The sequence below is a fragment of the Rattus norvegicus genome, chromosome 1, assembly GCF_036323735.1.
Source record: "Rattus norvegicus strain BN/NHsdMcwi chromosome 1, GRCr8, whole genome shotgun sequence".
NCBI lineage: Eukaryota > Metazoa > Chordata > Mammalia > Rodentia > Muridae > Rattus > Rattus norvegicus.
This window is the reverse complement of record NC_086019.1, coordinates 91,511,812-92,647,425: the sequence shown is the minus strand read 5'-3', so window position 1 is coordinate 92,647,425 and position 1,135,614 is coordinate 91,511,812. Positions and strand designations below refer to the sequence as shown.

The window sequence follows — 1,135,614 nt, the reverse complement described above, 5'->3', positions numbered from 1 at the left end:
GACTTTGCAGTGTAGGCAGGCCCATTGTCTGTCTTGAGACTATCAGGCTTTCCCCAGGCTGCCCATGCCTCTAAGCAATGACTAATGGCATTACGAGCCTTTTCACCAGTCATCAGAGTGGCATGTATAATACCGGAACAGGTATCAACAGAAACATGAACATATTTTAAATTTCCAAATTGAGATATGTGTGTGACATCCATCTGCCAAAGTTTTAGCGGGATCAGACCACGAGGGTTAATTCCCACCTGAGGAGGGTGGTGAAATTGAACACAATTCTGGCAACGTAACACCACATCACGAGCTGCAGCTCTAGAGATTTTAAATTTTTGTTGAAGAGTGAAAGCAGGAACATGAAACTTTTGATGAAATTCTCTAGCGAGATCAACCGGAGCAGCATGAAAAATAAACTCTCTACGAGTACTAGCATCCACCAGGGCATTATTACTGGTCATGGGACCAGGCAAATTAGTATGAGCTCGAATATGTTGTATAAAAATTTATTTTTTCTGGCCCAAATCAAATTTTGTAATTCTAAAAGAATTTGACATACAGTACTAGTTGACCGAATTGGCCCTGCAATTTCAAGTGAGCGCACAGCATTAACTACATAAGCAGAGTCAGAAATTAAATTAAAAGAATCATGAATCTTTTGAAAACTTCTAATATAATTTTACATTCTGTAATTTGGGGGTGCCTGGACTGTATTGAATTAATACTGGTTCTTGAGAATCAATCATATAGGCACCTACACCTGTTTTGGAGCCATCTGTATAAATATCTAACGCTCCAGACAAAGACTCTGAGGCAGTGACCTTTGGAAAAATCACTGGATGTTCAGTAAAAAATTGTAGCAAAGGTTCCTTAGGATAATGATTGTCAAACTCTCCATCAAAACTACAGCGTAGGGTTGGGGATTTAGCTCAGTGGTAGAGCGCTTGCCTAGGAAGCACAAGGCCCTGGGTTCGGTCCCCAGCTCCGAAAAAAAGAACCAAAAAAAAAAAAAAAAAAAAACCAAACAAACAAACAAACAAAAAAAACCCTACAGCGTAATATGGCCCAATCATCTATCAAGGCACATAATGTTTCCATCTGAGCAGTTGTATATGGAATAATAATTTTCTTGGGTAAAATACCAAAATGCTGAATGCAAGATTTAATGCCTAACACAGCAAGCTGTGCAATGGCAGAAGGGTAATATTCAAGGGTCTTATTAGGAGAAATATGGGGATAAATCCAAAGAAGCTGTCCCTGTTGCCATAGCACTCCTGTAGGCTGACAAAAGGTTCTCGTATACACAAAAGGAGATCTTCCTTTTCCTTGTACCTTCTTAGCATTGCCTTTTCCAGTCTTTCTTCTACTTTCCTCAAGGATAATTGTGTTTCCTTGGTTAAAGCACAGGGTGAAGTAAGCTGAGAATCCTCTTTCAGGATCTCATAGAGTGGCTGTTAATTTGGCTATAGACTTGTTCTGGATAACCAGTCTGGTCCAGAGTGAATCTCCCTAGACCCAATAGCATGTCAGTGTCCCAATGTCTCTGAGGGTCTACTCCTGAGGCCAGATTAATGGCGGCCTGAGTATTAGCATATTCATAAAGGTAAGATTTCCAATCCAAGTATTGACCTGAGGAGAGGCAGGCTTTAGCCAGACTCCCCCAATCCCCAGGGGTGAGGCAATACCTAGCAATAGCCTCAACTTGAGCCACAACAAAAGCTGCACTGACCCCATAGGTTCTAACCAATTCTGCCAATTGCTTTATAGTCTTAAAATCAACGGGTTCATGATACCGATGCCCGTAGCATTCAGAAACACTGGAAAACTTAATCCCATCTCTTTCCACACCTCTGGGCAAAAAGAAGTACCTTTTGTAGGCTTCACCATGCTTTTATGTTGAGGGTTATATGGAGGTGCTGTTGGCATAACCGCTTTCTTGCCTAATTGTCGGCCTTGTTTCCACATGGCACTAGCATGTGGCCAGTCTGGATCATATCTCTCCCTCTCACACTGAGCAGCCTCTTCCTCGAGATCAGCCTCATCATCCCAAAATCCAGTCTCCAAAACACCGAGCGTATCCTTCATGCTACAAGGTTTGACTGCCAATTCCTACATATGAACGCATGATGGTGCGGTCTCCAATACCTCAACAAAGAGACATTGCCTTAAAATCTTTTAGAAGCCTGGTTTCTAGGATAAGATTTCCATAAAAATATCATCCCAATTTAGACATGTTTCCCTAGATTGGCTCATGCCACACGTTGTCTAGAATGACTCCATCCAAATTTACCAGTTTTATGTCAACTTTCTGTTACCAATGTTATATTTTTTTAACCATATCCAATAACTTAAAAGCAAATAGTCCATAACCAAGGCATGTAGAGCATATTTATACATTTAAAACCAATCAGAAACAAAATTGAAGTGGCTACACATACCTTTAATATTTAAATCAATCATCATTTTTACTTTTTCTAGCTGTAGTTTTAAGAGAAACACCTGTCACCTGTTGAGTCCAATAATCACAGTCAAAGATTTTTCTAAGAGAAACAGCCATGGGTTCCATTACCTTAGAAGCTGTGAAGCTCCTGGTGTCTTTAGGATCGGCTAGTATAAACATTTAGCCAGCCCCCTGGGGAGCTTGCCCAGTCACTTCGGCTTCTAGCTACAGATGCAGGCTCCAAAAGCCAATTGAAACTTTTTATTTATTTGTTCCTTTCTTGAAAGGAGTTAAAGCTACATCAATGGGTGAATCAACCAACATTTAAAATTTTGACCTTTTCTTTTAAACACGAAACACAAAACATTCAAGCAACAAGAAGCAAAACCCAGACATAAATTGACATACATGGACAGCTTGGTGCACCAAGGACAGACAATAGACACAGAGGAAAAGAACTAGATGGTGTTCCACCAAAGGGACCCAGACATCCTACCTAAAGAACCCAGAACCAGAAATAAGCACTTCTCCAATAGGAGCCAGCAAGGAGGCAAGACGTCTCCCATCTCCTTCTGTCTCCAGGAGAGCTTCAAAAAACTTAAGCTCATTTCCTTCTTTTGCCAAAGCATCTGTGGAGAGTTCGAGAGGACTGTTTTTCTCAACCCCATTCTCTCTCTTGTCTAGGGTGTAAACTGTCTCTAGTCAGGGTCCAAAGACTAAAAGCATCTATGAGAATCGACTTTGCTTCTCTAGATTTTAACATAACTCTAAAAGAACACATACACAAAAACATTTTACCATTTTTACCTTGTCCCCTTTTGACCACTACCACTACCCCAAATCTTTATCTTTGCACATGCTTTCAATTTCTGAGATCCTTCTGAATTCTGCTTACTGGGGCATTTAAAATCTGTATCCACCACCTGAGTTCCCATTCGAGGGGTCAATATGAATCTAGTGGTGGAACTGAGGTCGAGTCCTGCGCTTCCTTTTGTTGCTCTGCAGTGCGGCTCCCGACCCGATGGTTCTACCTTTAGTTTCACTTTCTCTAAGCTGTCTGTGATGCTTTCTAGATTGTCTGACATTTCTAAGGTCAAGGCTTTTAAAGAAGAATATATCTTATTTGTTTCCTGGTCCTGATTATCCCCCTTTTTTATCTCTGCCTTCTCTCTGTTCCTTTTATCTCCTCTTCTTTTCTTTTGAGACCTTTTCTCCCTCCAACATACTTTCTTGTTGCTCTGCAAGGACTCTCTGACCTGTCCTAATGGCTCTAAAGGCTTCCTCGCATCGTTTATCCTCTAAGCAGGCACGGACCATTGGCCAGAGAGGTTTTGGTCTGGGCTTAAGCTTGCCCTCTGTGGCTTCTTTATCCAGATCTTTCCCTAATTTGTACCATGCTTGCAAGGTAAGAGATCCCGATACTATAAACCACGGAGCACAACGATCGCATTCATCAAGAATGCTCGACAGGATTTTCCTTTCAACTTTGAGCTTACGCTGATTAAGGAGCTCCTGGAGAGCTGTCAGGAGTGGGCTGGAATGTGAGCTTCCCATACTCAATGAACTTATTTATGAGCGGTTTTACGAGCAGGGTGAGCTGGTGTGTTTGTTTACACCTGACTTCGTAGCCTGGCACTTGTTGGCTATTCCCAGCAAATGCACTCCCGACCGGGATGGTGGCAATTCAAAAGAAAGCAAATCCACAACACAAAGAAGAAAAGAATCAAACTTATAAGTCCTGCCCACAAAGGATCAATTTGAAACAACATTGCTGCAGACTACAGACCTTTTAGCCTCTAACCCAAGGCTTTCATCATCTCTGCTTACCTCCAGAGAACTTTATCGTCCCTTACCGGGAACTTTCCAACGTCGCCGTCCTGAAGTTGAAGAGTTCTGAAATCCACGAGGATGTCCTCGGGTCCCTGCTTATTCCGCCCACCTCGGCCGGCAAGGAAGACGCAACACGGTCGGATTCTTCTCAACAGCCTTTATTGCAGGACCACCTCTTTGCTGATATGGGGACCACGAGCGGAAAAGGCGCTCGCCTTATATACACAACAGGCTGTGGTCGTATGCTAAATATCTTCCAGGGATTGGCGGAGAGCAAATCACCCCACTATCACCCCAGCTACTTGTCCTCCAGAGATTGGCGCAGCATGAACCACCCCATTAGCATAGTACTGCCCCGGCCAGACTGATGCCAGGTGCAAACCCGCGCATGCGCAGTACTGTTGTCCACCACAGGAGGGCGCTGGATTACCTCATTATCCTACGGCCACCCTAGGAAGGGGACAAGCATGCACATGCACGATAAGTTGTTTACATTCAGAAGGGACTGGATGTCGGCGCCATCTTTGTTTTACCGCGCCGCTCCCTACACCTCCTCCTAGCTCCCTGGAAGTCAGTCTTCTGCTAGCAGCCCTCAGATGAAGATGTAGAACTCTCAGCTCCTCCTGCACCATGCCTGCCTGCATGGCGCCATGTTCTCGCCTTAATGATAATGAACTGAACCTCTGAACCATCCTCAATTAAATGTTGTCCTTCATAAGAATTGCAATGGTCATGGTGTCTGTTCACAGCAGAAAAACCCTAAGACATCCCCTTAAGCAAATAGACCATGTTAAATCAGTGACTGGCACATGCACATAAGCAAACACACATGCACGCACGCGCACACACACACACACACACACACACACACGCATGCACGCACGCAGACGCAGACGCATGCTCATACACACAAAACACAAGCAAACTCCAAATCATAATGGTACCCAGAGGCGGTTTCCACCCTTGCTGTCGCCTGCCCAGTGCGTCTGTGTTAAGTCCCTGCACGCCTCATCTCTACTTGGTGTGTAGAGACAGCAGCAGAGCCTCGTGTGCTGTGCTGGGACTTCCAGAGGTGTTCTGCTTTTGTTCTCAGTTTTTCAAGAAAGACATATTTATGAGTTTTGTGTAGACAAGTCCTGTACTTGCATTTAAATCTGTCCACCAGAAGAGTGGTGGGCATCAGATCCCATTACAGATGGCTGTGAGCCACCGTGTGGTTGCTGGGAATTGAACTCAGGACCTCTGGAAGAGCAGTCGGTGCTCTTAACCTCTGAGACTTCTCTTCAACCCCCCCTTTTTCCCCCTTTTCTATTTTGGACAGGGTTTATGTAGCCCTGGCTGTTCTGGAACTTTTTCTGTAGATCAGGCTGGCCTCAAACTCAGAGAGATCCCCTTGCCTCTGCCTTCCGAATTCTGGGCTTAAAGGTGTGTATTACCACACTCAGCCTGAGCTGGAGTTTTTGTGCTAAACCTGCAGGAAGTCTGGAGATTCATCTCTGATGTAGAGCACTGGCTTCTTTTCCCACAGGTACTAGGTATCCATATGGTACCCAAGCATACATGCAGGCCAAACACCCATCTGACAATAAAGTCTAGGGACCGGAGTGATGGCTCAGGGGTTAGGAGCACTATTCCCTCTTGCAGAGGACATAGGCTTGCTTCCCAGCAGCCATATGGTTTCTAGGAAACACCGGTAACTCCAGTTGTGTGAACACCAGGCACACACCTATGTAGAGAGAGCTCTTGTATGGAAGCCTCACCTGTCAATAAAATGACGTCAACCTATTAGCTGAGGTGGAAAATAGGAGATGGGAAGGACAGCACAGAGTGGATTTCTTGGAATAGAGCGAAACACGAAAGGATTTGACCCTCAAACACTGGAAGAAGACTGTTGCAAGAAATCGAGGTCCATGGGTTGGAGAGATGGCTCAGTGGTTAAGAGCACTGACTGCTCTTCCAGAGGTCCTGAGTTCAATTCCCAGCAACCACATGGTGGCTCACAACCATCTGTAATGGGATCTGATCCCCTTTTCTGGTGCATCTGAAGACAGCAACAGTGTACTTATATACATAAATTAAATCTTAAAAAAAAAAGCAAAAGAAACGGAGGTTCAGGTAACCACTGTGTGGCAGAACTCAGAATAATGGGATGATAAAGTTATGAGCTAGTCAGGGAGTCCAAAGCTTCGGTTTAGGCAATTATTCATGAAATATTAAGTCTCAGGGTCGTTATTTCTGGGAACAGGACAGGTGAAAAACTCAAGGTTACAGGTGACATTAACTACACACTTAGTGCACACACATACATGTGGCCAAAGGGTGGTGCTTGTCCTTAATCCTATCATATTGGATGCAGAGGCCCTCTGGTTGCTGAGTTTCAGGCCAGCCTGGTCTAAATAGTGAATTCCAAGCCAGCCTGGGCTATATAGTGAGACCCTGTCTCAAAAAGTTTACAACTTGCCAGGCTATGGAGGTGCACACATTTAATCCCAGCACTACGGAGGCAGAGGCAGGCGGATCTCTGAGTTTAAGGGCAGCCCGGTCTACAGAGCAAGTTCTAGGGCAGCCAGGGCTACACAGAGAAAACTTTAGTCTCATCATTTGGAAGGCAGAGGCAGGTGGATTTCTGTGAGTTTGAGGCCAATCTGGTCTACAGAACTAAGTTCTGGAACAGCTAGGGCTACACAGAGAGACCCTGTCAAAAAAGCCAAAACAAGAATTTAGTTTTGGGTTAGTGAGATGTCTCATGGATTAAGAGCCCTTTCAGCTCTATCCCAGCATACACATGGTGGCTCACAGTTGCTTGTAAATTTAACCACAGGGGATCCAATGGCCTCTGTGGACACCAGAACACACGGACACACGAGGAGACGCATATACACATAGGCTATAGCAGCTGCTGGAGCTTTTGTCCGAGGTGAACCATTATGGGCTGCAGTTTTCCTGTGTTAAAGATCTCTTGGGGTTCCCGTGGCTGGGTCTGTTATACTGAGTCCCAGTCTGAGCAACAGCTGACCTGGGCCCACAGCTGTTGGGGAAGCATTCTAATCTCCTGACCCCACCCTTGCTCCCTTTGGGATATCAGATGCCACTGCTAAGGCTGTGCCAAAGGGACCCTCTCACGCCCAGTTTACAAGGCTGCAGAGCTTAGTGACCAGCATCTTACTGCTGGTTGTGGCTTAGCTCCTGGGATAGATGACTGTCTGGTTCAACATTTCAAATTCCAGTAACTTATATTATCTAGGCTCCTCTGTATCCTCTCTTTTTTTTCTTTTCTTTTTTTCGGAGCTGGGGACCGAACCCAGGGCCTTGCGCTTGCTAGGCAAGCGCTCTACCACTGAGCTAAATCCCCAACCCTCCTATGTATCTCTTAAAAAACATCTATCATCTATCTATCTTTATCTATCATCTATCAATCTAGCTATCATCTATTTATCTATAGCTATCATCTATCTATATCTATCATCTATCTACTATTTATATCTACCACCTATCATCTATCTATCTACCTACCTATATCTATCATCTATCTATATCTATCATCTATCTATCTATCTATCTATCTATCTATCTATCTATCTATCATCTATCTATCTATGTATCTATCATCTATCTATTTATCTATGTATGTATCTATATCTTCATCTATTTATCTATATCTATCATCTATCCATCTACTATTTATATCTACCATCTATCTATCATCTATCTATCTATCTATCTATCTATCTATCTATCTATCTATATCACATATGAATATAGCAGGGGTCTTGTGTAGCCCAGGCTGCCCACTCTGTAGACCAGGCTGGCTTGGAATGCACAGGGATTCTCCTCTGTGTTTGTCTCTCGAGTGCTGGGATTAGTAGTGTGCACCGTCACTTCTGGTGAGTGTGCCAGGCTTTCGCCCAGTCACACAGACACTACTGGAGGGACTGTGGCACACTTCAGTGCCTGGATAACGGATTTCATTTTGAGATAGGGTACCATGTAGCCCAGACTGGCCTCAAACTAATTTTCTTGCTTCCGTCTGCAAGGTATTGGTATTACAGGCAGACACCACGATGCCAGTTTTGTGGCTTTGTGTGGGCTATTTGCCACTGTCAACACTGGCCAAATATGAGCCCAATCTTCTGGAACTGTCTGTCCCCAGGTGTGTCGGCACCGCGGGCTTTTTAGTGGCTCCTGGTTTCCACGGCTCCCGAATTCTCTGTACAAATGAACACTTTTTCCACCCTAGATGTTGGTTTCACCTTGAGCAACAGATTTTCTTGACTAACAGTCCTTCTTCTGGGTTCACCAGGGTCAGGAGCAACCTAAATCCTTAACTTGGGTTCTGATTCCAGCCAGCTTTGGGATGTGGTGATCACCAGATCACTGGGGCAAGACAATCTGCAGTGTGTAAAAGCAGCCACCAGGGGGCGACAAAGGGCAACAAGGGACCAGGTCGCATGAGCTCTGAAAGAATCAAAGGGCTGTGAAGGAGAGAGAGGGCAGATGGCTGTGGGTTGTTTGGTATCCATAAGCATTGTGGGGTGAGGAGCCATAACTGGCTGGTGTGCGGCTGTAATCCCAGCATAGGGAGGATGAGGTGGGGTCAGGAGGCTAACCTGAGCTACAAAGCCAGATGGCGTTACTTCTGGCTGGAGACATGGCTCAGTGGTTAAGGGCACTGCCTGCTCTTGCAGACGTCCCTGGCTGGATCCCCAGTACCCACCCAAGCTTACAAGCATTTGTAACTCCCATGCACATAAAATAAATAAACCTAAAACAGAACAAAACCCACACACCAAGCAAGGGCTGGGAGTGAGTGTGTGTGTGTGTGGGGGGGGCATGTATGTGGTCTCAGCACTTGTATGGCTGAGGCAGAAGAATTACCATGAGTTCCAGGCAGAAAAGCCAGGGCTACAGAGTCTCAAAACACAAAACAAAACAAAAACAAAATGAAACAAAAACAAAAACAAGCAAGTAAGCAAGCAAAATGGAAGGTTGGAGGCGTAGCTCGGTAGTATAGTGCCAGGCCCTGGGTTCTGTTCTTATCCACACTCAAAACAACAGAGAACAAGATGCCCCAGCTGGGGGCTGAGAAACGGTTCTCTTGGTGAAGTTTGTTCTGCAGGCATGAGTGTGGGGGACTGGATTCCAGGACTCTTATGAAAGCCAGGTGTAGTTTGCACCTATGGTCCCACAGCCAGGGCGGTGGAGACAGGAGAACCTTTGGTGCCTTCTGGTAAGCTAGGCTAGCATGTACACACATGTTCCCCAGCTGCCCACCATGCATGTATGTATGTATGCCCTCCCCAACTCACACACAGAGAGACAGAGGGAGGGAGGAAGAGGAAGAGGAAGGGAGAGGGAGAGGGAGAGGGAGAGGGAGAGGAAGGGAGAGGAAGAGAGACCATCTCTTGAGATTGTTAATGGCACCATATACTCCCCACACTTATGGAGGCTGAAGGCAAATGGATACCTCTGAAGATGTCCCATTCCAGCTATAGGCGTTCCTGTCCAAAGCCCTAGCCAGCCCTGCTCAGGGATTCCTAAAGGTATTTTTGAAATCAGGACAACTAATTTTCAACCTTCCACCCTTCCCAGCTGGATGGCATTGCTTCCTGGCCTGGAGCAGCCTGGGAGGTTTGCAGGGTGCTTGGCTCCGTCCTGAGCTTCCTGGGATAGATTCATACTGTGTAGTCCAATCTGGCCACCAATTCATGATCCTTCTGCTTGTGGTAGAGTCCCTGCCTAGAATCCCCCAGTGAGGGGCTGGGGGCGTGGCTCAGTGGTAGAGCCCCTGCCTAGAATCCCCCAGTGAGGGGCTGGGGGCATGGCTCAGTGATAGAGCCCCTGCCTAGAATCCCCCAGTGAGGGGCTGGGGGCGTGGCTCAGTGACAGAGCCCCTGCCTAGAATCCCCCAGTGAGGGGCTGGGGGCATGGCTCAGAGGTAGAGCCCCTGCCCAGAATCCCCCAGTGAGAGGCTTGGGTCGTGACTCAGTGAGAGCACTTGCTTTTATACAGGCTCCCAGTTCCATCCCTATCCATCCCTAGAACCATGGGGTTGGGGAGTCATGAAGAAAAGAAAAAGATGTTATTTGAAGTTGGACCTCTTGTAGTTTCCCCACAATGGAGCATGGGCTGTAGAAGGTTGCAGGGGCTTTTGGACAACAAACTATTAGCTCGTTGTTCTTGAACTAGAACTCGAACTTGATTGTTCACATCTTTTCTCTGTCCACGCTGGGATTAGAAAAGACCACTGTGCTAGCAGCACTCCATGGTGTGTGTGTGTGTGTGTGTGTGTATGTGTGCGAGAGAGAGAGGGGGGGGAGAGAGAGAGAGAGAGAGAGAGAGAGAGAGAGAGAGAGAATTCTCACAAAATACTAAAAACAAACACAATGTCAGGAGTTGGTGGGGGGCTCCTGTCTCCACTCTTTCTTGGGTGAACACCTACCTATAAATCTTTAGGTTCCAGAAAGTTCTTAGATGCCCACAGAAGAAGTCATGGTTTTCACTGTGGTTATGGCTTGGCAAGCGTCATATATAAAAACTCATCGGATTTTATGTTGTAACTATAGACTGTGAGATTCCACCGAGGCGAAATGTGCTGGTAAGGGAGACCCACACAGACACACGGGTATGTGGCTTTGGGGTTGGGAGCTGGCAGTGACTGGTTCAGTGAGTCTTAGGGTAAGAAGGGAACAGGGCAATGACAACATCTGGAATTACTGCTGACGGCTGCAAGACACTGGGGGCATGTGGGATTACCCGTGTGTGTGTGTGTGTGTGTGTGTGTGTGTGTGTGTGTGTGTGTGTGTGTGTTTAAGATGGAGTCTCATTCTATATCGCAAATTCATGGCAATCACCCTACAATGGCATCCCAAACACTAGGGTTACAGGTGGGCATAGCCCACCATGTCTGACTTACGAGAGTGCAGCTACCCTAGACGAATTATGTCTCAGTCTGTGCCACCAAGACGTTTACTTCAGATATGTGCAGTCTGTGGTACATCAGTCACGTGATAAAGCTGTGAAAATCATGGCCTGGAGCGATGGCCTCAGCTCTTTCAGTTGCAGAGCCATCGTGCGCGCGCTGACAGGGATCTCCTGGGTCTCGCTCATCTTCGTGGGTCGGCACAGTGATTTGTTTTCAAGTTCAGCTTCTAAAACTGAGTTTTGGGAGATAGGGTCTCGCTCTGTAGCCCATGCTGATCTTGAACTCAGGGCGATCCTCTGGCCTCAGCCTCTGAAAGTGCTGGGATTGCATGTGTGAGCCATTGCGTTTGGCCCCAGGTACAAAGTCTCAGAAACATTTTCTGCTCATTCCCCCTGTCCTCTACTGGCGCTCCCGGAAAGAGAATTTGTTATCTATACGGATGGATTTGTTTAGTGTGTGTGTGTGTGTGTGTGTGTGTGTGTGTGTGTGTGTTCTCTTCTCTCTCTGTTCTTTTTTTCGGAGCTGGGGACTGAACCCAAGGCCTTGCGCTTCCTAGGCAAGTGCTCTACCACTGAGCTAAATCCCCAACCCCCTCTGTTCTTTATACTACATAATCGCTACCTTGGAGTTTGAATGACACTTTCCTGTTGCTTCAGATTGACTGTTGGCTCCTCTAGAAAAGCATCCATCTTGGTACCCAGCAGCCATTTGTCTCTGACTCAGTCCCTGGAAGATAGGGTCCCAGTGACCCTGACTCAATGACCCCCTCCTGAATGTGCAGCCATGACTACTTGTTACAACATGACCTCTTTTTCCTTCTGTAACTCCTTACGCAGACACCGAAAGATTGTTCTGAGTCGCTTAACCTCCTCACTGGCAGAGCACAGCAGTGTTCGGTTGCTTGTGTAGATATTGGAGACCTTCATGTAGTTTCCCCTTTAAAAGTCCTTCTCCGTCTCCTACTTTTTACAGCTAATCAAAAAAAAAAATCTTTTAATTACAATGGACCGAGTCTATGGTCTTTTTCCAGGGCCCACAAACTCAGACTTGACTCTTGTTTTATTTTTTTAGCCCCACATTTGCACATTTGTTCTATTTTTAAAAAATTATATTTTTGAAGATTTGTTTTATTCTGTGAGTCTGTGTATGCGTGTGTACATGTGTTTATCTGAATAGAGATATCCACGGAGCCCAGAGGCATCGGATCCCCTGAGGTCAGGTTCTGAGCAGTTGTGAGCTTCTCCATGTGGGTCCTGGGAGCTTCAGCGAGAGGCTCTACAAGAGCAGTGTACACTCTCCAGCATGGCCGTCTCTCCATCCCTGAGCCATGTACACTTTTAACTGCCGGGCCATCTTCCCAGCCACTTTAAAGGTTTATTTTATAGTCAATTACGTGAAGTGGAAATTTCTAGTTTCTTTGGAAACTTAGTTGTGTCACGTGACTTTTTTTTTTTTTTCTTTTTCTGTGAGCTGTCTTTCAAGAGGGCACGAGTTATTTCTCAGGAAGCTGTTGTGGTGAGGGGATGTCTCGCTGAAGCGGACCCGTGGGAGAGCCTGTGATGTTTGGAAAGGGTAGAAGCAGAACCCCGGAGCGAGAGATGCCCTGGCACTGCAACACCGTGCAATGTTCTGCTGGTCCTCTCTGGTCTTCACTTTGTAGAGAGAAACTCGCCAAAGACCTTCTCGCGTGTTCTGCTGACTCTTGTTGGTTCCGCGGACTCCTGCTGATTTGACCAAGTCTTTCAGTTTCTGCTGGATCGAGCCACTGCTACCGATCCGTGTTTGCTGTTTGGCATTGGACTGGACTGCTGATATCCTGACAACAAAGATTGGAATCACCCTAAAGAATTACTTACGGGGTTGGGGATTTAGCTCAGTGGTAGAGCGCTTGCCTAGGAAGCGCAAGGCCCTGGGTTCAGTCCCCAGCTCCAAAAAAAAGAACCAAAAAAAAAAAAAAAAAAAGAATTACTTATAAACAGGTCCACCCCCACCCCCATTTCCTATTAACCTTTCTTCTAACCTCTGGTTGGGGGTTAGAGGGGAGGTTGAAGTGTTTAAGAAATAACACAGGTTTAGAAAAATCTGAGCCGGGGGCTGGATAGATGGCTCAGCGGTTAAGAGCACCGACTGCTCTTCTAGAGGTCCTGAGTTCAATTCCCAGCACCCACATGGTGGCTCACAACCATCTGTAATGGGGTTGGGTGTGTCTGAAGACAGCTACAGTGTGTTTATATACATTAAGTAAATAAATAAATCTTTAAAAAGAAAAAAAGAGAAAAATCTGAGCCTGCAATTGTGTGTCGTCTACGGCTTGTCTCTATGTGGAGATGTGCGTGCCAGCACAGGCATTTCGGCGTTGGATACTGGGAGCTGGAGTCACAGTGACTGTCACCCAGTATGAGCATTGGAAACAGGATGGGTTCCCTGGTAAAGCAGTCCCCACTTTGAGCTGCTAAGCAGACTCTCCAAGTCCCCAGCTGCTCTATTTTTTTTTTTTTTTTTTTTTTTTTTTTTTGGAGCTGAGGACCGAACCCAGGGCCTTGCGCTTGCTAGGCAAGCGCTCTACCACTGAGCTAAATCCCCAACCCCTAGCTGCTCTATTTTTATAATGTTTCTTTATTGTTACTTTTGACTTGATCATATTTTCTTTTTACGGCTTTATTCACTTAAAGAATCTTAAACATTGTTTAAGATGTACAACCACTCTGGAAATCAATCTGGCCATTTCTCAGAACATTGGGACTAGTTCTACCTGCAGACTCAGCTAAACCACTCCTGGGCATACACCCAGAAGATGCTCTACCACACCACAAGGATGTGTTCTTCACGATGTTCATAGCAGCTCTATTCATAATAGCCAGAAACTAGAAATAAGCCAGATGTCCCTTAGGCAAATAATGGATGCAGAAAATGTGGGTCTTTTACACGGTGGAATACATTCAGCTATTAAAAGCGAGGACATCATGCATTTTACAGGCAAATGGATGGAACTGGAAAATATCATCCTGAGTGAGGTAACTCAGACCCAAAAGGACATGCATGGTATTGAGGCCTGCTCCCCTCAGCATAGCTGCAGCCATTTTGTTCCACACCCCCCAGCTGTTTCATGCTGCTGCTGTAACATGCCTACCAGTCACTGACGCAGAAAAATAGCTTGACTCAGAGCAGGGTCATGCTGACCGCCTATCCTGTTCTGTTCTGCATCCTGAGATTTGTTAATCTTAAGACATTCCACAAAGCTTTACATAGGACCCATCAAATCAAAGGTCAATATGAACTGTTATGTCTAAAATGGCTTGAGTCAGAGCTGACCACTGGGCAGTACTTCTGCACCTGCCTATGAGATCATTGTGGGTTTTTCCCTCCCTTTATAAGCTGACAGAGAAAAGATAATCGGGGCCATTGCCTCAGCTACAACCTAGATGGATCGTTATCAGGGTGTGCATACAAACCATCCCTGTCTGAGGTCAGTGTTCATGTGGCTTGTGGGGCGACTTATGGACCCCAACACATGGTATATTCTCACTGATAAGTGAGCATTAGTCATAAGTGCGGAATACCCATGGTGCACCCCACAGACCCACAGAAGTTAAGTAAGACAGAAGGCCCAAGCAAGGATCCTCAATTCTCACTTAGACTGGGAAACAAAATAGTCATAGGAGGCAGAGGGAGGGAGCACTGGGTGGGAGGGGAGGAGAGGGGAATGAGGAGGGAGGCAGGATCTAGTAAAGGGAGACACAGGAGACAGGCCAGAGGGCCAGGAGAATGAAGAGAAATCTGCGGCCTCAGGGGTGGGTAGGGTATGGGGGTTGGGGGGTAAGGAGGGGAGAATCTTCGGGAAGTCCCAGAGACCTGGGGTAGGGAAGGCTCTCAGGAGTCAATGCAGGTGACCTCCTTTGAGATGCTTAATAGTGGGGACCTGGAACACAAGAGGCCACCTCCTGTAGCCAAGCAGGACTCCCAGTGGAGGGAGAAGGATACCAGCCCCCCACCCCCCTGCAAAACTTCTGATCCGAAATCTATCCTGTCCAAAAGAAATGCAGGGATGGAGCAGAGTCAGAGGGAGTGGCCAACCAATAACCGGCCCAACTGGAAACCCATCCAATGGACAAGCCTGCATTATCAATGATTCCGGTTATGTTTGCAGACATAACCTAGCATAACTGTCCTCTGAGAGGCTGTACCCAGCAGTGGACTAAAACAGATGCAGAGACCCTCAGGCAGACATTAGACGGAGGTCAGGGACACTTATGGAAGAGTTAGGGAAAGAATTGAAGGCCCTGAAGTAAACGGAAGCCCCTACAGGAAGACCAACAGAATCAAGAAACCTGGACCACTGGGAGCTCTCAGAGTCTAAGCCACCAACCAAAGAACAGACCGTAGCTGGAACCAGGCCCTTGGCACATACGTAAGACAAGCAGTTTAGCCTTCATGGCTGCCCTGTCTGGTCTCAATGGGAGAGAATTCACCTAACCTGTCAGAGCCTCAAAGTGCCAGGATTGGGGAGGGGGCGGGGGGCACCCTCTCAAAGGGGAAGGGGAGGGAGATGAGAGAAGGAGCAGTGTTTGGGATGTAAATGAATGAATTAATAATAAGAAAAGGATCTTTTTTAAAAGATTTATTCATTTATTATACATGAGTACACTGTAGATGACTTCAGACACCAGAAGAGGGCATCAGATCCCATTACAGATGGTTGTGAGCCACCATGTGGTTGCTGGGAATTGAACTCAGGACCTCTGGAAGAGCAGTCAGTGCTCTTAACCGCTGAGCCACCTCTCCAGTTCCTAAGAAAAGAATCTTAAACATTGTTACTGCGTGCATGTGCTGGGACTGCAGCACATCAGGCTTCATAGATGGTTCTGACTGGCAGTTCTCTTCATCTATGAGGTAGCTACATGTGTATCCCCTCTCTACTGTTTTGTTTTGTTTTTGTCTTTTTACTATAAATGTATATGTGTGTGTGTGTGCACACACACACACACACACACACATACACCCCACAATTTTGAAGGTGATTTTCTTTAAATATAAGGAATCTACAGAAGAGAGGCTTGGAAAGGTCGTAAGAATCAGGGGTGGTGGGCAGTTTTAAAGAAACAGAGCTTTCTAGACACAGCAGGTGCACATACAAACTCACAGAGATGGTGACAGCATCCATAGGACCAGCTTAGGCCAGACACAATTCCTGTGTGGCGGAGGGAAGTCCTTCCGGGAGCGAAACAGGACACACATCAGCCACGTCTAGGGTGGGCCCTGTGCTCAGCAGTAGTGGGTTAACACAAACTGGACTCCATGTTTTTTTAGTGCCTCCCCCTCCCCTGTTTCCTTTCCCCCACTTGATGGAGGGTTTCTTTGTGTAACAGTGTTTCCTGACCTGCGGCCTTGTAGGTCCTCCTGCCTCTGCCTCCTGACTGCTGGATTAAAGGTGGATGCCACCACTGCCCACGGGATGGGTCTCAATCTGGGTCAGTTATTGCTTGGCCGTTCCTTCGGTCTCTGCTCCATCCCCAGTCTCTGCATTTGGACATACATTGTATATTCTCACTTATAAGTGGATTTCAGCCATAAAATATGGCTCTTTTAAAAATTATGATTATGATTATGATTATGATTATTATCATTACTTATTCACTTTACATCCTGCTCACTGCCTCCCTTCCCACATCCCTTCCCCATCCTTCTTCCCCTTCACCCCTGGTTATCCCCCTACCCTGCACATCAAGTCTCTGTGAGGCTAGACGTATCCTCTCCCACTGAGGCCAGAGAAGGCAGCCCAGCTAGAAGAACACATCCTGCATACAGGCCACAGCTTTTGGGGCGGCCCCTGCTCTGGTTGTTTGGGACGCACATGAAGACTGAGCTGCACATCTGCTACATATGTGTGGGGCAGCCTAGGCCCAGCCCACGTATGCTCTTTGGTTGGTGGTTCTTTGAGTTTTTGAGAGCCCCAAGGTCCGGATTAGTTGACTCTGTTGGCTTCCTGCAGAGTTCCTAACCCCTTAGGGGCCACAATCCTTCCTCCTATTCTTCCCTAAGAGTCCCCAAGCTCCATCTACTGTTGGGCTGTGGGTGTCTGCATCTGTGTGAATCAGCTGGTGAATGGAGCCCCCCAGAGGACAGCCATGCTAGACTCCTGTCTGCAAGCACAGCAGAGTATCATTAATAGTGTCAGGGATGGTGCTTGCCCATGGGATGGATCTCAATTTGGGCTGGTTATTGGTTGGCCGTTCCCTCAGTCTCTGCTCCGTCCCCAATCAGCCATAAGATACAGGATACCCATGCTACACTCCACAGACCCAAGGAGGCTGGACAGGAAGCACAAAGGAGAATGCTTGAATCTCACTTGGAAGGGAAAATGAAGTGGTCGTGGGAGGCAGGTGGAGGGAGGGGACAGGGTGGGAGAGGGAGTGTGTGGGGGTTGGGGTCGGGTTGGGGAGGGGAAGGGAGGGCCTGATGGCCATGAAAATGAACGGAAATCTGCGACTGACAAGGATGGACAGGTACAGGACGTCTCCAGGAAGAGCTGGAGACCTGGGATAGGAGAGATGCCCAAAAATCAGTGGGGTGCCCTTAGCTGTGACTCATAGCATTGGGGATATGGAGCCTGGGGAGGCTGCCTCTTGTGGCCAGGCAGGAACCCCGGTGAAGGGATAGTGACACCAACCCACAGACAAAACTTTTGACCCAAATTGATCCTGTCTTTCTTTTGTTAAAGAGAGAACATGAAGTTGGGACAAAGTGGATTGGGAGGAGTTGGGAAATGAAAAAGAATATGATACAAGTACTATATAAAATTATTATTTATAAGATGATATAATTATACCGTACAATACTATAGAAATATATATTATATAAAATAAATACTATATAAACAAACATTTTAAAAGATTAAAAACTAAACGAGCAAACAGCAAAACAAAACGAGGGATGGGGGGATGTTTCAATAGTTAAGAGCACCGATTGCTCTTCCAGAGGATCTCTGTTCAGGTCCCACACCACCCCCCCCCCCCCAAAAAAAAAAACCAAAAAAAACCGGCAGCTCGAAACTTTGTTATCTTCAGTCCTAGGGCATCGGCTGCCCTCTTCTGGCCTCTGCGGGAACTGCATGTACTCATTGCACAGACATATAAGCAGGTTAAAAAAAAAGTAACACACACACACACACACACACACACATGCACACGCACACAAAACCAAAAACCATTGTTAGGCTCAACATCGAGCTCTCCTCACAGATCCACAGAAATTGCTCATGCTCTGAGTCCCAGCCACACTGACCTTCGAGTCCCAGCTAGGAACGCCGAGTTACACTTTGGAAGAGGTTTAATTGGCTCTTTATTTAAGACAGTTCGTATTAGTGGGTCCCCTGGGGATTGAGTAAGGACTTGGGTGGGACATCTGGGTTCCAGGAATGATGTGGTAACTGCAGCTCCCCAGGGGTTTGGAAGAAAGGCAGCTGCTTATATAAGAAAGCTGGAGTCCGTTCTGAAAGTCGCCAAAAAAGGAGCAGGAGCTGCGGAGAGAACCATCAATCAGGTGCCCTGAACAGGTGGAGGCTGGGGCGGCTCTCAGCCGAAAGCCCTGCTCAGAGCTCCGGTTACCAGCTGTGGGAATCTAAGGGTGACAGCTGAAGCCAAAGGGGAGGGAGAAGGGACAGAGGCCTGAGTCAGGGGAAACATCGACTGTGGAGCACCTGAGGTGAAGAGCCACCAGGCAGGGAGCTGAAGACCAGTACCCACGGCATCCCATGCCATGGTTGTTGGAGTGGGACTCCCTGGGCCAGAAGCAGCAATTTGACCAGAGGCTTCTTAGAATTCTTCTCAAGCTTCTCCTGGTGAGCGTCAGGCAGGGAAAAGAAGGGACACCGATCTTCTTCAATATTTTCCTCTTGGTCTCCCCCAATTCCCATTTGTGAGGGCTGAACACAGAGCCTCCTGACTATTGGTTAGAGCTCTACCACTGAGCCACGCCCCCAGCCCCTCACTGGGGGATTCTAGGCAGGGGCTCTACCACTAAGCCATGCCTCAGGCCCCTCACTGGGGGATTCTAGGCAGGGGCTCTACCACTGAGCCACGCCCCCAGCCCCTCACTGGGGGATTCTAGGCAGGGGCTCTACCACTGAGCCACGCCCTCAGCCCCTCACTGGGGGATTCTAGGCAGGGGCTCTACCATTTAGCCACACCCCCAACCCCTCACTGGGGGATTCTAGGCAGGTTTTCTGATGCTGAGCTGTATTTCCAGTCTTTGTTTTCTTTTGGGCTATTCTTTTTTAATTTAATTTTTTTGAGACAAGGTCTCACTGTTCAACCCTGGCTGGCATGGAAGTTGATTTGTAGCTAAGGCTGGGCTGCAACTCAAAGGAGAGTCTTAGAATTCTACATCTTCATCTAAAGGCTGCTAGGAGAAGACTGGCTTCCAGGTAGCTAGGATGAGTCTTAAAACCCATGCCCACAGTGACACACCTACTTCAACAAGGCCACACCTCCAAATAGTGCCACTCCCTGGGGCCAAGTATATTCAAATCATGACACCTAGCTAGCAACGCAAGGCTGACACCTGTATCCAACTATGTGCATACACCTTGTATTGGCTGGTTTTGTGTGTCAACTTGACACAAGCTGCAGTTATCACGGAGAAAGGAGCTTCCCTTGAGAAAAATGCCTCCATGAGATCCAGTCATAAGGCATTTTCTTAACTAGTGATCAAAGTGGGAGGACCCAGCCTTGGTGGTGTCCCTGGGCTGGTGGTCTTGGGTTCTATGAGACACCAAACTGAGCAAGCCAGGGGAGGCAAGCCAGTAAGTAACATCCCCCCATGGCCTCTGCATCAGCTCCTGCTTCTTGCCCTGTGTGAGTTGCAGTCCTGACTTCCTTTGGTGATAAACAGCAATGTGGAAAGTACATGCACAGGTGAACACATGGCTGCTTGTCTTGCCTGTAAGTAAGTATGCCATGTGTGCTCTATCTTGCTGGGTAGAGGAATGTATTTTCTTCAGTTTGAGCCTTTTGGAGCCAGGTTCTTCTATCTACAGTCAAACACATCTTGACAGATGTCCACAGGTCAGTGCAACCTTTTGGGGGAGCTTCTAAGGATCAGGCCCCGAATTAAGGCTTGAAGACTGAGCAGGAAGGGTGGGCCGTGTTACAAGTTAAGTTCCAGGCCATAGCAAAACAAGGAACAAAACAAACCACCACAAATACAGTAGTGTGTAGGCATGCGTTTCCATTTATACATGCGATGCTGCCCTGTGGTGCTGAGACCAGCTAGCGTCACTCAGTCCTCCTGGGAAAAGCAAATTTGTGGATCCTGCCCCAGTTCCACTGAGTGCTTTTGGAAGCCCAGGATTGTGAGGTCAGAGCATCCTTTGAGATGTGAGCAGTGAGGTCTTCCACTAGGTGCAGACCTCTGACCTTGGTGGACCCAGCTGAACTGTCCCACTTCTCCAACTGCAGTTGCTGGTGCTAGTTGGGGTTTGGCTTGGGTGTTTCCAGGTTCATAGGCTTTTCAAGAATGAACCAGAGGGCTGGAGTGATGACCCAGTGGACACTCTTCCAGGGGACCTGCATTCAGTTCCACACACACCAGGCAGCTCACAACCTTCTGTGTCTCCAGCTCCAGACACTCTGAGCCCTCTGGCTTCCATGGCTTCTGTGCTGGTACCTTCTCATGCATATCATGCTCCCATAAAAAGAGAAACGCAGTAAAAGCCCACACAGATTGCAAAGTAGCAAGGAAACTATTCAAAGCCAAGTGACAGTACTGCCACAATACACCACATGACAGCAGTGGGCCACAAGAGCTAAGACATCCAAGGGCTGGGCTGCTAGCAGCTGAGCTCTCGTTGAGGACCTAGGTTTGGTTCCCAACATCGACATCAGGTGCCTAACTCCAGTTCTAGGTGACCCAATGCTCTCTTTTGGCCTCCACAGTCACATCCACATATATGTGTGGGATAATGTCACAGGTGAGGCAGGTACAAGATAGGAGGAGGCCTGTCATTGGATGAGAAGGAAGGATGGGCAGGAGAGAAGTTTGAAGGAAGAGGAGACTGGAACGGAGAGAGGAAGAGAGGAGGAGGAGAGGGGGAGAAGTCGTGGCGGGACAATATGGCGGGTGATGTTAGGATTCCACGCTGTGCCTTTACAGGTTGTTACAAATGTTCTTAAGGGGTGGATGGTACTTTGGGCTTTGTATGTTTAGGTGGGCAATTATATCTTACCAATTGGGTCAAAGATTATTGTGTTGTGTGTTCTTTAATGTGTAGATTTAAGTGTAACAGAGTGTGGGGCGACTGGTCTGGGCCGCCGTGGTGCTAGGATGTGTTTCCGACAAGATATCTAGCAGATATCTTGGGGCACCGTGGTGCCGGACCTGGTGGGATAAAAGACAACCTATACGTTTTTACTTTTTATATTTTTACAACATATATGCACACAGAAAATAAATCCATAAAAATAAGGTGGACAGCTCCTGAGGAACACGAGAAGTTGTCTTCTGGTCTCACATGTATGCACACACACACAGCCCCCCCCCCCCCACAAGCACATGACTAACTGAAGGCGCATCAATGATTAAAGTAACAACACTTTTCTTCATGTTTATGAGTGTTCTGCCTGCATGTATGCTTATGTACTACACCCGTTCCTTTGGTCAGAAGAGTGGGTCAGGTCCCTTGTACTGACTGGATTTACAGAAGGTGAACAGTCATGCGGGAACTTGGGGCCAAGCCCATGTCTTCTACGAGAAGAGCAAGCGTTCTCAGTCATCATTTAACCAGCCCTAACCAACAGAAACTTTTAGGTGACTTTAAACTGGGTAGTCGTAGCTGCCTATAATCCCAGCGACCAGGAGGCAGGTTGGAGCTCCCTGGAGCAAGCTCACTAGTCAGAGTAGCCATGTCAGTGAGCTCTGGGTTCAAGCGAGGGACCCTTGATGCCAACTCTGGCTTCTACACACATGTACATAAAATGCACACACTCCACATGTGAAGCTCATACATAGATGCTGACAGTGGCCAGAGTTGGGATGGGGGAACTCACAGAACTGTGGAAACCCACAATGCTCCTGGAAGCGTCTCTGGCAGGACTACCAGGGAAGTCTCTGGATAAGGACCTCTTGTGTGAGACAGGATCTCATGTAGCCCACGGTGGCCTCAAAATTTCGATCTTCCTGCCTCAGCCTTCCAGAGAGCAGGGAGTACAGGCATATGCCACAGTTACCTAGGAAGAGACATGCTAACAGCAAATTCAGACACCTGGACTTGGTTACAGGGAAAAAGGAGAAGGATGCCCCAGAGAGAGGGCAGTCTTGGAAGCTGTGGTGACAGGGAATTCAGAGCACTGAGGACCAGAGTGACTCAGCAGGAGTACATCCAAAACACAAGTAGCCAGTGTTATTTGAATCTTATTAAAAATTTATTGCATTAAAAACTTATCATACTCTTCTATCCCTGCAAAAACAAAACCAAATCCATCTTTGTATGTGTAGTCGGCAGGCGCTACACAGCACCTATGTGGACAGAGGACAACTTGGGGGTTCTGGGGCTTGAGCTCAGCTTGGCAGGTTTGGGGCAAGCATTTTCACCTGATAAGCCATTTTGATGGCCCTAAGTTTAAATTTTCTAGTAGACACTTAATAAAAACAAATATAAGTTAATTTTAATAATATATTTTATTTAACCCAAGATATCCAAAATATTACCATATCAACATGTGAGCAATATAAAAATTTTTTGTACCACATCTTTCAAATCAGGTGGGCATTTTACACTTAAAATATATCTTAATTCACACGAGCCACATTGTCAAGTGCTCTAAGACACTGACTAGTTCTGGTTGCTACTGGCTAAACAGCACAGCAAGGCCCTTGCTGTCTCAGGCCATCATATCTTGGGCCCCTTAGAAGTGTGGTATCTTGGGCCCTTCCCAGATCCCAGAGAACTCAAATGCACATTCAAGACTGAGGAAATGGGCCAGTTCTGCTGACAACACTTCTGTGGCTGCCTATTGCTTTCATGGTAAGTGCCTAACTTTTGAGCTTGACAAGCATCCATCTATCAACCCACCCACCCACCCTCCTAACTTCACTCACTCCATACTTGGCTCCTGAGCACTGAGTGCTGGGCCCCATGGTGGGTGGTCTGGGTGGTGCTGGGGACACAGCAGGGCAGACTGGCCTGATCTATTCCCTCTCGAAGCTCCCAGGCAGGCGATGGCCATCATCCACGAGTACGGATGCCACATGCTCTGCACAAAGTCACAGTGAGTGAGGAGCACCCCAGGAGGTCTGAGCTGGCCGGAAAGGACAGGGACCCAGAAACTAAGCCAAATAAGGTTAGAGGCCACAAGTGCGGCCAGCAGCCATGGGCAGATTAAATGTCCTACTCCAGGGGCATCACTGCCAAACAGCCTGGCCCATCTTTAAGAAGGATCACTTTCAGGCCGTAGAGAGTTGAGGAGACAGGCCCTGAGTGTAAGGTTACAGGAAGATCTCCAGGGCGACACGACACCATGCACAGAAAAGTAGGAGAAAGGGAACAGAGGACTAGGAAGGTACTCAGCTGGCCAGCAGATGAGTAACTTGGGACAGAGAATCAAATCGTGGTGAGCCTTCCATTAGCTAGGCCTGGTGGTACACACCGTTAATCCCAGCCCTTGGAAGGCAGGGGCGGGTGGATCTCTGTGAGTTCAAGACTGGCCTGATCCACAGAGTGAGTTTAAGACCAGCCAGGGCTACACTGAGACACTGTCTCAAAAAGCTAAAAAAAAAAAAAAGTTTCTCTATTAGACATAATTGCGTTTGTGAGTTTGCTAGGGCAGCAAGCAAAGTGGGGGATGAAGCCAGCAGGACAAAGATGAAGGCAGAATTTTGGGACACAGAAGTATATTAGGGCTTTCTGCTTTTAGGTGTTTAAATCTTTCCCTGAAATGAAGAATTCCTTTTCTTCAGACGACCGAGGACAAAGGAAAGTCTGAGCCGCTGGTGAAGGCAGGCACCGAAGCTCTTCTGAAAGGGAGAAATGACACAACCAGAACTCCGACTGCCTCCTCTCAGAGGGGTCAAGGAAGAAAGTGGCTAAAGGCGCCCAAGGGCCTTTCTCTCTGAAAAAGCTGGAGCCTAATTGTGGGCACAGGCCTGGAGGTCCAGCGTGCTGGGAGGGGAAGCAGGAGTCAGGGGTCAAGGCCAAACCACAGTGAATTTGAGGCAAAGCTCTGGGCCGCACGAGGCCTTGGCTTGTTTTTGAGACAGGGCTCCCTGGGTAGCTCCCAGGTGCTATGTAGAACCAGGCTGAATTTGAATTCAGAACTCTGCCTGCTTCTAGCTTCCAAATGCCACGATTAAAGGCTGGTCCACCATACCTTTAAAAAAAAAAATAAGTTATTGCGGGGTTGGGGATTTAGCTCAGTGGTAGAGCGCTTGCCTAGCAAGCGCAAGGCCCTGGGTTCGGTCCCCAGCTCCAAGAAAAAAAAAAAAAAAAAAACAACTTATTTTTTGTGTATGAATGTTTTGCCTGCATGTATGTATATGTGCCTGGTGACTGTAGAGGTCAGCAGGGGGCACTGGAGTCTGGAATTGAAGTTATGGATGTTGTGAGCTGCCATGTAGGTACTAAGGGCTGAAGCTCTGTCATAAGCAAAACAAAACAGGTGGGAAGTTTAAATGCCAGATGCCTCACTGAGAACCTGTTCTAAGGTGACTGAATCTTGGCTACGGTGTGGCTGAGTCTTCAGGCCCAGCTCTATCCCCAGAACATCTTCTAGGAAACTAAGCAGTAACTACACAAGCCTACAAAGGACTCCAGACTGCCTGGCTTGAAGACACTACTGTGAAGGGTCAGCAGTTATTGGTACAGTTTGAGACCAGGCTAGCCTCAAAACGTGGTCATCTGCCTCTGCCTCTCAAGAGCTGGGACAGGTCCATGTCACCACACTGGTCATTCTAAGATGGATCGAATGGCCACACTGACAGCTCATGGACACCAACTCGCTGTCCTCACAGCCAGACTCCACAGTAGTAGTCTCTTAACGTGGCCAACACCCAGAAAATCTGTCAGCTACTCCAGATGCTATGACACACAGCACAGCACAGCCCTGACTCTAGGCAGGGATGGTGACATCTGAAGGTGCCTGGAGGGGCGGCTTGAATATGTGTAAGAGACAGGAGCTGCTGCGTAGACGTGATTCAAGAAGATCAAAGAGGCAAACCTCCTTCCCCTCCCACTTGGTGGGGCCTTTGCAGGAATGAACTGTTCCTGGAGGTTTGTTTCCTTGTGGCTACACACTGTGCAACTTCTTACTGGTTTCCCAGAGTTTAATTGGGCTGAAAACGGAGGAGGTTGGGAGTGGGAGGACGGCAGTAGGTAAGGCAGTGACGGAAGGGAGATGCAAGCCTCAGTGGACAAGCTAGGTGAGCTGGTGGCCATGCAGGAGTCACTCTGAGAGAGGTCAGGGTGAGGCAGCATATAGAGCTAAGAGCCCAAGGACTACCAGGGGTAAGGACTAGGAGACACACCAGCACAGGTAGGAAACAAGGTTGACTGTGAGACTTCGGTGAGTGAGGAGAGCGTGGAGAGCCCTCAGACAGTAAATAGGAAAACACTGGGACTTGCTAGATGCTGTCTCTTGGGCCAGCAGAATGGCAGGCAGTCTGCCTGCAGAGAGAAGTGCCTTGAACACAGGCCTGGCCAAGCTGCTGGCTTCTGCTGAGATGGCCACAAGAACAAAGAGCACAGAAAAGGGCTTTGCTTGCCACAAAGAAGGTCCAAAGGAAGTGGGAATCTGTGTGGCTCCTGGGTGCTGACCTGAGTCAGATGCCTGAACAGTGGAATGCAGAGTTTGCGTGTGTGTGGGGTTACAGATGGGTGATGCCTTCGGCATGCCCCATGCCTGGACCTGAGTCTAATACCGTTCTTCAGTAAAAGGGTTCAGAGCTGCCTGGAGAAACGCCCTTGAACCTGTGACATGGTGTAGAAAAAGAAAACTCAAGGAGAGACAGCAGGGAGGATACAGGAGCCTGCCTGGAAGGCAGCAGCAGCTTGGACAAAACAAACCCAGTCAGAGCAACACTGGGTATGCTACACCGACAGGAAACGGATGCCTCGAGTGCATGCCAACACAACTGTGACAGAAATAAGCTAACAAAACACATTCTCATCAGAATGCCATAGGTCAGAACCACTGGGGAGGAGTGCCAACAGTGGTGATCCTCAGGAGCGGGGCCACTGTCACTGTCCCACCGTGTCCTGCGTCTGCTAACTACTGTATATGATGCCCTGGAAGGTGTGAACATTGCTCAGAAGGGCATGTATTAGAAGCTTGATGTTCTTGGTAATGTTGTCACTGGAGGGCACTCTCTGTACACATGTGTACAGTTAGTTCCCATGAACATATAAACACCAAGCCTGACTTTCCTCACTGTCTGGCTGCCTGTCTTACTGCTGATCCTTCAGACACAATGGCGTCTGCCTCAAGTCATCAACACAGATGGGGCTGCTCTGCCTTGGACTTTCAGTTCCAGGACTGAGCTCTTCTCCATACATGACCCAGTCTCAGGTACTTTGCTAGATCAACAGAAAGCAGACTATTGGGCTGCAGTAGTTTTAGCACATGGATACAAACCCTTCAGACAGTTTTCTCTCCAGGGATTAGAGCTTAGTGTTCCTCACTTTGAGTGTGAGGTGAAGTTTGTGACCACTTCTTAAAGAAAGACAATAGAAGTGGAATTTACAATCCCTATATAGCTATGAGAAAAAAACTAACAAATCCAGACAGACATCACTCTGTGAATCGCTGAGCACCGTCACTCAACACTGCCCTGCAGAGAAGAGAAGGCTGGAGGAACGGTCCCGGTCTGGGACTGAAGACACACGAAGTATGGCCCCCTGGGCTAGACCTGGAACAGAAGAAGGATGTTCAAAGGCAAATGGGAGAGATGGGATTAGAAAACTGGAGCTAAGCCAACACCAGCAGGCATCGGTGTCTTAGCTTTGGTGGGTGTCCTAGAATAGAAGATACTGACACCAGGGGAGCTGGGTCCATCTGGCGACAGCCTCTGCATGATCCCTGACACTTTTCTACAAACCTAAAATTATTGAATGAAAGTTTCCTCCCTGATTGGGCTCCAGTGGTCCACAGCTACCATCTGACTCCTGTACGCCTCACCCCCATCTCCTTTCTCTGACACCTCAGACTGGGCCAGGCATAGCCCTTTGCAACCTCTTCATTGTGCCACCATGACTTACTCAAGCCTGTTTCCCCGTCTCAGCCTTGACCACTGTCTGAAGGCAGCCTGCCCTCCCACCGGCTTGTGTATGGTGAAGGCAGAGGCTGGCCCTACCATCATTATGTCTGCTTCTCAGGAACACATGTGGGAAGAAATGCTCCTGACCTAACTGTGAGCCCGCCTCAGCTCAGAGCCTGCTACACTACTTTCTACAGGGATGCCCGCTGCTAGTGTTTCCTGCCTACTTCTCAGATCCACGCACATAAACGGACCGCTTACCTCCCTCCCCCACCAAAATTCCAGGTTCAAATCCTTGAGCTATTATACCAACCATGAGTACATTTTAACTGTTAGACTTGGGGTCACAGAGCCCTTTGCAGCAGACACACATCAGCTGCTGCAGACCTGTATTCCTGGCACTTGCAACTCAACTCTAGCTAGCTGAATTGGGGCCAAGAGTGGAAGAGCGGCAGGGAGCTAGACAGGAAAGCCACAAAGAGCTGGGGTAAGAGTTTTCCCAAGAGCAGCTAGCCACCTGCACAGAAAGAGGAATCAGTGGATGCTGAGGCAGGAGCCAGACTCAGTCTGGCGCTGGAGAGCCAGGCACTGTCCCAGGAGGACTGAGTAGACTCAGTTCTACTCCCAGGAGGACTTTCTCTTGCTTTCACAGTTCAGGACCAACGATGAGGTGGGGAAGTCCTGAATTCAACATTATTCAGACCCAGTAACCTCCATGTTAGTCATCCTACATAGAGACTACTGTGGCCGTCCAGTCCTAGGCTCCATCTTCCCCTTCTGTGGTCTCACAGAGATTTCACAGTAGCAACACAATGACCACTGTCAAATGTGCCTAACCTGCCTGCTCTTTCCCATACATAGGCCAGCATCCTTCCTCCTTCCCAGACTTAGAGCTATGGGCTTCTCTCACCCTTCATCTTCCACCCCACACTGAGCACCTCTCCTGCTACTGCTATGGCCAAGCCACATGCATCAACACCAGCAGGACTGCCCACACAGCTGTCGGTGGAGGCACCTCAGAGCTCAGCGCTCTAGCTCAAAGGGGCTGATGCTTTCCATGTTACTCAGTGCGAGAGTCAAGCCCTCATGACATCATCTCGTGGACTTTGTCCTTGTTCTCTTCACTCCTGTCCAATTTCCCTTCTCTCTTGCATACCCTGGGGTCTTCGAACTGGCTTCTTTTCCTGGCAGGAATATCTTTCCTTAAGATTATATGATTCCCTCCCCTTTGGCCTAGTTCTTTAATGTTTTCCTCAAAGACACCTTCCTTACAGAGCTCTCCTGTCTCTGGCCCTCCCTCTGATTCTCAGTGTCTATGGCTCTTCACTAACATTCCCCTTGACCCTGGGATGCAGGCTTTGGAACCACTTGACTGCTGCTGTAGCACTTGCATCGCCCAAAAGTGGCAAGTGCCTGTGACTGAAAGAACCAACAAGGAGTGAACAGGAGCAACAGCTCACTGGGACATAATGGCTTCCCAGTAACCAGAGGCTCAATCTGATTTGGCTCTACCACAACCTGCTGGATTCCCTATGGAGTCGGAAGCAAACTGACTCCATGGAACTCCAACCACACCAAGCATGGGCTGCTCTTTCCATCTTGCCAAGGGACTAGCCCACAGCTACTCTCCTAAGAGTAAGGCCATTCACCTGTCCACCACCTCCTCAACACCTATCAGGACAGACACAATGTTGGTAGTAGTGACTGAGCACTCAGGACTTCCTATGGACAAGGTACCTTGCAATGCCTTGACTTTTCATCTGTATGGGGGGTATGACAACACCTGTGAGGATTCAATCAGTTATCACGTGATATTATACATCTTACCTTTGTATGACTTAAAATACTGCCTTATTTTGGTTAGCTATTGAGAAGCAAACCATCCTAAAACAGTGTCATAAAAAAATCGCAATTGTTTATTTCATGATTCTGGAATATGGACAAGGCCCAGGGGAGTGGCCTGAGGAAGACTCAGGTCTCTGCTCCAGGGTAGTGTCAGCTAAGTTAGAAAGTCCACCATGCCATGAGCATACCTGGCACAGCTGAAATAGGTAGGGCAGATGCTGACCTCTATAAAGAAATCAGGGAGCTGGTGGTGATGACACATGTCTTTAATCCCAGCACTCGGGAGGCAGAGGCAGGCAGATCTCTTGAGTTTGAGGCCAGCCTGGTCTACAGAGTGAATTCCAAGATAGCAAGGGCTACACAGAGAAACCCTGTCTTGAAAAAACCAAAAAAGAAATCAGGGAAGCAGGGATGACAGAGGAGGCTGTCAGACCTGCTAAGGCCACTTGGCTCAGTGTTCTTGTGTTGATCTCTGGCACAGCCATTACTCAAGGGGAAGGGATTCCTCATCTTGAGTAGAAACAGCACACAATAGGGACTGTCTTCAAGTGTAGCCATTGTAAGACCCATCAGGGGTACCTTTAAAAATATACAACTGGGGCTAGAGATGGCTCAGTGGTTAATACTGGCTGTTTTTCCAGAGGACTTGGGTTCAGTTCCCAGCACCCACATAGTAGTTTGCAACTATCCCTAACTCCAGTTCCAGGGATCTCATGCCCTCTTCTGACTTCTGAGGGCGCAAGGCACGAACATGGCAAAATATGCATGTATATGAATCTAAAATGAAACAAAGTGCCAACATAGCTAACCTTACACTGCGTCCCACTGATTAAAATTCTGCTGCAACTCTCCATACATGGGGTGGGATAGGGTACGGGATGACATGGGGATGAGGGAGAACACAGGGTATAGGGGACAGATGGACAAGGTATGGCCTTGTGTTCCTCCTCAGCCTCTGGGTCCCAATCATCACATGCACTTCTCTGAATAGAGCTGACGCCGACCCTATGACCTGGATAGTCTTCCAAGGAGCCAGGTCAGAAACCCCTAATCCAGACTTCAATGCTCTTGATCTCAAGTCCCTTCCCACTGCTATGCCACCCGACTGACTCCACCTTGACTGAGGTCTTTCACGGCACAGCAACTATCCTCTCCTCTCTGTTGTCTTCCCACATTGCTCACCGCTGGAGTTCGCAGCAATGTTTATTGTATAGAAGGGGATGTGGGACACCCAGGAGGCTGCATCTATGCTCTCAAGTACTCATCTGACAGTGAGCCTGAGGGGTGTCACACATTCGTCAGTGTGGGAGATAAAATAAAGCATGAGTGACCCAAATACTTGCTTCCAAGAAGTTCAAGGCCTCACCGAAGGGGAGGCAGTTGACAAGATAAATTTTAGCATGTGCCAGCAGCAATATGATTGATACAAGGAAAAAGTGAAAGGAAGAATGGTCAGGTCAGGCTGTTAGCAGTATGATTCAGAAGAGCGTCAGGCATTGAGTCCAGGCTGTCTATCGACAAAAGATCCAGGCACAGAATACCAAGAGTAAAGGCTGAGCCCAGTGTGGCTGGAGCAGAATGAAAGAGTCAACTGGTTCAGACAGGTGATGAGGGTGGATGGTGAGGATGCAGAGGTCACAGAAAGGATGTGTGTGGACTTTTACCCTGAGTGAGATGGAGTCCAGAGGGATTCTCAGCAGGGAGGGAAAAATAGGTGTCCAAAATCTCTTTGGTTACATGGGGAAATGGTGAGGGCAGAAGACCAATGAGGAGGATGCTGTAGGCTTTCACCTGCCTGAACTTATGAGAGTACCCTGGAAATACCAAAGAAGTATCAGGTCATCAGTCAGCCTGGAGCCTGGGCATTGGTTCTCAACCACAATACAAATGATATTCCATGCCCATTCCACATTCCTCACAGGGCCTACGGGATCTGGCCCCGCAGATGCCTCTAGGCTCAAATAAGCCTTGTTAAATTAATGACCAGTGCACCCACGCACAGCAACCTGAGCCCACTTCCTGGTTGTGTGACCTTAGAAGAATAACTTCCCTTTGCCTGAATTATTCCCAAGTTTAGAAAGGTCCTGTCTTCTACGACTGTTCATTCAAAATCTTTTTACTGGGAGGCTAGGCATGTAGAACACTTGCCTAGCACCTGGGGTTTCTTAGATTCCACCCCAGCACCAAGAGAACACATAATTAAAAAACAAAACCACCAACCAAGACTCTATTGACAGGGGACGGGGTGCTGTATATATTGGAGACCTCCCTTTCCTGCCTCTCTCTACCTTATCCTTCAACTTAGTTGTCTGGAGAGCTCACCTGTCATTTCTTGGCCTTCTCAACACCCCCCACCCCCTGTCACATCCTAGGCCACTCTTGCCTAGGGCACTGCCATGAGCTGTCATTTCCTGGTAATGTACTTCCACACTGTGGCAAAACTGAGCTGTGCACCTTCCTTTCTCATGGTGCCTCAGTCCTTTCAAAAAAGTCCAGCTCTCTAGATAACCAAAGATCTCCAAAAAATCTTAACTGGCATTCTCAACACGACCACTGCCGTCAGTTTCCCACAACAGGCTCTTGCTCATGTCCTCTCCATTGCTTGGCCGTGAAAGGCTGGCTGAGTGCTCTCCCTCCCTACCCACCCTATTCCTGCTCACCAGCACCATCCAATCAACCTGTACTATGTATCCTCCAACATCTGAGCCATAATGCCTTATAGCTTACTTAACACCAGCCTCAGCCATGTCTGCAGAGACGTCTGGCTTTGGAGTTCTCAAGAAAAGTGAGCAATGAGCTGGCCGTGTAGAAACTCCACCTCCCCCCCAGGAGTCACCGCACCCTCCCCTTGTGCGAGAACCAGGTGATTCTTACAAACTGGTTGGGAGACAGACAGCTGGCTCCAAATTGCCATGGAAACAAAAAAATCACTTACCTGGAGTCAGGGAGCGTCTTTTTGCCCGAGATCTCAATACTCGAAATGACTGCAGAGTGGGGCTGGCCACAGGTGAGGTAAAATCTGTACCCACTGTCTGTCTGCTCCCCCGATGGTACCTAAGAAGGCCTGCCGAATACACCCACAACCTACCAGATGCTTGCCTGACCAAAAAAAAGCCACTTGTGCGTGGACTCTGTGGAAGCCCTGACCAATGAGGGCAGACCATCACAATTGCTAGCAACAGGCCAGGAGGCCTTCACCCTGGAAAAGGCAAATATGGGCCAGGATTCTTGTATCCAGGCTTCTCAGCCCACCAAGTTCCTGCTGCCCCATGCCTGCACCAAGAACTATGATGTCCCTAGGAGGGACATACCCATACCACAAAGCACCCCTTCCCACACAACCTTCCCCACCATGCCTCTGAGGGTCAGGGGAGGGAGCCCAGGCCCTGCAAACGCTCAGGCAGGCATGTGAGAAAGCTTTTTACTGGGGGGTACAGCGAGGAGGAGCAAGGCCATCTCCCCCTACCTGCCCCCACCCCTCCTAGGGCCCTGGGTAAGGGGGAATCTCCCCTCTACCGGACCACCACTGTCTTTGGTACAATAAATAGAAAACAAGGAAGGGGGGGCAAGGGTCCAGTCTTAGTGGGGAGGGGTGCGGCCAAACTCCTCTCCCTTGACCCCCTGCCCTGGGCCCCAGTCAGTGCAGGCCTCACCCACCCCAGCTGGGTAGCAGCAAGTCCAGTCAAGGGGAGAGATGAGGATGGGAGCCCAGGGCCCCCAGATGGGGGGGTATGGCTTCAGGAGGGGCCCCAGGGAGGGGGCAGGGTCATGAGCTGGCTGCTGTGCTCTGGGGTACACCATGGAGGCCCAGACGAGGCCCCAGAGTGGCAGGGTCATCAGGGGGCGGGAGAGGTGGTCGACCTCCCGTCATCCGAGTCCGGAGGGCTGAGGCAGCCGGGTGCTGGGGAGCAGGTGCTGGATGAGGTGGAGAGCAGTCTGGAGGGCTGCCCACCAGGCTCACATCCATCAGCTCTGGGGGGGGTGGTGAGGTGGGTGATGGGGGTCGTCCAAGGCAACGGGGTTGTGGGGGTAACTGGGCCCCAGTCCCCAGCAATGTTGAGCCAGAGGTAGGGGCTTGATGTGTCTTGTGGGGCACATCACCCCCTGCCCAGGGGCGCAGAGGCTGGGAGGGTAGGACCTAAAAAAAGCAAAGGAGTGGTGGGTGGTGAGATCCTCAAGTCCCAAGCACTTGCCACCCACTTCCAAAGTCTCACAGCTCCAGTACCTGGGGGCTGTTCATCTCACAGTCAGTGATGGGGGGCCCTGGGCCCCCACAATATCGGTTGCTGTAGCGGTAGGCCCTGTTGTCACTGGAGGAGCCACTGGAGCCTCCTAGAAGCACCAGGAAGGAGAAAGGAGGACACGAGTAGTAAGATGGGGCAAGTCTTTTCACTACCCAGGCCCTAAGCTTAGACTTTGAGACCAGAGCAAGTGTGAGGCTGTAACAGTCCAATTTTGGAATCTAGGGTCTGAGTTTCGTGGGAGGCTACAGTCAGTTCTAGGGACTGAGTCTCCAGCCCCAATTCCAACCAAGAGCCTATCAGGTCACGTGGGACTGTCCCACCCCACCTTGGAGCTCAGAATCTGGTAGTTTCAGGGGCTCTGAGAGAGGCCCAGTGGTCAGGCCACCCTGGTTAGGCCCTGCGGTGCACATCTGACACGGGGCACCCACCAGAGCTGGAGATGGAGCTGGCGGTGCTAGAGGAGGGGCAGGTATCAAGGGGCGCCGGCGAGGTGGAGGCACTGCTGCCTGCCGGGCCCGTGTTGGTGGCCTCGTCGGCCGTGCGGCGGAAGAAGCCATGCTGCAGAGCGCCCAGAGGGCTGATGCGGGCGGCGGGCTCATACTCCAGCATGCGCAGCACCAGGTCCTGGAAGCGGAGGTAGTCGGCGGGGCTGTGGCCCGGCTCCCCCGCCCGCCGGCCCCCGGGCCCGCCCGTCTGCACGCCCAGCACCTCCTGCAGCCGCCGTGTCCCAGGGCCCTGGTAATCCTGGCAGGGAGGGGGTGGGAGGGGGGGCAAGAGAGTGGCCGTCAGTGGGCAGGAGGGGCAGGGAGACACACACGGGGAAACAGAGGCACAAGAGAGAGGGAGAGAGAAGCTAACAAGAGCTGTGGGGTGGGACGGTGATGGGGTTGGCAGGGGAGGAAGGAAAGGACAGACAAGGGGGAGAGGAAGACAGGGAAAGACACAGGGAGAGGGGAGCCCCAAGTGTGAGTGAGGGGACACCCAGGGAGGGAGAAGTGGCACAGGGCAGGGGCCGCACCTTCCTGAGTTCCTTTGTCCTTCGTAGGGTCCAGCCACCCCCAGGCAGCCGCTCAAAGTACTTGCGAGCTTTGGGTGCCTGTTCCAGCATAGGTGCGGGAGGGATGCCCAACACCTCCACAATCCGGCTCATCTGGTCCACCTGCAGGCAGGCGGCGGTCAGGGGCGCCAGGTGGCCAGGCTCCACCCCTCCACCTCCAGTACACCCCTTCCAGGGGCGCACCTCATTAGAGCCACTGAAGAGGGGTTCTCCGGTGTGCATCTCCACAAGGATGCAGCCCAGGGACCACATGTCGATGGCCAGGTCATAGGGTGTACCCAGGAGCACCTCTGGTGAGCGGTAGAAGCGGCTCTGGATATACTGGTAGATCTGGGGGAGGGGACAGTAGTCAGGGTACCAGCTCCCCTGCTGGTTCCACTGGAAGATTCAACTGTAGACAAGCCCCTGCCTGAAAACAGGATGGACCCTCTAGGTTGTGAGGTTCTCTGCAGCCAGTCACTGTCTTGCTCATTAACCTCTAGTCTTCAATGACCTTCCTGCTTTAACCCTGTCTGCACTCCCAGCTCTGGTCCTTCTGGTTTAAGAGGCTGGCTATTCCATACTGTACTACATTAGTATATCCCCTAGGGCTTGGTCTGCTCACATGGGGTTGAAAAACTTCATGGTCCTCAACCTGTGAGCAGTCAGCAAAGCAGCCTGAGGCTCAGGTCACAACTCCACTCCTCTGAGGAGTGCCTGGCCCTCAGCTTCACCCTTTCTCTTCCTTGCTTGGGTCATCTTTGCCCCTTCACTTCCCACCACCTCTCTCCAGGGGGCTTCCCATTGCCCAATATCATCTCTTGGTCATCAGCTTCTAGGGCCAAAATGAAACCGTCCTCCCACCGCATCCCACGGAAGACATTGGCGCTGCCCACAGTCAGAACCGCACCCGCTGGCCAAGCTGGCAGGAGCTGCCGAAGTCCACAATCTTGATGGCGCTGCGCTTAGGATTGCAGAGCAGGATGTTCTCAGGCTTGAGGTCGCAGTGGATGATGCTGAGCTCAGGCGTGGCCAGAAAGAGCAGGGCTGTGCAGAGCTGCTGTGCCAGCTTCCTCGTCAGGTTCAGTGAGACACCGCGAAAGTGTGTGTTGCGGAGGAGGTCGTACAGGTTGTAGGACAGCAGCTCAAACACCAGGCACAGGTGATTCCGGAACATGAAGTGCCGCTTCAGGTGTACTGCGGTCGATGGGGCAACAGGTTAGATGCACTGGCGGCAGGGAAGCTGGGACCAATGGTAACCACCTCAGGCAAACTGCAGTGAGCCCTAAGGTGTTTGTCTCTACACCGACTCACTGGACTTCCAAGGCATGTTAATTCTCGAGCCTCTCATACCTTCCAGTTTTTACCAAAAGGAAGGGCTCTGCCAGTAGGAAGTAGTTAGTGAGCATGACTGTCATCCCAGCGGTTGGAAAGATAAAATGGGCGAATGAGGAGCTCAAGGCCAGCTTGGCTTACACAGTGAAGTCCAGAATAAAACAAAACAAAACCCCAAAAGATGGTGTAACCTATAGGTTATGGGATGACCAAAGGGCAGTAGCATGTTTGACTAGCAAGCACAAGGACCAGGGTTCAAGCCCCGGCACTGCAAAGGGAAATTAAAGCTTTAAAACAGCTCCATGCGGGGTTGGGGATTTAGCTCAGTGGTAGAGCGCTTGCCTAGCAAGCGCAAGGCCCTGGGTTTGGTCCCCAGCTCCGAAAAAACAAAAAACAAACAAACAAACAAACAAAAAAAAAACAGCTCCATGCTTCCTCATTTCATTTTACAATGCTGAACCAGCAGGCCTGGGATACACTGATGCACAAAGACTGTTAGCTCGAGGTACATCTGGATATATTTAGTGAGACCCTAGCTCAAAATAATGAAGTAAAAAAAGGTCTGGAGATGTTCTGGGGTCGGGGATGTTTGAAGGGAGGACCTGTTTGCCTAGCATTTATGAAGCACGGGGTTTGATCCCCAGAATAGCAAAACAAAACCTCCAAAAATATCACCATCACCCAAAACCCCAAACTATCAAAAGAACCTGCTTTTGTCTTTGCTGTCTGTGTGGCAAGGGATACTGGCTGTCCTTTTATTAAAGAATCCCTTTCCAGAGGAACTGAAGACTGGGACATATCACAAGAGCCATAGCTCTAGATGTCACTGCTTCTCACATTATCAACTGTTGAGCCTGAACTGTCACCTCATGCATGTGACAGCACTGAGTGCCTCCGTTTTTCCAACACGTCCACAAAGCTGCCCTGTCCCTCACCAGGCTTGGGGGAGGTAGTTCATGGCAAGTGTTTGCCAGAGTCTGGCCCTCAGTGAGCAGAAAGGAGAAATCATGACCACAGCAGAGGTTGAGGAGCCCTCAGCCCTCAGTGGAGGCCTCTCTATGCCAGGCGCCCTGCACCCACCCAGGCCTTACCTATGTAGTACTTCATCTCTGTATCATGCTGATTCATCAGCTCCAGCAGCCTCAGCTCAATCTGTGCCTGGTTCAGGAAGGCCTTTTTGTTCTTGATGATCTTGATGGCCACCAGCTCCTGAGTCTGGTGATCATAGGCTTTCACCACCTGTCCAGACAAGGAGAGTTACCTGGGTAAGCGAGAGGCCCACCAGCCATACCTTTCTAACAACTCACAGCCCAGTGCTCACATCCCTTGTAATGGATAAAAAGTAACAACAGTTCTCTTTCAAAGAGTCTTGTGATTTATACTCATCCAGAACTAAGACAGGGAAACTAAGTGGCTTGAGTGGCGGGCCCAGGGCAGGACTTTTAGCAAGTGAACACTCTGGGAGGAGGAAGCGGGGTAACCAAGTGGTTGTCTGCATCACCCAGGCACTGGGCGAGCGGGGGAACCTCGCACCTGGCCAAAAGAGCCTTTGCCAATAAGAGAGTCAATTTCATAGCGCTCTAGCCAGCGCTCGCCGCTGCGCACAATGTAGTCGTGGTTGTCATCGTCATAGCCGTGATTCAGGACCTTCTTCTCCTTTTTGGTGCTCGAGTCCTGGGGTGGCGCCTGTTGGGCCCGCCGCTTCTTCTTCGCATAGTATACCTGCTCAGGCAGCCAGGAAACTGGACCCTTAGTGATCCAGGCAAGAAGCCAGGACCCCTTTCAACACCCAACCACAGAAGTCCATTCCCCACTCACCTCATTGATGTGCTTGTAGGTCTTGATGAGGTCCACTGAGAGCTTGCGCAGCGGGGCCGAGGTCGCATCCCGGAAGGCCAGGGGCAGTCTCCGTGGCAGTAGCCGCACATCAGGCAATACCTGTGGCAGAGGGAGGCAGACACTGAGCACAAGCCTTCACCTCCAACTTCTAGGAGAGAAGGGTAAAGCTGACACCTCATTTGACCATGCCTACATTTCCCTAGCTCTGATCGCATCCTGTATAGGAGCACAAGCACACACTGTGGGTTCCACTCATCCGTTCATTATATGAAGTGAGTGGTTTACCTCTGACCTTCCATTCAGCCCTAGGTCTTTTGCTCCGTATCTGGGTTCTGTCCCCTGAGTCTTTGCACCTGAGACCACTGTTTCTGGGAACAATGCTATTGAATTTCCTGTCCTTACTCTCAAGTAAGTATCTCTGCCCAATTAAAAAGCTCTTGGATTGGGATTAGTCTCCCTGGGTCTCCCACTGCTCTCAGCTCATTTTCCTTCTGGCCCCCTCTAGATTTCTTTCAGGCTTCTCTCTCGTGAACACTCAGACCTGTGTTTCTTTCTGTCTGCTCTGTGCCAGTGACAGTTCTGACCCCAAGACACACATTATGGAGAAGCTCAAGAATTCAGTCCTCAGCAGGAAAGAGGGTGGATTCTTCAAAGTCCAACTACCTGAAACTCTTTTAGTATTGTGAGGCCTCCAAACTCCCCAGAGATCCTCCAACAACCATGCTGTTGTCTGGAGGCCGTTCACTCTTCAGGCAGGTGAGAAGCCTGCTCAATGCCTACCTGTGTGTGTTCCTGGGGCCCCGGAAAGCCAGAGAAGGGACCATGGCCTGGTGGGACGGCCATGGTGGGCTCAGAGGGCCGCAGGGGTGTGAGGCCTGGAGCGGGAGCCCGGCCGGGGGGCGCCTTCTCGCATCCTGCACCTCGGCTGCCACCGCCGCTGAGACCTGAGAGCAGGTAGAAAGTGGGAGGACAACATGAAACAAGAAGGTGTGGAGGTCAGGGTCAGTTAGAGAAGAAGTGGGCATGAACTAGAGGGCAGGACCAGGGGGAGACAGGGAACAGGACAGAGCACAAGCACCAGGTAGCCATGTAGAAACAGAAACGGGTAGCAAGTGGGTTAAAACAGCCATGTCTCTCAACAAATGAGCCAAATGAATGAATGAGGCATCACATTGAGAAAAATGTAAAAGGGAATCATCAAACCAGACAGGGGTGGGAAAGGGCTGGTACAAGGCCAGGGCAGGAAGGAGAGAAAGAGGCCAGGAATTAGGAAAGCAAAAGAGAAGGCAGAAACCGAGTAGTCTGGGTAGTAGAATTCAGGCTTTCTTTGAAATTCTGCCGGTGGCCAGCCTGAGTCCCTCAGAAAAGGCACCGCCCTCACATGGTCTTCCCTCAACAGTGAGGGCCCAATTTCAAGCCTAGCCTACCCACTAGTTCTCTCTAAAGAACATAGCAGTCCTTGTGGACCTCCTAGCAAAACCAAGGTTATTTGAGAACTCCTTTACATGCGAGCTATAGATGTCTCAACCAACATGGCATACTTTCCCCTGGGACCAACTCCATACTCCACCAAGACCGCTCCCTGCTCCCTATATGAGGTCTCCCGCACCAGGGACTCTTCTTCTAAGTAGTCTATATTTATCCCACTAGTATTTTCTTATTACTTCAAGACCCCAACTCCTTAGGAAAACAAGGGGGAGGTGTAATTTCTCAACATCTAAGAGTCACTGTCTTTTTCTTCCTTATCCTGGGATCCTTGCTATCTCCTCCATTTCTAAGCGGGGTCATTCCACAATTGAGCCTATTCCTAGAAGGGCCCGACAAGCCAAATCCCTAAATATCACACAAGACTTCACTCCCTCTAAGTGTCCTTCGGAACAAAATCCCCTCCCTAGGAGCTTCCCCCTTGTCAGATTCCCTTCTATCCTGTCCTGTTACTCCAGGTCCCCTTTATTGGAGCTTCACAGATAAACAACCTCTCCCCAAGCCCTCCCACACTAGGACCAGCTCTTCCAGCACCCACCCCTACCCGGGTCAGGGCTGGCGCTGGGCCCACGGGGGGCTGGAGCGCGATGGGGGCCCCAGTGCGGTGGGCGAGCGGCCAGCATGGCGGCAGCGGCGGTGGCGGCGGCGGCGATGAGGAGGTGGCCGCCTGTCCCCGGCCCGGCTAGCCTAGCCAGCCCCGCGGCAGTGAGGGCAAGCGGGACAGGCGGCCCGGTGGGTGACAACAGCAGCCGCCGCCACTGCCACCGAGGGGGAGGGGCGGGAAAAGGAGGGGACGAGGGTCAGACCAGGGCACGCGGGGGAAGGGGACAGCAGGTGGACGGGGGAGGGGCGGGTTAACCCTCGCCCTACGGCCCAGCCCCGCCCCGCGTGGCCACCCGCCCCCAGGGACCCTGGCGTCCCGCCCCCCACCCGGCAGGCCCGCCCCGGCCGGTGGAGTCCCGGCGGGCGGGGCACAAGTGAACCCGGCAGGCCGCACCTCCCATGGCAACAACCGCGCTATTGGTTGTTGCTGCCAAGAGCTTAACCAATTAGCAGTCAGGGCAGCTGTTGCTAGGCGACAGCGAAGCGGCCAGCGCAGCCGAGCCCAAACAAAGGGCGGGAGTGGGGCCGGGCTGCCCCCCTCCCAGGCTCCCCCTCAAGACAGCTCCCTCGGGCTTAGCCCCTTCCAGGAATTCGGCTGTGAAGTGCCGGGCTGCGCTGCACTGGCCTGAAGCCCCCTCCTTTCCCTTGCTAAATCTCGCGGGGACCGGCAGGGCGGGTCCGGGCCTGCCCCCCACTCAAGCGTGCCATCCCGCCCGTCGCAGTACCGTTACCTGAGGGCGTGGGTAAGGGGATTCAAACTGCTCGGGAAGCCCGAGCTCAGACCTGCCCACTGGCTGAGGGTGTCTGGTGGACGCGGCGAGCCAGGGCCCCGATTACCCAGTAATGCAACCAGCAAAATGGCGACCACAACAAACCGGCCCCCCTGTCCCGGCTCCGCCCCCACACCCCTCACGTGACCTAGTGGAGCACTGTGCGCCTGCGCCTTAAGGGTGCTGAGCCGCGCACGTGCGTAGCAGCCACCAATGGAACGTGCACCATGTGACCGGATGAAACTTTCCAGGCACCCCCCACCACCACCACACAAAGTTGATCAAGGACGCATGCGTCTTGAGGCCACTGAGCAATCAGCACCAGACAGGGAAGACAGATTAGTCTTTTAATAGAAAAATCCCCTGCAAAAAGTCAAAAGCCACATGTGCAACAGTAGCAACAACACACATTTCTTCAATCCAGACAGTCGAGTTTCAGTTCTTCGCCTTGGGAGGTGGCCTGTGAGGAAATCAGAGTGGGTCGAGTTGTAACCAATTTTAGCTTCTCAGGCCCTGGAAGCTCTGGCCCAAAGTAAGGGAGAGGTCTATTCTGGTACTTACCTGTACACACCTACAACCACAGCGTGGTCTCGTTCATAAGGCTCTAGTGTCAACTGCTCCTGAGGCTTCATGTTCTCTTGCTGCATCTTTTTCACTTCAGATGCAAACACAGCTTCTGCTGAGGCTGTGGAGTCAATGCAGTTGGCCTAGAGAGGAGAAAAGACTTTAAGCTAAAAGCATGTCTTTGTTACAGATTTGGAGATGCAGACTTAGCCAATTTCCTACATTAAAGACATTTTAGGGTTGGGGATTTAGCTCAGTGGTAGAGTGCTTGCCTAGCAAGCGCAAGGCCCTGGGTTCGGTCCCCAGCTCCGGAAAAAAAAAAAAAAGACATTTTAATTTAGCTCAGACTGGAAACAGGTTGTTTCCCTTATCTAAGGCAGTGGTTAAAGTCAGGAACACTCTTCCATATTCCGGTAACAGCTGAAGGCCAGCTGGCAGCAATAGAACAAATGTAGCAATAGGCTCTGAAGATGGTGAGGATGCCTGAGAGTTTTCTATATTTTAAACAAATGTTTTGAGAACCATACCTGCTGCAGTTAGTATTATTCTACCCCATAGTCTGTTCCAAATGCCTAACACTTATAGATCTTCAACCACAGAGAAGACTAATAGACCAAGTCAAACAGGCTTCAGCTAAGTAACTTGCTCAGCCAGGACAGATCAAGCATCCACAACGTTCGCTGTTGCTACTCAACCTGACACTGCAAGATCCATACCTTAATGGAAATCACAAAGTGTCCTCCATTCCGCAGGAAGGTGTGGGCATTCAGGGCCACAATTCGGGTTTGGTCTGGCTGGGCCACATCGGCAAAGATGACATCCACCATTGCTAAGGAAAAATGGGACAGCGGTTAAAAACAGAAGTCTGCAGAAACTTTTCCAGAGCCTCCCAACAGGGCCTTGTGCTGTTTCACCACCAGGTTCCTGGGACTCCTCTGCCTCCAGTCTTACTCCCAGCCACTCCCTCCAAAGCACCCCAAAGGTGGAACCAGAACCTAAGTCACTTCACTCATCCGCTCCTCTTATAAGCCAACAGTTGCCACCTACTCTGTGGCCAGCCCTGGGCTGGGTGTGGGGGACACACAGAGAGATCCGGACCCTGCCTTCGAGATCCTCCCAGGTCTGGGGGGGTGGGATGGGAGGGGAGGGGAAGGGAGAGATGGTTCATCAGAAAGACAAGTAAATGTGAGTTGAGCAGTTAAAGACAAGATGTGGGAAGGGCTGTCAAATGACAAGGACCAGAGGACGGGCTGGGTGCACTGAGAAAATGCACAGGTTAAAAAACAAAACAAAAACAAAAAACCAAACCAAAACAAAAAAACCCAAACCAAACCCCATAAAAACCAAAGAAGCACAATGGAAAGGTAATGGTTTAAGGTAGCGTGACTCAAAACAAAAAATGTGATGGAGTAAAAACATCCTTTAAGTGTTTGGAAAAGCAGGCAACAAGTATCGGGTATCTCTAGGGGAACTCACAAGGCCCTCCACTTTTATACTAGACTTTCGAGGTGTTTTTAAAAAAGCCATTGAGTTATACTTGCTGTGACCAGGACTGGAATCTCATCAAATAATGGCTTTAAAACACAAGCCAGGGCAGTGTAAAAAAAAGGCCTCGAGTGTTAGAGCGTAGCAGAACTGACCCTGACACAATCTTCACACTGTTGCAGTGAAGAGGCTGCTCTAACTCTAACTCCACCTAATTCAGGCTCCATAGGCATCCCCTGAGAAACATGCAGTGGCTTATCCTACCCTCTGTGGACCACCCCCAGGGCCCTCACCAATAAGCATGCGGTATTTGTGTGGGTGCCGAGCATCTTCAATTACAGGAATAATGTTGGTCCTCTTCTTGGCCAAGTTGATGAGGTCACGGCCAGAGCGGTGGGAGAACTCAACTGCGTAGACCAGACCATCCTAAAATTGACCCAGCATCGATGAGCACACACTGGTACTCCAGTAGTCGTCAACACTGACTGGGCTTGAGTGCCACTTGTAGCAGGTTCTCAGACCCTCAATCAAAACCCCTGCTTTGAAATTACTGCCACTATGAGAAGTCATGAGCCATGTTATTCCCAAGCAACCAAGTTTTAAGATCCTAATAATCTGACCCGTGAGGACAGGCTCCCAACACAGGGTAAAAATCTAGGCATCCAGGATAGATAGAGATGAAGGAACAGAGCTCATAGCATTTGTAACGGAGCAGCACTTACAGGAAATATGAAGCCACACACTGCCAATGCCTATCCAAGTCTGAGTGTTGTTGCTGTTTGGTTTTAGAAGAGGCTAGGGTTACAAGGCTAGTGCTTTCACTAATTAAACACTTTATAATTCAGTCAAGCAGCGAGAAGCTGTCAAGTGAGACTCCCAAGTACTAGGTGCTCTCTGCACTGGGATCCTGTACTGCCAGAGAACATACGTCCATTAGCAGAAACCAAAGCTGGGATGTAACTCAGTGTCAGCATACCTGCCTAGCATTTCAAGAAGCCCTAGGTCCAACACCCAATAGTTGAGTGGGTCTGGGGTTGGGTCAGGGGGACATGAATGCCTTGCTTCTGTGTGTGGAAGCCAGAGGATGATGTTAGGTACCACTCCTTCAGGAACTCTAACCATCCTTTTTTTTTCCTTTTTCTTTTTTTTGAAACCCTGTTTTTCCTTTTTCTGTGTAATCCTGGCTGTTCTGGAACTCACTGTGTAGATCAGGCTGGCATTGAACTCAAGAGATCTATTGCCTCTGCCTCTCCAGTGCTGAGACTAAAGGCTAGACCCATCATGTTTTTGAGACAAGGTCTCTCACCGGTGCTGACGGCTCGGCAGGCCAGAGACCACTGGCCTGTTGCTGCATTCTCATGCTGTTCCTATGAGGGTATACTGCCACACTGGTTTTGTTTTTCAAAATGGATTCTGGGTATCAAAATCAGGTACTCATGACAGTGTGGCAAGCACTTTAATGATTGAATCTCCCCTTTTAGCCCTTGGACATAACTTTTTCAACCAAAATAGTCTGGTATCTATATTCCCAGCTCTGGGTTACTTTAATTGACTACACTCTCTGGTTCACAATTACAAGCAGGAGTGGTACTGAAAGAACTCTGCTTCAAGCTGTCCCTCTCACAGAATGAGGGATGAGCCTGGCTTAGGTTCCTCCATCCCCATAACCTGCCCACTCACCGGGCCAACAATGTCAGACACGTGGGAGACGGTGGTGCCTGAGGCTGCCCCAAGGTAGAGCACCTTGGCCCCCGGCTTGATGTGGATCTGGTCTACGCCACCCAGGATTGCTGCGGCCAGCTTGGAGCGGAAGGGGTTCCAGGCTCGGTACTCAATTTTGTCATCTCCTTCCTGAGCCAGGAGAGATGGGGACAGAATCAGTGTTGGATTCTTGTGCAGGGCATCATTCCCTGTAACCCTAGGGCCCTCAAAAGAAAGTGCATTCTAATCACTATGTAAGAACAAAATGCAGATGTACAGCAGGGACCAGGAGAGAAGCCATTCTGCCCTCCCATGGAGACTCGGGGAGGGAATAACATACAGTAAACACGGAAGTGAAAGACAGAACTAAGCACTAGGCACTATGTCCTGTCCTAGCACCAGTTTCAGGTGCTGGACAACAGTGAGTAGAACACATATTCTGCCCTAAGAGGTAAGTACTCTCTGAACTAAGTCACTGAATTAAGTACAAACCGGCACAGGTGACAGGCTATACAGACTAAGCCAGGAGAGGATTTGAAATCAGAACAGAGCAAGGAAAGTGTGAAAAGGGAAACAGACCAGGAAAGGCTGGGGACACTTTTGAGCCACCCACACCACCCCGGGAAGAACACTGCAGACACAGAGTGGGAGATGAACAAGGCAGCCTAGGGATGGCCATAGAGACAAGGACATGGGAGAGCTAGGTTGTGGCAGTGAGGACGGCTCAGACAAGGAGGGCGATGTAAGAGCCTCATCAGAAGGAGCAGGCAGTGTGTGACCAGAGGCAGAGGACAAGGAAACAGTTTAGTATGGAGCTAGAAGACAAGGCCAGGGAATTGGGAGGGGGAGCTGGGATCTGCAGCAGCTCTGAAGCTACAGCCTGCCTGGTCCTCTGTAGGACACAATAGCAAAAAGACTAGACTGTAAGCAATGTTATCAGCTGGGCCTGTACTCTGGACAGGGGTCCGGAACTCACGGAGATAGAGACTCTCTTCTCTCCATACACAGATTCTCCAGGAACCAGATTCTTTGTGACAAGGGCATCCTCCTTTCCGCGACAGATAAAGACTCCTTCATGCCGATGGGGCTCCACCATCACATTCTTCCCTGACTGGTTTCCTCTCTTGCCTCCCCGGCCACCACCTCGACCCCGGCCGCCCCCAGACTGGAAGCCTCCACCTGTAAGAGAGAGCTGCAGTAGGAGAGGGAGGCCCCCACGTCTTCCCTTCCTATGTCCTTTGAGAACCTGCTCTAGCCCCCCATGTCTACCTCGCTCACCTCGTCCACCTCCACCTCCTCGTCCCCTGAAGCCACCGCCTCCTCCACCTCGACCTCGACCTCCACCGCCAAAGCCTCCTCGTCCACCGCCAAAACCTCCTCTCCCTCCTCGGCCTCCTCCTCTACCACCTCTGTCACCAAAGCCGCCTCTGCCACCAAAGCCGCCCCCACGGGGGCTGAAACCTGTAACAGACGGAAACAGGGGTCAGGGCAACGGAGCATAAGAAGTTAAAGGACCCTTACCCGTCAGGTCCACAAACGTTAGACGTTGGCAAAGCATAGGGCTCGGGGCTCAGGGTGATGTCTACCATAGCCGGAACACAGTAATCAACAATGACAGTGATCATCAGTCCTACAGCACAGAGGGGTAAACGTGAACCTCCCAGAAGGGAAGAAACAAATCCCAGAAAACTAAACCCAATCAGAGTTTTCTTGAAATATGGTATCAGGTATCCCAGGCTGGCTGTGAAGTCCCCACACAGATCCTGATTCTTCTGTCCCCACCTCCCAAGTACTGTATTACAGGCCTGCATCCCCGCGTCCAGCACCATACCCCTCTTATGAGATGCACCAGCAAGAGGCCACTAAAGGCAGAACATGCTGCAGACTATCTAACCAGGGATGGGCAGAATGCAGATACTCTGGTTTTCTTGGTGGGACAGCTTCACACAACTCATTTTATCCCTCGTATAGGAGCCCCACATGTACATGCTTGATAGCAACAGGATCTGTGATGCCCTCACAGTATCTTCAAGACCTCTCGATAAAAGGGCACCCCCCCTCAGTCTGATGCTAGGTCCTGCTAAATCCATCCCTCCCAGCATAGGGGGGAAATTAACAAAATCCCCAAATTGCCCCTTTAAGGATGAGCAATGGTCTAGATGGGTGGGCTAGATAGAGCACACCAGCATGTCAGCTTGGGCTTAACCCCAGGGGTAGCAGCAGCCTATGCCTGTGACTCTAACACTCGGAGAGGTGGAGGCAGGAGACCACAGTGGGCCTCATGGTGAGACCTTTCTTCAAAAGGAGAACAGCTGGGCTGGGGATGAAGGGCAGCAGTGGAGTGCTCCAGGGCTTGCCCCTTTGCCCCCAGCCAGAGAGCAGCAAGCAGTGCATGGGACTGGGTGATATTTAGCTTTTCTGTGATGGAGGTGGAGCACAGAGTTTATCTGAAAACACAGCTTGAAGATTAGGGGTGGTTCAAAATGATCTCACTTGATTTAAACTGTAAAAACCTGCTCGAGTTTTTGTCTCAGCCCTGTGACTATACCCCATTGACAGCTTCAAACAATTTTTGTTGTTTTTGAAACTTTTATTATCTCTTTTAAAAAAACTTTATGAACATTAGTGTTTTGCCTGCATGTTTATCTGTATGAAGATGTCAAAGAGTTAGAGACAGTGGTGAGCTGCTATGTGGGATGCTGGGAATTGGCCAAGTCTTCTGGAAGAGCAGCCAGTGCGTTTAACCTTCAGCTTCCTTTTGTTGTTTTGAGTCAAGGTCTCACTATGTATCCCTAACTAATCTGGAGCTCTATGTATACCAGGCTGGCTTCAAACTCATGAGATACACTTGTCTCTCCTGGATGCTGAGATTCAAGGAATGTGCCACCTTAACAGTATTCCTGACTGTATTTGGGGGTGCGGGGCTTTGTTCTTTTTACTTTTTGTTTGCTTGTTCTTTGTCCTTTCTAACACACTTCACTTGAGGGGCTGGGCACTGTAGCTCTAATACCCAGGCCCTGAGTTCAACTCCCCAGAATTCAAAACAAACAAAAACCCCTGCAACTTTGTATCTACTTCTAACTTCAGTTTTTAAGTTAAAACAGTTTCCTCTTCAAAACTCAGACACCTCCAAGCCTCATTTCTACCCTCTCCACCTCACCATCCACAATAAAATCGGAATTCTTTTCTGACCATGAATCCCTGAGGGCATTTTTTTCTTTTTGAGTTCCCTGCAGGACCATAATGTATAGCCCAAATCGAGAGCCATTATGCCAAGGACCTGTCCCCACCTGCAAACAATGGGCTTTGAGATCTCACATGAGCTGCTCTCTCTCCAGCTCCTGCCAACAGGGGCATGGCGCCTTTGCCTGCTGCACTTTGTCTGAGTAAGTGGTACAGGCTCAGCCCACTCGCCCCTTGTCATATTGCGTTTAACACTGTCACTCTCACTGCCACCCACAAGTTCCAAATGCACAATGCTTTGTAATTATTCTGGGTACAGCACCCTAGCACAATCGAATGCTGACATTGACAAATCAGTCAGCAAATGTCTGATGATGACTTTGAGACAGAGCTACACTATTTGAGGGAGGATGAATCTGAATCTCTGATCTTTCTACATCTTGAGTGCAGAAAAAATGGATGTTTGCCACCATGCCTATTCCTATGTGGCAAGCACTTTACCAACTGAACCACATCCTCAGCCCTGCCAATTCAGGCCCTGGATTCTGCCTCACAGAGAAACCCCCTGTTTTCACTCAGAAGAGAATGGTGTCCTGTAGCTCATACAGGAGGATGGCCACGCCACTGTTACTCAAGACCTTTTAAAGTAGCAAAGGGGCATGGGAATGTTAGAAAAATCAAGTAACTGTATACACGAGTACCTAGGAGAGGAGCCACTAGCCAGGGCTATGAGACTCAATCAGGCCTGTTGGAACAGAACCTGGCAAACTGTTGGTATCCTCACGGGGACTGGTGGACAGCACGGTCAACTCAGTCACATAATGCTCAAGATATATCAGAATCCATTTCTAGCCCTGAGGTTTTTAGGAAAATGAACCACAAGGACTCACTACTCAGCCACTCTTTTTTTTTTTTTTTCCGGAGCTGGGGACCGAACCCAGGGCCTTGCGCTTGCTAGGCAAGCGCTCTACCACTGAGCTAAATCCCCAACCCCACTCAGCCAGACTCTTATGTCCACACACAGTCTGCTGTTTTAAAATCTGCTTCCCTCTAGAAGTCTTCTCGAAGGGTGGGGTATCACATGCCTGCATTTCTGCCGCTGGAGAAGCTGTGTCGGAGGCCAGCCTAGGCTATCACAACAAGACGCCATTTCAACACACAAACATAAAAATAAAGGACCCTGTTGAGAAATGTCCACCATACACTGTAGCACACCTCTGTTTAAAAGTCTCCCCCAAATCTGCTTCTGTCACCGAAGATTTGACTGCTGGAAATCTCTACAACCCTCATTCTATCATTTGACAAAGAAAGGTTGAGGGGGAAATCACGGATCACAGGATGCCAGTAGAACATACAGACTAGCAATCCACCCACACTACTTCACCAGACTTCCAGAACAGAGCCCCAGATACTCAACAGTTTGGGAGGGAGAGATGGGTCACCATCCCCTGCAGTGATTTACTCTCATCAGTGCACACAAGACAAAAACCTGCAGTAGTGAAAACTGATCCTAGATAAACGGTGAAAAGCTCATTTTATCACTAATGTAGCACAGACTGGAGTTAAACTCATAAACTGCCTCGGCTTCCCGACTGCTAGGATTGACAAGCAGTGCTGTTGCAGCCCAGAGTAACATATCACCAAGAAAACCACGTATCCATGAAGAATTCAAGAGAGAAACTAGAACTTTCTATTGTCAAAGCCAGAACTCTCGCCATCATCCACCACGCAGTGGACTTATCAGAAAAACGCGGGAAATTAATACATGTGTCAGGCCAGGCGTGGTGGCGCAAGCCTTTGATCCCAGTACTCTGGAGACAGGCTGGCGGGTCCCGGCCAGCAAGTCACGTGGCAAGACACTCTCAAAAAACAAACCAAAACCAACCCCTCTCACTTCCAATCACCTACCCTGCTTAAGGCCGGGTAGTAAAGTTTCTCTCACTACAGAGAAGGAACTTCCAGGTTCCCAGATCCTTTAATCCTAGAGGCCTCGGGCCCCGCCCATCCCGGAAGCGCGGTGAGCGCCAGCCGTGCCTGTGAGCGTCACACTCCACAGAGCGGGAGGTCCTCATGCACCTGGGGGAAGCTGGGCTGGGGATCAAGATATCGGTAATGCGGAGTGACAGTGGGTGACGGCGGCAACAGGAAAGGCTTGGGGTGGAGCCTTTCCATCTGCGACCCAAGTCGGATGCCCAAAACCACGGTCGGGAATCCAAGTCCAAGCTCTGGGTCAGGGTCTGGAGGGCCGTACCGGCCCGTCTGAAGCGGCAAGCCGGTAGGCCGGTCGGTGAGTCGAGCTCCCGGCCACATCCCTCCCGGGCCCGAGCAGCCGCGGTCCCCGCCCGCCCGCCGGCCCGCCTAGAGCCCTTGACTCCTGCCCGCACCCGGGCCTTTACCTGGCTTCATTACTGCGTGCTGGTGGCGCGACTCAGACAACCAGCGGCGTGCCGGACTCCACGAGTCTCAGGCTTTCACACGTGGAAAAAAGCGCCTGCGCGCGGCGACGTACGGCCCGTGACGGAAGCGCGTAGCCACGCCCCTTACAGGCGCCTCCCCTCTCCCGGAAGTCGGAGTCAACGCCTTGGGCGGGAATTCTGGAAGCTCTGTCTTGTCTGTTCGCTCCTTGCTTTTCCACAGAGTGGCAAATTTTATCACAATGCGCTGCGACTTTTCCTCTCACTTGTGCCAGCACTCTAGGAACCAGGGGTTATACTCAAACTGAGTTTTTAAAAAAGATTTATTATTTTTCAAAGACTTTAAAAATTTTTATTTTATCCTTAGAAACGCATGCTCGTCTGTGAACCAACGTATATGCAGTGGAAGTCAGGAGAGAGCGTCAGGTCCCCTGGAACTGGAGTTACAGGCGATTGTAAGCCGCCAAATGGGTGCTGGGACCCGAACCTGGGTCTTCAGCTAGAGCAGTACGTTCTCTTCAGAGCTGAGCTATCTCTCCAGCACAGCCTTATTTTTCTGTTTGCTGTTGTTGATGTTTGTATTTTGTGACAGGGTTTTTGCAGTGGTGCCCAGGCTGGCGTGGAACTGGGAATCTCTTATGGTCTCCAGGCTACACATCGTTTTTCTTTTTCTTTTTTTCTTCCCATTCCGCTCAAAAACTCCCTTGCACCAAAGAACAGGCGTCTCACTACTTCTGCTCCTTTCCCCCTGGTCTCTTACTGGAAATCTTCAATCACCCGAATGCTGCCGCAGCTGCTCCAAGGCCACTGCCTCGCTGCCAATTTCCTTGCCACTGCTGGTTTGCAGTTGCTTCTGTCGTCTGTTCCTCCTCTTCAGGTCATGGATTCAGCCCACTCTACTGGTGAAGTCAAATCAGTCAAGCAAAGACAGAATTGCAGAAGGCCCAATGTTAGTGTTGTACCACCAGGGGGCAGCACAGGAGCGACCGGGTCTCCAGAAGAAGCATCTTAATAGCCCGACAATACAGCCTTCCATGCAACCGAAGGACCATTTGCACTAACCACGGACTTTTGTTGGGCTATCAGGGAACGTGCTTTCCCTCTGGCCTAGATGAAGTGGCCGCCAAGGTTTACAGAGGCTTCTGATGGCAAAAAGTCCATGTAAACTATTGTGAGTAGTCAGGGCTAGAACAGTGCCTCCTAGGACAGGAGTTTGTCTTTTAGCATTAAGTGGTTGTCCATGCATTATATTTTCCTGGAGGTGTCCGTGGAGCATTCAAGAGCTGCCAGGCTGCCATGACAGCAGACCAGCTGGCTGCCAAGAAGGGGTTGCTTGGATGGTAGTCATTCTTTCAAGGCAGCCAAGTGCCTGGGAAGGGCTGGGTGATTGCCAGGGTGACAAATCACCCTAGTGTCCAACATTGGATTTTTTTTTTTTAAAGACAAAATAAACATTAAAGGGGATTCTTACAATACAAGCCTGTAAGACGCAGACAATGCTCTAATGCTTACATTGTGTGTGTTCACGAGTGAGCATGTACCTATACACGTGTGGGTATGCAGAGAACAGAGGATGTCTGCTGTCCTGCTCTATTACCCTCTTCCTTATTCTCTTGATATAGGGTCCTTACTGAGTGTGGAACTAGGCTGGTGGCTAGAAAGACTCCACCACCCAGGGGTTGGGGATTTAGCTCAGCGGTAGAGCGCTTGCTAGCAAACGCAAGGCCCTGGGTTCGGTCCCCAGCTCCGAAAAAAAGAAAAAGGAAAAAAAAAAAAAAGACTCCACCACCCTAGCCCTGGGGTTACCAGCACACAGGTGACCAATTCAATTAAAAAAATTATTTGTTGATTTTATGTCTATAAATACATTGTTGCTGTCTTCAGACACACCAGAAGAGGGCATCGGATCCCATTACAGATGGTTGTGAGCCACCATGTGGTTGCTGGGAATTGAACTCAGGACCTCTGGAAGAGCAGTCAGTGCTCTTAACTGCTGAGCCCTCTCTCCAGCCTTTCCCCTCCCCCCACCTGCCTTCAATTTTTTTAACATAGGTGCTAGGGTTTGAACCCAAATCCTCATGTTTGCTCAGTGAGATCTCTTACTTGCTGAGACACCTCCCAAGCTCCTGGTATGTCTAAAAATGTTGACTTAAATTCTTTATTGATAGTTTACATAGTATACATTTGCCCACTTATACAATTCAGTGACTTAGTACGGCATATTTGTAGGGGTTTTAGAACACTTTTGACAGTTCCAGCATGTATACAATGTAGTGTGCTCATGTGCAGTTCCTATATCTTACCTCCTTCCGACTCCTGACGACCCTTTATTTTCCCAACTAGTCTCTTCCCACTTTCATGTCCTATCTATCTATCTATCTATCTATCTATCTATCTATCTATCTATCTATCCACCCACCCATCTACCCATCTCTCTGTCTGTCTGTCTGTCAATGATGCAGATCTTGCGCAGGAAGCCACAGCTGCCGCCATGTGTTTGTGAGTGCAGTGGTCTAGGAGACATGTCCAGAAGACAGCATTTCACAGCATTCCTCACCATAACCCAGCTTCTACAGTCTTTCCACCCCCTCCGCCTCAGCATGCTTGGGGCCATGGGGGGAATGATATGGATGTCTTGTTTAGAACTGAACCCTCAACGGTCACTTACTGGCAACACTTGGACCAGTGCTGAGTCTATGAATTAACTTTCACTACTGCAAATGGACGCTTCTCTGTCCAAGGCCGAGAGTAGCACTACTTTATGGGTATAAACACAAATACTTAGAAGACAGTTTTAGACGTCCATTTAGCACGACCAGTAGTAAACCCCACCTTCTGGGGCCTCTCATCTCCTCAGCCATGGGCTTTTTCCTTCCTATGCAGCAAACCTTAGATCTAATTGGAAAGTAGATAGTTGCCCCCAACAGTCATGCCTGGTCAGTTGGGACTGTAACAGGTAGGACCCACGGTTGGGTAAAACAGTTGATGATCTTTCTCCCTCAGCCAGCCTCATACCACATTCTGATCCCGAGAAGCCAGCCAGCAGCGAGGAAGTTTCAGGTTCCAACTGGAAGTCTCTGTGTCCTGCAACTAAAGTGTGTGGTGCATTCAACAATGTGGTTTTTACCACCTAGTTCTGATGGACAACCAAGAGAATGGCCGTAGCCTGTGTTGTTGGGGATGGGGCACTCTGGGGCCTCACTGATAAAAGACACAGGGAGGTACTTCGTGTATGGCACTGAGACTTTTATTAGTATCTTTGGCTACTAGGCATATTCAGAGGTATCTATTCATGTAGAATACACACACACAAATGTTTTTATTTTTTGCTTTTATGTGGAGAGCTTTTGGGGCCGCTTCTAGGAATTGGGATAGAATTTGATATCAGGCTTGGGACAATGAAGCAGGCGCAAGACAAATACAGCTGAGGAATGTATTGTATTCCTTGTGTCTGGATCACCCTGAGAGACCCCTAGACATGGTGACCACGGACTTTGTTTATTGCCTTGATTTTTGCCCTGCTTGTTCCTTGCCCACTTTGTTTAAGCCTTAAGGACTGACCATGTTCTTTGTATGTACCCAGAGTGATAGAAAAGCGGACTGGAAAAAATTAAACTTGCCTCAGCCTCAGGACTGGCTGGGATCATGCTACAGTGTGGTCTGATTGTCTTTTCTTTTTAATCCTCGCTTCCTGCCCTGGAGAACCCGTCGACTAGCTGAGCTGGCTTGGTCACTTTTAATTTTTTATAGATTATGTTTTTAAGTCAGTTTCCACACTTTTAATATGTTCTTAGTTTTGGTTAACTGATCCTCATACCCCATATTTCCCCATCCTTGCTCCATTCCCACTTAATACTTTTCATACCTTATACCCTCCCTCTTTCATACCACGAAGGTCTTCCTATTCCCCCTGAGTGCCCTCCCTCGTCATGGTTTCTTTCTTGCTTCCTGGCCTCTGCTGATTCTCATTCCATTTTGAGCACAGGAACCTGAAAATTCAGATCAAAGGTCCACAGAACAGAGGAAGCATGTGGCATCTGTCTTTCTGTGCCTGGGTTACCTCACCCAGTAGGATATTTTCCAATTCCATCAATTTGTGTGTTACAAAGTGCAGTAATTTTAGTATATGTGATCACTGGTTTTATGTCAGTTTGACACAAGCTATAGTGATCTGAGAGGAGGGAACTTCCACAGAGAAATTGCCTCCATGAGTCAAGCTTGTAGGACATTTTTCTCAATTGCTAACTGATGGGAGAGTGTCCAGCCCACTGTGGGTGGTGCCACCCCTGGACTGGTGATCCTGGGGTCTCTAAGAAAGAAGGCTGAGCAAGCCACGAGGAGCAAGCCGCTCCAGTGAGCAGCACCCCTCCATGGCCTCTGCATCAGCTCCTGCCTCCAGGTTCCTGCCCTGTGTGGTCCTGCCTTCACTGCTTTAGACGTGGAGCTGGTATATCAAAGTGGAAACAAACCTTTTCCTCCCCATGTTGCTTTTGGCCATAGCATCTCATCTCAGCAATAAAAACTCCAACTAAGACAAGATACATGTAGCGTTCATGTTCTTATAGAAATTGAATACGTTTAATGTTTCTTTCTGCTATAATTCCTTAGCATATAAATATCAAGTTGGTATATCTCTGGAATGTGCCCTATTGGAATGTTTTACCTTTTTTTTGTTTTGTTTTGTTTTGATTTGATTTTGGACAGGATTGACAGGTTGACAGGTTGACAGGACAGGTTGACCAGGCTGGCCTCAAACTCACAAAAGTCTACCTACTTCTGCCTCCCCAGCATTGGCATTCATGGTATGTATCACCATGTCCGGCTACATTTTTTTAAATTAAAACGTCGAGTAAAGTCTGACCTTGGCAACAGTCTGTAAGAGTCAGCCGGGTGGTACTGGTTATGGAGGTATGAAAGCGGGTGTGGAGAGCGGCTGAGATTTGGTCATGTGTGGCAGCGTGGGAGTCCCTGTGGAGATGTCACTTGTAAAGGTGCGGCCTCAAGTGCAATGGAGGTCCCAGGTTATTGCAGATGCCAAGACTGCTGAATGTCCACCAAGGACAGCGGCAGGTGTGACAAGGAACCAGGTTAAGCCTGGGACAAGCTGTGTGCTGAGAACAGCAGAGTAGGAGAAGCCGGTCTACCCAGGCCTTTGGGTGGTGGTGGGATTGATATCAGGCACTGCACTAATACTTCGAAATTTTAAAGAAACCTTGGACTTTTAGACTGATGAGAAATTTAAAGACTTAAATGTTTGACTGTGTTTTAAATCACACAAGAATTTAAGGTAGAAGGAACTGAATGGTTATGCTTAACGTGAGGTTTTTGGGTATCAACTTGATAGGGGATGGAGTGTCCTAGAAGAGTCTACTGTGGGTGGTACCATCCCTAGGCATGTGGTTGTAGGCTGTATAAGAAAACAAAGTGAGCACGAGACTGAAAGGGAGCCGGCAAGCAGCGTTCCTCCATTGGTTCTACACTAAGACCTTGCACCAGTTCCTGACTTTCCTCAACAATGGACGGTAAGCTGCAAAATGAAATAAAGAACCCTCCAGGATGGCAGACATCATTGGCTGTATAGGCTTAGGGTACAGACATGTCTCATCAGCATGGGGGAGCATTTCAGGAATCTCTCAGGAGAAAGGAAGCTGCGCTTCGGCTACGTGAAATCCCATAGTAGAGAAGTGGTGGGGTCTTGAATTCCTCAGACAAGATGTGAGAAGTACAAGACCTGATAACGAAGGGAGACCTCCATATTGCACTGAGCTGCAGAAGGCGATCAGGGCAATGGTGAACTTCAACCTTAATTAGCAGAGCTTGCCTGCACCCTCTGCCCCATGGCTATCCCAGTAATTTTGAAAGCTACTAGGCTGTGCTCTCATTCCCCCCCACCAGCACTATCAATTCCCAAGTTGTGTCTGCTCTCTCCGTGAACTTACCCCAAAACTCCAGCCCAGTCAGAAGCTCAGTTCTGGGTGTCCCATTTCCCACCCATCACCTGTTATCTCTCCACTCTACTCCTCAAATGCAGACGTTGCCAGCATCATCAGACCCATCGACACACTGACCTGCTTACCTCTTCATCATGCCACTTGTGACCACACTGCCTCCATCGCTATCAACCACACAACGTCACTCCTAGCCTTAAACTGTGAAACTGGCCCCCAGCTCCCCCAGCTCTGCCTCAGCATCCTAGAAGCTGAGAAGACCAGCTGGTTCATAATAAGACTCTTGAAGCACATTTTTATATTTTCCCTTCCATCATTCCCCCGGAAACTCAGTAAGGACTCAGACCGTGGGTGTCGTGGGATTCTAACAAGTAATATGATATAACTGATGCTCTTTACCCCTGGCTCTCCAAACCCTCCCATGTTCTCTGTGGTGGGTTGAATGGGATTGTCCCCCATGAGCTCAAGTAGTTGAATACTTGGTTTCCAGTAGGTGGCACTGTTTGAAGTAGAGCCCTGTTCCAGGAAGCACCTCACCCGGCCGGGTTTTGAGAGACGAGATCTTTGCCCAGCTTCCTGTTTTCTCTGTTTGCCTTTGCAGCTGAGATGTGATCTCTGTTTCCCGCTTCAGCCTCCTGTAACTATGCTACTTCTGCCCTTATGGACTTCCCCCCGGAGCCATAAACCAATATAAAGTCATTTTGCTATCAGTTGCCTGTGGTCATGGTGTCTTCTCATAGCAACAGAAAGGAACCAATTCATTTCCCTAGCGTCATCTCTGTTCCCATTTTTCTTGTTGAGGGGTTCCTATGCTAATCCTCACTTTGACTCCATGAGAGCTCATCCTGTTTGAAGGTGATGAAACCAAATCAGAGAGAAACCGGGAGACTCACCAGGCTTATAAATGGCAAGGACAGAGTCTGTTTGTCCTTCCCTCTCCACCCTTCACCTCGTCTCCCATCCAGCCCTTCACCATTTCATCCAGCCACGTCTCTAGTCATCCATTCTGTGACTCTCAATCTCCCACTGTCTCTCCCACTCTGGCCATCTGACTCTGCCTCTGCTCATGCACCCACACACGCAGCCTTTCATCTTCTAATAAAGACTCGTCACCATCCATGTCACCCACAGTGGGGAGGAGGTTGGGGAGACAGCAGGAGGCAGATGCTCTGGGTCAAGATATTTACTCGATGCTTTCAGGTTTGGCTTTAGGGGCTCAGCAAGGGGGAGGGGTGGGGAAGGGACACACAGGGCATCTTCCAATCACTGTGACTTCTGGCAGGTCTTGATGTCTTCAGTGCCAGCGGTGACTGATCAGTTGGGACTGCAAAAGACAGACACTTAGCCCTTGATCCTGCAGACTAAGCACCCACCCACGCTACCTCTTTCCCTAGTTCCCCAAAGTCTGGCCTCCATTCTCCATCCTCACCATGGGGAGAAGTCCTGTGCCCTCCACGTCTCCATTGAAATCTTCTTCTGATATTTATGCACATCATTGCTCCGGTCCCCGTCAAAGTTTCCACAGGCCCCACACAGCATGGCCGCATAATGCTCACCAACCATCACATTCAGATGCCCATCCTTTCCAAGCCACACCTGGACCCCGGCCTTCTGGTGGACAAACATGGAGCCGTCTGGCATCTTCCTCACAGACACAGAGGTTAACACAGTAGCTGGGAGATCCACTCGGAGACCGTTCACCTGGTGGAGGGAGAGGGGAAATGAAGAAGTGAGACTTGAGGGACAGAAGAGCTGAGGGGTCACTGAGGTTGGAGTCCTCGTGCACAGCGATGGTTCAAGCAAAGGGGCAAGCACTGGAGAGAGGAGGGTTACACGGAGGGACGGACAGGTGGGGAGACAGCTGGGTTACACACAGCTTGCTATTCTGCTTATGCCCATTGCAATGTGACTCTCAGATTAACTGACTGATATTTCTTTGTTGTCAGAGGGCGGAAGGATGGATCCTCACGATATTCTGAAGTTAAGGGGAAAAGCGCCTCAGATCAGACAGATGAATGAGTGATGAAACGGATCTGGGGCCTCTCTTCAGGCTCTACTTTTCCAGGATGTGACAACAATCCAGAACGTTCTGTTTGACCTCTTTCCCATTTGCAAACCTCCATAACCTCTCATTGTAATATTCCTTGGCTATCAGAACAACTCTGTAATGAGTTCTTCATGGGGGGAGCTCCATGGAACCTGGAAATTGACTTGAGGAATCCCAACACTTCCTGTGATGCAGTGAGATGGTGTTCCACTCCCAAGGCTAGAAGTGGACAGGCAGTCCAAACTGGCTTAGTGAGATGCAGGCCTGGGACTTTTGTTGGACCAGTTTCTGCTGAGGTGGTCAGGGTGGGACAGGTGCTACTTCTTATGAAAAAAAAATACCTGTCTAAGAATGAAGATAAGGGCTGGAGAAATGGCTCAGCAGTTAAGAGCTCTTCCAGAGGTCCTGAGTTCAATTCCCAGCAACTACATGGTGGCTCGCAACCATCTGTAATGGGAGTCGATGCCCTCTTCTGGTGCGTCTGAAGACAGTTACAGTGTACTCATATGGATAAAGTAAATAAATCTTAAAAAAAAAAAAAGGAATAAAGACAAAGGCCTGGCGTGGGAACTCTCCCCTTTAATCCCTAGTCAGAAACCTAGAGGTGGAAACTCCAGCAGTGTAGCTGGGGTATCTGGATCCAGACGCTTCTGGGGGGCTGACTCTGGGTTTCCCAGATATGGAGCCAGTCCATTCACTTCCCCTGCAGCCCTCAGGTTTGCATTCGGCTTCCGGTCACTGCTAAGCAGTGGAGTCTTGACCAAACTCAACAGCAAAGCCAGCCTGTGACTCGAATGTAAGAACTCAGGCCAAGGAGAGGGACCCTGGCTGATGTGGAGAGACAGGTACAAATGCAGAGAAAAGTGCAGAGACCCGGATGAAGAAAACAGACTGCAAGGTCACCGGGTAGCCAGGATGTAGGATACTGAGACAGGAAGAAGGAAAGCCAGGGAAGACGGCCCTGCCCTCTGTGCCCAGGCTTACCCATGCACCCTTGCTTGGGATCACAGTCACCATGCCACCCTGGAAGAAGATGTGGACCTTGCTCACGATCTTGTCATTGTCAAGGCAAGGCTGGACATCAGCAAGCAATCGGTACCAGGGCACATTCTTCAGGAGTCCCGGACAGCGAGAAGAAAGCTCATAGACACCGGGGGAGCTGATGGTATTGAGAGCCCCATCGAAGGTAGTGAGGTTGCCACCCACAGAGAGGGAGCAGAGACCTTTGGCTGGCCAACAACCCCGGACTCCTGCTTGGATCTCACAGACACGGCCAGATGGACAGCCAGCTTCATGACACGTCAGACCATTGTTTGGGGAGCAGAAACACCGCTCGATGCAGTCTGAGGACACCAGGGAGGAGTTCACCTGTGCACAGAAAGGGATAAATGGTGTGCATTCACACAGAGGGAAACTGTAGAGTTCCCAGTAAGGAATGGCTTGTATGTCCTCTACCCAGGAGTCTCAGTGGCCCTCAGACTATGATTTGTAAATAAAACCGAGCAGAGGTCAGGCTGTGTGGAGTTCATGTCTTGACTCAAGAGCCTTGACAGCTCACCCCACCACCACTCTGTCTCTGCCTCAGACTGTGCCCAGGTTCAGTGAGCACAAGCCTGGGCCAGTCCACTGAAGGATGAGCCACCACCACATAGTACAGACGATGATCCCAGCTCAAGCCACTTGTCTTGGCTTGGATATGACTTGTTTCCCTAAACTATATAGGACTTTAGTCCTCAAGGGTTTGTATTAATGGTGTGGACTCTGGTTATGTTGGGAAAGTATGAATACTCTTAGAAGCTCTTGCAAAACTAGTATTAGCCTATGGCATGTGATCTTTATAGCGGCACAGTAATCTAGGACATAAGGATTACTTGTGAGTCACAAAACCACCTTTATCCATAAAACAGATCTCCTCAGATAGTATCTCACAGCGACAAGAGGTTAGTGGCCTACAGTAGCATCCCTCAGCTGTCCCATTAGGTAACAGATAAGCTTAGAGGACTCCCACGCCAAACCGCAGTCATGAGATTAGAAACACAAACATCATTGTTTTAATCTATTACATTTTTGTAGTGACTTATTAACATTGATTATATGAAGATACTTATTACTACAATACATAAGAAAGTTACTGGGGGAGGTAAGGTGGGTGCTAGGGACATTGCAGAGTCCCAGTGCCCACGGCCTGGAACAAATGACCCTGGCAATGTCTTTCCCTGAACTGACCGTCTTCTGTTTCCTTGTTTCCCCAGACCCGAGCCTCTCGACCCGCTTGCCCTGGGATCAGCCCTCGGACCTTGACTTTCCCATTTTCTCCCTGGAGAGCTCAGTAGAATTTATAAACAGAAAACAGTGTCTGCTTCCTCACAGGCCCTGGGTCAGAGAGGGTAATGATTAAAGATGCTTGTATTGAAATAATGGGTGAAATCGGGGTGAAGTCAGCTGACAATGGTATTGAAGAACTGTGAATTTCCTGGTTCTGACCATTTCCTCTGTCATACGATTGAATTCCTTATTGTCATGGCGCCCGGACTTATTGGCTTAGGGATAAAGGAGCCACCGTGTTTGCAAGAAAGCTTTAAACGGTTTATAGGAAATAAATAACGGGCACATACACCCAACAGAAGGCTGTAAAATGAGCGTGGCTTCAGTGGATGAGAAAGGGAACTCCTCCACACACATTTACAATTGTCCTAAAGTTAGATTACTTAAAAGAATAAAAGTTTGAAAAAAAAACCCCATAAAACTTTGAAAACTTTGGAAGAAAAAAACCCCCAAAATTCTCAAACCATTAGTGTAGTTATCCCAAAACAGTCATCCCTTGATCCAGAAGCCCCTGAGGGTATCAGGCTGGAGGATGCTAAATTCGTTCTATACGGTGGTATGGTTTTTGCACATAACCCACCACATCCTACTGTACACCTTAAACCATGCCTAATACAATGCAAATGCTACAGGAACAGTCAGACAGTGTGGCACTGACTAGGAGGTCGTGACAATAAAACAATTCTGTGCACGATCAGGACAGTTGTCCTTCTCTCCAATGTTCTGCATGTAGGGTGGAACCCGCTGGAGTGAGTGTGCTCAGTGTGTCACCTGTCCTACTAGCATCCCAAGGACTGCATGTCTGTATCACTCTGTGGACATTCCTCCAGGTGTCTGCTCAGCCAATCTGAAAGGGCTCAACAGTGCAGAAGTCAGGGATGAGGTGGGAAGTTACAGAAAGGGTCAGGGGCAGGAGGGAAGGTGTTGAAATGGGACAAGGCGCACAAGAATGGGGTCAGAGTAGGAGGTAGATGTGGAAGACCAGAGGAGGCTGCAGACCTACTAAGCGAGGGGATTCCTGATGGTTTCCAGCAGCAATCGAGACCCCAAGCAAAGTCCAGTGCAAACTGCACAAGTTAGCACCGCTGGCTAGTGAGTAGCTGTGAGTAGCTCTCTGTTGCACAACCCCTTGTATGCAGCCTGTTTCAGATTGTTGCAGTCACAAGATAGATTGTTTCAAACAGACTTGTGCACACAAAGATCTTTCAAAAAGTATCAACAAAGGATATTAACAATTAAATCCCAAATCACGATGTTGAGTGATTGGTGGCTGAGCTGCCCACTGCACTGTTATGAATTCCATTCCTTTTGCTGAATGGGATGCACAGGAGGACGAGGCAGACCCTCACTGGGTACCAACTGTCCTGAGCACCAGGTGCCTATGGAGCCAGGATGCTGACTCAGCCATTCTGCAGATGAAGTAGTTCAGAGAGGGAAGGCTAGTGGAGGAATGGGCACACAGCACAACAGCCAATTCCCACTTCCTGGGGGCAGGCAGGCTTCCTTAAACGGAAACCCGTGTTTGCAGTGTGACTAACACTATTTAGATGGAGAATTTATTCTGGTTATCTAGGGGGGGAAATCCTATGGGCATTCATAAAAGAACTCCAAGGAGATGTCACACAGAGAAATGATGGCAGAGATTGGAGTGGTGTGACCAAGTCAAGGACTGACTGAGTCCACCAGGGGGTGGGAGAGGCAAGGACTAGATTGTCCCCTTAAGACAATCCAGTGTCCCCATGCATCACTTTGGTGTCAGCACAGTGAGTCAGATCTTTGTCTCCTGGCCTCCAGAACTGTGGGGAACTAAGCTCTCATGTTTGACCTGGTGAGGACAGCCGAGCCTCCCAAGGCCTCTGCATCTTCTGCTTCACTTCCCCAGCCCATCCCGACAGCCTGCCTGTCCACTCAGTCTGATCTTCAGCCTCTTTGTGAGCTCCTCTGTGCTGTCTCAGTACAGCAGCCACAGCTGGGAGCAGGTGGTGGCCCTCCGTGTGTCCCAATCCTCGAACAGAAACCCACAGCACAGCAGCTCTGAATGTCCTCCAGTTCCTCCACCCACACTGCCTGCTTAGAGACTCCCAGCCTCCTCCACTCACCGGCACATATTGGCCATTGTGGACACAGCCGCAGTCCTGGGCAGGAATGCACACACCCTGGGAGAGCAGGAAGTGATCATCGCATTCACAGCCTTCAAAGCACTGAGAGGTGCAGCCAGTGAGGCCAGAGAGAGCAGCACAGGAGCCCTGGCAGGAGTATGTGCAGACTGAGTAGTGGCTGTGGGCAGGACACTGGAGAGCTGTAGGGAGAGGAGGCACAGTGAGTGTGGCAGGCAGCCTCCAACCCTGTCCTATAAAGCTCACATCCAGGTATACGGACAGCGACAGCCACCATACTACTCTGGGAGAGAAGAGGTAGACGGGTCTGGGGAGATGAGAAATCTGAGAGCGAATGTCAGGCCTGGGAACTGGGCATGCTAGGGTAGGATGGGAAAGCACGAAGAAGGCTGGGCTTGGCGTTGGAGGATTAGCCAGAGGAAATGGATGGGATGATGAGGAACAGAAAGATAGCACAGGGAAGCTCAGGAAGAGGCTGAGGATCGGATGGAGTGGACAGGCAGACTGTCAGGATGGGCTGGGGAAGAGAGGCAGAAGATGCAGAGGATTTGGGAGGTTCAGGCAGAAGGAACAGATGACCCAGGGCAGGCTCTGACAGGGTTGACTTGGGATAGGAGAAAGCAGAGTATCTGGGAGAGCTGGGAGGTGTGCACAAGGGGTTGGAATAGCACAAGAATGGGTTTGAGGATGGGACAAGAGAAGGACAAGGATATGTGAAAGACACGGGCAGATATCCAAGATAAGACTCTGGCTAGGTGTTGCAGGCTGGTGTGGCTACCGTAAGAGAGTCAAGGGGGCAGGACAGGAGAATCAGGTTTGGGGTGAAGCTAAATTTCTGTTGGAAATACAGCAGGTCAGAGACTTTAAGGGCCACCAGGGTATGCCCAGAGAGCACAGGGTGCATGAGCCTTGCCCACTGTTTGAGCTAGTGATGGTGTCCACACTCAAACTAGGACTCGTTCATTGTCACTGGGTAGAAGATGGGACTCTGGGTCTAGGTCTTAATAGGAAACAAGGAGAAAAGGGTCTTCACTGCAGTGCTAAGGACCATTGCTTTGTCATGGGGCACTGAGGGGACTTGTTGCTATCCCATAATTTGGAAATAGGTGTGTGGTTCCGGATTGGAGGAGTCTATTGCCTGTGGCCTTGCACGGAGGATGTGAGAAAATACAGTCTGTGGGAGGGACCAGTGAACCGGGGACTCAGGCCTCCCGTGGGCTCTCAACCCATCCACCTCCCTTTCAGGTCACTGTGGAAAGAGCTGGGAACGCCTTGGGAAAAGGTGAATGTTAGGGCTGGGGAGCGTGGACTCTTGACTGGAGTCTGAGACCCTGGAGTTAGAGAGAAAGGAGGAAAGCCACAGAGGATGCAGGGCAGGGCTGGAGGAAGTCCCGTTACAGGCAGGGACTTCTCCTGAGCAGCAGACAGGGAAGGAGGGCCAGGGGCTCACACAAGGGTTCAGAGACACTCACGGCAGAAGCTGTCTGTCCTCCAGGGCTTCACTGCTGCGCCGGCTGCCTGACAGGCTGCAGTATAGGCTGCCAGGCTCCGGCAGAGATAGGCGTTGTCTCCGTTATGGGTACAAAGGTCAAAAACACATTGGTGGAAGTACTCTGAGTGACTCAGAACCTTGTGGCAAGTTGCAAAGGGGCCTTGGGGGTCCCGGATCTTCCCACAGGCATCATTTTTCTCAAACGCTTCTCTCTTTTCTGCCAGGCACATAGGGCAGCCCTGGGGTCCACAGCCTTCACCACAGCCCAAGGAGGAGCCGGGAACCCGCCATGCAGCTCCAAAGGCATCCACGTTGGGGGCTACTGCTCCATTGGGCAGCACGAAGTCATCACTCTGGTTCCCATTGAAGTTCCCACAGAGGCCGCAGATGCGTCCCCGGAAGGCACTTGGGATGGACATGAGGATATGGTCATCGCCATCAAAAAGAAGTTTCAGCCCCCTTTTTGTCTGCAGAAATATGTTTCGGCCTTCAGCAGTTATGTATGTGGATCCTGCGACTATGGGTAGCGCCACAACCTCACTGTCCACGGTCACCTGGAGGCAAAGGTCCATTAAGTTGGGGGTCAGAGAACATCACTTTAAGGAAGGCTCAATAGTTCTGACAAAGAACAAGGGACACTGTCTCTCTTAGACTCGTGACAGATCTAAGTGCTTTGTAGTTGGACTGGAGTGAGGTCATTTTAATCTCCCAGGGTAGCAACAGGGCCACGTCTCCAATAGGTTTCAGGGTAGACACTTTGCCTTCTAAATCGCCAGGTCCTGGGGTACTCTCAGGACTCTCGAGTTGGTCATTGTCCCCTAAGACCTTCCAAAGTAGGGGCATCACTTCAGGTGACCCCCTATGTGGGACTGTGTCCCTGTAGAACCATGGGCAGGGTTGTGTCCACTCACCTGTGGCCCTTTTGCCAGGACCACAACCTGGTCTGCCACAGTAACCACCACCCGCTGGGGCTCTCCAGCCAAGTCCTTCTCAAGCACAATGGAAAACTCCTCCTCTCCAGGTTTCAGGAAACAAAGTTGCGCCAAGATGTAGGAGCAGGAGCCATAGAGGTCGTAAACCAAGCCGTCGGGTGTGGTGTAGTGAATACCATGAAGGACCAGCATTAATTTAGAGCTCTTGGGGTGGCAGGACCGGATGCCATCCTCTATCCGGCACTCCTCATGGATCCCGCAGATCTCTATCCGGCAGGTGACCTGGCCACCAGGCCCGCACTCACACAGCCGCTCACACTCAGGGCCTGGGTAGAAGGTGTCACCCAGCACATAGTAGCGTCCATTGTGGAGGCAGCCACACTGGCTCACAGGAACACAGGTGTCACCACTGAGCACGAAGCCAGAATCACAGACACAGCCCTCACGGCAGATGGTCTCGCAGCCCTTAGGGGCTGAGAGGCTCGGGCAACTCACAGGGCAGGAGTCGCCACAGAGCTGGTAGTGGCTGTGGGCAGGACACTGAAGGGCTGCGGGGGAGAGAACAAGGAAGAGTCAGGCAGAGGCGATGGTGGGATCAGGAGGACTTGGGTGTGAGAGCCTGACTGAGGCCTGCTCCGTCTGGTTTGGCACATGACTGGACCTAGAACATATGACAGGGACACTGATATGGAATCTCAGGTGTGGGGCATGACCTGGTCTCACTGAGAAGGGTGTACCACCCTGACAAGTACTTCTAAAGCAAGTGACTATCTGGGGATATGACCACACACATATGAACAGAACGGTCTAGAACAAACTATGCCTTACTGGTGTGAGTGTGACTAGAGACTCATGTGTGTGGGAGGCCAGGCAGCCTGACTGAGGACAGTGCCAGCATGACTGGAGCATGGGTTTCTCTGATGTGCTGTTTCAGGGTACCACTGTGGCAGTGTGTATGTGACTGGGTGACAGATTGGATCTGCCTGAAGGATCTGTCCCACACCTTCTGACTCAGTCTGCTTGGATTTGCTGGGGACAGGTCCTGATTCCAGCTGAGCATATCATCTGATGTCTGACCTGCATGTGGCAGGCAATGTAGGGTCTCTGGAGACACCACTGGGCTATCTGACCACTTCTGTGTGGCTAGGTCTGTTCCAGTGTGGGAGATGGTCCAGAGGCTTGAAACTTGATCTCTGACAGGGGTTCCTTGCTGAGTCCATTAGAAAAACGAACCTCAGGCTGGAGAGATGGCTCAGTGGTTAAGAGCACTGACTGCTCTTCTGGAGGTCCTGAGTTCAAATCCCAGCAACCACATGGTGGCTCACAACCATCTGTAATGAGATCTGATGTCCTCTTCTGGTGTGTCTGAAGAAAGCTACAGTGTACTTATATATAATAAATAAATAAATCTTTAAAAAAAAAAGAAAGAAAAACGAACCTCCAGAGTGGTCTGTACCCAGGGTTTCTGACTTTGATGTGCCCTGGGTACTTCCCAATCCCACTGGTGTTTTTCTATATTAGTGTCAGGGTGTGTCTTTGTCACGAGGGGGCGAGGGGGTAACCCTGTCTGTGTGGAGCTACATGGTTCAGTACTCACGACAGAAGTCTGGCTTCCTCCATTCTCCAAGTTGGGCCTTGGCATCCTGACATGCTATCACATAGGTGGCTATGGCAGGACAGAGGCCTCCTGGATGTCCCTGAACCTGACAGGCATCCAGCAAGCACGCCTCGAAGAACAGCGTGGGTGGCACAAGGCTGTGGCAGGGTGCTAGCGGGCCTTTTGGGGCCGTGATTATGCCGCAGGCGTTGGGGCCATCAAAATGTTTCTGTTGCTCAGGTGTGCAGGGTTTTGGACAAGGCCTAAGCTGGCATTGGTCGCAGTCTGGAGCTCCGCCCACTTTCCAGCCCTCAGGTTTCCCGTCCACTGCGGTCAGGTCATCGCTGGAATTCTTGTTGTAGTTCCCGCAAAGGCCACAGAGGGTGCCTGCGTAAGCGGCAGGTACCCGCAGGCGCACGAAATTGTCTCCGTCAAAAACCAGGGAGAGCCCCCAGGTGGTGTGTACTATCAGGCCCGTGCCACTTAGGTGAACAAGTAGTAGTGACTGCAGCTGGAAAGGCAGCGTTACCATCTCTCCATCCACCTGTGGATGCGGGAAAGGGGAACCAGCTGAGTCTGGTGTATTTGTGTTTCAATCTTATCTACACCATTCAGAATCAGTTGTATTAGACACGTGATTGCTGCTTATAATAATAGGAAAGAGACCAGTCCATTGGTTCTTTATACTACCATGAAGTAGATACTTTCCATCATCCACCCTGCAGAGGAATACTGGAAGGCTGAGCCTGGAGAAGCCGCTGCTTCCAGCCTTCCCGGTCCCACCGGCTCTAATGTGAGCCAGCCTCATGCTCCCGCCAACCTGGGAAAGATGCTCAACCCACTCACCTGTAGCTGCCTGGGCCACTGGGTACTGAGGGTCAAGCTGAGGCCATAGATATGCAGAGTGACACTTCGGGTGTAGCTGACAGCCTGGCTGCCCCTGTGCTCATTAGCCACGGTGACATTGAAGTATTCAATGCCTGGGGGTGGCGCATGGCAGGGTGCGCTCAGCAGGTACTCGCAGGTGCCTTGGAAGTCAAACCGGTGCCCATCTAGGGTGATATATCTGGGATCACCCAGTATTTGGCATTCAGCTATGCTTGTAGGTTGGCAGCCGATCTCCCCAGAGGGCAACAAGGCACACTCCTCACCCAGCCCACAGCTGGCTGACTTGCAGATCAAGGAGTCACCTCCAGGTCCACAGTGACACCTCTTAGAGCAGGTAGTATCAGTCCAAAACTCGGTGCCTGCTTCGTGGTATGTGCCATTGACCCAGCAGCCACAGCCACCATCCAGGGGAACACATTGATCAGCACTCAGGACGAAGCCCAGGTCACACTGGCATCCCTCCACACAGGGCCCGTCACATGCAGTTGGGGGGTTGTGTCGTGTAGGGGGTGGGCAGCTGACTGGGCAGCGTGGGCCACAGAGCTCATAGTGGCTGTTGTCAGGGCAGGAGATCTCTGTGGGTAGAAGGAGGGAGAGAAACCAAGAACAATGTTGGACTGGCCTCTGGGGACAGAGTACGTAGACACATCAACAGAGACAGAAGGGGACAGAGAGACTTGCAGATCCACAGTCAGAGAGGGACACAATGACAAAGTAGAGCTGATGGAGTGAGGGGCAGACAGAGAGATGATGAGCTGGAGACACAGACAGACACAGCCAGGAGACAGCGATGAACAGAAGCCAGCGGAAAGACCCCAATGGGTGGGAGCGAAGCCAGCCCAACCCAGCAGCGTCAGGGTCATGCACCCAGGTCTGGTTCTGCTCCCCACCACTCACCACAACCAGCCTGAGTCCTCCAGTCCTGGATTTTGATGCCATGAGCCTGGCAGGCTTCTGCATAGGCAGCCAGTGCCTGGCATAGTATGTCTTTGACTTGACCACCCAGGCAGAGGTCCAGCACACAGCCCTTGAAAAAGCTTTCAGGAGGCACATGGGAATGGCAGCTGGCAAAGGGACCCACTGTGTCGGGGGACAGAGGTCCACAGAAGCCAGGACCCTCATACTCCTCCACTCGGTCCTCTGGGCACGTAGGACAGGACCCCTGACATTCATTCCAGCAGAGAGGATCCCACCCTGGAACTTGCCAGCTGCCACCCCAGGCAGGTATGGAGAGTGCCACTGTGCCATTAGGGAAGACTTGGTCATTTTTGGGGTTTTTGTCCATGTTTCCACAGAGCCCGCACACGGCACCATAGTAGCTGCTGGGCAGTGTGACTTGCACCCTCCAGGTCCAGTCGTAGGTGACCTGAAGACCGAAGTCAGTCTCCAGCACAGCCTTTGTGCCTCCATGAACCACGGAAATCCTCCCTTCAGCCAAGTAGACAGGCAAGGCCATCAGAACTCCATTCACCTGAGGAGAGAGGGAGTCCAACAGAGGTCACGGGAGCAGTGTGTTACCCTGGTCCCCTCCCTTTTCTTGCCAAGGGCTTCCTCCTGGCTGACATTCTAACCAACTCTCTCAGGCTCTTGGGAACACTGGAGTCTATTTTAGCTCTCTTGATTGATCAAGATCTCTCCCAACTCTGGCCTTCTTTGTGTTCTTGGATGACCGTCCTACTGATCGTACCTGAACTCTGCCAATCTTTTTCTTGTGAATAGTGATACTGGTGTTATAGGTAGTCACGGTGACCTTCTTCACGTTGGACACAGTAGGGTTGCTCTGGCTCTCATGCTTGGTGACGACATTGAAGGGGGTCAAGCCCTCAGCACTGATGCCAGGGCAGCCAGTTCCTGCCAGCTGGTAACTGCAGGTCCCGTGGAAGTTAGTGTTCAGGCCATCAAAGGAATGGTAGTGAGGGTCTCCCCACACCCAGCACTTGGACTCGTAATTGGCTGTGCACACACCCTTGCCGTCTCTCTCTGTGCATGTTTCCTGGGACCGACAGGTAACACCTTTGCATGGGTCTGTGGAAAGAGAAGACATGTTCTTGAGTGGCTGCCCACCACGAGCACGACTGTTCCCAGAATCTACCCCACACTCTACCAGGCATATTGGCTGTGAATGTTGCTAAGAGGGAGAGCAGATCCCAGGCAACGAACGGTGTTGACGCCTAAGTCCTATGTCCTAGGGTTGCTGTGGGAAAAGTCAGAGAGATGGCTTGGCTGGTAAGAGCATGTGTTGCTCTTGTAGAGGGGAGTCGGTCATAGCATCCACGTGGAGGCTGGCAGCCATCTGTAACTCCAATTACAGAGCGGGATCACACACCTTCTCCTGGACTCTACATCCCTCTGCTCAAGACCTCAGTCCTGGGATATCCTGGTGAGATTTCTGTGTCTGGGGCCCCAACATCTGACACTTTGATTCAGCCCCCAGTCTACATCTTATGGCCAGAGGTGGTAGCTTCTTCTGCAGGTAGCATTGTGTTCTGCCTTGGGAGTCTCATTATTGATGATTATACTGGAGAGCTTTCATGTCCAAGGCTCCATGTCAGTGCCACCATACCCCCCCGCATCCTCATGTTTCTAGTTATGGGGCGCACATACACACTCTGTGTCTAGTTATCCAACCTTCAACCTTGCTCCTCTGTCTTGTTTCCTGTTTGAAGTCAGCCTGGAAGCTTTGTCAGCAGAGGGCACTGGGGAGTCTGCAGGAGGTAGGGGCCCATGTCTGTCCTCACATCCTCACAACCTGTTCTGCTCTTCTGGCAGCAGCAGCACAGAGGCCTCTGTGAGGCCTGAGGCAGTTGGGACACTGGCTCTCTAGCCAGTCACTTAGATACCCCAGGTGGCTGCTTCCAGCTGCGTTCCCTCAGCACCAGAGTGGGGGTTTCACTCCTGCAACCTCCAACCTGCTGGATCCTCTGACACCCAGAGGTGGTTGCAAGGGTGCCTTTTCCAGTGAGGTCTGAGACAGCCTTAGGGTATGTCACTTCCCTATCCCTGCCTTCTAATGTGGGGAAGGAAGCCCAGAAGGGGCCACTCAATGGATCTTCTGTTGCTTGTGCTTTCCCTTCCCCTGTTGCGGTCAGTGCTGGTAGCGCCCTTCCCCAGCTCCAGTACAATCGATGGATTCCCGTGTGCTTCGAGTGCTAAGGACCAAGCCACACCCTCAGATTAAACTCTCTTTCTCCTGCTGTGACACCGATCAGTGTAGACTTTCCTCAGTGACTCTGAAATCCTGCTCTTCATTTCTGAGAACCCCAGCCCAGATCTCGGTTCTGGGGTTCTCAATTTTTATTCACTGCAGGAGAGGGGTGCCTTCCTCAGAAACCAGGTTGAGGTTAAGACTGGGTCCTCGATGTTGAATGAGGGGTGCCTCTTCTGAGACCTATATCTCTAAAATGACGGTCCTCTGCTTGAAGGTACCAGAGTCAAGGTTCTTCTTTGATTTTTGTCTCTGCTTCTATCCTGGCAACGGCCACCTTAGAAACTCAGAGCTCTGATTTCCCAGTGACCCCTGGAACCTGAAGCTGGTTTCTGAAGCCCCATGTCCAATCCGATGAGCCCATGGGCAAGAAGTCAGAGAACCTTCCGGTGCTTGCAGTTGTGAATAAATAGGTGTTTCAGTGAGAAGTTGTGCTCCAGGCCATGTGGCCGGCAAACTTAGGTAATTGTCACTGCATTTGAGAGAAAAAGAAGGCCCAATCCAAGGGCCTTTGGCATCCACCATCGAAATCTTGGCTAGGGATTCCTGCAGCTCAGTATCCCATAAAGCTCCTTGACACCCAGTCTGGACGACCTCTGTCCTTGGCTCCTGGAATCCCCGTCGAAGGTCTGGCATCTCAAGCCACAGCCCTCTGATCTCTCACCACAAAGCACGTCACTCCCAGCCCATGTCCCCCCCCAATCACCCATCAGCCCAGCCACACTGCCCAGCACCTTTGTTGATGCAGGTCAGGACGCCTCTTGAGGGCTTGCACACCTCTCCTGGCTTGCAGCTGTGATCCTGGCACACCATGCCTGTGCCTGGATGGCACACACAGTGCTGCTGGCAGTTTTCAATGAGAACTGACTCCTCTGGCTGTGGGGACAGAGACCGTGGATCAGTAACGGGAGGCGGGTGCCAATACCCAGTGTTTCAGGCACAGAGAGGTTGGGGGCAGCTCTCAGCAGTGTGGTCCTTTGCCAGTGAAACTGAGGTACAGCATGGCTTTGAGGCTCAACTCATCCATCCATCCATCCATCCATCCATCCATCCATCCATTCACTTTATTCATTCATTCACCCATTCATTCTAAAATCTGCACAGTTTAGGAGAAGCAGAGTTAAATAGTCAATACAAACAAAGCCTGCCAGGGCCATTGGCATATTATCCTGTCACTAGGGAGACTGAGGCAAGAGGATCCCTGAGAGTTTGAGGCCAGTCTGGACTCCATAGTGAGTCACTTAGGGGCCACATACCAAGACCATCAAAAAAGAAACAAAGACAGAAAGAAAGGAAGGAAGGAAGGAAGGAAGGAAGGAAAGAAGAAGATCAGGGCAAAGGCTCTGGTGCAGGCTCTTTTCAAACTCTAAACAACACAATTTGTTTTCTTCATGTGTCATTTTTCTCATTGGCCAACAGAAGATACTTAATAATAGGACAGGACTAATAAAATACAATGAGCCAGGCAGTGGTGGTGGCGCACTCTGTTAATCCCAGCCCTTGTGAGGCAGAGACAGGTAGAGCTCTGAGTTCAAGGCCAGCTTGGTCTACAGAGTTCCAGGACAGCCAGGGCTACACAGAGAAACCCTGTCTTGGGGGAAAAACTGGAAAGTACAACGGTCTTGATACAATGTGCAAAGCACAGGGGACAGCAAAGAGAGGCGGCTTTTCAATAACCCAGGCTGCTGGGTAAAGGGGTAAAGGTGAAGCAAGGAAAGATAACTGTTGTGAAAGCTAAGTGACGTGCAGGTCTGTGTGAGACACTTCACCAGTCTCTTGACAGCATATATATGACTTCATAACAAGTCTTTCTGTGCACCTCAGACAGGTTCGTGGGCATTGCCACCCACACGTTTGCTTTCATTGCTAGTGGTTATGGGAGGAGAACCACAGGGAGGAGGCTGCCCTCTGAGTCTTCTATAAACAAGACAGTTACACACATGTGTACACACACACACACATGCACGAGTGCGCACGCATGCACACAGGCACACATGCATACACACACGCACACGTTAAGGCAGACCTCCATGTCAGGGAGCAAGAGGAGGAAGCAGAGGAAATGAATAGCTGCTATAATAGACAAGGCTCCTCTCTGTGGTCATGGGACAGCGGATGGGGCACATGTCTCCTTGGGGCACTGGCCAGTGGCTATAAAATAGGGCTGGGGAGATGGCTCAGTCATTAAGAGCCATGGCTGCTCTCCCGGAGGACCTGAGCTTGATTCTCGGCACTCCCATGGCAGCTCACAAGCATCTGGAGCTCTAGTCTTAAAGGATCTGATGCTCCCACCTCCACCCCAGCTTCTTTGATGACACCCACCAAGAACATACACCAGGGCTTACAGTATGAGAACGAAGATACACACAAAATAAATTTTGCTCACACACAAAATAAAAATAAATCTTAAAAAAACTATTATAGTCATATTGTTAAGATAAATTCTTCGTTCTCGTACTGTAAGCCCTGGTGTTCATTTTCCTGTAAGATATTGGAGGGTAGGACAATTTGACTCCCTACTTGGTAGCTCCTGGACTCTTCTTTGCTGTGACTCCCTTGAGCCAAAGGACTGTCACTCAAGCGAACCAGCCAGATTAAGCTCACGGTAGCACCTGTGGTTTTGCATTTGTGGAGAAGACTTTTGTTTTTCACTAGACTTTTCCTTATCACAGATCTAGGCGAACTCTAGATGATCCTATAAGCCATTTCTAGGCTGGAGGTGAAGTGCTCCCCCTGGTGGCCAGGCAGTGAATGTTGTTGACTGGCGCTGAAGAGGCAAAGTTGTGATCAGTCTAAATACCTCTGCACTGTGTGTGCTCTAAATACCCCTGCACTGTGTGTGGTCTAAATATCCCTGCACTGTGTGTGGTCTAAATACCCCTGCACTCTAAGCACGCTGTTCTGCCCACCTACTGAGTCAGCTGGGAAACAGAGCCCTGTGCCACCTTCCGTGGTGTTAGGAATAGGCCCAATGAAAGGCTGCTTCTGGGCGGTCTTTTCCTGCTTGCTTTTCAGTATTGAGGACAGAGCAGGCAACACAAAGAGAGTGACAGAGACCACTGGGTGGCCATGAGAGCTGAACAGTTAGCAAGCCAAGGTGGAAAAGTCACAAAGTGTGACAGCTGAAGAAGAGGCCAGCTGAGCTAGTGGCAGGCTGGACCGCAAAAGTGGCGGGAGTGGCTGGCTGAGGGGTGGGAAAGAGCAACTGGGATGAGGGTAGAGGGGATGGTGGAAGGATGAAGAACTGAAGTCACGGGAGGGCAGGAGGCTGTAAAGAGCCGGAAGAGAAACTTGGTATTCTGTTTAAGCTCCACCCCTACAGCTGCCGGGTATGCTCCGCCTCACAATTGCCTAGCAACAGCCAGCTGTGCCTGACTATAAAAGGGGGGCTGCTTGCCCCCTCCTCCCTCTCTTGCTCTTTGTTCTTCCCTACTCTTCCCCTCATCCCTGTCGCTCTCCATTCCCCCACTTCCCTCCACGTGCCCATGGCCAGCCTTTCCTCTCCTCTACTCCTCTTCTCTCATTAAATCTCTCCACGTGGAGCCATGTTGGCTTGGTGCGTTCTGTCCGGGCACGGGTCGATATTTAAACCCTAACAGAAGCAGCAGGCTCTGTTTTGCTGGGAAACTTCCAGAGAGCTTTACATGCAAGGGACTTTCATACGCCAGGCTCGTGGTATAACACTGACTGCCGACAAGGGCTGAGGAATCCTTGACCTCTTAGGCCTTTGTAAGAACTGTGACCCTTCCTGAGCCAGAGCGCTGCCATGAGCAGCTCTTGCCTGGTCCCCTCTATTAAACATCTGTGGATACCAAGTGCCCAGGATCAGCACTTGAAATGTTTTTCCTTTCCTACATAGGATCTTTATCGTAGTACAATAGGACTCCCTCCAGCCATGACTCACAGTGGGAAAGCCATCTTTATCCCGGCATGGTACACAAAGGGAAATCTTGGCTTAGGAAGCCAGGGGAAGAAGAGTTGAAAACATCAATACCCATGGTGACATTTTCTACTCCTGTGAGGTGGGCCGACCAGAGGGAGGAAAATTAAGGACTAGACAAGGACAAGGTGTACCAAGTCAGGAGGAGGACAGATGTGGGTAGAGGTATTCAGAAGGTAAAATGGCGGGAAGGCTAGAGTGCTGCACAAGCAGAGAGGCCTGGGTTCAGGAAGAAGTCCTGGGTTCTGTCAAGAAGGCTGGGTTCCTACCTCATAGTAGACTCCGTTATGATGGCAGCCGCATTTCTCCATGGGCACACAGGCTGTGATGCTCTGCAGGAAGTCAGTGTCACACTCGCAGCCCTCTGAACACGTCTTCAGGCACTTTATGGGAGTGGTAATTGTTGAGCAGTCCAGGGAGCAGGTGTCTGCGCAGACCTCATAGTGGCTGTGAGGCGAGCACTCCATCGCTGTGACAGGGGAGTGGGTGTCAGGCTTCTACTCCAGTTTCCCAAGCTTCCCCTCTCCCTCCCCTCAGCGCCCCATCACTCACGACAGAAAGTTTGGTTTCTCCATGGCTTGACAGTGCCTCCAGCCTCCTGGCAGGCGCTCACATAGGCGTGGATGCTGTTACAGAGAATACTCAGGTTCCCGCCACCCAGGCAGAGATCAAAGACGCAGTTTTGCAAGGGACCCTGGGGGTCCAGCAGCTTGTGGCAGGCAGCCAGTGGCCCTGTGGGGTTGGTGAGCAGTCCGCAGAACTCGTTCCCACTGTACTTCCTTTCCAGGGTTGGGTAGCACTTCGGGGTGCAATCCTGCCCCGGTTTGCAGGCTGGCCGGGGTGTGCAGGAGGAACCCGGCACAGTTTTTTCCCAGGATTTCCCCAGCTCACCGGGACTGACTGCCTGCGAGCCATCGGACTTCTGGAAGTCGTTCTTGGGGTTGTTGTTGTAGTCCCCACACAGGCCACACATGTGTTTATAGTAGTTGCGGGGGACGGTGACACGCACGCTGTATTTGAGGTCGTAGGACACGAGCAGGCCAAATTTGGTCTTGATTACCACATCTGTGCCATGCAGGAAGGCCTGCACTCTCTCCCCATCCAGCGACACAGGCATCTTCATGTACACAGCGTTCACCTGGGAGTCAGGGACCGCCAAGCTCCAGACAGCACACTTTGATGCAGTCTATCACTAAGTCTGTTCTAGATGTTCCTGTCTGACATTGAAATCCTGACTAACCCCATCTTCCTGCTCCCCCCATTTCCATATTTGTAAAATGTACAATAACAGTACCTTATATGAGAGCCAGGACCTCGAAATGCGAACATATTTGGAAAAAGGGTCTTTGTTGGTGTGATTAAAAATTATAACCTTGCCATAAAAACACCATGAATCTAAGAGGGCCCTAAATCAAATGGCGAGTTCCTGTGAGGCACTGGGGTAGGACCATAGAAAGAGCATCATGGGAAGACCTTTCTGTGCCCTTAGGTGGGAGACTCACCTGTGTTTCTGCTTCCTGTCTATGGGCTGGGCATGTAGATGTACCAGTGGCTTGGGGCTGTGTTTGTAAGTCAATCTGGACAGCCTGGGGCACTCAGAATTGTTGCTGTAAGGGTGGCTGGATGAAAGTGGAAGTGTGGGTAAACCTGCGGATCACCCGAGGGCTCTGCCTGGTGCACCCCTGAGCTCACCACATCTGTGCCCTTCCTCATCACACACACCCCGCCCACCGGCTTTTCACAGGTGCAAAGAGATTGGGAGGAGGCAGGGAGAGGCACGCTCTAGGCATGTCTGGAGTGTCCAAAAGACATCAACAGCCATTCCTCCCCAGGCTGGTAGTGAAGGGCACGTCACCTAACCCTCTGGGCTCAGTTTCTGCCTCTGCAGTGAGGGACAGCCACAGGGAAGCTGGGGGGTTGGTGACAGGAACAGAGCGCTCCCTCTGACTGGAGCTGCTCATGTGTCAGCTGCTAACCTCAGAGCTTGGGGCTCCTTAGGGAAGATGCTGCCCCTGCAACCTGTGTCCGGTGTGGGACAGCTCTTGCTTCTACTGCTCCCAGCACAACTACTGGGTGCTGCACGTCAGTGGGGAAATTCCCAGTGCATCTCAAATGCCAGTCTCCTGTGAGACTCAGTCTTCCTGCTCAGAAAAGCATTAGGGTGTGGTGTGGGATCCAGGGTGCTGTTTCTTAGCAGCAAATGCCTTGCCTTTGCTAAAGAATTTCAACACAGTGATGGGACTTAGTCTTCCAAAAAAAAAAAAAAAAGAGTCCAATCAATCATGGTGCCTTCTCCAGCTACCATTGCAAGGTTAAACTGATGGTGAGAGTGCCAGTTGCTTAGCAGCCAATGGGCCTGGGGGCAGCGTGCAAAACAAGTTGCTGTTGTTGCTATAATTGTTAAGGGATGATGGTGGTTACAGAGTGTCCTCTGTCCTTGGACCTTTCCTACCTCTGAACTTTTCTACATTGTGACTATATCAAGTGCTCCTTGTGGGTAGGAAACCAAGGAGTTGGCTTGGGCAGTGTTGGGTAGCAAATTCCCTTAAATATAGTTCATCCTTGAAGGGGGCTCATTAAGACTCAGAAGTTCTAAAAGGGAGCTCTATAAGACTCACACGTCTCAGGAAGTTCCTAAAACTTAGCAGATACTTAAGGTCCCTCCCTCCTCAAGGTTATATAAGCAACGGGGACTGCTTGGAGACTCTCCTACTTGCAGAACTAGCTGATGGTGGTTCAGAAAGCTCCAGAGTTTCAGCTTTGCTCAGTCCTCATCTGTGCTGGGGTGGATTTTTTGTTTTCCCGGTTTGCTTTGAGTTGTTTACAATGAGTTTATTCCTTTAAGAAACCCAATAAACTCACTGGTTCACCAAGTTAAACATGGATGGTATTGTTAGTCTGGCCCGTAATTGATTCCCATCTAGGGGTGAGCAGATGTTTGTTCCTGACTTCTCAGAAATCATGTCCCACAACATGCTGGGACCAGGCATAGTGGGAGGAAGATGGAGCGCATAGGAAGATGAGGAGAGGGTTAGTTAAAGGTAGAACAGGAGAAACAAAGCAACATTGGAAAGGCTTCAAGTCCCCGAGGCCTCCCTCCTCGTTCTAGGCTTTCTACCCATATTTCCTCTTGTTGTGGTCACACTTTCTCACACATTCTCTTGGGTCCTAGACTGAGCACTGTTCATGCCCCACTCACATATCAACCCCCGGGGTCCATGTCTCCTCCAGGGCCCCACCTCTGCCTCACCTTAACCTTCCACTGATTCTGCTCCAGCTGCAGGGTGTAGTTGGCCACCTCGATGGTGATCATCTTGGTCACACTGATTTGCTTGTCGCCCCGGACTACATTCTCCTGCAGTATTGTGAACGGTTGCAGGCCAGGCTGGGTCCAGCAGGTTTGAGCCAGCACGTACACACAGGTGCCCATGAAGTCGAAGCGGCGGCCATCAAAGGTAGTGTAGTGTGAAGCCCCTGACACATGGCAGGTGGCAGAGCCCACCCCCACACATCTCAGGATGCCATCTATCACTTTACAGACTTCATGTGGGCCGCAATATGAGGGCTGACAAGACACCAGGCCGCCCTTATTACAGTGGCAGAGGGAGTTACACTCAGGGCCAGGATAGAAGTCATCTCCTGGCGCATGGTAGATGCCCTGGTACACGCAACCACAGGATGACAGGGGTATACAGATCTCACCGCTCAGGACAAAGCCCTCATCACAGACACAGCTCTCATAACAATCTGAGCCACAGCCTCCAGGCACCGGCTGGTCTCCACAGGTCAATGGACAGCCTCGCTGACACAACTCATAGTGGCTGTGAGGTGGGCAGTTCATTGCTGCAGAGAGAGGGGCCAAAGAGATCAAAGACTTTTATTTATTCTTGGGTGGGCAGAGTTGATTCCTCAGTATACACGAGTGCATGCAGAGACACATACAGAGACACACACAGAAAAACAGACACACACAGAGACACATACACACACACAGACAGACACACATAGACAGGCAGACAGACACACAGACACACACAGATAGACACACATAGACAGACAGACACACATACACACACAGAGACAGACAGACACACAGACACACACAGATAGACACACATAGACAGACACACAGACACACACAGAGACAGACAGACACACAGACACACACAGATAGACACACATAGACAGACAGACAGACACACAGACACACACAGATAGACACACATAGACAGACAGACACACATACACATATGGACAGACACACAGACAGACACACAGACAGACACACACAGACAGACACACACAGACAGACACACAGACACACACAGATAGACACACATAGACAGACAGACACACATACACACATGGACAGACACACAGACAGACACACACAGACAGACACACACAGACAGACACACAGACAGACACACAGACACACACAGATAGACACACATAGACAGACAGACACACATACACACATGGACAGACACACAGACAGACACACAGACAGACACACAGACAGACACACAGACAGACACACACAGACACACAGACACACATAGACACACACACAGACACAGACAGACAGACACACACACCCCATTTCAAGAGACTACCGTGTTTAGTAGGGTCAGAGGAATACCCTTTTATTATAGTTTCTGAGCCTCAGAAATAGAATTCAGTTCTGATGTAACTGTAGTTTGGGTTCATCTGTAATATCTTTAGTGACACTGCTCATGCTGGATATAAATGATAAGACATGTTACATATTTTAAATAAGTCTATGCATGCCTGTATGTACAAACTGGGCAGTATATCAGAGAATATAGCATCAGCTTCTTCATTTTGTAGGATCAGTAAAATATAAGTTTGGTGGTTTGATTTCAGGCATTAAGAAATATTTAGTAATTAAAAATAATTACTTATACTACATTTTAGTGAAAGTGTTTAGTGTCACAATAAATAAACCAATAATCAAACACAGGCCTGGAGAGATGGCTCAGCTGTTATGAGCACTTATTACCCTTCTCGGGGGACCCAGGTTCGGTTCCCAGCACCCATATAGTAGTTCACAAGCATCTGTATGTTCAGTCCCAGGGGATCTGATATTTTTTCTAGCCTCCTTGGGCATGTCTTGCCCATTGGTGCATAGACATAGATGCAAAACATTCACATGTATGAAACAAAAATAAACCTTAAAACAAACGAACAAACCCAAGCAAAGTCAACCGTTTCTTGTTCCCCCTTACAAAACGCGAATCAACCTTATCCGGCGGACAGCTCTGTAAAGGCAAAGGGAAGCAGCTGATCAAGCAGGCTGGGTGGGAGCTCCCCAACACATCATGCCATGCTTGCATCATGCCGTGCTCCTACCACAGCACCCCATAAAATCTAAACTTAAAGGATGCCCCAACACCGAACTACTAAGACCAAGGCAAAGGAACTCCGCACGCTGTGGGCTGTTGTGGGCTCTAGGCATGCTGGTCATTTCAAGGAAAGTAAAATGAAACCAGAAGAGGTGGAAGACCCTGTGTCTTGGTCATAGCAGCCTCCTTCCTGTATGTACACAGCGGTTTCCTATGGTCTCAGCTCCACGGCATAAGCACAGGCCCTTCTTCACCAGGCAGCGGAAGGATCAAACAGTGTGACTCGTACGCTAATGAACAAGCATTAGACCCAATCCCAGGTTGACTCCCTTGGTACTCACGGCAAAGATCCTCAGTCCTCCATGGAAGCACGGCGACCCCAGAAGACTGGCATATAGAGGTGTATGTGGCCAGTGAGTCGCAGAGTGGCTTAGTTTGGCCTGGCATGCGGCAGCAATCGTACATACACTCTATGAGGGCACTGTTGAAGGCGGGCACTCTCCAGCAGTGCCTGAACTCCCCGGATATGTTACCAAGAATATGACATTTCTTCGTAATAGACTTTACTATTTCCTTTTTGAAGCTAGGACACAGAAGTTGCTCGTCTGTCCTGCAGCCAGGATGTGATGACACCAGCCACTTTTTCCCAAAGTCTCGAGGGTCAAGGGCTTCTCCTCTAATCTGCACACCCAAGTCATCACGTGGGTCCCCGTTGAAGTTCCCACAGAGCCCACACACACCCTTAAAATAGTTGCTGGGCACCTTGGCGGTCACGTGGGTGTCCCAGTTATAGCTGATGGTCAGGCTGAAGTTCGTGCGTAGGATAGCGTACTTGCCTTGGCGGAATACCACGAGTTTTCCACCTAGGGCTTGAAAGGGCAGGTAGTGCAGGATGCCATTCATCTGGATAGAGATGTGGGAGGACCAACAGTCAGGATACCTGCCTCCGAGCTCCCCAATACGGGTAACCCCTCTAAACCTCTTCATTTAGTCTGGTCTAAAGACCTTTGCACTTACTTGTTTTAAATACATGTTGTTAATTAATATTCAAGCCTTAGGTAAAGTGAGAGGTGGGAGAACATTAGTTCCTCTCAATAACTGTGCCCTCTCTTTATCTAGAGCCTTTCCATACCAAACTCTGAGGGAGTCAGAGCCTGGCACACAGAAAATTCTGTTTCCCACTCTGAACTTGTCCACCTTCCCTCTCTCCACAACACAAGCCATTACCCAAATTTCTCTATTATAATCATGAGCCACTGCTTGAGTATCTAACAATTCATTTCTACACACACACACACACACACACACACACACACACACACACACACACACACTTTTAACTTTAATTTTTATTAGTTTTTAGACAATGTCTCTCTGTAGCATTGGTTATCTTGGAACTCATTATGTAGACCAGGCTGGCCTCACAGAAATCCTCCTGTCTCTGCCTCCCAAAATGCTGGGATTAAAGGCATATAGTACTATAAAAACAAATAAGTACTATCTATCTGTCTGTCTGTCTTCCATCTATCTATGTATCTATGTATCTATCTATCTTTGAGGCAGGGTCTCATTGTGTATCTCTGATAGGCCTGGAACTCAATGTATAGTAGATGTGGGAACCACAACAATGACCCCAAGAACAATATCTGGAAGTCCGATGGCTCACAGGCTACCTTGGAATTTAGAGATCTGTCTGTCTCTGCCTTCTGAGTGCTGGGATTGGTTTGTGCACCAGCCTAGCTTTCACCTTTTCTGGGGGGATGGTCAAGGGGTGTCTGTAGACGTCAGCTGTAGAAAGACAGAATGTCAGAGACGCTATCTTTGATCACAGGATGGGACTTATGGTAGATTTGCAAAATCTATTTGGGAAGACTTGAATCAGAACAATTGTCCTTTAGTATGAGTAAGTGTGTGTGTGTGTGTGTGTGTGTGTGTGTGTGTGTGTGTGAAGGGTTGTCCTTTGACCCTTGCCTAGCTGGCTGGTCCAGCTCTGGGTTTTCAGCACTAGAGAGCAAGAAGAGTTTGATCCTCAGGGTAGCTGAGCCATGTTCTGGACAGCACAGCAGACAGCCTGGTGTGCAAGTCTGAAAAGAAGTAATGGCGTGGGGCCCACCCTGGGGAGAAAGGGCACAGAGAAGAGGCAGACCAGCAGCCTGGCAGCCTGGCTTTCCTTTTGTTTTCTTGGAGTTTTTGAGACCAGAACTCACCGTGTGCAGTCTTGATGTTGTATCTGGGTGGACAGACATTTGCTCAGACTGAGAGGCTGAATAAGCATCTCTACTCCCCCCACCCCCCACCCATAACACAAATGCTCACGTTGTACCGTACATTTCACATCACCTGTCACCTTGCTCTCCGGACCAGTCTTTAGACACAAGTCCATCATTCTAAGCTTTTCCAAGAACAAAACTAGGAACCGCTAATCGCTACTGAGCACCAAGACCTCTTTTTCAGATCCTGAAGATAGGGATTCGTGACCTCCGCAGAACTACCCAGAGACTGGTGGCTCCCAGTGGAGACCTATTCGATTATGACCTCTGACCTAGATAAGACAGTCTGGGAGTCTGTCACAGAACCAAGAAAAAGTAACAGGGCCTGGACCTTCACCACAAGATCATTGAGTGAATCCCCCTCCACTCCCGCCACAGCCATCAATCTTTCAGTGGATTTGTGCCTTCTCCTGCCGGCTTCACGCCCTGCAGCACCCACTCACCAGCACTTTGCCTTGGTATTCCCGGCGCACCTCCAAACTGATTCCAAAGGCCTCTAACTTCACAGAACGCACAAAGCTTACGCTTTGACTTCCTCGGCGTTCATTTTCTATAAACACTTTGAAGTCGGGAAGGGACGGGTGCTGGCCGCAGGAGGCAGTGAACAAATATGTGCAGGTGCCCATGAAGTTGAAGATGCGCTCATCCAGACTCATGTAGTGGGGGTCTCCGGATGCCCGACAGATGCGGAAGTACTCCGGGGAGCAACCGAAGGAGCCATTCCGTACCCCACAGTGCTCATGGAGCAGACATCCTGATGTGTTCCTGCAGATCACCTCTTGAAAGTCCGCATCGCAGGTACAGCGGAGGTGGCATTTTTCATCAGCGTACACTTCTTGACCCGGGGCCAGCAGGCGGTCCTGGAAGGTGCACCCACAGGATGAGACAGGCATGCAAAGGCCACGACTGGCCACGAAGCCCGGAAAGCACACGCAGCCCTCCACGCACGGGCGCGAAGAACAGTTGGTCGGTAAAGCTTCTGAGTTGCAGGAGGCCGGGCAGGCGGGGCTGCAGAGCTCATAGCGACTGTTGGCGGGACAGGTCAGGGCTGGAGGGTTGGGGAGAAAGGGTGGGTCACGTCAGGTTTGGGATTCCCTGAAACAATGCTGCTTCCTTAGAGGTCACGGCCCTCAGTTAATGGAACTCCTACTTCGTTGATACTCAGGCCCCAACGCCCCCTCCGTCCCATCCTTGGGCAACCAATCAGGCAGTGGGCAAATCACCTTCCAAACCCACGCACAATCTGTCTCCACGGCCCAGGAACCATAGCAGCCTTCTGACTGGTTCCTCCTCCCCGGTACCGTATGTGCTCCTCACAGAGCGAGAGGGACTGTGAATGCAGGCACAGACCAGGTACCTCGACCTCCTGTGGCTCCATCTCACTCAGGAGAATGCAGAGTCCTCCTGAGGTCCTAGGGTTCCCCTATGCTCCCCACCATCTCTCTGTCCCCATCTCCCCCACTCTCCTACTGGCACACTCTGCCTCAGCCTCAGTGGATCCACAGGTACCCGGTCCCAGGATTCCCCACTCAGACCCTTGCACTAGCCATTTCCTCTAACAGACTTTGTGGGTAAAGACGAAGGCTGCCCAGATGGCCTAGATTCGAAACACCAGCTCCTTCCTTGCCAAGGCTTTATGAGCCAATGGCTCTGTATCTCAGTCTTGCCCGGAGTAAACGGGAGGAGGCAATACTGGTTTCACCGGATATACGGATTGAATGATAGAACCACAGGCGCTCCATGGTCAACACTGGGGCGACTTAGCTGACTCCATGGCCCGGACGGGCTCTAGGATCCACTGTCATTGGTTTCCTACGTCTTCCCTGAGCTTCCAGATACTATCACAGTATCCTGCTCTTTGAAGGTATTTTCTAGTTGCTCTGCTAACTCCCTGGCTGTCCCTCCCCACCCAAGATATAGGTTCTGTTGGAGTGAGGACACAGCCTGGGTCTGTCACACTGAATCTTCAGCAGGGAGCACAGAGCCTACAAAATGGACAGGAAGGGCAATGAACTCACTGGCTTCTCCTTTGGAGTTTGGGTCACAGGACAATGGGGCACAATGGTGATACAGGCAGGTCCAAACAGTGTCTTTGTCTCCCTCTGGATTCATTGTTCCTCTGAAATCCTAGTCTTTTTTTTTTTTTTTTTTTTTTGTTCTTTTTTTTCGGAGCTGGGGATCGAACCCAGGGCCTTGTGCTTCCTAGGCAAGCGCTCTGCCACTGAGCCAAATCCCCAACCCCTGAAATCCTAGTCTTAACACTGGAACTCAGGTTGGTTTTTTCCCTCACTGTCCTGCATGCCTCTTCAGGATAGTGTTATGTTTCTCTGAGCTGTCTACAGCGCAGACAAGTTGCCATTGGCTTTGTCCTCCACATGGCCAGCAGGTATAGGCTCATAGCAGGTTTATTGACTGAATGAGGGACTGTCTTAGTGGATGGGCGCCTGGCTAGTCATCTTTGGTTTCGTGCAGAGGGCACTGGGGGTCATTGGAGTGTTACAGCCAAAGAATAATCACTGAATTTGATCTTGCAACTTGGCAGACTACCTTTCGTGACAAACCTCTGTGGTCCCCTGGGTCAGGAGCCCACACCTATTCCCCCTTTTCTGGCTATTCCAGTCCTTCCCATGGATTTTAGATTGGAAATTGTTATTCTAAGAATATCCTCTTAGTCCCCCTCTAGCATCCTTTATCCCTCTCGAATTCCCCAAATCTTATCCTGCATTCCTCTCCAACTAATCTACAGATGTGCTTGAGCGCCCTCTCGTGGCAACCTCAATCACTGCAGCCTATCGCGTTCACTACTCTGTGTGTCCCTGTGGCCCAGAGTGTCTTGGCCATCACAGTGTTCCTGTCATTGCCTGTCACTGGGCTGAAGCACGATCAGTGCTCTGGTACCAGTGGGTTCCCCAACCCTCACCAGAACTCCCTACCCCTGGCTTGAACTCACGGCAGTTGGTTCGTGATCTCCATTCCCGGACAGAGATGCCCATGTCCACACAGGCTAGAGCATAGGCATTGAGGCCATGGCACAGGGTGAGACGTTCCCCTCCTGTCACACACATGTCGTATACACATTCTTCCAGGAAAGGCTTGGGGTCCAGAAATTTATGACAGTCAGCAAATGGGCCCGAGGGCAGAATTAGCATGCCACAGAAAGGGTCTTTCTTAAAGATCTCGGCCTGGCTTGGGATGCAGGAGGGACAGTTGCCATAGCAGCCGTCATCACATAAGAGGTCTTTATCTTGCACTTTCCAGCTCTTGGTGAAGTTTAGGACATCAGAAGCTTGCTTCCCATCAGGAGTGAGGAAGTCATCAGCAGGGTCTCCGTTATAGTTGCCGCACAGCCCGGATACCTGGTCTTGGAAGCGCTTGGGCAGGCTCAGACTTAGCAGGCAATCCCAGTCATAGGTGACCACCAGCCCAAAGTCCAGCTCTATAATACCCCGTGTTCCACTCTGGTACACACGCAGGCGACCCTTACTCAGGGAGACAGGCAAGACTGAGTACTGGTAGTTGATCTGCAGAGAGGCGACAATAGTTAGACTCCTGTGTGAGCTCTCCTTCAGCCCTACATCTCCTCCACTCAAGTGCCCAGCTCTAGCCACACAAGATGCCTTCCTTCCTTCCTTCATCACCAGCTGAGCCTAGGAATGCTTACTCTTGCATCTCCAGTAGCCTGAAATGTTCTTCCCCAAGATGTGCATGGAGACCTCCCCCCAACAGTGTCTGCTGAGGTGTCACTGGCTCGGTGAGGCTGTCCCTGATCACCCTTTCAGTAGCCGTTCCTGCTGCCTCTCTTCCTCTGATCCCCAGTCCCCACAGCTTCTAACCTTCTCTCACAATGTGCGAGTTTCCCACATGGTCTCCCTGTCTGAATCACTGGGAGGCCACCTCGTGGTTTTATCTCCAGTGCCTCCAACAGTGGCTGGCAGAACGGCAGGCCCATTACAAGCATGAAGCTACTGTGAGGAAGGAACCTGGCAGGTCTGGGGGCAGCAAGGGGCAGCTGCAGGGAGTCAGTGAAATGGCGGGATGCATGCTCATGACGTGAACAAGTGAGAGACAGGAGGCTGTGGGCAGAACCAGTCAAGACCTGTAAGCACTGAAATGGGGACAAATCTGGCAAAGGGTTGCCAGTCTCTTTAAACCACCATCACTGTGGAACGGTGGGGATAGTTTCCTTTCTGTTGCTGTGACACAGTGCACTTGCCAGAAGCTACTTTGGGGGAAGAAATCACAATTCATCCATGAGGGAAGCCAGGCTTGAGGCAGAAACCATGAGGAATACTGCTTGCTAGTTGGCTCACTGGGTCAGTCTTAAGCTCTCATACAGACCAGGTCCCTGTGCCTAGGGATGGTGCTACCCACAGTGGACCAGGCCCCTCATACATCATTCAACAGCCAGCACAATCCTTCACAGACAGGGCCACAGGTCAACCTGGCCTAGACAGTTCTCAGATGACTTTAAGCTGTGTCAAGTCAACAATTAGGGCTAGCCAGGGCAATCAGCATGAGCAATACTGGGCACAATGAACAGGTTAGTCCTCAAATGGTAACACCAGCTTGCCAGTAACCTCAATTCATTCTCCCTATCCCAACTCCTACATGTGGATCCCCTGGTATACCAGGAGTAACTTTTGAAGATTCTAGCCTCTGATGAACAAAACTAAATGCTTGTTGCTAACCTTAAAATCCCTCATCATGTGGGGGTGTCTTGCCCTGCAGTGGCTTTGAGGTCTTGATTTATCTGCATTTGAGATCTGATTGGCTTATGTGTAGAGGAGCCCTGATTCTTTTTTTTTAAATTTATTTAATACTTAAAGGAGCCCTGATTCTTACCTAAAGTTCTGATTGGCCCAGAAGTTCCTTTGGACCGAGGGATCTGGTTTTTCCACTACTCTGTTCCTTCCTGGTGGTGAGGACAACTATATCAACTCTGGGTGCCTTTTCCCCTCTCTGTGTCAATTGTGATTGGGCAGTCCTGACTGATATTCTGTTGGCTGTCTTTTTTTTTTTTTAGGAGTATTTTTTATTTATTTATTTATTTTTTTGATTCTTTTTTTCGGAGCTGGGGATCGAACCCAGGGCCTTGCGCTTCCTAGGCAAGCGCTCTACCACTGAGCTAAATCCCCAACCCCCTGTTGGCTGTCTTAATGTACAGAACTGCTGAGCCCCAGTTGGGAAGGAATCAAGTCCATGACTGGACCTGCATAGAATGGGCTTACAGTCTCTTAACTAGTTGCAACAGACATTTAAAATTCCATGCTATTAAAATTCAAAACATCAAATTTCCATTAGGGGCACAGTACTGCAATATAATATGGCTTAAGTATACATTATATAAAAAAGACACTTGACTCTTGGATGGGCCATTGAACTTTTTTTTTCTTTTCTTTTTTTTCAGAGTTGGGGGCCGAACCCAGTGCCTTGCACTCTACCACTGAGCTAAATCCCCAACACCGCCATTGAACTTTTATAGTTTCTTGCAGTTGGAATTGTTTTGTCAAAAGTCAGGAATGTGGAATTAGATATCTTCCATAAGTATACACACACACACACACACATATGTATGTATGTATGTGTATATATTGTATATATTACATATGTATAAGTAATTATGTATTAGAGAGAGACAGAGACAGAGAGACAGAAAGAGACACAGAGGAGGTGTCCACAATGCTTAGAGACATTGAATCCCCTGGAACTGGCGTTACAGACGGTTGTGAGTCACCTTATGTGGGAGCTGAATCTGGATCCTCTGGAAAAGCAGTATGTGCTCTTAACCACTTTTATATAATTCAGATTTTTTTCTAAAGGTGGGAATAAATCTAGGGTATAAAGACCATACATTAAAGATAACCGTCTCAGGTTGGAGAGATGGCTCAGCGGTTAAGAGCACCTGACTACTCTTCCAGAGGTCCTGAGTTCGATTCCCAGCAACCACATGGTGGCTCACAACCATCTGTAAAGAGATCCGATGCCCTCTTCTGGTGTGTCGGAAGATAGCAACAGTATTATATACTTATATATAATAAATGGATAAATCTTTTTTAAAAAAAGATAACTGTCTCCTAATTCACAACAAAGACCTTGAAGGCAAAGGACCAGTGTTACTTTAAGCCCTGGAGTTCCCCAGTTCTCAAAGAGCATCCCTCCACCTTTTGATGGATCTGAGCTGGCTCCTCTCCCCTTCCACGAAGCTGTTGGAACATCAGGAGAGAACACTTATTTAATGTATTGGTCACTCTGAAGTGGTCTGTGCAGAGTCCCTCAAGGCACCCAGATTTCTTAGGCTTTTCAATTGAGTGGGGCAGAGGGCAGCTCACTGAGACGCACCTGGCAGGTTAGTCCAACGCCCAAGGATGACCCAGGCATTGTTGGATTCACGTCCCATTTTGTTGGGATAATCTTTTTGTACACTGTGTATCCCTGTCCTTCCTTGCCTGTCTAAGGCATCCTCTGATTGGTTTAATAAAGATCTGATGGGTAATAGCTAGGCAGGAGAGGATAGGCGGGCAGAGGTAGGAATTCTGGGAAAGAATCAGGTCCAAACCAGACATGGAGAAAGTCAGACATAGAGAGCCACATGACAAATGTGGGCCAGTATAAAAGGGGTTAATTAAGTTCTATGAGCTAGTTAGAATCAAACAAACACAAGCTATAAGCCCTAAGCATTCATAAATAATAAAAGGTCTCTGTGCCATTACTGGGAGCTGATGGGTGGAGACAGAAGAAGATACTATTTCTACTTGCAACCCGTTAAATTGGTCAAAGGCTAGTGAAGCTCTCTGCCAGCGTTTTCGCTACACACCACCCATGGGAAGCTGCTGTCTTAAACAAAGCTAGAGAGAGAGAACTGTCAGGCCACCTCCCAGCTCTACACATTCAACAGAACAGGAGGGGCTCCTATCCCAATATGGCAGGTGCTGGCTGGATATTATCACAAAAGTATCCCGTTAGGCACGGAAGCAAAGACGCTTGAATAAGATACAAAGTTGCGTCTGGTAGACGCTCCAGCTGTTTATTGTGCTAGTTCTATCAGGTTGCTGTGGCCTCTTCCCCTTGGGGACAGAGATCTAGCCCCACATTTTCAGCTCTCTTTCTTTCTTTCTTTCTTTCTTTTTTTTTCTTTTCCGTAGCTGGGGACCGAACCCAGGGCCTTGAGGTTGCTAGGTAAGCGCTCTACCACTGAGCTAAATCCCCAACCCCCATTTTCAGCTCTCGATGCTCTGGATGAAGGGGGTGGCTTGTTTGTTCTTTCTATTAGTAACAGAATAACTGAAGACTCTTTTGGCCTTGTCATAAAGTCTGTACCAAATTACAGTTGAATGAAGTTACATCCAGAAGCCTCCAAAAGTGTATGGGGAGTCAGTAAATTATAGACGATTAAGGGGACAGAGGCCTGGACCTTTCTTAGTTGGTGGACTCAGCCTCAAAAGTCTATAACGACTAAGACTATAATGACTAGTGAGGAGGCCACTGCACCCTCTTAGAACTAGCACAGTAGACAGCTTCGGAGAACAGGAGTCTGTGGTGACTTAGCTAAGGACAGAGGAGGCTTGGGGATTCCCACAACCCACTATTCACCGTCCCTTCCCTGTAACAGTGGGGGATGGAGGGACAGGATGAGGATGGAGCAGTGCGTAGCAAGACAGGATGGGGGAGGAGAGGATGATGACACCCGGTTGTGAGGTGCACACTCAGAAGCCTTGCGACTGACACAGAGTTCTAACTACTCTTTAACGAAAAGAACTAATCCTGCCGTGTCTCATTATGAGAGTACTCGGGAAGTCCTCGAGGTGTTCCTATGGCCATTACAGTGCACTCTGGCTGACCACCTAACTCGGTTTCCTATATGTCCCAGCACGACCAGTTCCACAGACTTCACAGTGACTTACTTTGTGAATTCAATGCTCAAGTGAGTTTGCCCCGAGAGGCAGAAAATGCAAGTAAAAGTAACACGGAGATAGAGTGTACCTAGGAAGAGGATGGATCCTCCCCCCCCCCCCAACCCCTGAAAGCCACCATATTGCTGACACTGCAGAAAGGGATGATGGGACTCCAGATGGAGCCTACTGGGGGTTCTTCGAAAGAAAGAGCACCATCTCCCCCACTTAAAACAGCAGTGTTTTGTGTGGCAGGAGGCACTCAAGGAAATCCAAACCACAGTTTCAAAAGCTTGATCGCCTGACTGGTCACTTTATAGTTCTCCCACGGTGACAGGAGAGTGTCCCCAAGTTCAAGACAGGAGCTGCTAATGGATGGATGTGAGCACACATACCGTGCCCACAGAGGTCCGAAGAGGGCATCAGATCCCCCAGAACTGGACCTACAGGTATCTGTGACCCACCTGACAATGAGTGCTGGGCATTGAACCCCAGTTATTTTCAAGGGCAGCAAGTGCTGTTAACTGCTGAGCCATCTCTCTAAGCCCTCTCCTTTGAGCCTCTAATTTTCCTTTCGTTCCTCGGGACATTCTCTCTGCTTCTATAGACCAACAAACATCTATATAACAGGAGGGCAGAGGGGGCCGAACTACTCATAAGCAACAGCAAGGCTCACAGGACAGGTTACCACGTTGAGATCAGCCCCAGGTGTGAACTGCTGTGGTCACGTCACGCATGTGGGCCAAAGTAATCGCTTTGTGGGATAAACATTGTTCCTCTCAAGAAATGACAGTGATACCATCTTCTCCAGAGCCCCTCTGGAACCAGAGCTGAAATGGCGTTTATTCAAACCATACCCTAAGCATGGGTAACAGCTCTCTCTGGCTGTGCACAGCTACTTTGTTTCCTGCTCCTAAAAGCTCACAAAGGTCTTGTCATTACCTGAGATTCAAGTTTACTTTTTCTACCCAAGGCAGCTACGTTGAGTCAATCTTCCGATGCTTAACCCCCTCCCCCCATCCCTTTGGTTGGCTTATTTAGATGATGGTGAAGCCCAGTCCGCCACACTGAAAAAGGGACGGTTCAGGGCCTAACACCAAGGGTTCAGCTCCTTTTGGATTGGTAGTTCAAAACCTTCAACTCGAAGCCTCGGGGGACTCACCTTGGCGAAGCCTATCTCTCCATACATCAGGGACACGGTGTAGTCGTAGGCATGCACGGTGACCAAGCGCACGTAGGAGACTTTGTTGGAGCTCCGGTGCTTGTTCTTGGCTTCTACTTTAAAGGCCAGCAAGGAGTCCTTGGTGCTGCGAAGCTCAGTCAAGACGTAGGTACAGGTGCCCATCATGTCATAGCGACGGCCATCGAAGGTGGTGTAGTGGGGATCACCCTGGGCGCGGCAGACAGCTCTGGGCTCTGGCACACACCTGGCCTTCCCACTCTCCATCTGGCAGCGCTGCCCAGGTGGACACTGAACGCCTTGGCAGGAAGCCTCTGTTGGGGCGAGCCGAGCTGGGGAGGGAAGAGAGTTGGAGTTAGAAATGCTCCTGAGGTCAGACACCTGGGGCCTCCTCCAATGTGGACTGTGCTTGGTTGGCTCACGACTACGCCCCCTTCTACAGGCTTGGAAACTGAGGTTTGCAGGCTCATGGAGAGAGCTCCTCTCCCAGGGTTTCTGATCCACAGTTTAGCACAGCTTGACCCTGAGGAATGGCAAGTCATGAAGAAGGACCAGGAGCGACTGCTGAAACATTAAACCATTTATAGTTCGATGTCCCCCCTTCCTTATCTTCCCACCAGGCTAGAAGTTGCCAGAGGATAGGAGAGGAAGATGGAGTCTTTAGTAAAATGGAGACCACTGTCATAGAGGGAACCTTAGTAGAAGTCCTAGCGCAAGTGCCCAACCCTGGGCCATTGGACAGATTATTTTCAGTGCTCTGGCTTCGGTGTCCTGTGATACGGGTCTGACAGTAACAGTTTCTCTGTAGGAATTCGAGGGCGACATTGGTGTTTTAACAACTTAAAGCATAGGCATGGGAACTATAGCTTGAGCTCTCATGGGGAGAGTGTCCCTGAGCTCGCTGATCCCCAGGGGCTTGGATTCAACAGTTTAACAAGCTTGGCCCAGAGAATTGGCAGGTAGTGAAGAGGAAGGAGGACCAGCTGCTCATCCTTCTCTATCCCTCGTCCCACCTGACTGAAATAGCCCAAGGGTAGGAAATGGAAGAACAGGACAGGGGCAGTGGGGGTAGAGTCCTTGCTGTGTAAGCAGGAAGACCAGCTTCCAGCCTTGTAAGAGCTGGCCATGGTCGCAAGTGTGTTCTGTTAGCTCAGTGTGTCTGGACTGAGCGATGGCAGGCAGATCCCAGGGGCTTGGCTGCTCAGCAAAGTTTCGCTGACTGAAAGCTAGACATCAGGATCTCAAAGACAGACAAGGCAGAAAGGGGTCAGAGGAGGATCCCTGACGTTGACCTCTGGCCTCCACACATGCATGCTGGGCTGTGCATACTTGCGTACACACATGAGTGTTTGGGTGTTCATACCTTCGCACGCCTGCCTGGGTCTGCATACCTGCATAGATACAGATACACACATGCAGAACACATATACATGCGCAAATTTTTTTTTTGAAGGAAGGCCCAGAGACACAGAAAAATGGAAAAATCATGGTGTAGAGCACCTCAGCCTCTAGCCAAGACACCAAGATGGGACACTGTGTAAATTATAAATGCTCTTGCCTAAATGTTCTAATTCACCAGGGAGGAAGCTTCGTCATAGAGATTGGAGAAGGGTGTTGTCAGGTTTCAATAAGCTAAAATGGAAGGAGGTTTGTAACTGAACCCCAGGGTCCAGTATTACTTGATATAATTAATTGTCCACCCATTCCCATTCCCCTAGTCATTTCTAAAGCATTCCTTGAAGTGGGCTGCCCCTTTTTGCCAGGATAAGGAACCCCTGTGTCTTGGGTCCCAGTTTGAAGAAGACCATCTGGGAAGAGACAGCCCTTCCTGGTTGCCCTCCAGTCCTCAAGAACTCTCTGACAGGCCCCTCTCCCACCACAGCTCACCCTGCACCGCCCTGATCTCTTGCCACAAGCTAATCCCCAGGCCTTATCTCTACACGAGAGTCTCTGAAACTGAAGCCCAGAGAGGTGGAGTGACAGGCTGAAGGCCACCCAGGCACAACTGGAGTTAACCCCAGGCCCTGTGGCTCTGGCTCTGTATCCTCACAACATGTGGGGAGCTTCTGAATGGGCTGAGCCTGAGGTTGCACACAGAGCCCAGGTTCTGTTCCTTAACTATGTCAAAGCAGGTGAAGCTCCCAGGGAGGCCGGACTGCAGAGACGCCCCATCCCCGGGTCCTCACTGTTACTGTCTCTGTCTCTGGATCTCCTGGCTTTGCGCATCAGCGGGCCTACGTGAGGAGTGGAGAGTAGCCGTCAGCAGCGAGTATAACTATTAGTTCTTTAAGCATCAAAACCTCAACTGGCCCCTTCCATCCCGGCTCCTTGGGTCTCTCCAAGACCCTTTCTACAACCTCACCACAAACAAACACACAATGGCTGATGCTTGAACAGTGGACAATCCTTGGGACTGTGCTCTGCTCCGTAAGCCCTGGGGCACTGTGGTTGGTGAAAGTTTTTGAATCTTGTTCCTGGTTGGAAACAGGAGAGAATTAAAGAAGTCTGCCAGGGATGCTAGAATTGAGAAGTGCACAGGGCAGCTGATCCTGGGAGCTGGAGAAGAATGAACAGGAAAGGCAGGGAGAAGGAAGTCAAGGAAGGTATGGGAGGTGGGCACAAAGCCCTGTGTCCAGGGCCTCAACAGGGCACAGCAGTATCAGTTCTTCCAAGCTGGGCTTAGCACTTAATGTCTACTCTGAGATGGTGTGGTCAGAATGGCCTACCATTGTATGCCAAAGCAGCCATCTTATCCTTGACACTGATGGGGCTGAATCCCCACCTCAGCAGGACCTTCTGTAAGGTATTGTCTGCCTGGCTGAGGAGAGAGACAGAGGCGGTGCTGTCTGACAGACTGGAGATGAAGGGGCAGAGACAGGCCTTGCTGTTCCCAGACTGGGAATTCTGCAGGAAGGCCGTGAGGAATTCTTCCCCATCAGTGTTCCTGGGGTCCACTGTGGCCTCCCAGGTCAACCCTGAAGAAAACGCAGTTGTTCATCTAGTCCTCCCCATTACAAACCCAACCCTTGGCCTTCCTGAGAACCTTCTGGAATAATTCTCCCTAGGCTCCTATTCCCTTCCTAATGTATGCAGCACCCACCTACAAGCCCTTCTGGTCTTGGCTGCCCCAAAGCCTGAGCACCATGCACACGGTTTTTGAACTCAAATACTGCCGGGCCCGATGAAGGATAGAATGTTGCGAGATAGTCCAGGAGGTGACTGTGGGCGCTTGGAGCACTGTCCTCACCTCGAGTAAGTGGCCACCATTCGCTTTTGATGTCTGCACTTATGGTTTAGTAACTCAGTAGCTCTGGTTGCCCTGGAACTCACTCTGTAGAACAGACTGGCCTTGAACTCACGGAGATCCACCTCCCTCTGCCTCCCGAGTGCTGGGATAAAAAGGCGTGCCCTACCGTGCCTGGCTGTGGTAATTTATTTTTGATGTTACATCTACTTTTCTGATGAAACTGGTTGGTCTTATATGAAGTTTTTTATGAAACCTCAGACCCTAACCCCCCTTTTAAAGTCCCGTGGGAGCACGCATGCACGCTGACGGGACTCAGTTGCTAGTACGATGATTCCTGTTTTAATAGATCTTGGCGGTTTCTACAAGAGGATGGAGGGAAGTTGAGGATTATAGAAGTATAGACAAAAATCCCCTAAAAATCGAAGCAGGTAGACTTTCAACACCTCAAACATGGAGTGGGGGGCTCCCACCTCATTGTTCTGTGAGTTCTCGCTTCCATTGCAGCTAGCCTGAGAGGTACTGGGACATGATTTATGGAAGGTTTACAAATGAAAGATGCTGACCCAGGCAGGCCAGTTTCCTTGGTCCCACGTTCCAGCACGTGGATGAGGTTGAATCTGACTTACCCCACAGGAGACTTGCTCCAGCCCATAGTGCCCACCAGCTCCATGGAGGTCCCATATCTGCAGCAGGGAGAGATGGAGGTTCATATAAGGCTGTCCTACTGTCCTGCTGGAGACTGTCATGGAGATCACAGAAGAGGACAGTTCGGGCACAATGGCTACTTGGACTCAAGGAAGACTAGGGCGGGGATGGGGTTGGGTCAATAGGACCAGGTCGTGGGGAGCTGTCTGCCTAGTATATCGGGGAGTGAGTTGGAGGTTCAGAATCCAGGGACATGGGTGGGAGGACTGGATATTCAGCTGCCCTGAGGGTAAACAGAGGAGGTCTAGAAAGAAAGGTAAGAGAGGAGATTATCTATCCCACTCCCGTAGAGAACCCCATCTCTTCTCACCTGCAGGTCCCGGAGCTACAGGCTCAGACTGTGGACTGCGTTATATAGTGCAGCTTCTTGTTCCCTCAGGCCATGTCGTTGGCCACCTGCCAGGCAGATGATGCCAGCTTCCTGGAGGAGGCTGCTGAGATCAGGCCAGAGGGAATGGTGAGTCCCAAAGTCTTGAGAAGGGTAGAGGATAAGTCTACAGTCTGTGTTCTGAGATGGGTGTGAGATCAGCTGGTGGCTGCACCCCAGGAGCCACAGAAAACTTTGGTCTTGAAAGAGGGCTGGGGTCTTTAGAGGGACAGCTGGGGAGCAGTGTGGCATTGGGCCGGTAGTGGGGATTGAAGGGTGATGTCTCATTGGTTATGTTTGTTGGCTTCCTGGCCACATTCCGATCTTTAGTCCTTACTTATAACAATATTTAAAGGTCCATATCCGGGTTCTGGCTCCTCGGAGTCCTCCTGGGCTGATCCCTGGTCCGAAGCCACGCACGTCTTGCTTCTAAATACCAGTGAGTATAGTTGTTAAGGGATGTGTAGTCTGAGGCCCTGGCCTGCGTTCTTGTGTAGGGCGTGATGTTTCCATCTCAAAGGATTATTTGGTTTGGTATTTGAGATAGCCCCCTAACCCGTCTCTCTCCATGAAGAAGGGACTGGCTAATTTTGGGGTGAATCTATGCCTTCCGCTCACCTAACCGAGAATTTTCTTGAGATACGATATGGGATATCAGGGTGCAGACGAAGTAGCAGTGGGAGTTTGTGCTTTCTGGGATGTAGTCAGCGTCTCCCAAAAGGGCCGGCACAAACCATGGTATTGTTGGTTGAATCTGAAACATCTCCCCAGGCTATTGTATTTTAACACGTGGCTGCAGTGAGCAGCACAGTTCTGTGAAGTTGTAGAATATGAGGTTTGGGGCATGAGGCCTCCTAAACAGAAGCAAGCTACTAGGGCCAAGCCTCCAAGGTTACACAAGCCTCTGTTTCTGTCCTGCTCTGATTCTTTGCTTGCTTGAGGTGACCTTACCAATGCTCCTGCTTTGGATGGGGTCGCTCCAGCCATGATGCCCTGTGCACACCCATGGTAGACTGTACTCTCTCAAACCGTGAGCCAAAAGAATTTCTTCTTCTCTCATTACTTCTGTCAGGTATCACAATGATGGATGTTATAGATACAGAAAATCAGTCCAGAGAAGAGGACGTTTTAGTACAACTAAACCTGCCCATGTGGTTCTTGTGCTTGTGGAAGGGTTTGGGTGTGGTATCTGAGCTTATAGGGCTAATGTAATGGAGACATTTGAAGGCCAAAATGCCTTAGAAATGTGGACAACAGAGACTGTATTCATGAGGCTATTGGGAATTGGGCTGAAGACGATTTATGCTACATTCTGGCAAAGACCCTTTCTACATTGCTGCCCATGAAAAAATTGAGTTGAGGCTGAATCTCAAAGTAATGGAATGATTTGTTTGGTAAAGGAATCGTCGCCAGCTGCTTCTAGTCAGGTATAGAGCGAGAGCAGACAGAGAAAGTGGGGCAGGGAAGTGGGAATAATGTGTAGTTTGGGAACCCAAGAGCATTTAAAACTGCAGACAAGGGGAGTAGAACAGATACAATTATTTAAACAGATACTCTTCCCACCGAAGTTTCCAGGGTATGACATGCGTGGAAAGGATCTCCTTTAAAAAGAGAAATGTGAGGGGCTAGGGATTTAGCTCAGTGGTAGAGCGCTTACCTAGGAAGCGCAAGGCCCTGGGTTCGGTCCCCAGCTCCGAAAAAAAGAACCAAAAAAAAAAAAAAAAAAAAAAAGAGAAATGTGCAGCCGAAGGGGTGTCTTGTTGGAAAAGTGACCCCACAGGGAAGCGTTTCTCTGTGCAGAGGCACAGGAACTAATAGGCCACAGTAACCCTGGTCCAAATGACTTTAGCGCACCGTGCGTTGGCAGCGGGACCTTGGCATCATGCACATGGTGCTGGCTCAGCGGGCATGCATGAAGACTGCACCAGTGATGCGGTCACTGAGGCTTGCACCAAGGTCTCAGAAGAAAGGTTCTAGCAGGCTCTGTGTAGCAGAGACAGAGTCCATGTGGGGTGGTTCTCATAAGTCGATGCCTGAGGCAGTGAAATTGAACCCCAAGTTGCAATGGACACCTTAGGATGGTGATGGTGATGCTAGGAGCATTGCATACTTGTCAAGGAGCGCTTCCAGCACTGACTGGAGCCAGATGGAGTCAAGGTCATGTGTGCTGCAAATGGCACGGCCACCGGGGTAAGTATGACCAAGCCCATAAGAACCTGGGTGCTGCCAGTGCTCTAAACCCTGGGCTGTAGCTACCGTGTTTAATATTTGTCCTGTCGGTTTTGGGTATGTCTTCCCTCCAGTCCTTCCTCATTACCGTTTTTCATAGGTTGAGAATATTTACTTGATACCATTGGGGGATGGAAGAATGTAACATTTTGTTACTTAAGGGTTCATAGTTAGCAGTGCCTTGAATTCCAGAGGAGATTGTTGGACTTTTGACTAATACTGCAACCGTTGAACCTTTGGGGACTCTTGGATTATGTATTTTTGGCGTTTTGCATTATCAGATGTCCATGCCTCTATTGGGACCAGTGGTGGAAGGTTATAGTATGAAGCTGAAGCACTCCCCAGCTGACGTGTTTAAACACCTCTGTGTAAGGAACTTTTCACTGCCGTGGCCAAAGTATCTGAATTAAACAACCTAAGGAGGAGAAGTGAAGTGAAGATTTATTTTCACTCACAGTAGTGGTGATTTTAGTCTACGATCACCTGGGTCCATGCTTTTCATCCAGTGGCAAGTCAATAACATCATGGCGATGGGACATTGTATCAGAAAAGATAGATAGGCAGGTAGGCAGGTAGGTAGATAAGTAGGTAGGTAGGTGAGTAGGTAGGTAGGTGTTAGGTAGGTAGATAAATAGCTACTGGATAGATGATAAATGATAGATAGCTACCAGATAGATGATAGATTGATAGATCAATAAATGGATGGATGGATAGATAGATAGATCGATAGATAGACAGACTGACCATGGGGTATACCCCACTTTCTTCAATCAGGCCCTACCTCTTACTCTCTACAACCTACCAAAAATTCCATAAAATTATAAGTGCACTGATGGATTAATCCACCGATGATGTTAATACCCACACAATTCAACTGGGGAAACTGAAGCTGGAAAGACAGATGTGAAGTATCTTGTAGCTTTGCCCCCAACAGGCTACCATGCTCTTTGAGTCCTGTATGGGAAACTACAGTTAAGGTCTTTCTGTTGCGTTGGAGCTAAGGAGGCAGGGACCTTCCTCAGCTGCTGCCCGTGCACCGGAAGGAAGGCTCTGCATCCTCAAAGGAGTCTGGCTTAATTGTAACATCTTCTGTTTTGTGGTTTAGACCCTCTCTTTAGGGCCTTTGAAGAGGCTCGTGGGAGGAAAAGCCCTAAAATGGAGATCCAATCTGCTATGATTTGTGATGGGTCAGGACCACTTTATCCCCATAATTATTCTACCCACCTCATAAATATGCACAACACCACTTATATAAATATCGAATTTCTTGTGGTTACCTCCCTGTAACCATCTAACTCAGACAGCAATGTGAGTATTTCAGGGCCAAACTTTCTGTGACAGTCTCAGGCTGAGTGTGTACTCTCTGCTCTGGCTTGTTCTGCAATTCTGTTTTCTTTCAAGGACCTTGCTTTGTGAGTTGCAGTCTTTGAGTAGGGTCTTCTCAGGCACGAGCGGGGGCAGGGTTGACTTACATTCCTCTTTTTTGTTACAGAGAATCACCTAGCATTTAATGGATGCCTCTAGTGCTGAGTACAGGGAGCTCTGGGGAGATTTCCAGTCCCCATTTCTGAGTTAGACAGAGTGATAATGACATGCTTGAGAGGACACGGCCCTCAGAGGCTCATCTTCCCTGCAACGCCCTGAGTTACTCTGTTGTGTTTGACAAAAACCAGGCCAGCCACACGAGACCCTGCTAGAGGAGACAGCTCTGAAGTGACCCCATAGAAATCAGCACAGCGCTGACTCCTAAGCACATGAAGGTGACCAGTCTGGCCCTTCAGAACCTGTCTGGCAACTGTCTGTCTCTCATTCTGACACCAGGCTGAGCCATTGCTCAGTGTCCACTACCACCGGCCTCACTATTTCACTTCTTCTGACAGGTGTAAAACCCCTCAAATGGACAGATGTTCAGCCATTTACCAAAGCTTCTTACTATAGATTGTGTGTGTGTGTGTGTGAGTGTGTGAGTGTGTGTGTTTGTGTGTGTGTGAGTGTGTGTGAGTGAGTGTGTGTGTTTGTGTGTGAGTGTGTGTGTGTGTTTGTGTGTGAGTGAGTGTGTGTTTGTGTGAGTGTGTGTGTTTGTGTGTGTGAGTGTGTGTGTTTGTGTGAGTGTGTGTGTTTGTGTGACTGTGTTTGTGTGTGTGAGTGTGTGTTTGTGTGTGTGTTTGTGTGTGTGTGTGAGTGAGTGTGTGTGTGTTTGTGTGAGTGTGTGTGTTTGTGTGTGTGAGTGTGTGTGAGAGTGTGTTTGTGTGTGTGAGTGTGTGTGCTTGTGTGTATGAGTGTGTTGTGAGTGTGTGTGTGTGTGTGTGTGTGCACGCGCAGATCGTGAGTAGTTTGGCTGTAAGCCCTATGTGAAGCAGGCCCAGGATTCCAAATGCAACCCTTCCCCACTTGTGTAGTCAGGTGCCTACCACTCTGGTGTGGTGTAGTTATGGTCAGCCCCATGGAGGAGTCGGTACACCTCACCTCAGCTTGGACAGGCTCTGACTTGATTTTTTTGGGGGGGTCTTTCAGTCTTGCTACTTACTCTGACCCCAGGTGAGCACTGCATGTCTCGCCATAACATGGGGGACTGGAATAATAAAAAGGGACAAAACTTTCTGGATGCCCAGGCTGAGGGATTATATCCAACCCTGGTCCCTTGGTTACAGTATGCATATGTGGAAGCACAAGGAAGTGGGTGACTAAACTCAAGCCTCCTTGACTGGAGAGCCTGCTCTCACCTCTCATTCCCCTTAGAAGGCATGACTAAGGGTTACCTTCCTCCTCACATCGTCCTGCTTTTCTCTCCTGGATGTGGAACGAGACCTCCACTCCTGCCCCCCCAGGACTGGCCCTTTGGCTATGTCATTAAAAAGTAGAACCAAATATGAACCCCAATTGCTTAAGGGGAAAAACGCTCACAGCTTCTCTGTAACACAGCTTAGATGCAACAAACTGGATGATGTGTGGGTCTGGCCTAAGACCAGGAGCCCAGGCTTTGACACTATCTTCTAGTTGTATCTCCTTTCTCTGAACTTGAGCAAATGGACACAAGTTCCTCGTGTTCAGATCTTTATGGCCTTAAAGCACAGCCCTGACCTCTGTAAATGCTGTAAGTTGGAGCCAGACTCAAATGCTTTCTTCCTGTTCAAAAGCCTGCCCTCTTTTACTTAATGTACTTGTCACCAGATAAAAGTTTGGTGGGGAGTGAGATTAAGCATGACCTCATTTTATAAAGGTACCATCTGAAAAGCATCACACAGTCCCCCTAACACCAACCACCAGCTCCTGGCAGCTTTTCACCATGCCTAGCTGGAAAGGGTGAACATGCAAATGGGAGAACGGGAGGACAGACACTTAGACCCATGCTAAGTCCTGAGAGCTATACCCCAGGACCTTAAATCCAAAAAGAGCTGGCTTTGGAGACTGCAGATGCTGGGGCAGGGGGCCAATGCCAAGCCACTGGGATGCACAGTTTCATGGATGACCACCAGCTAATTCTCTGTTAAGTGGAAAATACTGTAAAAGCTGCAAAAAGGACAAATGTTCTGGGCTCATCTTTCTATTACAGACTCAACAGTGAGGCTCCTGTCCACTGTAACCACTGTGTTCTCTCTCCATTGGGTCTTCTATGAAAAAAAAAATAACCATTTGCTACGTCCTTCAGTCCCACAGGGGAACCTGAAGTTCCCTAAGCTACAGTTACAGGGGCACCACACAAACCTTTGTTTTTCTTCCTGTATCTTCCCTTAGACTCTGAAGTGGAAGAAGATTCCACCCAAGACCCTCAGTAGGCAAGAACCTTATACTCTAACGTCATGAGGACAGGTAATTGTAGTTTCCTTTATACTGCCATAAATGTGATTTGAGTTCAGCGTCCCCTTTTCCACATTCAGGTCATAAAAATATGGGACGCCTCAAGTTTGAGAGGCATCCTCACGCTGGGGGCACGCTAATCTCTGTGTCGTTCACGTTTAATGTCTGTGCTGCTGAAGCCAGCACCGGGCTTCCTTTGAATACGCTGGTACACAGTGTGGCGTTGCTCTGTCTCATGAAGGAAGGGAACAATTGTACAAAGGAGCCAAAAAGTAGGAGATAGATGTAGAAAAGGACATAGGATGTGGTTTCGGTAGAAAGGATAAAGATAAAAGGATGTTTTTTGAAAAAGAAAGGATTTTGTGTGGTAAAGTAAGATTTGTGTTTTAAAGCGAGATGACTGAGATGTTTTCAAGGTGGAAAAGGCAAGAGGAAGGCACACCAGAAACCTTAGGCATGTGCAGAAGGTCCAGGTAGGAGGACAATTCTCTCTCTCACGTATGTGCAGAGAGACCCTATATCAAAAAACAAAAACATTTTTTTTAAAAAAAAGGGTATAAATTTCTTACAGTCAAAACTCAGCATATCTGTTATAAAAACTGAAGCCTGGTTCTCTATTTAGAACAAGGAGGTTTTCTTAAGATATCTATCTGTTCTTGGTAACATTTATAAGAACTGGCTTAAAGAACAAATATACAAATATTTCATGTTTATCAAGATAATTACTTGTGTTTTCTGTCGTTTATTGGGCTTTTTAACTGTGTAGGAACCTGAGTCTTTAATAAAATCAGGACTTACTTAAATCCACGTTTATTTTGAGTGTTACAGGAGAGTTGGATGAAGGCCCACCATGTTCTCTTCAGGAGAGCTACAAGTTTCCTTTGGGGGTTCATCCAAAGCTTGCAGGTCAAGGCCAGAGGATACAGAGACTGAGAGGAGAGCCACAAGATGGCCCTTGCTCCGTAAGGTCATTCAGGACCTAGGAGATGACACATGAATTCTCTAAAGTGGCCCTAGAACTCTGATAAGTCAGAGAGGCCATGGAGTCACCATAGCAACTGCCTATATCCTGTAGAGAGGGCCATTGAAGGAGGAAATGTCCCCTATGAGCCCAAGAGAAAGCAAGTGGTCAGGAGACCCTGAGACATCAGTACAACTGCTGGAGGAAAAGCCAATGGAGCCAAGGGGCACCTCCCAAAGCTCGAAGAGTGGCCCTACTGAGTCTCGGTTATCTGTTTTGTTTTCTCTTCTCTGAGACAGGGTTTCTCTGTGTGGCCTTGGCTGTCCTGGAACTTGATTTGGAGATCAGGTTGGCCCCACAGAGACCCCCCCTCCCGGTGCAATTAAAAGCAAGCTTCTCCCACTCCTGCCAGCTGAGTCCTGATTATCTTAACAGCAAAACCAAGAAAAGATTAGTTCTTGGTCTCTTGCATGGCCTCAAACACCCAACAGGAAAGTATAACTCAAGAGTAAAGTTAGGGGGGCTGGGGATTTAGCTCAGTGGTAGAGCGCTTGCCTAGGAAGCACAAGGCCCTGGGTTCGGTCCCCAGCTCCGAAAAAAAGACCAAAAAAAAAAAAAAAAAAAAAAAAGAACATTTTAAGGGTTGGGGATTTAGCTCAGTGGTAGAGTGCTTGCCTAGGAAGCGCAAGGCCCTGGGTTCGGTCCCCAGCTCTGAAAAAAAGAACCAAAAAAAAAAAAAAAAAGAGTAAAGTTAGGGCCAGCGAGACAGCTTAGCAGGGATTAACACTCTCCCACCACCCCAACTACCTGAGTTCAATCCATGGGACCCCCGGGGTAAATGGAGAAAACCAACTCTCACAAGGTGTCTTCTGACCTCCACACAATGCTTGAGCAAGCTCTCCCCGACATATGTAATAGAAAATAAATTGATAAAATTAAAGATTCTACAAGTACTCAACCAGGAAGCTGACCTTGGCCTGGTTTCAGCTCACCCTAGGCCTAAGGGGCTCTAGGAGGCCTGAGCATGGAAAACACAGGCCCAGTCATGGCAAACATGGCACCTAAAGGCTTTGTTCTTTCCTCTTCCTTCTAACTTGTTAAACCATTAGATTACATTCCTAAAGCCAGCCGCCAAGGTCCATTCCCAATTTGGCCACTCGTTATGCATGACTCATTCCTGAGACTGATTACCAAGATCCAGCTCTCAAAACATCAAGGCCCAGCCATCAAAAGCCGTATCTTCTTGGAAAGGAACCCAAAGGACCAAAGTTAATACGTATGGACGAATGATCATATCTTCTGATTTTGGAAGTTTTCCTCATGGGATATGTTTGGATAATATTTATGCCAACCTGTGCCTGTGCCTTGCTGAGCAAATACTTTTTTTTTTGACTGTTATGAAAAGTCTTTTAAGTTACTGTATTTTTTTCTGTTAAAAATGAATTTATCTGGCCCCGAGTGACTGGGAATCCACCCTCTGTTCGGGATCTCTTCTGTTTCCACGTGGGAGACTTTTCCACAGCTAGGTCTGCCATACTCATCCTCGGGCTCAATCTGCAGCCTCTACTTTATTCTGATCTTCAAAAATATATCCACTGTCAGGCCCAGGGACCCTCGGGGTATACCTAAGTAGCGAGCATGTACTCAACGGTCATACTAAATCCACCTCACATTCTGGTTCCCTTTGCTTTGTGGGGACTTCCAGAAAACATACAAAAACATCTGACTCTTGCTTATGCAACAACAGCTTTTGATTATTCCTGTTCTCTTCCCTCCTGGGCGTTCCTGTCCCCAGGTCTCTTTTTTCTCAAGGCTAGAATCTCTCAACCATTCCTTAGATGGATGTGGCCATGGGTGGCTTCTCTAGTCCTCTAGTAACATGCATTTCCCTCTTCAGTTTTGGTCCCTGCTTCCTTTAATGGCTCTCTTGGTTTGGTTCTTCTGGAATTCAACAGGTTCATCTTCAGGGGGTCATACAGTGAAGACATTGATCCATCTCCCCTGGACCAGATCTTGAGACATCACACTCTATAGTAGATCAAATGACACAGGATCTTTGTGTCATAGACAGCAAGGACAGTGGGTCCATAGGTAGGGTCTACGTCTGTCCTAAGTCTTAAGTTACTGAAGGAAGAGACCTACTTTGCCCTCCTATAAAAATATCGGGGTCCATATTGATTGGAGGGAGGGAGTGAGACCAGGTAGGCAGGGGCTTAGACCTGCGGCCGTTATCTTGGAGGCTGTGGCTTCTGACTGCCAAAACAAACCCTGGCAATTGAGCATCTTTTGAAGCTAAAGTTAAGTTCCTCTCGCTATATTAGAAACAAAGACTTCAGGGAATTTCCCAAGTGTTGTGCATGGTGCATGTTAGTGGGGGGTCAGCATCATTGAAATATCATCATCATCATCATCATCATCATCATCATCATCATCATCATCATCATCATCATCATATAACTTGCATTGCAACTCTGTCCTTCTGCCTCATAGGAAGAAATACTTTAAACAGACGGACTGTTGTACGGTGATATGGGAGAGGAAAAGGTCATCTTAGTCTCACAAACATCCACTTATCTCACATTCATGAACACAACTTACAAAATTAGTAAGTCCATGACTTCTTGCTGCTACCCCATTTCAGGCCAGCCCTTGCTAAGCACTTTGGTGTGTGTCGTCACTTTGCTTTGCCAAACATACTTCAGCTTAAAGTGTTAATACTTCTCCGCTAAGTTCTTTCCTTTGAGACAGAAAGAAACAAGGGTCTCTCTGCGTGGTAACAGAATCAGCGGCCCTGGACACTGCATTTGAGGCTGACAGTGTGGAAGACATTTCCTATCCAGACGGTAACACCTTCTGAAGCTTCTTTTCGTTTTCCTGCTCTACCCACTGCTTGTTCTCCTCCGAAGGCCTGGCTTTCCACCTTGCCCTGCGAGACAGTGACGATTTGCTTCTGGTCCGCCCTCTTGCTCACTGCACAGGTAGAAGGGACAAGACTCCCAACCCATGCTCTTCAACGCCGCATTGGCATCCTCCTCTCGCCTTCACCCCTTAATCTCTAATACTGAAGCCACAGTTACTGAAAGATGTCCTCCGTCCTTACATCATCATCGGCACCACTCTGTGTTAGATCACTAACTTCCGAGCCTTCCCAACATGCTCCTCCAATTACGATTCGCCTCCAAACTCAAGTACATCCTGTAAACACCGCGGCGACTCAGTACCATGGTTTCCTCCTCTCCGGTGATTGTGTCCTTAAACCAAGCTGTCCGTCCCACAGTCACCCTTGTGCTGTATGCTGGGACTTGGGTGGAGCTGTGATAGCCCCAGAGATCCCAGCCTGTTGGGAGGAATTACTCATCTCTAGACAGCATCAGCTACTGAACTACAGCCCCCTCCGGAGAGAGCCTCAGTTCCAGACATGCCACTTTCTGCCCACCAGCTTCTAGCTGGGTACCTTACTCTCTTTAGTACTGAACACCCTCTGGTCCCAGCTGCCATGAAACTGTTTATAAATGTGTGACCCTGCATCTCCTTATGCCCATGCTGCCCTCAGCACCCAGCCCACCCCCACCCCTCATCACCACACACCTTTACTCACATTCCAGACTGTAAACTGACTCCATCTGCCCAACTACTCTGTTCCTGTGCCCTAGAAGCTGAACGTGGAAGGCTAAAACACGGGACCTCTCTAGCTGGTTTGTAATGAAATTCTCTGGAAGAAACGTTTGTACTTGCTGGCTTTATTCCATCTCTATTTCTCGGACTAATTTCAATAAGGGTTTTCCTTCCATCAGTTGACCAAAAGCTGCAAAAGACCTCCCTGGTACTAAAGCCAGTGGGGCATCCATTTCCTGCCACCTTCATAACCAGTGTTTGACAGTCTGCCAGCTTCCTGTGTTTCCATTCAGCTTTCAATGGTCTCCATCAACTTCTCTGTTCATTTTTGCCTTCTTGATTGGATTCAGGCATTAAATCCTCTCTCTAACTCTATGAGAAAACACTAGTCCTCCTGTTTGAAGGTGATGAAACCAAGTCAGAGAGAAACCGGGCAACTCACCAGGCTTATAAATGGCCAGGACAGAGTCTGTTTGTCCTTCCCTCTCCACCCTTCACCTCAGCTCCCGTCCAGCCCTTTACCACTTCACCCAGCCACGCCTCTAGTCATCCATTCTGTGACTCTCAATCTCCCACTGTCTCTCCCACTCTGGTCATCTGACTCTGCCTCTGCTCACGCACCCACACACGCAGCCTTTCATCTTCTAATAAAGACTCGTCACCAACCACGTCCCCCACAGTGGGGAGAATGTTGGGGAGACAGCAGGAGGCAGACGCTCTGGGTCAAGATATTTACTCGATGCTTTCAGGTTTGAATTCAGGGGCTCAGCAAGGGGGAGGGGCAGGGAAGGGACACACAGGGCATCTTCCAATCACTGTGACTTCTGGCAGGTCTCGATGTCTTCATTGCCAGTGGTGACTGATCAGTTGGGACTGCAAAAGACAGACACTTAGCACTTGATCCTGCAGACTGAGCACCCACCCACGCTACCTCTTTCCCTAGTTCCCCAAAGTCTGGCCTCCATTCTCCATCCTCACCATGGGGAGAAGTCCTGTGCTCTCCACTTCTCTATCGTCGTCTTCCCCTGAGAACCATGCGCATCATTGGTTTGGTCCCCATCAAAGTTTCCACAGACCCCACACAGCACGGCTGCATGGTCATCACCAACCATCACATCCAGATGCCCATCCTTTCCAAGCCACACCTGGACCCCGGCCTTCTGGTGGACAAACATGGAGCCGTCCGGCATCTTCTTCACAGACACAGAGGTTAACACAGTAGCTGGGAGATCCACTCGGAGACCATTCACCTGGTGGAGGGGGAGGAGAAATGAAGAAGTGAGACTTGAGGGACAGAAGAGCTGAGGGGTCACCGAGGCTGGAGTCCTCCGTGCACAGCGATGGTTCAAGCAAAGGGGCAAGCGCTGGAGAGAGGAGGGTTACACGGAGGGACGGACAGGTGGGGAGACAGCTGGGGGCGTCTACACACAGCTCACTGTGCATGCTTCTACTGCTCTAAAATAAGATTAAGTAATTAATTTATGTGTATGCACCTGCTCTGATACAAGTAGGGAGGACATTTGGCAGCTTGTGGGAGTTGGTTCTCTCCTTCCCACCCTGTGGGTTCCAGGGACCAAATTCGGGTCCCATCAGGCTTGTGGTTTGTTTCCCCACCAAGCCATTTCACTGGCCCGATAGCAACTTATTAATTATTGGGGAATGTCTTTCGGTATACATTGCTAAGGATGGGAAGGAGGAGGAGGAGAAGTAGGAGGAAGAAGGAGGAAAAGGAGAGGGAAGAAGAGGAGGGGGAGGAAGAGAAGGAGGAGGAGGAAGAAGGAGGAGTAGAAGAAGAATGCAGACAGGGACCAAACTGTCTCTACAACTTTCTACGGCTGGTACAACACTTTTTTTTTTTAAAACCAGACAGATGAACAGAGCAGAAATTCCAGGCTTAAACTATTAAGTTATAATTTTCACATCGACTTTTCAGACTGTCTGTAAGTAACTGGATCGCTAACAAAAGCCACTTTATCAGCTCTTTTTTTTTTGGCTTATGTCTGAATGATCCTAGCAATGAAATAATCATGCAGGCAAATTTCAGTTTCTTATCAACGGCTGCAGACTTCGCAGCCTTGTGATCGCTTTCCAACGTCTGTCTGTTCTCCTTATAGATCAAGCTTTCTGATGTTAGATTCCCCCCACTGAAATTTCTTGGAAGGACATGTTCCCACTCTTTTCTCAAATGTGTTCACACTCGAGCCTCTCCATCACACAATTGGGAACCTAGATACACAGATGGGAAAGGCATATAGAGATCTGAGAAAAGGGATGGGTGGATGGGAGGGAGGGAGGAAGAGAGGGCCAGAGAATGAGTGGATATAGGCACCGGAAGCAAGGAGGGGAGGAGAAAGGATGGGTACAGGAAAGGGTGCATGGAGACTCAGTGGGCAGAGCGTCTGACTGGTTGTGTGCTTTGCAGTGAGAGTCCTATCAGTGGGCCAGCACAGGGCCTTGCACACACAGAGAAGGACTGAGTTTAGGCACAAAGCCAAGATTTCATGGTACCTCCAGGCTACCAAGCTGTGCCCCTGGTACTGGCAGGAGTGGTCTGGACTGGTAAAGGATCCCTACTGACCTGTGCCTACCCTCTCAGGCTGACAACAGTGCTGAACACTTGCAGGTTTCTCTTGAAATCTTTGTCCATGCTAGACAGACAGTGCTGACGTAGCCAGCTACAATGGAAACTTGAACTGAGGCTTCTATGAACCGCCTGAAGATATTTCCCAAACTTTGCCATGATTATTGCCAGACGATTTGACCACTCTGTATGATTCCAGCAGTGTCTGCTTCCCCAGGATTGCAGGCGCCTCCCTGAGAATGGCTCATGGGGAACCCATGTGACTCCAGCCTGGCCAATCAGAGCATTCTCTGCTTAAGACCACAGTGATTAATTCCGGGAGTGGGCGTCTGTTCCAAACCTGCCTAGTGAGACGCACTGTGGGCACCTTTGCTGGGTCACTTTGTGCTGAGGTAGCAAAGCTGACAGACTACAAGCCCAGGGCAGACGCTGCCTATGCTTTGCTCCTATAAGAGAAACTCTGAGAACGGAGTACAGAGTGGTAAACAAATCAGAAACCTAGAGGTGGGGGTTGGGGATTTAGCTCAGCGGTAGAGCGCTAGCGAGCGCAAGGCCCTGGGTTCGGTCCCCAGCTCCGAAAAAAAGAAAGAAAAAGAAAGAAAGAAAAAAAAAAGAAAGAAAGAAAAAAGAAAAAAGAAAGAAAGAAAGAAAGAAAGAAAGAAAGAAAGAAAGAAAGAAAGAAACCTAGAGGTGGAAACTCCAGCAGTGTAGCTGGGGTATCTGGATCCAGACGCTTCTGGGGGGCTGACTCTGGGTTTCCCAGATATGGAGCCAGTCCATTCACTTCCCCTGCAGCCCTCAGGTTTGCATTCGGTTTCCGGTCACTGCTAAGCAGTGGAGTCTTGACCAAACTCAACAGCAAAGCCAGCCTGTGACTCGAATGTAAGAACTCAGGCCAAGAAGAGGGACCCAGGTTGACGTGGAGAGACAGGTACAAATGCAGAGAAAAGTGCAGAGACCCGGATGAAGAAAACAGACTGCAAGGTCACCGGGTAGCCAGGATGTAGGCTACTGAGACAGGAAGAAGGAAAGCCAGGGAAGACGGCCCTGCCCTCTGTGCCCAGGCTTACCCATGCACCCTTGCTTGGGATCACAGTCACCATGCCATCCTGGAAGAAGATGTGGACCTTGCTCACGATCTTGTCATTGTTAAGGCAAGGCTGGACATCAGCAAGCAATCGGTACCAGGGCACATTCTTCTGGAATCCCGGACAGCGAGAAGAAAGCTCATAGACACCGGGTGAGCTGATGGTATTGAGAGCCCCATCGAAGGTAGTGAGGTTGGCACCCACAGAGAGGGAGCAGAGACCATGAGCAGCCCGGCACTGCCGGACTCCAGCTTGGATCTCACAGACCTGGCCAGATGGGCAGCCAGCTGCACGGCATGTCAGACCGGTGGTTTCAGAGCAGTAACAGAGTTCACTGCAGTCTGAGGACATCAGGGAGGAGTTCACCTGTGCACAGAAAGGGATAAATGGTGTGCATTCACACAGAGGGAAACTGTAGAGTTCCCAGTAAGGAATGGCTTGTATGTCCTCTACCCAGGAGTCCCAGTGGCCCTCAGACTGTGATTTGTAAATAAAACCGAGCAGAGGCCATGCTGTGTGGAGTTCATGTCTTGACTCAAGAGCCTTGACAACTCACCCCACCACCACTTGCTCTGTCTGCCTCAGACTGTGCCCAGGTTCAGTGAGCCCAAGCCTGAGTTAGCCACTGGAGAATGAAAGACCACATGGAGACAACATTACTGACTCAGGCTATCTGCCGTGGTTTGAATAGGGCTCAACCGCCTGAACCCGTGTAAGAGTTTATTCCTAAGGCATTATGTACGAAGAGGTTGGAAGTTTCATGTTTAGAAGTGAGGACTTTGGGAGGTGATTAGATTAGTAAAGTCACCAAGAAAGAACCCTTGTGACTGATCCATGGTGGCTTTTCCCTTGGGTCTGGCAGCTCCTTAAGGACAGGGAGAGCAAGACATTGGCAGAGACATGCTCCTCCCGCGGTCACGCAGCCAAGGGGGCTCCTGAGAGCCTTCGTTATGAATGCTGTTTAGATTTCTAGCCTCCAAAATCGCGAGCTTTGTAAACCTATTTTCTCCTCAAAGTGGCTTGCAACAGTGTTTTCTTACACCAACGAAGCAAATACAATCTTCATTCGACCTCTCAGGTGAGTGTGACACACAGAGTGAGGAGATGGCCGAATCCTTGGCCCGTTCTGGGGATAAGGGTTATAGGACAAGTAGAATCAGCCTAGAGCAACACATTAGCAGTGATTTGTAACACTGCAAGAGCTAACTTCATGCACAATTTTGGGTATCCCACCCAGTGTGTCCCCACAGTGTACTGGTGGCCACAGCACAGACGACGACGGTGTCCTGGGAATGCATTTCCTAGTGTAGGGGGCCCCTAGACTAGAATACAACTCATGCCGTGTTAGAGACTGCATTCTGACCTTCAGAGCCAGCACAAAGGCCCCAATACTTGCCAAGATGGAAACAAAGAGGAAACAAAGACTCAATCCATCAAAGACCTGACACACAGTTCCAGAAAAGTCCCTAAATGCGCTGACCTCGCCTCTTGTCTTTAGCGGCTCTGTTTCTTGCTAACTGAAGTATGACCACCAGGATGTGATTTCAGAAGATGAAGACAAAGGGCTGTAAGACTCGGGGCTACAAGACTTGGCCAAGTTCCCCCGTGCAGATGCTGGCTGACAGTAGCAGCTTTGAGAGTGGCTGTGAGGTGGTCTCTGGTGGGCTCCCCTACAACCCATGAACCTTCCCAGTGTCTCTTCCCCGGCCAGCTGCTCCTTCTCAATGGCCAGTGAGGTTCCTGTGCTCCCGCAGACTCTGTCTGTGCTCATGGGCTCCACCAATGACTGTTTTCTAGCTCTTTTCACTCCTTGGTGAGTTCCTCTGATTTTATGGAAGCCAGGAGAGCCTGGCCCTCAGCTGGCCCCTAGCCCAGAGAAAAGTAACTGCTGTAGATGACGTTACTGGAACAACTGGTGAGATATGGTTACAGTCTACAGATTAGATAATGGTGTTGAGTCAACATTGCTTTCCTGGTTTCGATAATTGTCATCTGGGTCACATAAATAAAATTTCCTTATTTTTAAATGCGAGATGAGGGGGTGCAGGTAGATGGCCAGGGACAGGCTGGGAGGTAAGAGCCAGCCTGGGATGAGAAGCACAGCTGTCTGTGAGTCCCTGGGGGCTGCCCACCTAACCTATGGGATCCTGGATGGCTCCCAGCAGACAGTGAGACTCAAGGGAAGGAAGAAAAGTCTGGCTGTCTTTGCAATTGGTATGCATTCTCTGTGGCACAATTTCTCTGCAAAATGGGAAGAGCAGCAAAGGTATCTATCTTGTTGGACTGCTATGGATATAAAGTGAACTAACGTTTCAAATGAACTATGCACGCAAAGATCTTTCAAAAAGCATCAACAAAGGATAGTAAGTATAAAATCCCAAATCACACTGGTGAGTGATTGGTGGCTTAGCCACCCACTGCACTGTTATGAATTCCATTCCTTTTGCTGAATGGGATGCACAGGAGGACGAGGCAGACCCTCACTGGGCACCAACAGTCCTGAGCACTAGGTGCCTATGGAACCAGGATGCTGACTCAGCCATTCTGCAGATGAAGGGGTTCAGAGAGGGAAGGCTAGTGGAGGAATGGCCACACAGCACAACAGCAATTCCCACTTCCTGGGGGCAGGCAGGCTTCCTTAAACGGAAACCCGTGTTTGCAGTGTGACTAACACTATTTAGATGGAGAATTTATTCTGGTTATCTAGGGGGGGAAATCCTATGGGCATTCATAAAAGAACTCCAAGGAGATGTCACAGAGAGAAATAATGGCAGAGATTGGAGTGGTGTGACCAAGTCAAGGACTGACTGAGTCCACCAGGGGATGGGAGAGGCAAGGACTAGATTGTCCCCTTAAGACAATCCAGTGTCCCCATGCATCACTTTGGTGTCAGCACAGTGAGTCAGATCTTTGTCTCCTGGCCTCCAGAACTGTGGGGAACTAAGCTCTCATGGTTGACCTGCTGAGTCAGACTGGGGTGACTCGGTTCAGCAGCCACAGCTGGGAGCAGGTGGTGGCCCTCTGTGTGTCCCAATCCTCGAACAGAAACCCACAGCACAGCAGCTCTGAATGTCCTCCAGTTCCTCCACCCACACTGCCTGCTTAGAGACTCCCAGCCTCCTCCACTCACCGGCACATATTGGCCATTGTGGACACAGCCGCAGTCCTGGGCAGGAATGCACACACCCTGGGAGAGCAGGAAGTGATCATCGCACTCACAGCCTTCGAAGCAGCGGGTGGTGCAGCCAGTGAGGCCAGAGAGAGCAGCACAGGAGCCCTGGCAGGAGCGAGTGCAGACTGAATAGTGGCTGTGGGCAGGACACTGGAGAGCTGTAGGGAGAGGAGGCCCAGTGGGTCACATGTGCTGTAACATGTTGACTACCAGAATTTATGGGATCTCAGGTCTGGGATGAGTGACTGCTGTAATCTGGATATAGTGCACCCCTGCTCCCGACTCCCATGCCCCAGAAAAAAACCAGTTCCTCTGACCTACTCAGGGGGTATAGGCTAAAGACTCTGGACTTGGACATTTAAGCAATCTGGGAACTATAAAGGCTTTGCGGGCTCTGGGAGACGGACTGGAGGCAGTTCTTATTATCATGCAGATATGAGTCTGTTGGGATCAAGGGTGGAATGTTAGGGATTGGAGATGAACATTTTCCCCAAACTCATATGTTGAAGCCTTAGTCTCCTTGGTAGTTGAGTCATTGACTGGTACTTGAGTCATGGATGATCTGACTCTATTAATGACTAATCCATGGATAGATACATAGTTTTATGACATTACTCCCAAAATAATGGATATTTTTGGAGGTTGGGCTTGGTGAACAAAACAGGTCAGCTAGAATGGGCCTTTCAAGAATATCTATCTTCTGCCCCTCACTTCTATCTCCGTGCCTGACTCTGTGATCACCATCTTTTTTTCTCCGCTTCCTAGTTGCAGTAAAAGGACACATTGTTACCACAGTCCTGTCTGACCTCAGGCCCAAAGGTGCATTCAGCTACCTTGAACAGAAATGTCTGAAATGTCAAGGCAACATAAATCCTCAAAAACTATTTCTTTCAAGCATTTGCCACAGTACAAAACCCGACACAATGTGGCAGAGGACACAAGCTCTGAAGAAAGCACTTGTGTCATAAACAGCTACAGCTGAAGTGATCACGGTTCATTGAGAAAGTCAGATGAGGCTTCAACGGTATGAGGAGCCATAGGCAGAGGGCTGAGGCAAGGACAGTAAAAAACCAGGCAAAACTCTAGGCTCTAGCTAAGTAATTCCAGAATGGTATGCATGTCATCAAATAGGCCCTGGGATAGAGAAGATGAATCAGGTTTGGGATGGAATGTTGTATTCAGAGGGATCACAGGGTAAATGACCCAGGAGGATAGAGGCCTAGTACTCAGGAGGAAGCTCAGAGCTGGAGACCATGTCTACTGTTGTCACTGGGATGAAGGCCCTGTGTGAAGGTTCTGCCCTCAGGAGACAGGAAGAGAAGTGACTGTGCAATAGACCAGCATCAGTGGCTACAGCCTTGTCATGTAGAGTCTGAGGTGACCTATTCCTGCTCTGGAATTTGGAAAGAGGTATGTGGTCCTAGATTAGAGGGGTCTATTGCCTGTGGTGTGGCCTTGCACGGAGGATGTGAGAAAATACAGAGTCTGTGGGAGGGGCCAGTGAACCGGGGACTCAGGCCTCCCATGGGCTCTCAACCCATCCACCTCCCTTTCAGGTCACTGTGGAAAGAGCTGGGAACGCCTTGGGAAAAGGTGAATGTTAGGGCTGGGGAGCATGGACTCTTGACTGGAGTCTGAGACCCCGGAGTTAGAGAGAAAGGAGGAAAGCCACAGAGGATGCAGGGCAGGACTGGAGGAAGTCCCGTTACATGCAGGGACTTCTCCTGAGCAGCAGACAGGGAAGGAGGGCCAGGGGCTCACACCAGGGCTCAGAGACACTCACGGCAGAAGCTGTCTGTCCTCCAGGGCTTCACTGCTGCGCCAGATGCCTGACAGGCTGCAGTATAGGCTGCCAGGCTCCGGCAGAGATAGGCTTTGTCACCCTTATGGGCACACATGTCATACACACATTGACGGAAGTATTCCAAGGGACTCAGAACCTTGTGGCAAGTTGCAAAAGGGCCTTTGGGATCCCGGATCTTCCCACAGGCATCATTTTTCTCATATGCTTCTGTCTCCTCTGCCAGGCACACAGGGCAGCCTTGGGGTCCACAGCCTTCACTACAGCCCAAGGAGGAGCTGGGAGCCCGCCATGCAGCTCCAAAGGCATCCACGTTGGGGGCTACTGCTCCACCCGGCAGCACGAAGTCATCACTCCAGTTCCCATTGAAGTTTCCACAGAGGCCGCAGATGCGTCCCCGGAAGGAACTTGGGATGGACATGAGGATATGGGCATCGCCATCAAACAGAACCTTCATCCCCTTGTTTGTCTGTAGAACCACGTTTCGGCCTTCGGCTGTCACGCTCACATGGGCTGTAGCCACAGGCAGGGCCACGGCTTCACCATCCACAGTCACCTGGGTGGAAGGGTCAGTTAGGATAAGGGTGCCAGCACCCTAGTTTAGGGCAGGTTCTCTCAGCCCCTTCGTAGAGTGATGTGTATCTCAGACCTCCTTGGAAGGGCTAAGTCCCTTTTTGACTAGAATCAGATCCGGTAAACTCCCAGGATGAGGATGAGGATGGCCATAGTAGACTTTGAGGTGGCACCTTTACCCACAAACCCAGAGCTATCATGGTAGGGCTGTTCTATTCTCACACTTGGGAATTCTCCAAGGTTTACTGAGACCCCAGAGGGTAAAGCCTAGCTGGGGTCATGTCCCCGTAGAACTATGGGTAGGGTTGTGTCCACTCACCTGTGGCCCTCGAGCGAGAACCACAACCTGGTCTGCCACAGTAACCACCACCCGCTGGGGCTCTCCAGCCGAGTCCTTCTCAAGCACAATGGAAAACTCCTCCTCTCCAGGTTTTGGGCGACAGACACCGGCCAAGACATAGGAGCAGGAGCCATGAAGATCATACACTCGTCCATCAAGGGTGACATAATGGACGCCTCCATTGGCCAGGCAGTGGCCACAGCCTGTGGGATGGCAGGCTTGAACGCCATTCTCCACCCGGCATTCCTCATAGGGCTCACAGTCTGCACCTTCCTGGCAGGTGACCTGGCCACCAGGCCCGCACTCACACAGCCGCTCACACTCAGGGCCTGGGTAGAAGGTGGCACCCAGCACATAGTAGCGTCCATTGTAGAGGCAGCCACATTGGCCCACAGGCACACAGGTGTCACCACTGAGCACGAAGCCAGAATCACAGACACAGCCCTCACGGCAGGTGGTTTCACAGCCCTCCGGGGCTGAGAGGCTCGGGCAACTCACAGGGCAGGAGTCGCCACAGAGCTGGTAGTGGCTGTTGGCAGGACACTGAAGGGCTGCGGGGGAGAGAACAAGGAAGAGTCAGGCAGAGGCGATGGTGGAATCAGGAGGGCTTGGTTGTGAGAGCCTGACTGAGGCCTGCTCCCTCTGGTTTGGCACGTGACTGGACCTAGAACATATGACAGGGACACTGATATGGAATCTCAGGTGTGGAGCATGACCTGGTCTCACTGAGAAGGGTGTACCACCCTGACAAGTACTTCTAAAGCAAGTGACTGTCTGGGGATATGACCACACACATATGAACAGAATGGTCTAGAACAGACTATGCCTTACTGGTGTGAGTGTGACTAGAGACCCATATGTGTGGGAGGCCAGCCAGCTGACTGAGGACAGTGCCGGCATGACTGGAGCACCCATGCCCCTCTCTGATGTGCTGTTTCAGGGTACCACTGTGGCAGTGTGTGTGACACTGACAGATTGGATCTGCCTGAAGGATCTGTCCCACACCTTCTGACTCAGTCTACTTGGATTTGCTGGGGACAGGTCCTGACTCCAGCTGAGCATATCATCTGATGTCTGACCTGCATGTGGCAGGCAATGTAGGGTCTCTGGAGACACCACTGGGCTATCTGATCACTTCTGTGTGGCTAGGTCTGTTCCAGTGTGGGAGATGGTCCAGAGGCTTGAAACTTGATCTCTGACAGGGGTTCCTTGCTGAGTACATTAGAAAAACGAACCTCCAGAGTGGTCTGTACCCAGGGTTTCTGACTTTGATGTGCCCTGGGTACTTCCCAACTCCACTGGTGGTTTCCGTATTAGTGTCAGGGTGTGTCTTTGTCACGAGGCGGGGAAGGGGTGACCCTGTCTGTGTGGAGCTACATGGTTCAGTACTCACGACAGAAGTCTGGCTTCCTCCATTCTCCAAGTTGGGCCCCGGCAGCTTGACATGCTGCCACATAGGTGGCTATGGCAGGACAGAGGCCTCCTGGATGTCCCTGAACCTGACAGGCATCCAGCAAGCACGCCTCGAAGTACTTCGTTGGTGGCACAAGGCTATGGCAGGGTGCTAGCGGGCCTTCGGGGGCCGTGATTATGCCGCAGGCGTCGGGGCCACGGAAGGGTTCCTGTTGCTCAGGTGTGCAGGGCTGTGGGCAAGGCTCAGGCTGGCATTGGTCGCAGCCTGGAGCTCCGCCCACTTTCCAGCCCTCAGGTTTCCCGTCCACTGCGGTCAGGTCATCGTTGGGATTCTTGTTGTAGTTCCCGCAAAGGCCACAGAGGGAGCCTGCGTAAGCGGCAGGTACACGCAGGCGCACGAAACTGTTTCCGTCAAAAGCCAGGGAGAGCCCTGAGGCAGTGTTCACTACTACATCTGCTCCACTTATGTAAACACTGAGTTTCTGGTCCAGATGGAAGGGCAGAGCAACGAACTCTCCATTCACCTGTGGGGCGGGGAGAACGCGAGAGGAGAGGCACTTGGCAGTTTTGCATATGTACTAGGACTTAAAAGCTACAGTATCCAAAGCAGGTTACTTTGTAAAAGTGAAGAAACATGGGGCTACAGACTCCTTTTTGTGTTTGTTTATATTTTGTTTGTTGTCCCTGTAGCAAGGAACAAAGATTGTAGCCTAGGCTGCTCCAAAATTTTGCAACTGTCCTACCTCAATCTCTGACAGCTGAGTTAGGACACCCCCACCAGACCACATCATTGGCTCTTTGCACTTCCCTTAAGTAGGTACTTTCCATCATCCACCCTGCAGAGGAATACTGGAAGGCTGAGCCTGGAGAAGCCGCTGCTTCCAGCCTTCCCGGTCCCACCGGCTCTAAGCTGAGCCAGCCTCTTGCTCCCGCCAACCTGGGAAAGATGCTCAACCCACTCACCTGTAGCTGCCTGGGCCACTGGGCACTGAGGGTCAAGCTGAGGCCATAGATATGCAGAGTGACACTTCGGGTGTAGCTGACAGCCTGGCTGCCCCTGTGCTCATTAGCCACGGTGACATTGAAGTATTCAATGCCTGGGGGTGGCGCATGGCAGGGTGCGCTCAGCAGGTACTCGCAGGTGCCTTGGAAGTCAAACCGGTGCCCATCTAGGGTGGTGTAATGGGGATCACCCCAGGCTTCACATTCAGCTATGCTTGTAGGTTGGCAGCCGATCTCCCCAGAGGGCAACAAGGCACACTCCTCACCCAGCCCACAGCTGGCTGACTTGCAGATCAAGGAGTCACCTCCAGGTCCACAGTGACACCTCTTAGAGCAGGTAGTATCAGTCCAAAACTCGGTGCCTGCTTCATGGTATGTGCCATTGACCCAGCAGCCACAGCCACCATCCAGGGGAACACATTGATCAGCACTCAGGACGAAGCCCTGGTCACACTGGCATCCCTCCACACAGGGCCCGTCACATGCAGTTGGGGGTGTGTGTTGTGCAGGGGGTGGGCAGCTGGCTGGGCAGCGTGGGCCACAGAGCTCATAGTGGCTGTTGTCAGGGCAGGGGATCTCTGTGGGTAGAAGGAGGGAGAGAAACCAAGAACAATGTTGGACTGGCCTCTGGGGACAGAGTACGTAGACACATCAACAGAGACAGAAGGGGACAGAGAGACGTGCAGATCCAGTGACACAGTCAGAGAGGGACACAATGACAAAGTAGAGCTGATGGAGTGAGGGGCAGACAGAGAGATGATGAGCTGGAGACACAGACAGACACAGCCAGGAGACAGCGATGAACCAAAGCCAGCGGAAAGAACCCAAAGTGTGGGAGCGAAGCCAGCCCAACCCAGCAGCATCAGGGTCATGCACCCAGGTCTGGTTCTGCTCCCCACCACTCACCACAACCAGCCTGAGTCCTCCAGTCCTCAATTTTAATGCCAGCAGCTTGACAGGCGGCAGCATAGGCAGCCAGTGCCTGGCATAGTATGTCTTTGTTGCCACCACCAAGGCACACATCCAGCACACAGCCCTTGAAGAAGCTTTCAGGAGGCACATGGGAATGGCAGCTGGCGAACGGACCCCCTGTGCCAGGAGCCAGAGGTCCACAGAAGCCAGGACCCTCATACTCCTCCACTCGGTCCTCTGGGCACGTGGGACAGGACCCCTGACATTCATTCCAGCAGAGAGGATCCCACCCTGGAACTTGCCAGCTGCCACCCCAGGCAGGTATGGAGGGTGCCACTGTGCCATTAGGGAAGACTTTGTCATTTTCGGGTTTTTTGTCCATGTTTCCACAGAGCCCGCACACGGCACTATGGTAGCTGCTGGGTAGTGTGACCTCTACTCTCCAGTTCCAGTCGTAGGTGACCTGAAGACCAAAGTCAGTCTCCAGCACAGCCTTTGAGCCTCCATTAATCACTGAAATCCGCCCACCAGCCAAGTAGACAGGCAAGGTCACCAGAGCTCCATTGACCTGGGGAGAGATGGAGTCCAACAGAGGTCATGAGAGCAGTGCAGGGGGAGGTGTGTCCTCTGATATCTGGGTTACCTCCCTCCTCCTAGAGGGTTTCCTCCTGACTGTTGGGGATAGTACCTTTACAAACACCATGGACATCTAATCTCGCCCCTGAGAAATGAATTCCCCACTCCCCTGCCTTTTTGGGTTTTCCTCTACAGTCACTCTCTTCCTTCTCCTCCTTCTCCCCCACCCTCTTTCTCCTCCAACCCGTTATTCCACCTAGCCTCTCTCTTCCCTCAGGTCCATGTCTTTAGAATTCCCATTCTGGTCTCTGTCTCTTTCCATTTTCTACCCACATTTCTGTTTCTCCTCTTGTCTTTCTGTTCCTCTCCTCTCTGCATCTCTGTTCTGTATGTCTGGCTCTGACTCTTTGTCCTGGCCCTGCCCTCTCTCTAAGTCCCTGTTTACCTACACCCTCATTCCATCTTCAGAGTTTTTGGCTTACATCCCTGACCCCAACCCACCCCTGCCCCCGACCCCATTCCCTTGATGTTCTCTGACCCTGGGCCTTTCATTTGTTCCTGTTCACTAACAGATGCTTAGGGAGCTGGGCTCTGAACTGAGCTCTAACTAGTACCAAAGTGCTGTGTTTTCGGGCAGATTCAAGGTCTGCTGTGTTCAGTCACTTTCTTTCTTTTTTTTTTTTTTTCCGGAGCTGGGGATCGAACCCAGGGCCTTGCGGTTACTAGGCAAGTGCTCTACCACTGAGCCAAATCCCCAACCCCTGTTCAGTCACTTTCATGGTGTCACAGAATTCATCAGGATAGAGCCTGGGCTCAAATTTTTTTATTCCAGTGGTTCTCAACCTGTAGGTTTGGCGGTCAAACGACTTTCACAGGAGTCAGATGACTTTCACAAGTGTTGCCTACGACCACCAGTAAACACATTATGATTCATAACAGCCAAACTACAGCTATGAATTAGCCACAAAAATAACTATGGCTTGGGGTCATTATAACACGAAGAACTGTATTAAAGGGTCACATCATTATGAAGGTTGAGAACCGCTGGCCTATATGAAGGGAAACATCATGGATGTACTTTTAGCAGAGGGCTGTGCTTAATTCCCAGGAAAAAGGTGACCCTTTCTTGTAATTTTCTTTATGTGATTTCATGTCTATGTGAAAGTAGAGAGTTTCTAGCTCCTAATTACTGCTCTTTTTTTTTTTTTTTTTTTTTTTTCGGAGCTGGGGACCGAACCTAGGGCCTTGCCGTTGCTAGGCAAGCGCTCTACCACTGAGCTAAATCCCCAACCCCAATTACTGCTCTTAATACCAAGGTCACGTGTCCCCAAGCCCTAGAGTGTTCTGGGACCATCATGCTGAACATACCCGGACTTTGCCAATCTCATTCTTGTGGATGGAAATGTTGGTGTTGAGGGTGGTCACAGTGACCAGTCTCACATAGGACACGGCAGGGTTGCCTCGGTTCTCGTTCTTGGTTGTGACAGTGAAGGGAGTCAGGCCCTCGGCATTGATCCCAGGACAGATTGTTCCTGCCAGCAGGTAGTTGCAGGTGCCCTGGAAGTCATAGCTCCAGCCATCGAAGGAGTTGTAATGAGGGTCACCCCAGAGCCAACACGTGGCGTGATAGTTGGGCACACACACACCCTCACCACCTTCAACTTTGCAGGTCTCTTGTGGCCGGCAGGTGATACCATGGCATGGGTCTGTGAGGAGAGGAGAGAGTACGTTGAGGGGCTGCCCCACCGCAAGCATGTCTGCTCCCGGCATCTGCCTGTCTGTGCAGGAATGTCTGTCTGACAGGTTGCTGCAGGTCTGACCAAACCTCAGTGCCCTGACACCTAAGCCCTCATCCCTGAAGTTTCTGTGTGTTAGATCTGAGAACCCAGCACTAGGGGTCCAGAAATCTCATATCTCGGGTTCAGGGTCCCCACGTCTAAGTCTCACGGCTTGGATAGCCCATAGCGGGAAATTCCATTCCTGGGTGTTAATCCAGGCTCAGGAGTCTCTGAAAGACTGGTCCCCTAGGCTTTTGCGTTCAAGATTCCTCTAGTGTCACACTCCCCGTGGCTCCAGCTTCAAAGGCTGTGTCTAGGTGTTCAGCCTTCAAACTTGGTCCTCTGTCTAGTTTCCTGTTTGAAATCAACCTGGAAGCTTTGCCAGCAGAGGGCGCTGGGGAGGCAGGGGTTCCCTGTTCTCACAATCTGCTCTGCTCTTCTGGCTGCTGCTGCTGCTGCTGCTGCTGCTGCTGCTGCTGCTGCTGCTGCTACTCGGTGGGGCCCCAGACAGGTGAGGCATTGGCTCTCCAGTTAGTCAGCTTAGCACCCCAGGTGGCCATTTCCGGCTGAGTCTTACCAACTTCAAGGGGGGGTTTCACTCCAGCAAGTCCAGCCTGCAGGATCCTGCACTCTTCAGTGAATCCTATGGTGAGGCCTTCTAAGTCCCCGCCTTCTCTCAGCATTTGGGTTTAGCTCTAGGGTGGGGCTCCTACGAGCTTTGTATTTCTGTTTCCCTTACCTGAAAGCAGCCAGTCCCTTTAGAAGTGGGCAGAGAAGGAAGGAGGTGGATTACACACACACACCAAATGCTATTATTTCTGAGGAATGAGTCAGAGAAAACAGAAAAGCAGCTAGCCCCTGTGGTGGGTGATGCCAGAAACATATGCAAGCCTTTGTAATGAACAGACAGCAAACTCTTGTCTGCCTGCCTGCCTGCCTGTCTATCTGTCTGTCTCTGTCTCTGTCTCTCCACAACCACCATATGGGAGCTAGATGCTGAACCTGGGCCCCCTGAAAGAGCAGCCAATGTCCTTAACCACAGAGCCATCTCTCCAGCCCTAACCCTTGATTTTTAATCCCTTTTTTTCTTTCTCACTACTTTTTTTTTAAATTCCCTGTTTTTGGTCAAATCAGTTCTCTTTCATTTTTTCCTTTGTAGAAGACAGAAACCTGCGCTCTCGCTCTCTCTCTCTCTCTCTCTCTCTCTCTCTCTCTCTGCCTGTCTGTCTCTCTCTCTTACACACACACACACACACACACACACACACACACACACACACACCACCCTGTACAAAAATCAACTCTTAAAATGGACCACAGACTTTAATACCATTCTCTAGGTCTTAAAACTGCTAGAGGAAACAGTGAAAAAACCAGGAACAGTTGCCAACAGCTTTATGAACTGCTCAGGAGATGGTGGCAAGAACTGGTAAATAAAATTCCACTAAATCGAAAAGCAAAGGAATCAACTCACAGAGTGAAGAGACAGCTCACAGAATGGGAGAGACATCTTTGTTAGTCGTTAATCTGACAGGAAACTAATATCCAGACTATATAAAGAACTCGAAAAGTTAAAAATGAGACAGCACGTGACTTAGCGAGCAGATGGGCAGAAAAATGATCTTTTCAAAGGAGGAACACAAACAACCAGTGAGCAAGGGGGCAAAATCCCTGTTTTAACCTAAAATGAGAGTTCATGTCGGTCCAGTCAGAATGACGGTCATCATGGAAACAGGCAACTGCTGGTGAGGCCTCTGGGCAAGGAGAGACATAGCCACTGCTGGGAGGAAGGCAACTGATGTAGCCTCTGTGGAACTCAGAATGAAGTTCCGGATGAAACCAAAACTAGGAGCACCCTGTTCCTTCCTGCACATCCATGCTTGCTGCTCACTGTTCCCAGTAGCCATTGATGGGACCTTCCTAGGTGCCCATCGACTGAAAGGATAAGAGGAGCCCTACCTGGTCATAAAGAATGTGATGACATCACCCCCAGGGAAAATGGATCTAATGGGGATCGATGGTGTCATCATTATAAAGTTTTCTCTCACACGTGGAAGTTAGGGAAGGAAAAGGGTGTGAAGCTTCAAAGTCGGGTTGGGGGACGGGGAAGAGGAAGGAGACGGCGAGGAGGAGTAACACAGAGTGGTGAAAGGATGCTTGGAGTGAAATCACAAATGCTCTTCTTGTCTGTAACTGACGGTATGCTATTAAAACATAGTTCTTTTTTTTTTTTCTTTCTTTTTTTCCAGAGCTGGGGACGGAACCCAGGGCCTTGGGCATGCTAGGCAAGCGCTCTACCACTGAGCTAAATCCCCAACCCCTAAAACGTAGTTCTTAAGAAAGAAAAGCAGTGTTGCTGGGTGGTGGTGGCGTGTGACTTTGATCTTAGTACTTGGGAGGTAGAGGCAGGCAGATCTCTGTGAGTTCAAGGCCAGCCTGGCTTACAGATCGAGTTCTCGGACAGCCAGTCCTTTTGTTTGCTGGTAGGCAAAGATTCTACATCTGGACTGGATCACACGCAAACACAAATCATTCATTGTGTAGACTTGGCTTTCCCCATTCACATGGAGTGGTCTCTCTCTCTCCTGACAGGACCCCTCCTCCCCCATCTATCATTTCTGCAGTCTCAGCCTTCCAGATCTTAGTTCCTACACTTTTCTGGGATTCTCTGGCCCCTCACCTTAGGAAGTCAATTCAAGGGAGGCCCTATGTCACAGCTTTAAACTAGGAATCCTTTAAACAGAACCCTTAGAAATTCTGACCCCCATTTGAAAGGTTCTGTCTTGGCCCAGTCCTGTGCTCTGGGATCTCCTTATGCTCTGCTTTCCCAGGTAAACACACAGCCAAGTTCAGTGTCCCTAGTCATCGGGGAAGTGGGAATTAAAACAAAATTTTCCTTTAAGGACAAACTGGTGTCCAAAGCCCCAACATAATCCAATGAGCCAGTGGACAAGAAGCCATGGGGCCAGCTGGTACTTGCTGCAAATAAAGTTGTCTTGCTGCTCTGCCCCTTTATACACATAGTCTCCGGTTGTTTTACATCATAAGGGCTGAGAAGTTGTGCTGAAAGGGCCCTTGAGAGAAAAGAGCACCCAGTTCTGCAGCACTCCAAGGACCTTTTACATCCACCATCAAAATCTTGCCCCAGGGTTCCTGCAGCCCCGCATTCCTTAAGGCCCCTTGACACCCAGATTGGATGACCTCTGCTTTTGGCTCCTGGAATTCCAGCCTGAGGTCTGGCATCTCAATTCACAGTCCTCTGATCTCTCCCCATGAAACATGTCACCCCCAGCCCCCAGCCTGTGTCCCGTGTCCCCCACCTCCCACCCCAGCCACACTGCCCATCACCTTTGGTGATGCAGGTCAGGACGCCTCCTGAGGGCTCGCACACCTCTCCTGGCTTGCAGCTGTGATCCTGGCACACCATGCCTGTGCCTGGATGGCACACACAGTGCTGCTGGCAGTTTTCAATGAGAACTGACTCCTCTGGCTGTGGGGACAGAGAGCGTGGATCAGTAACGGGAGGCGGGTGCCAATCCCCAGTGTTTCAGGCACAGAGAGTTTGGGGGCAGCTCTCAGCAGTGTGGTCCTTTGCCAGTGAAACTGAGGTACAGCATGGCTTTGACGCCCAACTCATTCATTCATTCATTCATTCATTTTCATTCATCCATCCATCCGTTCATTCATTTTCATTCATTCATTTTTCATTCATTCATTATCATTCATTTGTTCTCATTCATCCATTCGTTCATTCATTCTCATTCATCCATTCATTCATTTTCATTCATTCATTTTTCATTCATTCATTCGCATTCATTCATTCTCATTCATTCTCATTCATTCATTCATTCATTTTCATTCATTCTCATTCATTCATTTTCTTTCATTCATTCATTTTCATTCATTCATTCATTCATTTTCTTTCATTTATTCACCCATTTATTCCAGAATACGCAGAGAATCACTGTTGCACAGGAGGAGCAGAGTTAAGTAGTCATTCAGAGCAAAAGTGCTGGAGCCCATTGCCCAGCTGAGCCTGGCTCCACTGTTCCCAAACTGTATGACTAAACACGGTGGGTCGCTTAACCTCTCTATGCCTCAGTTTCCTCATGTGTAAATGACAGCTCGAAGTGGGGCCAATCTGAGAAAGTAGAACGGAGTTGATGATATGTGTGACGTAGAGACGAGCCGAAGAGTGACCTCTTCGGTCATTCCCACCGGTTTGCAGAGGTGAGAGGAGATGGAGCTGGGAGCTCGGGCTGCGGGAGTGACGGGCAGGAAGGCAGCGATCCATTTCAGTACTCTCAACACGTGCATGTTTGAGGACTTTCTATGCGTGTGCGTGTGTGTGTGTGTGTGTGTGTGTGTGTGTGTGTGTGACAATGAGAGGTTCATGGTAGGCAGCATGCACTCATGTTCAAGAGGCTGAATGGTGGAAAAGCTAGGGTGCTAATGAGCAGTAGAAGGGGGTGTCCAGGAAGAGGCCCTGGGTTCTTACCTCATAGTAGACCCCATTGTGGTAGCAGCCACATTCCTGGATGGGCACACAGGCTTTGCCGTTGTACAGGAAGCCAGAGTCACATTCACAGCCCTCAGCACACACTTCTGGGCACTTCTGGGGTGTACTGAGAGCCCAGCAGCCCAGGGAGCAAGTGTCTGCACAGACCTCGTAGTGGCTGTGAGGCGGGCACTTCATTGCTGTAAGAAGAGAATACCAGTCAGAGAGCAGGGTGGGGGCAGGGATTCTACCCCTTCTCTATGCCACCCACCCCTACCCCTTCTCAATGCCCCGTAACTCACGACAGAAGGTCTCAGTCCTCCATGGCTCCACTTGCCCCCCAGCCTCCTGGCAGGCGCTCACGTAGGCATGGATGTTGTTGCAGAGAATACTCTGGTTCCCGCCACCCAGGCAGAGATCAAAGACGCAGTCTTTCAAGGGACCCTGGGGGTCCAGCAGCTTGTGGCAGGCAGCCAGGGGCCCTGTGGGGTTGGTGAGCAGCCCACAGAACTTCTCCCCACTATATTTGTTCTCCAGCTCAGGGCTGCACGCAGGGTTACAGTCGTCTCCTGTGCAGGGAGGCACTGGTGCGCAGGGGGAGTCGGGCACGGCTTCCTCCCAGGAGTTACCAAAGTCACTGGGGTTGGTTGCCTGGGAGCCATCGGGCTTCTGGAAATCATCCTTGGGGTCCCCGTTGTAGTCCCCACACAGGCCACACATCTGCTGGTAGTAGTTGCCTGGGATGGTGACCCGCACAGAGTACACGAGATCGTAGGCCACACGCAGGCCAAAATCGGTTTCGATCACAGCATCAGACCCGTGCTGGGAGACGCGGATCTTCCCTCCATCCAACACCACTGGCAGCTTCATGTCCACGCCGTTCACCTGGGAGGAGGGGGATGCTAAGCTTCAGAGGGCATGCTTTGAGTCAGCCTGTCCCTAATGTCCTTCCTGATTCTGAAATCCTGGGTGACCTCATTTCTGTGGGCCTTAGCTCCTGAATTTGTAAAATATGCATAACAGCAGTGTCTTATGTTTAATGGCTGCTTCCAAATGGTAAATCTCCCAGCCAGAAGCTGGAGAGGGGAGTCAGCCGTTAAGAATCTCACTGCTGCCCTGGGTTCGGTCCCCAGCTCCGAAAAAAAGAACCAAAAAAAAAAAAAAAGAATCTCACTGCTGTATCAGAGGACCAGAGTTCAGACCCAGCACCCACACCCAGCTGCTCACAAACTCCTGTAACTCCAACTCCAAGGGACCTGATGCCCCTCTCTGTCCTCTGTGGTCACTCACATGGACATGTGCACACACAGAGACATGCATAAAATAAGAAACAAAAAATAATAAAAAGATAAGTCTACCCAGAACTTCAGAAAGTATTTTTGAGGAAAGGTCAGAACAGGTATAATTACAGCTATTATCTTGAAATGAGATAAATGAGATAATCCTATATCAGCCTGGACTCCAAATCAAAGGACAAGAGCCTTGAGGTGAGAAGAGAGGAGAGGAGAGGAGAGGAGAGGAGAGGAGAGGAGAGGAGAGGAGAGGAGAGGGAGAGGGAGAGGGAGAGGGAGAAGGTGAGGGAGAGGGTGAGGGAGAGGGAGAGGGAGAGGGAGAGGGAGAGGGAGGAGAATGAGAGGAGGGAAGATCAAGGACCCCGAGTGCTGGCACTAGAAGCCAAGGGACCATTGGAGACACCAAAAGCTGAGAGGGCAAGAAGGTTTCTCCTCTTCAGTCTTTGGACAGGGTGTGGCCTTGTTGCAACCTTGATTTTGGACTTGTGGCAATCAAAGCCGTGAGAATTAAAACTGTTGTTTTAGGACAGCAAGCTTGTAACATTTTGTCACAGCAGCCACCAGGAAACCTTTCTATGTCTCAGCTGAGTAATCACCTCAGCAGTCTGAATGAGGGGCTCCTTAGTTGACAAGGTGACATGCAGGGACTGAGCTTGGAGCCCGTGGCTGGGCTTTATAGTACAGACCTCTGGTTAGCCCTCTGCGCCCTTGGACAGGAGACTCACCTGCAGCTTCCGCTTCCTGACTATCTAGGAGGGATGGGGGACTTGTCTCCAGAGTGTTATTTAAGGAATCTGATACCCGACACCTTCAAAGGCTGGGGATGTAGACATGCCCGTGGCTTGGGGCTGTGTTTGTAAGTCCATCTGGACAGTCTGGGGCACTCAGAGTTGCTGCTGTTAAGTGTGGCTGGATGAAAAGCCAGGCTCCATTCCTCCTCTGCAGATTCCGAGGGCTCTGCCTGGTGCACCCCTGAGCTCACCACATCTGTGCCCTTCCTCATCACACATACCCCACTCACCGGCTTTTCATAGGTGCAAAGAGACTGGGAGGAGGCAGGGAGAGGCATGCTCTAGGCATGTCTGGAGTGTCCAAAAGACACCAACAGCCATTCCTCCCCAGGCTGGTAGTGAAGGGCATGTCACCTAACCCTCTGGGCTCAGTTTCTGCCTCTGCAGTGAGGGACAGCCACAGGGAAGCTGGGGATTGGTGACAGGAACAGAGCGCTCCCTCTGACTGGAGCTGCTCATGTGTCAGCTGCTAACCTCAGAGCTTGGGGCTCCTTAGGGAAGATGCTGCCCCTGCAACCTGTGTCTGGCGTGGGACAGCTCTTGTTCCTACTGCTCCCAGCACAATGGCTGGGTGCTGCATGTAAGTGGGGAAATTCCCAGTGCATCTCAAATGCCAGTCTCCTGTGAGACTCAGTCTTCCTGCTCAGAAAAGCATGCACCAGGTGGAATGGTCTGGGCTTAAATCCCGCTGCTGCATGAATGATCCCACAAAGGGTCCTATTTTCACTGCTTGGTTCCCAGCTAGAGGCACTATTTTGGAAGGTTCTGGAAACTCTAGGAGGCGAGACGAAGCTGGAGGATGCAGGCCATTGGAGGTAGGACCACGGGTATCTTGCACCTGGACCTTTCATTTCTCCCTTCTCTGTAAGCAACTCTCCTCTATCACATGTCCCCACAGCCATTATGTTCTTCCCAAGAACACATAGACTAAGACCCTCAACAAAAGTATTTCCTCCCTGAAGCAGTTCTCCCAGGTCACTTCAACAACAACAACAACAACAACAACACAATACCGAATTTTCCCAGGGACCTCAGGACAGTGATGAGAACACTTCCTGTTTAAAAAAGAAAGAAAGAAAGAAAGAAAGCAGCCCAACTCCACAAGGTTAAAGGGACTATGGGTCTGTGCCAGCAGCCTAGGCGCAGTATTTAAAACCTGTAGCTGCCTTATTGTCGTTGCTATAGTTAAGGGGATAAAGGGATCACAGATTGCCCTCTTTGAACCTTTTCCCCCTCTGACCTTTCCTCTGTGTGATTATACCACATCCTGTCTATGGTGAGGCCAGGGAGGTGCCTGGGCAGACCTTATGTGGGGCAAAGGAAGATGGACTACAAGAAGAGAGGCGGACAGAGAATTTCAGTGGGGATAATCAGTGTGTGGGACAGAGGAGTCAGCCACGTTAGGAAGTTCCTGGCCTCCTCCCTCTGGGCTTTCTCCCAATATGTCCTCTAATTGGACCCCCATTTCACATGTCCCCCAGGGGATCTGCATGCTCTCCGGGCATCGTACACGTGGCCCTCTCCGTAGGGAGCCTCTGCTCTCACCTTGACCTTCCACTGATTCTGCTCCAGTCGCAGGGTGTAGTTGGCTACCAGGACCGTGATCACCTTGGTCACACTGACTTTCCCATTACCCCAGGGCTCATTCTCCTGCAGGACAGTGAACTGGTGTAGTCCAGGCCGGGTCCCACAGGTTTGCGCTAGCACGTACACACAGGTGCCCATGAAGTCAAAGCGGCGGCCGTCAAAGGTGATGTAATGAGGATCTCCTGATGCCTGGCAGGTGGTAGTGCCCACGGCCACACACCCCAGGACTCCATTGGACGGTTGGCAGGCCTCATGTGGGCCGCAGGATGAGGGCTCGCAGGAAACCAGGCCACCTTCCTCGCAGTGGCAAAGAGACTCGCATCCAGGCCCAGGATAGAAGGTTTCTCCCGGCGAGTGGTAGGCGCCCTGGTATACACAGCCGCAGGAGGCCAGAGGCACACAAGACTCACCACTGAGGGCAAAGCCCTCGTCACAGACGCAGCTCTCCCGGCACTCTGAGCCACAGCCTCCAGGCACTGGCAGGTCTCCACAGGACAGCGGGCATCCATAGGAGCATAGCTCATAGTGGCTGTTAGGTGGGCAGGTGAGTGCTGCGGAGAGAGGGGCCACCAAGATCATTAGCTCCGTTGAAGGGTCACAGCGGACCCCCCATACACTTCATTCATGCGTATACAGGCCGAGGCAGTGGAAAGACGTCTGTGTGCTCAGTGCCATCAGACCATCTCCCATCACACTGAGTTGGTCGGTCAATGACTACTTGATTCTAACATCACTGAAATTTGCGATTATCTCTGTGAATTCAGGTTGGGCATAAACTGCATGCAATGCTTGCTTTTTTTTTTTTTTTTTTTTTTTTTTTCGGAGCTGGGGACTGAACCCAGGGCCTTGCGCTTCCTAGGTAAGCGCTCTACCACTGAGCTAAATCCCCAGCCCCGCAATGCTTGCTTTAAACATGCACACCCATGTACATGTGAATAATCTATGCAGTGTGTCTGCAGATGTGGTCTTTCCTCACCACCCCCTACCCTCCTGGGTGCCCTTCTCTTGCTTCTGGATTTTTTTTTTTTACTCAGAACCTCTAATATTCAAGAAAAGCATTCTACCATTCCCCAGCAGCAGCCTTCCTACACACACACACACACACACACACACACACACACACACTCTTTCTCTCTCTCTCACACACACACACATACCTACACACACACACCTGCACACACACACACACACACTCTCACACACATACCTACACACACACACACACTCTCACACACAAACCTACACACATACCTACACACACACACACTCTCACACACAAACCTACACACACACCTGCACACACACACACATACCTACACACACACCTGCACATGCACACACACACATACACCTGCTCACACACACACATACACACACCTGCATACACACACACATACCTACACACACACCTGCACACACACACACACTCTCACACACATACCTACACACACACCTGCACACACACACATACACCTGCTCACACACACACACATACACACACCTGCACACACATACACACACACACACACACACACACACACACACACTCTGAAATAGCAGTTTTAAATAATTCCATGGTAATCTTTGTGGCAGCTGGACGGTGGACATGAAAGGTCCAATGTCCTGTGCTTTTCCCACAAGCAAAGGTTCTTAGAAGTCCGAGATTGCCACTTCCTGGGGGTTCCAGTGTTTGCAATGATCTATACGTGAGATGGAGCAGCAAGAGGTGCTCGTTCCACTCCTAGAGTTCCAACCCTCAAGAGCAAAACCGCAGCTCCCACCGAGGGCGGGGTGGGGGTGGGGCTAGCACTGTCATTTACATTTGTCCTCAGGCTGGAAAAGCTAGTGAAGCCCTTTGTTCCTGTACCCAGCTAAAGTATGCACACAGGGCACACTCGCATGGGGTTTAAAACTCGGGAGATGAGCACACGGCTTTCCGAATCTCTGTGAAGAGCAAACCCTTCCTGCACCCACATCCTCAGCATGTGAGATGCATGTGGGCAAAGCAGCCAGAAGGGACCAAGGACGACCGCAGAGGGGTCCAGGCTCCCTCTGAATGCAGCACCACTGCGTGCCTCTCAGTTGGCAATGTCGCCATGCACTGCTGCCTCTGACTTCCTGGCTGTCATGAGCGCGGGTGGGCATGACGTTCTCGGTACTTACGGCAAAGTTTCTCGCTCCTCCAGGGATGCACGGTGCCCCCCGCAGCCTGGCATTCAGCAGCATAGGCTGCCAGTGCCTCACACAGTGGCCCAGACTGGCCAGGCAGCAGGCAGAGGTCATAGACACAGTCACGTATGGCACCCTGAGGGTTCAGCAACTTGTGACACTCCCGGAACGGGCCCTCAGGATCCGCAAGGATCCCGCATTCCTTTTTGCTTTGAGTTTGCTGGGTCACAAGGGAGTCCAGTTGGGGACAGTCACCAGGGGTAGTTGCTCCACACCCAGGTATTATCTCTTCCTGCCAGCTGTTCCCAAAATCCAATACATTGTTAGCTTGGCCGCCACCCTTCAGAGCCAGGTCATCGTCTGGGTTCCCATTGAAGTTCCCGCAGAGCCCACACACAGCTTTAGCATAGCTGTTGGGCACCTTGGCGGTCACGTGAGCATCCCAATTGTAGGTAACAGTCAAACCAAAGTCTGTGCTCACCACAGCATCGTTGCCCTGGCGATACACCCTAACCTTCCCACCTGCAGCCTGGAAGGGCAGGTACTGAAGGACGCCGTCCACCTGGGGAGAGACGCAGGAAGAACAACGGGTCAGGGCTTTCCAGTGTTCACTCGGCGGGTCCCACCCACCACACCCTCCTTGGTTCCACCGCAGGACTTCACGATGGCCGTTCCCTCTGCCTACCACGTCACCCATCATCCCATAGTCTTGAAACTCAAACCCAAATCTCTGACTGCTGCTTTTCAAAGCCTACCTCGCCTGTCCCCTGGAACCTATTTGAGTGTTTTCCCCTCAGGCTCCTTTGTTTGATCGTCAACCGTGGCTGGTAGCACCGCCTTAGGAGGCTTTGGAACCTTTGCGATGTGGGCCAAGCTTGGAGAAGTACAAATCCTGGAGTAAGGTTTTTCAGGTTTATAGCCTGGCTGTACTTCCCACGGACTGGTCCACTGAGGTGTGAGCAAACCTCTCCTCACGTTCCAGTTGAAATGGCGCTAGGAGCCATATCTTCCTCTCTTACTTACTGAGAGATACGTGCAGTACACAGTGTACCGTCTCCCCGCCTTTTGCTGCTTCTTGTCAGGCATTGGCATGGGAAGAAGAATGACTAAACCATCTTGTAAGCTTTCCTGTTTAGTCGAGCCTCAGCATCGTGGGCTTTGCATTCTGCCGGAAACACTACTCCCCAACCCCCTGCTTCTGCTTTATCCTTCTCGGCTTGGCTGCAGTTCACATCTCTCACATAGAATGTCCTGCTAGACCTTGGTTCCTGCCCGTGCTTCCGCCATCATTACTCAGCCCCTACTGTCTCTGGCTTTCCAGCCCTGGCCTCTGGTGAACCCTTTCTGGAACAGCACTCCTCAGTCTCCATCCTGCTCTCCACACGTCCATGTTTCAATGCCAGGTTTGAGCCAAGCTCTCAGCTCCACCTCAGGTGACAGCCTAAATGACCTGAGTCTCACTGGTCCCTACTCAATCTCCCAGCTCAGTCCTAACCCTGCATCTCCGCCATGCAGGTGCTTGAGCACGGGCTCAGACTCGGGGCTCTTTTCCTTGCTGTACCCCTGCTTACAAAACTTTCACTCACACTCACACCCAGTTCTGCATCCACAGCTGATAATGTCTCCGTCACACCCTGCTTAAAAGCAAGCTTCTCTGCCCACTTGGCCCTACTCATGCCCAGCTCTCTGACCCACAGTTCTACTGCTTCTGCATGCCACCTGCTCTATCTTCTTCAAGACTACCCAGCCTCAGGCTCCATGTTTGCTGTTCCCTCTGCCCGGAAGAGGTCATGGTTTACCTGGTGGTCTCTTTATGGCTGTCCAGGCCTCATCTGAATTCAAAGGCTTGATTATACTTAGCCCCTGCCTCAGCTCTTCAGTCACTGTCTCTGGCCCTTCGCTCACTGAGTCTCACCCCTCACGCTAATTCTTTACGCATGCTGTCCCTTTCTCCCGGAACTCCTTTCTGTCTGTTCTGTTTCTGACTTTGGGACAGGTGACAGAATATAAACAATTCAAGCAAGCTGGAGACATAGCTCAGTAGTTAGCGGCATGAACTGCTTTTGTAGAGGACTTAAGGACTGAGTTAAGTTCTCAGGATCCATGGTGGGCAGAACATTGCCTGTAACCCCAGACCAGAGGGATGCCATACCTCTGGGTCCCTCTGGGACTTAAGTTCACAACCTATGCCCCCCCCAAGTTAAAATAATAATAAAATATTATTTATTCATTTATTCTTTTGGCTTTTTTTTCGAGATAGGGTTTCTCTTAGTAGTCTTGGCTGTCTTGGAACACACTTTTTAGACCCGGCTGGGCCTCAAACTCACAAAGATCCGCCTGCCTCTGCCTCCCAAGTGCTGGGATTAAAGGCGTGCACCGCCACGACCCGTTGTTAATTTTTTTTTTTCTTTTTGAAGTATGAACTCCAGAGCAAAATGGCTGGGTTCCAAATTCTAGCTCTCGAGCATCCCAGGCTCACTGAGGTCCTCCCAGTAACACACGGCTGTGACCCTCAGTAGCTGGCTCAGCCTCTCCATGGCAGCATTTTCCAGCCAGAGGTGAACGAGCTATTAGTACTCAAGCCTTGGGCAAAGTCTTTTAGATAAGTGAGAAAACAAATGCCTATCAAGAATCATTCCCTCTCCTTATCTGGAGGCCCCGTACTAAACACTTGCTTATGGGCAAGATTTTGTCCACTTTGGGGACTGTGTACGTGAGGTGCACGGGACCAGAAGCACAGACGATCCTCCTGGTCTCCCATTTCCAATGTCTCCATTCAGGGGATAGGCTGAACTCCGTCTACTGCACAAACTTCTTTGTGATAAGAATGAGATATTGTGTGAATATCCATCTGCCCGACTCTCCAGTTTAACCTTTGGTGTCTACAGAGAACACGAATGCTTCTCTACTCTCAGTGGGGGCTGGGCCCTTCTGAAGACCACCTGGGCACCTGTAAGCCTTGCTCCATCTTGCTCCCAGGGGCCGGATGAGAATCTGCGTTATCCCCAGCATGCACACCCAGCTTCACACTGACACTTCATTTGTCACATTGTTTTAAGAACCATCACCTTCCAGAAAATGCATAAGCCCACAACTCCCAAGTTTTGGAAGAAAGACAGCAGCCACCACCATCTACCGTGTACTTTGTGAGCATCACAGCGGCTTTTAAAGACGGGGCAGCATGAGTTCATCCAAGTCTCACAACCACTCAACCATGAGCTGCTGCGGCTGCGCCTCTGTCCTTCCTCAGAGGAAAAGGCAAAGGCTAGAGACAAGGCAGGACTGAGAAGAGACGGCGCGGCCTGGCTCCTCTGCCTCTCCTTTGACCACAAGTTTTGTTTTGTTTTGCTTTTTAAATAAGCCCATTGCACCCTAACTACAGTCACCAATCTTTCAGGGGGTTCACACCCTTCCCCAGTTCCCTGCCCTGTGCAACTCACCAGCACTCTCCCAGGATTCTCCCTTCGCACAGCCACCTCTACACCATGGGCCACCACCCGCACGGCTCTTGTGTAGCTCACGGTCTGACTGCCTCGGTGTTCGTTTTCCACCAGCACCTTAAAGGCAGGCAGCGCGGCGTTCTGGCCGCACGAGCCCACCAGCAGGTACGTGCAGGTGCCCATAAAGTCAAAGCGCTTTCCATCGAAGCTCACGTAGTGCGGGTCTCCAGATGCCTGGCAGCTGGCGAAGTTGTCTGGGTAGCAACCCAGGAGGCCATTCTGCACGTTGCAGTGCTCGCCACTAGGGCATCCTGATGTGTCCCTGCAGGTCACCTTCTGAGTGGCGCCATCACAGGTGCAGCGGCGCTGGCATTGGTCGTCAGCGAACACTTCCTGACCCGGGGCCAATGGGCGTCCCTGGTAGGTGCACCCACAGGATGAGACAGGCACACAATCACCACCACTGGCCACGAAGCCTGGAAGGCACACGCAGCCCTCCACGCAAGGGCGTGAAGAGCAGTTGGACGGCAGGGCTTCTGAGTTGCAGGAGGCCGGGCAGGCGGGGCTGCAAGGATCATAGCAGCTGTTGGCAGGACAGGACATGGCTGTGGAAGGATAGAAGTTGTGTCAACCCAGGGTGGGAGGTCCACATCCCTCGGTTAATGGCACTTGTACCTTCTCGATGCTCAAGCCCCAATGCCCCCCCTCCACCCTGGACAACCCTGGACAGTCAAGCAGTCAGTGGGCAAATCCTGGGACTTCCACCTTCCAGCCCCATGCAGAATCTGTCTCCATAGCCCAGGAACCACAGCAGCCTCCTGATTGGTTCCTTGCTCCTCTATACCAAATGTGCTCCTCACAGTACCTGACAGACTGCAAATGCAAGCTCTGGCCAAGTACCTCACCCCCCCCCCCCAGCTCCCTCCTGTGGCTCTGTCTCACTCAGGGGAAAGCAGAGATCTCCCAAGTCTCAGGGGTTCCCTCTCATCATCTCCCTGTCCCCGCCTCTCACTCACACCCCTACCTGTCTGTGCACGGTTTCTCTATCTTAACCTCCAGCGACTCCGTACTCTCCCTTTCCAGGGCCACGTCTGTCTCAATCTTGGGCTACCTTTAGAAAAGCTTGGATGCCAACCTGGGTCTCCGTCATTGCCTAACATCAGGCTGGATCCCAGTCATCATTCAGACAATGGGCCCCTCATCGTGGGCTTCCGTCCTTGCTGCTATACTTACGGCAGTTGGATGGCTGTCTCCAGTTCTCAAGAGTGACACCCAGTTCTACACAGGCCTGGGCGTAGGCGCTAAGGCTCCGGCACAGGCTGAGCCGCTCCCCTCCAGTTACACACAGGTCAAACACACAATCTTCCAGGAAAGGCTTGGGGTCCAGGAGTTCATGACAGGCAGAGAAGGGGCCTGTGGACAGAGCTAGCATGCCACAGAGACGGTCCCCCTTGTAGTGCTGCATCTGGCCCGGGGTGCAGGAGGGACAAGAGTTGTGGCAACCATCATCACACAGGTAGTCCCCATCATCCAGCTTCCAGCTATTTGCAAACTCCAAGGCATTGGGGGCCTGCTCCAAGTCCGGCGTGAGGAAGTCATCAGCAGGGTCTCCGTTATAGTTGCCACACAGCCCGCACACCTGGTCTTGGAAGCGCTTGGGCAGGCTCAGGGTCAGCTGGGAGTCCCAGTCATAGCTGATCACCAGCCCAAAGTCCAGCTCTATAATACCCCGTGTTCCACTCTGGTACACACGCAGGCGACCCTCACTCAGAGAGGCAGGGAGGCGGGAGCGCTGATTGTCAATCTGCAGAGAGGTGACAGTGGTCAAACCCCTGTGCGATCTCTCCTCCAGCCCTTCATCTCCCCTATTCAAGTGCCCAGCTCTAGCCACACACGATGCCTTCCCTCCTTCTTTCCTTCCTTCATTACTGGTGGAGTCTAGGGGTATTTGCTCTTGCACCTCCAGTGGCCTGAAGTGTTCTTCCCCTAGATGTGCATGGAGACCTTCCCCCAACAGTGTCTGCTGAGGTGTCACTGGCTCAGTGAGGCTGTCCCTGATCACCCTTTCAGTAGCCGTTCCTGCTGCCTCTCTTCCTCTGATCTCCAGTCCCCACAGCTTCTAACCTTCTCTCACAATGTGCGAGTTTCCCACATGGTCTCCCTGTCTGAATCACTGGGAGGCCACCTCGTGGTTTTATCTCCAGTGCCTCCAACAGTGGCTGGCAGAACGGCAGGCCCATCACAAGCATGAAGCTACTGTGAGGAAGGAACCTGGCAGGTCTGGGGGCAGCAAGGGGCAGCTGCAGGGAGCCAGTGAGATGGCAGGATACGTGTTCATGTAAGCAAGTGAGAGACAGGAGGCTGTGGGCAGAACCAGTCAGGACCTGCAAGTGCCAAGATGTCACATCTCCCAGAGGGCTGCCAGCTCTGATGGTTATCAGTGTGGTATATCAATCAGCATAGCAAAGTCCCTGCCCAGGGGGCAGCTTTGCACAAGCACCAGCACATTCTGAGCTGGGTACAAAGTGGCACAGGTTCTTGAATGCCTCCTCCTGCCACTTTTTTTCCTGGAACACACCCTCAATTTCCTTCACTTTCCAAGTGTCTTATTTCGGCCTCACATCTCGCTTGTGACACCTGCTATGGAACAAGCTTGCTTTGTTCTGGCCCTGTGCTGGGAGAGCGCTGGGGACAAAGCATTGTGACAACATCCGCAAGCCAAGACGTCCTCTGGGACAGAGGGGACACTGGCAGAGGCCTTGAGGCTGGATAGGAAGCTTTGAGAACAGGCCTTATGAATTCCACCAGTTAAGGAAGGCTCCCTAGAGAAGGGACTGTGGGGTCAAGCCTGGAAGGACCTGTAAGAGTCCAGGATACTCTGCAGGAGGCTTGAAAATGTGAGGCCTCCCCAGGCAACTCAGTGAACCCTGTCTCAAAGTAAAAGGAAGAGAGCTGGAATGTAGCTTAGCAATACAGTGGTCAGCCACATCACTAAGGAATAGAGATTAGTAGTAACATTAACAAATCAATATAAAGGGCTGGAGAGGTGGCTCAGTGGTAAAGAGCACTGACCACTCTCCCAGAGGTCCTGAGTTTAATTCCCAGCAACCACATGGTGGCTCACAACCATCTGTAATGAGATCCAATGCCCTCTTCTGGTGTGTCTGAAGACAGCGACAGTGTACTCACATATATAAAATAAATAATCCTTTAAAAAAATCAATATTAAAAAAAAGTACCAGGGGTTGGGGATTTGGCTCAGTGGTAGAGCGCTTACCTAGGAAGCGCAAGGTCCTGGGTTCGGTCCCCAGCCCCGGGGGTGGGGGGAGTACCCACAGAAGTGGTTTCTTGTGTGAATGAGAAAAAGAGTCCATGGTGTCATATGCAGAAATGGTACGTTTTATCATATGGCCTTTTGTGGAGTTTTTTGTGCATCTCCATGCTCACTGTGTAGACGAGGCTGGCCTCCTCAGCCTCAGTCTCCCAAATGCTGGGTGGAGCAACTAATCTAAGTGGGAAGATGAGCACGGCCAGGAGAGACTGGCTGCTTGAAGCTGTCTGGAAAGTTGCTGTAGGGAATTGTCCTAGGTCATGAAAAAAAAAATCCATCTTAATGGGGTGGCCGTGGTAGTGCCCACTGGCGGTGTGTGAATTGGATTTTGAGAGGGGATGTGTGTGCTACTGTGGGTTGAAACTAGGGCTTCCCGGGTGTGGTGGCACACACTTTCCATCCCAGCACTCGGGGAGCAAGGGTTACGTAGAAAGACTCTGACTGAGATAAAAATTAAAACAGAAACTAGGGCCTTGTCCATGTCAGGCGGGCGCTCTGCCACTGATTACACGTGCGTGCCCTCGTCGGCAGTCTAAGTGGACGCTGCGCCACTGAGCTACCTCCTCATCTTCTCTTTGCTTTGCCTTTCCCTAAGTTGCCCAGGCTGGCTGTGCTTACCACATAGCCTCCTCGGAAGCTTGGATTTAGGCCTATCTCATGTGGCACAGCTACAGAGTTTTAATACATGTAAATTTATCTGGAAATTAAGCAAAAATCACCTGAACACTGCATTCTAGTTAACAATATATATGTTGAAGTCATTTTGGTGACAGGTTCTGATGACTGGAATTGATTTTCAAGTACATTGGGGGGGGAAGAGGGAGAGAGGGAGAGAGGAAGAGAGGGAGTGGGGGAGGGGAAGAGAGGGAGAGGGAGAGAGAGAGGGAGGGGAAGGGAGGGGGTAGGGGTAGGAGAGAGAGAGGGAGGAAAGCTGACAATTTGACAGGAGTGAACGGATGGGAACGTCTGGTAAATGAGGAGTTATTTACAATGTTTAGAATCTATGCAGGGGGTTGGCATCCTGGCGGCCATTGTCTGGATGACATACCCTTGACTCCAACATCTGGAATCTGGAATAATAAATGGATCAGACATTTTGTGAGCATTAGGAAAATGCTGCACATGGGTTCATCCCGCGGTAAAGACGAATAAGATTCAAGAAATGTGCGCAATGAACATATATAAAATTATCTGTGGGCTTTGTTTAGGAATGTATGAGAACTGAGTAAATTTTACGTTCAGACCTGGATGCCTTCACAGTACGGATATGCAAATGTTCCAAAAGTTTTAGAAGTTCAAAATCTGAAGCATTTCTGGCCTCAGCGTCTCAGATGAGGCACTCTCAAGCTGGACTGTGACTTCAGCTTGTTTGGAGCTTTGCCTTAACTCCACAGTGACGTGGCAGGGACGGGAGAGAGCTGCTGCTTGCCTTGACTAAAGCAATATTGGCACCAGACTCGGCACAGAGGCCATGCGGCCGGAAGCCTCTTCCAAGTGTAACCTAGGAAGAGCTGGCTCTCAGGCCTTGGGAATTGACGCATGTCCTTCCGCCTATTTCCTTACCTGTGCCGGTTCACAATACAGCATCTCTCGAAGAGCTCCTGTAGGTGCTGAGCACGGCACGTACTGGGGAATGGATCTGGCGCAGCCCATGATCGCTAACTGATTTTGTCACATCACAGATCCCCTATTGTTGGACGATTATAGCATTTCTTTTCTGACTTTCTTTTTTTAAATTCCCTTTTGCTTTTCCAAATAGCATCATTACCTCTCTCTCTCTCTCTCTCTCTCTCTTTCTCCATGTCACTAAATGTCCTTAACATTTCTAGAGGTGACATTTGTGAGGGAAGAGTTGTTTTTTTTTTTTTTTTTTTGGTTCTTTTTTTCGGAGCTGGGGACCGAACCCAGGGCCTTGCGCTTCCTAGGTAAGCGCTCTACCACTGAGCTAAATCCCCAGCCCCAGAGGGAAGAGTTTTAAAGATCTGCTACTGGTTTTCAAATCTCACCAGTTTCCTACCACTTCATGTACAGAAGAGGCCTTGAGTTTGGGGGTCTAACACCAAGGCTTTGACTCCCATTGACTGCTCAAGGGTGTTAAACTCTGAATACTTACCCGAATGAAGCCAGTTTCCCCACGAACCATCGACACAGAATGGCTGTAGGCATACACTGTGACCAGGCCCACATAGGAGACTTGGCGGCTGCCCCGATGTTCATTTTTGGCTTCCACACTGAAGGCTGGCAGGGTCTCATCTGATCCACACAGCTCAGCCATGGTGTAGGAACAGCTGCCCATCATGTCATAGCGACGGCCATCGAAGGTGGTGTAGTGGGGATCACCCTGGGCGCGGCAGACAGCTGTGGACTCAGCCACACACCTGGCCTTCCCACTCACCATCTGGCAGCGCTGCCCAGATGCACACTGAACACCTTGGCAGGAAGCCTCTGTTGGGGTGAGCCGAGCTGGGGAGGGAAGAGAGTTGGAGTTAGAAATGCTCCTGAGGTCAGACACCTGGGGCCTCCTACAGTGTGGACTGTGCTTGGTTGGCTCACAACTATACCCCTTCTACAGGCTTGGAAAATGAGCTTTGCAGGCTCATGGAGAGAGAGTTCCTCTCCCAGGGTTTCTGATCCACAGTTTAACACAGCTTGGCCCTGAGGAACGGCAAGTCATGAAGAAGGACCAGGAGCGACTGCTGAAACATTAAACCATTTATAGTTTGATGTCCCCCCTTCCTTATCTTCCCACCAGGCTAGAAGTTGCCAGAGGATAGGAGAGGAAGATGGAGTCTTTAGTAAAATGGAGACCACTGTCGCAGAGGGGACCTTAGTAGAAGTCCTAGCTCAGGTGCCCAATATTGGGTCATTGAACAGATTATTTTCAGTGCTCTGGCTTCAGTGTCTTGTGATATGGGTCTGACAGTAACAGTTTCTCCATAGGAATTTGACTGGCATATTTTAACAAGTTAAAGCATAGGTTGTTTGTAACTGAGCCTATAATAATTAATATAATTATAATATAAGCCCATCCCCCACTCCAATATCCAGATACAAGCATCCCTTGAAGTGGGCTGCCCTTATTTTGGAGGGGGCAGGATAAAGACCCCTTGGGTCTTGGTTCTCAGTTTGAAGAAGACCATCTGGGAAGAGACAGCCCTTCCTGGTTGCCCTCCAGTCCTCAAGAACTCTCTGACCGGCCCCTCTCCCACCACAGCTCACCCTGCACCGCCCTGATCTCTTGCCACAAGCTAATCTAAGGACTCTCCCCAGGCCTTATCTCTACACGAGAGTCTCTGAAACTGAAGCCCAGAGAGGTGGAGTGACAGGCTGAAGGCCACCCAGGCACAACTGGAGTTAACCCCAGGCCCTGTGTCTCTGGCTCTGTATCCTCACATGTGGGGAGCTTCTGAATGGGCTGAGCCTGAGGTTGCACACAGAGCCCAGGTTCTGTTCCTTAACTATGTCAGGAACTATGTCAGCAGGTGAAGCTCCCAGGGAGGCCGGACTGCAGAGACGCCCCATCCCCGGGTCCTCACTGTTACTGTCTCTGGATCTCCTGGCTTTGAGCATCAGCGGGCCTACATGAGGAGTGGAGAGTAGCCGTCAGCAGCGTGTATAACCGTATTAGTTGTTAAGATGTCAAAACCTTGACCAGTCCCTGCCCAAAGACCCTTCCATCCTGGCTCCCTGGGTCTCCCCAAGACCCTTTCTACAACCTCACCACAAACTGATAGAGTGCACTGTAGGGGCTTCCTGGTGTAGTGCTCTAGTTAGAGTCAGTTTCTGTGGGAGGTGGGGGGGCGGAAAAGGGCTGAGAGGAATTTAGGGCAGGTGCTGTGGAGGACAGAAGTGACACAGAAAGGTCGCAGGCCGCTCCTGTCCTATAGCCCACTGCCTGGGCCAGTCCCAAAGTGAGCAGCCCAAAGCTGGAAGGGGCCTTGGCTGTGTGCATCTTGTCAGCTGTGCCGAGGTCCACTTCTGCATAGGAGAACTCACTGCCTGGCCCAGCTACCCATGCGAACTTGGCCCCCCAATGCCTGCCCGTCTATGGTTAGCTCACTGGTAGCCTTTGCCTGTGCAACCAGCAGGGCTACTCCCTCAGCACCTGGCATACACTTGATCACATAGGCTGGGCACATCTGGGATCGGAACCAGGTAAGGCATATAGGTCACTTGATCCTTTAAGGTCCCTATGCCAAACAGCACAACCATGTCTGTAGACAGGTAGAGTGGCCGACTTGGCCAGACCTCAAACTCAACCGTGTCACCCTGGAGACTCTGGGAACCAACGTTGCTCCCATGGTTGGCTTTGTGGCCTAAATAGCTACGATGTAGGCCAGATCATACATAGTGCGACTGAGAGGTCAGCGTGGGGACTACATAATGTGTTTCCCAAGCAGATGTGAGTGGCAGTTGCTTCACTGCCTGGTTACAATCTGCGTGTTTGTAGGCACAACTGTGACTAGAAAAAGAAAAACAGCCACCGGGCTGCTGGCTGTGACCCTTGACCTGGAGAGACCGGCTGTGCTCTGTAACTGGACTACTTCCTAAGGCTGAGAAGTCACAGCCACGACACTACCAGCTGGACGGAATGTCACTGCTGCCTTCAAGCTGACAGTCACTGAGGCACCCGCCCTGCCAGCTACCACACAAACTCCTTTGCATATCGGGCAGAGATGCTGGGAGTGTGAGCACTAAGTATTCTGTGCCCAGGGCTCCAACAGTCCAGCACAGAGTTAGCTCTGCTGTGCTGGGCCTGCCTAGCCTGCACAGAGATAGGGTGGTCTACTCTGATGCACGCTGCAGGCCGGAAAGCGCCACTGCCGGTCAGCTCTGCTTTGGCTGTGATGTTGACTCCCCAGGCTTCACCCTTCTGTGAGGTGTCATTGGCCTGGCTGAGGAGAGAGACAGAGGCGGTGCTCTCTGACAGACTGGAGATGAAGGGGCAGAGACAGGCCTTGCTGTTCCCAGACTGGGAATTCTGCAGGAAGGCTGTGAGGAATTCTTCCCCCACCAGTGTTCCTGAGGTCCACTGTGGCCTCCCAGGTGATCCCTGAAGAAAATGCAGTTGTGGGTCCAGTTACCTAGTCCTCCCCGTTACAAATGCAACCCCTTGGCCTTCCTGAGAACCTGCTGAAATAATTCTCCTTAGACTCCCATTCCCTTCCTAATGCATGCAGCACCCACCTACAAGCCCTTCTGGCCTTGGCTGCCCCAAAGCCTGAGCGCCATGCACAGGGCTCTAAACTCAGAGGAGGGATAGAAGAGTGTGCAGTAGCCTTGGTAGCAACCCCGGACACTGGCGCACCATACTCCACCTGAAACAGCTTTTGCTGGTTGTTAATATGAAAGAATGATGCCTTCTTTTTTAAATGCCACACATTCAAAAAATTTTTTTTCAAGAAAATCTGGCTGGCTAGCTGAAGTCCTAAATGAAAGTTCCATCCAGTCTGTGTGGGTTCTGTCTTAATATGACTTGGTGGTTTCTGTGAAGGATGTGAAGGGGAAAAGAGATCATAGGAGTGTGGACACAGTGTCTGTGAAACAAGAGCAGAGCTAGTGGGCTTTTCAACATGGGTGTGTGCATGTATGTGCAAGCGTGTATGTGTGTGTGTCTGAGAAAAAATAGAGACAGAGAGAGAGGCAGACAGACAGACAGACACAGAGAGAGAGAGAGAGAGAGAGAGAGAGAGAGAGAGAGAGAGAGAGGTGTGTAAATGAATTCTATCATTCTATCACATCCCTTTCAGTACCTAAGGATGTCTCCAATTTCAGCCAGCCTCTGTCTCTAAGTTAGTCGGGTTGCAGGTGGAGGGGAGCACTGGGAGGTGGTTTGTAGAGGGGACAAATCTTGAGGGTGCTGACCTAGAGAAGCTTCGCAGACAGGAATAGGGGGCTTGATTTGACTTACCCCACAGGAGGATTGCTCCAGCCCACAGGGCCCACCAGCTCCATGGGGATCCCATGCCTGCAGCAAAGAGAGAGGGAGATCAAAAGATGCTCTCGTGTCAGAGACCATTCCAGAGGGGACAGAAGGGGAAGAGGGGGGCCAATCTTAGGACAAGAGCCGCCTGGAGTAAGGAATGCTCAAGGGGGAAGGGAAGTTGAATAGATAAGACTGAATAGAGGGGTTTGGGGTGGGGGTGAGGCTGGGCATGAGGTGAGGAGGAGGTGAGGACCAAGGGCGATGCATGGCGTACTGGTATCCAGGGCTCTAAGAGTAGAGGTAGAAGAGGGGGATCTTGGGCCTGGATACAGAATAGGGTGTTCGTCGTCCCACTTCTGCAGGGAATCCCAGCCCTTCTCACCTGCGGGTCCCAGAGCTGCAGGACCAGATTGCAAGCTAGGTTATATAGTGGAGATTCCTGGCTCCTCTGGCCACACCTCAGGTCACCCGACAGGCCCAGGGAGCCAACTTCCTGGAGGAGGATGCTGATCTCAGACCAGGTGGAATGGGGAGCCCTGAAGGTCTGCCAAGGGTGGAGAATGAGTCTGCAGCCTGTGTGCTGGGAAGGGTGTCAGAGCAGCTGCTGGCTACACCCTGGCAGCTTATAGATCGATTCAATCATGGAAGGGCGTCGTCCTTATAGAGACAGCTGGGGAGCAGCATGTTGAGATCCTGAGTCCCTGGACATGGGCAGGGTTTGAACTTGAGATGGGAGGTGGCAACTGGTCATGTTTGCTGGCTTACTGGTCAGATTAATTTCTTTGACCCCTGCCAGAAACAACAGTAAAGGACCCATATCCGGGTCCTAGTTCCTTGCAGTCCCAAGTTGAGCCCTGGTTCCAGGCCATCGCACATCTCCTTCCCAGTCACCAATGGAGAACAGGTGTCTGGGGGTGAGCAGGCCTGTGAAATGGATCATAACAGCCTTACCCCAAGTCCATCAAAGTCTCCTGGGTTTCTCTCCTCGGAAATGAAAACATGGAGACTAGCTTTGCTGGGCTTCTTGATGTTCTGTATACTCTACTTATGGTGGGGCAGGGGAGGGTGAGAGTTCTGGGGCTCAGGGTGTGTGGTGGGGCAGGGGAAGGTGGGGGTTCTGGGGCTCATGGTGTGTGGTGGGGCAGGGGAAGGTGGGGGTTCTGGGGCTCATGGTGTGTGGTGGGGCAGGGGAAGGTGGGGGTTCTGGGGCTCATGGTGTGTGGTGGGGCAGGGGAAGGTGGGGGTTCTGGGGCTCATGGTGTGTGGTGGGGCAGGGGAAGGTGGGGGTTCTGGGGCTCAGGGTGTGTGGTGGGGCAGGGGAAGGTGGGAGTTCTGGGGCTCAGGGTGTGTGGTGGGGCAGGGGAAGGTGGGGGTTCTGGGGCTCATGGTGTGTGGTGGGGCAGGGGTGTGTGGGGGTTCTGGGCCTTGGGGTGTGTGGTGGGGCAGGGGAGGGTGGGGGTTCTGGGGCTCAGGGTGTGTGGTGGGGCAGGGGAGGGTGGGGGTTCTGGGGCTCAGGGTGTGTGGTGGGGCAGAGGTAGGTGGGGGTTCTGGGCCTTGGGGTGTGTAGTGGGGCAGGGGTGTGTGTGGGTTCTGGGGCTCAGGGTGTGTGGTGGGGCAGAGGTGGGTGGGGGTTCTGGGCCTTGGGGTGTGTACAATGAAGGCTGGAGGTCTCTATTTCCTGGTTCCACAGGATCATGAGGGTTTCACTTCCTGGGCAGTTGTTTGGTTTGGTTTATTTATTTATTTATTTTTTTGTAGTTTCGTGATCTTCTCTCCTTCCTTCCTTCCTTCTTTCCTTCCTTCCTTCCTTCCTTCCTTTCTTTTTTCCTGTATACCCTTGGATGGGACTGACTAGATAGGTTTTGAGTGACCCTGTTCCATGGGGAGCAGGTGGCATAGCAGTCTGAGCTGGAGCCATCGTGTCCCACAGGGCTGGCCCAGCTCACACCACTCTCCTAATCCCTACTTTGGGGACCATTGTTTGCTGAGGAGTCTTCTCAGAAACACCAGCTGCAAAGCCTGCTGTCCTCTGTCAACACCCCCTCCCAGTCCTGTCCTTATCACTGAGGCCTAGGCTTCTGTGCAGCCAGAGTGGGTGGGGGAATCTTCTCTCCACAGGGCTGTGACTTTCTCAGAGGGAGAGATAAAGCTTGGGTCCTGATGAGGCCTCAGGTCAATCAGGAAAGTGAGTAAACAGAAGGCTGGATAGAAGCCAGAGAGAACAAGAGACAAGTGGAGCGTGGGTGAGACTCTGTGGATAACTGAGAATCCCCGGGGGGAAAGGTGGACAGGGAAGGAAGAGATCAGGGTTTCCAAGGAAGAAAGTGAGTGCAAGCTATGACATCAACCTGTTCATTGTGGGTCTTGAGACACTCAGAGAAGTGAGGTGTATGAAGGAAAGTACTAGGCTGAGTTTTCAGAGAGAATTCTGGCCCCCTTTTCATGCACTCCTCTAAGCCTTAATGTCTCCCTTGACTGAAACCAAAGAGAAGCCTACCCCTGTGATCATGGCTCTCTGCAGATGGAGACCTCAGGAATAGAATGGAGGAACAATTTTACAAATACTGTAACTTGACAACCCCCCCGGCCTGGGACCTTGCCTGTTACTCCTTTCCGGGTTTTCCTGTGTGTGTGTGTGTGTGTGTGTGTGTGTGTGTGTGTGTGTGTGTGTTATGATACATTCGTGTGCCCTGCCCCAGATTATTTATATTCTCAGGAATTTCACTTATAACCCCGGAAATAACCTATAGGACACTTCCTTATGGTCAAAAACAAACAAAACAAAGCAAGACAAACAAAAAAACCATTCTGACAATGGCCACAATGACCGCTTTCCTTTGAGCCTAAGCTAAGAATATTTACATTTGAACCTTTGGACCTCTCCTTATATAAGGCAGGCCATTCCAGATGCTGGGGGACCCCTGACCTGTCTGGACTCTACAAACCAGGACACAGGGCAAAGGATTTATTGTGTCCATCTAAATTCAGGTTTTGCTAGAAGTTTCTTTTTCTTTTTCCTTCCCCCGCCCCCACCGGAGCTGGGGACCGAACCCAGGGCCTTGCGCTTGCTAGGCAAGCGCTCTACCACTGAGCTAAATCCCCAACCCCTTGCTAGAAGTTTCTAACATTATTCCTTCACCTCTGGACCCAGTGATCTGATCTGCACACGCAGAGAAACTGCCCCCATGGCTCCAGCTCCTTCCCCATAATATCAAACATCAGCGTTTCCTCACTGAAACTGTCTTGGTGTCCATGACATCGCTTTCTGCATTTTCTGTACTACTTTGGCTCGTTCCCTACACACGCACCATCAATGCTGGCGAGTTTTAGATTCTTTTTATGGTCTCACCATAATTGCTTCTCCAGATTGCAGCCATGTCCGCCCAGGCTGTTCCACAGAACACTCTGTGATGACGGGCGCTCTCTCTCTCTCCTTTGCCTGTGGTAGACAATGGAGCCACTGAACCCCTGTGGCTGCTGAGCACTTGAAATGTGACAAGCGCAAGGGACGAGCTGATTTTTTTTTTTTTATCTAGTGTACTTTCAAATGAGGACCCGTGCCCAGGGTTCATTCAGCTGTTACTAGCTCAGCCTCCATTCCATCTACTCACCAGGAAGCTTATGTGCTGTCCCCACCCACACACCTAATCACTTCCTCTTTTATACTCACTTTTCATCCCTTTAGGTTCCTAGAGACAACTATTCTGATGTGATCTGTGAGTCTACTTTTTCGAGTATCTGATCAAAATAAGATACCCTGTTAATAAGTAAACAAATCATAAATGTGAATAGCCCATTAAATCGTCTTAAATAAACGCACCCTTACAATCTTCAGATGAGTTTTATAAGCCCAGGTAAAGGTAAAGTCTTCAGCCAGAACATTTCAGCATCTCAGAAATTCTTCACTCTCCCTTCCAAACACTATTCGCTGCTCCCTGTCTCTCGAAAGGTGGTGACTATTTTGGCTTCTAACCCCAGAGGCTACTTTAGTTTTGAATTCTGTGTCAATAGAATCTGTCTGGTTTTCTGACTGCCTACTTTCAGTCATCGGCTTCTTTGCCCAAGTAACTAGAGTTTATTTTTCAGTGCGATATGCCACTCAGTTATGTGAAATCATACGCATCCATGACCGTTTGGGTTGTTTTCACTCCAGTTGATGGGTTTTTGTGAATGCACACCAATGCTTTGGGAAATAGTGTGACGTCCCTGGTTGTAAATTTCCCAGGTCACTGGCTAAGACTTGGATGCTGTCTATACTTTTTCAAAACCAACGTACCAATTTCATCCTGCACAGTATGTGTGACCATCATGGCTGCTTCAGAGCTGCACCGATCCTTTCTAAAAGCATAGAGGTGTGGATCTGTGGTTCTAAATGTTCATGTTTTGCATATGTGTGCCTGAGTATATGTCTGTACACCACATGAAGGCAGGACACTAAGGCATTCAGAAGAAGATGTCAGATGCCCTGAAACTGGTGTTACAGAGGGTTCTCAATCACGTGGGTTCTGGGAGCCATCTTGGCTCCTCTAGAAGAGCAGCTGGTGTTCTTAGCAGCTGAGTCATGTCTCCAGCCTGTGACCTGTGATTTTAATTCCTGTTTCTTTGTCAGGGAAGTTCAACACGTTTTCACGTGTTTATTGGCCGTTTGGACCCTTTTCTTGTGATTTTTAGTAATATACATCCTCAAGTTTCTTTCTCAACACTCTTTCATTGCATGTCAAGAATCTGAACGGATTCTTTATCTATTCTGAACACAAACTATTTGTTGATTACATGTTTTGCAAATATTTTCCACTTTTCTGTGCCTTGGCTTTTTAGTCTTTCTAAGAACGGAGAGGATCCTCAATGCACAGTCCAACTTATCAGTCTGTATTGGTTTTTTGGAACTGGACTTTTCTTGTGGCAATATTGAGCCTTCCGATCCATAAACATTATTTTTCCACTTATTTGGATATTGATCTCATCAGTCTCTGAAATCCCTCAGAATATAAATCTACTTATTCCGTTAGGTTTACCGATGAATTCTAACTTTTATCCAGTGCAAATGGTAGTTTGATTTCAACTTCAGACGCTGCGTTTCCACTGTTAGTGTAGAGAAACACGCTCAGCTGTCGTGTTGCAAACTTGTTGGACTTACTGATCCCAGCCGCTTTTCAGTCGTGGGACTGCTGAGTGCTGGTATTTTATCCCAAAGTGGAGACATTTTAGTCCTTGACATGTATTTTATTTAATGGTTTTTCTTCATCGAGCTGGGTAGGAGTTCTAACATTGTGCTGAGTAAGAGTGATGAGCGTGAACAGTCCTTGGCCTTTTCCTGTTCTGGGAAACATTCATTCTTTCACTGTAACATACACTTCGAGTAGATGTCTTACTGGGTCCCGGCAGCTCTCTCCTATTTCTATTTCTATTTCCTATTTCACAATAAAGCTCCTCCAACTTGCCGAAATGGTGAATTACACTAATTTCTTTAAAATATCAAACCAGCTTTGAATACCTGTAAGAAATCACACTTACATGTGGTATGTATTAAAATACTTTTTACATAATGTTGGATTCAATCTATTAACATTCTCAAGGGCCTTAAAACTGAAGTTCATGAAGCATACTGTACTTCCCCCTCTCTTCCCTCCACCGTCTCTTCTTTCTGTGATGGTCTTGGTTTGGGTGTTAAGGTCATGCTGGTCTCAGATTGAGTTGGGCAAATGTTCTTGGGAAACATTGCATAAAATTGTTTTCATTTCTGTAAGTATGCGAAAGGTTCATATTTCATCTGCCTGGCGATTGCTTTCTCTAAACATTGTGTGTGTGTGTGTGTGTGTGTGTGTGTGTGTGTGTGTGTGTTGACTTTCCCCCCTGTTGCTGTGTTAATACCCTGACAATAACAACTTGAAAAAGTGTTACCAGAGCATGGTGCATGCCTTAATCTCAGCAACCAGAAGGCAGAGGCAGATAGATCTCTCTGTCTCAGGCCAGTCAGGGCTACACATTGAAGCCCTGACTTAGGGAAAAAGCAAGCACAGAATGAGGGAAGGAAGGAAGGAAGGAAGGAAGGAAGGAAGGAAGGAAGGAAGGAAAGAAGGAAAGAAGGAAAGAAGGAAAGAAGGAAAGAAGGAAAGAAGGAAAGAAGGAAAGAAGGAAAGAAGGAAAAGGAAATAAGAGGAACTGAAGAAAAGAAAAAAAAGAAAAGGGGCAGATGAAGTATTATTGTAGCTCACAGTTCAAAGTACAGCCCATCATGGCGGGAAGTCCAGGCAGCAGATGCTTGAAGCAGTTGGTCAAACCACACCCACAGTCAAGAACCAGAGAAGGATGGACGCCAGCCAGTGCTCAGCTTACTCTCAGTGTGTTGTTCAATCTGGGATTGCCTGTGCAGGGAGTGGACTCTGCAGTTGACCTTCCTGTATCAATTAATGTCATCAAGATAGACCTCAGAGGCGTCTCCAGGGGCCCTTCTCCCTGGCAGGCTGGCAATTAACACTGTAATGGCATGAAAATGCATGCGTGTGCAAGTATGTGAGTTTGGAGAGAACAGACGTAGACACTGGGTGTCCCTTTTATTTTTCTTTTAAGAAAGAATCTCTTATTGAATCTGCTGCTTTCTGATTGGCTAGAATAGCTGGCCAGAAAGCTCTGGAGGTGGTCTATCTCTGCCCCAACTCCCGGCACTAGGGTGACAGATGTGCACCAACGTGTTCAAATTTTTACATGGGTACTGGGGACCCAAACTTAAATTCTTGTGCTTGTGCGGCTGGTGCTTGACCAGCTAAGCCATCTCCCCAGCCTCTAATCTTTTTAAGTTCAAAATCTTTGGGGGATGTTCAGATTGTTTTACATTGCTTACTTTTAGAGTCTAAGGAACTTATCTATTTCATCTAAGATACTAAGGGTGTGACAATATAACTTGTCCCTTATCATTTTTAGTACGCAAAGGTGCATACATAGTAACATCTCACTTTTCATCTTGACATTGGTGACATCTGTCTTCCTGGAGGTTTACTGGCCATTCCTTGATTTTTTTTCTCTTTTCTGTTTAATTTTATTAATCTCCACTCTTCCTTCCCTCTGCCTGTCTTGTGCTTACTTCGGTCTTCTTTTGTGACTTTTTTAGTCAGATTAGATTATTGGTCTGAAATTTTGTTTCCTATTGTAAGCACCAAATTGAAATGAAAATTCTGGTTTCTTTGGGAAGTCAGTTATGTCGAACGGTGTTTTGCTGGGGCACACGGGCGTGAAAGGATGTTTTGCTAAAGGAGACACATGAAAGGAATTGTGATGTTTAGAAGGAGTGTAAACGAGACCCCGCAGGCAGCAGGAAGCCAGAGCAATGTTTGAAGTGCTGCACCGCACTACTCTTCCCTGATGATGTGTGTGCATTGCTTCACCTTACGCTGCTCTGTTGAGCTTTGCTGCTGGTGATGACAGAAAGAAACTTGTCAAAGAACTTCTCATGAGGTCCCTGCAGCATCTTACTGCTTCTTCGGACGACTTGACCCGATTGGTGAGCCTTGCAGTTTCTTCTGGATTGAACTGCCCTAGCTGATTTATGAGTGGTGACTACGGAGAGGACTGGACTGCAGCTTCTGATTTGTGTTGGGTGTTTGCTAGTGAATGGACTGAGACCAACGAAGATTGAAATGGCCCCAAAGAACTATTTCTAAACAGGTTCACTTCCCCCATATCCTAGTAGCTTTTCTTTCCCACTACCTCTGGTGGGTAGTGGGCTAGAGGGAGGTTGAGTGCTTATTAAAGTAGGTTGGAAAAAAATGTATGCCTACACCAAATCCTGTAAAATTTCCCTCTAGTATGGCTGCATTCCACATACTCGAATGACTTTTTTTCATTTAATTCTGTACACTGTGCCTTGTAATTTATTCATTGATGTAAGGCTGGAGTGAGTTGTTTAATATTCCTGTGATTAGATGATCCATAACTTATTCATTAGAGCCAGGGAATATATCCTATAGAATTTTAGTTCTTTGTTTCTTATTGTGGCTTGATGTATTACCCAGTTATGTAGCCTATGATATAATACCTTGTTCTTCTTTGCCTGTGATGTTTCATCTGATGTGTCTTGCAGTTCTGCCAAGTTGTTACAGATTAACAGATTAAATTCCCTTTATGACCCATAGTGTTCCATTGTGTGTGTACGTATGGACATCTTCTTGAGCCATTCATCATTTGCTAAACACATTCTTTCTACGAACACTTCCTTCCTTCCTTCCTTCCTTCCTTTCTTTCTTTCTTCCTTTCTTTTTCTCTCCTTTTTTGGTGTCCTTTTCAATTTCACCAATGTTTAATAATATTCATTATAAAACTTCTTAAGGTTATTCCTTGGTAATACTTTTAGATTTTTTATTTAAAGCATTGTGTGTGTGTGTGTGTGTGTGTGTGTGTGTGTGCACATGCAGGTATCTGTAGAGGTCAGAGGTGGTGAATACCACTGGAGATGGAGTTCTAGGGAGGTGTGAGCAACCACTGGACCATCTGTCCAGCCCCATTGTTTAAAATAGCTATTGCTTTCTTGTCCTGTGTCTGTTGATTTACCCCTGGTGTACAGCAACGCTACTGAGTCACGTGTGTTCTTGCTGGGGGCTCAGGTTCTTGTGCATGAAAGGATAGTGCTCTAATACTGAGTTACACTCTCATCCAACGTGGCTGATTTTTGTGAGTTTTCATATTCTGTAATTTTGCTAAGTTCATTTATTAGCTCTAGCGAATTTTTTAAAGGTGTAGAATCCGAGATTTTCTCTATATAAGATCATGTCATCAGAGAAGAATAGCAATTTGACTTCCTTTTTATGCAGGTGATGTCTCTTGCTTGATGTTAAAGCTTATCTCCAATCGTAGAAAAAGGAACTTGTCCTAACCGCTGCCATTCTGATTTCAGACTCCGTATAGTCATAAGGGGAAAGTAAGTTCAAGGTCCCAGGTCTTAGGGGGAGCTGGGGACTTCCCAATGGCTTCTGTTACAAAGAGATATCTGGGATGTCTGGATCCAGCCATCTCGGGGACAACTTTTCCATATTGTTCACAGGGTTAAACTAAGTTCATGTTCCCAGGCCCAGGAACCAACTCCTATCCTGATTGGTGGGAAAATGTAACAATAACTTGGTCAGATATTTGTAGTCTGCACAAGTAAATATTCTGTGATATTTTGGCTTGTTGCAGGTCAGCTCCGAATCTGTTCTGTGACCCTAATTGGTCAACAGCAGCTTGATTACAATAAAATTTTGTCATCTGTACTGACCTGGTGTTTGAGTTACGTCAGATTTAAGTGGAGCCCGTAACAAGGGAAAGATTTCCTAATGCTAATGTTGCGGCTCCGAAGGGAAAGGGATCCTAGCCAGAAACCAGGAAGTTCTGGTTGTGTCATATGTTACGGACTAACATGGTATTTTGCTGAGGCAAGACCTATTGGGAGGACACTTGATGTTTGGAGATAGTCTGAGTGGGACTCAGTGGACAGTGGTGGGGCACTTGCATAGTTAGCCTTGCAAAGCTTCATTGACCTCCAGTCTTTGCTGACCTTTATTGAGAGAGGCATGGGAGAGAATTCCTCCTGGCTTCCCTGGCTATGACCACTGACTCATGCCTATTTAGCAGAGGCCTGGCTATTTCTGCTGGATTGTGCCACCACTGCTGATTCCCGTTGGGTATCCTGACCCTTCTGAGCTGGACTGTTGGTATCTTGACAACAGAGATTGGAATCGCCCCAAAGAACTACTTCTAAAGAGGTCTACATCCTCACTTTCCTATTTATCATCTTTTCTCCCCTACCTTTGGATGGTGGGCAAGAAGGGGGGATGGAAGTATTTAATAAACCTTATTAAAGTATTAAAGTAGGTTTTGTAAAATCTAAGTCTACACTGGCAGTTGGGAGGCAAGGAATACCACAAAGTCACAGCACACAGCAAACCTCACGTAAAAGATTTATTGGATAAGACAGAATTGGAAGAGAAGCAGCAAAGAACTGAGGGGGAGGCAGGGTTATATAGGTTTTCTTGGGAGTGGAGTTTTCCACAGTAGGGACTGGTGGGTTTTCAAATCCTGAGCTTGGGCTGAGCTCAGGGATTATTGAGTTTTTGAGTTCAGGGATTGGTGGGTTTCAAAGATGGGAAGTGAGCTTAGATATTTTACCCTACACAGGCAATGTGAGATAGAGTCAAATTCCATGCAAAATATCCCATTATCAAGATGTTGAGAAAGCTCAGCAGTTAAGAGCCCTGGCTCCTTTTCTAGTGGCCCTGAGCTCAATTCCAAAGAACTATATAGTGGCTCATGACCCTCTGTAAAGGGATCTGATGCTCTCTTCTAGCATGCAAGTGTACATGCAGACGGAGCACACATTCATTAAATAAACAAATAAATAGGTAAATAAAAATGAAAAGTTCCGCTATATAGGGTTGTGCATGTGGAACCTAAGCTGCAGGGTGGGATGTCGTAGGTGCTAGCACCACAGGATGTCTCTACATAAAAGTTGTAGACAGGGAATAAAATTGCCCCAAGAGAGGAAGGTGCATATAGTTGCTGGAACTGAGATGATGCTACCAAGAGCCCAAGGTGCCAGGCATGAATCTATAAGATTTGGCTTGCTCTGCTGGATTTCTATCTTGCTTCTGTCCAGTCTTTTCTTGCTATGTCCCATTCCCCTCTTTTGGAATGGGAATAACTTACTCTGTGCCATTATGTATTGGAAGTATAACTTCTTTAAAGCAGACACCCGGAGTTGAGGAATCACTTAGCCTCAGCAGAGGACCCTGCCTTTACCATTTTGAATAAATACCCCCAAACTGCCAAGCTTTTGGAGACTTTAATGATCTAAATTTGTTTTGCGTTGTGAGATAACTATGAGATTTTAAGAGCTAAAAACGAAATGTTACGATTTGAAAGTGGCATGTTTGCGTGTCTAGTTGACAAGGGGTGAGCTTGTGACAGTTCATCATTATCATCATTGTCTGATAGACTGGATTTGGAATCATCTAAGAGATGTGCTCCTGGATATGTCTGTGAGGGTGTTTCTAGAGAGTTTTATTTGAGCAAAGACCCACCCTAAATGGGATGGCACTATCCCATGTCCTAAGTTGTCCCAGGGAGAACGAGGATGAACAAGGGAGAAAGGGAAATGAGCACTAATATTCACATCTTTCTGCTTCCTCGCTGTGGATCCAACGTGGCCAGCCACCGCGTACCCCACCACTCCACTCTAAAGGCCTAAATCACCCTGTGACAGGATATGGCTCAGAAGCGTCAGCACTACCACTGTGTCAAGTCTTCTTGCATGCAATCCTCACAGAAGTCCTGACAGGGTTTTTGGTATGTTGTGGAAATAGGTATATCGTACACGTGTGGAGAGAGTCTGGGCTCAGAGTGTGGGAAGTTCTTAGAAGGTTTAACCCTGAAAACTCAAACTAAAAATATTTTTTATAAAGACATACTTTTTTTTGACTGTGTAGCCATAGTTGGCCTGGAACCTGCTGTGTAGACCAGGCATCTGTCAACCTCTGTTTCCTGAGTCCTGGGTTAAATAAAGGCATGTACCATCATCTCTCCTGACCCTTACTTTTTCTTTTTAAAGTCTTACTTTGTGAAAACTTCACTAAATCCTTTTTAAATTGTATTATAGGCAATAGTGGATGGCTCAAAATATTCGTGCAGAGGACCTGGGTTCAATTCTCAGCACCCACATGGTGGCTCACAACCAACTATAACTTCAGTTCCAGGTGATCAGACTCTGTCTTCTGACTTCCGTGGGCGCCGCATGTACACGGGGCATAGGCATACATACAGGGGAAACGTGCATATAGGTAAAATTAAAAAAATAAAATGAAAAACAAAAAGGTGTTCCCGTTTCCTAAACCTAGTAACTGTTTTTAGATGTTCACAGTCACTTTCCCCTAAGTTTAACATTCGTTCTTTTTACTGCTATTCTTGTTGTTTTCTGAAAGGTCAAACTCTTCAGAGGTCAAACTCCTCCATCTTCACCCTAGCACTGGAAACGGTCTCCATTCGTGGACCTTTGGGAGCAACAGTAGGGAGAAGGACCAACATCGAGACTCACGTGACAGTCGGCTGACGTGTACAGATGCTTCTTTTTTTAACTTGCACGGAGCTTGTTGAATTTAAAACCAAACACCAACATTTTAAAATTCAAGGATTTTATCGCTTCTCGGCCTTTTGGCTAAGATCAAGTGTAGTATCTGTTCTTATCAGTTTAAAATTCAAGGATTTTAATTAAGAGTCTGTGTGGGCATACATTTTTTTGCAACCTATTTTTAATTAAAGGGTTCAACCTCTCCTCTTGCCCACCGCCCAGCAGAGGTCGTGGAAGAGGAAAGTTATTAGGATGTGGGGGAAGTGGACCTGTGCAGCAATGGCTCTTCGGGGCTGAGCTCCATCTTCTTGGGCAGCAGCTCAATCCCATAGCAAACACCAAATACGACTCAGCAGCTACAGTTCAGTCCTTTCAGCAGGCAGACACCAGGCAGCTGTAGTTCAATCCTGAAGAAACCACCAGGCTCGCCAACTGGCCAGAGGCGAGGCTGCTGAAGTGGCAAGGGGAGCTGGGCGCTCGTTGCTTCCTGAGGGTGAGGACAGTCTCATCTGGTAATCTCTACTTACTTGTTTGCCTGCTCCTGTATAAGGAGCCCCTCCCAGAGCACCCAAGTCCTAACTATGGGAGTAGTCAGGATTTCTTTTAGATGGTGGGGGACGAATAGAGAGAAAGCAAGCCTTGGGCTTGGGCTTGAACCTTAATAAAGAAGTTAAGTGAGCTTCCCTGATTCTAGTTGTCCTGTGTTAATGGCCCCCATGGGCTGCTCTGGGGAGTGGGAAGAAGGATCTCACAGTGCAGGGAAAGGTCAGTCTAGCTTGAAATATTCCTGAGAGCACTGGATCTCCTAACTCTTGAGAAGGATGGGCTTACCTGTGTAAGACGTCCATCACATCAATGATAACTATCAAATGATGTTAAGACTCAGGACTCTGACTTTAGTGCCGTCTCTGTGGTTTACATGCTGGGTGCTTGTATAGTAATTTCACTTCCTGAGCACGTTTTCTCACGTAGGACCACAGAACATGGTTAAACCAGAGTTCTCACTTCAAGTAGCACTCTGGGGATTAAATCCAAAGGTATGTAGAAAGTACTTAAGAATTAGTGTAGCCAGTTTCATGCACACCTTTAATCCTAACACTTGGGAGGCAAGGCTGGTGGATCTCTAAGTTCCAGGCCAGCCTGGTCTATACATAAAAAGTTCCAAGCCGGTCAATAGCTACATAGAGAGATCTCAAAAATCAAAAACAAAACAAATCACACCACTACTGCTTACTTCTGCCATCAACCTTTTAACGTCGCTGTGGGAGATAAGGAAGTGAGGTAAAGGATGTAACACCCCCGTCCCAGATCTTAGCACAGCTGACTCCATGACCGAAGTACCATTCAAGTTGTAAAACTGAGGACATAGGCAGTACCACCTGCCAAAACTGGGATAAAGGCCCAATCCATCAAAGTCCATAGCTCTGGGAAAGTCTAAATGTACCAAGCTTGGTTTTTGGCTTCTGTAGTTCTGCTTCTGGTTGTCTTGTTATCTGGAAGTATGTCAATCCAGGATGTGGTTTTTATGCTTAAAACCTCACTCTGAGAAAGGCTTGGTTCTCCACTGGGACCTTGAGAGCTCAGTGTAGTCGCTGGTTGGATGATAAAGACTTTCTATTGGCATAAACCTGTGTCCAGGCTGTCTTCTCCGGTGGATACCCCACAACAGGATCACAGAGAACTGGACACGGGGTGACCAGAAGCGAAGAACATACAGTGGATTTTATTTTAAATCATGGCATTTAAACCATGAGTTCCAGAATGTGTTTTAGATAAAATCTGAAAGGTAGAATTTAAAAGCTGTCTAACCCTTTGGGGGAAAATGAAAGATGTTCGGCCAGGTGTGACTAATCTCTGAGTTCCCTGAGCACAGAGCTGGCACTTTGCAAACACTGGTGTCTTTGTGAACCAGTGGAAATTATTTCTTAGGGCACATCAGTCTCCTCATTTGTAAATGTTTATGAAGATCAGGAGATAATGGCTTGGAATTTGTCTGACTAAAAGTAAGTACTGGCCATGTTCCGGGTGAGAATCCCCGATACACATGCTGGGAAGGGAAACATTCTGGTCAGTTTGTCTGTTAGGATAACTGTTATGTTACTGCTATGACAACTAAGGTAAAAACATCCTGTGCCCCTGTGACCTCCAATTCTGCTCATTTTAAAAAGTTCATCGGGCTGGAGAGATGGCTCAGCGGTTAAGAGCACTGGCTGCTCCTCTAGAGGTCCTGAGTTCAAATCCCAGCAACCACATGGTGGCTCACAACCATCTGTAATGGGATCCGATGTCCCTTTCTGATGTGTCTGAAGACAGTGACAGTGTATGCACATACATGAAATAAATAAAATCTTTAAAAAAAAAGTTCATCATATGTATGTGAACATGTGATTGGTTATGTGTAGAGACTGAACGGTGACCCTGGGTGTCACCCTCAGGAATGTCATCGGCCCCCTTGAAGACGAAGTCTCCCATTGGCTTGAGTGTACTAACTAGTCCACATAGGCAGGCCAGTGAGCTGCAGGGACTCTCCCTTCTCTCTATTGTCCCAGCACAGGGATTGCGTGGGTTCTGAGGTCTTTGTGCTTTGTGTTCTACTGACTGAGCCATTCCTTCAGACACCAATTCCACTCTTGGGTATATTTCCCAAGTAAATGTATATATGTTTACTAGAAGAAATCTACTTGGATATTCCCCCAGTGGAAACCATTCAAAAATGAATGGTCTCACTGACATAATGATAAGTTTCTGAAAGGCAAACACATAGTACGTTGTACAGGTCCGGAGAAAATTCAAAACAGACCAATGTCATCTTTGTCAGAGTGAGTGAATCCTTTTATTGGGTTGGGAAACTCTGAGGTGCTTTGGGGGCTGCTAATGCTTGATCTCGGTAATAACTGTCTAGTACAGTGTCCATTGCGCTGGTGAACTGTCACGTGATCCTTGAGCTCACGGAGGACTAGCTGCACAAGTGGAGCTGACCCTCCATTTCAAACCCAGGTATGTAAGTTGTCCCCCCAAGTCCCTGTCCTAGGGGAGGCTGATCCCCTAACTCTGTAACTAGGAGGAAGGAAAACAGCAAGAAGTTAAGTGTATGTGAAAGGCGGGGAGGCTAGAAGAGGGGGCTAGAAAGATGGCTCAGTGGTTAAGAGCACTTTCTCCTCTTCCTGAGGACCCGGGTCCAATTCCTGGTGCCACTTGGTGGCTCACAGCTGCCTGTGACTCTAGTTCTAGGGTTTCTATCACCCTCTTCTGATCCCCAAGGGCTTTGGCATGCATGCACATGGTGTACACGCATACACAAGCATAAGAATGAAACTATAAACATACTGTGCATGGGTCAGTGGAGTGGCTCAATGGAGGAAGGTGCTTGCCTGAGTTTCACTCCCAGGGCTTACATAATCTTCAAGTTGAAGTCTGTGCACCCCACCCCCCATAATAAAAAAAATGTAAAGTAGCAACAGCAGCAAACCATTGTGTCGTTGTGAACAGCGGGAAGGCACGGGAATTCCACCAGAGGCTGCTGCTTCTCCCACGGGATAAAAATGCCTGCAGTGGGAAAGGGAAGCTGAAAGCTCGGCCGTGGTGAGAGAGAACCGTCCACTGGGCTGGAACTAGGTCAAGCTGTGGCAGTTTCTGCTGAGTGGCTGAAAGAGCCAGCTTTCTGTTATTTACCTGCGGCCTGCATTTGTTCTTTTCCTTGGAAGCCGCACCCTCGAGGAGACTGCTCTGCCAACATCTCTCCAGTGGGAGAGTCTAGCTGGCTGCCTCGCAGGGGCTTCCCAAGTCATGTTTGATGGATGACTGTAAGCACCCAATCTGATGGCGGTATCACCCAATCTGATGGTGAGATCTGTGTGGTTGCTTGTTTCTCTTGGAGCATTACTTAAGAGGAGGCTGCTCCACCTGGGACTCTCCGGTGGGAATTCCAGCTGCCTTGATGAGAGGTTATCTGCATGGTGCTTCTGCTTATCACACACACACACACACACACACACACACACACACACACACACACACACCCCACTCATTCAAAACTGAAAGACAAGATAAGGCCCTGGGCCCATAGGTTTTAAATGGCTTTTTGCCTTCAATAGTGAATTTCCGTTTCTTCGTAGAGTTTTGCCCCATCAGTAAATTCCCATTTCTCTGAAACATATGCCAGTCCTCCCTCATGTATCGCAGACCTCTCTAAACCTGCTACACCACAAAGAGGAGAGAGTGCTGTAGTGCACACGCTTACCTCAGCCAGTCAACAATTCAGTTATTTCCATGCCAGTGGACCAAGACATAGGCCTGCTATAGAAGGGGCACATAAACGCCATTAGAGATGGCTCGGCAGGTAAGAGCACTGGCTCTGAGTTCAAGTCCCAGCAACCACATGGTGGCTCACAACCATTTGGAAATGGAGTCTGATGCCGTCTTCTGGTGTGTCTGATGACAGCTACAATACTCACATATATAAAATAAATAATTCTTTAAAAAAAAAAACAAACACCATTAGGCCAATAGAAGAGCAGAAATCACCAAGCAGACACCTTAAAACCAAAATAGAAAAAAAAAACAAATCCAAAAAAACAAAAACAAAAAACCTACAAACTCCCTTAAGAGTCAGAGAGCTCCTGCTCTCAGACATTTGTATTGCTTGCCACTAAATCTCACCTCTACTTTGTGGTGACTGTTTTTCTGTCTTTTACTTCTTCAAATGACAGACGAAAGGAACCCACCTGCTAGCCAGTGTGACAGCTCTTGTAGATCAGTCTTCATAGTATACAGAACAGAGAGGAAGTTCAATTTGTACAGAATTACGTGCCTAGAAAAATAATGATTTGAGCCTGCTACCTATTTACACCCCAATATAAAGTTTACTTAACAAAAACTATAGCGGTTATGAAGGATGGTAGTGTACGTCCCTGGTACAAGGAACACAGATCTAGCTTCTAACCCTGCTTTACCAGTTGCTCAAGTGACTTCAGGGCTTGACACCAGCTTCCTTCTCTGTAAAAGAGAACATAAAACATATTAAGAATTTTAGCTGGGTTTGCTTAGAATATCAAAGTCCCTGAGCCGTGTCACTAGCACCAAGAGGGAAACAACAACAACAAAAACTCAACAGGAGGCTGGAGAGATAGCACACACAGTCTGTCACTCCAGTGCTGCAGACTCCTATGCCCTCTTCTAGCTTCTGCATGTACTCAATCCATGTGCACAAACTCGCACTCCAATATACACATGTACACGTAGTTAAATGTAAAATCCCTTCAAATGTTTATTTCTATTATTTTTAATTATGTGTAAGTGTGTATCTGTGTGCTTGAGTGAAGGTGTCCACAGAAACCTCAAGGAGCTAGATGCTTGTGAGCTGTCCCACTGGGGTGCAAGGAACCGAACTCAGGTCTTCTAGAAGAGCAGCAAGTGCTCTTCAGCACTGAGCCTTCTCTCCAGTTCCTAAAAATAAAATGAAGAAGACGGAGGAGAAGAAAAATATCGATAGGACTTGGCAAAGATCTGCACCTGCAGCTGGCTCGGTTTCTCCAGCTTTGGTTAGATCTGTTTGGCGCCTCACTGTTCTGTGACATCTGCTTCTCTCTGCAGGGTCGGTCTCATTTCTTATACTTCGCGAAATCTGAAAATTCCTTCTAACAGATCTCTGGATTTTTTAATCAGTCAGGACAGGACTTGAATAATTTTCAACGCAGCCGCGCCACCTACTGGAGAAACCTCCGCAACGCGCGAGCGGCCGCGAAGAAAGATGGCGCCAGAATGCGAGTTGCAGCACACGAGGAAAGTCCTCGCCGGTTCCCGCGCCCGCCGGGAGCTCACAGTGCAGGAACGCATCTTGGGGGCGGAGCCCAGGGCCAAGAGTTTCCCGCCCTTCTTGCAATCCGGCCTGTCCGGTCAACCCTCGGGGATACCTTAAACTACATTTCCCAAGATGCTCTATGTGAAGGACTTCCGTTGGCGTCAGCGGAAGCCGTGACTGGCCGGGCTGCACTGAGGCCGGCTTGGTCACTATGGAGGAGATAGGCATTTTGGTGGAGAAAATTCAGGTGCGGTGGGGATCGGGGTTTCTTAGCGGGAGCTAGACATGAGTGGGATGCTGAGCGATTCACAGGATCCCAGCTCTGGACTGGTTGGTTTCAGAGGCCTCGGTGTAGAGCTTTGAGTGGTCCCGAGGCCTGGCTGGGTAGTCGTGTTGTCAGGAGGGCGGCAGAGCTCAAAAAAGCAGAGCGGGAGGAAAGTGGTGTTAAACTTAAAGACTCTTTTAAGATCGAGCGATTTCGAGGCCTGGATAGCTGTGCTTAATAGATTTTCGATTTCGGTGTTGGACCAGGTGGAGAGTGATGTATGGGGCCCTGTGGCCTAGGTATGCCCGTGGCCAAGGGGCTAGTGGACAGACTGTGGTTGTGGCTTGAACTGGGAGGCATTAAGTATTAGTTGTGGTTTGGCTGAGTGACCTCTGGCCTTAACGTGAGTTGGGAGTCTGACATAAAAGCTTTTGGGGGAAAACTGGGTAACGAGACTTGAATGTGCTCTGACTTTAAAATCCATGCAACTTTTAGAACCTCTTGAGGGGACTGGGATCCGGTATGGAGTCGCAGCAACACTTTCATCCTAGTTAGGGGCATTATAGTAAGTAGCAGATGGGAGATGTTGACATGAAAATTTTTGTTTAAGGGGCCTGCTTTTAGAAATCTACATAGGATATCGAGCAGTTCCTGTATCTATTGATAGATAATGAATTATATCGGGTACTAGAGACGGAGTGACTTCGTGGCAAAATAGGAAGAAGGCTCTCACCAATTTTGTGAGATGATTCTCTATTTCCAATACCAAGTTTTCTTTATTGTCTATAGGATGAGATCCCAGCACTGTCCGTGTCTCGGCCGCAGACCGGCCTGTCCTTTCTGGGACCCGAACCTGAGGACCTGGAGGACCTATACAGCCGCTACAAGGTACGTTCAACCCTAATCTGGATCCTGCCTACCTACCGTCCCCCATCACATACTGTCCCCACCTCCCTCTCTGGTACCTACTGCCCACCCTTTGCTCTCACTGTGCTTACAGAAGCTACAGCAAGAGCTGGAGTTCCTGGAGGTGCAGGAGGAGTATATCAAGGATGAGCAGAAGAACCTGAAGAAGGAGTTCCTCCATGCGCAGGAGGAGGTAAAGCGAATCCAGAGCATTCCGTTGGTCATTGGTCAGTTTTTGGAAGCTGTGGATCAGAACACAGCCATTGTGGGCTCTACCACAGGTGAGTGGACGGGTAGGTTGGGAGTGAGACCGGGTGATATAATGGCCACAGTATTGACCAATCCAAAAGTGGATATGTACTTTATTTCCTGAATGTCTCTTTCTGCCTCTCAATCCATGTGTGTGCATATGTATAAAGTTTAGCCATCCAAGTGTGGTGGGGTACACCTTTAACCTCAGCACTGAGGAGGCAGGGACAAGAGGATCTTTGCGAGGTTGAGGTCAGCCTGATCTACATAGTGTGTTTCCATAGAGAGACCCTGTCTCTCTTCCACCCTAGCCCCACCCCCAAAAAAATCGATCATGAGCATTTACCCTTTGGGTGGAGTACCTCTGATGTTTGTGGTTCTAGTCTGTTTGACTTAAACAAACGTATGGTCACTCCCCTCCCCTGACTTAACTTCACAACCGCTGCTGGGTTTGGAGCTGCTGTTCGGAAGCATTGGGTGCATGCAAAGACGTTGGGCTCTGTTGAGGACCCAGCATACAGCAGATGCTAGTAACAAAAACCTGTGCCCTGCTTTTTTAACACTGGCTGTTGATTCTGGTGTCTTACCTGTCTTTTCCTGCTGCTGGCCACCATGGCTCTGGACTGAGCCACATGTTTATAAAGGTTGTAGATGAAGTCGTGTGACCGTGTGGGATTGGGCAAATGGGCTTCAAGGAAGTAAAGGGAGAGCGATATCCAAGATGGAGCCTGTGTCTCTGAAAGTGAAACATAAGACGGTGTGGCTCCCTGAGATAGCAGTGTGATCGGAGGAGTAGGTTTGGAGGCAGGCAGTGAGGGAAGTTGAGGTTGTTGCGGAAGATGTCCAGGAGGCCGCTGCACACTCAAGCCTCACTGTAGAGAGTAGACTGGAGAAGAGAGGTGGAGTTGGAGGCTGGTAACCAGGAATTTGTATGGAGTCTTGGGCTGAAGATAGCGCCAGATGAGGGTGGGGTTTAGCGGTGGGCCAGGTGAGAGCAGAGGAGGGTTGGTTGAATGGATTTGGGAGGTTGGGTGGAAAGAGAGACTGAGGAGTCCTGAAAGAATGGAGAAAGGGCCAGAATGAGGCTTAGTCCGCTGGCTGGCAACTCAAAGACAATGGGTATCCATTGTGACAGATCTGGGAGGAACAGCACCATTTAGCGGAGAGTACCAGGACTGTTGGGACACATTGAAAGATACCCAAGGCCATCCAGGCGGCCACACATAAGATGCACAGAGCTGGAACTCAAGAGAGAGTCAGGGCTGAAGACCAGCAGGGAAGTCATTAGTACAAGAATGGGGGTAGGTTAGGGGAGGCTAAGAGGGGGTGACCCAGGGCCAGATGTGAGAAACGTGGGAAGGGCCAGCTGTGATGTAGAGGGGAATGGGGAAGGACCGACGTTGAGTCTCTGGCATTCTCATGTCACCGTCTTCCTGCCTGTCTGCTTTCCAAAGGCTCTAACTACTATGTGCGCATCCTGAGTACCATTGATCGGGAGCTGCTCAAACCCAATGCCTCAGTGGCCCTGCACAAGCACAGCAACGCACTGGTGGATGTGCTGCCTCCCGAGGCCGACAGCAGCATCATGATGCTCACCTCAGGTGAGGGGGACACCCAGGGCGCTGGGAGCCCCAAGGGGGCCCTGTGGGCCAAGCTGCAAGCCCTAGCTCTACTGTCCCACCAGACCAGAAGCCCGACGTGATGTACGCCGATATTGGAGGCATGGACATCCAGAAGCAGGAGGTGCGGGAGGCTGTGGAACTACCACTGACGCACTTCGAGCTCTACAAGCAGGTGAGAGAGAGGCGGCGGGCAGGATAGGTCTCTCTGGGCCTAGGCTTGGCGATGGGATCCCTTGGCTCATCCTTTTCCCACCTCTTTCAGATTGGCATCGATCCTCCCCGAGGTGTCCTCATGTATGGCCCACCTGGCTGTGGAAAGACCATGTTAGCGAAGGCTGTGGCACATCACACGACAGGTGAGCCTCTCATGGTCTCCTCTCGCTCGCCTTGCCTCCTGCTTCTTTGGGTTCCGTAGGGATGACATAGCAGTTGTGTCTGTAAATATAGCCCAGAGGGCGGGCCTTCACGGGATGTGCAGTCCCTGGCAGGTGATTTCACCTCGCTGTGCCTCAGTTTTCTCAAAATTAGAATCTAACAAGCCAGGTGTGGCATGACAGACCTATAATCCCAGCACCTAGGAGGCAGGACCAGGTGAATTGAAGGCTAGCCTGGTCTGTATGGACAGGTCCTGGCTGGCCAATGCTAAATAGTGAGACCCTATCTCAGTAAGTAAATAAAATTTAAAAAGCCTATCCGGACATTCTGGCAAATATCCTTAATCTAACGCAGGAGACTGGGGTATTAAGATAAATATTTAAGGTTATCTTTGGTTACCAAGTGAGACCCTTCTCCAGACAACCAAAAACCAAGCCAATTAGCAAACATCCCATCCTAATTCCAGAGGGTAATAACGAGGAGTTAGTGAACTGATGCAATGTGTTTCTTATGGTGGGTTCGGACTCGGTACTTATCAACCGGATTGCTGGGCAGAAGCCAGAGGGGCAAATGGTTAGAGATAAGATCCGGGAGAGGGTGGTCCACAGGGTACCCTAGGGAATCAGGGTAGACAGAGTGTCCTGGATGTGCTGTCAGTCCTGCGTGAACCTCTCAGGAAGAGGTTTCCAGAGGAAGCAGAGGGTGAGGAGGAATTGTCAGGCAGAGATTGGGAGCAGGAATTGACGTCAGGAAATAAACACCACATGCAGAGGTCAGAGGTGGAGAGGGACCCTTGTACAGACTCAGGTAGACAGCAGGTGTCACGGGAGCAAACTCATACTTTGGGGTTTTCCTGGTGAGTTTGAGCTGTGTTTGGCAGCATGTTGGGAGTGAGGCTGAAGAGATGGTGAGGGGCCTGATTATGAACAGACTAAAATAGTTTTAGTCTAAAAGAAACCTGATAGCCAATCAGAAAACTTGGTTTGGGGACCCCTAATATTAACCTCGTGCTGTGTGCTTAGAAATGGATAACTAAGGGTGGTGTCGTTGAGATTTACTGATGACTTGGGTGTAGTTGGCGAGAGGTGGAATTCCAGAGCAGTTCTCTGTCCCTGGTTTGGGTCACCCTGGGTTTCTTGTTGACTTGTGGGATAGAGGGATGAACTGGGGAAGGGGAACAGTGGCTTCACTGTGGGACACACTGAGATTTCACGACCAGGGAGCATCAGCCAGAATCGTAAAACAGAGGAAGTCATCAGTGTGTGTCCTCTTCAGTTCGTCTTTGGGCGTGTAAGTCAGAGTTTCGAAAGGGGAAATAAAAATGGTAAGAGCGATGGTAAATAGAAGTCAGAGTGCTGGCCAGACATCTGTCATGGAAGTTGTATAGACCTTTCAGAAGTTGGCATTGGGCCACATTGGGTGTTTGCTGCGTGTCCACCCTGTGCTGTGTGCCCCAGTTCCTGAGGAACTGCAATGAGCAAGTGTTCCTTCCTGGAGCCCCGTCCTCAAGGACAGCAGGGCCGGGGAGGTGGTGGGAAAGGTAGACATGATTGGTTTAAGCTGGGGAGGATTTACTGTTAGAACTGCTTTTGGGAAGGAGCTCGTTGGCTGGAAATGTTGGTGATCCAAGCATGGAGAGAGCCCTCGAGAGGCGGGAGATGAAGGGACAGGAGGATGCAGGAGAAGGGTGATGGAAGGTACTTTCCCGGCAAGGAGCACTGGAGCTGAGCAGTCACCTGAGGGCTCAGAGGTCTCTGTGGTGGCGACTTAGGCTTAGATGATGTGGAAAAGGCAGGTGGTGGGGAAGAACAACAGTCCATGGATGATTTAAACGTCTCCTGTGGAAATGCAAGATTGTTCTGAGGGAGACTGCAGGGTGGTTCCTGGACTGTCTTAAAGAACCAGGGCAGGCTGATGAAATTTGGCACCATCTCTTCTGTCCTCTCTCCATTCTCCATCATGGCTGTCCTGTGTGTGGGCGACTGTGTGGTGATGGTACTGAATAACTACATTTATGCCGTTTAACAGGAGTAGCTTTGGGCACTGCACCAGGCATTGCCGACTGCTGCAGAGAGGAATTCCCTGTAGAAAGGAATGCCTCACGTAAGAAAGCAGGCTTCCATCTGGTCCAAGGTCACCAGCTGACCAGCTGTAGTGCTAGGAGTTAACGCAAGACCTCTGACCCCCGAACTGCTGGCCCTTGATGCTCCACTGATTCCTTGAGCTCAGGGAGACACAGGGATGTGTAGGCCATGCCCATGGTAGAGAGGGTACATTTCTCATGCTTTGGTAAGAGCATGGCTACTATTGAAGACATTAATAACAGAATCATAACGCTGTCTTTGTGTTATATCTGGGACTCGGGAATCTGCCACCTTAGAACAGTCTTTCAAGTATTTCCTGAGGGTCATTTTAGGGGAAGTGATTCTAGAAAGTTCTTATGCACCCTCACCCAGACTCCTCCATGTCACTTCATGTCCCCTAGAGTCACAGAGCAGTTAGAAAACACAGAGAGTTGACACTGTAAGTTACTCTGAACTGGAGAATAGACATTTTTGAAATTCACCAGTGGTCCATTAGCATCCTTGTTCTGCCCAAGTGTCAATCCAGACTGGTGAGCATGACCAAGAACAGACAGAAAGTGAGGGGCTCCTCTGTTCTGAGTGAATCTGGAAAAGGCTTTTTCACTGGAAGAGGGTGCAGGGGTAGAGAAATGGGAAAGTCCCTGAGTTGTCTCCCTGGAGAAGGAAAGTCCTGGTGAAACAAGACATCTACTTGACTTGATGGCGACTGAGAGTTAGTGACTAAGCAGGGGAGTGTTCTAGGGTGGGTGGGAGGAATGGCAGAGGCTGACCAGTCTAAAGGAGTGACAGGCTGGGGAGGGTGAAGGAGGACAGGGATGAGGTAAGTCATAGAAGGCCACTCCTGAGATGGGTCTCCTGTGGGCAGGAAGAAAAGTGGTGACATGTGTCTGGGACAGTCAGCAGCCTTGAGCTTAGGATGTGTGGGAACCCTAAGGTGATGCCTAAGTGAGTGGGTACCTCTTTATACCTTCAGCCAAATGTGAGTGAGGGACCAAGTGAGTGTCTTGTTCAGCTCCTACTTGGCCTGTGTGTACGAATTCTGTCTCCTTGCTCTGGTGGCAGGAGGGAGAGTCCCAGAAGTATGTTCCACATGGCATGCAGCTGCCTGCCTAGTAGGAAACAAATGCAGGTGGAGAGCCCAGAGCAAACCCGGTCAGCCTTGCCGCCAGCTGTCAGTTATGTGAGAAGATGACCTGAGAGCCTTTGATTCTCCAGGACTGGGAAGAGCTGGGCAAATGTGTTTAATCCCAGCCCTGCAGAGCTTGCAACAGGAGAATTACAAACTCAAGGCCAGCCTCACTACATACTTAATCCCAGACAAGGCTGAGCTCTGTATCAAGAGCCTTAAACAAACAAACAAACAAACAAACAAACAAACAAACAAACAAGTATGGTTCAGAGAGCAAACATGAACTTGGTGCCGTGGGCCAGACAATTTTAGTCTATGGACATTTCTGTTTTGTTAACTGATTCTGCAAGCATTCTAGAAATTTGGGCTTTTAGTTTTGTTTTGTACTTAATATTCTGATTCTTTTAAAAAGTACCTCCTCCCATGATATGTACATATAGGGTTTGTGATTGGGGCTTATCTGCCATTGTGAGGCATGAGCAGTGGCTGGATGTGGGGACCCAACCCTGTGCCTTATGAGCTACTAAGGGTAGTTATACAAGAAAAGGGCATTTTTAGGAATTCCCAGAGTCAGGTAAAGCACAAGGGACCCCAAAGGAGGACAGCCCCCATTCTAATACCCTTGTCATTCTGCCTTCAGCTGCATTTATCCGTGTGGTGGGCTCAGAGTTTGTTCAGAAGTACCTGGGTGAGGGCCCCCGAATGGTCCGGGATGTGTTCCGCCTGGCCAAGGAGAATGCACCTGCCATCATCTTCATAGATGAAATTGATGCCATTGCCACCAAGAGATTCGATGCCCAGACAGGAGGTGAGCAGTGCCCTAATGGCCTGGTTCTCGTGCAGGCTTGTCAAAGGATGCGTTCTGAACTGACCATGTTTCTCACTCTTTCTTAGCTGACAGGGAGGTTCAGAGGATCCTGCTGGAGCTACTGAATCAAATGGATGGATTTGACCAAAACGTCAATGTGAAGGTTTAGGGTTCAGGACTGGCAGGGGGTGGTATGGCATAGGGGCTGGGGAAAGACTGGGATGGCTTATAAGGGCCAGACATCCTGACAGGGAAAGAGGATGGAGGGATGGCAGAAGCCTAAGCTGGTTCTTCCCTGTGCCAGGTAATCATGGCCACAAACAGAGCAGACACCTTGGATCCAGCTCTACTTCGGCCAGGACGCCTGGACCGCAAAATTGAATTCCCACTCCCTGATCGTCGCCAGAAGAGGTTGATTTTCTCCACCATCACCAGCAAGATGAACCTTTCTGAGGAGGTCGACCTAGAAGACTGTATCCTTCTTTGAAAGTGAAAGAGCAAACCCAACAGGAAATGAAGGTTGGGTCTTCATCACTACCACTATTTGGGGAGTACAGGGAAAGGTCCAGGGAAGAGGGGTGATGACCAAAACAGCATCCATTTCAAGAATTGACCCCATCATGTGAGGAAAGGTTTCTTTAACTCAGCTACTATAGATGTGGCCCGCCCAGATAAGATTTCAGGAGCCGATATCAACTCCATCTGTCAGGAGGTAAGCGATAGTCTTTTTGAAGGTGTCTCCCCTTTTCCAGTCTTTTCCCCTTGTTGCTTCCCTGGGTTCTTGGTCCCATATTTCTCTTCCTTGGCTTTCATGGGGTTTGGAGAGTGGGGAGGGCGGTACTTGATGTACAGTTTCTATTCCCATCCTATCCTAGAGTGGAATGTTGGCTGTCCGTGAGAACCGCTACATTGTCCTGGCCAAGGACTTCGAGAAAGCATACAAGACCGTGATCAAGAAAGATGAGCAGGAACATGAGTTTTACAAGTGACCCCTCCCCACACTCCCCAGGCACCTGTCCCAAAGGCTAGTTTTCTCTTTACCCAGGATTGGTTTCGTCAATAAATGGACGTGATTGGACCTATTTAATTTCTTCTTAGGTGTTTAACTCCTTTAGGGAATATGGACGTTGAATAGGATGCTCTGGGCCCTCCTTGTCTCCTGACAAATAAGGAGGCAAGGCTCCTGTCCTGGATTGCAGCCTGGAGAAGAGCGGAAAATGTGAGCCACATGACTTCGAAGACATTGGAAAACGGGATAGACAACCTCAACCAAAGCCATGGCCACAGACTGAAGCCCCTCTGTCATTTCTACAAGAAGGTCATTTGGGTTTTCAGTAATTCTGCTGTCTTATGTACACAAGGGCCAGGGACAGAGATAGCCCCTCGGTTTCTCCTTGTACACAGCAGTGTCAAGAGAGTGCAGATGTATTTGGTTGCCAAGGAAACAGTTAAGCCCCAGTGCACACACCTGTCTGCCCATTAAGGGGCAAGTTCCCAAGGTGCACTCTTCTGTGTTGGGAGTCTTACCCTGTGTATGAAGACTGAACTTCTGGCTAAATGCTCTTCCTGAGGCAAGTGAGACTTTGAGTCACTTGTAACCTAGCAAAATGTCTTCCACCTTGCTTGAGACTTTGTGCTTCGTTTGTCTTGCTGTTTCTAGGGCTCTGTTTTGGTTAAGTTTTGCCCACCCTCCCTGGGTGTGGTGTCCTTGGTTATCTGTCTGAAGAGGCTGTCCTGCTATTCTGTTACCTTCTCGACTGTTATCCACAGTTGAGTGTGGCGTTCCAGGGCTGGTCTGACCCCGCCCACCTGTGGCCCTGTCTGGCTGCCTGTCCTTGCAGGCATCTGAAGACCAAGGCCAATCCCACTTCCCCTTAGTACTATTTAGATCTGTCTCCCTCCCTACAGCTACCCAGCCTGCTCCCACTCACCCAGGTCAGGAAGGGGTCCCTTTGCCATCCTCTGTACAGCTCGTCCATGTTCTCTTCTTGGAGAAAGCTGCCATGGTTTAGACCAGTAGTTCTCAGCCTTCCTGATGCTGTGACCCTTCATTAGAATTCTTCATGTTTTGGTACCCCAACCATAAAATTAGTTTTATTGCTACTAAATAATGCTAATTTTGCTAGCTAATTTTCAGGATTAAATATCTGTATTTCCCACGGCTCTGAGGCAACCCCTGGGAAAGGATTATTCAACCCCCAAAGGAGTTGTGACAGGTAGAGACTCACTGTGTTTGACTGTTACTTTCTCATCCCTCCAGACTAGAATATAGAGCTGTCAGGAAGGACAGATAGATTATAATGGCGCCCCACCGTCCTGTACACACGGTGAATATTTGGGTGTTGTTTTAGGACTTAGTATGTATTTCAAAGAACAATGGGATCCTCTGATTGTAAGAATGTAGGAGAAGTGGGGTGGGTGCTGGACAGATGGCCGGGTAGTTAAGAGCACTTGCTGTTCTTCCAGAAGACCTAAGTTTGATTCCCAGCACCCACAGGATAACTCGCAGCTGTAACTCCAGTTCCAGGGGATCAGAGCCCCTAGCCTCTGTGGTCACTGGGCATGCACGTAGTCTACAGACAGAAATGTAGGCAAAAACACATTAAAAGTACATTTTAAAAAAACAAATATTAGGGAAAATAGTTGGAGAAGATCAAGTCCTTGAAGGGAAGGAGGTGATCTTTCCATAGTTGGCAGGATGAACAGAAAAGACACCCCCACCCCAGACCACATGTGAGTCAGAGTCAGAGTGAGGTAGAATGGAGAACATAGTTGTGGAGATCGGTGGCAGCTTGAGAACCTGCTTAGCAGACCAGAGGAAATGAACCTGTGTGGAAAGGCAGTGAGAAACATGTTCTCTTTCCAGAGGAGTCAGGAAACAGGTACCGTGGGGTAAGGGCATGGGAGTATTGCCACAACCACAACAGAACATCTTGCCCATTTCCCAAGGCTGTGTCATTAAGTAAAATGGGCACAACCCAAGTCCCAGCAATACTGAGAAGAGGCATGAAGTCCTATGTCAGCATAACCAACCAGTATCTCTTGGTAGGGGAGAGAACACACAGGGCTTTTGTAGCAGTCCTCTCCCTGTGAGCCTGACTGCCCTCAACAGGGATGCAAACACCACGGTTGGTTTTGCTGTTGAGAGCTGCTCACTTGGTATGGTTCCCTGGTGCACTGGAGTGACTGAGTCAGACTCTGCCTCTGTTGTCAAAGGTGACCAACCAAGTATTTCTTACGGTCTTTATTGTCCTGATGGCTGTACACTCCTCTTGGGATCAAACAATGCTTCTTCAGCCTCTGGGTCAGTGGACCACAGATGGTTAACCGCACTGTTTTGCAAGCTAGTGGTACAGAGGGTCTTTCTTGATGGAGTTTGGGAATGGACCTGAAAAACAATTCAGATCGAATGCTCTCTAGTGTTGAACTCAATCTTCCTGGCCACCTATCTTGAGTCAGGGACATTTCTGAAATGGTGAACCTGTTTTCTCTCGGTTCACTTGCTGCTTCACAGAGCATGTGTACCATTTCATGTAAGTAGAAGGACCCAGACTACTAGTCAGCAGTGACCTTGGTGTACAATTCTGTATGTTCAGGGCATCCTACACAGGTTCTCCAGGGAAGACCACTGGGACTCAGGTTTAAACCAACAGAAAGCCAACTGTTGACTACATTTTATTTTGGGGATTCCAGTGTAGCCCCAAGCCTTTGTCAAGGTGACCTTTTAAGTACAAAAGCCATATTCTGGATTGACATACCTCCGTTAAGAGCAGTTAGCCAGAAGCAGAACTGTAGAAGCCAAAAAGCAAGGCCAGTGCATTTAGACACTCCAGAGCTATGGACTGATTAAGTCTTTGCTTCCATTTTGAAAGGTATGCTGTCTGTGTGCTAAATTTTATGGCCTGAATAGCATCACGGAGTCTGTTGAACTAGGGTGTAGAGCCTGTGGCAGTTTTCATGTAGTCTTTAGTAACATTTCTACTATTTCCCATCAGCACATGTCAGGTGATGTGGCAGTGTGCATGTTACTAAGTAATTGAAGATTCTATTCATCACCAACATGATGTCACTATTAAGTTTACACAGACCAGAGAACATGCCACGATGACATATACCGTGCTACAACCATCCCAAGACCACTCAAACACCGCTTCCATGAAGGAAGCAAGAGATGACACCTGAGTTTTCATCTGGAATTTGATGCTCCTGTCTGGAGGACTCCATCATGCCTTAGACTTGACCTCACAATAGATTTCCCTCAACATCGCTGGGACATTTGGCTTTTTTCTTTGGAATCTCAAGGTGCATACACTTAGTGTGGTAGCATACATGGTCCCAGTGGGGTTGTTCCCTGCCAGGCCAGCCTCAGAATCCAGAGCCCTGTGAGCTAAAGACTGAGCCTGCTGTCCTCTGGACCTGCCACTGCTACATTCGTTATCTTTTCTTCAATTTTTATTATTTATTTACATTCTTCTTGTCGTTCTGCACCCTTCCCATTCCTCCTCCTCTGAGAGGTGACTTCCCCACCAGACCTCCCCGTTCCCTGGGACTTCTAAGTCTCTGGAGGATTACGTGCATCTTCTCCCACTACGGCCTGACCAGGCCGACCTCTGCTGTGTTTGTGCCAGGGGCCTGAGACTGACTCGTGTGTGCTCCTTTTCAGTGACTCAGTCTCTGGGAGCTCCCTGAGGTCTGGGATAAGTTGACACTGGTCTTCCTATGTGGTTGCTCTTCCCTTCAGCTTCTTCAATCCTTCCCCCAGTTCAAACATAGGGGCCCCCAACTTCAATCCAAAGGTTGGGTGTAAGTATCTGCTTCTGTCTCAGCTGCTGGTGTGCCTCTTGGGACAGCCATGCCAGGCTCCTGTCTGTAAGCACATCATAGCATCAGTAGCAGTGTCAGACCTTGGTGTCTTCTCATACATGGATCCCAAGTTGGGCCTGTCATTTGACCACTTTTCCTTAAATCTCTTCTCCATTTTTGTCCCTGCTGTTCTTTTAGACAGGAATGGTTCTGGGTCAGAAATTTTGACTATGGATTAGTAACCCTGTCCCTCTGCTTGAGGCCCTGTCTATCTACTAGAGGTGAGCTCTTTGAGTTCCCTCTCTGAAATGTTGGGCATTTTGGCTAAGGTCACCCGCATTGAATTCTTAAAGTCTCTCACCTCCTGGGTTTCTGTTACATTCTACACCCCCACCCCCACCCCTGTGCTGCTTATTTCATTCATTCTCTTGACCCTCTGGACTTCTCTCCTGTCCTCCCACCCCAACCTGTTCCCCCTTTCCCCTCCTCCCCTCTCCTACCTAGGTCCCTCCTTCCCTTGATTATTTCTTTCCCCCATCTATGTGGAATTGAATCATCTTCACTTGGACTTTTCTATTTGTTACACTTCTTACCATCTGTAGGTTGTGTCCCAGGTATTCTGTACTTTTTGGCTAATATTCACTAATCAGTGAGTACATGCCATGCATGTCCTTTTGGGTCTTGGTTCCCTCACTCAGGATGATATTTTCTAGCTCATTTTGAATAGCTGAATAGTATTCCATTGCGTAAATGAGCCAAATTTTCTGGATCCATTCTTTGGTTGAGGAACATCTGGGTTGTTTCCAGGTTCTGGCTATTAGAAATAAGGCTGCTTTGATTTGCATTTCCCTGATGATTAGGGATGTTAAACACTTATTTAAGTGCTTCTCCACCATTCAAGATTCCTCTGTTGTGAATTCTATTTAGTTCTGTATCCCAGTTTTTGATTGGGTTGTTTGGTTTTTTGGAATCTAACTTCTTGAGTTCTTTGTATATTTTGGATATTAGCCCTTTATCAGATGTAGGGTTAGTGACACACCTACTCCAAAAAGGCCACACCTCCTAAGAGTGACACTCTCTGGGTCAAGCATATACAAACCACCACATATTGACAGTGTCATTTGCCTTATAGAAGCTTTTCAGTTTCAGGAGGTCCCATCTGTCAACTGTTGATCTTAAAGTCTGAGCCCTTGGTGTTCTTTTCCAAAATTTCTCCATGTGCCAATGTGTTCAAGACTCTTTCCTGCTTTCTCTTCTATTAGATTCAGCATATCTGATTTTCTGTTGAGGTCCTTGATCCACTTGAACGTCAGCTTTGTGCAGGGTGATAAACGTGGATCTATTTTTATTCTCCTACATATAGTCCACCAGTTAGACCAGCGCTGTTTATTAAAGATGCTTTCTCTTTTTTTCCACCATTTTTGGCTTCTTTATCAAAGATCAAGTGTCCATTGATGTGTGGGTTTACTTCTGGGTCTTCAATTCTATTCCGCTGATTGACCTATCTGTTTCTGTACCAATACCATGTGTGTTTTTTTATTATTATTATTACTATTGCTTTGTAGTACAGCGTGAGGTCAGGGATGGTGATTCCCCTGGAAGTTCTCTTATAGTAAAGTCCGCAGAAGTGGCAGGAAACTGCAGCACACCACTAGAAGTTTTATGGTGCATTTCTCTCTATGGAGTCCTGACAAATGCAGCTCAACTACACAATAGAAGGCAGATCAATACATGTGCGTCGTTAGCAAAGAATCCTTCATCACAGGTCCTTTCACATGCTCGCTTTAGCAGAACATCCTCTTTCCTGTGTCTGTGTCAGTGAAATATTCCTTCATGAGTATGCCTTAACCTTTCATCTGTGTTAACTTCAGCTAAATATTCTCTCATGGGTTTGCCCCAGCAAAACACCATCCAACCGACTTTCCAAAGAACCCTTAAGTTTCCACTTCAAGTAGGAAATGGGGGTTATAGACATGCTTAGAAATAGTTCTTTGGGATGATTCCATCCTTTGTTGTCAGTCGTCTAGTCCACTTGCAAGACACCAAACATGAATCAGCAGTGGCAGGTAAATCCAAAACAAAGCAAAGCAAAACAAAACAAAACAAAAAACCCATGAGGCTCTGCCATCTTCAGAAGCAGCAAGAAGCACCTGGAATACCACCAGAAGGTTTTTTTTTGGCGCATCTCTCTATGAAGCCAAGACAAGAGAAGATCAGTGAAGAAAGCAAGATGAACCAATGTAATGTCTTTGTCATCAGCAAAGACTACCATCAGTGAAGCCCAACAATGACCAGCAAAACCTTGCAAGATGAACCAATATAAGAGTGCCATCTATGAAGACCAGCCTCAGCGAAACCTAACAAAGACCAGCAAGGACATCATATGCCCTCTCACCAGGAAATGTCCAGAAAATACCATGTGTCTGTTCTCTGCAAAACCTCTTCTCTCGTGTCTGGTTCAGCAAAATCTCCTCTCATATGTCTCCTTGAGCATAATATCCTCTCATAAGACAGTTTCCAGAAAAACATCACATGGCACAATTGAGTCCCAATGAAACAAATTTCCACTTCATAATATCTTATGAAACAACCTTTGTTTTTAAATCTTTCATAAAACTTGTTTTCAGGACAGCAATTATCATACAAAAATCCACCCTAATCCAAAATATGTTGGAAAAATGTTCTTGTCTCCTTGGTTGGTTTGTACCATGTGATCACTTTTAATCAAGATGTAGTGAAGTAACATGACATCCACTATCTCCAACCTTAGCAAAGATAGTTGCCAGCCACATTGCTGCCTCCATTCTGAAGGGAAAGAAGAGTTAGGATGGCAGCAAGCCACATGTTGTTTATATCACAAGATGGCATCACATCACATGGTTCCTTTAAAATTAGCTAAGCATAGATTTTTAACTATTAACCTCTGTGCTACAAGTTTTAACTCTGTCAGAGCCATCTAGGACAAGCTAATAGCTATCAGGTGATCTTCCTGAGATGGTCTGCCTTGATAAAAAAAAAAAAAAATCCATGATGGATTTGTTCCAATAGTCAAGGTCCAAGAGAAAACCATTTAGGGAAGATTTCTACTATTAATATGCTTTTCCTGTTATTATTAAATATATAACAATCCTTAGGTATTAGCCCACGCTTTTGAGCAGACCATAAGTGCTTGAAGATGACTGGAAGAAGAAACAGAAGCAGAATAATTAATCCTATAATAACTCTCAAATATAAGAAAATTCCATAAATATTATCTTTATTTATGATTGAATAAATTAATGGTTGAATTTGAAAAATAATCAGCATATTCTGCTGCTCTTCAGTCTGGAATAACTGACTGATGGCACTGATTTGGGAATGTAAAGTATCCATATCAATAGCAAGTTGTGAATTGTTCCACACACCATGCATATTTGTGTTGTTGTAAAATTATAAAAAATATAAAAAGTATTGTTGTCTTTTATCCTGCTTGGTCCAGCACCTTGGTGCCCCAAGATATCTGCTAGATAATTTGGCGGAAACACATCTCAACTCTGTGGCGGCCCAGTGTCTCCTGCCACCACACACTTTCCTACACTCAAACCGTCACATAAAAGAACACACAACACAATAATCTTTGACCCAATTAATAAGATATAATTACCCACTTAATCATACCTGGTGCCATCCATCCCTTAAGAACATTGATAACAACCTGTAAATACACAGAGCAGAATCTTAACGTCAGCCTCCATCATCCTGCCATGGCTTCTCTCTCTCCTCTCCTGCTTTCCATTCCAGTCTCCTCCTCTTCCTTCAAACTTCTCTCCCACCCATCCTTCTTTCTCCTCAATGACAAGCCTACTTCTATCCTGTACCTGCCTCTCACCTGTATTTTACAAATTCTATGGGGAGAAGTTTCTGGTAAAGTCACCTGATTCCTGAGTATGTGACTAGGCAGCTGTCCTTGGGGCAGTGGAATTAGCATCAAAATACAGATAACTCCAGGGCAAACCACAACATATTTGTACATATCTATTCAAACCAGTTGGAGCAACCTTGCATACATTCTCATAATTACATACACACACAGACACACACACACACACACACACACACACACACACACACACGTGCGCGCGCACACACACACTCATATTTACATAGGCATTTGGAGCAAAAGACCAAGCACCGGTGCAGAAAGAACTCACTTATTGAGGATGAAAAAAAAATGAGCTCCAATCTTTATTTCACAGAGAAAGAAAAAACCTTCTACCCTTTTATTGCTAAATGAATTAAACCCAAGTTTGTAAGAAGAAGCTTTGTTCCTTTAATAAGACTAAGCCTGCCTTGTTATTAAGAAAGGACCTGTTCTGCCCCATGGTAAGGAGAAACCTGTCTGCTCCTTCTGCTTTCTGCAGCTTCTTTTTTTTTTTCCTCTTTTTTTTCCTCTGCATTCTGCACATTGCTCTCTTAGATTTTTATATTACTTTATAATTTCTAAGATATTCCACTCTGCATTCTCCTAATCTTGCTCTCTCCTCCTACTCTGATGTCACAATCATGTTCTTATTCTTTTTTTTTTTTTTTTCCGGAGCTGGGGACCGAACCCAGGGCCTTGTGCTCGCTAGGCAAGCGCTCTACCCCTGAGCTAAATCCCCAACCCCATGTTCTTATTCTCAATGCCTTTTCTTCCAATGCTATGCCTTTTCTTCTAAGAGCTTCTTGAGTTCAGTTCTGTCTAGAAAGTTCTCTTGTGCCCTAACTAAAAAATTATCCTCAGTTGTGTTCTAAAAAGTTCTGTTCAGATCCTTCTAAAAAGTTCTCACCTCAGTTCTGACACTTCACTTTGTCCTCAGCATTTATACATCTTTTCAGAATACATGATCACATGGTAAAAAGTTAATCACAAGTTAACACATAAATTCAAATCATAATCAAATAAGTTTACAACAGAGAATGTTTACATGCATATCTATTAGGAGTAATTATCTGGCTAAGCATTCATTACCTGTCACAGTTCCACAGTTCATGGAGAGTTAAAAAACATAATTAAGTTATTAGTGAAATTTTGTATAGATAGACCCAGTCAATATTTTGTCTTCTGCCCTAATACCTATAATAAATCGTAGCTCCCTTTTTAGGACTGTTGGATAATGGTTTTACAACCTTTTGGAATGTGCTCTGAGTAGTAGAATGCCCGCTTGCTATCAGAAGCAATTAACTGGTGCCACTTGGAGACTGGCAGAGTTCTCATTGCAATTTTGATTATCAGAGAGTATCTAATAGCAGTTCCACTATAAAAGAGCTTAATGGATAGTGATATAATTTGGGGAATTCTTATAGGATAATCACAAAGAATTAAGAAGTCTTCTATTTGTCTATATAGCATCACTACAAGACAGTACATCTTTGTTGTTTTGCAGAGATCTGCTCAAAAAGGGGCTAATACCTAGTGATTTTCATATATGTTTAATAATAACAGGAAAAGCATATCAATAGAAGGAATCTTTCCTAGGATGAATATATCCTGTGTCTTGCCTATGGGAGCAAATCTGCCATGGCTTATTAGTCCAAGGCAGTTTTATCTCAGGAAGATCACCTGCTAGTTATTAGCCTCTCCTATGATGGCTCCTGACATAACTTAAATTTTTGTTACAGATATTACATATTTTTAAAGATTTATTTATTCATTATATATAAGTACACTGTAGCTGTCTTCAGACACACTGGAAGAGGGCATCAGATCTCATTGCAGATGGTTGTGAGCCACCATGTGGTTGCTGGGATTTGAACTCAGGACCTCTGGAAGAGCGGTCAGTGCTCTTAGCCACTGAGCCATCTCTCCAGCTTGATATTACATATTTTAACCATACCCAATAAACATAAACCTTGACGTACAGAAAGTTCACATAATAGGCTTACAAATATAAGTTTATAGCTTTATAAAAGTCTTTGGCGATTAAATGAAACCTATAATTTTATTAGCTGTTTTACTTTGCTCTCTTTACCCTGCCACAGTCAGGTGGCTTACCTGACACAGGATGCAGAGGAAACTTAACTAAACATGCCTGAGTCTAGAGAAGGGAGAGCTATAACCCAACTCTAGAACTGTCTTTTCAGTAAGGTAGAATACTACAAAACATCCTGAATGCCCATACCCGAGGGCGTTTACGATCCCTCTGAAACTGAATTGAGTGACCAGAAAGCTGGGAGATAAATCCTGAGCGCCAGACATCAAAGTAGCATTGGCAAGCAGCATTAGCAGTGGTGGATCACAACTGGCAGCAACCAAGAAAGCAAACACAAAACCAATAAACACAGAACACAGAAAGCTCACTCAAAGGAAATCAGTAAGAAACAAAACATGCAGGAGCCATGGTCATCCATAGTCATACATTCAACCAAGCCTGTTCCATATCACTCTGGGCTTCCATGCTTGCAACAAAACTTACAGACACATCAGAAAACACAAACCTACACACACACACACACACACACACACACACACACACACAGAGAGAGAGAGAGAGAGAGAGAGAGAGAGAGAGAGAGAGAGAGAGAGAGAATTTAAACAACCTAACCATGTGGGCAACCTAACCATAGGACATGGATAGGAGAGTATTTTGAGGCCCCATTGAGTCCCCTCCACATCCCAGATCTAGATTCCATAGACCAGAACCAAACTACGACTCACCAGGAGGCCTCTGTGGATGCTTGCTTCTTTTCTCAGCACAGAAGTTCTCTCAGATGGTCTGTGAAACCATAGGCATGCTCAGAGCCTTGGAAAGTCTCAAGGCACATGCCTCCTGAGGTAGCCTCTCAGTCCTGGAGTTCTGGAGTGAAGGTTCGGCTTTAGAATCTAGGTGGGTCTGGATCTCACTGGGGACCTTCAGAAAAATGTTAAACATGAAAATTGTGAGGAGAAAAATTGAACCCATGAATGTCTGATTGAAGCAAGCTTTATTAAATACTGGCGTAGGATTAGATTTTAAAAAACTTACTTTAATAAAGGTTCCCAAATGCTTCAAACCCCCACCCCCTGCAACCCTTCTCACCCACCATCCTAAGGTAAAGGAAAAGAGATGGACAAGGGAAATGACCTGCTTAGAAGTAGTTCTTTGGGGGTGACTTTAATCTCCATTTGTCAGGATACCAGCAGTCCAGTTCAGTAGTGTCAGTATACCAACAGTACAGTTTAAAGGTGCCACCAAACGTGAATCAGCATCAGTGGCACAATCCAGCAGAAACCGCCAGGTCTCTGCCAAACTGGCACGAATCAGTGGGAGTGACCAGGGCCAGCTGGAATGCCAGGAGTTCTCTGTTGTGCCTCTCTCAACAAAGTGAAAATGTGAGAACAATGAAGTTTCTCAAGGCTAGCTATGCAAGCGTTCTATCACTGTCTGATGAGTCCCAATTACACTCTCTCCAAACATCATGTGCCCTCCCATGGATCTTGTCTCAGCAAGACACATGCCACAACCAGAAACTTCTACTTCATACTGGCCAGGTCCATACCCAGTATTTCCAGAGAAATGGTATGGAATTAGGTCTGTCAGGGGACATAAAAGCCAAAAGCACAAGGCTATGTACTTTCTGCCTTCATCCAATCTAGGACAAGCATATATCCTGACATACTTCCTACCTACATATCTCCCATCTACTTGCGTTCATCCTATGCAGCTAGGAGGGCAGCTGTCATAGTTTGTATATGCTTGGCCCAGGGAATGGCACTATTAGAAGGTGTGGCCTTGTTGGAGTAGGTGTGTCACTGCTTTAAGACCCTCATCCTAGCTGCTTAGAAGCCAGTCTCCTCATAGAAGCCTTCAGATGAAGATGTAGAACGATGCTGCCATGTTCCTGCCTTGATGATAATGGACTGAACCTCTGAACCTGTAAGCCAGCCTCAATGAAATGTTTTCCTTATAAGAGTTGCCTTGGTCATGGTGTCTGTTCACAGCGGTAAAACTCTAAGACAGCAACCAACCTTATTTATTAAAGTGAAAACACATGACTCATTGTCTTACATGAACAATATCCCCAGCATTTCAGGAAGTTGTCTGTCCTTGGGCAAGTAGGACTTACAGGTTAACTTTAGCCCTTACAAGTGATTACCTTCAGACTTCCCCTCCCACTAACTTGAACAGAGGATGGAACCCAGAACCTTGTTCACCCTACACCCCCAGTCCCTCCCTACAGAAATTTGAGGCAGGTGTTCTACCACTGAGCCACATCCGGTCTCCTCCCTGGGGAAGTCTAGGCAGTTACACTACAACAGAGCCATACTACTCCCACTCATGGGGGGTGGGGAGTGTCAGAGGTTCTACCACTGAGCCACACTCCCAGCCTTTCACTGGGAGATTAAAGGAAGATACTCTAACACTAACCAACACCCATGGCCCTCAATGCTAGATTCTAGACTTCTGATCCAATGCTGAGCTATGCTCCTAATCACAGTGTGACATTTCAAGGCATAGGCACAGCATGTCGTGTGTAAACCAGGATAATTGGCACACCACCACCTCAGGCACCTATACTTTCCTCTCTCCATGGAAGCAGAGAGGAAGGGTCGGAGCATGGCTTTGTCAGCAGAGTCAGCCAGCACTAGGGTTTTAGCTGCACTCAGGTGACAAGACGAATAGAATTCCAGGGAATCCCCCCCCCCACCTTTTCTTTTGAGGCAGGGCCTTACTATGTATTCCTGGCTGGTCTGGACCTCTCTGTGTAGAGTAGATTGACTTTGAACTCACAGAGTTCTGCCTAGGATTAAAGGCATACACTGGACCACCATACTTGCCTCCTTCCTTTAAAAATAATTATTTTAATTTTGATTATGTGTATGTGCACTTAGGTATGTGGGGTCTGTGCACATGCGTGTGGGCTCCACAAGATAGCACAAGATCTCTTGGAGGTGAAGTGATAGGCAGTTGTGAGTCATTGATTATAAATACTAGGAACGAAACTAGGGTCTTCTGTAAGAGCAATGCCCACTCTTAAATGCTGCGCCATCTCTCTAGCCCCACTTCTCTTTCTTTCCCCTTTTTTTCTTTCTTGCTCCCTGTAGCTCTGGCTGGCCTTGGACTCCTGGGCCTCTGTCTTAGTTTGGGTTTTATTAGCTCGAGGATGCTGAGTTTTCAGGTACTTCAATACACCATTAGGTTGATGCCTTTTTCATTATGCATAAGCATGTACTTACACAGAATATTTATATATCTCTGTATCTAAACTCCCACTAACCAAGCCAGCTCAGTCAGTCAATTGGGTCTTGGATTGAAAAGCAAAAAGTCAATTAGATAACATTAGAACATGACTCCAGCCAGTGCTGAGGCTGAAGCCGGTTTATTTTTCTCTAGTCTGCTTTTATACCATTCCAGGTACTTGCAGAGAATAGGGTCAGTTCTTAGCTCAAACAAAGCAATAGACAAAGAGATCAAACAAGGTAAATAGGGGCTTATTATGATGACCAAGATAAAAGGAATGTCACGCATTCCTCGGTTGAGTTTACCTTGAGCTCTGTCTTAGCCCAAATGTAAATATTCTTATCTGAGCCTACTTCTGTGCCTTAGCCCAATGTCAAATTTTTGCCGAATTTCTAGAAGTGTACCCCAAAGCTCTCCACACCCCATGGATCTTCCCCACTATTAATGGGTTTCTTTATGTTCCCCTTTATCCTTAACTTTAAATTTGTTATCACTATTGTCGCTATTATTATTTGAAGTTTTTGAAGACAGAGTATACTCATCTCAGGCTGGCCTCAAACTCCTGATTCTCTTGTTTCATTTTCCTGAGTGCTGATAATTACCAGTGGGTAAGCGTAAGCACCACCATGTCTGTTGGTTTAGAGAAGCCAATGTTTATGTCTCAGTGCCTGTGTGTGTGTGTGTGTGTGTGTGTGTGTGTGTGTGTGTGTGTGTGTGTGTGTGTGTGTGTGTGTGTATGTGTGTGTGTGTGTATGTGTGTGTATGTGTGTGTGTGTATGTGTGTGTATGAGAGAGAGAGAGAGAGAGAGAGAGAGATTCTGTGTGTCTGTGTGTCTGTATATGTTTGTGTGCCTCATACCATGAGTGTGAATCAGAGGACAACTTCCTGCATTGTGCTTCCTCCTCCCCCTCCTCTTCCTCCTCCCCCTCCTCCCTCTCCTCCTCATCCCCCTCCTCCTCTTCTTTCCCCTCCCCCTCTCCCTCCCCCCTCATGTGGTGTCAGGGATGGAATTTAAGCGGTTAGGCTTGGCTGCAAGCACCTTTGCTGTTCATCTCACTGCCCCATATATATTGCTTTAATATCTGGCAGAGCTACCTTATTTATTGGTCTTTAATTTGTCTTAATTTTCCCCACAACTTGCCTGTTGAACTTACAAAGGAATTTCATAGCAGAGTTGTCTAGTTCTAGGAAAAACAAAAAATAACAAAATCTTTATGATTTGCCCCATTTCCTTTTCCCTTGGGGAATGGGAAACTTGAGTCTCCTCATCTTCTACATCCCCTCCCCTTTCTCCCTTTTCCTAACCCCCTCCTTCTTTCTTATTGATGATATGTGTAACGGGAAGAAAATGGGTTTGTGGACAACTGAGCTGCAATGGCCCCCTTTCTTTTTGCTTTTATCCTTGGACTCCTGTTGCCACCTGGTGACTATTTTATGCAAGAGCAGATTTCTAGATTTAAAAATTAAAAAAAAAAAATCCCATTGCTCCAAGCAGTAAACATTTATCACAAGCATGTTAAGTGAGTCAAGTATTCATGTATGAGCTTATACTTTTCAAAATTTACTTTACTAAGGGTTCTTCTTTTTTTCCTTTTCTTTTTTTCGGAGCTGGGGACCGAACCCAGGGCCTTGCACTTGCTAGGCAAGCGCTCTACCACTGAGCTAAATCCCCAACCCCCTTTACTAAGGGTTCTTAAACACTTTACCATCCCTTCTAGTCCACCACACACCAGAGGGAGTGGAAAGGAGAGGTTAATAAGGCAAAAGAAGATGTGGACCTATTTAGAAATAGTTCTCTGGGGCGATTCCATCCTGTGTTGTCAGGATAGCAGCAGTTCAATTCACGTGAATCGGGGGCTGGGGATTTAGCTCAGTGGTAGAGCGCTTACCTAGGAAGCGCAAGGCCCTGGGTTCGGTCCCCAGCTCCGGAAAAAAAAACAATTCATGTGAATCAGCAGTGGAAGTTCGAGCCACTTACAAACACCATTCACAAATCAACAATGACAGGCAGCCCTATCCAGAAGAAATTGGGAGGCTCTGCCAGTCGGCCCGAGTCACCAGAAGCAGCAAAATCTGCCAGAACACCACCAGAAGTTCTTTGGTGTGTTTCTCTCTGTGAAGTCATGACAAAAATTGATCACTGAAGAAGGCAAGGTGAACCAATGCTTCAGGATCATCAGTGATGACCAGCATCACCAAAGGCCCAATGAAGACCAGCAAAGAGTTGCAAGGTGAACCAATGCCACACTGTTGGGTTATGTTTATACTGTTTCTAATCACCATGTGTTCTCTCAAGCATCTGCAAAACATCACATGCTCTCTTTCCAGGCAACTTCCAGAAAAACACCATGTGTCTCTTCTCAGCCAAACATCCTCCCATGTGTCTACCTCAGCAAAAACATCCTCTCATAAGACAGCTTATGACACAGAAGAACATCACATGACACAATTGAGTATCCAAAGAAACCAGAAATTTCCACATCATTCACACATAGCTTATTTTCTGGTTCAAAGACATTGTCCAAATCTCTAGTCACCATATTGCTTGACTGGTTTTAAAGGTTCCCCATAAATGGTTCTCATTCTTACACCTGGAAGACAGCTTGGCCAGAAGCCTCAGTTCTGCCCGGTGAAGTCCTCTCCCTTGTAGACCAGTGATGTGTCTGATTTTTCCAGAACAAGTAAACCTTCACAAAGTAAGAAGAAAGCTGACTCTACCAACTTTTTTTTTAAAAAAAGATAATTCATTTATTGTATACACACCAGAAGAGGGCATCAGATTCCATTACAGATGGTCCTGAGCCACCATGTGGTTGCTGGGATTTGAACTCAGGACCTCTGGAAGAGCAGCCAGTGCTCTTAACCACTGAGTCACCTCTCCAGCCCAACTTTTTTTTTCTTTTTTCTTTCTTTCTTTCTTTCTTTTTTTTTTTCCAGAACTGGGGACCGAACCCAGGGCCTTGCGCTTGCTAGGCAAGCACTCTACCACTGAGCTAAATCCCCAACCCCTCTACCAACTTTTAAGGTAAAATGTTTAAAAACGCTGGCTGGATGGGGTGTATTTTACTTTCACTAAATAAACAAATAAGTTTCTATAACTTCCCAGGGCAAACTGGTCAAATCTGGTAGTTTAATCAGGGGATCTCCCTGCAGCTGCCCACAGGTTAGTATCTCAGGTACAGAATGTCCCAACTCACAGTGCCACATGTGGCTCATGTCCACCTTGCAGGTGATTCTTTCTCTCTCCAAGGTGGTGGGTAGGGTCTAGGAAATTTGCCAGTCCAGACTTTTAGGAAGTTTCATTTTTGGAATCTTTTTAGAAATTTTCATTCATGTCTCTCTCTTTTCCCCACTCCTAACCTTGTGTGTGAGCAAGTGCGCTAGCTACATATACATGAGTGTGCTTGGAACCCAGGACAAATGCCCTGGAGGAAGAAATGGAGGTAGTTGTTTATAAGCACAAGTGGTGGTTTGAATAGGTTTGGCCCCCATAGACTCATGTGCTTAAATGCTTGGCCCTTAGGGAGTGGCACTATTAGGAGGTGTGGCCTTGTTGGAGTTGGTGCGGTCTTGTTGTAAAAATTATGTCACTGTGGAAGTAGGCTTTGAAGTCATATATATGCTCAAGCTTCACCCAGTGTGGAACTCGGTCTCTTCCTGGCTGTCTTTGGATCAAGATATAGAACTCTTAGCTCCTCCAGCACCAAGTCAGCTTGCACACTGCCCACCATGATGATAATGGACTGCACCGCGGAAACTGTTAGCCCCAATTAACTGTTTGCCTTTGTAAAAGTTGCCTTGGTCATTGGTGTCTCTTCACAGCAATAAAATAGCAACTAAGACATAAGTTGTTGCCAGTGGCTGGGATATGGCTGTGATAAGCCTGAATATGCTTTTGTTTGATGGAATGTGGTTTCAGGACTTTGGATTAGGAAAGCAATGGAATGACTTAAGTAGGGCTTAAATCAATTTAAGTGGGCTGTACTAGTAGAAACATAGAAGAAAGTGGTACTGAGGGGGTAATTTGAACCGTGGAGCATGGTTCAGGCGTGGTTCAAGATGTTCCAGAGGAGAATTTTATTATGTTGCCTAGTGATCGTTCTTGTGATAATTTGGTGAAGAATGTGGCTGCTTTTGCCCTTGACCAAACGGTCTGCCTGAGGCTAACACGAAGAGATTTAAATTATTTGCATTGGTAAAGGAAATCTCTAAACAGCCTTGTCCTGTGGTTCACGCTTATAAAGAGTGTTTTGATCAAGTGTAACAAACCTGAGAAAGGAAAATTACAAAATGTATGGTTCATGAATAATAGGGGCACCGGGAAGTAGAATGCAGTTAAATCCCTTGTTCAGGCAGATAAATTAAAAATATCAAATGGAATAAGGCAGCGGTAACCTCGAGACAAGATCCCACTGGGATAAGCTCCATCAGAGGACATTCTAAATTTATAATGTGTTCATAGTTGTACAGGCGATAGTTATATCATAGGCATTATTGTGGTTATGTTTTACTTGGACATGAGGAGATATGATTGTGTGTCAGGTTGACAAGGGCTGGACTGTGATGGCTATTCCCAGTTGTCAACTTGACTGTATCTAGAATGAACTGCAATACAGAAACGGCGAGCACACCTGTGGTCTGTATCTCAAGGCAGAAAAAACACATGCCATTGATCTGGATCTTTAGGCTGGAAGACTCATTCTTTGAACTGTATCAACACATGCCTTTAATCCAGATCTTGAGGTATAATGGGCATGCTTATAAATATCTACAATGAAACAAATTTAAGGAAAGCTTAGGGGGGTGGAGAGATGGCTCAATGGTTGAGCGCACTGACTGCTTTTCCAGAAGTCCTAAGTTCAAATCCCAGCAACCACATGGTGGCTCACAGCCATCTGTAATGAGATCTGATGCCCTCTTATGGTGTGTCTGTAGACAGCTATGGTGTACTTATATATAATAAATAAATAAATCTTTAAAGACAGAGAAAAGCTTAGGTTCAGGGGTGATAGTACACGTCTTTAATCCCAGCACTTAGGAGACAGAGGCATGCAAATCTCTGGGTTCAAGGCCAGCCTGGTCTACAGAGCACATTCCAGAACAGCCAAGCTGAGGCAGTGAAGGAAGCCATTGAAAACAGAAAGCCGGTAAACATGTAATTGAACAAGGGGGTTATGTTCCAGCCCCAGCAAGCAGCAGAACTTGGCAGCTTTGGCCACGTGATTCTGTCTTTATAATCAGATGGAATTCCCTTCGTAAGGAAAGCCTCTGATGCCATGAATCAGGGGGTTCCTACATGGAGATCCAGAAAGGCTGCTGTGTGAAGCAGCCAAGGTTGCACCTTGTGCTGGTGGCTGGACCTGGTAATGTGTAAGACTCACCCAGGTGGTACTGGCTTTGATGACATAATCAGCTGTGCTCTGAAATTATTTACATAATTTCCAGTATATTTAATAGGATTGGTTTTATTACTAGGATTGTCTAGTCTTTTCACAATTTCTATCACGTTTGGAAAAAGTTCTTTAAAAATATGAGAAACAACAAAAATGGGTTTGAAAGTTCAATAGTGTCATGTTTCTATAAATGTGTTTATCCTACAAAAAAAGAGGCCTATGTCCCCCCCCCCCCTTAGGATACTTACATGTGCTAGTCATTCATCCTCTAAATGAGGTAAATGACTGCCTATTGGACACAGTTGTGGTGATACATACAGATGTAGTCGTCACTCAAATTTCCCTAAATAACAGGGACATTGAACCCTGGAAGGGTCCAGAACATCTGGCTCTCTGAAATACCCACGTTTAAAAACCAACCAATTCTTTAGTTCAGTCCCTACTGGACCACAACGAGGTGGAATCCTCAGTGGGACTCAGGCAAAGCATTCATCCCGATCTGATCTTAACTTCCTACTCTGAATTTTAAAATTTCAGCTCCCCTGTCCACTCCACAGGACAGAGAATCATTTATGCACAGAACCCGGACCTGCATTTTGATCACAGGAGGGAGCCTCCCCTTTAAGCACCGGGAACACCCCCTTTAAGCACCCGGAGCTTCTTGCCCCCCACCGTGGGAACTCCCACAAGCCCCTGGGCCCAGTTCCCGGATGGGCTGGGCTAAGTTGCATGCTGGGATCTCTCTGAAACGCCGGGTTTCTTGAAGGCTTCGCTAGCTCCAGAAACATCCAAGGGTCTTTGGCAACCCAGTGCCACCAATACGGAAGGTCTTATCTTTCTGGTTGAAAGAAGAAATTGTTGGTTGGCTTCGGTCTCCACAGAGTAAGGCAGGAGTCAGCGGGCTAGGAATGGTGTGTGGCTGGGGATGGTGAGACGTGTGAGCTTGTGCGTCTCTTGGCGTGTACACACCTGGAGCTCTCTGCATCATCTGTGTCATTTTCTCTGCTTGTCATTTTCTCTCGCGGTCCCAGGGATGGAGCGGAGGACTAAGCATCACTAAGGAGAAGTCAGGTGACTAGTCTGAAGGGAAGCTTTCCCTGAGGTTCAGACTCGAGCTTGGGGGGGAAGCACATGAGGCCGGAACTGCCTCCCAGGGTCGCCTAGGGGGGCAGCTGCTTGTTGAATTCGGTAAGCTTCTCAGAGCCCTGGCCACGTGAGTGTTGTGGGAAGTGAAGGAAGAAGTGCTCAGCGAGGATGCTCTCGGATACAGTCTGGGATCTCATGCTCCTCCCCTAGGCGGGCATTATCCCTAAGGAGAGCTGGAGAAGAATGAAAGCATTATTGCTACACATCTAAGGCCCAAGGGTGAGTTTGGTGTTTCAGTTTTGGTCGTGAGGTTTTCGGTTTAGAATATGGAATTGTCGGTAAATGAAGGAGGAACATGCAAATTGGTACCTTCCCTTTCCACTTAATATTCATTATCGTTTCAATGAACCTTGTCGTCTTCTCTAGAACCACACCCTTTTCCTAAGATGTTATTGATAGGGACTTCCAGAAATCAACGTTAGGTCTTTCAAACTCTTGATTTTTCTAAGCGGACTTCTGTTTGGATGGCGTCACACAACAGATGGCGTTTGGTCTTTACAGGCCTGCCTTTCAAAACAGGGCCAGAATGTAGGCGATGGAGGATGTGTTCACTCGTGAGGATTTCGGGAATGGCAAAGTGGTAGCACTAAATTTTGCATCTTTGAGAGCTTGTAATTTTCAGAGTGCGTGCGTGTGTGGCCAGATCCAGGTGAGCAATGCTGTGGTTGGATGTGGACGTGTGGGTCTGTGGTATCTGGTTGGAGTCTTGGTTCTGTCCCCTCTGTCTCTAGTTCTGTCATGAACCTTAGAATGCCTGTGGTGAAGCCTGTGGGTGCAGTGACACCGTACACTAAGGGCCTGGTTAGCTTTAGTTGTTGCTCTGTGAGGCCATTTTGGGTTCCTTCTCAGTGTTCTGCAGGACAAGGGAGCGTGGGAAATAAAGCGATTACTGGTTGGATATTTAAGAAAGAGACCCAAAAAGAAAAGCTAGGCTTTGTGATGTACATTTTAATCTCAGCACTTGGGAGGTAGAAGCAGGAGGATTACTATGAGTTCAGGGTCAACTTGGTCCACATAACAAGGTCCAGGCTAGCTGGGCCGCACACTGAGATACTGTTTGAAAAACAAAAGAAAGTGAATGTGCTAATGTAGAGCTTTTTAAAGAATTTTTCAGATGAAAAATTTCATATTATATATAGCATAGTATTTTGAAGTTTTCTATACCTTGGGATGTCCCACTTTTGCAGAGAATGCGCTTACTGTCTACTCAGAACCGTCAATCATAGCCACCGTTTTACGTGATATGGCATGTGGGCTTTTGTTGTATAGCTAAAATTTTGTAATGTTCAATCAGCATCTTCCAAACTCCCTTAAGGATCCATGTCTCCCACTGTCAGCCACGGTGCTGCACATCCAGCCTCAGCCACTCACACTGTAGGAACCAGCATCTCACTTGGTTCTAGGAGATAACAGTGTCGGATTTTACATAAACAAGATTGTAGGTGTTTGGGTTTTGTCTTTAGATTAACTGTTTCAATTTTAAATTTGTGTGTATGAGGTTATGTGTACATGAGCACAGGTCAGAGCCCAGAGGTGAGGATCTACTGGTGCAAAGTTTTCATTCACAGAAAGAAAAAAAAAATTTTTAAAGTAAAGAATGTAGAGAAAGAACACATCGTGGAGGGAATATAAATTAATACAGTCATTGTAGAAAACAATATGGCGGATTCTCAGTTACAGCTAGAACTGGTGATGCAGCAATCCCACTACAGAGTCAGTACCTCCCAGAGACATTTGCACCCCTGCTTTCAATCCAGCATTGTCTGCGTAGCTGTGGTACGCAACCCCACCAAGAGATGAGCAGGCCAGCACGTGTGGATTGAGGTTCACGGGTGCAGTGGGACGATGACAACCATTTGCTCCTCGTCTGGTGATTTCAGTGTCTCACTGAGAGGCTAATTTCTCATGTCCTGTTAGTAGGCCACATTGATGTTCCATTTGGGGAAATAGCTTCTCGTGGGCTTGCCTGTCTTTAAGTGGGAACTCTCCTTCTCACTGAATTGTCTGCATTTAAAGTCGCTGTGCAGTACTTTAGGTGTGGATGTCTTTGCATGTGCAGTTTGGAATTATTCTCTCTGCTATCCCTCTTCGATTCCTCTGCAATGTGTGCTTGTTTGAATGTAATTAGCCCCCATCAGCCCACAGGGAGTGGCACTGTCGTTATTAGCTGTGGCCTTGTTGGAATAGGTGTCACCTTTCTGGAGGAAGTGTGTCACCGAGCAGGTGTATTTTGAGGTCTCCTATGGTCAAGTTATGCCTTCTCCAGCACCAGGCCTGCCTGCACGCTGCCGTGCTTTCTGCATGGTGATACTGGACTAAACCTCTGAAACTGTAAGCCAGCTCCATTAAATGTTTTCCTTTATAAAAGTTGCTGTAGTCATGGTACCTCTTCACAGCGGTAGAAACCCTAACTAACACAGTGTGAAAAGTTTTCAGTTTGATATAAACCCCATGTGTCCATTTGGTTTTGTTACTTATGTTTTTAGAGTAATACCAAAAATATCCAGTGTCATGGAGACTTTATATTTTTCTAGTAGTTTCAGTTTGTAAATTTGAATCTGTTTTGAGTGGCCTTATGCCTGTTGGGCCTCTGAAGGTTCAATGTCATTGTACTGAATGTTAAAATTGAGTTTGACCAGCGCCACTGACTGCAGCACCACAGAGGCCAGACTGGCTTGAGACTTGGAGCAAACCTCCTGCCTCTACCTCCTCAGGGCTGGAATATAGACCTATGCTGTCACTTCCAGCAGAACCTCCTGTACTTTAACCTCTGGCCTTCAGTAACCAACTTTATGAAGCATAAGCAGTTATAAATGTCATGAGCTTATACTCACCTGTCACAGAAATGAAAAGATGGGGGCTGTGGTGATGGCTCAGTGGGTGCAGGACATGCTTGGCATGGAGCTGTGCAGTGCCAGATGCAGCAGTGCACGTCTGCAGTCCCAGCCCTCCTATGACAAGACGGGAGGGGATGAGAGAATCCCTGGCAGGCTGGCTACCTGATGTACAGAGAAAGGATAACAGAAGAAGGAAAGTTTGTTTATGAATCTTATGGGGAGACAAAAAAGTATGATTTCATAAGGTTATCAGATGTTGTCTTAGTTAGGGTTTTAGTGCTGTGAACAGATAACCATGACCAAGGCAATTCTTATAAAAACATCTAACTTGGGCTGGCTTACAGGTACAGAGATTCAGTCCAATATCAAGTTGGGGGCACTACAGAGTCCAGGCAGGCATGGTGTAGGCTGAGTTCTACATCTTCATCTGAAGGCTGCTAGCAGAATTCTGACTTCCAGGCAGCTAGGATAAGGGTCTTTTTCTTTTTCTTTTTTCTTTTTCCAGAGCTGGGGACCGAACCCAGTGGACTCTACCACTGAGCTAAATCCCCAACCCCCAGGATAAGGGTCTTACAGCCCTTGCCCACAGTGATATACCTACTCCAACAGGGCCACACCTTCTACTAGTGCCACTCCCTGGGCCAAGCATATACAAACCATCACAGATGTGTACTCGAGAGTTGGGCATAGAGGTCCATGGCTGTAATCTCAGCATGGGAGATGGAGGAAGGAGCTTTAGGAGTTCAGGGCTAGCCTGAGATATAGAAGAGGCTGTCTCACAAACAAATACACAATCACAAAGTGTATTGAACCAAGGCTTAGACCTGTTGGCTACAGTACTAGGTCTCCATTTGATGATGGCTGCTCTGTAGGGCAAAGTCTTGGGGAGATCTGAGGGTTGTGTTGATATTATTTCTCTGCTAGTGAAATGAGCCAATTCAAGTCAGATTTTATCTATATGTATTTGTATTTCTTTATCAATATCTGTATATTTTATGTATATATATGTATGTATATATGTACACACACACACACACACACACACACACACAACTTTATTGGGAAGCTGCTCTCCAGTGAGATCACTAGCACCAAGGACCAGAGAAGTCACCTTGCTAAGGGAGAGGGGAGGGGGAAGAGAGGAAGGGAGAAAGAGTGGGGCAGAGAGAGGGAGAGAAGGAAAGCGAGCAGGAGAGACCAAAATGTCTGGATTATATCGGGAAGACCCTGTGGGGGAAGGGCAGCCCAACCCCTGGCCTGGGAAGTTCAGGGTTGGGGGCAGGGTGTGCCAGGTAGGGTCTGAGGAATGCTGGGAGAACCTGGAGGCCTCATCTGTTTTCATATGTAAAATACGCACCTCAGTCCCTTATCCCTAGGTCTGAAAAGAAACAGTGTGCTGCTCAGAGCTTGTGAGTAGAGGGTCACTGCTGCTGAGTGTAGTACAGAGCACAAGACAGTTCTCACACAGCCCAAGACAGAACAATTGTGCTAGCCATACTGAGGTTGAGAAATTCAGTTCTAGGATCAAAAAGTCCTAAGACACCAGAATTAAAATTATTTTGTGCAAAATCTCCCATAATATGGAAAGAGAGAAACGGATCATACTCACCTCCTGTGACAGCATGTTTTACAGCTAATTATCTTCATTAAGACTCATGGCTTACTTGATACATTACACACTGTAATCGTGGGTCAGAGTAGACACTGAGGTATAGTAGTAAAGCAGTTAAACTGATTTGGTTCCTGGCAGGTTGCATGCGAGGCACCAGCCCAAGAGCTCTCTGGATTCCAGAATGAAAGACACAGGCATGCATGCGCACACACACGCACGCACGCACACACACACACACACACACATACACACACACACACAGAGGCACACACACATGCTCCCCTCTGGCCAACTAATTTTGATATGCCCTGACTAGATCAATAATTGGGCATTTCTAAACCTCCCGCAGCTAGCACAAGTTTCCCTCCAGTATCCCAGTATTCTCAATGTATGTTTTATCTTTGTTGCCCTGTGACCTTCTGGGCAGCCCCTCCCCCCAATATGGCCGCTTTCCCTTACCTACATTGCTGGATGACTTTTCTCTGCAGTTCTTAAATCTGATCCTTCTCCCTCCAAGTCATGGCAACTCTCTGTCTCCTTTTCCCCTCTCAGGTCCTTTGCCTGAGCAATCTAGAAGTCCCACCCCATCTCCCTGCTCAGCTCTGGGCCATACAGCCTGGTCTTTATTATCAGTCGAAGCCAGCCGGGTGCAGCTGGGTACAGGTCTGGAAGCACTGTGAGTGGTGGGAAGGGAGAAAGTGAGTGGGGATGCTTGAGGAATAAATGTAGTTGTTGAGATCACAGTGACAGAAGTCAGCCTGGGAACATCAAGTCACAATCCAATGACAGGCTTTCTTTTTGTTCCCAGGGGAAGAAGCCTGAAGAAGAATGGCCAGCTCCAATTCTCAACACACGGTCTGTGTAAGTTGGTGTTTTTCTCCTTGACACACGGGGACTTTCAGCTCTAGGTGACTCCTTCCCATCTTTCCCTCTTGAAGCTTCCCAAGGATCTGGAGTCCCCCAGCCCAGTCTGCCCCTTTACAGTGAGGGTTGGCAGGTCTGAGCACTTCCTGTCTGTGCCTCTTCCCAGCTGGCACTGGGGTTGTCTTTGAGTGCATTCCTCCAGGTGTGCTCTCTGCTTGGTCTGTGCTCAGGGAGGACTGTCCCTGCAGTGGAGGCGTCAGCCCCACAGGGAAACAGGGGCTTTGAGGGCCTCAGAGCTTTGAGGTGATGGCCTCATTTGACTGCCCTGGGAAACCTGATTGACATCTGTGGTGTTGTCAGGATGATGACCCAGTGCATGAGAGTGAGTGTCCCCTGTGTATGTGTGAGGAGGTGACTTGCTTTAGGAGAGAGTTCAGTGATCAGAGGGAAAGGTCATCCAGGCTGTGACAGGAGGTGATTGCAGTCTCCAGAGTCAGGGAAGGCCTGAGACACATTGTCACCTGGAAAGTAATTTGATTTTTTAATGGTACAGAAGGTTAAACCTAATATGCACTTATATGGACTCATATATTTGGTTGTGAGCCTAGCCTTTAACGGCTGAGCCATCTCTCCAGGCCATGTGGACTCTTATGTAGTAAGTTCATGGACTCTTACATAGTGTATAAAGTCATTCTTAAGACAACGAATCTCAATGACATCAGGTGATAGTATAATAAACTTAAGGACCCACCACATCCTTACGTAATTCACCCTGACCCCAGGTGACAGTTCTCTTCTGTGGGTGTAACCTGAAGGATGTGGCTGGAGTGGGAGGCACATTATTGGATATGTGGGGAGGGCACAGTCGTGGTTTATGGGGACCTCGTGCAGTCAGGGGCCTTGAGCATTTCCTTATGGCTCCCTTCCCTCGCCTGAATTCCTCTCTTCTGTCTTTCCATCCTGAAAGCTTCCCCATTTCACTCTTCTGTGTTTGCTCTTTCAGGGTTCAGTGACATTTAGGGATGTGGCTGTTGACTTCTCTCAGGAGGAGTGGGCCTACCTGGATGCTACTCAAAAGGTCCTCTACAGGGACACGATGTTGGAGACCTACAGCCACCTCGTCACAGTGGGTAAGGCCTGTGCCCCATGAATGGATGATGTGTCACATACACTGAGTGCTTTCCTCACTCTGAATTAAAAGACAGCCCCATGTTCCCAGTGGTAGCTGAAGCTGGGATGGTGGCTGATTCCTCTCATTGCGTCACTGAGAAGACTGGGGCAGGAAGATTCCTGTGAGTGCAACATCACCCTCAGACACAAACTGAGTTTCAGGGTAGCTTAGTCTATAGGGTGAGGACAAACACATAAATAAATAAAGAGATAAAGCCATCAATAGAATCTTGGCCTAGAGAGATAGCTGGGTGGTTAAGAGAACCAGCTGTTCTTGCAGAGGATACAGGTTCAACTCCCAGTACTACAGAGGGGCTCACAACCACTTGTAACTCCAGTTCCAGGGGATCTAATGTCTTCTTCTGGCCTTCATGGTCATACCCACATGTGGTGCTCAGACATACAAACATATATACATACATACATACATACATACATACATACATACATACATACATAGTGCTCATACACACACACACACACACACACACACACACACACACACACACACACACTAAAATCTAGTTAATAGGGGTTGGGGATTTAGCTCAGTGGTAGAGTGCTTGCCTAGCAAGCGCAAGGCCCTGGGTTTGGTCCCCAGCTCCGAAAAAAAAAAATCTAGTTAATAGAATTCAGAAGAGATAGCTTCTCTTCTTACCAAAGGAAGAATGTGACGTTTGTTGGGCTGGAACAGGAGTTTCAGGAAGCACAGGCTTGCCCACTTGTTAAGGTCCTCTCAGTGAGCTCCAGGTTCAGTGAGACCCTGTCTTGTCACAAAGTTAAAGTCTAGATCATCAACAAAGATACGGAACATTTGTCTCTGCTCTATCCAGACATGCATTCATGCCTGTGTGCATACCTACACACACACACACACACACACACACATCTAAATGAAAGAGCCGTTGTGATTTATTTACTAATGAATCAATAGAGTTGACTCAAAATAGAAGTGGGCACATCCTGTTTCCTTCAGTGAACACTTCCTTTGCCTGCTTCGTAGATTTGTGTCTTTCACTGAGCAAATGTGTAAGAATGGGGTGTGAATGTGAGGGAAGGCAGCATAATGACAATGATGACAACACTTCCCATAGCTGGGGAGTAACTCAGTAGAGCAGCCCTTCCATAGCCTGTTCAAAGCCCTGGTCCATCCCCAGCGCTACTGAATAAATACATGGAAATGTAAAAACACAATGATTTTGTTTTGATATAGATCAGACACTATTCAAATATTTGAAATAGTATTTAATCTTAATATTGGCCCTACCCAATAGATATCATAAACCTGTCCTAAGTAGTAGTAGTAGTACTTCTTCTTCTTCTTCTTCTTCTTCTTCTTCTTCTTCTTCTTCTTCTTCTTCTTATTATTATTATTATTATTATTATTATTATTATTATTGTTGATAGGTATTATTAATTGCTTTTTTTGAGGCCAGGCCTCACATACTGCAGGCTGGCTTTGAACTTGCTAAGAAACTACACCCAGCCTTGAACTTCTCATCTGCCTGCTTACACTCAAGGGTTGTGACTGTGTGTGCCCCGCCATGCCCGGTTTTAGATGGAAAATCGAGCATAGAATCCTACGGCCCTGCCTAAGTGAGCGGCATCAGTGGTGAGCTGCAGAGACGGGGTCTACACCACACAGTACAGCCTCCGGTTCACGTTCTCACTGCTCCATTACGCTCTCCTCTTAGTGACAAGTGCCTGTCGTTATTTAAAGGAGATTAAACCTTTTTCTGAAGCAGCTGGTTTCTTGGCCAGGTTGCTCTTTTCCTTCTCTGAAGTCTCTCCTCAGCATTCCTTTGGCTTTTAGAATATTCTGATTTGGTTTCTTGAGATCTGGGTTTGTTATGAAGCCCAGTCTTGCCTGGCTTATTCCCCTACCTGCTGGGTTCACAGGCTTGATCCACCTACCATGCCAGGCTGTATATAGACTTTTATAATAATTAAAAATCTGCACAGGCAGAGCTTGGTGGCACACACTTTCAGTCCCAGCATTTGGGAGACAGACGCAGGCAGATCAAGTATGCTCAGGCCAGCCTTGCTTACTTAACAGGTTCTAGGACATCCTGGGATAATTAGATTGAGTCTCAAAAAAAAAAAAAAAAAAAAAAAGTCTACACTATGTGTTTTTTTTTTTTTTAGTAGGAAGTTGCGTTTCCAAGCCATATCTGATCACCTTACTAGAGCAGGAGAAAGAGCCCTGGATGGCTGTGAAGGAAGAAACAGACAGGCTGAGCCCAGGTGAGTAAGAGGGAGGTGAGCCTGCAGCCCTGCCAGGCACAGCTTGTGGTCAGAGAGATGCCATGTGAGATCATCTCAAAGGATAGAGGGGCAGGAGCAGTCATGTAGTGGTTAAGAGTACCTCCTGCTCTTACTCGCTTTCCACCACCCACATGCAGGTTTGCAACCTCCTATACTCTAATTCCAAAGAGCTGATGCTCTTTTTGGCTTCCTTGGACAGCGGACCTGGAAATGGTATGTGTACACACACACACACACACACACACACGCTCATAGAAACATAAAATGGAGATGACTGAATCATTAAATGGTATGTTTATATACATACCTTCATAGAAACATATACAGTGAAGATGACTGAATCATTAAAAACAGACAGAAACCAATGAAATAACAGCAACAAATTAAAAAGCAGAAGGAAAAGAAAGTGTTGTTACCTAAATAATCACTGACAGCTATTGACTTACGTGCGGTATTTATGTTTACAGCCCCATGTTCAGACACTACTTCTCAAACTGTTTGATACTGAGTGTGCCAGGCATCCCTCTGTAGGATACACTCTACAATCTTCCGTCAACCGTAGTTGATGTAATGATCACGTTACTCTGTTATTAATGTAAGACTTGATTCTAAGTGTGCCAGGCATCCCTCTGTAGGATACACTTTACCATCTTCATCAGCTGTAGTTAAGGTAAACAATCTTGTTACACTCACACTAATGAAATGACCATCTCAAGATGATCATCAGAAGTTTTCTTTATGAGTCTTTCCATGTTACATGATTTTTGGGGTTGATTTTAGCTTTTTGAACATTTCATTGTCAAACTTTTTGAATGTATCTATTAGATCTTCATAGTCTTTTTTCCCTTCCTTTTATTGAGAATAGGTTTATTTTCCTCACATAGTATATGCTGATTATGTCTTCCCCTCCCTCTACTTACAGTAGAATTCCCAGTTCCTCCCCATCTCTCCTCCCCTCTGCATCCACTTCCTTTCTGTCTCTCCTTTGAAAACAGACTTCTAAGGGATAATATTTACATAATAAAATAAGCTAAAACAAAAAATAACACATTGGAATTGGACAAAACAGACAAAAAGGAAATAGCCCAGGAAAAGGTGAAAGAAACTGACCCACTCGTTTACCCCCTCATGTATCCCAAGTCCCATATGAACACTGACTTGGAAGCCATAATTCTCGCACAAAGGACCTGGTGCAGATTGGGTATCGCAGGCCATACCTGTGCATGCTGCTTCAGTCCCTGTATATCACATGCGCTTTGATGGTGTTTATTTAGAGGACCTTGTTTTCTTGGTGTCCTCCCTCACTCAGGCTTTTACATTTCTTCCCTTGAATGCTGAGGGAGGAGCTGATGGACACATCCCTTTTAGGGCTGAGTGTCCCAAGGTCTCTACTGTCTACATAATGTCTGCTGTGGACCTCCATGTTTGTTCCCAGCGGCTGTAGGAGGAAGCTTCTCTGATGATGGCTGAACATATAAACGGTTGAACTATAAGTGTACCAGAATGTCTTTAGGAGAGTTTTTTTTTTTTTTAAAGATTTATTTATTTTATGTGTAAGAGTACACTGTAGCTATTTTCAGACACACCAGAAGAGAGCATCAGATCCCATTACAGATGGTTGTGAGCTACCATGTGGTTGCTGGGAATTGAGTTCAGGACCTCTGGGAGAGCAGTCTAACCGCTGAGCCATCTCTCCAGCCCCCTTTAGGAGACTTTTATTGCTACGTTTTTGTATTTGTTTTTGTGTTCTTAGAACAGTTTTAGAGCAGAATATTTGGCTTTACCCTAGGAGCCTGCCTAGGGTCAGGTTCTTGGTGACTCAGCCTGTGTCAGGAATGGGTTGCATCTGATGGAGTGGGCTTAAGTAAGATCATGTATTAATTAGTTACTCCTGCCAGCTTGGCCAGCAGCCTGTGGCAGCAGCCTGGCCTGTGTGAAGGTTTGCTTAGGCCCCTTCAGCCCACAATTAGATGTATGTAACCCAACTCTCGGACTATAAGGGGACAAGAGATGGTCAGGTGGGACTCTTGTCTGCCCTAGTATTTGGCTGTTTTATTTAGATAGCCCTCATATATGTGTATACTTTTAGGAAGTATCTACGTGTTAGATATCCATACTACTCCTCAAATGACCCTTAACTTTATCTATTTCTCCTCATATTTCCTCTCGTGTCACCTTTTCTCTCCCTTCCCAACTGATCCTTCCATTCTAGGCCCCACCCCCTCCATCCATAACTATTGGTTTTATTCGCCTTTTCAAGTAAAGTTCCTTACTCTATATCTAACCTCTGTAGTTATAGCTTGGTTATCATTAATTTAACAGCTAGTATTGTCATATAAGTGAATACATACCATTTTTGTGTTTTCTGGGTCTCTGATACCCCACTCAGAATGATTTTTTTTCTAGTCTCATCCAATACTTACCTGAGCATTTTATAATTTCATTTTCTCAACAGTCGAGTAATACTCCATTTTGTATTTTCATTATCCATACCTCTATTGATAGGCATCTAGGTTGTTTCCAATTTCTGAATATTGTGAATAAAGCAGCAGTGAACATGGTTGAGCAAGTGTCTCTGTGCTGTGATGGAGCCTCCGTTGGGTATGTGTCCAAGAGTGGTAGAGCTGGATCTCGAGGTATAGAAATTCCCATCTTTCTGAGGAATTACCACATGGATTTCCATAGTAACGGTACAGATTACACACACAGCATCAGTGGATGAGAGTCCTACTCCACGTGCTCGTCAGTGTGAGTGGTCATTTGTTCAGTGATCTTAGCCATTCTGATGGGTGTAGGATGAAAATTCAAAGCAGCTTTGATTTGCATTTTCCTCTGGTGGCTAAAGATTTCCTTAAGTATGCCTCAGCCATTTGAATTTCCTCTTTTGAGAGTCTCTGTTTAGGTCTGTACCCCATTTTTTAGTTGGCTGGTTTACTTGATACCTAGTTTCTTAAGTTCTTTATACAATTTGGATATAGCTTTATATGGGATGTATAGTTGGTAAAACCTTTTCCCATTCTGTAGCTTGCCACTGTGTCAGAATGACAATGCTCTTTACTGCGTAGAAGCTCTTCAGTTTTAGAAAGCCCTGTTTATTAATTGTTGATCTCTGTGGCTGTGCTAATGATATTCTATTCAGTCTTTTCCTGTGCTGGTAAGTTCAAGTCTATTTCACATTTTTCTTCTAATAGGTTCAGTGTACCTGGTTTCATGTTGAAACCTTTGATCCATTTGGAGTAGAGTTTTGTATAGGGTGATAATAATTATGGATCTATTTGCATTCTTAAATATGCAGCTGTACTTTTTGACTGGCCCCAGTTTTTCAAGATGCTGTCTTTTTTCCAATGTATATTTTTGGCTTCTTTAATCAACAATCTGGTATCCATAGTATGTAGATTTATGTCTGGGTCTTCAATTAATTTCCCTTGAACAACATGTCTGCTTTTGTGCCATTCCCATGCTTTCGAAAGTATCTTTTTTTTTGCCAGATGTAATTGTCATCTAAGAGGCTTACTGCTAAATAAACTTAAGCTTTTTAACTCTAAACTCTGGGTGGCTGGCTCAACTCCGCTGTTCTGGCTCAACTTCTCCCTAAGCTGACTGAATCTGGCTTCTCTTGGCTTCTCACTGAATTGCTGTGCTTGGCCTCATAGTAATTTTTCAAATATGTTCTAATCTTCTGACTCCTACTCATTCTCTGTCTCATTCTGTCTTCATTTGTATCTAGCTTATTCTCTCTCTGGACCCTGTCTCTGTACAGATGTCTAAGTTAAAACTACCCTCTGAACTCCATAAACAGAACTGCCACTAACTCAACTCTACTGTATTCATTCTCAACTAAGTCTCTCCTTGCACTGCTCTTAAATAGCTTCTGTTTCCTGTGCTGTTCTCCCAAGAGATGGCCATATCCTATCTCTGACTCATTCTGTCAAATCTGTCTCTGAGTCATCACTTTGACTGCCCCTCAATTAGATATCACTTCCAGACATGGCTCTTTCCGTCTACTAACTTTACCATTAGTGTTATTCAGCAGGTTAAAGCTATGTGCCAAGGGCATACCTATATTTCAGCCAGAGGTGCTGAGGTCCAGCCTCAGCTTGGAGAGGGAGTCCTGAAGAAGGGGCGTTTGGGAGTGGTAGAACAACTGGAAGGGTGCCAACTGACAGTTCTGTATCTGCTTGATATAGGCCCCTAGATAGCTCTCTACTCAAGACAGCTCTTTGCTTGAGGCAGCTTTGTTGCTCAAGACAGCTCTTGGGTTTTCTGATCAAAGTCAGAATACCTGCTAGAAGAAATTCTAATAGAGCTATACTAACTCTCTAGGTAGCGCTCTACGTTGCTCAGCTCTTGCAGACCAAAGTCCAGTCTTTTACTTGCATAGCAATTCAATAGTTTACCCCAGGTTCCCTTTTGATTATCCCATGAATCAGCATTTTATGACTTTAGCCCCTTGATTCTTAGAAAAAGACAAGTACATGTTTTTAACATAGCAAATGAACTCAGAGGTGTGCCTGCCTTTGTAAACACAAACAATAAGCTTAGCTGGGTGGGATTCCACTCTGAGATCAGCACTCACTCTCTAATTACTTGAACCATGAGCCTTGTTTTTTTAACTATTCCTTTCTCTTTATGGACTCATTAGTGCAGCTGCCTCTGTTCTTTCAGATCTGTGAAGTCCCTCATACAATTCATATTGCATTCTTATATTTTGCATAGTTGAGAAATCCTGTTTATATATTCTTGAACTCATGTTGTCAAAGGTCTTTTCCACAACCTTAAGGGCTGTCTTGAAGGGCTGGAGAGATGGCTCAGCAGTTAAGAGCACCCGACTGCTCTTCCAGAGGTCATGAGTTCAATTCCCAGCAACCACATGGTGGCTCACAACCTACTGTAAAGAGATCTGATGCCCTCTTCTGGTGTATCTGAAGACAGCTACAGTGTACTTATATATAATAAATAAAATAAATCTTTAAAAAAAAAAAAAAGGGCTGTCTTGAAGGTCACAGCATTTACCATTTTGCTGAGGAACATAGACACATTCTTACTTTTCCAAATTGTGCTGTTTCCAATTATCATGACATCATTAACCTTGGCCGGGAGAACAGTTTCCGAATGAGGAACATGAAGTGAAGTATATACATTTTAATATAAACAAACCTTAAGCTTACTGTAACCACAGGCCCACGCCCTGCTGGCTCTGCTCCAGGGGCAGCCATGCTAGACTTGACACAAAGTTAAGTTAGTGGGATGTCTGTATTCCTGCCAGAGGGATTAAAGATGTGTCATTGCAGCTGGATCACACAGACCTAGAAAGTTTTGTGATGTGATCCTTTGCCAGGGCAGCCATGTTGCTGGATGACAATTTCTCTACACAAACTGTTTTTATACTCTGTAGTACAGCTTGAGATTGGAGTTGGTGTAACCTATAGTTCTTTTCCTTTTAAATGTTGCTTTTAACGTCTCCTTTTCTTACAAACAGTAACCAGTTCTCTTAACTCCCTCCCCTCCGTCCTCCCAATTTCCAACCCAGCTCCTTCAAAGGTTTCTCCCAGCCATTCCTCCCTCAGTTCTGAACCGTGTGCTTCGACAGTCTCTTCTCACAGTTTCCCCAGTACTAGCAGTTCTAAACTGTAACAGCTGTGCCAGCCTCTCTGCTCAGCTCCCTTCTCCTGACTCAGCCGTCACCAGCTGTCTTCTCTCCTTATTCTTTAGTCCAGGTCACTTTCAACTGTGTCCTAAGGATATCTGTCTGGCTCAGCTCAGGTCCTCCTGGCTCAGCAGTCTCCTATTTACTCTGCTCAGTCTCTTTTCTGCACCAACTCATCTCTCTGACCCCATTTCTTCTGCCACCTGCATCTTACTTATCCCATCACAGCCTCTGCTTTATACTCGTCTGTCAAAAGAGGTCCAAGAGGCAAATGATACTGAAGCTCATAGAGTCTAACAGTTCCCTTGAAGACTAGTTGATTAGCAACTATGGATCCTTTAAAGGGCCAGGCCCACACGATACATCACACTACAGGATGGTGATATACCTCCCACAGTTCTTTTATTACTGAACAATTTTTAAACTATCCTGGGTTGTTTTTTTTTTTATTTTGTATTCCATATAAAATGAAAGTTGGCCTTTCAAGATCTGTGAAGTATTAATTGTGTTGTTATTTTGATAATGATTTCATTGAATGTGTAGAGTTCTTGTGGTATGAGGGTTATATTTACTATATGAATCCTACCCATCCAAGTGCATGGGAGAGCTTTCCATCTTCTGATATCTTCTTCACTTTCTCTCTTCAGTATCTTACTGTTTTTATCGTACAAGCCCCATGATATTGTATATTAATTAAGGCTGTTGTGAAAGGTGTTGTTTCCCTGATTTCTTTCTCTATCTCAGGCCATTTGTCTTTTGTACTTAGGATTACCAATGTTGTGAGTTAATTTTGCATCGAGCTTCTTTGCTGAATGTGTTTATCAGCTGTAATGGTTCCCCATTGGAGTCTTCAGAGTCACTTATGTATGCTGTCACATCATCTGCACACCAACATACTTTGACCTTTGATAATGAGTTGTTTAGTTTTTATGAGTTTGTAAGCTTTTTGTTTAATCCATAATGGCTAGATAGAATATAAGGTGTTAATTTAAATTTTCTGTGTCTTTTGAGACTTCCTTTTTGTGGAAGTATGTGGTTAATTTTGAGAGAAAGATGGACGGGGTCTGAGAGGATATATTCTTTTGTGTTTGGGTGATACGTTCTGTAAATATCTGTTGGGTCATTTGGTTTATTATGTCAGTTAGTGCCAGCATTTCTCTGTTGAGTTTGTCCGGTTGACCTGTCTATTGGTGAGAGTGGGGTATTATAGTCTCCCGTTATTATTAATGCTATTATTATTATTATTAGCATATGTGATTTAAGCAGAAATAATGTTTCTTTTACAAACTTGAATGATTTCTGTTCAGTGCATATATGTTGGCATTTTGTTTGTGTTGTTTTTTGTTTTGTTTTTGATGATCATGTATTATCCTTCTTTTTCACTTCTAGTTAGTTTTGGTTTGAACTCTATTTTGTCACATATTAAAATGGCTACACCAGCTTGCTCAAGCAATTCTATTTGTTTGGAAATGGAATATTTTTTTCCTCATTTCTTTACCCTGAGGTGTGATGTCTATTCTTGGTGTTAATATGTTTTTCTTGGATAGAGCAGAAGTTTTCTGAATCCATTCTGTTGGTCTGTGTTCTTTTACTGGGGGATAGAGCCCTCTGATGTTGAGAGATATCAATGAGCAGTGTTTCTTGATTTTTCTTACTTTGTTGTACGGGTGTGTGTGTTTCTCGTTTTTTCATTTGCTAATCTGGGATTATTTATCACTTGTGTTTTCTGTTAACCTCTTTGGACTGGAGTTTTCCTGCTAGAGCAATGGTTCAAACTTGTGACCCCTTTTCACAGGGGGTTGCCTAGGACAATCAGAAATATCAGATATTTACATTATGATTCATAACAGCAACAAAATTGTTATGAAATAACAAAAAATTTTTATGGTGGTAGTTACCACAACATGAGAAACTGTATTAAAGGGTCACAACATTAAGAAGGTTGAGAACCACTGTTCTAGAACCTTTTATAGGGTAGATTTGTTCATAGATACTGCTTACATTTGATTTCTATCATGAAATGTCTCTTACCCATCTATAGTGTTAGAAATTTTTCCTGGGTATACTAGTCTGGGCTGGTGTCTGTGGTCTCTTAGAGTCGTACATCTGTGTAGTCTATTCTGGTTGCTAAACTCTTGATTAGGAAGCCATGTGTTAGTCTAGTAACTCTGCCTTTTTATGCTTCTTGGTCTTTCCCCCTTACACCTTTTAATATTCTTTCTTTGTCTTATATGTTTAGTGTTTTGATTATTATGTGCTGAGAGAACTTTCTTTTCTGGTCCAGTGTAATTGGTGTTTTGATTGCTTCCTGTACCTTGATAAGCATCTCATTCTTTAAATTGTGGTAATTTTCTTTTTATCATTTTGTTGGAAATATTTCTTTGCCTTTGACCTAGGTCCCTCCTCCTTTCTCTGTTCTTATTCTTAGATATGGTCTTTTCTTGGTGTCCCTGATTTCCTAGATGATTCATAAGGAACATTTTTAGCTTTACCATTTTCTTTGACAAAGATACCCATTTTTACTATTCTGTCTTCAATTTCTGCTATTCTGTCTTCCATTTCTTGAATTCTGTTTGTGAGATTTTCCTCTGAGTGTTCTTTTTTAGTCCCTAACCTTTTAACTTCTAGATGTCCCTCAGTTTGGGTTTTCTTTATTGATTCTATTTGTACTTTCAGGTCTTGACCTGTTTAATTAATTGATTTCCACTTATGAATTGTGTTTTCATAGATTTATTTAAAAGGATTTCTTCATTTTCTCTTTAATGGCCTCTATCATATTCATAAAGGCTATTGTAATGCTTGTTATTGTACTTTAGCCATGTTGCAATACTCAAGTCCTGCTGTAGTAGGGGTTCTAGGCTCTAGTGTACATGTACTGCCCTGACTGTGTTGTGTTTTTGTATAACATGGCATATAGACATTTGGATTTGGGAAAATTGTAATTCTAGGTGCTGATATCAGGTCTTGTCTTTGTTGGGTGTTCTTTGCTTTCTGTTGCTTTCTTTTGTTCTTAGGAAAGTGTGTTGCCTGGTAGGAAGTTCTTCTGGGGTCCTGATAGGTGTTGCCATTAGGGGTTCTAGGTTAAATGTGTTTCTAGGTATTGAGAGCTGACATTTAGGAGTGTTGTAGGATCCCATAGGAGGGAGGAAAGCGGATGTTCCACTAGATCTTTGGAATGGGGTCTAAGGGTGAGGAGAGGCTATAGCAGGTAGTCCGCTATAGAGCTAGGGATGAGACTGGGAATTGGAGTTGGAGGAATCGAGGAGAAGTAAAGATCTGCTGTTAGCCTACCTGTTTCCCTGACCAGAGTGACCTTCAGATTTCCAGGGAATACCTGTTGGAATTGTGCATTGGGATCAAGCAGTGAGTGGGTAAAAGTTAGTTTGGAAATGCAGATTTGCATGATGGGGACAGGAAGGCTGCAGCAGGTGGTCTGGTACAGATTGAGGGATGAGATTAGGTGATTGAATTTGGAGGAGAAGAGGGATAGGTAAGGATCTGAAAAACTATATCAGTGCAAGGAATGTGGGAATGTCTACAGTTTCCCTAGCCAGAGAGCCTTACTCTTTTAAAAAATTCCAATGAGTTTTTTATTCCTGCTTTCTTTCTGTTTTCTTTTTAGCTTTTTCTTATTTTTCTTAGACAGAGTTTCAGTATATTGTTCAAGCTGGTGTGGAAATCATGACCCTGGTAACCCTGGTTCCTTGTTGCTGGTATTATTACCATTTGTATTACCAGCACCACAGATTTTTACCTCCACCCTTTTTTGAGGTTTTCAGGTCCCTGACAGTTTTCTTAATGTATAACAGATATTTTGTATTTGTGCAATGTTATTTAACTGGTTCAAAAACTTCACCAAAAAGTGTGTATTATGCAAAAAAAAAAAACCCCATAAGACTATTTGAGTATAATTAGTTATAGTCTTGTTAAGCAGACGTGCCTTCCCATTTCTAAGTGATCTACCTATAAAGAGTACTTTCTTAAATAAAGTTTATTGTTGCTGCTCTCCGAACTCCAGTTTAGCTTCTCAGAAAATGCTTTAGAGTCAGACCATTCATTTAATGGATTGTAAATGTGTTAGCAGAAAAATAAAATATTCTTGTTTTCTACTTTTTTTTTCCAGATTTGGAGTCAGAATATGAAACTCAAGAACTATTTCCAGACAACCACATATATACTATAAATTTATTCAAACAGACCATAAGGCATATAAGTGAAACTTTTGAACTTAAGGGCTCCAGTTTTAGTAATGGCCACAGCTATAGTACATTCAGAGGACTACAGGATTGTCAAGAAGGAGATGTTGATCAAAAGAATACTAACAAGGAAAAAGTACCCACTTACACCTGCCACACTCTAACTCACAGTCTAGAAAAACTATATGAATGTAAGGAGTATGGGAAGTATTTTGGTTGTAGTTCAACTCTTACTCAGTATCAGAGTATTCATTCTGTAGAAAAACCCTATGAATGTAAGGATTGTGGGAAGGCCTTCAAAATACAACAGCATCTTACAAGACATCTGAACGCTCACAGTGGTGAGAGACCTTTTGAATGTAGTGAATGTGGTAAGTCTTTCAAGCATGACTCCAGCCTTGTTCAACATAAGTTTATTCATGCTGGTGTGAAACCATTTGAATGTAATGAGTGTGGGAAAGCCTTTAATCGTCGTTCAAACTTCATGCGTCATCAGAAAGTTCATTCTGATAAGAAACCCTTTCAGTATAAAGAGTATGGAAATGTCTTGAATGTTCTAGCAGAGCTCATCACTCAGCCCCGGAACATTCATACTGGAAAGAAATCATTTGAATGTAAACAGTGTGGAAAGATATTCAATAGTGGCTCCTACCTTATGCAGCACCAGAATATTCACACCAGTGAGAAAGCCTTTGGGTGTAATGTATGTGGGAAAGCTTTTAGGCTTCAAGCATATCTTTCTGAGCATCAGAAAACTCACACTGATGAGAAGCCTTTCCAGTGTAAGTTGTGTGGGTCAGTCTTTAGACGTAAGTACCATCTTACTGAACATCAGAGAATCCATACTGATGTGAAACTATATCAGTGTGAGGAATGCGGAAAATTCTTTCGTCGACGCTCAAATTTTATTGAGCATCAGAGTATTCACAGTAATGTGAAACCTTATAAGTGTAAGCTGTGTGGATTAGACTTCAGACTTCAGTCCCTACTTAATCAACATCAGAGAATTCATACTGATGAAAAACCATACCAGTGCAAGGAATGTGGGAAATTCTTCCGTCGAAGGTCAAATTATACCGAGCATCAGAGTATTCACACTAATGTGAAACCTTACAAGTGTAATCTGTGTGGGACAGCCTTCAGACTTCAGTCCCTACTTACTCAACATCAGAGAATTCATACTGGTGAAAAACCATATGAATGCAAGGAATGTGGGAAATTCTTTCGTAGAAGTTCAAATTTTATTGAGCATCGAAGTATTCACAGTAATGTGAAACCTTATAAGTGTAAGCTGTGTGGGTCAGACTTCAGACTTCAGTCCCTGCTTAATCAACATCAGAGAATCCATACTGGTGAAAAACCATATCAGTGCAAGGAATGTGGGAAATTCTTTCGTCGAAGGTCAAATTATACCGAGCATCAGAGTATTCACAGTAATGTGAAACCTTTCACGTGTAAGCTGTGTGGGTTAGCTTTCAGACTTCAGTCCCTACTTACTCAACATCAGAGAATTCATACTGGTGAAAAACCATATCAGTGCAAGGAATGTGGGAAATTCTTTCGTAGAAGTTCAAATTTTACTGAGCATCAGAGTGTTCACACTGGAGAGAAACCCTTTGACTGTAAGAAATGTGGAAAAGCCTTTAGGCTTAATATACATCTTATTCGCCACCAGAGATTTCATAATGGTGAAAATGCAAAGAGTGTAGAGAGGCCTTTTGTCTTATGAGCCATAAAACAAATTTATTCAGGTTAAAAACAATTTGAATGCAAGGAATGTTGGAAGTCCTTTAAGTGTGTCTCCACTCTTATTTGACATAGGGTTATTCATGCTGCTGTGAAACCATATGAATGTAATGAGTGTGGGAAAGGCTTTGATTGTTCAAAGCTCATGCAACATCAGAAAATTGATTCTGATGAGAAACCAATTCAGTGTAAGGAATGTGGAAAGGCCTTCACTGTTCTGGCTCAGTTTACTAAGTACCAGAGCATTCGTGCTGGAAAGAAGTCCTTTGAATGTGAGTGAGCAGTGCTGGTCAGCTTTCAGACTTAGCACCAACTTATTCAACATCAGAAAATCCATACTGATGTGAAACCCTATCAGTGCAAGGAATGTGCAAAAGGCTTTGTTCATGGTCCAAGACTTAGAATTTATAAGAGAACCCACAATTGTGATTCATACTGGTGAGAAACCTAACCAATGTGAAGAATGTATAAAGGTCTTTAGTCAAAAATCAAGCTAGTTGGGCTCTACATTTCATATTAGTAGAAGCCTTATGAATATAAAGAATGTGAAAAGGCCATTAACAATAATTCTAAGCTACCTGTATATTAGAAACCCTATGAATGTAAGAAGCATGGGAAAACATTTAGAATTAGTTCATACTTCAATGCATATTGGAAAATTCATACCATTGTAAAATCCTGTCACTGTAAAAAATGTGGAAATATCTTCAATTGGGGATCAGGCCTTCCTCAACATAAAAGAATCCATGGAATATAAGGAATGGAGGAACATATAGAAATAGCAAAGCTCTTAAAACTCCAGAGAGGACAGATAGATCTGAAACCTTATAAATGCAAAGACTGTGGGAAAGCCTTTGTTGTAAATGGTAAGCTTACACAGTATCAGAAAATCTATGATCATCAGGAGTCCTGAGCATGTAAGGAATGTGGACACGCCTTTGGAAATTTTACTGAGGATCAGAACACTCATATTGTTAAGACTATGACTGAAAAGATGTGGGAGGAATTTTAATAGGCCTTTTGGTTTGGAAAACATCAGATTCATATATTCCTAATGTGAAAAACCCTTTGAAAATGTGAATGTTGGAAGTCTGTTGTTCAGAGGAAGTACTCTGTTGAGAATGTCAAATACAGGGGAGCCATCATGATTTTGATTTACTTGCCTCTTGCTAGTTGTATAGTCTTAATTTATCAATCATTAGTCACCAAGGACAGTCATCTTAGGGAGAACAGTTATTGGAACTAGGTTTATTTGAGATGTCTTCATTGTTCCCATTAACATCCCATGGCTCCTGTGATATTAGTTTGGATATTTACTTTGTTTTTGTATAATTTGTTAAAGGATAGCACAGCACCAGCCAAGGTTGTAGCAACAGGGTTAAAATATATAATAAAGAACTTGAGAGTATTTGGTCAATACTCATGTTCTATAAAGTGGCTTCTATTGTGTTCTTTCTTTTTTTTAACATTTATTTATATATTTTATACATGTGAGTACACTGTCGCTGTCTTCAGACACACCAGAAAAAGGCATCAAATCCCATTACAGATAGTTGTGAGCCACCATGTGGTTGCTGGAAATTGAACTCAGGACCTCTTGAAGAATGGTCAATACTCTTCCACTGATCGATCTCTCCAGCTCTGTGCTCTCGTTTTCATCGACATTATTGTAACTGACAGGAATGGTAATTGTACTTTAGCAAGTGGTTTAGCAAAGCCACATGCATTCATTCACTATTACATTTTAAATAACTTCATTCTGGATACATCTAATGGATAAAGGAATATGAAAGGATTTGAATTGTGAGTCCATTAATTGTTTGTGTGGGGATTTTTAAAATATAGTTGTTGGTGAATGAGTATTTTCTAAAGGGGTTAAACCATTTTTAAAAATTAAAACTGATTATTTATGCCATTTGCTCACACACGATAAGCTACGTTTGTGACAAGACAAGGAAGTTCACAGGATCTTCTATCTCTTATTCTTGCTTAAGTCATTTCAGGTTTGACTAGAATTTCCTTGATGGAGAATCTCGTGGAATATTACACAAAAGTCTATATTCAACAAAACTGCAAAATCTGGATGAAATGGACAAATTTTCTAGCCAGATACAGGAACCAAAGTTAAATCAGGATCAGATAACCATCTAAACAGTCCCATAATTCCTAAAGAAATAGAAGCAGTTAATAAAATTTCCCCAAACCAAAAGAAAAAAAAGAAAAAAAAAGTGCAGGACCAGATGGGTTTAGTGGAGAATTCTATCAGAATTTCATAGAAGACCTAATACCAATACTGTCCGAACTATTCCACAAAATAGAAATAGAAGAAGCACTACCCAATTCCTCCTATGAAGCCACAATTACACTTACACCCCAACCACAGAAAGACCCAACAAAGAAAAAACCTCAGACTGATTTTCCTTATGAATATCGACACAAAAATACTCAATAAAGTCTCGCAAACCAAATTCAAGAACACATGAAAATGATCATCCATCATGACCAAATAGGCTTCATTCTAGGGATGCAGGGATGGGTCAATATATGGAAATCCATCAATGTAATCCACTATCTGAACAAACTCAAAAGAAGAAAACCACATGATATCTCATTAGATGCTGAGAAAGCATTTGACAAAATTCAATACCACTTCATCTTAAAAGTCTTGGAAAGATCAGGAATTCAAGGCCCATACCTAAACCCATACACCTATGGTCACTTGATTTTTGACAAAGGAGCCAAAACCATCCAATGGAAAAAAGATAGCATCTTCAACAAATGGTGCTGGTTCAACTGGAGGTCAGCATGTAGAAGAATGCAGATCAATTCATTCTTATCACCCTATACAAAGCTTAAGTTCAATTGGATCAAGGACCTCCACATCAAACCATACACTCAAACTAATCGAAGAAAAAGTGGGGAAGAGCCTCAAACACATGGGCACTGGAGAAAATTTCCTGAACAAAACACCAATGGCTTATGCTCTAAGATCAAGAATCAACAAATGGGATCTCATAAAACTACAAAGCTTCTGTAAGGCAAAGGACACTGTTGTTAGGACAAAACGACAACCAACAGATTGGGAAAAGATCTTTACCAATCCTACAACTGATAGAGGGCTTATATCCAAAATATACAAAGAACTCATGAAGTTAGACTGCAGGGAGACAAATAACACTATTAAAAAATGGGGTTCCGAGCTAAACAAAGAATTCACAGCTGAGGAATGCCAGATGGCTGAGAAGCACCTAAAGACATGTTCAACATCTTTAGTCATAAGGGAAATGCAAATCAAAACAACCCTGAGATTTCACCTCACACCAGTGAGAATGGCTAAGATCAAAAACTCAGGTGACAGCAGATGCTGGCGAGGATGTGGAGAAAGAGAAACACTCCTCCGTTGCTTGTACAACCATTCTGGAAATCAGTCTGGAGGTTCCTCAGAAAATTGGACATTGCACTACCTAAGGACCCAGCTATACCTCTCTTGGGCATATACCCAAAAGATGCTCCAACAAATAACAAAGACACATGCTCCACTATGTTCATAGCAGCCTTATTTATAATAGCCAGAAGCTGGAACGAACCCAGGTGCTCTTTTTTTTTTTTTTTGGCCCAGTTAATAAGATATAATTGCTCACCTAAACATACAGAGCCCAATACACATCCATCCCCTAAAAACATTTGTAACAACCTGTAAAGGTACAGCGTGGAATCTTAAAGTCACCTGCCATATTGTCCTGCAACGGCTTCTCTCCCAGGTGCTCTTCAACAGAGGAATGGATACAGAAAATGTGGTACATATGCACAGTGGAATACTACTTCACTATCAAAAAACAGGACTTTACGAAATTCATAAAGCAAATGGATGGAACTGGAAAATATCCTGAGTGAGGTAACCCAATCACAGAAAAACACACATGGTATGCACTCATTGATAAGTGAATATTAGCCCAAATGCTCAAATTACCCTAGATGCACAGAACACATGAAACTCAAGAAGGATGACCAAAATGCGAATGCTTCACTCCTTTAAAAGGGGAGCAAGAATATCCTTGGCAGGGAATAGGGAGGCAAGGTTTAGAACAGAGGCTGAAGGAATGCCCATTCAGAGCCTGCCCCACATGTGGCCCATACATATACAGCCACCCAATTAGATAAGATGGATGAAGCAAAGAAGTGCAGACTGAGAAGAACCAGATGTAGATCTCTCCTAAGAGACACAGCCAGAATATGGCAAATACATAGGCGAATGCCAGCAGCAAACCACTGAACTAAGAACGGGACCAGAAGGAATCAGAGAAAGGACTGAAAGAGCTTGAAGGGACTTGAGACCCCATATGAACAACAATGCCAACCAACCAGAGCTTCCAGGGACTAAACCACTACCCAAAGACTATAATGGACTGACCCTGGGCTCCAACTGCATAGATAGCAATAAATAGCCTAGTAAGGGCACCAGTGGAAGAGGAAGCCCTTGGTCCTGCCAAGACTGAACCCCCAGTGAATGAGATTGTTGGGGGAAGGACGGTATTGGGGGGAGGATGGAGAGGGGAACACCCATATAGAAGAGGACGGTGAGGAGTTAGGGGGATGTTGGCCTGGAAACCGGGAAAGTTAATAACAATTGAAATATAAATAAGAAATTCCCAATTTAATAAAGATGGAGAAAAAAAAAAAAAGATCAAGGCCCATACCTAAACATAGTAAAAGCAATATACAGCAAACCAGTAGCCAACATCAATCTAAATGGAGAGAAACTTGAAGCAATCCCACTAAAATCAGGGACTAGACAAGGCTGCCCACTCTCTCCCTACCTATTCAATATAGTACTCAAAGTCCTAGACAGAGCAATCAGATAACAAAAGGATGTCAAAGGAATACAAATTGGAAAGGAAGAAGTCAAAATATCACTATTTGCAGATGATACGATAGTATACTTAAGTGACTCCATAAGTTCCACCAGAGAACTACTAAGCCTGATAAACAACTTCAGCAAAGTAACTAGATATAAAATTAACTCAAACGAGTCAGTAGCCTTCCTCTACTTAAAGGATAAACAGGCTGAGGAAGAAATTAGGGAAGTGAAACCCTTCATAATAGTCACAAATAATATGAAATACCTCAGTGTGACTCTAACCAAGCAAGTGAAAGATCTGTATGACAAGAATTTCAAGTCTCCGAAGAAAGAAATTGAAGATCTCAGAAGATGGAATGGTCTGTCATGCTCATTGGTTGGTGGGATTAATATAGTAAAAATGGCCATCTTGCCAAAAGCAGTCTACATATTCAATACAATTGCCATCAAAATTCCAACTCATTTCTTCATAGAGTTAGAAAGAGCAATCTGCATTCATTTGGAATAACAAAAAACCCAGGATAGCAAAAACTATGCTCAACAATCAAAGAAATTCTGGGGGAATCACCATCCCTGACCTTAAGCTGTATTACAGAGCAATAGTGATTAAAAACTGTATGTTATTGTTACAGAGACAGAAGGTAGATCAATTGAATAGAATAGAAAACCCATAAATGAATGTATCTATGGTCACTTGATCTTTGTCAAAGGAACTAAAACCATCCAGTAGGAAAAAAGACAGCATTTTCAACAAATAGTGCTGGTTCAACGGAAGGTCAGCATGTAGAAGAAAGCAAATTGATCCATTCTTGTCACCCCGTACAAAGCTGAAGTCCAAATGGATCAAAGACATAAAACCAGAAACAAACTAATCGAAGAAAAAGTGGGGAAGAGCCTCCAACATATGGGCACTGGGGAAAATTTCCTGAACAAAACACCAATGGCTTATGCTCTAAGATCAAGAATGGACAAATGGGACCTCATAAAATTACAAGGCTTCTGTAAGGCAAAGGACACTATCATTAGGACAACAGCAGTCAACAGATTGGGTAAATATTTTTACCAATCCTACATCTGATAGAGGGCTAATATCCAAAATATACAAAGAAGTTAGACTCCAGAGAATCAAATACCCCTATTAAAAATGGGGGGGGGGGGTTGGGGATTTAGCTCAGCGGTAGAGCACTTGCCTAGCAAGTGCAAGGCCCTGGGTTCAGTCCCCAGCTCCAAAAAAAAAAAAAAAAAAAAGAAAAGAAAAAAAAAAAAGAAAAATGGGGTACAGAGGTATTTCTCAGCTGAGGAATATTGAATGGCTGAGAAGCACATAAAGAAATGACATCCTTAGTCATCAGGGAAATGCAAATCAAAACAGCCCTGAGATTCCACCACACACCAGTCAGAATGGCTAAGATAAAAAACTCAGGTGACAGCAGATGCTGGAGAGGATGTGGATAAAGGGGAACACTCCTCTATTGGTGGGATTGCAAGCTGGTACAGCACTCTGGAAATCAGTCTGGAGGTTCCTCAGAAAATTGGACACAGTAGTACCTGGGGACCCAGTTATACCATTCCTGGGCATATACCCTAAAGATGCCCCAATAAACAAGTACACATGCCTCCTATGTTCATAGCAGCCTTATTTATAATAGCCAGAAGCTGGAAAGAACCCATATGTCCTTCAGCAGAGGAATGGATACAGAGAATGTGGTACATCTACACAATGGGGTACTACTCAGCTATTAAAAACAATGACTTCGGGTTGGGGATTTGGCTCAGTGGTAGAGCGCTTGCCTAGCAAGCGCAAGGCCCTGGGTTCGGTCCCCAGCTCCAAAAAAAAAAAAAGAAAAAAAAAAAAGAAAGAAAAACAATGACTTCATGAAATTCTTAGGCAAATGGAAAATGGATGGAACTAGAAAATATCATCCTGAGTTAGATAACCCAATCAAAACACACACACACACACACACACACACACACACACACACAAACACACACACATGGTATGCACTCATTGGTAAGTGTATATTAGCCCAAAAGCTTGGATTATTCAAGATACAATCCACAGGCCATATGAAGCTCTAGAAGAAGGACAACCAAAGTGTGGATGCTTCAGTCCTTCTTAGAAGGGGGAACAAAAATATTAATAGGAGATATGGAGACAAATTTTGGAGTAGAGACTGAAGGAATGGCTTCCAGAGGCTGCCCCACCCATGGATCCAGCCCATATATACACATACAGCCACCAAATCTAGATAATATTGCTGATGCCAAGCAGTGCATGCTGACAAGAGCCTGGTATAGCTGTCTCCTGATAGGCTCTGGCAGAGCATGACAAATACAGAGGCAGATGCTCACATCCACCGATTGAACTGAGAATGGTGTCCTCATTGGAGGAGTTAGAGAAAGGATTGAAGAAGCTGAAGGATTTTGCAACCCCATAAGAACAACAATACCAACCAACCAGAGCTCCCAGGGACTAAATCGCCATCCAAAGAGTATACATGGACAGACCTGTGGCTCTAGCTGTATATGTAGCAGAGGATGGTCTTGTTGGGCACCAATGGGAGGAGAAGCCCTTTGTCCTGCCAAGGCTAGACCCCCCAGTGTAGGGGAATGTCAGGGCAGGGAGGCAGGAAGGGGTGGGTAGTTGGGTGGGGAAAGGGGATAACATTTGAAATATAAATTTTAAAAAATCCAATTAAGAAATAAAGAAAACTCAATCATTCTGTGAGAAGAGTAGAGAAACTGCTCCCAGATTGTGCTGGGTGGGTGTGCAGTACATGGAGGACACTGATGGAGTGCAGTCAGCATTGAATGGATTTTTCTTTTTGTCCAACTGTGACCAAGGAGGCAGTTTTCTCTACATTTTCTTTAGGAGGATTAAAGATAACTGCTAAAATAATTGCATGTTTTGCTCACTTAACCCCATGTATTAAGAAAAAAAGTTATAAAACTTACATGGACCCAAAGGTATAAATAGTCCCAGTTCCTGGGAGTAGGTAAAAAATAACTGCAAACCAAACAAACAGCTTGAGAGATAAGACATTTTACATAAATTGGAAGTCACCATCCTCTTTCCTACTGACAAGATACTGTTAGACCATAGATACCAGTAAAATTTTGGTGTCTTGCTCTCTGTCAGAGGAATATCTCTTGCTCCCCATCAAAAGATAACATCTTTCAGATTGACAACAAAGGTTCCCATGGGTGATGGCAGAAATCAACCCCCACTCTACCCCACCCCCTACTGATCTAACAACACCAAGTTCAACTAACCAGTTCTAATACCCCTGACTAGATTAAACTCTACCCTCTGACCCTGGAAACAGAAAAGGAAATTGTAGTCCATATTGCCTGGCTTATCAAGACAGACTTGAAACACCCCTCTCATGCCTGTGACAAAACTTTTGGTCACAGACTAGTCCAAAGTCTAAGAAAAATAAATTAAGAACATCAACACTGTCCATGCTATGGTCCCAAACCCATACACTACATACAAACACTACAAAGGAATTGTAGGGCTTGTGGGACTGTATTACCAGACAAACATAGAATTGGCAAGGTTGAATGAGCTCAGATCCTGGGAATCTCAGAGATCTGAGACCAGTGCAGCTGCTTTGTCTATGTACCTGCTCTTGAACACGTAACCATGACACTTCATTGAGAGGACCATGGAGTCAGTCACATAAAATAACCCCCAGAGTTCTTCTCTATGCTAATGAGTTATCTAGATAGTCTTGTACCTTCAGTCAGTGAGCTTCCCTTTCTGGGTATTCCATTCCCTCCTAGAGGTTATTTGGCTTCCCCTTCAAGGGGCTATAGCAACTCTATTGCTAAGAAAGAAAGGGAGGAAGGAAGGAAGGAAGGAAGGAAGGAAGGAAGGGAGGGAGGGAGGGAGGGAGGGAGGGAGGGAGGGAGAGAGGAAGGAAGGAAGGGAGGGAGAAAAAAAGAAAGGAAGGAAGAAAAGAGAGAGAGAGAACTGGTTATGAGAAATGGAAAACATCTATACGCAGATTCTGTGTCATAGAAATGTGCCCTTGAGCCAGATCTAGAAATAAACCACCTCCTTCCTCTTCATGCTCCCCAAACTCTAAGTACTAACAAAGTTTTCCTGCTCATACCAAAGCTCTGACCAACTTTCCCCTGTAAAGAAGTGACCTCACATAACACAGCTGGAGCCTCAGTCCTGCCTCCCACTTTCCAGGAAGCTGAGGGATCCTTATCCCTATTTTCACTCTTAGAAAAGTGCTCCATTTGTTAATCATCCCCAGAAGAAATCAGACAGGATTGCTGGTTATGCTTAGATCCCTAATCCCCATACTATATAGGGATAGGAATGTTCAGCCTCTTGACTGACAAAACTCATTGTGACTAGACAGCCTAAATTAGCAGTAGAGGACTTACAAGGAGTTGAATCTTGTATAATATCTAAAACCTTTAATCTAGGCACTTCCCCTTATTCTGATGCCTGCTAGTCTGCCTTATGGGTTAATTTGTCTGTACAACAGCAATGTTACTGAATCCTTGAATTTACTTGGTGGGCAAGTACTAATAGTTTGACTAAATGTGACTTTTGGATGCTTTCCAAACTGTGAGCCACCTTTTATGCATAAAAGTACACATTCTGTCCCGTGTGTGTGTGTGTGTGTGTGTGTGTGTGTGTGTGTGTGTGTGTGTGTGTATTTGAAAAGAAGGGAAAACACATGTTAATATAGATCCTGGACCACAAAGGAAAAAGAACTGTGACAGTCCTCATCCCACTCTTAGTTCGACTTGGCATAGCTGGCCTAACATCCATAGACACATCAGCCTTTATCAAGGGAGATAAAAACTTTCAGAAACAGGTGGATCAGGCTCTAGAAGGATTAATAATTTCCACGTCTAAATTAAAACAGCAGTTAAATTCCCTGGCATAAGTTGACCTACAAAATCTAAGAGGCTTAGATTTACTTCTGATAAATGAGGAAGACTAGATATGGCTTTACAAGAAAACCTAATGTTACTATACTAATCCAGAGTAATTAAAAGAACTCTTGTCATGTTTTCCTTAGGATTACAAGATACCATGACCAAAAGCAAGTGAAATGGAAACTTATGGTTTCTTTGGAAAGTCAGTTGTGGCAAATGGTGTTTTGCTGGAGCAAACACATGAAGAAGTGTTTTTCTAAAGCAGACACAGGTGAAACGTTTTCTTCTCCTACTGGCTTTCCAAGCACTTCTATCACTACCTGCAAACTAAGAGTACAGCCAATTCTGTAATCCTTCTAACACAAGAAAACTAAGTGAACCTGCTGAGCTTTCAGCTGTACCGCCAATCCTGTTCAAAATAGTGCACTTGAAAACTGTGAAGCAAAACCAGAAATCCCCCTTTGGGAGCAAGGCAGGAAATCACCCAGCAACAGTAGCTGTTGTTTTGCCAATCTCCTTAAACAGTATTGCCAACCAGTCAAAACCCGCTTATTCCTCTACTTTATTAGAAACAAGTTACCCGTTATGCCTAAGCCCTACATTGGGCACCACCTGTAAGTTTAGATCTTTCAAAGTCTACTCAATTTAGGGTTCTTAAGTGCTTCAACTTCCCTTCTAGCCCAGTGGCCAGAGGTAGGGGATAAAAAAGGTTAATAGAAAAAGGGAGTTGTAGACCTGTTTAGAAGTAGTTCCCTGGGGCTGATTCCACTCCTCATTGTCAGGTTACCAGCACTCCAGTCCAAAGACAAACATCAAACATGAATCAGCACTAGCAATATGATCTAGCAGAAACAGAAAGATTTCACTGAGTTGGCACAAGTAATAAGAAGCAGCCAGAATACCTTAAGAGAGTGGTAATTTACCATATGATGAAAGAGGGAAGCAAATTAGGCCGGAAGGCAGATTGCCACCCATCCCTGCTCAATGTGCTTTCATTGCCAGATGTCCAGAGCATCTTCATGAGACTAGGGGTCTAGGAAAGCAGGAGGCTGGACAAGGACAATGGGAAAGTGTTCAGCCAAATGCACTGCCAGAGGATTTGCCTAGGGCTACCCAGGCACCTTTGGTCTTCCCAGTCTTTGTATAACATGTGCCTGTTAATGATGGTCGTCATGCTTATAATGAGTTTACAAGGCATCTAATAGTAATTTCAGATCTAAAGCATCTTAAAGAGGTTTTTGTATTGTATGGCTTGCATTCTCCATTTCTTAAAAAAAATGTTAAGTAACTGGGCTACACAGCATAGTTTTCCCCCCACGATTGGAAGGGGTTGGTGTCAGCTATGCTGGAATCTGATCAACAATTACAATGGTTGTCATAGTGGAAGCATGTAGCTACAAAAATGGACAACGCAATAGAGCAAGGGGGATAAATGTTGCTAAAGAACAGCTGCTTGGTGAAGGGCTTTATGCTAACCTACAGGAACACATATAATCTGATTATGTTGTAATTGAGCAATGTCATGTTGCAGTTTTAAGAGCTTGGGATATAACTGAGGAATTGGAGTGGGGGAGAAGATACCACCTCATTTACTGAGGTAATACAGGGTCCTGAAAAAGCCTTTACTGACTTATTGCAGAGAATGGGTTCAGCTATAAATAGAGCCATATCAGACCCTGAAACCAGATAGTCATTAGTAGAAATCTTGGCATTTGAAAATGCAAATACCGAATGTAAGAGAGCAGTTAGACCATTGAAAGCATAAGGCACCCCATTAGACAAATGGATAAGAAAGACAACTGGTATTGGCTTTCAGGAGCATCTTGCCAATATCACAGGGCAAGCAAGCCACAACTAGAAGTCTCAGGAATCAAAATGCCTGATGCCTTAATTGTGGTGAATTTGGCCATTTGCAAAGAAATTTAAAGCTAAAAGATTCAGAACTCAAAATAACAGATGCATTGACTCTGGAGAATGTGGCATTTGTAGAAGAGAACAAGCAGGTTCTGACTGCTATGAAACACAAAGGTTTCACTGGTATTGTAGCCACTATGGAAAGGGCAAACATTGGTCTAAGGATTGTAGATTCAAGAGAGACATATGAAGAAACCTCTTGCCATTGGGAAATGAACTGAGGGGGCTGTTATCAACAGGCTCCACAGGAAACAATACAGCCATCTTCTTTTAGCCAGCCAGGAGGTACCAACAGAATCAAGGCAACAGAATCAAGACTAAGTATTTCTGATCCTATATGTGCTACAGAATGAAGCTATCTGGCCACAGATAGCTCTCTTAAATTATCCCCCAAAGTTGAATGTTACAAGTTAATCACTGGTGTTTATGGTCCTTTACCTTCAGGGACAGTAGGAATAATCTTTGGAAGAAGTGGATTGAATTCTCAAGGATTTATTGTGCATTCATGTATAGTAGATGGAGATAGCAAGGAGGAAATAAAAATAAATCATGGCATATGTAAAAAAAAGGAGATGCAAATTGATGCAGGAGATAGAATTGCTCAATTGTTCTTTCCTTGCATCAAGGGCAAGGATGCTCTAGAATAAGAACAGTGACTTTTGGGAGTACTGAAAATTGCATGTTCTGGCAAGCAGTGGTTAATGATTAGAGACCCAAATTAATGGTTCAAATGCATGGTGGTAACATAGAAGATTTAGTAGATACAGGAACTTATGTTAATATAGTTTTCCAAAAGTCTTGGAATCCAGATTGGCTACTTCAGGATGTTTATACACAATTTATAGGAATTGGTAAATTTATCACAAAAAATACAAAGTGTCCAATGTATTACCTGTGTGGGACCAGAGGACAAACAGGGAAGTTGAGACCTTATGTAGCTGACATACCCATAAATTTATGGGGAAGGGAACTTTTACAACTATGGAGTACTCAAATTAATATTCCTGCAATTCTAGGGACAGCAAATGAGAAAATTAGGGGTGATATAGTAGATGCTCCCGGCAAAGGTATTGATATGGGTGATTGATAATGATCACAAGCTGTGCCCATTGTCTAAATACAGGATATCACAGGAATTGAGTTTCTAATATATAAAAATGGCCACTGCAGACATTCTGACAGTTTTGCCCTTAAAATGGTTATCAAACAGACCTTTGTGGCATGAGCAATGGACCATAACAAAAGAAAAGTTACAGGCATTTGAACAACTGGTACAAGAACAGACAGGGACTCAACATATAATAGATTCTACCAACCCATGTAATTCTCCTGTGTTTGTTGTAAAAATGAAATCAGGAAAATTGAGGATGATAATGGATATAAGAACATTGAGCCAGCGGGAGAGGAGTTTCAAGGCAAAGGGGCCACTGGCCGTGGCTGACGCTTTGACAGCAAAAAGATAGCACAGTGAGTGATTGTTTTAAAGTCTATCATGAGTCCTTTGGCCCTGAAAAACAATTCCAGTCACTGCCTTCAGTGACCAGACCTTCAACATTTGCTCACAGAAAGAGAGCGTTCATTAAGAGAACTGTCTTTAAGGGAGCCTGCCTCCCTCCCCTTATCCACTGGCCCTATTCCAAGAGAGGATGTCAGGAGCCATAACAGGACAAGCTAATAACTAGCAGGTGATCATCCTGAGATTGCCAGTCTCGGATTATTATATAATCTGAGACTGGTCCACCCTTATTAAACAATGCTGTAAGAGATTCATTTTAGGAAAGATTCCTGTTTTAAATGCTGAAAAAAAATGCAAAGAGAAATAACTTAGAAACTATAGGTAACATAAGAGAGCAGTGCGCAGAATGCAGAGGAAAAATGAAGAAGCTGGAGAGAGCAGAAAGAGCAGGCAGGTTTTTCCTTACTACGGGACAGAACAAGTCATTTCTTAATAGCAACGCAGGCTTAGTCTTATTAAAAGGAACAAACCTTTTTCTCTTACAAATTTGGGTTTAATTCACTTTGCATTAAAAGTGTAAAAACAATTTCCTTCTCTATGTAATAAAGATTGGAGCTCATCTTTCATCCAGAATGAATGAGTTCTTTCTACACCGATGCTTGAACTTTTACTCCATATGCATATGTAAGTATAGATGTGTAAAATGTATACACGTGTGTGTGTAAAATTATAAATGTGATAAATGTATATAAACTCGGTCCAGCTAATTTTGAGTAAAAGTATATAAATGTACATTTATTAAATCAGTGTGTAAAAGTATATATGTTTATACATATTTGGCTATGTAGAAGCTTTTCCTTCTACAAGCGCTATTCATTTCTCTTCGTTCAATAACAGTTTATTGCTCCAAACTTCCCCCTGGCCTGATAAACAAGAGGCATAGGGATAAAAGGGAAAAGGCTCCAACAAGTAATCCTCTACTTTATCTCCTGCTGTTTGAAAATGAGGTGCTAAGTGCCAGAGACTGCAGTTTCTGGCCTCAGAGGAACACAAAAGGCAAGTCAGTTACAATAGCAGAGCCTAGTGACTTAGACATAGATAGGTAAATCAGCTACAGTAACATAGTAACTTAGACGTAGATAAGTAAACTTATTATTTTACAGCAACCCTAAATATCTCGTAAGACAAAGTCTTACCCTCCGCCGACGCTCTTCACTCTCCACTGCCCCAAGAAGAACCAACAGGAGAAAGAAGACTAATGCCGGGGATGGCCCCTGGAAAGAGGAGTCGGTCTCCAACATTAAGGCACCTTCCCCGTTAGTCATTAGTGACACGGAGAGTGTCTCTGATCCTATCCCCACAGCAGTCAAAATGTCCCAGGTTGGGGGGGGGGGCAGACAGAGAAACCCGTAAAATAGTTTCAAAAAGAATCTGCAGCAAACTTCAAAGAACTTTGTTTTGCCAGTCAGAATTCAGAATTCAGGCTTTGGCTGTGGCCAAGGTCAGGATTAATGTTTGTTTTTCCATGGGCCTTTAACCAGTGAGATAGCTTGGTGAAGGGCTACTACTGCAGTCCTGGTATTCAGAGGCACGGAGAGAGCTATAGTTTTATTAAAGGTTGGTACTACAGTACTAACAATCTCTTTATTAGATGTAAGAGGCAGGCATAATAGATGTAAGCCCAGTTCAACTTTGACTCCTGCCTCAAAAAGGACAACAAAAAAAGTCCTGATAGCCCTAGGTGAACTGGTTACAATTCTTTTGTCAGCTGCTTAGTATCTAGCACCCAGGTTCTAACATCTCTCCATCCTTTTGTTATTGGTTCTTACTGGAAGCCTAGTGCCATTTAGAGGATGGGTCTCTTGAGCGATGAAGCCACAGAGCTGACACTGTAGGGAGGTACTCCTTAAGGGAAAATCTAAGTCCAGAGAGACAGCCGGTAACAGATAGGCTGCCCCTCTGCTCACCTTTCTGTTTCACAGACACAAGGCCTTTTTGTCCCAAGAAAGCCTCCTGGTTTAGCTGTGTGACTGAATGCTATTCGTTCTCTTTAGCGGACCTCTATTTTCTGGACTCTCTTCTTGTTTTCTCACCATCCCACTTGAAATGCTTGTTAGTAGCTGTTACAGGAAATACAGAATCCTACTAGAGGCCAGAAAAAATGTTCCAGACATGGATGGAAGGCCCTCACTTCTACCTGTTAGCTTCAATATGCCTGAAGGTAGGGAGCACCAGGTCTACTGCCAGACTCCATTGGTGGGTCCCTGAGGGGCTGAAAAATGCCCCCACCAATTTGGCTAAGGTAAAGAAAAGATATAAAGAAACTTGAGGGGTTAAGCTAAGTTGCTGAGAGAGTTAGTATAAGTTACAGAGAAAGTAAGGTTGAACAGAGAGACTGAGGAAGAGAAAGAAAAAAGAAGGTAAAAAGAGCAGGAAGCTAAAGAAGAAAAGAGACAAAAAGAAGAAGAAGCTAGAGAGCTAAAGAGAGATAAAAGACAAGAGAAGAACATATACTGGCCACAGTAGTTAGGGAACCTAAAAAGACAGTACCTGGCAACAGAAGAGAATTCCTGGCTAAAGATCGGTGTGCTTAATGCAAAGAAAAAGGACACTGGGTCAGGGACTGCTCCAGGAAGAACAAGAGGGGCCTCTCCAGTGGCCCTGAAGGCAAGCCTCTCGTCCTAGAGTGCTGGCTATGTGCAAAGATAGAAGGGAAGCCTGCCCAGTTGTTTTGTGAATATGGGGTCCTAACACTCTGTGCTCCTATGCCCAAATGGGCTAGTGTCCAGCAAAAGACCATGAGTACAGGGGGCTACTGACAACAAACAATACTTATGGACTGCCCGAAGAACAGTGGACCTTGGCGTGGGCCGGGTAACCCACTAGTTCATGGTCACCCCTGACTGCCCCTATCCTTTGCTCATGAGAAATTTGCTCTTAGAAATGGCTTGCATGGGCTGAAATGGCTGGGCGAGGCCATGTGTATGCACATCTGTAGACTGTGTATGTGGAGCTTAAGACCTGTTTCAGTGCACCATTACCTGATGCTGGGAGATGTGTGGCTTAGTGCCGTTCTGCCTGGAACACACTGTTCCTGCCAGCCGGGCACTAACACTTATCACCCAATCCAGGACTTAAACTGTGGTAAAGTGGCTAATGTTTTGCCTTTAAATAGAATGTCCCAGAGGATGGGACCACTGGTCAGCTGCCATGGACTAGATTCTCCACCGGTTGGAGACAATCTGGTCACCTTGCTGCCCAATCCTGACCTGGAACCACCACAGCACGAGTGTCAAGCACTGGCAGAAGCCCATAGGTGGAGGAAAGACCTCTGCGACTGACTGATCCACCCCTGCTGAAAGCCGAGGCTACCTTGTCCACAGACAGGAACAGTTCTCTTCATGAAGGCCAGAGATAAGTGGGTGCTGCCATGTTCGACAACACAAATGTCATCTGGGATGGCTGAACCTCTACCCACTGGCACACCCACCTCGGCCGGCAAAGAAGACGCAACACGGTTGGATTCTTCTCAACAGCCTTTACTGCAGGACACCTTCATTGTTGACACAGGGACAGGACCAGCAAAAGCACTCGCCTTATATACACAACAGTATGCTAATATTCTTTCAGGGATTGGCGGGGCACGAGTCACCCCACTGTCATCCCAGCTACTTGTCCTCCAGAGATTGGCGCGGCATGAACCTCTATTAGCATAGTACCGCCCCAGCCAGACTGACCGCAGGTGCAAAACCTCACGCATGCGCAGTACTGTTGTTCACCACAGGAGGGCGCCGGATCACCTCATTATCATACAGGGGTCCTGACAAGGGGACAAGCCTGCCCGGTAAGTTATTCACATTCGAACGGGGCTGGCTGTCGGCGCCATCTTTACTTCGCCGCGCCGCTCACTACAACCCACCAGCACAACAGCGCCGCAGATGCCTTTGCCATCGCTTGGATGCCCTGATGAAGCCAGCAACTGTGAGTACTATTCATTGCCCAGGAGGGAAGAGACTCGTGACATGGGACAATAACAAAGTAGATTAAGTGGCTCGAAAAATGGCTATGCAGAAGCCTATCCTGGTTACAGGCCTGCAAGAGACAGCCACAGGGAACTGAGATCGGACTAAAGGGATGGCCCCACTTAGAATGTACAACAGAAGAAAAGGCCCAAATTGCTTAAAAGATAAAAGGACAATGACACACTTGAGGGGAAAGCTATACTCCCCAGAGAACAAACAAAAGACTCACTTTGCCAAATATACAAATGGACTCATTTAGGAGATAAGAAGCTTGTCCAAATAGGTAAGATATATATATATAATAGACTTTAAGATTTTAACCAGAAAGACATATATATGTGTGTGGTACGTCAGTAAATAAATGCTTAACAAGCAAACAGGGCAAAGGGACCTAAAGAGTTTAGTGAAAAGTCAAAGTGAACTTCACTAAAGATAAAACCAGAAAAACATGGTTACAAGTATCTCTTAATAAGAAATACTCAAGTTAATAAAAAAAAAACCCCAAGTATCTCTTAGTGCTTTTAGATACCTTTTTAGAAATAGATAAAAGCTTTCCTCATCAAGCAAGAGACGGCCTCAGTAGTCATCAAGAAGATACTGGAAGAAATCTTCCCCCGGTCTGGAGTGCCCAAGGTAATCAGGTCAGACAACGGCCCTACTTTCGTTGTCAAGGTAAGCCAGGGTGTGGCCAAATATTTAGAGGTTGATTAAAAATTACATTATATTTACAGACCTCAACGTTCAGGACAGGTAGAATAAATAAATAAAACTCTAAAAGAGACCCTGATCAAATTGACCATGGAGACTGGCACAGACTGGGTGGCACTCCTTCCCTCTTGCTCTCTTCAGAGCAAGAAATACCCCTTCCAGATTCAGCCTTATCCTCTTTGAGATCTTATATGAGGCCTCAGCTCCTCTGACTATATTAGATGATGTTATTAAACCAACATGTCATAGTAATAATGATTTGTATGCCAGGTAAAAGACCTACAGGTGATATAAAAAGAAGTCTGGTCACAGCTGACAGCAGCCTATGCCCGGGGACCCCTGAGATATCTCACCAGTTCCAGGTCAGAGACTCCATCCACATACGACAACATCGGGTCCAGACACTTGAGCTTCACTGGAGAGGACTGTACCTCGTGCTGCTGACCACCCTGACAGCTGTCAAGTGTCAGCCCTCACCAGCTGAGTACTAGCTGTTAGGAGGGACGGGGGGGGGGGGGGGGGCGGGACCTCGAGGGGACACTTAGATTTTTAAAAGGTCCCTAGACTTGCACATCAGATAAGTAGATATATCAGAGATATGACTAGGGGGTTACGATAATGCTCACTTAAAGAGTGTACTTTAGAAACAAGAATTTTATGTTTGCCCTGGACTAGAAAGTTCTGACAATAAGTGTCGTTGGAGACAGACAGACCCTCGGTTAACAACCTCTGCAGTATCACGGAAAGGGACCTGCATGGGTGTGGTCCCGGCTTCCCACCAGAACCTGTGTAACACCACCCAGTTGTTCAGCCTTAATCACGGATATCTGCCAGCTCCATCAGAAGGGTGGTGGGCCTGTAATTCAGGTTTGACTCCTTGTGTTTCTCTGGCCGTGTTAAGTCAAAACGCCTCTTTTTGTGTCCTTGTACAGTTAGTGCCCTGGTTAATTTATCATCCTAAAGAGTCATTCTTAGAAGAATATCTTACAGGCTACCGGAGGTTTAAGAGAGAGCCTATCAGTATGACCCTGGCTGTACTCTTGGGACTGAGAGTCACTACAGGCATCAGCACTGGGACTGCGGTGCTAGCCACCCAAGCTTCCCATTACAGTCAGCTCAGAATGGCCCTAGAGAACTCTGTGTCTAAGTTACAAGAATCATTGACCAGCCTGACTGAGGTGGTTCTGCAAAACAGGCGCGGCCTAGACCTACTGTTCTTACAACAAGGAGGTTTGTGTGCACCCCTAAAAGAAGAATGCTGTTTCTATATAGATCATTCAAGAGTGATTAAAGATTCAATGGCCAAGCTGAGGGAGAGACTAGCCACGAGACAGAGAGAGAGAAAAACAAATCGAGGATGGTTTGAAGACTGGTTCACCCGATCCCCTTGGTTGACTACCCTAGTTTCTACCCTAATGGGACCCCTAATAATTCTTTTGTTACTTCTAACCTTTGGACCATATATATTAAATAGGCTGGTGACTTTTATTAGAGAGAAAATTAGCACTGTACAATTATTAGTGTTAAGACAACAGTACCAAACTCTTGCCCTAGAAGACCTAGATTCAGAAGTTCCATGATTAGAACTTGACACAAAAGAAAATGGGGGAATGAAAGATCCCCATTTGATATTAGTGCAGCCATTTCTTAAGAACGAGAATCTTTTAAACTGGCCCTTGCTTAGCCCCTAGATGTTAGACAATAGACCAAAAAGTACAGAAAGCACATTCCCGCCCACTCTCTAGGAAGCTGCGGGACCATAAGAACAGATGGTATAGGACATATTTACTGCAGGGCAATTACAAGACAGGAAACATCTCTGGGAAGCTAACTGACCACTATAGAAGTAAGATGTCCTTGGTACTGAATGCAGCTGTGCTGACATAGCTATAGCCTTGTCCTAGGAACTCCAGGAGAGAAACATCTGCCAAGTCAGATATCCTTGGTCCTTGTCCTGGGAACCCCAGGATGAGAAAACATATATCAAGTCAGACGTCCTTGGTACTAAAATAGCTACATTGATGTGGTTACGGCCTTATCCCAGGAATTCCAGGACGAGAAACATCTGCCTAGTTATCCTTGACACCGAAATAGCTGAGCTAATGAAACTGTGTAATGTTAAATGACTATTTAAGCTGTACATTTCTGTTATTCGAGGCTCTTCACATCCCTCCTGCATGAGGGCTGTGTCGAGCCCCAATGCATTGATATCCCAAAGTAAACCTCTTGTTTTTACATGAAGACTGAGTCCCGTGTGTTCGTGGGGTGGTGAGTGTCCTCAGGACTGGAGCGAGAGTCTCCTCTGTCTGAGGGTCTTTCAGGCTAACAGACTGGATATGCAAGCAGGATCCAACATTTTGCTTCATACAAGAAACACACCTCAGTGACAAAGACAGAAACTACCTCAGAGTAAAAGGCTGGAAATTTTTTTCAAGCAAATGGTTCCAAGAAACAAGCTGGAGTTGCCATTCTAACATCCAACAAAATAGACTTTTAGCCAAAAGCTATCAAATGAGATGGGGAAGAACGAAGGAAAAATCCACCAAGATGAAGTCTCAGTTCTGAACATGTATGCCCCCAATCCAAGGGCATACAAATACATAAAAGAAACTTTACTAAAGCTCAAAACATACAGTGAACAAACCACTATAATAATGGGAGACTTCAACATTCCACTCTCACCAATGTGCAGGTCAATGAAACAAAGTAAAGAGAGTGAAACTAATACAAGTTATGAAATAAATGGATTCAACAGATACATACAGAATTTTTCACCCTAAAACAAGAGAATATACATTCTTCTCAGCATCTCATGGTACCTTCTCCAAAATTGACCATATAATTGGCCACATAACAAGCCTCAACAGATACAATAAGATTGAAATAATCCGGGCTGGGGATTTAGCTCAGTGGTAGAGCGCTTACCTAGGAAGCGCAAGGTCCTGGGTTCGGTCCCCAGCTCCGAAAAAAAAAAAAAAGATTGAAATAATCCCATGCATCCTATTAGATCACCATAAACTAAGCCTAGACTTTAATAACAACAAAGACAACAGAAGCCCACATACTCATGGAAGCTGAAAAACTCTCTACTCAATGATAAGTTGGTCATGGAAGAAATAAAGAAAGAAATTAAAGACTTTCTAGAAGTCAATGAAAATGAAGACACATCATACCTAAACTTAGGAGATAATGAAAGCTGTGCTAAGAGGAAAATTCATAGCACTGAGTGTCTTAGTAAAGAAATTGGAGAGATCCTACAATGGCAAGTCAACAGCACACCTGAACACTCTGGAACAAAAAGAAGCAAACAGACCAAATAGGAGTAGACAGCAGAAAATAATCAAACTCAGGATGGAAAACAGCCAATTAGAAACAAAGAGAATGATACAAAGAATCAACAAAACAAAGAGCTGGTTCTTTGAGAAAATCAATAAAATAGATAAACTCATTGCCAAACTAACTAAAGGACACAGACACAGTATCGAAATCAACAAAATCAGAAATGAAAACGGAGACATAACAACAAAAACTGAGGAAATTCAAAAACTCATCAGGTCTTGCTACAAAAACCTATATTCAACAAAACTGGAAAATCTAGATGAAATGGATGATTTTCTAGACAGATACCACATACTGAAGTTAAATCAAGAGCAGGTAAATCTGGACAGTCCCATAACTCCTGAGGAAATAGAAGCAGTCATTAAAAACTTCCCAACAAAATGCAAATCAAAACAACCCTGAGATTTCACCTCACACCAGTGAGAATGGCTAAGATCAAAAACTCAGGTGACAGCAGATGCTGGCGAGGATGCGGAGAAAGAGGAACACTCCCCCATTGTTGGTGGGATTGCAGACTGGTACAACCATTCTGGAAATCAGTCTGGAGGTTCCTCAGAAAATTGGACATTGAACTGCCTGAGGATCCAGCTATACCTCTCTTGGGCATATACCCAAAAGATGCTCCAACATATAAAAAAGACACGTGCTCCACTATGTTCATCGCAGCCTTATTTATAATAGCCAGAAGCTGGAAAGAACCCAGATGCCCTTCAACAGAGGAATGGATACAGAAAATGTGGTACATCTACACAATGGAATATTACTCAGCTATCAAAAACAATGACTTTATGAAATTCGTAGGCAAATGGTTGGAACTGGAAAATATCATCCTGAGTGAGGTAACCCAATCACAGAAAAACACACATGGTATGCACTCATTGATAAGTGGCTATTAGCCCAAATGCTTCAATTACCCTAGATGCCTAGAACAAATGAAACTCAAGACGGATGATCAAAATGTGAATGCTTCACTCCTTCTTTAAAAGAGGAACAAGAATACCTTTGGCAGGGAATAGAGAGGCAAAGATTAAAACAGACACAGAAGGAACACCCATTCAGAGCCTGCCCCACATGTGGCCCATACATATACAGCCATCCAATTAGACAAGATGGATGAAGCAAAGAAGTGCAGGCCGACAGGAGCCGGATGTAGATCGCTCCTGAGAGACACAGCCATAATACAGCAAACACAGAGGCGAATGCCAGCAGCAAACCACTGAACTGAGAATAGGACCCCCGTTGAAGGAATCAGAGAAAGAACTGGAAGACCTTGAAGGGGCTCGAGACCCCATATGTACAACAATGCCAAGCAACCAGAGCTTCCAGGGACTAAGCCACTACTTAAAGACTATACATGGACTGACCCTGGACTCTGACCTCATAGGTAGCAATGAATATCCTAGTAAGAGCACCAGTGGAAGGGGAAGCCCTGGGTCCTGCTAAGACTGAACCCCCAGTAAACTAGATTGTTGGGGGGAGGGCGGCAATGGGGGGAGGATGGGGAGGGGAACACCCATAAGGAAGGGGAGGGGGGAGGGGGATGTTTGCCCGGAAACCGGGAAAGGGAATAACACTCGAAATGTATATAAGAAATATTCAAGTTAATAAAAAAAAAAACTTCCCAACAAAAAAGTCTAGGGCTAGATGGATTTAGTGCAGAATTCTACCAGACCTTCAAAGAAGAGCTAATATTAATACTCCTACAACTATCCCACAAGGTAGAAACAGAAGAAACATTACCTCATTCATTCTATGAAGTCACAGTCTGATACCTAAACCATATAAAGACCCAACAAAGAAAGAGAACTTCAGACCAGTTTTGCTTATGAATATTGATGCAAAAATTCTCATAAACTGAATCCAAGAACACATCAAAACCATTTTTCACCAGATCAAATATGCTTAATCCTAGGGATGCAGGGATAGTTCAATATACAAAAATCCATCAGTGTAATCCAGTATATAAACAAACTCAAAGAAAAAAATCACATGATCATCTCATTAGATGCTGAAAAAGCCTTTGACAAAATCTAACACCCCTTCATGTTAAAAGTCAGGGACGGGGGGGGGGCAACTTTTGGAACGTAAATAACGAAATAATTTAACAAATATTTTATAAAAAAAGGAAAGAAAATACTCATTTTCATGCTGAACAATGAAAAAATATTTTACTTGGCATAGATTAATGTATATTAATAGAAATTTAACACATTGTTTTAATTATATATTGATTATTTAACTACTATGTATCTTTTATTTTTTTTCCGGAGCTGGGGACCAAACCCGGGGCCTTGAAGCTTGCTAGGCAAGCGCTCTACCACTGAGCTAAATCCCCAACCCCAACTACTATGTATCTTGATAAAATTTAAGGTTTCTGTTTTGTTTGATTATTGTATCTTGATAAAAATTTAAGGTTGCTTTGCTTGACTACTGTTTGATATTGTACATAAGCAGCTTATTTAAAATGTGACATAAAGTTCTGTTTTATGTTTCTCATAATTATTTCTATTGTATGTAGATTACTAATGTTAAAGAAAAGACAATTTAAAAAAACAGAAAGGGGGGTTGGGGATTTAGCTCAGTGGTAGAGCGCTTGCCTAGGAAGCGCAAGGCCCTGGGTTCGGTCCCCAGCTCCGAAAAAAAAAGAACCAAAAAAAAAAAAAAAAACCAGAAAGGAGTGTATGAAATGGAAATTTCTGGTTTCTTTATCAACTCAGTGTGTCATGTGATATTTTTCAGGAAGCTGTCTTATGAATGGGAATATGATGTTTGGCTGAAAATGGACACTTGAAAGGACATGTGATGTCAAGTAGAACCCTAAAATCAGTGAGAGGATGCCCTTGCTTTGTTACATCACTGTGCAACACTTTGATGATCTTCACTCTTCTTTACTCATCTTCACTGGTATTCATTGATCTACATGTCCTCACTTCACAGAAAGAAATGGACCAAAGAACTTCTTGTGGTTTCTGGCTGATTCTGGCCACTTCTACTGCCTCATGCCAATTTGGCAGAACATTGCTGTGCTTGCTGGGTCTGCCATCAGTACCGATTCATGTTTGGTGTTTGCTATTGGACTGGACCACTGGTATCCTGGCAATGAAGATTAGAACTGTCCCAAGGAACAACTTCTAAACAGGCCCACAACTCCCTTATCCTATTAACCTTCTTTCTCCTCTACCTCTGGTCAGTGGGCTAGAAGGGAGGTTGAAACATTTGAAAATCCCAAATTAATTAGGCTTTAAAAAATTCTAAGCCTACACCCAACCCAGCCCAGGGATGGCACCATCCACAATGGGCCATGGCCCCTCCCATCAGCGACTTGCAAAAATACTTTCTATGCCTGTTCTAGCTCCCAAATAATGACATAGAGTTCTTATATTTATTAATATGCTTTAAGCACCACAACTAGGAGATACTCATCTATACTAACCCTATTCTAAGCTGTATAAAGCTATCTATGATCCAACCACTTACCCAGTTACTTGACATCTTAGTCTTGCCCTGGCTGCTTCTGATCCAACTGTGTCTTAATGGTGACTCCCCTGGCTGCCTGCTCATGGTGAATCCTCATCACACAGTTGCCTCCTCTCTTATCCCCATCAGAGACCCTCTCTTTGGGATTGGAAGTTCCACCTCTTCTCTACTGCCCAGCTATTGGCTTATTAGTGAAGTGGGAATTTTGGGTTTCGTTGGAGACTCAGTTGTATCATATGGTGTTTTTCTGGAAACTGTTTTATGCGAGGATGTTTTGTTGAAGCAGACACGTGAGAGGAGATTTTTCTAAGAACAGACATGTGGTGTTTTTCTGCAAGCTGACTGGTGAGAGGGCATGTGATGTTCTGCTGGAGCAGATGTTTGAGAGGTGTGTGATGTTTGGAAAGAGTACAAGCCTGACCCAACCGAAAGCTGGTGACACTCTTGCATTGGTTTGCCTTGTAACTCTTTGCAGGTCATCATTGGGCTTTACTGAGGCTGGTCTTTTGCTCACAACACTCTTGCATTGGTTCACCTTGCATTCTTCACTGATCCTCTCTTCTCTTGTCTTGACTTCATAGAATGAACCGAAGAACTTCTGGTGGTATTCCAGCTGCTTCTGTGGACTTGTGCCAATAGGAAAAGCCTTGCAGTTTCTTCCGGATCAAGCTACTGCTACTGACTTATGTTTGATGTTTGCTGAATGGACTGGACTGCCACTGCTGATTCGTATTTGATGTTTTGCTAGCGGACTGGACTGCTGACAACAAAGATTAGAATTGCCCCCAAGAACTAACTCTTCCTAAACAGGTCCACAAATCCCATTTCCTATTAATGTTTACTTTCTTCTAGCTCTGGCGTTGGGAGTCGTTTTGCCACTTCTCTGAAGCAGAGAGAGAGAGAGAGAGAGAGACAGAGACAGAGAGAGAGAGAGAGAGACAGAGACAGAGAGACAGAGAGAGAGAGACAGAGAGAGAGAGACAGAGAGAGAGAGAGAGACAGAGAGAGAGAGACGGAGACACAGAGAGACAGAGACAGAGAGACACAGAGAGAGAGACAGAGACAGAGAGAGAGAGAGTCTGCCTAGCAGGTAGAGTCAAAGCAGGGGCAGGTCAGGGTCTATTGACAGATTTCCCAGCCTGTGGAGGCATGGAACAAAATGAGGAGGTGCTCCTGGGTCTCAAGGCTAAGGGATGAAGATTCTATTGACCTTGTTGGAAAGAACAGAGGTTTTGGGGGGTTGGGAAGGAATGTCTTGTGTACATTTTAGCAAATTGTTCCTGTTATCTTGTGTCCCTGTTTTCCATGATACTGTAAGGTACAGAAAGCCTAAGAGAACGAAACTTGAGGCAGCTGGAGTATTGACTGGATATCCCTCCCAATTTCTAACCTCTGTTTCTGAGTCTTTTCAGTCTTTTCCTATAATCATCCTCATTCTCTGAGTGGGGGCTCAGAGAACTGTTCAACTTGTACTGGGCCAGTACATTCTGGTAGGTGATGGACTAAAAGGGAGGTTGAAGCATTAAAGAACCATAATTAGAGCGGATTTTGAATCAGCTCTTTATTAACTAATCAGAGGTGCTGGAAAACAATTTTTGCACAACACAAAGAAAGGAAATGCTTGGGTGGTAATGACAATGGCAATGTTCAGACTGCAACCAGATCTCTGGGCACAGAAATCAGCATCTGAATACACAATGTACAAAACCGTCATCTAACAGCAACTAATTAAGAAAATGCCTTCGGCAGAATCATGTGGAGGTCTTTTTCTCAATTAAGAATCCCTTCCAGCGCAAGGCCCTGGGTTCGGTCCCCAGCTCCGGAAAAAAAAAAAAAGAATCCCTTCCTTTAGAAAAAGCTAGTTTGTGTGTAAAGTTAGCATGAGACCAGCCATGGTAAAACAAACAATTGAAGCAAACCAAACAAACAAACACAAAACCTATAAAACAAAACAAAACACAGATACAATCGAGATAATTGGTGCCAGTTCTCTCTCTTGCTGCTGGCTGACTGCTATCAGCATGGACTCGGCCTATACTTCTCATCCTGACTAGATTGATAGTGGGGTTCTGAGTCTTAAAATGTGTGACCAATTATGTAAATTGTAGTGTAGTGAAATGTAAAAAAGTAGTGTAAGCATTAATTCAGTCAACATTAATTGTCCTTAAGACAAACTACACCTCTTTAGAGAAGTGTCAGTCCATGGTTTGACTACTTCACTAAGACCAGTGGGGAATAAAACATGGCACCAGGCCTTCGGTGGACCCCAGACCTTGTTACCATTGACTCCATCATGGAAGAACCATTCAGACAATAAAGCTTGCACCATTTGGCAAACAAAAATCAAGGCCTAATCCATCTAAGTACATAGTTCTAGGAAAGTCTCTAAGTGTACCAACCTTGCATTTTGGCTTTTGAAGTTCTGTTTTCTGGCTAGCTGCTTTTGTTAACTGAAGTGTGTCAACCTAGGTCATGGTTTTGGCGTTTAAAAACTCATCCTGAGAAAGGCTCTGGGCTACACTTGTTGGGGACAAGCCAAAAAGTTTCCTAAATATTGCTATTTTGTTTTTAGACTCCATTTTAATAATAAAATGAAACTAAGCTCAAGTTTCCAGGCCTTAAGGGAGCTGGGTACTCCCCAGTAGCTGACCAGCTTTGTTTATTCATCTTTTGATTTTCAAAACATGACTGTTCCTAACCACACTTTCTGTTATTTCATATTTCCCCAAAATATGACTGTTCCTAACCACAAAAGAACAAATGGATTTGATTGGTTTGATCATAAAATCTATATTCTGTATTGGTTGATGCAGATCAAGCACATAAGAAAAATCCATATCCCTAAATCCTGATAGGTGAAAAGTATAACTGTATCTTGGCACAGATGTTTGAGGGGATAAGGGTGTCAGTTCAGTTTAGAGCCTGTTCTATGGCTCTGATCAGTCAGTAGTGGCTTGATTTCAATAAATTTTCATCATCTGCCCTGACCTGGTGTTTTGGGTTGTTTTGGATCTAAGTGGACCCCACAACACACTGGGATCCCAGACACCCTGTGTTGTCATCAGCTGGCTAATAAACACTTTGTATTTGCTTAAACCCATATCCAAGTAGTCTTCTCTATTGGACTTCCCACAACATTTTCTGGGTTGTTGTTAATGCCGCTCCATTAGAGCATCAGATCACAGCTTTCCTGGATATGTATCTGTCATTTCTGTATTACTGGTTGCCCCAGTTAAGTCAATCCTTATAGTGTGCAGTATATGGCAGTTACAATATTCAAACTCCATGTTAGATTACAGGATGAAGTGCATCTTTCTTTCCCCATGCCCCATAATTTTCTCTTTCTTTCATGCCTCTGTTTCATTCTTACATGAAAAACTTGGAAATTTAACTAAACTAACATGTCTGAGGAAGTTTTTTCCCAATATTTTATCCCCTATATTGCTTCTTGATTTCAGAAAGGGCCATTTTCTGAAAAATGCTTGAGGAGTTGAAAATATTATAAATTGAGGATGCCTTTTAATATATTATATCTTAGCACATTGTAGGTCATTGGGAGCTGCCTAATGTGGATGCTGGTAAACAAACTCAGGTCCTTTGCAAAAGAGTGTGCACTCTGAATTGCTAACACACCTTTCTAGCCCAACTCTAGTCTAGATAAAGATCAAAATTCTAAATTATAACTGCAATTTTTGTTGAATGAATGTCACTTTCAGACTGTGGTAAATTGAAAAAAGGTTGGTGAAATTAAGTTTGGGGTTGATTATGGACTAAACTTTAATCTGATCGCACTCTCCCTCCCTATTCCACATCCACCCTTGAAATGTTATGCTTGGTTTTTGTTCTAAAATTATTGAACTAACACTGTAGTATATTTCCTGTAGTATATGCCTATAGACTTTAAAAAGTTACCTCTGTTTATGTACTTCAAGTTTGTTTGGGTTTTCTTGGAGCCAGGTTCTTACTATGTATCTCTTGCTATTCTGAAAAACTCACCACATAAACCAGGCTCCCCTGAAACTCAGAGAAAGCTCCCTACCTGCACCTTCAAAGTCCTGGGATTAAAGGCATGCTCCGCTACATCTGGCAGATATCAAGGATCTTGAAGTTTTGTTACTTTTTAATTTGTGTGTATGATTTTGCAATACTTTGTGTGCACCACGTGCATGATGCAGACGCTTGCAGAGGCCAGAAGAGGGAGGGTATGTGATCTTCTGCTAGTGTAGTTTAAGGTGATTGTGAACCACCCACCTGGGTACAGGACACGGAATCTTGGTCCTGGGCAGTAGTATGCACTCTTAACCACCGAACCATCCTTCTAACCCCCATTTCCAAGAACTTGACTTCATGAATATCACTCCTCCATCAGCATAACTAAGTGGTCCTTCAATGTTCACACAGCTTTCCAGGCTGAGTCACCAGAGAAATCTGGTGTTACTATATAAGCTAGGTACTTCCGTCACCTATTCCTGTGTAACAGATTGCTTCAAAACGTAATGGCTTCAAGCTTCCATTTACTTATGGCTTGCAGCTTGAGTAGGCAGGGGAGCATCCATCTCTGCTCTGTTTGGCATCACGTATGAAGTTCAGAAGGCTGAGTTATGAGCACCTTAAGACTTATCCATTCACAAACTTGATATTTGTTAATTCAAGGATGATCTTAGTACTAGGGTCAAGTATAGTCAAGACACCTTTAGTTTTGTTTTGTTTTGGTGAAATTAGTATTGCCATGGTATGCGGTTGGTCTTCATGGTTAAACATACAACATTAACCTGCCAGGAGGTAGTATTATGTTTGTGTCTTGAAAAATCACATAGTGGGGCTGGAGACATGGTTTGGTGTGTAAAAGGGCTTGCCCAGCAAGCGCAAAGATCTGAGCCTGAGTTTACAGAAATCACCCATAGACAGGTATAGGAGTGTGTGTATATAATCCCAGTGTTTCTGTGGTGAGATGGTGTGAGGTCCGAGTTGAACCTCTCCCAGGACCTCTTGAATGAGACTCACGGAGGCAGCAATTGATGTAAATGCAAAAGGAGTTTAATTCCGACATGTTGGGGTCCTCCCACTTCAAGGGGAAATGATCCTGAGCAGACTTAACACAGAGGTATATACCTTGCAAACAATGGAGGCAGAATTCAAACAATTGGGGCAGAATTTGTACCATGGTAACTAGGCAGGGTACTATGTGCATTTGGTGGAGCGAAACGACTTTCAGACTGGACTCAGTGAACAATTTAAGACTTTCTCGGGAGGGGGGTTGTAGGTTGGAAGCCACAGGTAGCTTTGTGTGACAGTTTGGCTTGCAGTTGTTCTAGGAACTAAACCAGCCTTTTTCTTCCTGGAAGGGAGGGGTCTTTGTGCTCAGAGGTTTGTGGTGGGAAATTTCCCACTGGCCCTAGATTGGCCCCAACTCTAGCTCTTTCATTGGGAGGCAGAACTAGGTGAATCCCCAGAAATTCAGTGGTAGAGCAATAAACAGCTCTGTTGTCAGGTGTTTCATAACACTGTGAACCCCATGATTGTGTTATTTACTGAAAAAAAAAACCTTGCTGTGGTGTGGCTCAACCCTAGCACATTCAATTTATCCAAGACCTTCCTGTTTCCTGTGAACAGGTATCCAAGAGCTAAGTAAAATCAAAACTAGTTCAAGAGGCAGAGCAGGCAATTAAGCTGACAGGGATCAAACATAAGTAAGCAGGAAGGAGGGCTTTTATTTGAAGAGTATTTAAGATGGCATGGAGAAAGGGAAAAAGGCTTTTTACTTCTGGGATGTCAGTGTAGTAGGAAGGTCAGCTGCATTGAAGTCTATTTCCCTAACTTGGTTCCCTGGCATTATTTCTTAGAAATATCTGTAGACATTATGCTTCTGGCCTGCCAGCTATCCCATTTTGCCGATATAAAAAGAAAATGTAGCCTGACTGTAAGACACAGAAAATAATTTGGCTAGAGCAAGGTCAAATTGACCATATATCAGGCTATGGTCAGAGCTTCATTATCATATTTTAAGAACGGCTATCCTTGGGAAATTCCCCAGCTGCAGTCTTCACCCAGGGCCAAGCAAAATAGGGGTCAGCTTAAACTGTTATGTCTACATTGCTAAGGAAATGCGGAAAAAAGACTGGCCACTTTACAGCTCATCTCCATATCTGTGTATGAGCTCATTGTGAGTGAGTTTTGTGGTTCCGGCTCTTATAAACTGATGCAGAAAAATGTTTGGGGTCATAGCCTCAGCCCCTGAATTCTGAGCTACAGCTCTGATCCATCAGTCTTAGGGTGTGCATTCAGTAAACCATCCCTATCTGACTGAGATCAGTATTCGTGTAGTTTTTGGGGTGATTTGTGGATCCCAACAAGATGGGACCTCTCTGAGCTAGCAGGCTTTCACCACAGCATCTGGCTTCTGAGTCTTTATTTGGTAAAATCGAATGTCTGGGATTTTTATTTTTTTTATTTTTTAAATGATTTATTTATTTATGTATATAAGTACACTGTAGCTATCTTCAGACACACCAGAAGAGGGCATCAGATCCCATTACAGATGGTTGTTAGCCACCATGTGGTTGCTGGGAATCGAACTCAGGAACTCTGGAAGAGCAGTTGGTGCTCTTAACTGCTGAGCCATCTCTTCAGCCCATGGTATTTTTATTTTTAAAACATTTTGGCACTCCAACTTGTGGCACAACTCCACAGACAGACCACTCCAGTAGTGGACAAACTGAGAAGCCATCAGATTTGGTAAGTAATCTGGGAAGCCCTCAAAGAGAGAGTTAAAGATGAGAAGTACTGTAATAGAAGGCTTTAGGACCCTATAGAGTACTACTCTAGATGACTTGAAAGTAGAAGCAGAAAATTAAAAGCTAATTAACAACTGAAATTGGTTCAATACCAATTATGATTATTATCACTTTGGTATTTTATACCTTATTCTTAATAGTCATAATGGCTTCCTGTACCTGCTCAAAGAAAAAGTGGATTGATAAGATACAAGTCCTAGAAGGAAAATTAGAGAGAGAATAATAAGAAAAACCACTCAAACACAGAGGACTTTAGACAAGCCTTAGAAAGACCTAAGAAATATATTCAGACACAGACAGAAGAATTTAGACAACAGTCTACCATGCCACTGCATAATGAAACTGAAAGGGGATATCCTAAGGTTGTTAGAAAACTAACCTTAGTTTTTCCAGTTACTATTCAAGGCCTACAAGGAGACGACAGGCAACCCCACGGTTATCAGTGTTGGGTCTGGGAATCCCTCTCAAACCAAGCAAACACTGATCTCAGTTAAGCAAGAATAACTTATTGAATGCACATCATAATACTGGACATCTAGGACTGCAAGGACTTGGGAGCCTAATTGCATGCTAGTCTGTTCTCACTGTAGGATGTTTATATAAGAAACCAGGTTCAAAAGTTTAAAGGCAATGACGAGAGAACCTGGCTCATTAGGCAAAGCATTATTAGCTAACCTTTAAGCTGATTAGTCCTGAGTAAGGTAAGGGGCGGGAGTAACGGGATAAACAGGGGAATTTCAGAACATTGACATACCAAAGCATGAGTACTATAATCATAACCTTTTGGTCTATTAGTAGCATTCTTCAGTGCCAGCCACAGAAACCACAGTGAGATCATACATAGGTGCAAGAAGGGATGCTCAGTGGTCAGCACTGACCTTTGATTTGATGGGTCCTACATAAAACTTTGTGAAATTTCTTTTTTTTTTTGGTTCTATTTTTCGGAGCTGGGGACCGAACCCAGGGCCTTGCGCTTCCTAGGCAAGCGCTCTACCACTGAGCTAAATCCCCAACCCCGTGAAATTTCTTCAGATTAGCAAACCTCATACAGAACATATAGAACAAAACAGGGTATGTGGTCAGCAGGTCCTCGGGCCAAGTCACTTCTCTGTTTTAGTGGCTGGCAGGCCTATTACAGCAACAATATGAAATAGTTGGCATGGAACAAAATGACTACGGCTATTCTGGGGTGAGGCGGCACACCATAACAACAATGAAATTAAATGGAATCCTGTAGATATTTGCATTCACACTGTGTACATTCATGGGCAACTCAGAACAGAATCATCCCCCAGGACTGGAAAGATTTGGCAACAGCAATATTTATTGGCAGTTGTTTGAAGTGGAAACTTAAGGCTTCTTAGGAAAGTCAGTAGAGTTGGATGGGGTTTTGTTGGGACAAACACGTGAAGGAACATTTCAATAAAGCAGACACCAGTGAAAGGATGTTCTGCTAAAGCAAGCATATAAAAGAACATGTGATGAAGGATTCTTCACTAACACATATATTGGTCTGCATTACACTGCATAGTTGAGCCCCATCTGTCAAGGCTCCACAGAGAGAAATGTACCAAGAAACTTCTGGTGGTGTTTCTGCAGCTTCTTGCCACTTCCGTGGACTCAGGCTGATTGTCGAAGTGATGTTAGCTGAGACAGACGCGTGTGCTAAGGCAAGACTATGGAGGATACGTGATGTTTGGAGGGATTATAAATTGAACTTGATGGACAGTGATGGGGGCTGAGCTAGGCTTGCTTATAAAGCTAGCTGTGCTACTCTCGTTGGTCTCTCATCTTTGCTGATCTTCACTTTTCGAGAGAGGCATAGCCAAGAACTTCACCTGACATTCCTGTTGGTCCTAGTCCCTCCTGCTGACTCATGCAGAGTGGAGGCCTGGCTGTCTCTGCTAGGTTCTGCCATGACTGCTGATTCACGTTTGCTATCCTGACTCTACTGACTGGACTTCTGGTGTACGCATGAAGTGTTTATGAGTGGACCGACCTGCCACTTGCTGACCTGTGAACTGAACTGACAATTTTCAGACAACACAGATGAGAGCTGCTCCAAAGAGCCATTTCTAAACAGGTCCACTTCCTTCGTATCCTTCCCACTACCTCTGTGGCTGGTGGGCTACAAGGGAGGCTAAAGCATTTAAGAACCATCATTAAAAATAGGGTTTGAAAAAGTTAAAGTTATAGTTGGTCCTCAGTTACAATGGCAAACATGGTGGGAAGAGGAAGGTAGGGCCAGAGAACAATGGAATCAGGCTAGAGGCATTGATAGTTCCCAGGATCTGTTGCTAGGTGATGGACAATACGCTGAGCTACAAAGCCAGATTGAATCTGATGATCACGTCTTGGTGCTATGTCATATAGCAGCTTTAAATGCTTGGGACAAGGTTGAAGAATCAGGAAAGATGTCTGAGTCATTAATAAAATTATACAAGGCCCCAAAGAAGCCATCATTGATTTTTTTCTTTCTTTTTTTTTTTTTTTTTTTTTTTTGCGATGATTGACTTTAGCTGTAAATAGAGTAATATCAGATTCACAAGTCAGAAAAGTACTGATTGGAATTTGGGCTTTTGAAGAATGCTAACTCACAATGCAAAATGGTGACAAGACCAGCACCAACAGAGGAATGTATTAGAGATGGGGCTGAGAGTGGATCTCATGTTTATGATGCCAATCTGATAGAGGACATAATTTCTGAAAGTCTTAAAAATCAAAATGGCGGATGTTCTAGTTGTAGTAAGCAAGGTCATTTGAAAAGGGATTGTAGGCAAGGTGTTCCTAGAAACCATGCTTTCTCTAGTAGTAATCCAAGAAGGCCTTACCCTTCTGGAGTATGCAGAAAGTGTGGCAAAGGCCAGCATGGAATGATGAGTGCAGATCAACAAGGGATAGGCAAGGTAGCCCTTTGCCATCAGGCCTTCTGCAGGCCCTGGTATCAAATTTGATTCCATCATTCCCTGTTAGCATCAGAGAAACTGAGTCACAGAGCAACTAAAGGATTTACCGCCTGTTCTTAAAAACAACATGGCTCTGGATATAATCAAGGAACAGACTTAAAAGATAAAACAAAAAAATTCAAGAGAGACACAAAACAAGTATTTCGGCAAACTGCTACAAGTGATCAGAGACCAAAGCTTAAAATACAAATAAACGGCGTTGAAATTGAAGGCTTAGTCGACGTTTGAGCAGATGCAACAATAAGTTTGCCAAGATCTTGGCATCTAGACTGTCCTCTTCAGGAGGGAAATATTCAGCTTCTAGGGATTGGAACTTTATCTGAGGTAAAACGAGTGCAAGATGGGGCAAATGTACAGGGCCAGAAAGACAAATAGGAAAGGTAAAGTCACATGTGGCTAAGAGAGTCATGAATTTATGGGGACATGATTTGTTGCAGCAGTGGAAAATACAGATTACCATTCTTCCAATCTCAGAAACAAACCATAAAATAATGCTTCTGAGAAAAAAAGGTACTATCAAGAACAGTCATAGACTGGTTGTCCACACACAGGGCATGACAAGCGTGGTCTTCCAAAGGCACCTCCACATCTGTCACCCTCCTTTAAAAAAATCTGAGGGAAAGGAGGTCCAGTGACTGGCCCAACTTGGATCCATCTCAAGGGGAGGCTCCAAGGCTTGACACTATTACTGATGCTATGTTGTGCTTACAGTCAGGAGCCAAGCATGGCTGTCCTCTGAGAGACCCAACAAGCAGCTGACTGAGACAGAAAAAGATACTTAACACTCAACCAATGGACTGAAGTCGGCCCCTGTGGTTAAACTAGGGAAAGGCTGGAAAAAGTCAAAGGGGGCAACCCCATAGGAAGACCAGCAGTCTCAACCAACCTGGACCCCCAAGATCTCTCAAACACTGAACTAACCAGGCAGCATACACTAGCTGGTCTAAGGCCCCTGACACATATATAGCAGAGGACTGGTCTCCCCTGGTCTGGCCTCAGGGGAGAAGATGTACCTAACCCTGGAGAGGCTTGAGGTTCCAAGGAGTGGGGAGGCCTGGCAAGGGTGGCATCCTCTTGGAGACAGGGGGAGGAGGAATGGGATGAGGAATTGCGGGAGGGTGGGCCAGGAGGGGGGTAATGACTGGACTGTAAAAAAAAATAAAAGTAATAAAAAAATCTGTATTCTTACTTGAAAATATTTTTTTTGTATGTGGGTCTCTGCACCCATGTGTCATTTCCAGAAGATGACATTCTATCTCCTGGAGTTTAAGTTACTGGCAGTTGTGAGCCATTCAATATGAGTGCTAGGAGCTAAGCTGGGGTCCTCTGTAAGAGCAGTGACCACTCTTAAATGCTGAGCCATGTCCCCACACCTTTTCCTTTCTGTCTTTCTAGACAGGTATTACTTTGTAGTTCAGACTAGCCTTGAACTCCTGGACCTCCTGCCTCCATATGTCCTGCTCTGGCATGCTGGTTCTGCAAGGATTCCCATCCTCAGATAGTGTGCTTTTTCACCACGCATCAGTATGTATTTACAGAGAATATTTACATAACTTAGTGCATGAACTCTCATATATCTTGCCAACTTTTAATAGGTTTCTTCATGTTTCCGTATACTTTTACTATTATTACTACTGTTTTTATTATTATTTGAAGTTTTTAGTGACAGTCTACTTAGCCCAGGCTAGCCTCTAATTCTCAATTCTTTCTTCTCTGAGTGCTGAGATTATAGGTGGGTTCGTATCTTCACAACTGGCCCCCCTCCTTTTAAAAGCAGGTCTCTCTCTCTCTCTCTCTCTCTCTCTCTCTCTCTCTCTCTCTCTCTTCCTGTCTCTGTCTCTATCCATTGTGTGTACCTGTGTCTCAACCCATATGTGGCTATCAGAGTACAACTTCCTGGGTTGTACTTTTTCCTCCTCCATGTGGTGCCAGGAATGGAATTCAGGCTGTCAGGCTTGGCTGCAAGCACCTTTATTTGCTGAGCCATCTCACTGCCCAGTTTCTGTTGTTTTAATATCTGGCAGAGCTACCTTGTTTGCTGTTTTTTCATTTGTCTTCATTTTTCCATGATTTGTCATTGAATTTACAAAGGAACTTTACGGCAGGGTTGTCTCGTTCTTGGTAAAACAAAAATCACCAAAACCGTGCTCATCCCCCTTCTCCCCCCTTTCTCCATTACTAGGGTTAGGGAACCTTTGATCATCTCCTCCTCTCCCTCCCCCAGCTGTCTTCACTTTGTTCCTCCTTCTGTTCGACTCCTCCATTCTTTCTCCTTGCTGATATCGGTACAGGGATGGAGATGTGTTTGTGGACAATTCTGGGAGAAAACAGAAGATAAGCTTGCATCCGACATTGGCCATGGAATTCTGAAGTCCAAATGTCTCCATGCTCTGAAGAATTCCTGCTCAAGGAATCTAAAGGATGTCTAACACAAGATGGTTGGTTATTTTCTCTGATGGCCTTAATCCTTGTCTTCTAAAAAGAGGGTCTGTGTGAAGGAGGCCAATGGAAGGATTCCCAGGATCCCTATTCCAGTCAGAGTGTGGATGGCCACACCCACCATCACCTCCTCAGACACCGTCCCTCAGTGACTGGGGTCTGTAACCAGTTACAGCATCTGTAGACAAACCAAACAGACATGAGAGTTTCTCTACACTGTATGAAATAGAATTGTCACTCATTTCTTCTTTATAACTAAACTCCTTAAAGATAGTTTTATGTGTGTACTGTGTTTTGCGTGCTTATATTCCTGTACACCAGCATGCCTTGTGCCTACAGAGGCCAGAAGAGGTTTTGATTTCCTGGACTAAAGCTTAAGTTGTTTCTGAGCCATCATGTGGTTTCTGGGAATTGAATCAGGATCTTCTAAAAAGAACAGCCAGTGCCCTTAACGGCTAATGCATCTCTCTAGCTCCCTAAATATCTTGAGTTTTTAAACCAGCTGTTCCTCAGCGAAAAATACATGTCGAGTGTGTGTGTGTGTGTGTGTGTGTGTGTGTGTGTGTGTGTGTGTGTGTGTGTGCAGACAGAGGTCAGAACAGGTCAGTCAGATCTCCTAGAGCTGGAGTTACAGACAATTGGGAGCCACCTGATGTGGGTGCTGGGGACTGAACTCGGGTCCACTGGAAGAGCAATAAATGCTCATAATCCTTGAAACATTTGTCCAGTGTCTGAAACTTAATTTTATTGTACAGTTGGAGAGATTTCTCAGCGGTTAGAGCACCTGACACTCACATACTCTATCTCTGCATGGGATTAGATGTCCACTTTTGGCCTCCAAAGCAGACATGAGACATAAACTCACACACAAAACACAACACCCATGGACATGTGTGCACGCACACACAAATACACACACACACACACACACACACACACACACAAAGATCCACACAGGATGGTAGGATGGAAATCTGTCTCTACTGTGGAGAGGTGTGGCTCCCTCACATGAAATAGATTTAGAAGAGGTGAGTGTGAAGACAGGGAGACGGACGGGAAAGGTGGGATTCTCGACACTTGGCTACGACCTCTCTTCTTGACCTTGAGGTTCCATCAAGCCATAGTCTGGTATAAATGACTTCATTTTGGTCTGACAACCTTCACATCTGTTATTTTTATCCCATGGCGAATATGGTGCTTTGAATATGCTTGTTCTGGGGAGTGGCACTATTTGCAGTTGCAGCCTTGTTAGAGTAGGAGTGTGGGTTTGGGCTTTAAGACTCTTGTCCTAGCTGCCTGAAAGCCAGTGTTCTCCTGTCTGCCTTTGAGTGAAGATGTAGAACTCTCAGCTCCTCCATCACCATGCTTGCCTTGATGATAATGGACTGAACCTCGGAATCTGTAAGCCAGCCCCAATTAAATGTGTTTTAGAAGAGTTGCCTTGGTCATGGTGTCTGTTCACAGCAGTAAAACACTAAGACAGTGAGTAACAAAAATTATATCCCATAACTCCAACTGTTGGTATCAGGAACCGCTGCCTCCAGCAGTGATGTCACCTCATCACCTGAGCATCCATTGCCATGGCAACGGCCATGCATTCCCAGCATACATTTGGTTCAGCTCCCACCTTCACCTGGGAGCAGTTACATCAGAGTTCAAATAAAAGGCAGACCCTTTCTGCTCCCCTTTTTCTTCTCTTTTTCTCTCTTCTCTTTCTCTCTCTTCTCCTTCTCTTGCTCCAAGCCCCTTATCTCTGTCGTCCCAGTAAACCTCCTCCACATGGCCTGGTATGGTTTGTCTTGGCACGAGCCACAATTTTTGTCCCAACACAACATTATACAGTTCCAGTTATTTATTGCTATTTATTACAATTACCGTTAGTTATTACTTATACACTTTCAAGTTTCTAGTATCTTAGCAAACGCGTTTGTGATATTGTCAGCTTGGCAGGGCCTAGAATTCCCTGGCAGAGGAGCCTCTAGCCTTGACTATGAGGATCATTTAGATGGGTCAGCCTCTGGATGCATCAGTAAGGAATGATCTGTGTGAGGTTAAGTGAGGTGAGAAGACACGCCTTGAAAGCGGGATCCGTGACTAGACAATTAGGAGAAAGCTAGGTGAAGAGAAAATGACCTTGTCACTCTCCCCTTGATACTTCAGACCGTGTGACCATCAGCCCCAGGCTCCTCCCCCCATGACCTCTTCTTGCAGTGACGGGCTGAACACTAAACCCAAGAGCAGCGACAAACATTTCTTCCCTTCCATTGCTTCCTCAGCCATTTGTCCTAGGAATAGGAAAACGCATACATTATCATACTGCCATCTGTCCTTGATTTTTAAATTTAATTCCATTTGTTAAACATCATGTACATGACTTAAATTCACTTACATTTATTGAGACATGGTTTATAGTCCAGAATATGTAGCTTATGTTAACAAGCATTCCCTGTGCATGTAAAAATTCTCGAAGGGGCTTGCAACCCCATAAGAACAACAATACCAACCAACCAGAGTTTCCAGGGACTAAATACACCACTACCCGAAGACTATACATGGACGGACCCAGGGCTCCAACTGTATAGGTAGCAGAGAATAGCCTTGTTGGGACACAAGTGGAAGGGAAAGCCCTTAGTCCTGACAAGGTTGGACCCCCAGTACAGAGGAATGTGAGGGGGAGTAAGGGGGGTATATGGGAGAAAACTCGTATGGGGGAGGGGGAGGGGATAGGGGGGCTTATGGACAGGAAACCGGGAAAGGGAATAACATTTGAAATGTAAATAAAGAAATATATTTAATAAGAAAAATTTAGAAACAAAATAAAAGGAAGTAGATGCTGATAACCGTATATATCAACATAAAAATAATTTTATTTTATTTGGGAAGTGTTGCATAAAACTGAGACCAAGTAGGTCGTGTCAACATTAATAAAAACAGAAATTAAACATCTTAAAGACAACCCAGGAACAAGCAGAAGACTGCGATATGGAAGATGTACAACAGGGTGTACGACAGAGCATAAGCTAATTTAGGGAGGTCAAGAAAGGCAGGGGTTTGTAAACATAAAACGGGGGTCAAAGAAGTTGTCTTGAAACAGGTTGCCTCCAATATCCAATAACAAAAGACATCAGGCTACAGATGAAGAGAAACTTAACCAGCAGATGTACTCACAAAAGTGTTTTTTTGTGTGTGTAGAGTTGAAGTGGGCCTTCTACACAAGTATGGTCTTCAAAGGTGACTAGGAGCCATTTTGGCCATATGTGTGTAAATGAAAGCTATAACTTCAAGGCGTCTGGATTCCATTAAAGTTTGACTGTCTCCATTTTGATATTATCCAATTTGACCACGCACTGTTGCTTTTCTCTGTCTGTTCTGCTAATTTCTGAGACTGAAAACATTTCAATGTGATGGTGGATTTGGCTGTAATCCTTTTTACCACCTTATTGCTTACCAGGTTTTCCCTGCTTCGAGACTTAATGCTGTGCTATCAGTATTTTTAGTTTATTTTAGTCTTTAGGGAGGGTTTCACTATGTATTACTAGCTGGCTTCAATCTCATAGACAGGCAGCGGGCTGTGCCTCCCTATTGCTGGGATTAAAAGGCCTGTCTTACCACGGCCAGCCATGTTTATTTTGGTCTTCATTATCCTGAGGATGGTCACTTTTAATCTTCTAATTATTGAACTTTAACATATTTTCTGTAGTTAATATTTGGTTGGGTCTGCCTTGTTTTCAAATACTCTTCGTGAGGTAAATTACTGTTTAACAGACAGACCTCTATGATGCATACGGATGTGTTCCTCACTCATGCTTTTCTATCTAGATAACAGGGACGCTGAACTCTAGGAGGGTCGAGGACATCTGGCTGTCTGAAATCGCTGATGTAAACTACCACGTTTAAAACCAACAATTCTTTAGTTCGGTCTTTTCAAATTTATCATAGTCCTTACCAAAGCACAGTGAAGTGGAATCCCGTTCAGTGGGACTCAGGCAAAGCATAATCAAGTCAGTTACATCACGATCTGATCTTACTTCCTGTTCTGCTTGTCGGTCCGCGCCACGGGAGAGAAAAAAAAAAAATCAGTGGCGTGCAGAACCGGAAGTACCTTCTGAGCACCGCCAGGAGCTTTTAAGGCTGTGCGTTTTTGGAAAAATCCCTGAAACTATCCGGCGCAGCAACCAGGTGGGTTGGTCCAAGTAGTATAACCGGATCTCCCTGAACCTCAGAGTATGGTACTTTCCGGAGTTCCGCCGCGAGGACTGTATTTCCCAGGGTTCACCGCGCCGGAAGTAACGGATCGAATTCCGGTGTCGTGCAAACCTACAGTCCAAAGTCCGATTTTTTTCGTAGGTGGAGGAAATCGCTCTTTGGCCTTCGTCCCCACAGAGTAAGGCCGGAGCCATCAGGCTGGGTGTGGGTGGATGTTGATATTTGTGTGAGTGTGCAGGGACCGTGATGTTTGTGCATCTGTGTGTTTGTCTGTGTGTATACACATCTTGAGCTCTCTGCATTACCTGTGTCACTGTGCTTTCTCTCCGGGACACAGGGGCTGAAGCAAGGAAAGGTCAGGTGCTGAATCTGAAGGGAAACTTCCTCTGAGATGCAGACTTGAGCTTGGGACAAGCATTTGAGGCCGAGAAGTGCCTTCGAGGGTCGCCTCTGTGTGTGTGTGTGTGTGTGTGTGTGTGTGTGTGTGTGTGTGTGTGGTGGGGAGCTACTTGTTAAGTTCCCTAAGTTTCCTAGAGCTCTAGCCACGTGAGTGTTGTGAGAAGTGATGGGAAGTGCTCACTGACGATGCTCTCAGATATAGTCTGGGATTTCATGCTTCCTCAGGCTCCCTGACTCGGCCATTATTCCAAAGGAGAGCTGGAGAAGCCTGAGATCATTTTTGCCACCCAGCAAAGCCTCAAGGGCGAGTTTGCGCTTTCTCAGTTGGAGAAATGAGGCGTTAGTTTTAGATAATAGGATCGTCAGTAAATGAAGGAGTAACAGACTGATAGCTCCAACTTTGTGGCCCTTACACTGTTCCTTCCCCTCCCATTTAGTATTCTCATTATTGTTTCAGTGATCCTTGACATCCTCCAATAAATAAGACCTTTCCCCCTAGACTTTATAAATAGGAATCTCCAGAGGTTAACTTAGGAATCTCAGACTCTGACTTGCTAAATCATTTCCTATCCGTGGCATCACCTAGCAGATGGACTTTGTTCTTTATAGACCTTCCGTTCAAAGCAGGTGGACTTCGGGGTGCTGGTGTTGCTTGTATTTAATGCTAAATACTGGCTCCAAAGATCTGGTTACCCCCGCCCCTCACCACAAGCAGATCCTCATATACCAAGTGATGCTATGTGAACTTTGCTCCCCAATTTAAAACCAGTGTTTAAATAAAACTGACCACAGTCAGTCACTGAGAGAAATAGAGAGAGGTAGAGTTTGAGCAGCTGGGCTGTGGGTATCATGTAGGCCCCAAGGGAGGAGAGAAGACAGAAGGAACAGAGGGGAGGAACAGACTACAGAACAGGAGGTCTCCAAGAGTTGAACCAACAGCTCCTGCCAGAGTGTTATGCCTTTCCAGGATCCCAGACTGCTGGAGCAGAAGTAGCCCAGAGAGTTTGAAACACGAGTATTTGGGGAGCACAGTTGAGCCAGTAGTCAAAAGTGTCGTTTGGAGATATAGGTTAGGATAGTCCCCTAGTAATTGCACAGAGCCCAATAAATAAATATCATAATTCGAGTCTCTTTTACTTAAGGTTAAGCGGGGACATATTTAATAGGTATTCCACACAGGGGAAAAATGTAGGTAGTAGACAAATTTTGTTCACTTGTGAGACTTCCAGGAGCAGGAAAGTGGTAGTGCTAAATTTGGCATCTTTGAGAGCCAGTAATTTTCAGTGTGTGTGTGCGTGCGTGTGTGTAATGAGTAACATTGGCCAGAGCCAGGTGAGCAATGCTGTGGTTGGACGTGGACATGTGGGTCTGTGGTATCCGGGTTGGAGTCTTGGTTCTGTCCCCTGTGTCTCTCTAGTTCTGTCATGGACCTTAGAATGCCTGTGGTGAAGCCTGTGGGTGCAGTGACACCGTACACTAAGGGCCTGGTTAGCTTTAGTTGTTGCTCTGTGAGGCCATTTTGGGTTCCTTCTCAGTGCTCTGCAGGACAGGGGAGCGTGGGAAATAAAGCGATTACTGGTTGGATATTTAAGAAAGGGACCGAAAAAGAAAAGCTAGGCTTTGTGGTGTACATTTTAATCTCAGCACCTGGGAGGTAGAAGCAGGAGGATTATTATGAGTTCAGGGTCAGCTTGGTCCACATAACAAGGTCCAGACTAGCGGGACCGCACAGTGAGGCCTTGTCTGAAGAACAACAAGGAAAAGAAGGTGTACGTACTGATGTAAAGCAGAACCTGTTCAGTTTTCAGATGATGTTTTTGTATCGCGTATAGTATGATAATTTGGAGGTTTCATGTGCACCGGAATGACTAAATCTCTCAGCATTGTTGTAATGAGCAAGCTTACTGTCTATGCCCTTAGTCTTTTAAACTGTTGATCACAATCGCCATGTTTCATGATGTATCTCTGAACTTCAGTTGTGTGGCTGAAATTTCCCAGTCTTTGACGAGCTTCTTCCCACTCGCTTCCTCATGGGTCTACATCTCCCACTGTCAACCACGGCCTCCGCCACTCAAACCAATTAACCAGCATCTTACCGTTCCTAGGAGAAACCAGTTTCAGATCCTACATGAGTAAGATTGTGGATATCTGTCTTTTTGTTCAAAGATGAACTATTTTTCTTGAAGCATATGTGTCTTAGGGTTTTACTACTCTGGACAGACACCATAATCAAGGCATTTCTTATAAAGGACAACATTTAACTGGGGCTGGCTTACAGGCTCAGCGGTTCAGTCCAGTATCATAAGCGGGGAGCATGGCAGCATCCAGGCAGGCACGGTGCAGGAGGAGCTGAGTTCTACATTTTCATCAGAAGGCTGCTAGCAGAAGACTGGCGTCCAGGCAGCTAGGGTGAGGGTCTTATGCCCACAACACAGTGACGCGCCTACTCCTACAATGCCACACCTCCTCATAATGCCACTCCCTGGCCTAAGCATATAGAAACCATCACAATATGTGTGGGGTTGTATGTCCATGAGCACAGGTTACCTCAGGGGCCTGAGGAATAGGATCCACGGGAGCTGGAGTTGCAGGCGCTGTGAGCTCTCAGGGGAATGAGCTGTGTCCTCTGGAAAAGCCATAGCAGCTCTCAGCCCCTGAGCCATGCCCCAGCCCCAGCGTTTGTCTTTCTCTTTACCTTATTGCACTTGTTGTTCTCCGTGTGCATCCATAGTGTAGTAAGTGCTTCACTGTGTGTGGACCTCATTCTCCATGTGCTTTGTCCGTTCGTCTGTTGGTGGGGTCACATGTCACAGCTGTGGGAATGATGCTGGAAGGAAGGCGGGAGTGGAAATATCTCCTGGAAGTGTGTACAGTGTATAAATATTATAAATATCGTAGAATGCACAAATGTGTGTGGTGGAGATGGCTCAGGGGGTGCAGTGCACACAAGCATGGAGCTGCACAGTGCCAGATGCTGCAGTGCACGTCTGCAGTCCCAGCCCTCCTATGGCAAGACAGGAGGGGATGAGAGAATCCCTGGCAGGCTGGCTAGCCTGGTGTATGCAGAGGCAGGAGGGAAGGAAGGATAAAGATTGAAGGAAAATTTGTTAGTAAATTTTCTGGGGATATAAGAATGTAAATTTCATAAGATTATCAGATATGTGGTTGAGAGGAAGAAGAAGGAAGGAGCATTAGGAGTTCAAGGCCAGCCTGGCATACAGGAGACTCTGTCTCAAAAACAGATGAACAATCCCACAGTGTACTGAACCAAGACTTAGACCTGTCGGCTACAGCACCGGATCCCCGTTGGGTGATGGCTGCTCCCTGGTGCAGCATCTCAGGGAGTCTGAGGGTTGTGTGTGCTGCTCAGAGCTTGTGAGTAGAGGTCAGTGCTGCTGAGGCTGAGAAACCCAGTTCTAGGATCAAAAGGCCTAGGATACCCCGAATGAAATTTAAATTATTTTGTGTAAAATCTCCCATCATGTGGAAAGAGGGAAACAGATCATACTCGCCTCCTATGACAGGATATTTTATAGCTAATTATCTTCATAAAGGATCATGGCTAAATTGATACAGTGTAAGCCAGATTCATAGATGAGGGAAGGCACTCAGGAAAGTGTTGCATGGTGCACAGCCCTATTTACTGAACGTGGGTACAGGATGCTGGCCCTGCCTGAGCCTTGCAGCTGCAGCCCCTCCAGCCCTGCTGTGCTTGAGCCCTGAGTGTTCAAAGGAGGCGCCATTTGGATGCTGTAAGCCCCTGCCAGCCTTGATAGGTGGGGTTCTAGTAGGAAGATCTGCTCACAGGAGGAGGAGCAGCCCAGGGGCAGGGCTGGCTGGATCTCAGGGTGGAAGATGGGGTCCCTTCTGCTGGCATCTCCTGGAGGAAGTCCAGGGCAGACATGTGTATGCCCTGCACTCCCACACTGACCCTCTGTAATGGGTTGTCTGGGTTAGGAGAGGGTGGGCTTTGTGTAGACTCCTGTGTGCTGCTAATCTGTGTGTGGGAGGCTGTGAGCGGTGGGAGGGGAGAGAGTGAGTGGGGATGCTTGAGGAATAAATGTAGTTGTTGAGTCACAGTGACAGAAGTCAGCCTGGGAACATCAAGTCACAATCCAATGACAGGCTTTCTTTTTGTCCCCAGGGGAAGAAGCCTGAAGAAGAATGGCCAGCTCCAGTTCTCAACACATGGCCTGTGTAAGTTGGTGTTTTTCTCCTTGACACAGGGGGACTTCAGCTTAGGTGACTCCTTCCCATCTTTACCTCTTGAAGCTTCCCAAGGATCTGGAGTCCCCCAGCCCAGTCTGTCCCTTTACAGTGAGGGTTGGCAGGTCTGAGCACTTCCTGTGGGTTCCTCTTCCCAGCTGGCACTGGGGTTGTCTTTGAGTGCATTCCTCCAAGTGCTCTCTGCTTGGTCTGTGCTCAGGGAGGACTGTCCCTGCAGTGGAGGCGTCAGTCCCACAGGGAAACAGGGGCTTTGAGGGCCTCAGAGCTTTGAGGTGGTGGCCTCATTTGACTGCCCTGGGAAACCTTATTGACATCTGTGTGTTGTCAGGCTGATGACCCAGTGCATGAGAGTGAGTGTCCCCTGCATATGAGTGTTGAGGTGACCTGCTTGAGGAGGCTTTAGGAGAGCTCTCAGTGATCGAATGGAAGGGTCACATAGTTTATGCACTCTTACATAGTATATAAAAATCATTCTCACAAAAATAAGTTTTTATATCATCTGATATCATAATAAATTCAAAGGCCCACAGCATTCCTTATGTAATTCACCCTGACCCCAGGTGACATTTCTCTTTTGTGGGGGGTAATCTGAGGATGTGGATGGAGTGGGAGGCACATTATTGGATATGTAGGGAGGGCACAGTCATGGTTTATGGGAGCTCGTGCAGTTAGGGGCCTTGAGCATTTCCTTATGGCTGCCTCCCTCGCCTGAGTCCTTTCCCTTCTGTTTTTCCATCCTGAAAGCTTCTCCAGTTTCACTCTACTGTGTTTGCTCTTTCAGGGTTCAGTGACATTTAGGGATGTGGCTGTTGACTTCTCTCAGGAGGAGTGGGCCTGCCTGGATGCTACTCAGAAGGTCCTATACAGGGACGCGATGTTGGAGACCTACAGCCACCTCGTCACAGTGGGTAAGGCCTGTGCCCCATGAATGGGTGATGTGTCACATACACTGTGTGCTCTCCTCACTCTGAATTAAAAGACAGCCCCATGTTCCCAGTGGTAACTGAAGCTGGGATGGTGGCTGATTCCTGTCACTGCGTCACTGAGAAGACTGGGGCAGGAAGGTTGCTGAGTACAACATCACCCTCAGACACAAACTGAGTTTCAGGGTAGCTTAGTTTATAGGGTGAGGACAAACACATAAATAAATAAAGAGATAAAGCCATCAATAGAATCTTGGCCTAGAGAGATAGCTGGGTGGTTAAGAGAACCAGCTGTTCTTGCAGAGGATCCAGGTTCAACTCCCAGCAGCACAGAAGGCTCACAACCACATGTAACTCCAGGAATCTGATGGCTTCTGGCCTCCATGGGCACCATGCAGACAGATCCTCACATACACAAAAAATAATTTTTTATCAATAGAATTTTAAAAGACGGGAGCTGAGTTCCTTCTTCCCAAAGAAAGAATGAGGTTTGTTGGATTGAAAAATGGGAGCTGCGTGAAGCGCCTGCTTGCCCACCCCTTGTTCCTCTCAGTGAGCTCTGGGGTTCAGTGAGAGACCCTGCCTCAAATGCTAAAGTGGAGAGCAGTCAGTGAAGACCCCTGACACCCTGGTCTCTGAGCTATGCATGCATGTACATGTGTGCACAGACCCTCATGAGCATATGCATACCCCCTATCATCCATACCTAAGTGAGAGAGCCGTTAGTACTTGCTTAGTAGTCCATCAATAGAGTTGACTCAAAAACAGAGCTGGACACATTCTGTTTCCTCAGCTAGCACTTCCTTTAGTGGAAGTTCTAGGATGGGAAAGTTGTTGTTGTTGTTGAGCAGATCTGAAGAATGAGGTGTACATTTTAACAAAGGCAACATAGATAACAACAATGAGAATCAATTTTATGGCCGTGGATGTACCTCAGTGGTAAACCACGCCCCCAGGCTGCTCGAGGCTCTGGGCCATTCCCAGCAGTACTAAATAAGTACACGGAAATGTAAAAATGATTTTGTATTGGTGTAGGCCAGACAGTCTTCAAAGTACTTGAGACAGTATTTAATCCTCGTATCAAATAGAAAACATTAATTCAATCATTACTACTACTGTTACTACTAATTTGTGGCCAGGTCTCATGGAGCGCAGGCAGTCTATGGGTTTGCTGTGTTGTGACTGTGTGTGCGCTGCCATGCCCGGTTTTAGATGGAAAATCGAGCATAGAATCCTACGGCCCTGCCTAAGTGAGTGGCATCAGTGGTGAGCCGCAGAGACGGGGTCTACAGCACAGTACAGCCTATGGTTCACGTTCTCACTGCTCCATTACACTTTCCTCTTAGTGACAAGTGCCTGTCGTTATTTAAAGGAGATTAAACCCTTTTCTGAAGCAGCTGGTTTCTTGGCCAGGTTGCTCTTTTCCTTCTCTGAAGTCTCTCCTCAGCATTCCTTTGGCTTTTAGAAGTCTTTGATCTTTTTTCTGAGACAGGGGTCTGACATTGCAGCCAAGAGGGCCTGGTTCATTCCCCCACCAGCTGGGCTAACAGGTACAAACCACTGTGCCCAGCTATATATACCTTTATAATGAATAAGTCTGTATTTTTAAAATCTGCACAGGCAGGGCATAGTGGCACACACCTTTAATCCCAGCATTTGGGAGACAGAGGCAGGCAGGTGAAGTAAAAGTTCAAGTACCACATTCCAGGCCATTCCTGGATTGTTAGAGAAACCAAGTCTCAAAAGAAAATAATAAATAAATGAATAGATAGATAGATAGATAAATAAATAAATAAATAAATAAATAAATGTATGTGTGTCAGTACTATGATTTCTTTCTTTCTCTCTCTCTCTTTTTTCTTTTTAAAGTGGGAAGTTGCCTTTCTAAGCCACATCTGATCACCTTACTAGAGCAGGAGAAAGAGCCCTGGATGGCTGTGAAGGAAGAAACAGACAGGCCGAGCCCAGGTGAGTAAGAGGGAGGTGAGCCTGCAGCCCTGCCAGGCACAGCGTGTGGTCAGAGGCTGCACAGAGCTGACACTGGGTTTGACAAACTTCCTTCAGAGCCCCAGGGTCTGTGGGAAACAAGGCTGAGCCCTGGGAAGGAAGTCAGAGTCGGAGCAGAAGCTGTCAGAGGGGCTTCTGTCTCATGAATCCCTTTAAGTTGTTATAATTTCTTCCTCCTACTGGAGCAGGTGTTCCTGACTACTGAACTGTTGCTAAGACAGTGTCAGCACCAGTGAAAGCTGTAACACAGGGCGGCAAACCAAGTGTTTTAATTCTGTGTTTCTTAGTCGCTCTAGACAAAGTGTGATGGCAGACCCTGTGCTTCTAACTGAAGCAATGGTAAGGTTGACAGGACAGATCCCCTGGGCTTGCTGGCAAGTCAGCCTGGTTTACTTGTCAAGCTCCAGGCAAATGAGAGACCCTGACTCAAAGACAACAGATGGGCAAACCAGGGACACATATGAGCACACGCACACACAGCACACAGCCTTCTACCTCGCTTGGCAGGGAACTGTGATAGCTCTTCTTGGTTGTCAGCTTGACCACATCTGGAATTAACTAAAACCCAAGCAGCTGGGCATGCCTGTGAGAGATTTTTGTTAATTAAATCATCTGATGTGGGAAGATCCACCTTAAATCTGGGCCACACCTTCTCATGCAGCCTGTGGAAAGGATGGGAAGGAAGCTGTGCTTTGTCTGCTTCCCCCACTCTGCTGGCAAGTCCAGTCCTCACTGGAATGAGAGCCCACTCCTTCAGGACTTCAGCAAGTCCTGAGGACCAGCTGAGAGACCCAGCCTTACCAGCCAAGGCTGAACAACTACTGGGTGGACAGCAGAGTAACATTCTGTTCTATAAACGTACCACATCTTCTTTATGTATTCCTCTCCTAAAGGACATGTAGGCTGTTTCCAATTCCTGCTATGATGAATAGAGTGCAGCAAACATCTCTGAGCAAGCGTCTCTGTGAGAAGATGATGCATCCTTGGGGTATATGCCCGAGTGCTATATATGGATCTTGAGGTAGAGCAATTCTTGCCTTACTGGGAGACCAACAGTACACAGTAGCCGTACAGGTTTGCACTCCCACCAGTAATGGAAATGTGTCCCCTTGCTCCACAGGCTTGCCAGCATGAGTAGTCCCTTGTTTTATTGATCTTAGCCATTCTGATGGCTGTAAGGTGAAAGCATTCCCCCTTTAGTCTTATAAATCTTCTTCCTCTTGTACTCATAAGCCATATATAATAAGAACAACTTGACAACTAGCAGGTGAGAATTACATTCATAATGTCTAGTCCATTTGTATTTGTCAACCTTGGAGAAAGAATTCAACTAAATATCCTATCTTGATGAGTTCAGAATTCTGTATTTAAATCATTTGCTATCATAACTAGCATTTTATCAAACTGTAAATATCTTTTCAGACTTTAAAACACTTTCTTAAATCCTAAAAAGCACAGACTTAATTGTGAGACTATAGCTCTCTGGTCTTCAACTTCATTAATGATGCAAGAAGGATAAATATTATCTGAGTAAACACGAAGTACAGAGCAAGCAGCTTCCAAAAATATAGAAACGACAGAGCCTGGTTGGCTGCCTAGACAGTCACCCAAGGTTTCTCTGTAACGAGGGAGCGCATCTTCAGCAGGAAGTAGGAATGACGTGCCTACCTTGTCCTTATGAAGTCCAGCAGTCAGCTTCTTCCGTGGCCTGCTTGTCCACAGCGTAGACAGCCTGCTGAGAGCAGATGAAGCAAAGGCAGCTCCTTTCCCAGTGGCGGGTTGCCACATAGAAACAAATCCACAGGGAAGTTTTTTTGATGCTTGTTATCTTCTTTGAAGTGGAGTGGGGGTGCTGTCAGGAGTTTACATGACTATCAAAAAAAGCCTTTTATTAATAAAACGTCTTTAAATGTCATGTTCTGTCAGTCTCTGAGGTTTTTTTTTTTTTTTTTTTTTTTGTTCTTTTTTTTTTTTTTGGTTCTTTTTTTCGGAGCTGGGGACTGAACCCAGGGCCTTGCGCTTCCTAGGCAAGCGCTCTACCACTGAGCTAAATCCCCAACCCGGTCTCTGAGGTTTTTAAACCATCTATCTGTATTATATCTGAATACGGAAACGTTGCTTGTTTTTACCTACTTACTATCTACGAAACCTAAGAAATGTATTTCTGAAGATAACTATATCGGTATCTAACATGACAAGTTTGATTGATTTACTGCTCACTTGTATTTCTTAATTATCCTGAAGAGTTCACAATAGGAGTGTTCAAGGACTAGAACTTGTATTTTTAAATGAGATGCATAGGTACAATAGCTAAAAGAAAGAGTTGAAGCACATAATGTAGTATGTTGTAACAAAAGTATCATCTTAATTTTATATCAATATACAAAATCCATTCCAAATGTAAAAATATTTGCCTTGCAAATCCTGTCATTACTATATCCCCTTTTCCTTTTCTTCCATTTTCTCCCTTCTTCCCCTAACATTAGATAAAAGAGAAAGGATAGAGGAAACAAGAAGAGCTTTGTGGTTTCTTCTGGATTGAGCAATTGCTACTGATTCATATTTGGTGTTTTGCTAGTGAACTGGACTGCTAATAATAAAGATTGGAATCGCCCCCAAAGAACTATTTCTAAACAGATCCAAAAGCCCTGCTTCCTATTAACTTTTCTTTTCCCCTACCTCTGGTGGGTGGTGGGCTAGAAGGAAGGTTGAAAGCATTAAAGAACCAGAATTAAGGGGTTGGGGATTTAGCTCAGTGGTAGAGCGCTTGCCTAGTAAGCGCAAGGCCCTGGGTTCGGTCCCCAGCTCCGAAAAAAAGAAAAAGAAGAAGAAGAAAAAAAAAAAAAAGAACCAGAATTAAAGTAAGTTTTGAAAAAATCTAAGGCTACACATTCAAGACACAAAAAAAGAATAAATACTTCTCACAAATAGAATGGTAAATCAAAAAAAAAATTTGTACACAAAAAAGGAGGAGGGAAAGGAAGGAAGAAGGAGGAGGAGAAACTCAGTTCAAAGATAAAAAATATTTTCAACAAAATCATAGAAAAAAAAGTCCCCTACTCTAACGAATAAAATGCCTATTAAGGTACAAGAACCCCAGAACACCAAATAGATTGGACCACAAAAGTAGGTCCCCTCAGCACGTAATAATCAAAACACTAAACATGCAGGACAAAAAATATGAAAAGCTGTAAGGGACACAGACCAAAAATAAAGGCACACATATGTGACTTCTCCTTGGAGTCTTGAAAAGTCAGAAGGGGATGGACAAATACTTTACAGACTCTGAGAGACCACAGATGGCAGCCCAGACTACTATTCCCAGCAAAGCTTTAATCAGCACAGACATTCCATGATAAAACCAAGTTCAAGCAATATGCATCTACATATCCAGCCCTAAAGAAGGCACTAGAAGGAATATTCCAACTAAAGAGATTAGCCATACCTTCACACACGCAAAAATAATCCCAGACCACCAAATCAAAAGAGGGGACACAAACACTACCATAACAAAATAAAACAAATTAACAAATCTGAACCTTTAAGCCAGCCCCAATTAAATGTTGTCCTATAAGAGTTGCCTTGGTCATGGTGTCTGTTAATGGCAGCAAAACCTTACTAAGACAGAAGTTGGTACCAGGAACTGGGGTATTGCTGTGATAATCTGACCATGCTCTTGCTTGGAAGAATGTGGATTTTTAGGACTTTGGACTGGGAAAGCAGTGGAATCCTTTAAATGGGATGTAATAGGCTATTCTGGTGGAAATATGGAAGACTGAGTTGCTGAGACTATTTGAACTATGCAGACCTAGTCAAAAAGGTTTCAGTGGAGAAGAATTTCAGTATTTGGCCTAGAAACTGTTTTTGTGGTATTTTGGTGAAGAAGGTGGCTGCTTTTACCATTGTCTGAAGAGTCTCCCTGAGGCTAAGATGAAGAGATTTCGATTAATTGCTTTGAAAAAGGAAATCTCAAAACAGCCTGGTATAAAGATTGTTGTGTGGTTACTAAAGATCACTTACAAAGAGCATTTTAATGAAAAGAAGCAAGATGAGAGAAAGGAAAAATACAAAATAAATAATTCGAATATTAAAGGGGCACCAGGAAGTAGAATGGAGCTGAACCCTATGTTCTAGGAGATAGCAGGTTAAGGGAGTGGGACTTTGGGGCAAGATCCTACCCAGCTAAACTTAGATCCAGGCATGGTGGTACACAGTACACACCTTTAATCCCAGGAGACAAAACCAAGCAGATCTCTACTTTCAAGCCCAGCCTGGGACAATGCAATTTCCAGGTGATCAGAAGCTTAAATCCAGGTGTGATGGTACACAATTTTAATCCCAGGAGACAGAGCCATGCAGATCTGAGTTCAAGGCCAGTCTACAGAGCAAGCTCCAGGATAGCCAAACTTAGGCAGTAAGGGAGTTGAAAAGCAGAAAACTGGTAATAGAATAGGGGGGCCATGTTCCTCCAGAAGCAGCAGAACTCAGCAGCTTTAACCTCATGGCTCTGGCTTTAGAGTCCAGAATAGAAGAGTCTACTGGGGCAACTCATCTTGGTTAGCTGGAGCTAAGAAATTATCAGTGATTAAGAAGAGACCAGTAGCACCAAGGTGAAAATGCCCGGAAATATTTTCTAAGAGCACAAAGAGGCTGTGTTCTAGAGATAACCAAGGTTGTACCTCATGCTGCAGCTGGACTTGGTAATGTATAAGAATCAGGTTTTGAAGGTATGAAGGGATCATGGAGAGCAGCTGAGGCTTGGCACTGTGAGAGGCCAGGGGAGGCCATTAGTGAAGGTACAGCTTCAGTTTCATTTGATGGCCCAGTTTTATGCAAAGAAGTTGAGACCTCCAGAAGTTGAGACTTGACACCATGACAGGAGCCAATTGAGAGGCTATTGGTGAAGCTTCATTACAGTTGAAGACCACGGTATATTGGAAATGCCAGTACCATGATCACTAAGAACAGCAGTAGCAGTGGAGTGGTGTTAATCAGAGCCTAGAGTGCTACAAGGGAAAGAGGTAGAGATGTGACCCAAGCCCTTTGGAGGAGCCCAGAAGATCATGTGTGGATCCCAGACATTGGAACAAAAAACTGTAATGTTGAAACTGCCTCAGAGACTCCAAGATGTTTGAGATGCCAAAGCTGTGGGATATCTGCTGAAGAAAGCTTCTAACAGGGAGTGGAACCAGCCCAGGAGAAAGAAGTTTGTTGCAGTCAACAAAAAAGAAAAAGGAGTTGGAGATCTGACAACCGCTTTGACATCAGACATGGAGATGCAGTTTGGAGTTCTCCCAACTGATTTCTTTTCTTGCTTTGGGATTATGGTTAAGTGAGTAGATGAATCTCAGAAGAAACTTTAAACTTTGGACCTTTAATGTTGTTGAGATTGCTATAGACTATGGAGACTTTGGAATTTGGACTAAATGTATTTTTATTATATTATGTCTAGGTATTTGTCCCGTAGACTTGGGTATTTGAACAAGCCTATAGAGGACAGGGGGTGGAATGTGGTGGTTTGAATATGCTTGGCCCAGGGAGTGCCACTATTAGTAGGTGTTGCCTTGTTGGAGGAAGTGTGTCACTCTGGGGGTTGGCAATGAGACCTACCTCCTAACCACATGGGAGCCAGTCTTCTAGTGGCCTTCAGATGAAGATGTAGAACTCTCAGCTACTCCTGTGCCATGCCTGTCTGAACTTCGCCATGCTCCCACCTTGATGATAATGGACTGAACCTCTGAACCTGTAAGGAAGCTCCAATTAAATGTTATTCTAGAAGAGCTGCCTTTGTCATGGTATCTGTTCGAAGCAGTAAAACCCTAAGACAGGGATCCATAAGAAGGAGGAAAGTAGGTATTCCACGGGATTTGCTTATTCCCCTGGGAACTGGGGCAGCTCGAGCAGATGGTCTGCTACAGAGCTGGAGATGAGACTGGGTATTGAACTTGGAGGAATGCAGGGAGAGTTGAAGATAACAGTTAGTTTGGCTGATTCATTGACCAGAGTGGTCTTTGGGTCTCCAGGGAAGGCCTGATGGAGCTGTGTGTGTGTGTGTGTGTGTGTGTGTGTGTGTGTGTGTGTGTGTGTGGTGGGGGTGTTGGGATAAAGCAGTTAATATAGAGAAGAAGGTTGGTTTACATCTGTGTGATTGACTGGAGATGGAGGCAAGGATGAAGAGGTGGCCAAGCAGGTAGTCTGTCACAGAGCTGGAATGAGACTGTGGAGTTGTAATTGGAGGAGAGGAGGCATAGGTAAAGATCTGCAGTTAGCCTACCTGTTTCCCTGGCTGGATATCTTTAATCTTAATAATTCTAAGGATTTCTGTTTTGTTTCTTCTGTCTGTCTATCTGTCTGTTTGTCTGTCTATCTATCTATCTATCTATCTATCTATCTATCTATCTATCTATCTATCTATCTATCTATCAGCTTGGTTTTGTTTTCTCACACAGAGTCTCAGTGTGTAGCCTAAGTTAAACTAGAACTCATGATGCAGCTACCACTGGCTTCTTTTTTGCTGGGATTAAAACTGTGTACCACCACCACCATTACTACAGTTTTTTACCTTCTTTCTCCTTTCAAGAATTCCAAGTCCAGGCCAGTTCTCTTATAGCATAACAGATATTATGTATTTGTGTGGTTTAGCTATACATTTTTTGCAACCTACTTTAATGAGCTTTCAATCTCTACTGCCCACCACCCACCAGAGGTAGTAGAAGAGAAAAGATCCTAGAATATGAGGAAAGCAGACCTGTTTAGCCCCGTTCTTTGGGGGCAAGGTTGCTTTGGCAGCAGTTCAGTCCTGTCAAATATCAAATATGACTCAGCAGCTGTGGACAGTCCTCTTGGCAGGCAGACACCAGGCACCAACCAGCAGCAGTCGTTCAATCCTGAAGAGACTGCCAGGTGCACCTGTTGTTGTAAAAATATAAAAAATAAAATGCTGTCTTTTATCCCCGACTAGATCCGGCACCATAGTGCCCCACGATATCTGCTAGATGTCTTGCCAGAAGCACACATCTTAACTCCGTGGCATCCCACACTCTCCCAAATTTAATTCTCCACATGAAAGAACACACAACACAACAACCTTGATCCAATTAATAAGATATAATTGCCCACCTAAACACACAAAGCCGGGTACACATCCACATCCACCCCTTAAGAACACTCATAACAACCTGTAAAGGTACAGCGAGGAATCTTAACATCAGCCTCCATGTTGTCCTGGGCTACTCTCCCTTCTTCCTCTCTCTTCCTCCTTTTCCCTCAAACTTTTTTCCTGCCCATCCTTCCTTCTTGACCAATGACAGGCCTCGTTCTATACTGTACTGGCCCACACCTGTGTTTTACAAATTAAATGGGGAGAAGGTTCTGGTGAAGTCACCTGAGTCCTGAGTACGTGACTAGGCAGCCGTCCTTGGGGCAGTGGAATTAGCATCAAAATACAGATAACTCCAGAGCAACCGGCACCAACTGGCCCAAGTGGGCTGAAGGTACCGGAACTTCACTAGCAGTTCTGCAGTGAGTTTCTCTCAATGTTAAAAGTTTCTATCAATATTGGCATTACCACAAGCTGAGCTCAACAAAGCTCTGTAAAGGGAACCAATATGTGCATGTTCTTCACAAAGAATAGTGAGGCAGAACTAACGCTCCATCTCCCACTGTCTGTGGGGTCATATTTATATTTTATCATGTGTCCTTGCATGTGTCTGCTATAGCAAAAAAATCCTTTCACCCGTGTCTGCTTCAGGAAAGCATTCCTTCACGTGTCTGCTTTAGCAGGACGTCCTGTTTACCTGTGTGCCCCAGGAAAACATCATTTGACATTACTGACTTTCCAAACAAAACAGAAGTTTTCACCTCACTGTGGCATAGTTTTTTTTTTTTTTTTCTCATGATTTGGTTCAAAAACTTTTACCAAACAATATGTATTAGGATAAAGTGGCCTGTTGTATATACCTTTGGCAGGCTTGTGCCAAGGTGTATGGCTAAAAAACTATACTGTACAACTGATCTACTGTAAGAGGTTCATAGGGGGTTGGAAGTGTAGTGTGATTTATCTTGTATTCCTGACCCTTTAAAAGGTCAATGAGTTTGTAACCATTAGAACTGCTTGACCTTCAGTGTTGGATATAAAAAAGGCCAGCAGAGCATGAGAACAAAATTTAAGCATAGTGAGAGAAGGCAGTTGGGGGAGAAGTTATTGTTAGGAGACAATTGAGTCAGGAGAAGCTGAGCTGAGCAGAGAGGCTAGAACAGATGTTATAGTTTGGAGCTGCTGACATTGGGAAAACTGGGAGAAGGGACTGTTTTTTAAGTGCATTGTTGGGGATTTGAGGGAGGTATAGTTGGGACAAATGTTTGAATGGGCTTGCCTGGAAACTTGGATGAATGGATGGGAAAGAAATTAGATTCAGGGATCTCTCTCTTCCTCCCCCTCCTTCTTTCCCCCTCTATCCTCCTTTCTCTCCTACTTAAGGTTAAGGGATGGGACCTGGTGGTTAAGGGGTCAGAAGAAAAAAGGACCCGCAGAATAGCAAAGACAAGCAAAGACAGCCTTTCAAGGGTGAAATTGAAAGGCTGTCTCAGAGTGGGAACATGAGAGAGAGAGAGAGAGAGAGAGAGAGAGAGAGAGAGAGAGAAACAGGGAGAAGGACACAGAAAACAAGGCAGGGATTGAGAGAAAGAAGAGAACTGGGGTTGCTGGGGCCTGTAATGGTAGACTGGTGGAAATGTCTGATTGCTAACAGTGTGTATTTCTATAGAATGCAAATAAACGTGATAGGTTATTTCAGTACAGGTCTAACCTCATTAAGGAGACAATTACAGACAGACTTTTGGTTCCTTAATGTGCTTCTTTTTCTACCACTGTTCTCCACCCTTACTCATTCCACCCTCCCAAATCACCAGCACTGGGTAGGACACAGAAAGAAGGCTTGAGTGGAAAGGGGGTGTCGATATTGTTAGACTACATCCTGCTGATTAAGGGTGTTGAATTTCTTGGGACAAGTGTGATCTTGGCCATCAGGATGTCCAACTTCTCCTCTCTCCTTGTATGACCACTTGCAAACCTCATCGACAGCAACCGGCAGCAGCCACACCCTCTCCAGATTCCAGCATTTCCCTACACTCTCAACCGTCCCCAGAATTCCAAACATCAGTCACTTGCAGAAACTATCTGCAGCTGGAAAAACCAAGCCCCTGCCAGAGTACAAGGTAAATCCTAGTCATCTGTGGACAATCTGAAGTAGCCTCATATCCCAAACCTGGGATTAAAAACATATGTTGGAGGGGGTGGAATATACCATTAATGCCAGCACAGAGGAGGCAGAGCCAGGTAACCCAGGGCTGTTGAATAAGAAAAACAACAAACAGAAAAAAAAAAGAAAAAGACAAAAAGCAAAACAAACCATATTCCCATAACATTTCTGTGATTTTAAAGAAATCAGAATTCTCATTATAGATATGCCTTCCCATTTCTAACTGCTTCTACTGTCTTACATAAACTTTCCTTACTGCTGCTCTCTTTGCTCCTGTTCAGATATTATCTCCTTGCTCTTCTCAGATATTACATTAGAGTCTGGCCATTCATTTAATGGCTTTCATGTTACAGGAAAATGTGTGTATATGTGTTATCAGAAAATAAAGTGTTCTTGCTCTCTCCCTTTCTTTTAGAGTTGGAGACAGGTTATGATGCTGAAAATATATCTCCAGAAAATCCTATTAATAATGGAAAGTTTCTCAAACAGAGCATAAAGCAATTAAGTAGAACTTTTGACTTCAAGGACTCTAGTTCTAGTAATGGCCCCAACTATAGTGCATTCCATGGACTAAAGGATTGTCAAGGAGATGCTGATCAACAGATTACTAACAAGGAAGAAATGCCTCCTTATACCTGCCAGACTCTTGCTCACAATATAGAAAGAGCATATGAATGTAAGGAGTGTGGGAAGTGCTTGGGTTGTAGGTCAACTCTCACTCAGCATCAGACTATTCATACTGGAGAGAAACCCTATGAATGTAAGGAGTGTGGGAAGGCCTTCAGACTCCCCCAACAGCTTACAAGACATCAGAAGTTTCACAGTGGTGAGAAACCTTTCAAGTGCAATGAATGTGGAAAGGCGTTTCATCTTCCTGACCTGCTCAAGTACCATAAAACCATCCATACAGGTACAAAACCATTTGAATGCAGGGAGTGTGGGAAGGCCTTCAACCGGGTCTCCAACCTTGTTGCACATAGGATTATTCATGCTGATGTGAAACCATATGAATGTAATGAGTGTGGGAAAGCCTTTAAACGTCGTTCAAACCTTGTGCAACATCAGAAAATTCATTCTGATGAGAGACCTTTTCAGTGTAAGGACTGTGGGAAAGGCTTCATTGTTCTGGCCCAGCTCACTAGGCACCAGAACATTCACACTGGAGAGAAATTGTTTGAATGTCATGAATGTGGTAAGGCCTTCAGACTTCCCCAACAGCTTACAAGACATCAGAAGTCTCACAGTGGTGAGAAACCTTTCAAGTGCAATGAATGTGGAAAGGCGTTTCATCTTCCTGACCTGCTCAAGTACCATAAAACCATCCATACAGGTACAAAACCATTTGAATGCAGGGAGTGTGGGAAGTCCTTCAACCGGGTCTCCAACCTTGTTGAACATAGGATTATTCATGCTGATGTAAAACCATATGCCTGTAATCAGTGTGGGAAAGCCTTTAAACGTCAAAAAAGCCTCATGCAACATCAGAAAATTCATTCTGGTGAAAGACCTTTTCAGTGCAAGGACTGTGGAAAGGCCTTCATTGTTCTGAGTCATCTCACTAGGCACCAAACTATTCATACTGGAGAGAAGTCATTTGAATGTAACGAATGTGGCAAGAAATTCAGAACTGCCACACACCTTGTTATGCACCAAACTATTCATACAGGTGAAAAACCCTTCGAATGTAATGTATGTGGGAAGGCCTTTCGGCTTCAGGTGTACCTTTCTGAGCATCAGAAAACTCACATTGAAGGAAAACCCTTCAAGTGTAAGCTCTGTGGGTCAGCCTTCAGACGTAAGTACCAACTTAATGAACATTACACAATTCATACTGATGAAAAACCCTATCAGTGCAAGGAATGTGGGAAATGCTTTCGTCAAAGGTCCAATTTTACTGAACATCAGAGTATTCACACTGGAAACAAACCCTTTGAGTGTAAAGAATGTGGGAAGTCCTTTAGACTTAACACACTTCTCATTCGTCATCAGAAATCTCATAGTGGTGAGAGACCTTATGAGTGTAAAGAATGTGGAAAGGCTTTTCATCTTCCCAGTGAACTTAATAACCATCAAATTGTTCATACAAGTAAGAGACCCTTTGAATGTAAGGTATGTGGGAAGTCCTTCAAGCGCGAATCCACCCTCATTCAACATGGGGCTGTTCATGCTGGTGTGAAATCATATGAGTGCAGCGAGTGTGGGAAAGCCTTTATTCACCGGTCAAGCCTGTTTCACCATCGGAAAATTCATTCTGATGAGAAACCTTTTAAGTGTCAGGAGTGTGGAAAGGCTTTCGTTGTTCTGGCATACCTCACTCGGCACCAGAGCATCCATAATGGAGAGAAATCATTTGAATGCCAGCAGTGTGGGTCAACCTTCAAATACAAATCCCAGCTCAATAAACATCAGAGAAGTCATACTGATGTGAAACTCTTTCAGTGCATGGAAGGTGGAAATGACTTTGTTCCTGGAACAAACCTTAGCATTCATCAGGGAATCCATAGTGGTGAGAATCCCTTTCAGTGTAATGAATATGGGGAAGCTTTTAAATACCATTACCAATTTCCTTGGACATTTTAGAATTCATATTGACAAGAATCCTTATGAATGTAAAAAATGTGGGATGTACTTTGTACCTGGTAGAGATGTTAAACTACATCAAAGAATTCACACTGGTGAAAAACTTAGAATTAGGAATGTGGAAGACTTTTAGTTGAATATGAAACTTGTTTTGATGTTCTAAATGTAGTAAGTCTTAAGGAAAATGGAAAGGCCTACAGTAATTCTAAGCTATGTATATCAAAGAATTTCTACTGATGAGAAATTCTAGGCATATAAATAAGGTGGCAAAATGTTTAGATTTAGTTCAGCCTTCATGCACAGTGACAAATTCATATTGGTAATAAACCCTATCACTGTAAAGAATTTGCAAAGAGCTTTAATTGGAGCTTAGGACTTCTCCAAAATCAAAGAAGCTATGCAGTCAAATGTAATGAATGCAAGGTATGTGGGGACATTCATAGAATTTGCTGTTAAAGCTCATCAGAGAGTCCATATAGGTCTGAAACTCTGTGAATGTGAAGTGTCAGGAAAAGTCTTTATTGTAAGTGATGAGCTTATACAACAGGAGAAAACACATCATCTCCAGGAGGCCCATGCATGTAAGGAAGAAGGACAACCCAGTGTATGAAAATGTTACGGGACACCAGAGAACTCATATTGGGAAGACTGTAACATAAAAGAATATGGGAACTTTAATCTGCCCTGGGATATGGTCGACATCAAAATATTCATGTACTGTTGATGCCAAGAAACCCTTTGAAATGAGAATGTGGAAAGTTGGTTGTTCAGAGAAGATACTCTGTTGAAAATATCTTTTACTGTCAGAAATACAATGTAGTAATCATGTTCTTGATTTATTGTCATCTTGTTAGTTGTAGAAACTTCATTCATTAGTCACCAAGGGCTGTCAACTTCGGGAGAACAGTTATTGCAACTAGGTTTGTCTGAGATGCTTTCGTTGTCACCATGGCCCCTGTGATATTAGATTAGATATTTACTCTTTGCATAACTTTTTAATGGCCAGCACAGTACCAACCAAAGTCATGGCAACAGATTTATAATAGATAATAAAATCCTTGTCAGTATTTGGTCAATGCCTATGTTTTATAATATAGCTTTTACATAGTTCTAGTTTCATGAACATTAGTGTAATTGACATGAAAGCCTAATTCTACTTCAGATCACTTAGGAAAGCCTCATGCTTTCACCCACTCTTAGATTTTAAATACCTTTATTACATGTAGCAGATGTATTTGAATTTGATGTATCTGAACATGAAAGTATTTGAATTGTGATTCCATTTCTTTTGTATTTGTGTGGTAAAGTTTTAAAACACAGTCATTGGTAATAAGTACTTTCTAAAGGGGTAAAAACCATAAAAAATTCAAGAGTTAAAATCCTATTATTTATGCCCTTTCAACACATGAAGATAAACTATACATTTGTGACAAGACAAAGTTCTTGGGTCCTCCATCTCTTATTCTTGCTGAGGACATTGTAGCTTCAACTAGAATTTGATTCCCTTGATAAAGAATCTCATGGAATTGCCTCTGATAATTTATCATGGCTCTGTTTAAACCTCCTCCTCCAACTATCTGCTTATCTTGGCATCTGTTAAACTGCCTGCTTGGGCAAAAGCTCCCTGCAGCTGCTGAGCAAGATAATAGAATGTGGGTTTTGTTCTAAATGCTTGGGGTTATACTTGGGTCCCAAATACCTGAATGCACTCAGAGATGGCTGGAATAAAGACTTTCATTTGGCTCTAAACTGTGTCTGAGTGGGCATCTCTGCTGGGCAACCTGTAACACCTTAACAAAATGGCTAGATTGAAACTACTTATAAAAATATGCATGTGAAATTTTTCATCCATGTTGAAATCTTAGAATAGTTAACATACATCTGTATCTTCACCTAGATTGAAAATTGTCAACATTTTACAAGGTTGATCCTGTATGTATATGTGTGTGTGTGTGTGTGTGTGTGTGTGTGTGTGTGTGTGTGTATTGACTTGAAGCTGTACCATTAAGAATATGTTTTAGAACTGAGTATGGTAAAGCATATCTGAATCCTCGTTACGATAAAGCTGAATTAGGATCAAGAGTTGGAAGCAAGCCTACCTAATACATTGACTTTAAGTCCAGTTAAGGCAGTATGGAGACCCTTTATTTTTTTTTAAAGTTTGTAGACATGACATTTTATTTGTTATTACTTCAGCCAAGATGGAATGTCATCTATATCATAGAATCATAATGTTCTTAAGAATTTTACGTCATGCAGAAGTTTGTAATTTACCTCCAAACTTCCCTCTTTTGAAATGTTTATATCCTGAGGAGACTCCAGTGTAGATAGAGACTTGGCCTTGCTCTGTCCTTTATGAAATGCTCAGTGTTGATTTAACCTGGAGCTTTGTAAGCTCAGTGGGCATCTGCTCAACCAACCAGCTGCATTCACAGCCCTTAGGTATTGTATCTTCTACCCAAGGGAAATTAGTTTCAGATGAAATATTTCAAATAAGAACACATTGTAGATTGTATGTCTTGTAACATGTCCAGAAACATTTACATGTCAGCTGTTATATTACTGATGAAATTAAGTTTCATTTGGATAAGATGGCAGGTGCCAGAGCTCTATTAAAAGGTGGTTTGTTATGGATAAGTAATCTATGTGGAGAAGCTATTACTTCCAAGCGTAGATATGTATAGTTTAATCTTGGTTAAATACAAATAAAGATTGAAATCAACTTTAAGTGGATAGCATAATAATGCATGGTGTAACTTGAACACCATGATTCAAGTTGTGTGGTGTAACTGATGCTGTACTCAGTATTAAACTCCCCTCCTTTCTTGGTTTATATGTTTTCATCATGTGACCTGTGTAGGCGGCAAACTCAAAACTCACCATTTTGTGAAGAGAAACTGTCCCATGCTGTGGCAGGTTTGGGTAGTGCTATGGGGGGTGGGGTGGGGCACTGATGGATAACGCAGCAGCATAGAAACAGCTGACTTCAGCTCCAACCTTAGCACTTCCAGATACCTCAAAATCTATTTCCATCCATGGAATACAATACAAAAGGGATTTTAATCCAAAGTTTGGTGCCATGGACAGGCCCTACAAGGTACCTGCCTAAACAATTGTGTTGGGACATACTTGCTTAATTTTTTTTTAAAGTGAAAGAGTTAACTCTGGGTCAGTATTTTATACTCGCCACACCCAACTGGTTGAGGCCTTCCTCTGAGGACTTCAGGATGCTGGCTGTCTAATGCCCTCCTGAGCAAGTACCAGGCCCTACTCATGGGCCTCCCTTGTGTCCAATGTGAGAAACCCAGACACATCAATCTTGCCACCTTCTTGCGTGATGAGGACCTACAGGTTCTCATCCATGACTCTCAAGATGACATCCCCCTGAAAGATCTTGCAGTACTCCACAAGAGTGGGAGCATCTTCACTAAAAATGAAACTGGTATGTGGGACCTTGAATAGTTATTTTAGCTGAAGTGAGTAGGGCCTAAGTTTTAAAGTCGTACTTAAGCCCAGAGAGCAGAGGAGATTGATCGGACCCAGGCACTCAGATTGGGAAAAGGGAAGTCCACCACCATCGACAGTCGTTATACCCTTATTATCATGCATATACGTGATATGTATAAACAAAGAGGTTTTCTCAATTGTAGGAAGAAAGGACATTAAAAAGAAACAAAATGTAGCCTTTCTGAGAAGCTATTTGCCTTGCCCTTTGAAGCGCTATGCTCCACTTCCAAGAACATCACAAGAATTCTGGCTATAAGCAATAGAAAGCACGGATATTGAGGCTCTATACCCCAAGAAGAGACCTTTGAAATAGATTTACTATCCAGAATAAACTGCTCCCTCTTCCTGGTTGTCGGGATATCCTTTGATCCTAACAATGTTCTCTGACCCATACAAAACCATGGCTTGACTATCTCCTCTAAGAAAATTACTTCATTGAACACACCTGGATCCAGAGTCCTCCCTGCCACTTTCGAGGAAACTTGAGGGATCCTCATCCCTTTTTTCTACTCTGGGAAATATTCTTCTACCACTTAATTGTTTCCAGCCAGTAATCAGACAGGATTGAGGGTCCTCAATGCTTAGCTCTTGAGTCCCATAACAAAATACAATCAATAAATAGTAGATTCTTTGGAAGTTTTCACCTAAAATTATTTTTGTTACAATCTAAAAATATGTTACATCCAACTCCCTTCAAAACACAGTAAAAAAAAAAAAAGCCTTCAAAAAATTCTTCCTCTATGGAACTGAAATGCCTTGATATTGTTTATACTTTGTTTTATTTCTACTATCAGTTGGGTATGTTTTCATGCTTACGTGGGAAAACCCATTTTTTAAAAAAAAAAAAAAACTTCAGAATTTTTTATGATATTTCTCAGGTACTTCTAAATACCCTGTTACCTTGCAGAAACATTTTCTTCAGATCATAATTAAAATTTTACTGAATTTTAAAGATCCCAAATCTTAAGTTAAAAGCCTTAAATTTAAATCCTTTAAATGTTAATGACCATAGTTTATTCAATCGATTTTGTGTGATGTTTACTTTTATACTTGCCAGTGGTCTGATAAATGATGGGCCTTTGGCAACGGAACTAGTCATAGGATCACAAGAGCTGTGTAGGCTTAGATTTTTCAAAACTTACTTTAAATAAGGGTTCTTAAATGCTTTAACCTCCCTTCTAGGCCACGACCCACAAGAAGTATGGAAAGGAAAAGTTAATAGAGCAAAGGAGGATGTGGACCTGTTTAGAAATATTCCTTTGGAGTAAATGCAATCTGCGTTGCCAGGATATCTGTAGTTCAGTTCACAGGACTCAGCAGTGGTGGCTCGATCCACTTGCAGACACCATTAGTAAATCAGCCGTGGCAGGACTCCTAAACACCAGTCACAAATCAACAACAGCAAGTCAATCCAGCAGAAACCACAAGGCTCTGCCAATTTGACCAAGTCCAGGGAAGCAGCAAGAAGCCTTGGATCACCACCAGAAGTTTTTTGGTGCATTTCTATGAAGTCACAATAAATGATGAACAGCAAAGAATGGCCAGGCAGTACCATCCAGCATCATCCACTGTCCATTGGGCTATATTTATATCCTTTCCAAACAAAACGTATTTTCTCAAGCATCCACTCTAGGAAAGCATCATATGTCCTTTTTCTTCCAGAAAAATACCATGTGTCTGTTCTAAGCAAAACATCCTCTCACAAGACAGTTTCCAGAAAAACATCATGAGACACAACTGAGTCTCCAAAGAAACCAGAAATTTCCACAAGAGAGCCCATCTTCTATTATAGACAAACTTTACACAATATAAAGGGATTATTTCATTAGTATAAAGAAATTATTTTATATGGTATTCCAGGTCTCTAATACATAATTAGTAATGAATAGACGTCTGTTGTGGTAAATCTCTTAACCACGTTAAGCCCATTCAAGGAAAAAGCAACTTGGTTGTGGTAAATCTCCAATTTCAATTGCCCATGCCAGGAAACCACCACTCAGTTATGTATTATAAAGTGCATGTCTGCAGATCTGCCTCTACACCACTCTCTTCCCCAGCTATGAAATCCCTGCTACTTGCAGTTTCTTCAGGCCATGCGCTTCTGCTCCATCTTCCTTCCAACAGCCCTCATTCTGTCCTCTTCTGTTTGCTGGTCCTGGAACTCCTCCTCCCCTACTCTTCCTGCCTGACCCGGAAAAACCTGCCTCCTTATTTTCTCCCAGTGATTGGCTAGTTATCTTATTAGGCAATCAGATAATTAAGGGAAATTATTCTACATCTCACCTTTTCTGTCCAAAACAAAAAACAAACCAACCAACCAACCAACCAACCAAATCAAGAAGACCCTCTTCTCCCAGATATAATTGAAAAAAATTATGTCAAGTAAATGACATCTAGTCCAACAATTTACCAATTAGATAAAGCACTCTGCCATCCATCTAACTTAAAAAGGCTCAGTTCTACACCTGAATTATGTCAGATCATTATTTCAGATTGTATACCATCTGAAAACCATCTTCTCAAATCTATGCCATCTCTCTCAATGCTAAACAGCTTGGGTTGGCTATGAGACTACACCCAGTCTTCAACCCTGTCAGAAATCTGAGAAAGACTTAAACATTACCTGAAAATATAAGGAGCACACATCATAGCTTCCAAAACTTAACCAATTTATAGAGACAGCTGATCACTTGGACAGTCCCTCAGTCTACAACTCACTGGAGCATCAACTGTAGCCTTCTGGAACAGGATCAACTGACAGATTTTATGAAACAGGAATTATGAAGAACTAGCTTATTCTGTCTTGGCAGAACTATGCTGTCAACTATCCTGTGTCTTGTGTCCTTTCATGGGCAGTGTAGGTCTGTAGAAGACATAGGCGCCCGCGCTCCAGACACCTGGACCTGAAGGGACCCGGTCAACAGTTTTCAAAAGCAACCCCCCAGGAGCAAACTTGAGCCACGGGTCCACAGGTAAGACCAACTTTTCTGCTCCAAGCAACCTGCCTCGTGGTCTCAGGACACACAGAGGCAAAATTCCTCTGGGACTTGACACTTCCAGTTTTTAGCTGGAGCCCCAACCTCGCTGATCCCGGCCACAGCTCACTGCCCCCAAACCCTTTGGGAGAGAGAGCTAATTGCACAGACAGGTGGGCACTCCTGAGACTGCAGAGCGGGAGAGACCACCAATACTGCCCACCTCTGTCCACATCCCTGGCCCAAGAGGAAACTGTATACGGCCTCTGGGAACCAGAAGATAGGGGCAGTAGAGCTGCAGGTCCCCTGCACTCCAGACACCGCCCGGACCTGAAGGGACTGGATCAACAGTTCTGTGCATTCAAATCCCGTGGGAGGGAGAGCTAAACCTTGAGAGCGGCAGACACGCATGGGAAGCCAGAAGAGACTACACTCTGCCCACATTTCTGACTCCAGAGGAAAACACCTAACGCCATCTGGGACCCGGGTGCACGGGAGCTCCCAGAAAAGGCAGCTCAGGCCCTTCTGGTTGCCACCCTCATGGACAGCTCAAAAGCAGTCCCCCACGAGCAACTTGAGCCTCGGGACCACAGGTAAGACCAACTTTTCTGCTCCAAGAGACCTGCCTGGTGGACTCAGGACACAGGCCCACAGGAACAGCTGAAGACCAGTAGACAGGAAAGACTACACGCCCGAAAGCAGAACACTCTCTTCCCATAACTGGCTGAAAGAAAACAGGAAAACAGGTCTACAGCACTCCTGACACACAGGCCTATAGGACGGTCTAGCCACTGTCAGAAATAGCAGAACAAAGTAACACCAGAGAAGCAAGCACAGGAACCCAAGCAACAGAAACCAGAACTATGTGGCATCATCAGAGCCCAATTCTCCCACCAAAGCAAACACTGAATATCCAAACACACCAGAAAAGCAAGATCTAGATTTAAAATCACATTTGATCATGATGCTAGAGGACTTCAAGAAAGACATGAAGAACTCCCTTAGAGAAATGCAGGAAAACATAAATAAACAAGTAGAAGCCTATAGAGAGGAATCACAAAAATCCCTGAAAGAATTCCAGGAAAACACAATCAGGTGAAGGAGTTAAAAATGGAAATAGAGGGGTTGGGGATTTAGCTCAGTGGTAGAGTGCTTGCCTAGCAAGCACAAGGCCCTGGGTTCAGTCCCCAGCTCCGAAAAAAAGAAAAGAAAAAAATGGAAATAGAAGCAATAAAGAAAGGACACAGGGAAACAACCCTGGATATAGAAAACCAAGGGAAGAGACAAGAAGCCGCAGATACAAGCATCACAAACACAATACAAGAGATAGAAGAGAGAATCTCAGGAGTAGAAGATTCCATAGAAATCATTGACACAACAGTCAAAGAAAATGTAAAACGTGGGCTCTAGAGATGGCTCAACAGTTAAGAGCACCCGGCTACTCTTCCAGAGGTCCTGAGTTCAATTCCCAGCAACCACATGGTAGCTTACAACCATCTGAAAAGAGATCTGATGCCCTCTTCTGGTGTATCTGAAGACAGCTACAGTGTACATATATATAATAAATGAATAAATCTTAAAAAATGTAAATCGGAAAAAGCTATTGGTCCAAAATATACAGGAAATCCAGGACTCAATGATAAGATCAAACCTAAGGATAATTGGTATAGAAGAGAGTGAATACTCCCAGCTCAAAGGACAGGTAAATATCTTCAACAAAATCATAGAAGAAAACTTCCCTAACCTAAAGAAAGAGATGCCCATAAACATACAAGAAGCCTACAAAACTCCAAATAGATTGGACCAGAGTGGAAACTCCTCCCATCACATAATAGTCAAAACACCAAATGCACAAAACAGAGAGAGAATGTTAAAAGCAGTAAGGGAAAAAGGTCAAGTAACATATAAAAGCAGACCTATCAGAATCATACCAGACTTCTCACCAGAGGCTATGAAAGCCAGAAGATCCTGGACAGATGTCATACAGACCCTAAGAGAACACAAATGCCAGCCCAGGTTACTGTATCCTGCAAAACTCTCAATTAACATAGATGGAGAAACCAAGATACTCCATGACAAAACCAAATTTACACAATCTCTTTCTACAAATCCAGCCCTACAAAGGATAATAAACGGTAAAGCCCAACATAAGGAGGCAAGCTACACCCTAGAAAAAGCAAGAAACTAATCGTCTTGGCAACAAAACAAAGAGAAGAAAAGCACACAAACATAACCTCACATCCAAATATGAATATAACAGGAAGCAATAATCACTATTCCTTAATATCTCTCAACATCAATGGTCTCAACTCCCCAATAAAAAGACATAGATTAACAAACTGGATAAGCAATAAGGATCCTGCATTCTCCTGCCTACAGGAAACACACCTCAGAGACAAAGACAAACACTACCTCAGAGTGAAAGGCTGGAAAACAACTTTCCAAGCAAGAAGAAGCAAGCTGGAGTAGCCATTCTAATATCGAATAAAATCGATTTTCAACTGAAAGTCATCAAAAAAGATAAGGAAGGACACTTCATATGCATCAAAGGAAAAATTCACCAAGATGAACTCTCAATCCTAAATATCTATGCTCCAAATACAAGGGCACCTACATACATAAAAGAAACCTTACTAAAGCTCAAAGCACACATTGCACCTCACACAATAATAGTAGGAGATTTCATCACCCCACTCGCATCAATGGACAGATCATGGAAACAGAAATTAAGCAGAAACATAGACTAAGAGAAATCATGAACCAAATGGACTTAACAGATATTTATAGAACATTATATCCTAAAACAAAAGGATATACCTTCTTCTCACCACCTCATAGGACTTTCTCCAAAATTGACCATATAATTGGTCATAAAACAGGCCTCAACAGATACAGAAAGTTAGAAATAATCCCATGTGTCCTATCAGACCACCACGGGCTAAAGCTGGTCTTCAATAAAAATTAGGGGAGAACGCCCACATATACATGGAAGTTGAGCAATGCTCTACTCAATGATAACCTGGTCAAGGAAGAAATAAAGAAAGAAATTAAAGACTTCTTAGAATTTAATGAAAATGAAGATACAACATACCCAAACTTATGGGACACAATGAAAGCTGTGCTAAGAGGAAAACTCATAGCTCTGAGTGACTGCAGAAAGAAACAGGAGAGAGCATATATCAGCAGCTTGACAGCACACCTAAAAGCTCTAGAACAAAAGGAAGCAAATACACCCAGGAGGAGTAGAAGGCAGGAAATAATCAAACTCAGAGCTGAAATCAACCATGTAGAAACAAAAAGGACCATAGAATCAACAGAACCAAAAGTTGATTCTTTGGGAAAGTCAACAAGATAGATAAACCCTTAGCCAGACTAACGAGAGGACACAGAGAGTGTGTCCAAATTAACAATCAGAAATGAAAAGGGAGACATAACTACAGAATCAGAGGAAATTAAAAAAATCATCAGATCCTACTACAAAAGCCTATATTCAACAAAACTTGAAAATCTGCAGGAATTTCCTAGACAGATACCAGGTACCGAAATTAAATCAGGAATAGATAATCCATTTAAACAACCCCATAACTCCTAACGAAATAGAAGCAGTCATTAAAGGTCTCCCAACCAAAAAGAGCCCAGGTCCAGACGGGTTTAGTGCAGAATTCTACCAAACCTTCAGAGAAGACCTCATACCAATATTATCCAAACTATTCCACAAAATTGAAACAGATGGATCACTACCGAATACCTTCTACGAAGCCACAATTACTCTTATACCTAAACCACACAAAGACCCAACAAAGAAAGAGAACTTCAGACCAATTTCCTTTATGAATATCAATGCAAAAATACTCAATAAAATTCTGGCAAACCAAATCCAAGAGCACATCAAAACAATCATCCACCATGATCAAGTAGGCTTCATCCCAGGCATGCAGGGATGGTTTAATATACAGAAAACCATCAACGTGATCCATTATATAAACTAAAAGAACAAAACCACATGATCATTTCATTAGACGCTGAGAAAGCATTTGACAAAATTCAACACCCCTTCATGATAAAAGTCCTGGAAAGAATAGGAATTCAAGGCCCATACCTAAACATAGTAAAAGCCATATACAGCAAACCAGTAGCTCACATTAAACTAAATGGAGAGAAACTTGAAGCAATCCCACTAAAATCAGGGACTAGACAAGGCTGCCCACTCTCTCCCTACTTATTCAATATAGTTCTTGAAGTTCTAGCCAGAGCAATCAGACAACAAAAGGAGATCAAGGGGATACAGATTGGAAAAGAAGTCAAAATATCACTATTTGCAGATGATATGATAGTATATTTAAGCGATCCCAAAAGTTCCACCAGAGAACTACTCAACCTGATAAACACCTTTAGAAAAGTGGCTGAGTATAAAATTAACTCAAATAAATCAGTAGCCTTCCTCTACACAAAAGAGAAACAAGCCGAGAAAGAAATTAGCGAAACGACACCCTTCATAATAGTCCCAAATAATATAAAATAGCTTGATGTGACTTTAACCAAGCAAGTAAAAGATTTGTACAATAAGAACTTCAAGCCTCTGAAGAAAGATATTGAAGAAGACCACAGAAGATGGAAAGATCTCCATTGTTCATGGATTGGCAGGATTAACATAGTAAAAATGGCGATTTTACCAAAAGCGATCTACAGATTCAATGCAATCCCCATCAAAATACCAATCCAATTCTTCAGAGAGTTAGACAGAAAAATTTGCAAATTCATCTGGAATAACAAAAAACCCAGGATAACTAAAACTATCCTCAACAATAAAAGGACTTCTGGGGGAATCACCATCCCTGAACTGAAGCAGTATTACAGAGCAATAGTGATAAAAACTGCATGGTATTGTTACAGAGACAGACAGATAGACCAGTGGAATAGAATTGAAGACCCAGAAATGAACCCACACACATACGGTCACTTGATTTTTGACAAAGGAGCCAAAACCATCCAATGGAAGAAAGATAGCATGTTCAGCAAATGGTGCTGGTTCAACTGGAGGTCAAAATGTAGAAGAATGCAGATGGATCCATGCTTATCACCCTGTACAAAGCTTAAGTCCAAGTGGATCAAGGACCTCCACATCAAACCAGATACACTCAAACTAATAGAAGAAAAGGTGGGGAAGCATCTGGAAGACATGGGCACTGGAAAAAATTTCCTGAACAAAACACCAATGGCCTATGCTCTAAGATCAAGAATCAACAAATGGGATCTCATAAAACTGCAAAGCTTCTGTAAGGCAAAGGACACTGTGGTTAGGACAAAACGGCAACCAACAGATTGGGAAAAGATCTTTACCAATCCTACAACAGATAGAGGCCTTATATCCAAAATATACAAAGAACTCAAGAAGTTAGACCCAAGGGAGACAAATAACCCTATTAAAAATGGGGTTCAGAGCTAAACAAAGAATTCACAGCTGAGGAATGCAGAATGGCTGAGAAACACCTAAAGAAATGTTCAACATCTATAGTCACAAGGGAAATGCAAATCAAAACAACCCTGAGATTTCACCTCACACCAGTCAAAATGGCTAAGATCAAAAACTCAGGTGACAGCAAATGCTGGCGAGGATGTGGAAAAAGAGGAACACTCCTCCATTGCTTGTACAACTATTCTGGAAATCAGTCTGGAGGTTCCTCAGAAAATTGGACATTGTACTACCTTAGGACCCAGCTATAACTCTCTTGGGCATATACCCAAAAGATGCTCCAACAAATAACAAAGACACATGCTCCACTATGTTCATAGCAGCCTTATTTATAATAGACAGAAGCTGTAAAGAACCCAGATGCCATTCAACAGAGGAATGGATACAGAAAATGTGGTACATCTACACAATAGATTATTATTCAGATATCAAAAAATGACTTTATGAAACTCATAGGCAAATGGATGGAAATGTTAAATATCATCCTGAGTGAGGTAACCCAATCACAGAAAAACACACATGGTATGCACTCATTGATATGTGGCTATTAGCCCGAATGCTTCAATTACCCTAGATGCACAGAACACATGAAACTCAAGAAGGAAGACCAAAATGTGAATGCTTCACTCCTTCTTTAAAAGGCGAACAAGAAAACCCTTGGCATGGAATGGGGAGGCAAAGTTTAGAACAGAGGCAGAAGGAACACCCATTCAGAGCCTGCCCCACATGTGGCCCATACATATACAGCCACCCAATTAGGCAAGATGGATGAAGCACAGAAGTGCAGGCTGACAGGAATCGGATGTAGATCTCTCCTGAGAGATACAGCCAGAATACAGCAAATACATAGGCGAATGCCAGCAGCAATCCATTGAACTTCGATCGGGACCCCCGTTGAAGGAATCAGAGAAAGGTCTGGAAGAGCTTGAAGGGGTTCGAGACCTCATATGAACAACAATGCAAAACCAACCAGAGCTTCCAGGGACTAAGCCACTACCCAAAGACTACACATGGACTGACCCTGGGCTCCAACCTCATAAGTAGCAATGAATAGCCTAGTAAGAGCACCAGTGGAAGGGGAAGCCCTTGGTCCTGCCAAGACTGAACCCCCAGTGAACGTGATTGTTGGGGGGCGGGTGGTAATGGGGGGAGGATGGAGAGGGAACCCCATATAGAAGGGGAGGGGAAGGGGTTAGAGGGATGTTGGCCTGGAAACCAGGAAGGGTAATAATAATTGAAATGTAAATAAGAAATACTCAAGTTAATAAAGATAAAAAAGGGGTTGGGGATTTAGCTCAGTGGTAGAGCGCTTGCCTAGCAAGCGCAAGGCCCTGGGTTCAGTCCCCAGCTCCGAAAAAAAGAAAAGAAAAAAAAAAGAAATACTCAAGTTAATAAAGATTAAAAAGAAGAAGAAGAAGAAGAAGAAGAAGAAGAAGAAGAAGAAGAAGAAGAAGAAGAAGAAGAAGAAGAAGAAGAAGAAGAAGAAGAAGAAATAGGCAATCTGTGCCCAGTGGCCGCCCTGCATGGTAAACAACCTGCCTGGACGTGAAGACACTCAGTATCTTCTTTGAACCAAGAAGTGGGTGCTGTCAGGAGCAGATATGTCTCAGCATCAAATGATCAAATAACATTAAACGTCACAGTCTGTGGATCTCTGATGTTTTTGAAAACTATCTTGTCTATGCAAAGTATATCTGGGCTGTTAGGCCTTAAGTACTCTCAGCCCTCTCTAATTGAAATATCTTGGAAACACCCTTTTAATTAACTCAGAACCATGAGTTTGCTATCTGGCCCTTAACTCATACTGCTTAAGCAGTTAAGCATAGTTTATAATAGTAGCTATAGAAGGACTGGGTCTAAGCTTTGTATCAATAGAAGAAATTTATACCAATGAAATACTTAAATCTGTATCACAATAAATTAAAATAAATTCTGTACCAATATCAGAAATTATAACTTTAACTTTGTATCAATTATAAAGGTTTCTTCCAATATAAGATATAGCTATGCACGGGGCTGGGGATTTAGCTCAGTGGTTAGAGTGCTTACCTAGGAAGCGCAAGGCCCTGGGTTCGGTCCCCAGCTCCAAAAAAAAAGAACCAAAAAAAAAAAAAAAGATATAGCTATGCAGTGTCTTGTTCAAGAGTAAATTTGATAACCTATCCTGATTTGTCTATTTCTCTAATTTCTATGATATTACTATATTCCCCCTTCTCTCTTCAACCCTCCTTCCTTTACCTAAAAAGGAAGGATAGAGAAGAGGAAAGGAAAGGTAGAAATCCCTGAGTTTAAGCATTTCAATTCCTTCCCTGTTCAAAGCTACATTTGTAAAGTCTCCCTTAAAATGACAACATATTTATTAATCATTAAATAACCAGAACCATCCATCCCAACCTGAGGAACTGGGACGATGATCTTCTTTTGTCTGCTTCCAGCTGAATTGGGGCGAAGAATTCCCTTCTGGGGGCCCAAAGGGAAATAGGAAAATGGCTTTGTCAAAGGAGAGCTGGCATCATTTGCCTTCCAGTCACACTGTGCTGAGAAAGTTCATTGCTTAGCTGACATCTTGACTATGACAGTCTGAAAGGCTGAATAGGTGAACTAGCTGTTCTGGAAAAGTTCTGGAAGCAAGTCTTTAGAAGAAGCAGCTTTGATGTAGTTGAGGTAGAATCAAACAAGGAGCTGGAATGGAAGGTCCCAGAATCTCAGCATCCTGGAATGTGAATCTTGTCAGGGCTGGCTTCCTCTTCTTTCATCCTGCAGTACACAAAGCTTAGAAGCATCATATAGTTCTGAAAGACATTTACAGAGTGCGTGCAGGGTACACAGATTGGTTAATGAAGATCAATAAAGAAAGAAAACCTTCAGAGGTTAGTTTGATCACATAATCAGACTGCAATATAAATTTCTATACATGCCATTTTAAATGATGGCATGTAATAACAAGTCATGAGAATTTTGTACCCAATAAGTGGTTTTGGCCTTGTATACACATATTAGTCTCAGCCAGTTCCAGAGATGTCTCCATAGACAGAGACACAAACATCACCACATATACATCACCTATTTTGTTGTTTGTCCCTTTTCTTCACAGAGGTCTTCAGGAGGTCTTCCTTTGTCATGTCTGATTTTTATCAACTTGGAAGGAACCTGTAGCTCTTCTTTCCCTGGGGAAATATAGGCATAACCCCTCCCCCAGCATAACACATTCCCTATTTTCTATTCTGATGTCAGAATATCCTTAATATAAACAGGCTGGTTTAGTTCAGTAGGTCTTTTTCTATAATCCAATGCTTTGTAGCAGCTGTAGTGTTTTGCTCATTATCATTTAAAAAAACTTAAGGTTAATAAAGCACTATGTGATCTATCTTTGGGGTTTTTTGTTGCCCCTCTGTAGCCTGTTAAGTATCTCCTTTAGAGTTTAATTAGATCTCTCCACAATCGCTTGTCCTGTTGAATTGTGTGGTATGCCTGTAAATTGTTTTATATTATAATATGTAAAAAAAACTGCTTCATTTTCTTAGAGATATACACTGGACCATTTTCCATTTTAATTTGTAGGGACATTCTCATAATGACTATAACTTCTAACAAGTGTGTAATTACAGAGTCAGCCTTTCCCAATGCTAAGGCAGTTACCCATTGGAATCCTGAATATGTGTCTGTAGTATGATGCATATATTTCAGTTTATTAAAATGTGTAAATTGGAAGGCATCCATTTGCCAAATATCATTTCTTTGGGTACCCTTAGGGTTAGCTCCTGTAGGTAATGGAGTTTGGTTATATGATGAGCAAGTAGGAAATTGCCTCACAATTTCCTTGGCTTGTTATTTAAATGTTCTTTAAACCTTTGCTGTTAATATGGTGTTTTATGGAATTCTGAAACCTCTAGTACATTTCCTATCAATATCTGGTCAATATCATTGTTACCTTGCACCAGAGGACCTGGCAGACCTGTGTGGGAATCTTATGTGTGTTATATATAGTGGACAACTCCTATTTCTGATCGTTTGTTGTAGCTGAATAAATAGTGAAGTCAATTCAGAATCATACTGAATAAGCTCAGCAGTCTCTCTGTGTAAAACAACCCTTTCTGCATATTGAGAGTCAGTTATTGTATTAAAACACTCTTGAAAATCTGACAGCACCATGAGTCATATAATTCAGATGTTTGAACTGACTTGGAAGGACTTACATCTTCTGATTTGTATCCTGTCTTTCCTGATTTATTGGCATCAGTGTAAAATATAAGCTCCAGATATTGGAGTTCCCTTTATTATGCAAGGGAAAATCCAATTAGTTCTTTTTTATGAACTGGAGGTGCTTGCTTTCAGGGTATCTGTTATTAATTTCTTCGAAGAAGTTACTGCATATTTTTTTGACAGTGTTCACCTTGTTCCCATGAGGAGGCCATCTCTGCATTAGTAAAAGGTACCACAATTTCAGCTGGATCCATTCCGGCTAATAGTCAATGTCCCATTTTTCCTTTAGTATCAATTCAGAGACCTCCTCAATGTAGGTTTTAGTTTCTTACTCTGTTTATGTGCTAAAAATATCCATTCTAAGATATAATCTTCCCTCTGCATAAGAATTCCTGTAGTTGGAATGAGTAAGTTAAGATGACTAAGATACAGGTCCTTTGGATCAATATGATCCAGATGTGTATTCTGCAATTTCCTTTCTACTGGAGCTAACTCCTTCTTAGCCTTGGCTGATAATTTCCTGGGGCTATTTAAATCTTTATCACCTTGTAATAGTTAAAATAAATTCTTAGCTCTTGAGTGGCCAAGTCAATCAGAGGCTGCAGCCAGTTAACATCTCCCAGTAGCTTCTGAAAATCATTAAGGGTCATAATTGGTTTCTTCTGATTTGCACCTTTTGTGGCCTGACCTTTTGCATACCTATTATATACCCCAGATAATTAATAGAACCCCCTCTTTGTATTTTTTCAGGGGCAATTTGCAATCCCCAGCAAGGCAGGAGTTTTTTGCTTGTTTGTTTGTTTGTTTGTTTTGTACTTCATCAAATGTTCTTTCCAGTATATAAATATCTGGACCAGCCAATAGAATCACATCCATATAATGATAAATAATATATTGGGGAAATTGTTTGCGAATTATCTCCAACGGCTGTTGTACAAAATATTGACACAAGGTAGGGCTATTTAACATTCCTTGTGGCAGAACTTTCCAATGCTATCTTTTTATTGGACAACCTCTCTTGAAGATAGATACTGAGAAAGCAAACCTTTCCTTATGTTCATGTAGAGGAATTGTGAAAAGGCAGCCTTTTAGATCAATCACTATGATAAGCCATACTTTAGGCAACAAGGAAGGCAATGGGATTCCGGGCTGCAAGGAACCCATTGGCTGAGTAATCTTACTAATTTCTCTGAGATCTGCCAAAATCCTCCATTTGCCAGATTTTTTAAATGGCAAATACCGGAGAATTCCAAGGGCTGGTGGACTCCTCTCTATGCTGTGCCTCAAGCTGGTCCTGGACTAGCTGTTTTAATGCCTGTAGTTTTTCTTTTGTCATAGACCAGTGATCAATCCAAATGGGTTGGTCAGTAAACCACTTTCACAGTAAGGCTGTTGGTGTCTTATCAGCAGTGGCTCTTTGGGGTAGAACTAAATCATCAGCCTCTGCTGTATCTTGTTTATGGACAGCTTGGACAGTATGTAACTGCTTTTAATAATATTCCCTAATTAATTTAAATTTTTTATTAGGAGCTTGAACGTTTTCATGGCAGACACTGAAACTGAGGGTATATTAATTTGTGTTTTTTATTGCTCTAATAGCTCTCTTCTACACAAATTAATGGCCGTATCATCCATGTATGGCCTTAATTTTCCTACATGACCTTCAGTTCCTGTACATCTGAGCTATCTTGTACTTTGCTTTATTTGGGATAAAGTCCCAACTCCTTGAAATTGGATGTCTACTTCTTGGAGTGGCCAACTTGCCGGCCAAGATTTTGGAGAGATAATAGTGCTATCTGCTCCAGTGTCGACCATTCCTTCAATCTGAATGTTGTTTACTAGTATTCTTAGTTTTGGCCTTTGATCCTCTATAGAAGTTTGCCAAAATATTTGTTTTTGGCTCCCATTTAAGTTTTATGAATTGTCTATAAAACTTGCCTCAGCCTCATTAACTGGTCTCACAACATGTTTTTGAAGCAGTGACATTTAATTGTCCTGAGGAAGAGAACTCAAGACCCCCATCCCCCTGCTAGAAGCTTCTGAAACTATGGTTGTCTGTGTCTTGGACATTCTCTGCTCTCAGGTATATAAAGATCTGTGCAAAAATTCACTACAGGTGTGCACACGGATTCTCCCTAACCAGTTGGCACAGAGCACAGCCCTCAGGTGATACATGGGGCCCTGGTAATTCCAGGAAAATATCATTGTGTCATATCTGGAACAAAACTGTCAAGTAGCTCTTTTTCTATTTCTGTTTTAGGACTCTCATTACAACTTAATAAAAATAATGATCCTACTTATAACAGCAACTGACTTTTAAAATGTAATATTCATCAGGTTACCTAAAGCACTTACTTGTCCCAGGTCCAAACCATTAGCGAACACCATCAAGTATTTAGTTGGCAATGTTTTAGAAAATATTTATTTTTTTTAATTTATTTAATACTTAATAATAATTCTTTGGTTCTGGGCAAACATCCCCCTCCCAGAAAATATTTATTTAATCATTTACTTATTTATTTATTATGTATACAGTGATCTGTCTGCATGTATGCCTGTGTGCTAGAAGAGGACACCGATCTCATTATAGATGGTTATGTGTTGGGAGCAATTATTAATGGCACTGACATCTAGTGGTCGTTTGTGATATTACCACCATTAAGCCGTGTCTTTAGCTTTCTTCTGGCATTTTTACTAGGCCATAGTTGATAAACATGTTAATAAGATGTCTTCACTCCACCAATCCCCAGAGGACAAGTTCACAGCCATCTGTCTGTTTTGTACTTAAGGCAAGTGCTTTTGTTCTCCGGGGTCCCCGTATCATCAATGAGGTGTTCCTGCAATAAAGGCTGTTAGAGAAGGATCCATCGGTGTCGCGTCTTCCTTGCCGGTCGAGGTGGGCGCTTCAGTTATGGATCACCAGGTGGTTGCTGAGAATGAAACCCAGGACTGCTGAACCTCTAGAAGGAATTAACCAGTGTTTTTAACCTCTGAGCCATCTCTCCAGTCCCCTAATTGGCAGTTTTTAAAACTGAAAAGGGGGTATTATATACACCCACCCAAAGCCATACTAACCTTAAATCTTTAAAAGAAATTTCACTTTAAAGCAATATGCTTTTTCTGCTGCATCAAAGTATTTCCCCTAAAGGATATATAACACATAATACATGCTAAATAAGTAGAAAGAGGCCAATGTTCCTCTAACATCAAGGCGAGGTTATGCTTGTGTCTTGCCAGAAAACGAAGTCCCAGAAGGCTCCTGATCTGATGCATCCACCCAGGACATCCAGAGACCACTGTACAAGTGAAACACCTGAAGGAAGATAACAAACCCACCCACCAGGAGGAGACATTCTAAGAGGGGCATTTAGATTATGTTCATGTGTGTGCAGTCTCTGCACATGAGTGCAAGTGCTTACAGATTTCAGAAGATGGCATTGGATCTCCAGGGGATGAAGTGACATTCAATATAAGTGCTAGGAATCAAACTGGGGTCCTCTGTAAGAGCAGTGCCCACTCTTAAATGCTGAGCCACTCTCCAGCCCCGATTTCCTTTCTCTATCTATCTGTCTGTCTATCTATCTATCTATCTATCTATCTATCTATCTATCTATCTATCTATCTATCTATCTTTTGCTTGTTTCCTAACTTGCTCCTTTGCTTTTCAAGACAGATCTCACCCTGTAGCTCAGGCTGACCTTGAACTCCTTGGACTCGTGTCTCAATCTTCCCCTCTCAGGAATGCTGGAATTGCAGGCACGTGCATAGCCAACTAAATTTGTGCTTCCTTCATTAAGTGTAACTATGTACTTACAGAGAATATTTACATGCCTTTGTATGTGAACTCTCATGTATCTTGCCCACTTTTAATAGGTTTCTTCATGGCTCCCTTTATTTTAACTTTAAATTTTTATTACTATTGTTGTTGTTATTTGAATACTAGTTCAATCCTCCGGTCCCTGTATCCTGTCAAACTCAAAACTCCTGCTTCAGCGCTAGCTGCAGGCATTGATACTCCTGCACTGTTTCCATTCTGCGATCATGTCTTCTCCATGTGTTCCTTTAAATTTTCCATGATGTCTCCAAGTAAAAGCTTTAAGAAAAGGAAAAGGGGTTTCCAAGGTGGTAGGGCTGGTGTGAGGAAATTCTCTAGCCCAGACTTTTAAGAAATTTCATTTTTAGAATTATTTTTCTTTTCTTTTTTATTGAATAACTTATTTACATTTCAAATGTTATCCCCTTTCCCAGCTTCCTGTCCACAACCCCCTATCACATCCTCTCTCCTCCTTCTTCTATGAGGGTGTTCCCCTACCTACCTACCACTTCCCTCCTGCCCTGACATTCCCCTACACTGCGGCATCGATCCTTGGCAGGACTTTCAACCAAAAGTTATCAAAAAAGATAAGGAAGGACACTTCCTATTCATCAAAGGAAAAAAATCCACCAAGATGAACTCTCAATCCTGAGAACCTTATTAAAGAAACCTTACTAAAGCTCAAAAAATACATTGCACCTCACACAATAATAGTAGGAGGTTTCAACTCCCCACTCTCATCAATAGACAGATCATGGGAACAGAAATTAAACAGAGACATAGACAGACTAACAGAAGTTATGAACCAAATGGATTTAGCAGATATTTATAGAACATTTCATCCTAAAACAAAAGAATATATCTTCCTTTCGGCACCTCATGGTACCTTCTCCAAAACTGACTGTATAATTAGTCATAAAAAACCCAGCCTCAACAAATACAAGAAGATTGAAAGAATCCCATGCATCCTATCAGATCACCACAGACTAAGGCTGCTCGTCAGTAACAACACTAACAGAAAGCCCATATACACATGGAAGTTGACCAACGCTTTACTCAATGACAACTTGGTCAAGGAAGAAATAAAGAAATTAAAGACTTTTTAGAATTTAATGGAAATGAAAGCACAACATACCCAAACTTATGGGACACAATGAAAGCAGTGCTTAGAGGAAAACTCATAGCTCTGAGTGCCTCCAAATAGAAACTGGAGAGAGCATACACTAGCAGCTTGACAGCACACCTAAAAGCTCTAGAACAAAAAGAAGCAAACACATCCCAGAGGAATAGAAAGGGCAGGAAATAATCAAACTCCGGGCTGAAATCAACCAAGTTGAAACAAAAAGGACTATACAAAAAATCAACAAAACCAGGAGCTGGTTCTTTGAGAAAATCAACAAGATAGATAAACCCTTAGCCAGACTAACCAGAGGGCACAGAGTGTGTATCCAAATTGACAAAATCAGATATGAAAAGGGAAACATAACAACAGAATCTGAGGAAATTTAAAAAAATCATCAGATCGTACTACAAAAGCCTATATTCAACAAAACTGGAAAATCTGGATGAAATAGAAGATAAAATTCACCCAACATTGCCCATGAAATCCTCAGCCCAAAGGTCTCCATGCTTTTCAGGATTCCCACACATGGACTCCACAGAATATGGGCTAACACAAGATCATTAGGTATTTGCTCCGATGGTCTTGATCCCATGTTTTCTAAGAGAGTACGTGTGAGAGAGGACAAGGGAAGAATTCCCAGTATCTGTATTTTAGGCTGGATGAGGATGGCCACACTGATCGCCATAGCTAATGCCACCATCCTGCAGTGACTGGTGATTGTCTCCAGCTCCAGCTCCAGCTTCAGGAGACAAAATAGAGACAGGTGAGTTTAACTGGATACTATGAAATAGAATTGTCACTGTCATCTCTTATGGAACCGATATAATTTATTCCTGTCTAGCTTAATAATGAATGAGACTCGGACTGGAGAGATGGCTCAGTGGTTAAGAGCCCCGACTGCTCTTCCAGAGGTCCTGAGTTCAATTCCCAGCAACCACATGGTGGCTCACAACCATCTGTAATGAGATCTGGTGCCCTCTTCTGGTGTGTCTGAAGACAGTGAGAGTGTACTTACATATAATAAATGAATAAATCTTTAAAAAAATAATGAATGAGACTCAGACTACGATTATTTATTTGGTTTTATCAATTATTGGGGGTAACACCTAATCTACTTTTCTAACTGGCTCCTTCCCAGTGGACTCCAAATACTTGCTGTTTCTCCTGGGCACCTGTTCACCATACATCTTTCCTCATGGTGGCTTCCTCTCCTCTTCATCCCCCTCTTTCTCTTCTTCTCCCCTCCCCATCCCTGTGTGTGTGTGTGTGTGTGTGTATGTGTGTATGTGTGTATGTGTGTGTGTGTGTGTTTGTGTGTGTGTGTGTCTACAACCCCTACCCAGATGGCTTATAACCTCACTACTTCTAACCCCTCCAGTAAGTGGCTCTACCATTTTATATAACAAGTATTTTGAAATTAAGGAACAAGTTTTGGGCAACAACTTTTTGTAAACATGAGCATTCACTCATAGAAAACTAGACCTTCAGGGACAGAATTCAGCCTTACAATTCATAGCAACAGACCAAACCTCAAGTCAGTTTTGTTTTTTGTAATTAAATTCATTAAAATAGTTTTATGTGTGTGGGATTATGCTCACAGCTATACTGTGAGTCGCCAGCATGCCTTGTGCCTACAGAGGCCAGAAGAGGTTTTGGATCTCCTGGCCTGGAGTTAAAGCTGGCTGTGAGCAGTGCCCTGAGTGTCACACTGTTCTGAGATAGGCAGTGATCCTGTGCAAACGTCTGACCCTGTTTCAGCCACTGACATGTTTCAAACTCTTTGTTTCAGTGTGTTTAGACTCTGAAACACCGTGTCCATGGCCAGATGCATATGTATTTAGTTTCTGATAATGGATCAGTTCAAAGCTCAGAGTCCCACCCTCAGACTCAAGATACTACTGCAAGAGAAGGCTGAGCTGAGGGGATGCCCACAAGTGCATAAGCCTTTTTGGTACAGAGGCCTGTATTTATTCTAGGGGCTGTTACATGATTTGAATCACACTGTCATTAGGGCAAAAAGGCAACCAACAGATTGGGAAAAGATCTTTACCAATCGTAATCTGATAGAGGGCTACTATCCAAAATATACAAAGAACTCAAGAAGTTAGACTCCAGAGATAAATAACCCTATTTAAAAATAGGGTACAGGGGTTGGGGATTTAGCTCAGTGGTAGAGCACTTGCCTAGCAAGCGCAAGGCCCTGGGTTCGGTCCCCAGCTCCGAAAAAAAAAAGAAAAGAAAAAAAATAGGGTACAGAGCTAAACAAAAAATTCTCAGCTGAGGATTATCGAATGGCTGAGAAGCACCTAAAGAAATGTTCAACATCCTTAGCCATCAGGGAAACGCAAATCAAAACAACCCTGAGATTCCACCTCACACCAGTCAGAATGGTTAAGATAAAAAACTCAGGTGAAAACAGGTGTTAGTGAGGATATGGAGAAAGAGGAACACTCCTCCATTGTTGGTGAGATTAAAAACTGATACAACCACTCTGGAAATCAGTCTGGAGATTCCTCAGAAAATTGGACATTGGACTACCTGAGGACCCAGCTATACCTCTCTTGGGCATATACCCAAAAGATGCCCCAACATCCAACAAAGACACATGCTCCACTATGTTCATAGCAGCCTTATGTATAATAGCCAGAAGCTGGAAAGAACCCAGATGCCCTTCAACAGAGGAATGGATACAGAAAATGTGGTACATCTACACAATGGAATAATATTACTCAGCTATCAAAAACAGTGACTTTATGAAATTCATAGGCAAATGGTTGGAACTGGAAAATATCATCCTGAGTGAGGTAACACAAGCACAGAAAAACATACATGGTGTGCACTCACTGATAAGTGGATATTAGCCCAAATGCTTGAATTACCCAAGATGCAATCCACGGACCACATGAAGTTCAAGAAGCACGACCAAAGTGCAGATGCTTCCACTCCTTAAAAGGGGGAACAAAAATATCCATAGGAGGGCATATGGAGGGAAAGTTTATTGCTGAGACTGGAGGAATGGCCATGCAGAGCCTGCCCCACATGTGTCCCACATTTAGATCCTCTTCCCACAAGATTAAAAAAGGAAGCTTTAACGAGAAATGTGTCCAGGTACTGAGCATTTCTCCCATAGCTGTGTATACAAGAATATTTTCCATTGAAGGCCCCTCATGTCATCAAAGCTTAAGCGTTTCCATTTTATTCTGACTTCCTTCATAGTTGAGATGCTGTCCAAATCAGCTGTGCTTTTTTTGCTTTTGGGGGGCATTGTCCTCTCAGTGGTGAAAATGTTTGAATGTGATGGTAGGTTTTGCTGTCATTCCCTGTTGCTCTAGTAGGACTTCCCCACTTCACGTTTAAAGGTGTGCCATTAGAGTGTACTTGGAGTTTGTTTTGTTTATTTGTTTACCACATTAGGAATATCCTCTGGATTTTAGTTTATTTAGTCTTTTCGAGACAGTAGGTATGTACTCTGAGTTTATTTTGCTTTGCTTGTTTGTTTGTTTATTTATTTATTTATTCAGACGCCTCCTCTACCTCCCTAGGGCAGCAATTAAAGGCATGTGCCACCATAATCTGAGTGTATTTTAGTTTCTGGACAGGGTTTCACTGTGTAGCCCTCGGTGGCCTCTTCCCACAGACATGCAGAGGGCTGCGCCTCCCCAGTGCTGGGATAAAAGGCCTGTGCTACCACGCCCAGCCATGCTTATTGTCGCCTGATGACGTCCTCTGTATTGATCTACCTGCATTTTATAATCGACTTGAGTTTTCTTTTGATTATGGGAAGATGGTCACTTTGAATCTGCTAGAGTATTTTTTTAACATATTTTCTGTAGTTAGCACATAGCTGAGTTTTTAATGCGATTGGTTTTATTACGAGGATCGTCTAGCCTGTCTAACGGACACAGTTCTGTTGATACATAGCGATGTGGCCCTCAGTCACATTTTCTATCTGGATAACTGGGCACTTAGGCATGAGCGTCCGCTCCCGGGAGAGAATCTCAGTTACACGCAGAACCGGAAGTACCTTTTGATGAAAGGAGGGAGCTTCCCCTTTAAGCGCGCGACCCCGTGGGAACTCCCACAAGCCACTGGGCGCAGTTTTCAGATGGGCTGGCTCAAGTTGCATGCCGGGTTCTCCAGGAAGCGCCGTGCTTCTCCAGGTCTTTGCTTGTGACAACTGTTTTTTCCAGGACCACCGCGCCGGAAGTAGCACATAGGCTTTTGGCTTAGGTCTCCCCAGAGTAAGGCTGGAGGCAGCGGGCTTGGAATGTGTCCGTTCCGGCGGTGGGTTGGGGTAGCGCTCTCTCTCTCTCTCTCTCTCTCTCTCTCTCTCTCTCTCTCTCTCTCTCTCTCTGTCTGTCTGTCTGTCTGTCTGTCTGTCTGTCTACACACCTTATCTGTGTCTCTGCTTGTCGCTTTCTGCTCCTGCTTTCAGGGACACCGGGACTGAAGCAGAGGACCAAGCTTCAGTAAGAGGAGGTCAGGTGTAGAGTGTAAAGGGAAAATTTCCCTGAGGATCAGATTTGAGCTCGGGACTATAATTTAAGGTCGGGGGGGTGTCTCCTAGAAGGAGGGTACTTGTTGAGATCTATGACTTTGTCAGAGCTCTAGCCATTGTGCGTGGTGAAGGGAAAGTGCTCAGTGAGGATGCTCTCACAAATAGTCTGGGATCTCATGCTTCCTCAGACTTCCCTAGTCGGCCATTCAAAAGGAGGGCGGGAGAGGGATGTGGATTCAAGAATGCGTTTGCTCTTTCTGTTGGAGAAACGAGGTTTTGGTTTTAGAATATAGAATCGCAACTGAAGGTGCTCCGTGTAAATTCATACCTCCACCATTGTGTCCCTTACATTGACCCTGCCCTTTCCACTTAGTATTCACAGTACCATTTCAATGACCCTTGACATCTTCTCTCTACAATCTCTTCCTTTTCCCAAGAAGTTGTAAATAGTAATCTCCTGAGGTTAGCTTTAGGGCTTTCAAACTCCAATTTGCTAAATCGATTCCTATTTTGATAGTGTCACACGTGAAATGGCCTTTGATTTTACAGATTTTCTTTCAAAGCAGGGGAAGAATGTAGGTGGTAGATGGTCTGTTCACAGGGGAGGATTTTGGGAGTGGGGAAGTGATAGCACTGAATTTGACATTTTTGAGGACTAGTTAATCTCTCTCCCTCTCCCTCCTCTCCCTCCCCCCCCCTCTCTCTCTCTCTCGTGTGTGTGTGTGTGTGTGTGTGTGTGTGTGTGTGTGTGTGTGTGAAATGAGTAACATTGGCCAGAGCCAGGTGAGCAATGCTGTGGTTGGATGTGGACATGTGGGTCTGTGGTATTCGGGTTGGAGTCTTGGTTCTGTCCCCTCTGTCTCTCTAGTTCTGATGTGAACCTTAGAATGCCTGTGGGTGCAGTGCCACCACACACTAAGGGCCTGGTGAGCTTTAGTTGTTGCTCTGTGAGGCCATTTTGGGTTCATTACATTTTTTTTGCCCCTGGGACAGGGCTAATGTGGATGGGGGCTACGGGCCTAAGGCTTGTTTCTCTAATCATGTATATATTTTACATTCCTCTTTTAAGGAATGTCCTTCACCTTAACGTTAATGACTCCATGATAATCAAAGACAGCATCAGTCTGGGAGACAAAGGTGTAGCTAATGTTTCAGCAAAACCGTAAATGCTGGGACCTTCAGGACAGCCCTTATGGCTGTGGGAAAGAACTCTAAAATCATGGGTTTAAAAACAAACAACTTCTCAAAAATTAAGGATGCAAGATGAATTAATATGAGGGACTTCATGAATGGAAAGCATGGCAGGTGCACTGTGAGCCAACTTCCGGGCAGACACTGAGGAAGGAGATAGAAATTTAGGAAGGACTGCTGGAGGCCATCCCACCCAGCTAAGTTTTTTTGTTTGTGCTTAAAGGGGCAGATAGATTCCTGAGCTCAAGGTCAGCCTGGGGCATAGCTAATTTAGGCCCAGGAGTGGTAGAAATGGTAATTTAAAGACCGGGTTCCAACCAGCTACTTTATCTTCTGTGCTTAACAGAAGTAGGCAGGTCTGTGAATCCTTTTGCAATGTTAAAACGAAGCTATCTCCTAAGAATTAAGAGGCTGGGCTCCGGGGAAGCTGATTCTTAGGATAAACAAAAAGGAACCTGGAGTAAATGACTGGATTGGTATGTAAGATAAAAGACTGGGTTTCTGCTCTGCCAGAGATCTGATGTTCAGAGAAATTTTCTAGAATAGAGAAGTTCTTGGAGAGCTGTCTCCAGCAGATTGTGGAGAGAGAGAGCTTGAGTGCTGTCTGGAAGAACAGGAGAAAGCAGGGTGGAGAGCTGTCCAGTAGAGCTGAGGCTGACGGCTTTGACTAGACCCACTATTTTACTTCGAGTCCTTTGTTTTTTCCTCTCCCAGACACCTCTTCCTCAGAACTCCCTCTCCAACCCAAGACTGGCCCTTGGCAGTCATCAAGTTTCACAGTGTATCTCTTGAACTTTTGTTGTGTCCCTGAACTTTTTGTAGTCTTTGAGCAGCATCTTCCCAACTGTCTTCATTATGGATCTATACCTCTCACTATCAACCAAGATGCTGCAAATCCAGTCTACCCCACTCAAACACTAGTAACCAGCATTTTACTGTTACTAGGAGAAAACCGTTTCAGATTCTAAGTGAGTAATACCATGGGCATTTGTCTGTTTAAAGATTAATTAATTTCCTTCATAATTGTGTGTGTGTGTGTGTGTGTGTGTGTGTGTGTGTGTGTGTGTGTGTATGTGTTGGGTTATGTGTCCATGAGCACAGGTTCCCTCAGAAACCAGAGATACAACCTCCCCTGGTGTTGAGTTGCAGGCGCTGTGAGCTCTCGGGAGACTGAGCTCTGTCCTCTAGAAAAGCCATAGCAGCTCTTAGCCCCTGAGGCATCCCCCAGCCCCAGCGTTTGTCTTTCTCTTTACCTTATTGCTCTTGTTCTCCGTGTGCATCCATAGTGTAGTAAGTGCTTCACTGTGTGTGGACCTCATTCTCCATGTGCTTTGTCCGTTTGTCTGTTGGTGGGGTCGCATGTCACAGCTGTGGGATGATGCTGGAAGGAAGGCGGGAGTGGAAATATCTCCTGGACGTGTGTACAGTGTATAAATATTATAAATATCGTAGAATGCACAAATGTGTGTGGTGGAGATGGCTCAGGGGGTGCAGTGCACACAAGCATGGAGCTGCACAGTGCCAGATGCAGCAGTGCACGTCTGCAGCCCCAGCCCTCCTATGGCAAGACGGGAGGGGATGAGAGAATCCCTGGCAGGATGGCTAGCCCGGTGTATGCAGAGGCAGGAGGGAAGGAAGGATAAAGATTGAAGGAAAATCTGTATGTGAATATTGTGGGCAGAAAAAACTGTATAGTTTTATAAGATTATCAGATGTGTACTTGAGAGGGGCCCATGCTATTGCATGGCTGTAATCTCAGCATGGGGGATGGAGGAAGGAGCTTTAGGAGTTCAGGGCTGGCCTGGGGTACACAAGATTCTATCTCAAAAAACAACTAAACAAACAATCCCACAGTGTTCTGAACCAAGACTTAGACCTGTCAGCTAGAGCACCGGATCCCCATTGGGTGATGGCTGCTCCCCGGTGCAGCATCTCAGGGAGTCTGAGGGTTGTGTGTGCTGCTCAGAGCTTGTGAATAGAGGTCAGTGCTGAGTGTAGTACAGAGCACAGGGTCGTCCTCACACAGTCCATTTACTGAACGTGGGTACAGGATGCTGGCCCTGCCTGAGCACTGCAGCTGCAGCCCCTCCAGCCCTGCTGTGCTTCAGCCCTGAGTGTTCAAAGGAGGCGCCATTTGGATGCTGTAAGCCCCTGCCAGCCTTGATAGGTGGGGTTCCAGTAGGAAGATCTGCTCACAGGAGGAGGAGCGGCCCAGGGGCAGGGCTGGCTGGATCTCAGGGTGGAAGATGGGGTCCCTTCTGCTGGCATCTCCTGGAGGAAGTTCAGGGCAGACATGTGTATGCCCTGCACTCCCACACTGACCCTCTGTAATGCGTTGTCTGGGTTAGGAGAGGGTGGGCTTTGTGTAGACTCCTGTGTGCTGCTAATCTGTGTGTGGGAGGCTGTGAGTGGTTGGAGGGGAGAGAGTGAGTGGGGATACTTGAGGAATAAATGTAGTTGTTGAATCACAGTGACAGAAGTCAGCCTGGGAACATCAAGTCACAATCCAATGACAGGCTTTCTTTTTGTCCCCAGGGGAAGAAGCCTGAAGAAGAATGGCCAGCTCCAGTTCTCAACACGTGGTCTGTGTAAGTTGGTTTTTTCTCCTTGACACAGGGGGACTTTCAGCTTAGGTGACTCCTTCCTGTCTTTCCCTCTTGAAGCTTCCCAAGGATCTGGAGTCCCCCAGCCCAGTCTGTCCCTTTACAGTGAGGGTTGGCAGGTCTGAGCACTTCCTGTGGGTTCCTCTTCCCAGCTGGTACTGGGTTGTCTTTGAGTGCATTCCTCCAGGTGCTCTCTGCTTGGTCTGTGCTCAGGAAGGACTGTCCCTGCAGTGGAGGTGTCAGTCCCACAGGGAAACCGGGGGTTTGAGGGCCTCAGAGCTTTGAGGTGGTGGCCTCATTTGACTGCCCTGGGAAACCTTATTGACATCTGTGTGTTGTCAGGCTGATGACCCAGTGCATGAGAGTGAGTGTCCCCTGTGTATGTGTGAGGAGGTGACCTGCTTGAGGAGGCTTTAGGAGAGAGTTCAGTGATCAGAGGGAAAGGTCATCCAGGCTGCGACAGGGAGGTGATTGCACTCAGGGAAGACCTGAGGCACATTGTCACCTGGAAAGTGTTTTTAAAAAAGTATAAACAGAAAAGGTTAAACCTAGTATGCATTTAACATGGACTCCTGTATAGTCTGCTTATGGACTCGTACATAATTACAGAAATCATTCTCATGACAGCAAATCTTTATGTCATCCGATATCATAATAAACTCAAGGACCCACCGCATCCTTCTGTAATTCACCCTGACCCCAGGTGACATTTCTCTTCTGTCAACCTGAAGGATGTGGCTGGAGTGGGAGGCACATTATTGGATATGTGGGGAGGGCACAGTCGTGGTTTATGGGGACCTCGTGCAGTCAGGGGCCTTGAGCATTTCCTTATGGCTCCCTTCCCTCGCCTGAATTCCTCTCTTCTGTCTTTCCATCCTGAAAGCTTCCCCATTTCACTCTTCTGTGTTTGCTCTTTCAGGGGTCAGTGACATTTAGGGATGTGGCTGTTGACTTCTCTAAGGAGGAGTGGGCCTGCCTGGATGCTACTCAGAAGGTCCTCTACAGGGACACAATGTTGGAGACCTACCGCCACCTCGTCACAGTGGGTAAGGCCTGTGCCCCATGAATGGGGGATGTGTCCTCTACACTGTGTGCTCTCCTCACTCTGAGTTAAAAGACAGCCCCATGTTCCCAGTGGTAGCTGAAGCTGGGATGGTGGCTGATTCCTCTCATTGCTTCACTGAGAAGACTGGGGCAGGAAGGTTGCTGTGAGTTCATCATCACCCTCAGACACATCCTGAGCTCTAGGCTAGCTTAGTCTATAGGGTGAGGCCTTGTTTCAAACAAAACAAAATAACACAGAATAAAATAAATACAGAGATAAGTCCATAAATATATTCATGGGTTAGAGAAATAGCTTGATGGTTAAGAGAATCACCTGCTCTTATAGAGGATCCAGATTCAATTCCCAGCCCCACAAGGTGACTCACACCATGTGTAACTCCAGTTTGAAGGGATCTGATTCCCTCTTCTTGCCTCCATGGGACACATGCATATTTTCTGCTTGCTCATGCATGCAGAACAATCCTTACATACACATAGAATAAAATTTAATCAATAGCAATTTAAAACAGTGAGCTGGTTTCCACCTTCTTCCCAAAGGAAGGATGTAAAGTTTGTTGGGTTGAAAATAGGACTTCATGAAGCACCTGCTTGCTTTCCCACCCCTTGTTTATCCTCTCAATTTCTAGGTTCAGTGAGAGACCTTGTCTCAAAAACTAAAGTCTACAGCAGTCAACAAAGACATATATCACTGGTCTCTGGCCTATAGACACATACATACATGCATGCATGCATGCCTACCTACACACATACATATCCTGTACATGCACAACTAAGTTACAAGAGCTGTTATGATTTACTTACCAGCGAATTAGTGGAGTTGATTCAAAACAGAAGTAGACACATTCTGTTTTCTTCTGTGAATACTTCCTTTACCTGCTTTGTAGGTTGTATGGTGTGACGTTTGTCTTTTCATTGAGTAAATCTGTGAGAATGAGGTATAAATGTTAACAACGGCAATCTGAAGACCAGTAATGATAACAGTTTACATGGCTGGGGTGGGTAGACCACGCCCCCAGCATGCTCAAGGCCCTTGTTCCTTCCCCAGCATTACTAAATAAATACATGGAAAGTTAAAAAAAATAATGATTTTTGTATTAGTGTAAGTCAGAGAATCGTCCAAGTATTTGAATATAGTATTGTACTGGCTGGTTTTCTGTGTCAGCTTGACACAAGCTGGAGTTACAGAGAAAGGAGCCTCTCGTGAGGAAATGCCTCCATGAGACCCAGCTGTAAGGCGTTTCTCAACTAGTGATCAAGGTGGGAGGGCCCAGCCCATTGTTGGGGTGCCATCCCTTGGCTGTAGTCCTGGGTTCTATAAGAAAGCAAGCTGAGCAAGCCAGGGGAAGCAAGCCAGGAAGTAACATCCCTCCATGGCCTCTGCATCAGCTCCTGCTTCCTGACCTGCTTGAGTTCCAGTCCTGACTTCCTTTGGTGATGAGCAGCAATGTGGAAGTGTAAGCTGAATAAACCCTTTCCTCCCCAACTTGTTTCTTGGTCATGATGTTTGTTCAGGAATCAAAACCCCAAGACAAGTGTTAAACAACCCTATCACATAGATAGCATGAACCCAATCTAAATTTTTATCTGTTGTTATTACTAAAACATTTCATTGGTCTCACATAGTGCAGGCTGGCTTTAGACTCGCTGTGAAACTAAGTCCAACCTTTTGCTTATCTGCCTGTTTCACTCTTCAAGAGTTGTGGCTATATGTGCCCCTCCATTTCTAGTCATTAGATGTGAAAATCGAGCATAGAATCCTACGGCTTTGCTAGATGAATGTCATCATAGTGAGCTACAGAGACGGCGTCTACACCACACAGTACAGCCTTCAGGTTCATGTTCTCACTACTCCATTACGCTTTCCTCTTACGTGAAAAGCGCCTGTCTGCATTTAAAGGAGATTAAAACTTCAATTTGAAACAGGTGGTTTCTTGCCCAAGTTGTTTCTTTCCCCCATCTCTGAGGTCTTTTTGAAGCATTATTTTGGCTTTTAATATTTTTTTTGTTTGTTTTTTTGGAGACAAGGGTCTTGCATTGCAGCCCAGAGCGCTGGGCTTGCAGGCACGATCTACTGTGTCAAGCTGTATAGACCTATATAATAAATAATTCTGTATTTTGAAGATCTGCATAGGCAGGGAGTGCCATGGGGGCACACAACCTTCAGTCCCAGCATTTGGGAGGCAGAGAAGGCTGATCAAGTAAGTTCAAGGCCAGCTGGGTCCACTTATCATGTTCTAGGACATCCTGGAATTATTAGATTGAGTCTCAGTAAACAAACAAATAAATAAGTGTATACACAATAAGTCATTTCTTTCTCTTTTTTTAAGTGGGGAGTTGCCTTTCCAAGCCACATCTGATCACCTTACTAGAGCAGGAGAAAGAGCCCTGGATGGCTGTGAAGGAAGAAACAGACAGGCCGAGCCCAGGTGAGTAAGAGGGAGGTGAGCCTGCAGCCCTGCCAGGCACAGCTTGTGGTCAGAGAGGCTCCACAGAGCTGACACTGGGTTTGACAAACTTCCTTCAGAGCCCCAGGGTTTGTGGGAAACAAGGCTGAGCCCTGGGAAGGAAGTCGGGGTCAGAGCAGAAGCTGTCAGAGGGGCTTCTGTCTCATGAATCCCTTTAAGTTGTTCTTATTTTCTTCCCTCCTACTGGAGCAGGTGCTGTCTTTCTTTATAACCTTTAAAAGTATTTCATCATTGGTTGTGTGTGTGCACACATGTGTGCGGGCATCCAAAGAGGCCATAGAGAGGGTCAGCTCTCCTGAGGTTGGAGTTGTAGGTGCCTCAGCCAATTGAGTTTGTTGTTGAGACTTCTCGTTGAGATCTTCATCCTGTTTTCTAATTGAGTTATTGTTCTGTAGCTATATAGATCTTTTTTTAGATCTTAGGCCTTTGTTGGATATGTAGCTGTTAAATGTTTTTTTCCTTCTGTAGGCTGCCACTTTGTCCAAATGACAATGCCCTGTGCAGTGCCAGAACCCTTCAGTTTCACAATGCCCCATTTCCTAATTCTTACTCTCCAGGACTGTGTCTATGAGGCTTTGTTCAGAGCATGGTTTCCTGTGTCAGTGAGTTCAAGTCTATTCCCCACTTTCTCTTCCTTCAGGTTCAGTGTACCTGGTTTCACGATGAGATCTTTGATCCCTTTGGAGTAGAGTTTTGTACAAGGTGATGATTATGGATCTGTTTGCACTCGTGTGCACGTAGCTGTACTTTGGGAATGGCCCCATTTATTGAAGATGCTGTCTTTCCCAGTGTGTATTTCGTCAACTGCCCCATAGGTGTGTGGATTTATCGCGTCCATTCACTTCCCTTGATCAATGTGTCTTGTTTCTGTGACAGTACCCTCCCGTGTTTATTACTATAGCTCTGTAGAACAACTTGATTTGGAGATGGTAATATATTCTGTAGTTTTCTTACTATTCAGAATTGTTTTCAGCTATCTCAGGATTTTTGGATTAAAGTTGGCCTTTCATGGCATGTGAAGAATTGTATTGGGATTTTGATGGCGATTACATTGAATCTGTAGATTGCTATGTATAGGATGGCCAGGTTGACTATATTAATTCCTATGATCCATGAACATGGAAGATATTTCTATCTTCAATTTTTTTTTCAATGTCTTACAATTTTTATCATACAAGTCTTTCACTTGCTTGGTTAGAATTACTCTATGGTATTGTATATTAGTTGAGTCTATCGTGAAATGTGTTGTTTCTCTGATTCTTTTTCTCAGTTCTTTTGTCTTTTGTACCTAAAGGAGTTACTGATTGTTGTGAGCTAATTTTGTATCCAGCTCTTTGCTGAGTGTGTTTATCAGTTGTAGGAGTTCCCCATTGGAGTCTTCAGGGTCACTTTTGTATGCTGTCACATCATCTGCACGTCTGGATACTTTGGCCTTTCAATTTGCATTCCTTTGCTCTCCTTCAGTTGTCCTACTGCTTTAGGTAAAACTTCAAGTACTTTACTGAGTAGGTATGGAGAGTTTGGACAACCTTGTCTTTTTTTTTTTTTCTGGATTTTAATGTAATTGCTTTGAGTTTTCTCTGTCTTTGGGCTTGCTGAACTCTGCCTCTATTAGGTTGCAGTATGTCTGTCCCTTGTATCCCTAATCTCTCCAGGTCTCTTTCCTGGAGGAGTGTTGAATGTTGTCAAAGATCTAATGAGATGATCCTGTTGCTCTAGTCTTTCCTTTTGTTGATGTGGCAGATTACATTTATTGATTTATGCCTATCAAACTGACCCTGGAACTCTGGCATGGATCCTACTTGATCATGATGGATGGTAGTTTGGAGTGTTCTTGAATTCTGTTTTCAAGTATTTTTGTATTGAGAATTTTTGCATCTATGTTCATCAGGGAAATTGTTGTGTAGTCTCTTTGCTGAGTCTGTGCATGGTTTGAGTGGGTTTCAGGGTGCCTGTGGCCTCATAAGAAGAACTGGTCAGCTCTCCTTGTATTCTTTGAGCAATAATTTTAGGAGTATTGGCATGAGCTAATGTCATCTGGCCCTTTCCTTTTTTTTTGGAAGAGTTTTAACTACTGATTCTATTTCACTAGGGGTTGTCTGATGGTCTAAGTTGCTTATCTAGTCTTCTTTTAACTTTGTCAAGTGGTAGGAATTGGAAACATCACTCAATTCTTTTAGATTTTCCACTTGGTGGAGTTTAGGCTTTTATTGCATGTCCTAATGAATCTGGATTTCCCATGTGTCTTGTTATGTGTGTAGTGACAACTTTTGAGAATTCTGAATTTCTTGTTTCCTTTGAAAACTCAGAACTATTATAAGAGTGTGCTTTTATTTTAATCACAGTGTGCGGAGGTGGGGCTGCTCTGCAGCCTCTGCAGCCTCTGACCACAATTTGCCCTGTGCTCAAGCAGAGTGGTGGTTTTGTCAGCTGCAGATGCTTTCTTTGATTGTGTAAACGCTGGGATTCTGGGGAACATCAATAGTAGGGCCCCAAAGAGGTGTGGTGGTTCCTTTAGGGAAGTTGGTTTCTCGTTGCTATTAGCCATGGTCCAAGAAGAAACAATGAAAAGAAACTAGATTCAGGGATTTTCTAAGTTCTCTCTCCCCTATAGCCTTGTCTCTCTCCTATCAAGTGTTCGTGGGTGAAGCCTGCAGGGTGTGGTTGGATGCTGGGGGTGGGGGCAGATAAAGGTTGGGAAAAAGAACTCACAAAGTAGCAAAGACCAGCTACAGTTAATGTCCTTCCTTCATCTCTAGTTTTGTTAATTTGAATCTCCCTTTTCTACCTTTAGATAATTTGGCTTAGGGTTTGTCAGTCTGATTTTCTCAGAGTCAACTCCTTGTTTCATTGATGCTTCGTATCTTTCCCCCCTTTGCTTCTCTTTTATTGATTTCAGCCCTGAGTTAATTACTTCTTACACTCTATTCCTGCTGGGTGTAATTTCATCTTTTTGTTTATTTGTGTTTTTTTAGTTCTTTTTTTTTTTTTTTTTTTTTTTTTTTTTTTTTTTTTTTTTCGGAGCTGGGGACCGAACCCAGGGCCTTGCGCTTCCTAGGTAAGCGCTCTACCACTGAGCTAAATCCCCAGCCCTATTTGTGTTTTTTTAAAAGATTTATTTATTTATTATATATGAGTACACTGCCGCTGTCTTCAGACACACCAGAAGAGGGCATCTCATCTTTTTTTTTTTTTTTTTTTTTGAAAGATTTATTTACTTATTTATTATAAGTACACTGGTACACTGTAGCTGTCTTCAGACACGCCAGAAGGGGGCACCAGATCTCATTACAGATGGTTGTGAGCCACCATGTGGTTGCTGGGATTTGAACTCAGGACCTCTGGAAGAACAATCAGTGCTCTTAACCACTGAGCCATCTCTCCAGCCCGGCATCTCATCTTTTTGTTCTAGCACTTTTTGTTCGGGTATTGTTAGGATGAGGTCTCTCTGATTTTTTTTTTTTTTAAATGAAAGTACATAGTGCTCTGAACTTGCTTCTTAGAACAACCTTCGCCATATCCTGTAAGTTTGGATGTGTTGTGTGTTCATTTTCATTTAATTCTAGGAAGTCTTTAGTTTCTCTCTTAATCTCTGTCTTGACCCAATTTTCCTTTTTTGTTGTTGTTGTTTTTTTTTTTAATTTTTATTACATTTATTTACTTTTTCACTTTACATCCCAATATCAGCCTCACTCTCCTCTCAGTACCCTCTTACACAGATCCTTCCCCATTCCTCCCTACCCTTCTCCCTTGACATGGGGGGAGCCCCTCACTAGGTATCACCCCATCCTCTCCCACTGAGGCCAGCTAAGGCAGCCCTGTTAGGGGAACAGGATCCACAGGCAGGCAACAGATTCAGGGACATCCTTCACTCTTGTTGTTGGGAACCCTCATGAAGACCAAGCTGCTTATCTGCTACATATGTGCAGGGGGCCTAGCTCCAGCCTGTGCTCTCTCTCTGGTGATTCAGTCTCTGGGAGTCCTCAAGGGTCCAGGTTAGTTGACTCTGTTGGTCTTCCAGTGGAATCCCTGTCCTCTTCTGGTCCCTCAGTCCCTTAACCCCTACTCTTATACAAGACTCCTTGAGCTCCATCTGATGTTTGGTTGTGCATCTCTGCACCTCTTTCTATTGGCTGCTGTGGGGAGCCTCTCAGAGGACAGTTATGCTAGGTTCCTGTCTGCAAGCATAACAGAGTATCGTTAACAGTGTCAGGGGTTGGTTCTTGCCCATGGGACGGGTCAATTTGGGGCAGTCTTTGTTTGGCCTTGCCCTCCTGCTCTATCTTTGTTCCTGCATATCTTATAGGTAGGACACATTTTGAGTCAGAGATTTTGTGGGTGGGCTGCTGTCCTTATCTCTTCACTGAGAGTCTGGCCTGGCTATAGGAAGTGGCCACTTCAGGATCCACATCCTCCACTGCTAGGAGTCTCAGCTAGAGTTGCTCCCATGGACTCCCGGGACCTCCCCCATCCCAGGTCTCTGGCAAGTCCCTCCACCGCCACCAATTTTCATTCTCTCTCCCCTGCTCTCCCTACATATGACTCCCTCCCCTCCCCATCCTCTTTCCCATCCAGTCCCATCCCTCCATCCTCCTCCAATATCTATTATATTTCTCCTTCTGAGAAAGATTAAAAAATCCTCCCTTGGGCTCTCCCTGTTACTTGGCTTCTTTAGGTCTGTTGATTATGGCGTGGTTATCCTGTACTTTATGGCTAATGTTCACCTATAAGTGAGTTCACACCACATATGTCCTTTGGGGTCTGGATTATCCCACTCAGGATATTTTCTAGTTCCATCCATTTCCCTGAAAAATTTAAGATGCCCTTGTTTTCAATAGCCGAGTAATATTACACCGTGTAAATGAACTACGTTTTCTTTATCCATTCTCTAGTTGAGAGATATCTAGGTTATTTCCAATTTATGGCTCTTACTAATACAGCTGTCATGAACATAGTTGAGGAAATATCCTTGTGGTGTGGTGAAGCATCTTTTGGGTGTATGCCCAGGAGCAATATAGCTGGGTTTTGAGGCACAACTGTTCCCAATTTTCTAAGAAACTGCCAAATTGATTTCCAGAGTGGTTGTACAAGTTTACATTTCCACCAGCAGTCGAAGAGTGTTCCCCTTGCTCCAAAACTTTGCCAGCATGTGATGTCCCTTGAGTTTTTGATCTTAGCCATTCTGGTGGACTCTCAGAGTCATTTTGATTTGCATTTCCCTGATGACTAAGGATGTTGAACATTCCTTTACATGCTTCTCAGTCATTCGAGATTTCTCTGTTGAGAATTCTCTGTTTAGTTCTGTGTCCCATTTTTTAAATTGGGTTATTTGGTTTGTTGGCACCTAACTTCTTGAGTTCTTTATATGTTTGGGATATTAGCACTCTGTCAGATACAGTATTGGTGAAGATCTTTTCCCTATCTGTAGGATGTCTTTTTTTCTATTGATGGTGTCCTTTGACTTACAGAAACTTTTCAGTTTCATGAGGTCCCATGTATTAATTTTTGATCTTTGAGCCTGAGTCATTGGTGTCCTCTTCAGGAAGTTGTCTCCTGTACCAACATTTTGAAGGCTACTCCCCAGTCTCTGTTCTATTAGATTTAGTGTATCTGGTTTTATGTTGAGGTCTTTGATCCATTTGGACTTGAGTTTTATGCAGGGTGATAAATATGGTTCTATTTTCATTCTTTTTTTTTTCTTTTCTTTTTTTCGGAGCTGGGGATCGAACCCAGGGCCTTGCGCTTCCTAGGCAAGCGCTCTACCACTGAGCTAAATCCCCAACCCCTATTTTCATTCTTCTATATTCAGACATCCAGTTAGACCAGCACCATTTGTTGAAGATGCTCTCCCGTTTCCATTGTATGGTTTTGACTTCTTTGTCAAAAATCAAGTGTCTGTTGGTGTGTGAGTTTATTTCTGGGTGTTCAATTTGATTCCATTGATCAACCTGTCTGTTTCTACTACCAATACCATGCAGCTTTTATTACTATTGGTAATAGAAAGTTTTGCTGGGAATAGCATCTGTGATCTCTGAGACTCTGTAAAGTATCTGTCCATTCCTTTCTGACTTTTCGAGCTTCCAAGAAGAAGCCATTATAATGTATTATTCCATTAAGTTGCCTCTTTTCTTGGTCTGTGTCCTCTGTGGCTTTTCACAATCCTTCTTTGTCCTGTGTGTTTAGTGTTTTGGTTATTATGTACTGACAGGACCTTCATTTGTTCAGTCTACTGGTGTCCAACATGGTTCTTCTACATTAATAGGCATGTTATTCTTTAGGGTACGAGGATTTTCTATGATTTTGTTGAAAATATTCCCGTTGCCTTTAACCTGGGTTTCTTCTCTTTCCTCTAGTCTTATTCCTAGATTTTGTCTTCCCATTGTGTACTTGATTTCCTGGATGATTTGGGCAGGATTTTTTTTAAGGTTTGCATGAGGGTGTTCATCTTTTCTATTGTGTCTACAATACCCAGATTCTCCCTACTGTCTCTTGTATTCTGTTGGTGAGACTTGCCTCTGAGGTTCCTGTTGAGTTCCTAAGTTTTGTAGTAAAAATGGATCTCAGTTTTGGTTTCCTTTATTGATTCTAATTCTGCTTTCAGATCTTGAACTGTTTCATGCATTTCCTTCCACTGTTTGTGTTTTCATAGATTCCATTATGGGATTTCTTTCTCGTTAATATTCTATCCTATGTATGAAAGCGATTTTAATGTTTTTCTTGTGCTTCAACTGGGTTGCAATACTGTGGAGGTAGGGTTATTGGGCTCTAGTGCACGCATACAGCCCTGACTTTACAGTGTTTTCATGCTGACATTGATGCATGTGCCTTTGGGAAGACTATATTTCCAAGTGCTGATGTCTGGTCTTGTCTTTGTTGGGTATAGTTTTTCTTCCCCCCTCAGGATTTATTCAAAAACCTTTACTAAAAGATGTATGTTTGGATAAAGTGGCAAATTGTGGGTACCTTTGGCGGGCCTGTGCCAGAGTATGTGGCTAAGAAATTATACCACACACTTGATCTAGTGTAAGAGCTTCATTGAGGGTTGGTAGTGTAGTGTGATTTATCTTGTGCTCCTGGCCCTTTAAAGGATCTCCAATTGCTAGTCAACTGGCCTTTTAAGAAGTCTTTGCTGTTAGAACTGCTTGGCCCTATGACCTTCACTGTAGGATATAAAGCAGAGGCTGAGAACAGAGACTGAGCAGGGTGAGAGGAGGAGGCAGTGAGGGCAGAAGATATTGTTAGGAGACAGCTGAGCCAGGAGAAGCTGAGCTGTGCGGATAGGGTAGACCAGTTGTTATAGTTTGGAGCTGCTAGTACTGGGAAAACTGGGAGAGGGACTGTCTAAGCACACTGTTGGGGCTCTGAGGAAGGAATGGCTGGGAGAAAGTTTTGAAGGGATTGGGCTGGAAACTGGGAGGAATGGGTGGGAAACAAGTTAGATTGAGGGATCATTCTCTGTGTCCCCCCTCTATCCTTCTTGCTCTCTCATTTAGTGTTAGGGGTGAAACTGGGGAGCTAAAGAGTGGGAAAAAGAATCCATAAACTAGCAATGACCAGCTACATGGCTGAAATTGAAAGGCTGTCACCAGTGGAGACATAGCGAATGGGTAGAAACAGAGGGACAGAGAAAAATGAATAAGACAGAGAGGAAACTGGGGTAGCTGGGACCTTTTATAGGCCACACCTGGCACACCTGGTGGCTGTTTGTGGTGACATAAGATGCTGCTGCATCCCCCCAAGGACAGGCTAGTGGAAATGTCTGATCGCTGTGTATTTCAAGTAGCATGCAAATAAACATGTAAGATTATTTCAGTACAGTTATAATCTGGTTAAGCAGACCTGAGACAGACATTTGCCCACTGTGTGGGTTTCTTTTTCTACAACCCTTCTCCACCATTATTCCATCCTTCCAACTGCCAAACACTAGGATAAAAAGAATGCTAGAGGGGAAAAGGAGTGTGGATATCCTTAGACATATCCTGCTGATTAAGGGCTTCGAGTTTCTTGAAACAACTTTGATCGTGGCTGCTAGGATATCCGATTTCTTTTTCTCTCTTTGTGTGCAACCACTTGACAGATCACAAGATCAGCAACCAAAAGCAGGAGCAGCACCTCCCTCAGCACCTCTGGGTGCTGTAGCCTTCATATCCCCTCTCAAGATTCCCCAGAATTTTAAGTGTCATAGACTTGCAAAACCTATCTATAGCTGGTAAAATCAAGTCCCTACCATAGCATGAGGCAAATCCTAGTCTGTTGCTGTGGATGATCTGAAGTAACCCCATATCCCACACCTGGGATTAAAAACAAATGCTGGCGATAGTGGCATATACCTTTATCCCAGCAATTGTGAGACAGAGCCAGATGAATCTCTTGTGAGTTTGAGGCCAGCCAGATCTACAAAACAACTCACTGACAACCAGGGCTGTTAAAAGGAAACAAACAAAAACATATTACCGTAACATTCCTGTGTTTTTAAAGAAAACAGAATTCTTAGACAGATGTGTCATCCCATTTCCAACCTGTTCTACTGTAAACTGTATTATTTTACGTAAACTTTGTTTACTGCTGCTCTCCTTACTCCTGTTCAGATATTATCTCCTTGTTCTTCTCAAATATTATATTAGAGTTTGGCCATTCATTTAATGTTTTTTATGTTACAGGAAAATGTGTGTATGTGTATTGTCAGGAAATAAAGTATTCTTGATTTCTACTTTTCTTTCAGAATTGGAAACAGATTATGATGCTGGAAATATATCTCCAGAAAATCCTGTTAATAATAGAAGATTTCCCAAACAGAGGGTAAAGCAATTAGGTAGAACTTTTGACTTCAGGGGCTCCATGTTTAGTAATGGCCCCAACTATAGTACATTCCATGGACTACAGGATTGTCAAGGAGATGCTGGTCAACAGATGATTAACAAGGAAGAAATAACTATTTATACCAGCCAGACTCTTACTCACAATGTAGAAAGAGCATATGAATGTAAGGAGTGTGGGAAGTGCTTTGGTTGTAGGTCAACTCTCACTCAGCATCAGAGTATTCATACTGGAGAGAAACCCTATGACTGTAAGGAGTGTGGGAAGGCCTTCAGACTCCCCCAACAGCTTACAAGACATCAGAAGTCTCACAGTGGTAAGAAAACTTCCAGTCATGAGGATAGAAAGGCTTTTCAACATCCTAACCTACTCAAGTACCATAAAACCATTCATACAAGTGCAAAAACATTTGAATGCAGGGAGTGTGGGAAGTCCTTCAACCGTGTCTCCAGCCTTGTTGAACATAGGATTATTCATGCAGATGTGACACCATATGAATGTAGTGAGTGTGGGAAAGCTTTTAAACGACATAGAAGTTTTGTACGCCATCAGAAAATTCATTCTGGTGAGAGACCTTTTCAGTGTAAGGACTGTGGGAAAGGCTTCATTGTTCTGGCTCATCTCACACGGCACCAGAGCAGTCATAGTGAAGAGAAGCCATTTGAATGTGAAGAATGTGGCAAGAAATTCAGAACTTCCAGGCACCTTGTTAAGCACCAGCGTATTCATACTGGCGAGAAGCCCTTTGAATGTAACATATGTGGGAGTGCTTTCCGGCTTCAATTATACCTTTCTGAGCATCAAAAAACTCACATGGAAGAGAAATACTTGGAATGCAATGTATGTGGGAAGGCTTTTCGGCTTCAGGTGTACCTTTCTGAGCATCAGAAAACTCACACCGAAGAGAATCCTTTCAAGTGTAAGCTCTGTGCGTCAGCCTTCCCAAATAAGTACCAACTTAATAAACATCTCACAATTCATACTGATGGGAAACCTTATCAGTGCAAGGAATGTGGGAAATGCTTTCGTCAAAGGTCAAAATTAGCTGAACATGAGAGTATTCACACTGGGAAGAAACCCTTTCAGTGTGAAGAATGTGGGAAGTTCTTTAGACTTAACACACTTCTCATTCATCATCAGAGATCTCACAGTGGTGAGAGACCTTTTGAATGTAAAGAATGTGGAAAGGCTTTCCTTCTTCCCAGTCAACTTAACAGCCATAAAATTGTTCATACAAGTAAGAGACCCTTTGAATGCAAGGTATGTGGGAAGTCCTTCAAGCGTGAATCCAACCTCATTCAACATGGGGCTGTTCATGCCGGTGTGAAATCATATGAGTGCAGTGAGTGTGGGAAAGCTTTTATTCACCGCTCAAGCCTGTTCCACCATCGGAAAATTCATTCTGGTGAGAAACCTTTTAAGTGTCAGGAGTGTGGAAAGGCTTTCGTTGTTCTGGCATACCTCATTCAGCATCAGAGCATCCATAATGGAGAGAAATCATTTGAATGTGAGCTGTGTGGGTCAGCCTTCAGATGTAAATCCCAACTCAATAAACATCAGAGAATTCATACTGATGTGAAACTCTTTCAGTGTGTGGAAGATTGAACAGATATTGTTCATGGAACAGAGCTTGGAATACATCAGGGAATCCATACTGGTGAGAAGCCCATTCAGTGTAATGAATATGGGAAGCTTTTTAATACCTTTATAAAATTCTTAGATATATTAGAATTCATACTGGCAAGAATCATCATGAACATAAAGAATGGGAAATACTTTACATGTGGTAGAGACCGTAAAGTACATCAAAGAATTCACACTCATAAGAAACATTACCACTGTTAAGAATGTGTGATGACCTTTAGTTGAATATGAAACTTGTTTTGACATTCTAAATAGATTAAAAAGCCTTATGATGATGTAAGGAATATGGAAAGGCCTACAGTAATTCTAAGCTATCTGTATATCAGAGAAGTCCTGGTGAGAAAGCCTATGAATATAAGGTGGGAAAATGTTTATACTTAGTTCAGCCTTTATGCACAGTGGCAAATTTATACTGATAGGAAACCCTATCAGTGTAAAGAATGTGGAAAGACCAAGTGGAGCTGGGATGACCTTCAACATAAAAAAAAAAAAATGTATGCTTGTGTCAAACACTATGAGTGCAAGGAATGTAGGTATATTTACAGAATTAGCTCAGCTCTTAAAGCTCATCAGAGAGTCCATTTAAATCTGAGACCCTGTGAATGTAAAGGCTCAGTAAAAAGCTTTTACTGTAAATGGTGAACTTACACAGCATCATAAAATCTACTGTCGCCAGGAGTCATGTGATTGTAAAGGAGGAGAACAAGCCATTGTATGAAAATGTTACTGAAGGTCAGAGAGCTCATATTGGGAAGACTGGCTGAAAAGAATTTGGGAACTTTAATCTTCCCTTGAATTTGGTGATGATCAGAGTATTCATATACTGTTGATGCCAAGAAACCCTTTGGAATGAGAATTTGGGAAGTTGATTGTTCAGAGAAGATACTCTGTTGAGAATGTCTCTTATTCTCAGAAATCAAGGGAGAAAAGTCTTCTGACAACCTTTCCCCAGCATTCTAACAGTTCAAATTGACTGGGTGTGTAGAGCCTGTCCCAGGATGCTGACAGAAGTTATTGGAAGAAAAGTTGTCCTGTCCTCCCTACATGATTAGGGCACAGACCACTGACAGTTAAACTCTGAGGGGCTCCACATGAAGCAACTGACTCTTGTTCCAGCAGCATCAGCAAAAAAGCCTGGAAGGCTTTAATGTCTAGGAGAAAAGTTTGGATGCCTACAATTCAAAGAGTCCTGTCCTTTGAGGATTAAAGCTAGGTGTGGTGATTGAAGCTAGGTGTGGTGACTTCTGCCTGTAATTCCAGAATGTGAGAGGCCGAGATAGGAGAATTACCAGACATTTAAGGCAAGCCCAGGCTAAATGTAATGACTTCCAGGGTATCTTGGAAAAGCAAAGTAAACAAAAACACAAGCCTAAAGGCTCAGGGATCAACAGACATGAGACAGCAGAAAGATTGTAAGAGCCAGAGGGGAAGGGTGTCTCCAAGGAAACTGACATCCAGACTCAACAGATGCACATATGAGTTCTCAGAGTCCGTGCTGAATATATAGGTTCACGTGAGACAGTCTCAACAGTGAGGGGAAAGCCATGAGCTCCTACCCCTAACCAGTGAACTATCTATAACTGACACCTACTAGCAAATAAAAAAAAAAATCAATTTTTGCCAATGCTGTCTCACTGGGTGTTTCAACCATACCTCAGGGCCCAGGAGTAGCTGACCAACACAACATAAACTTAGTGGTATTTTTGTGAACTTTTTGTTTTGTTTTGCATTGCTTTGGCATTTTTGATTTTGTCTTATTGATCTTTTGCTTGTGCATTTCTGCCTCCACACCACTCCCCCACACAAACAGTGACACTACACATGTGAAAAAAGACTAGGGAATGAACAGCATTCAAATAGTAAATGATATTGTCACAGGCCATCCAGAGTTTGATGGGATTTAAAGGGAGCTCAGCATTGATGTGGAAGAGAGGCAGCAACCCGAGCTATTTAATTACTATAGGCATACATAATATTTATTAGATTGAGGTCTTAGGGTTTTATATTGCTGTGAAGAAACATGACCACAGCAACTCTGGCGTGGGGCTTGCTTACAGTTGGGAGGTTTAGTTCATTATCAGTATGTTGGGAAGCATAGTAACCTTAAGGCACATGGTCCTAGAGAAGTAACAGAATTCTACAATTGGACCCGAGACAGCAGGACAGACAATAAGACTTGCTTGAGCTTCCAAAACCCAAAAATTCCACCCCCTGTAACACATTTCCTCCCAGAAAGCCATATATAGTCTACTCAGGCCACATCCCCAAATAATGCAACTCCCTCTGGGTCTATGGTTAATTTTTATTCAAAGCACCACAAGGTATGACATTTAAAGCATAAGATTCAGCCAGGTGGTGGTAATTCTAGCATTTGGAAGGCCATTCTGGTCTACAGAGAAAGTTCCAGGTCATCAAAGGCCACACAGAAAAACCTTGTTTCAAGAGAGCCAAACAAAACCAAGCAACAAGGGGCTGGGGATTTAGCTCAGTGGTAGAGCGCTTACCTAGGAAGCGCAAGGCCCTGGGTTCGGTCCCCAGCTCCGAAAAAAAAAAAAAGAACCAAAAAAAAAAAAAAAAACCAAGCAACAATAATAAAAACCTATGTAAGAACATGACAGAAATGTGGAAATCAATGTTCATTGTTGAAAGGGGCAATTCACTCAAATCTAGGAAAGGGTAGGTGTGATGTGAGAATCCGTCAGGAAGGTGGAAGGGAATGGAGGGGTTTCTCTTACATTTTTGGTTGTGAGCCTAGCCTTTAATGGCTGAGCATTTCTCCAGCCCAACACATAGCTACTGTCACCTTCAGAAGCAGGACAGAAGATATTTGAAAAGAGATGCATCTTTGTGTAAGGAGGATGAAGCTATGCACAGCAGGAGACAAAGGCAGAAAGCTGAGACCGAGGATTGGAAGAACAGCAGGAATTCAAGTTATTTATAGCTAATTTAACATTTATGGTGGACATTAATCTCTTTAGTTATGTATTCTGCTACCCCAAATTCCATACAGCAGCTATACAGAAAAGAAGGCCCATTATCTAATTTTTATCCCATAAGGGATATGGTATAGCACTAAGTAAAGACCTGTAACACAAGAAAGAGGGAGCAGACCAACCAAAATTACACTGAAGAGAAAGGAAGATTGGTATACATGGCATGACAGAAAACTAAGCATATTTTATAAATGATCCAAAATTCAGTAAAATGAAACAAAGTTTTGCAGAAAGTCACCTGGGTCTGACTGGGGACTCTTTGCCTACAATGTCACCATTGGAAATCATTCTGTTGAATGTCTTAAGATAGATGTGATCTTTAATTTTTAAAAGTGCTTGTATGCCTGCCTGGAGAGAGCACATGGTTCTAGTGCTGTCACTCCTAAGGTCACAGGTCAGATTAACACTTTTGCTCCAATAACTGGCCAAAGATGGACCTGCCAGGTGACCACAGGGCTCAGAACCACAGATCAACTGGGGACAGGATCCTTACGGCCTTCATCTGCGCTCCAAATTTAATCATATGGCACAGCTCTCTGGACCCAAATCCCTCCTGGAGAGATATGGTCTCCAAGGAGCACTGTCATTCCTAAGTTCACAAGCTCACAGGCTTACATGAGGAACAGGATCCAGTCACAGACAGCAAGAACAATTTTATCAGAGATAACCAGATGGTGAAAGACAAGCACAAGAACCTAAGCACTAGAAATCAAGACTACTTGGCATCATCAGAACCCAGTTCTTCAACTAAAGCAAATACTGGATATCCCAACACACTGGAAAAGCAAGATTTGGACTTCAAACCACATCTCATGATGATGATAGAGGATTTTAAGAAGGACATAAATAATTCCCTTAAAGAAATACAGGACAACACAGGTAAACAGGTAGAAGCCCTTAAAGGGGAAACACGAAAAAAAAAAAAAAAAACCTTAAAAGAATTACAGGAAAACACAATGAAACAGGTAAAGGAATTGAATAAAACCATTGAGGATCTAAAAATGGAAATAGAAACAATAAAGAAATCACAAAGGGAGACAACCCTGGAGTTAGAAAACCTAGGAAAAAGATGAGTCATTACCAACAGAATACAAGAGAGAATCTCAGGTGCAGAACATACCATAGAAAGCATTGACACAAAAGTCAAAATGCAAAATGAAAAAACTACTACCCTAAAACATCCAAGAAATCCAGGACACAATGAGAAGACCAAATCTAAAGTTAATAGGTATAGAAGAGAGTGAAAATTCCCAACTTAAAGAGCCAGTAAATGTCTTCAACAAAATTATAGAAGAAAACTTCCCTAACCCAAGGAAAGAGATAGATGCCCATGGACATACAAGAAGTCTACAGAACTCCAAATAGACTGAACCAGAAAAGAAACTCCTTCCATCACATAATAGTCAAAACACCAAATGCACAAAACAAAGAAAGAATATTAAAAGCAATAAGAGGAAAAGGTCAAGTAACATATAAAGGCAGACCTATCAGAATTACACCAGATTTCTCACCAGAGACTATGAAAGCCAGAAGAGGCCTGGAGAGATGGCTCAGAGGTTAAGAGCACTGACTGCTCTTCCAGAGGTCCTGAGTTCAATTCCCAGCAACCACATGGTGGCTCACAACCATCTGTAGTGGGGTCTGATGCCTTCTTCTGGTGTGTCTGAAGACATCAATAGTGTGCTCACATGAAATTTTAAAAAATGTTAAAAAGAAAGCAAGCAAGCAAGCCAGAAGATCCTGGGCAGAAGTCATACAGAGCCTAAGAGAACACAAATGCCAGCCCAGGCTATTATACCCCGCAAAACTCTCAATTACCATAGATGGAGAAAGAAACCAATATATTCCATGACAGAAACAAATTTAAACAGTATCTTTATACAAATCCAGCCCTACAAAGAATAATGGATGGAAAATATCAACACAAGGAGGGAAACTACACTCTAAAAAAAAGCAAGAAAGTAATCTTTCAACAAACCCAAAAGAAGATACCCACACAAAATATAATTCCACCTCTAACAACAAAAATGACAGGAAGCAGGAATCACTTTTTCTTAATATCTCTTAACATCAATGGACTGAGTTCCCCAATAAAAAGACATAGACTAACAAACTGGATACCTAAACAGGCCCCAGAATTTGCTGGATACAGGGAACTCACCTCAGTTACAACAATAGACAATACCTTAGATTAAAAGGCTGAAAAAAAATCCAAGCAAATAGTCCCAAGAAACAAGCTGGAGTAGCCATACTAATATCGAATAAAATTTACTTTCAACCAAAATTAATCAAAAAGATAAGAAAGGACACTTCATACTCATCAGAGGAAAAATCCACCAAGATGAACTATCTATGCTTGAAATGCAAGGGCACCCATATTCAAAAAGAAACTTTACTAAAGCTGAAAGCATACATTGCAACACACACAATAATAGTGGGAGACTTCAACATTCCACTCTCATCAATGGACAGGTCATGGAAACAGAAACTGAGCAGACACACAGGGAAACTAACAAAAGTTATGAACCAAATGGATTTAACAGATAATCTATACAACATTTCATCCTAAAACAAAAGGATATACCTTCTTCTCAGCACCTCATGGTACCTTCCTGAAATTGACCATATAATCAGTCACAAAAAGACCTCAACAGATACAAGAAGATTGAAATAATCCCATGCATCCTATCAGATCGCCATGGACTATGACTGCTCTTCAGTAACAACAAAAACAACAGAAAACCACATACCCATGGAAGCCGAACAATGCTCTACTTAATGATTCCTTGGTCAAGGAAGAAATAAAGAAAGAAATTAAAGACTTTTTAGAATTTAATGAATATGAAGGCACAACATACCCAAACTTTTGGGACACAATGAAAAGCAGTGGTAAGAGGAAAATTCATAGCTGAGTGCCTCCTAAAAGAACCTGGACACAGCATACATCAGCAGCTTGACAGTGAACCTGAAAGCTCTAGAACAAAAAGAAGCAAATTCACCCAAGAGAAGTAGAAGGCAGGAAATAAACTCAGGGCTGAAATCAACCAAGTAGAAACAAAAAGGACTATACAAAGAATCAACAGAACCAGGGACTGGTACTTTGAAAAAATCAGTAAGATAGATAAACCCTTAGCCAGATTAACCGGAGGGCACAGAGAGAGAATTTCCTGAACAGAACACCAATGGCGTATGCTCTAAGATCAAGAATCACCAATGAAGTCTCATAAAATTGCAGTTTCTGAAAGGCAATTGGGACAAAACGGCAACCAACAGATTGGGAAAAGATCTTTACCAATCCTACATCCGATAGAGGACTAACAACCAATATATACAAAGAACTCAAGAAGTTAGACTCTGGAGAATCAAATAACCCTATTAAAACATGGGGGACAGAGCTAACAATGAATTATCAACTGAGGAAGGCTGAAGGATGGCTGAGAAGCATCTAAAGAAATGTTCAACATCCTTAGTCATCAGGGAAATGCAAATCAAAACAACCCTGAAATTCTACCTTACACCAGTCAGATTGGCTAAGATCAAAAACTCAGGTGACAGCAGATACTGGTGAGGATGTGGAGAAAGAGGAACACTCCTCCATTGTTGGTGGGATTGCAAGCTGGTACAACCACTCAGGAACTCAGTCTGGAGGTTCCTCAGAAAACTGGACATAGTACTACCTGAGTTCCCAGCTATAACAATTCTGGGCATCTGCCCATAAGATGCTAAAAAATATAACAAGGACACATGCTCAACTATATTCATAGAAGCCTTATTTATAATATCTAGAAGCTGGAAAGAACCCAGATGTCCTTCAACAGAGGAATGGGTTCAGAAAATGGAGTACTATTCAGCTATTAAAAACAGTGACTTCATGAAATTCATAGGCAAATGGATTGAACTAGAAAATGTCATCCTGAAGTGGAAGAACTTCCATCTATGAGTGGAAGAACACTCATAGAGCCAGTGGGAGGGAGGAAGGGCTAGGGAGACTCCAGAGGGAAATCAGGAAAGGGGATAACATTTGAGGTGTAAGTAAAGAAAATATCCAATAAAAAAAAAAAGTGTGTCTGGAGCGATCCTGTTTCTTTCCAGTTGGAAAGCTTCTCTCAAGTTCCTTAGCCCTTGAGAATCTTTAAGAGGATTGCTGGCCGGCGAAAAAGAAACACATCCCTCCCTCACCATGTGGGGAGTAGGAAATACTGCAGGGTTGTGTGGGAGGCAGGGAGTTTGGTGGTATGTTGGGTGGACAAGCAAGTTCCCTTGTCGATGCCGATTCCTGGAGTCAGTTATATGTGAGTGGTATAAGGGATTCCCACTATAGACGTAGTGTTCTCATCTCAAAGCAAACTGTACTTCCCAAAAGAAGGATATGTGTCAGGGCAAGCAGAAAATTTTATACCAGAACATGTCCACCCCAGAGACTGAGGCCTCTTTCAGCCTCTCCACCAGTGACAGCTAACAGCTGCAGCTCTCTGTTGGCCTGAGCCGATCCATGCTGTCTGACTCCCTGTCATTTTACCCCGGGGGAGTTAGGAAAAGGCAAGGACCTCTCCTGAAGAGACTCCATTGCCTTCCTGAAGCTTCCCTTCAGGCCGGTTTTGAACTTGGCCAGATTAGGAGAACTGAGGTTCATTTATCCTGTATCTGCTCTCCTTGGCTTAAGTGTGTCTCTGTTGGAAGCTGAAGTACAGAGGGCAGGGAAGCAAACCCACCAGAGCTCTTTACTGTCAGATTCCCCGAGTGTCTGTCCCCAGCCTGGTCCATATTGTGAGGCCTTGGGACGCTGTGGCCAGCGGAGGGTAAAAGCTCTCCCAGGAATACGTAGTTTCTTGTTCTTTTCTGGATCCGTTGTTGGGGAGGGTGGGGTTTGGGGAGCCTTTACCTTGTGTATTCATGAATAAACTCATTTACTTACACACACACGCATGCACACACATACACACATACACACACATACAGAGAGAGAGAGAGAGAGAGAGAGAGAGAGAGAGAGAGAGAGAGAAATTCCACAAAGCTGTATGTAGGACCCATTGAATCAAAGGTAAATATCAACTGTTATATCTAACATATCTTGAGTCAGAGCTGACCACTGGGCAGATCTTCCGTGCACTACGTATGAGCTCACTGTGGGTTTTGTGGCTGACAATGAAGAATGCTAATAAGCCAAAAAGGTTTAATCCTCATGCTCTGTTATCTCAATGTTCTGAAATTCCCGTTTACCACCGGTCCACCACTCCCCTTACCTTACTTAGGCCCAATCAGCATAAAGGTTCACTGATGGTATTTTGCTTAGTGAGCCAATGGCTCCCCTCCTTGCCCTTTAAACCTTCAAACCTGGTTTCTCATATAAAAAAACCTACACTGAGAGCAGACTAGTACGGCGATTTGGCTCCCAAGTCCTTTATACAGTCCAGTATTATGGTACATATTTAATCAACTAGTCTTGCATAACTGAGATTGATGTATATAAGGTTGGTGACTTCCTGAACCCCAACACAGGACCTTGAACCCAGGGAGGGTCCAGATCATCTGTCTCTCTGAAATTGCTGAGGTATACTTCCTACATGTTAAACTAACCAATTCTTTAGTTCAGTCTTTTCAAATTTACCATAGTCCCTAACCAGAGCACAGCGAGGTGGAATCCCACTCAGTGGGTCTCAGGCAAAGCTTAATCAAGTCAGTTACATCTCATTCTGATCTTACTTCCTGTTCTGAACTTTAAAACTTCAGCTCTTTTATCAGCTCCACAGGAGAGAAAATCAGTTACTAGCAGAACCCAGAACTACATTTTGATCACAGGAGAGAGCCTCCCCTTTAAGCACGGGAGTACCCATCCCCCACCAGCCCCCCACCCCCTCCCCACCCCGCCCCCGACCCCGTCGTGGGAATTCTCAAAAACCACAGGACTCAGCTCTTAGATGGGCTGGGCCAAGTTGCATGCTGGGATCTCTTTTTGAAGCGCTGTGCTTTTCGGGTCTCCAGGTAGCGAGGACTTCATTTTCCAGGGCCACCATGGTGGAAGTAGTGGATAGGCTTTTGGTGTTCTGGTCCGCTGATTCTGAAAGTCCGTTCTGGTTTCAGTCTCCACATAAGGCGGGAACCAGTTGGCTGGGTGTGGATGTGGACGGAGGTGTGGGGAGGCTGTAGTTGTGTGTGAGTAGGGACCGTGGTGGTGCTGCTGGTGTTGGTGTGTGCGTGCATATGTCTGTCTGTTTGTCTGTCTGTAGAGGGCCGCAATAACATTCGCCACCACAAGATGGCGCTGGCTTCCACTGCACCCCACGTGGAAAGCCGGGATAGCTTTCGCCATTACAAGATGGCGCTGGCCTCTGCCGCGCCAGCCGACTTCCTTTCAGGAAGTTAACTGTGTGCGCATGTGCAAGAGTGCCTTCGTGCCAGGTCTTTGCCCACCCCGGGGCGTGCCTAATGAGATCATGGGTAAGCGACCAATCAGGCATGGACACACCACATTAGGGTGTATATAAGCAGCGCCATTCTGGGGCTCGCTCTCTCCTCTTCAACATGTAATAATCGCTTTGCTGCAGAAGGATCCTGGTGTCCGCGCGTGTTCTTGCTGGCGAGACGATAGCGCGCGACATTTGGTGCCGAAACCCGGGACAAATGCCTCACCATCGCCGGCGCCGAAGAGAGCCTCCGCTCGTGGAGAGGGTCCAGAACTGCAGGTCGAGAGGTAAGCTCTGAGAGGCATGTTTGGTCTTGATACAGCATGTCAGAAACAGAGCGAGGTGAAAGCTTTAAGAAGGAAAGGTGCACCTAAGAAAAAAGTCCCTTCCAAGGACTTTAGATCCGAGGAAGCGAGAGATAGGGGAAAGGACACCCCGGGAGAGAAACAGGGAAAGGAGGAGAAAGCCCCGAAAAGGAAAAGCCTTTATCCGGTAAAGGAGTTAGAGGCTTTGGGGCTTGATAGTTCAGAAACAGACGAGCTTAGCCCCTCTGAGGAAGAGGATTTAGAAGATGAGGCAGCTCGCTATGAAGAAGAAAGATATGGGCCTAGGTGGAGAGCCACTGTGAAGAAACCGAAAGTTATGGATCCTTTGTGGGCAAGGCTGGTAATTTTGTTTATTTTTTCTTTGTGTGGGAAGCCGTTACAGCCATTAGGACAGGTCAGAGGATCCTTGCAGAGCAACAAGAAAGTATGTCGGAGGGAGAAAAGGTCTCGAAAGAAAAAAAGAAAAGAAAAGGAGATAAAAGGAACACAGTATTTTGGGAGAAAAATTTTGTCTTTGTGCTTGTAAAAGGTGTGATTAGGCTCTGGAAACTTCACAGAGTCATACTGATCAGATTTGATCGAGGTAGACCGCCTGAAACATTTACTCAGGAGAATCAAACAAAAAGATATCTCAATTCTCAACGCCCATGCACAGCTTGATGGAGTTAATGTAATTGGGTTGTGAGTAAAAATACTCAGGACTGTGTTTCACTTCCATACCATTGGCGAATGTCAGTCGTGCTGCTCAGATAATATATCTCAGTATCTTACAGGTATTGGGTTTCAACACGTTGATGGACTAGTCCAGGAATTGAGACAATCCATCGTCCATATCAACTCCACTCGAGTGGATGGTCACCGTGGAAGTGGTGGGAAAGGGGAAATCCTACCTCTCTGCTGACTCCTATTGGAATCTGGGTCCCTTTGCTGGGACACCATCTAGTTTTTCCCCTTTGTCTATTGTCTGTCCTTGGTGCACCAAGCTGTCCATGTCTGTCAGTTTATGTTTGTGGGTTTTGTTTCTCATTGTTTAAATGTTTTATGTTTCATGTTAAAAAAAAATGGTAAAAACTTTATCTGCCAGTCGTTCACACCTTGATTTGGTTTTAACTCGTTTCAAAAAAGGAACAAATGAATAAAAAACAGTTTCAATCAGTCCTTGGAGCCCTACATCTGTAGCTAGAAGCCTAAGTCCGCTGGACAAGCTCCCCGGGGGCTGGCTAAATGTTTATACTAGCCTATCCTAAAGGCACCAGGAGCTTCACAGCTTCTATGGTAATAAAACTGATGGCTGTTTCTCTTAGAAAATCTTTGACTGTGATTATTGGACTCAACCGGTGACAAGGTGCTTCTCTTAAAATCACAGCTAGAAAAGTCATAATGGTGTTTGATCTAAATATTGAAGATATGTGTAGCCACTTCAATTTTGTTTCTGATTGGTTCTAAATGTATAATTATTCTCTACATGCCTTGGTTATGGACTATTGGCTTTTAAGTTATTGGATATGGTTAAAAAGGTATAATATTGGTAACAAAAAGTTGACATAAAGCTGGTAATTTGGATAAAGTCATTCTAGACAACATGTGGCATGAGCCAACCTAGGGAAACAGGTCTAAATTGAGATAATATTTTTATGGAATTCTTATCCTAGAAACCAGGCTTCTAAAAGAATTTAGGACAATGTCTCTTTGTTGAGGTATTGGATACCGCACCATGGTGTGTTGATATGTAGGAATTGGCAGTAAAACTTGGTAGCATGAAGGATAGACTTGGTGTTTTGGAGACTGGATTTTGGAGACTAGATTGTTGGAGGTTGAGTTTTGCTTTCCAAAGTTGTGGTTTGCCCTGAAGTTATCTGTATTTTGATGCTAATTCCACTGCCCCAAGAACAGCTGCCTAGTCACTACTCGAGAGAACTCAGGTGACCTTGTGGTTGTGCTCTGGTGTTACAAGGAGAAATTAAAGATTGTGATTAAGGATTGCCAGTGTTATATTGACTAACTCAAACTTATTTGTAATTAAGAAAAAATCAAACAGGTAGAGATTGTTACAGGATTTATGAAGGATTGATGAGGTTTTGGAACTTGTGAGAGCATTATACAGCCAGTTTGTTTACTCCAACTGCCATTTCAAGATAGATTTAGAGGATTGATTGTGAGTTTTCATTTCGTGAGCTTGCTTATAATTTTAGAGAGCCCATAAAGTGGTATCATTAAAAATTTTACAAAAGAATGGCTAACAGCCTTGTATTATGTAATTTTGTTGCTTCTTCAATGTAAGAAGTTAGAACTTTAAATCTTTCAGTGTATATAGAAATTTTTACTACAAATCTTTGCTCTCAAAATGAGCTTTAATATTTGGGGAGTAGCTGTTAGACTACTCCAGAAAAGAATATTTGAAACTAATTTTAAGCTACTAAGGATATGTTAATTGGCTAAGTACCTCACCTTACCAGAGGACTTAGGTCCTTGTTTGTTATCCACATTGGAGATAAAGCTTCAGTTGTGTTAATACAAAATTGTAGGCTAGAGTCATGGAAGTATTTTAAAAAGAAACTTGGTGAAACATATCTTATTCCAAACAACAGTTAATTGGTTATTACAAAATACTGATATTTGGCCTATTACATATACAAATTTTTCAGGCAAAATTGATAATTTTACTCTTTGCATGCTTTTGTATTTCCTGTAAACAAAATTACATGCTGTAGCCACTGTTTTTAAATGTTAAAAAAATCAAGCTTTCAATTCATATACTGATAGCCAATGTGTGGCTTGTGGTTTTACAATTGATTAAAAAGTTTTCCTTTTTCTTTTTAGATACTACTAGCCCTCAAATTTTACAATTACTTAATGCTTTATTAGAGGCAGGTATTCTACTTGAAATCAGTGAATGATGATTTCAGTGTGAATGTCTGACAACTCACTGTCCTTTCAGTGCTCTGGCTCAGACAACTAAACAAAACCATAGACCCAGCTCTTTGAAAATGGTAATGGAGGGGGTTGGGGATTTAGCTCAGTGGTAGAGCACTTGCCTAGCAAGCTCAAGGCCCTGGGTTCGGTCCCCAGCTCTGGAAAAAAGAAAGAAAAAAGAAAATGGTAATGGAGTTGATAACACACCCTCACGAAAAGAGGAAGACTCCATTTGCTTGCTTTAAATTCTCAGCCTCGCCCTGCCAGCTCAGGGATTTCTAGTACGACTAAATTTAGACAATATTTACAGGATTTGACATTTCTAATTAATGCTTATGTTTAGGTAAATAAAGTTTGTGAGGTGCTAGAGAGATGGCTTAGTGGTTAAGAACATGAAATACTGTTCCTTTATAGGCCATTTGGGAACTCAAACTAGATTACCTGGACCCCTTAACGAGGGAGGACAATGATACTAGACAGTTTATATCTTAATAAATAAAAAGGGGGAGTTATATCCCTGTATGCTATGTATGCTATACAATTATTTAATAATACTCCTTTTATTTCCAATTTTAAAATTTGGATGCCAAGGAACTCTGAGTGTTTATGGCACCCTACAACTAGGCATACTTCTGCCTAGGTGAAATAGAAAGATCCATATATTGGCATGATCCTGTCCAAATATTTTATATGGGGAAGAGGGAATGTTTGTGTTTTTTCTACAGGATGCTACAAGAGTATGCCAGCTGCCAGAGGTGGTTGCTGAGACTTGCTGATCCTGGTTGCATGTAGATTCAGCTCTTGTGGTTCAGGTCCCTAGAGTCATTCCTCTGCCCTGAGAGGAAGATAGAAGATCCTCCCTCATCTTTTGTCATCACAGAGATTTTGGCGTTGCTGCAGTCAGTGTTACCACTGAGTATGTCCCGTCCCACTGTGGCCTGCACTCCAACCCTCTGTGCACTGCTGCTTGCTGGAGAAGATTAGAGTCCAGCTGTTACCCCTGACCCCCTCATTCCCCTGGTGACTTTTGCTGCCTTAACTGGTGTTGTCATCTTGCAGTCTGTAGCTTCACAGGAATGCCATCTGCGTGAAGCTGCTGTGGACTGGGGAACTCTGCCCTGGTTATGCAGATCTCAGACATGGTTCCATTGCCTGCTGATTGTTCCAGAGAAGAATGGCTGATCCTGAACTGTCCTGGGAAAGACCTTGTTACTTTCGCTGCTATTGTAGCATCCATTTACTGCTATAGCCATTGTGTCTACAGTGTTTGGAGTTACCCTCCCCCATTCTATTGTTAGACAAACACAGTGGGTGAACTTTCTGGAGTAGTTGCTAACAATTGGGAGTTCAAATTTTTATTATAGGAGCGGCTTGACTACGGCCCTTGGTGGTAACAGCTGAGGTGAACCAAATGAGGTGCCCACTACTTATCGGGAGTGGCTCTGTTTGGTGCAGCCCTATGCTGTGGATTAGTGTTCATGCTATGGTTGGTTTGCAAACTCAGATCTCAACAGAAACGTGACAAGGCCGTTATCACTCAAGCACTTGTGGCCATTGTACAAGGGGCCTCCCCTAAAATTTGGTTATCTATCCTCAAAAATTAGTCGGTATCTGAGTTCTCTGCTCTTGCACCCCATGGATCTGTGGATCCATTGCACTGGGATGAGAGAGACTCAATGATTCTTTGATCAGCCCTTCCACATCGCTGAGGTTTCCTCATTGCATGCGATAGGGTGATCATGATTTCCCCACTAACTCATTTTCTGGCTGGCCTCTTTTTAAGAGTTCGCCCTAGGTCGTTAACAGTTACTGTCACACAGCACTGTGGTATCCAGAGACAGGCAACTTTCCTCATGCACAGTACATGGGGCCTGGTGGCGATAGGGTTACCCTTCGACGGATAAGACTGTGACATAGAGGAATGACCTAAGACAGGAGCCACAGCAGATGGACGTAACTGCAGAGACCTAGACCAGCCTAGACAATAATTTACTGTTATTAATTAATAAAACAATAAGGGGGAGTTGTAGAGGGCCGCAATAACATTCGCCACCACAAGATGGCGCTGGCTTCCACTGCGCCCCACGTGGAAAGTCGGGATAGCTTTCGCCATTACAAGATGGTGCTGGCCTCTGCCGCGCCAGCCGACTTCCTTTCAGGAAGTTAACTGTGTGCGCATGTGCAAGAGTGCCTTCATGCCAGGTCTTTGCCCACCCCAGGGCGTGCCTAATGAGATCATGGGTAAGCGACCAATCAGGCGTGGACACGCCACGTTAGGGTGTATATAAGCAGCGCCAGTCTGGGGCTCGCTCTCTCCTCTTCAACATGTAATAATCGCTTTGCTGAAGAAGGATCCTGGTGTCCGCGCGTGTTCTTGCTGGCGAAACGATAGTGCGCGACAGTCTGTCTGCCTGTCTATCTGTATACACACTGTGAACTCTATATTATCTGTGTCATTGTGCTTGTCACTCTCTGCTCCTATTTTCTCCCAAGGCTACGGGGTGGGGGGTTGAAGCAGAGGGCCAAGATTCAGAAAGGAGAGTGTGGAGTCTGAAGGGAAGCTTGCCCTGAGGTTCAGGGTTGAGCATGGGAGGAGCATTTGAGGATGGAAGTGCCTCTAGGGTTGATGAAGAGGGCAGCTACTTGTTGAGCTTCCTGACTTTCTCAGAGCCCCCATGTGAGTGTTGAGGGAAGTAAGTAAAGTGCTCACTGACGATGCTCTCGGATACAGTCTGGGATCTCAGGCTTTCTCAGGCTCCCCCACCCTCGGCCATTGCTGCACATCTAAATTCAAGAATGAGTTTGCACTTTCTCTCTGCTTGAGAATTGAGGTTTTAGTTTTAGAATATGGAATTGTCAGTAACTCAAGGAGGAACCTGCAAATTGATAACCTCCACCACTGTCCCTTACATTGTCCCTGCCCTTTCCACTTAGAATTCACATTATCCTTTCAGCGATCCGGGACATCTTCTCTCTACAATCTCTTCCTTTTCCCAAGATGTTGTAAATAGTAATCCCCTGAGGTTAGCTTTAGGGCTTTCAAACTCCAATTTGCTAAATCGATTCTTATTTTGATAGTGTCACACGTGAAATGGCCTTTGATTTTACAGATTTTCTTTCAAAGCAAGGGAAGAATGTAGGCGGTAGATGATCTGTTGGGGGGCGGTTGGGAGTGGGAAAGTCATAGCACTGAATTTGACATTTAATCTCTCTCTCTCTCTCTCTCTGTGTGTGTGTGTGTGTGTGTGTGTGTGTGTGTGTGTGTGTGTGTGTGTGTAGTGAGTAATATTGGCCAGATCCAGGTGAGCAATGTGGTTGGATGTGGACATGTGGGTCTGTGGTATCCTGGTTGGAGTCTTGGTTCTGTCCCCTCTGGCTCTCTAGTTCTGTCATGAACCTTAGAATGCCTGTGGTGAAGCCTGTGAGTGCAGTGACACCATACACTAAGGGCCTGGTGAGCTTTAGTTGTTGCTCTGTGAGGCCATTTTGGGTTCATTCTCCTCAGTGTACTTCGGGACAAGGGAGCATGGGAAATAAAGTGATTACTGGCTGGATATTTAAGAAAGGAACTCAAAAAGAAAAGCTAGGCTTTGTGGTGTACATTTTAATCTCAGCACTTGTGAGGTAGAAGCAGGAGGATCACTATGAGTTCAAGGTCAGCTTGGTTCACATAACAAGGTCCAGGCTAGTGGGGCTGCACAGTGAAGCCTTGTCTGAAGAACAATAAGGAAAAGAAAGGAAACGTTAATGCAAGGCGAATTTTCTTACTTTCCAGATAAAATTCTCCATATTGTGTAAAGCATGGTATTTTGAAGTTTTTGTATACTTTGGGATGATAAGTTTAGAAAAAAAAAAACAAACCACTTATGGGTATTTTCTCTGCATGTCTGATACTTGAGGAAGCAAAAGAGGGTAGCGAATCCCCTGAAAGTGGATTTAGTGATGGTTGTGAGCCGCCATGTGGAAGCTGGGAATTAAAACCCATCTGCTGCAAGAACAAAAAGTGAACTCTGACCCCTGTGCCAGCTCCACAGCCATCTGATGACGGACACTCCTAACAGACTTGAGGAGGCCTCCCACTGTGACTTTAACATCCATGGTTGCCCATGTTTTAATTAGCATGTTTCCTGATCAGCGAATTGTATATGTGTCTTATAAAGTGACTGTGCAGGAATTCAGATGTCAACTCCTTGTCTAGTTTATAGTTGGCAATAATTCTCTCCCACTCTCTAGATTATCTCTCTGTTGATTGTTTCCTTTGCTGTGTAAAGCTTTTTAGTTTGATATGAATCCCAATTGTGCATTTTGCTTTTGTTACTTGTGTTTTTGGAGTAATAACCCAAACCTTCCAGCTTCTCGAAGACGTCCTTCATATGTTTTCTAGTAGTGTCAGCTTCAGTTTGTAGATTATAGTCTGTTTTGAGAGGACTTACACCCGTGAAGGTCCAGTGTCACTGTACTCAGTGCTGAAGTTGAGTTCAACCAGCGCCACTGACTACAGCGCCACAGAGGCCAGGCTGGCCTGAGACTTGGAGCAAACCTCCTGCCTCTACCTCCCCAGGGCTGGAATATAGACCTATGCTGTCACTTCCAGCAGAACCGCCTGTACTTTAACCTCTGGCCTTCAGTCACCAACTTTATGAAGCATAAACAGTTATAAATGTCATGAGCTTATACTGACCTGTCACAGAAATGAAAAGATGGGGGCTGTGGTGATGGCTGAGTGGGTGCAGTGCATGCAAGCATGCAGCTGCGCAGTGCCAGATGCAGCAGTGCACGTCTGTAGTCCCAGCCCTCCTATGACAAGACGGGAGGGGATGAGAGAATCTCTGGCAGGCTGGCTAGCCCGGTGTATGCAGAGGCAGGAGGGAAGGGAGGGTAAAGATAGAAGGAAAATTTGTTTGTAAATTTTCTGGGCATATAAAAATATAAAATTTCATAAGATTATCAGATGTGTACTTCAGAGGTCCCCTTGCAGCACCTAAGGCATTGCTGGCACACCAGCTCCAAATCAGCCATTGCCAGAACAGGGAACTTCAATAGTGAGCTGTGTCTGTGGCTCACAGCTCCCAAGTAGCTCAATTTTAGCTTTGCAGCTTTTAACTTGATCATTTTTTCTACTCAAATCTCTCAGATTGCTTTCATCCCTGCACAGTGTATAATCCAATGTGTCGAAGTCTTCTTTTGTAATCTGCCATGCAACGTGATGCATGTGGATGCCATGTTTTCTCATGCAGTTCTGCCCCCCATAGTCGGGGGGGGGTCTCCACTTCATAGGTGGATGTAGCCACACTGTCTATCCTCATTATCTGAAACCTTTCCATCAGTTACCAATTTCCTGAACACTGCTTCTACAATGGGTGACTAGCAAATGTTACCAAGACATGAACAGCGCTGACTTGGACCCAACCTCTGCCATGTTTTGGTGCAGACCCTGGCGCTCAGAAACCGCTCAGTATCTGTTCTTATGTCCTCTTTTCACCTATAATTTTCTTCATTTGGATCTTCTCTCTCCACTTTTTAGGTAATTTGGCTAAGGGTTTGTTAGTCTTACTGATTTTCTCAAAGAACCAACTCAATCAACTTTCATTGATTCTTTGTATTATTTCAATATTGTTGTTACTGCTATTGTTTCTGTTTTACAGAAGTTAGCCCTGACTTTAATTATTTCCTGCCTTCTACTCCCTTTGGGTGTAATCTCATCTTTCTATTCTAGAGCTTTTGGTGTGGGGTCAAGTTGCTAGAGTGAGACCTCTCTAATTTTTTGAATGTAGGTACATAGCATTATGAACTTCTCTCTTAGAATGCCTCCATCATACCCTCTAAGTGTGGGTGTATGGTGTCTTCACTTTCATTCAATTCTAGGAAATCCTTAATTTCTTTTATAATTTCTGTCTTGACCCAGTTTCCATTCAGCTTGACCCAGCTTTGTTCAGTTTCCATGAGTTTGTAAGCTTCCTGAGGTTTCTGTTGTTATTGATATCCAGCTTTAACCCATGGTGGTTGCATATTTACCAGGTATTATTTTATTTCTTTATATCTTTTGATACTTACTTTGTGTCCAAGCATATGGTCAATGGAGAAAGTTCAATGAGGTACTGAAAAGAAGGTATAGTCTTTGATGTTTGGATGAAATGTTTTGTAGTTATCCGTTGGATCCATTTGGTTTCTAACATCAAGTTAGCTCCTGCATTTCTCTATTTAGCTTTTGTCTGGATGACCTGCCATTGGTGAGAGCTGGATATGGCAGTCTCCCATTATTAGTGTCTGAGTCTCGATATGCGATTTAAACTATAGTATTGTTTCTTTTATGAACTTGGGTGCCCTGTGTTTTATGCATAGAAGTTGGTGGATTTTTTTTTCTTTGATGAGCATGTAGAATCCCCCCTATCTCTTCTATTTAGTTTTGGTTTGAAGTCTATTTTATCAGATTTTTTTATTTTAAAATCTGTATAATACACTTTTTTCCTTCATTTTTTATTGGATGTTTTCTTTATCTACATTTCAAATTTTATCCCCCTTTCCAGCTCCTCTCCTCTACCAACTCCCCTCCCCACCCCTGCTTCTATGAAAATGCTCAGTCACCCACCCACTCCCTCCCACCTTCCTGCCCTGGAATTCCCCTACACTGGGGCATCAAGCCTTCAGAGGACCAAGGGCCTCTCCCCCCACTGATGCCCAACAAGGCCATCCTCTGCTGAAGCAATGGGTCACTCCATGTATACTTTTTGGTGATGGTTTAGTCCCTGGGATCTCTGGTATGTCTGATTGGTTGATATTGTTGTTCTTCCTATAGTGTTGCAAACCCGCTCAGCTACCTTAGTCCTTTCTCTAACTCCTCCATTGTGGACCCTGTTCTCAGTCCAGTGGTTGGCTTCAAGCATAGCCCCTGTATTTGTCACGCACTGACAGAGCCTCCTGTTAGCTTGCCCTTTTTGTCATCCCCAGTAGTGTCTGGGTTTGATGACTGCATGTGGGATGGATTCCCCAAGTGTGGCAGTCTCTGGATGACCTTTCCTATAGTCTCTGCTCCACACTTTGTCTCCATATTCCCTCATGTGAGTATTTTCTTCCTCCTTCTAAGAAGGACTGAAACATCCAGACTTTGGACTTTCTTCTTCTTGAGCTTCCATGTGGTCTGTGAATTGAGTCTTGGGTATTCCGAGCTTTTGGGCTAATATCCACTTATTAGTGAGTGCATATCATGTGTGTTCTTTTGTGATTGGGTTACCTCACTCAGGATGATATTTTCTAGTTTCATCCATTTGCCTAAGAATTTCACAAGTCATTGCTTTCAATAGCTGAGTAGTACTCCATTGTGTAGATGTACCACATTTTCTGTATCTGTTCCTTAGTTGAAGGGCATCTAGGTTCTTTCCAGCTTCTGGCTATTATAAATAAGGCTGCGACGAACATAGTGGAGCATGTGTCCTTGTTATATGTCAGAGAATCTTTTGGGTATATGCCCAGGAGTGATATAGCTGGGTCCTCGGGTAGTACTATGTCCAATTTTCTGAGGAACTGCCAGACTGATTTTCAGAGTGGTCTTAAAATGACTACTTCAGCTTGTTTCTTGGGACTGTTTGCCTGGAAAACCCTTTTCCAGCCTTTTACTCTGAGGTAATGTCTATCTTTGTTGCTAAGGTGTGTTTCTTAGATACAGCAGAAAGATGGATCATGTCTGGGTCTTTTTATTGGGGTATTGAGGATATTAATATTGAAAGATATCAATGAACATTGTTTTGCTTCTTTTTCTTTTGTTGTGGTGGTAATTTATGTTTCTCTTCTTTGAGTTGCTGCCCTTACTTTATTTATTCCTTGTGTCTTCTTAGGTATAATTAACCTCTTTAGGTTAGTGTTTTCCTCCTAGTGTCTCCTAGTTGATTTCTGCGCTCACCCCTGGAAATTTTTGTTGACAATCTATACAGCTTGACTTGCATCCAACTCTTGATCCTCCTGAATCAGCTTTACACTTACTTAGGATTTCAGCATGCATTTCCACTCCCAACTCTAAAACATATTTTTTATGGTGAAAAAAAAGTGTGTATTTAAAATTAGCTATCTGGACTCACTTTAGATTATCCCAATCTTGTTGGCAACATCTAGATCATCATAATCAGGGGCCAAGCAAACATATGCCTTCTTCTCTCCATCAGGTCTTATCAGGGTATTGACTTTGGCCACATCAATGTCATAGTTTCTTCATTGCCTGTTTGATCTGGTGCTTGTTGGCCTTGACAACCACAACAAACACAAGCCTGTTGTTGCCTTCTATTTTCTTCATGGCTGACTCAGTGGTTGGTGGGAATTTGACGATAGCATAGTGGTAAAGCTTGTTTCTCCTAGGTGCACTCTTTTGAGGATATTTTGGCTGCTTCCAGAGCCACAGGGTCTTGGGCTGATGGAAAGTGGTTGATATTTGGATCTTCTTTTTGTGGCTGTGGACACCTTTCTGCACTGCCTTCCTAGCTTTCAAGGCCTTCGCTTTGGCTTTGGGGGGGGGGGCAGGAGCTTCCTTCTTCGATTTCAATGCCATCTTGGTGAAAAGGCTCTAAAACATATTCTTCATGGTACAGTCTCAAATATCTATTTATACAGAAAAGCAGATCAACCTTGTAAATTGTTGACAATTTTCAATCTAGGTAAGGATACAGATGTGTATAGTTGACAATTCCAAGTTTTTCATATGGATAAAAAAATTTCACCGGGGTTGGGGATTTAGCTCAGTGGTAGAGCGCTTGCCTAGCAAGCCCAAGGCCCTGGGTTCGGTCCCCAGCTCCAAAAAAAAATTTCACACATGTATTTTTATAAGTGGTTTCAATCGGCTATTTTTGTTAATATGTTATAGGGATCCCACCATAGAAAACCATTCAAACACAGTTTACTTCAAAATTAAAGTCTTTATTCCAGTCAGCTCTGAGTACATTCATGTATTTGGAACCCAAGTATAGCCCCAGCATTTAGAGGAAAACCCATATCCTATTATCTTGTTCGGGAGCTACAGGGGGAGCTTTTGGACAAGCAGGTAGTTTAATAGTACCCAAAATAAGCAGATAGCTGGAGGGAGAGGTTTAAACACACAGGGCACTTAACAGAAGCCAGGCTAAATTAGCAGAGGTAATTTGAACTCCAGTTTCTAAGTAGAGTAGGACAATTTTCCACAAGATTCTCCACAAGGAAATTCTAGTCAAATTCTAGTCAAACCTGAAATAACCTTAGCAAGAATAAGAGATGGAGGAGCCTGTGGACTTCCTTGTCTTATCAAAAAATGTATACTTACATGTGGGCAGAAGGCATGAAATATAGGGTTTTACATTTTGAGATTTTTATGGGTTTCATCAATAGAAAGTACTTATTCATAAATGACTGTGTTTTTTAAAATGTCCACACAAATACGTAAGGAATGGGGACAATTCAATCCTTTCATGTTCATGCATCGGATGTGTCCAGAATGAAAATATTTAAAATGTAATAGTGAGTAAAGCATGAGACTTTCCTAAACTGTCTAAAGTGCAATTAAGTTTTCATGTCAGTTATATTAATGCTCATAAAAGGAGAAAATCTTAAAAGCTCTTTTAAAGACCATGAGAACTAACCAAATACTCTGAAGGATTTTATTATCTATTATAACCCCATTGCTACAACTTAGGCTGGTACTATGCTGCCATTAACAAATTATGCAAGAAGAAAGTAAACATCCAGTGTGATATCATAGGACCCATGGAATATTAATGGTGACAAGGAAAACATCTCAGTTGCAATAACTGTTTTCCCTAAATTGATTATCCTGGGTGACTATTGATTGATGAATAAAATTTATACAATAAGAGGAAAGTAAATCAAGATCATGGTCACTATCTTGAATTTCTGACATGAAAATACAATCTCACCAAATATCTTCTCTGAACAACCCACTTCCCACCTCATTCTAAAGAGTTTCTTGGCAGCAACAGTATATGAATATACTAATTTCACCATATCCAGGGCAGATTAAAGTACCCACATTATTTTAAGTCATAGTATTCCCAATATGAGCACCCTGATATTCAGTAAAATTTTCATACAATGGCTTATCCACCTTCCTTACATGCATCGGACTCCTGGCTATTACAGATTTCCTTGTGTTGTGTAAACTCATCATTTACAATAAAAGCTTTTCCTGATTCTTCTCACTCACATGGTTTCAAACCTCAATGGACTCTCTGGAGAACCTGAGCTAATTCTATAAATGTTCCTACATTCCTTGCATTCATAGTGTTTGACACCAGCATGTATTCGTTTATGTTAAAGAAGGCCTGAGTTCAAATTGAAGTTCTTTCCACATTCTTTACAGTGATAGGGTTTCCTACCAGTATGAATTCTAGTATGTCCAAGAAAATTGGTTGTGATGTTGAAAGTGTTCCCCATATTCATTGCATTGAAAGGGACTCTCACCAGTACAGACTCCCTGATTAATTCTAAGGTCTATTCCAGGAACAAAGTCATTTCCACCTTCCATGCACTGAAAGAGTTTCACATCAGTATGACTTCTCTGATGTTTATTGAGCTGGGATTTGTATTTGAAGGTTGACCCACACTGGTGGCATTCAAATGATTTCTCTCCATTATGGATGCTCTGGTGCCGAGTGAGGTATGCCAGAACAACGAAAGCCTTTCCACACTCCTGACACTTAAAAGGTTTCTCATCAGAATGAATTTTCCGATGGTGCAACAGGCTTGACCGGTGAATAAAGGCTTTCCCACACTCACTGCACTCATATGATTTCACACCAGCATGAACAGCCCCATGTTGAATGAGGGTGGATTCGCGCTTGAAGGACTTCCCACATACCTTACATTCAAAGGGTCTCTTGCTTGTATGAACAATTTGATGGTTATTAAGTTCACTGGGAAGATGAAAAGCCTTTCCACATTCTTTACACTCATAAGGTCTCTCACCACTATGAGATTTCTGATGACGAATGAGAAGTGTGTTAAGTCTGTAAAACTTCCCGCATTCTTTACATTGGAAGGGTTTCTTTCCAGTGTGAATACTCTGGTGATCAGTAAAATTGGACCTTTGACGAAAGCATTTCCCACATTCCTTGCACTGATAGGGTTTTTCATCAGTATGAATTGTGTGATGTTTACTAAGTTGGTACTTACTTCTGAAGGCTGACCCACAGAGCTTACACTTGAAGGGTTTTTCTTCAGTGTGAGTTTTCTGATGCTCAGAAAGGTACACCTGAAGCCGAAAGACCTTCCCACATACGTTACATTCAAAGTGTTTCTCTTCCATGTGAGTTTTCTGATGCTCAGAAAGGTACACCTGAAGCCGAAAAGCCTTCCCACATACGTTACATTCGAAGGGTTTTTCACCTGTATGAATACTCTGGTGCATAACAAGGTGTGTGGCAGTTCTGAATTTCTTGCCACATTCATTACATTCAAATGACTTCTCTCCAGTATGAATAGTTTGGTGCCTAGTGAGATGACTCAGAACAATGAAGGCCTTTCCACAGTCCTTGCACTGAAAGGGTCTTTCACCCAAATGAATTTTCTGATGTTGCATGAGGCTTTTTTGACGTTTAAAGGCTTTCCCACACTGATTACAGGCATATGGTTTCACATCAGCATGAATAATCCTATGTTCAACAAGGTTGGAGACCCGGTTGAAGGACTTCCCACACTCCCTGCATTCAAATGGTTTTGTACCTGTATGGATGGTTTTATGGTACTTGAGCAGGTCAGGAAGATGAAACGCCTTTCCACATTCATTGCACTTGAAAGGTTTCTCACCACTGTGAGACTTCTGATGTCTTGTAAGCTGTTGGGGAAGTCTGAAGGCCTTACCACATTCATGACATTCAAACAATTTCTCTCCAGTGTGAATGTTCTGGTGCCTAGTGAGCTGGGCCAGAACAATGAAGCCTTTCCCACAGTCCTTACACTGAAAAGGTCTCTCATCAGAATGAATTTTCTGATGTTGCACAAGATTTGAGCGACGTTTAAAGGCTTTCCCACACTCATTACATTCATATGGTTTCACATCAGCATGAATAATCCTATGTGCAACAAGGTTGGAGACCCGGTTGAAGGCCTTCCCACACTCCCTGCATTCAAATGGTTTTGTACCTGTATGGATGGTTTTATGGTACTTGAGCAGGTCAGGAAGATGAAACGCCTTTCCACATTCATTGCACTTGAAAGGTTTCTCACCACTGTGAAACTTCTGATGTCTTGTAAGCTGTTGGGGGAGTCTGAAGGCCTTCCCACACTCCTTACATTCATAGGGTTTCTCTCCAGTATGAATAGTCTGATGCTGAGTGAGAGTTGACCTACAACCCAAGCACTTCCCACACTCCTTACATTCATATGCTCTTTCTATATTGTGAGCAAGAGTCTGGCAGGTATAAGGAGGCATTTCTTCCTTGTTAGTAATCTGTTGATCAGCATCTCCTTGACAATCCTTTAGTCCATGGAATGTACTATAGTTGGGGCCATTACTAGAACTAGAGTCCTTGAAGTCAAAAGTTCTACTTAATTGCTTTATGCTCTGTTTGAGAAACTTTCCATTATTAATAGGATTTTCTGGAGATATATTTTCAGCATCATAACCTGTCTCCAACTCTAAAAGAAAGGGAGAGAGCAAGAACACTTTATTTTCTGATAACACATATACACACATTTTCCTGTAACATGAAAGCCATTAAATGAATGGCCAGACTCTAATGTAATATCTGAGAAGAGCAAGGAGATAATATCTGAACAGGAGCAAGGAGAGCAGCAGAAAAGAATGTTTATGTAAGATAATACAGTTGACAGCAGAACAGGTTGGAAATGGGATGACATGTCTGTAGTGAGAATTCTGGTTTCTTTAAAAACATAGACATGACATGGGAATATGGTTTTGTTTGTTTTTCTGTGTAACAGCCCTGGTTGTCTTGGAGTCACTTTGTAGATCAGGCTTGCCTCCAACTCAGAGATCCACCTGCCTCTTTCTTTCCAAGTGCTAGGATTAAATGTGTATACAACCAGGCTGAAGAGATGGCTCAGGGGTTAAGAGCACTGACTGTTCTTCCAGAGGTCCTGAGTTCAATTCCCAGCAACCACAGGGTTGCTCACAATCATCTTCTGGTGTTTCTGAAGACAGTTCTATGTATGTATGTAAATATATATATATATATATATGTATTATTTTTAAAGTTGTATGTAACCACCCCAACATGATTTTAATACCAGGGATGGGATGTCGGACTACTTCAGATTGTCCACAGCAGGAGTCTATGGTTTGCCTCATGCTCTGGTAAGGGCTTGATTCTGCCAGCTATATATATAGTTTCAGCAAGTTCATGGAATTTTGAATTCTGGGGATGCTTGAGAGCATATATAAATGCTAGAGCTGAGAGAGGGACTGTAGCTGATGTTGCTCCTGCTGGTTGCTGTTCTTTAAGGTTTGCTGCCTTTTGTCATGTGGTCATGGGCAGAGACGAGAAATGAGAAGAAATTGGATATCCTGATGCTCAAGATCAAACTTCCCCCAAGAAACTCAATGCCCCTAATCAGCAAGAAGCCACCTAACAATATCAAAGCCACTTTCACCTCTAGCCTTCTTCTCTTGTAACTAGTGTTATGAGGTTGGAAGGGTGAAACACGGTAGAGAAAGGAACCCATAAAGTAGCCAGAAGTGTGTCTACACATGTCTACTTCATGAGATTATAACTATACTGAAATAAGCTAATGTGTTCATTTGCACAATATACACTGACAGCAATCAGATATTCGCATCAGCCTGTTCTCAGGGATCTAGCAGCAGCTTATGTCCCCAACCACAGCCTCCAGGTGGCCCATTAATGGCCTCAGATGGCCCCAGCCACCACAGATCTCCCTCCCTCTCCCCTCCCTCCTCTCTCCCCCTTCGTCCCTCTCTTTCTCCCTTCCATTCTCTATCCCTTTCTCTCAATCTCTGTCTTGTTCATTTTATCCTGATTTCCTCTCTGTTTCTATCTCTCTCTCACGCTCCTGCTCTGAGACAGCCTTTCAATTGCACCCATGTAGCTGGTCTTTGCTACTTTGTGGGTTTTTCTTTTTCCCACCCTATATCCCCCCTGGTTTCACCCCCTAACGCTGGATAGGAGAGAAAGAAGGACAGAGGGGGGAAGGGGGGAATCCATGAATCTAATTTCTTCCCCATCTGTTCCTCCCAGTTTCCAGCCCAATTCCTTCAAAACTTTCTCCCAGCCATTCCTTCCTCAGAGCCCCAACAGTGTGCTTAGACAGCCACTTTCCCAGTTTTCCCAGTACTAGCAGCTCTAACCTATAACAACTGGTCTAGCCTATCTGCACAGCTCAGCTTCTCCTGGCTCAGCTGTCTCCTAACAATATCTTCTGCCCTCACTGCCTCCTCCTCTCACTCTGCTCAGTCTCTGTTCTCAGCCTCTGCTTTATATCCTACAGTGAAGGTCATAGGGCCAAGCAGGTCTAACAGCTAAGACTTCTTAAAAGGCCAGCTGACTAGCAATTGAGATCCTTTAAAGGGCCAGGAGCACAAGATAAATCACACTACACTACCAACCCTCAATGAAGCTCTTACACTAGATCAAGTGTGTGGTATAATTTCTTAGCCACACACCTTGGCACAGGCCCGCCAAAGGCAACCACAACTTGCCACTTTATCTTAACACACACCTTTTGGTAAAGGTTTTTGAACCAAATTCTGAGGGGCAAAAAACTATACCAGACAAATACATAATATCTATCATGTTATAAGCGAACTGGCCTGGGCTGGAGAGACAAATAGAAGAAATGAATACCTCATGCAAATAAAAAGGTTAATCTAAAAACTTCCCTGTACAAATCCAGGAAATGAGGTACACAATGAAAAAAATTAAATCTAGGAATAAGAACAGAGAAAGGAGAATAAACTCAGGTCAATGACAAAGATATTTTCCAGAAAAGCATAGAAGAAAATTCCCCAAAAGAATAAGATGCCTATTGAGGTACAAGAACCATGCAGAACACGAAATATACTGTATCACAAAAGAAGACCCCTTCAGCACATTATAATCAAAACACTAAACATTCAGGAGAAACAAAAAATGAATATGAAAATGTCCATGACAAAACCAAATTTAAGCAATACCTATCTACAAATCCAGCCCTACAGAAAGCAGTAAAAGGAAAACTCCAATCTAAAAAGATTAACCATACCCAAGAAAACACCAGGGATAAATAATCCCAGACCACTAACAAAAGAGAACACACACACCAACATAGGAAAGTAACAGGAATCAACAAACACTACTCATCATATATCTTAACATCAATGGTCTCAATTTTCCAATTAAAAAGACACACCTTAGCAAAATATGGTGGTGTATGTTATGCCTTTATTTCTAGCACTTGAGAGGCAGAAGCACTCAGATCTCTGAGTTCTGGGCTACCTTGGTCTACAATGTGAGTTCCAGGAGAGACAAGTCTACACAGGGAAACCCTGTCTCAAAAATCCAAAACTGAAAAAAGAAAAAAAAAGATACAAAATAACAGATGCTAATAAACTAAATGTAGAAACAGGACCCATTGTCTGCTGCACTCAATAAAAACACTGTAACACCAAGGACAGACAACATCTCAGGGTAGAAGCATGGAAAGTCATCTTCCAATTCCAAGCAAATGGACCTAAGAACCAAGCTGGTGTAGCCATTTTAATATCTGACAAAATAGACTTCAAACTAAAACTACTCAAAAGAGAAAGAAAGAACATTACATGCTTATCAAAGGAACAATCCACCAACATCTAGGCACCAAACATCTGACACCCAATTTAGTAAAAACAAAAACAAACAAATAAAAATTACAGCTTAAATCACATATTGCCCCTCATACAATGATTGTGAGAGATTGCAATACCCAACTCTCACCAATTGATAGGTCATCTAGACAAAAACTAAACAGGGAAATGTTGGAGCTAACTGATATTATAGCACATACGTGGACACAAAACAAGTCTCAACAAATACAAGAGAATTCAAATAACACTCTGAATACTATCTAACCACCACAGATATTAGTAACAACAGAAAAACTGAAAGCTAACAAACTCACGGAAACTGAACCATACTATTGGGTCAAGACAGAAATTAAGAAATTAAAGACCTCCTAGAATGAATGAAAATGAAGGCACAACACATCTAAACTTAAGAGACACTATGAAGGTGGTTCTAAGAGGCAAATTCATAATGGCATGTACCTACATTTAAGAAAAAAAGAAGAGATCTCATTCTAATGATTTAACACCAGCTCTTGGCTTCATTGGCTCTTTATATTGTTCTCTGTTTCTAATTGGTTGATTTCAGCCCTGAGTGAAGTAGACGTTTCTGTGATAACAGACTCACGTGGTGTCTCGCTGTGGCAGACTCACACGGTGTTTTGCTGAGGCAAGACCCATGGAAGGACAGGTGATGTTTGGAGAGCATATAAACAGGACTCGACAGACAATGGAGTCGCCCTTGAAGTCGCCTTGCAATGATTTGTTGTTCTTGCATCTTCTCTCATCTTCCCTTCACTGAGAGAAGCATGGCAGAGAACTTCTCCTAGTGTCCCATCCCAGCTGGTTCTGGTCAGAGTCACTGATTCATGCTGATTCAGCAGAAGCCTGGCTGTTTCTGCTGGATCTTGCCACCACTGCCAACTCATGTTTGGTGTCCAGACCCTACTGAACTGGACTGCCAGTGTTCTGACAAACAGAGATTAGAATCATCCTTAAGAACCACTTCTAATCAGGTCCACACCCCTTGTCCTATTTACCATCGTTTCTCTCCTACCTTTGGAAGGAGGGCTAGAAAGGGGGTAAAAGGGTTTGAGAACCCTTATGAAAAGTAGATTTCAAAATAAAATAAAATAAAATAAATGTTTTAAAAAGTAGGTTTCAAAAAATCTAAGTCTACACTTGAGTTTGATTATTTCCTGCTGTCTACTCCTCTTGGGTATGTTTACTTTTTTTTTTAGAACTCTCAGGTGTACTTTTAATTTGTTAGTATAAGAACTTGCCAATCTCTTTATGAAAACACTTTGTACTATGAACTCCCTTAACACTGCTTTAACAGGGTCCCATAAGTTTGAGTATGTTGTGCCCTCATTTTCATTAAATTCTAGAAAGTCTTCAATTTCTCTATTTCTTCCCTTAGCCAGTGATCACTTAGTAGAGAATTCTTCAGTTCCCATGAGTTCATAGGCTTTCTATTGTTTCTGTTGTCAAATTCCAGTTTTAATCCATGGTGATCTGATAAGGTGCAAGGGGTTATTTCAATCTCCTTGTATCTGTTGAGGCTTGTTTTCTGATCAATCATATGGTCAGTTTTGTAGAAGGTTCCCTGAGGTGCTGAGAATGTATATTCTTTTGTGTTTGGGTGAAATGTTCTGTAGATATGTTAGGTCCATTTGAATCATAACCTGTTAGATTCATTATTTCTCTGTTTTGGTTCTGTCTCAAGGACCTGTCCTTTGGTGAGAGAGCGGGGTGTTGAAGTCTCCCACTATGGGAGCTTCAATATATGATTTAAATTTTAGTAATATTTCCTTTACAAATGTTGGTGCCCTTGCCTTTGGGGCAGAGATGTTCAGAATCCAGATGTCATCTTGATGGACTATTCCTTTAATGAATATGAAGTGTCCTTCCCAATCTCTTTTGATTACTTTTGGTTGAAAGTTTATTTTATTAGGTAATAGAATGGTTACTCCAGTTTGTTTCTTAGGTCCACTTGCTAGGAAAACCTTTTCCTAGCCCTTTACTCCAAGATAATGTCTATCTTTGTTTCTGAGATGTGTTTCTGGTACACAGCAGAATGATAGATTATGTTTAAGTATGTATTCTGTGTCTTTATATTGAGGAATTGAGTCTATTGATGTTGACAGATATTAATGATCAATGATCACTACTTCCTGTTATTTTAATAGTTGTTGGTAGTGGTTGTGTGTATGTCTGTATGTGTATTTCTCTTCGATTGGCTGTAATGGGTTGAAATTATTTATTTGTGTTTTCTTGAGTGTAGTTAGTCTCATTGGAGTGGAGTTTTCCTTCTAACATCTTCTGTATGGATAAGTTAATGGAAAGATGTTTAAATTTGGTTTTGTTTAAATTTGATGGAATATCTTGATTTATCCATCTATGCAATTGAAAGTTTTGCTGGGTACAGTAGACACCTAGGGTCTTTAAGATATCTGTCCGGACCTTTTAGCTTTTAGATGATTTTGTTGAAGATATTTTCTGGGACTTTCAGCTCTTATTCTAATAACTTTACCAGAACAAAAAGTTCTAGAGCAAAAAGATGAAAATTATATCCAAAAGGAATAGACCATAAGAAGTAATTAAACTCAGATGAAATCAATAAGATAGAAAAAAATGGAAAAAAGAAAAGAATCAATGAAACAAAGAGTTGACTCTTTGAGAAAATCACTGACAACCCTTAGCCAAAGTAAATAAAATGCAGAAAGAAACAAATTAACAAAATTAAGAGATGAAAAGAGAACATATTTGTAGCTGGTCTTTGCTACTTTGTTCTTCTTTTCCCATCCTTTATCCACCACGACCACTCAACTTCAAGTTTCACCCATTAATACTAAATAGCAGGAAAACAAAACATAGAGAGGAGAGACTAATTTCTTTTCTTTTGTTTCTCTCTTTGGCCATTGCTAAATTGAACACAAACTCCCTAAAGGACCAATAATCATGAATCTCAGGGTCTATTGAATTTATGTACCCTCTGAAATGTCCCAAAATTCCAACTATCACACAATCAAAGAAATTATCGGCAGCTGGCAAAATCAGAGCACGAGGTAAATCATGGTAAGCTGCTGTGGACAGTCTGAAGCAGCTCCACTTCCTTATAATAGGGACTAAAATGAAAGCACATTCTTATAATATTTCTGTGTTTTTTAAGGAAACCAAAGTTCAGAATTCTCAAATGTTTTCCCTATATATAACAACAGATAATAATCCAGAGATTTCACTAGGACATGCAATAAAAACCTAAAAACACCAAACTAGAAAATCCAAAAGAAATGAGTGATGTTTCCAATATATTCCACTTAACAATGTTAATGGAAAACTAAATAAAAAAATTTAAACAGTCTATAACCCCTAGTGAAATAGAATCAGTGATTAAAAGTCTCCCAAACAACAACAACAACAAGTCAAGAGCCAGATGCTTTAGCTCAAAATTCAACCAAACTTTCAAAGAACAGTTCATGCTCAAACTATTGCTCAAAATACAAATACAACGAACACCTTCTAATTCTTTCTATGAGGCAGGCTAAAGGTACCTTGATACCCAAACCACATACAGACTCAACAACGAGAAATACAGACCAATTTCCTGATGCACATAGATGCAAAAATTCTCAATAAAATACTTGAAAACAGAATTCAAGAACACTCAAAATTATCATCCATCATGATCAAATAGGCTTCATCACAGAGCTGCAGGAATGGTTTCACATATATAAATCAATAAATGTGATCCACCATATCAATAAATTAAAGATAAAAGCAACAGGATCGTGTTATTAGATCCAAAAAAGAAAAAAAAAAACCTTTGACAACATTCAACACTCCTTCAGAATAAGAGTCCTGGAGAGACTGGAGATACAAAGGACAGACACACTACAGCATAATAAAGGCAGTATACCGCAAACCCACAGACAGCATCACCTTAAATGGAGAGAACTCAAAGCAATTGAGAAAAAGGACAAGGTTGTCCAAACTCTGTCCATACCTACTCCATACCTTCAAAGTACTTGAAGTTTTACCTAGAGCAATCAGACAATGGAATAAGATGAAAGGAATGCAAATTGGAAAGAGTGAAGTATCCTGACTTGCAGATGATACGACAGGAAACATAACCCGGAAGACTCCAATGGGGGAACTCCTACAGCTGACAAACACATTCAGTGGAGAAGCTGGATACAAATGAACTCACAACAATCAGTAACTCTCCTGTGTAAAAATGGCAAACAGACTTTAAGAAATAGAAAGAAATCAGGAAAACAACACCTTTCACAATAGCCTCAACTAATATACAATATCATGTGGTAAGACACTGAAGAAAATAAAGCTGAAGGAGATATTGGAAGTTGGAAAGATCTTCCATGCTCATGAATCACGACAATTAATATAGTTAACTTGGCCATCCTACCAAGAACAATCTACAGATTCAATACAATCTCCAGCAAAACTCCAGTACAACTCTTCACAAATCATAAAAGACAAAATTTCATCTTCATATGCAAACAAAAAATTCAGGATAGTGGGGAAAAAAACAAAACAAAAACGAAAAACCTAAAAAGTAAGAAAACTACAGGAAGTATCCGCATCCTGAGCCTCCATTTGTACTACAGAGCTATAAGAATAAAAACAGCAGAGCACTGGCACAAAAACAGACACACTGATCAAGGGAAGTGAATCTGAAGACCCAGACATCAATCCACACAAGCCTATGGACACCTGACAGTTGATAAAGAAGCCAGAAATACACACTAGAAAAAAAGCATCTTCAACAAATGGGGTCAAAAAGTATGAGAGACCAAACCTTTTGGGTTCAGACACCATCTTAAAGAACCTGACCTAAGGCTGAACTCAAGTTAACCAGCAGGCTGGTACCTAGCACCAGTTTCTAGGTTACCCTCCTCCCAACATGCACCGCGTTTAGCACCAGTTTCCAGGTTATTCCCCAACAAATCTGCACCTCCAGGTTACAAGCCTGCCCATGACACTTCACTTCCTAACAACTGTCATCCAGGAAAAATGAAAAAGGTAAGTTTATGGTTTGGCTCCCAGCACCAGCCAATTACGTTAAAGGTCATAATAGTCCCCCAATCAGATGTACACCAGGATAGATGCCCCCTTCTTGCCACTATAAATGCTTGCCTAAAACTAGGCTCAGGGCTCTACCTTCCTGCTGTGTCTGGGTTGGGGGGAGCTGAAGCTCAGGCTTGAATAAAGAGACCCCAATGCAATTGCACTGGAACTAGATCCTTGGTGGTCTTTTGGGCGTTCATGAACGTTTTCTGGCACAAGTACAGCTGCATGTACAAGAATGCAAATAGATCCATGATTATCACCTTGCATAAAACTCAACTCCAAAAATAATAAATAAAAATTAAAAATTAAAAAAAAAAACTCCACTCCAAATGGATCAAGGATCTCAACATGAAGCTAGATACACTGAACCTACTAGAAGTAAAGTGTGAAACAGACTTGGACTCATCGGCACAGGAAAACTTTCTAAACAGAGCAACATAGGCACAGGCATGGGGAATAACAACAAATGGGTATTTCTGGAATTGAAGACCTTTTTTGCATAGCAAAGGACACTGTTATTTGGACAAAGCGGCAGCTTAGAGAATGGAAAAAGGTTTTTACCAACTATACATCTAATAGAAGATTGATTCCCAGAATACATAAAGAACTAAAAAACTACATATCAAGAAAACAAATAACCCAATTAGAAAATGAGGTGCAGATCTAAAGAGGGATTCACAAAGGGAAACTCAAATGGCTGGTGCACACTTGAGGAGATGTTCGACATCTTTAGCTACCACAGAAATGCAATCGAACTGCTCTGAGCTTTCGCCTTACACCTGTCAGAACGGCTGAGATCAATAAACCAAGAGAGCACTCAGGCTGGCGACCATGTGCAGTCAGGGGATACATATCCATTAAGGTGGGAGTGCAAGCATGTGCTACCATGGAAATGTGTGCTGGTTCCTCAGGAAGGTGAGAATCGATCTACGTCAAGATGCAGACAGACCACTCTTGGGCACATCCCCAAGGGATGCTTCACACTTACACAGAGACACTTGCTCAAACATGTGTATTGCTGCTCTCTTCATAATAGCAAGAAATAGGAAAAACCTACATGTCCTTCAACAGAGGAATGTTATACAACAGAGTATTATTTGGCTGTTAAAAACAAAAACCAAAAAACAATGAAATCAGGAAATTCATAGGTAAAAGGATCCAACAGCCCAAAAATCCAGTAGTTGTTCAGCCTTGGCTGGTAGGGCTGGGTCTCTCAGCTGGTCCTCAGGACTTGCTGAAGTCCTGAAGGAGTGGGCTCTCATTCCAGTGAGGACTGGACTTGCCAGCAGAGTGGGGGAAGCAGACAAAGCACAGCTTCCTTCCCATCCTTTCCACAGGCTGCACCAGAAGGTGTAGCTCAGATTTAAGGTGGGTCTTCCCACATCAGATGATTTAATTAACAAAAATCTCTCACAGGCATGCCCAGCTGCTTGGGTTTTAGTTAATTCCAGATGTGGTCAAGCTGACAACCAAGAAGAGCTATCACAGTTCCCTGCCAAGCGAGGTAGAAGGCTGTGTGCTGTGTGTGCGTGTGCTCAGATGTGTCCCTGGTTTGCCCATCTGTTGTCTTTGAGTCAGGGTCTCTCATTTGCCTGGAGCTTGACAAGTAAACCAGGCTGACTTGCCAGCAAGCCCAGGGGATCTGTCCTGTCAACCTTACCATTGCTTCAGTTAGAAGCACAGGGTCTGCCATCACACTTTGTCTAGAGTGACTAAGAAATACAGAATTAAAACACTTGGTTTGCCGCCTTGTGTTACAGCTTTCACTGATGCTGACACTGTCTTAGCAACAGTTCAGTAGTCAGGAACACCTGCTCCAGTAGGAGGAAGAAATTATAACAACTTAAAGGGATTCATGAGACAGAAGCCCCTCTGACAGCTTCTGCTCCGACTCTGACTTCCTTCCCAGGGCTCAGTTTTGTTTCCCACAGACCCTGGGCTCTGAAGGAAGTTTGTCAAACCCAGTGTCAGCTCTGTGGAGCCTCTGACCACAAGCTGTGCCTGGCAGGGCTGCAGGCTCACCTCCCTCTTACTCACCTGGGCTCGGCCTGTCTGTTTCTTCCTTCACAGCCATCCAGGGCTCTTTCTCCTGCTCTAGTAAGGTGATCAGGTGTGGCTTGGAAAGGCAACTCCCCACTGAGAGAGAGAGAGAGAGAGAGAGAGAGAGAGAGAGAGAGAGAGAGAGAGAGAGAGAGAGAGAGAGAGAGAAATGAATCATAGTACTGACACAATACATTTATTTATTTATTTATTTATTTATTTATTTATTTATTTATTATTTTCTTTTTGAGACTTGGTTTCTCTAACAATCCAGGAATGGCCTGGAATGTGGTACTTGAACTTTTACTTCACCTGCCTGCCTCTGTCTCCCAAATGCTGGGATTAAAGGTGTGTGCCACTATGCCCTGCCTGTGCAGATTTTAAAAATACAAACTTATTTATTATAAAGGTATATATAGCTGGGCACAGTGATTTGTACCTGTTAGCCCAGCAGGTGGGGGAATGAGTCAGGCAAGGAGTGGCAAGGCAAGACCCTTGTCTCATAAAAACAGATTAAAAAAAAATTTCTAAAAGCCAATATAATACTGAGGAAAAACTTCAGAGAAGAAAAAGTAACCTGGGCAAGAATCTACCTGTTTCTGAAAGGGATTTTAATCTCCTTTAAATGCAGATAGGGGCTTGTAACTTAAGAGAACAGTATAATTGAATGAGTGAAAATATGACTCCTTAGCTAGGGTTTCTCTTGCTGTGAACAGACACCATGACCAAGGTAACTCTTTTTTTTTTTTTTTATTATTATATATAAGTACACTGTAGCTGTCTTCAGATACACCAGAAGAGGGCATCGGATCTCTTTACAGATGGTTGTGAGCCACCATGTGGTTGCTGGGAATTGAACTCATGACCTCTGGAAGAGCAGCCGGGTGCTCTTAACCGCTGAGCCATCTCTCCAGCCCGACCAAGGTAACTCTTATAAGGACAATATTTAATTGGGGCTGGCTTACAGGTTCAGAGGTTCAGTCCATTGTCATCATAGCAGGAAGCATGGCAGCCTCCAGGCAGGGATGGTGCAGGAGGAGATGGAAGTTCTACATCTTTTTTTTTTTTTAAGATTTATCTTACTTATTTTCTTATGTAAGTACACTATAGCTGTCTTCACACCAGAAAAGGGTATCATATCCCATTAACAAATGGTTGTGAGCCACCATGTAGTTGCTGGGATTTGAACTCAGGACCTCTGGATAGGTAGTCAACTGAGCCATCACTCAAGCCCAGATCTACATCTTGATCCAGAGGTCCACAGGACAAGACTGGCTCCCATATGGCTAGGAGGAGGTCTCAAAGCCCACCCCAACAGTGGCACACTTCCTCCAACAAGGCCACACCTCCTAATCACTCCCTGGGCCAAGCATATTCAAACCACCACATTCCACTCCCTGGCCGCAGTAGGCTTGTTCAGTACGGGGGCCACACCTAAACAGCAGAGTGCAAAGTACATTTAGTACAACTTCAAAAGTCCCCATAGTCTATAGCAATCTCAACAATGTTGAGTCCAAAGGTCAACGCCTTCTCTACGATTCATTCAAACCCTTAAAACTGTATTTCCCTATAAAGTTAAAATCAGAAAGCGGATCACATACCTTAAACATCACAGGACATACATTACCATTCCAAAATGTTATAGTGAGGAAATACAGGACCAAACAAGACCAAAAACCAGCAGGGCTAACTCCACACTCTGCACCACCATGGCTGACGTCAAAGCTCTGCAGATCTCCAACTCCTTTCATTTTTGTTGACTGCAGCAAACTTCTTTCTGCTGGGCTGGTTCCTCTCTGTTAGCAGCTCTCCTCAGCAGGTAGCCCATGGCTCTGACATCTTTAATATCTTGGGGTCTCCAAGGCAACTTTAACTTTACAGCTTCTTGTTCCAGTGTCTGAGATCCACACATGATTGTCTGGGCTCCTCCAAAGTGCTGGCGTCACTTCTTCAACTCTGTCCTCTGTGTCACCCCAGAGGCTGGATGACTCCACTCCACGGCTGCTGCTGTTCTTGGTGGTCATCCCACGGTACTGGCATCTCCAATACACTGGGGTCTTCCGCCACAACTAGGCTTCACCAACAGCCTGCACAGGCTCTCTTCATGGTGCAAAGCCTCAAATCCTTTGCATGACCCCTTCGGTGCCGGGCAGTCAACTGCAACTGAGGCTGCACCTCTTCACCAGTGGCCTTCCATGGCCTCTTACAGTGCCAAGCCTCAGCTGTTCGCCATGACCTTTTTATGCCTTCTAAACTCAGTACCACCTAGGTGACTCTTATATTACCAAGTCCAGTTGCAGCGCGAGATACAACTTGGTTATCCCTGGTACAAAGCTTCTTTGTGAGTTCAGAAATCACTTCCCAGAAGATTTCACCTCAGTGATGCTGGTCTCTTCTTAATCACCACCAATTTCTCAGCTCCAGCTAACCAGCATCAATTGTCCCAGTCATTCCCTCTACTTTTGACTTTTAAACCAAAGCCATGTGGCTGAAGCTGCTAAGTTCTGCTAGTGCTTGAGCTGGATCATGGCCCCCTTCTTCTATTACATTATCACCAGCTTTCTGTTTCCCATCTCCTTCACTGCCTAAGTCCTGGAACTTGCTCTGTAGATTGACCTTGAACTCAAGAGATTGCATGGCTGTTTCCTGAATGCTGAGATCAAAGGCATGTGTTACCATACCCGGATTTAGGCTGTTCTTTGTCTAGAACCTCTTCTGTCCCAGGCTGACCTTGAACTCAGAAATATGCTTGCCTTTGTCTCCCGAGATTAAAGGAGTCCACCACCATGCCTGAGCCGTTTTCCATGGCCACTATGCTTCAAAATCTTCTGTCTTCCAGTCTCGAGATCTGGATCATAGGTGTGCCCTCCATTTTCTGAATTGTAATTCATTTCTGATTAAAAGTCCAAAGAAAAACAATAGCCAGCTGAGAGCGCCTAACGGTATAACTATCCCTTGTTCAACTGTGAACATATAAACAACAAGCTAGGCTGGGTGGGACTGTGCTTGCCCTGAGGTCAGCACTCCCATAATTCCACTTAATATTCTTGAACATGGGACTAATCTCCATTCCACTTCCTGGTGGTGCTCCTTTACTCCTTGAACCATACATTTTGTATTTTTCCTTTCTCAGTTTGCTCCTTTTCATTAAAAGCTCTTTATAAGAGTGAACTTCAATAATCACACAACAGAATTTATACCAGGCTGTTTTGAGACTTCCTTTGTCAAAGCAATTAATCGAAAGCTCTTCAGCGTAGCCTCAGGCCAACTCTGCAGACAATGGCAAAAAGCAGCCACAATCTTTACCAAAATAACACAAAACCAGTCTCTAGGCCACATATTAACATTCTTCTCCACTGAACCCTCTTGGACCAAGTCTGCACAGTTCAAATCACCCTCAGCCCAGTGCCTTCCACACTCCTACAAGGATGGTCCCTTACGCCCCACTTAAAGCATCCCACTGCTTCCCGAATCCAAAGTCCCCAAATCCACATTTCTCCAAAAAAAACCATAGTCAGGCTCCCACAGCATAGCCCCGTCCCTGGTACCAACATCTGTCTTCTTAGTTACGGTTTCCATTGCTGGGAAGAGACACATGACCACGGAAACTTTTCTAACAACATTTAATTAGGGCTAGTCTATAGGTTGAAAGGTTCAGTCCATCATCATCATGTCAGGAAACATGGCAGTATCCAGGCAGGCACGGCTCTGGAGGAGCTGAGAGCTCTACATCTTGATCCAAAGGTAGACAGGAAAAGACTGGCTCACATGTGGATAAGAGGGTCTCAAAGCCCGCCCCCACGGTAACACACTTCCTCCAACAAGGCCACGCCTCCTAACAGTATAATTCGCTATGAGCCGAGCATATTGAACCGATCACAGCTCTATTGTCTAGTGTAAACCTCATCTCTGCACCTCACTAGTAATGCCACTTATTTAGGCAATCCCATAATAGTCTATGCTTGATTTTCCCAAATGATAACTGGGCATAGTGGCACGTGCACATAATCCCAACTCCGGAAGAGTGTAGGCAAGGAAATGTGAAGTCCAAGGCTGGATTTAGTTGCATAGCTAGCATTGGCTATGTGCTATAGAAGATGTGCCTTGAAAAAAAGATTTAGTAGTAATAATAATAATAATAACAATAATAATAATAATAGAAAATAATTTAGATTGAGTTAATGCTATTTATTGCATAGGGTGATACTAAGATTAAATACTATATTCAAACACTTTGAAGGCTGTCTGACTTACACTAAACAAAATCATTATTCCCCCCCCCCAACAAAATCATTATTTTTTAAATCTGCACTTATTTCTTTATTTAGTGATGCTGAGGATGGAACCAGGGTTTTAAGCATGACGCAAAAGTGTTAACATGACTGAGTTTCTTACTCAGCCATGAAAATTGCTATCATTATTATGTGTGCTGCCTGCCTTCACATTCATATCTCATTCTTGCAGATTTGCTCAATGAAAATGACAAACTTCACACCCTAAAACTTCCTCTACAAAGCAGGTAAAGGAAGTGTCATGGAAGGAAACAGGATGTGTCCACTTCTGTTTTGAGTCAACTCTACTGATTCATTAGTAAGTAAATCATAATGGCTCTTTTATTTAGTTATGCATGGACAGTGTATGTATGTGTTCATGAGAGGGTGTGTGCACACATGTGGGCATGCATGCCTGCATGTCAGGATGGGTCAGAGACCAGTGTTAGGTGCGTTTGTTGATTCCTCTCCAAGTTAGCATGAGACAGGGCCTCACACTGAACCTAGAGCTCACCTAGAGGACCAAGGGGAGGGAAAGCAGGCACTTCATGAAGCTCCAATTTTTAACCCAACAAATCTCACATTCTTTCCCATGGTAAAAAGAAGGAACTCAGTTTCTTCTTTTAAATTTTTATTGATTAAAATTTATTTTATATGTATGTAAGGGTCTGTCTACAATGTATGACTGAAGACTACAAACACCCATGGTGCCCAGGAAAGCCAGAAGAGGATATCATATCCCTTGGAATTGGAAGTACACACAATTGTGAGCCACACTGTGGGAGTGGGAATTGAACCTGGATCCTCTGTAAGAGCAGCTGGTTCTCTTAACCACCAAGCTATTTCTCTAGCCCCTGATTCTATTTATGGATGTATCTCCTAATTTATTCCATTTATTTGTTTATTTTGTGTTGTTTTGTTTGAAACAAGGCCTCACTCTATAGACTAAGCTAGCCTAGAGCTCAGGATGTATCTGGGGGTGATGATGAACTCACAGGAATCTTCCTGCCTCAGCCTTCTCAGTGAAGCAATGAGAGGAATCAGCCACCATCCCAGCTTCAGCTACCACTGGGAACATGGGGCTGTCTTTTAATTCACAGTGAGGAAAGCCCACAGTGTATGTGACACATCCCCCATTCATGGGGCACAGGCCTTACCCACTGTGACGAGGTGGCTGTAGGTCTCCAACATCGTGTCCCTGTAGAGGACCTTCTGAGTAGCATCCAGGCAGGCCCACTCCTCCTGAGAGAAGTCAACAGCCACATCCCTAAATGTCACTAACCCCTGAAAGAGCAAACACAGTAGAGTGAAATGGGGAAGCTTTCAAGATAGAAAAACAGAAGGGAAAGGACTCAATTGTGGGAAGGGAGCCATAAGGAAATGCTCAAGGCCCCTGACTGCACGAGCTCCCCATAAACCACGACTGTGCCCTCCCCACATATCTGATAATGTGCCTCCCACTCCAGCCACATCCTTCAGGTTACACCACAGAAGAGAACTGTCACCTGGGGTCAGGGTGAATTACATAAGGATGAGATGGGTCCTTGAGTTTATTATGATATCTGATGACATAAAGATTTGCTTTCATGAGAATGATTTTATACACTATGCAAAAGTCCATAAAATTACTAGGTATAAGTACATATTATGTGCATGTTAGGTTAAACCTTTTTTTTTAACCATGAATGAAAACAAAACTTTCCAGGTGACAATGTGTCTCAGGTCTTCCCTGACTCTGGAGACTGCAATCACCTCCTGTCACAGCCTGGATGACCTGATCACTGAACTCTCTCCTCAAGCCTCCTCAAGCAGGTCACCTCCTCACACATACACAGGGGACACTCACTCTCATGCACTGGGTCATCAGCCTGACAACACACAGATATCAATCAGGTTTCCCAGGGTAGTCAAATGAGGCCATCACCTCAAAGCTCTGAGGTCCTCAAAGCCCCTGTTTCCCTGTGGGGCTGACACCTCTGCTGCAGGGACAGTCCTCCCTGAGCACAGACCAAGCAGAGAGCACCTGGAGGAATGCACTCAAAGACAACCCCAGTACCAGCTGGGAAGAGGAACCCACAGGAAGTGCTCAGACCTGCCAACCCTCACTGTAAAGGGGCAGACTGGGCTGGGGGACTCCAGATCCTTGGGAAGCTTCAAGAGGGAAAGATGGGAAGGAGTCACCTAAGCTGAAAGTCCCCCTGTGTCAAGGAGAAAAACACCAACTTACACAGACCGTGTGTTGAGAACTGGAGCTGGCCATTCTTCTTCAGGCTTCTTCCCCTGGGGACAAAAAGAAAGCCTGTCATTGGATTGTGACTTGATGTTCCCAGACTGACTTCTGTCACTGTGATTCAACAACTACATTTATTCCTCAAGCATCCCCACTCACTCTCTCCCCTCCCACCGCTCACAGCCTCCCACACACAGATTAGCAGCACACAGGAGTCTACACAAAGCCCATCCTCTCCTAACCCAGACAACGCATTACAGAGGGTCAGTGTGGGAGTGCAGGGCATACACATGTCTGCCCTGGACTTCCTCCAGGAGATGCCAGCAGAAGGGACCCCATCTTCCACCCTGAGATCCAGCCAGCCCTGCCCCTGGGCCGCTCCTCCTCCTGTGAGCAGATCTTCCTACTAGAACCCCACCTATCAAGGCTGGCAGGGGCTTACAGCATCCAAATGGCGCCTCCTTTGAACACTCAGGGCTGAAGCACAGCAGGGCTGGAGGGGCTGCAGCTGCAATGCTCAGGCAGGGCCAGCATCCTGTACCCATGTTCAGTAAATGGACTGTGGAGGACGACCCTGTGCTCTGTACTACACTCAGCAGCACTGACCTCTACTCACAAGCTCTGAGCAGCACACACAACTCTCAGACTCCCTGAGATGCTGCACCAGGGAGCAGCCATCAGCACATGGGGATCCAGTGCTCTAGCCGACAGGTCTAAGTCTTGGTTCAGTACACTGTGGGATTGTTCATCTGTTTTTGAGACAGAGTCTCCTGTATGCCAGGCTGGCCTTGAACTCCTAATGCTCCTTCCTTCTTCTTCCTCTCAACCACACATCTGATAATCTTATTTTATGTTTCTATATACCCGCCCCCAAATTTTACAAAGAAAATTTCCTTCAATCTTTATCCTTCCTTCCCTCCTGCCTCTGCATACACCGGGCTAGCAGCCATCCTGCCAGGGATTCTCTCATCCCCTCCCGTCTTGCCATAGGAGGGCTGGGGCTGCAGACGTGCACTGCTGCATCTGGCACTGCGCAGCTCCATGCTTGCGTGCACTGCACCCACTGAGCCATCTCCACCATACACATTTGTGCATTCTACGATATTTATAATATTTATACACTGTACACACTTCCAGGAGATATTTCCACTCCCGCCTTCCTTCCAGCATCATCCCACAGCTGTGACATGCGACCCCACCAACAGACAAACGGACAAAGCACATGGAGAATGAGGTCCACACACAGTGAAGCACTTACTACACTATGGATGCACACGGAGAACAACAAGTGCAATAAGGTAAAGAGAAAGACAAACGCTGGGGCTGGGGGATGGCTCAGGGGCTGAGAGCTGCTATGGCTTTTCCAGAGGACAGAGCTCAGTCTCCCGAGAGCTCACAGCGCCTGCAACTCAACACCAGGGGAGGTTGTATCTCTGGTTTCTGAGGGAACCTGTGCTCATGGAGACACAACCCAACACACACAATTGTGAAGACAAATACTTCATCTTTAAACAAAAAGACAAACAAACACCCATGGTCTCACTCACTTAGAATCTGAGACTGTTTTCTCCTAGGAACAGTAAAAAGCTGGTTCCTGGGGTTTGAGTGGTGGAGGCCGGGTCTGCAGCATCGGGGTGGAGAATGGAAACGTAGATCCATAAGGAGGAGACTTAGGATGATAATGATGACGATCAAGGGCTACAGGATTTTAGCTACACAAGGGAAGTTCAGAGATGTATCTTCAAACTTGGTGACTGATTAATAGTTTGGAAAAGACTAAGAGAATAGGCAGTAAGTGTATTCACTACAAAAATGTTATAGATTTAGCCATTCCAGGGTACATAAAAACTCCAAATTATCACACTGGACACAATACAAAAAAATCATCTGAAAATTGAAAAATTCTGCTCTGCATTAATACATTAATCTTGTTTCCTTCTCACTGTGTAGCCCAGTCCTTCTGGAACTTGCTATGTGGATCAAGCTGACCCTTAATTTACAGGGATCCTCCTGCTGCTGCCTCCCAAATGCTGAGATTACAACGTACACTATACAGCCTAGATCTTATGAGTCATTTTCTTAAATATGCAACCAGTAGTCGCATTATTTCTAACACTTGAACCCAAAATAACCACTATGCATAACGTAGGAAAAAGAAGTGATTTTAGGGAGAAGATATCAATGGTCATTGAAATGATAGTGTGAATACCAGGAAAGGGCAGGGACAACACAAGGGACACAATGATGAAGGTATGAATTTGCACGTTCCTCCTTCGTTTACTGACATTTCCATATTCTAGAACTGAAACCTCATTTCTCAAACAGAAAAGAAGGGCAAACTCATTCTTGAATCTTAGATGGGCAGAAATAATGTTCCCATCCTTCTCCAGCTCTCCTTTTGAATAACAACCTATTCAGGGAGCCTGAGCCAGCAAGAGATCCCAGACTGTATCAGAGAGCACCTCACTGAGCACTTTTCTTCACTTCCCTCAACACTCACATGGGGGCTCTGAGAAAGTCATGGAATTCAACAAGTAGCTGCCCTCTCAGGCGACCCTCAGAGGCACTTCCAGCCTCAAATGCTCCTCCCAAGCTCAAGTCTGAACCTCAGGGAAAGCTTCCCTTCAGACTCCGCACCTGACCTCTCCTTACTGAAACTTGATCCTCTGCTTCAGTCCCTGTGGCCGCGAGAGAAAGCAGGAGCAAAAAGGGACAAGTACAGAGACACAGATAATGCAGAGAGCTCAAGGAGTGTAGACAGACAGACAGACACACACACCTACAGATACAGTCACCCTATGCCACCGTCAGCACACGCCCAACCCCAGCCGGCAGGCTCTGGCCTTACTCTGTGGAGACCTAAGCCAACCTGAAATTTCTTCCTCCGACCGGAAAGATCGGACCTTCCCGCGCCAGAACACCAAAAGCCTAAGTGTTCGTTTCGGCGCAGGAGCCCTAAAAATACAGTTGACACAAGCGAAGCCCGGCTCTTCAGGGAAACCTGAAATCTGAGAGCTGCGCCCAGTGGCTTGTGGGAGTTCCCACGGGGGTGCGCGCTTAAAGGGGAGGCTCCCTCCTTTGATCAAAAGGTACTTCCGGTTCTGCGGGTAACTGAGTTTCTCTCCCGGGAGCGGGACACAGGGATCTAAGTGCCCTGTTATCCAAATAGAAAATGTGACTGAGGGCCACATCGCTATGTATCAACAGAACTGTGTGCGTTAGACAGGCTAGACGATCCTCGTAATAATACCAATCGCATTAAAAATTCAGCTATGTGCTAACTACAGAAAACATGTTAAAGATAATCTTGCGGATTCAAAGTAACCATCTTCGCATAATCAAAAGAAAATGCAGGTAGATCAATACAGAGGACGTCATCAGGTGACAATAAGCATAGTGGGATGTGGTAGCACAGGCCAGGCACAGCCTGCTGCATGTCTGTGAGAAGAGGCCACAGAGGACTCCACAGTGAAACCCTGTCTAAAAATTAAAATACACTCAGATTATCGTGGCACACGCCTTTAACCACCGCCCTAGAGTGGCAGAGGAGGCGTCTCAAAAAACCAAAATAATTAAAAATAAACTCACGGTATACCAATACTGTCTCAAAAAATTAATAAACCAAAATTCAGAGTATACTCCTAATGTCTCAAAAAACTAAATAAAAAACAAACTCCTTTAAGTATGCACACCTTTAAACATGAAAAGGGGATAACCTGTTAGAGCAATGAGGAATGGCAACCAAATCCACCATCACATTCAACTGTTTTCAATCTCAGGAACTTATAAAACAAACCCAGAACAGCAACAGACCATAGTTGATTTGGACAACATCTCAATATGAACACAATCAGAATAAAAATGGAGACAGCTAAACTTTAGAGAAATCAGGGGACCTCGCAGGAGGTTATTACCTTGAGATATTTCCGCTCAAAGTTTCCTTTTTACGATTTTTTTTATAAATTAATACTTTATATATTTTCTACTGTACTTTTGTTGAGTTCTCCTTTTGTCTTTATTATTACCATTACAGCATTGTAAAAGCTATTGGTGTGTATGTGTATGTGCTTCTTCTTATAGCTCTCCATGAAATTTTCTCTCTTACTTTTATTTTTTTACAATCCAGTTGTTACCCGCTTCCCAGTCTGCCCTCCCACAGTTCCTCATCCTATTCCTCCTCCCCATGGTCTCCAAGAGGATGTCAGATTAAAATTAGATGTGACAGCATGGCTTGTGGCTTTTCTAAAGGAGTCCAGAAGACAGCAAGCTCCATCTTTAGTCACAGGGCTAAGGCTGTTTGCTACCTCCCTGTCGAGGAGGAGTTGCGGTGGTGAGCAATGCCACTCGGGCCTTGTATATTATCACAAACGTGTATGCACTGTGACCTTCCAAAGAGAAAGCCCAAATGTATGAGTATTGTTAAGAGAAAATTTGTGATGACAAATTCAGGGGCCATGTCCCTCACCAGCTACAATATGCAGGGGTGGTGACGGTGAACCTGCCTGACAGTGTGAGAGCACGACAGCCTACAGGCTGAGCAGCTCAGATACCTCTAATGCCCACTAACCCCCAACATCAGATATCTCTAATGCCCACTCACCCTCAACATCAACCCCATCGATAAACAGCTGGAGTGCATGAAGTGGCCAGTCCAACAGACCCACAATTACAGAATCTTCATGACACAGGTCAACAATGGGATATCAAAGAGGAGTCTGAGGAAGATTCCAGTATTGACAGAGTAGCAGAAACCGGAGGCCTCAAACCAGACCAACCAGTCACTGAAATGAACATTTACAAGTGGTAAATCTAAAAGTGCCTTATGGAGACCACCACTCACATATGCAATTGGCAAGAGTGTTTCTATTTGCAAAAGCAAGAAGCCTGAATGCAGGGGTCGGCTACATACAAAAATGGTGAGGACCCCCCAAAAAGAGCACATGTCTTTATAGGGCTCTAGGCGAATTTTAGCTAGAGTTAAGTAATCTAAAACTTCATTGAAGGGTACCAGGGATGTTACTGGGGTCGGTTTTTGATTGCCTTGTGTCGAGGTGATCAGTGGACTGCTTTGCTGTGTCACAAACATTTAACCACAGGATAAGATACAAAACCATGTAAGGCCATCCAACACTGATGGCCCATCGTGAGATAAGATATTTCTGCATCCTTGTTATCTTTAGAGTTTTCTTTGGGTAGGGGATTTTATGGTCTTGTTCCTGGAATTTATGGTCTGTTCCTGGATCTGGTGACATATGGCCTATTTTCTGAGTCTGATGGCTTAGGAGGACTTATAACCAGTTCCTAGAAAGGATGACTTTCCTTTTGAAGTCAGGCCTGGTGTTAAAATGGACTTTATGTCATCCTCTCATTCTCCCCTTGAGGTTATACCATGGGGTAAATTATACACCTGTTTGGGTGTCTGTCTCCTGGGTGACAGGGTTGAGATGTTTCTATTGAGGCTGTAAGATCTTTAGTTGGACGGTGGAGATCCGTTCTCGCACAAATCTGACTAGTACATTTACCACGCAAGGTCCATAGGTGAGGACAGTGAGCAAAAGGAGGACTGGTCCTACCATAGTCAGCCAGGGGGACCAGGAAAATAATGATTCATAGCAGTTCTGATTCTACTGTCTGAGTTTAGCCCTTTCCTGGTAAACAACAGCAAGGCCTCTCTCTGCCAAACTGACATGAGTCAGCCTAGGATCAGCCAGGACACCATAGAGAGGTTCTCTGCCATGAGTCTCTCAATGAAGCAAAGATCAGTGAAGACAAAATGAAGAATCAATGAACAGTTGCACAGCTAGTTAGGCAAGCCCACCATCACTGTCCTTTGAGTCCCATCTATACTTTCTCCAAACATCAAGTGTACTCCCATGGGTCTTGCCTCAGCAAAACACTATGTGCGTCTGTGTCACCTGATATATCCAGAAAGTTCTACTTTATTTCCCCCATTTTGTTTAAAACTTATCTTTCCCCCAAATATTAACCATCTATATGCAATAAAAATAATGATAAGAACCATAAAATTAGAACTTTATATCATATTTTAAACAGCTTATATACAATATGGTCTTACAAAAAAATCTTAAATTTCCATTAATATTCAATAAAAGCAAGACAACCTTAAATTCCTATCAGTATTCAGTAATTCAAACAAAACAACCTTAAATTTCTTTACTACAAGATCATTTAGAACTGTGACTCTAGATGGTAACAATCACAACACATCAAACAACCAAAACCACCCATTCCAAATTCAGGGATCGGGGCAGCGGTCTTCTTATAATTGCTTCATGCTGAGTCATGAAGGAAAAAAAAATAGTTAATCAAAAAAAATAGCTATGGCATTTGTTGCCCAATCTCTGTTTTTTGTTGTTGCTCTTTTTTTTTTTTTTTTTAAGATTTCTTTCTTTCTTTCATGTATAGGAACACACTTTCGCTGTCTTCAGACACACCGGAAGAGGGCATCGGATCCCATTACAGATGGTTGTGAGCCATCATGTGGTTGCTGGGAGTCGAACTCAGGACCCTCTGCAAGATCAGTCGGTGCTCTTAACCGCTGAGCCGTCTCTCCAGCCCCCAATCTCTGTTTTTATCCAGTCTATGATGTGTTGTCCATTTGGTCTATGGGTCGTCTGTCAAGTCTATGTGTTGTCCAGTCTCTGTGTCATCTATCGTTTAGGCTGGCCATTTTGAAGTTGTTATGCATGCATATTTTAGAAAAATCAGTAACTGAGGCAGTTTGTGAGAGTGAAGAACCCAGGCTTATTTCCATTATGAAGACATTCATGTCTCAGCTGATAAGAGGTTTTTCCCTGGTCAGATCTAATCTTTGTAAGTTTTGTTGGTAACTGTATTTTCTCCTTCCCTGTAGATACATAAACATAGCCACATCCCCAGCTTAAAACTATTGCAGGTTTCCATTCTTATGTTAACACATCCTTGTATTGGTTGGCCCAGTTCCTCGGTTTATTTTTTTTTCAATAAGCCAGTGTCCCTCAGCTACTGTTGTTCCCTTTTCACCAACATTAAGATAATTTAGATTTAAAAAGGCATTATTTAATCTGTCCCTAGGGTTTTTTACTCTCCATGTTTAATAATCTTCTCTTTTAAGGCACAGTTGGCTCTTCCTATAACTGCTCGTCTTGTAGGATTGTGTGGTATACCAGTAGCATGCCTTCTATTGCAATATGTAAAGAATTGTTTCGTTTTATTGGATACATATGCAGGAACATTATCAGTTTTAATTTGGGCTGGTATCCACATAATTGTCCTGATTTCCAATAAAGGTGTAATAATACAGTCAGCCTTTTCAGAACTTGAAGCAGGTGCCCATTGAAACCCCGAGAACATGTCAATGATATGGTGTATATACCACTGTTTTCCAAATACTGCAAAATGGGAAATATCCATCTGTCAGATGCAATTTCTTTTGGTACCCCTAGGTACCCAGCAGGTAAAAGAGTTTACTTGTATAGAGAACATGTAGGACATTTTTAGATTATTTCTTTGGCTTGTTGCCAGGAAATGGAAATTTTTTCTTTAAACCTTTCCCATTAACACGATGTTTCTCATGACATTTGGAAGCTCTAACATGTGTTCTATTAGTAATTGGTAATTTTTTTCACTTCCTTGAGCTAAAGGACCTGGAAAATCTGTATGAGGCTGAATATGAGAAATCTATAGTGGATGGTTTGTACTTCTGATGGTCTGTTGCAATTGTATGAATAATAAGGTAAATTCTGAGTTATCAAGTCCAAATTCAGCAGTTTTTATATGTGAAATATCTCTTTTTTCCTTATCTGATACATAATTTTTATTTTTTATTAAATATTTTTTATTTACATTTCAAAGTCATTGTTTTTAATAGCTGGGTAGTACTCCAGTGTGTAGATGTACCACATTTTCTGTATCCATTCCTCTGTTGAAAGACATCTGGGTTCTTTCCAGCTTGTGGCTATTATAAATAAGGCTGCTATGAACATAATGGAGCATGTCTCCTTGTTATATGTTGGAGCATCTTTTGGATGTATGCCCAGGAGTGGGATAGCTGGGTCCTCAGGTAGTACTATGTCCAATTTTCTGAGGAAATCCCAGACTGATTTCCAGAGTGGTTGTACCAGCTTGCAATCCCACCAACAATGGAGAAGTGTTCCTCTTTCTCCACATTCTCACTAACATCTGTTGTCACCTGAGTTTTTGATCTTAGTCATTATGACTGGTGTGAGGTGGAATCTCAGGGTTGTTTTAATTTCCGTTTCCCTGATGACTAAGGATGTTGAACATGTCTTTAGGTGCTTCTCAGCCACTCGATATTCCTGAGCTGAGAATTCTTTGTTTAGCTCTGTACCCATTTTTGAATAGGATTATTGGATTCTCTGGAGTCTAACTTCGTGAGTTCTTTGTATATATTGGATATTAGCCCTCTATCAGATGTAGGATTGGTAAAGATTGTTTTTCCCAGTCTGTTGGTTGCCGTTTTATCCTATTGACAGTGTCCTTTGCCTTACAGAAACTTTGCAGTTTTATGAGGTCCCATTTGTCATTTCTTGATCATAGAGCAAAAACCATTGGTGTTCTGTTCAGGAAATTTTCCCCAGTGCCCATGTGTTTGAGGCTCTTCCCCACTTTTTCTTCTATTAGTTTGAGTGTATCTTGGTTTATGTGGAGGTCCTTGATCCACTTGGACTTGAGCTTTGTAGGGGCAATAAGAATGGATTGATTTGGGTTGGGGATTTGGCTCAGTGGTAGAGCGCTTGCCTAGCAACCGCAAGGCCCTGGGTTCGGTCCCCAGCTCCGAAAAAAAAAAAAAAAAAGAATGGATTGATTTGCATTCTTCTACATGCTGACTGGCAGTTGAACCAGCAAAAAATGCTATCTTTTTCTCTCTGGATGGTTTTAGCTCCATTGTCAAAGATCAAGTACCCGTAGATATGTGGGTTCATTTCTGGGTCTTCAAATCTATTCTATTGATCTACCTGCTTGTCTCTGTACAAATACCACAAAGTTTTCATCACTATTGCTCTGTAATACTGCTTGAGATCAGAGATGGTGCTTCCCCCAGAAGTTTTTGATTGTTGGAAATAGTTTTCAGTATCCTGGGTTTTTTGTTATTCCAAATGAATTTGCAATTTGCTTTTTCTACCTCTGTGAAAAATTGAGTTTTGATGGGGATTGCACTGAATCTGTAGCTTGCTTTTGGCAAGATGGTCATTTTTACAATATTAATCCTTCCAATTCATGGGCATAGGAGACCTTTCCATCTTCTGAGGACTTCTTCAATTTCTTTCTTCAGAGTCTTGAAGTTCCTGTTATACAAATCCTTCACTCGCTTGGTTAGAGTCTCACCAAGGTATTTTATATTATGTGGAACTATTGTGAGGGTGTCATTTCCCTAATTTCTTTTTCAGCCAGTTGACCCTTTGAGTAGAGGAAGGCTACTGATTCGTTTGAGTTAATTTTATATCCAGACACTTTGCTGAAGTTGTTTATCAGGTTTAAGAGTTCTCTGGTGGAATTTTTGGGGTCACTTAAGTATACTCTCATATCATCGGCAAATAGTGATATTTTTACTTCTTCCTTTCCAATTTGTATCCCTTTCACCTCTTTTTGTTGTCTAAATGCTCTGGTTAGAATTTTAAGTACTATATTGAATAAGTAGGGAGAGAGTGGGCAGCCTTGTCTAGTCCCTGATTTTAGTGCGATTGGTTCAAGTTTCTTTCCATTTAGTCTGATATTGGCTACTAGTTTGCTATATATTGCTTTTACTATGTTTAGGTATGAAGCTTGAATTCCTGATCTCTCCAAGTCTTTTAACGCAAAAGGCTGTTGAAATTTGTCAAATGCTTTCTCAGCATCTAATGAGATGATTATTTTCCTTTAAGTTTGTTTATATAGTGTATGTTGGTCGATTTCCATGTATTGAACCATCCTTGCATCCCTGGGATGAAGCCTACTTGATCATGGTGGATGATTGTTTTGATGTGTTCTTGGATTCGGTTTGCAAGAATTTTATTGAGTATTTTTGCATCAATATTCATAAGGGAAATTGTTCTGAAGTTCTCTTTCTTTGTTGGGTCTTTGTGTGGTTTAGGTAAGAATAATTGTGGCTTCATAGCACAATTCTGAAACAATTCTGTTTCTATTTTGTGGAATAGTTAAGACAGCATTAGCATTAGCTCTTCTATGAAGGTCTGATATAATTCTGCACTAAACCCATCTGGTCCTGGGCTTTTTTTTTTTTTGGTTGGGAGACTTATAATAACTACTTCTATTTCTTTAGGAGTTGTGGGACTGTTAAGATGGTTTATCTGATCCTGATTTAACTTTGGTACCTGGTATCTGTCTAGAAAAATTGTCCATTTCCTCCAGATTTTCCAGTTTTGTTGAATATAGGCTTTTGCAGTAGGATCCGATGATTTTTTTAATTTCCTCAGATTCTGTTGTTATGTCTCCCTTTTCATTTCTGATCTTGTTAATTTGGATACACACTCTGTGCCCTCTGGTTAGTCTGGCTAAGGGTTTATCTATCTTGTTGATTTTCTCAAAGAACCAGCTCCTGGTTTTGTTGATTCTTTGTATAGTTTGTTTTTACTTGGTTGATTTCAGCCCTGAGTTTGATGATTTCCTGCAATTTACTCCTCTTGGGTGTATTGGCTTCTTTTTGTTCAGGTGTGCTGTCAAACTCCTGATGTATGCTCTCTCCAGTTTCTTTTTGGAGGCACTCAGAGCTATGAGTTTTCCTCTTAACATGGCTTTCATTGTGTCTCATATTTCTGGGTATGTTGTGCCTTCCTTTTCATTAAATTCTAAAAAGTCTTTAATTTCTTTCTTTATTTCTTCCTTGACCAAGTTGTCATTGAGTAGAGCACTGTTCAACTTCCATGTATATGTGGGCTTTCTGTCATTATTGTTGTTATTGAAGACCAGCCTTAGTCCGTGGTGATATGATAGGATAAAAGGGGTTATTTCAGTCTTCTTGTATCTGTTGAGGCCTGTTTTGTGACTGATTATATGGTCAATTTTGGAAAAGGTACCATGAGGTGCTGAGAAGAAGGTTTCTTTTGTTGCAGGATGAAATGTTCTATAAATATCTGTTAAATCCATGTGATTCATAACTTCTTTTAGTTTCTCTATGTGTCTGTCTTGTTTCTATTTCCATGATCTGTCCATAGTTGAGAGTGGGGAGTTGAAGTCTCCCACTATTATTGTGTGAGATCCAATGTATGCTTTGAGCTTTAGTAAGGTTTCTTTTATGAATGTAGGGGCCCTTGTATGTGGAGCATAGATATTCAGGATTGAGAGTTAATCTTGGTGGATTTTTCTTTTGATGAATATGAAGTGTACTTCCTTATCTTTTTTGAGAACTTTTAGTTGAAAGTCAATTTTATTAGATATTAGAATGACTACTCCAGCTTGTTTCTTGGGATCATTTGCTTGTGAAATTGTTTTTCGGCCTTTTACTCTGGGGTAGTGTATGTCTTCGTCACTGAGGTATGTTTCCTGTATGCAGCAAAATGTTCGGTCCTCTTTCCGTATCCAGTCTGTTAGTCTATGTCTTTTTATTGGGGAATTGAGTACATTGTTGTTAAGAGATATCCAGGAATAGTGATTGTTGCTTCCTGATATTTTTGTTGTTAGAGGTGGAATTATGTTTTTGTGTCTCTCTTCTTTTGGATGTAGTTTCCCTCTGTGTGTTGGAGTTTTCCATCTATTATCCTTTGTAGGACTGTATTGTGTAAATTTGGTTTTGTCGTGAAATATCTTGGTTTCTCCATCAACATTAATTGAGAGTTTTGCTGAATATAATAGCCTGGGCTGGCATGTGTTCTCTTAGGGTCTATATGACATCTGCCCAAGATCTTCTGGCTTTCATATTCTCTGGTGAGAGGTCTGGTGTTATTCTAATAGGTCTGCCTTTATATGTTACTTGACCTTTTTTTCCTTACTGCTTTTAATATTCTCTTTGTTTTGTGCATTTGGTGTTTTGACTATTATGTGATGGGAGGAATTTCTTTTCTGGTCCAATCTATTTGGAATTCTGTAGGCTTCTTGTATGTTCATGGGCATCTCTTTCTTTAGGTTAGGGAAGTTTTCTTCTATAATTTTGATGAGGATATTTACTGGCCCTTAAGTTGGGAGTCTTCACTCTCTTCTATACCTATTATCCTTAGGTTTGATCTTCTCATTGTGTCCTGGGTTTCCTGGATGTTTTGGGTAGGAACTTTTTGCATTTTACATTTTCTCTGATGGTTGTGTCAATGTTTTCTATGATATCTTCTGCCCCTGAGATTTTTCTCTTCTATCTCTTGTATTCTGTTGGCGATGCTTGCATCTATGACTCCCGATCTCTTCCCTAGATTTTCTATCTCCAGGGTTGTCTCCCCTTGTGATATCTTTATCGTTTATATTTCTGTTTTTATATCCTGGATGGTTTTGTTCAATTCCTTCACCTGTTTGGTTGTGTTTTCCTGTAATTCTTTAAAAGATTTTTGTATTTCCTCATTAAGGACTTCTACTCGTTTACCTGTGTTGTCCTGTGTTTCTTTATGTCCTTCTTAAAATCCTCTATCATGAGACATGATTTTAAATCCAAATCTTGCTTTTCTGGTATGTTGGAATATCCAGTATTTGATTTGGAGGGAGAACTGGGCTCTGATGATGCCAAGTAGTCTTGGTTTTTGTTGCTTAGGTTCCTGTGCTTGCCTCCCGCCATCTGGTTGTGTCTGGTGTTATCTGGTCTTGCTGTCTCTGACAGTAGCTTGACCCTCCTGTAAGCCTGTATGTCAGCACTCCTGGAGACTGGCTTTCTCCTAGTCAGATCTGGTACTCCACGAACAGGCAGAAATGGAAGGATCCTGTCTCAGACTGCTCCTTTGTTTGTGTGTCTTGAGGGTTCCAGGTGGGTCCCTCAGAGCAGAAGTTTTGGTCTTACCTCTGCTCTCAGGTGTGTCAGCATGCCTGGCTACTGGCTTTCAGCTCTGGGCTCAGGCAGAAACCGGAAGAATCCTCTCCATGAATGCTCCTAGGTCCTGTGTCAGAGGGCTCTTGGCAGGTTCTAGGCCAAAAATGTGAGCAGAAATAGTGGTCTCTCCTGAGTTCTCAGGATTGTCTGCACTTCTGAGAGTCCAGCTCTCTCACCCCATGGTATTTGGGTACAGAGAGCTGTGGGGCCAGAAGTTTTTATTTTTCAGGATTGTTTTGGCTATCCTGAGTATTTTGTTTTTCCATAAGAAGTTGAGAATTGTGCTTTCAGATCTGTAAAAGAAATGTGTTGGAATTTTTATAGAAATTACATTGAATCCATAGATTACTTTTGGTAAGATGGCCATTTTCACTATTTTAATTCCACCGATCCATGAACGTGGGAGATCTTTCCCTCTTCTGATATCTTCCTAAATTTCTGTCTTCGGATACTTGAAATTTTTGTCTTTCCCTTCTTTGGTTAGAGTTATACCAAGATATTTTACATTATTTGTGGCTATTTGCAAAGTGTGTTGTTTCTCTAATTTCTTTCTCAGCTTGTTTATCATTCATTTAAATGAGGGCTGCTGGTTTTTCTTTTAGTTAATTTTTTATCCAGCCACTTTCTTAAAGGTGCTTATCAACTGTTGGAGTTCTTTGGTCAATTTTTTTGCATTGCTTATGTATATTAATAATTCACATATGAATAACAATATTTTGATGTCTTCCTTTCCAATCTGTATCCCTTTGATTTCCTTTAGTTTCCTTATTGCTTTAGTGAGAACTTCAAGTGCTATATTTAATAAATAGGGAAAGGGTGGGCAGCAATGTCTTGTCCCTAGTTTTAGTGGAATTATTTAAAATTCCTCTCCAGTTAATTTGATGTTGGCTATTGGCTTGCTATATATTGCTTTTATTATACTTAGGTGTTTGTCCTGTATCCCTGATCTCACCAAGACTTTTAACATAAAGGATGTTGGATTTTGTCAAAGGCTTTTTCAGCATCTAAAGAGATGATCATATAATTTTCTTTTTTTCCAGTTTGTTTACATGGTGAATTACATTGATAGGTTTTTATATATTGAGCCATCCCTGCAACCCTAGGATGAAGCCTACTTGATCACCATGAATGATACTTTCGATGTGTTCTTGGATTTGTGAGTATTTTATTGAGTATTTTTTGCATCAGTGCTCATAAGAGAAATTATTCTGAGGTTCTCTTTGTTGAGTCTTTGTGTGACTGAGGTTTCAGGGTAATGATGGCCTCATAGAATAAGTTTGGCAATATTCCTTCTGTTTCTATTTTGTGGAATCCTTTGAGGAGCATTGGTATTAGCTCTTATGTATGTCTGATAGATTTCTGCACTAAACCCATCTGGCTTTGAGTTTTTTCTTGGTTGGGAGACTTTTAATGACTACTTCTAATTCCTTAGAGATTATAGGACTGTGTAAATAGTTTACCTGATCTTAATTTAACTTTGGTAAGTAATATCTGTCTAGTAAACTATCCATCTCATTTAGATTTCCCAATTTTGGGAGTGCAGGCTTATGAAGTAAGACCTAATCACTCTTTGAATTCCCTTGGTGTCTGTTGTTATGTCTCCCTTTTCATTTCAGATGTCACTTATTTGAATACTGTTTCTCTGTTGTTTAGTTAGTTTGGCTAAGGGTCTGTATATCTTGTTGATTTTCTCAAAGAACCACCTCTTGGTTTCACTGATCTTTTATATCATTTTATTTGTACCTAATTGATTTCAACTGTGAGTTTGATTATTTCCTGCAATCTAATCCTCTTGGGTGTGCTTGCTTTTTTTCCCTAGAGCATTCAGCTGTACCTTTAACCTGCTGGTATGATAACTTTCTAATTTCTTTGTGAAGGTGCTTGGTGTTATGAACTTTCCTCCTAACACTGCTTTAATTCTGTGCCAAAAATTTGGGTACATTGTGCTTTTATTTTTACTAAATTATAGAAAGTCTTTAATTTCTTTATTTCTTCCCTTACCCAGTGATCATTGAGTAGAAAGTTGTTCATATTTCAGGATTTTATAGGCTTTCTGTTGTTTCTCTTGTTAGAGTCCAGCTTTAATCCATGGTGGTCTGATAAGAGATAAAATATCTTAATTTCCTACTATTTGTTGAAGCTTTCTATGTGACTGAAAATATGGCCAATTTTGAAGAAGGTTCGCTGCTGAGAAGATATATTCTTTTGAATTTGAGTAAAATGTTATGTAGATGTCTGTTAGGTACACTTGATTCATAACATCAGGCTCATTATTTCTCTGTTTAATTCTTGTCTGGATGCCTTGTTAATTGATGAGAGTGGGTGTTGAAGACTCCCACTATTAATGTATGGGGTTCAATGTGCAATTTAAACTTTAGCGATGTTTCTTTTACAAATACGCATGCCCTTGCATTTGGGCATAGATGTTCAGAATTGAGATGTCATCTTACTGGACTTTTCCTTTGATGAGTATGAATTGTCCTTCCCCATCTCTTTTGATTAATTTTGGTTGAAAGTCTATTTTTATTAGATATTGGATGGTTACTCCAGCTTGCTTCTTGGGTCCTTTGCTTGGAAAATTTTTTTCCAACCCTTTACTCTGAGGTTGTTGAGATATGTTTCTTGTATGCAGCAGAATAAGGAATCCTGTTTTTAAATCCATTCCATTAGCCTGTGTCCTGTTCTTAAGAATTTGTATCCATTGATGTTGAGAGATATTAATGACCAATAATTGCTCATTCCTATTATTTTGATGGTGGTGGTGGTGGTGTGTGCTTTCCTTGTTTTTATTTTATTTTATTTTTTTTTTTTGGTTCTTTTTTTCGGAGCTGGGGACCGAACCCAGGGCCTTGCGCTTCCTAGGTAAGCGCTCTACCACTGAGCTAAATCCCCAGCCCCTCCTTATTTTATTTTTGACTGTATGGAATTACTTATTTCCTTTGTTTTCTGGGGTTTAATTAACTGCCCTGGATTGGAATTTTTCTTCCAGCATTTTCTGTAGGGCTGAATTTGTGGATATATATTGTTTAAATTTGGTTTTGTCTTATAATACCTTGTTTTCTTCATCTTTTATTGAAGAGTTTTGCTGAATATAGTAGTCTAGGTTGTCCATTGTGGTTTTTTAGAGGCTGCAAGACTTGCAGAGTCCTGCAAGTCCAGGACTTTCTAGCTTTTCAAGTGAGTCTTTGCTGTAAAGTCAGGTGTAATTCTGATAGTTCTGTCTTTGTAGTATTTTTTTATTGGTTCTAGTTCCATGTTCAGATATTGAACAATTTTATTTCTTTCACACGTTTAATTGTATTTTCCTGTATGTCTTTGAGGGATTTATTTGTTTCCTCTTTAAAGGCATCTACCTGTTTGATTTGTATTTTCCTGTATTTCTTTAAGGAACTTATTTGTTTCCTCTTTAAATGCCTTTATCATCATTATAAGATTGAGTTTAAGATCATTTTCTTGGGTTGGGGATTTAGCTCAGCGGTAAAGCGCTTGCCTAGCAAGTGCAAGGTCCTGGGTTCAATCCCCAGCTCCGAAAAAAAAAAGAAAAAAAAAGATCATTTTCTTGTGTTTTGGTTATGTTAGCATAAGCAGGGCGATACAAAGTGTCACGCCTACTTCGGCCGGCAAGGAAGACGCTACACGATTGGATCCTTGTCAACAGCCTTTATTGCAGGACACCTTCATTGCTGATACGGGGAACCACAAGCGGCAATCACGCTCGCCTTATATACACAACAGTATGCTAATAATCTCTCAGGGATTGGTGGGGCACGGGTCACCCCACTATCACCCCACTACTTGTCCTCCAGGGATTGGCAGAGAATGAATCACCTCACTAGCATGGTACTGCCCCTCATTAGCATATTAACGGCCAACTGACACCAGGTGCAAAACCTGCGCATGCGCAGTACTGTCGTTCACCACTGGAGGGCGCCCTACAATAAAGTTGTCATTTTGCCTTGATTTTTGTTGATTATGTTCTTATGCTGGACTTCAGTGACCTCGTTGTTTCAGGATGTTCCTGATGTAGCAGCTGTTGGGAAGGTGCAGTAGACCTGTGGTGGATAGCCTTGGGACTCAGGAGGGCAGTGCAAGTCTCCTAGCAGCAGACTGTGCCCTTGGAGACATGGCAGGTGAGGATTTGGGGCAGGGGGAAACTAGTAGAGAGAGGGCAGAAAAATGGAGCTCCTTGTGGGGGGAGAACAGCATGCTGATCTTAGCAGGTGGGCATGTTCCAAAGGACTGGGCAGCCAGGGGAATGACTGCAGAGAAGGGAGATCCCATCTATCCTGTATGCTTCCAGATCAGTAGGTCTGATGAAGGTGGGTAGAGAGATGACAGATGAGAATATCTGGGTGTGCTGCTGGCTGTGGGAACCCAGATTAAGGACGTCAGGACTTTCTAGCTTTTCATGTGGGTAGGCTAAAGGGTGGTATAAAACCCAAGTAGAGTGAAGAAAAAAAGACATGTGAGTTAGGGGGTGACAGCAAAGGATGAGTTTGGGGTTTAGGTTTAGTTTGATTTGGTTTGTTTTTTGTTAGAGAGAACAGGAATTGTTCCTGTTGTTACTGATCCAGGGATTTCGATATGAAGGCAGTAGGAACCAGGCTTCTCTGGCATAGCAATAATTATACACAAAAAGGGGACAGTTGTGAACAAGCCTTGTGATGTCAGGTTAAAGCTAGATGTGACAAGACAGCTCATGGCTATCTGAATGAGTAGATATGAATGTATCCATGGCAGGTCCAGAGGACAGCAAGCACTGTCTTATACTCTCAGGGCTCTGGATTCTAAGGCTGCTGTCTCCTGCTGGCTGCTTCCTTGTTTAGCAGGTGTTGCCGTGCTGAACAACCCCACTAGGGCCTTGTATTCTACCACATTGAGTACTTGCCCACCATGTAGTCTCAGGGACTCTGTAACATGGCTGTTGTCCAGATGAATTAACCCATGAGGCAGAACAGCAGGCATCAAAATAAGGGGAAGCAATTAGATGAAAGGTTTTGGATATTAGACAAGATCTAGCCCCTTGTGAGTCCTTTAATGTAACTAATTTTTTCAAACCTTATTATTAATGATTTTTAAATGCTTTAACCTCCAGAGGTGGTGGAAAAGAAAGGATATGGGTAAGTAGACCTGTTTAGAAAGGTTCTTTGGAGCAGCTCCTGTCGGTGTTGTCTGGAAATCGGCAGTTCAGCTCACAGGTCAGCAGCAGCAGCTCGATCCCCTCACAAACACTTCACAGATATATCGGTTGTCTGGTCTAGTAGAGTCAGGATAACAAACAGGAATCCACAGCAGTGGGGCTACCTAGCAGGAACAGTTAGGAAGGAGGGATTTGGACCAGCAGGGACATCTGGAGTAGCTTTCGGCTGTGCCTCTCTCAGCAAAGCAAAGATCAGCAAAAATGCAAGAGCAATAAACTTTGCACAGCTAGCTCTATAAGCTTAGCCCAGTCTCCTCCACTGTCCATGCAGTCCTTTCTACCCTCCCTTCAAACACCACGTGTCCTCCATGGGTCTTGTCTTAGCATGTTTCTTATTTCAGCATCTGTGTCTGTGTCAAACTGACATCTCTACCAATCAGCCCGAGTCTGAGGAAGCAATAAGAAACTGCAGCACACCACCAGAAGGTTTTTTTTGATGCATTTCTCTCTGTGGAGTCCTGACAAATGGAGCTCAATATGCAATGTAAGGTGGGCCAATACATGCATGTGTTAGGGAAGAATCCTTTATCACATGTCCTTTCATGTGCTTGCTTTAGTAGAACATCCTTTCTCCTGTGTCTGCTTCAGTGAAGCATTCCTTCACGAGTTTTTTCACCTGTGTCCACTTTGATGACACATTCCTGTCTGCCCCAACAAAACAACATCCACCACAACTGACTTTCCAAAGAACCCCTCAGTTTCTACTTCACTCTAATGCTAATTTGGGATGTCCAGTCACAATAAGTTTTGTCAGTCAATGGGCCGACAGTCTGGCTACTTCCTATCCCTGTGTAGTATGGGGACCACGGGTCTAAGCATAGTCAGCAGCCCTGTCTGATTACTGGCTGCAAATACATATTTTGGTAGTGGAAGAACATTTCCAAGAGTAGAAAAGAATGAGGATCCTTTAAGCTTCCTTGAAAGTGGGAGGCAGGACTCTGGATCCAGGTGTGATAGGTGCTCAGTGCCTTGGTATGGGTAGGATAACTTCATAAGGATCCAAAGGTCTGGTGACCAAGAAGAGGGAGCAGTTTATTCCGGATAGAAAAGTCTTTTTTAAGGGCCATCCTGTGGCATAGAGCCTGAGTACCCACATTTTCTGTTTCTTATAGCCAGAATTTTTTTTTTTTTATGTTCTTGGAAGTGAAGCATAGCACTTTGAAGAACAAGCCAAATAGCTTCTAAAAGGACCAAGATTTTGTTTTTTATGTCCTTTTCCTCTAGCACTGAGAAGCCCTCTTTCTCTATACATACTGTGGATATGCATGGTAAGGAACGGTATGGCCATTGTCTGTCTATGGGGTGGCAGACTTCCTTTTTCCCACATGAGAGACCAGGTAAGATGAATTAGCTCTGTTGCCTGGGCTGAGGTCCCTGGCCCTAAGGCGTGGCCCCTCATTCCAGTTAAAGCAAGTATTGAGGGATCCACATACCCGGTATCATCTTCAATGAAGCTGCTACCACAGGGGGATGCCATCTTGAGATGATCATGGATGAGGACCCTGTAGGTCCTCATCAGACAAGAAGGTAGCAGGGTTGACGCAAGTGACATCTTCCAATTGGACTCAAGGCTCCCAACATAGGGCTTGGTCTTGGGTCACACAGGCATGAATTAGACAACCAGCATTCTGATGTTCCTCAGAGGAAGGCCTCAACCATTTAGGGCACTATGAAGATAAGATACTGAGCAAGTTAACTTTTTTCTCTCTTTCTTTCTTAGACTAGTAGTTCCCACCCGAGTTCTTGGACAGGTGGGTGGCTACAGGGTCTAGTGGTTTGGATGGGTATGTCATAGGCTCCAAATTTTTGGAATAAACACCTCTTTGTACTTCGCTCCACGAACAAGTGAAAAGGTTTTGAGATGTCTGGATGCTAGGGCTGGAGCCCAAGTCAGCTGTTTCCAAAGCTTCCAATGCCTTTTGCTTAGCCTCAGTACAGATTGGGCACTCACTTTCCTGTTTGTTCTGGTGTATAAAGGTGTGACTATTCCCACAAACTCTGGGATCCTAAGTCAGAAATACATATAGGAACCTGGAAGCTCTCAAACCTGTCTCTTGGTGCATGGTGCTGGGATCTGAAGGGAGGTAGCAACCCCACTATAGGACAGGCTCCTTTTGCTTCCCCTTACCGGGCAGCCCCTGATGTACAATGCAGATCTTCCTGAGCTGACATGTGTAGCTCAAGTTCTGTAAGTATTATGGTATTTCAGGAGGCCCTCAGTGGCTGTTTATAATCTGTGTTTGTTTTAGAGGGTAAAAGGAAAGGGTGTGTATGTGTGTGTGTGTGTGTGTGTGTGTGTGTATCATACATAATACACTCATAATACAAATACACACAACACACACACACATAATCCCAGGCAACCTCTGATGGAAAGGGAAGAGGTCATCACTTAAGTGTCTCATCAAAGAAAGTTGGAAATCTTTTAAATCTTTGGGGCAACTTGATACTGGGTTGCCCTGTCACCTACCTTTGGGTCAGTACATTCAAAAGATAAGTTTACTTTCTTCTGCTATGGGAGACTGAAGAATGCATCTTTCAATGCCAAGACAATGTATACCTGTTTCTTTGGAGGAATCAGACTCTTGAGCCTGTATGTGTTTGGGACCATAGTGTGGCTAGTAATCACCCTCATGACTATTATTTTTCTCAGATTTTGGAAAAGTCTATGACCAGAGGTCCCAGGTTTCCTCACAGACAGGAGAGTGTGTTTCAAGTCTGTCTCAGTAAGCCAGGCAATATAAACTACAATTTCCCTTTTGGTTTCCAATGTCACTGAGCACTCATAATCTGATAAGGGCAGCTGTTCTGGATAGATGAGCTTGGTGTTAGAGCAGTCCTTAGGGGTTGATTTCTACCCTCAATTCTGGGAATCTTTGTTATTAATCTGTAAGATGTTTCTTCTTATCGGGAGCATGACTTTCAGTTAAGAGATATTCTTCTGACAGGACAAGACACCAAATTTTGCTGTGTATCTGTAGTCTAACTGTAACTCGTCAATAGAGAAGAGGAGGGTGGCTTTCAGTTTATCGGAAAGTTCTTGTCTCTCAGAACAAACTAGACCTTTTAATAGAGCCCTGGCACCCACCATTTCACTCAAATGACCAACCTTAATTTCTCCAGTTATGTGACAGATGATACAAAAATGTTTCTGAACATATGGCAACAATACATCCAATCTACAATATGTTCTTACCCCAAATGATTCATCTGAACCTAATTCCCTTGGACAGAAAATACAATGGATAAGTGCTGGGAATGCAGCTGAATGAGCACATCCCAACTATGCACAATGCCTTGAATTACAGCAACACTGAACATTTAATAAAGGACAGAGCAGAGCCAAATCTCTATATTGGAGTCTCCTCAAGATACATACATTAAAAAACAGGACCATCTGGAGGCCAATGGCAAATTTCTAAAAGTCATAAAAGGACAACAACAATTGTTAAGGACAATTATGGTACAGATGACATGCCATCTTGGCTAATGAAGTAAGGGCCAAAATGTCATATCTACATTTTTTTTTTTTTTTTTAGAATAAAGGATCTCTATAAAGCAAAAGCTGAACTTGAAGTCACTATATAGCTAGGTTTGCCCCCAACTCTTGATCCTTTCACCTCGCCTTTACTATTACTAGAGTTCAGGGATGTATGGCCGCACCCAGTTCTGAAACATATTCTTAATGGAATCTAAGTGAGGATCCAGAAGTATGCTGTTGACTATTTCAAATTTTCCAGATGGATGAAAAATTTCACACATGTATTTTTAATAGGTGTCTTAAATTTGACTGTTTTTGTTAATGTGTTAGAGGAAGACCACTTAAACACAGTGTATAACCAACTACAGGTCTTTATTCCAGCCAGCTCTGAATACATCGAAGTTTCTGGGATTCAAGTATACCCCAAAGCGCTTACAATAAAACCCACATTCTGTTATTGTGCTCAGCAGCTGCAAGGGGAGCTTTTACCTTAATAGGCAGTTTAACAGAAGCCAAGATAAGCAGATAGCCAGAGGGGGAGGTTTAAATACACAAGCCATTTAACTGAAGCCAAAATAATAAATCCAATTTGATCTCTGGTTCCTAGAATAGAGTTGTGCAATTTTCCACAAATTCTACATCAAGAAAATCAAATTCTAGTCAAACCTGAAGTGGCCTCAGCAAGAATAAAAGATGGAGGATCCTATGGACTTTCTTCTCCTATTACAAATGTATAGTTCATGTTCATTTGTAGGCAGAAAACATAAATAGTAGGATTTTTTTTTTTTGAGCTGAGGACCGAACCCAGGGCCTTGCACTTGTAGGCAAGCGCTCTACCACTGAGCTAAATCCCCAACCCAATAATAGGATTTTACCTTTTGAAATTTTAATAAATTTCACAGTTAGAAAGTACTTACTCATCAATAACTGAGTTTTTAAAATCTCCACATAAATATGTAAGGAATGGATTCACAATTCAAATCCTTTCATGTTCTTTTTCATCCATTAGATCTATCCAGAATGAAGTTATTTAAAATTTAAAATTCATTTCATTTATTTTGTGTATATGAGCACACTGTAGCTGTCTTCAGACACACCAGAAGAAGGCATCGGAGGATCTCATTACAGATGGTTGTGAGCCACCATGAGGTTGCTGGGATTTGAACTCAGGACCTCTGGAAGAGCAGTCAGTGCTCTTAACCACTGACCCATCTCTCCAGCCCCTTAAAATTTAATAGTGGGTGAATGCATGAGGCTTTCCTAAACTATCTAAAGTACAATTTTGCCTTTCATGTCAGTTATACTTTTAAATCTATTTTATAGAACATCAGCATTGAACAAATACCCTCAAGGGTTTTGTTATCTATTATAATCCTCCTGCCACAACTTTGCCTGGTCCTGTGCTGCCCAATTAACAAATTATGCAAAAAAAAGGTAAACATTCGGTCTAATATCACAACAGCCATGTGATGTTAATGGTGACAATGAAGACATCTCAGGTAAACCTGGTTCCAGTAACTGCTCTCCTTAAGTTGACTATCCTGGGTAACTATTGATGAATTCAGTTTATACAACTAATAAGAGGAGAGTAAATCAAGAACATGATCACTACCCTGTATTTCTGATATTAAAAGGCATTATCAACAGAGCATCTCTGAACAACCAACTTCCCACACTCTCATTCTAAAGGGTTTCTTGGCACCAAGAGTATATGAATACTGTGATGTTCACCAGATCCTAGGACAGCTTGGTTTCCACAATTTTTTAAGTAACAGAATTTCCATGCAATGATTTTTTTAGATGCATAGGACTCCTGATGATTTGGATTTCCTGATGTTGTATAAGCTCATCATTTATAAGAAAGGCTTTTCCTGAGTCTTCCCAATCACTGGGTTTCAGACCTATATGGACTCTCCAATGAGCTTTAACAGCTTATTCTGTAAATGTCCCCACATTCCTTGCATTCATAGTGTTTGACACCAGCATGGATTCTTTTATGATGAAGAAGACCTGAACTGCAATTGAAAGCCTTTCCACATTCTTTCCAGTGATAGGGTGTCCTACCAGTATGAACTCATCACTGTGCATAAAAGATGAACTAACTCTAAACATTTTGCCCCTTGTTTATAGTCATAGAATTTCTCACCAGTAGGATTCTCTGATAAACAGCTAGCTTAGGATTACTAAAGTTTTTTCTACATTCCTTACATCTTAAGACATGATATTAATATTAAATTCAGAATGTCAAACCAAGTTTTCTATTCAACTTAAGGTCTTCCCACATTCTTAGTTAAGATTCTTCAACAGTGTGACTTCTTCGATATATTTTATCACATGTACTTTCTGCATTCTTTATATTCATAAGGAATCTTGCCAATATGAATTCTGAACTGTCTAAGAAATTGGTAATGAGAGTGAAAAGATTCCCCACATTCCTTACATTGAAAGGGCTTCTCACCAATATGCATTCTCTAATGAATTCAAAGGGCTGTTCCATGAACAATGTCCTTTCCACATTCCTCACCCAGAAAGGATCTCTCACCAGAATAAATTTTGCAATAAGGTTTAAGCAATGAATAAAGGCTTTCCCACACTCAATACATTCATATGATATCACACCAGCATGAATAGCCCAATGTTGAAAAAGGCTAGAATAAGCTTGAAGGACTTCCCACATACCTTGCATTTAAAGGGTTGTGGAAAAACTCTGCTAATTAAGGTTGAAGTCCACCATGACTGGCTAGCCTCTGGGCTTGGCACTCTGTGAGACACTTTCTTAGTAGGGATTCTCCTCTGACTTTGGGGAATTCTACATCTCCGTGCACACCTCTATCTGATGTCATGTAGCCTCAATTAGATTACAGGATCAAGTTCTTTTCTCCTGATAAAAACTGTTCAGCAAAAATCTGAGATTCCTGGAATGTTCCCCAGGCTAATGAGGCAAATTTCAGGGACCCTAAGCCCTCAGCCAATGACCTTTGCCCATCACAAGTATCATTACCCTCAGTCCCCCCAAAATTTATAAGCCTTGAATCACCCTAAGTAAAACTGATCTACTTCCTAATAGCTGGTGCCAGCATGGTCATTCACCACATGTACTCGCAAGACTGTGGACTCCCCAGATCCCATTGCCTTCATGGACCACTTTGGCCTACAACAGGAGGAGGGAGACCCACAAGGGTCTTTTAATTGTAGTAACAATTTTATGGATATTAAGCTGGCTGGAGAGATGGAAGGCTTTTCCATATTCTTTATATTCAAAAGGTCTCTCATCATTGTCAGATTTCTGATGACAAATGGGAAGCATTTTAAGTCTAAAGACCTTCCCACATTCTTTATACTTGAAGGGTTTCTTTCCGGTATGAATACTGTAACGCTCAGTAAAATCTGACCCTTCCAGCAATACTATCCCAAGTTTCTTGCACTCCTAGGGTCTTACATCGGTATGAGTGAGCCGATGATCACTAAGCTGGTACTTATGCCTGAAGACTGACTCGCACACCTTACACTTGAAAGGTTTTTCTTCAATGTGAGTTTTCTGATGATCAGAAAGGTATACCTGAAACCTAAAAGCCTTCCCACATACATTACATTCAAAAGGTTTCTCACCAGTGTGAAAATGCTGGTGTTGAACGAGGTGTGAGCCGGTATGGAATTTCTTGCCACATTCCTTACATTCAAATGACTTCTCTCCAGTATGAATGGTCTGGTGCTGAATGAGTTGTGCCAGAAGAATGTAGGCCTTTCCGCAGTCGTTACACTGAAAGGGTCTCACATGAGGATGAGTGCGTCGATGTAAACTAAGCTGGTACCTACTTCTGAAGGCTGACCCACACAGCTTACACTTGAAAGGTTTCTCTTCAATGTGGGTTTTCTGATGCTCAGAGAGGCATGCCCGGAGTCTAAAAGCCTTCCCACACACATTACATTCAAAGGGTTTCTCACCAGTGTGAACTCGCTGGTGCTGAACAAGGTGTGGGCCAGTATAGAATCTCTTGCCACATTCCTTACATTCAAATGGCTTCTCTCCAGTATGAATCCTCTGGTGCCTTGTGAGCTGTGGCAGAACAGTGAAGGCCTTCCCACACTCCTTACACTGAAAGGGTTTCTCACCAGAATGAATTTTCTGATGTTGTATGAGGTTTGAGCGCCGATTAAAGGCTTTCCCACACTCGCTACATTCAAATGGTTTCACATCAGCATGAATAAGCCTATGTTGAGCAAGGTGGGAGACACATTTGAAGGACTTCCCACATTCCCTGCATTCAAATGGCTTTGTACTTGTGTGAATGGTTTTGTGATGCTTAAGCCTGTCGGGAAAGGGAAAAGCCTTTCCACATTCATTACATTTGAAAGGTTTGTCACCACTGTGAAACTTCTGATGTCTTGTAAGTTGTTGGAGGAGTCTGAAGGCCTTCCCACACTCCTTACATGCAAATGACTTCTCTCCAGTATGAATCATCTGGTGTCCATTGAGGTGAGCCAGAAAAATGAAGGCCTTTCCACATTCCTTACACTGAAAGGGTCTCTCACCAGAATGAATTTTCTGATGTTGCATGTAGTATGAGCGGCGTTTAAAGGCTTTCCCACACTCATTACATTTATATGGCTTTATATCAGCATGAATAATCCTGTGTGCAACAAGGTTGGAGACACGGTTGAAGGCCTTCCCACACTCCTCGCATTCAAATGTTTTCTCACGTGTATGGATGGTTTTATGGTTCTTAAGCAGGTCAGGAAGATGGAAAGCCTTTCCAGATTCATTGCACTTGAAAGGTTTCTCACCACTGTGAGACTTCTGATGTCTTGTAAGCTGTTGGGGGAGTCTGAAGGCCTTCCCACACTCCTTACATTCATAGGGTTTCTCTCCAGTATGAATAGTCTGATGCTGAGTGAGAGTTGACCTACAACCCAAGCACTTCCCACACTCCTTACATTCATATGCTCTTTCTATATTGTGAGCAAGAGTCTGGCAGGTATAAGGAGGCGTTCCTTCCTTGTTAGTAATCCGTTGATCGTCATCATCTTCTTGAGAACTCTGTAGTCCCTTGAATGTACAGTTAGGCCCATTACTAAACCTGGAGTCCCAAAAGTCAAAAGTTTTATTTGATTGCTGTAAGCTCTGTTTAGATATATTTCTATTATAACTATGATTTTTACAAGACATATTTTCAGCATCATAATCTGCCTCCAAATCTGAAAGAAAAGGAGAAAGCAAGAAGACTTTATTTTCCTGAAACACATATACAAACATAAAATATTTTCCTGTAACATAAAATCTATTAAAATAATGGCCAAACCCTAAAGTACTTTTTTTTTGAGACGCTGAATGGGAACAAAGAAAGCAGCAGTAAGCAAAGTTTGTGTAAGACAATACTATACTACAGTACTACAGTAGGAAAGGTTGGAGATGAGAGGATATGTCTGTTTAACAAGGTTATAACTGTTGAAATAATCTTATGTGCTTATTGGCATCCTACCTGAATGACACACTGGTAAAATCAGACATCCGCACCAGGCTGCCCTCAGGGACCCAGCTGCAGCAGCTTATAGCATTAACCAGAGCCACCTGGTACGCCAGGTGTGCCAGTGCAGCGAATAAAAGGTACAACCAACTCAGATGTCTCTCTCTCTCTCTCTCTCTCTCTCTTTCTCCCTCTCTCTCTCTCTCCCCCCCTCCCTCCCTATCTTATTCATATTCTCTTTCCTCTCTCTCTCTTCCTCCCTATCTGACTCTACATACCCAGTCTGAGACAGCCTTCTACTGTCCCCAATCCCCCAATGACCTCTTACAGTATATCAGTTGTGTGGTGTCATTTTTACTGACACGCCTTGGCACAGGGCTGCCAAATTTACCAAAATCTTACCACTTTATCCTAACACAAACCCTTTCACAATGGTTTTTGAACCAAATCATGAAGAAAAACAAAAAAACAAAAAAAAAAAACAAAAAAAAAAACAAAAAAAAAACCAACCTACACCATACAAGCACATAGCATCTGTCATGCTATAAGAAAACAGGTATGGACTCTTTACAGAAAAAAAAAAAAAAAAAGAGGTAAAAATCTGTCATGGTGGTGGTGATGGTGGTGGTATGCAATTGTAATCCCAGCAAAAAGTAGCCTATGATAGAAGCATCATGAGTTCCAGGCCAGCATGAACTAGATAGGGAAACTGAGTATCAGAAAACAAAAACAAACCAAAAAGAAAATAGAAAGAAACAGGTAAGCTAACTGCAGATCTTTGCCTATCCCTCCTCTCCTCCGAATACAATTCCCTAATCTCGTCCCAAGCTCTGTAGCAGATCACCTAGTGTAGCCTCTCTTTCATCCCTGCTCCTGTGTCCAGTCCATCACACAGATCCACACCTCCAAACCTCCTTCTCCCTGCTCACTGCTTTATCCAGGCCCCCAAATCCAACAGGCCTTCCCTGGAAACCCAAATGCTATTTTGGTCAGTGAAACAGGTAGGCAGGCCTACTGCAGATCTTCACCTCTTTCTCATTTCTCTAAGCCCAGTCCCCAGTTTCATCCACAGCTGTGTAGCAGAACATCTGAAGGAGCCTCTCGTCACTCTGTCCTCTTCCCAGGAGACTAAGCCGAGCTTAGTGGAAGACCTGTTTTCCTCCTTTTTATGGACTATTCAACACACACACACACACACACACACACACACACACACACACACACACACACACACCCCACTCCTAGCCAATTCTGGCTCTAAGTATTAGCTGCCAATACCTAGAAGCACATTTTATCCGTGACTCCCAGTGTCTACGCCATTCAGGATTCCACAAGAATGTCCTCCCGAGTAGTACACAGCTACCACACTCTCCTAAGAACCAGAGGGAACAACCAAGGAACAAAAACCACCAACATAGACACGACCAGATACTGGCACTTAGAATTACAGTCTCCCAAAGGCAGATGCCTAAATTTCAGGAGGGAAAAAAATACAGATTAAAAACTAGGACAGTATGTTTGCACCAGAGCCAAGCAACCTACAGCAGCCCCTGAATATAGCAACACAGCTGAAACAGAAGAAAAACATTAAAATAGCTTTTTATAAATATGATAGACATTAATTAAGAAGAGGAAATCTATGAAAACACAAATCTTGGAGAAAATGAATGAAACAATTCAGGACCTAAAAGCACAAACAGTCGATAAAGGAAACCAAAACTAAGATATATCTGGAAACAAAAACCTTAGGAACTCAATCAGGAACCTCAGAGACAAGCCCCACAAACAAAATATGAGAGATAAAAAAGAAAATCTTGGTAATTGTAAATACAATAAATTCCTGTACAGGGCTGGAGAGATGGCTCAGTGGTTAAGAGCACTGACTGCTCTTCCAGAGGTCCTGAGTTCAAATCCCAGCAACCACATGTGGCTCACAACCATCTATAATGGAATTCAATGCCCCCTTCTGGTATGTCTGAAGACAGCCTTAGTGTACTTATATACATTAAATAAATAAATCTTTAAAAAAAATTATTCCTGTACAAATCATCAGGAAATCTAGCACACCATGGAAAGACAAAATCTAGGAGTAAGAACAAAGGCAAGAGAAGAAACCCAGGCTAAAGGCACAGGATATATCAACAAAATCATAGAAGAAAACTCCCCTACTCTAAAGAATAAGATACCTTATTAAGGTACAAGAACCATGCAGAACACCAATAGATTAGACCACAAAAGAAGATTCCCCTCAGCACATAATAATCAAAACACTAAATATTCAAGAAAAACAGGGGCTGGAGAGATGGCTCAGTGGTTAAGAGCACTGACTGCTCTTCCAGAGGTCCTGAGTTCAATTCCCAGCAACCACATGGTGGTTCACAACCATCTGTAATGGGGTCTGATGCCCTCTTCTGGGTCCTGAGTTCAATTCTCAGCAACCACATGGTGGTTCACAACCATCTGTAATGGGGTCTGATGCCCTCTTCTCGTGTGTCTGAGGACAGCTATAGTGGACTCATATAAATAAATAAATCTTTAAAAAAAAAGAAAAGAAAAGAAAAAGATAAACAAAGAATATGAAAAGCTACAAAGGACACAGACCAAGAATAAAGGCATACTTATTAGAGGCTTATTATTATGGAGGCTTGAAAAGTCAGAAGGGAATAGACACATACTTACAGACTCTGAGACCACAGATGCCAGCCCAGACTACTATTCCCAGCAAAGCTTTCTATCATCATAGAGGGAGAAAATAAGATGTCCCGTGACAAAACCAAACTCAAGCAATACCTATCTACAAATTCAGCCCTACAGAAAGCACTAAAAGAAAAGTCCAACTAAAGAGATTAGTTATACTTAAGAAAACACAAAAAATAAATAATCCCAGATCACCGATTCAAAAGAGAGCAAATATGCACACCTTATAATAAAATAATAAGAATCAACAAACACTGCTCACTTATGATCTCAATATCAATGATCTCAATTTCCCAATAAAAATCAAAGTGACAAGGAGTGGTGGTGTATACTTTAATTCCAGCACATGAGTGGCAAAGGCAGGTAGATCTCCAAGATTGAGGTCAGTGAGTTCAAGGACAGCCAGGTCTACAGAGAAATCCTGTCCAAAAACAAAACAAAACAATAACAAAAACAAAAACAAAAAAAGAAAGAAAAGAAGAACAAAACAAAACAATACAAACTAACAGAATGTCTGTGAAAACAGGATCCATCCTTCTGATGTGCCCAATAAACACACCATAACATCAAGGACAGACATCTCAGGGTGAAGCATAGAAAATATCTTCCAATCCCAAGCGAATGGACCTACAAAGCAAGCTGGTGTAGCCTTTTTAACAGATGACAAAACAGACCATATAAGCAAACTGAAAGTAGAGAAAATTACATGATTATCTCATTAGATACTAAACAAGCCTTTAACAAAATCTGACACCCTTCATGATAGAAGTCTTAGTGATCAGGGATACAAGTCACATACCTAAACACAATAAAGGCAATACACAGCAAACCAATAGCCAACGTCAAATTAAATGGTGAGAAATTTAAAGCAGTTTCTCTAAAATCAGGGTGCAGATAAAGCTGCCCCGTCTCTCCCCATCTACTCAATATAGTACTTGAAGCTCTAGCTAGAGCAATAAAACAACTAATGGAAATCAAGGGAATAATATTGGAAAGGAAGAAGTTAAAATATCTGCAGATCCTATGTTAGGATACACATGTAACCCCAAAAACTCTACCAGAGAATTCTTTCAACTGATAACACCATCAGTAAAGCAACTGGATACAAAATTAACTAAAAAAACAAAAAAACAAAAAAACAAAAAACATCTATACAAACAATAAAACATGCTGAAAAAGAAATAAAGGAAACAACACCCTTTATATTAACCATAAATAACATAAACTATCTTGGTGTAACTCTAACCAAGCAAGGGAAAGACCTATATGATAAGAACTTCAAGTCTCTGAAGAAAGAAACTGAAGATTTCAGAAGATAGAACGATCTCCCATCTCTTGGACTGGTAGATTTAACATAGTGAAAACGGTTATCTTACCAAAAGCCATTTACAGACTCAATGCAATTCCCATCAAAATTCCAACAGTTTTTTACAAACCTTGAAAGAAAAAGTCTCAACTTCAAATGAAAAAAACAAAACAAACAAACAAAAAACCCCTCAGTATAGATAAAGCAATCCAGTAGAGTAAAAGAACCTCAAGAGGCACCACCATCCCTGATTTCAAGCTGTACTATGGAGCAGTAGTAACAAAAACCACATGATACTGGCATAAAGACAGACGAGTTGATAATGGACTAGAACTGAAGATCCAGAAATGAACCCACAGAGCAAAGATGCCACAAGTATACAATGAAAGAAAGAATCTTCAACAAATGGTGCTGGCCTAACTGGATGTCTGCATGGAGAAGACGCCAGTGCAGTCATCTCCATGCAGACATCCAGACTCATCACCCTGCACAGAACTCAAGCTGAGGTGGATCAAAGACCTCAACATAAAATGGGACACACTAAATCTACAGAATGGAAAGTGGGAACCGCCTTGAACACACTGGCACAGGAGACAACTTCCTCAACAGAACACCAACAGCTCAAGCTCTAAGATCAACAATAGTCAATGGGACCTCCTGAAACTGAAAAGCTTCTGTGAAGCAAAGAATGTTGTCATTAGGACAAAACAGTTCACCAGTTCCACATCTGACAGAGAACTAATATCCAAAATATATAAAGAGATCAAGAAATTAGACACCAACAAACCAGATAAACCAACTGAAGAGTGGGGTACAGAGCTGAACAGAGAAATCCTGACAGAAGAATCTCGAATGATCGAGAAGCACTCAACGAAATGTTCAACATCCTTAGTCATTAGGAAAATGCATATCAAAATGACTGTGAAATTCTACCTTACACCTATCAGAATAGCTAAGATCAAAAACCCCAGGGACAGCACAAGCTGGTGAGAATGTGGAGCAAGGGGAAATTCCTCCATTACTGGTGGGAGGGCACTCTGGAAATCAATTTGGCAGTTTTCTCCGAAAATAGGCAAGAGTTTGTTCCTCAAGACCCAGCTATACTACTCCTGGGCATCTATCCAAATGACGCCCCAATAGACCACAAGGACACTTGCTCAACTATGTTCACAGCAGCCTTATTTGTAACGGCCAGAGACTGGGAACCACTTAAATCTCTCTCAATTGAAGAATGGATCTGGTGCACCTATTAAAACGAAGATATTTATTAAAGGTCCTTAAAAACATTGAAGACACAGCTATAAAAAAAAAAGACATCATGAGATTTACAGGTAAATGGATGGAACCAGAAAATCCCGAGTGAAGTAACCCAGACCCAGAGGAAATGCGTGGTATGTACTCACTTATACGTGGACATCAGCCATAAAGTACAGGATATCCACGCTACAACCCACAGACCCAAAGACGCTAAGGAACAAGGCGGGGCCAAGGAGGATGCGTGAATCTCACTGAGAAGAGGAAACAAAATAGACATCAGAGATGGAGGGAGGGAGGGAGGGGGGGGGAGAGAGAGAAGAGAGAGGGAGGGAGGGGGGAGAGAGAGAGAGAGAGAGAGGGAGGGAGGGAAGGAGGGAGGGAGGGAGGGGGAGAGAGAGAGAGAGAGAGAGAGAGAGAGAGAGAGAGAGAACGAACTGGGTGGATGTGGGGAGCAGGGCAGGAGAAGCCCGGGAGAGAGAATGGAAATTGGTAGTGGGGGCCTCTCTGGAACTAGCTGAGAACCTAAGACGGGGAGGGTCCTGGAAGTCTATGGGGCTGACCCTAGTGAGACTCTAGTAGCTGGGGATATGAAGACTGAAATGGCCACCTCCTGTAGCTAGGCCAGTCTTCCAGTGAAGGTAGTGGGGCATCAACCCAGCCACAAAACCTTCTGCCCAAAATCTGTCCTGCGGATAAGGGGTGCAGAGATAACGATGGAGCAGAACGTTATGGGATGGCTGACCAATGACTGGTCCAACCTGAGACCCATCCCACGGGAGATAGCCAACCCCTGGTTATTAATGGTACTATTAATGATACTCTGCTACGCTTGCAGACAGGAGACTAACATAACTGTCTGAGAGGCTTCATGCAGCCGTGGATGGAGGCAGAGGCAGAGACCCACAGCCGAACATTAGGCAGCGTTCAGGGAGTCCTGGGGAAGAGTGGGAGGTAGGACTACTGAGGGAGCTGGAGGGGTCAAGGACACCACAAGAAGACCTACAGAGTCCAATCACCTGGGCCCATGGGGACTCACAGGGAATGAACCACCAACTAAAGAGCACGCAGGGGCTGGACCTAGGCCCCTCCACATTTGTAGCAAGTGTGCAGCTTTGTTTTCATGGGGTTACCTAACAATTGGAGGGGGCAGAGCTTCTCTGACTCTGTTGCCTGCTTGTGGATCGTCTTGCCTAGTTGAGCTGCTTTGTCTGGCCTCAGTAAGAGGATGTGCCAGGCAGGCTGGTACCGATGGAAGACTTCCTCTTCTCTAAGGAAGGCATAATGGGGGAAAGGATTCGTGAGGGTGGAACTGGGAGGAGGAGGGACTATGATTGGAATATTAAAATGAATAAATAAATAAATGGAAAAAACTGAATATCAATACAGAAAAACACAAAGCTTAAAAACTCACGGAAATTGAACAACACACTACTCAATGAAAATTGGGATAAGACAGAGATTCAAGACTGAGAGAGAAATTAAAGACTTCCTACAACTGAATGAGAATGAAGACAGAATACATCCAAACTGAGGGGATGTGATGAAGGCAAGTCTAAGAGGCAAGCTCATAACCATGTGTACCTACATAAAAAGAAATCGGAAAGATCTCACTCTAAATTACCAGAACAAAAAGCTCTAGAACAACAACAAAAACAGAAAAACAAAACAAAACAAACAAACAACAAAAAAACCAAAACAACAAAGTACACCCAAAAGGAAGAAACCATAAGAAGTAATTAAACTTGGGGCTGAAATCAATTTAAAAAAAAGGAAAACAGATATGAGTCAGAGAAACAAAGAACTGGTTCTTTGAGACAATCAGTAAGACTGACAAATCCTTAGCCAAATTAACTGAAAGGCAGAGAGAGAAGATCCAAATCCACAGTATTAGAGATGAATGGAGGACATGGTCTTTACTACTTTGTGGGTTCTTCTTTTCCCACCCTTTATCCACCCCTGATCAACTAGATGCAAAAATTCTCAATCAAATACTTGAACACTGGACTGTACAATGCTCAAGAAGAAAAGTAGGTTTGAAATACATAAATCAATAAATGTTACACATTGTATGAACAAAATAAAAGACAAAAGCCACAGGATTCTCTCATTAAATGCACAAAGCTCCTTTGACAACATACAACATTGCTTCAGGATAAAAGTCTTGGAGAGATTAGGGATACAAGGGACAGACAGACTGCAACACAATAAAGGCAGTATACAGGAAAACCAAAGACAGCATCACCTTAAACGGAGAGAACACAAAGCAATTATACTAAAATCCAGAAAGAGACAAGGCTGTCCAAACTCTCCGTACTTACCCAGGAAAGTACCTGAGATTTTACCTAGGGCAATCAAACAACTGAAGGGGATAAAAGGAATGCAAACTGGAAAGGTCAAAGTATGTTGGTGTGCAGATGATGTGACAGCATACATAAGTGACCCTGAAGACTCCAATGGGGAACCCCTACAGCTGATAAACACATTCAGCAAAGAAGCTGGATACAAAATTAACTCAACAATCAGAAACTGTCCTAGGTACAAAAGACAAATGAACTGAGAAAGAGAAAGGAATCAGAGAAACAACACATTTCACAATAGCCTCAACTAATATCCAATACCATGGGGTAGCTCTAACCAAGGAAGTGAAACATGTGTACGGTATAAAACAGTAAGACCCTGAAGAAAGAAACTGAAGAGGATATTGGAATATGGAAAGATCTTCCATGTCCAGAGATCATAAAAATTAGTTTAGTCAACTTGGCCGTCCTATCAAGAACAATACACAGATTTGATGCAATCTCCATCAAAATTCCAAAACAATTCTTCACATATCACAAAAGGGCAAATTTCATCTCCATATCCAAACACAAAAGACACTCAGGATAGCCATAAATAATTCTGAATAATAAGAGAATTGCGGGAGGCATCATCCCCAATCTCCATCTGAACTATGGAGTAATAAAAACAGGATGGTATTGGCACGGAAACAGACACATGGATCAAGGGAAGCAAATTGAAGACATAAACCCACACGCCTATGGACACGTGACAGTTGATACAGACATCAGAAATACACACTGGAGAAAAGACAGCATCTTCGACAAAGCACAGCTGCATCTACAAGAACGCAAAGGATCCATGCTTATCGCCCTGTACAGCTTTCCTCGAGATGGATGGATCAAAGAGCCAAACCTAAAATCCCAAACACTGAACCTGAGGAAAGAAGAAAGTGGGGAACTTGAACTCATTTGCAGAGGAAAACGCAGGCACGGAGAATAAAAATTACTAAATAGGGGCTGGGGATTTAGCTCAGTGGTAGAGCGCTTACCTAGGAAGCACAAGGCCCTGGGTTCGGTCCCCAGCTCCGAAAAAAAAAAAAGAACCAAAAAAAAAAAAAAAATTACTAAATAGTGATGGAAGCGAACAGGTTCTGCACAGCAGAGGACACTGTCATTTGGACAAAGGGGCAGCCTACAGAATGGAGGAAGATTTTACCAACTACACATCCAATAGAGGGCTAACATCCAAATATATACAGAACTAAGAAAACTACAGATCAAGAAAACAAGGAACTCAGGGCACAGATCCAAACAGAGAATTCTCAAAAGATGAAAGTCAAATGGCAGAGACACCCTTGAAGGAAAGGCCAACATCCTTAGCTATCAGGGAAATGTCGATCATCCTAATTAGAGCTTACATCTTACAGCCATCAGAATGGCTAAGATCAATAAGGGACCACTCAGGCTGGCGAGCCTGAGGAGCAAGGGGACACATTTCCATTACTGGTGGGAGCGCAAACCTGTACTGTGGAAATCAGAGTGTTGGGTCTTCAGTGAGAATCGATCGAAATAAGATGCAGGGAGGCCACTCTTGGGCATGTACCCGAAGGACATTTAGTGCTTTCACAGAGACACCCCCTCAAACATGTTTACTGCTGCTCGATTCATACTAGCAAAAAAACAAACAAAACAAACAAAACAAAACAAAACAAAAAAAAGGTACCAATGAGGACTGAGCCTTCGAAGAGTAGGAGGGAAGCAGACAAAGCACAGCTTCCTTCCCATCCTTTCCACAGGCTGCACCAGACGGTGTGGCTCAGATTTAAGGTGGATCTTCCCACCTCAGATTATTTAATTAGCAGTAATCTCTCATTGGTGTACTCAGCTGCTTGGGTTTTAGTTAATTCCAGATGTGGTCAAGCTGACGACCAAGAAGAGCCATCACAGTTCCCTGTCAAGCGAGGTGGAAGGCTGTGCGGTGTGTGTGCACGCAGATGTTTCATCAGTTGTCTTTGAGGCAGGGTCTCTCATTTGCCCTGAGCTGCACAGGTAACCTAGGCCAACTCGTCAGCAAGCCCAAGGGATCTGCCTTGGCCACCTCCCCACCACTGCAGGGAGGATACACAGTCACACCGTGTCCACAGTGGCCGTGAAGCCGCAGAATTAAAACATCTGGTGTGCCTCCCTGTGTTACAGCTTCCACTGGTGCTGACACTGTCTTAGCTTTGGTTCAATGGTCAACAACACTGAAAGCTCTACTTGAGGACCTGGATGACAGTTCCAGCAGCCACCTACAGCTCCAGGCCAGGGGAGCTGACCCTCTCTATGGCCTCTTTGGATGCCCGCACACATGCGTGCACTCACACAACCAATGATGAAATACTTTTAAAGGTTATAAAGAAAGACAGCACCTGCTCCAGTAGAAGGGAAGAAATTATAACAACTTAAAGGGATTCATGAGACAGAAGCCCCTCTGACAGCTTCTGCTCTGACCCCGACTTTCTTCCCAGGGCTCAGCCTTGTTTCCCACAGACCCTGGGCTCTGAAGGAAGTTTGTCAAACCCAGTGTCAGCTCTGTGCAGCCTCTCTAACCACAAGCTGTGCCTGGCAGGGCTGCAGGCTCACCTCCCTCTTACTCACCTGGGCTCGGCCTGTCTGTTTCTTCCTTCACAGCCATCCAGGGCTCTTTCTCCTGCTCTAGTAAGGTGATCAGATGTGGCTTGGAAATGCAACTTCCCACTTAAAAAAAAAAGAGAGAGAGAGAGAGAGAGAGAGAGAGAGAAATGAATCATAATGTAGACATTTTTTCTTTTTCTAAGTCTCTCTAATTATCCCAGCATGTCCTGGAATGATATATTGACCAGGTTGGCCTTGAACTTATTTGATCTGCCTGCCTCTGCCTCCCAAATGCTGGGACTGTGGGTGTGTGCCACGATGCCCTGTCTGGGAGGATTTTAAATAAACACAGACTTATTTATGATAGAGATCTATGCACCTGGGCATGGTAGTTCATGACTGTGAGGCCAGCACTGGGGGAACGAGCCAGGACATCAAGGCTGCATAACAAGCTTGTCTCAGAAAAACAGATAACAAATTCTAAAGGCAAAAATGATGCTGAGGGAGGACTTCAGGGAAGGAGCACAGAGGAACCTGGGTTAAAAAAACAAAAACAAAAACAAAAAAACCCAGCTGCTTTGGATTAGAGTTTTAATCACAGATGGATGCTTGTCACTTAAAAGGAAAATATAATGGGGCAGCGAGAACATGGACCCGTAGGCTGTACTGTGTGGTGTAGACCCCGTCTCTGCAGCTCACTACTGATGCCACTCACTTAGCCAGGGCCCACAGGATTCTACGGGACTCAGTTTTCCTGAGTGATAACTCGGAGGCGCGGTGGTGCACACAAAAGTCATAGCGCCTGAGAGTGAAAGCAGGGAGATTATAAGTTCGAGGCTGGATTTCATAGCAAGTCCAAAGCCAGCCTGCACTATGTGAGACCCAGCCTCAAACAAATGAATTAGGAATAATGAGAATAGTGAACAGGGTAGATGGAGTTAATGCGATCCATTCATAAGGGTTGATGCTAAGATCAACAACTACATTCAAAGACTTCAAAGACTCTCTGACCTACACTAACACCAAATCATTATTTTTATACGCTTTCATCTACTTATGGGGGGGAGATAGAACTAGGGTCTTGCTTCCTACCACTGCCATACATCCCTAGCCATGAAAACGGTTATCATCATGGTCATTATGCTGCCTTCCCTCACATTCACAGCCCACTCTTACACATTTGCTCAATGAAAGAGACAAACTTCACACCCTTCGACTTCCACTACAAAGCCCGTAAAGAGGAAGCGTCCACGGAAGGAAACGGAATGTGTCTACTTCTGTTTTGAATGAGCACTACTGAGGCATTAGTAAGTGAATCATAATGGGTTTTGTTTAGTTGTGTAAGTACAGGGTATGTGTGTGTTGATGAGAGTGTGTGCACACGTGTGTGCAAGCATGCATGTATGCCTGGAGAGGCAAGAGACCAGTGTTTAGTGTCGTGGGTGATTTCACTGCACATTGGTATTTCCGACCGGGTCTCTTGCTGAGCTGAGAGCTCACTGAGACGAACAAATGGTGGACAAAAGCAGGCGCTTTGTAAAGTTCTTAGCTTCAACCCAAGAAGTCTCTCATTCTTCCTTTGGGAAGAAAAGGGGACTCAGCTCCCTCTTTTGAAATTCTATTAATTAAAATTTATTTTATGTGTGTGTGAGGATCTCTCTGCATGGACAACTGGGCACCACATACATGCATTGTGTCCATCAGATCCCCTGGAGTTACACATGGTGTGAGTCGTCTTGTGGGGCCGGGAATTGAACCTGTATCCTCAACAAGAGCAGCTGGTTCTCTTAACAACCAAGCTATTTCTCTAACCTGTGACTCTATTTATGGATGCACCTCCTAATTTATTTCATTTTTCTCTTTATTTTGTGTTGTTTTATTTTGTTTGAAACAAGGCCTCACCCTGTAGACTATTCTAGCCTGGAATTCATTTGTATCTGAGGGTGATGTTGTACTCAGCAACCTTCCTGCCTCAGTCTTCTCAGTGACACAATGAGAGGAATCAGCCACCATCCCAGCTTCAGCTACCACTGGGAACATGGGACTGTCTTTTAATTCAGAGTGAGGAAAGCCCACAGTGTATGTGACACATCACCCATTCATGGGGCACAGGCCTTACCCACTGTGACGAGGTGACTGTAGGTCTCCAACATCGTGTCCCTGTATAGGACCTTCTGAGTAGCATCCAGGCAGGCCCACTCCTCCTGAGAGAAGTCAACAGCCACATCCCTAAATGTCACTGACCCCTGAAAGAGCAAACACAGTAGAGTGAAATGGGGAAGCTTTCAGGATGGAAAGACAGAAGGAAAAGGACTCAGGCGAGGGAAGGGAGCCATAAGGAAATGCTCCAGGCCCCTGACTGCACAAGCTCCCCATAAACCACGACTGTGCCCTCCCCACATATCCAATAATGTGCCTCCCACTCCAGCCACATCCTTCAGGTTGACAGAAGAGAAATGTCACCTGGGGTCAGGGTGAATGACATAAGGATGAGATGGGTCCTTGAGTTTATTATACTATCACCTGATGTCATTAAGATTTGTTGTCATGAGAATGACTTTATACACTATGTAAGAGTCCATGAACTTACTACATAAGAGCCCACATAACATGGATGTTATAGTTAACCTTTTCTTCCAATAAAAAAAAAAAAAACTTTCCAGGTGACAATGTGTCTCAGGTCTTCCCTGACTCTGGAGACTGCAATCACCTCCTGTCACAGCCTGGATGACCTGATCACTGAACTCTCTCTTCAAGCCTCCTCAAGCAGGTCACCTCCTCACACATACACAGGGGACACTCACTCTCATGCACTGGGTCATCAGTCTGGCAACACACAGATGTCAATCAGGTTTCCCAGGGCAGTCAAATGAGGCCATCACCTCAAAGCTCTGAGGCTCTCAAAGCCCCTGTTTCCCTGTGGGGCTGACACCTCTGCTGCAGGGACAGTCCTCCCTGAGCACAGACCAAGCAGAGAGCACCTGGAGGAATGCACTCAAAGACAACCCCAGTACCAGCTGGGAAGAGGAACCCACAGGAAGTGCTCAGACCTGCCAACCCTCACTGTAAAGGGACAGACTGGGCTGGGGGACTCCAGATCCTTGGGAAGCTTCAAGAGGGAAAGACGGGAAGGAGTCACCTAAGCTGAAAGTCCCCTGTGTCAAGGAGAAAAACACCAACTTACACAGACCGTGTGTTGAGAACTGGAGCTGGCCATTCTTCTTCAGGCTTCTTCCCCTGGGAACAAAAAGAAAGCCTGTCATTGGATTGTGACTTGATGTTCCCAGGCTGACTTCTGTCACTGTGATTCAACAACTACATTTATTCCTCAAGCATCCCCACTCACTCTCTCCCCTCCCACCGCTCACAGCCTCCCACACACAGATTAGCAGCACACAGGAGTCTACACAAAGCCCACTCTCTCCTAACCCAGACAACCCATTACAGAGGGTCAGTGTGGGAGTGCAGGGCATACACATGTCTGCCCTGAACTTCCTCCAGGAGATGCCAGCAGAAGGGACCCCATCTTCCACCCTGAGATCCAGCCAGCCCTGCCCCTGGGCCACTCCTCCTCCTGTGAGCAGATCTTCCTACTGGAACCCCACCTATCAAGGCTGGCAGGGGCTTACAGCATCCAAATGGCGCCTCCTTTGAACACTCAGGGCTGAAGCACCGGTAGGGTCCAGCATCCTGTACCCACTTTCAGTAAATGGACTGTGCACTATGCAACACTTCCCCAAGTACTTTCACTCATCTATGTTGGGGGATCGTTTTGTACACTGTGCATTCGGATGGTGATTTCTGTGCCCAGAGATCTGGTCACTGTGGAACATTGGCATTGTCATCATTAATTGGAGCATCCCCTGACTCAATGTTTTGTAAAAACTGTTTTCCTTCAACTCTGATTGGTTAAAAAAAGAGCTGGTCAGCCAATAGGTGGGCAGGAGAGGGGAAGCAGAGCTTCTGTACCGAGTGGGGGGAGGGTCCCAAGCAGAGGGACAGAGGGACAGAGACGGAGGATGAAGAGAGCATTTACTAGCAAGTCAACACAGGAGTCACCATGAGAACATTGATGGAGCAGGAGCTGCTAGGACAGGACCAAGATGGCAAGTAGCAGGGCACGTGGCTGAGGGGGAAGCCATAGATGGGGAAAATAGATGAGAATCTGCCCAGCTACAGTGTTTAAAGCTCAGTGATTAAATATAAGCTCTCAGTCACACAACCTCACTCATGCAGAATCTGACACTGTTATCTCCTAGAACCAAGTAAGATGCTGATTCTGGGGTTTGAGAGGCTGAGGCTGGATGTGCAGCACCGTGGCTGACAGTGGGAGACAGAACCACAAGAAGAGTGGGAAGAAGCTCGTCAAAGACTAGGAAATTTTAGCCACACAACCAAAGTTCAAGAGATATACTGTGAAACATGGTGACATGATTATTAGTTTGTAGCGACTAAGAGAGTAGACAGTAAGTGTACTCACTACAAAACTTATGAATTTAGTCATTCCAAAGTACATAATGAATCCAAAATATTACATGCTGTACTAATACCAACACCACACACACACACACACACACACACACACACACACACACACACACACATCCGAAAACCCCTAACACGAACCTCTGGAGTTTCCCATCTATACCATCTTGAGGAAAGGGAGAGATTGTAAATGTGTCAAGGGTCATTGAAAGGATTCTGTGAATACTAAGTGGAGAGGGAAGAAACTATGTAAGGGACACAGTTGTGGAGGTATGAATTTGCACGTTCCTTCTACATTTACTGACAATTCCATATTCTGAAACTACAACCTCATTTCTCAAACAGAAAGAGCAAACTTGCTCTTAAATATTAGATAGATAGCAATAATGTTCTCATGGGTCTCAAACACTCCTTTTGAATAACAACCTATTCAGGGAGCCTGAGCCAGCATGAGATCCCAGACTGTATCAGAGAACACCTCACTGAGCACTTTCCTTCACTTCCCTCAACACTCACATGGGGGCTCTGAGAAAGTCATGGAATTCAACAAGTAGCTGCCCTCTCAGGCGACCCTCAGAGGCACTTCCAGCCTCAAATGCTCCTCCCAAGCTCAAGTCTGAACCTCAGGGAAAGCTTCCCTTCAGACTCCGCACCTGACCTCTCCTTACTGAAACTTGGTCCTCTGTTTCAGTCCCTGTGGCCGCGAGAGAAAGCAGGAGCAGAAAGTGACACACAGAGACAGAGATAATGCAGAGAGCTCAAGATGTATATACAGACAGACAGACAGACAGACAGACAGTCAGACAGACAGACAGAGACACACAACAAGTAGCTGCCCTTCTAGGCGACCCTCAGAGGCACTTCCAGCCTCAAATGCTCGTCTCAAGCTCCTCTGAAACTCAGGCAGACTCACACCTGACCTCTCCTTACTGAAGCTTGGTCCTCTGCTTCGGTCCCGGTGATCAAGAAAAAAGAAAAAAAGAAAAGAAAAACGGTGCAGAAAGCGACAAGCACAGGAAACAACAATGCAGAGAGCTCAAGGCGTGTATACGCAGGCAGACAGACAGACAGACAGACAGACAGACAGACAGACAGACACACACACACACACACACACACACACACACACACACACACACACTCTTACATATCAACATCCATCCACCCCACACCGCCCTCCACACCCACACCCAGCCCGATTGGTCCAGCCTTACTGTGTGGAGACCTAGACCAAACAGGTTTCTTCAAAGATCATAAATGTCAATTTCCGCGGTGCCCACGCACGACACCGGAATTGGATTCGTTACTTCCGGCGCGGTGGACCCTGGGAAATACAGTTCTCGCGACTGAACTCTAGGAAGCGCAGTACTCTGAAGTTCTAGGAGATCCGGTCCTGCAACTTGGACCAGCCCACTTGGGACTGTGCTGGGTGGTTTCAGGGACTTTGCAAAAGGGCGGAGGCTTTGAAACTCCCTGGTTTGTGCTCAAAAGATACTTCCGGTTCTGTGCGTCTCTGATTTTCTCTCCTGTGGAGGACAGAGGAGCCGAAGTTTTAAATTCAGACTAGGAAGTACAATCAGATCATGATGTAACTGACTTGATTATGTTTTGCCTGAATCCCACTGTCAGGGATACAACCTCGCTGTGCTCTGGTAGGGACTATGGTAAATTTGAAAAGACTGAACTAAAGAATTGGTTAGATTAACATGTCGGAAGTATACATCAGCGATTTCAGAAAGACATGTTTAGTGTCCCTGTTAATTTAGATAGGAAAACGTTACTGAGGAACACATCGGTATGTATCAACAGAACTGTGTCCAAGAGACAGTCATTTACCCCATCTTGAAGGATGAATGAGTAGGGCATAAAGGCATTCTAAGCACACAAGTAGGCTTCGTTTGTGTAGGAAACCATTATTTTTGTTGTAACACGACACTATTAAGCTTCCAAAATCACTTGTGTTTTTTCTTATATTTACACACAACTTCTTTTTCATCCCAGAGCATGATACAAAACAAATTTCAAGATAATAGACTTTCCTACTAAGACCATTAATCATATTAAATGTATTTATTGTAAATGGTCCAAACGCTAAAACATAGGTTGTCCGATGAGGTTTGAAAACAAGTCAGATCCAACCATGCGTTAACTAGTAAAATATGTTTAGGTTAAATACACTAGCAGATTAAAAGGGACCATCCTCACAATAATCAAAAGAAGAGTCAAATTGAGTTGATAATTGAGGCAGACTGGGACACACAACATTACCCATGATAACACAGAGGGTACTTAATCAAGTGACAATAAACTTGGCTGGGGGGGGGGGTAGCACAGGCCTTTTAATCCCAGCAATGGGGAGACACAGCCCACTACATGTCTGTGAGACTGAGGCCAGCTAGGACTATATAGTGGAACCCTGTCTAAGAAGTAATATATACTCCGAGCATACTCCTAATAGCATATTTCAAACATGAAGACGGGAAAAGCCTTCTAGAACAATGAGGAATGACAGCCAAATCCACTGTCACAAACAAATGTTTTCAATTTCAATAATTGACAGAACAAACCCAGAACAGCAGCAGCGCCTAGTCAAATTGCACAGCGTGTCAACTGTGAAAGCTGTCAGATTCAAAATGGAGACCGTTAACCTTTAATGGAGTCAGGCTACCTTAAATGAAGTGTATCTCTGTACACACATGCGCGCGCACACACACACACACACACACACACACACACACACACACACACACCAGAAATGCCAATTACCTGGAGATGCTTCCTTTTTTTAACTGCTTTTCTTTTTCAGTGAAATTAATACTTTTATATATTTTCTGCTGAACTTTTAAAAATTAAGGACTGCATCTATTTTTAAGATATTTCACAGTCTGACTATTAGAGACTGTAGGTAAGGAGTCCCTCTCTACACCCAGACGACTGCTTCTGCAAAGCTTTCCGTTTTGTTTCATTCCCAATCTAATGACTATTAAGTAATCAATGGCCTCTGGTAATCAATGAGTCTGGGTTGCTGCCCTTCATTCCCAACACCACCAAAAATTCTTTAAATCCCACGAGGCTCTGGATGACTTGTGACAATGCCATTTACTGAGTGAGAGCTGTTCATTCCCTTCTTTATCTTCTTTCTAGTTTTCATGTGAGTGTAGTGTGCCTGTTTGCATGTGTGTGGGAAGTGGTGTACATGCAGACACACACAAGCAAATAAGGCTTCATGACCAATAAGACAAAAACAAAAATGCCAAAGCAAGGGGTTGGGGATTTAGCTCAGCGGTAGAGCGCTTGCCTAGCAATCACAAGGCCCTGGGTTCGGTCCCCCGCTCCGAAAAAAAGAAAAAAATGCCAAAGCGACACAAAATGAAGCAAGAGGTCAACAAAAATATCACTGAGTTTATTTTGTGTTAGCCAATTATTTCTGGAGACTGCACTGGAGAAAACTGTATTCTGTGTGAGTTCTTACTTATACACAATGAAAGAACAACCTATTTAGCTGGATATGAAGGGACCTGCAATCCCAGCATTCCAGAGCTGGAAAGTTTGAGGCAAGAGATCCAGGAGTTCGAGATCAGCCTGAGACCTTTTAAAAAGCCAGCAAGCCAGACAACCAGCAAGCAAGAAATATAGAAAGTTAGAAAGAGGAAGAAACAGAAGGGACTGGAGAGATGGCTCAGCATTTAAGAGTGGGCACTGCTCCTACAGAGGACCCCAGGTTGGTTCCTAGCACTCATATTGAAAGGCTCTCACTGCCTGTCACTTCACCTCCTGGAGATCGGATGCCATCTTCTGGAATCTGTGAGTACCTGCACTCATGCAGAGACCACACACATTAACACACACATAATCTAAATGTCCCTCCTGGTGGGTCGGTTTACCATCTACGTTCAGAGGTTTCATTTGTCCAATTTTCATGCAAAGTATGGAATAGTACAAGGGACCAGAATCACATAGATAGATGTTCCAAGTGATGGAGTGGACCATATTCAAGGTCATCAGAAGAGGCAACCTGGTGTGTGCTTCAAAGTCTAAGCAGGTGCTCCAGAATATTTGATCACATTGTCAACCCCTAGATTGTGAACTGGAAAAATCTCGTGTTCGTGACTCAGCCCTAACACACACCTCTAATCCCAGAGCCAAATAAAGTCAACCCTAGGTCAAGAGGCAGAGCAACCAACCAGATGACAGGGAATTAACCTAAGACTCCAGAAAGGAGGATCATGGAGTAGAAGGGTATTTAAGACAGCGTGGAGAAGAATAAATGGCTTTTTCCTTCTGGGACTTTGACGGAGTAGGAAAGTCAGCTAGATGCTCTCTCTGGCTCTCGGAGCTAGCAAGCCTTCAACCCAGCGTCTGGCTCCTGAGTCTTCATGGGTAAATCGAGTGTTTGGGATTTTATTTTATTCTACTTTTTTTTTTTTTTTTTTGAGCTGGGGACCGAACCCAGGGCCTTGCGCTTGCTAGGCAAGCGCTCTACCACTGAGCCAAATCCCCAACCCCTTTATTCTACTTTTAAGATGTATTTATTGTCTGAGTGCTCTATCTGCGTGTACACCTGCATGCCAGAAGAGGGCATCGGATCCCATTATAGATGACAGTGAGCCACCGTGTGGTTGCTGGGAATTAAAATCGAAAATCATCTCCCACAAAGGGATTTCTAATACTGAGTTATTCCCATTATGAGGGAAAAACAAAAATCAGTCAAACAAAAATCAAGCAAACAACAAGAAAACTCTAAGTCCTGGGGCAACAACATTAGCTCATGCTGCAGCAGCCAAGCCATGCCCATCAATCAGTCCTTGGAATTCGGGTGCTGCTACACCTGATGAGTCTTGGGCAGAAAGAGCTGACAGGCAGCTCCATCTGCCATTAATCTTTTTCTACCCATAAAGCCTTTCTTCTTCCTCTATTCCTACAGCAAAGAGATTTTCTCTTCCTATACTTTTTGATTCTAGAGGCTTTCTATTTCCAGGCCTTGAGTAAACATTTCCTCTGCTTCTACCGGGGGAAAAAAATCCCTTTTTTCTTTTTTAATTCTTTGTCTCAGGGCCCTTCCTATTTATATCTGTGATATTTGCTATAATAGACAGTTAATGTTTTTCCTTTCACTTTAGTATTTTAGTAGCTGTACATAGTACTACTCCCGAGACGAGGATCCCACACGTCCCTGACAAATTCTGGAGTCTTGCTTACCCTGTGAGCGCACATTATTTCCAGTCCTGAACTTTCCCGACCTCTCTTTTCTCTGAGCCTCACAATGTTGGGCACCAAAGGTAGGTGTTCTGCATTACCATGGATGGTTGATTGAAGGGACAGGGACACTGCAGGGTGAATTCAGGCTTCTGAGCAACAGGGTGGATAGGTAGTCTCTAAAGGAATGAACTCCAAACCGCTTCTTAGAGGCCTCTTTATTGCACAAACGGCATTTTTACCAAGTATCGAAACCTCGTTTCTCATCTAGAGCTGATCTTGAAAGAACAATTACCTAAGCAATTGAAATTTGCAGTCCCAGGAGACTTCTTGGTTTGCCAGGTGTGTCCGAGGGCTAAGTTATGCAAAGGCTCTGACCACTCAGACACAGTGCATAAGCAACTGCAGATCTTTATCCCAGCTCCCCGAGCACTTAGGCAAAACTCACATCCTGTCTGCCGAGCAGCTGCAGGGGCAGCTTTAACCCAAGCAGGCAGTTTGACAGGAGCTAAGATAACTGATAGCTAGAGGGGGAGGTTTTAACACACAGGCCATTTAACAGGAGCAAGGATAAATTATCAGAGGCAATTTGACCTCCAGTTCTTAGAGAGTTGTGCAATTTTTCACAAGATTCTCCATTAAAAAAAAAAATCAAATTCTTATCAAACCTGAAGTGGCCTCAGCAAGCATAAGAGATGGAGGATCCTGTGGACTTTCTTCTGTCACGAATGTCTCACTGTCATCTTTACCAGTGAGCAGAGGACATAAATAATAGGATGCTCCCTTTTTAAAGTTTTACAAATTTCCTGCTGTTAGAAAGTACTTATTCAGGACTGGAGAGATGGCTCAGGGGTTAAGAGCACTGGCTGCTCTTCCAGAGGTCCTGAGTTCAATTCCCAGCAACTACACAGTGGCTCACAACCATCTGTAATGGGATCCGACGCCCTCTTCAGGCAGGTGGGCGCATATGCAACAGAGCACTCATACAATAAATAAATTAAAAAATTTTTTAAAAAAAGAAAGTACTTATTCATCAATAACTGTGTTACCAAATATCTCCACATAAATATGTAAGGAATGGACTCACAATTCAAATCCTTTCTTGTTCCTTTTTATCTATTAGAAACTATACATATATATATATATATATATATATATATATACACACATAGAGAGAGAGAGAGGGGCTTTCTTAAACTATCTAAAGTACAATTAGTCTTTCATGTCAGTTATACTAATTCTGATAAAAACCAGAAAAATGACAGAAATGTATTTTTTAGAACATACGTTAATACTCTTAAGGATCTTATCTATATAACTCTCTTGCCATATCTTTGGCTGGTCCTGTACTGGCATTAATAAATTATGCAAAAAGAAAGTAAACATTCAGTCTAATGTCACAGGATGTTAATGGTGACAAGGCCAACATCTAAGACTTTTAAGGGTCCATGAATTGCCAAAGGATGCTACGCAAGACTCAAATGTGCGATAGCAAGGAACATTTTATTCTGTAGACATCCAGCATGCAGGTGACTAACATTCATCAAAATGGAGACCTGGAGGTGAGCTCATAGGTTCAATTTAAAGCCATTTAGGGGACTACCAGGTAGGGGCAGGTGACCTTTATCTGATTCGTTGGCCTATCTCTAGGGGTATGGGTGTCTCTGGGATTGGCTAGAGTTCTGGTGACTTTCCAGAACCATTGCTGGGGGTCCTGGAAACCGTTGCTAACTCATTCTGACTATTTTTACCTCAGGCTGGATGGCAAGGCAGTTCCAGATTGATTTGTAATCTCTGTGAACCCAAGTACCCAAAATCTGCAGAAACCAGCTGTAGGTTGTTTTCTACTTTTAGAAATAAGAATCCCCAAGGTGGCCAGTTTCCAAGCAGAATAGCCATCTCTTGCCTTCTCAAAGGATGTACCTCAGATAAGTAACTTTTGGGACACAAATCTGGGCCTTTTGGACTGAGATCTTGTATCTAACATGGTCTAAGGGTTTGAACAAGTCTCTGCTTGCCTGTAAATTAGAGTTATGATCTTTGGAGACCATCAAAAGATCACCCACATATTAAAGAAAGCTTACATCCGGGTGTGAGGTCAATATTCTTTCTAGTATTGATACAGTGCTTCATTGAAGACGGTGGGGGAGTGTTTGAACCCCAGGGGCAATCAGGTCCAGGTGAGCTATCTGCTAAAGCCCTAATCCTGATCATGCCATTCAAAGCAAGATGCTCTGGCTTTTGGCTTCCAAGGCCAGGCTGAAGAAAGCATCTTTAAGGTCTAAAACTGTAGACTTGTAGGTTCGGGTTTAGGGAGCTCAAGAGACTGTAAATGTTGGGGACAGATGGGTGTATATCTTCAACCTGTTTGTTAGCTTCTCTGAGATCCTGTATTAGATGATAGTCATCCATTCCTGGCTTTTTAACAGGGAGCAGGGTAGCATTCCAAGGGACTGGCATGGGATTCCGAGTCAGAATCCCATGTCCCTCAATCGGTTAATGTGTTTTGCAATACCATTTGGTATCTGCTGTCCTTGGATATTTGTTTCACCCAAATAGGCAAGGTCATGGTCTTAAGGGAGACCAGAAATGGAGGCTGTTGGGTAGCCAGCCCAGGTGGGTTAGTCTCTGCCCATACATTTGAAATATCATTTTAGTTCTGTCAACAGGGGAGATTCCCCTGGGGCCAGTTTTCTCTCTGGGCCAGTGTTAGAGGAAAAAAGCCTATATTCTTTGAAATCCAGGTTCAGAGAACAGATTTCAACCATGGGGAGGTAGCCACTCCCTTCTCAGTGAAGTGGATCTGAACTTTCATTTTATTTAGCAAGTCTTTCCCTAAAAGAGGGTAAGAGCAATTTGGGATTATCATGAAGAAATGATATATCTTCTCGGTACAGTCTATTTAGTGATCCAAGGACACAAGGCTGTTCTGGTGGCCTTTTGGACCCAGGTTTCTTTCCTCACAGAGGCTCTAAAGAGGCTTTGAGTACCGAGTGATGGGCTCTGGTATCCAACAAGAATTCAATTGATTTCCCTCCACTTGTAGGGTTACCCAATGCTTGAGGAGAGTCTTTGAGCCCTATCCCCTTCAGTGATCTGAGTTGACTCATTTAAGGACCTTTTGATAGTCTTTAGATTCCCCTTGTTTTTCTTATTCTTGGGACACTCCCAATCTCTATAGTGTACGTTAAGTACACTATAGGAATTCACTTAAGGATGAACTTAAGTCATCTGCAAACCCCGTACCAGTGATCCATGAGCTACCAGGATACCTATAGATAGATGTGGGTATCTAGAGGTGGCCTGGTACCGACTTCTTGATATACCAGAGTGCCTGTGAACACCAATCTAAGATTCTATATATAAGAGGAACTCTGGAAAGTGGCAAAACACGGAGAAATGCATCCCTGTGTACACTGGCATTCATTAGGCAATCAGATTAGTTGGTGGTTCCTACATTCAAAGGACCCCTTACCTCTGCTGGCTGCTAGAAGCACCTTGGCTAAACCTTGAGTTTGCTTATCCTCAGGTGATTCTCTGTTATTAAATACCTTTGTGGCTATAGCCACTAACTCAGAGAGATTTTTACCTTCAAATCCATCAAGGCACTTGAGTTTCTTTTTGATGTCTGGTGCTGCCTGTTTGACAAAAGCCATGTTGACTGCTATCTGCTTTTCAGGTGCTTCTGGATCCAAAGGGGTGTGGATGCAGTGAGTGTCCATCAGGCACTCAAAGAATGTGCCTGGGGACGCAGTCTGCTCTTGCATTACCTGACTTGCCTTAGACAAGTTTGTGGACCATCTATTGGCTGCTCAGAGACCCTCTCCATAAGAACCTGGTGATAGACATTAAGCTGCTCCCTACCATCGGCAATATGGTAGTCCCATCCTTCCTCAAGTAGAAAGGCAGGGAAGGGCATATTAATGAGGGATTCATAATCTGTAGAATGACTGTCTCACCCAAGACCAGTTTTCATTCCTGCCAGATCCTGTCCCTCTCTCCTCAGTAGTAAAAAGAACCTGGAGGTGCTGTTAGCCCTCGTCCCAAGTGGGTTGGTAGGTAAAGAGGACACTGTCAAGTAGAGCAATGAGAGCTTGAGGCTTCTCAGTAAGAGAGGAAGTTTGGAGCTTTCAATTACCTAGGTCACTGGTAGGAAAGGGAAATTAAGAGTTACCATCTGCATGCAGTGGCCCAGGGGCATGGAGAGGAAGAGTGATAGAAGCCACAATTTGGGGCTTCCTAGATGGAGTGTGAAGTTTATGGCTTGTCTCATAAAGAGGATGGTGAGAAGGAGAGGAGGAAGAAGAATGGCTCTGCAATGCAGCAGAGGGTTTAGAAGAAGGGGAAGGAGTGGGAGATTCAGATGAGTGGGGGAGGGGCATTTAGAGGTCTTGATTGCCTGCAAGATTTGGGGGTTGTAAGGAGGGAGAATGTTCTCTAATTCGGGGTCTGATGGTGGTGGTAACACCTCAGGAATGGCAGATTGGTTACATTTCCTTCCTGATTCCTTTGGCTGAATGAGAAGAATTGTGGAAAGAAGAATTGTGGAAGGAAATTAAGATGCTTTAACCAATAAGGGGATTAGTGGGGGGGGGGGGGGCAACCAGAAGCTAGCTACAAGGCCACAAAGTAGTAGACTTGGTTCGGGTGGCCAGGATGGCTGAAGACCATATCTTGAACCTTAAGAGGGAGCATGAGTTCAAAGGACCACCTTAGAAGGCCAGTCTACTTGGAAGGATGGTCATTCCAGGAACAAAAGGTTTTAAGCTGCTCTGGCTTGACACCTATCAGCTAAGACAACTGCAGCATCCTTGAAGTCCTGAAAATGGGAACAAAGAACAAGTTCCAGAGGGGTCCTGTTGTTGTAAAAATATAATAATTAAAAAGAGTATAGTTGTCTTTTACCCCGCTAGGTCCGCACCGCAGTGCCCAAGGTATCTGCTAGATATCTTGGCAGAAACACATCCCAACTCTGCGGCGGCCCAGTGTCTCTTGTCGCCACACACTTTCCTACACTCAAACTGTCACATAAAAGAACACACAACACAATAACCTTTGACCCAACTGATAAGATATAATTGCCCACTTAATCATACAAAGCCCACTACCATCCACCCCTTGAGAACATTAATAACAACCTGTAAATACACAGAGCAGAATCTTAACATCACCTGCCACGGCTTCTCACCCTCTCTCCTGTCTCTCCTTTTTCCTCTAGCCTCCTCCTCTTCCTTCAAACTTCTCTCCCGCCCATCCTTCCTTCTCCTCCAATGATAGGCCTCCTTCTATTCTGTACCTGCCTGTCACCTGTACTTTACAAATTCAATGGGGAGGTGGTTCTGGTGAAGTCACCTGAGTTCTGAGTATGTGACTAGGCAGCTGTCCTTGGGGCAGTGGAATTAGCATCAAAATACAGATAACTTCAGGGCAAACCACAACAGGGTCCGAGGATGTGAGGAGGCCTGAACCATATTTAGAATCAGATCAGTGGTTAAAATGACAAGAAAATCAACAGTGAATGAGGCACCAAAAGGAAAACAAAGGCACCAGGCAGAAAACTAGCCAACACAGAAAGAAGAGCACTGCTTGTGGGTCTGCCAGGAGTTGGCAGACCTGTACCAATTCCAAAGGGTTTCAAATGAACAACCCAACAGCCAAAAGAAGGGTCAAGATGTTTCTTCAACCCTTCATCTTTGAGATCAATAGTGAAGAGTGTGTCTGCCCATTCTCCATTGAACCCCAATTTGTCTGGACACCAGAAAGAGAAACCAGAGAAAAACCTACCAATCAGTCAGAACCAAAAGAACAAAGTTGCCTGAGACTTGGGGTCCCTCTTCCTCAAACGCTGGGCTTCCTGGGCCTCTGGTATGGCACGGAGAACTCTATGCTTTGCCAGCCCATGCATCAAAATGTTGGCATCACAGGACACACAAATAATGAGGAAAGAACCACCAAGGTCAAGATTAAACCAAAAGCAACAACTTTAAGCATCATGGGAAAATGCTTCTAACTGATGAGGATGGAGGTCAGGCTGGGAGCTGACAGAAACGACCCTGAAAAAGCAGTAGCAAGTCTCCTTTTGAAGCACAAAATCACAAGCAGATGTTCATGGGGACGATAATGAAGGAATTCATAAATTGAGGGTTAGTCCTAGGATGTGATTTTTGACAATACAATGTGATTTTTTTTTTTACACAATTTAGGCCCAAGGCTACTCTAATGCAGTGGTCTTATAGCAACTTCTGTGGGATTAATGCAGGCCAGATGGTTTTTACTGTAATTGAAAATAATATAGGTCTTGAGGGTATGTAGTAAAATGGAGACAGCAGAGCAATATATAGTGTTACTCTAGGCTCTTCAGTATGAACCCTAAATGTCCAAGAAATAGGTGATGATATTAAAAGCTTCCCTATATTACTTACATCGAAAGGGCTTCTCACCACTATGGATTCTCTGATGAATTCTAAGAGCTGTTGAAGGACTTTCTACATACCTTACATTTAAAGGGTTTACTTCTATGATTTTCTGGTTATTAAGCTGTCTGGGAAAATAAAAGGCCTTTCCGCATTCTTTACATTCAGAAGGTCTCTCACCACTGTGAGATACCTGATGACAAATGGTAAGTGTATTAAGTCTAAAGAACTTCCCACGTTCTTTACACTCTAGGGGTTTGTTTCCAGTGTGAATACTCTGAAGTTCAGTAAAATTTGACCTTGACTCCAATAATGCCCCACTTTCCTTGCACTCCCAGGGTCTCACATCAAAATGAGTATGCTGGGGGCTGGTGAGATGGCTCAGCTGTTAAGAGCACTGACTGCTCTTTTAGAAGTCCTGAGTTCAAATCCCAGCAACTACATGGAGGCTTATAACCATCTGTAATGGGATTGGATGCCCTCTTCTGGTGTGTCTGAAGACAGCTACAGTGTACTCATATAAATGAAATGAATAAATAAACCTTAAAAATGAGTATACTGATGTTCACTAAGCTGGGTACTTATGTCTAAAGACTGACCCACATACCTTACATTTGAAAGGGTTCTCTCTTCAGTGTGAGTTTTCTGATGGTCAGAAATGTAAAGCTGAAGCCTAAAAGCCTTCCCACATGCATTACACTCAAACAATTTCACACCAGTGTGAATACACTGGTGACTGGCAGTTATGAATTTCTTGCTACATTCCTTACATTCAAATTACTTCAATCTAGTATGACTATTCTGGTACCAAATGAGTAACACCAGAACAATGTAGGTCTTTCCACATTTCTTACAATGAAAGGGTCTCATGTTGAGTCTGGCTTGGCCATGCAAGGGTATGACATGGTTCTTGCCAATAGGGTCTCCACAAAAGTTGATGGTTGATATAAGAGAGGCTTGCTTGATATATGTGTGTGTGTATGTGTGTATATATATATGTGTGTATATATATATGTATATATATATTCATATATATTATATTTTACTTCATGTTCCTCCTTTGGGGAATGTTCTCCATGTCAAGGTTAAATGACTCCATAATAATTAGAAATAGCAAAAGTTCAAAAGTCGAGGATGAATCTATGTTCTTAGCAAAAATGGTAAACACTTAGACCTTCTGGACACCCTTTAAGGCTGTGGGAAAGAACTCTAAAAACATAAGTTCAAAAATATATAATTTCTAAACTATGTAAAATATAAGAATGCAATATGAATTATATCTAGGGCTTCACAAACCTAAAAGAATAGAGGAAACTGAGCCAGCTTGTCAGAAAGGTACAAAGGCAGGCAGATTCCTGAGTTCAACTTCAGCCAAGGACAGAACTATTCTGAGCCCAGACATGGTGGGACGAGTAATCACAGGATGGGATCCCACCCAACTAGCTTATTGTCTGTGTTTAACAAAGTCAGGCAGATGTCTGAATTCATTTGCAATGTTATAGGGCTTGCCAGCTCTAAGAATCAAGGGGTTGGGGTCATGTAATTCTGATTTGTGGGATAATAGAAAGGAAACCTGGATAGTGATTGAATTGATACATAAATAAAAGACTGAGGTTTTGGTCTGCAAGAAAGGAGCATCCAGAATGTTTTTAGAATTGCAGGAGACAGCTGCCTTGAAAGGTGTCTCAAGCAGAACACAGGTCATTAGTTAGTAACCCACAATTTGACTTTGAGTCATTTCTTTTTTTTTGGATCTGAGGCCCGAACCCAGGGCCTTGCGCTTGCTAGGCAAGCGCTCTGCCACTGAGCTAAATCCCCAACCCTTGAGTCATTTCTTTAACTGCTCCCAGACATCCTTTCCTCAGAATCCTTCTCAGTCTCAAATGGGGATGAGTTCGCTGATGTAAACTAAGCTGGTGCTTATGCCTGAAGGCTGACCCACACACCTTACACTTGAAAGTTTTCTCTTCAATGTGAGTTTTCTGATGCTCAGAAAGGCATGCTCAAAGTCTAAAAGCCTTCCCACACATATTACATTCAAAGGCTTCTCACCAGTATGAATATGCTGGTGCTGAACAAGGTGTGGTCCAGTACAAAATTTCTTTCCACACTCATTACATTTGGAATGTTTGTCACCATATTTCTGATGTCTTGTAAGCCATTGGGGGAGTCTGAAGGCCTTCCCACATTCCGTACACTGAAAGGGTCTCTCACCAGAATGAGTTTTCTGATGATCCATGAGGTTTGAGAGACGTTTAAAGGCTTTCCCACACACATTACATTCATATGGTTTCACAGCAGCATGAATAATCCTATGTTGAGCAGGGTAGGAATATAGCTTGAAGGACTTCCCACATTCCTTGCATTTAAATGGTCTTGTACCTGTATGAATCTTTTTATGATGATTAAGCATGTGGAGAAAATGAAAAACCTTCCCAGATTCATTACACTTGAAAGGTTTCTCACCACTGTGAGACATCTGATGTCTTGTAAGCTGTTGGGGGAGTCTGAAGGTCTTCCCACATTCCTTACATTCATACGGTTTCTCTCCAGAATACTCTGATGTTGAGTAAGAGTTGAACTACAATCAAAGTACTTCCCACACTCTCTACATTCATATGCTTTTTCTATATTGTGAGCAAGAGTCTGGCAGGTATAAGTAGGCGTTCCTTCCTTGTTAGTAGTCTGTTGACCAGCATCTCCTTCTTGATAACTCTGTTGTCCTTGGAATGTACTACATTTAGGGCTATTACTAAACCTGGAGCCCCCAAAGTCAAAAGTTTTACTTGATTGCTTTCTGCTCTGTTTGTGTGAATTTCTATTTTCTGGAGATATATTTTCAGCATTATACTCTGCCTCCAAATCTAAATGAAAAGGAGAAAGCAAAAATATTTTATTTTCCTATAACACACAAACACAAATTTTCCTGTAATATAACAACCATTAAATGAATGGCCAGACTCTAAAGTTTTTTTCTGAGAAGCTGAATGGGAGCAAGAAGAGTAGAAATAAGGAAAGTTTATGTAAGAAGATACTCTTTACAGTAGAATAGGTTGGAAACGGGAAGACATGCTTGCCTAACAAGACTATAACTAACTATATTAAAATAATTGTATGTGCTTGCTTGCATACTACTTGAAGTACACACAGTTAGCAATCAGACATGCGTACCAGCCTGCTGTTAGGGACCTAGCTACAGCATCTTATGGCATTACCCACATCCACCTGGTACTCAAGGTGTGCCAGGTGCAGTGCATAAAAGGCACAACCAACTCAGATTTCTCTTTCTCTTTCTCTCTCTTTCTCTCTTTCTCTCTCTGTCTCTCTCTGTCTCTCTCTGTCTCTCTCTGTCTCTCTCTGTCTCTCTCTGTCTCTCTCTGTCTCTCTCTGTCTCTCTCTCTCTCTCTGACTCTATGTCCCTAGTCTGAGACAGCTTTCCACTCTCCCCAATCCCCTAATGAACCTCTTAAACTAGATCAGTTGTCTGGTGACATTTTTTTTAATGACACACCTTGGCACAGGTCTGCCAAATATACCCAAACTTTATCTTAAATACAAACCCTTTTTATAAAGGTTTTTGAACCATATCATGAGAAAAAAACTATAACACAAAAATACATATCTGTCATGCTATACAAAAACTGGCCTGGACTTAGAATTCTTTAAAAACAAATAAATTTAAAAAGAAGGTAAAAATCTGTGATGGTTGTGGTGATCATTTCATTAGATGCTGAGAAAGCATTTGACAAAATTCAACACCCCTTCATGTTAAAAGTCTTGGAAAAATCAGGACTTCAAGGCTCATAACTAAACATAGTAAAAGCAATATACAGAAAACCAGTAGCCAACATTAAACTAAATGGAGAGAAACTTAAGGCAGTCCCACTAAAATCAGGGACTAGACAAGGCTGTCCACTCTCTCACTACCTATTCAATATAGTATTCGAAGACCTAGCCAGAGCAATCAGACAAAAAAAAGGAGATGAAAGGGATATGATTTGGAAAGGAAGAAGTCAAAATATCACTATATGCAGATGATATGATAGTATACTTAAGTGACCCCAAAAGTTCCACAAGAGTACTCCTAAATCTGATAAACAACTTCAGCAAAGTGCTAGATATAAAATTAACTCAAACAAATCAGTAGCATTCCTCTACTCAAAGGATAAACAAGCTGAGAACGAAATTAGGGAAACAACACAAATAATATAAAACACCTCAGTGTGACTCTAACCAAGCAAGTGAAAGACCTGTATGACAAGAACTTCTAGTCTCTGAAGAGAGAAATTGAAGAAGATCTCAGAAGATGGAAAGATCGCCTATGCTCATGGATTGGCAGGATTAATATTGTAAAAATGGCCATTTTGCCAAAAGCAATCTACCGATTCAATGCATCCCCATTAAAATTCCAACTCAATTCTTCATAAAGTAGGAAAGAACAATTTGCAAATTCATTTGGAATAACAAAAAAACCCCTCAAGATAGCAAAAACTATACTCAACAATAAAAGAACTGCTGGGGGAAATCACAATTCCCAACCTCAAGCTGTATTATAGAGCAATCCTGATAGAAACTGTATTGGTACAGAGACAGGCTGGTAGATCAATGGAATAGAATTGAAGACCCAGAAATGAACCCACACACCTATGATCACTTGATCTTTGACAAAGGAGCCAAAACCAACCAGTGGAAAAAAGACAGCATTTTCAACAAATGGTGCTTGTTCGATTGATGATCAGTATGTTAGAAGAATGCAAATCAATCCATTCTTTTTTTTTTTTTTTTGGTTCTTTTTTTTCGGAGCTGGGGACCGAACCCAGGGCCATGCGCTTGCTAGGCAAGCGCTCTACCACTGAGCTAAATCCCCAACCCCCATTCTTATCCCCATGTACAAAGCTGAAGTCCAAGTGGATCAAGGACCTCCACATGAAACCAGATACACTTAAACTAATAAGAAGAAAAAGTGGGGAAGAGCCTCAAACACATGGGCACTGGGGAAAACTTCCTGAACAGAACACCAATGGCTTATGCTCTAAGATCAAGAATCAACAAATGGGACTTCATAAAATTGCAAAGCTTCTATAAGGCAAAGGACACTGTCATTAGGACAAAACAGCAACCAACAGATTGGGAAAAAAATCTTTACTAATCCTACATCTGATAGAGGCCATATATCCAATACATACAAAGAACTCAAGAAGTAAGACTCCAGAGAGTCAAATAAACCTATTAATAATGGGGAACAGAGCTAAACAAAGAATTCTCAGCTGAGGAATATCAAATGGCTGAGAAGCACCTAAAGGAATGTTCAACGTCCTTTGTCATCAGGGAAATGCAAATCAAAACAACCCTGAGATTCCACCTCACACCAGTCAGAATGGCTAAGATCAAAAACTCAAGTGATAACAGATGCTGTCGAGGGTGTGGAGAAAGAGGAACACTCCTCCATTGTTGGTGGGATTGCAAACTGGTACAACCATTCTGGAAATCAGTCTGGAGGTTCCTCAGAAAATAGGACATAGTGCTACCTGAGGATCCAGCTATACCTCTCTTGGGCATATACCCAAAAGATGCCCCAACATATAACAAAGACACGTGCTCCACTATGTTCATAGCAGCCTTATTTATAATAGCCAGAAGCTGGAAAGAACCCAGATTCCCTTCAACAGAGGAATAGATACAGAAAATATGGTACATTTACACAATGGAGTACTACTACTCAGTTATCAAAAACAATGAAAGTGGCATAAAGACAAATAGCTTGATCAATGAGATAGAATTGAGAGTCCAGAAATAAACCCACACAGCAAAAAACCAAACCATACAATGGAATAAAAGAGCATCTTCAAGAAATGTTGCTGCCCTAACTGTATGCCCGCATGTAGAAGAATGCCATTCATCCATATTCATCACCCTGCACAAAACTCAAGTCCGAGTGGATCAAAGACCTCAACATAAAATGGGATACGCTAAATCTGCTAAATCTAAAGAATTGAAAGTGGCGAACTATCTTCAACACACTGGCACAGGAGACAACTTCCTGAACAGAACACCAGTAGCTCAGGCACTAAGATTAACAATTTTAAATGGGACCTCCTTAAGCTGAAAACTTCTGTAAGGCACTGATATAACAACAAAATGGCAGCTTACAGATTGTGAAAAGATCTTTACCAGCTCTGCATTTGACAGAGTACTACTATCCAAAATATATAAAGACCTTAAGAAATTAGACACCACAAAACCAAATAATACAACTGGAAAATGGGGTACAGAGATTCAGATACTGAGAGAAATTAAAGACTTACCAGAATTGAATGAAAAGAAACACACAAGAAATCCAAGCTTAGGGGACACAATTAAGGCAGTCTAAGAGGCAAATTCATAACACTATGCACCTACATAATAAGACACTGGAGAGACCTCACTCTAACAATTTAACACCAGAACAAAAGCTCTAGAACGAACAACAATAACAAATGAAATTACACCCAAATGGAGTAGACCTAAGAGGATGTTAAACTCAGAGTTGGAATCAATTAAATAAAAACAAAGGAAAAAGGATACAAGGAATGAAAGAAACAAAGATCTGGTTCTTTGAGGAAATCAGTAAGACTGACAAAGCCTTAGCCAAATCAACTAAAAGGCAGAAAGGGAAGATCCAAATTTACATTAGAGAAGAAAGGAGGACATAACTGTAGCTGGCCTTTGCTACTTTATGGCTTCTTCTTTTTTCTACCCTTTATCCCCCACTCTCCATTTTACTCCCTAATACTAGGTAGGAGAAGAAGAAGGATAGCAGGGATAGAGGAGTTAAGAAAACCCCTCAATCTAATTTCTTTTCTTTTGTTTCTTCTTTGGCCACAGCTAATAGGAAATTCCAACCAACCTCCCTCAACAACCAACAGTCACCGACCATTCCTCTCATCCCTAGCATCAGGTCCCAGAATTCCAACTGCCACACAATGGCAGAAGTTATCTGCAGCAGGCAAAAACCACACTTCTGCTAGAGCATGAGGCAATTCATGGTCAGTTGCTGTGGACAGTCCAAAGCAGCCCTATTTTCCTACAAATGAAATTAAAATGAAGCACATTCTTATATTATTCCTGTGATTTTAAGGAAACCAAAGGCTCAGAATTCTCAAAAGTTGTCACTACACATAACAACAGACACAAAGGAAATGCAAAGAATCATTAGAACACACAATAAAAGCCAAAACACCATCAAATTGGAAAATCTAAAAGAAACGGGTGTTTTTTTCCAATACATACACTTACCAAAGTTCAGTGAAGAGCAGACAAGCAATTTACATAGACCTATAAACTCTTTTAAAATAGAATAAGTAATTAAAAGTCTCCCCCCATAAAAAAAAAATCCAATGGATTTTGCTCAAAATCAAACCAGACTTTCAAAGACTTCAATCCAATACTCCTCAAATTATTGCTCAAAACAGAAACACAAGGAACACTGCCAAATGCTTTTATAAGCACCCTGATATGAAGACTCAATAAAGAGGCCAACTCCCCTGATGATCAGAAATGTAAAAATTCTCAGTGAACACTGAATTGAAGAACACTCAAAAATATCATGATCAAGTAGACTTCATTCCAGAGTTCCAGAGAAGGTCTGACACATACAAGTCAATAAATGTAACTCACCATCTGAACAAAATGAAAGATAAAAGCCACAGGATCCTCTCATTAGATATGGAAAAGTCCTTTGACAACACACAACATTGCTTCAGGATAAGAGTTCTGGAGAGATTAGGGATTCAAGGGACAGACACACTGCAACATAATAAAGGCAGTATTCCGCAAGTCCAAAGCCAGCATCAACTTAAATGGAGAGAAACTCAAAGCAATTACACTAAAACCCAGAAAAAGACAAGGTTGTCCAAACTCTCCATACCTACTCAGGAAATTACTTATTGCTGAGGCAGTAAGACAACTGAAGAAGATGAAAGGAACGAAAAGTTGTAAAGGCCAAAGTATCCTGACGTGCAGATGATGTGACAGCATACATAAGTGACCCTGAAGACTCTGATTGAGGAACTCCTACAGCTGATAAACACATTCAGCAAAGAAGCAGGATACAAAATTGACTCACAACAATCGATAACCCTATGTACAAATTACAAATGGACTGAGAAAGAGAAAGAATCAGGAAACAATTCCTTGCATAATAGCCTCAAGTAATATATAATATTATAATATCCTGGGGTAACTCTAACTAAGCAAGTGAGAGATTTCTACGCTAAAAACCGAGGAGGATACAAGAAGCAGGAAAGATCTCCCATTCTCATTGATCATGAGAACTAATATAGTCAACTTGGCCATCCTACCAATCTACAGATTCAATGCAATCTCCATCAAAATTCCAACACAATTCTTCACATACCATGAAAGGCAAGCTTTAATCTTCATATGTAAACACAAAAGACACCCAGAATAGCTGAAAAACAATTCTGAATAATAAGAGAACTGCGGGAGGTACCATCCCCAATCTCCATTGGGAATACAGAGCTACAGTAATAAAAACAGGATGGTCCTGTCACAGAAACAGACACATTGATCAAGGGAAGTGAATTGAAGACCCAGACCAAACCCACGCACCTGTAGGATACCTAACAGTTGATAAAGAAGCCAGATATATACACTGGGAAAATAAGACAGCATTTCAAAAATCGGGACCAGTCAAAAAAGACAGCTGCCATGTACAAGAATGCAAACAGATCCATAATTATCACCCTGTACAAAACTCTACTCCCAAGGGATCGAAGATCGCAATGTGAAACCAGATACACTGAATCTGATGGAAGAGAAAGTGGGGAATAGACTTGACCTCATCAGCACACGGGAATATGTTTTGAACAGAACACCACAGTCACAAGCATGGAGAATAAGAATTAATAAGTGGGACCTTAAGAAACTGAAGAGCTTCTGCACAGCAGAGGACACTGTCATTTGGACAAAGGGGCAGCCTACAGAATGGAGAAAGATTTTACCAACTACACATCCAATAGAGGGCTAACATCCAAATATATACAGAACTAAAAAAAAAAAAAAAAAAAAAAAAAAAAAAAAAAAAAAAAAAAACTACACATCAAGAAAACAAGAACTCAATTAGAAAACAGGGCACAGATCCAAACAGAGAATTCTCAAAAGATGAAAGTCAAATGGCAGAGACACGCTTGAAGGAAAGGTCAATATCCTTAGCTATCAGGGAAATGTCAATCATCCTAATTAGAGCTTACATCTTACAGCCATCAGAATGGCTAAGATCAGTAAAACAAGGGACCACTCAGGCTGGCAAGCCTGAGGACCAAGGGGACGCATTTCCATTACTGGTGGGAGCGCAAACCTGTACTGTGGAAATCAGGGTGTTGGGTCTTCAGTGAGGTGAGAATCGATTGAAACAAGATGCAGGGAGGCCACTCTTGGGCATGTACCCGAAGGACATTTAGTGCTTTCACAGAGACACCCCCTCAAACATGTTTACTGCTGCTCGATTCATACTAGCAAAAAATTGGAGGCAACCTACAAGTCCTTTAACAGAGGAATGCATAGTGAAAATGTCGATTTACACAAGGTCATTAAAAAATGAAATTCACAGACAAAAGGATAGAACGGAAAGTCCAAAATCCAGTAGACACTCACTCCATCTGGATCTCTAAGCTAGTCATGTAGATGCTGAAGTCCTGAAGGAATAGGCTCTCATTCTGGTGAGGACTGGACTTGCCAGCAGAGTGGGGGAAGCAGACAAAGTGCACAGCTTCCTTCCCATCCTTTCCACAGGCTGCACCAGAAGGTGTGGCCCAGATTTAAGGTGGATCTTCCCACCTCAAAAGATGTGGATCAAAGGAGGGTCCTCCCACTTCAGACGATGCAATGAGTCCTTCACAGATGTAGTGAGCTGCTTGGGTTTTAGATTTAGTCAAACTGGCAAAAGGAGAGACATCACAGCTCCCTGCCAAGCTAGGCAGAAGGCTGTGTGGTGTGTGTGTGTGTGTGTGTGTGTGTGTGTGTGTGTGTGTGTGTGTGTGTGCTGTGTTGTGTGGTGTGTGTGCGTGTGCGTGTGCTCAGATGTTTTCCTGGCTTTTCTACTATTCGTTTTGAGTCAGGCTCTCTCAATTGCCTGGAGCTGAACAGGTAACCTAGGCTGACTCGACAGCAAGTCCAAGGGGTCTGCCTTTGCCACCTCCCCAGTGCTGTAGGGAGGATACACAGGCACACCGTGTCTACAGTGACCGTGAAGACACAGAATTAAAACATTTGGTATGTACAGTGGTTTGAATATGTTTGGCCCAGGGAGTGGTGCTATTTGGAGGTGTGGCCTTGGAGTAGGTGTGTCACTGTGGACATGGGCTTTAAGACCCTCTTCCTAGCTGCTGGGAGTCTTTTCGTGTTTGCCTTTGGATGAGAATGTGGAATTCTCAGCCTCTGCTGCACCATGCCTGCCTGGATGCTGCCATGCTTCTGCCTTTATAAATGGACTAGAACTCTGGATCTGTAAGCCAGCCCTAACTAAATGTTTTTTTGTATGAGAGTTGCCTTGGTCACGGTGTCTGTTCACAGAAGTAAAACCCTAACTAAGACAGTATGCCTTCCTGTGTTACAGCTTCCACTGGTGCTGACACTGTCTTAGCATCGGTTTAGTGGTCAACAACACTGAAAATTCTGCCTGAGGCCCTGGGTGACAGTTCCAGCAGTCATCTTCAGCTCCAGCCCAGGGGAGCTGAGCCTCTCTATGGCCTCTTTGGATGCCTGCACACATGCGTGCACTCACACAACCAATGATGAAATACTTTCAAAGGTTACAGAGAGAGGGCACCTGCTCCAGTAGGAGGGAAGAAATAAGAACTTAAGTGATTCATGAGACAGAAGCCCCTCTGACAGCTTCTGCTCTGACCCCGACTTCCTTCCCAGGGCTCAGCCTTGTTTCCCACAGACCCTGGGCTCTGAAGGAAGTTTGTCAAACCCAGTGTCAGCTCTGTGGAGCCTCTCTGACCACAAGCTGTGCCTGGCAGGGCTGCAGGCTCACCTCCCTCTTACTCACCTGGGCTCGGCCTGTCTGTTTCTTCCTTCACAGCCATCCAGGGCTCTTTCTCCTGCTCTAGTAAGGTGATCAGATGTGGCTTGGAAAGGCAACTTCCTACTTAAAAGAAAGAAAGAAATGTCATGGTGCAGACTTTGATTTGTTCGTTCTTTCATTCATTCATTCATTCATTCATTCATTCATTCATTGAGACTCAGTCTACTAATCCTAGGAGGTCCTGGAGCAGGATATGTAGACCAGGCTGGCCTTGAACTTACGTTGTCTGCCTGTCTCTGCCTCCCAAATGCTGGGACTGAAGGTGTGTGCTACCATGGCAGATTTTATAATACAGACTTATTTATTATGAAGGTCTATACACATTGGCATAGTGGATCACGCCTTGTGAGCCCAGCGGGTGGAGGAATGAGCCAGGCTTTCTCAGCTACACAGCAACACCTTTGTTTCAGAAAAATAGATAAAAAAAAATTCTAAAACACAAAATATTCTTGAGGAAAGACTTCAGAGAAAGAGGTGGGGAAAGCAACCTGGGCAAGAAACCAGCTGCTTCGGAAAAGGGTTTAATCTCCTTTAAATGCAGATAGGCGCTTGTCACGGAAGAGGAAAGCAAAATGGAGTAGTGAGAACGTGCGGTTTAGGCTGTTCTGTGTGGTGTAGACCCCGTCTCTGCAGCTCACTACTGATGCCATTCATTACGGTGAGTCCCGTAGGATTCTATGCCCAGTGTACCCATCTGGGTATGGCGGCGCACACTTGAAATCACTACACTTGAGGAGTGCAAGCAGGCAGAGGGGAAGTTCAGTTGGCTTTAGTTACATATGTACGTGTGCATAGGAGAGAGGCCAGTGTTTAGTGTCTCCCTTGACTGATTAGCATTTGAGGCAGGGTCTCTCATTGAACCAGAGCTCACCGAGAGGACAACAACGGGTGGGAAAGCAGGTGTTTCACGCAGCTCCCATTCTCAATCCAACAAACCTCATTCTTTCTTTGGGAAGAAGAAGGAACTCACTTTTTAAATTCTACTGAGTTAAATAGATTTTACATGTATGTAAGGATCTGGCTACATGTATGACTGAGCACCACATGTGTGCATGGTGCCCATGAAAGCCAGAAGTGGGAAGCACATCTACTGGGCCTGGAGTCACATGGTTGTGAGCCACCTTATGGGTCCTCTACAAGAGCAGCTGGTCATGTCACCCAGCAAGTCACCACTCGAGTCCCTGACTCTACCTACTGATCTGTTCACTTACTTAATTCCTGGTGTTGGTTTGTCTTGTTTTGTTTTGTTTTTATTTGAAAAAAGGTCTCAATGTGTAGCCTGGAATTTACTGTGTATCTGAGTGACCTTGAGCTCACAGAGATCTTCTTGCCTCAGCCATCTATATGATAGAATTTAAGTCAGGGGACACCATCCCAGCTTCAGCTACCACTGGGAACATGGGACTGTCTTTTAATTCAGAGTGAGGAAAGCCCACAGTGTATGTGACACATCCCCCATTCATGGGGCACAGCCCTTACCCACTGTGACGAGGTGGCTGTAGGTCTCCAACATCGTGTCCCTGTAGAGGACCTTCTGAGTAGCATCCAGGCAGGCCCACTCCTCCTGAGAGAAGTCAACAGCCACATCCCTAAATGTCACCAAGCCCTGAAAGAGCAAACACAGTAGAGTGAAATGGGGAAGCTTTCAGGATGGAAAGACAGAAGGGAAAGGACTCAGGCGAGGGAAGGGAGCCATAAGGAAATGCTCAAGACCCCTGACTGCACGAGGTCCCCATAAACCACGACTGTGCCCTCCCCACATATCCAATAATGTGCCTCCCACTCCAGCCACATCCTTCAGGTTACACCCACAGAAGAGAAATGTCACCGGGGTCAGGGTGAATTACATAAGGATGAGATGGGTCCTTGAAGTTTATTGTGGTATCATGGATATCCTAAAGGCTTCAAAAATTATGAGGATGATTTCTGTAATTATGTAAGAGCCAATAAGCAGACTATACAGGAGTCCATATTGTACCCATACTAGGTTTAGTCTTTTCTGTTTATACTTTTTTAAAAATACTTTCCAGGTGACAATGTGTCTCAGGTCTTTCCTGACTCTGGAGACTGCAATCACCTCCTGTCGCAGCCTGGATGACCTTTCCCTCTGATCACTGAACTCTCTCCTCAAGCCTCCTCAAGCAGGTCACCTCCTCACACATACACAGGGGACACTCACTCACACACTGGGTCATCAGCCTGACAACACCACAGATGTCAATCAGGTTTCCCAGGGCAGTCAAATGAGGCCACCACCTCAAAGCTCTGAGGCCCCCAAAGCCCCTGTTTCCCTGTGGGACTGACACCTCCACTGCAGGGACAGTCCTCCCTGAGCACAGACCAAGCAGAGAGCACCTGGAGGAACGCACTCAAAGACAACCCCAGTACCAGCTGGGAAGAGGAACCCACAGGAAGTGCTCAGACCTGCCAACCCTCACTGTAAAGGGACAGACTGGGCTGGGGGACTCCAGATCCTTGGGAAGCTTCAAGAGGGAAAGACGGGAAGGAGTCACCTAAAGCTGAAAGTCCCCTGTGTCAAGGAGAAAACCACTAACTTACACAGGCCACGTGTTGAGAACTGGAGCTGGCCATTCTTCTTCAGGCTTCTTCCCCTGGGAACAAAAAGAAAGCCTGTCATTGGATTGTGACTTGATGTTCCCAGGCTGACTTCTGTCACTGTGATTCAACAACTACATTTATTCCTCAAGCATCCCCACTCACTCTCTCCCCTCCCACCGCTCACAGCCTCCCACACACAGATTAGCAGCACACAGGAGTCTACACAAAGCCCACCCTCTCCTAACCCAGACAACACATTACAGAGGGTCAGTGTGGGAGTGCAGGGCATACATATGTCTGCCCTGAACTTCCTCCAGGAGATGCCAGCAGAAGGGACCCCATCTTCCACCCTGAGATCCAGCCAGCCCTGCCCCTGTGCCACTCCTCCTCCTGTGAGCAGATCTTCCTACTGGAACCCCACCTATCAAGGCTGGCAGGGGCTTACAGCATCCAAATGGCGCCTCCTTTGACCACTCAGGGCTGAAGCACAGCAGGGCTGGAGGGGCTGCAGCTGCAATGCTCAGGCAGGGCCAGCATCCTGTACCCACGTTCAGTAAATGGACTGTGTGAGGACGACCCTGTGCTCTGTACTACACTCAGCAGCACTGACCTCTACTCACAAGCTCTGAGCAGCACACACAACCCTCAGACTCCCTGAGATGCTGCACGGGAGCAGCCATCAGCACATGTGAATCCAGTGCTCTAGCCGACAGGTCTAAGCCTTGGTTCAGTACACTGTGGGATTGTTCATCTGTTTTTGAGACAGAGTCTCCTGTATGCCAGGCTGGCCTTGAACTCCTAATGTTCCTTCCTCCTTCTCCCTCTCAACCACATATCTGATAATGTTATGAAATTTACATTCTTATATCTCCAGAAAATTTACTAACAAATTTTCCTTCTATCTTTACCCTCCCTTCCCTCCTGCCTCTGCATACACCGGGCTAGCCAGCCTGCCAGGGATTCTCTCATCCCCTCCCGTCTTGCCATAGGAGGGCTGGGACTGCAGACATGCACTGCAGCATCTGGCACTGCACAGGTCCACGCTTGTGTGCACTGCACCCACTGAGCCATTGGCAGACCACATTTTTTATATTTCAACAATAGTTTAGTGTGTGACCTGGTGATATTTATAACTGTCTACCTTTCATGAATTTTGTGTTTCCAAAGACCGTAAACAGAAGTACAGAAGTCCTGCTGAATGTGTTAGCATAAGTCTATAATTCCAACACTGGGGAGGCAGAGGGAGGGTCTTGCTCAAAGTCCAGGCCAGCCTGTTTTATGTGAGTTCCAGGGCAGCCTCTGCATCCAGTGGTGCTGGCCAAACTCAATTTTAACATTCAGTAGACTAGCATTAGACTTTCAGTCACATCACTTCCAAATGTCAACTTAAAACAGATTAAAATATGAGAATTGAATCTGGTACTACTAGGAAAAAATATAGAGGAAATCTTCAATGATTCTGCACATTTTGGGTATTACTCTAAAAACTCTGAAAGCAAGTGGGATTTAGATTAATCTACAAACTTTTACACAACAAAGGAAACAATCAACAGAGTAGAGAGATAATCTAGAGAGTGGGAGAGAATATTTGAAAACTGTACTCCGACTAGGTGTTAACATCTAAACTGCACAGTGACCAGGAAACTTCCTATTTAAAAACAGGCAAACCGACAAAAAGCTATTTCCCCAAATGGAACGTCAATATGGCCAATTATTAGGTACATGAAAAATAAGCACGGGGAGATACACATGAAAGTCATAATGCCTTCTTTCTGAGTAATAACCGACGGGGGGAGGGGGAGGAAGGGCTGAGCATCCTCAGTGAGCACTTCCCATCTCTTCCCACAGCACGCACTGTGGGTAGAGCTCTGGGAAACTTACGGAGCTCCAAGAGTAGCTGCGCCCCTAGGCGACCCTCACAGGCACTTCCGACCTCAAGTCGGTACTTCAGGAAAAGCAGCATCCCTCAGACTCCACACCTGACCTCCCTTCCCTGTCCTGATGCTTGGTCCTCAGTTTCAGCCCCTGTGGCTGCGAGAGAAAGCAGGAGCAGAAAGCCACATTTTCTTCCTCTCCGACCAAAGAAATCCGAGGTTCCGTATAGAGACGCCAGGACACACGGAGTCTGTGTGTTACTTCAGGCGTGGTGGACCCTAGGAAATACAGTCCTCGAGACAGAACTTCAGAAAGCTTAGCGCTCGAACCCCAGCATGAAACTTGGGCCAGCCCATCTGGGAGCTGCACCCTTTGGCTTGTGGGAGTTCCCACGGGGGGGGGGTGCGCACTTAAAGGGGAAGGCTCCTGCCTGTGATCAAAGCCTACTTCGGGTTTTGCCTGTAACTGATTTTCTGTCCTAAGGAGCATACCGACGAACCTAAACTTTACTTTTTATTTTTTTTTTGATGCTGTATTTATTTTTATTGGTTAAGGGCCTCCCCTCCCACTGATGCCAGATAAGGTTCCTTTGCTACATATGCAGATGGAGCCATGGGACCCTCCACGTGTATTCTTTAGTTGGTGGTTTAATCCCTGGGAGCTCTGGGGAGGTCTGGTTGGGATATTGTTCTTCCTATGGGGTTGCAAACCCCATCAGCTTCTCCAGTCCTTTCTCTAACTCCTCCATTGGGGTCCCCGTGCTCAGTCCAATGGTTAGCTGCAAGCATCCTCATCTGTATCAGTAAGGCTCTGGCAGAGCCTCTCAGGAGACGTCCATATCAGGCTCCTGTCAGCGAGCACTTCTTAGCATCAGCAATATTGTCTGGGTTTGGTGTCTGCAGATGGGATGGATCCCCAGGTGGGGCAGAGCACTCTTTGTCCCTGTCTTTCCTTTCAACAGGAGCAATTTTGGGTTAAAATTTTTGAGATGGGTGGATGGCCCCGTCCCTCAACCAGTGGTGGTGCCTAACATCCGTATATGGTTTCTACAGGTTCTCTCTCCCCTTTGTTGGGTATTTCAGCTAATGACATCCCTGTTGGGTCCTGGGAGCCTCTTGCTTTCCTGGCTATTAGGAAAAAAGCTCAGAATACCCACAATACAACTTACAGACCATATGAAGCTCAAGAAGGAAGACCGAAATGTGGATGCTTCGATCCTACTTAGAAGGGGAAATAAAATAATCACCGGAGGTAGAGGGTGGGAGGGACTTGGGAGGAAAAGAAGAGGGGGAGGGTGAAGGGTTAAAATTTCTAAAAGTTAGTCATGAACAAAGTCTGACTATGCCTAAAAGAATTTGAGATAGGGCTCCAAGGACACTGGCCATCTGGAGCTACCCCTGGAGCTACCTCCCTTCCCTTCCTTCACTCCCTGATATGAGTCATCCCTTAGCTGAGCGAGATAAGACACCTTGCCCATATTGCCAAGATGCTAGAATGCTTTGTTAATACAATTCCGCACAGAAAAAAATAACTGTACACCCTTTGTACTAACCAATTACTGGTTTTCCCTATATAAGCTCCTGCCTAGAGAGGCTCGGGGCTGGACTCAATCTCCTGTGTGAGATATGTGTCAGCCCGAGATCTCGTAAATAAAACTGCCTCTTGCTGATTACATCAAGACTGGCTTCTCGTGTTTCCTGGGGGTACCCCAACCCGTGACTGGAGCGAGAGTCTCCCCAAAATCTGGGGGTCTTTCAGGGTAAAGGGGGACAGGACCAGCTGTGGGAGGAGATGAGGGAGAAGTACAGAGGATCAGGAAATTGAACAGTTGTTGTGTAGCAATGGGGGATGGGGAACTGGGGGTAGCCACCAGAAAGTCCCAGATGCCAGGAAAGCAAGAGGTTCCCAGGAACCTAAATTTTAAAGTGCAGACTAAGAAGTAAAATCAGATCAAGATTACACTTTGCCTGAGACCCACCAAGTAGGACCCCTCCTCGCTGTGCTTTTGTAGGTACTATGATGAATTTGAAAATTACTGAGCTATAGGATTGGTTGGTTTTAAATGTGGTAGTTTATTTACATCAGCGATTTCAGAGAGTCAGATGTTCTGGACCCTTCCAAGGTTCAGTGTCCTTGTTATCTAGATAGGAAAACGTGAGTGAGGACCAGGAGGTACATATCGGCAGAACTGCGCCCCTTTTGAAGGGGGAATGACTAGCATGTGGAAGCATCTAGACAAACAGGAACAAATGCCTTGTTTATGTAGGGAAAACCTACTTAGTGTAACATGATACTATTGAGCTTTCAAAACCACTTTTATTGTTCTTCATATTTACACACTTTTTTTCCAGAACGTGAGAGAAAACAATCCTCAAGGTTAATGATAATCCGACTAGGACCTCTAATCATATTAAATGCTTTGTAAATGATCTAAACGCCTAAATTATAGACAGATTAAACTTGAAATAAGTCGGGCTGGAGAGATGGCTCAGTGGTTAAGAGCGCCGACTGCTCTTCCAGAGGTCCTGAGTTCAATTCCCAGCAACCACATGGTGGCTCACAACCATCTGTAATGGGATCCGATGCCCTCTTCAGGTGTGTCTGAAGACAGTGACAGTGTACTCATATACATAAAATAAATCTTTAAAAAAAAATAAGTGCTCCCCCAGCACCAGTGACCATCCTCACAATAGTCAAAAGAAAACTCAAGTTGATTATAAAATTCAGGTAGATTAATAAAGAGGGCACGTCATCAAGTGACAATAAACTTGGCTGGATGTGGTAGCCTAGGCTTTTTCTCCCAGCACTGGGGAGGCACAGCCCGCTGCATGTCTGTGAGAAGAGGCCACGGAGGGCTACACAGTGAGACCCTGTCTAAGAACTAAAGTACACACTTCTAACAGCAAACCTCAAACATGACCTGGAGGGGGTGGTGCCGGGAATGACAGCCCATCCATCACATACAAATGTTTTCATTTGTTGTTACTGTTTTTCAAGACAGGATTTACTTTGTAGCCTAGGCATTCCCGGAACTCCCTCTGTCGAGCAAGTTCACCCTGAACTCAGATATATACCTGCGTCCCAAGTGCGGAGATTAAAGAAAGGCATGTGCCAAACATCTTCACTATTAATAATTGATGGAACAAGACCTGAAAAGCGACAGAGCACAGTTGATTAGGACAGCTCATCAACTATGAGCGCAGTCAAAGTAAAAATGGAGACACTTAAATGTTGATAAAATGAAGGGAGCTTTCTTGTACACATACCTCTGGCAAAAATGCCTATTACCTGGAAATGCTTCTATTAAATGCTTCTTTAAAGACCACGTCTAATTTATGATATTCCATGGGCTGATTACTAAAATAGACACTGTAGGTAGGTGCTCTCTAATGGTTTGAATAGGTTAGGCCCCCCATAGACTCATTTAAATGCTTGGTCCATAGGAATGGGGAGCTATTAGCAGGTGTTGGTCCAGCAAGGTGGGGAGCCTTTTTGGAGTGGGTGTGGCCTTGTTGGAGGAGGTGTGCCCTCATAGGAGGATGGATGTCACTCATCCAAAAGAGGGTGGGTGTAAAGTGAGGATCCATCAGGAAGGATCACTTCTCAGCACAGGGCTACTGACACCTTTAGAAGCAGGAGAGTAGAATATTTGAAAAAAGATACAGATGCATCTCTTTGTAACGCAGGGATCATCTGTATGGTCCAATCATGGGGAAAAATAAAGGAGAAAGCTTCCTCGGGTGTGTTAGATTTAGTCACCATGGATTTCTGAATTCGTCATATCAGGATAGAATGGAGACAGGAAAGAAAGGAAAAAGAGGGCATGGCAAAAGGATGATGACCCTCATCCTGTAATCTGACATGTAATCTGAACATTTTAACTGCCACAGTCTGCACAGTATAGGGGGCAACAGAAGTGTAGGAATGACAGACACACACCACAAAAAGCTGGGGTCTGATGGGCCAGATCATCAGGTTAAGAAGCAGCAACAGCATCCCTGAAAAGTGTGGGGAGTCCACCAGCGAAGACTACTTGGACAGAGGTTTAAGTGAGCGCACAGTCTGTACGAGCCACCCGCTGACCACACTTAGGGTTCAAGATCACATTGTAGCCCACAGCCTTTCTGAGGGCGAACTTCTAAGCGTCAAACCTATATACTGGGTTGGGACACTTCAGTTAACAAGAACAGTTAGCCAGAAGTGAAACGAGAGAACCCAAAGAGCAAAGGTAGTGTATTTAGAGACTTTCCCAGAACTAAGGACTTTGACAAATACTTAGTTTTCAAGTGGCAGGTGATACCGTCCATGTGCAGTTTTATGGCCTGAATGGTACTTCTATCATGGAGCCTGTTGTGATAAGACCTAATGGCCCACTAAGGTCATGTTAAATTCTGCCTGGTCTTATTGAATAAGAAAATGTGTGAACTCATTCTGCTCTAAAGAGGTATAGTTGGTCCTAAGGACTATTAATGTGAATGAACTAATCTTTATTTTACATAATTGGCCATACGGTGTAAGACTCAAAACCCCACAGTTAACCCAATTAGAATAAGAAATGCAAGCCCATGGAGAGATGGCTCAGTGGTTAAGAGCACTGACAGCTCTTCCAGAGGTCCTGAGTTCAAATCCCAGCAACCACATGGTGGCTCACAACCATCTGTAATGAGATCTGATGCCCTCTTCTGGTGCGTCTGAAGACAGCTACAGTGTACTTATATATAATAAATAAATAAATCTTTAAAAAAAAAAAAAAAGAAAGAAATGCAAGCCCAGTCAGTGCTGATAGCAGTTAGCCAGGACCAAGAAGAAGAGATTGGTGCCAATTATGTGAATTATATCTTATAATTTTCTTCTAACCATGCAAGGTTTTTTTTTAACAATGCTTTATTGATTGGTATAGAAACAACAGGTTTCTCCTAAAGTAATAGTCTCCCTTGTTTTGTGAGAAATAAGTCTAAGTCTCTCTACCTTTGTAGAACAACTTACGCAAGGGGTTTAACAGTTGTTTCTGTTCAGAAATGGAATTTTTAACAACTCTAGGTTATTAACATTTAGTTTAATGTAATTTCTTCAAGTTTTTATCTCCCATGATAAAGGTCTTTGGAAGTTAAGCCAGCTATGCCCACTCTAGCCAGGAATGGGATGAGGTCAAACAAGAACTCTCCTTTTCTTTGGGATCTTGGTTCCATATTGTAATGTATTTTCCCTTCTTCCCCATTATATGGGTATACATGGGACAGAATGTGTACTAACACATGAAAGGTGGTTCACAACTTATAAGCATCAGATGAGGCACATTTAATCAAGTCATAGTACTCGCCCCTGAGGCGTCTCAGGAGCTCAGTAATATTGCTGAGGCCCTGGTGAGTTAACCCACAAGGCAGGATAGCAGGCATCAGAGTGCAGGTAACTGCCTTGATTAAAGGTTTTAGATAGTAGACAAATTCCATCCCCTTGTGAGTTATCTGCAGGGAAGCATGGATGTGGCCTGGTCTACCTGACTTGAAAGGCTTGTCTCATAGGTTTTTCAGGTTACAGTCAGTGAGGAACTGTGTGCTTTTCAGCTCCTGAGAGACCAATGTCTTGAGAGACCTCGGTCAGAGAAACATTCACAATGATTTGGGGCTTTTTCTGTATGTTTCCTTGAGAGTCAAAGACGCAGGGAAGCTTGACACGACATTGGTCTGAGACACTGATCTTGTGGACCCTATAAAGTTTGCAAACGTCATTGTGTTCTTGCTAGTACAACTGTGTTGATCGTGGCAGTCAACACTCTATTTTGTTTCTCATAAGAATATAAAAAGTCTGATTCCTCTCAGTAAAATTGACACAGTCTTAGTCATGATGTGTAACCAAGCCAAGTCAGTCAGTCAATAGGGTCTCAAGGGAGGGAGGGAGGGAGGATTAAAAAAGAAGAAAAACAATTAGACAAAATTATACCATGACTCCAGCCAGTACTGGGGCTAAGCAGCTTTATTCTTTCCCAGTCTGTTTTTATATCATTCTAGGTACATCCAAAAAACATGGTCAGCTCTTAGACCAAAGACAAAGTAATCAGGCGAAGAAGTAAACAAGGGGATCATACAAGATAGTAAGTAATTAAGGAAAGTGGTGAGCAAAGAGATCACTTAAGGTAGTTATTCAACAAAGTCCCATGGTCACTGTTTCTGATATTCTTACCTGAGCCTACCTCCTTGTCCAAGCCCAGTGACAAATGCCAAATTTCTAGAAGTGGCGCCAAAAGCTCTCAACAGATGTGTGTTGTAGAAAGGGGGCCAATATGTTGCAGAAAAATTTTTATCCAGTCCAGGTTTTCTACCCTGGCTTGATCATTCAGTACCCAAATAAAAAACACACACAACATATTACAATAAACCTAAACGGTGCAACAGCTGGGCAGATGTCTACCCTCTATGCCATTAAATCTACTTTCCCATCAATAACCCCAAGCTTTATTACTATGTTTTATCTGGGCTCCTCTTAACTCCAATTGGCCAGCCCTCAGGACCATGTTTTCTTGTCTTCTCCTCCCCATAGTCTCTGACCCCACCCCACCCCAAGCCTGGGAACCCTAAAGTTAGCTAGTGGCTGTCAAAATCTTAATTGACCAATCAGAAATAACTTGGTGGCAAGGTCACGGAGCATCACTTGGGTCTCTGTGTGTACTCTCTCTGGGGCAACCAGGTCTTGAGGAACCAGTATTAACCTTAGAATACAAGGATCATCAGGCCAACCCATGACAGATGTGGTCCCTCCAACCTGGTTTAACTCCTTAGGGTCATATCAGGTGACTTTGGCCCATTGAGTGTGAGCACTTAACAGTCATCTAATGTTAAATTGGGCTGACCAGGCATAGTGAGGCTTGTCAGTTAAGCAGTTGATGGTCTAGTTAGTTCCTATCCCTGTGTGGTATGGGGATCAGGGGTCTAAGCATTGCCAGTGATCCTGGCTGATTTCTGGCTGAGAATGATTACTTAAGAGGTAGATCTTTCCAAGAGTGGAAAATGGGAACGAGGATCCTTCAGGATCCTGAACAGTGGGAAGTATGACCGTGACTCAGGTATGTTAAGTCAGATAGTTTCTTTAGATGGGTGAATTGGCTAGAATTTTGATATGTGTAGGGCTTTGTTAGGACCCAAAGGTCTGGGACCAAGAAGAGACGGCAGTTTATTCTCTCCAGACGGTAAGTCTATCCCAAGGGCCCCTTCTATGCATAGAGTCTCAGTACCCAGGTTTTCTGTATTTTCCTCAGGAGTAAGAAACCCTCTTTCTCTATAGTTAATGTTGTGTATATGCATAGTAGTAAAGGTATAGTAACTGTTTATCTATATGGTGATGAACTTGCTTTTTCCTCAGCTGACAGTCTTAGTCAGATCCATTAGTTCTGCTGTCTGGGCTGAGGTACCCAGCCCTAAAGCTTGGGCCATCCTTCATTTCATTCAAGTTAACTACTGTAGCCACATGTGCCTGGTTTCACCTTCATTAACCTGCTTCTATCCATGTAGAGCACTGCATTGAGCTCTTTCATGGAGATGTCATCTCAAGACAGTTATAGATGACCACCTACAGGTTATCATCAGGAAAGTGTGTAGCAAGATTGTTGATCATAGATTTCTCAAGCTGGTCGTGAGAGTGGCTTAAGAGCAGAGAGCGGGGGTCATGCAATTATTAGATAGACAGAATTCTGGTGATCCTTGGAGGAAGGGGCCAACAAGTTAGGGTTCCGTGAATATAAGATCCTGTCTCTGTATCTTTTCTTTCCCATCAGACTAGCAAAAGCTGCCACAGCTCTTAAACAGATGAGTCTTCCTTTAATTACCATTAGGACAGGTATGTCACAGGCCATTTTTGTGGCCTCAGTGTTTGAGTTTAAGCCTCCTCTGTAATGCTTTTTGTTCCATGAATAAACAGATGCAAAGGTTTTGAGGTGTCTGGAAGTGCTAGGGCTGGAGTCAGAGCTCATTTTAAAGCCTCAAATGCCTTTGATTAGTTTCTGTCCAAATCAGGGGTCCAGTACCCTCATTTCTGTTTGTGTAGAAAGGATTTGCTATTTGAAGAACACTGGTATTCAGAGCTCCTGGGAGCTCCTGAACCTGTCTCCTAGTCTTTGGATTTGGGATCTGAAGGAGGGCAGAAATCCTACTCTGAGATAGGCTCCTTTTTGCTCTCTGCATTAGGTACCCTCTGATGTAGAAAGTGGGGCTTTCAAATGAAGCAACATTTTGAAACCCCTGGTCTATAACTCTTACTGCAGTCCCTCAGTGGGACTATAATCCATTTAGTTTTAATCTATTTTATAATAGATTTTTTTGTTTATAGTCTATTTTAGTTTTGGATACTAGGATGAGGTCATCTACATATTGTAACAGTCCCAGGGAATATCTGATATAAGGGTGAGAGGACAACATCAAGAGTTTCATCAAACACAGTTGGAAATTTTTTAAATTCTCACTGCAACATGGTCCAAGTAAGTTGCCCTCTCTAACCTCCCTTGGATCTGTCTATTTTAAAACAAATATGAGTTGAGTCACCTTTGCCAATGAGAGGTTGAAGAATGCATCTTTCAGATCCAAACAATGTACACCTCTTTTTCTGGAGGAATTAGACTCATGAAAGCCTATGGGTTTGAGACCATTGGGTGATCACTATTCTCTTGTTCATTTTCCTCAGATTTTGGATGAGTCTATGATCAGAGGTCTCAGGTTTCCTCCCAGGAAGAAGAGGCATATTCTAAGTCTGTTTCTCTAAGCCAGGCAATATGGACTGTAATTCCCTTTTTGTTTGTTTGTTTGTTTGTTTTTGTTTAGGGCAATGGTATAATTTTTTAATCTGGTAGATAGTAGAAATTTGTTAAATTTGGTGTTAGGCCAGTCCTAGGGAATCAGTATCTCCCTAGGACTCATCCCCAGGAATCTTTGTGGTCAGTCTGAAAGATAGTCCATTGTATCTTTTGATTGGGGCAAGACTTTCAACTAGGAGATGTTCTTCTGAGAGAGGGCAAAACACCAATTTTTTTTTTTTTTTTTGGGTATCTGAGGTCTAAGTGTCTCATCATTTAAGAAGGTGATTGTGGCTTTCAGTTTATGTAAAGGGTCTTTTCTCTCAGTGTTGTTTTTGTTGTTGTTGTTGTTGTTGAATACCTTCTGAGCTACCTCCAGGAACTGGGAACTATTTATCCCTTGAACTCTGTCTAATCATATAACCTTTTTTCTAATACCTGGGATTGCTGGGTGGCAAGGCAATCTTTTTAGCAGCTGAGCTTTAATCCTTCTGAAAAGAGCCTAGAGAATATTGCCTCCTTGGTCAGTGTAGGACAGAAAGGAAAATCTTTTCTATCCTGCCTGCATTATCTGGCAATCCTACTACCCAAGCAGTTTCTCTTCTCTTTGCAGAGAACAGTGGGTTTTAAGTTTTCCAATTCCATAGGTCACTGATTGAAAAGAAGACATGAAACATGAAAGAGGAAGGAGGGAATGTTTTTTTCTTTCTCCATCCAATGGGTGCAACAGGTGGCTTACAGCAAGTAGGGAGGAACCAAAGAGAGACTGTTCCTCCCTCCCTGTGTGCAATTCACTTAGGGTGGCTGGGGACCCTTTTGTGCCTCCATACAGAAAACAGGGCTGATCAGGACAAAGGGCAGGAGTCAAGCAATGAACAAGCAAGTGCTCCAGGAGCCTGGAGGGCTGAGAGAACTGGGGCAGGGGGAGGGGTGCTTTGTGTTGGTTGGTTGGTTGGTTGGTTGGTTGGTTGGTTGGTTTTCTGGAAGACCTGGTGGAGCCTAAAGTGTTTGGGTTGCCCAACAGGAGAGTAAAGAACCTAAGCTGGGAGTGGGATGTCTCCCACCAGAGAAAGCCAACTACTAGTCATTATAAGGAAACTGTTCAAGGTGGCTGGGTTGCATATTGTAGGAGTGGACCATCACTGGGCCACTTGACTCCAAAAGATGGCCAAATGATTTCAAAGAAGATTCAGAGCTTTTCCATACAAGAAACAGACATGATACTGGTCCTGCAAAACTCTTCTTTGGGCCAACTAGCTCACAGCTGCCATTGCAGTCATCATCACCATAGCAACAGCAGCAGCAGCCACTGCTGCAGACATACTGTACTGAAGGGACTAAGGGTGTGGCCCTGCATGTTAGACTGAGGGAAGTAATTCTTGGGCAGCAGTTGATGGCTACAGGAAGGATCACTCCCTCTTTCATTTTAGATGTTTCTCCAATCAACAGAACTGACAGAAACACATAGGGAGATTCTCACCTAGACACACAAAGTAAAGACAACCAGTTGCCATACACCTGAATATTCATGCACCTGAACAGACTAGACACTGGCTCAAGACAATGGGTGATTGACCACATCTGGCCTTTCCTTTGTGTCCTAAACAGAAGGTGCCTTAACTAGACTTATCTTTGGAGGTGACAGACCAAGCAGTTTGTTTCCTTTGGGAGTAGAGGCCTCAGACTCTTCCCAAGCATTAGGTAGTGATTGATCAAGGGGAGTCCTGGGGACCTGAAGTCTTCAGGTTGCATACTATGTCAACACCACACTCTTCCCTGAGAGCCTCCAAAGCCTCTGGTATCTTGAGGTTTGGTCTCGCGTGATCTTAGTGGAACCTCGTAAAGTGTTGTGACATATCCACCAGAGACTACTTGGAGGCAGGTTTGAGCCAATAGAAAGTCTTTACTATCTGGCCAGCAACTAGACTGATGGCCTGGATCTTAGTGGATCCCCAAGCCCTTCTCAGTGTGAGCTTTTAAGCACCAAAACTATATCCTGGGTCCCAAAGGGTGAAGAGATTCCTCTGGCTACTGGTGGCATTGGGTTGTATCTCCCTGCTACTGCTGACAAAATAAGTCATTTAAACTTACAGAAATTTTAGAAAACTGTTTGTTGCTTTTTAATACCTTTAACCCAGATTATTGAAATACTAAGCGATTTCAAAGGACTCTAGAATTGCAAAAATACTTCCCATTGGACAGCCATACAGCAGAACCTTGGGGAAATAAATTGAATCAGTTCCAGATAGCCATAGCCAATTACTAACTATCACCATTTTTGTAACTATATAAGCAGAGTGCACTGCATATGGAGAGAGGGCTGGGAAAATGAGTACTCATTGGTGAGCCCAAGGTGATTGCTTTCACTTTGATGAACATAACTAACTAAAATAGAAACCTAGACACCATAGCTTGTGCAAAAGATTCACTGACACGGAATGTGGTCATGAGAATGGAATACACAAGTCCCTCACACCCAACACCTGATGAGCACACATGGAGAACAGTTGGGCTGCCTTTGGGCTACTCTTGAGTTCTATGGAATATCAACTTTCTGACCATGTCTCTCATTGAATGGCTCTTAGAAAACAGGCACCCTGACTCGAGTTACTCTGTTGTAAGTACTGTGAAACACACACACACACACACACACACACACACACACACACACACACACACACACACACACACACAACCAGACTCTACATCTAACACAAGTGTACGACCACCTAGCTATGGATAATTTATTTGTACCAATAACAACATCTGAAAATCTACCAAACTAAATTGGACGCATGAACTTACCAGTTGTGGAAGATAGTACCACCTCACCTTGGACCTTAAAAGGACAATCCCAAGACCAAAATGTGGCAGACATACTGAGTAGTCACCTTGTCATATGAGCTTCGTTTTCAGGAAAATTACAATGAAACCACCTGCCTCTATCACCAGGCTGGTCCTTAAGTGCAGTTTCTCCTGTCCTTGACACTCAGATCACTACAAACTGACCCTCAGATGACCTGCCATCTGGACTCTGCTCCTGAAAAATACCTGCGGTAACATTTTTTCTGGTCTCTCCAGACTCTTCCACTCTTCCAAAAGTCTCTATCAGCTGTGTCTGGACTTTGGATGGCCTCTTTGAATCCTGAAACCTCTTTAACCCTTTTTGAGCCATTTTGTAATCTGCACATTTGTATATTACTGTGTGTATGCTAGAGTGCAATGGAAGACTTCCTATTGCTAATTAAGATCAGAGTAAAAAGGCAAAATGTGATGGCATGTGCCTTTAATCTCAGCACTTAAGAGGCAGAGACATTTGGATCTCTGTGAGTTCAAGGTCACCTGGTCTACAAAGAGAGTTCCAAGACACCAAGGGATAGACAAAAACCAAACAAAACCCCCAAAAATCAAAAAATTAAAAATATTGGACTAGGGCTGGAGAAATGGCTCAGTGGTTAAGAGCACTAACTGTTCTTCTAGAGATCCTGAGTTCAAATCCCAGCAACCACATGGTGGCTCACAACATCTGTAATGAGATCCAATGCCCTCTTCTGGTGTGTCTGAAGACAGCAGCAGTGTACTTATATATAATAAATAAGTCTTTTTAAAAAAATGGACTAAAACCTATGGTCAACAACTCATTAGCAAGCAAAGTTGGGATTACATGACAAAGTACTCAGCATGACACAAGGTTGTAAATTTATTGTCGATTCAATAACTGACATTGTACAAACACATGGGTCCATATCTTTCCATATTACCACACAGTATCCTGTAACATACATGTAATGTGTTCATCTGTGCTTCTACATAATACAAGCATGAGACCATCCATATCTTGTAGGGTGACATATCTTCCAGTTGTTGTTGGGAGTTTATTTTCTCTGGCTGGGTTTTGTTTTTGTTGTTGTTTTGTTTTTTTGTTTTTTGTTTTTTTTGGATGGTATGATATATGTATATGTGTTATCTCTGGCAAGAGAATCATTTCGTAAGTGCTGTGACTCAAGAGAACCCTGTTTAATACAGGGTAGAAACAATAATATGCTCAATCTTACCCATTATTGAATTTCCTACTGGCCAAGGTGTTTTCCCCATGACGAACTTGACTCAGAGCAATCCCTCCTAAAAGGATCATACACATGAAGCTATCATTCAGGATTGGCACTAACAAAATGAGGGAAAATTTCAAGATGGCACCATAACAATATATTTTAGAATACTGTAAAATACCAAATTCAAATGATTATAGAAACCTAAATGGAGAAAAATCAGTGTAAATTTATGCTCTGGAAAGATTTTTTTCTTTTGACACTAAAATTATCATCGGGGTTGGAGAGATGGCTCAACAGTTAAGAGCACTTGTTGCACTTTGTGGCAGAGGACCCTCGTTCAGTCTCCATAACCCAAATAGTTAACTCCAGTTACAGGTGAATCTGGCACCCTCTTCTGGATGCTCAGGCACAGAAATGTACATAAAAAGTACATTTATACTCATGTAGGTAAGACACTCGCACATTAAACATTTTTTTTAAAAATCAAGAATGTCACCAGGTTGGTGAGGGACATGCCTTTAAAACCACAGTCAGGAGGCAGAACTTCAAGGGTCTAAGTTCAATGCCAGCCGGGTCTACTGAGCGATTTCCAGGACAGCCTGGGCTGCATAGAGAAACCTGGCCTCAAAAAAAAAAAAGAAAAAAAAAATTTTTTTTTTGAAGTCTTAAAACATGAAACTATATCCTATTGCTTACTGCTGATGCCACCTTTATATTGGTTTGGGGTTTACGTGTTTCTTAGGTAGCTTCTTAAATGCTTGTTTTCAACTTTGTCAATTGCTCATGTGCTTGGAACAGTGCATGTATTGGGGCTAAAGTGCCAACAAAAACAAGGTTCCAGTCAAAAGTCTTAGCTTCCTGACTGCACGGAACAGTATTAATTTTGTACCGAGTATTGTACCAGTTACACCTAACACACTGAATTCTTAATATTATGATGCTATTCATTCATAAGTTGACTTCAATTTTATTCATATTGGACCCAGGATTAAAGTATCCATATCTGTAAATATTTTGGAAGTCGCTACACATATTGAACTTTTTAGTGGAGCTGTGGCAGCTACCAATGATAGCTGACACCTATGTGGTTCTGGACATGCTGGTTTTAAGACATACAATCTACAATGCGTTCTTACCTCAAATGTTTCATCTGAACCTAACAACTCTTGGCTAAAAGATACGGGCAAAAAGCCAGTAATGTAGCTGGGTGACTAAGTTCATGCCTACCACATACAGGACTCTAGGTTCAATCAACCCTGAAATTTAATAAAGGCAAGAACAAAGCCAAATCTATATCTATGTTAGCTTCTTCTTAGGTCTAAACTTTTTTTGTTTGTTTGTTTTTGTTTTTTGAGAAAGGCTCTCTACACAGCTAAAGTTGGACTTAAAGTCACAAGTTAAAGTCCAATTTGATCCTTCAGCCTCAGCTTTCCAAGAACTGGGTTTGAGGAATGCGCTACCACTCTCAACTCTAAAACACATTCTTAACATTACAGCCCCCAAACCCATATATACAGAAAAGCAGGGTTAACATTAACAATCTTAATCCAGGTGATGATACAGAAGTGTTCCTTCTTTTACGTATGTATGAAAATTTTTTCACATGTATTTTTATGCCTGGCTTCAAATTGGGCTATTTTTGTAATTGTTTCATGGACAGCCCACCAGAGAAAATGAGTCAGACACAAATTACAGCCAACTGAATGTCTTTATTCCAGTTGGCTGGGACTACACTCATGTACTCAGGATCCAAGTATACTCACAAGCATTTAGAGCAAGGGGCTATTAAGAACAAGAACCACATTCTCTTACCTTGCTCAGCAGCTACAGGGGTTAGCCAAGCAAGCAGTTTAACAAGTCAGGGTAAGCAGTTAGCTGAAGGGGGAAGTTTGCACATGCAGGCAGTTTAAGAGAAGCCAAGATAATTAGCAGGAACATCTTGACCTCTGGCTTATAGACTAGAGTTGGGTAAATTCCCAAGAATCTCCATCAAAAGTCAAATTCTAGGCAAACTTAAAACGGTCCCACAACATGAGATGGAAGAGACTGCACTATTTTGCTGAGTCACAAATGTATTTCATCTTAATATCTGGGCAGAGAACATAAATCACAGGATTTTACCCTTTGGAAGTTGTATGTGTTTAACCCCTTTTAAAAGTACTTATTCACCAACAGCTAGTTTTTTGACATCTCCACACAAAAGCTAAAGAAATGGATTGTGAATAAAAATGTTTTCAAGTATCCTTCCATCCTTCAGATTTTATCCAGAAGGAAATATCTGGAATTTAATACTGGAGGAATGCATGAGGCTTTTTTTTTAAACTATTTACAACACAACTTGCCATTAACAGTAATGGCAATGAGAGCAAGAATACTGCAAAAGCTACTTTAAAGAACACAAACCAAACACTCTCAAGGACTTTATATCTACTATAACCCTGTTTCCACAAGTCTGGCTGGTACTGTACTCACCATTAACTCTGCAGAAAGAAAGCAAACACCCAGACTAACAGCACAGGAGCCAGGGGACATAAATGGTGGCGAGGTACCTCAAATAACACTAGTCTCAATAGCTGTCCTTCCTAAGTCAGCTGAATTGTGTTTGGTGAATTAAGTTTATGCAATTAACAGTAGCACTAAAGATAACTTAGGAACATGAAGGCTACAACATATTATTTCTGACATTCAAAGACATTCTCAACAGTATCTTCTATGAACAACGGAATTCCCACAGTCTCATTCTCTAAGGATTTCTTGGTATCAGAGTACATGGATACTCAGATGTTGGTTAACTCCTATGACAGATTAAAGTTCTTGCAAGATTCTCTTCAGTCCCAGTCTTGTCCATATGACTTCTTTGATGTGTAGTAAAATTTCCACATAAAGGATCCCCCTTCTTCCCTTTCTGATGCTGTATAGGCTCAACACTTAACAGTAAAAGATTTTTCACACCTTTTACATCCTTAGGGTTTCAGACCTTTATGGACTCTTTCAGGAGCTTTCAGAGCTAATGTTTATACATTCCTTGCAGTGTTTGACAACAGCGAGGATACTTTTATGTTGAAGGCCTGAGGTCCAGTTGCAGGTCGTTCCATATTCTTTACAGTGATTTCTATGAAAACTCAGGAGCTACGTTCAAATTCTTAAAACCTCTGTGAAAAGTTGGACTTTGGCCTCCACACATGCCACACACACTGTAGAAGGACCCGAGGAAGGACCAAATAGAAAAGGTTGAAATCTTCAGGGCCCATGGGTGGAGCAGTGTTTACAGAAGCTTAATCTGATTGAGGTTTGAATAGCATTTCACACCAATGTGAATTCTCTGATGTGCACTGAAGGCTGAACTTCATCTCAACTTTCTCATACTTCTTATATTCACAGGGTTTCAGATCAGTATGAATTCTCTAATAAACAACTAGCTTAGAATTACTGAAGGCTTTCCATATTCCTTGTATTATAAGGCCTCTCAATAATATTAAGTTTAGCATGTTAAACCAAGCTTGATTTTTCAACTGAAGGCCTTTCCACATTCTTAAGATTTCTCAGCAGTATGAGTTCTTTGATGTATTTTAAGGTCTCTACCATAAGTAAAGCACTTTCCACATTCGGTACATTCATAAGGGTTCTTGCCAACATGGATTCTAAAGTGTCCGAGAAATTGGTAATGATACTGAAAGGCTTCTCCACATTCCCTACACTGAAAGGGCTTCTCACCAGTATGGATTCTTTCATGAATTCTAAGGCCTGTACTACGAACAAAGCCCTTTCCACACTCCTTGCACTGAAATGGTTTCACTTCATAATGAATTCTCTGATGTTGAGTTAGTTGATATGGGAGTCTGAAGGCTGACGTACACTGATCACATTCAAATGATTTCTTTCCAGTATGAATTGTCTGGTGCCGTGTGAGCTGAGCCAGCACAGTGAAGGCCTTCCCACAGTCCTTACACTCAAAGGGTCTCTCATCAGAATGAATTTTCTCATGTTGCATGAGGTTTGAGCGACGATTGAAGGCTCTTCCACACTCACTACATTTATATGGTTTCACACCACTGTGAATAATCCTATGCTCCACAAGGCTGGAGACACGCTTGAAGGACTTCCCACATTCCTCACAATGGAAAGGTGTCTGACCTGTATGACTGGCTTTATGGTAATTAAGCTGGCTGGAAAAATGAAAAGCCTTTCCACATTCTTTACATTCAAAAGGTTTCTCATCACTGTGAAATCTCTGGTGTCGAATGAGATGTATATTAAGCCTAAAGACCTTCCCACACTGCTTACACTCGAAGGGTTTCTTTCCGGTGTGAATACTCTGATGCTCAGTAAAATTTGATCGTCGGCGAAAGAATTTCCCACAATCCTTGCACTGATAGGGTTTCACATCAGTATGAATTCTCTGATGTTCACTGAGTTGGTACTTACGTCTGAAAGCCGACTCACAGAGCTTACACTTGAAGGGCTTCTCATCGGTGTGAGTTTTCTGATGCTCATTAAGGTATAGATGAAGCCTAAAGGCCTTCCCACATACATTACATTCAAAGGGTTTCTCACTGGTATGAGTATCGTAGTGTCGTAAGAGGTAAGAACCACTACTAAATATCTTCCCACACTGCTTACATTCAAATGATTTGTCTTCACTGTGAATGTTCTGGTGCCGAGTGAGCTGGGCCAGAACAGTGAAGGCCTTTCCACATTCCTTACAGTGAAAAGGTTTGTCACCAGAATGAATTTTCTGATGTTGCATGAGGTTTGAACGACGATTAAAGGCTTTCCCACACACACTACATTTATACGGTTTCACACCAGCATGAATGGTTCTATGCTGAAAAAGGGTAGAGATGCGATTGAAGGACTTCCCACATTCCTCACATTGAAATGGTTTTGAACCTGTGTGAGTATTTTTATGGTACTTAAGCAGGGTAGAAAGATGAAAACCCTTTCCACATTCATCACATTCAAAAGGTCTCTCATTACTATGAGACTTCTGATGTCTTGAAAGCAGTTGCTGGAGTCTGAAGGTTTTGCCACATTCCTTACATTTATAGGGTTTCTCTCCAGTATGAATACTCTGATGTTGAATAAGATTTGACTTACAACCAAAGCATTTCCCACAATCTTTACATTTATATGGTTTTCCCATATTGTGGGCAAGAGTCTGGCTAGTATAAGTAGGTAATTTTTTCTTGTTAGTAATCTTTTGAGCAGCATCTCCTTCTTGACAATTTCGTTGCCCCTTGAATACACTACAGTGGGAGCCCTGGGCATCCAAAGTTTTACTTAATTGCTGTGTGGTTTGCTTGGGTGACTTGATATTATAATTATGATTCTCTGGAGATACATTTTCAGCTTCAAAACATGTCTCCAAACCTGAAAGAAAAGGGGAAAACAAGAATACTTTATTTTCCTATAATACAAATTCCTGTACATACAAATTCCATTAAATGAATGGCCAGACTCTAAAGTATTTTCTGAGAAGCTGAATAGGAATGAGGAGAGCAGCAACAAGGAAAGTTTACTATAAAGACAATATTCTTTATAGGAGAACAGCTTGGGTATGGGAAGTCATGTCTGCTTAATGAGATTATAATAAACTAAGCTGTAATAATCTTATGTGCTTCCTTGCATAGTACAAGAAATACGTACAAGTTAGTGAAGGTTTCTGAACCAGATCATGGCAAATAAAAAAATCTATACCACAGAAATATGTATCTGTCACACCCTTTCTGTGGGGAAATGACAGCTGTCCCTAACCTGATGGCATTGATTTTTTTTGCTGGTCCAGCAATGATATTTACTGCTTTATCCCAGTAATTAGAGTGCTTAGAACTGAGTAATAATATATACGAGTCTTCTGTGATGGCTAAAGAAACTTAATATGAAGCCAGGAATCCCTTACTGGCCAATGACCTTTTGCTCTAGAATATCTGCGTGATCCTAGTGGCCTGCTGGTCAGATAAAAGAAAGAACAACTGAGGGAAGTTAGACAGTCTTGCTGCCCAGATGTGGACAACAGAGAGTTGTAATGCCCACCTTTCTGATGAGTAAGACTCCACCTTACCGCCTCTTCCACCCGACATACTCTCTGGCTCTTAGGCTGCCTTCCCTCTGCTAGCAGTACAAATAAATTCATTTAATCTAAATTTGAATTCAGTCTGTCTTTATCCTTTCACAGTGGATTCAAATGCCACAACAAACCAAATAAAGAGGAAAAAACTATACAACATGAATATATAATATCTGTCATTCCTTAAGAAAACTGGCTTGGACTTGGATTTTATTTTACTTTATTTTTGATTTTTCTAGTTAGGGTTTCTCTGTACAGCCTGGGCTGTCCTGGCACTCCATCAGGAGACAAGGATAACCTTGAACACAGAGATCCACCTGACTCTTCCTCCCAAGTACTGGGATTAAAAGCATGTTCCACCAATTCCTGACCTGAACTTGGGATTCTTAAAAAAGAAACGGGTAGAAATCTGTTGTGGTAGTGGTACACAATTGTAATACTAACGACAAGGAGCCAGAGGTAACTGGGTCATGGATTCCAAACTGGCTTGAACTAGAGAGTGAGACTCTGCCTAAGAAAACAAAAACAAGATAAAAAGAAAATACAAAGAAACAGGAGAAAACCCATTTGAACTTTTAAGAAGACTAGGGATATCCAGGAAGGGAAACAGGAAGGCTAACTGCAGATCTTTGCCTGCCCCTCCTCTCCTTCAAACTCAATTTCCTAGCTCTGCAGCAGACCACGCACTATAGCCTGCCATTCACCCAAGCCCCCATCTTAGTCCATCACACAGATGTACGCCTCCAGACAGCCCTCTCTCTTCTCACTGCTTTATCCCAGCCCCCAACTTCCACAGACATCCCCTGGAAACATGAAGGACACTCTGCCTAGTGAAAGACATAGGCTAACTGCAGATCCTCACCTCTCTGAGCTCTGTTCCTCCAAACCCAATCCCCACCCTCATCCCCAGCTCTGTGGCAGACCCACTAATGTAGCCTCTCCTCATTCTCTATCGACATCTATGGGGCACTAAGCAGATCCTAGTGGAAGACCTGCTTTCCTCCCTACTGTGACCCCCTCAAAATCACCCACCTATCCCACCGCCATTCCTAAGTATCAGCTCTCAATACCTAGAAACACATTTTACTTGGAACCCCAGTGGCCAAACCTATCAGGATCCCACAAGAAATTTTTACTGGGCAACATGTGGTCACCACTCTAAGAACTAAAGAGTGTAACAGAAACCAAGAAACAAAACACCCACCCAATAAAAACAAGATGAGATGTCAGCCCCTAAAACTGTCCTAAATCCAAATGCCTAGATGCTAATGTAAAAACACAGTAACAGCATGTGTGCACTAGAGCCCGCAACCCTACCACAGTGGGCCCTGAGTATGCAACCCAGGGGAAGCACAAAAAAGGACATGAAATTGGTCACTATAAATATGGTAGAGACTACTAAATGTTGGGAGCGATGCCCTTGAAGCCCTCCATTATTGATATTATTATGGTTAGAATTAAGTATGACTGGGTTCATAGAAAATCCCCAGCCAGCTGCAGAAGATTAATACAAATCTGGTGGTCAAGATAAATAATAATATAATGAAGTTCTCCTGCTGACTAATAGATATGACAAACCTGTGACCTTTCTGAAAAACCAACATCCTGTTGACATCAGCTGACCACACGAATATTGTGTCCTTGGCCTGTGTAAATGTTTCATGCTTCCCCCCTCCCTCTGTTACCCATGTTATGGTATAAATTCAGCCTTGGGAAAAATAAAATTGTCGCCTTGATCAGACTCTTGTCTTGGTGTCCTTCTTCGTGTCTTTTGCCCCCCATTCTCTTCCAGGTACCCTCAGGACCCTTTGCTTACAAATACTAAAGAGGAAATAAATACCTTAAAAAATGTACAAAAACACAAACGAACTAAATGTGGAAATACACACACACACACACACACACACACACACACACACACACACACACACACACATAAAAACTCTGAGGGAAATCTGAAAATGAAAAGTTTAGGACCTCAAATAGGAACCCCAGAGGCAAGCCTCACCAAAAGAATACAAGATACAAAAGAGAATCTCAAGCATTGAAGACCACAGGAAAAATGGATAACTCCATGAAAGAAAATATTAATGCTAAAAACAGTCCAGAAAAAAAAAAAAAACCAGACAATCTGGGACGTAATGAGAAGAGTAAGAGAAGATCAAAGGCACAGAAAATGTTTAACAAAATCATAGAAGAAAATTCCCCTAACCTAAAGAATGAAATGACTATCAAGGTACAAAGACGCATACAGAACAGCAAATATACTGGAATATAAAAGAAAATCTGCCCCCAACCACTAGCACATAGTAATCAAAACACTAAATGTAAGGACAAAGAATATTAAAACCTGCAAAGGGAACAAACCAAGTAACACATAAAGGAAAACATATTAGAATAACACCTGGCTTCTCAGTGGAGACTTCGAAAACCAGAAGAGATTGGACAGGTGTTCTACAAGCGCTTAAGAGACCAAAGATACCAGCCTAAACCACTGTACCCAGAGAAACTTCCAATCACCATAGATGAAGAAAATAAGACATCATGATAAAACCAAATGTAAATACCCATCTACTAACCTGGCCATACAGAAGCACTAGAAGGAAAACTCCAACCTAAAGAGATTAGCCATGCCCAAGAAAACGCAAGGAGTAATAGTCCCAGACCAGCAAATCAAAAGAGGGCAAACACACACACACATACATACACAGACACACAGACACACACCACCACCACCACCACAACAACAACAAAATAACAGGAATCAACAAACACTTCTTATTCATATCTCAACATCAATGGTCTCGATTCCCCAGTCACAAACTAACAGAATGAATGCAAAAACAAGATCCATCTTTTTGCCGTATCTAAGAAGCACACCTTAACATTAATGATAGGGTAATTAATTCAGGGTAAAAATGCAGAAAAAGAGCTTCTCATTCCAAGCAAATGGACCTGATAAGCAAATGGTGTAGCCATTCTAACATCTGACAGAAGAGACTTCAAACCACAGCTAGTCAGAAGAGTTAGAGAAAGATGCTAGGCTCATCGAAAGCCACCGACATCTCTGCACCAAAACCACAGGAGGCCCCGGTTCACAAGAGAAATAACACCATAGCTTAAATCACATATTGGCCCTCACACCTTCAAAATGGAAGGCTGCACTACCACACTCTCCAATAGAAGGTCATCTAGGAGAAAAATAAGCAGAGAAATGCTGGAGCTGACATTGTAAGCCCAATGGACACAACAGATTTGTAGAACATTTCACAGAAATACAAAGGAATATATATTCTTCTCAGCACATCACTGAACTTTCTCTAATTTTGACCACATACTTAGGTACAAAGCAAGTCTCAAAAGGCACAAGAAAATTCAAATAACACCTCACATTCTGTGTAATTATTTTTTTTTTTTTTGGTTCTTTTTTTCGGAGCTGGGGACCGAACCCAGGGCCTTGTGCTTCCTAGGTAAGCGCTCTACCACTGAGCTAAATCCCCAGCCCCCTGTGTAATTATTAAAGCAGGAAACCAATAACCCAATACAAGAGAAAGCACATAAACTTACAAAAACCAAACAACTCACATTGAATAAAACTGGGTCAAGAGAGCTATTAAAGAAAGAAATTAAGCTCTTCCTAGTTGAATGAAAATGAAGACACAAAAACCCCAAATTTATAGGTCATAATAAAGGCAGCTGTCAGGGGCAATTCCAACTATGTACCAACATAAAGAAACTGGGTCTAATGCAGTCGACTTAACACCACGCCTGAAAGCTCTAGAACACAAACGACAGAATTATGCCCAAAAGGAGTAGGTGGAAAGAAATAAGTCTCGAAGTCCGGTCTCGAATTAATAAAATAGAAACAACAAAAAGAATCAATAAAACAAAAAGTTGGTCCTTTAAGAAAATGAGTGTGGGCTGGAGAGATGGCTCAGTGGTTAAGAGCACGGACTGCTCTCCCAGAGGTCCTGAGTTCAAATCCCAGTAACCACATGGTGGCTCACAGCCATCTGTAATGGGATCTGATGCCCTCTTCTGGTGTGTCTGAAGACAGCAACCATGTAATCATATAAATAAATTAAATTAAATTAAATTAAATTAAAATTAAAAAAAGAAAGAAAGAAAGAAAATCAGTGCGAATGTCAAAATCTAAGTCACAGGAAAAGAAAGACAACACAAAAGAAGAAAATTAGAGATGAAAGGAAGACTTAACAACACACTGTAGTGATCTGAATAGCCGTAGACTTGTGTGCTTGAATGCTGGCCACAGGGAGTGGCGCCATTAGGAAGTGTGGCCTTATAGGAGGAAGAGTGTCAATGGGTGTGGGCTTTGAGGTCTCAGAAGCGTAAGCCAGGCCTAGAGGCTCACCAGTTCTGTTCCTGCTGCCTTTGCATCAGGACTGTAGAACGCTCGGTAACTGCAGTCCCATGTCTGCCTGCACACCGCCATGCCTCCTGCCATGATGATAATAATGGCCTAAACTTCTGACAGCCTCACTTAAATGTTGCCCTTTAAAAGAGTTGCCATGGTCATGGTGTCTCTTCACAGCAATAAAACTCTTAACTGAAAGAGAATTGTTACCAGGGACTGGGGTATTACTACGATAGGCCTGACCAAATATTTGTTTAGACGACTGTGGACTTTGGGACTTGGGACTAGAAAAGCAGTTGGATGCTTTAAGTGAAGCTTAATGGGCCACCGTAGCAGGAGCATGGGTGGGAGTCAGTGGTTCTGAGAGGATTGTGAAATGTGGTTTCAGAAGAGACTTTCAGTATGTATCCTAGACACTTGCTCCTGTGATATTTTCAGGAAGAATGTGGCTGAGGCTAAAATGTGTTTTGTATTAGTGGCATTGGAAAGGGGAATCTCAGAGGAGCCCAGTATTGACTGTCATGTGGTATAAGATTCACGTTTAAGCTGATAGATCATGAAAAGGAGCAAGCTGAACAAGGGAAGACAGGAAATGTACATTTCGTGGAGGAAAGGGACATCAGGAAGTAGAATGGAGCTAAATCCTATGTTCAGGGAGATGCCTTTGGAGGCTCCAAAATGTTGGAGATGGCAGAGCAGTGGGACAGCTGTCAAGGAGAACTGAAAACAGTGTAAACAGACCAGGAGAAAGGACTGGGCTGCAGTCGGCAAAGATCAAGAGCTGGAGGGCTGAAGAGCGCTTTGACATCAGACTTGGAGACAGAGAGTTTGCAGTTATCCCAGCTGATTTCCTGTCTTTCTTGGTCCAGTATTTCCTTATAATCCTCCTTTTTGGAACGATATTGCATATCCTGTGACATTATATGTTCGAAGTATGTACTCTGATTTTTTTCAAGGGATTAGCGGGGTTGGGGATTTGGCTCAGTGGTAGAGCGCTTGCCTAGCAAGCGCAAGGCCCTGGGTTCGATCCCCAGCTCCGAAAAAAAAAAAAAGAATAGAAAAAACAAAAAAATCAAGGGATTAGCATTAAGAGACTGTATAAGAAAAAAAAACTTGGGCTGGAGAGATGGCTCAGCGGTTAAGAGCACTGACTGCTCTTCCAGAGGTCCTGAGTTCAAATCCCAGCAACCACATGGTGGCTCACAACCATCTGTGATGGACTCTGATGCCCTCTTCTGGTGTGTCTGAAGAGAGTTACAGTGTATTTGTATGTAATAAACAAATCTTTAAAAAAAGAAAAAAAAAAAGAAAAAAAACTTGAACTCATGTCTTGATTCTTTTCTATTTTTTTAAAAAATTATTTATTTAATGTTTATGAGCACTCTGCAGCTATCTTCAGACACACCAGAAGAGGGCACCAGATCCCATTACAAATGGTTGCGAGCCACCATGTGGCTGCTGGAATTGAACTCAGGACCTCTGGAAGAGCAGTCAGTGCTCTTAACTGCTGAGCCATCTCTCCAGCCCTATTTCTATTTTTTAAAAGTTTTTTTTAAATGTACATGGGTGTTTTGCCTCCATTTATGCCTATGTAACACATGCATGCATACATGAAGAGCCTGCAAAGGCAAAAGGGAACATTGGGTCCCCTGGAACTAGAGTTACAGACAGCTGTGAACTGCCACTTGGGTAACTGGAATTAAAGCCAGGTCTTCTGGGAAAGAGAGAGGGAGAGACAGAGAGACAGAGAGACAGACAGACAGCATAAATCTCAGAAGAGATTTCAAACATCAGACATGTTAGCAAGTCTGAGACTGTTAGGGCTGTGGGGAATTTTGCAGTTAGACTGGACGCACTATGATAAGGCTGGCTACAAGCCTACAGGGACCAAGGTAGAACATGGTGGTGTAAGTGGGAAAGGCTCCATTGACTGACATGTTTGAATGCTTGGTCATAGGGAGTGGCCCTATTAGAAGGTGTGGCCTTGTTGGAGGAATGCCAAAGGGGGTGGGCTATGAGGTCTCAGAAGTTCAAGCCAGGCCTCGTGGCTCATCAGTTCTCTTCCTGAAGCCTGAGGATCAAGATGTAAAACTCTCAGCTCCATCTCCAACACCAGCCTAAGCACTTGCCATGCTTCCCACCACAATGACAATGGACTAAACCTGGAAACTATAAACCAGCACCAATTAAATGTTTTCCTTTGTAACAGCGGCCATGGTCATGGGGTTTGTCCACAGCAGTAAAAACCTAGCTAAGACAGGCAAAGAGGAAATCCAGAGAATCCTAAGGACATACCTTAAGAGCCTGTACTCTATAGAACTGGAAAATTAAAAGGAAGTCATAATTTTTGCAACACATACCATTTACCAGAGTTAAACCAAGATCAGAGAAGCAATTTAAACAAACCTATAACTCTTAGCGAAATACAATCAGTAATTCAAGGTCTCCCAAAAGAAGGTTTGTGGCCAGATGGTTTTAACACAGAATTCTACCAGGCTTCCAAGGAAGAGTTCATGCCAATACTCTTTAAACTATTCCTCAACATTGAAACAGGAGGACATTATTCAATTCCATTCTCAAGGTGACACACATCCAAATATTCACACAATATAAAGACCCAACAAAGAGGATTATAGACCCCTTTCTCTGATGAACTTAAATATAAAAGTTTTCAATAAAATATTTGCAAACTAAATACAAGAACACATGAAAAATATGATCCACCGTGATCAAGTAGGTTTCATCCCAGAGATGCAAGGATGGTACAATATGCGTGCATCTATAAATGTATTCAACATCATAAATTGGTAAATGCAATCTACCATATAAACACGCTGACAGACAAAAGTCACAGGATCAACTCATTAAGTGTGGAAGAGACCTTTTCACAACATTCAATACCACTTCCTGATAAAAGTTCTGGAGAGATTAGGGATACCAGGGACATACACCAATATTAATAAAGGTAGTGTGCAGCAAGGCCACAGCCAGCATTTTAAATGGAGAGAAACAGCAAGCAATTCCATTAAAATCTGGAGGACAGGTTGTCTACTCTATCCATACTTATTCACACACATAATAAATAATATTTTAAAAATTATAGAAAGAGGGCACCTGCTCTACTATGAGTGAAGAAAATAAGAACTTAAAGTGATTCATGAGACAGAAACCCCTCTGACAGCTTCTGCTCCGACCCCGACTTCCTTCCCAGGGCTCAGCCTTGTTTCCCACAGACCCTGGGCTCTGAAGGAAGTTTGTCAAACCCAGTGTCAGCTCTGTGCAGCCTCTGATCACAAGCTGTGCCTGGCAGGGCTGCAGGCTCACCTCCCTCTTACTCACCTGGGCTCGGCCTGTCTGTTTCTTCATTCACAGCCATCCAGGGCTCTTTCTCCTGCTCTAGTAAGGTGATCAGATGTGGCTTAGAAATGCATCTCCCCACTTTAAAAAGAGAAAGAAATGAATCATAGACTGTTAGTTATTCTGAGACTCAGTATCTCAAATTATGCCAGGATATCATGGAAGGTGATACACAGTCCAGGCTGTCCTTGAATTCACTTGATCTGCCTGCCTCTGCCTTCCAACATGATGGGATTAAAGGTGTGTGCCACCATGCCCTGCCCATGCATTTTTATAAAGGTCTACAGAGCTTGGCGTGGTGCATCATGCCTACGAGCCCAGAGGGTGGGAGAAGGAGCCAGCTCGTCTGGGCTCCACAAGATCCCTGTCTCAAAAGACAGATAAAAAAAATTCTACGAGCTAAAATAACAGAGGAAAGACTTCAGAGAGGGAGGAAAAAGCAACCTGGGCAAGAAACCACCCGTTTGAAATTACAGTTTTAATCTCCTTTAAATAACAGTAGGCGCTTGTCACTAAGAGGAAAGTGTAGGGGCTGGGGATTTAGCTCAGTGGTAGAGCGCTTACCTAGGAAGCGCAAGGCCCTGGGTTCGGTCCCCAGCTCCGAAAAAAAGAACCAAAAAAAAAAAAAAAAGAGGAAAGTGTAATGGAGCAGTGAGAACGTGAACCTGTAGGCTGTACTGTGTGGTGTAGACCCCGTCTCTGCAGCTCACTACTGATGCCATTCATTACGGTGAGTCCCGAAGGATTCTATGCCCAATCTTCACATCTATGAATTGGGCATGGTGGCACGGCTGAAATCACTACCCCTGAGGCGTGGAGGTGGGCAGATGAGAAGTACAATGCAGGCTTTAGTTACACACCAAGTCCAAAGCCAACCTGCACTGCGCAAGACCTGGTCATCCTAAAACCAAACAATAATAACAAGTAATGCTAAAGATACCGCTGGGCTGTGGTGGCGCCTGCCTTTAATCCCAGTACCTCAGGAGGAAGAGACAAGACTACTCTCTGCTACAAACAAATACCATGAGTAGACAAAAATAATAATTTAGATTGACTTATCTATTAGGTAGGATTGATGCTAAGATTACATACTATATTCAAATGTTTGCACAGTCTGACCTATAGTAACAGAAGGTGATTTTTTAAAATTTCCATTGATTTATTTAGTAATCTTAGGGATGTATAGAGCCTTGGACATGCAGGAGAAGTGTTTTACAACTGAGCTACATCCTGAGCCACAGAGACCGCTCTCGCGGGCCCTAGTCCCCTCCTCACTCTCGAGAGTCCTAGCCCTAGTCCCCTCCTCGCTCTCGAGGAGCCCTAGTCCCCTCCTCGCTCTCGAGGAGCCCTAGTCCCCTCCTCGCTCTCGAGGAGCCCTAGTCCCCTCCTCGCTCTCGCGAGTCCTAGCCCTAGTCCCCTCCTCGCTCTCTCGAGCCCTAGTCCTAGTCCCCTCCTCGCTCTCTCGAGTCCTAGTCTCCTTCTTTCACACTTGCACTTCATTCTTACAGATTCACTTCATGAGAAAGACAAAGTCACAGCCTGAAACTTCCACTAAGAGAAAGTATAGGGAAATAGAATGTGTCCAGTTGTTTTTAAAATTAATTCTACTGATTCATTATTAGGTATATCATGTCTTTATTAGTTGTGTATGTATGCACGTACAATGTCCGTATGTGTCCATGAGGGTTTGTGTACGTGTGTGTACGCATGCATGCACGTATGTATAGGGCAGAGACCAGTGTGGTTGGGGACTTCATTGACTCCTCTCCGCTTTAGTATTTTAGACAGGATCTCTCACCGAACATAGAGCTCACTGAGAGGACAACAAGGGATGGGCAAGCAGCTGCTTCATGAAGCTCCTATTTTCAATCCTTCTTACCAAAGGAGGAACTCAGCTCCCGCTTTTAATAGTCTACTGACTAAAATATACTTTGTGTGTATGTGAGGATCTGTCTGAATGTATGACTGAGCACACGCATGGCCATGGAGTCCAGACGGGGGCATCAGATCCCTGGGAACTGGTTTTGAGAAATGTCATGGTGGTGGAAGGTTGAGACTGGGTTTGCTGCCATGTGTTGCAATACTAAATTCTATACCTAGGCCTGTGAGTGGCTTCTCATGTTTACAAGCCTTTGCTGTACAAACCTTGTTGCTTGACTTAAAACTATTGGTTAAATAAAATTGACTCCAGCCAATTACTGGAAGGATTGGAGGTGGTGAGTTTGGAGTGACCTGGTTGGAGAAGGAGAGATGAAGGGGGAGAGAGAAAGAATGAGAGTGGAGGAGGAAGCTGCCGTGAGGGGAGAGGAACCATAAGCACGGCCAGGAGAAATAGCAAGTGTCTGGGGTATGTTGCTGGGGAGGTAGCCAGGACAGCAGTTGGAAGAGTAGATAACTTACTCATTTCATTTAGATAGCTTGTTTTGTTTAAACAGGGACTCAGCATGTGGACCAGGCTAGCCTGGAACTCACTATGTATCTGACTGACCTGAAGCTCACAGCAATCTTCTTCCATCAGCCTTCTGAGTGAAGGAATGACAGGCATGGGACACCAAACCCAACTTCAAGTAAACATTAAAAGATGACCATGACTTTTAATCAGAGTCAGGAAAGCCCACAGTGTAGAGGACACATCATCCATTCATGGGACACAGCGCTTACCCACTGAGACGAGGTGGCGGTAGGTCTCCAACATCGTGTCCCTGTAGAGGACCTTCTGAGTAGCATCCAGGCAGGCCCACTCCTCCTTAGAGAAGTCAATAGCCACATCCCTAAATGTCACTGACCCCTGAAAGAGCAAACACAGTAGAGTGAAACTAGGGAAGCTTTCAGGATGGAAAGACAGAAGGGAAAGGACTCAATTGTGGGAAGGGAGCCATAAGGAAATGCTCCAGGCCCCTGACTGCACGAGCTCCCCATAAACCACAACTGTGCCCTCCCCACATATCCAATAATGTGCCTCCCACTCCAGCCACATCCTTCAGGTTGACAGAAGAGAAATGTCACCTGGGGTCAGGGTGAATTACATAAGGATGAGATGGGTCCTTGAGTTTATTATACTATCATCTGATGTCATTAAGATTTTTTTTGTCATGAGAATGATTTTTGGCCAGGCATTGGTGGGATACACCTTTAATCCTAGACCTTGGAGGCAGGAGCAAGTGGAACCTCTCTGAGCTCCAGACTAGCATGGTCTACAGAGCTGGTTCTAAGTAGCCTGGGCTACACGGAAAAAACCCTGTCTCAAAAAAACAAACAAACAATCTACCAAAAAGAATAACAACAAAAAGGCCAATTATTTTTGTGAACTATCTAAGAGTTCATATTGTTTGCATATTAGGTTTCATTTTTCTGCCTTTTTTTTTTTTTTAAATACTTTCCAGGTGACAATGTGTCTCAGGCCTTCCCTGACTCTGGAGACTGCAATCACCTCCTGTCACAGCCTGGATGACCTTTCCCTCTGATCACTGGACTCTCTCCTAAAGCAAGTCACCTCCTCACACATACACAGGGGACACTCACTCTCACACACTGGGTCATCAGCCTGACAACATAAGCAGACTACACAGGAGTCCATATTATATGGATATTAGGTTTAACCTTTTCTGTTTATACCTTTTTAAAAATTTAAAAATACTTTCCAGGTGACAATGTGTCTCAGGTCTTCCCTGACTCTGGAGACTGCAATCACCTCCTGTCACAGCCTGGATGACCTTTCCCTCTGATCACTGAACTCTCTCCTGAAGCCTCCTCAAGCAGGTCACCTCCTCACACATACACAGGGGACACTCACTATCACACACTGGGTCATCAGCCTGACAACACACAGATGTCAATCAGGTTTCCCAGGGGAGTCAAATGAGGCCATCACCTCAAAGCTCTGAGGCCCTCAAAGCCCCTGTTTCCCTGTGGGGCTGACACCTCCATTGCAGGGACAGTCCTCCCTGAGCACAGACCAAGCAGAGAGCACCTGGAGGAATGCACTCAAAGACAACCCAGTACCAGCTGGGAAGAGGAACCCACAGGAAGTGCTCAGACCTGCCAACCCTCACTGTAAAGGGGCAGACTGGGTTGGGGGACTCCAGATCCTTGGGAAGCTTCAAGAGGGAAAGACGGGAAGGAGTCACCTAAGCTGAAGTCCCCCTGTGTCAAGGAGAAAAACACCAACTTACACAGGCCCTGTGTTGAGAACTGGAGCTGGCCATTCTTCTTCAGGCTTCTTCCCCTGGGGACAAAAAGAAAGCCTGTCATTGGATTGTGACTTGATGTTCCCAGACTGACTTCTGTCACTGTGATTCAACAACTACATTTATTTCTCAAGCATCCCCACTCACCCTCTCCCCTCCCACCGCTCACAGCCTCCCACACACAGATTAGCAGCACACAGGAGTCTACACAAAGCCCACCCTCTCCTAACCCAGACAACCCATTACAGAGGGTCAGTGTGGGAGTGTAGGGCATACACATGTCTGCCCTGAACTTCCTCCAGGAGATGCCAGCAGAAGGGACCCCATCTTCCACCCTGAGATCCAGCCAGCCCTGCCCTGCCCTGTGCCACTCCTCCTCCTGTGAGCAGATCTTCCTACTGGAACCCCACCTATCAAGGCTGGCAGGGGCTTACAGCATCCAAATGGCGCCTCCTCTGAACACTCAGGGCTGAAGCACAGCAAGGCTGGAGGGGCTGCAGCTGCAATGCTCAGGCAGGGCCAGCATCCTGTACCCACGTTCAGTAAATGGACTGTGTGAGGACGACCCTGTGCTCTGTACTACACTCAGCAGCACTGACCTCTACTCACAAGCTCTGAGCAGCACACACAACCCTCAGACTCCCTGAGATGCTGCACCGGGGAGCAGCCATCAGCACATGGGGATCCAGTGCTCTAGCTGACAGGTCTAAGTCTTGGTTCAGAACACGGTGGGATTTTTGTTTAGTTGTCTTTTGAGATAGGATCTTGTGTACCCCAGGCTAATCCTGAACTCCTAAAGCTCCTTCCTCCATCCCCCATGCTGGGATTACAGCCATGCACCAGCACCTCTGAAGTACACATCTGATAATCTTATGAAATTATTTTTTTCTGCCCACAATATTCACATACAGATTTTCCCTTCTATCTTTACCCTTCCTTCCCTCCTGCCTCTGCATACACCGGGCTAGCCAGCCTGCCAGGGATTCTCTCGTCTCCTCCTCCCGTCTTGCCATAGGAGGGCTGGGACTGCAGACGTGCACTACAGCATCTAGCATTGCACAGCTCCATGCTTGCCTGCAGTGAACCTGTCCGTGTTCAAGTTATACAGGAGATTTATCAAAGAAAGGACGGACACTGCAGGATGAATTCAGCCTTCTCGGCAGCAGGGGATCAGCCTCTCCAGGACTGAACACTGACAACTTCCTAGAAGCTCTTTTAATTGTTAAGCAAAGGCACTTTTAGAAAGTCAATTTCTGAGTATCAGAACTATTTATCTGTCATCTTGAAAGACTTATCACTATGCCAGCTTTTAGCCGTATGAGACTTTCTGGTTGGCCAGGCATATCTGGAAACTAAGTTATGAAAAGATTGTAGGGATCCATCAAAAGAACAAGCCCATAAAAACCTCAGAAAAAAGAGAAAAGGTTACTTTGGAGCCTACGTGCCATCACTAGAATTCACACCTCATAAAAGTTCCGCTGCCGTGCCCCTTCCGTTTAAGCTACATTTCTTTACGTTAAGGATTATTTCTATGTGGAAATAAACACAATAAATACAGCTTTTTTGGGGTTGGGGATTTAGCTCAGTGGTAGAGCGCTTGCCTAGGAAGCGCAAGGCCCTGGGTTCGGTCCCCAGCTCCGAAAAAAAGAAAAAAGAAGAAAAAAAAAATACAGCTTTTTCTCAGTCATTTGGCCTCACCACCTTACACAAATAAACCAAAGTGTATTTATTGGCAGTAAAGTTACACAGCACAAACAAGTTTAACAATGGCTAGGACAAGAGATCTGCTTAAACGGTGCATAGGAAATGAGGCTAAAATATCTGAGACTTTCCACAACATCCATTCCTGTCACTTCCGGTAACCTTTCTGAGAAAGTTTCCTTAACTTCTTACTGTCAATCATAAATCATTTGAGAAGAACTAGGGTGACTCCGTGGCCATCTCCCCTGCCCACAGTTTGACAGTCTGTGACCTCATGGCACTTGTAACTGCCGATGCTTTATGAAGTTTGTGACCCCAAAGACCATTGCTAAAAGTCCAGGAAGTCTTGCTGGATATGGTACTGGGGGGGTCAATAATTCCAGCACTGGGGAGGCAGAGACAGGAGGCTTGTTCAAAGTCCTGGGCCAACCCAGTCTACATGGATTCCAGGGCACTGTCGATAATGAGTGGTGCTGGCAAAAAGTCACGGGTAACATTCATGAGAATGACATTAGGCCTTCAGTCACTCCACATGCAAACGTCAACTCAAAACATTAAAATTTATCAAATGATACTACTAGAAAAAAATATACAGGAAAGCCTCCAGGACACTGAACCTATTGGGTATTACTCTAAAAACACAAGCGACGGAAGCAAAATGGACAAACAGGATTTACATCAAACTACAAACCTTTACACAGCAAAGAAAACAATCGGCAGGATAAAGAGATAAAGGGAGGGGATAACTGCACACTATACATCTGACTGGGAGGTAACATCTAAACTGCCCAGTAAGGAACGCAGAGAATCCAGTGACGAGGAAACATCTTAATTAAGAAACAGGCAGGGCGGTCTGAGGTGGGCTGTTGTGGAGTCTCGGTAAGGCCAGTGCACCGCAGCCATGATGGAGGCTGATGTGAACCCGAAGGCCTATCCCCTCGCAGATGCCTGCCTCACCAAGAAGCTGCTGGACCTGTATCAGCACTCGTGTAACTACAAGCAGCTTCGGAAAGGAGCCAATGAAGCCACCAAAACTCTCAACAGAGGCATCTCTAAGTTCATTGTGACGGCAGCAGATCTGAGCCCTTGGAGATCATCCTGCACCTCCCTCTGCTGTGTGAAGACAAGAAAGTCCCCTACATCTTTGTGCACTCCAAGCAGGCTTTAGGTCTGGCCTGTGGAGTCTCCAGGCCGGTCATCACCTGTTCTATTGTACTACACCTGGTTTTTGTATTTCTATTTTATTTTTGACTGAACAGGGCTGTTTTTCACCATCTCCTCATCCTCTTCTACCGTTTTTTAGTCCTCCATAAATGTTACCGTGGCTGAGGAACTCTGGGTAGCAGTCCCTCCCACCCCATATCATTTGAAGAAATCTGATCATGTTAGGCCTATGTCAGGGTGCCATTTATTAATGTCCTGTGTGTTTTTGATGTGTGTAACCTTATGTTCTCCAGTATCTGAGGCAGTAACAGCTGAAAGGGATTCTGGGGAAATCCTGGCTATTTAGTCAGAGTTTACAGCAGAGACAGTGCTAGCACGAAACATCCTCTCCTTGGTAAACGGGGATTTCTTGTGGAGCCGGTTGACACTGTGTTGCGAGCCCTCATCCTCTTCCTCCCACAACACGGGTGAGGTGTACTCTCCCTCACATGACCAAAGTGATCACATGTTCATTACTGAGCATCCTAATAAATATGTTCATATTTCATTAAAAAAAAAAAAGAAAAAAAAAACAAAAAACAAAAAACAGGCAGGGCTGGAGAGATGGCTCAGTGACTGCTCTTCCAGAGGTCCTGAGTTCAATTCCCAGCAACCACATGGTGGCTCACAACCATCTGTAATGGGATCTGATGCCTTCTGGTGTGTCTGAGGATAACTACAGTGTACTTATATATAATAAATAAATAAATCTTTAAGAAACAGGCAAACCAGAAATAAGTATTTCCCCCAATGGAACATCAATATGGCCTATTAATAGTTATATGAGAAATTAGCCTCAGAATGAGTCATTAAAAACCAAAGAGAGATCCCCTCAAGCCCATTAAGAGTGTCAGTTACCAGAGGCCCAGAGACATGGCAAATACTTGTTGCTTTTGCAGAGGCCAGGGTTCCATTCCCAGCACCCACATGGTGGCTCACAACCAGTTCTAACTCGAATTTCAGGGAATTTGACATCCTCTTCAGGCCTTCTAGGGGACCAGGCATGCACAAGGAGCACATAGGTCATGTAGGCACAACCCTTAGGAGTACAGGAAGAAAGAAAGAAAGAAAGAAAGAAAGAAAGAAAGAAAGAAAGAAAGAAAGAAAGAGGTTTTTTTTAAAGACACTGACCATTATCAGAAAGAAAACATGTGGAAGATGTGGAAGAAAAAGAACATTAAGGAGGAAATGTAAATTAACAGTCATTGTAGAAAACAATGTGGCAGATTCTCAATCACAAACAGAACTCTCGCCTAATCCATCGCTCCCGCTACTGAGCGGATACACACAAAGGAAATTAAATCAGCATCTGCAAGAGACATCTACACTGCCACCATCCTTCCAGCATCATTCCCATAGCTGTGATCTGCGACCCCACCAACAGATGAACAGACAAAGCACATGGAGAATGAGGGTCACACAGTGAAGCACTTAATACACTATGGATGCACACGGAGAACAAGTGCAATAAGGTAAAGACAGAAAGACAAACGCTGGGGCTGGGGGATGGCTCAGGGGCTGAGAGATGGCTCGGGGGCTGAGAGCTGCTATGGCTTTTCCAGAGGACAGAGCTCAGTCTCCCGAGAGCTCACAGCGCCTGCAACTCAAGCGAGAGAAACCAGAGAAGAAAGAGACAAACACAGTGATACAGATAATGCAAATAGCGCAAGGTGCGTCTACACACAGACCCGCGCACACACGCAGCACGGCCCCTAAGCACGCAGCATTCACACACCCGCCCCACCGTCCACACCCACACCCAGCCCGCTGACTCCCGGCCTTACTCCGCGGAGACCGAAGACACAGAACAATTTTCTACTCCCACCTGAAAGATCTGATCGTCCGCGATTGCGCCGCCAGAGCACCGGAAGTTGTTTTACTTCCGCCGCGGTGTCCCCTGGGAAATGTAGTAGCCGTGTGCAGAACTCCAGGAACCTAGCACTCTGCAGTTCAGGGAGATCCCGGCATGCAACTTGGGCCAGCGCATCTGAGAGCTGTGCCCGTGGTTTGTGGGAGTTCCCGGGGTTGGGGGTGGGGAGTGCGCGCTTGAAGGAGAGGATCAAAAGATGATCAAAAGGTACTTCCGGTTTTGCCCGTAATTGATTTTCTCTATTGTGGAGAGGACAGAGGAGCAGAATAGAAAGTAAGATCAGAACGGAATGTAACTGACTTGATTACGCTTTGCCTGAATCCCATTGAACTGTATTCCACCTCTCTGTGCTCTGGTTAGGGACTATGGTAAATTTGAAAAGACTCAACTAAAGAATTGGTTAATTTAACACATAGGAAGTGTATATCAGTGATTTCAGAGAGCCAGACGTTCTCGACCCTCCCAGGGTTCAGCGTCCTTGCTGTCTAGATAGGAAAAACGTGAGTGAGGACCAGTCGGTAAATATCGATAAAACTGCGCCCATTTTGAAAGGGGAATGACTAGCACGCGAAAGTACTTCAACAAACACAGACATACACCTTATTTATGTAGGGAAAACCTACTTAGTGTAACATGACGCCATTGAGCTTTCAATACCACTTTTATTATTCTTTATATTTACACATTTTTTTCCAGAACGTGAGAGAAAACTAATTTCAAGGTTCTAGATGATCCTACTATGACCACTAATATTAAATGCTTTGTAAATTATCTAAACACCGAAGGTATAGACAGATTTGATTTGAATTAAGTCAGTCCCGACCATGTATTAACTACAGAAAATATGTTGATAAATACTGTAGCTGATTAAAAGTGACCATCCTCTGGGGGTTGGGGATTTAGCTCAGTGGTAGAGCGCTTGCCTAGCAAGCGCAAGGCCCTGGGTTCAGTCCCCAGCTCCGAAAAAAAAAAAAGAAAGAAAAAAAGTGACCATCCTCAGCCAGGCAGTGGTGGCACTCGCCTTTTAATCCCAGGAATTGGGAGGCAGAGCCAGGTGGAGGTCCGTGACATTAAGGCCAGCTCGGTTGAGAACAGCCAGGACTATATAGTGAAATTGGAAACTCCATGCAATCTATGAGAATAACCTTGCAAAGACCCCTAGTAATGGAGAACACAAGACTTTAATCAGCCATTGTCTGTAACTAGGCAAGGCCAGAAGTGGAGGGACTGGGACACCAACCCAGCCACAAAGCCTTGGAACTGTTGAGGTCTGCTTTTAACATAACTCTAGCCATTTGTACTCAGTCTCTATTTTGCTCAGAAAATTAAGTTCAGGTTCACAGACTCCGCTTCCCAGAAATAATTATCTATAACTGACACTGAAAAAAGTCTCCTAGAAAGTCATAACACTATGGTGGTAATACTTATGCTCTGAAATTCCCCTGTTCACCACCTGTTTACCACCCCTGTTACTGGCCGGTTTCATGTGCCAACTTGACACAAGCTGGAGTTATCACAGAGAGAGGAGCCTCCCTTGAGGAAATGCCTCCATGAGACCTAGCAGTAAGGCATTTTTTCAACTAGTGATCAAGGGGGAGGACCCAGCCCATTGTTGGTGGTGCCGTCCCTGGGCTGGTGGTCTTGGGTTCTATAAGAGAGCAAGCTGAGCAAGCCAAGGGAAGCAAGCCAGTAAGAAACATCCCTCCATGGCCTCTGCATCAACTCCTGTTTCCTGACCTGCTTGAGTTCCAGTCCTGACTTCCTTTGGTGATGAACAGCTATGTGGAAGTGTAAGCTGAATAAACCCTTTCCTCCCCAACTTGCTTTTTGGTTGTGATGTTTTGTGCAGGACTAGACACCTAAGACAACTTCTCTTATCTCACTTAGCTTAAATCAGCTGAAAAGTCAGCTGATAATACTTTGCCTACTTCAACCAAATGTGCCACTGCCTCCACCCTTGCCTTCTGAACTTCTGAAATTATTTTTTCCTATAAAAAGCCAGTCCTAAGAACAGATTGGTATCACAGTTAGGCTCCCAAGTCCTTTTTTTTTTTTTTTTTTTTTTTTTTTTTTTTTTTTTTTGAGGTGGTCGAACAAATCAGTGGACTCTTTATTGCTTCTGGGGTGTGGGGCTCAGGAGCTCTTGGTGGGGCGGGTCCGTTTCCTCTTCACCACCACAGGCTTCTGGCTTCGAAGGATGGCACTGGCCCTGCGGATGGCCGCCATACTCAGATCCGGGCGGTACTTGTTCTTTCGGATCATGTGCCTGATGCTGCTGAGGGTAGCCCGAGCATTCTTGTTGATGGTGGTCCTCACGTAGGAAGTGGCAGGTTTTCGCTGACCGGATCTGCGTTTCATAACCACCACGACCCCTTTGCCATCAGCCGCAGGCTCCACTCCGACGGTCTTGCGGTGAATTAGCCCGTTGTAGCGGAAGGAGTTTCCGGCCTTCAGATTATTGGGCTCCGTGCTGTACGTCTGCTTATTCCTCTTGATCAAGAAACTGGAGCAGTTCCGAACGACCATCCATTGCAGATGCGCGGACATGGCGGCGACTCCTCTCCCTGCGGCGGCCGGAGAGAAAGACCCCAAGTCCTTTTTTTGTAGTACAGATTGATCAGTCTTGGGCAGGTGGGAGCATGCATTCAATAAACTATTCTTGAATTAACTGAGATCGGTGTTCATATGATTTGTGTGGCAATTCCTGAACCCCAGCAGACCTACAGTTTGTCCTGGCTGCATACTGTTCTGGGACTAGGGGAGTGGAAACTTACGGTTTCTTTGAGAAGTCAGTTGTGTAGGATGGTGTTTTGCCGGGGCAAACCCGTGAAGGAGTGTTCTCCTGAAGCAGACGCAGGTGAAAAGGGATGTTTTGCTAAAGCAGGCACGTGAAAGGACACGTGATGAAGGATTCCTCCCTAGCAACATGCGTGTATTGGGTCGCCTTACGTTGCATAGCTGAGCGCTATCTGTCAAGGCTCCACAGACAGATAGGCACCAAAGAACTTCTGGTGGTGTCCTGGCAACTTCTTGCCGCTTCCAAAGACTCTGGCCGATTGGCAGAGTGATGTCAGCTGATTCAGACTCGTGTGCTGAGGCAAGACATGTGAGGAAAGGCCTGTGGAAGACGCAGGATGTTTGAACAGAGTATAAATAGAACTCAACGGACAGTGACAGGGTCTTGCATAGCTAACTTTGCAACACATCCTTGGTCTCTCGTCTCCACTGATCTTCATTTCATTGAGGGAGGCACGGCCCCTGGCATCCCTGTTGGTCCTGAGTGCTCCCCAGTGATTCTGAAGGACCCTAGGGGCTTTTGCCAGCTTTACACCCACTGCCTCAGGTCAAGACTAGGCCAAGTACCGGCTTCCCACCTTGGGTCAAGGCTAGACCAGGTTCCATTCTCCACCTACAGTTCTCGGGAAGAAAAGGAACGTTCTTGGAAAACCACAGAATGTACTGACTGATAGTCACCTGACCCTCTGGTCCCAGATAGAGTTTGAATGCATGTCATATGCTTGCTAGCCAATAGATTCAAAGCTCAGTATGCTTAGCCATAAGTTTAAACTGTAACCTTGCTGATGTACCCCTAAAAAGTATAAAAAGTGCTTGTTATAGCCATTCGGGGTGGCCTTCTAGTCACTCATCATGAGGGGCTGATTGAGGGTCCACCCCAACGTGCTGGAAAAATAAACCTCTTGTGTTTGCATCGATTTCCATTCTCTTGTCTCACTTGGGGGTCTCCCGGTAGTTAAGACTCACTTCGAGCCTTACACTCCATGCCTGCCTGTTTCTGCTAGGTCGTGCCACTGCTGCTGACTGGTGTTTGCTATCCCAACTCTACCGAACTGGACTGCTGGTGTATTTGTGAAGTGTTTGTGAGTGGATTGAGCTGCTGCTGCTGACTCCTGGGAACTGAACTGCTCATTTCCTGACAACTCTTGGATTGGATTTGCTCCGAAGAACAATTTCTAAACAGGTCACTTCCCCAGTATCCTAATAGCCTTTCTTTTCCACTACATCTGGTGGGTGGTGGGCTAGAAGGGAAGCTAAAGTGATTAAGAACCATATTAAAGACTACTAGCAGCTCGGGGAGTGCTCTTTCAAAGCTGTTGAGTAGGTACAAACTTCTTGTTTCAGATCAAATGCTGTGTCTTCAACTTGTGTACTCTTCTTTGGTGGTGTTGGTTGTTGGGGCTCTGTTCCTTGCCTGATCTGAACTTAAAGCAGCAGTTTCATGTGGTAAAGTCTGTTCCATTACACTTCATACCCAACAGCTTAGCGCCCCCTCTCCAGCACCGCCATAAACAACACGGCCCCTAGATAACAAACACACTGTGCTGTAAGTGCTCTTAACATTATGCTGTTGAAAAGGAAACGAGCTCGCTGTCCAGAAGTAGTTTGTGCCATGAGAGGGGCGTTTGGCTTTATTGAAAGAGGTGATGCTGTAAAAGAGATATTCTTTCACTATAGTGAATTTAAAAGTGACCTAGAAACCCTGCAGCCTGGAGATGATGTGGAATTCACAATCAAGGACAGAAATGGTAAAGAAGTTGCAACAGATGTCAGACTGTTGCCTCAAGGAACAGTCATTTTTGAAGATATCAGCCCTGAACATTTCGAAGGGACTGTAACCAAAGTTTTCCCAAAAGTACCCATAAAAACCAGAATGACCCATTGCCACGGTCATTGACTTTGTGATTCCTAAAGAACTTCCCTTTGGAGACAAAGACACAAAATCCAAAGTGGCCCTGCTGGAAGGTGGCCATGTTAGGTCTAACATTTTAACAGACCGACATGACAAATTAGAAGGCACAACCAACGCAGAGGCCCTTTCAAATACATTTCAGGTGACTAATGAAGCCAGAGAGGCAGGAGTGATTGCTGCCATGAGAGATGGCTTGGGTTTCATCAAGTGTGTGGACTGTGATGCTGGTAAGTTCTTCCACTTCATCGCAGATGAAGTAGTTTACCGTGGTTCCAGATACGCTCTCTGCCCAAAGAAATCCTGCTGTTAGGATTAAAAACCTTCCCAAGAGCACGGTTTCATTCCACTCCCATTCAGAGCATCGTTTTTCTGAGCACCGTAAAAAAAGGAAGCCACTTTTTCTAGTCCTAAAACTACAAGCCCAAATAAAGGCCAAGATGAGGAGGCAGAAGATGGGGGTGTTATTGCTTATGATGACTGTGGCGTGAAACTGACTATATTGCTTTTCAAGCCAGGGATGAGGAAGGATCTAATTCTCCTCAAATAGGAGATAAGATTGAATCTAGTATTAGTGACAAACAGAGGTCTGGACAGCAGAGAGCAACTTGTGTGAGACTTTTAGGTCGTAATTCTAACTCCAACAGGCTCTTGGGTCATGTGGCAACTCTGAAAGATAATTTTGGATTTATTGAAACAGCTGATCATGATAAGGAGATATTTTTCCATTATAGCGAGTTCTCTGGTGACGTCGATAGCCTGGAGCTGGGAGACAGGGTTGAATACAGATTGTCCAAAGGCAGCAAAGTCAATGCAGAGAATGGAAACAAAGCTCACGCAGTGAATGGCATTACTGAGGAAGCTAATCCCGCCGTCTGCCCTGGCAAAGCCATTCGTCCTCTGAGAGTCGTTGATCCAACACAGGTTGAGTACCAAGATGATTAAGATTGTGGAGGAGGAGGATGTGAAAAGTGAAGTGTATCCTTTTGGCATAGCTGGTAAGGCCAACAAAAGGGATTGCCTGCAGAGAGGGGAGAGTGTCAAGTTCAGTAGCATGCACAACTATGGCCTACAACATCACACCCCTTCACAGGGCTACTGTGGAGCGTGGGAAAGACCAGTTTGACTTTATTAACTATGAAGTAGGAGATAGCCGGAAGCTCTTTTTCCATGTAAAGAAGTTCAGGATGGCACTGAGCGGCAGGCAGGAGCTGAGGTGGAATTCTCAGTGATCCTTAATCAGCGCGCTGGGAAATGCAGCGCCAGGAGTGTGAGTCAGTGAAGACCCCAAAGCTGTTCCAGCTCCTTGACCTGATCGGCTGATCAATCACTCAGAGAACATCACCCTGGATGATGCCAGTGTTCCACATCTAATGGTTCTTTGTCAGCCTAGGGGACCAGATAACTCAGTGGGATTTGGTGCAGAAAGAAAGATCTGTCAAACTGGTGTCCTTGACTGACCACATCCACAGAGCACGTCATTAATTTAATCCACTATGGTCAAGTTGGGGGGATTCTGGTGAAGGGTTCTGAATATCTTCCTCTTCATCCCTCCCAAAATCTGGAATACTTATTCTATTGAGCCATTTCACCAGTTTCAACATCTTCCTCGTGTTATGTTTAGAGAAAAAAATAAATAAATTTAAGAAGTCGTTTTAAAATTATGCACAGTTGCAGCCTGGAAAGCTTAAGGTGGTGCCTTAGAGTGTCAATTTAGGAGCCTTATTTGGTGCATTTAATGCAACTGGTAATTGCAAATTCCACGTGGCCTGTATAAGTGAGCAATACAGACTGTTACTTTGTTGGCCTTGTGAGATTGTGCATGCTAGTCAGTGTATACTCTACCTTCCTGACGTAACACTCAGCTGCATTCTTTTCCTTTTCCCCTGTTCACTGTGCTTTAATTCTGAGGGCCATATGAAGGTAGACTATGTTACCTTTAAAAGCTGCAAATATTTATTTATTTGGCCAACGGTTTGCTTAAGTCGATGGCCAAATGTTAAAATGTTATTTTCATATCATTTATTATCTTGTCACTATCCACTTAATGACGTTTGATTTCATTGCAATAAAAATTATCTTCCAGGGGTTGGGGATTTAGCTCAGTGGTAGAACGCTTGTCTAGCAAGTGCAAGGCCCTGGGTTCGGTCCCCAGCGCCGAAAAAAGAAAAGAAAAGAAAATTATCTTCCAGAGTAGGTTTTTTTTTCTTCTTCCTGGGATGAGGGTAAATAACTTTACCCTCATGTAAAGTATTGTATGGTGCAGAATTTCATGCAAATGAGGTGTGCCAGCAGTGTGAGCATTTAAACATATTTAAACAAAAGACGAATGCACAAACTGCTGCTGCTTAGATCACTGCAGCTTCTAGGACCCAGTTTCTTTTACTGATGTAAAAACAAAATGAAAACAAATAATAAAAAAGTTGTGCCTGAAATAAATGAATCCTGGTTTTTATTGAGTTTTGTTTTTTTTTTTTTAAGTAGCCCCCTGGTTCCAGCACCCTGTTGAATGCCGGCTCTTGATCCTTGGTGTAGCTGGATCATCCTTGCCCACGCGTATCAATTACAGATAGTTCACTGGTTAGGGGTGGGAGCCCATGTCCACCTTTCCTGCTCAGTGTTGAGATTCTGTCTGACTTGAGCCTGTGCAGGCCCTGTGTGTGCTGCACAGACTCCTGTTGTGTCTGGAAGATACGGTTTCCTTCCAGGCACCCATCCCCTCTGGCTTCCAACCTTTCTGCCCCATCTCCTCTGTAAATTCCCCAGCCTTCAGGATTTCCTGTGTTTTTATTAGCCTCTGTTTCCTAGGCTAGCCTGGAACTCATTAGCTGTAACCCAGGCTTGCCTTAAATATTTGGCGACTCGGGGTTGTGGATTTAGCTCAGTGGTAGAGCGCTTGCCTAGCAGGCGCAAGGCCCTGGGTTCGGTCCCCAGCTCCGAAAAAAAAAAAAAAGAAAAAGAAAAAGAAAACAGGAAATATTTGGCAACTCTCCTGCCCCAGTCTCTGCCAACTGGCCCCTTTCTTCCTTCTCCCCGGGGATGAGGATTGAGGAGGGGGATAGGGAGTGGACGAAAACCAAATCTTGATCATCTTCTTGCCTCTTCCTCCTTTCCTTCTGCTCAATGATCTCTGTCAGAGGATAGAGACTGGTTTGTGGACAACTGAGCAGCAATGGACCCTTCTCTTTGCTTTTATCCTCGGCCTCCTGCTGCCACCTGGTGGCCATTACGTGCAACAGCCGATTTCTAGATTTAAAAATGACAAAGCAGTAACCGTTTCTCTCGTCCATTTTAAGTGGGTCGAGTATTCAGGAGCAGATTATCTGGTGGTTCTGCTTCAAAGACATTGTCCAGATCCCCAGACATCAGAGAGCTTGACTGGTCCTAAGGGATCCCATAAGAGGGTGTCGTTCCCACACCTGGAAGACAGTGAAGTCCTGTGCCAGAGGCCTCAGTTCTGCCAGTGAAGCCCTCTCCCTAGCAGCCCAGTGCTGTGTCTGATTCCCCCAGAGCAAGAGAAAGAATAAAGCTGACTCGCCTATGTTTAATGTAGAATGTTTAATTTAAAAATGCTCACTGGTGTGTTTTATTTCTATTAAATATAAAAAGTACGTACACTTTTATTAAATATGTTTCTATAGCTTCCCAGGGCAAACTGGTCAAATCTAGCAATGTACTCAGGGACTCCCCCTTCAGAGACCAGCAGCATGGGGACAGAGTGCCCAGGCGCACTGTGCAGCGTGTAGCTCATGTCACCTTGCAAGTGGTTCTTCCTCTCGATCCCGGGCAGTCTCCAAGATGGTAGGGTTGGGAAATCCTCTAATCGGGGCTTTTAGGAAATTTCATTTTTAGAACATTTATTTTTTATTTTATTATAGTTATTCTAAAAGTTAAATATATTTTAATATTTGTATTTTATATTACATATAAATTTATTTTATTTATATTTATTATAGAACATTTATTATTTTAGAACATTTACTTTTATTTGTGTCTCCCCCTAGTAAGAAATTTATTAGGGGGTTGGGGATTTAGCTCAGTGGTAGAGCACTTGCCTAGCAAGCGCAAGGCCCTGGGTTCGGTCCCCAGCTCCGAAAAAAAGAAAAAAAAAAGAAATTTATTAGACCCGGTGGTGCTCTTACAAACCTTTAATCCCAGCACGTGGGAGACAGAGACAGGCCTGTGAGTTTGAGGCTAGCCTGGTGTAGAGAGTAAGTTCTAGGACAGCCAGGGCTATGCAGAGAAACCCCATCTCTAAAACCAACAATGAAAATAAGTTTATTAGAAGAATTATTTAATTTATAGGTGACGGTAGTGTTTCGGAGAGGTGTGGCCTTGTTGGAGGAAGTGTGTCAATGTGGAGGAGGGCTCTGATGGATCAGGATGTAGAACAACTCTGCCTGGAGGCTGCCATGTTCCTGCCATGATGATGATGGACTGAACCTCTGAACCTGTAAGCCAGCCCCCATGAAATGTTGTCCCTTATAAGAGCTGCCTTGGTCATGGTGCCTCTTCACAGCAGTGAAACCCTAACTAAGACGGTAGCTGAGGAAGACTTTGAGCTACTGGTCCTCCTGCCTTCCCCTCTCAAGCACCGGGACTGCACACGAGATCCACCACTCTTGCTCTGGGGGAATCAGACACAGCACTGGGCTGCTAGGGAGAGGGCTTCACTGGCAGAACTGAGGCCTCTGGCCAGGAACCTCACTGTCGTCCCGGTGGGGTAACGACACCCTCTTATGGGATCCCTTAGAACCAGTCAAGCTCTCTGATGTCTGGGGATCTGGACAATGTTTTTGAAGCAGAACCACCAGATAATCTGCTCCTGAATACTCGACCCACTTAAAATGGACGAGAGAAACGGTTACTGCTTTGTCATTTTTAAATCTAGAAATCTGCTGTTGCACGTAATGGCCACCAGGTGGCAGCAGGAGGCCGAGGATAAAAGCAAAAGAAAGGGGTCCATTGCTGCTCAGCTGTCCACAAACCAGTCTCTATCCTCTGACAGAGATCACTGAGCAGAAGGAAAGGAGGAAGAGGCAAGAAGATGATCGAGATTTGGTTTTGTCCACTCCCTCCCCCATTCTCCATCCCTGAGTAGAAGGGAGAAGGGGGCAGTTGGCGATGATCAACATTTTGTTGTCTTTTGTTTTTCCTAGAACTGAAGAACTCTTCTGTGAAGTCGCTTTGTAAGTCAATAGGGAAATCCTGGGGAAAAAAAACAAAAGAATTAAAAAGCAACAAACAAGGTGCCTCGGGCAGATATAAAAGCAGCGAGATGGCTCAGCAGAAAAAGGTGCTTGCAGTCAAGCCTGGATATCTAAATTCCATCCCTGGCACCACATGGAGGAGGAGAAAGCCCAACCCACAAGGTTGTTCTCTGATTTCCACAGGTGGGATGAGTCATATAGAAACACACACACACGCACACGCACACGCGCACGCATGCACGCAGGGACACGCGCACACGCATACACACACGCGCGCGCGCACGCACACATACACACACACACACACACACACACACACATGCACGCACGCACACACGCGCACTGAAACAATACCTGCTTCCAAAAGGAGCAGGGCCGGATATGGTGGTGCACGCCCACCTGTAGTCTTGACTCAGAGGAATGAGGCAAGAGAATCAGGAGTTTGAGGTTGGTCTGGGCTGGGTCTGTCTCTAAAATTTTTAAATAACCATAACATCAATAATAGCAATTCAAAGCAAAATTAAAGGAAAATGAAGAATCCTATTAAAAATTGGCAAGATATGGGGGGTTGGGGATTTAGCTCAGTGGTAGAGCGCTTGCCTAGAAAGCAAAAGGCCCTGGGTTCGGTCCCCAGCTCCGAAAAAAAGAAAAAAGAAAAAAAGAAAGAAAATTGGCAAGATAGCCAGGCAGTGGTGGCATACGCCTTCAATCCCAGCACTGAAGAGGAAGATGCATGTGGACCTGTGAGTTCTAAGCCAGCCTAGTCTACAGAGTGGGTTCCAGGTTAACCAAGGCTACACAGAGAAACCCTATCTCGAACCCTCGTCCCAAAACAGTGGGCAAGATTTCTGAGAATTCACACACAAAGACATGCAAATACTCTGTGTAAACACACACTTATGCATAATAGAAACACACCCGTTTAGCTGGGCATAGAAGTGCCTGCAATTCTAGCGTCTTAGAGCTAGGAAGACTGAGTTAGGAGAGACGGGAGTTCAGGGCAGGTCTGAGCTACAGAGACCTGTCTCAGGAAAAGAAAGAAGGGAAGGAAGGAAGGGAGGAAGGAAGGAAGGGAGGAAGGAAGGAAAGAAGGAAGGAAGGAGGGGAGTAGGGCTGGAGAGATGACTCAGCATCTAAGGGTGGACACCCCACTTACAGAGGACCCCAGTCTGGTTCCTAGCACTCATATTGAATGGCTCACAACTTCCTGTCACTTCACCTCCTGGAGATCCCATGCTATACTCTGGAATCTGTAAGTGCCCACACGTATGTGGAGAAACACACACACAAACATGTATACATAATTTTAAGTAGCTGGGTGGTGGTGGCCCATGCCTTTAATCCCAGCTCTTGGGGTGCAAAGGCAGGAAGATCTCTGAGTTCAAGGCCTACCTGGTCTACAGAGTGAGTTCCAGGACAGCCAGGGCTGTATAGTGAAATTCTGTCTCAGAAGGAGAAACGGAGGGAGAAGGAAAGACAAAAGGTAAAGATTCTCTAGGGTCTCATTTGTCTTGTCACCTGAGCCCAGCAAAAATCCTAATGCTGGGTGACACTGCTGGCTAAGCCATGGGGAGGGGCCCTCCAGCCCTTCCTCCTGCCTCCATAGAGACAGAAAACCAAAAACCCATATACACCTGAGGTGATCAGTGAGCCAATTAGCCAGGTTTACTCACAGCATGCTGTGTACATGTATTGAAATGTCACACTGTGGTTGGGGACATGGCTCAGCAGTGATGCACAAACCTAGAGTCCCCCAGTGAAGAGCTGGGGGCGTGGCTCAGTGGTAGAGCCCCTGCCTAGAATCCCCCAGTGAGGGGCTGGGGGGTGGCATGAACAAGGTCTTGAGTTCCTTCCTTCCCTTGCACAAATGCATGGGAGGGGAGGAATCTGAGAATGTTACGAGGAAAGTCAGTCTCTACTTGATTCTGGTGGCGAGAGGAGTGAGCTGGGTGAGCTAACAGGGAGGCATGTCTGGGTGGCTGGCAGATTCTATTTTTGACTTGGCTGTCACTGTGTGTGGTTGGCAACAAAATAACGCAATTCAGTTTTTTGCTAAGTTTCAGGAATTCCTATTTTAAGACCTTCCTGGGTCTGCTTTAACAAAGAAAGTCAGTGCTTGGCTTTTTACTTTTATCTTTGTTATAATTTATTTTGCTTATGTTCATTGGTGTTTTGCCTGCGTATATGTCTGTGTGAGGATGTCTGAAACCTTGTAACTGGAGTTAGGAGCAGCTGTGAGCAGCCATGAGGGTTCTGGGATTTGAACCCTGGTCTCCTGAAAGAGCAGCCAATGCTCTTAACCATGGAGTCAACTCTCCAAACCCTCAACTTGTTTTTTTTTTAAGAGGAAAATGTTTTTTCTTGAGCCAGGATCTCATACACCAGGACAGTTGGGGTACAGGTCAGGGTAACTGTAGCTTGCAGCAAATCTCCTGCCTCAGCCTGGCAAGTGCTGGGATTACAGAACCAGTTTCTAACAGATCAGAAGGAAGATCTAGGAATCACTCTTCACCGTTAGCCATCTCTGCAGCTTGGAATTAAGTCTTACTTCCCTGAGCTTCTCACACTCCGCCCATCTTCCCAAAGTGGTGTGAGTGATTTCTTTTCTTCTTTATGCCTGAATGTAATGTCATGGTGAATGCATTACACATTTTCCTTGTCCATTCCTCCTGAGACGGGCATGCCAGGTGGCTCCCTAGTTTGGGTTTCATGAGTAGAGCTGAGCATGTGTCCCTCTCACCCCTGCTATGAACCTGGGAGTATAACAGACTCAATGGCAGTTGTAATTTCACGTTTTCGTAAAGTTTTTCCTTGTTCTATACGTCCTAACCAACATTGTAGAACCTTGGCACTAAGTTTTGTTGGGGTCTGGGAATTTCCACACAAACCATGCGCGTGCCGATCTCGGTTAAGCAAGAATAGTTTATTGAACACACAGCACAATACTGGACATCCAGGACCACAGGAAGGAAAAACTAATTGTGGCACCAGTCTGTCCCCAGGACAGACTTTTTTTTTTTTTTGACGGAAAGAGAGTATTATATTATTCTTTTTTTTTCCTTATTAACTTGAGTAATTCTTATTTACATTTCAATTGTTATTCCCTTTCTCGGTTTCCGGGCCAACATCCCTCTAACCCCTCCTCCTCCCCTTCTATATGGGTGTTCCCCTCTCCATCCTCCCCCCCATTACCACCCTCCCCCCAACAATCACATTCACTGGGGGTTCAGTCTTGGCAGGACCAAGGGCTTCCCCTTCCACTGGTGCTCTTACTAGGATATTCATTGCTACCTATGAGGTTGGAGCCCAGGGTCAGTCCATGTATAGTCTTTGGGTAGTGGCTTAGCCAGGACAGGCTTTTTATAGAAAGAAAGAAAAAAAAAAAACAGGTTCTAAAGTTCAAAGGCAAGCATGAAGTGAAACATTTTTAGCTAACCTGACAGAGTATTATCAGGTAACTAACCTTTAAGCCGATTGGTCCTGACTGAGGTAAGGGGTGGAGGACAGGTGGTGACAGAGGGGTTTCAGAACACTGAGATAACAGGGTACAAGTGATTCAGCCATAACTTTTCGGTTGGTAGTAGCGTTCTTCCCTGTCAGCGGTGGATAACTACTTCTGGGAAGTGGAGTCTGAGAACCTGAACTTAAGGTCACCTTATGAGCAAAATGGAGACTGGATACAAACCGGCTACAGTGATGTTTATAGGAGCCGGCCTCAACAAGGGTCAAACCTTGGACAAACCATTTAGGTGCCTAGTTAATCTGTCCTGGTTCTCCCAGCATCCCTCAGTCCCTGCATGTTACAGAGTACAGCTTTCCTACTCCACCCTCTACCCTGAACTCTCCAGCCCAGTGCTGGGCCACCCTTCCCTCAGAGACATTTTGATTACCCGCCTTCTGGCTGTTGCACCTGGTTCCTCTCTCTCCCTCGCCCCTCCCCACCCCTTCTCCCCACATAGCTCAGGGTCCTATCCACTCTAGACTCATCCAGATGTGTCTGCCTCTGGCTGTGCTCTCCCATGGATGTATAATAAACTTTATCCACCATGATGTCCTTTCCCATCTTTTATTCCTCTTTCTCATTCCTCTAGTGCTGAAAGCACAGAAATGACTTAAAGGCGTTCCGTCCACGAGGAACTCAGTTGTTCCAAACCACGCTGCTGCTCCGACTCTCTGTGATGGTTTTTACATGCTCCGTCCAGGGGGTGGCACTATGAGGAGGCGTGGCCCTGCTGGAGTGGGTGTGTCCCTGTGGATGTGGCCTTAAGACCCTCATCCTAGCTGCCTGGAAGCCAGTCTTCTCCTAGCAGTCTTCAAATGAAGATGTAGAACTCTCAGCTCCTCCTGCACCATGCCTGCCTGGACGCTGCCATGCTCCCACCTTGATGATAATGAACTGAACCTCTGAAACTGTAAGCCAGCCACAGTTAAATGTTGCCTTTCATAAGACTTGTATTGGTCATGGTGTCTGTTCACAACAGTAAAACCCTAACTAAGATACTCTTCTAAAGAATGTAGAAGTCATCTGCTTCTGTTGGTTTTTACCACCCACCAAATTTGATTCTAGAGTGGGCTCAAATCAAATTCTTCAGCATTTCTTCCCTTAACTAATCATCTCTCCTAACCTACTCAGTAAGTGCCCTCTCTCCCTGCTATGCCTTTTTGGGCTTCCCACCATGTGGTCATCTCCCTTCTGTACTCTTTGGACTGCCCACCACGTGGGTGTAACCCTGCTCTGCCCCATTGCAGAACTTGCTCTCCTGAGTATCATATCCAGTGAAGCAGGATCGGCTCTCCCACTCTCACAACCTCAGGGGCAGCAAGGGATTGGGCTGGAGTAGGGGGTGGGGTATTGTTGCCATCCCCATGTCATCATGACGCAGATGGCAGGTGGAACCAGCTCTCTTGTGCTCACACACCCTTGGGGCCAGCTCACCTGCACCCAGGCCACCAAAGCCAGCTCTCCCATTGTAATAAGAAGTCAAACTGAAGCCATTTTGAATAAAACTTATATTTTGAGTAAGGGTCAAATAAAGTTTAAGTTCCCAAAACCTCCCTGGGTAACAACATTTGCTTGGTAAAAAGACATGTATGTCAGTAACTGACATCCTGGTTGGCAAGTCACCCCACCGGAGTTAAAATTGCCCAACCGATGGGAATAGAATACGTATGCCACAAAGTCATTTTCCTACAAAGTCATGTTCCTACCCTAAATCTTGATCGGTGGGGAATTGTAAACTGGCATCGATGACTCTTGTTTTCAAGTTTAAAAGCCCTGTAACATTCTGAATGGGGGAGGGAGAAAGGGAAGGGTGTACGTCACAGCTCAGGTCCTGAGTCTGTTCTGAGGCCCCGACCAATCAGTAGAAACTTGATTACAATAAAATTGTGCCCTGGTGTTTGAGCTCTGTTGGATCTAAGCAGATCCCATGACACCATGTTGCCCAGGCAAGGGACAGGGCCAGCTCAACAAAGTGTTCACACATTGCCTCAGGTAGCAGCCCAGGAAAACCAGGCTTTCACACAGCCTTTGGTTGTAACATGAACCTCATACAGTGATACAGATCCTGGCTGCTACAGAACCATGGCCCCAGACTTGGGCCAGATGTCACCATGGCCTCAGGTGTTAGTACTGGCCACTCAGATCAGCATGACCCTGGCAGCATCAGGACCCTGAGACGTCCACATGGTCTCAAGTGGCAGCCTAGACCATAGACCACAGACATCCACATAACCTTTGGTGGTGACTTGGACCACAGACACCAACTGCAGCAGGACCATGGACTCAGACATGGCCCTCAGTGGTAGCCTTGGCCAGGACAGCCATGGTCCCAGGAAGTCACAGAGGGCATTCAGCTCAATTAGGTCTGGCATCAGCACAGTTCCCAAATATCGACATGGTCTCAGGTAGCAGCCCAGACCACTGACATCCAGATGGCCTTTGATGGCCACCTGCATAGACCCCAGCTGTGATAGGGGCCATGAACCCCAGCTGAGATAGGGCCATGGACCCCAGCTGTGATAGGGTCATGGACCCCAGCTGTGATAGGGCCATGGACCCCAGCTGTGATAGAGTCATGGACCCCAGCTGTGATAGAGTCATGGACCCCAGCTGTGATAGGGGCCATGGACCCCAGCTGAGGTAGGGCCATGGACCCCAGCTGTGATAGGGGCCATGGACCCCAGCTGAGATAGGGCCATGGACCCCAGCTGTGATAGAGTCATGGACCCCAGCTGTGATAGGGCCATGGACCCCAGCTGTGATAGGGTCATGGACCCCAGCTGTGATAGGGGTCATGGACCCCAGCTGTGATAGAGTCATGGACCCCAGCTGTGATAGGACCATGGAGCCCAGCTGTGATAGAGTCATGGATCACAGCTGTGATAGGGCCATGGACCCCAGCTGTGATAGAGTCATGGACCCCAGCTGTGGTAGGGCCATGGACCCCAGCTGTGATAGGGGCCATGGACCCCAGCTGTGATAGGGTCATGGACCCCAGCTGCGATAGGGCCATGGACCCCAGCTGTGATAGGGCCATGGACCCCAGCTGTGATAGGGGCCATGGACCCCAGCTGTGATAGGGCCATGGACCCCAGCTGTGATAGAGTCATGGATCACAGCTGTGATAGGGCCATGGACCCCAGCTGTGATAGGGTCATGGACCCCAGCTGTGATAGGGCCATGGACCCCAGCTGTGATAGAGTCATGGACCCCAGCTGTGATAGGGCCATGGACCCCAGCTGTGATAGGGTCATGGACCCCAGCTGTGATAGGGCCATGGACCCCAGCTGTGATAGAGTAATGGATCCCAGCTGTGATAGGGCCATGGACCCCAGCTGTGATAGGGCCATGGACCCCAGCTGTGATAGGGCCATGGACCCCAGCTGTGATAGGGCCATGGACCCCAGCTGTGATAGGGCCATGGACCCCAGCTGTGATAGGGTCATGGACCCCAGCTGTGATAGGGTCATGGACCCCAGCTATGATAGGGCCATGGACCCAGACATAACACTTGGCAGCTTGGCTGGGACATCACCATAGCCTCAGGTGGTTATCCAGGCTCTTCATATCTACCTGTTCCTCACCCCCATCACCAGTTCTATCTGTCTCCTAGTGCATGAACCACTGGGCTTCACTTTCTCTCCATCTCTCCATCACATATTCACTCATTAAAGTAAAGCCTGTCATGGGTCAGGCACTTGGGTGTCTTTCTTCCAGCTGCCTCAGGCTGCCAGGGACCCTTACATAGGAATTTTACTCGGCTACAACACCTTACGCACGTGATCCAACTCCTGTCTAAATTACACTGTCTATGTGTGTAAGTTGCATTCAACTCTTGTTTAAAGAAATAGATGTTCTGAAATAGCAACTATGTGGCTGTCCTCCATCTTGGCTAATGTCTTCATCAAGATGTAAGCAACCACATGGCTGACAACCACTTTACTAAGGTTAAAGGGTAGCATGGCATGTGTCTTCACCAGCTTAACATTACCACATACTAAAGCAACTGTTAGAAAAGTTCTTGAGGCAACAATGCCAACCAACCAGAGCTTCCAGGGACTAAGCCACTACCCAAAGACTATACATGGACTGACCCTGGACTCTGACCCCATAGGTAGCAATGAATATCCTAGTAAGAGCACCAGTGGAAGGGGAAGCCCTGGGTCCTGCCAAGACTGAACCCCCAGTGAACGTGATTGTTGGGGGGAGGGTGGTAATGGGGGGGAGGATGGGGAGGGGAACACCCATATAGAAAGGGAGGAGGGGGGTTAGGGGGATGTTGGCCCGGAAACCAGGAAAGGGAATAACAATTGAAATGTAAATAAGAAATACTCAAGTTAATAAAGAAAAAAGAAAAAAAAAAAAAAGAAAGAAAAGTTCCTGAGGGCTGGAGAGATGGCTCAGTGGTTAAGAGCACTGACTGCTCTTCCATAGGCCCTGAGTTCAATTCCCAGCAACCACATGGTGGCTCACAACATCTGTAATGGGATCTGATGCCTTCTTCTGGTGTGTCTGAAGACAGCAACAGTGTACTTATATATAATAAATAGCAAATCTTAAAAAATAAAAATAAAGTTCTCAGTCCTACTGAACTCCTAGTTACCATTGTACCTCCTTTTATACTAAGGAAACGAGTCTCTAAAAATATTTTAGATTAGTATGGATTTTGTAAAATGATAAAAAATTAGAAGTTATATTTGCTACAAATACTATATATGTGGTCAACTCTCGTTTAGAATATATTGTATATAGTGATAATGTTTTAAGGTTATAAAAGTCTAATCATAAAAAAAGCTCATTTAAGATGAACGTCTAACTATTTATGTCTTTGCTAACTATTCAGCACCAAGATGCTAGAAAATTTAGAAAAGTAGCAACGTGTGTTGATGAATAAGACATGTTCATCTTAGGAATTTTATAAATGTCTAAGGTCTACTCAGGTTCACAGGAGAATTTGTCCAGGATCCCTGTATTTGCTTGTTTTGTTAAGCTATTCACTAGTAAACTGTTCACTTTGTGACAAGTTTTATTTAGCCTCCTGTATGTATTTTCAAGGTTAAGCCTAAAATCAGGTATACTTAGTAAGTAGATGGTCCGCAAACTCTTCAGAGACCTACTGAATACGGCATTTAATGTTTAATTAGAAAACACACACACACACACACACACACACACACACACACACACACACACTTGATAGACACATGCCAGCTCCTGGCAGCACACCTAATCTCTTCCAAAGAAGATTATGGGCACAAAAGGACTCCCCTTGGAGCTTGCTTTAAATCTGGGAAAGCCAGCGACTGGGTGAATAGCTACCATTCATTCACATTTGCCAGGACCCTGTCTAAACTGGACAAGCAGGACATCTGGGACTTGATTGCCCACCTTTTCGTAACTAGGTAGGCCAGTCCCCCAAGTCCATACACCACAGAAAAACCTGAGATCACCTGGGCCTGGCGGTTGAACACTGACACCGCCCTGAGACCTTGCCCCCAACAACTACAGAGGAACCTAGTGTGGTTGTCCAGTAATGGGTAAGTCACTGTCATTTCTTAATGACTCCAATCATTAGGACAGGTATGTCCCAGGGCGTTTTTATGGCCTCTGTGTTTGGGTTGATGCCCCTTTGCTATGCATGATCAAACAGATGAAAGGTTTTGAGATGTCGGGAAGCTCTAGGGCTGGAACTGAAGTCAAATGCTTTTGTTTACTCTCAGTACAGGTTAGGTACTAATAATAGAGGTCTTCCTGTTTCCACAGATTCTGATACCTTGAGTCAGAAGTGCCTAGCTGCACCCAGAAACTCTTGAACCCGTCTCTCAGTCTTAGGATTTGGGATCTGAAGGATGGCAGCACTCCCACTAAGACAGGCTCTTTTGACAGTACCGGCTGGCTTTGTGTGTCAACTTGACACAAGATGAAGTTACCACAGAGAAAGGAGCCTCCATGAGATCCAGCTGTAAGGCGTTTTCTCAACTAGTGATCTAGTGGGGAGGGCCCAGTCCATTGTGGGTGTTGCCGTCCCTGGGCTGTAGTCTTGGGTTCTATAAGAAAGCACGCTGAGCAAGCCAGAGGAAGCAATGCAGTAAGTAACATCCCTCCATGGCCTCTGCATCAGCTCCTGCTTCCTGCCCTGCTTGAGTTCCAGTCCTGACTTCCTTTGGTGATGAGCAGCTATGTGGAAGTGTAAGCTGAATAAACCCTTTTCTTCCCAACTTGCTTCTTGGTCATGGTGTTTGTGCAGGAATAGAAACCCCGACTAAGACATTGACTTTCCTCTTTAGGTAGCCTCTGAAGTACCGAATTGGGCATATGAAGCCCAGGTCCTATAACTCTTAAAGCAGTCCCTCAGTGGACCTTTATAATCTAATTTGTTTTAGAGGCTAAGGTAGATTGTGTATTACAACAGTATAGTCCCAGAAGACCTCTGATGGAAGGTCAGCACTTAGTGTGTCATCAAAGAGAGCTGGAAAAATTTTAAATCCTTGGAGCACCCTGGCCCAGGTAAGTTGCCCTCTGTATCCTCCTCTGGGTCTGTCCATTCAAAAACAAAGATAGTTTGACTCACCTCTGACAGAGAATACATCTTTCATATCCAAGACAATGTACACCTGTTTCTCTGGAGCAATCAGACTCATGAAAGTATATGTGTTTGAGATCTTGGGGTGCATAGTCTTGACTCTCTTACTAATTTTCCTCAGACTTTGGCTGAGTCTGTAATTACAGGTCCCAGGTTTCTTCACAGGCAGGAGAGGTGTACTCCAAGCTGACTGGCAGGGCACTCATTTACAGATGCCAGTCTCTCTAAGCCAGGACATATGGACTGCAATTTCCCTTTTTTGTTTCTAGGATCACCAAGTATTGTTTAATCTGGCTGGGGTAGCTGAAATGGTTAGTTGGACTTGGTGTTGAACCAGTCCTGGTGGTTTGGTTTCTGCCCTCACCCCTAGCAATCTCTGTTCTTAAGCTTAAAGATAGTCCAACCCTGGGCTGGAGAAATGGCTCAGCAGTTCAGAGTACTGACTGCTCTTCTAGAGGTCCTGAGTTCAATTCCCAGCCACCACATGGTGACTCACAACCATCTGTAATGGAATCTGATGCCCTCTTCTGGTGTGTCTGAAAAAACAGCTACAGTGTACTCATAAAGAAAGGATAGTCCAGCAAGGCCCTGGGTTCGGTCCCCAGCTCCGAAAAAAAGAACCAAAAAAAAAAAAAAAAAAAAAAGAAAGGATAGTCCAACTCTACCTTTTGTTTGGGGGCAAGACTTTCAGCTAGGAGATATTATTCTGACAAAGGATAAGATGTCAAAATTTTGCTGGGTATCTAAAGTCTATGTCTCAATCAAGAAGGTGATTGTGGCTTTCAGTTTATACGAAAGGTCTTGTCTCTCAGCTTTGTTGCTGTTGCTGTTGTTAAATATCTTTTGAGCTACCTCATGGACCTGGGAACTATTTATACCTTGAAATTCATCTCATTTGTATAACCTTTTTCTAATACCTGGGGTTGATAGGTGACAAGGCAATCTTTTTTTTTTAATTTAGAGAATACTTTATTAGTTTTTGTAATCAAACCCACGTAGATAAGACCTTACATATTTAATACAGTGTGTTACCCCTGTACAAATGGAAAAAACTTAAGTTCAACATTTCTAGACCAATATGGCTGTTAATTTCTGTACAGTGCCAACTCAACACAGTAAACGGGGATACTTTTTTCGAAAGTTGACAGCACAGGTAAAGTTTCAAAAAATTCAAATTATATATCTGTATATATATATTTATATTTATATAAAAAGACCAATAATAGCAGTGTGTTATGCATCAACAGCAGCAACAGCTTTTCCAGGTTCTGCAGTCATCTGAACAAAACTGTAGAGACATCCAGCACACTCCATTAAAAAAAAAAAGTAAAAAAACAAAACCCGAGAAAACAGCACAGTTCTGTTACTCTTGTGGTACCTGGCACCATTTTTTTTTTAAATTAGCTTCTCAATCATCATCTGGAAAGAAAACATTCTGAGCAACATCATTAAAAACAGCTCTGATAAAGCACGGTCACTACTACGTATCATAAAGCAGGTACAAGCTATTTTACATCCACAGAGGTATGATACAGTACTGTCCTACATCTATAATACTAGAGGATACAATTTAAAAGACATTATTTGAGACTTGATTCTACTTTTCCAGCAGAGGGCCCAAAGGATGGTGTGACACAGCTTTGTAAAGAAACATACTCTAGACAGGATTTCCTTTCACTAGTGGCACAGTTCTAAGGATTCATTCTCTCCATGAATGTCAGCTAAAACCGTTATTAAAAAAATGAAATATCCCTAGAACAAAACCGTATAACCACCGGATTCACATGAAGATGACCTAGTGGAGACAAGCTGGACCTCACCTTACCAACAAGCTATCAAATCTGTTATGTTAAAACAGTGAGACCTCCAAGGAAAGAGATGCCAAGTAGTGCTTCAAAGCTTCGGACCACAATCAAACACAGCATCCTTTTCAACAGAAGCAGAAGCTCATCTGAATATGCTCATGGATGCTGACATCAACATTTAATCATCTCCTCACTCATCCAGGAGGAAGGGGAGATCAGTTACTACTGTACTTTATTGTGTTCAACCAAATCACCATGTTACAAAAATAGCAAGCTGCCATAATAAAAAATAAGGCTCCTCTATCCAGCACCAGATAGCATCATTTTACTTTCAAGCCTAGAAATTGCACACTTGTATATAAACCAATCGAAGATGAGGATTGAGAGTTCATCTTGGTGGATTTTTCCTTTGATGAATATGAAGTGTCCTTCCTTATCTTTTTTGATGACTTTCAGTTGAAAATCGATTTTATTCGATATTAGAATAGCTACTCCAGCTTGCTTCTTCTGACCATTTGCTTGGAAAGTTGTTTTCCAGCCTTTCACTCTGAGGTAGTGTCTGTCTTTGTCTCTGAGGTGTGTTTCCTGTAGGCAGCAGAATGCAGGGTCCTCATTGCGTATCCAGTTTGTTAATCTATGTCTTTTTATTGGGGAGTTGAGGCCATTGATGTTGAGAGATATTAAGGAATAGTGATTATTGCTTCCTGTTACATTCATATTTGGATGTGAGGTTATGTTTGTGTGCTTTCATTCTCTTTGTTTTGTTGCCAAGACGATTAGTTTCTTGCTTCTTCTAGGGTATAGCTTGCCTCCTTATGTTGGGCTTTACCCTTTATTATCCTTTGTAGTGCTGGATTTGTAGAAAGATATTGTGTAAATTTGGTTTTGTCATGGAATATCTTGGTTTCTCCATCAATGTTAATTGAGAGTTTTGCAGGATACAGTAACCTGGGCTGGCATTTGTGTTCTCTTAGGGTCTGTATGACATCTGTCCAGGATCTTCTGGCCTTCATAGTTTCTGGCGAAAAGTCTGGTGTGATTCTGATAGGTCTGCCTTTATATGTTACTTGACCTTTTTCCCTTACTGCTTTTAATATTCTTTCTTTATTTTGTGCGTTTGGTGTTTTGACAATTATGTGACGGGAGGTGTTTCTTTTCTGGTCCAATCTATTTGGAGTTCTGTAGGCTTCCTGTATGCCTATGGGTATCTCTTTTTTTAGGTTAGGGAAGTTTTCTTCTATGATTTTGTTGAAGATATTTACTGGTCCTTTGAGCTGGGAGTCTTCACTCTCTTCTATACCTATTATCCTTAGGTTTGATCTTCTCATTGAGTCCTGGATTTCCTGTATGTTTTGGACCAGTAGCTTTTTCCGCTTTACATTATCTTTGACAGTTGAGTCAATGATTTCTATGGAATCTTCTGCTCCCGAGATTCTCTCTTCCATCTCTTATATTCTGTTGGTGAAGCTTGTATCTACAGCTCCTTGTCTTTTCTTTTGATTTTCTATGTCCAGGGTTGTTTCCATGTGTTCTTTCTTGATTGCTTCTATTTCCATTTTTAATTCCTTCAACTGTTTGATTGTGTTTTCCTGGAATTCTTTCAGGGATTTTTGCGATTCCTCTCTGTAGGCTTCTACTTGTTCTCTAAGGGAGTTCTTTATGTCTTTCTTGAAGTCCTCCAGCATCATGATCAAATATGATTTTGAAACTAGATCTTGCTTTTCTGGTGTGTTTGGATATTCCGTGTTTGCTTTGGTGGGAGAATTGGGCTCCGATGATGCCATGTAGTCTTGGTTTCTGTTGCTTGGGTTCCTGCGCTTGCCTCTCGCCATCAGATTATCTCTAGTGTGAAAAGCTCTCAGGGAGAACTTTCCCTCAGGATGGAGACCCTCTAACTCCAAAGACCAGACCGAGACACCACAGGATGCAATCAGCAAGAGGATTTGGTTTATTGTCGGGATACACAGGCACAGGCACCTGCGGGCGCTTCAGTCACTCGGGGGACTGGCGCGCCCCACAGAACCAAGGATGGGCTTTTATAGGATTTTGGGGAGCAGAAGCAAGCATACAGAAGCAGATGCATGGTTACAGGGATATAATTGGTGGATTCTAATATGGCAAGGGTTTAGCCCGGGGGCAAGTTTCCTAGCTACCTTCCTGAAACATAACGGCTGACTCGGCCCCCCAAGGGTTCAGCCCGGGGGCAAGTTTCTTAGCTACCTTCTTGGAACATAACGACTGACTCGGCCCCCCACCAGGGTGTGGGACCTCTCCCGGGGCTTTTTTTTATTGTCAGGTGCTCAACTGAAGTCGTCCTGTTGCCAGGCCTTCAACCAAACACATCCTGCTTGGCAGCCGCTGTGTACTCAGTGTTCTAACCTTTCCCTGAACCAGTCATCTTAAGTACAGCCTTGTAAAATGGCGTTACTGCTGCTAAGCTGGGGTCTTTCAAGTGTTAATTTGTTCTGCTATTTCTGACCGTGGCTAGACTGTCCTATAAGCCTGTGTGTCAGGAGTGCTGTAGACCTGTTTTCCTGTTTTCTTTCAGCCAGTTATGGGGACAGAGTGTTCTGCTTTCGGGCGTGTAGTTTTTCCTCTCTACAGGTCTTCAGCTGTTCCTGTGGGCCTGTGTCTTGAGTTCACCCGGCAGGTTTCTTGCAGGGGAAAAGTTGGTCCTACCTGCGGTTCCAAGGCTCAAGTTTGCTCGTGGGGTACTGCCTAAGTCCTCTCCGCGGCGGCAGCAACCGGGAAGATCTGCGCCGCTCTTTCCGGGAGCCTCCGTGCACCAGGGTTCCAGATGGCGTTTGGTGTTTTCCTCTGGCGTCTGGATGTGCACAGAGTGCAGTCTCTTCTGGTTTCCCAGGCGTGTCCGCCTCTCTGAAGGTTTAGCTCTCCCTCCCACGGGATTTGGGTGCAGAGAACTGTTTATCCGGTCTGTTTCCTTCAGGTTCCGGCGGTGTCTCAGGCGCAGGGGTCCTGCCGCTCCTGGGCCCTCCCCTACGGGAACCCAGAGGCCTTATACAGTTGCCTCTTGGGCCAGGGATGTGGGCAGGGGTGGGCAGTGTTGGTGGTCTCCTCCGCTCTGCAGCCTCAGGAGTGCCCACCTGATCAGGCGGTGAGGTCTCTCTCCCACGGGGTTTGGGAGCAGAGAGCTGCTGCGGGCCGGGATCCGCGGGTGTGGGACTTCCGGTAAACACAGGAAGTGCCCGGTCCTAGAGGAATTTTGCCTCTGTGTGTCCTGAGTTCTCCAGGCAGGTTTCTTGCAGGGGAAAAGTTGGTCCTACCTGCGGTTCCAAGGCTCAAGTTTGCTCGTGGGGTACTGCCTAAGTCCTCTCCGCGGCGGCAGCAACCGGGAAGATCTGCGCCGCTCTTTCCGGGAGCCTCCGTGCACCAGGGTTCCAGATGGCGTTTGGTGTTTTCCTCTGGCGTCTGGATGTGCACAGAGTGCAGTCTCTTCTGGTTTCCCAGGCGTGTCCGCCTCTCTGAAGGTTTAGCTCTTCCTCCCACGGGATTTGGGTGCAGAGAACTGTTTATCTGGTCTGTTTCCTTCAGGTTCCGGCGGTGTCTCAGGCGCAGGGGTCCTGCCGCCCCTGGGCCCTCCCCTACGGGAACCCAGAGGCCTTATACAGTTGCCTCTTGGGCCAGGGATGTGGGCAGGGGTGAGCAGTGTTGGTGGTCTCCTCCGCTCTGCAGCCTCAGGAGTGCCCACCTGATCTGGCGGTGAGGTCTCTCTCCCACCAAGGCAATCTTTTTAGCAGCTGTCTTTAATCCTTCTGAAAAGGGTCTAGAGAAAATCACTTCCTCAGTCAGTGTTGGACAGAAGGGGAAATCTATTCTATCCTGGCTGCATTGTCTGGTGGAGGTCCTTCCCAGTCAGGTGTGCTTTTCTCTACTCTTTCCACAGTTTTCCAATTAAAGTGTTATTGATTGAAAAAGACATGAACCATGAAAGAGGAAATATTTTTTCTTTCTCCATCAACTGGGTGCAACAGGCTGCTTAGAGCTTGCTTGGGAGGGAATGAAGAGACTCTTACTCCCTCCCTGTGTACATGGCAAGTAGGTGGCTGAGGGGGAAAAGGGGTGATGATCAAGACCAAGGACAGGTACCAGGAGCCATCAAGGAGAAGCTAAAAACTAGCAGGTGATCTTCCTGAGATGGGTCTACCATGGACTATAAAGTTAATAACAGATTTGCTGGAAGGAAAAGCTGGGGAATTTTTATCTGAGGAAAGATTCCTTGTATTTATTAATGTGTTTTATCTGTTATTATTAAATATATATATAACAACCACTAGGTATTAGCCTACCCTTTTAAGCAGATTTCTGCAGAACTATGAGGACATACTGTCTTGCAATGATGCTATTCTTCATTCCTAACGATGATTCTACAAGAATTCCTAAAATTATATTATTAATTATAAATTCTTTTACAATGGGACTGCTATTAACTCCTCTCTGATAGTCAAAACTGCAACAAGAACTCTGCAAGTCTTCAAGGATTACAAGTTAATTGTTTCTGAGACAGCAAACAGGCATCTATATATTAGAGCACATTCCAAGTGGTTGTAAACCCACTACCCAAAGGTGATAAAAAGGATTTAGTATAGGTGAAAGAGCAGAAGACAAAGTATTGACTTATGAAACTATATGAAACTTCAGTATAACTTAGTCACAGAAATTATGGTTTTTAACTTTCAACGAACCCATTGATCCTGTGTCAGATCATGAATGTTTAGGCAGACAATTTCTCCTAATGGATATGCATGGAAAACATTCTCTGTTGTAAACTTCTCATTCAATTTACAATTTGAATTTATGTGTAAACTTGTAGTGAACTTTTTACCATGTGATCATGTATTCTAAAAGATGTATGAGTGCTGAGGACAAAGAAAGGAGACAGAACTGAGCTCAAGGAAAACTTAGAAGTAAAGGCATAGCATGGGGGGGGTATTGAGAGTAAGGGCATCGCTGCAACATCAGAGCAGAAGGAAAGAGCAAGATTATAAGGAGAGAACAGAGAGAACTTTTTAGAGAGAACTTTCGTAGAAACTTTTTTGGACCCCCCCCCAGTGAACGTGATTGTTGGGGGGAGGGCGGTAATGGGGGGAGGATGGGGAGGGGAACACCCATATAGAAGGGGAGGGGGAGGGGCTAGGGGGATGTTGGCCTGGAAACCGGGAAAGGGAATAACATTCAAAATGTAAATAAGAAATACTCAAGTTAATAAAAAAAAAATCCTTTGAGGGGCTGGAGGTTAAGAGCATTGACTGCTCTTCCAGAGGTCCTGAGTTCAAATCCCAGCAACCACATGGTGGCTCACAAACATCTGTAATGAGATCTGATGCCCTCTTCTGGTGTGTCTGAAGACAGCTACAGTGTACTTATATATAGTAAATAAATAAATCTTAAAAAAAAAAAAGAAACTGTTTTGGAGAACTAAAGAACTTAGAAATAAAGGCTAAAATCACTTTCAACATGTCCCTTTTCCTTCCTGCAACTTCAACTTGCAGGATGGAAGTTAGAGCCACTCAGCTCCTGCAGAGATAGAGCAAAGGCTATTTTACTTAACCCCCTGATGAGTCACTATGAGGTGCTAAACACAGAGACAGACTGCAGTTTCTGGCCTCAAAGGAACTCAGGCAGGTCAGCTGCAGTAGTAAAGTGACTTTCTGAGTGTCTTATGATAGGTAAACGTTTTATTATTAAACAGCAACCGTAAGACTCACCCCCAAAGAGTCAAGTGATGAAACAAGCCTCTGATCCACAAGCCGGGGGCTGAGAAAACAAGTTTTAGGGGTTTCTGGGGGACTCGGTGGAGCCAAGCGTTTCCATCCCCAACAAGAGGAACACAGGTCTTAAGATACAAATGGGATTTCCCCTACCAGAGAAAGTGCCTAGTCAATTCATGAAAATTGGTGAGAGTGGATCCGATTTCATTTTTCAGAAGGACTAAACCATCACTGGGTCACTTGACTCCAAAAGATAGCAAATAGATTTTCACAGAAGGTCCAGAGCAGTTTTGTGCAAGAATCAGAAATCATTATCTGTCCTCATCTGTAAAGCTCTTCTTCAGGTCATCTACCTCATGCCTGCTATTACAGCCAGCACCACCATAGCAGCAATAGCATTCACTGTAGGAAAAGATCAGAACACAGCAATGCCCCTGAGAATCTCGGAGCCGATCTCTAGGGCAGAAGCTGCTGCCTACAGACCCAGGAGGACTTCTCTCTCTTTCACTGTAGCACCTGTAGTTTCTAGCAAATTTCTGGTCTCTCCAGGCTCTCTTTTGGCCTCTATCAGCTGTGTATGTACTTCAGTATAGCCTCTTTGAATTGAAACCTCTTTAACCCTTTCTTAGCCATATTTGTATATTACTGTGTGATATGTTAATATGTAATGGAAGTCTTCACATTGGTAACAGAGATTGGAATAAAACAGTCATGGTGGCAGTGCATGCCTTTAATCCCATCATTTGGAAGACAAAGGCAGGAGGATTTCTGTGAGTTGAAGGCCTGCCTTCTCTACAAAGCCAGTCCAGGATAGCCAGACAGCCAGGGCCATTACACAGAGAAACCCTGTCTTGAAAAATAAAAACAAAAACAAAAACAGAAAAAAACAGAAACAAAGACTAGAATCAAAGAACTTGTAATTGTCACCAACCAGCTATCAAGCAAAGTTGGGATTACATGACAAATTATATGCAGAAAGACAACGGCTGTAAATTTATTGTTTATTCAGTTACTGACATTGAAGAAACACACATCCATCTCTTTCAACGTTGCACACACTTCACCACTCAGCATCCTGAAACATGCACACATGTTCACCTGTGCTTCTATGAGACAGAAGCATGACCATACAGTATCTTACAAGGTGATAGGCATCTTCCTTCCAGTTAACTTATTTTCAGTGGTGTGATTCATGGTTGTCAACTTGACTATATCAGTAATGAACTACAACACAGAAATCAAGGGCACACTTGTGAGAGATTTTCTGCTTGATTTTGATCTAAGTGAATGTACTTCTAGTCCAAATCTTTGAGGTTGGAAGACAAACACATTTGATCTGGATCTTGAGGCTGAAAGACTCACAGCTTTAATTAGGATATCGAAGGGGAAAGACACACACTTTTATCCCAGATCTTGAGGTAGAAGGCACACCTTTAATCTGGGTCATAGCTTCTGCTGGAAATCTATACAAGGACAGAGAAAAAGGAAGCTTCTGCTCTTTGCCTGCTTGCCTTCACCTTGCTGCCACATCCGTGTTAAACCAGCATCGGACACTATGTCTTTGACATTCCAGCGTATACTGAAGACCAGCTGAGACATCCAGCCTTATGGGACTGAGCAAGTACTAGATTCTTAACTTTCCATCCACAACTAGCCATTGTTGGACTAGCTGGACTACAGCCAGGGATATCTGGTACCCTCTTCTAGACCCCTCAGGCACCAGGCACAAAGAAAGCGCACATGTAGGCAAGACACTTGTGGTTTGAATAGAAATGGCCAAATCTATATCCACACTGGCTTCTCCTTAAGATATATACATTTGTTTTAGTTTTTGCTTTGCTTATAGAGATGGCTTCTCCATGTAGCCCTGGCTGTCCTGGAACTCACTCTATAAACCAGGCTGGCCTTAAACTCAAAGAGCTGCCTTCCTCTATCTCCAAAGTGCTGGAATTAAAGGCATGCACCACCCCACCTGAAGAATATATACATTTGTAAAAATGACAGTTTGGAAGCCAATGAAATATTTCTGAAAGTTGTAAAATTCTGGATTATTTCCTTATCTCCTTGTCTTCTGGGAAAATAGACAGTATTATTAACTGCTGAGCCATCTCATATATATATATATGATATCATATATATATCAACCTAGTAAATTGTTATCAATTTTGAGTCCAGGTGAGGACACATACGTGTACTTTTGATTCTTCCAACTATGTATGAAAAATTTCTCACATGTATTTTTATAGGTAGTTTCAATTTTGGCTATTTTTGTTAATGTTTCATTGTGAGTCTACCAGAGAAGATCACTCAGACACAGTTTTAACCAACTGAAAGACTTTATTCCAGTTGTCTGGGACTATACTCAGGTATTTGCAATCTAAGTATAGCTCCCAAGTATTTAGAGTAAGGGGCTATTAAAAGCAAAAACAAACAAACAAACAAACAAAAAACCCCTACATTCTGTTATTTTGCTCAACAGCCGCAGGGAAGCTTTTACATAAGCAGGCTGTTTGACAGAAGCCAAGACAAGAGGCTAACTGAAAGGAGAGGTTTGCACATGCAGGCAGTTTGACAAAAGCCAAGATAAATTAGCAAGGGCATCTTGACTTCTGGTTCATAGACCAGAGTTTTCCACAAACATATGAGATGGAAGAGACCGTACTGTCTAGCCCTGTCACAGATGTATTTTATCTTAATGTTTTGGCAGAAAGCATAAATTACAGGACTTTACCTTTTGAAAGTTACATTTGTTTAGCTCCTTTAAAGAGTACTTATTCGCCAACAGGTGTGTTTTTGAAATCTCTGCACAAAAGCTTAAGGAATGGATTAGGAATGAAGATGTATTCATGTATGTTTTCATCCATTAGATTTTATCCATAAGGAAGTATTCGGAATTTAATATTGGAGGACTACATGAGGCTTTTTAAAAAACTATCTGCAATACCACTTGCCTTTCATATCAGTTGCATAATGCCAATGAAAGCAAGAATACTGTAACGCTACTTTACAGAACATGACCCAAATAGTCTCAAGGATTTTAATCTATCACAACCCTGTTTCCATAAGTTTGGCTAGTTCTGTGCTTACCATTAACAAACTATGCAGAAATAAACATCCAGTCTACCATCTCAGGAACACTGGGATGTTAATGGTGACAAAGAAGATACCACAGATAGTTCTAGTTCTAATAACTGCTCTTTCTAAATTGACTGAGTAGCGTTTGGTTAAGTTTGTAGAACTAACACGATAAGAGTAAATTAAGAACACTGTTGACGGAGTATCTTCTCTGAACAATAGACTCCCTGCACTCTCAATTCTCAAATGGTTTCTTGGCATCAAGAATATATAAATATTCAGATGTTGACCGAAATCTAGGGCAAATTAAAGTCCTTCTTACATTCTTTTAAGTCACAATCTTGACTTATGAGTTCTCTGATGATCAGTAAAATTTCCAAAGGTTTGTCCACATTTCTTACATGCATAGGACTTCTGATGAGCATGGATTTTCTGATCTTGTGTAAGCTGACTATTTACAATAAAGGCTTTTCCACAGTCTTTAAATACATGGGGTTTCAAATATATATATATTTTTTTCAAATATATATATATATATATATATATATATATATATACTTTCTGATGAGCTTTGAGAACTGAGCTAATTCTATAAATGTTGCCACATTCCATTGCAGTCATAGTGTTTGACACCAGCATGGATTATTTTATTATGAAGAAGACCTGAGGTCTAATTAAAGGTCTTTCCACACTATTTACAGTGATAAGGGTTTCATACCAGTATGAATTCTCCAATGTGTAGTAAAGACTAAACTAAATCTACATATTTTTCCACATTTCTTACCTTCACAGGGTTTTCTGAGAGCCAAAGTTACATTTCAAGTTTTAATTACTGTGCCTCAAAGACACATGAAACAAAATGCTGTTAACCTGTAAGCCCCTTGCCCAAGATCAAATACTTCCTGAAATGCTGGAGGCTATTGTTTATGGGCAATAACCAGTCACATGGTTTCATTCTCCTTAGTAAATTTGTTTGCCCCAAATACACCAGATGTGCTTGATCACAAGTTGGAGAGGAAGTACATGAGAAGGAAATATATCAGGATGCACCCTGGCTGCTGATTTGACATGCAGGCAGGAGGTACATAGGCAGGAAATAAGTCAGATTATATGCTTGGCCTTGCTTGTACCTGGTGGGAAATACGTGGCATTGTGGGATTGCCTTTCTAAGCCCCTGCAACAGAGGATTCATGGTTATTTCTGGAAACCCAAAGCTGGACCTGGCCAGAGAGTCCATAACCTGGCTAGTATTTACTTAAAGCTTACTTCAAATTTGGCTTTAAACTGTGGTGTGGTGGTTCTCTCTCCACCACCAGTGACATTAACATTTTCTTATCAGTATGAATTCTTTTACATACAGCTAGCTTAGAATTACTGAAGGTCTTTCCAGATACCTTACATCATAAGGCTTCTTATTAATATGAATTTTAGCGTGTCAAACCAAGCTTGATTTTCAATTAAAGGCCTCCCCACATTCTTAACACTAGTCTATGGTTTCTTACCAGTGTGAATTCTTTGATGTACTTTAAGGTCTCCATCACGAGCAAAGTACTTCCCACATTCATTACATTCATAAGGCTTCTTGCCAGTATGAGTTCTAGAATGTCCAAGAAATTGATAATGATATTGAAAACCTTCTCCACATTCCTTACACTGAAAGGGCCTCTCACCAGTATGGATTCTTTCATGGATTCTAAGAGCTGTACCACGAACAAAGCCCTTTCCACATTCCTTGCACTCAAATGGTTTCACATCATTATGAATTCTCTGATGTTGAGTAAGTTGGTACTGGAGTCTGAAGGCTGACCCACACTGCTCACATTCAAATGATTTCTCTCCAGTATGAATTGTCTGGTGTCGTGTGAGCTGAGCCAGCACAGTGAAGCCCTTCCCACACTCCTTACACTCAAAGGGTCTCTCACCAGAATGAATTTTCTGATGTTGCACGAGGTTTGAGCGACGATTAAAAGTTTTCCCACACTCACTACACTCATACGGTTTCACAGCAGCATGAATAACCCTATGCTCCAAAAGGCTGCAGACGCGCTTGAAGGACTTCCCACATTTTTCACATTCAAAAGGTGTCTGACCTGTATGAATGGTTTTATGGTAATTAAGCTGGCTGGAAAAATGAAAACCCTTTCCACATTCATTGCATTCAAAAGGTCTCTTACCACTATGAAAACTCTGATGACGAATGAGATGTATATTAAGCCTAAAGACCTTCCCACACTGCTTACACTCGAAGGGTTTCTTTCCGGTGTGAATACTCTGATGCTCAGTAAAATTCGAACGCCGGCGAAAGAATTTCCCACAATCCTTGCACTGATAGGGTTTCACATTGGTATGAATTTTCTGATGTTCACTGAGCTGGTACTTACGTCTGAAGGCCGACTCACAGAGCTTACACTTGAAGGGCTTCTCATCGGTGTGAGTTTTCTGATGCTCATTAAGGTATACTTGAAGCCTAAAGGCCTTCCCACATACATTACATTCGAAGGGCTTCTCACCAGTGTGAATGCTCTGGTGTCGTACAAGGTAAAAACCACCACTAAATATCTTCCCACACTGCTTACATTCAAATTTCTCTGAAGTATGAGTGTTCTGGTGTTGAGTGAGCTGTGGCAGAACGGTGAAGGCCTTCCCACACTCCTTACACTGAAAGGGTTTGTCACCAGAATGAATTTTCTGATGCTGCATAAGGTATGAGTGACGTTTAAAGGCTTTCCCACAGTCATTACACTCATAGGGTTTCACACCAGCATGAATGGTCCTGTGTTCAACGAGGTGGGAGACACAATTGAAGGACTTCCCACATTCTTCACATTCAAAAGGTTTTTCACCTGTATGGATGGTTTTATGGTACTTGAGCAGGCCAGGAAGATGAAACGCCTTTCCACACTCATTGCACTTGAAAGGTTTCTCACCACTGTGAGACTTCTGATGTCTTGTAAGCTGTTGGGGAAGTCTGAAGGCCTTCCCACACTCCTTACATTCATAGGCTCTTTCTACATTGTGAGCAAGAGCCTGGCAGGTGTAAGGGGGCGTTCCGTCCTTGTTATTACTCTTTTGATCAGCATCTCCTTGACAACCCTGTAGTCCACTGAGTGTCCTGTAGTTGGGGCCATCACTAAAAGTAGACTCTTTGAGGTCAAAAGTTTTACTTAAGTGCTTTATGCTCTGTTTGTTTACGTTTATATCAGAAACATTTTCAGCTTTAAAACATGTCTTCACACCTGAAAGAAAAGGAAAAGCAAGAGTATTTTATTTTCTTGTAAGATGCTTACATATTCCATTTAATGAACAGCCAGACTCTAACGTACTTTCTGAGGACAGAGCAAAGAGAGCAGCGGTAAGGAAAAGTGTATGTAAGACAATACGGTTAACAGTAGAACAGGTTGGAAATGGGACAACATGTCTGCCTAACGAGATTATAACACATTATAGTGAAATAATTTTATGTGCCTCTTTGTAGCCTACTAGAAATACATACTGTTTGGTGAAGGTTTTCAATCTGTGGGATGTGACGGGTAGCTCTAACCTGGTGGCACTGTGCTATTGTCTGCTTGAAAAAGAACTGATCTCTATGCCACTGAAAAGGAGGGGTATGCCCTCATGGTCCTGGGTCATTTAACTGGGACCCTCCTATGTGCCCACTGCATATTTACTGAAAAATTTGGACCATACTATCCAAGGATGGACACCTTGTATGAGCGCTTTGGCTGCAGCTGAACTTCTGTGTGAATCGACGATGTTAACCTTGATGTCACCCATTAATGCTTTCTCTCCTCGCCACCTGTCCCACCTTTTAACATGCAAAGGTCCCTTAGCGTTCTCTCTTTTGAGATAGCTTTGGTGGAGGACGCGACAGTTACCTTTCAGCCATGCCCACCTCTTAACACTTCAAGTCTCCTCCCATGACCAGTCTTGGAGTACTCCCCATCTCATTCTTGCATTGAGAATATGAGAGTTTTTACCTTAGCTTATGGTATACGGATGGAAGCTCCTTGAAGGCAGACATACAGCAGTATGCACAACTCTCTCAGACACCCTAGCGGTTGACGTACACCAAACCAGAAGCCAACAGGCCCAATTAACAGTTCTTGCCTGAACCGTTTAACTGGCAAAGGGACCATGCCTAAACCTTTAGCGGACTCCAAATATGGTTTTCCCATTTTCTTGTCACATGCAGCTAAATCGGAAGGCACAAGCTACGAGCCACAAAAGGAGGGTCCATAGCCGATTCAGACCGCGTTATGGTCCTGCTGGAAGCCTCCCGTCTTCCCACAGCCGCGGGAACTGTCCACTGCCGACCACACTAGGCAAACATTTCCATTACCTCCCACGGAAACAACCAAGCTGATGAGGTGGCTAGAGCTGCGGCTCTCAGAAGCCTGGGTCTCTCTCACGTCTGCAAGTCACTCTCATTTTACAACCCACATCATCATCCCCAGATACTCAACCAAGTTCATCCCATCTGGACTGTTAAGGCCTAGGAGGTAACTGTTACCTGTCCAGTCTGCCACTCTGTGCTGTTACTAATGTTATAAGGAAGTTTTCTCATGGGCTGTGACTAGGAAACTTTATCGTGCCCAAGCTGGTTACATACTCTGTTATCTTCTGTACCCTTGGAAACCAATCACAATGGAAGTCAGTAGACCTGCTTTGTATAGTTACCCACAGTGAGCTTGGACCCAAACCAACCACTGGCAGCATTTCTTATAGATATAATAGGAGCTTTTATGGGTTTTGTTATTATAAGCTGCCCCTGGGATGGACCCCAATGTAAAGGAGACGCCTTCACCAATATAAGAAGCTATTTGAAATAAGACTTCCATTTTGAATAAGGGTTAAATAAAGTTTAAGTTCCTAAGACCTCCCTGGGAACTGACGTTATGTGGGTAACTGGCATTCTGGTCGGCAAGTTAAGACATGAATATTAGACAAGTCCCCTGCCACAGTTGAGTACCTCAATGGAAGGAGGATAAGTGACCAAGGACATGTTCCTAAGGAAATCCCCTATCCCTAAATCCTGATTGGTGGAATAACTTGGCCCAGATGTTTGTAGATCACAGGCTTAAAAGATCTATAGGATTTTAGCTAAGGGTGACAGCCAGCTCCCGAGTCTGGTCGATGACCTTGATCTATTGGTCCTGGGGTATATGCTCAATAAACTATCCCTGCTCGACTGAGATAAGTGTTTGTGTGGTTTGTGAGTCTGCTCCTGAATCACGACAGTACTAGACCTTTCACCCTAATAGCCAGTCTTTGTCTTACTTTATTAAAACTTGTTTACAGCCTTCCTCCGGGGCACTATCCTTTACAATGACTGCTGGGAGGTCGAAGCACATGACTTTACTCCCAGCATTCAGGAGGCAGAGGCAGGTGGCTCTCCGTGAGCTCTAGGCTAGCCTGGTCTATGGGGAGAGAGAGAGTTCCAGACAGCCAGGGCTACATGGAGAAATGCTCTCTTGAAAAACCAACAAACAGAAAACTATCACTGCTTATAGTTTTGCCAAACTCCTAATCCTACCTCCAGGCATCAGAGACTCTTTTCCGTTTTCACCAAGCCAGGGGATCCCTCCCTGGGTCAGCTTCACCCACCTGTCTACGGTTAGACATTTCAGATACCCTTTTGGTCCCAGTACACACATTCTCAGACTGGGCAGGGGCTTTCCCCACCATTTATAAAAGATCACAGTTTCTGATCTCCTTTTTAGGGAGATCATCCCATTTCAAAGTTACAACCTCCCTTCAATCAGACAATGGCTGTGAATTTACCTCTTACATTTCTCAAACTTTAGTCAAAGCCCTGAACACCCCGTGGTGTTTCTCTACCCCTTGCCGTCCCCAGTCTTCAGATCAGGTCAAATGAACAGATGCTGGTGCAGGATGTTTGATCACACTGTTAACTCCAAGCTTGTGCCCTAGCACACACTTTTATCGGAGAGCTTTCTGTTTATTGTAAACTGGTTGCTGTGGTGTGGCTCCGCCCTAGCACACACCTCTAATCCAAAGATATTTCTGTAAACGGGATTAAATAAAGTCAGTGACAGGTCAAGAGTCAAGCAACCAGCCATCGGGGAGTGAACAAGTAAACAGAAAGGAGGGTCTTTGAGTTGAAGGGTATTTCAGACAGCGAGGAGAAGGAGAAAGCTTTCTTTCTGGGACGTCTGTGGAGCAGACGGGTCAGCTGGGTGTTTTCTCTGCCTCTCTTTTTTTTTTTTTTTTTAAACATCTTTATTTATTATATACATTGTAGCTATCTTCAGACACACCAGAAAAGGGCATCAGATCTCATTACAGATGGTTGCAAGCCACCATGTGGTTGCTGGGATTTGAACTCAGGACCTTTGGAAGAGCAGTTGGTGCTCTTAACCACTGAGCCATCTCTCCAGCCCTTCTCTGCCTCTCTTGAGCTAGCAGGCTTTTACCCTAGCATCCGGCTCTTGAGTCTTCATTGGTAAAAATCAAACGTTTGGGATTTGTTTTTAAAACAACAAATCAACTTTCTCAAAAACACTCTTCTCAAACTCTCCCAAGAGCTTCTTGTTGATTAAATAAAACTCCTGCTGTTGGCTTTCCTTTAATTAAAAGCCCTCGTGGTGAAACCTCTCTTCATCTCTCCTTTTGAGCTCATGTATGGATGGCCAATTCTGCCTCCTGGACTCATGGCTCAGCCCTCGCCTCTCCCTGATGAAGTTCTTACACCCTTCTCATGCTACCTTCCCTCTCTCCTTTGGAACACATCCACCACCATTGGCCTCAGCCTTATCCTGAACCCTGAGAGAAAACTCTGCTAATTAAGTCCACCCAGGACCAGATAGCCTTCTGAGGCTTGGCACACAATGGAAGACTCCCTTCATTCGAGGGGCTTTCCCTTCTCTGACCTTGTCTGGGGGAATTCAACCCTCACAAAATGCCCTACCGGAGGAAAGTCACATAGCCTCAGATTACAGATCAATTTCCTTCCTCCTGATGAGAATCCATTCAGCCAGCACCTGAGATTCCTGAAATGCTTCCCCATGCTAATCAGGCATTCCAGTGCCCTAAGTCTTCAGCCAATGACCTTTACCCATCCTGGACATTTCTACCCCCTACTCCCCAAATTATATAAGCCTTGAATCACCCCAAGTAAGGTTGATCTGCCTCCTTGCACCTCGTCCTGGTGTGGTCATTTCACTATATGTACTCACAGGCTTTCACAGCACCCCTGTCCGCCCCATTCATCATCCTATCACCAATGATCTGAGGGCAGGGAGAGCCACAGAACCACTCTCCTCTTCCATCAACATTGGGGACTTGGCTAGTCCTCCCTACCCTCCCAGACACAATCTCCTTTTTTCTCTGAAACGGATAGGCCCCTTTAGGGCCATCCTTAGTAGTCCAACTGCCACTACACTCAATGGCTTCCCTCATGGTACTCATATTTCTCATCTCAAGCTCTTTAAACCATCATCTCAAGGTAATCCCCCTTTTAAGAGTTCCACCCCAACTGGACCATCTCTTTTAGGTTTCAGAAGACACCAAGGTGGGCCAGCCTGCCTCCCATCTCAGCAGCAGTCTCATACACCTGCCAAGACCAAAGCCTGACCCTGTTAGGTTACGAGAGACCTCTTCTCCTTCTACTCCCTCTTGCTCACACCTGTTGGTGACTTGAGGTTCAGAAAACCGATACTCAAATGTTCAACCAGCCCACTCACATGGTGGGACCTGGAGATTGCTTACCAGCAGGTTGCCAAAGAGATACTTATCCCTATGACACCTAAATCAATTTCTAAAACACCTGTCCCCGCTCTATGCTCTATGATCAAACTAGAGATTACTGTCCATATTAGCCAGACACTATGGAAGCTGCCTTTATTGGTCCTGTAAGAGATATAATGTATACACAGGAAGACATTCTACATTTACGCAGAGTGGGGAATCTTTTAAGTTCTAACTAAGGACTTTACTATAGTGTTTATCACAGCTGCCTATCAGGCAATCAAAATGCAGAAGGTAAATATGCCACCCTCTCAACCCCTAAGCATAGACAAAGTAGAAGTGGTCCAAAGCCCCTCAAAGATCCCTACATCCCTTTCAGAGGATACTGATCCCACCTTCCTGTCACGCTGTCCCTTGTTTCACACCCTAACCTCTGCATATGAGCTACTAAATAATGTTCGCCTGACCGCCACTCGCCTGACTGCTTTGGAGAATGTTGGTTGTGTATCCCTCCTGGGTCACGCTCACAAACACCATTTGTAGCTTTGCCCATTGTACCTTGCCACTCATTAAACTACCCTAAGCCAAGTATCACTACACCCCGTATCTCTCCCACATCTCCGTCTTCAGTACCACAGACTCCTCAGGGACATGCTTTATGGATTCCCACAGACTACATAGATTCCCACAGACTATAGTAATACCTAAAACCTTAGTACCACCATCTAGACCCCACGTCAAACATTCACGATGCCTTGATTATCTGCGGCCTTCAAGTAGACCACTGCCTACTGGCTGGGTGGTCTGGTGGTAGGGGTGGTATCTGGTGAAGAAGCCTTGCTGATGCCCATCATTGTGGCAATGCATGGCAGACGATTGTTTCCAGTCACATGCTTTCACCATCCTAGCATTCCTGGGCATATGCGCTGGCATCACTTCCATTGGAGTGGGAGGACTGACCGCTTCCTGGCAATTTACCATCGTTTCCTCTCAGTTCATCTGGGATCTCCAACGGGTGGCTCAGACCATCCTTATCCTCAAGGGCCAAACAGACTCACTGGCTACCATGATGTTATAAAGATGTTGAGGGTGAGATTTATTAACAGCAGAGAGAGGTGGTCTTTGTCTCTCCCTCGGGGAAGAATGTTGTGTCTATGTCAATCAATCAGGTATACACGAGATCAAAAGAGGGTGATTCCAGGACAAAAATCAGATTTTGCAGGCAGCAAGGAGGTCCAGCCTTTGGTAGATTGCGCCCCGGACAGCCATGCATATTTAATGACTGTCCCAGATGTTATTTTTAGGGTAAAACAAGTTCCTCATACCAAGACCCAGATGTGACCTATGTGTTTCTTAAAGGAACACAAAGTAGAAACTTCTGGTGTCTTTAGAGAGTCAGTTATATTGGGCAGTGTTGTGCTGGGGCAAACACATGAAGGGGTGTTTTCCTGAGGCAGGCACGGGTGAAAGAATGTTTCTCTAAGGCAGACACATGAAGAATGTTTAGCTGAAGCAAGCATGTGAAAGGATACGTGATGAAGGATTCCTCGCTAATGAGGCTCATGTACTGGTCCGCCTTACATGACTGTTGAGCTTCATTTGTTGGGACACCATTGAGAGAAAAAGCACCAAAATACTTCTGGTGGAGTGCTACAGCTTCTTGGCAGGGTGATGTCGTGGAATTTTACTGAGACAAAACTCCCATGATGAGGCAAGACACACGGTGGGACAAGACCTGTGGAGGACACGTGGTGTTTGGAGGGCGTATAAATAGGACTCGAAGAACAGTAATGGAGTCTTGGCTGGGCCTGCTGGTACAATTAGCTTTGCAACTCTTCTTGGTCTCGAGTCTTCACTGATCTTCACTTCATTGAGAGAGGGACAGCAGAGAACTTCTGGCTTCCCTGGTGGTCCTGGTCCCAGCCGATTCAGCAGAGGCCTGGCTGTCCCAGTTAGGTCATGCCACTGCTGCTGCTATCCCGACACTACTGAACTGGACTGCTGGTGTATCTGTGATGTGTTTTCGAGTGAATCGAACTGCTGACCTGTGAACTGAACTGCTGATTTCCTGACAAGGCAGACGGAATTTGCTCCAGAGAACCACTTCTAAACAGGTCCACTTCCCCCATAGCCTAATAACCTTTCTTCTCCATTACCTCTAGTGGGTGGTGGGCTACAAGGGAGGTTAAAGCAACTAAGAAGCAACATTAAAAGTAGGCTTTGAAAACAGTTTCAGGAGCACCTCACCCTCGCACTTTCAGTCTTTAATGTGCTGTTTGCAGCACTCAATAACACAAGATGGTCGTGTTTGCCAGGACTACACTCACGCGAAGGCGGTAAAGATCCTTCAGAAAAACAAGTCTAGAAATCACAGAAAATAATCACTGCATTCTACAATGATTTCCTCAAGGTCTAAGAACTTCTAGAAAACACTACTTCATTCCATTGACCCTAGATACAATGACTCTAATTTTTTCCTCTACACTGACAACTGCAGATAATCTCAAAAAAAAAAAAAAAAAAAAAAGAACACCCTCTCCCTCCCCCGAGACAAGAAAGAGTCTGATGCCTCTGGCCATTTCAAGAAGTGGATTACTGACAGTCCAATATGGGACTGGATACTACCCTTCTTTTTTTTTTTTTTCCGGAGCTGGGGACCGAACCCAGGGCCTTGCGCTTCCTAGGCAAGTGCTCTACCACTGAGCTAAATCCCCAACCCCGGATACTACCCTTCTTAACCCTCCTTTCCTTTCCCTTCCTTCCTTTCTTTCTTTCTTTCTTTCTTTCTTTCTTTCTTTCTTTCTTTCTTTCTTCCTTCCTTCCTTCCTTCCTTCCTTCCTTCCTTCCTTTCTCTTAAAGGCTTATTTATTTTATGTATATGAGTACACTGTAGCTGTCTTCAGACACACCAGAAGGGGGCATCGGATCCCAGTACAGATGGTTGTGAGCCACCATGTGGTTGCTGGGAATTGAACTCAGGACCTGTGGAAGAGTAGCCAGTGCTCTCTGGAGGAGTAGATCCCTCCTCCTTTTCTTAATCCTACTAATCACACACTGTCTCACGAACTTCTTGTCTTCAACAACAGATGCAAAACATTTATAAACTGGTTTTTAATCAGTTGCTATTAAAGGTTCACTGGCTCCTACCAATGACGCCAGAGGCCTGCAGTACTCAACTGTACCTTCACTGTGAAGCTCACCCTAGTGCCAAGGACTTCAACACCCTTGTTCAACAAGAAGTAGTCTAATGATGACACCAGCCCTACCCAACCCCTGATTGTTTATTAGTAATAAAAATGGGGGAATGTAGAGTAAAAGGACCAGGAAAGAACACCCTGATCGTGACTTGCCGCTGACACCAGTGAGAGCCTTCTGTGAAGACGCAGAATTAAAACACCTGGTGTGCCTCCCTGTGTTACAGCTTCCACTGATGCTAACACTGTCTTAGCATCGGTTTAGTGGTCAACAACACTGAAAGCTCTGCCTGAGGCCCTGGGTGAGAGTTCCAGCAGCCATCTTCAGCTCCAGCCCAGGGGAGCTGAGCCTCTCTATGGCCTCTTTGGATGCCTGCACACATGTGTGCACACACACCACCAATGATGAAATACTTTTAAAGGTTATAAAGAAAGACAGCACCTGCTCCAGTAGGAGGGAAGAAATAAGAACTTAAGGGATTCATGAGACAGAAGCCCCTCTGACAGCTTCTGCTCCGACTCTGACTTCCTTCCCAGGGCTCAGCCTTGTTTCCCACAGACCCTGGGCTCTGAAGGAAGTTTGTCAAACCCAGTGTCAGCTCTGTGGAGCCTCTGACCACAAGCTGTGCCTGGCAGGGCTGCAGGCTCACCTCCCTCTTACTCACCTGGGCTCGGCCTGTCTGATTCTTCCTTCACAGCCATCCAGGGCTCTTTCTCCTGCTCTAGTAAGGTGATCAGATGTGGCTTGGAAATGCATCTCCCCACTTAAAAAAAGAGAAAGAAATGAATCATAGTGCAAACTTTTTGATTTGAGACTGAGTCTCTCAGTTATCCTAGGATGTTCTGGAAGGTGATGTGTAGACCGAACTTACCTTCATCTGCCTTGCCTGTGCCTCCCAAGTGCTGGGATTAAAAGTGTGTGCCTTGAAAGCCAGGTAGCAGTCCACTTTAATCCTAGAATTTTGGGCAGATCTCTGTGAGTTTGAGGCCCGTCTGATTTATAGAATGAGTTTCAGAACAGCCAGGACTACACAGAGAAACTGTATCTCAACAACAACAACAAAAACAAACAAACAAAAAGTGTATTCAGCCATGACCCCCAGGTCAGATTTTTAAAAATACAGATTTAATTATCATAAAGGTCTATACAGCTTGGCACAGCGCTATAAACCCAGATGGTGGGAATGAACCAGGCCAGTTTGAGGTGCATAACAAGAACCTTATCTTATAGAAACAGATTTAAAACAAAACAAAAAAGGCCAAATAATACTAAGGAGAGACTTCAGAGAAGAAGGGAAAAGCAACCTAGGTAAGAAACCAGCTGTTTCAGAAAAGGGTTTAATCTCCTTTAAATAACAGTAGGCACTTGTCACTAAGAGGAAAGTGTAATGGAGCAGTGAGAACGTGAACCGTAGGCTGTACTGTGTGGTGTAGACCCCGTCTCTGCGGCTCACCACTGATGCCGCTCACTTAGGCAGGGCCGTAGGATTCTATGCTCGATTTTCCATCTAAAACCGGGCATGGCGGCGCGCACACAGTCACAACCCTTGAGGAGTGGAAGCAGGCAGATGAGAAGTTCAAGGCCACATTTAGTGTCATAGCAAGCCCAAAGCCAGGCTACAGTACATGAGACCTGGCACCAGAGAACCCCAAATAATAAAAATAATAAAATAACAATAATAATAATAAAATAATAATAATAATTCAGCTGGAGCTTATGATATCTATTGGGTAGAGTTGATATTAAGTTTAAATACTATATTCAAATAATTCGAGGACTATCTTACTTATATTAACACAGAATCATTGTTTTTTTACCTTTCCATGTATTTATTTAGTAACACTGAGGGTGGAGCTAGGGCCTTGAGCATCCCGGGGAAGTGTTCTACCCTGAGTTCCATCCCCAGCCATGAAGACTGTTATCATATGGTTTTTATGCTGCCTTCTTTCACAGTCACACCCTATTCTTACGGATGTGCTCAATGCAAATGTCAAATTCACAGCCTAAAGCCTGCTCTACAAAGCGGGTAAAGTGTTCACTGAGGGAAACAGAATGTGTCCGGTTCTTTTTTAAACCAACCTGATCGATCCATTGGTAAGAAAATCATAAAGGTTATTGGTTTTCTGTTTGGCTATGTATGCATGCACGTGTTTGTGTATATGTTCATGCATGGACAGCATACGTTTAGTTCACAAGAGTATGCACACAAGCGTGTGTAGGTATAAATGCACTCTTGTGGTACAGGCCACAGGTCAATGTCAGGGGTCTTCCTTGACTGCTCTCCCCTTTAGCATTTGAGACAGGGTCTCTCACTGAACTGAGAGCTCACTGAGGGGACCAACAAGAGGTGGGAAAGCAGGCGCTTCATGAAGCTCCTATTTATGATCCAACAAACCTCATTCTTTCTTTGGTATGAAGGAGGAAACCAGCTCCCTCTTTTAAAATTCTATTGACTTAAATTGATTTTATTTTCTTCGTATGTAATTGTCTGCATGTATGTATGAGCCCCGCATGCATGCATGATGCCCATGGAGTCCAGAAGAGGACATTAGTTTTTGTCCTGGAACTGGAGTTACAGATGGTTTTAAGACATTTATGGTGGTGGAAATTGAACCCAGGTCCTCTACAAAAGCAATCAGTTCTCTTAAACCCATGTTATCTCTCTAGCCTGTAATTATGTGTATTGATTTATTTACTTACTCATTTCATTTAGATAGCTTGTTTTGTTTAAACAGGGACTCAGCATGTGGACCAGGCTAGCCTGGAACTCACTATGTATCTGACTGACCTGGATCTCACAGCAATCTTCTTCCATCAGCCTTCTGAGTGAAGGAATGACAGGCATGGGACACCAAACCCAACTTCAAGTAAACATTAAAAGATGACCATGACTTTTAATTCAGAGTGAGGAAAGCACACAGTGTAGAGGACACATCATCCATTCATGGGACACAGGCCTTACCCACTGAGACGAGGTGGCTGTAGGTCTCCAACATCGTGTCCCTGTATAAGACCTTCTGAGTAGCATCCAGGCAGGCCCACTCCTCCTGAGAGAAGTCAACAGCCACATCCCTAAATGTCACTGACCCCTGAAAGAGCAAACACAGTAGAGTGAAATGGGGAAGCTTTCAGGATGGAAAGACAGAAGGGAAGGACTCAGGCGAGGGAAGGGAGCCATAAGGAAATGCTCAAGGTCCCTGACTGCACGAGCTCCCCATAAACCACGACTGTGCCCTCCCCCCATATCCAATAATGTGCCTCCCACTCCAGCCACATCCTTCAGGTTACCTCACAGAAGAGAAATGTCACCTGGGGTCAGGGTGAATTACGTAAGGAATGCTGTGGGTCCTAGAGTTTATGATATCAGATGATATAAAGATTTGCTGTCATGAGAATGATTTCTGTAATTATGTAAGATCCATAAGCAGACTACACAGGAGTCCATATTATATGGATATTAGGTTTAACCTTTTCTGTTTATACCTTTTTAAAAATACTTTCCAGGTGACAATGTGTCTCAGGTCTTCCCTGACTCTGGAGACTGCAAGCACCTCCTGTCACAGCCTGGATGACCTGATCACTGAACTCTCTCCTCAAGCCTCCTCAAGCAGGTCACCTCCTCACACATACACAGGGGACACTCACTCTCATGCACTGGGTCATCAGCCTGACAACACCACAGATGCCAATCAGGTTTCCCAGGGCAGTCAAATGAGGCCATCACCTCAAAGCTCTGAGGCCCCCAAAGCCCCTGTTTCCCTGTGGGACTGACGCCTCCACTGCAGGGACAGTCCTCCCTGAGCACAGACCAAGCAGAGAGCACCTGGAGGAATGCACTCAAAGACAACCCCAGTACCAGCTGGGAAGAGGAACCCACAGGAAGTGCTCAGACCTGCCAACCCTCACTGTAAAGGGGCAGACTGGGCTGGGGGACTCCAGATCCTTGGGAAGCTTCAAGAGGGAAAGACGGGAAGGAGTCATCTAAGCTGAAAAGTCCCCCTGTGTCAAGGAGAAAAACACCAACTTACACAGACCGTGTGTTGAGAACTGGAGCTGGCCATTCTTCTTCAGGCTTCGTCCCCTGGGAACAAAAAGAAAGACTGTCATTGGATTGTGACTTGATGTTCCCAGACTGACTTCTGTCACTGTGATCTCAACAACTACATTTATTCCTCAAGCATCCCCACTCACTCTCTCCCCTCCCACCGCTCACAGCCTCCCACACACAGATTAGCAGCACACAGGAGTCTACACAAAGCCCACCCTCTCCTAACCCAGACAACGCATTACAGAGGGTCAGTGTGGGAGTGCAGGGCATACACATGTCTGCCCTGAACTTCCTCCAGGAGATGCCAGCAGAAGGGACCCCATCTTCCACCCTGAGATCCAGCCAGCCCTGCCCCTGGGCCGCTCCTCCTCCTGTGAGCAGATCTTCCTACTGGAACCCCACCTATCAAGGCTGGTGGGGCTTACAGCATCCAAATGGCGCCTCCTTTGAACACTCAGGGCTGAAGCACAGCAGGGCTGGAGGGGCTGCAGCTGCAATGCTCAGGCAGGGCCAGCATCCTGTACCCACGTTCAGTAAATGGACTGTGCACCATGCAACACTTTCCTGAGTGCCTTCCCTCATCTATGATTCCAGCATACACTGTGTCTATTAAGCCATGATTCTTTATGAAGATAACTAGGTGTTATTAGATATGGTAACAGACGTCTATAATTCGTGCTCACTTCAGCAGCACATATACTAACATTGGAACAATACAGAGAAGATTAGCATGGCCCTTGTGCAAGGATGGCACACAAATTCATGAAGCCTTCCATATTTAACAAAAAAAAGTCTACAATTCCAGAGGCAGAGACAGGAAACTTGTACAAAGTCCCAGGCCAAACATGGTCTATGTGAGTTCTAGAGCAGCCTCTGTCAGTGGTGCTGGCCAAACTGAGTATTAACATTCGTGAGAATGACATCCTAATGTGTCTGTTACGTCACATCCAAAAGTCAACTCAAAACAGAAAAAAAAAAATTTAAACGTTGAAACTGACACTCATAGAAAAAAAAAATATATATATACATACATACACACACAGGAAGTCTCCAAGATAGTGGACATACCGAATATTACTCTAAAAACACAATTGACAAGAGCAAAACGGACAAAGGGGATTTACATCAAACTCAAAACCTTTACAGCAAAGGAAGCCAGCAACGAGTACGGGATGGGAGAGGCCATTGCTAAGCGTGCATCTGACAAGGAGGGAACGTCTAAACTCCTACACAGCAGCTTTCCAAGGAGTGCAGACAATTCAGTGACAAGGAAACGTCCTAATTAAGGAACAGGTAAGCCAGAAATAGACATTTGTCCACACAGTATGGCTTATCAAAGATACAAGAAAACTAAGCATCAGAGAGAGAGATAAAAATCACAACCAGAGGCCTCCCCATGCCTGTCAGAGTGTCCATTATCAGGGGTTGCAGACATGGCCCAGTGGTTTTACATTACTTTATGCTCTTGCAGAAGACCAGGGTTCTATTCCCAGGACTCATCCTGGCTCACCAACATTCCTACCTCCAGCTTCAGGGGATTTGACGCCCTCTTCAGGCCTCTCAAGGTACTGGCAGGGTGCACACAGGTCCTGTAGGCACAACCCTGAAAACAAAGAAAGAAAGAGAGAGAGAGAGGGAGGGAGGGAGGGAGGGAGGGAGGGAGGAAGAGAGAGAGAGAGATTTTTTTAAAAATGACTATCTATTGTCAGAAATAAAATGTAATGTGGAGCACATGGAGGCCTGCTCACATTATTGAAAGGATTGTAAATTCATACGGTCACTGTGAAAAATAATACAGAAGACTCACACAGCTACAAATAGAATAAATAGAATTTGCACTCATCTACTGATCTGCACTTGATCCATTGATCCCATTATTGAGTAGAGACCAAAACAAAGTGGGGGGGGATTAAATCAGCATCTGCAAGAGACATCTACACTGCTGCCACCATCCTTCCAGCATCATTCCCACAGCTGTGACTTGCAACCCCACCAACAGACGAACGGACAAAGCACATGGAGAATGAGGTCCACACACAGTGAAGCACTTACTACACTATGGATGCACATGGAGAACAACAAGTGCAACGAGGTAAACAGAAAGACAAACGCTGGGGCTGGGGGATGGCTCAGGGGCTGAGAGCTCTATGGCTTTTCCAGAGGACAGAGCTCAGTCTCCCGAGAGCTCACAGCGCCTGCAACTCCAGCTCCAGGGGATGCTGAATCTCTGGTTTCTGAGGGTACCTGTGCTCATGGACCACACACATAATTGTGAATGAAAACAGTCTTTAAACAAAACGACAAATGCCCATGATCTTCATGTAAAATCTGAGACTGTTTTCTCCCAGGAACAGTAAGATGCTGGTTCCTGGGGTTTGAGGGGCGGAGGCCGGGTGTGCAGCATTGGGGTGGAGAATGGAGACGTAGATCCATAAGGGAGAGAGCTAGGATGATGATGATCAAGCGCTACAGGATTTCAGCTATACAACGGACGGTCCAGAAACAGACTGTGAAACATGGTGACTGTGACGAATGGTTTGGAAAAGACTGAGAGGGTAGACATTAAGTGCACTGACTACAAAACTGTGAATCATTCCAAAGGACATAAAGAGTCCACATGCTTTACACAATACAAAAACTCTCCTGTAAAACTCTGCTTTACATCAGCACATTCTTCCTTTGCCTTGTTTTTGAGACAGGATCTCACTGGCCCAGCTAGCCTGGAACTGGCTATGTGGACCAAGCTGACCTTGAACCCATAGCAATCCTCCTGCTTCTGCTTCCTATGCATGGAGATTAAGTGTATACCATAAAGCCTAGAGTCATTTTCTTAAATCACATTATTTCTAACACACCCTTGTCCTGCAGAACACTGAGAAGGAACCCAAAATGGCCTCACAGAACAACAACTAAAGCTCACCAGGCCCTTAGTGTACGGTGTCACTGCACTCACAGGCTTCACCACAGGCATTCTAAGGTTCATGACAGAACTAGAGAGACACAGGGGACAGAACCAAGACTCCAACCCGGATACCACAGACCCACACGTCCACGTCCAACCACAGCATTGCTCACCTGGCTCTGGCCACCCGTTTCTCTCTCTCTCTCTCTCTCTCTCTCTCTCTCTCTCTCTCTCACACACACACACACACACACACACACACACACACACACACACTCTGAAAATTACTAGCTCTCGAAGATGCCAAATTTAGTGCTACCACTTTCCCACTCCCAAAATCCTCATGAGTGAGCAGATCCGCTATCATCTCCATTCTTCCCCCGTTTTGAAAGGAAGGTCTGTAAAGATCAAAGACCATCCTGACGAGTGACGCCATCAAAATAGGAATCGATTTAGAAAACCGGAGTCTGTGAGCCCTAGCGTTAACCGCTGGAGTTTCCTATCTATAACATCTTGGGAAGGAGAAATGATTGTAGAGAGAAGATGTCAAGGGTCACTGAAACGGTACTGTGAGTACTAAGAGGAAAGGGAAGGGACAACGTAAGGGTCACAATGGTGGAGTTGTAATTTGCATGTTCCTGCTTCATTTACTAACAATTCTGTATTCTAAAACTAAAACCTCAGTTCTCAAACAGAAATGAGCAAACTCACTCTTGAGTCTTAGACGGGTAGCAATAGTATTTTCCTTATTCTCCAGCTCTCCTTTTGAATAACAGACTACAGGGGGAGCCCGAGCAAGCAGGAGGTCACCGACTGTATCAGAGAGCATCCTCAGTGAAAACTTTCCTTCTCTTCCCACGACACTCAGATTCGGTAGAGGTCTGAGAAAGTCAGGGAGCTCAACAAGTAGCTGCCCTCCTAGGCGACCCTCGGAGGCACTTGAAGGTCCCAAGCTCAAGTCTGAACCTCAGGGAAAGCGTCCCTTCAGACTCCACACCTGACCTCTCCTTCCTGAAACTTGGTCCTCTGCTTCAGCCCCTGTGGCCATGAGAGAAAGCAGGAGCAGAAAGCGACAAGAACAGAGACACAGATAATGCAGAGAGCTCACAGTGTGTGGACAGATAGGCAGACAGACAGACAGACAGACAGACAGACAGACAGACAGACAGACACACACACACACACACACACACACACACACACACACACACACACACACATCAACATCCATTCACTCCACCCACCGTCCACACCCACACCCGCCAGCTGTCCTCCGCCTTACTCTGTGGAGACCTACGCCAACCAGTGACTTCTTACTCCCACCTGACGGTCTGCCGTACCTACGTCAGCAGACCAGAAGTTGACGTTTTACTTCCGACCCTGTGCTACCTGGGAAATATAGTCCCGTCCCCCCCCCCCCCCCCCCCCCCCCCCCGGCGCAAGCTACAGGAAGGATTGTGGTTCAGGGATATCCCAGCATGCAACCTGGGCCAGTCCATTTGGGAGCTTGGGAGTTGCGCCCAGCGCTTTGTGGGGTTTCCCACGGAGGTACCCCGTTAAAGTGCAGGCTCCCTTCTGTGTGTACTTACGGGTTCTGCGGGTAACCGATTTTCTCTCCTGTGGAGCGAACAGAGGAGCCTAGTTTTTAAATGCAGACTAGGAAGTAAAATCAGGTCGAGATGTAACTGACATGATCTCGCTTTGCCCGAGACCCACTGCAGGATTCCACCTCGCTGTGCTCTGGTAGGGACTTTGTCAGTGTTCTGGGTTTTTCTGAACGATTAAAGAAAGGGACACTGCAGAATGAATTTAGTCTTCCCAGAAGCTGAGGGTTCCATTCTGATGAACGGAACTAAACGGCTAGCAGCTCCGCTGAAGGGCTTTTGTGATTGTTACACAAAAGGCCTTTTAGCAAGTCTATTCCCATAGCCCAATCTACCGATTCTTAACGAACCATAACGTAAACAGAATCATAAGAAGTCCAGGTTTGCCAGAAATGTCTTATGGCTGAAGTCATGCTAAGGCTCTGAAATTCCAAATAGACAGGAACCCCGTAAAACTCAGATAACAACCACTGAATATTTACAACAGATATACTACAAGGCAAAATGGCTATCACTCCAGAGTAAATGCCAGCTGCAACAGATCTAAAATCCTGCTGCCGGATTATGATAAATTTGAAAAGACTGAGCTAAGGAATTGGTTGGTTTTAAGCTAGGTCATTTAGATCAGAGAGTTCAGAGAGCCAGGTGTTCCGGAACCTTCCAGGAGTCAGTGTCCCTGTTTTGTGTGCAGGGCTGCATGTATACACCATGATATTCACTTGGCCTATCAGAGGACAGTTTGTGGGAATCTGAGCTTCTCTTCACAGCAATCAGAAGTCACAATAAGCACCAGCTTCTAGCATCTTGTTCCCCAGCCTTCAGCCCCCATTTGCCTAAGACGTCGCACCAGGACATTGTAGAACATGTCCAGTGACAACAGCAGCAATGTGGTTTTCCCTGGTCTGCTCATGACACCTGATAAAGAACCCTCTCTTTAGCACTCAGATTTCACACACTTGGCTGGACCAGCAGGGTGGCTACAGAGCCAGGTCTGTAGGGAAACCACCCATCTGAAAACCACTACACAGTGCTGTGGCCATAGGTACAATGGCTGCTGCAGTGAGGAGCTCATGAAGGCTGATTCAGGACCTTCACCTCGCTAAACCCACAGGAGTGCCTGAGCTTGAAAGGCACTGTAGCCAGTATGTTTCTGTGCCGTGTGAAGGTTATGCTTGTGTTTTTCAAATGCTGACTTCTCTGCCCTCACATCTTGTTTCAATCCGAAGACAACATTGTAACACATAGATACAAAAAGTCTCCTGTCTCAAGTTCTATAAATTCTTACCATTTATTCTCTGCCCCGTCCATAAATGCTGATCATCCAAAGGCCGGGCAGAAGAGAGAACATGGCGGGATGTCCACCAACCAGAGGAAGGAGTGAGAGAGGGAGTTTCAGATCACCAGGAAGAATAAAGGGTCTAAAAAAAAAATGCCATGAGAAAAAAAAACTGAATTCCAAAGAGCCAGATCAATATTAATATGCAAGCATTATGGGGTGAAGAGTTGTAAGACCCCCAAGGTGGCCGTCGCTCAGGAGCGCCACCCACAGAGCACAGATTGACAAAGTGACCGTTGCAATAGCATGAGGGTATAAGGTTTTTAATCCACGTATGTGGGGTTGCTCATCCACGCAGGGAGAGGCAACCCCGAACTCAAAAAGCACACAATTTTTATTCGTTATAGAGGGCAGACGTCAGCAGCAGGGTTAGCTGGCCCATTCTCATTGGTGGTGCACAGGACAAAGGATCTGGTCAGGTATTGGCTGGCCTGCTCAAGGCACTGTTCTTGGCTCAGTCCGGCCGTACACCTGGCCTTGGAGAATCACTGGGAAAGGGCTAAGTTGGCACATCCCTTAGAGGGGGGGTGGTGAACTGGGTGGTCAGGCAGGGTCAGGATGACATCTTGAGGTTGTTCTCAGAATTTACCACAGGGAGGGGTCTTTCCAAGAACAGTTGTTATTGTTTTGTCTTAATTAGCTTAGTCAGAATTGCCTCAATATCTTGATCACCAAAACTTTATCATATCACTGGTCATCCTGATGTCAGATGTGTCTCTCAGAAAGGCCACAAGTTTGTCATAGGCATCCTGACCACCAGATGTATTTCTCAAAGCCTTGTTTTCACAGCTTTGTTTTTCACATCTATGAAACGTTATTTCTTCAGAAGCAGGGAGGCAGCCAATTTAAGATTAATAGATCAATAACTGCCCAGTATCGAGGTGGTTTCTCTGTGTGGTTATTGGAGACTAACAAAAGTAAGGAAATACAGCATCTGATTACTTCACATTTTAATATAAATACATCTACATTAAAAATAGTTCGTTTTATAATGATCAAGGCATGAGGCTCAACAGAACAAAGTGGAGTTCCTCATTCCATGTGTCAAAGCCATGTTATGACTCTGCTCCAGGAGTTTGTTTTCCTAGGATCCTTCCCTGAAACATAGCTCACTCTCCATGTGGGCCCCAGGTTAACAGACTCCCTCCTTCCCACCCAGTGTCTTGGAATCAGAAACCCAACTACTAGCACACATTGTAGATTTCCTGACAGTCACATGGCATGGGGCATCTCCCTGTAATAGGTATAGGAAGGGACCCTCGCAGCGCTGGCAGTGATGACACATGCCTTAATCCCCGTGCCTGGGAGGCAGCATCAGGCTGATCTGAGTTCCAGGCCAGCCTGGTCTACAAAGTGAGTGCCAACAGCCAGGGCTACACAGAGAAAACCTGTCTTGGAAAAAGAAACAAAACAAACAAAAAGGAAGAAGTTTCCTTCAATCGGCCAGGTGAGCCTGATTCTCCTACAGCGGCTGCCTCACTGTGGTCTCTCCACAGATTTAATAACCCTTCCAATAAGCTTCTCCGGTTGCTTTTAGAGATAGAGTTTCACTGGATAGCCCTGGCTATCCTGGACCTCACTTCGTAGACCAGGCTCACTTTGAATTCACACAGACCAACCTGCCTCTGCGTCCCAAGCCCACCACCACCCCTGCGTAATAAACTTAGTTTAAAAAGACGATCTTCTTCAGTGTTCCCTTAAACAGCAAACCTGCAACTTTTCAATAATGACGTTAGCAGGGCGGGAGAGACGGCTCAGCAGCTGATCTTCCAGCAGACCTGAGGAGGACCCAAGTTCAACTCCCAAGACCTATGCTGGGCAACTTACACTGTGCACCATGCACCCGTAACTCCAGCCCTAGGGCGTCTGAATATCCCTCTCCCTCTCCCTCTCCCTCTCCCTCTCCCTCTCCCTCTCCCTCTCCCTCTCCCTCTCCCTCTCCCTCTCCCTCTCCCTCTCCCTCTCCCTCTCCCTCTCCTTCTCCCTCTCCTCCCTTCCCTTCTCTCCCTCCCTCCCTCCCTCTCATCCTCCTCTTTCCCTCCCTCCTCTCTCTCTCCTTCCCTACCTCCCCATCTCTCTCTCTGCTTCAAGCTCACGCCTGCTTACATGACTAGTGCTCACATAGAGGAGTGCCAGGCCTGACACAAATAAAAATAAAAAATGTCCTAAAAATTAAATTTCCTGAAAGCCTGGACTAGAGGATTTCCCCACCCTAACCCCACCACCTTAGAGACAGCTCATGGTAGAGAGGAAGAACCACCTGCAAGGTGACATGAGCTACCCGCTGCACAGCGGGCCTCAGCACCCAGCTCCCATGCTGCTGGGCTCTAAAGGCGGGTGGAGTGGTTAAAGATATAACCAGTTTGCCCTGGGAAGTTATAGAAACTTCTTTGTATACTTAATGAAAGTAAAACCCACCACACCCAGTGAGCATTTTTAAATAAAACATTTTACATTAAACATAGGCGAGTCAGCTTTATTCTTTCTCTTGCTCTGGGGGAATCAGACACAGCACTGGGCTGCTAGGGAGAGGGCTTCACTGGCAGAACTGAGGCCTCTGGCACAGGACTTCACTGTCTTCCAGGTGTGGGAACGACACCCTCTTATGGGATCCCTTAGGACCAGTCAAGCTCTCTGATGTCTGGGGATCTGGACAATGTCTTTGAAGCAGAATCACCAGATATTCTGCTCCTGAATACTGGACCCACTTAAAATGGATGAAATAAATATTTACTGCTTTTTCATTTTTAAATCTAGAAACCTGCTGTTGTGTATGATGGCCACCAGGTGGCAACAGGAGTCCAGGAGTAAAAGCAGAGAGACGGGTTTATTGTTGACCAGTGGTCCACAAGTCCATCTCTGTCCACAAGTCCATCTCCATCCTGTTACAAATAACATCAAGCAGAAAGACGGAGGTGGGGGTAGAAAAGGACAAAGAGGAAGTGGTTGTCAACGTTGGTGTCTGTCTGCCTCCTGCCCACCCCCACATCCCCAGAAGGGAGAAGGAAGAAGTAGGGATTAGGGATGATCAAGATTTCGTTGTTTCTCATTGTTTCTAGGACTAGAGATCTCTGCTAGGAAGTTCCTTTGTAAGTTCAGCAGGCAAATCGTGGGAAAAATGAAACAAAATTAAAAAGCAGTAACAAAGATAGCGCCACCACTGTTAAAGCAACATAAAGAAGACAGAAAGATGGCTAAGTAGACAAAGGTGTTTGCAGCCAAGCCTGACCACCTAATTTCCATTCCTGGCTCTACGTGGAGCAGGAGAAAGCACAACCCAGGAAGTTACACACACACACACACACACACACACACACACACACACACACACACACTTTTCTAAAAAGAGGACCCAGACTTGGTAGAACACACCCACCTGTAGTCTCAGTACTCAGAAAAACAAGGCAAGGGAATCATGAGTTTTAGGCCAGCCTGGGGTAAGTAGACTCCATCTCTAAAAATTTCAAATAAGGGCTGGAGAGGTGGCTCCGTGGTTAAGAGCACTGACTGCTCTTCCAGAGGTCCTGAGTTCAATTCCCAGTAACCATATGGTAGCTCACAACCATCTGTAATGGGATCCGATGCGCTCTTCTGGTGTGTCTGAAGACAGCCACAGTGTAGTGATGTATAAAAAATAAATAAATTATTTTTAAAACGCTTCAAAGAATACTAACAACAATATTAATAACAAATTTAAAGTAAAAATACAGAGAAACCTATGAAAAACAAGCAAGATAGCCGGGCCGTGGTGGCACATGCCTTTTGCCCCAGCACTCTGGAGACAGAGGCCAGCACAGCCCTGAGTTTGAGGACAGCCTGGTCTACAGAGTGAGTTCCAGGAGCTCCGGGGCTACATGGAGAAATCCTGTCTCAAAAAGAAAAAGGGAGCAAGATACATGAGAACTCACACACAGACATGCGAACACTGTATATACGTATGCATAATGAAAAAGCACCTATTCCGCTGGTCATGGAAGTGCGTGCAATCCCAGCGTCCCGGAGCTGGGAAGACTGAAGTCAAATAGCCAGGAGGTCAGGGCCAACCTGAGCTATCTGTCTCAGAAACAAAGAAGAAAGAAAAGCGGGGCTGGAGAGATGGCAGTATTTAAGAGTGGGCACTGCTCTTACAGAAGACACTAGTTTGGATTCTGGCCCTCATATTGAATGGCACAACTTTCTGTCACTTCACCTCCTGGAAATCCTGTGCTATAACCTGGAATCTGTATGCAGAAACCCACACACAAACAAATGAAGACACACATAATTGAAAATAAAATTACAGGCCTTCTTTAGAGAGAAAGGCAGGCATATACCTGTGGTAGGGCAGCGTATGCCATTAATCCTAGGCAGAGCTCTGTGAGGTTAAAGTCAGTCTACTACAGAGTGATTTCCAGGACAACCAGGGATACATAGTGAGACCATGCCTCAAAAGAAAAAAGGGGGTATGGGGGAGACATCCTCATGAAGATGGGGCAGGAAGGAGGTATAGGATGAGGAACAGTCAGAGGATGATTCGGGAGGGGAATAAAATCTGGAGTTCAAAAACTTTTTTAATTTAATTTTAAAAAAAGAAAGGAAGAAAGAAAGGAGAAGGAATGACAAACAGTAAAGATTTCCCTGGCGATTGCCCAGAAAAAGACCTAATGCTGGATGACACTGCTGGCAAAGCCATTGGAAGGCTTTCTTCATCCCGTCCTCCCTGCATCTCTAAGAGAAAGAAACACTGTGGTTGGAAGGCAGGGTTCAGAATTGGAGCACAAGCTTAGAATCCCCCAGTGAGGGGCTGGGGGCGTGGCTCAGTGGTAGAGCCCCTGCCTAGAATCCCCCAGTGAGGGGCTGGGGGCGTGGCTCAGTGGTAGAGCCCCTGCCTAGAATCCCCCAGTGAGGGGATGGGGGCGTGGCTCAGTGGTAGAGCCCCTGTCTAGAGTCCCCCAGTGAGGAGCTGGGGGCGTGGCTCAGTGGTAGAGCCCCTGCCTAGAGTCCCCCAGTGAGGGGCTGGGGGGGGGTGGCATGAACAAGGTCTTGAGTTCCTTCCTTCCCTTGCACCAATTCATGGGAGGGGAGGAATCTGATAATGTTATGAGGGAAGTCAGTCTCTACTTGATTCTGGTGGAGAGAAGAGTGAGCTGGGTGAGCTAACAGGGAGGCATGTCTGGGTGGCTGGCAGATTCTATTTTTGACTTGGCCGTCGTTCTAAGTGGTTCACCTTAAAATAAAACAATTTGGGTTTTTGCTGAATTTCAGGAATTACTATTTTAAGAACTTCCTGGGTTTGCTTTAACCAAGAAAGATAGTGCTTAACTCTGCTTTTTACTTTTACTTCTTTTACATTTTTATTTTATGTGCAATTATGTTTTGCTTGTATGTATATATGTATGTATGCATGCATGTATGTATGCATTATGAGGGTGTCCAATACCCTGAAACAAGAGTTAAAGAGAGTTGTGAGTAGCCATGTGGGTGCTGGGAACTGAACCTGGTCCCCTGGAGGAGTGGTCGGTGTCTTTACCACTAAACCATCTCTCCAGACCTGCGACTTGTTTGTTTTAAAAATGAAGATTTTTTTTTTCTTGAGTCAGGATCTCATAAACGACCTCAGGCTAATCTGGAACTCACTACGTAGTCCAGGCTAGTCTCTAACTTGCAGCAAATCTCCTGCCTCAGCCTGGCAAGTGCTGGGATTACAGGTGTGAGCCACCACACCTGGTAAAGGGTTTTACCACATGAAACCAGTTTCTAACAGATCGGAAGCAGGGATGTGCTGCTAGGAACCGCTCTTCACTGTCAGCCATCTCTCCAGCCTACCATGCAGCTTGGAATTACAAGGCAGGCTGTTTACTTTCTTGAGCTTCTCACATCCCACCCGTCTCAAAATGGCTTCTTTCCTTTTCTTTTTTTTTCTTTTTAAAAGATTTATTTCATGTATATAAGTACACTGTAGGGCTGGAGAGATGGCTCAGCGGTTAAGAGCACTGACTGCTCTTCCAAAGGTCCTGAGTTCAAATCCCAGCAACCACATGGTGGCTCACAACCATCTGTAATGGAGTCTGATGCCCTCTTCTGGACCTGTGGAAGAGCAGTCAGTGCTCTTAACCGCTGAGCCATCTCTCCAGCCCACATGATTTCTTTTCATCTTGTGTCTGAAAAATTGCCATGTGTGTATATTGCACATTTTCCTTATCCGTTCCTCCTATGACAGGCGTGCTGGGTGGCTCCATAGTTTGACTTTTGTGAAGAGTACGTACTCCTGTGCCCTCATCATCCTCCAACCTCAGCATGGTTGTTCTCCCTCTCCTTCCCTCCCTTCCTCTCCCTCCCCCTATCTAATCCCCCTCCCCCTCACCTCTTCTCCCTCCCCTTCTCCCTCTCCCTCCCTCCCCCACTTCTCTGCACTCATCCTCTTTTGCCAGGGTCTCATTTATCTCAAACAAGCATCCAGCTGGCTATGTTGCCTAGGATGACTTTGATCTGCTGATCCTCCTGCCTCCACCCCAGGGAGTACTGAGATCCCCATGCCTACTAGGAAAAAAAAAAAAAACACTTTTCATGCCACCTCTCTCCTTCCTGCCCTCCCTGACTCTTGCTGTCTTGCCTCTTCCTGTCCTCCTCAGAACATCCCTCAGGGTTAACCCACCCAAGGCTCCCCATTATGCAGAGTTGTCTCAGAAAGTCTGAGGTCTCCTCAGGTCACTGTCCTCAGACTCGCTCTCCAGTAAAGTATTGAAACAAAGGCTGGAGGTGTGGCTTTGTGCATGAGCCCTTTCCTGGCATGCACAAGACGGCCCCCAGGGCCCACAGTAGCAAAGAGCCCTCAGAATCTGCAGGACACCCTGCAAAGGGAAACCCAGAAGCATCAGCCGAGATGCAGCCAAGGTCTGGGCTGCTTACGTCCTTGTGCCAAACTAGGCTGCAATTCGTATGTGATGTGGACAGAGCTGGGCCTACTCCCACAGTCCCTGTGTCAAATCATAGCACCCTGTCCAGGTTAAATTAGTGTCTGAAATTACAGCCTTGGGGGCTGTGTTCGTCTGCCCCGTCTGCTGTGCTGCAGCCCCACAGACTGGGTGGCTTCTGAAAGACCCCAGCTTAGCAGCAGTAACGCCATTTTGCAAGGCTGTACTTAAGATGACTGGTTCAGAGAAAGGTTAGAACACTGAGTACACAGCGGCTGCCAAACAAGATGTGTTTGGTTGAAGGCCTGACAACAAGAGGACTGCCGTTGAACACCTGACAATGAGAAAAGCCCCGGGAGAGGTCCCACACCCTGGTGGGGGGCCAAGTCAGCCGTTATGTTCCAAGAAGGTAGCTAAGAAACTTGCCCCCGGGCTGAACCCTTGGGGGGCCGAGTCAGTCCTTATGTTTCAGGAAGGTAGCTAGGAAACTTGCCCCCGGGCTAAACCCTTGCCATATTAGAATCCACCAATTATATCCCTGTAACCATGCATCTGCTTCTGTATGCTTGCTTCTGCTCCCCAAAATCCTATAAAAGCCCATCCTTGGTTCCGTGGGGCGCGCCAGTCCCCCGAGTGACTGAAGCGCCCACAGGTGCCTGTGCCTGTGTATCCCGACAATAAACCAAATCCTCTTGCTGATTGCATCCTGTGGTGTCTCGGTCTGGTCTTTGGAGTTGGAGGGTCTCCATCCTGAGGGAAAGTTCTCCCTGAGAGCTTTTCATTTGGTGCATGGGCCGGGAAAGGAGATCCTCCACCCAGGGACCACCGACCACCCACTGGGAGGTAAGCCGGCCGGCGTCTGTCTGTCTGTCTGTCTGATTTTGTCTCGTTCTGCCTTATTCTGTCTGTTCTGTGAGCGCTCAGCCAGGTCTGTTCTGTGAGCGCTCAGCCAGGTTCTGTGAGCGCTCAGCCAGGTCTGTTCTGTGAGCGCTCAGCCAGGTTGTTTGGAATTTGGGCGGGACGAAGAAGGAGCTGACGAGCTCAGACTTCTCGCCCCGCAGCCCTGGAAGACGTTCCAAGGGTGTTGGGGCCCGACTTTTCGGGGCCCAATCTGAGAGAGGAGAAAGATCCGGACTAACGGCACTCTGTCTGTATTTTTGGCTTTCAGAGGGCCCCGGACCTTTGCCACCTCCATCTGACTTTTTGCTTTCAGTTTGGTACCAAAGCCGTGCAGCACGCCTGTCTGTTGTTTGTTTGACTGTTGGTGTTGTTTGTTTTCTCTGTGTTCTAATCTTCCTTAGAACTAACATGGGACAGTCCCTAACAACGCCCCTAAGTCTCACTCTTGATCATTAGAAAGACGTCCACGACCGGGCACACAACCAGTCCGTCGAGGTTAAAAAAAAAAAAAAAAAAAAAAAAAAAATGACAGACTCAGAGCGGGATGGCCAGTAAATGGCACATTTAATAAGATCATTATTTTACAGGTTAAAGATCGGGTCGTCCACGGACATCCTGACCAGGTTCCTTATATTATCACTTGAGAGAGTCTCGCCTTAAACCCCCCCTCCTGGGCGGAACCCTTCGTGGACCCGAATTGGCCTCCCCTCAACCCCCAGCCTGTCCCCTCGGCCCCGCCCGGTCTGCCGGCCACGTCTTCCTCTCTCTACCTTTGTGAAATCAGAGCCTTCTGAGAAACCTGTCCTCCCGGCAGACCCAAACTCCCCTCTCATAGATCTTCTCTCTGACAGGCCCGGCTAAAACGGAGGAGGCAGAGCCGCCGGCCAGATCAGTTGCCGGGCCACAGTCTGATAAGGGTTTCTCCCCTGTCGCAGGGAGATTGCGCAATAAGCGCGAGGTGATGCCAGATTCAACCTCCCAGGCTTTCCCACTTAGACAGGAAACCGGTGGCCAGACCCAATACTGGCCGTTTTCAGCAGCTGACATTTACAATTAGAAACAACACAACCCTTCTTTCTCCAAAGATCCGGTGGCACTCACCGACCTAATAGAATCTGTTTTACTTACCCACCAGCCTACTTGGCATGACTGCCAACAGCTCTTATAGGCCCTCTTAACCTCAGAAGAAAAACAAAGAGTGTTCCTAGAGGCCAGAAAGCATGTTCTGGGAGATGATGGGCGTCCCACCCAGCTGCCTGAGGAAATTGATGCTGCATTCCCACTTAAGAGACCAAACTGGGATTTTAATACAGCCGAAGGTAAGGGACACCTACGCCTTTATCGCCAGTTGCTTCTAGCGGGTCTCCAAGGGGCTATATGACGCCCTACTAATTTGGCTCAGGTAAAACAGGTATTACAGGAAGCAGGGGAAACTCCCTCCGCCTTTCTAGAGAGACTTAAGGAGGCCTACCGTATGTACACTCACTATGATCCAGATGACCCAGGACAAATGACGAGTGTCTCTATGTCCTTCATCTGGTAGGCTGCTCCAGATATCAAGACTAAGTTACAGAGGTTAAAAAATTTACAGGGGTATGCTAAAGGGGTCCTAACACAAAGGTTGGGACTCTGAAAACGCCCTGTGGCCTACCTGTCTAAGAAATTGGACCCTGTGGCCTCCGGCTGGCCACCGTGCCTAAAGATGGTGGCTGCTATTGCTGTCCTGATCAAGGACACTAGAAAATTGACTTTGGGACAGCCACTCACCATCCTAACACCCCACACAGTGGAGGCCTTGGTAAAGCAGCCCCCAGACTGCTGGCTCTCTAATTCTCGCACCAAGCCTTGTTACTGGATGCAGAACGGGTTCAGTTTGGGCCCGTAGTCACCCTCAATCCTGCCACCTTGCTTCCTCTACCAGAGGAGGCAGAACAGCATGACTGACTACAAATCCTCGCAGAAGTACATGGAACCAGGCTGGACCTATCGGACCAGCCTCTTCAGAATGCTGACCACACATGGTACACAGATGACAACAGCTTCTTGGCAGAGGGAGAGCGAAAGGCTGGAGCTGCGGTCACTACGGAGGACAAAGTGATTTGGGCGAAAGCCCTGCCTGCTGGTACCTCCGCACAACGGGCTAAACTCATCGCCTTGACTCAGGCGTTCAAGATGACAAAAGGTAAGAGGCTAAATATATATATAGACAGCCGTTATGCCTTTGCCACGACACACATCCACGGGGAGATCTACCGGAGGCGGGGGCTGCTCACATCTGAGGGTAAAGATATTAAAAATAAGGCTAAAATTCTGGCCCTCTTAGAAGCCCTATTCTTGCCCAAAAGACTGAGTATTATACATTGTCCAGGACACCAGAAAGGACACAACCCAGAGGCACGAAGAAACCGGCTGGCCGATGCCACGGCGTGAGAAGGGCCATGAACAAACAAATCTTGCCCTTAAATAGCCCAGACCAACCCACGCCCCCACCAGTGGGACAAACCAGTTGGGTTTATGCCCATGAGGACATAGAGCTCCTAAAAAAATGGGGGCCATCTACCACCCTCAACTAAAACAGTGGGTCTACAAAAGAAAGACAGTTATGCCAATAAAAATGACTTTTAAATTGATCTCCTTTTTACATAAATTAACCCATTTGGGGTTTAAAAAGATGACTAGATCAAGAAGAGATAAATCTGTGTTTTTTAAATCGGGACAAAGCGATACAAAAGGTGACTGAGAGTTACAAAGCGTGCGCTCAGATTAACCCGAGAAGGACCATGATTGGACAAGGAGTTCGTCCTAGGGGACACCGTCCCGACATCCATTAGAAAATTGATTTTACTAAAATTAAACCAGGTATATATGGATACAAGTATCTCCTAGTGTTTGTAGACACCTTCTCAAGATGGGTCGAAGCCTTCCCCACAAAACACGAGACTACAAAAATGGTCACCAAGAAGCTCCTCGAAGAAATCTTTCCCAGGTATGACATGCCTCAAGCGTTGGGGTCGGACAACGGGCCCGCTTTCGTCTCCCAAGTAAGTCAGTTGGTGGCCAAATTGCTGGGGATTGATTGGAAATTACATTGTGCCTATAGACCCCAGAGTTCAGGTCAGGTAGAACACATAAATAGAACAATTAAGGAGACTTTATCCAAACTTACGCTTACAACTGGCTCAAAGGATTGGGTGGCCCTCCTTCCCCTAGTTCTATATCGGGCCCGGAATACCCCGGGCCCCCATGGTCTAACTCCTTTTAAAATAATATATAGAACACCACCCCCATTTGTCCATTTCTTTGATTCAAACATTGCTGATTTTGCTGACAGCCCTTCTCTGAGGGCCCATTTACAGGCCCTACAGATTGTACAGAGAGACGTCTGGAGACCTTTGGCCGCTGCTTACCAGGACAAGCTTGAACATCCGGTGGTGCCACACCTGTTCCAGATTAGAGACACCGTGTGGGTACACAGACACCAGACCAAGAATCTCGAGCCACGGTGAAAAGGACCCTACACCGTCCTCCTGACTACCCCGACCGCCCTAAAGGTAGACGGAGTCTCGGCTTAGATCCACACACCACACGTCAAGGCAGTCCGGTCTGAGGAATTGACTAATCACAACACTACACCCCAGACATGGAGAGTTCAGCGCACTCCAAACCTTAAAGTTAAAACTCCTACGTGGCTCCTCCTAGTCCTTTTGTGGCCTAGAGTCAGTGGGGGAATAAGCCCCCACCAGACAAAAATTTCTTGACCAAGTCGAGTGAAAGATTTCACTCAAAGTTAACAAAAAAATGGGGGAATGAAAGACCCCAGCTTAGCAGCAGTAACGCCATTTTGCAAGGCTGTACTTAAGATGACTGGTTCAGAGAAAGGTTAGAACACTGAGTACACAGCGGCTGCCAAACAAGATGTGTTTGGTTGAAGGCCTGACAACAAGAGGACTGCCGTTGAACACCTGACAATGAGAAAAGCCCCGGGAGAGGTCCCACACCCTGGTGGGGGGCCAAGTCAGCCGTTATGTTCCAAGAAGGTAGCTAAGAAACTTGCCCCCGGGCTGAACCCTTGGGGGGCCGAGTCAGTCCTTATGTTTCAGGAAGGTAGCTAGGAAACTTGCCCCCGGGCTAAACCCTTGCCATATTAGAATCCACCAATTATATCCCTGTAACCATGCATCTGCTTCTGTATGCTTGCTTCTGCTCCCCAAAATCCTATAAAAGCCCATCCTTGGTTCCGTGGGGCGCGCCAGTCCCCCGAGTGACTGAAGCGCCCACAGGTGCCTGTGCCTGTGTATCCCGACAATAAACCAAATCCTCTTGCTGATTACATCCTGTGGTGTCTCGGTCTGGTCTTTGGAGTTGGAGGGTCTCCATCCTGAGGGAAAGTTCTCCCTGAGAGCTTTTCAGCTTCCTCAGCAGAAAGGCATTCTCTCACAGTTCTGAAGTAGACAATCAAGGGGTCCTCAGGCTTGATGGCCCCTAGAGCTTCTCCTAGGACTGTAGATGGCTGTGTCACTGTTCCTTGGACAGACTCCTCCCTGCAGAACCTTGGCTATGTTGTGAGTTAACAGCCAGCCTAGGCAACTTTAGGCTTACCCTGTCACAAATGAAGATATTTTAAAAGCAGTTGGAAATGAAATCAGTAGCTTTTGTTCTACTCATTTGAAAGCAAACATACTAAATCTCCAGGGGATGTGGTCGAATGTTGCACAGACACATGAATACATATTAATATTTATGTTTAATATCAATAATGATGAACATAGCTGGGCATGGTGGTGCACACCTTTAATCTCAGCCCTGGGAGGCAGAGGCAGGTCAATCCTTGACTTCAAGGCCAGCCTGGTCTACAGAGGGAGTTCCAGGACAGCCAGGGCTACACAGAGAAACTCAGTCTCAAAAAATAAATAGATATTTGTGGGGTGTGTGTGTGTGTGTGTGTGTGTGTGTGTGTGTGTGTGTGGCCCAGGCACTGATGAATATATAAGAACTGATTTTTTTTTTGAGACAGGGTTTCTCTGTGTAGCTCTGGCTGTCCTGGAACTCCCTCTGTAGACCAGGCTGGCCTCAAACTCATAAAGATTCATCTGCCTCTGCCTCCTGAGTACTGGAATTCAAGGCCAGAATTCCAAAAATTAAACAACACAGCCACAATCCCACTCATCAATGAATGGACCACTGAAATAAACAGACAATTCTGAAATGGAGAAACACAAATGACTGAAAATAGTTTCCAGATGTTCGACATCCTTAGGCATCTGGGAAATGCAAATATAAACCACATCAGGATTCTGTGGGACCTCAGTCAAAAGAGTTATGACAAAGGACCACAAAAACAACAAATGCCCATGATGCTGTGGGAATTAAAAGGCCCTGGAGAGGGGGAAATGACATGACCTAAGTCGTTGTGAAGAAATAAAAAAGTAATTTTAATAAACTAATAATAAAAAACCAGAGAAAATGATTGTTAATGTGGAAAAGTTGGGTTTGAATTTTTGTTTTATTTTGTTTTGCTTTATGTTTTGTTGTTGTTGTAATGTAGGGGGAGAATACTGATGGACTCTGGGGTAGCCCATGCTAGCCTCACACTCACAATGCAGCTAAGGAATTTGAACCTGGGTATTTGTGATGAAAGGTAGGAGTTTCAAGGTTGCCCCCCTAGACAAAAGTTTAGAGCAGAAGAAAAAAACTGGTCAGGCCCTGGAACTGCAATTATGCCAGCCGGTTCAGCAACTCTCTCCCAGGAACTAGTTGACCATAAAGTTAGATTAAAATCTTGAAGAACGGGGCTGGAGATTTAGCTCAGTGGTAGAGCACTTGCCTAGCAAGTGCAAGGCCCTGGGTTCGGTCCCCAGCTCCGAAAAAAAAGAACCAAAAAAAAAAAAATCTTGAAGAACAATCTTGAGAAACAGAAAGCTTCTCCCAGGAGCTGGCAGACCATAAAGTTAAACAATCTTGAGAAACAAGGAGTTTCTCCTTGTGATTTTTCACTGGTATTCTCGATATTTTCCAATGATGCCATCCCTTCCCCCATAGGTTGTGGTTTCTGTGGTTTTTTCCTTTAAATACCCCTTCTCCCTGCCACTCAGGGTCGAAATCCTCTGCCCCTGTGTGGGATACAAGTTTCAATCCCAGTGCACTATCAATGAACCTCATGTTTTTACAGCAAGGACAGTCTCTCATGAGTTCTTGGATGGTCATGTCATCCCAAGACGTGAGTGAGGGTCTTCGCGCTCTTGGGGTCTTTCATTTGGGCGCTCGTTCAGGATCGGCGACCACCCTCATCTCCAAAGACCCACTTGGAGGTGAGATAGCGTCTGTGTCTTTGTGTTGTGTCTTTGTGTATCCGTGCTGGCTAAACTCTGGGTCTGTATTTGCTCACGAGTTCTGGTTTTGCAGTCGCTCTCCTCTCAGGTAGAGTAGGAAGCTCACGTCTCAGGAGAGACGGCGGGTGTGAGTGGTAGATGTGCCAGGGGATCACCAACTGTGTTGCACTGGGAGACGTCCCAGGACATCTGGGGGGAACCCCAGGGATGCCTGAGAGATTCCCGTCTGGGTACCGGTGAGGATACGGTAGTTCTGTAGTTCTCCTGGATTGGAGAAATCTACACGCCCTTCCAGCCATCTGTATTTCCAGGGTGGTCTTTGTGTGTCTTAGGTCTTTGTTTTGTGTTCCTTGTGACTTTGATGATGGGACTCCTCTGAGTTTGATTTTAGCCCACTGGACTGAAGTTAGGGCTAGAGCACACAACTTATCAGTTGAGATTAAGAAGGGTCCATGGCGGACTTTTGCTCCTCAGAGTGGCCAACATTTGATGTCAGCTGGCCTCCAGAGGGTACCTTTGACTTAACCATTATTTTTGATCTGCTCTCCTTCATCTGTCTTTGGTGTCCCCCTGGGAAGGAGGAGTAAAGTGGAATCCACTCCCCTTCATCTGTCTTTGGTGAGGTCACCGAAGCACCTGTCTGAATCAGTTCACTTTTTTTTTTAAAGAAGACTTATTTATTTATTTTATGTATATGAGTACACTGTAGCTATCTTCTGACACACAGAAGAGGGCATCAGATCCCATTACAAATGGTTGTGAGCCACCATGTGGTTGCTGGGATTTGAACTCAGGACCTCTGGAAGAGCAGTCGGTGCTCTTAATCACTGAGCCATCTCTCCAGCCTGAATCAGTTCAGTTTTGTGGTGATCTCGCAGTGGCCGCTTGCTTTTTGTTTTTGTGCACACTTCTGTTTTTTTGTTTTTTTGGTTTTGTTTTTTGTTTTTTGTTTTTCTTTTTCTTTGGAGCTGGGGACTGAACCCAGGGCCTTGCGCTTGCCAGGCAAGTGCTCTACCACTGAGCTAAATCCCCAACCCCCACACTTCTGTTCTTTGTCTGTTAATCTTTTGATTGTCTTTCTGTGTGACTGAATGCTATGTGTCTTCTTCGACGGACCTCTACTTTCTGAACTCTCTTCTTGTTTTCTCACCATCTCACTTAAAATGCTTGTTAGTGGGGTTGGGGATTTAGCTCAGTGGTAGAGCACTTGCCTAGCAAGCACAAAGCCCTGGCTTCAGTCCTCAACTCCAAAAAAAAAAAAAAAATATGCTTCTTAGTAGCTGTTACAGGTCCTCTTTAACACTGAGGAAATACAGAATCCTACTAGAGGCCAACAAGAATGTTCCAGACACAGATGGAAGGCCCTCACTTCTGCCTGTTGACATCAATACTCCTGAAGGTAGGGGATACTACAAGTCTTTCGTCAGGCTCCAATGGTGGGTCTCTGAGGGGCTGGAAAACGCCTCACCAATTTGGCTAAGGTAAGAAAAAGTTATGAAGAAAAATTTGCAGAAACTTGAGGGGTTCAGCTAAGTTGCTGAGAGAGTTAATATAAGTTACAGAGAAAGTAAGGTTGAAGTGCAGTTCAGGGAAAAAAAAACAGCAAGAAGCTAGGGAAGAAAAGAGACAGAAAGAAGAAAAAGCTAGAGAACTAAAGAGAGATGCAAGGCAAGAGAGGAACTTATACTGGCCACAGTAGTTAGAGAGACTAGGACGACAGTACCTGGCAACAGAAGAGACTTCCTGGCTACAGATCAGAGTGCCTATTATAAGGAAAAGGGGCACTAGGTCAGGGACTGCCCCAGGATAGAGGGGAAGCCCACCCAGTGTTTTGTGGATACAGGGACCCAACACTCTGTGCTCCTACACCCCAGTGGGCCAGTGTCCATCAAAGACCTTGGGTACAGGGGGCTACTGGCAACAAGCAATACTTATGGACTACCTGACGAACATTGGACCTTGGCGTGGGCCAGGTAACCCACTAGTTCATGGTCATCCCTGACTGCCCGCATCCCTTGCTCATGAGAAATTTGCTCTCCAAAATGGCTTGTGTGGGCTGAAATGGTTGGGTGAGGCCATGTGTATACATATCTACAGACTGTGTATGTGGAGCTTAAGACCTGTCTCAGTGCACCAGTACCTGATGCTGGGAGATGTGTGGCTTAGTGCTGTTCTGCCTGGAACACACCGTTCCTGCCTGCCGGGCACTAACAATTACCACCCAATCCAGGACTTAAACTGGGGTAGAGTGGCTGATGTTTGCCTTTGAATAAAATGTCCCAGAGGATGGGACCACTGGTCAGCTGTCATGGACTAGATTCTCCACCAGTTGGGGGCAATCTGGTCACCTTGCTGCCCAATCCTGACCTGGAGCCACCACAGTACAAGTGTCAAGTACTGGCAGAAGCCCATGGGTGGAGGGAAGACCTCCACGACTGACTGATTGACCCCTGCTGAAAGCCAAGGCTACCTTGTCTACAGACAGGAACAGTTCTCTTCATGAAGGTCAGAAATGAGTGGGTGCTGTCATGGTGGACAACACAAATGTCATCTGGGATGGACAAACCTCTACCCCCTACACATTAGTGCTGCAGATGCCTTTGCCATCTCTTGGATGCCCTGATGAAGCCAGCAACTGTGAGTATTATTCATTGCTCTGGATATCAGAAGGAAGAGATTCAGTGACATGGGCAGTAACAAAGCAGATAAAGTGGCTCGGGAAATGGCTATGCAGGAGCCTATCCTGGTTGGAGGCCTGCAAGAGACAGCCACTAGGAACTGGGATCGGACTAAGGGATGGCCTCACTTAGAATGTACAATAGAAGAAAAGACCAAAATTGCTTAGAAGAGGAAGGACAATGACACTTGAGAGAAAGCTATACTCCCCAGAGAACTAACAAAAGACTCACTTTGCCAAATACACAGATGGACTCATTTAAGGGATAAGAAGCTTAATCAAGTAATTAAGATATATGTAATAGACTTTAAGATTTTAGCCAGAGAGAGAGTAGAAAAGTATAAGGTATGTCAGCAAGTAAATGTTTAACAAGCAAACAGGGCAAAAAGACCTAAAAAGTTTAGTGAAAAGTTGAAGTAAACTTCACTGAAAAAATATGGTTACAAGGATCTCCTAGTGCTTATAGGTACCTTTTCAGAAATAGATAGAAGCTTTTCTCACCAAGCAAGAGACAGCCTCTGTAGTTATCAAGAAGATACTGGAAGAAATCTTTCCCCAGTTTGGAGTTCCCAAGGTAATCAGGTCAGATAATGGCCCTGCTTTCGTTGCCAAGGTAAGCCAGGTGTGGCCAAGTATTTAAAGGTCAATTAAAAATTACATTATATCTACAGACCTCAATGTTCAGGACAGGTAGAGTAAATAAATAGAACTCTAAAAGAGACCCTGACCAAATTGACCAAGAAGACTTTCCATGGCACTCCTTCCCTCTTGCTCTCTTCAGAGCAAGAAATATCCCTTCCAGATTCAGCCTTACCCCCTTTGCGATCTTATATGGGGCCTTAGCTTCTCTGAGTATATTAGATGATGTTATTAAACCAACATGTCATAGTAATAATGATTTGTATGCCAGGCTAAAAGAACTACAGGTGTCACAGAAAGAAATCTGGTCACAGCTGACAGCAGCCTATGCCCCTTTTGAGAGATCTCACAAGTTCCAGGTTGGAGACTCGGATACATACGACAACACCGAGCCCAGGCACCGAGCCTCGCTGTAAAGGATGGTACCTGGTGCTGCTGACCACCCGGACAGCTGTCAAGTCTCAGCCCTCACCAGCCTCGTACTAGCTGTTGGGGCTGAGAGCTGGGATCTTCAAAAAGCTCCCTAGACATGCACGTCAAATAAGTGGATACATCAGAGACATGACTGGGAGGTTGCTGTAATGCTCACTTGAGGAGTGTGCTTTAGAAACAAGAATTTCATGTTTGCCCTGGACTCCATTGAGATAGGTCCCCCAATCGCAGGTGTGGGGGTAGGCTTCATTTCTATTGTAAATGATGTAACATCCCCTTACTATGAAGACATTGCATATGTTAGTACTCCTAACAGTTCTTGGGACTGTGCCTCAGGGATCACAACCTGTATAAGTTTAGAAGTTCTAAAAGGCAGTCATGACTTTTGTGTGTAGGTTCAGATAGTGTCCAGATTAGAATCCTGATGCTAAAGACTTAGTAAGACACAAAAAAAGTTGAGAATTACTCTGACAAATATCTTAGGGCTGAGTTTAGGTGTTGCAAGGGCAGCTACAAGGACATCTGCTGTTGCCCTACAACACAAGGCTTATGGAGGATTCAGAACTGCCATTGACTTAGATATAAAAAGAGTCCAAGAATCCCTAACCTCCCTCTCAGAGGTAGTCCTTCAGAATAAGAGAAGATTAGACCTGATATTCCTTAAAGAAGGAGTTCTGTGTGCTACACTAAAGGAAGAATGTTGTTTTTATGTAGAACATTAGGAGTAATTAAAGACTCCATGAGTAAACTTAGAGAAAGGTTAGACAAAAGAAGAAGAGACAGAAAAGAACAAGGATGGTTTGAGAGGTGGTTTAACAGATCTCCATGGCTGACTACTTTAATTTCCTCATTAATAGGGCCCCCTTTGATTTTACTTTTGCTTCTTACATTCGAGCCATGCATCCTTAGTAAGTTAGTAGGTTTTATTAGAGAAAGAGTGAGTGCTGTGCAGATTTCAATGTTATGCCAACAATATCATGCTTTAGGAGGACAAGAAAATCAATACTGTGAAGATACTGAAATTTAGTTCTATGATTAGAACTAGCCACTAGAAGAAGTGAGGAATGAAAGGTAGAAGTTTTAAGGTTGCCCCCCTAGACAAAAGTTTAGAGCAGAAGAAAGAAACTGGTCAGGCCCTGGAACTGCAATTACACCAGCCAGTTCGGCAACTCTCTCCCAGAAACTAGCTGACCATAAAGTTAGAATAAAATCTTAAAGAACAGGGGTTGGGGATTTAGCTCAGTGGTAGAGCACTTGCCTAGCAAGTGCAAGGCCCTGGGTTCGGTCCCCAGCTCCGAAAAAATAAAAAATAAAAGAACAATCTTGAGAAACAGGAAGCTTCTCCCAGGAGCTGGCAGACCATGAAGTTAAACAATCTTGAGAAACAGGGAGTTTCTCCTTGTGATTTTTCACTGGTATTCTCGACATTTTCCAATGACCCCATCCCTACCCCCTTAGGTTGTGGTTTCTGTGGTTTTTTTCCTTTAAATACCCCTTTCTCCCAGCTACTCGGGGTTGAACTCCTCTGACCCTTCGTGGAATACTAGTCTCAACCCCAGTGCACTGGTTCCTATCAATAAACCTCATGTTTTTACAGCAAGGACAGTCTCTCACAAGTTCTTGGGTGGTCGCATCATCCAGAGACTTGAGTGAGGGTCTCCCCGCTCTGGGGGTCTTTCAGTGATTCTAAACACGTGCCAGCATAAGTAAGATATAGTAGGGAGCTGCCTCAATAGAAAATTAGTTGACTGCAAGAGCAAGAGAGCCTGAGTACAGACCCTTAGAAATAGTATTGGGGGGGGCATGTCTGTGAATTAACAGCTTGCCAAAAACTAGAGAGGCCAGGACATTGAGTCCCCAGGGCTCCAAGGCCTGCCATTCTAGGCAAATCAGAGAGCTCCAGAGTCATCAAGTGACTGTGAGGTGGAAACTTAAGGGTTCTTGGAAAGTCAGTTGTGTAGGATGGTGTTTTGCTGGTCAAACACTCAAACATTTCGCTGAAGTGGACACAGGTAAAAGGCTAAGGCAGACTCATGAAGGAAAGTTTAGCTGAAGCAGACACAGGAGAGAGGATGTTCTGCTAAAGCAAGCAGTGAAAGGACATGTGATGAAGGAGTCTTCACTAACAACACTCATGTATTGGTCAGCCTTGCATTGCATAGTTTAACTGCATTTGTTGGGACTCCATAGAGAGAAATGTGCCAAAAAAAATCCTTCTGTGGTGTGCCATGACCTGTTGCTGCTTCTGTGGGCTCAGGCTGATTTGCAGAGTGATGTCAGCTGAGACAGACACATGTACTGAGGCAAGAACCAAGGAGGACCTGTGGTGTTTGTAGGGATATAAATAGGACTCAATGGACTATGAGGAGGACTCACTTGCATAGCTAACTTTGCAATGCTTCTTGGTCTTCAGGATTTGCTGATTTTTGTTTCACTGAGAAAGGCATAGCTGAGAACTTCTGGTGTCCTTGCTGGTCCTAATCTCTCCTGCTGACTCATGCTGATTCAGCTAAGGCCTGGCTGCTCCTGCTAGGTCATGCCACCGCTGAACTGAACTGCTGGTGTATCCATGAAGTGTTTGTGAGTGGCTCAAGAAGCCGCTGCTGACCTTCAAACTGAACCGCTGATTTCCTGACAATGCCAATGGAATTTGCTCCAAAGAACCATTTGTAAACAGGTCCATTCCCCCTGTATCATAAAAACTGTTCTTTCTCACTACCTCTGGTGGGTGGTGGGCTAGAACGAGGTTAAAGCATTTAAGAACCATCATTAAAAGTAGGCTTTGAAAAAAATTAAAGAGGGTTGGGGATTTAGGCCCTGGGTTTGGTCCCCAGCTCAAAAAGAAAGAAAGAAAGAAAGAAAGAAAGAAAGAAAGAAAGAAAGAAAGAAAAAATTAAAGATACACAACTGTGTTAAAATGAGAGTGACTAAGGAAGACATCCAGTGTCATAGTCTGTCCTCCACAGGCAGATTCGTGCAGGCTCAGGTTGCACCCACACACAAGAAAGGAAAGGGAAGGAAAGGAAAGGAAAAGAAAGGAAAAGGAAGGGAAGGAGAGGAGAGGAAAGGAAAGGAAAGGAAGGGGAAAGGGAAAATAAAGGAAAATGTTACAGTAAAAATACTGCAGAAAAGATTTCAAATTGGGCATGGTGGAGCTGCCCAGAACTGGAGGGGCTGTAGAAAGAAGATTCTGGGCTCCAAGGCAGCTTGGATGACAAGACTGCCTCAAGGAAAGGAGTTGTTAGAGAAGTAGAACCCAGCTCTGGGGAGTCCTGAATTGAAATTCTAGGGCAGTACTGGTCACTGCTGCAGATTTCATGAGCCCTAGATACTGAGGAGACGCTAACTCAGTAAAGAGACATTTTTAATAAAAATTTATTTATTTACTTATTTTAAATGTAGTTCTCTGCCTACATATACCTTCAAGCCAGAAGAGGGCATTAGATCCCTTTAGATGGTCACGAGCCACCATGTGGTTGCTGGGAATTGAACTCAGGACCTCTGGAAGAACTGCTAGTGTTCTTAACCACTGAGCCATCTCATTTTTATATATCTGTTTTGTTTTGAGACATAGTCTCATGTAGCCCATGCTGTCCCAATATTTAGTACGTGGCTGAGGATTACTTAAGTTTTCATAACATGTTGTCCTCCTCCTCCTTCTCTGTCTTATTCTTATTCTTATTCTTATTCTTATTCTTATTCTTATTCTTATTCTTATTCTTATTCTTATTCTTATTCTTATTCTTATTCTGAGACAGGATCTTGTTCCATAGCCTGGCTGTACTGGAACTAACTATGTAAACCATGCTAGCCTCAACCTCACAGAGAACTGTAGGTTTAGGTTTTTTAAAACTACTTTTAATAACAGTTCTCAAACTCTTCAACCACCCACTGCTAGCCCACTGTCCAAAGGTAGGGGAGTGGGATTGAAAGGTAGAAGTTTTAGGGTTGCCCCCTAGACAAAAGTTTAGAGCAGAAGAAGGAAACTGGTCAGGCCCTGGAACTGCAATTACACCAGCTGGTTTGGCAACTCTCTCCCAAGAACTAACTCACCATGAAGTTAGATTAAAATCTTAAAGAACAATCTTGAGAAACAGGAAGCTTCTCCTGAGAACTGGCAGACCATAAAGTTAAACAATCTTGAGAAACAGCGAGTTTCTTTTTGTGATTTTTTTCACTGGTATTCTCGACATTTTCCAATGACACCATCCCTACCCCCTTAGGTTGTGGTTTCTGTGGGGGTTTTTTCCTTTAAATACCCCTTCTCCCAGCCACTTGGGGTGGAGATACGTGGGATACGAGTCTCGACCCCAGTGCACTGGTTCCTATCAATAAACCTCGTGTAGATTACAGCAATGAAGGTCTTACGTGAGTTCTTGTGTGGGGGGGATCACATCATCCCAAGACTTGAGTGAGGTCTCCCCTCTCTGGGGGTCTTTAATTTGGGGGCTTGTCGGCGATTTGTGACCACCCTCATCTCCAAAGGCCCACTTGGAGGTGAGATAGCGTCTGTGTCTTTGTGTTGTGCCTTTGTATATCCGTGCTGGCTAAACTCTGGGTCTGTATTTGCTCGAGAGTTCTGGTTTTGCAGTCGCTCTCGTCTCAGGTAGAATCGGAGGTGCGTGTCTCAGGAGGGACGGTTGATGTGAGTGGTAGATGTGCCAGGGGATCACCGACTGTGTTGCCCTGGGAGACATCCCAGGAGGTCTGGGGGAACCCCAGGGACGCCTGAGAGATTCCTGTCTGGGTACCAGTGAGGATACGGTAGTTCTGTAGTTCTCCTGGATTGTAGAAATCTGAACGCCCTCCCAGCCATCTGTATTTCCAGAGTGGTCTTTGTCTGTGTGTCTTAGGTCTTTGTTTTGTGTTGCCACTGGACTGAAGTTAGGGCTAGAGCACACAACTTGTCAGTTGAGGTTAAGAAGGGACCATGGCAGACTTTTTGCTCCTCAGAGTGGCTGGCATTTGATGTCGGCTGGCCTCCAGAGGGCACCTTTGACTTAGCCATTATTTTCGATCTGCTCTCCTTCATCTGTCTGTGGTTGGGAAGGAAGAGTGATGTGCAAACCGCTCCCCTTCATCTGTCTTTGGTGAGCTCATGGAAGCTCCCGACTGAATCAGTTTGGTTTTCTGGACTCTCTTCTTATTTTCTCACCATCCCACTTGAGATGCTTGTTAGTAGCTGTTACAGGTCCTCCTTACCACCAAGGAAATACAGAATCCTACTAGAGGCCAACAAAAAATGTTCCAGACATGGATGGAAGGCTCTCACTTCTGCCTGTTGACTTCAATATGCCTGAAGGTAGGGAGTGCCAGGTCTACCGTCAGACTCCAATGGTGGGTGTCTGAGGGGCTGGAAAATGCCCCACCAATTTGGTTAAGGTAAGGGAAACAGTCCAGGGGCAGACAAAATCCCCCTCAGCATTCTTAGAATGTTTGATGGAGGTTTTCTGTCAGTTCACACTCTACGATCCTACGGCAGAAAAACAGAAGGCCATTGTTACTGTGGCCTTCATAGACCAGTCAGCTAAAGATATAAAGAAAAAGTTGTAAAAACTTAAAGGGTTAAACTAAGTCACTGAGAGAGTTAGTGTAAGTTACAGAGAAAGTAAAAAGAAAAAAAAGGAAGACAAAAAGCAGAAAGGTAAAAAAAGAAAGACAGAAAGAAGAGGAAGCTAAAGAGCTAAAGAGAGGATAAAAGACAGTATAAAAAATTTATACTGGCCACAGTAGTTAGAGAGACTAGGAAGATAGTACCTGGCAACAGAAGAGACTTCCTGGCTAAAGATCAGTGTGCCTACTGTAAGGAAAAAGGGCACTGGGTCAGGGACTGCCCCAGGATAGAGGGGAAGCCCACCCAGTGTTTTGTGGATACAGGGCTCCAACATTCTGTGTTCCTACACCCCAGTGGGCCAGTGTCCATCAAAGACCTTGGGTACAGGGGGCTACTGGCAACAAGCAATACTTATGGACTACCTGACAAACAGTGGACCTTGGCGTGGGCCAGGTAACCCACTAGTTCATGGTCATCCCTGACTGCCCGCATCCCTTGCTCATGAGAAATTTGCTCTCCAAAATGGCTTGTGTGGGCTGAAATGGTTGGGTGAGGCCATGTGTATGCATATCTACAGACTGTGTATGTGGAGCTTAAGACCTGTCTCAGTGCACCAGTACCTGATGCTGGGAGATGTGTGGCTTAGTGCTGTTCTGCCTGGAACATGTCACTCCTGCCTGCCAGGCACTAACAATTATCACCCAAACTAGGACTTAAACTGGGGTAGAGTGGCTGATGTTTGCCTTTGAATAAAATGTCCCAGAGGATGGGACCACTGGTCAGCTGTCATGGACTAGATTCTCCACCAGTTGGGGATAATCTGGTCACCTTGCCTCCCATTCCTGACCTGGAGCCACCACAGTACAAGTGTCAAGTACTGGCAGAAGCCCATGGGTGGAGGGAAGACCTCCACGACTGACTGATTGACCCCTGCTGAAAGCCAAGGCTACCTTGTCTACAGACAGGAACAGTTCTCTTCATGAAGGTCAGAAATGAGTGGGTGCTGTCATGGTGGACAACACAAATGTCATCTGGGACAGACAAACCTCTACCCCCCGCACATCAGCGCTGCAGATGTCTTTGCCATCTCTTGGATGCCCTGATGAAGCCAGCAACTGTGAGTATTATTCATTGCCCAGGACATCAGGAGGGAAGAGATTCAGTGGCATGGGACAATAAAAAAAGCAGATCAAGTGGCTTTGAGAAATGGCTATGCAGGAGCCTATCCTGGTTGGAGGCCTACAAGAGACAGCCACTGGGAACTGGGATCGGACTAAGGGATGGCCTCACTTAGAATGTACAACAGAAGAAAAGGCCCAAATTACTTAAAAGAGAAAGGACAATGGCACACTTGAGGGGAAAGTTATACTCCCCAGAGAACAAACAAAAGACTCACTTTGCCAAATACACAAATGGACTCCTTTAGGAGATAAAAAGTTTATCCAAATAGTTAAGATATATGTAATAGACTTTAAGATTTTAGCCAGAGAGACAGTAAAAAAATATAAGGTATGTCAGCAAGTAAATGCTTAATAAACAAACAGGACAAAAAGACCTAAGAAGTTTAGTGAGGAGTCAAGTAAAACTTCACTGAGAAAATATGGTTACAAATATCTCCTAGTGCTTGTAGATACCTTATCAGGAATAAATAGAAGCTTTCTCTACCAAACAAGAGATGGCCTCAATAGTCATCAAGAAGATACTGGAAGAAATCTTCCCCTGGTTTGGAGTGCCCAAAGTAATCAGGTCAGACAACGGCCCTGTTTTCATTGTCAAGGTAAGCCAGAGTGTGGCCAGATATTTAGAGGTTGATTGAAAATTACATTGCCTCTACAGACCTCAAAGTTCAGGACAGGTAGAGTGAATAAATAAAACTCTAAAAGAGACCCTGATCAAATTGACCATGGAGACTGGCACAGACTGGGTGACACTCCTTCCCTCTTGCTCTCTTCAGAGCAAGAAATACCCCTTCCAGATTCAGTCTTACCCCCCTTGAGATCTTATTTGGGGCCTCAGCTGGCCTCGGCTCCTCTGAATACATTAGATGATGTTATTAAACCAACATGTCATAGTAATAATGATTTGTATGCCAGGCTAAAAGACCTACAGATGATACAGAAAGAAATCTGATCATAGCTGACAGCAGACTATACCCCTTTTGAGAGATCTCACAAGTTCCAGGTTGGAGACTCGGATACATACGACAACACCGAGCCCAGGCACCGAGCCTCGCTGTAAAGGATGGCACCTGGTGCTGCTGACCACCCGGACAGCTGTCAAGTCTCAGCCCTCACCAGCCTCGTACTAGCTGTTGGGGCTGAGAGCTGGGATCTTCAAAAAGCTCCCTAGACATGCACGTCAAATAAGTGGATACATCAGAGACATGACTGGGAGGTTGCTGTAATGCTCACTTGAGGAGTGTGCTTTAGAAACAAGTATTTCATGTTTGCCCTGGACTCCATTGAGATAGGTCCCCCAATCGCAGGTGTGGGGGTAGGTTTCATTTCTATTGTAAATGATGTAACATCCCCTTACTATGAAGACATTGCATATGTTAGTACTCCTAACAGTTCTTGGGACTGTGCCTCAGGGATCACAACCTGTATAAGTTTAGAAGTTCTAAAAGGCAGTCATGACTTTTGTGTGTAGGTTCAGATAGTGTCCAGATTAGAATCCTGATGCTAAAGACTTAGTAAGACACAAAAGAGAGTTGAGAATTACTCTGACAATTATCTTAGGGCTGAGTTTAGGTGCCGCAAGGGCAGCTACAAGGATATCTGCTGTTGCCCTACAACACAAAGCTTATGGAGAATTCAGGGCTGCCATTGAGTTAGATATAAAAAGAGTAAAAAAGACTTTTTTAGCTGACCTCCAAGAATCCCTAACCTCCCTCTCAGAGGTAGTCCTTCAGAATAGGAGAAGATTAGACCTGATATTCCTTAAAGAAGGAGGTCTGTGTACTACACTAAAGGAAGAATGTTGCCTCTATGTAGACCATTCAGGAATAATTAAAGACTACATGAGTAAACTTAGAGAAAGGTTAGACAAAAGACAGAGAGACAGGGGCTGGGGATTTAGCTCAGTGGTAGAGTGCTTACCTAGGAAGCGCAAGGCCCTGGGTTTGGTCCCCAGCTCCAAAATAAAGAACCAAAAAAAAAAAAAAAAGACAGAGAGACAGAGAAGGGCATCAGGGATGGTTCAAGAGCTGGTTTAGTAGTCTCTTTGGATGACTACTCTGATATCTTCCCTTATGGGACCCTTCTTAATTTTGCTTCTGTTTCTGATTATAGGTCCATGTGTGTTAAATAAACTAGTTACCGTCATTAGAAAAAGAGTAAGTGCTGTTCAGATTTTGATATTATGCCACCAATATAGTGCTTTACATGGTCAAAAAAAACAATATTATAAAGATACTGAAATTTAGTTCTAGGATTAGAACTAGCCAATAGAAGAAGTGGGGAATGAAAGGTAGAAGTTTTAAGGTTGCCTCCCTAGACAAAAGTTTAGAGCAGAAGAAGGAAACTGGTCAAGCCCTGGAACTGTAATTACACCAGCTGGTTTGGCAACTCTCTCCCAAGTACTAACTGACCATAAAGTTAGATTAAAATCTTAAAGAACAATCTTGAGAAACAGAAAGCTTCTCCCAGGAACTGGCAGACCATACAGTTAAACAATCTTGAGAAACAGGGAGTGTCTCCTTGTGATTTTTCACTGGTATTCTCGACATTTTCCAATGACGCCACCCCTACCCCTTAGGTTGTGGTTTCTGTCGTTTTTTCCTTTAAATACCCCTTCTTCCAGCCACTCGGGGTTGAACTCCTCTGCCCCTGTGTGGGATACGAGTCTGGACCCCAGTCCGCTGGTTCCTATCAATAAACCTCATGTAAATTACAGCAAGGACAGTCTTACGTGAGTTCTTGGGGTGTCGCGTCATCCCGAGTCTTGAGTGAGGGTCTCCCCACTCCTGGGGACTTTCAGGATGTGAACCTGTTTAGAAGTAATTCTTTAGGGTGATTCCAATCTCAGTTTGTCAGGATACCAGCAGTTTAGTAGTGTTGGGATAGCAAACATGAATCAGCAGCAGTGGCATGATCCAGCAGAAACCACCAGGCCTCCACTGAATCAGCATGTGTCAGCATGAATGACCAAGACTAGCCAGGATGCCAGGAATTCCCTGACTCTCTAAGCGAAGTAAAGATCAGCAAAGATGAAAACTTAGACCAAAGAAGCATTGCAAAGCTAGCTAAGCAAGCGTGCTATCATTGTCTGTTGAGTCCCATTTATACTTTCTCCAAACATCCCACATGCTCACACAGGGTGAGTCTGTCTTAGCAAAACACCATGTGAGTCTGTATGACCTGACATATCCAGAAACTTCCACTTCAGAGAACTTCCTGCCTCTGTCACCCACGTTGCTAGGATTAAAGGCATGCCCCAAGCCTGGCTGCACATCCGACCCTCCTGTCTCTACTTACCAAGTGCTGGGATGACAACCGTGTGCCACCATGCCAAGTTTGAGAGATGATTTTATTTTTGAATCTCTCCCTGCAGCAACATGAGCTGGAGGGACTGATACTATATGAGTTGAAGTAAGAATGTACGATGGAAATCCTTAACCAACCTGAAGAAAACTGAGGTCCACTACAAACCAAGGAGACCATTGGACAGGAAAAACAGAGAGAAATTTGCTTAAAAGCCCTAAATTAGAAGATGTGCCTACCCTAATCCTGTGATCGCCAAGATCCCACAGAACCTTCAAACCACATCGTAAGCTTGAGTTGCGACCTACCTGAGAGCTTCTAAATGGGCGCCCGTAGTTGGGCTGCCAAATTGCAACAATTGGCTTGGGATATTTTAGAATATCATTTGTGTAACTAGCTAAAATTAAAAAACTTGTGGCAAACTAATTAAATGTCCCCCCCCCCTTCTCTCTCTGACAAGGTTTCTCCGTGTAGTCCTGGGTTTCCTGGAACTCACTCTGTAGATCTGGCTGGCTTCAAACTCATACAGAGATCTGCCTGTCTCTGCCTCCCAAGTGCTGGGATTAAAAGTGTGGGCCACCACAGACTTCCATGCTTGTATCTCTTAACACCTGACAGCAGAAGGCAGGAGGATTTGTAGGCATTCAAGGTAGTCCTTTGCTACAAAGTGAGTTCAAGGCCAACCTGGCCTACACAACACTGTCTCATGAACTTCTCCAAAAGTATAAAGGGGGGAAAAGTACAAATAGAGGCATAGCAGTAAATACAAAATCAGAGATACAATAGGTATTTTTCTAGGAAACCATTCAGGCCTGGGAAACTGCTGCCTGTCTAGCCCGACATTTTATGCTGTTACAATTGTTGGAAGGAAACGTCCTCATGTGCTGTTACTAGAAAGCTTTCTCGTGTTCCAGTTGGTTGCTGTGGTGTCCTTGGAAACCAATCACAATCCCAGCTGAGGTCAGTCAGAGCTGCTTTGTACAGTTGGCCACAATAAACTTGGACCTGAGCCCTCCCTGGGAGCTGGCACCCTACTTGGTAGGAAAAGACCTATACATGGGTAACGGACATCCCAGTTGACAAGTTGGAACATGAATGTTCGGCAAGTCCCACCACACTTGAATACCTCAACCATTGAGGACAGGATAAGTGTCGAACGAAGACATGTTCCTCAGGAAGTCCCCTATCCCCAAATCCGGATTGGTGGAATAACTTGGCACAGATGTTTCTGGCTTAAAAGCTCTGGAGGATTCTGAAGTCAGGATCCTGGGGCAGATGCTCATTAATTCTCCCTATCTGACTGAGATTGGTGTGTGTATGGTTTGAGGGGTGACTCCTGGACCGCAACAGAAACTACAAATTAAAACAATTTGTTCCGAGAGAAAGAAATACATCTGAATAAATTGATAGCCACAGGTGGAGTTGGAATTGTAGGCAAAGACCTACCGGAAAGGTATGAAAAGTTCAGCTACACAGAAATGAAGACTATGGGCCAGCTCCGTTTATTAGAAGGTATAGAGAGAAGGCTTAGTGTTTAAGAACAGTTGCTGCTCTCTTAGAGGACCTAGGCCTGGTTCCTAGCACCCTACCAGGCTACTAACAGTCATATGCGATTACAGTTCCAAGAGATCTAACATCCTCTTCTGACTTCCATGGACATCAGGCACATCTGTGAAGCACATGCATATATGCAGAAAAATCCTCACACACATAAAACAAATGTGCGAAACACCACAGAGTAAAATGTCAGTACATCAAATCCAGTGATGATGGAGAGAGGAGACTGATTCAGATTCAACAGATCAAAGCCATAAACCACAGAAATAATAGGTTAAAAGCTCCTAAAATGTAAACATCACTGACTGTGCTGGCTAGTGCCATGCCAACTTGACGCGAGCTATAGTTACCTGGAAAGAGGAACCTCAGTTGAGAAAATGCCTCCATACGATCTAGCTGTAAGTGCATGCCTTTAATCTCAGCATTCGGGAGGCAGAGGCAGCCAGATCTCTGAATTGGAGGCCAGCCTGGTCTACAGAGCAGTTCTAGGATAGCCAGGGCTACACAGAGAAACCCTGCCCACCCACCTCCAAAAAAAAGAAAGAAAAGAAAAAGGAAAAAATAAATGAAAAATAAAAATAAAAAGAGATCAGTCTGAGCAAACCACGAGGAGCAAGCCAGTAAGCAGCACCCCTCCATGGCCTCTGCATCAGCTCCTGCCTCTGAGTTCCAGCCCTGTTTGAGTTTCTGCCTGGCTTCCTTCAGTGATGGACTACAGTGTGGAAGTGTGAGCACAATAAACTCTTTTCATCACAATTTGCTTTGGATCATGGCGTTTTGCTGCAGCAATAAAAACCCTAACTAAGACAATCTTCTCAACTAAAAAAGAAAAAACCCAGGGACTGGGGATTTAGTTCGGCGGTAGAGCATTTGCCTAGCAAGTGCACGGCCCTGGGTTCGGTCCCCAGCTCCAGAAAAAAGAAAAGGAAAAAAAAAAAAAAAGAATAAAGCATCGGTTCTCAACTTGTGGGTCTTGACCCCCTTGACAAACCCCTATCTCCAAAAATATTTACAACATGATTTAAACAGTAGCAAAATTACAGTTATGAAATAGCAACGAAAATAATTTTATCACTGGGAGTCACCACAATGTGAGTAACCGTATTAAAGGGTTATGACACTAGGAAGGCTGAGAACCACTGGAATAGAGCCTAATAAATTAAACAAAGAAAGACTGGGGTGGAGCTTGATGGCTGAACACCTACCTAACTGTACCCCACTAGTGAGGGGCTGGGGGCGTGGCTCAGTGGTACAGCCCCTGCCTAGAATCCCCCAGTGAGGGGCTGGGGGCGTGGCTCAGTGGTAGAGCCCCTGCCTAGAATCCCCCAGTGAGGGGCTGGGGGCGTGGCTCAGTGGTAGAGCCCCTGCCTAGAATCCCCCAGTGAGGGGCTGGAGGTGGTACTCAACAATAAAGCACTTGCCTAGAACTCATCAGAGAGGGTTGGGACTTGGTTCAGTAACAGAGCAAAGGAGATCTGTGGGATTGATTAATCCTATCCCTGTCCACCCTATCCTCATAAAAACATCTGTGGTGGTTTGAATATGGTTGGCCCAGAGAGTGGCACTGTTAGGAGGTGTTGGAGGAAGTGTGTCACTGAGTGGGTGGGTTTTGAGACATTCCTCCTAGCTTCCTGAGGATGTTGAGTCTTCCCCTACCAGTCTTCAAACCAGAACTTTCAGCTTCTCCAGCACCATGCCTGTCTGGACACTGCCATGCTTCCTGCCGTGATGATAATGGACTGAACCTCAGAGACTATAAACCAGCCCTAATTTTGTCCTTCATAAGAGTTGTCTTGGTAATGATGTCTCTTCACAGCAATGAAGACCCTAAGACCGCATCCGCTGAGAGCTAAAGCCAGGCAAAGTTTCTTTCCTCACTCAAGGCTAGGTTCCTGTTTGGAGAGAGCCTGTTCCAACCACCTACATGTTTAATTGACACTGAGTCATTCCTAAGGGGTTAACAAACAGACTAAAAATGTCAGCCTAACCCAAGCATGTCGGTTATTGTCCAATTTTCAGTAAGAAGTTAATGTCTTAAAGCATCATGGGCAAACACCTCACAGTTAAGGGCAAGTCTTAGTAATAAAAGATTTGTAGTGGGGCATGGCGGCCGAAACTTTAATCTCAGCAGAAGGTAGAAATAGGCAGATATCTTTAGTTTGAGGCCAGCCTGGTATACACAGCAATTTCCAGGCTAGCCAGGGCGCGCTCTCGCTCTCTCTCTCTCTCTCTCTCTCTCTCTCTCTCTCTCTCTCTCTCTCCCTCTCCCTCTCCCTCTCCCTCTCCCTCTCCCTCCCCCTCCCCCTCCCCCTCTCCCTCCCCCTCTCCTCCTTTGTGTGTGTGTGTGTGTGTGTGTGTGTGTGTGTGTCCACACAAATACATTCAATGCTAACCAAACTGCACATGTAGAAGTTAAGAAGACAAGTTGCAAGAGTCAGTTCTCTTTCCACAAATTCTGGGGGTCAAACTTCAGTTTGGCCATCTCATCAGTAACAAGCATTCTTGATAGACCCCTAGTTTCCCTAAGTGGAGACCAGGAGACTTGTTAGTCAGCTACAGGAGTCATATCCGTTCCCGTGACCCTTCAGCGTCAGTGTCTCAGAGTCTGGCTATGAGAGTCCATAAAATTCTTCTCTTCCCTCCTCTCTCCAGAGTCTCAGACCATTTAGGAGCATCAAACTGGAAAGACCCAGAATTCTACCCCTTAATGTTTATACTTCTTGAACAGGCCACTGACATTACACACGACTCATTTTCTGCGTTCTATATATGGAAAGGCAGCATTTACAAACATGGTGTTGAGGAAAAGTTTGAAAAATATATAGGCAGGTAGAGGCAGAAATGGCCTTCCTGTCAGGGTTGTTTTCCTTTCTTATGAGAAAGGTTGGAAGGACAAATGTTAGGCAAAATGTTAAGATGCTGAACACAGAGCTCTTGTAAGGACTCCCAACTCAATGATAGGTCAGCCTGACTCAATAAAGCTACACACACACACACACACACACACACACACACACACACACACACACACACACACACACACAATTTAAAAATAAAACCAGTGGCAGTGTTTTGGGTTTTTTTGTGTGTGTGTTTTTTTTAATTTATTTTAAACTGCTTTTGACTCTTGCTTTGCCATTTATAATTTAGCAATCTTGAATAAAGAGACTTCGTTTCTCTGGGTCACCTGTCATCTGAGCAAAGCCTCCACCGCAACCCCCCCTTCCGCCCCCCCCCCCAACTGAAGCTCATTATAGGAGGCAGAAGAGTTTGAACAACTTCTGACTGCAGTTGCCAGTGATCCCAGAGCTGGTGACTCAAGCAAATGTGGCTATGAATTCTCCGAGACAGTACACTTCACCCTCCAGCTTGCCCCTGCGCATAGAGGACGCACAAGCCTGTGCCCTAACTTGCACCAGTCACCCATTGCTTTCTGAAGCAGGTGGTTTCAAGGAGCACGATGGTCCACGAACGAACTACATTTCCCAGCACTCACTTCCAGTCTGGAACCCGAGAGACTGTCCTGCGAACCTTGTCCGAACCGCTTTAGGAGTACCGGTCCGTAATCTCCATTCATTCAGTTCCTATGTTTCTCTTGGCTAAACGAGTCAGCTACGTGAATTCCAACATGAGCAGGGCTTGTGGAAAGCGTTGGTTCATTCTCCCCCGATAGGAGATAGGGTCTAAGGACGCAGGTTCCTGTAGCCTGGGACGAACCCAAGGCCTCGTAGCTTGGGACTACAAGTCCCAGGCGGCATCGCGGCAGCGGCATCCAACGTCACTGGACACCGCCAAGAGCCCCCGGGGGGGGGGGGGGGAGAGGGACTTAGGGGGCCGACCGGGAGCCGGCTGAGGAGGATGGGGGCCGCCCACCCGTTCCTCGCGTGAGGAGGCTGAGGGGCGCGCCACCCCATCCCGGGGCGGCCGCCCCCGGGGCGCCGCCATCCCCGCCCGGCCCTGTGGTCGTGGCTGGGGATGCGGAGCCGGGGGCCGCCGGTGGAGCTGCGCGGGGTGAGAGGCGCGGGGAGGGGCGGCCGCTTGCTGCCCTCGGCCTCGGCCTCCGCCGGCGGGCCCCGCTCAACCCGGCCCTCCTTGCGCCCTGACATCTTTGGGGACAGGTGAACCTATCGCCAGATCTGCATAGCCAGATCCGAGGGAACGGTCCTGTCTTTTGAAAAAGGTGTATTTTAGGTTTTTTTTTTTTTAATTCCTTCGCTCCAGTGGAGGCCCTTCCCCCAGCCATGGTCCTCAGGAGCCCCCCGGGGTCCCCAGGGACTGTCTCCCATCCCGGCCTCCTGGCTTCGTGCTCAGCATTCCGCGGGCAGCCTGCGTGAAGCGGCCCCCCGCAGCCCCCGGCCCCTCCCCCATGGAGGAGGAGGAGGGGGCGGCGGCCAGAGAGTGGGGCGCGACCCCCGCGGGGCCAGTGTGGACCGCCGTGTTCGACTACGAGGCGGTGGGCGACGAGGAGCTGACCCTGCGGAGAGGCGATCGCGTCCAGGTGCTTTCCCAGGACTGTGCGGTGTCTGGAGATGAGGGCTGGTGGACAGGGCAGCTGCCCAGCGGCCGAGTGGGCGTCTTCCCCAGCAACTACGTGGCCCCCGCTGCACCCGCTGCACCCACAGACCTCCAGCTGCCACAGGAGATCCCCTTTCACGAGCTGCAGCTGGAGGAGATCATCGGTGTGGGGGGCTTTGGCAAGGTCTACCGCGCCTTATGGCGTGGAGAGGAAGTAGCGGTCAAGGCCGCCCGGCTGGACCCTGAACGGGACCCAGCAGTGACAGCGGAGCAGGTGCGCCAGGAGGCCCGGCTCTTTGGAGCCCTTCAGCACCCCAACATCATTGCCCTGAGGGGCGCCTGCCTCAGCCCCCCAAACCTCTGCCTGGTGATGGAATATGCTCGGGGAGGTGCATTGAGCAGGGTACTGGCAGGTCGCCGGGTCCCCCCTCATGTGCTGGTCAACTGGGCTGTGCAGGTGGCACGGGGCATGAACTATCTGCACAATGATGCCCCTGTACCCATCATTCACCGGGACCTCAAGTCCATCAACAGTAAGTGGTATCCTCTCTCCCAAAACTCTTCCGCTGAACATTATGAGGCCAAGCCCAGGTGGTTGGAAAGAGCAAGGGACACCAGATGGCACTATGCATGGGGCAAGTAGGGGCGGCAAGGCCTTTCAATGCCAGGTGAGGGGGCTTTGGTTGTATTAAGAAGAAAAAGGAGGCTCAGAAAGGTTGGAAGACAGACTGTGTTTCGTGGTATAGTCAAAGTGTGTCGATGATTGTGTATCCATGGCACTATGACAGTCCCTGTGTTCATTGCCACTTGCAGAGTCTGTCCTCATGATACCCACCACCTGGTCATGGCATCAGAGTCTACCAGGCAGAGATAAACGGAAGCTGGCTTAGTTGGAGCCAGGCTTCCCAAGCCTTTCACCATTAACCTTTGTGGTATTGTCAATGGTAGGGGATAGTTCTGTGCACTTTACCTTGTTTAGTGGCCTTTGGACTCCACCCACAGAGGTCATTAGTACTCTGCAACCCTGTTCCCAACTATCAAAACCAAAAATGTCTCCAGACACTGCCTTAAGTGCCCTGGGATAGGGATTGAATGGGGCAAATCAAAACTGCTCTTGAAATGCTGCTGGTTCCCCCAGCAAACAGGAACGGATGAAGGGGTTGGGAAGAGTGTGGCTGGTGGAAGACACTTCCAGGTTACTTTGCCAGTCACAGGTTCTACAAAGCTGACTCGTTGGTTGAGTCAGCCATGGGCCAAGTAGATGGGAAGGGTCCCTAGAAATCATACCTAAGCCAAATGCATCTCAAGGCATTAGCAAATGTCAATGGACCCACTAGTAAGTTAGGCCCTCTCCAAGCACCAAGACACCATGGTTTCCCTGAGAGCCCTCATAGATGAACCATTGCTTTCTTTCTAGATGATTCTGGTATGTGCTAGGTCATGCTGTGTGCTAGATACTTCTAGGTATACATCTGGGCAGACTTTGCCTCCTTGGCTCTCCCATCCTTGGGGAGCCTCATTTCACATCTTTCATTTTCTTTTAAATTGATGGCCTCAGTCTTGCATTTGGTATTTACAAGGCCAGAGCACATGCATGGGGGCTCCACAGCAAATGAGGCCTGCACGTTCCTTGCCCTCAAGTGGATCATTCTTAACCGAGGAATGTGAGACCCTCCCTTTGCCTTCAGTGCTTACCCCTTAGCCATTACCTGTTGGTTTACATTTTCATGTTTGTTTCCACTCAGCTGTTGTGTTTAAGCTTGTTACTAATTGCAAGCTTAGCCCCTAGAAGAGAGGGGCTGGGTGGTCTTCATCTTCTGTGCCTGGCATTCATGCATTCCACAGAGAGAGTGACCAAGTACTGATGGCCTTCCATGGCCTGTGCCCAGTCTGGGAGACTCAAAAAGATAGATGCAGGTGGTCCTTGCCTGTACAGATGCCCACATTCTAGTATTTCTAAAATGCTGGGTGAGTAGAGGCAGGGTCACTGACATGAGGGGATCCTAGGCCCTTCCTCACCCAGAGGATGCATAGAACATCTCTGACACAACCTAGCTAAGGTGGCTGGGCTCTCAAGGCCGGGGCTTCCTCTGGGGCAGTAATGGACAAGGGCTCCTGCAACAGTTCCTACACCCCAGCCCGAGAAGTGCCTCGTCTGATGTCATTTGTTCTTTGCTTCAATAATTCTTGTTTTTTAAGATTAATTATTTACTATTGGGGTTGGAAATACACATCACTATGCATGTGTAAAGTCAGAGGAGTCACGCCTGTTCTTCCACCGTGAGGGCTCTGGGATGGACTCAGATCATCAGGTTATAAGTGCCTTTACCTGCTCAGCCATCCTGACAGCCTCTGGGTAATGGAGTTACAGATGTGTACTACCATGCCTGACTCAGTTTAGTCATTCTTAAGCACCTACTGTGCTTCATCCTTGCTCTGGGGTCATGGAGGAGACTGGGACAGCTGGGTATAGTGGCATTGCCTCTGATCCCAAGATTAGGAAGCTGAGGCAAGAGGACTGCCATAAGTTTGAGACCAGCCTCTGAGCTACATGAGTCCCAGGCTAGTGTGGGCAACCGTGTAAATCAGTCAGTCAGGGGCCAGTCTGATGGCTGTCTGGGCAAAGGCACTTGCTGCCCAGCCTGGCAACTTCAGTTTAATTCTGGGACATGTCTGGAACAACTCAAACACAAATACGTACACACACACAAAATAGATAAACATATTTTTCTTTTTAAAAAAGAAGGGACAGGTGTGCTTTTGTAACCCTAATCCCAGCACTCAGGAGGCAGAGGCTGGCAGATCTGTGAGTTCAAGGCCAGTCTGGTCTACATAGTGAGTTTCAGGACAGCCAGGGCTACCTAATGAGATTCTGTCCAAAAAAAAGAAAGAAAGAAAGAAAAAAGACCAGGAAGAAAACCCTACCCCTCACTAACATGTAGTTTATATATAGTAAATAAAAATAGATGGTTGATTGATCAATCTACCTATAGATATGGGATGATAGATACATATAGATATACAGGGTCCATAGGTAGAAGAAAGATAGAAAGAGAGGGAAAAAGGAAAATAAATACCAGTTTTCAGACATTCCAAGGGAATTGTGGTGAATACGTTATTTTCGATGGTCAAGAAAGGCAGCATCTGGGGCACAACAACTGAACATAAAGGAATCAACCTTACTAAGAGAGATAGGGAAAGCAGAGCGAGTGTGAGGCGGGAAGAGCATGCCTCTGTGGAGAAATAGTAAAACTGGTGAACGTGGAGACTGGCATAGAATCGCAGTGCTTGGGGGCTGCACCATGGAAATGGCTGCAGATTTGAGGTCAGACTGGACTACAGTGGGTGACGGTCTTTTCAAACCAGCAAAACCCAGGCCTGGAGGCTGGAGAGAGAGCTTGGTGGTTAGGAGCACTAGCTACTCCTGCAGAGAACATGGCTAACATGACTTCAGTCCCACCACCCGCATGGCGCCTCACAAACACCTGTGACTCCAGTTCCAGGGGATTCTATACATGATGTCTCCCTGGGCACCAGGCACGCACATATTGGACATGTAAACCTTCAGGCAAACGTATGCATATGTAGCCGAGGCTGTAGCATAGTCTTAAAGTGTGTGCCTCACATGCATGAGGCCTTGGGTCAATGCCCATCACTCAAACATGGCACAAACATTCAAAGCATCGACCCTCTCAGCATTAAGACATTGGGCAGGATGGCAAAGCTGGTTCAAGTCTTTGCACTGTTATCAGGAGAGCCACATGCTTTTCATCAGGTGACTTCTCTAAGACTTAGGTGCTAGGCAATAAAATTATGAGTCCATTCCTAGAAAGGATGTAACCCCAATGTAGACACTAATCATCGCTGGTATCATTGTTAGATGACCCATTGCCTCCAGTCAGCTAGAACAATGCTGTATGCTTGGTTGTATCAGTCAGTCTTGATCACAGTGATGCTGCATAACTGACTGTCCCCCAAACCCAGTGTGTGGGAACAGCTCCTTGTTACTGTCTGTGCTCTTATAGCTGGTGGGGAACAAAGTAATTTAGTAGGGCTTGGGTAGAGGGGATCTACTCCCAAGTGTCTCCCATCTCCTTTGGACCAGCAGGCTACTTAAAGCACATTATCATGGTGGTGGCAGGAGTCCTAGAGGCCAAGATCGTGCCAGAGGCTTCTCGCAGGCTAAGCTTTGAATTGGCCTGTCATGTTCATTTCATTTCTTCGGTTTAGAGACAAAGTCTTGCCTCCAATATATTATTCACCTGCCTCAGGCTGCCAAGTTCTGGGATTATAGGCATGTGCTTCCATGCCCAACTGTGTCTACCTTTTCCTTTAAAAGTGTGTGTGTGTGTGTGTGTGTGTGTTAAATTATGTATGTATGTGGGTGTATTTACACATGAGTGCAGGCCCCTGCAGAGGCCAGAAGGTATTGGATCCTTTGAAGCTAGAGTTCCAGGTGACTGTGTGGGTCCTCTGCAGGAGCAGTGCATGCTCTTAACCACTGAGCTATATCTCCAGCCCCAAGAGCTATTTTTAATTATATGCAGGTGTGTGTGTGTGTGTGTGTGTGTGTGTGTGTGTGTGTGTGTGTGTGTAAGCACTGGTTTCTGTGGAGTTCAGTAGAAAGCATCAGATCCTCTGGAGCTGAAGTTACATGTGGTTGCAAGCTGTCTGGTGAGGGTGATGAGAATACAATTCAAGTTGTCTGCAAGATCAGCACACACTTAATGGCCGAGCTGTCTCTCCATCCTCTTTTTCTTGGCCAGTATAAGTAGCATGATTCTCCCAGAGTTAGAGTCCAGGGCTTCACCCTCTGCCTGGTTAGAGAAAAGAGCAGCCATGTGACTACCTAACAGAATGAAGACACAGGGAGGGGCAGTGTTGACTGTGTTGCAAAAGGCCACAAGAAGTCACTTCTGGTGACCAGGGCAGGAAGGAACTGTGCAGAGTGGGGACCCATAACCTATTGAAGAGAAAGAGGAGGGCAGACGCCTAGGGCACCAGCCTGTCAGGTCTTGATGACCCACCTTTGTTCCTACCCCCAGTCCTAATTCTGGAGGCCATTGAGAACCACAACCTCGCTGACACGGTGCTCAAGATCACAGACTTCGGCCTTGCCCGAGAGTGGCACAAGACGACCAAAATGAGTGCGGCGGGGACCTACGCCTGGATGGCTCCTGAGGTTATCCGCCTCTCCCTCTTCTCCAAAAGCAGCGATGTCTGGAGGTGCTGAGAGGCTGGCGGGTGTCCTCAGGGATAGGGAGAGGAAGGAGGAGGTGCTGGCGGGAGGGACATCTGTGGGGGATCCAGTGACCAAGCAGTTAAGTGTTCCTGGGGCTCAAACAGATCCTGAGTAAAAATTTGTACCTGAATAAAAAATTTCAGAAGGAAGAGATGCTAGCACTAAAGAAAGGGCTTCTGAAGCATGATCCACTGCGAAGTCATTGAATTGGGAAGTTGAGGACCTGGATGCAGCCATTCATTCCTCCAGCTACACAGATGTCTAGAGATACAAGAGTCAGCAAACACAGAGAACCCTTCCTGTTAGCATAGATAGTTATCTACTCAGGAGGCAGAGACAGGATGATTTCAAGTTCAAAACCTGCCTGAGCAACTTAGAGCTTGTTTCAAAATCAAAATAAGAGGTTAGTGGATGTAGCATAATGGTAGAGCACGACCTGGAATCTATCCTCTAGCAAAGGGTTAGAGGTGTGGCTCAGTGGGAGAGCCCCTGCCTAGAATTCCCCAGGGAGGAGCTGGGGGCGTGGCTAAGTGGTAGAGCCCCTGCCTAGACTCCCCCAGTGAGGCAGTGGCAGAGCACCGACCTAAAGTTCCCCAGTGAGGGGCTGGGGCATGGCTCATTGAGAGCATACTTGCATGGCTTGCTGTAGTTCCCTGAGTAAAATCCTCAGTAACACAAAATAAATAAATCCCTACATCACAGATAGTAACAAAAAAACTAAAAGAAAATTGTAAAATAGGGGGGTCGATTAGATCAGTAAAGTGTTTTCCATGAAGGCCATGATAGCCCGTTTAACCCACAGCATCCACATAAACCTGGGTGTGGAGATGTGCTTGTGATCCCAGCAGCACTGAGGAGGCAGAGACAGGGATCCGGGCAACCTGCTGGCTGGCAGTCTAACCACAAGCTACAGATCCCAAAGAGAGAACCTGTCTTAAACAAAACCAAGGAACCTGGGTGTGGTCGCAGGTGCCACCTTTAATCCCAGCACTGGGGAGGCAGAGGCAGACTCAGTGAAGCCAGCCTGGTCTACATAGTGAGTTCCAGTATAACAAAGGCTACACAGAGACTCTGTATTAGAAACAAACAATAAAACCACACAATCCAAGTGGACAGCTCCTGAGAATGACAGCTGAGGTTTACCCCTGGCCTCCATGTGCTCACACATGTATATACACACTCATGCAAACAGGCGCGCACACACACACACGCACATGCACGCACGCACGCACACACACGAAACCGACTTTTAAACTATTGCTAGGTATGGTGGTACACACCTAGCATCAGACTACAGAGGCAGGCAGATGGAGCTGTGTAAGTGTAGAGCAGCCTGGTCTACACAGCCTTCAGTGGAATTCCAGATCAGTCAGGGATACATAGTGAGTCTCAGTGTGTGTTTGTTTGGAAAAAAAAAGAAGAAGAAGAAAATTGTGAAATAATTGTAAGGATCAGGAAAGTTTGTGCGTGAAAATAAATGAAGGTGGGATAGACAGGGAGGTACTTCCTAGTCCTAGAACCACTGTGTAAGCTGAGTTCTCAGTGACCAGGAGCCAGCTGAACAATTGGGGCACCACAAAGGAGGCACTGAGGTGAGCAGTGGGGTGTTACTCTTAGGTGTAGGGTGCCAACCACGCCCTGGTGTGCTCATTGACTGTCAGTCGCCAGCCAGGTTGCAAGTCGTTAAAGTCGCAAAGTAATGTTGAGGCAGAAAAAATCAGACCAGAGTTCCCACTGGCTCCCTAGCATGGGCACTGTTTGGTGAAGGTCTCAGTGATCATGTTGCTGAATCTTTTGGAAAGCGCAGGTGATACAGTGACCCCACCTCATGGGCTCCTTCCTGAATGTGTTCCCAAATAAGGTGGTGGTGTTACAGGTCAAGACACTAAGTGCCATATCTCCCTGCCGCCAGCTACCAGTAGCACTCCTCAGTCACTGTAACAATCAAACTGCCCCTGTAGGTTTCTAGGGACATGGGAGTGGAGGACATCATGCTACCTCCTTTTGAAAACCAGTAATCTTGGGCTGGAGAGATGGCTCAGCGGTTATGAACACTGACCACTCTTCCAGAGGTCCTAAGTTCAATTCCCAGCAACCACATAGTGGCTCACAACCTTCTATAATGAGGCCTGGTGCCCTCTTCTGGTGTGCAGACATACGAGCAGGCAGAACATTGTATACATAATAAATCAATATTAAAAAGAATATCTTGTCTGAGGAGAGTGACAGTGTACATACATAAAATAAATAAATCTTTAAAAAAACAAACAAACAGTAATCTTCATGATCCAGAATGACTGCTTGAGCTCCAGGCTTCACGCCCACATTCCAACCAGAAAGGAGGAGGGGAGAGTGGGTATCCCTTGCCATTAAGGATGGCAAGATGGAATCATGCCAGTTCCTTCTACCTTGAAACTTTGTTGTAAGGATAACTAAGCCTGCCTAGCAGTGTCTGGTCTGGGGTAAGTACTAACACATGGGAAATAGTCCTAACTAGTAATGACAGGTAAGTACTGTGGGCACACATCTAGGGCATCAAGGAGGGCTTCCTGGCAGAGGGGGCACCCTCAGTTAGGACTTGAAGGACAAAGCTATAAAACACAAAGGAAGAGTGTTCTTGACAAAAGGGACAGGGTATACGAAGGAAGAGGCTGGGTGTTTAGAAGTGACACTGCAATGATCACTGAAGGAATGAAGGACTGCTGTCCCAGGCATGTACTCAGGAGGCAGAGGCAGGGGACCTGTAATTTGGGGTCAGTTGAGCATGGGCTATCTAGTAAGCTCCAGGTCCACCTTAGCTATGGTGAGACCATGTTGCGTTGGAGATGGAGGAAGAGGAGGAGGGGCTGCTGTTGCTGTTGATGCTATAGCCCAGTGTCTGAGTGCTTGCCTAGTGGGTATGTATGAGGTCCTAGATTCAGCCCCCAGCATTTATTAAGATCTGATTTTAGGGCTTACAAGATGGCTCAGTGGGTAACGGTGTTTGCTGCCAAGGTTGACTACATCTGACTTTGTTCCCTGTGACCCACATGGTGGGAGAGAACACATTCCTGTGACTTACCTCAAACCTCCACGTGTGAGCCATGCCCCTGCTCCCACAATAAAGCAGTTTTTTTTAACTTTTTTTTTATTTTATGTATATATGATGAGTACACTGTAGCTGTCTTCAGACACACCAGAAGAGGGCATCAGATCTCATTACAGATGGTTGTGAGCCACCATGTGGTTGCTGGGAATTGAACTCAGGACCTTGGGAAGCACAGTCGGTGCTCTTAACCACTGAGCCATCTCTCCAGCCCAATAAAGCAGTTTTTATACATTTTTTTTTTTGGTTCTTTTTTTCGGAGCTGGGGACCGAACCCAGGGCCTTGCGCTTCCTAGGCAAGCGCTCTACCACTGAGCTAAAACCCCAGCCAATAAAGCAGTTTTTAAAAAGACAAAGAAGTGATGAGTTCATTAAAAAGATGGCTCTGGGTGTGGTGATGCTCCCTTTGAAGTTCAGCACTCTGGAGGTTTAAGGCCAGGTTGTTTGACATAGTGAGCTCCAGGACAGCCAGTAGGCATTTCCCAATAGGCATTGACATTCCACTTTGACTTTGATTTGTCAGAAAAGTAGACAGAAGATGTCAGGAGACAACCCTGTCTACCTTTTGAAGAACAAGCCTGTGGAGGTCAAATCAGGCTCATGTGGGCTCACCAGCTAGGCTGAAGTAGGAGCAAGGGAGGGCTGGAGTACAGGTGAAGACTGGGGTGGGCTGTGGCATCACCCTCCCTCTCCCCGCCTGCAGCTTCGGGGTTCTTCTTTGGGAGCTGCTGACCGGGGAGGTCCCCTACCGAGAAATCGACGCCTTGGCCGTGGCTTACGGTGTGGCTATGAACAAGCTGACGCTACCCATCCCCTCCACGTGCCCCGAGCCCTTTGCCCGCCTACTGGAGGGTGAGCCAGGGCCCTGTGGAGAGGGTAGGCTCAGCTTTGGGGACAGGGTCCCTTGGGCCACACCTCTCCCCTTTATACCATCCTTGCATTCCAGTGGGCCCAGGAATGGGGGAGAAGGCTCTGGAGCCCAAGCTGTCATCCCCATCATTGCCTCCATGGCTCCCATACCCATTTTCTGGCCAGACCCAGAGCTCCTGAGGGTATCTGATACTGGGGTTCCTGTCTGAACCTGGATCCCTCTGAGCAGGTCCTGGTGTTCCTTCCCATTATTTCCCTTGTTGACAGAAACGTAGCTATGTCTTGCCTTGCTCTGAGCATGGATGCTGACCCTTGCCCCATTCTTCCTCCCCTCCTCACCCCAGAATGCTGGGACCCAGACCCTCATGGGCGACCAGATTTTGGCAGCATCTTGAAGCAGCTGGAGGTCATCGAGCAGTCAGCCCTGTTCCAGATGCCACTGGAGTCCTTCCACTCACTGCAGGAAGACTGGAAGCTGGAGATTCAGCATATGTTCGATGACCTTCGGACCAAGGAGAAGGTGAAGGCAGGAGACAAGGATGGGGTGGAGATCCCAGTTCTGATGCCTTGGGCAGTTCAGAATCCCTTTCCCTGAACCCTGCCCATCCTCCTTGGGTCCGTGCAGGGTATTTTTGCATGTTAAGACAGCTCTCTGTTAGCGGACTGATAAGAAAAAGGCCCCCTGTGCTGAAGTACTTACAGGCGATACTGCATGCTATAAATGTTAGCATAAACTGAGAGGGTGGAAAAGGAAAGGAACAGACTTGCAAGGTGTAGTGACTGACAACGCGAGGTAATGGGTAACAAGGGCGCTGTTCTTTGCTTTGGGGTGTGTCTGAAGTTTTCCACTACTCTTTGCTTTGCTTTGTTTACCAAAGGACAGTTCACTTAACAAACGGAAGAGCTGAGAACTGGAACAGGGCAAGGGGTGTAGAAGGCATGGAACGCTTGCCTAGCAGACTCAAAACCTTGGATTGTATCATGGCACAACATAAACCAGGCATGGTGGTACCTGTTGCTCTCCAGAGTGTAGTGAGTTTGAGGCCAGTCTAGGTTTCATAAGACCCTGTCTTAAAATCAGAAAGGAAAGAGAAAAAGCACCCTTTTGGGGTGCTAATTCAGTCCTTGCCATGGCATTCATCATTTTTTTCTTTAAGATTTATTTATTATATATAAGTATACTGTAGCTGTCTTCAGACACACCAGAAGAAGGGCATCAGATCTCTTTACAGATGGTTGTGAGCTACCATGTAGTTCCTGGGAATTGAACTCAGGACCTCTGGAAGAGTAGTCAGTGCTCTTAACCGCTGAGCCATCTCTCCAGTACCCCATGGCATTCATCTTAACTAGTAAAGCCCAAACTGGAGGGATGTGAACCCAAAGCCTGATGCCCACAAGACCCAATTGTCCTGGGACCATGGGCCGAGTCCCGCACCTAAGCCCTACCTCCGGGTCTGTCTGCCTGGCTCCCTCCCACCAGGAATTGCGCAGCCGTGAAGAAGAGCTGTTGCGGGCCGCACAGGAGCAGCGTTTTCAGGAAGAGCAGCTGCGGCGGCGGGAGCAGGAGCTGGCCGAGCGAGAGATGGACATTGTAGAACGTGAACTGCACCTGCTCATGAGCCAGCTGAGCCAGGAGAAGCCCAGGGTCCGCAAACGCAAGGGCAACTTCAAACGCAGCCGCTTGCTCAAGCTACGGGAAGGCAGCAGCCACATCAGCCTGCCCTCCGGTACCTCCCAGTTCCCTGAGCGCCCCCGAGAAACTTCTTGGGGGCGGGGTATGTCTCCATAGAGGGTTGCTTGATTCATTAGGACAATTATACGTGCTTGGCAAGGTTGTTTTCCCACCGAGCTACACTCTCGGCACCTTAAAGTTTTTTTTTTTCCTGTTACAAGTGTATCTATCGCATAGAAAAGATGACCCATAAAGCCAGGAATGGTAGCGCACATTTGTCATCCCAGCATCCACCCTGAGACATCCAGGGGACCACCACGAGCCCAATGCCAGCCCGGGCCACCCTGGATACGGGTTAAGGCTGTCTCAGAAACAAAAGACTAGTTCCCTACCTGACACAGAAACTACAGTGCCAGGCCACCCACAGTACAGCCAGTGGAGATACAGCCACGTGCATAGCGTTAAGTATTCTGGCAGCCACGTTGAAACGTGAAAAGAAGCCAGGCGCCGTGGCACATGCCCGTAATCCTATCACTTGGGAAGTGGGAGCAGGAGGATTAGAGTTCAAGGCCATCTTCCTTGTATAAGAAAGATCAGGGTATATATCTCAAATCACGACACAAAAGAAACTGTGAGACAGTTTAATTAGTCCAATATGCCTATGTAAGCAATACTAAAAAAACAAAACGGGGTTGGGGATTTAGCTCAGTGGTAGAGCACTTGCCTAGGAAGCGCAAGGCCCTGGGTTCGATCCCCAGCTCCGAAAAAAAGAACAACAACAAAAAAACAAAAACAAAAAAAAAAAAGCCACTAAGATATGTTCTTGTTTTCGCACTGAATCATTGAGATCCAGTGCGTTTTATATTTATAGCACATCTTGATGTAGGTGTTAAGTTTCCATGTCAGGCATGATGGTGCCTGCCTATAATGCCAGCACTGGAGAGGCAGAGGCAGATGGTTGACTTCAGGACAGCCTGGGATATAGAGGTCAGGGCAGTCTGAGCTACATAGTGAAACCTTACCTAAAAATAAAACAGGTAATGGGGCTGTGGCTCTGAGGGGGATAGGGGTACAGCTTGCTGGTCAAGCCCTTGCCTAACGTCCTAACAGGTGCAGGGTACTAGGTTACTTTCCCCAGCACCCCCCCAAAAGATGGGGGTTGGGGGGCTGGGCATGTAGTTCAGTGGTTGGGTACTTGCCTAGCATGCAGAGGCCTGATCTCTGACGCTGCAAATATTCATGTGTTTTTAGGTTTATACTAGAGTTTTATAGACGTTGAAGTAGACAGAAGTAGACTCACCTGCCTAGTTTGTGTCCAGTGTCTTTAGTGCCTCCAACAACCACATGTGATATCTTCCTTACGTGTCATCAGGCGTGAATATTAAACTCCTCTCCCACGGTTGCCCCAAGTGCCTCATGGTCACATGAAACTTAACTGCCGCAGGGGTGGAGACTCAGGCCTGCATTCTTGGTCAAGCACAGTTTGGGCCCCTCTAAGTCTATTCGTCCAGGAAAAGCAAGACTCATTTCTAAGAGGGTTCTGGGAGCCCCGGTGCATGATGGGTCTGGGGAGCACCTTTGAGATCCAGCTGCTGCCATCCCTGCTGTCCGCACAGCGGGGATCTCCCTTGCTTACCACAGTGCAGCACTTAGGATGCCTCCTTCTGCTTTCAGGATTTGAACACAAGATCACTGTCCAGGCCTCCCCCACCCTGGACAAGAGGAAAGGATCTGATGGGGCCAGCCCTCCTGCCAGCCCCAGCATCATTCCCCGGCTGAGGGCCATTCGCTGTGAGTACACAAGGCCCTCACAGTCAGTGGGCACACCTCAGCTCAGTGCTGGCATTCCTGGTGCTCAGCAAGGGCAACAGGTAACAAAACACAACAAGGTCATTTCCAGGAAGGGAAGAGAAGGAAAGACGTTGGGGCTGGGGGTATGGATAGCTCAGTAGTAGGGCCTGTAATTGTGTTGTGTCCCCAGCACCAAAAATTGAGAGGTGGGGAGTATTAGGGTTCTCCAGAGAGATTGTATTGGTAGAATACATGGCCATGCTTTAAGACAGGTTGGTCACAGAGTTCAGACCCTGGGGTGTATGTCCGTTCTGCAAGCTGGGAGCACAGAAAAGCTGCTGGCCTAACTCACACCCAAACCCAACTTCTGAGGACCTGGAGATGCTGGCTCCACAGGCAGGACCCCCGCCTTTGTTCTGTGTGAGCCTAGAGTAGACTGAGCAGCTTCTGCAAGCCCTCAACCCAGGAACGTGGGTGTCACAAAAAGGCTGACGCTACCCAGCCGGGGCCTGAGGTGAGGTCTGCCAGTGCCCTTGGTAGTTGAGAGTGTGCGTGCCCCTGTCAGAAGGAACAGCAAAGACACAGCTAGGGAGAAGGACGGCACGGTTCCAGCCCAGAGGCCAGCTCGGCACAGCAAAGAGGGATGGTATGTTTTATGGAAAGGGGGCCACAGGGCCAGAATATGCAGCCACGGAGACACGATCTGACTAATTTTTTTAAAACGTCATTATTTAACAAAAAAAGGTTTTATTATTTATTTTTATGTCTTGGGTATGAGTGTTTTCCTATGACCACACAGTATGCATATAGAGTGCCTAAGGAACCTGAAGAGGGAGTCATATTCATTTTTTTTGTCATATTCATTTTTTAAAGATTTATTTACTTATTATATATAAGTACACTGTAGCTGTCCTCAGACACACCAGAAGAAGGCATCAGATCCCATCACAGATGGCTGTGAGCCACCATGTAGTTGCTGGGATTTGAACTCAGGACCTCTGGAAGAGCAGTTAGTGCTCTTAACCACCAAGCTATCCCTCCAGTCCCAGGGAGTCACCTTCTTTACACATGGCTTTAAGCTGCCATGTGGGTGCTGACAACCAAATTCTGGGTCCTCTTCGAGAGCAGCCAGTGCTCTTAACCTCTGAGCTGTCTTTCCAGCCCTTACTTTTTAAAAAGTGTTTGGCAGTGCGCAAGGCCTCGTGGCATCATATATGTAAAGCATGCGCTCTATCGCTGAGCTTTGCCCCTGCCCTTGCTGCTGTTTTGAGAGAAGGAGAGAGAGAGAGAATAAATGTGAGTGTGTGTGTGTGAGTGTGAGTGTGTATGTGTATAAATATATGTGTGTAGATGGTATACATATGCCTATATCTGATTATGCATAGGGACTAGATGAAAAATAGGTGATTTACCTTAAAAGTTGACTTGAGAATAACGGAAGAAACCAGTTCATGCTGGATCAGCCCTTCTGTTCTTCCTGTATCCAGATCCTTGGGGGCTCACTTGAATGGGAGCTGTCTAAATGTGGTTGTTACCGGGGTGGAGAAATCTATACCATTTAAAGACGGGACGTACAGGAGCACGGCACAGGCGCATTCTTTGGAGGTGTGTGTAGTCCGTGCGGCTGAGGGAGCAGAACTGCCGTCCACACACGGGGAGCACGCAGAGCCCAATCCACATAAAATCCCAAACTACTAAACTTTTCCTTTACATGCCTGTCTCATGGTCTGCTGTAGCCCAGGGTGGTCTGCCACTGTGTAGCTAAGGATGACCTTGAACTCCTGGACTGTGGATCCTTCCCCCTCTACCTCCCTGTTTCCGAATTATAGGCATGTGCCTCAACCCAGAACCCAGGGATTCTAAGAGGCGAACACTATAAGCTAACTTCCTCCTCAGCCTTTTGTTTTCATTTTAAGTCTTACTTTGTCTTCCAGGTTAGAATGTAGCTCGTTATTTTTATTGCATTGGTAAATTAATGTGTATGCACGTGGATGGGTGCACTTGTGCAATGGATGCATGTGAAGGTCAGAGGACACCTTGGTGGGAGTTGTCTCTCCACGCCAGGGTGCACTCGGAGCATGGAGGAACAGAGCCAACTCCAGAACTCAGGGCTGTGCTCATCAGAATGAAGCTGAAGGCTTAGGTAGGGGAGTGAGGATGCAGGGCTCTGGAGATGAATGCGAAAAGCTTAAAGCCGGGCCTGTAGCTTTGCTGAGTTAGGCCACGCCCTGATAGCGGAGCACCTTAGAAGGGATTTACGTAGGAGTCGCTGTCAGACGGGCTCCTAGACTGATAGGGGCCGCTCCATGACTTGCTTATCACTTCTCTCGTGCAGTGACCCCCGTAGACTGTGGCAGCAGCGGTGGCAGTGGAACATGGAGCCGCAGTGGGCCACCAAAAAAGGAAGAACTGGTTGGGGGCAAGAAGAAAGGCAGGACGTGGGGTCCCAGTTCTACTTTACAAAAGGAGCGGGCCGGAGGAGAGGAGAGGTACGGGTGTATAGCTGCCTGCCCGCCCGCCCGCCTGCCTGCCCCTATACCGGCCTAACCCTTGCCCTGACCCTATCTCCCTGTGCCCCTGCAGGCTCAAGGCCCTGGGGGAAGGAAGCAAGCAGTGGTCCTCGAGCGCCCCCAACCTGGGCAAATCCCCTAAGCACACCCCCATGGCCCCAGGCTTCGCCAGCCTCAATGAGATGGGTAAGAGAATGGGGGTGCTCTGGGGAGTGATGGGGACAGGAGAAGTCCTGGCGGAGGGAACATCACCCCAGACCGAGGTGAGACGTGACCAGAAGAGAGAGCAGCTACTGACCTGAGATTGGCTCTCAATTTCAGAAGCAAGGCTTTGGAAGGAGAGATTTTTGGATGACATGGCACCTAGAGAAGGGGGCGGAGGGTTGCTATGATTGGAGGTCATTGGAGGAAATCCTTGCCACCAACTCTAGGGGAAGGGGAGGAAAGGAAAACCAGTTCCAGGTGAGGAAATAGAATGTCAGCTGAGTGACGGACCTCTCCGATTGCAGAAGAATTTGCGGAGGCAGATGAAGGCAACAACGTGCCCCCTTCCCCCTACTCCACCCCGTCCTACCTCAAGGTGCCTCTGCCCGCCGAGGCCTCTCCTTGTGCTCAGCCGCCTTGGGAGCCGCCGGCTGCGACCCCCTCCCGGCCGGGACACGGAGCTCGGAGGCGCTGTGATCTGGCTCTGCTGGGCTGCGCCACGCTGCTGAGTGCGGTGGGCCTGGGCGCCGACGTTGCCGAGGCACGGGCCGGGGATGGTGAGGAGCAGCGGGGCTGGCTGGACGGTCTCTTCTTCCCACGGCCCGGCCGCTTCCCTCGGGGTCTCAGCCCGACAGGGCGCCCAGGAGGTCGCCGCGAAGAGACAGCCCCAGGCTTTGGCCTGGCACCCTCGGCCACCCTGGTGTCTTTATCTTCTGTATCTGATTGCAACTCTACGCGCTCATTGCTGCGCTCTGACAGTGATGAGGCTGCCCCCACTGCGCCCTCCCCGCCGCCTTCTCTGCTCCCGCCCTCACCTAGCACCAATCCTCTTGTGGACGTAGAGCTGGAGAGCTTCAAGAAGGACCCCCGGCAGTCGCTCACGCCCACCCACGTCACTGCGGCCCACGCTGTGAGCCGTGGACACAGACGGACACCATCGGATGGGGCTCTGAGACAGCGGGAGCCTCCAGAGCTCACCAACCACGGTGAGTGGGGCCTGTACAAGCCACCTTTCACAGGCGACTGACCCGTGTCTTCTTCCGAGCATCCCCTGCCGTCATTGCGGGGTTGGGGGCATTGTGGGGCTTGGGGATAAATTGGGAGGTGACTATAATGTCAGCAAAGACGGGGTAGGTGACTTAAGGGCAAGTGGAAGCATTGGTAGCTATCAGCACTGTCTCTGCTTTTTAGCCAGCAATATGGTCAGGATGGCAGGGTCAGGAATTACTTGTGCCCTGCAGGCCCCGGGTTCTGGTTTACAGCAGCTGTGGTCAGGTTTGAATCTCTGCCCCAGTCAGGTGCTGCTTGGATCACTTCAGAGACGAGGCAGGGGCTGGGAGTGGTGAGGAGCACACACTGTGAAGCAGTCCTGAGCATTAGCAGTTTGGGGCCAACCTGGGCCACACTCGGAGTTAGAGACGAGTCTTGGCTACCTGAGGCTGCCCCTAAGATGGGAAACCGAGCTGGGTGCCGCTCCTTTGGTGGAGTGGTTGATCGTCTTAACGTGTTGGGTGTGATCCCCAACACACATACAACTGGATGTTTTCACATCTACAATTCTGGAGTTCAAGGTCATCCTCTGCTACACGGGTCCCAGCTTGTCAGAGAAAATTTTAAAAGGTCATCTTCCAGAAGAATGGGCCATTGGAAACTGTGAGAGCTTGTTCAAGGTCCAAGTACAGGGCTGCTGATGGCTGTGGCCTTACTAGAAAACGGGTGCAGCAAGATCTGAGGATTTTATAAGAGAAGCCAGTAACACCACTTTCCAAGGATGAGTGTTGGTGTAGAAATGGCCCCTTTACCCCAACCCTTCACCGCATGTGAACCTCTTTCCCCAGGTCCTCGAGATCCCTTGGACTTCCCTCGACTGCCCGACCCCCAGGCCCTGTTCCCTACCCGACGCCGGCCCCTGGAGTTCCCTGGCCGTCCCACCACCCTCACCTTTGCCCCAAGACCCCGGCCAGCTGCCAGCCGCCCCCGTCTGGACCCCTGGAAACTGGTCTCCTTTGGCCGGACACTCAGCATCTCGCCTCCAAGCAGGCCAGACACTCCAGAGAGCCCTGGGCCCCTCAGCGTGCAGCCCACGCTGCTGGACATGGACATGGAGGGTCAGAGCCAGGACAATACAGTGCCCCTGTGTGGGGCCTATGGCTCTCACTGAGACCTGCCCACCACCGCCCGCCTGGGCAGCCATGAATGTAGCGCCCCAGGCTCCGCCACAGCCCACCATTTGCCAAGGTGGGGGAGGCCCTGGGCAGGATACTCACTCTATTTATTGGGGAAGGGGGGAGGGGAGGACACTTAAGTTATTCCTTTGTACCCCAGGTTGTGGAGCTCTGGGCCCAACCTGCTGTGGGGAGAGGGTGGGCAGGGATACTCAGGGACAGGACATTGTGGGGGATTTGGCACAAAACGCAGCATTAAAGGTAACCCCTGCCCCCTACCAAGCTTGGCTGTGTGTGCTTCCCCAGCCTCGGCCCTGATGCTGACTTACCCCACAATGGCTCACCTCTAAACCCTATTTTTCCTCCCTGGGCCTCTGGCTTTATGAGGAAGTGACACCAAGGTATAGATCCACTCCTTTATCCCCACAATAAGACCACACAAAGGCGACACCAGTAGCAGGTGCTTTACCAGTAATCGCATGAGTCAGGGGGAGTTGCCTGGTTAGGTTGGAGGGAATAAGGTGGAGGCTGCCCCTTGGCCTCAGCCCACGGCATTCCGAGCTGGGCCTCCAGTGCCACTATCACTGTCTTCCCTCTGGAGGCTGCAACGGTTCATCTTCAGCTGAGTCAGCTGGATGTAGCGGAGAACATTGGTGTCTGCAGGGGAGGGATGGCAACATTATCTGGGTGTCCTGAGACAGCAGCTGATGTCCTCAGGACAGTCGGTGACTCCACTCCTAGCACCTCAGCTGTACCAGCCACCCCGAGACATTCACACCTCCTACCTCACACGTGCAGCAGCAGCAGCAGTGTTCTGTCAGGAGAGGCTCTTCTCACACCTCCACTCATCCCCAAGTGACAACTGTTCACACCAAACCACTTCACAGGAAAGCTAATCTTGCCTCTTTGCTCCCACAACTCTGCATCTAGCACCTGCTGTGTTCCCTCCTCCTGGGCTTGGGTCATGTCTACACACATATGGACACATGAGTCCCCTGGCTGGTTCCCCCCAAGGGCAGAGCAAGCATTATGAGCAGATGAGTGGAGGGCAAAAAGTGACTGAGGAGCTGAATGTGACCGGGAGGGAGCAGAGGAATATGGGTGTGGGGGAGAAGTAGTCAAGGCCATCATCGGTGAGTGGATAAGGGATGGGTCAATGTATTGGGGATGCAGTGTTTGCCTTGCATGCATGTGGCCCTGGGTTCAGTTTCCCAATGATGAGAATTGGTTGGGGAAATGTCAGAGGGACAAGGTGAGTATACCTTTGGGGAAAGTGCCTGGCTAATGGGTGGGTGTATGAGGAGACTTAGTAGCTAGAGAGAGCTCGTCCAGAGCTGGTAACAGCATTTCCCTGGGATAGCTTGACTCTGCCCTGGTCCTCCTGACGTGGTTTCCTCTGCTCTAACCCCCTGCCCTGCCCAGCCCTGCCCAGCCCTGCCACTCACCTGTGGGCTCTCGGCTGCGGGCCTCCTGTAGGTAGCGCAGCGCACGCGCATAATCGCCCAGGTGGTAAAAGGCAATGCCGGCACGATAGGTGGCCTTGAAGTTGCCCTGCTGTTTCTCCAGCACCTTGAGACAGTACTCACGCACACGCTCATAGTTCACTAGCTCCGACTGCAGGAGGCAAGCTGTGGGGGTGCAGAGACCCTGTACCCTCAGACACAGCCTGCATTCCCTAGGATTCACATGACCTGGAATAACCCGGCCTCTTTCCCTAGACCTAAGGGATTGCTCTGGCCACCAGGGGACACTAGTCAGTCAGCCCATTGGTATAAGATCTATTTGCCCCTCCTCTAGAGGGCGCAGGACAGACACGTCTGAAGCAATTAGCTGGAGGTTTCCCAAGCAAATTACAGAAGTGAGGGTCCAAGAACGAAATAGCTAGTGCATGCTAAGCCTTTTAACCTTGGCTCATGCATGGCAGACCGGGGGAAAGAACGAGTCAGGGAAGTGGGGCTTGGAAGACCAAGTCAAGAGCCCATTATCCAAGCCCCTGATTCTTCCATCCAAGAAGCCCTGTTCATCTATTCCCAACTCCTGTCCTCATCAAGTTCTGAAGTCTTTTCCACCAGACCACAGCCCTGACTCCTTCAGCTTCCAGCCACCACCCCCATGTCCTAAGGCCTTCTGATTGCCCCTCAACACCCACCTGTCTCATCCATGTCCTCTGCGCCCCCACCCACATCCCCGACGGCCTCGTACCAGTGAGGGAGTCGTAACATTCAACCTCTGTGTTCTCCACCAGGCGCCGCTGCTCCTCGCTAAGGCGGGCGGGCCCCGGGCTGGTGGGGGGTCCCGGGGAGGGGGCGGGCAGACCGCCAGGGCGGGCCCCCTGAGCAGCCTTCAGCTGCAGCAGTGCCCGGTGGTACTTGCCAATGGCTTCTCGGAACTTCTTCTCTCGGTAACAACGCTGACCCTCCGCCTTGAACGCCACGGCAGCCCGCAGGCTGCTGTCGAGCGCCGCGGCCAGGCCCCCAGACGGCTCTGGGGCAGGACCCGAGCGAGCAGAGCCATGGCGAGGCGCTGAGCCGGGGCCCGGCGGGGAAAGGGCGGGAGGCGGGCGCGGTGGAGGCTCCGGGGCAGCGCTGAGCATCAGCACCGGGGACAGCGCGCCGCGCTGCATTGTGGGAAACTCCTGCGGCCGCCGCTGCAGCTACCGCATCGCCCCCCGCGGGGCCGGTCTCCACCCTTTCTCCGCCCCCACATCTCTGGCTGCCGTCTCCGGCTGCCCCCTATGGGTCTAGAAAAACCCCTCCAAACTCTCCCTCGCTCACCCTCAAATCAGCCTAGGTCTAGTCGTTCTGGCGCCTCTCCCTTGTCCTCACAGTCCTTAACCTCCCACCCGCCTGCATGCTCTCCCGGAGATTTCTAGAAGAAAAAGGCTGAGCGGGCAGACATCCGTTTTGTGGAAAGCTGGTTTTCAGCCCACTAGTCATTTGGCATGATGGATAAGAATACAGGATAGGGAGTCAAGCGGCCCAGATTCAGACACTAATTTCTCAATACTCCATGATCCCCTCAAATTACCTGTAATACTGTGGTGTGGGACAACAGTAGACATGTTGGAATAGATTCTTTATGTAACAAACAAATAGCCATTGCTCAGTTTCTGTTCTGGGGGGTGATGGGTCATGGTAAAACAAACAAAAACAAGAGTCAAGAGGGGTGGCACCTGACTGTGATCACACTCGGGCATCTGAGGCAGGAGGGTGGAAAGTTTGACGCTAACGTGGCGCTAAGGAGGATCCAGACCAGTCATGGGCTACAAAGAAAAGGTGGGTGTGGGAGAATGGAGTAAGGAGAAGGGGAGGAGAGAGAGGAAAGGAGAAAATTATTTAGATTATAGCTACATCTCCTAGGTCCACAGTCTAGTGGGGAGACAGACCTGTGACAGCCCAGAGTGGACGGTCCTGGGAAGCACAGGACAAGGATCATGGCTAAGACGGGGACGTCCAGAGGAGGCATCTGCCCTAGGTGAAGAGGGACTGGGGACTTCCTGGACGAAGGGCAACTCTGAAACCTGGCCATTCTGTCCTTTGCCTTCATTCACTTCCAGAAAAGCCAGTGAGGAGCTGACAGGGTCCCCACTGACAGCCCAGAGCCACCAGTACAATAAGGACAGCCAAGGAAATGTTGCTGGGCTATGGTGGCACACGGCTGTAATCCCTGCACTCAGAAGACAGAGCAAGGGCTGGAGGGATGGCTCAGCGGTTAAGAGCGCTGACTGCTCTTCCCGAGGTCCTGAGTTCAAATCCCAGCAACCACGTGGTGGCTTACAACCATCTGTAATGAGATCCGATGCTCTCTTCTGGTGCGTCTAAAACAGTATATATAATGACTTATATATAATAAATAAATAAATCTAAAAAAATGAAAAATGGAAAAAAAAAAAGACAGAGGCAGACATAACTCTGTGGCTTCCAGGCCAGCCTGGTCTACAGAGTGAGACTCTGATTCCAAAAAGAGGGGGGAAAGGAAAGAAATCCTTTCATTATGGGCCAGCAACCTAGTTCAGTAGGTGAAGGCAGTAGCCATCCAAACCTGACTGTGTAAGTTCTGTGGAACCAGTTCCTGAAGGTCATCTGACCCCTTCCTACAGATACACGCATGCGCACACACATAAGCATGCACACAAATAAAAGTGTAAATTTAAAACCCTCTCAGAGTTTCTTTTCAAGATACTCATATGCAGGCAAAAAGAAACAAAACCACAACAACAAAAGGGCTGGGAGAGCTGGAGAGCTGGTTCTGTGGTTAAGAGCATGGCTGCTCTTCCAGAGGACTTGGGTTCAATTCCCAGCAACCACATGGCAGCTCACAGCCACCTGTAACTCCAGTTCAAGGGGCTCTGACACCTTCACACAGACATACATGCAGTCAAAACACCAGTGCACAGAAATTAAAAATAGATAATTTTAGGGGCTGGGGATTTAGCTCAGTGGTAGAGCGCTTACCTAGGAAGTGCAAGGCCCTGGGTTCGGTCCCCAGCTCCGAAAAAAAGAACCAAAAAAAAAAATAGATAATTTTAAAAAACACAGCCTTGCTATTTATTGAGGGCGACCTTGCACACCTCCTGTTTCTACTTTTCCAGGGTTGGCATTACATAGTAAATATTACATATGTTGGGGTACAGATCCCCATGCCTGGAGTTTATGCAACACTAGGGAGCTGATCCAAGGCTTCACGTACCAACTAAACTATATTCCAGCCCTCAAACAGAAAAGACTTTCCCAGGCTGATGGCCTTCCCAGGTCTGCGTGTGTGGTGTGTTGGTTTCTACAATCAGTTAAAAGTATCGAGTTAGGGGTTGAAGAGTGGCTCAGGGGTAGCTCCTGCTGCATTTGCAGAGCGGTTGAGTGCAGTCCCTAGAACCCACGTGGTGGCTGACAACCACTTGTAACCTCAGTCCCAGGGAATCCAATGCTCTTTCCTGGTCTCCAAGAGCGCCTGCATTTACATGGTGCACACAAACTCACTCAGACACACGAGAATAAATAAATCCTTTATAACATTAAATTATCCAAGAGTGCGACACATGCTTGCAACCCCAGAACCCAAAGATCGAAGGCGGGAAAACTGAATTTGAGGCTAGCCTGGGCTACGTAGTAAGACCCTACATTATATATATATGATATATACATATATACATATATGATGTGTTCATACATGCATATTTTTTAAAGATTTATTATATATAAGTACACTGTAGCTGTCTTCAGACACACCAGAAGAGGGCATCAGATCTCATTACAGATGGTTGTGAGCCACCATGTGGTTGCTGGGAATTGAACTCAGGACCTCTGTAAGAACAGTCAGTGCTCTTAACCACTGAGCCATCTCTCCAGCCTGCATATTATTAGTGTTTATGGATGGGATCATAGATCTTAGTTTTACAAAATTTGTGAAGCCAGCAATCCAGGTTGAGGCAGTGCTCTTCGTAAATAGGGCGGGCCCAGTTTATTCACCTGTCCCATCCTCAGCAGTTCCTTCCCACCTCTGAAAGGATCCCAGTTTGGGGAGGGGAGTGAGGGGAGGTTTCCCGAAAGATCAGCCCTCGGGAAGCCCGCCAGTGCCCCCTGGCGGAAGAGGCTAGAATTTGGCTCTTCCTTTCTTCAAGAGGTTTGCTGTGATTATCCAATCAGAGGAATAAGCAAGAAGCAACCAGTCAAAATCGAGTGCGGGACTGAAATTCCACCAATAAGGATGAAATTCGACCAATAAGGCTCTCCAAATAAAAGAAATACTTTTTGTTGAATTAAAAACTACCAAGGTACTTCGGGATTTTGTTTGTTTTGTTTTGTTTATTTTTGAGTCGGGCTGGGTCTCCGGGAGGTGCGGGATGCAGGATGTGAAGCAAGAGAGTGGTTGCCAAGCTTGGGCCGTGAGTACTTGAGAAAGACAGAGGTGCGATGGGGGGCGCCGGCGGCGCGGGGCGCGACTAGGAGCGCAAGGCAGACCTCGGACAGCTCCAGGGGCTCCAGTTCAGGGAACTCCATGGAGAAAAATGAGAGAGTGAAGCAGAAAAGGGAACTAGAGGTTTGAGCTAAAAAGACAGATTCATATAAATAAGTCCCTGGAGTTGGGAGTGGCTGAGGCAGATTGGGACTAGAGGATACCAAGGAAGGGCTGTTACACCTTATTCTTCTCTAAGGATGCGGCTAGAGGGAGCCAGAATCCAAGGGAAGGTAAAGTGGACACTCACCCTACCCTAAGTATAGGAAGAGAGGAGGGTTGCAGGAAGGTGGAACCACGCCCCCAGCCCCTCACTCGGGGATTCTAGGCAGGGGCTCTACCACTGAGCCACGCCCCCAGCCCCTCACTGGGGGATCCTAGGCAGGGGCTCTACCACTGAGCCACGCCCCCAGCCCCTCACTCGGGGATTCTAGGCAGGGGCTCTACCACTGAGCCACGCCCCCAGCCCCTCACTCGGGGATTCTAAGGAATTCTGAGGCCAGGTTGAGAGTTCCCAGGAATGCACAAACATCCTCAGGGAAAGACAAATGAATTCCTAAAACTAAGTAAACAAAATACCTCATTTTTACCCACTCAGAAAAGAAATATGTGTTATCTTCTCATAGATGATGAGGACAGTAACTAGGGAGGTACTACTCGGTGCCGGAGCACCAAGACACTCTGCCCTCTGCCAAACCCGTCACCTGTAGAGCTCTGGGCCATGCCTGGAACTCACCCTGGATGCAAGGTTCAGAGCCACAGCTGCTTGGTGACCTGGTTCCTGTATTAGGCCGCGGTAGCCTCAGCCTCTAACAGGGACACCTTCGGAATGTAATCGGCAAAGAGAATCACCTGGGTGAGTTGTGGGAGACATTATACAAGGCCTCTACACACTCGCCCTGCCCACTGTGTGTGGGTCACGTCCCTACCCTTGAGCCCCTGGGAGCTGCTCCAGGCCAGTGCAGCCAGCAGCCTAAGGCAGAGCAGAGCGCCTAGGTGATACAGACAGAAACTGAAGCAACTGAAGATGGGGGCTCCACACGCAGAAGTCCTACCCAAGAGAAGGAGCCAGCAGAGGGAAGCAGACTGTGGATAGAGGGGGAAAGCATTACGGGCGCCTTAGACACCTCTGCTCTGGATTGGGGCGGATGGGTGTGGTCCTGGTCTGTAAAATGGGACCGTTGATATAAGTCTGCAAGTTGTAGATAAAACCTGCTTCTGTGTTCTAATGACCGGTTTGGCAGTTATGTCTTCATTTCCGTGCTTTCTTTCTTTCTTTTTCTTTCTCTCTTTGGTATTTATTCTATGTGTATGGGTTTTTTGACTAAGTGTGTCTCCGTGTACCATGTGCGTTCCTGGTGCCCATGAAGACCACAAAAATGTTTTCTTGACATGGAATTAGAGACGGTTGTTACCACTTGTACTGGGAATCGAACTCAAGTCCTCTGGACAAGCAGCTCTTAACTGCTAAGCCAGTGCTCTCCAGCATACTCCCCTCTTAAAGATAGGTCTTCATGCAACCCAGGATATTCTTGAACTCAACAATCCTCCTATCTCAGCCTCTCAAGTGCGCAGCTGGCTTCTACTCTCTTCTTTATCCACAGATGGGAGTTCTCTCAGGGCACTGAGCAAGAAGCAGCTCACTCTACTCCAGAGGGATTATCTGATCTCGCTCTGCAGACTCTAAAAAATGCCAGCTGGGCTCTGCGCCTAGGCCTCCTTCCCTGTTAAGAGGACACGCTGGTCCCTACCTCATACAGATTTCTGGGGGTTCCACGAGAGTATTATGTACTTGCCACAGTGCCTAAGGCCACCCTGGAAGCATCTCAGACCACAAATACTTCTATTTTGCAGGCCAGAAACAGTCAGGTCCCACCCACAACTGCAGGTGGATTTGCACTCTGTGGGTGGATAGCAATGTCTTCCTCCCAAAAAGTAAATTATTATATTCTAGTTAGCTCATGTAAAAGACACGCAATCCAGGTATTTTATCTATAAGCTGTAAACCTAGATTGGGCAGGTTGGGAGCTAGTCTAACTTACATCCCAGCTTATGTCCCTTGTCACTTGCTGCTTCTCCTGGCCATGTGCTCATGGTCCATCTCCTCTCATGGTCACTTCCCCCCTCTCCATGTCCTTTTTTTCTCTCCTTCTCCTATCTGCCACCTCCAGCCAGGTAATTGAAAACCTGCCTACCTCTATCTATCGCCCAACCATAGGCTTTAGCCTTTTATCTACCAATTAACTTGGGGAGCAAGGCTTAACACAACAAAGGCTGGATCTGCTTGTCTTGGAGCAAGAAGATCTTGGGGTGCAGAATTTAACATTTGAATATAAGCAGCACCAGCCCAGCCTCCAGACCCTCCAGACCCAGGCACTCCTAGAGAGGAGCACAAGTGACCACCAGGGTCCCTGACAGGGACATGGGCCCAGCCCTCTCCCCCGTACATACACGAATCAGCAAGGCAGAGTCCTTGCAGGCATGCGCAGCACTTACAGAAGAGCAAGAGCATCTTCACCCACCACGGCTGGGCTCTCTTCTGAACTCCACCTTCTCCAGCAAGTTGGCTGGACCGCCTCCAACCATAATCTATTGCAAGTCCCCACCTAGATGGAAAACCCTGGACTTTTTCGAGAGAGTGTCCCTACTTCTCTCTCCAGTGTGGAAGTTCCAAGGCCACCTGACCTCCTGGCATCTCCCCCTTGGTTTCCAGATTTTACCCTCAGCAGCCAAGCCTCTGCGGAATAAAATCCTCTTTGTGTTTACACTGAGTCCAGGATATCATTCTTCAGCGAATCACAGACCCTCAACCCTCACACCCTTATCTCCATGGAAATCACTGTCTATGCTAATTCTTTGCATTTATGCTCTCCAAAGCGCTTTTTAGAAAGACAACAGCTTACTAGGTGTGGTGGTGCACACCTTTGATGCTAGAGATTGGGCGGTACAAGTGGATCTCGAAGTTTAAGGCCAGCTCAGTCCACATAGTAAATTCCAGAACAGCAGAGAGGCCCTATGTCAAAAACACACAAACCACAAACAAGCACACACACAGAGAACAAAAACAGTGGCTCTCTACCTAGCCCAGGCGGCTGGAACTTGACATTTCTGTTTACTTCTGAGAGCTGGAATTAGAAGCACGCACGACGTCTGCGTACTCACTGCCTTCTAACAGAAATGTGAGCGCCCCCACCTCCCGACACACACACCATCGCTCTATTTCCAGTGCCTAGAATACTACCTGGCACATAGTAGGTCCTCCACAAGTGTTTCTTGAATGAATGGACGCACAGCCTGGACTTGATTTAAAGACAGCAGTTCCAGAGATGGTGGGGTTGGAACTGAACAGTCAAAAAAGAGAAAGGGCCAGGAATGCAAAGGGGAAACTATGCCAAGTTCCAGGGAAACTGACGCCCTCTTCTGGCCTCCATGGGTATGTACATGGGTGTACTACACACAGGTAAAACACTCACTCACATAACATACACATAATAAAGAACAAATTCTCTTAGAATTAAAGAACTCTTTTTTTCCCCCCAAAACAGGGTTTCTCTGTGTGGCCCTGTAGACCAGGCTAGCCTTAAACTCGGAGATTCACCTGCCTCTGCCTCCCAGGTGCTGGGAACGAATTCTATTTTTTAAAGACTCAAAACCAGACTGAATTTAACCACTTAATCAAACTCTCTTGGGGGTGGGGATGTTAGGGGTGGGATCCAGGGCACTCCACGCTGTGAGCAGACTACTGTTGAGCCACACTTCCCACCCCCTCAGTACTTGATTCCAGACAAATGCTTTAATGCCGTGCAGAGCTCCAGACAAGATAGGCTGCGGAATAACGGAACTGCCTGACCATAAGTGCAGACCAGGAAGTGGGCCTGTACCAAGCCCAAAGCAACAGTCTGCTCTGTCTGCTTTGTGCTGCGGATCAGATTTAGGTCCTCCAGCTGGCAAAGTGCTACATTCCCAGCTATAAACTTTGTAGCGATATTATTATTATTATTATTATTATTATTAGTAGTAGTAGTAGTAGTAGTAGTAGTAGTAGTAGTAGTAGTAGTATATTTTTAAAGACAGGTTTTCTTTTTGTATCCTTGGCTGTCTTGGAACTCACTCTATAGACCAGAGTGAGTCTCTATGTCTGGCCTCGAACTCAGACATCCACCTGCCTCTGCCTCCTGAGTTCTGCGATTAATGGTGTGTGCTGACACTGCCTGGTTTTAAAAGACTTTTTCTTTCAGAGCATGGGTGTATGCAGGTGTGTATTGTGCATCATGTGTGTCCCTGGTGTCTGTGGAGGTTAGAAGTCAGCACCCAAGCTCCTGCAACTGGAATTATAGATGGTTTTGAGCTGCCAGCTACTCAGGAAGAGCAGTCAGTGAACTTGACCCCCGGAATATTTTGGGAAGTTTTTTTTATGTGTGTCAGCATGTGTTTGTGTGTATGTGCCTTTGTGTGTTTATATGAATCTCATATGTGAAGGCACCAGCAGAGGACAGAGGAGGGCATCGGTTCTCCTCAAGCCACCTTGTGTGGATACTGGAAACCAAACCTGGGTCTGAGCAAGCACAGCAAACGCTGCTAAGAACGCTCTCTGGCTCCCGGGATATTTTTAAAAGGCAAGGGCATTGCACAAGACTAAGATTTGATAAAGGTCTGTGGAAAGGAAACAGTGTGACAACAGTGACTTTCTTTTCCTACCTTAGAGTAAAACAAGTTCTTGTCTCTGGACAAATACTGAAACCTGGAGGAACTGGAGAACAGAATGTGTCCAAGTGTGGGAGAACAAAGAACGGAGTGTTTTGTATCCTCCTGCAACCTTGGAGATTGAACCCAAAGCCTTGTTCACTCTGCACAAGTCCTCTACAGGGAACCACATCCCAGCAAATATGCTGTTTTTACTTCGGGATTCACAGAAAGCTCTATGATATCCAATCCCCCATCTTCCCCATTATTAACATATTGAGAAAAGCATAGATCTGTTACTAGCTAACCTGGCTTCACTCACCTTTCTCCCATGTGATGTCTATATTCTTGTTTGTCAACCTGACCACGTCTAGAATTGACTAAAATTCTAGTAGCTGGGTACACCAGTGAGGGGTTTTCTTCTCCTCCTCTTCTCTCCTTCCTTTCCTCCCTCCCTCCCTCCTCTTCCTCCTCCTACTCCAGATTTCCAAGACAGGGTTTCATTCTGGTTGTCCTGGAACTTGCTCTGCAAACCAGCATGGCCAGAAACCTGTCTTCCTATGTTGGGGTTAAAGGTGTGTCCACTGCCACCAGGTTTAATCTGGATCCTTCGGGTGGGAAGTTCCACCTTTAACCTAGACCATACCTCCGGCTAGCACGTATACAAAGGACATGCAAGAGGGAAGCTTTTGCTTTTTGCCTGCTTGCTCTCACTGTGGCTAACCAGTTCATTCCTTCACTATAGCAATAGAGCTGTCTTCTTTAGGTTCCAGCATGTACAGAAGAGCAGCTGAGACAGCCAGTCTTGTGGACTGAACAACTACTGGATTCTCGATTCTTTGCCCTTCTGTTGGTAGACAGCCATTGTTGAACTAGCTGGACCACAGCCTGTAAGCCATCCTAATCTCAGTCTCTCTCTCTCTCTCTCTCTCTCTCTCTCTCTCTCTCTCTCTCTCTCTCACACACACACACACACACACACACACACACACACACACACACCAGTTCAGTTCCTCTAGAGACACCCCTAACACACTCAAGCATCATCTTTCTGACCCTGGACTCCACCCAAGGGACTGTTGTGATCAGGGTTTCTCTTGGCTGTCAGGTTGTCCTTTCCCTGTTCAGTCATCAGTGCTGGTCAGACATCTGCCTGATCTTGGTTTCCCTCACTTGGCCTTGGTTACATATTTGGGAAGGGAAGATGGCAGAGATAAAGCACCGTTTTAATGAACACACCAACACACTCTGCTGGCAAGACTGATGGTTAACACTGACTGACAGCGAGGATACTGTCAGAAATGTTCATCAAATTTTTATTGCAGCTAGACACAATGGGGCACTCTGATATGGGAGGCAGAGGCAGGAAGATCCGGGAGTTCTAGGTCATTTCAGGCTACAGAGTGATTTTAAGGCCAGCCCGGTCTGCATGAGACCCTATCTCAAAAGTAAACAAATCCCACCGCTGTCGACCAGGCACAGCGATACAAACCTGCGACCCTGCACACTGCAGGCAGAGGTGGGTGGACCTTGAGTTCCGGGCCAGTCTGTGCTACACTGCAACTACATTGCAAAACAGTCTCAAGTTCCCATTACAAGATACCTGACGGGGTTGGGGATTTAGCTCAGTGGTAGAGCGCTTGCCTAGGAAGCGCAAGGCCCTGGGTTCGGTCCCCAGCTCCGAAAAAAAGAAAAAAACAAAAACAAAAACAAAAAAAACAAAAAACAAGATACCTGACAAAGACAACTTAACAGGACTTATTTCAGTTCATGCCATTAGAGGTCTCACTCTGTGGTTGTATGGCCCATCACTGTGGGTCTGCAGCAGAAAGAACACAGTAGGAGAGCATGAAAAAAAACAGAGCTGACTGCTTCCCAACAGCCAGGCAGCAGAAGGGGGCCATGACCACTGACAGACCTGCTCCCTCCAACCAGCCCATTCACAGGTAAGCTCATAGATTAACCCATGAGGCTGGCACTGAAAGACCCCCAGAGAGGACCTTTCCCTCAGGAGGAGTCCCAAGCGCCCAATGACCGAGCCGAGTCCACTCGGATGCAATCAGCAAGAGGGTTTATTGGAAAACACAGGTACCTGCGGGCACACAGTCTCTTCGGAGGACTTGCGCACCCAGCAGCTCCAGCATGGGGCTTTTATAGGGATTGGGGAAGCAGAAGCGGGCGTACAGAAGCAGATGCATAGTTACGGGGATTGGTGGATTCAAACGAGGCACATAGACATGTTCACATATGATTGGCTATTTCACATGATGAGGTAATAAGGTATAGCTACACACATTGGCAGGTTTGGGGCGTCCTGGATGTCGGGGGGCTGGGGGCTTATCTCTTCCTGCCAGGTGGCCTGTGAGTGGTACTCCTGGTCTGTTCTGCATTCCTTTCCTTTTATGGTCGTTTGTTTTCACAGTGACTCGGCCCTAGGTATCTGGGCGTGCCTGGGCTCGTTCAAGCCTGTTGCAACTCTGAGTTAAGACTCATGGGGTGGGTCTTTCATTTTCCCCCATTTTCTTTTAGACTTGAGTAAAATCCTTTACTCAAATCGAATTCTAAGGAATCTCTTCCTGTTGTCTTACCCTCTGGTATTGTTGGGTGAGAACAAGCGTCTGAATGACTGAGAGTCTGTTCTTTATGAACTGCATCAATCTGTTTAGAATGCAGGGGCCAAAGAGGAAGATTAGGAGGAGGATGATTAAGGGTCCCATCAAGGTGGACACCAGGGTAGCAAACCAAGGGGATCGGTTAAACCACCCCTCGAACCAGCCTTGTTGGGAATCAAACAGCTTCTGTCTCTGGGCCAAGCGTTCTCGGAGCTTAGCCATGTTATCTCTCACTAATCCTGTATGGTCTGCATAGAAACAACATTCTTTCAGTGTAGCACACAGGTTCCTTCTTTAAGGAATATCAGGTCTAATCTTCTCCTATTCTGAAGGACTACCTCTGAGAGGGAGGTTAGGTATTCTTGGAGGTCAGCTAAAAAGTCTTTCACTCTTTTTATATCTGAGTCAATGGCAGTTCTGAATTCTCTATAAACCTTGCATTGCAGGGCAATGGCAGATGTCCTTGTGCTGCCCTTGCAGCACCTAGATAGCCTTAAGTAATTCTCAACTCTTTTTTTTTCTTCTTACTAAGTCTTTAGCATCAGGATTCCAATCTGGACACTATCTAAACCTACACACCAAGGTCATGACTAGCTTTTAGAACTTCTAAACTTATACAGATTGTGATCCCTGAGGCACAGTCCCAAGAAGTGTTAGGAGTACTAACATATGCAATGTTACATCATTTGTAATAGAAATCAAGCCTATCCCCACACCTATCTTGATAAAACCCGGGGCAAACATGAAATTAAGTCTAGGGAGCTTTTTGAAGATCTGAGTTTCCCTCTAGGTCCCAGCTCTCAGCCCCAACAGCTAGTACACGGCTGGTGAGGGTTGAGAGTTGATGGCTGTCAGGGTGGTCAGCAGAACCAGGTACGGTCCTTTCCAGTGAGTATCTGGGTTCGGTGCCATCGTATGTAGCCGAGTCTCCGACCTGGAACTGGTGAGATGTCTCAGGGGTCCCCAGGGCATAGGCTGCTGCCAGCTCTGAGCAGATTTCTTTCTGTATCACCTGTAGGTCTTTTAGCCTGGCACACAAATCATTATTACTATGGCACTATGACATGTTGGTTCAGTAACATCATCTAATACAGTCAGTGGGGCTGAGGCCCCATATAAGATCTCAAAGGGGGTAAGGCTGAATCTGGAAGGGGTATTTCTTGCTCTGAAGAGAGCAAGAGGGAAGGAGTGTCACCCAGTCTGCGCCAGTCTCCATGGTTAATTTGGTCAGGGTCTCTTTTAGAGTTCTATTTATTTACCCTACCTGTCCTGAACTTTGAGGTCTGTAAATACAATGTAATTTCCAATCGACCTCTAAATACTTGGCCACACCCTGGCTTACCTTGGCAACGAAAGTAGGGCCGTTGTCTGACCAGATTACCTTGGGCATTCCAAGAGGAAGATTTCTTCCAGTATCTTCTTGATGATTGCAGAGGCCGTCTCTCGTTTGGTGAGGAAAGCTTCTATCTATTCCTGAAAAAGTATCTACAAGCACTAGGAGATACTTGTGATTATATTTTTCTGGTTTTATCTCAGTGAAGTTCACTTCGACTTTTCACCAAACTCTCTAGGTCTCTTTGCCCTGTTTGCTTGCTAAGCATTCACTTATTGACATACCTTATACTTTCTACTGCCTCTCTGGCTAAAATCTTAAAGTCTATTACATACACTTAACTACTTGGACAAACTTTTTATCTCCTAAATGAGTCCATTTCTGTATTTGGCAAAGTGAGTCTTTTCTTTGTTCTCTGGGGAGTATAGCTTTCCCCTCAAGTGTGCCATTGTCCTTTATCTTTTAAGCAATTTGGGCCTTTTCTAAGTGAGGCCATCCCTTAGTCCAATCCTAGTTCTCAGTGGCTGTCTCTTGCAGGCCTGCAACCAGGATGGGCTCCTGCATAACCATTTTTCGAGCCACTTGATCTGCTTCGTTATTGCCCCATGTCACTGAATCTCTTCCCTCCTGATATCCTGAGCAATGAATAGTACTCACAGTTGTTGGCTTCATCAGGGCATCCAAGAGATGGCAAAGGCATCTGCGGCACTGATGTACTGGGGGGTTGAGGTTCAGCCATCCTAGATGACATTGTGTTGTCCACCATGGCAGCACCCACTTATCTCTGACCTTCATGAAGAGAACTGTTCCCGTCTGTGGACAAGGTAGCCTCGGCTTTCAGCAGGGGTCAATCAGCCAGTCGCAGAGGTCTTTCCTCCACCCATGGGCTTCTGCCAGTGCTTGACACTCGTGCTGTGGTGGCTCCAGGTCGGATTGGGCAGCAAGGTGACCAGATTGCCCCCAACAGGTGGAGAATCTAGTCCATGGCAGCTGACCAGTGGTCCCATCTTTTGGGACACTCTATTCAAAGGCAAACATCAGCCAGTCTATCACAGTTTAAGTCCTGGATTGGGTGATAATTGTTAGTGCCCGGCTGGCAGGAGTGATATGTTCCAAGTAGAACAGCGCTAAGCCATTCATCTCCCAGCATCAGGTACTGGTGCACTGAGACAGGTCTTAAGCTCCGCATACACAGTCTGTAGATATGCATACACATGGCCTCACCCAGCCATTTCAGCCCACGCAAGCCATTTTGGGGAGCAATTTTCTCATGAGCAAGGGATGGGGGCAGTCAGGGATGACTATGAACTAGTGGGTTACCCGGCCCACGCCAAGGTCCACTGTTCTTCGGGCAGTCCATAAGTATTGTTTGTTGCCAGCAGGCCCCTGTACCCAAGGTCTTTGGATACTGGCCCACTGGAGCATAGGAGCACAGAGCATTGGGTCCCTGTATCCACAAAACAACTGGGCGGGCTTCCCTTCTATCTCTGTGCATAGCCAGCACCAAGAGGCTCTCCAGTGTCCCCTCTTGTTCTTTCTGGGGCAGTCCCTGACCCAATGTCCTTTTTCTTCGTATTAGGCACACTGATCTTTAGCCAGGAATTCTCTTCTGTTGCCAGGTACTATCTTCCTAAGTTCCCTAACTACTGTGGCCAGTATATGTTCCTCTCTTGTCTTTTATCTCTCTTTAGCTCTCTAATTTCCTCTTCTTTTTGTCTCTTTTCTTCCCTAGCTTCCTGCTCTTTTTATCCTCTTTCTTCCTGTCTTTCTTTCTTTCTTTCTTTCTTTCTTTCTTTCTTTCTTTCTTTCTTTCTTTTTTTTTTTTTTTCAGTCTCTCTGCATCTTCTTCTACAGCTATTAGGTGCTGTCCACTTTTCTGCACAGACCCTGAACCACGCATCAACTTATTTTCTCTGCAACTTACAATAACTCTCTCAGTGACTTAGCTTTACCCTTCAAGTTTCTGTAACTTTCTCTTCATATCCTTTCCTTATCTTAGCCAGATTGGTGGGGCATTTTCCAGCCCCTAGGAGACCCACCCTCGGAGCCTGGGGGCAGACCTGGAGCACTCCCTACCTTCAGGGGCATTGAAGTCAACAGTCAGGAGCCTTCCATCCATGTCTGGAACATTCTTTCTGGCCTCTAGCAGGATTCTGTCTTTCCTCAGTGGTAAAGAAGATCTGTAACAGTTACTAACAAGCATCTCACGTGGGATGGTGAGAAAACAAGAAGGGAATCTAGAGGAGAGAGGTCCACTGAAGAGGACAAATAGCATTTAGTCACACAGCTAAACCAGGAGGCCTTTTTTTGGACAAAAAGGCCACTGTAAATATAAGCACAAGCTTTGTCTATGAAACAGAAAGGCGAGCAGAGAGGCAGCCTAGCTGTTACCGGCTGTCTCTCTGGGCTTAGATTTTCCCTTAAGGAGTACCTACCTCCCTTCAGTGTCAGCTTGGTGGCTTTGCCTCTCAAGAGAACCAGCCTCCAAATGACACTAGGCTTCTAGTAACAACTAATAACAAAAGGATGGAGAGATGGTTAGAACCTGGGTGCTAGATACTAAGCAGCTGACAAAAGAATTGTAACCAGTTCACCTGGGGCTTTCAGGACTTTAGTAACAGCCCTTTACCAAACTGTCTCAGTGGGCTATAGGCCCATGGAAAAGAAAACATTAATCCTGACTGGCAAAACAAAGTTCTTCACAGTTGTAGATTCTTTGAAACTATTTTAGGGGCTCTTTTTGTCCCCCAACCTGGGGCATTTTAACCATAGGGGCAGGAACTGGCTGCTGTGGGGATAGGACCAGAGGCACTCTCCATGTTAATGATGATCAGTGAGAAAAGTAATTTAATGTTGGAGACTGACTCCTCCCTTGGAATAAGGACAGCAGATAAGGCAGGCTTCCTTAAAGAACTTCTCTAAATGAGCGCTCTCCTACTGTGAGCAAATGTCAGAAATTCCTTTCCTGTTCTTGTTTTCCTTATAGCCCCACTTAGCTCTCAGCCTTTTTAGATCATTCTTCCTGTAGCATTTCTAACACAGCCTGTCCTTTTTTTATAGCCTGTTAACAGCATTTCTGATCTTTTAGGCAGCTATGCACTAAGTGCCATACCGGCTGAAACTCCGCCTTTAAGATTCCTTACTCCCAAGGAAAATTTAAATCTTTCCCAGTTCATCACAGCTGGCTGCGAGCATAAGCACAGATAAAACACTATATGTTTTTGTTTTGTTTTTCTTTCCTTTTTTCAGAGCTGGGGACCGAACCCAGGGCCTTGCGCTTGCTAGGCAAGAGCTCTACCACTGAGCTAAATCCCCAACCCCCAAAACACTATGTTTTAAAAATTAACTTTGGCTGTCAACCAACACACTGCCACTAGAGCGGGGTCTACAAAATTAAGTTTCTTACTCACTAAGCGTTAAGGGGACCAAGTAAAACTCTTCGACGAACAAAGCAAACAGTTTCATGATTTCAAACACAGTCGTCGGTCCAAGATTTTAAACACAGTCGTCAGTCCAAATTCAAACACGAAACAAAAGTCAAAAAGACACTAACAGACACAACATGTCCAGAAAACCACAGTCAGGTCACAAAGAAGACAAACAATTCCAACAGTCAAACAAGTAACAAGCAGACGCGCCGCGCAGCTTCGGTACCAAACTGAAACCAAAAATTCAGACGGAGTCAGCGAGGGTCTTGGATCCTCTACTCCAATAAAATTCAGACGGAGTCATCAAGGGTGCGGATCCCTCCGAAAACGGACGGAGGTGCCACGGATCCAGATCTCCCTCTCCTCCAACCACCCTTGGAACGTCTTCCAGGGCTGCGGGGGAGAAGTCCGAGCTCGTCAGCTCCTTCTCTGGCCCGCCCAGATAGTCCCCAGATCTGAGCCTATTGATCGATCGTACACAGGACAAGACACAACAGACAAGACAAACGCCGGCCGGCTTACCTCCCGGTGGATGGTCGGTGATCTCTGGGCGGAGGGTCTCCAAATCCCGGACGAGCCCCCATAATGAAAGACCCCCAGAGAGGACCTTTCCCTCAGGAGGAGTCCCAAGCGCCCAATGACCGAGCCGAGGATACTGTCAGAAATGTTCATCAAATTTTTATTGCAGCTAGACACAATGGGGCACTCTGATATGGGAGGCAGAGGCAGGAAGATCCGGGAGTTCTAGGTCATTTCAGGCTACAGAGTGATTTTAAGGCCAGCCCGGTCTGCATGAGACCCTATCTCAAAAGTAAACAAATCCCACCGCTGTCGACCAGGCACAGCGATACAAACCTGCGACCCTGCACACTGCAGGCAGAGGTGGGTGGACCTTGAGTTCCGGGCCAGTCTGTGCTACACTGCAACTACATTGCAAAACAGTCTCAAGTTCCCATTACAAGATACCTGACGGGGTTGGGGATTTAGCTCAGTGGTAGAGCGCTTGCCTAGGAAGCGCAAGGCCCTGGGTTCGGTCCCCAGCTCCGAAAAAAAGAAAAAAACAAAAACAAAAACAAAAAAAACAAAAAACAAGATACCTGACAAAGACAACTTAACAGGACTTATTTCAGTTCATGCCATTAGAGGTCTCACTCTGTGGTTGTATGGCCCATCACTGTGGGTCTGCAGCAGAAAGAACACAGTAGGAGAGCATGAAAAAAAACAGAGCTGACTGCTTCCCAACAGCCAGGCAGCAGAAGGGGGCCATGACCACTGACAGACCTGCTCCCTCCAACCAGCCCATTCACAGGTAAGCTCATAGATTAACCCATGAGGCTGGCACACCGTGGCCCAGTCACCTCTGCACCAGCAGCTGGGACCAAGTCACACACACATGCTAGCATTCTGAGACACACATCAAATCCAAACCACATTAACTGTCCTCTGAGACACACAGCCTCCATCCCAGGAAAGGCTCATTACTGTCCTTGGAGACCCATCCATTAGTCCCCGCCATGACTGCTCAGAGGGCGTCCAATGTTATAATGCTGTGATGTCTTTGGCCTTGCCTGCTGGGCGTCTTCCTCTTGACTCTGATGTCTTGGGCTCACTTCACTACCGAATGGCATGTGTTTACTGTTTTCTTTTAGACAAGGTCCCTCTGGGTAGCCTCGGTTGTCCTGGAACTCATGGTGTAGACCAGGCTGGTCTCAAACTCAGATCTCCTGCCTATTTCCTGAGTGCTGGGGTTAAAGTGCTGCTCCACGGCTGCCTGGCTTGGGATCTATACATTTCTATGGGCTATTTTTGGTGCTGGGCATCAAATCCACAGCTTTGTACGTGAACACACATTGTCACTGATCTTCAACCTCAGTCCTACTTTTTGTGTGTACACATCTATGAAGGCTGAAGGGTATCTTCAATCATCTTTCATCTTATTAAAATTATTTCATGTGTACTGTCTTTGCAATGTATATGCTGGGCAGCATGGAGGCCAGAAAACAGCATCAGATCCTCCGCAACTGGAATTACAGATGGTTCTGAGCTACCGTGTGGGAGATGGAAACGGGACCTAGTCCCTGAAGAGCAGCGAGTGCTCTACCTGCTGACCCATCCCTCCAGCCTCTCACTCTGTGACACAGGTCGCTTGCTGAACCTGGGACTCTATTGCTTAGCTGGAATGTCTGCCCAGCAAGGTCCAAAGATGCTCTGGTCCCCATGTCTCCAGCGTTGGGATGATGAGCACAGGTCAGTTGTGCACCTCCATTAAACAGGTTTTTATCTCTGTCTGTTCCAATGGGATGTCCAGAGAGCCAGAGGGCATCGGATCCCTTGGAGGTGGAGTCTTAGCCACCAAGCCACACTTGGGGACTAAATTCACCTTCATGCCTGCACGCGTTGCCAACCGGGCCCCTGAACTGTGGGGGTTACTCCAAGCAGATTCTGGAATCATGTTACGTTTTCTTCACTCCATCCCCATCGCTGAAGTCTGAGGGGGTCTCATCACATAGCCTAGGCTAGGCTTAGCCTTGTAGTCCCTCTCACTTTACCTCCCACACCACCCACCTGCCCCGTATTGGGTCTACAGGCATGACTACCACTCCTGACCAGTACCGCTTCTCAGTTTCCCTTCAGACCAGAAAACACTCAAAACTAGCCAGCACATTCCAAGATCATGGGACGGAGGCCATACATTCCGAAGTACAAAGATGACAAGATGGAGCCTTGTTTTATTTCTTCTTCTTACAGCACTCATGACAGCAGTAAGGAGAGGGGGAAAGGAACCAGAAACCTAAGTAAGGTCTTAGTGATGGAAGGAACACGCCCATGCAGCCTTGTGAAGTAACTGGGAGCACAGGCCAGTGTCCCCTGATCCCTGAGAATACACTAGTGTTCTCCATTTCCCCAAGGACTCAGTAGACTGAGGCCATCTGCAAACCCCCTAAGGTATGTCGGCAAAGGGACATACCCAGGCTCGGCCTCAGCTGGCAAGAGTGAGAAATGTACAGAGGGCAGGCCAAGGGTTCACGTCAAAGTCCACAGTGAAGCCGCCCCAGACCCCGGGCTGTGGGGGCTCACTGATTCCTGATGCTTTCATTAACACACAAACTGGGGAGAAAACAAAACCCTGTGAAACCTTTGCAGTGAGATCTAACCACTTCCAATGAAATGGGTCGTATTTATGAAAACTGTCCCTCACACTAAGCAGCCCAGGCACATGGAAGGACGTGTGCTCACTACACGGACAGCTATGGGCACCTCACGTGGAGCTGCTGAAAACCTGAGGTAGGCAGGAATGTGTCCCACTGGGAAATGAATCACACAAGGTGACATAAGAAACTCTTCCAGCTGTAAGCAAGGGGCCGTCACCCGGGGGAGTACAAAGCATTTCTTCTTTTTCTGGGCTTAAGAGGGAACCTAGGGTCCTTCTAATGCTAGAGCCAGACACTAGACTGAGCTGTGACCCAGCCAAGTTTCACCTTCTCCCAGAGCCACGGGCCCCTGCCCAGCCTGGGCCTGTGTGTCTTCTCTGCAGCTGGGACATATGTGTAAACCAGCCTTGGCTTTCCCATGGCCCATTTCCCAGCTCTCACATCTCCATGGCTGCGGTGCCCCCACTTCTAGGAAAACCTGGAATAAACCCCTGTGCACCAGATGGGTATTCTCTGTCTGGTACCTACCTGGGTATGGGAAAGGAGGAAGTAACCCAGTGAGCCCCACAACCCCTCAGAGGTTCAGCACAGGGTTCAGTTCTAGACCTGTGCAGCTGTAACCGAAGTTCAGATATTCCTGCTGGGAGTTAGCACACGTGCTGTTAAGTCACAGATTTTATGATGGCATCTGGGGACACTAAGGCTTCCTTGTTCCACACAGAAACTGTTCTAGGGCTCAGAGGCCAAGTGAATGAACCACCCTTCATACTGCCACAGTACACACACTTCCTGTTTAGAGCAGCCCAGACATCACCTGCCTCAAATCCGGCAGCTTCTACAGGCCTGAGCCCATCCCTACCCAACAGGAACCACCCAATCACCTCCCCCTTCTCTGTAGCGCCACCCCCTCTCCCTGCAGCCGGGATCCACCACCCACGCCCCAGGGCCATCTGTTCCTTCCCCATGGTTCCATGGACCCCAGAATGAGGCAGGGCAGGTGATAGACGGTGCCTGGTACTCTGCCACTCTAGCACCAGGATAGGAGGGGGTGGTTAAGGAAGTGTGGACTGGGCCCTGGTCTGAAATGAGTGTCTTTATTGCTTGTACCGTACAAATATGAGGAGTAAGGAAAGGCCAGTAGGGATGGGAGAAAACTCTCAGATAAACAGACACACATAAGAAGTAAAAAACAGATGACCCCATAACCATCCCCGGCCACCCCACCCTACTGCCTTTCTGAAATCCACCTATTCTGGGGGTGTGGTGGGAGATCAAAACCAGGAAAACTCATTTCCAAACACCCAGAGATATTGAGGAGGGACAGACACGGCTCGAGCAGCAGGCAAATGGCTGCACTCGCTGCACCCCATGGGATTAGACGCTCAGGCTGGGGTGGGGCCTGAGCCACTCACACAAGTGCTGCAGACAGCTGTGGGCACCAGCATCCCCGAGCCCGAGATGCTCACTGCTAGGTCAGGGTGCACACCTGCACCCACAGCACTGACACAACTCAAACGTTCACTTTAAGGCTCCAGAACAGGGGCTCTGGAGATGAGGCGGCCTCCACCCCACTGTGTATCAGAGACACCTGTCCCCATCTCTGTCCCCTCAGACCCCAGTCAAGTCCAAGGGGCCCAATACTGTCTCGGTGTGAGATGTGTAACAGCCAAGGTTGGCTTCCCTCTGCCCCAGGCAGAGAACGGAGCCATCCGAAGGGGCCCAGCGGGAGGCAAGGCTGACTAGAAGGAAGCCCTGGTAAGGCACTGGGCTGTGGGCAGGAGGGCACCCGGAACCTTCCTCCTGCTTTATGGAGACTCAAGAGAGCAGCTTGGGAGGAAGACACAGTGCAGGAGGCAGGTCCTGCTCCTGGATCTCCCATGAGGATCCTAGGACTTGGCTCCATTTTCCACGGAACCAAACCAGATCCCTTAGCTTCCGAAGGCTTCTGCCTGTCCCTGGACATTATTGCTTTTCTGCCCCGGGTCGGGTGGCAGCAGACAGACTGCCCAGACGACAGCATAGAAGGCATCTGGGGTGCTGGGGTTGGGGCAACTTCTAGATGTGTCCTCCGCTGGTTTGCCTCCAAATCCAGGTGACTCCATGGCTTCCCACTTCACTCTCTTGGAGGCTGGTGATTAATAACCTCACTCTCCATCCTCCCAACGGCCTGTCCTTGGGCAGGTTCCCAGCACTCCTCTGGGAGCAGAGGGGAGGCCGGAGGAGAGGGCCGCCAGGACCACTAAGTCTGAGCAAGAACTGAAGAAGAAACTGGATATGGGATGAGGGGACAGGGAAGGGAACGCAAACCAAAGGCAAAATAAAGTTTTTTTTAAAAAGCCACCCAGGCAGTGGATGGCGGCCATGCTGTGTCCTGTGGTGGCAGAGGGCTGCTCACTCTCGGATGCTGGCTGAGTAGGAGAACTGGGGGAAGTGTGTGCGCTGGTCCAGTTCCAGCGAGCCCAGGCTGTCATCTGTAGGATTGGATGGAGATGCACGGAGATGAAGGAGCAGCAGTGTTGCCCACCCCACCTCACTGGGAAAGTTCCCCCGAGAGGAGAGTGCTGGGAGCACAGGAACCTGCACAGGAGTGGTGGGAGCGACGCCCACAGCACTAGGGCCAAAGGCAAGCAGCATCTGGAGAGAGGTCTTAGCTATGGCGTCCTCCCCTGGCTGGGTCTTCTGCATGTTTCCCCTCCCCAGCACTGTCTACCAACAAGGTCTAGCCTGTCCTGTCCCTCCCATCTCACTTGCAGCTGAGGACTGACAATAGCCCTGGCATAAACAGAACCCTTACATGTGATCCCATGCAGAGGTCTCCTCCATTTCCTATGTGACCCCAGAACTTTCTACTTTAACCACATGCCCTCTTGCCTCTGCAGACCCCATCTGCCTACCCACAGCCTGTCCCTTTCCTGCAGGACTCTCTCACTGCTGGTTCCCAGAGGCTGCTCCTGCCAAGAACGTACTCTTGGCTGCCACGCTGCTGGGCCAGGCAGCTCCTCAGGCTTCCCCAGCCCTGGGATCCTAGAAAAGCTCTGGGGGGCTCTGGGCTGTCCAGGACGGGGGCTGAGGGTGGGATCCCCGAGGCCCAGCCTTGGGGTAGCTTCAGATCAAGAACACAGTCCGTCCAGATAGTGCTCTAGACCAAAGACAAGGACTGTCCCTAAATCCCAGAACACACTATAGCCATAGTCCTTGATCATCCTTACAGAAGCGGCAGGCCTTGCAAGCAGGGGAAGTTGCAGACACAATAAAGACAGCCAACCAAGGTCCTCCTGGCAAGCAGAACTCAGAGCAGACCCCACTTCTCAGTCATCTAGTCAGGCCCAGGGCCCAGGGCCCGTGGGGTCCCAGATACTTACATCGGTCTGGGGGTGTGATTGTGATGGACTGGGCGGTGAATTCATCATCAAAGTACCTTGTGTCCACTTCTGAAGTGACCTGAGGTTTGAAGGGTGGCAGGAGCTGTGGGGAGGAACCTGGCGTCAGCACTGATAGTCACTCACCTGTGGGCAGGCGAGCGAGGCCCCTGCACAGGTGCGGGTGCTCACCTTCTTCTGTACCACATCCTGCCAGTTGATGCTGAGGAAGAACCGATGCTCCATGACCTCCTTTGCATCACTGGGACCCCCACCGAGCCTGGGAGAGACAAGCATCACCAACCAGCCAGCACCCAAAACTGCAGGTCCTAGGAACCAGGCTCAAAGCAAAGGCAGGCATAGCCTAAGGGTCCAAGGCCTCTGCACAGCTTTTGGTAATGCTGCCTGCCACAAACCTCCTTTCTGAGGGGACCTAGGACTGGGGAGCTCATGGCTTAGGTCAGAGGCAGGGAGAAGGCAATCTAGAACAAGTTAGCCTCACAGCTGGCCTCATCTTTATCCACGAGGAAGTGACAGGGTAGTGGGGCAGGCTTACAAGGCAGAAGCTCACACACTGGCTCAACCTTATACAGTCCTGTGACCCTAGGTTGGCCATAAGGAATGCTGTACTCCTGTGTCCCTGCAGAACAGGCAGTGCATCCTATGGGCTCATTGGGACTGCTCAGGGGACAACACGCTCCAGGCCACACCTCTGCTTAGGGTCCTTCTTGAGCAGTCCAGCCAGCAGGGACTTGGCCTCTGGCCCAAGCGTGCGTGGGAACCGGATCTCCTCCATGAGGATGAGCTCGAAGAGGCGCTCGTGGTCCTGGTTGTAGAAGGGCAGGCGGCCGCACATCATCTCGTACATGACCACGCCCAGTCCCCACCAGTCCACTGCACGCCCGTAGTCATTGTCCTCTAGCACCTGAGGGAGCAATGATTAAGTATCCGTGCAGGGGAAGCTAGAGTGGCCCCACCCTCTGGGCTCCCGCCACCCTGGCCTGCATGCTCCCAGTCCCCAGCCCAAGGCACCTCAGGCGCCAAGTACTCCGGGGTACCACAGAAGGTTTTCATGGTGGCCCCATCACTGATGCCCTCTTTGCACAAGCCAAAGTCAGTGATCTTGATGTGGCCATCTTTGTCCAGCATAAGGTTTTCCAGCTATTTAAAAAAGAAAAATCAAAAGCCAATACATGAGGGACAGATCCTCCCAGAGTTTCTTTCCCTCTAAAGCAGCAGTTCTCAACCTGCGGGTCTCGACCCAGATGATTCTTGGATAGGGGTCTCCTAAGAGCATGGGAAAAAAGTAGCAGCGACAACAATTCTGTGGTTAGGGCTCAGCACGGCATGAGGCACTGCACTCTAAAGGGCAGGGCCACAGCACTGGGAAGGCTCAGAGCCGCTGCTGTAGAGGCAGCCGTTCGGGTGGCAGGGACTGCTGGGGGACAGGGGCCACAGCACAGGTCTCATTGTGTAACCCTGGCGTCCTAGACCTCAGAGAATGCCTGCCTCTGCTGGGATTAAAGGCATTGCCATCTGGCCTAGTCTGGGCTTTAGTTTTAATAAGGTTCAATATAAGTGGTACTATGTTCTCAGAATTTGGCTTGTTTTTTGAGATAAGGTCACTCTGTAGCTAAAGCCAGCTTTAAACTCAGAGCAGTTCTCCTACCTCAGCCTCTCAAGTCTTAGAATTACAGGCGTGAGCCTGAATTTTTGTTTCTTCGGTTTTCGAGAAAGGGTCTTTCTGTGTTGCCCTGGCTGTCCTGGAACTCACTATGTAGACCAGGCTGACCTCAAACTCAAGAGATTCACCTGCCCCTGCCTCCTAAGTGCTGGGACTGAAGGTGTGCAGCCCAAAGAATGGCTCAGGTTTTTTGTAGTTCTCAAATGCATACTAGGAGACAGTATAGAGCACCTAACACACATGAGGCCTCAACGAGGCCTCAGCATCCACCAGGCCAGCCCCCTGGGACCCTGGGAGCCCAGTTATTAACAACCCTTCCTTTACTTGGTTCTCTCAGGTCTGTGTGTTGTGCTGGGCATAGAAGCAGGGCCTCTGCACTCCACCCCCAAGCTTCATCCCACGCCCACCTAAGAAGGTTACCATCTGCTCTGGCCCCTTTCCCTCAATGGGACGCAGCCACAGCCACTGGGTAGCTTCTCTGCTACCCAGAGTTCCCCTGGAAAATGCCACAGCACGTGGTGCACACTCTTTGGCAGCAGGTACTGTGGGCAGCATGAACAGTGGTGCTCTGAGTGTGTGCACACCCTCCTGGGTGAACACATGTCGCTGTGCACAAGGGCAGATGGCTGGCACATAGTCTTGGCATTACCGCCAAGTCATGCTCGGGATGGTACCATGCCAACTGACACCCCATCAGCAGCCAGGGTACTCACAGTGCTTCACTGTACAACTGTCTAAGGTGTGTGCCATGGGCCAGCCCAGACCTTCAGTGCACTCCAGCCCTAGCCCCGACCCTTGACCCCAGAGCATCCTCTCACCTTGATGTCGCGGTACACCACATCCCTCGAGTGCAAGTACTCCAGAGCTGACACAATCTCTGCTCCATAAAAGCGTGCCCGATCCTCCGTGAAGACTCGCTCCCGAGAGAGGTGGAAAAACAGCTGCAAGGAGGCCAGGCCTTAGCACGGGTTACCAGAGACGGCCCCTGCAGCTCTGTGCTATGCCCCAGAGCAGACAGGCCCCAGCAAGGAGAATCGCGAAAAGAACAACACAAGAAAAAAACACGGGAGAAAAGATGTAACCCAGTCTGATGGGACTCAAAGCCTCAGCACTGAGGCTGGAGCAGCAGAGCGGGAGTTCAAGGCCAGCCTTGGGTACACAGACTACTACAAAAAAGAGCTAAGGATGAGGCTGGTATGTAATCCTAGTACATGGGAGGTAGAAACAAGAGACTCAGGAATTCAAGGCCAACCTTAGCTACAGAATGAAAATGAGTTTGAGACCAGCCTGGGCTATCTGAATGAGATTTTGCCTAAAATTAAACAAACACATTAATTAATTAGCTATTAATAAGCAAGTAAGCAAGGGCTGGAGAGTAAGCAATAAGTGGTAGATGCCATGAGAGAGCAGTGGAGATAGTGTGAGGAGATGGACAGTGTGTGTGTGTGTGTGTGTGTGTGTGTGTGTGTGTGTGTGTGTGTGTGTGTGTGTGAGAGAGAGAGAGAGAGAGAGAGAGAGAGAGAGAGAGAGAGAGAGAAAGAGAGAGAGAAGTGAAGCAGTCAGTGCTACTGACAGAGGCACAGGACAGACTCCAGAGCCACAGGAGCCTAGACCCATGTGCTTTCTCAGGGATCCCCTAAGAACACATTCCTGGCACTGTCTGTCTACTACTACCCAGCAGCCTTTGCAGCTGGCTTTGAATACTGACCAGCAACATAGCAGCAGTGTGAACTTGGGTGAGTCATTCACTTAACCTCCCCCAGTCTGCCCTCCACCTTCAAAGTGATCTTGTACTACCTGCTTTGGGGGAGGAGGGGAGCACTTGATGACACTCAATACTACCCCCACCTCTCGTCACGCACATCCCCACCTCACTTAGGTCTTCTCTGCCTCCCTCACCACTACCAGAAGTTGGCCAGGTGGCACAGCTCACCTCGCCCCCGTTGGCATACTCCATCACAAAGCACAGGCGGTCATGGGTCTGGAAGGCATACTTCAGGGCCTGTGAAGGAAACCAGAATACTGGGGCAGAACGAAAGCTATGCCAGCTGAAAGGTAGAGACCTGAACTGGCAAACCCTGCCCTACTTGGGTTCAAGTCCTAGGCATGTCCAGGGGAGGAAACATATTCTGACCACCTAGAGCTGTCCCACCAACTCTCCTCTGAAAGAGACGTCACACCCAGAGCTGTGCTCTGTGTCACACAAACCTCTTGTCTGCTATGGCTCAGAGTGACAATGGGTTGGGTGCCAACTCCCAAGGAAGATGGACAAGTCGTCAGCCCACAGCAGCTCTCGAATGTGTTCTACGGAGCCCTACAGTGTTCCTCCCGAGCCCTAACAACTCCTCTGCTCACAAAAGCACAGCTCTGTGATTCCGTCTTCCACACTGAGGGATCACACAACACAGCACCGAACCCAGGACTTCATAGAGACACACACAGCCTCAAAGCTACCACTCAAATCTACTCAGCGGGAGTCAAAGGTGAGCCTGTGACAGCATGTTTGTGACTGAGGTTTCTTAAAACCAAAACCAATGCAGTCTTCTCACTTTGGCTAGCTGGGCTAAGCACCTCTTACTCCCAGAGATGGCCACCAAGCAACCACCACCCAGCATCCTGATGTTCAAGCAGTCTGGGAGCCCAGTGCTGCCCCGCCTAGCCTGCCTGGCTTACAACAAAGCCATGCCTGTAACTGCTCTTTCCCAGAACTCTGCCCAAGGGTTGGCAAGGAGAGGAAGCTCACTGTAAGGAAGGGGTGCCTGGTATTCTGTAGGACTCGGCTCTCTGTGACTGTGTGGGCGACTTCATCCTGTGGACAGAGAGTGCAGATAAGTGACAGGGACACATGATAATCTGCGGTCACCAAGGAACAAAATCCAGATGAATCCTCCTCAAACTGGGAAACTAGAATGACAGGGTCAGAACAGGCCCTTTTTAGGCCCAAATGGCAGCCCAGACAAGGGGGATTTCAAAACCATAAGGTGAACAGCTGGTATGACTTCACAACAGAAAGCCTAGGCTAGCAGCACCTAAACCCAGGTCAACCACTAACATTCCACTACAGCTGGATTCCTCAATGACCCAAAGGCCTATGTGCTGATGATAGGATAGCGGTCCCCACCTACAGCATGCTCGGAAAGAGGGAGACTTTGGGGACAGAGTCTAATGGGAGGAAACTAGGTCGCTGTGCTTAAGCCCTTAAGGGAGACACTGGGAACCGAGGCCCTCTCTTCTCTCCTTTCCAGCCCTCCTTGCCATGTGCTCCCCCTGAAGATGTATAACGTCCTCACCGGCCTAACCACAGAAGACTGCATCTATGAACTCACACATAAAACAAGCACAACCTGTCCTCACTGCTAACTCTGCAATCTCGCCTAAAGCAGCTCTAGCTGCCCCCCAGAGGGGGAAGAAGCAGGCAGTCTGTGACCCCTCACCCCCGGGGACCACACCAACATAGCAACCCCAACTCTAGAGAGGGCTGGTGAAGGCTGTATATCTCAGCAGTGCTTCTCAGGGCTCGCCCTGGCATCAGCATCAAAGGTAACTTGTAGAAATACAAATTCTCTGGGCCCATTCTGTCTGAAACTCAGGGTGAGCACATGGAGGTCGTGAGGGTGGGGGTAGGGCACTGTCTCAAAAGTTGAAGTTTAGTGTATGCTCTAGGGCAGGACCACAGGAGAGCTTCCAGACGCTGTTTGTTACCTCAACCTAGGCAAGGGCTTAAACTCAGGAGACACTAGGACTATCACTCATTTCTGACTCTCACAAACGGGGAGGCTGTAAGTGCCCTCTGCCTGTGCAGCTGGGGTGTTGCTAAACCTCCCAGAACGCACAGCTGGCCCCATGCTAAGGGACCCCGGGGCTCACAGTACAGTGCTGAAGCTGACAAGCCCTATCCCTACGTAGCTTTGCTTCCTCTTGCAGAGGAACCAAGTTCAATTCCCAAGCACCCACGACAGGCCACTCATTACCGCCTGCCACTTCGACTCCAGGGTATCTGACACTCTGCCCTTCACGAGCCACCCCTGAATCTCCTTTATCCTGAGCATGTTTCAGTCACTACAACCCATTCTTATGAAAAGGTCCCACTTACTTTGTGTAAGAATTTTACTATTAAGCTTATTACAAACCTTTCCTTCTGCTGGGCACACCTTTAATCCCAGCCCTCAAGAGGAAGAGGCAAGTAGATCTCTGATCTCTGAGTTAGAAGCCAGCCTGAACTACAGAGTGAGTTCCAGGACAGCCAGTGCTACACAGAGAAACCCTGTCTTGAAAGACCAAAAAAGGAAAGAGAAAAGTTGTGTGTTAAAAACCAACCACAAGGGCTGGAGAGATGGCTCAATGATTAAGAGCACTGACTGCTCTTCCAGAGGTTCTGAGTTCAAATCCCAGCAACCACATGGTGGCTCACAACCATCTGTAATGAGATCCGATGGCCTGTTCTGGTGTGTCTGAAGACAGCTCACATACATAAAATAAATAAATCTTTAAAAAAAAAAACAAAAACAAAACAAAACGACAAGAACTACCTTGGCTGGGATCATATTCAGGGGCCCACTAGCTCAGTAAGCTCCCACCACTGAGCTTCCCTCCCTGTCACATTCCCAGCTCATCTCCTAACAGCAGCTGTTGGGTGAGGTCCAGGGCTCTCGGGGCTCAGGCCTTTCTCCTCAGACAGTGAATCTATGAGACTGGTTCTTGGGACAGGATGTGTGGGGAAAAATAAGGACAGAGCATCAGATGGCAGGGGCAAACGTCCCAGGTCTGAAAGAGCTCCCAAGCATGGTCTAGCACCAGACAGTGGCACCAGACCTGAGGACACTCGAATATAACTCAGGGGCACACAGCTTGTAGAGCTTGTAGGGTAAATACAAAACCCTGGGCTCCATCCCCAGCAGACCTCCTCCTCACTCCTTAAAAAATGGCTATTGTCACCTTTTTTTTCCTGTTTTTTTTTTTTTTTTTTTTTTTTTTTTTTGGAGATAGGGTTTTTCTGTGTAGCCCTGGCTGCCCAAGAACTCTCTCCATAGATCAGGCTGACTTCAAACTCAAGAGATCTGTCTGCCTCTGCCTCCTGAGTGCTGGGATTAAAAGTGTGCACCACCAGTAATCGGTGGCTGTTGTCATCTTGAGGCACTAGTGCTAGAATGGGGTCGTGTGCCTTTTGCCTAGCCATCAGGTACTGTACCCACCACTGAGCCTTTCTCATCCACTGAAGGCCATTGTTCCGGACTGAGCACAAAGCCTCAGCAGAAACAGATGGGCAAACACTTCAGCTTTTCCTGGAACAGGAGGATAGTAAAGTCTCCTCTGCTTTTAGTCCAGTAAAAGGTAGCCTGAGATAGCCTACTGCTAACCAATCAGCTTCCCCTGTGTGGTTCTCTTGCTGTGGCCTTCCAAACTCTCCTGCTCTGATGGGAGCCCTGCTTGTTTGTAGAACTGAGGCTGCCTGCCCTACTTCACAAACCACAGCTAAAGACAACCAGGCCTAACCTAAAGCTACCGCACTTGACCTTTGGACTCCTGCAGGGCCTGCCCCAGCCTCCAGCGGCCCACCTTTGCAATGATGACCTCCTTCCGCAGGATCTTCATGGCATAATAGCGGCCAGTGGCCTTCTCTCGAACTAGAATGACTTTGCCGAAGGTGCCCTTGCCGAGGAGTTTGAGATAATCGAAGTCGTTCATGGTCTGTGGGTAGGGAGAGTGGAGAGCCCTTGGTATTTAGCACTTGACTCATAGAGCCAAACTCTAACAAGGAAGAGGAAAACAAAAGATGCCATGGCTCAAGGGCTTCTAGGTGGTGGGGGACACACAGCTACTCTGTGTGCTGAAGCTGCAGGTAGGCCCAGGGGCTCCCAGCACGGGCCTTCCAACTTCAACAGACCCAGAGCAGTTTGCCCTGGCACAGTTCCTCACCTCAAGGGCACAGGGTAGCCCCCGACAGCATCCATAACTAGAGGTCATCCTACATCGGGAAGCCATGAAGAGCCCCTGCTGAAGCCCGGCATACTTTGTGGGAAGCCCCAGCCCCTGGCCCCTAGCACTTACCACTTTGGCCCGTGCCTTGCTGACCGCTACCTCCATCATCTCAGATGTGGAAGAGTCACTGGGGGAGCCACACTTGTAATCCATGGCATCCTCCCCGGGGCCCCGCTGCTTCAGACTGTTGGCTACCATCTGGATAGCCCGTATCCACTCTTCCCTGTATGAAACACACACAGGTCCTGAGAATCCCTCCCTGGCAACCTCAGCCCCACTGCCCACAAAAGGCAAGCAGATGGCCAACCCCCTTCCAGCACTGATGAGACCCAAGGTCCTAACTGACACTGCTCAGGCTTTGTCTGAGGAGAAGGCAGTGGCATAAAGACAGACTATCCACGTTCTAGGGTACTCTGGCTGGCCAGGGAAGGGGTGGGGGGTGGGGCTTTGAAGTCAGGACACTGCGATGATCAAAGGAGGGAGAACATTTCTTTGAGGCCCTTGAGAGTACACAAGGCACATGGCTTTGGGGAGGTAGGGACAACAGGAGCTACCTTGAGTGCTTCAGAGCAAGTGGGAATCTCAGGCTTATAGGCTGCTGCTGCTGCTCTGTGAAGAGAGCCAAAGCAGCCAAAGATCACATGAGGCAAGAGCTGGCCAGCAGGACTCCCCCAGCACCCAGCCAGCCAGGCACGCAGAAGAGGAGCTGCTGGAGAGGAAGTCAGTCCCAGCAGATGGGCTGGCTGGAGGACAGTAGCTAGGTCTGGCACTCCGGGGTTAAAGTGGCTGTCTTGATCTTTTTGTGAGGTAGTACAAATCACCAGAGATCACATGTAGACATGAGGCTGCTTAACACGCAGTTGCCACATCCTCCATTTCTGGCCTAGCAACACAGCAATTTTAACCTCTGTATTCTGCATGTGTATGTCTAGAAAAGGGCCTATGAACAATGCTCACTAAACCAAGAGTGTTCACCAAGGGCAGGAAACTCTGCTACAGCCGAGAACCAAGAAGATGCTGAGAGCTTCATGACACCCTCCAGCCCCAGCCTGCGGAAGTCTTGCCACTCTGCTGGCAGGAAGACTGGAGCAAGGTCACACAAAGAGGAACAAATCCCACCCTGCTGGGCTACTCTGCTGTTTCCGTGGGTACCAGGGAGAGCCACAATGAGTCCTGGAGTGCAAACGGATCCATGCTGGGACACTGCTAGGACACGGGTCTTACAGTGAGCAACTGATCTTGATCCAACTGGATTCTGTCATTTCCTGGTATTATCTACAATGGCATGTATTCCATAAGGTTGGAGTAATGTTTTTGTACATTGCATATAAATTACCCTTATATTATTCAATGCTGATTTCTGTGCCAGCAGAGATGTGACTATAGGGCCAACTTTGGTATGGCCATTACTGGGAAGCACACCCTGCCTTGGGATTTTATAAACATTGTCCCTGTCACCTTCTGATTGGTCAAACAAACAGCTGCATGGCTAATAGCTGGTCTGCAGACCTAAAGCAGTGCTTCTGGGCTGAAAGAGAGGATTTCGGGTGGGACACAGATGTGAGGGTGGCTAGCGGAAGCAGACATGGATGAAGAAGCGGGTGCCAGGACCAGACTAAGATGGACAGGTAATGCTCCAGCCATGTGGTGGGAGTAGGCTAAGTCAGTGTTCTTAGGTTAGACTAGCCGAGATCTGCCCAGCTACAGTGCCCAAAGCTCATGATAAACATGGTAAGTCTCTGTATCTGTAGTCAGAGCTGGGGTGGGCACAGAAAGGTTGACCGGGTTCAGTGGTATCTTAGCAACAATGGAGTAAAGCAGCAGCATTTCACACAGGGATTCTAGGGCAGGACAGGCATAAGAGCACATATGGTGAGATGCTCATATGCTCAAAGACTGAGATGGGTCTACACAGATTTGGGACGACCTAAAATACCCTACAGGAAGAGAGAACGGTGCCCAGCAGTGTAGGGATCAGGCTCAGAGTTATACAATGGTCTCCTCACACAGGGCTCAGAAGGCACAAACCTTCCTGCAGCAGGTGGTGGGGGAAACGACTCTGGGACCCTGGCTGTCCCTGGATGAGGAACTGGGGAGCAGAGGACCAGGAGACAGACTCTAATAAATGCAGAAGACCCACTCCCCTCCCCATATCACGAAAGAGCAAACAGATTCAGTTTACAAAAACAATCACGGGACAGGATGGGCTGCAGTTCGGTGGCAGAGTACTTGGCTGGCATGCTAACAGCACAAACAACAGGCCCAGAGGCAAGAAACACTCATCGAGTTTGCTCCAAGCCTGGTCACTGGACTCTCAAATGATCTGTGGCCTTCCTTCCCCAGGGCCACTGGGCAAGAAAGTTCCTGCTCAGCTCCAGGCTTGCTGAAGCAAGCAGAAACCAAGCTTTGGGGTTCCTATTACTGTTAGGAGGGATCTGCCTTTTACCTGTGAAATCTCACTTTGTAAGAGAGATGTGTGACTTCCACACCATGCTCTCTGAGACAAAGGGCACAGACAAGTGCTGGCACACTGCTCCTCCTCACTCAAGAAACCGGAGGCCCCCAAACCCTTCAAGGACAGGGACTCCCATCTGCTCTTTGAGATGGAGTCTTGCTATGGAGCTTAGAACTCTTTTTTTATTTTTTGAGGAAGGTTCTCTGTGTAGTCTTGGCTGTCCTGGAACTCACTCTGTAGACCAGGCTGGCCTCAAACTCACAGAGATCCCCCTGCCTCTGCCTCCCAAGTGCTGGGATTAAAGGAGCATGCCTGCTCCTGCTTCTTCCTGCTCTCAATGTGGCATGGGACAGCACCTGTTTGGGTACTTGCTTACTAGATATAAAAGGTGGCGTGGCAGCGCCAACTAGTCTTTTCCCCTCCTAAGCTGACGCCTCCAGTTAGCATTTCTTACTTGGCTTTAACCTGTGCCCTTCTTGGATAAATCATAGCCTAAAGCACAATCCCTGTAGTACAGGGAGTGGGGGAGTGGGGGTGGGGTTGGGGCATGCAGGACGGGGACAGCAATGACAACACATACTGTGGTCTGCTTTATATGACCATAGTTGTATACTTACATGATTTAAAATGCTGACTTTGAAACCAGCAAGAAGGCTCAGGGGATAAAGGCTCCAGCCATCAAACCTGACTACTTGACTTCAACTAGGACTCACATAGGAGAGGAGAGAGCAGACTCCCTCCCATAAGCTGTCCTCTGATACACACATGTGCTATGAGCTACGCAATCTTTAAAAATGGGTTTGTTTTGTTTTTTGAGACAGGTTTCACTCTGGAACTTTCTAACAGGCCTCAAACTCACAGAGATTTGCCTACCTCTGCCTACAGGTGCTGGGTGAAAGATATGTACTCCTACACCGGGCTAAAAAATGCTTTTAAGCATGATTTAGTATTATGATGGTAGACTAAATATCACAGATCTAAGTGGTATGAATATATAAAAAGACTTTCATACACAGAGATTTGAGACTGTCACATGGCAAAACAGACTGCAGACCAAGACGCACGTGTGACTACTGCCTTTGCTGACAGGAAGATAGAATATGACTCAAACGGTTGTTTCTGGTGAGACTTTGACACCAGCAGGGACAGTGCCTCCACTCTACATGCTCACCCCTTACAGCACCCTCTCCGGACCTCATAGCTCCAGCAGAGATACTGGCTCTGGAAGGTGTGACGACATGGGCAGGACCTGATCTAGAGCACACACCAGGTTAGAGCACAGGAGCCTGCACCAGGTGGCAGGCTATGGTAATAGGCTCTCCCACCTCCTGACCAGGCACCAATCTGGTTCCAACTGGACCAAAGTTGCAAGGTTGCAGCACTCAGAATTCTAGAGAAAAAGTGAGGGCCTTGGTCCAGAACCCTCCTCAAGGGTTTGCAACATGGTGTCTGGGGCAGAGGGTGCTCCCACCCAGAGCTGGCACTTCCGTGCTCCCTTTCCCAAACAAGTCCCAGGGACAGCAAGCCCTTCCCAGCCAATAGACACTATAAGAAAAGTAGCAGCCGTCAACAGCAGTCCCATAGCCACAGAACCACACCTGGCTGGTGGATGTCACACAGCCATTCCTCCCCGAGTCAGGGATCCAAGTGTCTATGTGAAGGAAGCTGATGACAGCCCAGGCCTCAATTCCTTGCTGAGGCTCAGGAAGATTAAAGGATAATGCTAACTTGGGAATGTTCACAGACCAAAGGACACCACTCACAGAGCCCTGGAGTAAAGCAAAGGACAGCTCCCCTGGGAAGCTGTGATTGAGGCCACTTTCTAAAGAAGACCTGCTCACTAAACACCACCACTGCCCCCTCCCATTGCAGAGACAGCTACTGTTACATCCCATGTAAAGGAGCCCTTGGCTCCCATCAGCCTGGGCATCTTGTTTTATATGTGGAAAGAATGAGGAACACAGAGGCTGATGAATGCCCACTGGGGAAGCAGAGGGGGCAACACTGACAAACCAAGCATTCCTGCCTTGCCCAGCCAGGAGCAGCTCCCCCATCTATGGTATTTTCCTGAACCTCTTCAACCTTCACCTGGCTTCTAGAGCCTGGGGAGAGACACCTGAGAGGCTATGCTTCCTCAGGCTCGCACACTGCACCAGCTGGGAGCTGGAAGGCAGGACCCGGCCCTGTGGCTCTCAACAGTGCACCTTCTCCTGCTGGTCCCACTATGACTGACACTGGAGTCGGTAATGAAGATCACACTAGCCTGGTACACTGCTGACCATCTTCCTAAGACCAGCGGGCTGCAAACTCTGTGAAGGGGTGGGAAGTTTGACTTCATACTTTTCTAGTCATGTGCTTCATCCACCTATTAAACTCTGCTGTGGTGGAGCAAAAGCACTACAGACGCTCCATGCAGTGACTGGCCGCACTCCAATATAACCTGATTTGCCCTGTCAGCCAGCAGAGCTGGACCTGCCAACCATACTGAATCCCTGACTTCTGGTTCACAGGACAGACAGAGGCACAGGGAAACAAAGGAACTAAGTAGAACCAGTTAGTAAACAAAGCATCTAGCTTTTTTGTCAAGAGGAGAAAAAAAAAACAGAGAAAAAGGAGAACTAGGTTGGAGTAAAGCAAAGATCAGTACTGCCTAGAGTGAATCCATGTTTAAAAACAACACTGTCAGGGGTGAGGGACGGCCTGGGAGGTGACATATTTGCTGTGTAAGCACAAGAACCTGAGTGCAGACCCACAGCACTGTCATAAAAGGTCAGGCATCTATACCCAGGGACAGAGGGTTATAGAACCAAGGGACAGAGACAGGAGGATCCTGGGGCTCACTGGGTTAGCCAGGCTAGCAGAAACAGCAACCTGCAGGCAGGTTCGGTAATAGTTACTGTCTTAGACAGAGATACAAGCAGGCACTCTACAGAGTGTACCCATGTGCACACACACACACACACACACACACACACACACACACACGTACACACACACACACACGTACACACACACACCGAACTAACTAGGAAAACTCAAGTATGCATGGATATACAGAGGTTAGTTCATATATATTACTTACTGGCTTGGGACCAGAAGTGCTTCTAGCTTGGAGTTCTTTGGATCTAGAATACTCATAGATTTTATTGTCTGGTCAGCTACAGAGACAGCTACTGTCACACTGCATGGTAGAGCAGCCTGTTAGCCTGGGTGCCTTAATCTTATTCTAGACGTGGGGAGAGTGAGGAACAAGGAGGCTGTTCCAAGATCTGAAACACTTTGAGCACCATGAGGACACAATGTCCTCAGCTGTGGAGAACTCTGAACTTCATCCTGTACGATCACCTCCAGCATGACAGTGGCATTCCGAGGTTTTAGGGAAGGTACACAGCAGATGGCTGAGTGAAGAGGAAACCACTAATGAGTATGAGCAGAAACTCAAAATCTACCTTTAAATAATATAAAAGAAAGGCAGGAAGGCAGCTCAGCAGTGAGGGTACTCCCCTTTAGATGTGATGACTCGATTCAACCCGGGGAGCCTGCATGGTACAAGGGAAGAACCGGCTCGCCTTCCAGTTTAATCCCGACTTCCACATCACAGCGTGGACATATGTACCGTGCCCCAGTGCATGCATGAGCATACACGCATGCGCACACTAGATGTGGGTGCTGAGAGCTGAGCTGCAGAGGCTGGGTGGTTCCTGAGTGTTCTCTAAACTTCCCTGCATCAGAACACACGTGTGCTGAGCAGGGCAGGTGTCAGGTCCAAAGGGAACTCCAATCCTCCACATTCCGAAAGACAGAAGAGACATGGCTGTCTCTGCTGCCGAGTAGCATTCCAAATGGCATGCTGACCTCCAGGCTCCCTCGGCATCACAAGAACCTGTTACACATTTCAGAGCCCATCCTAGCTCCTCTCGCCTCCTCTCTACCCTAGGCTCCCCCAGCTCACAGGCTCCCCTACCCATTCTCCTAAACCCTGCTACTTCAGCTGCGGTCTGTCTCTCCTCTCCACCTTGCTGCTCCTATGTTTTCCCCTCCTCCTCTTGTGCTCTTTTGCAATAGACCTCTTCCCCTTCTCCCCCTAACCCCCATGTACCACCTCCTTCTGTTCCTGGTTTCTCTCCTGGCCATGACCAGTCTACTACTCTTCCAGATGCCTGGCTGTTCCCCCTCTTACCTACAATAAAAACCCTCCCCTTTTACAGGTGGTACACACCTTTAATCCCAACACTCAAGGCATCCCTGAGTTACCCTGGTCTACATGGTGAGACCCTATGGGGGTCGGGGGGAGGGTGTGCTGGCTGAATGGCTGCTAGGTCCCAGCTCCTGGGAAAGGCAAAAAGAGAGCCTGAAGCCCAGCGCGTGTGAGTCATGGCATCAGCAGTGCTTCCTGTCTCCCCACCCTGCAGTCCCTACACTCACACCTGGGCTGTGTGAACAGAGCGGAGGCTCAGCTGCCCCCTTCCTTGCTGTGTCTCTGGCTTTGCCTTCCTTTGGAATCTAGGGCTTGGTCTCCAGGGCAGGGCCGTTCTCCCCATCAGCAGAGGGTACCAAGGAAAGAAAAGAATAAGCCGCCCAATCTTCATCCTGGTCTTAGCATGGCCCAATCTCTCTGCTATTGAGGACAAGTTGTCTTGTGAAAAGCAGAAATCAGATCTCACTGGCAGTGGTTAATGCCCTCTCCCAGGCCTGACCCAGTGAGTGCCAGGTACTGCTGCCCCAGGCTTCCTGTTTATCATCCTCTGAATCTCCTAACAACCCTGTGACAAACCCCAGTTTATTAAGCGCCTGCCAAGCCCTGCAGGGATCTCCACTGAGGGCCAAAGCTTTGGCTAGGCTTCCAGCTTTGAGCGCCTCTACTTCCCCTCTTCCAAACGCAGTCCTCGATTCTCTGGTAACACAGAACTCCTTGATATCCCCGAGACACAGGAGTTGTTTCACCTCTAGGTCTCTGCATATTCTGTTGAGTCCATGTCCTAGACTGTTCTCTTTCCTATTTCCAGAGCCAAGGTCTTGCCCATCCCTCCACCTCACCTAACACCCATGAACTACCACTTATCAGCCTAGATCTGCTTTTGCTGCCAGTCCATATTTGGTCCCCAGTTTTCAACTGGGTTACACCTGAGCTGGCCTGAGATGATAACTCGGTTCCCTGTGGTGAGATAAATGTATTTTTAACTTGGGGAGATATGCAACAATAACTATGTGTAGATCATGGTAGCATCTTGTGACATTGTTTTATGCAGGCTCTAAAACAGCACTGTACAAGAGGGACTGTCCCAAACAACTGGGAGGCAGAGGCAGGAGGATCAAAATTGATGACCAGCCTTGGCTACGTATTAATTCAAGGCCAATCTGGACAACACAAGTTCCCATTTAAAAAAAGGTGAGGGCAGGTGAAGAAAATAAACATTCTTATTTCTCCACTGCTCCATCTGAAATGCTAAGCAGGTCTAGGCCAGACTTCTTCAGGGTCCCCATAGCTACAGCAGAGCTTCTGCCTTCTAGACAACCACGAGGAGTGTTGCTCAAAGCCAAGTCCAAGAGGACAGAGTAGGAGAAAGAACATTTTCCACACTAGGAAGACCCGTCTACCACACAGACACATCAGTGAGGACAGCAGCCCCGCTCCAGCAGGGAAGAGAGAAAAACAAGCATTGAACAGACAAAGAACCTCAAGGGCAGGCTCACCCACACACGCAGAGCCTAACCCTGCTCGGACAGCTAAGAGTCAGAGCATTTGAGCACACACAGTTAGGGGTACTCTGAGACGTCAGCTGACAGAAAACCTCTCGATACTAGAAATGTGGACTCCTGTGAGCCTCAGTCATACCCCTAAGGATGCATCCTATGTGTTGTGAACCAAAGGCATACATGCTATGCCTCACAGCAACACATTCTATAATGAGCTCCAGGCTGGAAGCACATCCCAGAGCCCATGTATGGCTGCTACAAAAGCAATCAAAGAACACAGTGGCAGCAACAGCTATGCTCTTACACCATACAGTGAGAGCGGTCAGTTCAGAGTGGTACAACTCGACTCTGGGACACTGGGTGCCCAAGCTCCAGTTGCTCCTCCAGGGTACTGTGGTGGTTTGAATAGGAACGAACCCCATAGATTCCTGGATTAACGTGCTTGGCCCATAGAGAGTGGCACCATTAGGAGTGTGACTTTGTTGGAGTAGGAGTGACCTTGCTGGAGGAAGTGTGTTACTGTGGAGGCAGGCTTTGCAGTCCCCTATGCTCAAGCTAGGCCCAGTGTGGCACAGACGTCTCTTAGCTGCCTTGGGAACAAGAGGAGAACTCTCAGCTCTTCCAGCACCACATCTACCCGCAGGCTGCCATGCTTCCTGCTGTGATTGAGGATAATGGACTGAACCTCTGTACTGGTAGGCCAGCCCCAATTCAATGTTGTCCTGGATAAGAGTTGCTGTGGTCATGGTGTCTCTTCACAGCGATAGAAATCCTAAGAGAGGCACAAAGGAATTGCAACCTGAAGAGTTCGGGGAGTGGGGTTGGGGACAGAGATGGGGTAGCCATCATTTATTCAGACTGACCTTGATCTCATTCTGTAGCCTAGAAAGGCCTAGAACTGCATTTCTCCTGCCTTAGTCTGCCAAGTACTGATGTCCCAAGCATACACCACTATACTTGGCTCAAATTCCTTTTTGTAAGACAAGGTTTCATGTAGGCCATGCTGGCCTCCAACTTACTATGTCACCAAGGGCAAACCTCTTGTCTCATCTCCCTAGTGATGGGATTATAGGGATGTTACACGCCATGTTTATGTAGGACTGGAGAACTGAAGCCAGTCTCATGCGTTCTAGGCTAGACTCTTAGAACAGCTACATCTCTAGCCCCCTACACTGATCTTTGTAACTGACTCTCTGGACCAGTGCCCTCGAATCAATGAAAGTGCTTATGTGAAATGCAGCTGGTAAATCCACATCATGAACAGGAAGAACTCTATTTTTTCCCAGGACTCTGATATGCTCCCAGAGATGCAGAGTGTTCTTTGTTTTTTTTTTTTTTTTTTGTTTTTTGTTTTTTGTTTTTTTTGTTTTTTTAATTTATATAAGTACACTGTCTGTCTTCAGACACCAGAAGAGGGCACCAGATCCCATTACAGATGGTTGTGAGCCACCATGTGGTTGCTGGGATTTGAACTCAGGACCTATGGCAGAGCAGTCAGTGCTCTTAACCACTGAGCCATCTCTCCAGCCCAAGTGGGGGCAGGGGTGGGAGTGGATCTTTAAACCAAGCATCCCAGCTCTTCTCAGCTCCACTTGGAAAGGTCCCATGCCAGAGAACTCCAGGTAAACAATAGCATCCCAGGGGCTGGAGAGACGGCTCAGTGGTTAGAGCACTGGCTGCTAGAACTTCTAGAGGTCCTGAGTTCAATTCCCAGCAACTACATGATGACTCCCAACCATCTGTAATGGTATGTCTGAAGATACGACAGTGTACTCATACAGGTAAAATAAAAATCGTAAGAATAGCATCCCAAAGGATTCTGTCCACCTACTCCTCTTGCCTTCATACTAGGCCTGTTCACTCTCAGGAAGGAGACCACTCACCTCTCATCTGGAGAGTCGACATGGAAGGTCCTCTCGATGACTGTGGTCCACTGCAGGCAGCGTATGACAAAGGTGTTGGGTCGTGGCCTCTCAGTCTTCATCAGCTGGCATTCTGTGGGTAGGAGGCAGGCAAAGGGTGAGGGGATGGTCCTGCTGCCTACAGACCAAATTCACCAAGCCATCTCTTGTATGCCAACCCCTATACAAGACAATGCCAGGAACTGAGACAGTCCTGGCCCTGTCCTCGAGGTACAGGATGTCAGTCTCCACCTGCTCTTCAAGGGCACAAAGAAACCCCAAGCTGTGGGAAGGACTACAGAGACGGGGCACAAGTGACAAGGACGAGGCTTTCACCAGCTCCTCCTCCACACAGCTCTACTTTCTTGCTTTCAGCCCATCCCACGGCTCCAGAGATGCAACTCAGGGTTTAAAGCACAATAGACAAAGGCTCTGCACTGAGGGAGGCTCAAGTTCGGGTTGTCCTTGAACTCATTTTGCAGTCCAGAAAGGCATTTCTGCTGCCTCAGCCTACAAAATATGGAAGTCCACCAGGTGGTGAAGGCCAAACTGGCAGCAGACTCAGGTGTCATGGCCACAGAGGAAAAGACAGAGAAGGTATGGATCCCAGAAGACAAGGGGATGTTGTGGTTTGCCCTGGAGTTATCTGTATTTTGATGCTAATTCAGCTGCCTCAAGGACCTAGTTACTACTCAGGACTCAGGCGACTGCACCAGAACCTTCTCCCCATTGAATCTATAAAATAGAGGTGAGGCAGGTACAGGCTAGAAGGAGGCCTGTCATTGGATGAGAAGGAAGGATGGGCGGGAGAGAAGTCTGAAGGAAGAGGAGACTGGAACAGAGAGAGGGAGAGAGGGGGGGTAGAGTAGCTGGTAGACCACACGGAAGGTGACGTTAGGATTCCGCTCTGTATTTAGTTATGAATGTTCCTAAGGGATGGATGGCACTGGGCTTTGTATGTTTAGGTGGGAAACTATAGCTTATCAATTGGGTTATTGTGTGGTGTGTTCTCTCATGTGCAGATTTAAGTGTAATGGAGTGTGGGGCAGCTGGTCTGGGCCACCTCGGAGTTGGGATGTGTGCTTCTGGCATGGAAACCTGCCGGGCACTAGATAGGTAGAGAGATTGCTGACGGCTCAGAGAGAGGCCGTCGGCAGTGTGACGTGGGATGGAGCAGAGTGCGTGAGACGCAGCAGATATCTTCCGGCATCACGGTGCCGGACCTAGTGGGGTTAAAAGACAACCATACTTTTTTTTATTTTTTATATTTTTATAACAACAAGGGGACATGGTTAGTAAGACACTGCGGTAGAGTGCAAGGCAGGCCACAGGAGAAAGAAGCCTCAAGTCTGGAGAGGTGGATCAAGCTGGCCAGGCAGAACCCTGGAAATCACACTGAGGAATCCAGTCTGTCTTTGGGGCCATGGAAGGGATGTGTAGAGACTGAGACAAGTTCTTCTTGCTGAAGGCCAGAGACAGCACAGAGAGTTAACCAAGATTAATGGGGAGGGAAGGGCATTGGACTTCAGGACAGGAAGAGGCATCTAGAGCCAGTCCCAGGTCACTGCCTGAGACCTAGGGTTAAACAGGATTGCCTCAGATGGAGATAGGGGAGAGAGGAGATGGTGGGCAGGGGACAGGAAGGTCAGCTTGGGATATGGTTAGGATGGGGGTCCTAAAGGCCACAGACAGAAAAATTTTCAAGATGCTGCTAGAGATAGGCTAGAGATCGAGTCAGAAGCTGGAGCTGGTAGCGGATGTGGCAGGGCCATGGGCGCAGGAAGAGAGATGCCAGAAAAAGGCTTTCTGCAGAAGGGGTGGACACCAGGCTGGGTTTCAGAGACTGCAAAGCTAGAAGTCAAAGCAGAAGCTGCAGCAAGGTCCTCAGAGTGAATGGGATCTGGGGTAATGGAGACAGGGTAGTCTATGAGACATTCTCAGCAGCTATGACAAGAACATGGTATTGGGTTCATAGTGGAGGAAGGAGACAAGAATACCAGGGGATTATTGGGCTTGTCAAGTTGGTCAAGAAAATACCAGGTCAGTAGTAGTTCACACCTTTAATTCCAGCAGTCAGGAAGCAGAGGCAGGCAGATCTCTTTTGAGTTTGAGGCCAGCCTAGTCTACAGAGTGAGTTCCAAGACAGCCAGGGTTACACGGTGAGACCCTACCTTAGAAAACCACAAGCACACAAAGAAAACACAAGGTTAGGTTCCACAGAGGGGAATGAGGACATATGGTAAGCCCTGGAGCAGATCAGTTAGATGCCAACACCTATTTGGCTAGAGGGACAGAGAGAGCAGGGAGGACTTTAGTAGAGCAGACAGGACACCAGCTAGAACCAGGGCCAAAAGGGGTGAGGTGCATCCTGACTTCCCACTCTCCCGAGGACGGAAACACTCACTGACAATGAGCAGCAGCCAGAAAGGATAGAGTCAGATCTGAGGGTGAAAGCCTAAGGCAGGTCCCAGCTCAATCATAATTGTGTCCCATGTGTCTCTAATACCTGCCAGCAATGCTGGCATCCTGGCCCTGATACGCACCTGCTACAGAGAAATTGTTAAGGGGGGGTAGGGTCTGGTCGGGGGCCTCAGGTCTCTCTTTATACCCAATAAAAGATCCATCACTCTTCAGAAGGAAGTACCGGGGCCTCCAGGTCTTGATGTATTCACCTGAAATCAAGGCAAGAGGACAAAGGTCAGGGCAAGGTTAAATAGTGTCCCAGCAGGCAGGCAGCCCAGGATGACAGTGACTCACAAGGGTACCACATTGGGAGGAAGGTAGATGAGAGGATCTCCCGAGGGAATCTTGGAGGTAGCACCTGCTGACGCAGGCTGGGGTACTGCATCGGACCCAAGTGATCCACAGGTCATGTCTGGCAGACAGTCACCTGCAACAGTGTCCCAGGGTAACACCATCTTAGCATATATGGCAGTAGCAAGCTACTGGTGCCAACGTGGATTGTCCTAAGGGATGCTTAGGGCTCTAAACACTCAAATCCCACAGGCTGATATTCATCAACACAGCCATGTAGGGGATCAGATGTCAAACACTGCCCCACCCTCGAAGCATCCCTTGATCCCTTTTGTTTCTCCTAACTGAATAGTCAAGGTCCCCTGCTTATGGTCACATACTCACATCCAACACTCTCCAATGACCACTTAAAAGGTTGCTGAAAACTAAAATGGCATTTAAGCCAGGCATGGTGGCACACGCCTTTAATCCCAGCACTCAGGAAGCAGAGGTAGGCAGATCTCTGAGTCTAAGGCTAGCCTGGTCTACAGAGCGAGTTCCAGGACAGTCAGGGCTACGCAGAAAAACCCTGTCTTGAAACAACCAAAAATAAATATAAAAAGTAAAACAACATGAAAAAGCATATTCCACATATACATCTATCCAGAGCTACACTCTAACAGTCAAAGAAGGAAGAGTGGGCTGAGAAGATGGCTCAGGGTTAAGAGGACTTGCTGCCGCCACCAGCATGAGAAGAAGAGTATGGACCCCCAGAACTCTTACTGAAGTCAGGTACAGCTTCATGGATCCTGTAGCCTAACACTGGGGAAGGATGGGAGGCAGAGACAGGAGATGGCTGGGGTTTGCTGGCTGCCAGTCTTACCAAAACCCAGCAAGGTTCAGTAAGAGACCCTGTCTCAAAGAGTAAGACAGTGAGTGACAGAGCAGGACACCTGGTGACCTCTCTGCACACACACACACACACACACACACACACACACACACACACACACACGGTAAAAAGAACCGACTCCCAGAGTTGTCTTCTGACACAGACACCATGGCACACGTTTATTTATTTTATGTTTTTAGTTTTAAATTTTCTTTATTCTATATATGAACGTGAATTCTATGCCTGCATGGATATATCCACACCATGTGCATGCTAGGTCCCTGCAGAGGCCAGAAATCTCTTGGACTGGAGTTGCAGATAGTTTTGGCCACAATGTAGATGCTGGGAATCCAATCTGGGTTCTCTGCAAGAACAAAGTACTCTCAGCCATTGAGCCATCTCCCCAGCCCAATAAGGGCTTTTTAAAAGTTGAAACAACCCAAATGCCCACTATTAACTTCCTGGACCCATATCATGTGAAGTGGAACCTTCTAGTTCTTTGGAAAGTTAGTTATGTCAAATGATGTTTGCTGGGACACACAGGTGAAAGGATGTCCTGCTAAAGCAAACATGTGAAAGAATGTTTTCCTGAAGCAGGCACAGGTGAAGGATGTTTTCATCTAATAAACACGTGAAAGGACCGGAGATGAAGGAGTATAGCTGCGACCCCACAGACAGTGGGAGACCAGCAAGCACTGGGCATCGGTTTGCTCTGCTCGGTCTTGCTATTCTTTGACAACGACAGGCACGTATTGGTTCACCTTACATAGTGTTGTTGAGCTCAACTTGTGGTAACACCGCCATTGAGAGAACTCTGCCAAGAACTGCTCCTGAGGTTCCTGCAGCAGCTCGCTGCCTCTGTGGCCTCACCTCAGGCCAGCTGGTGAGCCTGGTGGTTTCTTCAGGATTGAACTACAGCTGCCTGGTGTCTGCCTGCTGAAAGACTGGACTGTAGCTACTGGTTCGTGCCTGGCATCTGCCCGCCCAGAGGCCTGATCTGCAGCTGCTCAGTCGTATTTGGTGTTTGCTGTGGGACTGAACTGCCGCCCAAGAAGACAGAGCTCACCCCCAAAGAACCATCGCTGCACAGGTCCACTTCCCCACGTCCTAATAACGTCTCTCTCCCATTACCTCTGCCGGATGGTGGGCTGGAGGAGGGCTTGAACACTTATTAAAAGTAGGTTGCAAAAAAATTTTGCCTAAATGATGGGCTACTATTTGGTCAGAGAAAGAAACGACAGACTGCTGCTCCGTTCTGTGGATGCACACAACCAGAATTCTGCCATTCCAGTGTGGCTACTCTGTGACGCTCATGGAAATCAGGAGTGTCATGCTTCTAATTTATGACATGTTTTCCTAACATGACAAGAACCCTGCCTGACTGCCTATCTACCTATCTATATCTATCATTCTATGCCCATTTATATAAAATGTCCAGAACTCTCTGAAGATAAAAGGCGGATTAGAGGTTGCCTGGGGTGCCTGGAGATGGGACTGTGAGAGCCAATGTGAGAAAGATTCCTTTCGGGTGGTAAAACTGTCTAAAACTGAAAGGCCGGTATGAACTCACAGTTGCAATCGCAGCACTAGGAAGGCTGAGGCAGAAAGATTGCTGGAAGTTCCAGGGCCACCCTGGGCTACATAGGGAACTCCAGGGCTCCTAGTCTAGAGTGAGACCAAAAAAACCAAGTAGTCTAAAACTGACTGCAATAACGGCTGTACTGAGACGGCAGAGGCAGGACAGCCTCAGGAATCTGAGGCCAGCCTACATAACACAGGGACAGCTTGTTTCTGAAGAAACAGGAAAACTGTACATACGACCAAGTAAACATACGCTTCCGCCACCAGCCAGGGCCTCTGTCTTCCAGTCATTTGCTAAATCTCAAACACAAAGGAAAGGGGAAGATGGGAGGCACCAATATTTGTTCTCCGGGCCTTTCAGGAAATGCAGAGTTGCTCCTTGGCCACATGTATGGGAATATACAACAAGAACAGTAGTGCAGACATCAAAGGCATGGATAGTATTCACAAAGGAACAGCCCACAAAAGTTACCATGGTAAAACTGGAAGCGTCCACAATGGCACCCAGCACACTGCTGGCACTGCTACAAACAAGCAAGCTCAGGGCAGGAGGGTTGCCAGGAGAATTAATGTGGGTATTGAGCATATGATGCACTCTAAAAGCTGACGGCTTCCTGAACCGAGTGCAAGAAGATGATCAGAGAAAGAAGGAAGCCAAAAAGAGAGGTTCCGGGGTTCAATGGACATGCCAACCTGCTCCCCAACCCCACCCCAAAGGCCTACGGTGGAAAGGAGTCCAAACTGATGAACTCCCTATGCATTCAGCTTATTAGATAGGAGATAAAAAGAAGATGATGCTAAACTGGAAAAATAAAAGTGGCTGAGCATGTGGAGTCAGTCAGTGACTGCAGAGAGGTACCTGATGGAGCATAGCGTCTTCACCACTGGGCACTCAACTCTGGGAACAGAATGGATCAATGTGACAAGGGCAATAAAAAAGGCTATGCTGCTGCCACTGTCACAAAGCAGAGACTGCAGGGTTCCCTGAGGACAGGAGCAATACCAGGATGCCCGTTTTCAACAATGCTAAGCAAAATGATTATCTGTTGATGATGGACTGACCTCCATTCTACAAAGTAGTTGAACTGTCACTTAGTTCTAAGGACACACATTTTTTTTTGACCAAAAATATAAAAGACATTCACACTGAAAAGGAAGAAGTAGTGAAATTATCTTTATTTGTGGGAAACAAGAGCCTACATAGTAAAAACCACAGAAGAATCCAAACAAAGTGGGGATGTAGCTCGGCCGGTCCAGCACTTCCCTAGATGTAAGAAGCCTGGGTACCAGCCTCAGCACTACATCATCCAGGCATGGGGATGGAATCAGGAAGACCAGGGGTTCACTGCCATCCTCAGCCTCACAGCAAGTTCATGCATGGCTTTGGCTTACTTAGAATGGGGAGCCAGGGGGGAAGAGCATGGTGGCATGTGACTCAATGTCCCAGCTACTAAAGGCTGAGTGAGGTAGGAGAATTGTGTGAGGCAGTGTTCCAGGCCAGCCTAGGCAACATAGCAAAATGTGGACAGCAACAATGGGAGCAACAGGAGGTTGTGACAGAGAGGGGAAGGGAAAAAGGCAGGGAGGCAGGCAGGCAGGCAGACTGGCAGACTCACAGGCTAGCTGACCAGCCAGGTATAGTTGTGCACACCTGTAAGCCTAGCACAGAGAAGGCTAAGACAGGAGGATCACCATGAGCTCAAGGCCAGGTGGTGGTATACCACTGAGCAGGAGTGGCTAAGGCAGTAAGATTACCAAGCATTAAAGGCTAACCAGGGCTACATGACAAGACCTTATTTCAAAAGCAAAGAAAACTGGGCATGATGGTCTATATCTGCCTCGAGTTCAAGGTCATCCTGGGCTACACGGTGAGTTCCAGGCAGGGCTGGACTGCATAACAAGAGATCTGGTTTAAAAACAAACAACAACAAAAGCACAAAATCAAACCCCCAATAATCATGAGAGCCAATAGACACCACACAACTCGGGTGTTTCCAAACAACAAACCAAAAAGGAAATTAAGAACACAATTCTGGAGCTAGAGAGATAGCTCAGCAGTTAAAATGGGTTGTTCTTGCAAGACTTGGGTTCAGTTCCCAGCACCCACATGGAGAAATACAACCACCAGTAACTCCAGTTCTTTTTCCTTTTTAAGAATTATTTACTTTATTATGAGTACACTGTAGCTGTCTTCAGACACATCAGAAGAGGGCATCAGATCCCATTACAGATGGTTGTGAGCCACCATGTGGGTGCTGGGAATTGAACTCAGGACCTCTGGAAGAGTAGTCAGTGCTCTTAGCCGCTGGGCCATCTCTCCAGCCCTTAACTCTAATTCTTGGGACACAGTACACTCTTCTGGCTTCTGTGGACATCAGGCACACTCATGGCGCACTTCTACTCATGCAGGCAAAATACATTTTAAAAGTGTGTGTGTGTGTGTGTGTGAGTGTGTGTGTGTGTAGGTAGGCACAGATAAAGTGTACACACACACACACACACACACACACACACACACACACAAATTTTGGGGGGCTGGAGAGATGGCTCAGCAACTAAGATCACTTCCAGAGAACTCGAGTTGGATTCCCAGCAACCACATGGCGTCTTAAAATGGTATGAAACTGCAGTTCCGGGGGATCTGTAGGTACTGCATGTGCATAGCACACAAACATGCATGCAGCCACAATACCTATAAAAAATGAGTTAAGATTTTTGTTTGTTTTCTTGTTTTGTTTTCTGAGACAGAGTTTCTGTCCTGGATCTCAATTTGTAGACCAGGCTAGGCTCAAACTCAAGAGATGCACCAACCTCTGCTTCCCAATCACTGAAATTAAAGGCATGTGCCACCACATACCAGCTGAATAAAAAGTTTTCAAAAAGAAACAAAAACTTAAAAATTCTGTCCTGATTAGTTTCCTGTAAACATGACACAAGCTAGGGTCATCTGGGAAAACCAAACCTCAATTGAGAAAATGCTTCCATCAACTCTATGGGTCACGTTCTTAATTAATGATTGATGTAAGAGGGCCATACCACTAGGGGTTGTGTCCCCCCCGGGCAGCTAGTCCTGGCTTGTGTGAAAACAAAGGCTGTGGCAGGGTATGTCTTTAATCCCAGCACTTGGGAGGCAGAGGTGGCAGGCAGATCTGCACAGAGAGACCCCTGTAGAGATTTCCTAGCACCTAAACCTAGCCAGTGATAGGGTTGAGTCTTCCAATTCATGAATATTGGATGCCATGGAGTTTATTTAAGTGTTTAACTTCTCCTGTCAATTTCAAAATGATTATTGTGTGTGTGGGTGTGTATGCCATGGCACACAGGGAGAGGTCACAGAACAACATTTGGGAGTCAGTTCTCTCCTTCCACCTTCATGCAGACTCTGAGGACTGGATCAGGCCATCAGGCTTCTGTGGTAAGCTATTCGCCCGGTAAGCCCGTGTAGTGCAGTCTCCTGGGCCCTCCGTGTAGTGAGGTCTCCTCTTCCTTGGCTGAACGCGTCCTATGGATTTCATTTGTTTACTTGTGTGCGCCACCTCGCCCAGTGAAAAGCCAATTCCTAAATTCATGAGGAACTGCAAGGGACCCCAGAGCCAAACTGAGCTCATTTGTTCAAAGACTCACATTTCTCAGTTTTAGAACTTACCACAGCTGCAGTCACTGCAACATCTGCTCACAGCCAAACACGCACCGCAGCAGGGCAGAAACCACACCACAACAAAGCACTTCCAGCCCAGGCATGCAGGGAGGGATACTGGGCCAGCTGGACTCCACCTCACACTATTCAACACACACACAGTTCTAGTTTAAATCAATACTTATAGAATGCATAGGATTCCATCTTTGTCACCTCAGATTTAGTTGTAAGTGACACCAAAAGCCAAAGCTCCAAATTTCCTGTGTGACAGGATACTAACAGGAAGTGAAGACTACCCAAGGATAGAACTGTAAGCTATCCCCAGTGGAATGTTTATGTACGTTGCAGTGGTCATGGTGTCTCTTCACACAGTAAGACCCTAACTAAGATACACACCTGAACACGTATTTGGCTCTAAGAAGGAATAAGGGGCAGGAGAGATGGCCCGGTGGTTCAAAGTGCTTCCCACTCTTGCAGGGGACGCGGGTAGGGCTCCTAGAACCAGCTCTGGGCAGCCTGCAATCTCTGGTAACTGAAACTCTACAAGGTCTGACACCCTCTTCTGGCCTCCATGGGCACTCACATACACACACATGCATGCAGACCCACAGACAACAGACACACATTAAAAAATAAACCTTAGAAAAAAAGGAACGCAGGATTGACACGAGGAATAAGACAGAAACGGTATGGCTCCAGTCTTGTGATGTGTCTGGAGCAGGTGAGTCCACAAGGACAGGAAGCAGCAATGGCTGCCAGGAGCTGGGCACAAGAAGTGGCCTCAAGGAGTGACTAGTGGACTCCAGGTTTCCTCCTGGATAATTAAGTGTTTTGGAACTTTAGAGAAACATGGTTACCATAAATGTATTAAATGTCGTTCAATTATACAAGTTAAAAAAGTTTATTTCATATTATGGGAATTTCACCTTGATTGAAAAAAAAAGTTAAAAAAACTCGATCCAGGGCTGGGACTCGGAGCACTTGTTAACGCGTACAGGCCCTGCACAGGATCCACAACACACCTTACTCTAAAAAGAGCAGCAACAAAACACCCGGAAAGCAGCAGCTACAGCTTGGGCGGGGCACAGCATGGGGCGCTGAAGACTGTCTTGCTGTTTCTTTATCTGGACACCAGTGGTATCGGCAAGGCTGAGCTAATGACCCTGGCACTTATCTGTGGTGTTTCACACTTTAGCAACAAGAAGCCTACAGGGAAAGGAAAAAAATTCTCATAATCTAATCCTTATAGTCAAATGAGAAAACTGAGTCAGAGAGCCTCACTGTCCTGGCAAGATCCATAGCTCTAGCTCTCTGGAATGGCTGGCACTAGAGTTCGGAGCTCACGCTCTGACCACTATGCTGTCTGCCTCTACCTCCACGCCAGCAGGGGAGACAGAGTGTTCTGCTATACGTGGTGGTGATGTGCTAAAGTCAAGTCACAAATAGGACCCGTGGCAGTCACAGCCTCCAGTCAGTCATATCCTCAGACCCTGCTGAGTATGAGGTAGCATACACGCAGGCCAGGTCTTGAGCACAGTCAAGTTCAGCATCAGAGGGCCAGGGTCCCACTTTAGCTCTGCAACCTTGTGCCAAGGCCTCTGGCAATCACTGTCACTGCTAGTCGACCCTGAGAGGGCATCCATGAAAACTCAACAACACAGGCTTGCCTGGGCACAGCCTGAGACCTGACAGACTGGGAATAACCAGTACAGTGACCAACCATTCTAACCACCAGGAGTGGGAATGGATTAGCACAGATGCCCTGTTATTCGGTGGCAACAGGGCCCTGGTTCTACCAGGCCGCCAGCACTCAGATGATCCAGCAGTGCACCTGTGCGCACACACTGTGTATTCAAAGCAGGTGAGTCAGACAACAGACAGTGCAGGCCAGGAGCCAAGTCAACTGAGCCCTTACCACAAAACCAGACACGAAGCCCTACGAGGAGCCAGAGCCAAGACTTGTTTTGTCAGCTAAGTCTGGTCTACAGACAAGCTCCCACCACTCAGTCACCACTCTAGACAGCTCCCCACATCCTAACACCTTAACCCAGTAAGTCTAGGGAACCTCCAGCCAAGGGACAGCAGTCCGACAGCCTGGCACACCCTAGCACAGCTGCCAGTACATACGACCCCGATCACTCACTGGGCGGTCGCTTGCTGAGCACCTACCTATATGTGAGACATTTCTTGAGGCAATGAAGACACCACAGTAAACATAACACATAACAGTCCTGCCCAAAGGGTTCTGACATCAGACACCTGGATCGTTGTTAATTCATCTTACAGACTCAGAACAACCATGTATAGTATAGCACACTCCTACAATCCTAGCACTAGGGAGGCTGAGGCAGGAGGATGTCAGAATGGAATGCTGACATCAGCCTGGGGTACCAAAGTAAAATCCCATTTCAAAATACCAAAAAGAAAGAGCAAGACAGGCAGCACAGCTTACCCAGTGTCACATCAAGGCCAAGTGGCAGAGCCAAGGTCAGAATCTGTCAGGTGTCCATATTTGGATGGCTGCACTTGACAGTCTCAAACTCAGGGCTCGGTCTGAAGGGCTGGGGTGCTGTGAAGGCAGCAGGAAATGGGGTTTCCTCTACTGTTCTGCTGGCCCTAAGCAGCATCCTGTTCCCTGTGACTGCTGGTGTCTGTGGCCAGGGATGGCAGGACAGGTTGACATCACCCTCTGTTATTCAAATGTGCCCCTCACTCCCCTCAGGATGCCCTGGTTACCCCTGTTCTTCCAGGAAACCAACCCAACCACCAGATGCAGCATGGCTCCCTGCTGCAAGGCTCACAGCCTCCTTCCTCTCTTTGCTTGACTTTATTCCACAGCACAGACCATGCCGCCACTGGACACCAAGGCCTGCCTGGACACCTAATCTCCTCCAGGATGTGACATGTCACCACAAAGATGGGGTCCCTGCCTGGCTAGCTCACTCCTGTGTCTCCAGGATCTAGAGAGGCTCCAAGCACACAGGAGTCACTCTATGAACTAAGCACTGAGTGAATGACTGGAAGTGTCTGTGGACCAGCTTCCTCAGGCCTGGCACGCGCTCGCACACACACACACCCCCGCACCCCCCTCCAAGGAGAAGGTCCCTGAAGGCCAACAGTGGCAAAGTCAACTCCTCAGTGCATTCTGCTTCCTTATCTGTTTCCCAATGTCACATGGCATCTGGTGCAAGGCACAGAGGACCCTGGGCTCTCAAGGTCTACTCTTCTTTATCTACGACCTCACCAGGGCCTCTGCTTCTACCACACAACCAAGTCCCCGCTGGCTCTCAACACCTCAGGCTTCCGGTCACCTGTAAGGGCACGGCTGGCAGGGCTCATTGAGTCTGCCCTGCCGAGCTTCCACCTCACTCTGCTCCAGCTGCAGTGTTCCTAGAAACACCAAGCACAAGCAAGCCTCAGGGCTTCTGTCCTGTCTGCCCCTCCCCTTGGACACCTTTTTCAGGAGATTCTGTAGCTCTTTCTCAAAGTATCTCTCTCTGCAGGCTCTGCTCCCTGTCACCTCCTCAGAGTGCCTCCCCATGAGCCTGTCTTTCTACTCAGCCCCTTGACCTGATTCACATGGCACCTCTCACCACCTAACACTGTGCACCTCCATTTACTGTGTTACCACTCCCAGCAGAACGTGGCCTCTATAAGGTCCCAGTATTTGATAAATAAATGTTGAATACCGCCTGGCTGAGTTCCGTGTGACTACTGTCTAGACATCGGTTTCTTTACCTATGAGATGGGAGCATGAATGAAATCTCCAACACAGATGCAGAGCCTGAAACCTTATCTGGGCTCATTCAGGGTATCCAGCTAGGGCGACAGGGCTGGGGCACCGGGTGCTAGAAGAGAGCAGGACGCAAGGCGGAGATGCATAATCTGCTGAGTAAAAGTGAACCCTTACCACGTTTGTGGAGCCAGCCTTCTTTGATGACAGATACCTCATTCATGGTGGCAGCATTAACACGCTGTCACCTAGCTTGAGAGAGCTCAGGGCAGCAGGACATGCAGGAGGCTCCTCCGATACAGTATAGTCTACAAGAAACAAGAGAGGAGCTGTGAGGGTAGGAGGGATGCGCCCTGCCCCATCCTGGGTTCTGAGGCAAGCCCTTTGGCTCCGTAGCTTGCCAGACAGTAGGTATAGTCAGGGAGCTGGGGAGAGCTCTTCTCTTGGGGCCCAGTCCTGTGAAACACAGGGTCCTAAGAGTCAGATATGCCCAGGCTATACACCGAAGCTATTCTTTCCTTCCCGCCTATGGCTGGACAGGAAGAGAACCAGGTAGCCACAGCTCCGCCCCCTGCCTCGCCCCAATGCCCCAGCACTGAGGTAACCCAGGATGAATCAGACATCCCTGGGCACCAGGATGTGCTCAAAGCTACCAGCATCTGCCTACCCCCAAGACAGACTCATGCATGCACTCATTTCTTTCCAAATCAACCTGCCACAGTAAGCAAACTCCTGCTTCCCCCAAGTATAGCAACATCCATGGCACCCCCCAACCCCAGTGATCTCCGTGTTCCCACCAGAAGAGTCACGAAAACGCAAGTCTCAAAAGCTCTGGCAGCCTGGCGGAACCTCCTGCACATACTTGTGTGGGGCCTAGAGTTGTCCTGGGGTTTGACCAAGGTCCTGGTTCCTTCTCCAAGACCTGCATCTGTCCTCAGGAACTAACAGCCAACAGACTAACAGACGCCGAAGCTGCTGCTGAGTTTCAAGTTCCCCGAGCAGAGGGGAGGAGGACGCCTGTGGTCAGTCGCCAGCTGGGCCCTTACCTGGAAGCCTGGGCCTGCACAGGGGCCATGGAGCCCAAAGTGCCTTATGCCTGCCTCTCCCAGCCCAGGGTTATTTGCGGACAGCAGGTCAGGAGCTACAGAGGCCCCTGGAGAAGTGGCAGCTGGCTCTAGGGACAGCATGGGCATCAGCTTTCTCTCGTGCCCCAGGGGAGCGGGTGGGCTGGACACAGTACTGCCTGGCATGTGACAGTGGCAGGCTGCCCAGGCCCTGGGCAAAAGGAAGGGAGGTAAGTGGGAGGAAGCAAAGGAAAAGCAAGGTGGCCAAAGACAGGGAGGGCAGGAGGGTGTGAACTCACAAGACGGACTCCAGGCTGAAGAGGAAATGACGGAGTGTGGGGCCAAACAGCAACAATGGGCTCCCCCACACACAGGAGCCCTAAACATTCACCAAGGTCAGCCTCCCCACTCCCTCTCTAAGGCTGTTAAGGCTGGCTAGCAGGATCCTATTCCACATCCTCTGGGCCTTACCTCCCTGCCCCCGACTCAGTAGCCAAAGACCCTCAAAAATGAGTCAGTCTTAAGCCAAGCATGATGACGCATGGCTTTAATTTCAGAACTTGCAAGGCAGGCAGGCAGATCTCTGAGTTGGAGGCCAAACTAGTCTACAAAGTGAGTTCCAGGACAGCTAAACAAACAAACAAACAAACAAACAAATAAACAAGGACTGTCCTTCCTCAACTCAAAGTCATCCATGGTTTCCCAAGTCCTTGGCAAAAATGCCCAAGTCCTCAGTTTGGCACTCAAGGCTATACAGACTTGCCACCACTCTCATTCCTGTGCTGTCCACTCACCCACCCTGCACACTGTCTGCTCAGGCTCCTCCCCACTCAGGCCTTTCCCATGTTCCTCAGTCTTTTTCTCATCCTTTCATCTACATCTGACCTTGTCCTTCCATGTCCAAACCCTTCACAGCTCCCCAGTGCACTTAGGAAACAGAACAACACACCCCGCCCCCATACCAACCAGGCCACAGGAGTGGTTCCTGAACCAAGAAAGCAAGGGCATGTTATCAGGACAGTGACTTCCCAGCCCTCCGGCCTCCCTGCGTACACCTTCTGAATGCTCTCCCTCCTTGGGGGCCTCAGTGAAGCAGTGCGTGCTCAGGTTTCAACCTCCAAGGCTGCAGTAGGTACAGCTATAGACCTTTCCGGCAAACTCCACCACACCCACCAATACTACTCAAGTGGGCCGCCCGCCCGGCACTGACACTGTCAAGCAATGAATGAGCTGATTCTCGCCAACAAGCCAAAGTTACAAACACCTGAACTCAGCCTCGCCCACCAATCTTCCCCGAGTGTGTCCTGGGTGCCAGATACTCAAGAACATCACTAAGACACAGTCATGGGCCTCACAAAACTCACATTCTGAAGAGGGAAGATAGAACCACCACCCCCAACACACACACACACACACACACACACACACACACACACACACACACGCACGCACGCACGCACGCACACACGCCAATGTCAAGGGGTGGAGAGGTGCTGAGAATAATGAGGAGGAACTAGCAGGGAATGGACCATGTCGCTGGACAGTGAACAGAGCATGTGAGCAAAGCCTCAGGAACCAAAGAATGAACAGAGCAGTACACGGAAAGACTTTCAGACAGGAAAGTTGAAAATGGAAAAGCTCTATGGTGGGAGCAGATGCAGAGAAAGCCAGAGACACTGCTCAGGGTCTAGGGTTGAGGCCCCCCAAAACAAAAACCTAAACTGTTCCCAGCTCTGGGTCAGTTGTGAATACTTCCTAGTGAGCTGGGTAGGGAGGGAACGAAGAGGCCAAAGCAATGGTGCCTCTTGAAGCCTCTGAGACCCAGCAACCATACTACAGCCTTAGAGTGAGCCTGCCGGTGTCTAACGCACAGCCCTCCCCACAGCTACTGCTGTTCACAGCTAGGTGAAGGCAGCCAGGTGTGGCTAAGAATGTCAGGGTTTCAGAGTCTGAGGGCCACTGCCAACCTGGCGGTCTCAGGCAGGGCAGTGGAGCTCCCAATACCCACCAGAGGAGCTATAGCATGCCCAAGTGAGAACAGAGACTCAGCGAAGGGAAGCCATTTACCTTGGGTCTCCCAGCTGAGTGGTAGGGGCCCTGGCCACAGCTCCACACACCAGAGCCACTTTTTATAGTCTCGTTTCAGCAACTAAGAAGTCAGCAGCAGCTCAGGCAGTCAAGAGCAGGGGGAGGAATTGGAAGATCCCCTGCGTCCTGCCTGGCTCCAGCCGTCCTCCCACTAAGGGTGGCGCCTCAGCCGAGGTGTCTGTGACGCAGTCCTGCGGTGATGAAATTCCAGGCAGCACAGCCAAGCAGATGGCCTGTTCACTGAGGAGCTGCAGGCTGAGGACACTCAGAAGGGGCACGGAGACCTGCCTGTGGAACTCAAGAGCACATGGACACCTGTCTGTCCTGACTGCCCTTCTGCAGCACACAGCAGGGAGCTACTGTGTCTCCATCACACACTAGCTGCTGCTTCCCAGAATGTCCACATCTGAGTGTGCAGAGGGCTGGAGCTGGGACTGCAGCTGGTGACTAAACGTGTGCCGCCTGGGAGGCAAGGTGAACAGAACAGGGTCCCTCAAAGGAAAGGCTGCCTAAACAAGAAACACACCAATCTCAGGAGTTAGGAAGACATACGGTGATTGATAACACCTGCCTGGGAGAGCGAGCCCTCAAAAACTCCCAATGCTAAGTGTGGCCTACTGTAGGAATGCAAAATGGTGAGGTCTACGTGAAAATTATCAGTAACAATTAAAAGTCAGTACTTGTCTACCCAAACCCAGGAATTTCCTTCCCAATGGCCACCCTTGCCCTCAGCACTTCTATGCCGTGTGTTCCTCTGAGCATATGGGCATTCTCAACACCACCGACTTGTATTAAAATGTTGTGAGCAGTAGACCAGCTAAGAGCAGACTGCAGCTACTGAAAAATAGATCCATCCCACCCTACCTGACCCTCAGGGCCTGAATTCCACAGATACTATCAATGCCACATTGTTTGTCTGAGTTTTCTTTCTGAGCAGTTCCTCCTCTAAGAGGTAAGGCCTGGATTGGCAAGGGGTGACAGAATTTTCAACAAAATGGGGTAGAGACTTCCACTGTCACTGCCTTAGCAGGACTCTGGAGTGTCTGGAAGGAGCTCCTCACTAATGCTGCCACAGAGAAGTGCAGATCCCTGCCACGCTCCTGCCTCTGAGTCCATCTGTGAGTCTGGCAGGGAAAGCAGGCCATTGAGGGGGTGAGAGGCCACAGACAGCTGCAGAGGGGAACTGAGCTCATTCTGAGCTGTTTCCACATATGTTCAGTTCATGGGTTTTCTTTTCCTCCAGAAATGGGCACTCAAGCTAAGGTGTTGTGCATACTAGGCAAGCTCTCTATCCATCGATAAGCCATACCGAAACCTTCCTTCTAACTCCTAGAAGCACGGTCTCAAGTTATCTACACTGGCCCAGAACTTACTCTATAGCCCAAGAGGGACTGCATTTGCAATCCTCTTGGCTCTGCCTCTTGAGTAGATGGGCTTACAAGTCTGTGGAATTACAGCCATTCCATATTTTTATCAAGCACCCACTGTGTGCACAATACAGCAAGCCCAAGTTATAACTGGGTCCAGTGATAACTGGGACAGGCAAGAATCCCAGCTTTTCCCCTGCTGACTTAAGGGGTCTGGAAGGCTTCTCAAAGTGGTATGAGTAGAGCCTAGCCTGTGCCCTGTGGTTCCCTTCCCTAAAGAAGTAGGGGCCACTGAGGTGTTTTGGTGTGTCTCAGAAGCTAAGCACCACTGGAATGGAAGGCCTCTGAAGAAATAAATGGGGCCGGTGCATGCCTCACAAAAGGGTTTGAGAGAGGATGGAAGGGCTCTGGCTTTAGTGATCACAAGTCCCAAAGTGGAGGGCCCGATGTAGACAGTGTTGGGATCTACACAAATCTCACAGCCTAAGTCCAGAGAACCTTGTTTTGTAGAACTTAGTTTGTTCTCTAGGCTGCCCATCTAGGACAAGGTGGACCCTACCCTGCTCCTCTGGCCCATGAACTCTGCCGCTCAGGTCCTTGGTGTCATGTATTAATTACCTCTCATATCTGAACCAAGAGCTGTGATATCTGGCTTCTAAGGGACTTCTGAATACCACTGAGGATACAGTACATGAGCTAAACAGATGGAAAGACAGTGTTTTAAAGACAATTCTATATGCGTGCATATCCGTGTGTGTGGATAAATGGGGGTATGTGTACACACTGTATGTAAAGGCCGGAGGACAGCCTTGCGTACAGTGTTCAGGAACTGTCCACCTTCCTTTAAGACAGTCTCTCACTGGACTGGGGTTCACAGTGCACAGTGAACCCCAAGGATCTGCCTGTCTCTAGACCCCAAGCACAGTCTTGGGATTGAGTTCAGGTCCTTCTATTTTACCAAGTGAACCATATACCTATCCCTAAAAACAACTTAAAACAATGTTACTGAGTGATACATTAGTCTGTGGTACCTATGCACTCAGCAACATTTTGGGGTGTGTGTGTGTGTGTGTGTGTGTGTGTTTAAACAACCTTAAAATGTAGTCCAGGCTGGCCCCAAACCTCAGTGCAGCCTTAGTCTTCCAGATGCTGGGATTACCACTGTCTGTACGCACGTTTGGCTCTCAGCCACTGCGTAAACAGAGTAAATTTCACCAGTTGTACTTAGAAGCCTTTGGGGACCATCTTTAATCACCTCTCCTCCCTGCCCAGAGCTGACCACACGTGTAAATTCACTCCTATAGCCAAGACAGAGCAGAGCTGGGATTGAAGCCTAGGCCCTCCTTACCCTGGTCAGGCCTTCCTAGATGGGAAGGTGAAACAGGCACTTTTCTGGGGGAGGGGGAGACTTGTGCTTGGGCAGCCCAGACACCCAGGTCGGGCTCTCCCACACCATCTCAACTCCCAAACTGGAATTCTTCTGTATGCTGAGTAACATTCTGTGATAGAGTACAAAGAAAGGCACCTTCTCAAATGCAGCAAACCACAAAGGGTAAAACAAAGCCATGTGGTCACAAGGGAGCACTATCAGCTGTTCCCTTGGGGGATGCATGCGTCCTCCCACTCTGGCCTTCAGTCCTCCTTGATCTCAGTACAGTTGCACAAGAGAGATCGGTCCCTCACCAGCAAGTATAGCTGGCCTGCCCTGAAAGATATTTCTGGTTTGGTTTCTTTTTCTGGGTCTCTTGTCCTTTGTTTCCTGCATTTTAGCACCATGGCCCTTTGTATTTGGACATTTTCATTAGTTACAAGTTGTCTTCTGAATTCCATGTGCATAACATGCACATGTATGTATGCACACAGACACACACAGAAATACTGTGCCAAAGCTAGGCCTGGTGGCACAGGCCTATAATCCCAGATCCACCTAAGGCTTTGGCCAGAAGAGTACAAGCTCCGGGCCTTCCCGTGTGACAGAGAGTTCAAGTCCTGCCTTAAACTTACTGAGACCCAGTCTTAAAATAAAAACCACCAAGAAAGTTAAGGGGAATGGCTCAGTAGTAGCATGCTTGCCTAGCATATGGGGGTCCTGGATCCCATCCCAGTTTAAGAAAAAAAGGGGGAGGGAAAGAAAGATTGCTATACATAGAATTTTCATGTATTTTAAAACAAGGTCTCATTACGTTAGATAGTCTGAACTGGCTTCAACACCTTAATTTAGTGAAGGCCTTTTAGAAAATCAGATACAAGGTCAGTGGAAATCCAGTTCCGAGCTTGAGTGCCCAAGGAGGCAGGTGCGTAAGCGTAGCACGCGCAGAAACAGGACTCAGAAAGAACGGTGCTAACAGAGCTCCAGGTGCAGGATCAAGGAGGCCTTGGGATCCAAACTGAAGGCTTCCTAAGCGGCAGCTGCAGTGGTCAGGTATCATTCTTCTCCCTCTGGTGGGTGGAGACAATGGGTATTTCTGAACTTATAAAAGTTTACCTACTCCACCTCCTTGGTGAGACGGTGGCTTTAAAAAGACTTAACTTTCTTCTTCCGCACACATCCCCCACCCACCCATCTGTCCCCTGAAGTAGGTAGGATTGAAGGCAGGATGAAGGTGTGGGCAGCTGCCAGAGACTGGGACAAGAATAAGTCCAGAACAGATTTCCTTGTCTTCTCTACCACCTCCCCCAACACACGCACCTTCCCCTAACTGAACCCCCGGAAATCATGTCAAGTATTCTGGTCTGCCTAGCCATGCTCTCCAAAAAACCAAGGACACCAGCTGCGCTCAGTGGGCCTCTGCAAGCACAGCTGACAGTGCCCAGGACCTCTCCCAGGCACACGTGGACCATACCCGAGGCCCTTACCAAGGCTGTCAGAGACCACCTGCCTCAGCCCTGCCTCAGCCCTGCTCTGAGCTGCAGCCTCACCAGACCAACACATGAAACCATCTCTTCTCTGGGTCCCTGGAAGAACCTGCTCTGACCAGGACCTTTGCATGCTGTTTTCCCAGCTAGGATGCTGTTCACGGTGCTCTCTCAGCCCAACCCTCCATCTTCAGGGAAACCTTCCTTGATGGCTCCTCCCAAGATGAGAACATGACACTCAGCCTGCCCCTCCCCTCAGAAAATGGGCCTCTTATTTGCCTCTGGCAATATGGCCTCTGGGGACTCAGGATCTGAACAAGGTAGGGACAGAGTCTATCCTAGTCCACACTGTTTCCAGCCCTAAGCACTACCCATCACAGGGCTAGACTTAGAACTTTAAATAATTCCAGGAGGGCTAACAACTAGACCCAGAGCTTTTGTGCTCCAGACTCCCAGGTGGAGGTGAAAACAAACATCTCACATTCACTGGATCCCTAAAATGGTGTCCACCGTGCCAGCACTGGCACTAAGGATTTCTCTGTGACCAAACAGAATCCCTGCTGTGGGAGGAGAAGGCAAACTAAATAGGTAAATTATATAGCACATTCAAGGTGTCCAGAATCTTGGAGAAAGGCAGTATACATGAAAGATAGAGGTCACAGAAAGGCTCACAGAGCCTGAGCAAAACTGTGACCCAGACAAGCCACAGGAAGAAGAGCATGGCTGGCAGGACCTGAGGCTCTGAGGTGAGTGAGGCAGGCCTGGCATCTCTGAAGGCTTTGGTTCTCCCTGGGAAAGAAATGGAGACCTGTGGGCCTGAAACGGCAGGGTGAGGGCTGTATCCCAGCCTCTTTCCCACTGGTCCCAACACTCACACCGTGTGCCTCACTTGGGGACCATAGGAACCGTATCTGATACAAAAGAAGTCAAGGTGGGAGGTAGAGCACCAACAGCTAGACAGCTAAAATACATAGAGTCCAAGAGACTAAACTTCTGCCATTGGACCCCAGACCTGCAACTCCCTCTGCCTTTGCTCCCAAAAGACTGAGCCATCACTCTTCTCACATTGCTCTCTACCATACCAAGGCCAGTACTGTCTCAGACCCCTGCAGACATCAGCACACTTAGGCACACAAGCACATGCGCACCACAGCAGGCCTCTAACAGGCTGCCCGCTTCATCATCACCACTCCTCCCCTGGTCTCCCACCTGTGCTCTAAGCAGCCTAGTGCTTGGAGGGTACCAGGAACAAACCAGCAGGGGCTTGTTTGCACGTTGCAAGTTATTTGGGGGAGGACTCCCAAAATGCTGGTACAAGCCAACATGAGTCCTGATGGGTAAGTGGTGCCACCTTCCCCATTATGCAGATAAGCAGGCCGAGGCCAGAACCTAAACTGGGAACACAAATCACAAAGGACAAGGCACTGAACCAGTGCAGGAAACATCTGTCCTTAAACTAGAAGAAACCCACCCAACTTCTGCATTGGCAGAACGAGTGCAGGGAACACCTAGACACTGAATGCCTGAGCTGGAGTACTGAGGAGCCATGTTTCCCTTCTTAACTGTAATCACAGCATAACTGTAATCAATCCATAACACCTGGAGCCTGAGGAGAGAGGAGGGTGGGCAGGGCTCTCTGGCCAAGAAGGCATCATGGTGCCTGACTAGAAGCCCCATCCATGCCCATCCCTCCTCCCAGGACACAGGCATGCGAGGTGGCAGGCCTCAGTGAATCTTGTTGTACCCCTTCCAGGGGGGCTATCTAGGGCTCTTCTGGACATCTGCTCCCTTGTCTGTAAGCTAGGACTAAGCACCACCAGGACTAAGACTGTGCTTATGTTACCAGGAAGACAATTTTTTAGACAGGGTATGGTAACAGTCAGGAAACTGAAGCAGGGGCAATCTCTGTGGTTCTGTGAGAACCCCTTACTCAGGGAATTTTAGGCTAGCCGGGCCTATTTATTGAGACCCTGTCTTGAAAGAGACAGAGACAGATGTTTTTACATGCCTGTGCCATGGCACTCCTAATGAGGTATGCTCATTAAGGTGTACAGCTGGGGATGTGACTCGCCTGAGGAAAATGGCAGCTTTTATACAAAGCCCAACTGTGAGATCCAGGACCATCCGGAACCCTAGTAAGGGCCAGGGAAGTGGCTTATTAGCAGTGACTGGGGTCAGGATGAAATCCTAAAGATGACTCACAGCATGCCTATATTGTTTTTCTTTGGTTTTTTTTTTTTTTTTTTTTTTTTGAGATAGGGTTAATTCTGTATAATAACAGCCTCAGCTCTCCTGGGACTCTGTAGACCAACCAGGCTGCTCTTGAACTCAGAGATGTGCCTGCCTCTGCCTCCCAAGTGCTGGGATTAAAAGTGTGTGCCACCACACCCTGCTAAGTTTTTGAAAATAAAATACCATCTAAATGAAAATGCATTAGCTGAAGAACAGAGACCACTCTAGGCACCCTCCAAGGCCTCTGGATCCCAGTTTGAAAAGCTACACGCCAGAACCCAAGTCCTGCACCCACCCGCCTGGAGGCCCTAAGAGAGCCCATCTATAAAACAGATTATGGTCAGTTCTACGCCTACCCATCTCCCACCCATTCAGGCCACTACCTGAACCCTATCCAGCCTCTCCTCATATGAAGCCCTGACTCCTCACTTCCAAGTTCTTGCCTTGTCTCCTTGACTACTCCTCAGCTCCAGCCACCCTAGCCAACTCTGCTGAGCTCAACCTCCCAACCTTGCCCAGCCTACCTACCCCTTCTGACTTCCCATCTCTCTCCTCAGAGCATCCTAAGACCAGTTCCCTTCCCAGACCATAGTGTGCTTAGACTGGGCGCTCTCCCAGGAACAAGAACCGTACATGGCATAGGAAGGGCTCAATAAAACTTACCGAGATAGTGGAATATAAAAATAAGCCAACCAGGCATTGTAGTACACATTTAATTCCAGCACTCAGAAGGCAAAGGCAGGTAAGTATTTCTGTGAGTCAGAGGCCAGCCTAGTCTACAGAGTAAGTTCCAGGCCTGCCACACACACACACACACACACACACACACACACACACACACACACACACACAGAGAGAGAGAGAGAGAGACAGACAGACAGACAGACAGACAGACATATCAAGCTTGTTTTTATTGTTTCTACCAGGTATAATGATATACACCTGTAATGTCAAAATTTGGAAGAAAGAGACAGGTCCATCAACAAAAGTTCATGATCAGCCAGGGTTATACAGGGAATTCCTGTCTCAGAACAAAACAAACAAAAACCTCACATTGCTAGGCATGATGGTATATGCCTGTAACATCAGCACTGGGAAGACTGAGCCAAGAGGACGATGAGTTGCAGATAGCCCAAGGTACACTACAAGATCCTGTCTCAAAAATCAGGGCTGACAAGCAACTAGAGCTTCCAGGGACTAAGCCACTACCTAAAGACTATACATGGACTGACCCTGGACTCTGACCTCATAGGTAGCAATGAATATCCTAGTAAGAGCACCAGTGGAAGGGGAAGCCCTTGGTCCTGCTAAGACTGAACCCCCAGTGAATGTGATTGTTGGGGGGAGGGCAGCAATGGGGGGAGGATAGGGAGGGGAACACCAATAAAGAAGGGGAGGGGGAGGGATTAGAGGGATGTTTGCCCGGAAACCGGAAAAGGGAATAACATTTGAAATGTAAATAAGAAATACTCAAAGTTAATAAAAAAAAATTAAAAAATAAAAAAAAAAATCAGGGCTGAGAAAACACTCAGAGGGTAGAGGCATTTGCTCTGCAAGTACAAGAGTCGGGGCCGGAATCCCCAGCCACCACAGAAAAAGCCAGGCAGAGTGCTGGAGAGATGGCTCAGCAGTTAAAGAGCATTAGCTGCTCTTGCAAAGGTTCCCAGCACTCAGAGCAGTTCACAACCATTTGTGACTCTAGTTCCAGGGGACCTGACCCCGTTTTCTGGCCGCCAAAGGCATAAGGCACACATATGGTACACAGACAGATATGTAGGCAAAATACTTAGATACATAGAATTTCAAGTTTGTAACCCCAGCATTGAGAGTAGGAACAAGAAGATTCCCCAGAGCTCACGGAGCAGCCAGCCTAGCTGAAACAGCAAGTTTCAGGTACAGTGAAAGATCTTGTCTCAAGGCAGTAAGGCAGCAAATTACAAAAGACCTGACATGGGCACCCAAAACACTCAAGTGAATGCACCACACACAACCAATGTATCATTGTGTGCCTCAGTGTCTCACCTACTAAGTGGAAGTAAGAGCCCTCCTCACGCCCCAGGATGCCATACGTGGACAGAGCGCTAGTGCACAGGGCACACACAGGAGCTCACTGTAAGCCAGCACCATAGCTTATCAGGGCCCAGGCTCCCAAAACTTCCACCCCAAACCCACTCCTCCAGTCCACAAGCACAGGCTGCTCACTCTAGAGTCCTTCTCTGCTCTCAGGTGCCACGAACCACAGCACCAAGTCATCAGGTACCTTCTCAACAGGCTGGTACTTTCTTACGCGCTAGCTTCCTGAAGCCTCCCATGACCCTGCAGCAACATTTCCAAGTTTAACTGAACAAATTCACCTCAGAGAATGAACCCAGATGCACAGAGCTCCACAGCAACCTCAAAATGCTAAAATCAGGGCTCTCCCTCAGCGTTTAATCATAGCTGAGAAGGAGCCCTGATTCTGGGAAGAGATGAGCAGTGGCAGCTGCCCCATGGCATTCAGGAAGCCATCGAGGTGGCAAATGGAGAAAGGCTTGGATTTCTGGCCTCACCCTCAGAAACAACATCTGTAGATGAGCTTCCTTGCTAGGCTGCTGAGCTCCAGGAACTTGCCGAAGGGACCTCGGACATGGAGTCTCTCCTTGGCCAGCCCAGCTTGCTGTTCTCGCACGGCCCACCCAGAGCACAGGCCGTCGTGGGTGCCGAGCTGGCGAGCTGGCAGTGGGTCCTGCCCCAAAGGACCAGGCTGAGATCCCACCCTGCAGTCCTCCCACACTAGCGTCCTCCCTCCCTCTTGGTCCTGCTCCTAGGCTGTCTCCCTGGGCTGGGCCTCTCACTGCTTGGCTGGCTGTCCATAAGAGTCTGCCACGGAACCACCCCACCATGCAGCCCGGAGGCCCAGAGGCTGAGGGCCTTTTGCACATAGCTCTGGGAAACTAGAGAGGCCACAGAAGGGCAGTCCTGTGTTCTCCTGAGGCCTGACTGAGATCAACCACAGAAGATGCCTCTTCCCACCCTCCATCCCTGGGATCTGTGTAGACCCCCAAGAGGTTCACTCTCTCCAGACCAAGCCTTACAAAACACCAGGGTGCCTGCCTATGCCCTAAGTCTTAGAGATGAAACTTGTAGGTCAGACTAAAAGATATTCTCATTTAGGCCACTGCTTAGTGGCCTTTGTGTTGACGGGACCCCTGGAGTAACCATACAAACATAGCATCCAATTCCCTTCTACTTGAGGGCCTCACACAGGCACTGGGGCTTTTAGGGGGGATTAGGGAACAGCCAGAGACAATTCCTTTCATCCTCAAGGTTTTCATCATGATACTCTAGGATGAGCCCCCATGTCAGTCTTATTAAGGAAGATTCGCCTTGACCTCTAATCAAAACCAAATAGGGTCATCCTGTTCCTTTTCCTAACTTCCATTTATCTTGCCCTGATAACACCAACCTTGACCTGCTATGCTGTCCTCATTCTACTAAAAGGTAAGGTCCAAGACCCTGTTCCATCCAGCCTTTGGAGCTAACTGGAGAAGTAATAGGCAGACTGTGGCCAGGACCCTTCCTGTCAGTGTGACAGCCATTCACACCATTACTTAGCAACAGCATCTGGCTAGGCTAGCGGGAGGTGCAGAGACAAGTCAGCCTATTGAGTCCCCACCTCGATCCCTAAATGGACCAGCCACGGCCCTGGGGAACACAGTGTGAAACCACAGAAGAGGGAGGCAACCAGTGAGTCTCCACCAAAGCAGTTGTAGGGCAGTTATTCTCTCAAGGGGGAAGTGGGAGGCCTGTGAAACAGTGCCTGGCCCTAGGCAGAAGCTTAAAAACCTCCAAGGCCAAAGTCACCACCCAACTGAGTGAATCCTCAGACTCCAAATTCCTTCCCAGGCTGAGGAAGCAGCACACACCCCATCCCCTGGCCACCAGCACTCACCCAATCATTCAGGCCTCTCCCTGTGGTACATCCCTACCCCTCATCAAGCCCATCCTCCTTCCACACCCCCACACTGTGGTCTCCCTGCTGCTCCCAGGCTGGCCTGTCTTACCCACATGCCTGTCCTGCCTTCCCTGCCACTACATCTAAAGAAGCTCCAGATGGCCTCCACAGCCTCACCCAAATTCACCACCTAACAGCTAACCCATTCCTTGCTTACCCTCCTGTTGGTCTCCTTCAGCTCCACAAAGGACTTCTGTTTTGTAAACAGGGTGTCACTATGTAGTCCTGGTTCATCTGGAACTTACTATGTAGATCAGACTGGCCTGGAACCCACAGAGTCCCACCAGAATCTGTCTCCTCAGTACTGGGATCAAAGACATGCTGTACAACATGGGACAGAATTGGGACTTTGTCAGTACCCTAGCATCTTCACCTGATGCAACATCCTGCCCACTGCCAGCCTTCTCACCACTCCGTGGTTGAGGGAGGGATTTAGAGAAAGCACACAAAACAAAGCCAAATCAGGAGTGTGGGAAGGATCTACAATTTGTACCGAGGTGCACTTGTTAGCTGACTTGACTGTGTATCACCTTGTCTCTACATCTGGGAAAGAAGCTAACATCAGCCCTACTTTCCTCCTGATGTTTCTAAAAACTGGCTAAGGCCCAGAGTCCTAGCAGCAGTAAATGAATTACAATTTGCTGGGCCACACTGACCACACACCAGTCTATCACTTGTGTCAAACACAGAAGGGGCTGCAGGATCTGGCATTATCTTCCCTGGACCCAGGTAAGGCTTTGAGAAGGCTGAAGTACTCAAACAAAGCCACAACTAGCACCTGGATGGCTGGATTTGAACTCAGTGCTTAGAACTGCACCATAGCCTTTTTGAAAATTGTATTTATTATTGTATGTGTGTGCATGTGAATTGGGGGTATGCTGTGACATGCTTGTGTATGACAGAGGACAATTGTGAAGTTGGTTCTTGCCTTCCCCCTTTATGTGGGTTCTGGGGACTGAACATAGGTTGCAAAGTCTGCATAGCAAATGTCTTAACCCACTGAGCCATCTTGTCAGCCCAACATAACTCTTTACAGAAGCTGGGAACCAGGACACTGACTGTCCGGATGGAGACTGGACAGAGTTGGATGCCTAGGCACCTAACAGAACTAAAGTATGGGATGAATAAGGCAGGTCCCTGAGTCCTGACAGGGTCTGACAGAAGCAGCCACTGACACGTCCTTCCAAGCTCTCTATCAGTTAAGTCACTGGCTCCTCCCAGCAGCTGAGGTGGGTGCCTTTCCCAGTCTCCTGCATGCAGGTGAACCCTGTGGCCCCAAATCACAAAGCCAGAAGGGCTCATCCTCATCCTGCCTCTAACTGGGGTCTAAAGCCATTGGGGTCACCCAATGGCTGTCCTGCTAGCTCCTCCTGTGCCCAGTACACATGTACTCGGGGCTAAAAAAATGTCTAACTCAGTTCTGTCCCCAAGTTTCTCCAGAAAAACCTGAAATGCTACAACTGACAAGTACAGGAACATTCAAGTCACCCCCCCAGCCTGAGGAAGAAAGCAGACACCCAGAACCAGAGTCAAGTGGGCAGAGACCACTACAGCCGGGGACCTCTTGAACAGAGTATGGTACCAAGGCCTATGTAGTCTGCAGCTAAATCGCGCGCAGCCTGGCCTCCAAGGAGACTGATGCAGACCTGCAAACAAGCACCTTCTCCTTCAGGCTTCGACTTCTGATTTCGCTTGAACCAAAGGAAAAAAAGCCACAAGCTTGGGCACAGAGTGTTTAGTCACACACAGAAGCCACCATGGTTGTGTCTTGGCTGCCTTACCTGTGACCTGGGCATAACATTCCCACCTCACCATTAAGTCTCTAGAAAGTAGACAGACCAATAGGTACGCAACTATAGTATCTGAGACTTAAATGAAGCCACGTGCAAAAGACCCATCGCACCCCTAGGAAGATGGGAATACGCTCTATCCAGTGCAACCCACTATCACTTGAAATGGGGAGGCCCTGTAACTTGGTTTCCTCAATGAAAAAGGAGAGCATGACAACAAAGTCTGCCTCTCCAGGATACAAGACATCCCTCACAGTGTGGGGCACACTGAATGCATTGAGTGAAGGTCAGCCATTGATTTCACGGTCATTACTTTTATTAACTCTACCAGGCAAAATCTCTACAAGCTACTCTTGAGGACTAGAGAAGCACATCCCTGGTGGAGAAAAACCCTAGAGAACACCCACTGCCTGGACCTTTCTCTCTGGGAACCATGCCGAATTGAAGCCAGTCAGCATAGATCCCAGTGCTGTAGACCAATGGCTATTGTCTGTTCCCTTGACCATATCACCAGACTGGTCAGCTAGGTCAATCAGGGACTGCAGCCAATCCTCCAGGAAATTCAGACCTAGGACAAAGGTTACTGGGCAAGCCAAGATCACAAGCCTGCCTAAGGAGCAAGGACACTGGCCACACTTTTGGGGTTCCCTGCTTAGGAACCACAATGAGAAACTAGGTCTGTGAGGGACCTAAAACAGTCCCAAACACTATTAAGTAGCCTTTCTCTCTAGGCAAGATCAAGCTGGATGAAGTGCACGCCCCTCCAAGTCCCCGTGGCCTCTGCAGAGAGAACAGCTGGGAAAACAGCACTCAACCTCACCAAGAGGCCAACTGTTATCACTCAACCCGTAGGAGCGTAGGAGCGTAAACAGGACTCTAGATTGAGCTGGTAGCAGCCACGTGGCCAGGGATGGAGAACGTGGGCTGGACTGATAAAGTCCCCTTCACATCCATGTCCACAACTACAAGCAGTACCGAAACTCTCAACCGCATCTCTGCGGAGGGAACAGTAAACAGGCTAAAAATCAGCCTGACCTGAACCCTATGTTTTTCTAACAGAGGAAGGCCTGCCACCAGGCCCCAAAAGTTCTCCGAATGAGAGAAACAGGGGCCCCAAATTCTGAGAATAAAGATGTCCCCCGTCACCTTGCTCTGGAGAGCGGTCCCTTAAAACACACCTTCGGCCCAAAAGGTGACAAGCAGGTCCAGAGGCACCTCTCCTTATCCAAGCCAGATAGGCCCTCCCTTTCTTAATAGGGAGCCAGACTAGAGATCAGAAAAACTTCAGTGACTTCTAAGACACATCTCCACCCCCGGAAGCAAAGAACTTGCCAAAGGATGTCCCACACACCTTAAAGAGAAATAATCTGAAAGGGTTCTGGCGAGGAGAGTGGAGAACAGACAACCCCGTGATAAAAAGCAGCCTAGTAACGATCCCGTTTTCCCCAAAGTCATTAAGAAGTTCAATAAAGGGTGAGCTGAGTGTAAACGCCCACCCCTTCATATTACAGGAAGAGAGAAGCGCTTCTCGCCCACTCAGTATCACACCCCTAAAAGTACGCCCCTTAACACTCACTCGGGCCTCCCAGCACCCTGTGCCTCAAATATGATAAACATCGCAGCCCTCCTCCCGACCCCGCTCTCCTCTAAGAACTAAAGACTGCTCTCTCGTGCCTACCCTGACCGCCCCAACGCGGCCACCCTGGGTATAAACCCCTCTCCAGAAGCTCCCATCCCTCTAAGTGCACCATAGGAACGGCTCCCAAAGCACCCAAGCGGCACAGCCCTCTACACTTGACACGGTGCGCGCCTCAAAAGCTGGACAGGCTGGCCCCTCAGAAAAGGAGCTGTCTCCCCCGATATCCCCCGAAGGCAGCCCCCTGCCCGCAAACTCAGAGTGAGCTCCCCCGCGCCGCCGCAGTGGTATGGACCGCGGCACCCGCCCCACGTCCCTTCGGATTAGTCCCCCAGCCCCGCAGCAGCCGCCCCCACTCAGTTCCGGAAAGGGGGGGAGCCACCAGGTCCGTGGTCCCCGCCCGGCGGGCACCGGTGGTACGGCCCAGCGAGGCCCCACGGGGGGCCAGGACGCGACCATCGCGGAGGGGAGGGTGCTTGGGGACACGCGCTGGCGTACTCACCTGTCACCGGCGGCCGCCCAGCCTCTCCGGCGGGGCTCTACCCCCGCCCATCGCCACGCTGAGCTCGTTCCCGCTCCTTATTTATTAACTGGCGGCAGCAACGGCGGCAGTGCTGGCGGCAGCGACGCCTTCTCAGAGTCAGGCCCAACGGCTCCCGCAGCGCGGCCCCCCCCGCCCCCTCCCCCCAGCCCCCGCTCACAGCCCCCTCCCACCCGCTGGCCGGAAATACCGCCTTTTCCAGCCACAAACAGGAACTGACGTTGGTAGACCAAGGGAATGGCCTCAGAAAACATCAGACCGCAAGCGCAGGGACAAGAAGGAGGCAGGCTCACAGCAGCGCGCCTGCGTACCTTAGGCGACGCCCGTCACGTTAACTTTTTATTTTTTTAAGAGCCTCGTTCTGAGCTGAAGGGAGAGCGTCACACATGCGCAGTAGAACACCAACAAGTTGACTTTCCCCGAAGGCCCAAGTGATTACTTCCCGGCAGTCAAAGGGCTTTATTTACATACGCTTTGATCTTGCTTTACTCTTCTCTTTCCTGTGTTCCTACTTCCTAGACCAGCAGTTCTTAACCTGGGAGTTCTTTTTTTTTTTTTTTTTTTGGAGCTGGGGACCGAACCCAGGGCCTTGCGCTTCCTAGGTAAGCGCTCTACCACTGAGCTAAATCCCCAGCCCCAACCTGGGAGTTCTTAATCTGGAAGTCAACCTAATCCCTCACAGGGGTTGCCTGCGACCTTCACCATCGGAAAACTCAGATATTTACATTATGATCCATAAGAATAGCAAAATTACACTTTTGAAGTGGCAACGAAAATAATTTTATGTTTTGGGGTCACCACATTGGAGTCGCAACGTTAGGTAGGGTGAGAAACACTGTCCTAGACTTTTCATTTTATTATTGTTTGTTTTTTTGTTTTTTGTTTTTTTTTTTTTCCGGAACTGGGGACTGAACCCAGGGCCTTGTGCTTGCTAGGCAAGCGCTCTACCACTGAGCTAAATCCCCAACCCTTGTTTGTTTTTTGAGATAGGATTTCACTGTGTAGCCCGGGCTATCCCAAACCTCGTCCTGTAGACCAGGCTGTCTTAAACTCAGAGAGCTGCCTGCCTCTGCCTCCTGAGCAGGATTAAAAGCCTGTGCCGCGCCTTTGGACGAGAGCGAACATGGAGGAGCAATCTCTTCAGAAACCAGCTACTCCAGAAACCCCTCCTCCTGCAAAAGCTCCTGGTCCTCTGCCTTTACCACCCACTCCTTCTGATGAGCAGCCAGTATTCTCCTTCTCAGACCCCTACCTTACTCACCGGATAAACCACCTTCTCAGACAAATGCAAGATAGTTGAGGACCGAACCCAGGGCCTTGCGCTTGCTGGGCAAGTGCTCTACCACTGAGCTAAATCCCCAGCCCGGCTGATGACCATCTTATAGTGCATAAGACAACCCTTTTCCCCAATAAAATTTTTTTCTCGTCCCCAAATTTACTAGTGTTAAAGTTATGAAATGTGATGCTAATAAATGCTAGGGGTTAATTAAAAAAAAAAAAAAAAAAAGCCTGTACCGCCACTGCCGGACTCCGAGATGCTAATAAAGGCCCAAAACAGAACTTGGTAAAGGTTGAGCACAAAACAGGGTATGGTGACAGGTCTGTTATTGCATCACTCCGTAAGCTGGGGCAGGGGGATTGCTGCAAGCAGGCTAGACCTTGTCTCAAAAAAAAAAAGGTGCACTCAAGAAGCTTTGAGTCACATAACCTCACATTAGAATATCCACTTCTGTAACTATGGGCTGACTTCTGTATCCACATCTTCAAAACTGAAACAATCTTGGATTATCTTACGGAAACAGTTCTTATTGAACTGTGACTTCAAATTATTAATGTCACCTGTACATGGTATATATCTAAATAAACGTGGGACTTATAATTTCTCGTATGGAGTAATTGGAGCCCGTGTAGGACTAGAAAACCACAGGAAACTGCTCACGGAAGGTGTACAGGTTGCACGCCTGTAACCCACCTCTGCAGATCCCGAAGCAAGAGGACTAAGAATTCCATGGCGGATTGGGATTCATAGTAAGACCCTGCCTCGAAATGTCAAGGTTTCCATTAATTATTGGGGATGGGATTGATGCATGTGAGTGCAAATGCTTTGAGAAGCCAGAGAAGAGGGCATTAGCCTGGAGCTAGAGCTTTTGACTGCTGTAATTGGCCCTATGTGAGAGCTCAGAACTGGACTCAAGTCCTTGCATCATCACCATCATTCTCATCCATCCCCTTCCTCTTCATCATCATCATCATCATCATCATCATCTCAAGACTAATAGGTGGCTTAGTAGTTAAGAACACCCTGCTCCTCCACAGGACAAAAGTTCAGTTCCCAGCTCCCACATACCAGTTTTTGTTTGTCTGCTGTTTTTCTGTGAGCAGAGGGAATGTTTTAGTTTTGGGGAAAGCCAAGTAGCCCTGATTGGCCTTGAGCTCATAGAAATCCTCCTGTGCCCATGTAGGGCAAGCACTGAGATTACAGGCAGGTACCACTATATCCAGGGAGATGCTATTCCTAACATCTAATTTTACATTATCAGAAAGAGAATGAGGGGCTCATGAGATGGCTCAGCGGGTATACATACCTGTTTGCCAAGCCTAATAACCTGAATTTAATTCTCGGGACTGATATGGTGGAAGGGGAGACCAGACTCCCTCAGATTTTTCTCTGACCTCACATGTACACCATGGCACACAACATTAGTACAATATTGTACACAATATTAATGTACAATAAATCTTTAATCCCAACATTCAGGAGGCAGAGGCAAGCATTTCCCTGGAAGTTCCTGCCTAGCCAGGGTTACACAGAGATCCTGCCATGAATTAAGGACACGTGTTGTGATAGTACAGTGGTGAGTATCCCTGCTTTTCTCTTGGGAGACCAGAGTTCGATTCCCTGAGGGGAGGCTAGTACTTTGGGCTGGAGAGATGGCTCAGTGGTTAAGAACACTGACTGCTCTTCTAGAGGTCCTGAGTTTAATTTCCAGCAACCACATGGTGGCTCACAACCACCTGTAATGGGATCCAATGCTCTCTTCTGGTGTGTCTGAAGATAGCTACAATGTACTCATATAAATAAAGGAAATCTTAAAAAACAACAACAAAAGCAAAGAAACAAACAAAAAAAGTGATGCACTTGCAGATAACCTTGGTTCTGTTTCCAGCAACCACATACCAGTTTACAATTCTCTTCTGATCTTTGAGAGCGCCAAGCATGCTCATGGAGACAAAACAGTCAGACACTTAAATAAAACTAAGAAAGAGATTCCAAAAAAAAAAAAAAAATAAAATAAAAAAAAAAAAAAAGAAAGAGATTCCAGATTATTTTAAGAGATAAAAACAGTTCTTCCTGTAAGCATTCTGAGGTGACCCGTGAAGATGGTTTGCTCCTCTATTGACCCAGAAACTCCTACAAAATCATGCAAATCAAGAGGTTCAAATCTTCGTGCTCAGTTTAAGAACACTGGTGAAACAGCCAGGCTGTCAAGGGTATGCATGTCTGGGAAGTCACCAAGTGTCTGAAAAGTGTCACTATAAAGAAGCAGTGTGTGCCGGCCATTCTGGTGGTATAATGATGGAGTGTAGGTACCCCCAGGCCAAACAGTGGGGCTGGACACAGGGTCAGTGGCCAAAATAGAGTGCTGAATTTTTGCAGCACATGCTTACCAATGTGGAGAGTAGTTCTGAATTTAGGAGTTAGATGTGGATTCTCTAGTCACGGAACATATCCAGGTGAACAACGTGCCTCAGACAAGGCGACAGATTTACAGAGCTCATGGCCAGATTAACCTGTACATGACACTGTGCTATGATCCTCACGGTAAAGAAATAAATTGTCCCAAAGCCAGAAGAGGTTGCACAGAAAGAAAAGATATCCCTGAAGAAACAAAAATGTGCAGCATGGGAATAAATTCAGCATAAAATAAATGCAGATAAAAGTAAAAAAATTTTACAAATTTAAAATAGTTGACAATAAAGTGTATCTTATGTAGTTCTAGCTGACCTGGAACTCAGTAAGTAGATCAGACTGGTCTTGAACTCAGAGATCTGCTTACTTCTGTCTTCCAAGTGCTGGGGCTAAAGGTGTGCACTATCATGCCCCACCTGGTCACTAACTTTTGATAGTCCTCCTACCTCAGCAACTCAAGTTCTGTACCACTGTGCCCAGTTTTTAAAAACCAAAAGCAAAACGAACAAAAACTATATAGTGAGTTCCAGAGCAGCTAGTCCCACACAGTGAACTCTTCTCAAAAGAGTCTTATGGATAGATAGCCTGTTGCAAACTCTGTCCCTCCCCCTAAAAAGAATTAACTGCTTACCCAGTAAGGAAATGTATTAGTTATAGTTATGCAACTTGCCACAAGATGGCACCATATGAGCTGGTCATTCCTACAGCAACCGGATAGCTTAGAACTTTTTCTATGGAAATTTAAGGTACATTTGTGGTGTTATTCTGAACATTTGCTGGATAAAAGAAAGGCCTTATATGACATCTAAATGATGTATGCAAAATGGGCATGGTAGCCTGTCTCAAATACATGTTTGCATACACGCACCCTTTTCAAGATCCTGCTCAGTTAGTAAATTGTTTGCCTAAGCCTGCACAAGGACCAGGGTTCTATCCTCAGTACCACATAAACTGGGTTTAGGAAGAGGAGGCAAAATCAAAAGTTCAAGACCAGCCTGGGTACATTAAGACCTGTCTTAAACAAAACAAAACCCTTCTAAGGATTATCAGGGAAACACAGAAAACTGCTACAGACCAGAGAGGCAGAAGCAGAGGGGTGAACTTCAGCTTCAGGTCAGATTTGACCACACAAATGTAACATGACACTGGCTAGAACGGAGAAAGTTGGGTGTGGCTACACACCTAGACTTCCAGAATTTGCAAAGGAAAGCAAAAGGATCAGCGGTCAAGGCTAACCGCCACTAACTACACAATAAATTCTGAAGCTCACCTGCCCTCCCGGAAATTCTACTGAAGACTGTGAAGACCACTAGAGGGAGTCGGGGAGGACATCAAGAACAAGTCACTGGAATAAATGCTGGGCTTTGATTAAGACCTACTTCATTGATACACTGTAACAAATATTGTAACAGTTGTTACTTTGTACTGGTTTAAGAGACTAGCCAAAGGAAAACTGGGCGTGGGAGACAAGGTAACTTTGTAGTACCCTGGCAATATTTTGGTAACTCTAAACCTACTCAGGCTGGGTATAGTGGCACAAAACTACTTCTAGCATGAGGTAAAACAAGCAAAGACTAAAAGACAGTTTCAAGGCCAACCCGCCTTCTACACAATGAGACTCCATTTCAAAAAATATCAAAACAATAAAACTGGCAGGGGTGGCTCGGGGGTTAAGAGTATTTGTGGCTCCTGCAGAGGACCTAGGTTTGCTTCCCAGCTCACAACCATCTGAAACTCCAGCTCCAGGGGATAAAATGCCTTTATGACCTTCATAGGCATTCATATATATGTATACATACATACCAGTAATAAATAAATCCTTAAAAATAAAAAATTTAACTAGTTATAGTAATCCCAGTCTGGGGCACAGGCATGCATACATCTTGTACATACATACCACACACCCACTCCCACCCACAATTCATTAAAACCTTTTGTTTCTTTTTCGAAACAGGGTTTCTCTGTGTAGCCCTGGCTGTCCTGGAACTTGCATTGTAGACCAGGCTAGTCATGAACTTCAAAGGTTCATTTGCCTCTGCCTCTTCAGTGCTGGGATTAAAGGCACGTACCACCACTGCCCAGTGAAATAATTAAAACTCAAACCAACACAAAAGAGCTGCAAATTAAGTAGAGGCAGGTTGATGGGGCAGTGGGCATCACAGTTAAAGGAATATCAAGGTCACTAGTGAAAACAATCTAGTTTGACAGATAAGAAGGAAGGACGGGACTCTAAACAAAGAACAAAGTCTATCTTAGCAGACTCCCAAGAAACTACCTCTTCAGCGGGACCTCATCCCAAGAAACTACCCCCCCCTCAGTGGGACCTCATCCCAAGAAACTACCCCCCCTCAGTGGGACCTCATCCCAAGAAACTACCCCCCCTCAGTGGGACCTCATCCCAAGAAACTACCCCCCCTCAGTGGGACCTCATCCCAAGAAACTACCCCTCCCAGTGGGACCTCATCCCAAGAAACTACCACCCCCCTCAGTGGGACCTCATGCCAAACCCTCCCCATAACTTCTCACCTCTGTGCTATTTATATCTGTGTAACTCCTCGAGCATTCAATTCTAACATACTGAATAATGGATAAAGACACCTTCTAAGAAGACAGGCCCTGGTCAGGGGAAGAGAAATGGTGGACCCAGACTTTGAAGGTGAAACACCAGAGGCAGGCGTGGCCGTTGCTGCCCTGCTCGGTTAGCCCTCCATTCTGCAGCATCTGGTTTTGCTCACTTACCTACTTGAAACAAACTCGACTACCTGTTGGCTCCATCTGTGGGAATGCTCCTTTAAGGAGCGTGAGAACTGAGGCTGCAGCTGCTGTGGGGTTAGGAAGCAATGTAGGAGAAAATTCCTCTCTTCATCCACAATAATGGGGACACGCACACATAAATAAGGAAGAAGAAGAGAGGGGAAAGAAAAAAAAAACCAAACAGCACTAACAGAAGCAGTTGCCTAGGACGCTGTCCTTCCCTGGCCCCTTGCCAGGTTTCAGATCTAAAGTGGAAGGGCTGGACTTGGAGCTCAGGTGGTAGAATGCATGCCTAGATGAAGCCTTAGGTTTGATGCCCAGCGTCATGGAAATCAGGTGTGGTGGCGGCATGCCTAGAATCCCAACCATTCTGCTTGTATCCGGACGATCAAGGAGTTCAAAGCTATGCTCTCTTACATGGAAAGTTTGAGGTCTCAGAATATTGATACCTGATTTAAAAGACAAACAACAACCAGGAAGGAAGGAAGGAAGGAAGGAAGGAAGGAAGGGAGGGAGGGAGGGAGGGAGGGAGGGAGGGAGGGAGGGAGGAAGGAAGGAAGGAAAGAAGGAAAGAAGGAAAGAAGGAAAGAAGGAAAGAAGGAAAGCTGTAATTTTGATACGGGGTAGGGGTTGAAAAGCTTGAAGCTCAAACCCAGTGTTGCCACGCTCAGCTCAGCCTTGTGAGGCTTCCAGTAGCTCAAACCTGACTGTGCCTCCAGAACAATGGCTCTCACCCTTCCCAACGCTGCGACCCTTTAACACAGCTCCTCATGCTGTCCTGACCCCAACCATAAAACTATTTTCATTGCTACTTCATAACTGTAATGTTGCTATTAGGAATCGTAATGTAGCTTGCTTTTCTGATGGTCTTAGGCAAGCCCTGTAAAAGGGTCATTTGACAACCCCTAAGGGGTCATGGCCTGCAGGTTGAGAGCCACTGCTTCATAAGAAGCACAGAACCCAGAGCCCAGTTGGCCTTTTGTGAATGTGAACATCTTTGTAGCAGTCCTATTACACACATTAAGAAACTACAGGGGTTGGGGATTTACCTCAGTGGTAGAGCACTTGCCTAGCAAGTACAAGGCCCTGGGTTCAATCCTCAGCTCCAAAAAAAAAAAAAAAAAAAAGAAAGAAACTACAGGAGATCCTGGTTTTATTTTGCAGTGCTGGAAATTGTGCCTTGTGCCTGCTACATAAACACCCTAACACACACACACACACACACACACACACACACACACAGAGAGAGAGAGAGAGAGAGAGAGAGAGAGAGAGAGAGAGAGAATATTGCCCCCTCTCTCCACCCACTTAAGAGAAAGTAAATATGACTCACTAGAGGAAGTTCCTGAAACTGATAGAATTCACAAGGCCCCTTGCCAGGATTAGAAGGCTGAGAAGACACACCAGCTGAGGTGCCTAACAGTACAGAGAACTTCAGTAATTCAGATTTCAAGAGTTGTCACCTATGCTGCAGTATTTTTGGGTCACCCATGTTCCTATAAGAAACCCCAATGAACTTCTTGGTTCACTAAATTGGATGTTGTTGGAATCCTACTTTGGTCTGTCTCTGGGACCCCATCTGGAGTAAACAGACATTTGTTCCTATTGTGCCAGGAAAAGTGACATAACACTATTTCATTTTTGGTTTTTCAAAACAGGGTCTCAATCACACTCACTCAGCCCAGGCTGATCCCAAACTCATAGCAATCTCACCGTGTTTGCCAACGCTGTGGCTACACCTATGAAATACCTTGCCTAGTTGGGTTATTTTGAGACAAGTTCTCTCCAAGTTGCCCACACTCAAGTTGAATAAAGGGTTGATAATCAGGGAAAACATGGGTGTGAACCCTTTAACTGACAAATGTGAAAAGGTAGCCCCAGGACTTTGACATCCAGTATTTGTCAGCCTTTGAGGCTCAAATTTAACTGATCCTCTAACTGTCGACCTCATGGGGGGTGGGGGGAGCAGTGCTGAGAAGACTGCCTGACACTCAGTAGCTCCAGATATGACAGCGTGGCAACCCAGAACCCAACAAAAACAAAGAAGCAAGCCAGGCCTGGTGGTTAACTCTTAGAGTCACAGCCACTCGAGAAGCTTAAGAAAGGTGTTGGAAAGTTTGAGGTCAGCACATGCAACTTAGTGAGAGGTGACCTCAAAATGAAAAAAAAAAAACAAAAACAAAAACAAAAAAACCCCACAACTTTGGAGAATCCACACCCACACTTGGGCATATGCTGTCCTCTTCTCAAGTGTCGGTCTCTGTGTTACTGCTCATACTGAAGTCATTTAAACCTTTCCCACTCACTCTGTGTAGGGCAGTCTGGCCACAAACTCAATGGCACTAAACTGCCTTAAAAGCTTCCCTTTAATATATAGTTAGAAGAGTGAATGTGCAGGTGTGTGTGTGTGTGTGTGTGTGTGTGTGTGTGTGTGTGTGTGTAGAGGCCGAGGTCCATGTGTTTGTGTGTGTGTGTGTGTGTGTGTGCACGAGGAAGACAGTATCCATCCACCTTGTATTTTCCACACAGGGTCTCTCACAGGGTCCTGGGTTTCACTGAGTAGGCTCAGCTAGCTGGTCAGTAAGCCCTTCCTAGATGGACCTGATTACCTCTCCAGTGCTCAGATAACAAGCATCTACCTTGCTGGCTTTTTAGACCGGTGCTAGGAATTGAACTCAGGTCCTCACGCTTAGGCGGCAAGTATTTTTCCAGCCGAGCTATCTTCTGCTGCAAAAGCCTTTTTTTTTTTAAATTTATTTATTTAATGTATGTGAGCACACTGTAGCTGTCTTCAGACACACCAGATCTCATTACAGATGGTTGTCAGCCAGCCACCATGTGGTTGCTGGGATTGAACTCAAGACCTCAGGGTTGGGGATTTAGCTCAGCGGTAGAGCGCTTGCCTAGCGAGCACAAGGCCCTGGGTTCGGTCCCCAGCTCCGGAAAAAAAGAAAAAAAAAGAAAAAAAAAAAAAAGAAAAAGACTGAACTCAAGACCTCTGGAAGAGCAGTCAGTGCTCTTAACCGCTGAGCCATCTCTCCAGCCCTGCAAAAGCCTTTCTTTATTAACATTAAAAAGCAAAAAGGATTTATTCAAGGTGGCCATATTGAGAAAGGAACAAAGTGCTTGGATGGGCATGGTTGTGCCTGTCTTTAATCCCAGCACTCGGGAGGCAGAGGCAGGAGGAAAGTTCAAGGTCAGCTCTATCTACTGGGTGAGTTCCAAGACAACCAGGGCTAGAGAGAGATGCTGTCTCAAGAACTCTGAATAGGAAGGAAAAAGAAAAGAAAAGAGGAACAAAGTGAGAGAGTAACACCCCTGAGTCCACATTTCCAATCCTGAAATGAGGGTAAAGTTTAAAGAGAAGGTAAGAGTGACATAAATGAAACAGCCGAGGTGTGGTCCTGCACCCACCATTGACTAACCCACGGTTTGAGCTGGTGCCACAAGGGTCTGCTAAGTTGTACATCTTCCTGGAGTCAAGGCAAATGCTTTTCCTAATAAACTCCAACTTTGCTTGAAAAGAAAAACCAGGCATAATGGCCTACAATTCCAGCATACAGAAGTGGAGGCCTGCTTCAGCTACATAGCGAGTTGACATTAGCATAGGCTGTGCAGGAAGGAAGGAAGAAGGAAGGAAGGAAGAAGGAAGAAGGAAGAAGGAAGGAAGGAAGGAAGGAAGGAAGGAAGGAAGGAAGGAATAGAAGTTTTAAAGAGAGCTGAGGATAGCAGCGGGGAATCCAGGCAGTCAGAAGTCAGAGCTGCAGGCTAGGCATCAGAAAGGCCAGAGACAAGGCCCAGTGATCTTGGGGCTTACAGGAAGGGCCTGGGGAGTTGCTGTAGGGGTTTGAGCCTGAAGAGCACCCAGCTCCAGGTGCTAGGCCTGACAGGGGAGGAGGAGAGCTTGGTAGCACAGCCAGGAGAAAGGAAGAGTCCACAGTAGTCAGGGTCACCCCGGGCCTGGCACCACTGAGCTCTGAAAGCAGTTGAATCAGGGAGGTGAAGGAACCAAGGAGCTAAGAGCAACAGAATAAAGAACAGAGAACAGACATCGTTCTTGACAGTGCTGGCTCAGTGACCCATGTCTATAAAGGCGGAGGCTGAAGTCAAGGGCATCTATGTCAGCGATGTGCCTGACAACAGCAGAGGAGCTGGGCTCTCGGGTTCATGGCTGTGCTTCAGCCAACAGTGTTACTGTATTTTGTCACATTGAACACCGTGCCAAACAATTTGCACGTAGAGTTTTTAGCCAGTCCTGAAAACTTCCCTAGCTTGAAATGAGTTCCTGTTTGGAAGAAGGTGAATCAAAGTGACTCCCAGCTAAAACAGACCAGCATTTCCCATGAGCTGGGACCACAAACCACAATCTCTGTGCCACAGTGGCTTTAGCAGCAAGTCCCAGGGCTGATTTCAGAGGCCAGGTTACCATGACATCATGGTACTCCTTGACTGAAGAGTGTGTGCTTGCCTACCATGTATGAAGCCCTGGGCCCAAACCCCAGTACCACAGGAAAGAAATTATGTAATATTAAGCCAGGCATGGTGGCACACTGCCTATAATCCCAGCCCTTGGGAGGTTGGCTCGGATGAACAGGAGTTCAAGGCCAGCCTCAGCCACTGCAATTCTTGTCACTTTGATTATACCTGCAAATAATGAACGATCAGAGGCTAGGCAGGGGGTTGGGGATTTAGCTCAGTGGTAGAGCGCTTGCCTAGCATGCACAAGGCCCTGAGTTCGGTCCCCAGCTCCGAAAAAAAGAAAAAAAAAAGAAAAAAAGAAAAAAAGAAAAACAAACAGAGGCTAGACAGGCCTATGAGGGAGGTTTTTTTGTTGTGTTTTTCATTTTTGGATTTTCGAGATGGTTTCTCTGGATAGTGCTGGCTGTCCTGGAACTCACTCTGCAGACCAGGCTGGTCTTAAACTCACAGAGATCCTTCTGCCTCTGCCTCCTAAGGGCTGGGAAGATAGGCATGCTCCACCACTACCCAGCCAAGGAATTTCTTTTTCTTTTTTTAAAGATTTATTTATTTTATGTATATGACTATACTGTCACTGTCTTCAGACACACCAGAAGAGGGCATCGGATCTCTTTACAGATGGTTGTGAGCCACCATGTGGTTGCTGGGATTTGAACTCAGGACCTCTGGAAGAGCAGTCAGCGCTCTTAACCACTGAGCCATCTCTCCAGCCCCCCAACTTTTTTTTCTTAATTAAACCATATGAAGTAGGAAGACCAATGTTTAAACTAGATCTTTTGAGGTAGGAAGATGAAGCTTTAATCTGGGCCATAGCCTCTGCCGGCATCCTTTACAAAGGACATGGGAGAAGCAAGCTCTCACTCTGCCTAGCAAGTCCATTCCTTCACTGTCGTTAGAGCTGACGTCTTTGGGATTCCAGTGTATACTGAAGACCAGCTGACGCTTCCAACCTTGTGGACTGAACAACTGCGGGATTCTTCTCTGACCCTTGCCTTGGACCTTCTGATGCTTGACAGCCATTACTGAGCTAGCTGGACCACAGCCTGTAAGTCATCCTAATAAACCCCAAAAACATATATTCATCCTATTAGTTCTGGATCATTACTCATGAAGTTACATAGCAACTCAGAGGCCAACTAGGCTCTTGAAAACCCTGTCTTAAAAACAATCAAAACAAAACAGCAGAAAGAGGGACTGCAGAGATGGTTCAGTGGGTAAGAGTGTTTTTGTAGAGGACCCAGCACCCGTGTCGGGTGGCTCACGACTGCCTGTAACTGTGGTTCCAAGGGACCTGAAGCCGTCTTCTGGCCTGTGCAGACAGTATATTCACATAAGCAATCTCATACATAAACATACATATATACATAATTAAAAGTAAATAAATTCCTTTCAAAATTGCCAAGAGAAATGACTCAGTGGGTAAAGGCCCTTGCCGGCAAACTTGACCAACTAAGTTTGAGGCCTAGGACCCACGTGGTGGAAGAGAACTGATTAACGCAGTACACATTTGTCCTTTGGCCTGGCACCCCCCACCCAGAGAGGTGTGTGTGTGTGGGGGGGGGGGAATAAAAATAAAAAACTCACAGCCTCCAAATAAAAAAACATTTAATGAAATGTGGTGGCTTACGCCTAGAATTCACACACTTAAGTCTAAGTCTTAGTAGGTATGTGTGTGGTGGGGTAGCCTCCGTCTCAAAGTCAACTTCAGCTGCCAGGACAGCCTGGGCTACAGAATGAAACAAACAACACAGAGTATGCATTAAGACAAGGTTTAAATAAAAGGGGATTTTAAAAGTGTGACAGCTCTTTTGAAACAACAGAGCTGTTACACTTGCTAGCCTTGTTAGCAAGTATGAGACCCTAGATTTGATCCCCATCATTAGAAGAAAAAGACAAAAAAGTTAACTCTGGAGCCCACGCCTGGCCCAGGCTGAAAGGACAAGAACCAGACGCAGAAGAGCTGAGATCTGGGATTGACACAAACACAGTGGGGGCGGGGGTATCAATGAAATAGTTCCTAATGATACTGTGCTATACTCACAGATTGGTGCCTCACCCAACTGTCATCAGAGAGGCTTCATGAGCAGATGCAGAGACCAGCAGCCAATCACCAGGCAGAAACACAGGAATCCCACAGAAAAGGGAGAGGAAGGATTGTAGGAGCCAGAGGGGTGGAGGATACCATGAGAACACGGCCCACAGAATCAACTAAGCAGGGACTCACAGAAACTGAGGCAGCAAACACAGACATTATATGAGCCTGAGCTCGGTCCTCTGCATATACCTTATAGTTTTGTAGCTTGGTGTTCCTATGGGGCTCCTAACAGTGGGAGTAGGGGGTGCCTCTGATTACTTTTGCCTGCTTTTGGGACCCTTTTTCTCCTACTGGGTTGACACAGCCAAGCTGGTATGAGGGTTTGTTGTTTGTCTTCTTGTAATTATTTATGCCATATGGAGGGGTTGGGGTGGGGTGGGAGGTCGACACCCTGCTCCCCCTCTTTTAAGGGGAACAGAGGAGAGTGGATCTGGGGGAAAGGAAATATAGACCTGGAAAGAGTGGAAGGGAAACAGATCAGGATGTAATGTATAAGAGAAGGGAAAAAAAGGTTCCCCCTGAGTTCTCCCTTTATCTTTTACATAAAAAATTGTTTATATGTATATGTGTATATAATTTATACGCCTATGTGTGTGGGTGTCTTGTCTACATGAATGTGTATGCTTGGTGTCCTCATAAGCCAGAGGATGCCCTGGAACTATAGTTAAAGATAGTTGTGAGCCACATGTGGCTGCTGGGAACAGAACCTAGGTTCTGGAGGAGCAGCCAATGCTCTACAGCACTGAGCTGTTTCTTCGGCCCCTCGTCTTTTCCTCGGCCCCCAACTCTGAGACAGGGTTTCTTTGTGTTAAGAGTCCTGGCTGTCTTGGAACTTGCTTTGTAGATCAGACTGGCCTAGAACTCAGAGATTCACCTGCTTCTGCGTCCTGAGTGCTGGGATTAAAGGCATTTGCCACCAGGCCTGGCTGTTTTTTATTTTAGAGACAGGATCTGACTATGTAGCTCTAGCTGTTCTAGAACTCACTCTGTAGACCAGGCTGGCCTCCAGCTCAGAGATTCTCCTGCCTCTGCTTTCTAAGTACTGAAATTAAAGATGTGCACCCTGTGTCTCATTTGTTTTCTTTTTTTTGGGGGGGGGTGTATTTTTTTTTTTAAGATTTATTATATAGGGGTTGGGGATTTAGCTCAGTGGTAGAGCACTTGCCTAGCAAGCGCAAGGCCCTGGGTTCAGTCCCCAGTTCTGAAAAAAAGAAAAAAAAAGATTTATATTTGTATTTATATTTATTTTTATTTTATATTTATATTTATATATGTACTTATATATAAAAGTACACTATAGCTGTCCTCAGACACACCAGACAGAAGAAGGCAGCGGATCCCATTACAGATGGTTGTGAGCCACCATGTGGATGCTGGGAATTGAACTCAGGACCTCTGGAAGAATAGCTAGTGCTATTCTTAACTGCTGAGCCATCTCTCCAGCCCTGTTTTTTTGTTTTGTTTTGTTTTTGTTCTAATCTTTATATTTTTGAGGTAAGATCTTGCTATACATTTCAGGCTGATTAGGCAGTCAGCCTCAGTCTCCATTGCACTCTCAGTCTAGGACCGCACACATGGCGAGCACACCGGTGCCTCTAGGCTAAGTTGTCAGAACCGCTCACACCCTCCTCCTCCCATCCATTCTCCGTCTCTGCCAACAGCTCCTACTCCTATCCAGCAACCATGAATTTTTCACAGCCAGCCGCCACCTTCCCTGGCCCCACTCACGGTCTTTGCCTGAGGCTGTCCTTCTCTCAGAATGCTCTCCTGAATGCTAAAAAATTGCTTCTTATTCCCGATTCACCCAATGACATCACCTCAAAATCTGACCATACAAGTGAAGTGGTCCTGGCCGGCCATGCAGTGCTCTTCCTTGGGCAATACAATCTCATGTCATCTAAGGGGCCGTCAGCTGCTGGCTCACACCCATAAGTGTGCCATTCCAGGGGATGAAGCAAGGGAACCTTGAGTTTGAGGCCATCCTGTGCTATATAGTAACACATTGTCTCAAAAATGGGGGTGGGGGGTGTTAGTGGAAGCTAATAAAATGTTCACATAAGGCCTGGACCTAGTCTCCTGCACATGTAAAACCCTGACATTGTGGCACAGGCCTGTGATGTCACTCTCATGGAACAGATTAGAGGATTGGAAACTCAAAGCATGGGCTCAGTGGTTAAGGCATTTGCTGCTAACAGGGGACTTAAGTTTGGTTCCCGAAGTCCGCAAAGGGGTTCACAACTATCCTTAAGTCTCAGGGTGTCCAACATCGTCTTCCAAGTCTCCATGGGCATCAGGCACTTATACGCCTAACACATACATAGAAACAAAATATTTATACACACAAAATAAATTTATTTGTAAAGAGAGACATTCCAAGTCTTCCTCAACTATATAGCAAGTAAAAAGAAAGCAAGAAATGAAAAAAGCAAGCTGGGTATGGCGGGAAAGCCTTTAATCCCAGCATTTGGGAGCTCAGGAGGCAGAGGCAGGAGGGTCTCGTCAGAGTTGAGGCCAGCCTGATCTACATAGCAAGTTCCAGGGAAGCTAGGGCTACATAGTGAGATCCTGTCTCAAAATAAAAGCAAGCTACCAACAGGCAGAGTGGCAGAACAGTGTCATTGATGGGAAAGCCATAGTGACAGGCACTGCAGCTTGTAAGGGAGGAGATGGCTTCACCAAAGGACTGTCATGATCATCCCCGTCAGCTCAGGACCTGGTGCTGGGGCGCAGCCCTTTACCAGTGCCCACCCCCCACTGTGTTGGTGTGAACAACAAGCCTGTGACTCCCACTGAAGGAGGGGAAGGAAGCAAACAGTCTGAAAGTCACAAAAATATATTAAAACAGCAGTCATTTGTCCTCAGCACCTCACCTTCCCAATGTCTGCTGCCCACCACCCATCAGAGAAAAAGACAGCCAGGGCAGGGAAATGGAGGTGCCCCAGCTGCAGGCCAGGGTCTGGGGGAGTCCCTCCAGCCTGGGATTGGAAGGCAGCTAACAGTCTTTACAGGTTCGCCGCCACCGTCGACGAGGGGGCCGCTGGGAGGCCAGAGGCGCAGGAGGGTCGGGCACGATGCAGCGGACGGTCGGGCCTTGCCACAGGGACAGAAAACAGAAGAGAAATGAAAAGAGTGAAGAGAGGGAGAGTGACAGCATAGCAGGCAGGGAAGGGGTAGAAGAGGGAGGGAAGGCACAGGGTGGGCTGAAGGGAGTCCCTCCAGGTGACACCTTTGTGGTGGGGCAGTCACAACAGGAGGGCCTAAGGCAGCAGATGCTGCCATCAGGGGTAGACAATGTGAAAGAAACAGGGCCCTTGGCTTTGGAAGGAGGTAGAAAAGGGGACTATGCCAAGGCCATAGTTACTGCACAGAGGACAGAGGGCAGGGAAGAAGGGAAGTCCCAGAGCAGGCAAGGTCAGGTCACAGGAATATCAAAGACCAAGAAAAATGCCTGTGTCCCCGAGTGCTTGGAACCAGCATAAACGCTGGAGAAAGCCAAGCCTTGTGCCATCTAGAGCTCAGAGGGAGGGCAGGTGAGCCCTCACGAAAGGCCGGAAGGGATGGAAGCAGGAGCTGGCCCGCCATTCCATGCTGCACCCCACCCTGCGTGTGGCTAGAAAGTCCTTCGGCCCAGTCTTTTGAACACGCTCACAGTGCCCGCATGGTCCATCTGGGCACCAAGGCTCTCGCTGGAGCTGCTCCCCCGGGGCCCTACCAGAGTCCTCTTAATGGCGAACTTGACCTCAGTTGAGGACTTACTCTTGGTGCTTGTGACCTGGCTGTCCTGTGCCTCGGACACAACAGCAGCCTTGCCCAATCTCTTAAGGATGCTGACTTTGGGCAGGGACTCTGGCTTCTTCTCTGGCCCAGGGCGAGAAGGAAGTGCCAGGCGCCGCAGCTTTGGAGTGGAGGCCAGTGTGGTTGCAGAGCTTGTGGCCTTGGCTTTGACAGTCAGTGCTGGCTGGGGACTGGCCTTGGTTGGGCCTCGTCCTAGTTTCTTCAGGACCCCAGCATACTGCAGGACAGAGCTACTGCTGCTGTCATTGTCACTGTCCCAGGCCAGCTCCTCATCCATCTCTGGGGTGGCCCCTAAGCGGCTGAAAACTCCTGTGGGCTGTAGAGGCAGAGAAAAGACAGTGGTCATTTACACACTCAGCATGCTACCTGCTTGGGCTGGCCTCTAAGAAGTCAGCTGACAGCTCAGTGACATCTATGTAATGATGACAGCACCACTGAAGGGGATCAGAGGCTAGGGCACCAAAAGGAAGTCCTGACTATGCCAAGGGACTCAGGAAGGTTCTTTAGGAGAAACCACCGACCATAGGAGCGGTGAAAGCTGAAGAACAGCGGCTCTATGAAGACAGACAGAAACAGAAGTGCACTGCCAAGGTGGGTGGGTGGGCCTAGGGAAGGTCCCCAGGTCATTTCAGCTGTCTACTTTCCCATGCCTTAGACAGACTTCAAAGCCTTATACAAAGCTGGAAAGTGCTCTACCACTGAGCCCCAGCCCAGCCCCAGCCAAGTCCTCCCTTAGCCACTGACTTAGCAGATAATTGGTGATCCTCAGACATTGCTCTCCGTCCTGTACCTCAGCCTAGGGTGACAGTGTTGGGGGAAAGCACAATGATCAGGTGACCCTGGCCCTGCCCTCCTGGAGTCATAGGGCAATAGAGGAGGCAGCATCAGAAGTAACGCCTCTATTCTGTAAGCCCAGCAGTCAGGCGAGCTCTGTGGAAGAGAGCATCTCCATGGATTTTCTTTTCCTTTAATTTTGAGACAGGGATTAGGCTGGTCTCAAACTTGAGATCCTCCTGCCTCATCTCCTGAGTGTTAGGATGACAGATGTGGGCCACCACTGCCGGCATGCAAAGGAGAGAAGCAGGCTGGAGGATAGGAGTCAGGAAAAATCAAATCGGGGACAATCAAGCCATGTCTTCTCAGAGATGCCAGGGATATCCTCTGGGATTCAAACTCTGAAGTCAGGCCCTCCAGAAGGCAGCTGAGAAAAAAGCATGCCCTAGGTCCCTGAGACAGAAGTAACAGCCACACCCTTGAGGCATTCACATGGCTGGACCTCCAGTCCTCTGACCCTAAGTGTTACAGCACCACCATGGTAAGATTCTGGGAGATGAGCATGAGACTCGGAGGAAGCCACAGTTGTCTACCAGGCTCGCCATGCCCCTCACGCCCCTGCCCCTTGCTCATATCCCACAGCAACACTATGAACTGGCACTATACAAATTCAGGAACTGAGGTACCCTGAGCTGGAGGTTGAAGGCAGGAGTTGCTGTAGTAGAAGATTTGAGACTAGTTGACACATGGGGGTATACAGAAAGAAATCTAGCTGTCAAATAGGCTGGGGCTGGGCTAAAAGTCAGCAGAGGAAAGAAAGACCAAGGGCAAATAGGGAAGCAGAGCCAAAGGAAAAACAGCGGTTCAAAACTCTGGAACACAGTGTGGATGGACACCTGGGGCACAGACGTGTGTGCGTTGGGAGGCACAGAGGGTACCAGCACTTGCACACACAAGCTGCTCCAGCAAGCCATACTCACCTTAGTCCCTGTGGTCGTGTCTGCTTTGGTCTCAGCACCAAGGCGATCAAACACAGATGTTCTGTGGAGACCTGGGAGGGAAGTGACATCATGAGGCAGCACCTGCCTGGTGGTCTCATGGGATCATGTCTAGGCTGACCACAGAGCGGATGCCAAGGAGGACTGTCACAGCAGGGACAGACCATGCTTGGCGCAGGCTTTGCATCTACACCATTAGCTCTGATCTTTACACAAACACACAGTGAGTGACAAGCCTGGGAAAGATCAATGTGGGCTAGTGTCACGTCAACTCAAAATAAGCTAAAGTCATTGAAGAGGAGGGAGCTTCAATGGAGAGAATGCCTCCATAACAGACAGGGTTACAGGAAAGCCTGTAGGCATTTTCCCAATGATTTATTTGATTTGATTTTTTTGGTTTTTCAAGACAGGCTTTCTCTGTGTAGCCTGGCTATCGCTGTGTAGACTAGGCTGGCCTCAAACTCAGAGATCTGCCTGCCTCTGCCTCCCAAGCTTAGGACTAAAGGTGTGTGCCACCCCTGTCCTGCTCTTCTTGTTTGTCGTTTTAAAACCTTAAAGATCATTTTCTTAATGATTCTTAGGGACTGATGGAGTAGGGACCACGAACACCAGGCTGGGGGACCTGGGCTCTAGAGGAGCAAGTCAGTAAGCAGCACCCCTCCATGGCCTCTGCATCAGCTCCTGCCTTCAGGATCCTGCCCTGTGTGAGATCCTGTCCTGATGGTCCTCCAGTGATAAACAGTGATCCTGCCCTGTGTGAGTTCCTGTCCTGATGGTCCTCAGTGATAAACAGGGATGTGGAAGTATAAATCAAATAAACCCTTTCCTCCCCAATGTGCTTTTGATTATGGTATTTCATCATAGCAATAGTAACCCTAACTAAAACAATGAAAATTGATCCCTGAAACCCATCATGCCTGTTTTGATGTGGAAGGGAAGGTGTTTCTTTTTTGAAGGTGAGTCTCACGTAGCTTAGGCTAACTGCACTCACTATGTAACTGAGGCTAGACCTACAGCTGGGTGCTGTCACAGCCAGCTTTTGAATAGAATTCTAAAAACGTGCACTTGCAGCTTGCAACTGTGGGCATTTGGCAGGACGGGAAGAACCAGGACGAGTCCTCTACTAAATAAAATAAAACATACATTTCAGCCAGGTGGAGGTGGCGCATGCTAAAGATCTCAGGCCCTAGGAGGCAGAGGCCTCCCAATCTCTGAGTTCAAGACCAGCCTGGCCTACCGAGGGAGTTTCAGAACTACAGCCAGGGCTATACTGGGAAACCCTGCCTCAACCAAAGGAAAAAAAAACAAAAACCCTACACCACCAACACAGTGTTCACTGAAAGATAAGCTCAAAATACTATGGAAACAATCATTAAAAAATAAGCCAGGGTTGGGGATTTAGCTCAGTGGTAGAGCACTTGCCTAGCAAGCACAAGGCCTTGGGTTCGGTCCTCAGCTCCATGAAAAAAAAAAAGAAAGAAAAAGAAAAAGAAAAAGAAAAAGCCACCAGTCCAGGTGTGGTGGCACACACCTTTACCTCAGCACTTTGGAGGTGGAGGCAGGTAGATCTCTGTACATTAGTGGCCAACCTGGTCTACAGAGTGAGTTCCAGAACAGCCTGCACTAGACAGTGACCCTACTGATCCAGGCACAGTGTACTGTGGTTGTAGGACATAGAGAACCCAAGCTGTAACGGACTAGAAAAACAAACCCCTCCTTCCTTGAAGGCTCGTTTCAGGTTGAAAGGCTCTGTAGGCCACCGGGGAGGAAAAGTCAGCAGTGCTATTACCAGCAGTGAGCCCTCAACATTGGAATATCAACCAGCCGGGCCAGATGTGCTCACTGGTGCAACGGTGGCCTGAAGGTATGAGGCTAACCAACAGCTCTCTGCTTAGACTTGAGGCCAACTCCGCAGGAGAAATACATGCCTGCTACGGTAAACCTGGTCAAATATCTGCGGCTTAGGAGGTCGTCAGCCCTAAGAAAAAATTTAATACTGCCATTCTGCTACATGGACATGGCATCAAAGTATCTTCTAAATGATCACGTGTAGGGAGATGAGGGCTTCGAAGAGCACTTGCTGCTCTTGCAGGTTCGGTCCTTAGCAACCACACGGCAGCTCAGACACTTGTGACTGCCGACACCCTTGTCTAGCCTCTGCAGACTCTTACATGAGTGGAGAACACATAAACTCACACATAAACACATAAACAGAAATTAATTTTAAAGTGATTATATATATGTTTTATATATACATATGTTTATATCCATAGGCTAGTGCTACTCTCAACTTGGTCAGAGAAGTTTCTTCTACAGTGGGCAGCAGTCACTGGACAGACTAACTGTCAAAGTGCCGAGTCAGTGTGTTTCAGTGCTCAGCCCTAAATCTACATCAACCTCTCAGGTTCAGGGGACACTGCAGAAGAGCAGGCAGAAAGGGCATGAGAGCTGGAGAAATGCTGTGAAATGCTACACTCAAAGGCTATCCACATAGGACTTTCAGATCAAGCCAACGCAATCAGTCAGGATTCTGCCTGGCAGCTCCAATAGGGCAAAATGGGATGGGGGTTGGGGGGACATGAATGAATGAGATAGGGCTATGTTGGAGTTATCTGACAAGAGTAAGGGGTTAGGGGGCTGGAGGGATGGCTCAGCGGTTAAGAGCACTGACTGCTTTTCCAGAGGTCCTGAGTTCAACTCTCAGCAACCACATGGTGGCTCACAACCATCTGTAATGAGATCTGATACCCTCTTCTGGTGTGTCTGAAGACAGCTACAGTGTGTTCATATACATAAAGTAAATAAATATTAAAAAAAAAAGAGTAAGTGGTCAGTTTAGGGTAGATCCAATGAAAATAAAATGTATATAGTATGGAATTATCAAAGAAACGTAGCTAGAAAGATGGCTCAGCAGATAAGAACACTAGCTGGTCTTGTACAGGACCCAAGTTCGATTCCCAGCATACACATTTGCTTACAACCTTACACAACTCCGGTTCCAGGAACCCCAGTGCCCTCTCCTGGCTTTCGAGAGTTGCTGCACATGTTATGCACATGAGCTCACATAATGGCACTTAGAAAAAGTAACCTTTTAAAGAATGTATTAGAAAATAGAAGACTAAAAATGAAAGAAAAACTCGTGAGGGAGGAAATCTTAAGAAATCTGTATCTAGAAGACAATGCTCTTTATGCCAAAACAAAGAAAGGACTGAGGCTGTACGTGGGTGGTAGAGTGCTACCCTAGTATGCCCAAGGTCATATTGCCAGCACCTCAAATACTGGCCAGGCAGTGGTGTAGTGTGACTTTAACCCCAATACTCAGGAGACAAAGGCAGCAGGGTCTCTTGAGTCTGAGACTTGCCTGATCTACACAGTGAGTTCCAGGACAGCCAGGACTATACAGAGAAACCCTGTCTCTAACCAATGAATAAGTAAATCCTGAAAGGAGGAAAAGGATTCTCTATGTGATGGTGTGTATATGCTGAACCCAGGGAGTGGCACTATTAGGAGGTGTGGCCTGCTGGAGTAGGTGTGTCACTGTGGGTGTGGGCTTAAGACCCTCATCCTAGCTGCCTGGAAGTCAGTCTTCTCCTAGCAGCCTTCAGATGAAGACGTAGAACTCTCAGCTCCTCCTGCACCATGCCCTGCCTGGACGCTGCCATGCTCCCACCTTGATGATAATGAACTGAACCTCTGAACCTGTAAGTCAGCCACAGTTAAATGTTGTCCTTATAAGAGTTGCATTGGTCATGGTGTCTGTTCACAGCAGTAAAGCCCTAACTAAGACACTGAGGATATTCACAATGACCCACTCAGGTCCACAGATGCTGCTATACAGACAACAGCCATGGGTGTGGGGCCCAGGAAGGGATGTGCACTGTCGGGAAGTTGTAGCAGAACCAGCACAACAGTCTGAAATATTACCACCATAAAGCTGCTACCTCCACGGCCCTGGGATGAGCTTGGCTTTGCCTCACAGTACTGGTATCCACTGTGGTCCTGCCCTTGGCCAGGGATGGTTACTTACTTTCAAGGTCAGCCATGACTGTCCTTTTGTCCCTGCCCTCCAGAGACAAAGGAAGACATACAGCCAGCTTCACAAACTGAATGGCGGCAGAGCAGAGGTGAGGGCTCTCTCCTTCTGCGGTCCTGTTAGCAGCTCGGGCAGGACCATCAAGAGCAACCAGTTAAAAGGTTCCCATCTGCAGCCCACATAGCCTGTACCTTTCGCTGCCTGCTGCTGCTCCAGGATCTTTCGGGTGCGGGGAGTGGTCCCCTTGGGCATGTGGATAATGTACTTCCCCTCCATCTCAGCTGTGACCCGCCGCCGCTTGGTGGGAACAACCAGGCTTTCCTCCTCCCTGTGGGCCAGAGCTGGTAAAGAGACATGGGGTCAGCTCCCTCAGGGATGGATGTTCTGAGCTTGGGGTGAGAGACACCTAGCTATGGTCAGGATAGTTTACTGTTTCTGTCTTCAATTCTGAGACAAGGTCTCACTATGTAGCCCAGGCTGGTCTCAAGTCACAAGCTTCCTGCTTCGGCCCCTAGAGGGCTAGGCTTACGGGCACCCAGCAGCTGCACACCAGCGTCTCATCTCCTAACGGGCGTGACCGGCTCCTTCATGTGCACAGCTGCCCCCATTACCAGACTGGGCCACCGAGGACATTAGTCATCTGGTGTGACTAAACCACAAGATGTGCTTGGGATGTGAAAGCAGTGGTGACTTCCCAGACTGTCCGAGGTGTGCCACACCCTGCCTGAACGGCTAAAGTGTGGAACCCATGGGGTGGGTGGATCCTCGAACCCTTAGGCTGCCTCTAGAACTGTGGATGCCTGCACTTTTTGACTTTTTGTTTTGTGCGCTCGCTTTTTAACCAGTAATCAAGGGCCGTAATTACTGGTTTGACATGGCACAGTATTAAATTATACTTTAAAATATACGTATTGGGGCTGGAGCAATGGTTCAGTGGTTAGAGAGTACTTCCTTCCAGAGGATGTGGGTTCGATTCCCAGGACCCACACAGCATCTCACAGCCACCTGTAACTCCAGTTCCAAGGGATCAGATACCCTGTGTGGCATCTGCTGACACCAAGCATTCACAGACGCACAGACATTCCTGCGGCTGAAACACCCACACCATGCGCATAAACCATGTGAAAAATAATATAAACATGGCGCGGCAGCAAAGCTCTGACCCTAGCCATGTCGCCAAGCCTAGGTTATGGTCCTTTTGTTTGTAAGGTAGCAGGGTCTTACAAACTAGTCTGGAACTTGTGACTCTCCTGGCCGGGGCTCCCCATTACTAGGTCAGCAAACAGCGTGATCTACCTGCTTTATACTTCAGCTAAAGAATCCCCGTCAGAGCATCGGGAGGTAGGCGTGCCAGTCCCTCGTCTCGGCGGCACTGTCACTTCAGCTCTCTAGAAACCGCTTACCTTTCTGTTTTTCATGTTTGGTTCGCTGCAACTCTATATATAAACTAACTCTATATATAAACTAAGCCAACCTTTAATTCAGAATGATCCCCCTGCCTCAGCTTTCTGAATGTTGGACTTACATTGTGCCACCCTGCCTAACTTTATACATTTAAATACTTTTATGTTTATACATTTTTGTGGTGGGGATTGAACCCAGGGCTTAGTGCATGTTACTAGATAGATACTCAGACAGCCTGTGGTGGGGATTCCTGGGTAACCAGAACATGACGTCCGTCCCCCAGCCCCCGCCCGTTCCCATAGGTGCCTTGAGAAACTAGAAATTGGGAATGGGCTGAACATGGGAGAGCAGGAAAGCTGAGTCCCACCCCAGCTTTATGTCCTGGGCAAACACCCAAGCAGAGCATGCGCAGGCTGAAGACTGCAGGCACGGAGGAGCTGACCAGGGCCGGGGCATGGACAGAGGAGCTGACCAGGGCTGGGGCGCAGCTCAGTTGCACACACATGCACTGGGTTCAACAGCCCTAGCACTGCACAAACAGGGTGTGGTAGTCCATGCCTGTGACCTGAATATGCACAAGGTAGGCAGGAGGAGCAGGAGTGCAGTTACTCTTGGCTACATAACAATCCCAAGGAGAAGTGGGACAGACAGGTCTCCAGTGCACCCCAGAGAGCTTCTGTCCGGAATATCAGCACTGCCCTTCTAGAAACAGTACCATGGGGCTGGAGAACAGCTCAGTGCTCAAGATCAAGAGCTGCTTTTGCAGAGGATCCAAGTTCAGCTCCCAGCTCCCACATCAGACAGCTCGTAATCTCCTATAACTTCAACTCCAGGGGATCCCACTCTCCTGGCCTCCAAGGTCTGTACACACATGCACACCCACATACAGACACATAATTTAGAAAATAAAAATAAATCTTTAAGTTAAATAAAACAGAGAAACAAAAATTGAAGCCCTCAGACTTGATCAAATTCAGAGATCAATGACTTTCTGGTGGTCTCTAAAGCACCTTGCCACATTTAGAAGTGACACACACGTGTGTACACACACATGCACACGCGCACACACACCCTCCGCTCACCCATGTTCCCCTGCAGCTCTGCCCAACACCTGCCCAAGTGCCCTCACCAGCAGCCTTGGCATTCTTCACTGCCACCTTGTTGGACACAGTGACTGAGATCTTGGAGGTGCTGTTGTCTGACCGCCTTGCAGGAGTGTGGGGTGGAGAGTCATGGTTCAGGCTGTTAGCGATCATTCGCGAAGCGGCTGTGGGAGGAAGGAAGGAAGGGAGTCCAGTTATGCCCTCAAGAGAGAGATCTGGGAAATGGCGGTGAGGAGGAGTCTGGAAGCACAGTCTGTGAGTTCTCAACCCAACAGTGCCAGCCCAGGGTGGGGAAGGACGGAAGGGAGGACAGCCACTGCCGCCCAGGGGGGTGTGCTCAGGAATCTGGAAGGCAGCTTTATCTTCCTGGGAGCCAGCTTACCGACTCCCGAGAAAGAACTCTCTCCAACACCCCAGAGCACCAGGACCCACAACACACTTTTCTCTACAGTCCTTATGACTGCTTGACAGGATTTTCTTTTTGAAGACATAACTCACTCTGGGCTGGTCTAGAACTCACATGACCCAGACTGACTCACTCACAGCAATCCCCCTGCTTCTGTCTCCAGAGTGTTGGCATTATATACATGAGCCACCATGTACAGTCTTGGTTTCATTTTTCAGTTATTTGTAATTGTAAGAGACATTTAGGCCAGGCATGACATAACACACCTTTACTCCAGGTACTCAGGAGGTAGAGGAACTCTGTAAACCCAGGGCTAGAATGGTCTACACGAGTTCTAGGCTAGCCAGGGCAATATCTATATAGTGAGACCTTGTCTAGTAAAGAAGGGAGGGAAGGAGGGAGGGAGGGAGGGAGGGAGAACAGAAAAAGGCATCCAGAAGGGTATTAAAATGTTATAGATGGGGGTTGGGGATTTAGCTCAGTAGTAGAGCGCTTGCCTAGGAAGTGCAAGGCCCTGGGTTTGGTCCCCAGCTCCGAAAAAAAAGAAAAGAAAAAAAAAATGTTATCGATGGGCACTTGAAAGACTGGCAAAGCTCATCTATGCTATTGGCAACCAGGGTTGTGGATACCCTAAAAGGAGACAGTGAGTGGGAAAGGAGGAGGGGACTCTGGAAAGACACATTTGTCTCTGCTTTGGGTGCTGGCTGTCAGCCATCCTATACTGAATACTATATCCTATACCAGCCTGCAAAGCCATTATGATCAAACACTTCTCCATTTGTGTTGTGGGCTTATTAGAGAAGTAAAGCCCGATTTCTACAACCTCCCTTCATCAACACCTTTGGGTGTGCCCTGCCAGCACTCTAAGTTCAGTCTTGTGACTTCATTTGGGTCAATGGTACAAGAGCACAGACTCAAGGCCCCCCAGTGCTGGGGCCTGTCCTCTACTGCTGTTTTTAAGAACCCTGTGACTCCACTGTCAGAACATGCCTGCTGCATGACGGAAGGCACTATGTCACCTCTATTATTCCAGCTGGGACCAAGCCAGTAATCACATATGCAAATGAAGCCATCCTTCAGCCTAAATACCATGGACCCACAAAGACCTGCTGAGCTAGACTAGAGCACAACGACCAGTTGATCCATCATAAAACTGTGAGAAGTAAACGTCTCTGATTGTTTATCTTTGTATGTGTGCACACGTGTGTGTGTGTGTGTGTGTGTGTGTGTGTGTGTGTCTATTTACCTGTCTTAGTGTTTTGTAAGCACTCCTTCCGACACTTTCTGAGTGGTTTAATCAAGAGCTGAATGAGCTATAGCAAAGCAGGAGAGAACAGGCGGGACTTCTGGGCAGAGATAGGAACTCTGGGAAAGTCAGAGGTGGGAGACTCACCAGTGAGACATGGAGACTCTGTCAGCTAGACAGAGAGACTGATACAGGCCAGGACTGAAGGACAGGTAACTAACAGGCCATGTTCTAAGAGCTAGTTAAAAACACGTAAGCTGCTCTCTTGCCTTCCTGCTCTTGCTGTCTTCTCCCTCCTGCTCCCCCTCTCCCCCTGCCCCACCTCCATGTGCTCATGGCTGACCTTTACTCCTCTCTCTCTCTCTCTCTCTCTCTCTCTCCTTTCCTACCTCTCCCTCTCCCTCTGCCTTTCTCTGTCTCTCCTACCCTCTCAGCTCGGCTCCCGAGGCCCTGAATAAACTCCACTCTATACTTAAACAAAGAAAGAAAGAAAAAGAAAACAAGTAAGCTAATGCTGAAAGCTTTCACAGTAAGTAAAGAGTCTCCGGCTTCTTGCTAAGTTTCATTGTGTGAGAGGGGGCTCATGTGCCACAGGACACACACAGAGGTCAGAGGGCACATTTTCGGAGTCAGTTCTTTCCCTTTAACTTCCATGGTTCTAGACAACCCAGGTTGCAAGGTTTCCATAGCAAGAGCCTTTGCCCACTGGGCAATCTCACCAGGCCCCTCCCCCCACAACCCTTTGTGAAGTAGGATCTCATTTATTCCCGGCTGGTTTCAAGCAACATTGATTTTTTTAAATAGATGTATTTACTTTTATTTAGGGTGGGGTGTCTATGTGTGTAACCCACATGCATACAGGTGCCTTAGGGCTGGAGTTACAGGCAGCTGTGAACTACTTGATCTGGGTGCTGGGAATTCAACTTGGATCCTTGGGAAGAGCAGGAAGTGTTCTTACCACTGAGCCATCTCCCCAGTGCCCTACTGTGAATTTCTAATCCTTTGGCTCCCACTTTCCGAGTGCTGAGCCTGGAAGTGGGTATCACAGAGCTGAGATTAATTGGAGCTGAGGATGGAGCCCAAGGCCTCCTATAAATGAGGCAAGCACTCTGCCAACTGAGTTCCACCCTGCCCTGTCTGTTTTCTAAGACCCGGTCCCACGCTGCTGCAGGCCTTTAGGAGTTTGTGTGTACAGACTCATCTTCTAAAGACCATCATGCATACATGTGGTGAGCCTAGAGCTCCTGCCCATCACCCAACCCCTGTTCCCAACCGATGTCAGAGATCCTGTGGCCTTCTGGTGTCAGCTCCTGTAAGTGTCCTTCCATGGTCTACTCACTGCTAGAAATGTAAGAACTGGTCTCTTTTGGTTTTGCTTGGTGACTGTGCAGCTCTACATGATGCAAGCACCATGCTAAGGGCCTGGGCGGCTTTGCACTCCATGGGAAGAAAGGCCATGATGTGCTTCACAGAAACCGTGTGTGGCTTACAAGCTGTGATCTGCAGTGAGTCACTGTGCTGCTGGCTGTGAGCTCAGCAAGTCACCCACAGGCATATGGTAGGCATGATGTCCTTACGAAGGACACGGGGGCCACTAAGAGAGCTCACAGAGGACAAGCAGGACACTGGGTAAAGGTCCCAATCCCCAGGACCCAGTGGTGGAAGCAGAGCTGACTTCTACACACTGCCATTTAACCAACACTCGTGCCAATGCACACAAGTACTCCCCAGACACTCACACACAGAATAAATAAATGTAAAGAAATTTTTTCTCAAGTATGCTTAGTTTTTCATCATCTTCACATAGGCCAGAGGCACTGAGGAAGTTAGGAAAAATACCTTCATCAGACTGGCCTGGAGACAAGTCTGTGGAGACATTTTCTTGCTTGATAACTGAAGTAGGAGAGCCCACCCAACTGTGGACAGCCCTATTCTTGGCAGGTGGTTGGTCCTGCGAGGGGACCATACCCGGATAGGGTACAATGCCTTTTAATCCCAATGCTCAGAAGGCAGAAGACTCACCAGGGCTACACAGTGAGACCCTATTTCAAGAAGGGAAAAGAGAAGAGAAGGTGGCTAAAGGCGGAGAGAAAGCCAAAGAGCAGCGCTCCTCCATGGCCGCTGCCTCAAGGCTCTGCCCAGGCTGGAATAAACTCGTTCCTCCCCAAGCTGTTCTTGGTCATGCGTTCACTGCAGTAGAAAGCAGAGCAGACAGGGCACTGGCGCCCTTAATCCCAGCGCTATGGAGGCAGAGGCTGGCAGATCTCAAGTTTGAGGCCAGCCCAGTCTACAGAACGGAGTCCAGAACAGCTTATACAGACAAACCCTGTCTCAAAATCCCCCAAAACCAAACAAACAAAAAAAAAACCTAAAACCAAAAACCAAACACTAGGACAGAGATTATGGGCAGCGCTGTAGTGTCGTGGAATGGCAGAGCAAAGAACAAGCAGCTGCCCAGGGTTTGTCTCCATCCCAGCACCACCAAAAGAAATAAATGAGGTGTGGTGATCCCACGGCAGCAAGATGCTAAGGCAGAAGGACAGTGGCTTCGAGGCCAGACTGAGGTACATACATACATACATACATACACCTTTGTCTTTTTTAAAAAAAAGAAGAGGAAAAAAAGGGAGAGAGAAGCCAGCTAAATAATGTACTGGATAAAGGAGCTTACAGCCAAGCCTGATGACCTGAGTCTGACCCCCAGATCTACATGGTAGAAAAAGAGAACCAAGCCCACAAAATGCCCTCTAACTTCCTCAGACATTCTGTCTTGTGAGACTAGACACACACACACACACACACACACACACACACACACAGAGAGAGAGAGAGAAAGAGAGAGAGAGAGAGAGAGAGAGAGAGAGATTATAAAAACCTATTACTATTATGAGTGAGAAGGAGCTATATGAACAGGCACTCCCCACCCCCTTATTCTGTTCCTTACAGAGGGCCTCAATGGCTCTGCTTCCACCTCTGCAAGCTACAAGGTATTTGGGCTGGCTAATGTACTCCTTTCAGTGACAGGATTCAAAGGAGACTGAACACACATAACTCACCACTAGAAGCGCCACGGCGAAGCTCGCCCTGGAGGGGGCTGGGGGTGCATGGCACTGATGCAGTGGCCGCTTTGCACATGTCCTGCAAATGAGGGGTAGAGAGGTGAGCACAGAACAGGAGACCTAGAGAACTGAGCTGGGGGGGGGGGGGCAGGAAGGGGGAGAGGGAGAGGGAGAGGGAAGGGGAGAGGGAGGGAGCAGATGCTTGCAGAGGCTACAGCTGTGAGATCCCTTGGGGCTGCAGTTAGTTACAGGCAGTTGTGAGCCTCCCAGCACTGGTGCTGAGAACTGAAGGTGGGTCCTCTGGAGAGCAGCAAGCTCTCTCTGTACTATTCTGCTCTGGGCTAAAAGGAAGAATCATGGGCTGTCTAGATAGCTCAGCAGGTAAAGACACTTGATGCCACTTGATGACTTGAGCTAAACCTTGGGACTTAGATGGTGGAAAGAGAAAACCAACTCCCAAAGTTATCTCCACATATATAGGACCACACATCCACCACACACATCTATCCAATATATATTTTAATTATCAATATAAAATAAAAAATATATATACAACGTTTTGTTCATTGACCCTCCAGCTGAGTTGATGCCTCTAACATGAGAAAGTCCTTTTTGCAGGGTCCTGAATGAGGAACAGTTCAAGGCCTGTCTCTAGACGTTACTGTATGAATTCAGGGCATCCGGCAGCCACATTAGAAAGCTCTGGGACTGGTTGAGAGCCTGCTTCACTGAGTAAGGTGATAGAGTGATTGAGGATCATTCCCAATACCAACCGCAGACTCTACGTGTACGTGAACATGCACCTTCCATCCATGTGTATACCACACATGTGTGCAGAATGGGGACAGAAACACAAAATTAAGGTTTGCCTCACAGCATAGGGAAGACAGAAAACAAGGCTCAGAGAAGTCAGACAAATGCCTGATGTCACACAGCAAAGAGCCGAACCTGCCTCTGCACACTGCACCTTCCTTGGCTGCCAGGCCTCCTACTGGCCTCATGACAGCCCCCCTCCAGCCCCACGCTTTCCCCAGGAAGTCAGAGGCGCAGAAGAGCACCTACCTGCCGGTGCACCACCTTGGCATGCTTGAGGATGGCAATGATGTCACCCACGACGGTCACACCCAGCTCATTCATGATTTCTTTATTAAGATCTAGCAGCATGCTCTTCTGGATCCTGCAGGGGAGGGTGGTGGTGAGGCCCATGCACCAAGCACCCCCTCCCCCTGCCCAGTTTACCCTGTCCCATTGGCCTCCTTACCGATTGTCCACAAACATCACAGCATAATTGACGGCAGGTCCCGGGGGAATGCCGGCCTCCTTGAAGAACTGGATCCACTCAGAAGTGGCTGGGGTTAGACAAGACGGTCATTCACAAGGAACCGCAGGCAGCAGTGGTGGCTTCCACAAATTAAAAGCCCTGCACTGTGAGCTCTCAACAGTCAATGGAGTAAGAATCCCTGACCACTTGTGAGTCTGCAGGCACTGAGTCCTCTAACTAGTACCTAAGAGGTTGGTTAACATGCCAGGGCACAAGGCTCCCAAGCTCTCTTCCGGCTTCCTCCTGTCCTGATGCCTCATCCCATGTACCTGGTCTGACAGCTCTCAGCACCCGGCAGTGGGGAGCCCAGGTCTGGGAGCCAACCCACGGGCCTCAGCAGGGAGCAGCCTCACAGAGAAGCACACACTCACACACATTATTGGGAAGCTTGACTAGGTTCAACCCCGTCCCTGCCATTTGCAGTAGTTCGATACACCTACCCTGTACTTTCTGGGCACTCAGCACAGGCAGGTCCTAACCTGTTCCTAGCACCTGGGATGCCTTAGACCCTCAGGGCAGAAATAAGAATCCTGCCCTCACCTCGCTGAGGTTTCAATACTAAAACACCCATGTCCTCAGGTCACTGGGCAGACTGAATCCAACAGTCTTTAATGGTTTGCTTAGTTTTTTTGTTTTTTGGTTTTTTTTTTTGTTTTGGAGACTAAGTCTAATAAAGCCTAGGCTGACCTCAAACTCACTACATATCTAAAGATAATCTTGAACTCCTAATCCTTCTGTCTCCTCTTCCCCAGTGCTGGAATTACAGATGCGTGCTGCCCCTATGTGGTGGTGGGGATGGAAACTTGTGCAATTCAAGGCAAGCACTCTGCTAACCAAGCTCCCAGCTGCTTCCCTTGAATCTTTCCTTCCTTCCTTCCTTCCTTTTTTTTTTTTTTTTTCAAAGAAAAGGTCTTAGCTGGCATGATAGTACACACCTTGGGAGGCAGAGGCAGGTGGGTCTCTGTGAGTTTGAGGCCAACCGAATCTACAAATCAAGTTTGAAGACAGCCAGGGCTATACAGAGAAACCCTGTCTCAAAAAAAGGAGGGGGGTCTCATGTATCCTAGGCTTGAGTTCAACTCACTGGATATAATGACCTTGAACTCCTGATCCTCCTGCCTTACTGTGCTGAATCTCAAGCATGAACTACCTACAAAGGCCCTACAGGAGTTGCAGAATCTCTGCATCAGGCGCATACCATCATGTCATGTATCATTGAGAAAAGGCAAATGTGTGACTAATTAAACTGTCATAAACTAGCGGGGATTAAGAAATTCTTGGGCTACAGGTGGTCACGGTGCCAGCTTTCAATCCCAGCACTCAGGAGGCTGAAGCTGTGGGTTTGAGGCCAGGATGGGTTACAGTATGGAGAACTAGAGTGAGACATTGTAGTCCCTAGTTAGAAATGTTACATCGCATAACAATGTATCTTAAAGTCAGGTGCATGAGGTTACTGCACGTCTGCACGTAACACCAGGAGAAATCTTCAAGAACACACACTGTGATGTGTTTCCCAGAACAAAGCCATGTCCCTTTCTGTCTGTCTGTCTGCAGTGCTAAGGATGGTTGTGCCTTTTGAGGATCAGTTAAGGCCTTTACTCTAGCTCCGAGCCACCTTCTCAGGTCCTGATGGAAGCATACCCCAAGTCTGTCCCAGGTGAGTCCTAGGCAAATGTTCTACCACTTAGCTACAGAGACTTCAAGCCCTAAGCAATCTCTTGACAGTGACGCCCATAAACATGTGAAATGCTACACAGCACTAAAAAGACACTAGTTATACTTAGCCCCACTCCCAAACATCATGCTACATAAAGGCAGTCCATACAAGGGCCCATCTTGCAGGATTTGTTTATGTAAATTCAAAGCCCAGTCCTGCTAGATGCTGGCATTTTAGTTCCTCTTAATTCTGCGCAAATATGTTTTATGGATTTTCCACCACGTGATCTCTGAGCTTCGACAATCCTAAAAGACAGCTTAAAAAGAACTGGGGACCTGGGTGTGGCAGTACACGCCCACAGCCCAGTATGCAGGAGTTTAAGGCAGGGATGCTGAAAGCAGCCTGGGTAACAGGCTATATCTCTCCCCACCCCAAAAACAAAAAGAAAGAGCAAGGAAGACTGACGGGAGCCAGGCTGACGGGAGCCTGCGATTTCAGCACGTGGAGGTGGAGGCAGGAAGGTAAAGAGTTCAAGGTCATTCTTGGCTCCGAGGAGTTTCAGGTTAGCCTGGGTTAGGATGTGGCTGGATCTCAGGACAGAAGACTGGAAGAATAATCTCAAGCTGTCTCCCGATAAGCACAACTAGCATGTGGTGAGGACAGTGCCCAGGATCTGCACGTGATAATCTCTTCAACCCAGGCTGCGGGATTATCATCTCCATCTCACAGCTGGAAGAATGGACGCTCAGGGCTGGAGAGATGGCTCGGTGGTGAGAGCACTGGCTGCTCTTCTACGGGGCCAGGGTTCAATTCTCAGCACCTGCATTGCAGCTCACGACTGACTCTAAGTCTAGTTCTAAAGGATCTGACATCCTCACATACACGCAGGCAAAACACCAATGCACATAAAAATAAATAAATCTTTAAAATTTAAAGAAAAACTGAGGCTCTAGCAGGCCAAGTAGGGTGTGCACCCATGGACCTTACTGAGTTCTCCAGGCCATACTCCTAACTCAGGAGGCCCATCTCGAATCTCGGGAAGAAAATAGACAGCCTTGCACAGGCTCCAGCCCCGCCCCCACCCCAGTAGTGCCCAGCTGTTCCTGCCTGTTACCATCCCTCTACCTCTCTAGACCCAAACCATACCGTGGGCAGAAGGGACCTTGAGGGGAAACCACTCACCCATAGTCACTGAGACCATTGTCTCCCTGGCCTTGACCCTGCTTCCTGGAACCTGAAAGAGAGAAGGGAGAGGGCCCATCAGTCGCCCCAGAGAGCCTCAGGCTCCCCGGTGCTGCTGGCCTGCCTGCCAGAGGAACATTCCTGAACTAGGGGGTCAGGACCCAAGAATAGCCTGAAGCAGCAGCTGGCAGGACGTGGTAAGCCTAGGGCAGGGCTGCTGCCATCACAGCTATCACTCTGCCAGGGAAGGAACTCAGAGATGGTGTCCTAGTTAGGGTTTCCATTGCTGTAATAAAACGCCATGACCAGAAGCAACCTCTAGAGAAAGGGGTTCATTTCATCCTTGAGGGAAGTCAGGGTAGGAACCTGGAGACTGGAGCTGACACAGAGGCCATGGAGGAGCGCTGTTTACTGGCTGGATTAGCCTGCTTCTTTATAACAGTAGGACCACCTGCCCAGGGGTGGCACCAACCAATGGGCTGGGACCCCCACATCCAACATCAATGAAGAAAATGCCTACAAGCTAATTTTAAGGAAGCATTTTCCCAATTCAGAGTCCCTGCGTCCCAGATGACCCAAGTTTGTGGCAAGTTGTAGCTATTCTTTGCTACTTTGTGGGTTCTTTTCCCACTCTTTCCCCAGTTGCAGCCACTAATACTAGATGGAAGAGAAATAAGGATAGAGGGGAGAGAGAGAAGAGAAAGAGATCCTTGAATCGGATTCCTTTCCTTTTGTTTCTTTGACCACAGCTACTAACAAACTATAACCAACCCACCTGAGCAACCGACGACACTGACCCCGCTCTCAGGACCTTCAAATGTAGGTACCCTCTGAAAAGTTCCCAGAATTCCGAAGGTCACACAATGGCAGAAACTCTCTGCTGCTAGCAAAACCATGTCTCTGCTAGAGCACGAGGCAAATCACAGTCAGGTGCTCCAGACAGTCCAAAGCAGCCCCAAATCCCCACACTTGGGATTAAAATGAAAGCACCGTCTTATAATATGTGCGTCTTTTAAAGAAGCCAAAACCCTGTAATTCTCAAAAGTAACCTGCAGCAAGTTGACATAAAACTGCCAGCACAGATGGCAGATGCCCAAGCTCCCGGTCCTCACAGGATTAGTTGGAATAGTGGCCCCCAAAATGCCAGCACGTGGATCACTTATCGCTCTACGGCAACTTCCTGTCCAGGTTAGGCACAGCAGCACGCCTCTGCTGTCACGCCACGTAGGAAACTGAGGCCTGGGCCACAGTGTGAGGCCCTTCTTCTTTGTTTGTTTGTGTGCTTATAGTCCTAGCTGTCCTGGAACTTGCTACATAGACCAGGCTAGACTTGAGCTCACAGGGATTTGCCTGTCTCTGCCTCCCAAATGCTGGGATTAAAGGAGTACAGCACAAGAGACATTGGGAGGCCCTTTCTCATTAAGGGCCTTAATGTTCTGTCCACATTAAGACAGAAACCAGGTACAGTAGTGTATGACATCTCAGCATTCAGGAGACTGAGACAGGAGGTTTGCGGGTTTGAGGTCAGCCTGGGCTACATAAGGATCTGCATCAAACATAAAAGATTTAATTGGCATGGAACTCAGTAACAGAATTTTTGGCTAACACATACAAGACTGTGTTGGTCCTCAGCAAAACAAACAAACAAAAAACACATCAGATTTCCTGAGAAACTTCAATGTAGAAGCTGGTTATGAATACCAACAGGGACAAAACCATTGATTCTAGTCAGGGCAGAGGAGCCGGGGAAGGTGGGGGACAAGTGCAACCTGGGAAGGGGGTTGGGAGCCCATTTTGAAAAGGCTGACCAGGGTTGGGGATTTAGCTCAGTGGTAGAGCACTTGCCTAGCAAGCACAAGGCCCTGAGTTCAGTCCCCAGCTCCGGAAAAAAAAAAAAAAAAAAAAAAAAAAAAGAAAAGGCTGACCTACGAAGACTGCAGTATTAAGTAGAAACCTAGGGGAGGAAAAATCAGAGTGTGGCTCTTCAGAAAATATTCCATGAAAGGGGACACTGAGTCTAGTGCCCTAAGCCGGAAACTCCTGTCTAAGAAACAGACAGGGAGGGGATGGGTGAGAGAGATGGGGTACCAGTCCCCAACAGGCTCCAAAGAAATGGAAAACCAATTTTCACTTAAATGAGCAACTGTTTAAAGGGGTTGAAGAACTGTGGAGGCCAGCCCAAGCTACATAATACGTTCAAGGCTAGCCTGGGCTATACAGCAAGACCTAGTCTCAAGAAGGTTGGTAGGGCTAGAGGCGTGCGTAATTTGGCTGGCAGAGTGTTTGTCTAGCATGCACAGAGCTCTGAGTCCAGTCCCCAGCACCATACACACCAGGTCCACGAACCCACAGTCCCAGCCCCTGGGAGGCAGAGGCAGGAGGATCAGAGCGAAGTTCAAGGCTATCCTTAGCTACACAGCAAGCTCTGGAGCTAACGCCAACAACAGTCAGGACATGGCACATACCAAGCACCAAGAAGCCACCAGATCGGAGCGTCACAAAGACGCCTTGCAACAGCCTCCCAGGGAAGACTGTTATTAGTCCCATTCTCATCAATTGAAGTCACACGTGTCAAGTGTCACACGTAGCAACTGACCTTTCTGAGATTTAAAAGCAGGCTCTCTCTGATTCTGAAGCCCATGGGGCAGGTCCTCAGGAGTGTTTACTCTGTGACAGGAACTGAGAATGCGCACATCTCGGTGGCTTTGCACGATGACCCTGAAGGAAAAAAGATGAGCAAGAAGAGGAAATAAGGGGTTGGGGATTTAGCTCAGTAGTAGAGCGCTTGCCTAGGAAGCGCAAGGCCCTGGGTTCGGTCCCCAGCTCTGAAAAAAAGAACCAAAAAAAAAAAAAAAAATCCATTTCCAGGGCGCCAGAGACACGACTCAGTGGTTAAGAGCATTTTTTTGCCTTTGTAGAGAATCCAGTTTAGTTTCCAGCACTCACGGAGCAAGGCACAACCTCCTGTAACTCCAGTCCCAGGGGATCCAACACCCTGGGCTCCAAGTGCATCATCAGGTAAATATGCACAGGCGGTAAAGACACACACACATAAACACGAAGGCATCGCTGTCTTTAAAGTTCATGTCCCCAGCTGGGGAGATGGCTCAGTCAGTACTGTGCATTAAGGTCTGAGTTCGAATCCCCACCACCCACTTTTAATAAAGTCAAGCACTGGGGAGGTGAAGACTGGAGGATCCCTGGAGCTTAGTGGCTAGCCTGTGTGCCCAAGCGGGTAAGCTCCAGGTTCCGTGAGCAATCCTGACTTAAAAGATGAGGTAAGGAATAATTAGTAAGACAACCGACTTTGGCATCCACAGGTGTGTACCACATGCACACCCACATGAGCATATACACGAACATTGACTAATACTTTTAAAAGTCCCTCTCTTGCACTGACTTTCTGAATAGTGGAGGTTGACAAAATTAACATTTTAAAAATGACAGCTCTCAAAACTCAATTCAAGAAATACCATTTACAGAATCCACACGCTATGCCCTTAGAGGTCTTGAATCCAAAGCACAGTGCCTACAGGCTTAGAATCCCAGGACAGCCAAGGCTAAATCCTATGGTCCTGTCTCAAAGAAGGCAAAGGAGGGGGTGGAAAGGTAGGAAGAAAGTGGGGAGGAGCCAAGCCCTGGTTCTGCCACTTCCTAACCCTGGCCTCAGGCAAGTAGCCCTACTTTTCTGGGACTCACCCTCTTGAAGCCACTGAAGGATAATCCTGTTGCTGCGCAGCAGGTACCTGCAATCTCAGCAACTGGAGCTGAGGCTGGAACTCTGAGTTCCAGGTCAGTTGTGCTCCATGGATAGACTCTACCTCAAAGAGCCAAGGCTGGGAAGTTGCTCCATGGTGGAGCACTTGCCTAGCGTGTGCCTAGCCTGGGTTCCAGACAGCAGGAGTTGTCTCCTGAACCTGCAGCCCACATGGAGAAAGAGAGAGAACTGACTCCCAGAAGTTTTCCCAATCTCCATACAGATGCACAGACAGGTGCATCAATGGGGGAAGAGCGTCCAAAGCGAGTAACTCTACTTTTCTTTGGGGTGAGGGTCAGGGGCCAGAGAGATGGGTAAGTAGGTAAAGGCCACCAGGCTGAGATGTCCTCTGACTTTACAGTGTGCAATAAAACATGTCATTTAAAAACTTAAAAAAGGGGGTTGAGGATTTAGCTCAGTGGTAGAGCGCTTGCCTAGGAAGCGCAAGGCCCTGGGTTCGGTCCCCAGCTCCGAAAAAAAAAGAACAAAAAACAAAAACAAAAACAAAAACAAAAACAAAAAAAAAAAACATATATTAGAGGGATTGAAAGAGCAAACCCAAAGTTCCTACAACCATGTTTGGCAGGTGTTCGTTACGTTAAATCTGAACTTCGGTGTGACAGGGTGGGACAGTTGTAGACCTAGTCTCAGTTGCATGTAGATGTGAGTTGGAAACCAAATATAGGTCTATTTAGCCAGCCTGCTGGCATGATGGCACATGCCTTTAATCCCAGCACTGGGTAGAGGGGCAGAGGTAGGCAGACATCTATGAGTTTTCAAAGCCAACTTGGTCTATGCAATGAATTTCAAGGCAGAAAGAGCCACATACAGAGACCCTGCCTCAAAAAATAAACAAATAAATCCAGTATTTCAAGTTAAGGTTTCCTTCTCCTGGCAAGCAATGGTAGTCCCCCAATAGGGTAACAATATAAAATCCCCCCTTTAAACTGAGAAACATCCTATTATTTTAAATCACTACTTCAGGATTCGGCATAGAGACAACAATCTTCCCGACTTTTTTTTTCTTGCTTTCTCTGGGCTTCCCTCTTCTACTTTGTTGGAACTCTCAGCTACAATCCCAATCCCCTGAGCTGCGGCTATGCCAAAGACATTCATCAGAATCCACAGGACGAACCTATGAGCCTGAGACTATCAGTTTTCACTAAACAGAGGAAACTGGGGCTCAGAAAGGTAATGACATAGGCCGGGTTCCATAGTTAAATCTAGCCCGGCCATCTCCCGCGCGGGTATCCATCATCAGTGTAACGTGGATGGAAGAGTAATATGGGAAGCGCTGAGAGCAGCAGGCGTGTGCACGAGCTGACGTCCCATTCCGCGGGTACTACGGTCAGCTTCGGGCCCCCATTGTACAGAAGAGGAAACTGAGGCTCAGAAAAAGAAATCGCTGATCTGATCGTAAATATGGGCTGCACTGGAACTCTAGACACCTCCCCCAAGACACCCCGTATCTCAATCCCTAACCTCCTCCGTCCCAGTCCCGCACCTCACCTGGCCCTCTGGGTCCGCACCCCCACGAGGCGCCTGCCCGCCCTCCGGGTCGCGCCAACTGACAGACACTCCTCCCTCTGCCTGGGCCGCCCGCCCCGGAAGTTCTGCCCTTGATACCGGAAGCCAGACTGAACCTCTCCCCCCGCCACTCTAATCCTCCTAGCCGCCAACCAGATGGGGGGAGCGAGGGCGATGGCCGTCACGTGACAACACGCAGCCTCCCAAGCCCCTGTCCGCCCCAAGCTACACCGCGTTCGCGAAGAACGCCGCCAATCAGAAACGATCAGGTCTAGCCTTTGCCCTGCCCGCAGTCTAACGCGAATGCGCCTGCGCACAGGTGGGCAGGAAGGCGGGGCTAGGTTCTGGAGTAGAAGACTGTGACGTGCAGGTACTGTGCGATGTGGTGAGCAGCACCTCGGCTGCTCTCTCTGTGTCACCCTCTTGTCTGTAGTGCATCTCTTCTATATCGTCCTTGGCCCACTTAGGTGCTCCCATTCCTTCTCTTAAATCATACCCCACTTAAATCGTCACCACCACCCGCTTCTGACGCCCGGACTTTCCTCACATCGCCTCTCCTTTAAAAAGTAATTTATTTTTGTTTCTAATTAATTGTGTATCTGTGAGATCACAATTTGCCAGAGATCAGAAGACGTCTGATTCCATGGATTTGTAGTTACAAATGATTGTGAGCCACTCCCTGCGATTGCTGGGTTTTCTATTCAGGTCCTCTGGAAGAGCAATAAGGACTTTAAACTGCTGCACCATCTCCTCAGCACAGCACTGTCCTCTTTTTCATTTTCATTCCCCTTAAGCCCTGATTCGCCCTATATGCGCAGTTTTCTCTTTTTATGGGACAGGGTCTCTTTGTAACCCCAGTTCACGTCAGCTCGCGCACGCCCCTGCTGCTCCCAGTGCTCCCCTGGTTACTCTTCTATCTTTTTTCGCACTGATGATGGGTACTCGCGCGGGAGACTGGCATCCAGTTCACTAAGGCAACTCAGGTTGGCCTTGAATTTTTGATTCAGTTTGCTCAGCCTCCTGAATGCAACAATCACAAGCATGCTGAGTCAATCTCTCTGTCATTGTCGTCTTAGTCACCCACACATCTCTTTTGTTGTCATTTCCCCTTCATGAAACCCTCGTTTCCCCTAAATTTCTTCATACCAGTTATTCCTGTATTTCCTGTCTCCATCTTCCCTTAGATTACCCTGAAATTGCCCTGGTGTCTCCATCTCTCCCCTAACCTCTCTATATCCAGCATTCCCCATAAGGAGCCACCTAGCCATATAGCTTTTCCCCTCTGTGGCTACCTTTCACATATGTCCATCCTGTGGGATATTATAGCCTATGGTATCCCAGGGTCTCAACCTGTGGGAAACCCTGGTCACCAAATTACGCCTCTCCAATCCCTGCTTTTCCATCGGTAGAATTCACAGTAGCCACCAGTTTGTGTGTCTGTGAACTCAGTGTTAGGAGGTACAAGAGAATTTCTAAGTCATCCTCTGGTATATTACAAGTTCGAGGCCAACCTGAGCTACATGAAACTCAAACAACAACAAAAGCACATGGGGACACACGTACCAGGAAAACCTGAAGATTCTGAGCATTTGTTCTTTTTTTTTTTTTAAAGATTTATTCATTTATTATATATAAGTACACTGTAGCTGTCTTCAGACACACCAGAAGAGGGCATCAGATCTCTTTACAGATGGTTGTGAGCCACCATGTGGTTGCTGGGATTTGAACTCAGGACTCAGGACCTCTGGAAGAGCAGTCAGTGCTCTTAACCGCTGAGCCATCCCTCCAGCCCCCAAGCATTTGTTCTTTTGTTCATTTGTTGCTGGAGCCTTGTGTAGCTTAGGCAGGCTTTGAATTCCATATCTAGCCAAAGATGGTCTTGAACTCTTGATCCTCTTGCCTTCGCTTATAGGCATTTGTAAAATGAATTATTGTGTTCTGGTTAGCCTGTGTAAAAGACACACTGTCCTGGCATTTTATTTACAAGCTGTAAGCCTAGATTGGGCAGGTTTTGGAACTGTTCTAACCTACATCTCCACTCTAAGTTCCATGTTACTTGCTGTTTCAATCTTGCTGGGGTTACTTTCAGGGTCTATTTCTCCTAACCACGTGTTCATGGTCCATCCCCTCTCCTGACCTCCTCCTCCTCCCTTTGGCTTTTTCCTTCCTTTCTTTTCCTACCCTGGCCTCTCCTCAGACCTCTCGTTTGATCTCGAGGGCCCCCTTTCTCTCCCTATTGCCCAGTTGCAGGCTCTAGTCTTTTATGAACCAATTAATTTTAAATTGGGAAGCAGGGTTTACGTAGCATTGCTTGGTGTAACTGAGGATCACCTTGTCGGGGGCAAGATCTTGGGGGCCAGTGTTTAGCATATGAATACATAACATAAAGGCACCAGACCAACCCCCAACCGGCCTTGGCCACCAAACTAGCCCTAATTAACTTGTAACACAGTTTACTGTGGCATTTGAGCTAATATTGTTACTTTGTTACTGACCATGTTGCCCTCACCTGGGACAATCGTCACTATGTTGTAAGCTATGGGCCTGGGTGGATGGATCTGTGGGTAACACTTGGTGTGGGAGCATGAGGACCTGCGTTCAGGTCTCCTGTGTCCAGGTAAAAAGTCACATGTGGTGGCCCATATCCGCAGTCCTAGGACTGAGGAGGCAGAGATAGAAAGATCCTTGATTTTTTTTTTTAATGTTTGGAGTTGTGTTTTTTTAAATGTATATGGGTGTTTTACACATATGTATGTCTGTGAACCACACATGTGCTTGGAAGAGGGTATTCAATGCCCTGAAACCACAATTATAGAAAATTGTGAGCCACCAGGTAGGCACTGGGAACTGAGCCCAGGTCCTCTGTGAGAGCAACCAGGACTTCTAATCACTAAGCCACCTTTCCAGCACCAGATTCTTCAATCTCATTGGCCTTGTCAAATCGGTGAGCTCCAGGTTCAGTAAGAGATGCTGTCTTAAAAAAAAAAAAAAAAAAGAATGAGTCAGGCATATTTAATTCCAGCATTCAGAAGCAGAGGCATGGTCTATGAGTTCCACGCCACCCTGGGCTACATAGCTATACCTAGTTCCAGGCCAGCCAAAGCTAGTGGGTAGGACCCTATCTCAATATAATAATAATAATAATGATAATAATAATAATAATAATAAGTGAAGAGTAAACAAACACTTGAACTTGACCTCTAGCTTCCACACATGTACATACACAATCCTCACACATACATGAACCAACACATAACACACTGCACTGTCCCCAAGCCTGGCGTGCATTCATTCATTATTCTATAAGTCAATGTGTTCATTGAGCCCACACTGCCACCTCAACCACCCTGGGCTTTCCAAGTTGCCAACAGTCCTGCAACGTCGTGGTCGTGGACCCAAAACAGTGGCCTGGGACCTATGGGCAAGCTTGCTTCTTCCCTTAGTCCTTTTGTTTTGTTGGTTTGTGTGACCCTCGAGCCCCACAGTGAGAGCAGGGAGCTAGTGCTGTGGAAACTAAGGAGGGTTTGGGTAGGGGAGACTGTAGATCGGTTAGAACTAGTTCTCCCTGAACTTCTAGAATGGGGGTTGGGCTGTAGGCAGAGGCGGGAAGCAGGAACCTCTCCCCTTAGTCAAACCTCAGCAGGAAACTGAGCATGTGTCATCAATCGTCTTTAAGCCCAACACTAAGGAGACTGAGATGTCTAGATCCCTAGGGGTTCAAGGCCAGCCTGGTCTACCTAGGGAGTTCCAGGCCAGCCAAGACTGTATAAAGAGTGGGACCTTGTCTCAAAACAAACAAAAATCAAACTTCTGTAGTGAAGAGTAACCATGGAGAGAGGTTACTTAGTCACCCAACTTGTCTTACGAAAGGCTTTTTAGTTTTGTTGTTGTTGTTTTAGGTTTTTGGTGTTTTGGTGTTGTTGTTTTTTGTTTTGTTTTTTTTGGGGGGATATCTCATGTAGCACAGGCTGGCCTTGAACTTAATTAGGGAGAATGACCTTGAACTTCAGATCCCCTTGCCTCCTGTTAGAAAAGAAAGAAAGAAAAGAAAGAAAAAAATGTTAAAGAAGAAGAAAAGAATGCACAAGTTACTTGATCACCATATTTCCTAAAGGTTTATTGAGTGTTCAACACTGTGCCAGGCACTGGCATATGCACAGATAAGTGACCAGGACACAAAGACTCCTTGATCTTATGGGGTCTATAGTCTAGATGGCATAAGAGACAATAAGCAAGTAAATTATTTGATAGGTTGGGGGGTGCAGAATGCATGGTCAGTTTGTGGTTTCAGAGTCTAGTGTGATGTCAGGCACCTGTAATCCCACCAGCCCTTAGGAGATGGAGAAAGGAGGAGGATCTGGAGCTCAAGGTCATTCTCAGCTACACAGTGAGTTCCAGGACAGCCAGGGATGATACACAGAAACTAGAGAGAGAGAGAGAGAGAGAGAGAGAGAGAGAGAGAGAGAGAGATTTCCTATGCACGTATATATGTGGGATACATGTGTATATGTTGTGTCTTAGTTAGGTTTTACTGCTGTGAACACTCAACTCTTATAAAAAAGAACATTTAATTGGAGCTGGCTTACAGGTTCAGAGGTTCAATCCATTATCATAAAGGAGGGAGCATGGCAGCATCCAGGCAGGCATGGTGCAGGAGGAGCTGAGAGTTCTACATCTGAAGGCTACTAGTAGAAGACTGACCTCCAGGCAACTAGGATGTGGGTCTTAAAGCCCATGCCCAGAGTGACACCGTGCTCCATTAAGGCCACTTCTACTCCATCAGGACCACACCTTCTAATAGTGCTACTCCCTGGGCCAAGCATGTACAACCACTCCATGTGGTGATGCAGACTTGAAATCCCAGCCATCTAGAGACTGAAGCAGGAGGACCAAGAATTCTTGGCTGACCTGAGGTACAGAGACCCTGACTGACTAAAACAAAAAACCAAAAAGACTGTGTAGTTTTGTTGGTTTGAGGGGTTCTTGGGTTGGCTTGTGCATGTGAAAGTATTTGCATGTGTGTGCACATGCTCAAAGGCCAAAGAAGGGCATCCAACTGTGGCCTTCTTTGTCATGGTCTGCTTTTTCCCTTGAGACAAGTTCTCTCACAGAACCTTGAGCTCAGCTAGGCAAGCCCAACAACCCTGCTGTCTGTCTTTCCTGTACGAGAGTTACAGGCGCCACACCCAGCTTTTATATCGTTGCTGAAGATTCAAACACAGACCTTGAAGCTTGGGCTGCCAGCACACTTACCCACGGACCCATCTCTCCAGTCTCTGGTTTTGTTTTTGTTTTGTTTTGTTTTTCAGACCAAGTCTCATCCTGTAGTTCAGACTGGCCTGGAACTCCTGATCCTCCTGCCTCATCCTCCCAGGTGCTGGGATAACAACATTTTGTACTGTCTCAGGAGTAAAGCTTATTCAATAAAGTCATTGGACATATTTACTTGCGTGAGTAGATGGATGAACAGGATACTGAGCAGGTGCTGGGGCGCAGGGGTGACTAAAACAGCCTAGCCCTGTCCCTAGAGGGCTCACAGCTCTAAACAAGTGAGGGAGAGCCATCAACAGGCAGGAATAGCCCAGACAGGTTGGGGTTAAGATACTGAAAGTTCAGGTAGAGAACTGGGGATAGAATGGGAGGCCTGAGGTAGAGGACCCAAAAGCTGAATGTGTAGTCTCCTTCAAGAACTGTGTGACCGAGTGTGAGGGATGGTGAGGGAGTAAGCTGCCTTGCTCTCTTGGGGGAGATCTGGCCCAGAATTAAAGAGAGAAGTTTCCTGGAAAAGGAACAGATTTAGGAGAAATGCTAAGGAGAACCAGATACATGGTGAATGGAAGGTCTGTGGGGACAGTAGGCCATGAAACTTGCAGAGCTGGAGTTCAGGGGTGGAGTGGAAACTTAAGGGTTCTTTGGAAGGTCAGTAGTGCTGGACGGTGTTTTGCTGGGGCAAACACATGAAGGGATGTCCTGTTAAAGTGGACGCAGGTGAAAGACTAAGGCAAACTCATGGAGGAAAGTTTCACTGAAACAGACACAGGGGCTGGAGAGATGGCTTGGTGGTTAAGAGCACTGACTGCTCTTCCAGAGGTCCTGAGTTCAATTCCCAGCAACCACATGGTGGCTCACAACCATCTGTAATGAGATCTGATGCCCTCTTCTGGTGTGTCTGAAGACAGCTACAGTGTACTTATGTAGAATAAATTTAAAAAAAAAAGAAAGAAAAGAAAAGAAAAAGAAACAGACACTGGAGAAAGGATGTTCTGCATAAAACATACATGATAAGGAATCCTTGTTAAGGACACACATGTACTGGTCCACCTTACATTGTCGGGACTCCATAGAAACACACCAAAAGCTTCTGGCGGTGTGCTGCAATTTCTTGCCGCATCAAAGGACTCGGGCTGATTAGCAGAGTGACGTCAGCTGAGGCAAACACAGGTGCTGAGACAAGACCCGTGGAGGACGTGTGATGTTTGGAGGGATAAATAGGACTGGACGGACAGTGATGGAGGCTGAGTTAGGCTTGTGGTAGAACTAACTGTGCACAGCTTGTGGCTCTCACCTCTTTGCTGATCTTCTCTTCCCTGAGAGAGGCACAGCTGAGAACTTCTCCTGGTCCCATCTGCTGACTTGAGCAGAGGCTGAGGCCTGGCTGTCTCTGCTAGGTCGTGCTACCGAGGTCATGCCACCAAGGTCATGCCACCGATGATGATTCGTGTTTGCTGTCCCCACAGGACTGCTGGTGTATCTGTGAAGTGTCTGCAAGTGGATCGAGCTGCTGCAGCTGCTGCCTGCTAACGTAGGATCTGAACTGCTGATTTCCAAACAACACAGGTGGGAGTTGCTCCAAAGAACCTTTCTAGACAGGTCCACTTCACCCCCGACCCAGTATCCTTTCTTTCCCACTACTGCTGGTGGGTGGTGGGCTAGAAGGGAGGTTAAAAATGTTTAAGAACCATCATTAAAGATAGGGTTTGAAAAAATTAAAGTTGCAAGGGGACATAGAGAACTGGAGACAAGGATTCAGACTCAGAGAGGGAAACTAAAGCTAGCAGTGGTCCACAGGGGCCAGGCCGGTTCCTATGGGACATTGTAACTTTTAAGTCTTCAAAGCCTACTTTTAATGATGGTTCTTAAGTGCTCTGTCCTCCCTTCTAGCCCACCACCCACCAGAAGTAGTAGGAAAGAAAGGATACGGGGGAAGTGGACCAGTTTAAGAAGGGTTTTGGGAGCAAATCCCATCTTCATTGTCAGGAAATCAGCAGGTCAGTTCACAGGTCAGCAGCAGCAGCTCGATCCACTCGCAAACACTTCATGGATACATCAACAGTCCAGTTCTGTAGAGTCAGGATAGCAAACACGGATCAAAGGCAGTGGCACGACCTGGCTCAACCCAGCAGAGACAGCCAGGCCTCAGCCAAATTGGCACAAGTCAACAGAACGCAGCAAGAAGGACAGTGGGGTGTCAGAAAGGTTTTGAGCAAGAGCGGGATAGTTTAGAGTTTTGAACTCTAGTTCAGAAGTCCTTATTATTCGTGATATACACACGCAGATGAATAAATGTAATTTTAAAATTAGACAAATCTGCCAGCCAGAAGTGGCGGTGCATGCCCTTAATCTCTGAACTCGGGAGGCAGACAGATCTCTGTGAGTTCAAGGTCAGCCTGGTCTACAGAGTGAGTTCTGGGACAGCCAGGGCTATACAGAGAAACCCTGTCTCGTAAAACAAAAAAGCAAAACAAACAGAAAAAAAAAAAAATCACTGGCTGCTTTTCCTGAGGACCAGGGTTCAATTCCTAGCACCCACATGGCAGTTCACAACTGTCTGTAACTCCAGTTCTAAGAGGTGTCTTCTTCTGGCTCCCTTGGGCACCAGGTACACATATGATACACAGACACCCATACATGTAAAATCATTTTTTTTTTTTTGGTTCTTTTTTCGGAGCTGGGGACCGAACCCAGGGCCTTGCGCTTCCTAGGTAAGCGCTCTACCACTGAGCTAAATCCCCAGCCCCGTAAAATCATTTTTTAAAAACCCCATCCAGTTTTGTTTCCTCCTTGTGTGCAGACTGTGATGTCTCACCTGGATACAGACAGGACCACAGGCTAAGGAACTGGGAGCTGTTCTGTGGACAGGAAGAAGGTATGTTTCCTGCCTGGGGTGAACCCCATATATATAAATGAAACCGGGCCAGAAGATCAACTGTGTTGACCATGCTGGAGCCTAATGGAGGAACTGGGCCTGGGAATACCTGCAGAGAGGCGGCATGGGCTGTGGAGTAATACCAGCCTCTGGCTGCGTCTGGTGACCTCAGTCATATTGTCCTGACCCCTGACACCCCGGGACAGGTCGGACTCCTGCTCCAGCTGAGGCTGCAGGTCTTACGGAAATGGGATGGGGTAAAGGGACACCCCAACTAGGAGCCTGAGCCAAATCACACTTTAGTTACCATAGAATGATGGGCATTTGGATCCGTTCCACGAGTGAAGGTTTTTTTCAGTGTGCTTCACGGCCTGAATTCAATCTGCTGGTCCTACTCGGTAAAAAGAGAATTGACTCTTGTGGGAAGCCCTCTGATGTCCACATGGCACACACAGGATAAGGGTAGATAAAGACTGTAAAGAAATTAAATAAAAATAGTATTTAAAGTAATCTAACAGTTGTTTTTGAGATACAGGGTCTTTGTAGCCCAGGCTGGACTCAGATTTCATCAGTTCTCTTGCGTCAAACTATTGAGTGCTGGAATAACAAGTGGGTGCAACCATGCCCTGCTAAATTAATTTTTTAAAAGATTTATTTATGCCTGGCCATAGCGATACATGCCTTTAATCCCAGCGCTCAGAGGCCAGCCTAGTCTACAGAGTGAGTTCCAGGACAGCCAGGGCTCCAGAGAGAAATCCTGTCAACAAAAACAAAAACTGGTGTGAGTGTGTGTGTGTGTGTCGCGAGCGCGTGCACATAGGACATCAGATTCTCAGGAGCTAAAGTTTACAAGTGATGTGGACATATTCTGTGGTGGCTGAGAACCAACTCAGACTCCTCTGGAAGAGCAGTTTCATGCGCTCTTAACCACTGACCCAAACTCTTCTTATGTAGCTGATTTTATAACCTTGAGGTCCTGATGAACCCCTACCTTCACCTCCAGAGTGCCCGGATGACAGACTCATGCCATCACACCCCATTTCCAACTTTATATTCTTCAAGAAAACATTTCTCATCGAAGCCTTCAGAATGAATTATAGCCAACCGATTCTCTCTCCTCCCCTCCCCCACCCTGGAGTTCCACCCACTCTAAGGTGGGAACTCTGTCTTCTTCTGTGGGATTCTTCCCTTCAGCCTCAGTTAACCTTGGCCCTTGTCCTTGCCTCCTGGACCCTGGTGTTCTTCTTTTCTTTTCTGAGACAGCCTCTCTGCAGCCCAGGCTGGCCTGGACCTCATAGCTATCCTTCTGCCTCAGTCTCCCTGTTATATAGGAAGAGGGGCTATAATAACAGCACTTTAGGGACTGAGACAGGAGGATTGTTGAAAGGCCAGCCAACCTGGGTTATACAGAGAGTTACAGACCAGTCTGGGCCATAATATGAGACCTTGTGGAAAATTCACTACCCACTCAAAATAGTTAATAAGAAAGCAGGCTAGGGGTGGGGGTGGGGGCTGGAGATGGCTCAGTGACTGATCTTCGAGAGATCTTGAGTTCAAATCCCAGCAACCACATGGTGCTCACAACCATCTGTAATGGGATCTGATGCCCTCTTCTGGTGTGTCTAAAGAAAGGGACAGTGCACATATATGTAATAAATAAATCTTAAAAAAAAAAAAGAAGGAAAGAAAGAAAGAAGGAGAAAGAAAGAAAGAGAGAAAGCAAGCAAGCAAACAAGCAAGCAAGCAGGCTGAGGACATAGCCCCTTGGCAGGGCATTTGCAGAGCCCTGGATCTAGGTAGACAACACACACAAACCAAGAGAGCCATCCCTAGACAGCAACAGAGGGCTATTTGTGTGGTGCAATAGCACTGAGGCTCTGTACTTCCTCTGTGTTTGGGAGGAGAGTCATGAGAGGGGTCACCTGTTATTTCTCTAGCTTTAAGTCTGTACAGTGCATCCACCTGGGCTCTATGAGATCCTGTCCCATAAGTCCTAAATAAATAAGTAGTTTACTTTTTTAAAAAAATCCTGCTTGGATAGAATGAAATCCAGAAGCCTTGGATTTTTCTTTTTCAATTTTTAATCTCTAAAAATATAAATTGACTTAAAGGAAATACCGTCATCTCAACAGACTGCCAGAAAACCCACCACCTCCGTGGCCGTCAGTCCCCGACTGTTCTCCCATCCCATTACGTGGGCTGTCTTTTTTTGAGCTTGCAGTTACATTATTCAATCTTGAACTCCCCATTTTATCTTCAAGCGTCTTCAAAGATTAATCTCATGATTTGTTTTTAACTAAGAGTCCGTGGTATAAAAATTCACATTTGTAGATCAGAAAAGGGATAAGAATTCCTTTTTTTCCGTGACTTATCGATCTCTCTCTGGGTGTCGGGGGACGAGGAAACTGGGGTGGCGTACGGTGAAGCCCATCCCCCAGTGCTTCTCTCTCCACCCAAACCAGGTTACTCAGGACCACCCCTTCCCCTGTTGCGGGGAGTCAGCCGACGACGTGCACACTGCGCAGACGCCTCGCTGCAGTGGGCGTGATCCGTGGAGGTCCCGCCCCTTCTTTCCTCCCGCCCCTACTCAGCTGCTCAGGCAGAAGCTGGGGCCCCACCGAAGTAGCAGCCAACGTCGGAGTAAGACCGGTGTCGTTTTAGGGTAGGGGGCTGGGAAGCGGGGGGCGGGGGGTAGTATCGGGAGGCTGCGATGGCCCTGGGGCGTAAGCCTCAGATGTCTGGTCAGGTAGGTACCTGGGACTAGGCAGACGCTCCACCTGAAGCATTCCGTGAGTCATCCCAAGACAGAAAAACCAGGCACAGAGATTCCGGGCTCCCCGGGCCCCCAGCTAGGACTGTCTTTTTGGAATTACTTAGATTCGAGCTCAGCAGGAAACAAAAAGGGATGCTGATAGAGAGCAACGTGGGTACTAATGACGGACATGCTGGACGCTTTGAAAGGCGTCAGGACGATAGGACAGGAGTGGGGGAAAAAAACAGAGGCGTTGGACCTCGAGAGGGATTTCAACATCCCTGCTGACCAGCGGACAGTTTCCTCCTTTTGGGGTGATGGGCACAGGGCCAAGGGCCCCCGTGATTATGGGGGAATAAAGAGGTTTTTAGTGGATCTCATAAGCCCAAACACATCCCCTTTCTTCGATGCCCCTTAAAAGCCCAGAACGTCCCACATAGTGCCTGCTTTTTGTTTCCCCCTGTTTCCAGTCCCTGACACACCCACCTTGCCGCCTCCGTTCTGCAGAGGCCCCCAGCTGCCAGGCAATATGAAGCCTAAACTGATGTACCAGGAGGTAGGAGGACGGGATGCCTAGTGGGGAGGGTTTGGGTGTATTGAAGGGTAGGAGACCACCAAATCACCCTATTATTTCCACTCCCCCGTCATCCCTGATCGCACAGCTGAAGGTTCCTGTTGAGGAACCTGCGGGAGAACTGCCCATGAATGAAATCGAGGCATGGAAGGCAGCAGAGAAGGTAGGACTAAGCTGCTCCCTGTGAACTATCTCAGACTGTAGTGACCACCTTGTATTGGCTGACAGCTTCCTTCCCCACCCTACGCAGAAAGCCCGTTGGGTCCTCCTTGTCCTTATCCTGGCGGTAGTGGGCTTCGGTGCCCTGATGACTCAGCTGTTTCTATGGGAATACGGGGACTTACATCTATTTGGCCCGAATCAGCACCCAGCCCCCTGCTATGACCCCTGCGAGTAAGTGGAAGGGAAGTTGGATTATGGGTGGGAGGGGTCCTGCCAGCCCAGGGACACTAAGCCTGCAACCAGAGCACCAGGGTGCTTTGGTGCACCCAGTGCTGTGATGAGGGGATTTTGGTTGCCCACGTCCATGCCCACTCTACCCCCCTCCTTTCTGTTTCCATGGCAGCCACAGCGTCATCATCCTTTATACAGGTCTGTGAACACATGGGCACAGTATCTCCCATCTACATCTGTGGATACATGGGCATGCATGCACGGACACACACACACACACACACACACGCCCCTCCCACACCTCTAGACAGACCAGTGAGATATACAACCACATCTGGGGACCTGCAGAGTCCTTTCTCGACCTGTCATCTCTGGCCTTCTGTGACTGACAGATATCCCGCTATACCTTCAGGGCGGTGCTGGTGGAGAGCATTCCCGAGGGGCTGGAGTTTCCCAATGCCACCACAAGCAACCCCTCCACCAGCCAGGCCTGGTTGGGCCTCCTTGCCGGTGCTCACAGCAGCCTGGACATCGCGTCCTTCTACTGGACTCTCACAAACAATGATACCCACACGCAAGAGCCCTCTGCCCAGCAGGTACCTGGAAGCCTCCCTTCTCACCCAACTCCCCACCCTCCCCCAGGGCTGACAGAATGGTGGGACAGGGGGGGGGATGACTTCCTGCCATCCTGGAGACAGATGGACACAGGTGTTTAGTGACAGCTGTCTTCATACACCCATCTGGACTACGGGTGATGCTTTTGTGTCCTGATTATCTGGAAGCCTCTGAATGTCCAGGAGCGACTTTGGTTATAAGGAATTAGGTTTGCAGACATCATCTTGAATCCTTCGCACAAAGAAGGAACAAGTTATAACCCAACCCAAGCCTGGTTGCCACCTCCCTTGCTGTGTGTGACCTTAGGCAGGTCCCCTCCCCTCCAGACTTCCTTCACCTTATCTGAAAATTGCAAACATTGATCTGCAACACTGCTGAGCTCCTGTGAGGATGCAGTGGGTTAATCTGTGCAAATTTAGTCCAGTGCCTAGCACAGACGCTGCCCTTTCGGAATGTTTATTGTTGCTGGGAAGCAGCGTTGGAGGCAGTGGTGGTGGTGGCCGCGGCGCACATCTTTAATTCCAGTGCTGGGGAGGCAGAGGCAGGCAGATCTCTGTGAGCTCCAGGCCAGCCTGGTTCATAGAGTGCATTCCAGAACAGCCAGGGACACACAGAAACCCTGCCTCGAGAAACCTAAAAAAGAAAAAGGAAGATGCTTGGTAAGCTTGGCGTGAGGGCGCTCATCTGAAATCCCAACAGTTTGGAAGCTTGAAGGGGTGTAGAGGAACAGATAGAGTTCCAGGCCATTCTGAGCTACATAGCAAGACCTCTCACAAGCAGGGAAGTACACATGCACATGCATGTACACACACAGTTGCACATGCACACATGCACATGCATGTACACACACAGTTGCACATGCACACATGCACAGGCATGTACACACACAGTTGCACATGCACACATGCATAGGCATGTACACACACAGTTGCACATACACACACACACGCACATGCGTGCATACACACAGTTGCACATACACACATGCCCACACACACCGTATAAGCTCACACCTCTTGCAGGCTCCCACTGAAGGACATCAAAGCACAGATGCAAGCTGAGCCCTGTGCTGCAGGGTGATAGAGAGTCCCAGCTACTCAGAGACTGAGGCAGGAGAGTCTCAAGTTCAAGTCCTGCTGTAGCTACATATCAAGTTTGTCATCAGCACGAGCAGTATAAGGAGACCTTGTGTTATACGAAAGTAGGAAAGTGGGGGCTGGTAAGATGGCTGGCTCAGCAGGTAAAATTGCTTGCCACACGAGCCTGACTACCTGAATTCAATCCCAGGAACCCACAGTAGGAGAGAACTGACCCCTGACCGTTGTCCTTTGATGTCTACATGCACATGTATGCACACACGCCAATGTGCACACAGACACATACATATGCACACACACACACACACACACACATACACAAAAATAATATCTTTATTAAGAAGGGGAGTGTGTATATAACTCTGGGCTAGAGCACTTACCTATTATATGCAAGACTCCGAGTTCCATCCCCAACACCGTACACACGTGTGCACACACACAAAGAAAGAAAGAAAGAAAGGAAGGAAGGAAGAAAGAAAGAAAGAAAGAAAGAAAGAAAGAAGGGTGAAGGGTTTTAGTATTGTAATCTATAAGTCCTCTAGTGTAAGGTGAAGCTTGTTCATCCTTAAAGATTTATTTATTTTTTCTATGTGTACACTGTCACTGTCTTCAGACACACCTGAAGAGGGCGTCTGATCCCATTACAGATGGTTGTGAGCCACCATGTGGTTGCTGGGAATCAGGACCTCTGGAAGAGCAGTCAATGTTTTTAACCGCTGAGCCATCTCTCTGACCCATCCTGTTCATTCTTTTTTTTTTTTTTTTTTTCGGAGCTGGGGACTGAACCCAGGGCCTTGCGCTTGCTAGGCAAGCGCTCTACCACTGAGCTAAATCCCCAACCCCCAGCCTGTTCATTCTTATGGGGCAGCTTTGAGGGTGATATTAGAGCACTGGCTGGCCCAGCCTCTCAGCAGCTGTCTCCCTCAGGGTGAAGAGGTTCTTCAGCAGCTTCAGGCTCTGGCACCTCGAGGTGTAAAGGTTCGCATCGCTGTGAGCAAACCCAACGGACCTCTGGCTGATCTGCAGTCTCTGCTACAGAGTGGTAAGCTGACAACAACAGGGTTGGCGGGCCTGAGGCTGCCCAAGCTGGCCTCTGACTGCTGCCCCTGTTGACCACAGGTGCCCAGGTGCGCATGGTGGACATGCAGAAGCTGACCCATGGTGTCCTGCACACCAAGTTCTGGGTGGTGGACCAGACCCACTTTTACCTGGGCAGTGCCAACATGGACTGGCGATCGCTGACCCAGGTCTGTCTGTATCCTGCCCACATTCCTTGCCTCCTCCTGAACCTCCCCTATGTATCCCTACAGTTCAGTCCTCAACTGCCTTGTTCCTGCTGCAGCCTAGGGTTCCCCCTGGTCCTGTTAGCAGCTGCCCAGACACAGAGTACTCAAAGTCCCGTTCTCTCACCTGACCTTCATTGTACATTTCTTGTGTGTATTGGAAACCCATTTTTTACCTGGGGAACTCTGAACACATCAGATAACAGGTAGGTTTCCTGAATGTGCAGTTCCGTGTGAAGCCTGGCCTGCCATCAGGCTGCCACATCCCAGAGTGCTCCGGGCCAGACTAGGGAAGAAATGGGCAAAGGCTGGGGTGAGATAACAGTCACCCTGCATCAGGGTGGGACCGGGGTCATGGATAGGGTGTGGGTACCGGCAAAGATGAGGTACAAACCGGGGGTGTAGGTGGAAAATGGGGAGGTAGAGATTTGAAAGGATGGTTAAGGATGGGATTAGAAAGGGTAGGCAGAGAGGGTAGAGTGGGAAGAAGAGGTGTAGACAGAGTACCCTGCTGGAGTGGGGGTACTGGGAGTAAGCCAGGCCGGGATAGTGCTGTAAGTACATAGAGGTCAAAGTTGAGATGGAATGGAGATGTAAGTTGGGGGTTGGGGGATGTAGGCAGGAGCTTGGAGGTGAGGTTGGAAGCTGGCGAGGGCAGACAGGTCAAGGATGGAATCAGGAGGTTGAGGTGGAGGATCTAGGGTGGACTAAGGAGCCTCAAGCAGAGGTGGGCTGGAGTGGGGGAACGAGGTGGGCTGACTGCAGCGGTCCAAAAGAAACATCTGATCCAACCTGGGGTCTTCGGGAGGTGTCCCCGAAGGAGATAAGATAGCTTATCTGACGGACGCTTTGGCAGGTACTACACAGGAGGGGCCGACTCTAGCAGTGCTGTGAAGGAAAGGAGGTGACTCTAATTTACCCCAATAAATCCTAGTCTCAAGAATGATTCGGGGATATGCTGAGGACAGTCTTCCCGTGTGTCTGTCTTCCTACCTGGCTTAATCTGAGGAGCCAACACCTGAGACTGAGCCGAAGCTGGCTGGCACAGGGCAAGGCCTAGGAAACAGAGCTCACAGGACCTGGTGCTGCAGGCCCGCCTCCCAATTCCTTAGGAGTCTGAGGCAAGATGATTGAAAGTTCAAGGCCAGCCAGAAGAACTCAGTGAGACCTTGACTCAAAACAACAGTTTTAAAGGGTAGGAGCTGTAGGTACCTCAGAAGTAAAGGACATATTTAGAATCCCCTTGTAGGACTGGAGAGATGGCTCAGCGGCTGAGAGCACTGAATATTCTTCCAAAGGTCCTGAGTTCAATTCCCAGCAACCACATGGTGGCTCACAACCATCTGTAATGGGATCCGATGCCCTCTTCTGGTGTGTCTCAAGACAGCTACAGTGATATATATAAAATAAATAAATAAATTCTTTAGAATCCCCTGGTGAGGGCCTGGGCTATGGCTCAGTGGCAGTGTACCCTCCTGGGTAAGGTCCTAGTTTCTTTTTGTCCCCATGGGAGAGGTTTATTGGAGGAGAAAAGAATGAAGGGGGTGGAGGAGGAGGAAGAGGAGGAGGTGGAAGTGGAGGAAAGAGAGAGTAGAGAAGTAGAGGTCAGCCATGAGCACATGGGGTAGGGGAAGCAAGGGGACAGAGCGGGAGCAAGAAGAGAACAAGGGGGGCTGGGGATTTAGCTCAGTGGTAGAGCGCTTACCTAGGAAGCACAAGGCCCTGGGTTCAGTCCCCAGCTCTGAAAAAAAGAACCAAAAAAAAAAAAAAAAAAAAAAAAAGAAGAGAACAAGGCCCTAGTTCCATACCCAGTACCACAAGAAAACAAAACAAGTTTATAGCTGTATGTTTAAGTTCTAGGATGTTAGCTCTTCAGCGTGGAGGTGCAGGACAGACTGAGGGTCAGAGAGAGGAACTGGCTGAGGACATAAATAGAACTCGAGCATCCCTGCTGTCTGTGTGCACCGGGCCAGCATCCCTAGGCTCAGCACTGTCCTCCCACAGGTCAAGGAGCTGGGCGTGGTCATGTACAACTGCAGCTGCCTGGCTCGCGACCTCACCAAGATTTTTGAAGCCTATTGGTTCCTGGGCCAGGCAGGCAGCTCCATCCCTTCAACCTGGCCACGGCCCTTTGACACCCGGTACAACCAAGAAACACCGATGGAGATCTGCCTCAATGGCACCCCAGCCCTGGCCTACCTGGCGGTAAGTTGGGGGAAATGGGGCCTCACACCGTTGCCTTTGTCCATAGTCATCACTGGCGACCTACATCTAACCTGCCTGTTGGTTGTTGGGGAGGGAGCCTGAAATTTACTCTTGGTCAGTTTGCTTTGTCCAAAGCCTGAACAGCGTCTCAAGCTCCCCCAGCATTGGATTAATCTGGAAAATGGATATCCGGGCATTTCCAACCTCTGTGTGAGGTGCGCCTGGGCTCAGATCCTCTCTGCCCTTGGCGATGCCTGATACAGCCATGGATAGCTCTTTCCACGGGTTCCTAGACTTAGTTTGAGACAGAGTCTCACGCATCTAGTGCTGGCCTTGATTATGTATCTGAGGATGACGTCAAACAATTTCAAAGGGGCTTTTTTTTCTTTGTTTTGTTTGTTTTGGGTCTCACAATGTAGCCCTGGCTACCCTGGAACTCCCAGAAATCCATCTGCCTTTGCCACCTGTGCCCTGGAATTAAAAGTATGGGCTATCATTCCGAGTCTTCATTTTTTCAAAAAATTTTTTTTTATTGGCCAAGCATGATAGTGCACACTTTTAATCCCAGCACTAAGGAGGATCTCTGTGAGGTCAAGGCCTGCCTGGTCTATACAGCAAATTCGAAGACAGCCAGGACTCTATAGAGATGCCGGAGGGTCAGGCAGGATGCAGGGAAGTGTGATCTTCGGTGCCCTTTGTAAGCAGTTTTTCCTAGAAACGAATGCTTCCCCTTTCCATGGCTACTTCTACTTTTAGAGTCCCAGTTTCCTTTGTGATCCAAGCAAAGGGACTATCATGACCCCTGACACATGAGGGCTTGCCTGGTCAGGGCTGATGTGACAGAAAAATATAAATGTAGCAAAGGTCTCTGCCGGTTGCCTGAAGGACTCACTGAAACCCTAGCCATAGCCAGGCAAAGCAGCTCATGCCTGTAACTCTAGCCACAGATATATGGAGTCTGAAGGATCAGGACTTCAAGGTCATTCTAGCTATAGGGTAAGTTAGAAACCAAACTAAACTATATGAGATCCTGTCTCTGATAAAACCAAACAGCCACCCAGCCTCACTATGGAAGCACGAGACCTGAGTTCAAACCCCCGAAGCTCACGTAAAGTCTGCATAGAAGTGCAGGTCCGTAATCCCAGCACCCCTGTAGGTATGACAGCAAACAAAGAGATTTTGCCTCAGACAAGATGGGAGGCCAGGGCCAACACACACTGTGGCACGTGTTCAATATGCAAGCACACATTTATCACACACACCGTACATCGTACATATGCATACATTAAGAAAGAAAAAGAGGGGGCTGGAGAGATGGCTCAGCGGTTAAGAGCACCCGACTGCTCTTCCAGAGGTCCTGAGTTCAATTCCCAGCAACCACATGGTGGCTCACAACCATCTGTAAAGAGATCCAATGCCCTCTTCTGGTGTATCTGAAGACAGCTACAGTGTACTTATATATAATAAAATGAATAAATCCTTGAAAAAAAATTTAAAAAAAAAGAAAGAAAAAGAGAATTTGCATTTTAAACAAGTCTCCAAGTTAAAAAAAAAAAAGTGCTACTATTGCTGCTGGGTCAGGAACCACCTCAGAGTATGAATTCTGGAATCAAGCAGTCAATCCAGGCTGCACTGATTGGCTGTGTGACCCTAAGCAAGTAGCTTACCCTTTCTGAGCCTGTTTCCTCGCTTGCTTCCCTTTCACGGAGGCTGTTTTTAGTGAATTCCATAGGGCCTGCCTGCTTCATGATGAACTCTCCTTACTTGGAGTCCACCATGACACTGCCTCTGACTGTCCCCTCACCCTAGAGTGCACCCCCGCCACTGTGTCCAGGTGGCCGCACCCCAGACCTGAAGGCACTGCTCAGCGTGGTGGACAACGCCCGAAGCTTCATCTACATTGCAGTTATGAACTACCTGCCCACCATGGAGTTCTCCCATCCACGCAGGTACGCTGGGAAGGGGCAGGCCCCGGGGGACAGGGAGCCTTTGTGAGGGGAGGGGGCTCTGAGGGCAAGCAGGAGCCCCAGGCAGGAGAGCAGATACAAGAGAAGGTGCGGAGACAAGGGTCATACCCACTGACAGAGCTCTTGTCCCTAATGTCATCAAAAAGGGGTGGGGCACGGGGTGACTGAATGTGGGGTCAGAGATAAGACAGGAAGGCCGGGCGGGTAAAGTGCTCAGCGTGCTTGTGTGAGGACCTGAGTTTGGATCCCCAGCATCTCAGAAAAAAGGTAGGCGTGACTAACACAGGAGAACGGAGACAGATGAGTCCCGAAGGTCACTGGCCTGCCACCCTCGCTGAATTGGGGCATTCCATGTTCCTCATTCAACAAGAGACCCTGTCTAAAAAATACGGTGGATTGGGGCTGGAGAGATGGCTCACCAGTTAAGAATGGTTGCTGCCAGGGGTTGGGGATTTAGCTTAGTGGTAGAGCGCTTGCCTAGCAAGCGCAAGGCCCTGGGTTCGGTCCCCAGCTCCGGAAAAAAAGAAAAAAAAGAATGGTTGCTGCCTTGTTTGTTGCCCAAAACCTACGTTAGTTCCTAATACCCATGGCAGGTGGCTCAAACACGCATATGCACATGCATGTACATGTGTGTGCGTGCACGCACACGCACACACACGTGTACGAGATGAGAGGAAATCGGGCATGGTGGTGCATGCTGTAACCCCATCTTTGGAAGGAGGGCTCGAGGTGGGATGATGGAGACCAGACTTGGTTTGGGAACCCAAAATCCCTAAAGCTCAGAGTGAATGCTTCTGTTATGGCGATGCACATATACACATGAGGGTGAAACACTCAGACACATAGAATAAAAATACGTGCGTCCTTTGGGGCTAGAGGTGGCTCAGCGGGAAAAGCAGCTGCTGCTCCTTCAGAGGACATGAGTTTGGTTCCCAGTCCCATGTCAAGTGGCTCAGCCGTCTCTAACTTTCTCCCCAGGTGATCTGACACCTTTGTCTCTCGGGAGCATTAGTACTCACACACTCACAACTACGTGCAAACACAGCTACACATAGTTAGAACAATGTTAAGTTACTTTTTTGTTTTTGTTTTGCTTTGTTTGAGACAGGGTATAGGGGCTGGAGAGATGGCTCAGCGGTTAGAGCACTGACTGCTCTTCCAGAGGTCCTGAGTTCAAATCCCAGCAACCACATGGTGGCTCACATCTGTAATGGGGTCTGATGCCCTCTTCTGGTGTGTCTGAAGGCAGTTATAGTGCATTCATATATATATATATATATGCATATACATATGTATATATATATATATATATATATATATGAAATAAATAAATCTTAAAAAAAAAAAAAAAGTTGAGATAGGGTATAGCCTTGCCTGAACTGGCTCTGTAAACCAGGCTGGCTTTGAATTCAGAGATCCTCCTACCTCTGCCTCCCAGGTGCTGGGATTAAAGAAACGAGCTACCACACCAAGCAATATTAAATTCTTTAAATAAAAAAACATCTTCTTGGGTTGGGGATTTAGCTCAGTGGTAGAGCGCTTGCCTAGCAAGTGCAAGGCCCTGGGTTCGGTCCCCAGCTCCGAAAAAAAGAAAAAAAGAAAAAAAAATCTTCTTAACAATTAATAAGAAAAAAACAAGGACTGGTGGCACATGCTTTAAATCCCAGCACTCAGGAGGCAGAAGAAGATGGATCTCTGTAGAATTCGAGGACAGCCAGAGCAAATTCCAGGGCTACGCAGAGAAACCCTGTCTCAAAAGAAACAAAACGGAAATATTAGAAAGCGCTACCTCTTTCCCCTGAACCCCTCCCCTGTTGCCCCTCAGGTTCTGGCCAGCGATTGATGATGGGCTAAGACGGGCTGCGTATGAACGAGGCGTCAAAGTGCGTTTGCTCATCAGCTGCTGGGGACACTCCGAGCCATCCATGCGGTCCTTCCTGCTCTCCCTGGCTGCCCTTCGTGACAACCATACCCACTCTGACATCCAGGTGGTAAGCACCCACCCCAGAGTACCCCTTCTCCACCATCTGGGAACACATCCCCAAGAACTGTGAATGTTACGACAGCGATGACCCAGTGTGTGCAGCTGTAAGGGGAAACTGAATCGTGCCTGGGATGGGGGGTTGGGGGGCACAGACAGTTTATCATTGAGGTGGGGAGTCACAGGCAGAGGGGTGGGACAGGGTGAGACTGACACAGAGAAAGCACCTATCGTATACTGGTGTTTGAGACTGACCTTCTGGTGAAGAGGTGGTGAGAGGTGGCTCAGAGGTTAAGAGCACTGACTGCTCTTCAGGGGGACCAGATTTTGGCTCTCATCACCCCATGTCTGACAGTTCAACTTCCTGTAAGTCCAGCTTCAAGGAATCCCATGTCCTCCTCTGGCCCCTGTGAGCAGAGCAGGAGTGTGTACACACATTCTCTCTCTCTCTCTCTCTCTCTCTCTCTCTCTCTCTCTCTCTCTCTCTCTCTCTCTCTCTCTCCCCTACACACAAATTTAACATTTTTAAAAATAAAGCAGAAGGGAGAAAGACAGAAGCAGAAACAGACTTTCTCTAGAAAAAGGGTTTCAGGGCGGAACAAGGGAACAAGAGCCATTACAGGTCTGGATCCCCACCCCCACCCCGCCTCAGCTGCTGTTTACTGAGGAGCAGCTGCACCCGTCCTTATTTCAGTCCAAGGATCCACCCATCCCAGGAAGCAGCCAAGTGCCCTTTGGAGATACCATTCACGTGCCTACCCTGCCACCCCAGAATTCTCAGAGCTACCCTACCCCTCCTGCACCTTGAGCCTCACCATCCTCCCTCCCCTGCAGAAACTGTTTGTGGTCCCTGCGGATGAGGCCCAAGCTCGAATCCCCTATGCCCGCGTCAACCACAACAAGTACATGGTGACTGAACGCACCACATACATTGGTAAGTGCCCCCAGTGCCATGGGCACGTGGAAGGGAAGGCCTAGACACTAGGGCCTGGCCTCCCATCAGACCCTTACTCCACCCTTGCTCCCAGGAACCTCCAACTGGTCTGGAAGCTACTTCACAGAGACGGCAGGCACCTCCCTGCTGGTGACACAGAACGGGCACGGTGGCTTGCGCAGCCAGCTGGAGGCTGTTTTCCTGAGAGACTGGGAATCCCCATACAGCCACAACCTTGACACCTCAGCCGACAGTGTGGGCAATGCCTGCCGCCTGCTTTGAGGCTCATCTCGATGGACAGGCCAAAGCCTTCTGGGCCCCCCTGGACTCAGCACTGGGTCCTGGTTGCTGTCCCTGTGCCCTTGCTTCTGTCTATCCCATTGTGGCTCTGTACTCTCTACTACACTCCTGTGGCTACCTCCACCTCCACTGGTCTGACACTCTGGCCCCTGTGGACTTAGCAGAGCTGAGGGAGGATCGGGCCCCAAAGAAGTGGGGGTGCATGCTGGGCCCAGACCTTTGGCCCACCCCACAAAGGGGCCAAGATTATAAGTAAATAATTGTCTGTATAGCCTGTGCTAAGAGAGTGGTATGAGATGGTATGTTCCTTTGGGGACGGGGCATGGGCTTCCGGTGGTGACAACTTAGCATGCAGTGCACACAAACTCGGGCATGAGTGTGTGGCCACACTGGCAAGCATGGGCTGAGCATGTGTAGAACCAGCATGCCTGTACTGAGCATGCTCGCTCCACAGAGCAAGCAATGTGAGCAGAACCACTGCTGTTGGGGGTGGGGAGGGGGGAGGGGCAGGTGGCAGGTGGACTAACATATCTGAACACCAGAGCATGTGCATATGTGAACAACACAGCATGTGCGAGGTCTGAATTTATTCCCACCAGTGCATTTACATGTAGCATGTCTGGAGCGTGAGCGACCAAGCATGCCCGGCCCGTCACAGACATAGAGGTCTAAGCCAGTGGCGCTTTGCAAACTCAAATGGACACACACGTCCAACAAAGAGAGCGTCCTGAGGGTAGATTCCCAAGGAGCCAGGCCTTTGCCTCACCCCCCTGCCTCCTCCCAACCCCCTGTTTTGAGACAAGATCTCATCATAAGCCCAGACTGGTCTTAACCTTGTAATTCTCCTGCCTCAGTCTCCTGAGTGCTCGGAATTACAAACCCACGCCACTATACCAGGTTTAATTTAGTGTATATAAGGAGCAGGTTACAGGCAACAGCAGTTTTTCCCTTCCAGTGGCTGGGCCTCTGGCTTTTCTCCCACAGAGAGGGAGAGGTGGGCCCTGGGTGCCAGCTTGACCCAGTAGGGTGGTGCAGGTTACCCCAGTGGTAACAGGCAGGAGCAGGGTTTGGAACAGTTATTTATTGAAATACACAGAGGCAGGCAGGCCCGGGCACACGCATGGCCAATGGGGTGCAGCCTCTTCCCGACTCACTGGCCTCAGGGACTCGGGCCAGACCCTGACGACCTCCAACATTTAGGGTGGGATACAGACATGTGCCAGGGGCAGGGAAATAGGAACATTCTGGATTTCTATTTTTCTGTAAGAATAATCTGTAGGTTCAGAGGATGGCTCTAAGGTGCCATTTCAGATCAAAAGGGGGGACGCCAGCCCAGCCCAAGAAACGTTAGGGTGAGTCCCCATCAGTGGTGCCCTCCAACATGCTGCAGAAAGCTGGTGGTCCTGGGCGGCCCGTGTGGGTGGGGATGGCGAGCTGGAAGCCCTTGAGCTCGAGACCCCCGGATGCCCTCTAGGGTCCATTCTGGTTCATTTAGCCACTCTCCAGGACAGCCGCTGGGATCAAAGAGCTCAGGGCCTGACCTCTGTGAAGAGGAAGAGAAAAGAACATCAGCAAGAATTATGGGTACCTGCTGAGGTGTGTACCTGTCTACTGGGAGGGGTGAGCAGGCATGAAGGCCCTCACTCCCTGGGTTGACCTTCCCATGTTGCAATAAGGTATTGGAGATGGATGCCTGGGCAGACCAGGCAAATCCTCTGCCTCTGGACCACACCCCCCAGCCCCTCCCTGGGGGATTCTAGGGGGGGGGCTCTACCATTGAGCCACACCCCCAGCCCCCTCCCTGGGGGATTCTAAGCAGGGGCTCTACCATTGAGCCACACCCCCAGCCCCCTCCCTGGGGGATTCTAAGCAGGGGCTCTACCATTGAGCCACACCCCCAGCCCCTCCCTGGGGGATTCTAAGCAGGGGCTCTACCATTGAGCCACACCCCCAGCCCCCTCCCTGGGGGATTCTAAGCAGGGGCTCTACCATTGAGCCACACCCCCAGCCCCTCCCTGGGGGATTCTAGGCGGGGCTCTACCATTGAGCCACAACTCCCAGGCCTTACCAAGGGACTCTAGCAGGGGCTCTACCACAAAATTATATCCCCAGTCCCTCACGTTGGTATGCACTCTGTGTGCCACTGAAGGAGAGTCCCCAGTCTCTCACTGGGCAAGGACTCCACTGCAGAGCTAAATCTGTAGCATTTTTGGAGGGGAGGGAAACTTACTGTTTGCTTTTTGAGATAGGGTCTTGTTATGGCCCCAACTAGACTTGATCTTGAGATGAGCCTCCTGTTTCAGCTTCCTGGGATTACAGTGTACCATACCACCCAGCACCTCACCCATTCCTTAACAAGCCTGTCACTAGGTGTCTGTTTTCTGTCCCATCCTTAGCCTTGTCCAGTCCTGAGGGAATCGGTGTCACCTCGTGCAGGAGGTCAGTGTCTACTGAATCTTAGGCCTGCGTTGAAATGACAAATGCTCTATCTGTAGGAAGCATGGCCCTGTCACCTGTGCGCCACCATTGACTAAATTCTGGGTGCCAGCCTGTGCACCCACTTACCTCAGCATCCATGGGCCTGTCTTTGATGCTGGGTCCATCTCCTTCCCGTTGTGGGATGGCAGACGGCTCTGTGGAAGTCGTGTGGCCTTCTCCTTCTTCCCAACCACTGCCCCTACAGGACCCCGCATCCTCAGGTGAGGCCTGGCTCAGCCGGATGAGGTTACTGAAGTTGGAGTCGGATTTGGAGCCTGCTGGGGCCTTGCGGGCCTTATGGCGGCCAGTCAAGCGGCTGCCGTAGAAGGCCAGGATAGGCTCCGGGCCCGAGTCGGGGACTCGATGGCTGGTAGTGGCTACTTTGAGTGGAGCCAGCATGTCAGAGACCATGTCGGCCCGCGTGTCGCTCCACAGCCCCCGGCGGGCCTCCTGCAGACTCAGGTCATCGAGCTGGTCGATGGCTCTCTGCATTCCGGGAGCCTTGTCCTCCCTGAAGAAGGACCCACTGCCGGTCACACCACCCAGGCCTGCAGTCTCCTCCTCCTCAGCCAGGCGGTAGTAGGGAGGCCCGTCCTCTGCGTTGGCTATGACAGGTGGGGGTGGCTTGCCGTCCACCTGCAGGGACAGCCGACAGCCTCGGAGGGACAGCTGGTAGTAGCGGGTGGCCTCGTGGGCACTACGCAGCTGCTGCATGGACACGAAGGGGTGGCGCAGGGCCGCGCTGGGACTGATGCGCTCGTGAGACTCCCATGTCAGCATGCGTTTGATCAGCTCCACCATGCTCTTGAGGTCCGCGTGTTCCGCCAGTGCCTCCCGGTCTGGAAAACTCAACCGATTCACAGCGCCGCCACCATTCACCGTCTCAATTTGGTCCAAGGATTTGAGCATGTACTTGCGGCGCTCCAGTGGGCGTACCTGGTGGGGTGTGGGAGACACCAGCCGGACATGTATCTGGACTCAGGGCTCCCAAAATCACCTGTTGTGGGAGCCAAATAGTATTGCCCTGGCTTCTGCCCATGATCTGACTTGAAGCTCTCTTGCTGCTTCAATTCTCCAGTTTTTCCTCTTGTACCAGATTTCTTTCTTTCTTTTTTTTTTTTTTTGGAGCTGGGGACCGAACCCAGGGTCTTCCGCCTGCTAGGCAAGCGCTCTACCACTGAGCCAAATCCCCAACCCCTGTTCTTGATTTCTAATCAATCCTTAGCTCTCCCGATGCTACAGGGAGTATGTGTGACCTAACTCCTGCTCCATACTTCACCTAGACCTTCAGTCCAGCCAGAGAGACATGGCCGTGACCTTCAGTTTGGCTGTCCCACCAGATTTGTGGGCCTACCCCAGTCTGACAACCAACTCTTAAGTTTCTGGTTCTCCCCAGGATCTAAACCTATATTGCTCCTGATATAGTATTCCCACGCCTTCCCCCTGTGCGAACTGTCTTCACTCTGCATGCTCCCCTCATACCTTGGTCTCAGCTAGGTAGTCAGCAGAGGACTTGAGCTGCCAGGGGTTGGTGGCATCGGGGTGGGGGTTACGCTTGAAGAAGTGGTGAGCCTTGCGGGCCGCATGCAGCAGATGGGGCTTGGGTAAGCCCTGGGTCTCACAGATGTAGCGCACCTGGTCATACTCATTGTTGCCTGGGTAGAGAGGCCAGCCCAGGTGTAACTCAGCCATGACACAGCCCAGAGACCACACGTCCACCTTCTCGCAGAACGGCAACCCCAACAGGATCTCTGGGGCCCTGTAGAAGCGGGACTGGATGTAAGGCTCCTTCACATAGCGCACCTCACTGAATATGCTGGCCGAGCCAAAGTCGATCACCTGTGGAGGGCAGAGGGCATGCAACACAGGAGAGGTGGGCTGGCAGAGTGGATAAAATAGGCCCCTCCTGAGACTCATCCCTGTGTTTCTCCATGTCTGCCTAGCTCTGAACTGTCCACACTTCCTTTCTTAGGAATGATCCTGTCCCTGTCCTCTAGCTATTGCTTCTGGGTTAGGTGTCTCTATGTCTGATTCTCTGTGCTTGGATTTGTGGCTATAAGAGTTGGGACCCTCCCCCTGCCTGCAGTGCATCCTACACAGTAAGCAAGAATTCTCCCATATCCTCTATCCTCTGTTTGTTGGTTAGTTTTGAGATAGGGTCTCATGTAGCCCAGGCTGGCTTCAACCTGGTTATGTAGCCAAGGATACCCTTGAACTCCTGTTCTCCTTTCTCCAAGGGCTGGGGTTATAACAGTGCATCACCACACCCAGCTCCCAGCTATGACTTTAACATCATTTCACATAGTCTATATTTCTTTTTTTTTTTTAAGATTTATTTAGGGGCTGGGGATTTAGCTCAGTGGTAGAGCGCTTACCTAGGAAGCGCAAGGCCCTGGGTTCGGTCCCCAGCTCCGAAAAAAAAAAAAAAAGATTTATTTATCATATACAAGTACACTGTAGCTGTCTTCAGACACCAGAAGAGAGCATCAGATCCCATTACAGATGGTTGTGAGCCACCATGTGGTTGCTGGGAATTGAACTCAGGACCTCTGGAAGAACAGTCTGTGCTCTTAACTTCTGAGCCATCTCTCCAGCCCACATAATCTATATTTCATTTAGGGGGGTTGTGTGTGTTGGGGAAGGGCTTATATGCATATGTGGGTGTCATCACCCATGTGTGCATGTTTGGGGCAAAGGCCCTCTATCTTCCTCTTCCACTGTAACCGTACTTTTTGAGGCAGGGTCTCTCCAGGAACCTGAATCTCGGGTTCATCATTGGCCAGATGGCTGGGCGACTGAGCCCTCAGGATCCTCTGTCTGCCCTTACAAGCCCTTGGTCCTGGGATTATAAAGACAAGCCCAGCTATTATGGGGTTGCTGGGGATCTGAATTTAGGATCTTCTGCTTGTGTTCAGCAAACACTTAACCAACTGGACCTGAGAGATGGCTCAGTGGTTAAGAGAGAGCACTGGCTGCTCTTGCAGGGGATCCAGGTTTGGTTCCCAGCATCTGCATGGCAGCTCGCACCTGTCTGTAACTCTAGCTCCAGGAGAGCCAAAGCCCTCTGGCCTTTTAGAACACCATACATCCATACACAGGCACTCACTCATAAAAATAAAATAAATGGGGGTTGGGGATTTAGTTCAGTGGTAGAGCACTTGCCTAGCAAGCACAAGGCCCTGGGTTCAGTCCCCAGCTCCAAAAAAAAAAAAAAAAAGAAATAATAAAATTAAATAAAATTAAATGAAAAAAAAATAGAATTCCAGTCTCATGATAAGAACTTTGTATTTCACTCAAGGTTTTGTTTCTAGAGGCCTGGATCTAGTGCTTGGCACATTGTAGGGTTCAGGAAAGAATGGATGATAAATGAGTGGGCCTTTTAAAGATTTATTTATTTAATATAACACACACACACACACACACACACACACACACACACACACACACTGTCGCTGTCTTCAGACACACCAGAAGAGGGCATTAGATCCCATTACAGATGGTTGTGAGCCACCATGTGGATGCCAGGATTTGAACTCAGGACTGAGTAAGCGTTTTAGACCAATCAGTATTTTCCTCCTTTGATTTGTGTGTCTGTCTTCCATGGTCCTGGAGATTGAACTTTAGGCCTCACGAATATGAGGTAAACATTCTACTACTGAGCTAGGCTCCCAACTTTTTTTTTTTTGGTAAGAATCGTTTAGGTTTATTTTTATTTTTTGTGTGTTTTTGTGCCCTCAAGAATTCGTGCAGATGAGTGTTGGAATCCTCGGAGACCAAATTAATCAAATGCCCCTCGAGCTGAAATTACAGGTAGTTGTGGACTGTCTAGTATGGATGCTGGGAAACCAACATGGGTCCTCTGCAAGAGCAGTCGGGCAGTTAACCACCTAGTCCCTTTCCAGCCAGCTCCGGGCCTTTTCAAAGGTGTTTAGGTGTTCTGTTTTGCTTTGTTTTCTTTTGTTTTGAGACAGCCCTGGCTATCCTACAAATCACTCTATAGATCAGGCTAGCCTTGACAGACAGATACCTGCCTGTCTCCTGAGTGCTGGGATTAAAGGTGTGTGCCATCTCGCCTGGCATAGTTTGGTCTTTTGAGATAGGGTTTCATGTATCCCAGACTAGCTTCATACTCAGCTGAAGAAGCAGTTGGAGAGAGAAAAAGACGAGAGAGAGAGAGAGAGAGAGAGAGAGAGAGAGAGAGAGAGAGAGAGCGCCAACAGTGGTGGTGGCACATGCTTTTAATCGAGATTGGCACTTGGGAGATCGAGGCAGAGGCAGGTGGATCTCTGAGTTCTAGGCCAACCAGGTCTACAGAGTGAGTTTAAGGACAGCCAGCACTACACAGAGAAACCCTGTCTTGAAAAAAAAAAACATATACGTGTGTGTGTGAGAGAGAGACTTGTGTAGTCTCAGGTGACTATGAACTGCCCCCCTCCAGACTGAGGTCACAGGTGAGTACCACCACTCTGGGCCTTTACTTTTAGGCTGAGGACTCTGGCCGTAGGTTTTTGAGGCAGACCTCGAATTCATGATATTCCTGCCTTAGAAGCCTAAGTATCTGGGATTATAGGCATGTATCACCAGGCTGGCTCCCTTATACACACACACACACACACACACACACACACACACACACACACACACATATGGTTTTTTTCTTTTTTCTTTTTTTTTTTTTTTCGGAGCTGGGGACCGAACCCAGGGCCTTGTGCTTGTTAGGCAAGCGCTCTACCACTGAGCTAAATCCCCAACCCCGGTTTTTTTTCAAGACAGGGTTTCTCTGTGTAGTGCTGGCTGTCCTTAAACTCACTCTGTAGACCTGGTTGGCCTAGAACTCAGAGATCCACCTGCCTCTGCCTCGATCTCCCAAGTGCCGATCTCGATTAAAAACATGTGCCACCACCACTGGTGGCGCTCTCTCTCTCTCTCTCTCTCTCTCTCTCTCTCTCTCTCTCTCTCTTCCTCTCTCTCTCTCTTTCTCTCTTTCTCTCTCTCCAACTGCCTCTTCAGCTAATCTCTCATCTCCCAGTGTCTCTATCTTTGTTTCTGTGTCATGGACTGTAAAGTTACCACCCTGAAAGCCAAGTCATCTAGGATGATCACCATCAGACACTGAAAGCCCTGAAAGGCCTTTGCCCCGTTACAGATTCTTGGTAATCCATGGGCCATGGGCAGGAGCCTGTCTTCCCCCTTGCCACCAGGTGGCACTCTGCCAGTCTTACTGTGAATCCCTGTGACTCATAGCTTCCCTCTCCTCTGCCTTGCATTTAGCCCCCCACCCACCTCCATGCACACAGGGCAATCGTGAAATGGTTATTAGTCTGGACTCAGCACCCCCTAGGGCTTCAGTGACACTGAGTGTTGACCCAGGGTTTGTGAGGTCCCTTCATTCTGAAAGAACTGGAGGGGTGCAAGGGACCCCCAGGTGCTGTGTGAGCCCCGTTAGGTCTACAGAGATCTCTTCCTCTAAGCTCACTGTCCTCCCATCCCTCAGGGCAGAAATGCCCATCTCTGCCTGTCTCTGTGTCTCTAGCATACATTCAGTGGGGTGCTGGGAGAGGCATAGTATAGGCAGCTTTGGTCCAGCCCTGCCCTTGGGTGATGCTGCCAGCTTAGTCATCTCCAGTGTCTTGCTGACAGATAAGCAGGCAAAGAAGTGGGATCTAGGGGGAAGAGGGGACAGCTTAGGTGCCCACTCGGGGTCAGGAACAGAGGGTCAAACAACCTAGCTTGCATTTGTTTAGATCAGCAGGCTCTGGTTCAAGTTGAGTTCTCTCTACCTCTCTCACACTTTTTTTAAAAATGATTTATTTATTTTATCTATATGAATACAGTGAGCTGTCTTCAGACACACCAGAAGAGGGCACCCCATCACAGATGGTTGTGAGCCACCATGTAGTTGCTGGGATTTAAACTCAGGACCTCTGGAAGAGCAGTCAGTGCTCTTAACCACTGAGCCATCTCTCCAGCCCTCACTTGTTTTTTGGACAGGGTCTCAAGTAGTGCAGACAGACCTTCAAAGTGCAGGCTAGGGTTGGGGATTTAGTTCAGTGGTAGAGCACTTGCCTAGCAAGCACAAGGCCCTGGGTTCGGTCCTCAGCTCTGGAAAAAAAATAAAGAAAGTGCAGGTTAGACTTGAACCTGTTTCACAGCCAAGGATGACCTTGAGTTTTTAATCCATGTACCTCCACCTGTGCAGGTACCTACTGGAATTATAGGTGTCTGCCATTATGCCCAGCTCTCCCTCGCACTTCTTCCTTTTTAAACTTAATTTAAACTTTAATTAATTTAATTTCCTTTTTTAAAAAAAAGATCCATTATATATTATACTTATATTATATATAAGTACACTACAGCTGTCTTCAGACACACCAGAAGAGGGCATCAGATCTCATTATAGATGGTTGTGAGCCACCATGTGGTTGCTGGGATTTGAACTCAGGACCTCTGGAAGAGCAGTCAGTGCTCTTAACCATGAGCCACCTCTCCAGCCCTTCTCCTGCCCTCCAATTTAATTTCCTTTTTTAATTTAGTGAGGGGGAATATGTAAACACAGTGGTATATGTGTAGAGGTCAGAGGATAGCTTCTGGGGGTCAGGGAGTCAGTTCTGTGCTCCCACCATGTGGGTTCTGTCTACTGAACTCAAGTTCTTAGGCTTGGCAGCAAGCACCTCTACTGGCTGAGCCTTCTTGCTAGCCCTTATTTGTCTAAACGTGTGTGTGTACATGTGCGTATGCATGTGCACACATGTGTCATCACGCATGCATTGGATGTCTTCTTGTATCACTCTCTGCCTCCACTGCTATTACAGATGTGCTGCCACAGCCGTCTTTTTATGGGGCAGCTAGGGGTCTGCACTGAGGTCCTCATGCTTGTTCAGTGGGGACTTTACTGTCTGAGCATCTCCCCAGCCTCTCTCCCTCATAGTATGATACCCATTGACCAATTCTGTTGTCTCTAGCTCTAAAATCTGCCCAGAATCCAAAACATTCCAGATACATCTTTTACCTGGGACTCCCACTTGGATCATTCCATCTACCTCCTCGGTCCTACTTCCCTCCAAAATGAGAACCTACGTCCGAGCACGTCCTTCTCCTCTGAATTCATCTATAAGCTTAAGGATCTTCCATGAGTTTGAAGCCTGCCTGGTCTCCATAGCAAATTTAAGGCAAGCCAAGGATACATTGTGAAACCATGGGTATATATAATATATACCATCCATATATATGTGTGTGTGTGCATGTGTGTGTATGCATACACACATATATACATATATACATATATATGTGTGTATATATATGTATATTATATATGTATGTGTGTATGTATTTTTTTTCCAAAGTAAAACCACTCTTGACTGTGCCTATGAGGATTTGTACAATCCCACCCCTACCTCCCTGACATCATTTTCTCCCTCTTGGTGTCCCCATCATTCTGCTTCTACTCCACAGGACTCCCTTGTGTGTTGCTAGAATACTTAAACATGCTCCTACCTCAGAGCCTTTGTACTGGCTGTTCCTTCTACCTGGAAACTCTTCCCTTCTTCCATGGCCTCTCTTCCCCTCAAGACTTCCCTCCCTGTCCACCACTTCCTGTGTCTGAGCAGTTCCCCACATCCTCTCTCCTGTTCTCTCTGTCCTCACATCCACAACACACTGTACTCCTTACCCTGCTCCTGTCTCCTCCACTACAATGCCAGACCCACAAGGCCCAGACCTGAGGCAGAAGAGGTAAACTGGATGGAACAGGGTTGGGGAGGCTCCAGGGCCCAGAGGGGAAGCACAGAAGACCCCCAGTCCTCAACAGAAAGGACCTCAGAGACGAGATGGAGAAGCCAGGCATGGTGGCGAATCCCTGAAATCCTGATACTTGGGAGGGAGAACCCACTCAAATTCCAGACCAGCCTGGATGCCATGAGAGCCTGTCTTCAAAAAACAAAACACGACAGAGTGAGCTGGCTGTGGTGACTTGGGTGACTAGCACTTAGGTAGCAGAGACAGGGAGGGCAGGTAGGTCATGAGTTCAAGTCATCCTTAGCTACACAGTGGGTTCAAGGCTAGCCTGAGCCACATCAGCACTGTCTCAAAAACAAAACAAAACAAAGAACTGGGATGGGATATAGAAGATGGCTAGACAGCACCAAGGAGGGGCAGCTTGGGGTTCAGGAACTGACTGGGGAGACCCGTGTGTTAGCAGAGCATCCCAGGACTAAGCAAAGCTGTTCCCACGTAGCTTCACTCACCTTTACCCTGAAGGGGCAGCGGGTCTGATCTACCAACATAATGTTTTCTGGCTTGAGGTCAGCATGGATGATAGCCAACTCCTTGAGCCGGGCCAGCGCTCTTAGGACCTGCAGTGTGACAGTTCGGATGTGCCTGGCAGGGAGGGGTGCGAAGTTGTTCTCTTTCTGGAACTCAAAGAGGTTTTGCTCCAATAGCTCAAAGACCAGGTAGAACTTGAGGGCATCATGGAAGAATTCAAGGAAGCGGATGACGTGGGCCTCGTCGGGGTCCAGGCCTCGTACACAGCGCAGCAGCTTCAACTCATTCTTGATGATACGGCTTCGGTACGCGTCGTTCTTCAAGATCTTGATGGCCACCATTTCTCCTGTACTCCGACGCCAGCCCTTGGCCACCTCTCCAAAAGTGCCCTTGCCCAGGACTTCAATGATGTCGTAACAGTCAGTCTCTGACTGGATGGTGGCCATGGTGCCCTGGCTGCCAGTCACTACTCTGCCTTTACTCCTGAACGACTGGCTTGGTTGCCTAGACCTCCCAACCTGATGATCGCCCCTAGCTAGTCCTCCTAGTGGGGGAAAGATAACCACACTTCTCTCTCTCTCTATGAGTTCAGCCCCTGTCTCTCTGACGCCCCTTGACCCCCTTGGCCACACGGTGAGTCTACCAGGGGCTGCACCCCTCCCCCAAAGCCCTCTTGGCTTGGGATGAGGGGGCTCAGGCCCCCCTGAATGGCTTCCAGCGTTGCTGAGTGGCTTTGATTCTGTTGTTAGAGACCTGAGTCCCGGGCTGGAATGGAGGGGGTGGGGTGCCAGGCTGGGACCCCTCCCCCACCCGCTGACGGAATCCTGTAGGAGCTGACAGGGTGGACTCAGAGAGACTTTTTTAGTCGTTGACCTTGGGAGTTCAGAAATGGGACATGTGGGAATGAAGGAAGTTTGAGACTCTGTGTGTGTGTGTGTGTGTGTGTGTGTGTGTGTGTGTGTGTGTGTGTGTGTGTGTGTAACATGGAGAGGATGTGTAGAGAGAGTAAGGTCCAGGTTGTAAGAGGCACTGAATGCAGGCTAAAAAGTTTCAACAGGACACTGGGGAGCCATGAAGGAGCTTTAAGCAAGGGAATGACCACTTGATCAGCATGCAGAAAAGCAAACTGGAGAAGGCAAGAAAGGAGGCCCCAGACCTCTCAAGGAGGCTAAGGCAGGACCCAGGCAGATGAGGCTAGTGAAGGGTTCAGGCACTGATGGGTAAGACCCTCGATGAGGCAGGAGCAGGCTGATACACCAAAAAGGTTAGGTTTCTATGACAAGGTGTGTAGGGCATTCCCTGAAGAGGTGACACGGACAAGGGACATTAGGTGCGAGAGGACACTGAGATCGGGTTCGAGAAATTGATGTTAAACAAAGGCAAAAACATCTCCATTTCTCCCTGACTTGGTTTTTCTCTTCTATACATTTTCTATTCAAGACGTGGTTTGGTTTGGTTTGGTTTGAAGTCAGGGTCTTACTGTACAGCCCTGGCTGGCCTGGAACACACAGAGATCCACCTGCCTCTGCCTCCCAAGTACCGGATACACCAATCACACCTGGCCATTTTTTTATTAAAATGTTTTAAATAATTTATTTAATTTTATTTATTCACTTTACATCACCCTTACTGCCCCACCCCCAGGCCATTAAAAAAAAAAAACTTTTCCTTTCTGTTTTAGATTTACTCTATTCTTTTGTGTGTATAGTGTTCACCTGTATGTATGTATGTATGTATGTATGTATGTATGTATGTATATGCACCAAGTGCATGCCTGATGCCCTCAAAGGTCAGAAGAGGACATCATATCCCCTGTGACTAGAGTTACAGATGGTTGTGAGCTTCAAGGTGGGTGCTGGAAATCCAAACCAGGTTCTCTGTAAGAGCAACAAGTGTTCTCTTTTGTTTTTTTTTGGAGACGGGGTTTCTCTGTGTAGTGTTGGCTGTCTTGGAACTCTGTAGACTTGGCTGGCCTCAAATTCAGAGAGCTCTGCCTGCCTCCACCTCCTGACGGCTGGGATTAAAGGTGAGCAGGGAACCAAAGGTTTTTTTAGGGCTGGAGAGATGGCTCAGTGGTTAACTGTTCTTCCAGAGGTCCTGAGTTCAATTCCCCAGCCACCACATGGTGGCTCACAACCATCTGTAACAGGATCGATGCCCTCTTCTGGTGTGTCTGAAGACAGCTACAGCATGCTCGTATAAAATAAATAAATCTTAGGTTTTTTAGAGCCCTCATGCTTAAGTCAGTCACTTGGGAGGCAGAGACCCTCAGAGACAGGATAGGAACTGCCATACACACATTTCCAGTATTTGGTGTATGACGAAGCATCACCAGAAGCTTCCCCAATGGCTGGCTCCCCCAGGGAAATGGAGGGGTGCCTGGGAGCTCTGAGACTAGGTATGGAAACCATAGACAATGAGGCAGCTTGCCAGGCAGTGGTGGTGCACGCCCTAAATCCCAGCGCTCGGGAGGCAGATGCAGGCAGATCTCAGTGAGCCTGGTCTACAGAGTTCCAGGGCATCCAAGGCTGAAAAGCCCTCTCTTGAAAAACCAAATAAAAAAAATTAAAATAAAATGATGATGATGATGATGATGAAGGTGGTGAAGGCTGACATTTTGAATTGAAGTCAGAAGGGAAAGGAACACACTCGGGGGAGTCGAGGAAAGCTTGCTGGCAGTGAGCAACAACAACAACAAAAGAGCTGGAAAAGAGCTGGTGTGGGAAGTCCAAATGCTGTGGGGGAGTCCCCCACAGTTGAGGAGAACGCCTGTTAAGTGTGGTGGAGACGAAGGACCAGTGACTTGAGTGAGGAGCAGGGGCTGGAATGGGCGAGAGCCCCTGGCCTTCCTTTTCTGTAATGGAAGTTTGCAATCCCATGAGCGTGTGTGTGTGTGTGTGTGTGTGTGTGTGTGTGTGTGTGTGTGTGTGTGTGACACTTGGGCTGAACTTGGAGCCCCAGGAGCTGAGGCTCAGCGGCATTGGCTGCTCTGGAGCCTGGGCCTGGTCCTAAAAGGCAGCCAAGTATTTGAAGTTGAGGCTCTGAAACCTTGATTCCAAAGAAAGAACCAGGAGGAGCCTCTTGGGGTGGAGCCCTAAGTGCACAGGGCAGTTGAACCAGAAAGACAGGAAAGGGAGCATGAAACCTGGCCTGGTGGCCTTAGTGGCATGAATCTGTAATACTAGCTAGTCTCAGAAGGCTGAGGCAGGAGGAATGAAAGCAACCGTACAAAGTGAGATCAAAGCCAGCTCTGGGAACTTAGTGAAACTTGCCATTAAAGCTTATGGAGTCGGGTGTAGTTCGGTTGGTACTTGTCTTGCCTGGCTGGGATCATAAGCTGAGATCCCAGCACTATGTAAACCACGCATGTGGGCACATTCCTCCAATCCCGTTCTTGGGAGCTAGAGGCAGGCGTGAGGATAAAACACTGAGGTCATCCATGGCTACAGAGTTTGAAATCTGTCTGGGTTATATGAGACTGTTTCAAAAAAAGAAAAAGAAAAACAAACGAGCCAAGGGGACAGGGGAGATGGGTCAGTAATTAGGAGTACTGGCTGCTCTTCCAGAGGACCTGGGTGCATCCTTGCACCCACATGGTGGCTCACAAGCATCTGGAATTTCAGGCTTCCGCAGGCACGAGGCATACATACATACATACAATGCACAGACCAAACACCCATACCCATAAAATAATAAATTAAAAAATGTTTTTAGTGTAGTTCTGGGGTAGGACCCAGCATACATGAAAGCCCTGAAGCACAATTCCCAGAAGTAAAATGAAGTGTTGCTTATGGAAAGGGAAGACGGACAAGAGCTCACCTGCAGAGGACAACTGACTCTCCACAGAGGGTCCCTGCTGTCCCCTGCTGTACTCTGCTGGGCTCTCTCTAAAGGTCCTTCCCAAAGGCTTCTGGGAACTATGAAGGGCGTGGCAGATACTTGCCAGCACTGAGAGGCTGAGGCTGCTAAATTTTTTTAAATTTATTTTATTTATTATGTATACAGCTTTCTGTCTGCAGGCTAGAAGTGAGCACCAGATGCCATCACAGATGGTTGTGAGCCACCATGTGGTTGCTGGGAATTGAACTCAGGACCTCTGGAAGAGCAGTCAGTGCTCTTAACCTCTGGGCCGTCTCTCCAGCTTCCAAGGCTGCAAGATTTTAAGTTCAAGCTGAGAAAACAATGCATAAACCCTATGGGGGATCACGAAGAGACCTTGTGTCCCGCACACACAGGGACCAGGACACAGGGCAACTTTTGAATTATTTTATTCACAGAGCTTGGCATGATATACAGGCACGTCAGCCAATGAGGTGGCACAGACCGCTCCTGCCTGAGTCAGCTGCCCACCTTCAAGCCCTCTGAGGATTAGTGCTAGTAATGTCACACATAAAATGGGGAGCAGGGATGGGGATGGGAAGACAAGAGGGGGAATCCACAGCTGTCCCAGGGCTTCAGATGGCAGCAGCCTGGGTCCCCTCAATCCTGGCGGAGCCTGGAGCTGCTGTTTCTGAAAATCCCACACTGGGCAGTCGGACCCTGAATCCACCTTCTTCCCGGTCCTTACTCCCACTCCGGGCCTTGGGGCTTAAGGACACCCTAGGAAAGCGGAACTTGGGGGACTTCTCCCCAACTGGGGACTTGGAGGCCGCATCACCCTCCTGTCCCTTAGAGCCTTTAGAAGGGGAAGCCAAGCCTACACGAGGCAAGCGGACCCTGACCCGACCACGGCGACCGGAAGCCCCTTCCCCACTGCCTTCTTCCTCCTCCTCAGGACTGGGAGAGCCTTCTCCAGAGGCCGACTCACTTTGGCTGAAGCCCACTCGGGGTAGCCTGAGCTTTGGACTTTTAACCTTTTCTCCAGTTTCTATTCCTTCCTTGGCCCTTGCCAGACCAAACAGGGGCAGCCGCACCTTGAGTTTGTGCCCGCCATCCCCATCGCCCTCAACCACCTGGTACTCAGCGTGGCTACTCACTGGTGATGTGAGTTCTACGTCAGGCAATGAGATGTGGAAGGTGTGCTGGGCCTCGGGGCTCTGGGCCTCAGCACCCTCTCCTTTGCCTCCTGCCCCCAGTGTGGGCAACTTCAGCTTTAACCCGCCCTCACTCTTGGCTGTTTCACCAGCCTGGGCTTCATGGCCCAACCCCACATCCAGCTCTAACTGGGGCACTGTCACTGTGGGCATCTTGAAGATGCCCTCACCCACTAACAGATCACCCCCTGCCACCTGGGTTCCCGGCAACTCCAGCATCACCTGTGGCACCTGGATCCTAGAGCCTACTGTGCCCTCTGCAGATGGGGCTGCGATCTCAGGGCCTGCCTCCCCAAAGCTGGCCAGTTCCACCTGGGGCAAAGAGATACCTAATGAGGACACCCTCTGCGCCCCCTCCTGGCCCTCTGCAACCACCTGCCTAGTGGTGGACACCTGGAGGCCTGATGGCTTCACTCCACTGGTGACCTTCTCTGTCTCCTGAGCTCCTGGTGTGACCAGTTCCACCTCAGGGATCTTAAGCTGCCCAGCTATGGCTTCCAGCTTTTCTCCTGGGCTGACACGCCCATCCTGAATTTCTGCTTCTTTTCCTCGGGACAGCCCAAAAGATGGCATCTTCAGCTTGGGCATCTTCACCTTCCCGTCCCAGCCCCAACCCTTCCCCTCCAGCTCAGCCTCCCCTGCCACCAGTACGTCGGCTTCAGAGTCCCGGCCTTTCGCCCCAAACTTGGGCAGAGCAAATCTGGACCCTTTAGGCTTGCTCTCAGCCCCTGCTACCTCCACCTTGCCTGAGGGCAGTTGAGCATCCAGGCTGAGCTGTGGGATGGACAGATCGAGGGCAGGCAGCAACCCCGCTTCCCCAGCTCCCTTCGCGTCCGCGTCAGTCCCTGCTCGAGCTCTGGGAAGCGAGATGGCAAACTTGGATACCTTCAGCTTGGTGGCTCGCCCAGGCCCCTCCGCCTCTGCCTTGACAGCTTTGGGCCCTGAAAGTCCAAATTTGGGCAGAGAGAACTTGGAAGTGGGTTTGACTTTCATCTCCACCATCTCTAGCTGCTCTTTCTCGACTTCAACCGTGGGCAGCTGAGGAGTGACAATCTCCACAGAGGGCACGCGGAAGCCCGCCTCTCCAGTCCCTACTGCCACCCTGGGGCCCTCTGGCTTCTCCACTTTGCCAGAGACAGCTTCTTGGACTTGTCCCTCCAGGCCCAGGGCCCCAGGCAAGTCAAGCTCCACAGAAGGGAGAGAGAGGGAAGGGACACCAACATGGGCCACCTCAGTGCCCACCTCTGGCTGCAGACAGGGAAGTATCAGGAGTTTGTCTGGAACCTCAATACCTGCCTCCCCAGGCTTGGTCACTTTCCCCAACTTGGGCACAGTCATCTTGGGCAACTTGAAGCTAAATTCGGTCTTTTCTGCCTGCTCCGCCCCTGCAGATTTCCTCTGTGCCTCAGGAACCTTGGGCAACTTCATCTCTGGCACTTTGGGAAGATGCACGTCTGGGACCTGTGGCACTTTGGGCAGCTGTAGTTCTGGAAGGGGGACATCAGGCACGGCCATCTCAGGCACTTTGGGTAGTTTTATTTCTGGAAGTTTAATGTCAGGCACTTTGGGCAGCTGAACTTCCGGGAGGCGAATGTCAGGCATGGTCATCTCAGGCACCTTCGGGAGCTTCAGCTCTGACACTTTGGGTAGCTGAACTTCTGGGAGGCGAACATCAGGTACGGCCATGTCCGGTATCTTCGGGAGCTTCACCTCAGACATTTTGGGCAGTTGCAGCTCTGGGAGGCGAACATCAGGTACGGCCATGTCCGGTATCTTCGGGAGCTTCACCTCGGACACTTTGGGTAGCTGAACTTCCGGGATTCGTACATCAGGCACGGCCATCTCAGGCACCTTCGGGAGCTTCATGTCTGGGAGCTTCATCTCGGGAACTTTCGGGAGCTGTATATCTGGAAGGTGTACATCAGGCACGGCCATCTCAGGCACCTTCGGGAGCTTCATGTCTGGGAGCTTCATCTCGGGAACTTTCGGGAGCTGTATATCTGGAAGGTGTACATCAGGCACGGCCATCTCCGGGATCTTCGGAAGCTTCATTTCTGGGACTTTCATCTCGGGGACTTTGGGCAGCTTCACTTCCGGAAGGTGAACATCGGGTACAGCCATCTCAGGGATCTTTGGAAGTTTCATGTCTGACATTTTGGGCAGCTGTACCTCGGGGAGTTGCACATCTGGAATGGCTGCCTCTGGCGCTTTCGGGAGTTTGATCTCAGGAACTTTGGGGAGCTTCACTTCAGGCCCTTTGGGTGCCTTGACCTCAGGCCCAGCTACGCTGATGCCGAAAGAGGGCATCTTGAGGGTGGGTAGCTTCAGCTTGCTCTCAGCAGCAGCTTCAGGGCCAGAGGGCCGGGATTCCAGGAGAGAAAGCCCAAAGGTGGGCATTCGAAGTCTGGGACCCTTTGCTTTGGCCTCAGGGCTGCCCTTGACTACCTTGGCTTCAGTAGCTTCCTTCCCTCGAACCCCAAAACGGGGGAAACTGAGACGGGGCATCTTGAGAGCCACTTCAGGTACCTCTCCCTGGGCCTCCACCTCTGCACCTGGCAAAGCCAGGTCCACCTCCACAGACGGAGCTGCCACATCCAGGGTGGGGACTTTGACCACTGCAGCCCCTTCCTGGGTATCTAGGCACGGAAGTGTGGGCAGAGTGGGTAAAGAGGGCAGGGTGGGGAGTTCCACTTGCGGGACCTGGATTCCTGTGGTTGGGGGCTCCACAGCCGGTGCAGCTGGGGCTCCTAGCCCAAGGGTTGGCAGGTGAAGGGCAAAGCTGCTGGCTGCCTCTGTTGATGGGGTTCCCTTGGGAACTGAGACCTTAGGGACACCCACCTCTGCGCTAGGCAGCTGAGGCCCAACTAGCTCTATCTGAGGGGCTGTGAATCCAGCCCCTGTGGCTACCTCAGCCTCTGACTTGGCCTTCCTAGAGGGAGGAGCAGCAGCAGCCATTCGGGCTACCTGGGCCTCTTCAGCTACTTCTCGGACACGTAGCCGAGGCAGCTGGAGACGTCGTCGGGCAGGGGCAGCTGGGACAGGTCCCTTGACAGCATCGGCTTTAAGGCCCCGACGCAATCGGGAGAACTTGGGAAAAGAGAACTCGACGTCAACAGGGGCCAAATCTGCAGGGGTCCCCAGGGTCCCAATCACCATCTTCTTCTTCTTCACAGGGGACAGACTCTGGATGTTCTGAGGAGAGAGGAGAGAGGCAGGAGGCTGTGGGACAGTGGGAGGCTGGGAGCAGACAAAAAAAATAACCCACCTAGTATACCAGGCTGAGAGAAGTTTTGGGGTAGAGTATACGCCAAAACACATCCACCTTCCTGCCTGTCACTTCACCCCAGGAAGGCAATGAGAGTCATTCAGAATCTCACAGTGAGTGGACAGGGGTGTGGCAATGGGAACCCAAAAATTCCAGACCCTTATTCTTATTGTAGAGATAAGGAAACTGGGACCCAGAGAGGTAAAACAAAAACAAAACCTTGGGTCACTTAGTAACCAACAGCCAGTTGGGCTAGAATCTGGCCTTCCAGGACTCCAAGAGCCCTAATGAGCCCAGGTTGCATGGTGGGGATGGGTGAGAACCACCTGCTGATTGACAGGAGTGGAGTTTAGGAGCAAAGACTAAAGGGAGAAGAGGGAATTAGTGTTGGGTTAGAGACATGACAGAGGGCCAAAGTGGGCCACGGTGGCAGGGAGTAGGGTTTACGGCGCAGCGACCGCGTCACTAGGGCTGTCCTGGACCGGGACCGGGCTAAGCACGCGTACCAGCTTGGCCACCTTGGCCCGCGGGCCCTTCATCTCGTATCCAGACACCGTCCCGGGCCGCAGTGCCAGGTCCCCGGTGGGCACAGTGCGCTTCAAGCAGAAGGAGACCTTGTAGGGCTCGGCACATTGCAGCAGGCGTAGTGCATCCTCATATTTGAAGTTCTCAAAGAACACACGGGCGCTCAGAAGTTGGTCCCCTGCAAGCGAGGTGGAGGTGAGCCTGGTTGAGTGTCTCCTGACTCCACCCACACTTGGGCCCGCTCACTTCCTAGGAGTCAGCCGGGAGAGGCCCAGGGCCAGATTTTGACCCCGTATATCATATATCATAGGCCTTTAGTTTGAGAGAAGAAATTTCAGGCTCTAAGAGCGAAACTGGTCCCGTTGGCTTTAGCCCCGCCCATTTCCGGAAGGAACCAATCCACTCAGGCCACTTATGGTTGCCTCTCCACTTTCCTATTCCATCCTCATCATTCAAACAGAGGGTTCCTTGGGAGATCAGAATCAAAACAAATAGCATCCATGAGCACCCACAGGGGTTTCATGTAATTCAGTTCACTATACTGCCGAAGATGATCTTAAAGTCGTGTCCACCTCAAGCGCTAAGATTACAGGCGTTTGCCACCACACCCAGCCGTGAGTTATGAAGTTGATAACCTATATGGAAGTACCTTACTTCCTTCCCCATCTTCTTCTTTTTTATTAAAAAGAATTATTTATTTATTTTATGTATATGAGTACACCATAGCTATCTTCAGACACACCAGAAGAGGGCATCAGATCCCATCACAGATGGTTGTGGGATTTGAACTCAGGACCTTTGGAAGAGCAGTCAGTGCTCTTAACCACTGAGCCATCTCTCCAGCCCCTTCCCTGTCTTCTTGAACTCATAAAAATACACTGTTGAAATCGGAGCTGTGGCTCTGCTACAAAGCACACTATCCTAGAACGAAGGATGCCCTGGGTTCAGTCTCCGGTCCTAGACATCCATATGACAGACACAGGGACAGATGATTTGGACCTTGAATTGTCTTTGCCTAGACACACTGGCCTCGGTTTAACAGAGATCCTGCCTTTGCTTCCCATGTGCTGGGATTAAAGAAGTGTGTTGCCACACTTGCTCTCTCCCCTGCTTTTAATGTATGTCTGTGTGTATATATGCTTTAAGTGGATGCTCTCTGAGGCCAGAGTAAGACACCACATACCTTATAGCCAGAATTACTACTGGCTATGAGCTACCTGTCACGGGTTCTGAGCTCAGCACCCTTAACTGTGGAGCCATCTCTCCAGACTCCAGTAATTCTCTGTCTCTGTCTCTGTCTCTGTCTCTCTCTCTCTCCTGTCACACATCTGCCTTTATTGTAAACAGTAGGGGGGACATGTAGCAGTGGTAAAAAATTAATTTACAAAAGAGGAGACTTGGTGAGCTGCCTGGTGGGTACCCTTGGAGACTCACACGTAGATGTCCACCCAGAGCAGGGGGGAGAGGGCTCCAAAGCCCATGAAGAGTGAGGCCACCAAGGAGATGAGGAGCTCTCTGTACATATCTCATGTGTACTTAATAGAGGTGACCTCGTAAAGGAAGAAGCATGTAATGGAGAACATGCCGATGGCCAGAAGTACCACAGTGAGGTGAGGGAAGACACCTGGGTTCACTGGGCTGGTGTACCAACTCATGGCCTCAAGCTCCATGTTGCCTCACACAAGATAAACCACCCATCCACCTGGTAATACTCTTTATTGTGTCTGTTTTAATGTGTATTTTATTCTTGTTTTTGTGAGTGTGTGAGTGTGTGTGTAAGTATGTGTGAGTGTTTGTGTGAGCGTGTATGTGTATTTGTGTTTGTGTGAGTGTGTGTATGTGTGAGTGTGTTTATATGTATGTGGGAGTGTATGTGTATTTGTATGTGTGTATGTGTGTGTATGTGTATCAGTGTGAGAGTATGTGTGTATTCACATGTGTGTATGTGTTTGTATGTATGTATGTATGTATGTATGTATGTATGTATGTATGTGTGTGTGAATGTGTATGTGAGTATGAGTATTTGTGTTTGTGTGTATATGTGGGTATATGTGCGTGTATGTGTGTGTTTGTGTATTTGTGTTTGTGTGTGTGAGAGAGTTTGTATCTGTGTATGCGTTTATGTGTTTGTGTGATTGTGTATGTGTGTGTTTGTATGTGTGTGTATTTGAATGAGTATGTATGTGTGTGAGTGTGTATATATATTTGTATATCTGTATGTGTCAATATGTGTTTGTATGTGTATATATGTGTGAGTGTGTATATTTGTGTATATGTGTATGTATGCTGGCTCCAACAGAAACCAGAGAGAGCTTCAGATTTGCTGGAACTGGAGTTATAAATAGTTGTGAGCTGTCCAACAAGGGTGTCAGAAACATACTTTGGTCCTCTGTTCAGCCAGTGTCTTAACCACTGAGCTATCTCTCCAGCCTTTTTTGTTTGTTTTTGCTTTCTGAAGCTTGGTTTCCCTGTGTAGCTCAGGCTGATCTTGATCTCTTTCTCACTATGAATCCAAGACTAGCCTCAAACTATCAATCCTCCTGCCTCGGCCTCCTGAGTACTAGGATTATAGTACCCCACTTGGGGAATTTTGGGAAGCTTAGTAAGATGTCAAACACCCACATTTATGCTTCCGTCCTTGAATGTGCCCCTCTACACTTATAAGGGGTCCCCCAATCTCTGCAGGGAATTTTTTGGAGCACTATCCACCCAAATATTAAAACTGTGAATGTGCAAACTCATATAAACATTGTAATATTTGCATAAGACCTATATACATCTGCCCTGCGTTTCCTGTACTTTAAATCATCTCTGGGTAAATTTTTGGAGTTTGATGATTATATTTTAGTGGAGTTGTTGGTTTGTTTGTTTGTTTTTAATGGATGAGCACTTTGCTTACATGCATGTCTGTGCTCCATATGTACTCCTGATGCCTGGAGGCCCTAGGACTGGAGCCACAGACTTAATGTGAACTGCCATGTGGCCACTAGAAATAAGGGAGGCAGAGGCAGGCATAGCTCTGAGTTTGAGGCCAGCTTGATCTTCAGAGTGAGTTCCAGGACAGCCAGGACTACACAGACAAACCCTGTCTCAAAGGAAAAATCATCCTCCTCCTCCTCTTCCTCTTCCTCCTCCCCATCCTCCCCCTCCTCCTCCTTCTTCCCCTCCTCCCCCCTCTGGAAGAGTAACCAGCACTCTGAGCCATCTCTTCAGTCTCAACTTTTTGGCTTTTTTTTTTAACGTTGCTAGAGATTGAACCCAGGACCTTATGCATACTAAACTAATGTTCTACCATTGAGTCACACCCCAAGGCTCTCACTTGTGAACTTTAGGCAAATGCTCTACCACTGGGCCAGAGCCCTGGTCCTCTTTTCTCTGTTTTTTGACAGGATGTTACTAAGTTGCAGAGGCAGACCTTGAACTTTTCATTCTCCTGCCTTGGACAATTTTAAATAACTGTTTGTTTGTTTGTTTGTTTGTTTGTTTGTTTGTTTGTGACAAAATCTCCCTGTGTGATCCAGGCTAGCCTTAAACTCAAGATTCTCCTGCTCCAGCCTCCCAAGGGCTGCTGGGATGACAGGCCAGCACCACCAACCCCAAATTACATATGATACAATGTAAAGGCTATATAAATAGCTGTTCTTTTGTGTTTTAAGATTTATTCTGGGGTTGGGGATTTAGCTCAGTGGTGGAGCGCTTGCCTAGCAAGCGCAAGGCCCTGGGTTCGGTCCCCAGCTCCGGAAAAAAAAAAAAAAGATTTATTCTTACTTTGTGTGTTTGAATATTTTGCTTCCATGAATGATAGCACAGAGCCCAGAAGAGGGCATATGACACCCCTGTAAGGGACAGTTGTGAGCCACAGTGTGGGTGCTGGGAACTGAACCCTGGTTCTCTGCATGACTAGCAAATGCTCTGAAATGCAGAGCCATATCTCTAACCCTTTAGGGAATAATGAAAGAAGAAAGTCCAGGCATGTTCAGTATGGGCACTTCCCCCCAACACACACACAAATATTTTCAGTCTCTGATTGGCCCAATCCTCAGGTGGAGAATTCAGAGATGTGAAGAGTAGATTGTCTACCCAGGTGCCCTTGCACACCTCCAGCCAGTGTGCAAGAGACAGCTCTGACTTAAGACGTTTAATGGGTCTGCTGGTGCCCGCCTGCCATCCCAAACCTCATGAGGCTGAAGCAGGAGGAATCTAAGGCTTGCCTGGACCACATAGGGAGACTTTGCCTCAAGAAATAAAAACAAGAAAACAAGCTGGGCACCTCCTAGCACTTGGGAAGCAGAGGCAGAGGCAGAGGCAGAGGCAGAGGCAGATGGCTGTATCAAGTGAGTTCAAGGCTCTGATCTACAAAGCAGGTTGAGGATAACCAGGGCTACACAGAGAAAGGCTGTCTGGGAAAAATGTAACCAAACCAACCAAACAAACAAGAAACAACTAAGGCAGCTTTTTGCCAAGTTTCTATCATGTAGCACTGTGAAGCCCGGAAATTGTTCTTCTTTCTTTTCCATTTCTGTTTCTCTTGGATATGGCTCAGAGCTTGGGCATGCTTTCTCTGACACAGTGTTTTGTGTTTTCTTATTCTTACTCTGAGACTCCCCATCCCCCATGCCTGTAGCCAAGGGACTACTTAGTAACCCCCAATGCTTTCTTGGACCCTAACTTAAACTTGGACCCTGGCTTTCTCTCTTCTGCTCCCCCAACTCACCAATTGCTAAAACATACAGATTGCCAGTGTTGGCGTTTTTCTCCCCGTTGGTAATAAAATTGCCCTTGAGCTTTTAAACAAAACAAAATAAAACAAACAAACAAAAAACATGCACAGCTTGTCTTTCTCCAAACAGGTATCAGCAGGCCATTCAATCCTCAGGTGAAACCTCCTCGGGGATTCCCCACAACCCACAAATTGGAGATGAAACCTAGCCTATCACTGAGATACAGCCCCACCTCAAAGTGATGCCTAGAAGCATCCCTGAGGACTCCCTCTATGGTACCCCATACCTAGTCCTGAATATCGGGGATTCAAATCCTTCCACCAAACCCATTATTAGGCCTGCCTGCCCATCACCTGTCAGAGGCTAACTGATCTTGCCCCCAATGGTGCCCCTTACATTTCACTCCACTGTAAACAAAGCGTCTCAACAACATGCATTTCTGCTTCTCTTCTGCTTATGTCCCAGAACGAAAGTCATAGCCCTTATGAGCCCTTCAAAATTGACCTTTCCCCTACCTTCTCACTAGTCTCACCCCACTATTCTGTAAGCTTCTTAAGTGTGGGGACCTTTCTGTGTTCCGTTCATCATTGTAGCCAAAGCAATAAGATGCTTAGTAAATAATTGTTATGGGCTCTTACTCTTTGCTCTCTTCTCTTCCCTGCTTCTTCCCCTTTGTCCCTTCTCTCCCTACCGCCCCCCCTTTCCTCCACATGCTCATGGCCAGCCTTTACTTCTCCCCTCTTCTATTCTTCTTCTCTCATTAACCTCTCCACGTGGAAAAAAAATAATTGTTATGGAGCAGGGATGTACTTCATTGGTAGAGTGCTTGCCTAGAGCTCACCAATGAGAAGCTGAGAGCCCAGTTTATAGAGCATTAGCCTAGCAAGTCCAAAAAGCCCTGGATTCCATCCCCAGTGTGACACAAATGAACATAAACATTTTAAAAATAATTAATTAAAAAAGAATAATCGTTACAGGCAATGCATAAGCTGAAACAGCTTCATCCATATTTCTTAAAAACATCTTTCATGGGGTTGGGGATTTAGCTCAGTGGTAGAGCGCTTGCCTAGCAAGCGCAAGGCCCTGGGTTCGGTCCCCAGCTCCGAAAAAAAAAAAAATCTTTCATTTAATTAAGCTCCTCTCTCCATCTCAAGTTAACTCCACCCCTTTTTCCTCTCCCAATAACACATTAATTATCACTTACATAGTGCTTACTATGTGACACTTATCTGTGTGCTGTTTTCAAAACCTGACTCATTTGAGCTACATAATAACCTCGTGAGGTCAGTGCTAATTATTCCCATTTAAAGATGAAAATATGGAGACACAGAAATATCACGAGGGTTCTCGGAGTCCAACACAGACAATGAACCGGCCCTAAATAATCATAGTGCCAGCTGGGCATGGTCACTCAGGCCTGTCATTCCAGCTACCCCGGAGGCTGAGGCAGAAGGATCAAAAGTTCAAGGTCAAGGGCTGGCAAGATGGCTCAGCAGTTAAAAAAACCGCTCTCTGCTCTTCCGAAGGGTCTATCGCCCACTTGGCGGCGCACAGGGCATTCCGAGCCCTCTTCTGGCCTCCAGGGGTACAACAGATACATGATACACCGACATAGTAGGTGGTAAAACATCCATAAAAATAAAATAATAAAATAACTATTTTTTTAAGTCTAAAACCAGCCAGGATTACACAGGAAGTTCAAGGCCAACTTCAGCAATTTAGGAAGACTCAAAATTTTAAGAAATTTGAAAGACGGATATAGGCGTACATTTGGTAGATGGAGTGAATTCTTCCTCGACAGTACAGAGAGTTCAGCGTGGGCCTGGGCTCCTTCCCGAGCCCCCAAAACAAATGAATGAGATATAATTCGGTGGTAGAGCGAGGACCTGGCATCTTGAGGAGCTAGACTCAGAAGAATAAGGAAAGCCTCACCACAACCCCTTAACCACGCCTCCGAGCAAATAAGCACAACTTCAGTTTCACCCTGCCAGAACTCTAGGCAGATACCTAACCACACCCCAGCAGGTCAACCCTGACCCACCAGGCCTTCAGACTCCGCCCCACCCCCGCCACGCCCGGTACCCAAAGCAGATTCCTAACTCCGCCTCCGCAGACCAGTTCGCCCCGCCCTCCCCAAGCCCCGCCCCCAGCACAGGGCCAAGGCAGATTCTTAACTCCGCCCCCATAGACCGGCTCCGCCTACATCCAGGTCACGCCTACCTTCCTGCAAACTGAGGCTCTTGGCGGCCGGTGAGTCCTCTCGCAGCTCGCGGACAAAGATTCCTTCTTTGCCGCCGCCTGCTACATTGAAGCCGCTGACCCCGGTCTGCGCCTCTGTCTCCACGATAATCTCCACCAACTCCGCTCGTCTCAGCTCCTGCGAGGGGCAGCAAGGGGTGGCCATGGAACTCCAGGACGGCAACTCGCCCAGAGCTCGCCATGGCGTTCCTTCCCTAGGTCCCGCGTTGTGGTTAAACCGCTCTCCCTTCCCGCTTGCTCTCCGGGAGGGTCAGGGTCCGGAAAAGCAACGGGCAGGGCGGGACTGGAAGAAGAGGGGGATGAGTGGGCGGGGCAAGATCATGGGGCGGGACTGGGAGAGCCAAATAGGCGATTTTGAGAAACTTAATAGTTTTCCTGTCTTTCTTCCATTTCTTTCCTTTTATTTTTGAAACAGGGACTCCTGTAGCCCAGAATACCCATGAATACATCGTATTCACAGAGATCCACCTTCGAGTACTGGGATTAAAGGCATAAGACAAATGCCAATTCCAATGTCCATATTCTAAAGACCATGTGGGGCTTTAATAACTACACAACAAGCCTAGGGATTTAACTCAGTTAAGTCCTAGCACGCATGAGGTTCTGAGTTCCGTTCCCAACAAAAAAATTAAACAAACCAAAACATAGAAAATATTCAACTTGATAGTAGTTATTCCTACAGAACAGAGGCATGCTTCTAATAAAGGGAGACACCCTTAAGCCATGCAGGATGGAAGAATGGGGTCTTGCCCCCTGTGGGCTTGAATATGTGTGAGAATGCTGTTGTGAACTCTCTAACTCCAAGACATGTATAACTCCCTCAGGAAAGGGAATCCAATGAAGGGGGGGGGATGCGTGGGTAATGAATGGTGACCCAGGCAGAAGTGGCATCTGTGGTATTTACTGGCCCTGGCTCTGAAACACGCTAGAGGGCTCACATCTGCTTCCCAGAAGGGGAAGCGAGAGGTCTGATTCTGTCTAGGAAACCACAAGATTTTGTAAGCATCTTGCACTTCTGGGCCTATTGCTGTACTGCAGAGTTGGACGGTGTGAAAGGAATGTCTGATTGCAAACAGAGACCTGAACAAGCATAGATGAAAGAGAGTGAGTGCAAGGTATTTCGACCAGCCGACCAGCCGGGAGGAGCTTGCAGAGGGATTATCAGGTCTAGACTAGATGGCCTGCTGCAGTGGCCCTGAAGGGACTAGAGCAGGGGAATATGGGAATGCCTTCTTGGAACAGTACGGTCCTTCCATTCCCTTCTGGGCAGCATCTCCATGTGTCTCCCCCATGTTCTTTGGGAAGCACAGTCAAGAAGTACAGCCAAGAAAGTTAAAGTAACTTACTTAATGCCTCAAAGCACGTTAAACAGCCAAGCCTTGTCTTAGGCATCCCACCCCCACCCCAGGACTCTATAGGCCGTGAGTGACCCCCTTCCCTGTCACCCTCAGCCTTAGTGAGGCTCCTCTGTAAGTAGAGCCTGGTACTCAGTAGACGAGTTTAAAACTGCTAACATCGAGTCCAAAAGCAATGGCAATGACTGAAGGTGTTCTCTTGGTACCAGGCTGTGCAGATGTCCAAAAAGTGAACCGTGGAAGTTCCCAGAGATGCGGACCCTTGCCCTTTCTCACCAGTGGGGAAGCTGGGGCTCCAAGAAGTTAGGTCACCTGCCTGGGGCTGCACCTAAAGCGGTGGTAAAGGACTGGATTTGCCCTTGTGGTCCCCAAGTCCTTCCCAGTGACTTCACACGTTCTCAGCTCTTCTCTGTAGTGGGTTTGATTCAGGGTCTTGCTCTGTGTTTCAGGTTGTCCTCTAACTCATAGTAGTCCCCCTGCCTCAGCTTCTTTTTTTTTTTTTTTTTTTTTTGGTTCTTTTTTTTCCGGAGCTGGGGACCGAACCCAGGGCCTTGCGCTTCCTAGGTAAGCGCTCTACCACTGAGCTAAATCCCCAACCCCCCTGCCTCAGCTTCTTGAGTACAAGTTCTAGGATCATAAGCACGTATCCATGTCTGGTTATACTAATCTCTTCTGATAAAATATTTCTGTTGGGGGTTGGGGATTTAGCTCAGTGGTAGAGCGCTTGCCTAGCAAGCTCAAGGCCCTGGGTTCGGTCCCCAGCTCCGAAAAAAAAAAAAAGAAAGAAAAAAGAAAAATATTTCTGTTGATTTTTTTGTTTTTGTTTTTGTTTTTGTTTCCAAGGCTGGGAGGGTCTTGAGGCTCTGGCTGACCTGAAACTCACTATGAGTACCAGACTGAACGTGTTCGAGATCCACCTGCCTCTGCCTCCCAAGAGCTAGGATTAAAAGCCTGTGCTATCACACCCAGGTATTTTTAAATTTATTTTAAAAGGATTTGGGAGCTGGGCAGAGGTACTCAGGAGGCAGAGGCAGGCAGATCTCTGAGTTCTAGGCCAGCCTGGTCAACAGAGCAAGTTCCAGGACCTCCAAGGCTTCAAAGAGAAACCCTGTCATGAAAATAATTAAAAAAAAAAAAAAGATTGGGTGGGGAGGGGGCAACAGAAAAACAAAACAAATGATTTTATGTGCATTGGCGTTTTGCCTACATGTACATCTGTGCACACCACATACATGCTTGGTGTCAGTGGAGGTCAGAGGAATATGTCAGATCTCTGGGGGTTTTCAACCCCCATTGGGTGCTGGAAATCAAAACGAATCCTCTAGACAAGCAGCCAGTGCTCTTAACCACTGAGTCATTTCTCCAGCCCCTGAGACCCCCCCCTTTTTTTTTTAAAGTTTTATTTAGGGCTGGAGAGATAGTTCAGTGGTTAAGAGCACTGAGTATTCTTCCAAAGGTCTTGAGTTCAATTCCCAGCAACCACATGGTGGCTCACAACCATCTGTAATGGGATCTGATGCCCTCTTCTGCTGTGTCTGAAGACAGCAACAGTGAATTCATATAAATAAATAAACCTTAAAACAAAAAGTTTTGTTTACATTCATTTCTTTATGCATGTGTATATGTGTGGAGATCAAAGGAATCAATTTTAGAAACCGGGTCTTTTCCTCTACACCATGTAGCTTCCAGAAGATTGAACTCAGATCATCAGACTTGACAGTAGGCACCTTACCCACTGAGCCCATCTGACTGGCCCCTCTGCCCTCTGCTGGGTTTCATCACCATCAGTTCTGAGGATTGAATCCAAGGTCTTGTGCATGTTAGGGTACTCTACCCCTGAATGACACTTTTCTTTTTTTTTTTTTTTTTAATCTTTTGAAACAGGGCCTAACTAAGTTGCCCAAGTTGACCTGGAACTTGAAAGCTAAAATGATAGGCATACATAACCACACCTATCTGTAGGCCCCATGTTGTGCTGAACATTTGACATATGTTAATTTCCCCCTCACATTTACTATTTCCGGCTTCCAGGTGGAGATCCAAGGGCCCTGAGAAGCTGGGACAGGGGCATGCCTTCTTGACACCCTAACCTTGGACACCCACCTCAGCGCTGCGGCTCCTGGCCTCCATAGCTCTGCAGAGAGTCACCTGGGGCTCAGGCTCCTGTTTCCTCTCCTCCTTCTGCTGTAGGACCAGCTTCAGCTCCTCATGGAGCAGCTGCCGCTGAGCCTGGGAGGGCGAGGGGGGTACAAGATGGAGGCTTGAGGTGAGGAGGGATTGTGGGGTAGAGATGGGGCTTGCCAGAGAAGTCAAGAGCAGGGACAGCATCAGGTGGATGGAGAGTAGGTTCTCTCACCGCTTCCTGGGTGATGGTCTTTTCTCCTGACAGGAGCCCCACTCGGGGTGATGTACAGCTGTAAGCCGGAATTTCACTCTTCCTTTGAGGTCTTGCTGCCTGCCAAGGAGAGACAAAGGGTGTGGGACACCAGACAGGCCCAGGGAAGACAGAGAGGGGTATGTGGAACCAGCCAGCTCTCACCTGAGGGTCAGTTCCAGCTACTTGGGCCTCCTGGGTCTGGGGCTCTAGGAAGAACACACAGTAGTATTACCTCATATTCCCTGGTAGCTTCCTAAGAATCTGACACTTCCTTGTGCTTGAGTGCCATATGGTCATTTCCAGGCCGGCCTGGAGTACGTAGGGAGACCCTGTCTCAAAGCCTGAATGCAGAGCTGGGAACACCAGGCCTGGTAGTACACACTTGTAATCCCATTCTGTCTGGTTTATTCTGTGCTGGCTAGTCAAGCCCAGGCCTCTGTGCATGCGAGGCTACCATGTTACCAGCTGAGTTACACTCCCAGTCCTAGATTTGAGTTTGAGACAGGGTCTTAGAACATGTTAGCTTCAAATCCTCTATGTAGCTGCACATGACTTTGAACAAACCCCCTTCCCTCCCACTTCAGCCTCCCAAAATACTGGGGTTACAGGTGTATGCTTTTAGTTCACCAGACAGCCTACTACTTTTTTTTTTCTTTTTTTTTTTTTTTCCGGAGCTGGGGACCGAACCCAGGGCCCTACCACTGAGCTAAATCCCCAACCCCGACAGCCTACTTCTGAAAATAAGCCCTCTCAGAGAGGCCAAGGAAATCTGTACCTGTGTGGTACACACAACCCAAGAAGAAGGCGCAGAGAAGGAAGCCTCCAGCCAGGCCCTCCGGGGGACGTGGAGGAGGAGACTTTCTCTGAGCTTGGCCCCCACCTGGCATGCCAGCCCGCCAACCCCTGCCACACAGGAAAAGGTCAGGCATATGCGGCACATTCCCTCACACAATAGCCCATCTGCTGTGCCAGTCACATTCTGCCCCTGCCCACCCGTCCGCCCACCCACCGACATACAATGGACCTTCATAGCTCACCACTGGGGCAAAGGGGCTCCATTGGGAGAGTGCTGGCCCAGCATGCGCAAAGGTCCTGGGTTCCCTTTCCCAGCATTAGCTAAACCAGGCCTGGTGGTGCACAACTATAACCCCAGCACTTGGCAGGTGGAGGCAGGAGGATCAAACGTTTCAAGGCCATCCTTAGCTCCCGAGGGCAACTACATGAAATGGGTCTATCACTTAGGCCACAATTGGCCAAACTAGACAAACCTCTTGACACATACACACATGCTGTAATCACACACATACACACCCCACCACCGGCCCCCAGTGTCTGAGGGCTCCTGTCACCAACTCCTAGGAATCTTAGATTCTATGTCAGAGCCCAGCCTCTCTTGTGAATCCTTTCAGCTCCTGCACACAAGCTGAAGACCTCTCCTAAGATGGCTTCCCTGTGAACCAGGCCCTGAAACTCACCCTACGGATGCTAGTTGTCACAGAGGCAGAGAGCAAGGCTCGGTGAGACGTTTTCTGTCCAGGGTCACATAGCCAGGAGGAGGCAGAGTACAGACCTGTGCCTTGGACCTCTGTTCTGTACCTAACTTGCAATGGCAAAACCTAATTTGCAGAGCCACTGGGAGAGAGTTGAGGTGGACAAGAGGAGTCAACTCCAGAGGGACCTTGTCAGGGCCAGGTCTGGCCATGGGACCCTATCTTCCTGACAAGTAAAGGAAAGTTAAAGACAGAGTGTCGTAAACTGGGTGTGGTCAGAGACTCCTGTAACCAAACAGGATTATGAGTTACAATGTGGCCTGAGCTACATGAGACCCTGCCTCAAAAAATACTAAATAAATACAGGAAGGCAGGAAGAATTATGGTTTATGTCCAGCCTGGGCTACATAACATGTTCGGGGTTCAACCTGGCCTATAGCATGTGACCATCTCAAAGAAAAAAATTACAAAAACAACGAAAGGGGCGGGGGCCTGGAGAGATGGCTCAGTGGTTAAGAGCACTGGTTCCCCTTCCAAAGGACCCGGGATCGATTCACAACACCCACATGACAGCTCACAACTGTCTGCATTAGGGGATCTGGCTGGCACCTTCCAACATACATGCAGGCAAAACACTAATGCACATAAGATAAAAATGAATGCATCTTTTTAAACAATGGGAGTCAATAAGGTTCTGTGGGACCTTGGCAGAGAAACTTGCCTGAATATAATGACAGATACCAAGGAGGATGATGAATGCTGCATTCTTGCTCTGGGACCAGGCAACAAGGCTACACTTAGAACCTGATACAGGGAAGCCTAGGCAGGACATGAGCAGCACAGTGTCCTCTTCTTCATCCCCCCCCCCCCCCTTCATCTGTGCCTGGAACAGCTGCCCAGCCTCGGTTATATTTAGGCCTCTGAGCCCTTCCTGAGCCACATGCCCAGCTCCTGGGCAGGGGTGGGGGCAGCTTCCGAAGGAAATGTTCCCTCTGCAGGCACTCTTTGTTCTCAGACCTGCCCGTCCCACTAGGTAAGGAAGTGGGGGACAGGCTTCCGGGGAGTCCCTGGTTTGTGTCACAGGAAGAGGGAATGAGGTTCTCCTGTTGAATTATGGCCAGGCAGAGCCTTCTGGTTGTCGACAGCTCATTTCTGGAGACACTACCCTAGCATATGTCTGAAATTCATCCAAAAATTTTCAAGGACCCCGTTTCTAAAACAAATTTACTATGTGTTAAGGTCGGGAAGTGTAATGTCTTAGGCGGGCGGTGGTGATGAGCACCTTTAATCCCAGCTCCCAGGAGGCAAAGCAGGCTAATTTCTGAGTTTGAGGCCACCTTGGCCTATAGAACCAGGGCTACACAGAGAAACCCTGTCTCAGAAAAACAAAACAAACAACAACAAAACAGAAAGGTAATGTCTTTTAATTAATGGTGGGCATTAAACCCAGGAGCTCATAGTTGCTGGCCAGACACCCTCCCACTGAGCTACCTCTGAACCGTCTACTTTATTTGGTGTTTGGGGGATACAAAGCCTAATGTATCCCAGGCTGGCCTCTGGCTCTCTATGGAACTGAGGGTGACCTTGAACCTTTGAGCCTCCTTCATCAACCTCCCTCCCTAGTGCTGGGATCACAGCTCAACCACAGCAGGTAATTATGAGATGCTGGATATCAAGCCCTGGGCCTCTCCCATGCGAGGCAAAGCACTCTACCAACTGGTCTATGTTCTCCAACATATTCCGGCTGGCTTTCTTTCCCCCTTTCCCTTTAAGGCACAGTCACACTAAGTTGCCTAGGCTGGCCCCGAAGTTGGCTTAACAGGCTAACACCATCAGGCTCAGATCTATGTGTCTGTTTTAGGTGCCGTTCAAACCCTTAGTGTGGCTCGGAGGCAGATATCATCTGGGCCTTTCCATGACCCAGCTAAGGGTTCTGCTCTTCTGGCCCCCTCCTCTCAGGAGCTACTGTCCACCTTGTGAAGGTCCACTTAGACCTTCAGCTTCCTTCATCTATGATCTGCTGCCCTCAGCAGTGCCCAGCTCATCCGGGACCCTGGACACCATCTAAGGCCATGCAATGCAGCTGAGAGGAAGAGCCTAGGCAGTGTAGCCTGTGGCCCTTAGGTTGGTCCAGCTCCAGTGCGTCTTAAGTCCGAGTATGCGGATAAAATCCTTGTCTTTGGGGCCTCAGTTTTCTCACCTGGAAGAAGTATCCAATAAAAGTAGCTTCATGGGCATGGTGCCAGCTTGCAATCCCAACACTTGGGAAGCTGAGGTCAGAGGACTGTGAGTTGGAGGCCAGTCTGGAGTCTGTCTTACACACGCAAACACACACACACACACACACACACACACACACACACACACACACCAACAGGTACTTTGACTATTCCTCTTTTTTCTTTCTTTCTTTCTTTTTTTTTTTTTTTTCCGGAGCTGGGGACCGAACCCAGGGCCTTACACTTGCTAGGCAAGCGCTATACCGCTGAGCTAAATCCCCAACCCCTTGACTATTCCTCATATGTGGTAAGCACTCAGCTAATATAAACTAATTTCTGGCAACGTCAGAGAGCAGAGAGGGGGCTACACATCTGTTTCTCAGATTCGGCCATCTTTGTACGTTGGAGACAAAGTCTCCTGGTAGTGCAGGCTGGCTACACGCTGCCTGTGTAAATGAGGGTGACCTTGAACTCTTGATCCTCCTGCCTCTCTCCACCTCTGTGTTATGTTGGGGCTACAGGCATGAACCATCATCACACCTGCCTTCTGTACCCAGCCTTTGTACCACCGCAGCCCCTAAGTTGCTTCTGACAGAAAGGGGACATTAAGTTGAGGCACCACTAAATTTTGAGTCCTGTCTCCACCAATGGGATCAATGCTACCTCTCCAGCATCCACGTTCAAAGACCAAGAACCCTTTTCTGGCAATTCACATACTCCACCGGTCATGCAAAGGGGATTCCAGCTGCCCATTTTACAGATGGGAAAGGGAAGAAGGGAAGACAAAGGTATAGCCTGAAGCTGCCCAGGCAGGTATAGTTGGACACACCAGAACTCATGAGACTAAAATCAGAGGCTTTCCAGGAGTCTATAGCCAGCCTGGGTTATATAGAAAGAATCTGAGATTGTGTCTTGAAAAACACTAAAAGAAGGGCTACAGAGAAAGTAGACTGGACAGACAGAGCTTTGCCTAGCACGCATGTGGCCCTGGATTCATCTCCAGCATCACATGTATTCAGCACGCATGTATGTGCCTGTGATTCTGGCACTTGGGAGGTGAAAGCAGGGAGCCCAGAAGTTCAAAGTTATATTTAGCTACATAAATTGGAGCCCAGCCTGGGCCACAAGAGATCAAAGGAGCACCCTTCCCTCAAAATGGAAACACAGGATTTGAACCCAGAGCCTAGCTCTGAAGCCCATGAATTTAATTTGTATTTTAATCTCCCTTCCCAGACCTCCCAGAACCCTAGGTTGTGTTCCTAGGGTTGCTCAGCCCAGTCCACTCCAGAGTGGCCAGATGATTATTTCTTACCAGTGGGCCTCCAGACACCTCCAGAGTTCCTTGGTCTGTCTGTTCAGCCCCAGGCTTGGGCTGGGAGGGAAAAGGAATGGGAAGGAGGGGGGAGAGGGGGGACCCTGGCCATTGGCTGTCCCGCTGTGATATCACCCAAAGGGTGGGTGGTGGGGAAACAAACATCCCCTTCTCTGCACTACATCCATCTGCAAGGGGGTGGGGTTCTGCAAACACCAAGCTCTCCTTTGCCAGAGCCCAGACCTCCACCCTAGCCCTGGTTCAAGAATCTGTGTGCCACCCCCATTCGGACACTCAGCCCCCCACCCCCATCATCTCTGGGCTCCTGGACCCAGGCCTAGCCCACATAGTCCCTGAGATTCTCAAGACAACCTCTTACACTGTCTCCCTGATAACCCGGATTCAGACTTCAGCTCAGGCAGTCCCGGCTATGGGAACTTCAGCAATCACAGAGAATCACTGGGCCTCAATTTCTTTCTCTTTGAAATAGGAGTAGTAAGAATGCTTACCTCTTGAAGGTTGTAATGGAGTCAATGAGTTTTAAAATCTATGGTGGGCCCAGTGAGATGACTTAGCAGATGAAGGCCCTTGCCATTAAGCACCAGGACCTGAATTCAGTCCCTTCGGCCATGTGTTGGAAAGTGAGAACAAACTCATGAGCGTTGCTCTTTGGCACACACACACACACACACACACACACACACACACACAGACATGCACACATGCCCACAGGCACACACATGTGCACACACACACAAACACACACACACACACAGAGGCATGCACACATGCCCACAGGCACACACATGTGCACACAAACACACATACACACACACACAGAGGCATGCACGTACACACATGCACATACATGCACACAGGCACACACACACAGAGGCATGCACACACACATGTGCATAAATGCACACAGGCACACACATATACACGCACACACAGGCACACAGGCACATACAGAGGCATACATGCACACACATGTACATACATGCATACATGCACACAGGCACACACATGTGCACACACAAACATGTACACAGGTGCGCACACACACACACACATGCCTTTACATATCCTATGATACATATGCACACACAGTAAATAAATGCACTTGGGAAAAAAAAGACTAAGGCAGGACCCAGCAGCTAGGATCACTTGTTGTTCTTCCAGAGGACCCAGTTGGCTTCCCATTCCCACCTCGGGTGGCTTACAGTCATCAGTGACTTCAGTTCCATGGAGCCAAATACCTCTGGTCTCACTCAGCAGGCGTCTATCTGCATTCTTGTGTCTCCGTGCAGACACTCTTACACATCATTGAAAATAATAAAAACAAATCTTTGAAAAATAAAAAACAAAGATAAAAACAAGCCGGGCGGTGGGGACATGCACCTTTAATCCTGGCCCTACATGCACCTTTAATCCTGGCCCTCAGGAGGCAGAGTCAGGCAGATTTCCATGAGTTCAAGGCCGGCCTGATCTACGGAGCAAGTTCTACTTAAGATAGTCAAGGTTACTTAAAGAAACCCTGTCTTAGAAACAACAACAACAACAAAAACTAATAAACAAACAGACCAAAACCATTCACAAAAGTACATAAATAAACCACAAAGTAGGGTTTCTCTGTGTAGCCCTGGTTATCTTGGGACCTCCTTGGCTATATACTGAATCTGAGGCCAGACTCATGGGCTAATGTCTTAAAAACACAGACAGCAACAACCAAAATGAGAGGACTGGATAGGCCTCTCCTGAGGGCGAAGGAGGCTTTGAACCTTTGCATGGTAGAACTCCTGTTTATTGTTCAACAAAATCACTGTTGCTGACACTCACTGTATTCCAAGTTCCGAGGCGTTTCGCCTCTGCCTTCAGGAGGGCCTGTTATGTTCGGTTCATAACTACCCGAGAAAGAGGAGGTAAAGCTGACCTCCAACCTCACTTCAGCCAGATCCCAAAGATGCCTTGCTCCCCTCTGGCCTTCCGATTCAGGGATAAGGAAACTGGAAGAGGGACGGTAACTTTCACAAGATCACACAGCAAGCAACTGTACCACACACTTCAAGCCAGTCCTGCCCAGCTCTCCAACCAATATCTCAAGGCCTTATTCCCACTCCACTGACCCCCTGGCCCAGCCCCCAGCCTGCCCTGACTCACCAGACCCTGGGGAGCGGCAGAGGAAACACAGATACCCCCACATGCCTCTGTCGCCCACAAGGCCGCTGCCTCAGATGCTCTCAGCTCTCTGAGCTGAGGCCTAGAGAGCTGGGGCCAGGCTGAGGCTGGGGGATTACCCCCAAAGCTACAGTCAGCAGCTTCTGCTCCATTGTCCATCCAGGACCAAGGGTTGCACACTGGCCCCTCACACTGGCTTGGGTGGTGTCTCTGTGGACCCTCCTGTCACCCCATATTGAGGGATCTGGATCTTTGCTGAGGGGATGGGGTCAGGAATGGGGTGGCAGGATCCTAGCATGCTGGGGCCACCCCCTTCCTCTGTGAAATGCCCCCTGCCCACTCTGAGCCACCAGGGAAGGCTGGAATGTGCTGAGCTCTGGGAAATGCCTTCCAGCTCTGGCAGGCACTGAGCAATAGGGTGTGGCCAGAACATAGCCAGCAGCATCCTGGAAATGTGGGGGGTGGCTGCTGCCAAGCGCAAGACCCTCACCTAACTATTCTGCTGTATCATGTAGTCATAGAAACGCTGTGCATTTACTCATTTGTGGGTTTATTCATCCAAGAAACGATTACAGTGGCAGAGACTTGTGAGCCCAGCATTTAGAAGGCGAAGGCAAGTAGACCTGGAGTTCGAGGTCATCTTCAGCTATATTCTGAGTTTAAGGTCAGCCTACATGAAACCTTGACTCAAAAACCTCAACAACAAGTGCAACAGCACACCAAAATTGAAGAAATTAAGACATGATCTCCCTTCCAGTGCTCAAAAACTGGAGCTCCCCTCCCACTGGGATAGGGCATCACGGTGTAGCCCTAGCTGTCCTGGAACTTAATATTTAAACCAGTACGGCCTCAAATTCAGACACTCATCCATCTGCCTTTGGTTCTAGTGCTGGAAATAAAGGTATTGGCCACCAGGCGAGCTTTATCCTCTCCCTCAAGGTTTTTTGTTTGGTTATTTTTGTTTGTTTTTCAAGGCAGGTTTTAAGCCTGGGAACAGTGGCACAGGCCTTTAATCCTAGCACTCAGGAGGCAGAGGCAGGCAGATCTCTGTGAGTTCGAGGCCAGCCTGCTCTACCGAGATTTTAGGGTGTCGGGGGTGGGGGATGTGAGGTGAGGAATTCAAGACAAGGTTTCTGTGTAGTCCTGGCTATCCTTGAACTCACTCTGTAGACCAGGCTGGCCTCAGACTCAGAGACCTAACTGCCTCTGCCTCCCAAGTGGTGGGATTAAATCTGTGCTAAACCTCCCAGCCCCCACAAGTTTTTTTTTTTGTTTATTTGTTTGCTTTCATTTTGTTTTTAAACTTTTATTTATGGTCTGGAGAGACGGTTCAGTAGTTAAGAGCAGTGAGGTCCTGAATCAAATTCCCAGCAACCACATGGTGGCTCACAACCATCTGTAATGGGATCCAGTGCCCTCTTCTGGTGTGTCTGAAGAGAGCTACAGTGTACTCATACATTAAATACATACATACATACATACATACATACATACTTACATACAAACATACATACATACATACTTACATACAAACATACATAAATCTTGTTTTTAAAAAAGGTTTTATTATATATACAGTGCTCTGCCTGCTCATCAAGGACTTTGACCTTGTTTTGATCCCCAGGACAGGGTTGAAGGCAAGAATCATTTTAAATTGTCCTCTGACATCCACATGTTCACCATGACACATACACACCCCCCCCCCGAATAAGTAAATGTCACAGAATAAAAAGACTTAGTGGCAGCTGTCATCTTTGTTGTTGGTTTGTTTTTTTGAGATAGCTTAGGCTTTCTTAGAATTCAATATGTAGCCCAGGCTAGCCTCAAGGCCACAGCAATCCTCCTGTTTCAGCCTTTGAAGTGCAAATTCTGCCACTAGAATCAAGAGCCACTGTATCTAGATGCTTATCTGTTTCTGAGTGAGGGCTTTGCTATGTAGCTCAGGCTAGCTTTGACCCTGTGACCCTTTTGTCTCAGCCTCCTGAGCCCTGGGATTATTGTGCTGGTAACTGTCAGTCCATCTTCCCTACAGTGGCCTAAATCTGTCCCTGGCTTGCTGTGACTTCTGAATGGTGTCTTTGTGTCTGTTTAGATCACGGTCCTTCATGTCTGTCCTTATTCCGTGCCCGTTTCCTCTTTTCTTGTCTTTCCAGCTCTGTGTCTTCCCCTCTCTCTGTTTTGTTTTCCCTACCCTACAGGGGTGTGGTCATGGGAAGCCGAGTTTAAGAGGGTGGTACCAACCCAGGCCACCTCCATAAACACAGGACATCCTGTGGGACGGAAGGGATGTGGTGAGATAGAAGTGGCCCTTCTGGGACCACCCTCTCCTGACCCAGCCTGAGCCACCTTTCAGGCCCTTACCTCCCGCCACGACTCTCTTTGGAGTTCAGTCCCAGGGGTCCGAAGTCTTTCCCTTGGTTTTCATAGCCTCTTACACACGTGGTGTCTCTCCACAGGCTCAGCTCCAATCCTAAACCTATTTCTGGTACTTACTCTTCTCTATGGTCCTACAGTCTCAAGTCATCCATCCTACAGCTGGCCCCATAGGTGTCCTTGCTGTCCCTTCGTCACCCTCCCCTCCTATGACTGCTCCCCTCCTCCCTAGGGACTCTACCCTGGGCTCCATGTCCACTTGCAGCTGGTCACATCCAGTAAGGAAATTATTGGCTCCCTGCTGCTTTCACAGCCAGGTTCCTGCTTGTGCATGTGTGCCTGGCCCCTGCCTCCCTCTCTTCCTAGTTTCATTGAATTGGTGGCTTCCCTTCCTCATTTCAGCCTAGGCCAGCTACTTAGAGACCCCTGAAAGTGTTAAGGTCTATTGTCTCTCAGCACTAGAGCAGCAACCCTCTAACTATTCCAATTTACAGAGAACTGGATGGCTCAGAAAAGTTAGGTCACTTAGCCCCAGAGTGGCAAAGCTGGGGCTTAAACCCAGGTAGGAACCAGTGTGGTGGTGCAGGTCTGTAAGTCCAACTGGTTGAGAGGCTGAGGCACGAGGATTAAGAGTTCAGTGGCAGCCCAGACTACAAAGACTATTATATATCTCAAAATAAAAGATAAAGTGGAGATGCTGGAGAGATGGCTCAGGGGTTAAGAGCACTGACTGCTCTTCCAGAGGTCCTGAGTTCAATTCCCAGCAACCACATGGTGGCTCACAAACCATCTGTAATGGGATCCGACGCCCTCTTCTGGTGTGTCTGAAGAGAGCAATAGTCTACTCACAAACAGAAAATAAACAAGTCTTTAAAAATAAAATAAAGCTTTTTTTTTTAAAAAAAGAAAAAAAAAGTAAAGTGGGGTGTGGTGGCACACACCATTAATTTTAGCACTCGGAGGCAGAGGGAGGCGTATCTCTGAGTTTGAGGCCAGCCTGGTCTACAGAGGGAGTTTTTGGATAGCCGGGGTTACATAGAGAAAGCCTACCTTCAGAAAGCGGGAGGAGGGCCTGGGAGGCTGGGAGTATGGCCTAGTGGTATGGTGGTTATCTAGAGCATGTACAAAGCCCTAGGCTAGACCTCTAACACCACAATAAACAGATTAATAAGAGAGCTGGCTTTTAAGCATGTCTCTTCTTCCCCGCCCTTCGGTTGAAGCTCATCACTTCAACAATGTCTGTACCGTCGTTACATTTTCCCCCGATGGGTGATGCTCCCGATTTGCTCCCTGGCCCCGGCGCCTCTTAGCTCTAGTGGCCCAGGTTGCATGCTGTTCCTGTGCTCAGTTTTTAAGAGGCATGCCCCAGATACCACGCATTTACATCTCTGCAGATGAAGGTCAGATGCCTAGGGAAAGAGCTCACGTTCTGCTCAAAAGGCAAAGCGTCCGGACCGTCGTCCTGGTGCCTTTAGGATAAGTGTGCATCTGAGGTCCTATCCCTTTCTCCAGGCCTCTGAGCTCAGGATGGCTGTGTGCACTCTGGTACAGCGAAGCTCAGGTTCTACTCCAGAAGGACCCGCCTCCTCAGCCAGCAGATTCCAGGGCCCACTGCATTCCAAGCTAAGTGCCAGCCCTGGCTGGTACTGGGACTTCTTTTTAGACAGCCTTTGTGTATTCAGGCTATGACACCCTGGGGTAGCTCCCCTCCGTAGGCATTCACCACCAACAGGAACTGTCCTCAGCCACCTCTTCTTCCCTCTTTATTTCAGTAGTTATGAACACCTACTGTGTACCTGAGCCTGTGTGAAAAGTACATCTTAGCTGGAGGCTGAGGCAGGTGCACTGACACGAGTTCAAGGTCTGTTTAGACTCCATTTTGGACGCCCTGTCTCAAAAAAGCAAACAGCCACCTGTGGTGGCAAACACTTTTAATTCCAGCATTCTGGAGACAGAAGCAGGTGGCTCTCTATGTGTTCAAGGTCGTCCTGGTCTGTTTAGGGAGTTTCAGGACAGTCAGGAATACCAAAACAAACAAACAAACAAACAAACAAACAAAAACAAAAAAGTACAAAAAGACAAAAATCCGACCAACCAAAAGAAAAAAAAACAATAACAAAGCATAATAAATACCTGGGGGGTGGGGTGGGGCACAAAACAACAAGTCTGAGGCCAGCCTGGGCTACATAATAAATTCAAGGCCAGCCTTCTCGTATACGTAGTGAAAGCCTATCTCAAAAACCACAGTTGCGCATGCCTGTAATCCCAGCTTGTAGGAAAGTAAAGGCGGAAGGATCAGGAGTTCAAAGCCAGCCTCCACTAAAGAGTGAGCTAGACGCCAGCCTAGGATTCAGAAGCCTCTTCTAAAAAAAGAAAAAGCGGGAGACCCTCGCTAGACTGATCACGGTTACATCGTAGATTCCTAACCAGGCACAAGGAGGCGCCGCAGAGCTCGGCTCGGGCTCCTAAGGTCTCAGCCTCAGCAAGGGGCTGTCGATGTCCTGCGGTCTAGGCACAGGAGTCTCCAAGGCTTGGGTTCAGGAGCCAGGAGGATCCTTAACTTGGCACCAGCTATCCTGAAGCCATGTCCATCCGCTTCTGTTGGTGGCCCGCCTCAGCCACTTCCAGAAATGGGCACAGCTTCCTCCGTTCCTCCAGGAAACCTAGCTCCGCCCACCCCTTCTGGGCCCCTGGGGCTGCGTGCAGCTCCCGCCTCTCCAGCTCCACCCCGGCCGGCCGCAGTCCTGGAGTTTCCGGCCCCTGGGGAGATCCAGGAGCGGCCCTACGGTGTCACAGTCCCCAGATTCAGGACCCATCCTGCCCTTTGGGTGGCAGTCCAGCACCCGCCTCCCCCCGGCCCCGCCCCGGCTCCTCCCTTCCTACCCTCCCCACCATCCTTCCGCTCTTGGGGCCCTGCCCTGCCCTGCCCCCACGGCCGCCAGGAAGGACGCAGCCTGGGTCCCGTGCCAGAGCTGTGAGTGTGCGGCCCCTCCCAGTCGGGCCAGGAATGCAGCTGGACCGCGGGGGCGGCCGCAGACACCCGGCTCCGGCCAGGCCCAATGCGCTCAGGCAGGCAGGTGGCCCCGGCTTGCCCGGACCTGGAGAGCTTCTACGTGGAAAGCCAGCTGCCTGGCCCTTAAGGTCCTGTTTTCTCTCCACTAAACTTAGTGGTTTTATTTTGGGAGACCTCTTGAAAGCTCCTGCCCTTTGCTCAAAGATATATACCGGGAGTGCGTTTTATTCTACTATAACCGTGGGAATGTCACGGGATTACAAGTTTGATGTTATTTCATCCCTGATCGGCACAGATGTAAAGAAGCACACAGACTTGGTATTTCCCAAAGCTGGTTTTAATTTCCAAAAATTATGAGGTCTCTTCCCACACTGGGGATAATAGGATGGGATAGCCCAGACTATTATCCCAGTCCAACCCCCAGCCTAGCCCAAACACCATTGCTGTCTCTGGGTCCCGTCATTTCACCACTGGGAGCTTATTTCTAACTCCCTCACTGGCCAAGACAGGTGGATGGATGTGAAGTTTCCAGGACTCAGCACTGTCTCTCCAAAGTGACCCTGGGTCTCCTCTGTGAGGGGAAGCCATCTGTGTCACGTCAAAGTGGATTGGTGTAACCACCAGGCTCAACTCAGATCCAAGTCAATCATCCCTGGGTCTAAGGGTCAGCGCCCAGGTCCTGGTGGCCGTTCCAGTGCCTGTGTGCCTACTAGTACATCCATGAGGTAGTCCAGCTCAGCCTCATCCAACTCTGGAGTTTCCTCCTTGGCTGGGCCATTCTCAGGGACAGGTTTGAGACCCTCAGAGGCTGGTAACCAAAGTTCACTGTCATACATGGAGGTATCAATGTCCTCAAACAAACCCTCCAGTCCATCGTCCAACAGACAGCCCGTGGCTGGGCCTAGCAAGTCCAAGGCACCCAGGTTGGGCAGGACACCCCCGACAGAGCGGCCTGGAGGCCCCTCGTCTGCTTGGGGTTGGGGGACCTGGTTCAGGTCCTCAATATGACTGAGATCTTCCAGGAGGCTGGCCATGGAGGCTGAGAGGCCGGCGTCTGAGCTAGACAGAAAGTTATCTGCCACAGAGGGGGCTGTGGGCTGAATGGGCTCAGGTGGCAGGACGGTCGTAGGCTCCATGGACGCCTGAATTCGTCTCAGTGTGTTCACCACAAGCACCAGGTGTCGGAGGTCTGGTTCGCTCTGCCGAAGGCTGTGGTGGAGCTTGACCACCGAGAGGTCAAAGAGAGAGCTAGAAGCCACGGTTGCTGGGGTCTGTGCCACTGCTGGGCGGCTTTGATCCAACCACCACGAGTCCACTGAGAGGGACTCCATTGTTTCTTCCTCCTCCCGCTTGCGCTTCAGACCTTTGCTCAGCATCCTCTGCAGGGAGGAAGGAGTCATTCGGTTATGGAAAGCCAATACGCAGCTCTCACAACTGCTGTCAGTGTGATCCTGACCAGTCAATTGACCTCCGAGGGCTAGGTTTCCTAAGCATATTTATTTCTAATGAGATAGGGTCTCATGGAACTCAGGCTGGCTTTGAACTTGCCAGGTAAGCCAACGTCTGCTTTTCCCTTCTCCATCTCTCCAGTGCTGGAATTAAAGGTGTGTGCCACCATCCTTGGTATATTTGATGCTAGGGATGGAACTCTGGGCTTCTTGCATGTAAAACAAACATTCTACCAACTGAGCTATATCCTCAGCCCCCTCGGTGAACTCCTAAGATACAGATAGCATCTATGCTAGAAGTTGCTAACACAGATTAGATTCAAAGAACAAAAACGTAGTCATTAGTACTTGAAATTTTACTTTTATTTTAAATTTTGTGTTTGTGTGTGTGCATGAAAGTGCAGATGCCCAAAGAGGTCAGCTGCCAGGAGTCCCTGGAACTGGTTTTAAAGTAATTGCAAGCCATCTGATGTGGGAACTGGGAACTGAACTCAGGTCCTTTGTAGGAATAGCAAGCTCTAAGCCCACATAATTAGTACTTATTTATAAGCACTTTTGGGTTTTATTCTTTTGAGACAGAGCCTCACAACTGTAGTCCAGGCTGGCCAGCCATTCCAGGCAATCCTCCTGTCTCCGTCTCACAAGGGTTAGGATAGTGTGTGTGCCACTCCTTGATTGCAAATGCAGTCATCAACACACAGAGTATCTGCTATATGCATGGGCCATTAAATAATCAAATGTACAGAAACTGGTAGGAAGATGCCATCTTGGAGGTAGTCAAGGCAGGTCTTTCTAAGAAAGATACATTGAAGATGAACCCTGATGTATGCTGTGTAGGCTATGGAGAACCTGGGCCAGGTTTTCCTGAGAGGGCCAAAGGAAGACTGAGAGAGGTAAACCTGAACTGGGAAGGAAAAAAAAAAAAAAAAAAAACAAACCACACACTAGGAGCAGGCGCAGAGTGACACAGTAGGAGTCCCGGTGGGGGTGGGGAGCAGGCAGAAGGAGGCGCGAGCAGGAGTAGGAGGAGGCTTGGATTTTCAGAGTGTCAGGACAGAGTCATGGAGGGTAGGGTCGAGGCAGGAAGATGAGTGGTGACATTAGTTGGCAATGTCTCTAGAGGATCCCGGGTAGCTGTTGCCTAGGGCAAGATTGGTGGTGGGGCAGCATCGGGTGTGTGTGTGTATGAAGGTTTGGGGATAGAAGTGGGCCCAAATTGCCTGCCTTCCGAGGCTGCAGCACTTGTTGGGGTGCTGACCGCTTGAATGTAAACCCTAAGATGTTAGCAATCATTCAAGGAAGCGGTGGATCCCGAACTTATTGAGGAAAAAGAACCGACAAGGGAAACCCTGAAGGGCCGCAGGAGTTAAGTCATTGACAGAAGTTTGAAAATCCGTACTTTCTTCCAAGGTGAGAGGTCTAGAGTTTGGAACCCCTAGCCCTATCTAACGGGGGCATAAAGACTGCAGGGTCTCAGTCCCGGGGACACTAGCCTAGATCTGGCAAGACAGTAAAAACCGAGTCTTTGCCCTTTTCGCTGAAGACCCGGGAGCCGGGAACCGCAGGAATTCAGCCCCCACCCCGACTCCGCCCCTCGAGTCCCGGCGCCCCCTAGCGGTACTCCGACCTGGGTCCCCCGGGACTCCGGCCCCTCTGACCCCGGGATCCTTTAGATTCTCCGGGGTCCTGCCTGTCTCTCCCGGGTATAGCAAGCCGCGACCCCCGCGGGTCGCTCAGCTAGCCCGGCCTCCCCTCGCTTCCGGAAGGCAGTGGAGGCGGCTCCTCCCGAAGCGGCGGCGGCGGGGGCGGATGAGTCACGCAGCCGGAGCCAGGGAGCCGGCGCCTCCGCCCCCTTCTCGGGCTCCGACGTGATTCACCCAGCCCGGCCGGGCCGGGCGACACATACAGGCCCTGGCCCTCGATCTCGAACAGCTCTGGCGAACATCTACCTAACTGAGGTATCGAACACGCTAAATATCCCGGTCGCCCGTACCCTCGTCTTTCCCTACCAGGCCCCTTCATTTACATACCCAGATCACTCCCGACCAATCAGAACGAAGAGGGAGCCACACGCAGCCAATCAGGAAGCGGCTGCCGTAGCATCGCTAGCTCGCTGGGCTCCAGCAACCGACACCTGGGACGGCAGGCGCAGTTCTGATTCGGGCGCACGACTCCAGACACTCGACAATCCCTAGTTCCCGCCCACTCGCGTGGCAGCCCCGCCCTCCAGCTCCGGGATCCGCTCTCGTTGGTGGTGGTGGGCGGAGCCTGATCGGGGACGTTCCAGAAGGAGGGGGGAGCCTGTCTCTAAAGCGCATGCCCAGGAGGACTGCCTGAGCGAAGGGACAAACTCTGGTAGCGATTTCCCTTGTGGGGCGGTGACAGGTAGGGGTTTGGGCCTTTTTAAAGTACAGGCCTGTCACTTCATGGTGATTTTAGAATACTGTATGACTTCTGGAAGAGGACCTGCCTCTTGAGAGTTACAAAATTAACAGTTTTCTCAGTAGGATTTACGATACCGGACTCAATCTACAGTGGGACAGCTGGATTCTGCTACTATTAAAGATGGGAGTAAGGTGGGGACGGAATGACACCAGGGTCACGTCCTGGGCATCAGTTCCGGAGTAGCTGTGTGACTTTGGGCAGCAGTTTAAGTCCCTGAAAATAATTTCCTGCGGGGCGTGGTTGTTCACACCCATAACACCAGCATGGAAAGACTTAAAGCAGGGGGATTGCTTTGAGTTTGAAGCCAGCCTGGACTTCAGAGTGAGATCCTGTCTTTAAAAAAGAAAGAAAGAAAACGACGAACTTTCGTTACTTTAGTTTTTGTGACAGTTTCACTAAGTTGCCCAAGTTAGCCTGGAAAACAGAACAGCCTCTCAAGTGACTGGAACCACAGGCTTATGCCACGCCTAATAGTCTTTTTGGTTGTTTGGTTGTTGGGTGGTTAGTTTGCTTTTAGTTTAGTTTTTGTGTATATGTATGTTTTTGTATGTTTTAGTTTGGGGTTTTCGTTTCGTGTGACAGGGTTTTTCTGGATAACAGCCATGGCTGTTCTGTAACTCGATCTATAGACCAGGCTGGCTTCTAACTCAGAGATTCACAAACCTCTGCCTCATGAGAACTGGGATTAAACGCCTGAGCTCCACAGTGGGCCTTCAGCTAGTCTTAAAACACGGCTGGAGAGGTACAGTTTAGTGAAAGAGTTCTCGCCTAACATCCCAGCATGTTAAGCACCGGAGCTCAATTGCAGCACTGAAAAAATAAAATGAAATAAAATGGCCGGATGATTTACTAAGGTTAGGATATCAGGGGCTGGAGAGGTGGCTCAGTGGCTAAGAGTGCACAGGACCTGGCTCAGTTCCTGGTTCAGGTTCAGTTCGGCACCCACATGGCGGCTCACAACTGCCTGTGACTATAGTTTTAGGAGATCCAACACCCTATGCTGGCTTTCTCAGGCACCTGATACACATAGTACATAAACAGACAAGCAAGCACAAACACAAACAGTAGAATGTTGGGCTGAGGAGATGGCACTCCTCAGCTGGGCTGTGGTTAAAGGCACTGGTGCTGCTGAGTGACAAGCTAAGGTCTGTCCCCAGGGCTCCATGAAGAAACCCTGTCTTGAAAAACAAACAAGCAAACAAACGAACAAACCAAGGAGCTAGTCTGTGAAGCTGGAGAGGTGAGTCATCTGTTAAGAGCACTGTCTGCTCTTCCAGAAGACATGGGTTTGATTCCCAGCACCCACACAGTAGTTCAACAACAATCTATATTCCAGTTCTAGGGAGTCAGATGCCATATTCTGGCTTTTGTGGGTACCAGGCACCTAGGAGGCAGAGGTAGGTGGAACTACAGGCAAGACTACAGCCTGGTCTCCAGAATGAACTGTAGGACAGCCAGGACTGCACAAAGAAACCCTGTCTTAAAAAACAAAAAATAGGGGCTGGAGAGATGGCTCAGCGGTTAAGAGCACTGACTGCTCTTCCAGAGGTCCTGAGTTCAATTCCCAGCAACCACATGATGGCTCACAACCATCTGTAAGGAGACCCGATGCCCTCTTCTGGTGTGTCTGAAGACAGCTACAGTGTACTTATATATAATAAATGAATAAAAATAAATAAATAAATAAATAAATAAAACAAAAAAACAAAAAACAAAAAATAGGGGTTGGGGATTTAGCTCAGTGGTAGAGCGCTTGTCTAGCAAGCGCAAGGCCCTGGGTTTGGTCCCCAGCTCCGAAAAAAAGAAAAGAAAAAAAAATAAACAAATAAATAAATGAAATAAATAAAAAAGAGAGTGGTAGTTGCTTTGAAATAATATCAAGGGGTTGGGGATTTAGCTCAGTGGTAGAGTGCTTGCCTAGCAAGCGCAAGGCCCTGGGTTCGGTCCTCAGCTCCGGAAAAAAAAAAAAAAGAAAAGAAAAGAAATAATATCAAAAGAGAATAACAATTCCAATTGGAATCCGGAGGGATCCTGGTAGGTAAATGCATATAATTCTCTACACAATCTATTTTCACGGCCTAGCCAATAAGAGGCTCAGGAAGAGCTCAGCATGGTGGCACATTGCTGTCATTCCAGCCTGCACAAAGCAGAGGCAAGAGAATCATGAGTTCAAGGTTAGCGTGTGCTTTATAGCACAAAGATGTTTAATAATAATAATAATAATAATAATAATAATAATAATAACAAAAAAAAAACACAGCTAACAGCTCAAGTGGTTCACTACAGACCACATACTAAACAGCTAATGAGACCTGAGGAGATTTGAATATGCTTAGCCCAGGGAGTGGCATGTTTAGGAGATGTGGCCTTATGGGAGGAAGTGTGTCACTGTGGGGGTGAGCTTCTCCTGGCTACCTAGAAGGCAGTCTTCCTTTGGCTGCCTTTATGCCAAGATGTAGAACTCTCAGCTCCTTCTGTAGCACCGTGTCTGCCCACATACTGCCATGTTCCCGCCTTGATGATACTGGACTGGGTTGCCTTGGTCACGGTATTTCTTCACAGCAATGGAAACCCTAAAACAGAAGCCATTTATTTAATATATATCAATTGAGTGTGTCTTATGGATGGTCTGTATACAACAAACATAACAACCCTGCATAGGCTACATGGTCGTGTATTTTTTGGGTCAGGGGAGAGGGCAAAGACAAAGGAAACTTAGCTAAGTTGACTATCGTAGTCCTACTATCCAGGAAGCCGAGGCACAGTTTAAAGTAAGCTCAGGTTAGACAGCTAGACTCTATACCCCCCACCCTCCACCCCCAATAAAAATCCAAGATACACAAGGCAGTGATGTCCCATGCCTTTAGCCTGGTCTACAGAGCTAGCTAGTTCCAGGACAGCTAGGGCTACACAGAGAAACTCTGTCTCAAAAGAGGGGGCAGGGGAGGGAGAGAGAAAGAAAGGGAGAGAAAAGAAAAGAAACCTAAATAAAATAGTACTGGAGAGATGGCTAAGCCATTAAAGGCTGGACTCATAACCAAACATCACTGTCTAAAGTAAAGCCAGGTGTGGTAACACTCCAACACTCCAGTAGTTCCAGTAGCTGGAGGTTCAGGAATTAAAAGCTAGCTTCAGCTACAGTGGTTTGTTTTTTTTTAAAGCCCACACCCCCAGCCCAAATAAAACAAATGAACAAACAAACAAATAAATATAAATAATAAAAGGTGTGCAATTTGGAGTAGAGAATGAGTATATCTCAAGTCATGGCATTTGATGGCTTGCTTAATACAGGGTCTGTAGTCCAGGCTGGCCTAAAACTGTGTTGTCGAGAATGATCTGTAAGCTCTGACCCTCTAGCATTTATCTCTCCAGTGCTAGGATATAAGACTAGGACAGTGGTTCTAATGCTGTGACCCTTTAATACATGCTGTGGTGACCCCCAGCCATAACAATTTCTTTCTTTTTTGGGGTTTGTTTTTTGCTTGTTTGTTTGTTTGGTTGGTTGGTTTAGTCTTGTTTGGTATTTCAAGACAGGGTTTTCAACAGGGTCTGTGTTGCCCTGGCTTTCCTGGAACTCACTCTGTAGACCAGGCTGGCTTTGAATACAGAGATCCACCTGCCTCTGCCTTCCACAAGCCTTGGGAGTAAAGGCATGAGCCAACACTGCCCTGCCCATAAAATTATTTTCTTTTCTTTTCTTTTTTTTTTGTTCTTTTTTTTTTTCCGGAGCTGGGGACCGAACCCAGGGCCTTGCACTTCCTAGGCAAGCGCTCTACCACTGAGCTAAATCCCCAACCCCATAAAATTATTTTCGTTTCTACTTTATAACTGGAAGTTTGCTGCTGTTGTGAGTCATAATGTAAATATCTATTTTCTGATAGTTTTAGGTGACCCCCCCCTCTTATGAAAGGGTCATTTGACCCCCAAAAGGGTTATGGATCCACAGGTTGAGAACGCCTGGACTAAGAAATGACATTTAAGCAGAGACTTGTCAGCAACGTGAGAGAGGAAGAATGCTGGGGAAGAATTCATAGCATAGAGTAGAGTCAGGGCAAGACCCTGAGGTGCTGTTTGTCAGAGAGGTAGGCCGGTCGAACTGGCCTGGGAACGCCCAGAGAGGAAGTAGGAGAAATTGCTACAAGTTTTAGACCTTTGTCCATGTTCAACAAAGTGAGATGACAAGACCCTTGAAGAGAAAGAAAGAAAAAAAGAAAGATGTGAGGAAGAGAGAAAAGAAAGGAAAAGAAAAGAATTTCTGCCTCTGATAAGTAACTTGTAACTTGAACAGGGTGGGATGGCAGAGTACTAGGGAGAGGGGCCTGCCACCAGGGTGGTCCGTGGGAGGTGACATTTTGGGGCAGGGACTCACATTCAACGAGGTTGGGGGAGGGAGAGGAGGAGAGGGGGGCTGGACCTTGAGAAATGAAACTAGAGGCTAAGCCACTGGGCTTGGCAGGCCAGGGAAAGGGGGAAACTTCGCCAGCCGGGGAGGGAGGCACAGAGGGAGGGAGGCACAGAGGGAGGGGAGGATGATGGTCGGGGGAGTGTCCCGCCCCTAGCCTGCCACCCCACCCGGCCCCTGGGGAGGGAGGAGGCGCCAGGCCGGCTGCAGGCCTCTGCTGCTGCTTCCTAGGTCTCCTGCCCGCTGGCCAGCACGTTCTGAGGGTGGGCAGGTGGGTGGGACTCGGCTTTAGGGCCACGCCCAGGACCTCGGCGGCCCATCCCCCACTGAAGTCCCGTTGGGGAGGACGAGTTGGGGAAAGGTGGACTCTGGCCTTTGGGGTTTGTCCCTCTGCAGGGCCAGCCTTTCCACTTCTGGGGCCAGTTCTTAATTAGGGAAGGAGCCAGGCCGCTCTGAGCCTCTATATGTTCACCTGGAAATTGGGGGTTGTTTCTTAGATTGGCTGGTTGCTACTAGCAAGCTCCAGAATTATTCCTCTCCCTCCTCATCTTCCTTCTTTCTCACCTCCTCCTCCTCTGGTGTTTGTTTTTTGTTTTGTTTTTGTCTTAGTTTTTTTTTTTTTTTTTGTTTTCTGAACATGTTCTCTATGAGTAAACTAGACTTACTGGCCATCCTCCTGCCCATCTCCCAGGTGCTGGCATGACAAGGTTGGTGCCACAATGCCTGGCTTCTCTCACTTGCTTTAGGGAAGTAAAAAGACTTCCAAGAAAAAAGTGAGTCAGATCTCATTGCCTTTGCTGAACACCGCTTCCCTCTCTGCTGGAAGCAAAACTAAAGTCTTCCCAGTCGGACAGCCTCTAGCCCCTACATGATGGCCCTCACCCTCTGATCTCTCCTGATGTTCAGTCCCCTTGCTCATGCTGCTGCAGCAACACTGGCTGACAAGTTCTGTGCATGCTCTGACTTCAGGGCCTTTTGCACGGGTTGTTCCCCTAGCTTGGCTTATCCTTCACCGCTTGCAGGACTTTATCCAGATGGTACCCTGTCCATGAGCCCATCTTTGGTCACCTCATCTAAATAGTATCCCTGACTCCTCCCCAAACACTGTCTCTTCCCTTCTAGAACTCATGATCTTCCTGTTTCCAGTTTCTAGTACGCTTAACTGAAAGGCATACACCTTCACCCCAGCCCCAACCATTCAGATCTGGAGGTGTTGATTCCCCAAAGTAAGGGTGCATATCCAAAGAGGGGAGAGGGAGGCATGGCCATTTTACCAGGCCTGGAGTTCCTGGAGTTCATTTTTATGTTAACAATTTTTGTTTTTGTGTGTGTATGTTGTATTCATGTTTATATGTATAGGGTGCACAAACGTGTGTTTATATGCTTGTGGAAGTCAGAAGTCAACACTGGATGTTTCCTCTATCAGTCTCCAGGGCCTTTCACTGACTGTGGGGCTCACAGACTGACTCTGGCTGATCTGGCTAGCCAGCTTGCTTTGAGGGTCCCCCATCTCTAGATCCTGAATGCTGGGACTAGAAGTGGCTGCCACACGGGGAGCCAAGTTCAGGTCTTTATGCTTGCATGACAAGTGTTTAACTCACAGAGCCATTTTCTCACCCCAGCGGTTTTTGAGCACCCAGCAGTGTCTAGCACCGGAGGTGGGGAGAGCACAACTGGGCAAAGTCCCACATAGTCCCTCCTCTGAGGGTGTCTGGTAGTGTTGGAGGCTAACCATGAACGGATAATAAGTAATCTGGGGTTGCACAGATGCTATTAAGAAAATCAAGCAATCAAAAAAGCCAAATGTGTGGGCTCAAGCCTTTAATCCCAGCCCACAGGAGGCAGAGGCAGGTGGATCTATGTGAGTGAGTTTGAGTCCAGCCTGGCCAATAGAGCCAGTGGCCTGTCTGTCTCTGACTCCCAAAGGTTGGGATTAAAGGTGGGTATCATCACACCTTGCATGGAAGTCATTTTGGGATACAGATTTTTTATAAATTTATTTATTTCATGTATATGAATACACTGTAGCTGTCTTCAGACACACCAGAAGAAGGCATCGGATCCCATTTCAGATGGTTGTGAGCCACCATGTGGGTGCTGGGAATTGAACTCAGGACCTCTGGAAGAGCAGTCAGTGCTTTTAATCGTTGAGTCATCTCTCGAACCTAGGATACAGACTTTTTTTTTAAAACTTTTCCCCCCCCCCGGAGCTGGGGACCAAACCCAGGGCCTTGTGCTTGCTAGGCAAGCGCTCTACCACTGAGCAAAATCCCCAACCCCTTAAACTTTTTTTAAAAGATGTACTTATTTATTATATGAGTACACTGTAGCTGTCTTCAGACACACCAGAAGAGGGCATCAGATCTCACTACAGATGGTTGTGAGCCACCATGTGGTTGCTGGGATTTGAACTCAGGACTCTTGAAGAGCAGTCAGTCCTCTTAACCACTGAGCCATCTCTCCAGACCAGATACAGACTTTTTAAGACACTTTTTCAGTGTCCTCATCCTTCTTTGAATTGGTCTTACTTTCAGATAACCTGAGTACTTTCTTAGATACAAGGCCATGCCCCCACCTTACCCGAAGGCAGTATCTGTTGGAAAGCCAAGAAACCACAAAAACCCCCATCTTTGCCATGTAACCCTTCCAGAAAAGTCCCTAACGTAGGGTACATTCACTTGGGCATGGGCAGGGCAATGACATGTGACACTCCTTCCCTGACCTCCCTTTTCCTTATCCTCACTCTTCACAGCCTCACTTTGGACCTCTCAAGCCAGAGGTGAATTCCTGAACCTGAACTTGGTGTGGCTTCCAAGAACAGGATCTTAGAGATTTGTGTTCACAGGTCCTCGAGGGTCTTTGGGCATTTTGCTTTCCTTTTGGGCCTCAAGAGCACATTCCAAAACAAATTTTAGGACTTTTCAGTTCCTAAGAGCTCCAGCCTGTGACACATGCTCCTCGCACACACCCACCCCACGCACATATGACTGGCTTTCAGTCCACTGGAGAGGATCATAAACACTGTGGTAAACAGGCTATTATTGAGGCCCCACCACGGCAGCAGAGCGCCTGTGTGAGCTCTCCTAGTGAAGGGCTGAGAGCACTGCTCACCTGAAGGGTACTTGCCTAAAGTTCACTTGTAGAGAATGGCTTAGCAATAACGTGCCTAACATGCTTGTCCACCATGTTCTGGGCTGGCTAGTATTCAAACAGAAGACGTAGCTGCAGGGATCAGCAGAGTTGATTCTTACCTTTATTGTTCTTACCTCTTATTGTCTATTTTAGCAAGGTGCTGGTGTGTATCACTTGGGAGGCAGAGGCAATTGGACCTATCTCAGTGAGTTTAAGGACGGTTGGGACTACACTGTGAGACTGTTTCAAACAAAACGTTTTTGTTTTTGTTTTTTCAGATAGGGGTCAACCCCAGGGCTTAGTATAAACTTAGCAAGACTTCATTCAACTCTGTAAGTTTGAGGTTTCCCCTATGCAAATGTAAAATATGACACAGTAACTATTTCTTTCTAATCCCGAGGATTAAAGGATTTAGTTTGCATAAAGTGGTTCTGACAGCATCCTTAAGCAAACCAGTAACTGTTACACTTTATACAATGTTACATTTATGTTACACTTGCCCCATTTTTGTTAAGGAAAGGACGTTAAGTATTCCAGAAACTTAGCAGGCTCTTGTACAGATCACCCAGAGATGTTTACAGATTTAATTACGATTCCAATCATTCCAAAATGCTTTTATTAGAAAAAAAAAAACAAAAAACAAAAAACCGAACCAAACAAAAAACAAAAACAAAAAACAAAACAAGAACAACAACAAAAAAACCTCACTCAAAAAACAAAAAACAAACGCCACTACAAACCCCACCTTCTCTTTCTTCTTAAGTAGCACGGCTTGGAGCTGGTAGATTTCTGCCCTATTGCACAAGGTCCGGCCTGGTTATGAATCAGGAGGCTGCTGGGACTAGGGTCCTGCCAAGAGGCGGAGCCTGTCAGGAGGAGCCCGGCTCCTCCCCCTCCCTGGAGAGGCAGCCCACCCATCACCCTTTTTTATCTTCCCTGAGACCCTAGTGGTCATAAGGGCAGTGGGAACTGGAGGCAGAAGAAATGTGTAAGTGAGGAATCAAGACTCCCTGAGACAGAGTCTCCTTAAGGCATTTGGAAGAGATAAATTAATCCAGGAAGAGGCACCTTCACGGAAGGCTGTGGTAACCAGACACGCACACATGCAGGACAGTTTGTGGAATCCTGACATAGAAGGAAAGGAGGCCACACAGTTACTGTTGAGAGCCTCTGCCAAACACCCATACAAGAGTCCCATCTAAGGACCCAGCCCACTGAGGCTGCTGTCTGGAAGGACCCCATCAGTTTTAGGATCCCAGTATGATTTCCATGATGTGGTCCAATTCATTCCACTCCCAGGACCCTGGGCTACAGAAGAGGCTGTGAGGTGGCTCTGGAGGTGGAAGTGCAGTGTCCCTTTCCACCGCAGACGTATCAATGTCCAAAAAGAAGTCATCCAGGCCAGAGTCTCCCAGGTACCGGGAGCTCAGAGCTTCTAAGAACACAGGATCAGCCTGGGACATGATCTCATCGTGGGGACCTGGGGAGGCTGCTGGATTCAGAGGTGGTTCCAGCTCGTCCGTGGATGTATCCAGCTCCCTGAGGATAGAGCCAATGGTGGTGGACAGGGAGAAATCTTCTTCACCCAGGAAGAGCGGCTCTGGGGGCAGGGCTGGTGCTGGAGCTAGGCGAATGGCAGCCTGGAGCTGCTGGAGCGTGTTGTGGATAAGGACGTGCCTGCGGAGGCTGGGTGCTCTGGGGCCCAGGCTGCGCTGGACTTTGTCCAGAGAGATTCGGAGCAGGGCTTGCTGGTAGCTCCGAAGAGCAGTTGGACTCCAGTCCCACTTCTCATCCTCCTCCTCCTCTTCCAAATCAGAATGTTTCCTCTTTAAGCCTCCCATGTCCTGTGGGAAAAGGGAGTCGAGTCAGATACCTTGGGCTCCCACCTTTTCAAGTACGCCTGTGCAGCTATGCGAAGTGTGTGTGTGTGTGTGTGTGTGTGTGTGTGTGTGTGTGTGTGTATCAGAACCTCTAAAGTGCACACAGTCAGAATCCGACAAGGCTAAGAATGGGTGAATTAATGCATTCGATGTGACTGAGAGAACAGGAAGCAGGTAGGGTTGTTGGGGAGGGGGGGCAGGACACAGAGGAGAAGCAGGCAGCAGTGAGGGTGGAGAGATGCCTGTAACTGTAACCTCTGTATTAAGGAGGCAGAGAGTTCAGAGTTCAAGGTCATCCTCAGCTAAGTAGTGTCTGAAAAATAAAGGGAGCTTGAGAAATTGCTGGGTTGGGGATTTAGCTTAGTGGTAGAGCGCTTGCCCAGCAAGCGCAAGGCCCTGGGTTCGGTCCCAGCTCCGAAAAAAAAAAAAAAAAAAAAAAAGAAAAGAGAAATTGTTGAGTGTTTACGAGCATTGGCTGCTCTTCTAGAGGACCCGAGTTTGATTCCCAAAACCCACACGGATGGTTCATAACTGCCTAAAATTCCACTTTGGCTTCTCTTGGCCTCCTTTGGCACCAAGCACACACATAGTGCCCAGACAAACATGCAGGCTAAACACCCATACACATAAAATTAAAAATAGGAAGATATACAGAAAACAGTTTGCGGATGGTGTTCTATGCCATTAATTTCAGCACCCAGGAGGCAGAGGCAGAGGCAGGTAGAATTTTGTAAGTCAAGAGCAGTCTGGTGGACATACATAGCCAGTTTCAGGCCAGGCATAGTCACATGGTCAGACAAACCTTTCTCAGAAAAACAAAACCCCTAAAACAAATCACAAAAACACCTGAGCATAGCTTGAATATCACTTACTCGTAGGCACAATGTTGAATTGACGCTATGGTAATCAATTTCAACATTTGGAAAGTGAAGATCTTAACTCTCGTCTCAATAGATCTTGATATTGTCTTTCAAGACACTGTGATCTTGGCAAGATCTGGTGTCACAACTCTGAACCTCAGGTTTTTGTTTTATTTTGGTTCTAATCTAGACAGGGTTTCTCTGTATAGTTCTGGAACTCCCTATGTGGATCAGGTTAACTTCAAACTCATATCGTACTTCCTTTTCCACCTCCCTGACAGCTGGGATTAAATATGTGTGAGACCACGCTCAGTTGCGTGTTGAAATTCTTTTTTTTCTTCTTTTTTCAAGAATATTTCTGTCCATACCTGCTTCCTTCAATTAAGTCTAGGACCTCTCAAAAGAGGGAGCCTTTCCCAAACTCCGACCCAAAGGAAAGCCAACTAGAACGAAACTAACCTCAAACTGCACCCTCTAGCGACCAGTCCAACCAAATCTTCTCTTTTAGGCACCGCCCTTCCCTGGTTCGCTAGACCAGAACCAAGAACACTTCAATGTATCCTCGGGGCCTTCTGGGAACTGTGGACCCAGAGCCGCCAGGTAGAGCTTCTGTTGTCGCGTTCAAACTACAATCCCCAGAAGGCCCAGCACACCCAAGAGGCTGGACAGACCCGCCCTCCCTGAGCATGCGTACTGGAGCTCCAGCGATGGGGGAAGGGAACCCGGACCTCCAGCAGCCCAGTGGCCGCCGAGCCCCGCCCTCTACTGCCTTCGGGGCGGCGAATCTGAGCTCCACGCCCCAGCGCCCCTCCCCCACCAGACTTCAGTCGGAAAACCTGCTTTCTCTGGGTCCCTATCACCCCAGAAAGTTCTGGACTCTTCCCCAAACTGTCCTCGGTGTGCAGAGACTCAAACCCCATCACATCGCCCAAAGACGATAAATAACTCTCGGGTACATAGTTCCGCTGGCGAAACTGGGTATCCCAATTCTGAGACCTTGTCCCGAACCTCCCCTAATTCGGCTGCACTTTCAAGTGACTCTGGGCTTTACTTTCCAAACTCCCAGCCCGGCTCCAAGACCCCGTCAGTAACTCTCTCCGGCATTCCCATCTCACGACCGCGTCTCAGAATCCAATGCTCAATGCCTTTAGTTCCCGGGTCCCTCTAAATGCTTCACATCTTAGCCTTGAAACGTTCTCTTTCTCCAGAACACCGTTCAACTCCAGACTCAGCCCGTTCTTCGAGACCCAAACTGTCCTATTCTCCGATTCGTGCCTCCAAAGTTCTTTCTCCGTTCTTCTGCTTCTCCAGACTCCAACTCCTTCTGAATAATACTGCTTCCCCTTCAGTACTGATGCTGGAATTCACTCTCCAGCCTTCCACCATCCAGTGCCCATCAGTCACACCAATCTCTCTCCACTCGGGATACCCCGCTTCCGCCTACCACGGGAGCGCGCCCCCCTCCTCCTCTAACTCCAGGAAAATCTCACACAGGCGGCCACTCCTCACCTCGGCTGCCAGGGTCGCCACGACTACCTTCGACAAACCTGCAGCGTTGAGTCCCACCAGTGCTGGGTAGGAGTCCGGCTCACTTTCCCCGGGCCTCTGGGTCTGGCCCGGGGCCACTCGGCTCCTCCCCGGAGTCCAGTCGCAAGCCACGATTGGTTGGAATCCTGCCCGCCGCGGGGCACCATTGGCTAAGAGGAGCCACGGATGCTAGGCCCCGACCATCACTGGGCCGGGTCCGGTTTAGGTTGGCTACTGGTCAGGGGGCGGGGTGGAGTCTCCATGGTGGAGGTGGTAACGCCGTCAGAACTGCTACTTTGGACCCAGCTATGTTTCTTACTCCTCTGTCTCACTGCAGACCCCTTATACCAGACTCCACTGCGGAGTAATACGGGGTGACACCATTCTCCCCTCCCTTGCGGTTTTGCAGGGTGGGCAGCTGCTGGAGGCCACGCCCCCCGGAGTTCCGAAGGCTGGGTGAAACCGGAGGGCGGGGGAGGGGGCATGACGCACCAGACAGCAGCCAATAGAATGATGCGGCTTGCGTTGCCTGAACGACCGCAGCCCTGCCCCTTAGCTGGCGGAGCTCTGCCTCCCCAACCCCAACTTGTTTTGTAGGCGGAGCCTGTGCTTTCTCTAGAGGGGTCTGTGGCTTGTTTGGTGGGACTTCCTGGATCCCAGGCAATTCCATCCTTCTTCGTATTTGTCTGCCTGTTGCTGCTCACTCCTCATGGCTGCCCGCAGCTCTGGGAACAAACTCAAACTTACTTCTTGTTTTAATTTTGGGGGTTTATCATTTGAGCCTTTGAACAAGCACCGTAGGACTGAGCTAAGATTTAAAATTTTGGTTTTTTGTTTCTGTTTTTGTTTGTGTGTGTGTGTGTGTGTGTGTGTGTGTGTGTGTGTGTGTGTGTGTGTGTGTGTGTGATAAGGTTTCGTAGTGAAGGGTTGACTTGCTTTTCACTCTTTGGTCTCTGGTACCCTCCTTCCTGTTTTCTAGGATTCACTTTCGGGTTCTTTTTGATTCAGGCAGTCTCGTGAAGCTGGACTCCAGTGTAGTAGACAATGCTGGTCTTAAAATTCTAATCATGTCTCGCTTCTATCTCCTCAATCCTGGAGTTGCAGGTGTGTACCTTCAGACTCGGAAATTTCCCCCTTTTGCTTAGTTTTTTGTGGTGTTGGGAACGGAACACCGAGCTGGTGCTAGCCAGAGTCCTCTATCACTGAGATACACCACCAGCTATTTTTTTGTTTGTTTTCTGAGACAGGGTTTTGCTCTGTATCCTAAGCTGTTCCGGAATCTTGTACCTTCCTACTTCGGTTTTCTGGTGCTAGGATTTAGGCATTCACCACCGTGCTTTCAGTTTTTCTAAGATGGCTCCCAATACCTTCTAAGAAATAAACACAGGACTTTTCTCCCTTACCTTATCACAGGGGTCCAATACAAGGCAAACTATCAGCAGTGATGCAGCCAGACTCTAATAAATCATCTAGGTTTTGCTTTGCTTTGTTTAGTTTATTTATTTCTATGGTTTTTGTTTTTGTTTTGAGACAGTGTTTTCTCTGCGTAGCTCTGGTTGTCCTGGAATTCACTCTGTAGACCAGTCTGCCCTTGAACTCGGTAGAGATCCATCTGACCTCTGCCCCACAAATGCTGGAATTAAAGTTGAGAGCCACCACCACTCTGTTGGTTTTGCCTTTGTTTTCTTTTCTTTTCTTTTTTTTTTTTTTCAGAGCTGGGGACTGAACCCAGGGCCTTGCGCTTGCTAGGCAAGCGCTCTACCACTGAGCTAAATCCCCAACCCCTTTGCCTTTGTTTTAAACGTTTATGTTACATGTTACATGTTAAATGTTTGCCTGCATATATATGTGCACCACATACATACCTGGCGTCTACAAAAGTCAGAAGGCATCAGATCCCCTGGGAGAGTTACTGACAGTTGTGAGCCACCACGTAGGTTCCGTGAATGAAACCTGGGCCCTCTGTTGGTAATCGCCGAACCATCTCCAGCTTTTTGCTTTTGCTTTCAAGTTGAGGTCTCATGTAGCCCAGGTTGGCCGGGAACTTACTTGTTTTAAAGATATCACTTATTTATTTTGTGTACCATGACATGCATGTAAGAGGTCAGGTGACAATCTGAGAGAGTTCTTCCACCCCGTGGGAGCCAGGGCTTCAAGCCACTAGGCCTGGTGGCAAAGCACCTTACCTCTACGGCCCTGGAAGACTGGATGCATATGTAAATGATCTCAGACTCCTGATCCACCTTTCAAGGGCTAGGACGACAGTTGTTCCTTGCCATACCCAGATTCAGACCCAGGACAAACAGCTGAGGTGCATATTTAACATATCACAGCGGACTTGGCCTCCAGGTTCTCCCAGCATCCCTCAGTCCCTACCTAGCATACCCTGCCCTCTACCCCGAACTTTCAGGCCCAGGGGCTGGGTTTCCTCACCCTCAGAAGCTCTTCCCTATATCATCCAGACATTTTGTACTCTTCTTTCTCTCTGTCTCTGTCTCTTTGTTTCTTCCTCTCCTCCCTTTCTCCCCACTCTCTTCCCCCTTCCCTCTGTCTCCCCATGGTGACTTATCTGGCCTCCTTCCTTGGGACCAGTGAACACACCCGAGAGCAGTTTCCCTATAAACCTGCCTTTATATACTCTAATTTAGCTTGAATTGGCTCATTTACCGGGAAAGAACAATTTACCAGTTATTCTTTAAATTTTTTTTTTACATTTATTTACTTTAATTTTGTATGTATGAATGTTTTGCTTGCATGCATGTCTGTACCACATGCATGCAGTGCCAACAGAGGCCAGATGTTAGATGCCCTTCCTGGGATTACAGTCAGTTGCCTCTTGTACCTCCCTACTCAAACCCCAAACCTCTGCCTGGCCCCACCTGGACTAGGACCCCTGTGGACAAACTCCAAGGCTACCTCTGCTTGGTCTGTAGTATATGGGTGCTGGGCCCAGAGCAAGTACTCAGTGAAAATCTGTCAAGTGCAGAGGCAATGTAGAGACAGAGAATTTGAGATGGCAGAAACAAAACCACACCACAGTTGGGGGCCAGCAAGATGGCTCAGTGGGGTCAGGGACTTGTCACTAAGACGCACCTAGGGAAAGTAGAAGTCACTCCCACAAGCTGTCATCTGACTGGTATGTGTATGTGACTTGAGTACAGGTATACACGACAAATAAATGCTCTTTAACACAAACGGAAACAAAACAAAATACAAAAATCTGCCGCCTGAACAGGATGTGGTAGCACATGCCTTTCTTTTTTTTTTTTGGGTTCTTTTTTTCGGAGCTGGGGACCGAACCCAGGGCCTTGCGCTTCCTAGGCAAGCGCTCTACCACTGAGCTAAATCCCCAACCCCTAGCACATGCCTTTCATCCCCGCACTTGGGAGGCTGAGGCAGGCAGATCTCTGAGTTCCAGGCCAGCCTGGTCTACAGAGTGAGTTCCAGGCCAGCCTGGGCTACACAGAGAGAGCTGGTTCCTCTGTCTTCTCAACGCACTCCTCCCCCCCCAAAACCCACCACCACCAACACAACCTTCCCCCAATCAGCAAAAGCCCCATAGCGGCGTTCTGAACGCACACAGGGAGAAAACTCCAGACCCTCAGTAAAGCCAAGTTTTCACAGAGAAGAGAAGCAGTTTTGTCTAGGTTTGTGGCTGTTCTGGGTTGGCACCTGTCCGCCATCTTCCTGGCATTCACTGTGTGATACTCCACAGGATTTCCCACTGGGTACAGGAGACAGAGTGGGTAAATGGGAAGAGGAGGGCGATGGGATGGGCAGTGTGTGTGCCCCACCCCACTTGTTGGAAGGAGTGATTTTTTCCCCCAGTAGCAGGGATTGAATCCAGGATTTTGTATGTGATAAGCACAGACTACACACTCTACTCTGAGCTATAGTCCCACCTGTTTTTCTATCTTTTGAGACAGGATCTCACCTATGTAGCCCTAGCTGTCCTGGAACTCTCTGCGTAGATCAGGCTGGTCTTGAACTCAGAGATCTGCCTACTTTTGTTTCCTGAGTACTTGGATTAAAGGTCACAACACCCAGCATTCCTTCCTTTCTCCCCCCCCGCCCCCAATTGCATTTTAATTAAAAACTTATTTCGTTTTTTTTTTTTTAGGTTTTGTGGTTGTGTTTCAAGACAGGCATTCTCTGTGAATAGCTTTGGCTGTCTTAGAACTCACTCTGTAGCCAGGCTAGCCTCAAATGCGCAGAGATCCGCCTGCCTCTGGCTCCCAAGTGCTGGGATCAAAGGCGAGTGAGCCAGCACCTCCCAGCAAAAGAAAATTCTGTGTCTCAGTGTTTTGCCCACATTCCTGCCTGCACTACTTGGCTGTCTGGAGCACAGAAGACTTTGGATCCCCTGGGAATGAAGCCATGAGCCGCCATGGCATGAGTACGAGCCACAGTAGTGTTCTCGAACACTGAGCCATCTCTGCAGTTCCTATTCAAGGAAGTCAGCCCATTCAAGGCCGGCCCCACCGCACTCCGTAGCTCATGTTCCTTCTTCCTTCCACCTGCCTGTCTGGACTCCCGAGGACGTGGGATTACAAGGCCTGTGTCACATGAACTGCCAGTGTAGGGAACCTCCCTTCCTTCTCCATCCTAACCTGGCAATCCTCCAATGCCCCTGTGTCAGTAACACCGAACTGGCTGCCCATCTAGAGGTCCCAGGTTCAATTCCTGGCACCCACATGTTGATTCAAAATGATCTATAAACTCAGTTCCAGAGGATTGAACATCCTCTGATCTCACTGGATACCAGGCATGCACAGACATACATGTAGGGAAAATACCCATACACATATAATAACTCTAGGAGCCCCATGCACCCTTACTTCCTTTGCAGGCCTTTTTTTTTTTTTTTCTTTTTGAGGCAATAGCCTCATCCTTTAATACTACATAGCCTACACTGGACTCAAAGCTATGCCAATCCTCCTGCCTCAGCAGTATGAGTGCTGGATTGCACTTGTAAGTCACCAGGGCCAGCAAAGCTTGGCTTGTTCTGAATTACTTCTCAACCACACTACATTTACCTCATTTGTGGCAAACACATAGCACGGCACATATGTTGAAGTCAGAAAACAATTTACAGGAATTGGTTCGCTCCTTCTTGCATGTGGGACCTGGGGATTGAACTCAGGTCCTTAGTCTTGGCAGCAAGCCCCCGTAACTGCTGAGCCATCCTGTCAGTGCTGAGATCAGCCTTTTTACAATGACTGGACAATTCAGCCTCCGCAGACCTCCTTAGTTCTGGCCATCTCTACTTCACTTTAATGGCTGTATTAATATGGTGGTGTTGTTATTTCCTGTTATTAAAGCATGGCCTGGGACTGATGATCCTCCTGCCTCCCTCTTCCAAGTGCCGGGGTTATACGCCTGGCATGTAGTCTTGTCACTAACTGAAAGGGACACAGTTTAGTTTGTCAAAGGAGCCATATGCTTTTCTGTCCCTTGCTTAGCCAGGAATGCTGCCCTAATCTAGAACCTTCTTTAGGCACACTCTTACTAATCCAGGCTTCAGGTTGGATATACATCCGACTTCCACCAAGCTCAAGGCGTGTTGGGTGACTGAACTGCATCCGGCCTGAGCCTCTGAAGCTCCGGCTGATCTAGGCTGTCATAGCAGGGTCATAGCTATCATTCCCGCTGCTCTGTGAGAGCTAGGAAACCTGAGGCATGGGTTACCTTGGTCATCACTGGGGCCCCAACGCAGGGATTGGCATAGACCAAAAAAACAAAAACAAAACCCCAAAACACTCTTACTGAATAAGTAAAAGAAGAAATACTCAGAACATCCAATCTAGAGAAACACTGACATTTTCACAGTGTAGAACAAGCCTACAATTTCAGGTACTCAGAAAGCTGAAGCAGGAGTGCAAATGCTATTTTTATGCTCCTGATGTAATTGTCATCTCCTAGGCTGACTGCCTCCGTCTGTTAACCTAGTCCTAGAAGCTTCTGTATGATTTTTTAAAAGATGTATTTATTTATTTTATACATGCGAGTACACTATTGCTTTCTTCAGACACACCAGAAGAGGGCATCAGATCCCGTTACAGGTGGTTGTGAGCCACCATGTGGTTGCTGGGAATTGAACTCAGGACCTCTGGAAGAGCACTTAGTGCTCTTTTTTTTTTTTTTTTTTTTTTTTTTTTTTTTTTTTTTTTTCCGGAGCTGGGGACCGAACCCAGGGCCTTGCGCTTCCTAGGCAAGCGCTCTACCACTGAGCTAAATCCCCAACCCTGCACTTAGTGCTCTTAACCACTGAGCTATCTCTCCAGCCACCGTCTCTGTATGATCTTATCTAGGCCTAGAATGTTTTCAGCCTGAGACTCACTGCTGAATAAGACCACCCTTTCTTGTTCTTCCTGAACTCTGGCTGGCTGGTTCAACTCAGCTGTTCTGGCTCAAACTCCTCTCCCAGCTGACTGACTCAATCTGGCTTCTCTCGGCTTCTTACTGAATTGTTCCTTCTCATTCTCTGTCTCACTCTGTCTTCATCTGTGTCTAGCTTGTTCTCTCTGCAACCTGTCTCCTTACTCTTTCTCTCCATCTCTGCACTGCTCTCTTACGTAGCTTCCCTTTCCTTTCTCTCTCTCCTCATGAGAGCTGGGCAGATCCTGTTCTGTCAAATCTTTCTCTGATTCATCACTTCGTCTGCCATTCAACTAGACATCACTTTCAAACATGGGTGCTTTCTTCTACAAACTAATTTTACTTTCATTGTTTGGGATTAAAACTGTGTGCTGAGGGCTCAGCCACACCACAACTGTAAACACGTATTTTCAGTAAATAACACAATCTTGGGGTTCATAGTATGATCAAATATCCCACAACACAGGTAGATCAATAGTTCAAAGCCAGCTTGGGCAAATTAGCAAGACCTCTAAGTTGTTTTGTTTTTGTTTTAATGTTTTTTAAAGAGGGTTGCCGGGGCTGGGGATTTAGCTCAGTGGTAGAGCGCTTACCTAGGAAGCGCAAGGCCCTGGGTTCGGCCCCCAGCTCTGAAAAAAAGAACCAAAAAAAAAAAAAAAAAAAAGAGGGTTGCCAAGGGGGCTCAGGGCCTAAAGGTGATTGTTGTTAATCCTATTGACCTGAGTTCAAATCTCAGGACCTTCATGGAGAGAGAACTGAAACCTTCAAATTGTCTTCTGACCTCGACATAGGCACCATAGCATTCTATGCCCATCCCTAGATAAGTAAATCAATCAACTTTAGAGGGTTCACCCAGCATGTGTGTAAGACCCCGAAAAAAAAAACCATACATAGACAGAGGAAAATTAGGATTAGGTTTTCTGAAAGAATTTGAAGTTCTTGGCTAAAAATGTATTGATCCCTCCATGTGTGCCATTTCTCAGGATGGGACCCTCCCAGCCAGGGCCAGGGTCCTAGTCATACTGGTGGGAAGGGTAGGTCTTCTGTCCGTCATACTCATGGGTGGTGAGGCACCGTAGCATGAAGTGACCCAGATCATGCTTGGATATGACCCTCGAGGGCCCTCGTCCATCCAGGGTCACTGTGTAGGCCCCGGTTAGTGGTTGGTCCCCTGTGAGAAAGAGACATTGGGAATGACTGGCCATCCTTTTTAGTTTTTCTTTCCTTCTTTTTAACTTTTTAAGTTTTATATATGACGCATGTCTGTGTTTTGTGTGTTGTGGTGGTGGGGGTTGAGTGGGGTGAGAGCTTCACATATAAGCTCATCAAATAACTTTTTTATTGAGACTGAGGCTTGCTATGTCACCCAGGATGGCCTCAATCATGTGGTTTGGGATGACAGGTATGTACCACAATGTCTGGAATCAATCTCTCTCTCTCTCTCTCTCTCTCTCTCTCTCTCTCTCTCTCTCTCTCTTAAAGATTTATTTATTTATTTTATGTATGCGAGTACACTGTAGCTGTCTTCAGACACACTAGAACAGAACAGGGCATTGGATCTCCACTACAGATGGTTGTGAGCCAACATGTGGTTGCTGGGAATTGAACTCAGGACCTCTGGGAGAGCAGTCAGTGCTCTTAACCGCTGAGCCATCTCTCCAGCCCTATCTGGTGTCTCTTGAGCCTCTTTTTCCCACCAGCCCAGCTGTATTAACTCGAGGAAGCGCTGGACACACAGGGAGGCCATCCGTAGCTGTGCTGTCGGATCAGCTCCATCTTCCTCCAGACTCCTTGTCACTCCAGTCTCTGCCACCTTCTAAATGCACAAGTCAAGCAATCCCCATGCAAGAGCTACCTTTTGAGTCTTGCCGACTTCCAGTATCAGGAAACGGGGATAATAAACGAGGGTGGTTTTGGGCTGGAGAGATGGCTTGGTGCTGAAAAGCGCTTACTGCTCCTTCAGAAGAATCGAGTTTGGTTCCCGGCACCCATATCAGGCATCGCAGGACTGCCCATAACGCTAAGGGAGTTCCCAACCTATGAGTCTCCGTCCTGTTGACAAACCCTATTTCCAACAATACTTACATTACAATCCATAACTGTAGCAAATTACGGTTATGAAGTAGCAAGAAAAATAATTTTATGTGGGCTGGAGAGATGGCTCAGCGGTTAAGAGCACTGGCTGCTCTCCCAGAGGTCCTGAGTTCAATTCCCAGCAACCACATGTTGGCTCACAACCATCTGTCATGGGATCAATGTCCTCTTCTGGTGTGGATGAAGACAGTGACAGTGCACTCATATACATAAAATAAATAAATCTTTGAAAAAAAATTTATGGTTGGAGATCACCGCAACATGAGGAAGTGTATCAAAGGGTCACCACATTAGGAAGGTTAGAAACCGGTGCTCTAGGGACTAAGGAATCCAACACTTGGTTTCCCCGGGCTTCTGCACTGATGTGTACATGCCCACACATATACACATAGTTAAAAATAATAAAAATAAAAAAAATTTTTTTGAGGCAGGGTTTTCTGTGTAGCCCTGGCTGTCCTAGAACTCTGTCTGTAGACTAGGCTGGCTTTGAATTCACAAAGATACGCCTTCCTCTGCCTCCTAAGTGCTGAGATTAAAAGCATGTATCACCACTGGCTGGCTAAGAATGAATCTTAAAAAAAAAAAAAAAAGATAGGGAAAGGAGGAAGAGACAGGAGGGAGAGGGAGAGAAGCCATGGCAGGACATTATGGCAGACAGGATCTCATCTGACCCTGTGCTAAGGATCCTCTGGCCTCAGCCTCCCAGGGGCTGAGATCACAGGCATAAGCCACCATGCCCAGTCTAATTACAATTACTCTCAAAGTAACTGTACTAGTCCTACAAGGGGTGACCTCTTCTGCATCTAGTAAACAAACATGATTTTCCTTTGGGTGCCTTTACAAGAGAAATAAACAGATGCTAAATCAAAAACCCCTCTTCTCCCCTCCTTAGGCACTGCACAAACTTGGTGCATAGACAAAAATGCACGCAAAACACCATACACATAAAATAAAATAAAAATTAAATTAAATGAAAACAACAATTAAAACCAGCCAAACAAACCAAACAAACCAGGTGTGGCGCAGAACATTTGTAATTCTAGAATTGGGAGGTGGGGTCTGGGGGATCGGAAGTTCAAGGTCATCCTTAGCTACACTGGAAGTTCAAGGTCAGCCTGGGCTACGTGAGGCAGAAGATGAAATGAGGCTAAGAAAGACAGAAATGTATTCGCTACTTTTCTTTCTGCTTTGGATTTTGGGAACGTCGTCTCGAACCCTAGGCCAGCCTAGAACTGGTAATTGCTCTGCTTTGGCTCCAGATTCTGGAGCATCACGTACCCTTGCCTTCCACCTCTGAGGAAAGTGCTTTTCAATTACCATCTTTCTTACAAAATTAAATCGTTTTTCTTAAAAATTAAATTGTTGGGGGTTGGGGATTTAGCTCAGTGGTAGAGCGCTTGCCTAGCAAGCTCAAGGCCCTGGGTTCGGTCCCCAGCTCCGAAAAAAAGAAAAAAGAAAAAAAAATTAAATTGTTGGGCTGGAGAGATGGCTCAGTGGATGGGAGCACTGACTGCTCTCCCAGAGGTCCTGAGTTCAAATCCCAGCAACCACATGGTGGCTCACAACCATCTGTAATAGGATTTGATGCCCTCTTCTGGTTTGTGTGAGGACAGCTACAGCGGACTCACATATAAATAAGATAAATCTAAAATTAAAAAAAAATTAAATTGTTTTATTTAGTTGTTGAGGAGAGAGTCACACGCCACAGCTCATCTGTGGAGACCAAAGGACAACTTTGAGGAGGGCTCTTCTCCTCTTCTACCAGGTGGGTCTCAGAATAGATCTCAGGTCCTAGGGCTCGACAGGCAGGAGCCTTTGCCCACTGAGCCATCTTACCAGCCCATAGTTTTCTCTTCTATGGGTGTGCATCTGCATATGAACCCAGTGCTGCCAGTTTTAGAGGAGCCGGGGAAGACTGGGCCAAGCTCTCCGATGGAGAACATGCTGGTGGTGATATCGTCGCCCCGCCCCCACTCCGCGTCCCACTCACCAATGTGTGGGGGCATTACAGCCACGTACTTCAGTCCTGACTCCTCCAGAATCTTATGCATCCGGATGTGGTCATCGGTCACGTCCTGTAGGCGAGGGGGCACCTTGCTCGGGTCCCAGAGTAGGAAGGCTAGTGGGAATAGACACAGGGCAGGGTTAGCCTGGGCTGAGCATAATTAGGTGGCTTACCATTGCCTGCCAACTGTGAAGGCAGGTCCCAGCAGGAGGAGCCATGCCACCAAGCCTGACAACATGGAAGCCACATGGTGGGAGGAGACACCTGACTCCTGCCAAGTTGTCCTCTGACCTCCATATGCACGTCCTCCACACACTCACAACAAACACATTTAAAAACTGGTATGTGTGATATGTGTGCCCGTGCACGCACTGCATGGGAAGGGCTGAGGTCGAGGTTGGGTTCCTTCAAGGGCTCTTCTTTGTAGTTTTTGAGACAAAGGCGTTCTCTGCATCTGGAGCTCAGCAATTTAGCTGGGCTACTGACCAGCAAGCCCCAGACATCTTTCTGTTTCTACCTCCTTAGAGCTAGGATTACAGGAATAACGCCATGCATGGCTTTTAATGAGGGTGCTGAGGACCCCGATTCAGCCCCCATGATTGCACTGTAAGCTCTCTGCCAACTGACTTTTGACTGCTCCAGTAACAACTGAGAATTTCGGAGGTGTGAGTAAGGGTGTCTTAGCGATTAAGAGCACTTACTGCTCTTACAGAGGATCTGGGTTTGATTCCCAGCCCCTACGGGGTGGCTCATAACTTCCTATTACTCCAGATCCAGGGGATCTTCTAGCCACAGTGGCCACCAGGCACAAATATGGTATGCAGACTAACATGTAGGCAATGCACTCATACATATATAAATAAAACAATTTTAAAAAATATTTATTTAATGTATGTGAATGCTGTATCTGCATACACACCTGCAGGCCATCGGAATTGCTATTATTAACTCCTTCCAGATTACTAAGGATTACTTCAATCCTGTGGATAGAACCTAGGACTCTGTACAAGCCGGAAGGTGTTCTACCACTGAGCCACGCCCCCAGCCCCTCACTGGGGGATTCTAGGCAGGGGCTCTACCACTGAGCCACGCCCCCAGCCCCTCACTGGGGGATTCTAGGCAGGGGCTCTACTGCTGAGCCACATTCCAGGCCCCCAGGAACTTTTGTTTAATGTCAGTTTCTCTATACATTAACTGGGGAAGGCAGCGAGTTGGCAGTTACCAAAGCTGCATCACATTCTCTGTGAGGTGTCTCCCACCTCTTGGCTATGATTTTCTTCCCAGGCTTGTCCACTGCCATTCCTGATATTTCCGTAGTGCCTTTTCTATCTTGGCTCTGCTTATCTGGGAGATCAGTTCAACCACGGATCTGTTTGTCATCTCATTTCTATCTATGAGCCCTGTGGGTGCAGAATCCAGGGCACACTGCTACGTTAGCCATTGGTGCTCAATGAATGTCTGATAACTTGGGATAGCTTTAATGCCATATTTCAGAGGACTGGGGGCTGCTTGTTCAGTACTCACCCCCTTCCCAGTTCAGCCCCACTTCCATGACCCCACCACCCACCCGAGGTGCAGGCCACGACCTTGTCCACTCCATGTGCCTTCATGGCTGCCACAATGTTCCGGGTGCCCTCGGACATTACTGTAGTAGGACCTTAGAGGGGACAGAGAGTGGCTGTCACTGGCAGGTGGCGGTGGCGGCGGTGGCAGGGGTGGCAAGGGTGGGGCTGGGGGCGGGGGTGGTGCTGGAGGTCGAGGTGCAGGGAGGGGCCGAGGGCAAAGGGGGGGCTCAGTACTGAGGTCGTTGCCAGTGCCCAGTAGCACGATGACGGCATCCTGTCCAGCCACAGTCTTGTCCACATCGCCCGCCTGCAGAACATCTCCCACCACCACGTGGGCTGGCTGGGGCCCCTCTGACGGTAACCTGCTGGAATCTCGAACCAGCACCGTCACCTCGTAACCTGTGGACAAAGAGGAATAGAAAGGCAGGTCAGCGGACTGGAGGGTGACTGTTCAGGACCCTACAGGATGTTGTGAACCCTTAAACCTATTTTCTTCCCAGGGTTCTCCTTTCCCAGCCTTATTCCTGGGCAATGACCCTCAGGCTGGCAAATTAACAGCTGATATCTAGCTAGCTCTTAAAATAGGGCATACCTTCCTGCTGGCTCAAAAATGATCTGAATGTAGGTCTCTATGGAACTACCCCTGATTATCCCTCACCACCCCCCCAGGAAGGAAATGGTTAATCCCTGGCATATCTCTTGCTCTATAGTCCCCATCCATGAGGAAAGTGAGGGACCAAACTCTCAGAGACTGAATGAAGCTGGGATTAGTCCCCATCCTTAGTCCAGGGTATCACTAGTGTTCACTGAAGATAAAAACCCCTGTGGTTTCAAAGGCCAGTGACTCAGCTACTCAGAAGGCAGGGGTATGAGGATGGAACCTTCTGAGTAATTAGTGAGACTTTGTTTCAAAGAAAACTTTGAAAGAAAGGATTGAGGGAGGGGCTGGGGGCGTGGCTCAGTGGTAGAGCCCCTGCCCAGAATCCCCCAGTGAGGGGCTGAGGGCGTGGCTCAGTGGTTGAGCCCCTGCTTAGAATCCGCCAAAGTGCTTGTCTAGCATAACTGAGGCCTTGAGTTTCACCCCTTAACTTGAAAAAAAAAATTGATGAAAAATAACTAAAAGTCATCAAATCAATCAATTAATAAATCAATAAAAACTTTGCAGTCACTGTTTGCACCTGTCACAGGGATTTGTCTCTTAGTCTGAAGATGATACAGAAAAAGCAAAAATAGAAGAGTGTCCATACCTCTGAGTACCGCCTACACCAATTTCACAAGTAAATGATGGGAGACTTTTACATTCTGATACAGTGATGAAGATGTTGCTGCCGATACTAAATAACCCCTGGGGGAAGCAGGAACAGAACCTAGGGAGTCCCTGAGATGAAATAAGTCCTCCACTCTAAGTTCTATGTCTTCACCCACCTCTTTTAACTTTAATCTTGTATTTATTGGCTCTTTGAGACACAGTCTCGTGTATTACAGACTGGCCTCAGACTCCTGTTCATCCCAACTCCACCTCCCCGTGCTAGTGTGGGAGGAGCGTGCTCTCTAGCTGATGGGGCCCAGGGCCTCATGCACGCTAAGTAAGTGTTCTACCAGCCAAGCTGCATCCACAGCTCACTTTAATTTTCATGATGAAGCTGGATCTCGAGGTTTTGCTCAGGCTAGCCTTTAACTCCCTGTAGCCCACGCTGGCCTGACACTTAAGGATGGTCCAGCCTCAGCCTCCTGGGTAGCTGCAGTGACAGGCCCGCGGCACTGCACCGGACATTCATAACATTCTATAAATGTTGTAAATAACATTTCTGCAATTAACACACATTGTGTCCCAGATACCAATTCTCTCCTTTAATCCTTAAATCAACCCTGGCTTGGGATCCCAGCCCTACTGCAAGAGTTAGCTTCGTGATGACCTGGGCAAACCGCTTCATCTCTCTAGCCTTTAGGTCCTATGCTGGTACCATTGGTAAGATGACACTGAAAATATCTCTCCATGCTTTTGTTTCTGTCTCCTTTCTTTCCTTTCCGTTCCTCGCCCTTATCTTTTCCCCTCCCCTCGAAAATTCTCCCCCTCTCCTACTCTCCCCACTCCCTTCTCCTTCTCTTCCTCCCCCCTTTTTTATCTTTTTTTTTTCTTTCTTTTTTTTCGGAGCTGGGGACCGAACCCAGGGCCTTGCGATTGCTAGGCAAGCGCTCTACCACTGAGCTAAACCCCCTCTTCCTCCCCCTTTAGTTTTTCCCTCCTCTTCCTCGCTCTCATGTAGCCCAGGCCAGCTTTAAACTCACAATATAGCCCAGGATAACTTTGAACACATGAATCCTTATGTTACATGAGGCTTTGTCTCAAATGAAAACAAAACCAGTATTTAACACCTGTTACTAGGACACTGAATGTAAAAGATTCAAGTGGAAGTCCTACCTCACAAAATATACAAAATTTAACCCAAGGGCCAGTGAGGTGGCTCAGCCAGTAAAGGTGATTGCTGCCAAGCCTGACCATCTGAGTTCGATCCTGGGATGCACATGGTACAGGGAGAGAACCAACACCCTGGAGCTGTTCTTCCCACCCGGCCAGCAAGCCCCTGGGATCTGCCTAGGCTCATGCTAGGGTCACAATACACATAATAAAAATGTCAAAAGTTTTTTTAAAAATGAATCCAAATGGTCAAAGACATAAATAAGAGAAGACTATCACTTATTGGAAGAAAATATAAGAACACATCTTGATGGCCACATGTTAGAAGATGGGTTCTTAGCTATGACATCAGAAGCACAAGGAAAAGCAAAACCAGATGATGGGGCTTCATCAAAATTGAAGACACATGGCTGTGCAAACATGCTGACACCGTTACTCCCAGCAGTTGGAATTCAGTGAGTCTGTGGCCAGTCTGGTCTCTCTTATTTTTTTTTTAAAGATTTATTTATTTATTTATTTATTTATTTATTTATTTATTTATTTATTTATTTATTATATACAAATACACTGTAGCTGTCTTCAGACACACCAGAAGAGGGCATCAGATCCCATTACAGATGGTTGTGAGCCACCATGTGGTTGCTGGGGTTTGAACTCAGGTCCTCCGGAAGAGCAGTCAGTGCTCTTAACCACTGAGCCATCTCTCCAGCCCCCTGGTCTCTCTTATTTTAATATGTTTGGGATTTTTTGTTTGCTTAATTTGGTTTTCTTTTCTGTTTCTATTCTGTTTTTTGTTTTTTGTTTTTTTTTTTTTTGGAGCTGGGGACCGAACCCAGGGCCTTGCACTTGCTAGGCAAGCGCTCTACCACTGAGCTAAATCCCCAACCCTTTTGCCAGTCTGGTCTCTAGTGAGACCTTGTTTCAAAAAATCAAAATACCTCACAAACTTTTGGTGCTTCAAAGGACGCCAACGTGCTGAGCAGAAAAAAAGGACAGAGCTGCGGAAAAGGCATTTGCTACAGCAGCGTGGATTCTACACCCAGGTTCCACGGGAAAAGTCAGGAGTGAGAGAGGGAAAGGGCTGGAGCTGACCAGGAAACACGGTGACACTGGAAAAGAAAAGGCACGCGGTGGTGCGCACTTGTAATCTCAGAGCTGAGGCAGAGTCAAGAGGATCCCAGGGGCTTGCTGGCCGGGCAGCCCAGCCTGCTCAGTCACCTGTCTCGGTGAGAGACCCCACCCGTGGTGGATGGTCCCTGAGGAATGATAGACTTCCACAGAAATATGAGCCCTCTCCCACCCCCACTTGACCACGCCCCCACAAGTAAAAAAGGAAAGGAAAGCAGATGGGCCTGGTAGCACACACCTGTATTCCCGAACTCTGGTGGCAAAGGCAGGAGAATCAAGAACTCGGGGACAAGCTTTGCTACAGAGCAACTGAGGTCAGCTACAGAAAACCACATCTCCAAAAAAGTAAATAAAATTAAATTAAAAAGGAAGAAAGAGGGGCTGGAGAGATGGCTCAGAGGTTAAGAGCACTGACTGTTCTTCCAGAGGTCCTGAGTTCAATTCCCAGCAACCACATGGTGGCTCACAACCATCTGTAATGAGAGCTGATGCCCTCCTCTTGTGTGTCTGAAGACATGTACAGTGTACTCACATACATTAAATAAATATTTAAAAAAAAAGAAAGAAAGAAAGGAAGGAAGGAAGGAAGGAAGGAAGGAAGAAAGGAAGGAAAAGGCAAAAGGGCCAGCAAGATAGCTCAGTGGGTAGAGGCATTGAAGATCCAACAAGGCTACCCAGGACCAAACTAAAGTTGTCCTCTGACCTCAATAAGCACACACACACACACACACACACACACACACACACACACACACACACACACTAAACAAGTAACATGTAATAAAAAATAAATAAAAAGAAAAGAGAGTATGATAGTATAGTCCCACACATGGGAGGCAGGAAGATTATCTCAAATTAGAGGTCACTCTGGTCCACACAGTGTGTAAGGACAGCCAGGACTACAGAGCTACCCAGCCAAATCTGTTACCTGCCATAATGCCTATAATTTTAACAACTATGAGGAAGATCCAAGAGGTCAGGAGTTCAAGGCCAACCTGAGTTACTTGAGAACTGGATTCAAAAAACCAAAGCCCATCCACTGACCAAACAACCAACCTATACATAAGAGATCGCTTCACACCTGTCAAGGTGATGTAATGAGAAAAGCTTGGGGCTGGAGAGATGGCTCAGTGGTTAAAAGCACTGACTGCTCTTCCAGAGGTCCTGAGTTCAATTCCCAGCATTCACATGGTGGCTCCCAACCATCTGTAATGGGGTCTGATGCCCTCTTCTGGTGTCTGAAGACAGCAAGTGTACTCATATACACAAAATAAATAAATAAATCTTTAGAAAGAAAGAAAAAGCCTGGTGTCAGGGTTGGCATGCTGGTGGGGAGGAGCCCCTCTCCCTTCTCATGCAGTGCTGAGGTAACCCTAAATGATGTGACTACTTTGGAGAAAATTCTGGCAATTTCTCTCTCTCTCTCTCTCTCTCTCTCTCTCTCTCTCTCTCTCTCTAAAAAGATTTATTTACTTATTTTATGTATGTGAGTACACTGTAGCTGTCTTCAGACACACCAGAAGAGGGCATCGGATCCCATTACAGATGGTTGTGAGCCACCATGTGGTTGCTAGGAATTGAACTCAGGTCCTCTGGAAGAGCAGTCAGTGCTCTTAACCACTGAGCCAAGGCTCCAGCTCCTCTGTGGCAGTTTTTCAAAAGATTACACACAGCTCGATCATGTGACCCGCCGGTTCTGCCACCAGATAACAGACTGAGGGAAGCAAAAACATGTTTTCACCCCCAAATTTTTACACGTACAATGGTACTATCAGTCTTCATAACATCTACCAACTGTTAAACCCATATACACGCATAACGCAGTAGCATTTGACAATTAAAAAACAGAGAGATTGATGAATGTTCCAAAAATTTGAGGAAGAAAAAAAATATATGTATATATAGTGAAATAGACCAAGTCATGCCGGGTGTGGTGACTGCTGATGGTCTATAATCTCAGTGGTCAGGAAGCCAAGGTGGAATGATCAGAAGTTCAAAGCCAATCTGGGTTAGCATGTGAGACTTTGCCTTAAAAACAAACTAGGGTTGGGGAGAGATGGTTAGGAATACTTGTTGACCTTATAGAGGATCTAGGTTTGAGTCTCAGCACCTACACGGCAGCTCACAACTGTAACTCCAATCCCAGGGGATCTGATGCCCTTTTCCTGTCTCTGTGGGCACCAGGTGGGCAAAATATCCATACATATTAAGATAAATATTTTTACAATATTTTAATTATTTATTAATTTTTTGGCCAGGTGAGGGTATGAGGGAGGGGACCGACAGGGTCCCTTTATATAGCCCTTGCTATTCTGGAGCTCTTTATGTAGACCAGGCTGGCCCTTGAACTCAGAGATCTGTCTGTTTCAGCCTCTGCGACACCATGATTATCCTTGATCTTATTTATTTATATATTTTTTTAAGTTTTAGAAGCTGGCAAGAAGGCAAACAAACCATCCACAGTGAGCTGGCTTAGTGGTCAAGAGCACTGGCTGCTCTTACGTAAGTGGACCAGAGTTCAGTACCCAGGTCAGGAGCTGTAACTCTAACCAACTCCAGCGTCAGGGGTCTGCTATCTCTGACCCCTGTCAATCACCTGCATAACCCATACATAGACTCATGTATATAGTTAAAAATGCTACAAAGAAATATTAGAAAGACATGAACTTAAAAAAAAGAACATTAAAAAAGCTCAAGAATCTAAAAATATAAAAATTTAAAAGGTTTAGAATCTCAGCCACAAAATGCTTGCATATGCAAGGCATTCGATTTGAATCCCACATAGAAAAACCAAAACTAAACAACAACAACAACAACAACAACAATGCATAAAAACCAAGCTATACTAAAACAAATGAATCCAAAGCCCCAGTCCTGAAACAAGCAGTGAGGGCTTGCTATCGTGATTATGCCTTTTATATTTATATTTAATTTTTTTTGAGACGGGCTTCATATAACCCAACTTGGCTTTGAGCTCATTGTAGAGGTGAGGGCGATAGGTCTGGGTCTCCAGCTCCCACATCCAGAGTGCTGGGGCGACAGGCTTTAATCTCCATGCCAAATTTTAACTCATTTTTAAAAGAGATGTATTTATTTATTTAATGTACATGAGCATGCTGTCACTGACATACCAGGCAGTTGTGAGCCACCATGTGGGTTCTGGGAACTAAACTCCTGACCTCTGCAAGAGTAGCCAGTGCTTTTTTTTTTTTTTTTTTTTGGTTCTTTTTTTTTTCAGAGCTGGGGACCGAACCCAGGGCCTTGCGCTTCCTAGGTAAGCGCTCTACCACTGAGCTAAATCCCCAGCCCGCCAGTGCTCTTAAATGCTGAGCCATTTCTCCAGCCCTTAACTCATTAAAAAGATTTTATTTACTTAAATTTTTGTTTCTTGTTAATTATGTGTTTGTGCATTCGAAGGCAGGTGTGTGTCTGTGCATTTGAGGGCAGTTGCCCATGGAGGCCAAAGGTGCCAGAGTTACAAGATTGTCTGATGTAGGTGCTGGGAATTGAACTCAGGTCCTCTACAAGAGCAACAAGGGCTCTCAACCACTAAGCCATCTCGTCAGACCCCAGTTAATTTATTATCATTATTATTGTTGTTATTATTATTATTGCTGTTGTTTTTATTTTAAGACAGAGTCTCACACTGTAGCCTAGAGTGGACTGGAGTTTACTGTGCAGCCCAGGCAGACCTTCAGCTTATAGCAATCCTCTTGCCTCAACCTCTCAACTGCTGGGATGATAGGCATGCACCATCAGCAATGACTTGTGATGCTTTTTTTTTTTTTTTTTTTTTGGTTCTTTTTTTCGGAGCTGGGGACCGAACCCAGGGCCTTGCGCTTCCTAGGTAAGCGCTCTACCACTGAGCTAAATCCCCAGCCCCGACTTGTGATGCTTTTTAATCATCTCAGGATTTATTTTCTTGTATGAACTCAGCCAGAGTCTTCTTTTTCATCCCTGCCTGGGTCCTCCCTGGACTCCAGGGCCCTGTCCTGCCCCCTGGAAACGCAGTCTAGACAGAAGCATCTCCCTGTCCAGGTCCTTCCTGGTCCCTGCATACCTTGCAGTAAAACTCCCACTGCTCAGGACAGCACCTTTCTGGGCTCCTCTGGCTTCTCCTCTCAGAGACACCATTTCCTTCGCCTACGGTACTTCATCCGATTCCTCAGTTTACCTTACTGTTTCCGACTTCTCGGCCTTTGCTCCTGGTGTGTGCTCTCTGCGTCCGACCCTCTTCCCCTGGATCTCTAAATCTCTTTTCTTCGCTCCATCCTGACTCTCTGCTGACCTAGGAATAACTGATAGCCCCGGGAGTCTTGGGGCTCACATTTGCTTCCCACCTCCCTCACACCTCATAAACAAAGGCTCAGCTCCCTGCCCCCATGTACCTGAGTTTGAAGATGGCCCTGTGACTACTGAAGAAGGAGGCTCCTGAAGCTCATTTGCTGCCCGGCCTAGACAGCAGCTTCTGATGCACCACCTTGATCCCAGCACTCAGGAGGCAGAGGCCAGTGGATCTCTGAGTTCAAAGCCAGTTCAAAGTTCAGTTCCAGGCTTACCAGGACTACACAGGGAGACACTGTTTCAAACAAAACAAACAAAAAACCAAGCAAACCACACAATTCACGCTGAAGAGATGGCTCAGTGGTTAAGCTCACTTGCTATGCTATCAGAAGATCTGGTTTTGACTCTCAGGACCCACAGGGTGACTGCTTACAACTGTCTACAAGGCCATTTTTTTCAGGAGATCTGGCCTCCTTTTCTGGCTTCCATGGCCACCAGATATAAAAGGAATGCACAGACAAAACATACATAAAAAAGGATAGAAAATAAAATAAAAAGAGGCAAGAAGCACACGCAGCTAGAAGCTACCAGACAGCACACACTCAGATCATATCTTTCTCCCATGACAGCTTCTGTGAGAATGATTAAATACAGGCTTTTATCTTTTGCATTTATTTACATTATTTTTAATATTTTACATGTATTTTACCACGTGTGCACCTGTAAATTGTGTATGGACAACTTGTGGGAAGTCAGTTCTCTCCTTCTGCTCATGTGGATCCTGGGGATCGAACTCAGGTCATCAGGCTTGGCAGCAAGCACCTTTACCCACTAAGCCACCTTACTGGCCCTAAAATGTGTGGTGATTTTTTTTTCCTTTAACAATATCATCTATCATTAACAATTCGTTCATGGGTTTTTGTATTTATTTATTGGCCAGGGTGTCACGCTGTAGCCCAGATTATCATGGAATTCACTATGTAACTCAGGCTGGCCTTAGGAAAGTGGTGTTCCTATTGTCTGCCTCCTAAGTGCTGGGAATACAGGTGTCAAACATCTGGTCAGGCTTTCTGTTAAGTTTTTAGTTTTAAATAAACTCAGCTATAGAGAGGTTGCAAGCTTCTCTCAGCCTGCTTCCTCTTTTTACTTATGTACATAGCGTGTAATGTGTAGAATTTATATATTTGCATAGAAATACATTCATACATGTACAAATCTGTCTCTTCCCTTCTCTTCCTGTTGGAGAATAAGTTGCAAAGTTCATTCCTTTTTAAACTTTTCTTTTCTTTCCTTCCTTTTTATTTTTTGGAGACAAAGTATCACCCAAAACAGGCTGGCCCTGAACTATGTTTTCCAGAACATGCTGCAAGCTGAACTTCCACTCTCTGAGTGCTGGGAATATAGGTTTTTCTCATCTTTTATACAGGTTCTTCCAAGAGGTTTTTTTTTTTTTTTTTTTTTTTTTTTTTAAATCTTAACACTCGATACAAAATTTCACTGCTTGACCTAGTACAGGTACATCCATATATCCAACCAACGTCCGGCATGCTGTAAGCACCCTGGCAGGAAGGCAGATGATAACCAGATTGCTTGAAACAGTGGACACCCACCCCCACCCCAAAACTGCAACTCCCCCAAATGTCTCATGCTGGCAGGAGGAGGAGGCTGGGGCCCTGTGCCAACCAGAAGAGGAAGAGATTTCATGGTTCTGACAACTCGTCAGACCTCTTCAGAGGACACGGGGCAACGTGATGATGCCGGTGATGACTGCACCTTGAGCAAGAGGTACTGCTTATGTATGGCTGCCTCTTGTCTTCTATTTTTTTTTTCTTTTTTCTTTTTTCCGGAGCTGGGGACTGAACCCAGGGCCTCTCGCCTGCTAGGCAAGCGCTCTACCGCTGAGCTAAATTCCCAACCCCCCTTGTCTTCTATTTAAATGTATACCTTCAGTCAAGACCTAGAAAGATGAGTCTGAGTATTGGAGGAGCTTCCCAACATGCCTACCTTAAATTTATCTCCTTTTTCTGCTCTCACTATTAATTTTTTTCATTAATTAATTATCCTACTGAAGGTAGGTGGTTGAACCCGGCTGCCAGGGCCTAGGCTCAGACTCTATCCACTCCAGCGGCAACTTGATACATTTTGATCCTTTGTGACCAACTTAAAACAGTCCAGAACTCACACTGACCCCTTTGAAAAGTCCTAGATTGTAACAATTTTACAAAGTAGCTATTGTCCTCATACCTCCTTTGAAGAAAGGAAAACTGAGGCGGGTTTAGGTAACTAGCCGTGAGCACACAGTTAGTGGGTAGAGAAAGCCAGAGCTACATTCAAGACTGGGCTATAATCTATCAGAGTTCACTTGGCCAAGGAGTATAGGCACCGACCATACATGAGCCATGGTTCTAAGCACTTTTTTTTTTTTTTTTTTTTCCCGGAGCTGGGGACCGAACCCCGGGCCTTGCGCTTCCTAGGTAAGCGCTCTACCACTGAGCTAAATCCCCAGCCCCTCTAAGCACTTTCTACATTGTAAGTCACTTAATCAGTGTCTCAAGGCACCCCCCCCCCTTTTGAGACATGGTTTCTCTGTGTATCTCTGGCGGTCCTGGAACTTATTCTGTAGACCACACTGGCCTCGAACTCACAGTGATTTATCTGCCTCTGTCTCCCAAGTGCTGGGATTAAACACTTGCACCACCACCTCCCAGCTAGCAACCTGTTTATCTATTACTCTTATTTATCTGTGTGTGTGTATGGAAGTCAGAGGTCAAGTTTTCTGAGCTGTGTCTCTCTTTCTGGGGATTCAATTCAGTTTGTCAGGTACCTTTACCCACTGACCCATCTGTCTAGCCTGCAACTATTGCTTCAGTATTGGTCTTCTTTTCTCTTTCTTTTATTTATTTTACAGATATTTAGGTCTCTAACAGTAAATGACAAAACATTTGGCCACATCACTGTGGTATGTGGTAGACCTGGCTACTTAAATGTGCAGGATGTGGGGGGAGGGCACCCTTACAGAAGACCGGGAGGGGGATGGAATAGGGGACTTATGTCCAGGAAACCGGGAAAGGGAATAACTTTTGAAATTTAAAAAAATCCAATAAAATTTTTCAAAAAAAAAAATGTACAGGATGACCCCAGAGTTCATGTTTGTCAGACCCTTGGCCCTACGGAACAACATTGAGGAAATAAAATCCAAGCCCTTCCTGGCCACCTGTTTTCCTTGGTTGTACACAGGGCCTTGGGCATGTCAGGCAATGGGGCCTACTGAGCCATGCCCCCCTCAAGCCTCTTCTAACAGTGGTTTCTAGGCAGGTGCCTCATCTCTGAGAGCTATATCGCCTGCTCCCTCCCTGCCTCTCATTTTTCTTCTTCTTTTTTTTTTTTTCCTCTTCCTGTTTCTGTTAGAGGCTTTTCTGAAACACGAGGAGAAACAGGCCAGGCCAGGCCTCCCGAAATTCCTGCGTGAAGTTCCGCCTGTGACCAGCAGGGTGAGCCATCGGTAAACAGTGGTATTGGGGATTAAGGTATTTAACAGGATACTCCACAAGTGCATGGTGACACAGCACTTCTCAACTTCTCTCTTCCCTTCCCTGTTCCTCCCTAGAAATGATTTATCAGCAGCTTGCTTTTGTTTTGTTGTTTTGACATAGGGTCTAAGGTAGCCCACGATGGCCTTGAACTTGCTGCGTAGCCAAGTTTTGATATCCTGAGTCGCCTACGTCTGCCTCTCCAGTGGTGGGGGAAATTACTGGAGCACATCACTACAGCCAAACTATAGTTTGGTTTTCACCAGGAGATCCAGGGCTCTCTCCTTTGCCATGAATTAAGGGCCTCACTAAGTCCCCGGGGAGAAGGACAACCCATGGGGGGTGGAGGTGGAAGTGAGAAATGGAACTTCTAGAAGACCTCACCCAAAGCAGGAGTTGGGCTGGGAATCCAAATGTACTGGGCTGCTGGTGGCCTCCACCCTTTTGGGTCACTCTGATAGTCAGTATCTTAAGAATCGCCAAGGCTAGCAAGGGTGTGGCCCTTTATCTGGAACTTTCAGGTCTGGTCCAAAGTTAATTTCTAGGCCAAGGAGCCAGGGGATGCTGGGGGATCCTGCGCCCTCCTCCAGGGCAGCCCCAAAACTTTAGTTCAATGGCCTTCCCAAAACTACAGTTCTTAGACTGACCCTGTCTTCTAGTGTGATCCCTTCCATTCTCTTCGAAGTAACATGCTGCCTAACCTTTGCGATTTTCTGTTCCAGTGACCAAACTATAAGCCTGTGGACGTTTTTTTGTGGACTTTTTTCTTCCTTTCCTTCTTTCTTTCTTTCTTTCTTTCTTTCTTTCTTTCTTTTTTTCTTTTTTTTTTTTTTGGCGTGCTCAAGAGCATGAACCAGAGTTCAAATCCTGGCACAGTCCTCTCCGTCTCAGTTTTCTTATGTGTCAAGTGGGTAACACACTAGTTTCCATTCCAAATGAGGCTCACCAGGATTTTAATACGTGTAGGGAGATGGCCCGGCTGGCTGTGTGCCAAGCTGGTACTGGCTCAGAAAACCCTTTCTGGGTGTGCTAACTAGGACCACCACCACAGTCACAGCATTTCATAATAGCCCCTGGTTTGCATATAACTGTCAGAGGAGTCTCCAGGTTCCCGAGGTTAATTCCTTTATGCCTTGGACTCACTTTGTAAAGCTTAATCTCAGAGTCCTCTATTTCTGCCCCCCTGACCACTTGTTGGCCCACAGGCTGGGGCACACACCGCCTCGTGTGGTCTTCACCCGGCCCCAGAACGACCTTTCCCAGAGCTCCGCCCGGTGCTCATGACTTCCCCCACCCTCCCCGGCTCCTGCCTGCTTGCACCGCCTGCGCCAGTGTGGTGAGCCCGGTCCTTCCGGTGGCACCGAAGATCGCGATCTTCTTGACAGCCATGTTGCAGGGTCCAGGGCCCGAAAAGCTGAGAACTCCGAGGACGCGCGGGAACCCAGTAGCTGCAAGGTGGGGCGCGCAGCGCGTTCTCCTCCACACAGAAGGAGGGGGCGGGGCCAGACGACGTTTCCCGCCTCCGACTCCACCCCCTAATTTGAGTTCAAAGGGCGGGACCGAGCCAACCACGCCTCCTGCTGGGAAAAGCGTGAGTGGGCGGAGCAGGAGTCAAATTGCATTTCAAGACCCCCTTTTCCGATAGGCGATTAGAAGTAGAAGCCGTGCCCCCATCTAGGGAAGGGAGTGGGCGGTGCTAGGGCAGTTTGTCACTCAGCGTTCAGCCTATTAGAGACAACCACCCCCCTAGAAGGCGGGGCCGAGTGGGGCGGGGCGGGGCCGGCCGGGGCATTACGCCTACCGCATTACGCCCACCGAGCTATCCTTGCTCACGCCCCCTTACAGACGCTAAGGCTGAGTACTCGCCTCCACCAAAGCCTCCTCCCAACAAGCTAGAGGTGTGTGTGGGGGTGATTCTGTGCCTGCGTGACCCTCAGTGACACAAGGGACAGCATGGTTGTGAGCGACACTCTGTTTCATTCCTTGTGTTGCAATGTGAGTTGTGTATAGAGATCGTTGATGTTGTTATTTGGCGTCCGTGGGTGCTACTGTGAGGGGTATTCAGCCTGTGCGATATGGTACGAGTGTGCGGTATGTGTGAGGTAAGCTGTAGGGAGTGTGAGACTTTCGGATTGGGAAGGTTCGGGACGCCACATGGGTGTGTGATAATATGATCCCATTTATGTGTGGCTGTGTGTGTGTGACATTTACTGAGATTCTTTTTGTGTCTTGTTGAGGCTCTGATATATGGGTGTGTAGCAACACAGGGTGTGTCATCTTTTGTGCCTAGGCGACTGGTGGGACGTTTTAAGCCTGTAAGACTGTGTGATTGTGAACTTTGTGTTGTGTGAGTGTAGACACTCTATGACACCTTGGAGGCGTGTGACATGTGTGACTGTATGTGCCATTGGTGGTGGTGGCTGTATCTAAGTGGGTCACTGTTCAAGTGACTTCATATGACCCTCATTGTGGTGGTGGCTGTATATGAGTTATCAATGTATGACCCTGCAGGACGCTGTTTACTGTATTGGTGACTACATGTGACACTACTGGTGATATATGAGTGTCACTGTTGGTGGTGGCTATATCTGAGTGTGTGTCACAGTGAATGACCCTGCAGGCACATTCCAAAGAGGAAAACACTACAAATGACTGCGTGTGACAGACGGTTCGAAGGTTTGACCCTGACTGACCCCGTACGAAGGAGTGACACCGTGAGAGTGTGAATGTGGAGAGAGTGTGTGACGTTGCCAGGGGCCCGGTGTGTGAGTGGCAGTGTGGGAGTGTGTGACGCTGCCTCGAGCGCTCGCGAGCGCGGCTGTGCATCACACGCGTGGCCCGGTGTGTGACAGCGCGGGCGGCGGGGCGGCGTGCGGGAGGGGTCCCGGGGGCGTGCGGAGCGGCTGCGGCGCGTGGGGGAGGCGCGACGGCGGCGGCGCATGCGGATCTGGCCGAGCGGCGGGCCGGCGGGGCCGAATAGAGCCGGGCCCGGCCCGGCGACGAACGCCCGCAGGGAGGGCGGTGCTGCGCGGCGAGCATCCGGGACCGCATCGGCGGCCGGCGCCCAGGTGAGCGGCGGTGCGGACGGCGGCCCCTCCCCAGCATCTCCCCACCTAGCCCAGCATCCTCCCCCGCAAGCTGGCGGGCCTGAGCCCCCGGGTCTGTTTAGCCCGGTGGAAGCTTGCGATCCCACGAACCCCTCATCCCCACCTAGCTCAGCCTCTGAACCAGGCGTGGGTCACCCCAAGGCCTTGTCCTTCCCAGGCCCCCCTCCTCCGCACGGTGACTGGACCACAGGGGCAGAGAGGCGCGGCTTTGGAAGGGTTAAAGCCTCGGATCCCACTCGCAGCTCAGTTCCCCACCGGCCCTTGCTGGAGCGAGCAGGACCTCTTTCCCTATGCACCCCGGAAAGGCCAGAGCTGCAAGCTGGGCCGGGCAGAGAGCTGGCCAAGTGCTAAGCGCCTCCTCTGGCCCAAGTGTTGGCCTCCACTGGGGAAACAGTTGTGACCACCCATTAGCAGGGAAGGAAATCAAAGCACAGCGAAACCAAGTTAACCATTCAAGGTTTCCACACCGCCAGAATAAAGCATTGAGCCCATCACTTTTTTGACTCTTGACCAGCTCCCCGGACTTGCTAGGATATGAGACCAAAGAGGGGAAAGTCAGAGCTGGCTGTCTGTGCGTGTCACTGGTGGAGCACATGGAAGTGTGAGGCTCTGGAGGGAATTCCAGACACTGTGAGAAGAAGAGCATAAGGAGAGCTTTGTACAGAGGGCTTCGTGCGTGCCAGGCTCCGCGGCTGCTGAGTGCTCATTTCATTTCCAGACACCCTTAGGGTTTTCACAGATGAGGACCAGACAGGGCAAGTGACTTGCTGAGGTCACACAGGTAGTCGTAGGTCACCATGTGGTCACTTACAGCGTTCTAGGAAAGCTGAGAAGAAGAGCGGTGATTTTAGGGTGTCCACCTAAAGGAAAATCTCCACTACTATTGGCCACAATTTACCACCTACTGAGCACATTAAACTCTCCTGAGTTTGAAGCTGTCTGGGTCTTTTGAAAAGAAATGTATAATAATACTTTAACAGTCTTAAGAGTAGGACTGGGGTGTATATGTGGGGGTCGTGTTGGAGACATATTTGATGTCACCTGCCCCCTAAAATAGGTATTTACAATATACCATGATTGGAGAGGCAGACAGTACATCAGTCAGCTATTGTTACTGGAGTGCTGGGTAACAAATCGTCCCTCCCAACTCACTGGCTTAAGACACTAAGCATTTACTTAGCTGTAAAGTCAAGAGCTTAATAATTTAGGCTAGACCTGATTGTTCAGTTCTTCAGGCCTCATCTGGGCATACTCAAGTTTTAGGAATGTCATAGCAAATGGGGGGCATCATTAGCTGCTGTAGCTGGCTTTGGCTGGAGAGTTCATGGCCCTGGACCTACTCTTGTCTAGCGTTACACTTAGCCCAAGCAATCTCCTTTATCTAAGGCTCAGGACTGGATGGCCAGTTCCTCCCACTCAACTCTGCCTAGTCCAAGCAAGTCAGGGTCAGAAGGCCAGAGTCAAGGAGAAAGATATATCCCTGGGCACCCAGAGATCTTTCTTCCCTAGGGCGTTGGAGAACAAAAGAGTTACACAGCAAAGGGTGGCGCCTACAGGGGTGAATATTTGAGAAGGTCGATTAGCTCAGTTTGAGTGCCAGATGCTGAATTAGCTGTATAACTCACGCGAGTGAGTGAATTCCTCCGTGTCTCAGTGTTCACTTCTGTAAAATGGGCCAATGACAACTGATCACTAAGGGATCCACTACATGAGTGCGTATAAAATCCTGAGCAAGGCAAGGGCTCAGATATGTTCACTCTCGCCATTACTGTTGCATTGTGGAGTCGTGTGAAGCTGTGTTATCATTCGCTGAAGAATACAGTGACTGTTTGGTGAGCTGTAGCAGGCTCTAAGTTGGGTTCATTACAGTTGCTCTCTGAAGTGGCCAGGCTGAATGTCATGATTTTAGTGGCTTTAAAAAAAAAAGATTTATTCATCATAGCATTTAATGACCTATGGTTTATTTTACGTTACATGTGTTTGCTTGTTTGAGTTTATGTGAACCATGTGTGTGCACAGGAGCTCATTGAAATTACAGTTTTGAGCTACCATGTGGGTGCTGGGTCCTCTGCAAAAGCAATGAGTGTTCTTAGCCACTAACCCTCCCGCTCCTCTGAAAGAGCACCCAGGAGGCAGAGGCAGGCAGCAGCAGGCAGATTTCTCTGAGTTCAAGACCAGCCTGATCTACATCATGAGTTCCAGGTCAGACAGGGCTACACAGAGAAACCTGGCAGGGGTGAGAAAGAAGAAAGCAGCAGGGTCTCCTGTAGCCTGGGCCGGTCTTGAACTTGCTGTGTGGCTGAGGCTTGTGCTCATCCTCCTGCCTCTGCCTCCCCCGTGCTGAGCTGGGATTAAATGCATCAGCCACCAAACCGGCTTGTGCGCGTGTCCATGAAAGTTTATGCGTCCATGCACATGCACAAATCAGACATCAACACCGGGTGTCTCCCTCTCTTACCCTCCAGCTTCGTTCTTTTTTTTTTTCTGGAGCTGGGGACCGAACCCAGGGCCTTGCCCTTCCTAGGTAAGCGCTCTACCACTGAGCTAAATCCCCAGCCCCCAGCTTCGTTCTTTTTAAAGACAGGGTCTCTCCTAGAACCCGGCCCCATTGTCTGGCTGGACTGGCTGTCCAGTGAGCCCCTAGGACGCATGTATCTCCATCCTGGTCACTACTAGTGAGCTTTACAGAGACGTACACCACTGCGTCCCGCTGTTCACATGGGTGCCCGCGATCTGAACTCGGGGCCTCATGTTTGTGCTGTAGGCATTTTACTGACAGTCCCAGATGATTGATGATTGATATGATGATGATGATGGTGATGATGATGATGATGACGACGACAATAATTGAGACTAGGTCTCACTATATGGTCCTAGTTAGCCTGAAACTTGCTATGTAAGTTAGGCTGACCTCCAACTCACAAACATTTGCCTGCCTCTGCTTTCTGAATGGCTGGGATTAAAGGCGTGTGCCACCATGCCTAGTCTGGCTAATAATAATAATAATGATAATAATAATAGTAGTAGTAGTAGTAGTAGTAGTAGTAGTAGTAGTAGTAGTAGTAATATTGCGGTGCATGTTGTTTTTGGGCCACGCCCTTTCCATGGCCAGAAGCTCACAGATTAGTTGCCTGGCTGGTGAACCCCAGGGGTCTGCCTGTTTCCACTTCCTCAGTGGTGGGATTACAAGCTTGCGCCACTCTATCTCTTTGGGTACTGGGAACTGAATTCAGGTCACTGTGCTTCTGAGTAAAGCACACTGCCCACTGAGCTGTATCCCTAGCTCCTATTATTTGAAAAAAAAATCTTTTTGAAGACAAAATTTAGCTAAAAGTAGCCTAGGCTAGCCTGAAACTCATGATCTTCCTCCCTCAGCCTCCAAAACCATGGAATCACAGGCTTCGCCCCATCACGATCAGTGTTTTAAGTCAGACTGAGACAGGGAACATGGGCGCTCACTGTGAAATTTGGGTCCTCTGAACTCAGGCCGATTCCCTAAACTAATCTTTCTCTCCTCGCTTCCAGGCCCTGCCTTCCCCAATGGCACAAGTACCAGGGGAAGTGGACAACATGGAGGGCCCGGCAGCCTCCAACAACAACAACCCTGCAGCCCGCTGGGAGAGCCCAGATCGGGGCTGGGACCGGGAGCCTCCGGCAGCCGCCAACGCTGCCGCTTCGCTCTTCGAGTGTTCTAGGATCAAGGCCTTAGCAGGTATCTGGAAAAGAGGCTTGGGAGGATGGAGGGACGTAGGGCGGAGAGAGAGCACCTCTCTCTCTCTCTCTCTCTCTCTCTCTCTCTCTCTCTCTCTCTCTCTCGATGGCTGGGAGTCCGGAGGAGTGGATCCTGGACTGAAGTTCTTTGACTAGCTCTACCAGTGAACTTCCCACTAAGATGAGGCTGTTCTGTATCTGTGGTGCCCAATGGCCACCGCTCCGCTATGTGGCTAGCGAACACTCCAAGTGTGGCCAGTGCTCCTTGCTTTAAATTTTACTTAGTTCTGTTTTGAATTAAAATACTGAGACGGAACTCGGGATTGCTGGGCGAGGAAGCTCGGGTGCACAACTTTCAAAACGCACAATTCCAGAACGTTTGTTGTTGTGTTTTTGTTTGTTTGTTTGTTTGGTTGGTTAGTTGGTTGGTTTGGTTTGGTTTGGTTTTTTTCCGAGACAGAATCTCTCTGTGTAGCTCTGGGTGTTTTGGAACTCACTCTGTAGACCAGGTTGGCCTCCAAATCAAGATCAACCCTGGCTCTCCTTGAGTTTGATTTGTAGTCAAGGATGGCCTTCGAACTCACAGAGACCTATCTGCCTCTCTGCCTTCCAAGTGCTGGGATTAAAGGCCTGCACCACCACTGCCCGGCCTTGATTTTTTTTTATTTCTATTCATTTATTTTTTAAATTAGCTTTGTGAGAAAGATTTATTTATTTATTTTATTAACTATCACTCTCTTCAGACACACCAGAAGAGGGCATCGGATCTCATTACAGATGGTTGTGAGCCACCATGTGGTTGCTGGGAATTGAACTCAGGACCTCTGGAAGAGCAGTCAGTGCTCTTAACCACTTAGCCAACGCTCCAGCCCTGCACTCTCTTATGTCTTTGGCTTATTCACTCAGTATGAAGCATGTGAGTTTCAGCCATGATGCTCTAGACTCCCAGTTCCTTTCCTTGTTGTCCAATATTCCACAGTGGAGACATACCACAGCCTACCCATTCACCTGTTGCTGTGCTTTTGAGTTGCTTCAGGTTGGGACTGTTGCAAATGCTGATTCTGTCAACTTCTAGCTAAATTTTTGGGTGGGGCATACACATTTCTGAGTGGCCAAGATCCACTGCTGGCAGTGAACCTCTTACATCATAGAGTGTATATATTACTCACCTATGTGTTTCTGTGACCGAAACACCAAATACAGACAACTTAAGGGCACGCGCTCTTATAGTGGTAGGGATACTGTGGTGAAGTTTGTAGCAGGGGTCCATGAGGCAGGGGCTCTTTACATCTCCGTAGATGAGAAACAGATGAAGTAAATAGGAAATAGTTAACCTTCCATTCCACACATGATGACTTATTTATACCAGCCTGATCCCGGGGCCTTCAAAAGAGGATCATTAAAAACAACGAGGAAACACACAAACAAAACAAAACAAAAGGAAGGAAGGAAAAGAAAACAAGTTCACTAACTGGGAAACCAAGTGTTTAAAAAACTAAGAGACATTTCAGGATCAAGCTCTAGCAGTGTATATCTGATTTAGTGGAAATGGTCCATTTCTTTGTTCTGCTTTGTTTTGTTCTTTTTAAAACCATTTTCCATTCCCATCAGGACTGTGTGAACGATTATGGCCAGGCCTGGGTCTATACCACAGCACTCTCAGAACGTGGATTGTAGAGGCAGGAGGGTCAGGAGATCAAGGTCAGCTTTGGCTACATAGTTTGAGGACAGCCTGGGCCACATGAGACCCTGTCTGAACCAAACTTTGTGTATCGCATGTGGGGGCCAGAGGTTGACATCTCATGTCTCCCCCACTTGTTCTTTGTCTCATTTTTTTGGGATAGGGTCTCTCAGTGAACCCAGAGCTTGCCAATTTGGCTCAACTGGTTGGCCAGTCCACCTGACATCCGCAGTGTTGGGGTTATAGGTACACACTGAAAAGCCTAGCCTTGTTTTTTTTCTTCCTGAGACAGGGTTTCTCTGTGTAGCCCTCGCTGTCTTAGAACTCACTCTGTAGATCAAGCCGGTCTTGAACTCAGAGATCTTCTTGCCTCTGCCAAGTAAGGGCCTAATTTTTTTTTAAAGATTTATTTTATGTATAAGAATACACTGTCGATGTCTTCAGACACAGCAGAAGAGGGCATCAGATCCCATTACAGATGGTTGTGAGCCACCATGTGGTTGCTGGGGATTGAACTCAGGACCTCTGGAAGAGCAGTCAGTGTTCTTTTTTTCTTTCTTCTTCTTCTTCTTTTTTTTTTTCCGGAGCTGGGAACCGAACCCAGGGCCTTGTGCTTGCTAGGCAAGCGCTCTACCACTGAGCTAAATCCCCAACCCCGCAGTCAGTGTTCTTAAACACTGAGCCATCTCTCCAGCCCAGGGCCCAACTTAGGTTCTGATGTATCAACTTCAGGTCTTTGTGCATGTGTGCATGTATGTATGGGCAAATGCTTTAACTGATCCTCTCCCTCAAACTCTTTAACATAGATTTCAAGCATGAGGATGTGAGAGCTGAGAGATGCTAGGGGAAGAATCATGTATAACAAAGCATGGGTATGGGCCCACAAAGACAACTGTTAAAGTCTTATCCATGAAGTCATTGAATGAGGTCTGGTAGTTCAGGCCTGGAATCCCATGTATTGGGAAGCAGAGGCAGGAGGATTAGGAATTCAAGGTCATCCTTAGCTCCATAGCAAGTTTAGGGCAGTCCTGAACTATAGGAGATGTTGTGTTACAAATGGAGAGATGGCTCAGCTGTTTATAACACTTTATGCTTTTGTAGAAGACCCGTGTACATTTCCAATCACACATACTGTAGCTTACAACCTTCTGTTAAGTCCAGGATCAGGGAATCTGGCGCCCTCTTCTGGCCTCTGCAAGCATCAGGCACGCATGCGGTGCACTTACACTCAAGCGAGTAAGACAGTCATACGCATAAAAAGAAATAGATATAAAAAAGAAGAGGAAAGCCAGTGAGGTGGCGTATGCCTTTAAGCCCAGCGCTCAAGAGGTGGAAGCAGGCAGATCTGTAAGTTTGAGGCCAGCCTGGTCTATAAAGAGAGTTCCAGAATCTCAAAACACAAAACAAAGCAAAGCAGGCTGCATGTGGTGGCATACGCTGCTCATCACGGCAACAGGTAGATCTCCGTGAGTTCAGGACCAGCCAGGGCTACAAACAAACAAACAAACAAACAAACAAACACAGAAAGCCAAACAACAACAACAAAGTAAGAAGAAAAACTCATCTTTGATCTGGGAGTAGTAGTACAAGCCCGCAATAACAGCACCCAGGAAGTTAAGGTAGAAGCACAGGAAGTTCAAACCTTGCCTGGGTGGCAAAATTAGTCCAAAGTCAATCTGCACAACTTATCGTGACTTTTCCAAAATAAAAAGTAAAAAGAAAGGCTAGGGGCGTGGCTCGGTGGTAGATTCCCCTGCCTAGAATCCCCCAGTGAGGGGCTGGGGGCATGGCTCAGTGGTAGAGCCCCTGCCTAGAATCCCCCAGTGAGGGGCTGGGGGCGTGGTCAGTGGTTGAGCCCCTGCCTAGAATCCCCCAGTGAGGGGCTGGGGGCATGGCTCAGTGGTAGAGCCCCTGCCTAGAATCCCCCAGTGAGGAGCTGGGGGTGTGGTCAGTGGTAGAGCCCCTGCCTAGAATCCCCCAGGGAGGGGCTGGGGGTGTGGTCAGTGGTAGAGTCCCTGCCTAGCAAGTTTAGGCCTTAAATTCAGTCGCCAGTATTATGAAAAGAAAAAGAAAATGTGTTTTAGGATAAAAGGTGATTATTGGCAGGTTTCATATGGTGGAAAAGGAAATAAATTGCAAATACATTTTATTTTTCTGACCTATCAGGAAACTTTAAATTGTGATTAATATTATTTGGGGATGTAACCGTATATGCTAAGCTGCTGTAACAAACAGAGCCAACTGCACATGATGTGAAGGGTTCTGAAGCTTGTTCCTCCCTTCTGGATAGTTCTGAAGAGAGCAGCCCACGCCAGGAAGACTCCAAGGGACACTCAGTGAGCTCCTTTCTGTCCTGTGCTTTGCGGCCTGTGGCTTTCAAGCTTGTAGGAGTTGGGGAAGGAAGGGGAAAGCCAAGATGCAACTTTTTTTGGACTTTTAGTTATAAAATACAGACTCATTGGAACTTAAAACGATGGAACAAACAGGAAGTGATCAATAGCTGTATTTAATGCGCCCAGGGCACTTGGGAAGCAGGGCAAGAGGACTTCCCTGAATCGGTGGGCAGTGTCAGTCTCAGAAAACCAAGCACAGGGATGGAGAAGTGGTTCAGCAGTTAAGAGCCTTGGTTGCGCTGGGGATTTAGCTCAGTGGTAGAGCGCTTACCTAGGAAGCGCAAGGCCCTGGGTTCGGTCCCCAGCTCCGAAAAAAAAAGAACCAAAAAAAAAAAAGAGCCTTGGTTGCCGTTTCTGGGGACCTGGGTTTGACTCTCAACATCTATATGACAGCTCACAATTATCTATAACTCCAATTCCATGGGACCTACCCCCTCTTTTGATCTCTGAAGGCACTAGATATGCACACGGTACAGTACACATACATACCTGTAGCCAAAGCAGTTATGTGCATAAAATTGAAAAAAATTCATTTTAAAAATTAAATATGCAGATATTCAGCATTGTTACCGTGTTACTCAGGAACTCCACACCTAATCGTATCATGTTCTCACCGTATTTGATGCGTCTCTTTCTTCTTGTCCATGAGCCAGAATATCAAGTGGAAAATTCCAGAAACAATAATTATGTTATAGTATACATTTTATTGTACTGCATTATTTTCCTATTCCACTCAATTAATTCATTTATCTTGCTTCGTTTGTTTGTTTGCTTTGAGACAGTCTCTCTCTAAATCCCTGACCGTTCTGGAACTTGTTCTGTGGGCTAGGCTGGTCTCTAACTCATAGAAATCCACCTGCCTCTGCCTGCCAAGAGCTGGGATTAAAGGCCACTGCTTTTTGGTTGGTAGGGTGAGGCTGAAACTATGCTTCACAGCCAAGTCTGGCCTTGAACTTCTAACCCTTTCCCCTCTGCATCCCTCATTGTGGTACAGGTACAGGTCATTGTACCAGTCTGCACATTCACGTCTTAAAGCTTTTTGGTTTTAAGCTAGGCGTGGTGGTCCATGCTTATGATCCTGGTCGGGAAAGACTGAGGCAGGAGGATGGTGAATTCCAGGCCAGTCCATGCTATAAAGTAAGAACCTATGTCAATAAGTGGATAAATCAGTAAATATCAGATATTTGAGGTATAGCTCATATTATAAGATGCTATGTGAAGAAAAAAAAAAGCATCTAGGCATAGTGTACACACTTGTCATTCCTGAATTTGAGAGGCAAGAAGAGTGAGAATTTAAGGCCAGCCTCAAAGCAAGTTCAAAGCTAGCTTGGAGTACATGTGACAAAAAGTTAAAACAAACAAACAAACAAACAAACAAAACCCCCAAAAAACCAAAAAAAAAAAAAAAAAAAGAAGAAGAAGAAGAAAAGGGCGAAAGAAAGAAAGAAAGAAAGAAAAGTCAAAGAAATGGCTCGGTGGTCCAGTGTGTGGTGCTAACCCAAGTTCAACCTCTGGCATTCAAATCTCACTTGGTGGAGGGAAAGCACTGACTCCCACATGGTGTCTAATGAGTTTTCCACAGGAGGGTGTGGCACACACGTTCCAGCACTTTTGTTCCCCGCCCCCCCCCCCAAAATGGAGAAAGAAAGAAGGAATGGAGGGAAGGAGGGACAAGGAGAGGGGTGGAGAAATGCCTTGTGGGTAATGGTGCTTGCTACAAAAGCCACATGACCTAATTTTGATCCCCAGACCCACAGTAGAAGGAACTTATCCTCTGATCCATAGTCTATGCTTCGTCCAATAAAAATATGTTTAAAAATACTTAAAATAAGGAGGGAGAGAGTTAGCTAGAATTAAACCATGCATGCACCCGCAGATAGATCCTTAAAGATCTTGCTGTGAGCAAGTGAAGCAGAAAGTGAACTTTCTCCCCCTGCTCACCACGGACTGGGGAGCTATGTTTGTGGATATTGATGAAGAAGTGGCTTTGAACATTGATGTCTTCGGGGGCTTCACGGGTCTCCCCTCTGCCTCCTCCTCCAGCTCCTCCAGCTGTCAGCTGCCACTGTATTTTTTCTTTATATTGACTAGGCAAACGCTCTACCCCTGAGCTAAGTCTCCAACCACTGCCATCTTACTTTTAACCCCAAACAACTCCCCAATACATCTCCCTCTCCTGTCTTTTACAGCTTCTGCCTTGGTCCAGCCTCATTTGTGCTCTCCTGGGTCCCTTTTCCAATCTTACTGAGCCTCTGTCCTTCTTGCCCCCTTTGATGAGCCCTCCATATACAGCCAAATGAAAGCCCTAGAATGCATTCTTCTTGACCCTCCTCATCCTTAACCCCAGCCTGGCTCCACAATGTCCATGTGTGTACCAGCTTCACTTACTAGTGAGACTTCTGTGCCACTACGATACCAGTAGACTCGTTACTCAGACATTGCAAGGATGAATGAGTGACGTCAGTTAGGACAGCAAGCTAGGAAGGTTTCCTGTGGGAATGGTATCTTAGGAAAACTGTGTAGAACAGGTGTGTCGTCACTAGGCATGTAGCATCAGGTAGTGGGAGGCATCCAGGCAGGAGGAGGTACCTGGGCCAAGTCTTGGGCCAGCAGTAGAGTGGAGGGTGGTGGCGGGGACGCTAGAAGCAGTTGAAGGACTCCTGGGAAGGCTCAGTCTTTGTTTGTTCCAGATGAACGAGAGGCTGTGCAGAAGAAAACCTTCACCAAGTGGGTGAATTCGCACCTCGCTCGCGTGGGCTGCCACATCGGAGACCTGTATGCAGACCTGAGGGATGGCTTTGTCCTCACCCGGCTCCTGGAAGTGCTGTCGGGGGAGCAGCTGGTGAGAGAACCTTGATGGCTGGGGAATAAGGGCTGGATTCTAATCAGGGTCCTGGCTGAGGGAGGGGTAGAGAGCCCTAATTGTGTATAAATGGTCCCCTCATTCAGTTTTGTGGGGGCGGGGTCCAGTTGAAGAGGAGGGCTATTATGGGGGGTGGAGCCCCATTGGAGAGGAGGGGCTTTTTGGAATAGGTGGGGTTCATGCAGGGGCGGGATGAAGGGTGTGTCTGTTGGAGGGGCGGAGCTCTAGAGGGAGAAGATGCTGTGTGGGAAGGTTAGGGAGGGGTGGAGCTGGCAGTGTAGAGAAGAGCTTAGAAGAGAATATTGGGGGATGGCAAGGGGCAAGTCTTTAAAGCAGGAAGCCCTTGGATGCGGGGAGTCAGTTGATGGAGTGATGTAGGGAATTGCAACTGTGGGGCAGTCTAGGTTGGTAGGGTGAGACTTAGGTCATGGGTGTCTCGTGGCAAAGGCAGAATTGTACGAGATTGTCTTGTTTGGGTTGGGGCTGTGTTTTGGGGGTCTGATGGCCCACATCTCAAGTTGTGTGATTATGATGGGCAGCAAACGAGTCATTGAAGGAGAATTCAGCACTCCCGGAGTCGTGAGGGGCAAAGCTATGTAGGAACAAAGCCCAGTGTCAGGAACTGAGCTGTCAGCAAAAAGAGGAAGGGTACTATAGTAAGGCCCAAAAGGAGGGGGCGGGGTTTCTCGTTGATGGGCGTGGCCAAATAAAGAACTCGAGTAAATCGCCGAGATAGATTTTCCTTGAAAGAACTAGTAGTGAAAATAAGTAAGGGCTCATGGAGGGAGGGAAAATGTGAGGTCATATTTTACCTTGCAGCCCGAGCTAGCTTGACACTCACTCTGTAGTTCAGGCTGGCTCTGAACCCGCGGAGATGATAGAATTGGGTCCTGAGTCTTGGATGAGATTGAAGGGGCGAGGCCTTGGCCGTGAGAGAGGCAGAGCTCCTCGCTCTTTGCCAGGTCCCATCACTCAATGCCCCTGCTGCCCTAGCCGAGACCCACTCGCGGCCGCATGCGGATCCACTCGCTGGAGAACGTGGACAAGGCTCTGCAGTTCCTGAAGGAGCAGCGCGTGCACCTGGAGAACGTGGGGTCACATGACATCGTGGATGGGAACCACCGACTGACGCTGGGGCTGGTCTGGACCATCATCCTGCGCTTCCAGGTGACCCTTGATGACCCCTGCACAGCCCGCTGCCCATGGCGGGGACCTTAGGATGGCGCCCTCTACTCACTCCTTCCTCCCTCGGATTTTCCTCCCATGTTCCAGGAACTCTGTGAGCAGGTGGTGGGATGTTAAAATATAATTGTGATCTCCCTCACCGCTGTAACCCTCTCTACCCTGTACACTTCCGCACTGTTCTAAACACCGACATTTAATACACACAGAGCCCTTAGATTACATAGAATTAGTTTCCTCACTTTACCAATGAGGAAACGGGTGGATTTTAAAGATTATTTAAAGATTACAATTTCTGTGGGGGAGGAGGAGGAGGAGGGGAGTCCGTGTATGCTAGAGCACTCGTGTGGATGCCGAAGGACAACTGTCAGGGTTCAGTTCTGTCCTCCCACAGTATAGGTTTTGAGGTTGAACTCTTGGGGTCCTCAGGCTTAATAGCAGGCGCCTCTATCTGATACACCATCTCAGCAGCCCAAATTGTTGTTCTTTTCGAGACAGGGTTTCTCTGTGTAGTCCTGGCTGTCCTGGAACTCGCTCTGTAGACCAGGCTGACCTCGAACTCGAAGATCCAGAGATCCATCTACCCCAAAGTGCCACCACTGCCTAGCTTTTTTTTTTTTTTTTTTTTTTTTTTTTTTTAGTTTCGAATTTTGAGACAGGCTCATAGGCTCGCTTCAAACTCTCTGGGATCCTTGGGACCTCAGCTTCCCAAGAAGTCCAGGCTTTCATTTCCACACGCAGCAGTGTGATGGGCTTAATTTTCTGAGTTACATGGAGCTGGGTGTTGGAGCTTGGGCTCAGATCGGGCAATCTTGCTCTGCTACGGAAATGAACAAACAAATTTCCGGCTTCTGTGGAGCTCACACTGTGATAAGGGAGACAATAAACAAATGCGGGGAGACTGCAGGCGCGTAGGGAGAAAAGAACATTTACAGGCAGAGGAAAGATGACCTGCTTATAGGTCCTGGGTTGGGGAGGTCCAGGGCTGAAGAGGAGAACTTTGTTTTTAAGGCTTTACAGGGACAAAGGAATCTATGCAGGAAAGATCGTTTTAAAGCAGTTTAAGGGATATAAAATATCACATTAGCGTCACTGAGATTTTGGTGAGAAAATGGCTGGGATGGTGATGGTTGAATTACATACAAGAATGGAGGGTGTGCCCGCAATGGGGCTCAGCGGTAAAGCACCTGCCTAGTGTGCACGGGCCCAATTCCAGGAGATGGGGGTAGAAGTTGCAAAGATAATGAAGTGGGACTGGGTTTGCGTGCTGGAAGTATCGACAAACACAGAGCTTAGGGACCATGGGGCAAGCAGGAGGAGAGAGAGATGACCTTAGAGGCATTGGCAGGACTGAGAGACCTGAGGTTGGCAATTTCAAGTTTATTTTGTCTGGTATGGAAAGACTACAGATGCTTTTCTTTTTCTTTTTTTCTGCTTCTTTCTTTCTTCTTCTTCTTCTTTTTTTTTTTTTTTGGAGCTGGGGACCGAACCCAGGGCCTTGCGCTTCCTAGGCAAGCGCTCTACCACTGAGCTAAATCCCCAGCCCCTGCTTCTTTCTTTCTTTTTCCTTTCCTTTTCTTTCTTTCTTCTTCAGCTGGCCTTCAACTCTCCAGTTAGCTGAGAATGACCTTGAACTCTGACCCCTCCTGCTCCCATCTCCCAGGTGCTGAGATAGCAGGAGTGTGGCACCACACCAGTTTAGAGATTTTCTACCTCCAATAATTTATTTATTTATTTGATTCATCTACAAACCGCTCACAGCCCACCCTCCTTCTCCTCCCAGAGTTTGTTTTTATTTTTATTTTTTAGATCTATTTATTTAATGTATGTGAGTACACCGTCTCTGTCTTCAGACACACCAGAAGAGGGTATAGGATCTCATTACAGATGGCCGTGAGCCACCATGTGGTTGCTGGGAATTGAACTCAGGACCTCTGGGAGAGCAGTCGGTGCTCTTAACTGCTGAGCCATCTCTCTAGCCCCAGGGACTGTTTTTCAATGGGAATACAATCAGGACTCTTACCCAGCATGCACAGGTTCCATCTCCAGTGTTATGAAAGTGGGGGGCAGCAGATCAGGACCAGGGTGGGATATGGGAAGAGAAGGACGACAGAAAGAAAACCAAAACCAAACCAAACCACAAAGCTAACAACAGAAAGGAAAGACACTCGAGAGGGGGGGTAGCCAAGCAGTGGGGGAGGGGCAGGGCAGGCAGAGTTGCTGAGATGGGGACACAGAGCAGTGGTGTGAGGACAGGGAGGATGAGGGAGGATGGTGGGCTTGGGGAAAGCCCAGAAGGCGGTTTAGGATATTATAGGTCTAGGGCATAGATTGGGGGACACATCTAGAACCCCACTGGATCTAGGAACAGAGCTCTGGGAACAGACTGGGACCGGAGACAAATGTGAATGTCACTGTCACCAAATAAGTAGATGTGGCTGTGGAATGGGCAGATAAGTAATGTGGGTAAGTTCTTGGGAGGATCTTGGGTCTCTTCACTGGAGTCCACATGCCAAAGTCAGTTCTTTAAACATTTTATTGTATTTATGAACATTTATCTTAGGTTTACTCACTCTATGTTACGTATATGAATACATATGTATATTGAGTATACATATATGAATATGTATCCATACATGTGCATTTATACATATGTATTCATATAATTCCATATAATACACATGAGTACATTTTTATGTACTAATGAACTGTATATGTGGGGTTGTGAGCCACCATGTGGATGTTGGAAATTGAACCCAGGACCTCTGCAAGAGCAACAAATACTCTTAACAGCTGAGCCATTTCTCCACCCCTATTATATTTACTCTAAAATTATGTGTCTCTGTGTGGCTGTGCATACGTAAATGCAGGTACTCTTAGAGGCGTTGAATCTCCATGGAGCTGGAGTTATAGGCAGCTGTGAGCTACCCGAAATGCATGCTGGGACCTGAACTTTGATCCTCAGTAAGAGTGGTCTGCATTCTTAATTGCTGAGCCATCCTTCCAACCTCCCTCAAAGCTAGTTCTTGAGCCAGGATCCAGTCCTCTAATATCCCCCTGAGGATAGACTCTAGGATCTATTCTTGGTTTATCCTTGGAAGCTTTCTTTATTCCAGGTTGTGCAGACAGGAGGACCCCTAGAGCTTGCTAACCACACAGATTAATCCAAATGGATGGATTTCAGGTTTAATGAGAGACCCTGTCTCAAAAAATAAACTGGAACTTGATAAAGAAAAAATCCTGATAGAGACATACGATGCAGGCACACAAAGCTGCAGACACATGTTCACACTTGAACATACATACATACATACATACATGCACAAAAAATTGTTTAGACACTCCTTCTTTGGAGCCCCTTTCATTCTTGGGATCCCCACCCCCCACACTCCCTGTTAATTTTTCCATAGTAACTCTGTTTGCTCTACTTAAAGAAAATGTACTTGGGTGAGACACTGCACATGTGACACATTTCCCAGCTCACAGCCATCAGTTAACTGCAGCTCTAGGGGATCTTCTGCCCTCTTCTGGCCTCTCCAGGCATTGCACTCACATGCATGCACATACACAAACACAGATGCACACACATATACATTAAAAGAAGATGTTGTGGGGCTGGGGATTTAGCTCAGTGGTAGAGCGCTTACCTAGGAAGCACAAGGCCCTGGGTTCGGTCCCCAGCTCCGAAAAAAAGAACCAAAAAAAAAAAAAAAAAAGAAGATGTTGTTGTTGCTGTTTGAGATAGGGTCTCATTCTGCAACCCAGGTTGGCCTGGAACTTGTGATCCTCCTGCCTCAGCCTTCCAAGAGCTGAGACCACAGAAAGTGATATTTGTATAAATGTCTGAAGGAAAGTTGAGTCTTTTTAGGATATACAAGAAGGATGTTCCAAGCAGAGGGAACAGCCAGTGGCAGAGTGAGTTGATGAGAGCAGAGTCAGAGACTTTGTGAAAGCAAGGCTGGAGGGCTTTCCCTTTACCCTTAGTGAAGCAAAGTCATAGTGGTACTACCTGGTGGGACCAGGCCTTTAATTCCAGGTGCTCAGGAGGCTGAGGCAGGAGGATCATAAATGTAAGGTCTGTCTATGCAAGGAAGTTCAGGGTTAACTTAGATAACTCAGCTAGATACTGTCTCATAACTGAGAATAGAAAAGGGCTTGCCTAGTAACAGGCTGGGAGCGTGGCTCAATAATAGGGCCCTGCCTAGAATCCTCCAGTGAGAGGCTGGGGATGTGGCTCAGTGGTAGAGCCCCTGCCTAGAATCCCCCAGTGAGGAGCTGGGGGCGTGGCTCAGTGGTAGAGCCCCTGCCTAGAATCCCCCAGTGAGGGGCTGGGGGCGTGGCTCAGTATCAGAGCCTTTGCCTAGAATCCTCCAGTAAGGGTGCTGGGGGCGTGGCTCAGTGGTAGAGCCCCTGCCTAGAATCCCCCAGTGAGGGGCTGGGGGCGTGGCTCAGTGGTAGAATGGTTGCTTAGCATATGGGAGGCCTGGGGTGCAACTTAGGAATTCCCACTGTCCCTTTGCACCACATGGTGGGATGACCGTGCAGGGAGATTACCATGAAGACCACCACACTGGCCTACACGAAAGAGGATAATGTTTGAATCAAGGACATTTCCTATAAACTGTGTGCAGGCTTCAGGGAAATAAGACCTGAGTTGACCTCTTCCTCTCAGCTTATGGGTGTGTCAGCACAGGACAGGACTATCCCAGTATGGATCACAGTCCTGAATCCTGCAAGTTTCCCCTTGTACCCACTGGGAAGGGGAAGTGCTTGACCTCATGCTTGTCTCCTCACAGATTCAAGTCATCAAGATTGAGACAGAAGACAACAGAGAGACCCGCTCGGCCAAGGACGCTCTGCTCTTGTGGTGCCAGATGAAGACAGCTGGGTGAGCGCCCCCTCCTCACAGGCAGGTGGGCTTGCAACCTTGGGCATCCTCCCAGAACAGCAGCTTAAGGAGGAGCACATGCTCTTTGTCATTTTTTGTCCCAGACACTGGTAAATGAAATAGGTCTCTGACCTTAGTGAACAAGCCTTTCAAAGAATTTCAAAAAACACATTCCAAGGCAAAGCTACCAGAGACCTTAGGGAGTCGTGCGGAGGAGCTGGTGGCTTAGCTCAGCTCAGGATTCTGGGTTTGACCCTAGTGCTGCTGAGACAAAACAAAATCCCCCAAACAGTAATGCTGACAGAGATGGCTGTCCCTTTCCTGTTCCTGTCCCTCTGCTTCTACCTCCTCCAATCCTGCCCCTCAGGATATTTAACAAGCATCTATGTGTAGACCCCGCCCTCCAAGTCCAAGCCCTGGCCTGCTTAAGTGAAGCCGGAGCCAGCTTGCCCCTGTCAGTAGTCACCCTCCATCTAGGGCCTGCAGCCTGGGCAGTGACAGTCAAGGTCCTCCTTGTGGTTGAGAGGGTGGGGTGGGTACAGGCTGGACTGTGGTCTCCTTAGATGCCCAGCTTTGTGGGGAGGGACATGGCACATACTCCAGTGCCCCATGGAGAACAGGGGTGGGGGAACGGGAGGAACAGATGGGAGGGGTGGGCTTTGTGTGCCTTATCCTTCTGGGGCTGTCTTGTGAAGCCATCTGTTTCTCGTGTCGGGCTTTACCTCAGTCATCTTCATACCTCTCACCACCCTCCACTTTCTTCCTCTTTCTTTCCTGCCTTCCTGTCTCTCCTCTCCACTTTCTCAGCATCTCTCTGTCTCTGCCTCCTTCTTCCTCTTTCTTTCCCCCTCTCCTCCTATTTTATCCCCATTTGCTTTCTTTCTTCGTGTATCTCTTCTCCCATCCATCTTATCTTTCTTATCCGTCCGTCCGTCCATCCATCCATCCATCCATCCATCCCTGAATTATTTTTAAATGAGTTTATTTTTCATTTTAATGATTTTTATTTATTTTTGTTCTATATGCATCGGTGTCTGTCTGCATATATGTCTGTGTGAGGGTGTCAAATCACTTGGAGCTGGATAGCAGACAGATGCAAGCTGTCATGTGGGTGCTGGGAATTGAACTCTGGTCCTCTGGGAAAAACAGCCAATGCTCTTAAACCGCTGAGCCATCTCACCAGCCCCCACACCCTTCAATCTTTTACACGCATAAGGTATCCACTTTTCTTTTTCTCACCCCTGTTCTTCTCTTTGGACTCATTTCTGCCTTTGTCTCTTCCTTCCCTATACCCAGTTACCCTGAGGTAAACATCCAGAATTTCACTACTAGCTGGAGAGATGGCCTGGCCTTCAATGCCCTCATCCATCGCCACAGGTATCAGCCTGCCCTGCCCTCTACCCCCACATCCCTGAGGCCACACACTTGTACACACACACACACACACACACACTTGTACACACACACACTTGTACACACACACAAACAAATACACACACATGAATGCACACAGATACACACATATACTTGTACACACACAAACACAAACATAAACACATACTTGTACACACACAAACACAAATACATACACACCATGAATGCACACAGATACACACACAAACACACACATAAACACACACTTGTACACACACAAACACAAATACACACCATGAATGCACACAGATACACACACATACTTGTACACACACAAACACACACTTGTACACACACAAACACACAGACACACACTTGTACACACCCTTGTACGTACACACACACATGAATGATACAGAAAACTTCTGTCTTCTCCTTTACTCCTTCATTGCACTTATTTCCCATTGGACACATGTCTTTCACTACTTCTCAGAGGTACACATACCCACACAGACTCTTGTCCAGGCCACAAACCAGTATACACATGCACCTTGCACATGTATGTGTCTACACATTCAATACCCATGCATATCTACCTCCAAAGTAAGGAACTCATTCCTCTTAATATGGTTTTTATTGAAACACTAACCAAAATCAGTTTGGGGCATCTTGCCAAGGTCCTCCTATGTGGTTGAGACTCTCAGGTCACACCCCATCCCTAGAGAAGTCAGGGCAGGAACACAAGGCAGGAGCTGAAGCAGAGGCTACGGAGGAATGCTGCTTACTGGCTTGCTCTCCATGGTTTGCTCTGCTTCTTTTCTTATGTAACTGAGGACCACCTACTAAGGGATGGAACCACCCACAGTGGGCCTGAACCCTCCGCATCAATCATTAATCAAGAAAATAAGTTCACTCTGATGGTTGCATTTTCTTAACTGAGGTTGCCACTTCCCAAATGACTCTAGCTTGTGTCAAGTTGGCAAAAAACTAGTCAGCAGCACACACAGGTTCCTGGTCTGCCTGGTATTCACCACTGAGGGGCTGGGAGTGTGGCTCAACGGTAGAGCCTTTTCCCTGCATGTGGGAGGCCCATTGACATGCACAGCCAGGATGGAGGACCCATTCCTGGTGGATTGTCTGCTTTGGAATATACTCAGGGCCTCTACATCCCTCGGAGCCCTGCTTCCCAGATCTCTGCACACTCATGTAGCTGTACCCCTTGCACTAAACAGGCTGAAGGTTGAGTGTCCAGAAAAAGGGCACCCACATCATAACTTTCCAAACGGCAGATTGGGGAAAACTGGAGTCAGGTGTGGCCAAAGCCAGGGCCCAGGTTTTCCTGCCACATGCATTTTTCCTCACAGTTGCCAGTCTCGCACAAACACCTCCTCCGTAAAAAACCCACAAGCTGGGACTAGGTCATGTTTGCCTCCAGGCTGCATTTACAAAATGTCTTCTATATCCCAAGTACCATCCGGTGCTCTCTGGAGACTATTTACTATTCATTGATCCCTGTAGGCATTTGCTAGTCCTATCACCCCACTCACAATGAAGAAGCCACAGGAGAAATGGGACACTCAGCCAGAGTGACACGACCAAGACGTGACCTGGCTGGGCCTGAATTCAGTGGGTTGGTTCCCCACCTCACTGAACTTCTAGTTGTGACAGGATGCTATATATACTACTCCTGATCAGATATGCATGCAGTCTATCCATATACATACTCTGAGCACGACACAATACACACACACATACACGCACGTACACATACACATGTGCACACACACAAATAGACACACACGTATACATACCTGAGCAGACACACATGCATCATCTACACACAGCCCAGATGCTACCTATTGCTTTATGTAAATACACCAGAAGATCCAGGGATGGTGGCGCATGCCTTTAATCCCGGCACTTAGGAGGCAGGGGTAGGCGGATCGCGGTGAATTCAAGCCAGTCTGGGCTACACAGCAAATTCCAGGAGAACCAGAGCTACAAAGGAAGACACAGTCTCAAAAATTCAAACAAACAAACAACGAACAAACTGGAAGTTTCTTTAATGCTGAGCCTGATGGCCCGAGTTTGACTCTCAGAATCCATACAGTGGAAGGAGAATTGACTCCCAGAGCTGTCCTCTGACCCCCACACGAGCACCATGGCGTGCACACGCTCCTCCTCAATAAACGAACGAAGGTTAAAGAGTCAGGTAAATATAGCTGGGCAGTGCTGGCACACGCATGCTCTCACTCCTCGCACTCGGGAGGCAGAGGCAGGCAGAATTCGAGGATAGCCTGGTTTACACAGGAAGGTCCAGGATAGCCATTGGGTCAGGGCTACACAGAGAAACCTCGTCTTGAAAACCAAAACCAAAACCAAAACAAAACAAGAGATAAATACACCCAGGTAGACATCTGTGTAGCACAGACACATGCGGACTGAGCATGAGACAGTATGCACGAATTCACCCGAGTACACAGTACACAAGTACATGTACCCTGACTACTATGGAATGCTGTGTCCAAATAGATCCAAGTAGATATGTGGACACCGTGTGCACACGTGCTCCCATGCGACACATGGATGTACATTTTGCCAGACGATCCCACGGATTTACACAGTCAGGCACCATGTGAGCTCTGATCACACATGCATGGACAGAGCCGCTTGTCTGTGCACACAGTGATACATACACACGAATACATGTTTACACACGTCCTAACAACGCATGACCCAGGCACATGCCCGCCTAGGCTGTAGCACACATGCCTTTCCTCCTTGGCTGGGTCGTACCCCTCCCCTGGGCAGGGCTCAGGTGAGGCCGTCTTTCCACCGCTTGCACTGGCTCTGGGGCCTGCCTGCTGCCTGCTGCTCTGTGCCCCTGCCCAGGCCTGATCTTGTGGACCTCAGCAAACTTACCAAGTCCAACGCCAACTACAACCTGCAGAGAGCTTTCCGCACAGCCGAGCAGCACCTGGGGCTAGCACGTCTGCTGGACCCCGAAGGTGAGCCCCATCTGGTCCCGTCTGAATCCCGCCCAACTCCACTGTGAAAATACATCCATCTCACCCAGTACCACACAGAGCCCATAGTCATTCCAAATCCCACCTCACTCCCTAAGTCGCCCTCATCTCCATCCCCTCCTTCCCAGCCTGCATCCTCCTGTCTCCATCCTCAGCCACACCCCCACCTTATCCCAGTGGAACCCTTCTCCTCACCTTTGATTTCATCCACAAGCCCCATTTTCTCTCCAGCCCCAGCTTTAAACCCAGTGCCCTCTCCAGTCCTCAACTAGGTCTCCACCGCTAACCACAACATCACCTCTAACTTCATTCCTGTGTTTTTGGTTTGTTTTGGAACTAGGCATTGAAGCTAGGACCTGGCACTTGTTAGGCAAAACCTCTACCACTGAGTCAATGCCCAAACCCCTCACAGGTGGAACTTACAGCAGGGGCTCCACCACTGAGCCACGCCCACAGCCCCTCCCTGGGGGATTCTAAGCAGGGGCTCTACCACTGAGCCACGCCCCCAGCCCCTCACTGGGGGATTCTATGCAGGGGCTCTACCACTGAGCCACGCCCTCAGCCCCTCACTGGGGGATTCTAGGCAGGGGCTCTACCACTGAGCCACGCCCCCAGCCCCTCACTCGGGGATTCTAGGCAGGGGCTCTGCCATGGATCTATATCCCAGTTTTCTATTTACTCTTTTCTTTTGGCACAGAGTCCTTGAGCTTGCCATCCTCTTGCCTCAGCCTTCCACATGTCTGAGGTAATAGGCCTGCCCTACCAGGCCTGGCTCTTACCTCTACTCCACTCTTCCTCCCTATCCTCACGGCCTCATTTCTACCCTGGCTACTCTGTCTAGCTCCAGCTACCACTCTGGCTCACTTGCAGTGCCTTCCCATTGTCTGTCCAGCCCAGCCCAGTCCCTCACTCCATCCTCTGTGGCAATCCTCAGTGTTCCCTGGCACTGCCGGTCCCCACCTCTGAGATGACCGAATCTTCCTTTTCTGAGCACAGACTGCATAACCGCGTAGCCGGGTGGTTCTCACAGTTGTTCCTGTTCACTCTCACACAAATCACACCGAAGAGCTGTTTTTGTTTAGTTTTGCAGTCCTGGGTATCGAACCTAGGGACTTGCACATGCTTATCAAGTGTTCTAACCCAGAATACCATCCCAGCCTGCTAACTCTGGCTTTTTTTTTTTTTTTTTTTGAGACAGGGTTTCTCTGTGTGACCCTGGCTGTCCTGGAACTGAGAGATCTGTCTGCCTCTGCTTCCTTAGTGCTGGGACTAAAGGCGTGAGCCACTAAACTTCAGCTATGTTTTAACGAGATGTAAATGAAATCCCAGTTTTATTTTTCTCTTGCTCTAATTAAATCCTCTGACACGATGCAACTTAACGGAGAAAGGGTTTAATTTAGCTCAGGGTTCCAGGTCACAGCCTATCACTGTGGGGGAAGTCAAGGTCGAGGGAACTTACAGCAGCCAGTCACATCGTAGCCACAAAGGAAAGAGAAATGCATGGCTGTGTGCTCGCTTGTTTGTTTGAGCTCAGCTACGTTTCTCCACTTAGACTCAATTAAGACCATCCCTCACAGACACTCAGGTCCCCGATCCAAACTGACCATCACACCCACCATACACTGCAGAGCGGTAAACGTGGTCTCAGCCGTCCGTGCTGCCTCTGACAGCTGCGCTCAGCCTGAACACAGTAGATGTTGGTGGGTGTCAGTTTCATGAGGCAGTGGAGAGGAATGTGGGCTGGATTGAGTGGGACAAGGCCAGCACTTGGGGGGCTGGGTCAAGAGGTTGAGGAGTTCAAAGCCAGCCCCATGCAGACTTTGTCTCAACAATAAAACCAGACAGCTGTTTGCTGTGTATGTTTTAAGTAACATCAGAATTTATTGAGTGCCACGTCTGTGGCTACTTATCCTTTTTTAAAAATAAATAATTTTGTTTCCAGTGTGTGTGTGTGTGTGTGTGTGTGTGTGTGTGTGTGGTGCCTACAGAGCCAGAAACATTTGATCCTGTGGGGCTGGAGTTACAGGTGGATGTGAGTTGTCCCGGGTGGGTGCTAGGAACGGAACTCCGGTCTTCTGCAAGAGCACTACCCTTCTTCACTGCTAAGCCATCTCTCTTGTCCTCTAGCTCCTCTTTCCTTATGTTATTGAGCCAGGGCCTACGTAGCTCTGGCTGACCTCTAACTATGTAGCCAAGGTTGGCCTTGAACCCTGCCCTTCCTGCCCCCACCACCTGAGGGCTAGGCGTGCAGGTGTGTGCAGTTCCTTTTAAGTTTTTCCATGTCCCTGGGGGGCAGGGAGGGAGAACTGTCATCCCCACAGTGGGACAGACTGGGACTCAGAGAGGTTCGGGCCATTCCCTAAGAGCATACAGTAAGTAAGATGTTACACTGAGATTCAGACCTTTGGAGCCTGAGTCCTTAAAGCCACACCGCACACCTCAGGGGGCAGAGTGTGTGCTTGGCCTCCTTGGTAAACGTAAGCATTCCCTGAGTTGCAGCTGAGTGCGGGGCATGGCAGGGACTGAAGGAAAAGGACATATCTTGATATCTTCACAGAACTCAGGGACTGATGTGGTTACAATTTAAACCCATGTCCTGATGCCTTCAAAAAGGAACTGATAAATGGTTATGAGGACAGCATAGAGCTTGGTAGTTGGTCACTTGTCCTTGCCTTGCATGTACAGAGCCCTGGGTTCAAACACACACACACACACACATGCACACACACGCATGCACACACACGCACACACATGCACGCACAGACAGAGACAGACACACATATATACATACACATAGATACATACAAATACACAGACATAAACAGCAAACACACACACAGAGACACACACACGTACACGCATACACACACAGAGACAGAGACAGACAGACACACACATATACATACACATAGATACATACAAATACACAGACATACACAGCAAACACACACACAGACACACATACAAATACACAGACACTGAAAGATATATACACAGAGACACACAGATACACATACACACACAATCACACATACACAGACACAAAACCACACAGATAGTGATAGACACACACGGAGACACAGACACAGATAAATACACAGACACGGGGTTGGGGATTTAGCTCAGCGGTAGAGCACTTGCCTAGCAAGCTCAAGGCCCTGGGTTCGGTTCCCAGCTCCGAAAAAAAGAAAAAAGAGAAAAAAAAAATACACAGACACACATACAAATATACAGACATACTCACAGACACACACAGACATACAAACACCCACACAGAGACCCACATACAAATACAAAGACACAGGAAGATACACACACAGAGATATACAGACACACATATACTCACAGACACATATACACACATAGAGTACAGACACACAGATAAATACACAGACACACATACAAATATACAGACATGCACATAGACATACACACATACAAATACACACACACATACTAATATATAAACCCACACATAGACACACACACAGACACATATAATATATGCAGATACACACACAGAACACACACACACACACACACACACACACACACACTTGATATTATGAGACAGAATGATGAAAGAAACTGAGATATGGAATGCAGATCCAGGTAGGAGTAAGAGGCCTATGTAAGGAAATTTGAGTTGAGGAGTGAGAGTTACGCCAGGTAGAAAGAAAGGATATATATAGGAGGCCTGAGGTGGTAGCCATCGATAGGACGGCGTTCGGAAGTAATTACAGGGGCCAGTGAGATAGCTTGACCCATAAAGGTGCTGCCACTGGGCATGGCAGCATGAGTTTGACCCAGAGCCCCACACTGTAGAGGAAGAGAACCAGCTCCTCACGACAATCACATACTTTACTGTAGTTAAAAAGGAATATTACTGTTAATCTATCTGTGGTTGTCTGTCTGACTCTGACCCCATGAATTAGAAGATCCCCACTGGGCAGATTAAAAAAACAATAACAAGGGGTTGGGGATTTAGCTCAGTGATAGTGCGCTTGCCTAGCAAGCGCAAGGCCCTGGGTTCGGTCCCCAGCTCCAAAAAAAAAGAAAAGAAAAACAAAAAACAAAACAAAACAAAAAAAAATCAATAACAAAACCAGGCCTCCTCCCCAGAAGGTGGATCTTGGGAGATAGAAGCAGATGGATACCTGTAAGTTCAAGTCTATCCTGGTCTACAAAGCAAGGTCTAGACTCAGTGGTTAAGAGAACTAACTGCTCTTCCAGAGACCCAGGTTCTGTTTATTCCCAGCTCCCAAATAATGGCTCACAACGGTCTGTAACTTTAGTCATAGGGCACCCAGCGCCCTCTTCTGGCCTCTGAGAGCACTGCACAACATGTGATACACAGACATATATGTAGGCAGAACACCCATAAAAATGGAGTTTAAATTTTTAAGAAAAAAATAGCCAGACAGTGGTGGTGCACACCTTTAATACTAGCACTTGGGAGGCAGGTAGATCTCTGAGTTCAAGGCCAGTCTGAACTACAGAGGGAGTTTCAGGACAGCCAGGGCTACACAGAGAAACCCTGTGTTGAAAGCTCCCCACCTCCCCACGTTATTTTAAGAAAAAAGAAGCAAAAAGGAAGAAAAGAAAAGGAAGGAAATAAAAGAAAGTGAAAATCAGGAAGAAAGAGATGATTCAGTGGCCAAGAGCCACTTGGGGAGGATCTGGGGTTCAGGTCCCAGCACCCACACGGTAGCTCACAACCATCTGTAACTGCAGCTCCAGGGGTTTTGGCGCCCTCTTCTGGTCTCTAATGGCACTGCATGCACACAGCGCACGCACACACACATGCAGGCAGAACACCTAAACACAGAAAATGGTAAAACAAAACAAAAACTTTTTAATTATAAAAAGAAATTAAAAAGAAAAGAAAAAACCCCGGCCCTTGAGGAGTAGAAAGGTTGCTTTGGCTAAGGCCAAACAGTCAGAGACTTCATCATGCTCCTTGAACTCCCTCCCCCACCAGACGTGAACATGGAGGCTCCAGATGAGAAGTCCATCATCACCTACGTGGTCTCCTTCTACCACTACTTCTCCAAGATGAAGGCTCTGGCTGTGGAGGGAAAACGGATTGGGAAGGTAGGAGGGAGCCTAGGAGCGGGGAGGGTGGAGACCTCAGGAATCGCCCACGGGTCTAAGAGAGAAATCTCTATACTACTGCTCAGGGCCATCAGAGGGGTCCCCCACCCCACCCCACCCGCCTTACACCGGAACCAGACCCCCCACACTGTGGACTTGGAGATTTCTCCTGAGCGCAATGAGACCGACTCTCCGTTTTTTGTGCTGGGTCAGGTCCTGGACCAGGTGTTGGAGGTGGACAAGATCATAGAGCGCTACGAGGAGCTGGCGGCGGAGCTGCTGGCCTGGATCCACCGCACCGTGGACCTCATCAGCAACCAAAAGTTTGCCAACTCACTGAGTGGGGTGCAGCAGCAGCTGCAGGCTTTCACTGCCTACTGTACCCTGGAGAAGCCGGTCAAGTGAGACTCGGCTCAGCAGCGGAGGGGTTGGGGGGACGGACCGAGGAGTGGGGACGGACGTGGGAGACGGGGGACTCTGAACTCATGTCTCCTCAGGTTTCAGGAGAAGGGGAACCTGGAGGTGCTACTCTTCAGCATCCAAAGCAAACTGCGCGCCCACAACCGGCGCCTCTTTGTGCCTCGGGAAGGCTGTGGCATCTGGGATATTGACAAGGTGATTGAGGTTGGGGGCAGGAGAGAGACAAAATGGCATGATTACATTGTATATAGGTCCCCGTTATAGAAGTATGGACTGAACGTTTATTTTGCTTGTCTTCCAGTGGTAGACTTATGAAGAGGCAGGTTTTTTTGGGGATTTTTGGGTTTTGGCTTTTTCCTAATTTGCTTGGAGGTGTCATCTATGCCATGAGTGGCCTCAGACAGGAAAGCCAGGATCATGAAACAGGGCACCGTTGTTAAAAATCTAAGTTCCTCCTCTTGTCTTCCTCCAGGCATGGGGTGAGCTGGAGAAGGCAGAGCATGAGCGAGAGGCAGCCCTCAGAGCTGAGCTCATCCGACAGGAGAAGTTGGAACTCTTGGCTCAAAGATTTGACCACAAGGTGGCCATGAGGGAGAGCTGGCTAAATGAGAACCAGCGCCTGGTCTCTCAGGTACAAGGTTGGGCTTGGGCAGGGTAGGGGCTGGGATGATGTGGGCATGGGCATGTGAGGGTGTGGGGGTGTGAGGTGGGGGATGGGCATGTAAGGGTGTGGAGGTGTGAGGTGGGGGACTGGGCATGTGAGGGGGTAGGACTGGGGAATGGGCATGTGAGGGTGTGAGGGTGGGGGTGGGGTGTGAAGTGGTGAGGATGTGAGATGGAGGAGGAGGATGTGAGGGTGGGGGTGGGGTGGGGTTTGGGGGTTGGGCATGTGAGGGTGTGAGGGAGTGGGGTGGGGGTGTGAGGTGGGTGGATGGGGATGTGAGGGTGGGGGTCGGGGTCGGGTGGGGGGATGAGGGTGGTGGGGTAAGGGCGTGAGGGTGGGGGCTGGGGGTGGGAGTGAGAAGACCTCATTGCACAGAGGCTCAAAATGGAGACTATGTAACACAGAAGGTTGGTTTAGTCTTTTAAATGACAAAAGAGGATAAGGGGAACCCGTCTAAGTTTCAGTTAACAGTTAACAGAGTTAACAGAGAGTGAGGTTGGTCTCCGGAGTGGCAGGGAGTAGTGACATGAGGATGGAGACTGTGTCTGGTATCCAGGGTAACACAGGAAGATAGAATTGGTCTCCTAAGTAACAGAACAGTGGTAAATCTGGTCCCTGGTCTCCAGGCAAAGGCAAAGCTGAGGCTGTTTTCTGGTAACAGGTTGACAGGTAGAGCTCTAACAGAGGAGACTAAGATTGGTTTCCAGAGAAACTGGGGAAGGTGGGATGGTTTCTAGAGTAACAAGGGAGGATGGGGGCTGGTCTCCAGGGTAACTAAAAAAGGTGTTCTGTTGTCTAGAGAAACTGTGATGGGTCTAGTTTCCAAGGTAGCAGGAGAAGGTAGGATTGATTTCTAGGGTAACTGGAGGTGGGTGGGACTGGTCTCCAAGGTAACAAGAGAAGATGAGACTGGTTTCTAAGGTAACTGAATAGGGCGCAGCTAATCTCCAAGGTAACAGGTGGGACTGATTTTTCAGGATAACCAGGGAGGGTGGGGTTGGTCTCCAGGCTAACAGGGAAAGTTGGACTGATGTCCAAGATAACTGGGGAAGTGGGGCTGGTCTCTAGGGGTGAAGGAGCCTGTAGGCTTGCTCTGTGATGGTGAGGAGAGAGTTTCTACAGTCATTCAGGGTCAAAGCAACAGGAGGACTTGCTGAGGCAGCATGGTAAGTGTCTGTGGCTTGCAACTGCCCAGGACAACTTCGGATATGAGCTGCCGGCAGTGGAGGCAGCCATGAAGAAGCACGAAGCCATCGAGGCTGACATCGCGGCCTACGAGGAGCGGGTTCAGGGTGTGGCGGAGCTAGCCCAGGCATTGGCAGCTGAAGGCTACTATGATGCCCGGCGAGTGGCAGCCCAGCGTGACAGCGTCCTCCGCCAGTGGGCCCTGCTGACTGGGCTGGTAGGTGCCCGGCGGACCCGGCTTGAGCAGAATCTGGCCCTGCAGAAGGTCTTCCAGGAGATGGTCTACATGGTGGACTGGATGGAGGAAATGCAGGTGAGGACCAGATGAGGGCCTCAGTGCAGGGGGTCGGTGTTTGCGGGACAGGGAAGGGTGCGGTTCTGAGGGTTGACTCGGGTATAGAGATGTGGGAGGGAAGAGACACAGAGAGATAAAACCCCAGGTGGATGGAGATGTAGCTCAGTAGGTAGAGTGCCCGCCTACCCTGGATTCCACTTCCCGAAGCGCAGAAACCGGGATGGTAGTGCACACCAGGAGTCCCAGCACTCAGGAGTTAGAGGAGGGAGGATCTGGAGTTCAAGGTCAGCCTCCACTGCATAGAGTTCAGGTCTAGCCTGAGCTGATGAGACCCTGGCTTAAAAGAAAGTCTCAGCAGGTAAAGTGTTTTCTATCAAGCCGGGTGACCTGACTTCAAGGTCCAAACTCCCTCAAACTGTCTCTGACATGGTGCAAATGAGCACGTGTGTGCCTGTGCACACACAGTAAAGAAGTGAGCAAAGGTAATGAAAATAAAGGCAGGGCAGGTGAAACGGTGTACTAGGTAAGGTCATGGTCACTTGCCCTGACAGCCCTGGAACCCATGTGGAAGGGGACACATTATGTCACAGAGTTGACCTTTGACCTTCACACACATGGTTTGACATGAGTGCCCACCTCCGTATCACACACACACATACACACACATACATTCATATACACTCTCTCTCACACACACACACTCATACACACATGCAAACACACACATATGCACATAGACATGTGCATGCATACATACTCTTTCACACACACACTCACACATGCACACTGTCACATACATGTACCCCTCACACACTCACACAATACACTGATACACATTCACACATACTCATTCATACACACTCATACAACACACTCATATACACTCACACACATTCACACACTCACATACACTATACATACTCGCACATTCATTCACACACACCTATACATACACACTCTCACATGCACCTCCATACTCACTCAGAGACACAACTCACACACACACAGTTCATTCACATATACTCATACACACATTCACACACTTATATACCATACTCACTGATGCACAATCATTCACACACTCACTCATATATATGCACATCCATAAACATGTACTCACACACATACACTGATACACACTCATTTACACACATACTCACACATACTCACTCATACTCATTCATACACACACTCCCTCACATACAGACCTTATCACACATACACTCACACATATATACTAACACACACTTATTCACACACAGTCACTCACACGTACACTCCCACACTCACACACATTCAGACACACACACACTCAGACACACATTAAAGGAGAAAGGCAAATCTGTGGCTACAGGAAAAACCCCTGGGTAGATCAGTTTGAAAAGAGATATGTACCAGAGCTCAATGGAGAGAGAGAGAGAGAGAGAGAGAGAGAGAGAGAGAGAGAGAGAGAGAGAGAGTAAAACTGTGGAGACGCTGACACAGAGATGCAGGTTGATGGACACAGGGAGGCCATGGCAGATGACCACTGTGTCCCTCATCAAAGGCTGCTGTGGTGTGGGGAGAGGGGAGTGGCCCCGGGCAATGCCAGTGGTGAGCTCAGTGTCTCTTGACAGACTCAGCTGCTGTCTCGGGAATGTGGGCAGCACCTGGTGGAGGCTGATGACCTGCTGCAGAAGCATGGGCTACTGGAGGGCGACATCGCAGCCCAGAGCGAGCGGGTGGAGGCCCTCAATGCTGCAGCCCTGAGATTCTCCCAGTTGCAGGGTGAGTCTGGGGAATGGAGGCAGTGAGTCTCTCACGGTGGATGCACGAGAGGCAAAGAGGACTCGTGAGAGATGGATGGATGGAGGAAGGAAGAAGGGAGGGGATGGATGGAAGGGAGAAAGGAAGGGAGAAAGGAAGAAGCAAACTCCTTGTTTTTGTAGGCATCTAAGTAGAGTCTAGGCTTCCACTCAGTTGGGAAGATCATGCGGGCACCAATGCCAAGTGGAAAGCTAGACCAGCAAATTTTGTCCTGCTTTGAGATTATACAGGAATAACCTCTCACTTGTTTTGAACACTAATGTGCAAAACTTTTCCCATCTTAATCTCTTTTTTTAAAAGATTTATTTATTCATTTATTATATATAAGTACACTGTAGCTGTCTTCAGACACACCAGAAGAGGGCATCGGGTCTCCTTACAGATGGTTGTGAGCCACCATGTGGTTGCTGGGAATTGAACTCAGGACCTCTGGAAGAGCAGTCGGGTGCTCTTAACCACTGAGCCATCTCTCCAGCCCTTAATGTCTTTTTTTAAACATTTTATTGCAAATTTTTAATTTACATTTAAACGTTATTCCCTTTCCCAGCCTCCCAGATGTAAGCCCCCTCCCCCCTCCCCCTCCCCTTCTTCTATAAGGGCGCTCCCCTCCCTGTCTACCCTCCCTTCCTTCCCCGCCCCCCACACCCCCCTACACTGGGAGGCTCTGGTTCAGCCCTTTGCACCAGCGCAGTGTGTTGGTGAACAGCTGACTGTAAAACTTGCATTTGGAAGATGGATTCGGAAGGCAGGAGTTTAAGGTCATCTTTGGCTGAACAGAATTCAAAGCATTTGGAGCTCAGAAAAGAAAGAAAGAAAAGGAAATAAAGGAAAAGAGAATAGAAAGAGCGAGAACCATTAAGGCTTCATTAGGCTGCATTTCTTCCCTGCTGCAGGGGTGCCTGGCCATCAACACGCCCACGCTCAGGGAAGGTGAAACGCAGTCTAAGATAGGGTTTCTATCCCGCATTTCTCTGGAGAAACAGATGGGGCTGGGACAGAGGCTGTGGGTCTCAAACTCCTGTGTACCCGGCTGCCGCTGGGGACTGTGAGGAGTTGGATACAGAAGCCAACAGGCCTGCAGTGAGCCTGGGACAGGGTGGAATCTGGCTTAGCTCCAAGTGAGTGCCAAAGTACAGAGGAGCTGGAAGAGAGGCCTTCGAGAGATTTAGGCAAGGCTCTATATGACAAAGGCCACCCCTAACCCACACGGCCTGGGGCAGTCTTTGATGAAGGAGGTGGTCCTTGCTTGTCCGAACTATTTTATTCATGGCGGATGAGGATGCGTACATCTTACTCAGGGCGAACCAGACATTAAATACCTTTTGCAAGAAGGGATGCCCAGGAAGGGAAGTTCATTGGCTAAACACTCAGGGCCTCTAGATACCTCATTAGCATGAAGAATTCTAGGTTTTTATGATACGTGACCCGTTGACATGGGTCCGTGACTTGGTCACGTGCCCCAGGACAGAAACCTTGTCAGAAGTTGATTCTTATACCTACCATTCTCAATTATGAGATTTACCTGGATTTTTAAAACCTGTTCGACCTTACCAGTTCTTCTGTCTTGTAGCACAGTTCCACTTGTCCCACCCCCTCCCAGGAGACTGTAGAGAATCTGTCCAGGAGGCCTTCTCTGTCCTCTTCTTGCGACACTCCTGAAATGGCCAGTAGCACTGAGGATATAAGCAAAGGGCCAGTGTGAACTGTGTTGCCATGGTGATGATGTACTACTGATCCAGAACATGATTTCTTTTTTATTTAAAATTCATGTATTTATTAAGTATTCAATGTTCTGCCTGCATGTATGCCTGCACGCCAGAAGAGGGCACCAGATCTCATTACAGATGGTTGTGAGCCACCATGTGGTTGCTGGGAATTGAACTCAGGACCTTTGGAACAGCAGCCAGTGCTCTTAACCTCTGAGTCATCTCTCCAGCTCCAGAACATGATTTCTTGATCAACCCTGCCCCATTTTTTAGTACTGGGGATTGGACCTATGGCTTTGGCCATGCTAAGCAGGTGGTCTACTGTTTAGCTGGCCCCCAGTTGCTCACAGCTGGCCTCTGACCTGATATTTTAATGCTGAGCTATGGGCTTGTCTTTTTTATGTTTTATCCTCTTTTTATTTTATTTTATTTTGACACAGGGCCTCACTAATTTTCTCGGGGCTAGCATTGAACTCACTCTGTAACTCAGGCAGTTCCCTGATTAGCTGGGCTACTTGGCTTATTATTAAAGATTAGTGTGTGTGTGTGTGTGTGTGTGTGTGTGTGTGTGTGTGTGTGTGTACCTGTGTGAGAACGGGTGCCCGTGGAGGCCAGAATAGGTATTGAATACCATCTAGCTGGAGTTACAGTCAGTTGTGGGTCAGCACATGGGTCCTGGGAATCCAACTCAGGTCCTCTGGAAGAGCGGCCACTGCTCTTAATGGCTAAGCCATTTTTCCAGCCCTGCTTTAAGGTTTTAGACAGAGACCTTGCTATGACGTCCAGGTTGGCCTCAAACATGCAATCCTGCTACCTCCACTTTCCAAGCTCTGGAATTACAGGCGCGTGCTACTGACTACATTAGCTCCATCGAAGAGAAGCTGACTGTGATCTGTTAAATAAATGTCACAGTTACGTACTTACGGATTAGGGACCTAGGTGAAAGTCGTAACATTTGAGGAATAAAGTTTATGGGACAGACACGGTGGAGCCTGCCTTTCATCCCAGCATTTGAGAGGCAAGTCGCCCCCTTCACTGTGGAATGGTGTGGAAATGTATTAATGAAGGAGACGGCCCTTACCTGCCCGCAGGGAACAGTTAACCTAGAGGAAGACTACACTGGTGGTGGTGTTCCATGGAAGGAAGGCTGAGGTAGATGGTGAGGAGGAAAGTGCTTGCTCTAAGCTTGGGGTGTCTGGGAAGCCTGAGGAGGGGGTGGCATGGGCTGGCATCTCTTCCTACCCTCTTCTTCCCCTGTCCCAGGCTACCAACCCTGCGACCCTCAGGTCATTTGCAACCGTGTGAACCACGTGCACGGTTGTCTGTCGGAGCTGCAGGAGCAGGCGGCGCGGCGGCGCGCGGAGCTGGAAGCCTCTCGGAGCCTGTGGGCGCTGCTGCAGGAGCTGGAGGAGGCGGAGAGCTGGGCACGGGACAAGGAGCGCCTCCTAGAGGCCACGAGCGGCAGTGGTGGCGCGGCGGGCACGGCGGGAGGCGCGCACGACCTGTCCAGCACCGCTCGCCTGCTGGCGCAGCACAAGATCTTGCAGGGCGAACTGGGCGGCCGGCGGGCGCTACTGCAGCAGGCGCTGCGACGTGGAGAGGAGCTGGCTGCGGCGGGCGGCTCCGTGGGCCCCGGCGCCGAGCCCTTGCACTTGGCTGGTCTGGCGGAGCGCGCGGCTAGCGCTCGGCGCCGCTGGCAGCGACTGGAAGAGGCGGCTGCGCGCCGGGAACGGAGGCTGCAGGAGGCACGGGCGTTGCACCAGTTTGGCGCCGACCTGGACGGGCTCCTGGACTGGCTTCGCGACGCGTATCGTCTGGCAGCCGCCGGAGATTTCGGTCACGACGAAGCGTCCAGCCGTCGCCTGGCGCGCCAGCACCGAGCTCTCACCGGGGAGGTGGAAGCGCACCGTGGCCCTGTGGGTGGCCTGAGGCGTCAGCTGGCAACACTGGGAGGAGCCAGTGGCGCCGGGCCGCTGGTGGTGGCGCTGCAGGTGCGCGTGGTGGAAGCAGAACAGTTGTTCGCGGAGGTGACCGAGGTGGCCGCGCTGAGACGACAGTGGCTTCGGGACGCGCTCGCGGTGTACCGCATGTTTGGAGAGGTGCATGCCTGCGAGTTGTGGATCGGAGAGAAAGAGCAGTGGCTGCTGGCCATGCGTGTGCCCGACTCCCTCGACGACGTTGAGGTGGTGCAGCACCGGTGAGCGCACCCGTGGAAGTCCCCAGGGTCCCTTGCTCACCCTCCCAACTTCTCATGCTTTGGCTCACAGGTTCTCATGGGGGCAATCCCAGCTTTCTCCTTCACTTTGGGCTTCATCGGCTTCACACTCTGGACCTCGATTTGCCCATCTGTCAAATGGAGTAGGCATCATTCATTGTCCATGTCTCAAGCTTATGGTGAGCAGGAAATGAGTTCACAGATGTGAGACACCTCGCAAATACTTGCTGGGTGCAGAACCTCTCGAAACCATTTTCTGCCGTTACGCACTTTATATTCACAGAACACATATGGACCCAAGTTTTCTACAGGCCCCTCCAACCTGGGCCATGCATGGGACTCCCGTTAAGACAGATGTCATCTCCCTAGACAGTGAGGTGGCTCCCACCACAGGCAGGCAGATCGATGTGAATTGGAGGCCAGCCTGGTCTACATAGTGACTTGCAAGACAGCTAGGGCTACATAGTGAGACCTTGTCTCAAAAATCCTGGCCCAACATATATATATATGTAGAGGGCAGGTTGAAGGATATGACAGTGGAGCTGGAGACACAGAGAAGCAGCTAAGTTGGGGGGCAGAGCAGGAGGCTGATTTGATATAGACCATGTGGGATCATGGTCTGGGGCAGTCATCCAGGGGTCAGAGGTCTTGGCCTTGGAGTTGTTCGGAGCTGTCCCTGAGCTGCGGATTCAGAGGAAGACTAACTAGGAGGGAGGTGTGAAGGGCTGTGTGAGTCAGTAGGTATGAGAGTGCCATGGATGTATACAGCTGCCCATAAGGTTGAAGACAGATTGAGACTGGACACGGAGATGGGGGTGTCATGTGTTCAGAGGAGAAGCTCCAGGCTGTGAGAATGGACGCTGCGACCCAGGGACAGTGTGATAGCAGGTCTAAAGGACAAGGGTGGGATGTTGAACAATCTAACCTTACAGTGACCCATAGAAAAACTGGTCAGGGTTGCATGCATTTCTGAGTTCAAAGTCATCCTCAGCTACTTGGGGAGTTTGAGGTCAGCCTTGGGCTGCATGTGCTACACCAGGCTTCACTTCCACCAGCCACAAAACCAAAACAAGCAATAATAAAACAGACAGACAGACAGACCAAAACATACAAGCAAAAAACTCAAAAGAAAACAAACAAAATAAAACAAAACAAAAAAGCCAAAGAAAACAAACAAACAAACAAAAACAAACAAACAAAACCAAAAGCCAACAAAAGAGTAAGAAAAAAAGGGAGAGGGATTCCTGCAAAGGAACTTGGGAAATGGCATAGGGACCTACAACTAAAGAAGCGAGCTCACTCTGGAGAGTCCAGACCTCTGACCTCTCACCCTCTTCCTCTTCTGCAGATTTGAAAGTCTGGACCAGGAAATGAACAGCCTAATGGGCCGAGTCTTGGATGTGAACCAAACAGTTCAGGAGTTGGTGGAAGGAGGTCACCCCAGCTCCGATGAGGTGCGCTCCTGTCAGGACCATCTCAACAGCAGGTAGGTGGGTCCTGGTGCAGGAAGTTCTTCCTGTTAGCGCCTTCTCTCTCTTCTCCACTGCACTGCGAAAGCCAGAGGTGTACGATTTCAGCCCTCCTGAGGTGTTAATGGGCACTTTGTAGATCAGGAAAATCTTTATTTGAAAAGTATCTTTATTGCGTTTTTAGTGTGTGTGTGTGTGTGTGTGTGTGTGTGTGTGTGTGTGCGTGCGCGTATTGGATGCTGTACCTGTAGAGGCCAGAGGAACGTGTTGGATACCATGGACCTGGAGTTACAGGTGATTGTAAGCTGCCCAGTGTGGGTGCTGGGGATGCCACTAGGCTCCTTTGTGAGAGTAATCCGAGTTCGTAACCATTGAGCCATCAGTCTAAACGACAATTTGAGAAGAAGGTACATACACTCAGTGTTGGTTTTGATGAGCTGAGGATGCAGCTGGTTTTGTTGGCTGTTCACTGGTTTGTCCAGAAAGAATTTATGTGGTGCTATTACTGGCCAGGAGTTTTCTGATGCATTTTATCTTGTTTCAGGTGTCTTATTTATGTGTCTATGACTTTGGTTTCTTCAGACAAGGACTGCTGTTGCTCAGGCTGGCCTTGAACTCACTAGCTGAGGATGTCCTTGAACACTCTTTTTTTTAAGATTTGTTTATTTATTATATGTAAGTACACTGTAGCTGACTTCAGACACACCAGAAGAGGGCGTCGGATCCCATTACAGATGGTTGTAAGCCACCATGTGGTTGCTGGGAATTGAACTCAGGACCTCTGGACGAGCTGTCAGTGCTCTTAACCCCTGAGCCATCTCTCCAGCCTGTCCTTGAACTCTTGATCCTCTTTCTCCACCTCCCAGGTACCAGGATTACAGGCCTGTGCCACCATAACTGCTCCATTCTTAAATTATCTATTTATCATCTATCTATCATCTATCTATCTATCTATCTATCTATCTATCTATCTATCTATCTATCTAAGTCAGAGTTTCACTATGTAACCCTGGCTGTCCTGGAACTTGCTATGTAGACCAGGCTGGCCTCACTTCGAACTCAGAGATCTGCCTGCCTCTGCCTCCCAAGGATGTGATTAAGATGTGTTCCGCCACGTCATGCTTCCTTGTTACTTCTGAGAGAAGGTCTCCTGTAATCTAGGCTTGTCTTGAACTTTCTGTATGACAAGGCTGGACTCTGTCTCCCACGTGCTAGGAGTGCAGGAGTGTACCATCATGACGGGATTCCTAAGTACTTTATAGTTACTCTTTTATCTCCCGCTCGGTTTCCACAGTGGAGCCTTCAGAAAAATTAGATTCTTTCTCCTCCCCGCCCCTCTGTGTGTGCATGCACACAAGTGTGCCTGTGTGTGTATGTGTTGTGCATGTGGAGGTCAGAAGCCAATTGCAGTCCTCATTTTCTCCTCTACCATCATCTAGATCCCAGGGTCAGAGCTCGGGTCACCAGGCTTGGTGGCAAATGCCATCTTCACCCCCCTAAGCATCTCTTTCAGCCCCAGAATACACAGAACACAGAATCATTTAAAAACAAATGACACGGGCTGGGGATTTAGCTCAGTGGTAGAGCGCTTACCTAGGAAGCGCAAGGCCCTGGGTTCGGTCCCCAGCTCCGGAAAAAAAAAAAAAAAAAAAAAAAAAACAAATGACAAGTTGCTGTCTTCCCTTCTGAAACAGAAGTCCTGCCAGTGTAGGAAGGAAGGTCTGGGGCATGAAGACAGGAGTCCTCAGAATTAAAGTTCAGTCCAGCCCTCGTGGTATAGAGGGGGCTGGGGCAGAAGGAACTGGAGCACAGGGTTTCAAGGCCAGCCTTCGCAACTTAGCAAGGTCCTGCCTCAAAACCCAGAAATATACCTGTATCCAATCCCACCTTTGAAGAGAAAGAAGCAGAAGGATCACACGTTTCGGGCTAGCCTAGGCTACACACTAGGAGCTATCTAAAAAGGGATGGGGTGGGCTGAAGAGATGGTTCAGTTCTGTTTCTGGCACTCACATGGTGGCTTGCAACCCTTGTAAGTCCAGTTCCAGGGGATCCAATGCTGTCTTCTAACCTCTGTGAGTGCCAGGCTGGCATGTGGGCACACATACACCTGCAGGTGAAATGAGCTCAGACATTAAAAAAAAATTTTAGCTGGAGAGATGGCTCAGCGGTTAAGAGCACTGACTGCTCTTCCAGAGGTCCTGAGTTCAATTCCCAGCAACCACATGGTGGCTCACAACCATCTGTAATGGGATCTGTTGCTCTCTTCTGGCCCACAGGCATACATGCAAGAATATGGCTAATAAATAAATCTTTAAAAGTAGTTAAAAATGGGTTCGGTCCCCAGCTCAAAAAAAGAGAAAAAAAAGAAAAAAAGAAAAGAAAAGAAAAGAAAAAAAAAGTAGTTAAAAAACAAACAAAGAAAATACCCCATCTATTTTATCTTGCAAATGTGAGAACCAGAGAAGGCTTGGCAGTCCCCTGTCATGTCAGCCCTTGAGAAGCTAGCCAGATAGCCAGTATTGGAGAGCTATAGGTACAGAGACCCTGGCTCAAGAAACAAAAGGGAGAGTGCTTTAGGGAGACCGTGCTATCAACCTCAAGCCTCTACAAGTTGACTCACATGTATGTGCACCAGGACACACAAGCACACACACCACCCATGTGCAAAAATCAAACCTGAATAAATAAAACACCAAGGATGTGTTGGCATAATTAATTCTTTTTCATGCTCCTGGGCAAGTGCTGTATTATTGATCTACATTCCAGACACTAAAATATAAGCGCTTTTTTTTCCATAATAGAATACACTAGAAAGATCAAACCCCTCCCCCCAAGATGGCTTGAACTCCAGGCAATCCTCCTGTCTCAGCCTCAGCCCATGGAGTGCAGGCGTGCACTACTCCACACAGTTGTGATTCTCTGGACTGTGTGCCTTAAGCAGGCAGCTGGGCTCTGCTGTCTGTTTTCGGTCTTCAGCCGCTAATAAATTCTGAAAGATAATGGGATGACAAACAGAATCCTAATATTATTAGGAAGATAATTTGGTAGCTCTGGAGCGATACACTGGGAGTTGCGCTCTAAGCGCTGTCCAGGGTGGAATCCTATTGATTAAGGCACAAACTGGGACTCTTCCAGGTCCCGAGGCATTTGAGAGTCCAAGACCTGGATTTTACCCTGGGTATGTGGACCCTCCACATCCAATCACCCTCTTTCCCGCCCCCGAACAGGTGGAACCGCATCGTGGAGCTGGTAGAACAGCGCAAAGAGGAGATGAGCGCCGTGCTGCTGGTGGAGAACCATGTACTGGAGGTGGCCGAGGTGCGCGCCCAGGTGCGAGAGAAGCGGAGGGCGGTGGAGAGCGCGCCCCGGGCGGGCGGAGCCCTGCAGTGGCGCCTGAGTGGCCTGGAGGCGGCCCTACAGGCTCTGGAGCCGCGACAGGCCGCACTTCTGGAGGAGGCGGCGTTGTTGGCGGAACGCTTCCCGGCACAGGCGACGCGCCTGCACCAGGGCGCCGAGGAGCTGGGAGCGGAGTGGGGTGCACTGGCTGGAGCGGCTCAGGCTTGCGGAGAGGCGGTGGCGGCGGCAGGTCGCCTGCAACGTTTCCTGCGCGATTTGGATACTTTCCTGGACTGGCTGGTGCGTGCGCAGGAGGCAGCGGGCGCCGTCGAGGGGCCTCTGCCGCGTAGCCTGGAGGAGGCGGACGGGCTGCTGGCGCGCCATGCCGCACTCAAGGAGGAGGTGGATCAGCGCGAGGAGGACTACGCGCGCATCGTAGCTGCCAGTGAGGCGTTGCTGGCGTCCGACGGTGCCGAGCTGGGCCCCGGTCTGGCGCTAGACGAATGGCTGCCGCATCTCGAGGTTGGCTGGCACAAACTGCTCGGCTTGTGGGAGGAGCGCAGGGAGGCTCTGGTCCAGGCGCACGTCTATCAGCTCTTCCTGAGAGACCTGTGCCAGGCGCTCGCGGTGCTGCGCAACCAGGTGCCTGATGACTGGCTGGGCTGCGGGCTGTGGGGGGTTGGGGAAAGGGGCACAGACTTGCTTAGACGTATTTCCGGGGATCCCTAGATCCCTGCTTTATTTGAGATGGGGGAAGGGAATTAAAGGAGCGTTAGTTTATCCGGAAAATTGAGGTGGGTGACAGAGTTAGAAGGCTATGTTGAGTGGTGTGGGTTTATGGAGCCGATAGATCTAGCTATCGTCTATCATCTATCATTGATTTATCTACCATATATCTACCTATCATCTATCACCTATCTGTCTGTTTGTCTGTCTGTCTATCTATCTATCTATCTATCTATCTATCTATCTATCTATCTAGACAGGGCCTTTGTATGCGGTCTTGGCTGTGCTGAAACTCGATATGTAGATTAGGCTGGCCTTGGATTCACAGAGATCCTCCTGCCTCTGCCTCACGAGTGCTAGGATGAAAGGCATGTGCCACCATAGCCACATAGTGGCATAGGCGGCACAGTTTTTACTTAAAACTTTTTATTTTTATTTGTTTGCCCGTGTGTATTCACTAATAAAATGCATTTAGAGTCCTGAGAGGCCAGAAGAGGGCACCAGGTCCTTTGGGATTGGAGCTACAAACAGTTATGAGCCACCGTGTGGGTACTGGGAATCGAACCCAGGTCCTTTGGAAGAGCACGCTGCCTGTGCTCTTCATACTCGAGCCATCTCTCCAGCTCCCTATCTTTTATTTATTTTTTTTCTTTTCTTTTTTTCGGAGCTGGGGACCGAACCCAGGGCCTTGCACTTGCTAGGCAAGCGCTCTACCACTGAGCCAAATCCCCAACCCCCTATCTTTTATTTTTAAAGAATTTGTTTTTATCATATTTAGTTGTGTACACGTTCCCAAGAAAGCCAAGAGGCTGGGGCCACCGGAGCTGCTCGTTGTGGATGTAGGTGCTAGGAATCCAACTCAGGGTTTCTGCACGAGCCGTAATGCTCTGAACCAATGAGCCACGCATCCGGCCCTTGCTTTTATGGAGACAGGGTCTCACTCCATATCCCTCGCTGGCCTGGACCTCTCTGTATAGATCAGGCTGGCCTTGAACTCTCACAGATCTTCCTGCCTCCTCTTCACCAAGTTCTGGGGTTAAAGGTGTGCGCTACCATGCTCTGCTTGGGTTCAGTGATTTATTAGAGGTGAATTGGTGGACGATGCACGCTTGAGGTGGTTTATGGGGATTGGGGATTATCTGGAAGGAGCTAGCAAGAGAGGATAATTGATAGATTTGGCAGAGTGGGCAGAGACCTGGGGGAAATCTGGAAGGACGGACTGCTAAAAAGAGGGACCAGCAAGAGTAATGGCCCTGAGGCGGAATTGTGCCTGAAGCCAACTGGCATCCTGGGGTGGAGCCGAGCTGACCTGTATCCCTTTCGTTCCCAGGAGGTGGCGCTGTCTGGCGCTGAACTCCCTTGCACAGTGGAGTCGGTAGAGGAGGCCATGAAAAGGCACCGGGATTTCCTCACCACGATGGAGCTGAACCAGCAAAAGATGCAGGTGGCGGTTCAAGCTGCAGAGGGCCTGCTGCGGCAAGGCAACGCCTACGGGGAGCAGGCGCAGGAGGCAGTGGCCCGGCTGCTAGAGAAGTAGGTCCCCAGTTTCAAAGCCACAGTGGAGTGGGGGATACCCAGATCTTTTCTCTCATCCCTATTTTCAGCTTCTCTGCCTTTTCTCGTTTCAATTTAATTCCTTATTTCTTTATTTAATCATTTAATCTATGGTTTTTTGTTTTTTGTTTTTTTGGTTTTTTGTTTTTTGTTTTTTGTTTTTTGTCACAGGGTCTCTTGTAGCTTGTAGGCCAGGTTGGCCTGGGATTTTTTTCCATCCATCCATCCATCCATCCATCCATCCATCCATCCATCCATCCATCCAAATATCGTGTGTGTGTGTGTGTGTGTGTGTGTCTGTCTGTCTGTCTGTCCAACAGCTCAGGTATGGAGGTCAAAATCAGAGGGTAACTGGAGGGGGCTAGTCTTCTCCTACTGCATTAGTATGAGGATCAAACTGGTCTTTTCAGGTTTGGCAGCTGGTGCTGATACTTCCTGAGTTATGTCACCTGACCCAACCTGGAACTTTTTCAGTAGCTTGGGATGATCTCAAGCTTCTAATCTCCCTGCCTCCACCTCATCATGGGACTACAGACACCCATCGTTATGCCCTCTCCTCTTCTTAATTCAACAGGGTCTATGTAGCTTAGGCTGATGTCAAAATCAAAGCAATCCTCCAGCCTCAGGCTCTTAAACAATAGGATTACAGACGTGCCCCATTGTTCCTAGCTCTAATGTATTTTTGTGGGGGTTTGATGTAAGTGGCTACTTTGTGAGCCAGCAGGAGGTAGCCGGTTCACTGAAAAGTACAGAGTTTGAACACCGAGGATCTCCATCCTCTGGTCTGACTAAAGGGACTGAATTTGGGTGACAGCAGACCCACAGGGTCCTAAATCGCCCCCTCAAATCCCACAGTTAAAGGCCACACCAAGATATGTTCCACCTTTCCCCAGGAGGTGCTCTTGCCTCTTGTCATGTTGGTCGACAAACATGTTGACTAGCATCAGAGCCAGGACAAGAAAAGTTCAGGGGTCTATGGGAGCCTACAGGAAATGTGTGCCTCAGTTTTGAGCTGAGTGACACAAGGTTGGAGACAGGTCTAATCCCTGAACCTCTCCAGCCCCCAATATTTACTTGACAGGGGACACATTGCCACCCTGCGGGATGGGTAGACAAAGCAATGCCGTTAATATTTTGGTTCTCCCATCCCTCTGCCTTGCTGTGAGAAAATCCTTGGCAAAAACAAGTTGAAAGGGGAAAGTTTTATTTTGGCCCATGGTGTCGGGGATCTGACTGTCCCAGGGGCAGTGCCTGATGGAGCCAGAGCAGGTTGTGTCATGGAAGATGAGGAGGAAGCAGTGGAAAAGGAACTGCTGGGACTTTACCACATGATGCCTGACACCAGAGAAGGCCAGAAGAGAACACCAGAGCCTTTTGGAACTGGTTTTCCAGGTGGTTGTGAGCTGCCATGTAAGTGCTGGGAACCGAACCCGAATCCCCTGAGAGGAGAACAAATGCCCTTAATCAACCAAGCATCTCTCCTCCTTTTGCTTGGATTTTGGGCTTCTTTGCTTTTGTTTTTGTTTTGAAACAGAGTCTCATGTGGCCCGGACTGGCCTGGAATTCACTATATAGCCAAGGCTGACCTTGGGTTTCTGATTCTTCTGCCTCTATCTCCCATGACCTCATCTGGAATGTGCTGGAGACGGAACCCACCACTTTGTGCGTGCTGGGCAAGCACCCTGTCAAACCAGCTACACCCCTTGGCCAAGTAACTTTCCTTAGCTACCTTTTCATATGAGGCTTAGTAAGGGAATTGCTTTGTTGCCAGGAAGTTGTTCCTGTAGCTTCTTCTTCATTTCTTAAAAGATTTATGTATTTATTTTATGTATACATTGTTGCTGACCTCAGACACACCAGAAGAGGGCATCGGATCCCATTACAGATGGTTGTGAGCCACCATGTGGTTGCTGGGAATTGATCTCAGGACCTCTGGAAGAGCAGTCAGTGCTCTTAACCACTGAGCCATCTCTCCACCCCCAGCCCCGGCCCCTTAGGTTTTTTTTTTTTTTTAAATCATTTTATTTATTTAAGTACACTGTAGCTGTCTTCAGACACACCAGAAGAGGGCATCAGATCTCATTACAGGTGGTTGTGAGCCACCATACGGTTGCTGGGATTTGAACACGGGACCTCTGGAAGATCACTCTTAACCACTGAGCCATCTCTCCAGCCCAGCCCCTTAGATTCTTAACCTCACAGAAAAGAAGACTTTCCTATATCCCTTGCTTGAAACCCACACAGTCCGGCTTGTACAGTCCCTGTGGAGATGCAGGTTTATTTCTGAGGAATTTCCTGTTTTCTGGCTTCTGGTGAGAGGGCAGGAAGTAGCTGTTTTTGGCTTGCTCTTCTTGGGCTTCTCCTGCTCCTCGTTTGCTGCTCCACCTCTGAGTCTCTCCAGATGTAGCTCCTGTGTGCTGTCTCTTTGCTCCCGCGTATCCATCTATTTCTATGTCTGTTTCCTGTTCTTTCTCTCCTTCACTTTCCCTTCAGAGAAAGATGCTATGTGCATCTCTAATGGCCCCTCCCTTGACAGTAGCCCAGGCTAGCCTCAAACTCCTGACCCTCCGACCTAAGAACTGGGTATATAGCATGTGCCAGCATACCCCTTTCCCCCATTCTTTCCCAGACTTTATGTTTGTTTCCTCTCTTGGCTCTCTCTGTCTCTCTAGATGCAATCCTGTGTTCATTTGTTTTTACATTCATTCAAAAAGGACGTACTGAGCCGTCACTGTATGCCAAGGAGCTCATGGCTGTGAGCAAAACAGACAAAACCAAACAACAGCTCCTCAGGCTGGGGAAATATCCAGTGGGAAAAAATGCTCCAGACACAAGCACGAGGACCTGAGTTTTACCCCTAGCACCCACATAAAGAGCAGAGCAGTGGTAACACCATCTTTAATCCCACACTTGGGAGGCAGAGGCAGGAGGAACCTGGAGGCTCTGACATCAGCCAGCTGAGCCAAGATGGTGAACTCCAAGTCAAAATGAGAGGAAGAGTCTCAAAAAACAAAGATGGAGATCAAAAGAGGAAGGCACTAAAGATTGACCTCTGTCTTGCACAGATGTGCACACCCACGCACAAACAATACTCCTTGTCTCAGTGAAGGTGACACTGCAGTGGAGGGGATACACATGATGAGGAATGCACACAACACGGGATACAGTGCCAAGGACAAAGTTAAAGGACGAAAGAAAACCAGAAACTCTCAGGGAGTCATTAAGAAAGACCAGGCAAAGCTGGCTGGCAATTACGCCAGAGGTTCTCAACCCGTGGGTCGCGACCCCTTGAGGAGCCGCCCTTTCATATGGGGCACACATTATGAAGTAGCCAAGAAAATAATGTTAAACACATCATGTTAAAGGGTCCCAGCGTTAGGAAAGTTGAGAATCACTGAACTAGACCTTGGGAAGAGTCATTGCCAAGGTCCAAAGGCAAGAGGTGCTGTTCAAGTCACATCCAGAAGAACAGCAGAGTCTTGATTAGGAGGGGAAAAGAAGGATGGGGAAAACACATAGTAAGGAGTGTGTGTGTGTGTGTGTGTGTGTGTGTGTGTGTGTGTGTGTGTGTGTGTGTGTGTGGTGTAGGGAGGGCCTATAAGATCAGAAAAGTCTTGGAGGCCTGGGAAAGATAGTCTCATAAATAAATTACATTTATTTTGTGTTTGTGTGTATAAATGCCACAGTTCATGTGTGACAACCAGAAGACAGTATGTGGGAGTATGTCCTCTCTTTCCATCATGTGGGTCCCAAAGACTGAACTCATATCACAGCCATTACACACCAAACTATCACAGACCAACAGGCTCATCCTTGCTCTCTTCCCCTTTGCCTGGATTCTGGAGCTGGAGGATGGCCGGATAGGCATGCATATAAGATGAGCTGCCACTTCTATTGAGCCACACCCCTAACCCCTCACTAACGCATTCTAGGCAGGAGCTCTATCATGAGCCTTAGCCTCCCCTCACTGGGGGATTCTAGGCAGGGGCTCTGCCACTGAGCCACGCCCCCAGCCCCTCACTGGGGGATTCTAGGCAGGGACTCTACCACTGAGCCACGCCCCCAGCCCCTCACTGGGGGATTCTAGGCAGGGGCTCTACCACTGAGCCACGCCCCCAGCCCCCCACTGGGGGATTCTAGGCAGGGGCTCTGCCACTGAGCCACGCCCCCAGCCCCCCACTGGGGGATTCTAGGCAGGGGATCTACCACTGAGCCACGTCCCCAGTCCCTCACTGGGAGATTTTGGACAGGGCAAAGGCATTCGTTAACACATCCAGCTCGATTTCTAAGCATCTTTTGATCTGTTTGTTTTGTGTGTTACATGTGCATGTTATGTGTGTGTGTTATTGTTATGGCTCTGTGCCTCTTTCTTTGCCTATCTCCTACCCCTCCTTTCCCTCCTCTTCCAATTCCTTTTCTTCTCTCTCCCTTCTCTGGAGCCCTGTCCTATCAATGTTTCCTAGGTCTTCTCTTTCCCCTGCTCTACTGAGCTCCTTCCAGCACTCTCATCCATGCCCCAGCCTCTCTCCAGCTTTTCTACTCTCCTTAGGAGCCAAGAAAATCAGCTGAGGGCCCAGCAGTGGATGCAAAAACTCCTGGACCAGCTTGTGCTGCAGCACTTTCTTAGAGATTGTCATGAGGTAGGTCCCCCAGCTTTGTTGATTTCTGATAGTGGTGAGGGTGTGTGCGGTGTGTGTTTGTGCGCGTCTGGGACGTCCCGTCTAAGTGGGTCGAGGAACATTGCTCCCTGGATGCCACCAGGGGACGCTAGGAGTCCTGTGCCAGAGCGCATGCCTGCCAGGTCTCTGTCAGCCCACGTGGGCTCCAGGGAGACAGGAGGGGCCCTGGGCTCCCCTGGCAACCGCTGAGTTCGCGCCTACGGTTCCTAGGGGAGGAGCACTGATCTCACCTTTCTCTAGAGATGAGCGAAGCTAGGAGAGAGGCGGAGGACTGGGGGTGGGGGTTGGGGAGTGGATGGAGCAATGGCTAGGAGTACTCCTTCTTCAGTAACAGATGGTACGAACTAGGTCTTCGCTTTTATTTGGTTTAGTTAGTTATGGTGCTAGGGACCGGACTTCAGGACTTGAGCTCCAGGCAAGGGCTCGAGCTACGTGTTACATCCCCAGACGCTTAACAACTAGGAATCAAGTCCCTTCTCCTACACACCTCGGGGATCACAGCTGATAAGAGATGGTCCAGACTCCCTTCTGTATTGAAATTCTGAAACCCTCCCTCTTGAATTGTATTTCAAAGGAATTCGATGGACCGCTAAAACCCCACAGACGGTTCATAGAGATGCCTGGGCCCCAATCTCCCCAATCTGTATCACTCAGGACTAGACTCTACATCTATGAAGACTGGTACCTGTTTCTTCCAGAAGGTTCAGGAACCAAGTCCTTGGCCTTCCTTCCCAACTAAAGATGGTTTGACTGCACAGAGAACGTCCATCGCATACTAGTCTCCCTACATACGAAGTAGACACAGGCCTCCAAACCTCTCCACCATCACCCTAGGTAACTGAGGGAGCCCATTAGCAATGGGTCCCTGTTGGCCCTCTTCATTGGCGATGATTCTGGAGAGCATCACAGATATTCCAAGCTGCTCCTGTCCTAACCTCTACCCTTTTGTGGTAGTCAGAAACCGGAGCCTCTCCGGATTAACCATGACCCAGGAAGCTCTCCAGCCCCACTAACCATACATAGTACACACCCTCACTTAGTTAGGAGCCAGGGACTCGGACCCCCTCCCGTTCTTAGGAAAGGACTTGACCCAATAGCAAAGATCTGAGATGGAGCTGAAGGTCCCCATCCTGGAAGCTCAGAGAAGGTGGTAATTCTTCCCCCAACTCCGACTAGGGCCCCCCGCAAAGGAGGAGGGCCTGGAGGCAGGCAGGGGGCGCGCGCGGGCGGGCGCGTGGCCGCGGCGCGGGGGCGAGGGAGGGGGCGCGCGCCCGCGAAAGCTTCTGCCTTTGCCGCTGCCGCCGCCGCCGCCGCCGTCGCAGTGGAGGGGCGAGTGCTTGCCCGCCCGCTGCAGGAACGCTCCTCCAACGTCGCCGCCGCCGCAGGTCTCGGGGGCGCGGGGGGATGGGGGTAAAGAGAAGAGAGGGGGAGGGGGCCTGCGCGTGCCCTCGCGGACACACGCGGGGGAGGGGGCTCGTGCGCGTGCTCGCCATCCGGGCCCGCGGGAGGGAGGGGCGGGGGCGGCGCGGGGGCGGGCCTGGACCCCCGCCCTGGGGGAGGGACGAACCGGGGAACTGTCCGCGGTGCTGGAGCCGCAGGGAGAGGGGGGCAGGGAGGGGAGCTAGCCTAGGCTAGTCTGCATTTGCTGTAGAGTGAAGCAGGGGGTCCCAACCTTCCTATGAGGGGATCAATTTGCCCTGGTCTTGAGGAGTTCCCAGATCTTTAAGGCTTTGCGTTTTCGGTTCCTGCTGGGTCCGTAGCAGCCTCAGATGACAGGGTGGTGGTGAATCACTTGGGATGGGGGGGCGAGGGCACTGCATAGGGATATGTGATCTAAGTCCGAGGGGCTCTGACTTTTCGGGAGGTTTTTCTTGGTTGTGGGGAGAGTCTTGCCTAGCACTGAGTGGCCAGAGTGGCAGTCCCTTTTAAGGGGCTTTACCTAGAGGATGCATATCACCTCCGTTAAGGCTTCTGCCTTCACTGTAGGACTCCAGTTGCGCGTTCATCCCTGTGTAGGGAGTTGGGGGATTCAGTGGTTGACTTTGCGCGTATGTGTATGTGAGAAGCTGTCCTGGTCTCCTGAGGAGCACATGCTCTGGGGACGTGGGGTGGGGTGGGGTGGGGTTTGGCCGGCTTGAGATTTGTCCTTGAATATGACTGCATTTACCTCCCGGGACCGCGGAGTTCGGGCCTTTTTTTTTTTTTTTTTTTCCAGGAGGGAGGGGGAGGAGGAGGATCTTGTGACTGGAGAGGGAGGAGCAAACTCTCCCAGGTTCAGGCTTTGGTAGAGAGGAGATTGCGGCTTGGGGAACAAGTCTTGTTTAATAGGCACTTCCCCCTCCTCAAGTGCTAGAGATAGAACAGGATTCCAGAACTTTTTCATGCAAAGCAAGCAACCACTCTATCTATCCCTGAGCGCAACCCTCACTCCTGTGGAGGAGGGGGCTCAGGAAACAGCCCATGCTGGCTGCTGTCTAGCGTAAAGGAGATACTTTCACGCCTTGTATTTTGGATGACCTTAGCTTGGGAGAGGTGCTGGATCAGGAGGTTTTGGTCTGATCCACATTGGAAATCCTGAATTTCGGGAGTAAATTGGTTCTAGGAATCAGAAGGCAGCCTGTTGCTCATATTTTGGGTGTTGGCTGGTCATAATTTGGGGTAACTGTGTTCTTAGTCACAGAAGCTGCATTTAGGTCTCATTAGAATTTCTGAGCCCAGGGGGATGGGTCTTCTCTAGCTTGGAGGCCTAATTTGCAGGAAGCTAAATGTGGAAATTGTCTGGAGGTTTTGGGGAATTGTCTGGAGGTTTGGTCTGACAGTGGGGTGCTGGAGCTAGATTTAGGCTTATTCAACCCATAGAATAGGTTAAGGATTTTAAAACAAAATTAAATTAACAGGGTCCTCCTCTCCGGCCAGACTGGCCACAAACTCACTATCCTGTCTCCCGTCCTCCTCCTTAAAGTTGGGATGGCAGGCGTGCACCTCCCATTCAATATTGAGAGTTGAGGGTTTGGTCCTTAATAGAGGGGTCTTATTCCCATCCCCGCTCTTGTGGTCCAAGAGCCTGACCTGGGAGTTCTTGAGGGGTGTTGTGAGGCTGTGCCAGATGGGGACAGTCCTGAGCCCTCTTACTCTGCCCTGCACAGCTGGATGGCTGGATCCACGAGAAAATGCTGATGGCTCGTGATGGCACCCGAGAAGACAGCCACAAGCTGCACAAGAGATGGCTCCGGCACCAGGCGTTCATGGCTGAGCTGGCTCAGAATAAGGAGTGGCTGGAGAAGATAGAAAGGGTGAGGAAGATGAAGGGTCCTCTGCCCTCTGGGAGACACACCCTCACTTCTGATCCCCTCACTGTCATCCTTGTGGGCTAGCCATCCCTCCACTGCTTCAAACCTGTACAATGTCTGCCAGCTTCTAGCTAAGTGACTCGAAGTAGCTACTGAACCTGGGGTCTCAGTTTGCCCCATCTGTACAATGGTCATCCTCTCTTCCAATTGTTGCTCATTCTCCTGTTTATTGATGTACCTTCTACCTTATAAACTCTTCCACACTTTCCTTCACAGCACCTAAGCCATTTACTATGGAAGCCTTAGACATGAGCTATGGAAGCCTTGGGCTCAAGTAAAATTTAGCTTTTTTTTTTTTTTCAGTCCTAGTTTCAGGGTCTCTAACCAGCTGTGATATCTTAGAGAATTGTGTTGACCTCCTGAACCCTTTGTTTCTTCTCCCCCATCTCTCTCTCTGGTTTTGGAGGCAGTGTTTCTCTGTGTAGCCCTGGTTTCCCCAGATCTCACTCTAAAGACCAGGCTGGCCTCAAACTCACAGAGATCCACCCGTCTCTGTCTCCTGAGAGCTGGGACTAAAGGTGTGCGCCACCACTGCCCAACCTGTAGTCCTCCTCCTCCCCCCCTCTTCTGTGTCCTTTTTGAGACACAGTCTTGCTGTGTAGCCCAGGCTGGCCTTAAAGCCAAGATCTCCTCTCAGGCTCGTTAGCATTGGATTACAGTCTTACATCACCATGTGCAGCCCTCCCATAACCCTGCTGAGTAGAAATAAGCGAAAAGCTGTAGCCTCCTCTCTGTGTTTCTGTGCACACAACGTGTGTTAGAGAGCCAGGTACCATGTGTGTGTGACATAAGACCAGGCATTTGTGGGGTGTTTCCCTGGTGCTGCAAATTGAACTCAGAACTTCATGTATGCTAGGGAAGTGATCTGCTGCCAAGCTACATCAGACCAGCTTTTCTCCCCTCCCTCCCTCCTTTCCTTCTTTCTTTTCTTTCTTTTACCCTTCCTTCTTCCCTCCCTTCCTTCTTTCTTTTTTGATATTGTAATTATTATTTTTCATTACTGGAAGTGGAATTCAGGACTTTGGATATACCAGGCTAGCCCTCCACCATATTCCCAGCCCTTAATTGTTTTTAAATTTTTACTTTTTTTTTTTTTTTTTTTTTGAGGCAGCATCTTACGTAGCCCAGGGTCTTTGAGGCCCAGGTTGACCTTAGACTCCCTGGTTAGCTGAAGATGACCTTGAACTGCTGGTCCTCCTGCCTTCATTTCCCGCTTCTGGGAAGACAGGCATGCACCACCACGCCTGGCTTTCCTCTTATTTACCTATTTTTTATTACTTTGGTTTGTTGAGACAGAGTCTCACTGTGTAGACTGGGCTGGCCTCCAACTTCTAGTGCTCCCCCTGCTTCTACATCAGAGGTGAACCACAGTGCCTAGTTTGGTGTCATTATTTTTATTTCTTTTTTCGTTTATTTTTCATTTTTTCTTTTTCTTTTTCTTTTTTTCTTTTTCTTTTTTTCTTTTTTTTTGAGACAGGGTATCATTATGTCATCTCGGTTAGCTTGGAATTGTATGTAGGCCAGGCTAGCCTCAAAGCCACAGAGATCCTCCTGCCTCTGCCTCCCAGGTACAGAGATTAGAAGCATGTGCCTATTACTTCTAACATTTCATAAATGTAGCCCTGGGTTCTGAAGGCAGTTGACTTCCATTTTGAAAGGGCCTACCCGGGTACTTGCTTTTAAGGATCAAATTCCCCTTATTCTGGGTGAACTGTAGCCGAGGGCACCCCCACTTTTTTACTCAAACAGAGACACTCATGTTAGCCTTTTACTCTTAAATGATATCGTTGGTAACCTTTAAAGAGCAGTACATAGCAAAACCAGTCTTCTGGACCCGAGCTTAATGGAGATTCATTCTCTCCTTGCCTCTCTCTTCCTCTCCCCCTCCCTCTTCTCCCTTCCCCTTCCCTGCCTTCTCCTCCTTGCTCCTCTCCCCTTTTCTCTCCTTCTCCCATAACCTCTCTCCTCTCCCTCTTCTTTCTCATGGTCCTACTGTGTGCGCATATCTCATTGTTCATCACTCTGTGACCGTCTCTCTTTCCCATTTCCTTCTTGTATTTGTTTGGGTCTCTTTGCCTCCCCTACCCACCCCGTCTGTCTGTTTTCTTGTTTCCGTTTCTGTCTCTAACTCCCTGCTCTGTCTCTCCCTGTGTCTCTCCTGTTGCCACGGAACCTCTGTCTGTTTCTATCGCCCATCTCCTTCTCTTCTTTCCGTCTCCGACCTTCCATCCCTCTGGCCAGGAGGGCCAGCAACTGATGCAGGAGAAACCGGAGCTGGCAGCTTCTGTGCGCAAGAAATTAGGTGAGATCCGGCAGTGCTGGGCAGAGCTGGAGAGCACCACACAGGCCAAGGCGCGCCAGCTCTTCGAGGCCAGCAAGGCGGACCAGCTGGTGCAGAGCTTCGCAGAGCTGGACAAGAGGCTGCTCCACATGGAAAGCCAGTTGCAGGACGTAGACCCCGGTGGAGACCTGGCCACCGTCAACAGCCAGCTCAAGAAGTTACAGGTATGATTGCTGACCTGCTGAGGGGTCTCCCCTGTGGCAGAGCGGAACAGCTCACATCCAACCCTCTTGGGTATTTCAACCTGAGGCTGTCCACCAGAGTCACTGGAAGCAGCCTCCACCTTAGGGTTGGGAGCACACAGGACAGAGGGGACCTAGAGTGAAATAAGCAATATAGACATTTTCTCAGGATGTTGGTATTCTTTCTGTGTGGAGAATGAAAGGCCCAGAGGTAGGAGAACAGCTCTGGCCAGAGTAACAGTATTTTCTCTTCTGGTCCCGAGCTCAGTGCTCACTGACTCCTGCAGTAACCTCAGGAAACAGCTGTTATTACCCCCACCTTACCAGTGAGAAAATCGCACAAAAAGCAAAGTGTCTGACCCAAAGACGCACAGCGGCCAGCTTCCGCCTTCCCCAACCAAGGGCCCCAAAAGAGCATCCTTGTGTCCACCTAAGCCCCATGGCTAGCTCTGCAGCTGGTTAGTGTCCAGGCCTTGAAGGTCTCTGTGGCATGTTGGTGTGGGTGTGGATGAAGCCTCCGTATTCCTCCAAGGTGGAATGGCCCCTGTCTTTAAGTGCCAGGGGTGGCATTTGATTGGCTGATCATAAATGGGGCTGTGGAAAGAGAATTTCCCCAACTAACGGTAGGGGCTGGATTCGAACCCAGGCCCTTCGAGTCTTTGCTGCTCCTTGGATGGAATTCTTACAAGGTTTTTCCTGTAAAGTGATCAGTGTGCTAGGTGGAAATTTAAATAAATGAATAAAGAAGTAAAATACATCAATTGACAATGCAGATCAGTTGGGAGAGTGCTAGTCTGGATTTGATTCCCAGCCCTGCGTAAACCAGAGTATTAACTTACAGGCCTGTAATCCCAGCACTTTAGAAGTGGAAGCATGGGGACATACTTGGCCTCAGCCAATTCCTGACTAACCCGGGCTACAGGAGACCTTGTCTCAAACTACCACCAACAAAATTAGACCTTAAAAATAATGAGACTCTGTGGCTCAGTGGTAGAGCCCCTGCCTAGAATCCCCCAGTGAGGGGCTGGGGGCGTGGCTCAGTGGTAAAGCCCCTGCCTAGAATCCCCCAGTGAGGGGCTGGGGGCGTGACTCAGTGGTAGAACACCTGCCTAGAATCCCCCAGTGAGGGGCTGGGGGCGTGACTCAGTGGTAGTGTACTTGCTTGATGCCTTCAAAGACCTAAACATAGAACAACAACAACAAAGGACTTACAATGAAAGACTAGTAAGAAAAGCATGGTTATGTAAGTATACAGATCTTTTTAAAAGCTCTGCTTATGTCAATTAGGCCTGTCACCATTAACCATATGAAAAGTGAGAAATTTCAATATTTATTGATTCTTTGAAATGCATACTAAGTCTATCACAAATTATCCGTAGTAACTCTCTTCTATAAAGAACAACTCGGGGCTGGAGAGATGCCTCAGCCAATAGAGTCATGTGCTGCCATGACAACTGTGAGTTTGGTTCCTGGGATCCACATGGTAGAACTGACTCCCATAACATTGTCCTTCCACCTGCACACACACACACACGTACATGCACACTCACGCATGTACACACACACACACACACACACACGCACGCGTGTTTTCATATATACTAAATAAAAGAAAGAAAGAATGGATGGGATGGGTGGATTTTTTTATACAGAAAAAGTGGGCTGAAGAAATGGCTCAGCAAAATGTTTGCTGCTCAAGCACAAGAATCCATGTTTGATCCACATAAAACAGCTAGGCCCAGCCGTGCACACTGTAATCTCAGTGCAGGTTAGGTGACAGTAGGAGGCTCCCTGGGGAGTGCTAGCCAGTCGGTCTGGCTGACTCCAGAGTCACTGAGACCCTACCTCAAGCAAATGAAGAGGAAGGTGACTGAGGGAGATACCCTTGACATTGACCTCTGACCTCCAGGTGCACACAGGGAGGTGAGCACCCATACATGTGTATACACAGCCACCACACGTGCACATGCACACACACACACATGCACACACACACACAAATGATATATAGATAAGTAAAAAGGACATTATTTAAATGTGAGTAGAAGCTGTTTTTGTTCTCATAGCTCTTCCTGGTGGGAGACAGAGAGGGGCTTCTCACATTTGCCTCTGCAAAGCTGGTCTCTGAAAAATCTTGTACTGTAAAGAATGACAGGGCTGGAGAGATGGCTCAACAGTTAAGACCACTGACTGCTCTTCCAGAGATCCTGAGTTCAAATCCCAGCAACCACATGGTGGCTCACAACCATCTGTAATGGGCTCTGACGCCCTCTTCTGGTGTGTCTGAAGACAGCTACAGTGTACATATAAAATAAATAAACCTTAAAAAAAAAAAGAATGGGGGTTGGGGATTTAGCTCAGTGGTAGAGCACTTGCCTAGCAAGCGCAAGGCCCTGGGTTCAGTCCCCAGCTCCGAAAAAAAAGAAAAAAAAAAAAGAATGACAGTAATATAGGCTAATAGCACTGTGGCAAGCAGACAAACACATATATAGGTAGAAAGATAGATGTATGTATGTTTGTATAGATAGATAGATAGATAGATAGATAGATAGATAGACAGACAGACAGACAGACAGACTGACTGACTGACTGATTCTATGGGTTGATGGCTGGCTGGATAGATACATAGACAGACAGACAAACTGATACAGTGGGTGAGTCGATGGAATGGATGATAGATGATAGACAGACAGTAGCTTCTTGTAGCCTAGGCCAGTTTTGAACTAGCTGTGTAGCTAAGAATAACCTTGATTTCCGAGTCTTTACTCTTTGCCACCCAGGTACTGGTTCTTCGAGCAGAAGCTGTCACAGTTTGCTTAGACAGTGCTGGAAATCAAACCCACATTCGACCAGCAGAGTCAAATCCTCAGCTCACTCCTTACTATTTCTTTTATAAAAATAGCTTGCCTCAAGCTTTGTAAGGGTTTCAGGGGTCCCCAGGCCTGACCATACGCTGCGACCCCAAATCCTTTAGTAGGTGCCCACAGGAAAGCCCTTTCAGGGCCATGTTTGGGTGTTGATTTGGATTTTGTTTTGTTTCCTGTTTGTTTTTTGAAGCAGGGTCTCACTCCTGCCAGGCAGGAATCACACCCCAGGCAATCCTCGAGTGTGGGTAGAGATTATCGACTGTACCATCATGCCTGGGTTTGAATGCCCTTCTGCTTTCCTGCTGAGTCACACTGGGGAAGCAGCTGTACCATATGCCTCCTTCCTGCAATGGAAGGACCCTGTGCTGGTCACCGTCAAGGGGCGGAGCCTGGAGCTGGGCTGCCTGCAGAGCTGAGACTCAGTGCTGTGCAGGGAGGCCCAGGGATATTATTCATCTCTCTTTGCCTCAGTTTCCCCTTTGCTAAAGTAGACATACTGATGACACTGCCTCCTCTCCACTGTGAAGACGAAAAGGTGAAACTCATAAGGTATCTGCAGACTGACTGCCCCTTCACAGTTGGGAGTTAAAATGTGTGGGAGTTCTCTTGGCGGCCCACACCTGTAGGCTGGGATTTGGGAGGCGGAGTAAGGAAGACCAGGAGATCAAAGCCATCTCTGCTACAGAGTGGGTTTCAAGCCAGTCTGGGTAGAAATTGATCAGCTGTTTAATAGGTCAATAGGTTAATAGGTCAATTGATTAATAGGTCAATAGGAGGTTGGAACAAGGGAAAGTAATAGATTGAGATTATGACTGAAGTACACATGTGTGACTGTATGAAATATGCATGTATACACATGTATATGCATTTGAAAGTATAGCAAAACCCATTGTTTTGATTTTTTGCATGGTGTATATGTGTGCATGTATATGCGTGTGTATTTGTGTGTGTGTGTATGTGTGTGTGTGTGCATGTGTGTGTGTGTGTGTGTGTAGAGGCCAGAGGTCAAAGGCTGTCCATTTTTTGTTTTGTTTTATTTTTAAAACTTGTTTATTTTAATCATGTGCATGTGTCTCTGTATGAGTCTGTGCCGGCCGTGTCTGTGGATGCCTGAGGCTGGAGGTATCGGATCCCCTGGAGCTTCAGTTACAGATTGCTCAGCCACCTGCCATGTGAACAACACTGGGAATTGAACTCTGGTCCTCGGGAAGAGCGGTGTATGTGCTTAGCCACTGAACTATCTCTCCAGCCCCTTTTTGTTTTTTTGAGACGGGGCCTCTCACTCACTCTACCTGGGGCTCACCAAGTTCACTAGACTGGCTGGTCCTTGGCTGGCCCTTGAGCTCCAAGGATCCTCCTGCCTCTGCCTCCCCATTGTTAGGATTATTGGCCCACACTGCCGTGCCCACCTTCTTTTGGAGAAAGCTGGTCATTTGAATTCAGGTCCTCATGCACGTGCGGCAAGCAGTTCCCCGACTGAGCCATCTCCGCCAACCCAAAACCAGCATTTTTATGGGTTTTTATTTGTTTGTTTATTTATTTATGTACTTATTTTAGACAGGGTCTCACATGTAGCCCTGGCGGGGTTGGAATTCACTATGTAGACCAGGCTGGCCTCAAACTCATAAAGATCCACTTGTCTTTGTCTCTCCAGTGCTGGGGTTAAGAGTGTGGGTCACCATGCCTGACACTAAAACATTTTTAAATTAAAAAAAAAGTTATTTTGGGGGCTGGGGCCCAGTATATTCGATATCTAAGGTTTCATCCTCAACACTGTGAAATCAAACAAACAAAAAACATGTCCAGGGGTTGGGGATTTAGCTCAGTGGTAGAGCGCTTGCCTAGGAAGCGCAAGGCCCTGGGTTCGGTCCCCAGCTCCAAAAAAAAAAAGAAAAGAAAAAAAAACATATGTCCAGGAGTGGAGGTGATGCACCCCTGTAGTCACCGCACTTTGGAGGTGCAAAGGAGGAGTGCATGGTCATCCTGGGCTACAGAGTGAGGTGGGGGCCAGCCACAGCTCTGTGAGGCTCTGTCTCAAAACGACAGAAAGCTATGAAAGAGTCAGCAGTAACGACACAAATCCTAGCACTTTCGAGGCTGAGGCAGGAGAATGCCTGTAAGTTTAGCCTAGGCTACATGATTCCCTGATTCAAAAACAAAAATGAGAAGTGAGAGAAAAAAACGCCCCGGGTTAGTTTCCTCTCCAACTTTAATTACATTATTTGATGACAATTACTTCACGTCTCTGTTCAGATCCCACTGGGGACATCTACTCGTCATGTGGCTTTTTAAAAATGTATTTAGGGGTAGCATATGGCGCTAAACCTAGACACTCTGGGCTCTCTTTTGTGCCTGAGTGCTTCTGGTGACGATGCTCCCTCCCAACAGCAGAGCTGTTTCCTGAGCCCTGGCCGAGGCCAGCACTGCCACACTTGGAGTCTGCAGTGGTGGGCCTTTGCCTTGAAGCAAGCTTGTGCTCGTGTCCTTGTTGGCCACGCCTGATGGAGTATGACCTCCTGGGGGTGGTGGCACACACCTGCAGTCCCAGCGCTTTGGGAAGTAGAGACAGGTGGATCAGGGGCTCAAGATCAGCCTTGGCTATGTAGGAAACGGAGCCCAGCCTGGGCTCCATGAGACCCTACCTCACACAACACCAAAACAAAACAAAATCAGAGACAGGCCAGGTGTGGCAGTGCACAGCTTTAATCCCAGCACTCAGGAGGAAGAGGCAGTGAATTCGAGGCTAGCCTGGTCTACAAAGGAAGTTCAGGACAGCTTGGAGATACACAGTAAGATCACGAAAGGCTGAAAACAGGATAAAATACAGAGAAAATACAGAACGGGACTCCGGGGCTCCTTCCCCATCAGGGGGCGCTCGAGACGGATGTGGGCTCTGGCCTCCAGATGGAGCCCAGCTGGGCCTCCCCGAGAGGGTGGGAGGCACCTCCCAAAGTCTTGCTGTTTGTTCCCTGGGCCCTGCCTGGGAGCTGAGCACAGGGTGTCTGACAGAGGGAGGGCCAGAGCCGCCATCCAGATTGGCATGAATACTGGGGAACCTCTCGCTCTCCTCTCTCTGTTGCTCCTCACCCCAAACCCCCACCCTGCTCCCGCTCCCCGCCCTCCCCCACCCCCCCAACCCCGCACCGTTCTGCTCGGTCTCTGAATTTTCCATCTCTGCCAGGCATGGTGGCTCACACCTGGAATCTTAGCACTTGGGAGGCTGAGCAAAGAAGAGTGCCAAGAGCTGGAGGCTAGCCTGGGCTACTTAATGAGTTTCAGAGCAGCCTGGGCTACATGAGGCCGTGTCTCAAAAACAAGACAAAAACAAATAAACAAAACAGCTCCATTCGTTGCCCTCTTTTGACCTCGCGTTGCCTTTGTGTCCCCTCCTCAGCCGCTGCAGCGGCAGGCATGTCTCCTCCCAGGACCGGGCCACGTGACCCAGAGTCCTGTTTCAGAGCCTCTTGCCCAACTGTCCTTTCTGGTTGAGAGACCAGATGGTAGAGTGCTAGCCCTCAGGGGCCTAGCCAGCTGGTCTGGCTCAGCTATTTAGGCTCCTGCTGTCCTGCCGCTGTGGGGGGGGGGGGGGTAAGCAGGGGACATGCAGTGTGGGCATTGCCGCTACATAGCCACGTCCCTAAGGACCCCCTCACCAAGCTCATTTCCTGTGCAGGGTTCTCCCACCCAAGGACACCCACTCCTCACCCCTCCCCTCACCCACTGTTTCTGCCACTAGCATAGCATGGCTGAAGGCAAGAGTCCTGGTTCCTGCTTTAGATTCAAGCCTCCACTCTACCACAGTGACCAAGGCATGGGTCACATTGTCCGAATATGAAAAGTGTGGTGAGCATCTGGGCCTTTGGTCTTTCGGTGCTGAGTTCAAATTCTGCCTCCTGCGGGTTTTACTCTGGGCTTCCGTTTCTGAAACTGGGAGCTGGGACGGGAGCACAGTGGATCCAAGTAGGAAGGAGACGAGGAGGGTGAGGGCTTGAGGTCCAGGTTACGTTTTCAGAGAAAACCCTGTCCCTTCTTCCTTCTGTTGCATCTATTTTCTATCCTTTTAAAAATGATTTATCTATTTCCATTTTGCATTGGTCTTTTGCCTTCGTGTATGTCTGGGTGAGGATGTCTGATCCCCTGCAACTGGAGTTGTGAGATACCATATGGGTGCTAGGAATTGAACCCGGGTTCTCTGGAAGACAGCTCTCCCGCCCCTTCTTTCTTCTTTTGATAAAGCAACGTACTAGGTAGCTCCAGAGGGCTTGAGACTCAATGTGCTGATCAAGTTGGCCTTGAACACACAGAGACCCACAGCCCTCTGCCTCCAGAGAGCTGACATTGCTCCGTCCTCCTCCTGCTCCTCCTGCTCCTCCTGCTCCTCCTGCCCCTCCTGCCCCTCCTGCCCCTCCTGCCCCTCCTGCCCCTCCTGCCCCTCCTGCTCCTCCTGCTCCTCCTCTTTCTCTTCCTTCTCCTGCTCATTCTCTTCCTGCTCCCTCTCCTCCTTCTTTTCTTCCTCTTCTTCCTCACCCTCTCTTCCTCCTCCTCTTTCTCCTCCAGTTGCTTTTGAGCTACCTGATGTGAGTCCTGGGAACTGAGCTCTGGTCCTCTGCAAAAGCAGCGAGAGCTGCTAACTGCTGAGCCACGCCTCCAGCTGCCTGCCTGCCTGCCTTCCTTCCTTCCTTCCTTCCTTCCTTCCTTCCTTCCTTCCTGTCTCTCTTTGAACTTTAATGGCTTTTGGGAAAGTGATATAATATATGTACCATAAGATGCAGATTTCTATCCCTCCACCCCTCTTTTTTTTTGAAAAAAAATTTTTTTTTCTTAAAAACAGTTTTCTCCTTGCACTGTAGGATCTGGGAATTAGAATCAGACCATTTACCCACTAGGCTATCTCAGCCCACCCTTCTTTTTTCTTGAGACTGTAGCCCAGGCTATACAGCCCATGTGCTGGGATTGTGGGTGTGTACCACCCATGTCCAGCTGAATTTGCAGTTTTTTAAAAGGACTTTATTTTGTGTATATGAGGACACTGCAGCTGTCTTCAGACACACGGGAAGAGGGCATCAGATCTTGTTACAGATGGTTGTGAGCCACCATGTGGTTGCTGGGAATTGAACTCAGGACCTCTGGAAAAGCAGCCAGTGCTCTTTTTTTTTTTTTTTTTTTGGTTCTTTTTTTTTTTCGGAGCTGGGGACCGAACCCAGGGCCTTGCGCTTCCTAGGTAAGCACTCTACCACTGAGCTAAATCCCCAGCCCCGCTGGTAATTTTTAAAAATAATTTATTCAAATTTTTTTTTACGTGCAACAGTGCGAGGGGGTCAGATCCATCGCAACTGGATTCACAGACGTTGTGAGCTGCCATGTGGGTGCTGAGAATTGAACCTGGGACTGACACCTGAGGTCATCCTCTGACTTCCACATGCTCCCCATGGCACATGTGCATTCCCACCTCTATGTATGTATGTATGTATGTATGTATGTATGTATATATGCATGTATGTATCCATGCATGTATCTACCACACACACAAACACATATAATATGACATAGTGACTATATCATATATATCATATAATATGATAAAGCGACTGTCTCAGACACATGCATACAGAAATTCACACATGCACACATACACCAAACTTTACAAAGGCAGCCTGAAATGATTGATATGAGTAAGCTCCAGCTTCCTGCCGAGAGCCCTTCAACACCAGCCAGTGACCCCATGGCCAGAAATGGAGCTGACATTTCTCTCTCCCATTTACTCTGAATACTTAGTTGTTAGACCCCTTTTGTCTGTGAAGGATGGTGAATGGTTCCAAGTATACTAGCCCTTACCTTGCTCGCATGGGACCCCACATAGCCCAAGCTGGTCTCAAACTCTTGATGTAACTAAGGATGACCTTGGACACCAGACTCTCTATCCCCCTCCCCCTCTCTCTTTCATACGCACATATTGCCTACATTTATGTCTAATGTGAAGCTGTTGGAACAACTGGAACTGGAGTTACAGACAGTTGTGAGCTGCCATGTGCGTGCTGGGAATAGAACCTGGGTCTTCTGGATGAAGATCCAGTGCTCTTAACCTCTGAGCCATCTCTCCAGCCCTCTTGCATCATCTCCAGGCATGCAGTTTTTGAGGTGCTGGAGATTGATGCTAGGGTTCTATGCATGTTAGGCAGGCCCTCCACCAACCGAGATGCGTTACAAGGATCCTATCCTGAAATTACAAGGATCATTAGACACACAAAAGTATGATCGGAGTTTTTCCTCATTAAAAAAATAATTGCAGGGGGCTGGAGAGATAGTTCATTGGTTAAGAGCACTGGCTGCGGGGCTGGGGATTTAGCTCAGTGGTAGAGCGCTTACCTAGGAAGAGCAAGGCCCTGGGTTCGGTCCCCAGCTCCAGGAAAAAAAAAAAAAAAGAACTATATTCTAAAGGACAAAGGACAAAGGGGTGACTGGGAGGGGCAGGGAGGGGGATGATAAATCAATAAGTAAAAGAAGCTTAAAAAAAAAAAGACAGAAATCGAGGAGGAGAAGGGGAAGAAAGGAGTGTTAGCTCTCGAGCCGAGGCTTGTGTTGCAGTGTTTTGCTTTAATCTGTTACCTCTTAGTTTTATTATTGCTCTGTTTTCTTCTCTGTTGTCTGTTTGGAATCAGACAAGCACTGTGTAAGCACATTTTTGGTGAAATATCTCATTAACCTAGAAATCATCAGTAAAAACCTAAAGTCTCCCCCTCCCGCCCACTCCCAGCCCCGTGCTCCCAAAGGAAGCTCAATGCTCCATTACAATGTATCCTTCCAGACCTTTCTTTCTCTGTGAATCTCGAGTGTGTCCCGTATGGGTACATGTTTTCCTTAGCATCTTCATTTTATTCATTTTATTTGGTTTTCATGCTTAATTTAAATTTTTGAATAAATAAAATTTCATGGTTCAGACATCAAAAACCATATGAAGAAATTCTATGTGCAAATCTCCCCCAGCCCTGTTCTTCATTCTGTGGGTTCGCATCCCTCCAGTAGGTGACATCTGTTGTGAATTTCTTGTTTACTCCAGGGGCTTTTTATCCATGTGCAATTCACTACAAACACATATCATATGAAGGGCTCCAAATTGCTTTTTCCTCTGCTCGGTCACTCCTGCCTATTACTGCACACTCTGGAAGGTTTCTTTAACTATTTCTTCCTTGTATTATTAGCTTTGAGACAGAGTCTCATGTAGCCAAGGCTGGCCTCAAACTTGCTGTGTAGATGAGCATGAGCTACTGACCTTTATCCCCTCAAGGCTGGAGTGACAGATGTATGTCACCTTACCTTTTATCTCTGTGTGTGTGTGTGTGTGTGTGTGTGTCCCTGTGTGTGTCCCTGTGTGTGTCCCTGTGTGTGCGGTGTTCCTGTGTGTGTTTCTGTGTGTGTGTGTCCCTGTGTGTTCTTGTCTGTGTCCCTTCATGTGTGTGTTCTTGTGTGTGTTTCTGTGTCTTTTTCTGTGTGTGTGTCCCTGTGTTGTTTTTGTGTGTGTGTCCCTGTGTGTGTGTGTCCGTGTGTGTGTGTATCCCTGTGTGGGGGTGTTCCTATAGTGTGTGTGTCCCTGTGTATGTTTCTCTGTGTGTCCCTGTTTATGTGTCCCTGTATGTGTTTCTGTGTGTGTGTGTGTGTGTGTCCCTGTGTGTAAGCACAGGTGTATGTATGCCACGGCAAATATGTGGAGGTCAGAGGATCGCTCAGGTGGTGTCCTCGCCCTCCACCTGTGTCAGGCAGACCTATGCTCTTACTGCTCAGTACACCCGGCTTGCTGGGCCACAAGCTCCCCAGGATCCTCTGATCTCCAACTCCCATCCCTCTTTGGGAGTACTGGGTTTACAAATATGCACTACTGTGCCCAGCTTTACATGGGTTCAGGGGCTTCAAACTCAGGGCCATTCTTTGTGCTGAGCCATATCCACTTTTCTTATTTTGTGGTGGTGCAGTGAGTTCAGATGCCCATGGAGGCCAGAGGTGTCCTATTCCCTTAAGGCTGGAGTTACAGGTGCTTGTGATTCACCTATCATGGGACTGGGGAACCAAACTCTGTCCTCTGGGAAAAAAAATCAGAATGCGCACTTAACCACTGAGCCATCCAGCACCCATCATCTCATTCTTTTTTTTTTTTTTTTTGGTTCTTTTTTTCGGAGCTGGGGACCGAACCCAGGGCCTTGTGCTTCCTAGGTAAGCGCTCTACCACTGAGCTAAATCCCCAGCCCCACCACCATCTGATTCTTAATGGACCCTGAGGTTGTTTCCAATTTTCCTCTCCTTGTAAACTCTGCTAGAGGGAACCTGCGGGCAAACTTCTCTGAGTATAGGTGCCATGTCTCTTGAGCTCTGCACACTGTTTGCTTTGGGGGAAGCTGCCAGATTGGCCTCTAAAAGGATCTGCCCATTCACACAGCGCCTGGTGGCGGCTGAGTGTCCCCGTCCTTGCCAACAGGACATATTATTCAGTTTTTACACTCGGCTAAAAAAGGATGTCATCTATTAATTTACACGTTTCCTGCCCATCAATGGCACTAGGCATCTTCTTACATATTTCCTCTCATGTCTGCTGTCCATTTTCACCTACTGGCCATTTCTGTCCGGGACAGTTTTCCTCATTTCTATCATTTGTTTTTAAATATTTTTTTAAAAAACCTGCACATGTGTGCACCTATTGTTGCAAGCATGCATTGTACCTGAGGAGGCCAGGGAGGAAGCTGAATCCCTGTGACTTGGGGTTGCAGACGGTTGTGAGCCACCATGTGGATGCTGGGGGTCGGATCCAGCTCTTCTGGAAGAGCAGCCATTGGTTCTAACCACTGAGCCACCTCTCCACTCCTGCAGATAGTGTGCTTTCATTTGTTCCACACATCAGAAGATAGGCCTACTGTGTGCCAGACACTGTTCCAGACACCTCGTATAGAGCAGTAGAGCAGGCCTGGCGGTGCCCAGGAGGCTCACATTCTAGAAGCTGGGCAGTAATTTGAGAACCACAGGAGTGAGGACCATTCTTCACATCAGGGCGTGCATCTGGAATCCCGGCTGAGGGAGGCAGGAGGAGGAGGATCACCTAGGAGCTCCTGGCCAGTCAGGGATACAGAGAAAGAAAGACCATCTGCAAAGAGAAGCAAGGCTTTGTAATTACCTGCTCACGGGTGGCTACTGTTACAAAGAGAAGGGAGCAGAGGAGGTTTGAGGATGTGTGGAGGGAACCTCTGAGTGTTTAATTTTTATTTTATTTTTTAAGTTTTGTTTTTTGTTTTCTGAGACAAGGTTTCTTTATGTAACAGCCCTGGCTGTCCTGGAACTCGCTTTGCAGAACAGGCTAACCTCAATTCCTAGAGATCTGCCTGCCTCTGCCTTCCCAGTGCTGGAATTAAAGGTGTACACCACCATGCCTGGTGGGTTTTTTTTTAAAAGATTTATTTATATAAGTACACTGTAGCTGTCTTCAGACACACCAGAAGAGGGCATCAGATCCTATTAAAGATGGTTGTGAGCCATCATGTGGTTGCTGGGAATTGAACTCAGGACCTCTGGAAGATCAGTCGGTGCGCTTAACCTCTGAGCCATCTCTCCAGCCCTGTCTCCAAGTGTTTTAAAGGAACTAGCTTTAACCTGTCACGGTGATGCCCCAGAATTTGAGAGGTGAAGGAAAAGATCATCTTGGCTATATAGTGAGTTTGAAGCCTGCCTCAGCTACTTGAAAATCTGCCTTAGAGCGTGGGAGAGGGGGAGGGATGGAAAGGGGGAGGAGGCCAGAAAGGTGATTCAACTGCACTTGTAGAGGACCCAGGCTCAGTTCTCAGGACACATGTGAGTCATGATGTCTGTCTTAGCTACTATTGTATTTCTGTGATAAGACATCATGGCCAGGGCAACTTATAAAAATCAAGCATTTATTGGGGGAGGGGGTGCTCCTGGTTCAAAGGGTAGTAGGGGCCATGACTATAATGGGGGGATCCTGGCAGCAGGCAAGCAGGCAGATACAGTACTGGAGCAGTAGCTGAGGGTTTACAACTGATCCATATGCAGGGCAGAGGAAAGGTCTGATGTGTGCTTTTGAAATCCCAAAGCCACCCCTAGTGACACAGTTCCAGCAGCAAGGACACACCTCCTAATCCTTCCCAAACAGTTCTACCAACTGAGGACTGAGTATTCAAGTAATAGGAACGTAAAGGCGCCATTCTCCATTCAAATCACACTGTCTGCAACTCCAGTTCTAGGGGATCCGATGCTCTGTTCTCTCCTACAAGGGTAACACACACACACACACACACACACACACATACACACACACACACCACACACACACACATACACACACACCACACACACACATACACACACACCACACACACACTCACACACCACACACACACACCACACACACACACCACACACCACACACACTCACACACCACACACACACTCACACACCACACACACATACACACACACCACACACACACTCACACACCATACACACCACACACACACACACACCACACACCACACACACTCACACACCATACACACACCACACACACACACACATACACACCACACACCACACACATACACACACACACACCATACACACACCACACACCACACACACACACACACATACACACCACACACCACACACATACACACACACACACCATACACACACACACACACACCACACACCACACACACTCACACACCATACACACACCACACACACACACACATACACACACACCACACACACACTCACACACCATACACACCACACACACACACACACACACCACACACCACACACCACACACACACACACACACCATACACACACCACACACTACACACACACAAACACACACGAGATGTACAGACAAAGACCTCACACAAAAAATAATTTTCGGGGTTGGGGATTTAGCTCAGTGGTAGGGCGCTTGCCTAGGAAGCGCAAAGCCCTGGGTTTGGTCCCCAGCTCCGAAAAAAAGAAAAAAGAAAAAGAAAAAAAAATAATTTTCAAAAGACTGCTCTTCTAGAAGATAAAATTTTGGTTTCAGTACCCACATCAGGCAACGCACAGCTACCTGTAACTCCAGTTCTAGGGGATCCAACACCCTCTTCTGACCTCCACTGTTAGCTGTACACATGTGGTACACCCAGAGAAATACACATACAAATAAATAAAAATATAAATAAATCTTAAGAAGAGATGTGTTGGGCTGGAGAGATGGCTCAGTGGTTAAGAGCACTGACTGCTCTTCCAGAGGTCCTGAGTTCAAATCCCAGCAACCACATGGTGGCTCACAACCATCTGTAACGAGATCTGATGCCCTCTTCTGGTGTGTCTGAAGATAGCTACAGTGTACTTATATATAATAAATAAATAAATCTGAGAGAGAGAGAGAGAGAGAGAGAGAGAGAGAGAGAGAGAGAGAGAGGTCTTAATGGGTAAGGGCACTTGTCACCAAGCCTGGTGACCTGAGTTTGATCCCTAGGCCACACAGTAGAAGGAGGGAATCAGCTCTTGCAAGTTGTCCCCTGACAGGCCCCTGTGTGTCATGCATGGCGCATACACGCGTGCCTTCACACACAAGTAAGTGTAAACAATTTTTTAAAATAATGGCTTCCTGTTCAAATGCCTTTGAAATGTCTCTTTCATTAGTCATTCGCCTTCTGGTGCTTTGTGACATCAGGGTCAGTGCAGACATGTCTCAATGTGGCCAGATTTAGAACTATTTGCCTTAGTGACTTTTATTCTCGGAAAGCCCCTCCCCAAGACTCTCAAAGCATCTGGGCAGCTTTTCTTCTCCTAATTTACGGGTTTATTCATTCCATTTAAGCCTTTAACCCATATGTAACAGTTTTCAACACAAAGTTCAAGGAAAGGATCCAGGTGAATCGATAGTTGTTTGGCCTGTGCCCAGTAATTGATCTTGGGGGATTTCAAATGACATTTATAAGATATATTAACTCTCCAGTGTACTTAGCCTTTAAAAAAAAAAAAAAGACAGGTTTTCATGTAGCCCAGGCTGACCTTGAACTCCCGATTCTCCTGTTCTGTCTCCTGAATGCTGAGGAATGGAAGGCTGGATGTTCTGCAAGCCAAGCGAGCCCTATCCCAAAGAGCTACACCCCAGCCTCCAGCTTGCTGCAGCTTTGTGATTGGTTTTATGTCTGACAAGATTGATTCATTAGTCAAATTACTTCTCCGGGCCTAAGCTCCCTCCTACCTGAAATAGAGTCATTCAACCTCAATGAATAGCTCATTTTCGTTGTGGGAGGGGTGGTCCTTTGAGCTTCCGTGAGAATGTAACTTTTAAGCTGAAATCTTATTGGCAAGGAAGGACAATACCTGGCAGAGGACTCCACCCACCACCCCAAGGCAGAAAGTCCCAAGGTAGGGGTTGGTAAGAAGCCCTGTGTGTTCATGCTGGGAGAGTGTGGTACTTCCGGGGAGCACCGAACAGGGGAGAGTGAAAGAATCTGCTCACATGAGTGCCTGGTCACCATAGGAAGAGTGGGACTTCTGACCACACCCCTGTTCCCACAGTCTATGGAGTCTCAGGTGGAGGAGTGGTGTCGAGAGGTGGGCGAGCTGCAGGCGCAGACAGCGGCGCTTCCACTGGAGCAGGCGAGCAAGGAGTTGGTGGGCGAGCGGCAGAGCGCGGTGGGAGAGCGCCTGGTGCGCCTGCTGGAGCCTTTGCAGGAGCGTCGCCGCTTGCTGCTGGCATCCAAGGAGCTGCATCAGGTGGCACACGACCTGGATGACGAACTGGTGAGGCGGGACATAGGAGCCTGGGGCCAGGACTCGAGAATGGGGCGGGACTTAGGGCCAGGGATTGATTCCGGTCCACACAGGGTGACTGTAACCCAGGTTGCACCAGGGTCAGGGTCAGATGGATTCTTTGGTCCTTTTCTCTTCTGCATTCCTTTATTCTAGCCACCCATCCATTTGCTCATGAAATTCTTTTTCTTCTTAACTTCTTTCTTTCTTTCTTTCTTTCTCCCCCCCCCCCCCCCCAATCCCCTTTGGCTGTTTAAGACAGTCTCACGAGGTTCAGGCTGTCTTGAAACCGGCTCTGTAGCCGAAGGTGGCTTCGCACTTTTCTTGATTCTCCTGTCTCCACCTCCCTAGTGCTGGGGTTGTGATTGTGCCCAGCACACCTGGCCACGGATTTTCATTTTCATGCATTGGTCTTGATCCCTGACGTCATTCCTTTCCATTCATCTTCCCAGATACTCATTGCTCAGTCACCTATCCACTAACTCATTTGTTTACTCTCTACTCATTCTTGGCCAAACCAGACTAGAGGATCTAGGGCCAGCAGGTATCCAAAGGCAACTGTTTTCTGTTGCTTTGCATACAGGGCTCAGGCCTGTCCCTAGACAGTGACACCCTTCCCCCACTCCCACCCCACTCCTGCCTTAGGGTGGCTGAGGCCAGAATGGTGGCTGAGGAGCTGTAACAGCTCCAAGAAGCTCAAAGTGGGCGGGGCTTCCTGGAAGCCAGGATGCCTGCATTGAGGAAGGATGGGGTGAGGACGGTGGGAAGGAAACTCCAGGAAGCAGGACCCGTGTTGGAGGCCAAAGCTAAGCAGGAGTTTGCCCTAAGAGCAGAGAGCAGGATGGTAGACTGTCACACAAGAAGAGTCTGCTTAGGTAAAAAAGGGCACTGGTGTGTGTAAAGGGTCCAGAGGCCAGTTGGGAGGCAGCCGGCCTTGGGTGCCTTTTCTCCCTGACCCTCCTCTATGTTCTCTCCAGGCGTGGGTTCAAGAGCGGCTGCCGCTGGCCATGCTGACAGAGCGAGGCACTGGCTTGCAGGCTGTCCAGCAGCACATCAAAAAGAACCAGGTGAGCTGAGCCAGGCGAGGGAGTGAGGTAGGGCCTGTGCAGATGTGAGTGTTAGAAAAGAGGTCAGTTAGTCAGTTAAATACTTAGCTAAGTAGATGAGAGAGAGACACGGGGGGGGGTCTCTTGTATTCCACAAGTATGTCACTAGCAGGTAGATCCATGTGCATCTAGAGACTGCCATGAGTCTCCACTTCATTTCTGTGGTTGTTTCTGAGTTAACTTTGTTCTTAGGTCACTGTCTTCTCTTTAGTTGGTGATGAAAGGTGTCCGACAGATTCGGGTTTATCCATTGCTACCAAAACCAGAGAGGACTTCTCCCTCTCAAAAATGCCTCAGGAAGTCAGTCAGGTGATGGTTCAGTAGGTAAAGGCCTAGAATTCTCCAGTGAACAGTTGGGGGTGTGGCTCAGTGTTAGAGCCCCTGCATAGAATCCCCCAGTGAGGGGCTGGGGGTGTGGCTCAGTGGTAGAGCCCCTGCCTAGAATCTCCAGTGAGGGGCTGGGGGCGTGGCTCAGTGGTAGAGCCCCTGCCTAGAATCCCCCAATGAGGGCTGGGGGTGTGGCTCAGTGGTAGAGCCCCTGCCTAGAATCCCCAGTGAGGGGCTGGGGGTGTGGCTCAGTGTTAGAGCCCCTGCATAGAATCCCCCAGTGAGGGGCTGGAGGTGTGGCTCAGTGTTAGAGCCCCTGCCTAGAATCTCCAGTGAGGGGCTGGGGGCGTGGCTCAGTGGTAGAGCCCCTGCCTAGAATCCCCCAATGAGGGCTAGGGGTGTGGCTCAGTGGTAGAGCCCCTGCCTAGAATCCCCAGTGAGGGGCTGGGGGCGTGGCTCAGTGGTAGAGCCCCTGCCTAGAATCCCCCAGTGAGGGGCTGGGGGTGTGGCTCAGTGTTAGAGCCCCTGCCTAGAATCCCCAGTGAGGGGCTGGGGGCGTGGCTCAGTGGTAGAGTGCTTTCTTAGCCTTCCAAAGGTCCTAGGTTCATTTCCCAGTTCTAGAGGTAATAAAAGATGGTTGTGGAGAGAATGGAGAGAAACAGCAAGCAAACCCTTAATCCTTTTGAGGTAGGAGCATGGGATTTGAACCCCTTGAAAAGTCTCTGGAACTCTAACTCAATCTCTATGCACTAATACTTAGCTTACCCAGAGCAATGCTTCCAAAGCCCCAGGGGACGAACCCTTTAATAAAAGCCCCTAAGGGCCCAATACAGGCTTAATCCTGGCACTCGGGAGGCAGAGACAGGTGTATCTGAGTTTGAGATCAGCCTGGTCTACAGAACAAGTTCCAGGACAGCCAGTGTGACCTTGAATTTACTCCATAGTTCAGGAAGGCTCTGACCTTCGACCTTGCAACCCTTGCCTCAGCCTCCTGAGAACTTGGGGTTGCAGGCCTGCACCACTGGGATTCACTACCCAGTTGATGGCTCTTAACCGTGGAGCCATCTCTCCAGTCCTGTCCTGCGTTCTGGTGTGCATGGGTATGGGGCCCATTTTCCACCATAAACTGCCAATAGATCCTCAGCTGGGATGTGGTGCCTGAGCCTCTCCCCCACCCTGCCGCACTTCTCAGTACCCGGATCATGTGCAGGACTTATATAGGACAGATGCTGTAAGTCCAGGAAGACAGCATCTCCCAGCAGCCCTCCGAAAGGGCCCCGTCTAACATCTCCAAACTTGACAGTACAGTCTTTAGAGCCAGCCTCCAGTTTTCTCATTGATTGCACTTCGTTTGTCAGGGCCGGGTTTCCCACTTCCAACACTGGGATATGAGTGAGTGCTACACCGCCAGTGGCAGGAGATCTGAGAGTGTCCTTTTCAGTTCAGCGGCCCAGCCAGCCGCAGAGAGGATTGGGTAGAGTCTCTGATCTCCTCTCCACACGATGCCTCATCCGCAGGGCCTGAGGCGGGAGATCCAGGCTCACGGGCCGCGCTTGGAGGAGGTGCTGGAGCGCGCGGGCGTGCTGGCCTCGTTGCGCAGCCCGGAGGCTGAGGCGGTGCGCCGCGGCCAGGAGCAGCTGCAGAGCGCCTGGACCGGACTGCGGGAAGCCACTGAACGGCGGCAGCAGACGCTGGACGCCGCCTTCCAGGTGGAACAGTACTACTTTGACGTGGCTGAGGTGGAGGCATGGCTGGGCGAGCAGGAGCTGCTCATGATGAGTGAGGACAAGGGCAAGGTGCGCCCGGAACAGGGGTTCGGGGGTTCTGGGACGCTGGAGACAGGGGCCCGTCCTCTGCAAACTCATCACAGGTGCCTTGTGCCCCCAGGATGAACAAAGCACTCTGCAGCTGCTCAAGAAGCATCTGCAACTGGAGCAGGGAGTGGAGAACTATGAAGAAAGCATTGCCCAGCTGTCACGCCAGTGCCGGGCGCTACTGGAAATGGGACACCCAGACAGGTGGGAGGGTGGGACGGGACCAAACAGGGCAGGGACAAGGCCATTTCGGAGAGAAGGGTCCATCTATGGCTAGGATTGAGGTAGGAGTACTAGACCTAGGCTTGATGGAACATTCGTTTATTCCCAGCCCTCAGGAGGCTGAGGCAAGGGGATTGCTGCAAATTGAGGCCAGTGTGGTCAATAGAGTTCCAGTCCAGAATGGGTTACATAGTAAGAGCTTGAGAGAGAGAGAGAGAGAGAGAGAGAGAGAGAGAGAGAGAGAGAGAGAGAGAGAGAGATGTTTGGGAGGACTGAAAAAACTGGAGTGCTGAGATCAGATTGTAGGTGGGGCTGAGCCTTCCTGGCACAGCTGGATCATGTAACCTCATGGAATCTAGGAGGCTTGGCTCAGGGCTGGGAAGGGACCACAGATCAAGACCCAAGTCCAGAAGCCTGGAGGTTAAAGCTGAAGGTAGACCTCTTGGTTGAACCATGAGGGAGGGAGTTAGGAACCCTGCCCACAATCATTGGGCAACAGCAAGAGGCCAAAGGGTGAATTAACAAAGCCATTAAGAGATGCTGGGTACAGCTGGACGGGGATGAGTGTATCCAGTTGTGGAAGCAGTCCTGAGGGACCAGAAGATCCAGTTATCCTTGGCTACACAGAGAATACAGAGAAATGGAGGCCAACCTGGGGCAAATTATATATATATATATATATATATATATATATATTGAATTATATATTCATTAATGGTGGATTCGGTGCTTAGCTTAGTACAATGTTAGTTATCAGCACTGTGTTACTATATTATTTTTAGTATCACATTGTTGCTATAGCAGTGAGCTCCAGGCTGACTCTGTGTGAGACTTTAAAAAAACAGCCCCACCAAGGGGAATCTTAAGAGATAGGACCCTGGCAGAGATTCAGGAGGAAACAGCCCTGTCTTAGGAGGGGGAGGTTACAGGTGCTCCCAGAAGTCTCAGAGGGCTCTCTCTTATTCCCCTATCTCCACCATCAGTGAGCAGATCAGCCGTCGACAGTCCCAGGTGGATCGCCTCTATGTGGCGCTCAAGGAGCTGGGTGAAGAGCGCAGGGTGAGCCTGGAACAGCAGTACTGGCTATACCAGCTCAGCCGCCAGGTGGACGAGCTGGAACACTGGATAGCCGAGAAGGAGGTGGTAGCTGGTTCACCAGAGCTGGGCCAGGACTTTGAACATGTGTCGGTGAGGATTCTTACAAATGCCATGCCTTTACTTTTCTGTTATGATGGCAAAACACTGGGACCAAGATGATTAATGAAAGAAAATGTTTAGTTGGACTTAGAGTTTCAGAGGGTTGGAGTCCATGATGGATAGGGTGGCAGGAACAGCTAAGAGTTCACATTTTGATCCAAAAGTGAGAGGCAGAGAGAGGCACGCTGGGAGTGATCCAAGTCTTTTGGAACCTCAAAGTCTGTCCGCAGTGACACACCTTCTCCCATCAGGCCACGCCTCCTGATCCTTCCCAAATAGTTCCACCAACTGGAGACCTAAAGGGGCCATGATCGTTCAAACCCCCACATGTCAACAGTACTAGTAGCTACTGTGTATGTAGGTCTCTGAGTTTCCTTTCTAATTACCCCACCTCATGCCTTGAATCCCAATTATTCATATATTCTAAAGCACTCATGGCGCCTGAGAAGGTGAGTGCAGGTGGAGTTCCAGTTATCTTTGGCTGCATAGTAAGTTTTGGACAGCCTTGGCAATCTGAGACCCTGTCACACACACACACACACACACACACACACACACGAACACAAACACACATGCACACACACACAAACCCAGGCATGGTACACTTGATGCCTAGCATGGTGTTAGTTATTAATACTACATATCATATTTTTAACATTATATTATTGCCACAAAATGGCCAAGAACTATTAGATAATATTTTATTATAGGGATGACTCTTATTACCATTTGTACCTGTCACATGGTAACAGGTTGGAGGGGCACTGTCACCCACTTTCTCCTCCCCATCTCATGTCCCAATCCCAGGTGCTACAGGAGAAATTCTCAGAGTTCGCCAGTGAGACAGGAACCGCAGGGCGGGAGCGGCTGGCAGCAGTAAACCAGATGGTGGACGAGCTGATTGAGTGTGGCCACACAGCAGCGGCCACCATGGCTGAGTGGAAGGACGGGCTGAACGAGGCCTGGGCTGAACTGCTGGAGCTCATGGGCACTCGGGCCCAGCTGCTTGCTGCCTCTCGGGAGCTGCATAAGTTCTTCAGTGATGCCCGAGAGCTTCAAGGGCAGATCGAGGAGAAGCGGAGGAGGCTGCCCCGCCTGACGGCACCACCTGAGCCCAGACCCAGCGCTAGCTCCATGCAGCGGACCCTGCGAGCCTTTGAGCACGACCTGCAGCTCCTCGTGTCGCAGGTGGGGTGGTGAGTGGGAGGGCAGACCACTGAGCAAACAACTGCCTTGGAATCGGCAGGCAGGCAGTGGACAGAGAGCAGCTTGGTGACAAGAGGAAACGGCACAGTAAAAGCGGACTGGTTGTGCCGTGCCAAGAAATCCAGTCGAGATGGGGTGGGGATGCTGAAACTTATTATTTTAAAAAGTTTAAAAATGATTTATTTATTTTATATATGAGTACACCGTCACTGTCTTCAGACACACCCGAAGAGGGCATCTGATCCCATTACAGATGGTTGTGAGCCGCCATGTGGTTGCTGGGATTTGAACTCAGGACCTCTGGAAGAGCAGCCAGTGCTCTTAACCACTGAGCCATCTCTCCAGTCCTTACAGTTTTTTGTTTGTTTGTTTTTTGTTTTGCTTTTGTTTTTTTCTAAAGTCTCATTGTGAAATTCTGGTTGTTTTGAGACATGTTATGTAGACCAGCCTGACCTGCCTCTATCAGAAATGATCTAAGCTGAGCAAGGTAGCTTATGCCTGAAACCTTAGCACTTGGGAGGCTGAGACAGGAGGCTTGTCAAGAGTTCGAGGTCAGCCTGAGCTACAGAGTGTGACCTTGTGTCAAAAACAAGTTTTTTCCGATGGCCTGCCAGATGTAACTTCATACTTCCTGTAATCCCAGGCAGATCTGGAGTTTGAGGTTAGCCTTGAGTACACAGTGAGACCTTGTCTCAAAAAAAATTTTTTTTGAATACTTATTTGGAAACTGGTAGGAAACTAGTAGTCGTGATATAAATGGAATAGAAAAAAAAATTCATCAAATGGACATCAGGGTGGAAAGAGGGCTCCTGGGAATATCGGAGGGCTCTGAGAGAAGGGAAAGGTGAATCAGTAGATGGACCTGGCAGATAGAGTTCTCAGAAGAAAAGCCAGAGCACTGGTAAGTCCGGAAAGGACCAGGCAGCAAGGCCTAAGGGTGGTAATGAGTCTTTGAGAAGTCTGCGAGTCTTAGGAGTCTTGGGGAAGAAAGGAGGCGGAGCCTTGACCACACCGGTGGGGAAGAGTCCAAAGAGGGGGATCTGGATTGTGGAAGGGAAGAGAGGAGACGCTGGGCCAAAGGGGCGGAGTAAAGGGAGGAGCCTGAGTTATAGGAGCAGGGGAAGGAGAAAAGAATGACCCTAGACCACTGAGATGGGAAAGAGGTGATGGTGGAGGCTGAGTCAAGTAAGATGAATAAGAGGGCGGAGCCTGTGCCCGCGCAGGACCGGTGCATGACCTGGCTTGTCCCTCAGGTGCGGCAGCTGCAGGAAGGGGCGGCCCAGTTGCGGACTGTGTACGCGGGCGAGCACGCAGAGGCCATCGCCAGCCGTGAGCAGGAGGTGTTGCAGGGCTGGAAGGAGCTGCTGGCAGCCTGTGAGGATGCTCGTCTGCACGTCAGCTCCACGGCTGACGCCCTGCGCTTCCACAGCCAGGCCCGAGACTTGCTCTCCTGGATGGACGGCATCGCGGGCCAGATCGGGGCAGCTGACAAACCCAGGTGCTCCTTAACCCACTTCCAGACCCCCAACAACCCCTTCACGACAGGAAACCCGAGTGGCCCGACAGGTGCCCCGCCACGTACTGTTGTGGATACATACTTAGTGTCCCGCACAATAGTTCTGGGTCCAGCAGAAGCCAGACCTGAGCTCGGCCTGGTGGCACAGGCCTCTCAACCCAGACACTCAGGAAGCTGAGGCAGGAGAAAGAGTTCAGTGCAAGAGTGAGGTAACTTAGCAAGACCCTGCCTACCGCAAACAAAAGATCTGAGGCTGTAGCTCAATTGGTAGTGTTTGCTTGGCATGCAGGAGGCCCTGGGTCGCATCCCCAGTGTGGAATAAAAGCCAGGTCTGGTGGCGCACGATTGCCATCCCAACACTGAGAGGGTAGAGGGAGAGAGATCAGTGTCACCCTTCACTACATAAAGAGTTTGAGGACAGTTGCACTACATGAGACCTCACATAAAATACTAAAAACACAACATTTTTTTTCAAGTTTTTAAAAACTAGACGCAGAGGTGCACAACTGTCATCTCCACCCTTGGGGGATAAGACGAAAGCAGGAATACCAGGGGCTCAGGGTCATCTTTAGCTACATAGCATGTCCTAGGCCTGCATGTGCCTGTCACAGGAGACCCTGTTGGAAGAAGAGAGAAGGAAGGAAGGAAGGAAGGAAGGAAGGAAGGAAGGAAGGAAGGAAGGAAGACTTGAAATCCTAGATGTGCTGAAGCAAAAGTATGGCACTGAATTTAGGAAGACCCTGGCCCCTCAGAACTTGGTCAGTCAAGGTTGCCGTCCTGAAACGCTGTAGAACACCAGTGTCAAGGATCTGTGCTCAGCGGGAGCTGCGTCTAAGGGTCAGGCTGACAGTGCTGCATGCAGCTTAGGTCCCTGTCCCCTGTCCCCTGCCCACTACAGGGATGTATCATCCGTGGAGGTGCTTATGAACTACCACCAGGGCCTGAAGACAGAATTGGAGGCTCGTGTGCCTGAGCTGACAGCCTGCCAGGAGCTGGGGCGTTCTCTATTACTCAACAAAAGTGCCATGGCTGATGAGGTGGGGGAGAAACATGGGAATGGTTGGGAGGGGTCCTTCTCTGCTCCTACCTTTTGTATACCCCGGTTCCTTGCTCACCGACGACCCACACATCCCCAGATCCAGGCACAGTTGGACAAGCTGGGAAGCCGGAAGGAGGAGGTGTCGGAGAAGTGGGACCGGCACTGGGAGTGGCTGCAACAGAGTGAGTAAGGGCCTAGATCAAGGGACCCAAGAGGCATATTTCAGAATGTCCAGCCAAGGGCAGAGGGTCACAAGTGACATGAGCATGCTTTGCACACAACCTTGGGTCTTCAGAACCAACCCTGAGGGCAGATCACTGGGTATCTTTAGAAATATCCCCAGAGTCTGTGTGTGTGTGTGTGTGTGTGTGTGTGTGTGTGTGTGTGTGTCCCAGCTGATAGAGTGCTTGCTTACATGCATGAAGCCCTGGGCTCCATCTAAAACCTCGTAAAACTGAATGTGTTGGCGCCTTCCTATTGCCCCATGACACCCTGTTTCAAAGAGACAAGATAGCCCCTGTCCCTACAGTAGAGGGACTGCTCAGGAAGTAAAGTCACTTGGTGCCGAGCCTGATGACCAGAGTTTGGTTCCTGTCACCTCCTTTGTGAAAGGGGAGACCTAGATACCATATAAGCATCGTCATACACACACAATAAATTCATTGTATATTTTAAAACAGCCTAGTCTCCATTACTCTTAAGGCTGGACTGGGAGTAGCCCAAGGGTATGGGAGGCTAGAGAACCATAGCCCTCGCTCTAGGGAAAGATCTGAGGCTCTCCTAGTGCCTCATCTCCTGTGCCTGTCCCCAGTGCTGGAGGTACACCAGTTTGCTCAGGAGGCCGTGGTGGCTGACGCCTGGCTGACAGCTCAGGAGCCGCTCCTGCAGAGCCGGGAGCTGGGCAGCAGTGTGGATGAGGTGGAGCAGCTTATCCGGCGACACGAGGCCTTCCGAAAAGCGGCTGCGGCGTGGGAGGAGAGGTTCAGCTCTCTGCGGCGCTTGACCACGGTCAGACCCCAGATCCTGCTTCCTACCCACCGTCCTACTATATTTCACTGACACAGCAGCTCGGAGTGCCCAGAGCTTTGGGCAGAAATAGGCATAGATTCTTACTGGGCTCCAAGTGAAAGGCAGAACAGACCTGTAATTTGAGAGTTAACAGCCCAGAGGGGGCCAAGATTTTTGATGAAAAAGGGTGTGGCTGGGGAGATGAGATGGGGGTCGGGGTGGAGTCTGGATTTTCCAGAAGCCCCTTTTGCAAAACAAAGGTCTGGTCTTGAGGAGTCCAATAGGAAGCTTGAAGAATAATGTGAATGTCAGGCCCTGTTGAGGGAGACTCTTAGGAAGACGCCATGCTGGTGGGGATCAGAAAAGCACCCAGAGAAGTTTAGTTGTCAGATGTGGTGGCACACATCAGTTCTCCCAGCATTTTGGGTGGTGGAGGCAGGAGGATCAGAAGTTAGTTCAAAGTCACTCTCAGTAATATCGAGTTTGGAGCCAGTCTGGGCTACGTGAAATCCTGTCTCCTATGTAGTTGCCCATCACAGACCTCCACAAAACAAAGACCAAAGAAAAGAGAGGACGGGAGCAGGACGGGAGGAGAGGGGAGTGGAGGGACAGAAACAGACAGAAGCAAAGACAGAGAACGAGATCCCTACACCTCTACAAAAACCAACGGGTGTTTGTGGAAAGAATAGGAATTAAGGTCTTTCCTAAGAATAAGCAGTGGCTAAAAATCCTGTTTCCAAGTGGAACTAAGTCGAGCAGAAGGGGGAACGCCCAGCACCTTCGCGAACCGTTCCCTCGCTCCGCCTCATTCCCCAGCCTGACCTGACCTGACCTTTCTACCCCCAGATCGAGAAACTCAAGGCAGAACAGAGTAAGCAGCCACCCACCCCATTGCTGGGGCGCAAGTTCTTTGGGGACCCCACAGAGCTGGCGGCCAAGGCAGCACCCTTGCTGCGTCCAGGGGGCTATGACAGGGGCCTGGAGCCTTTGGCCCGCAGGGCCTCGGACACGCTGTCAGCGGAGGTGCGGACCCGGGTTGGTTATGTGCGCCAGGAGCTCAAGCCCGAGCGTCTCCAGCCGCGCATTGACCGGCTGCCGGAGACCTCGGGGAAGGTAGAACCCGCGGCCCCAACAGCCGCAGCGTTGGACACGACGGACACCCCTGGAACTCCGGCGGTGACGGAGCAGGTCCGGCCCCGGCCGGAGCGCCAGGAGTTAGCGGATCGTGCGGAGGAGCTGCCACGGAGACGAAGATCAGAACGCCAGGAGTCCACGGATCAACCCGAGGAGGCAGCGCGGAGGCGGCGGCCTGAGCGCCAGGAGTCCGCGGACCACGAGGGGCCTCACAGCCTTACTCTGGGTCGCTATGAGCAAATGGAGAGGCGGAGGGAGCGGCGGGAGCGGCGGATAGAACGACAGGAGTCTAGCGAGCAGGAGACTCCCACCAGAGGAGAGCTGGTCAAAGGGTAAGGACCTCTGTGGCCAAGATGTTAGAGAAGGGGAAAGCGGAGGCAGAGGCCAGAGAGCCAGGATCAACGAGGGAAACAGCCTTACTTAGCACCAGGCAGTGAAGACTGGAAATGTTTAGGGCTGGGAGGGGAAGCCCAGGGGACTTGGGGGCTCAGGGGACTGTATGGAGAAAGACAACAGGATGTTTAAAAGCCTGAGGCCACCAGCTTGCTCTGCTTAAAACTCAAAGGGCCTGGTGATGTAAGTGTGGCCCCAGCACTTAGGAGTAAAGGAGTGGATCCCAGGCCACCTGCCATACATTCTGAGCACCAGGGCTACCTTTGAGAGTCTGACTCTAAAGTGAACAAGCTATGCTGGCCTGGTGTGGTGCCCTGGGCTCTCATCATTTGGAAGGTAGAGGCAAGAGGAGCGGGAGGCCAGGGGGCAAGCTGGGATGCATGAAACCCTGACTCTCATGTACGTGTGTATACATATGCATATTTATATACATACACACACACATATATCAGTGGTGACTCATGCTTTTAATCCCAGCACTCAGGAGGCAGAAGCAGGTGAATCTCTGAGTTTGAGGCCAGTCTGGTCTACCGAGTGAGTTCCAGGATGGCTGGGGCTACACAGAGAAACACTGTCTTGAAAAGCTATGTATGTATGTATGTATGTATGTATGTATGTATGTATGTATGTATGTATGTATGTATTTAGCTGCCCCTGCCCCTGCCTCCCAAGCATTGGGATTAAAGGCAGGCACCACCACACCCGGCTCCTTTGAAAACTTTTTATTTTAAAGATTTATTCATTTATTATATATAAGTACACTGTAGCTGTCTTCAGATACACCAGAAGAGGGCATCGGATCTCTTTACAGATGGTTGTGAGCCACCATGTGGTTGCTGGGAATTGAACTCAGGACCTCTGGAAGAGTAGTTGGGTGCTCTTAACCACTGAGCCATCTCTCCAGCCCCTTTGAAAACTTTTTAAAAAAAGATTTATTATTTTTTACTTTATATGTGTGTAAAGAAGAGATAGTGGTTAAGAGCACTTACTGCTCTTCAGAGGACCTACCTTTGGTTCCCACACTGACTGCCTCACAACCTCTTAGAAGTGCAGCTTCAGGGGACTCCAATGCCTTTCTCTGGCCTCTGAGGGCACTAGGGCCACATGCGGTGCACATACAAACATGGGGGCAAACATTCATACACACCGATAACCCTAAGAAATTAAAAATATTTTAAAAGGTGAAACAGATTTTTAAAAAATCTTGAAGAAGGGAGGGATTGGGTTATACATTGAGAAGCTGTGTCAGGAACTCCCACAGTATCCAAGGCACACAGATGTGTGAGAGAGACAGGGGCCTGGTTGGGAGGCTCCTCTGTCCAGCCAAGACAAAGCAGTAGCAAAAGGCCCAGGATCCCACTCGGGTCTTTTGTCTCCTCTTCTCCAGGAAGGCCACCCTGGCTGACATCGTGGAGCAGCTTCAGGAGAAAGAGGCAGGCCCAGGGCTCCCTGCTGCGGTGGTGAGTTGGACTTGGGATGGGTGGGCACAGAAGCCCTCTTAGTGGCCAGGATCTCAGAGGCAGCCATTACCCAGGCCCATCCTTCCTCCTGGACCTTGCGGTCAATAGAGGCCCCATACTCTGCCTTAGAAAGGTGGAGCCTCAGACCCAGGAATCTTATTTCTCTCTCTCTCCACCCATGCACACATAGTGAACTCTAACCCCCTTCCCCCATCTATTTTAGACTCCATATTTCTCCAGGCTTGTGGGGTGCCCATTTTCTTATTAGTCACACAAGATTCTTCATACAGAAATTCGATGCACCTTCCACCTCCTTAGACCCTGTTCCTAACCTTCCAATTTCCAGAATTCCAAAGCCTAAATTCGAATGACCTGTTATCAAAACCTATAGGGTCCTCTCATCCCTAAGGGTCCTCCCATGTTACTCTCCAAGATAGGTGACCCTAAAGACGGACGGTACCCCAAGGCCCTCAGACTCCCTGAAACAGGATGCTCCCCTAGTCATCATGCACAGTACCCCTCTCCCCCCTCCCTTCATTCACACAGCCGTCGCTGCCTCAGCCTCGGGAGCTTCCCCCTGGTCGCCTGCCCAACGGGCTTGAGCCGCCCGAGCGGACACCTCGGCCCGATCGGCCGCGGGCACGGGACCGGCCCAAGCCCCGCCGGCGGCCACGGCCTCGAGAGGGTGGTGAGGGCGGGGGAAGCCGGCGCTCGCGCTCCGCCCCTGCTCAGGGAGGCTCCGCCCCCGCGCCTCCACCTCCGCCCACTCACACAGTGCAGCACGAGGGCTTCCTGCTGCGCAAGCGCGAGCTCGACGCTAACCGCAAGTCGTCCAACCGGTGAGCGCGTGGGCGGGGCTTTGGATGGCTTGGGCGCCTGCTCTGGGTATTTAATGAATGAGTAGCTGGGCCGGAGGAGGGGCGGGACTCAAGTTCAAATCCTCCAATCCGTGAAGTGGAGATGCGTGGCCAGGGTTTTGAGTGTCCAATACCGAAGTGTCTGGAGCTGAGACGGGAGCATGACAGAAGTACCCCAACCTTAATAAATTGGGATTGGGGTTGGGGATTTAGCTCAGTGGTAGAGCACTTGCCTAGCAAGCGCAAGGCCCTGGGTTCGGTCCCCAGCTCCGAAAAAAAGAAAAGGAAAAAAATAAATAAATAAATTGGGATTCAGTCTCAGCAGCCACCCCAGGTGGCAAAGCAGCAAACTGGAAGTAGGGTCTACTCTAGATGATTCCAATGGGATGTGACTTGGAACCTCAAGATTGCATCCAATCAGTGATCGAGGTGGATCCCCCCCACCTGGCAACCTCCAGCCGTTACATTTTCAGTGGGGGTCTGAAAAGGAACAGAGCCCAAACTGAGGACCTAGTGGATTGTTGGAACTTACGGACAGTTATCCAGACAAGGAGCTTTTTTTTAAACTGTCTATATTTATTTATGTTGGGGTGAAAGTTGTGTGTGAAGGTCAGAGGACAACTGGTGGGAATCGGTTCTCTTCTGCTCTGTGGGTTAACCTGGGATCAGACTTCGGTTGTCAGGCTTGGCTGCAAGTGCCTTGTTTGCTGAGCCTTCTCCACAGGCCTAACCACCACGTGTGTACTGGCCTGTGTTTACTTTTGGAGTGAGTCCATCTTGTCCTTGTCTAATATATTTTTTCACAACTGAGATGCGGGGACAGGTAGAGCCAAGGCCCAAGACATGAACATGACAGGTTCAGACTTGGCTGGTGGGGATCATAGTGTTTCTCCGTGCCCCCCCCCCCATAACAAGGTGGCAATGAACAGGGGACAACTTTTGTATGTTATTTTCCCATCTGAGACTTCTTCCAAGATTGGGGCTTTGGCTGGGAGACCAGATCTTCTTATTCCAAACTGTAGAGCAGTAAATTGTCCTGGAAGGGACTTGGTGAATGGTGGGGAAATGAGAAACAATGAATGAAGCAAGGGTGATGGAAGGTAATGTGTGGGAAAATGAGACCAATGAATGAAGGGAGGGCCTGTGATGGAATCAGGACTGGGGATCAAGACCGTGGTCTTAGCTTTACTATGGAGACATACTTCCAACTCCTCACTAGTGAATTCTGGACAAGGGCTCTACCTCCTGCTAAGCTCTATCCCTGGCCTCGAAGCTTGTCTCTTGCTTTTGGGAAGCCAATGTGGGATGAGGTAAGGAAGGGTAAGGAAAGTCTAGCCTGGGCAAACTCTTGATTCTTGGGAGCCTGGCCACACCTCCCAGAACAGGAACTGCCTTATAGAGGAACAGCCTGGCATGTGGCTAAGTAGCCAGGACAAAGGACCAGAGGTAGGAAGGTTCAGAGTAGCAAGACCCAGCATACACTCTGATGGCAATGAGGTAGCATTCCCAAGCAGAGTTCTGTAATTCCGCCTTAATCACCATCTCGTCACCCCAGGTCGTGGGTGAACCTGTACTGTGTGCTCAGCAAGGGGGAGCTGGGCTTCTACAAGGACTCCAAAGGCCCAGCATCAGGGGGCACGCATGGCGGGGAGCCACTGCTCAGCCTGCACAAAGCCACCAGCGAGGTGGCTAGTGACTACAAGAAAAAGAAGCATGTCTTCAAGCTCCAGTGAGTCCCTCCCCTGGGAGGAAGGGAGGGGTCCCAGCATTGCTCCATTTCCTCTGTGTGGACTCCTGGTTCCCTTGAAAGACGATGGGTGGTGGGGGAGAGGGGTTGGGTCGCTCAAGGTACCTGAAGTCCTGTGTCTCCTGCAGAACCCAGGATGGCAGCGAGTTCTTGCTCCAGGCTAAAGATGAGGTAAGATCTGGTCCTTTCACCCCACAGATCAATCTCTAAGTGGCTTAGCTTCTTGGGTGGTTCCTGAATCAAAGTAATGGGGCTATAGAAAGAACCACGGAGGGGTTGGGGATTTAGCTCAGTGGTAGAGCGCTTGCCTAGGAAGCGCAAGGCCCTGGGTTCGGTCCTCAGCTCCGGGGGTGGGTGGGGTGGGGGAAGAACCGAGGAAGCCAGGCCTATCAGGGTTGTGACAGGAAAGCAATGAGAACTCCGAGGAGCTTAATGAGTCAGGGGTCATGGGGGTGCGGGTGGGGGTATCCAGGGCAGGTACTTGCTAGCCATGATAACTAGGTCTATCTTCTTTGCCATGGCCAGTCAGAAGGCCAGAAAGAGGATGGGTGTAAATTTAAAAAGGAGTGATCAAGGGTGAGAGAGTATGATTACCTTCTGTAATCTTAGCTCATGGGAGGTAGAGGCAAGAGGGTCAATCCTGGGGTGTATACTGAATTTGAGGCCACCCTGGGCTACCCTGTCTTAAAAAAGGGAGGTATGTGATCCTCATAGACATAACCCAGAGGACAGAATTGCAAAGGCTTAAGACAGACAATTGCAGGGAGACAGCTGAAGTGAGGTAAATGGTCCCAGAACGGTCCCTTGCAGTCAAATTCTCGATATTAGGGGCTGTTCAGGGGAGGATTTTATCCTGAGTGTGCTGGGGCATGGGTAGCAGGCAAGTCACGGTTTTGGGCTAAAGAGAACGGATGTGATGTACAACAAATATTTCCTTCTTGGAGCTAGAGAAATGGTTCAGTGATGAAGAGAGGTGTTGTTCAAGCCTGAAATGATTTGAATTCCAGCATCCATATTAAAAAATTTATTTTAATTAAAAAAAAGACAGGCGTGGCTGCCCATGGACTTACATAATCCCTTAGTTGTAGGGGTAAACAAAGACTGGAGGTTCACAGGCATTTGTTGGTGAGCCCAGCTCCAGGTTCACTGGGAGACCCTGTCTGGAGGAAATTAGGCTGGGAGTCATAGATACAGCAAGACATATGGGTCCTCTTCTGGCCTCCATACGTGTGCATGATACATGCCCCAACATACAGTCTCATCCACCGCACAAAGAAAAGAATTGTTGAGTTCGTTGTTTTGTTTTTGCTTTTTGTTGTTGTCATCGTTATTTTTTAACTTGTCTGTTTATTTTATTTATTTCATGTATAAGTACACTGTCACCATCTTCAAACACACCAGAAGAGGGCATCAGATCCCATTACAGATGGTTGTGAGCCACCATGTGGTTGCTGGGAATTGAACTCAGGACCTTTGGAAGAGCAGTCGGTGCTCTAAACCACTGAGCCATCTCTCCAGCCCTGTTGTTATTTTTGAGACTCTGTGTAGCCCTGGCTGTCCTGGAACATTCTCTGTAGACCAAGCTAGCGTCAAACTCAGAGATCTGCCTGCCCCTGCCTCCCAAGCGCTGGGATTAAAGGCAGGCACCACCATACCCGGCTCCTTTGAAAAAAATGTTTTTAAAAAGATTTATTATTTTTTATTTTATATGTGTGTTTGCCTGCATGCATACATTTGTACTGCATGGCTGCCTGGTTGTTCCATCAAGGCCAGAAGATGTAGCCCCTGAAACGAGACTCACACATAGTTGTGAACCTCCATATGGGTACCTGGTTCTCCGGAAGGGCAGCCAGTGCTCTTAATCACGGATCCATCTTTGTAGTCCATTTTACTTGTGTGCACGCATTGATGAATGCATGTGTCGCGGCGCGTGTACTGCGCCTTGGGTGTGGAGGGGGAAGACTCTTCCTGAGTCAATGAGGGTCCTGGTAATGGGGGACTCATTGTTCATTAGGCTCCAACATGCCTTAATTCACTGGGCCCTCTTGCTGGTCCAACTCATCTCAGGGTTTTGTAAAAATGAAGTAAGTCGGTGCGCGGAGACTAATTAGCACGGGACTTGGTGCCAGGACTCGGCAAGCTCTGGCTCAGTACTTCATTGGCTTTGTTTATCTCTGCTTTGGGGGTGGGGATAATCTCTGCTTTATAGATAAGCCCATTGGTTCTGTTTAAGCGAATCCATCCACAGAAGTGCTTAGAGAGTCTGGTGCACATAACTGTTCTTTTATCCTTACTGTCAGGATCATACCGATGACAGAGGAAGGTGAAGCTAGGGAGGGCGGTGTGGTTGAGATTCTCTTCCAAATACGGACTTGTCCTGCTTCTTCCGCCAGGAGGAGATGAACGGCTGGCTGGAGGCTGTGGCTAACTCCGTGGCAGAACACGCCGAGATCGCCCGATGGGGCCAGACACTACCTACCACATCATCCACAGACGAGGGCAACCCCAAGCGTGAGGGCGGGGAGCGTAGGGCCAGCGGGCGCCGGAAGTGATCCCAGGTACCCTTCCCCCTCCCCCCTTGGAGTCTGACAAGTCTCCTTGCCCCTCCTGTCTGCACTGTGGACACAAAGACACCTTCTCATCCGCAAGGGCAGGAAGATGGCTGCGGATGTGCCACGGTGGGCCTGAAATAGAAGGGACTTCTGCACTCCAAGAAGTGGTGGTAGGGGATTGCTGTCCCTATTAGCCATATCTCGGTCCCTTCCTGCTCGTCAACCCCACCCCAGGTGCTGGGGCTCCATTCTTTTTATGCAATAACTGAGCTTGATGGGGACGGGCAGGGAGCCAGTTGAGCCAAGCCCCCTGCCTAATCGTCAGATCCTGCCCCAAGAAACTGGAGTGGCGAGGGATCTAGGAGGTGGTGATTTGTTGGCCTCCTCTCCGCCCTAAGGATGGACAACGGGGGCGCTGGTGAGGTCCCCTGGACCATCCAGGGTGCTAGGGGGTGGGGAGGGGACACACTCCCTCCCTGCCTTTACCTCACTTCCAATGCTGCCTTGATCTGTCTGGGAAGAGGGAGGAAAGGGGCCCTTAGCCCCTGTACTCCGCCATCTCAGAGCCATGCGGTTAATTCTTGACTTAGTTTATTTTTGCAAAAACCTAGACCTCCCTCTCCTTTCCCCCGCCCCGCATCCGCGAAGGCTTTTAATAGGAGGGGAGTCAAAGTTCAAAACTGTCTTCCTCTCCCCTCCCCGATTCCAGCTGTAAATGCCACTTCCCGAGGGGAGGGGGGTGGGGAAGCCCTCCCCCTGCATGCTTCTGGCTGGAGCACCTCCCTGGGAGTCGGGAGATCAGGGTTACAGGCAACCTCAGTGGCTGCTTGGAGACGCCGCCAGGGCCTGGGGTGCGGGGCGGTGTGGCAGGCGCACACTGTATGTACCTATAATAAACCCTTTTGGCTTTGATGGTCTACGCTGGTTTGTTCTCATATCTGAGATAGGATTGGAGGGTGGGCTGGTGGGGGACGAGGCTGCGAAGACAGTCTCCTAGACATTACATATACCTAAGCATTGGTATAGACTCATTTCAAGATCTTCGCACGTATTTTTCAACGAATCGCCTACACTCGTTAAATAGTATACCCAAATAAGGGAACCTAGAAAAAAGGGGACGTTACAAAACCACCTCCAAAGGATCCCCAAGGTGCGCCCCGTCGAAGCCAGGAAAGACCGCCCCTCTTTAAAGAGTCAGAGAACGTAAATGCGATGAGCGAGCTCTCTGTCCAATCGTCGGTGGAGCCTGGAGTCTTTAGGCCAATGAGCAAGAGGCAGGGGCGGGGTCTGTGCACACCCGGAAGTGGGTGCAAGCCGGCCGGCTTGCCGGGGGGCTATGGCTGTCCCGACGACTGCAGTGGAGGGGGTCCGGAGTCGGGGAGCGCCCGGGGAAGTGATTCATCTGAACGTAGGGGGCAAGCGGTGAGTGTGGGAGACCTCCGAGGCCCCATCCTCCGGGACCGAGGCGGGATGCCCGCCTCTTCTGGGGGCGGGGGTGGTAGTCCTTGTCCATTAAGAGTTGCTCCGCCTCAAGCTGGAGGCTTGGCACTTGAATAAAAGAAATGCCAAAGGAGAATGCGTGAATCCCACGAGAGGAGGCAGCGGTCCTTACCTCCCCTTCTGTTTCCTCTCCTTACCTCACCGCCCAGGTTCAGCACCTCTCGCCAGACGCTAACCTGGATCCCAGACTCCTTCTTTTCCAGGTGATTAGGAGAACCAGTCTGGGGCGAGGGTTGGAGGGGATAAAGGAGAGGGTGTGGGGAGACCCGTTTCTACACTACTATCTCTACAACTCGGCCCGTGACACCTCCTCGGTTTCCCCTTCCTTTAGTCTTTTGAGCGGACGTATCTCAACCCTGAAAGATGAGACCGGAGCCGTGAGTAGGGCTAGATCAAAATTGGGACGCCGGTGGGAGGAGGGACAGGAGCTCCTACTTCAGGTCTTTTCCATGACCCCCACACTCCACCCCACCATGCAGATCTTCATCGACCGGGACCCCACTGTCTTTGCCCCCATCCTCAATTTCCTGAGGACCAAAGAGTTAGACCCCAGGTTGGTATGCGTAAATGGGTGATTTCTGCCACCTTATAGAATCTCTGCTCGGAAAGTAATTTTGCTCCATTCTATTAGAATTATTGATCATGTTATATTCCTTCTCTTCAAATATATGCACACATTTGTACCATTCCAACATCCTTGTTATCTAGATTTAAAAAAAAAAAAAGCAAAGTATTTTATGTATTTGTTTGTTGGCTTGAGATAAGGCCTTGCTCTGTAGCCCTGGTTGCCTAGATCTCAATCCAGACCAGGCCAGCCTCTGTCTCTCTTGTCCTGGACTGGCGGGCATCCACCCTCAACCTCCCTAGAGTCTTATGCCTGTCAAACCCAGCTAGGCTTCAGTATTCTCTGTGCAGTTTCTAAACCTTTCTCCTCACGGTGAACCGCCCACCCGTATGCCCTAGATTTTTTACGCCTAAGTCTCTTCTGTTACCCAGGGGTGTCCATGGTTCCAGCCTCCTCCATGAAGCCCAATTCTATGGGCTCACTCCACTGGGTAAGTAAGCAGAGTCCTGTGCCCCACCCCGTGCCCCCAGTCAGTACCCTCAGTTATTTCCTGAGCATTCTTTACCTCTGTGACTCTCGCTGTCAAAAAGACTGTTGGGTTAAAGCTAAGAGCACTAGATTTGGGTCTGGCCCTGAAGGGGGTTTGGAAGAGGGGATAGTTTTGTGGAGAGACAGATGAGGAAGGGGGCAAGGGTCTGCCTTAGTTTCCCTCAAGATGAAGTTTTTGAGTCCTTCCTTCCCTTGCAGTTCGTCGCCTGCAGGTAAGGGAAGAGTTGGATCGATCTTCCTGCGGAAATGTCCTCTTCAATGGTTATCTACCTCCTCCAGGTGGGCCCTCCCAATAGATGCTGGGGGAGATTGGGTTAAAGACTACATTTCCCATAAAGCTTTGACCCTTAGGTATTTGGAGCCCTAGGGGTGCAATGGGAGTTGTAGTTCTTTTTTCAGAAGTTTGGAAAGGAAATAGGAAACAGCATTTTCCGTGGAGCTGTGCAACAGCCAGTTCTCTTTAGAGCTCAGAAACATCCTCGAGAGCTTGACGGGAGTTGTAGTCTGCGTTTTCTTAAGTTTCATCCCATTTTTTTGGAAAAAAAATAAATGTAAACTTTATCATACTAACTTTATTGAATTCTACTTTTATGGGGTGGAGGTTCTATGATACAGAGTCTCATAGCCCTGGTTGTCCTGGAACTCACTATATAGACCAGGCTGGCCTCGAACTCATAGAGATCCACCTGCCTCTGTCTAAGCCTTTAAGATTAAAGATGTACACCCCCATACTCAGCCATCCACATTATTTTTTGAGGCAAGGTCAGAGCAAACCTGGAATTCACTGATTGGCTAGGCTGGCTTGCCAACAAAGTATGAGGACCCACCTTCCTACCTCTAAGGGTGTGGGGGTCCAAAACTTAGTCCTTAGGCTTTTATAGCAAACGCTTTACCCGCTGAGCCACCTCTGTAGCCCCAGTGCTAGAGTTTGCACCCAGGTGCTGTAGCATGAATCTCCCCCCGCTCCAAACCCTGACTGGTGAATTTTACACGGGTGTTCTACAATGCACACAGCTTTTCCCTGGTAACATCAGGGAACAGGTTCATGGCCCAGCTCTGTCCAGCCTAGCCTTGAACTTGCAACTTGCACTTCCAGCTTTCCAAATAGCTGGGATTACAGATCTGCCTGCTAGGCCTGGCCAAATTAGCAAACACTGAAAAGGCGTCAACACCATAGCAGCACCAAACCAGGTCTTTCCCAGGCTTCTGGGTCATTGAAGGCTGCATCCTGGCACCACGGAACACCTTTCCCAGGACACTATGCCCCACACTGGGTATCCATGCCTGTCATGGTTTAAGAGTTCATAGACTACCCACCATGATTTTAATTATGGTGCCCGCCTCTTCCCCTCACTTTAGTGTTCCCAGTGAAGCGGAGAAACCGGCACAGCCTGGTGGGGCCCCAGCAAATAGGGGGACGCCCAGCCCCTGTTCGACGGAGCAACACGATGCCCCCCAACTTGGGTAATGCAGGGCTGCTAGGCCGAATGCTGGATGATAGAGCACCTCCATCCCCATCAGGTGAGTTCGAGCCTGGCTTAGTACCTCTGCATATCCCTAGCTTGCTTTCTCCTTTTCCCTCTTTCTTTCTTTCTTTCTTTCTTTCTTTCTTTCTTTCTTTCTTTCTTTCTTTCGACAGGATCTTATTCTGGGCTGGGCTGGCCTGGAGCTCAAAGCAATCCAGTCCTCCTGCCTCAACCTCCTGAGTGCTAGAATTATGAATATAAACTCAATGTTTGCTCCTCAACTTCTTATTTTTATTTGATGATTTAGTTTTTAATTATCATCAGTGTGTGTGCGTACATTGCGAACACAGAACACAGCGTACTTGTCAAAGGACCCCGTGTGGGTTTTGGAGAACAAACCTTGGTTGTCAGGCCTGTGCCAGAACTGCTCTTGTATGCTGAACCAACTCCCCGGAGCCCAGCCTTCTCTTTACGTTCTGTTTTGAGACAGGGTCTCACTAAGTGTCCCAGACAGACTACATCACCAGATGTAGCTTACGTTTCTGTCCTTTAGGAGGTCAGGGCCATTGGGCCCCTGTGACCCTGCTCTGGTCTCTTCTCTTACTCCCAAGGCCAACCAGAGGAACCAGGGATGGTGCGGCTGGTGTGTGGTCACCACAACTGGATTGCTGTGGCGTATACCCACTTTCTCGTCTGTTATAGGTGCTGAGGGTGGGGATGAGGGAGTGGGAGGCTCTGCCCCTGTGGGTAGGGTGCTCTGAGGTGAGGGTTGCTGATGTCCCTCAATCCCACAGACTGAAGGAAGCCTCCGGTTGGCAGCTTGCATTCTCCAGTCCTCGCCTAGACTGGCCCATTGAGCGCCTGGCTCTCACAGCTCGGGTGCTCGGTGGTGCTCCAGGCGAGCATGACAAGATGGTGGCTGCAGCCACAGGCAGCGAGATCCTTCTGTGGGCGCTACAGGCACAAGGTGGTGGCTCTGAGATAGGTATGTCTCCTGGACTTTTCTAGAGCTCTGTAGAATCCTGTAACCTGTTAAAATAGCCCAACCCCTGAAACTCAGAAACCCTGGGTGAGAATGGGAATTCTGTGCAGAGTCAGTCTTTTTGCCTTGTGAGACAGTGTTTCAGACCTTCAGAATTCTGAATGTTTCATTGTTTCATTTTGCCTTAGACAAGGTATTACCATGTAGCCCAAGCTAGCCTTGAATTCCAGGTCTTCCTGCCCTCAACTCCTGAATACTGGATTACAGCCACCATACCCAGTTAACACACTGACTATAATTATTTTATTATAAATTTATTTATATGTCTGGAGAGAAAGGAACATGTGTGAAATCCTGGATTTAATCCCAGTACCATATAACCTGGGTATTGTGATACATAGCTGTTGTCCAGTACCCAGAAGGTGGGGGCCAGCCTGGGCTACATGAGACTCTGACTCAAAACAATAGCAACAAAAATTAGCCTTTAGTTGTCATAACCCTTTGTTCCAATAGAAGGGTGTGGGCCTTTTTGGCAGCCTCAGCTGGTTAGAATTCTACTGGCCATTACAGTCCCCCACCCATCAGAGATCCCGTGTAATTCCTGGACTCCTCTTTGCCATGGATCCTGTTTCCCCATACAACCCATGGCCCTAGGGCTTCTTGCTGCCCCATCCCCAGCCCTGCAGTGGGGTTCTAGCCTCCTGTTGAGAGCCCCATTGCTACCTTCAGGTGTCTTCCACCTGGGTGTGCCTGTGGAAGCCTTGTTCTTTGTTGGGAACCAGCTCATTGCCACAAGCCACACAGGGCGCATCGGTGTCTGGAACGCCGTGACCAAGCACTGGCAGGTGAGTCTGGGCCAGCCTGGCTCCCTCTTGCCAAGTGTCTAGACTGTACAGGCCCAGGGTTCCTTCCTATTTCACCCCACCTAGAGAAAGAACAAAAGAACCCTAAAGTAGACGTGAGATAAAAGTCCGTAGAAGGGAGGTTGGGGATTTAGCTCAGTGGTAGAGCGCTTGCCTAGCAAGCTCAAGGCCCTGGGTTCGGTCCCCAGCTCCGGAAAAAAAGAAAAAGGAAAAAAAAAAAAGTCCGTAGAAGGTCCAGGAGGCCTTCCTGTAGGAGTGGCTGAAGAACCAACATGAAGGATGGGCGGGTTTGGAAAACAGTGGGGTTCTTCAAGCAGATGTAGAGATGGCAGGATGCAAGATGGATTGCCTGTGCTCGTCACTCCAGCCAGCCCAGGCCATATCTAGAATGTGAAGGAAAAACATGGAATTGGAGCGTGTTTGTCCTACAAAAGTATACTGGGAGAGGGACAGATGCACAGAAACAAACACCAAGAGAGAAACAGGAAAAAACAGTGAAGGTAGGACACAGAGGCAAAGCAGATGGAGCAAAGTCAGAGCCATGAAGCCAGGCCTATAACCCAAGCTATTCAAGAGGCTGGGGTAAGAGGAGTCAATTCAAGGCCAACCTGAGCTACAGAGTAAGCCTGGGCAGCTTAGTGATAGTCACATCAAAATGAGGAGGAGAGGGAGAGGGGAAGGGGGAGGGGGAGGGAGAGAGGGAGATCGAGAGAGCAAGAGAGCGAGAGAGCGAGAGAGAGAGAGAGAACAGCAAAGACTGTAACTTAATGGTAGAGCCCCTGCCTAGAGTCCCCAGTGAGGTGCTGGGACATGGGTAGGTCAATGATAGAGTGCATAGTTAGTTAGCAGGGAGAAGACCCTGTGCTAAACAAGATACTAAACACACACACACACACACACACACACACACACACACACACACACACACGCACGCACGCACCTACAATCCCAGTACATGGGATGTAAGGAAGGATCATCAATACTTCAAGGGCAGAGCAATTTGGGCTATTTATCTAGCCGATTCCATACCCACCTGAGCTACATGGGGCCAGGGGTCAAAATCCTACAAAAATGGGTCTGGAGAGATGGTTCAGCAGTTAAGAACAGGCACAGCTCCTTCTGATGTCTCATGTTCCGTTCCCAGCACCCACATCAGGTGGCTCACAACCACCTATGACTGCAGCTCCAGTAGCTCTGACAACTCTGACCTCTGTGGGCACACACACTCACTCACGTGCACACACGCTCACATGCACACACTAGTGCACAGATACACACACGTGATCTTAGAAAATAGTTAAAACTCAACAAAGACAGAAGAAGGGAGCCAAGGAAATGGTCCGAGACAGACAGAGAGGAAGGTGCATAGGCCAGTTACATAGGTGGCCACTGGCAAGGTTGGAAGGGGTAGGCTCAGGCCCAGGTAGCCTGACCAGGCTGGGCACACAGAAATGGGCACTGTGGAAGGTAGGGATGCCAGGCATGGGCGACAGAGTGAGACCTTGTGTGGAAACATAGCTAAATTGGTGCTGCCTCTTTCCTGCCCCAGGTCCAGGAGGTCCAGCCTATCACGAGTTATGATGCAGCCGGCTCCTTCCTCCTCCTGGGCTGCAGCAATGGCTCCATCTATTATGTAGGTAAGCAGTGTCCGTCTGCAGTGTGAGGGGTGGGTATGGGCAGGAGCCTCAGGTGCATCCACTCCACCCCTGCCTGCCCATCCAGATGTGCAGAAATTCCCCCTGCGCATGAAGGACAACGACCTCCTTGTCAGTGAGCTCTACCGAGACCCAGCAGAAGATGGGGTCACCGCCCTCAGCGTCTACCTCACCCCCAAGACCAGTAAGTTGTGACAAAGTTTCTTTTCCTTCTGTGGCCAGCCATAGCGGTGTGTCTGGGGTGGGAGGGGAGGGATTCCTCAGGAACGGGACGTTAGGTCTTATTCCTGCAGCATTTGCTTTTGTTTGGCTTTATTTAGTCCTCTTAGATGCTGGCTGCTGCTGGCCTCTCCATGATAAACCCGTTAGTTAATTTTTGTGTCAGGACATGACGTTTGCGTAATTCATAAAAAAAAAAAAACTGGATACACGCCACAGAGTAGACAATTCCATGCTCAAGGAGCCTTGATTTTTTTTTCTCTCTCTTCTTTTTCTTTATGGGGAGGACAGGATCTTTCTTTGTAGCCCAGGCTAGCCTCTTAACTACCAAACAGCTCGTCCTTCTGCTTCAGGCTCACGGTGCTGGGATCACAAGCTTGCCCCTCAGTTCTTCTCTGTCTCCTAGATTTAACATCCATTCACGTTCCTATATGGGACACGAATGTATTTGCCATGACCACTGTTCCAAGTGCTGGAGCTGTATTGTACCTGTGTTCTTTAGGATGCTCTGTTAAGTTTCTGGGAATCTCTCTAACACTCGGAAGACAGAGGCAGGGGGTCTCTGTGAGTCTGAAGCCAGTCTGGTTCACATAGTGAATTCCAGGCCAGCCAGGGCTACAATAATGAGACCCTGACTGCAAAAAGAAAAACAAATTTCTGAGAATTTCAAAACGCAAAGTTTGTCAGTGGAGTCCCTGAGGCACTCGATGTGGGCCCTCAACTCATCTCTGTTTATATGTCATTCTGGAAATTTTTTTTTTAAAGATTTATTTATTATATATAAGTACACTGTAGTTGTCTACAGACACCAGAAGAGGACATCAGATCTCATTACAGATGGTTGTGAGCCACCATGTGGTTGCTGGGAATTGAACTCAGGACCTCAGGAAGAGCAGTCAGTGCTCTTAACCACTGAGCCATCTCTCCAGCCCTTTTTTTTTTTTTTTTTTTTTTTTGGTTCTTTTTTTTTTCGGAGCCGGGGACCGAACCCAGGGCCTTGCGCTTCCTAGGCAAGCGCTCTACCACTGAGCTAAATCCCCAACCCCTGGAAATTTTTTAAAAAGAGAGATTCTGGGGCTGGGGATTTAGCTCAGTGGTAGAGCGCTTACCTAGGAAGCGCAAGGCCCTGGGTTCGGTCCCCAGCTCCGAAAAAAAAAAAGAAAAAAAAAAAAAAGAGAGAGATTCTGCTATCTATTTTTTATGCGTATGAGTGTTTTGCTGCATGTGTGTAAGTACGCCGTATACATGCTTGGTGACCGAAGAGTCTAAAAGAAGGGATTTTATTCCCTGGAACTGGAGTTACAGACAGTTGTGGGCTGCCATGTGGGTGCTGAGAATTGAACCTGGGTCCTCTGGAAGAGCAGCTAATGTTCTCAGTCACTGAGCCCTCTCTGCACCCCTCCCGTACTTCTTCCCAGTGTCAGATTCTCTGCGTGTCTGTCCTTCCTTCCCTCCTTCTCTCCCCGTCTTGACCCTGATTCCGTTTCCATAACTGACCTTCTCTTTGTTGTTGGCCCTCCCCAGGTGACAGTGGGAACTGGATTGAGATTGCCTATGGCACCAGCTCCGGAGTGGTGCGGGTCATTGTCCAGCACCCCGAGACAGTGGGCTCGGGACCCCAGCTCTTCCAGACCTTCAGTGTACACCGCAGCCCTGTCACCAAGATCATGCTGTCAGAGAAGCACCTCATCTCTGGTGGGTCCCTCTGCAGGAGGGCCAGCTTTGGGCATGTGGAGCCAGGGGGAGAGTTGTGTGAGAGACAGTGGTGCTCTGAGGTAACAGGAGACCGGCAAGGGTAGCCTCAGAATGGAGGAAGCACACCCACTCCTGCCGGGGATCCCAGCGCTCAGTGGGCTAAGGCAGGAGAATCAGTTCCAGTTCAAGGCCAGCCCGAGGGACAGCGTAAGACCTTGTGCAGAAACGTATCCAAGCTGGTAAAGTGCTAAGGAAGCACTGAGTTTGAATCCCAGCACCAAAGCTGTAATCCTAGCTCTCTTGGGAGCAGAGGCAGGAGGATCAGAATGTTAAGGTCGTCCTCAGCGACAGAGTAATCTTGGGGCCATCAGGCTACGTGAGAACCTGTCTCTAAAAATTTAAAAGTAGCAAAGCTTATGGTCAGGGAACTTTGGGGGGAGGTGAGAAGATAACCCATCCACTAAGCAATTATTGAGCGTCTACTATGTACCAGGTGTGGGGCATAGTGGGAGATAACAAGTCAGGTCAATTCTGTTTCCGGGGGAACTAATTCTCTAGGTGAAGCTACAAATGGTAGATAGATAAATAGACATGGGGGGAGGGTAATCAGCGTGTGTCTCACATACAGGGCGCCCCCCACGTCAATCCCTCAGCCCTAGAAAGCAAGGAAAATAAACCAAGCACTGTGGTGTACACCTGTGATCTAGCACTAGGAATGCTAACGCACCAGGCTGCTGAGGTCAAGGCCAGCCTGGGCTACAGAGGGTAGGGACCTGAGTTCGGATCCCCACCACGTGATGAAAAAGCTAGGCACAGGGGTGCACCTCTGTCAACACAAAGCCAAGAAAGGGATGAAGGAGTGGCCAGATTGGTGAGTTCCAGGTCCCAAGAGAGACCCTGTCTCAAATGACAGGTTGGAGGGGGGACTGGAGAGATGGCTCTGCAGTTAACAGCACTGACCACCCTTCCACAGAACCCAGGTTCGACTCCCAGCACCCACATGGGAACTCAGAACCATCTGTGACCTCCAGTCCCCAAGGATCTGACATTGTGTTCTGGCCTTCATATGAGCCCCTGTACCTCTCACAGAGGAGACCAGAACGTTCAGTGGTAGAGCACACCCACAGCTGTGAAAGGCCCTTGGGCTGACCCTTACCCTATGATTAATTATTTATTATAATTATTAATTATAATTAATTAATAAGCAAACAAACCATCGCCAAATAGTATTCAGGCCATGAGTAAATACGAAGTGGTTGCCAGGTGTGATGGCTCCCATCTTTAATCCCAGCACTCAGGAGGCAGAAGTGAGCAGACCTCTGTGAGTTGGAAGGCAACCTGGTCTACATAGAGACGTCCAGGGGAGCCAGGGCTATGTAAAGAGACCCTGTCTCAAAACAAAACAAATCAAAGTTTTAAAAAAATGTTGTGTATCTGTGTCTACCCTGCAGAGGGTAGAAGAGGATGCCGGTCTCCCTGGAGATGGGTCACAGATGGTTGTGAGCCACGGACGTGTGCCGTCACTAAGAATAGCAAGTGCTCTAAACCACTCTCTAGAACCCTCCATCTTGTTCGTTTAAATTTATTTTTATTTTATTGTGTTGGTGTTTTGGCATTGGATCCCCCGGAACTAGAGTTACAGACATCTGTGCGCTGCTACATGAGTTCCGGGAATTGAACTTGGGACCTCTGGAAGAGCAGCCAGTGGTCTTAACCGCTGAGCCATCTCTCCAGCCCCGCCATCTTGTTTTCTGAGGCAGAGTCTTTTACTGGAATCTGGGGATCGCCCATTATGCTAGGGTGCTTGGCCAGGGAGCCCTCCGGGACCTGACCATGCCCACCTCTCCAGAGCAGGGGTGGCGAGCACACACCTCCACACTCAGATCCTGCCCGCCTGGCAGATACTTTAACAACTGGGCCTTCGCCTCAGCCTCTGGGGCATTTGCTGAGATAAGGTCTTGCTGTGTAGCTCAGGCTAGCATTGAGTTTAGGATCTTTTGGATTCAGCCTTCCAAACACTGGGATTACAGGCCTGTACCACCACACCTCTGGTTTCACATTCAAGCGTGTGAGGGTCGTTGAAGGGGGCCGAATTCGGAGCAAGCCTGTCTGAGGCCAAGGACCTTAGAGCAGAAATATGATGGACCAATGGTACAGACCCTCAGGGACAAGCTTTCCAGTCCGAGGAAACGGGCAGTGCAAAGGAACCAATGGGGAGAAGGGGAGGAGTTAAATGCAGAGTAGGGGCGTGGTCGGTGTCAGATGTGGACGTCCTTGCTTTAGCCGGGAGTGTGGGATTTGGCGCTAGCAGCCAGACAGGATCAGGAAGAGATAGATGAGGTGAAAGGATTCTAGGCGGGTCATGAACAGGTAAACATAGGGTTACACTCAAATCGCTTCAGGGGCAGAGCCAGCAGGATCTCTGGGCTTATGAAGCTCCAGCTAAGAGAATTCCTGAAATTGTCTTGACACCTCTGAAAGGGCTCATGCTGTGGTGGGAGGTTGGAGGGAACTGCACTGGCACCTTAGTCACGCCTGACCTGCCGCTATCCCTCTGTTCCTTAGTGTGTGCCGACAACAACCATGTTCGGACGTGGTCTGTGACCCGCTTTCGAGGCATGATCTCCACCCAGCCTGGTTCCACTCCACTGGCATCCTTCAAGATCCTGGCACTTGAATCAGCCGATGGGCTCGGTGGCTGCAGTGCTGGCAATGACATTGGTACCCGCTGATTCCCGGCCCTTGACTCCTCCCACAGACCTATGCCCCATGCGATCCCACTGGCCTCTGAAGACTTCTGCTTGCCTAGTTAGCTGTTCTGTTGCCCTCCAGCCGCACTGACTTCTGACCCTTGTTCACCACCATCTTGGCTTCCCCCATCTCCTGTTCACCTCTGTACTGGCAGCTGACACCATTCTGTCTGGCCACCGATTCCCACTGACCAACATTGGTCAGGTTACCATCTTCTGCTAGGTCTGAATGCAGCTGGTCTGTGAGCCCTTAGCTCTCTCTGCCTCTGCCCAACTGCAGTATCCCGGAAGCAGGGTCTAGGTCTGGGAGTTGGCTCAGCTATGGAGAAATGCTAGTGCTGTGCAATCTGAAGGTCCTATGAACCCTGGCTAGCCCTTACCCTGCCCCTGCCTGCCCAGGTCCCTATGGTGAGCGGGATGACCAGCAGGTGTTCATCCAGAAGGTGGTACCAAATGCCAGCCAGCTGTTTGTGCGTCTCTCCTCCACTGGGCAGCGGTGAGTACTGTCCCAACAAAGAGGCAGGACCATAGAGGAGACCTGAAAGGGGTCCACCCAATGGCTCCTGAAGGAGCAGAGGCTACAGGGTGAATTGCCTCTGGATTATATGTGTGCAAGGGACACTGCAAAAACCTCAGATCACTGTGCTGGACCTTAGATAGCCCAGGAAATTGAGTGGGATAAGGGGGTACAGGCAGAGTGTCAGGGTGGGATGGGGTGCAGACAAAGGGTTGAGGAAGGTTCAGGTTATGTGCATGAGGAGTGAGGTGGGCACACAGGAGGCTATAAGAGTCCAGAGCAGGTGTCAGGGGAAAGGAGACCTGGGAGCATTGCTTAGAGAGTGGGCTCTGCAAAGAAACCCAAAGCTAAACAGGAACAAATGGAAGAAGAGAGGGAGAGCGTGTGTCTGGTAAGGACAGGGCATGTGCCAAGACCAGGAAGAACTACACAGAGTAATACAGTACAGTGAGTGCCTAGCATACATGAAGCCTTGGGTCTGATCTGCAGTACTGAATAAACAGGGTGGGGTACATCCCCATAACCCTAGTACTCTGGAGGTAGAAGCAGGAGGATCAGAAGTTCAAGGCCATCCTCCGCTACCTGTGAGTTGCAGGCCAGCCTGGGCTACTTGAGACCCTGTCCCCAAACAAACTGGATGGGAACGGATAAAGAGGGGCGGATAAGGGAGGGGTGGATAAGGGGGGGGCGGATAAGGGAGGGGTGGAAAAGGAGGGGTAGACAGGGGAGGGGTGAATAAGGGAGGGTGGATAAAGGGGGGTAGATAAGAGGGGGGTGGATAAGGAGGGCAGGACCTGAATACTCACTCAGTGGTGGAGACTGACTGGGGAAGGGTATAAGGAGAGGGACCAGGCTGAGTGACCTCTGACCCCTTGCACCCCACAGGGTGTGTTCTGTACGCTCAGTGGATGGCTCCGCTACGACTGCCTTCACAGTGTTGGAGTGTGAGGGCTCCAGGCGGTTGGGCTCCAGACCCCGACGCTACCTGCTCACCGGCCAAGCCAATGGCAGCCTGGCCATGTGGGACCTGACCACTGCCATGGACGGCCTGGGCCAAACCCCTGGTATTCTCTGCCTCACTTGAATCCTGTCCCAGGCCCCACTGTCCCCATGATTTCCCTTCCCAGGCCTCTGCCCACTGGGTTCTTTCCCCCCAACCTCCTTTTCAAGATTTATGTCTTCATACACACCAGAAGAGGACATCAGATCCTATTACAAATGGACAGATGGTTGTGAGCCACCATGTGGGTGCTGGGAATCAAACTCAGGACCTCTAGAAGAGCAGCCAATGCTCTTAACCTCTGAGCCATCTCTCCAGCCCCTGGTCCTTTCTTATTACTACTGCTTTTCCCCTTTCCTCTCATAACCTGACCCCAACCCGTCTATCTCTGCATTCTTTTTTCTCTCCTACATTCAGTTGCTCTTGACCTGTGACCCCTCCCCCACCTTATCCCTGACTGCACTTCTTTGTCACCCCCAGCAGGCGGCCTGACCGAAGAAGAGCTGATGGACCAACTGGAGCAGTGTGAACTGAGCCCATTGACTTCTTCTCGGGCCTCTTTTCCCAGCCCCTCACCCAGAACCTCTCTTACCAGGTAACTGTAATTCCACTTCCCTCTTTGTGCAATGGAAACAGCAATGGCGACGCTGGGGGGACACTGCCCTGTGACACTGAGTTTCCCTCCCTCACAGTCTACACTCAGCCTCCAGCAACACCTCGCTGTGTGGCCACAGAGGGAGCCCCAGCCCACCGCAGGCAGGGGCCCGGAGCCGCGGGGCAGGAAGCTTCGTGGATCGGTTTAAAGAACTGGCAAGGGGTGCACCGGAGCTCCGAGGGCCACCAACACCAGCCCCTCGACCCTCCACCAGTCTTGGGAATCCCCTGATACTTCCCAAAAACACACTTAACGAAACTTCCTTTTGATTCTAGCCACGACCGGCTGTGCCTTCTTGTGGACTGGTCCCAGGGGACTCGGGACTAGGGGGAGGGGAGGCTTCCTGTTGGAGCCAGGAACTCTTTAGTGTGATCTTGGTCGCCAAGTTCCCGCCTCTCTTCTTTTCTAAAAGCCAAAGCCACTGTCTCTAATAAAATCCTCACTGCCAACTGTTTATAGTCTTTTGTTTTGTTTTGTTTTGTTTTGTTTTGTTTGGGGGAGGAGGGTTGCTGTCCAGGGAGGAGATAGAGCTGTGGGGACTAATAATCAGGCTCCACTGTAAATTCCAAAACGTCGCACCAGCTGCGATGGCCCACACCTTTAACCCCCAGCACTGGGGAGGCAGAGGCAGGTGGGTTTTTGTGGCTTAGAGGTCAGCCTAGTCTACATAGTGAGTTCCAGCACAGTTAGGGCTATGTAGAGTGTATCAGTGACTACTGTCTCAAAACAAACAAACGAATAAGAAACGAACAAAGGAAAATCAGAAACATCTGCCTTCTGGTTTAAGCAGAGAACGTATTGGCTTACCCTCTGGCTTCAGGCAGGATCCGAGAGTTCAAAGAATGGTTTTCTACCTCCTGCCTTAGTTTCCTTCTGGGACACTTCATCTGCAGTCAAGATGATCCCGAAAGACCCCTTACTGTTCTTTCCTTCTGGCAGCCAAAAACCAAAAAGCCAGGACTGGGCTAAGTGTGCTGATGCCTGTAAGGCACTGGCACTCCAGAAGCTGAGACAGGAGAATCTAAGATATAAAGATGGCTAACACCGCCAACTCCACAGGGTCTGTGACACCCCTCCTCCCCCAGGGAACGAAGGTCCGAGCTTGAGAGGAATTAGGTTAGGCGAGCCTCTGTGCATGTGTGAAGGGTTGTCTAGAGTAGCTTCATTACGGTGGGCAGACACCGCGGCGGCTGTGGGTGGCGCCATGCCACAGGCTGGCATTCCAGACACCGTGATGAGGAGAGTTGACTGAGTATCGGTGTTCGTTGCTCTGGGCTTCCTGATGGTGTATACAACATGACCACGATTTATTATGTATTGTTTACTATATGTTCTGCCTGCGTGTACGCCTGCAGGCCAGAAGATCCCAGTAGAGATGGTTGTGAGCCACCATGTGGTTGCTGGGAATTGAACTCAGGACCTCTGGAAGAGCAGTCAGTGCTCTTAACCTCTGAGCTATCTCTCCAAACCCTAAGTCCTTCTTTAAGTTGTTTTTACCAGGTACTTTTCATAGCAAGAGACAAGAAACTAATACACAAATTAAGAGGCCAGTGTGATTTAAGTGTGGTGGTAACAACTTTAATCCCAGCACCTAGGAGGCACAGCCAGGTGGATCTCTCTAAATTCAAGGCCAGTCTGGTCTACATAGAGAAATCCAGCACAACCAGAGTTACATAGAGCCAGTATCAGGAAAAAAAAAAGTTTAGGCCAGCCTTGGCTCAACAAAGAAACCTTGTTACAAAACAAACAAACAAACAAATGAACAAAAATCTTGGGATTCCTGGGCTTGAACTGAGTCAGGCACTGTGACTGATTCCTGAATCAGTCACTGTGGTCAGCATGATGATTTCCACAGTTCTAACCCATGCCACGAGCCCTCATAAGCTAGAAGGAGGGGTCAGCTCCATGTAAGCAAAGAGGAGGACAAGTTCCAAGAGCACTGGCCTGGCATTCTGGTGTATGCCTGTCTGCTCAGCACGTGGGAGGCAGAGAGGCAGAGAGACTGAGAGGCAGAGGCAGGTGGATCTTTCCCAGTACAAGGGTAGCCTGATCTACATGATAAGTTTCAGGCTAGCCAGGGTCGCACAGTGTGAAAAATCTGGTCTCAAAAACCAAACCAAACCAACCAACCAACCAACCTGCTGACACTTTACTAGGAATGAATTAGAGAACGCAGAAATAAACCCAGACCCTCTGAGACGCAAAGAGAAGAGGAAATCCATGTCACAGTGGGAGGATCAGGAGTTCAAGGTCAGCCTCGGTTACATAGCGAGTTTGAGGGTTACATGAAACACTCCTCAAAACAACAACAACAACAACAACAACAACAACAACAACGATGACAACAACAACAAAAATCAAACCAACCAAACAAACAAACAAAAAAAACCCCAAACCCAAAACCCAAAACAAACCAAAAGTGGCATAGAATTTAGGATTGCCAGAGCATTCAGGACACAAGTGGTAGGGCCAAAGGGTGAGTGACCTGGGTGTTCTGGACTGTCTATGAGCCCCAAACTATTTCTTTTTACATCCCAGGACAGTCGGAACACTACGTCCTGGGGGATGTGTGAACGGTAGGGATTCTGAAGAGGACGTAGGAGACCGAATGTCAGAAAAATCTAAACTGTGGGGGTGCTTCATAATGATCCCAGATCTAAAACACCGAGGTCATTTTTTTTCTATGCCAAAGAACCCAGGTTCTAGAACAGTCATGATTCTTGAAGAAACAGGGTGTATTGTTAAATTGAAGTGGTTTTCAATACTGGAGAAAAAAATAGTGTATGGGAGAAAGGACAATGTGGAGAAGCTTCTGGAGTGCTATGACCCAGAGCTCCAGAGGGTTATAAAGTGCTGAGATCCTACTAGAATCCGGGGGATAACATAAATAAGAAACGAAGAGAAAACTCTCTGCTGATCACTTATGTGGAAAAGGAAAAAGAAAAAAGAAAAAAAATAAGAAACGAAAAACGGGAGACTCCAAATTCAAGGGGGAAGGGCAGCCAGTTTCATCCCTGCCATCCCCGGAAGTTGCAGTGGTGAGCCAGAGGCTGTTGCCTAGCAACGAGCATTGACGATGCCCTGGATCCTGGGCAGAAGGGAGAAATTTCGGCAGCACCCCCAGCAAATGCTCCAGCCACAGGGTAGGATGTGGGGAGTGGGGAGACAAGTGAGGGACACGGTGTCCCATAGGGCCTTGTGAGCAGGGCCTTGGAGGGGAGGGGGCACACAAAGACAGAGGCATAAGCACAGTTAATGGGCAAAACTGGGCACTCCACCATTGCTCTAGGTCAGCCCACGAACAGCCGCGAATGAGTCCTGACTGCCAACAGTACTGCTCCTGGGGCTCATATAACCCTGGACAGTGGGTAGGCCCTGATTTCTGGGTGTCAGCGTGGGATGGAGGCGTGCATTGCTGTAGGTGGCAGTGATGGTGTGAAGGGGCTGTGCGAGTGAGTCTTCCGTGTGGCTCATCGCAAGCAGGGATGGGGTGTGTGCCCTGTATACCTTCTAGGGGAAAGAACTGGATGCTGTGAATCTGGAACAGTTAGGGTCTAAGGCCCAGTTACCTTTTACGGTTGGAACCCCACAATGTCTGGGGGCGGGGCTAACGCTTTAGTCAACAAAGCTGTCTGGTGTATGGCGGGCACATGCAATCCTCAAACATGGGAGGAACAGAAGTCCAAGAACAATTCCAAGCAAACTCGAGGGGGGTGGGCACAAAACGATCGAACTGTTGAGAGATGATGTTCCAAACCCAGAAGTGGAACATCACGGGAAGAGCGGGGTTTGGGATTCTAAGGGAGAGTTTATTCCATTTCTCGCTGCTGGAAGCACTAGAGGTTTGTAAAGTGGAGGAAACAGGGCGGGAACTTGAGGTTCTGTTTGATTACAGGTCCTTGCTATGCACCCAAGACGGCTTAGAATTTGCTATTCGAGCAAGCCGACCTGGAGCTTGCCTGGTTCTCCCTCTCTAGTGCTGACTTTAGGGGACTATAGTTAAGGGAAGGGGTTGGGCCGAGACCCTCTGAGTTTGGAGGTTGTGGGCAGGGCTTGAAGCCTGGAGCCCACTAAACGGGGGCAGGTGGGCTTAGTGTCTCCTGTGGCCTGTGCTTCCCCTTGCCCAGAAAGGGGAGATTAGAGGTTTCTAATGACAAAGGCTTATTACTTTAAGTTTGTAAGGGTTGTTGGGGGAGACTTTTAGGAGTCAGGCAGGGAGGGGCTTCTGGTATCTTCTAGGGACCAAGGCAGAGAAGCGTGTGGGAGGGGCAGAGCCGTGGAGTCCTCTGGGAGTTGTCTGGTCAAGGGCGTAGCCTGGATTCACAGAAGGGTAGAACTTGGGAAAGACAAGTTTTTGCAGATGCTGAGGCTAAAACAATGGACAGGACCATCTTTCTGGAAGGCTTGATGTGGGCCACAGGGATGGCACCTGGTTCGGGGGTAAGAACAGCACTCCAATACTAAATTCTGGTTACTTCAAGATTTGGCGTGGCTGAGGAAGAAGGAGGGTCTCATTATGTAGCCCAGGCTGGCCTGGAACTCACTCTGGGGAGAGACACCACGACTGACTCAGCAGAGTCTGGTCTCTGGGAAGAGGGTACTGGGGAATCTATCAGATCCATTAGACAGACAGCTACATTCTGACAGAGCCGCCAGCACTGAGCGAGGGGTGAGGCCTGCTAGCGGAAATCCAGCTGAGAGAGCCTGGGCCCCCTTCACATCCATCTCGTGGTAACCACTTGTGTCACTTGGGGCTTCTACTCAAGAGAGACTGGGGCAGTCAGTACTTGGCTCCTAAAATCCTCCCACCTCCAGGAGAACTCCCCGCTCGGGCAACCCCGCCCGGCACCTGTCCGTCTAGCCCCTCCCATGTCGCCTACCGATTGGCCTCACCCGGAGCGCTGACAGTGCAGGGCTCTGATTGGCGGGAAGTTTCACAGCCCCAGGCTAGCACGGTGGAGAAAGTGAGTCGGCCTCTGGCAGGGGCGGGGGTGGGGGCGGGACCGGGGCCAGGCCGATCCGGACCCACTGGACACATTGCCCTCCCGGAGCCGGACTCTGCACCCGACACGATGCGCCGGCCTGGCCTCGGCTGCCACTGCCCCCTCCTCCTCCTGCTGCTGCTCCCAGCCGCCACATCTGCTAGCGGCCCCAGTTCCAGTCCCAGCCCTATCCAGGCCGTCGAGGACGCGGTGGTCCCGGGCCACCAGGCCGGGTAAGCCCACTGCAGCCTCTTCTTCCTCGTGCTGCACCCAGTAAGTCTGGTGGTCCGGCAGGAGCAAGACCTTCAGGTTTAGGAGACTACAAAGCAACTGCTCTTGGTAGGAGGATGAGGCCAAAGCTCTTGGAGCTACTAGGAGCCCCTACTTTGCAGTCGTTAGAATTCGAGGTGCGCTGAGAAAGTGAAGCGGAGGTCCTTTCAGGGTGGTGGTACGGATGGATAGGCTCCAGCCAACCCCCGAATTTATTGGGGGAAGAGATACCGGGTAAGACTTCGAGTTTTCTTAGAATAACAGATGGGTGGGGCCCTTGAACTAGCCTCCAGCTCCCTAGGTTTCTTGAGTATTTTTTAAAAAGGTGCCGGAAGGCCGTGCGTGGTAAGATCTTAAAGAAAAGTTGCCGTGTTCTGGGTTTCTAGGGGCGCTGGATTGATTGGAAAAGACTTCTGGGTTCTTCTAATAGATTAGGAAGACGCAAATAGGTTCCTGGAAAAGGGATGGGGGGAAACCTGTGCAGGGAGATCCTCGGGTTTTTTGATGCTTCTAAGTTTTCTGAGATCAGAGCTCATCAGAATTGAATGAATTACCAGTGATTTGGTGGTAAGATCCAGGATAGTTTATAAATTTCCGTGTTTATAGGCCCCTATCTCGTCTGCGGATGACAGGATGAGTGGAGATGATCTGCCTAGCACCCCAGCCCTGCTCCTGGCAGCTCTGCGCTCCGTTACAAAGGCCGTGGGCTCCGCTCCCGCTCCCCGCCTGGGTCTCTGGGAATGCGTTTAGTAACCCGAGCCGCGCCGGGGGCGGGGCTGGGAAGGGGTTAACCTGGAGGAAAAGCGGGAGGGATGAGGACAGGATTCGAGGGTCTCGGAGGCTTCCCCGGGGCAGCCTGCGCCCCCTCTATGCCTCACTCATCTAGAATGGATTCGGGCATTAGATTTCCTTTCTCGGCAACGTCTAAAATTTTTCTCTCTGGGCCTGGACGTGCACCATCATCCCTCACCCCCCTTTAATTTGGGGATAATGGACTTGTCTGGGGGGCCCCAGGGTTTCGACGCTCTGGCAGTACCGCTGAAGGGTCGCCGCTGAGACCCTGTGGCGCGGAGACATATCCGGAAAAGACCCTTTCCTCTCTGACATTGAAGTTCAAGGACCAGGAGACACTGGTCCGAGAACGTACATCCTAGAAAGGCGGGAATTGGATAGAAGTCAAGCCTCAGGATTCCCAATCCTGGACTTCGGTATCCCTACCACCTCAGCACTGTGCTGGACCCGAAGTCTAAGGCGACACCGCAGTGCACAGCCGCCGAGGTCTGTGTATGTGGCGCCACCTACCGGCCACTTTTAGGATAGCGTGTGAGCCCCAACTCTCGTCGAATTAGTGGGCGGAGTTCTAGATCCTAGACAGTCCTGGCTTGTAGGTTCACTTAGACCTCTCCTTTGAAAGTTTCTTGAAATGATTTTAAGCCTGGCGTGGTGGCTTACGTATGTAACTTTAGCTTTAGAGGAGAATGAAGCAAGGAGAATTGTCCGGAGTCTGAGGGCTGCCTGGGCTACACAGTACAGTGTAGAGCAGCCATGCTTGACCTCGTCTCAGAATGAGTTTGAGGCCAACCAGAGCTACAGAATGAGAATCTGTCGATGGTGATGGTGATAGCAATTTCATAAGTTATGAAAGATAAGCCTTTACTCCTGAGAGTCTAAGCCAGTCTGCCTCCTCTAGTTGCACAGGCATGCCTCAGGTGAAGTTATCTACCTGCTTGAAATTCCCTTGAGTCTTGGTTTCTCCTCTGTTCTCCAGCCCGCCCCCCTCCTTTGGGGGAGTTCTGAGACCTGAACAGTTCTCCCCTCCTGTTACAGTGCTGCTGCCTGTCGTTGCTGCTTAGCCCAGACACCTAGGAGTAGCCACTGCACCCGAGGTGCGTTCTTCCAGGTGGGGTATGGGTGAGGGATGAGAGGACTCTTTCCCCAGCCTCATTCAAATTGAACAGCTAGATAGAGGTTCAGCCCCGCTTCTCTACTGAATCCCTGATTGTCTCTGAAGCTTCCTGCAGGGTCCGGAGCTGCCCACCCGGCAGGTGTACAGATCAACAGGGGTGCCTGACCCCAACACCTTCGGTGCCCAGCCCCAGCCGCAGTCCGGTGGAGAAGAGACAGGTATCCCTCAACTGGCAGCCACTGACGTAAGCATATAATTCCTTCCCTTCCAACACACACATACACACACACACACACACACACACACACACACACACACACACTGGTCTTTCACTATTAACCCATTGCCTATGTTTCTTTTTATTCTTTTCCTTGCCTGTCTGAATCATTGGGTCTTTGCTTCTTGATCTGTTTCTGTCTCCATGCCCCACCCACTTTTTCCTTCCCATCCATCTCATATCGCCTCTCTTTCCATACTTTTTTTTTTTTAACTTCCATAGTCTTTTCTCTGAAAGTATTTTTTTCTAAAGATATTCCAAGCCTTGCTTCCCATAAAAGGGCTGGGGGCAATGTTGGGCAAACCCACTCCTGGCTTAGGAGGCTTTTTTCTTGAGGTGAGGAGGCCAATTTAATAGTGGTGACAGCCTCTTCTACCCCCTTCCGCCTAGTTTGCAGGAGGCCCGAGCTCTGCTGAGGCAAAGGCGGCCCCGAGGGCCGTGGGCCCGGGCATTGCTGAAAAGAAGGCCCCCACATCGCGCCCCTGCCGGCCAGGCCCGGGGTAAGAACATCCGCCCTTCCTCCGTGTAGGGGGCGGAGGGGGGTGGTTCCGGGCCAGATAAAGCCGTCTGGTTCCCACGGTGTTGCCGCCGCCTACCAGTCCCCCATTGTAACTGTCCACCCCACTCCCCAAGACGCGGCCACCTCTAGGGACCCCTGCGTCCGGCAGTACGAGGTGAGCCAGGGACAGAACTAGACGCAGGCCAAAGGCGCTGACCCATCCGGGTGGGGCCGGGAAGCCAGGCGTCCGGGCTCCCGTGGCTGAAGAGGGGGGCAACTCGCCCAGCAGAGAGCGAGGCTGAACCAGCCCAGACAACAAAAGCGATTGTGCGGGTTGGCGCCTGCCCGGGCACAAAATGCCCAAGATTGCGGGACGGCTGGGGGCCAAAGGCCTTTCCCTCTTACGTGCCAGACCCTCCCTTGGCCCTGCTCTTATCCAGCCTGGTACCCCAGACTAGAGCACTCTATAGACTCAACCACCCTCAGAAGCCCTCTCCTGCTGTGTGGCCTTCAGCCCAGATGCATCCCCCTCCTTCCTAAAGTTTTCCAGATGTGAGCCCCAGGCCAGATGTGAGGACCCCCACCCACAGTCTGAGCCTATCCCATATCTTTATGCGTCCTGTCCTCTCCCACCAGGTGTAGAGAGTCTTGGTGTGATATGGTGTCTTCAGGTGTAAGCCCCTCAGTCTCCTCTCCAGAATTCAGTTCCTCTAATTCCTTTATGTGCCCCGTGCACTGACCCTTCTCATCACCCACAGATGTGCCATCTCGCTGCCCACATGGGCCATTCTTGTCCTTTATCTAAATGAAGCTTCTTTTCCCCGTGTGCCTCGTCAGAGGATCAGCCTTTAGCTGGCTCCCCAAATACGGCCCCCATTACGCTAATAGATTTCCTCTCAATGGATTCAACTCTCTCTGGGGGCAAACCCGCCCGCCCCCACCTGTTCCTTTCCCTGCTACTCCCCTAAAGGCCCCATCCACTTGTTGGAACACGGGTGGGAGCAGAGGGGGCGCCCTCCCCTTCCCCCTGCGAGTCTAGCGCCCAGCCTTCGCGCCTCTGGCTAAGCGCCCAGCCCCACGCGCCCCCGCGCGGCCGCCCGGGAGGGAGCGATGGGGAGGGGGGGCTGAGCGGGGGCGCGGCCGCCCTCCCCCGCGGGCGGGCGGGCGAGCGGGCGGGCGCGGCCGGGCCCCTCGGGCGGGCTGGGGCGGCGGCGCGGTGGAGCGCGGCGCTGCAGCCATGGCGGGCGGCGCGCGGCTGCTCTGGGTGTCGCTATTGGTGCTGCTGGCGCAGCTGGGGCCGCAGCCCGGACTGGGCCGACCCCGAGAGCGTCTTCGCGTGCGCTTCACCCCCGCCGTGTGCGGCCTGCGTTGCATCCACGGGCCCACTGGCTCCCGCTGTACCCCGACCTGCGCGCCCCGCAACACCACCAGCGTGGACAGCGGCGCGCCCGGCGGGGCGGCCCCGGGGGGACCCGGCTTCCGCGCCTGTGAGTGCGGGATGGTGCTCCCAAGGGAGGAGTGCCCGGAGGGAGGACCCTGGAGACAATGCCTTAGGGAGCAGGAGCCCAGATTCCATGTACAGAAACGCTAGGGAGTTCGTAGGGTCTTTGAGGAAGGGGGCTCTAAATTCCTGGTTTGGGGAGTGGATCCCAGGGCGCTGATTTCAGGAGCAATGAGTGTTTTCGGGAACCTGTAGTGTCCCACATGAATGGACTGGGACTAGCTTTCATCCCTCTCAGTAAGGCGAGGATCTTAGAATTGGGGGATCTGGGAACTTTTGAGATGGGGCCCAAATTCGGAGATTGTGCGTGATGGGTCACCGGAGAGTGTTTCAGAGTCGCATGGGGCGAAGGGGGTGATAGCTCAAGTTTCTGGGTCTGTCTTTGAGTGGGGGGAAGACTAGCCTGTAATGAAGAGCTAAGCGGGAGGGGACCCAGGAAAGACGGGGTTTCTTTCGGCAAGACCTGAATTACAGCGGTTCCACGTGCGACAGATATCCAGATAGGAGGCCTGAGGAAAGGGCGCCCCCTGGGGGAGGAGGGGGCCGGCTTGTACTTCAGCTTCCTCTGGACAAGGGGAGCATTCTGGGGTTCAGGTGAGGTCGGGAGGGCGCGCCACCTGCTAGCCCAAAGTGTGGGCATGGACTGGGGGTTCTGGGTTTCTTTGCTTCCCACCCCTTACGCCCTCCAGAATGGGGAGTGGGGCCCCTGGCGCCGAGAACTCGCCCAGGCTGGCCCCTAGCCAGCCCAACCCGGCCGGCGTGAGCTCATCTCCCGCCCGAGCCCCCGCCCGCTACCACTCCCTCTCTCCGCCCCTTCCTCCCTCCTTCACTCTCTCCCGGCCCAGCCCCAACTCGCCCGTGCCAGGCGCCGTGCCCAGACGGGTGCCAAGCCCCTGGAGGCACAAGGAGGAACATGTGAAGGCGGGCTGACCTCGGCAAGACCCCTGTGTCCTTAGCTCCCTGTTCTTCCAACGATGTGGGACGTGAAGTTAGTTTTGCCCATTTAGAAGTAAGCCCTCTGCTATGGGCACCCTGAGCTGGGAGTCTGTATTCAAGCCAAGAGCAGGCAGTGAAATGGCTTAAGAGACTAAGAAATGCCCCTAAACTTGGTGGCTTCCTCCATCCGAGACACTTCGGTTTCTGCGATCTTGCTTCTCTGTCGAGCTCTTCTTAAGCTCTGCTATTTAAAGAACCCCATTAAGTTACCTGGAGTCCAGGTTTAACGTTCCTGACAGGGGATCCGGGTGTTTTGGCCACCGGATCCAAAGGTCCCTCTCCACCCCGGGTCAAACACTCCAGGAACTCCTCCAGCGAAGTTCCTTTTCCCTCTTCGGAGGTATTCCTCCGAGATGCGCCCCTCCCAGGAGAATTCTAATATTGTCACCCAGCGGCTTTTCACTTACCCTGAAACAGTCCAGCATAAGCCTTAAGTGGAGATAATTCCCCCTCCAACATCGCTCCCCAATTTTTCCCACATAACCTCATTTTTTTTCTTCTATTTCTAACGTGGCCTTCCCAGACCTATCCACAGAGGACCCTTAATCAAGACTCAGGGCAGCCAGACCCTTGGCTAGGGAGGAATAAGACTTTCCACCGATTCTAAGGTCCCGGCATCTCGAGAGTCTTAACATGCTAGAAACTATCAGACTCCACTTCTCCCTGTCCTTCGCTCCCCTCACATGGGCCACACCCCCGCCTTCAGAAAGTACCAGAGTCCTGTTTTCTAGGCAACTCTCCGAAAGGACTTGAAAGACTCTTGGTTGAGAGCCTAGATTTGCTCTGAGCTAGTCTCACCCTGCCTCCTAGAAAACTTAAGTCGTCTTTGAACCTCAGAGCACTGCCTCCATGCTCAAATCTTCCAAGGACGCCTGTCCCCAGATTCGTCTAGACTGAAGTGGATCCTCTGTGTTTCCTTTTGTACAGTTGTGGCTCAGAAAAATCCCACACACACCTCCCCGGACAGCCCAGGCTGTCTGCTCCCTCCTTCTCCTGAGCGCAGCTGTCTCCAGCTGTTTTCGGCAGCCCCAGGGGAGGAAGGGAGGGGGGGTGCCCTCGAAAGACACGTCCGGCCTCCTTTGGCTCAGCAGTCCGGGGCTCCCCAAGGGTCCGGAATGCGGGGACGACGCCCTGCCCCCGCTGCACCCCTTTCTTTGTTTACCCCGTCGCACAGCTGGCAGTGCCCCGCCCAGAGGTGGCCAGGGGCCCAGAGAGGGCGCGCAGAGGGGAGTACAGGCGCGTCCCCGCTAGTTGCCCCGCCCGGTGCTACCGGAGGTGGGGAGGGAAGGCTGCGTGAAGCGGGCGGGGCTAAGATGCCTAGCTCGCCCAGGAGTGGGAGGAGCGTGAGTCAGGGCAAATCAGAGGGAGGAAAGTGAGTGGGCGGGAGCGGCTAGGCTATCAGGTACCTGGGTTAGGCGGAGCTTACAAAGTCAGGTAGAAGGCCATGTGGGCGGGACTAAAGAGGAGTGCCTGGCCAATGGGAAAAGCCTGGACATTTTGGATTCCTGCAGAGATAGAAAGGGGAAATGTTGGTTTGCTGTTGAGCGAAGGTAATCCAGTGGGCGGGGATAGCACTGTCTGGGCGGGGCTGGAACACCCGAACTCAGCCAGAAAATGGGAAAGTGAATGAAGGTGGAGGGAGGAGGCAGAGTAAGCCCATGTAGTAGGCGGGACTATGTGATAGCTGCGCAACCTGACCCACAAGTGGTAGTCAGCCAGATTTGGGGAAGGTTGTTGTGGTGGCATACTGCTATAATCCCCAAAATTAGGAATCGGAGGCAGGAGTCAAGAGTTAAAGCATCGGCTGTATAGTGAATTTCAAGGCTAGCCTGGGCTTCATTAGCCCCCATCTTAAAACAAAAGCAAACAAAAGGAAAAAGACACCTACGATGGAGGGATGTAGGATGATGTATCTTGAGGCCGTCGCTACAGCGCTGGGGACTGAGTCAGTTAGCTGAGCGAACTGTCTGCCAGGCACAGTACTGATTTTTTTGTGTCCTTGCTTTCTTCTCAGTTCTATGTCCCTTGATCTGTCACAACGGTGGTGTGTGTGTGAAGCCTGACCGCTGCCTTTGCCCCCCGGACTTCGCTGGCAAATTCTGTCAATTGCATTCTTCGGGGGCCCGGCCCCCGGCCCCAGCCATGCCGGGCCTTACCCGTTCGGTTTACACAATGCCACTAGCCAATCACCGCGATGATGAACACGGTGAGGAGAATTTAGCCGAAAGGCCTGTGATCCTGCTTTCCTCAGGAACCTGACCATTCTCTAACCAAGTTTGTTGCCTTCTCTGCTACCCTCCCAAGCCCGATTTGGTGGCTTCCACCTGTAATCCCACCACTTGGGATGCAGAGGCAGGTGTATCACTGAAAATTGCAGACCGTATTACATTACCACGACACCCCACCCCCCAATATCAAGCACCCATACTCGGCTCACCTCTCCAATCTACTCCTAGCAAGTCAGAGCTCGTGTAGTTATAGTCCATTGTCCGTCTTGCCTCTGCTCAGGCGTAGCATCGATGGTGAGTGTGCACGTGGAGCACCCTCAGGAGGCATCGGTGGTGGTGCACCAGGTGGAACGTGTGTCTGGCCCCTGGGAGGAGGCGAACTCTGAAGCCCTAGCCAGGGCTGAAGCGGCAGCACGGGCCGAGGCGGCGGCGCCCTACACAGTGCTGGCACAGAGCGCGCCACGCGAGGACGGCTACTCAGACGCCTCCGGCTTTGGTTACTGTTTCAGGGAACTGCGCGGAAGCGAAGTGAGACGAGGCCCGCGGGTGGGGGGTAACCCCCTAAAGCATACCGCCACGCGGGGGCGCGCTCACGCTTCACTTCTACAGTGTGCATCGCCGCTGCCGGGACTCCGGACGCAGGAAGTATGCTGCCGAGGGGAGGGCTTGGCCTGGGGTGTTCATGATTGTCACCCGTGCGCGGAACACTTGGGTAAGAAGCCTTGGGTTGTCCCCAAACCTCGCCTCTTCTCCTTCGGGCCCAGATAAACCCTAGTCACAAATTCTAGCTATATCTACCTACCTTGGGGGTGGTCATGTCTATCTAGGTTTTTCTATACCGTTGAGTTCATTTACCCTATTTCCAAATTTGATCACTTTACAAATGGCTTTTGTGCCTTTGACTCATCAGTGCATACGACCTTACTTCTGAGCTGCCAGTGGAGGGGCTGACTCTACTTCAGACCACACTTCACTCCTTTTAGTCCCTCCCATTTCATCTCTCATCAAAACTGCCTGGTTATCTCTCTGCCAACCTGTCCGTGCCCGATCCCTCCTTTCTCCACAGGGAACTCCAACCGAGTGAGTGGTCCAAATGGGCTTTGTCCAACCGGATTCGAAAGAGTTAATGGGTCCTGTGTAGGTAGGCACAGCAGGGGACGGCGGGGAATGGGAGGCCTTGTCTTTCAAGGCTGGGCTGCCAGGGACTTAGTAGTAGTCCCAGACTGGCCAAAAACTTCCTCAACTCTTGCAGATGTGGATGAGTGCGCCACAGGTGGGCGTTGCCAACACGGAGAGTGTGCCAACACTCGTGGCGGGTACACGTGTGTATGTCCGGATGGTTTCCTCCTAGACTCTTCCCGCAGCAGCTGCATCTGTGAGCCACCAGGAAAGGGGGAGGGGCTCTGAAGCTGGCTCCTAAATTGCTCATGACCTTAGAAAAACATCCCAGAATATTTCTTAATTCTTAATTCCCTCAGATACTCCAAACCCTTCTAGACTTTCAGATCCCCCTTGGGTTTATTCTGGACCTTAGGTTCTCTGTGCTGATTTCAGATGCTCCACTTCCAGCCTTCTAACCTTACAGCCAAGCCCCTCATGAGGACTCCCAGGATCTTGAGTTCCTTTAAGACCTCCAAATTCTCTCGACCTCTTGACCTCTAGATAGCGTTCAGATTTTTATATTCAGACTCTCATTTATGCCTTACTGAATCCTGGGCGCTCTCGGGTCTCTCTCAGACCTCCCTAAATGCCCCTCCCACTTACTAAATCCTCTCCCAGGGGCCATTCAATCACACACACACACACACACACACACACACACACACACACACACACACACACACACACACACAGAACCGCTGTACTTCCCACCACACCCTGAAGAATTTCCTCCCACTCCCCCAGCCCAACACGTGATCTCGGAGGCAAAGGGGCCCTGCTACAGAGTGCTCCAAGATGGCGGATGCTCGCTGCCCATTCTTCGAAATATCACCAAACAGATCTGCTGCTGTAGCCGCGTGGGCAAGGCGTGGGGCCGAGGCTGCCAGCTCTGTCCACCTTATGGTTCAGGTGAGCAAATCTTTCCAACCCATCCCTTCTTAACAGATATACACAGACCAGAGTCATAGGCCATGCTCTCCACCTCTAAAGTTCAGCGGCTTCAAACCGGGCAGTGCCTTGGCCACACTCCCAACACTTCATCAATGCTGGGCTTCTCTTTAGCCACGCCCATCCCTGAGACCTCAAAGCTATGCTGACCAGAGAACTCTGCCACCATCCCTAAAGGAAAACTCTCCCAGCTCCACCATTGGCTTCTGAAACATCTAATTCTTTGGTCGGTACACTACTCCATCCAGCATATGAGCCAGACTCCTGACACTATCTCAGTTCAAGCTCTGTTCCCAGCCAAGGCCTACTCACAACTCACAAGATTGCATTTGGTCTCCTCTCCCGCCCTCTCCTTGCCTCGTTCCCAGAGGGTTTTCGGGAGATCTGTCCAGCTGGCCCTGGTTACCACTATTCAGCTTCTGACCTCCGCTACAACACCAGACCCCTAAACCCGGATCCACCTCGAGTGACTTTCAATCAGCCACGTGCTCCACCTGTCACTCTTAGGCCACCCACAGGTGAGCTGAAACCGGGATGGAGGGGGGTGGTGCCATTTCCCAGGTGCCGCTTGAAGCAGACAGGAAGCCAAGGGGAGGAGCGAACACATCCAAATTTAGATCCCCATACAGGTGCTCGCTCTTTACTAGGTTTTCTGCCCACTCGTCGACCTGAGCCCCGTCCTGACCCTGGGCCACAGCCTGAACTCCGGCCTCGACCTGAACCCCAGCCTCGGCCTGAATTTCCCCTGCCCAGCATCCCTGCTTGGACCGGTCCAGAGATTCCTGAATCAGGTGCCAAAGGAATCTGAGGGTGGTAGCCGATATACTGTGAATTTCTATAGGGAAAGGCTTCAAAGTGAAGGTGTTGGGGAGGATGAGAAAGATAAGGAAGATGGGGAGAGATAAGAATTTGGAGGTTTGGGTAGTGGTTCCTTCCCTCGGGTACTAGAGTCATAGTTGGGCTCCAGTTCTCTGTTAAATGAGCAGTTACACCCTGAGGCACCAGTTCCTATAAAATTAGCATCCTGGGAGGCTTCCAGAAAATGCCTTCAGTGGTACGGGGTACGTGAGTGTCTTTGAGGGTGGATTCAGGCAGAGTTGATGAGACTTTCAGAGTAAATGACAACATGATCTCCAAGATTAGACTTGGGGAGGGGACACTCGTGAAAGTATCTTAGAGAGACTAAGGGGTAGACGGGATGAAAAGTTCAGCCTTGTAGGAACCTGACCGGCTCCTCCAGGTACCTCTTCCAGCATGTGTCAGCGAAATCCCCAGGTTTGTGGTCCTGGACGCTGCGTTTCTCGGCCAGGCGGCTACACCTGTGCCTGCGACCCAGGTTTCCGGCTCGGCCCCCAGGGCACTCGCTGTATTGGTGAGTTGGGCAGTGGGGATTCCGTGGAGTCGGGGCTCAGATGGAGGGTCCTCTCTCTGGCCAGCATGTAACTAGCCGGCTCTGTGCCCTCAGACGTAGATGAATGTCGCCGCGTCCCTACACCCTGTGCTCCTGGACGCTGCGAGAATACACCAGGCAGCTTTCGCTGCGTGTGCGGCACCGGCTTCCGAGCAGGCCCACGGGCTACAGAGTGTTTGGGTGAGAATACCGCCCCTCCAGGCCCCAGGCTCCATCTCTGCTTAAGTCTTTTCTTTGCAGAACTGCACATGGCGGCCAATTCCTTCGCCTCCTCACGCCAGTCCAGCTCCACCACACCACGTCCTGCCTTGGCCAAGATCAGCTAGACCCCACCCCTACTCTGCACCTAACCTGGCCTTTCCTTTCCCGGTGGCCTAGCTTTTGCCCCAGCTCTGCTCTCACTAGCTCCGCCCTCCCTATCCTAGACTAGCTCCCGCCCCCCAGGCCCCGTCTGAGTTCTACAATTTCTGCAGTTAATCTGACAGCGACCCCTGATTCCACTCTAGCTCTCACCTCAAACTACCCTTTCCTTCTCTGGCTCCGATCCTGCCTTCCTTTTCTTCCTTTGATCTACAAAGATTCCTTTTCCGCCCTTGCCCAGGTCCTGCCCTCCCCAAATTTGCTCCCTCCCACAATCTTGCTTTCAGCTTGGGTCCCAACTAGCCCTTGTACTAACCTCTGGATTCGATCTCCGCCGTCGTTTTAAGCCTACTCATCCTAGCTCCGCCTACTTCTTTGGTTCCGCCCTAGACTAGTTCTTGTCCTAGCTTCGCCCCACCTTCGTCCTGCCTTCTGCCACTGCTCCCCTGGCCACTCACCTCCTCAGGGACTGAGCGTCTGCCCCAGTTCTAGCCTCTGGATTCTGTCCACAGATGTGGACGAGTGCCGCCGAGTGCCGCCGCCGTGTGACCGCGGGCGCTGCGAGAACACACCAGGAAGTTTCCTATGTGTGTGTCCCGCCGGGTACCAGGCAGCACCGCACGGAGCCAGCTGCCAGGGTGAGGGACTGGGAGGGGACAGAAAGAACCAGGCTATAAGGTGAGGGGTTGATAGCTAGCGGTGAGGTTGGAGAAGCTGAGCAATGGAACAAAGAACGGCTTACTAATGGGGTACATAGACCAGGATCCGAGAGCCAAATGTAGTGAGCTGGATCTGATGGAGAGGCCAAGGGATGCAAAACGGAAGGGAGGGCTAGGAAATGGAGAATGGAAAAGCAGATGGAGAAGGGCTAGAGATGTAATTGGGAAGGGGGGCTGAATTGTGGAAGACAATTGTAGCCCAATTCATGGGGATCCAAGAGGCAGAATTCCAGGAACCAGAGTCAGAATGAAGCTCAGGCCGAATGTAGCATGGTGTGGAGGGTGAATCACACCTGACATCCCGGGATTTGCTTGCTCCATGCAGATGTTGATGAATGCACCCAGAGCCCAGGCCTCTGTGGCCGCGGGGCCTGCGAAAACCTGCCCGGCTCTTTCCGCTGTGTTTGCCCGGCTGGTTTCCTCGGCTCAGCGTGTGAAGAAGATGTGGACGAATGTGCCCAGCAGCCTCCGCCCTGCGGGCCAGGCCGCTGCGACAACACCTTGGGTTCATTCCACTGTGCCTGTCCAGCTGGCTTCCGCTCCCGAGGGCCAGGGGCCCCCTGCCAAGGTGAGGGTGCTGGACCCAAGCCTGCAGCACTGTGGCTTGCTGTGGGAGATGGAGAGAGAGACATTACTTGGGAGAGGAGAGGCCTTGGGATGGGCTCAGTGACAGAGGCTGAATGAGCAGAGCACTGAGAAACCTGGGAAGGTCTGGCTGAATTCTGTCTTCTTTTCCAACTGAGAGCGGACCCCCTCACATAGTGTCTCTGAACTAATAATCTCCCTGCGTCTGCTTCCTGTGTGCTAGTATTAAGGTGTCCACCTAAAATCAATGCCTGTCCATCCTCCCATTTAAACTTGGGTCCCAGGGATCAAACTCTGGCCACTAGCTAGGCTTGGTGCAGGTGCCTGAGGCAGGAGGATTGGTGTGAGTTTAAGGCCAGTCTGGGTACAGTGTGAGATCTTGTCTCAAGTAAACAAAAACTGGAGCGTTGGGGTAGGTGGGAGGGGATGGCAGTGGGAGGAGCCCAGACCTACTCAGCAGCTTGATTGGCCCCTTCTGCCCAGATGTGGACGAATGTGCCCGGAGCCCCTCACCTTGTGCCTATGGCCGCTGTGAAAACACGGAAGGGAGCTTCAAGTGTGTCTGCCCTACAGGCTTCCAACCCAACGCTGCGGGCTCCGAGTGCGAGGGTGAGGCCGGGGAGGGAGGGAGGAGTGTAGATGGGTAAGGATGCCTGGGGCCACTTCCTTAAGACCATTCTCTCCCCCACTTCTCAGATGTGGATGAGTGTGAGAACCACTTGGCCTGTCCTGGGCAGGAGTGTGTGAACTCACCAGGCTCCTTCCAGTGCCGGGCCTGCCCTGTTGGCTACCACCTTCACCGTGGCAGATGCACTGGTGAGATCAGGCCTCGCTGGGACCTGGGACTTTAACCCTGCCACCCAGATTTTGACCCTTGATCTGATCCATGACCCTGACTTGACCCATAATTTGGAATCTCGACTTCAGTCCCTTTACATGGACCATGACTCTTGCTTCATGCCCCACCAGACCTGAAGTCCCCGATTTGACCATATTCCTGATCATGGGTGAGACGACTCCTCCTGACTCTGTAGCCTAGAAACATGGATTCCGCTGGAGCATTTTAGGGCTAACCATAACCCTTCCTGACAATCACTGACCTTGCCTCTCAGCAAAAATACATTTCTGGGCCTAAGTGTGGCCCATGACCTGAATTTTTTTTTTTTTTTTTCGGAGCTGGGGACAGAACCCAGGGCCTTGAGCTTGCTAGACAAGTGCTCTACCACTGAGCTAAATCCCCAACCCCCCGAAGTTTTATTGTACCATTTTATCTTAGCCAAAACAAACACCAAAAACACCCACACTCCTGACCAACTTTGCTCTGGTCCACTATCCGTCTGCTTCCCTTCTCAGAATCTCTTCCCTGGAGCTTAACTGGGGGCATGGTCCTTGACCCCAACACTCACCCCTGACATCAGTCTGTAACCTCTGACTCTAGCTGACTTTGACACATTTGTTCAGCAGAATCTTATCCAACAATCTAGTTCATAGTATCCCAACTCATCCCTTACCCCAGTTTCCGATCCCCAGTGCCAATCTAGAGTCTCTTCTCCTGATGCCAGGAATCCCGGTAGAGGGAGTCTCAGATACCCAGATCCATAGAACTTCTTAATCCTGGAGTATTCTGTCCTTCATTCTAGACCCTGTCCAATCATTCCCATCAACCCTTCTGCTCCAGTGAACCCTTTCTGAGCCCCTAACCCACTCCCACAGACGTGGACGAATGCAATTCCGGCACCCCTTGTGGTCTCCATGGCCAATGCACGAATGCCCAAGGCTCCTTCCACTGCAGCTGCTCGACAGGTTACCGGGCACCATCTGGTCGACCCGGGCCCTGTGCAGGTAAACTAGCTGACCAGTGGGAGAGTCTGGGAGTAGTGCCTGAATTCTTGAGCAAAGCCCATTAGAGATGTAAAATGAACTAAAAAAGGAATTTTCAGAGAGACTTAGTCTTCAAGGTTGCAACTTGGGTATCAGGGTTACAACATTGTAGGCAGGGTTTACTTCAGGGGCCCACAGCACAATCCTGACTCTTGTGTCCTTAGATATAAATGAGTGTCTGGAAGGCGACTTCTGCTTCCCCCATGGAGAGTGCCTCAACACCGACGGCTCCTTTACCTGTACCTGTGCCCCTGGCTATCGGCCTGGACCTCGTGGAGCATCTTGTCTGGGTCAGTCCCCAGGCCATATCCGAGTATGGAAAAAGTGGGGTTACAGCAGGAAAAGGAGGAGCAAGGGGAAGAGGGCAGAAAGGGGACTCTGGATTTTTTTGAGGGTTTAAGGGAAATCTACCTGGACCACTGGGGGTGAAGCTTTTGGGAGGCCTGGAGGCGGCAGGATGTGTCAGGAAACATTGGACGCTGACAGCTGGAATAGTGACTGGAAAGGACCTCCGACTGGAGGTGGGGCTTGCAAGAAAAAGTGGGTCCTGAACAGATTGGGTGGGGTCTTCCTTTGAGGCTTTGGAACTTGAAGGGTTGGGATGGGGGAAGTGAAGGGGTGTGGCCTGAGGTATTAGACAGAGGAGGAGGTGGGTCTGGGTTTTGGATGCCCTGTCCTGCAGACGTGGACGAGTGCAGTGAGGAGGATCTTTGCCAGAGCGGCATCTGTACCAACACTGACGGCTCCTTCGAATGCATCTGTCCTCCTGGACACCGTGCTGGCCCTGACCTTGCCTCCTGCCTTGGTAAGAGGCCTCCTCCCTCACCCCCTTCCTGTTTCCTCCCCCACCCTTTCCTTATTTACCCTCTCCTCCACTTCCTCCTGACCCTCCTGCTCCCTCTTTTCCCACCTGTTTCCTTCATATGACCTCCTTGCCTGGTTCTCAGACATTGACGAGTGTCGTGAACGGGGACCTGCCCTGTGCGGGTCTCAGCGCTGTGAAAATTCTCCTGGCTCCTACCGCTGTGTGCGGGACTGCGATCCAGGTTACCACCCTGGCCCCGAGGGCACCTGTGATGGTAAGTTGGATCTCCTAAAACCTGTGACAGGTTATGGAAGCCCGCTCCCCTGGGAATGAGGAGAGAGATGCTCTGTCTCAAAACCCTGGACGGAGAGGTTCTATGGCTCACGCTTCCCTTCCCCTGTTAATGTTCTCTGGGGAAAATTAGCCCCTGCTGTATGCATGTGTTTTCTTACATGGGTGGAGCTTTCCTGTCAGGAATCAGGGCAAGCTAGAGGCCCTCCCCTTACTGAAGCATTTTAATATATTTAGAGGGAAGGGGTGCAGGATGTATCAGCATTTTCTGTAACCCATGAGACAAAACCATCATAGGCTGCATTTCCCTTCCTAGTGGCTAAGCCTCTGACTCATGAAAATCTCACTTCGTAAGAACTTAATGATTAATAACAGGAAGGTCAATGAGCAGCCGCTGGTGCCAGACATTGAGGGCACAGTAGGAAAGGGCCAAACAAAACCCCTGCCTTCACTGAGCTAGTACGGGGCGTGTGAGGGTAAGGTAAATAAATTCAGAGCTCATTCCACAGATAACTGTGAAACCCTTTCTGTATGTAAGATCCTGTGATGTCTTGGCAGGCAGAAATCCCTATTGGTGTGAGGTTCACTGAAGGGTAATCACTGTCTGCACACTGGTGATTTTATACATAAAATGTCAGGTTGATGTTTTGTTGAGACAGTGTCTTGCTAGGTGCACCAGGCTGCCCCACCTTCCTTTTTTTTTTTTTTTTTTTTTTTTTGGAGCTGGGGACCGAACCCAGGGCCTTGCACTTGCTAGGCAAACGTTCTACCACTGAGCTAAATCCCCAACCCCTGCCCCACCTTCCTAGTGCCGATTTCTAGTTGTACACCAGAGCACCTGTCTCTGACTCCCAAGTGCTGCATTCCAAGGATATGCCACCATGCCCAGCTTAAAGTCAAGGTTTAATAAAGAGGATATAAGATTGAGAATGTCCCTCGTTTGGTAGGGTCCTTACCTCAAATGTATGATGCCCTAGGTTAGACACTAGATAAATGCATAAACTGAGTGCTGTCCTGTGATCTTAGCATTTGGGAGGTGGAAGCTAGAAGATCAGAAGTTTAGGGCTGGGGTTGGGGATTTGGCTCAGTGGTAGAGCGCTTGCCTAGGAAGCGCAAGGCCCTGGGTTCGGTCCCCAGCTCTGAAAAAAAAGAAAAAAAAAAGTTTAGGGCCATCCTTGGCTAGATAGCAAGCGTGAGGCCAGCCTAAGCTACATGAGACCCTAAATTAAAAAAAGATGCTCACTTTAAAAGGAGAATAATAGTTTGTAGTGGCATCTGTCTCCACAATCCCAGTAAGTGGGAGGTGGAGGCAAGAAGAAGAATTTAAGGTTATCCTTGGCTACATGGGATTCAAGGCCAGCCTTATCTACATGAGATCCTGTCTTTAAGACAACACAAAATGTAAAATTGAAAAACAAGTTGGGCATGGAGGGTTATGGCTTTAGTCTCAGATCTCCAGAGGCAGAGGCAGGCAGATCTCTTGAGTTTGAAGCTAGCCTGGTCTACAGCATGAGTTCCAGGTCAAATAGGGCTGTATAGTCTCAAAAAAAAAAAAAAAAAAAAAGAGAGAGAGAGATAGAGAAAGAAGTGAAGGAGTAAGGAGGACAGGAATGGATGCAAATATGCTACTCATGAGAAATTCTCAAGAACAACAACAAGAGCAAGAAAAGGAAGAAAAATAAATGAGCAGATGTGACAGGTCAGTGTGGCAGGTCATTGGGACAAGAGGCTAGACTTTGGTGTGTCTGTGAATGAGGAAAAGGGGCTATGCAACACACAGAGTTGTGGAGACATATCTAGCAGAGAGGAGTGTGAGTGAAGACCCTGAGGGGCCCAGGGATTTCTCAATCTTAGTGACCGGAAGTGGCATTAGCAACCCCCCCATCTCAGGCCTTTAACACCCCCCCATCTCAGGCCTTTAACACCCCCCCCATTTCAGGCCTTTAACACTCCCCATCTCAGGCCCTTAACACCCCACCCCCACTCTGTTGCAGACGTGGACGAGTGCCGAGAATATGGCTCTGCGATTTGCGGCGCCCAGCGCTGTGAGAACACCCCTGGCTCCTACCGATGCACGCCAGCCTGCGACCCTGGCTATCAACCTACTCCAGGGGGCGGGTGCCAGGGTGGGTGTTCATAGGGTAGTAGCGGGGAAGGGGGAAGGGGTGAGAGGTTTAGAAATGACCTTACTGAAACGGCCTGCTGGTGCTTGCAGATGTGGATGAGTGCCGGAACCGGTCTTTCTGCGGTGCCCATGCTATGTGCCAGAATCTGCCTGGCTCCTTCCAGTGCGTCTGTGACCAAGGCTACGAGGGGGCACGGGACGGGCGTCACTGCGTGGGTAAGGGATCAGAAGGGGAGTGGGTTGCTCCAGCCCTACCCTTCTCTGCTTTCCTGGAGAAATAGAAGTTCTAGAGTTGAAGAATTAGTCCTTGGAACCTAAGTGTTATGTTTCGGGAACCAAAAGACATAACCAGTTAAAACTGTCCCGTAGAGTCAGACATGGTAGGTCACTCCTATAATGCCAACATTTGGGAGGCAGAAACAAGAAGATCGTTATGAGTTTGAGGCCATCCTGAGCTACATGGTAAGTTCCAGGCTAGCCTAGGTGACAGTATGGCCCCCATCTCCAAACAGAAAGATCAAGTGATCTTACCCAATTAGGTTTTGCTTTTCTGTTTTGGTTTAGGTTAAGATTTAGTCATTTTATTTTATGGGTACCATGTTGGAACTGGAGTTATAGACTGATGTGAGCCACCATGGGGTGGTGGGAATTGAACCCTGGGTCATCTACAAGAGCAGGAAGGGCTCTGAACCACTGAGCCATCTCTCCAGACCCTCTGTTAGTTTAGCTAACTTGTTTTGTTTTAAAGACAGGGTTTCTCTGTGTAGCCCTGGCTGTCCTAGAACTCACTCTGTAGACCAGGCTGGCTTCAGACTCAGGGATCTGCCTGTCTCTGTGTCCCAAGGTGTGCACCACCATTGCACCATTGTCCGACTTAAGTTGTGGGGGGTGAGTTAAATTTTTTTCTCTCAAGGAAATTACATCCCAAATCCTTTTAGTTTGTTTTTTGACCATCTTCTTCAGGGGGATGGGTCTTGTGCCTTGAATTCACTGTGTAGACATGAATGGCCTCCAATTTTGAATCCTCCTGCCTCCACTTCTGAAGTGCTGAGATAACAGGTGTGTGTCATCACACCCAGCTCCAGTCCAAATTTTACATTTTATTTTTGAAACAGGGACCCTAGATTGCCAAGGTTGACCTTGAACTCCCTATACAGCTGAGACAGGCCTTGGATGTCTCAAACTTCTGCCTTGACCTCCCTAGTCGCTAGGATCGCAGCTCTAGACCACCAGCTCTGACAGGACAGTTCTACACATGGCAAATGGAGAGAATTCATGGGCTGCACCCCTCCAGCCCATGCTGTAGCCATACAAGCACCCCACCATCACTGCTACGGCCGTCACGGTTATAATTTTAGTATACTGAACCCCTTGTTTGCCCACCTACGAATGCATCTAGGGGTTTGCACAGATTTGTGGGGGTTTTGAGTGGTTATTTTGAGAAAAGAATCTCATTCTAGCACTGGTTGGTTCTGACCTCACAGCATAGACTGGCTGGCCTTCAGCTCGCAGTGATCCTCCTGCTTTTGTCTCTTGAGTGTTGGAATTCACTGTCCAGAGCCAGCCTTCATTCTGCACATCGTTAATTAGAGTTCACTATGTCTTCACAACTATTTTAATTAGAGACCTGGAGGACAGAGAACAACCTGTTCGAGTTGGTTCTCTCCTTCCAATATGGGTCCCTGGGGATCAAGCTCAGGTCATTAGGCTTGGCAGTAATATACCTTCCCTGTCATCTCACACAGGCAAACACAGACTTTATTATTTACCTTTTATTGGGGGTGGGGAGGGGAAATAAGGGTTGAGACAGGTTCCTACTATGCAGACCAGACTGGCTGTAACTAACAATTTTCAATGGCTTTACTTGTTTTTGTTGTTTCGTTTGCGCTCTCTCTCTCTCTCTCTCTCTCTCTCTCTCTCTCTCTTGTTCTTGTTTACTTGTTCTCTCATTCTCTTGCTCTCTCTCTCTCTCTCGTTCACTTGTTCTTGCTCACTCTCTCTCTTTCTCTCTCTCTGGCTGGCTCACTCGCTCTCTCATTCTCTCGCTCTCTTTCACGCTCTTTCTGCAATTCCCTCCCTGTCATTCCCTCCCTTTCCCTTCCTGTCCGTCCCTTCCTGTCCCTCTCCCTCCTCCCCTTTTCTTGCACTGGTGAGGATGGAACCTGGGGTCTATGTATGCTAGTTAAGCCTTCTACCACTGAGCCACATCGCCCACAGCCTTTATTCCTGAAAAGAGAACTAAGGAGTCATAGGAAGGGGACTGAGTTAAGAACATGTGTTGTTATTTCAGAGGACCTGTGTGTGACTCCTAACACCCATGTCAGGAGGCTCACAACCACCCCTAACTTACGCTCTGAGGGGTCTGTCACCTCTGGCCTCTGAGGGTACCGGCACTCACATACACAAACCTACACATAGATACATACATCTGCATTTGATTGATGGCACACATCTTTAATTTCAGCACTTGGCAGGCAGAGGCAGGTGAATCTATGAGTTTGAAGCCAGTCTGGTCTACAGAGTGAGTTCCAAGACAACCAGGTCTATACAGAGAAACCCTGAATATACATATATTTCTCAAATGTTTGTGTAGTGTATGTGTACCTGATGGCCTTGGAGGAAGGGCTATCAGATCCCTCAGAAGTAGATTTATGGACTGTTGTGAGCTGCCAACTGGGTTCAGGGAATGAACCTGGGTCTTCAGAAGAACAAGTGCTCTTAACCACAGAGTCCTTTCTCCTACCCCTAAATGTGTTTATGTGTGTGTTCTTATCATGTACCTGTCTGACCAGAAACTTGCTGTATAGATCAGGCTAACTTCACAGAGATCTTCCTGTTTCAGCATCCTGAGTGCTGGGATTAAACACTTGTGCCACTATGCCCAGCAAAATACTTATTTGTTTTAGTTTTCAAGACAGGGCTTCTCTGTGTAGCCCTGGCTGTCCTGGAACTCACTCTGTAGACCAGGCTGGCCTCTAACTCAGTGATCGGCCTACCTCTGCCTACTGAGTGCTGGGATTAAAGGTGTACACCACTGCTGTCCAGCTAAAATATGTAAATTTTTAAATGTACTTGCTGCTCACGCAGAGAATCAGGTTCAGTTCCCAGCACCCACAAAGTGACTCACAACTGTTTGTAATTTCTGTTCCAAAATCTATGGTGCCCTCTTCTGACCTCTGAGGGCACCAGGCATTCATGTGGTGCACATACATACATGGAGGCAGACACACACACACACACGCACACACACACACACACACACACACACACACACACACACAGAGTAAAATGCAAAAACAAAGCAGCTAAGAGGATCAGGAGGAGTTAAAATGGCAGAGCCAAGAACTGCAGCAAAGCTTTCTTCCTCTGCTGGGTTTGTATTTAGGCCGTGACAGGTGGCCCAACTCTGGGCTCACAGCCTCAGACTGGCAGCTGTACAGCTAAGGAGGAGACCCAGGAAGTCTCAAGACTGGCTTTGATTGGCGCGATGAGGTCATTGCCTGTCTCTGACCCGCAGAATCGCAGTAACCTGATTCGTTCTGCCCCAGTGGAGACTTGGCTGTACCCATGATGCATGGGGCAGACTTGGAAGCTCAGGGAATTCCCAAGGGAAAGTTAGGGTTTCTAACTAGAAGAGAGGTAGACAACAGGGTCTGGGCTGTTGAGAAATAAAGATGTTAGGGGATGGAGAGTCGGTTCAGCAGTTAAGAATACTTGCTGTCCTTCAGAGGAACTGAGTTTAATTCTCAGTATTCACATGGTGGCTCATAGTCATCTATAATCTAGTTCCAGGGGTTCAGCACTTTCTCCTGGTCTCCGTTGGAACCATGTACATGGCACACATACAAACATAGGCAAAAACATCTTTTAAAATTTTACATTTCAGGTTGGGGATTTGGCTCAGTGGTAGAGCGCTTGTCTAGCGAGCGCAAGGCCCTGGGTTTGGTCCCCAGCCCCGGAAAAAAAGAAAAAAAAATTTTACATTTCGAGCCAGGTAAAATGGTGCATGTTTCTAATGCAAGCCCCTACCTAGTACACTGAAGCAGGGGAATTGCTACAAGTCTGAGGGTAGCCTGGACTATACAGAATGTTCTGAGTCATCCTAGATTAAAGATTAAAACTGTGTTTCTCTTTCTTTTCCTTTTTTTTTGTAAGAATTATTTTAATTTGTTTTTAAGATTTATTTATTATATATAAGTACACTGTCACTGTCCTCAGACACACCAGAAGAGGGCACCAGATCTCATTACAGATGGTTGTAAGCCACCATGTGGTTGCTGGGATTTGAACTCGGGACCTCTGGAAGAGCAGTCAGTGTTCTTAACCATTGAGCCATCTCTCCAGCCCCCTTTTAATGAAACAATGACCACGGAAAGCTGGCAGTGGTGGTGCACACCTATAATCCTGACACTCAGAAGGCAGAAGCAGGAGGATAGGCACAAGTTCAAGGCCAGCCTGGTCTACATGGTGAGCCAGGGCTACTCAGTGAGATCCTACTTGCAAAGACATATACCTATAGAGATATATACAAATAGATATCCATTATATAAAAGGTTTATTTTTATTTTATTATGTTATTATATGTGTCTAGTGTTTATCTGTACCACACCCATGCAGTACCTGTAGGTACCAGAAGAGAACATCAGATCTCCAGGAACTGAGTTACAGTTGTCAGCCAGTGGGTGCTGAGAATTAATCCCAGGTCCTCTGCAGGAGCAGCCAGTGTACTTAACCGCTGAGCCAGCTCTCCAGCCCCATCTGTTTCATTTGAAATCTTGGATTTTTCCAACCACAGAAGTTTTTTAACATGGACACCCTCTTACTGTGTTTCCTGCTCACAGATGTGAATGAGTGTGAGACACTACAGGGTGTCTGTGGCTCCGCACTGTGTGAAAATGTTGAGGGCTCCTTCCTGTGTGTCTGCCCCACCAGCCCTGAGGAGTTCGATCCCATGACTGGACGTTGTGTTCCCCCTCGGACTCCTGCAGGTAAGATTCATATGTCTATGTCTACTTAACAAAGGCCTGCTGAGCCTGTAGGAGAATTATGTGGCTCAATCGTGTGTGTGTGTGTGTGTGTGTGTATGCATGTATGGTATGTGTGTGTGCATGTGTGTATATGCCTGTGTGTCTGCATGTGTGTATATATGTATGTGTGTATGGTGTGTGTGCATGTGTATGTATGTGTGTGAGTGTGTGTATGCGTGTGTGAGTGTGTATATGCATGCGTGTGTATGTATGTGTGTATGCATGTATGTGTGTATGTATGTGTGTGTATGCATGTGTGTGTGTGCACGCGCACATGTGTGCATGTGTGCACCTGTTGATATGGTCCATCAGTTTAATGCTATTTATTTTTTAAATTTTTTCGTATGTTCCTTGAGGTTTTAAATTATTTCAGCTGTTTATTTATTTTTTTAATTTTTTTTTTTTTGGAGCTGAGGACCGAACCCAGGGCCTTGTCAAGTGCTCTACCACTGAGCTAAATCCCCAACTCCTATTTCAGCTTTTTAAAGGGTTGGTTCTATTAGGTCTATTTTATTTTTGTGTGTGGTGATTTTGCTAGTTATGAATCATGACATAAATATCTGATATACAGTGTATCTGACATGAGACCCACCCCCACCAAAAAAAGAAGTCACAGCCTACAGGTTGAGAACCACTGCTGGTTATTTCGCCAGCTGTTTTTTGTTTTTGTTTTTGTTTTGTTTTTTCTTTTTTTCCAAATAGGCAGCCCAGGCTGGCCACAAACTCCATGTAGCTGAGATGACTTTGAGCATCTGATCCTCCTGCCTTTACTATCTAAGTGCTAGGATCGTAGGCATGCGCTACGGTTCCTGGCTTATGTGTGCTAAGAATCAATCCCTGGGCTTCGTGCATGCCGGGCAACACCCTACCAACCAAACCACAGCCCCAACCCTAAATGCTATTGCTTTAAACAAACACCCTCAGAACACACATGATGGATGACACGGACAACAGGCAAGTGCTCTACACTGACTGCAGGCTCCAGCCTGTGGCATGTCATGAGATTTATTCAAGAGCACTAAGGCCTGCTAGATTCCTTCACCTGGCACACAGAGGCCAGGGAACATGTGCAGCCCTTGCTGCACACTGGGAACACAGTAAGCAGAGAGGCTTAGCCCTGACCTGACGGTCCCCAAATCCAACGGAGAGCTAAGCCAGGTACCATAAAGCCTGTGGCTGCTCAGAAGCCGAGGTGAGGCTGAAAGTTAAAGGCCACAAAGGGAGTTCAGTGACCATCTGGGCCATTTATTAAGGCCTTCCTTGTCTCAAGTCAAGAGAAAAAGATAGCCAGGTGTGTATAGTTAGGTGGTGGAGTGATTGTCTAGACACCACTAGTAAAAGACTCAGCTGTGGAAGAATTACCTAGAATGCCCCAGTGAGGGGCTGGGGGCGTGGCTCAGTGGTAGAGCCCCTGCCTAGAATCCCCCAGTGAGGGGCTGGGGGCGTGGCTCAGTGGTAGAGCCCCTGCCTAGAATCCCCCAGTGAGGGGCTGGGGGCGTGGCTCAGTATCAGAGCCTTTGCCTAGAATCCCCCAGTAAGGAGCTGGGGGCGTGGCTCAGTGGTAGAGCCTCTGCCTAGAATCCCCCAGTGAGGGGCTGGGGGCGTGGCTCAGTATCAGAGCCCCTGCCTAGAATCCCCCAGTGAGGGGCTGGGGGCGTGGCTCAGCAATAAAGATCTTCTGGTATACACAAGGCCCTGTAATCAATCCACGGTAGCTTAAAGGAAAAAAATCTAATGAATAGACAGAGACATCCCTAGTTATCCAGAGAAATCTGGACTAGCTGGGAGGACTCGAGACCAAAGGGAGCTGTAGGGGCAAAGGAGATGCCCAGGCCGGCATGAGAAGAGGCTTTGGGGGCTTCCGAAGGGGTCCATGTCTGAACTAAGTAGGGTGAACAGAAACAAGTAACTAAGTGTGTGAGGAGGGCATGGTGTAGTTGTGACCAGCAAGCTACGTGAGGGAGCAAGGGTTTACTCTGGCTCATGATTTGATGGAGTAGTCCACCTATGGGGAATACATGGTAGCAGGAGTGTGAGGCTTATAGCTCAATGACCCTGGACCAGAAAGCAAGGATGGCGGAACTCAGGGTTCAGTTTTTTCCTTCTCCCCTTTTTATTCAGTCCAGAGTTCTATCCCATGGGAGGCTGCCATGGGTCTTCTAGAAACCTTTCCTGGAAAAGCCCTCACAGACATACCTAGAAGGTGTGCTTCACTAATGCTCTGGGTAGTTGCTTTAGAAGTTGGACTTTTCCTCAGGGCTTGTAGCACCATGGACCAGTTTTCCATCAAGAAAGAGTTTGACATCTCCCTAGGGATGCTGTGTGAAAGTGCTGAGTGGACGAGTCGAAGCAGGAGAGGACAAAGCTGGACCCAACCAGGGGCCTTGAGTGGGGAGGGGACAGCGTAACCTCGGGCTTTTACGCCTGTGCCTCTATTCCTAAAATAATGACTCTGAGACTTAATTACTTATGAATAAATGCCATAAGCTTTGGCTCACTCCTGCTAGCTTGTAACGCAATTATCCTGTTTAAACTAGTCTACATCTGTCATAAAGCTAGTTACCTCTCCTCGGTTTCCTCTGCGAATCTTCCCGCCTCTGTCTCCCAGCGTTCCAATCTCTCTGTAAGGAACGCCCACCTTCTACTACCTGCCTTTTGCTGATAGGCCATTAGCTTTTTATTGACAGGTGGTGCTTCCACACAGTGCACAAGAGAGTCTCACTACAGAACAGTGAGTGGGAAAAACGTCTAAGAGCCACGTGGGCAAGCTGCGAGGCTGCCTGGCCGGGAATGGTTTGATCTAGTCTGGAACATGCTGGGCGTGAAGACCCAGAGGGTCACACGGAAAGCACAGGAAATCACCTGGGTTCCTACTTGTCCCATAGCTGAGGGGACACCTGGAAAGGGGGAGACTGTGAAGCAAAGGTCACCAAAGTGATAGGAGAGGTTGAGTGGCCAAAACGAAGCCGGGCATGGTGACTCACACCTGTAACCCCAGCACTTAGAGGGTGAGGCAGGAGGATCTCTGAGTTTCTGGCCGTACGATAATACTAATTTTAAAAACGTCAGTATTGAAGTTTGAAGCCTGGTGGTAATGCACGCCTTTAATCCTAGCACTCGGGAGGCAGAGGCAGGCTGATCCGAGTTCAAGGCTAGCCTGGCCTACAGAGTGAGTTGCAGTATAACCAGGGCTACACACTACACAAGGAAACCCTCTCTCAAAAAAAAAAAAAAAAAAGAAAAAAAAAAAAAGAAAGAAAGAAAAGAACCAATAAAACAAAAACAAACCCTATCTACATAATATACATAAAAATGATATGTGGTGATATGTGGTTGTTTAGGTTATAAAATCCTTGCCTAGCATTCATGTGGCTCTAGGTTTGGTTTGTAATGGTGCACACTTAAATAGTAGCTTGCTTAGTGGAGGCAGGAGAATCAGGAGTTCGAAGTCATCCTGAGCTACACGAGACTTTCTCTGTCCCCTGTCTCCAAAAGTGTGTGGTCATGTTCAGCTACTGATGGCTGGTACCCTCTGAGCCTGTTTTCCCCATCACTGACTTGAAAGAATGGGAGAGTGGATGAATACCCTGCTAAAGTCTTTTGTTTCTTCAGGCACGTTCCCAGGCTCGCAGCCCCAAGCACCTGCCAGCCCCAGTCTTCCAGCCAGGCCTCCCGCCCCTCCCCCACCTCGAAGACCCAGTCCTCCCAGGCAGGGTCCCGTGAGCAGTGGGCGTCGTGAGTGCTACTTTGACACGGCAGCTCCAGATGCGTGTGACAATATCTTGGCTCGTAACGTGACGTGGCAGGAGTGCTGCTGTACTGTGGGAGAAGGCTGGGGCAGCGGGTGCCGCATCCAGCAGTGCCCGGGCACGGAGACAGGTGGGCGTGGCCTGTGGGGAGACAAGGGCTCAAGCTCTTAGTGCAGATGGAGGGTATGGAGGCTGGAAAGGGGATATGTTTAGACCTAGGAATGGATTACTGATGCTGCCAGGACAAGAGTGAACCATCAGCCACCAGGTGGGCACCAGTGGGCGTGAAGCTTAGAAGTGGGTGCTAAGGGCCTGGGCTTTAGTGCCTGGTAGGGGGTATAACCAGTGGGCTCAGGCCGGGACTGAGGCTTGGGTTTCTGGGTTCATCTTTCCTTCTATGTACAGCTGAATACCAGTCATTGTGTCCTCACGGCCGGGGCTACCTAGTGCCCAGTGGAGACCTGAGTGCCCGGAGAGGTAAGGCTTCAACTCCCACCCATCCTCAGCCCCTAGGCCCAGCTCTGTCTCACCCTGCTTCTATTTCTTCCTGCTGTTTGCTTGCTTTCTCATCTGTTTATTTTTGGGAGTGTATCTCACTAGTAGTCCAGACCAGCCTCAAACTTGTGAACCCACTCGATGTCTTGCTATCTTTCCTTCTCTCCCTTCTTTTTTTTTTTTTTTTTTTTTTTTTTTTTTTTTTTTTTTTTTTTTTTTTTGGAGCTGGGGACCGAACCCAGGACCTTGCGCTTGCTAGGCAAGCGCTCTACCACTGAGCTAAATCCCCAACCCCGTGTTTTGTTTTTTTAAGACAAGGTTTCTTTGTGTAGCCCTGGCTGTCTTGGAACTCACTCGGTAGACCAGGCTGGCCTTAAACTCAGAGATCCACCTGCCCAGGGCTCCCTAGTGCGGAGATCCATGGTGTGTGCCACTACTGCCTATTATTCCTTTCTTTTCTCTCATTATTAATTTGTGTTTTTGGCTACAGAGTCAAGTAGCCCAGGCTTGCCAAGAAGTTGCTAGGCAGCAAGGCTAACCTTGAACTCCTGTTGTTGCTATTTCCACCTCTTGACTGCTGGGATTTCATGCATGATCCAACATACCCAGTTCCCTTTTCTGTCTTTCACTTATAAGGTCTCCTCCTCAACCTGCTCTTTGGTTCCAGTTTTCCTTGCCTCAACTTCCGGGTACCATTGCAGTACCTTCTCCTGTCGTGACCGGCTATCCCACACTGCCCTCATGTTCTTCAGATCAAACCCAGCCCTGCCCTCACCTCTCTCCACCTTGTCCTGCAGATGTGGATGAATGCCAACTCTTCCAGGACCAGGTGTGCAAGAGCGGAGTGTGTGTGAACACTGCCCCAGGCTACTCTTGCTATTGCAACAACGGCTTCTACTATCATGCGCACAGGCTGGAATGCGTTGGTATGAGCCCTGCCTTTCCCACTCCCAACTCTGGCCAGGCCAGCCCCCCAAATAGGAATGCGGCCAACCCAGCAGGAAGTCCTTCTGAAGTCTAGACTTTATCCATCACTCTGTGAGCTGGAGAAATGTGAAAGGCAGTTCATCCTGGTAAACGCCTCCCCCACCTCCATGCTTTCCTAGATAATGACGAATGTGCCGACGAGGAGCCCGCTTGTGAAGGTGGCCGCTGCGTGAACACGGTGGGCTCTTACCACTGTACCTGCGAGCCCCCACTGGTGCTGGACGGCTCCAGGCGACGCTGCGTCTCCAATGAGAGCCAGAGCCTTGGTAACTCCTCCCATGGTCCCGCCCAGCCCCACCCCCCTTCCCAGCCAATAGATCCCTAAATTTAGCTTCTTCCTTCACGTGCCTTAGGTCTTGCAGTCTCCAAGGTTCCTAGATCCTGGACCGGGCTCAGAATCTGACTTTTTGCTTGTTTGGGGTCTTTTTGTTTGTTTGGGTTTTTCTGTTTGTTTGTTTGGTTGGTTTTTTGTTTGTTTTTTGAGACCGCAAACTCATACTTCTGCCTCCAGGGCTCTGGGATTAAATCTCTGAGCCACAATGTCTGACCCAAATTGTTTTATTCTTCGTCCCCCCCCCCCATTTCGTAGTACAGTCTGGCCTGAAAATCACAGAAATTCTGTCTCAGCTTTCTAATTGCTGGGATTACAGGTATAAGATTACAGGGGTTACTGCCCTTTTGAGGTAACCTGGCCTGGAGGCTAAATGAGAAAGTTTTAGTGTCCATATTTCATTTTCTTGCCCTGTATACCCACCCACATACATTCTCATGCCCTAGGTTCTTCTCCTTTTTTACATGCAGATTCTCACTATGTAGCCCAGGCTAGCCTAAACTCACTGGAACTCTTGCCTCAGCTTCTCAATTACTGGGATTTCCAGCCTGCTCTACCACTCCCACTCTTTGGTTTGGTTTGTTTTCTTTCTTCCAAGAGATGGATGAAGGAGGACAAGCCTGATACCCTTCCCACCCACCCCCCAACAAAACCCCTAAACTAATACCCAGGGAAGAGAAATAACTGCCCCATTTTACAGAACCCTCTGGAGACCGACCAGAGTTGGACCTGTGTGTGAGGCCCATGTGCCCTGATGCATCCTGTCATTGCCTATAGATGACAATCTGGGAGTGTGCTGGCAGGAAGTCGGGCCTGATCTCGTCTGCAGTCGCCCACGACTAGACCGGCAGGCCACCTACACAGAGTGCTGCTGTCTCTATGGTGAAGCCTGGGGTATGGACTGTGCTCTCTGTCCTGCCCAGGACTCAGGTACTGTACAGCCCTATACTGTCCCCAAAGGACCTCTTGCTGTCCTTACATGTATTGCAACCCATCCCAAAACCTTGGCCACAATTCTACGGACTTCTAAGTGCCAGCAACTAAATCTCAAGGCCTGAATCACCAGCTCCCATAGGTGCAGCCCCATCAGCTCTGAGGTCTTGAATCTTAATTCAATTCCTCGATTCTAGACCCACAAGACACAACCTGTGAGATTCCCCCCACTCCAAACTCTGGGCCCCTAGATCCCAACAACAGTTGCCCACATGCACTAGTCTGTCCTGTAGACTCTGGTAAAGCACTAACAGCTGCTAACACTCATTGATTTGGGCACCCTAAACACCAGTACAAAGACCAGCACAGCCTCAAGGATCTCTGGTCGCTCCTTTTAGCTCTGTATGAACAAGAGCCCAAAACCCCAGTCTTGATTCCCCCAGATCCCAGAGAGTCAAACTCCTCCCAGGCACCTTTGACCCCTTAAGTCCCAGTGTTTAACCAGCCCATTGATTCTCTAGCCACAAAACATCGTTGTCTCATTTCTTCAGCTTCCTAGCCCTATCTCCCATGGTTCTCCCAAATTCCATTACCTTAGGCTGATTCTTAGCTGGAGTCTGAAGATGCTCAATCCTATCGCAATCCCAGAATCAGCCTTGACTGTCAGTTGTGCTTGTAAATGCCCAGATCCTTGCTTTCTAGCTCTGCCCCCTCTTCACCACCCCCCCCGGCAAGCCTCTTAGCACATCAGTCTCTTCTGTTGCCTGGGGACTGGTCTATGAATCGTGGGTCCTGATCGTGGTATGCCTTGGCTCCTGTTTGCAGATGATTTTGAGGCTCTTTGCAATGTGCTGCGCCCACCTGCTTATGGCCCGCCACGCCCGGGTGGCTTTGGACTTCCTTATGAATATGGCCCAGATATAGGCCCACCTTATCAGAGTCTCCCCTATGGGCCAGATCTGTATCCACCACCTGTGCTACCCTATGACCCCTACCCACCCCCACCTGGACCTTTTGCTCGCCGGGAGGCCCCTTATGGTGCCCCGCCCTTCGAAATGCCGGACTTTGAGGATGATGGTGACCCCTATGGCGAGACTGAGGCTCCTGACCCACCAAGCCGAGGCACTGGTTGGCCATATCGGTCCAGAGACACCCGTGGCTCCTTCCCAGAGCCTGAGGAATCCTCTGAGCGTGGAAGCTATACAGGTGAGCAGTTCGGCCGGAGACCAAAGCGGACAGACCAAAACAAAAGCAAAAACAAAACAAAACAAAAACACAAGAAGAGAGATGCTGAGAGAAAAGGTAGAAGGTAATACAAGAGCATCTGGAAAGCAGGGGTGTTGGTGACTCATGCCAGCACTTGAGAGGCAAAGGCAGGGTCTTACTCCAAGTTCGATGCCAGCCCAGGATGTATAGCAAACGTAGGGGAACTGAACAAGGTAAACTATTTTTACCACAGCGCCCCCTGCAGTCTGGGGGTGGGAAAGGCAGAATAGGATGAGACTCACCCAGCCTGGCAAAGGCAGAATGAGACAAAGCGACCTAAGGCAGAGGTTTCCAGTCGCCAGGTACCTACCCGTGTTCTCTGCAGGAGCCTTGTCTGAGCCCTATGAGGGCCTAGAGGCCGAGGAGTGTGGTATCCTGGATGGCTGCGCCCACGGCCGCTGTGTACGTGTTCCAGAAGGCTTCACCTGTGATTGTTTCGACGGCTACCGCCTGGACATCACCCGCATGTCCTGCGTCGGTGAGGAAGGGAAGGAAAGAGAAGGGTAAAACAAAAGCGAATTTGGTCAGATGGTGATCAGGAACCTCCAAGAAAGGACCTCATTACAGACAGGGGCCAGACCATCGGCGAGGGAGTAAATTAACTCTTGCTCAGGGGTGGTGCTTGACAGAACAAAATGGGGTCAGAGTGCCTGAGAAGTCGGGTTCCTATGAGTGGCGGAGGTGGGTTTGGGAATATGAAAGGAATCCTGCAGATGTTATTTGTGTTTAGGGCTTGATGCATGCTAGGCGAGTGGTCTACCACTGAGCCCGTGCATCTTGGCTTGCAAGAAAGAGGGAGACACTATACCACCCGCTTAGGCTCACACAGCCAGGAGGTAGCAAGTGATAAGCTGCATACCACAGGAGAGACTCTGCATCCATGATCCCCTACCTCAAAAGACTGAGAGGAGATGGCCTCATTCCTGGACATGACTAACAGTCTTTCTATCCACTCCCCCCAGACATCAACGAGTGTGACGAGGCTGAGGCAACCTCCCCACTCTGCGTCAATGCGCGCTGTGTCAACACTGATGGTTCCTTCCGCTGTATTTGCCGTCCGGGATTTGCACCCACGCACCAACCACATCACTGTGCGCCTGCTCGACCTCGGGCCTGAGCAGCTGCGTGCGCCTAGCCTCCCATTATAACTGAGCACTAGGAGCTTCCAGAGTGCACCTAGCCTTCCTCTAGTCTGCATGTGTGTGAGGATGTCAGACAGTCTCGATGTAGGATGGACGGACACAGAGGGGTGCCTTCTATGGCACCAGTTCATCATGCCTAGCCCCTCCCACCAGTGCCCTGGGCCTGTCCTGGGTTCCCTGACACATTTCTTGCCCTTTTATACAATTTTCAATTAAACCACCTATTTTGTACTTTCGGCCTCAGCCTTTTTCTCTTTCTCAAAAGCTGGCTCCACTGTGTGCTGAGTCACTCCTCGGAACGCGCCACTCCTGACTCCAAGACTGACTCTGACTTTCCATCACTCTCATCGAGTCTAGCTTTATCCCTCTTGGCCTCTGGTCTTTGTTTCCTCTCTCGTCCCTGTTTCGTCTTTTTCTCTGGTGATTCTCCTCCTATCTTCCTGCCTTGTATCTCTGCTCCTTTGCTTTCCTCTTGTCCTTTCTGTTGTTCTTTCTAACCTTTAAACCAATCATGCTTCAGAATTGTCGAGGTTTTCTGTTGTTTAGTTTTGTTTCTTTTAAGAGGTTGTTATGTAGCCTAACCTGGACATGAACTTCTGATTCTCCTGTCCTCAGCCTCCCAAGTTCTACGATTACAGGGTGCACCACCATGCCCAGTGTAGGTTTTGTTGATTACCAAACTACCAGTGCCTATGGTTCCTTCGCCTCCATCTGCTGTTCAGGATTTGCACCTGCGCACCTGCCACATCACTATGCGCATGCGCAACTCCGGAGCCTGCGCACCTGGCTTGGCCTCCCACTATACCTGTGCACTGGGAGCTTCCAGAGCTCGCCTGGCTCTGCAGGTGGGGGTGGGGGTCGGGGGGAGGCTGTGTTCTGTTCCCTTCGGAATAACAGACCCGCAAACACCAACTACCGTATGTGAAGAGGGCTGTGAGTACTCACAGGCCCTCAAGACTCCATGTTGTCTACAGTGGGGCCAGCATCACACAACTTTACTAAATGCTATTGAATTATACACTTCAAATGGAGGGCTGTATGAATTATAATTCAATGAAGCTGGAAAACTGAAATTTAAAAAGAATGAGGGAAGGGCCCAATGAGTGTCTGCTGAGAAGACAGCAATGAAAGGCTGGGGATATAAATTAGCAGTGAAGCACATGCCTGGAATCCTCTAGGGAGGGGTTAGGGGCGTGGCCAGTGGTAGAGCACTTGCCTAGAATCCCCCAGTGAGGGGATGGGGGTGTGGCTCAGTGGTAGAGCCCCTGCCTAGAATCCCCCAGTGAGGGGATGGGGGCGTGGCTCAGTGGTAGAGCCCTTGTCTAGAATCCCCCAGTGAGGGGCTGGGGCATGGCTCAATGGTAGAGCCCCTGCCTAGAATCCCCCAGTGAGGGTCTGGGGGTGTGGCTCAGTGGTAGAGCCCCTGCCTAGAATCCCCCAGTGAGAGGCTGGGGCATGGCTCAGCGGTAGAGCCCCTGCCTAGAATCGCCCAGTGAGGGGCTGAGGGAGTGGCTCAGTGGTTGAGTACTTGCTTAGTTGCAGAAGGCCCCTCATTCCTGCCAATAGAGGGTTTAAAAAACTCGAATAAGTAACCTGTCCAAAGTCGGTCGAGAAGTTTTTACACCCTTCCTATCCCTCCACCCCCAGCTCCCCTCAGGGAAGCTAACCCAAAACTAACCTCTTGCATGTAACCCATAACTACGTTCCATAGAGTCTGGATCTGGGTTGAGAACCCAAACAGACTAACCAACCCTGAGGGGTGGCCAATAGGCTGGGTTCTTGAAGGGCTGAGATGTCAATGACGTGGAAATGCACAAGATAAAGTGGAAGATGGTGCTCTCCAGTGTGTGGCAGCAGCGTTGCAAAAGCCTAGGAGAGGAGGGAGGGAGCTGCCGTCCCGATGTAAGATAACTAAATTAATTAATTAATGAAAATAAAGCCCAGCGGCTAGAACGGCAAATAGCTCTTAGATGCCTTCATATGGTATGCCACCAAATTCTATGTTAGACAGCGCTGGCTGACATTTTGATTATAAGAAGAAGAAGGGGGAAAGAGGGGGGAAGAGGGGTGAGGGAAGAGGGAAAGAGATGATTTTTTTTTTATTTTGGATCCCTTTGGGAATCTATGGAAAGCTCTAGATAGTCAAAGTGGAAGGAAAAAAGTGACTTTGTACATTCGTGCGTGCCCAGGAGTAGTTGGCCAACACATAACAGACTCCAGATTCCTTTTATGAGCTTTTTGTTTCATTCTGGTAGTTTCTGTCTTAGTGGTTTTTATTTGGTTTTGTTTGTTTACTTGTTTGTTTTTGAGAGAACATGAAGTTGGGTGGGCAGAGGTGAGAAGGATCTGGGAGGAGTTGGGGGAAGGGAAAATATATTGCTTAAAAAAAAGAAAAATTCCATTGCAGATGAAGACAATTTACGCATGCTCCTGATATCCCTTTCCCGCCCCCCAACCCCTGTCAACCACCTTGCTTTACAGGTGTGGCTGGAATGGGGAAGCCAACAGGGCTGGAAGGTTTTATGATTGGTTTTTAGTAGTACCACACACATCCTCGCATCCCCACTGTGCCTGGAGGCTAAGCCAAGAATCTAGTTTTGTTTTGTTTCGTCCCTAAATCCCCCCACATTACTCCCCAGCCTGGCTCTAGGATTTTTGGCACTGACCAGGATCAATGCGTTCTCTTCTGGAATGTCCAAAGAAATCATCCAGTCACCGAGCTCGCGTGACAAGCGCTCCAGCGCCCCCTGATTGACACCGCGTGCCGGTGCAGTCAATGCCAGAGGCGCCCCCTAGTGGTCAATGCTCATATAGTTACCCTCGAGGAGGAGCAGGGTTCCTGAGGTGTTAACAGACAAGCCTAAATAATGCCTCGTATGTGTATTGAAAGAGGGCTGACGGTACTGTTATCCGTTCATAACCCGAACATTCAGGAGTTTGGAGAGGTTGGGGCAGAAGGATTGTCAGGCGTTTGAGGGTAATCTAGGCTATGTACTGAGTCCCTGCCAACCTGAGCTACATTGTGGGACCCTGTCTACTTCCTTCCCACCCAAAAGCAAGAAAACAGATATAAACCAACATATGAATCCTTGGCACAAAGACACAGTTCTTTAGTCCCAACTTCTCTGGAAGCTGAGGCAGGAGGATCATTTGAGCCTCAACGTTTAAAACTGACTTGGCTTACACAGCTAAATCCTATCTTATAGAACTGAGTTCAAAAGTAGACAGGCTGGGTTCCTGGATGTCCACACTGCTGGCGGAATCATTCAACCCTGGGTATTATTCAAGGAGTTAATGTTTTTTTCTGAGACAGATTTCTCTGTGTAGCGCTGGCTGTCCTAGAACTCTGTAGAACATAATGACCTCGAACTCAGGATCTGCCTGCCTCTACCTCCGAGTGCCGGGATTAAAGGCATGTGCTTCCACCACCCAATTTAAGGAGTTGACGTTTTGATGTTCGTTCTGAAGAGTCTCTGTTGTAGTCACGTAGGCAATATTCTATTTTTCTTGAAAGACTCATTTTGTTTTTACATGTATGGATGTGTCTCTGTGGGTGTCACACGTGTGCCCATGGAAGCCAGAAGAGGGCATCAGAAACCCCAGAGCGGGAGTTATTACAGGCAGTTGTGGGCGGTGGCCCTAACATGGATCCTGGGACTCAAACTCAGGTCATCTGGGAGAGAAGCAAGCTCTTACTGCTGAGCCATCTCTCCAGCCGCTGGGTAATACTCTCAATCGGTGCACAGCTGTTGCCTGGTGGGCTGTGAAAGCGGGTTGTTGGATGAGGACTATGGTTTTATAAATAACTTCAAATTCGTTCCTAGAAACTACATTCTTTTTTCCATGCTGGGCTTGAACCCAGGAGCTTAGGGCAGCAAACACTCTGCCACTGAATCCCAACCCCAGCACAGTATATCCCCCACCCCATCCCCTATCCCTCCTTTTGGAGACAGAGTCTCACTGTGTAATCACAACTAGCCTGGAACTTAGGCTGTGTATCCCAGGATGGCCTTGAACACACAGAGACCCTTCTGCCTATAGGACTGTAGACCTGTGGTGGAATTAAAGGCACGCACCACGACTCCCAGATGACTATCTTCCCAAAGGTGCTGAAAGGACTAGAGACGTAGCTCAGAGACAGAGTGTTTGCCCGGTGTGCGGGGAGCTCTGTGCTTGATACCGGGCATCACACAAACCGGGTGTTGGCACATGCCAAGCATCCCTATGGGACAATTAGAAGCTCCAAATCAACCAAGTGGTGGTGGTGCATGCCTTTAATCCCAGCGCTTGGGAGGCTGAGGCAGAAGGATTGCCATATGTTGGAGACCAGTCTGGGCTAGATAATAGATTCAAGGCTAGCCTGGGTTACAGAGTCTGGGAGATGGCTTCAGTCCCCCATTTCAGAAATGTGTAGGGGGTTGGGGATTTAGCTCAGTGGTAGAGCGCTTGCCTAGCAAGCGCAAGGCCCTGGGTTCGGTCCCCAGCTCTGAAAAAAAGAATCAAAAAAAAAAAAAAAAAAAGAAGAAGAAATGTGTAGGACATAAAAGCAGAAGGGAGGGGGAGGTGGCTCAGTTGTGACTACCGCTTGCTCTAGCTTGCTTCCTGCAGCATAACTTCCTGGCTGAAGGGAACTAGGGGAGGAAAGGATTTAGTTGGCTTGCCTATCCTGATTACAGTCCATTATTGCCGGAGGTCAGGGCAAAAGCTCAAGCAGGAACCTGGAGGTAGGAATTGAAGAAGAGGACATGGAGGGCTGGAGAGATGGCTCAGTGATTAAGAGCACTGGCTGCTCTTGCAGAGGTCCTGAGTTCAAATCTCAGCAACCACATGGTGGCTCACAACCATCTGTAATGGGATCTGATGCCCTCTTCTGGTGTGTCTGAAGACAGCGACAATGTACTTAGAATATAATAAATACATAAGTCTTTAAAAAAAAAAAAAGAAGAAGAGGACATGGAGGGATGCTTCTTCCTGGCTTGCTCTTCCTGGCTTGCTCAGCCTGTTTCTTATTAACCTCAGGACCACCTACTCCACACCACCTCTAGTGGGCCAGTCCCTCCCACATCAACCGTTGTCTTAGAGTTTCCATTGCTGTGAACAGACACCATGACCAAGGCAACTCTTATAAAGAACAACATTTAATTGGGGCTGGCTTACAGGTTCTGAGGTTCAGTCCAGTGTCATCATGGAGGGGAGCATGGCAGCATCCAGGCAGGCATGGTGCAGGAGGAGCTGAGAGTTCGACATCTTGTTCTGAAGGCAGCAGGAGAAGTCTGGCTTCCAGGCAGCTATGAGGAGGATCTCAAAGTCCATCCCTACAGTGACATACTTCCTCCAGAAAAGCCACGCCTCCTATCCTCCTATTAGTGCTACTCCTTGGGCCAAGCATATTCAAATCAACACAATCATTCTTCTTCTTCTTCTTCTTCTTCTTCTTCTTCTTCTTCTTCTTCTTCTTCTTCTTCTTCTTCTTCTTCTTCTGCTGCTGCTGCTGCTGCTGCTGCTGCTGCTGCTGCTGCTGCTTCTGCTGCTTCTTCTTCTTCTGCTGCTGCTGCTTCTTCTTCTGCATCTTCATCATCATCATCATCATCATCATCATCATCATCTTCTTCTTCTTCTTCTTCTTCGTCGTCGTCGTCGTCGTCGTCGTCGTCAATAACAACAAAAGCAAAAGCAAAAAACCCCACAGACTTTCCCTCAGGCTAATCTAATGGAGGATCTAATCTCAATTGAAGATCCATCTTCCCAAATGATTCTAGTTAGTGTCAAATCGACTAAAAACAACCCCCTGCCTCAAAACACTAACCAGCATGCAGTTCACCCAGAGCACCTGACATCAACACTTACATCACTTACATCAGGTGCTCACTTCCACCTGTCACCCTAACTCCAGCTCTGACACCTTCTTCTGGCCTCTATGGGCAGATGCACACCCGTGGAAAACACACACACACACACACACACACACACACACACACACACTCACATACACAATAAATAAAACTGATTAGAAAAGAAAGTTGACAATAAAAGAAAGAAGCAAAGATGTGCATAGATAGAAGGTAGATAGATCAATAGATCCATCAATAGATAGATAGATAGATAGATAGATAGATAGATAGATAGATAGATGGATAGATAGATAGATGGATAGATGGATAGATGATTGATAGACACATAATGGCACATCCCTGTAATACTAGCACTTGGAAGGTGGAAACAGGAGAATCACGATGTGGCCATCCTTGGCTACATACCAAGTGGGAGGCCAGTCTAGGCTACATGAGACTATATCAAAAAAAGAAAGTACTCCGTAAGGCTAGAAGATATTCACATTCTACTTGGACCAAGTCCTCTCTGTTTAAACCCCCCCCCCATGGCTCCATCTCACCAATGGTCAGAGTCAAAGTAGCCATAAGCCCCAGCCATCTGTTCCTTGGGTCCCTCTGACCTTCCCACACTCCTCTCTGTGCTCACCTGTCTCCAGCCACGGGAATCTAAATTACAAGGCACGTTCTCACCTCAGGATCTTTATGCCAGCCGCTTCCAGCCAGCGAAGACTTCCCTCCACTCCCCAGGGGAATGTAAATTGAATACAGTGTCGTGTGCGTGTGCGTGTGCGTGCGTGTGCGTGCGTGTGCATGCGTGTGCGTGCGTGTGCATGTGTGTGCATGTGTGTGTGCGTCCATGTGTGTCTCACTGAACCCCGTGCCACAGTGAGAACAACCCAGAGCAACACACAACAACCTGGATGGTTTCAGTGTTGAAAAAGCCAACAGGGAAAACGTACTTCCGGATTCTGTAAACATAAAATGCAAACGGAAGCAACCAGTCTATGCTGTCAGAAATCAGAGCGAGGGGTAGCAAGAAAAGACACTTGTCACTGTGCCCGAGGACCCGAGCCCTATCCCTGGGACTTCCGAAGTAGGAGAAATGTGACTCTATGTGCTCAGACGCACACCTCCCTCCCACCCCGCACCCCAATAAAGCAACGAATGTAATAATAAAAGAGGTCACAGTGTCCGTGACCTTGGAGGAAGGGGAGTGGATTAAGAGGTCGCTGGAGGACCCCTGAGGGCTGGGAATGGGTTTTTTGGTATGGAAGCTTGGACGCCAGGGGCAGTTAGTTGGTGTGATCTATATTTGCGACGTGTTCTTTCGCTCCACCTCTGTGCTCCCACCAGCGTGGAAGCAGACTGTTCTCAGGCCCCAGCCTCCAAGCTCCCGTTACGAAGGGCCTTGCTGGCCTGTTCCCAGGTTGCTCAGTGTTTATCCCAGTGCATGTTCCAGACAGTTTCTTGGAGGTCTGGGCGGTGGGCGGGCGAACTCCGGCATTGCCAGGAGAGGATGGGGTTTCCCTGCACCGCTCGGCATTAGTTCTCATTATGGGAGGGACACTTTATAGGCTGAATCTCTGAGTTTTCTCACTGCACCCACTCCCAGGCTCTTTCTCTCCACAACGGGGGGACGGGGGAGGGGAACGAGGGGGAGGGGGGAGGGGGGCTCTCACAATTATTTACATGAAGTTCTGTTTTATTAACCCATAATCAAAAGACCCAACTTCAAATTGTGAGTTTTCCATAAGTTGTAAACAAACAAGAGCGCATCTTTTTTTGTACTGTAATGTTTAGGTCTTGGTGCACAGCGAGGCGGCTCGGTGAGCTTTCTCTCAAGTCTGATGAATTGTTAATGATGCCCTGCACTCGTGGTGGAATGAGAGAACATGTTCCTGCAAGTTGTCCCCTGACCTCATACTTGCTCTAAGGCGTGTACGCGCGCGCACGCGCGCGCACACACACACACTTAAAATATAAAATAGAAGTCTTTTGCTACCTGTCAGGACTCTCTTGAACCTGTATATGAGGTTCAAGAAGTAAAAATGTTCAGTCTTCAATTCTTTCTTGGCTACGAGTGCTTCTAATTTCCCGGTTATTTCAGGAAATGATTTCTTCCTGTAAGAAAGCGAGGTGCTTGGCAACCTCTGGGTTACCACTGGAGATATTAGAAGGTGTGGTCAAGTTTAGGAAAAAAGCCCTCATTCCCTGTAGCTGGACAGGAATCCCTCTGGATAGGAATGCATCTCAGAGAAGATGGGGTTGCGATGTAGACCAGGAGCCAGGCACTGAGGGGCACAGCTACAAGACAGACAGGCCTGGGTCCCACAGTCTGAAAAAGGAAGAAAAGTTTGAATGGTACTGAAGATAGAAAGCAAATAATTTAAAGACTAGGGATGTAGCTCAGTGGTAGAGCCCCTGCCCAGAATCCCCCAGTGAGGAGCTGGAGGCGTGGCTCAGTGGTAGAGTCCCTGCCTAAAATCCCCCAGTGAGGGGCTGGGGGTGTGGCTCAGTGGTAGAGCCCCTGCCTAAAATCCCCCAGTGAGGGGCTGGGGGCGTGGCTCAGTGGTAGAGCCCCTGCCTAGAATCCCCCAGTAAGGGGCTGGGGGCGTGGCTCAGTGGTAGAGCCCCATGCCTAGAATCCCACAGTGAGGGCTGAGGGTGTGGGTCAGTGGTAGAGCCCCTGCCTAGAATCCCCCAGGGAGGGACTGGGGGCGTGGCCCAGTTGTAGAGCCCTGCCTAGAATCCCCCAGTAAGGGGCTGGGGGCGTGGCTCAGTGGTAGAGCCCCTGCCTAGAATCCCCCAGTAAGGGGCTGGGGGCGTGGCTCAGTGGTGGAACCCCTGCCTAGAATCCCCCAGTGAGGGGCTGGGGGCATGGCTCAGTGGTAGAGCCCCTGCCTAGAATCCCCCAGTGAGGGGCTGGGGGTGTGGCTCAGTGGTAGAGCCCCTGCCTAGAATCCCCCAGTGAGTGACTTGGGGGGGGGTGGCTCAGTAGTAGAGCCTTTGCCTAGAATTCCCCAGTGAGGGACTCGGGGCGTGGCAAAGTGCTTGCCTAAAAAGCAATAGTCCTGGGAACCATCTTCAGCCTTGTGAGAAAAATAAAATAAAATAAACGAAGAGCTGTGTGTTGTCACAGACTTTCAGTGTCCATACTAAGGCTGAGGCAGGAGGATTTCTGAAAGTTTGAGGTGAGCTTGGGCGACCTAAGTTCCCAGCCAACCTGAGCCAGACACCAAGATGCTGTCTCATACTGAAGCAGGGCGGCTGGAAGAGGACCCCAGCACTCATAGGGTGACTCACAAACATCTTCAAAGGATACATCGCCATCTTCTGGCCTCTGTGGACACTGCACAACACAGTGCACTGACACACGTAAAAACACCATGTATATAAAACAAAATTAAAAAATGCTCCCCTCGGGGTTGGGGATTTAGCTCAGTGGTAGAGCGCTTGCCTAGGAAGCAGATTTAGCTCAGTGGTAGAGCGCTAGCGCTTGCCTAGGAAGCGGATTTAGCTCAGTGGTAGAGCGCTTGCCTAGGAAGCGCAAGGCCCTGGGTTCGGTCCCCAGCTCCAAAAAAAAAGAACCAAAAAAAAAAAAAATGCTCCCCTCTAAATACAAACAAACAAACAAACAACTTACATAGGTGCGGTAGGTCACACCTGTAATTCTGGTGGGAAGATGTGGAAGCAAGGGGCTCAGGAGTTTCAAGGTCAGAGCAATTCGCATATCTGCTTGGGCTTCCTATCAGTTGGTCAAGGCAGAGGAGAAGGAGGGGCCGAGAGGGCTGGCTACTTAGTGGGTGCCTGGACAGATTGACGATTCCACCTTAGGCCTATAAATGAAGACTGGAACAGAGGGCGGATGGACGGCTGCCGTGACTTGGAGCTTTCTGGATGCCCTTCCCATCTCTCAGGGTTGCAGTCACACACGCAGCCAAGTTCATCTTTTTCTACCGTATAAATGAGGAAAATGAGGTTTAGCAAGCACGAGGCCCAGGCCAGGCAGTGGTGGTGCACACCTCTAATCCCAGCACTCAGGGGGCAGAGGCAGGTGGATTTCTGATTTTAAGGCCAGCTTGGTCTACAGAGTGAGTTCCAGGACAGCCAGGGCTACACAGAGAGACCCTGTCTCCAAAAAGAAAAAAAAAGTACAAGGCCCAAGCTAGAGAGGCAGCCAGGGCCTGTGGCCTAGAGCTGGGTTCTGTTTTCTTCGATGATTAAGAAAAGTATTTTTAAATTATTTTATGTGAGTACACTGTCGCTGTCTTCAGACACACCAGAAGAGGGCATCGGATCCCATTACAGATGGTTGTGAGCCACCATGTGGTTGCTGGGAATTGAACTCAGGACCTCTGGAAGAGCAGAGCTGCTGAGCCATCTCCAGCCCCTTTGATGATTTTAAGACAAGTCTCACTCTGCAGCCTAGAAGTGCCTGGAACTCACACTAATCCTCCTGCTTCAAGAATGTTGGGATCAGGGGCTGGGGATTTAGCTCAGTGGTAGAGCGCTTACCTAGGAAGCGCAAGGCCCTGGGTTCGGTCCCCAGCTCCAAAAAAAAGAACCAAAAAAAAAAAAAAAAAAAAAAAAAAGAATGTTGGGATCAAAGGCATGAGCTGCCACATGGTCTCCAGTTTTTGGAATTCAGATAAGGAATATAAAAATCTAACTGCAGAGATGTGAAAAACCAACCCAAACATATCTGACTATAAATGGGGACAGTTTAAGAGGACAGTGATGATGCTTTGTGAGGCAACGCAGAATTCCTGGAAAATGGAGAATAAGTGTGTGTGCATGCGTGCATACACACACACACACACACACACACACACACACACACACACAAGTTAATATATAGCAGAATGAAAAAATGCACAGCCTACCAGATGACTTACAGGGTTAAGGCACTTGTTACCAAGCCTAACATTGGGAGTTCAAACCCAGGGACCCCACTAGCTTGAAGGAGAGAGTCAACTCTCACAAGTTAGGCTGTGACATGGAATACACATACACACACACACACACACACACACACACACAGAGACGTAATAAGTTTTAAATGGATGATAAAAATCAGAACCCAGGGGTTGGGGATTTAGCTCAGTGGTAGAGCGCTTGCCTAGCAAGCGCAAGGCCCTGGGTTCGGTCCCCAGCTCTGAAAAAAAGAAAAAAAGAAAAAAAAAATCAGAACCCAACATGAGTGTACCCTGTATAAATCCAAATTCAAACCAAATAATTGTGAGTTTGTTTCTGAGGCAACCAGGACAGGCTCTTAGATAATACTAAAACCTTCTTTCCAGTTTTGTTTGAATTCGTGGTTATGCAAGGGAACATGTCCTTCTCCCCTCCCTCCCCCGTCCCTCCTCTTTCTCTCTGTTTTATTTATTCATTTATTTTTGTTTTGTTTTCTTGAGTCCAGGCTGCTTAGACTCTCAAGTATTCTTCTTTGGCTCCCTGAGTGCTCAGATTTGTCTCTAGCCAGTCCTTGTATCTTAGTCAGTGTTCTATGGCTGTGAGGAGACAGGACAACTCTTACTCAAAAAAAAAAAAGCATTTGCTTCCTGTTTCAGAGGGTTAAAGACTAAATTCTGATTCACAAGCAGAGAGGTTGGGCCTGGTGTGGGCTTTCGAAGCCTTAAACCCTCCCCACCATGACACACTTCCTGCAACAAGGCCATACCTACTCTTACAAAGCCACACTCCCCATCCTTCTAATCCTTTTAAACGGTTTCACTTCATGGTGACTAAGCATTCAAATATGAGCCTGTGAGTTCATATACAAATACATTATATGTAAAGATAGAAATAGGAGAGTGGGCCATGAGTGATCATTTAGAAGTACATTACATGCTTGATCTCCCAAGTATCACTCTAAGATAGATGGTGGGGGGGGGGAGAGAAAGGGGGTAAGGGAGAGAGGGAGGGAGAGGGAGAGAGAGGGAGGGAGAGAGAGGGAGGGGGAGAGAGAGAGAGAGAGAGAGAGAGAGAGAGAGAGAGAGAGAGAAGAGAGAGAGAAGAGAAGAGAAGAGATCAAGAGATGGCCTTGCATGCCAGAAGAAGGTATTAGATCCCCTGGAATTGGAGTTACAGAGGGTTATGATCCACCATGTGGATGCTGGGAACTGAACCTGGATCTTTTGCAAGAGGAGCCACATCTTCAGCCTTATCAACCCAACATTTGGGAGGCAGAGGCAGGCAGATCTTTGAGTTCAAGGCCAGTCTGGTCTACAGACAGACCTCCAGGACATCCAGGGCTGCACTGAGAAACCCTGTCTCCAAACAAACAAACAAACAAACAAACGAACAAACAAACAGTGTCTATTTATTCTTGAGTGTCAGTTGGCACGTGTATCTGCCACGGTTCTTGTGTGCGCTGGTGGTTAGAGCACAACTTTCAGGAGTTGGCTCTGGCTTTCCATCTTGCCAAGGCAGAGTCTCTCTTGTCTCCACTGCTGTGCTGTATACTGCAGCCTAACTGATATGGTAGCTCGTGGCTCTAAACCCAGCACAGAGAAACCCTGTCTTGAAAAAAACAAAAGCAAACAAACAAAAAAGAACGCTTGGATATCAGATGCACACACGTGCACACATATTCAAAGATGTAGCAGACATATAGAGAGGAGGCCAAGGCAGGATGCCCACGAGTTCTAGGCCAGCTTGAGCAAGGTACCACCATCTAGAAAAAATAAGAGAAGGGCCTGGAAGATGGTAAAATATTGATGGTTCTTGAATTGAGGTTGGGAAAAGAGTATGTATATATTTATAGTTTGTTTGGAATTTTGTTTTGTTTTGTTTTTTTGACATTCTCTGTATAGACTTGGCTGTCCCAGAACTTGCTCTGTAGACCAGACTCAGAGATCTGCCTGCCTCTGCCTCACAAGTGCTGGGATTAAAGATATGTACCACCACGATGTGGCTTTTGTTTGGAAGTTTTTATGATGTAAGTTTTAAATATTGAAAATAGGGGACTGGAGAGATGGCCCAGTGGTTAGGAGCACTGGCTGATCTTCTAGACGACCTAGGTTCAATTCTCAGCACCTACATAAGAAACTCACAACTGTCTGTAATTCCAGTTCCATGGGGATCTGACACCCTCACACAGGCATATGTGCAGGCAGAACACCAATGTGCATGAAATAAATTATTTAAAAAAATAGAAAATAGGATCTGGAGAGAGCTCGAGGCTCTGCTGTGCACTGAGTCTGGGCTTCAGTGGCCCATTATAACCCTGTGCTGAGGGGACCAGTGCAACTCTGGGGCTGCCAGCCTTGCCTAAGTGAAGAGTTCCAGTCGGGGGTGGGGTGGGGAGGAGACCCTTGTCTCAACAACAAATCAGGGTGGGGCCAGAGAGCTGGCTTAGCTGGCTAAGGCACCTGCTTCCAAGTCTACTAATCTGAGTTTGATTCCTGACATCCACATGACAGAACAAGAGACAGACTCCCCTGCAGGTTACTCTGTGACCTCCACATGTGCCCCTGTGAAACACAATGCTCCCTTCCCCCATACACTCACATTCACACATACACATGCATTCACACACACACACACACACACACACACACACACAATGTAAAAAAAAAGAAAAACAAGCAAGATGGATGGCTCCTGAGGAATGACACCCAGCACTGTCCTGTCTACACATACATGTGTACATGCATGTCCCCGGACATGAGTACACCTACATATACATGCACATCCCCATAAAACCCACAGAGAAGGAAAAAGAAAACCAGAGAAAAGGAAGGGTTTGTAACTTGGCGGTGGTGTGCTTGCCTAGCGTTCACAAACCTTGGGTTTAATCCTCGACACTCGGAGAGTAAAATAAAGTACAGGGTATTCGTTGTTTGGAAAATTACAGAAAACTGTGGGTCATGCCAGTGTATGCTTGAGGTTTCTACACTTGGGAGGCTGAAACAGGAGGGCCATGAGTTCAAATCTAGCCTAGGCTACATATTAATTTTGGGTCTAGCCTGGGTTACAAAAAAGTGCTGTCTCAGAAAGAAGGGGGCGAGGGGGTAAGAAAAGACAGAAGGAAAGAAAGATGAAAGGCCTGATGGCTCCCCAGCCTACACCACTGCTTCCTTAGTATTTTGAATATTTTAGTATCCTTCAGTTCATTCTTTTCTATGTGACCCTCTTATGCTCGTATATGTGTGTTTTTACATAACTACATGATCAAATTGTTTATACAGCCCTACATTTTCCCCCTTCTTAAAATGTAAGCTTTTCCCCGCTTAAAACGTCTCTGTATAAACACAATCTCCAACGTTTGCTCTCTGTTTACTCAACAGGGCAGCGTTGCCAGACATTGAGGCCGTCCCCAATTTCCTCCCATTATAAATAACGCCCCCATGCACATCCTGGTGTGTCCCAGAGGTGGGATTCCTGGGCCAAAGGGTGCGGATGCATTGGCAGAGAACGATCAAAAACTCGGCAGACTCTGCCTGACCCCGAGCTAAGGTGACCTCATACAGTTAAAGTGAGATTACACTGCTGTTTGTTATTTCCACATTGGATTCGTGACTCAGAGGCTAGAGAGAATGTCTTTTTTCTTTTCTGGATGTACTCAGCTGTGAGAAGCAGAAACCCATTCACACTGGCTCACGTCAAAGCGAGCTGCATGTGTCAGCAAGTAAAGCCAGCACAAGCTGGCTCTTCCCTGTCAGGATAGACACACAGATACAGCCTTTAATTTTCAGTTATGTGCATAGGTCTGTGGGTCTTCCAGATGTCAATTCCCAGCGCCCACATAGCCTACCATTTCGGGGTTCCAGCATATACAGAAGCCCAGCTGAAACACCCAACCTTGTGAGACTGAGCAATGACTAGACTCTTGGGCGTTCTGTTCACAGCTAGCCATTGTTGAACTAGTTGGACTGCAGCCTGTAAGCCATTTCAACAAATTCCATATATGTATATGTATGCATGCATACATATATATGTATATATATGGAGAGAGTTGTTCTATAGGTTCTGTGACTCTAGAGAACTGTAATGTAGATTTGCTCACAATTGTTTATAACTGTATGGAGTCTTATGGGATCCAGTGCCATTTTGTGGTGTACAGACACACACACGGACAGACAGGTGGTTGTCAGCCCCTGAGTGGGTGCTAAGAATCAAACCATGGTCCTCTTCAAGAGCAACAAATGCTCTTAACCCCTGAGCTGCCCCTCCAGCCCCTCTAGACCTCTATTTACGACTAGATCTCACTCTGTAGTACAGGCCGACTTGTAACTCAATACATAGTAACTCAAGCTGGCCCCAAACACACAGAAATTCTCCCGTTTAGCCTCCTCTGTGCTGGAATTACAAACCTGGGTGGCTGTAACTGGCTGGCTGCTAGGGATAAACTTTAAGATCCCCGCCACACAGCCAATGCCTGAAACTTCGGATAGAAATGAACCCTGGAAAGAATACAGCATGCAACTCCTTTGCCGTTGTGCTGAGCTCACTGAGGAGCCGCCATGAGCGAAGGCCACCCTCCCGAACGGAGAAAGGTTATGGACGGGAAGTTGTCATTGAAGTTAGACGGCGGCAGGCGTGTACGAGGAGTACTGCGGGGCTTTGATCCCTTTATGAACCTTGTGGTTGATGAGTGTGTGGAGATGGGAAACAGTGGGCAACAGAACAACAGTGGGGTGGTGGTCATCCGAGGAAACAGCATCGTCATGTTAGAAGCCTTGGAAAGAGCCTAATCAGTGTTCCACAGTGTGTCCACATCCCTCCCCAAAGGCGTGCTGGATTGTGATGTAGAATTAGGTTGTGTACATTTTCTTTTTCTTTTTTTTAATCTATTTTTTAAAGATTTATTCATTTATTTTATGTATATGAGTACACTGTTGCTGTCTTCAGGCACACCAGAAGAGGGCATCAGATCTCATTACAGATGGTTGTGAGCCACCATGTGGTTGCTGGGATTTGAACTCAGGACCTCTGGGAGAGCAGTCAGTGCTCTTAACTGCTGAGCCATCTCTCCAGCCCATGTACATTTGCATATGAAACTTTTTGCTAAACTTTTGTGATACTCAAAAAAAAAGAAAAAAAGAAAAAAAAGAAGGAAAGGAAGAAAGGAGTACAGCATGCGACACTAAGGGACTACACTTTGTCCCAGGAAACCCACCTCTGGGACACAACAGGGGCAAAGTGAGCAGATAATAATTGACCAATAGGCAGCCCCACCCAGCCTGGCCATGCTACAGAAAGCTAGGGTTTGAGGGTGCCCAGGTGACCAAGTAGCCTAAGCTGCCAGATTCAAGAAAAGTGTTGTTCAAACTGAGTGTGATGGCACACATCTGCAATTCTGTCATCGAGTCACCGAGGCAGAGCACCTGCCAAAAGTTAGAGGCCACACTGGGCTATACAGTGATTACTAGGTTCAGCCAGAGCTACACAGAGAGACCCTACCTTAGGAGAATAAATAAAGCCCTGATTCATGTAATGTTTAGTCTTGTCAGTTTAGTGGGATTAAAACTTTCAAAGTGGTGTGTGTGTGTGTGTGTGTGTGTGTGTATGTGTCTGTGTGTGTCTCTGTGTATGTGTGTGTCTATGTGTGTATGTGTATATGTATATGTGTGTGTATGTATGTGTCTCTGTGTGTATGTGTGTATGTGTGTGTCTCTGTATGTGTATGTGTGTGTGTGTCTGTGTGTGTCTTTGTGTGTGTCTCTGTGTATGTGTGTGCCCATGTGTGTATGTGTATGTGTGTGTGTCTGTCTGTGTGTGTGTGTCTATGTGTGTATGTGTTTGTGTGTGTATGTGTATGTGTGTGTGTGTCTCTCTCTCTGTGTATGTGTATGTGTCTCTGTGTGTATGTGTCTTTGTGTGTGTCTCTGTGTGTATGTGTGTGTGTGTCTATGTGTGCATGTGTGTGTATGTGTATGTGTGTGTGTGTCTCTGTGTGTGTGTGTGTCTGTGTGTGTGTGTGTTGTTGATCAGAGGACAACTTAAGGAGTTGTTTCTCCCCTTCCCACCACTGCTTAGGTCATGGTCCCCAGGGGTTGAACTCACATCATCCAGTTTGGCTGAAAGCACCTTTTACCTGAGCCATCTCACTGGCCCTTCATGGGATTTAGAATCAAGCCTTTGGGCTTACTGTAATAAGGTTAATTCAGTCAAAATGACCCTAAATATGAATGGTACCACATTCCATACAGAGGGGTCCCAGATGGAATAAAATGGAGGTGAGCCTCTCAGAACCAGCATTCAAGTCTCTCCTTGAGATCGGCCACCATGCCTTCTCCCCCAGGCTGGCTCGCGCTCCTTCAAGTCCCCTCCCCCTTAGTTATTCTGTCAGATATTCATCGTGCCAAGGAGAAACACACGGGAAACATGAAGACTATGAGATCTTACCTTGCTACTGCCATACATCATCATCCAGTTTAAAAAGGAGGGCTGGAGAGATGGCTTGGTGGTTACAGGCACCGGCTGCTCTTCCAGAGGATCCAAGTTCAGTTCCCAGCACCCACATGGTGGCCTACAACCATCTGTACCCTCAGTTCTGGGGGAACCAGTGTCCTCTGCTGGCCTTTGTATATACCAGGCAAGCATGTGCACGCACTTGACAGTAAAATACCCACATCAAGCAAACAAAACTCCCCCAGGCTTATGAATAAGGCTCTGGGAAGATGGCTCAGTAGTCAGGAGTATGTATAGCTGCTGCAGAGGACCCAAGTTAGGCTCCCAGAACCCAAGTCAGGCTGATCACATTGCCTGGAACCCCAGCTCCAGTTCTTCTGTAACTGTGCTTCTGGCTACCTATTGGGTTCTTTTACCTACCGCCCTACTCCACCCTTACCTTCCCAACCCCCCAACACTAGACACGAAAGAGAGACATCGATATCGTTAGACTACTTCCTGCTGATTAGGGCCATCGAGTTCTTTGGGGCAAGTCCAATCTCCATCACCAGGATGTCTCTCCAACCAGTGATCCAGCAACCCAGCAATCCAGTTGTAGGTTTAGATTTTTCAAAACATATTTTAATAAGGGTTCTTAAACGCTTTAACCTCCCTTCTAGCCCACTGACCAAAGATAGGGGAGAAAGATAGGACACTGAGGATGTCGACCTGTTTAGAAGTGTTTCTCTGGGGCGATTCCAATCAGGATATCATCAGTCAGTCCAATCAGCAAACAGCAAACACAAGTCAGTAGCAGTGGTCTAACCCAGGAGAAACCAAGGAAGTGGCAAAAAGTGGCCGGAATGCCATGAACTCTCTATGAAGTCACGATAAGAAAAAGACCAGCAAAGCATTGCAAGGCGAACCACTGCAAGACTGTCGTTCCCTCTCTGTTGGGTTCTACTTACACTCTTTCCAAACATCATGTGTCCTCTCAAGTGTCTGCCTCAGTAACACATCCTTTCACAAGATAGCTTCCAGGAAAAAAAAAATCACACCAGTCACGTGATACAACTGAATCTGGAATTCATCCAGAAATCCAACAATCCAGCCGTCTGGCAACAGCAGCAGCAGCCGGTGCAGCCTCCCGGGCGCTGGCGTTTTCTCCACCCTCTCCAGAGTTCCCAGAATCCCAAACATAAATTATCTTCAGCTGGCAAAATCGTGCCCTTGCCAGAGCATGAGACAAATCATAGTCAGCTGCTGTGGACGATCTGAAGCAGCCGCCACAGCTGGGACTGAAACAAAATGTAGTCACATAACTGCGTGTTTAAAGAACCCAAAATTCCTCCTCCAGGGATTTGACGCATGTGGCCTCTAAGGGCGCCTGCACTTACATGCAAACACACACACACACACACACACACACACACACACACACACACACATACACACACACACACACACACAGAGTAATTAGAAATAGAAATATTGGACTCCTTATGTATTGATCCTGCTCCAAACCCCTCAAATGCCATTGCAGCTCTCTCCCAGCAACCCTGGTGTCTCTTCTAGGATTTAGTAACCCTTTCTGATTGCTCAGTCTCCAGAGAATGGTTGCTTCACAGATGGCTTAGGTAGATTTGGGGAAGCAGATGGCAGTGGTTTCAACTGTAAAGCTACTTTGTACCTGAAAAACACAGTGGGGCTGACGGTGGCCAGTGCTGACACGAATCACTCGGCTATGTCACCCAAAGACAACATTCATTTTCATCCAGGAGATTCTCCGGAGGTGGCAGCCACCAGCTGCAACCCACAGGGCCTTTTGTTTTTTATTTAAAGATTGTTTTTTACTTTATGTGCATGAATGTTTTGCCTGCATTTACGTCTGTGCACCTCTTGCATCCCTGAGGCCTGAAGAGGCCAGAAGAGGGCGCCAGATCTCCCAGAACTGGAGTTAGGGTTGGTTGGGAGCTGTTATGTGGATGCTGGGAACCAAACCCAGGCCCTCTCTGCAAGAGCAACTAACTTGCACTCTTACTGCAGAGCCATCCCGGACTCTCACCTGCTTCCCAAACCTTTTAAAGGAGCTTTTCACTTGGATTTCTCACCCAGACATGGATGGAAGTTGGCTCCGGTTGGAGCAATTGTCACATGCCCATGGGTTCGGTAATATCCCAGGCTACAGAGTAGTACATTGTCTCACAAAAAGCAACCCTCCCCTCCCCCCCCCAAAAAAAACCCAAAACAAACCAACAAAACCTTGGTAGAGTGCTTGCCTAGCATGCACAAAGTTTTGGGTTCAAGCCTCAGCATCCCATAAGTTCCCGTCACTAGAGAGGCAGAAGTGGGGAGATCAGGAAGGTAAGTCAGTCCTCGCCACATGGTTTGAGACCAGCCTGAACCGTATGGGACCCTGTTTCAGAGAAGAAAGGAAGGAAGGGAGGGGTGGGGAGGGACAGAAGTGGGGAGGAGCACTCGAGGAGTGGGCTGAGGGAGATGCATGCCCACACTCCAGTCTAGCCTCTCTGACCCAGCTTCCTAGAGGAGGAAGTGTGTGCTCCTGGCCACCTGCGCGCCTGGGCCTTCAGGGACATGGTTGGAGCCACTCTGAGCCGACATGCCCAGAGAGGGACCATGTCCATCCGCTTGTTTCCCCACAAACATGTCCCTCTGCCACCTGTCCCAGGCAGATCTCAGCAGATCCTGCTTAGCCCTGGACTTACTACTGTCCTGCTGACATTTTTTCCCCAAGTTTCTGTTAAAATCAATTTATTCTGTTTTCAGTGCCCTCTATTGCAACTGTGTGTGTGTGTGTGTGTGTGTGTGTGTGTGTGTGTGTGTGTGTGTGTGTGGTTTCTGCTTTGTTTTTGTTTTTGAGCCACCATGTGGTTGCTGGGATCTGAACTCAGGACCTCTGGAAGAGCAGCCAGTACTCTTTTTTTTTTTAATAAGTTTCTTTTTCTTCAAATATTTATTTATCTATTATGTATACATCATACAGCTTTCTGTCTGCATGTGTGCCTGTAGGCCAGAAGATGACCCCAGATCTCATCATAGATAGTTGTGAGCCACCTTGTGGTTGCTGGGAATTGAACTCAGGACCTTTGGAAGAGCAATCAGTGCTCTTAACCGCTGAGCCATCTCTCCAGCCCGCAGCCAGTACTCTTAACCACTGAGCCATCTCTCCAGCCCCTGTTTTTGTTTTTGTTTGTTTTGCTAAAATTTTTGTTATTTTTGTTGTCATTTCCCCTTGTTTTGCCTTTTTTTCTTTTCCTTTCTTTTTTTTTTTTTTTTTTTTTTTGGTTCATTTTTTCGGAGCTGGGGACCGAACCCAGGGCCTTGCGCTTCCTAGGTAAGCGCTCTACCACTGAGCTAAATCCCCAGCCCCCTTTTCCTTTCATTTATACGAATTTTATAAATTATATATACATATATACATATACATATATAGTGTATGTGTATGTGTTTGTGTGTGTGTGTGTGTGTGTGTGTGTGTGTGTGTGTGTGTGTGTGTGTATGCATGCATGCCACAAACCACAGAAGCCAGAAGAGGGTGCTGGGTGATCTCTTTTGAGGCAAGGTCTCTCCCTGAACCCGGGGCTTATGTTTTCCAGGCTAGGCTGGAAGCCAGCAAGCCTCAGTCTCTTGTCTCCTCTCATCAATTCAAATTGGAGTCGCACGAGTGAGCTCTGCTGCAAAGCCACGTGCCCAGACCTCACTGAGGACTCTAGATAAGCAGTGAAGCACCGAGTCACCCCTGAACCCTGGATTCACTGTTCCTAAGCTCTCTGTGTCCCCTCTCGTGCTTTCTCCCTCTATACGTATACTTATCCACACTCAGCTAGTGGGGTGTGGGGTGCGTGCCCATAATCCCGGCACTCAGGAAGGAGGAGCAGGAGGACCAGCAAGGCTGAGGCCAGCCCAGGCTGCTGAAGACCCTGCCTCAGAAACAAGAGACAAATATCTCTGTGGACCTTTGGATTTAAGCTACATAATACGATCTTTGAGTTGTTCCCCAAATCTTTCTCTCTTCCCTTTTCTCTCTACCTCTACACCTATGATAGGTGGGGGTTAAGGGAGATGGAGAGATATCCATTTTAAGAATCGCTTGATGTCATCTCGTGACCTTTGACCCCAGGTATTTCATCAGACATTACCTAGGAATGAGGACCTTCTCCTATATGAACGCTACCCTCATCACACCCAGGCGACTAAGGAATGCTGCAGGCCGGACTTGCATCCCCTCTTGCTGGTTCCTCCAGTGATTCCGTTTGATGCCTCATGTTTCCTAATCACGGCTCTGGTCCCAGTCTCCTCCCATGCAGGGGCTCCCACCCTTGTCTAACTCATTATCCTTCTCACCTCAGTGCCTCCCACAAATATCCCTCAGGGGCCAACCTACAGTTCATCCTCATAGCAGCCCAACAAAGGAATCAGCCAGCACTCGGAACCCTGTTCATGAATGAATGAATGACAGGTATTAAGTGCTGCCTTCCAGTGGTATTTTCTCCTCCTGTGTGTGTGTGTGTGTGTGTGTGTGTGTGTGTGTGCGTCATGGTGCACACATGGGGTCAGAGAACTGTAACTCTAATACTTTTCAAACACCTGTTTTTAACGATGGTTCTTAAATGCTTTAACCTCCCTTCTGCCCACCACCCACCAAAGGTAGTGAGAAAGAAAGGATACGGGGGAAATGGACCTGTTTAGAAAGGTTCTTTGGAGCAACTCCCCTCTGTGTTGTCAGGGCATCAGCAGTTCAGCTCACAGGTCAGCAGCTCGATCCACTCGCAAACACTTCATGGATGCACCAACAGTCCAGTTCAGTAGAGTTGGGTTAGCAACAGCCTGTAACATGACCTAGCAGAGACAGACAGGCCTCAGCCTTGGTTTGAGTCAGCAGGAGGGACCAGGAAGAAAACCATGAGGAAGGCCAGGAGAAGTTCTCTGCTGTGCCTCTGTCAGGGAAGCAAAGATCAGCAAAGACGTGAGACCCACCAGTGTTGCACAGCTAGCTGTACCAGCAAGCCAAGCTCTGTCTCCGTCACTGTCTGTCAAGTCCTATTTATCCCTCCGAACATCACACGTCCTCCACGGATCTTGACTGAGCAGTTGTGTCTGTCTCAGCTGACATCACTCTGCCAATCTGCTGTGGAAGCGGCAAGAAATTGCAGCACACCGCCAGAGGTTTTTCGGTGCGTTTCTCTCTATGGCGTAACAAATGCAGCTCAACTACACAATGTAAGGTGGCCCAACACAGGCTGTTAGCAAAGAATCCTTCATCACGTGTCCTTTCACGTGCCTCTCTCCTGTGTCTGCGTCAGTGAAACATTCCTTCATGAGCCTGCCTTAGCCTTTCACATCTGTGTCCACTTCAGCGAAATGTTCGAGTGTTTGCCCAGCAAAACACTATCCGACTCAACTGACTTTCCAAGAACCCTTAAGTTTCCACTTCAGGGGACAGTCCTCGGGAGTTGATTGTGGGACTCAGGGTGTTGGACGTGTGCAGCGAGCATGTCTTACTAGTAAGCCAGGCCCCCAACTGGACTTCTGAGTTCCCTCAGGGTAGGTTCTGTGTCACAGCAAAAACCTTAGTGTGCAAAAGAAGTATTTCCCCAACCTGGGGGTGTGTGTACAGAGGAGGGATGGACGTGGTATCAAGTGAGTGATGGCCCAGGGTGGACAGATACTTTTGTAATGACCTTAATATTCTAAAATAGAATCCATGGTGATGGATGCTCAACTGTAAAATCACCACTGAGCATTAGCTCATTTAAAATGTGATCTTTTGGGCTGGAGAGATGGCTCAGCGGTTAAGAGCACTGACTGCTCTTCCAGAGGTGGTGAGTTCAAATCCCAGCAACCACATGGTGGCTCACAACCATCTATAATGGGATTTGATGCCCTCTTCTGGTGTGTCTGAAGACAGCTACAGTGTATTTATATATAATAAATACATCTTTAAAAAAATAAAATGTGGGGGCTGGAGAGATGGCTCAGAGGTTAAGAGCACCTGACTGCTCTTCCAGAGGTCATGAGTTCAATTCCCAGCAACCACATGGTGGCTCACAACCATCTGTAAAGAGATCCGATGCCCTCTTCTGGTGTATCTGAAGACAGCTACAGTGTACTTATATATAATAAATAAATAAATCTTTAAAAAAAAAATAAAATAAAATGTGGGTCTGGAGAGATGGCTCAGTGGTTAAGAGCACTGACTGCTCTTCCAGAGGTCCTGAGTTCAAATCCCAGCAACCACATGGTGGCTCCCAACCATCTATAATGAGATCTGATGCCCTCATAAAATAAATAAAAAATAAAAAAAATAAAATGTGAACTTATCTTGTTCTAGATTTATTTATTTAAAATATGTGAGTACACTGTCACTATCTTCAGACACAACAGAAGAGGCCATTGGATCCCATTACAGATGGTTGTGAGCCTCCGTGTGGTTGCTGGGAATTGAACTCAGGTCCTCTGGGAGAGCATCTAATGCTCTTAACTACCGAGCCATCTCTCCAGCTCCCAGATGTATTGATTTTTATTTTATGTGTATGGGTGTTCTGCCTGTATCTGTGGGTCGTGTATGTGCAGTGCCTGTAGAGACCAGAAGAGGGCAGTGGATGGCCTAGAACTGATGGAGTTACAGCTGCGCTGTGGGTGTTGGGTTTTGAATGGATCTCTGAAAGAGCAGCCAGTGCTCTTAAGCTCCTAGCTATCTCACCCCTCCCCCACCCCCACCCCCACCCCCAAGTAGATTATATCTTAATAAAGCTGCTGGACAAAATAAAATCTGTGAGGCGATAGGGATACTCCTTGGCAGAGTCAAGGGTCGGGGGTGGGGAGTTAGAGTGGGATGGGATAAGGAAACAGTCAGGGGGTGGGATAGGAGCCCAGTCAGAATGTGGGGGAAGCAGGCAGAGAGCTGGGAGTAGGGTGGGGTCCTGCAAAACCATAGGCAGTTGAATGGAGGTGAGTGTGTGAAAGCCTGGCATGGAACGGGCACACACAGGCAGGATGGGGTGAAGGCAGAGTGTAGGCTGGGAAAAGGGGGTAACAAAGATCATAAGATGAAATGGTAGGTGCGAGCAAGAAGGTGGGGGTGAGGCACAGGCAGAGAAGAGTCCCGGCCTGATTTGGCAGGCCCAGGCTGACACGCGGTTTTATAGGAGTCCAGCCGAATCGCCAGATCCGAACTGGGGGAGTCAAAGAAGACTTCCCAGAGGAGCAAGCAGCCGAGCCAAGGCCTGAGGGATAACGTTCCTTCTGGCTCTGACGACAGTTGTTTTTTCCAAAAATGATGTTCTGCCTCCCAGTCCTTTTGAGTGTTAAGTCCTTTGCTAAGCCAGCCCTCAGGCCATTCCATCGCTGCGCAGTCAAGGTCACTAGGGGGCGCTGTCCCACCGCGCTCCACCCTCTGCCCTACTATGCGCTATCGCGAGTGCAGGATAGGCGGCTCTCACAGCTAGGGTGTCTGCGTTGGCCGTGGCCGCCCATAGAAACCAGTCGCCTGCAGCATCGGGAGGAGTCTAGATTCTCCCAGCTTGAATGAGAATAAACGACTGAACAAGGACCCTGGGTGCTGCTACTGGGAAAGGGGCACAAAAGACCGTGCTCCACAGAGGGTGGGGAGCCTAGGTAGCGCTAAGTAGGAGGTATCAAAGCGGGCAGAAAGGATGTCCCACCAAATGATGTCATCAGACGTCTTATCCGGGTCTCCTAGTTTGTTTTATTTATTTATTTATTTATTTATTTATTTATTTATTTATTTATTTATTCACAGACAGGGTATCATTGTGTAGCCCTGACTGGCCTTTTAACTCAATGATCCTCCTGCTTCAAGCTCTGGAGTGCTGGGACTATAATTGTATGCCACACCAAGCTTTTTCCTGGGTCCATTCCGAGGGCACCCAAGCCTGTGGAAAGGAGGTGGGGGTGAGGGGACTGGACTGTGAGTTCTGTGCAGGAAGGGCAGGCACTCCATGCAGGCCATGGGAGAGAAACTGGTCCAGTGTGTGTGTGTGTGGGGGGGGGGGTAATGAGGGGTAGGGAGGTCCTGATGAGATGCCCCTCTGTGGAGCTACCCCTGGTACCCTCTACCTTTCATGTGCAGGGCTGCTGAAGGGCAGTGCTGAGAAAGACTTCCATGGTAGCAGGAAAATGGCTGTGCAAAAATCAGTCCGGGGTTTCCACTGAGCAAAGGCTTGAGGGTGCCCCATCTCTAGCAGAGCCCTCTAGCCCTGCCTGGGGTCTGTCTGCATCCCAGCACAGGAGTCTGGTTCTGGAGTGAGCTCTTGATGCCAGACCCCAGTCTGTTTCTACCTGGCTTCAAGGCTGGCCAGAGGCTCCCTTTGAGTCCCAGCTTCTCTGTTCTCCCCAGTCAGGCATGTGCACCCCGTCCCCCATTAACACCATTAATTAATAGGAACAGAATATCGGGTTGCACAAAACCACGTTGTTTTAAGGAAGCATAAAATATAGTTGGATATGTAGTTATCTATTATCTATTGCAGCACTGGGGACAGAACCAGAGCCCCGTTTATCACTGAGCCACAGTCCCAATATTTGGTGTGTGTGTGTGTTTGTGTGTGTACGTGGGTGTGTAGAGCTTTGGTGCTTCGTGTTTCGTCCGATCAAATTAGCTATGTATCTTAGGATGACCTTGAACTCCTGATTCTCTTGCTAGCTTCCAAGCCACCAGGCTCAGCTCCCCAGTCATTTTTTTTAAAGGCCTCATAGATTATGTTCAGGGACCTAAACAATAACTCTGGGGTTTTAAATGCCAGTGGATAACAAGCACGGTAGTGCACACCTCTAATCCCAGCACTACAGACACGGAGGCTGGTTGATCTGAGCTCTAGGCCAGTGTGGGATACATAGACCCTGTCTCTCAAAACAAACAAAAGGAAAAACAAGACACACCCAGGAACTGCCAGGGGAAACTTTGGCCCGAGTTTTGGAAAGTGCAACCGACAGGCTTTTCCCAGTGTGGTCCAAGATAGGCTATGATGAACCACTTGGAATGTTGATCTCAGACCAATTAACAATAACTCACAGTGTGTCTTTCTGATTGCTTGGTTCAGAGTCTGTTAATAATTAAGAAAGTGATGATTAATTCTGGGCTCCCTCTATCCCTGTATCCACACAACAGACACTGATCACTAAACCATGACTCAGAGGTCATATTTGAAGCTCAGGGAGATGTTTAAAGTGACAGAAGGGGACAGACTTTCTTCCTTTGACACAGGGTCACATGTAGTCCAGGATGGCCCTCATGTTATGGCTGCCGAGACCCACCATGAGCTCGGGATCTCCCTGCTTCCAGGCCCCCAATGCCCGGATCAGACAGGGATGACCACGCAGTGGGAGAGGCCCCACAACAGGCTCCTCTCTCATACACGCACCTTGATTTCCCAGTGGCCACCATTATAGTCTTCCTTTATTGGCTGTCCTTGTATAATACAAATCTGCAAGTTTAGATACAAAAAAAATCTGGAAATAAAAGATAGAAAAGTACCCGCCAGGCAACGCCCTTCTTCTTCTCCTGGGACCCCTCCCCAGCGGGCACGGACATGAGGTAACAGAGCGTCTTCATCCTCCCCCCCCCTCTCCGGGGCCCCCAATCGGGCCCCACCCCGTGAGACCTTGACCCTCCGGAAGACTCGCCCCCGAGTGGGGGAGGGGGCAGGGCAAGCACAGCATTGGCAGTGAACACAGCTTGGGCAGAATGGAAGCCCTTAGCTTGTGCTGTGTGTATGGGGCAAGGAGAGAGAGAGGATGAGCCCGGCTCGAAGTGGGCCCAGGAGTGCCCCTAAGTGGGCATCACTCCTCCATCCTGCCCAACACTGGAAAGTGGAAGGGCACAACAGAAACTGGGGAAAGTAGCTTGAACAGAGGGCATTCCGTGACTATGGCTGGCGAAGGGGCATCGCCAGCCTAAGTCCGGCAGTGAAATGGTTCCCTTAGCCAGGCTGGGTCCATCCCTGAATTCCATCTTGGCAAAATCTAGGCATCACAATATTGGTTCTGTAGTGGTTTGTGAGGGGTGGTGGAGAGAAGGGCTTAGAGGGAGAGTTGAGGGGCGCAGCTCAGGGAGCAACACCAGGGAAGAGGCTGGGCTTCCCCTCCTGAGTGTGGTACACCTGGGTCTGATGGAGTGGGGGGCAGGGCAATTTGGGCTACAGTTCAATCTCGAAGGTCTTCTGCAAGTCACCAGAGAAGGGGTTGGAGGGTTTCTCCACGGCGGGCTTGCCTTCTAAAGCTGCCCACTGGGCCTCAAAGGGGTCCAACTCAGGGGCAGGGGCAGGCGCTGGCTCTGGGGGCCAGGGAGCCCCATTAGGGCGTGGACGGGCCTGGCCCCCAGGGGCACTGGGTGCGGTAGGTGGGGGGAAGGCCCCGGCTTTTCCAAGCAGTGTGGCAGGTTGGGGCTGGAGCTGAGCAGCTGAGCAGAAGGCGTTGGCCACCATCTGTGAAGGTGTGATGCCCACCACTGGCACCCGGGGCATGGGTGGGTAACCCAGGCCTGGGTAGGCGGGCACAAATGGAGGCTGCATGTGTGTGGGTGGCAGGAACACAGCCACCTGGGCAGCTGCAGTGTCAAAGGGCCCCACTGGGGTGGAGAAGGGTTGAAGGGTGGGGGCCATGGTGGGCATTGGTGGCACGGAGGTGGCTTGTTGCTGTTGTTGTTGCTGCTGCTGCTGCTGCTGCTGCTGCTGCTGCTGCTGCTGCTGCTGCTGCTGTTGTTGGGCCTTAGCCACCTGGGACACTTCCTCCAACCATCGCTCAGCCTCCGACGGTGTCCGCTTGTGCCCGGGCTGGAAGGCAGTTGCAGCAGGTACAGAGGGCTCACCCCAGGCAGACGTCCCTGGAAAGGGGAATGAAGGTCACAGGTTGCCATAAAGAATCTCAGGCTGGGGGCTGGAGAGATGGCTCAGTGGTTAGAACACTGGCTGCTCTTCCAGAGGTCCTGAGTTCAATTCCCAGCAACCACATGGTGGCCCACAACCACCTATAATCAGGTCTGGTGCCCTCTTCTGGCCTGCAGGCATACATGCAGGCAGAAAGCTGTATGATGTATACATAATAAATAAGTAAATTTAAAAAAAAAAAAAGAATCTCAGGCTAGGAGTCAGGGCGGCCTGGGAATCCGAGCCCAGGGTCTACGAGGAGAGTCTCTGAATCCAAGCCCTCACCCGCTGTCCTGTCCTTGGGCAGGACTGAACTCATAACAGGTTTGCCGTGGGGACACCGTGCAGTTCTGAGTCTCGACAGCCCTTGGTGAAAATGTGTAACCGGGTGAATGCTTGATGCCCACACAGCCCTCTGCCCTTCACTGGTCAGTCCTGTGTTCGATGTTAAACATTCTAAATGCCACCTTCATTCCAGTATTTCTTTTCAAAAGAACCTACTTATTTATATTTTATATGCACTGGGATTTTTGCCTGCATGTATGTCCTGGTGTTGGATGACCTGGGACTAAAGTTAAAGACAGTTATGAGCTGCCATGTGGGTGCTGGGACTTGAACCCAGGTCCTCTGGAAGAGTAGGCAGTGCACTTAGCTGCCGAGCCATTTCTTCAGCCTCCGTTCTAGTGTTTCTAGTATTATTTTCAGAGGCTGAGACTCTGTGACAGCACAAGTCTCCCTCAGACTGCACCAACGCAGGAAGATCCTACTGCCTCAAGTTTGTACTTTGCTAAGGTTCTGGGGTTGCTTTCTTTTTAAAAAAGATTTATTTATTTTATATGAGCACACTGTTGCTGTCTTCAGACACACCAGAAGAGGGCATCAGATCCCATTACAGATGATTGTGAGCCACCATGTGGTTGCTGGGAATTGAACTCAGGACCTCTGGAAGAGCAGCCATCAGTGCTCTTAACTGCTGAGCCATCGCTCCAGCCCCCTGGGGGTCACATATTTAATGTTTAAGATTTTGAGAAACCCCCGTGGTTGGGGAAATCCATGCTCTCAGGTGACCTGCTGCGGTTCCATCCATGGTCTTGTAGCTCTGAGGCCATCCCATGGCTCTAAAGTGACCTGGCAGCAGGAGACCACACTGGGTGTCTGGGTTGATCTTCACTCCGGGGCGGTCCCACAGCTCTAAGTCTGTCATTCTAAAGTGACTTGTGGATCTACGACAAGCTTTAAGAGGATTTCTAATTCTACATAGATCCCACAGTCCCGAGGCAGTGTAGTGGTTCTGTAGCCGTCCCACAGCTCTGACACAATCCACAGGTCAAAGGTTCAAAGGGCACACCCTGGGACATCTCAGATCCCTAGGATTTCCGAGATGGATTTCCAAGATGGCCGTTCACAGGCAAAGGAAAGCAAGAGAGCTGGAGAGTGACTGCTCGGGGAGGGGGAGAGGACTGGGGGCGGGGCCTACCTGTGGTGGCAGACGGTGGCCCTGGCACTGGTGCTCCGGCACTGGCGAAAGACGAGCTGATTTGTGTGCACAGGGCACTGATGCCGTCGCTGTCACCAGTACCAGGAGGCTCCATCTCAGGCACTGTAGGGGTCACAGAACAGTAGAGGTGAGCAAACAGGCTTTGCCACAGCCCACCTTTACCCCGGGCTCAAGGACACCCGCGTGACCTAGACTCCTTCTCTTCTAGAGGTGTGTAGGTCACCAGGCAACCACAGTCACTAAAATAACTGTGCACAGGGATGTGTGTGACAGAGCGCGGTGAAACGGTAAAAGCCAGTATGTGGCATCTGGTAACTGATGGTCACGGGAATCCCAAACCAGGATCTCAGGATCTAAGCGACTCCAAGCTGGAGAGACTCTGGAAACTATTGACAGTGTGCATTAATTAAATAGAGCACTCTGCCACACGTACGGCAGGGGCTTGAACCCAAGGAATGGATTCTGGCCGAGCTGATGCTCACTGGCTGGGGATATATCCTGCTATGTGGTGGAGGAATGGGCCCCTGGCCACCTCACCTGGCCCGGCCTAACACATGCACCATCACGGTGGAGATGAAATTATGCCCCCAAGACAGGAGACCTAGAACAGGCATGGTGGTCTCAGGAGTCTTGGAGGAACAAAGACGCCATCCAAGTCAGCCACAGACCAACATGTATGATGTGCAACAGACCTTTGTCATGTCTTCGAGGGCACAGGTGCATTTGAAGTGGGGACCCACGTGGTGGCCTGTGTAGCTTCTTGATCAATGTCTAGGACAACTGCATGGACACGTGCAGGTTCAGGAGTGTGGGGGCCTTGAGCGTCTACCTAGGCAATGCAGACATGTGTTTGTGTGGATTTGCACGGAGCAGGCTTCTGGGCTTGTGTGAACCTGAGAGTGTGGCATTTTAAGTGTGGAAATCTGGGCACATGACTTCTGAGTGCATACTCTGGTGAGACGTCAGAGTGCGCGTGAGTTCTGCGCAAATGTAACTGAGCTTGTGACTTCCGGTGTCTGTGTTGTGTATGGCAGCATGTGAATCTTCTGTGCGGCCATTCGTTCTCAAGTGAGTGTGTGCAGCTGGCTACAGGACTGTACGGCTCCAAACTGAGCTTGGGAAACCATCTCAAGCACATGCATGACAACTGTGTGTGTGTCTGATGTCAGGTTGTGTGTGGACAGCAAATGTGCAGGTGTATGACAGCCAAGGACATGGGATACGTGTCATTCTCAGCAGGCACTGTCATCTGCTCTCAACCCGATGGAAATGAGTCAGCACACACACACACACACACACACACACACACACACACACACACATCTCCACAGCCGTGGGAGCCAGGAGTCCCACAGGTGGCATGTGGGATTAGTGGCAAGGGTCAGACTCATGGCTTTCAAGACCTTTGCACAGCCCTCTTGTTTGCTTCCCTAAGGCAACAGCATGGCGTTATACCAAATCTTTCATCTCCCTGGCCCACAGCACACATTTCTTTCACAGACATGATCTTGCTAGGTAGCTCAGGCTGGCCTTGAAATCATGACCCTTCTGCCTTTGGAGTGCTGGAATACTGTCCCAGCATACTTCACTCAGATATTGCTTTTAGATTACAGCAAAGAACACCTCTTTTCTTTCCCTGGCCCATGACAGACATCAATAATCAAACATAATGCTCCCCACCATCCCACCTCCAGTGTGCGCTTTGCTTACTGTGCCCATTACTTGGGCAGATCTTGCAATTCCATTGTTCAAATTCTGGAAGGCTCTTTTAGGCAAACACAGAACAGAACATATTGTAGCTTTCTTTTCTGCTTGGCCCATGGCAAATTTGCTAATGAATTGTGTAGCCCAATACCTGACTCCTTAGGGTCTCTTTGTTCATAGCACAAATCAGGATATTATGACATATGCTATCCCTCTACTCTCCCTGACCAAGGCAGACACTGTTAATCTATTTCAATCCTTTCTTTTCCTGAGCCAGAGCGATCCTTTTAACATTCATTTGATACATGTTATAGATCTATCGACCAAATGTTTGGAAGGATCACTAAATGATGGTGCTTTCATCCCGCCCCCCAAATTACATCCATGTTGCCCCTCCACCTCTTTTTTTTAAAAAGATTTATTTATATTATGTACCCGAGTATTCTATCTGCATGTACACCTACATGCCAGAAGAGGGCACCAGATCACATTACAGAGGGTGTGAGCCACCCTGTGGTTGCTGACATTTGAACTCAGGACCTCTGGAAGAGTTGTCAGTGCTCTTAACTGCTGAGCCATCTTTCCCTTGCCCATGGTAGACTTGCCTGCCCGAGGCAGTTAAAACCTGTGCCACCTCACCTGCTTCCCTTAATAACAGCAGACATTATTAGCTGATCTCGACTGTACTACATTTCTATCCTTTACCCAGGGCAGACATGACTTATCAATCATGATTTGTGCTAGCGCTCTTCTATTTTTTTGTTCATGGCCGACACTGTTAATGATCAGATGGTTCCACGTTTAACCCTTTGCCCCCAGTGAATACCACATCCCTCCTCAATCCCTAGCCCCTATCAGATAGTGCTGATTGATTTCAATGCTCCTTCCTGCCGACCCCAGGGCTCACCTGTGCCCTTCACCTGGAAGTCTGTACGGCGCTGCAGTGTGGATGGCAGCTCATTCAACCGTAGACTCAGCTGACGTTTGAAAGGTGAGTTCTTCTGGCTGAGGGCAGGAAACCCACGAAAGGAGCCCTGGCGAACCAGCTGTTCCAGAGGTGCATGGCGCCGGGGAATGGCAGCAGCAGTGGTGCCTGCAGCCACTGGGGTACCCGCCTCTCCCTTCTCACCAGGGGATGTAGTGGCCGGTGTCGGAGAAACGTGCCCAGGCTGGGCAGGGCCAGGAGCCACAGCAGGAGCAGCTGCTGCTTCTGCTAAAGACACAAGGGACACATTTGCTAACTTCCTTAATTAAGTCATCGAAACCAGGCCCAACAGGCCTTGTGTTTATAGTGCTGGGGATGGAACCCAGGGTATCATTGTGTTTACTAGCTGAGCAGTCTACGCTAAGACCCAGACTGGTGGACTCTAAGAATGCTCTTTGCTTTTACTTTCTTCCTTAACTCCTACTGGGACAGGGTTTCTCTGTGCAGGCCTGGCTGTCCTGGAACTCACCCGGGACAGCCTTGAACTCAGAGATCCCCCTGCATCTGCCCCTGCTGGGATTAGAGCGTACCACCAGTACCTGGCTAAGAAAGTATTATAACACTGAGCTCTAGCCCCAGCCCCTCACTGGGGGGATTCTAGGCAGGGGCTCTACCACTGAGCCACGCCCCCAGCCCCTCAGTGGGGGATTCTAGGCAGGGGCTCTACCACTGAGACACACCCCCAGACCCTCCCTGGGGGATTCTAGGCAGGGGCTCTACCATTGAGCCATGCCCCAGCCCCTCACTGAGGGATCCTACGGAAGTACCTCACCTCTAAACTATAATTCGGCCCCACCTGGCCCTCTTAGTCACGCCCCAGTGCTACCTTGTCACCCCACACATCCTGTCCTCAAAACAGGATGGTCACGACCCTGAAAACTTCATGATTCCCACCAAGCCAAGACCACTTTCTCAGGAGTCCACTGAGGTATCATCCTCTGCCTGACCCTCCATCTCTAGCTTTCTATCCCCCTCCATCTCCCTCGGCTGCTCTCATTCTCCTGTGGCCACTCTCTCCTTTCCTAATAATTTACATTCACTTGGCACATGAACATCTACATGACAAGGCCCAGGAGCCATGCAAGCATTAGCTCATCCGATCACACAGCCATTCACGTGGTCAAGACTGTCACCATTTTACAGATAGGAAAGCTGAGAGGACTTACTGACGTCATCTTGGAGACAGCCTGCCCTTCCCCTCTTCTCCCAGCTTTGACTGGTGACGTTAGACTTGGCTTGGTTCACTTTATCCTTTCCAAATCTTTCCAGTTCGTTCTAACCCCTCAGCCTGGGTTCTCACCACCCTGGGATTGCTCCCTGCCCTCTGCCAAACCTTGGGAACTCTACACTTCAAAATGTAGGCTCTTCAAGAGCAGGTCCCTTTCCTCCCACAAATACACACTGCCTGCCTTCAAACCCGAGCCTCACCACAACTGCAGCCTGGGTACCCCAGTTACTCTGGAGCTTCTATTCATCTTCATGAGGTAAAAAGCCTAGCCTGGAGCTATGGCGGCATCTTGGGACAGGAAACAGGAAATACCTCCTTCCCATCTCAGTGCTCTGCTACTTCAAGAAGTCCCCTGCCCTCTCTGGGCTCCTGTGTCCCTGGGCTACCTCCCCAAGGCCTCCCTGAAAGGTCAGTGAAGGCAGAATTGAGTTCGGTGTTTCAGATAAGCAGCTCTGTGTGTGACAGGCTCTGCGCTAGGCTAGGTGGGCTAATCATGAAAGATGGGCCTCAGGCCAGGAGCTACCTGGTAATGCCATGATCGTGAGAGTTAGCATGGGAGACCTCACCTGTAAATCCCCCTCTGGTTGTGCAAACAGTGAAGTGCTTTTTACAGTGCTGAGTCCCTGGAAATCAGAACCACTTTTGCATACAGTTCCCTTCGTAAATAAAGAGGCATACTGCAACAGTTGTGGCATCTGGCAACAGTCTTCATGCCTTTTTAAATGGTTATTTTCTTTAATCCTTATTGTTATTTTATTTTATGTGCACCATGTGTGTGCAGTGTCCTGGAAGGTACTGGACACCCTAGGACTGGAGATACAAATGTTTGTGAGCCCATATGCGTACGTTGGAAGTTGAACTGGGTCCAAGAGACAGAGGCTCCAAAGAGACCCTAGAGCTGCTTCACTGACGCCCTGACTTAGACGACATGTACTACGGTGAGCACTCCCTGCGCACCCCCCACCTCCATCTACCCGCAGAATGTCGTCCCAAGAATTCCTAAAATTGAGATTTGCTCTGCAAATGTTACCAACCTTGGCCACTGCCGCCCTAACTACTGCTCCTCTGCAGGGATCCCTAAATGCGCATCTGCGCCCCCTGCTGGCGCACAGCACCCACCTTTCTTCTTGTCCCCAGCCTCGCGCTCCGCAGGCCGCCCGCCACCGGACAGGCGGAAGGAGCCCTCGCGGGCAAAGCTGGTGCGACTGGCATCGAAGGCGGCGGTGACTCCGCACTCCTTCTCCCGTCGCTGCTTCCTCTCCAGGCAGGCAGCGAACGCGCAGCCCACAGCGTGGCTCAGCCTCTCACCCTGCAGGAGAGGTGGCCTGGTTAGAAATGTTGCCCAGACACGGGTGGGAGTGGGGTGGGGGGGAATGTCCACCCCCTGCAGGTTGGATGTCTACAGCCAGGGGACCCAGCTGAATCCCTGAGAGGCAGAGGCAGGCAGATCTCTGTGAGTTTGAGGTCAGCCTGGTCTACAGAGCTAGTTCCAGGAGAGCCTGGGCTACATGGTGAGCCCCTGTCTCAACAAACAAAACAAAACAAAAACCAACCCCCTTCCCCCAAAAGAAATAAAACCAAACTAAAGTATAAAGTGTGACCCTTAGCCTCTACCAGCATTTATACACACACACACACACACCCCACAAATATAACCACAGAGGTATCGAGTGTTCCTAGACCAGGAGACTTAATGTGGGCAAGACAATAACATTCCCTAGAGTAAGCTGCAACTAATAAAATCTGTCAAAACCCAGTAGTGAGTACACATGGAGCGACCCATGGCTCCAGCTGCATATGTCGAAGAGGATGGCCTTGTCAGACATCAGTGGGAGGAGAAACCTTGGTCCTGTGAAGGCTCCATGGCCCAGTGTAGGGGAATGCCAGGGCGGGGAGGTGGGAGGGAGTGGGTGGGTGGGTGGGGGAGCTCCCTCCTGGAGGCAGGGGGGAGGGGGTGGACCGGATGGGTGTGTTTCTGGGGGAAACTAGATAACATTTGAAATGTAAATAAAGAAAATACCCAATAAAAGATAAAACAGAGCCCAATGGTGTCTTTGCAGAAATGGAAAGGCTGATTCGGAAATTCACACGGAATTCCGACGGATCTAGAGTAGCCAGGCCAATCTTGAAGATAAGCTGCCAGGTGTGGTGCGTGCCTTCAATCTCAGCATTTGGGAGGCAGAGGCAGGAGGATCTCTGTGAGGTTAAAGCCAGCCTGGTCTATGGAATGAGACCCTGTCTAAACCAACAAGCAAACAAAAAACAAAACCCAAAATCTATCCACATATAGAATCTGTCTATATCTACATATCTACATTTGTATCTTTATCTCTATATAAATCTACCTATATATCTTCATATATAATAGAAAGACAGGGTCTTAATAGGTAGCCCAGAGTGGCCTGGAAGTCACTATGTAGCTCAGGGTGGTTTTATAGTCCCGAGTCTCCTGAACCATGCTCACTCAGTCTCACTGTGCAATTCAAAGGGGCCAATTTTATATGTTTGGCTTTTTAAAAAAACTTAAAAAGTTAAGCTGAAGAAGTTCTAAGAATTTCATTATTAATATTTTTAAAATCTGCTGTATCTGGTGCTTTATGCCTGAAATCCCAGCATCTGTGCAAGGCTATCTTCAGCTTCGTAGAGCATCTGAGGCCAGCCTGGGCTACATGAGACTATCTTTAAAACTCAAAAGCAGGCTTCTTGCTGAGTCCCACCAACATGGTGTTCAGGCGTTCCGTGGAGGTTAGCTGAGTGTCCTGCATCTCCTTTGGGCCCCATGCTGAAAAGCTGGTCGCCGTTGTAGATGTTATTGATCAGTACAGGGCTTTAGTGGACAGACCCTGCACCCAGGCAAGGAGACGGGCCGTCCCTTCCAAATGCATGCAGCCCACTGAGTTCATCCTCAGGTTCCCACACAGTGCTCACCAGAAGCATAGACGAAAGGCTTGGGAGAAGGCAGATATCAATGCAAAATGGGCAGCCACGCATGGGCCAAGAAAATTGATGCCAGAGAAAGGGAAACCAAGATGACAGACTTTGATAGCTTCAAGCAAAGAAAATGAGGGACGGAACAATCAAGACTGAAGTGAAGAAACTTCAAAGAGCTGCTCTCCTGAAAACCTCTCCCAAAAACGCAGCTGTCGATAAGGCTGCCATTGCAGTAGCAGCCTCAGCAGTGGCTGCTAGAGGTAAGGTCCCATTGAAGAAGGCAACAGGACTAGGCCAGAAGCCTGCAGCCCAGAAAGAGCCTTCTCTAAAGGCGACTGGCAAGAAGGCGTGAGGCTGTGCAAAGAATAAAGGTTCTTTTTGACACGGTGGTAAATCTCATGTGTGGACTCTAAGCTTGTCACCGAGTGGGTAGTGGAAGACTTTGGGAATGCAGACAGATCAGCTACATAAACTCTACCCGAGCCTTGGTACTTAGCATACAGCCAGAGCCCAACTGACCCTTTATACACTGCACCATGACGATTATCACCACAGGACTGACGCTTGTACAGATAAATGTATTTCCTGCCAACAGGTAGAATTCCATCAAAAACAAAACAAAACAAAACAAAACAAAACAAAACAAAACACCCTCAAAAGCAGGGCTGGAGGGATGGCTCAGTGGTTAAGAGCGGCTGGTCTTCCAGAGGTCCTGGGTTCCATTCCTGGCACCCATAAGACAGTTCATGACTGTCTGTAACTTCAGTTCCAGGGGATCTGGTGCCCTCTTCTGGACTCTGCAGGCACTGCAATGCACAAGTGGCACAGATGTGCAGGCAGGCAAAAACAGTCATACACATAAAATAAAAATAAATTTACAAAAGAAAAAAAACCTCAGAAGCAAGTGGGGCAAGGGGCTGCTAGAGCTAAGGTCCCATTGAAAAAGGCAACAGGACTAGGCCAGAAGCCTGTAGCCCATGCCTGTAGAAGCATGTTCTACAGACACTGACAGCCTGAGTTTGAATCCTAGTACCCACGTAAAAGCTAGGCCTGGCTCCTATAATCACAACACTGAGGGGCACTGAGGGCCACTGAGGGGCACTGAGGGGCGGAGACAGGTGGGTTCTGAAAACTTGCTTGGCAGCCAGCCTAGCCAATCAGCAAACGTCTGGTTCAGTGAGAGACTCCTGCATCAAGGAAATGAGGAAGAGAACAGGAACGTTATCAAAACTGAAGGCCACAACCTGTGCCCCAGATGAGGTCCGGCTGCCTGTCCTCAAGCCAACGAGAAGAGTCAAATTAAGTGGCAAGCAGAAAGAAAATGTATTTCATGTGGCCGCACTCGGAGGAGGGGACTGTGTGGCCATGTTGAGAACTTGGCTGTGTGTGACCACAATGAACCCAGGAGAAGCCACTGAAGCTAACCCCGGAGTAGAGATGTCGCTGTGTCCAACATCCCACACAGCCAGGTGGCTGTACACTGAATCTGCACCACCAACCACAGGCAGTCAGCATAGTTCCCCAAAATAGCTACAGCGGATCTCTCACCCTCGTGCTCTTCCAAAACTTCTCAGTCCCTCATCAGAAGTGGAGGCTGTGTCCGCCCCCTTCACCTGAAAGACCTCTGAGGCTCACTGGGCACAAAGTTCCACGAGGGCCAGGTTAGGTGATATCAAGACCATGTCGGAAAAGGCCAATGTCAAGACCACGTCCAAATGGCCACACAGCACACTCATGTCCAGTCCTTTCCCTCCACCCTCATTTTCTTGCTTGAGAGCCTTCAGGTCTCCTCTGACATCCATGCTTGAAAGATTTATGGAGAGGTGCTCTGATAGCCTGGATGGGGGTGACACTGACCCAGCCAATCTCCCGATGTATAAATACTTATGAGGCATAATGGAATGAGAGACCCTGGAACCAGGACAGCTAGGCTTTCCTCAAATTCTTAAAACACCCACAGAGAGGGCTCATGCATAGGCTTGTGACTCTGCGAGCTTGGGGATGAATGCCTTCTGTAATCCTAAATTTTAGCATACACACAAGAGGACCAAAAGTTTGAGGGCAAGGGCTAGTGAGATGGCTCAGTGGTTAAGAGCACTGTCTGCTCTTGCTCAGGACCTAAGTTCAGTTCCCATCAGCAGCTCTCAACTGTCTGTGGCTCCAGGCCTAGGGATTTGACGCCTTCTTCTGGCCTCTACAGGTATCTGCAGGCACATGGTGTACATACACACAATCAGGCCTGTAAGTGCACACACGCGTACACATACACTATAAATTCTGATAGGAGGGTGATGAGAACAGATATTTTTTCTTGGTGTTTGATGTGCCTGTACTGAGCTACTCACATCCCAGAACTCTCAGCAGAGATGAATCGAATTTCCTTCTGTGGTTTTTGTCTTGTCTTGTCGTTGTCTTCTTCTTCTTCTTCTTCTTCTTCTTCTTCTTCTTCTTCTTCTTCTTCTTCTTCTTCTTCTTCTTCTTCTTCTTCTTCCTCTTCCTCCTCCTCCTCCTCCTCCTCCTCCTCCTCCTCTTCTTCTTCTTCTTCTTCTTCTTCTTCTTCTTCTTCTTCTTCTTCTTCCTTCCTCCTCCTCCTCCTCCTCCTCCTCCTCCTCCTCCTCTTCCTCCTCCTCCTCCTCCTCCTCTGTGTGTGTTGCAAAACAGGGCTTCTCTGTGTAGCCCTGGCTGTCCTCGAACTCAGAGATCTGCCTGCCTCTGCCTCCCAAGTGCTAGGATTACAGGTGTGCATGTGTGCTACCACCACCTAGCTACTGTTTTGTCTTTTAGGACAAGGTTTCACTGTGCAGTTTTGGATAGCTTGGAGCTCACTGTGTAGATCCCAGGCTGGCTTCAAACTCATAGAGATCCATCTGTCTCAGCCTCCAGAGTGCTGGCATTAAAGGTACCAGCATAACCTGCAGACACTCCCTTCTTGAGATGTGTTGTGGTTCGAGTAAGCTTGGCCCATGGGAAGTGGCACTATTAGGAGGTAAGGCCTTGTTGGAGAAAGTGTGTCACTGTGGGATGGGCTTTAAGGTCCTGTGCTTAAGCTTCACCCAATGTAGATGGGAACCCCTCCTGACTGACTGCAGAAGACAGTTTTCTGGCTGCCTTCAGATCAAGATGTAGAACTCCTGTCTCCTCCAGCACCATGTCTGCCTACATTGTAGCTGCATGCTTCCCACCATGATGATAATGGACTGAACCTCTGAAACAGTAAGCCATCCCTAATTAAATGTTGTCCTTTATAAGAGTTGCCTTGGTTGGGGCTGGAGAGATGGCTCAGTGGTTAAGGGCACTGACTGTTCTTCCAGAGGACCTGAGTTCAAATCCCAGCAAACACATGGTGGCTCACAACCATCTGTAATGAGGTCTGATGTCCTTTTCTGGTATGTCTGAAGACAGTGACAGCATACTTATATATAATAAATAAATAAATCTTAAAAAAAAAGAGTTGCCTTGGTCATGGTGTCTCTTCCCAGCAATGAGACCCAAACAAAGGTAAGATGAGAAGACCAGGTACAGAGAGGCCCAGGACTTGTCCCCCAGGGCATGCTGATGAGGGCAAGAACCCCAGCTGTTTGGAGTACTCACAGAGTCCTTGAGGGCCAGGAAACAGTGGCAGATCCAGCGGCGTGTGGTGCCATCACGGCATATGTAGGAGAATGCCTTGTCCAGGTTGCGGTCAGGAGCACAGAAGGACACCTTCTCGATGGTCTGGTCTACCAGCAGGTCCTAGGAAGGGTTGAGGAGGCAGGCAGTGAAAACCATCTCTCCTGTCTGCAGTCAAGACATGACCTCATCCAGAGTCAAATGTGGACCCAGATGTCACGGAGATAGCCATAGGCCAGTCTGCCCCAGGGTCATGATTCAGTCCCTTGGAGCCATGTGAGATGGAGGACATAGCCCAGAGGTACAGCCAGGCTATAAGGAAAAAGACTCAATGGCTTGCAGGGGCCAGGAAGAGGCACTTATTAACCTAGCCGAGGGATTTCTGCAGGAAGAATTAACTAGGTAAGAAGGCAGGAAGGATGACCTGCGCAAAGGAAACTGAACACCCACAGCGTGTACTGGGCAACGCCTGGCAGGTGTATCTGTAAGTGTCTAGAGCCAGGGAAGGCAAAGGGAACAAACAGATACCCAGGCCTGTCAGTGATAGGCCCTGCTACTAGTGGCCTCCCTCCCCTGCATTAGAAAAAGACCCAGACCCTGGGTCCCAGTGATCTTGTCTAAACACAAAACAGGGCTGAGGATATTGTGGTCGGTGGTTTGAATAGGAATGGCCCCTTAGACTCCTGTGTTTGAAAGCTTGGCTTATGGGGAGTGGCACTACCAGGAGGTGTGGCCTTGTTGGAGGAAGTGTGTCACTGTGGAAGCAGGATTTGAGGTCTCCTATGCTCAAGCTATACCCAGGGGGGCACAGTCTCCTTCTGCTGCCTTCAGGTCAAGATGGAGAACTCTCAGGTCCTCTAGCACCACACCTGCCTGGATGTGGCCTTGCTTCCTGCCACGATGACAATGGACTGAACCTCTGAACTGTAAGCCAGCCCCAATGAAATGGTGTCCTTTATAAGAGTTGGTCATGGTGTCTCTGCACGGCAGGAAAAACCCTATCTGTAACAGATGTGTTCGAGAGGTAAAGTACTTGCCTAGTGAAATGCTTGCCTATATGAAATGTTCTGGTGTATCAACACTGCATGAACCAGGCGTGGGGAGGGAAATGCCCAGACCCCAGCACTTGGAAAGCACAGGCAAGACGACCTAAGTTCAAGACCATCTCTGGCAAAATAATGAGTTTGAAGCCAACCAGGGCTATGCCAGACCTTGTCTCAATAAAACAAAAACCCCAAAATATCTAACAAGCCACATTTGTTATTTGTTAGTATGCCAAGCCTTTTTCCTTTTCTTTTGGTCAGCATGAAGCCCAGACCAGCTTTGGACTTGGAATCCTCCTGCTTCAACTTCCCTAGGGCTAGAATCACACACATGTACTACCACATGCCAGCCACTAGCAGAGATGTGTGCTTCTCCCTTTTTCGACTGTGCGTCTGGGCACATGTGTGTGTGCACGCGTACGGAGGGTCAAGGTTGAACCTGGTAATCACCCTCAGGCACTCTTCCACCTCAATCATTGAGACAGGGTCTCTCAATCAAACCCAGAGCTCACTGATGTGAGTTTCTGGGGCTCTGAGCTCGCTTCCTCATGCCTGCTTTAACCACTGCACAATCCTTGCTGGCCTATTTTAAACAGTTCATACACACAGACTTTCTGATTTGATGATAGGGTCCTTTTTTTTTTTTTTTTAAAGACGAGGCAACGGGAGCCCAGAGGGGTTAAATCTTGTGCCTAGGGTTTCCCAGTTGGTGAGGGGGTGGCTGGGATTGGCGCTGAGGTGGCTGCTCCAGTTCGTGCACTCATCCCACCCACTCTCTGAAGCAGCTTGCAAATAACCACAGCCCTCATTCCTGAATTAGGACTGTGCAGCCAGCCAGGCCGATGCAGGCACACATGGCGTTGTCTCGAGGGCCCCCTTGGGAGGAGCATCCCATGGCTGGTAGCAGGTGGGAAGCCTCACTCCACCCCACATACAGGCCTCCTACCTTGGTCTTGTCATCCACCACTCGGAGCCCATCAGCCGACACCCACAGGACAGACTTCACGGACTTCCGGCCCATCTGGGATGGGGGCAGGGAACAGGGGGGCCTGATCAGGACCGGCTGGCTCTTTCAGACTGCCCTTGCCCACTCCCCGGATCCAGCCCCTCACTCACCGCCTTCAGCTTCTTCACCGCGTCTTCACAAACGTGCATCCCCCGGGACTCCTCCACTTCCACGTGGCCCAGGTACTTGGGTGGAGGAAGGGAAGGAATGGGAGACGCAGAGTGATCAGTCGTTGCTGGCGTCACTGGGCAGCCCATAGCTGGGGCCGCCGTTCTCAGCCAGTCAGATGTATTCACTCATTCTCCCTGCACCTCCCATCCACAAGGTAGGAGCCCCATTCCTAGTCCAGACACACAGCTGAGAAAAACATACAGGGATCTGTGTCCTGCCTGTATTGCTAGGCCTACACACACCACTCCTGGCCTTCTGAGGGCCAGTATGTCTCTGTGTCCCTGCACATGTGGTACAGGCCACAAGGCTGTTCTAACCTACTCTGACAGCAGCTCAGAAGATCACAGGCCAGTGCTGGAAATGTAGCTCAGTGGCGACTGCTCGCCTAGTATGCACAAGGCTTAATCCCTATTGTGCACATATGAACACACACACACACACACACACACACACACACACACACACACAGAGAGAGAGAGAGAGAGAGAGAGAGAGAGAGAGAGAGCACAAATCAGTGTGCAGGTGCATTGACTCTCTCCAGAATTTACAGTGAGACTAAGCACCGTCCATTGCCCAGAGTTGCAATTTTAACTTTGCTGTTTTTTCCTCATAACCTCCCCTCCTCATACTGGGGATGGGACCCAAAGCCTTACACATATTAGATAAGCAAGCATTCTACCACCAAGCCATATCCTCAGCCTTCCGTGGGAGATTCTTGGCAGGGGCTCTACCACTGAGCCACACCCCAGCTCCTCACTGGGGGATTCTAGGCAGGGGCTCTACCACTGAGCCATGCCCCCAGCCCTTCACTCAGAGACTCTAGGCAAGTGTGTCCTACTAAGCCAAATCCCCAGACTTGCTGCACAAAAGTGATAAGACCTTCCCACTTAACAGATGTCCTCTTTTTAAAGATTTATTTATTATATATGAGTACACTGTAGCTGTCTTCAGACACACCAGAAGAGGGCATCAGATCTTATTACAGATGGTTGTGAGCCACCATGTGGTTGCTGGGATTTGAACTCAGGACCTCTGGAAGAGCAGTTGGCGCTCTTAACCACTGAGCCGTCTCTCCAGCCCAACAGATGGCCTCTTATTAACTGGCACTTTGCATAATCTCACCAGCACTACCTACCAGTCCCTGACACATGAACCCCTCACATTTTGGGTCCACTTCCAGGGAAGAGAAAAATCAGGTTGAGGACCCTAGCCTTAGTGTCCAAGATGAGAAGGGTTGAAGCCCACACCTCAGGCCAGAATCCAATTGTCTCCCCTGGGAGAGCAGACATGTTGTCAACCAGAATGCCTACTGCAATTGCAAACACTGACAATGTTTTAGGACTTCTTGTGCAGGTTATCTGTGAGCCCCTGAAGAACTGGGTGACTGCTCTCCACCCCTCAAGATTATCTCCCAAGAAATACCTTTCTGGTATACGACACCAGTTAGGAGTTTGAGTTCAGGCCCTCCTGAGCTACAGAGTAAGTTCAGGGCCATCCTGGACAATTTAATGATCCAGAGCCTCAAATAAAAAAAGGAGGGCTATGGGGTGGGGAGTGTAGCTCTGTGGCTAATGTGCTCCCCTGCATGCGGGGCCTCGAGTTCCGATTCCACGAAAGTGAGTAGGGCATGCTCTACCATGTCACCACGGAGGTGTGGCTTAGTACCAATGATGGGAGGTCTGGAGATCACAGCACACACAGCTCACACAGCCCCACAGTACAGATCTGAGATCGCTTCTTCGCAGTGCCCCAGGACCAGCAGGCACACAGGTAGGCACAAAGCAGGTGATGCAGTTTCCCACCCACCCGCTGCACTCACCCTAACGGGGAAGCTGCATGTGCCCTTCCGCACCGCATCCTCATCTGCCTGCCACTGGTGTGGGCGTGACGCCTCAGGCACATAGGCTGGCTTCCTCCGCCGCAGACTCTGCCGTAACTTGTTCATGGTGCCCGCCCCGTCTAGTGACATAGGATAGGGGTATGGATCAAAGATGGAGGTCAGAAGGTATGGGGTGGGGGGATGAGGTGATAGCACTGAGGACTTGCTAGAGGAACAGGTATTGGGGTGAGTAGCTCCAGTCGGTGGACATTGGTTATGTAGTGGTCCAGAGTTGTGCATTCAGAGCGTCAGAATCATGTGGCCAAGGGGCACGGAGACCGGGACAGGTTAGCAGGAATCGTCAGTCATGGGCTTTAGGGGTTTTAGCCGTCCAGGGTTTGACTGGGAAGAATGGCAAAGATCCAAAGGAGGAGATTTCATGAAAGTGGAGTTTAAGGACGTAGGGGTCAAGGGTCATAAAGTCATGGGTGTTGTGGGTATGAGGGTCAGGGAAGAAGGTATTCAGAGGTAAGGACATGTGGCTAGGTGGTAGTGCGCTTGCCTAGCATGCAAGCAACCAACTCCAAGAACAGAAGAGAGGGAGGGAGGGAGGGAGACAGAGGCAGAGAGAGTGTAACATATGTGCAGGCCTCTGACTGCTCCGTACAGATGAAGCAAGGCCTCAGGGGTGGTGTGTGTATGGTGGGGAGCTGTATAAAGAACCCTTATGGGAATCATCGCTCATGTCCTTCATGCGCTGCGGTTGTTGTCTGTGATACGAATCCGTGCAGATTTTTGCTGAAGGGCATTCATGTGTGAGTGGCCATGAGTATGCAGTGGTGCACGCTATGTGTCTGAGGGGCCATGCGTACGCACTAGCGCGTGCTGTGTCTCTGTCTTGTTCTGCCTACGAGCGTATTTCCGTGCCTGCTGCCTTGGATAGACTGCAGAGCTGCATCTATGGCTGTTTTCCACAGAGAAGGTGTAACTATTGTCCTTTATGGCTGTTGTCTAGGACATAATTGTAAGATGGTGCCTATGTCCAAGAGGGCAGCCATTAATGAGCCTCTGTGTGGGTGGCTTTTGCTTTCTCAGTTGAGCCTGCTGGATGTTTTACTTTTTAGATCTGTATGTATGTATGCATGTATGTATCATATATATGTGGATATATGGTTGTTTTTTCTTTCTTTCTAAGTCTTTATTTTATGTATGTGAGTACACTGTCGTCGTTTTTAGCCACACCAGAAGAGGGCATCAGATCCCATTACAGATGGTTGTGAGCCACCATGTGGTTTCTGGGAATTGAACTCAGGACCTCTGGAAGAGCAGCCAGTGCTCTTAACCACCGAGCCATCTCTCCTGCACCACCCCCCCTTTTCCCCTTTTTTTTTTTTTTTTTTTTTTTTTTTTGGTTTTTCAAAACAGGGTTTCCCTGTGTAGCCCTGGCTGTCTGGAACTCACTCTGTAGACCAGGCTGGCCTTGAACTCAGAGATCTGCCTGCTTCTGCCTCCTAAGTACTGGGATCAAAGGCGTGTGCCACCACTCCCTAGCCTCACTGTATATTTAATAAACTCACTCATTCATAACCAAAGGCAGGGCTATCCCAGGGCATTCTCTGGGCTGGGAGTATGTCTGCCAAGCAATGCTATGACCATGAGGGTGTTAGCTGGACCGAGTACAGTCATCAGCTCGGCTTCTGACCGAGTGAGCGGCTGCTGTCTGTGCGAGTGCTGAGCACTGTTTGTCAGCTGTATGCAAGAGGGTAGATTTTTGGGGTTCTCAGGTGCTGTCGGTGAGGCTGTCTACCAAAGTGTGGCTGTCAGGACTGAAGTCACAGCTCTGGTGGCAAAGTGTGTGCCTAACATGCAGTAAGCTCTGAGCTCTACCTCCAGCCCTGCGTAAACAAGGCATGGCGGTGCGTGCCTGCCGTTTGAGCACTCGGGAGAGGTGGAGGCAAGAGTATCGGTTCAAGGCCATCCTCGGTAACAGTTCAAAGCCAGCTTGGGAAAAGGGAGGCACTGCTGTCTGACTCTGTGAGTCCATGCATAGTGGGTGGCAACTTCTTATTCTTCTTCCTCCTCTTCCTCCTCTTCTATTTCAAAACAGCATCTTACCATGTATGATGGCTGGCTTAGAAGTCACGATGGAGACCAGGCTGATAACAAACTCAGGAGAGCGGTGCCTACCTCTGCCTCCTGGCTGTTGGGATTACTGGCAAGCACCAACATTTCATAGCTTTAGAGGTGGATCTCATGCGGTCCATGCTATGTAGCTGAGGCTGGACTTGAACTCCCAATCCTCATGCCTCAGCCTCCCAAGCTCTAGGTTTGCAGGGCTGTGCCATCATATCCGGTCACGCACATCTCTGGAGTGTGTATCTGAGAATGGGCGTAGACTCAGTGCCGGTGGTTGCCTGCGTGAATCTGGGAGGGTTTCTAGATATGTCCACGTGAGCATGTGTCTCTGTGTGAGTGTGAATAAGTGGCCACTTAGCGCATCTGGAAGCGCTTGACAGTGCATTTTGACAAATGTGTGAAGAGCATCTGTATGTGCAAATCCACGGATATATGAGACTCTGCGTGTGTGTATCTGCAAGAGTTTGACCTGTACGAAATCACTGTTGTCAGGGAGGCTGTTGGTGTTTGTAGGTGAGAGTTTAGAATGTGACTGTGACTGAGGGGGCTTTGACAGTCACCAAGTATGGGAGAAAGGCTGTGTGGCAGTGCTTGGCAGCTCCTCCGGTCATACCGGTAATGACCACGATCCATGTATAATGCAGCCCCTGTCCTTTGTCAAGTTGGTCACTCACCTGACTCCGTCCTGAAGGTTTCAGGGGGCCCCGAGGCCCCACAGGGGGCTGGGGGCAAATGCTGATCAGGTCTCCTGGGTCCGCCCTGCTCAAGGGAGTGAGACAATGAGAAGTTTGTTGGGGCAGGGGATTTGGTCCCCTCTTCAGCCCCCTCCATCTCAGGCTCCCTAGTAGGAAACCTGGTAGTCATAGCAACTGTTACTAGGGAGACCAGCCACCTGGTTCTAAGTGCCCAGGAAGGAGTAGGTGTGTTGGGGGACACTGATCAGGGGGCCTCAACACCCAAGGCGATGATGTGAAGTGAGTGTCTTTGCCCTCTAGTCCAGGATTATACACAAACATATGGCCATACACACCCGACATCCAACTTCTTGGCCCTTAGTCACAGTTCAGCACACTTTACCACACAGACATCATAAGAGCTATGTACCTCAGCTCACAAGGTACAACTGCCACCAACCATTTGGCCTCCTCGAGTTCGTGTTCACTAACATACATAGTTCTACAACGGTCATTTGTCCACACGCTTGCAGTGCGCCTCAGCCCGCCATCCACACCTACTCCTACCAACAGCTGATACTGTCCACTCATTCTCTTAGCTACGTACAACGACTTGGGCCACGAACCACACACACCAGGGTTATACCTGTCCAGCTATACTTCATGTACTTCATGGCGGCTGTATCTCCTCAGGCAGCCACCCCGAGAAACACATCCTGAGTGGCCATCTATTTGGTCACCCATAAGCATTTGGTCACACAGTGACACAATCTCATCTGCATATGGCCCCATGCCTACCTGGTCTTAATAACCTCCCCCTCCCATCCCAGCACACACAGTGGTAGCTGCACAGGGACCATTCAACCTCAGACCATAGCAGTCACACCAACACACCTTTTCTGACGCCACACATTCAGAGTCACATAATATAATGACACACTATTTGGTTGTTATAGCCATGGCAGAGTCCTCTGTGACAACCATGCTGTGTCTACACCTGTCTTTATACACAGCCACATAGTACAGATGCTAATGGTCACCATCTGAGTGTTACAGACATAGCACAGAAGCAGCCAAAGAGAGGAGGGGGAGGAGGAAGGAAGGCTGCCCTCGGACAGCCACATACATTCCAGAAACAGTTGTGTATGCAGTCACTTAGCATCAGTGCCCACGGTGCCCGGCCATCTGTCATGTTGGTGTCCCACACACAGCACTACCACGTCACCCTATCACAGAGAAACAGTCTCCATGAGGATTCGTGTCATGTAGACAAGAATGTGGCCCCACGTATAATCAATCACTACCACACGTGGACAGATCTACAAAGTCACAGCCCCACTAATGCTCAGAATCTCACACATAGACACTTAAAACACATGGTTCAGTTCCCCACACCGCAAGTACGCAGTTGAGTGTACACATAGACGGAATGGCCCAGACACAGCATTTATAGCATCATAGCATTTATCGAGGAAAACATGGCCCCAGACACCACCATGTGCACAGTCATGACATCACCGAATCACAGACGCATACATACGCGCGCACACACTTTTACAGTCCAGGGCTCCAGCATGGAGTCACCCAGGGTAACAGACAAGTGGGTCACATGTTCACACAGAAGAAACACAAGCTGGTCCCATACACACTCCTAGTGCACACAGGCAACATCCATAACTTGAGCTTCACACAATTAACCTTTTGCAATGGACAAGAGTTTCAGATAAGAAGTCAAATTCACAACTCAAATCACACACACGAGGCTGTCATGCACACTCAGTGTCACACAGCTAGGTGGACAGTCACTTATGCAACCCCAGTCACATACACAGACATGGCGAAGGACACCCGACTACCATCATACACACAGCCATCCCATAGACCCGGTCCCATAGACACAATGTGACTTCAAATACAATGGCAGTCGCACACCGAGTTGCACCGAACGCAGTACAAAATCAGACATAAGCACAACATTGTGTCACACATGGCCAGAGTCACAGGCACAGTTCTACTTACACACAGTCACAGCTCCACTCACATCTTCAGTCGGCTACACATAAGACCAACCTCAAACCCAACACAGATGTCAACACATACCAAGACCATACATACACACAGGGTCTCACAAAAGACATATGTATCTATCTAAACACAGTCTAAAAAAGTACAGGAGCCTGCACAGTGAAGGGCTGCCATCATATCCACGGACACACACACACACACACACACACACACACACGCACGCACACACACACCAAACACCACCACATCCAACCACAAGCATGCAGGCAGACAACGCAGGATACCTCATCCTTGCCAGTTGTAATGCAAGCACACACACAGCTACAGTCACACAAACACCAGGTCACACTTCTAGCCACATCCCCAACCCTTGCACACACACACACACACACACACACCAACCACACACAAAGCCGCTGGTCACCACAGAGGCTGCAGACAGGTTTCCACCCGTCTCTGGGGAGCCGCCCCCAGCCCAGGCTGAATCCTGGAGTCTGGGGGGCAAGGGAAAGCTGAGCATTGTCTCCGGGTGGGGCCTCTTAGACACTGAGCAGCCCTAGGGACAAAAGGGGTGGCCTAGGAGACCAATGTCTTGAGACCCCTGACTAAGCATGGGGTGGAGGTGGGGGTAGGGGAATGCCTGAAATTCTCCTTATTTTATTCATGCTGGGGTGGAGTTTCAGACACAGGGACCTTGTTCTGAGAAGGGGATTTGCCTGGGACACCGCCCAAGGGCTTGGGGGGACAGGCTGGATCCAGGACCCCTGGGAGTAGACAGTACTTGGAAACCGCCCCCCCATCCCCCAGAGCGTTAGCCTTGGCAGCTCTATCCAGGGACCTCATCTTCAAGACATCGCCCAAGGGGGTGTTGTGCTCACAGAAACCCTCTGTCAGGGAAGAGTACTGATTTTGTCTGGAATCGGCTCAGTTAAGGCCTTAGCTTGATAAAAGGGACTGTGTCCCGGACCCTCAACGCCAAACCTTGCCCAGGGAGTTGTACCTAGAATTTATGTAGCCCTGTCCTTGATTTGGGGGGAATCTGTATTCCATGATTCCTATTTTCAGGGCCTTCGCAGAGATGGCCTGTGCTGGACCAGACCCCAGTCTGGCAGGTTTGGGATTGACGCGAACCTGTTCCCGGACCCCCACCCAGGCCACCCTCTCCAGCCTTGGCATCTTCTCTCCATCCGGGCGCTGCTGCCGCCTCCCACCCTCCGCCACATCAGCAGCGGCGCCGCCCCCGGCCCGAGCCCCCCGAGCCCGCCCTTCTCACGCTGGCCGCCGCGCTGCGGGACATCCAGGGCCCGGGCGCCCCCGCCTCCCGCGGCCCCGGTTGGGCCCGGCTACCCGAGTGCTGCTGCTGCTGTGGTGGCGGCGGCTCGATCTGACGCGGGCCGGGCCCGGGGCCGACGGCTGGTGCGGGATGCAAGCGCGCGAGCCAGCTCGGCTCCCGGGAGGATTCCGTTCCGGGGGCGGGGGAGCATCCCTCCCTCGGCGCCCCGCCCCGACCCCGCCCATTGGCCCGCCGCCTGCTGTATATGCAAAGTGTAACCCCGCCCTCCCTAAGACCACGCCCCACACAAACACTACCCGGTCTCCTCCCGAGCAAAGACCGACCTGCCCCGCCCCTTGGCCTGGCCTTGCGGGAACCTGCACGCATCCCTAGAGGAGTGCCTCTGTGGTTCAGGCGCAGGTTCTATTTGCTTCCATAACCCCTGACCTCAGATCCCCTATGGTTCTGCTTCTGAAGAATTGCTTTGGGAGGCGCCTTGACGTCCTCAAATCTTGCTTAACCCCACGGTTCTCCCAGCCCGGCGGGGGCGGGCAGAAGCGGTGACGAGGCACTTTTTGCAGGCGAGGGGAGGGGATGGGATGGGAAGGAAAAGAAACAGACCCTGGAGTCCTGGAGGGAGATCACTCTGGCTTGCGGGAAAAGGGCATTGGGTTAAACCAGGACTCCGCTGCACCCTTACCCCTGTCCTGTAGGTTTGGCAAAGCAGCTGGTAGGGGCATTAGGGCTCATTAGCAAAGGCGAGGTTGTCAGGGACAGGAGGGAGCCTGAAGCCGGGGGTGGGGGGCTGGGGGGATGGGGTATGTGATAGGAGGGTACTTCTCAGCTGCCACAGCCCTTGGAGCAGGTGGTCAGCAAGTGGGGGGGGGGGCGGAGGAGGTTCCCCGCAACAGATGGTCCTAAACAAGAGGGGGGGGGTGTCTGGCCATCTGCACCTGGAGCTCCCTGTGAGCTCCTCCCCCTTAGCACAGAGAGAAAAGAGTTGGGGGTAGGGAAAGGGTGCCTTTATTCGGAGGGAAGGATCAGCACCCACCCCCATCCTCCAATACACAGGCTGGAACCCGGGAAGAAGGCAGCTGGTAGAGAAGCAAGGGAGGCAAAGGTGAGGACCGCCTCCAATAGCTATCTCCCCTTTTGCCTGCGGATCCTGGAAGACCTGGGGCCGAGGGGCGCCTCCTCCACATGCGAGTGGACCCTATGAAGAGGCCAAGGGCTCACTTAGATGGTGGCAGGATTCTGCTGACTCTCAGCCTCAGAATTTAAGGATGCTCACTTTGGATCAGGGAGCTAACTCCAGGGGTATGAAGATCCAAGGCAAAAAACTAAGCTCTGGGACTAGGACATAGGAGGGGACCGCCCGCTGTGGAGCTGGTCTCCCCCACTGGAATCTGTCATGGTGGGTCGGCAGAGAGGTCCCTAGTCAGGAGGCTGCTGGCAGTGGCAATGTCTGGCGACTGGCCCAGTAGCGGTGGTAGGTATCTTGGAAGAGGTCCCGGCAGGCGATGTGGGCGTGGAGACGGGCACAGGCTAAGAAAGCCCCAGCTAGCTTGCGGTGTAGAGCATAGGTCTCCTCAGGCGGTGGGCGAAGCCGGTGCCGAAGCAACACTGGGATGAGGCCCTGTATTCGGCGAGCAGTCTCTCCAGCACCGAAGTCATAGGAGCCTGAAGCAGCAAAGGGCTCCCCAAGGATCATCACTGCCTCGACGTGGGCGTCAGAGAATGCCTAGGGTGGGGATGGCAGATGCATCCAGACGGACATAATGTCCTCTGATTACTTCTGAAGAGGCAAGCTGCAAGGGCTGGGGCGTGACTCACTGGTAGAGCTTGCCTAGAATCCACCAGTGAGGGGCTGGGAGGAGTGGCTCAGTGGTGGAAGGTTTGCATTGCTGGCCCAAGATCCCCTAAGAGTAGTAATAGTCGCCCCTTATCCACAGCATGCCCCCTGTCTCCAAGAGCTCCACCTTTCTACAGGCAAGTAACCCCTGTATTTCTCAAATAGCACTCCCCATTCCCCACCTGGGGCTCCTCAGAATAAGCTAGTGTAGCCAGTAACCTCACTGCCCTGGGGTAGAAGTCTCTACCTACCCCCACCCCCTCCTTTCTCCAGTTGCTCAGTCCTGAAACAAATTAGCCCCCTAAAGAAAACAGTCACAAACACACCAGCCCCCTTCTGCTCAGTGGTAACCAACCTTGGTTTCAAAGCCTGTAAGGAATTTGAGGTCCTGGGATTTCTGGAGAACTCGATCTCTGTCCCCATCTGCTGCAGCCTTCACCACCTGGAATGTCAGAGGACAAAGACCAGCGTAGGTCAAGGGAGGCTCTGGGGTTCTTGCTTTTGCTTTGGGGCAGAGTCTGATACAGCCTACACTATCTTGAACTCACTGTGTAGCTGAGGATAACCACGAACTCACTCCTGATCTTCCTGCCCCCACCAGCTGGGAGCTGAAGGATTAGGGGTCTGTACCACCACACCAGCCTACAAGGGAGGTTCTAGATAATAGGAAATACCAGCCTGAAGGGTACAGCAGTACATAGCTACAATCCTAGTATTCAGGAGGCAGGGACATGATTATGAGTTCAAAGCCAGCCTGGACTACCAAGGAACACTGCTAAAAAAGGGGAGGAGGAAGGGAGGGAAGTGGGGACGGGATATTTTGCCCAACTCTGTCCCTGCTCTATCTCCCTCAGGAGAGCCTGCAGGAAGAAATGGTCAGGGGCTCTGCCATCCATTGAGAAGCTGCCACATGGGTGGCCCAGAGGAGAGTGTCACATCTGTTGATGGTTCCAGACACTAGACAAGGATGGACCGGCATCCTAGGTTGCCTGAGGGCTATCTTCCCCATTGGGCTTTGAGCCTCTTGGGTGAATCCCAGCTGGGTGCAGTGGCAGCTCTGGTCTAGAGACAAGGCACTGAGGATGCTGGGTATAGAGCTCAGTTCCCATCCAGTTCTGCAGAGGGAGGCATTGACGCACCTGTACCAGCTCCCCTGGCTTTAGAGGACTCTAGATAAACTGTAGCTGGCCTCTGCCTTCTCATCTGTGAAATGGGTTCTGTGGGAGTAAGGAGCTTTGGTTCTGCGTGGGGTCACTGTATGGGGCTCAGCACTGTGCCTGCAGAGAAAGTATCTGTCACTGGGTGCCAGGGTCCCTGTGCAGAAGAGGTGGGCTCAGAGCAGGGAAAGGAATCTGTCCAGCCCTGACCCACTGCACCACCCTCTGGGAGGGTGGCCTTAATTCTGCTACAGCTCCCTCTGCCTGTGACTTGTCTGGTCATCCATTATGGCTCCATATTAATGGGGTGGTCCTCCTTTTCTTTCTCCCTTTCTTTCTTTAAAGGCAGGGTAGCTAACAGAGGTGCTGACAAGTCAGATGACCTGAATTTGTTCCTCAGGTCCCCATATGGGGTAAAGAGAACTGATTCTTGCAGATTTTCCTTTGACCTCCCCATGTGTCCCCACAGTGCACAAGGGTATGTGTGTACATGTGTATACACACACACACACACACACACACACACACGCGCGCGCGCGCGCGCGCGCACAAATACAAACAAGCAAATAGGGTCTCGATATGAAACCCAGACTGGCCTTGAACTCATGATTCTCCTGTCCTAATTGAGCTCCCAATTATGCTGATTATAGGCCACCACATCCATCCAACAGGTTTGTTTGTTTCTGTTTTAATTGGAAAAAGTTTAGGTGGCCCAAGTTTTGGGCAGGCAATGTTGATGAGAAATAAGATGGTTCAAGTGCTTGTGGAGCCTTGGCTTTGTGCCTCAAATGGCCTGTGTGGGTGAGTGTGGAGTGTGGTCGTGGTGGTGTACGCCACCGAATTCGTCCTTGTCAACAGCTAGGGGTGGTCTTAAAAGTTCTCAGGCCAGAGCCTTCAGCCTTGTCTCACATTTTTCTCCTCTGTCTTCAAGGCCATTTGCACTGTGGCCCTATGTCTATGGGGTCTCCCTCCCAGCGGGCTCCTCTGTAACTTCTCACAGCTCCCCTGAGGTCAGTCCCCAGTCTTGAGGGTCTTTGCTACTCAGGGGAAATTTTTCAACTCCATTGCTTCTCTTCTCCTCAAGCCCTTCCTGAAGCACCTCAGGAGGTAAGAGTGCCTACTGCAGAGGGCCCCAAGGCAGGACCCAGGATGTCTTGGCTCCACCCAACTTCTGGACAGAGAAAGGCTCTTGATGCCCTGCTTGCTGAATTGAGCCCTTATTGGTGCTGGTTCGGTGTGGTGGTTTAGATGAGCATGGCTGCATAGGCTCATATAGTTGAATACTGATCACCTGGTCCGCAGTCGGTGGAACTGTTTGGGAAGGACTAGGAGGTGTGGCCTTGTTGGAGGAGGTGTGCTACTGGGGCATGACTCAGAGGCTTCAAAAGCCCACACCAGGCTGGGTTAGCTCTTTCTGCCTTCTGCTTGGAGATCAAACAGGAGCTCTTTGTCTATTGCTACAATGCCACACCTGGGTCCTGCCATGCTCCTGCCTTCATCATGGTCATGGTCACGGTCACCCTCTGGAACTATGAGCAAGACTGTGACTGAGATTCTGGTCCTCTGTAGGGCCAACAAGTGCTCTTAACCACTGAGCCATCTCTCCAGCCCTAAAATGACCATTTCTCCTCAGAAGCACTACCATGTACAAAGGACTTTCCTAGTTCCCTCTGTGGTCCTTTGAGAATGGTCCCCACAGACTCATATATTTGATGCTAAGTCACCAGAGAATGGAATTCTTTGAAGGGCTTGAAAGATTAAGAGGTGTTGTCAGAATAGCTGTGGCTTTGTTGGAAGTATGTCACAGGGAAGGGTGGGGTGTGGGTTTTGATGTGTCCGTCTGTCTGTACCTGTGGATCTGGATGTAGCTCAATCACACCTGCTTGCCACCATGCTTCCTGCCTTGACAACGGACTAAGCCCTGAAACAGTAGGCGAGACCCCAACTAAATGCTTTCTTTTGTAAGACTTGCCTTGGTCATGTCTCTTCACAGCAATGGAAACACTAACTAAGACACTGTCCACTGCCATGGGACACAGACTGGGCTGTGATGGGGAGACAACTATCACAACTGTCACCAGCATCATCCAGAATAGAGCGGGGCACCGAGGGGCTGTCAGAGAATGTCGGATGGATGGAAGCCAAGCTGTGTGGACACGTGGGATGGTCTGTGCAGCTGCTGCCACTGACTCACTTGGGAGGAAGAAGGGAAGGACAGAGGAGGTGAGGAAGCATTCCCTGAATGGTCCAGCTTCCTGTGAGGCGCAGGATGCCCAGGCCCTGTACTGTGGGTTTGCTTCTCCTGTCCTCCCTACCTGGCTTGAGCCCTGACCCTTTAGGATTTATGCTCACCTCAATGTAATGGTCCGTGAACTCTGTTCCAAAGGCCCGGCTTGCACCAAAGTCCAGTAGAGTCACCTGGGAACAACGGAGGACGGGAAGGTGGGGAGCTGTTAGCATCCCCACTGCCCACTGCAGCGGCCAGGATGCCTTTTCCTCTCTCCTGCCAGCCCCACCCCTGCTACTGAGCCACACCTCTACACCCTCATTGGTGACCACAGGCAAACACCATATCAACCACCCACTGGTACAATCTAGGCCGGTCTGATCTTTACTGCTAGCCTTCTTTTTGTTGTTGGGTTTTTTTTTTTTTTTTCCTTTTAAAACCAGGTTTCATGACATTCCAGGCTGCCTCTGCCTCTGGGGTACTAGGATTAAAAGTGGGTACCGCCATGCCTAGCTTATTTGGCTTTAATGTAAGTCTTGGGCCCATAACATACCCCAGAGAATGACATCTGAGAAATTAAATGAATACCCACAAATCCTACTAACCAGCTTAAAATACTACCCCACAGAGGTTTATTCCTCCCTCACCCCCAGGACCCTCTCCAAAGTCACTACTTGTCAGGAACTAATAGCATTAAATCATTTCCTCAGTACTGCAGATGGCTCAGTGGTTAAGAGCGCTGACTGGTCTTTCAGAGGACTCTGGTTCGATTCCCAGTACCCACATAGTGGCTGACAACTGTCTGTAATCACAGTTCCAGGGGATCCAACACCCTCTCCTGGTCTCCTCGGTCACTGCATACACATGGTGCACACACACCTATGCAAAGTACCCATACACAGAAAATACTAAAACAGTGATTTTAAAAATTAAAATTTCCTGAAATTCCCACGCATATCTTCCACACCTATATGAAGGCACAGAACACATCTGGCAACAGCTCCATAACTTAAAGTTCTGTGTATTCAGAGATGCCAGGCCTGGAGATAAATGTCTGCAATTCCAGGTGAAACAGGAATAGGAATTTGGCACCAGCTACATAGCGAGACCCTGCTCCCCAAAACCTTCCAATAGCGTTTACTGTAATTGTCCTGTAATTTCTACTTTGGACCTACATGGCTTGTAGTTTCCCTATCATGGTGTTAGTTCTGGTTCATCTCTTTGGTCCATTTATATTTTTTAAAAGATTCATTATATGTGGATGGATGTTCTGCCTGCATGTATTTCTGTGCACCACTTGATGCCTGATGCCACCGATGTAGAAGGGGGTACTGGAATCCCCTGAAACTGGAGTTACAGATGGTTGTGAGCCACTGTGCGGATGCTGGGAAGTGACTCACGTCCCTCTGTAAGGTAACCACTGAGCCATCCCTCCAGCCCCCCCTTTTTCCATTTGGTATGTATTATGTTATTATGTATTATATTATGTGCGGCACATGTGCGGAGGGCAGATGACACTCCTCCCATCACCCTCCTGTGCACTGACGTTAGAGTCGTCGGGCTTGGTAGCATCTTTACCCAGAAAGCCACCACTGGCCCTTGGCAAAATGCTTTTCATAGCAGCTAGCCAATGTCATAAAGAACCAACCTTGTGGCTGGAGGCATCATACAGGAAGTTGGCCCAGTTGGGATCTGTTTGCATGAATCTGAACTCAAACAGCTCCCGCAGACACAGCCTCAGGAGCTGGAAGCAAATCTGGAGGAACAAGAAGATGCCAGTGAGGTCCTGGCCAGGAGAGTGGGTGCATGCCTGGCTGCTCCTGGTCCCATTCCACAAGGGATGTACCTGATTCCGGATGTCCTGGCTCAGGCCCTGGCACTGGTCTAGAGGGATTCCCCCAGCCAGCTCCATGCCCAGCACCCGTGTGGTGCATAACTCCTCTACCACAGCTGGTACTCGGAAGAAGGGGTCATCAGCCAAGAGCTTCCTGGGATAGGAAAAGGGCAAGGAATGAGAGACTTCATGCTTTAGAGCCCAGAGGCTTGGTTTGAACTGACCATTTTACTGGAAGTCCTTTGGGCCATCTTGCTCTAGGCTTTCCTTCCCACACTCCCCCACCCCCCTTCTCTGGCCTGGCTTCCTTGGGTGACAGCTAATATCTGGCTGGACTGGCACTGGACAGACATTGTAGCACTGTGTAGTCTATTAACTGGGTGTGGCTGGAAACCTAGTTACCACGTCACTCGTACTAACCCTCCCTGACCTTCTTCTGGTTACTTGATGATGAGCTCAGAGTATTTAGTTCACACATCACTTAAAAAAATAACTATTTTATGGCCAGTGAGATGCCTTAGAGGATAAAGGCATTTGTCCCAAAGCATGTGACCTGAGTTAGATCCCAGGGCCCACAGAGTCTTAAAAGTTGTCCTCTGACTTCCACATGTGTGTTACAGCACTTGTACACTGCGTGTACACATATGTACACACACACACACACACTAAATAATAAATATTACACATTCTTTATTAAAGAGTCCTTACTTTATGGCTCTACAGTGATAACCACTGGTCATTCCTTGGGACCACTAAAGAATCCTATTCCAACATTTCAGTTACTTGTGGTAAACCTTGGTCTAAAAATATTAAATGGAGAACTCTAAGCTGTACATGGTAGTGTGTGTCTATAAGCCTAGCACTGGAGCATGGAGGAACGAGGTCTGGGCCTCAGGCCCAACTCCTGTGACACAGCACGTTCCAGGCCAGCCATGGTGCATAAGATTCTGTTTCAAAAAGCAATCAAGAGAACAGGGGCCAGGGCAAGGCGAACTGGAGAGATGGCTCAGTGGTTAAGAGCACTGGCTGCTCTTCCAGAGGATCTGGGTTCTGTTCCCAATACCCATAATGGTGGCTCATAATCTGTTAACTCCAATTCCAGGGGATCTGATGACCTCTTCTGGCCTCTGAGGGCACTGCATGTACATGGTATACACACAAGCAAAAAACATCCATATAATAAAAAGAAACTTCAATATTTTTTTTTAAAAAAAGGAAAATTCCAGAAGTAAATTAAAAAAATTTGAAACTGAATACCACGCTGAGCAGTATGATAAATCCACCTCCATCCTGTTCGGAACACGAATCCTCTCCTCGTCCAGTATATGCATGGCACACACGGTCTAATACACTTCCCTTCTAAGAGTGCTTAGCCATTTCAGCATCATAACTGTTACAATATTACATTGGCAGTGTCCAAGTCACCTTGAATTTACTTAATAATGGTCCTAAAGCAAGAGCAGGAATGCTGGCGTCTCAGATATGCCAGTGAAGGGCTAAAACGCCTTTTCTTCTTTTTCTAAAATGTTTTGTCTTTCAATTCATATGTATTAGTTATACACAGTGGGTTTCATTGTGGCATTTCCACACACACCACATACACACAGGCACACGCACAGGATGTATTTTAGTCACCCTCCCTCGTCTCCCCCATATCTGCTGGTCCCCACTTCACGATTCATCCTTCTACTTTCTTGTCTTTTAAAAATGAGCGTTGTTAGGGCTGCTTACAGGAGGATGATGACTGGCTAATTTTTTCTTTCATTGTTTTTACATTTATTAAGTGCTTGTGTGTGTGCATGCATGCGTGCGTGCGTGCGACCGGGGATAACCCTGTGGGCATCAGTTCTCTCTTTCCACTCTCTGGGTCCTGGGGATCCTGTCCAGACCATTGGGTCGAGTGGCAAGCTCTTTAACTGAGGAGCCATCACCAGCCCACACAGTGGTACCTTTAAGCGAGAAGGTAAAATGCCCAGGTTCAATGAAGAGAATAAAGAAAGCCATGGTCCATCAAGATTCTTAGTGAGAACAAATCTGCGTGAAATCATGGTGAAGGAAGAAGGAATCTGTGCCAGTTTTACCACAAACTGCAAGAGTTATATGCCCACCGTGCGTGACTGAGGCACCCTGTGAAATGGAGCAGGCTTGCAGTCCCTGCACGAGAAGACTGAGGCAGGAGGATGACAGTCTGAACAAAGGTGGAAAGGTATTCATCTCGTGGGCAGACGCCTGGAACACAAGTCTTCCTAGTGACATATGCTTGCTGCAGCAGGGAACATGTCTAGCCTGTGAGGGTGATCCCACCACAGGCACTCACAGGGGAAAAGTCTACCAGGATGGGGAACTAACTGGGTTTCAGGTATCCACTGGGGGCATCTAGGAATGTGTCCCCTGTACATAGAGGAGGGCCCTGGACTCTAGACAGTGGTAGATAAATTGGAGGCTCCTTCTCTGACCCAGATGTGGTGGTGCACACCTGTAGTCCCAGCAACTGGGAGCTGAGGCCGAAGCACATGCATGGCACACAGGGTACAGGATGTATCACACTCCACTCCACTTCAGCAGACTGACTGTTGCACTGTTATGGTGGCAGTGTTTCCTGTCATGTAATAGTCTGCCATTAAAACTCAGGTGTGGTGGTACACATCTGAACCTGAGAGTAGAGTTCAAGGGTATCCTCAGCTACATAGGGAGTTTGAGGCCAGCCCGGGCTACATGGCATTCTATCCTCAAAACCACAGGGGCAAGGAGACAGCTCCATTAGAAAAGGGCTTACCTGGGTTCGGTTCCCAGCTCCGGAAAAAAAAAAAAAAAAAAAAAAAAGAGCTTACCACATAAGCATGAGGAATCATGTTTTACCACCAGATCCTACAAAAGTCAAGAGGGGCACACTTTTGTAATCCTAGCCATGGGGCTTGATGGCCATCCAGTCTCGTCTGTCCAGTTCTGGGCCAGAGAGAGGTTCTGTCTCAAAGAACAGATGGACACCCACGTAAGGCTGTTCTCTGGCCTCCACAGGCCTCCCACAGCAGGTGAAGAAGTTGAGTGGGGGCAGACAGGTGGGCAGGCAGGCATAAGAAGGTTTTGGGGGATCCTGGGACAAGGGCATCAGATCCTGAACAGGGTTGCTCTGGCCTGTCACCAAGTGTCACTCTGCCTTGCGGGGTCCCACTTCAGGTTGGTATGTAGTCCTAGTTATGAGGTCTCTGGTACTGGCTCGACTTCTCCAAGGCCAGGCTTGTACTAAGCACTAATCAGCACACCTCCCCTAGGAGAGCACTCTCCTGAGGCTACTGAATGGAATCAGGCCACACAGCCTTGCAAGGGCTGACCCGAGACTGAAGCCCATAGTCATCAGGGCCCAGGACATCAGGGCCTTGTGTGACTGCTGTCTGGACTGCCTCCTCCCTGTCACCCAGCTTGCCATGCTGGGAGACACAGCCAACTTATGAGCTCTGGGGTCTGTTTGTTGGTTTGTTTTGCTTTTTTGAGATGGTGTCTCATGTAGCCCAGGCTGGCCTCAAACTCAGCTACATTGCTGAGGATGACCTTGAACTTCTGGCTTCTACCTCTTGAGTGCTAGGATTACAGGCACGAACCTCCATACCAGGCTTATGGGGTGCTGAGGATCAGCCTCAGAGCGTGCCTGATGTATCAGAGTGTGATTGATGTATGCTACGCCAACACCAAGTAAGCTACACCCTCAGACTTGAGTTGTCCTTAATTGTTGTGCACGACCACAACCCCCAGGCGTAGCCACACTGTTCTCTATTAGCTGTAGTCCGTTCGTGCGCCCTGCCATAAACTACTCTGGCATCAAGACTCTGATGTGGTGGCCCATGCATATAATCCTAGCAGTGGAGAGGTAGAGGCAGCAGAGTCAGGACAATGCTAGCACAGCCACACAGTGAGTTTGAGACCAGCTGGGGCCACAGATTGAGATCCTATCTCAAAAAAAAAAAAAAAAGAAGAGGGGTTTGGGGAGGGAGTTGGCTGGTGGCTCAGCGGCAGTGGGGGAGCATGAGCATGTTTGCTGTTCTTCGAGAGGGCTCAAGTTCCGTTCCCAGCACCCAGATTGGGTGGCTCACAACTGCCTGTAATTCTAGTTCCAGGGGAGTTCAAAGTCTCACATATATTTAGTCTCACAAAATTATAAAAAATTTTAAGAGAGAGAGATCCAACCAGTAGTATCAAAAACACCATAAAAGCCAGGTACAGGGTACACCTGTAATCCCAGCACTTGGGAGGCAGAGTCAGAATGATGCAAGTTCGAGGCCAGCCAGGGATACATGGTGAGATCCTGTCTTAAAACAAGAACCCCACCGCAACTTACTTATCCACCCTGCTGAACAGATTTCAGACTTGGGTCTCCAGGTTGGGACTTGCACACATTGGTGCTCTGAGCAGTCTAGAAAACTCTGATATAATGTCCATACAGAATTTATCACGGAGGGCAGTGGCGGGGTCGCTGGGTATGCGAACATAGAGGTTCTTTTGGGGGTAGAGGACGTGGCTCAGCTGGTAAGCTGTTTGCCACACAGCATAAGGATTTGAATTTGATCTCCAGAGCCATGTAAAACAGCCGTGAAAGGCAGCAAGTACAGTAATTCTAGCACCAAGGAGGTGGACACAGGAGGACCCCGGGGCTTGCTGGCTAGCCAGTCTAGCAAAACCAGAGCTCTAGGTTCAGCAAGAGACGATATCTCAAAAAGTAAGGTTGAGGGGCATGAGAGTCAGCTCTGGTGTAAAGCTCTGGCTGCTCTTCCAGAGGGCACAGGTTCGATTCCCAGCACCCATGGTGGTTCACAGCCATCCATAAATTCAACACCCTCTTCTGGTCTCTGTGGGTACTGCATGCATATTGTGCACAGACATATATGCAGGCAAAAAAAAAAAAATCAATACACAAACTAAAACTCTCTTGCTCCTTGCTCTTGCCCTCTTCCCCTTTGTCCCTTCTGTCCCCACTCCCCTCCCCCCTCCCCTCCTTCCATGCCCATGGCCCACCTCTACTCTTCCCTTCTTCTACTCTTTTCTCATTAAACCTTTCCACGTGGGGGAAAAAAAAAAAAACTAAAAAAATGGGGGTAGGGTGGGGTGGAGAGATGGCTCAGTGGTTAGAGCACTGACTGCTCTTCTAGACATGGTGAGTTCAATTCCCAGCAACCACATGGTGGCTCACAGCCATCTGTAATGAGATCTAATGCCCTCTTCTAGTGTGTCTGAAGACAGCAACAGTGTACTCACATATATAAAGACAAAATTTTCTTTTCTTTTTTTTTTTCCAGAATTTTTTGGGGTTTTTGTTATTGTTATTTTGAAACAGGGTTTCACCATGTAGCCATGTAGCCCTGGCTGGTCCGGAACTCCCTAATGTAGATGAGGCTGGGCTTGAACTCACAGAAATCCACTTGCTTCTGATTGTCAAGTGGTGTATATCTCCATATTTGGTTTAAATAAAAATGTAAAAGTAAATTAAAGTTGAGCTGGCATGCGGACATATGCTCTTGGGGGACAGAGGCAGTTCAAGGTCCATGCCAGTCAGAGCTACAGAGTGAGACCGTAACTTCCCAGATGTTAACACTATTTTTCTGTCTGGAGCCGGTGTTCTCCTGCTGTACCATGCAGAAGGCTGACCCCTCCTCAGTTAGCAGCCAAGCCTCTTTGTGAGACCACAGCAGATGTGCATTTGACAGAGGCCATGCAAGGATAAGGAAGTCTGCCGTTCTGACTGCCAGAGGCTGGAGAGCACCACATTCATCCCAGCCCAGGAGAGAGGGAAGGGATCCCTCAGGAGCTTGCAGGGGTGTCAGCTTACTTGAAGGTCTGGGCACAGGCGGCTTCTCTGCGGTAGTCACATTCCCAAGCCAGCTCTTGCTGCAAGGTCTGCAGGCTCTGCTCAGCAAACAGGCCTGGGAGGGGAGAGGGCAAGCCAGGGTGGCTGAGAATGGCTGCCTGTTCCCAGCCTGAACCCTCGGGCTCCCAACCTGTGTCCTCTCTGGTCCTCATACACTTCTTTTTTTTTTTTTTTTTTTGGTTCTTTTTTTTCGGAGCTGGGGACCAAACCCAGGGCCTTGCGCTTCCTAGGCAAGCGCTCTACCACTGAGCTAAATCCCCAACCCCGCCTCATACACTTCTAAGTCTCTCACTGTCCCACGCACCTTTGTCTAGACTTCTGCCCACCCCCCCACCCCTCTTCTTTTTTTTTTAAGATTTATTTTATTGATATGCGTACACTGTCGCTGTCTTCAGACACACCAGAAGAGGGCATCGGATCCCATTACAGATGGTTGTGAGCCACCACATGGGTGCTGGGATTTGAACTCAGGACCTCTGGAAGAGCAGTCAGTGCTCTTAACTGCTGAGCCATCTCTCCAGCCCATCCCCACCCCTCTTTTACTCCTTTTCTTTTTCTTTTTTCTTTTTGTTTTTAAGGGCAGGCTCTTATGTAGTCCAGACTGGCCTCCAACTCAGTAAGTAGCCAAGGCTGGCCTTGATCTCCTGATCCTCCTGCTTCCGCCTGCCAAATCCTGGATTACAGACTTACCACAACATTTATTTGGCTTTGCATTTGAGATAGAGTCTCTCTGTATAGTCCAGAGTTGACCCCAACTTTTGGCAATCTTCCTGTCTCAGATTGCCCAGTGCTAAGGTTATAAGTGTGAGGGCTAGAGAGATGGCTCAGTGGTTAAGAGCACTGACTGTTCTTCCAGAGGTCCTGAGTTCAAATCCCAGCAACCATATGGTGGCTCACAACCATCTGTAATGAGATCCGATGCCCTCTCTTCTGGTGTGTCTGAAGACAGCTACAGTGTAATTATAAGTAAATGAATAAATATTTAAAAAAAAAAGTGAGAGCCACCAGACCCAGTTTACCCACCACATCTAAGATTCATCTTCTCTCTGTCTTTCCCAGAGCTGTGGTCTCTGTCTCCTGGGCTTGGCTCTGCCACAAGAACTGTTCCAGCCTCAAGCCTGAAGCAGCTCTTTTCACTGGCCAGTTAGCTAAGGATAACCTTGAACTTCTGATCTTCCCCTCCTGAGCACTGGGGTCCCTTGTGTACTACCACACCCTATTTGGTACCAGAGATCTACCCAGCTCTATCTGCAGCCATCCTCACCTCTCGACTCTGCCCGCCCTCCCACTGCCCGCTGCCTCTCACCTGGCCTCCAGGCCTGCCTCTACTTCCTTTCTTCCCACGAACACACCTCGCTCTGTCTTCACGTGACCCAACCCAGACATGCTGCCTACCAAGTTGTCTCCTCTGCTTCTGTGGTTCCCCTGCATACTGTATACCTGTCTGTCTGTCTGTCTGTCTGTCTGTCTGCCTGCCTGCCTGCCTGCCTGCGCATTTGATCTGGGCTTATTTCTTTGTCGCTATGTCACACACTCACTCTCTCTGGATTTCCCCTGCTCGGCATCCTCCTGTCCCCGTGTGAGGTATGTATACTTACAGTGCTGTCTGTCCTCAGCCTGGCCCCACCTCCTCTCTTTAAGCATCCCTCCCTCGGGGTGGGGGCACCAGGGGGCACCTCACCCTCTGGTAGTCCCACACTCATCTTGAGCAGGGCCAGCAGGTTCTGCACGTCACTCTGGATGCTCTCGGCAACACCTGGGTACTGTCAGGAGGGAGGAGGGGGGTCAGGAGTCACCCATGCCTTGGGGACAGGATGTTGCCCCCCCCAGCCCTGCCCACCCCCCTCCTCACCTGGATCTTCACAGCCACCTCAGTCCCGTCCTTCAGCACGCCTTGGTGTACCTGCCCGATGGAGGCAGCAGCAAAGGGCACCTCCTCCAGGGAGGCCACCTTGTCCTGCCAGTCCTTGCCTAGCTCCTCTTCTAGAACTTTCTGAAAGGAGCACACATGACAGTCACCATTATGATTCCTGGCAGCTGACTCCACTCCCTGTACTGGTGTGCTGCGTTAGTTAGGGAGCGTGTTGTGTCAACAACCCTGGGGTTCACTGTTGGCTGATAGACTGTTTTACAGATGTGGAAACTGAGGCCTAGGTGACCAACCAGCCAGGTGTGTTGAGGATATTCGATCCTACTGTGAACTTCGACATTGCCCAGTTGTGGTGAGGCTCAGCCTTGGCACACACCTTTAATCCCTCTGGCTGGAATACAGACAGGCCCTTAGTACACACCTTCACTCTCAAACAGTGAAGGTAAAGTTAGTTGGTAGAAAGACGCACATGTTTGAAAGTGATGTCTAATTGAGTGGCAGACAAAGTGACGAATCAGAGAAAGATGTGACAGAATAGGATACGCCCAACTCTCACAGGAAGAGAGAGGAAAGAGAAGCTACTTAAGGGAGAGACAGACAGTACAGAAGAGCACAGAACAGGAATACACTGAAGTTCATGGAGAGCAGTGTAGTAGAATGGAGAGAGAGAGTGGAGCAGCACAGAGAGGGAGGAGGAGGCAGTTTTACTGGGAGAGTTTTACAGCGAGATTGAAGAGAGAATTAGAAAAGATTGTTAAGAATTAGAGGCCAATGGGGCCTGGATGGCTCAGTGGTTAAGAGCACTGACTACTCTTCCAGAGGTCCTGAGTTCAATTCCCAGCAACCACATGGTGGCTCACAACCATCTGTAATGAGATCTGATGTCCTCTTCTAGTGTTTTTGAAAACAGCTACAGTGTAATCATATAAATAAAATAAATAAATCTTTTTTTTTTTTTAAAGATTTATTCATTTATTATATATAAGTACACTGTAGCTGTCTTCAGATACACCAGAAGAGGGCATCAGATCTCTTTACAGATGGTTGTGAGCCACCATGTGGTTGCTGGGAATTGAACTCATGACCTCTGGAAGAGCAGTCGGGTGCTCTTAACCGTTGAGCCATCTCTCCAGCCCAAAATAAATAAATCTTAAAAAAAAAAAATTAGAGGCCAAGCAGAGCAATTCAGAAGCTGAGAGAAAGCCCGATTGAATAAATCAGCTGGGAGAGGAGTTTGAACAGAACAGCTGAGTTGAACCAGCCAGCCAGAGTTCAGAAAAGAGTAGAAACGGTCAGAGCTTACTAAGTAGCAAGTCTGGGAGGTTCAACATTCTAGGCCTAGAGTAGATAGTACCGAGGCTTAAGCTTCTAGGACTAGGCCTAGGTTAGCAGACGGAGGCAGAAAGCCTCTCAGACAACAACAGGAGAATAACTACAGTTACACAGGTGCCATTGTTTCATGTTGTCTTCGAGTGGAGGAAATCAACGTGGCTTTAATTAGGAAAAGGAGAACGAACTCCTAGACTCAAGAGGAGTCCCACTGAAGGAATACCTACTTTGATTCTGTTTGTTTTTTGAGGCAGGGTCTCACTGTGAGGTCCTGGATTGGCTGGAATATACTATATAGACCAGGCTGGCTCCAAACTCACAAGACATCCACCTTCCACGGCCTCCTGAGGGCTGGTATTAGAGATATGCAGCAGCAGCCCAGGGAGGTTGTTAATGAAGACTGGTACTATTCCTTGGTAGAGTCCCAGATTATTAAGGCATTAAAAAAAAAAACCGGGGTTGGGGATTTAGCTCAGTGGGGTTGGGGATTTAGCTCAGTGGTAGAGCGCTTGCCTAGCAAGCGCAAGGCCCTGGGTTCGGTCCCCGGCTCTGAAAAAAAGAAAAGAAAAAAAAAAAAAAAAAAAAAACCAACCCAACACGATGACGATGAAGAGGGCTTCCTTCGGGTTCGGGTTTACAGAGTGGCTCAGAGGGCCATGGTGACTACCTGGGTCACGCATGTGGCAAGGGGCAGAGCCCGGATGGAAGGCAGGTAGGGAGCTGGAGCCTAGGTCTTTTTACAGTTACAGAACAGCTGTCTTCTTGGTACCAGGCTCGATGGCATCCATTTAAGGATAGCGTCTCCTTCAATTTTGCTTGTTTGTCTGAGGTAGGATCTAAGGTAGCCCAGGCTAGCCTTGGATTCTCTATGTAGCTTGGGGTACTGTTGAGCTCCTGATCCTACTGCTTCTGTCGCCGACTGCTGAAGACTATACAGGTGTGTGTCATATGTCCTAGCATGATCTTTAATCACAGCTCAAACTTATATGTTACTCGTGTGTGTCAGGGACAGGAAGTGACTGGGACAGGTCTAGGGACTTCACGTAATAGAAACTGTTTTGCAGATTACATGCTGAGCTACGTGTACGTTACCATCCATCCAAACCGGATGCTCACCATCATCTGCCAGCGGGGCATAAAGTCAGCACTCTGCCGGACCCTCTCGAAGACTCGCTGAAGCTGGGGGCTGATGAGGCTGTTGTCTTGGGAGACAGTGGGATGAGGGGATTAGTGAGGAGGATGAGGAGAGGTCCCCCATGAACACCTGAAATCAGGGGGTGCTGCTGGCTGGGTGGGGTGGGGTGGGGATGAGGTCATAGGTCAGGATGAGGTCATGCTGTACCCTGGATGCTGAGCATTTGGCCGATCTTGAGGGCAGCTCCCCGGACTGTACATAAGGTCTGTACGATCCTCTCAGCATTGGCCTCGGTAAGGAAAGGACTGGAGCCCTCTACAGCGAGAAGCGAGTGTCAGTATTATATGCACAGAAAGAGCCTTCCTATGTACCCTTGGCTGACAGAACTCTGTGTAGACCAGGCTGGCCTCAAACTCCTAGAAACCTATGCGCCTCTGCCTCTCGAATGTTGGGATTAAATGTGTGCATGGGAAACTTTACACCATTTCCAATTTAACTTTTTTATCTTAAAAACTTACAATGTGGCCCAGGCCCAGGATAGCCTCAAACTCAAACTCAGAGAAAATCCTCCTGCCTCTGCTTCCTGAGTACTGACATTACAGGCCAAAAGAAAAAACAAAAAAAAAAAGGGAAGCCAGGCATGGAGGATTCATACCCGAAGTGAAATCCCAGCAATCAGTAGGCAAGAGGCAGAGGCGGATATCTCTAAGTTAAAGACTAGCCTGGGCTACAGAAGACCCTGCCTCAAAAAAAAAAAAAAAACAAAAAACAAAAAACTAAAAAAACAAAAAACAAAACAAAACAAAACAAAAAAACCCAACAAAACCAAAAAAACCCCCAGCCACCAGGGGACTAACATAAAAATGCTGACATCGGGGCTGGGGATTTAGCTCAGTGGTAGAGCGCTTACCTAGGAAGCGCAAGGCCCTGGGTTTGGTCCCCAGCTCCGAAAAAAAGAACCAAAAAAAAAAAAAAAAAAAAAATGCTGACATCAAGTGTTGGCAAATTTGGAGTAGCAACTTGAACTCAGACATGTCTGATGAGAATGTGCCAGCACAGCCCTCTGACAAAGAGGCGATTTCTAGAAAAGCACATTTCCGCAGCAGCGCGGTTCCTCCTCCAGGTGTGAACTCCAGGGAAAGAGGCAGAGTAACTACACAGCTCTGAGCACACACTTGCCACATGGGCACACCCCGATGACGGAGTTGAACCACAGAAGTCAGATGTGCTCACAGCGGAGGGAGGGGACACCCCTAACCGCAGCACTTCAGCAGCCTGAGCGAAAGGACCAGAAGCTCAAGATCTTTAGTCTTAGAACTCTTCCGGATGGAGGTTTGTGAGTTCAAGACCAGCCTGATCAGTATCGTAAGTTCTAGGACAGCCAGGGTTACCCACAGAGTCTCAGTAAGTAAGTATGTAAGTAAGTAAATAAAAAAATAAAAAATAATGTATTTTAAGGAGTTAAATTTGTATGTATAACCTCTCTAATAAAGTATTAATAAACAAAAGCCACATAAATGCTGTCTTCAGAGCACTCCCTGTATTTCGAGGCACTGGAGCTTGAACTGGAAACATGTATGAGTTTATACACACTGGGTAGGTACCACTGAGCAGCCCAGACTTGGTGGGTCTTCAAAAAATTTAGTCGCAAACCAGGCTTATTGGCACATGCCTTTAATCCCAATACTTGGAAGGCAGAGGAAGACAGAGCTCTGTGAGTTTGAGGCTAGCCTGGTCTACAGAGTGAGTTCCAGGACAGTTAGGGCTATATAGAGAGGTATCTTAAAAAAAAAAAAAAATTCTTTCCTATCTTTTAAAAATAGCAAACCCTTTTTTATTTTGAAGTGAGGTTTCACCAAGTTACCTAGGCTTGCTTTGTAGCCAGGCCAGACTTGATGTCTAGAACATCTCAATTGTTTTAAGATTTTTTTTTTTAAGCTAGGTGTGGTAGTGTACAACTTTAATCTCCCAGCACTTGGGAGGCAGAGGCAGGTGGATCTCTGAAATTGAGACCAGCCTGGTCTACAGAGCAAGTTCCAGAGCAGCCAGAGCTACGGAGAGACTCTATCCAAAAACCAAACACTCTTTATTATTTATATTTATGTGTCTGTGCATATGTGCATGTGAGCCTGTGTATGCATGAATGCACTTCATGCATGCATAAAATCTGGAGCGGCCAGAAGAGGGCGCTGGATTCCCTGCAGCTGGAGTTCCAGGGCGTTGTGAGCCACCTGGTGTGTGTCCTGGGAACTAGTCAGTATGTGACTTCTGTGTGCCAAACAATTGACTTTACACACACACACACACACACACACACACACACACACACACACACACACACACACACACACACACACACTCACTTGCAAGCAAAACCCTTCTACAACCCAAGCCCTCAAGGCCAGGAGCTAAATGAACCCAGATGATATCACTACTCACCATGCTGCAGACTTCCACCTGGCAGGGACTTCTTGGTCACCTCGGCCAGTGCTCCCAGGCCCAAGCCCACAGCCAGCCCTGAAGAGCAAGAAAGGAAGCTGAGAGCTGCTCATCCGGGATCCTCTCATAGACTCTCACTTCTACTTAATGCTGTCTAGAGACCCTCTGTTGCTTAGTTTGTAGGCAAGTACCCTCCTAACTGAGCTGCATCCCGGTTTTTTCTTTTCTTTTGATACTCTGGATGGAACACAGGGTCTCACGTGCTACCCAAACTCTACATCCTCGCATCTTTAAAATTATAATTAAGACAGTGTTTTACTAAGTTGGTCAGCATGGCCTGGAACTAGCTATGTGGTTTAAGTTAGCCTTGAAATTGTAACCCTGCTGAAGCTTTCCTAATAGCTAGGGCTACTATCAGAGATGACTCACATTTAACCCTTCCTTTCTTCTGAATTGCGTTATGTAGCCCAGGCTAGCCTTAAACTCATTATGTTACCTGAACGCCTGCTATTTGTACCTCTCAAGTACTGAGATTTTAGGCATATGTCACCATTTCCACCCTTAATTTTCTATCCATTATATATATATATATATATATATATATATATATATATATATATATATTTTACTTATGGTTCTGGGGGTAGAACCCAGGGCCTCAGGAATGTCAGATGTGTTCTGTCTTCTCAGCCTTTCTCTTTATGTCCAGAACACGTATCTTCCATGCCTTCTTCTCACTGAAATCTGATATAACCGACCTGGCCTCTTCTTCATTCTCTCCTTAATTTTCTCTTCTGTTTCCATTCTCCTCTTGTATACTTTTGGAGACAAGCTCTTGCTGTGAAGCCCTGGCTAGCTTGGAAATGGCTATGTAGACCAGGTTGGCCTAGAACTCAGAGAGACCTGCCTGCTTCTGCCCAAGTGCTGGGATCAAAGGCCTGTGCCACCACTCTAGACTCTGATTCTTTTACTGTCGCCATCTCTAGTTTGCAGCTGGCATTTGCCAACCATGCAGTGTGCACCTGTGTTATGGCCGGTGAGCCTCAAGTGTTTGTTACCGTCTGACCCCCACCTCCAGCATAGCTGCAGCCATTTTGTTCCACTCCTGCCAGCCATATTTCATGCTGTTGCTGTAACATGCCTGCCAGTCACTGACACAGAGAAGGGACTTGGCTCAGAAGTGACATGCTGACCACATACCCCGTTGTGTTCTGTATGAGGTTTGCTAATCTTAAGAAATTCCACAAAGTTTTACGTAAGACCTATCAAATCAGAGGTCAATATGAAGAACTGTTATGGCTAAAGTATCTTTGAGTCAGAGCTGACCATTGGGTGGTACTTCCTGCACTTGCAATATGAACTCACTGTGGTTGTTTTCCTTTATAAGCTGACAGAAAAAGATATTCATTGTCATAGTTCAGATAATTCTGAGCTATGTCCCTGGTCTGACCAGTATCAGCATGTGCGTCCAATGATCTTCTTAAGAAGATCAGTGTTCATAGTTTGTGTGGCGATTCCTGAACCAACAGCGTTGAGGCATTTCATTCTCACACCTCTGTGAAACGTGTTTGACAGGAAAGCTCACATCTTGCAGAAAGAGAAACTGAGGCTCAGAGAAGTTACATAAACTGCCCAATCATAAAATGAGGATGTCCCTCTCCTCTGAAACCCTGGGCATACCGCTGCCCAGGTTCAACCCAGAGCACGCGATTGCACTTATCTTTGGGACCTTTAACCGTGATGAAGGAGACCTCTACACTGTAATGACCAAGAGACACCAGGGCCTGTTATCCCAACACCAGGAAGGCAGAGTCAGAATCGGGGGCTTTGATGCCAGGTTACAGGAGACATCACCACAAAAAGCATCTGTGTGCTGGGGCATGTTGGGAGTGTGTGGTGGCACAAGCCTTTGATCCCAGCACTCGGGAGACGAGGCAGGCAGATCTCTGAGTTCCAGGCCAGTCTGGTTTCGAGCCAGCTAGGGCTGCATGGTGAGACTCTGCTTCAAAAACAAACCATATGTGTATAAACACATTCAATATTTACTTAAATGTTCTTATATGCTACTTTCTTTTTTCCTCTTTCTTTCCTAGACAAAGGTTCGTGATGCCAGGTTGGTCTTGAATTTGTGGGTGGAAGCAGTCCTACAGTAACCTAGCAGGCAGCTGGGCCTGCAGCCATGCACCACCAGTCTTGGTGGCTCAATCTTTTGGCCCTTTCCTCTTTCTCTCTCCCTCCTTCTTTTCCTCTCTCTCCTTTAAATAGGGTCTCATCTAGTGCAGGTGGCCTCAAACTCACTCTGTTATGAGTACATTATTGCTGTCTTCAGACACATCAGAAGAGGGCATCAGATCTCATTACAGATGGTCGTGAGCCACCATGTGGTTGCTGGGATTTGAACTCAGGACCTTGGGAAGAGCAGTCGGGGCTCTAACCACTGAGCCATCTCTCCAGCTCTCAAACTCACTCTGTAGCCAGTAATGACCTTGAATACTTGCTCTTCACGTTCCTTCCTACCCATACCCCGATTGCTGAAATTACAGGTGGGTGTCCTGGCTGCCTCCTTTCCTTTTTGAAGGGTTGGTTGCAACACGTTACTTTTATTTCATACATGTTTAATCAATCCTGCTGTGGGACCTAAAGTCCAGTCACCTCACCTCTCAGCGCCCTCTCCTCCATCAACAGAAGAAATAAACACACGCCTTACAAGGCCTTGCTTACTACAGCTTCTCAGTAAACAAACATTCCCGTTTACATTCTTCTTTTTCTGCGGTTTGCAGGTGTTCGCCTCCATCCCTCTTCCCTTGTCTTTCTCTCTCCTAACCCTCTCTTTGATTCACCCTTTCCCTTGCTTCACCTGTAAATGTTGTTTCTGATTTAGGTCACACGAAGATCTCCGAGTGCCACACCTACCCCCAAAGCTGGCCAAGCGACTGATGCGGGAGGCAGGCACCTTGCGTTCACGAGAGCGATCACTCAGCTGAGAAAGAGGAGAGGTGTGAGGTAGGGAAGGGGACAGAATGGCTGAAAAGCCCTGCTGACCTGCTGCCACCTTCTTCAGTGCATCATGGGGGAGGGGAGGGGTCACACAGGAAGCAATGATACCTGGGGCCGGGGTGCCTTCCTGAGCCTGGCCTCCCGGGCCCTACGAATTTCATCTTCAGTTAGGCCTCTTCCGGGCTGGTCTTGATGAACCCTTTGGGCCAAACAATCCCTACATGGCCCCTGCAGAGAAGTGGATTTTAATAGAGTGAAGGTTTAGTCCTCCTTTTTTTGATTCATCTCCATCATTCCCGCCCCGCCGCCAAGCTTCCCTCAACCTCTTTTCCTTGGAGGTCCCCTCTTCCAGCCTCTTACCCACCAGTGGGGCCTAAGTCTCAGGGCCCCCGCACAGGGCAGACGAACAGCCCTGCCCAGCGGTCCACAGGTCGTGCGCAGCATAGCTCCTAGCTCCAGCCACATTGCCTAAGAAATAATGATTACAGGACTGGGCCTCCTGTTTTGCGCCCATGTTTGAAAGCTCCCCACCTTCATATCTTCTCCCCTTTTAATTGATTTCCAAGTTTCTCCTAGTTAACCCCCCACAAACACACACACGTTGCTAAGAACTCATGTTTTCCCTAAGCGCCTCCCCAAATCCCCCAAAAACCCTCGCTGTTGCTAAGCTTCTCTCCCATTGCTAGCCGTCCACAGATTGTCCAGGACTACTCTCTACTTCTCAGCGCCCCTCTCGTTGCTAGGCATCGCCTTACCTTGGACTGTTAAGCATCCACAATTCCTGTGCTGCCCCCTCCTCCCAACACCCCGTTACAACCCCGTTACGGGGCACCTCCCCCGGTTGCTAAGCACCCACTCCACCAGGTTTAGGCTCCAGGTCTAGCACGCGCTGGGCCTCTTAAGCTTCCGGGAACGTCCGCACACCCGCCCCCTTTGAGCAGCTAGCCAATGGTAGCACAGCACCTCGCCGACATTTACAAAGAAAAAAAACCACCCGACTGAGGAGGCGTGGCAAGGGGGTGGAACCCAGGCGAAGGCTCTGTGGGTCTTCTGCGTCGGTCGGCGTGCACGTGAGCTCTTTAGATGGACCGACTGTCTTACTGACAGAATCTCTCTACCCTCCTCTCTGCTCCCCTCTCTCTGTCTCTCCCGGTCTCTCTCCCTCCCTCCCCCCTTTCCCCTCGCTCATTCTCATTCCTCTCCTCCCCCTCTCTCCCGGCTCTCTCTATTGTAGGCTATGAGGAAGTCCTGATCCTCTTGTCTCCACTTCCCACCTGCTGAAAATTGCAGGTCTGTACCGTTACATGCACTTACATTTCCGCCTGGCAAGCTCAAAATCTATCCTGTGTATTGGGTCACCCCCCACTCCCACCCCGCCGCCTTGGATTCACAAATCCAGGGCCTTGTGCGTTCCATGGAAGATTCTCAACCACTGAGCCATACCCTCCGAACAAACATTTCCCTTGCACACGCAGCCTATCCACTTTGCACCAACACCCACGCCCTGGCACCCAGCCTCCTTCCTTGCACATATAAATCCACTGCCTTGCTTGGGAACTGTTTCCTGCTCAGGCCTTCACCATAGCTCCCCTTGGCGGCATACTGGGCCCGCGTTCCCTCCTGCACCCTATTCTTCATTCCCCGCCCACTTAGGAGATGGCCCTCAGTGGGAGCCCTCTGAAGGCCTGACATTTCCCAGAACATATTCGGTGAAGATTCCCAGCGCTGAGTCAGGAGCCTTGGCACAGAAGAAAATTGACTCACTCCTCTCGTTGTCTAGAATAGAAACAGCTGGTGGCTGGGACATCTTTCCCACAACTAAAGAGAGGGAGAACCGCAGATGTGTTCCTCACAGCACCCTACTGTCGCTGTCTAGCCCCACCTCCTTTGTCGGGAATTAGGCCTCCTTGCGTCTGTCTCTTTACTGTGTGACCTCAGAAGAGCCCTCCTCCTCCTCCGGACCTCCTGTTCTCTAATTTGTATGATGTATGAGGTGGGTTCCCGTATCTGACTTCTCATTAGCCTATGAAGAGATGACTCATCCTGGAGCCTTGGGCCTGTGCTCAATGTCCCTCCTTATGGGTGACTCAATTTCAAGCACCTCCAGTCCTCTTCCAAAGGTGAGGGAGGGTCTAACTCTGGAGCAGCAGGCTGCTTGCCATATGGGACAGGCTGAAAAATCACCTGATGATAATCCCACAGGTCCATGGCTCTCAATGGCCTTGTACCACAAACTTCATGTACTTGAGTTCATTGCAGACCAAAACAAAGGCAAGGAAAGGGTGGAACTTGAACTCAAAGCCCTTCCTGGTAAACTGAGATCATGAAGGCGACCATGGTGGTACATGTCTATAAGACCAGCATTTGGAAGACAGAGGAAGGAAAAGAATTTAAACTTATCCTTGGTTTTGAGGCTAGCCTGGGCTACATGAGACCCTATCTCTCTCTCTCTCTCTCTCTCTCTCTCTCTCTCTCTCTCTCTCTCTCTCTCTCTCTCTCTCTTCTTTTTTCTTTTTTTCAGAGCTGGGGACCAAACTCAGGGCCTTGTGCTTGCTAGGAATGCGCTCTACCACTGAGCTAAATCCCCAACCTTGAGACCCTATCTCAAAATAAATAAAAGAGGAAACAATGGAGCTAGAGGTATATCTCAGTGACACAACATGTGTGAGCATTAAGAAACAAAGAGGCACTGGGAGGTGGTGGCACACACCTTTAATCCCAGCACTCGGGAGGCAGAGGCAGGAGGATCTCTGTGAGTTCCAGGACAGCCAAGAATACAGAGAAACCCTGTCTCAAAAAAACAAAACAACCAACAAACAAGGAACTGGAGAGGGGGCTCAGCCGTTCCGAATGCTTGCTCGCTTTTCTTTCAAAGGATCTGAGGTCAGTTCCTAGTGTCTACCTGGGAAGCTTAAACCATCTGTAACCCCAACTCCAGATCTGATATGATACCCCCTCCTGCACACACATACACATAAGTAATTAAGGAACAAACCAACCCTGAGGTATGAGGTAGTGTCAGAGCCTAGAACATAAGTCCTCTAGACATGAGATCATTTTTATTTACTTATTTAGAAATCCAAGGTCCTGTGCCCATGCCCTGCCACAAAAGCAAATCCCCAGGCTCGGCTTTTTTTTTTTTTTTTTTTTTTTTTTTGGTTCTTTTTTTCGGAGCTGGGGACCGAACCCAGGGCCTTGCGCTTACTAGGCAAGTGCTCTACCACTGAGCTATATCCCCAACCCCTTCGGCTTTTCTAAGATAGGCTCAAACTATGTAGGCCAGGTTGGTGTTGGGATAGTGAGACACAAGAACATCTTGTGCCTGCCTCCTGTGTAATAGGATTATAGGAGTGCGCCATCGCCCAGGTTTTAGACAAGAGATTTCTTCATGGTTTTTTTTTTTTTTTTTTTTTTGATTCTTTTTTTCGGAGCTGGGGACCGAACCCAGGGCCTTGCGCTTCCTAGGTAAGCGCTCTACCACTGAGCTAAATCCCCAGCCCCTTCTTCATGGTTTTAAACATTGGAATTCTTTTCTGAAAAGGACTTACCTATTTATTTTTATTATTATTCGAGACAGGCTTTCTACAGGTAGCTCTCGCAGACCTGGAACTGACATAAATTCAGAGACCTGAGTACTGGGGAGAACTGAGTAAAGGTGTGAGCCACCATTCCAGCCGTAAAAAGATTTAATTTTTTTTTCTTTTTTTCAGAGCTGGGGACCGAACCCAGGGCCTTGCACTTGCTAGGCAAGCGCTCTACCACTGAGCTAAATCCCCAACCCCAAAAGATTTAATTTTATGTGTGTGGGTAATTTTATATATGCAAGTATGTCTGTGGTCGCTGTGCATGCCTGGAAGAAACCGGAAGAGAGTGTTCAACGCTCTAGAACTCAACTTACAGGTGACTGTGATCCCCCCCCCCCCCCCCCCCCGCACATAGTGCTGGAAAACAAACTCCCAATTCTTCACAAGAGTAACTAATGGCTCTCAACTGCAGATCCATCTCTCCAGCCCTGGAATTGTTGTTGTTTTGTTATAGTTGTTTTTCAAAACATGGTTTCTCGGTGCATAGACCCTGGCTGTCCTAGAACTCACTTTGTGGACCAGGCTGTCCTTGAACTCACAGAGGTCCGCATGCCTTTGACTCCTTAGTGCAGTAATTAAAGGTGTGAGGCACATACCCAGCTAGCCTCAAAACTCTTTGAAAACAAACATACATTTATTTATGCACAAATGTTGCACTATGCAGTCTTGGGATTAAACTCATCAGGCTTGGCATTTAATTCTCAGTCGTTTAATTCTCCTCTTTTATGTGTATTGGGAAGGAGGGTGTTTGAGATGGGGTCTATGTAGTCCAGGCTGGCCTAGAACTCACACAATTCTGCTAGCCTCTGCCTCCAGAGTGCTGGTATTAAAAGCTGTACCATCATGTTCTGTCTCTTCTGGGTGCGTGGGTGTGAATACTCCTGACTAGGAACTGGTTATGGAGCTAAGGATGACCTTGAACTCCTGAACCTTCAACCTCCATCTCCCAAGTGATGAGATTACAGGTTTTACCACCGTGCCCACCTAGACATCAGGTTTCTCACGGGAAATTTAGAGGAAGGGAAAGACACTGAAGGTAACTGCTTGAGAAGTGACTGCGGAAGCACTCAAACTAACGCCTGTGGGGACGTCTCAAGTCCACCTTGTCTCTGAATATTGAATGAGTGCGTGGTTGAACTGATTACTGGGGTAGAGTAAGTGATGTAGGGAAAAGTCGCGGGGGCGCACGACTTAGACCCCGGGTCAGACCTAGAAACCTAGTGTCCTTTCCCAGCGAGACACACGGTGCCAACCGAAGCTCCGCCCCACACTCGTGATTCGTCACATCCGGCGAGGGCCGTGTTTTGGGCTTTCCCTGGGAGGTGGAGTATCGGTTAACCCCTACATATCCGAGCGGCCTGGAGCTCGGCGGGCCGGAACCCACGAGTTGGGGCTCCCCAGCCACACCCCTTGTAGGATTTAAAGGGGAAGGAGGGGCCGGACGGGCCGGAGCCCGAGCCGAGGGAGCGGGTATGAGGCGCTGCCCGTGCCGGGGGAGCCTGAGCGAGGCGGAGGCCGGCGCATTGCCAGCCGAGGCCCGCATGGGGCTGGAGGCGCTGCGAGGTGGGCGGCGGCGACAGCCGGGATTGCAGCGCCCTGGGCCGGGAGCAGGTGGCCCGACGGGACGGCCAGAGGGGGGCGGTCCCCGGGCCTGGATCGAGGGGTTCAGCCTGCACTCAGAGGCGGAGAGGACCGACTTCGGGCCTGCGCCGTGTCCGGACGGTCCACAGGCAGAACCCTGTGGAGACGAACACGAGGAGTGCGAAGCAGCTGGCCTAGGAGTTGCCTCGGAGAAGCCCAGCCAAAATAAGGAGCTAGACGGGTCCAACCTCCAGACACATCCAAAACTGAGCAGCCCCCTGGCTGAGATGGAGATGGCCGGTTCCTGGACAGATGGTTTTCGAACTGATCTTCACAGACCTGACCTCCAGGCTCGGCCAAAGAGAGCCAGCCTCTGTACCCAACCAGGGTTTGATGAATCCTGGACCGAACTGGACAGATCCGAGCTGTGGCAGACTCTACCAGAGAGGGACAAGCCCTGGGTTGATCACCTCCGGACCCACCAAGACATGTCCAGACTCCAAAATCACCCAGCCTGCCCCTCACCAGAGCCAAGTGCTGGTACCTCCTGCAAAGAATTGAGCGCAGATGGTTCCAGGACACCACATGACACCGATGGCTTCTGGATAGAGTCCCAAACTGATGGCTCCCTCATAGGACCTAGTACTCAGACAGCCTGCAGACAGCCTGCAAACGATGGTTTTTCAGCACAGGACACTGACGGTACTTTGATTCAACCTGGCACTGATGATGGTCCCTGGGTTGATAGCGTTTTGGAGAAGTCCAATGGAGATGATCCATTAATGGAACCAGAGCCCAGAGACTTGGTGACTAACCTGTGCTCCCACCTGGAGTGCAGCTCCCTGTGTCCTGTGCCCCGCCTTATCATCACCTCAGAGTCTCCTGAGCCTGGGGCCCAGCCGCTGGGACCCCAAGCCCGGATTGAGGGGGGGACTGGCGGCTTCTCTTCTGCCTCCTCTTTTGACGAATCTGAGGATGACTTGGTGGCTGGGGGCGGAGGTACCAGCGATCCTGAGGACAGATCTGGAGTGAGTAGGACCCATTTTTCCCCAGAGCGTGCCTCACCACCCCACGTCTCCCATCCTTTTGACTTGGCTTAGAAAGCGCTCTTGCAGGCTACCCTTCGCTACCTGCCAGCAATTACATCTCTAGCTCTCTCTTCCCTTCACTGGTCATCTCCCCGTGACAGGCCGCTAACCCATCTGGTGAACCCCCTACTCTTTGCCCTTTCATTTCCAGCTTTCCCTTTCCCCCTCTGTCTGTTCTTGGAAGCTTTCCCCAGTGGAGGATGGATCACTGACTCACTTAATCATGCCCAGGGACCTCTGAGACGTAACAGTGTGTGAGTCTAGGTGGGCACATAATTTTACATAGAAGGTCTGTGAATGCTGTTGAATCCTCTGGAGGGGGCCTGGTACCAAGCTCTTAAGAATAGCACCAGTAAGGGGTTGGAGAGATGGCTCAGCGGTTAAGAGCACTGGCTGTTCCATCCAAATGGACCCAGGTTCAAATCCTAGCACCCACATGGCAGTCCACAACTGTCTGTAACTCCAGTTCCAGGGGATCTGACACCCTCACACGGACACACATGGAGGCAAAACACCATTTTTTTTTAAATATAATACCACTAGATAGAAGGAATGCACATACATTCTCAAATCTATTGATTGAACCCTTGGCCTATCTGCCCACTCTCTTTTTCTTTTCTTTTCTTTTTTTTTAATTTTCTTTAGACATTCTTCTGCGGCCCATCCTGGCCCGAAATTTACTATTTTACTGAGTCTGGCCTTGCACTGATCATCTAGCCTCTGGGATTACAGACATACATGTTTTACTATGCTGCATCTCCCCCACCCCCCATAAGATAGATTTGCTGTGTAGACCGTGCTGGCCTGGAGACTAGACTCCAGCTTGCTAAGATCACCCTGCCTCTGCCTTCCAGGAATTACAGACAGGGGTGTGTCACCATGCCACAATCGTTTGTCCTTAGGAAGCATGTCCTGCGGCCATCCTGATGCCCTAAGCCTTTTTAAAAAAGATGCATTTATTTATTTTTTTTTACTTAGATTTATTTATTTTATGTATATGTATGTTTTGCCTGCCTGTATAAATGTGTACTATCTGCATGGGTGCCTGCTGCCCGGGAAGGTCAGCAGAGGGAGTCAGAAGTTACAGATGGTGCGAGCCACGGTTTAAGTGCTGGGAATCCAACCTCAGACCTCTTCAAGAGCAAGAGCAACAAGTATTTCAGAGCTTTCATTAGATGTTTCATTAGATGGTCAGGTGCTGGCAGGTATCTAAGTTAGCGAACCGCTAACAGTTTTGCTACCTTGAGCTTTCTTTTTTTTTTAATTTTTTTATTGATTTTTATTTATATGAGTACACTGTAGCTGTCTTCAGACACACCAGAAGAGGGCACCAGATCTCATTACAGGTGGTTGTGAGCCACCATGTGGTTGCTGGGAATTGAACTCAGGACCTCTGGAAGAACATCCAGTGCTCTTAACCGTTGAGCCATCTCTCCAGCCCCTACCTCGAGCTTTCCAAAGGCTGGGATGGCAGGTCTGAGCTGACAGGTCCAGCTGCCCCCAGCTTTCTTTGACTATTCAGAGGTGGGAGGGGGCTGCAGAGATAGCTCAGCAGTTAATGAATGGACTGCTCTTGCAGAAGACCAGAGTTGGACTTCCAGCACTGTGGGGCTGCTCCCGACTGCCTGTGACAACATTTCCAGGGGATCTAACGCCTCTGACCTTTGAGGGTACTTGCAGTCACACAGACCTGCCCACACCCACACACACACATAATTAAAAATACAATCTTAAAAAAAAAAAAAGTTCAGAGGGCAAAAATGCTCAAGGATCCTCACCCCAGCCAAGTACCTACCATGTACCCAGGCTGGCCTTGAACTTATGATAACGATCTTACTGCCTCGGTCCTCCCAAGTGCTGGGATTACAGTCATGAGCCGACAGACTGACTAGCTCTAGTTTTTCTCTAGATGCTCACAGGGCAAGATGCTCAGGGATCCTCAGCCTATCCAGGTACCCACCTAATCTCCTGGACTCCTCTGCTCCCCAAGGGGCCCCTTCAAACTCCTGTTTACATATTCCACCTTCGCCCCCAGCCTGGGTGTGGCTCTCTCATGAATCAGAGGAGCAAGCAGGGCAGGTTCGGGAGGGAGGGGCAGAACAGACACAGGTGTGGAAAAGAGCCTCAGGTAGGGTGCAGAGTCCATCTGGTTGCCAGCTTGTCTGTGGAGTCCTCCTACTGGTCTCCGGCCCCTGGAATCTACCTCGATCTCCCCCCCCCTTAGCTTGTGTACCTCCCTCAGAGACGTGTTCACACATGTGGTCCCAGCTGTGAGAAACAGACCTGCCCAAGCGTGTTCATGCCCACACAAAAGAGCCAACCCTCCAGGGCTTTGTGCCATGACTCTTCACCGTGCCTGCCCTCTCAGCTTGACGTCTCTGCACAGCTGAGTTGGAGCTGAAGGAGAGCAACAACAGCGCTGATGACTGTGACTGTCACAGGCACTCTGCGCTGCTTGTCACTCCTCAGGGCAGTCCTGTGACACACTGCTGTCCTTTCTTACAGATGAAGAAATCAGGGCACATCCTCTCCAAGGACGTCACACACTTAAGGTTTAACCCCCCACGAGCCACGTGGCGGTGCAGACCTTTAATCCCATAGGCAGAGGCAGGTAGATCTGGTCTACACAGTGAATCCTAGGACAGCCCTAGCCATGACACAGCGAGACCCTGTCTATAAACAAACAAAAAAATTTAACCCCTAGGCTTGGTGCTGTGACTCACCTGTAATCCCAGCAGAATGAGAGGCTGAAGCAAAAGATTAGCCTAAATCTGAAATGTGCCTGAGCGGCAATATGAACCCCCCTGCCCCAAGATACGTATGTTCAAACCCTTTCAAATACCAGAAACTGAAGGGGCCTGCCTAGATACCTAGGTCCCTTCTCTTCCCTCCCGTCTTTCTGCTTCTCTCCTCTTGTCTGTCTGTCTTTCAGACTTGCTAAGTATTCTTGTTAGGAGGTGCAGACAGGCTTGGAGCTTGCTGTGTAGATGTAGTCCTGGCTGGCCTTGAACTTATGGCAGCACTGTTGCCTCGGCCTCTTGAATGCTGGGGTGACAACTGTGCTCCCCCATGCTGTGGTACTTTTTTTTTTTGCTTCACCGTTTCTGTCTATGTATTTATTATGTTATTTAGTGTGTGAATGCGCGCGTGTCACAGTGTGCCCATGAAGGTCACTGGACAAGTTATTTCTTTCTTTGCACCGTGTGGGGTCCAGGAATCAAACTCAGGTTGTCTGCTTTAGCAGCAAGTGCCTTTACCTGCTGAGCCGTCTCACCACCTGTGCTTTTGTCTGCATGCCTACACACAAGTGTGTGCCCGTGTGTGTATGTGCTCGTGCATGCATGTGTGTGCATGTGCACACACATGTGTGTGTGTGCGTGTGTTATTGAACCTGAAGAACTGAATGGACCTAGGACCACCGTATGCATGCTGGGCAGGCACTGTACTACTGAGCTCTGACGACAGTCCTCTTTTTCAGTGCTTACTTGGAGACAGGTTTTTCCGACATTGCCCAGGCCTTGAACTTGGTATGTGTTCCTAGCAGGCTTGGATTTACCTTCTTCCTGACTCAGTCAGCATCCCTTTCTTCTCTGTCTATAACCATTTGGGTTTTTTTTTTGTTTGTTTGTTTGGTTGGCTTCTCTGTGTAGCCCTGACCTGAAACTCTATAAACCAGGTGACCTCAAAATCTGCCTGCCTCTGCCTCGGAGTGACGGAAGGCATGCACTGCGGCCGCCCAGCCCAGTTGTTTTGACACTGGGTCTCACTCTGTGGTCTAGGATGGCCAAGAGCATTTGGTCTTCCTGCCTCTGCCTCCCTAGTGGAGTGTGCCTTTGAGTCCGGCCGTACTGGGAGATTAGTACTTTCGGCTCACTTTTGTTTTATAGGTGGGGAAACTGAGGCACAGAAAGGCATCTTGTGCTTGGTACTGGCTAAGTAAAAGCCACAATTTTTGACTTAGTTCTAGCTTGAGTTTCAAACTTTCCATTTTAAGCCCTCCGGCCTGGGGGGGGGGAGGCTCTCGCTGACCTGCCCGCCTTCTTCCCACTCCTCTTCGTCTTTCCAGAAGCCATGCTATGCCAAAACTTCCTGAAACCATCAGCATCAAGGCTGTGTTCATAACCTCCTGTCTTCAGGCCTCGGCCGGCCACCCTCTGCTGTCCTGACCGTCCTTCTGCGAAGCCTGAGTGCACACTGTCCTGGCTCCTTGCTTTCTTGCCTGCACATGTTCCTGTGGCTGACAGTCCCTCACTTCCTACTCTTTATTTAATTCTGAAATCACATCTGACCATAGTGGCCTAGCTGTGTGCCCTTCCCTCCTGTTTGTTTTTATAACAAGGTCTCATAGCACTGGTTGGCCTTGAACTGTACAGTGTAGCTTAAGGTGACCTTGAACTCCTAATCCTCCACCTACAGGCGCACCCCACTGCCTGGCCTTTCTTTTTCTGTCCTTCCTTTTTGTCATCCTCTTATAAACAGTAATTGTTTCCTAAGCTCCTGTACTTTGCTGGAGATACTGGTGATCAAATCACGACTCTTTATATATGATCTTCTGACCCAGGATCTTACTGTGTTGTCCTCTCTGGCCTGGAAAGTCCATGTAAGCCAGATTGATCTGGAACTCACAGAGATCCGCCTTCCTCAAGACACGATTCTTCCAGGCTGGTGGGGCCACAGATGAATCTCCACAGCTTGAGAGGGCAGGGCAGGGGTGAGAGAAGCTTAGGGTTGTGAGAATCCATAGTATAGTTAGGCAGATCTAAGGTATCAAAGAGAGCGTCCTAGAAGAGGGGGCAGGTAAGCTGAGACTGATAAACTATTCCCCGAAAGCCCAGATTAAGATAAAGGACTGGGGCTGTGGCTCAGTGGTAGAGCCCCTGCCTAGAATCCCCCAGTGAGGGGCTGGGGGCGTAGCTCAGTGGTAGAGCCCCTGCCTAGAATCCCCCAGTGAGGGGCTGGGGGCGTGGCTCAGTGGTAGAGCCCCTGCCTAGAATCCCCAGTGAGGGGCTGGGGGCGTGGCTCAGTGGTAGAGCCCCTGCTTAGAATCCTCCAGTGAGGGGCTGGGGGCGTGGCTCAGTGGTAGAGCCCCCACCTAGAATCCCCCAGTGAGGGGCTGGGGGCGTGGCTCAGTGGTAGAGCCCCTGCTTAGAATCCTCCAGTGAGGGGCTGGGGGCTGTGGCTCAGTGGTAGAGCCCCTGCCTAGAATCCCCCAGTGAGGGACTGGGGGCGTGGCTCAGTGGTAGAGCCCCTGCCTAGAATCCCCCAGTGAGGGGCTGGGGGCGTGGCTCAGTGGTAGAGCCCCTGCCTAGAATCCCCTAGTGAGGGGCTGGGGGCGTGGCTCAGTGGTAGAGCCCCTGCCTAGAATCCCCCAGTGAGGGGCTGGGGGCGTGGCTCAGTGGTAGAGCCCTTGTGCTGAGGGCATGCTGGAGGTTTGGGGTACCATCTTCAGTATTGGTGAATGAGAGAGATGTAGGGGCAGGTGTTTATGATAAAACCAGTGTTTGGGGGACACCTGCTGTATCAGAGCAGGTACTAAGACATACTTGTAGCCTAACAAGTCCACTTCCCTGCATAAACTCCAGTCCAGCTGGAATGCAGTGAGTAAGCCCCAGGGAAATGGGGTCAGAAAGCCCAGAACCAGAAACCCAGCACGGTGCCTGGTGATATTATGCCAGTGGCTTCACCTCTGAATCTGTTTCCTCCCGTGTGACACAGACAACCATCTTGCTGGGGCTGTTTTTAGGATTAAGTAGGGAATGGCACACAGTCTTTGTCATGGTGCCTGGAATGTTCCAGGTGCTTAGTAAACAGGAACCTTGATGAATCATCTCCTCCCCATGGGAGAAAAGAGCCCTTCCTGGATCCCATGCTGTCCAACACCCTGACTCCTTGCTTAGCATCTGGCTCCCTGCAGCTTGCTGTCTGCTGGGGAGCTGGGAGAAAACATGCCCTTGACCCTGGGGGCAATGCGGGGTGAGCACACCGCTCCCTTCTCTGCATGTGACCCACTCTCACAGCTCATGCTAAGGGCCACCCTGTGCCTGGGATGAGTGTGTGTGCAGGCACTCACACATGCCTGAGTCAGACGTGAAGCAGCATGATTAACCCTGCTCGGTATTTGCTCCTTTATAGTACTGGCATGAGGTCCAGAGTCTGCCGCTGTGCCCCAGCCCTTCCCTGGTTTTCTATTACACCCCCTCCCCACCCCAACTCTTCCCCTCCCTTCCATCTCTCCTTTTCTTTCTGCTGTTCTTTGTAGCCTTCTAACATTCACTGTGTTCCGGTCCCATGGCAGCTCCTGGGGGTTGGCTCTGCCCTTCTACCAGGTGGGTTCTGGGGACTGAACGCAGGCTTCAGTTGGGCCTTTTACCCCTGAGCCAGCCTGCCCTGGCCTTAATGTTCGCTACCGAGATGCTCACCTGTTTCCATATTTTCTTCTTTCTTTTTTTTTTTTTTTTTAAAATTAGTTTATGGGTCGGGCTTGATGGCACTCACCTTTAATCCCAGCATTCAGAGGCAGGCAGATCTCTGAGATCTAGAACAGCCAGAGCTACACAGAGAAACCCTGTCTCAAAAAACCAAACCAACCGAAAGTCAAGATTGATTGATTGGTCTCACTGTGAGCAGCTCTGTGGGTGCTATACAGAGCAGGCTGGCCATGATTCATACAGATCCACCTGCCTCTGTCTCCTCAGCGCTGGGATCAAAGGTGTGCGCCACAATGCTCTGCCTAAGACTATTTTTAAAAGTGATTTTCATATGTGTGTGTGTGTGGGGGGGGGTTGAATATCAGTCTCCTACCCAAGGAGGCCAGGAAAGGGTGTGGGATCCTCTGGAGCGGGAGTTACAGAACTCCCCAGCTCTCTGTGAACTGCCCCAGAGGGTACCAGATGTGGGTGACTGGAGCCCTTTGTAAGAGCAGATATATTTACCCTCTGAGCTATCTCTCTAGCCCCTCTGTATTTCTCTTACGTCTCCTTGTTAGTCAGTAGATGAAGGTCTGCTGGAGTGGGACTGGAGAGATGGCTCAGGGTTCAGACCGCTGGTTCTTACAGGGGACCTGAATTTAATTCCCAGCACCCACATGATAGTGTACAACCACCCATAAACTCCAGTTTCAGGGAAGCCAATGCTTTCTTCTGACCTGCGGGCCCCAGATATGCATACATGTACATACATGTACATACATCTAAGTAAAGCTTCGATACATATGAATAAATCCAATTTTTTTTTAAAATAAAAAGATCTGCTATACGAACAAATTGTCCCCAAACATGAATGACTTGGAGCAACAGCAAAAGTTTTGCTCATACACGTGACAGATTAGCTATGGCTGGGGTGTCCTGCTCTGTGCTGTCCGCCTTTAGGGACCAAGGCCCATTCCTGCCCAGCTCCTTACCCCCAACAGGGAACTGAAAAGGGAGCTTCTGAACTGGTCTGCAGCTTCCGCCTGTAAGTGACACTTCCAGTCACAGTTCACTAGCAGAGCAAGTCAGTAACCCCAGTTCAGGAGGGAACGAGCTGCCCGAAGGGGGACAAACCAGGGCACTTGGCAACCAGCACTTTATCACTCTCCATCACTTATGTCACCTCTCTCTCTCTGGTGGGCCTCTCCGTTCCTCCACTCCATCTCTATGGTTTGCTCCAGACCTGACCTTACTGAGAGGCAGGAGGTTTGGCTTCTGTGCTTTGTGCCTGGGTTTAGGGCATACTGAATTTTGGTTGTTGCTATAGTAACCAAACCTTCCTCCTATGACAAACACGTGGAGACAGACTCTTCCCCACTGGGTAGTCTCATCATCACTGGACTAAGTGGGGTTCCGTCGCTCCCACCAGAGGGACCCTGCTCCTAGGAGGCCACCAGGACAGTAATTCCCTGGCCTTGATCTATACCTCATGCTCACCCTCCCTGCAGAGCAAGCCCTGGAAGAAGCTGAAGACAGTTCTGAAGTACTCGCCTTTCGTGGTCTCCTTCCATAAGCACTACTACCCCTGGGTACAGCTTTCCGGACATGCTGGTGAGACTGGGGGACTTGGTTGACAGATCGTCAGGGCCCGGCATAGGTGTGTGACCTAGGAAAGTCCTGCACTGTATACTTCAGTACTGGCTTGGTGACAGTCCCCACCTATGGGGCTGCTATGAGAAATATTTAGGCCTAGTAATACTTTATTTATTTATTTTGAGATAGGATCCATATAGCCCTCGCCGGCCTAGAATTCACTCTGTAGACCAGGCTGGCCTTGATTTCACAAAGATCCACCTGCCTCTGTCCTCTGAGCGCTGAGATCTGCTGGTCGGTTGAGTCTCGGCTTCGGAGTGGGTGGGTACTACCTCACATCCACCTTATTTATGGGTGACCCTAGCCGAGCTGGGATTCAGTTCTCCACATTAATGTAGAACAAATCTTGCTGCCCTTGCAGGATTAACAGAAGAGTTGAGAGCAAAACATTGAGAGAGTGGGACAGGCAGGAGAGAAAGACAGCGACCAGTCCTGGGAGTCTTTATGTCTCCTGCATGGCGGATGCTCCGTAAACCAAAGCCAAATGGTTTTGTCCTGTGACTCAGTTGGAAGAAAAACAGGGCTTACCACATAGCCTTTGTGTGTGTTTCCTCACACAGCAAGATGGTAGGTAGAGCAGAAAACACGGTTGCCAGCATCCTTGACGCGTGGGCGCACAGCTTCTTCTTCACCGTCCTTCGCTTGTTTGTGTGAGGCAGGGTCTCACTGTGTCGTCCTCACTGGCCTGGGACAGACACACTGGAGACCCGCTGGCTTCAAACTCACCAGAGCTCAGACTCCTGTCTCTGCTTCCTAAATGCTGGGCTTAAAGGATTGCATCACCAAGCCTGGTTTGGCAAACATTTATAGTCCCATCACTTGGAAGGCTGAGGCAGGGGGATCATCAACTCAGAGGCCAGCCTGGGCTACAGAGCAAGACCTTTTGTCAACAAAGTAAAACTATCCTTTTGCCTTAAAAAAGAAAAGAAAAGAAAAGAAAAATTTGTAATTCTATCTTAGCCAGGTCCGTGTTCCAGGTAATGTCAGAATTATGAATTTATTTATTTTATACCTAGAGTGTTGCCATACAATCCAGGTTTGCCTTGAATTTACCGTGTATACTGGACTGGGCTCAAACTTGTGTCTATCTTCTTGCCTAAACCCTCTAATTTCTGGAACTAGAGGCTGAAGCCACTGTTTCTAGCAAAAATGAATTTAAATAAACCCAAGTGGCTGTCCTCTGGGGAATCATATGAGGGTCTGTTGTAGAGAGTTATGTCGTTAACTGAGACGTCACAGTTACCTCAGAGGACAAGAGCACCCACTAAAATTACAAAACGGGGCTGGCAAAATGGCTAGCTGAGTAAAGGCATTTTCTGTGCAAGCGGGATAGCCTGAGCTATTCCTAGAATCCACACAGAGTAGAAGTAGGCCCATTTAAAACCAGGTGTGAGCTGGACGGTAGGAGCCCATGACCTTAGTCCCAGCACTGGGTGGCAGGAGGGTTTTTATAAGTTTAAGGCCAGCTGTCTCAAAACAAACAAACAAGATACTCTAAGAGCAATACCCCAGAGAGGGAGGGAGAGAGTGTTGGTGGAGACAATGGACTGCATGACAGAATGACATGGCTGCTGTCTGATCTTGCAGGGAAATAGCCAATGTCAGGTCAGGCTCTGACCTCTCCTGGGTCTTGATTCCCACAGGGAACTTCCAGGCTGGTGAGGATGGCCGGATTCTGAAACGTTTCTGCCAATGTGAGCAGCGCAGCCTGGAGCTGCTGATGGGAGACCCCCTGCGGCCTTTCGTGCCCACTTATTATGGCATGGTGCAGCGGGATGGCCAGGCCTTCAACCAGATGGAAGACCTCCTGGCCGACTTTGAGGGCCCCTCTATCATGGACTGCAAGATGGGCAGCAGGTAGGACTGGGGCAACCATGGGGCAGTCAGAGGAAGTGGTGACCAGTTATGAAACTAGAGCCAAGTGAATCCAGAGTAGCTGCATCAGTGTGTGCTCTTGTCAGTGATCCATAAGGGTTCCAGGTGTGCCGGCCTGCTGCAAGGGCTCCAGGTGTGCCAGGGTTCCAGGTGTGCCAAGGTTCCAGGTGTGCCACCTGCTGCGGGGGCCGAGGTGGAGGTCAGGTGTGCCACCGGCCTGCTGTACCTTCTTGGTATTATTGATTCTATCTTGATATCACCTGTCTTGTTAATTTTTTTGATTAGTTGTTTAAATATTCTGGATACACACACTCACGCACGCACTATAATATGTGAATATTTTCTAACTTCTTTCTTTCACTTTTCCTGGAATGAGGACTAAACTCATGACCTTGCATTTGCCATTTCATTAATTAAGAACTTAATACCATTAACTCTAATACAGAATCTGGTGTTTTTTTCCCCTTGGAACCTCTCCCAGTTGTGAGGGCGTGGGGGGGTCTTGCTTTCTCTTAATAAACTAACATTGTTTCCTCTTTGAAAATAATTCTGGGGATGGCTTACTGTTTATAGGTACTGGCTGCTCTTCCAGAAGACCTGGGTTCCCAGCACCCATGTAGTGATTATCGTACCTTGTAACCCCAGATCTGAGGGAGTCAAATGCCTGCTCCTGGCCTCTCAGGGCTCCTTTATGTACAACGTGATGTTTATGTATCCACACAGACTCACACGTATAATGAGTTAAAATAAGTAAAAATAAATAAATCTTACCTTTTTTTTTACCTCCCAGGAGGCAGAGGCAGTTGGATCTCTATGAATTTGAGGCTAGCCTGGTCTATATAGTGAGTTCCAGATGGGGCTGGCAGGCTACATAGTGAGACCCTGTCTCAAAGTTCAGTAAAAATGAAAAATCTGGAGCCTGTGAGATGGCTCATTGGGTAAAAACTCAGGGCATCCAGCCTGACAGCCTGAGTCCCACCCCCGTGACTCCATATGGTGGAAAAGGGTAGCTGCTACAGATTATCTGTCCCCTTACCTCTTTGAAAGCATGTTTCCTCTGCCAGTAAATAAACACATGGTTTCAGAAACCTGAAATTCAAAATTTACTGTGAAATTGGAAGCTTCATTCAATAATTCTAAAATCTGAAAACTTCAAAGTCAGAAGCACCTTTAGTTCCAAGTTTTATTTCCTTTTGTTTATTTAATTCTATGTATCCTTAGTGCCCAAGGAATCCAGAAGAGGACATTAGATCACCTGGAACTGGAATTACAGACAGTTGTAAACTGGGTGCTGGGAATTCTTTTTAATTATGTGAGCAAATTTTGTGCCTGCACATATATTTGTGAACCTGATACCTGAGGAAGCCAGAATAGAGTGTTAGAATCCTTGGGACTAGAGTTACAGACACTTGTGAGCCACTTTCTGATGCTGGGATTGGAACTTAGGTCATCGGAAAGAGCAGACAGTGTTCCTAACCACTCAGCCATCTCTCCAGCTCCTGGTCCCAGGTATTTCAGGTAAGTAGTGGCCAAGCACCCAGGAGCTGAAGTACTTTCTGTTTTGTCAAACGTTGTTTGCCTACTATTGTTATTGATGGCCTTGTGTTTGAAGAAGATCTTAGCCTGAATGTGGTGGTGTGTGCCCTAAATCCCAGCACTAGGGAGGCAGAGTCAAGAAGATCTCTGAGTTCAAGGCCTACAGAGTGAGTGTTAGGACAGCCAGGGCTATACTAGAAAAACCCTATGTCAAAAAAAAAAAAAAAAAAAAAAAGAAAGAAAAACCCTATGTCAAGGAAAAAAGAAAAAAGAAAAAAAGTCTTTGCTTACTGTCTTGTTTATTGTTTAAATTTTTATAGTTTATTAGGTTTTTGTTTTGAGACAGATCTATATAGATATATAGAATATGAACATACTCACTTTCCTGAGCCCTCCCTTTTAAGTGTCCCAGCCTCCCTGGGCTCCACTCCTGGTCCTCCCTCCCTCATGGAGTATAGCAGCTGGAAGAAACTTTTATGTTTTTATTTTGTAAATTAAATATACTGGCTAGCCTTGAACTCACAGAGGTCCAACAGCCTCTGTCCTCCAATTGTTGGGATCAAATGCTTGCACCTCCATTCCCAGCAAAATATGTCTTATTATCAGGAAGTGTGAGCCCTGCAGCTCTATGCTTAACGGTTTTCTTTGGTCTATCCTGTGCGCTCAGGACATACCTGGAAGAGGAGCTGGTGAAGGCCCGGGAACGACCCAAACCCCGGAAAGATATGTATGAGAAGATGGTGGCAGTGGACCCAGGGGCTCCCACCCCAGAGGAGCACGCTCAGGGTGCGGTCACTAAGCCCCGATACATGCAGTGGAGGGAGACCCTGAGTTCAACTTCCACCCTGGGCTTCCGGATTGAAGGCATCAAGGTAAGAGCCAGGAGCTAGTCAGGGTTTTTTTTGACACTCAAGAGTTCTGGGACTGGAGCAGTGGACTGACTTCTTTTTTTTTTTCTTTTCTTTTCTTTTTTCGGAGCTGGGGACCGAACCCAGGACCTTCGCTTGCTAGGCAAGGCTCTACCACTGAGCTAAATGCCCAACCCCGTAGGCTGACTTCTTATGGGGTGTTCGTGGCAGGGGATGCTAGAATGAAGCAGACCCATGTTTGCTGGTCCAGTTAGCTGGTCTAGGGAAGGCTTCTCACTCCTGCATCTAGCAGAGGCAAGGTTTATCTGTGTACTAGAACATATTCCCTTTCCTGAGCCCCGCCTTTTGTGTGTCCCAGCCTCCCTGGGCTCCACGCCTGGTCCTCCTCCCTCCGCCATGGAGTATACCACTGGAAGGATCTTTTATGTTTGTATTTTGTAAATTAAATATACTTAGAAAAGCTGGATGTGGTAGCTTAGATCTTTCATCCCCCTGAAGACTGCGAATTCAATCTGAGTTACAGCGAGAGTTCAAGACCAACCTAGGCAGCTTAGAGATAACTCGTCTGGGGGAAGGGGTGGGGTGGGGGAGTTAAAATAAAAAGAGCTGGGAGATGTAGCTCAGTGTCAGAGGGCTCGCTGGGCGTGTGTGAGGCTTCAGGTTCAATTCTCAGTAGCACTAAACAAATAATAAAAAACTAAATAAACATTAGGGCAGTAGTGTATCAATAGAGCACATGCCTAGCATGTATGAGGAGACCACTGGTACAGTATCCCCACCCCACATCTGTTTGAATAATTAATCACATAGTCAATAAGTTTAAATAGCCAGGTGTGGTGGCTCATGTCTGAAATCCTAGCACTTGGGAGGCTGAAGCAGGAGACCAGGAGTTTGAATTCAGCTTAAGCATAAATAACCACCATACCCAGCCTCAGATACCCCATACCAGCTCTAGGCAGTAGATATACAGATGTTCCCATTTTCCAGATGAGGCATCGGAGGCTGAGGCAGGGAATAGGACTTGTTTAAGCTGAATGAGGCAATGCACTTGGGAAATAGAGGCAGAGGATCAGGAGTTCAAGGCCAGCCTTAGCTATGGGTAGTGAATTTTTGGTGAGCCTCAGATACATGGGACCCTGTCTCAAAAAGAGACAGATTTGCTTAAGCCCACACTGTAGCAGAATCATGATTGAAGCCAGAACCTGACCCCCTATCAGCCTACTTTGCTGGATGGGCTCAGCCATAACTGTGTGTTAGATGTGGAAGGAAGCTTACGGCAAAGTGTGATGGAGCTGGATTGAGTTGGGCTGGGCGGGCAGACGGTTTCCCTGAGTAGGGCTCATCAGGAAGGCCCTGAGGTTGCCCAGTGCTGGAGGTGAAACGGCACACCTGACAGCACTTCCATTTTGCTTTGCAGAAGGCCGATGGGACCTGCAACACCAACTTCAAGAAGACACAGGCTCTGGAGCAGGTGACAAAGGTGTTGGAAGACTTTGTGAATGGGGACGTTGGAATCCTAGTAAGTGAACACTTGAATCCTAAAATGTAGCAAGAGACAGCCACCGTCTGTTGTTGCTTCTGAGGCTGGCTTCCTGGCTTTGGGCTGTGCCAGGCTGGGCTACCCTGGCCAGCTTTGTTCACAGTCTGCCATTGGCTGGTGGCTTGGCTAAGAGTAGCTTTTACATCTGCCTTGGTTCACAGCCTTGTTCAGGCCTTGGGTGTCTGTGTGTTAGACAGTATGGCAGGCTAGCTTGTGCTGTCCTCACCTCGGGAACAGGAAGCTAACAGCATAGCAACGTTCTGTTGGCCAAAATAGACCAAGGCCCCACTCGGGGGAAGGGGAAACCTGACGCTGCCTCCCATGGAGGAGCTGTGGGCACAGGTGGGATTCCTGTCATCCGCTTCACTCTTGTGGGTACTACCTTATGGCTCCTCCCCAGTGCCACTTCTTCCCGCCATTTCCTTGCTTCCTTTTATTTCATTTTGACTGGCCGTCTAGGCTGTCAGGGTGAGGTCTTGGGTTTCTGTGCTAATGAGAGACCCTCTCTCTCTCTCACTCAGAGAAAGTACGTGGCGCGACTGGAGGACCTTCGAGACACTCTGGAGAATTCTCCCTTCTTCAAGACCCACGAGGTATGAGTTCCGGGTACCAGTAGGTGTATGTGGGCTCCAGTGTAGGGCTTAGCAGAGGGGATTCAGGAAAGGAGGAAGTGGGAGCATGGATTCAAGCCAGATGGTCTGGGATGTGGCTGGTGCTGATGTTTGACCTTAGACTTGCCTTCTTGGGCCTCAGTTTCCTTTTTTATTTCCAGGGCTGGGAGTCAAAACCAGAGCCTCTCATTCACGTGCTGAACACATCCAGTCCTTGTATTTTCTTTGTGAGAGAGGCATGTTTTTTTGACACCACACCCCATGTAGCCCAGGGTGGCTCGTAGGATCTTCCTGTCTTTAGCCTCCCACATGCAGGGATTACAGGGGACAGCACCACACCCAGCCTTCTGGACCCAGCTGGTTTCATCTGCTCAGACAAGAGCAGGGGTGGTGGCACCCCACTCTCAGGACAGCTGAGGGCTGAGAGTCACAAGAAGGCAACCTTCAGGGTGTACAGAGGCTGTCCCATTCACTACTCCTGGGTCTTAGAATTACTTTATGATTAGTAATGACATGTCTCCAGTACTGCCGTGTTGGGTGGTTCTCGTATTTTCCTTCTCCTAGCCTGTCTCTCATGTTGGTCCTTTTTTTTTTCATTTGTATGTTTTGTTTTCTATTAATTATTTGTAATGGGTATGGGCTTGTGCACACTTGGAGCACTGAGGACACCATGAGAAAGCACATGCGAGTCCACGAGATGGAACTCGGGTCCCCAGGCTTGGCAGCAAGTGCCCCACCCACTGTGCCGTTCGTTTTGTGGGTTTCATTTAGCCTAGGCTGGCCCAGAACTTCTGATCCTCCTGCCTCAGCCTTCACAAGCGCTAGGGTTATAGTTGTCACTATGCTTGCTGTCATCCTCTCTCTCTTAGGAGGCTTGGGTCGTCTGAGGCTGTTTGCAGGTCACAGTAGTGATGGTCTCAGAGTGTCTTGTCAGCAAGCCCCTCCCGCTGCCCCTAGCCCTTTCCTTTTCCTCAGTGGCATCTCTGACTTCTCTAGGAAGCTCTTGCTATTCAAGCTGAACAAGTCTCAATCCCAGCTGTGCTTCTCCTCAGCCTCCTCAGCCCAGGCAGCCCCCACGGAGGCCTCAGTGTCCATGGCACCTGTAGTTTGACAGCAGCAGCCGTGTGGGCACAGATGGAGGTTAATGAATAGACTATCTCTTAGAGCCCAGCCCACAGTAAGCCATCAGAGGATGCCAGCTGTCATCCTCAGGGTTGCTTTGGTCAAATGTCACCATTGTCCCTCTTGCTATCTCAGGCTTTATGAGGAAGTAGAGGTCTCTCCTCTCCTAGTGTTTGGTTTTGCTTGCCTAGTGTCTTTCTTCCATTTAAAATACACAGCAGTAGGCGTTTGCAGTTTCCCTCCCTTGACAGCTGGAGAGACATAGCAGTCTTGGATGCTTGCCATATGGTGACATCTGCAACTGGCTGGTGTCTATCTCTCTTTTCTGCTTGGTAGGAGATTTGAACTCAGGATCTCATGTCTGCCAGGCAAGTGCTCTACCTCTGAACTACATACCTTCCTCACACTCTCCACTTTTATTAAAGACAGGGTCTCGGGGCTGGAGAGATGGCTCAGCGGATAAGAACACTTGACTGCTCTTCCAGAGGTCCTGAGTTCAGTTCCCAGCAACCACACGGTGGCTCACAACCATCTGTAATGGAATCTTTTCTGCTATGTCTGAAGACAGATACAATATACATATATACATTATATATATACATTATATATATATATATATATATATATATATATATATATGTATGTATGTATGTATGACAGGGTCTCATGTAGCCCAGGCTGTCCTGGAACTTGCTATGTAGCTGAGGATGACGTTGTACTTTTGATCATCCTACCTCTACTTCCTGGGTGTGGCATAATTGGTGTGTGTTAATGCTTATAGGCAGACACTCTACTGACTGAGTTATAGCCCCAACTTTTCACCTTTTTTAAAAAATATTATTTATTTAATGTATATGAGTACACTGTAGCTGTCTTCAGACACACCAGAAGAGGGCATCGGATCCCATTCAGATGGCTGTGAGCCACCATGTGGTTGCTGGGAATTGAACTCAGGACCTCTGGAAGAGCAGTCAGTGCTCTTAACTGCTCAGCCATCTCTCCAGCCCCTCACCTGTTATTTTTGTTAGACAGGGTTTTACTGTGTATCTTTGGCTGGTCTAGAACTCACTAATAGACCAGGTTAACTTCTATAGGTTTTTATTTTGAGACAGGATTTAAGTTACCCATGCTACTCAAGGGACCAAGCCAGCTCAGTCAGTCAACAGGTTCTGGGGGGTGAGGGGTTTAAGGGGGGGGGCGAGGATTAAAAAGAAAAAGACAATTAAACAATACTGTAGATGCATGACCTCACCAGTTCTGAGACTGAAGTGGTAATTACATGTAGATAATAAGGTCAGATCTGGGTTAAGGAACAAGCAAGGTAATAAAGTCCCACGTTCACTGTTTCTAGGTGCTTATCAGGATGACCAAGATATCTGAGCCTACTTCCCTGTCCTAGCCCAAAGTCAAATTCTTGCCTGAAGCCGACTTCTTTGTTCTATCCCAAAATCAGACTCCTGCCTGATCTTACTTCTGTCCTAGCCCAAGGTCAAATTCCAGCCAAGTTCCTAGCAGTGGCCCCCAAAGCTCTCCACACTTTCTGTTGTCTAAACTACAGGCCTTGGACTTTTAATCCTCCTGCCTCAGGTTAAGGCCTGTGATCACAAGGTCTAGCAGCATGTGGCTCTCCAGATAGGCAGCTGGAGGTTAGAGGACAACATAGGAGAAATTTCTCTTTTTCCACCATGTGGGGCCCAGAAATCAAACTTCCTTAGGTCATCAGGTTTGGTGGCAGGTGCCTTTATGTGCTAAGCCATCTCACTGGCCCCTCTGCTCACTTCATAGCCCAGGTTAGCCTTGAGCTCATACACATTCCTGCCTCTGCCTCTGAGTGCTGGAATTAAGATGTGTATCACCATGGCTGGCTTAGTGACTTTCTTTTGAGGCAAGTTTACTCTGTCAGCCTTGGCAGGCCTGGAACTCACTGTGCAGCTCAGGTTGACCTGAGCTTGTGGCTGTCCATCTGCTTCCCCAATGTTTAGATTGGGGATGTACCACACCTGCTCATCAATGAGCAACAGCAGAGCTCCACTGCAGCCCCCACCGAGGAGTGCTCCACTATAGTCCCCACCGAGGAGTGCTCCACTATAGTCCCCACCGAGGAGTGCTCCACTGCAGTCCCCACCGAGGAGTACTCCACTGCAGTCCCCACCGAGGAGTGCTCCACTGCAGTCCCCACCAAGGAGTGCTCCACTGCAGTCCCCACCGAGGAGTACTCCACTGCAGTCCCCACCGAGGAGTACTCCACTGCAGCCCCCACCGAGGAGTACTCCACTACAGTCCCCACCGAGGAGTGCTCCACTGCAGTCCCCACCGAGGAGTGCTCCACTGCAGTCCCCACCGAGGAGTGCTCCAGGCAGACACTGGGAGCACTTTAGGAGCCTGTGGCTTGTAGAGTGCTTCTGGTGACCCCAGGAGGTACAGGGTTACCGACTTCCCCATTCTACAGACAGGGCACCAAGGCTGGAGGAAGGAAGCCACTTGCCTAACATTATCAGCCACCGTCCAGTAGGCCTAAGAAACCACTGTCCTAATCTAGAGAAGTCCTCCAAGTCTTGTGTTGAGTCTGAGTTCACTGACTCAGGGCTGGGACTGCATTTAAGTTTGTGCAAAGTGGATTAAAAATGACCAGCAAATAGCCTGGTGTGCTGCTGGCTCACACTGTTAGTGACAAAGAGGAAGCAGGAGGGCTGGGAGGCAGGCCAGCCTGGCCTGTACGAGGACACCCTGTTAACACAAATAAACCAAAAGAGAAGCCAGGCATCTTGGAACACGACTATAATCTCAGCACGTAGGAGGTAGAGGCAGGAGGATCTGGAGTTCAAGGACAGCCTTGGCTGTCTAGATAGCTCAGGACCATCTGGGACTAAAACCCCATCAAACAAAAAAATGAGGGATAGAAAACAAAGGTGACAGGGGCTAGGGATGTAGCTCTGCTGTGAACTCCTTAGTTTATTGGAGTCTCTGGATCATTCTCTGGGCGCGTGTGCATGCACACATGCACACACACACACACACACACACACACACACACACGATAATTGTAACATTCATTGTGTATTTGTTGAGTTTTAGGAATCCTTTGAAATGCTTTGTGGTCATTACATGTAAATTATATAATTATTCTCAGTTTGTATATTTAGAAACAGTCATAGAGAGGGTAAAATAGTTGCCCAAGCATCAGAGTCAGGAATTGAACTCAAGTAGCCTCATTCCAGAGTTTCTGCTGTCCACCACCCTGCTTTAGTGCTCAGTGGGGATACTTTGGCTAGTGCTCGCTCTAACTGCTTTTCTCTGTCTGCTGCAGGTAGTGGGCAGTTCCCTGCTCTTTGTGCATGACCACACCGGCCTGGCCAAGGTTTGGATGATTGACTTCGGCAAGACAGTGGCCCTGCCTGACCACCAGATGCTCAGTCACAGGCTGCCTTGGGCTGAGGGCAACCGTGAAGATGGCTACCTCTGGGGTTTGGACAATTTGATCTGCCTCCTTCAGGGCCTGGCCCAGAGCTGACGTCAGCTGCCACTGCTAGGCTCACTTGGGAGGATAGCGAGTGTCTGGCTGGAAGATGTTGTCTGGCCTGAGGCTGCTGATGGAAGATAAGGTGCCTCAAGGTGTCACCAGACCAGTATGGTCTGAGGAGCTCGAGGATCTCTGGCAGCACTGGGCTCCCCTAGGTTATGGGAAACAAGACAGGTGGAGGCATAGAGTTAGCAGAATGTGAATGGGGAATCCTGATCAGCTAGGAAAGCATCTAAGGGAGTACCAGAGGCCACAGCTGGAAGAATGAACATTTCCCTGAGTCGGCTCTGAGCCTAGAGCCGACAGGTTGGCTTTGTTCCCCAGAGGACCAGGCATCATTTGTGAAGACTACAGGAACTACTTGTCCACCTGGGCCAGTGACAGCCCCATCCTAGTGCTGAGAGGAGGGTGTGGCCTCCTGGGATACTTGCTGAGGCTGCCCAAGGCCTAATGCTCCTGTGGGGCCAGCTTGCCCTCCTTGCCAGGACAGAAGATTCCTCTCTGTTCCTTTGTGGACTTTGAGCTACTGCAGACCCAGAACGCAGCCATATGCACTGGGCCAGCACTGTGATCATCTTCCTTCCTTGGTGCACCAGCTCCAGCCTCAGCACCTCCTCCTCCTGTCCCTGACACCTGGGCTCTTGTCTTAGCAAAGTCCAGTGACAGGAAGGCATTTCTGAGGCAAGGGAGGAGGCTTCTCCTTGGGAAACAGCCAGCCTTGCCTCACTGTGTAAGTGCCCTGACTCACACACAGAATGACGTGCCAGGTTGCCCAGAAGCACAAGTGGGTGGGGCTGTTGGCCCTAACCGTGGACTACCTGGTTCTAACCAAAGACTCTAGACCTCTAGGGTGGGGTAGATAGAAAGCACCCTGTCCCTGTGCCCCAGCACTGCTCCAGAACCTTGGCTTCCTGGCCCACACCGATGGGCTGGCAAGGACAGGAACCTACCTCTTCTCTAAGCTGAAGCCCTAAGGTCGTCAAGGCTGGCTGACACGTCTTCCTTTTTTACTGACTGACTTATAGATATATATTTATACGAGGTAGTTAGCTGGGGTGGTGGTGTCAGGGAATCGAGGCAAAATGACTTTACTGTACCTCCTGCCTACAACAGCACCCCAATAAACAGGACAAAGTCAATGTTGTGGATATTTTTGGGCACCTGGGTATGTGGCATCTGAGACTCATACTCTGGACCTTCATGCTGGGGTAACAAGCACCTTGGGAAAGTGAGCAGGCTGAGGAGAGTCACCACTCATCCAAGACTCAGAAATGCCATTATTTCTTGTTAGACTTAAAAGATTGATCACTGGGTGGTGGTGCATGCTTTTAACCCTAGCACTAGGGGAGTGGGGTGGGGGCATAGGAGGAGGCAAAGGCAGGTGGATCTCTCTTGAGTTCCAGGCCAGCTTGGTCTAAGAATGAGTTCTAGGATAGCCAGGGCTACACAAAGAAAGTTTTGAAAACACACACCAAAGATTTGTACTGTGTGTGTGTGTGTGTGTGTGTGTGTGTACGCTGCACATATTTGGCCTAAGGAGGCCAGAAGAGGGCACTGGACCCCCCTGCCCTCAGAGCTAAAGTTACAGCTTTACCTGCCTCACTTGGGTTCTGGATCCAAACTTAACAGGAGCAGGAAGTGCTCTTAATTGCTGAGCCATCTCCCCAACCTCTTTTTTCCCCCTTTCTTTAAAGATAGGATCTCCCTGTGTAGCTCGGGTTGGTCTGGAACTTGAGGTCCTCTTGTGTAGCCTCCAGAGTGCTGGGATGACAGTGTGTGCCTTGACAGTCACTGTACAGCTCTCCTAGAATGTGACCTTTTGCTGGTGTTGGGAGCACTGCAGCCACCCAGGCTTGTGTGCTCTCTTCTGGGCAGGTGTACCAGGTGCCTGTCACTTTCTGTGTTGAAGAGTTGATGCACTCGAAGAGACACACACAGTGCCTATGACTAACTTAAGAGTCTTATATAGATAGCTCAAGTTGGCCCTGACCTTGTCATGTAGTTGGTGATGAGCTTGAACTGCTATGTGGCTTCTATGTTCCAAATTATAGGCCAGCACCACTATCCCAGCTTTCGACAGGATGTGGCATGTTCGAGGTTAACCTGGACTGTATAACAAACCTGACAAAATCTGTCTTTAAAAAAAAAAAAGACCCAACAAACATCATATTCTTCTCTTATGTGAGAGGGGGCATCCTGGGGACTCTTTGAAGAGGAAATGATATTGGAACTAAGATGGAGAAGTTAGGGGGAGTAAGGGTTAAAAAATCTTTTTATTTGCATTTCTGTGAATGTGCATGTACCACAGCAAATGGAGGTGAGGAGGGAACCTGTGGGAACCAGTTCCTGCTCTGCCCTGGGTCATCAGGCTCCACAAGCACCCTTAGCCACTAAGCCATCTGCCAGCTTAAGGAGAGTGGCCATCAGTCAGCTCAAGGCTGGCACTGGCACCTGCAGTCTCTATCTGAAAGGCCACCATAGCAGTCAGGTAGCCTGCATGTGCCAAGGAGAAGGAAGGTTAATTCCTGTCTGTGAATGGGAATGGGGACAAGCAGTGTGTCCAGGCTCTTGAAGGTGCTTGGTGAACTCAGTGTCTTAAAAAGTGCCCCCAAAGATAGACCAGGTGGAAGGGCCATGACTAGGGTCTGAGTTACCAAGAGTCTTCTAGGGTGGGCATGTAGGATCATGCAGGAGGAAAAGACAGGCAGATCTCTGAGGTTGAGGCCAACCTGGTCTACTACCTAGGGAGTTGTAGGTCATCCAGGGCTACATAGTAAGACTGCTGTTTTGCTTTTGAGATAAGCTCTCACTATGCCTCCCTGACTGGCCTAGAGGTTGTTATGTAGACCAGGCTGGTTCCAAATTCAGATATCGCTACTTCTACCTCAGAGGTTCTCAACCTTCCCAATCCTGCAACCCTTTAATAAAGTTCATGTTGTGGTGACCCCAGCCATCAGATTATTTTCAGCATTATTTCATAGCTATAATCTTTCTACTGTTATGAATCATAAAGTGAATATATTTTCTCGAATGGTCTTAGGCAACCCTGTAAAAGGATCTTTTGACACCCAAAGGTGTCATGACTCAGTAGTGAGAATTTTTGTTCCTTTGAAAAACACAGAAATATTATGGGAATATGTTTTCATTTTAATCCCAGCTGTGGAATATGGGGCTGCTCCAGACCGTCCACAGCAGCTGATTGGCCTCACATTCTAGCAGGGGTGTGATTTTACCATTTGCAAATTGTTTCTGAGACTGTGACCTTCGGAGATCTGGGGACTTTTCAGAAGGTACATACATGTCCAGGGCCTGAGAGCTGAGGGGCTGCTGGTTGTGGTTTGTTAAGTACTTGTGTGCAAAGAAGAAACAAGGAGAAATCAGAGGGGCTGGAGAGATGGCTCAGTGGTTAAGAGCACTGACTGCTCTTCCAGAGGTCCTGAGTTCAATTCCCAGCAACCACATGGTGGCTCACAGCCATCTGTAATGGGATCTGATGCCCTCTTCTGGTGTGTCTGAAGACAGCTACGGTGTACGCGTAACATAAAATAAATAATTCTTTCTAAAAAAGAGAGAAATTAGATATCCTGACAGCAAAGATCAAACTTGCCCCAAGGAACCTGCCGCCCCTCATCTGCAGGCAGCAGTTGAAGGAGGGTGACGTCCCCTTTTCCCTGTCTATGGTTAGGGTTGAAAGGTGGAATAACCAACAGTAGTAAAAGTCTGGCTGCATGACCCACAGGTTGAGAACCACTGCTCTACCTTCTGAGTGCTGGGTTTAGACGTATGTGCTACCACCCCCAAGGCAGAGATCATGCTTTAAAAACCAAAAATCCTCCACAAAAACAAGTTTCCCTTAGCCAAAGCAATGCTCGATTGTGGAGGTAATTAGTTTAGACTTTGGACAGTGGTGAAGCTTGTGACTCCATATATGGGGTAATGTTTGAAAGACTTCTGGTCTTCAAGATACTCACTATAGGCAGATGGAACGAGCTGGACTGAAAATGCCACATAAAGGGATGGAGCTGAAGCATTCTAATGTTGATGGAGAGAAGTTAAAAGCAGGTGTCCCGGCCCCAGCTAATGGCTCCCCTCCTGTGGTCTGAGCAGCAGGGCCTGGCCACAGAGGCCAGCCTGTACCCCACCAGCAGGTACCACGTACACCCGTCCATCTGCAGCCCTTGCGGGTGAGAAGTCTGTCAGCTGCAGGTTGCTATCCCGGACTTGGCTGTAGTCCCACAGCTGGTAATGCCAACTCTTGCCCTGCTTGGAGAGAAGGAAGATGGCACTTGGGGAGCTTTCCTCTGGGAAGGATGGTGGTTGGTGGGGTGCACCAGGCACTGGGTGGAAGAGGCCTGGCAACTCAGAGTCTTCAATGTAGCCAGGGCTGGGCACATTCTGCACACCTATCAGGACCCCTGGGGGACAGGAAGAGGATGTGAGTTGCCTAGGTTACAGTAGGTGCCTGGGTAACTCTCTAGTCCAGGTGCTGCTTGGCTACCACAATGTTAGTAGGGCTCTGTGGGTACACAGCAGGGCCTCTGGCTCCCATGCCGCCGCTATCTGAAGTCTGCCTCTTATGGCACATTGAAGATGGAGACAGCATTATAAGGAAAAGAACCCAATGTCTCCAGTTGTCCCAGAAAGAGCCCCCAACAGGCCACTCAAGGCCAGCATCACATCTGGAGGCCTGGACTGATATACACAACCTGCCCTCCTTCCAGGCAGGTGAGAGGACCAAAGTGCTGGTGACAGACATGCATGCAGAATTAACTGTATTCTGTGGGAGCCAATGCTGACCAGGTGGCTGTAAGAGGAGGCAGCATTGCCTCATTACTGTTTGTGTGTGTGATCCCTCTAGGTTTAAGTGTGGGGCCCTGGCCTACAATCTGTGGTGCTATTTAGCTGGTGGAACCGTGCTGAAGGAAGGGCATCACTGGGGTGGGGCTGAGGTGGGGTGAGCTACACTTCTAGGTGGTACTCTCCGTTTCCTGATCTCCCAAGAACTAAGGAGCTCTGTGCCCTAGGCTCCTGCCATCATAGGCAGTCACCAGCTACCATGTCTTTCCCTCCGATGAAGCATCCTCTGAACCGTGAGCTGCAGAAACCTCTAAGTTGCTTCTGTGAGAAAATCTAATACACTTCCCCTAACTCCTTCACTTCCACATGGGGACAAGCCCGGAGATGGGAAGAAACTTAGGCAGAACTAAGAGTCTGAAGAGGCAGGAGCTGGGCTACTCCTGGAGCTCTTTATTCCTCAGTCTGGATCTGAGCTGTTCTGGGGACTCTTAATTGGTAGACATTTGAGGGATTTGATGCCTGCTGGGGGACAACGACCTACCTGCACTCACAGCCCAGTGGGCCTTATGGCCTTTCTTTTGACATGGCTCATGGTTGAAATCCTCATCATAGCTAGGGCTGGTGTTAAGGTTCAAACTGTGTTGTGGCCCTGGGTGCCACCCTTCACCATCCCTACCCCACTCCCTCCCAGGTCATCCCAGGATGCGGGATGAGCAGGGGATGTCCGGTGATGAGGTGCTGTAGAACTCGATCTCTGTTGGGACCACCCAGGCCACCACAAAGGAGCTCAGCCTGACAGCCCAAAGTCTCCTGGGCCAGTTTGGCCATGTCAGCCACTGGAGAAGGAAGAGAAAAAGAGGGAGGGAGAGAGTGTGAATAAATAAGTCCATAAATATATGAATGAGAGTCATTTTGAAAGAGCTTATGATTGGTGTGAGTGCAGAAAACGAGGTGCAAGCAGGGTCTGATGTCATAGGTCTGTAATCCCAGTGATTTCAAATGTTGAATTAGGAGCATCAGTTGTTCAGTGCTGGCCTGAGCTACCCAGTGAGTTCTAGACCAGGCTGAGCAATTTGGTGAGCCCATTGCTCAAAAGAAAAAAAAATGAATGAAATACTTTGACACAGTTGGAAACAGAGCTCAGTGGTAGAACCCCTGGCTAGAATCCCCCAGTGAGGGGCTGGGAGTGTGGCTCAGTGGTAGAGCCCCTGCCTAGAATCCCCCAGTGAGGGCCTGGGGGTATGGCTTAGTGGTAGAGCCCTTGCGTAGCAAGCATTATGTTTCTGACTTCAATTCCAGTAGTACAAAACACAAAAGCAAAGATAAGATACACAAACACGGTCAGATGCTTAACCACTTAACCGTGATTGGTTTTCTCTGCCAACAATATAGCCAATTCAAGCCAAATTAAAGTATAAAGGCAAGTTTATTGGGGGCAGCTCTTAGGCAGGTTCACTGGTGCCAAGGAACAAGGCCAGGGAAGTTGCCGAGCAGAGACAGAGGAGAAGGGGTAAGAAGAGCACAAGTATGCACAGAGTGAGAGAAAAGCAGAGGGGTCAGGGAGGATCAAAATGTCTGGATTATGTAGTGAGAGCCTCTGGGGAGAGGAAGTTCAGCCACTGGGCTAGAAAGTTCAGGTAGGAACTGAGGAATGCTGGGAGAACCTGAAGGCCAGGTTCCCTTTTAGTAAATTACACAGGCACCTTGGCAGTTAGCTTGTCTGGGTCTGACACCCAACAAACTATAGAGACAGTGAGAGAGAGGAGTTTAGGATTAGGCAGTCTGGATTGACTTGTCCTGGTAACATCTTCAGTCTATTACTGCAAGGGGGTGAGCCAGGCGATGGGAATGAGACCTCCCCGCTCAACCTGAGTGCCTCAGCTGGCCTCATGTCACCCTAGAGAAGAGACAGGGCTGGAGGGATTTCCCAGCCAACTCACCAGAGAACATTTCTCCCTGTGCTGTGTAGCCTCTCTCCTTGGCCACCTGCACTAGTCTCTCCAAGGAGATGCTGCCAGGTGTTGAAAGAAGAGCTCCTGCCATCCACAAGGCCACCAGGCCACACCTGGGAGAGAGGCCATTCTGTAGCATGCCCGAAGTATTTCCTGAATTCCCCTGACCCAGAGGAAGGGAGAGGTATGCTGAAAACTATGCCAGATGGGGAGAATAGGTGGGAGTTAAACCTGGGAACCTAGGGAACGAACACACACACACACACACACACACACACACACACACACACACACACAGATCCTGATGTGGAAAATACCCTGAGGATTTGTGTCTCCCTCCCTTCCTGGGATGCCTGGGCTTGGGGGTGCTTGGCCTGTGGGAGCCCTCTCAAATCCAGGCGGTGGCTTCTTACTGAGGGCCTTCCTGGATGAGCGACGGCAGGTCAGCACAAAAGAGGATCCACTGCAGGTCCCTTCGAAACCTGAGGGAGAGCAACCAGGGTAAGTCACAAGGGGACAGCTCTGAGGACACCCCCTGGACACTGAGCTGTCCTAAGGCCTTAGGGCTACTCCTGTCTGGGCAGCTCACTTCCTTCTCCCCTGCTGAAGCTGCAAACCCTCCACCCCCTCTAAGCCTCAGTTTCTTCATCTGGTGGTGGTGGTGGGACCACCATTTTGGATGTTTCTAGCTGCTTCCCTCAGGTCTTGAAAGACAAAGAGCAAAGGACCTATGCAACCAGGAGTCATAATTATTTATCTGAAGAGATTTCTAGAAGGTGGTATGTTTTATACCCAAATGTTTCTTGTTTCTTTTTGTAGACATTTTCCCCCCAAATGTAGCCTAGGTTAGCCTCCAACCAGTGGCAACTTTTCTGCCTTAGTTTCCCCAGTTTGGGGATTAAAGGTATGCTCCCTGATTATTCTCCCCATCAGATATAAGGGGTAAGGGCATAATGGCTCAGTGGATAAAAGTGCCTACTGCTAAACCTCACAACCTGAGTTCAATTCCTCAGACCCACATGCTGGAAGGACGCACACACACACAATAAACAGATTTAACTCAGCCTGAGTAAAACCAAGAGATCACCTTAACGAATCTGAGTAGGCCGCAGAGCTCTGCTGAGGCAGCCACATGGTTTCAGTGATCTCGGAGAGCTGCAGTAATTATTTATCTACCCCGCCTTAGATCATTCAGTTCTGAGATAAAAGACACAAAACTTTTATATTTATACTAAGGCTTAATCAGCACTAGAGCTGGGCTGATAGCCACCTTCTTATCAATATCTACTTCCGTATCAATAACCCCGAGTTATAACATGCTATGTTCCATCTGGGCAGCTCTTAACTCAAATTGGTCAGCCATGTTTTCAGGATTCACCTACTCTATGGCGTCCTCCCTCCACCATCTTCTTCCTCCTCATGGTTCCTGCCTCAGACCCCCAAGCCTGGGAATCAAAACCTCACCTATCTCTCTTCTGCCCAGCTACAGGCTGTGGGCATCTTTATTCACCAATCAGGGGTGACCTGGAGGCAAGGTCACATAGCATCCCTAGGTGTACAGGAGCGTCTGTTCTTCCCTGAGGCAAGCGGGCCAGTATTGAAGTATTACAGTAAGAGGTGACAGAGGAAATCTCAACAGTTTTAAATTAAGGAACAAGGTTTGCACAACAAAGATTGGTAAATGGGAGGAGAATTCACTTGTAGGTCTAAGCTTTCATACAGAATTCAGCATTACATTCACAGCAACAGACCAAGCCTCAACATGGGTCCCTCAGGCCATATGCCTGTTTTGTCCATTCCAAGGCCAGTGAGAGGCCAAGCCAGGGGTGGCAATTGGGATGCTCACACGTGAGGGATACGCAAAGCTCCAGGCTCTCGGTTTAAGATAATGCTAACGCTTGACCACGGCAGTGTGCTTAGAAGCACCAAGTCCTCTCCTTGAGTTCAAATGGAGACCTGTCCCTTCTTTTTTTTTTTTTTTTTTTTTTAAAGATTTATTTATTTATTATATATAAGTACACTGTAGCTGTCTTCAGACACACCAGAAGAGGGCATCGGATCTCTTTACAGATGGTTGTGAGCCACCATGTGGTTGCTGGGAATTGAACTCATGACCTCTGGAAGAGCAGTCGGGTGCTCTTAACCGCTGAGCCATCTCTCCAGCCCGAGACCTGTCCCTTCTTTGTAAAGAGGCCGAGAGGGAGCTTCAGCTTTCTTTGTAGGTGCCCATGGCGGAAGTGCTGGATCCTTTAGAGCTGGTGCTACGGTTTTAAGCCACATTATGTGGGTTCTGAGGACCCAACTCAGATTCTCTGCAAGAGCAGCAAGTGCTCTTAGCCAGACTCAACTTTCAGTCCTTCTAAAAGGCCTGACTTTGTCATCCAGGACTTCCTCAACAGTTACAGTTCCCATCCCAGGAAGTTGCTGAGAACAACAAATATTTAAAAACTCAGCCAACCATGGTGACTCATGCCTGTAATACCAGCACTTTGGAAGGAGAGGCAGGACTGCCATAAGTCTTGGGCCAGAGACCCCCGTCTCCTCCTCCTCCTCCTCCTCCTTCACCACCACCACCACCACCACCACCACCACCACCACCACCACCACCACCACCACCATCACCACCAATTCTAGCAGTGGTGGTGTATACCTATAATCTCCTGATGTGGAGGAAGAAAGAACAAGGTATCCTCAGCTACATAGCAAGTTTGAGGTCAGCCTGGGCTACATGGGATCCTTTCTCAAACAAAAACAAACAGCAGCCCAAGAAATAAAGCAAAATAAACAAATCCTTTAGCGTAGTGTCTAACACATATTACGTTTGTGGTGTGATAGGTTCTTTGCACTCAATTTTCATGATGGCGGCTGGGCTACATGGTGTGTGTACCTTATAAATGTGGATGGAGAGCTTAAGAACCCCCTTTCCATCCTTCCAAGACAGGGTCTCACTATGTAGCTCAGGCTGGCTTTGACCTCATCTCCTGCTTGGCTCCCTGAGCTCTGGTATTATAGGCATGCATCATTATGTCAGGAACTAAGACTTTTTTTTATCAATTTGGACAAGAGGCTGTGGTCTCTTCTCTATGCTCTTCCCTTACTGCCCGTGTCCCTGGGTGCACCACTCTCTTCTTGGAACCTTTGACTTTCATTCTTCAAAGCAGCTTTCGTCTCCCAGCGAAGCCATTCCCTGGCTCACCAGACCTCAGGACAGTGCAAATCCCTCCATCCAACTCGCCACACTCCGTGTGCTGCTGCTGACCTGTGTTCCCAGCTCCCCTTTGCTAGTTTTTTGCAAAGCCTTTACTCTTCATCTGCGCCAGTGCTGTCTGCTCTCATGGCACCGTCTGTTCACCAGCACTGGTAGCTGCTGCTTTTCTAGAAGCCAAGGCTGAGACCTGTCCTTCGGGCCCCATTATAACTCTGGCTACTCTGGGAGTCAGTCACTGGCTTCTGCTCAGAACCAGGCATGAGCAGAAGCTGTTCTCTCTCGCTGGAGGCCAACCACTGAAGAGCTAAGCAGGGGCCTATCTGGCTGTTTGAGATGGAGGAAATGGGCAAGCAAAGAACAGCGTGGCTATGGTGATTTGTAAACAGGTGGCTGTCTGAGATCTGGGCTGGCAGGGGGGTGGTGACCCTACCTGTCCTTGTGCAGCTTCAGGAGTCTCTTTACATCAACTTTGCCTTTTGGAGCTGGGCCAGCCTTCTCCAAGGCCTCCTTCAGGAGCCGGCTGTTCTTCAGGCCGTAGACATGAGGGAGAGCAACCTCCACAGCAGAGGGTGGAGGGGGTGGGAGAGGGGGTGGTGGAGGGGGCGGGGGCGGAGGTGGGGGTGAAACAGAAGCCTGGAGACTACAAGGAGGAGATGGTAAAGCTAAGTCCGGGGGATTTGGGGGTAAAGGAGGTGGAATGTTGGTGTCTTGGGTCTCATGAATTATTGGGGGGATTATGGGTTTTAGGGGGAAAGAGCATTGAGAAGTCATTTGGGGTCTTCAGGAAGAATGAGAAAGAGGATCCTCCTAAATCTCTCAAGGATGGAGATTTTCAGTTTTTAAAAGAACTGGATGAGAGATATTCAGGCCTGCACATTAAGACCTGTAGAAAAAAATAATTAAAACTAGAACTGATTGCAGAATATGGTGCCTGACCAGTTGGTCTGGGAGAACCTGGGTTAGTATTTGAAACAGTGGAAAGAGAAACTGAGCTAAATCAAATGAAGAAGGCTGTGCTATGGGGCTGAGGCTACATTAGAAGGGAAATTTTGTAGGCGTCATCTCAGCAGCCGTAACTAAGCTAGTTTTGGTCACTTCTGTAATAAGGAGGTTCAGATCTGTTGTGAGGTGTCCAAAGGATGAGACTGGCCTACCTCACATCCCGGGCCTGAGTTTGAATCCTTGCATCTGAGCTAGGGTCAAGAGGTTAAAAAAAGACACGTAGGTGGGAAAACAACCTAATGGTGGGCAGGGTCAAGGAACCAGCCAGGAAGCATGAGAGTTGCAGCAGCTCAGCGATCAAAGGCCGACTAAGTTGGTAAATACCGCTCCACTAGAGAATAGAACCTAGGAATTTGCAGAGGCCCCTCCCCGGGAGGAAATGGCGTCACCCTGCCAGCCTCCAAGTGTCCTTTCCCATCCCACGTGGTAGAACTCGCAACCAGCACAACGCGCCTTGAAGGTCACGTGATACTGGCGGAAGGGGAAGAGGTGTGGCTCCCGAAAGGCAGTCTCCAGAATAGCACTGGAGCTCTAACCACGTCCCAATTGGCCAAAAGCTCGTACCCTTCTCTGATTGGTCCGTCCCCTCTCGGCAAGGGGGAGGAGCTTATCGCTAAGGCGGGAACGCAAGCGTTCTTTTCCTGGGCAGGCACTGAGGCCCGGGAAGAGACTTATTCTGAACTTACGGAGTTTGCGGGCCCTGATTAGCTCGCGGAAGGGGGTAGCCGGAACCAGGGAAGAAAGAAGCTGTGTGTCTTTGCAGCGTAGCTTGGCGGGCGCTGTCGGTCTGAGCGACGGCTTAGGTGGTGAGTTCCCGCGGGTGTAGACGCCGCTCGGCGCCGGGGAAGCGGGTGGAGCACTTGGGGAGGCCTCTCTTTTGAGAGACTAGGATGTTCCGAGTCGATCTCTACATTCTTAACTGGCTCCGACATCCGGGTTCTTTTTTCTCCCGGGTCGCCGTTCGCGCACGTGGACTAATGGGAAGAGCCGCTCCGTGTGCTCCGCCTGCCGGGGCTCGTAGTGCATTCTGGGATTCGTAGTTAATCTCTAGATCTTCCTTAACACGCGGGCTGGAGACGCGGAGTCCTAGGCTGGCTTTGTTGCTAAGTGTGCCATCCTCCCCCAATTCCGGTCTTACTCTACTCCCTCCTGGAAGAAAGATCCCTGAGCAGAGCCCACCAGTCCTTTAGAACAAAGAACTTGGGAAACGTAAGGCTAAATCGCTTTTTCTTCCTCCTTAAGCAGTACCTGAACATCTCACACCATGGCAGTTCCCGAGACCCGTCCCAACCACACTATTTATATCAACAATCTCAATGAGAAGATCAAGAAAGATGGTGAGTTCTTGGGGTAGCCTGACTCAATGCGATCTCACAAGAGTTGACCCCTTTTCACCTCTAGCACCCACGTTTCTTTTTCAGTTTTCCCCATTCAGTCTGTTAAGAATTGGCTTTGGCCTTTGTACATACTGGTTCCTTGGTTTCAACAGGCATTTTACACTCTGCCCTTTGATTTGCGCATTGTTAGTGATCTTCAAGGTTTTAGCTCACAGGTCCCTTCCAGGATTGCTCTCTCCATCGGTCTGGTGTTCTTGTGAGACTACCTCTGTCCACAAACCTCGGGGTGGTGGTCTCAGTGATTGGCTACAGTGCAGATAACACGCAGAAGCGATGGGCAGTGAATGGCTCTGTAATGGAGGTACAGGACTGTTATCCCAGCAGGTAGGAGACTGAGGCAGGTGGATCTTGAGTTCCAGACAACACTGGGCTACATAGTCAGACCCTGACACCAAAAGGATCGAGGAATGCCACTAGTGTTAGTCTTGTCTAGCGTGAGTAAGGATCTGGATTTAAGTCTCAGCAACTAAGAAGATCAGCATGGCCTGGAGAGGTGACCCAGTGGTTAAACAGCCCTCCCTGGTCATCCAGAGGATCCAGTTTTGATTTCTAGCACTCAAGGAAGGTTTGTAACTGTCTGTGACTTCCGTTCCCAGGGATATGACATCTTCTGGCTTCTGCAGGCAAAATACCCACATATTTAAAAAAAACTTAGAAAACTTTTTTTTTAATACTTTTTATTTATTGTATATAAGCACACTGTAGATGTCTTCAGACACGCCACAAGAGGGCATCAGATGGTTGTGAGCCACCATGTAGTTGCTGGGATTTGAACTCAGGACCTCTGGAAGAGCAGTCAGTGCTCTTAGCCACTGAGCCATCTCTTCAGCCCTAGATAACTATTTTTAAACAAAAATCCCGGCCAATTCAGTTTTTCTCTGGAAGGTAAGGCCCAGGGGTAGAAAGTTTACCTTTCTGCAAAGACTGAATCCCAGCACACATCTTTAAAAAACTAAACACAAGTAACTATATATACATAGTTGGTATGTGTCTATAAATGGATATGTGTGTGGGTGGGTGGTCAGGACGGCTCTAGAGAGGCCTTCCTCCTTCCACTGTGAGTTCCTGAGGTCATACTCAGGCTGTGAAGCTTGTGAAGTAGATGGATGCTCTACCACCCTTACACTGGCCCCTTTGTGCGTTGCTTTTTTCTCAGTAGCACTGAGAAGCTGAGGGAGGGTCATAGTTCTTATGACCAACTAGAGAAAATTGTCCGGGGAGGACCAGAAAGATGGTTCAGCTGGTACGCATGCTTGCCAATAAGCCTATCTTTCCCAGGTCCCACAATAAATGACTTCAGGTACCTGATGCTCCTGCCTCCAGCTCCTGATCCAGGAAATCCAGTGTTGAGATTCCGGGGTGGTGCCAGCATGTCCAATCCACAGGCTGGTAGCTGTTAGTGAGCAGTGGTCAGTAAGTGAACTTGTGACATGAACAGCAGGAGACAGGATAAGAAGAGGGAGATAAGGGGGCGTCTAGACAGACCAGTTGGAGAGGGCCTCCTGGAGGCTGCAGACTTGTGGGAGACTTTAGTGGCTCGGAGAGGGCAGTCATGGAGATGTCAGGAAAAGGACATCCCACTCAGAGTTCAAAGGCTGAGGAGTTGCAGAGACTGGGAGGTCCTGCTTGTGATCAGAGACTGAAACAGGAGGATTGCCTAGAGTTCAACTGCAGAATTGGACTGTGCCTTGAATAAGTAAGTGAGTGAATGAAAGGACTGAGGTTAGCTCATCTGGAGTGAAAGAAGTGTTTGTTATTTGAACAGCAAGTTCGTAGCGGGTATATAGCAGTCCACACCTTGTACAGCAGTGGACGTGTCCTTTGAGTGGTTCTTGGCTGTTTGTGTTACTGTACGCTGTTGAGCTGTAGCATTTCTGGGTATTCTGTCAATCGCCTGGTGGCCCGGCCCCTCATTTGGGCTGTCCTTTTTGTGTTTTTCTTCCTCCACCTCCATGCCAGAGTTTCTCAGTGTAGCCTGCCCTGGCTGTCCTGGACTTAGACCAGGCTGGCCTCAGATTGTCAGGAATCTGCTTGCATGTGCGTCCTGAGTGCTGGGATTAAGGCATGCCCCACCATGCCTGGCTGGGCTGTCCATCTTCTAAGGATAGTGCAAGTGTAGGACATTGAACCCAGGCCTTTTGTCACAGTGTCTTGTCTTCCCTGAATGCAGAGCTCAAGAAGTCCCTGTATGCCATCTTCTCCCAGTTTGGCCAGATCCTGGATATCCTGGTGTCTCGGAGCCTGAAGATGAGGGGCCAGGCCTTCGTCATCTTCAAGGAGGTCAGCAGTGCCACCAACGCCCTGCGTTCCATGCAGGGCTTCCCTTTCTACGACAAGCCCATGGTGAGTATCTTGAATGTGAAGTTTGCATGTTGTGTGTAGTGTAGGAGACTGGGCGGGCGTGGACTTCCTGTGGCCTGTAGTGTTCTAAGGATGCGACTTTCTCTTGCTGTTCCCCTACTTCCTGTGTTCCTTATACGGGGGCTGTGGGACCACAGAGTGATCAAGTAGCTGAGTGTGGTGGCTTGTGCCTACATGCAGGAGGCTGAGGCAGGAGAATTAATTGCCAAGAGTTTTGACTCAACCTAGACTGCAGAGTTGGAGCCTGTCTAAAATACTCCAAAAATATGATGGAATCAAAGTGAGCAAAGGATTCTGAAGACGTCCTATGACTGCAGCCTCTTGCCTGTACTGCCAAGCTCCACTGGAAGCCTTGTTTTAGCCACCACCTTTGCTTGTCCCCCTCCACACACCCAGCCTTGTCTCCACATCTGAATTCTTCTGAGAGCTCCCGTCCCTCCTTACAACACTGTCTTTCAGCTTCCTAGGAAAGCACAAAGGGTTCCCCTTGTCCTTGTGACCTCCCCTCCTCACTTCCTCTTATCCCCATGTAGCTAGGCAGGAGTGGAGCCCATCCTCCTGCCTTCGTCTCATGAGCAGCTAGGATCCCAGACCAACCTTTCTCATCCCTTAGCTTCCTGGCTGTTCCCTTGCTAGGTCCTCCTTGTGTCCACAGGGTTCTCACCCCTCCCTTTTGTGTGTCTGCTTTTCCTGACCATTGTATCTGAAAAGTTGTATCCAGGTCCCCTTCTCAGCAGGGTGGACCAGGCCAGACTGAGCTCATGTTGTAGCTTACAGTTATAGCTGCTTCCAGGCGCTTAGACTTACTAACTTTCTACAATAATTCTGTCAAGTGGAAGATATCCCCATTTTACAGATGAGGAAGTTGTCACCAAGCAATCTCTAACATTTTTTAGCAAGCTCCTTTTGATGTCTCATTTTGAACCCTAACAGTTTCCCCTGATTTCTATACCCTTGACCTTTCTGCTCTGATTGGTAGCGTATCCAGTACGCAAAGACTGACTCAGACATCATTGCCAAAATGAAGGGCACCTTTGTGGAGAGAGATCGCAAACGTGAGAAGAGGAAGCCCAAGAGTCAGGAGACACCTGCTGCCAAAAAGGCTGTTCAGGGTGGGGCAGCTGCCCCTGTGGTTGGCGCTGTCCAGCCTGTACCGGTAAGTGCAGAAAAGTGTCCCTCCCACTCCTTCAGTCACATGGCTTCATGTGGGGGTAGAGTGAGCACGTTGTCCCATTGGGTTGGGTGAGCCATATGGATGGAACAGGTCTCTCTTCCCCTGCATACACTTGATTGTTTTTGAAGGTCTGTCTGCTAGTTTTCTTCCTTGAGTTTGGTTTTGTTTTGTGTATCTTTACTTCAGTGTGTGTTTGTATGTTCATGTTTGTGCATGCTCACGCTAAGTCCATGTCTCTATAGAAAGTAAAAGTTTACCAGCCTACCATCCGTCCAGTCCCTAGTGCTGTAAGCAGAAGGAGAAATGAGGAGAGAGTTATTCTCTGTTGAGGAAAGAGATCACAGAGTAAATGCAGAGGTAAAACCGCCTTTGCTGGGTAGGAGGCAGAGCGCCTGCACATGCTCTAGGCAGACGTGTCCGTGATGCTGTCTCTGCTGGTAAAAGTGCTGGCCAAGTAAGTCCTGGGATCCCGTGGAAGGAGGAGGGAACCTTCTCAGTTGTCCAGTGCTGAAGACAGCTTCTGGAGTTCCGGCCTCCAAGACGGCCAGCCTATGGGTAGAGGGATAGCTCATAAGACATGACAGTCCAGCCTGGTAGGGAATCCTTGCACTTCTGATGCCCTGCCTAGGACGAGGTATGCCTAGTTCCCATAAGGTTCTGGGTTCAACTCCCAGCACTTGAAAGAAGGGAAATTAACCTTGTACTACGTCAGGGTTAATGTGTGCCCTTGCGAGTGGTGTCGAGACTGGGAGGTTAAGGTTATTCTGGCCTGTTTTGAGAACATTAATTCAAGCTGACTCATGGGCCCAAGTGTGACAGCTGACCCAATAGGAAACAGGGCATCATTCTGCAATGGACTCCAGAAACACTGCATAAAGGAAAGGACAGCTGAAGTGTGGAGCCTCCTTCCGTCTCCATCCGATGGTTCTTAGGCTGAGTCATTTTGTAGCTAGTGGTGGTAGATGTGTCTTTGGCTTGGCCCAGTGATCACTTCTGCTCTCAACCTTTCTTCCATCTTCGATTTATTTTCATTACTAAGTTACATTTTTGCTTATTGTCTGTGCTTATGAGTGTTTATGCCCATGCACATGAGCGGAAGTCAGAGGGCAACTTGTGGCCAATTTTCTTCTACTCTACTGGATCCTGGAGGTTGAACTCGGGGTGTCAGCTTGGAGGCTGGTGCCTGCTGAACCACCTTTTTTGTTTTTAGTTTACATTAGAGTGTTTTTAATATATGTATATTTTAATACATATAGGAGTATGTCCATGTGGGTATTTGTTTTTTTATTGCATACGTGTGTGTGCCTCGGATCCCCTGGTCTGGAATTAGTAACAGTTGTGATCTGTCCTCTGTATGCTGGTCCTCTGAAAGAAGTCAGAACTGCTGAGCCACCTCTTGTCTTTTTTTCTTCTTTTGTTTAAACATGTAATTTTTGGGCCACATGTGCTACACACCTTAAGTCCCAGCACAAGGCAGGCATGTATGTCCTTGTGGGTACAAGGCCAGTCAGGCTACGTGGTAAGAACTTTCTAAGTTTGTGACTGTTTGTGCACTTGAGTGCAGTCCCTGTGGAGGCCCAAAGAGGACACTGGATCCTCTGGAGCTGGAAACATAGGGCGCCGTGAGCTGCTGTGTAGGTGCTGGGAACCATGCTCTCTTGACCACTGAGTCATCTTCAGCCTCCCTCCAATGTCTTTACATACTTCTGGACAAAGTTGGGCCTTAGTAATTATGCCTCTTTTTTCCCCCCTTCAAAAAGCTCTCTGTGGTCTAGCATTCATCCTTGAACTTCAGCTTTTCCTTCTTGGCGGCTCAATTAGGTTTGCTTTTCATCTTTTCAAGTGTGGGTCTTTCTCTTTCTGTCTTATCTCAGTGGCTCCGTTGTGCTGTGGGCACTGTGACCTTGCCTTCCATTATCCCTGTGACATCACTGCTAATTCTTTTCTCCACAGGGCATGCCACCGATGACTCAGGCACCCCGCATCATGCACCACATGCCAGGACAGCCTCCCTACATGCCACCACCTGGCATGATCCCGCCACCAGGCCTTGCTCCTGGCCAGATCCCTCCTGGGGCAATGCCCCCACAGCAGCTCATGCCTGGGCAGATGCCACCTGCCCAACCTGTAAGTGTCCCTACCCCACCACAAGGTCTCCTAAGCATAATCTTCCAGGAGAAGTAGAGCGGTTACATGGGCTTCTAGGTCAGTCAGGTGGCGCTGCAGCTGAGCTCTTGTGTGGTGACCCGACCTGGGACAGAGGGAAGTTGGTTTGTGAATTGGTCTGGGAGAGCATGGTGCAGCTAAGCCACTGTCTGCATCCAAGTTAGTGCATGTACTCGGGTCCAGGTCTCTGCTGCCTTGGGCCTTTGGTCTCTGGGCAGAGAAAGGTGAGAATGTGTGCGTTGGAGGAACATGTGGTGAAAGAGGGTGGTGAGCAGAGTGCAGTGCTCGGCATCCCTCTTGGTACCCATGACCATGGGCTCCCCTCTTTCCCACAGCTCTCGGAGAATCCACCCAATCACATCCTGTTCCTCACCAACCTGCCTGAGGAGACCAACGAGCTCATGCTCTCCATGCTCTTCAACCAGTAAGTGGGGCTTCCTGCTGGGTGGGCAGGTCTAGGTGTTTGGTGCCCAATGCCTGAAGGTGTGAAGTGGGATAGGAAGGAGGTGCATAAGGACACGCAGTGCTGTGGGCATCTGTGCGCAGGTCTTTCGGGTCCCGGGCTGCCTTTGCTGAGTCAGTGTCCTTACAGGTACAGAGCAAGGGAAAAGTGAAAGCAGTAACATGTTGAGGCAACCTGTTGAAAAAATGGCGTGGGCACTCGGGACAGGAGGACCTCGTGCCCGGCCAGTGTGATGGAACCTGTAGGCCTTGAGTAGAGGGACTGCGGAGTGGAGAAGGGCTGTTTGCCTAGTCTTCGGGTTTCTAAGAACACCTCTTCCAGAAATGTCTGGTCAGGCTGGGGGTGTTAGTGGTGGTGGTGTATACACATAATCTCAGTACGTGGTTCAAACAGGAGGCTTGAGTTGAGGATCATTTTCTGCTGTGTAGCCTAGGCTATGTGAGGCCCTTGGTAGGAGCGTTACTTGATCTATGTATGAGGCTGTCAGCCTTGTCTGGTATGGAGGAATAGTCAGCTCTGAGATGGGGAAAGTTTGTTTGCGACCTTACTCTCCTCCCCCTCTTTTTTTTTTTTTTTCTTTAAGACTTTCTTAGTTTTACTTTATGCATTTGTCTGTTTGTGGCTATGTGCCAGAATTGTGGGATATCCTTGAGCTCGAATTTTAGGCAGTTTTGAGCTGTCTGACATTGGTGCTGAGAACTGAGCTTGGGTTCTGCAAGATCAGTTCTTGATCTTAACTGCTGAGCCCTACCTCCAGCCCCTCCCTTCTTGTTTGTGATGGAAACAGATGGTTTATTAGGTAAACATGGGCACAGTCTTCATATGGCCAGGAGCTGGTGATCCTCCTGCCTCCACCTCTAATGGAAGTCTGACCTTCCATACCTGGTATGGATGATTCTGTAGAATTATGCTGAAGGAAGTTTGAGAGACCAAATAAAGCTGGAAGCAGGACAGTTGATACGCCATCTCCACAAAACACTGCGTGTTTGTGAGACTGCTTGCCCCGGAAAAGATGTCCATTTCCCTGGAGCAAGTGAGGGAGTTCAACAGTCATGATGGCACCTTGTAATCCTGGTGCTCAGCCTGAGGAGCTAAGGTCCAGCCTGAGTTACTTAAATAGGGACCCTGTCTCAACAAAGCAAAAACCAGAGACTGAGAGTAGGGATTGGTGACAGTTTGTGGGACTGGGGGTGGACTTTGGGGGAACAAGGGGTTCTAGCACTTTGTTTGGTCCACATTGTGATTGTTATTTATGTGATTTCATTTAATGTTGTTTACGGTAGAGGATCTGCATGTATTTTGTCCACGTAATCCTTTGGGTTTGTGTTGTGCATTATGGGAAGCTTAGCTTCTCTGGCCTCTGTCACTGGTGCCAAAATATTAGGGGAAAGCTGAGGTGGGTCTCTGAGGTCTGTTATTCCCTTCTCCCAGGTTCCCTGGCTTCAAGGAGGTGCGTCTGGTCCCTGGGCGCCATGACATTGCCTTCGTGGAGTTTGACAATGAAGTGCAGGCTGGGGCAGCACGAGATGCCCTGCAAGGCTTCAAGATCACACAGAACAATGCAATGAAGATCTCTTTTGCCAAGAAGTAGCACCTTTCCCTACGGAGTGCCCCAGTCCCCATTCTGGGGCTGCCCCTTCCCCCTCTCTTGGCTCAGTCCCTGAAGGTAAGTCCCCCTTGGGGGCCTTCTCAGAGCCGTGAGTGAGTGTGTGTCTGCCACACAGCATTGTACCCAGGGTCTTCCCAGACATTGCACCTGGCGCTGTTGGGTTGTGATTAAAGTGAGTTTTTAGGTTTGGTTTTTCACCAGTCTTGTCCGCTTTATTTTCTTGCCTAACTTGTTTCCTTCCACATCAAGAGTTTGGATCTCGTGGCTTCTGTGGGTTCACAATCTAAGAAAACACTCGGGAGTGGAGCAGTATTAAATGCGTCTGAGGTCTCAAATCACGGAATGCAGGAAGAAGAGCACCGTGTATAATTGGGCGGGTTTCGTGCTGCAGGTTGCTGCTGCTTGCTTCTGCTGCTTTTGTACTCTGCAATAAAGAGGAGAGGCAGTGAAGACTGTCTCCAAGGCGTTGGGTGAGGAGGACAAAGCTGCTTACATCACCAAGGGACTCTCTTGTTATTGTAGCCAGGGGAGAGGCAACCTCCCTCTCCACATTGGCCTGGTGGCTGTGTCACATGCATGCTGTGGCCAGCCCCTCTGGTTTGCAGTCACCCAGTGGTCAGTTAGTATCCCCAATGTGAGCTTTATTATCTTAACTGTGTGAAAAGGAATCCTCTATTAATGCCACAATCATAGTATTCCCACTGTCCCCGCAGACAGCATCAGGCACTTAGCTGACACTCGTAGTAGATTCAGTATATACTGAATAAAACTTAGAAGTGAAAATCAACATTGCTAGCTTGGCCTTTGGTCATACCCAGACGGCTGAGAGCGGGGGTGCTGCCTGGAGTTCCCTGACAGCCTGAGCTGCTGTGGTGGGTACTGGAGAGTGAGGAGCAGTTAGGGCAATGAAGGTAAAGTCCTGATAAGGTGTCCTAGGGTGGAGCGCTTAGGCTCTCCTGGCGAAGGGGAGTTCAGTCTCATCTTTACCCAGGATTCTACCTCTTTTTTTTTTTTTTTTCGGAGCTGAGGACCAAACCCAGGGCCTTGCGGTTGCTAGGCAAGCGCTCTACCACTGAGCCAAATCCCCAACCCCTTTTACCCAGGATTCTAAGACTAACCCGTGACTTGGCCAGCTCAGAGGCCAGGGTCCCCTAAGTCACCTACTCTGACCTTGTCAAGTGGCTGAACTGGGGTCAGTTTTCTCTTCATCGAGGCCGAGAATGAGAGTCAGAGCACTGCAGTGCAGAGTGGCCGGGCCGCAGCAGCTGTCAGTGCAAAGATCCTGAGGTGGGAGAGCTGCGTGCCTGAGCACAAGGGGAGCTCCACCATACGGGCGCCTTGTGCTCCTCTGGTAACATGGTGGCCTCTGAAAGCTACTGTGGTCATGTGTTATCTTGAGTGGATTGTGGTTAGTCCCCGACCTCTAATGTGACTCTGGTCGTGGTGTGTCTGTCTGTCTGTCTCTGTCTTGGCTGTCCTGGAACTCTATAGACTGAGGAGGTCTTGAACTCTGCTTCCCAAGTGCTGGGATTAACGTGTATGCCACCACCGCCCAGCCAGTTAAGCCCCCTTGTTTTGAACTGGTGACCCACTTCAGAAACTACCAACCACACACACACACACCCCAGCAGATGAATCCAGAGTTCAGAAACCTGCAGTACTTTTTCCCATCTTCATTTTTTTTGAGGTGGGGTCTTAGGCTGCCCACCTAGCTCCAACTGGTAGCCTGAACTGACTGACACCCACCCCCATGACTGGAGATGTTTATAAGCGTCTCCCCTCACCTCCAGTCTCCATCTCAGCCGAGCATTCATCACTTGTAATGGCTGTGACTTAGCAGCTGGAGGTGTGACAGTAAACTAGTGACTCTTTTTCATACTTTCGCAGTCTTATTTCCGTATTTTTTCCCTCATCTTGCAGAAAGCACAAAACTTCTTGGGTAATATACTGCCCTGCCTCCTTTTGGGGTGGGGTGGGGTGGGGTGGGGTGGGGTGGGGTGGAGGATGGAGAGATGGCCCAGCAGCTAAAATCACCTGAGATGACTTGCTCTATCAGAGGTCTCAGGTTTGGTCCTGGTGCCCACTTTAGGTCACAGCTGCCTTAAACTCCAGTCCCAGGGCGATCTGCTGCCCTCCTCTGGCCTTCACGGGCAACTGCACTCATGCACACATACCCATCCCCTATCTACCTACACATAAATAAATAAACTCTTAAAAAAAACATTTTGGGCTGGAGAGATGGCTCAGCGGTTAAGAGCACCCGACTGCTCTTCCAGAGGTCATGAGTTCAATTCCCAGCAACCACATGGTGGCTCACAACCATCTGTAAAGAGATCTGATGCCCTCTTCTGGTGTATCTGAAGACAGCTACAGTGTACTTATATATAATAAATAAATAAATCTTAAAAAAAAATAAAAAAAAAAACAAAACAAAACATTTTTTCCCTGATGTGGTCTGTGCGTTCTAGGTTGATTTCACATTCACAGTCCTGCCCCCGATGCTGGAACTGTAGGTGTTTCCAGCTCACTTGGCTCTTCCCGTGAGTAGCCAGTATCATTAGAACTGTGCTTTGAGTCCTAAGGGACTCCTGAGGTACAATAAAGATGACTTGGACACAGCGGTGAGTGATGGATGGTAGGTGGTTGGCATACATAATTTGGGTCCGCTGGACAAAAATTTGCTGAAATGGAAGTGGGTGAGATTTCAGTGCAGTGTTCAAAATAACAGTTTATAATTAAAAAGTGATACCTAGAAGTTTATTTAACATTTCCAGACCAGAAGTCAAAGGGTGAATAAAAACAGTGAAGAGGCTGGAGAGATGGCTCAGTGGTTAAGAGCACTGACTGCTCCTCCAGAGGTCCTGAGTTCAAATCCCAGCAACCACATGGTGGCTCACAACCATCTGTAATGAGATCTGATGCCCTCTTCTGGCGTGTCTGAAGACAGCTACAGTGTACTCATAAAATAAATGCCTTTTTTTTGTGTGAAAAAGGATGGTGAAGGATTTCTAGATAATGAGATACTATATGCATTAAAGGCAAAGTCTTGTTGGCTTTGGGGTGTGGTAAGAGCTGGGAGGGCTGGGGTTAAGAGGGAGATTCTCAGCACCCACGCATCAGTTCACAACTTGTTTCTCCACTCTAAGGGGATCTAAGAGCATCTACACAGCATGCATTCAGACAAAACCCCTGTATATACACAAAAAACTAGAGTGGGAAAAAGTCCCTGTGTCAGCCCTCCTGCAGGTCAGCCCATAGTCCACAGTCAGTGCAGACATCCATCCATAGTGTCTATAAGCAATTGGATGCTTCAGCGTTTGCTGGGCCTTGGGGCAGCCCTTCCTCAAGTCCAACCGTCAGATAAAATCTCCACATTGTGTGGCCTGTTGATTGCAGCCTCAGACTTCAAGTCAGACAGAGCTCCAAGATTTCTGACCCACCAAAAACCTAATGGTAATGTTTTGCTGTTGTGGGCACCAAACTGAAGTTCTCACATGTCAGGCACATTAGAAGCACTGAGTGGGCTAAAGTAAATTGTGTTTTGGGTAATAGAGCCATTTCTACAATGAGACAATATGGTGAGTGTGCTTTCTAAATGCCTGCCTGTTTATTTTTACTGCCGGAATCTCAGTTCTGCCCATGTCATACAGATGAGATATCCTTGGTTTCCAAACTGCTTTTAATACTAAGCATACAGTTCCCTATATTGGAAGCTTATTTTTCAATTTTAGGTTTATAGGCATGAGTATTTTTGCCTTCACGTATGTATATGTACCATGTGAAAACTCAGAGGTCAGAAGAGCATCAGATCCCCTAGAACTGGTGTTACAGATGGTTATGAGCCCCCACCATATTGGTGTTAGGAACTTAATCTGGGTCCTCTGCAAGAGCAGCAAGTGTTAACCACTGAGCCATCTTTCCAGCCTGTGCGGTTTTATTTTTTGAGACAAGCATATAAATTTGAAGTCACTGTAACTGAGGGAGACTTTGAGCTTCTGTCTTCTTATCTCTGCATAGATAGTTGTGGGATTATATACTATTATAGTGTATACACTGCTGTACACAGGTTATTTACTGCTGTGGGTGGACCCCAGGGCCCAGTGGATGCCAGGCCAAAGACTATGAATTGAGCTACATCCTCAGCCCCCTATTGATTGGTTAGTTGTCTCCCAGAGCCTTCAGATTTTCACTCCTTGATGAATCTCCACAGTGCTAAGATTTGGAAATAGGATTTACAGTGAAGTATCTACCGCCTAAAGAAACACTTTGATGTATTCTAAATTGGGAAATTCAAACATGAGGACAACATGCTATCTCACATTCTCTTCTACCAGCTTCATTTATTTATCGACTGTGGCCAAAGCTTTTCAAGGGAATCTCCACATCCTACGCTCTTATTTTACACTGGTCTTGAACCCAGGGCTTTGTGCATACTAGACAAGCTCCATCCTGGGCCCCTTATCCTGGGCCCTTTGTCACATATTTTAGTTATAAATTATCATACATTACTTTTTGGCTTGGGAATTGAACCCTAGACTTATCAGGCATTCAACCACTATGTGCCTGTTCTATTGCTATGAAGAGGCACCAGAACTAAAGTAACTAAAAAGGAAAGCATTTACTTGAGGTCTTGCTTATAGTTTAAGAGCATTAGTTCATGGTGATTATGACAACATGGCAGTAGGCAGGCATGATGCTAAAGCAATGGCTGAGAGCTTAAATCTGACAAGATGAGGCAGTGAGAGAGGGAGGGTGGTGTGTGTGTGTGTGTGTGTGTGTCTGGGCCTGTCTTGGGCTTTTCAAACTTAAAAGCTCACACAGCTCTATCAACAAGGCCACACCTCCCAATCCTTCTTAAACAGTTCCACCAACTGGGAACCAAACACTCAAATCTATCAGCCTATTGAGGCCACTCTCAAACTACCACAACCATTAAGCCATAGTTTCAGCCTCAGTCTGCTGATTGCACCTTGTGAGGTCATTAAACATGCTCTTTAGACCTCTGTTCCTTGCATATCTGTTGATGGACAGATCCTTCTGAGAGCCATGTCAGGTCAGGAAACAGTGATAACTAAGAGACCTTGAGATAAATCTTGTTCCTCTTCCTACTTCATTTACCACAGGCATACATTCTTTAGCTCAACTTTGTGAACTGGGCTTGTTAGGGCCACTCCTGAGGCGATGCAGACCATCTTCGATACATTATGTGTACATATGACTATATATACGATTTTTATACTTATACATACACACACATACACATACACGATCACACACATCACACACATACACATACATAAACACATACACATAACACATCACACACACATATACATCACACATACACATCACACACACATACATAAACACATACACATACACACACATCACACACATACACATCACACACACATCACACACATATACACACACTTCATACACATACACATCACACACACATCACACATACATACACATACATAAACACACACACATCACATACACATCACACACACATACACACACATACATACATCACACACATACACATCACACACACACATACACACACATCACACATACATACACATACATAAACACACACATCACATACACATCACACACACATACACACACATACATACATCACACACATACACATCACACACACATCACACACACACACACGATTTGCTGAGGCAGGTTGATCTCTTACGAATCTGTGGTCTATATAGGGAATTCCAGGCAGCTAGGGTTATGCAGTAGGACCCTGTCACAAGAAAAGGGTGGGCCGGAAAGATGGCTCAGCAGTTAAGAGCAGAGCACTGGCGGGTCTTCCAGATGACCCAGGTTTGATTCCTAGCACTTAGTTCTGTAGTTCCAGTTCCAAAAGACCCAATGCCCTCTTCTGGCCTTCAAAAATACCAGATATACATTCTGCAGATCAATCATATAAAACAAAACAAAGCCAAAAAATCCCACCAATAACAACAACACTTGATAGGTATGTTTTGTTTGCTTTCATTGCTCTCTTTATAGATGAGGGGAGATAGTTTATAGCTCAGAAGCTAGAACAGCTTAGCTCCCAGGGAGGAAGTAGCCTGTGAATGAACAGTGAGCCAGGTGGGACAGTGCCTAGCCTGAGGCCAGACACTGAGTGTTTGCTCAGTGCCTGGGAACCATGGCTGCCACCACAAATCAAAGAACTGCCTTGTTCCCAGACCCCAGTACAGGAAATTCCAGGGTGGCTTTTCAATACTGCCTTCTCAGGCTCAGTCTCTGGAGGGTCCAGGTACCTAAAATGACTTGAAGGTGGAATCAGATAGTCCTCATTGCCTATCTGGGTCTCTGGTTACCCAGGGGGTGGCTGCTACTTGGAGTCACCTGGATTGCTTTGGGCTCAAGTGGGCATTTTCTTTGGCCCATAGCCCTTACCCTCTCTCTGAAATGGTACCGGCTGGAGAACAACCTTGGGGAGTGGGTGGGGGTAAAATTTGGTTCGGGGCGGAGACAGGATCAAGAACACTGGTTTCTTTGATATTCAGTCCAGAGGGAGGGCAGGAGGAGCCTGGAGGCCCCGTTCCTCACTTGGTCATTTGAAGTCCATGATGGTGTGCTCCCCAGTGCTCCTTGGTATTGTCATCTTGTCTGTTTTTTCAGGCCTCAGCAGGGCTGATCGAGCCATGCCCAAGCTGGCTGACCGGAAGCTGTGTGCAGATGAGGAGTGTAGCCGTAAGAGACAGGGGACAAGGGAAGGGGGCTGAAGGCTTGGACTGTTAGTCTGTTTTGAAGTTGCCATTCCGTTCTCCCTCCCCAGATCCTATCTCCATGGCTGTGGCCCTTCAGGACTACGTGGCCCCTGATTGCCGCTTCTTGACTATATACAGGGGCCAAGTGGTATATGTCTTCTCCAAGTTGAAAGGCCGTGGACGGCTTTTCTGGGGAGGCAGTGTGAGTCTTTGGGGAGTGATCATGGGAAAGGTATGGGGTTGGGCTGAGTGTAAAACCTGTTTTCCCTCTGATGGGAAAATTTGGGGAGAGGGGAAAACAGGATTTGAGGGAGGAAGGACATTTTGTCACTTGTTGCATTTTGCTGTCTTCAGACACACCAGAAGAGGGCATCAGATCCCATTACAGATGTTGGTGAGCCATCATGTGGTTGCTGGGATTTGAACTCAGGACCTCGGAAAGAATAGTCAGTGCTCTTAACCTCTGAGCCATCTCTCCAGCCCCACTTACTGCATATTTTACTTTAGAAATTACAGGGAAGCTTGGTGCCAAAGCTCTTTTTTAGACCTGAGATACAAGAGTGAACAATTCTAAGGGGCAGGCAACCAGCAAGGCATCCGAAGTCCCAGCAAATACGGCATTGTGAGGATTAGTTATGGTGGCTACATTTTATCCATGAGCAAATGGCATTTAAGCCGAGATTCAAGTCAGAGAGGAGATTGTACACAGGCATTCAGCAGGCATAAGTGCCATTTCCCTAGATGGACTTTTAACATCTCCTCCAGGTGCAGGGAGATTACTATGGAGACCTGGCAGCCCACCTGGGCTATTTCCCCAGTAGCATTGTCCGGGAGGACCTGACTCTGAAACCTGGCAAAGTCGATATGAAGACAGATGTGAGTGTCTTGGGGTGGAGGTGGGAGGAGGAGGAGGATGGTGGTTCCTTCGTTTTCTTACCTGTCTATGAGAAGTAATTATTTTTGTTGTAGTTATGAATAGTATGTATTTTTTTTCTTGAGACAGAGTATATATTCAGGCTGGCCTCAAAATCACTAGCCTCCAGTTTCAACCTCCAGAGGGCTGCTGAGTTTACTGGCCTTGCCCAATGCTGAGTGATTTCTAATTGGGAAATGACAGAGGGTTCAGGACTCGAAGTTAATTTGTTCGTTTCTGGGTGGTCAAGCCTAGTCCTTGCAGCTAGAACTTTTGTTAGAACGGCTAGATGCATTGCAGTGTGATCACCGGTTGGTTTTCTTTCTTTCTTTTTTTTTAAAGATTTATTTATTTATATGAGTGCTCTATTTGCATGTATGCCTTCATGACAGAAGACTGGTTGGTTTTCTATCTACTCTTTTTTCTACTCTTTTTCAGGAATGGGATTTCTACTGTCAATGAGCTCAACCCACCGATGTTATCCCTGCAGTTACCCTTCCGGTTTGGGCAAATACAGCGGCCAACTGCAAAGTGTTTTGTCCCTTTGGTTTTTGGGGTGGGCATGTACAAAGAATGTTTCACGGGTTCCTGAACCTAGCCAATTAAAGCCCTGAATGTTGTAACGTCAGTAGTTACTAGGCAGAGTTTCACTTTGCATGCCCTTTGCTCCAAGGTAAGGTTTGGAACCCCCACCCCACCCCGGGCACCCAAAGCAGGGGAATAAACAGTACAATATACGTATGCTTTCCTCCCTTTAGAAAGGAGTTGAACTATTGGTCTGAGCCAATTAGATCCCAAGAAGCGCATAGATGGCACAGACCTTTTTCTTTCCTTCCTTTTTCCTTTTTCTTTCTTTCTTTCTTTCTTTTTTGAGACATGTTTCTCTCTTTTTTTTTTTTCTTTTTTTTTTTCGGAGCTGGGGACCGAACCCAGGGCCTTGTGCTCGCTAGGCAAGCGCTCTACCACTGAGCTAAATCCCCAACCCGAGACATGTTTCTCTATGTAGCCCCTGACTGTTCTGAAACTCATTATGTAGATCAGGCTGGCCTCGAACTCATCGATGCCTCTGCCTCTGCCTCCTAAGTACTGGGGTTGAAAGCATTCGCTACCATGCCCGACCAGCAGAGGCTTTCTTGTAGATTAGGGATCAGTGTGCGCGTGTCCTCTCAGCTTTCCTCTTTCCGGCCTGTGGGGTTAGAATTTAAACCAAGCAGCCTGAGACCGTTCTTCCAACTCTGTCCATCCTGCCCTTGCTCCTTCTTAGCATTCGTGTCCCCGCCCCAATGCCTACGTCTAACCAATCCGGAGTCTCGTCTCTGCTCCGATTTTTGACCAAATCCGTTCCTCCGTCGGGCGCAGTATCTTTGCCTCCGCCCTCTCCTACTTGCTCCACCAATCGCTCTTCTATGTCACGCCCCTTTTGACTCAGCCCCTCTCATGCTGCCAATCCGCGCTGCTTGTCCCGCCCACTGTCTCCTGAATCCACCAATCCCTGTGTTGGGCGAGCGTGGCCTGGTATCCGCAGCTCCAGAGGCTCGCGCGGGAGTGGGGGGGGGTGAAGGCGGAAGTGGCGGCGCCGGGTCCAGGAGTGGAAAGGAGCTGAGGCTGCAGCCCGAGTGGAGCGGCTGCCAGCCGGGGAACAGGCGCGGCCGCGGCGCCATATTGCGGCCCTCAGCGGTCGCCACCGAGCCATGGCTGAGACCTACGGTGAGGATAGTGGGCCGAAGCGGGGGGCTGGGCCCTTAGTGGATGTGGATGTGGAAGTGGGGCGGGGCTTTCTGTTCAGGTGGGCGGGGTCTGCCGGGATACGGGGCAGGGCTAAGTGAGTCTGGGGCTGAGTTTAATCGATTTGGGTGGAGCTTGAAGAGACCGCTTTACGGATTAAAAAGATCTAGGCGGGATTTGAGGGACCTAGTCGTGGTGGATTAGGGTAGGTGGTAGGCCTTGAAGAGGGAAGCAAGTCTTCCTGGGCGGAGCGTGAGTGGATAGGGCGGGGCTAACTAGCAAGGGTCGTGTTTTATGGACTCCAGAGAGAGCTTCACACAGATGCTGTGGACCCTGCAGTCTGTGGGGTTGATCTGGTTTGAAAGGGCTGGAATGATGTTCCTGAGTTATAGATTTGAAATTTAGCGCCAAGGGATGCGGCTGAAGTTTAAGGATAGAGGCCAGGGGTTCTGGACAGAGGATGGGTAGAAGAGGTTCAGAGTTAGGCAGTCAATATGGATGCACACTGTCAGGTGGGTAAAGGGAGGTTGGAGGGCAGTAGAAAACTCTGACAACAATCAGAGACAGCTCCATTCATTCAACGCTCATAGAAAAGCCAAAGAGTCTGGTGCACAGTTACCTTGGGAGGTAACCGGGTTAGGAAATAGGGCCAATGTCAAAGGCCTTGACAGAGTGAACGGGTGAGAGGGTGGTAGGAGAAGTGAAGAGGAATGGAGTCCAGCTTTGATTCTTGTTGAAATGGCTTTTTTTTTTTTTTTTTTCGGAGCTGGGGACCGAACCCAGGGCCTTGCACTTTTTTTTTTTTTTTTTTTTTTTTTGGTTCTTTTTTTCGGAGCTGGGGACCGAACCCAGGGCCTTGCGCTTCCTAGGTAAGCGCTCTACCACTGAGCTAAATCCCCAACCCCTGCACTTCCTAGGCAAGCGCTCTACCACTGAACTAAATCCCCAACCCCCTCTTTCTTTTTTTTTTTCTTTTTTTTTCTTTTTTGTTCTTTTTTTTTTTTTTTTTTTTTTTGAAATGGCTTTTGAATTGCACCAGCTAAAGTCTTGCATTGTGGAGACCTTTGGTTTGGATTTGTATCTTAGCTGTGCCTAGCTGTGTGGTCTTGGGTAGGTCAGTTAACCTCTTTGGCTTCATTTTCCTAGTCTGGAAAGTAGAAGAACTTAGTATACTTCCTTCTCTCTTTAAAAAAATTTTTTTTAATGTATACATTTTTTTTTAATGAGTACACTGGAGCAATCTTAAGACACACCAGAAGAGGGCATCGGATCCCATTACAGATGGTTGTGAGACACCTTGGGGTTGCTGGGAATTGAACTCAGGACCTCTGGAAGAGCAGTCACTGCTCTCAATTGCTGAGCCATCTCTCGAGCTGTTTAATTCCTTCTTTAGAGCTTTTTTATGATTTCATTTATGATTCAATGAGCTGATGACATTTCATAACAGTCTTTAGGACTGTGATGGGCATGTAAATGGTAAACACTATATAAGAATAATCTTGTGTGCTCTAACCCTCACATTTGGGAAACTGAGGCAGGAGGACTGCTTCAAGTTAGAGGTCAGCAAAGTAATACTCTTTAGAAAGAAAGAAACAGGGAGTGTGCTGGCACATCCTGTACTACCAGCAGTGGGAATGCTGAGGCAGGAGGATTGGAGTTCAAGACCAGATAGTGCTACACAATGAGTCCCTGAGTGGGAAAAGAACGAAAGAAATACAGGGGATGGCAGCGCACTCTTTTAGAGGCTGAGGCAGGATGAGTGTGGAGTTTGAGGACGGCTAGGTCAGTCTGGACTACATAGTGAAACTTTGTTTGGAACATCAATGATAATAATGAAGGAAGGAGTCATCTCCAGCCCAGTAGGGGTGCGCACCTCTAATCACAGCACTCAGGCTGGTGGAAGAGGCAGGGCAATCTTTGAGTTTCAGGGCAGCCTTGTATACAGAGTAAGTTCCAGGACAGACAGGGCTACACAGAGAAACCCTGTCTCAAAAGAAAAAAATCATGTTGGGCTAGGCTGGCTAGCATGCAGGATGTCCTGAGTTCTATCCACAGCACTGTAGACTTTAAAGATTTATTTATTTTATTTATAGATGGTTGCAAGCCACCATGTGGTTGCTGGGATTTGAACTCAGGACCTCTGGAAGAGCAGTCAGTGCTCTTAACCACTGAGCCATCTCTCCAGCCCAGCACTGTAGACTTTAAAAAAAAAAGTTTTTTTTCCCCTCTCTCTCTCTCTTTTTAATGCATGGCTGTATTTCTACTTTTGTGCATCTTTCCTTCTGACTTTGTTTCTTCTCTTACTCCCTTTGTCTTTCTCTCCCTCTGGATATCTTTGGTGCCATCTGCTCAGACTTCCTCTTCAAATTCCTGGTGATTGGCAGTGCCGGAACTGGCAAATCATGTCTCCTCCATCAGTTTATTGAGAATAAGTGTGAGTTTCTGGTGGGACCCTGGGCCATTGGGCAGCAGGCGGGGCAGGTGGCAGGTGCCGCTGGATAAAGCTAGTGCTATAGGTTTTGCCTCTGGCTTGGTCTGGGTGGTCTTTGCTAAGTTCTCTGCCAACCCAGCAGTGAGAAATTGGGGTTCAGAAATGGAGGAGGTCTGCATGGGGGGGGGATTCCAGGAGCCCCTGCACTGCCTCCCGTTTCCCTCCTACTTCAGTCAAACAGGACTCCAACCACACTATTGGCGTGGAGTTTGGATCCAGGGTTGTCAACGTTGGGGGGAAGACTGTGAAGCTACAGATTTGGGATACTGCTGGCCAGGAGCGGTTTCGGTAGGTAGCCTTGGTTCCCAAGGAGGAAAGAAGGGAGGGAGGGAGGGAGGGACAGAGGGAGGGAGGGAGGGAGGGAGGGAGGGAGAGAAAGGTGTGTAGAGTCCCTCAGAGATGAAGTAAGAGCAAAGAGATTCGGAGCAGGGCAGGCAGATGGGGAGAGAGGAGGGGGAGGGAGAGAGCCAGCACGCTGCTCACAGGGTATATCTGAGGAGGGAAAAGGCCGAATGTGGTGGTCTGTAATCCTAAATACACAGGCAGCCGAAGCAGGGGTACTACTGTGAGTTGGAGGCCAGTCTGGGTGACATTGAAAATGAAGAAAAGGTTGGAGTTGTAGGTTAGGGGGAGAGCACTATTCTCTCACACAGAGAGAGGGAGAGGGAAAGGGAGAGAGGGAGAGGGAGAGGGGAGAGAAGGGAAGCTTCGAATGTGGTAGTGCTCAGATCTAGATCCCCTGCCTAGAATCCCCCAGTGAGGGGCTGGGGGCGTGGCTCAGATCTAGATCCCCTGCCTAGAATCCCCCAGTGAGGGGCTGGGGGCGTGGCTCAGTGGTAGAGCCCCTGCCTAACTTGTGCAAGACCCTTGATGCCTTCTCCAGGACGAGTAAGAAGAAGAAAAAGAAGGGCTTAAGGGTGTGAATAAGGAGTAGAGTTTTATCTCTTAATTAATTAATTAATTAATTAATTGTGTATGTACACATGTGTGCAGGAGTCCCCAGAGATCAGGTATCAGGTGCCCTGGGACTAGAATAACGGGTAGTTGTGATCTGCTATTTTGGTGCTGAATAATGGAGCCCATGTCCTCTCCAAGAGCAGTAAGGGTTGTTAACCAACCGGTGAGCCATCTCTCCAGCCCCAAGGAGTAGCATTTAAAGAGGGATCTTAAAACAGATGGACACTGAAGCCTCAAGGAGCTACAGCCTCTAAGGGAAAGAGAGACCTAGAGAGAGGAAGATAACACATGTAATCAAGGAGGGAATGGGCGCAGAAGGACCGGGTCAGAAGCAGGCTGGGAAGGGCTGGTGGGGTATAGCTGAGGAGAAGGACAGGGCAGTGTATTGCATAGTGAAGATGTGAAAGCTAGGGTACCTAGTAGGTCTGCAGAAACGGAAAGCCTGAGAGTGAGAAACAGAGCAGGAGGGAGGGACGGAGTTAGAGGGAAAGAGGGAGGAGAGAGAGAGAGGGAGAGGGAGAGGGAGAGGGAGAGAGAGAGAGAATATGAGACAGTAGACAGACAGAGAGAGAGAGAATGAGAATATTCAGCTCATGGAGAATCAGCACATAGGAGCTATTAATTAAGTCGTGTAGATTGACTATGTGAGGTATGTAGAGAGGCAGAGAGAGGGTGAAGGAGACAGGCATGTAGGGATCCAAATTGGTGACACAGGGAGTTGGCCACAAAGGAAAGGAGGCCTGCATCTGACAGCAGGGGTTTGTGGGGGACACCCAGGAAAGAGGCTGCATCAGACAGCAGGGGTTTGTGGGGGACACCCAGGAAAGAGGCTGCATCAGACAGTGGGGTGACACCTAGAAAAGGAGGCTGCATCTGACAGTGGGGGTGGGGTGGGGGGAACACCAGGAAAGGAGGCCTGCATCTGACGGGGGGGGGGGGCACGGACAAGTAGAAGTTGCATAGCACTTGGTCAGGACAGGCATAGATGGGAGATAATCAGAAAATGCTCACCGAGTGAATGAATGAGAAGGAAGGCAAAAGTGAGCATGGGAGAGGCACAGGAAGACTGACAGACAGGAGAGAAGAGCATGGGAAATTAAGCTGGTGAGTTGGTGGATGCCTGTAATCTCAGTTCCTTGAAAGGCTAAGGCAGGAAGATTGGAACTTTGTGAGAAAGCCTCGCAAGATGGCTCAGCGGTAAAGTGCTCGCTGCCATCTGAGGACCTAAGTCTGAGCCCCTGAACCCACATGGTGAAAGGAGAGAAGCGATTCCTGTAAGCGTCCTCTGACCTCCACACACAGCTGTAGAACACATATACTCCCTACACTTACGTAAAAGAAACAGTTAAATAAGAAAGTACCAGGCTCGCCTAGGATACAATGGATTGGAGTCAGCCGGGTAAGATAGCATGACCTTGAATTAAGCCAAAATAAAGGGTCAGAATGTAGCTCTGTGTAGAGCACTTACCTAGCATGTGCCAGGCCCTTGGCTCCAATCCCAAGCACCCCAGGGTGTGGTGGCTGAGGCAGGGGAGTTGCCTTAATCGTGAGGCCAGCTACTTAATTTCAGGCCAACTTGGACTGTAGAGTCAGACTCTCAAAAAGCCAACCCAAATAATAATTGAGAAAGACTCTGAGGCTGAGAAACATATCTCCAGAAGATGGATGCCAGGTTTTAGGGAATGGGCCAACAGTAAAGGGGGGCCTCCGAACCACTAGCCTCTCTCCACAGAGGGGGGCAATCCCGGGGCAGATCCCAGCCTTGGGGGTGACCGGGTCCTCCTGGCCTCACAGGTCGGTGACACGGAGTTATTACCGAGGGGCAGCTGGAGCCCTGCTGGTGTATGACATCACCAGGTGGGTACAGGGCCTGGGTGGCATGGGAGAGGCTGGGCATGGGTGGTCCCACTCCTGTGCTGCCTCCCTCTTCCATCCGTTCTTCACAGCCGGGAGACATACAACTCGCTAGCTGCTTGGCTGACCGATGCCCGGACGCTGGCCAGCCCCAACATCGTGGTCATCCTCTGTGGCAACAAGAAGGACCTGGATCCTGAGCGTGAGGTCACTTTCCTAGAGGCTTCCCGCTTTGCTCAGGAGAATGGTGAGGGCTCTGCTGTGGTCAGGCGATGGGTGGAGGGATGGCCAGTCCTCTGTAGCCCATGTGCCTCTTAACTTTCTCTGGATGGTTGTACCTTAAACACGGAGGCTTCAGCAGGCCGGCTTTGACTCTAAGCGCTGAGTCAAGGGACTGCCGTGGTCTTCAGGTTCAGCTGGAAGTGGGGTGAACAGCCTGCGAGCCTAGGGGTCTGCCCATCCCACCCTTAGCTCTTAGAGTAGATGCTGATAAGCTCCCACCACCATGGGAGGCAGCATAAAGCAGTGGTTTAAGGCAGGTGATGCAGACTCAGGTGACCGTAGAGATAGATGGACCCCTTCATAAATCAAGGGGATGAACCAGGTTGGGACCAAGGGTGCAGCAGGCACTGTAGCTTAGGAGAGGACAGAAACTGACCTGCCCTGTCAGAAGTTTTGCCAGCCTGGCTCGGGGCATGCTCCATGGTAGATCTCTTCCTTAGAATCCACCAGCGAAGGGCTGGGAAGTGTGGCTCAGCCTAGCATGGCTGGTGTCCTGTTTTCCATCCCCAGCACCAGGATGCTAGGTGCAGGTGGAGGCAGGGGCGTGAAGGAAAGGTTATTAGAAACCCATCTGAAGACTCGGGCTGTCTAGACTGCTCACATCTGCTGAATTGGGGTCTGTCTACTGTCTGTTAGGACGGAGCTTTGTGTAGCCTAGGCTTGCCTCTTGCTCTCTACACCCGAGGATGACCTTGAATTCCTAATTCTCCTGCCTCTCTGGTGGTGCTGGGATTGCAGGCGTGAACTACTGTGCCCAGGTTGTGTGGTGTTATGAGTCAGCTGTGCACATCTGCAGCTCTGTTTAAAACCTTATTACTCATCTATTTGTTTGTCTTTTTGAGGCTAGCTTTAGACTGTGTTGCCTAGGCTGACCCCGTAGTCCTGACCCTGTCTCTCTGCCCCCTCAGGATTGCAGAGGGTGCACAAGCGTACCCTACTCATGCCCTCCTGCTTTTCAGACCCCAAGTTTAGAAGAGGTTTTGCTGCCAGGCAGATGCAGGTTTGAATCCTGAGTACAGCTTGCCCAGTGTGAGGCCTGTCATATGACCTCTGGTGGGCTTGGGGCTGTACTCAGTGAGTCTGGGGACAAACTCCTGAGGCTCACAGTGCTGTGCTAGAGGCAGGGAGGCAAATGCATTTGCTGACAGTGACATCAGAGAGAAGACTCTGCAAAGACAGGGGAGGCACAGGAGCCTGGGGGAGCCCAGAGGGGCCTCCTGATTCAGGCTGGGTCCTCAGTAGGAGGTTTCTGGGGAAGGGCCAAGGGAATGAGTCTCAGAGGAATTGCTGAGTGAGTGTGAGGTAGGAAGGCAGCATTCCCTGCAGGGGAATCTTGTGTTATGGCCCAAGTTGAAGGCAAACATAGATAGAGCTTTTGAAGGGGCACAGAGTTGGAGCGGAGGGTGGGACCTGATGGAGGCCCTGTCTCTCCAGAGCTGATGTTCCTGGAGACCAGCGCTCTCACGGGTGAAAACGTGGAAGAAGCTTTCCTGAAGTGCGCACGCACCATCCTCAACAAGATCGACTCAGGTGAGGCCCACCTGCTTCCTGTGAGAGGTGGGGTGGGGGTGGGGTGAAAGGCTGGCCCCATGGGCTCTGAGGAACATGCCTGACCTCTCCCCCTCCCACAGGTGAACTAGATCCGGAGAGGATGGGCTCAGGCATTCAGTATGGTGACATATCTCTTCGCCAGCTGCGGCAGCCTCGCAGTGCCCAGGCCGTGGCCCCTCAGCCCTGTGGCTGCTGAGACGTGCAGAGCCAGGTGGGATGCTAGGGGCTCAGGAGGCAAACGAGGGGTGGGACACAGGACAGCCTCCAAGACTTGGAAAATTCGACAAGAGAAACTGACAAAGAAAGGCACAAAAGCCCATGAACCAAAGGAGCCATCTTCCCAGCCCTGGGAACCTATGGGCCTCTGCACCCCCGACCTCTGCCAGCCTCAGCCTACACCTGACCCTTTAATCATGGTTCTCACTGCTGCAGTGAACCTCTGTTGTGTGCTAAGCCCTGGTGAAGCCTCTGGGGAGGCAGCAGTGGGTAAAACAGACCAAAACCAACTAAACAAAAATTCCTGTTTGCGAGGTACCTTCCCTGTCTTGGGAGAAGACAGACCACAGACGAAGAAGCACTTACATGAATGACATAGTAGTTAGGGGGAAGGAGCTGACAAAAAGCAGTCTAAGGAGGAGAGGATGAGGAATGCCCCTTTAAACAGGGCACTGGAGAAGGTGACATTTGAGCAAAAATGTAGAGCAGGGAAGCAGAGAGCAGTGAAACCAGTAAGTGCAGAGGCCCCGTCCTGCATGGTGTAGCCAGCCAGAGTGGGGTATGTGTGTGCACCAGGGTACAGCATGGCCGGGGGACTGAGCAGTGAGTACTGGCAGCCCTGGGGCAGTCTCTCATTTATCCCTGCATGCTATGGTACTCATAGGGAATTACTGAGCAGAAGGGGGAGAGGATCTGGCTCCCTGCATCACTCGGCTCCTGTGCCTGGATAGGAGGAGGAGACTGCGGAGTGGGGGGTGGGGGAGGAGAGAATTGCTGGGTGCCGATGAAGGAGCTGCTGGGGACTGCTGTGAGGAGGGGGTGGGGGACTAGGGATGCAGTTCAAGTGATAGAGCGCTCACCTAGCATGCATGCACTCAGTGTGGGAGCATGCATGCCAGAAGCACAGGCTCCCACACTGAGTACTGGGTAGACCGGTGGTCATGGTGGTAGTGTGCGTTCAGGGAGTGGCCTTAGCCATGGCGTGAGTTGGAGGCCAGCCTGGGCTACATAAGACCCTGTTGGGGGCAAGTAGAGGTGGGCGCTGAGAGTGGCTGTTCTCTCTTCCCTGTTCTCTCTGCAGGATTGCTCCCTTTAGTGGCAGTCAGGGGCTCTGTCTAAAGCTCAGATCTGACCATGGCTCCTGGGGTCCGTGGGGCTGAGCTGAAGCTGCTGGGCCTGGTGTGGTACTTGACCCTCTGCAGGGCCTGGGCCCTGTCACCCTGCCCTCAGGGGCCCTTACACCGTTCCCTACTCCTTTGACTGTTGCAGTCACAGAAAGTTCTTTCTGTTTCTTTGGCTCTTTTTTTTTTTTCCAGGCCATGTTTTCTTCCCCTTTGCCCTGGTAACCTCCTCCCAGGAGCTTTGTTGGTTTTTCCATGCATGATCCAGATTCCAGGACAGACCTGTAGGACCCTGCAGGGTTTGGTCCCCTCCCCACCTCTGTGACTGTAGGTGTCCTTGCTAATTCTCCCCTCCCAGCCACTGACATGTCTCGGTGGCTGTGGGGAAAAGTCCTTAGGCTTGGATATGTCTTGCAGGTAGAGGCAGCATGGTTCTTGATGGAGTGCCTGTGGGATTTGGAAGTGAGAAAAGTCCAGGGTGAGCCCTTTAGCCAGTGGTCTTCCTTCTCGGCCTCTGCCCTTGCTGGTCTGAACCTGTTTCCTCCTCTGTAGAATGGCTTAGTTGTGGTCCCTGATGAGTGTGGAGGAACATGGATGAATGAACATTTGCCGGAGGTTGCAGCTAGAGTGCTTCTGCCCATCGTAAAGACCCTGGGAGATTACGTGTGCTGGCTCTGTAGCTCTCTGTAGTAGGCCGGTTACCCCACATGCTGGTGGCCTTCCTAGGTGCAGTCCTAGCACCACAAAATACCAAAGCAAAGCAAAAGGAACATTTGGCTGTGTGGACAGAGACAGGTGTGCACCTTGGAACTCAGCGCAGAGCTTTTTCCCAGAGTTTGCCCTCAGTGGGTCACGTCCAGCCAGCCAGTGCTCGTTCAGCCTCTAGCCAGTAAGTCATGTACTATCTAACATAGTCATACCTATAGAGAAAACTTTTGGTCTTTTTCTTTTTAAAAAATTCCCTTTGGTGTTTTTTTAGGGGTGGGTGGGGGTGGTGGTCTGCTGTGTAGCTCAGGCTAATGCAGAACTTGCTATATAGCCTAGGATAGCCTCAGACTCACATCAACCCTCTTGCCTTAGCCTTTTAAGTGCTGAGATTGTAAGTTTTTACCACCATACCTGGTTACCAGCAAGTCTTTTATAATTTTTGAGACAGGTTTTCTCTACATAGCCTTGACTGTCTGGACTTGCTCTGTAAACCAGGCTGGTCTTGAACTCACAGAGATCCACATGCCTCTGCCTCCCCAGTGCAGGGATGACAGGTGTGTGATCAAGTCTAGCCTGATAATTTCTTTTATTCTAAAAAGTTTGTAAGAATACGTCCCCTTCTGCCCTTTCCTTTTTCTCTTTTTTCTTTTTCCTTTTTTTCCAGAGACATGTAGCCCAGACTGGCCTCAGACTTACTGTGTAGTCACAGGTGACCTTGGATTTCGGATTCTTTGTCTTTCACCTCCCAAGTATTGGAATTCCAGAACTACCCCCAGTGCATTTATGGGGTGCTGAGGATGGAACCAAGGGCCCATGTAGGCCAAGCAAGTGTGATCAACTCAGCTACAATTTCCTTCCCTTTATTTTCCTTCCTATCTTTCTTTCCCCCTAGACTATGTAGCACAGGCTTGTAACGAGGCCTCTAATTTACTTCTAAGTGCTGGGATTATAAGCGTGAACCACCACATTCTCTGATTTGCCTTCACTTGGACAAAAAGTTAATCAGGGTCTACCAACACTTCCCTCTCTCAAAATAGTGCCCAGTAGAGTAAGTCGGGAAGCTTTGCAGCATATAGCCCAGGATTTCCTTAGGTAATTTCTAGAAAAGTCTAGGTAATGCTGTAGGCAGTGAAAGCAGTGGCCACTATTCTGCTCTGTCTCTCCTGTTTGAGAAGCATTGGAATGAGGCCCAGCCTGGACCCTTAGGGGGAAAAACGGACACAGAATTTACAAACACGGAGGCATGTATTTAGTTACCTCTTTTTTCTTCTTTCATGATTTGTGCTTTCGAGACAGGATCTCACTTTGTAGCTCAGGTTGGCCTTAAGCTCCCCATCCTCCTGCCTGCACCTCTCTAGTCCTGGAATATCACGTGTGAGTCGCCACCTGGCAGGGGTCGTGGTAGTTAGGTACTAAAATGCTCCTTTACAGATGCAAACCAATAGGGATATGTTCAAAGCGTGAATCCCCCACATAACCTGCAGAGGGGCAACAATGTCAGGCAGTGCACAGACTGGAAAAAGGGGGTCCAGGCAGGCACAGGTCAGGAAGATACCTAGCAATGATCTGACTTGAGGACCGGACCCCTCCAGGTCACAATACCCTTTTCTTTCAGCTCACCTGTTCTTCTGGACCAGCCCTGCTCGAAGGCTGGGGCTCAGAACCAGGCCCCAAGAGGCCAGGCCCCAATCTGCCCCAGTCCCAGAAAAGTTACTCCATCACCCATCCCCCTCCCCTGGCCTGCTGGGGCCTGGCTTTGGGGCAAGATTGAGCCACAGGGGAAAGGGGACCCCATACCTGCTGCTGCTTCCTCTGTCTTGGCTAACTCTAGTCCCCCTCCCCGAGCCCCTAACCATACCTGAAGAACTCCCAAAGCTTGAGACCAGGGCCAATTGGCCCCAACGTCCTGCCTGGCCCCGCTGTTGCAAGTCTGTGTTATTTATTACCTGGAGGCCTGTTCCATCCTGTCCCAGTCCTCCATAAAGCATTGTTTACACCTGTGTTCCGGCCTCTGTCATTCTGAGATGAGGAGTCAGAAGCGGACTCTAGTGGAAGTTATGAGTGGCCTTGCATGAGGAACCATGTTTCTGGGTGGGATTTGGTTTGTGGATCTATTGGGGTACATCCTAGTTCACAAACTCCTGAGGACAGAGTTTGTCTTTGGTTTTTTTCTACATGCCCTCCCCCCTTTTTTGACACAGAGGCTTGTTATAGCCTAGACTAAACTGGAATTTGAGGTGTCCCTGCCTCAGTCCCCCGTGCGCTAGGATTGCAGGTGTGCCCATGTCCATACGTACTTCATGGTTCGTCAGAGCTGGTGTGTGCAGCAATGACGTGTCTGTGTGTGACATGCATGAATCCTTCCAGGACTTGTACATGGGGCAGTGTCAGTGGAACGTGTGATGCTGTGCCATGTGAGTAGTCTCTGGCCTGGTGACTGTTGGTGAGGCTGCTGCCGTGTGCAACATCAAGACCAGGGAACTGGGGACTCTTAAGGCTGCCTCCATGATGTGTCTGGTTTGACTCAGTGTATGCCTCATGTCTGCAAACTAGGACGGTGGCTCACTGTGTGTTCCTAGAACACGTGCTCCTGATACTTGTTTCCTTGTGTGTGTCTGTGTGCCTGTGAACATGAACATTCTTCTCCATGTGCCACTGGAGTTCTTGTGCAACCCAGACTCCTGGTCACACTTGATGATGATGTCTTATCTCCTTGTACCCCGATGTCTTTATATGGCCTTCTGGAGACAGGTGCAGCCCCCCCAGGACAGCTTCAGCTGCTCTCACAAAAGGTCAGCGAGTATCCGACCCCATTGATTGCCCATTTGGTAGGCCCGGAGTTGGTGGAAAGGGTGGGGCATTCAAATAACCCTATCCACACAGCCCTCCCAGAAATGGTGTTATAAATGTCAGGAGTAGCTTAGTGAGAGAGCACTTGCATCGCACGTGGGAAGCTCTGAATTCAGACCCCAGCACTACATAAACAAAAAAATCCACCCGGGCTAGAGAGGAGCTGGGTTTTGCAAATGTCTTCTCTGTGAGTCTGTCCCAGGTTGCTTTAATCTGACTCCCACAGTTGCCCTGAGGGAGAAGCAAGGAGCGGGTCATGCAAATAGTACACATTTGTTCGTTTGTTCTACCCGGTTTCGCTTCTCTAAGGACATCCCGTACTCACCGTTATTTTTTTTAAGTGCTTATGTAAATTACTGACGTAGGAATTTACATACACTTTCCAACTAACTGCGCAGTCATTTCTCAATATCCTCTTGGGGTGTGTGCAGGAACGGCCCATGTAAATGATATATTTGCATAGCAAATGCCAAGAACCCAGCTGCTAGCCATTCTCTGACACTTTTGGCTCTGAGGGGTGGGCCTTTCTGTGTGAAACTGCTCATTCGTACCCCCTCCAAGGGGCCGTCTTAAGAACTCACAGAACGCCTTTTCCTGAACCTGCGTGTTTGCTTTCGCGTGGAAGGGGCGGGGCACGTAATGCAAATGAGCCTCGCGTCCGGGACCAGCTCACTTTTTTCTCCCGTAGGGTGTTCTAAGCCTCCTGTCACTGTGCGGTTCGCGCACGCGCAGTCTCCTCGGCCTGGCCGCGGTCACGTGCCCACCGGGCGAGGCGGGGGCGGGGCGTCGCGGGCGGTGGGGGGCGGGGTATGGCGCGCTGTGAAGCGCAGGGCGGCTGGCACAAACGGCGGCGCCGAGGCCGGAGGAAAAAGCTCGGTGAGGGGGTCGCGCGAAGTGAAAGACCTGGGGAGGAGAAGGAACCAGAGGTCCGGTTGCCGGACGCGGACGACTGGGCCGGAGGCAGGAGGCGGGAGCGCGCGCGGGCGGCCGCGACCCCGCGCTAGGGGGGTTGGGGGTGGGGAGGGAAGCGCGCTCCCGGCGCGGCGGGGCGGGCCATCGAGGGCGGCGGGAGCGCGCAGTAACCACCGAGGGGAGGGGCCGGGCGGACGCGGCCCCGCCTCAGTCGTCCGCGGCGTCCGGCGGCCCTTGGGTCACGGCGGAGGGGTTTGGGGAGGGAGGCAGTCCGGTCGGACCCTCCTCTCGGGCTCCCTTCCGTCAGTCCGTCCGTCTGGCAGGACCTCCCTTCCGGCTGGGTGTGTGTCGGGCCCCAGTAGGCTTCCTCCCGTAGGGCACAGGTCAACCCCACCGGCCCTCTCGCTCCCCTGCCGTCTTGTTTTTCTCCCTGTTCTCTTTGTCCCTGGACTCCCGGTTTTCCCCGCCTGTCCTGGCTCGTGGCCTTCCACCCAGGCGATCTGGTTCCCGTGAATGTCGCGCGGTGGCATTGCCCGCTGGTTCCCCACAACCCCGACTTTACCCTAGATTCCACATTCCCGTTTTCTGTGTCATCCTCCCTCCTTATCTCTGAGTCTCTATAGAAACCTCTGGCAGGTACCTCGTATTTCCCACTTCTCACCATTGCTTTTCTTCCTCAGATCTCTCTATCTCTCCCTGTTGCCTTCCTCTTTGGGCCGTCCACGCAGTGTTCTCTGCACTTTTCCTCTATTACTCTTTCTGCCAGACATTCCCTTTCAACCCTCTCAAATTCCCAAGATATATACCCCTATGCCCCCTCGTCTCAGCGAGCGTGTGTGTGTGTGTGTGTGTGTGTGTGTGTGTGTGTTTGCTGTGGCCCTGTCATCTGCTTACCGCTGGTACCATTCCCAGCCCTTCCCACCTGCTTGTCTCTGACTCTTAAGTTCTTCCTTTTCTCTCTTCCAGCCACCCCCATCAATCCTTTCTCAAGCTCCTAGGGACAACTGTGGACTTGGGGATCAGCGAGCACCCCCAGAGCACTAAAGGAGCCCCTGCTGCCTGCCCTGCCTCACCCTGCCCCACACGAGGCCCAGCGGCCCCGGGCTGCATCAAGTGGAGGAGGAGGAGGCGGAGGAGGGTGGCACCATGGGCCCGGGCCGTGCCCTCCATGCCCGGGGGATGAAGACACTGCTGCCATGGACAGCCCGTGCCAGCCGCAGGCCCTGAATCAAGCTCTCCCTCAGTTGCCAGGGTCTGTGTCAGAGTCCTTGGAGCCTAGCCGAGCCAGGATGGGGGTGGAGAGTTACCTGCCCTGTCCTCTGCTCCCCTCCTACCACCGTTCAGGAGCATCTGGGGAGGCCTCGGCTGGCAACGGGACCCCCAGAACCACAGCCACTGCTACTACTACCACTGCCAGTCCCCTGCGGGAGGGCTTTGGTGGGCAGGATGGTGGTGAGCTGTGGCCACTGCAGAGTGAAGGTGCTGCTGCGTTGGTTACCAAGGAGTGCCAGCGACTGGCGGCCCAGGGTGCCCGACCTGAGGCCCCCAAACGGAAGTGGGCCAAGGATGGTGGGGATGCCCCTTCACCCAGCAAGCGACCGTGGGCCAGGCAAGAGAACCAGGAGGCCAAGGGGGAAAGTGGTGTGGGCTGTGACAGCGGTGGCGGCAGCAGCAACAGCACTACCCATAGCAGTGGCGAGGCAAGTTCTAGGCTGAGGGAGGAAGCCCAGCCCTCTGCACCTGAGCGCCTGGCCTTGGACTATATTGTGCCTTGCATGCGGTACTATGGTATCTGCGTCAAGGACAACTTCTTGGGGGCAGTACTGGGTGGCCGTGTGCTGGCTGAGGTGGAAGCCCTGAAGTGGGGCGGGCGTCTACGTGATGGGCAACTAGTGAGCCAGCGGGCGATCCCACCGCGCAGCATTCGTGGGGACCAGATTGCCTGGGTAGAAGGCCACGAGCCAGGCTGCCGGAGCATTGGTGCCCTCATGGCTCATGTGGACGCAGTAATCCGCCACTGTGCAGGGCGGCTGGGCAACTACGTCATCAATGGGCGCACCAAGGTAAGGCACTTTTCCGGTGAGTGCCTGATGCTTTGGCATGCGGGTCTGGAGGCAAGCCTCTGGGGTTGTGTAGTAGGGTGTAGGCAGCTCCACCAGAGAGGCTACAGTTACCTCCCTCTAGACTTTGATTTTTGTACCTGAAATAGGAGTTCAGCCTGGGATGGCAGTGGTCCTTGACCTTGGCAGACCAAGAGCCCCTGACTGTCGTAACCCTCCTTAGACCAAGGGTAGGTCAGCTGTCATGCAGAAGCAGAAGTCTGGCGTTGTCGCGGTAGCCTAGGCTGAGGATGGGTGCTGCCTGTGTAGTTGAGCACCTAGCCTGGCCTCCATCCTGCCCTGGAGCCTACTCTTGGCATCTGCACCAAGAACCGCTTCCCAATGGGGTGACACTGGGTGACAGTGTGCTGGCCCAGGTAGAACACTTGTCAGCATCTTTCCCACTCCTCCCTGCCCCAGTCCCTGTTCTTTGTCCTCTGTCCGTTTGTCACTTCCTGCCTGCATTTCTCTGATCTCTTTCCTTGACCCTCTGCCTTTATATTTTTCTCCTCCATTCCTCCTTGTTGCAGAACAGTAGTTCCTAATGTTTTTGAAGTCAAGGCTTTTCAGGTAAATCTGCTGAAACCCATAGACCTCAGGAAAGGCATGCATTTGGTCGGAGTTTGTGGGCAGTTGTCAGGGTCTCATAGGCCTCCAGCAGTTCATTCAAGAACCAGGGGTCAGGAGCCCTGACTGGACAGTGACCCCCCATGCCTTTCTGGTCTGTGACCGTATCCATTTTCTTCATGGAAGAGTATGTGAGCCTGCGGCTCGGTGTCATTTCAATACAGTCCGTTGAGAGTACCTGCTGCTGGCCAACAGTGGTTCCTGGCTGGTGATCTTAGTAGGCTGTGTTCTGCCCTGTAAGCGGGAGGCTGTGTTCCCAGTGGTGCCTCCCTTCTCTGTGGGGTCCTATCTTAGGTTCTGCCTCAATACAGCTTTCTTTTCAGGCTGGAACTGGCTTGGGGACCATGGTTCCCCCACCTCCCACCCCCGGCCCAGGCCTATTTCCTCCCCACCCCAGCTGGAACTAGTCCTACTTACATCTCCCTCCTGTTATGTGAGAGCTGAAGAGCCAGAGCTGGCCCCTCCCTGGGTTGGCTTCTGTGCAGGCAAGATCGGTGTTGCTTCCCCGGCTCAGCAGCTCTGCAGGAGGGAAGTCAGGAGGGACACAGGAGAGCTCAGTGCCCAGAGACTGGGCACAGCTCTGTAACCTCAGGGTGGGAAAGCTGGGCCAGGTGCCTGGCTACTCAAGCAGTCTGGGAAAGCAATGTAAAGGAAGAAGTTGTTTTCCCCTGGGGCCTGCTCCCACCTGTGTTATTGACAGGACCTGAGCTAGGCCTGCAGAGGGGTAAGAGTCAGGTTCTTCTAAGTGACTCTTACCCCTCAGGAGGGAAGAACAGGTCAGATTGGTGGGGAGGGAGAGCTAGCTAGCCCCAGCACTCTACACAGCAGCTCCATGCTCTCCCATTTACAAAGGAAGAGCCACATGGAGCCTTCCTTCCTGTGCTCTAGAGAGACTATGGGGTGTTGAGGTGATCTGAGGCAGTGGCAGTGAGGACACTGACCAGAAGCGTGGCCTTGGCCAGCAGTAACCTAGCCTAAGTCATCTGTGAGCAGAGCTCTTCCTCTGCCTTTCCCTTCCCTTCTCTCCCTGTCTCTTCTCTGTGGACTTTGTAGTTGGAGGAGTTGACTCTGGCATCAAAGATGAGCAGAGGTACCCCAGGGAGGGTCCAGCCTGTTTGGTTTGCCCCTTTAAGAGCAGCTTGGAGCAGGGCCTGCTGTCTGGCCGAGTCACTGGCTTCTGATATGGCATGTGTGGCATGGTAGGGTCTTTGGCACATTATTACAGTAGTGGTGATTCCAGGATCCTGGAGAGTAAGTTCCTCTGTCACTCTACTGTTATCCCTGTGGTTGACGCTTTTCCTCAAGGGGGCGCTGTTCGGGGTAGCTCTTTGATATCGCAGGTAGAACCCTGGGTACCCTGGCTTTACCCAGAGCTGCCTGGACAGCCACCCAGATGCTTGAGTCCTGAGCAATAGTGTTGTTAGATAAGCCCACCAGAGACCACCACACGGACACACTTAAAGCCAAAAAGGAAGTCTATTGCTGGCTGTCAGCTGCGTGGGAACTCGCCCAGATCATGCAGCCCCCAGCTTTTCAACTGTTTGTCTTTTCTGTACAAAAAAGCATATTCTGGTTGGCACATATCAGTTAGCAAGCAGCAGAGCTACAGAAGCCAAAACAGAAGAGCAAGGTTGGTTCATTTAGAGACTTTCCTGGAACTGTGATCTATATCTTTGTTCCTGTTTTAACAGGTATTGGGGAATTATGTGCTAGGTTCTAAGTTCAGGACAGTGCCTCTAACATGCCAGTTGTGCTAAGGCCTAGGGACCTGTTAAAATAACCCAGGCAGGGTTGCAGGCTTTGGGGTGGGGAGAAGGTGGGTGTGTTGAGGTTTGAAGCAGAGGGAGGGTCAGGACTTGCAGGCTGATGGTCTTGGTGCCTTTGCTGGGAAGTTACACTTTTCTGGTGTGTGGTGCTGTGTGGTGACTGGTTAGAAGCAGTGCAGCACGCCTGCTGTCCCCATCAGCTCCAAGAACCTGCTCAAGCCCTGATGGGAGTCCCAGCTCAGGAGGCCTTGCCCATCTCTAATGAGTGACTCATCGATTCCAAGCCACTAGGCCACAGGCACGTGCTTTCCTCCCAGTAAGTGATTGCTTGGAGTGCCATCCCATCTGTGGAAGCCATGCAGAGAAGACTTTCTCTCCTGAGCTCAGAGGCCAGGGGTTTCCCCCGGAGGCCTTCTCACTTACTGTACCCTGGTACTGAAGCTCATTACTGCTGTGCAGCCTTCTCTAAGGCTCTTTCCCAAAAGAGCGTCTGTGCTGGATCTGGTGTAGAGATGGGGTGCAGAGAGGACTTCAGTGTCCACAGTGGGATGAACCCTGGGATTAGTAGGTAGAGAAGATCCTTGAGAGAAGGATGTAGGGCTGAATTAACCTCCGTGGAGCGCTGGGTAAGCCTCCTGTTTGAGCAGCAGACATTGCTGTGTCTGATTATGAGTGTTTTTCTATGGCTGTCTTGCTGGGCTAGGCTGGACCCAAAAATACAGCTGTACATCGTCGGGGAGCTCCAGCTTGCAGAGAAGTACCTGAGCGGCGGGGTCAAGACAGATGGTTGCTGAATGGGCAAAGAACGAAGGATTGTCATGCTAACTACTCCAGTTTGCTTACTGTGAACTCCCACCTCTTGTGCAGGGTGACTCTGACTTTAGTAACTTTTCAGCTTGTGCTTCAGTTCTCTGTCCTGTCGTAGCAGACACTGTGTCTTTGCAGATGCTCATAATCTAGTTCAGCTCTCAACATCCTGTGAAGTGCTGTGACCTGAAGTGGGGAACTTAATGGACTTCCCCAGTGCCACGGCTCATTCGGCGGCAGGGACTTGACCCTGCAGATTGGGTCTGCAGAGGTGGCTGGGCCTTGCCCTGTTAGCTCCCTGGTAACAAGGATGCTCAGGCCCTGGCTTTCTGGTTAAGAGCCAGGGACATCTGGAACCCCAGACAGACCTGTGCCCACAGAGATGAAGCCCAGTGGAGGCTTGCCTCTGAGATAGTGTCAGAGGAGTCAATGGAAGCCCATTTTACAGGGGGTTGGTTGAGGTCTATTGCAGCCTTGGGCTGGCAGCAGAATGCTTGGAGCTGGAATTCTAGGTCAGGTTCATGTCCTGTGTACATGGGACAGATCAGGTAGCTGGAACTGTAGTCAAGTGTGGGCAAGTCAGCTTGACTCCACATTAGAATTACCTGAGGAAACCTTGGAAAACAATCTAGGCTGTACCTTCTTCAAACCCTAACAACTTTTAACTCGAAGAAGGCTCCAGACTCAGGGAACCTCCATATCTCAAAACTTATTAGGAGAGTCTGTGCTCACCGAGTGCTTGAAGCCTCCCTCTCTCGGAGCTGGGCTGCTTAGTGCTGGATCACGGGTGTGCACCTCGCAGCACTACCCATGGCTAAGGTAGCATCTCTAAAAGCACAGCCCTCATTTACACACTGACGCCCTCTGCTTCTGGGGTGGGGGTGGCAGCGTGGGTTGTTGAGGGCAGAGCTTAGATTTCTGTGCTTGAGGATGGAATCTGGCTAAATTAGGAAAAAGTTCTCTTGGGCTGGAACTCCCATAACCTAAGATGATAAAGGACAGACCTGGGGCAGGAATGGTTAGCCTGCTTCCTCAAGGTGTCCCTGCCTGGTCTCAGTAAACCACCTTCCTCCGTTTCTACCAGGCCATGGTGGCGTGTTACCCAGGCAATGGGCTCGGGTACGTGAGGCATGTTGACAATCCCCACGGCGATGGGCGCTGCATCACCTGTATCTATTACCTGAATCAGAACTGGGATGTTAAGGTAGGCTGTGGGGGTTGGGATGTCTGCTTATGTTCCAGCTGGGATCCTGCCCTCCACTCCTCAGCTCACAGGGCAGTGAGATCTGCAAGCTCCTCTTTTGCTGACTGTGTGCCCTCCCCCTCTTCCGGGAATGGTGCCGTCCGCTTAGCCCCACCCAGACTTGTACATTCTCCCCCTTTTCCTGTCTTTAGTAGCTTCCTGCCCATCTCCATGGCAATGTAGACTCTGGGCTGTCATTCTTTTTAAGTGCCTGAGTGGTGGGAGGGAGTGCTGTGTGCTGGTGCTGCGCCCCCTGGTGGGCACACGGGTGCAGTATAAGACAGAGGCTTCACCAGTAGCCTCATCTGGCCTGCCCCCAGGTGCATGGCGGCCTGCTGCAGATCTTCCCTGAGGGTCGGCCAGTGGTAGCCAACATCGAGCCACTCTTTGACCGGTTGCTCATTTTCTGGTCTGACCGACGGAATCCACATGAGGTGAAGCCAGCCTATGCCACCAGGTATGACCTGTACTTTAGGGATGTGTCCAGCTGCTTCCCCTGTGCCAAACATTTCTTAGATTGTCCCCAGTCCCCAGAGTTGACAAGGGAGTGATGAGATGCTGAGAGGGCCTGAGTGGGGCCTGAAAGGGTGGAGGTGTCACCAGAGGTGGCTCTAGAACTGCAGAAACTCATTTTGACTGCCCAATTTCCCAGGTACGCCATCACTGTCTGGTATTTTGATGCCAAGGAGCGGGCAGCAGCCAGAGACAAGTATCAGCTAGGTACCTGCTTTCTTCCTTTGCCCTTCCTAGTCCCTGTGCTGCCAGGGCCTTAGCCCTTTTTATCCCCTGGTGCTGAAAGTGGTTCCCAGGGCCTTTGCCGCAGCAGGCCGGCACTGCCGCAGCCCACTCGCCCAGCCACTCTGCATCCCGTCTACCCAGTTCTTGCCTACTTCCCTGGCATCTCCAGCCGAGCCCCATTGCTTCCTTAATGCTCTCCCCATCGTCCCAGGTTTCTTTCGGTTTCTTTGTCCCTTCCTAGTGATTCACAGTTTCTCGTCTTCCTCTCATCCTCAGCATCGGGACAGAAAGGTGTTCAAGTACCCGTGTCACAGCCAGCTACACCTACCTAATGGCCAGCCCCAGAGCTGCATGGGCCAGCAGCTCCTGCCTTGAGGGGAGCCTCAGTGCCCGCCCCTTCCCTGACACTGCTGCTGCTTCTGGCTTGCCTCTGGATGTGTGGTGTGGAGGGCACTGAGTGTCACTGAGGAGCAACAAGGAGAGGCCTCTGCTGCCCCGTGAGCAGTGGCCAGTATGGCTGGTGGCCTATGTCCTGCCATGTCTGGTCCATTGCGTGTTGAGCTGAGGGGAGGCAGGATTTGGGGTTGAGGTGAGTCATGGCCTCTTGCTGGCAAAGGTCTGTTGGGGGGGTCATCTCACCCCCTCCCCACTCCTCCAGCCTGGAATGTGAAGTGGCTCCCCAACCCCCTTGCTGTGGCACTTTATGGACTGGGCTGCCACTGTTTGCAGAGTACAGTGCCATGAGGAACATGGGTATGGAGGTCCTGCCAGCCAAGAAATAAAAGTTTACCTCAGAGCTGCACACACTTGTATTCCTCTCCGTAAAGAGATTCACACGTACAGTTAGGGCAGTGAGGATATCAAGGCCACTGAGATCAGAATACTGAAGCCCAACCTCAGCGGGCCACCAAGCGGAGCTGGAAGGCTGGGGGCACATTGCCTAGACCAGTGCACTGTGGAGTAAGGTCGATGTCAGCAGGACTTCCCACAGGGAGCAGGGAGAACTTCTGCAGGATAGCCGTCAGGAAGAGGAAGATCTCAGAGCGGGCTAGGCCAGCACCCAGGCACATCCGCTTTCCTGTGGATGTGGGTGCAGGTGTGGGGTAAGCAAGCACCTCTTGCCAGTCCCCCAGTGTTAGCCACCCAGCTTCCCTCCCTCCCAGCCCAAACCTGGGGCAAAGGGCATGAAGGCGTCGTTGTTCTGGAACTCGCCCTGGTCATCCAGGAAATTGGTGGGATTGAAATGGTCAGGGTCCTTGAATTGGGTGGGATCCCGATGTGCAGACACAAGCAAGGGAATGACGAAGGTGCCCTGGAGGACACACAGACGTGAGTGCTGGCTCCTCACCCAGAACCTTTCTGTTGCTGTTGGCACCTAACGCAGGGCCTGCAGGTGCTGGGCAAGTGCTCTCACATAGCTGCACCCCAGCCCCTAAGGTGATAGTTGGAGCCTGGGAGAGGAGCCCCCAAGGTACTGATAGTGTTAGCCCTTCCCCTTCCTCCCAGTGCAGAATTCCCAGGCTCCCTGTGCACCTTGTGCAGGAAATGGTTCCTGAGGTTTACGTCTCGGATGAGGGCCCGAGGCAGTCCCAGTGGTAGCACGCTGATGAAGCGCTGGATCTCATGCAGCACCGCATTGGTGTAGGGCAGGTGGGCACGGTCTGCTAGGCTAGGGGCACGGGTCCGGCCTACAGTGGCGTCCAGCTCCTCTTGCACCTTGGCTGAGGTCATTGGAGGCTGTGGGTTGTGCTTTACTGAGATCCCACCCCAGCCACTCTCTCTTCACTTAGGGTGAGGGGAGGGGAGGGGTGTACCCAGTTCTCAAACCTGCCACCTCAGGGTACTTGAGCATAATGAGGAGCCCATAACGCAGAGTGGTGCTTGTGGTCTCCGTGCCACCAAAGAAAAGATTGTGAGTAGTCATCACCAGTGTCTCATCCTGGAAATGGCTTTCCGGGTCCTGATGTTCCTGGGGACAGACAGGTGGTCTGATGCCTGCTGGTTGACAGGGTGGGTACCATTAAGGGCGGCAGGGACTGGTACCTTATCCATTTGTTCGAGGAAACAATCAATGAAGTCACGGGGCTCCCCAGTCTGTCGTGACTGCCGGTGCCACTGAATTTGCTCAGAGATGAAGAGCCGAAGCTCTTGGAAATTTTTGAAGATTCGGTGGTGGGGACCAGGGATCCAGTCCATGAAGGATGGGAACATGTTGTATGTCTGGAGAGACAAGGTTCTTTTCTTTTTCTTTTTAAAAAGATGGTCTTACTATCCATGACTAACCTGGAACTCTATATGTAGACCAGGCTGGCCTCAAATTAGAGCTCCTCCTGCTTCTGCCTTCACAGTACTGGGTTCAAAGGCCTGTGCCACCATACCCTGCTGAAATAGTTTTTTTTGTTTAAAGATTTATTCATTTATTATATATAAGTACACTGTAGCTGTCTTCAGATACACCAGAAGAGGGCATCGGATCTCTTTACAGATGGTTGTGAGCCACCATGTGGTTGCTGGGAATTGAACTCAGGACCTCTGGAAGAGTAGTCGGGTGCTCTTAACCGCTGATCCATCTCTCCAGCCCTTTTTTTTTTTTTTAAAGAGTTTTTTTTTAAAGATTTATTTATTTATTATATATAAGTACACTGTTGCTGTCTTCAGACACACCAGAAGAGGGCATTGGATCTCATTACAGATGGTTGTGAGCCACCATGTGGTTGCTGGGAATTGAACTCAGGACCTCTGGAAGAGCAGTCAGTGCTCTTAACCGCGGAGCCATCTCTCCAGCCCCTGAAATAGAAACCTGGTCAAGGCCACGGTTTCTCGGTAGGGAAATTAAGTCAGGACTTTGTGGGTTGTAGAACTTTGCCATTAAATCCACAGCCACTGTAGGTAGGGCTGTGCCCCTGGGATTTGACACAAGGCTGCATGTAAAATGGAGAAATTAGAGCCCATCCTCTCACCTCACCCCATCGGGAACTCATGATACGGAAATTGTCACTGAAGAGGTCCAGGAGCCTCAGGAACTCTGGGTCTCCATAGTTGTAGCGCTTTCCGAAGACCACAGTACAAATGACGTTGGATACAGCGTTGTCCAGTAGCCGCCGAGGGTCAAATGGAGCTCCTGGGGGTGAGAGCAGCTCTGAGTAATAAAGTTGCTCCCCCAAAAGTAACCACTTTAGTAAGATCTGCAGAGGAGAGAGACCCCCACCCTCAAATCTCTGAATAAGATGGTTTGACAACCTCACACACAAGCGGTGGTCCCTCCTCCACATAGCTCCGTTGGATTTGCATTATACCCAAAGTGGTTTGGCAGTCCATAGTCATTCCCCCCAAACCAGGTACTTATGCTTTCCCTGTCAGACCGCACCCATGGTGGCTTGAAATTCGTCCAGCACACATGCGGTCTCCTCCAGGATGCGCTCCTCAATGGTACTCGTACCCACGCCAAACTCCTTCAGTGCTCCAAGTGCAAAGTTGCGAAGCGTACGCCAACGCGGCCCATTAGAAAACACTATGCCTACAGTGGGAACCAAAACTCAAGAGTTGGCCACACTGGGTCTAGTAGCTTCCTTACCATTCTAAGAATGGCTTCTTACTGCTTTGCGCTTCCCAGACCATGTGCCAACCACCTCAGCTGAGACCACACACGCAGCCTGACCTCATCTTTGCTGATAGGATCCCTGGCCAGCTCTTAGGCTGCTATTGGTTGCGCTGTCACCCTCCATGGACCACAAGCCTAACAGTTCGCCCTCATTAGCATCACTCTTTGTTAGGCCCCGCCCATTTTGCACAATTGATGGTCTAGTACTCACTTCCACCCACCCTGGACCTCACCATTTCCGTGGGTGAAGCGTTCGAAGACAGCCATGGACCCGCGGCCAGAGAAAGCATCTGCCTGCAGTACTAATGCATCCCGCAGCGCCGCATAGCCGCTCAGCACCACGGCAGGGCGCGGGCCCAGCCACACGGTGAACACTGGGCCCCAGCGGCTGGAGAGCTATGGGAAGTGCCATATGGGAAGAGACCTCAGCGCTCTCATCTTCCTCAGACCCAAAAGTTTCCACCTCACCCCCTCATTCCACAGGTCTAGGAGTTCTAAACCGCCTCTCCCTTTACAGACCCTTGGGGTCTAAAACTAGCTCTTAGACACAGGGGTCCAGGCCTCACTGTCCTTCCTCAGACACAGGGGTCTAGGCTCCCAATCCTGTCTCTTCAGTGAAGTAGGATTTCTACCCTCTCTTCCCAGCCCACAGTAGGAGCTACCTCCATGAGCACACGGTCCAAGTGTCCAGACTGTAGCTGCAACAAATTCCCCAGCAAGGGAAGCGGTGCAGGCCCAGGGGGCAAGTCTTTCTGCATCCGAGCTCGAGCTTGGTGGGCCAACCAGCCCCACGACATAAGCATTAGCGTTAGAATCAGCAGCAGCAGAAGCGTTGCCTCACAGGTGACCATCCTGTCTGAGGTCCTGCACGCTGTGGTAGCCGTTTAGTTGGTAGGGAAATTTAAGGCGGATAAAAGCAGGGCGGGGACTAGTGTGGGAGGTGCAAGAGTTTGGGGCCTCTCTGTTCCTTGAATGCCTAATCCCACGTCTCCACTCGCAGCTCTCCTTAAATCTACTCTCCCTGAGGCTGTGTCTGCTCACACACGCGCGCACGGATCCCCCTAAGTCCCCTGTTCTTGCAGACCTGTTCTCAGTCCCCCAGCTGTTTCCGGGGGACTGCTCTGGACAGTACCTTTGAATGCCAGACAGGCATATCTCCTGCTTCCGGAATACACTCCCGACTCTTAAAGACACCGCTGACAAACAACATTGGCCTGGCACTCCTGGGCTCTGTGCCTTTGGTTCCTGGGAACTCACACCCCGGACTTTAGCACTTCTGTTACTTTTTTTTTTCTTTTTCTTTTTTCTTTTTTTTTCCGGAGCTGGGGACTGAACCCAGGGCCTTGCGCTTCCTAGGCAAGCGCTCTACCACTGAACTAAATCCCCAACCCCCCTTTTTTTTAATAAATAACTTTTATTTTATTGTGTAGGCGCTTTACCTACCTGTAAATCTAGGCACCACGTTTGTTCCTAGTGCTCAGGGAGGCCAGAGGAGGGCATCCGATCTCCTGAACCCGGAGTGACAAAAGATCCCAAGAGGCAGTGTGGGTGTTGGGAGTTGAACCTGGGTCCTCTGGAAGAACAGTCGGTGCTGTGAATCACCAAGCCACTCTCCACTCCCCCTTAAAAAGACTGGGTCTTGTCAGATGGTACCAACCTACACCTTTAATCCTAACACTCAGGAGGCGAAGGCAGGAGGGTCTCTGAGTTCAAGGCCAGCCTGGTCTACGGAGTGAGTCCCAGAACAGCCAGGGCTGCACAGAGAAACCCTGTCTTGGGGAGAGAAAAAAAAAAAAGCGAGTGTACTTCACCCACCATGCCTGGCTCCTTCCACTGCTCCTGGAAGCCTGTATGCTGTCTGTCCATGTACCTGGCCTCCCTAATGCTTGCTGCTCTTCCTGGTGCTTCCCAGCCTTGTAGCTCGTGGATGTCTCCTCACATGCATCTCTGCTTACACCTTGCCCCAGACTCAGGTCAGCTCTGTCCCCAGGCTCTGGTTTTCATGCCCTGTAAAGGTCCCAAGTCTGTTACTATACTGCCTGTTCTCCACGGCCCTCAGGACAGACCCCTATCTGAGACCACCAGGTCAAGACAGCAGATGGATCTCCCCATTGCCCTCCTTGCTCTAGGGGCACTGGCTGGAGGGGCCCACTCAGGGTGTGGCTGTCAGTTCTTAAGGACAGGCTGTTCGGGAATGTAGTCCACCTTCCTGCCCCTCCCTTGCCTGTTGGGTCTAGTTTTCCTGCCTGGCTGAGAGCCCAGACCTGGGGGTAAGGTAGGGGGCCCTGGAAGAGGCTGGGCTGATTGGTTTCTGGGAGTGTCTCAGCATCCCTGTCTCTGTTTCTTCTCTCAGTCTCCCTCCAATCTCTGTGTTCCTTCCTCTGTTATCTGTACCTGCTTTTTCCTTCCTGTTACCCTCTGCCTCTGTCTTCATTCTCTCTCTCTTCTTCTCCTTCAGACCCCCCCCCACCCCCATCCCCAACACCACTCTTTCCCTCTCTGTACGTTTCTAGGTCTGAAGTTTTATTTTTATTTTATGTGTGTGAGCGTTTTGCTTGCATGTGTATCTCTGTGAACCATGTGCGTGCCTGGTGCCCGGGGAGGCCAGAAGAGGTCATCACATCCCGTGGAGCTGTAGATATGGATGACTGTAAGCCGACACATGGACGCCAGGGGCTCGGACCTGAGGTCTATAAGAACAAGTGCTCTTAACTCCTGAGTCGTGTCTCCAGCACCCCCCACCCACCCAGCCACTCAGCCACCCCCTTTCAAAGACAGGGTCTCAGGCCTTCCAGGCTGGTCTGGTCTGCAACAACTTATGTAGCCGAGGGTCACTTGGGACTCCTGATCCTTCTGCTTCTACCTCCTAAGTGCTGGGCTTACCGGCGTGTGTCAGCAGAGCTTCTTGTTCAGAGCCGGGTAATGGTGCCACAGGAGCCTGCGTGTCAGCTAGCCAAGGACTGTGCTGACTGACCAGCAGCCCCAGCCCTGGTCTCCACCTCCCCATCTGTCCTCCATCAGGTCTCCGTAGCATCCTCCTCCTCCCCGTCTGCATTCTCTGTGCAGGAACTAGGTGACACAGGGCTTCGGAACAACAGCCTCACTCAGAGGGGCAACTGCTCCGGAGAGTGAGACATTCTTGCCCAGCCCACTAATAGGCTCCCCAGATTAAAGTCTAGGTTTCCCTCCCACTTCCTGTCCCTCTTTTCACTGTATTGGGCTGTACCCTGAAACGCCAGCTTTTGAAGCCCAGGATCTTTTTTTTTTTTTACATTAAATTTAATTTTTTTACTTATTCACTTTACATCCCACTCACTGCCCCCTCCCAGTCACCCCTTCCCACAATCCTTCCCCCTTCCTTCCTCCTCCTCCTCTGATCAGGTAGGGTCCCCTGGGTTCCCTCCCACCCTGGCGCTTTAAGTCTCTTTGAGGGTTGGCTTCTCCTCCCTCATTGATGCCAGACAGGGCAGCCCACCTAGAAGAACATATCCCACGTACAGGCGACAGCTTTTGGGACAGCCCCTGATCCAGTTGTTCCGGACCCACATGGAGGCCAAGCTGCACATCTGTTACACATGAGCAGGGAGGCCTAGGTCCATCCCGTCTGTTCTTTGGTTGGTGGTTCAGACTCTGAGAGTTCCAAGGGTCCAGGTTAGTTGACTCTGTTTGTCTTCCTGTGCAGTCCCTGTCCCCTTTGGGGCCTGCAATCCTTCCTCCTATTCTTCATACTTATTTATTTTTAAACCCTCTGTTTGTATTCGAAATCATTCTAATTTATTTTTTAAATCAATTTTTATTAGCATATGTTGTACATATTAACAGGTTTCTTTATGACATTTTCATATATATATATATATATATATATATATATATATATATATATATATATTCATACATACTGTCTTAGTCAGGGTTTCTATTCCTGCACAAACATCATGACCAAAAAGCAAGTTGGGGAGGAAAGGGTTTATTCAGCTCACACTTCCACTTGTTGTTCATCACCAAAGGAAGTCAGGACTGGAACTCAAGCAGGTCAGGAAGCAGGAGCTGATGCAGAGGCCATGGAGAGATGTTACTGGCTTGCTTCCCCTGGCTTGTTCATCTTGCTTTCTTATAGAACCTAAGACCACCAGCTCAGGGATGACACCACCCACAAGGGTCCCTCCCACCTTGATCACTAGTTGAGAAAATGCCTTCCAGCTTGGTTTCATGGAGGCATTTCCTCAAGGGAGGCTCTTTTCTCTGTGATAACTCCAGCTTGTGTCAGGTTGACACATAGAACCAGCCTGTACACACACACACACACATACATACATACAAACATACATACATACATACATACATACATACATACATATGCGCACACACACACACACACACACAGTACATTTTGAGCATATCCTTTTATTCCTTCACGTCTCTCACCCTCACTGATCCCTCTTCTCTTCCTAGCTAGTCCTCCCACTTTACTGCCCATTCATTCATTCATTCATTCATTCATTCATTCATTAATTCATTCATTCATTTCGGTCAACCCGTGAGTCTCCTGTAGATCTTCAGGGAGCGGCAGGGCCTACCTGCTTCAAAACTCCTACCCCTTCAAAAGCAGGGACTTTTTTTTCCAGACAATTAAAAAAGTGTTGGATGTGTTCATGTGTGTACACGTGTTTGAGGGTGTGTATGAGTGGAAACCAGAGGCTCATGTTGGGTGTCTCTTCTCCATTGCTTTTTTTTTTTTTTGAGACATTTTCTTTCATTGAACCTTCCAGACTCAGCTGAATCAGTTGGTTAGCATCAGGGATGCCCTGTCTCTGCCTCCTTGGCACTGGGGTTTAGGCACTAGGCATTTGCCACCGTGCCTAGCTTTTCTCTTTCTTTTAAAGATTTATTTATTTATTCATTTATTTATTGTATGAATACACTGTAGCTGACTTCAGACACACCAGAAGAGGGCATCAGATTCCATTTCAGATGGTTACGAGCCACCATGTGGTTGCTGGGACTTGAACTCAGGACCTCTGGAAGAGCAGTCAGTGCTCTTAACCACTGAGCCATCTCTCCGGCCCACGTGCCTAGCTTTTACATGGGTGCTGGGGATGGAATTCATATCCTCATGCATACACAGCTAATTTACAGACTGACCTACCTCCCTAGAACTGATCTTGACCATTTTGGGGCAGGAGGTGGGTTCAAGACAGGGTTTCTCTGTGTAGCCCTGGCTGTCCTGGAACTCACTCTGAAGACCAGGCTGTCCTTGAACTCAAAGATCCACCTGCCTCTGCCTCCTGGGTGCTGGGATTAAAAGTGTGCACCATCACCACCTTTTTTATAGTCTTGACCATTTTTTTTAAAGATTTATTTAATGTATAGAAGTACACTGTAGCTGTCTTCAGACACACCAGATCTCATTACAGATGGCTGTGAGCCACCATGTGGTTGCTGGGAGTTGAACTCAGGACCTCTGGCAGAACAGTCGGAGCTCTTAACCACTGAGCCATTTCTCCAGCCCCAGTCTTGACCATTTTTGAAAGCTTTTTTTTTTTTTTTTTTTTTGAGATGGGAGTCTCACTGTGTAATGCAGCCTGGCCTTCAGTTCTCCATCCTCCTGCTGTAGCCTTTCGAGTGCTGCGATCACAGGTAGGTGCCACCATGCCAGGTTTGTGTTGTCCATTTCTGTACCTCCAGCAGCTAAAAGAACATGCTGTGAGACTAAGCCTCTTGTTTCCCCTGATCCTAGCTCATTGCTTGGCTTCGGCCCACCTGTGTTCCTTCCCTTCCCCTCTCAAGCCTCCGCCTGTTTCAGTTACTTTTCTGTTTCTGTGATATGACAACATGACAAGAGGGTTTATTGGGGCTTAGGGTTCCAAAAGGACAATAATCCGTCTTTGTAGGGAAGCACGGCAGCAAGCAGCAACATGGCACCTGGAGCAGGTGCTGAGAGCACAGGGCTTGAACTGCAAGCAGGAATGGAGAGCTCACTGGGACTGGTGCCAGTCTTTGAACACCCAAAGCCCACGCCCAGTGGCATGCTCACTCCAGCAAGGCCCTCACCGCCTAAGCTTTCCCCACCGCCACCACCAGTGGAGGAGCTAAAGGCGCAGATGCTGGAGACTATGGGGAACATCTCCTTCAACCCCCCACACCATGCTGTGGTCCTTCTTAGAAGACGGTCTCTGTTTTTAGAATGTCTGTGGCTCCCTCTCCGTGGGCACACCGCTCGCCACCTCACCCCACCCCGTCTCCCTTTTTCCTCACACCTTTCTTTGCCCACTGGCTGCCCTTTCTCCTCAGCTCACACCCAGTGTAACAGGGCAGCTGTGTGGGGAGTGTTTTTGGCAGAGTCCAGTAAGGTTGTCGTGCCTCATTAAGCCCTTAGCTGAAGGGGAGGCCAAGCTGGATGTTTAAGATGTTAACTGCTAGGTCTGCAGATCTTTAGATTGGCTAAACCCAGGCTTTCTGGTCCCCTTCATAGCCCTTTGTAATAATCCTTAGTGTTTTCTTCCCACACTGAGGATACAGCCTCAGGTTTTGTACTTCCCCTCACCCCGCAGGGTTCATGGGGCTGGGGATGTGGCTCAGTGGTTAAGAACAAAGGACCCAGGTTTGGTCCCCAGCATTTGCCTGGTGGCTCACAACTGCCTGTGACTCTAGTTTCACGGGCGTCGGACGCCCTCTTCTCCCCACTGTAGGCAGCAGATATGCACGCGGTGAACATAAATGCATGCAGGCAAAATAGTCATGACACATAAAATAAATTATTTTAGGAGACTTTTTTTAATTTAATGTGTGAGTACACGGTTGCTGTCTTCAGACACACCAGAAGAGGGCATCGGACCCCATTACAGATGGTTGTGAGCCGCCATGTGGTTGCTGGGAATTGAACTCAGAACCTCTGGAAGAGCAGTCAGTGCTCTTAACCCCTGAGCCATCTCTCCAGCCCTAAAATAAATCTTGGAACTATTTATTTTTATTATGTTTAAATTATGTGTGTGTTCCTGTGTGTGCATATGAGTGCAGGTGATCAGAGAGCTCAAAAGAGGGCACCAGACCCCCAGAGCTGGAGTTACAGGCAGTTTTGAGCCATGGACATGATGGCTGGGGAACAAACTAAGGTCTTTTGAAAAAGCAGCAAGTGCTTTTAATCTTCAAGCCACCTCTCCAGCCTGCACCGCGTGCTTTCTAAGCAAGTGCTGTCATAGCTGCATCGTCTGCAACCGCCATGCCACGGAACTACTGAAGATCTCATCGGTGGATTCTGGACGCATCCCCCGCCCTTCTAATTAGTTTTTTCCCATTGCTGTGACCAAATACCTAACGTGAAGTCATTTAAGAAAGAAAGGCCAGAAAAGGGCATAGAAGCAGATTCCTGGAGCTGGAGTTACAGGAGGTTGTGAGCCGTCCGATGTGGGTGCTGGGAACCAAACTTAGTCCTCTGTAAGAGCGGCAGGCGCTCTTAACTGTCGAGCCATTCCTCCAGCCCCCAGACACATCTTTAAGTCAGAATGTTCTGCGTCCGGTCCCTGACGTCTCCTCTTTACCTCACAGTGTAAAATACATTGAGTTCATCCCCCAAAGTCCCTCTAACCTTAGCAGCTTCAGAACTCTTCAAAAGTCCACTTCCTCCTCCTTTTGTTTTGGGATGGGTTCTCTCTTTGGCTGACCTGTTATTCACAGGAATCTGCCTGTCTCTGCCTGTCTTTGCCTCCGGAGAGCAGGGATTAAAGGTGTGCTCCGCAGTGACTGGCCAAGACTCAGTCTTCAACTTAAGCACCTATAAAATAAAAATTTAGAAAGCTGGATCTGGGGGTCTGGCCTTTAGAATGTGGACCCCCCAGGACCCACATAGATGCTTGGTGGATGTGGGGTCCATGTGTAACTCGGTGCTCAGAAGGTGGAGATGAGGACCCCAGAGCAAGCTGGCTGACTAGACTAAACCACTAAGCTCTCGGTTAAACCGAGAGACCCTGACGCCATGAATAAAGTGGCTCGTGGTTGAGGAGAACTCCCAGTGTCGACTTGGGCCTCCACACTCATGTATAGACGCACGTGAAAACGTGCGTACACATACATGCACAGCACATGCAGGTGCATGCCAAAAATATTAAAAAAAAACGTTATATACTTTCAATATACAATGGCATATATTAGACACTCGCCATTTGGGGTGGGGAAATGAGGCATTAGTGAGAGGAGGCTAGACCGAAGCAACACCCGAACCCATCGGGAAAACCACTAAGCCCCGAAGCACCGCACCGTGTTTGGAATCCAGAGCGGCGGTTCTTTTTTTTTTTTTTTTTTTTTTTTTTTTTGGTTCTTTTTTTTGGAGCTGGGGACCGAACCCAGGGCCTTGCGCTTCCTAGGTAAGCGCTCTACCACTGAGCTAAATCCCCAGCCCCCAGAGCGGCGGTTCTTAACCTATGGGTCGTGACCCACACAGGACCTACTTATCAGATGTTTACATTTTGATTCATAACGACAAAGATTATAGTTATGAAGTAGCGATGAAGTGATTTTATGACTGGGGTGGGTCACGACAGCCTGAGGAACCGCAAAGGATCGCAGCGTTAGGAAGGTTGAGAGCCGCTGGTCTAGGGCTTGTGGCAGGGTCCTGTGGGCTCTGAGAGCTTGGTAGGCCTGTTCCTCTAGTTCTGTTCCCTGCCGCAGGCTGTACTCCTCGGCTGCAGCTCTCCTCCCTGAGTCCTGTGTGTCTTCAGTCTCCCAGGGATGCCACAGTCACTCAGGATTCTTTCTCATGTGGCGTCTCCTGGGGCCTCTGGGTGGGGACTTTCAAGTTCTGCTGCCAGATCCAGATATTGTCTTAGGGTCTCTATTGTTGGGACAAAGCACGGTGACCAAAGGTGACCAAAAACAACTTAGGGGAAAAAGGGTTTGTTTCAGCTTAGAACTCTCAGGTCACACTGAATTGTTGGGGAAGTCTGGGAAGCAGCTGAAACAGAGGTGGTAAGAGGAATGCTGCTTACTGTCTTGCCCGCCATGCTCAGCCTGTCTTCTTATACGCCCCCCCAGGACCACCTGCTCAGGGGTGGAACCATCCACAGTAGGCTGGGCCCCCTCACATCAGTCAGTAATTAAGAAAACGCCCACAGGCCAATCTGATGGAGGCAGTCCCCCAGTCAAGCTTCCCCTTTCCCAGATACCCACCCTTTCCAACAGCTGTAGTGGCTTCTGTGGGTCTGGGAAGCTGAACCTGGCGAAAGGCTGGTCAAGGCAGTTGTTACAAAGCAGGGAACCCTTTGAATGGCTTTCTCAGTACTCAGCCTCTCTCCTTTCAAACGAATTAGTATTTGCTCAGATCGGAGCCTTCTGTGGGTGGGGTTTTGTATCCAGGACACTGTCAGGAAGAGCACAAGGTGAAGAAGGTGAGGATTTTGTTTTTCTTTTTAAAAAATAATTTATTTTTATGTACACTGGTGTTTGTCTGCACGTATGTCTGGGTGAGGGTATCAGGTCCCCTGGATCTGGAGTTACAGACAGTTGTGAGCTGCCATGTGGGTGCTGGGGTTTGAACTCAGGACCTCTGGATGAGTAGTCAGTACTCTTAACCACTGAGCCCTCTCTCCAGCCTTGGGAGTTTGTTAGCTCTACTCTCTTTAAGAATTACCAATGCGATGGGGTTGGGGTTTGGCTCAGTGGTAGAGCGCTTACCTAGGAAGCGCAAGGCCCTGGGTTCGGTTCCCAGCTCCGAAAAAAAGAACCAAAAAAAAAAAAAAAAAAAAAAAAAAAGAGAGAGAGAGAGAATTACCAATGCTGGGCTGGAGAGATGGCTCAGTGGTTAAGAGCACTGACTGCTCTTCCAGAGGTCAGGAGTTCAATTCCCAGCAACCACATGGTGGCTCACAACCATCTGTAATGAGATCTGGTGCCCTCTTCTGGCCTGCAGTCACATATGCAGGCAGAATGCTGTACATAAAAATAAATGAATTAAAAAAAAATTACCAATGCTTTGTCTGCACCCTCCTTGTTGGAGACTATAAACTCTCTTTCTTTTCTTCTGCCAAACTGCACATTTTCTCATATATTTTAGTTCTTCACACTGTAGATGTGAGTGAACGCAGTCCTCACGCTACAGATGATGCTAATGCTAGCTTAGAATTTCCTTCAGTAAAGTAGTGAATTACTTAAAAAACAATACTTATTCACTCATTTGTTTGTTTTGAGACAGGGTCTCGCTGTGTAGACCGCACTGGCCTTGAACTGAGAGATCACTCGCCTCAGCCTCCTGATTGCTGAGATTAAAGGCATGAGCCACTTGGCTGTTTTTATTTTTATTTATTGATATGTTTGTGTGTCTGTGAGCATGTATGTCATGTGTGTGCAGTGCCTGATGTGGCCAGGAGAGGGCATTAGAACCCCTGCAGCTGGAGCCACAGGAGGTCAGCTGTGCGACTCGGGTGCTGGGAACTGAACTTGGGTCCTTTGCAGGATCAGTACACACTCTTAGCCACTGAGCCATATCTCTAGCCCAAGTCTATTACTTTTCAATTCAGCCTCCTCCAAAAAGTTAAGGTCTGGGTAGAATCCAGTTAGAGTCTTAGATGGAATGGGTCTTAGATAGGCTTATTATGACTGATGAAACACCGTGACCAAGAGCAACCTGGGAAGGAAAGGGTTTCTTTGGCTTACATATTCAGACTCACAGTCCACTGAGGAAAGTAAGGCAGGATCTCAAACTGAGTTGGGGCCTGGAAGGAGGAGCTGATGCAGAGGCCACGGGAGGGGTGCTTCGTACTGGCTTGCTCCTCATGGCTTGCTCAGCCTGCTCTCTTATAGAACTCAGGACTGCCAGCCCAGGCATGGCAACACACACTCTGGGTTGGGCCCTCCTCCATCAATCACTAGTTAAGGAAATGCCCTACAGGCTTGCCTATGACCAAACCTTACAGAGACATTTTCTCTACAATTGCAGAAATAGATCCCTATAGACGAGGGCATCTATTCCCGTGCCAGTTTGTTTTTTCTTTTTTTCGGAGCTGGGGACCGAACCCAGGGCCTTGCGCTTGCTAGGCAAGCGCTCTACCACTGAGCTAAATCCCCAACCCCACAGAGACATTTTATCAATGAAGGCTCCCTCCTCTCAGATGACTTTAGCCCGGGTCAAACTACCCAGCACAGAATATATGTAACCAATGGTTTCCAGCCCAATCCTCAATAGATCCCCAGTTCCCCTCTAAAACAAAAACAGACCGTTAGAAACTGCTTTCACTGGAGCGCACCCACTCTCAGGTTGGCCTACAATGTAAGCAGGGATGGGAACTTGGCCTCACTGCTGCCCTCACTCATGTCTCTCATGTCTGCCTGCAACACGATACTGTTTTCCTTCAGCTTTCCTCAGGAGTTAACTTGGCATCCACATAGATCATCCTTCAAGGGACAGTGATTGTTCATGAGGGCGAGGCTGCACCTGGGACCGCAGTGATCATTTTGTAGGTGTCAGAGCCCTCGGGTCAAGGATGGCAGAGACACAGACTTCATTAGAGCCGCCTTGCAGAGTGAGAACTGAAGAAGCCAGGAGCTAGACCACACCCTGACCTTGTTTAGCCTAAAGCTAAGGTCAGTCCCCGATGAATGGGAACGGGCACAGGGAACACCACAGGGAACACCGATGTCTCTGTTTATTTCTTCTCCCACGTGTGGCCACACTATGTAAACCTGTCACTTTTCCTATTGGCCTATTGTGGAAGAGCAGATGAGCCTCGATTTTTTGCGTGTATGTGTTTGTTCATTTGTTTGTTTGAGACAGGGCCTCACTATGTAGACCAGGCTGGACTCCTAGAGATCCACTTGCCCCCGTCTCCTGAGTGCTGGGGTTAAAGGCTGTGCCTTTAATAGTTTCCCAGCACCCACATGGCAGCTCACAGCCATCCATGACTCTAGTTCCAAAGGCCCTAACCTCCACGGGAAGCGGGCATACGTGCCGTGCACAGGCATGCCGAGGCGGAACACTCAAACAGAAAACAAAATAAATATAATAAAAGCAAAGCAAACAACCCAATCCAAACTTTGTGAGCCTAGCATCCATCCCTGTCCTCATCTATTTCAGTAGTCTTTTTGGTCTTTTTTTGGTCTTTCAAACTCCTTCCAAGATGGCCACCTCTACATTTCCACAAACCTGTCCACGAGGCCATCGAGCCACATGTCCTCGAGTCACAGCGTTGGCAGTGCTCCATGTGACTCCTTTTCCCTTTTTTATTTCTTGTTCCTGTGACCAGACATCTGGAGGAAGCATGTTGAGGAAGAAAGGGGCTGTGCCCTGAATAGAATGACAAGCAAGTGGGGAGAGAACAGGACCCAAACAGGCCTCAAGTCTTAAAGCTAAGACTAGCACAAGCCAGACGTGGCGGCTCTCACCTTTAATCCCAGCACTCCAGAAGCAGAGGCAGTGGACCTCTGAGTTTGAGGCCAGCGAGTTCCAGTCTGGTGTATAGAGTGAGTTCTAGGACAGTCAGGGCTACACAGAGAAAACAAAACAAAACAAAACAAACACACAGCCCCAAACAAAAAACATTTCAGCATTCTCGCAGGGAGGGGGCGATGGCCGTTGGTCAGATCATTTTCCTCTGTCCTTGGTGAGCCAATGGCCCGAATGACCTCAGATCAGAATGTGTTTCTCCCAGCCCAGGTTGTTGGCAACGGGGCTTGATCCACAGTTTGAGGGATGCGGTCCATCATGGTGGGAACGTGATGTAAGCTGTCACGTTGCCTTCACAGGCAGGAAGCAGGAGACATGAATGCTGGGGCCCTGTTCATTTTCTTTCCCCTATGTTCGGTGTAGGACCCCAGCCCATGGGGATGCTCCGTGTGCCTCCTGGGTGATCATAAATCTCATCAAGTTGACAATTGTGGTTTGAATGTGAAACGTCCCTCACGGGCTTAATTATTCGAATATTTAGCTGCTGGCTGGTGGTGGTGCTGTGTGGGAAGGTGGTGGAGCCTTGCTGGAGGGAGTGGGTTACTGGGGGAGGCCTTGAGGTTTTCTAGCCTGGCCCCATTTTCTGTTTGTTCTTTGCTTCTTGACTGATGACATATTATCAATAGCCAGATCCCCACTCTGGCCACCATGCCTTTCCACCCAGGACAGAACGTATCCCCTCAAACTGTAAGCCAGAAGAAACCCTCTCTCCCCTTAGTTGCTTCTTGGTGAATAATTAATACCACAACCAAGATTTGGTGATGATGACTATTACATCAGAGCCTGGCATGGTGGCACGTGCCTTCTACCCCACCATCCAGGAGGCAGAGGCAGACAGATATCTATGAGTTTAAGGCTAGCCAGGACTACATAGTGAAACCTTTTTTCAAAAACAAAACAAAACAAAACAAAACAAAACAAAAACAACTAAATAAAAATTACAGGGTACTGGAGAGATGGCTCAGCGGCTAAGAGCACTGACTGCTCTTCCAGAGGTCCTGAGTTCAAGTCCCAGCAACCACATGGTGGCTCATAACCATCTGTGATGGGATCTGATGCCCTCTTCTGGTGTGTCTGAAGACAGTGACAGTGTACTCATATAAAATAAACACTTTAAAAAATTACAAATGTTAGCTATGATATTTCCCTTAGTCTCCTGTTGTGAGTATGTCTGTCTGAAAGAGGGGCAGGGACAGCTCTACGTAAAAGCCTGCTCTCATGTTTTGGAGAAGAAAAAGAGAGACCTGGGTCCTGGATGACTAAGACTTGGCTCAGTAATATACCCTTCTTTTTGCACCTCCCTGCCCCTCTACAAAACCTTTTGTGTCCTCGAGCTCTTCAAGATGGTGCTTTAAGGCAACTTCTTCACTTCTTCCTGATATTGCTGGCTCTTGAATGAACTTGTCTCCTACCACTAGGTTTCTCCTGAATATCGGCCCTGGCATGCTAGGCAGTCAGATTTCTATTTCCAGGATAGCAGACTTTGGTAACCAAGGTTTCTCTCTTCTGCTCTTGTGACTTCTTTTCTCCGTCTTTGTAGTGTCCCCCTGCCCCCAACTCCCAGGTGAAGTGGAAATTTCTGGTTCCCATGGAGACTCAGTTGTGTCATGTGATGTTTTCCTGTCTTATAAGAGGATGCTTTGCTTAGGCTGACACTTGAGAGGGAGCGTGGTGTTTAGAAAGAGCGTAGATATAACCTCGCGGAGAGCGAGGCGCACTCTGGCATTGCTTTGCCATGCTTGCCTGGCCTCTTTGCCGATCTTTGCTTGTCATGGTTCTGTAGCACTCCGGAGAACTTCCCGTGGTATCCCGGCTGCTACTTGTCCCTTCCATGGACTTGTGCTGACTGGGGGAACCTTGTGTGGAGCCTCTGCTACTGAGTATCATGTTTGGTGCTTTGGACTGGACTGCCGATATTCTGACAACAAAGATTGGAATCACCCCAAAGAGCTGCTTCTAAACAGGTTCACATCCCCTGTTGCCTATTAACCTTTCTCTCTCCCTACCTCTGGTAGGTGGGCTAGAAAGGAGGTTGAAGTGTTTAAGAGCCCTAATTAAAGTAGGTTTTGAAAAAAAAATCTAAGCTTACCCTCAGAGGTACCTAAAGCCTGCATAAACCAGATAAATGCTTTATTACTTAGTGACCCAGCTCCTCACTGATAAACTCTTGGCAAGTACTCTAAGTCATGCCTGGGCCCCCTCTGGTAAATTTTGGCTAAGTGCTCTTCCATGGAGACACATCCCTAGCTGATCTTATGCAATCACTAAGCCCTCTTTCCAGCCCCCACTGCTGGCTTTTAGGCAAGTGATTTACCACTGAGCCATGCTCCCAGCCCCTTACTGGGGGATTCTAGGCAGGGTCTCTACCACTGAGCCACACCCACGGCCCCTCACTGGGGGATTCTAGGCAGGGGCTCTACCACTGAGCCACGCCCCCAGTCCCTCACTGGGGGATTCTAGGCAGGGGCTCTACCACTGAGCCACGCCCCCAGCCCCTCACTGGGGGATTCTAGGCAGGGGCTCTACCACTGAGCCACACCCCCAGCCCCTCACTGGGGGATTCTAGGCAGGGGCTCTACCACTGAGCCATACCCCCAGCCCCTCACTGGGGGATTCTAGGCAGGGGCTCTACCACTGAGCCACATCCCCAGCCCCTCACTGGGGGATTCTAGGCAGGGGCTCTACCACTGAGCCATACCCCCTGCCCCTCACTGAGGGATTCTAGGCAGATGCTCAGCTTTTTGGTTTGTTTGTTTGTTTTTGCTTTTTGTTTTGAGACAGGATCTCACTAAGTTGCCCAGTCTGGCCATGAACTTACAATGATGGTGCCTCAGCCTCCCAAATATCTGGGACTGTAGGCTTTCACCAACAGAGCTGACTTCTGAGACTGAGCCTCTCTCACGATTGTAGCCCACGCTGACTTTGAGATCAGAACCACTTGCTCCTGCTTCCCCAGTGCTGAGATTCGGGACCTGTATCACCACGCCCCACTTTCTTTTAGTTATCCCCATGTATTTCTCTTTGTCATCTGTTCCCAGACCTCGTCATGCCTGTTCAGGTTCTGAAGCAGATTCTATGATCGCCCTGTAGGGATTAGGAAATCAATGCCCCACGTCAGGATTATCTATAGCCCTGGCCTAGGCTGTCGTCAGGCTCTGCAGAGCATGTCCTGCCTGACTTCTGATGGCTTTGGGGAGACTCTTCAAGGTAGGCCTCTTCACCTCAGCGCTGCCTGTGTGTGGCTGGGAGCCAGACACACTGTGCCTGCAGCGTGAGAGAAAAGCTACCGTCAGCAGAATGTCACATTGTTAGGGTCTGTGCTAAGCTTTGATGCTTCATGCCTGTGGCTGCATCCCCACCCTCCAGGGAGAAATCGCAGATCAAAGGGGTTGGCTTGTGAGGGGATGGGGAGTGAGAGTCTGCCTTCCTGCTCTTCACCGCCTCCATATGTGGTTCTTTCTTCTCTTCTTTTTATTCTCTCATACACTACATACAGACCACAGTGTCCCCTTCCTCTGCCCCCTCAGTCCCTCCCCCGACCGCGATCCGAATCTCCTCCATTTTCCTTCAAAGCACAGAGAAGTTCCTCCACGGATATCAAGTGAGCACAGCATAACAAGTTACGATAAGCCTAGGTGCAAACACTCACGTCAAGGCTGGGTGAGGCAACCCAGTGGTATGAAAAGGGTCCCAAGCACAGGCGAAGCAGCCAGAGACAGCTCCCATCTTCAACTCCCAACGTAGGGAGTCTCACAAGAACACCAGGCTACTCAAATGAAACATATGCGTGCGGAGGACCTTGCTCAGACCCATACGGGTTTGTGTTTGTCACTTCAGTGTTCCACACATGGCTCTTCTCTTTTCTCTTTCCCTGTCTTTTTGTCGCTGCTGTTGTCTCTAGCACTAGGACTTGAACTCAGAGCATTGCACACGCTAGGCGGGGGCTCTATCACTGAGCCACACCCCTAGCCCCTCACTGGGGGATTCTAGGCAGGGGCTCTACCACTGAGCCACGCCCCCAGCCCCTCACTGGAAGATTCTAGGCAGGGGCTCTACCACTGAGCCACGCCCCCAGCCCCTCACGGGGGGGGGGGGCATTCTAGGTAGGGGCTCTAGTACTGAGCCAGGTCCCCAACCTCCTATTGGTGGATTCTTGGCAAGTTCTGTACTGTTGAACAGTATTTCAAGCCTCCTCTCCTCCCTTCCTTCCCCCCTCCCCACATAGGGGTAGGGGGCCAGGATCTAATTGTGTAGGCTTGGTTGGTCTGGAACTCACTATGTAGAGTATGCTGGCCTTGAATTCACCTGCCTGTGTCTGCCTCTCTAACTCTGGGATTAGAGATGTATGGGCCACCACACCGAACGTCCAAGCCCTTTTCTCTTTTGGGACAAGATCTCACTAAGTTGTCCAGGACAGCTTTTGAACTCACTCTATAGCAGAGCAGGTTTTGAATGAATGATCCTTCTGCCCCAGCCTGCGGAGTAATTGAGATTGAAGACCTGGATTACCTGGTGAAGGGGCTCTAAAGGACCAAACATGGTAAACAGGGCTGGCTCTGGCAGGCCTTGCCCTTCTCCCCCATTTCTTCCGCCTTGCTAAAAGCCATTAGATTACATTCCCAAAGCTAGCCTCCAAGGTCTGTTCCCTTATTTGGCCACTTCTTCCTCTTGAGGCTGACTGCCAAGGTCCAGCTATCAATCAAAAGCTCCCTTCTGATGTCTCCATTAACCTGTCCAAGCAAAATTAACATCTCATCCTAACACAGGGTTTTCTCCTTCACCTTTATAACCGACATTTTTCTATGGGTCATGTCTGCCTCCTCTATCCAGAGACAGGCCTTTGTGCTTGAGGACAAATACCCCTTGCCCCTCTCCCTCATTCCCTTCTCTGTCTTCTTCCTTCTCTTCCCCCTCTCCCTCATTCCCTTGCGCCCCCCCCCCCATCCTCTATCTCCTGTCTTCGCCTCTTATTCTCTACACTTGTCTCTCTGGGGCAAATGAATCTTCTTTGAGAACTTGGTCTTGGGTGTCCTGTACCAGTACTGGTCCTTTCAGCAGGTCTATTTCCCTTTTTCTTTGCTTGTGTCTCCTCTCCCCCCTCTTTGGTGTTCTCACTCTCCCATTTCTCTTTCTTCTTCTTCTTTTTTTTAAATCTTTATGTTATATGTATGAATGTCATGCCTGCATTCATGTCTGTGTGACACACGTATGGCTAGTGCCTGTGGTAACTAGAAAAGGCATCAGATCCCCTGGAACAGGAGTGAACTGTTGTGAGCTACCATGTGGGCGCTGGGACTTGAACCAGGGTCCTTTGGAATAGCAGGAAGTGCTCTTAACTGCTGAGCCAACTCTCCGGCTCCCATTTTTCTTTATCTCTACTCTCTCCTGTCTCTGACAATGTTTTCTTTTGTCCCTCTGCAGCCTCTGGTTTATTAAAAGGCGGTGGGTGGTTGGACTTGCAGCGTCTGTGGTGAGTGCACCAGTGTTCCGATTTCAGCTCCGCTCGTTTTGTGATCTTGCACAAACCCCGATGCAGCTTTCTTAGTCTAAGGTTAGTCTGCAAACGTGGGGTAACAATACTTCTTTGTTGTGTAGGGAGAACTAAAGGAGTCATCTAGAGCTCTTTCCTTGGGAAGCACAGTTGAAGCTTTTGTAATGGTTGCTCTAGGGTCTCCAGCTTCAACCCCACAGGCCCCCTGCTTGGTATCTCCCCTGGCGACCTTTCCCACCTCTTTCTTGGTTTCTCTGCCTCTCTGTGCTCCCCAAGGAAAGAGCTCTAGATGACTCCTTTAGTTCTCCCTATGCAACAAAGAAGTATTGTTACCCCACGTTTGCAGACTAACCTTTATGCCCCCACATCCTTTCCTTTCATGGTTTCCAGAAAACATTAGCTCCCCCCCCGCCCCGCCCCCCACCCGCCTTCATTTGCAGTACTGGAGACTGGACCGTGGGCGTCATACATGTTTGCAAGAACTCTATCAGTAAGCTATAGCTTCAATACTTCAAAAAATGGACTATGAAACAATTAAGTTGACTTTGAACTCATTCCATAGCCCAGACAAGTCTTTGACTTTGCATCTGGTAACTCCAGGAGGGGTTTGGGAGGGGCGTGGTCTAAGATGGGCATGGCTTAATATGGGCGTGTCCCCTCCCACCCCCTTCATCCAGACCTCCTTCCTCACCATAAAGCAGTGGTTCTTAACCTTCCTAATGCTGCGGTCCCCAATGACTCCTCAAGTTGTGGTGACCCTAAACATAAAATTATTTTTGTTGCTGCTTTATAACCGTAATTTTGGTGTTGTGAATCATAATGTAAATATCTGATATGTAGATTGTCTTAGATGAGTATTGTAACTCAACCGGAAACTGCTGCCATAAAGGGTTTATCTCTTCCATTCATTCAGCCAAGCCAGACACACATCTACTAGTAAGGTATTTACTAGGAAATGATACAAACAGCCAGGAAAAGGGTGCATCGCAGAACAGGGTCTGTGCGTATAAGATGGGTATTTCCCCTTTGTCACGTCATTTTTTCCATGAAGATGCGCTTAAGATAGGAAGGGTAAAGTACCGACACGTGGCAGGCCCCGGGTTTAGGGAAGGGAACGTGAGAGAGACGTCAATGGAGGCCCACAACAGTGAAACCCCTGGAAGAGGGCCAGAGCAGTCCCCTGGTGCAGTACTCAGCGAATGCGCATACACAACTGGAAAGGCCTTGGCAAATTGCCCAGCCCTGAGCTGAGCGGGGTCAGGTCGATGTCCTCAGGCTCCACCAGCGGATGCAACGTGAAGTTCTGGAGAATGGAGGTGAGGTATATGAACAGCTCCATGCGTGCCAGTGGCTCTCCCAGACACAGTCGGCGTCCTGTATGGGTGGGAGGGCCGAGAGCAGTGGAGAGGTAAGAGAGTGTGGGCTGCACCCCATATTCTTAGAGGAAAATGTGTGGATTTGAAGGGAATGATTGGGGTTATCACTGACACAGGAGGGAATGAAGCCAAGGTAGTTGCCAATATGAATGCAACTGCCTGGGTTCAAATCTTTTATCAGAACATCACCACAGCTGGGACAGAACTGGGGTGCAATCCACTGTGATCTGGCTACGGAGACCAACTCTCAGCCACTGCCCCTTCTCAGAGGCAGCATCTGGCACACAAAAGGCAATTTATCTGACTTTAGTCCTCATTTCCTCCTCCCGGTACAGAGTAATTAGAATGCCTGCCTCCTTCAAGCTTCCTGCTATCCTTCCCTCGCCAGCGCTGCAAGGTAGCGTTAAGGAAAACCAGAGCTAACCGCGCCACCTAGTGGAGATTCTGATAATAATCATTCTTAAGGGCTGGAGAGATGGCTCAGCGGTTAAGAGCACTGACTGTTCTTCCAGAGGTTCTGAGTTCAAATCCCAGCAACCACATGGTGGCTCACAACCATCTGTAATGAGATCTGATGCCCTCTTCTGGTGTGTCTGAAGACAGCTACAGTGTACTTATATATAATAAATAAACAAATCTTTAAAAAAAATAATCATTCTTAAATGATTGTCTTGGCTTCCCCCTCGGTGTTTGGAGCCGAATTAGAAAAGGGAAATTTCTGTATGCCAAGTCAAGGAGGGGGTTGGATAGATCGAGACGGTTTGAAGAGTAGGGTTAGGGGCTGGAGAGATGGCTCAGTGGTTAGAGCACTGACTGCTCTTCCAGAGGTCCTGAGTTCAAATCCCAGCAACCACATGGTGACTCACAACCATCTGTAATGGAATCCGATGCCCTCTCTTCTGGTGTGTCTGAAGACAGTGACAGTGTACTCAATATACACAAAGTAAATAAATCTTAAAAAAAAAAAGAAGAGTAGGGTTAGGATTAAAGTTCACTCCATCTCTTACCCGCCGAAAATGGCATGAAGGCGGGGCTCTTCTTGAAGGATTGATTGGCATCCAGAAAATGCTCAGGATTGAACTCCTGAGGGGTCTTGAATTGGTCGGAGTCATAGTGCACGGTGTTAAGGAGCGTGATGACATCTGTGCCCTGTGTGGGCGAAGAGACATTCAGTGATGTACACTCACCGAGGATTAACAACATTTTATGTGTATGAGTGTCTGTCTACACGTGTGTGTGTGTGTGTGTGTGTGTGTGTGTGTGTATGTGTGTGTGTGTGTGTGTGTGTGCGCGCCGCGTGCGCGCACGGTTGTCAGAAGACGGAGGCAGGTTTCCTGGAACTGGTGGTTGTGAATTGCTATGTGGATACTTGCTTGTTTGATTCCCTCCCTCCCCCCAAAACTCAGGTTTCTGTGCTGCAAAGATTGAGCAAAGCACTATGGATTTGACAAGGTAGGACTCCAGCTACATCTCCTAGTGATGAGAAATGGACGGGGGCCACCCTTGGCCCCGGGCTTTGTAGAAGTTCTCAGTGGAGGTGCACGGGGTGCAAAGTGGGGTGGGAAGTAGGGGGGTTGTTTTTGGAGAAGGTGTCCTCCAAGAATGGTGTTTTGGCCTCAGGAGATGTTCAGATAAAATTCCAGACCCCAGTAATTCTGGAGAGGGGTCCAAGGAAGGGGCTTGAGCTAGGAAGCTGTATGGAGTTCCAATCCCTTCCGGTATGAAGGAACTCTGTTTTTAAGAATCTAAGATGGCGGGGCTGGGGATTTAGCTCAGTGGTAGAGCGCTTGCCTAGGAAGCGCAAGGCCCTGGGTTCGGTCCCCAGCTCCGAAAAAAAAAAAAAAAAAAAAAAAAAAAAAAAGAACCAAAAAAAAAAAAAAAAAAAGAATCTAAGATGGCTAAGCCAGGGGTGGTAGAATTCCAATACAGTGGAGGAGGAGGCAGGAGGATCAGGAGTTCAAATCCAGCCTCAGTCACATAGGGAATTCAAGGCCAACCTGAGCTACAAGAGACTTCTTGGGCTGGAGAGATAGCTCAGTGGTTAAGAGCACTGACTGCTCTTCCAGAGGTCCTGAGTTCAATTCCCAGCAACCACATGGTGACTCACAACCATCTGTAATGGGATCTGGTGTGTCTGAAGACAGCAACAGTGTACTCATATTCATTAAGTAAATAAAATCATTTAAAAAAAAAAGAGACTTCTTCACCAAAAAACAAACAACAACAACAAACGCTGGAGAGATGGCTCAGGTGCTCAGGTGTTAAGGGCACTGGCTGCTCTTGTAGAGAACCTGGGTTTGATTCCCAGTACCCTCTTGGTGCCTCCCAACCATCTGTTACTTCAGTTCCAGAGGCCACAGCGCCCTCTTTTGGCTTCCTAGGGTTCTGCATACATATGGTACACAGACATTTAGGTGAAACACCATATATGTAAAAAATAAAATTAAGACTTGAAAAAAAATGTTTGCAAACTTCCCACCTCTGCAGCTTGGCACTCTAGGAGCTGATTGCTAGGGTCTAAGGATACCCCTTAGCCAATTACAAAAGTCTGAGATACTTATCCTAGGTTACCCCCATGTCCTTTCAGGAGCCCAGCACACCTTGGGTATCAGGAAGCCCCTGAAAGGTGTGTCCCGAATGACGCGGTGGGGCAGGTTCATGGGGATGACGTCTGCAAAGCGCTGCACTTCGTGGATCACCGCGTCTGTGTAAGGCATGGATGCACGGTCCTCCAGCGTGGGCATCCGCGAACGTCCCACCACACAATCAATCTCTTCCTGCACACGGGCTGGAGGTGGAAGGGGACAGTAGTAGATGGTGTTTCCTGAGGAACGGCTGGGACTGGAACAAGTTTGTGGGAGTGCACGGGAGAGTCAAGTCAGAGCTTTTCTAGCTGTTGGCTGTGACCTGTAATCATTGCATGCGGGAAACTGATGCAGGAGGATAGTTGTGAGAGTTTTGGCTACTCTGGGTTTCAAAGCATTTGTTTTCGGGAGAGGGAAAATGTTGACTGTTGCAGGGGTTTCTGGGTGTGGGTTGGGGTAGGTGGGCTTTAGGGCTGTTTGGTTCCTAGGACCTTCATTTGACTTCAAGAAGGGCTTTGAGGCTCATGGACCTCATGGGTGTACAGGAGAGCTAGCTCTCTCCCACCAAGCCAGGAAGACAACTGGGAGGCGGAGCCTGGAGAGAGGGAGGCGGAGCCTGGAGAGGGGGAGGCTCATATGCTAGAGGCGGTCCACAGTCCACGACATCCAGAACCGGTCAGTGTCCTTAGCTAGACCTTGTGTCTGGGGCTCAGGGGAGGGGCTTTGAGAGGACAGAGGGAGAAGGACTCAGAGGTCGGATAGTCACATGTGTTGTGGGCAGGTCCAATAGTACCCAGGCAAGGTCCGGATGGCACTGTGTGGACCCCGAGGGCCAAGAGGCAGGCATTAGCCTCTCAGTTGGTTTGGCTTGTATGAGAAGGTTGTTAATGGAGGGCTCTACTAGACTCTCTGGATGGGGTGGGGCAGGAGTGGAGGGTGGGAGAAGGGAGGGGGGATGTAGAGAGGGCTTTGCTGCCCGTATACCTTGCACTTTGGGGTACTTCATAAGAATGAGGAAGGCATGGCGTAAAGTGGTGCCCACAGTCTCCGTTCCACCAAAGAGCAGGTTGTGTGTGGTCATCAGTAGGGTGTCCATATTGAAGTGGCTCAGTGGGTCTTGCTTCTCCTGTGGTTGACAGACGGTCCTGTGAGTCAGGGACTGGGAGAAGCTTAGACTTTGGGGCCTGTGTGCTGCCATTACTAGTCGCTGGTTCTGTCCCTCTCTTGAGCTACCTTTTTTGTGGGAGCCGAGGAGAGTGAAGGGAGAGATAAAAAGTGTCAAGGCCCAAGTTGAACAACTTGACCATCCACAACAACGGCTTAATGACTTGTTAATTGGTAGTCTCTCTGGGCAGGCGTTCAGCAGGGCCAGGTGCCACAGCGTCACGACTCTACCCGAGCTGAGACCCCTGCATGTTTGAGGCTGGGGGCAGCAGGAGGACTTCACAGCAGCGCAGAGGGAGAATCTTCATCTCATGCCTACCTGTACCATTTTTGTGAGGAAGCAGTCGATGAAGTCCCGGGGAGAGTTGGGGTCCAGGGAGTCCTGGTGCTCGCGGACGCTGCGGGCGATGAGATCTTTCATGCCCCCAAAGTTCCGGAACACGCGTCTGTGCGGCCCAGGCACCCAGTCCAGGAGACTCGGGAAGATGTTGTACATCTGGGGACCAGAGTTGAAGGGGCTTCATAAAGCAAGCTGGGGGGTTGATGGACTACACGAGGCAAACATTAAATTGACCTTGACCCGGTCTTGGCAGGGGCAGCCAAGTTCCTCAGCCAAGAGGAAGGGGCAGGCGTGGGGGCGGGGGGTTGGGGGTGGGGGCGGTGGGGAGGACAGAGGAGGATCGGTGAACCCTGTGACTGGGGGTGGGGTTATAAGGTAAGGAGTGGGGGCAGGTCAGGCCGGCTAGATCTCTGTTGGTTTTATGAATTTATTTTTCTGAGACATAACCTGGTTCTTCAGTCCCGGCTGGAGGAATTGTTTCTATGTAGTCTAGGTTGGTCAGGAACTTGTGGCAGTCCTCTAGCCTCGGTCTCCTTAGTATGGGGATTCCGGCCCCTGGTGCTTTTTAGGAGCTGGTGGGCCCACTACCCCATCTGGTTGACCTCAGAGTGCTTACCTCGCCCCAGGGGCTGCTCATAATCTGGAAGTTGTCATTGATAAAGTGGATAATGGTGAGCAGCCGTTCATCGTCATAATCGAAACGACTGCCGAAGATGACAGAGCAAATAATGTTGGAGACCGAGCGGCTCAGGATAAACACGGGGTCAAAGGGCTTGCCTGAGGTGGAGAGGTGAAGTGGGTCAGCGCAGAGCTCTGCTAATACATCGTGTGCGACAGCCAGACGGAATGCTGCCACGGTTTCTGTTTGCTCACTGTTCACCCACCCATGAAACAACATCTTGCAGCCCAGAATGCTCTCACTAGACTGCTCAATGTGCAATATGACAACACTCTCAAATAATTTGGGAATGTCACGCACAACAAAACTCACCTTATCCTGCAGAACAAGAACGCTTAACAAAAGGACTGTCTGTTCTTGGACACTTTACACTGCCCACAACACAGCACACGGGCATCAGAGCAAACAGCTGCCCACAAAAATCACCAGCAAGTACAGCCAAAAGTGTCTCAAGGGTGGCTAGCACTTGTAATCCCAGCTGAGGGGCCCAGGGAGGATGATTGCTGCAAGCGTGAGGCCAGGCTGGGTTGTAAGGCTCAAAAACTGTCTCAAAATCAGACAGCTGGGGAGCAGAGGGTTGTCTCAGGGAGGCTAGCTCAGGCTGTTAATGATTGCCTATAATTCCAGGAGATCTGACTCTTTCTTCTGGCCTTGACAGGCACCCCCACACACGGCACACGTTAACACAAACGCATACATGACAGACCTTGTCTCAGTGAAAGAAACCAAACCAAACCTCCTAAACCAACCAAACACAAAATATGCCAAGACAGACAGCCCACGGACATCCCGAGGTGCAGTCACAATCTAATGCCTCATGATGTCAGTACACCCCAACATCTGTCTGCCCAGCACACGGCAGCAACTCACAGCAGCTCGTGGGATGGTGCATAGCACACTGTGACATCCTAAGACACACAAGAGAGGTGACACACAGTGTGTTAACATTGGGGTGCAGCAGACTGCACAGCACAGTACCGCACACAATGCCTGAGGACAACTTTACCACAGGGTATACCACAGACATAGTGTCTAACCTCTAACCATCCAACAGCCAAACACTATGGGATACAATAAAAGCAACAAGTGCTAGGTCCGGTGGTGCAGGCCTGTAATCCCAGCACTTGGGAGGCTGAGGCAGGAGGCTCACTGTGAGTTCCTAGCCAGCCTGTTTTGAGAACAAACAAACAAACAAAGCCTGCATCTTAACATCTGAGCTGTAAGAGCACAGTTCCTAAAACAGTAGCTGGAGGGAGAACTTTGCTTCGAGTCTAGCGTGGGCTCTTAGTCTCCGTGCTTTTTCTTTATTTGAACCTCAGTTCTCGCCTGTAAAATGGGTGTGGTAACAGTCCCCTCCTCATGCAGCTCTTAGAAAGAGTCAGGGAAATTCATAACTGAGTCCTGACTCATCATGGGGCTGCCACAAAGCAAACTGCTGTGGTAGGTAGAATCACGGACACCGTGGGTGTCCACATCCCCACCCCAGAATCTCATCTTAGATGTGATGTGATTCAGAGTTTTGTAACACTGGGCTGGAGAGATGGCTCAGTGGTTGGGGATATGTACTGTTCTTGCAGAGCACAGGGGTTCGGTACCTACACTGGTCACCTCACAATTGGCTGTACCTCAACTCCAGGGGGACCCAATGACTCTGGCCTCTTCAGACGGCTGCACTCATGTGCACATGTCTCCCCCAGACACATAATTTAAAAAGATTATAAAATCTCAAAAATGAATTTTATTATAGGAAAAATATTCTGAATTACCTGGGTGGACCTCAGTAAGGTCCTTATAAAGAAGAGTTAAGTGGGTATAAAACAAAGTATGTTAGCTGGGTTGGTGGTGGCGCACACCTTTAATCCCAGCACTCAGGAGGCAGAGGCGGGCAGATTTCTGAGTTCAAGACTAGTCTGGTCTACAGGCAAGTTCCAGGACAGCAAGAGCTACACAGAGAAACCCTCTCTTGAAAAATAAAAAGTGTGTTGGTGGGAAAATGAGGAAGAGGAAGAGGAAGAGGAAGGAGGAGAAGAAGAAGGAGGAGGAAGAAGAGGAAGAAGAAGAAGTAGAAGAAGGAGGAGGAGGAGAAGGAGAAGGAGAAGGAGGAGAAAGAGAAGGAGAAGGAGAAGGAGAAGGAGAAGGAGAAGGAGAAGGAGAAGAAGAAGAAGAAGAAGAAGAAGAAGAAGAAGAAGAAGAAGAAGAAGAAGAAGAAGAAGAAGAAGAAGAAAGAGAGAGGGAGAGAGAGCACTCTATTGACCTCCTTAGTACTTCGAACCTAAAAACCCATGTAAGATGATGAATTTGAATCTGGCCGAGCATGGTATCTTCACCTATAATCGAAGCACTTGGGAGACTGAGGCAGGAGAATTGCTATAGGTTTTAGGCTAGCTTGGGCTACAGAATGACAACCTATATAAAACAAGGAAGCACACAAAAAGTTTGTGTTATATTAATATAATATAATATGTTTGTGGTAATTGAAAAAATGTATTTGGTATGTGTATGTGTGTGCAATGACATAACAATGGAAGTCAGAGGACATGCTCTTTCCTTCGATTGTGTGGCCAGGCTTCGCAGTGAGCACCTTTGCTAAGGCATCTTACTAACTCCATTTGTGGAGTGTATCAGAGCGTTAAGAAGCTACCATAAGCAGCTATGACCTCACTTACGTTACACGCGATCCCAATTTCCCCCCTCAAAGCTAGTAAGATTTGGGGAAGAAGTGTGTGTGTGTGTGTGTGTGTGTGTGTGTGTGTGTCTGTCTGTCTCTCTCTCTGTGTGTTTGTGTGTGTGTGTGTGTTTGTATTCTGCATTTTAGCTTCTTCTGTAAAGTGGGGCAGATTATGAGACTCCATTGGTTTATGTAATTTTTTTTTCTGGTTTAGGATCTTGAACTGTGAAGACTGGCTTTGAACTCATGATCCTCTTGTCTCAACCTTCTGAGTGCTAATGAATTTTCAAAGAGAAGACCATACCCAAGGGTCTTGTAGCTGTAGGAAACTGTGATTTTGTTTGAATTTTGTACTGCTAAGTTGGAACTGTTATCTTGTGCACACTAGGCAAGTACTTTACCTGTGAGCCATGACCCTAGTGGCTCACTGGGGGATTCTAGGCAGGGGCTCTACCTGAGCCACGCCCCCAGCCCCTCAGTGGGGGATTCTAGGCAGGGGCTCTACCACTGAGCTATGCCCCCAACCCCTCACTGGGGGATTCTAGGCAGGGGCTCTACCACTGAGCCACGCCCCCAGCCCCTCACTGGGGGATTCTAGGCAGGGGCTCTACCACTGAGCTATGCCCCCAACCCCTCACTGGGGGATTCTAGGCAGGGGCTCTACCATTGAGCTATGCCCTAACCATCCCCTGGAGGATTCTAGGAGGGTGTTTTACCTTCCTAATTACAAATCCCATAAGAAATAAAATGATCCAATCCAAAGTATTTAGTTTTAATTATGTGTATGTTTGCTTGTGTGTTTCTGTGTGTGCACGCACACATGTGTATGGATGCCCATGGAGGCCAGAGGGTATTGGATCCTCTGAAGCTGGAGTTACAGGAAATTGTAAACTACCATGTGGCTGCTTGGAACTGAACCCAAGCCCTCTGTAGGAGCAGGAAGTGCTCTTAATCACAGAGTCATCTTTCCAGTCCGATTTCCCCTCACCCTGTGAAACAGGGTCTTGTGCAACATAGACTGTCTTCAAATTCACTATTTAGTCAAGAATGATCTTGAACTCCTAGCCCTCTTGCCTCCATCTCCTGAATTCTGGGATTACAGGTATACACTACTACGTTCAGGTCCAGCTGTGATGGTTTTCCCCCAACATTTTAAATTAGATCTATTCATTATAATTTGTGTGTGAGTGCTTTGCGTGCGTGCGTGCGTGCGTGCGTGCGTGTGTGTGTGTGTGTGTGTGTGTGTGTGTGTGTATGTGTGCACCATATGTATGCTTTGTACCTGTGGAGGTCAGAAGAAGGCACTGGATTCCCTGCAATGGTGGTGATTCACCCTATGGGTGCTGGGAATTGAACTGGTGCACTTCAGCTCTCCAGCTGTGCAGTAAGTATGTAAGAATGTTATCATCATTACCCACTAGAAACAGACAAGTTGGACTTTGAGTGCTACAGACAACATGACAGAACTGTGAGCATTAGGGACGCCTCAGAAGCCCTCAGGCCCACCCCCCCCCCCCGGGCGGACAGTTCACAGCACGGGCAGTGTGAGAGACCTCTAGTAGGATGGGTGCTATGCTGTGGTGTGGCCTGACCTTCCGTTTTCCGCAGCACGTCCAGCAGGAAGCTGCCTTCTTCCAGGATCCGCTCCTCGATGCTTCTTTTTCCCATGCCAAAGTTCCTCAGGATTTGGACAGAGAACCTTCGGAGGATCTTCCAGCGTTCTCCATCGGAGAAGGCGATGCCTGGGAAAAGGAAAAGGAATGGCAGATTCAGCTGGCAACCCTTCCCCAAACCACAGCCTCGGAGGAGTCATCTCTTCCTGATCAGTCAGGAGGATTCAGTTTAGAATCTCCCTCAATTCTTCCAGCAAACCCTTCCTGACTCCTGGGACTGGGTTCTGTAGGACTCTGGGCTTTCCTCAGCTGATCACTCTGCCTCCATATTCCCCTGTAAAGACTCGCCGCTTTGAGGTGTCAGAAAGGCAGAGTAAAGACACATTTTTGTGTCAAAGTGACCTTTGCATTGTCAACAGATCTTGATTGCTTATTGATTACTGAGTGCACAAATAAGAGAGATAAATAAGAAAAATAAATACCAGGACACTGGGAGCCCATCCTAGGACAGGCATGGTGTCTGAGCCTTTGCACAACCCTTCATGAAAGTGAGTCTCTTCCTCACTTCCTTAATTTTTTGGTACTAGGATTGATTGAACCAAGGGCTACACAGACACAAAGGCAAGGACTCTATAACAGAACCACCTTTCAAAAACAAAAAACAAAACAAAACAACAAAACCCCAACCGTTTTGCTTCTATTCTTGGCAGTGACTTTTTATGTAACTCTGACTGGCCTGAAACTCATTCAATCAGGCTAGCCTTGAACTTGCAAAGATTCCTGTGGTTCTGCCCACCAAATGTTGCGATTACAAGTGTGTGCTACCATGCCTGACTTTCTTTTCACTTTTATTAGTACTATAAATTGTTACATTTATTTATTGGATGTGTGTGTGTGTGTGTGTGTGTGTGTGTGTGTGTGTGTGTGTATGTGCCATAAATATATGTAACTAGCAGGTATCACTTTTTTTCTTTCTACTTTGTGGGTTGTAGGGATTGAACTCAGGTATTCAGGCTTGGCAGCACACACCCTTACCTCCTGAGCCATGTAACTGGCCCCATAATTTATTATTTGTATTGATACCAGCTATCTTTCTCCGTCACTTTCCACATCTGTTTTATTAAGGCGATGGCTTTCACTTGTATCCGGAGTCTGCCGATCCAGCTAGTCTAGTTACCTAGCTCTGGTGATTCCTGGTCTCTGACTTCTGTGTGTGCTGGGATTATAGATAGCTACCACGTCCACCTGGCATTTATGTGAAGGCTGGGGATCCAAACTCCCAACCTCACGCTTCTGCAGCGAGTGCTTCGCCCTCCGAGTCATCTTCAGGCCCTGAACATGTCACCCCGCCTTGACCTGACTAGTTATCTTCTTCTTTCCGGTCTTAGGAGGACCTCTGGGCAGGAATTCCTTCCTGGCTGGGTCAGGTACGTTTTTTTGGGTTCCTGTAGCTCCCCAGTGCAGTTCTGACCATGCTGGGATGTCAGTCTCACGATGGCCTGCATCTTAGGAATCACGGGAGAACGTCTTGGTTTTTATATGTGTCCTTTTTTTAATTGTATGTGTATTGGTGTCTTGCCCACACATATTTCTGTGTGAGAGTGTCAGATCCCCTGAAACTGGAGTCACGGACAGTTGTGAGTTGCTTCATGGTTGCTGGGAATTGAATCTGGGTCCTCTGGAAGAACAGCCAGTACTCTTAATTTGCCAAGCCATTTCTCCAGCCCCAAATATTGGATTTCTTTAAAAAAAATTCTGATTTCTCTTGACACAGAATTAGCTGTTGCCGAAGAAAGAAGATGAGGGAGATGGCTCAGTGGGTAAAGTGCTTGCCACAGGTTCTATTCCCACCGCCCATGTTCTGCTAGGCGTGGCCATGACTATCAGTGGTGTGAAGAGAGATGGAGAGAGACCCTGTCTCAAACACTGTGCAAACAGACACCCTCTCCCCAATTGAGATGGGATTTGAAACAGGGGAACATGGATGTAGTCCTGAAAGAGATTGGTGAGACAAAGGCCTATGACTTGGCTACTCAATGGAGTGGAGATTTGACAATGTGGTTGATAGAGTAAGGATGGGGTGAACGTAAGGTTCGACTGAGTGGATGTGGAGGCTGGTATGGCTGCCCAGTTCAAGGTATAGGTGGGAGCTGGAGGTGAGGTAGATCCTACCCTCTTTTCAGCATTGCTTGTCTGCATCCTTCATGAGGTCATTAGTGAGATCTGAGCTCTGAATGTCGTTGAGAGGACAGCCTCTTACCCTCATTCCCTTTCTAGATGTGCAAAAGTCTAGAGGCTGGAGGAGGTGGGAGCAGGCTCACCGTTGCCCTTGGTGAAGTTGAAAAAGATGGGGTATGAGCCTCGGCCACTGAACTCCTCCCCTTTGTCCACAAGAGCCTCCTTCACAGTTTGATATCCGCTGAGGACAATCACACGCCTGGGCCCCAGGTACACCGTGAACACTGACCCATAGTCCTTGCTAAGCTGGAGGTAGAAGAGAGAGTTTACAGGGGGCTTGGTGGCCATGGCAACCCATCTCCATCACCCTTTGCCAAACGCAAGTACCCTGCACCTTGGTGAGTGAGGTCAGCAAGTCTTGGGAGCGAAGCTGCAGCAGGTTTCCTAGGATTGGGAGAGGCTTGGGTCCTGGAGGGAGCTGGCCCTTGCCCCATGAGGTGAAGGTCAGGGACAGAGAGATGACAGCCAGGAGGAGAAGCAAGATGGCTGTGCTCACACCATCCATAGTGAAGGCAGCTGCAGTGCCTGGTGGGACAAAGTGGGAGAAGTCAAGTGTGGGGTCCCTCTATTCACATTCTTCTGGAATTTTCCTCCTTAGAGTCCAGGTGGTGGGACAGCGGAGGGAAGGAGAGACAGAATGATGTCAGAGCGTTAAAAGGTAGAGGAGGAAGAAGGAAGAGGAGAGAAGGAAAGGTGTTTGACGACACAGACAAATTGTCAAAACGTAAACATGAGAAGGACTGCAGAGACAGGTGGAGACAGACAGCTACAGGGACCCAAAGAAATAGTCATGACATTGGAAACAATCTATGTGTTTACTGTTTATGTAGCTTTCTATCAGCTACCAATTTATCATCTGCTAACCATCTATCTACTGATTGTCTATCATCTATCAACAATCCATCTAACATCCATCCATCCATCTATCTATCTATCTATCTATCTATCTATCTATCTATCTATCTATCAATCATCTATCTATCCATCTAACATCTATCTATCTTTCTTTTATCTCTCATCTGTCTATCTTAAACCATCTACCAAAACACTGTCTCTCACAAAAAGAGATAGCAAAAGATAGAGAGACACACGGAGATGGGTACAATCAGAGAAAATAACAGGAGAGAGACTGACGGGGGCCAGGAAGGAGAAAGAGAGAGAGAGAGAGAGAGAGAGAGAGAGAGAGAGAGAGAGAGAGAGAGAGAAAGAGAGAGAGGATTACTAAGAAAGAGAAAGAAGAGAGATGGTGAAGAGACAGATACACACACACTTTTTTCCTGGTCTATTTAGACAGGGTCTCACGCAGCAGCCCATGCTGGCTTCAGAGTCACTCCTCCAGCTCCAGTGTCTTGAGTGCCAGAATTACAGGTATACACTAGACCTAGCTCATAGATGCACACCGAGAAACAGTCATATTGCTGTGTGCCTGCGACCCAGCATAGGGGAGGCAGAGGCAGGAAGATCACTAAAGGTTTGAGGTTAGCCTTATCTACATAGTGGGTTTCCAGCCAGTCAAGGGCCATTAGTCAAAACCTCATTGCAAGAAGCAAAACAACAAAAACAAAACAACTCCTCCAAATAAAACAATAATAAAACCCCAAACAAAGCCAAACAAACAACAAAGAAACCAAACCAGAAAACTATGAAACCATCCAGAGATAGACATTTCAAAATAAAGGATCTTAAAAGACACGTATTAAAATGACACGCATGATAATTGCTGTTTGTTAAGTTAAAAAGAAGAAAAAGAAGGGAATAAAGAAGGGGGCAGGGAGATGGATGGGAGACAGAGAGAGGGGAGAGAGGGAGGGAGGGAGGGAGAGAGAGAGAGAGAGAGAGAGAGAGAGAGAGAGAGAGAGAGAGAGAGAGCCTTCTCCTAAAAGGGACTAAGGAGGACAGAGGACATGGTCCCACAGAAGTTGAGACAGACATACAAGTCCCAGAAGAGAGTCTCAGAGATGCAGCCAGCAACCTCTCTGCAGAGTTACCCCTCACCTGTATCAGTATTCTGTAGTACTGTTCTGGAGCTCTTGTGTGTGCTGAGGGGTGTATGTGTGTGGGGCACCTGCTCTTAATTTGTCTCTCCATGCTCCTCCTCTGCCCTGCCCTCTTTCTTGGTTCTTCCAATGAGCTTAATCTCCTCCTGCCATTCCATCATACCTTCCTTGTAGACCCTGGGCTCTTAGCCAGCTGGCATGGTGGGGTAAATGGGGCCACACCTCTAGAGCCTTCTGTCACTTTACTGGGTCCTCCTGGCTTGAAGGCTGACCGTAACTCTCCTTGGTGTGGACACTGCTTGCTGTTTGCCTTGGAATAGGGCAAAGGCTCTTGACTCTGGGTCTGGTTTTTGAGGACAAGGTGGGGTTATGGGGTGTTGGCTAAAAAATTAATGAGCCAGGGAGGGAATATTGTGGATCCAATACTGGAGCCAGTTCTAGCTTAAGCTCTTTTGTTCTGTGTTTATGGGTTCAAGTCCAGTTTTGTTACTTTGGCCAGGAGTCCTTGTGTAAGGCTCGTTCCCTCTGCGTTGAGTCCTCATTTCCTGGTGTCTCTAACTCTCTTTTTTTAATTGGATATTTTCTTTATTTACATTTCAAATGTTATCCCCTTTCCCCTGATTTCCCCTCTGGAGTCTCCCTATCCCTTCCGCATTCACCCTGCCTCTTTGAGAGTGATCCCCCACCCACCTACCCACTCCCTCCCATCTCCCTGCCCTGGCTTTCCCCTCCATGGGGGCATTGAGCCTTCACAGGGCCAAGGGCCTCTCCTTTCATTGACTGGCATCTCTCTTACTGGATTCTTCTTGCAGTCTTGCGGTTTGTCTCTGGAATTCTTTATGACTCTCATTCTGTCTCTCTCATTTTGGCAATAAAATAGCCTTAGAGGCATTGTATTAAAGCGACACATGTGATATGGCTGCTTGTCAAGTTAAAAAAAAAAGAGAGAAAGAAGGAAATAGAGAATAAAAGGGACGGAAAGGGCTGGAGAGATGGCTCAGTGGTTAAGAGCACTGACTGCTCTTCCAGAGGTCCTGAGTTCAATTCCCAGCAACCACATGGTGGCTCACAACCATCTGTAATGGGATCCGATGCCCTCTTCTGGTGTGTCTGAAGACAGCTACAGTGTGCTTATATACAAAATAAATAAATAAATCTTAAAAAAAATTTATTAAAAAAAAAAGGAAAAATGGATACATTGTAGCCATTTTTGGGGACCCTTAGAGGTGCATCCAGCTTTGTTCTCCTTCTGGAAGGTGGGAGATGAAGCCCTTGAAGCCATCCTTTCTCTGTAACATTATTTTTAAAATAATAATTATGTGTATGGATCTGGTTTGTCCATGTGCGTGCAGCTGCCTACAGACGTCAGAGTTGGATCCCGGATCTGGAATTGTAGGCGGTTGGATCTTCTGTAAGAGTGGCGCAGGCTCTTAACCACCGAACCATCTCTCTAATCTGGTCCGCGTGACCCAGAGCTTGCTACGTAGCCTGAGGTGACCTTGACCTTGGGGACTTTCAGCTTCACCTCTGGAACGATGGTGCTACAGGCATCCACGCTAGGTTTTGGTAGTTGAGGAGGGTGGAACCCAGGGCTTCATGCATGGCAGACAGACACTCTACCAACGGAGCAGCTACAGCCCCGGCCCTGCCTGTCTTTCTCTCTGCATTTCTCCCATCCTTATGTCACAATACGTTCTTCTACGTTGCCGTCTCTTCTCGTGTCCGTGACTCATACTTCTGGAAACACAGTGAGTTAAGGAGAAAGGCGGGGCCACAGAAAAAAAGACCTCAGACTCAAATCACACTCTCCCATCTTCCGTGCCTTCTATAAGGTCCTGCTTCTGTTTTCCTGAGCCACTGCCCCCAAACCCGTTACTACCTATGTCTGTTCTTGGCTCTCATCTTGGAAACCGGTCTAAGTTTCTCAACTTCTGTCCAGGTCAAAGAATGGAGTGCCAAAACCCGGCCTGGGCTTCGGGGAGGGAGAAGTGTGCTTAGGTTAAGGGTCTGGAAAGCTCTTGGACGTGCACTAAGCCTCCCCTGTCCTTCTGGGAGGTGGTGGGTGAGGAAGCAATTCAATATTTTAGGTCTCAAGTACTCAGTGAGATGGAGGTGGGGCAGGTGGTAATGTTTCAGCCCTGGAAAGGCTGGTTAGGGCTGGTCCTGGGAGAGGGGTGAAAACTTCCTTGTGGGATTACACACCTCCTGTTTCCCATGGCATCAGCCCCTACTTCTGGTGGGGAGGTGCAGTACTGAATCAACTCCAGTCCCTTGACTCTGAAACTGGTTTGAGAGGCTTCCCATGTGATGGCCTCATGGGGGGGGGGCCCCAAGATTTAAGAAGGATTGTTTTAGGAACTCCGTGTTCTTCTTCTGTTCTGACTTGCTGTGCTGTTCCAAATGGAACTTGGACTCAAGCAGAGATATGCTTTAATCTCTAAACTTGGTGCCATTGATATTTTGGGGCTAGTCATTCATGTGGAAAGCTGTGTGCCCTGTGGGGTAAGATGTTAGAAGCCATTTCTCCATCTATCCAGTTGTGATAGGAGAGGGGTGTGTGGGAGAGGGGTGAAAACTTCCTTGTGGTATTACACATCTCCTGTTTCCTATGGCATCAACCTCTACTTCTGGTGGGGAGGTGCAGTACTGAATCCATTCCAGTCCCTTGACTCTGAACTGGTTTGAGAGAATTCCCCTAAGATTCATTTTGTTTTATATGTACGAGTGTTTCGCCTGTGTGTATATCTGTACATGTATGCCTGGTACTTGAAGAGGTCAGAAGAGAATGTTAGATCCCCTGGAACTATGGTTATAGATGGTTCTGAACTGAGCCAAGCCTTCTACAAAAGTAATCTCTCCAGTCCTAGGTGTATTTTTCTTTTCTTTTTCTTGTTCTCTCTCTCTCTCTCTCTCTCTCTCTCTCTCTCTCTCTCTCTCCCTCCCTCCCTCCCTCCCTCTTTCTCTCTCTCTCTCTCTCTCTCTCTCTCTCTCTCTCTCTCTCTCTCTCTCTCTCTCTCTCCTGTTTGATGCTGGAGATCAAATCCAAGTCCTTAGTATGCTAAACAAAAATCAACTGAGCCACGTCCCCAGCCCCTCACTGGGGGATTCTAGGCAGGGGCAATACCACTGAGCCACACCTCCAACCTCTCACTGTGTGGTCCTAGGCAAAACATATAGTTAGCAATAATGTACCCATCCCATCACTGGCTGATTAGACTCATTCTTGATTTTGTAAGATTTTGAGGTACACCCTTAGGTTATTTACTTAAGATTTCATGAATATTTATGTGTTTGAGACAGGGTCTCACTATGTAGCCTTGGCTGGCCTTGAATTCACAGAGATCTGTTTGCTTCGGTCTCCCATGTGCTGGTATTAAAGGCAGGCAGCACTTTGCCTGGTGCTTTGGCCTTAAAAAATATTTATTTTCACTATACGTGGTGGCACATGCCCTTGACCGCAACACTTAGGTGGTAGGAAGCAGGTGCATTTTCATGAGTTCAAGGCCAGCCTGGTCTGTTGAATGAGTTTCAGGATGGCCAGGGCTACACCCAGAGAAACCCTGTCTCCAAAAAAACAAAAGAAAATAAAATTTAGTTTATTATTTTTAATTTTGAGTGTGTGGGCACACGAATTCCAGCGCCTGTGGAGGGCTGTGGCATCAGATTTTCTGGAGCTGAGTTACAGATGGGTATGAGCTACATGGAGGTGCCAAACTTAGGGCCTCTGCAATAGCAGGGCTACTTTTTTTTTTTTAAAGATTTATTTATTTATTTTATGTACAGCATTCTGCCTTGCATATGTGACTGCAGGCCAGAAGAGATCTTCCAGATCTCATTACAGAGGGTTGTGAGCCACCATGTGGTTGCTGGGAATTGAACTCAGGTCCTCTGGAAGAGCAGCCAGTGCTCTTAACCACTGAGCCATCTCTCCAGCCCAGGACTACTTTTAAAAAAATTTTTTTTTCATACACTCTATTTTGATCATGTTTTTTCCCCTTCTCCAAATTCTCCCCGGATTCTCCCAACCTTTCTACCCACCCATCTTTATGTTTTCTTTCCTTTTCTTAAAAATAAGGACAATAAAACAGAAGAGACAACCTTACCTCTTGACAAAACAAACAGGCGAAAGAGACCAAGACAGAGACAAACAGCCCACCAAACCCCCAAACCTCCCAGAAGCAAAATGAAGGAAAAAGATCACAGAAATCCAGTTGCGTTCCTTTCCGTTGGACAAACCATGAATGCCTTTGGCCTGTCTTTCTTTTGTCCTCAGTTATGACAGAAGAGCTTTGCTAGTTTGGATTGGGAGTTGTTTTCTTTTAAAACTAGAAACACATCCGTCTAAGCCCTCCTGGACTTTGAAGTTTGGGCTGAATCATCGGTTGTTGTTCTGATGGGACGATGCTTGGCTTTGCACATCTCCTGTTGCTTGCTTGCTTGCTTGCTTGCTTCCTTCCTCCCTCCCTCCCTCCTTCCCTCCCTCCTTCACTCCCTTCCTCCTCCTCCTCCTCCTCCTCCTCCTCCTCCTCCTCCTCCTCCTCCTTCTTTTTCTTCTTCTTTTATTTTGCTAATTTTGAGACAGAGTCTCTCTAAGCCCAGGTCTGACCTGGAACTCACAATGTAGGCTGGTCTGCAGCTCTGAGACGCCTGCCTCTGTCCCCCCAACCCCCGCCTGAGCATAAAAGGCTAAACCATCATGCTTAGCGCTCTCTTCCTGCTGTTTAGTGCACACGTTCCTTGTTCTGTGTGTTTAGTGGTTTAGAACTGAAGGGCGATTGATCCTCTCTTTCCTTAATGTTGGGGGGGAATTTTCTATGATTTTGTTTTGAATGTTTTTTTTTTTTTTTGCTTTCAGGGTGAAATTCTTCTACTTCTATGCCCATGTTTCTTTTCTTTCTTTCTTTTTTTTTTTTTTTTCCGGACCTGGGGACCGAACCCAGGGCCTTGCGTTTGCTAGGCAAGCACTCTACCACTGAGCTAAATCCCCAACCCCATGCCCGTGTTTCTTAGATTTGTTATTTTCATGGCATCACCAGTATTTTGCAAAGTCCTGGTCCCTCCTTATTTTGATTACATTCTCATTGGGACAGTCTAACAACTTGATAACCTCTTCCCTTGTCTTCAGTCTCAGGTCTCTGTCCTCTCTTGGGTCCTCTCTGTTGGTGAGGCTTCCTGTAGAGCATTTGTTCAGCTTACTGTGCCTTTCACGTCCAGCATTTCAGCCTGGATTTTCACTAAGATTTTGAACTCTTTATTAAATTCCACTTTTATATCTTGTATTGACTTCCTTATTTCATTCAGCTGTTGGTGTCCTTCTGGAATTTCACTCTGGAGTTAATTTTCTTTTTTTTTTTTTTTGAGAAAATTGGTTTTGTCAAAGGAGGACTAGCTGGAATCATTTTTTTTTCTTTTTAATTTTTTTTTTTATTAACTTGAGTATTTCTTATATACATTTCAAGTGTTATTCCCTTTCCCGGTTTCCGGGCAAAATCCCCCTCCCCCCTCCCCTTCCTTATGGGTGTTCCCCTCCCAACCCTCCCCCCATTGCCGCCCTCCCCCCATAGTCTAGTTCACTGGGGGTTCAGTCTTAGCAGGACCCAGGGCTTCCCCTTCCACTGGTGCTCTTACTAGGATATTCATTGCTACCTATGGGATCAGAGTCCAGGGTCAGTCCATATATAGTCTTTAGGTAGTGGCTTAGTCCCTGGAAGCTCTGGTTGCTTGACATTGTTGTACTTTTGGGGTCTCGAGCCCCTTCAAGCTCTTCCAGTTCTTTCTCTGATTCCTTCAACGGGGGACCTATTCTCAGTTCAGTGGTTTGCTGCTGGCATTCGCCTCTGTATTTGCTGTATTCTGGCTGTGTCTCTCAGGAGCGATCTACATCCGGCTCCTGTCGGTCTGCACTTCTTTGCTTCATCCATCTTGTCTAATTGGGTGGCTGTATATGTATGGGCCACATGTGGGGCAGGCTCTGATTGGGTGTTCCTTCAGTCTCTGTTTTAATTTTTGCCTCTCCCTTCCCTGCCAAGGGTATTCTTTTTCCTCATTTAAAGAAGGAGTGAAGCATTCACATTTTGATCATCCGTCTTGAGTTTCGTTTGTTCTAGGGATCTAGGGTAATTCAAGCATTTGGGCTAATAGCCACTTATCAATGAGTGCATACCATGTATGTCTTTCTGTGATTGGGTTAGCTCACTCAGGATGATATTTTCCAGTTCCAACCATTTGCCTACGAATTTCATAAACTCGTTGTTTTTGATAGCTGAGTAATATTCCATTGTGTAGATGTACCACATTTTCTGTATCCATTCCTCTGTTGAAGGGCATCTCGGTTCTTTCCATTTTCTGGCTATTATAAATAAGGCTGCGATGAACATAGTGGAGCACGTGTCTCTTTTATATGTTGAGGCATCTTTTGGGTATATGCCCAAGAGAGGTATAGCTGGATCCTCAGGCAGTTCAATGTCCAATTTTCTGAGGAACCTCCAGACTGATTTCCAGAATGGTTTTACCAGTCTGCAATCCCACCAACAATGGAGGAGTGTTCCTCTTTCTCCACATCCTCGCCAGCATCTGCTGTCACCTGAGTTTTTGATCTTAGCCATTCTCACTGGTGTGAGGTGAAATCTCAGGGTTGTTTTGATTTGCATTTCCCTTATGACTAAAGATGTTGAACATTTCTTTAGGTGTTTCTCAGCCATTCGGCATTCCTCAGCTGTGAATTCTTTGTTTAGCTCTGAACCCCATTTTTTAATAGGGTTATTTGTTTCCCTGCGGTCTAACTTCTTGAGTTCTTTGTATATTTTGGATATAAGGCCTCTATCTGTTGTAGGATTGGTAAAGATCTTTTCCCAATCTGTTGGTTGCCGTTTTGTCCTAACCACCGTGTCCTTTGCCTTACAGAAGCTTTGCAGTTTTATGAGATCCCATTTGTCGATTCTTGATCTTAGAGCATAAGCCATTGGTGTTTTGTTCAGGAAATTTTTTCCAGTGCCCATGTGTTCCAGATGCTTCCCTAGTTTTTCTTCTATTAGTTTGAGTGTGTCTGGTTTGATGTGGAGGTCCTTGATCCACTTGGACTTAAGCTTTGTACAGGGTGATAAGCATGGATCGATCTGCATTCTTCTACATGTTGACCTCCAGTTGAACCAGCACCATTTGCTGAAAATGCTATCTTTTTTCCATTGGATGGTTTTGGCTCCTTTGTCAAAAATCAAGTGACCATAGGTGTGTGGGTTCATTTCTGGGTCTTCAATTCTATTCCATTGGTCTATCTGTCTGTCTCTGTACCAATACCATGCAGTTTTTATCACTATTGCTCTGTAATACTGCTTGAGTTCAGGGATAGTGATTCCCCCTGAAGTCCTTTTATTGTTGAGGATAGCTTTAGCTATCCTGGGTTTTTTGTTATTCCAGATGAATTTGCAAATTGTTCTGTCTAACTCTTTGAAGAATTGGATTGGTATTTTGATGGGGATTGCATTGAATCTGTAGATTGCTTTTGGTAAAATGGCCATTTTTACTATATTAATCCTGCCAATCCATGAGCATGGGAGATCTTTCCATCTTCTGAGGTCTTCTTCAATTTCTTTCCTCAGTGTCTTGAAGTTCTTATTGTACAGATCTTTTACTTGCTTGGTTAAAGGCACACCGAGGTACTTTATATTATTTGGGTCTATTATGAAGGGTGTCGTTTCCCTAATTTCTTTCTCGGCTTGTTTCTCTTTTGTATAGAGGAAGGCAACTGATTTATTTGAGTTAATTTTATACCCAGCCACTTTGCTGAAGTTGTTTATCAGCTTTAGTAGTTCTCTGGTGGAACTTTTGGGATCACTTAAATATACTATCATGTCATCTGCAAATAGTGATATTTTGACTTCTTCTTTTCCGATCTGTATCCCCTTGATCTCCTTTTGTTGTCTGATTGCTCTGGCTAGAACTTCAAGAACTATATTGAATAAGTAGGGAGAGAGTGGACAGCCTTGTCTAGTCCCTGATTTTAGTGGGATTGCTTCAAGTTTCTCTCCATTTAGTTTAATGTTAGCAACTGGTTTGCTGTATATGGCTTTTACTATGTTTAGGTATGGGCCTTGAATTCCTATTCTTTCCAGGACTTTTATCATGAAGGGGTGTTGAATTTTGTCAAATGCTTTCTCAGCATCTAATGAAATGATCATGTGGTTTTGTTCTTTCAGTTTGTTTATATGATGGATCACGTTGATGGTTTTCCGTATATTAAACCATCCCTGCATGCCTGGGATGAAGCCTACTTGATCGTGGTGGATGATTGTTTTGATGTGCTCTTGAATTCGGTTTGCCAGAATTTTATTGAGTATTTTTGCGTCGATATTCATAAGGGAAATTGGTCTGAAGTTCTCTTTCTTTGTTGTGTCTTTGTGTGGTTTAGGTATAAGAGTAATTGTGGCTTCGTAGAAGGAATTCGGTAGTGCTCCATCTGTTTCAATTTTGTGGAATAGTTTGGATAATATTGGTATGAGGTCTTCTATGAAGGTTTGATAGAATTCTGCACTAAACCCGTCTGGACCTGGGCTCTTTTTGGTTGGAAGACCTTTAATGACTGCTTCTATTTCCTTAGGAGTTATGGGGTTGTTTAACTGGTTTATCTGTTCCTGATTTAACTTCGATACCTGGTATCTGTCTAGGAAATTGTCCATTTCCTGAAGATTTTCAAATTTTGTTGAATATAGGTTTTTATAGTAAGATCTGATGATTTTTTGAATTTCCTCTGAATCTGTAGTTATGTCTCCCTTTTCATTTCTGATTTTGTTAATTTGGACGCACTCTCTGTGTCCTCTCGTTAGTCTGGCTAAGGGTTTATCTATCTTGTTGATTTTCTCAAAGAACCAACTTTTGGTTCTGTTGATTCTTTCTATGGTCCTTTTTGTTTCTACTTGGTTGATTTCAGCTCTGAGTTTGATTATTTCCTGCCTTCTACTCCTCCTGGGTGTATTTGCTTCTTTTTGTTCTAGAGCTTTTAGGTGTGCTGTCAAGCTGCTGACATATGCTCTTTCCTGTTTCTTTCTGCAGGCACTCAGCGCTATGAGTTTTCCTCTTAGCACAGCTTTCATTGTGTCCCATAAGTTTGGGTATGTTGTATCTTCATTTTCATTAAATTCTAAAAAGTTTTTAATTTCTTTCTTTATTTCTTCCTTGACCAGGTTATCATTGAGTAGAGCATTGTTCAATTTCCACGTATATGTGGGCATTCTTCCCTTATTGTTATTGAAGACCAGTTTTAGGCCGTGGTGGTCCGATAGCACGCATGGGATTATCTCTATCTTTCTGTACCTGTTGAGGCCTGTTTTTTGACCAATTATATGGTCAATTTTGGAGAAAGTACCATGAGGAGCTGAGAAGAAGGTATATCCTTTTGCTTTAGGATAGAATGTTCTATAAATATCCGTTAAGTCCATTTGGCTCATGACTTCGCTTAGTCTGTCGACATCACTGTTTAATTTCTGTTTCCATGATCTGTCCATTGATGAGAGTGGGGTGTTGAAGTCTCCCACTATTATTGTGTGAGGTGCAATGTGTGTTTTGAGCTTTAGTAAGGTTTCTTTTACGTATGTAGGTGCCCTTGTATTTGGGGCATAGATATTTAGGATTGAGAGTTCATCTTGGTGGATTTTTCCTTTGATGAATATGAAGTGTCCTTCCTTATCTTTTTTGATGACTTTTAGTTGGAAATTGATTTTATTTGATATTAGAATGGCTACTCCAGCTTGCTTCTTCTGACCATTTGCTTGGAAAGTTGTTTTCCAGCCTTTCACTCTGAGGTAGTGTCTGTCTTTGTCTCTGAGGTGTGTTTCCTGTAGGCAGCAGAATGCAGGGTCCTCATTGCGTATCCAGTTTGTTAATCTATGTCTTTTTATTGGGGAGTTGAGGCCATTGATATTGAGAGATATTAAGGAATAGTGATTATTGCTTCCCTTTATATTCATATTTGGATGTGAGGTTATGTTTGTGTGCTTTCATTCTCTTTGTTTTGTTGCCAAGACGATTAGTTTCTTGCTTCTTCTAGGGTATAGCTTGCCTCCTTATGTTGGGCTTTACCATTTATTATCCTTTGTAGTGCTGGATTTGTGGAAAGATATTGTGTAAATTTGGTTTTGTCATGGAATATCTTGGTTTCTCCATCAATGTTAATTGAGAGTTTTGCTGGATACAGTAACCTGGGCTGGCATTTGTGTTCTCTTAGGGTCTGTATGACATCAGTCCAGGATCTTCTGGCCTTCATAGTTTCTGGCGAGAAGTCTGGTGTGATTCTGATAGGTCTCCCTTTATATGTTACTTGACCTTTTTCCCTTACTGCTTTTAATATTCTTTCTTTATTTTGTGCGTTTGGTGTTTTGACAATTATGTGACGGGAGGTGTTTCTTTTCTGGTCCAATCTATTTGGAGTTCTGTAGGCTTCTTGTATGTCTATGGGTATCTCTTTTTTTAGGTTAGAGAAGTTTTCTTCTATGATTTTGTTGAAGATATTTACTGGTCCTTTGAGCTGGGAGTCTTCACTCTCTTCTATACCTATTATCCTTAGGTTTGATCTTCTCATTGAGTCCTGGATTTCCTGTATGTTTTGGACCAGTAGCTTTTTCCGCTTTACATTATCTTTGACAGTTGAGTCAATGATTTCTATGGAATCTTCTGCTCCTGAGATTCTCTCTTCCATCTCTTGAATTCTGTTGGTGAGGCTTGTATCTACAGCTCCTTGTCTCTTCTTTTGGTTTTCTATATCCAGGGTTGTTTCCATGTGTTCTTTCTTGATTGCTTCTATTTCCATTTTAAATTCCTTCAACTGTTTGATTGTGTTTTCCTGGAATTCTTTCAGGGATTTTTGCGATTCCTCTCTGTAGGCTTTTACTTGTTTATTAATGTTTTCCTGTGCTTCCCTAAGTGTGTTCATGTCTTTCTTGAAGTCCTCCAGCATCATGATCAAATATGATTTTGTAACTAGATCTTGCTTTTCTGGCGTGTTTGGATATTCCATGTTTGTTTTGGTGGGAGAATTGGGCTCCGATGATGGCATGTAGTCTTGGTTTCTGTTGCTTGGGTTCCTGCGCTTGCCTCTCGCCATCAGATTATCTCTAGTGTTACTTTGTTCTGCTATTTCTGACAGTGGCTAGACTGTCCTATAAGCCTGTGTGACAGGAGTGCTGTAGACCTGTTTTCCTCTCTTTCAGTCAGTTATGGGGACAGAGTGTTCTGCTTTCTGGCGTGTAGTTTTTCCTCTCTACAGGTCTTCAGCTGTTCCTGTGGGCCTGTGTCTTGAGTTCACCAGGCAGCTTTCTTGCAGCAGAAAATTTGGTCTTACCTGTGGTCCCGAGGCTCAGGTTCGCTCGTGGGGTGCTGCCCACGGGCTCTCTGCAGCGGCAGCAACCAGGAAGACCTGTGCCGCCCCTTCCGGGAACTTCAGTGCACCAGGGTTCCAGATGGTCTTTGGCTTTTTCCTCTGGCGTCCGAGATGTGTGTGCAGGGAGCAGTCACTTCTGGTTTCCCAGGCTTGTCTGCCTCTCTGAAGGTTTAGCTCTCCCTCCCACGGGATTTGGGTGCAGAGAACTGTTTATCCGGTCTGTTTCTTTCAGGTTCCGGCGGTGTCTCAGGCACAGGGGTCCTGCCGCTCCTGGGCCCTTCCCCACGGGAGCCCAGAGGCCTTATACAGTTTCCTCTTGGGCCAGGGATGTGGGCAGGGGTGAGCAGAGTTGGTGGTCTCTTCCGCTCTGCAGCCTCAGGAGTGCCCACCTGACCAGGCGGTTGGGTCTCTCTCTCACTGGGTCTGGGAGCAGAGAGCTGCTGCGGGCCGGGATCCGCGGGTGTGGGACTTCCGGTAAACACAGAACGTGCCCGGTCCTAGAGAAATTCTGCTTTCCTGTGTCCCAAGCTCACCAGGCAGCTTTCTTGCAGCAGAAAATTTGGTCTTATCTGTGGTCCCGAGGCTCAGGTTCGCTCGTGGGGTGCTCCCCACGGGCTCTCTGCAGCGGCAGCCGTTAATTTTCTTTTTAAAATTTCTTTGAGCATACTTATGATAATTATTTTTGAATTCTGTGAAATTCCATCTAAATCATTCTTGCTGGAGGCAATTACTGTAGTATTGAAAAATTTTGGAGGATTTATATTGTCTTGTTTTTTCATGTTTCTTCTGATTTCTTTGGTTGGGGCTTGGTTATCTAGAATTAGGTCATTGGTTGAATTTATTAATTTGAAGTATTTTTTAGTGAAAAATAACCGTTATTATTATACGGGCAGTATTTGCACTATTCAGGAGGAGCTCAGGAACTAGAGTGGCCCAGTGATTAAGAATGTGTGTTGCTCTTGCAGAAGATCCAAGCTCAGGCCCTAGCACTCATGTTAGCAGGCTCACAACTGCCCATGACCTCAGCTGCAGGAGACTCCACCGCCACTTCTGGACTCTTAGAGCACCTGCACTCATATGTGTATACATATGTGCATGTGTGTATGCATGCACACAAACACAAAACACATACATAAACACACACAAACACAAACACATACAAAAGTCACTTCTGGACTCAGAGAGCATCTTATACTCATGTGTGTATACGTGTGCATATGCGCACGCACACACACATACACACACATACACACACAAAACACACAAAACACACACACACAAACACAAACACACAGCACACACACACAAACACATATAAAACATACACACAAGCACATATACATACACACACATAAACACACACAAACATGAGTTTACCACCACTTCTGGACTCTGAGAGCACCTGCACTCATATGTGTATACATGTGTGCATGTGCATATACACACATACTATACATACACACATACATACATATAAACATACACATAAACACACACCACATATAAAACACACACACAAAACATACACACACAAGCACATACACACACATAAACACATACAAACATATACACACACACACACACACCACACACACACCACACACACACGATTTCACTACCACTTCTGGACTCTGAGACCACCTGCATTCTCACATGTGTGTACATCTATGCATGTGCAGGTATATACACACAAAACATACACCCAGAAATATGCATATACACCCAGAAACACATAAATGTGGGACTGGGAAAGGCAGCCTGGTTCTTGGTTGAGCTAAGGTTAGAAACCTGGGGGACATTGAAGAGGTGGTACGCATTTGACCTGACTCCTGGACACCAGGCCCCTATCACTAGCCTGTAGCCGTCCATAGATTTGTGGTCATCAGTCATGTAAGGGCATTGCCCCAACCCCTTCCACAGGTAAAGGACATGACCATAGGTCATGTAAGCTCAAGACAGATCTCCATTTTAATGAGGTACCTAAAGGCCTGGAGGCTTAGCCAATGAACTTTCCTTCCCAGACAATCCTCCCTGCAAAAAGTATCTAATTTCAGGCCCACCCTGAGAAGAGGGGTATGGTTCTACACATCCACTTTCCACCATGACAATAAATGCCTTAAAATTATGGACTGTCGGGCTGGAGAGATGGCTCAGCGGTTAAGAGCACTGACTGCTCTTCCAGAGGTCCTGAGTTCAATTCCCAGCAACCACATGGTGGCTCACAACCATCTGTAATGAGATCTGATGCCCTCTTCTGGTGTATCTGAAGATAGCTACAGTGTACTTATATATAATAAATGAATAAATCTTTAAAAGAAAATAATAAATGCTAAATGGAAAATACACATTTATAAAAAAAATTATGGACTGTCTCTACATCGGGATCCATTGTGGGGAGGCATGAAGAAGGCTTTCACCTACAGAGCCACTGTCTAATCTTCCGTAGAAGGCCTCTTTGTGCTCCCAGCCGCAGCCACCACCAAGCCCACTGGCCACCGTAAGTCAAGGACTACCCCTGAGGGATTAGCCGGAGTCTCCCTCTTTTTCCCTTCAGCCCCGGGCTAGATCCATCCCGTGGGCCCCCAGTCAGTTCTCAGTTCTTCCACGGCTCCCAGTGGCACCTGGGTGTCTGAGGGCCTGAGAATCAGATGGCCCTGGCCTCCTTGCAGGCCCTGGGACCCCCGAGCCAGCTGTCTGTTCCATGCCTCAGACTGTGCTTTCCTACCCCCCGAGTGGCTTCCCTACAGCCGGACACCCGCCTGGCGATGTTGTGTGGTAAACGCAGTCAAACTTCCTGTGTCCTGTCTCCCTGAGTGGCCCGAGCCCTGGGAGACCCATAACTCTACACATAAACACACACACAAAACATATACACAAACAATACATACTCAAAATGCACACCCACATACACACACAAAGCATACATACAATAAACACACGTACACAATTTAAAGGAATGTCTAAAAAGTGAGGGACTAGGTTGGAGGTTTGTGGTGTTATTTTCCTCACCTAGAATATTGTTGAGGGTCCCAGGCATGGACTCCAGTACTAATTTGCTGTTAGAATAACATCTAAAAAACCGATGACTACCAGAGGCCAGGGACACAATGACAAACAATCAAATTGAATCACTCTTTGAGTGCCTACCAGGCACTTTATGATGTAAAGAGTTTCTGATAGTAGTGTGTGCACTAATATTTAGGTTGTTTTAATTATGAATGAACAGACAACAGCAAACAGAAAGAATTGAAGGGGAGGGGGAGCTGGAGAGAAGGCTCTGCTCTTCCAGAGGATCTGGGTTCCGTTCAGCACCCACAATTTAGCTCATAGCCACCTGGAACTCTAGTTCCAGGGAATCTGGCGCCCTCTTTTGGCCTCCAAGGCCAAGTACACATAGTGCACAGACATATATGCAGGAAGAACACTCATGCACAAAAACAAAAACAAAAACAGAAAAACATTTTGAAAAGAAAGACAAAAGCTCTAGCAACAATACAAAAATCTCCAACCCAACCCAAACCCCAAACAAATAAAAACCCTTATATTGGTTCTCAACCAGTGGGTCGCGACCCCCTTGGGCGTTGAATGACCCTTTCACAGGGGTCGCATATCAGATGTTTACATGACGACTCATAACAATAACAAAATTACAGTTACAAAGTAGCAACGACGATAATTTTAGTGGTTGGGGAGCACCACGATGTAGAGGAGCTGTATTAAAAGGTCACAGTATTAGGAAGGTTGAGAACCACTGCCTCATTGTAGAGCTACAGATTAGTATTGGGGTAAGAGAGAAAAGGTGGGTGAGGTGAAGATATGGGTAGGAGTTGAAGGGACGAGGGAGGGGGTGGTAAATGGGAATGTAGCTTGGTGGTAGAGCATGAGCATAGCATGAAGGAAGCCCCGAGTTTTATCACAGGGAGGAGGGGGACAGGGAAAAGGGAGGAGGGGAAGTTTGAGGGGGAGGAAGGCAGACAAGCAGTTGTGAACTAGAGGTCCCTGCTCTGCCCTTCCCAGCCTGGCTTTCACAATCTCACACACCTACCTTGTCCTCAAATAGGGGGAAAGGTGGGGCAGCCCACAAATTCTTTATATCTAGCTTTATGAAACGCCGCAGACAAAACCCACACCTGAAGGCTGACTGAAAATGGTGAGGTAAAGAAATATGCCCAGAAGATGTCTTCTGTCCTATTTAGCGCTCAGGAGCCTGAGGTACAGATCACAAACCTGACCATCCTATATTCTTGTTTAGAAGAAAATGAGACAGGAAAGAGTAAGAGGTTGAAAGGGAGGGCGCTTCAGAGAACGAAGGCTTAGATGGTTCTTGGAGGTGCTGGACTCTGTCTTGAGGGGCAGAACTTTGCTGTTCTGATTCAGCTCTGAGGTTTCCAAGAAAGTGCACAGAGTCATCCCAGAGCCATATGTTTGCCTCATGCAAGTAAGTGCGCCACCCCTGAGCCGGCCTCTACACTCGGTGAGATTATTGGCTGCGCTTGGATCTCCAGATGGCTTTACTGATGTCATGCAGAATGTGGAAGCCCTTCAAAGATCCAGTCCCATAATTTTAAGTGACTTGGAGCATAATTGAGGCTCTGAGTATTAAAACAGTCACAGCATGGGAAATCCAATGGAACTAAAGCCCAGAGGCTCCAGACATGCTGATCACTGTTTGGAGGGAAACTCATAAACCCTCTGCAAAACTTAGTGTGTTGTGTAGGCACCCCAAAGAAGCTGAAGTCAGTCAGTGTCTCCATCATTTGCAAAGACAAAAGCAAGTCTGCCATAGTGACTCAAGCCTATGAGGCAAGATCTTGTCTCAAAAGCAGTCCATCCATCCATCCACCCACCCATCCATCCATCCATCCATCCATCCATCCATCCACCCACCCACTTATCTGTTCATCCACCCATCCATCTATCCATCCACCCACCCACCCATCTATCTACCCATCCATCCATCTATCCATCCATCCATCCATCCACCCATACATCCATCCACCCATACATCCAACCACCTATCCATCCATCCACCCATACATCCATCCACCCATACATCCAACCACTTATCCATCCATCCACCCATACATCCATCCACCCATACATCTAACCACCTATCCATCCATCCATCATCTATCCATCCACCTACCCATCCACCCATCCATCCACCCATTCAGCTATCCATCCATCCATCCACCCATACATCCATCCACCTATCCATCCATCCACCTATCCATCCACCCACCCACCCATCTATCCATCCATCCATCTATCCATCCATCCACCCACCCATACATCCATCTACCCATACATCCAACCACCTATCCATCCATCATCCATCCACCCATCCATCCATCCATTTACCCATCCATCCATCCACCTATCCATCCACCATCCATCCATCCATCCACCTATCCATCCATCCATCCATCCATCCATCCATCCATCCATCCATCCATCCATCTATCCATCCATCCATCCACCTATACATCCAACCACCTATCCATCCATCCATCCATCCATCCATCCATCCATATATCCAACCACCTATCCATCCATCCATCCACCCATCCATCCATCCACCAACCCACCTACCCATCCACCCATCCATCCACCCATTCAGCTATCCATCCATCCATCCACCCCACCCACCCACCCACCAATTTCACAGGAATAACTCAACTAAGGCTAATGGACCACAATCCTGTCTCAAAGCAATCCATCCATCCATCCATCCATCCATCCATCCACCCACCTACCCACCCACCCACCTACCCACCCACCCACCTACCCACCCACCCACCCATCCATTCCTCTCTTCCACAGGAATAATCCAACTGAAGCTAATGGATCACTTAGAAGATGACTCCTTGAGTTGTACAGTAAAGCCATGTTTCCTAGTACAGTGTCTTTCATGGCAAGCTATGTCAGTAAGGTCTTTTAGGGATTATTCTGGGTCTTGCCCTATGCATCTGTATTTACTATAGGTGTGGGTTTTGTTTGCAGTGTTTCATAAAGCTAAGTAAAAGGAATTTTCAGGTGGCCTCTCCTTTCCCCCTACACATGGAGGCCAAGGTAGGTGTGTGAGATTGTGAAGGCTTGGCAGGGAAGTGCAGAGCAGGGACCTCTAGTTCACAACCGCTTGTCTGCCTTTCTTCCTTCATGTTTTCTTCTTCTCCTCCTCCTCTTCTTCCTCCTCCTCCTTCTCCTCCTCCTCCCCCCTCCTCTTTATCTTCCTCCTCCCCCTCCTTCTCTCCCCCCTCCTCCTCCTCTTCCTTTGTGCTTGTGATGGAACTCAGGACTTCCTACATGCTAAGCACATGCTCTACCACCAAGCCACACTCCCGGCTTCTCACCTTGATTTCTTTCTATGACCAAGTGGTGGAGAGGCTTGACCATTCTGTGACCTACCAGTTTAAAAATGTTTTTCTCACCATGCCTGAGTCCAAGCTGGAGCCTTGAAATCCAGGCATTGATAAAGGGAACTAAGTTGTCTAAAGCACTGAAAGAATCTGGCCCGGCCCCAAGCCAACTCTCTAAGCCTTTATGTAAACCCCATGATTGCCTCTCTGCTTCCCTCCCTGCAGACACACCCTGGTCATTTTTGCCTTCTTTATACACGGTGAGAAGTTACAGGGCACACAGTAAACAAGTCCCTTAATATCTGCTTTGAATCCATCTCCCTGGCAATTAATACTTCTCTGGCATTTCAATGGGAGGATTGAGGTGTTCGTTGTGGAAATTTGCCCATGACTGATTGGGGGCAGCTCCATACACTAGGTATGAGGGAACAACAAAACTATTGCAACACAGTTCTTCAAACGGTTAACAGTTTACAAGAACTGTGTGAGGATAACAGGCCTCCTCTTTCTCTGTTTTTATTTTATTTTGTTTTGTTTTGTTTTAGTGGTGCTGAGTACTGAAACCAGGTCTTGTACACACTAGGCAAGAGCTCTACCAGAGTCACACACTAGCCCCTCACTGGGGGATTCTAGACAGGGGCTCTACCACTGAGCCACGCCCCCAGCCCCTCACTGGGGGATTCTAGGCAGGGGCTCTACCACTGAGCCACGCCCCCAGCCCCTCACTGGGGGATTCTAGGCAGGGGCTCTACCACTGAGCCACACCCCCAGCCCCTCAGTGGGGGATTCTATGTAAACACTCTATAACTGAGCCATACTTTCTAGCTACTTTCTGATAGGTTTTAGGCAAATGTTCTACTATTGAGCTGTAGCTCTTTTTCTGAGTTCCTCTCTTTAATCTTTAACCCTTTAACTGCTCTTTCGTTCTCTGAGCTTCTTGCTTTATTATCTTTGCCTTCTTATAGCGAACATTTTTATAGGATGTACAAAAATGAGGGAAAATCATGCTTACATCACCTAGGTTTTACTTATTAATTTTTTTTTTTGGTTCTTTTTTTCGGAGCTGGGGACCGAACCCAGGGCCTTGCGCTTCCTAGGTAAGCGCTCTACCACTGAGCTAAATCCCCAGCCCCTAATTTTTTAATATATACAACGAGCTGTCTTCAGACAGATCAGAAGAAGGCATCACAGATGGTTGTGAGCCACCATGTGATTGCTGGGAATTGAACTCAGGACCTCTGGAAGAGCAGTCAGTGCTCTTAACTGCTGAGCCATCTCTCCAGCCTATCACCTAGGTTTTAAACATGGCATCAGTGTAGTTTGTATCTAATCCTTTGAATATTTCTTACCCGTCCTTTAGCTTGACTATTATGTATTTGTTTATCAATTTAGAGGTGGGTCTTGCTATGCTGCCTGGCTCAAGTGGTCTTTCTCCCTCAGCATCGGGACCACAGGTACTTGTTGACACACTTTTATAAGTTGTCTTGGTCATGGTATTTTATCACAGCAACAGAAAGGTAAAAATACAGAACCCGGGGTTGGGGATTTAGCTCAGTGGTAGAGCGCTTGCCTAGCAAGCACAAGGCCCTGAGTTCGGTCCCAGCTCCGAAAAAAAGAAAAAAAAATACAGAACCCATCAATGGATAAAAAACTGTTTTTTAAAAACATATTTTAAAATGATTCCTTCTTATTTTTAAACGCATTGGTGTCTTGTCTGTCTGTCTGTATGTATGTCTGTGTTGGATCCCCTGGAACTGGCGTTACAGACAGCTGTGCACTGCCATGTGGGTGCTGGGAATTGAACCTGGGTCCTCTGGAAGACCAGTCAATCCTCGTACCCTCTGGGCCATCTCTTTAGTCACAAAAATCTGTGGTTTTAATCCAGATGTAGTATCACCATCTGCATCATGATGACTTCAAAGGCTGAGGCAAGTGGATTAAATGGCTGAGTCACCTCCCCAAGCCCTAGTCTAGTATACACACAGTATACACACAGAACAACACTTCTGGTGATAGACCTCATGCAATACAGTCATTCTGCATACTTTGGTATATACCTGTACCAGAAAACTTTACAAACAGCAACAACAACAGCAGCAACAACAGCACAACCCTGACGCCATTATTACAAAGTAATACTATTCAAAAAAGTTAGTAATATGTTTCAATTTCTGTAATTGTTCTAAAAAGTTCTAACTCTTCTGTAGCAAACCGTGAGGAGTTGTTTGCACTCACTGCCGCTGGGGTTCTCTCTTGAATCCACCCAGTGATGCTTACCCCTCCATACCCACTGAAGATACTCCCCTTTGGGTTACCATTAGCTTCCAAAGTGCTACATCTGAAGATGACTTTGGTGGCTCATGCCTAAAATCTCAGCTGCTTGAAGGCTGAAGCAGGAGGGTGAGAAGTTCAGGGCCTGCCCAGGTCACAGAGTGGGTTCAAGGCCAGTGTGGGCAATCTAGTGAGACTGACTCAAAGAGTAAACAGAGGTCAGGGAATCTCAGTGGTAGAGCATATGTTTAGAATCTTCTAGAAAGGAGCTGGGGGCATGGCTCAGTGGTCGAGCCCCTGCCTGTTCACCAAGGGAAGAGGGTAAGGTGAGAGTCTGTGGTACCATGTGCAAGACCCAAGGTTAAATTTCCAGTAAAAACAAGAGCAAAGACATGGTGTCAACCTCCGGTTCTCAGGTTGCTAATCTGATCTTTAATCAGCATTTGAATTGATTCGACTTCCTTGTTTCTAAAAAAAAAAAAAAAAGTGACTATAACCTTTATTTTTTTCCTCCTTATTCTAAGACAGGCTCTCAATATTTTGTAGTTCCAGCTAGCCTCCAGTTAGCAACCTTCCTGCTTCCACTACTCGAGTGCTGGTATCATTGGTGTTAACATGCCTAGTTAAGTAACTTTTAATTATGCTAAAATACTGAAAGCATAAACCACTACTGAATCCATTAACATATTAAAAAACATTCTTTGAGAACTCCATACAATGTATGTTGGTCATTCCCTCACTCTCTCCAATAACTCCTCACAATCTATCCCCTCCCCCATAGCCCCCAACTTTGTTCTTTCTTTATTTTTTATTTTTTATTTTTGAAAAACAATCTATTGGTTCTATCTGGTACTGCTCAAATACTCCTGGGTCTGGGCCATCTACTGGAATGTGGCTGATCTACCAGGGACCACACATCCTTAAAAAAAAAACAAAAAAAACTGACTCTCCCCTAGACGCTATCAACTGCCCATTACTCCCCAGTTAGAGGCAGGGAGGGGTGGGGTCATGGCGGTCTTCTTCTTCCACATTTGACTCTTGACTGGTTTGGTCTTGTATAGGCAACAGCAGGTGTCATGATCTCCTGAGGGCAGCAGACCTGACACTGTGTTGCTGGTCCTCCCTGATCTCAGGTTCTCGCAATGCTTTTGTCATTTCTTTCACAATGGTCTTTTAGCCTGGGGTAGCGGCTGCGAGGCTGTGGAGGCTGCGGAGTGTCCTATTTTCAGCAGAGCACTTCGCTGACACTTATTCTCCTGCACATTGACCCGTTGCTAGCTTTTTGTTACCCGTCCCCTCATCCATTTTCTTTTCCCACTGCTCAGTTCTGTCGTAGGGTTGCCAGCGTTGTGTAAGCGATTACCAGAATTCTTTGTCTTGCAAAAACTGACATCTGGTACTAGTTAAAAACAGCTTTGCATTTCTCCTTCCTTTCAGCTCCGAAAACGATAATTTTGTTTCTGTCTGTATGAATTTAGTTATATAGTATTTGTGTCTTTTGTCTGTTTTCCTTGTGTCTTTGTGTGTGTATCCATCGAGTTCAGAAGAGGGCGTTAGATCCCCTGAGACTGGAACTGCAAATTGTTGTGAGCCACCATATGGATGCTGGGAAATAATCCCGACGTCTATTTGAGAGTAGTAAGGCTCTTAACTGTTGAGCCATCTTTCTAACTCCTGTCTTTAATCCTTGGACAGAGCCTCATGTAGGCAAGGCTGACCCTGAATTCCACATACGCCCTTCTCCCCTTGTCCCCGACATCTCCTGTGTGCTCCGAGTTTCATAATACATTGTTTTCTTTTGGGAGGGGGGCTGGGTAGAGGAAATTCCTCTTTACTTTTAGATTGGGAATTAAAAACATATTTTTATTTTTATTTTATGCTAACCATATTCATATTTATTGTTGAATATGCTTATCCAGCTACCTGTACTTTTTTTTTTTTTATTAACTTGAGTATTTCTTATATACATTTCGAGTGTTATTCCCTTTCTCAGTTTCCAGGCAAACATCCCCCTCCCCCCTCCCATTTCTTATCCGTGTTCCCCTCCCCATCCTCCCCCCATTGCCGCCCTCCCCCCGACAATCTAGTTCACTGGGGGTTCAGTCTTAGCAGGACCCAGGGCTTCCCCTTCCACTGGTGCTCTTACTAGGATATTCATTGCTACCTATGAGGTCAGAGTCCAGGGTCAGTCCATGTATAGTCCTTAGGTAGTGGCTTAGTCCCTGGAAGCTCTGGTTGCTTGACATTGTTGTTCATAAGGGGTCTCGAGCCCCTTCAAGCTCTTCCAGTTCTTTCTCTGATCCCTTCAACGGGGGTCCTATTCTCAGTTCAGTGGTTTGCTGCTGGCATTCGCCTCTGTATTTGCTGTATTCTGGCTGTGTCTCTCAGGAGCGATCTACATCCGGCTCCTGTCGGCCTGCACTTCTTTGCTTCATCCATCTTGTCTAATTGGATGGTTGTATATGTATGGGCCACATGTGGGGCAGGCTCTGATTGGGTGTTCCTTCAGTCTCTGTTTTAATCTTTGCCTCTCTATTCCCTGCCAAGGGTATTCTTGTTCCTCTTTTAAAGAAGGAGTGAAGCATTCGCATTTTGATCATCTGTCTTGAGATTCATTTGTTCTAGGCATCTAGGGTAATTCAAGCATTTGGGCTAATAGCCACTTATCAATGAGTGCATACCATCTGTGTTTTTCTGTGATTGGGTTACCTCACTCAGGATGATATTTTCCAGTTCCAACCATTTGCCTACGAATTTCATAAAGTCATTGTTTTTGATAGCTGAGTAATATTCCATTGTGTAGATGTACCACATTTTCTGTTTCCATTCCTCTGTTGAAGGGCATCTGGGTTCTTTCCATTTTCTGGCTATTATAAATAAGGCTGCGATGAACATAGTGGAGCACGTGTCTTTTTTATATGTTGGGGCATCTTTTGGGTATATACCCAAGAGAGGTATAGCTGGGTCCTCCGGCAGTTCAATGTCCAATTTTCTGAGGAACCTCCAGACTGATTTCCAGAATGGTTTTACCAGTCTGCAATCCCACCAACAATGGGGGAGTGTTCCTCTTTCTCCACATCCTCGCCAGCATCTGCTGTCACCTGAGTTTTTGATCTTAGCCATTCTCACTGGTGTGAGGTGAAATCTCAGGGTTGTTTTGATTTGCATTTCCCTTATGACTAAAGATGATGAACATTTCTTTAGGTGTTTCTCAGCCATTTGCCATTCCTCAGCTGAGAATTCTTTGTTTAGCTCTGAACCCCATTTTTTAATAGGGTTATTTGTCTCCCTGCGGTCTAACTTCTTGAGTTCTTTGTATATTTTGGATATAAGGCCTCTTTTCCCAATCTGTTGGTTGCCGTTTTGTCCTAACCACAGTGTCCTTTGCCTTACAGAAGCTTTGCAGTTTTATGAGATCCCATTTGTCGATTCTTGATCTTAGAGCATAAGCCATTGGTGTTTTGTTCAGTGCCCATGTGTTCGAGATGCTGCCCTAGTTTTTCTTCTATTAGTTTGAGTGTATCTGGTTTGATGTGGAGGTCCTTGATCCACTTGGACTTAAGCTTTGTACAGGGTGATAAGCATGGATCGATCTGCATTCTTCTACATGTTGCCCTCCAGTTGAACCAGCACCATTTGCTGAAAATGCTATCTTTTTTCCATTGGATGGTTTTGGCTCCTTTGTCAAAAATCAAGTGCCCATAGGTGTGTGGGTTCATTTCTGGGTCTTCAATTCTGTTCCATTGGTCTATCTGTCTGTCTCTGTACCAATACCATGCAGTTTTTATCACTATTGCTCTGTAATACTGCTTGAGTTCAGGGATAGTGATTCCCCCTGAAGTCCTTTTATTGTTGAGGATAGTTTTAGCTATCCTGGGTTTTTTGTTATTCCAGATGAATTTGCAAATTGTTCTAACTCTTTGAAGAATTGAATTGGTATTTTGATGGGGATTGCATTGAATCTGTAGATCGCTTTTGGTAAAATGGCCATTTTTACTATATTAATCCTGCCAATCCATGAGCATGGGAGATCTTTCCATCTTCTGAGGTCTTCTTCAATTTCTTTCTTCAGAGTCTTGAAGTTCTTTTTTTTATTATTATTATTATTTTTTTTATTAACTTGAGTATTTCTTATATACATTTCAAGTGTTATTCCCTTTCCCGGTTTCCTGGCAAACATCCCCCTCCCCGCTCCCCTTCCTTATGGGTGTCCCCCTCCCAACCCTCCCCCTGTAGAGAGCGGCGGGGCGAAACAAAGATGGCGCCGACATCCAGCCTTGTCTGGATATAAACGACTTACTGTGCATGTGCAGGCTTGTCCCCTTGCTAGGGCTCCCTCTAGTGGTGAACAGCGGTACTGCACATGTGCGGTTTATTCACCAGGTGTTAGTTGACCGTTAATATGCTAATGAGGTGATTCATTCTCCGCCAATCCCTGGAGGACAAGTAGTGGGGTGATCCAAGCCCCACCAATCCCTGAGAGATAATTAGCATACTGCTGTCTATATAAGCCGAGCGATTTTGCTGCTCGGGGTCCCTGTTCAGAAGAGCTGTAACACTGAGAAGAGCTGTAACACTGAGAAGAGCTGTAACACTGAGAAGAGCTGTAACACTGAGAAGAGCTGTAACACTGAGAAGAGCTGTAACACAGTAAAGGCTTGCTCGCAGAAGAAACCTGTTGCCGCGCGTCGTTCTTGCTGGCGGGACATTGGGCGTGCGACAAGTGGTGCCGAGACCCGGGAACCAACATCGCCGGTGCCGAGGGGACCCTTCAGTGTGCTGAAGAGGATTCAGAACTGCGAGAAGGTAAATTAAAAGGCAAGCTCCGAGAGCCATGCCCCTTTTTGGATTTAGTCTTGCCATGGAGGGATTGTTGTTGCTCGTTTTTATAGTGACTGTTGTCTTCTTACTAGTTGTGTTAAAATGTGAGGACATAGTCAAGGCAGGACAGAACATTCAAGAGAGCATGTCAGAAACGAAGCAGAGTGAGAAATTAGGAGCGCGCAAAAAGAAAAAGGTTACTAAAACAAAAGTGAAAGAGATACAAAAGGCGGAAGAAATGCCGCTGGAGGAAAAAATAGGTATACCCCGGAGGATGAAGTACAAGTCATCCGGAGAGGATACTTTGTATCCATTAAAAGAATCAGAAGCCTTAGAACTGACTGGTAGTGACTCTGAGCAAGAGTTGTCAGAGTCGGAGGTGGAGGAATTAGAGGAAGAGGCAGCCAGATATGAGGAAGAAAGATATGGGCCTAGGTGGAGAGCCACTGTGAAGAAATCGAAAGTTATTAATGCCTCGGTGGCCTCCACTCCCCCGCCTTATATAGAGGGGAAGTGTGAGTACTCTTTCTGTCCACCTGAAACACAGCGAGCACTTAGGCAAATGTTTCCTGTGTTTGAGGACGATGGCGTTCGTTCTCATCAGCCCCTAGAGCACAAGCAAGTTAAGGAACTGGCAGAGTCTGTTCGTGCCTATGGGGTTACTGCTAATTTTACCATGTCACAGGTAGAAAGACTAGCAAGCATTGCCATGACTCCAGCAGACTGGCAATCTGTGACAAAGGCCTGTCTCCTTAGCATGGGACAGTATATTGAGTGGAAGGCATTGTGGCACGATGCTTGCCAAGCACAAGCACGTGCAAATGCAGCAGCAGGACAACCTGCCTGGACATTTGACATGTTAACTGGACAAGGGCAATGGGCCAATAATCAAACTGCCTTCCCCTTGGAGGTATATGCCCAGATTGCTATTAGTGCTGTCAAGGCATGGAAAGCTCTAACTAACAGAGGAGAGGTGTCCGGGAACCTGACCAAGGTTATCCAAGGACCAAGTGAGCCTTTCTCAGATTTTGTGGCCCGCATGATGGAGGCTGCTGGTAGGATTTTTGGAGACCAAGACCAGGCCATGCCCTTAATAGAACAGTTAGTTTTTGAACAATGTACCAAAGAATGCCGCAATGCAATACTCCCCTGGAAATCTAAGGGGCTGCAGGCTTGGCTGAAAGCCTGTAGGGAAATAGGAGGACCACTTACCAATACTGGTCTAGCCGCGGCTATATTACAAGGACAAAGGCGGCCTGGCCTCTCTAGCAGAGGCATCACGTGTTTCCAATGTGGAAAGCCCGGTCATATGAAAAGGGAGTGCAGGAATCAGAATCCTGGTTTTAATCCAAAGAAAGCCCCAGGACTGTGTCCAAAGTGTAAGAAAGGGAAACATTGGGCCAATGAGTGCAGGTCAGTAAAGGACATAACAGGGAAACCCTTGGATATGTCAAAAAACGTCCAACGGGGCCCCCGTCCTCACGGCCCTCAAATATATGGGGCAACCAGCTCCCCAGTAACCTGGGCTCAAACTTCCCCAGGAGAGCCACTCCGGGTTCCGCAGGATTAGACCTCCGTGCCACCTCCAGAATCGTCCTAACCCCTCAAATGGGGGTGCAGCCTATCCCCTCTGACTTTCATGGCCCTTTACCACCCAATACAGTTGGTCTGCTTTTAGGACGCTCCTCTACTACTCTTAAAGGATTGGTGGTACATCCTGGGGTTATTGATCAAGATTATGAGGGCCAGTTGAAGATCATGTGCTCCTCCCCACGAGGTCTCTTCTCCATTTCCCCAGGTGACCGGATTGCACAATTGCTTGTTTTACCCAGTTATCACGCCCAGTTTAAATCGGGAAGTACAAAAAGAGGAAAGAAGGGTTTCGGCTCTACGGGCACTGATTCAGCATATCTTATGGTCGATTTACACGCTCGACCTACTCTGATCCTAACCATTGAAGGAAAGACATTTGAGGGAATTCTAGATACAGGGGCAGACAAAAGCATTATCTCCACTAAATGGTGGCCTACAAAATGGCCCATTACTCAATCTTCCCATTCATTACAAGGTTTAGGTTATGAAGCTAGTCCAACTATTAGCTCTAGGCCCTTAAAGTGGAAAGCCCCAGAAGGACAGGAGGGTAGTTTCGTCCCATATGTTCTTCCTTTACCTGTCAACTTATGGGGAAGAGATATTTTGGCTGAGTTAGGGCTTAAACTTATGAATGAGAATTCCCTACCAGCACAGAGAATGGTAAGGGATATGGGGTATGTCCCAGGAAGAGGCATTGGTAAGCATCACCAAGGAACTACAGAGCCAATTCAACCCACTGCAAAACCCGATCGTCACGATCTGGGTTTTTCTTAGGGGCCATTGAGGGGGCTATGCCCATACCGTGGATAACAGAGGAAGCTGCATGGGTTCCTCAATGGCCTCTCTCCTCTGAAAAGCTGGAGGCCGCTCACCAATTAGTAAAGGAACAGTTGCAATTAGGACATTTGGAACCTTCAAGCTCACCCTGGAATACTCCAATATTTGTTATAAAAAAGAAGTCAGGAAAATGGAGACTATTGCATGATCTTAGAGCAATTAATACACAAATGAAATTGTATGGATCAGTCCAACGCGGTCTTCCGCTTCTTTCTGCCTTGCCAAAGCAATGGGAGGTTATTATAATAGATATTAAGGATTGCTTTTTCTCTATTCCTTTACATCCTAAGGATAAAGAGAGGTTTGCCTTTACTCTGCCTGCAATAAATCATGTGGAGCCTGATGAGCGCTATCAATGGAAAGTCTTGCCCCAGGGGATGGCAAACAGCCCCACTATATGTCAGTTATATGTACAACAGGCCCTGACTCCTGTCAGAGGGCAATATCCATCACTAACGATTCTTCATTACATGGATGATATACTCCTTTGTGGATCCAAACCTCAAGAGCTTGAGATAGCATATGCTGACTTAATTAAACATTTCCAACAGTTTGGGCTAACTATAGCTACTGAAAAGGTTCAGAGATCGCTGATGGGCAAGTTTTTAGGAGCCGTTGTACATCCAGAAGTTATTACTCCACAAAAAATTGAAATCAGGCGAGATCACCTACAAACCTTAAATGATTTTCAAAAACTTTTGGGAGATATTAATTGGCTACGGCCATTCCTGAAAATATCTACTGCTGAGTTAAAACCTTTGTTTGATATATTGGAAGGGGACCCGCAATTAACATCCCCGCGATCCCTGTCTATGGAGGCTGTAGAGGCCCTCCGAAAGGTGGAGAAGACTCTTTCTGAGGCTCAATTAGTAAGGATACAACCTGATGAACCTTTTGAGCTATGTGTTTTGCAAACTGCTAAATTACCCACTGCGGTGTTATGGCAGAATGGCCCCTTACTTTGGATTCACCCACAAGCCTCTCCGGCTAAAACCATAGAGTGGTACCCCTCAGCGGTGGCAAGATTGGCTATGAGAGGACTAAAAGTAGCTGTAACTCATTTTGGTAAAATCCAATAAAAATTGTTATACCCTATACTGCAGAACAGCTCCAAGTGCTGGCTGCTACAAATGATGACTGGGCAATACTTGTGTGCATCTTTTCAGGGGTGTTTGATAATCACTACCCCAGGCACCCCATTTTGACCTTTGCAAAATGTCATCCCCTTGTGTTTCCCCGGGTTACCAGCATGGAACCCCTTCAGGCAGGGGATATTGTTTATACGGATGGATCGAAAACTGGTTTGGGTACTTACGTGCATGACGGTAAAGTAGTAACTAAGCAATTTACCCCTAATTCCCCTCAATTAGTTGAGTGTCAGATTGTATTGGAAGTGCTCCGAGTGTTCCCTAGTCCATTAAATATTGTTTCAGATTCCTCCTATGTGGTTAATTCAGTTAAATCTTTAGAAGTTGCGGGAATGATTAGAACCACTTGTACAGTGGCTTCTATGTTTCTGGAGATCCAGCAGGAGTTACTATCTCAGCATTCCCCTTTTTTCATCACCCATATAAGGGCTCATTCAGGGTTGCCTGGCCCAATGTCTCATGGGAATAACCTGGCCGATTTGGCTACTAGAGCCACTATGTTTGCTGTGCTGACTCCTGTGGAAGCTGCCACCCAGTTCCATTCCTTATTTCATGTTACTGCTGAGACCTTACGCAGACGTTTTCCTATATCTAGAGCAGAGGCCAGAAAAATAGTGCTTCGCTGCGGTAATTGCAGTGCTTTTATTACCACCCCACATGTGGGCATTAATCCCTGTGGCCTTCGACCCCTGCAGGTTTGGCAGATGGATGTTACCCATGTCCCCGCCTTTGGAAAATTAAAGTATGTGCATGTTTCCATCGATACATGCTCCGGGGTCATAGTTGCTTCTCCCTTGTCTGGGGAAAAGGCCTCTCATGTCATTGCCCACTGTCTTGAGGCTTGGAGTGCTTGGGGTCTTCCTAGGCTGCTCAAGACCGACAATGGCCCTGCTTATACTTCAGAAAAGTTTAAACATTTCTGCAATCAGATGGGTGTTGCACACCTGACAGGACTTCCTTATAATCCTCAAGGCCAAGGAATCATTGAACGTGCCCATCGCACATTAAAGGCTTATTTAAATAAACAAAAAGGGGGAATTGGTGAGGTGCCGCCAACCCCCAAGGTTGCCATCTCCACTGCACTTCTTACTTTAAATTTCTTAAATTTAGACGCCCATGACTATTCGGCGGCAGAACGCCATGGGCAGTGGCCTATTCCACCCAAGGATCAGGTGAAGTGGAAGGATGTACTCACTGGAGAATGGAAAGGCCCGGATCCTATTCTAATACGATCCAGGGGAGCGATTTGTGTTTTTCCGCAGAATCAAGAAAATCCAATTTGGGTACCTGAGCGTTTGACTCGAAAATTGCCTTCTGCTCTTCCTGAAGATGAGACTACAAACCCTACTATTACTACTGGGAATGGTAATACAGGTTAATTCGCTCACCCTGTGGGCTATTGCCAGATCCTGGCCAGTACCCATGCCAGTTCATAGCAATTCTACTGTTTTGAGAATAAGATTGACAAGCATAATCTCTGGCCTTGGTTTCAATGGGTGCTGTCCAATGAGCAAGGGTTATATACATCCCTGACCCCCTTTGCTAGGTTGATGGGAGAGAACTTCGTGCTGTATAATGTTTCAGCTACCAGAAAAAGGTGATACCAGGTTGATCAATATTCAATATAATAACCTCTTGGTAAATAATACTGCCACTAGTACTTCAGTATGTGCTAGATCACCTTTTTTCTGATAAGCACTAATGTAAGCAGTGGTGCTTTAAATTGTAATAGCTCTGATGTAGTCTGCTATTTAGCTGAATGCTGGGATGGCACCAATGACACCGCAGTGATGGTTAAGATTTCCTCCTTTGTGCCAATCCCAGTGGAGGCAAACCCAGATAGCTTTCCTATTCTTAATTTGCTGAGAGCCAAAAGAGATTTTGGAATTACGGCAGCCATAATTTCAGCCATTGTGCTGTCTGCTGCTGCAGCTACCACAGCTGAAATCGCTATGACCAATCAAATACAGATGGCTGAGACTGTCAATCAGAACTGCAGTGGCGTTAGAGATACAAGAAGAATTTAATACCCATTTGGCATCTGGCCTTCTATTAGCCAATCAAAGGATAGATTTAGTTCAAGAACAATTGAAGCACTGTATCATATGACACAGCTGTCTTGTGTTTCCTCCCTTCGAGGTTTATGCATTATTCTTTTGCGAGCTAACTTTTCTCAGAATTTTCAACAGAGCAAAGAAATCTCGAATTATCTGAAAGGAAACTGGTCCATGAAAGCAGAGCAACTATCAAGACAATTGCTGATGCAGATTGCTGTCCTCAACAGCACTACGCTGGACCCTATCACAGTTGAAGACTTTACCTCATGGGTTACCAATGCTTTCTCCCTTTTTAAGGAGTGGGCGGGCATGTTTGTCCTGGGGAGCTATTGTCCTCCTGGGTTGCGGAGTAGGTCTCTGGCTTATTGGCTGTTTAAAAAGAGAACATGCCAGACACAAAGTGGTTGTTTACCAGGCTATGACCACCATTAAAAAGGGTACTTCTCCCAACATATGGCTGGCCTCTTTGAAAGATCAAGAGTTCGCCCTAGATCATTTTTGTCACAGTCATGTGGAGTCATTGTATCCAGGGACGGGCAACTTTCCTCGAACTCGGACCAACCTAAGACACGGGGCCCGGTGGTGATAGGGTAACTCTATGACGGGTAAGGCCGAGTTTGGATGAGAACGACCTAAGACAGGAGCAATGACAAGATTGACGTGACACCCAGATCTAGACCAGTCATTTTATTAAACAAAAAAGGGGGAGATGTAGAGAGCGGCGCGGCGAAACAAAGATGGCGCCGACATCCAGCCTTGTCTGGATATAAACGACTTACTGTGCATGTGCAGGCTTGTCCCCTTGCTAGGGCTCCCTCTAGTGGTGAACAGCGGTACTGCACATGTGCGGTTTATTCACCAGGTGTTAGTTGACCGTTAATATGCTAATGAGGTGATTCATTCTCCGCCAATCCCTGGAGGACAAGTAGTGGGGTGATCCAAGCCCCACCAATCCCTGAGAGATAATTAGCATACTGCTGTCTATATAAGCCGAGCGATTTTGCTGCTCGGGGTCCGTGTTCAGAAGAGCTGTAACACTGAGAAGAGCTGTAACACTGAGAAGAGCTGTAACACTGAGAAGAGCTGTAACACTGAGAAGAGCTGTAACACTGAGAAGAGCTGTAACACAGTAAAGGCTTGCTCGCAGAAGAATCCTGTTGCCGCGCGTCGTTCTTGCTGGCGGGACATTGGGCGCGCGACATCCCCCCATTGCCGCCCTCCCCCCATAGTCTAGTTCACTGGGGGTTCAGTCTTAGCAGGACCCAGGGCTTCCCCTTCCACTGGTGCTCTTACTAGGATATTCATTGCTACCTATGGGGTCAGAGTCCAGGGTCAGTCCATGTATAGTATTTAGGTAGTGGCTTAGTCCCTGGAAGCTCTGGTTGCTTGACATTGTTGTACTTTTGGGGTCTCGAGACCCTTCAAGCTCTTCCAGTTCTTTCTCTGATTCCTTCAACGGGGGACCTATTCTCAGTTCAGTGGTTTGCTGCTGGCATTCGCCTCTGTATTTGCTGTATTCTGGCTGTGTCTCTCAGGAGCAATCTACATCCGGCTCC

General features: G+C 47.5%; 37 protein-coding genes, 5 long non-coding RNA genes, 3 other non-coding genes and 11 pseudogenes across 131 annotated transcripts; 24 read left to right on the top strand and 32 right to left on the bottom strand.

Annotated features, from left to right (window-relative positions):
- Positions 1-23,336: 23,336 nt before the first annotated feature.
- Dyrk1b (dual specificity tyrosine phosphorylation regulated kinase 1B) lies at positions 23,337-40,683 on the bottom strand. 5 transcript variants are annotated; one of them, XM_006228622.5, is made up of 12 exons: positions 39,757-40,175; positions 38,508-38,671; positions 37,707-37,826; positions 37,422-37,610; positions 36,980-37,127; positions 35,464-35,750; positions 34,758-34,904; positions 34,536-34,676; positions 34,226-34,261; positions 33,946-34,141; positions 33,499-33,605; positions 23,337-33,411 (listed from the first exon to the last, which is right to left on the bottom strand). In XM_006228622.5, the coding sequence occupies exons 1-12, from the start codon at positions 39,833-39,835 to the stop codon at positions 33,040-33,042; spliced, it is 1,986 nt and encodes a 661-aa protein (XP_006228684.1). In that variant the 5' UTR covers positions 39,836-40,175; the 3' UTR covers positions 23,337-33,039. The 5 variants fall into 5 exon arrangements, with proteins under 5 accessions (XP_006228684.1, XP_006228685.1, NP_001402789.1 ...); XM_006228623.5 differs by lacking the exon at positions 34,226-34,261; NM_001415860.1 differs by lacking the exon at positions 39,757-40,175 and adding an exon at positions 40,547-40,683 and having other exon boundaries at positions 32,681-33,411; positions 33,946-34,261.
- Positions 40,684-40,918: 235 nt separating this feature from the next.
- Fbl (fibrillarin) lies at positions 40,919-50,019 on the bottom strand. Its single transcript, NM_001025643.1, has 8 exons — positions 49,915-50,019; positions 45,614-45,796; positions 45,312-45,514; positions 44,315-44,485; positions 42,928-43,060; positions 41,866-41,978; positions 41,147-41,292; positions 40,919-41,045 (listed from the first exon to the last, which is right to left on the bottom strand). Exons 1-8 carry the CDS (start codon positions 49,922-49,924, stop codon positions 41,021-41,023), a joined length of 984 nt encoding a protein of 327 aa, NP_001020814.1. The 5' UTR covers positions 49,925-50,019; the 3' UTR covers positions 40,919-41,020.
- Positions 50,020-57,048: 7,029 nt separating this feature from the next.
- Positions 57,049-95,063, bottom strand: Fcgbpl1 (Fc fragment of IgG binding protein-like 1). Its single transcript, NM_001164656.1, has 19 exons — positions 95,002-95,063; positions 91,111-91,460; positions 85,010-85,580; positions 82,503-83,107; positions 80,131-80,692; positions 77,674-78,266; positions 74,976-75,561; positions 74,693-74,892; positions 71,218-71,359; positions 68,966-69,303; positions 68,176-68,749; positions 67,237-67,853; positions 66,391-66,934; positions 64,773-65,341; positions 63,842-64,415; positions 62,352-62,551; positions 58,912-59,295; positions 57,310-57,581; positions 57,049-57,204 (listed from the first exon to the last, which is right to left on the bottom strand). The coding sequence occupies exons 1-19, from the start codon at positions 95,054-95,056 to the stop codon at positions 57,195-57,197; spliced, it is 7,746 nt and encodes a 2,581-aa protein (NP_001158128.1). The 5' UTR covers positions 95,057-95,063; the 3' UTR covers positions 57,049-57,194.
- A 6,496-nt stretch (positions 95,064-101,559) lies between these two features.
- Positions 101,560-101,659, bottom strand: Rnu6-105 (RNA, U6 small nuclear 105; annotated as a pseudogene).
- A 5,108-nt stretch (positions 101,660-106,767) lies between these two features.
- Fcgbp (Fc gamma binding protein) lies at positions 106,768-144,965 on the bottom strand. Of its 2 annotated transcripts, none has more exons than XM_039108772.2 (20): positions 144,703-144,965; positions 144,306-144,362; positions 140,508-140,857; positions 136,297-136,867; positions 135,064-135,668; positions 131,618-132,185; positions 129,413-130,005; positions 126,087-126,669; positions 125,785-125,984; positions 124,635-124,776; positions 120,877-121,214; positions 118,927-119,500; positions 117,982-118,598; positions 116,999-117,542; positions 115,585-116,156; positions 114,675-115,248; positions 112,850-113,049; positions 109,702-110,085; positions 107,029-107,300; positions 106,768-106,923 (listed from the first exon to the last, which is right to left on the bottom strand). In XM_039108772.2, exons 2-20 carry the CDS (start codon positions 144,358-144,360, stop codon positions 106,914-106,916), a joined length of 7,752 nt encoding a protein of 2,583 aa, XP_038964700.1. In that variant the 5' UTR covers positions 144,361-144,362; positions 144,703-144,965; the 3' UTR covers positions 106,768-106,913. The 2 variants fall into 2 exon arrangements, with proteins under 2 accessions (XP_038964700.1, NP_001158129.3); NM_001164657.3 differs by lacking the exon at positions 144,703-144,965 and adding an exon at positions 144,595-144,657.
- An 11,513-nt stretch (positions 144,966-156,478) lies between these two features.
- Positions 156,479-156,591, top strand: LOC120100311 (U2 spliceosomal RNA; annotated as a pseudogene).
- Positions 156,592-162,157: 5,566 nt separating this feature from the next.
- On the top strand, positions 162,158-170,736 carry Psmc4 (proteasome 26S subunit, ATPase 4). Of its 2 annotated transcripts, NM_057122.2 has the most exons (11): positions 162,366-162,458; positions 163,266-163,364; positions 163,477-163,663; positions 165,086-165,232; positions 165,316-165,425; positions 165,516-165,609; positions 169,482-169,649; positions 169,736-169,812; positions 169,954-170,122; positions 170,306-170,361; positions 170,525-170,736. In NM_057122.2, exons 1-11 carry the CDS (start codon positions 162,423-162,425, stop codon positions 170,636-170,638), a joined length of 1,257 nt encoding a protein of 418 aa, NP_476463.1. In that variant the 5' UTR covers positions 162,366-162,422; the 3' UTR covers positions 170,639-170,736. The 2 variants fall into 2 exon arrangements, with proteins under 2 accessions (XP_063123979.1, NP_476463.1); XM_063267909.1 differs by having other exon boundaries at positions 162,158-162,458; positions 170,306-170,731.
- Positions 170,737-189,722: 18,986 nt separating this feature from the next.
- Positions 189,723-211,942, top strand: Zfp59 (zinc finger protein 59). Of its 5 annotated transcripts, none has more exons than XM_063277719.1 (5): positions 189,723-189,907; positions 195,429-195,481; positions 196,488-196,614; positions 198,803-198,898; positions 208,690-211,942. In XM_063277719.1, exons 2-5 carry the CDS (start codon positions 195,449-195,451, stop codon positions 210,489-210,491), a joined length of 2,058 nt encoding a protein of 685 aa, XP_063133789.1. In that variant the 5' UTR covers positions 189,723-189,907; positions 195,429-195,448; the 3' UTR covers positions 210,492-211,942. The 5 variants fall into 5 exon arrangements, with proteins under 5 accessions (XP_063133789.1, XP_063133792.1, XP_008757436.1 ...); XM_063277722.1 differs by having other exon boundaries at positions 189,723-190,096; XM_008759214.4 differs by having other exon boundaries at positions 189,724-189,907; positions 198,800-198,898.
- LOC134483083 (uncharacterized) lies at positions 189,753-193,170 on the bottom strand. Its single transcript, XR_010059945.1, has 2 exons — positions 193,006-193,170; positions 189,753-190,344 (listed from the first exon to the last, which is right to left on the bottom strand). It is a non-coding gene; the product is annotated as an uncharacterized LOC134483083 (long non-coding RNA).
- LOC120100218 (U7 small nuclear RNA) lies at positions 203,174-203,237 on the bottom strand. Its single transcript, XR_005499998.1, has one exon. It is a non-coding gene; the product is annotated as a U7 small nuclear RNA (small nuclear RNA).
- A 34,963-nt stretch (positions 211,943-246,905) lies between the features above and the next one.
- On the bottom strand, positions 246,906-256,117 carry LOC102549611 (uncharacterized). Of its 4 annotated transcripts, XR_005498970.2 has the most exons (4): positions 254,271-254,602; positions 251,336-254,095; positions 249,523-249,674; positions 246,906-247,567 (listed from the first exon to the last, which is right to left on the bottom strand). It is a non-coding gene; the product is annotated as an uncharacterized LOC102549611 (long non-coding RNA). The 4 variants fall into 4 exon arrangements; XR_010059941.1 differs by lacking the exons at positions 246,906-247,567; positions 254,271-254,602 and adding an exon at positions 254,690-256,117 and having other exon boundaries at positions 249,227-249,674; XR_010059936.1 differs by lacking the exon at positions 246,906-247,567 and having other exon boundaries at positions 249,227-249,674.
- Zfp780b-ps1 (zinc finger protein 780B, pseudogene 1) lies at positions 251,475-272,740 on the top strand (annotated as a pseudogene). The gene is made up of 5 exons (XR_010059865.1): positions 251,475-251,568; positions 256,139-256,191; positions 257,003-257,129; positions 259,014-259,112; positions 268,827-272,740. The product of XR_010059865.1 is annotated as a zinc finger protein 780B, pseudogene 1 (transcript).
- A 23,404-nt stretch (positions 272,741-296,144) lies between these two features.
- LOC102553760 (zinc finger protein 59-like) lies at positions 296,145-337,181 on the top strand. 2 transcript variants are annotated; one of them, XR_010059898.1, is made up of 6 exons: positions 296,145-296,327; positions 300,311-300,363; positions 301,298-301,424; positions 303,771-303,869; positions 312,631-314,382; positions 323,908-337,181. XR_010059898.1 is itself a non-coding variant. In XM_008759210.4 (5 exons), exons 2-5 carry the CDS (start codon positions 300,331-300,333, stop codon positions 314,328-314,330), a joined length of 1,959 nt encoding a protein of 652 aa, XP_008757432.2. In that variant the 5' UTR covers positions 296,148-296,327; positions 300,311-300,330; the 3' UTR covers positions 314,331-321,434. The 2 variants fall into 2 exon arrangements, 1 of the variants encoding a protein (XP_008757432.2); XM_008759210.4 differs by lacking the exon at positions 323,908-337,181 and having other exon boundaries at positions 296,148-296,327; positions 312,631-321,434.
- On the bottom strand, positions 331,953-332,424 carry LOC134483066 (low molecular weight phosphotyrosine protein phosphatase-like; annotated as a pseudogene).
- LOC134483068 (large ribosomal subunit protein uL23-like) lies at positions 335,079-335,541 on the bottom strand (annotated as a pseudogene).
- On the bottom strand, positions 335,886-356,437 carry LOC134483039 (zinc finger protein 59-like). The gene is given in 5 exon segments (XM_063277702.1): positions 335,886-337,382; positions 337,384-339,614; positions 349,879-349,977; positions 355,310-355,436; positions 356,380-356,437. Coding segments are annotated over 5 exon segments (2,583 nt in total). The 5' UTR covers positions 356,413-356,437; the 3' UTR covers positions 335,886-337,289.
- Zfp780b (zinc finger protein 780B) lies at positions 350,216-399,485 on the bottom strand. Of its 5 annotated transcripts, none has more exons than XM_063277707.1 (8): positions 399,347-399,485; positions 396,832-396,884; positions 395,767-395,893; positions 393,672-393,770; positions 381,637-383,223; positions 356,380-356,432; positions 355,310-355,436; positions 350,216-353,151 (listed from the first exon to the last, which is right to left on the bottom strand). In XM_063277707.1, the coding sequence occupies exons 2-6, from the start codon at positions 396,862-396,864 to the stop codon at positions 356,419-356,421; spliced, it is 1,860 nt and encodes a 619-aa protein (XP_063133777.1). In that variant the 5' UTR covers positions 396,865-396,884; positions 399,347-399,485; the 3' UTR covers positions 350,216-353,151; positions 355,310-355,436; positions 356,380-356,418. The 5 variants fall into 5 exon arrangements, with proteins under 5 accessions (XP_063133777.1, XP_063133778.1, XP_063133775.1 ...); XM_063277708.1 differs by having other exon boundaries at positions 356,386-356,432; XM_063277705.1 differs by lacking the exons at positions 350,216-353,151; positions 355,310-355,436; positions 356,380-356,432 and adding an exon at positions 372,994-374,650.
- Positions 399,486-411,613: 12,128 nt separating this feature from the next.
- Zfp780b-ps2 (zinc finger protein 780B, pseudogene 2) lies at positions 411,614-425,628 on the bottom strand (annotated as a pseudogene).
- A 12,091-nt stretch (positions 425,629-437,719) lies between these two features.
- Positions 437,720-460,902, bottom strand: LOC134478825 (zinc finger protein 60). Of its 2 annotated transcripts, none has more exons than XM_063277699.1 (5): positions 460,811-460,902; positions 456,067-456,119; positions 454,556-454,682; positions 451,877-451,975; positions 437,720-443,465 (listed from the first exon to the last, which is right to left on the bottom strand). In XM_063277699.1, the coding sequence occupies exons 2-5, from the start codon at positions 456,097-456,099 to the stop codon at positions 441,628-441,630; spliced, it is 2,097 nt and encodes a 698-aa protein (XP_063133769.1). In that variant the 5' UTR covers positions 456,100-456,119; positions 460,811-460,902; the 3' UTR covers positions 437,720-441,627. The 2 variants fall into 2 exon arrangements, with proteins under 2 accessions (XP_063133769.1, XP_038956771.1); XM_039100843.2 differs by having other exon boundaries at positions 460,770-460,830.
- Snu13-ps3 (small nuclear ribonucleoprotein 13, pseudogene 3) lies at positions 458,684-459,033 on the top strand (annotated as a pseudogene).
- A 1,989-nt stretch (positions 460,903-462,891) lies between the features above and the next one.
- On the bottom strand, positions 462,892-465,193 carry LOC100362069 (ribosomal protein L28-like). Its single transcript, XM_063277701.1, has one exon. It carries the CDS (start codon positions 463,400-463,402, stop codon positions 462,989-462,991), a length of 414 nt encoding a protein of 137 aa, XP_063133771.1. The 5' UTR covers positions 463,403-465,193; the 3' UTR covers positions 462,892-462,988.
- Csde1-ps2 (cold shock domain containing E1, pseudogene 2) lies at positions 463,401-467,999 on the top strand (annotated as a pseudogene).
- A 3,338-nt stretch (positions 468,000-471,337) lies between these two features.
- Trnas-aga27 (transfer RNA serine (anticodon AGA) 27) lies at positions 471,338-471,412 on the top strand. The gene has a single exon. It is a non-coding gene; the product is annotated as a tRNA-Ser (tRNA).
- Positions 471,413-488,349: 16,937 nt separating this feature from the next.
- Znf780b (zinc finger protein 780B) lies at positions 488,350-510,665 on the bottom strand. Of its 3 annotated transcripts, none has more exons than XM_039100839.2 (6): positions 510,599-510,665; positions 507,937-508,017; positions 506,395-506,447; positions 505,329-505,455; positions 503,031-503,129; positions 488,350-494,700 (listed from the first exon to the last, which is right to left on the bottom strand). In XM_039100839.2, exons 3-6 carry the CDS (start codon positions 506,425-506,427, stop codon positions 492,953-492,955), a joined length of 2,007 nt encoding a protein of 668 aa, XP_038956767.1. In that variant the 5' UTR covers positions 506,428-506,447; positions 507,937-508,017; positions 510,599-510,665; the 3' UTR covers positions 488,350-492,952. The 3 variants fall into 3 exon arrangements, with proteins under 3 accessions (XP_038956767.1, XP_038956768.1, XP_038956769.1); XM_039100840.2 differs by having other exon boundaries at positions 510,561-510,653; XM_039100841.2 differs by lacking the exons at positions 506,395-506,447; positions 507,937-508,017; positions 510,599-510,665 and adding an exon at positions 503,238-503,319.
- LOC120100153 (U6 spliceosomal RNA) lies at positions 507,090-507,196 on the top strand. The gene has a single exon (XR_005499946.1). It is a non-coding gene; the product is annotated as a U6 spliceosomal RNA (small nuclear RNA).
- A 10,553-nt stretch (positions 510,666-521,218) lies between the features above and the next one.
- Positions 521,219-524,381, top strand: LOC134483017 (protein NYNRIN-like). The gene is made up of 3 exons (XM_063277696.1): positions 521,219-521,368; positions 522,010-522,231; positions 522,909-524,381. Exons 2-3 carry the CDS (start codon positions 522,222-522,224, stop codon positions 523,553-523,555), a joined length of 657 nt encoding a protein of 218 aa, XP_063133766.1. The 5' UTR covers positions 521,219-521,368; positions 522,010-522,221; the 3' UTR covers positions 523,556-524,381.
- Positions 524,382-533,487: 9,106 nt separating this feature from the next.
- LOC134483015 (uncharacterized) lies at positions 533,488-545,562 on the bottom strand. The gene is made up of 2 exons (XR_010059813.1): positions 545,215-545,562; positions 533,488-535,599 (listed from the first exon to the last, which is right to left on the bottom strand). It is a non-coding gene; the product is annotated as an uncharacterized LOC134483015 (long non-coding RNA).
- A 187-nt stretch (positions 545,563-545,749) lies between these two features.
- On the top strand, positions 545,750-564,050 carry Map3k10 (mitogen activated protein kinase kinase kinase 10). 2 transcript variants are annotated; one of them, NM_001395098.1, is made up of 10 exons: positions 545,750-546,766; positions 551,279-551,459; positions 555,264-555,412; positions 555,775-555,950; positions 556,911-557,157; positions 558,777-558,893; positions 561,229-561,382; positions 561,477-561,589; positions 561,913-562,593; positions 563,446-564,050. In NM_001395098.1, exons 1-10 carry the CDS (start codon positions 546,085-546,087, stop codon positions 563,766-563,768), a joined length of 2,823 nt encoding a protein of 940 aa, NP_001382027.1. In that variant the 5' UTR covers positions 545,750-546,084; the 3' UTR covers positions 563,769-564,050. The 2 variants fall into 2 exon arrangements, with proteins under 2 accessions (NP_001382027.1, XP_038967479.1); XM_039111551.1 differs by lacking the exons at positions 545,750-546,766; positions 555,264-555,412 and having other exon boundaries at positions 551,317-551,459.
- A 167-nt stretch (positions 564,051-564,217) lies between these two features.
- Positions 564,218-566,400, bottom strand: Ttc9b (tetratricopeptide repeat domain 9B). Its single transcript, NM_001108478.1, has 3 exons — positions 565,975-566,400; positions 565,218-565,400; positions 564,218-564,429 (listed from the first exon to the last, which is right to left on the bottom strand). Exons 1-3 carry the CDS (start codon positions 566,393-566,395, stop codon positions 564,314-564,316), a joined length of 720 nt encoding a protein of 239 aa, NP_001101948.1. The 5' UTR covers positions 566,396-566,400; the 3' UTR covers positions 564,218-564,313.
- A 3,028-nt stretch (positions 566,401-569,428) lies between these two features.
- On the top strand, positions 569,429-572,486 carry LOC103691074 (uncharacterized). Its single transcript, XR_005498961.2, has 3 exons — positions 569,429-569,653; positions 570,351-570,580; positions 571,329-572,486. It is a non-coding gene; the product is annotated as an uncharacterized LOC103691074 (long non-coding RNA).
- Positions 572,487-586,005: 13,519 nt separating this feature from the next.
- Akt2 (AKT serine/threonine kinase 2) lies at positions 586,006-642,721 on the bottom strand. Of its 11 annotated transcripts, none has more exons than XM_039101469.2 (14): positions 642,582-642,721; positions 618,761-618,891; positions 608,551-608,679; positions 605,990-606,101; positions 596,024-596,177; positions 595,532-595,663; positions 592,719-592,784; positions 591,909-591,977; positions 590,794-590,916; positions 589,324-589,452; positions 589,002-589,216; positions 588,484-588,571; positions 588,295-588,397; positions 586,006-587,403 (listed from the first exon to the last, which is right to left on the bottom strand). In XM_039101469.2, the coding sequence occupies exons 2-14, from the start codon at positions 618,804-618,806 to the stop codon at positions 587,324-587,326; spliced, it is 1,446 nt and encodes a 481-aa protein (XP_038957397.1). In that variant the 5' UTR covers positions 618,807-618,891; positions 642,582-642,721; the 3' UTR covers positions 586,006-587,323.
- C1h19orf47 (similar to human chromosome 19 open reading frame 47) lies at positions 636,488-675,547 on the bottom strand. Of its 5 annotated transcripts, none has more exons than XM_006228572.5 (11): positions 675,415-675,547; positions 672,745-672,866; positions 670,149-670,200; positions 667,250-667,337; positions 667,051-667,165; positions 665,986-666,067; positions 661,304-661,441; positions 658,962-659,111; positions 654,720-654,790; positions 652,927-653,281; positions 636,488-648,801 (listed from the first exon to the last, which is right to left on the bottom strand). In XM_006228572.5, exons 2-11 carry the CDS (start codon positions 672,787-672,789, stop codon positions 648,656-648,658), a joined length of 1,242 nt encoding a protein of 413 aa, XP_006228634.2. In that variant the 5' UTR covers positions 672,790-672,866; positions 675,415-675,547; the 3' UTR covers positions 636,488-648,655. The 5 variants fall into 5 exon arrangements, with proteins under 5 accessions (XP_006228634.2, NP_001406375.1, NP_001103134.1 ...); NM_001419446.1 differs by lacking the exon at positions 636,488-648,801 and adding an exon at positions 651,502-652,260 and having other exon boundaries at positions 675,415-675,474; NM_001109664.2 differs by lacking the exon at positions 636,488-648,801 and having other exon boundaries at positions 651,502-653,281; positions 675,415-675,474.
- LOC134483006 (large ribosomal subunit protein uL22-like) lies at positions 639,533-640,064 on the top strand (annotated as a pseudogene).
- A 44-nt stretch (positions 675,548-675,591) lies between the features above and the next one.
- Pld3 (phospholipase D family, member 3) lies at positions 675,592-697,961 on the top strand. 7 transcript variants are annotated; one of them, XM_063266400.1, is made up of 15 exons: positions 675,621-675,802; positions 682,170-682,269; positions 683,504-683,578; positions 686,041-686,240; positions 686,801-686,886; positions 686,993-687,067; positions 687,155-687,297; positions 687,710-687,893; positions 689,937-690,051; positions 690,129-690,256; positions 692,297-692,497; positions 694,307-694,446; positions 696,290-696,455; positions 697,280-697,379; positions 697,474-697,961. In XM_063266400.1, exons 5-15 carry the CDS (start codon positions 686,860-686,862, stop codon positions 697,659-697,661), a joined length of 1,467 nt encoding a protein of 488 aa, XP_063122470.1. In that variant the 5' UTR covers positions 675,621-675,802; positions 682,170-682,269; positions 683,504-683,578; positions 686,041-686,240; positions 686,801-686,859; the 3' UTR covers positions 697,662-697,961. The 7 variants fall into 7 exon arrangements, with proteins under 7 accessions (XP_006228640.1, XP_063122470.1, XP_038937789.1 ...); XM_039081861.2 differs by having other exon boundaries at positions 675,663-675,802; positions 686,041-686,218; XM_006228578.5 differs by lacking the exon at positions 682,170-682,269 and having other exon boundaries at positions 675,592-675,802.
- A 784-nt stretch (positions 697,962-698,745) lies between these two features.
- Positions 698,746-709,118, bottom strand: Hipk4 (homeodomain interacting protein kinase 4). The gene is made up of 4 exons (NM_001024776.1): positions 708,401-709,118; positions 701,640-701,996; positions 700,245-701,093; positions 698,746-699,222 (listed from the first exon to the last, which is right to left on the bottom strand). Exons 1-4 carry the CDS (start codon positions 708,863-708,865, stop codon positions 699,043-699,045), a joined length of 1,851 nt encoding a protein of 616 aa, NP_001019947.1. The 5' UTR covers positions 708,866-709,118; the 3' UTR covers positions 698,746-699,042.
- A 3,553-nt stretch (positions 709,119-712,671) lies between these two features.
- On the bottom strand, positions 712,672-734,757 carry Prx (periaxin). 3 transcript variants are annotated; one of them, XM_039091780.2, is made up of 7 exons: positions 734,199-734,757; positions 728,117-728,160; positions 727,934-728,032; positions 727,681-727,806; positions 724,184-724,340; positions 717,224-717,420; positions 712,672-716,644 (listed from the first exon to the last, which is right to left on the bottom strand). In XM_039091780.2, the coding sequence occupies exons 4-7, from the start codon at positions 727,705-727,707 to the stop codon at positions 712,874-712,876; spliced, it is 4,152 nt and encodes a 1,383-aa protein (XP_038947708.1). In that variant the 5' UTR covers positions 727,708-727,806; positions 727,934-728,032; positions 728,117-728,160; positions 734,199-734,757; the 3' UTR covers positions 712,672-712,873.
- Positions 717,430-724,094, bottom strand: Tmem258-ps4 (transmembrane protein 258, pseudogene 4; annotated as a pseudogene).
- Positions 734,758-740,860: 6,103 nt separating the features above from the next.
- Sertad1 (SERTA domain containing 1) lies at positions 740,861-744,129 on the bottom strand. Its single transcript, NM_001007735.1, has 2 exons — positions 744,018-744,129; positions 740,861-741,918 (listed from the first exon to the last, which is right to left on the bottom strand). Exon 2 carries the CDS (start codon positions 741,913-741,915, stop codon positions 741,205-741,207), a length of 711 nt encoding a protein of 236 aa, NP_001007736.1. The 5' UTR covers positions 741,916-741,918; positions 744,018-744,129; the 3' UTR covers positions 740,861-741,204.
- Positions 744,130-752,564: 8,435 nt separating this feature from the next.
- On the bottom strand, positions 752,565-756,285 carry Sertad3 (SERTA domain containing 3). Of its 2 annotated transcripts, none has more exons than XM_006228582.2 (2): positions 755,166-756,209; positions 752,565-753,810 (listed from the first exon to the last, which is right to left on the bottom strand). In XM_006228582.2, the coding sequence occupies exon 2, from the start codon at positions 753,805-753,807 to the stop codon at positions 753,214-753,216; it is 594 nt and encodes a 197-aa protein (XP_006228644.1). In that variant the 5' UTR covers positions 753,808-753,810; positions 755,166-756,209; the 3' UTR covers positions 752,565-753,213. The 2 variants fall into 2 exon arrangements, with proteins under 2 accessions (XP_006228644.1, NP_001017513.1); NM_001017513.1 differs by lacking the exon at positions 755,166-756,209 and adding an exon at positions 756,216-756,285 and having other exon boundaries at positions 752,566-753,810.
- A 7,219-nt stretch (positions 756,286-763,504) lies between these two features.
- On the bottom strand, positions 763,505-781,168 carry Blvrb (biliverdin reductase B). The gene is made up of 5 exons (NM_001106236.1): positions 780,947-781,168; positions 768,510-768,674; positions 768,278-768,367; positions 766,696-766,824; positions 763,505-763,782 (listed from the first exon to the last, which is right to left on the bottom strand). Exons 1-5 carry the CDS (start codon positions 781,023-781,025, stop codon positions 763,625-763,627), a joined length of 621 nt encoding a protein of 206 aa, NP_001099706.1. The 5' UTR covers positions 781,026-781,168; the 3' UTR covers positions 763,505-763,624.
- A 287-nt stretch (positions 781,169-781,455) lies between these two features.
- On the top strand, positions 781,456-869,047 carry Sptbn4 (spectrin, beta, non-erythrocytic 4). Of its 8 annotated transcripts, none has more exons than XM_017589120.3 (37): positions 781,471-782,704; positions 786,269-786,455; positions 793,219-793,370; positions 794,385-794,558; positions 799,370-799,461; positions 800,758-800,838; positions 803,728-803,843; positions 808,843-808,955; positions 809,169-809,356; positions 809,453-809,570; positions 809,848-810,006; positions 811,235-811,537; positions 813,136-813,286; positions 816,295-817,228; positions 818,595-818,732; positions 821,943-822,693; positions 824,108-824,310; positions 828,881-828,971; positions 832,157-832,303; positions 834,602-834,865; positions 850,319-850,543; positions 851,530-851,619; positions 853,503-853,781; positions 853,873-854,003; positions 855,005-855,209; positions 856,026-856,406; positions 857,678-857,922; positions 858,839-858,977; positions 859,077-859,161; positions 859,791-859,987; positions 860,834-861,453; positions 862,902-862,974; positions 863,521-863,813; positions 865,387-865,560; positions 865,707-865,749; positions 867,972-868,136; positions 868,233-869,047. In XM_017589120.3, exons 1-36 carry the CDS (start codon positions 782,576-782,578, stop codon positions 868,128-868,130), a joined length of 7,830 nt encoding a protein of 2,609 aa, XP_017444609.1. In that variant the 5' UTR covers positions 781,471-782,575; the 3' UTR covers positions 868,131-868,136; positions 868,233-869,047. The 8 variants fall into 8 exon arrangements, with proteins under 8 accessions (XP_038967468.1, XP_017444609.1, XP_008757363.1 ...); XM_008759141.4 differs by having other exon boundaries at positions 868,228-869,047; XM_039111540.2 differs by having other exon boundaries at positions 781,456-781,631; positions 867,972-869,047.
- A 419-nt stretch (positions 869,048-869,466) lies between these two features.
- On the top strand, positions 869,467-883,000 carry Shkbp1 (Sh3kbp1 binding protein 1). The gene is made up of 18 exons (NM_001271080.1): positions 869,467-869,552; positions 869,780-869,833; positions 869,962-870,007; positions 870,110-870,183; positions 870,627-870,685; positions 870,943-871,023; positions 872,104-872,265; positions 872,822-872,912; positions 873,005-873,195; positions 873,922-874,037; positions 875,605-875,692; positions 875,778-875,894; positions 877,454-877,624; positions 880,190-880,345; positions 880,774-880,870; positions 881,777-881,955; positions 882,372-882,486; positions 882,584-883,000. Exons 1-18 carry the CDS (start codon positions 869,467-869,469, stop codon positions 882,813-882,815), a joined length of 2,115 nt encoding a protein of 704 aa, NP_001258009.1. The 3' UTR covers positions 882,816-883,000.
- Positions 883,001-887,603: 4,603 nt separating this feature from the next.
- Positions 887,604-919,657, top strand: Ltbp4 (latent transforming growth factor beta binding protein 4). Of its 4 annotated transcripts, NM_001170336.1 has the most exons (33): positions 887,619-887,761; positions 889,626-889,684; positions 889,810-889,948; positions 890,372-890,481; positions 894,992-895,183; positions 895,486-895,733; positions 895,815-895,917; positions 896,272-896,346; positions 896,458-896,580; positions 897,111-897,275; positions 897,683-897,832; positions 897,962-898,105; positions 898,555-898,686; positions 898,780-898,905; positions 899,598-899,723; positions 900,130-900,372; positions 900,873-900,998; positions 901,086-901,205; positions 902,103-902,231; positions 902,435-902,560; positions 902,953-903,075; positions 903,218-903,349; positions 905,361-905,492; positions 905,582-905,707; positions 910,333-910,479; positions 914,131-914,397; positions 914,673-914,744; positions 915,560-915,688; positions 915,869-916,015; positions 916,858-917,010; positions 917,839-918,219; positions 918,605-918,757; positions 919,242-919,657. In NM_001170336.1, exons 1-33 carry the CDS (start codon positions 887,619-887,621, stop codon positions 919,394-919,396), a joined length of 4,896 nt encoding a protein of 1,631 aa, NP_001163807.1. In that variant the 3' UTR covers positions 919,397-919,657. The 4 variants fall into 4 exon arrangements, with proteins under 4 accessions (XP_038960000.1, NP_001163807.1, XP_006228632.1 ...); XM_039104072.2 differs by lacking the exon at positions 902,103-902,231 and having other exon boundaries at positions 887,604-887,761; positions 919,242-919,652; XM_006228570.5 differs by lacking the exons at positions 887,619-887,761; positions 889,626-889,684; positions 889,810-889,948; positions 890,372-890,481 and adding an exon at positions 891,666-891,967 and having other exon boundaries at positions 919,242-919,652.
- A 4,884-nt stretch (positions 919,658-924,541) lies between these two features.
- LOC120099779 (uncharacterized) lies at positions 924,542-942,336 on the bottom strand. Its single transcript, XR_005498960.2, has 3 exons — positions 941,588-942,336; positions 941,292-941,449; positions 924,542-930,407 (listed from the first exon to the last, which is right to left on the bottom strand). It is a non-coding gene; the product is annotated as an uncharacterized LOC120099779 (long non-coding RNA).
- LOC120099778 (small nuclear ribonucleoprotein G-like) lies at positions 934,720-935,240 on the top strand. Its single transcript, XM_039100838.2, has one exon. It carries the CDS (start codon positions 934,720-934,722, stop codon positions 934,948-934,950), a length of 231 nt encoding a protein of 76 aa, XP_038956766.1. The 3' UTR covers positions 934,951-935,240.
- Positions 942,337-946,010: 3,674 nt separating the features above from the next.
- Numbl (NUMB-like, endocytic adaptor protein) lies at positions 946,011-969,989 on the bottom strand. 5 transcript variants are annotated; one of them, XM_039104071.2, is made up of 10 exons: positions 969,943-969,989; positions 966,301-966,385; positions 963,491-963,630; positions 961,611-961,685; positions 961,441-961,515; positions 959,434-959,574; positions 954,031-954,220; positions 951,606-951,911; positions 948,974-949,096; positions 946,011-947,453 (listed from the first exon to the last, which is right to left on the bottom strand). In XM_039104071.2, the coding sequence occupies exons 3-10, from the start codon at positions 963,614-963,616 to the stop codon at positions 946,768-946,770; spliced, it is 1,722 nt and encodes a 573-aa protein (XP_038959999.1). In that variant the 5' UTR covers positions 963,617-963,630; positions 966,301-966,385; positions 969,943-969,989; the 3' UTR covers positions 946,011-946,767. The 5 variants fall into 5 exon arrangements, with proteins under 5 accessions (XP_038959999.1, NP_001385626.1, NP_001029060.2 ...); NM_001398697.1 differs by lacking the exon at positions 969,943-969,989 and adding an exon at positions 969,599-969,782; NM_001033888.2 differs by lacking the exon at positions 969,943-969,989 and adding an exon at positions 969,599-969,782 and having other exon boundaries at positions 951,606-951,908.
- On the top strand, positions 955,633-956,396 carry Rpl14-ps3 (ribosomal protein L14, pseudogene 3; annotated as a pseudogene).
- A 614-nt stretch (positions 969,990-970,603) lies between the features above and the next one.
- On the bottom strand, positions 970,604-994,185 carry Coq8b (coenzyme Q8B). 8 transcript variants are annotated; one of them, NM_001012065.1, is made up of 15 exons: positions 993,051-993,123; positions 992,656-992,763; positions 992,404-992,523; positions 992,212-992,278; positions 989,299-989,376; positions 987,067-987,174; positions 986,841-986,926; positions 984,378-984,518; positions 984,207-984,288; positions 982,487-982,580; positions 976,681-976,822; positions 976,483-976,590; positions 974,960-975,025; positions 971,806-971,892; positions 970,604-971,339 (listed from the first exon to the last, which is right to left on the bottom strand). In NM_001012065.1, the coding sequence occupies exons 2-15, from the start codon at positions 992,758-992,760 to the stop codon at positions 971,037-971,039; spliced, it is 1,587 nt and encodes a 528-aa protein (NP_001012065.1). In that variant the 5' UTR covers positions 992,761-992,763; positions 993,051-993,123; the 3' UTR covers positions 970,604-971,036. The 8 variants fall into 8 exon arrangements, 7 of the variants coding, with proteins under 7 accessions (NP_001012065.1, XP_017444608.1, XP_038967441.1 ...); XM_017589119.3 differs by lacking the exon at positions 993,051-993,123 and adding an exon at positions 994,060-994,182 and having other exon boundaries at positions 970,606-971,339; XM_039111513.2 differs by having other exon boundaries at positions 970,606-971,339; positions 992,660-992,763; positions 993,051-993,102.
- Positions 994,186-997,243: 3,058 nt separating this feature from the next.
- Itpkc (inositol-trisphosphate 3-kinase C) lies at positions 997,244-1,018,820 on the top strand. Its single transcript, NM_178094.3, has 7 exons — positions 997,244-998,488; positions 1,006,464-1,006,566; positions 1,008,252-1,008,465; positions 1,010,687-1,010,891; positions 1,012,306-1,012,407; positions 1,012,950-1,013,021; positions 1,017,469-1,018,820. The coding sequence occupies exons 1-7, from the start codon at positions 997,352-997,354 to the stop codon at positions 1,017,670-1,017,672; spliced, it is 2,037 nt and encodes a 678-aa protein (NP_835195.1). The 5' UTR covers positions 997,244-997,351; the 3' UTR covers positions 1,017,673-1,018,820.
- A 1,115-nt stretch (positions 1,018,821-1,019,935) lies between these two features.
- Positions 1,019,936-1,029,414, bottom strand: Actmap (actin maturation protease). Of its 14 annotated transcripts, none has more exons than NM_001346308.1 (7): positions 1,029,327-1,029,414; positions 1,028,069-1,028,521; positions 1,024,844-1,024,912; positions 1,024,419-1,024,543; positions 1,023,185-1,023,314; positions 1,023,020-1,023,090; positions 1,019,936-1,022,096 (listed from the first exon to the last, which is right to left on the bottom strand). In NM_001346308.1, the coding sequence occupies exons 2-7, from the start codon at positions 1,028,407-1,028,409 to the stop codon at positions 1,021,759-1,021,761; spliced, it is 1,074 nt and encodes a 357-aa protein (NP_001333237.1). In that variant the 5' UTR covers positions 1,028,410-1,028,521; positions 1,029,327-1,029,414; the 3' UTR covers positions 1,019,936-1,021,758. The 14 variants fall into 14 exon arrangements, with proteins under 14 accessions (NP_001333237.1, XP_038943077.1, XP_038943108.1 ...); XM_039087149.2 differs by lacking the exon at positions 1,029,327-1,029,414 and adding an exon at positions 1,028,793-1,029,070; XM_039087180.2 differs by lacking the exons at positions 1,028,069-1,028,521; positions 1,029,327-1,029,414 and adding exons at positions 1,025,895-1,026,386; positions 1,026,602-1,026,983 and having other exon boundaries at positions 1,024,419-1,024,626; positions 1,024,748-1,024,912.
- Snrpa (small nuclear ribonucleoprotein polypeptide A) lies at positions 1,029,307-1,038,007 on the top strand. 2 transcript variants are annotated; one of them, XM_006228564.5, is made up of 7 exons: positions 1,029,307-1,029,446; positions 1,029,886-1,029,977; positions 1,032,208-1,032,380; positions 1,033,378-1,033,554; positions 1,035,526-1,035,699; positions 1,036,074-1,036,162; positions 1,037,633-1,038,007. In XM_006228564.5, exons 2-7 carry the CDS (start codon positions 1,029,905-1,029,907, stop codon positions 1,037,790-1,037,792), a joined length of 846 nt encoding a protein of 281 aa, XP_006228626.1. In that variant the 5' UTR covers positions 1,029,307-1,029,446; positions 1,029,886-1,029,904; the 3' UTR covers positions 1,037,793-1,038,007. The 2 variants fall into 2 exon arrangements, with proteins under 2 accessions (XP_006228626.1, NP_001008304.1); NM_001008303.1 differs by having other exon boundaries at positions 1,029,384-1,029,446; positions 1,029,883-1,029,977.
- Positions 1,038,008-1,044,406: 6,399 nt separating this feature from the next.
- Positions 1,044,407-1,046,100, top strand: Mia (MIA SH3 domain containing). Its single transcript, NM_030852.2, has 4 exons — positions 1,044,407-1,044,542; positions 1,044,628-1,044,761; positions 1,045,325-1,045,435; positions 1,045,911-1,046,100. The coding sequence occupies exons 1-4, from the start codon at positions 1,044,419-1,044,421 to the stop codon at positions 1,045,932-1,045,934; spliced, it is 393 nt and encodes a 130-aa protein (NP_110479.1). The 5' UTR covers positions 1,044,407-1,044,418; the 3' UTR covers positions 1,045,935-1,046,100.
- Positions 1,046,101-1,046,999: 899 nt separating this feature from the next.
- Rab4b (RAB4B, member RAS oncogene family) lies at positions 1,047,000-1,058,379 on the top strand. Of its 3 annotated transcripts, XR_005491051.2 has the most exons (9): positions 1,047,000-1,047,179; positions 1,049,551-1,049,631; positions 1,049,862-1,049,976; positions 1,052,440-1,052,502; positions 1,052,592-1,052,746; positions 1,054,216-1,054,311; positions 1,054,413-1,054,543; positions 1,057,042-1,057,086; positions 1,057,993-1,058,379. XR_005491051.2 is itself a non-coding variant. In XM_063271933.1 (8 exons), the coding sequence occupies exons 1-7, from the start codon at positions 1,047,164-1,047,166 to the stop codon at positions 1,054,526-1,054,528; spliced, it is 642 nt and encodes a 213-aa protein (XP_063128003.1). In that variant the 5' UTR covers positions 1,047,000-1,047,163; the 3' UTR covers positions 1,054,529-1,054,543; positions 1,057,042-1,058,379. The 3 variants fall into 3 exon arrangements, 2 of the variants coding, with proteins under 2 accessions (XP_063128003.1, NP_059051.1); XM_063271933.1 differs by having other exon boundaries at positions 1,057,042-1,058,379; NM_017355.1 differs by lacking the exon at positions 1,057,042-1,057,086 and having other exon boundaries at positions 1,047,089-1,047,179.
- A 2,061-nt stretch (positions 1,058,380-1,060,440) lies between these two features.
- On the top strand, positions 1,060,441-1,068,221 carry Egln2 (egl-9 family hypoxia-inducible factor 2). 3 transcript variants are annotated; one of them, NM_001004083.1, is made up of 6 exons: positions 1,060,441-1,060,480; positions 1,061,106-1,062,202; positions 1,066,523-1,066,642; positions 1,067,002-1,067,138; positions 1,067,334-1,067,401; positions 1,067,696-1,068,221. In NM_001004083.1, exons 2-6 carry the CDS (start codon positions 1,061,336-1,061,338, stop codon positions 1,067,749-1,067,751), a joined length of 1,248 nt encoding a protein of 415 aa, NP_001004083.1. In that variant the 5' UTR covers positions 1,060,441-1,060,480; positions 1,061,106-1,061,335; the 3' UTR covers positions 1,067,752-1,068,221. The 3 variants fall into 3 exon arrangements, with proteins under 3 accessions (NP_001004083.1, XP_038967457.1, XP_038967464.1); XM_039111529.2 differs by lacking the exon at positions 1,060,441-1,060,480 and adding an exon at positions 1,065,335-1,065,499 and having other exon boundaries at positions 1,061,267-1,062,202; XM_039111536.1 differs by lacking the exons at positions 1,060,441-1,060,480; positions 1,061,106-1,062,202 and adding an exon at positions 1,065,506-1,066,257.
- Cyp2t1 (cytochrome P450, family 2, subfamily t, polypeptide 1) lies at positions 1,068,211-1,073,503 on the bottom strand. 2 transcript variants are annotated; one of them, XM_006228558.5, is made up of 9 exons: positions 1,072,153-1,073,503; positions 1,071,254-1,071,416; positions 1,070,787-1,070,936; positions 1,070,380-1,070,540; positions 1,069,463-1,069,639; positions 1,069,247-1,069,388; positions 1,068,953-1,069,140; positions 1,068,590-1,068,731; positions 1,068,211-1,068,497 (listed from the first exon to the last, which is right to left on the bottom strand). In XM_006228558.5, exons 1-9 carry the CDS (start codon positions 1,072,228-1,072,230, stop codon positions 1,068,316-1,068,318), a joined length of 1,383 nt encoding a protein of 460 aa, XP_006228620.1. In that variant the 5' UTR covers positions 1,072,231-1,073,503; the 3' UTR covers positions 1,068,211-1,068,315. The 2 variants fall into 2 exon arrangements, with proteins under 2 accessions (XP_006228620.1, NP_599196.2); NM_134369.2 differs by lacking the exon at positions 1,072,153-1,073,503 and adding an exon at positions 1,071,683-1,071,916.
- A 16,369-nt stretch (positions 1,073,504-1,089,872) lies between these two features.
- Positions 1,089,873-1,103,658, bottom strand: Cyp2f4 (cytochrome P450, family 2, subfamily f, polypeptide 4). The gene is made up of 10 exons (NM_019303.2): positions 1,103,600-1,103,658; positions 1,101,939-1,102,129; positions 1,101,688-1,101,850; positions 1,099,346-1,099,495; positions 1,095,023-1,095,183; positions 1,094,386-1,094,562; positions 1,093,887-1,094,028; positions 1,092,918-1,093,105; positions 1,091,325-1,091,466; positions 1,089,873-1,090,315 (listed from the first exon to the last, which is right to left on the bottom strand). The coding sequence occupies exons 2-10, from the start codon at positions 1,102,107-1,102,109 to the stop codon at positions 1,090,134-1,090,136; spliced, it is 1,476 nt and encodes a 491-aa protein (NP_062176.1). The 5' UTR covers positions 1,102,110-1,102,129; positions 1,103,600-1,103,658; the 3' UTR covers positions 1,089,873-1,090,133.
- Positions 1,103,659-1,135,614: the final 31,956 nt, after the last annotated feature.

Bases quoted from the DNA above. Each gene is read 5' to 3' on its own strand.
- Dyrk1b (NM_001415859.1), bottom strand. From the start codon at position 39,835: ATGCTGGCCGCTCGCCCACCGCACTGGGGCCCCCATCGCGCTCCAGCC. The intron at 37,128-37,421 runs GTGCGAGGTTCC...TTGTCTGGACAG, and splicing joins GCAAAGGCTCTTTTGGCCAG to GTGGTGAAAGCCTATGATCA. The intron at 33,606-33,945 runs GTGGGTGCCCCG...TGGTGCTTCTAG, and splicing joins CAGCTCCATCTCCAGCTCTG to GAGGCTCCAGTGGCTCCTCC.
- Zfp780b (XM_039100844.2), bottom strand. From the start codon at position 396,864: ATGGCCAGCTCCAGTTCTCAACACACGGTCTGT. The intron at 395,894-396,831 runs GTAAGTTGGTGT...TTGCTCTTTCAG, and splicing joins GTTCTCAACACACGGTCTGT to GGGTCAGTGACATTTAGGGA. The intron at 383,224-393,671 runs GTGAGTAAGAGG...CTTTTCTTTCAG, and splicing joins AACAGACAGGCCGAGCCCAG to ATTTGGAGGCAGATTATGAT.
- Ltbp4 (NM_001170336.1), top strand. From the start codon at position 887,619: ATGCGCCGGCCTGGCCTCGGCTGCCACTGCCCCCTCCTCCTCCTGCTG. The intron at 898,106-898,554 runs GTGCCAAAGGAA...CGGCTCCTCCAG, and splicing joins TCCAGAGATTCCTGAATCAG to GTACCTCTTCCAGCATGTGT. The intron at 910,480-914,130 runs GTAAGATTCATA...TTGTTTCTTCAG, and splicing joins TCCCCCTCGGACTCCTGCAG to GCACGTTCCCAGGCTCGCAG.
- LOC102553760 (XM_008759210.4), top strand. From the start codon at position 300,331: ATGGCCAGCTCCAGTTCTCAACACGTGGTCTGT. The intron at 300,364-301,297 runs GTAAGTTGGTTT...TTGCTCTTTCAG, and splicing joins GTTCTCAACACGTGGTCTGT to GGGTCAGTGACATTTAGGGA. The intron at 303,870-312,630 runs GTGAGTAAGAGG...CTTTTCTTTCAG, and splicing joins AACAGACAGGCCGAGCCCAG to AATTGGAAACAGATTATGAT.
- Egln2 (XM_039111529.2), top strand. From the start codon at position 1,061,336: ATGGACAGCCCGTGCCAGCCGCAGGCCCTGAATCAAGCTCTCCCTCAG. The intron at 1,062,203-1,065,334 runs GTAAGGCACTTT...TTGCTGGGCTAG, and splicing joins TCATCAATGGGCGCACCAAG to GCTGGACCCAAAAATACAGC. The intron at 1,066,643-1,067,001 runs GTAGGCTGTGGG...GCCTGCCCCCAG, and splicing joins ATCAGAACTGGGATGTTAAG to GTGCATGGCGGCCTGCTGCA.
- Itpkc (NM_178094.3), top strand. From the start codon at position 997,352: ATGAGGCGCTGCCCGTGCCGGGGGAGCCTGAGCGAGGCGGAGGCCGGC. The intron at 1,008,466-1,010,686 runs GTAGGACTGGGG...CTGTGCGCTCAG, and splicing joins GACTGCAAGATGGGCAGCAG to GACATACCTGGAAGAGGAGC. The intron at 1,012,408-1,012,949 runs GTAAGTGAACAC...TCTCTCACTCAG, and splicing joins ATGGGGACGTTGGAATCCTA to AGAAAGTACGTGGCGCGACT.
- LOC100362069 (XM_063277701.1), bottom strand. From the start codon at position 463,402: ATGTCCGCGCATCTGCAATGGATGGTCGTTCGGAACTGCTCCAGTTTC.
- Sptbn4 (XM_017589120.3), top strand. From the start codon at position 782,576: ATGCGGATCTGGCCGAGCGGCGGGCCGGCGGGGCCGAATAGAGCCGGG. The intron at 810,007-811,234 runs GTACAAGGTTGG...GCAACTGCCCAG, and splicing joins ACCAGCGCCTGGTCTCTCAG to GACAACTTCGGATATGAGCT. The intron at 811,538-813,135 runs GTGAGGACCAGA...GTCTCTTGACAG, and splicing joins ACTGGATGGAGGAAATGCAG to ACTCAGCTGCTGTCTCGGGA.
- Prx (XM_039091780.2), bottom strand. From the start codon at position 727,707: ATGGAGGCCAGGAGCCGCAGCGCTGAG. The intron at 724,341-727,680 runs GTGGGTGTCCAA...TGCCCCTCGCAG, and splicing joins CCAGGAGCCGCAGCGCTGAG to GAGCTGAGACGAGCGGAGTT. The intron at 716,645-717,223 runs GTACGCGTGCTT...CTCTCTCCTCAG, and splicing joins GGGCCAAGGTGGCCAAGCTG to AACATCCAGAGTCTGTCCCC.
- Pld3 (XM_006228578.5), top strand. From the start codon at position 686,860: ATGAAGCCTAAACTGATGTACCAGGAG. The intron at 692,498-694,306 runs GTAAGTTGGGGG...CCCTCACCCTAG, and splicing joins CAGCCCTGGCCTACCTGGCG to AGTGCACCCCCGCCACTGTG. The intron at 696,456-697,279 runs GTAAGCACCCAC...CCTCCCCTGCAG, and splicing joins CCCACTCTGACATCCAGGTG to AAACTGTTTGTGGTCCCTGC.
- Cyp2t1 (NM_134369.2), bottom strand. From the start codon at position 1,071,871: ATGGTCACCTGTGAGGCAACGCTTCTGCTGCTGCTGATTCTAACGCTA. The intron at 1,070,541-1,070,786 runs GTGCGGTCTGAC...TCTCACCCCCAG, and splicing joins CGAATTTCAAGCCACCATGG to GAGCTCCATTTGACCCTCGG. The intron at 1,068,732-1,068,952 runs GTGCACAGGGAG...TGTGTCCTCCAG, and splicing joins GGAACCATTTCCTGCACAAG to GGCACCTTCGTCATTCCCTT.
- Fbl (NM_001025643.1), bottom strand. The intron at 44,486-45,311 runs GTGAGTTCCGGA...CTCCTGGCTCAG, and splicing joins AGAAGAGAGTCTCTATCTCC to GAAGGAGATGACAAAATTGA. The intron at 41,293-41,865 runs GTATGGATCTTG...TCTCCTCTCTAG, and splicing joins ACTTTGTGATTTCCATTAAG to GCCAACTGCATTGACTCCAC.
- Sertad3 (NM_001017513.1), bottom strand. From the start codon at position 753,807: ATGGGAGGCTTAAAGAGGAAACATTCTGATTTGGAAGAGGAGGAGGAG.
- Hipk4 (NM_001024776.1), bottom strand. From the start codon at position 708,865: ATGGCCACCATCCAGTCAGAGACTGACTGTTACGACATCATTGAAGTC. The intron at 701,997-708,400 runs GTGAGTGAAGCT...TGCCCTCCACAG, and splicing joins GCTGCCCCTTCAGGGTAAAG to GTGATCGACTTTGGCTCGGC. The intron at 701,094-701,639 runs GTATGAGGGGAG...ACACCCCACCAG, and splicing joins ACTACCTAGCTGAGACCAAG to GTACGCCCACTGGAGCGCCG.
- C1h19orf47 (XM_006228572.5), bottom strand. From the start codon at position 672,789: ATGGGCTTCAGAATCAGAGAGAGCCTGCTTTTAAATCTCAGAAAG. The intron at 661,442-665,985 runs GTGAGTTATGTG...TTCCTCCCACAG, and splicing joins TCGCCGTGGCGCTTCTAGTG to CCGCTTCGCGAATGATCGCT. The intron at 648,802-652,926 runs GTAAGTCCTCAA...TTCATTCTGTAG, and splicing joins CCAGGTCACAAGCACCAAGA to CCCAGGCTGTCCTGGCAGCT.
- Map3k10 (NM_001395098.1), top strand. From the start codon at position 546,085: ATGGAGGAGGAGGAGGGGGCGGCGGCCAGAGAGTGGGGCGCGACCCCC. The intron at 558,894-561,228 runs GTGAGTACACAA...TCTCTCGTGCAG, and splicing joins CCGGCTGAGGGCCATTCGCT to TGACCCCCGTAGACTGTGGC. The intron at 561,383-561,476 runs GTACGGGTGTAT...GTGCCCCTGCAG, and splicing joins CGGGCCGGAGGAGAGGAGAG to GCTCAAGGCCCTGGGGGAAG.
- Snrpa (XM_006228564.5), top strand. From the start codon at position 1,029,905: ATGGCAGTTCCCGAGACCCGTCCCAACCACACTATTTATATCAACAAT. The intron at 1,032,381-1,033,377 runs GTGAGTATCTTG...TCTGATTGGTAG, and splicing joins CTTTCTACGACAAGCCCATG to CGTATCCAGTACGCAAAGAC. The intron at 1,033,555-1,035,525 runs GTAAGTGCAGAA...TTTTCTCCACAG, and splicing joins GCGCTGTCCAGCCTGTACCG to GGCATGCCACCGATGACTCA.
- Ttc9b (NM_001108478.1), bottom strand. From the start codon at position 566,395: ATGCAGCGCGGCGCGCTGTCCCCGGTGCTGATGCTCAGCGCTGCCCCG. The intron at 565,401-565,974 runs GTACGAGGCCGT...GCACCCCCACAG, and splicing joins ATGTTACGACTCCCTCACTG to CTTGCCTCCTGCAGTCGGAG. The intron at 564,430-565,217 runs GTGAGTGGCAGG...CCTCCCCTGCAG, and splicing joins CCGCAGCCGAGAGCCCACAG to ACACCAATGTTCTCCGCTAC.
- Cyp2f4 (NM_019303.2), bottom strand. From the start codon at position 1,102,109: ATGGATGGTGTGAGCACAGCCATCTTGCTTCTCCTCCTGGCTGTCATC. The intron at 1,094,563-1,095,022 runs GTAAGCACTCTG...TCTGGTCCCCAG, and splicing joins TGAGCAGCCCCTGGGGCGAG to ATGTACAACATCTTCCCGAG. The intron at 1,094,029-1,094,385 runs GTAGGCATGAGA...TGTCAACCACAG, and splicing joins TCCTCACAAAAATGGTACAG to GAGAAGCAAGACCCACTGAG.
- LOC134478825 (XM_063277699.1), bottom strand. From the start codon at position 456,099: ATGGCCAGCTCCAGTTCTCAACACAGGGCCTGT. The intron at 451,976-454,555 runs GTAAGCGCTGTG...CTCTTTTTAAAG, and splicing joins CCGCCACCTCGTCTCAGTGG to TGGGGAGATGCATTTCTAAG. The intron at 443,466-451,876 runs GTGAGTAAGAGG...CTTTTCTTTCAG, and splicing joins AACAGACAGGCCGAGCCCAG to GTTTGGAGACATGTTTTGAA.
- Numbl (XM_006228565.5), bottom strand. From the start codon at position 966,490: ATGACTACCAGGTTTCCTACTAGGGAGCCTGAGATGGAGGGGGCTGAA. The intron at 961,686-963,490 runs GTGAGTGCAGCG...CCTCCACCCAAG, and splicing joins CATGCAGCTTCCCCGTTAGG to TACCTGGGCCACGTGGAAGT. The intron at 961,516-961,610 runs GTGAGTGAGGGG...CCCCCATCCCAG, and splicing joins CGGTGAAGAAGCTGAAGGCG to ATGGGCCGGAAGTCCGTGAA.
- Actmap (NM_001346308.1), bottom strand. From the start codon at position 1,028,409: ATGACTTCTCAATGCTCTTTCCCCCTAAAACCCATAATCCCCCCAATA. The intron at 1,024,913-1,028,068 runs GTAGGGTCACCA...GCTCTCCCTCAG, and splicing joins CTGAAGCTGCACAAGGACAG to GTTTCGAAGGGACCTGCAGT. The intron at 1,023,315-1,024,418 runs GTGAGTTGGCTG...TTCCTTCTCCAG, and splicing joins ACAGGGAGAAATGTTCTCTG to TGGCTGACATGGCCAAACTG.
- Fcgbpl1 (NM_001164656.1), bottom strand. From the start codon at position 95,056: ATGGGACCTCCATGGAGCTGGTGGGCACTATGGGCTGGAGCAAGTCTC. The intron at 85,581-91,110 runs GTGAGTCCCCCG...GCCTCTCTGCAG, and splicing joins GAGAGATAGGCTTCGCCAAG to ATCAACTACCAGTACTCAGT. The intron at 80,693-82,502 runs GTGAGTGGGTGC...ATCTCTATCCAG, and splicing joins AATACCAAGGCAAAGTGCTG to ATGAATGGCATCCTGCACTA.
- Mia (NM_030852.2), top strand. From the start codon at position 1,044,419: ATGGTGTGCTCCCCAGTGCTCCTTGGTATTGTCATCTTGTCTGTTTTT. The intron at 1,044,543-1,044,627 runs GTAAGAGACAGG...CTCCCTCCCCAG, and splicing joins TGCAGATGAGGAGTGTAGCC to ATCCTATCTCCATGGCTGTG. The intron at 1,044,762-1,045,324 runs GTGAGTCTTTGG...CATCTCCTCCAG, and splicing joins GGCTTTTCTGGGGAGGCAGT to GTGCAGGGAGATTACTATGG.
- Znf780b (XM_039100839.2), bottom strand. From the start codon at position 506,427: ATGGCCAGCTCCAGTTCTCAACACACGGTCTGT. The intron at 505,456-506,394 runs GTAAGTTGGTGT...TTGCTCTTTCAG, and splicing joins GTTCTCAACACACGGTCTGT to GGGTCAGTGACATTTAGGGA. The intron at 494,701-503,030 runs GTGAGTAAGAGG...CTTTTCTTTCAG, and splicing joins ATCAGACAGGCCGAGCCCAG to GTGTGAAGACATGTTTTAAA.
- Rab4b (XM_063271933.1), top strand. The intron at 1,052,503-1,052,591 runs GTGGGTACAGGG...CGTTCTTCACAG, and splicing joins CTGGTGTATGACATCACCAG to CCGGGAGACATACAACTCGC. The intron at 1,052,747-1,054,215 runs GTGAGGGCTCTG...CTGTCTCTCCAG, and splicing joins CCGCTTTGCTCAGGAGAATG to AGCTGATGTTCCTGGAGACC.
- LOC120099778 (XM_039100838.2), top strand. From the start codon at position 934,720: ATGAGCGAAGGCCACCCTCCCGAACGGAGAAAGGTTATGGACGGGAAG.
- Zfp59 (XM_008759214.4), top strand. From the start codon at position 195,449: ATGGCCAGCTCCAATTCTCAACACACGGTCTGT. The intron at 195,482-196,487 runs GTAAGTTGGTGT...TTGCTCTTTCAG, and splicing joins ATTCTCAACACACGGTCTGT to GGTTCAGTGACATTTAGGGA. The intron at 198,899-208,689 runs GTGAGTAAGAGG...TTTTTTTTCCAG, and splicing joins AACAGACAGGCTGAGCCCAG to ATTTGGAGTCAGAATATGAA.
- Akt2 (XM_008759108.4), bottom strand. From the start codon at position 608,855: ATGCAGTACCCCAGCCTGCGTCAGCAGGTGCTACCTCCAAGATTCCCT. The intron at 606,102-608,550 runs GTGCGTATCAGG...TCCTACCCACAG, and splicing joins TAACAATTTCTCTGTAGCAG to AATGCCAGCTGATGAAGACT. The intron at 591,978-592,718 runs GTGAGCTTCCTC...TTTCCTTCACAG, and splicing joins CCAGGCACCCCTTCCTTACA to GCCCTGAAGTATGCCTTCCA.
- Sertad1 (NM_001007735.1), bottom strand. From the start codon at position 741,915: ATGCTGAGCAAAGGTCTGAAGCGCAAGCGGGAGGAGGAAGAAACAATG.
- Shkbp1 (NM_001271080.1), top strand. From the start codon at position 869,467: ATGGCTGTCCCGACGACTGCAGTGGAGGGGGTCCGGAGTCGGGGAGCG. The intron at 869,553-869,779 runs GTGAGTGTGGGA...CTCACCGCCCAG, and splicing joins CTGAACGTAGGGGGCAAGCG to GTTCAGCACCTCTCGCCAGA. The intron at 875,693-875,777 runs GTAAGCAGTGTC...CTGCCCATCCAG, and splicing joins TGGCTCCATCTATTATGTAG to ATGTGCAGAAATTCCCCCTG.
- Coq8b (XM_017589119.3), bottom strand. From the start codon at position 992,760: ATGTGGCTGGAGCTAGGAGCTATGCTGCGCACGACCTGTGGACCGCTG. The intron at 989,377-992,211 runs GTAGGTGTGGCA...CTTGCTCTTCAG, and splicing joins TCGCTTGGCCAGCTTTGGGG to GGCTGGCTGTGGGCTTGGGC. The intron at 984,289-984,377 runs GTGAGGAGGGGG...CCCTCCTGACAG, and splicing joins AGGTGGCTGTGAAGATCCAG to TACCCAGGTGTTGCCGAGAG.
- Blvrb (NM_001106236.1), bottom strand. From the start codon at position 781,025: ATGGCTGTCAAGAAGATCGCGATCTTCGGTGCCACCGGAAGGACCGGG. The intron at 768,675-780,946 runs GCAGGAGCCGGG...CTTTGTCCACAG, and splicing joins GGCGCAGGCGGTGCAAGCAG to GTTACGAGGTGACGGTGCTG. The intron at 766,825-768,277 runs GTGGGTGGTGGG...TATTCCCACTAG, and splicing joins GGTCGTGGCCTGCACCTCGG to CCTTCCTACTCTGGGACCCG.
- Psmc4 (XM_063267909.1), top strand. From the start codon at position 162,423: ATGGAGGAGATAGGCATTTTGGTGGAGAAAATTCAG. The intron at 163,664-165,085 runs GTGAGTGGACGG...TGCTTTCCAAAG, and splicing joins CATTGTGGGCTCTACCACAG to GCTCTAACTACTATGTGCGC. The intron at 165,426-165,515 runs GTGAGAGAGAGG...CACCTCTTTCAG, and splicing joins ACTTCGAGCTCTACAAGCAG to ATTGGCATCGATCCTCCCCG.
- Fcgbp (XM_039108772.2), bottom strand. From the start codon at position 144,360: ATGGGATCCCCATGGAGCTGGTGGGCCCTGTGGGCTGGAGCAATCCTC. The intron at 117,543-117,981 runs GTGAGTGGGTTG...CCCGCCCCACAG, and splicing joins AGTGGCCCAGGCAGCTACAG to GTGAATGGAGAGTTCGTTGC. The intron at 116,157-116,998 runs GTGAGTACTGAA...TCTCCCCCGCAG, and splicing joins GAGGAAGCCAGACTTCTGTC to CCCTTCAGTGTCCTGCCAAC.